This window comes from Staurois parvus, unplaced genomic scaffold (genome assembly GCF_062004578.1).
Source record: "Staurois parvus isolate SC_StPar_1 unplaced genomic scaffold, SC_StPar_1.0 ptg000134l, whole genome shotgun sequence".
Taxonomy (NCBI): domain Eukaryota; kingdom Metazoa; phylum Chordata; class Amphibia; order Anura; family Ranidae; genus Staurois; species Staurois parvus.
The window spans coordinates 1,788,441-2,835,000 of record NW_028317930.1 but is presented as its reverse complement, the minus strand read 5'-3'; the positions used below and the strand labels follow the sequence as shown (position 1 = coordinate 2,835,000).

Sequence of the window (1,046,560 nt, the reverse complement as noted above, 5' to 3'; positions counted from 1 at the left end):
GAATTTCCAAGGCATTGGATATGCCATGCAGGGGCGGACTGACAACTCATGGCCCCCCCGGGCAATAGGGGATCATAGGACCCCTGTGTCCTTGCCCAAACTCAAAAAAGCCTATGAAAAAGGTACCAGTTGCATCTCATGGGGCCCCCTACTGACCTCGGGCAGTGCCCGGGATTTCAAATGGTCAGTCCACCCCTGATGCCAAGCAACACTGAAGACAGTCATCATCAATTGGAGAAAATATGGTGCAACAGTGACATTACCAAGAACTGGACATCCCTCCAAAATTTATGAAAAGATTAGAAGAAAACTGGTCTGGGAGGCTGCCCAGAGGCCTACAGCAACATCATAGGAGCTTCAAAAAAATAGATTGCGCTTAAATACGTACAAAAGTATAACAAGAAAATAATCAAAACAATAAGAAACAATATTTTAAATCAAAATAAAATCCAGCAAAAACGAAAAAGTCCAAAAGTTAAAATAATAAATAATGTCCAAAATAATTCATCACCAAGTAAATCCTCCACCAAAAATGGTTAAATAGAACTCACCAGAGTAATATGCGGATTGTTGAAAAACCAGCATATATGTCACGTTATAAGGTCAGGTTCAGAGACCAGTTGCTACAGCAGTTGTAAGGCTTACCTGAAACCAGCAGGATTGGTACACCAGCGGCTCACCCTGGGAATGACGCAGGCTCACCTGAGGTGCGGGGTCTAAGCATTCACCGGTCTTCCCCAGAGCTCCTAATGGTGGAGATGGATTTGGCTGCGTGTGAATGCCAGGTCGCAGATCTCAGGATCACCCCACCAGGGAATGAGTAGGCTGGAAACCAAAATCGGATCAAACAGTTCAGGGATCAAACAGAAGCGGAGTCAGTCACAAGCCAAGGGTCAGTCACCAATGGTAGTAGATAGGATGAGGCAGAATCGTAGTCAGTAGCAAGCCAAAAGTCGGTAACGTAGATGAAGACAGCAGCAGAAACAGTAAGCGGGATATTGGCTGGTAAGGCACAATAATCTGGCAAGGAGGAAGTGCATGGACATGGCTTTTATAAGGAAGTTCATGGGAGGAGCAAGGAGTTCTAGAGAAATCAAGGCACAAGGCAGGATTATCCAAGAATAGTCAAGGGAGCTGTCCAGCATTCCAGATAGCTCAGTGAGAAGAGACATTGTCTCCCACTGCAGAAGGACCAGGTTCGATCCCAGGCTCTGACAGTACTCCCCTCCTCACAGGACGTCCCCTGGATGTCTTAGGACCAGGCTTGTGAGGAAACCTAGGGTGAAATTCTCTTGTCAATCTAGGAGCATGGACGTTTTCCTCAGGCTCCCAAGAATTTTCCTCTTGCCCATATCCTTCCCATTGGACAAGATACTGCAATTTTCTTCTAAACATCCTAGAATGAAGAATCTTCTCTACCACATATTCTTCTTCGCCCTGTACCTCAACAGGTGGAGGAGGAGGAAGAATTCTTCCAGAGAGAGGATTTTCATGAAATGGTTTGAAAAGTGATACATGAAACACAGGGTGAATCTTCATACTGTCAGGAAGTTTTAAGCGAAAGGTGACTGGGTTGATCTGAGTAGAAATCTGGAAAGGTCCCACAAACTTTTGGCCCAACTTTGCAGCTGGAACATGAACCTTCAGATTTTTGGTAGATAGCCAAACCTTGTCGCCCACATGAAAGATAGGAAGTGATCTGCGATGACTGTCGGCAGCCCTTTTATAATTTTCCTGAGCCTTCCCCAAGGTCTCGATCAAATTTGCCTGAATTTCTTGCAATGTAGTTAATCTGTTGGCAACAGCAGGAATTTGAGTTGTGATAGGGAGATCTGGGATAAAAACTGGATGATACCCCATATTGAGGAAAAAGGGGCTTTGGGAAGTGGAGCTATGTTTAGCATTGTTATAGGCAAACTCTGCCGTAGGTAGATAGTCCACCCAGTCATCCTGAAGATAACTGACGAAGCACCGAAGGTACTGTTCCAAAGTTTGATTGGTCCTCTCAGTCTGACCATTAGATTGTGGATGAAAAGCAGAGGACAGGTTAACAGTTACCCCTAAAGCTGAACAAAAGCTTTTCCAAAATTTTGAAGTAAATTGTGCTCCTCTATCAGATACCACATCATCAGGGATTCCATGTAATTTAAAAACTCCGCAGTTTGTTCAGCAGACGGTATCCCCTTAAGCGGTATGAAATGAGCCATTTTAGTAAGGCGGTCGACAACTACCAAGATCGTAGTCATTTCTCTTGAAGGAGGTAATTAGACTATAAAGTCCATAGAAATCGACCCCCAAGGCCTTGATGGAACAGGAAGTGGTTGGAGCAACCCCAAAGGAGAAGCTCGGGGTGTCTTATGACGTGCGCATGTCAAACAAGAGGCCCCGTAGCTTTTGATATCTTTGTTATAACAAGGCCACCGAGAAGGAACGTGCCAGAAGATCCTCTGTTTTTGACACCCCAAAGTGTCCCGCCAGTTTGGAGTCATGCACTAATTTGAGGACTTCCACCCGAGCCGACTCAGGTACATAGAGACGATGCTCTAGAGTCCAAAACCTGTTCTTGTACTCAAGGTTAATGTCTCTAGGAGGATCACTGAGAAGTGGGTCGTTCTCATACCCCTCTTTGAGAAGACTCAAGAATGTCTTTGCACTTGTGGCCCCTAGAAAGTTCTTTTAAGTTAGGATCGAACATTCAGAATTACCCTCCTGGGGAGGCTCAGACAGCATCCTTGATAAGGCATCGGCCTTGCCATTCCTCGATCCAGGTCGATATGAAATTATAAAATTGAATCTGGAAAAGAATAGCGACCAACGTGCTTGTCTAGAAGACACTCTCTTGGCCGAATGAACAAATTCCAGATTCTTATGGTCAGTGAGAACAGTTACAGGGTGATTAGCCCCTTCTAGCAGATGCCTCCATTCCGAAAAGGCTTCCTTAATTGCCAGTAGCTCTTTATTCCCAATGTCGTAATTTCTCTCGACTGGAGACATCAAACGGGAAAAATAGGCACAAGGATGAAGCTGCATCTTTTCATCACTTCGCTGAGACAGGATCGCTCCCACGGCAGAATTGGAAGAATCTACTTCCACTATAAAGGGTAGTTCAGGATCGGGATGTACCAAGATTGGTGTGGAAGTGAAAAGAGTTTTCAGCTTTTCAAACGCAGCTTGTGCCTCAGAGGTCCACACGAAGGGTACCCCTTTCTTTGTAAGTTGTGTGATTGGAGCTATCACTCTAGAGAAGTTTCTTATAAATTTTCTGTAGAAGTTGGAAAACCCGACAAAACGTTGAATTTCCTTAACATTTCTGGGTGCTGACCAATCTACCACTGCTTTGACCTTCTCGGGGTCCATGCTCACTCCCTCCGGGGAAATGATATAGCCTAAGAACTGGATCTGGGTTTGTTCAAACTCACATTTCTCCAATTTAATGTAAAGTCTATTTTTCCTTATTCTTTCGAAGACTGTGCAAACATGTTTGCGGTGCTCTTCCCAATTATCAGAAAAGATAAGGATATCATCCAGATAGGCAATTACAAATTGGTCCAACAGATCACGAAAGACATCGTTGATAAAATGTTGAAATGTTGCAGAGTCCAAACGGCATCACCAAGGATTCAAAATGCCCATACCTGGTTCTGAAGGCAGTCTTCCATTCGTCTCCTTGACGAATGCGGACAAGGTTATATGCCCCTCGTAGATCAAGCTTGGTAAAGATCTTAGCAGAACGAAGTCTTTCCAACATTTCCGAGATTAAGGGTAATGGATAGCGGTTTTTAATAGTGATTTTATTCATGTTTCGGTAGTCAATGCATGGACACAAGGTGGAGTCTTTCTTTTTAACGAAGAACAGGGCTGCCCCCGCAGGAGAAGTTGAGTGTCTAATAAATCCTTTTCCCAAATTATCATCGATCCACTCCCTGAGTACTTTTAGTTCAGGTTCTGACAGATTGAACAGGCAGCCAAAAGGTATTTCTGCCCCTGGGAGCAGCTCAATGGGGCAATCATATGGGCGAAGAGGGGGAAATTTATCTGCATTTTTCTTGTCACAGACATCCCGGAACTCATGGTAATGTGGGGGCAAATTGTCATATGACTGGATAGCCACTATATCACTTAGCGCCTCCTTGGTTGGTGACGGACTTGGTTGGCAAGGTTTTTTGCAATATTTTTTACAGTGGGAGGACGTAAAATCTATAGTTCGTGCTCCCCTGTTAATGGCAGGATTGTGAGTGGAGAACCAAGGAATGCCCAGGATGATGGGAAACTTGGGTGATGTAATCAGCTGAAAGCTGATGGTCTCACAATGGTCAGCCTCAAACAACAGAACCAGGGGAACCGTTTTATGGGTAGCAGGTCCTGAAGATAAGGGTGACCCATCAACTGTCTCCATATCAATAGGGGTAAATGTATCTCTTGCTTGAATATTATTGCTGTTGGCAAACTCTATATCCATAAAGTTCCCCCCCGCCCCGGAATCCAGCATAGCTGAGCAGGAGATTTCACGGCCCTCAGATACAAGTTTAATAGGGATAACAAAGTGAGAAAGTAGTGAGTTCAATTTATTCTCTTCAGGAATCAGTGGGGAGACAGACTGGCTTATGGAGTTTTATGTGTGCAGGCTCAATCACATCAGTCACAGCAATAGTTCTTTTAACCTTGTTAGGTCAATTAATTGCATAATGACCAGAATCCCCACAATAAAGACATACGTTCTCTGAACGTCTTCTCTCTTTCTCCTGGATGGAAATGGATCTCTTGATCGCATCAACCTGCATAGGCTCAGGAGTGTTAGAACCCAGAGAGACTCTTGAATCCTGCTGAACAAATGGACTAGCAGAGAGATGCATGCCCCTATTACCTCCAAACATTCCCAACCTCTCCTTCCTCCTTTCTGTAAGCCTTTGATCAATTCGGATACACAATTGGATACATTTGTCAAGATCATTAGGAATATCTACTGTGGCAAGCTCATCCTTTACCTGTTCAGAAAGCCTTGGCGGAACTGGCTCTTTTGTGCTGCAGGGTTCCAAGTGGTATCTGCCATCCAACTTCTGAATTCGGCTGTATATTCAGTGACCGAGCGTCTACCCTGCCGCAGACTATGCAATTTTGCTTCGGCAGTAGCACAACGGCTGGGATCATCAAAAACCTGATTCATTGCGGTCAAAAAGGTATCAAAATTATTCAGAATGTTAAGATTCTGTTCTATATAAGGGGAGGCCCAAGCTAGAGCTTCTCCAGTCAGAAGCCCAATAATAAACGTTACCTTCTTTTTCTCTGAAGGAAACGCAGCAGGGTACATTTGGAAATATACACGACATTGATTAAGGAAACCCCTGGAGTGGCGGCGGTCTCCATTAAACTTAGATGGTTGGAGCTGGGTCATATGTGAACTAGTATCATCTCGGTTCAGCAGTTGTCTCTGTAGAGACTGAACCTCTCCCTGTTGCCTTTCTACTATACCTTGCAGTTCAGAAACTTTCTCTTGGTAGGTAACACCAAACTCTTGTAGTTCTGAAATTTGCTGCCTGACAGGAGCCATGGCATTTGCTATAGCGGCCTCCATGTTTTGGGCCAGATTATTCTGTCACGATAGAAGGTCAGGTTCAGAGACCAGTTGCTACAGCAGTTGTAAGGCTTACCTGAAACCAGCAGGATTGGTACACCAGCGGCCCACCCTGGGAATGACGCAGGCTCACCTGAGGTGCGGGGTCTAAGCATCCACCGGTCTTCCCCAGAGCTCCTAATGGTGGAGATGGATTTGGCTGCGTGTAAATGCCAGGTCGCAGATCTCAGGATCACCCCACCAGGGAATGAGTAGGCTGGAAACCAAAAGCGGATCAGACAGTTCAGGGATCAAACAGAAGCGGAGTCAGTATCAAGCCAAGGGTCGGTCACCAATGGTAGTAGATAGGATGAGGCAGAATCGTAGTCAGTAGCAAGCCAAAGGTCGGTAACGTAGATGAAGACAGCAGCAGGAACAGTAAGCGGGATATTGGCTGGTAAGGCACAATAATCTGGCAAGGAGGAAGTGCATGGACATGGCTTTTATAAGGAAGTTCATGGGAGGTGCAAGGAGTTCAAGGTTCAAGAGAAATCAAGGCACAAGGCAGGATTATCCAAGAATAGTCAAGGGAGCTGTCCAGCATTCCAGATAGCTCAGTGAGAAGAGACATTGCCTCCCACTGCAGAAGGACCAGGTTCGATCCCAGGCTCTGACAATATAGTAATTGTTATTCTGGGAGAAATTAATAATATGGTGACAACAACACTGAAGAAATGAGGGGTGAACTCCAACAGATGATGTGCTGCAAAGTTGAAAATCCACTCCAAAGGTGATTTAGTATCTAAACTGAGAGATGATCAGACCGTCACTCAAAAGAAAAAAGCGAACAATCATGGTGCAGTATGTTTTAAAAAGCATCAAACTTTAATGAAGAAATGCACTTACAAGCAAGGTGTCCAGACTGACACCAGTATAAACAGCATGTGTAATGAATACAGGCGACTCAGACCCAGCCAAACATGCACATGCTACGTGCAGACAAACCAGGAGTATTCTGAACCTCACATCCAAAGGCACCGCCCTAAGCGGAGCGTGAGGACGTCGATGACGAAAAGCTTGATTGCTTTTTTCTTTTGAGTGACGGTCTGATCATCTCTCAGTTTGGAAACTAAATCACCTTTGGAGTGGATTTTCAACTTTGCAGCACATCATCTGTTGGAGTTCATCCCTCATTTCTTCAGTGTTGTTGTCACCATATTATTCATTTCTCCCAGAATAACAAGTACTACAGTTGCAAGAAAAAGTATGTGAACACCTTGGGATTACGTGGAGTTTTTCATGAATTGGGCATAAAATGTGATCTGAACGTCATCTAAGTCACAACAATAGAAGAACACAGTCTGCTGAACATAATACTACACAAACATTAGATGTTGCCATGGTTTAATTGCACATAACATGTAAACATTCACAGTGCAGGGAGGAAAAAGTATGTGAGGCCCTAGCTTAATGCCTTCTCCCAGAGCTAATTGGAGCCAGGAGTGAGCCAACCTTGACTCCAATCAGTGTGATGATATTGGATGTGTTGCTGACAGCTGTCCTGCCCTTAAAAAACACACACCTGTTTTGGATTTACTGGTTTCAAGAAGCACTGTCTGATGTGAACCATGCCTCGCAGAAAAGAGCTCTCAGAAGACCTACGATCAAGAATTGTTGACTTGCATGAAGCTGGAAAGGGTTACAAAAGTATCTCCAAAAGCCTTGATGTTCATGTATCCACGGTAAGACAGACTGTCTACAAATGGAGAAAGTTTAGCACTGTTGCTACTCTCCCTATGCGTGGTCATCCTGTAAAAATGACTGCAAGAGCACAGCGCAGAATGCTGCATGAGGTAAAGAGGAATCCCAGAGTGTCAGCTAAACACCTACAGAAATCTCTGGCACATGCTAACATTTTTGTTGACACATCTACAATAAGGAAAACATTAAACAAGAATGAAGTACATGGGAGGACACCACGCAGGAAGCCATTGCTGTCCAAAAAGAATATTGCAGCACGTTTTAAGTTTGCAAAAGAGCACCTGGATGTTCCACAGCACTACTGGCAAAATATACTGTGGACAGATGAAACCAAGATTGAGTTGTTTGGGAAGAACACACAACACTATGTGTGGAGAAAAAAAGGCACAGCACACCAACATCAAAACCTCATCCCCACTGTAAAACATGGTGGAGGGAGCATCATGGTTTGGGGCTGCTTTGCTGCCTCAGGGCTTGGACAGATTGTTGTCATTGATGGGAAAATGAATTCCAGAGTTTATCAAGACATTTTGCAGGAAAACGTACGTCCATCTGTTCCCCTACTGAAGCTCCGCAGAGGATGAGTGATGCAACAGGACAATGACCCAAAGCATACAAGTAATTCAACAAAACAGCACAGAATATGCCTGGGAGTGGCCCAGTCAGAGTCCTGACCTCAACCCGATTGAAATGCTGTGGCATGACCTTAAGAGAGCGAATCACACCAGACATCCCAAGAATATTGCTACACTGAAACAGTTTTGTGAAGAGGAGTGGTCCAAAATTACTCCAGATCGTTGAGCAGGTCTGATCTGCAAATACAGGAAACGTTTGGTTGAGGTTATTGCTGCCAAAGGAGGGTCAACCAGTTATTAAGTCCAAAGGTTCACATACTTTTTCCTCCCGGCACTGTGAATGTTTACATGTTATGTGCAATTAAACCATGGCAACATCTAATGTTTGTGTAGTATTATGTTCAGCAGACTGTGTTCTTCTATTGTTGTGACTTAGATGATGTTCAGATAACATTTTATGCCCAATTCATGCAAAACTCAACGTAATCCCAAGGGGTTCACATACTTTTTCTTGCAACTGTATATGCTGGTTTTTCAACAATCAGCATATTACTCTGGTGAGTTCTATTTAACCATTTTTGGTGATGGATTTACTTGGTGATGAATTATTTTGGACATTATTGATTATTTGAACTTTTGGACTGTTTGGTTTTTGCTGGGTTTTATTTTGATTTAAAATATTGTTTCTTATTGTTTTGTTATTTATTTTCTTGTTACACTTTTGTATGTATTTAAGCGCAGCCTATTTTTTTGAAGTTTTGTATATCCTATAAGTTTATAGCCTAGGTTTTGCAACTTACTGTTTTATATCATTTCTGTGGCGCTGGTTCTTATATATATATATATATATATATATATATATATATATATATATATATATCATTAAAGGAGCTGCTGGAATATCTGGCAAGTACTGGCTGTGTGGTACATGTGATAAAAATCTCTGTATTCTTCATATGTCTGGGCTATGGGGCAAGACCAAAGACTTTTCTTATGAAGAAAAACATCCAAGTCCTGCTAAATTTTGCAAAAACACACCTGAAGTCTCCCAAAAGCATGTGGGAAAATGTGTTTATGGTCTAATGAAACCAAGGTTGAACTTTTTGGCTATAATTCCAAAAGATATGTTTGTCGCAAAAACAACACTGCGCATCACCAAAAGAACACCATACCCACAGTGAAGCATGATGGTGGCAGCATTATGCTTTGGGGCTGTTTTTCTTCAGCTGGAACTGGGACCTTAGTCAAGGTAGAGGGAATTATGAACAGTTCCATATACCAGTCAAAATTGGCACAAAACCTTCAGGCTTCTGCTAGAAAGCTGAACATAAATAGGAACTTTATCTTTCAGCATGACAATGACCCAAAGCATACATCCAAATCAACAAAGGAATGGCTTCACCAGACAAACATTAAAGTTTTGGAATGACCAGCCAGAGCCCAGACCTGAATCTGATCGAAAATCTGTGGGGTGATCTGAAGAGGGTTGTGCACAGGAGATGCCCTCGCAATCTGACAGATTTGGAGTGTTTTTGCAAGAAAGTGTGGGCAAATATTGCCAAGTCAAGATATGCCATGCTCATACCCAAAAAGACTGAGTGCTATAATAAAATCAAAAGGTGCTTCAACCAAGTATTAGTGCAACCATATTATTTAGTTTTTTTATTTTTACTTCCCTCCACCTAAAAGATTTCAGTTTGTTGAGTTGTACATTTTATAGGTTACATTAAAGGTGGAAAAAGTTCTGAAGTGATTTATCTGTCTCATTTTTTTTACATCACAGAAACCTGAAATTTTTTCTACTGGATATGTTTAATAGCAAAAAGTAAAAAATGTTTTTTTTGTTTTTTTTTTACCTCTAAAATTGTCGGTCTTGTTTCATTATAGCACAAAAAATAAAAACCGCACAGGTGATCAAATACCACTGAAAGAAAGCTCTATTCGTGGGGAAAAAAGGAAGTAAATTTCGTTTGGGTGCAGCGTTACATGACCGGACAATTGTCAATTAAATTAACGCAGCGTAAAACTGGAGAGAAAAAAATTAACGCAGCGCCGTAAAGCAAAAAATGGCCTGGTCAGGAAGGGAGGCAAATCCTCTGGTTAAAGGATAAGTTGACCTTTTGTACAAAAATAATAAATGCACAAGGAGCCTGTAAAGCATTGCACCAGTGATCAGTACATCGCTGATGCCATGCAGGTCTCTTGGAGACCTGTCAGAATATCTGTAAGCCGTGCATGATGTACGGTCAAGAAGACATTCTGACAGGAAGCTTGTGTCAAGGTCCTACCTTTTCCCAGAGGTTATGTTACTCCATGTGCTGGCATCCATCTTGGATTTCTGCTGAGCATGGTGGGAATCCTTTATGCCTTCAGGTCTCTGAGGTCCATCCCCCAGAGGGGTGTGGCTGATGACATATAAGCCTGTGGTCCGCACATGCTCTTTGCACTTGTGTCTTTGTGTTGCTATTACTCTGTTCTGACTCTCGTAACTCTCCTGGAATCTGACTCGGCTTGTGACTCGACTATTCTTTGCGTTCTCCTTTGATCTGACCCTCTGTTGCTGAACCCGGCTCGTGACCTGTGATTCTCGTCTGCTGTCCTGTACCGTTTTGTCCCGTTGTTGTTGACCCGGCCTGCCTGACTACTCTATTGTCTTTTCCACCAGCTACACGCCATTGGCGGCTGCCATTACCGCAACTGAGGTGTTTCGGGGGCCGCGACCTGGTTCCTGGCTGCGTCAAGTCCATCCCCACCATCAGGGGCCCTGGTGAAGGACAGCCTGGGACTTAGACTCCGCGCCCTGAGGGACTTCGGTCTGTGGGTGGTGGTTGTCGTCAGCCAGTGCGTTACATTGTTTAGGCCTGCCTGTCCGTTCCTCAGCTCCTGCCCTGACAGCTTGAAGGAACTGCCATGGCGCTCAACAGTCAGCAGCCCCTAAGGCTGCCAGGACTTGTAGGCACTCATTCACATGTAAGAACAGTCAACATGACCCAGTGTTCACCACTATCTTCCCTAACGCAGTCAATATTAATTTCATAAAGGAGAATGCAGTAAAGTGACAAGAACAATCATGGGCAAGCAGTAAACGTGTCTGTAACCTTTTTGCAGTTTGTTCACTTGTCTGAGTGGTTGGTGGTAGCCTTCTCCATCTGTGGGGCAGTTAACCATTGGTTCTTGGCTGGTGATGAGCATATAATGAGGAAGATTTACTAAAACTGGTGCATACAGAATCTGATGCAGCTGTGCATAGTAACCAATCAACTTCCAGGTTTTATTGTCAAAGCTTAATTGAACAAGCTGAAGTTAGATGCTGATTGGTTACCATGCACAGCTGCACCAGATTCTGTGTTCGCCAGTTTTAGTAAATCACCTCAACCCAAAGTGGTTGTAAACCTCGGACATGAAATATGAACAAAGGAAATTCCCTCTATAGTGTGTACTCGTCTCAAGTGCATTTCTGTCTGCTGCTTGGTGTCCTCTCTCTCCAATCAGCTCTCCTCACTGAGCTCTGCAGTGTGTAATTGAAAGGATAACGTCACCTTTTCTACAAAAAATAAAAAATGTTTTTTACCCGCAAAAAAAATGTGCATTTATTTTTGCTTGCAGGAGCCAGTAAAGCAATGCACCAGCAATAAGTAGATCTGTAAATAGCCCCTTTATGATTACGTCCAATGACGAAACGCGTCAAAGGGAAGTGACATCGGACGCAAACGAGGAACCGGAAGTGGAGCGGCGGCCATCTTGGAGAGGGGAATATTGACTGTTACAGGCGGTTAGGACTCTCCTGGATCTGGGATGGCAGAAAGGTTTCTTTATATATGTCATATGTGATATCAAGATTTTAATAATGTAAGCAGTACCATTAAAATTTCTGGATTTTAGTGTGTGGCAGTATTACACTATTTTCTGTTCCATATATATGGGTATCTGGATGGCGGATATGGTGGAAATTGGTCTGAAGTACTAGTGTGGATGGATCCATATGGTGCTATGAGTTCAGAGTGAAACTTGAGGATACTTGCAGGAAGATCTATCCCATCATACAGTCTTCTTGGTGATTGATATTAAGGCAAAAGTTATTTTTGAATATTGGTAAGGGTATTCACTCCTTACTTCAGTAGAAGTGTACACTGTGTTGTGTGATATTTGAGCACAAAAGGAGTGATTCACATACACGGTTTTTCACTATATATTGTGTATATGCGTCTATATATATTTTTATTTATACACCTTTTTCACTTGGGTGAAATATCACTGGATTGTTTTCACGTGTTAATTTGCTTTATAAAGGATATGGTTTTTATGTTTTTGTTTTTGAGGTAAATCAAGTTGATGCAAGAGGCTGAGGATTTTTACACTTGAATTGAACTTTGGACACTCGGATTTATTTATTTATTTTTATTTTTGTTAAAAGGGACATATGATATTTTTGAGATTTTTTGGATTTATTTTAATTTTTGGACTTTATTTTGATTATATTCATAGATCTGAGGAAAGGATTTATGATATTTATCACTGAGCATATTATTGTTTATATTTGTACACCTCTAAGGGTAGGGGTGAAGTGTGCTTAAAAGAAATTGGGGATTAATAGTGATTTATATTTATTAATAAGTAGATCTGTCAGTATATCTGCTTGCCCTCACAGGATGTACGAGTAAGCAGGTATACTGTCATTAAGATTCACAGGTCCGTAGTAGTTCATTGAAAACTACAAGCCGACAGCTGCTAAGGGTGTTGGGACTTGTAGTGCGTTCATTCACGGAACTCTGTGAATGAATGAAGCAGCCATGTGGGCGGAGCCTCGTGCTGCCAAGCTGTTTTCAAATCTGACAGATAGTAGAGGGAACTTCTCCCTGTACTTCTTTCAGAGGGAGAGGAGAGCAGTGGGCAGCGGCTGCAGCATTGGAAACATGTTACATGTTCCACTCTAAAAAAAAAAAAAACCAGGTGGAACATGTAACATGTTCCCAAAGGTGAACTTCTCCTTTAAGCTATCTGCCCTCTTTTTCTGAACTCTTAGAAAGCTGTATAAATTATACACTTTGAACAGAGAAAAACAGGTTCCCACTAATGTAGGAGGGTTTGTTTCATAAAAAAAATTTAGGATGAACTTTAACACAATTAAATCAACCCCATTATCTTGTCAATGTTTAGTATGCTTTCATTTGTCTTTTGTGCTTTGGAAATGTGCTTAGCTTTTAAAGTGTGATATTATTTTTTTTTTCGAATATCTTTTTTTCAAGTGAAGGGCTTAGTTTGATTCTGCATTAAACCATTGGTTCATATTGGGTCTGTATATTTTATGTTAGCATCAATAGAGTTTGAGTAGATTGCGGGTTTCCCCCTGCATATTTCCATAGTTGCCAGCAGAGGGTGCTATGTTCATGACCAATGTAAGATACCATTTTTTATTGTGTGAAAAGATGTGCAGTGCACTACAATCCCCAAAAATATATGTATGATGGCAAAATAGCTTGTTGTTAGGTGTTTTTAGGGTTTCATGGAGGTATGGCTGTTAGGCAAGGGACTATAAACCTGCAACTGCAGAGCTTACACTCTTTATCAAAAGATTATTACATTTTATTACCAAATGTTATATAAGAAGGTATCAAACCAATATGCAAAAAATCCCTTCACCCTTTCCCCTGTATAAAAACATTTTATAATGTTGTCCCAACAGGAGCTTGCACAATGGCATGTCTGTTCTGTGGGAACAATTTTTGACCTGGACTTGCACCTGATCACATGTATAGTGTACTGGTCTAGTACTTGATACCGCTCTCAGTTAATTAATACCTTTGAATGATTGTGGTGTTTTACTGATCACTGCCATTTTCTACATGCTCTGTGCAAGATAGTGGATTCAAAGACTGGCATGATTTGATGTCACTGTGGTACATTTATTGACATATAACAGCACATGTATAGCCAGTGTTTGGTGGAATTGTGGATTCTATCAATCTGCTTCAGCCATCGTATCACTAACAACCAGTGCTATTACTATGTCAAGTCATCTAATGTCATCTGCAGCTGACAGCATTTAGCGCTGGATTGCTTTTACCAAAGGTGTGAGGGGTGCCACCCTCCCAATGCTCTCTGGTGCCTTCCTGGGCACGCCTGTCAGATCAGAAGAGACTGAAACTGAGACTATTGCTTGCTTACCATAGAGCTGAATAGGGAACGGAATGTCCCCAATCATCTCTATGGTATTAGAAACCGGAAGAGACACGTATTTTGTCACCTCCAGTTCCGCTGGATGTAAACACAGCCATCTTTGGGGTTAAAAAAAATTAATTCTTCTATTGACTCAACATGCCTCTCAGCAAATAGTTTGGGGTGTCTATTTTCCAAAAAGGGGTCATTTTGGGGGGTGCCCAGCATTAGAAGTTTGCCACACATCACTCACACTTCTAACCACCTGAAGACCAAGCCTTTTCTGACACTTTTTGTTCACATGAAAAAAAACAGTATTTTTTGCTAGGAAATTACTTTGAACCCCTAAACATTATATATTTTTTGAAGCAGACACCCTAGTGAATAAAATGGTGGGTGCCGTAATTTTTTATGTCACATAGTACTCACAGCGATTAAATTTTTTTAAACAAACACACTTTTTTTACGTTTAATGCACAAAAACACAACATTTTGGCTAATTATTTGGTAAAATATAAAATATGATGCTATGCCGAGTAAATAGATGCCAAACATGACATTCTTTAAAACTGCGCACGCCCCATGCAATGGCGACAAACTGCATGCATTTTTAATATCCATAGGCAACGCTTTAAAAGCCTTTACAAGCTACAATTTTAGATTTACAGAGGAGGTCTAGTGCTAGAACTACTGCCCTTGATTTGACATTCACAGTGATACCTCACATGCATGGTGCAACCACTGTTTACATACTGGCACGGGGTCAATGCGTCAACACCATGGGCTGAACAAAAAAAAAAGAACCTAACAGATTCCTCTATTCACATTGGTCGATGTGGATAAAGCAATCTCTGCTTTAACTGCGGATGAAAAATCTCATTCAACAGCGCTGGACACACCGACTTATGTATATTCTGAGAGCAAGACCCTGTTGTGAGAATAAACAAGTTGGTGCTGCAGCTGAATGGCATTCCTGCAAAGAAAACAGCAATGATTAACAATAAAACTAATTCAATTAAACAGTAAGTTTTTAACAGTAGAACAGTAACTCAACCACAACAAAAAAAAAAATTTTTGGTTTAATTTTTTTTTTATTTATTTTTTGCACTTGTACTTTTTATTTTTTATTTTTTTTTTACTTTTTTTTTTTTTTTTACTTTAACTTTACCAGATTGTAGGGTCTTTCAAAATGCGATAGCCAGTTTCCTGACCACCTAACCTCTTTCGAGACCCTGTGAAAATATGTGCCCTGAACTGTGCCGTGCTGTACTTATACTCCACTAGTGTGTGGTAGCGATGGAAGCAGACCTTGAGGCAGAGACCAGGTTGGCCAGGACAGGAGGGAAAAAAAAAAGTGGGTGTCATGTCTAATTTCATATCTGCTACAGACACAAACATCTTTTTTGGGGTGTACTTTGGGCTGGGGTATCAGGAATGGCATTGGGAAAATGCCTCTCATGCAGCCGGCTAACTGCATCCCCCCAGGGTTGGAGGTTTGGATCATAGCACCTTCTGGATAAAAAAGGGCCATGATCTCTTCCTGGAATTTTAGGAAGGATCCACTTCGTCCAGTTACTTTGTAAAGCACAAAAGCATTATATAGAGCCAATTGAAATAAACAGCATCTGTTTGTTTTTGTACCAGCATCTGGCTTTTCGGGAAATTAAGTACGGCTTCATCATCTGGTTGTTGAAGTCCAACCCTCCCATGTTAAGGTTATAGTCGTGGACACAGAGGGGCTTCTCCACATCAGCTGCTGTGGCAATTTGGATGGTCATGTCTGCGTGAATGGAAGACAGGACAAAAACATCCCATTTGGCGTTCCACTTCACTGCGAACAATTCCTCATTTCTCAAGCAGGCTTTTCCCCCCTTTCTAAGATGGGTATTTACAAGCCTAGGAGCAATATCGTGCAAATGTCAACAAAACATGAAATATACAATGTGCAAATTTGTTATATGGAGCACAATGTGAAATATAAAATTGTTAATGATCACAATTCAATATAGTGTCCAGATCACAAGGAATGTGACATAGGGATCTTGCAGAGTCCTGTCTAACGGTGAGAATACGTGATCCAGAGGTGAAGATAATTAAATAAGTAGAATGCGCACTCACCAGAAGTGCGTATTAAATACGCATGAAAGAAGTTTCCTTTATCACCAGATACACCTAGGTCATCTGCATTCTGGTCAGGCTGCATTCACTATCATCCTTTGGTCATCCGTTATAACAGGACTCCAGGGTTCATCAGACAATCACAAACATCCGGGGTCCCCCTTTAGGGTAGGCACTGCGGAGGGTGGCGCTCGTAAAGAGAGCCCAATAAGGGACACCACATAGTGTGATATTGTATAGATGAACTTTATTCCAAATGTAGTTAAGTAGAAAACAAACAATACTGACTGGAAATTCAGGATGGCCACCAGCGGTGGCTAGATGTTCAAATGCTGTAGCCCCCCTGACGCGTTTCGTGCCAAGCACGTACTCATAGGGTGCAGGGCTTACAGCAGGACATCTGTATAGGGCTATTTATATTCTAGACTGGCGTTCGTGCTTATCGCACCCGCCATGTTTCTGGTGACCGGCACATGCGCAGTACGCCGGTGCCATTTTGCCGTGGATCGCGGTGACTTGCAATCTTCTTCCCTCTTGTCATATTATATGCACATTACGGCGCCATTTTGTTGGAGGGAAGAGAAGCATTTAACCTATTTAGAAGTCAGAAAACTGATCTGTTTAAAACTATGGCAAAATATAAAAATATAAAATTGGGATGAATAAACAGGATTAATATCCTTTGGTCATAGTGTAATGGGCAATAGAAGGGCAATAAAGGGGAAATAGCAACTTATAAAACCTTATATACCCCTACATGGATGTATTCATAAATATGTGAAAAATTGCATATATATTAAAATATGCGATGCCCACCCATTTACACATATACATGAATTCAATATAGTAATCATGTATAAAATATGTGTAATTAAAATGGATAAATAATTCAACAAATTAACGTATGTTCCCAAATGTGACATCAATTTATGGATGTCAAGTTCTGCGCAAACGATAATAAGAATAAGAATATATATAGCAAATATACAGTAAATTATGTCAATCAATAAATAAGTTAAAATCATGGTCAGTAAAACATACAAGGTCAGTAAAGTGTACATAAATAATAATATATAAAAAATATTTACAGTAATTTACAATAAATATCCATGAATATGATAAAAAGGATAAAACATATCATAGATAGAATTGCAATGACAAGAACCAATAAAAAAAAAATAATAATATATATATATATATATATATATATATATATATATATATATATATATATATATATATATATATGTGTGTGTATAGCTGTTTGTCAGAAATAAATATAATGTAATAAAATGTGTAAAAGCAGTATAAATAGTAACATGATGATATAATATAATGTAATCACTTATTTGATAAAAGCCACCCAATCTTCAAACAAAGTTATGATTAATGTATAATAAAAAACATATTGTGTAAAATGTGTATAAAAGTATATATAGAGACCATATATCAAGGCTCACAACTATGCACATATGGGGTACTTTAGCTGTTATCTATAAAGCAGTTCAGATCAAAATCAATATTATGTCCATTAGGATGTAGGGAACTGAGTTCATAAGTCCATTTGGACTCAAGTTGTGACACTGCTCTTTTTTTATTTGATCCTTTCCAATGTGTAATAATGATGCCCATAAATATCAGTGAAGATGGGTCTTTGTTATGGTGGGTCTTATAATGGAGCAACAGAGAATGTTCTTTATATCTCTTTTTAATATTGTTAACATGTTCTCTTAGTCGATCTCTTAAACGTCTGGTTGTTCGTCCTACATATTGTAACTTACATGGGCATTGTAATAAGTAGACTACGTATCTACTCGTGCAAGTAATGAAATCTTCAATTTTATAAACATTGCCCTTTGTTGTAGATTTAAAACATGTATGTTTGCTTGTAAATCTGCTATTCAGGCAGATCATACATTTCTTACACGGATAAAAACCTTTCATATTAGGAAAAAGAGGGACGTGCTTAGGAGGATCCATAATATTGGGAGCTATTTTGTTCCTAAGTGGTGTGGCTTTCCTGAAAGTGATTTCTGGTTTATCTCGTAGAATTTGTCTCAATACTGGATCTGATTTTAAGATTTTCCAGTTATTTTTAATTATAGATTGGTTATAGATTTATGCTAGATAGAGTAATTAGTAATAAACGGACAAATTCTTTTGGGTCTTTGTATGGCATCATTGTTCAGCATCATATTTCTGTTAGATCTGCCAATATCTTCCATGACCTGATTGAGTATATTTTCATCATAGCCCTTTTCAAGAAATTTCATCTTAATAATAGATGCTTGTTTACGATATGTATTAATATCTGTACAGTTACGCCTAATTCTGATAAATTGTCCTTTTGGGATATTTTGTAACCATACCGGGTGATGACAACTGTCTAAAGGAATGTAGCTATTTCTGTCAGTCTGTTTGAAGTATGATTCAGTTACAATCTTACCATTCATGTTTATTAAGGTCAGGTCGAGAAAATTGATACTGTGTTGACTATAATTAAAAGTGAGTTTGATATTCAATGTATTAAAATTCAAAGTTGTAAAAAAATGTAAAAAAGCCTGTTCATCACCATTCCATATGAGGAGGATGTCCTCTATATATCTTCTATAAAAAGAAAGTTCAGGCCAGTCTCTGGCGTAGATGACATCCTCCTCCCATCTGGCCATAAAAAGGTTTGCCAAACTGGGGGCAAATTTTGCCCCCATAGCTACACCTTTTAGTTTGTAGATAAAATTGGTGATTAATCCAAAAATAGTTTCTTGTCATTGCAAAACCTAACAGTGATAAAATAAAATCTTTTTGTAAATCAGACATATTGTTAAAATCGTTTAAAAAGAAATTCACCGCCTCCATACCATCTGTGTGGTTTATACTCGTGTATAAAGACGCCACATCAGCTGTGACAAGAAAAGTGGATGCATTTGTAGTTATATTGTCAACATCTTGAAGTACTTGTTTGGTGTCTTTTAAATATACTGGAGTCTTAGTCACAAGCGGTTGCAGAAAATGATCTATATACTCGCCTATTTTCGAGGAGAGAGACCCTATACCACTAATAATAGGCCTTCCTGGGGGGTTCAGGGGGTCCTTCTGTATCTTAGGTAGTATATAAAGGACAGGAAGCCTAGGTGCTGTAGGGCACAGAAACAGCTTTTCTTTTTTATTTATAACTTTATCATCATACCCTTTTTGTATGATGGATTTAAGTGTTTTCTTATATTGCCCTAACGGATTTTTGGGTAGTGGTAAATATGTATTTTTGTCACTCAAAATATTGTGAACTTCTTTCACGTAGTCTGTTTTATTTAGGACCACCACCCCACCCCCTTTATGGGCGTATTACAAGATCCTTTCTCTCTAACAGAGAGTCAATAGCTTTTTTATTGGGATCATATTTGTTAACACCTTTTATTTTTATTGTTTCAAGATCTCTCAGCACTGCATCTCTAAATGCATTGAGCTATGTATTATTTTGTGGTGGCGGATTAAACAATGATGCGTTATGGAGGTTTGAATTAATAGAGTGATTATCATCCGTTTTATGTATTATAGGTTTATTGAAAAAGTATTTTTTCAGAGATCGTTGTCTCACATATTTTCTAATATTGACGTATGTCTGAAATTTGTTTAGAGGTTGCTTCGGTGCAAACTTAAGCCCTTTGTTCAATAGTCTTATTTTTTGTGTAGTTAGGACAGTGTTGCTAAGATTGAAAATTCCTAGATCATTTACATTTTTCATTTCTTGAGGTTTGTTGATCCTCTTACCTCCCCGTTTTCCTCTTCTGTGGCACTTCTTTTTCGTGCCTTGTTTACCCCTAAAAAATTCACTTGTGCTTGATTGTTTGATCGTTCATTATATTCTCTCTGGGGATATGGGGTTCTGTATTCAGATCTATTAGATTGAGGAGGCGGTCCGTAATTCATATTCCTCCTATTAGAGTGATTGGGTCTTCCTCTGTTGTTCCAAGGTGAGGAGTATTGAGGTCTAGAGTTAAAAAATTGTTGAGTTTGAGCTGGCTTGGAATATTGCCGGCTTCTATATTGGGTATTTTGAAATTGTGGTCTGGGGTGCCAATCTAAGTTACGTACACCTACACCATCATTATTGCCTGAATGTAAAGGGGCATAGCTATTATAAGTAGGTATATTATATATAGTATTCTGATCTAGCAGGTGATCTGTGTTGGCTGTTACTCCTTAATCTTTGTCTTGATTGACCTCTGTTGCCAGGGTAATTTCTTAGGTTTGGAAATTTGATAAGGGTTATTCGATACAGGAGGGTTAGGTATGGCAATAGTTTCATCCTGTTTGGTTTGCCATTTAAAAACCTGGTTATCCTGATAATCCTTCAAATCCCTGGTGTATTTTTTACGTTTCTTGATTTTTGGTTCCTTTTCTAAATTTTCCATATATGTCTTTTGTTTTATCCTTTTGTATCATATTCATGGATATTTATTGTAAATTACTGTAAATATTTTTTATATATTATTTATGTACACTTTACTGACCTTGTATGTTTTACTGACCATGATTTTAACTTATTTATTGATTGACATAATTTACTGTACATTTGCTATATATATTCTTCTTTAGAAATACTTATCGTTTGCGCCGAACTTGAGATCCATAAATTGATGTCACATTTGGGAACATACGTTAATTTGTTGAATTATTTATCCATTTTAATTACACATATTTTATACATGATTACTATATTGAATTCATGTATATGTGTAAATGGGTGGGCATCGCATATTTTAATATATATGCAATTTTTCACATATTTATGAATACATCCATGTAGGGGTATATAAGGTTTTATAAGTTGCTATTTCCCCTTTATTGCCCTTCTATTGCCCATTACACTATGACCAAAGGATATTAATCCTGTTTATTCATCCCAATTTTATATTTTTATATTTTGCCATAGTTTTAAACGGATCCGTTTTCTGACTTCTAAATAGGTTATATGCTTCTCTTCCCTCCAACAAAATGGCGCCGTAATGTGCACATAATATGACAAGAGGGAAGAAGATTGCAAGTCACCGCGATCCACGTCAAAATGGCACCGGCGTACTGCGCATGTGCCGGTCGCCGGCAACATGGCGGGCGCGATAAGCACGAACGCCAGTCTAGAATATAAATAGCCCTATACAGATGTTCTGCTGTAAGCCCTGCACCCCATGAGTACGTGCTTAGCACAAAACGCGTCAGAGGGGGCTACAGCATTTGGACATCTAGCCACCGCTGGTGGCCATCCTGAATTTCCGGTCAGTATTGTTTGTTTTCTACTTAACTACATTTGGAATAAAGTTCATCTATACAATATCACACTATGTGGTGTCCCTTATTGGGCTCTCTTTACGAGTGCCACCCTCCGCAGTGCCTACCCTAAAGGGGGACCCCGGATGTTTGTGATTGTCTGATGAACCCTGGAGTCCTGTTATAACGGATGACCAAAGGATGATAGTGAATGCAGCCTGACCAGAATGCAGATGGCCTAGGTGTATCTGATGATAAAGGAAACTTCTTTCATGGTGAGTGCGCATTCTACTTATTTAATTATCTTCACCTCTGGATCACGTATTCTCACCGTTAGACAGGACTCTGCAAGATCCCTATGTCATATTCCTTGTGATCTGGACACTATATTGAATTGTGATCATTAACAATTTTATATTTCACATTGTGCTCCATATAACAAATTTGCACATTGTATATTTCATTTTTTGTTGACATTTGCACGATATTGCTCCTATTCTCAGCGCTGCACCTTTATTATCTCTATAGTTCTCTGGAAGGGTTTGTTGGTTGCCTTTTTGGTGTTCTACCGGCTTTTATACATAATTTGAATACACTTTTGTTGAAGTAGCGCTAGCTATACAGTTTATACATGGTATTTACAAGCCGTTGGGGGAAGCCCCGGCGATTAGGTCGCACGGTGCCATATGCACCAATCCCAAGATTGTACAAATGTCTAAATAGTGGCATGCTTGAATACAAATTGTCCACGTATAAGTGGTACCCCATATGAAAAAAGTATGACACCAAGGCCTTGATTCACTAAGATGTGAGTGTATTAGCAGAGACTGACCATTCAGGCAGACTCCGGTCAATCAATCAGTCGTCTGACCAGCGTCTAGCAAGCTCATTGACGAGCGTCTATTGACTACTTTGCTATCACTGGCACATTTTTAGGTGCAATACCGGATATGTTCGCTAGATGGCGCACAAGCACGGGCTTTATTGACATTGGCGTTCTTATGATGGCAAAAGAATTCTTAGAATGTAATAAATAGTATACCTGTATTAGAATTTTCTATTTTCTTCTATTTCTTTTCTTGCTGTGTCTCCAAAATGATCAGGAAACTAATGCATTTACTAATGAATGTCATACATTCTGTACTCAAATGTTAAACATTTTCACACTTATATCTCAAATAATTTATATACTTCTAATTTCCCAATATAATTATATATCTTCATTCTCTTTAATCACGTAACTATTCTATGGTAAAGACAAGTGCAGCGCTATAAATGCATGTGATCAATAATGAACGCATGTAAAAACCAAAAAGTGCAAAGAATTGCAACAATGATGTAATATTGTAAATGGTGCTAAAATAAGTTCATAGAATCATTCCTGAATAATGGAATGTCCTTCGTGTGAGAGTACCAACTCAGAGAGTGCCTATGAATGGCACGTATGGTCTCTCCGTGACGGACAGTAGTGCATGAACTCGTGAAAGGTAAACCACCCTTGGGACTGGTCTACACTCACCAGAACAAAAGTATTAATGTGTATGGGTTATACACATCACACATCTGGGGGTGCAGCGGTATGCTGGCAGTTATGGGTTAGTCATCCAGCTCCATCCATCCATCCATCCATCCATCAGGGTGGGTGCCCAAATGGTCCTGGGGAGGAATTAGCTCAGCCACAGGAGCCAGAAAGGTGCTTAATAGTGTAGTGCACTGTCACAGGGGTAGATGACCTTTCACGAGTTCATGCACTACTGTTCGTGGTTATATTTATCTTGTGTAATACCATTTTACTAGTCTATATCAGCAACCAGCTCGCTCTATCATTTTTAAACAATGTAACTATTCTACATTATAGCTCAAACTGTGTCTCCCACAGTGGTTTAGTGGTTAGAGCTCAGAATTTACAGCACTTGGGTCATGGGTTCTAATCCCAGTCTTGGCAACAGCCCAAAAAAATGGAGATCAATTTTCTGGGTTGTGTCAGTGCCAGGAATATTGATCAAACAATTATGATTTTGCCTAATGACTAGAAAGTGGATGAATGTACTCTTCTGCCAATTAGGAAATGTGCAAGTTTCATGTCGTGTATATTTCATTGTAACATTTTTCTCTTTTAAATCTGTCTCCTTATACAACTTGACCCCCTCCCCCACTCCGTCATCACCTGTCCCATATGCAAATCTATGGATCACCGCCCCACTCTTTAACTATCTATTTACTGATCAAGTGAATGTGTCTCATTTTCTATCAGCTACAGCTCAGATCTCACATTATTATACAATTGCTGATTGTATATCACCACTAGTCTGATTGAATTCACAATTCCTGGTCAGTCCCGTTCCCTGACCTCTAATAACCTTTAGGGCCAGTTCACACTACATGTGTTTCAGTTGCTTTTTCGGCATCACAAACGCACAGAAAGAAGGTTATGTGGTTGTCAATGTCATAGTTCACATCAGCGCTTGCATTTTCAGTGCATTGCAGGTGCTGTAAACAAAGTTGACCACGCTGCATTGTTTCTGCACAGAACTGTACTGGAACACATTGAAACGTCCTTGAATGTACTAAAACGCACATGTCCCTAACTACATTGAATACAAAGAAAATAGAAAAAAATAAGTGGAAGGGATATAAAAATGCAATGTAAATATGTCCAAAACGCATTCAAAATGTACTGGAACACACTAAACATGCATGCCAAAAGGGCATGAAAAAAACCCATCAGGAACACATCTAGACTGTTTCTATAGTGTGAACCAGCCCTTAGGACTTGTTCACACCATTGGTGGTGCAGAAACGCATGCAAGAACACACATTTTCCAGCACAGCAAAGAAATGCAATGCCCTATGTAGATGTGCGCAGGTACCATGATGAAAACGTTGTTGCACCTACACACGTCTATTAAAAACAGCCCCATTCACAGCCACAAATACGCATGGCACCACACTACTGTGCGGTTAGGTGCGACAGACTTGGAAAATAACATAAAAATAAGCCAGCATGGCTAAAACATATCTTGAAAATATGGGGACTCTGATATCCGGCGACAGTCCGTTCACGAACAAGAAGCAATTCTGCACCCCTAAAACCAACATAGAGGAAAGGGATGGTCAAATTGCTGTGCTGCTTCCAAACCACCTCTGGCATGCCAGGGTCATTATGCAGGTCCTCGATGCCAGTTCTTGCCTGCGGCCACAAAATATCCACTGGCCACGAGTGAAGGTGAGTGGAGGACGTGAAGGTGGATTTCTACCAGCTTCAACCTCAAGCAGTACCACTCCTGAAAAATGAGAGCAAATAATCATTGACACGTCATCATGACAGTCAATTCTCAGTGCAGGCTATCTAGAGTGTCTTTCCTTTTTAACCATTTCAAGAGTTCAAGGAAACATTCTTGGAGCATCTACTGTGTTTGGAAAGGCCAAAGGTCCCCCCCTCCCCCAGGCACACTAATGCTTATGCAGGCCATAGACGGGGAGAAAAACGGCCGATTCTTCTTTTAAAAAATGAAAAATTGGTTGTTCAAGCGGCCGACGTTACCAGCAATGGTAAAAAAAAAAAAAATCGGCCGATTTTCATCCCGTCTACAGCCGGCAAAAAGTGTCTCTGCAGAGAGCTCCGCTATTTCTTTGACAGTTCCTTGACATTTACAGCGGTTGCAACAATGTATCTATTTGTATCCATTTAGGATACAGATGTTTTTATTCGGAAACAAATAGATACAATGTTGCAACCGCTGTAAATGTCAAGGAACTGTCAAAGAAATAGCGGAGCTCTCTGCAGGGACACTTTTTGCCATACTGGAATTCCTCTCATTTTTCATCCTTCTTCTTCTTCTTCATCATCATCATCATCCTCTTCTTCTTCTTCATCATCATCCTCTTCTTCTTCATCATCATCATCCTCTTCTTCTTCTTCATCATCATCATCCTCTTCTTCTTCATCCTCTTCTTCATCATCTTCATCCTCTTCTTCATCATCATCCTCTTCTTCTTCTTCATCATCTTCATCCTCTTCTTCATCCTCTTCTTCTTTTTCTTCTTTTTGTCTTCCTCTTGCAGGTCACTGCTCATGTGCAGATTTTTTATCAGTAAAAAATCGGCCAATTTGCCCATCATTGCCGCGAAAATCGGCCGATCGGCAAATTCGGCCGTTTTTTTTTCCAACTTTACCGAAAAAAAAAATCTGCCAAAATACCGAAAAACGGCTGAACAAATAGCCCACTAACGATCCGAAAATCGGCCGATTTTATTTTCGGCCGAAAAATCGGCCAATTTTAGACCCATCTATGGCCTGCATAAGCATTAGTGTGCCTGGGGGAGGGGGGGACCTTTGGCCTTTCCATTGGCCCTAGGGTCAATGTGTGTTTAGAATACTTCCAAAATGCACATACAAAAACACTACATCCAAATGCATGTTGCATTTCTATAGCATGTTAAACAGAAGAAAAATGCACTTACATAATGTTAACATACGCAAGTAAAAGTAGACAAAATCCACATCCTTTTATTCTGGCTTCACATACATGCATTGTGGTCTAACACCGCACTCCTGGGCAAATCACATGCAATTTGTGTGCGTTGCAATTAGAGACAAACATTTTGCACACCTCAAATTGCACCGCATCCGGGCCAAAAATGTGCAGGACCCTTTTTCAGGGTATGCACATGTATTGTACTGTCCAAGGCATTGCACACTAACGCATTGCACACTAAAAATGTCAAATGCGTTAGTGTGTACAGTGCATGAGTGTAAAATGCTTTAGTGTGTACAGTGCATGAGTGTAAAATGCTTTAGTGCACACTGCAGTGTACAACGCATTGCACACTGTAATACACTGTAATACCGTGTACACCCACACATTGTAGACTGTAATGCACTGTACACTGTCATGCAGGATAGAGCTACGCATTGCACACTGTGATACCGTGTACACCCACACATTGTAGACTGTAATGCACTGTACACTGTCATGCAGGATGGAGCTACGCATTGCACACTGTGATACGCTGTCCACTGTCATGCAGAATCCAGCAACGCATTGCACACTGTAATACCATGTACACCAACACATTGTAGAATGTAATGCATTATACGCAGTATACACGTTTCCAGATATTCAAAGATTAGCCATGAAGGCCTAGCTGGTTACCTATTGGGCGACCGCAGATAGCCGAATAAAGCTACACTGCATCCAGGCAGCTCTGGGAGGGTGTCATATGACATCCTGGCAGAACGCGCTCTCCGTGATTGCTGTGTCCTAAGGACACAGCTGATCACGTGATGTGGTAAAGGCCAATCACAGCAGCTTTTTACCATGTGATCAGCCATGTCCAATGACACGCTGGTCACCGGGAAATGCATTTGCCGGGTCTTGGCTGCACTTTCATCACGCTGTCAGAATGTGTGGAAAGTACTGCCGAGAACCAGCAGTTATCAAAGCAGGGGTCAGCACCGATGATCAGTGCCCACCAGTGCCACCCAACAGTTCCGCCCACCTGTGGCCAGCAGTGCCACCCACCAGTGCTGCCTCATCAACGCACATCAGTGTTGCTAAATTACCAGTTTACCAAATGTTATAATATAAACAGACTTTTATTCATTATGAGCTATTTTGTGGTTTATCGAGCAAAAAGTAAAACACACAGCAGCAAGTCAATACCACCCAAAGAAAGCTCTATTTGTCTGAAAAAACTGATATAAATTTAAGATGGGTACAATGTGGCATGACCGCACAATTGTCATTCAAAGGGTAACAGTGCAGAAAGATGAAAATTGGCCAGGACAGGAAGGGGGTAGGAGTACCCAGTAGGCAAGTGGTTAATATCATTGACCCATCAATACCCAGGAGCTAATGTACAGATAAGTAGCATGTGCACCAAGTGAGATTCTGCTAGGCCCCACCCACAAAATTGCAATTACCTGTCCCTCACATGTTATTAACATATTTGCAATGGCCACAGTTACTTTACATATAAGGATCATCTCCTCAGTTGAGAACTGTGCTCTCGCCATGTCCAAATGCCAATAAGGTTATCAAAATTTTCAACCAACACAAAACCTCCAACCACTTGTCATCCACTTACACTCCCCACAACCACTTCCGGGTGCGCGCGCACGTGATGACGGACTTCCAGGATAGCCGTTCATGCGCCATGCGGACACCTGTTTGGTGCTTATTTGTTTGCAATCGCGCATTTTTATGTGCGGCTATGATAGCTTTCGCAAATGTGTGTTTCTTATTGATTTGTTTTTTTTAACCTTGGCTAATATTTGTTGCCAAAGGCCAGAAATCAACAAAGTGTGAACTATTTTATTACTGTAAATCGAATTGTAGAAAACCTGTAGCTGGCTGCACAGTGAATGTGACATTCATTAGTACATAACAATATTGTGGTGCAAGTGGGTTTTTTTTTTGGTTTTGAAAAAGCCAGTTTGCACACACTTGCATATTCACGCTCTTACAAACTACATTTGAGCAGATTATATAAGTATACAAAGTAACTATTAAGGTTGTTCATATATTGAACATAAAATAAACACAAAAACATCGGTCAAATATTTATTGATCAAATATATCTTCATTTATTTGGTCAGCAGGAACAAGTAGGTACAGTCAATATCTTGGTGAGTCACAAAAATAGGATTGATGTGGCAAAAATAAAACACTCCTGCTTATAAGAGCTTACAATCTAAAGATACTTCTAGTGAACTGTGTGCTCAGGTTATAGCAGGAAACAAAGGGGAAGATGAATCAAGTAACATTTTCATGCACATAGGATTTACTTACACAATCACTTAGTATGAAGATCCATTCACAAAAAAAAGTCTTCAGATCAAAATATCAAGAAAACAAAGCATGTGAAAAAAACCCCTCCCACCTCTACAAATCCCCTACACAAACATTTGTCAGCAAGTTTGTCAGAAAAATGCATTGCAGTCTAAATAAACAAGCAAAATTAAAACAAGAGCAGATTTTAAATAAAACGATTGACATGTGTGAGGCTTTCAATGCAAAGAGAAAAAACACAATCATTGTGCAATAACACACAAACACTTTACAAGGCCAAAAATATGCGAACATTTCCAGCCCACTTCCAAACACAGCCTGAGTGGTGTCTGGGGCAATTCAGCACAAAATCTCTTCTTCCCCCAAACCACTACAAGCAAGGACTTAGTCACAAACCACCCGGCCCAGTAACAGGCCAAATCACTCCCTACTGCACATCTTTATATAAGCTAGGTTGTATTTGGAGCACGCCAAACAAGGCCCCACACCCAATTAAGCCACACCCACCACTGACCTTAATTTGGTCAGTGAAAGTGTTTTCACCTGATGAATCCGCTTCCTACCTGCATTAACCCTTGGTATACAGGCCCCACAAATCAGAAAGAAATATACAGTGAAATGTACGTGTGCAGCATACAACAGAACATTGAGCAGGGATGTAAAAGGGAACCCCAATTGGAACCTTTATTGCTACTATGGTCACAATTCCCTCCAGATTCTCGCATGAGTTAAGACAGTCACATGACCACATCTTGTATGCAATACTGAAAATGACAAATCGATTTGACTAGTATGGTGAATTTCCCATCAATTGGCAAAACACTCCAGAAATCAAACATCACCAAACATTACACTCTGGGCAAAGCTGATTTACAAATCCTGCGACTTACAGTAAAGTTGACCATTTCAATGCAATTTTCAAGACATCTGACACAGATCTCTATGCAAATTGCCCCTAAAGTAGTACATGTACTACTATAGAAATCAGTGTTTGAAACGCACCCATATGGTCACTCTAATAGCAGACAATAGGGTGCGACTTTGCAGACGATTTACAACTTGCATGTTGTGCAAATCACATGCCAAGTCCCACTCAATGTGCACGCTATTGGAGCGTTCATATTGTTGTGGTTCAAACTTGGTTGGAGCCGCAAGTAATAATAGAGTAATGAATACACTACTTTTCATGCAATTTGCTGAGAGATCGGTGTCGATTGTCTTGCAAATTGCACTTGAAATCACCATGTACCCCGACTTTGAAATCATGCAACTTCTATGCAAGTCACATGATGTGACTGTGGTGTCAATAACACCACTTAGAAATCTGCTTTAATGTGACCGGGTAGCCCCCAGTAACATTGTTTGCGATTGCCATGCAATTGACATTACAGGCGACTTGCAAATCGTAGACCAAGTCGCACCCTATTGGCCACTGTAGGCTCTGTTCACATCCAATTGGATTGTGAACTCGTGCAACTTCACTGTAAGTTGGGCAATTGCCGCATCGGATTAGATGTGACAGTGGTGTTAGCCCCCAGTAACATTGTGTGCAATTTGCCATGCAAAGGGCAAGTTGCTGGCCATGCCAATCGCATGACAAGTCGCATCCAGGGTGTGCAATTTCAGGTGCGATTTGTGAATTGACATGGTACCTGATATTGGATATAATGAATGTGAATGTGAGTGTATTAACGTACGCCATTTGTTGCAGTGAGAGTTCAAAGGTATTTGAAGATTTTGGCCATTTATTAGCAATTTAACATCTAGACTCAAATAGAAATCGCAATGCTACACACAATTGAAAACACAACTAGTTAGTAATTCTCTAGAAAACACAGTAAAATTGGCAACTTAAACAGTAATTTTCAATTGCATATAGTGTGAACGAAGCAGGAAAATTAACAAAGGAAATAAATCTTTGAAGGCGTGCGGTCTGCTTTGCATTTGGTGGAAAAATCCATACCAGTATTTGTGACAAGTTTGATGTGTGGATTCACCAACCAAGTCTTTTCTCTCTCGCTCACTCTTCTTTGTCTCACTGGCTCGCTCTTCTCTCTTGCTCACTCTTCTGTATGTCTCTCTTTATCACTCTTCAGTATGTTTTTCTCGCTCGCTCTTCTCTCTCTCTGTCAGCTCTTTGCTTGCCAAATCCTTCACAAAAGTGGATGGAGTGTAAACCATCATTATCAAATCTATTAGTGCTCCAGGCTCTTATCTTACCCCATTGTATGACATTCACATAAGGTGCAGCTTTGAAGGTGTTTCAACAGACAAGGCCTCATTCTAATTCACATTTTAGGGATCACAGACAGAAAGACAGAAAGCAAAGATGTTGCCAGAACATCTATTTGAAGACAGCCGCACACGGAGATCATACTACTTCCTTGCCGTGGTTGGGATTCAAACCGACAACCCTAGAGCTGTGAGGCAGTAGTGCTAACCACTAATCCACGGAGCTACATTGCTAATCCAGCCTGTATTTCTGTGCTGTGAATCAATCTTAGGTCCCTGGGCAAGTTCAGTGTAACTACCAGATATCTCCAATGTGACACAAATGTTGTGCTATGTTGCCAATTCACATGTATGATGGTTCTATGTATCCCAATACAAAGGATTGCAATACTAATACAGGCGTACCTCGGTTTACCAATGCCTCAGGGAACGTCATATTTGGGGTACAAATGCCAAACCATTTCAGTTAATTGGTCTGTTTACAAATGTTTGAATAATTTGGTATGGGCATGTGGCCTGGTATGGTTCAGGAGGGGGGGAGGCGCTCGCTTGTACCCCCCCCTTTCCTGACCTGCTGGGCTGCATGCTCAGATAAGTATCTGTTATGGATTTTGGGGGGTACCCCATGCTGTTTTTTATTTAATTTCAGCGTGGAGTTACCCCTTAACATCCATACGAGACCCGAAGGGCTTAGTATGGATGGGAGGGGGGACCCCACGCCGGGTTTTTTACAAATTGTTTATAATTCCCTGCAATACTTTTACATCAACTGTCAGTGGGGAACTCCGCCGACAGCTGAAACATGAGCGCTGCATTGGTTTTCGCTACTAAAATGCTGCATGAGTTGATAACATAACTCATGCGGGATTGTAGGAGCGACAGCCATGTGTTAATGTTTCAACTGTCAGCGGGGTTCCCCACTGACAGCTGAATGTAAAAAAAAAAAAAAAAAAAGCGTGGGGTCCCCCCTCCCATCCATACCAAGCCCTTCGGATCTGGTATGGATATTAAGGGGGAACTCCACGCTGAAATAAAAAAAAACAGCTTGGGGATCCCCCCAAAATCCATACCAGACCCTTATCCGAGCATGCAGCCCGGCAGGTCAGGAAAGGGGGGGGGACGAGCGAGCGCCCCCCCTCCTGAACTATACCAGGCCACCTGCCCTCAACATGGGGGGGTGCTTTGGGGAAGGGGGGCTCCCCCCCAAACCACCTTGTCCCCATGTTAATGGGGACAAGGGCCTCTTCCGTTATTGGGATAATTGGTCAGCCATTTTTTGGGATTTTAGCATATTTTGTTTACCAGTAAAGTTGAAAATTTTTTGTTCCAAATTTACTGATAAAAAAAATGTGCCAAAATCCCGAAAAACAGCTGACCAATTAACCCACTAACGACCCGAAAATCGTTCGATTTTCTTTTCGGCAGAAAAATCGGCCGATTTTAGACCCATCTATGGCCTGCTTTACATGGGTCTAAAATCGTCCGCAAAAAAAATCGGCTGATTTTCAGCCCATTAGTGGGTTAATTGGTCAGCCATTTTTGGGGATTTTGCAACTGTTTTTAATTGGTAAATTTGGATAAAAATTGGCCGATTTTGCAGATCGGCCGATTTTAGCTGCAATGATCGGCAAATTGGCTGATCTTTTAACAGATAAATAATCTGCACATGAGCCATGACCTGCAAGAAAAAGAATAAAAAAAAAAGAATAAGAAAAAGAAAAATGCAGGCCTTAGATGGGGCGAAAACTGACCGTTTTAAAAAAAAAAAATCGGTTGTTCAATGGGCCGACGTTACCACCAATGGTAAAAAAATTGTTCGATTTTCGCCCCATCTACGGCCTGCAAATATAATAGCGAAGTAATTACTTCTGTCCCTGCAGAGAGCTGCGCTATTATATTTGACATTAAAAAGTATAAAGGTTGCAACATTGTATCTATTTGTATCCGAATAAAAACATCTATATCCGGAATGGATACAAATGGATACAATGTTGCAGTCTCTATACTTTTTAATGTCAAATATAATAGCGGAGCTCTCTGCAGGGACAGAAGGAATGTTTCAGCTGTCATCGGGGTTTCCCACTGACAGCTGAATTTTAAATTATTTCCGTGAATTAAATAAATAATAAAAAAAACAGCGTGGGTCCCCCCTCTCATCCTTACCAAGCCCTTCAGGTCTGGTATGGATATTAAGGGGGAACTCCACGCTGAAATTTAAAAAAAAAAAAACAGCGTGGGTCCCCCTCAATATCCATACCAGACCCTTATCCGAGCATGCAGCCCGGCAGGTCAGGAAAGGGGGGGGACGAGCGAGCGCCCCCCCCCCTCCTGAACCATACCAGGCCACATGCCCTCAACATGGGGGGGTGCTTTGAGGCAGGGGGGGCTCCCCCCCCCAAAGCACCTTGTCCCCATGTTGATGAGGACAAGGGCCTCTTCCCCACAACCCTGGCCGGTGGTTGTGGGGGTCTGCGGGCGGGGGGCTTATCAGAATCTGGAAGCCCCCTTTAACAAGGGGGCCCCCAGATCCCGGCCCCCCCCCTACGTGAAGGAGTCTGCGGTAGATGCTCCCGCAGACTCCTTCACAAAAAAAAAAGTGTGGTGTAAAAAAAACACAGTACAGGGTCTTTGACAAGTCCTTTATTAAAACAATGTCCCCTGAAGTAGATCCAACGTCAATCACGGCGGCGGCGGCAGGGACCCGAAAAAAGAAAAAAAAAAAAAGGTTCCGCTCCCGTCGGAGGCTTCCAGCCTTGTGAAGAAGAGGCTAGCTGACAGTTCTTATATAGGTATGGGGCGGGGCCAGCCGGGCACATCATCCCCGCCCCTTACCTATTTGAGAAATGTCACCCTGTCTCTCCGCTGAGGCTAACTAGCTGAATGCAGGAGACAGTCTGACATTTCTTATATAGCTATGGGGCGGGGCCAGCCGGGAACAGCAAGCATGTGACATGGGGCGGGTCACTCGGATGATGTCCCCGGCTGGCCCCGCCCCATAGCTATATAAGAAATGTCAGACTGTCTCCTGCATTCAGCTAGTTAGCCTCAGCGGAGAGACAGGGTGACATTTCTCAAATAGGTAAGGGGCGGGGATGATGTGCCCGGCTGGCCCCGCCCCATACCTATATAAGAACTGTCAGCTAGCCTCTTCTTCACAAGGCTGGAAGCCTCCGACGGGAGCGGAACCTTTTTTTTTTTTCTTTTTTCGGGTCCCTGCCGCCGCCGCCGTGATTGACGTTGGATCTACTTCGGGGGACATTGTTTTAATAAAGGACTTGTCAAAGACCCTGTACTGTGTTTTTTTTACACCACACTTTTTTTTTTTGTGAAGGAGTCTGCGGGAGCATCTACCGCAGACTCCTTCACGTAGGGGGGGGGGGCCGGGATCTGGGGGCCCCCTTGTTAAAGGGGGCTTCCAGATTCTGATAAGCCCCCCGCCCGCAGACCCCCACAACCACCGGCCAGGGTTGTGGGGAAGAGGCCCTTGTCCTCATCAACATGGGGACAAGGTGCTTTGGGGGGGGGAGCCCCCTCTGCCTCAAAGCACCCCCCCATGTTGAGGGCATGTGGCCTGGTATGGTTCAGGAGGGGGGGGGGCGCTCGCTCGTCCCCCCCCCTTTCCTGACCTGCCGGGCTGCATGCTCGGATAAGGGTCTGGTATGGATATTGAGGGGGACCCACGCTGTTTTTTTTTTTTAAATTTCAGCGTGGAGTTCCCCCTTAATATCCATACCAGACCTGAAGGGCTTGGTAAGGATGAGAGGGGGGACCCACGCTGTTTTTTTTGTTTTTTTTTTTTTTTTTATTGTGGACCTTTATTTTTACATTCAGCTGTCAAAATAAATATTATCTAGACCTTTGAAATAAGTAAAATCATTACAGAAATAATTATAAAGGATAAGAAACAAAAATAGAATCACTAGAACTAAGGAAATCTAATTAGATTACATGAAGATATGCCGAGTGCTGTTTATTAAACACAATAGACGCGAGCGAGTGTCGGCTGTCAGAGGAATCCACAATCAGATTCACTATTAGTCAGTGGCTAAAAAGCAAACGCCCATGGCAGAAGTCTAAAATGTGTTCTGCACATGCTCAGTTGTATCTGCCAAAGACACTGCACGGGCGTCTAGATTTTTACTGTGTCGATTTCCTTGAAAAAAACGATTTTTAACACATTTTTAATTTTTTTGGAAATAGCAGATATTGTTTAAAGTGAAGTCCTGATATTTGGCAAAGCAAATTTCTAAGTGAACATGTCTCTGCAGTGATTTTTCATGGTTTTAGACTTGCTTCTTAGCAAGTCTGTTTTGTGAGTCTGATTTCGGGCGTGTGCCTTTTTGTGAATTAGATTGGGCATCTGATTATGGGCTCTGCTCAATAGTGAATTAGGTTGCAGGGTAAAAAATGACGGACGCCCATGAAAATTGGGCTTAAGCCCATAAATATGCGCCCACGCCCAATAGTGAATCAGGGCCCAAGTCTCAAACTATCTTTCCACTGCTCCCCATGTAGTCTGGGCATCCGGGGGGCTCCATGTGGCTATCTTTTCCCTTGTAAATCTGAAATTTATGTGTACAGCCTGTTATACTCTCACATGTCTTATACATTTTGACCCCATATCTGGCACGCTTACTGGGGAGAAATTGTTTGAATGCAAGACAGCCAGAAAAATAAACCACTTGCCATTCTGAGGATTTACCCTCCTTTAACCACTTGCCTACCGGGCATTTTCACCCCCTTTCTGCCCAGGCCAATTTTCAGCTTTGAGCACTGTCGCACTTTGACTTTTGCACGGTCATGCAACACTATACCAATATTTTTATTTTTTTTTAGGCAGCTTTCTTTTGATGTTATTTAATCACCACTGTGTTTTTTTTTTTTTATAAACAAACCAAAAACCACTGAAAATTTAAAAAAAAAAAGTTTTTTTCTGAGTTTCTGTTAAAACATTTTGTAAATGAGTAATTTTTCTCCTTCACTGATATGCGCTAATGAGGCTGCAGTGATGGGCACTGTTAGGTGGCACTAATAGGCATTGACAGGAATCACTGGTGGGCATTCACAGACATCGATGGGCACTGAAAGGCAGTACTCATATATGGCACTGATAGGCGGTACTGATTGGCAGCACTCATAGGTGGCTCTGACTGGCACTGATAGGTGGCACTGAAAGGCGGCTCAGATGGGCACTGATATGTGGCATTGATGTGCACTGGTAGGCACTGATATGTGGCATTGATGTGCACTGATGGGCAGTGACAGGTGACATTGATGGACACTGACAGGTGGCACTGAATGGGCTGCACTGATCATCAGGGCACTGATCATCAGTTCCCTGATGATCAGTGTAGATGTCCCCTCTGAGGAATGCCGATTACCGGCTCTCCTCTCCTCACGAGCTGTCAACGTGACAGCTCTTAAGGAGAGAAATGCGGATAACCGGCATTTCCTTATTTACATGCGATCAGCTGTGATTGGACACAGCTGATCACATGACAGAGCCGAAGTCATCGGCTCTTTCCACTGAGAGGTCATCCGCTGTGTCCCTGGGACACAGTGCACCACTGATCGCTGCGCTGAGCGCCCCCGGGGGCACGCATATGCGGTTAGAGTGGGGGGCCATCATATGACGTCCTCCCAGAACTAGAGAACCGCCTTGTGCCCTTCTTTAATTTATATGGCGAGCGGGAGGCGGTTAAGGACCAGGCCTCTTTTTGCTATTTGTTGCTGCACTATTTTAACTGATTATTGCACGGTCATGCAATGCTGTACCCAAACCTTTTTTTTTTTTTTTTTTGTTACACTTTTTTTGCACACAAATAGAGCTTTCTTTCGGTGGTATTTGATCACCTGTGTGCTTTTTATTTTTTGTGCTATAAACAAAAAAAGACAGAAAATTGTGAAGAAAAACAATATTTTTTACTTTTGGCTATAAAAAATATATAGTAAACTCAGTTAGTCATAAATTTAGGCAAAAATGTATTCTGCTGCATATTTTTGGTAAAAAAATCCCAATAAGTGTATATTGATTGCTTTGTGTGAACGTTATAGTGTTTACAAACTATGGTATATTGATACTACAATTTACGCCATTTTTCTGCTATACAGTGCTGAACTAGTTTAACTAACAATTGCACGGTCATGCAATATGGTACATAAATGAAATTTACGTCCTTTTTTTCACACAAATAGAGCTTTCTTTCGGTGGTATTTGATCGCATGTGCGCTTTTTATTTTTGACGCTATAAACAAAAAAGTTTTGAAAAAAAGTTCTCATTTCTGTCCTAAGCAATATCCAAAAAAACTCAAATTTTGTCATAAATTTATGCCCGAATGTATTCTGCTACTTGTTTTTGGTTACAAAAATCCCAGTAAGTGTACGTTGATTGCTTTGTGTGAAAGTTGTATCTACAAACTATGGTATAGATAATGGAATTTACACAGCTTTTACTTTCTGACTGCCGATCACATTCCTTGAGGTGCTAAAATACCAGAACAGTACAAACACCCCAAAATGACCTCCTTTCGGAAAGTAGACACCCTAAGTTATCTGCTGAGAGGCATATTGAGCCCATGCAAGATTTATTTTTTTTACACAAGATTTTGGAAAATGACAAATGTTTTTTTAAATTAAATATTTCTTACACAAGCCATGGGTATATGTGAAATTGCACCCCAAAATACATTCTGCTACTTCTACCGAGTATGGGGATACCACGTGTGAGACTTTTTGGAAGCCTAGCCACATACAGGAGCTTGAAATCCAATGACCATTTTGAAAGCCTGAAGGTGCGTAACTTCCTCATTTCACTTCCTCACTACCTATCAGTTTCAGAGGCCCTGAAATGCCAGGACAGCAAAAAACTCCCCCAAATGACCCCTTTTTGGAAAGTAGGCACCCCAAGGAATTTATAAAAAGGCATGGTGAGTATTTTGCAGATCTCACTTGTTTCTCACAAGGTTTTGAAATATAAACAAAGAAAAAATGTTTTTTTTTTTTTTTCATTTTCCAAAAACTTGTGGCAACAAATGAGATCTGCAAAATACTCACAATGCTTCTTATCAAATTCCTTGGGGTGTCTACTTTCCAAAAAAGGGTCATTTGGGGGGGGGGGTTGGTGCTATCCTGGCATTTCGGTGCCCCCGAAACTGTGATAGGTAGTCAGGAAGTGTAATGAGGAAATAAAGCCAATTAAAAGCCTGAAAGTGCTTACTGTATTTTGGGGTCCTGTGCTTGGCTAGACTACCAAAACGTCTCTCACATGTGGTACCCCCATACTCGGAAGCAATAGCAGAATATATTTTGGGGAGTAATTCCACATGGCATGTGTAAGCAATAAATCATTTAACCACTTGCCGCCCTGCCACTGTAGAAATACGGCAGCAGGGCGGCACGGGCAGGCAAAACCACGTTTTAAAACGTGTGTTTTGTAAACGGGGCACGCGCGTGAGGCGTGCCGCCGCCCTATCTGTCCCGCCGATCACTGCCGCGGATGTCAGTCGCCGGGTCACAGCCGGTCCTTACCGGCTGTTTCCCGGTGGCAAACAGTGACAGACAGCACAGCTGGAGTAGCTGTGCTGTCTGTCACTTCCCTGACAGCTCGAGGACAAGCTGATTCAGAAAGAAGAGTTTCTCTCTCTCGATCAGCGGTGTCCCGTGCAGCACACACCCCCGTCCCCTAGTAAAACACTCCCCCTCACACAGAACCCTTCCCTGCAAAATAAAATTAACCCCTTCCTCCCCAGTGTCATTAGTACAGTGTCAGTGTTTTTTGTTTTTGCACTGATCACTGTATTAGTGTTTTTGGGGATGTCAGTGACCCCAAGTCAGTACCCCCCAATGTCAGAATGTCCGCCGCAGTCCCGCTATAAGTCGCTGGTCACTGCCATAAGTCACTGATCGCCACCATAATTCGCTGATCGCCGCCATTATTAGTATAAAAAAACCCTAAAAATCCCAGTATCTTTCCCGCCATTTGTAAACGCTATAACTTTCACGTAAACCATATAATTTACACGTATTGGTTTTCTTTTTTTAGCAAAGACATGTCGCAGAATGCATTTTGGCTGAAATTTATGACTAAATTTGATTTTTGCATTATTTTTTACTGGACATGTTTTATAGCAAAAAGTCCAAAATATTGTTTTTTTTTTCCTCAAAATTGTCAGCCTTTTGTTTTATAGCGCAAAAAATAAAAACCGCACAGGCAATCAAATACCACCAAAAGAAAGCTCAATTTGTGGGGGAATAAAAGGATGCAAATTTCATTTATGTACCTTATTGCATGACCATGCAATTGTCTGTTAAACTAGCGTATAGCAGAAAAATGGCATAAATTGCAGTATTTATACCATAGTTTGTAGACGCTATAACTTCCACACAATGCAATCAATATACACGCATTGGGATTTTTTTTTACCAAAAACATGTAGCAGAATACATTTTGGCCTAAATTTATAACCAACTTTAAGTTTACTATATATTTTTTATAGCTGAAAGTAAAAAATATTGTTTTTCTTAAATTTCTGGCCTTTTTTTGTTTATAGCGTGAAAAATAAAAAGCGCACAGATGATCAAATACCACCGAAAGAAAGCTCTATTTGTGTGAAAAAAAGGACGTAAATTTCGTTTGGGTGCAGCATTGCATGACCGCGCAATTATTAGTAGAATTAGTGCAACGCCGAGTAGCAAAAAGAGGCCTGGTCATTAAGGGGGGTAAATCCTCTGGAGCTCAAGTGGTTAAGTGACAATATTTTTTTTGTCATTTTCCAAAAACTTGTGGTAAAAAAAAATAATTCTATTGACTTAAAATGCCTCTAAGCAAATAGTTTGGGGTGTATACTCTCCAAAAAGGGGTCGTTTTTGGGGGTGGGGGAATTTTATGCCCAGCATTAGAAGTTTGTCACACATCATTCACTCTTCTAACCACTTGAGGACCAAGCCTTTTCTGACACTTTTTGTTCACATGAAAAAATCTGTATTTTTTGCTAGGAAATTACTTTGAACCCCTAAACATTATATATTTTTTAAAGCAGATACCCTAGTGAATAAAATGGTGGGTGCTGTAATTTTTTATGTCACATAGTACTCTCACAGCGATTTTTCAAATTACATTTTTTTAAACAAATACACTTTTTTTACTTTTAATGCACAAAAACACAACATTTTGGCCAATTATTTGGTAAAATATAAAATATGATGCTATGCCGAGTAAATAGATACCAAACATGACATGCTTTAAAACTGCGCATGCCCCATGCAATGGCGACAAACTGCATGCATTTTTAATATCCATAGGCAACACTTTAAAAGCCTTTACAAGCTACAATTTTAGATTTACAGAGGAGGTCTAGTGCTAGAATTACTGCCATTGATTTGACATTCGCGGCGATACCTCACATGCATGGTGCAACCGCTGTTTACATACTGGCACGGGGTCAATGCGTCAACACCGTGGGCTGAACAAAAAAAAAGAACCTAACAGATTCCTCTATTCACATTGGTCGATGTGGATAAAGAAATATCTACCAACATTTTTTTTTTTAAATCAATACCGAAGCATAGGGGCTGGCCACCCCAGGCCCTCATGCTTCGGCATATATGCTCTTTTTTTTAAATGCGGACATTAGGTCGCATGGTATCATCTCCAAAACAGAAGCTTCATTCCTCATCAGAGATATTTTTTCACACGCCTTATTTTTATCACCTACCCAAGCTACCTAAAGATCCACTGAACCCGCCAGGACGACCCATTTTTGCAGCCATGGATAGTATATCAAGTGGCTTTTCCATCTACATAGATAATTTCTTACAGCCAAAGTCTTCCCTCCTACATCCGGGACAGTATACGTACATCTAAGAGAAATGTTGGCATCATATACTTGGGAGACCACATACTCATGGCTCTCCCTGGATGTGAATTCCCTGTATACTTCAATACCCCATGAGAAGTGCATACGGGCTGTCCAATACTATCTAATGGAATATCCCCTCATCAGTAATAAACAGGCCAATTTCATATTGAAGGCTACTGCCTTCTGTCTCCAACATAATTATTTTTCAATTAATGGCACCTTCTATCTTCAAAACCATGCCACAGCTATGGGGGCTAATTTTGCCCCTAGCTATGCCACCCTTACCACAGGATATTGGGAGTGTCTCCATATATGGAAGAACAATCCCTTTGCATGAAATATAATTTTCTGTGGCAGATATATTGATGATATAGTCCAGCGGGCAGAGGCGTATCGACAACCAAGCCTCCCACCACTCCTATCTTCCCTCCTGGGCACCTCCCTAAAATGCCTCTTCCACTCCTCCTCATTTTCCTCTCCTCCGTTCCCAAAATCCATTCACTATATCCCTCTGCTCCTCCCAAACAATTGTATATTGTGTCCTCACTGCTTCCTTCACCCCTCTGGCACCCACCACCTCCTCCTAATACTCCACTCTCCCACTGACCTGAACACCTCCACTAGTAGTTTCACACGCTCCTGCACATCCCGCTCCCATGCCACCTTTCTCACCCTTCTCCTAACCGCAGGGGACATCTCCCCGAATCCTGGCCCTCCACCACCTGCCTCACCCACACAACACCCTCCTGCCTCCACGTCCTGCCGCAACCCCCACAACTTAGTATCTGTCCCCCTGCTCCCTAAAACCACCCCCCCGTTTTCATGTGCACTCCTGAACGCCCAATCGGTGTGCAACAAGCTTACCGCCATCCACGACCTCTTTGTTTCCCGCTCCCTCAACCTCCTAGCGATCACGGAAACCTGGATCCAGGCCACTGACTCTACCTCCCCTGCTGCACTCTCCTACGGAGGTCTCACCTGGACCCACTCACCCAGACCCAACGGTCGTAAAGGTGGTGGGGTTGGTCTGCTCCTGTCACCACAGAGCACCTTCCGAGTCCTCCCAAACCCCCCCTCTCTATCCTTCTCCTCCTTCGAGGCCCACTGCGTCCGACTATTCTCCCCAACCCCCCTGAAGATTGCTGTGATATCCCGCTTCCTGGATGACTTTTCCTCCTGGCTACCGTTCTTCCTCTCCTCCTGAGCTACCCACCATCATCCTTGGGGATTTCAACATCCCTGTCAACCTCGACAAACTGGCCACATCCCATCTCATCCACTTAATCTCCTCCTTTGCACTTGCACAGTGCATACAATCCACCACCCACTCCAACGGTAATATCCTTGATCTCATCTTCTCCAACTGCTGCGCTCCCCACAACCTCACTAACACCCCCTTCCCTCTCTCTGACCACAACCTGATTACCTTCTCTATCTCCTCGTCCTCCAATGCCTACCCCTCCAAATGTCACACTACTACCAGCCGTAACCTCCGCAACCTTAACCCTGCCCCCCTCCACTCTGCAGCTGATCAACTCTATGACAGCATCCTTCCCCTGTCCTGCCCCGACTTGGCTATGACTGCCTATAACAACACGCTGTCAACAGCCCTTGACTCACTAGCGCCTTTAACCACACGCAACATCAGACCCCGACCGCTCCAGCCCTGGCAGACTGATCACACCAAATCCCTCAAACGACAGTTGTGCCCTGGAGCGACTATGGCGCTAAACCAAATCCCAACAAGCCTTCACCCGCTACAAATCTGCCTTCCACACCTACACCTCCTCCCTCCATGCAGCCAAACAAGCCTACTTCCTGACCCTCATCAAGGCCCTCTCCTCCAATCCTCGCCGACTCTTCTCCACCTTCAACTCTCTACTCTCTCCACCCCCACCTCCACCCAGCACCTCACTCACTGCCCTTGAGACTGCCAATCACTTCAAAAACAAGATTGACACAATTCGCAAGGACATTGCCGCAACTCACACTCCCTCTCAACCCGTCCCCCCTCATTCCCCCTCTTCCTCGACATAACCCACAGGAACTGCGTCACTGCTCAAACTCCCTCCAACCCCATTCCCCCTCACTCAGCTACCCCCTCATCACCGCTCTCCCACGGCCCCACCACTGCTCTGACCTCCACTTCAACCCCACCCCACATTCCTCATACTGAAGCCCCCTCAACACTCCGCACCTTTGACCTTACTACCATCGAGGAAGTCTCCAAGGTCCTCTCTGATGCCCGCCTCACCACCTGCCCCCTCGACCCTATCCCCTCACAACTCCTACAACCTCCTTCCCCCTCCATCCTATGCTCCCTCACCCACATCTTTAATCTCTCCCTCTCCTCCGGTACTTTCCCCTCCCCTCTGAAGCATGCACACATCACCCCCATACTTAAAAAGCCCTCCCTGGACCCCAATGACCCGAACAACCTCAGACCCATCTCCCTTCTCCCATTCACATCCAAATTCCTCAAGGGCCTAGTCTACACCTGCCTAAGCTCTCACCTCAATGACAACAACCTCCTCGATCCCCTACAGTCCGGCTTCCATCCCCTACACTCCACCGAAACTGCCTTACTCAAACTCTCCAACGACCTGCTAACCGCCAAAGCTAATGGCCACTGTTCAGTGCTCCTACTCCTTGACCTCTCCGCAGCCTTCGATACAGTCGACCACCCCCTCCTCAAAAAACTACACTCCCTCGGCCACAGAGATTCTGCTCTCTCCTGGCTCTCATCCTACCTGTCACAATGCTCTTTCAGCGTTACCTATAATGCTACCACCTCCCCCTCTCTGTTGGGGTCCCTCAAGGCTCTGTCCTCGGGCCCCTTCTCTCCTCCATCTACACCTCCTCCCTTGGCCAACTCATACACACTCACGGCTTCAACTACCACCTATATGCCGATGACACACAGATATCTCTAAACCCCCCACCTCACCCCCTCAGTCTCCACCGAATCACACACCTACTGAGCGACATATCAGACTGGATGTCGCTCCACTTCCTTAAACTGAACCTCTCCAAGACCGAGTTTCTTGTCTTCCCCCCCAGCCTGCACACCACCCCCCATTGACTTCTCCATCATGTCCAACTTTGCCACCATCAAACCCGCCACGCAGGCCAGAGTACTTGGTGTCATTCTGGACTCCAACCTATCCTTCCAGCCCCAAGTCCAATCTTTAACAAACTCATGCAGACTCCACCTCCGCAACATCGCCAAAATATGCACGTTCCTAACCCCAGAAACCACTAAACAGCTCATCCACTCCTTCATCATAAAATGACTCGATTACTGCAACTCCCTCCTTACTGGCCTGTCTCGCCGCTGGCTATCCCCACTTCAGTCGATCCTGAATACGGCTGCCAGACTCATTCACCTTTCCAGCCGCTCCGTTTATGCCACCCCCCTCTGCCAATCCCTCCACTGGCTTCCGATTGCGCAACAGATCAAATTCAAAATCCTAACACTGACGTACAAAGCTGTCCACCATACTGCCCCGAAATACATCACCAACCTAATATCCAAGTACCACCCAACATGCACACTCCGCTCCTCACAAGACCTCCTTCTCTCTAGTTCCTTGGTCTCCTCCTCTCATGCCCACCTCCAGGACTTCTCCAGGGTGTCACCCATCCTCTGGAACTCCCTGCCCCAACCCATCAGATTATTACCTACTCTCCTCTCCTTTAGGCACACCCTGAAAACCCAGCTCTTCAGGGAAGCCTACCCCACCCCCTGCTAACTTGCCGACCTCCTCCACTCTTCCTACCACTCCATCCCCCACAGCTTTCTCCTCCTGTGCCACCATTCCCTCCCTCCTAGATTGTAAGCTCAAAAAAGCAGGGCCCTCGATCCCCTCATGTTTTGCTTTGTATTGCTATTGTTCTGTCCCCCATTGTAATGTACAGTGCTGAGCGAACTATTGGCGCTTTATAAATACTGTATAATGATATAGTCATCATTTGGGATAGTCCTGACCATAATGTTGATCTTTGTCTAACACTGCAATAACAATATCCTGGGACTATCCTTCACTCATGTTCATGACCACAATGTTCTGGCCTTCCTTGATAAATCAAGGAATTACATCATGAGGGTAACAGCATTTACACCAGCAATTACACTAAACCCACAGCGGGTAATTCCTTCCTCCACTACTGCTACCACCCTAGATGGATCAATAACATCCCCAAGAGCCAATTCTGCAGATTGCGGAACAACTGTACCCGTAAGAAGGGTTACTTATCACATGGAGCTCACCTCACCGATAAATTTCTGGAAAAGGGCTATCCAACTCAACTAGTTCTGGATGCATTTGCTCAATATTGCTCCCAACAAAATAAACCTGAGACATGTACCAACCAAACACAACCTATCAGATTTACTACACAATACACGCACAATATACGCACAATATAGACACATGGAAAAAGTTTTCAAGCAACATTGGTCCATTCTACATGAGGACCCTTTCCTAAAAACCTCACTCACACCATATCCCAAAAACTGAAAACAGAACAAACCACTTTAGGCCCTCTCACCACATTTCTTAGGCTTTAGGGTCTGTGTCTTATGTGCCCTTTGGTTACACATGGGCTAAAAGATTTTCAAGTCAAAGACAAGACATATACCATCAAATAATTCCATAACTGCTCATCTGAAAATGTAGTACACTGTCTTACATGCCCTTGTGGCCAGTTTTATGTAGGCAGAACCATTAGAACCCTCAGAAAGCATTTTGGCGAACACAGACACCCCCATGGAGGATGATAATGACCAACATAGATCCTGACAAAGCCACGTGACATCGTGGAGTAACACGTAGAGTGCGGAGACGTACTTCCGGTTATGCACATCCGGCAGACTCCATCTTTGGACACCCAGCACCTTGCAGTACACCCACAGCACATGGGAGACCAGCCTTATGAGATCTGCAATACTGTGAGTGTTCTCTTTTGGCTTGTTTTCATCTGCTATATGGAATAAACGGTATTTCACTATGGAGGCTCTCTTTGTCTACCTCTCTATGGCCTTGTGATAATCCTGGGGGTATTACCATCTGAGGGCATAAGTGACCTGGCAGAGGAGACTGAGTGGTACTACAGGAGCATTATAACAGAGATCCCCAGTCTGGTGGAGTATTATTACTTAACCATGCGACCCCTAAGGGCCACAATGCTTTAAGGTGAGGAGGCGCTTTAGCCACTTTTGGATCACGACATACACGTGTGGCATGCTAACACGCATCATGTTTGGAGTGAAGAATTGAAGCACTGACATTGCGGTGTTTGTTTGCACATGAAATGTCAAGCACTTGTTATTGCACTTTATTGTGGATTTTTATCTTTAAACAACATTTATATTTATACTGAGCACCTGTCACTTTCAGTTAGAGAGTGCAATGTCATTGTGTATTACTTTTACTTTGCTGACTAGATCGTGCCAAAATACAATATATGCAAACGCATGACCTGTCTTGCACTCTCAGCACTTGGCACTTATATTTTTTTTTTGGGGGGGGGAATACTTAGCACTAGTCATTTGTATCTTTCAATACAGCGTGGTCACTTTATATGCATTTTATATTTTTATATCATTGTACTTTGTATATTTAGTTCTTTATGTGAAGCGCTTCACCAACATTGGTTTTTTATGTTATACATCCTGAGGTATTGGGAATAGGTGGTAGCAGCTTGCATATATTTGGGGTTTTGTTTGTTCATACCAGTGGAGCGCAGGGGGATTATTTTTATATTTAAAAAAGGTATGTGAACCCCTTGAAATAAAGGGTAATGTCACCTAAATATGGGTGTAACATATTACTAAAACACCTTCCCGCACCCTGATCTGATCCCCCCCATTGTCAAAGGGGGGGATCAGGGGCGGAGGACCCTCTCCCTGCACACGCTGTCACAATTTAACAACAGCATGGCTGAGTGGGGCTTCGCTCTGCCCACACAGCCACCTCATTCATTCACAGAGTTCTCTAAATGAATGAACTACAAGTCCTGTCTGCTACAGCAGCAGATGGCTTGTAGTTCTCAATGAACTGCTATGGTGTTAGGGAGTGCTCTTGTAGATGATTGGTTCTTCCTGTACTTCAGTAACTACCTGAAGAGAGGCTGCAGCAATCTGACATTGTAAGCATGTTCTCTTGATCGTGGGTGCAATGCTCTACAGGCTCTTAAGTAATAGGTACACCTTTTTTTTAACCTGCAAAAAAAATATGCAGTTATGTATTTTTTTGTAAGTGAACTTATCCTTTAACTGGTTTTCTGCAGTAATTTGCCATAAAATGTTATCCTCAAGTGCTCATGCGCAGGTGGCCAGAGCGGATGTAACCTTAACCGCTCCGCACATTCCCGGCACCTTTGGGGATACACGAGCGGCTCCTGACCTCACCTCTCCGCGCCGCTTACCTGGACCTACTGCCGAGGGGGTGGAGGATCTCCCCTTGCCTACCTGGCCTGCTTTAAAGTCTGAGGAAGCTCCCGCACCGCGATAAAGAACACAGGAGGTGGTGGCAAGATGGCGACCAGCGCTGGCTACCGGATTTCCTCGGCCGCAGAGGGAGCACAGCCACTGCCAAAGGCCCAGCCCTCCTCCAGTCCTGGGACACAGAGTGACAGCTCCCCTGGTTCCCTGGCTTACATGAGTGATCATCCTGCTCCTTCTGGATCCCTCTCTAGCCCTGCCAGTCTCCCTCACAGGCCGTGGCCCTGTCACCAGGCCACGATTCTCAGGCTTATTCCCTCCTTGCTAGGGAAATAGCTGATATATTTATTAGCCAAATCAGCAGCCATGATTCAGCACATGATTGTCCAGTGGACTCTCCTGCTTTTCTTTCTGTGCCCCTGCACTATTCAGGGGATTCCATTCTTATTGCTCATTTTGCTGATTTACTGCATAGGAAACTAGAAAAAGCTACCACTAAATTGGCCTCTGACCTGAAACAGGATTTTAGGGAGATCGGAAATTGCCTGGAGAATATTAAATCTAAAGTTGATGGCACAGTTCAGTGTGTCTCAAAATTTTAACATGATTGCCGACCTACAAGATCTCCTAGATGACGTTTATAGTAAAATAGATGATCTTGAGAATCGCTCCTGCCGGTAAAACGTTCGCATTAGAGGTCTTCCGGAAACTATCAAAGATATCACTTCCATCGCCCATTCCCTTATGCAAAAAGCAGTGCCGGCTACTGATGAAATCCACATGGAAATAGATCATACCCGTAGAGCTCTGGTCCCTTTAAAGCTGGATGGGCCTCCTCAGGATGTAGTTGTGAAGCCTCACTTCTTCAGAACTAAGGAGGCAGTGATGCAATACACCAGAGAAAATCCAGATTTGGAAGTTGATGGTTACAAAATCCAAGTCTCTGCAGACATTTCTCAAGCTCCCATTCAAAAAAGGAGCGTGTTCAAACCTTTGCTTTCACCCCTAATCCAAAGGGACATCTGCTATAGATGGCACTATCCGTTTTGTCTACAATTTACCTATAATGGCAAATCCTTTTCCTTTTCTACATTCCTTGAAGGGGAGAAGATCTTTCTGAAGTTGGCTTTATTTCCCTTAGCCCCTTCTCACAGAAGCAATCCAAAGCCAACGGACCTCCTCCTCCACTTTCGCCTCTGTGGTCCTCTTCCCCCAGGAAGAAACCTGCAACCCCACATTGAGTTCCCTGAGGACTCTGCTACTAGCTGATTTTCCATTTGGTGGGGGCCTCTCAGTGCTCCCATTACAGGGCATTGACCTCCGCATATGTTTTTGAATTGTTTTTATATATACCTTGTACCCTAGTAGTATCATCCTCTAAATCAGCGGTTCTCAACCTGGGGGTCGCGACCCCTTTGGGGGTCGAACGACCACTTCACAGGGGTCGCCTAAGACCATCGGAAAACACATATTTCCGATGGTCTTAGGAACCGAGACACCGCTCCTGTCTCAGGCGATCTGTGGGCGGGATGATATGCTGCCCCTGTAACCTGGCCACACCTCCGGGATCACTCAACAGCTCCGCCTCCTCGCCGCTGATTGGCCACCGGAACTGTAGCTCAGGAGAGGCACACAGGCGGACAATCACCGGCGAGGAGGTGGAGCTTGGAGAGGAGGAGCCGAGCGACAGCGCGCGGAGATCAAAGAAGATCGAGGGAGCTGCAGGAGCGAGTGAAAAGAGAGGCCAGAGAAGGAAGACAGCTGACAGGTAAGTGCAAATTTTGCTGCTGCAGCCAGGTATGCAGGCTGTAGATGGGAGAGGGAGAGAGCGAGCCCAGGCTGGAGCAGGAGTCAGCAAGGTAGGTATCATTGGTGTCAGTGGAAGAGATAGTGCCCCATCATTTGTGTCACTAATACCAATGATGGGGCACTATTTCTCCCACACATACACCAACGATGGGGCACTATTCCTCCCCCCACTGACACCAACGATGGGGCACTATTCCTCCCCCCACTGACACCAACGATGGGGCACTATTCCTCCCCCCACTGACACCAACGATGGGGCACTATTCCTCCCCCCACTGACACCAACGATGGGGCACTATTCCTCCCCCCACTGACACCAACGATGGGGCACTATTCCTCCCCCCACTGACACCAAGAATGGGGCACTATTCCTCCCCCCACTGACACCAACGATGGGACACTATTTCCCCCCCCCCCCCACTGACACCAATGATGGGTCACTATTCCCCCCCCCCCACTGACACCAATGATGGGTCACTATTCCCCCCCCCCCACTGACACCAATGATGGGTCACTATTCCCCCTCCTGACCCCAATGATGGGGCACTATTCCCCCCTCCACCACACTGACACCAATGATGGGGCACTATTCCTGCCACTGACACCCACAATGGGGCACTATTCCTCCCACTGACACCCACAATGGGGCACTATTCCTCCCACTGACACCCACGATGGGGCACTATTCCTCCCACTGACACCCACGATGGGGCACTATTCCTCCCACTGACACCCACGATGGGGCACTGTTCCTCCCACTGACACCCACGATGGGGCACTATTCCTCCCACTGATGCCAATGATTGGGCACTATTCCTCCCACTGACGCCAATGATTGGGCACTATTCCTCCCACTGACGCCAATGATTGTACACTATTCCTCCCACTGACGCCAATGATGGGGCACTATTCCTCCCACTGATGCCAATGATTGTACACTATTCCTCCCACTGACGCCAATGATGGGGCACTATTCCTCCCACTGACGCCAATGATGGGGCACTATTCCTCCCACTGACGCCAATGATTGGGCACTATTCCTCCCACTGATGCCAATGATTGTACACTATTCCTCCCACTGATGCCAATGATGGGGCACTATTCCCCCCACTGACACCAATGATGGGGCACTATTCCCCCCACTGACACCAATGATGGGACACTATTCCTCCCACTGACACCAATGATGGGGCACTATTCCTCCCACTGACACCAATGATGGAGCACTATTCCTCCCACTGACACCAATGATGGGGCACTATTCCTCCCACTGACACCAATGATGGGGCACTATTCCTCCCACTGACGCCAATGATGGGGCACTATTCCTCCCACTGATGCCAATGATGGGGCACTATTCCTCCCACTGATGCCAATGATGGGGCACTATTCCTCCCACTGATGCCAATGATGGGGCACTATTCCTCCCACTGATACTAATGATGGGACACTATTCCTCCCACTGATGCCAATGATGGGGCACTATTCCTCCCACTGACGCCAATGATGGGGCACTATTCCTCCCACTGACGCCAATGATGGGGCACTATTCCTCCCACTGACGCCAATGATGGGGCACTATTCCTCCCACTGACACCAATGATGGGGCACTATTCCTCCCACTGACACCAATGATGGGGCACTATTCCTCCCACTAACGCCAATTATGGGGCACTATTCCTCCCACTGATACCAATGATGGGGCACTATTCCTCCCACTAACGCCAATGATGGGGCACTATTCCTCCCACTGATACCAATGATGGGGCACTATTCCCACTGACACCAATGATGGGACACTATTCCTCCCACTGACACCAATGATGGGGCACTATTCCTCCCACTGATACCAACGATGGGGCACTATTCCTCCCACTGACACCAACGATGGGACACTATTCCTCCCACTGACACCAACGATGGGGCACTATTCCTCCCACTGACACCAACGATGGGGCACTATTCCTCCCACTGACACCAACAATGGGGCACTATTCCTCCCACTGATACCAACGATGGGACACTATTCATCCCACTGACATCAGTGATGGGGCGCTAGTCCTCCCACTGCAAAATTACAGTTATGAAGTAGCAACGAAAATAATTTTATGGTTGGGGGTCACCACAACATGAGGAACTGTATTAAGGGGTCGCGGCATTAGAAAGGTTGAGAACCACTGCTCTAAATGTTTAACGGTTTAGATTGTTTATATCTTCTGTAAAATAGTTCTGTGGCTTCGGGAGCCTTTAATGTATATGTTTCATATAGACATGGTGCCGGGAAGAGTCTATGCGCTCTCCCTAATCGAAAGACTCTCCCCATTGCTGGCTCTGGCGGAGACTCTTCTGATCCTTGACCTTGCGTCTAGGATATTTGTTATCTTATTGCGTCACGTTGCATACTGTCACTTTGCCACTTAGATTGATGCTGGCCATTCCTTAGCTCCTGCATCTCTTTTCTTTTCTTCTATATCTTTTTCTTTTACTATTTTTCTTTGAGGGTCATCTCGGATACTTGGTATCCCACACTGGTGGGTGAGTTTTTCTGTTCATAGCTGTCTCGATTTCCATGTCTACTGTAATATAGAATAGTGATGCTGTCCGTTTACTTTCCCATAATGTTCAAGGACTGGGCTCCCCTTCTAAGCACCTCCAGGTTTTTTCCCATTATAAGTCCCTAGGAGCTGATATTGTTGCTCTACAGGAAACCCATTTTGCCTCTTCTTTTACACCTAGGTATATTCACAGGGACTTTCCTGTATGCTTTTTCGCTAATTCCTCTGAAAAAAAAGTGAGGGATAGTGCTCTGTCTTTCCAAACGGCTGTCGTTCACTGAAACTAAAGTGGTAAGGGACAAGGAGTGGCGATTTCTTTTAGGTAAGGGCCATTTAGGGGTGACTCTTAAGTGATTAAAGTGAAAAAATGCAGCCCAACTTTAAATAAATAATAAATAAATTACAATAGTGCTTACAATCTGAAATGTGCTTGTGTCAATAGTGATAATAACTGTGCTCCTGAGGGTAAACATATGCTACTCATGATATCTTCCCTGTGCTCCTGAGGGTAAACATATGCTACTCATGATATCTTCCAATGCATACATATACACTCACATGTAGACTGCACATAACCAGTGCTGTAAATATACCAAAAATAGTGCACCTACATACACACAAAAAACCTTAATAGTGATCTGTCCCTTTAAATCCTAAATCATATCACATGGACCTGTGTGGTATACTTCCTGTATACCGTGATACAAATACACCAATAAAAAGTGTCGATTGGCTACAGTCTCTATAGTGGTGAACCGTCCCTTTTTAAATCTGCTGTACTTTAAGTGAACCAGTGTAATCACACTGCTGTATAAACATGTTCGGTGCTCCTGTGTGCTATTCCACCTCCAACACTATTGCTCTTACCTCCTAGTTTGACCTATAATGACAAAAGGTCAAACTGCACTTTTCCCTTTAACCCGGGAGGGTATAATGGTACACAGATATCCACCTCTTTTTTTCAGCAATTCAAGCAGATCAAGATCACTTCAGTAGCTCGGTTTATTGCAGATAGAGTGCTCAAGATCTTTGATGCAAATGACCTCTACACTGGTGAGAATTTTCCAAACAGCTCAACCCAGAGAGAGCTGCATGCTCTCAGGAACTCTTGGATGTTTTCCGGGCAGTCAGCTTCACTGTTCGGTTCTGCTGCAAACTTATCTATGGCAGTCTACAGACAGCTCACCGTTCAGTGCAGCAGACTACAGAGCACATTCAGTGACACATTCATGTATGTGCACTATTTATGGTACATTTACAGCACTGGTTATGTGCAGTCTACATAGGAGTGTATATGTATGCATTGGAAGATATCATGAGTAGGATATGTTTACCCTCAGCACAGTGGAGTTATCACTATTGACACAAGCACAATTCAGATTAGGAGGATTTATTGCGCTGAAGGTTTTATACACATTTTCTGTGAATAAATAAATAAGGTCTTGTGCGCTGCTATTCTAAATATAAAGTGCCAAAAATATATATTATACTGTATAAATATTAGCAGATGGCTTTCACCATACACATTCCCATTTAAATGTGCCAATACATATAAATATCAGAACAGTGTCGCGCTCCACTGTACTATAAATAAGCAAATTACAAAATATACAAAATCTTCCAACAAATTATTCAAGTGTCCATATCAAATCCGTGATTCACTATAATCACTGTAGTGTAGCAATAGGGTGCTCCTCGGTTCCTCTCTTGTGATTTATTCAGACCAACACTTATGCACCTCCACCAGTTATGCTCTCACCTTGTGTATTTGACCAAACCGCTAAGTAAGGTCATATAAAGTATATGTCCCTTTAATTGGACTGTGATGAGATGGGATTACTATCCAAAGGGTCTTGATCTCCTTCACTCCTCTAGTTTTCCTCCTCCGTCCGAATAACCAAAACATAGTGCTTTATCCTTATAAAAATAATTTATTTAATATACAGTAAGCTGTATTCCACTCACATGCATAACATAATTATGCGCTTTGTGCAAAAACCAATTACTCCAGATTACCGTTAGCGATTGTAGCATGCACACCATCTGATACCTCTCTCACTGCTTGCAAGCATTGTGACATCAAAGCACCTCCCCTACGCATTACGCCACTGGGTCATGTGGCTTCATCAGCGTGATAAAACGTACACTGCTAAACTTAAATCCCCTTCCAAACAAAGTCATGACTTTGCACAACTTTTGTGTCGCTATAACTTAATAGATGCTTGGAGAGAGGCCAATCCCACTTCAAGAGATTATTCCCATTTTTCTAGAGCTCTCAATCATTTATCACGTATAGATCACATTTTTCTCCCCTCGGAAATGCTTTCTAAATTACACTCAGCGAAAATTGTATCGATGCCCTGGTCAGACCATGACCCTGTGATGCTGATGCTTTCCAACTTAACTACCAGCCTGGCCAAGCCACATTGGCGATTAAATGAGTCCCTTCTTAGCAATGAGTCCAATGTCTAGAAGTGGTGGAATACTTAAAATCTCTCTTTACAATTAAAGCAGAAGATGAGACCCCTGCTGTTAATTGGGTAGCCCACAAAGCCTCTGTTAGAGCTTTTTTTTATCCAACTGTCCTCCAGAATTAAAAGATTTTGCAAAGAGTTGATCTCTGCCAAAACTAAGGAGTATGAGGCTTTAACAACCCAACACAAAATTGCCCCAACTTCTGACGTGTTACTTAAGGTAGAGCAAGCTCGTTTAGAACTTAACCTCTGTGTGATCACTGAGGCGGAAAAGCAACTGAGTTGGATAAACCGTAAATTTTTACATGGCGAGACAAACCAGGCTTCCTAAGCTTAGGCTTTTGGGGGTCTGTCAGGGAAAAGAGAAAAATCCCAGGCGCACATCTTTGTGCCAATGCTGGGTGCCCACTGGCCATGCCCTTGCATGCACGAGTGTGCGCCCGGTGCCTGCCATTAGTTCCATAACTATTTCAGAGACTCAGGTCTGCAACTGTGTTTACCAAGCTAGACTTGAGAGGGGCATACAACCTTGTATGAATCCAGGAGGGAGATGAGTGGAAAACTGCCTTCCATACCAGATTTGGGCACTTTGAGTACTTAGTTATGCCCTTTGGGCTATGTAATGCACCTGCAACTTTCCAGCATTTTAATGATATTTTCAAAGACTTCTTGGACATTTTTGTTATGGTCTATCTTGACGATATTCTGATCTTTTCCGCATGAATTTAACTTCACCGAGGACATGCGGAGAAGGTCCTCGATTACCTATGGACTATACTCAAAACCTGAAAAATGCAAATTTGAATTCCAGAACATCCAATTCCTGGGATTAATTATCTCTACCGAAGGGTTTAGGATGGACCCCCAGAAGGTCTCTGCCATCCTGGAATGGCCTGCACCATCTGACAAAGGAATACAGCGCTTTATAGGTTTTGCAAACTTCTACAGATTTATCAAGGGGTTCTCTGCAATTATCGCCCTCATCAACCAGCTGACCAAACAAGGCATTCGATTGTGTTGGACGCCTGAAGCTCAAACTGCCTTTGATTCATTAAAAGAACTGTTCACCTCAGCACCCATCCTAAGTCACCCTAATCCGGCACTACCCTTTGTAGTAGAAAGGATGTCTCGGAAAATGCAGTTGGAGCAGTTCTAGCACAGCGTCAGGGCCTGAAACTCCTATTACATCCAGTTGCATTCTTTTCCCATAAATTATCCCCTACGGAGAGGAAGTATGATGTAGGATCGAGATCAAGAACTGCTTGCTATTAAATCAGCCTTGGAGGAGTGGAGGTACCTTTTTGAAGGGAGCAGCACACCCCGACTTGATCTATACAGATCACAAGAATATGGAATACCTAAAGACTGCAAAACATTTGAAACCTCGACAGGCCAGGTGGGCACTTTTTTTTCCAGATTCATATTTCATATCACCTATAGACCAGGTTCTAAGAATAGCGTATGTACTCTCCAGCGCCTCAGGATATGCACAGCCAAAAGGGAAGCCAAGGGTACCAGGACAGCGACAACCAAAAGGAAATGTTCCAGGGGTGCAGCCCTCCTCAGATGGGGAAATCAGCCACTGGATAGAGAGAAAACAGATGGTGCACACACCTAGTGCATTATCCAAGGTTTATTGTAGGAATTAAATCATAAAAACATACTCACAGACGAAGCATGTATCTAAAAAGCATAGAAAAATGACAATGGCCACAACGGCGGGCAAGGTGTTCTCACTGTCAGTGCGGTCAAATGGCTGACGCGTTTCGGGGACGAATCCCTTTCCTCAGAGCTGATGACCAACCTCTGATGCTGATGTATGATGAATGGAAAGTAAAGTAAGAGCCTCGCTGTTGATGCCTCAACAGCGAGGCTCTTACTTTACTTTCCATTCATCATACATCAGCATCAGAGGTTGGTCATCAGCTCTGAGGAAAGGGATTCGTCCCCGAAACGCGTCAGTAATTTGACCGCACTGACAGTGAGAACACCTTGCCCGCCGTTGTGGCCATTGTCATTTTTCTATGCTTTTTAGATACATGCTTTGTCTGTGAGTATGTTTTTATGATTTAATTCCTACAATAAACCTTGGATAATGCACTAGGTGTGTGCGCCACCTGTTTTCTCTCTATCCAGGTTCTAAGAATGTTAAACCCAATGCCTCATCTCGAATGTTCGATGATCACAAGGATCCTTCCATTCCAGACAATGTGCTTTCAGCAGGGAAATTTTGTCTCTTACAAACAGACCTTTAATCACAAGTTCAGCAGGCATCACTGGGGGTTCTCTCTCCACCAGTAGTGACCTTCTCTGCTAGAGAGGGCTTATTGTGGTCTGGGGACAGACTCTTTGCACCAGAAAGTGTTTGATTAGCAATTTTGGGACTGTCATGATCAGCCCCTGGCAGGACATTTTGGGTTCCACAAAACTTCAGAGCTGGTGCAGCGCCTGTTCTGGTGTCCTGAGTGGGAGAAGGATTGCAAAGCATATGTGAATTCCTGCCCTACATGTATACGTAACAGGACCATAGAAACAAGACTTGGGGGTTACGAAGGCCCCTACTAGTTCCCGATCGGCCTTGGAAAATGATTTCACTAGATTTTATTGTAAAACTACCACCATCAGAAGGATGTTCGGCAATCTTTGTTGTGGTGGACCTATTTTCCAAAATGGCCCATTTTATTCCCATGAAGGGGGTACCCTCTGCAACAGAAAACTGCCCAAGTCTTCATAAAGGAAGTTGTGAGGCTCTATAGTGTTCCCAGAATATTGTCTCTGATCATGGAGTGCAATTCACACCAAAATTTTGGAAGGCACTTTGTGTAATACTAAAAGTAGAACTTTCATTTTCCTCCACCTATCATCCTCAGACTAATTGGCAAACAGAACCAATCAGACCTTGAAACAGTATATCCGCTGCTTCACGTCATTCTCCCAAGACAACTGGGTGTCACTACTACCCTTGCATACAACAACACAAAGCATCAGCCACAAAGCAGTCTCCCTTCTTTTCAAATTATGGGTTTCACCCTTTGTTTCTATCTAATTTGGTGCCTGAATCAGTAATCCTGGCTATGCAAGACATTTTTCAATTTCTTCAGCAGAACAACAAGGTGCTACAGGAGGCAATCTCAAAAGCTCAACAGGACAACAAGAAGTTATTTGATAGGAAAAGGATGGGGGACTTGATTCTGGAACCTGGTGAGGAAGCATGTTTGTCCACAACCAATTTAAAATTGACTTGTTCTACGAAGAGACTTGGTCCCAAGTTTGTGGGACCCTTTCCAGTAAAAAGGAAAATCAATGATGTATCGTATGAACTTACATTGCAAGATTAACTAAAAATTCACCTTGTATTCTGTGTCGCTGCTTAAACCTTCAGTCTCTAATCCCTTTCCTGACTGGAAGCCGGGCCCACCTGAACCAGTAATTGTTAATGGCGAAGAAGAATACGAGGTAGAAACAGTTATTGATTGCAGAAAAAGGAGGAATCCGCTCCAATATTTAATTAAATGGAAAGGATATGGACCTGAAGATCAATTTGTGGGAACCAGAGTCCATCATTCATGCTAAAAACTTAATTTTGGCTTTCAGACGCAAGTATCCTGAGAAACTGGCCCATTTGGGCATTTGGAGGCTGCCCATGGGGGGGTGCACTGTCAGGGAAAAGAGAAAATGCCCAGGCGCACATCTATGCGCAAATGCTGGGTGTCTGCCAGCCGTGTCCGTGCACATGCATGCGCTCTCTGGCGTATACTCCTGCCACCAAACTGGCGCCAGGTGGGCTATTTAAACCTCTGCTGCACTAAGAGTCCTTGTCTTCTGGTATATCACGTTCTGATTGCTTGCTGCCATGTATCCTGATCCTGTTGCCAACCTGACCTGTCTTGACTTCGCTTGAACTCCGCCTGCACTGACCCAGCTTATCTTTTGACTATGCCTTGCCTGCTCCTCTATCTGCCTATGGTTGCTGACTTCTGGCCTGAACTTGACTACCCACTTGCTTGATCCTTGTACCTGATCCGCCAGATAGATCCTGACCCGGCTTGTCTGACTCTGCTACTTCCCCAGCCTGACACTACCACTTGCTACCAGCTGTCTGCAGTTGCCAAGGTCCTGCTAATACCTTCCAGCCACTCCTCCCGCTCACCTGCATCTGCAACTGACCTGCATCCTGGTCATCCGGACTATCCACCTGTCGGCTGTCACCGCAGATCTGCCAGGCACTCGTGCCACTCCTGACTCTCATGCCTTCTGTTTACTCTATCAGGGGCACTGAGCAGGAGTTGTAAGAGGACGCCCTCACCTCCACGTCAGGCTCCTCCACCAGGTATGTGACAGGGTCATATCTCACAGGACCCTCAGAAGATCCTCCAGGAATTTCGCAACTTCTATGCTACTCTATACAGTCAACCCTAGCCTGCTGAGCCTTCTTTGCTTCGAAATTGTTTAGGGACTTTGCCTCTTCCATTACTTGCCGATGCCTACAGGGAACTCATGGAACAACCTATCACTGGTGAGGAGCTTAGCAAAGTTCTTAGAATGCTAACGTATAAATCTCCAGGCCCCGACGGTCTCCCGAATACATAGTATAAAACCTTTTCTGAACACCTTCTCCCCCACATGGTTCTTGATTTTAATTATTTAAGAGATGGTGTGATCCCTTTATATGAGAACAAAGCATATATTAGTGTCATTGCTGTTGTCTTAAAATGATGAAGACCATTCTTTTCCCAGAGAGACATCCAGCCAGCATAAATCTGGGTGAATAGTTGTAAATGTTAAAAGATGAATATGTTGTCTTATTATTACGAAGTCTACTCAAAAACAGTTCATAAGACAAATCTGTTGTCTTATATCAATGATGGAGGACGTATCACCGTTGTATATTTATATATATTTTTCCCGCAGCAACCAATAGTTCTTTTCCAGAGAGATGCATTTATTCGGATAAAGATATTTGGTACAGATGACAGAAATCCAGCTGAATACTTGTAAATATTACAATGAACAACAGCCCTCAAAGTCCCATTCAAGATACTTCATATCAAGCATAGAGATACTACACCGTCCAGCATATGTCCGATCTATAATATGCACCTAGGTAGCTTCCATGCATGCAATAATGTGAGTTATGATCCATACCTGTGCTGGTATATCAATGACAGGGAAAAAAACTCCTTTCCCAGCTGAGGTACAGACAAGTAAGATGACAGGCAATCATTAGAGAACCTTCATGTGTCCTGTCACATGTATCCTGACCTGTGTTCTTTCACCCTGTGTTAATATACACATTTTGCCCATTCAGTACAATGGCAAGCACTCTGATTTGCCACTTTGATCTTACATGAAAAGATAACAATTGTGGTCACTATAGTGTTTACCAGATACACAAGTCTCCCTTTCACTGTTTCCCATGAATTACCCCCTGGAGTCTAATTACCATCAATAAATACTTACCCTTTGGAATGTCTAATTAGATAAACAGGCTATTCCCCAAATACCAGGTGACCTTGCATAAAATTAACATAGCACAGAGTCTTTTGATGTGTAAAGTGGTTTTGTCACTGGCCTGTCCCAGAATGAACAGTATGTGTTTCAATATCTTCAATATTATATATATATATATAAAACTCACAATATACTACAATTCCCAAACCCAATAAGGACTCTACTGATATTCTCAACTATTGCCCCATTTCGTTAATTCATTTTTACCTGAAAATTCTAACAAAACTTTTGGCTTTGCGTCTTAATTCCTTTTTGGTGCAGACCAATTGGGCTTCATATCTGGTCACCAAACATTGGATCAGATTCGTCGGTCCATTGCTTTGATATCAGCTGTCCACTCTCACAGGAACTTTTGCTTCTTTCTTTGGACCTTCATAAAACTTTCGATAGTTTAACTTGGGAATATTTGTTTACTACCTTGCAGGCTTTCAGATTTGGTCCTACATTTCTTACGCTATTTCATTAATTACAATGCTCCCTTGGCTCAACTTTCCATTAGAGGTTACAGATCTTCTGTGTTCCCAGTTCGATGCGGCACTAGACAAGGTTGTCCACTCTCCCCACTGCTTTTTTGCATTGGCGATCGAACCCTTAGCTATGGCGATCCATTATCATCCCAAAATCCGTGGTTTCTGTTGTGGACGGCAGGAACATAAATGTGCTCTATTTGCTGATGATGTTCTTATGTATATTACCTCCCCTTTGATCACAGTACCTAATCTACGGTCTCTTTTTCACCAATTCTCTGACCTTTCTGGGCTCTCCTTAAACTCTCAGAAAACGACAGCCCTTACCGTTTCGTTACCCTCTTCAATAGAAGCAGCTTAGAACTACTTATAACTCTCAATGGGCACGCAACTCTTTGCCCTATTTAAGGATCCACCTAACTGCTTCTGTCGAGACCCTGTATCAAGTTAACTACACCCTCTCTTTAAAAATATTAGATGATCTTCACCGTTGGGCTGATTACTCTATATCCTGTTTTGGCAGGATCAACTCGATTAAAGTGACATTTTTGCCTCGATTGCTATATTAATTTAGGACCTTACCGATACTAATACCGAGACGAGAGTTGCAGCATCTACAAGCTGAGGTTCTTCGCTTTGTTTGGAACAATAGAAGACCTCGGATGAACCAGAAGACATTTTGGGGGTGCACTAGACACATTAGCTGCCATTGTGCTACATGCTGGGTGTCCAGTGCTCTCCTGTACCTTTTTAAGAAGGGGTGGGCTCCATCAGGTCCACCTGCCCTTGGTCTATCTATTAAATACATGTGCCTCTATTATGGGGGCTCTCAAAATTTGTAGCGTTAGGAACTACAGAATATCGGGGTGCTGTGACGAGGCTCTGTAGCTTGTGCATGTATTTGCAAATGTGTGCTAACTAGACCCCTGTTTTTAGCGCAAACTGTTAGACAGGTTAATTTGGTTTGTTTGCAGTCTGATTGGCAAGCTGAGCTGGGAATTTTTCTCTCTTGTTGTTTGACATATGTCGCCCTTCCATGTGCTGTTTGCTGTGAAGGCCAGTTATAGACTGGGGCAGTAGCCACTTTTTGTACAGAAGACATTATATGCCTCAAAACCGCGAGGTGGGATTGGCCTCTCCAATCTTCAAGCTTATTTCCAAGCTGTTCAAATTGCCCAACTGGCCTATACTACTGCTAAGGGATCTACTCCCCTCTGGGTTTCTATCGAAGCTCTCTCCTGCCATCCCTTAGCAGTTGGTTCTTTACTTTGGCTTCCTAATCGATCTCGCCCCCCCCCCCCATACCATGCCCCACTCTGTCTTATTCTTTGACAGTCTGGGACAGAGTGCACCATCATAAATCATTCGCTTCCCCACACACGTCCTTGGCGCCTGTTTTTTGTAATCCTGAATTTGTACCTGGTTTAATTCTGGCCCCATTCCAATGGTTGATTAATAAAGGGTTACTGTGGATAGGAGACTACCTTAAGGGTGATTGAACTCACTCTTTACAACACTTTAAAGATAAATTGCAACTGCCCTCTACTGAAATCTTTATATACAATCAAATTGTCTCTTTTATCCGCTCGAAAATCGCTTTATTGGCCGGACCATCCACTCCGCCCTGAGCACGGTGAAAGGAGGGGCCCCGCCGGACGGAGTGGTTTATGGATCCTTCCTTTATGTATCCTGCACTGAGAAAAGAAACACAATTTAGATAACCCCCATCGAATTCAACATCTAGAGGAGGGAGCCCTGTATCCAGGCTGAGCACCCATCCATCCTTAAGGGGACCTCTGGACCTAGCAGATTTCTGTACTATCCCAAGACTTGATGACCATTCCATAGAAGGAAGCTCACCATACCCTTGATACTATCCGCCTACCTAAGAGATCCTTGGTGGATATATATATACAGGTGAAACTCGAAAAATTAGAATATCGTGCAAAAGTTCATTTATTTCAGCAATGCAACTTAAAAGGTGAAACTAATATATGAGATAGACTCATTACATGCAAAGCAAGATAGTTCAAGCCGTGATTTTTCATAATTGTGATAATTATGGTTTACAGCTCATGAAAACCCCAAATCCACAATCTCAGAAAATTAGAATATTATATGCAATCAATAAAACAAGGATTGTACATAGAACAATATCGGACCTATGAAAAGTATAAGCATGCATATGTACTCAGGACTTGGTTTGGGCCCCTTTTGCAGCAATTACTGCCTCAATGCGGCGTGGCATGGAAGCTATCAGCCTGTGGTACTGCTGAGGTGTTATGGAAGACCAGGATGCTTCAATAGCGGCCTTCAGCTCTTCTCCATTGTTCGGTCTCATGTCTCTCATCTTTCTCTTGGCAATGCCCCATAGATTCTGTATGGGGTTCAGGTCAGACGAGTTTGCTGGCCAATCAAGCACAGTAATCCCACGGTCATTGAACCAGGTTTTGGTGCTTTTGGCAGTGTGGGCAGGTGCCAAATCCTGCTGGAAAATGAAGTCAGCATTCCCATAAAGCTGTGGAAGGAAGCATGAAGTGCTCCAAAATCTCCTGGTAGATGGCTGTGTTGACCCTGGACTTAATGAAGCACAGTGGACCAACACTAGCAGATGACATGGCTCCCCAAATCAACACAAGTCTGTGGAAACTTCACACTGGACTTCAAGCATCTTGCAGTGTGTGCCTCTCAATTCTTCCTCCATACTGTGGGTCCTTGGTTTCCAAATGAGATGCAAAAGTTGCTCTCATCAGAAAAGAGGACTTTGGACCACTGAGCAACAGACCAGGTCTGTTTTTCTTTAGCCCAGGTAAGACGCTTCTGACATTGTTTGTTGTTCGGGAGCAGATTGACAAGAGGAATATGACATTTGAAGCTCATGTCCAGGATTCGCCTGTGTGTGGTGGCTCTTGATGCACTGATTCCAGCCTCAGTCCACTCCTTGTGAAAGTCCCCAACACTTTTGAATGGCCTTTTCCTGACAATCCTCTCCAGGCTGCGGTCATCCCTGCTGCTTGTGCACCTTTTTCTTCCACACTTTTCCCTTCCACATAATTTTCTATTAATGTGCTTTGATACAGCACTTTGGGAACATCCAACTTCTTTTGCAATTACCTTTTGAGGCTTTCCCTCCTTATGGAGGGTGTCAATGATGGTTTTCTGCACAACTGTCAGGTCAGCAGTCTTTCCCATGATTGTGATTCTTACTGAACCAGATTGAGAGACCATTTAAAGGCTCAGGAAACCTTTGCAGGTGTTATGGCTTAATTAGCTGATTAGAGTGGGACACTTTGAGCCGAGAATATTGCACCTTTTCACAATATTCTAATTTTCTGAGATTGTGGATTTGGGGTTTTCATGAGCTGTAAGCCATAATCATCACAATTATGACAAATCACGGCTTGAACTATCTTGCTTTGCATGTAATGAGTATCTCATATATTAGTTTCACCTTTTAAGTTGCATTACTGAAATAAATGAACTTTTGCACGATATTCAAATTTTTTGAGTTTCACCTGTATATATGTGTGCACATTACCTATGCGCTTCCAGTGAGTGCGCAATTTTACCATTTGTTTCAGTCACAAGTTAGCAGCAGATTTCTGGCAAAGAGGATTATCCATTTAATGACATATGAACTTTATCAACTTTTTAACCTATTATTTCCTTTACTGGTTGACCTTATATTCATAATTTATGATTCCGTATCAGCGCTGCACTTTATATATTTTTTAGCCTTGATTGTATGTCCTGGCTCAGATAGAGAGGAAGGCTTACAGCTCTGGTTCACACTACCGTGATTTTTCCAGGGACTTACAACATTCTGGTGACATGTAAAATCTCAGGCAAAGTGATAACGCATAGATTTTAGCCCTGGATCACACTAGCACGATATGAAATTTGCAGCGATTCTACCAATTTACAACTCTGTACCCTAACGACATCTGTAATCCCACCTCATGAGAATATATTCTATCAGAGCCACAAAGCCACCTGGGTATGTTGACATGCCCTATACTTCACATTCCCATGTGGACCCACATATGATGACCACCACCTTTGCTTTCAGGGGCCCTTTACACCCCCATCTGCCTTAAGGCTATCCTAACCAGTGGTCACCATTCTAACCAAAGGCCGCCCACCTCGCAAAGATTCTGCTCATGAAGGCCTGGCTAATTATGTCACTTTGACATTTCCTAATCAGAAAAATAACCTAGTACTGTTATGTATAGAATATATTGGAATATGTTATACTGTTGCCTTTATATATCTCACAATCATTTGTATGTTTTCATATTCTGAATCCAATAAAATACTTGAACAAGACATTTGCAGCAACTTCGCTGTACGATATCCCAGCAACATGGTAGGACTTCAAAGTGATTTTAAAACAACTTTACTGATAAGAAGCATTCTTATATGACTTTGATAGATCAGTGTTTTTTTTTTTTTTCTTTTCTATAACCCTCACCTCTCCTCCCTGGTCATCCTTGCTGCCTTAAAACATTCTAAGCGTAGCAGAAATGCGTGTTCTTGCTTGCGTTTTTTGTGTGCTATTCAAGAGTAATCGTGTGTTGCACATAGGGTAGCACTACACATGACAAATGTCACATTTTTTCAGTGTGCTTTTGCAGCACGTTTTGTTGTCCTCCAAAAAAACACATCTGCTAAACTTTGGGGTTGTTGGGCTGCAGTCACATGTGCATGTTTCCGAATATGCAGCAACCCACACAGAAAATGCATTCTTTGCCACGCATTTCATGCTTTGCTATGCATCTTAAAAATGAACAGCAACACGTGTCGCGTTTGTGTTACCATTTAGCTGCATTTGCATTTCTGAATGCTTGGCAACCCGCACAAGAAATGCGTGATTTGCCACACATTTCAGAAACGCAAATCATGCTTGCCATTATTGTGACTTAAGCACAATGTGTGTTTCTGAGATGTGTGGCAAACCGCTTGTTTCCTGTGCGAGTTGCCATGCTTTTGGAGATGCACAGATGCGATTGAAGTCTAAATGGTAACACAAATGTGGCTGGTGTAGACGCGTTTTTGAAATGCACAGCAAAGCATGTTTTCTTACAAATGCCATTTATTCGAAAATGCGCATTTTTGTGGTTTTTCGAAATGCACAACAATAAGCGGGTTTCTGTGTGTTCTCAGGGATACTTTACATCTCTCGACACTTCTACATGATTTACCTATCTCTCCAAGTACTATTCTTCTCATTTTGGATATTGAAGGTCTTTAGTCCTCAATTCCACATTCTAAGGGACTCCAGGTCATCAAGAAAATATTAAGTAGTAGAGCAATTATTATTATTAGACAGAATTTATATAGCGCCAACAGTTTGCTCAGCACTTTACAATATAAAGGGAGACAATACAGCAACAATACAGTTCAATACAAGAGGGATAGGAGGGCCCTGCTCCTTGGAGCTTACAATCTAGGAGTAGATAAATACAAACATAGCCAATTTATTGTTGACCTGTTGGAATTTCTTTTGACCCATAATAAGTTCCAGTTTGGTGATAAAACCTTTTGCCAGGCCCAAGGTACAGCTATGGGTACTAAATGTGCCCCTGAGTATGCTCACATCTACTTGGGAGATTGGGAATCCTGGCTGTTTGATGGTGGGGGAGCTTCTTCGATGTGTCTGTCAAGGATATTACAGATACATAGACAATGTCCTCATCCTTTGGACTGGAACTATAGAACAAGCTTAGGTTTTTATAAAATAAGTATGCAGAGCTTATATATGTATAATAAAGTGATGGAAAAGATGAATAATTAAATAATGAATAATTAAATAATGTAAATAATAACAGTGCAGCGCTCAAAATGAGTTATAGGCAGTACAAAGTCTATGCGATCTCCGCAGTGTTGTCTGGATGTGATGAAAACTTCCAGAATTTTTTTCTGCTTCAACTAATAGCAATGCGCACTCACCAGAAACGCATGGATTATGCGCATGTTGGAATAATCATCCCAGATGTCAGATCCATCGAAGACCAAGTGGTGGGCATCCCTCTCACAGTGGGTCATCAGAGACTCCAAATCAGGTCCAGAGATCCCCTTAAGGTCAGTCAGGTAATCCACACTGATAGTAATGATCCCTCCTCTGGATGGTATAGGCACCTTCTCTGTGGGGGTAATAGCTCCACATAGGAGCCCCAAAAAACAGGTGCCAGAGATAGTGTAGTATGTTCTTGAATAAATTTTATTAATCAATAGCAAAACAGGGCAGTATGCACATCACAACACTGGTTAGAAGTGAAAAAACAGCAGTACTGACCCCAGTAAAGATGGCCGCCGGGCCTCCTCGTGGCTCTGGCGGTGAAAAGACGTCACGCTCTGCACAGCTCCTCCTTAGGCCTTTCGTGCTACAGGCACATCATCAGAGGGGAGGCTGTACAGAGGGGTGACTGATAATAATTAAATAATGCACAATAACATATGTTAAATATGTTAGATAACTCAGTCCTTATAATAAAGTGATTAAGTGCAGATGTTCCAACAGTCCATGATCAAGAAAACCGTGACTCTTGTGTTGTTGTGAATGTACAAATAATGCACTAACCAGATAGCGCATAAATTGCGCATGGAGCAATTAAGACCTGCTCCTGGTGCTCTGGACTTATGATACCAGGCAGATGTCACCAGCAAGTCGGCCACTAGATGTCATCAGTCTAGGTGTATTCTTAGGCATTCCACCCGGGCCATCTTCAGCAGGGGAAAGGGGGAAGTCATATATCTTCCAAATCCTCAGGAACCTTCAAAAACGGGCTCACATGGAAATAATGAGCCCCAAGATAGCTTCTAGTAGGTCTTTAATGGTCAAAATTCCAGCATAAACAGAGAAATACAACTTACATCCGGATCTGATAAGTCATCCAATCAGGATGGCCTTGCGGTATATGCACACAGGTCAGGGCCACCTCACTGACGCGTTTCGTGTCAAAACACTTCCTCAGAGGGAGTGTGCCCATGCTGTGTGAGTTCTATATATACTAAATTTGAAATTGGCGCGCATTATTGCACGATCGCGTCCATCGCGGTTCGCGCATGCGCAGTTGCGACGACGCGACATTTTCTTGGAGGTTTTAATGAATAACCGAGAAAGGGCTTTCGCATGCGCAGTGAGCGCTAATCGGCCATTTTCCATATGATCAATCTTCGGTAGAGAGGCATTCGCGCATGCGCAGTGAGCGATCGCGGTTGCCATTTTGTTGGTGCCTCAGTGCACATATACCGGCAAGGTGGTAATACATGTATACATACAAAGGACAGCAATGGAACAGCAAACTGTTCTTATTAAACAGCGGCTTCCTACTTTGCTATCCACTAATACCATATTTGATAGTGGGTGAACTTACATCACTAATAATAAAATTATAATTAAATGGTATATTAAATGAATGAAACTTTAATGAATAAAACTAAAATTGGTGCCATCTAGTGGTTATTCAGGAGATCGTTCAGACATTCCAGTTTCCTTGTATAGGTTATACTTGCATTAATTAACGATGCATCAGAGTCATATATAGTTTGTGATGAACTTACATGAAAGTGGAATGTAATGAACTTCACAATAATATACAATCAATCAATAGAAAATAAATATCATAAATAAATAATCATAATTTCCTCAAAGTAAAATGGATGAGTCAAAACATCCTTCAATGATAAAAAGTAATGATTGCCGTTTAAAATCAATAATGATTGCCGTTTAAAATCAATCTTCAGACCCTCATATTTAAAAAACGTATACATAAAATGAATATATCCAAATTATTATATCCAACTTATTATAAAAATATAGTATGATATAAAAAGTGATAGACTCTAAAAACAATAATAACATAAAAATCTGATATTAAACAAAATCAAAGCAGAAACAGGCCCCGTAGTATAAAAACTAAATCCAGTAGCGATAAAAAAAATATAATTATATAATACAAATAAAACTCATAATGCTTCAATAGGCCAGGGTATTATATATTTAGCTGGTGTCAATAAAGCAATTAATATCTAGCTCTACATTCAAGCCATGTGGTGCTTGAGTGTGTAACAGGTAGATCCACTTTGTTTCTAACATTGATACAGCTCTCTTTTTGTGCGTTCCTCTCCAATTTTTATTAATTATGTCAATACCTGTAAATTTCAATGTATGTGGATTCCTGTTATGATGTTGGCGAAAATACATGGAAAGAGAATGTTCCTTAAAACCCTTTTTAATGTTTGATAGGTGCTCACGCAACCTATCTCTGTCTTCTCGTGGTTCTTCCGACATATTGCTTCCCACATGTGCAACTCAAGTGCAACTCCTTATAATAAAGTGATTAAGTGCAGATGTTCCAACAGTCCATGATCAAGAAAACCGTGACTCTTGTGTTGTTGTGAATGTACAAATAATGCACTAACGGTTAGTGCATTATTTGTACATTCACAACAATACAAGAGTCACGGTTTTCTTGATCATGGACTGTTGGAACATCTGCACTTAATCACTTTATTATAAGGACTGAGTTGTCTAACATATTTAACATATGTTATTGTGCATTATTTAATTATTCATTATTTAATTATTCATCTTTTCCATCACTTTATTATACATATATAAGCGCTGTATACTTATTTTATATTTCCATACTGGGTTGAAAGGTTGCCTCTATGCTAGCGGCTTTATATTTGATTATTGTTCCCAGCGCTCAATTACTACTTTCTCAAGCTTAGGTTTTTGTAAGTGGGTTAGTCCCTAATCGTTACAATTTGAAGTGAATACAATGTTCAGAAAGTGACCTTTCTAGACTTGGAAGCTGAACTAGATGCAAATGGAGGGGTGAAAATGAAGTGGTTTAGGAAACCCACGGCCACAAATAATTTATTGGATGCTAGGAGTTTTCACGCTGGTTCCCTAATTCAGGGCATTCCCATCAGTCAATAGCTGAGGGCATAAAGGACTTGCTCCAATCCTTGGGATTTTGAAAAAGAAGCATTAAATCTACGTGAGAGATTCACCAAATGGGGATATAAAAAGAAGTGGTTGATGGTGTATCAAAGAGCGAGGAATTCTGATTGTAAAAAATTTATTTTTGGGCACAAGGAAAGATCTTCTAAAAATCAGGAGACCTCTGGGTAAATATACATTACACATAATTATCAGAGGATATAAAAAACATCTGTGCCAAACCGCTAGCAGATTTATTGGTCCACAGCCACATAAACTGGTCCACTCCGAAGTTACTTAATATATCTGGAATGCATAGATATGGAAGTTGTGATATTTTGTCCCTTTCTGAATGAGGGAGATAGTTTGGTCCTGCTGACGGAAAGGACCCTTAGGTGCAGACAGAGATCCCATTGCAGCACACTTGGTGTTGTATATGTCATTCTCTGCACCTGTGGGTCTTTCTACATGGGCAAGACTATCCGTACGATTCGTAAGAGATTTCAGGATCATATCTATGAAATTTCTACGTATCACTTTAAGTTTCCACTGGCAAGACATGTTTGTCTAAAACACAATAGTGATCTCAGATTTCTTCAATGCTGGGTTTTGGAAGTCATCCCCCATGATACTAGAGGGAGGGTCTTTGATAGATTGGTGCTCCAACGTGAAGCAAGATGGATATGGGAGCTTGAAGCCACCAAATCGCCTGGACTTAATGAAAGTCTGAGCTTTGCACCTTTTTATGACCATGTGATGTTTCTAATTTCTTCATTATTTATTCAAATGTATAAATTTTTTATCATTTTTGCGTGGTTTGCCCTTGGCATTGTTCAGTGGTTTTTCTTTATGTATAGATAGATACGTTTGAGTGTAATAATAAGGTTGGTGGCCTTGGCACATATTTTAATGATTCCTTTTGTCTACATAATGTTTTTAACCTTTGGTGGTTTGTCTTGGACTGGGCCCTTTCTGTGTAATTAACAATAGACTTTTCAGATGAACCAGATTCCATGTATATTATCTGTATTATCTATACTACTTCTGTTTTTTGTATTTTGATTTCATTCAATTGTATTATGATCTACTTGATGGCATTTGGAATGCCTTTCTGTATTTATTGCATTTTTATCATGCCCGCCATACTGTGCATGACGTCACTGCGCATGTTACGTCATGACACTTCGTGCATGAGCGGTTTGGATCAGGTGGCCATCTTAAGGGCTGAGTTGATTGGGGCAAACTTAAACAAATATGAGCCTACTTCTGATGCAGCTGGTTTTACCAGCGAAACCGGTCAGGAAAGGGCCATTTCACACCTCCAGGTCTCCCAAGGACATTGATCTTGATGCTGATACCAGGATAAATAACAACAATTTTACCCCAGCTTTGCTCTGATAATTTGAACTGTTTGTGTTTTGAGGACTTGATCAACAATGTGCTTAAAGAGATTCTCCTCTCTACTCCATAAGGATATGTTTACTTGGGTTTATGCATGAGCCAGACTTTTTTTTGATGTATGAGGGAGGTCATTTTCACTTGAACATTCCCCTGGATGGTGCCCCTGGATTGTTGGGCACCAGAGGGAGGTGAAAATACCATCATTTACACATTTGTGCAATGCAATTTCCGTCCTCCTCTGGGCTACATCTGGTCTGATCTTCCACCTGGGAATGCTAATGGTTGCCCCACACAGGATTTATCTGGCTATCTACATAGTGTAAGAGGGAGGTCGGTGCTGATTGCATGCATTTATAGGATATCCTCCTCTGGACTACACCTTATTAACTTTATTTGGGGCCTATTCCACTGTCAACACAATATATCCTTAGGTTAGTGTAGCATTTAGTTGACAATCTTTCCTTGACCAAGTTAAAAAAATGTCCTATGTTGGAATTCTATATGCAGAGCATTTTTGGTGAATATGAAGAACATTTGATGTATACAGTTGTGTTCAAAATAATAGCAGTCAGACATCACTAACCTGATCAATCACTGTTTTTTGGTAGAAATCATATTTCTACATGGCAAATTTACTAGCAGGTATAGCAGAGTAATAGAAATCCAACAGACCCAACAGTCATGACATGCATGCTGCTGATTCGGTGTAATTGAATCACTAATTGAAAGGGGCATGTTCAAAATAATAGCAGTGTGGAGTTCTATTAGTGACGTCATTCATTCTTTGAAAAACAGGTGGCAATTATTGCCCTTATTTAAGGAAGGAAGGCAGTAAATGTTGTACATGCTGGTTACAGTGCATTTCTCTCTGAAATTCTGAGGAAAATGGGTCGTTCCAGACTTTGTTCAGAAGAACAGCATACCTCGATTAAAAAGTTGATTGGAGAGGGGAAAACATATAAAGAAGTGCAGAAAATGATAGGCTGCTCAGCTAAAATGATCGCAAATGCTTTAAAATGGCAACCAAAACCTGAAAGACATGGAAGAAAGCAAAAAACTACCATTCAAATGGATAGAAGAATAGCCAAAGTGGCAAGTACTCAGCCAACAATCAGCTCCAGGAAGATCAAAGAAGGTCTAAAGTTACCTGTGAGTACTGTTACAATTAGACGCCTATGTGAAGCCAAGCTATCTGCAAGAAGCCCCCGCAAAGTCCCACTGTTGAAAAAAAGACATGCTGAAGAGGTTAGAATTTGCCAAAGAGCACATTGACTGGCCTAAAGACAAATGGTGCAACATTTTGTGGACTGATGAAAGTAAGATTGTTCTTTTTGGGTCTAGTGGCCGGAGACAGTTTGCCAGACGACCTCCAAACACTGAATTCAAGCCACAGTACATTGTGAAGACAGTGAAGCATGGTTGCGCAAGCATCATGATATGGGGTGTTTCTCATACTATGGTGTTGGGCCTATTTATCGCGTACCAGGGATCATGGATCAGTTTGAATATATCAGAGGTCATGCTGCCTTATGCTGAAGAGGAAATGCCCTTGAAATGGGTGTTCCAACAAGACAACGACTCCAAACACACCAGTAAACGTGCAACATCTTGGTTCCAGACCAACAAGATTGACGTTATGGAGTGGCCAGCCCAATCCCCGGATCTTAATTCAATAGAAAACTTGTGGGATGACATCAAAAATGCAGTTTCTGAGGCTAAACCAAGAAATAGAGAGGAACTGTGGAATGTAGTCCAATCATCCTGGGCTGGAATACACACACTGCTATTTTTTTTTGAACAGTCTAATATTCACTTTTCTTCATTTTTTTTTTTAGAGGAACAACACAAATTGGATATATTTTTCTTCATGTTTTGATTTGGAATAGAATGTGTAGTGTTCCCAATGCATTTGTATGTATGGAAATAAAAGTTATTAGAAGGATTTTGAGCTTTATTCTCTTTTTTCAACACACTGCTATTATTTTGAACACGACGGTATATGCCGTAGAGATATCCCCCAAATACTACAGAGGGGGCACTGTGGAGTGTGGTGGTTTTGTTTTGAATTGATATGTTTTTAAGATATCTTTGCTTAGAATAAAAGAATTGTTTGTGTGCTTCTTTACCCCCAGCCTTATTATTTAAATATGATTTAACACAAAAAATCAACCAAATCCTGGTTGAGTCCATAAGTAGGCATTTTACTTTGGTTCTTAGTTGGATTCTTGATTGGGGACTCCCGGATTACTACTTATTTAATAGACCTTGAGGCTCTTTTCTTTTGGGAGGTGCAAATAGTGTTCAGAAACACGCAGATGCAAATGAATAGTAACAAGGTTAATAAGTGTCCATTATTTAGGGGTAATCCACTTGTGTACTTCCCCACCGCATGCAGTTAGAGTAACAACTCACCAGATACAGGATAATCAAGGCAAAATGTAGTCAGACATATAAGAATAGCCGATTCACCCCAGATTCTTCACAGACTTTCACACAGCAGGCTTTTAGAATCAGGATAGGACAGTACAAACACTCAGGAGAAAGAGATTTTCCATAGTATAGCAGGTTTATTAAAATCCAGTTGATAAATAAAAGAAAATATTGCACTCACATATTAATGTGCCCAAACTGCACCTCCAAAATGGAGAAGCAGATGCTTCGCACCTCCTGCTCTCTCAACCTGAGTTGGCATGCGTAACTCAACTCGACTCCGTCACCAGAAGTGACGCACAGAAGGACTGGAAGTGAACGACAAACTGCTGTGCCTCAAACCTATCTTGCCACCTGCTCCCTGAATCCTGTTCCCTCACAACTACTACAGTATGGTCACCCTCTTCTTCTATCCTGTAGTCTCTCAAGCACATCCTCAATCTCTCCCTCTCTACAGACACCTTCCCCTCCCCTCTAAAGCATGCACATATCACTCTGGACCCCACCGACCTGAACAACTTAAGATCCATCTCCCTGCTCCCGTGTACCTCTAAGAACGCTTAGTCTACAATCGCCTGAGCTCCCGCCTCACTAACAACAACCTTCTTGACCAAAGTAAAAAAAACTTCCTCCGCCTCTGTGAATCTTCAAATTGTCATACATACATTTGATCCATCTCCAAAATCAATTGTTATGTGTCCCTCAAAAATCAAAATAGCTGCATATAGTGCATTACTCTCAATAACAAAATCAATATCAATGTGCACTTATGATCAAAAATGATAAAAATAAAATCACCCAGTGTCCACCAAATATCGCTGAATAAAATACTTTTACCCTAAAAAGAACTTTAAATGACTTTATCTCTCGCTCCCCATAAGGATCCACTCACGGCTGATCCTACAAACTCATCATCATATAAGGGATACCTCCGAAAAAAACATATCATAGTGTGTCAACCTTTAAACATCACTTAGTGAAATGCAAAATCACTCTCAACCACCTTCCAAACCATGCACCTTACCGGACTACAGATGTCCAATAGCATAAATAGATGTAGGATGGCTTCTCTTTAATCCATACTGATCCAATCTCCAATCCCAATAAGCATCATATCATAATACAAAAGAAGAGAAAACCCATATAGTGTACTAAAATTTATATAAATGGTCTATTTTTTAAAATTGTGCTTACAGAATTCAAAACTCTCAAATCGCATATCTCCTCAATGAAAAACAGTGTATATCCATCCAAATACAGCACAGACTATACAGAACCTCTTTCAAAATGGCCTCTCAGCTGCTTCCGGTCTGTGTCTTACATCTGACTTCCCATCCCTTGACACGTTTCGTCACTTCCGATTTTGCTAAAGTTGGAAGTGACGAAGTGTGTCGGAAGTAGCGGAGCGGCCATTTTGAAAGAGGTTCTGTATTACCTGTGCTGTATTTGGGTGGATATACACTGTGTTTCATTGAGGAGATATGTGATTGAGAGTTTTGAATCTTTTAATAAATAGACCATTTATATAAATTTTAAATTCGCAGGGGCATCACCACTGCTCAGACTTCCACCCCACCTAGCATCCCTCACATGAAAACCCCCTCAACACTCCTCTCCTTTGACCTCGCCACTGTCCAGACCTCCACCCCACCCAACATTCCTCACACTAAAACCCCCTCAACACTCCACTCCTTCGTCCCTGCTACCACTGAAGAGGTCACTAAGGTCTTCTCTGAAGCTCGCCTTACCACCTGCCCCCTTGACCCTGTCCCCGCACAACTCCTACAATCACCCTCCTCCTCAATCTTACGCTCCCTCACCCACATCTTTAATCTCTCCCTCTCTACTGGCGCATTCCCCTCCCCTCTGAAGCACGCGCACATCACTCCTATACTTAAAAAACCCTCCCTGGATCCCACCAACCTAAACAACCTTAGACCCATCTCCCTGCTGCCATTTACATCCAAACTCCTTGAGCGCTTAGCATATAATCGCCTAAGCTCCCACCTCACCGACAACAACCTCCTTGATCCCCTACAATCTGGCTTCTGTCCCCTACACTCCACCGAAACCGCCCTACTCAAACTCACCAATGACCTGCTAACCGCCAAAGTCAATGGCCACTACTCAGTGCTACTACTCCTCGACCTCTCTGCGGCTTTTGAAACGGCCGACCACCCCCTCCTCCTCAAAAAACTATACTCTTTTGGCCTCAGAGACTCTGCTCTCTCCTGGCTCTCTTCCTATCTATCACAACGCTTTTTCAGTGTTACCTATAACGCTGCCACCTCCCCCTCACTCCCCCTCTCTGTTGGGGTCCCCCAAGGTTCTGTCCTCGGGCCCCTTCTCTTCTCCATCTACACCTCCTCTCTTGGTCAACTGATACACTCCCGTGGCTTCAACTACCATCTCTATGCCGATGACACTCAAATCTATCTCTCTACCCCCCGCCTCACCCCTTCAGTCTCCGCCCGAATCACTAGCCTTCTGAACGACATATCAGACTAGATGTCACTCTACTTCCTCAAATTAAACCTTGCCAAAACCGAGCTCCTAGTTTTCCCCCCAGCCCTCGCCCCCCCCCCCCGACCTCTCCATCACGACCAACATCTCCAAAATACGCACGTTCCTAACTCCAGAAACTGCAAAGCAACTCATTCACTCCCTCATTATATCACGACTACTGTAACTCCTTCCTCGCTGGCCTACCTCAACACAGGCTATCCCCGCTTCAGTCTGTCCTGAATTCTGTGGCCAGACTCATCCACCTTACTAACCGCTTTGTTTCTGCCACCCCCCTCTGCCAATCCCTCCACTGGCTTCCGATTGCCCAACACATAAAATTCAAATTATTAACATTGACGTACAAAGCTGTTCATAACACTGCCCCAAACTACATCACCGACCTGATATCCATCTACCACCCAAAACGCACTCTCTGCTCCTCACAAGACCTACTCTCTAGTTCCCTGGTCTCCTCCTCCCATGCCCGTCTCCAGGACTTCTCCAGGGCTTTCCCCCTCTGGAACTCAATACGCCAATCCATCAGACTGTCACCTACCCTCCTCACCTTTAGGCGCACCCTGAAAACCCATCTCTTCAGAGAAGCCTACCCCACCCTCACCTAATTGCCCATCTCCTCCGCTCTTCCCACCACTCCATCCCCCACAGCTATTTCCTCCTGTACAACCTTCCCCTCCCTCCTAGATTGTAAGCTCCAAGGAGCAGGGCCCTCGAACCCCTCATGTATTGTATTGTATTGTTACTGTGCTGTCTTGTGTACTGTCTCCCATTATAATGTACAGCGCTGAGCAAACTGTTGGCGCTATATAAATACTGTATAATAATACTACACTATGTTGTCTTCTAATAATTGAGGTCCACACAGAAACTGTTCATAAGACAAATCTGTTGTCTTATATCAATGATGGAGGACGTATCACCAGTGTATATTTATATTTACTTTTCCTGCAGCAACCAATAGTTCATTTCCAGAGAGATGCATTTATTTGGATAAAGATATTTGTTACAGATGACAGAAATCCAGCTGAATACTTGTAATTATTACAATGAACAACAACCCTCAGAGTCCCATTTAAGATACTTCATATCAAGCATAGAGATACTACACCGTCCAACAAATGTCCGATCTATAATATGCACCTAGGTAGCTTCACTGCATGCAATATTGTGAGTTATGATCTATACCTGTGCTCCCATATCAATGACAGGAAAAAACTCTTTCCCAGCGGAGGTACAGACAAGGTAGATGACAAGCAATCATTAGAACCCTTCAGAAAACCTTCCTGTGTCCTGTATTTTGTCACCTGTGTCCCTTAACCAAAAAGAAGCTTCCTTGATATACATATTTTTCTCATTCAATACAATGGCAAGCACTCTGATTTGACACTTTGATCTTACATGAAAAGACTTCACTTGTCATTACTGTAAATAACAATTATGATCACTATAGTGTTTCCCAGGTAATCAAGTCATCCTTTCACCATATAATATGCCCTTGAGTCTAATTACCATCAATAAATACTTCTTGTGTGGTCAAGTCACATATACAATGTACCCTTTGGAATGTCTAATACCAAAATACCCCAAATACCAGGTGACCTTGCATAAAATTAACATAGCACAGAGTTCTTTTGATGTGTAAAGTGGTTTTGTCACTGGCCTGTCCCAGAATGAACAGTATGTGTTTCAATGTCATATCTATCTATTTATATATTTATATTTATTACACACAATATACTACACGCTATATGGTCTTTCTGTCTTCTTTTGAATTATGATATGATGCTTGTTGGGATTGGAGAATGTATTAAAGAGGAGCCATCCTACATCTATTTATGATATTGGACATCTGTGGTCCGGTAAGGTGCATGGTTTGGAAGGTGGGGCAGAGTGATTTTGCATTTCACGAAGTGCTGTTGAAGAGGGTAGCACTGACCACATGTTTAAAGGATGATACACTATGATACGATTTTTTTCGGAGGTATCCCTTATATGATGATGATGAGTCCGTAGGATCGGCCGTGAGTGGATCCTTATGGGGAGTGAGATATAAAGCCATTTAAAGTTCTTTTTAGGGTAAGAGTATTTTATACAGCCATATTTGGTGGACACCGGGTGATTTTGTATAATTTTTGATCATAAGTGCACATTGATATTGATTTTGTTATTGAAGGTAATGTACTATATGTAGCTATTTTGTTTTTTTGATGGACACATAAAGTTGATCCATCTCCAAAATCAATTCTTATGTATGACAATTTGAAGATTCACAGACGTGGAGGAGGTTTTTTTGACTTTGGACTTTCTGGGGGGAAAGTGTGACTTTTTGTGCGTCTAGGGGATTTATGTTATTTCACGTTAAGAAATTTTGGGGTTTACCAATTTTTTAAAATTTATTAACCTTCTTGACCCTTTACAGTCTGGCTTTCGCTCACTACACTCCACTGAAATTGCCCTACTAAAATTCAGTAATGATTTACTGTTAAAACCAATGGCCCCTACTCTGTACTTACTATGTGACCTCTCTGCTGCTTTTGATACTTTTGACCATCCCCCTCAAAAAAACTCCACTCTCTTGGCCTCCAAGACTCTGCTCTCTCATGGTTCTCTTCCTACCTATCACAGCGTTCCTTTAGTGTTACCTATTATTTATTTCAGGTACTTATATAGCGCCGTCAATTTTACGCAGCGCTTTACATATATATATTGTACACTCACATTAGTCCATAACCCTCAAGGGGCGTACAATCTAAGGTCCCTAACTCTAATTCATACATACACATGCTAGGGCCAATTAAGACAGGAATCAATTCACCTACCAGCATGTCTATAACTTTCTCCTCCGCTCCACTTACTCTTTCTGTAGTGGTCCCTCAAGGTTCTGTCCTTGGGCCCCTTCTTTTCTCCATCTACACCTTCAAGTACCATCTCTATGCTGATGATACACAAATCTATCTTTCTACTCCTCCTCTTACCCCTTCAGTCTCCTCGCACATTACTAACCTACTGAGTGACATATCAGCATGAATGTCACTCCACTTTCTCAAACTAAATCTTTCTAAAACAGAGCTCATACTATTCCCTCCAGCCCATGCCCCCTCCCCTGACTTCTCCATCAAGATCAATAATAAAACCATCAGTCCCTCCCATAATGCCAGGGTACTAGGTGTAATCTTGGATTCCCATCTGTCCTTTCAGCCCCAAATCCAGTCATTGTCCAAGTCTTGTAGACTTCACCTCCACAACATCTTCAAGATGCGCCTGTTTATAACCACCTCCCGTCTGGCCGTTGTATATAAACAGCCGGACGGTGGCAGTGCAGGGTCGGATGGCCGTTTATAAACAGCCTCCCCGCACCCTGCTTGTGCGCACTCCCTGGGAGCGCGCAGCACCGCAATTTGGTGCCCGCTGTGTCCTCCGGACACAGTGGAACACCGATCGTTGTATGGGACCTCGCACAGGTTGGCCAATCAGTGATCACATGCAGAGTAGTAAGCAAGATGTCACTTCTGACATCATTGCTTACTAAGTGTGAGAGGTCACATGGTACAAGGCTATTGACAACAGCCTTGTACCATGTGACAAGCTGTGAACAATCACGGCTCACTCAGTAGTTCTCATTGGCTGCAAGAATGCAGCTAGAGAGAAGGAGAAATTATTGCTTTTACATCCTTTATGGGTGCAAAAGCAATCAGTGTAAAAAAAATAAAAAAATCTTCATCACCCCCCACAAGTACATGGTGACACTGTGCTGCTAGGGTGACAGTATGTAAAAAAAAGTTTAAAAATTATAATTTTTGGTTTTAAACTAATTTGGGTTATTTTTTTTTTTTTTACAAAAAATGTAATGGAATAAATTTTGGCCAAGATTTATGATGAAATACTATTTATTTGCAAAATTTTATAAGAAAAACTTTTTTCAAAATTTTTGGACATTTAATTTACATAGCAAAAAAAAAATCCCAGTTCTGAATAAATACCACCAAAATAAAGCTTTATCTGTCTTAAAAAAAATGCTAAAAAATTTATATGGGTACAGTATTGCATGACCGCGCAATTTTCATTCAAAGTGTGATAGCACTGAAAGCTGAAAATTGGCCTGGACAGGAAGGGGGTATAAGTGTCCAGACTGGATGTGGTTAACCACTAGGCAAGGTATTCATGCCTTTGTTATCTCTCGCCTTGACTACTGTAACTCCCTCCTCATTGGCCTATCTATTCACAGGCTATGACTTCTTCAGTCTTTCATGAATGCTGCTCCCAGACTCATCCACCTTATCAACCTTTCCATATCTGCCATCCCTCTTTGCCAGTCCCTCCACTGGCTTCCCATTGCCCAACTAATAAAATTCAAAACAATAACCGTAACATATAAAGCCGTTTATAACTCTGCCCCAAATTACATCACCAATCTTGTCTCCAAATATCACCCAAACTGCATTGCGCTTGCGTTACCATTCGTTTTCATCTGCGCACTTCTAAACGCATGCCTACCCGCAAGAAAAAGATATGCTTTGCAGTGCGTTTCAAAAATGTATGGCAACACACGTTGTGCTTGTTACCATTTATGCGCATCTGCACCTTTCAAAATGTGCAGCAACCCGCAAGAAAGGACACTGTTTGCTGTGCGTTTTGAAAATGCAAGGCAACATGCGTCCCGCTTGCATTACCATTTAGGTTGTGTTCGCATCTGGGCATCTCTGAATGTGCAGCAATCCGAACAAGAAACTAGTGCTTTGCCACAAGTTTTGGAAACACACATCGCGCATGCCTTGCCATTATGCAAGCACAATGCACATTTGCAGCGCATTTCCGAAATGCACAGCATGAGTTTTCATGGGTTGCTGCGCATTCAGAAACTTGGAGATGTAAATGCAGCCTAATTGTTAATTACACCCCAATCATGATTAGCAGATGTGTGTTTATGTCGCACGACAAAAACATGACATTCCACAATTGAAAACATTCTAGAGCTACTTTTTTGCATTTGTCATGCGTAGGGCTGCTCAATCAAGTGATTGGGCTGCCCTATGTGTGACGCATATTTATGCTTGAAAATGCTAGTGGGGAACGTGCATTTCCGTTACGCTCAGAGGGAAGTTTTTAGGCAGCAAGGATGACCAGAAGTCACAGCAACTTTCATATTGTGCTAGTATGAACCAGGGCTTGCAATGCCGGAAGTCACGACAACTTTCATATTGTGCTAGCATGAAGCAGGGTTTACAATGCTGAAGTTAACAAGCTTCCAGGAAGAAAGGAGAGAGAATCCGGGAGATACAAGGATACTTCCTATCCTTGCAAGTTTAACTTTTGTGTGCCTCTCGGGTAGCAAAGTTTGTTCTGTCACCTCTCCTGCTTTTCTTTTCTCCCTTCAAGGTCTGTGTTCCCTTTGCATAGTCTGTGTCATTACTGTTTTTATTCCTTCTTCAGCAATAGTAAATCTTAAATCTGTCAGCTGGTGTCACTAATTGTAGGCACAGTGGCAAGAATAAAGAGCAACTGAGCATGTGCATAGCAGGGTGAGACCGTGTATTACTGGATTTTAAACAGTATAGACACTTATTTTTAATGTTTTAAACTCATATAGACTTCACCTCCGCAACATCTCCAAGATATGACCGTTCCTAACCTCGGAAACCACTAAGCAACTCATTCACTCCCTTATTATATCACGCCTTGACTAATGTAACTCCCTCCTCACTGGCCTACCTCACTGCAGGCTATCCCCACTACAGTCCATCATGAATGCTGCTGCCAGACTCATTCACCTTACTAACCGCTCTGTATTTGCCACCCCTCTCTGCCAATCCCTCCACTGGCTTCCAATTGCCCAACAGATAAAATTCAAAACACTAACACTGACGTATAAAGCCGTTCATAACACTGCCCCTAATTACATCACCGACCTTGTCTCTAAATACCACCCAAACCGTACTCTCCGCTCCTCGCAAGACCTCCTACTCTCTAGCTTCCTTGTCTCCTCCTCCCATGCTCGTCTCCAGGATTTCTCAAGGGCTTCACTCATCCTCTGGAACTCCGTACCCCAAACTATCAGGCTATTGCCTACTCTGCTCACCTTTAGGCGCACTCTGAAAACCCATCTCTTCAGGGAAGCCTACCCCGCCCCCAGCTAATACTGGAATCCACTACTCCTACCACTCCATCCCCCACAGCTAATTACCTCTTGTACCACTATCCCCTCCCTTCTAGATTGTAAGCTCCAAGGAGCAGGGCCCTCTGATCCCTCTTGTATTGAACTGTATTGTTACTGTACTGTCTTCCTCCATAATGTAAAGCGCTGAGCAAACTGTTGGCGCTATATAAGTCCTGTATAATAATAATAATAATAATGTTTTACATAGCAATAACTGCAAAAGGGACCAGCATGAAGTGATATATCAGGACTTAAAGTGTTACTAAACCCAAAACAGTAAAATCAGTCTGTATATACAGTAAAGCATGCTTGTGTAGCGCTACCCTCTTGAAGGCTACTGAGTATTTTTGGGTTCCCTGTCTGTCCTGAGCCTGCTTTGAAAGCACAGCCCCTGTGAGCCTTTGACCAGTCGGACCCCCTGGCTTGTAGCCCTTAAATAAACAGACACTGTTTTAGAGTGAGCATATATTCTGGTTATACTGAGGTCAAAATATAACAAGGGCGAGCACAACAAGAATGACCATAATTGTGCATAAAAGAAAAATTAAACACTCTAAACGGTTCAACAAAGTAATTAAGTATAGTATCACTTTAAGCAACCCCAAATGTCCTGCAGGATCAGAATTTAAACATCAGTTCCAGCTTCTGAGACGCCACTCCCCAGTGAGCTGGAGTGAAATATCAAGCTGTTGGGCTAACTCTCTCAATTGTCGGTGTTTTTTTCCTCTGGAGATTAGTACTTTTATTATAAGTGATCGTGTCCCTTTTTGTATTTCTTTAAGGGTGTCAAACCTTCTGCGTGCTTGATGGGACCCTAGTCGGTGCACATTAAGGCTCAGATTCTTCCTTGTGTGAGAGCAAGATTTCCTTATGGTTTAATAACTTAAAATTCCCCCCCTGAGTAATGTTGAATTTGGGTAAAGTCACTTTGACACAAGAGATAAAGGCAAAAATTAGCTAAGATTGTTGAAAGGGGCAGAAGCAGACCTAAGCAGAGGTTGACCCCTCTAAAAATGGTGAATTAGTCTGGTGAAGCAGGTTCCTTTGGGGTTGGAAGAGACTTGAGATGATGTACTAATGTAATCCTGTCTGCAGAGTATGTATGCTGCGGCCAAATTCCTGTGATTTCAGGATGTTAATGCGGCACTAAAACAGTAGGCCGCAATACTGAATGGGTTGGGCAGTCTGGGTCTCAATGTGATAAGCTGTGGCATAAGGTGAAAAAAAAACAATTGAACTTAAAAGTCACTTGCAACTTGTGATAATCTGAATAGAGAAGTCTCTCACCCGATCTGTAGCCTCTACTGTGTAACAGTCTCTTTGTTGGGGGTGGGCGGCTCTTGGTCCCTCTGTTGAAGAGCGATGTCGATGACAGCACTATGTCTGTCCTGGTTGTCAGTGATACCAGCAGTCTGCAATCCTTCTTTACTTCTCCGCTCAGTGGCCCGATCCAGCCCAGACCTCCAGAGTCCTGCACACCTTTTTCACACACACCCCTCCTTCCCGTCAGCACCATCCACTTCTTTCCTGTAAAGTTCCCAGGCTTCTCTATATATATATATATATATATATATATATATATATATATATATATATATATACATGCTCCTGCCCCTTTGCTAGCTCTTATGGGAAATGTAATCTGTTCACTCCTTGTCTGAGCGCAGAAGTCCTGCTACCAGCATACAAGTTCAACAAGACTTTTCTTCAATTGAGTCTGCATAACTGAACTGCAGAACACTGCCATCTTGTGTTCACTTAATATCCTGCAACCAGTATTAATGCATGGTATTACACTGGTAATACTCACTGTGGTACCTAATCCTCTGCATTGTGCAAAAAGGCTGTTTGATCCTGTCTTTTCTGATCCTCCCCTTCTTCCATAGTCCCCAATCCATCTGCTGATAGTACAGAGCCCTAATTGGCACTCTGCACATGCTCAGTTTGGTGTGAATTGCTAAAGAGTTTTTTTTTCTTTTGGAAGGATCCATGTGATCGGCACAGGGCCAATCAGCACTGTCCAGATAGAGGGTTAGGAGTCATACAGCCTCATAGGACAGTCAGAGGAGGATGAAAACGCCTCCTACAAGCTTTAAACAATGCTCGGCCAGACACTAATGGAAGTTACAAGACTGCTATATACTGCCGATGAGAAAAGATACTTAGCAGTTTTTATTTGCTAAGATAATTGCATTTCCATGCTCTGTGTACTGAGGGAGACCATATATAGTGAATGCTGGGTCCTGGGTTTAGTAACATTTTCATTTTCTGATGAAAGTTCTGTTTTAACATTATCATAATCATTACTGTGCCAGAGCTCTTTGAGGCTGTTTAACTAGCTGTTCCATGTCTTTTCTGAAGAAACTGGATCCTCGACATGCACAAAGTACACTGTCCCTTTAAATGTCATTTACACACTTTATTGTGTCATATGTAAACCAGCATTTCAGTTCAGGTAAAGCAAATGCTGACCCTGGATAGTGCCAGAACAAATATGGGCTGTTCCAGAAGGAAAGGCAGGGAAATACAGTGATCTGGGTAAGAGGTAATAAATGCCTGTAACAATAAACAAACAGAAGGCGCCGCTATCGAAGTGTATCAATTTAATTAAAAACAATTAAAAGAAAGGGTTAAAATACACTCACAAGGATGAGAGTAAATGGGCATATCAGTCCTTATTCGCTGCCAAGCCTTGGTGGACAGCGGGTGGATGGATGGGTGAGATGTATTTTTAATGCAGCTCTGCAGGATAGGTGGAGTAAAGCTGGACTCTGTCAGGATGCAGATTAAGTCCATATGACAGGCTGTCTTCCTCCAGCAGCAAATGTAGCCACATTGGAACACAAGCCAGGGCTAGGACCGGAATCAGAAATGACGTATTGACATCAAACCATGATGGGAGGTAACATGTTTCGGAGAACGCAATCACTCCGTTCTCAAACCATGAGCTCACTGGCTTGCATTCCAGTGTTGCTATATCTGCTGCTGGAGGAAGACACAGCCTGTTATATGGACTTAATCTGCATTCTGACAGTCAAGCTTTATTCCACCTATCCTGCAGAGCTGTTTTAAGGATACATCTCATCCATCCACTTGCTGTCCACCAAGCCTTGCCAGCGAATAAGGAGTGATGATATGCCCATTTACTCTCATCCTTGTGAGTGTATTTTAACCCTTCCCTTGTTTTTAATTAAATTGATACACTTAGATGGCGGCACCTTCTGTTTTATTGTTTTAGTGCACAGAGACATCCAATACCCTGTTAAGAGCTGCAGCCATTATAGAAGTGGATTAACACACCTAGATATACCACACAGAGACTATGGCTTCTTGCTTGTGACCTAATCACTCTGTCTCCATTTGCACTACAGAGTTTTTTATGTTTTAAGTACATGTGAAGTGGTTGTAAAGGCTCAAGGTTTTCTTACCTTCATGCATTCTATGTGCAGATCTCCCCCAAGCCCACACTAATACTACACTGAGCCCCATTGCGATCCAGCGATGTGCACAAGAGCTTTGGCTCTCTGGGACTCTCCCTCCTTATTGGCTTCTGCTGCTGTCAATCACAGCCAGTGAACCAATGAGGAGGGGGGAGGCAGGACCAAGCTGCAGCTCTGTGTGTGGACACACAGGGCAGCGGCTCGGGAGCACCCCATATCAAGCTGCTTGCTGTGGGGGCACTTGGCAGGAGGGAGGGGCCAGGAGCACCTGTGGATGACCCAAGAAGGGGCGGATCAGGGCTGCTGTGTGCAAAAGGGCAGGTAAGTATGAGATGTTTGTTGTTTTTTTTTTTTTAAAACAAATATTGCCTTTAATATTGCTTCAACATAAAAATTATATCTGATGCTAATTAGACATTTAACAGTCACATTTATCAGTCTGGCAAACTGTTCTTTTCTTCTACTCTGTAAAGTATAGTGTAAAGGTTTTGGTTTTTTTTTTTGCAAAATCTAACTTTAAGCCCAATGTTTTCTTTTGTTGCAGCACTAAAATATTGTAACCAGAAAATAAAGGGTCTCTTTGTTTTGTGTTCCCTGGTCAGGCAAGATGCTGAAAGTCACATGGCCTGCTATGCATGCAGCCCTGAAGCCAGCTTCCATTACAGAGAGATTAATGGTCGTGGAACTCCTGTCAAATGGGAGGAGCAGCAAAAACTCCTGGCACTTGAGCAGACATGTGGAGTGTTCAGGGTGGACTTGGGTCAGATGCGTTCACTGCGCCTCTTCTTTAGGTAAGTAAGGAAATAAAGGTAGTTTAGACAGTCATATTTTTTTTTTTTTTCAAAAAACATTATTTAAACAGTCACGGTCAGTAATATTATTAAAGAATTATGTGAACTTGTAAGATAACAAAGATGGTAGCTGGAATCAGGTCTTCCATTCACGAAGGGCTCATTCACACCAGGTGAATTTATATGCACTGATTAAATCAGGTTCAGTGGAAGGGCACATAGAAAACAGTTCTTGTCAGGATCCCACCAGGAAGCTGTCACCTGTACTGGGCCAATCATAAGCAACCGAGATAGGGATGCACTGCAATTTCGGCCACCAAAACATATCAGCCGAAAATAAATGCCAATAGGAAAAATTTAGCCGATACAGGGGACTGTGTGTACTGCAGATGTGGGGGGGGGGGCGGAGGAGCAAGCAGGAGAGGAGTATATACAGTGACTGGCTGTCACAATGGGTTTATTTACTAAACCTGGTTGACTCAGAATCTTGGGCACCTGTGCATGGTAGCCAATCAGCTTCTAACCTCAGCATGTTCAGTTAAGCTTCAGCAATAAAACCTGGAAGCTGATTGGTTTTTATGCAGAAGTGGACAAGATTCTGAGTCAACCAGGTTTAGTAAATAAACCCCTATATGTCAGAGCCGGTTTTTAAATGTAATTACTGACTTTTTTTTTCCTTCCCTATAGCTCAGAGAATCAGCTGTCACTTTCCCCCAGCTAGAAGAAACAAAGTTTCCTTTTAGTTTCTTTCCCGAGATAAAAGAAACAACGTTTCCTTTAGCTCTGGGGAAAGTGACAGCTAATTCTGTGAGCAATAGTGAAGAAAAAAAAAAGCCGGCAATTGCATTTAAAAATCGACACCGAGATATACAGTGGGGATCGAAAGTTTGGGCACCCCAGCTAAAAATTTGTATTAATGTGCATAAAGAAGCCAAGGAAAGATGGAAACATCTCCAAAAGGCATCAAATTACAGATTAGACATTCTTATAATATGTCAACAAAAGTTAGATTTTATTTCCATCATTTACACTTTCAAAATAACAGAAAACAAAAAAATGGCGTCTGCAAAAGTTTGGGCACCCTGCAGAGTTAATATCTTGTACTGCCCCCTTTGGCAAGTATCACAGTTTGTAAACGCTTTTTGTAGCCAGCCAAGAGTCTTTCAGTTCTTGTTTGAGGTATCTTTGCCCATTCTTCCTTACAAAAGTCTTCCAGTTCTTTGAGATTTCTGGGCTGTCTGTCACGCACTGCTCTTTTAAGGTCTATCCATAGATTTTCAATTATGTTGAGGAGGAGATTGTGAAGGCCATGGCAAAACCTTCAGTTTACGCCTCTTGATGTAATCCCCCGTGGATTTCGAGGTGTGTTTAGGATCATTATCCATTTGTAGAAGCCATCCTCTCTTTAACTTCAGCTTTTTCACAGATGGCATCAAGTTACCATCCAAAATTTGCTGAAATTTTATTGAATCCATTTTTCCTTCTACTCGTGAGATGTTCCCTGTGCCACTGGCTGCAACACAACCCCAAAGCATGATTGATCCAACCCCATGCTTAACAGTTGGACAGAGGTTCTTTTCAATAAATTCTGTGCCCCTTCTTCTCCAAACGTACCTCATTCCGGCCAAAAAGTTCAATTTTAACCTCATCGGTCGACAGAACTTGTTTCCAAAATGCATCAGGCTTGTCTATATGTTCATTTGCAAAGTTCAAACGATGATTTTTGTGGTGAGGACGTAGAAGAGGTTTTCTTCTGATGACTCTTCCATGAAGACCATATTTGTACAAGTATCTCTTTATAGTGGAATAGTGTACCACAACTCCAGTGTCTGCCAGATCTTTCTGGAGGGATCGTGCAGTCAAACGTGGGTTTTGAATTGTTTTTCTCACAATCCTGCGAGCTGTTCTGTCTGATATTTTTCTTGGTCTTCCAGATCTTGCTTTAACTTCCAGTGTTCCTGATGACTGCCATTTCTTAATTACATTCGGAACAGAGGATATTGACATCTGAAAACGCTTTGCTATCTTCTTATAGCCTTCTCCAGCTTTGTGAGCGTCAACTATTTTCAGTTTCAGTTTTCTAGACAACTGCTTAGAAGAACCCATAGTGCTGATTGTTGGGGCAAGGTCAGATGAGTCTGGGCATTTAAAACCTTTGAGATTGACATCACCTGGTCTTCCCAGACGATGATTGGGAACAATCCATGACACTGGCAGGTCTCAGCTTTGCAAAGGGGGCAGTGCATGCTATAAATTCTGCAGGGTGCCCAAACTTTTGCAGACGCCATTTTTTTGTTTTCTGTTATTTTGAAAGTGTAAATGATGGAAATAAAATCTAACTTTTGTTGACATGTTATAAGAATGTCTAATCTGTAATTTGATGCCTTTTGGAGATTTTTCCATCTTTCCTTGGCTTCTTTATGCACATTAATACAAATTTTTAGCTGGGGTGCCCAAACTTTCGATCCCCACTGTATGTATATGTGTGTGTGTGTGTGTGTGTGTGTGTATATATGTATATGTGTATATATATGTGTGTGTGTGTGTATATATATATATATATATATATATATATATATATATATATATATATATATACAGTATATATATATGTGTGTGTGTGTATATATGTATATGTGTATATATATATGTGTGTGTGTGTATGTGTGTATATATATATATATATATATATATATGCACCGTTATTATCTGTCCATGTATTGCCATCCTTTCATGTAGGTGCACATGCTTTTCTCCTTTCATCATGTAATTTATCACCTAATTTATCATCTATCCATCAATTGATCATTCCCCACATACAGATACATAAATTCATTCATCATTTATTGATTTATTTACTTATTTATTCATCTATTTATCATTTACCATTCTTGCACATCATTTCATCATCCACTTATTTACATGTATTTCTTCTTCCTTTGACTTGTGTACAATATATACATTTCATACATTTGTATAAATAATACATACATTTGTTCACTACCATCAACACTATCAGCATTTTCCACATTCATTACGTTCCATTTTTATTCTTATTTTTATTTTCATTTTTATTTATATTTGCATTTTCATATACATCCATCGGTATGCCTCCATATATAGTATACATTCTTTATGCATTTTCCCATGTATAATACCAGCCTTACTGCAAAGCGACAAAGAAAACGAGAAGCGCACCAACCTAGCACATTACCTCAGTAACCAAAATGTATTAATTATAAAATGATACTCACAAACAGCGAATAAAATCAGGCATGTAAGTCCTCAGAGGGACTTGAAAGATAAGGAGCCAGCGCGAATCCCATCATGGGGGTAGATACTCAGTCCACTGACACGTTTCGAAGGGCATCCCTTCTTCGTCAGAGCTAACTGAACTGAGAGTGCTCACTCCCATATATACCCAACGACTGAAATTTGGCTCTCCTCACTGGGTTGGGCAGTCTCAGGCTGGGAGGAGGAGCCAAGGTGTCATCAAAATGCAATATCTATTTGTAATGCCATCAGAAAAATGATGCATTAAACCACTCAATGTAGATACAATACATCAGCTGGAGAATAGTCACAATATTAATAATGATGATGATGAATATATACAAGAGAAAGAAAAATTAAAAGTTATGAAACACTAATTATTAATAAAAAATTCAATCAATGAATGGTGTTTGAAATGGGCAATTCATCCAAAGTGCTTGTCATGATTAGATATATAATGTATTAATAAATTATTAATAAATAAATTTGTCAATAGGTAACTGTACATATATATATCATGTAGATTGTGGATAGTAAATAGTGCAACATGTATTACCAGGCAACTGCATACACATGAACTTCCTTATAAAAGCCATGTCCATGCACTTCCTCCTTGCCAGATTATTGTGCCTTACCAGCCAATATCCCGCTTACTGTTCCTGCTGCTGTCTTCATCTACGTTACCGACCTTTGACTTGCTACTGACTACGATTCTGCCTCATCCTATCTACTACCATTGGTGACCGACCCTTGGCTTGATACTGACTCCGCTTCTGTTTGATCCCTGAACTGTTTGATCCGCTTTTGGTTTCCAGCCTACTCATTCCCTGGTGGGGTGATCCTGAGATCTGCGACCTGGCATTCACACCTAGCCAAATTCATCTCCACCATTAGGAGCTCTGGGGAAGACCGGTGGATGCTTAAACCCCGCACCTCAGGTGAGCCTGCGTCATTCCCAGGGTGGGCCGCTGGTGTACCAATCCTGCTGGTTTCAGGTAAGCCTTACAACTGCTGTAGCAACTGGTCTCTGAACCTGACTTTATATCGTGACAGAATAATCTGGCCCAAAACATGGAGGCCGCTATAGCAAATGCCATGGCTCCTGTCAGGCAGCAAATTTCAGAACTGCAAGAGTTTGGTGTTACCTACCAAGAGAAATGTTCTGAGCTGCAAGGTATAGTAGAAAGGCAACAGGGAGAGATTCAGGCTCTGCAGAGACAACTGCTGAACCAAAATGATCCTAGCTCACATATGCCCCAACCATCTAAGTTTAATGGAGACCGCCGCCACTCCAGGGGTTTCCTTAATCAATGTCGTGTATATTTCCAAATGTACCCTGCTGCGTTTCCTTCAGAGAAAAAGAAGGTAATGTTTAATTTTCTGACTGGGGAAGCTCTAGCTTGGGCCTTCCCTTATATAGAGCAGAACCATAGCATTCTGAATAATTTGATACCTTTTTGACCGCAATGAATCAGGTTTTTGATGATCCCAACCGTTGTGCTACCGCCGAAGCAAAATTGAATAGTCTGCGGCAGGGTAGACGCCCGGTCACTGAATATACAGCCAAATTCAGAAGTTGGATGGCAGATACCACTTGGAACCCTGCAGCACAAAAGAGCCAGTTCCCCCAAGGGCTTTCTGAACAGGTAAAGGTTGCCAGAGTAGATATTCCTAATGATCTTGAGGAATTTATCCAATTGTGTATCCGAATCAATCAAAGGCTTACAGAAAGGAGGAAGGAGAGGTTGGGAATGTTTGGAAGTAATAGGGGCATGCATCTCTCTGCTAGTCCATTTGTTCAGCAGGATTCAAGAGTCTCTCTGGGTTCTAACACTCCTGAGCCTATGCAGGTTGATGCGATCAAGAGATCCATTTCCATCCAGGAGAAAGAGAGAAGACGTTCAGAGAACTTATGTCTTTATTGTGGGGATTCTGGTCATTATGCAATTAATTGTCCTAACAAGGTTAAAAGAACTATTGCTATGACTGATGTGATTGAGCCTGAACACAAACTCCATAAGCCAGTCTGTCTCCCCACTGATTCCTGAAGAGAATAAAGTGAACTCACTACTTTCTCACTTTGTTATCCCTATTAAACTTGTATCTGAGGGCCATAAAATCTCCTGCTCAGCTATGCTGGACTCCGGGGCGGGGGGGAACTTTATGGATATAAAGTTTGCCAACGGCAATAATATTCAAGCAAGAGATACATTTACCCCTATTGATATGGAGACAGTTGATGGGTCACCCTTATCTTCAGGACCTGTTACCCATAAACGTTCCCCTGGTTCTGTTGTTTGAGGCTGACCATTGTGAGACCATCAGCTTTCAGCTGATTACATCACCCAAGTTTCCCATCATCCTGGACATTCCTTGGTTCTCCACTCACAATCCTGCCATTAACAGGGGAGCACGAACTATAGATTTTATGTCCTCCCACTGTAAAACATATTGCAAAAAACCTTGCTAACCAAGTCCGTCACCAACCAAGGAGGCGCTAAGTGATATAGTGGCTATCCAGTCATATGACAATTTGCCCCCACATTACCATGAGTTCCGGGATGTCTGTGACAAGAAAAATGCAGATAAATTTCCCCCTCTTCGCCCACATGATTGCCCCATTGAGCTGCTCCCAGGGGCAGAAATACCTTTTGGCCGCCTGTTCAATCTGTCAGAACCTGAACTAAAAGTACTCAGGGAGTGGATCGATGATAATTTGGGAAAAGGCTTCATTAGACACTCAACTTCTCCTGCCGGGGCAGCCCTGTTCTTCGTTAAAAAGAGACTCCACCTTGCGTCCATGCATTGACTACCGAGACATGAATAAAATCAATATTAAAAACCGCTATCCATTACCCTTAATCTCGGAAATGTTGAAAAGACTTTGTTCTGCCAAGATCTTTACCAAGCTTGATCTACGAGGGGCATATAACCTTGTCCGCATTCGTCAAGGAGACGAATGGAAGACTGCCTTCAGAACCAGGTATGGGCATTTTGAATCCTTGGTGATGCCGTTTGGACTCTGCAACGCCCCTGCAACATTTCAACATTTTATCAACGATGTCTTTCGTGATCTGTTGGACCAATTTGTAATTGCCTATCTGGATGATATCCTTATCTTTTCTGATAATTGGGAAGAGCACCGCAAACGTTTGCACAGTTTTCGAAAGATTAAGGAAAAATAGACTTTACATTAAATTGGAGAAATGTGAGTTTGAATAAACCCAGATCCAGTTCTTAGGCTATATCATTTCTCCGGAGGGAGGGAGCATGGACCCCGAGAAGGTCAAAGCAGTGGTAGGTTGGTCAGCACCCAGAAATGTTAAGGAAATTCAACGTTTTGTCGGGTTTTCCAACTTCTACAGAAAATTTATAAGAAACTTCTCTAGAGTGATAGCTCCAATCACACAACTTACAAAGAAAGGGGTACCCTTCGTGTGGACCTCTGAGGCACAAGATGCGTTTGAAAAGCTGAAAACTCTTTTCACTTCCACACCAATCTTGGTACATCCCGATCCTGAACTACCCTTTATAGTGGAAGTGGATGCTTCCAATTCTGCCGTGGGAGCAATCCTGTCTCAGCGAAGTGATGAAAAGATGCAGCTTCATCCTTGTGCCTATTTTTCCCGTTTGATGTCTCCAGCCGAAAGAAATTACGACATTGGGAATAAAGAGCTACTGGCAATTAAGGAAGCCTTTTCGGAATGGAGGCATCTGCTAGAAGGGGCTAATCACCCTGTAACTGTTCTCACTGACCATAAGAATCTGGAATTTGTTCGTTCGGCCAAGAGAGTGTCTTCTAGACAAGCACGTTGGTCGCTATTCTTTTCCAGATTCAATTTTACCATTTCATATCGACCTGGATCGAGGAATGGCAAGGCCGATGCCTTATCAAGGATGCTGTCTGAGCCTCCCCAGGAGGGTAATTCTGAATGTTCGATCCTAACTCAAAAGAACTTTCTAGGGGCCACAAGTGCAAAGACATTCTTGACATTCTCAAAGAGGGGTATGAGAATGACCCACTTCTCAGTGATCCTCCTAGAGACATTAACCTTGAGTACAAGAACGGGTTTTGGACTCTAGAGCATCGTCTCTATGTACCTGAGTCGGCTCTGGTGGAAGTCCTCAAATTAGTGCATGACTCCAAACTGGCGGGACACTTTGGGGTGTCAAAAACAGAGGATCTTTTGGCACGTTCCTTCTGGTGGCCTTGTTATAAGAAAGATATCAAAAGCTACGTGGCCTCTTGTTTGACATGCGCACGTCATAAGACACCCCGAGCTTCTCCTTTGGGGTTGCTCCAACCACTTCCTGTTCCATCAAGGCCTTGGGGGTCGATTTCTATGGACTTTATAGTCAAATTACCTCCTTCAAGAGAAATGACTACGATCTTGGTAGTTGTCGACCGCCTTACTAAAATGGCTCATTTCATAACGGTTAAGGGGGTACCGTCTGCTGAACAAACTGCAGAGTTGATGATTCGAGATGTTTTTAAATTACATGGAATCCCTGATGATGTGGTATCTGATAGAGGAGTACAATTTACTTCAAAATTTTGGAAAAGCTTTTGTTCAGCTTTAGGGGTAACCGTTAACCTGTCCTCTGCTTTTCATCCACAATCTAATGGTCAGACTGAGAGGACCAATCAAACTTTGGAACAGTACCTTCGGTGCTTCGTCAGTTATCTTCAGGATGACTGGGTGGACTATCTACCTACGGCAGAGTTTGCCTATAACAATGCTAAACCTAGCTCCACTTCCCAAAGCCCCTTTTTCCTCAATATGGGATATCATCCAATTTTTATCCCGGATCTCCCTATCACAACTCAAATTCCTGCTGTTGCCAACAGATTAACTACATTGCAGGAGATTCAGGCGAAGAACTTGGGGAACTTGGGATCGAGAACTTGGGGAAGGCTCAGGAAAATTATAAAAGGGCTGCCGACAGTCATCGCAGATCACTTCCTATCTTTCATGTGGGTGACAAGGTTTGGCTATCTACCAAAAATCTGAAGGTTCATGTTCCAGCTGCAAAGTTGGGCCAAACATCTGTGGGATCTTTCCAGATTTCTGCTCAGATCAACCCAGTCACCTTTTGCTTAAAACGTCCTGACAGTATGAAGATTCACCCTGTGTTTCATGTATCACTTTTCAAACCATTTCATGAAAATCCTTTCTCTGGAAGAATTCTTCCTCCTCCTCCACCTGTTGAGGTACAGGGCGAAGAAGAATATGTGGTAGATTCTTGATTCTAGGATGTTTAGAGGAAAATTGCAGTATCTTGTCCAATGGGAAGGATATGGGCAAGAGGAAAATTCTTGGGAGCCTGAAGAAAATGTCCATGCTCCTAGATTGACAAGAGAATTTCACCAGAGGTTTCCTCACAAGCCTGGTCCTAAGAAGTCCAGGGGACGTCCTGTGAGGAGGGGAGTACTGTCAGAGCCTGGGATCGAACCTGGTCCTTCTGCAGAGGGAGGCAATGTCTCTTCTCATGGAGCTATCTGGAATGCTGGACAGCTCCCTTGACAATTCATGGATAATTCTGCCTTGTGCCTTGATTTCTCTTGAAGCTTGAACTCCTTGCTCCTCCCATGAACTTCCTTATAAAAGCCATGTCCTTGCACTTCCTCCTTGCCAGATTATTGTGCCTTACCAGCCAATATCCCGCTTACTGTTCCTGCTGCTGTCTTCATCTACGTTACCGACCTTTGGCTTGCGATTGACTACGATGCTGCCTCATGCTATCTACTACCATTGGTGACCGACCCTTGTCACCCTTGTGACTGACTCCGCTTCTGTTTGATCCCTGAACTGTTTGATCCGCTTTTGGTTTCCAGCCTACTCATTCCCTGGTGGGGTGATCCTGAGATCTGCGACCTGGCATTCACATGCAGCCAAATCCATCTCCACCATTAGGAGCATCTGTGGAAGACCGGTGGATGCTTAGACCCCGCACCTCAGGTGAGCCTGCGTCATTCCCAGGGTGGGCCGCTGGTGTACCAATCCTGCTGGTTTCAGGTAAGCCTTACAACTGCTGTAGCAACTGGTCTCTGAACCTGACCTTATATTGTGACAGGTGGTGGAGGATCCATCTCTGTAATGTTTGTTGTAATTCATGTGTAGATGTGTGTGTTTATACATTTATATATAGTATATATTTTTTGTATATATTTAATATGCACGTTTTTCATATAGACAGCATGTTTATTATCATTATATTTATTAATATTCATCTATTAATTATTCATTACGTTTTATATATGTTTACATTTTTAATATCCCTATTATTATAAACACTATAGATTGCTTTTTTGGGGTAGGAGTGGTGTCCTCTGTGCTTGGTTACATCATGTTATCATTGTTACTATTATTGCTGAACACACACACACACACACACACACACACACACACACTCTCTCTCTCTCTCTCTCTCTCTCTCTCTCTCTCTCTCTCTCTCTCTCTCTCTCTCTCTCTCATCTTGCCGGATGGAGCAGCGCCTCCTGCAGCCATATTAGGAGGCACAAGATCTCCCTCTGCTGCTGATTATTAAATATTACGTATCCATCTTTCCTACCTAAGACATGGATCCTACCAACAAGTGTATGCAGTTGCCTGGTAATACACGTTGCACTATTTACTATCCACAATCTACATGTTTATATATATTCACTTATCTATTGACAAATGTATTTATTAATAAATTATATATCTAATCATGACAAGCACTTTGGATGAATTGCCCATTTCAAACACCATTCATTGATTGATTTTTTTTTTTATTAATAATTAGTGTTTCATAATTTTTAATTTTTTTTCTTTCTCTTGTATATATTCATCATCATTATTAATATTGTGACTATTCTCCAGCTGATGTATTGTATCTACATTGAGTGGTTTAATGCATCATTTTTCTGATGGCATTACAAATAGATATTGCATTTTGATGACACCTTGCACCCTCCTCCCAGCCTGAGACTGCCCAACCCAGTGTGGAGGGCCAAATTTCAGTCCTTGGGTATATATGGGAGTGAGCACTCTCAGTTCAGTTAGCTCTGATGAAGAAGGGATGCCCTTTGAAACTCGTCAGCTGTACTGAGTATCATCCCCCATGATGGGATTCGCCCTGGCTCCTTATCTTTAAAGTCCCTCTGAGGACTTACATGCCTGATTTTATTCGCTGTTTGTGAGTATCACTTTATAATTAATAAATTTTGGTTACTGAGGTAATGCGCTAGGTTGGTGTGCTTCTCGTTTTCTTTGTCGCTTTGCAGTATTGGTCGGGCTTCCCCAGCCTTGTTTGGAGCTGCACAACTCTACATGCACTGGTGGTCGATTTTTCCAGTTCTGGTTCCATCCATCCGCCACCTGCCTGGGTCCTAGAGCGCAGGAGAATTTGTTTCTGGTCTAATACCAGCCTTATACAGATTCCTAGTTAAAGCTGAGCTCCACCCAAAAGGGGAAGTTCTGCTTTAAGGACTGCTCCCCTGCTCCCCAATTAAGGATTGGCACCTTTGGGGGGCGGGGGGAAGCGGGTACCCGAATTTGACAGGTACCCGCTCCCATTTCCGGTCCAATCACCTAGACGATCAGAAACGGAAGGTGTCCTCCCTCCCTTCCTGTAGTCTTTTGGGACACGTGACAGGTCCCAGAAGACTACAGGACCATTCATAAAGCGCAGCGCTACTTGCGCATGCGCAGTGGGTACCCTGCTGTGAATCTGCAAGCTATCACAGCCGGGTGCCCAAACTGAAGATGCTGGCCTCCTGGAATCCAGGATGGCTGGTGAAATGGGCTGCGTGGGACACACCACGGGACAGGTAAGTGGCTGTTTTTTAAAAGTCAGCATCTACAGTTTTTGTAGCTGCTGACTTTTTTGACAGGTGAGTTGAACTCCACTTTACCTGCTTTGCATTACTTTCCAGCGATCCTGGCAACCTGTCAGCACTGCTTCCCTGATCACCATGGTAAGCCTACTGCACCCTTCCCTCCACAGTGAGGAGAGGTCACATGCGCAGCCTCGTGCTCTCATTGGTTCCCAGTGGAACTCACATTAGGCCCGCCCTTCGGGGAGTGTGGCCTGCCATTTCCCCGATAGTAGCATTCACATTGGCCTCCAGTGGAGCGCACGCATTGGCGCTCTTCCGGATCATGGCTTGATAGGGGGCGGTCCTGCCTCTTGCTGGAGCGCACAAGCCTGTGTTTCCACGGCCCGCATATGTGGGCGTGCACTCCAGCAGCCATTGACACACAGAGTGCAGTTCCTGGCTGCACCACTGTTTGCATAACCTACTCACTTCTACTCTGAATCTACTACCCATCGTATATACTCAGTGATGATCCGGCCCAATGCTTAATGATTCGGTATGTGTGCTGCATCCATCTCTTTTTGTATATCCATAAGAATACTTTATTACTGGAGTTTCAACGCTGTTATTAATACTATTATGACACTCCAGCATTTATATGAGCAATGCAGTGCTATTTGGGAAGAAAAGCGCATGAATGGTCACACATATATACCTTATATTATTGTTATACTAAGTCAGATAGGGAACTTTGCATGTACATTTTTGTTTTGTGTATTTTGCATTCATTATGCTAACATCCCTTGTGACACTTCACCCCGCCCCTGGGAGTTTTTAAGATGGGAGCAAAAACGATTTCTCCTGCGCTCTGGGACCCAGGCCGGTGGTGAGTAGGTGGAATTAGGTAGAATTAGGATTAAAAACTCAGGAGAAGCAACCACCGGAGTATCCAAGGTCGTGCAGCTCCAAACCAAGACTGGGGAAGCCCGAACAAACTGCGAAGTGAAACAACAAGAAGCGCACCAACCTTGTGCATTACCTCAATAACCAAAATTTATTAAATGAAGGAAAGGTACTCACAAACAGCGAATAAAAACAGGCATGTAAGTCCACCCAGGGACTTCAAAGATAGAGGCCAGCGCGAATCCCATCATGGGTGTAGGTACTCAGTCCAGCTGACGCGTTTCGAAGAAGAAGGCATGACCTTCGAAACGTGTCAGAAGGACTGAGTACCTACACCCATGATGGGATTCGCGCTGGCCTCTTACCTTTGAAGTCCCTGGGTGGACTTACATGCCTGTTTTTATTCGCTGTTTGTGAGTACCTTTCCTTCATTTAATAAATTTTGGTTATTGAGTTTTTAAGATGGCCCACGTGTAACCTTTACATAGTGATCATATGTAAGGGTACAGACATTTGGTCAGTTGGCCCTGAGGAAGAGGGAATTCCTCGAAACGCGTCAGCGTGTTGGAGGTCCTCAGTTCCCATTACGAACATACACGTAGTGCAGATTGGACAAAGCTGTTCTTTCACGATGTACCTTTTGACTGTATTGTCATTTTGTGAGTACAATACCTACTTTTATCAATACAATTTTTAAAGGTGATCCCGCCAGGAAGCTGTCACCTGTACTGTGCCAATCATAAACAACCGAGATAGGGATGCATCGAAATTTCGGCCACCAAAACATATCGGTCGAAAATAGCCCTATCGGCATTCTGCTGATAGGAAAAAATTAGCCAATACAGGGGACTTTGTGTATTGCAGATGTGAGGAGGGGGCGGCGGAGAAAGAGAGGAGGCATTCTGCCACTATGGCCCTGATTTACTAAGAATTGAGTCTACCAGCAGACGCTGAATATTCAGACAGACTCCATTCAATCAATCAAGACCTGTCAGTCTTCAGAAAGGCGCCCAGCAAGTTGATTAAAAAGAGTCTACTTTCTAGACTCTTTCCTATTAGTAAATACTTAATGACATTGGACACATTTCTAGATGCAATGCTGGATATGTTCGCTAGGTGGCGCACAACCACGGGCTTTGTCCAGTTGGCATTTATCTGTTTGCATATGAGAATACTTATACTTTAAAAGAGAAAGCACACCTATATTATATATTTTTTTTTTGTTGATGTTTCTCCAAAAATGATCGGCCAACTAATGCATTTCCTAATGAATGTCATACATTCCATTTGCAAATGTCAAACATTTTCACACTTATATCTCAAATAATTTGAGTGTCTAGTTCTAATTTCCCAATATAATTATATATCTTCATTCTCTTTAATCATGTAACTATTCTACATTCCAGCTCTAACTCTGTCTCCTACAGTGGCTTAGTGGTTAGATCTCAGAGTTTACAGCACTTGGGTCATGGGTTCTAATCCCAGTCATGGCTGCACATGTCTGGAGTTTGCATGCTTTCTCTGCATGGGTGTATTTCTGCCAACACTCCAAAGACATGCTGTTAGGTTAATTGGGCTTAGTATACGTTTGAGTTTCTGGCCTTAGATTGTAAGCTCCTTGACATTTGTAAAAGCCCAAAATATGGAGATCAATTTGCCGGGTTGTGTCAGTGCCAGGAATATTGATCAATCAATTTAAGATTTTGGCTACTGACTAGAAAGTGGATAGGGAGTGAATCTCACCTGTGTCCTGTTCTGACAACTTTCAATTTTCCTTCTGTTTGTATTTCATTGCAACTTTGTTTCTCTTCTCTTAGGCTTCGTTCACACTAGCTTTGTCAGCAGGCGTCAGACAGGTGTTTGGGAAGCATTTTTAACGCTTCTCAAATGCCTATGAAAATTCTGCACATGGCAGCACACAGTGCTGTTCACACTGAAGCGTTAGCGTTGTGTCACGGAAAAAATGGTGCCTCATGTCGAGTCAGGAGAAGTTGAAGCCTCCCATTCACGTCTATGGTGTCACTCCTCAAACGCCTGGCAGGCGTTTGCAGTGCAGTTGCGACACGGTTGCGGAGCGTTAATACCATTTAACTTCATTATAGGCGTTTGTGGTGCAGTTTTAACGCTTGGCAAACACCTATCAAATGCCTCAAAACTGCACATAGGGCGTTTGGAGAGCATTTGAGGAGCGTTCAAAATGCTTCCAAAATGCCTGTCAAACGCTATAGGGTCGTTTGGCAAGAGTTAGAAATAGTCAAGTGTGAACGAGTTCTTAACCCTCTCTCCTTATTGTGGTGGTTTATGTAAGGATATATATTATTTATAAAGGGCGTGTCCCTTTCCCTTAGATGAAATATTACAGTGCCTCCAGCCGTTAAAATACGGCAAATATTTAGTAAACCAATAATTTGGACACCTTGATAATTTGATCACCACTTATTATTATACCTTGAATTCTTTTAGCCAATATGATTTCGTACCATACACACAAAATTTGCCTTGTAATAGATAAATATAAGAATTTATTTATGTACAAAAATTATATATATATTAACACAAAACGCAAAAGACTGGTGATAAATGAATATTGGTACACACAATCAAAAATATATCCAACCAATGTAAGACACAATAATAAGGTTTCTAACTAATTACATCAATATCACAATTTTTAAATGATATGATTATTTATTAAATTTATTAATAATTAATAATTTCGAATATCTCAAAGGTTATATTCTCACAAGCCGTGGCCATAGGATTGCAAGAAGCAAGCCCTTGATATATGATACTCTGGTTATTAATATTCAATAAATTATGAAATATGAAAAAAATTATAATATGGCAACAAACAATTTTTAACAGTAAAACAGGATCTCTCTACATATATCTAACTACCCAATATTGTTGTGATACACTAAGATAATTTTATGATTCCACACAACAGAGAAAATAGGTGATACAAAATCAAATAAACATCTCACCACACCCGGAATTCAGACTAGGCAACTCTCCCGTGGATTTAGCTGGCAGTGGAACGCCTTTAGACTGATATTATAGGGCAAGTGATAGATATTCAGTATGGGAGAATGTAGGAAGTTATAAGGATAGAGGTTTAGAAATTTAGTTAAAGTTTTAGGAAGTTTGAAAGGATGGAAGAGTAGTTATTCAGCAGAGATCTTCTTCAGATGTCAGGGTCTTCTTTTGATGAGGTCTCTTCTTGAGCTTTTTCTTGATGAGGTTCCTTTCATTAAAGGTACAAGGGCTTTTATATCCACTAATCCATTGTTCTAAGATACCTTCCCACCAGGCTTCTTGATTGGCTAGTTGAGAAATGTGTGTACATAAGCTATTTCTCACCTGCCCGCCAGGTGGCGGTCATGTATCATAGAACAATTTGAGTATTTGAGATGACTCATACCTTGGGTGGAATCTTAAGGTAATTTCAGGAATCAAATATACGTCTTTTTCCAGATATAAGTGATCATACCTATAATATTCTAAATAGGGACCATGGAATATAGGTGTATATTCAGTTATTCCTTCTTGAAATACCATCCTGTTTGTTTCCTGATAAGACATGTAACTAATGCTAGTTTATAATACATCTTACTTCCCATCATCTCAATACTCAAGTTAGTGATATATAGTTCCCATTTCTGAATATTTAGTGGTGTGTAAAATCCATAACATCTCATTTATAATATGTTTTTGTAATATATCTTTGTAATTATATACAGTCAACTTTTAGACTTAAATGTCCTGAATTTCACCTCTTTGTTTTAGAATCAACATTTTCTATGTGTAGGAAAAAAAACTCTCTGTTTGCCTGGCCCTTGTATTGGACTCATGGTAAACAACTGTTAATGCTTTCACCCTTGGTGAACAATAGTATATTGTAATAGTTTCAGAGGTCTGTTGGTTTATCACACCCTGCAAGTTTTGGTTAAGCTTTCAACCAGTTGAGTTCCCGTCTCATTATTGTTAAAATGTTTGAAAGTCGAAGTCCTATCTGGCTATTTGTTTGACTTTCTGTATATGCATTCTTCTCAACCTCAATATACAAATAGTCCTTGTTGACAGTTCAAACAGTCTTATTGTCTTGGAAAAGTCTTACTTCCCCCATTCTCTCCATTTCTTTAACTAGAATCCTTGATGGTTCAACCAAGACAAAATTAACTCTTAGCATCCGGCTATACTGAGCTGTTTGTCATATAATAATATGTCTTGATAAAGTCATATTTTTGAGACATAATTCAAAAGGTCCACAACAAATCCCCCTTTTTTTTGGGGTACAGGCACGTGTAGAGGGGTGTCTGTATCGAAAAACATGAGTGGGACTTTTGGTTAGAGTGATCGTTCGTCTTCTCCGGTGAAGTGAATGAAATACAAAAAAAAAAAAAATATATAATTTTTTTTTTTTTTTTATAATAAAATAGCAGCGGTGATGCTGGTTGGTCCTCAACTTGACTCTGCGTCTTTAGATGGACACTTCTGATGACGATCCTGGTCTTGTGATGAGGCCGGCCTGGCCTGGCACATCCACCTTGGGGTCCATGGGTCCTCCGCACGACAGGTCTCGTAGACGGTCTCCTAGGCGGGTCTTTTCCTCTGGACTGGCCCTTGGTGGCCTGGGACATCAGGTTATCGTCTCCGGATCGATCTCTGGCATCTGGTCTTTCCCACAGGACATTATAGCTTCCTTCTAGGGTCCGGTCATTGACACCTCCGATCGCCGGTCTGGTCATAGTCTGGGCCTTCCTTTCTAAATTATTAAAATGAACAGTTTAAGTATTGGATATACATAAAATTATATTACTGGATCCTGTAAGGCAAAAGATTAATGATATGTTCAAAGGAAATTTAATAATGATCTCAATATCTCCAGATAGGAACTGGTGGGTTAGTCTTCCAACAACTGTAATTGAGACTTTGGATGGCAAGCACGTAATTGATTGATGTGCACCCATCTATCACTGATTTCACCATACCGGGTAACCTGCAATTTATATGCGACCGGAGAGATTTTATCAATGATAGAGAACGGACCTTTCCAAGATGGAAGGAATTTCCGTTCCTTGATCTGGTCTCTTGCAAAGTTGTATAGATAGACCTTGTCACCAATCTCATATTCCTTCTTGGAGGTTTTGAGATCATAGTATGTCTTAGCACTAGTTGCAGCTCTTTCCAAATTTCGCTGGGCAAAGGCAAAAGCATATTGCAGATGTTTACGTAAATCCTCTATGTACTGGTGTGTGGTGGTGGCATTGATCAAATTTTGATCTGTAGTGCGATACAATAAGTGCTGGGGCAGTACCATCCGTCTACCTGTCATCAGTTCAAAAGATGACATTTTTGTAACTGTATTCGGAGTAGCCCTCAACGCCATCAGGACCAGCGGGAGTTTGACATCCCAATCTTTGCCTGTTTCCTTAACAAATTTCTTAAGGACATTAACGATGGTCTGATTGTATCGTTCTACACCACCACTAGAGGCTGGCCGATAGGCGATATGCAATTTCCTTTTAACCCCCAAAATTTTCCACAATTTGGCCATCACTTCGCTAGTGAAGTGCGATCCTCTATCAGACTCTATCCTCTGTGGGAGACCAAAACGAGAAAATACATGATTTATTAGCAATGCAGCACATGTCTCGGAGCTGCTATTTGGTGCTGGTATACATTCGACATACTTGGTGAATAAACATGTAACTGTTAACATATACCGATTTCCTCGTGAAGATTTTGTTACGGGCCCAATAAAATCCATCTGAAGGTCTGACCAAGGCATACATATCCCCCTCTTCTGGAGAGGTGCTCTGTGAGTTGGCTTGGTAGGTTGAAATTGGGGACATATTAGGCAACCTTGGCAGTACTCCTTCACATCACGTAACATATGAGGCCAGTAGGCATAATCCCGCAGGATCTCATACGTGATCTTCTCTCCACGATGACCGGAAGTGGGAGCATCATGGGCATGCTGTAGCATCAAACCTCTAAATTTAAGTGGGACGACCCATTGTTGTACGCCACCCTTTGAGGTTCGTATCAACAATCCCTGGTATAAAGAGAATTGGGATTTGGATTTCATTAAGATACGTAAATCCTCCTTCCCACTACATACTTCCTTATTTATGGGATTTTGGTTGGGATCTTCTATATGACTATAAAACAAGCCAATTATTGGGTCTTCTTTTTGGGCAGTAATTAAATCCTCACTAGGAGAATCGTGACTCCACTGTAATGCATTCGGATCACCAGCTGTTCTGGCCTGTTGCCTGGTGACAGCTTCAACCTGTACGGTACCTAAAAATTGGTCAATGTCTAACAGTTCACCGGTGATTGCCTCTTCCTTGGCTAGAGAATCGGCCAGATCGTTCCCTTCTTTCTCGGCACCTAGAACCTTGGAGTGGCCTTTGGTCTTCTTGAAGTGCAGGGTGAGATCATTGGACCTTACCAGTTCATCGATGTGACAAAAGAGCTTACCATGTTTCACGGGTTTGTGATTACTCTTGTTCATGTTGTTTCGCTTCCACCTAGGGAAATACTCCACAAAACTATTCCTGACATAATTGGAATCGGTTATGATGGCACACTCTCTGATGTTAAACTCTATAGCCATCTCAACTGCTCTAAGAATTGCAGTAAGTTCAGCAACCTGACTGCTTTTTGGTCCAAGTTTGTATCCCACAGAAATTGGGGTGACACCTTGGATCCAAACGATTCCAATACCTGCCACTAGTTGGAGCTGTTCCCCATCCTTGTGATGAAAAGCACAACCATCCACATATACACATGGCAGCTGTTTACAGTATTCTTCATCGTAAACCTTGTAGGGAGAGAACAGTTGTTCTTCCAGAAAGTCAGTGTCCGGGCCCTCCATAGCAGGCGTAGTTGCGGAACAATCATGGAGCTCGGCTAGGCCCTGGGCTACTGGACTTTCCTTGTTCTGTTTGTACCGAATTTCAAGAGGCCACCCTTGCAAAGACAAAGTCCAAGCAGTGATGCGGCTATTAGACACATTTCCTCCCTTGATACGTTCACTCTTTAAATACTGTAAAGGCTGGTGTGCCGTTTCAACAATGATTCTCTCTCCCTGAATGTAACTGCGGAAATTCTGTAATGCCCACACGGTGGACAATAGAGCTTTTTCACAGTCACTGAACTTTACTTCAACCGGGGACAAAGTTTTACTGGCATAGGCAATCACCTTACTGACATCATCACGTTTCTGGTAAAGAACAGAACTCATACTTACCTGCGTAAACCCTGTCTCTAGATAGAAATTTTTACCCCCTTCGGGATATCCGAGACACGGGGCTTGTGTGAGACGTTCCTTTAATTCCTTCATGGCGTCCTCCTGTTTCTTACCCCACGACCATTCGACATCCTTCTTCAGTAGGTGAAGCAGTGGCTTGCTTATCTCGGCGTAATTATCAATAAACTTACTCGAGTAGTTTACCATACCTAGGAATGATCTCAATTCTTTAAGGTTAGTAGGGACTTTACAGTTCAGAACCGCCTCAACCTTCTTCTTTTGTGGGTTCAAACCTTCAGCAGTAACTTCATGGCCTAGGAAGTTTACCTTCGTGCGACACCACTGGGCTTTTTGTAAGGACAGTTTAACTCCTGCTGCTTTTAATTGGCCCAGGACATGCCGAAGTTCTGTAATGTGTTTGGCCATATCAGTACTTTTGATCAGGATATCGTCCACATATGCCAACGTCCCCCTTTCGAAGGCGTCTGGCATGGCCTTGTGCATGAACACAGCAAATTCATGTCCGGAATTTATGAATCCGAAAGGCATTCGTACCCAACAATACTGTCGATTTCCAAAACTGAAAGCCAGTTTGTATTGGTCTTCCTCACTCACCTTTATGGTCCAATACCCCTGTGCACAATCCAAGGCTGTGAAAACTTGGGATCCTTGGAGCTGGGCGAGACATTGGTCTATATATGGGACAGGCCATCCTGACATGTACACACGCTTGTTTAGCTGACGGAGGTCAGCGCACAGACGCCATTGTCCATTGGGTTTTAAGATACCCAGGATCGGGTGGTTGTAGGAGCTGTGGATAGGCCGAATTATACCCCTTTCATGTAACTTCCTGATAATCTCAGCTAGAGATTCATAGGAAGCTAATGGTAACCTATACTGTCTTACAAATACTGGTGGGGCATCTGGATCTGTTTGGATCCTAGCGATGTGTAGGTCAGTAGTCCCACAATCGTAAGAATCCTTGGCAAAGATTTCTTGGAATTCAAGGAGAAGCTCTCGGAGCAATTGTCGGTCGAGATCATTGGAACACGCATCGGCGAGGGCCACCATCTCTTCCACTAACTCCTTGAATCCAGGAAAGCTTTCCGGCTGACCTATCTCATATGCCTCTTCAAGTTTTGTGGTGAGGTCATTGGGTATGTGATGTGTGTGTGTGTTCTCCTGCCATCCAGGTTCTTTGGGGTACTCTTGTTCTTTGATTGGGTGATCAAAGACAATTGATGTCTCTTCGATTCGACAGGTGCCATCTTTAGAATCGAATGGATAAATGGACTCTATGGTGAAAATACCCTCTGGTAATGAATGGAATGTTTGTTCAATTAATTGTTCCTCCGACAAATATTCATCGGGGATGAGTCCAATCACCTGGTTAGTGACCCCAAAGGTATAATATTCAGTCTCTACCGCTAGACCAATAAGGGTCTCTTTGGGTAAGACGATGTCCTGATTGGACAGATTATGTATGTAAATGTACATCGGGGATTGATGTGTGTTGACTAGGGGTGTGTGTGTGATGTTCAGTCCCTCCCCCTGCATTTTATGGGAGAGGCATACCAATGCATCTGACCCCTTCAGTCTATGTCCCTTTTTAACTTGGATGGGGAGTATGAAGTTATTTATGCCCTTAGGAATTGTAATCTTTTGGGTTACCTGGACTTCAACAGCATAAGGCATCTGTTGCTGGGATTTTAAAGCGAAGTCCAGATTTTGGTATTTTTCGGGGTCCCCCTTTAGTCGACTCCATAAACAGTCATTAATTAGGTCGACTTGCATTGCAAAGCGATGTAATACATCGTTGCCAAAATAAATTTTAGTTTGGGGATTATCCAAGACTAGGAACACATGGGTGGCTGTTTTGTTTCCTACAGTGACGTTTAAGAGACACCTAGCCATTGAATTGTGATCATCAGAGTCATCAAGGGAGTCTGAAATCCAATGACGCTGAGGTGTGGAGAAACGGATCATTTCCATTTCGGTCAGGTGTTTTATCAGCCCATGGCTTACAAAGCTGTGTTCCTGTCTCAAATCTAGTTTGGCATATTTTGACCTATTAAGACCATTTATCCGGATGGGGATAAACAAGTCGCTGTTAACCCTTTCAATACCTGTCAAGAATTGGGTATGATCTCCCCCTTTTCTTGGTTTATCCTCCTGATGAAAAGATATCGTAAGGATGTCATCTTGGAGGGAAATATCTTTTGTTTTCTCTTGGGGAATTCTAAAAATGTGTTCCTCATCTCTTCTGATAGGGTTATGGTCATCAGGTTTGATAACCGTTACATCAGGAAGTTGGCTGTTCCTGAAATGGATTTCTAATGATCCAGGCCTTTCTTCCACCAGGTAGCAGTGTTGTCGGGAATGGGGAGTTTTAAGTTTCCCATATTTAATCGGGGTATTTACCTGTGACCACAGTACTTGGTTCACACAGTCAACTATGGTGTTCAGCCTTTTTAGGAAGTCCATCCCAATTATCATGTGGTGCCGGGAGATGCTGGCAATGATGATGGGGTGTCTCAGTTCCTTATTACCCAGTTTCAGTTTAAGCCAGGCGGTACCCATGACCTGTAAAGGGTCTCCACCTACACCAATCAATGAGCTGTCAAAGCTTTTAAGTCTCGGCTTGGTGGGCATGACATTCACCACTTTATCAAAATGTTCCTGTGACATGATGGTTGCTTGGGATCCAGTGTCTATTAAACCGACAATCGAAAGATCACTGGCATCCTGCACCTGCACCGTGGCATAATATCTCCCATCAGATTCAGTCAGCTCACACATGAAATTAGTGTGGTTGAAGATCTGTGGGCCCTTCAATAACATGTGACTAGCTCTTATCTCACCGCATGTGGTGGACACATTACCCTTATCCTCCCTGGTGGGATTCTTGGACTGTCTCAAGACAGAAGCACAACTAGAAGTTGGTGCTCCGTCTGGCTTGTCAATCCCGACGACTTCCGATGCCGCGACTATATTAGGGGCAATAGATGGACACTGAAAAACAGGAGAATCGTTAATACCCAACAACTGGTCCCCCTTTGCCTGAGAACTAGATTCTCTATTAGTAGGCGTGTCAGGGACGGTACACACATCTCCTGTCATTCGACTCAGTGTTCTCCCCTGTTGGTTTAAGGCTTGGTTGCCTATTAATTCTGTGACCCTTGGTTGGTCACAGGAGCTGCTCCTAAAAAAGGATTGGATGGAAATTGAGTGACAAGCCTGTCCATTTGTTCAGCCATTTTGCTGACCTGTGCCTCGATTTGTCCAATACGCTCAGAGGAGTCATTCTGTTGATTCTCCCTCTTCCTATACTTGCGCTTGTATTTTGGACGGGACTGGTAATGAGACTCAGAGTCAGAACTACTGCTCTGGTCCCGACGCCATTGTTCTCTCTGAGGTTTTGGGGTCTCCCTGTTATTAAAGGGAGCCTGGGGTACTGTATCCCCCCTTTGAGCCTGAGGGTGTTCTTGGCGTGGAGGAAATCTTTGGAAGTCGGAGTTCTTATTAAAATTGGGATTCTTATTGTAATTATGGTTCCTGTTGAAATTGGGGTTCCCATAAAAATTCCCATGTTGGTTTTGGCGAGGATAATAGAACCTCCGAGGATACCATTGCCCCCTTTGATTCTCATCACTGTACTGGCCCTTACCATACTTTTTATTCTTCTCACTTCCACTACCGTAGTTCCCTAGCTTTTGTCTATCCTTTCTCACCCACTGGTTTTGGGGTGCAAAGTTATGGACCTCCCTCACTTGCTGGGTTTGAGGTACAAATCTAGGGGAACCATTGGTTTTACCCCCACGGACTACTTCCGCATATGATTTCTTCTCTGCCTGCAAATTTGGATTTGGAGGGGAAACGGTAGTGGCTGCTACTATCTTGGGGCTATTTTTAGGTTCTCTTTTCATCCCGCCCTCACTGGACTGTTGGATCGAGAATAAATAGTCACTCTCTCTCACCAACCAATCAAGAGAGCATCCCTTTCTGTAATCCTTTGCAAGTCCCAATTTTATGTAAGCAGGTAATGCTTCATAGAATAGTGTCTTGAATTCTGGCTGGTTAGGATTGGGATCCTTTTCAGCCAGGAAATAGGCATTTCTGAGGACAGCCAGAAATTCTGCAGGGCTTTGGTGAGGACCACACTTTAAATTGTAGGCCGCAGCCTTGACAGAGGTTACAGTTTTATAAGGCCCAAATTCCATGTGGCACTTATGTTTAACCTCTCTCCAGGACTGATTGGAATAGGCCCTCAAGGTCTCAAAGAATTGCCGGTATTTCTCTCCAAACACCCATGGCAGCAATTCTATTTTGGTGTGGTCATCTCTAATGCCCAGAATCTCTAACGTCTGTTCATATGTTTTCATGTGTTCGGTGATCTCAAGGGACCCTTTCTTAGAAAACATAGGAACAGTGTCCTTCAGGAACTTAATGACCTTTGGGGTGTCATATCTCCTGAATGACCCCTGGGATTTCCCTTCCTGCCTATATGAAACCTCATATTTTTCTTCAGAGCGCTCTGGAGTGTATCTTGAAAGCTTAGGAGGTGACCTATATTCTGACCCTGACTCACTATCAGATACTTCGCTGTGATGCGGGTATCTCCGCTCATCAGCCTCTGGCTTGACTGGGTTGGTCCGTCTTTGGACCCCAGAATTTATTTGGGCCGTCAACCTCATAATCTGCTCCTCCAGAGTTTTCTGCTCAGATTTTACCAAGGTAAGTTCTGACTGGTCATGCTTATCCCCTGGGTGAACTTTAATTTTGACAGGAGATAACCTCTCTGATCTGAAGTACTCCACCTCATCTTTTAAGTCCTGATACTTCTCTTGAAGTTGTTTTAATTCCTGAAAGTTTCTCTCATACAGGTCCTGAGCACTTCGAAAGTCTCTGACCAATCTATCATAACATTTCTGGGATTCGTCTAAACGAATACCGGCATGACCAAGCTTCCCTTTCAAAGACTCAATGTCCTGATTTTTGCTTTCTAACAAGAGGCGGGCCTCTGACAACTCTTCCCTTAGAGTCATGGTCCGCTGGGCAGCTCCAGCGGTCATGAACCATAACATGGGCCAAGCTTCTAGGAGAAGTCTGTCACGGCTTCTATCACTTTCTGCTCCAGCAAATGCTATTAAAAACCCAACAACCTGGCCCTTTTGGTTGAACAGGTCCTCAAAGGTGCTCATGGCCTGCTTTTTCTCTTCATCCACAAATTCATTATTGCTATCCCCCAGACCTAATCTCTTGCGGAGATAATCTATTACTTCACATTCAACATACTTCTGCCAAGCACCGGCAGCTTTCCGGGCTGGCTTCATAGCTTCCTGCTCAATGCCTTGAGCCGCCATATTTTCCTCGTTATGCTTGGAAGAGGTGGATCCGTGATTACTGGATGCCATTTTGATATAAAATATATGTTTGACAAAGTGTACAAATATACAATCACCAGTGCGTTTTGTGTTATGGTACGATTTCTATGGATCTCAGCAGTGCCTCCAAATTTATCCTGTGGTGGTTTATGTAAGGATATATATTATTTATAAAGGGCGTGTCCCTTTCCCTTAGATGAAATATTACAGTGCCTCCAGCCGTTAAAATACGGCAAATATTTAGTAAACCAATAATTTGGACACCTTGATAATTTGATCACCACTTATTATTATACCTTGAATTCTTTTAGCCAATATGATTTCGTACCATACACACAAAATTTGCCTTGTAATAGATAAATATAAGAATTTATTTATGTACAAAAATTATATATATATTAACACAAAACGCAAAAGACTGGTGATAAATGAATATTGGTACACACAATCAAAAATATATCCAACCAATGTAAGACACAATAATAAGGTTTCTAACTAATTACATCAATATCACAATTTTTAAATGATATGATTATTTATTAAATTTATTAATAATTAATAATTTCGAATATCTCAAAGGTTATATTCTCACAAGCCGTGGCCATAGGATTGCAAGAAGCAAGCCCTTGATATATGATACTCTGGTTATTAATATTCAATAAATTATGAAATATGAAAAAAATTATAATATGGCAACAAACAATTTTTAACAGTAAAACAGGATCTCTCTACATATATCTAACTACCCAATATTGTTGTGATACACTAAGATAATTTTATGATTCCACACAACAGAGAAAATAGGTGATACAAAATCAAATAAACATCTCACCACACCCGGAATTCAGACTAGGCAACTCTCCCGTGGATTTAGCTGGCAGTGGAACGCCTTTAGACTGATATTATAGGGCAAGTGATAGATATTCAGTATGGGAGAATGTAGGAAGTTATAAGGATAGAGGTTTAGAAATTTAGTTAAAGTTTTAGGAAGTTTGAAAGGATGGAAGAGTAGTTATTCAGCAGAGATCTTCTTCAGATGTCAGGGTCTTCTTTTGATGAGGTCTCTTCTTGAGCTTTTTCTTGATGAGGTTCCTTTCATTAAAGGTACAAGGGCTTTTATATCCACTAATCCATTGTTCTAAGATACCTTCCCACCAGGCTTCTTGATTGGCTAGTTGAGAAATGTGTGTACATAAGCTATTTCTCACCTGCCCGCCAGGTGGCGGTCATGTATCATAGAACAATTTGAGTATTTGAGATGACTCATACCTTGGGTGGAATCTTAAGGTAATTTCAGGAATCAAATATACGTCTTTTTCCAGATATAAGTGATCATACCTATAATATTCTAAATAGGGACCATGGAATATAGGTGTATATTCAGTTATTCCTTCTTGAAATACCATCCTGTTTGTTTCCTGATAAGACATGTAACTAATGCTAGTTTATAATACATCTTACTTCCCATCATCTCAATACTCAAGTTAGTGATATATAGTTCCCATTTTTGAATATTTAGTGGTGTGTAAAATCCATAACATCTCATTTATAATATGTTTTTGTAATATATCTTTGTAATTATATACAGTCAACTTTTAGACTTAAATGTCCTGAATTTCACCTCTTTGTTTTAGAATCAACATTTTCTATGTGTAGGAAAAAAACTCTCTGTTTGCCTGGCCCTTGTATTGGACTCATGGTAAACAACTGTTAATGCTTTCACCCTTGGTGAACAATAGTATATTGTAATAGTTTCAGAGGTCTGTTGGTTTATCACACCCTGCAAGTTTTGGTTAAGCTTTCAACCAGTTGAGTTCCCGTCTCATTATTGTTAAAATGTTTGAAAGTTGAAGTCCTATCTGGCTATTTGTTTGACTTTCTGTATATGCATTCTTCTCAACCTCAATATACAAATAGTCCTTGTTGACAGTTCAAACAGTCTTATTGTCTTGGAAAAGTCTTACTTCCCCCATTCTCTCCATTTCTTTAACTAGAATCCTTGATGGTTCAACCAAGACAAAATTAACTCTTAGCATCCGGCTATACTGAGCTGTTTGTCATATAATATTATGTCTTGATAAAGTCATATTTTTGAGACATAATTCAAAAGGTCCACAACATTATACAGTGTGATCCCCTCTCCCACGCTCCCTGTCATCACCTGTTCCATCTGCAAATCTATGTATGACTACCCCACTCTTTTTATTTAACTATTTATTTACTGATCAAGTTAATGTGTCTCATTTCCTATCACCTCCTGCTCAGATCTAGCATTATTATAAGATTCCTAATTATATCTCACCACTAGTCTGATTAAATTCACAATTCCTGGTCAGTCTGGTTCCCTTACTTATAATAACCTTTAGGGCCAGTTCACACTACATGTGTTTCAGTTGCTTTTTTTGCATTCAAAATGCACAGAAAGAAGGTTATATGGTTGTCAATGTCATAGTTCACATCAGTGCTAGTAGTTCCAGTGCGATGCAGGTGCTGCCAAAAAAGTCGAACAGGGTGCATTGTTTATGCATAGAACTGTATTAGAATGCAGTAAAATGCCCTTGAACGCACATGTCCCAAATGAAATTTAAGAAAAAATGGGGAAAAAATGAACTGGAATGCATAAAAAAACGCACGAACATATCAAAAACGCATCCAAAATGCACTGGAACATGCTAAATTTGCACCAAAAAAGTGCATGCAAAAATGCATCTGGAACACATCTAGACTGTTTCTATAGTGTGAACTGGCCCTTAGGACTTGTTCACACCATATGTGGTGCAGAAACGCATGCAAGAGCATGCATTTTCCCGCACAGCAAAGAAATGCAATGCCCTTTGCAGATGTGCACAGGTACCATGATGAAAACTCAATTGCACCTCCACATGTCTAGTAAACACAGATGCATTCACAGCCACCACACTACTGTGCGGTTAGGTGCAACACACTTTTAAAATAATATGCCTGCAGTATTTTTGCATGTTCCCACACGTTAGGCTGCCCATTGAAATTAATGAGCTGAGGGAAAAAAAAGTAAAAAATACCACATTCACACAGGTCCTCTGTCCTGTACAGCATGAATGAGTGGGTTGTTCATGTGGCTGGAGCCACCTGTTACACTATGGAAACACAGCAGTTGTATGAACACAGGTTTTAATCTGACAGGCGTGGAGAAATGGTCCTGAATGCTCACTGTCTATGTTCAGTGCTGTACACCTGCACCCATATGCTTGTCAAATTAGGACCTTGAGCATTTCCATAGTGTAACATAGGTTGCCTGCATACGGTGACAGCCACAAAAACAAACCACTGATTCACACTCTACAGGCCACAGCACCCATGTGAATGAGCCCCATTCTATTTTAGCCCCATGCTAAAATAGAATGGTCCTGCTCATAAGAGTTTACAATCTAAAGATTCTAATCGACTGTCCTTTCACAGGTTACAGCAGGAAACAAATAGTTAATATGAATCAAGCAACATTTTCAGGGCCATAAAATTAACACACACCATCAGTTAGTAGGAAAATCTATCCACAAAACAGGCTGCAGATCAAAATATCAATATAAAAATACACAAGACAGTCCCAAAATTCCAAACGCCTCCCACCTCCCCAAATCCCCCACACATACAGTTCTCATCAGGTTTGTCCTAAAACTGCATTTCAGTTTAAATAAGCAAACTGTAGCCATGTGCATATTTGAAAGAGCAGAGCAATTGACATGTGTTAGGATTACAATGCAAAGATAATAAACACACAATCATTGTACAATAATACACAAACACACTTAAGAAGGAAAAAAATGCAAAACATTTATAGCCCACATCAAAACACAGCCTGAGTGGGGTCTGGGACAATTCAGCACAAAATCTCTTCCTCCCCAAACCACCACAAGCACAGACTTGCTGAAAATAACCTGGCCTAGTAACAGGAAATATCACCCACTACTGCAGGTCTTTAAATAACATAGGTTGCAATTGGAGCACACCAAACAAGGCCCCACCCTCAATGAAGGCCACACCCACCACTGTCATTCATTTGGTCAGAGAAAGTGTTTGCACCTGATTAGCCAGCACCAATCCTCTTCTCACCTTCGTTAACCCTTGGTATACAGGCCCCACAAATCAGAGTCCGAAAGAAATCCACAGTGAAGTGTACCTGTGCAGCATACAACAGAAAATTGAACAGGGATGTGAAGGGGAACCCCATGGCAACATTTATTGGCACTATGGGCACTCCAGATTATCTCATGCGTTAAGACAGTCACATGACCACATCTCGCATGCAATACTGAAAATGTCAATTCACATTTGCTAGTATGCGGGATTTCCCATAAATCGGAAAAACACTCCGGAAATCAAACATAAAAAGATCTTACACCCCGGTCACATCAAAGCCGATTTAGAAATCGTGCGACTTACAGTGAAGTTGCTATTGTCCTTACGATTTGCAAGACATCTGACACAGATATCTATGCAAATCGCCACAAAAGTAATACATGTACTACTTTAGAAATCAGTGTCGGAAACGCACCCATGTGACTGCTCTAATAGCGGACAATAGGGTGCGACTTGGCATACAATTTGCAAGTCACATGTCATGCATATCACATGCCAAGTCGCACTCAATGTGATCGCTATTAGAGCGTTCATATTGGTGTGGTTCAAACGTGGTTGGAGCCGCAACGATTTATAAAGTAATGAATACACTACTTTTAATGCGATTTGCAGAGAGATCTGTGTCAGATGTCTTGCAAATCACACTTTTAATCAGCATGTATCCCGACTGAAATCATGTGACTTCACTGTATGTCACATGATGTGACCATAGTGTAAGTCGCACCGCTTCAAAATCCGCTTTGATGTGACCGGAGGTGGCCCCCAGTCACATTGGGTGCGCTTTGGAATGCGATTTGCATGACAAGCGACTTGCAGACTTGCAAATTGTAGGCCAAGTCGCACCCTATTGTCCACTAAAGGCTCCATTCACATCCAATCTGATTTTGAAATTGTGCGACTTCACTGTAAGTTGTCCGATTTCCAAATTGGATTAGATGTAACTGTAGTGTTAGCCCCTGGTCACATCGGGTGCAATTTGGCATGTGATTTGCAAGTCGCAGGGCATGCAAATTGCATGCCAAGTCTCATCCAGGGTGCGCAATTTCAGGTGCCATTTGGGAATTGAAATCGTACCTGATATCAGATCTAATGAATGTGAATGTCTTAACATACGCAATTTGCTGCAGCACAATTTCAAAAGTACTTCTTTACTAACTTTGTCTGCATTTTGTAGCGATTTCACATATAGACTACATTAGAAATCGCAATGCAAAACACAACTGAAAATGCAATAACTTGTTGGTAAATCTACAGAAAACACGGTGAAATTGCCAACAAAAAGCGCAATTTTAAATCGCATCTAGTGTGAACCAAGCAGGCAATTCAAAAAAGGAAATAAATCTTTGAAGGCATGCGGTATCTGCATGCTAGGATAAGGGTCTGTTATGGATTTGGGGGGAGGGGGGCACTCCATACCATTATTTTAATAATTTTTTTTTTAATCCTTTTCTCTCTCTCTCTCGCTCTTCTCTCTCAGCTCTTGGCTTTAAAAACCCTTCCCAAAAGGGGGCAGAGTGCAATCCAGCATTATCAAATCAATCATTAGTACAGGCCCTTATCTCACCCCATCGTTTGACATTCACATAAGGTGCAGCTTTGAAGGTGTTTGAACAGACAAGGCCTCATTCTAATGTACATTCTAGGGATCATTTAGACAGAAAGCAAAGATGCTGCCAGCACATCTATTTTAGGGCAGCCGCCCAGGGAGAATATGCAACTTCATTGCCGTGGTTGGGATTCAAATCGATGACCCTAGCTCTGTGAGGTAGCAGTGCTAACCACTTATCCAAAGAGCTGTGACACTAATCCAGCCTGTATTTCTGTGGTGTGAATCAACCTTAAGTCCCTGGGCAAGGTCAGTGTAACTAGCCAGATGTCTCAAATGTGACACAAATGTTGTGCTATGTTGCCAGTTCAGATGTATGTTGGTTCTATGTATCCCAATACAAAGTATTGCAATATAAATACAGGCGTACCTCAGTTTACCAACACCTCGGTTAACGTAATTTTCAGTTTACGAATGAAAATCCATTGAAAATAATGCCTTGGTTTACAAATTTTTTTCATCATTTTTTTTGCAATACGAAGTGTATGTCGGTGCTGATATTTAAATACAATTGCCAGCCTTTTTTTTTTCTTCACTTTAGTTCACAAGCTTAGATGTCACTTTCACCGAAGTTACAGGAAACTCTGTATCTTTTAATAAACTAAAAGTAAACATTGTTTCCTTTAGGGAAATAAACTCAAATAAAACTTTCTCTTTTAGCTGGGGGAAAGTGACAATTGAATTTCTGAGCTATAGTGAAGAAAAAAAAAGCCAGAATTACATTTAAAAAACAGCACCATAATAAACAAAAGGCATGGGGTCCCCCCTCCCATCCATACCAAGCCCTTCGGGTCTGGTATAGATCATGAGGGGAAGGCCCACCCCAAAATAAAAAAAAATAGCGTGGGGTCCCCCCCAAATTCATACCAGATCCTTATCTGAGCATGCAACCCGGCAGGTCAGGAAAGGGGGGGGGGGACGAGCGAGTGCCCCCCCTCCTGAACCATACCAGGCCACATGCCCTCAACATGGGGGGGTGCTTTAGGGCAGGGGGGGCTCCCCCCCAAAGCACCTTGTCCCCATGTTGATTGGGACAAGGGCCTCTTCCCCACAACTCTGGCCGGTGGTTGTGGGGGTCTGCGGGCAGGGGGCTTATCAGAATCTGGAAGCCCCTTTAACAAGGGGGCCCCCAGATCCCATCCCCCTACGTGAATGAGTATAGGGTACATGGTACCGCTACTCATTCACAAAAAACAAAAAGTGTAGTGTAAAAAAAGACAGGACACGGTCTTTGACAAGTCCTTTAATAAAAGAAAAATCTAAAAGCATGTCCCCCGAAGTAGATCCAATGTCAATCGCGCTGTAAGCCGCCAGCAACCCAAAAAAAAAAAGGTTCCGCTCCCGACGATGGCATCCAACACTGGCTGGGTTGACGGCTCTTAAATATGTAAGGGGCGGGGCCACCAGGGGAAATCATGCATGTGACCCCACCCCATGTGACATCAATGATGTCACTCTGAAGATGTCCCTGGGTGGCCCCGCCCATTACATATTTAAGATCCACACCAGACCCGAAGGGCTTGATATGGATGGAAGAGGGGGCCCCAGGCCTTTTTTTTTTTTTTTTTTTTTTTTAATTGCCAACCTTTATTTTTAGATTCAGCTGTCAAAATATATATTATCTAGACCTTCGAAGTATGTAAAACTATTACAGAAATAATTATAAAGGATAAGAAACAAAAACAGTATCAATAGAACTAAGGAAATCAAATTAGAATACATGAAGATATGCCTAGCTACAAATAGTGCTGGTGTTTAAACACAGTGGACGCAATCTAGTGCCGACTTGCAGAGGACTCCACACAGAGATTTACTATTAAACTGCGTCTAAAAAGAAAGCGCCCACAGCAGACGGCCAAATTGTGTCCTGCACATGCTCCTTTCTATCGCTGCATAGATGTTGGAAAAGCGTCTAGTTTTTGACTGTCATGAATTCCCTTAAACTAATTTTTACCCATTGAAAAATTTTTTTGAAATGTAAGATATTGTTTAAAATGAAGTCCAGATATTTGGGAAAGCAAATTTCAATGTGAACATGTTTCTGCAGTGATTTTTCATTGTGTTAGACGTGCTTCTAGCACGACTGCTTTCTTAAACTGATTCTTGGATTGTGCCTAGTTAGTAAATTCACTTTGGAGTCTACTTGTTAGACTCATTCTATCCTAGCAAGCTCCGAGTCCAGCATAGGGGCTATGAAGTTCTTTGATACCTAACAGGAAGCTAGCAAATGGCTAGATACTGTTCAGTAGAGGTTTGGGGCTCATTAATGTGATGCTTTATTAGTACTTTCTACAAGCCATTCACCTCCAGTCTGCTTGAGGATCACTACAGTTACCCCAATGGGGGGCGTTCAGATGTTACTACAGTTTGGCTATAGTTTATGATACTGCTCTGGGGCACTTACAAGTGGTCATCTGGATCTAATTTTATTAAACCTGTGTTCCATATGTCCTGAAAGGGGGGTGGATGCCATATTACTACTTACCAATTTTTGCTGAAGTCCCAGTGAGAAGCTCTTTGTGTCAACATAGACAGTCGGACTATCGTGCACTGCGGTGGTGCTCCCTTTTGTTCTTTAAGTTTTTGGAATAGAGTGCATACAAGAAGTGTTTTTTCCCTTTTTTGTTCTGTGGTATAACAGCAGGGATGGGCTTTAGTTCAGTTAAAAGGTCTCTCCTGTGTTACTACACCAACTTCCCTTTTTCCAAAACTAATACTGATCCTGTGATCCCTCTAAGTGTGCTCAAACATATATTTTCTTCATTTTATATCCTGATGTCTGTCTGCCTTACTATTGCTCAGGACTAGGAACATTAAGATTGTTTCATGGAATGTTAGAGGCCTTAATGATAAGTTTAAAAGGGCTACTTTTTCAGTTTCTAAAACTACTTAAGCCCCACATTGTCCTGCTTAAAGAGACTCAACTGGAGGTTGGGCAGGGTCAAGGCCCTATGCAGTCCCTGGATCCAAAGAGCTCTGCATGCCACCTACTTCTCCTTTGCTAGAGGAGTCCCAATCAACCAGGGGGTTGATACGTGGAATTGGTCCTTGATATCTTTAATTGCAAGATGGTGCTGGCTACTGTGTATTGCCTCCTCCATTTCAGCCTAAATTACTCTATGATGTGTTAACTAAATTGTCCCCTTTTTTCTCATCTTCCAGTGGTATTTGTGGGGGACTTTAGAATAATTTTGGATGTTGCTTTAGATATGTCCAATCCCCATAGGCCCGGCTTTACAGAGCTTCTTTCCTGGGCAACTGCAACAAACTTAATTGAGGTATGGCGCTTATAACACCCCTTAGCTAGGAGTTACTCCCACCTCTCTAGAACTCTTCAGTCATCTGCGAGGCTGGATATGGCCTTTGGCAACTACGTTTTTATACCTGAACTGTGCAGGGACCAGGGGGTATTTCAGGTCATAACCTGTTATCTGTTGATTTTGAGTTTCCTGTAGGCATTGGGAGAGTTGCCTGGAAATTATCCCCGAGGTGGTCAAAAGTTGATCAAGTTTTCACACAATTACAGTCTGAGAATACATCTTACTGGTCTACCAATGTTGATTCAGCCTCTCCACTGATGGTCTGGGATTCAGCATTCAAAGCTGTACTAAGGGCTGAGTGTATTTCTGCTATCAAAAGGATCATAAAAATAACATTCTTGAGTAACAGGAAAAGGAGAGGAGGTGAGCAGAGCAACACGTTGAGTCCCCAACAGATGACTCATACACCAACTTGTTGGAGGCTAGGTGTCTTCTCTACGTGCATTTTGCTGCTCATACTGAATGTAGACATTAGGCTGAGTCTCTGTTTACTCAAGGTGACAAACTTGGTAAGCTCCTGGCCATGCTGGTTGCGGATCACAAAATTATTTCCACCATTCCAGCTATTAAGGTTTGTGGTGGCAACCTGACTACTGCCCAAGTCAATACAACATTTTGATACTGACTCTTTACGTAAACTCCTTAGTGATATGAAGTTGCCAATACTCTGAGTCGGACAGGGAAACCCTATTATGTCACAAGTGACAATCTCACAGATACACATACATCTCAGAATGAGTAATCATTTTTAAATATTTAAACGTTCCGTCACATACGCTTTTCTGCACATAGAAAGTGATATTTTTTTTTCTGTCTGAGCCTACCTTAAAGAAGAACTTCATTAAAACCAGCAACTGTTGGGAGAATGAACACTTTGGCCAGGATTGTGTAATACACAAAACAATGTATAGAGTGCAGGGGTCAGGAGTAACATACAAAACTGCGTTGCAGCAATCAGAATGAGCCCGCCTGTTCACATCAGATTCCCCCTCAGACAAAGTCCTTTAATTTAAGACTTCACTTCTACTGTATGCATTTGTTTGCTTGGCTACTCTTACAAGAAGAGGAAGAAAAAAGCTGATTCAGCTTCAAATGTGCCCCTGCCTCTATGTGGAGAGGCTGCACCTGGGACATATGTACTTTTCTGCCATCTCCTTGTCCCAGCCCTGAAGAGTTCACTGGCTTGGTACAGCATCAGGGGTGAAGGCGAGCAGGGCCACCTTTTGAAATCCATGGGACCCTGTACAGCCTACCTGGCAAGACCTTCTCTTGGGCACCTAAAGGAGAGAAATGAGGTGGTGTGTGGGTATGTCAAAATTGCGGTTAAACTGTAGGAGAGGCTTAAAACCTAAGCCTAAATAGAGAGCAGGGATCAGAAGTGTGTATTGTACATAGTGCAAGTAACAGGTATATGCATTTTCAGCAAGTACAGAAAATATGTATAAACCTTGCCACTTCCCGAAGGCTCAACTGGAAGCATAATTCAGTGTTAACTGCATAGAGGGACAGGGCTAATGAGTGGCGAGGTCAGGAATATATACTGTACAGAGTGCAGGGGTCAGGAGTGCACAAATGACAAAATGCACAGTCATCTACTTGTCTTTGAAGGGTCAGCACTTGCAGACAGATTAAAAAATCTAGTAAAAATCAAATTTCTTCATAAATTTAGGCCAAAATGTATTCTGCTCCATGTTTTTGCTAGAAAAAATCCCAATACATGTAAATTGGTTTATGTGAAAGTTATTGTCTACAAATGGCGGTATAGATACTGGGATTTTTTCTATACTAATAATGGCCGCGATCAGCAACTAATAGTGGGACTGCGGGGGACATCTGACACTGGGGGGAAACTGAATTGGGGTCAATGACATCCCCAGTGACACCAATAGAGTGATCAGTGCAAAAAAAACAAACACTGACACTGTACTAATGGCACTCAGGAGGAATTGGTTAACATTTGGAGGCAACCAAAGGGTTAACTGTGTGAGGGGAGTGTTTCATTAGGGGGCGGGGGGTGTGTGCTTCACTGTAACATGCTGATCCGGAACGCTCTGCTCAGCGATCCGGACCAGTGTGCTCAAACTGACAGGGAGGAGAGCTGCGTGTGTAAACACTGCAGCTTTGCTCCTTGTCAGTGATTGTCGGTAATCTTCGGGCTCCAGTGGGTAATCACCGGCTTGATTGACACCCGTGGTTGCGATCTGCGGTGCGGGTAGGGCATTTGCGTGCCTTGCGCACGCCCCCTACCCGCAATGCAAAATCACGTATATATACGTGATTTTGCGCAGCGGTGCCACCCTGCCGCAGTATATGTACTGTTGGCTGGTTGGCAAGCGGTTAAAGAAGGGGGTACACCCCAAAAGCTTGTCCTGAAAAATTGTATGTTAGTGCAAATATAAAAGTATCAGGGACAGTACTCAATTGTTTCTGCCACAAGTGCATTAATATGGCTATTATCACCTCAAGCTTAACGTTTAAATAATGTGTCCAATGCGAATATGTAGAATGCCATATGTATTTGTGATTTAAAGTTGAACTCCAGGCAAGAAATATTCATTTTCCACAGATTAACCCCCCTGGCAGTATTCCCGATTGTATCTCGGGGGTTAACTTACAGTACCAGAATCGGTAACCCCGAGCTACACTCGGGAATACACTGCAGCATTGCTCTGGGATCCCTCCAGCACTTACTTTGTCCTGCGCTCCCGCGATTCCCCCCTGCAGCATCCCCGGCCATGCACTCCGGTCCATCCACCGGGTTCCGTTCCCTGCGAGCATCCGGACGTATGGGGGATGGAACTGGCGGAAATTAAAAAAATTTGACATTCACTCAATACACTAAAAACTGATAGTATTACATTACTGTATCAAACCATTTCACATACATTTTGTCCCTAGTGCTTTGTCCTGTGCCCTGCCTGCATTTTTACTGTTTTTTCTGCCTGGAAACTGAGAAAGGTCCATGGCGTTCAAAAAGCGGTTTTAGACCAGCTAGAGAACAGCGATAGTGAATTAGAACCACTTGCAGAATTGTGATAATGATTCGTGGGGAAATTTGTCATCAGACACTGAAAATGATTTTGCGACTGAGCTCAGTGATGTGCGAACTTGGCGCTCTATTTAAAATTTCAGTGTTTTTGGTTTGATTATATTATTGAATTAAATGTATTATTATATTATTATTTTTTATGATTATTTATTATAATTTATGATTTATGAAATTTGATGTTTGAAATTTTATCATCTTGTTTCGGACAGATTTCAGTAAGTTATTGCTAAGAATTACAGGCCTACAATAAAAAAAATATTTACATTGAAAACAATGTACCACTTTGAGCACAGAAATACTGACATAATCAGACCGCTAGGGAGGTTAAGAAAAGTTGGAGACGCGGTCATGTTTTTACTGCTTGTTGTATTTGTGCTGGGGAGATTTTCCCTATCATTCTGTCTGATAACCATACAGGAAATGAGATGGGATCTTTCCAAAGGGGATGCTGATGCAAATTGCCCATCTAAGTAAAGTGATTTCACATGGCTGCATTCATTTTCACTTTTTAATGCCCTTCTTCCCCGTTATAACCTTGTGATCCTGCCAAATACACACATCCTATCCTAGGTTGACATCACTCCCTAACTGCACTGTATCTGTGAAGGAGCAGCATTGTCACTCTAAGCTGCTATTTTGATTTGGACTATTATCTCCACTTTCTTCATCTAATATAGGAAGGAGTCATTATGCAGTTTATAGACAATAACTGAAAAGTTTGTCTAAGATTTCATTTCAGCTAATAGGAAGTGACCAGAATACTGGATTTCTATCAAGACCCACAGCCCTGTACGATAGAAAACATTCTTTGTCTGAAAAGAAGAAAACTAATGCAGCCACCACATATATAAACTGATAAACTGCAATATATTATATTTTTGGTTCTTAGATTTAGACTATAAAGGTGAACACATATTTGTGGTTGTCATTTGGTATAACTACCTAAGATTTAAAGGTGTGCGCATAAACAACAGCTCTTATATCTTAGCACTTGCATCATACCCCAGTGCCCTAGTGGTTACACAGTTAATTGGGAGTTGTTATTTGAAGTAGCAAAACATATCTGAAATATAAAATATACAACACAATTTTTCCAGATGGCATAAACATCTAGATGAGAATAAAATTTCTAAAGTGATTCTATAGTCTAAACATTTTTTTACCTTAATATTTAGATAAAAGTATTGCCCCCCCCCCTTTTACTTATCCGAGTCCCCTCTTGATCCACTGCTGTGCCTATCTGCAAGGGGTCTTTCGACTCACTTCATGGTCTCACAGGCTTTGCTGAGGCAGTGGGAGCCATTAGGTCCTGCTGCTGCCAGTTAAATCCTGTGCTAAGGGCGTGGAAGACTGTGCTATGGACACAGGCAGCATGGCTGAAGATCAAGCCTACAGGTGGCACACTGAGCAGCCAGGAAAGCCAGCCCCAAGAAGAGGAGATTGGGGCTGCTCTGTGCAATTCAAACATTTTATGGTTCTCACAGTATTTAGATGAGGGTTTCTGTCTCATGGTGACATATGTGACCCCCCCCCCCCGTTCCTGGGTGACATGTCACTGTGGGGCCCTGACTCTCCTCAAGCTAATGCCTTTGGTGTGATTTGTTTCCAGTGGCATTGAGCTGCCAGGTGGGCCCCTCTGACGCCTTCCGATGCCTTGTTGCTTGACTGGCATGGGGGTGACCATCTGTTGCATTTCACCTTCTCAGTTTCCTTAGTCATTAACACAACTTTTGCATTGTAATGCAGTTACATATTCATATTGTTTGAGTTTTGGAGGTTTACCCGATTATGGGGGGTGGAGACTCCAGGAAAGGACACCCACTTCTTTATCTTATGGCTGTAGTCAGTGGGCCCCAACTCCGTTGGTGTCAACTGTTGGGACCCTGGATTGCTGGGGACCCTGCATGTGACCCGATGGGTGGGGGTGCACGATTCAGTTGGGAGTTCGCGCAGGATGCTCAGACCGGTGCATGTTCCCTTCTAAAAAGGATGTACATACAGTATATGGCTTTGTTTGTGTGAATTGTATAGTGTTGATACCACTGAATGCTTCCTGCTCTTCTGCTCCTAGCTATACTTTCTCATTACTTTATCACTCACGAATGATTTCTTGATTCCAGGACGGATGGGGAGGGTCGATTTCTGTTCCTTAAAGGCATGATTGGCGGAATTAAACTAACCCTGGCCACTGTTGATGCTCCTAATTGCCATCAAGATCAGTTCTTATGTTCTACTATTGATGCCCTCTGTCACTTACCTGATAGCAGACTGAAATGACGAGGTCGGCTTCACTTGTGTCACTAGCCCTGATCCCACTGGAGGTGGAACAGAGGGTGTCTAGGGACCAGGGGGACAAGAGCACCAGTAGATGTTGTTTGCAGCTCTTGCTGTTGGTGACCTTGAAAGACTGATGAACCTCCGATTCAGACACAAAAGTAATATGTATGGTAGATCGCCAGGTGTGCACCAGAGCAAGGCAGGAAGCTGGGATGGGAGACAGGAGCAGTGTCAAAGGAATAGCCAGCGTCAACGGGCGGACAGCGAGGTACCAAATCAGAAGCAAGCCAAAGTCAGGAGCAGAGCCGAAGTCAGGAACCAGTATCAAGCAGGAGAGTAATCAGAGTCAGGTCAGGAACAAGCCGGGTCAGCAACAAGGAAATCACACAGGAAACGGGGAACAGCTGAAGACCAGTCAGCACTCACCACAGGCAGAGGCACCATTTAAATAGTCTGTCTGGCGCCAATCTTCGCCGTGCTTGTGCGCGATTGCGCATTTCTGTGCGCATGCGCACTTCTATTCGCCAGCCGTCTCACGGGAATTCCCTTACACCTTCATGACGTTCGCTGAAGACATACTCCTCCTGGGTGGAGACTTCAATCTACCCCTAGACCCGAGGGTGGATACTTGGACTGGTGGTTCCTCTGTTACCTCCAGTTGTTGCAAATGTGTCTCACAGGCCCTTCACAAATCTAAACTTATTAAAGCTTGCCAGTTGTTTTATCCAGATGAAAGAGATGGCACCTTTTACTCGCCTCCACACAAGGTGATCATATTGATCTTTTCCTTACTCCCCACCGCTTGCTTCCTTACGGTCTTATCGGTTCATATAGGGAACATCTCATGGTCGATCCACACCCCGTTTACATTGAAACTCACTTTGACAGAATATACCTTCCTGTGAATGGCATTGGCAACTCAATAAGGGTCTCCTACAAGACAGGACAGTAGTTGAAGATGTGACCAAAGAAATTCAGTTCTCCAAACGAACTCTTCTGATGGTGATCCTGGCATAGTATGGGAAGCCCACAAAGCAGTAATCAGGGAAGTTCTCATCAAACATGACTCGCAACTCAAACATGAACACGAGACCAAACTAGCTAAACTAATTGCAGACATACATTTTTTATGTTTAAACAACTTCCTATTACACAGGAGGAAAAGAACTTTTAAGCCTGCGCAGATGAATCACCTCCCTTAACCAATACAAAGCTAAGGCAGCTTTACAATCTTGCCAGAAACATTATTACGAATCAGGAGATAAATGTGGCTGCCTGTTAGCTAGAGTCCTGCAGGACCAATGCAGTCAATCCTATATCCCTCACCTTGTAGGCCATAATGATAAGAAGATACAGTTGCCTCCCCCCCCCCCGAATCGGACACCTTCTGTGACTTCCAGCAGAACTTGTATAACTTGCCCAAAAATCCAGTGCCCAATATAATACTGAAGAATATGTATCCTCCTCAGGTCTCCCTCGGCTCTCCACTCAAATATGCAAAGAGTTGGAGAAACCATTACTTAGGAAGAACTGCAAGTAGCTGTTAGCTCCTCCAAGCCTGGCAAAGCTCCTGGCCCAAACAGTTATATGTTCAGATACTACCAGCTCTTCCTACCCCTGTTAGGTCCACACATGGTACAAGTGTTCAATGCTCTGGGACATGGGGCTGGCTTTCCTCCAGATGCGTTACGGGCCCAAATTTCTGTAATTCCCAAAGAGGGCAAAGACCCTTCATCTTGTGGTAGTTACCAACCTCTTCGAGGCGCCTTCCGTGTTTCTGGGCACAGATGAGGAAAAATCGCTTGACCGTGTAAATTGGTCCTAAATGTTTACTGTTCTGTGGGCTTGGGAGATAGGATGCTTAAGTGGATATCCAAGGTTTATTACACCCTGACAGCACAAGTCAAATGAATGGTCTTCTCTTAAAAGCTTTTCCTTAAAAGCTTTTCCTATCTCCAATGGTACCCGACAGGGTTTTCCCCTCTCTCCTCTTCTCTTTGCCCTTTCATTAGAACAATTTCTTTGTCGGATCAGACAAAACCCAGACATCACTGTTATACGCACTGGAGACTCAACACAAAGTCTCTGCATAAGCGGATGACGTGCTCTTCGCACTTACCAACCCAGTGTTTTCTGTACCTAACCTCCTTAAAGAACTTGATATATATGGCTCTCTTTCCAACCTGAAAATAAATATATCCAAGTCAGAAGTGATGGGTGTATCCATGCCGCCGACCCAAATAACATCCTGAAAACTAACTTCAACTTCAAATGGACCACTACAGCTCTTAATTACTTAGGTACTTTTATCCCACCATGATTGAGCCAAACTTATACACTTAACTTTGTACCTCTGCTTAGCAAAGTACACGTTTTGCTCTCCAAATGGCATCAGGGCCTCTTTTTTTTTTTTTTTTTTATTTGGCTGGTGTTATCTCATCAAAATGTCCATTTTACCCAAATTCTCATATCTTTTTCAAGCCCTACCAATCTGTATATAATTGGAATTCTTTAATAAAGCAAATGCCCTACTGATTGACTTTATATAGGTTCACAAGACGCAGACTACGACGTTTACTTACTCTACCTAAATGCCATGGTGGTATCACGGTCCCTGAAAGAGCAAAAAAGGGAGCACTCTCCTCATGCATTACCGTGATAAAAAATAATTTGAGAATGACAAAAGTGTATACTCACAAACCAAGAGTAATAAATAAAAGCAAGGAACCAATGTGAAAGTCCCAGCAAGTGGTGGTCTTACAGCTGCTACTCCCCTATATAGGTTTCAAACATGTCTAGTTGTTTCAGCTCTGAGGAAGGGAGCTCGTCTCCCGAAACGCGTTAGTACACCCTGTCACAAGACCACCACTTGCTGGGACTGTCACATTGGTTCCTTGCTTTTATTTATGACTCTTAGTTTGTGAGTATACACTTTTGTCATTCTCAATAAATTATTTTTTATCACAATAATGCACGAGGAGAGTGCTCCTTTTTTGCTCTTTTCCAGTACTATCAAGATTCCCAGATCTTTAGAGGGCTGCCCCTCAGCGAGTGACCGTTACCATGTCCCTGGGACGTTTATGGACCTGAGCACTGGTTTTGCTTTTCCTTCTTGTGTTATCTAGCACACCTGGGAAGACTTATAGATTGAGGCATACTGAAATCAAGCTGTGGCCGTGGATCGAACAATCCCTGAGGGCTACACCTCAGCAAGTGACTGTTACCATGTCTCTAGGACGTTTATGGACCTGAGCACACAGGAAGGAATTCTTGTGTTATCTAGCACACCTGGAAAGACTTATAGATTGGTGCAGGCATAGTGAAATCAAGCTGTGGCCGTGGATCGAACAATCCCAAAGCACAGCTCTCTCTGTTTTAAGGACCCCCCTTCTGATCTGAAAAAACACTCAACTTTGTGACCCACATTAACCATCTGCTCCCAGATATGCTAAACCACCCCCTTATCAACTTATTTCCCCCTTTACCCTATGTTGGGGAACCCACGCTTCTCTCCTGGCCTACGGCCATACTCTTATGGACTTTCACTGTTTTCAAGTCTTCCACTTTCTGAAATTGACTTATTGGCCATCAATTCCAACACTTAGTTCCCCAACGGGTCGCTACTGCCTGGATTTAAGGAAAGCCATGCAGATACAACACTTCCTGAACACTCTCCCACCTCCAGATAGTTTTCGAGGTCAGCTGACTCCCTTTGAACAGCTCTGTGAGGGAGATGGTCCTCTCCACACACACTTTCTCAGATGTATTCTCTTTTACAAAGAATTTTATTATAGAATAGGAAACTGCAGAGAATCAGTCAAAAACATATGCAATGACCAGCAGGAATATAACATACAAAGGATTCTATGAATAATACAGAATATGTACTGATGAGAAAGCATGAAAGTAAACTGCGTACATAAGTGCCGTATAGGAAGAAAACAAAATTTCAGAAATGATAGAGTTCATTATGTTATTGGTCTCTAAATGTCTAAGGAAAGATTATACAGAATGCGAGAAGAATAGAAGAAGAAACATTTCAGAATACAGGAGGTACTTAGCACACAGGGCTCTTTAAGGAGTCCAGCACATGGATGCAGTGTTGTTGGTACGGGGCTCAAAGCAGGAATCACAATCAGCACAAATAGCCTGAAGAAGACAGACTAGACAAGAGGAAAAAAAAGAGCAAAGAGAAAGAAGACAAACAAACAAAAAAAAAAAAGGGGGGGGGGGGGGACCGCAGCAGAGAAAAAAGAAATGGAGAAAAAAAAATTAACTGGTATATAAGGTTTATATCGACAATAGGGACTGGTCGAATCTCGACGGTTGAGCTATATCAAGCCAAAGACGCCATGTCTGTAAAATTTTTGTATGGGTGTCTAACAGTATTGCTGTCAACTTTTCGTTGACCATGATAAAGTTCATCCAGTTTTTGACAGCCTTGAAGCTGAGGAGAGGAATCTTCCAAGCCCTTGCAATCATCAGCTTGGTGGCCATGAATAAGTGCGATGCCAGCTGCCGTTCAGGGTGAAGTAGGCCCACTAATGGTTTAAATAACAGCGCTTCGTACGGGTTGCGCTTAATGTCTGTGTGAAACAGTGCGGAGAAGGGTGTAAACTCTGATCCACAATCTGCACACCTTGGGGCAAGTCCACCAAATATGGACCATGGTACCCGTTTGTTGACAACCCCGAAAGCAAGTCGGGGAATATGTGGGAATAAAACGAGCCAGACGAGCAGGCATGTAATACCATCTATAAAGAACCTTATAGGCGTTTTCTAGAATAACATTCCTAGAACATTTGGATAATTGTTGGGTCATGATCCGCCAATCCTGCTGATCTAGAGTGCCCCCGAGTTCCGACTGCCAACACTGATGATAAGAACGAACTGGAGGAGTTCTATGAGAAATAATGGAAGAGTAGATTAGAGAAATTAAGCCCGGAGCATGGGATCTATGTCTACATTAATGGTGTGACCCTCCTGCGCTCCAAATGTGTATTAAAACAAATTAAAATAATAAATGAACCCCAAACAGCTGCTAACATTAAATCATATACCAATGATCAAGTGAATATAAACCATAAAATGTTGCGCTACATTCAAACTAATTAAAGTAAATGTGGAATTCAATATCTCAAATAAAATAATAGCAATAATAATATATAATAGAAAATGTGCTAGGTGATAACACAAAAATAATAGCAAAACACAAACTTAAATCAATACGCATGTGCATAAAAAATGCACATACATATATTACATCACACGTGCAAATATGTGAAGTGAAATATGTCTAAATAATACACGCAAACTCAAAGTCCAATAATGGAATATTAAAGGTGAAAAAAAAGTCCAATAATGGAAAAAGGTGAAAAAATATTTTGGTAAACTGTGTTTCCAATATGCTGTAAAGTGACCACAGGTGAAAACAAAACGTGCAGGTATCTGGGTGTAGATAGAGCTTGTGAATCCAACCACCTTCTGGATTAGCCTCTCACCTCATCACTTCGACCCTTGCGGGTCAAAGAGCAATATGGATCCCTCTCACAGATCCTCCAGGCACCAAAGCACTCCAAAACCACTTCTCAGGATATAATATTCCCACTCAGCTCTTCTCCAGGTATAGATGAAATGTCACTTTCCCAGAACAAAACAGAGGGATCCTCCCATAGTGTAGTATGTTTATTATACCATAGGAACATCAAAAATTAAAAATGCACTTACGTAGCAGCCAGTCCACATTAAACCCTCATGCTCTCAAATGAGGATATGTGTATGTAAGTTGGGTGTACAGCTGAGTCCACAGGTGTACCAAGATGGCCGCCACGCCGGAAATACGTCACCGCGCTACGCCGACGCGTTACGTCACAATATCACGTGACTTCATCAGGGCTGTCAAAAGGGCTGTTTTGGGAAAGTGACATTTCATCTATACCTGGAGAAGAGCTGAGTGGGAATATTATATCCTGAGAAGTGGTTTTGGAGTGCTTTGGTGCCTGGAGGATCTGTGAGAGGGATCCATATTGCTCTTTGACCCGCAAGGGTCGAAGTGATGAGGTGAGAGGCTAATCCAGAAGGTGGTTGGATTCACAAGCTCTATCTACACCCAGATACCTGCACGTTTTGTTTTCACCTGTGGTCACTTTACAGCATATTGGAAACACAGTTTACCAAAATATTTTTTCACCTTTTTCCATTATTGGACTTTTTTTTCACCTTTAATATTCCATTATTGGACTTTGAGTTTGCGTGTATTATTTAGACATATTTCACTTCACATATTTGCACGTGTGATGTAATATATGTATGTGCATTTTTTATGCACATGCGTATTGATTTAAGTTTGTGTTTTGCTATTATTTTTGTGTTATCACCTAGCACATTTTCTATTATATATTATTATTGCTATTATTTTATTTGAGATATTGAATTCCACATTTACTTTAATTAGTTTGAATGTAGCGCAACATTTTATGGTTTATATTCTCTATGTCTACATTGACTTTCAAAGGGGGACAACCTGTAGGGTCCCAAATGTGTCTGTATTAATGTACTGATAAAGTGGCAGAGTTGAAGGTATCCAAAATGTTCCCGCAATGGGATATTGTAAAAAGAGCGCAGAGTCTCAAAGGCGAGTATCTGAGTGGGAGAGAGCATGGAATGTATATCATGGAAGCCATTTGCTTGCCACCAAGCAAACTGTCCAGGATTGTCACGACCTGGGGGAAATAATGGGTTGTGTAGTAACCATAATAACAATAAATGGGCAGAAATGAGGCCAGCTGAATATTTAATAGAGTCCCAAAGACTGAGCGTTAGCTTCAGTGTCGGACTAAGTGATGAGGGTCGATGAGTAGAAGGAAGCCATGGTAGAGAAGAGAGTGGAATCGGGTGGGACTCCATCAAGTCTACAGTAGCCCACAAAGGAAAATGGTGAGATGCATGGAGATGGGCTGATGAATACGCAATATATGTGAGGGAACTGGGACTGGTAAAACTCGAAACACGTACAATAATTTGGGAAGATAAGTCATGCGAACTGCATTGATTCTACCAAACCACAAAAGAGGATAGTAAGACCAGGAGGACAACAACTCCATCAAGTCATTAAAAACCGTGGGGAAATTAGCCCGGTAAAGTCCTTTGTAAGTCGGAGTAAGCTTGATTCCTAAATTCGGCAGGGCAGAAAGCCATTGAAAAGGGAACGAATGTTTCAGAGTCTTCAAAAGTGATGGTGAGAGCAGGGGCGGACTGACCATTTGGAAACTCGGCACTGCCCGAGGGCCCGGGGTCAGTAGGGGGCCCCATGAGATGCCCCTGGTACCTTTTTCATAGGCTTTTTTGAGTTTGCGCAAGGACACGGGCCCCATGATCCCCTATTGCCCAGGGGCCCCATGAGTTGTCAGTCCGCCCCTGGGTGAGAGGGTAATTGACATAGCTTTGGACTTGTCAGGGTTAACATGGAGGCCTGAGAGAACTGCAAAGGAATCCAAAACCGCAAGTAAGTTTGGCAAAGTAACCCCCTAGTTCCCCTGCCAATCAAAAACGTTGAAGACTCAAAACCATAATATTTAAGTTTTGCTTGAGGGGATGTATATAGCGAGGAAATCCAACGCAAGAACGAGGGACCAAAGCCAAAATGATGAAGGACCGACATAAGATAAGGCCAGGACAAGGTGTCAAAGGCCTTGTTGATATCTAGAAATAGGAGCATCATATCAATTTTGCGAGTATGGGCCAAATGTTGTAACTGTATAATACGTCTGATGGCATCTCCGGCTTTTCTGTGGGGGACAAAACCCACCTGATCCTTCTTAATCAAGCAAGAAAGGAAAGAATTCAAACGAGTGGCTAAGATCTTAGTAAGGATTTTCATGTCAATGTTAATAAAAGAAATTGGTCTGTATTTGCCCAAGAGGAATGATCCCGATCCGGTTTGGGGATCATAACCACATTAGCAGTCAAAGAGTCAGGGGAAAAGTTTGAACCTCCCTTCACCGCATTGAACAGAGCGGCAAGGTGAGGGGCAAGCACATCAGCCAATTTTTTGTAATATGAAGCCGTGCATCCATCTGGACCTGGGCGTTTGCTCGTCCTCAGATCTGCAATGCATTGCAGAACTTCCGATACTTGAATATCACGGTCCATCAGGTCCTTATGAGCCTGTAAGCTTCCCACAATGTCACCGAAGAAGCCGAGTTTAGCTGAAAATATTCTTGGGATTTGCGCAACAGTTCCGCTTGAATCTCCTTCAGTGAAAGTATTATTATTATTTATTATTATACAGTATTTATAAAGCGCCAATAGTTCGCTCAGCACTGTACATTACAAAGGGGGACAGAACATGTGACAGAACAATACCAATACAATGCAAAGCATGAGGGGATTGAGGGCCCTGCTCTTTGGAGCTTACAATCTAGGAGGGAGGGGATAGTGGTATAGGAGGAGATAGCTGTGGGGGATGGAGTGGTAGGAAGAGTGGAGGAGGTCGGTCAAGTTAGCAGGGGTTAGGGTAGGCTTCCCTGAAGAGATGGGTTTTCAGGGTGCGCCTAAAGGAGAGGAGAGTAGGTGATAATCTGATGGGTTGGGGCAGGGAGTTCCAGAGTATGGGTGACACCCTGGAGAAGTCCTGGAGGCGGGCATGGGAGAAGGAGACCAGGGAACTAGAGAGAAGGAGGTCTTGTGAGGAGCGGAGTGTGCGTGCTGGGCAGTACTTGGATATTAGGTCAGTGATGTAGTTCGGGGCAGTATGGTGGACGGCTTTGTACGTCAATGTTAGGATTTTGAATTTGATCCATTGCGCAATCGGATGCCAGTGGAGGGATTGGCAGAGGGGGGTGGCGGAAACGGAGCGGTTGGAAAGTTGAATGAGTCTGGCAGCCGTATTCAGGATCGACTGAAGCGGGGATAGTAGGGAGTCATTTATAATCCAAGAGGAGTAGGATGGCTTACAGAGGAGAGATCGACAAACCACCAAAATGTGGTCATGATCGGACCATGGAACCGTGAGGATAGAGATGGAGTGTACCAAAGGAAGATGTTAACGCAATAAAAAAGCATGGTCAATTCTAGAATGAGAATCATGACGGTGAGAGTAGTAAGTATAATCTTTTCCCCAGGGGTGGAATTCACGCTACAGATCTACCAGGTCATGGGTACTTAACGTACGGCTGAAGGATTTGGCCGACGTGGAATAATTAGTTTTCTGCAGGGTGTTTATCTAGGGATGGATTTAATACTAAATTGGAATCTCCTGCCTGCAGAAGAGTACCCCGTTGATGGACAGCCAGGAGGGAGAAAATATGTGATAGAAAGGGTCCAGGTTGACATTGGGAGCATAATAGGTCAGTATTGTAACATCGATATTCTGAATCGTGCCCTGTAATAAAAGATACCTGCCGCTTGGGTCAGCAATACGCTTCATAAATACAAATGGGGTTTTGCAGTGAAAAGCAACAAGGACTCCCCTTTGTTTAGTAGGGCCAGTAGCCTGAAAAACCTGAGGGTAGCGTGCATCGAAATATTTAGGGGCAGAAGTATTTGAAAAATGAGTTTCCTGCAGACAAGCAATGTCGACATGGCGAGCCCAGAGAAACTTAAATATCTTTACCCGTTTTTGCGGTGAGTTCATGCCCTGAACATTCAAGGATAACCAATTTAGTGACATGGCAATCGGAAGGGAAAAAGATCATCTCCACCACGATCCCCGAGAGCCCTGAAAAAAAATGTATAAAAACACACATGACAAGAAACAGAAAAAAAGATAGGAAGAAAACAAGAAACCATCTCGTATACAAGCAATATTCATATGAAACAGTAAGATTAGCACAGACATCTTAATAATCCACTGTGGGTGAAATACCCACAAAAAGGTGGGTAGCGGGCAGGACACCAATCCAGACCACTAACCAGCTCGGAGGGGGACACCATAGTCCACCAGAACTACTCACTTAGTTAAGGCAAGAAAATACTAAACAAACAACTTAGGCTAATAAATCCAGGAACAATTGACCTATAGATGGCTAGTAAGGCAATTAGAAACTCGGTAGACTAGAACTTCAAAAATGAAGATGCTCCGAAATAGCCAGAGGGGTGAAACCGCCCATGTGACCGCCTGGTGAGCAGAGTCACACCCGCGGCCTGAGATCCACCGCCAGTTCCGCCCATCAACTATAACATAAGTAGAAGCATCTATACAGAACTAACATGGTTATTTAGGCACTAGTCGCTGTGGAGAAAGTGCTACAAGGCATGACTGCATAGGAATACCTAAGGGCAATGTTGCCCGCATCTCCAAGAGTAGAAAAAAAATAAATGTGAAAAACCCAACCGGACACAGAATGTCAAGTCGCAGAAACCTCCTGGAAACGTTGGGCCCGCAGAGATCGAAGAGCCTGAGAGCTACTCTGACTTGGAGGAGATTTACGCGTAGACTGGGAACTTCGAGGGCGCGTAGAAACTGTAGCCTCCTCGTTCTGGGAGTGTGGTAACTCCAATTTCAGTTCCTGAAAGTGACGGTGAAGATCCGCTGGTGAAGAAGCTTGGAACTGACGACCTTGGAAGGAGAAAGAGAGCTTGAAAGGAAAGCCCCATCTGTACTTGATATCAGCTGATTGTAAAATCTGGAGGTAGGGCCTCAGGGTACGATGTTTGGCAATCGTGACTGGGGACAAATCTGCAAACAGCTGAATAGAGTGACCCTGAAATTTGAAAGCTGGAATATTCCGAGCCGCCTGTAGAAGACGCTCTTTAGTGCGGTAAAAGTGGAATTTAAGGATAATGTCCCTGGGAGTGTGCCCTCCATGGGTTTAGGAGCTAAAGCTCTATGGATACGGTCAAACTCCAGTCGTTCCAAGGGGATCTCAGGGGCCAGTTCCTGGAAGAGAGCGGTAGCAGTACCCTGTAGATCGGTGATTACCTCAGGAACCCCGCAGATGCGGAGATTATCTCTGCGAGCTCTACTCTCAGCGTCTTCCAACTTATCTTTTAAAGTGTCCAGCTCATTATGCAGATCGTCCACCTCCTGTTCATGGCCCTCCAAGACCGTAGTCGCCATATCCATACGTTGTTCTAGTTGATGGGCACGGTGGCCCAATTCCTTTAGGCCTCTTACCAGATCAGAAGATAACTTACAGGAGGCAACTGTAATCTCCTCTTGCACTATAGCGCGGAATTTGTGTAGCAAGGCTTCAGGGTTTTGTTCAAGAGGGAACAAAAGAAAAGAGTGCACCAACCTTGCGCATTACCTCAATAAACAGTTCATGAACTTATTGCTAAATTATGCTCACTAGAGTAGCAGTAAAAAAGACATAACATTTTTAGGAGAAGTCCAGGTAGGTCACAAACACCTTCAACCGGTTGGAATTATACGCCAGGGTGTAGAAGCCCAATTGTCGAGATATATGTTCCGGTGGCACGGCACAGGGATATCACTGGGTCATCATCCCCGATTTACGTGTGCGTGTCCCCCAACGGGGTTGCTTTCACATAAGATCCATTGCTGCGGAACACATCATGCGTCCCGCCGCAGCCAATAAATTGTAGAAAAGATTATTGCACTGGGAAGGGAGGTGTAGATATAGACTGCAGATGTAGCTGTAGCGGTACCTGCCATAGGGTGATGAAGACCCAGGTAGAGCGGGCGTAGGCCCCAAGATCGCAGCAGCTGGTGGGGCGCGAGGGTCCGCGACAATCGGGCCAGGTGGTCAGCAACAATGGAGGCCTGCAAGGGGGGGCCACAGGAGTCCCTGATTCACCCTCTATGGAAAGGAGGCTGATTGTTGAAGCCTCCGCCACTATCAAGGGCCGCTCACCCGCTTTGGTGGGCCTCCAGGCCCTATGAGATTATATGTAAGCCTGGCATGGTCCCCAGGACCGACACAGAAGCCAGGGGGACCCACACAGGCTGTCCCAGCAGCTGACCTTATAGCAGGGGGCCGGGAGGCAGAGCGGCAGCGTCCCGTCCCGACCGTGATAGCGGGAAAGGCCGCGGCTTCACACGCCGCGCTAGGCCGCAAAAGTGTCCGAAACTCCGAATGGCCGGAGGGGGACAAAAACGCCCGGTATCCCTCCTCAGATGTCAGGCAGGGTCCACAGAGCCTCCGGTGGCCGTGTAAGGCCCGCTGTCGCCTGGATGGCAGCGGATTCTAACTTTAGGGCGCCGGAGCTCAGGATCAGACGTCCGCTCCGGTCGCCATCTTGGACACCCCCCTCTCAGATGTATTCTCAGCTCATCACTCTGTCAGAGGGCTACCCCCCCCCCCCTTCCTCTGGAAATGGGAATTGATGTTGAACAGATCCTTCTCCTCAGCCCAGCAAGGGAGGATTATATGTTTTGCTCTAAAATTATCTATCTGTACATGGATTCAGGAAACTAATTTTAAACTCCATACAGCGGTACTTCACAAATCTCTTCCCACGATCTCAGACCAGTGCTAGAGAAGCCAAGACAGACGGGGGTCTTTATTACACATCTTTTGGACTTGCTCAAAATTGTGATTCTTCTGGAAAGAGGTACATCATATCTCCCAGAACTGATTATGCCCTTCTTGATGACCCAGCTCTCTTTATTCTACATGTCTCTGATATTCCCGAAAAAACATATAGCAAATCGATCTTGCGCCACTTGTTTAATGACACCAAATCGTGCATTGCCTTGAGGTGGAGAGATCCACACCCCCCTGCTATCACGCTTTGGCTTTTAAAGAAGAAGAGGTGAACAATATGGAAGACCTATTGTCAGCGCAAAACAGACATGAGGCCTACTCAAAAACCTGGCTTCATTGGAATATGTTTACGTTCTCTGAAAAGGGGAAAACACTCTCTGCATCATGCTCGCAAACTTGACACATTCAGACCCTTTTATTGGGGTCATCCATCCCTCCTCTGATGCTTTCCTTTTTTTTTCCCTCTCTCTTTCTGCTTTCTTACTCCGCCTAACTTCTCATCATTCCCTTCCCCTGTCCTGACTTTTTATACAAACCATAAAAGAGGATATACCTTGGGCATTCATGGTTGCAATTAGATCCTATTTTAAGGCCAAACCTTTTACCTTGTTTTCTACTTTGTGCATTATGTTCTTGTTACATGTTCTGAACGAGTCAACTTTTCACTTTATGCACTTTATATAGATCTGTTGTTGTGTTTTTTTATGCTGATCTCTGAAAGATTTAACCTTTACTGATATACATGTTTCTGTTGTTTATTACTGCTCTGTGAATGCGGTATCTAAATAAAGAATTTGAAAAAAAAGGGTTTCCATGAATTTAAATCTACTGCCTAAAACTTGTTTTTACGTATTTTCTGAATCTCTTCTTTAGATTTTGATACCTTATGTAATGAAAAAACAAACTCAACCAAACTCAAATCTCCTTTTTTTTAAATGATGGTCTTTATTGTTATTATAACTTAGTAGATCAACACATCCGGTTTTAAAGCAGAACTACACTGTATTTGAGCACCCCAAGTATTCAAAGCAAGTTCACCCACCCATCCATGTCTCCATGCTTTATTTTGCTGAAAAATCATTTTGAAAAACACCCCCCTAGCATTTCTAGCAGCTCAGCTGCCATCTTGAGCAGATAATTCTTTTAGAATTTTATTCCCAGAATCCATCTGCCCTTAGCTGAGACATGCAGGAAGGTGGGTGTGCTTAGCTGAGAAAACCCTTCACCCCCCCTTCTGGAGACTCCTGGGATATTTGACATCATTTGCCTAGGACAGAACCCAGGAAGTAACTAAAGAAATGTGAACAAAAATGGAAAATATGATATACTTTCCTATCTATATACTAATGCTAGCAGCATAAGGATTAAAAATCAGTGTTGATTGAGAGAGTAACGTTCCGCTTTAAGAGCTTTACATGCAGAAATACAGAAGAAGATACATGCATACTAAATGATTGTGTCCATTTCAGTGATGAAGCTTGTACCAGTGGACAGTTGGTGATTGCCAGCAGAGAAAGTCAGTACAAAGTTTTTCATTTTCATCATGGAGGACTAGGAAAACTGTCTGAAGTGTTCCAAAAGTGGAAGTACTGCCAGGAAACACAGGTCAAGGACAAGGAGCAGGTATGAAATAGAAGTGTATACAAAAAGAAAAAATGCCATCATTAGGGGTGTAACCACCCATCAAAGGGATCTCTGACTCACCCTATTTGGGGTGTGGATTCTTAACCGACTAAAGCTTATAGGAAAAAAGGTTAGCAGCTGACTAGAGTAAACTGCAAAAAAGAGCGGTAAGGTGGGCCCTGCTCCTTGGAGCTTACAATCTAGGAAGGAGGGGCTAGTGGTACAAAAGGTAGTAACTGTGGGGGATGGACTGGTTGGAAGAGTAGAAGATTCCATTAATAGCTGAGGGCAAGATAGGCTTCCTTGAAGAGAGAGGTTTTCAGAGATCGCCTAAAAGTGAGCAGAGTAGGCGATAGTCTGATAAATTGGGGTAGAGAGTTCCAGAGGATGGGGGAAGCTCTGGAACAGTCCTGGAGACGAGCATGGGAGGAGGAGACAAGGGAGCTAGAGAGTAGGAGGTCTTGCGAGGAGTGGAGAGTATGGTTTGGGTGATATTTAGAGACAAGATCGTTGATGTAATTTGGGGCAGAGTTATAAATGGCTTTATACGTTATTGTTAATGTTTTGAATTTTATCTGTTGGGCAATGGGAAGCCAGTGGAGGGATTGGCAGAGAGGGGTGGCAGATACAGAATGGTTAGTAAGGTGGATAAGTCTGGCAGTAGCATTCATGATAGACTGAAGAGGGGATAGCCTGTGATTCGGTAGGCCAATGAGGAGGGAGTTACAATAGTAGAAATAATTGCATTCTTAAGTTTGTGGTGCCCCTGTAATTTTTAATTAAACTCACCTGTATCACTTAACAGGTACTGAACGTATAGAAATCAGACTAGTAACCAATTAAAATGGTGAAAAATGACTCAAGCTTTTTGTTGTGTGTCTCTGTGTGCCACATGGAGAACAGAAAGAGTAGCAAAGAATTGTCTGAGGATTTGAGTACAAAAATTGTGGAAAAGCATGGACAATCTCAAGGTTACAAGTCGATCTCCATAGATCTTAATGTTCCTGTGTCCACTGTGCACAACATAGTCAAGAAATTTACAGTCCAAAGAAAGAGAAAAATTGATCAAAGATTGCAACAAAGGATTGTTCGAATGGTGGCTAAAGAACCTTGATCAACTTCTAGAAAAATTCAAGCTGACCTTCGGGGACAGGGTACAGCTGTCAGCTTTCACTATACATCACCACCTGAATGAAATGGGACGCTATGGTAGGAGACCCAGTAGGATCCCACTGCTGCCACAAAAACATAAAAAAAGCCAGATTGGAGTTTGCCAAAACTTATTAAAGACAGAATTATGATACTAAGTAGACTAAGGTTGCAGGAATGGGGTAATGGGATAGCAAAGTCTAAGGATAGTCCAATAAAAACAACTCCTGAACAAAGGAAATATATGTCACTAAAAAGTCCACTGTAGCTTGGCTGCAGCTCCTTAGAGGATTGGATATACACTCTTATCTGAAGCAAAAGAGAAACATAAGAAGTGCCACCAACTAAGTGTAATATTAAAAGATCCAAAGGAGATGTAATAAAATTTCACTCACATTTATATGAAATGTACAAGCATAAAACCGGCATGCACTGGAGGACTGCAGAGCTCGGCAGGGTCACAGCTGGGTTGGCAGAGCGGAGGCCGGAGACACCGGGAGATGGCGTGTGGACCATGCTGGTGCTGACGCTGGTGGTGTCTGATGGCCAGAGCAGGTACATCTGGGGTAAGCCACACCGTATTCGGGGAGTGAAGAGCATGCCGTCAATGGAGTTAGTGACAAGCTGAAGATTCAGAGACTTCTAGTGTGTGATGTGGGGGGCATGGTTACGCATTTTGAGGCAACAAGGACTGCCCCTTTGTCAAACCATGTGATGGGAATGGATGGAGCGCTTTAAAAAAGGAAAGGGGCGGGAACTGGGTGGGTCATATGTAAAACGATTTGACAGGTCAGCGAAACAAACTGTCAAAGATACAACAACATAGAACAACATGGGCTTATGGATGGAGCCACACTGACAGGACAAAAATAAAGAAGATACATATAGAGGGGAATAGTCAACCTCATATGGCAGATGGTATTCATAAAAGGAAAAAAAATTAAAAACATTTCTATATACACTATTCAAAAAAATTAAAGGAACACTTTGAAAACACATCAGATCTCAATGGGGAAAAATATCATGCTGGATATCTATACTGATAAATAAAATAGTGCAGCGCTTGTAAATAGATCCAATACAGAAAACAGCAAGAAAGCAGCAAGAAAAACAACAAACTGAAAGTCAATCAAGTATCCTTGGTACTCGCAGGGGTAGTGAGGATATCCAGAGCTATACTGCCTCAAATAATAGCAATGCGCACTCACCAGAAACGCATGGATTATGCGCATGTAACAACGATCATCCTAGATGATGGATCCGTCATAGAGCAGGTGGTGGGCATCCCTCTCATGGTGGGTCATCCAGGGCTCCAACTCAGGTCCAGAGATCCCCTTAAGGTCAGCCAAGTAATCCTTTATGGTGATGGTGATCCCTCCTCTAGATGGCATAGGCACCCTCTCTGTGGGAGTGATAGCTCCACATAGGAGCCCCAAAAACAAGTGCCAGAAATAGTGTAGTATGTTCAAAAATATATAGTATTTATTGAAGAGCTAAAAACAGGGTAGTATGCATGTCACAAGAAACGATTATAAGTGCAAACAGCAGTACTGACCCATTCAAAGGTGGCCGCCGGGCCATCTCGTGGCTCCGGCGGTGAAATGACGTCACGCTCTGCACAGCTCCTCCTTAGGCCTTTCGTGCTATAAGCACGTTATCAGAGGGGAGGCCCCCTCTGATGATGTGCTTATAGCACGAAAGGCCTAAGGAGGAGCTGTGCAGAGCGTGACGTCATTTCACCGCTGGAGCCGGTGGCCATCTTTGAATGGGTCAGTACTGCTGTTTGCACTTATAATCGTTTCTTGTGACATGCATACTACCCTGTTTTTAGCTCTTCAATAAATACTATATATTTTTGAACATACTACACTATTTCTGGCACTTGTTTTTGGGGCTCCTATGTGGAGCTATCACTCCCACAGAGAGGGTGCCTATGCCATCTAGAGGAGGGATCACCATCACCATAGAGGATTACTTGGCTGACCTTAAGGGGATCTCTGGACCTGAGTTGGAGCCCTGGATGACCCACCATGAGAGGGATGCCCACCACCTGCTCTACGACGGATCCATCATCTAGGATGATCGTTGTTACATGCGCATAATCCATGCATTTCTGATGAGTGCGCATTGCTATTATTTGAGGCAGTATAGCTCTGGATATCCTCACTACCCCTGCGAGTACCAAGGATACTTGATTGACTTTCAGTTTGTTGTTTTTCTTGCTGCTTTCTTGCTGTTTTCTGTATTGGATCTATTTACAAGCGCTGCACTATTTTATTTATCTTTATACTTATATTCCATAGGCATTGTGGTTGCCTTAGGTGTTCTAGCTGCTTTAGTTATATTAGAGCGCTCACTACAGTTTGTTTTTTAGACTTGGATATCTATACTGATATGGACAGGGTAATGTGTTAGGAACGTAAGGATGCCCCATCGTTTGATGGAAATGAAAATTATCAACCTACAGAGGATTGAGTTCAAAAACACCCCTGAAAATCAAAGTGAATAAATGATGTAGCAGGCTATTCCATTTTGCTGAAATTTAATTGCAGCAACTCAAAATGGTGCTCAGTAGTTTGTATGGGCCCCCACGTGCTTGTATGCATACCTGACAACATCGGGACATGCTTCTAATGAGACGATGGATGGTGTCCTGGGATATTTCTTCCCAGATCTCAGGGCAGGGCATCACTAAGCTCCTGGACAATCTGAGGTGCAACCTGGTGGCGTCGGATGAACCAAAACATGATATCCCAGAGGCATTCTATTGGATGTAGGTCAGGCGAGCATGTGGGCCATTCAATGTTATCAATTCCTTCATCCTCCAGGAACTGCCTGCATACTCTTGCCACATGAAATATATGAGTTCATGCACTACTGTTCGTGGTTATATTTATCTTGTGTAATACCATTTTAGTAGTCTATATAATTTGACCAGCGCTCGCTTTATAACTTTTAAACAATGTAACTATTCTACATTGTATCTCAAACTGTGTCTCCCATGGTGGTTTAGTGGTTAGAGCTCAGAACTTACAGCACTTGGGTCATGGGTTCTAATCCCAGTCATGGCTGAATCCCAGTTTTCATGCTTTTTCTGTATGGATGTGTTTCTGCCAACACTCAAAAGACATGTTGTTAGGTTCATTGGGCCTGCATAAATGTTAAAAAATAACATTTATGAATGTTCACAAAATGGAGATCAATTTTCTGGGTTGTGTCAGCGCCAGAAATATTGATCAATCAATTATGATTTTGCCTAATGACTAGAAAGTGGAAGAATGTTACCTGCGTCCTGTTCTTCTGCCAAGTTGGAAATGTGCAAGTTTCATGCTGTGTATATTTCATTGTAACTTTTTTATCTTCTTTTAAATTTGTCTCCTTATACAACTTGACCCCTCCCCCACCCCATCATCACCTGTCCCATATGCAAATCTATGGATCACTGCCCCACTCTTTTTAACTATTTACTGATCAAGTGAATGTGTCTCATTTTCTATCAGCTACAGCTCAGATCTCACATTATTATACGATTGCTGATTGTATATCACCACTAGTCTGATTGAATTCACAATCCCTGGTCAGTCCCGTTCCCTTACCTCTAATAATCTTTAGGACCAGTTCACACTACATGTGTTTCAGTTGCTTTTTCGGCATCACAAACGCACAGAAAGAAGGTTATATGGTTGTCAATGTCATAGTTCACATCAGCGCTTGCATTTTCAGTGCATTGCAGGTGCTGTAAACAAAGTTGACCACGCTGCATTGTTTCTGCACAGAACTGTACTGGAACACATTGAAACGTCCTTGAATGTACTAAAACGCACATATCCCTAATTAAATTGAATAAAAAGAAAGTGAAAAAAACTAACTGGAAAGGATACAAAAATGCAATGCAACGTGTCCAAAACGCATCCAAAATGTACTGGAACACACTAAACATGCATGCCAAAAGGGCATGCAAAAACGCATCAGGAACACATCTAGACTGTGTCTATAGTGTGAACTGGCCCTTAGGACTTGTTCACACCATTGGTGGTGCAGAAACGCATGCAAGAACACACATTTTCCAGCACAGCAAAGAAATGCAATGCCCTTTGCAGATGTGCGCGGTTAGGTGCAACACACTTTTAAAATAATATGCCTGCAGTATTTTTGCATGTTCCCACACATTAGGCAGGCCATTGAAATTAACGAGCTGAGGAAAAAAAAAAAAGTAAAAAATGCCCCATTCACACAGGTCCTCTAGCCTGTACAGCATGAATGAGTGGGTTGTTTATGTGGCTAGAGCCACCTGTTACACTATGGGGACACAGCAGCTGTATGAACACAGGTTTTAATCTGACAGGTGTGAAGGCATGGGTAAGTGGCCCTGAATGCTCACTGTCTGTGTTCAGGGCTGTACACCTGCACCCATATGCTTGTCAAATTATGACCTGCAGCAATTCCATAGTGTAACATAGGTTGCCTGCAAATGGCGATAGCCACAAAAACAAACCACTGATTCCCACTCTACAGGCCACAGCACCCATGAGCCCCAAAACCTCAATTACACACACAGCTTTATTTATGAACTCAGTACAGTTTTATCATTTAGATTTCACAGGAATATGGTTGGGATTATGTCCATTAATAATGTTTTTAGTGTATTTTTACCATAAATATAATTTGGATATTTTGTCTGGCGGTGGGGGGCTGTCAGGTATGCTGTACGGGGCCCCATGCTATCTAACAATAGCCCTGGGTGTGTGCTTGTGTCTGTGCCACCTGTATAGTTAAGAAGAACCTTGAACCTCTGCTATGTACCTCAATGGATCTAGGAACTGGACATGTTTTCAACTGAAAATACAACAATTATTAGTAATGTTTCCCCAGCAAATGAGGATCAGCTCCTCGGTGGAGAGCAGTGATCTCGCCATGTCCAGATGTGGTCTGGAATTCCACAAAAGAACAATTCACAAAACTAAAAAATAGACTTGCAAATTACCACTAAACTCCCCTAACTACACTCCCATCCACTAACACTCCCCACTACCACTTCCGGGTGTGTGCAAACGTCCTTCCGCAAACGTCATGATGTATTTCCGGTATGACAGCTACTCTAGCGCCCCCTCCAACAGCCATCTTGGCGTTTATTTGTGCACCATAGCAATTTTACATGCGGCTCCATTGTGTATATCACATTCGCAAATATATGTTTGCAGTTCTATTGTAGATTTGGCATTGGTGAATGTATGCTTGCAGCTATACTGTGTATATGACATTGGCGAATATATATTTGCCAATAAAGGCCCAAAGTCAACATAAATTGGGGGCCCAATTTATTACTGTTAAGAGGATTGTAGAAAAAGAATAGCTAGCTGCACATTGAACACGACCTATTCATTGGTACAGAACATGGTCTTGTCGTGCAATAGGGGGCTTTTGGCTTGTTATTTTGGACATACTTGCACATGTGCGCTCTAACAAGGAAGATTTGGGCATATTATATAGCTAGCAAAAATAAGTGTTAGTGGTGCTAGTACATTTCAGATACTTATATAGCGCTGTCAATTTACGCAGCGCTTTACATATACAGTCAGGTCCATAAATATTGGGACATTGACACAATTCTAACATTTTTGGCTCTATACACCACCACAATGGATTTGAAATGAAACAAACAAGATATGCTTTAACTGCAGACTGTCAGCTTTAATTTGAGGGTATTTACATCCAAATCAGGTGAACGGTGTAGGAATTACAACAGTTTGCATATGTGCCTCCCACTTATTAAGGGACCAAAAGTGATGGGACAATTGGCTTCTCAGCTGTTCCATGGCCAGGTGTGTGTTATTCCCTCATTATCCCAATTACAATGAGCAGATAAAAGGTCCAGAGTTAATTTCAAGTGTGCTATTTGCATTTGGAATCTGTTGCTGTCAACTCTCAAGATGAGATCCAAAGAGCTGTCACTATCAGTGAAGCAAGCCATCATTAGGGTGAAAAAACAAAACAGACCCATCAGATAGATAGCAAAAACATTAGATGTGGCCAAAACAACTGTTTGGAACATTCTTAAAAAGAAGGAACGCACCGGTGAGCTCAGCAACACCAAAAGAACTGGAAGACCATGGAAAACAATTGTGGTGGATGACCGAAGAATTCTTTCCCTGGTGAAGAAAACACCCTTCACAACAGTTGGCCAGATCAAGAACACTCTCCAGGAGGTAGGTGTATGTGTGTCAAAGTCAACAATCAAGAGAAGACTTCACCAGAGTGAATACAGAGGGTTCACCACAAGATGTAAACCATTGGTGAGCCTCAAAAACAGGAAGGCCAGATTAGAGTTTGCCAAACGACATCTAAAAAAGCCTTCACAGTTCTGGAACAACATCCTATGGACAGATGAGACCAAGATCAACTTGTACCAGAGTGATGGGAAGAAAAGAGTATGGAGAAGGAAAGGAACTGCTCATGATCCTAAGCATACCACCTCATCAGTGAAGCATGGTGGTGGTAGTGTAATGGCGTGGGCATGTATGGCTGATAATAGAACTGGTTCTCTTGAATTTATTGATGATGTGATTGCTGACAAAAGCAGCAGGATGAATTCTGAATATTATCTGCTCATATTCAGCCAAATGCTTCACAACTCATTGGACGCTGCTTCACAGTGCAGATGGACAATGACCCAAAGCATACTGCAAAAGCAACCAAAGAGTTTTTTAAGGGAAAGAAGTGCAATGTTATGCAATAGCCAAGTCAATCACCTGACCTGAATCCGATTGAGCATGCATTTCACTTGCTGAAGACAAAACTGAAGGGAAAATGCCCCAAGAACAAGCAGGAACTGAAGACAGTTGCAGTTGAGGCCTGGCAGAGCATCACCAGGGATGAAACCCAGCGTCTGGTGATGTCTATGCGTTCCAGACTTCAGGCTGTAATTGACTGCAAAGGATTTGCAACCAAGTATTAAAAAGTGAAAGTTTGATTTATGATTATTATTCTGCCCCATTACTTTTGGTCCCTTAACAAGTGGGAGGCAAATATGCAAACTGTTGTAATTCCTACACCTTTCACCTGATTTGGATGTAAATACCCTCCAATTAAAGCTGACAGTGTGCAGTTAAAGCACATCTTGTTCGTTTAATTTCAGATCCATTGTGGTGGTGTATAGAGCCAAAAATGTTAGAATTGTGTCGATGTCCCAATATTTATGGACCTGACTGTAGATGTGGTAAATTCACATCAGTCCCTAACCATCAAGGGGCGTACTAAGGGCCCTAACTTACATTCATACATATACTAGGGACAATTTTGACAGGATCCAAGTAACCTACCAGCATGTCTTTAGAGTGTGGGAGGAAACCGGAGGACCCGGAGGAAACACAGGCACGGGGAGAACATGCAAACTCCAGTCAGGAGGTGCTGTAACTGGGATTCGAACCAACGACCCTAGTACTGCCAGGTGGAAGTGCTAACCATTTAGCCACTGTGCAACATTCAACTAGAACATAAAATAATAAAAAATACATAGTACAAATGTTTATTTATCAAATACACATTCCACATTTATTTGGACAGCAACAAAAAGCTACATTTAATATCTTGGTGTGAAAAAAAAAAACCACAGGATTGATGTTGCTAAAATAGAACGGTCCTGCTCATAAGAGCTTACAATCTAAAAGATTATACTTATAATGAACTGTGCTTTCACAGGTTACAGCAGGAAACAAACGGTTAATATCACTTGGGCTTATTCACAAAACAAGCTGCAGATCGAAATATCAATATTAAAATACATACGTGCAAAATAAAACACCTCCCACCTCCCCAAATCCCCCACACATACATTTCTCACCATATTTGTCTGAAAACTGCATTTCATTCTAAATAAAGCAAACTTGGAAGTGCAGAGCAATGGACATGTGTTAGGATTACAATGCAAAGATAATAAACACAATCATTGTACAATAACACACAAACACACCTTAGAAGGAAGAACATGCAAAACATTTACAGCCCACATCAAAACACAGCGTGAGTGTGGCCTGGGGGCAATTCACCACAATATCTCTTCCTCCCCAAACCACCACAGACAAGGACATGCAGAAATAATGTGCCTGTATAAGGCAAATATCAGCCACAACTGCATCTCCTTATATAAGGTAGACCACATCCACCACTGTCATTCATTTGGTCAGAGAAAGTGTTTGCACCTAATTAATTCTCTTCCCACCTGCGTTAACCCTTGGTATACAGGCCCCACAAATCAGAGTCAGAAAGAAAGCCACAGTGACGTGTACCTGTGCAGCATACAACAGAACATTGAACAGGGATGTGAAAGGGAACCCTATCGGCAATATTTCTTGGCCCTATGGGCACAATTCACTCCAGATTATCGCATGAGTTAAGGCAGTCACATGACCACATCTTGCATGCAATACTGAAAATGTCAATTCACTTTTGCTAGTATGCGGCATTTCCCATAAATCGTAAAAACACTCAGGAAATCAAACATCAAAAGGCCTTACACTGCGGTCACATCAAAGCCGATTTAGAAATTGTGCGACGTACAGTGAAGATGCTGATTTCCTTACGATTTGCAAGACATCTGACACAGATATCTATGCAAATCGTCACAAAAGTAGTACATGTACTACTTTAGAAATCAGTGTCGGAAACGCACCCATGTGACTGCTCTAATAGCAGACAATAGGGTGCAACTTGGCATACGATTTGCAAGTGGCATGCCATGCAAATCGCATGCCAAGTCGCTTTCAGGGTGCACGATTTCAGGTGCGATTTGGGAATTGAAATTGTACTTGATATCCGATCTAATGAATGTGGATGTGAGTGTCTTAACGTAAGCGATTTGCTGCAGCACAATTTCAAAAGTAGTTCTCGTCTAACTTTTTCAGCATTTTGTAGCGATTTCACATATAGACTACAATAGAAATCGCAATGCAAAACACAATTGAAAACGCAATAACTCATTGGTAAATCTACAGAAAACACTGAAATTACTAACAAAAAGCACAATTTTAAATCACATCTAGTGTGAACCAAGCAGGCAGTTCAACAAAGGAAATAAATCTTTGAAGGCATGCGGTATCTGCATGCTCAGATAAGGGTCTGTTATGGATTTGGGGGGGGGGGACTCCATGCCATTATTTTATTTTTATTTTTTAATCCATTTCTTTTGCTCACTCTTCTCATGGTTTGACAAACTTTCTCAAAAGGAAAATACACAAACTTTCCCAAAAGGAGGTGGAGTGCAAACCAGCATTATCCAATCAATCATTAGTCCAGGCCCTTATCTCATCCCATCATTTGACATTCACATAAGGTGCTACTTTAAAGGTGTTTGAACAGGCAAGGCCTCATTCTAATTCACATTCTAGGGATCATTTAAACAGAAAGCAAAGATGCTGCCACCAGCACATGTATGTTAGGGTAGTCACACGGAGATCATGCAAATTCATTGCTGTGGTTGGGATTCAAACCAACAACCCTAGCGTTGTGAGACAGTAGTGCTAACCACTAACCACGGAGCTGTTGAACACTAATCCTGCCTGTATTTCTGTGGTGTGAAACAATCCTAGGTCCCTGGGCAAGGTCAGTGTAACTAGCTAGATATCTCAAATGTGACACAAATGTTGTGCTATGTTGCCAATTCAGATGTATGTTGGTTCTATGTATCCCAATACAAAGGATTGCAATACTAATACAGGCGTACCTCAGTTTACCAACGCCTCGGTTAACGTAATTTTCGGTTTACAAATGAAAATCCATTGAAAATAATGCCTCGGTTTACACAATTGTTAATAATTTTTTTCGCAATACAAAGTGTATGTTGCCGCCGATTTTCAAATGCAAATGTCAGCCTTTTTTTTTCTTCACTATAGTTCACAAGCTTAGAAGTCACTTTCCCCGAAGTTACAGAAAACTTAGTATCTTGTAATAAACTCAAAGTAAACATTGTTTCCTTTAGGGATATAAATTCCAAGAAAACTTTCTCTTTTAGCTGGGGGAAGTGACAGGTGAATTTCTGAGCTATAGTGAAGAAAAAAAAAAGGAAAATTACATTTGAAAACCAGCACCATAATAAATAAAAAACGGCATGGGGTCCCCCCTCCCATCCACACCAAGCCCTTCGGGTCTGGTATGGATATTAAGGGGTAACTCCATGCCGAAATTAAATAAAAAACAGCTTGGGGATCCCCCCAAAATCCATACCAGACCCTTATCCGAGCATGCAGCCCGGCAGGTCAGGAAAGGGGGGGGATGAGCGAGCGCCCCCCCTCCTGAACCATACCAGGCTACATGCCCTCAACATGGGGTGGTGCTTTGGGGCAGGGGGGCTCCCCCCCAAAGCACCTTGTCCCCATGTTAATGGGGACAAGGGTCTCTTCCGTTAGTGGGATAATTGGTCGGCCATTTTTCGGGATTTTAGCATATTTTATTTATCAGTAAAGTTGGAAATTTTTTTTTCCAAATTTACTGCTAAAAAAATGTGCCAAAATCCCGAAAAACGGCCGACCAATTAACCCACTAACGGCCCGAAAATCGTTCGATTTTTTTCGGCAGAAAAAGCGGTCGAAATTAGACCCATCTATGGCCTGCTTTAGATGGGTCTAAAATCGTCCGAAAAAAAAAAAATCGGCTGATTTTCGGGCCATTAGTGGGTTAATTGGTCAGCCATTTTTGGGATTTTGCCACTTTTTTTAATCGGTAAATTTGGATTAGCGGCAATGATCGGCAAATTGGCTGATCTTTTTACAGATAAAAAATCTGCGCATGAGCTATGACCTGCAAGAAAAAGAAGAAAATGAAAAAGAAGAATAAAAAAAAGAATAAGAAAAATAAAAATGCAGGCCATAGATGGGGTGAAAACTGACTGTTTTTTAAAAAAACAAAAACTGAAAAATCGGTTGTTTAATGGGCCGACGTTACCACCAACGGAAAAAAAAATTGGCCGATTTTCGCCCTGTCTATGGTCGGCAAATATAATAGCGAAGTAATTACTTCTGTCCCTGCAGAGAGCTGCGCTATTATATTTGACATTAAAAAGTATAAAGGTTGCAACATTGTATCTATATGTATCCGAATAAAAACATCTATATCCAAAATGGATACAAATAGATACAGTGTTGCAGTCTCTATACTTTTTAATGTCAACTATAATAGCGGAGCTCTCTGCAGGGACAGAAGGAATGTTTCAGCTGTCATCGGGGTTTCCCACCAACAGCTGAATTTAAAATTATTTCCGTGAATTAAATAAATAATTTGAAAAACAGCGTGGGGTCCCCTCTCCCATCCATACCAAGCCCTTCGGATCTGGTATGGATGTTAAGGGGTAACTCCACGTCGAAAATTTAAAAAAAAAAAGTGTGGAGTACCCCCCAATATCCATACCAGACCCTTATCCGAACATGCAGCCCGGCAGGTCAGAAAAGGGGGGGGATGAGCGAGCGCCCCCCCCTCCTGAACCATACCAGGCCACATGCCCTCAACATGGGGGGGTGCTTTGGGGCAGGGGGGGCTCCCCCCCAAAGCACCTTGTCCCCATCAAGGGCCTCTTCCCCACAACCCGCGGGACCATGTACCGCAGACGCATTTATGTAGGGGGGGGGGGCGGGATCTGGGGGCCCCCTTGTTAAAGGGGGCTTCCAGATTCTGATAAGCCCCCCGCCCGCAGACCCCCACAACCACCGGCCAGGGTTGTGGGGAAGAGGCCCTTTTCCCCATCAACATGGGGACAAGGTGCCTTGGGGGAGGGGGCCCCCCCATGTTGGGGTGCTTTGGGGCCCCACCATGGGGGGGTGCTTTGGGGCACCAAAGCACCCCCCCATGTTGAGCGCATGTGGCCTGGTATGGTTCAGGAGGGGGGGGGCGCTCGCTTGTCCCCCCCCTTTCCTGACCTGCTGGGCTGCATACTCGGATAAGGGTCTGGTATGGATATTGAGGGGGACCCACGCTGTTTTTTTTTTTTTATTTTAAATTTCAACGTGGAGTTCCCCCTTAATATCCATACCAGACCTGAAGGGCTTGGTGTGGATGAGAGGGGGGCCCACGCTGTTTGTTTTTGTTTGTTTTTTTGTTTTTTTATTGCGGACCTTCATTTTTACATTCAGCTGTCAAAATAAATATTATCTAGACCTTCGAAATAAGTAAAATCATTACAGAAATAATTATAAAGGATAAGAAACAAAAATAGAATCACTAGAACTAAGAAAATCAAATTAGAATACATAAAGATATGCTTAATGCTGTTTGTTAAACACAGTAGATGCGATGAGTGCTGGCTGTCAGAGGAATCCACACTGAGATTTACTATTGAACAGTGGCTAAAAAGCAAGCGCCCACAGAAGACGTCTAAAATGTGTTCTGCACATGCGCATTTATATCTGCCAAAGACACTGCAAGGGCGTCTAGTTTTTTACTGTGTTGATTTGCTTTAAAAAAACAATTTTTAACACATTCTTAATTTTTTTGAAATGGCAGATATTGTTTAAAGTGAAGTCCTGATATTTAGCAAAGCAAATTTCAAAGTGAACATGTCTCTGCAGTGATTTTTCATGGTGTTAGACATGCCTCTTAGCAAGTCTGCTTTGTGAGTCTGATTCCGGGCGTGTGTCTCGTTAGTGAATTCGATTGGGCGTTTACTTATGGACGCTGCTCAATAGTAAATCTCGTTGCGGGGTAAAAGTAGACGGTCGCTCATAAAAATTAGACGTTTGCCCACGGTAATGCGCCCAGGCACAATAGTAAATCAGGGCCTAAATGTCTATCTCTGAGTTTTTTATTTCTTCATGGGTCTTAAATTGAAATTAGGTTTTGGTCTTGGACTCATGAGGGAAGGTATTTTAGTGTGAATACCAAACTTTGTTGTTAGTCCAGAAGAAAATCTGACCTAAATGGTAGTCTTCAGTCCCTGCGTAATTTCCCTAGTTTGTTCTGGACTAGGGATTCTTCAAAATGAATGTGTTTATTGTGGAGAATTGTCTTCAAAGAAACTGGCAATGGGCGCATGCGCGGCCAGGGATGATGGCAGACGTGTTCTGCTGAGCTCCGCTCATCCCCGGCCAGGAGTGACTCACCCGCTCCACACTACAGCTGATCTTCTGCCTCGGGTGAGTCACGTTTCACCAAGCACCCGGCCCAGCACCAGGGAGAGGCTTCTATGGGGAAGATAGGGCGCTGGAAGCCCCCCTCCCCGCAGCCTCAGGACCCGCGGCCCTCGCCTCTGCGGCGCTTCCTATATAGGCCGCAATCCCCGGCCTCTAGTGAGGATAGAGGTCCGAGGAACGATCCCGGACCTCTAGCGGCCGCGGAGGGTACTGCACCCTATATAATCCCAGCACAGCTGCAAACCTCTGCTCCGATCCTTCCACACATGGGGGATCATGACCCCCAATTGACAGCAGGAGAGGCTATGGACAACCCTACTCCAGGGGGTCTCCCAGCCCCTGGTCTGAATCTTCAGCAGACAAAGTCGTCTCCTCTGCTCATCAATCTCCGCGTTAGACGACAAGCTGCAAATTTTTTTACGAAACATTACCGCCTCTATAGCCGCTGAAGTGGGAAAATTGGCTAATGAGCTCAGAGGGGAAATAGCCCAGATTGGGGACCGCACGGATAAGCTGGAAAGTAAGTTTGATGATTTGGTGCAATACGTTCACGTTTTGGAGGAAGATAATGCCTATCTGAAACATTCCATGTCCCAAATGCAGCTCCAGCAAGAGGACCTGGAAAACAGGGAACGGCGCCAAAATATCCGTATACGTGGTTTGTCCGAATCTGTTGCTGATGCTCAATTGCACTGCCATCTACTGTTCTTCTTCATCGCTACTGCCCCCATGGTCCCAGAAGCAGATTGGCGGATGGATAGGGCCCATCGCTCTCTGGGCCCTAAACCGATTGAGGGAACCAGTCCACGTGACGTTATAGTCTGCTTCCACTACTTTCAAAGTAAAGAAGCCTTACTATCAGCAGCCCACCACAAATCTTCTTTGGAGTTTAAAGGTGATAAACTCCAACTCTTCTGTGATCTTTCTCCAATTACTCTTGCTAAGCGACGGGCTTTTAAGCCGATCACCACACATCTTCAACATCATCGTGTCCTGTATCGTTGGGGGTTCCCCTTTAAGCTGGTGGTTGTTAGGGACAACACCCATGTTGTCCTCCGTGATCTTCAAGAGGCGGATTCTTTCCTTAAGCAGTTGGGACTTCCACCTCTACCTGATGATATGTCCTCGCCGCCGCCTACTCCATCCCGTCCTTCTGCCACCCCTTCCAAGATATGGACACCAGTCCGCGGAGGTCGGAGGAGACGCACACCGCAACGTCCACGCCCTCCCCGATCAAGCGACCCTCCTGCCTGATGATTTTCAGGGGTAACCTTTTGTGCCGAATCGGGTGTTTTGTTCGGCCATAGCCTTGCTAGGTGCATTTTATTTTGTTCTTGTTTTCTCTGGCCGGGTTTGACGTCCTCCCGGAAGTGTCGGATGTCGTGCTGCCCTCGATACTGTCTAGCCAATGGCCTAGACGACTTGGGCTTAGTTGACGTTCCCAAGTTTATATCCTTGCGGATACCTGCTCTTCATTGTGTATTTTTTTCTGTTCTGTTATGTTTTCTGTTTTCTGTTTTTTTTCTTTTTACTACATCGATGGTAATTTTTCCATTTGTCATGCTAATACATGTAGCCCAGCCACTGTTATTCTATAATGGCTTTGAGGTTTCTGTCATACAATGTTAAGGGCCTCAACTCTATTCAAAAAAGATGGATGGCTTTGAAGGAATTTCGATCCTCAGGAGCAGATATCATTTTTGTCCAAGAGACCCATTTCAAATCTACAGGCTCCTTTCGTTTTGCCTCGAGATTTTTTCCCCGTGCCTACTCGGCTTTTGATCCTTCTGGGAAGGCCGGAGCGGCAATTTTGATTGGGTCACATTGCTCCCTTCGGGTTGTTTCCTCCAAAGTTGACCGACAGGGTCGTTTCATTCTTCTGGAGTGTATGTTTGGTGAGACTCCCATAGTTCTGCTGAATTTATACGCCCCTAACACAGGCCAATTGCAATTTCTATCCCAAACACTCGCCAAACTGGATTCCTTTTCCACTTCGCAGGTGATAGTTGGGGGAGATTTTAATCTGATTCTTTCCCCCCATAAAGACAGGAAGGTTCTTTTTGAGTCCTCTCCCTTGAAGCGGCAATGCTCCTCTTCAAAATCCTTTCGTAGATTAATTAGGGAGCATCGTCTCTTTGACGCATGGCGGATTAAACATCCTCTCCATAAACAGTTCACTTTTTACTCTACCCCTCACCGTAGTTATTCTCGCCTAGACCATTTTTTCGTTTCTGCTCCATTGCTTCCACTTCTGGTATCTTCTGATATTAATCCCATTACTTGGTCCGACCATGCCTCTTTGACTTTAAACCTTTTTTTCCCCCCTCTTATATCCAAACCTTGTCATTGGCGCCTTAATGAGACCTTTCTTTCCACAGACCATCTTAGAGATGAATTATCGCAGGGACTTGATACTTATTTCACCCATAATGTTGGTTCCGTAAACTCCTCCTCAACTCTATGGGAGGCCCACAAGGCGGTTTTTCGAGGGCTCTGTATTTCTATGGGTTCTCGTTTAAAAAAAGTCCTCGGCGAGTGCTAGGGCTTCCCTCATACAACAGCTATCTTGGGCGGAAGGTCGGTTATTGGCTAAGCCATCTATTCCTGGGCTCCAGAGGGTAATTTCTCTACGGGATCAGGTTAAAGCTCTTGACTCTAGTAGGACTGCTCAATCCCTCCTTTGGGTCAAGCAGAAATTCTATGAATTTTCCAATAAGCCCCATCGTATGTTAGTCAATCGTCTCAAAGCTCAGTCCCCTTCCACGATGCCTGACTTACTAATACAGCCAGATGGAAGCCCCACTTACGATCCTCGGGCTATGGCAACTCTTTTTGGCTCATTTTACGGGAAATTGTATAACTGTTTAACCCCGGACCTGCACCCACCCCTCACACAGTCATTATTTGATAATTTTTTTGATACATTGTCACTCCCGAGTATTTCACCTTCGGACACTGCCACCCTTAATGCTGACATTACCCTAGAGGAATTACTGGACACAATCAAACTTCTCCCTTCTCGTAAAGCTCCGGGACCGGACGGATTGCCCTACTCCTACTATAAAACATTTATTGGTATTCTGGCACCGCATCTCCTCTCTCTATATCACGATCTTTTTAAGGGAATTATACCTCAGACTGAATTCTCCCGTGCATATATCTCGGTCATCGCTAAACCCGATAAGGACCATTCTATCGTGGACAACTACCGCCCCATTGCCCTACTCAATTCCGATTATAAGATTTTTACCAAAACTTTAGCCAACCGATTGTCCGGAATCATCTCCAAGATCATACATAGGGATCAAGTGGGCTTTGTACCTGCCAGACATGCCGCAGATAACACTAGGAGAACTATTGATCTGGTTGATCTGGTTAACAGGTCCTCTACCCCTACAGTGTTATTAAGCTTGGACGCTCAAAAAGCTTTCGACCGTTTAAGCTGGCCTTATATGTTCATGGTCTTGGAGAGATTTGGTTTCAAAGGTCCATTTGTAGCAGCTTTGAAGGCCCTCTATTCATTCCCCCTTTCACAGGTCAGATTAGCTTCTTTTCTCTCGCCTCCCTTTCAGATGTCAAACGGAACGCGTCAGGGCTGCCCACTCTCTCCTTTACTGTTTATTCTTTGTCTGGAACCTCTAGCCATCGCTATTAGGTCAAACCCGGATATTCGCGGGATACAGTCACATTCCCATGAGTACAAATTATCGTTATTTGCAGATGACATTCTTCTCACGCTTACGAGTCCCCATACTTCTTTACCGATTTTGCATAAGTCCTTGAAACAATTTGGGGCTATTTCAGGTTACAAAGTCAATACGTCCAAAACTGAGGCACTCCCAATACATATCCCTCCTATCGTTTTGTCCTCGCTTCAGGAAGCCTTTCCCTACCGGTGGTGCACACACTCTTTAAAATATTTAGGTACTAATATTTCTCTCTCTTACCAATCCATATACGAGGCCAATTTCCCCCCTTTGTTTATAGCAATCTCTCGCTCTCTGAAACGTTGGGATGCCTTGCCCATCTCTTTTCTCGGTCGCATTAACGTTCTAAAAATGACCGTGTTACCCAAACTCTTGTACTTGTTTGCAACTCTCCCCGTTCCCGTTCCTATGTCCAAGCTTCACTCGCTTCAGAAATCTTTCCTACATTTTATCTGGCACAATATGCGGCACAGGATTGCACGTTCTGTTCTGCTTTCTCCGCGTTCTAGGGGAGGTCTGGGAGCGCCGGATATAATCAGGTATTATTATGCAACTCACCTTAGTTTTCTTCTGTCATGGTCCACGCAACACCCTCCCAACACATGGACTGAGATTGAATCTTTACAACTGTCCCCAGTTCATCCATGTTCCCTTCTTTGGTCCACCGCGGCAGTGGATATCTCTTCCTTCCGCCATCTATTCCTTGGTCTCATGCAATTTTCATTGACGGTATGGCAGAAATGTAAGACTCAATTTACTCTAGCCTCTGAATGCTCCCCTTTGTCAAATATTCTCTACAACCCTAACCTGCCAGACAATATGGCCATATCTCGGATGTCTCTTTGGGTGGTATCTAACCTTTTTCAATTGCGTCACTTGGTACATCCGGTGACTCGTAAATTACATTCATTCCCGGATCTCCAGAAAAAAGCTTCTTTACCTCCTCATCACCTATATATATATCTCCAAATACATCATTTTTTCTCTACTCTATCATCTTCATTGATCCTGGGGAAGCCTACACCCTTCAAACGTTTATGTATGCAGAGCCCCCACCAAAGGGGTATTATCTCCAATACTTATAAAATTCTTATGGCTGCATCCCCTTTATCTAATGAAACTCACCTTTACATGCGTAGGTGGTCTCAGTTTGTACAACGTGATATTGATTTACTGACGTGGAAGAATATTTGGGTAAATGCATCTAAATCTTCTGTTTGTGTGGTTTTTAAGGAAAACATTTATAAGATTATGATGTTATGGTACAAAACACCTGAGGTTCTTCATGCTTTCAACCCGAGTGCTTCTCCTGTCTGCTGGCGCTGTGGTAAGGATTCAGGTTCTCTCTATCATATTTTTTGGACTTGTAAATCTATTGTTCCTTTTTGGGAGGATGTCCGTTCCTTGTTGCAATCAATGCTGCATGCCTCGCTCCCTTTTGACCCTCTGCATTTTTGCTGGGCTTGCCATTCCCGGGTCTATCTAATCCAGCCAGAAAACTTGCTGCTCACGTGTTGACCGCGGCCAGGAGAAGTATTCCTATGGGTTGGTTATCTTCTACTCCCCCCACACTGCTGACTTTGTACAAACTTATTGCTGAAGTAAGACGGATGGAGTATTTGACTGCTTTACATAATTGTTTGTCTGCTGTATTTGAGTTGATTTGGCTCCCGTGGGATTCCTTCATTTCCTCTTTGCCGGCTCGAATCTAAGATCCTGATTGTTTCTGCACTGATTTTGTATGACTTTGTATGATTCTATTGGACATGATTATATGTAGTTATGCCATCGATGTTTCTCTCTGTTCTGTTTATAATTTACTTATTTGAAAACCAATAAAAATTGTTAATACAAAAAAAAGAAACTGGCAATAGCAAAAGACTTAATCTCAGAAATGAGGGTACTGACAGTTTGGCAGTATAAAATAGATTTTCGCTCTCTCTGTTGGATAATAAGATCCAACCATTTTAAGGTACAAAAATCACAGTGTTTAAGAATGCAAAGGCCTTTTGAAAGTGATTTTGAGAGCAACGTATTGTTTTAAAAATAGGATATCCCACCATTGTGTGAGCTCAGTTTTTATTTTATCTTCTAACTTGCAAAATTTTTTCCTTAAGGAGCGTATCTATACTCTGGAAGGTTTGTACTGTGGATCAGAAAAACAATGGGGAAAGAAGGAAAATATTTCATTTATTTCTACCATATGAATGTATCTATGAAATTTAAAGTGTCCATGTTGTATAAATTAGATTGAGGATTGGAAAAAGAAGAAATGTATGGCACCAAAAAAAGGGAGGAAGGACATAATTATGTATGATGCAGGACTCTAGAACACAAGAGAACACAATTGGGCATTAGGATGTCACCCTGATGCTACCTGCAGCACATAAAAAATCCAAGTAAAGAGGACGTATTAAAGACAAAATTATGGTGCTTAGTAGACTAAGATTGCAGGAATGGGGTAATGGGATAGCAAAGTCTAAGAATAGTCCCATAAAAACAAGTCCTGAACAAAGGGAATATAAAAGTCACTAAAAAGTCCATTGTAGCTTGGCTGCAGCTCCTTAGAAGGGGATTGGATATACACTCTTATCTGTAGCAAAAGAGAAACACAAGAAGCACCACCAACTAAGTGTAGTATTAAAAGATCAAAACTTTAAGGGGCCTGAACATGGCGCTGTGAGGCTGATTGCTGCAGGAGCTCCAGATGCCTGCCATTGGGTCCGGATGAGCATTGCCTAGACCCTACCTGACGACCCAGTCTGTGCAGTGTTGTGTGCCTGCTGTGTCTCCCTGGATCGAGGGCCCTCATGGCGGCAAGTTCCGGTTGGTGGGGCGAGGTGCTGTGCGCCGGGGTTGAGCCCTCAGCAGAGCTCGGTGGCCATTGTTGGTGGTGGCTGGCAGAGATTGGAGGAGTCCCCTGGCCCCAGCAGACTGGGAGCTGGAGGCAGCGGCTTCTGAGGAAAGAGGAATTCTGGGAGCACCCATGTGACTGCCCATGTTTCAGTGGTCGGAATCCCGAGAGGATCGGGAAAGTGGAGAGGTTCTGTGGATGATTAGGCAGTGCATGCTGAGGAGAACCCCCCCCTTGTTGAGGCACCACCTCTGAGATACCCCAAGTCATTTGACACCTAGAGACCCTCCCATAGGCATATCTGGAAACCTGGATCTAAGGTCCTGGCCGGGATAGCAGAGTGAACAAGGATGGAGTAGTCCCGTACTTCAGGCATGGAAGGCGATGGTGAGTTGCCGTGGGTAACAGCAAAATGCTTAAGTTTCTATGGTATCTAATGTATATAACTATTTATCTGAGCATTGGTGTGGTTGGAAGAGTACATTGTCGGGTGATCTCAGAGGTTGATGGAACTGTTAAACCATTCTTGCTCCCAAAGTAAGACAGGAGGTGTCATAAACGACACTAGAAGAAGAGGAAAGGGGGCTCTCTCTGGGACGATAATATTGCATTAGTAGAAAACCAGCGGCAAAGCCTAAATGATATGAAGAGTAGATCTGTCAAAGGGGGGGATCAAAAACCCCCCAATCAAGTGCAAACTCAAGCACAATAAGAAAGTTTATGCCACTACAGGAGAAAAGCTCAGAGACCCAAACCCTGGAGAAACAACATGAAGGAACTAGAAAATATGACGGAGATCAATCTAGATTGTCATTTAGGACACGGGAAGAGAACCAGATGAATAAATCTATAAATGTGGAGAGTGTAATAGAACAAGGAATCATGGAACAACGGGGAGCCATGTTATAAATACCCACAAAAATAGAGATGGTGGAAATGTTTGTGAAATTGGAGTTTTCCATGAAAAATTAAATGGCGGTAATACGCAATGATCTGGGATGAATATTAACACGGATTGAAGAAGTAGAGGGGAAAATGGAGACACATGCTCAAAAGAGATAGAAGAAATAATCTAAGGATTCGGGGCCTACCAGAATAATCTCAAGGAGAGGATTTACGGCGAGTGTTCAATCCAATGATAGGCAGACAAGCAACAGAACACTTGTAAGCGGATAGAGTACATAGGTCCAGGCATCCGCAAGGAGTGACAGCAGAAACCCCCAGAGATGTGATAGTCCAATTCCACCGTTATGAGGAGAAAGAAAAAATATGAAAAAAATTGGGCAGGACCTCTGAAATAAAGTATGGAGAAACAAAGCTGCAAATTTTTGCTGACATTGCATCTGAGACATTAGCCAGAAGAAGATCCTTGAAACCATTATTGGAACAGATGAGGGAGAAAAATGTTCGATACAACTGGGGATTCCCTGAGTGTTTTATTGGGTGGAAAGATGGGAAATTGTCAAGGCTGAGATTCCTAGAAGAACTAAGTGACTTCTGTGAAAAATTAGATTTACAAAAAGTGGACATCGCTGGGTGGTCAGAGGGATCTAAAGAGAGTGTAGGGTTGGGAAAAGAAAAGTGGCAGTTGGTATCTAAAAAGAGAATCTAAATTGGCATGGGGTGGGGAATGAGGGACAGGAAGAGGGGTTGGGAAGGGAAAGGGGGGTAACCCCTAGCCTCTCCTTTGCCTTGATTTTTTTTTCTCTTCTCCCCCTTCTGTATCCACGACCCTCTCGCCCCCTGTTCCTCCTCCTATGCCAACAGTTTATACAACCAGTGGTTCTTCATTCCTGGAAGTGGTCTTCAGTGACAGTGGGATAAAGAACTGGAGGACCTTGGACTGACATATTGATTGATAACGTAGGAGGGTTAGGTAGGTAGGAGGGAACCCTGTGGAAGATCAGTTGGAAATTCACCCCAAAATCAGAATAGTTTGTGGGAATAAACCATAACAGATTCCAGGGCAATATTTAGGCCAGGGTTTTTTTTAAGAGCAATATGGGAAAGAGGAAGGGTGGGCGGGAAGAGAGTGGGATAGTAAGAGGTGGGAGGGTGGAAAGAAGGGGAAGTTAGAGGGGGTTGGGAAAGTGTCCATGTTCCAAATCATCTATATTTCTATCCCTTGGAATGGAAATCTAGAGAAGAGAAATAGTATTAGAAATGAGTTTGATCAATTTTATAACCTATAATGTGAAAGGATTAAACTCTCTGACCAAAAGACATAAGATACTCAAGAACATTCACCAATACTCTTTAGATGTAGTGTCTCTACAAGTATCTCATAATACAAATGTCAAGATATACTCGAGGTATTATCCAATCTGGTATTACGCTGACTCACCAATAAAAAGTGCCAAAGGAGTATCACTTGGGTTTTCAAGAAAATGTATTTCACTTTGGAAGAGAGACTGGTGGACCCAGGAGTTCGGTTTCTATTAATGAGAGGAAACCTTCAAGGACTTAAATGTATGTTAGTTAACACTTAGGGGTTTATTTACTAAAGCTGGAGAGTCCAAAATCAGACTCCCTTCTGCATAGAAACCAATCAGCTTCTAACCTCAGCTTGTTCAATGAAGCTTTGGCAATGAAACCTGGAAGCTGATTGGTTTCTATGCAGAAGTGAGTCTGATTTTGCACTCTCCAGCTTTAGTAAATAAACCCCTTATTGTCCAAACAAAAATCCAGTAGTACTGGAGGGTATGTTAAGAAAACGTACATATTTTAAAAGGGGTAGTCTGGTTGTGGCAGGAGATTTAAATTTTTGTTGGATCGATGGATACATCATCAGGTACGCAGAGAGGGTAGTAAAAAATTAAAATCGGTGAAAAAGATGTTATATCAATGTCAATTGACTGACACTTGTAGAGTGTAACACCCAAGAGACAGATATTATACCTTCTTCTCTCCAGTGCATAGAACGTATTCACGACACGATTTTTTTTAATGATCGAGTATAGACAATTGTAGTCGTTGGGAAAATCTAACATATTCGTTATGTCTACCCTAGATTGTAAGCTCAAAAGAGCAGGGCCCTCGAACCCCTGTATTGTATTGTATTGTTATTGTACTGTTGCATGTTCTGTCCCCCTTTGTAATTTACAGCGCTGAGTGAACTGTTGGCGCTTTATAAATACTGTATAATAATAATGTCTATATCTGATCATGCACCTGTCACAATGAGACTACAGGTAGAAGTGGAGCGGAATAAAATAACTATATGGAGATTAAATGAGCTGTTTATACAAGATCCTAAAATAGAGAAAAGGAAAGGAAATAGAGAAATATTTTGTATCTAACAAGACTGAGGAGGTGTCAGTTGCTACAATCTGGGAGGTGTATATCAGGGGAATCTTGATCTCGATAGAGGGAAAAAAAAAGAAAGATCGGGAGAAAAAAATAAGGCAAGTGATGGAGGAGTTATATAAATTAGAACAGTTTCATAAAAAGAAACTGGATTTAGATATGCATCAGAAGATAAATCTCAAAAGAGAAGAGATAAAAGATCTTATGGAACAGGAAACAAGCAGGATTTTCAATAGGGTCTAAAAAAAATGATATCAGGAATAGACCAGGAAAATATGTAATGAAAAAATTAAGGGAAAATAAATTGAAAAATTTTATAGAAAAAAATTAAACGTGAAAAAGGAGAAATGGTGCATTCCACCATTGATAGTGCTAATGCATTTCAAAAATATTACAGCAGGTTGTATGATGTAAATTCTAAAAACCAGAAAGAAACCGAGGATGAAAAGAAGTAAAAAAGACAGATATACTGTATTTAAAAGAGGCTGGTTTGCCAAGGTTATCAGAAGAAAAGTTATTGACCTTAGAAAGAGCTTTCTTCCAGGATGAAATCACTTGGGCATTGAAGAGTATGGCTGTAGGAAAGAGTCCAGGCCCTATGGATATACTGTGGGTTACTATAAGAAATGTAAAGAATTATTGGTACCTAAAATATGTACATATATGAACGCGTTAGGAGAGGGGTTGGAAATGAGAGAAGAATCATTGTGCAACAGAACTGGACCCCGACTGCACTAGGGTATTTCCGTTAGACTCCCGATTCCCTGTCCGATCCACGGACACCACCGCTGACCAAACAAGATTAGACAACATCAGTCTGTATAAACATGGAACTCTTTATTTGAAACTCGAACTGGCTTTTTATACACTTAGGGGACAAATCCCCCCTCCCTGCATAATGACACAGGGCGGGGCAATCTATACTTAGCAACAAGAGACACACCAATAGACAGTCCCATCAGGAAGGCAGCTGGAAACACCCCCCCCACCAAGCCAATACACAAACACATCCCATAATAGTTTGCTCCCAAGCCAGACACACAATAGAACAATGGGACCACATGGCAGTAAACAATGAACAACCCCCACACCCCACCTCACCTATACATGTCTACACAATATCAGAACATTCCACCCTGTACCCCTAACAGGCACAGGGTGACTTACACATAAGAGGAATATGGGAAGCTGAGACAGGGGTCTCCCCGCCCCTCCAAGGTGAGCTGTGTTCCATCGGCCCTCCACCCAAAGTGACTCCCGTCACACATTGCAAGCACATATAACAATTATACTTAAAGAAAGGAAGGATAGCTCACAGTGCGCTAGCTACTGACCTATATCACTATTAAACATAGACCCAAAACTATACGCTAAAGTACTAGCAACTAGGATGAAAGAGCTGATGCCTGAGCGGACACGCGTGGATCAAATGGGATTCATTCCTGGCAGATAAGGGAGGGACAATGGTCTGAGATCACTTTTCCTTCTACAAAAATCAAGGAGAGAGAAGTTGCCAACAATAATCCTGTCGATCGATGCTGAGAGAGCTTTTGGCAGGGTAGACTGGGGATTCGTGATAGACACGTTAGAGGCATGAGGATTAGGGCCCAAAATGTTAAAGTGGATAAAAGGGCTTTATAATGGCCTTTCAGCAGCTGTTACGGTTAATGGGTCCCTTTCACTGTTTTTCAAAATGTATAATGGTACTAGACAGGGTTGTCCACTCTCCCCTTTATTTGTAATATTCCTGGAACCACTATTAGCGATGGTAAGAGACTGTATATATAATAGGAATTAAGATAAGCGACATAGAACATAAGGTAGCAGTGTATGCAGATGACATGCTGTTTTATACTGTGAACCCTAGATTAACGTTACCTAATTTAATGACATTTGCTAAAATACTATGGAGAGTTATTAAATCTGAAAATAAACCCCTCAAAGTCAGAGATTTTGAATATTAATGTCTCAGATAGAGAAACAGACCTTACAAAAAGACTTTCCATTCATATGGAGGGAAAGGGAATTAAGTTATTTAGGAATAAAGTTAACTTCCTCAATAAAGAACCTATACTAGGCAAACTATATCACACTAATAAATTTAATAAAGGATGAGTTGAGGAGACTCTCAAGGGGATGGCTTTCCTGGATAGGTCGTATAAATATGGTAAAGATAAAGATGGTGATAGTACCAAACATCTTGTATAAGTTTCACGTGCTCCCAGTACATATACCAGGGTCTTTCTTTGTGATATTAAAATATTCATACTCGGATTTATATGGGTATATAAGAAACAAAGAATTAAATATGAGGTCTTGTGTAATAACAAAGGGAAAGGGGGTTTAAACTTTCCTAATTTTTGGAAATATTATATTTCGGTGATATTATCACAAATAATTGATTGGACATATAGTTCACAAGGGAAATGTTGGGTAAAAGTGGAAGGCACATCAAGTAAGGCACAATTAGAGAGGATTATTTGGATGCCACATATGTTTTATATAATGGATGAAAATACTAGCACTTTGACACGAAAGGTATTAAGAGTTTGGGATGCAATACACAAGCAAATGGGATGGAAGTATAATTCAATATTAATTCCTCTGGTGGAAACGGAGTTATTTCCACCATGAAAGATAATATTTCAGGGAAATGGATAAAAGATAGAAATGCACGTTTAAAGGATATACAGGTGAAACTCGAAAAATTAGAATATCGTGCAAAAGTTCATTTATTTCAGTAATGCAACGTAAAAGGTGAAACTAATATATGAGATAGACTCGTTACATGCAAAGCAAGATAGTTCAAGCCGTGATTTGTCATAATTGTGATGATTGTGGCTTATAGCTCATGAAAACCCCAAATCCACAATCTCAGAAAATTAGAATATTACATGCAATCAATAAAACAAGGATTGTACATAGAACAATATCGGGCCTCTGAAAAGTATAAGCATGCAAATGTACTCAGTACTTGGTTTTGGCCCCTTTGGAGCAATTAGCGGCCTTCAGCTCTTCTACATTGTCCGGTCTCATGTCGCTCATCTTTTTCTTGGCAATGCTCCATAGATTTTCTATGGGGTTCAGGTCAGGCGAGTTTGCTGGCCAATCAAGCACAGTAATCCCACGGTCATTGAACCAGGTTTTGGTGCTTTTGGCAGTGTGGGCAGGTGCCAAGTCCTGCTGGAAAATGAAGTCAGCTTCCCCAAAAAGCTAGTCTAAAGCGGAAGGAAGCATGAAGTGCTCCAAAATCTCCTGGTAGATGGCTGCGTTGACCCTGGACTTAATGAAGCACAGTGGACCGACACCAGCAGATGACATGGCTCCCCAAATCAACATATACTGTGGAAACTTCACACTGGACTTCAAGCATCTTGCAGTGTGTGCCTCTCCATTCTTCCTCCATACTCTGGGTCATTGGTTTCCAAATGAGATGCAAAAGTTGCTCTCATCAGAAAAGAGGACTTTGGACCACTGAGCAACAGACCAGGTCTGTTTTTCTTTAGTCCAGGTAAGACGCTTCTGACGTTGTTTGTTGTTCAGGAGCGGCTTGACAAGAGGAATACGACATTTGAAGCCCATGTATAGGATCTGTCTGTGTGTGGTGGCTCTTGGTGCACTGACTCCAGCCTCAGTCCACTCCTTGTGAAAGTCCCCAACACTTTTGAATGGCCTTTTCCTGACAATCCTCTCCAGGCTGCGGTCATCCCTGCTGCTTGTGCACCTTTTTCTTCCACACTTTTCCCTTCCACATAACTTTCTATTAATGTGCTTTGATACAGCACTTTGGGAACATCCAACTTCTTTAGCAATTACCTTTTGAGGCTTTCCCTCCTTATGGAGGGTGTCAATGATGGTTTTCTGCACAACTGTCAGGTCAGCAGTCTTTCCCATGATTGTGATTCCTACTGAACAAGACTGAGAGACCATTTAAAGGCTCAAGAACCCTTTGCAGGTGTTATGGCTTAATTAGTGGGACACTTTGAGCCTAGAATATTGCACCTTTTCACAATATTCTAATTTTCTGAGATTGTGGATTTGGGGTTTTCATGAGCTGTAAGCCATAATCATCACAATTATGATAAATCACAGCTTGAACTATCTTGCTTTGCATGTAATGAGTCCATCGCCTATATTAGGTTCACCTTTTAAGTGGCATTACTGAAATAAATGAACTTTTGCACGATATTCTAATTTTTCGAGTTTCACCTGTAGTAGATAGGGGAAAACTATGCTCTAGATTTAAAGAGTAAAAAAGATTTATTTTTACATTAGATGAATGGTGGTATTATCAACTAGGACATTTTGTTGCAGCGCTCCCACAACCACTGAAGACAGTTGAGGACATGTACCCATTTGAAAAAATGTTGAGTTCAAATACAGTTCAAAAACCTCTAGGATTTATAAGACCCTTATTGAATTGCCTGGATCTGCTCCTCCACTGTTCTTAGAGAAATGGAAAAAGGAGCTGGGAACAAAATTGAATGAGCAACAAAAAAAAAAATATTTAAATTAACACATGAGGTGATGAATATGAACACAGTTGAAATGAACTATAAATGTTTGGTGAGATGGTATATTACACTGAGTATAGCACATAAACAACGATCAGAAGTTTCACCATTATGTTGGAGGGGGTGTGGGATTAAGGGAAAAATGGCACATATATGGTGGGAATGTCCTAAAATACAGTTCTGGCAAGAAATAATCCAATATATACAGGGGATACTAGGGTTTACCATGCAGAATGACCCGTGAGTTTATTTATTCCATGAATCTGAGAATTTCAGTGAAACAATATAAAAATAGGGTATTATATCATCTAATTGATGCGGCCAAATGACTTATTCCCAAATTCTGGCAAGTCCAAGAACCCCAAAAATAAAGGATTGGATAAATAGAATTGAATATATAAATAGGATGGAGGAGTTATATCTCATGGAGGAAGATAAAATGGAAAAGTTCAGAGAAGTGTGGAGTAGATGGTATGATTTTAAAACATCCAAACGATATTTGGTAGCGGTCGGAGTATAAAGTGTTTAAGAGTTGGGAGAGTTTAATGGAATAGCAGTAGTGTCTCAGATGAAGGTAAGAGAGAGAGGAGGCATGAGAAAAGGGAGGTAAATATAAACAGAAGAATATGAGGAATTAGAAGAAAAGAAAATGGAATATGGGCAAGGGAAATTTAATGGGGGGGTGAAAGATCGTGGGAGGGGAGTAGGTAAATTTATGTGAACATTTGTATGTTTGAATTGTTTGGTACAATGTTGATTTTTGTAGTAAAAAATGAATAAAAGATATAATAATAATAAAAAAAAATTATCTAAACTTTAAAAGCGTGAGTAATAGATCACATTCCAAACACCTTTCCTAAGGCAGAAACTATGCGAACAAGAAATCTATTGCATATTTTCATTAAATACCCTTGCTCCATCAAGACTCAATGAACAAATTCAAACAAACACTATAATTAGAGATGAGCGAATCGAACTCGGCGAAGTGGAATTCGTTTCGAATATTAGGAAAATTTCGATTCGCGACGAATCCGAAAATTAGCAGACTTCGGAAATTCGAAATTTTTCCTAAAATGGCGGCGACATGTGCGGCGACGGAGCGGGGATGTCTGGGAAGGCGCGCAGACAAGGCGCGCTGACCCATAATGCATTCATTCATGACATGTGATCGCATTAGCCAATCAGCAGCCAGCCAGCACTGTGTAATGGTCGAGCTATAAATGGCGGCCATTTTAGAATTCTCCATTTGCCTCCAGTCATTCAAGAGAGGCAGAGCTGTCTGTATTGAGGGAGAGAGTTAGGGACACAGAAACGTTACTTAGGGCCAGAGAAACGTTACTTAGGGCCAGAGAAACGTTACTTAGGGACACAGAAACGTTACTTAGGGCCACAGAAACGTTACTTAGGGACACAGAAACGTTACTTAGGGCCACAGAAACTTTACTTAGGGCCACAGAATCGTTACTTAGGGCCACAGAAAGGTTACTTAGGGCCACAGAAACGTTACTTAGGGCCACAGAATTGTTACTGAGGGACACAGAATTGTTACTCAGGGACAGACACAGAATTGTTACTCAGGGACAGACACAGAATTGTTACTGAGGGACACAGAATTGTTACTGAGGGACACAGAATTGTTACTCAGGGACAGACACAGAATTGTTACTGGGGGACACAGAATTGTTACTGAGGGACACAGAATTGTTACTGAGGGACACAGAATTGTTACTCAGGGACAGACACAGAATTGTTACTCAGGGACACAGAATTGTTACTCAGGGACAGACACAGAATTGTTACTGAGGGACACAGAATTGTTACTGAGGGACACAGTATTGTTACTGAGGGACACAGAATTGTTACTCAGGGACACAGAGCTGTTACTCAGGGACACAGAATTGTTACTCAGGGACACAGAATTCTTACTCAGGGACAGACACAGAATTGTTACTGAGGGACACAGAATTGTTACTGAGGGACACAGAATTGTTACTGAGGGACACAGAATTGTTACTCAGGGACAGACACAGAATTGTTACTGAGGGACACAGAATTGTTACTGAGGGACACAGAATTGTTACTCAGGGACACAGAATCGTTACTCAGGGACACAGAATTGTTACTCAGGGACACAGAATTGTTACTGAGGGACACAGAATTGTTACTCAGGGACACAGAATTGTTACTGAGGGACACAGAATTGTTACTCAGGGACAGACACAGAATTGTTACTCAGGGACAGACACAGAATTGTTACTCAGGGACAGACACAGAATTGTTACTCAGGGACAGACACAGAATTGTTACTGAGGGACACAGAATTGTTACTGAGGGACACAGAATTGTTACTCAGGGACAGACACAGAATTGTTACTCAGGGACAGACACAGAATTGTTACTGAGGGACACAGAATTGTTACTGAGGGACACAGAATTGTTACTGAGGGACACAGAATTGTTACTCAGGGACACATAATTGTTACTCAGTGACAGACACAGAATTGTTACTCAGTGACAGACACAGAATTGTTACTGAGGGACAGACACAGAATTGTTACTGAGGGACAGACACAGAATTGTTACTGAGGGCCACAGAATTGTTACTGAGGGACACAGAATTGTTACTCAGGGACACAGAATTGTTACTGAGGGACAGACACAGAATTGTTACTGAGGGACACAGAATTGTTACTGAGGGACACAGAATTGTTACTGAGGGACAGACACAGAATTGTTACTGAGGGACACAGAATTGTTACTCAGGGACACAGAATTGTTACTGAGGGACACAGAATTGTTACTCAGGGACACAGAATTGTTACTCAGGGACAGACACAGAATTGTTACTGAGGGACACAGAATTGTTACTGAGGGACACAGAATTGTTACTCAGGGACACAGAATTGTTACTCAGAAACAGACACAGAATTGTTACTCAGGGACACAGAATTGTTACTGAGGGACACAGAATTGTTACTGAGGGACAGACACAGAATTGTTACTCAGGGACAGACACAGAAGTGTTACTGAGGGACACAGAATTGTTACTGAGGGACACAGAATTGTTACTGAGGGACACAGAATTGTTACTGAGGGACAGACACAGAATTGTTACTGAGGGACACAGAATTGTTACTGAGGGACACAGAATTGTTACTCAGGGACAGACACAGAATTGTTACTCAGGGACAGACACAGAATTGTTACTGAGGGACACAGAATTGTTACTGAGGGACACAGAAGTGTTACTGAGGGACACAGAATTGTTACTCAGGGACACAGAATTGTTACTCAGGGACAGACACAGAATTGTTACTCAGGGACACATAATCGTTGAATTAAAGAGTATGTCAGACAACATGCAGAGGAGTGGCAGAGGAGGCAATGTTTTAGGAGCGAGCAGACGTGGCAGCAGAGGAAGGGGTCGAGGCAGCACTAGTCGCAGCCAGAGGCCATTGCTCCCGGTGTCATCCAGCGGTCGTGTCTCCACCGACAACCCTGCCGTCATCGATTGGTTGGCTCGGTCGTCTTCCTCTTCCCAGGTCACCTCTGACACCTACAGCCAACGGTCGGTGGGTACGTCAGACACAACCGTTAGTTGGCATGGCCCGGGAGCAAGCCCACTGAAATCACGTGTCCTCGACCTGCCCCTGTCCTTTGGTGTTCCCTCACCAAGCGAAGTATCGCATGCTGTGGGCTCAGCCCCACTGTACAGTGAGGAGGAGCTAACAGAGGGCGGTCAGGAATGGGGGGAGACATCCACCTCTTCAGCAGCCAGGCGAAGAAGTAGTGGCGAGGAGAGTGGCTCGGTAGCCGGTCTAGAGACAGGTCTGTCTCCTGACCCACACGCAGCCGAGGGGGCTAGTAGTGAGGCGGAGACCCTAATTGATGTTGATGAGGCTGATCGCACTTGGCAGCCTCGTCGTCATCAGGCTATTGCTTCCGCATCATCAGGAGAAGAGGGTGGCAGCTTGGCAGCGAGCAAAACAGTCGGTGGGTTGCCCAGGAGGCAGCAGGGTCGCAGCAGTGTCAGTGGAGGCAAACGGCCACGGAGTAGAGCACCAGCTCCACTGCAGCCTACCACCACGGCCAGTAGTGGTGCCGGTGTGCACGGAGGAAGTAGCAGTCAGCCAGTGAGGAGTATCGGGGGCAAAGTTTCCTACTCGGCGGTGTGGCAATTTTTCGTCAAGCCGCCCGAGGAAGTAAACGTAGCCGTATGTCGACTATGTGGCCAGAAAGTCAAGCGTGGCCAGGGGCCCCATGTTGGGACTACAGCGTTGCGGCAGCATATGCAGCGTCGCCATTTGGTGGCCTGGGAAAACCGTGATAAAGATACGGCGGTTCTGCCTGCCCCAGCCCCCGCTCCATCACCCGCTCCGTTACTTGCTCCGTCACCCGACGTCAATCGCCCTCTATCAGCCAGTCAAGGCTCCAACACCTCTGCTGAGGGGAGTTGTCGCTCGTTGGCATCTTCCGCTCGTTCAGATGCTCCTTCTCCTGCTACTCCTCTTCACGGATTCCGTCAGCAGTCTTTCTTGGAATCCGTTTCCAAGAGACAACAGTTTGCGAGCACGCACCCGACGGTGCAAAAGCTGAACGTCCTCCTGTCCAAGTTGCTGGTGCTGCAGTCCCTCCCTTTCCAAGTGGTGGACTCAGCACCTTTCCGAGAAATGATGGCTTGTGCCGCGCCGCGGTGGAGAGTGCCAAGCCGTCATTTCTTCGCCAAAAAGGCAGTGCCAGCCCTGCATTCACATGTAGAAGAGATGGTGGGCCAGTCTTTGAGCATGTCGGTCTCTGCCAAAGTGCACGGCAGCGCCGACGTGTGGAGCTGTAACTACGGTCAGGGACAGTACATGTCATTTACGGCCCACTGGGTGAACATGGTGCCGGCACAGCCGCACCAGCAACTTGGACAGGTCACGCCGCTTTTGCCTCCACGTTTGCACGTCCTTGGTCCACAAAAGATGTCCGCCTCTACCACCTCTTCTTCCGCCGTGTCCTCAGCCGCCACCCCCGTGCCAAGTCCCATTACCCGACCGGCATATCACATGTGCAGGGCACAACGGTGTCACGCTGTGCTGCACCTGGTATGCCTTGGCGAACGTAGTCACACAGGGGAGGAACTTCTGAGTGTAATGAACAGAGAAATCGACAGATGGCTGTCACCGCGCAAACTGAAAATCGGAACCATGTTGACCGACAACGGAAAGAACATGGTGTCTGCTCTGCGTCAAGGAAGGTTGTGCCATGCGCCATGCATGGCTCACGTGTTCAATCTGGTTGTCAAGCGGTTCCTAAAATCCACCATCCCACTGCAAGACATCCTTAAAATGTCACGTAAACTTTGCATGCATTTCAGCCATTCCTACACCGCAAAGCACACCCTCCTTGAGCTGCAGCGGCAGAACGGAATTCCACAGCATCGCCTGATCTGTGACGTTGCAACAAGGTGGAATTCAACCCTACACATGTTAGACCGCCTTTACGAACAGCGAAAGGCCATCACCGATTTCCTGATGTTACAAGCGGATAAAGGTACTCCCCTGTGTAACTTCGATGTCAGCCATTGGCAGCTCATGCGTGACACCTGCCGCTTGCTCAGGCCCTTTGAGGAGGCCACGCTATTCGTGAGTCGGCAGGACTATGGGATGAACGACGTCATTCCTCTGTTGCACGTCCTGGAACAAATGCTGTTAACAATGGCTGGTCAGGGTGCGGTAGACGTGGCGCACAGATCTCAACGCCACATGACCCCTGTGGGGGCAGGACAGGAAGAAGAGGAGGAGGTAGAGGAGGACATTTGTGCTCAGGAATTATTGAGTGAAATGGGTGGTTTTTCCACTCAGCGGACAGGAGTGGAGGAGCAGGAGCATCTGGTAGAGGAGGAGGAGACAGAGGTCCCAGACGCACCGTGGCAGTATGCTGTGGAGATGGAGGCAGGGAGTCCCTCGCATTCCTTGGCACAAATGGCCCATAGCATGCTCGGTTGCTTGCGTAGCGACAGCCGAATAATAACCATCAGACAGAGGGATGACTTTTGGCTGTCCACGTTGTTGGACCCTCGCTACCGTTCAAAAATGGTGGCCTTTTTCACACCTGCTGAGAGGGAGGCCAAAATAACGTACTATAAAAACCACCTATGTAGTCAGTTGGTCTCTGCCTTTCTGCGCCAACGTCCATCCTCAGACACTGTGGGCCCTGTGCGCTCGCGTTCCGCTGCCATGGCAGCAGGGGAGGGGTGGGGTGGTAGGAGCAGTGGCAGCTCCACCAGCAGCGACTGCCTCAGTCTGCAGTCGATGATGAGTAGCTTTCTTCACCAGCGCAGTGAGGAAACTACTAACCAGCCGCAGCAGCAGCAGCAGCATCAGGTGGACCTGGAGCAGGACCTCAAACAACAGGCTTGGGCCTACTTGGACAGCACCCTGCCAACCGAGGTAGACAATCCCCTTGACTACTGGTCAACAAAACTTGACCTTTGGCCCCAACTAGCTGAATTTGCCCTTGAAAGGCTGTCATGCCCGGCCAGTAGCGTGGCATCGGAGCGCGTGTTTAGTGCGGCAGGAGGTATTGTAACTCCGCGGAGGACACGACTGTCCACCCAAAGTGTGGAGAGACTCACGTTTGTGAAAATGAATCAGGCGTGGATTAGTCTGGATTTCAAACCACCAGTTCCTGACACAACTGACTAAATCCGCCATGAATCATGCCCCAAACATGTGCCACTTTCAGGTCTCCTCACACTGCTGGTGTGTTCCATTTTTTGTCATAGGGTGCTGGCAGATTACGGGCCTCCCATTGCTGCTGCCAGGCCTGTAATCTGCCATGGGCCCCTGTACCGCCTCCTCATGCTGCTGCCAGGTCCAGAGTCTCTCATGGGTCCCTGTACGGCCTCCCATTGCTGCTGTCTCCATCGCCACACTCTGCCATGTGCCACTTTCAGGTCTCCTCACACTGCTGGTGGGTTCCATTTTTTGTCATAGGGTGCTGGCAGATTACGGGCCTCTCATTGCTGCTGCCAGGCCCGTAATCTGCCATGGGCCCCTGTACCGCCTCCTCATGCTGCTGCCAGGTCCAGAGTCTCTCATGGGTCCCTGTACGGCCTCCCATTGCTGCTGTCTCCATCGCCACACTCTGCCATGTGCCACTTTCAGGTCTCCTCACACTGCTGGTGGGTTCCATTTTTTGTCATAGGGTGCTGGCAGATTACGGGCCTCTCATTGCTGCTGCCAGGCCCGTAATCTGCCATGGGCCCCTGTACCGCCTCCTCATGCTGCTGCCAGGTCCAGAGTCTCTCATGGGTCCCTGTACGGCCTCCCATTGCTGCTGTCTCCATCGCCACACTCTGCCATGTGCCACTTTCAGATCTCCTCACACTGCTGGTGTGTTACATTTTTTGTCATAGGGTGCTGGCAGATTACGGGCCTCTCATTGCTGCTGCCAGGCCCGTAATCTGCCATGGGCCCCCGTACCGACTCCTCATGCTGTGACGTTGCAACAAGGTGGAATTCAACCCTACATATGTTAGACCGCCTTTACGAACAGCGAAAGGCCATCACAGATTTCCTGATGTTACAAGCGGATAAAGGTACTCCCTGTGTAACTTAGATGTCAGCCATTGGCAGCTCATGCGTGACACCTGCCGCTTGCTCAGGCCCTTTGAGGAGGCCACGCTATTCGTGAGTCGGCAGGACTATGGGATGAACGACGTCATTCCTCTGTTGCACGTCCTGGAACAAATGCTGTTAACAATGGCTGGTCAGGGTGCGGTAGACGTGGCGCACAGATCTCAACGCCACATGACCCCTGTGTGGGCAGGACAGGAAGAAGAGGAGGAGGTAGAGGAGGACATTGGTGCTCAGGAATTATTGAGTGAAATGGGTGGTTTTTCCACTCAGCGGACAGAAGTGGAGGAGCAGGAGCATCTGGTAGAGGAGGAGGAGGAGACAGAGGTCCCAGACGCACCGTGGCAGTATGCTGTGGAGATGGAGGCAGGGAGTCCCTCGCATTCCTTGGCACAAATGGCCCATAGCATGCTCGGTTGCTTGCGTAGCGACAGCCGAATAATAACCATCAGACAGAGGGATGACTTTTGGCTGTCCACCTTGTTGGACCCTCACTACCGTTCAAAAATGGTGGCCTTTTTCACACCTGCTGAGAGGGAGGCCAAAATAAAGTACTATAAAAACCACCTATATAGTCAGCTGGTCTCTGCCTTTCTGCGCCAACGTCCATCCTCAGACACTGTGGGCCCTGTGCGCTCGCGTTCCACTGCCATGGCAGCAGGGGAGGGGTGGGGTGGTAGGAGCAGTGGCAGCTCCACCAGCAGCGGCTGCCTCAGTCTGCAGTCGATGATGAGTAGCTTTCTTCACCAGCGCAGTGAGGAAACTACTAACCAGCCGCAGCAGCAGCAGCATCAGGTGGACCTGGAGCAGGACCTCAAACAACAGGCTTGGGCCTACTTGGACAGCACCCTGCCAACCGAGGTAGACAATCCCCTTGACTACTGGGCAACGAAACTTGACCTTTGGCCCCAACTAGCTGAATTTGCCCTTGAAAGGCTGTCATGCCCGGCCAGTAGCGTGGCATCGGAGCGCGTGTTTAGTGCGGCAGGAGGTATTGTAACTCCGCGGAGGACACGACTGTCCACCCAAAGTGTGGAGAGACTCACGTTTGTGAAAACGAATCAGGCGTGGAATAGTCTGGATTTCAAACCACCAGTTCCTGACACAACTGACTAAATCCGCCATGAATCATGCCCCAAACATGTGCCACTTTCAGGTCTCCTCACACTACTGGTGGGTTCCATTTTGTCATAGGGTGCTGGCAGATTACGGGCCTCCCATTGCTGCTGCCAGGCCCGTAATCTGCCATGGGCCCCTGTACCGCCTCCTCATGCTGCTGCCAGGTCCAGAGTCTCTCATGGGTCCCTGTACGGCCTCCCATTGCTGCTGTCTCTATCGCCACACTCTGCCATGTGCCACTTTCAGGTCTCCTCACACTGCTGGTGTGTTCCATTTTGTCATAGGGTGCTGGCAGATTACGGGCCTCCCATTGCTGCTGCCAGGCCCGTAATCTGCCATGGGCCCCTGTACCGCCTCCTAATGCTGCTGCCAGGTCCAGAGTGTGTCATGGGTCCCTGTACGGCCTCCCATTGCTGCTGTCTCCATCGCCACACTCTGCCATGTGCCACTTTCAGGTCTCCTCACACTGCTGGTGGGTACCATTTTTGTCATAGGGTGCTGTATGGCCTCCCATTGCTGCTACCTCCACCGCCGCACTGTGGCTCCACACTCTGGTTTTGGCCCCGTGACTGCCCAAATGAGTGAAGTGTGCGGTGATTCTAAGATCGACGGCACTCATCTGCATGTCATACTGACTGACAGTATTATTTCTCTTCCCCAGCAGACTCCAAGGGCATTTAAATTAAAGGTACAGTGTTCTGCACTAATATAAAGGCTCTCTGAAGCCTAGAAACACCCTTTTATAAGTTAAAATCGCAGCGAATATATTCGCATCGAATCAAATTTATTCCTCGAATTCGCTGAATCAGCCAAATCGAATTTTTGAATACTTCGCTCATCTCTAACTATAATCTAAAAAATACTTCCCCCCTTTTCCGTAGTCCTAGATTCTCACAATGCAAGATTTTAATATATTATAATTGTTCATCTCTACATATTCACCTGTATAGGGGTATGCTTAAATATAACTATTTATCATACTGGGATTCATTGAAGGCGTATTTAAGAGGTATTCTTACATCACAGATTGCTGGTATCAAGCAGTATTCTAGGAAATGGGAATGTGACTTAAATACTCAGGTTCTACGGGCTGACACCAGTTATCTAGCTGATCCCACGATGGTTAACTTACACGACTGGGAACAATTGCAGCAGGATCATGCCTCTATTTCCCTCAAGAAGGCAGAACAGAAGCGTTTTTTTTTTTCTCCAGCAGCCATACTTTGAGGATGGGGAAAGTACGGGTCATTTGTTAGCTACTATGGTGAGGGCACAGAATCCTCTGACTTACATTTCTGAGCTGTGGAGGCCTCCGGATGTTGTGGTAACTGCCACTCCAGAGATCTCTTCAGTCTTTTGTGAGTTTTTTAGGTCCCTCTACAGTACTAAGGTTCTGTGAGGAAGACTTATTGTCGTTTCTTACCTCTATTCAATTGCCGTCTTTGTCCGACTCAGAGAGAGAAGCACTGGAAATGCCATTGTCTTTGGAAGAGCTGCAACTTGCAGCTGCTGGTATGTCTAATAATAGGGCCCCAGGCTGGACGGCCTTCCTAGTGAGGTGTATAAACTTATGGAGATTTTCTTTTTTCAGAACTTTTGGAGGTATTTAATAATGCTTTTTAGGTTTGGACCCTGCCTCTGTGTATGAATGAGGCTGTCATTGTAGTAATACCCAAACCAGGCAAGGACCCCGGCATTCCGGATTCTTATCGCTTGATATCATTGCTTAATTCGGACGCTAAGCTTCTGGCTGAAATGTTGGCCGTCCGTTTATCGACTGTTATCTCAACGATAGTCCATCCAGACCAGTCTGATTTTATCTCGACCAGAGCAACATCTATTAATCTTAGACGATTGTTTTTGAACCTTCAAATCCCAATGAGTAACGACGGTAATAGAGCTGTGTTGTCACTTGATGCAGCTAAAGCATTCGATAGTATAGAATGGAGTTTCCTGTGGCATTGTCTGTGGCAGTTTGGGTCTAAATTTTTAAGATGGATCCAACTTCTCTGTGACGCCGACAGCTAGAGTACAAATTAATGGGCATGTTTCAGACTCCTTTCCTTTACACAAAGGTACGAGACAGGGATGCCCCTTATCACCCCTCCTTTTTGCAATGGCCTTAGAACCCTTAGCGGCAGCAATCCGTCAGTCCTCTAATATCATAGGATTTAAACGGTCTACAGAAGAGGACAAAATAGCATTATATGCTGATGACACTCTATGGTTTTTGGGGGATACCTCCTCCTCATTAATTGCAGTGATGTCCCTTATAAATACATATGGTTAATTCTCAGGGTTTAGAATTAATTGGGACAAGTCAGTTCTTTTGCCGTTGGATTCCCTTCCGTCGGATCTACCACCAGATATCAACTCAGCAGATATCGGTGGTGTCCTCCTTCAAATATTTTGGGGGTTTTGGTCACCCCTCAGGTATCCGATTATGTGGAACCTAACTTGACACCTTTACTACTTAGGTTAAAACAGACAGGTGGAACATGGTGTAAATTGCCTTTAACGGTCATTGATAGAGCTAATTTAGTTGAGATGGTTTCGATGCCTCAGCTCCTCTATATCTTACATAATTGTAACAAGTATGGCTTCTGCAGATCTTTTTTTGAAAAATTGATTCCCTTTTTGGGGATCTTATTTGGAAACAGAAATTCCAGAATACGGCTCTCCACATTACAACTGCCCAAGGATGGGGGGGCCTGCCTGTTCCTAATGCCAGACTATATTTTATAGCATCACAGATGCAACACTGGTATGGCTGGAATAAGCTGGATATCTCTGATCCACTTCACTGTATTATAATCTCTCAGTTTATTAATGTTTCACTGGTTCTCATTTTTTAATTGTTTTTATCAAAAGCGTTCTTTCCCTACCTTTTAATTCATAAAGTATGGTATTATGTCCACACTTTAACCATGCAGGAATGATGCACTCAGTATAAGCCATTTGGAATAACCCCCAGCTGTCGGAAGTGGTGAAGCTTGAGGGTTTTGATATTTGGAAAAGGTCTGGCCTTCTATTTCTCTATCTATTGTATGACCGGGATGTGCTCTTACCCTTTAGTGAGTTGGTGGAGCGCTATCATATGCCTCGTAAAATCTTTTTTCAATATCTCCAGTTATGCCACGCATTGCACTGTCAGGCTGCTACGGTCATATTTAAATATAAGCCTTCCATACTTTGACTATGGCGGTGTCCACGTCTTGCCCTAAAAAAGGTCTCATAGGAGAACTTTACTCCTCTTTGCAGTTGTCTATTTCGGCTCGCTTTCAGGTGCAGAGTCTAGCTCAGTGGCCGCAGGATTTGGAAATAATAGAGGAAGAGGAATGGGCTCAGGCTTTGAAGTCCCTCTCGCAGGTTTCTTTATCTCCATCACAACGCCTGACTCAACTGTTTATAATTCATAGAGTGCATTACACCCCACAAAAGCTTTACTCCTGGGGAAGATTAGACTCTCCGTTGTGGTTTAGATGTCACTTGGATACTGGCACACTTATTCATATGCTATGGCGTTGTTCCAAGCTTCACAGATACTGGTCCTCTATATTTACTACCCTTAATTCGATCTGTTCCATGCAAGTGCAACTTGATCCTAAAGGTGTGTTATTGGGTATCATTTCTGAGGCTATCCTTCCTGTAGAGATGCACTTGCTATGGATTAAATCTCTGTATATAGCTCGAAAACTTATCCTTCAGAAATGGATTTCCCATTTGCCACCATCTTATAGTCAGTGGCATAACATTATAAATGCTACTTTAAGATGGGAGGAGTTGACTTAGAAGAAAAGGAACTTCCCTAAAAAATTTAGGAAAATATGGTTGCTGATCTAGTGATTTAACATTTTCATCACTATCCAGGGGAACGGATGAGGGTTAGAATTCTGCTGTGGTGGGAGCAATGTTACTGCTGTTGAGGGATCCTTAGGATATGATGAGCTAAGATACAAGTATTACTGGCAATTCTGACCATAATGGTTCTGAGTATCTTATGGGTGCACTGCGATTTTGCACAATCTCTGTATATGACAAAACAGTTTCTTTTGTTTTTTGGTTTATATGGCCTATGACCTCAGTTATTGTATAACCTCAGTTAGTTTTTTTTTTTTTTTAATGTTGTTTGGAATGTTCATATGACGTTGTTGTTCTATTATTATTATGCAGTATTTATATAGCACCAATAGTTCGCTCAGCGCTGTACATTACAATGGGAGACAATACATGAGACAGTACAATGACAATACAGTGTGATACACGAGGCGTTCGAGGGCCCTGCCCCTTGGAGCTTACAATCTAGGAGGGAGGGGATAGTGGTACGGGAGGAAAAGCTGTGGGGGATGGAGTGGTGGGAAGAGAGGAGGAGATCGGCAGTTAGCAGGGGGCGGGGTAGGCTTCCCTGAAGAGGTGGGTTTTCAGGGTGCACCTAAAGGAGAGGAGAGTAGGTGATTGTCTGATGGTTTGGGGTAGGGAGTTCCAGAGGATGGGTGATGCCCTAGAGAAGTCCTGGAGGTGGGCATGGGAGAAGGAGACCAAGGAGCTAGAGAGAAGGAGGTCTTGTGAGGAGCGGAGAGTGCGTTTTAGGTGGTGTTTGGATATTAGGTCGGAGATGTAGTTTGGGGCAATATTATGGACAGCTTTGTATGTCAGTGTTAGCATTTTGAATTTAATCCATTGGGCAATCGGGAGCCAGTGGAGGGATTGGCAGAGGGGGGTGGTGGAAACGGAGCGGTTGGTAAGGTGGATTAGTCTGGCTGCCGTATTCAGGATCGGGGGATAGCTTGTTGTGAGGGAGGCCAGTGAGGAGGGAGTTGCAGTAATCGAGTCGTGATATGATGAGGGAGTGGATGAATTGTTTAGTGGTCTCCGGGGTTAGGAATGGGCGTATTTTGGCGATGTTGCGGAGGTGGAGTCAGCATGAGTTCTTAGCGATTGGACTTGGGGCTGGAAGGATAGATTTGAGTCAAGAATGACACCAAGTACTTTGGCTTGCGGGGTGGGCCTGATGGTGGCATTGTTGGACGTGATGGAGAAGTCAGTGGGGGGGGGGGTGCGTGGGCTGGGGGGAAGACCAGGAGCTCGGAGTGTTGAGGGGGCTTCAGTGTGAGGGATGTTAGGTGGGGTGGAGGTCTGGGCAGTGGTGAGGCTGAGGGAGAGGGTTGATGAGGGGGTACCTGTAACCCTGTGTGGATTATGGTTTACTTATGCCTGTTTTACCATCACTTTTGTGAGTATATTTCCTAAATAAAATACAATTAGTCACTATTGAGGTAACGCGCAAGGTTTGTACTCTTTCTTTCATCTTTTGTCACGCTTCCCCAGCTTCATGATGGAGCTGCACAGCCTCTGATCACCAGCGGATAAACATGCTATTTGTTACGAACGCCCGTTTGATCTGAGTCTTTGAGCGCAGGAGATAATGGATCTTTGTTGACATCCAAAAGCAACACAGGGTTAGAAGACACGTGCGATTTCCATCCAGAAGGGAGATACACTCCTGGTCAAGCTGACACACTGCGAAGGGGTGTCCCTTCTTCTTCAGAGCTAGTCACAACGAGATAAGCCACCCCTAAATATAGTGTTGCTTTATCGCAGGGCCTGTCCTTGTGAGTGGGATGGCCTCATTGGGGGGGGGGGGTTGGGGCTAAACATGTCACAAAAAATAGTAATAATAATAAATAGTAACTACAGTGGGGATCGAAAGTTTGGGCACCCCAGCTAAAAATTTGTATTAATGTCCATAAAGAAGCCAAGGAAAGATGGAAAAATCTCCAAAAGGCATCAAATTACAGATTAGACATTCTTATAATATGTCAACAAAAGTTAGATTTTATTTCCATCATTTACACTTTCAAAATAACAGAAAACAAAAAAATGGCGTCTGCAAAAGTTTGGGCACCCTGCAGAATTTATAGCATGCACTGCCCCCTTTGCAAAGCTGAGACCTGCCAGTGTCATGGATTGTTCTCAATCATGGTCTGGGAAGACCAGGTGATGTCAATCTCAAAGGTTTTAAATGCCCAGACTCATCTGACCTTGCCCCAACAATCAGCACCATGGGTTCTTCTAAGCAGTTGTCTAGAAAACTGAAACTGAAAATAGTTGACGCTCACAAAGCTGGAGAAGGCTATAAGAAGATAGCAAAGCGTTTTCAGATGTCAATATCCTCTGTTCCGAATGTAATTAAGAAATGGCAGTCATCAGGAACAGTGGAAGGTAAAGCAAGATCTGGAAGACCAAGAAAAATATCAGACAGAACAGCTCGCAGGATTGTGAGAAAAACAATTCAAAACCCACATTTGACTGCCCGATCCCTCCAGAAAGATCTGGCAGACACTGGAGTTGTGGTACACTATTCCACTATAAAGAGATACTTGTACAAATATGGTCTTCATGGAAGAGTCATCAGAAGAAAACCTCTTCTACGTCCTCACCACAAAAATCATCGTTTGAACTTTGCAAATGAACATATTGACAAGCCTGATGCATTTTGGAAACAAGTTCTGTGGACCGATGAGGTTAAAATTGAACTTTTTGGCCGGAATGAGCAAAGGTACGTTTGGAGAAGAAGGGGCACAGAATTTAATGAAAAGAACCTCTGTCCAACTGTTAAGCATGGGGTTGGATCAATCATGCTTTGGGGTTGTGTTACAGCCAGTGGCACAGGGAACATCTCATGAGTAGAAGAAAAAATGGATTCAATAAAATTTCAGCAAATTTTGGATGGTAACTTGATGCCATCTGTGAAAAAGCTGAAGTTAAAGAGAGGATGGCTTCTACAAATGGATAATGATCCTAAACACACCTCGAAATCCACGGGGGATTACATCAAGAGGCGTAAACTGAAGGTTTTGCCATGGCCTTCACAATCTCCTGACCTCAACATAATTGAAAATCTATGGATAGATCTTAAAAGAGCAGTGCGTGACAGACAGCCCAGAAATCTCATAGAACTGGAAGACTTTTGTAAGGAAGAATGGGCAAAGATACCTCAAACAAGAATTGAAAGACTCTTGGCTGGCTACAAAAAGCATTTACACGCTGTGATACTTGCCAAAGGGGGCAGTACAAGATATTAACTCTGCAGGGTGCCCAAACTTTTGCAGATGCCATTTTTTGTTTTCTGTTATTTTGAAAGTGTAAATGATGGAAATAAAATCTAACTTTTGTTGACATATTATAAGAATGTCTAATCTGTAATTTGATGCCTTTTGGAGATTTTTCCATCTTTCCTTGGCTTCTTTATGCACATTAATACAAATGTTTAGCTGGGGTGCCCAAACTTTCGATCCCCACTGTACATAGCATAGATAAAAAGCATAATATGATCACAAATGGAAAAGGATAAAGGAAAAAAGATGATACTAATATTAGTGTAAACAGACATTGTAATTAAAATGAAGACGTCATTAATTAAAAGTTCAAATACTAAGTGGTGAATAAAGTCAACATAAGGACGATACCTCAGTCCATATTAAACATGAAAATTAAAATAATTGTAAAGGGCAAAAAATACTCAAAAAGAGATGAGACAAAAATCCTAATAAAATTTTTACCTTAAAAGGTCTACAAAAGTTCAGTTCAGTGGAACGCACGCCGGCATCTAAAGCGCTAGTGCACATGCGCCGTGCGCTCCAGCGGCCATTTTGGTGGAGGGCACACTGCAGGAAGGCAGTCTGAAACTGCACCTGCGCACTCGCTATCCACTTAATTCTTGTGCTCAGGAATATACGGCGCTTTAGATGTGTGTGTTCCACTGCCACCTGCAGGCTCTCTGCAGTATTTATTCCCCCTTTTCACCGCCAGTTCTGCAAACTGACAGAAACACCGACACATAGGCCCTGATTTATTAATATGCCTAGGCGCATTTCCATGGGCTACCATCTACTTTTCAATAGCAACCGTCTACTTTTAGACGGCAAAGACATTTACTAAAGAAATATTCTAACAAGTAGACGCAAAAGCGAATTTACTAACTAGGCACAATCCAGGAATCAGTCCAAGAAAGCAGACGTGCTAAAAAGCACGTCTAACACAACGAAAAATCACTGCAGAGAAATGTTCACATTGAAATTTGCTTTCACAAATATCGGGACTTCACTTTAAACAATATCTTACATTTAAAAAATAATTTAAATGTGTGAAAAATAGTTTTGTAAAGGAATTCATGACCGTCAAGGACTAGACACTTTTCCAGCGTCTATGCACTGATATAAATGTGCATGTGCAGAACACATTTTAGCCGTCTGCCGTAGGCGCTTTATTTTTAGATGCTGTTTAATAGTAAATTGTGTGGAATCCTCTGCAAGACGGCACTCAATCGCATCTACTGTGTTTAACAAACAGCACTATTTGTAGCTAGGCATATCTTTATGTATTCTAATTTTATTTCCTTAGTTCTATTGATTCTGTTTTTGTTTCTTATCCTTTATAATTATTTCTGTAATAGTTTAACATATTTCAAAGGTCTAGATAATATATATTTTGACAGCTGAACTTAAAAATAAAGGTCGGCAATTAAAATTTTTTTTTAAAAAACGGCATGGGGTCCCCCCTCCCATCCATACCAAGCCCTTCGGTCTGGTATAAATCTTAAGGGGTAACTCCACGCCAAAATAAAAAAAAAATGGTGTGGGGTCCCCCCAAATCCATACCAGACCCTTATCCAAGCATGCAGCCCGCAGGTCAGGAAAGGGGGGGGAGCATGTGCCCCCTCCTGAACCATACCAGGCCACATGCCCACAACATGTAAGGGGCAGGGCCACCCGGGGAAATCACGCATCGATGATGTCACATGGGGCGGGGTTACTCGGATGATGTCTCCGGGTGGCCCCGCCCCTTACATATTTAAGAGCTGTCAACTCAGCCAACACCAGACGGCTAGATGCCATCGTCGGGTACGGAACTTTTTTTTTTCTTTTTCGGGTCGGCGGCTTACATCGTGATTGACGTTGGATCTACTTTGGAGGACATTCTTTTAGATTTTTCTTTTATTAAAGGACTTGTCAAAGACCGTGTCCTGTCTTTTTTTGCACATTTTTTTGTGAATGAGTAATGGTACCATGTACCCCATACTCATTCATGTGGGACCCCTTGTTAAAGGGGGCTTCCAGATTCCGATAAGCCCCCCGCCTGCAGACGCCCACAACCACTGGCCAGGGTTATGGGGAAGAGGCCCTTGTCCCCATCAACATGGGGACAAGATGCTTTGGGGGGGAGCCCCCCTGCCCCAAAGCACCCTCCCCATGTTGAGGGCATGTGGCCTGGTATGGTTCAAGGGGGGTGGCACTCGCTCGTCCCCCCCCCCTTTCCTGACCTGCCAGGCTGCATGCTCGGATAAGGGTCTGGTATGGATTTTGGGGGGACCACACCATTTTTATTTTTTTTTAATTTTGGTGTGGAAGTTCCCCTCTAAATCCATACCAGACCCGAAGGGATTGGTGCGGATGGGAGGGGGGACCCCACGCCTTTTTTTATTTATTATGGTGCCGGTTTTTAAATGTAATTCTTGCTTTTTTTAATTACACTGTAGCTCAGAAATTCAGCTGTCACTTCCCCCAGCTAAAAGAGAAAGTTTTCTTTGAGTTTATATCCCTAAAGGAAACAATGTTTTCTTTTAGTTTATTAAAAGATACGTTTTCTGTAACTTTGGGGAAAGTGATAGATAAGCTTGTGAACTATAGTGAAGAAAAAGGCTAGCGTTTGCATTTAAAAATCAGCACCGACATACACTTTGTATTGCGAAAAAAATTATTAACAATTGTGTAAACCGAGGCATTATTTTCAATGGATTCTCATTTGTAAAACGAAAATTATGTTAACTGAGGTGTTGGTAAACCGAGGTACGCCTGTATTAGTATTGCAATCCCTTGTATTGGGATACATAGAACCAACATACATTTGAATTGGCAACATAGTACAACATTTGTATCACATTTGAGATATCTGGCTAGTTACACTGACCTTGCCCAGGGACTTAGGGTTGATTCACACCACAGAAATACAGGCAGGATTGGTATCACAGATCAGTGGATAAATGGTTAGCCCTGCTACCTCACAGCGCTATTGTTGTCGGTTTGAATCCCAACCACGGCAATGAAGTTGCAAGATCTCCCTGGGGGGCTACCCTAACATAGATGTGCTGGTGGTAGCATCTTTGCTTTCTGGCTAAATCGGGTGGGCAACTGTGGCCCTCCAGCTGTTGGTGAACTACAAGTCCCATCATGCCTCTGCCTTTGGGAGTCATGCTTGTAACTGTCAGTTTTGCAGTGCCTCATGGGACTTGTAGTTCTACAACAGCTGGAGGGCCACAGTTGACCACCCCTGATCTAAATGATCCCTAGAATGTGAATTAGAATGAGGCTTTGTCTGTTCAAACACCTTTAAAGCTGCACCTTATGTGAATGTCAAATGATGGGATGAGATAAGGGCCTGGACTAATGATTGATTTGATAATGCTGGTTTGCACTCCGCCCCCTTTTGGGAAGGATTTGTCAAGCCAAGAGCTGAGAGAGAGAGAAGAGCGAGAGAGAGAGAGAAAAGGATTTAAAAAAAAAAATTAATAAAATAATGGCATGGATTCCCCCTCCAAATCCATAACAGACTCTTATCCGAGCATGTAGATACCGCATGCCTTCAAAGATTTATTTCTTTTCTTGAATTGCCTGCTTGGTTCACCCTAGATGCGATTTAAAATTGTGCTTTTTGTTGGCAATTTCACCGTGTTTTCTGTAGATTTACCAATGAGTTATTGCGTTTTCAATTGTGTTTTGCATTGCGATTTCTATTTTAGTCTATATGTGAAATCGCTTCAAAATGCAGAAAAAGTTTGACAAGAACTACTTTTGAAATTGTGCTGCAGCGTATGTTAAGACACTCACATCCACATTCATTAGATCCAATATCAGGTACAATTTTGATTCCCAAATCGTAGCTGAAATCGTGCACCCTGGATGCGACTTGGCATGCGATTTGCATGCCCTGCGACTTGCAAATCGCATGACAAATTGCATCCAATGTGACTGGGGGCTAACACCACAGTCACATCTAATCCGATTTGGAAATTGGGCAACTTACAGTGAGGTCGCACGATTTCAAAATCAGATTGGATGTGAATGGAGCCTATAGTGGACAACAGGGTGCGACTTAGCCTACGATTTGCAAGTCGCCTGGCATACAAATTGCATGCCAAATTGCACTTGATGTGACTGGAGGCCACCCCACTCACATCAAAGCAGATTTTGAAGTGGTGCGACTTACACTACGGTCACATCATGTGACTTACAGTGAAGTTGCATGATTTCAAAGTCGGGGGACATGCTGATTTAAAGTGTGATTTGCAAGACACCTGACACAGATCTCTCTGCAAATTGCATGAAAAGTAATGTATTCATTACTTTCTAAATTGTTGCAGCTCCAACCAAGTTTGAACCACACCAATATGAACGCTCTAATAGCGGTTACATTGAGTGCGACTTGGCATGTGATTTGCATGACATGCGACTTGCAAATCATATGCCAAGTCACACCCTATTGTCTGCTATTAGAGCGGTCACATGGGTGCGTTTCCGACACTAATTTCTAAAGTAGTACATGTACTATTTTGTGGCAATATCCATAGATATCTATGTCAGATGTCTTGCAAATCGCAAGGAAATCTGCATCTTCACTGTAAGTCGCACGATTTCTAAATTGGCTTTGATGTGACTGGGGTGTAAGGCCTTTTTATGTTTGATTTCCTGAGTGTTTTTCCGATTTATGGAAAATCCCGCATACTAGTAAAAGTGAATTGACATTTTCAGTATTGCATGTGAGATGTGGTCATCAGGGACCTAGCTGTATACGTCACGCCGCTGAGGCCATCAGACAGGCCGGCGGCCATCTTTCAAAATCTGAATATTTGCTGTTTGCAGCCATATACATCAATTATCCATTCTTTAAATAAAATGCTGCACTATCAAGTACCTTCTTGGCTTGTTATTCCACGAGCCTTCCAGGGTGGATACCACTGCATGCCTTGAGGGTCCCAGTCCATTTGGTCATGTACATGTGAGGAGATGTCCTTGGAAAGTGTGCATAGGATCCGCCAATCTACTTGTATGCTGAAGTGTGCCAGATGATTGCCTTGGTCCTGTCCACATCCAGATGACCATGATGGGTTATACCATTTACACAAGTGCGCAAAAAGATTGTGCTTCTGGTTAGTGCAGTCACATTACCATTCTGTAAGCACTCAAGTCACGGAATTGGATTATCACTTCAGTGGACTTCATAGTCATCACCATAGTCACATGACTATAGTATATTTATTACCGGATAGCATTTACAGTATTTACATCACATTTGGACGGTTCACGTGATTTCACCTCTATGCCTATAGGTGCCTGCACATACCATGTGTCCCTGTTTTATCTGGTCATGTGACTGCCTTAACACATGCGATAATCTGGAGTGAATTGTGCCCATAGTACCAATAAATATTGCCATGGGGTTCCCCTTCACATCCCTGTTCAATCTTCTGTTGTATGCTGCACAGGTACACTTCACTGTGGCTTTCTTTCTGACTCTGATTTGTGGGGCCTGTATACCAAGGGTTAACGCAGGTGGGAAGAGGATTAATTAGGTGCAAACACTTTCTCTGACCAAATGAATGACAGTGGTGGGTGTGGTCTATTATATAAAGAGTTGCAGTAGAGGGTGATTTCCTTGTAATAGGCCAGGTTATTTTCAGCAAGTCCTTGCCTGCGATGGTTTGGGGAGGACAAGATATTGTGATGAATTGCCCCAGACCACACTCACGCTGTGTTTTAATGTATGCTGTAAATGTTTCGCATTTTTTTCCTTCTAAGGTGTGTTTGTGTGTTTATTGTACAATGATTGTGTGTTTATTATCTTTGCTTTGTAGTCCTAATGTCAATTGCTCTGCTCTTCCAAATCTGCACTTGGCTATAGTTTGCTTGCTTATTTGGACTTAAATGCAGTTTTCGGTCAGACCTGATGAGAAATGTATGTGTGGGGGATTTGGGGAGGTGGGAGGTGTTTGTTATTTTGACACTTATGTATTTTTATATTGATATTTTGATCTGCAGCCTGTTTTGTGAATAGATAAGCCGACTAAGTGATTCATATTAAACGTTTGTTTCTTCTGTAACCTGTGAAGGCACAGTTCATTAGAAGTATAATCTTTTAGATTGTAAGCTCTTATGAGTAGGACCGTTCTATTTTTTCCCACCAAGAAATTGACTACCCACTTGTTGCTGCTGTCCAAATAAATGTGGAATATGTATTGATCAATAAACGTTTGGACTATGTTTATTTTTTTTTGGGGGGGGGGGGAGTTATTTCATGTTCAATATACTAGCACCCCTAACACTTATATTTTGCGAGCTATATAATATGCCCAAATCTAGCTTGTTAGAGCACATATGCAAGTATGTCCAAACTAACAAACCAAAAGCCCCCTATTGCACCACAACACAATGTTATGTACCAATGAATAGGTTGTGTTCAATGTGCAGCTAGCTATTCGTTTTCTACAATCCTCTTAACAGTAATAAATTAGGCCCCCAATTTATGTTGACTTTGGGCCTTTACCGGCAAACATATATTCACCAATGCTTGTGGAAGGACGTTTGCACACACCTGTAAGTGGTAGTGGGGAGTGTTAGTGTTAGTGGATGGGAGTGTAGTTAGGAGAGTTTAGTGATAACTTGCAAGTCTATTTTTTGGCTTTGTGAATTGTTCTTTTCTGGAATTCCAGACCACATCTGGACATGGCAAGATCGCTGTTCTCGACCAAGGAGCTGATCCTAATTTGCAGGGGAAACATTACTAATAATTGTTGTATTTTCAGTTGAAAACATGTCCGATTCCTAGATACATTGAGGTACATAGCTGAGGTTCAAGGCATTCCATAGAAGATGTTATTGTTCTTCCTAACTATACAGGTGGCACAGACACAAGCATACACCCAGGGCCACTGTTATATATCACAGGGCCCCGTACAGCATACCTGACAGCCCCCCACCACAAGAGAAATTATACAAATTATAATTAAGGTAAAAATACACTAAAAACAATATTAATGGACATAATCCCAACCAGATTCCTGTGAAATCTAAATGATAAAACTGTACTGAGTTAATAAAGCTGTGTGTGTAATTGAGGTCTTGGGTCTCATTCATATGGGTGCTGTGGCCTGTAGAGTGTGAATCAGTGGTTGGTTTTTGTGACTGTCGCCGTTTGCAGGCAACCTATGTTACACTATGGAAATGCTGCAGGTCCTAATTTGACAAGCATATGGGTGCAGGTGTACAGCCCTGAACACACAGTGAGCATTCAGGGCCACTTCCCCACGCCTTCACACCTGTCAGATTAAAACCTGTGTTCATACAGCTGCTGTGTTTCTATAGTGTAACAGGTGGCTCCAGCCACATGAACAACCCACTCATTCATGCTGTACAGGCCAGAGGACCTGTGCGAATGTTGCATTTTTTTACTTTTTTTTCCTCAGCTCATTAATTTCAATGGGCTGCCTAACGTGTGGGAACATTCAAAAATACTGCAGGCATATTATTTTCAAAGTGTGTTGCACCTAACCACACAGTAGTATGGTGCCATGCATTTTGGTGGCTGTGAATGCGTCTGTTTACTAGACGTGCGGAGGTGCAATTAAGTTTTCATCATGGTACCTGTGCACATCTGCAGAGGACATTGCATTTCTTTGCTGTGCAGGAAAATGCATTCTCTTGCATGCGTTTCTGCACCACAAATGGTGTGAACAAGTCCTAAGGGCCAGTTCACACTATAGAAACACAGTCTAGATGTGTTCCAGATGCGTTTTTGCATGCACTTTTTTGATGCATGTTTAGCGTGTTCCAGAGCATTTTGGATGCGTTTTTGACGTGTTCCAGTGCATTTTGGATGCATTTTTTACGTGTTCCAGTGCATTTTTTATGCATTCCAGTTAATTTTTCCCCCTCTCTTTTCTTCAATTTAATTAGGGACATGTGCGTTTTAGAGCATTCCAGGGTGTTTTACTGCATCCAAGTACAGTTCTATGCATAAACAATGCACACTTTTTTGGCAGCACCTGCAACGCACTGGAACTGCAAGTGTTGATGTGAGCTATGACATTGACAACCATATAACCTTCTTTCTGTGCGTTTTGGATGCAAAAAAGCAACTGCAACGCATGTAGTGTGAACTGGCCCTAAAGGTTATTATAGGTAAGGGAACAGGACTGACCAGGAATTGTGAATTCAATCAGACTAGTGGTGAGATAACAATTAGGAATCTTATAATAATACGAGATCTGAGCTATAGGTGATAGAAAATTAGACACATTAACTTGATCAGTAAATAAATAGTTAAATAAAAAGAGTGGGGCGGTGATGCATAGATTTGCAGATGGAACAGGTGATGACGGGGGTGGGGGAGGGGGTCAAGTTGTATAAGGAGAGAGGTTTAAGGGCTCGTTCACACTTGACTTTATTTCTAACTCTTGCCAAACGCCTATATAGCGTTTGACAGGTGTTTGGGGAGCGTTTTTAACGCTCCTCAAATGCTCCCCAAACGCCCTATGCGCGGTTTTGAGGCATTTGATAGGCGTTTGCCAAGCGTTAAACCTGCACCACAAATGCCTGTAATGAAGTTAAATGGTATTAATGGTCTGCAACCGCACCGCAAACGCCTGCAAGGTGTTTGAGGAGCGGCACCATAGACTTGAATGGGAGGCTTCAACTCCTCCTGACTCGACATGAGGCGCCAGTTTTGCTGTGCTGCAACACTAACGCTTCAGTGTGAACAGCACTGTGTGCTGTCATGTACTGAATTTTCATAGGTGTTTGAGAAGCATTAAAAATGCTTCCCAAACGCCTGTCTGACGCCTGCTGACAAAGCTAGTGTGAACGTAGCCTAAGAGAAGAGTAACAAAGTTGTAATGAAATATAAACAGAAGGAAAATTGAAAGTTTCAAACTTGTCAGAAGAACAGGACACAGGTAAGATTCACTCCTTTTCCACTTTCTAGTCAGTAGCCAAAAGCTTAATTAATCAATATTCCTGGCACTGACAGAACCCTGGAAAATGATCTCCATATTTTGGGCATTCACAAATGTCAAGGAGATTACAATCTAAGGCCAGAAACTCAGACATATATTAGGCCCAATTAACCTAACAGCATGTCTTTGGAGTGTTGGCAGAAACACACCTGTGCAGAGAAAGCATGCAAATTCCAGACAGGTGCAGCCATGACTGGGATTAGAACCCGTGACCCAAGTGCTGTAAGTCCTGAGTACTAACCAGTAAACCCCTGTAGGAGACAGAGTTTGAGCTGGAATATAGAATAGTTACATGATTAAATAGAATGAAGATATATTATATTGGGAAATTAGAACTAGACATTCAAATTATTTGAGATAAGTGTGAAAATGTTTGACATTTGAAAATAGAATGTATGACATTCATTAGGAAATGCAATAGTTGGACAATCATTTTTGGAGAAACGGCAAAAAAAAAAAAATCTAATATAGGTGTGCTTTTTATTTTAAATTAGAAGTATTCTCAAATGCAAACAGAAAAATGCCAACCGGACAAATGCCAATGGTTGTGTGCCACCTAGCGAACATATCCCGTATTGCATCTAGAAATATTCCTGAAGCGATTCCGTTTTTACTAACAGGAATGGATCTACAAAGTAGACGTGACACAGTGATAATTCTTGATCCTGAAGAAGTCACGTGATTTAGCGTGACATAACGCATAGGTACGCGGGGAGGAACTTCTGGTACGCGGTGACGTCACTTTCAGCGTGGGAGGCATCTTGGTGCACCCTATACTCATGCAGTACACCCATACTGTGTGGTGTAAAAGCGATTGTTACACTACAGAAATGTGAGTGAGCATTTTGTATTTATTTATATATTTGGCTACATTAAAACGGTATTACACTATGGAGGATCTTTTTGTTTCGTTACTTTGAACCTGTGTGGAGGGTAAAAGGTGTTGCCGATGCCAGTGGCTAGAGGAGACCTATAAGGAGAGGAGTGAGTGCCACTATTGGTGACACCGAGGGGGGTGATTGACCCATGAAGAGTATTACCTGTGAGGATCGGGGTGTGATCCTAAACGTGAGCTGGCCCTGTGTGGTCACTTTAAGGAGGTGAGGGGGCATTTTGACCATTTGAGGATTTGCACCTGTGATGTGACCACGACTACACAATACCACCTGCATGTGTGTTTTGAAAATTTGGAGCACTATTTGATTTGTTTTTTGGACTGTATTATTAAGTGTTCATGCATGGCAAGACCATTTACTGTTATCTCACATATATATTCTTATTATTATAGCCAAATTTACCACCCTAACTCCTCCCACAGTTTTTACACTACATAGACCGTAATATACCGAAACATGCGGATTGTTCCCGATTGGTGTGCTATTACTTTGTGGAACGGTTCGCCGAATGGTTCACGAAATATCAGCGTTTTTGTGGTGAAATTGGTCCCATAGGAATGAATAGTGGAATGCTCAAAACTAGAGGGAGCTGACAAAAGCTAGAGTGTGAGCTAAAAATCAGGACATGATTTCTAAACTGCCACCACTCCCTCATTTTCAAGCCCACCTACACAAATCTTATATCAAAACGTTCAGCTATCCCTGCTGCCACTAAAAATGTCCATGGCTAAGCCATAGTCCTGATAGTTTTCACAATATGACCATTTGTTTGCAACTCACGCCGCCCATTGACATTTATGGAAACTCCACTCTAGCCACCTCAACCTTGAAGGGCAATTTCTAAACTGCGACTGTGCCTTCATTTTTAATATTTCAGAGACAGACTATGCATCAAAATGTAGGTCTGGGCCTTGTGAGTCTCACAATATAAAGCTCTTTGGTGTAGGATGTATAATTTTTAAACTACAACCGTTTGAATATGGCAACCGCCAGTGAAGTAAGCAAGTTGGAGCAGTTTGTTTTTAACCACTCTTCTCTACCCTTGCTGTAGAGTGAGTTGCCATAGGAACACAGGTGTGTGAGCAGGCAGCAGAGTGACAAGCCATTCCGCCCACTCCAGTTGTAGGCTACTGGTGGAGGCAAGAACACTTCACACAATTTCCCCAGAAATTGTAGCTTTTCTAGTTAATATACAGGACTTATATAGCGCCGACAGTTTGCTCAGCGCTTTACATTATGGAGGGAGACAGTACAGTAACCATATATTCAATACAAGAGGGATTAGAGGGTCCTGCTCCTTGGAGCTTACAATCTAGGAGGCAGGGGATAGCGGTACAAAAAGGCAATTAGCTGTGGGGGATGGAGTGGTAGGAAGAGTAGAGAATTCCAGTACTAGCTGGGGTTGGGGTAGGCTTCCCTGAAGAGATGGATTTTCAGAGTGCGCCTAAAAGTGAGCAGAGTAGGCGATAGTCTGATAGATTGGGGTAGGGAGTTCCAGAGGATGGGTGAAGCCCTTGAGAAATCCTGGAGATGAGCATGGGAGGAGGAGACAAGGGAGCTAGAGAGTAGGAGGTCTTGCGAGGAGCGGAGAGTACGGTTTGGGTGGTATTTAGAGACAAGGTCGGTGATGTAGTTTAGGGCAATGTTATGAACGGCTTTATACATCAGTGTTAGTGTTTTGAATTTTATCCGTTGGGCAATTGGAAGCCAGTAGAGGGATTGGCAGAGAGGGGTGACAGATACAGAGCGGTTAGTAAGGAGAATGAGTCTGGCAGCAGCATTCATGATGGACTGGAGTGGGGATAGCCTGTGTTGAGGTATGCCAGTGAGGAGGGAGTTACAGTAGTCAAGGCATGATATAATGAGTGAATGAGTTGCTTAGTGGTTTCCGAGGTTAAGAACGGTTGTATCTTGGAGATGTTGCGGAAGTCTACATGAGTTTGTCAGCAATTGGACCTGGGGCTGAAAGGGCAGATTGGAGTCTAGGATTACACCTAGTACCCTGGCGTGAGGGGTGGGACTGATGATAGTGTTGTTGTTGATCTTGATGGAGAAGTCAGGGGGGGCACGAGCTGGGGGGGGGAATACTAGGAGCTCAGTTTTGGAAAGGTTGAGTTTGAGGAAGTGGAATGACATCAGTCCAATACGTCACTTAGTAGCCTGGTGATGCGATTGGAGACTGAGGGGGTGAGGTAAAGGGATAGAGAGATAGATTTGTGTGTCGTCGGCATAGAGATGGTAGTTGAAGCCGTGTGAGTTTATCAATTGGCCAAGGGAGGAGGTGTAGATGGAGAAGAGGAGGGGTCTGAGGACAGAACCTTGAGGGACCCCAACAGAGAGAGGGAGTGAAGGGGAGGTGGCAGCGTTATTGGTAACACTGAAGGAGCGCTGCGATAGATAGGAGAACCAGGAGAGAGCAGAGTCTTTGAGGCCAAGAGAGTGTAGTTTTTTGAGGAGGAGGGGGTGGTCAACCGTGTCAATAGCCGCAGAGAGGTCAAGTAGTAGGAGTATAGTATATTGGCGGTTAGTAGGTCATTGGTGAGTTTGAGTAGGGCAGTTTCAGTGGAGTGTAGGGGGCGGAAACCGGACTGTAAAGGGTCGAGAAGGTTGTTGTCGGTGAGATGGGAGCTCAGGCGATTATAGACTACGATCTCTAGGAGTTTAGAGGTAAATGGCAGGGAGATGGGTCTTAAGTTGTTCAGGTCAGTGGGGTCCAGGGAGGGTTTCTTAAGTATGGGAGTGATGTGCACGTGCTTTAGAGGGGAGGGGAAGGTACCGGTGGGGAGGGAAAGATTGAAGATGTGAGTGAGGGAGCATAGGATGGAAGAGGAGGGGGACCACAGGAGTTGTGAGGGGACAGGGTCCAGGGGGCAGGTGGTGAGGCGGGCTTCAGAGAAAACCTTAGTGACCTCTTTGGTAGTAGTGAGGTCAAGGGAGCGAAGTGTTGAGGGGGTTATTGTGTGAGGAATGCTAAGTGGGGTGGATGTCTGAGCAGTGGCAAAGTCCCAACGAATTGTGTCATTCTTGTTTTTGAAGTGGTTAGCAATCTCGTAGGCGATAAGTGAGGTACTGGGTGAAGGTGGAGAAAGTAGAGTTAAAAGTGGAGAAGAGCCGGCGAGGACTGGAGGAGAAGGTATTGAGGGTAATAAAGTAGGCTTGTTTGGCAGCATGAAGGGAGGAAGTGTAGGTTAAGAAGGCAGATTTATAGCTGGTGAACGCTTGTTGGGATTTGGTTTTACGCAATAGTCGCTCCAGCGCACGACTATGTCATTTGAGGTTTCTGGTGTGGTCGGTCTGCCAGGGTTGTAGCGGTCGGGGCCTAATGCTTCGTGTTGTTGGAGGTGCGAGCGAGTCTAGAGCGGCTGAAAGTGAGTTGTAGACAGTAGTGGCCAGGTCAGGGCAGCACAGGGGATGGATGCTGTCGTAAAGTTGGTAAGTTGCAGTGGAAGGGAGCAGGATTCAAGTTCCGGAGGTTTCTGCTGGTAATTGTTTGCCTTTTGGAGGGATAGGTGTTTGAGGACGAGGAGACTGAGAAGGTGATGAGGTTGTGATTGGAGAGAGGAAGGGGGGTGTTTGTGAGGTTGCAGGGAGTGCAAAGGTGAGAGAAGACAAGGTCAAGAGTGTTCCCGTCAGAGTGAATGGAGGACTGTATACACTGTGCTAGTGCAAAAGAAGAGGTTATGTGGAAGAGTTGGGATGTAGCCGGGTTATTGATGTTGATAGGGATGTTGAAGTCTCCAAGAATGATAGTGGGTAGCTCAGAGGAGAGAAAGAAGGGTAGCCAGGCGGCGAAGTCGTCAAGAAAGCGAGACATGGGTCCAGGAGGCCGATAGATCACTGCAATCCTCAGAGAGATTGGAGAGAATAGCCAGATGCAGTGGGTCTTGAAGGAAGAGAAGGATAGAGAGGGAGGGTTAGAGAGGATTTTGAAGGTGCTCAGTGGTGACAGGAGCAAACCAACCCCACCACCTTTCCGACCACTGGGTATTTATGTGGGGGGCCCTGATTTGTGTTTGCGTTCTTCTGTGGATTTAATATGTTGTCAGGTGTGGTTCACTGATCACATTGTAGTAATATATCTCTGGTTAGGGATGCACACACTGTTTTTCACTATTTATCTTTAATTAAGAGATCATATGTGGATTGGAGGGGGATTAAGGATTTTATTTTTCGTTCACGTGTGTATATAATTATCACTGTGTCACGTCTATATATTGATCTATATAGGATCTTTTTATTTTTTGGAGGGAATTAGTTTATATTTTTATTCATAGCGCTGCACTATTATATATTGTTTTTGGAGTCATATACACCTTGGGGTTGAGGTATCAAGTGCCAGAAGCTTAGGTATAGAGAAAATCCATATAAGCGCAGGAGGACTTTATATTATAATCTACAAAGTAGACTCTTTTCAATGAGCTCGCTAGACGCCTTTCTGAAGACTGACAGTTCTAGATTGATTGAATTGAGTCTGCCTGAATGTTCAGCGTCTGCTGGTAGACTCAATTATTAGTAAATCAGGGCCATAGTGGCAGAATGCCCCCTGTGAATTTTAAACTGAACTGAAAATAAATAATTCCTTCCAGCAATCTAGGTCCTCTTTTGTAGACCTTTTTACGGTAAAACTTTTATTAGGATTTTTTCTCTCTTATCTCTTTTTGAGTATTTTTTGCCCTTTACAATTATTTTTAATTTTCATGTTTAGTATGGACTGAGGTATCCGTCCTTATGTTGACTTTATTCCCCACTTAGTATTTGAACTGGCGGTGAAAAGGGGGAATAAATACTGCAGAGAGCCTGCAGGTGGCGGTGGAACACACACCAGCATCTAAAGCGCCATATATTCCTGAGCACAAGAATTAAGTGGATAGCAAGTGCGCAGGTGCAGTCTCACTGTCTTCCTGCAGTGTGCCTTCCTGCAGTGTGCCCTCCACCAAAATGGTCGCTGGAGCGCACGGCGCATGTGCACTAGCGCTTTAGATGCCGGCGTACGTTCCACTGAACTGAACTGAACTTTTGTAGACCTTTTTACGGTAAAACTTTTATTAGGATTTTTTCTCTTTTATCTCTTTTTGAGTATTTTTTGCCCTTTACAATTATTTTTAATTTTCATGTTTAATATGGACTGAGGTATCCGTCCTTATGTTGACTTTATTCCCCACTTGGAATTTGAACTTTTAATTAATTACATCTTCATTTTAATTACGTCTGTTTACGCTAATATTAGTATCTTTTTTCCTTTATCCTTTTCCATTTGTGATCATTTTATGCTTTTTATCTATGCTTTTTATGCTATGTATGTTACTATTTATCATTACTATTTGTTGTGACACGTTCAGCCCCAACCCCCCCTAATGAGGCCGTCCTACTCATGAGGACAGGCCATGCAATAGAGCAACACTATATTTAGGAGTGGCTTATCTCATTGTGACTAGCTCTGAAGAAGAAGGGACCCCCCTTCGAAATGCGTCAGATTGACCAGGAGTGCATCTCCCTTCCGGATGGAACTTGCATGCGTCTTCTAACCCTGTGTTGGTTTTGGATGTTATATGTCTTTTTTACTGCTACTCTAGTGAGCATAATTTAGCAATAAGTTCATGAACTGTTTACTGAGGTAATGCGCAAGGTTGTTGCACTCTTTTCTTTTGTTCTTTACTACAGTAAACACGAGCTAACCCAGCTTCGTGTGAGAGCTGCATAAACTTTGATCACTGTTGGATGAACATTATCATTTTATTTGATTGGCCTTCCTCTGATCTGAGCCCCTGAGCGCAGGTGGTGGTGGATGTGTGTTGACTGCATTCTGGTTTTATGCCTGTACTTTTTAAATAAATGTGAGTGCAATTTTAAAACATCTCCTTTGGATCTTTTAATACTACTAGTTGGTGGCAAAAATCCTTTCGGGAGAATGTGCTGTAGACATTGAAACAAAATGACAGCTTTTTGGTAAAACCCATCATTCTGCTGTTTTCAGAAAAAGCAATGTGGCCTTTAAAGAAAGGAATACAGCCTCTAGAGTTAAACATGATGGAGGTTCACTGATATTGTGGGGTTGCTTTGCTGCTTCAGGCACTGGATGTGTGCATGGCATTATGAAATCTGAAGACTACCAAAGAGGTGAAATTTAGGACCCAGTGTCAGAAAGTTGGTTCTTTGTCAGAGGTCATGAGTCTTACAGCAGGACAATGACTCGAAAAGCACCCAGAAATTGTTTCAGACACAACACTGGAGAGTACTAAACTGGCCAGCAATGAGTGCAGATCTCAATCCCATAGAGCACCTGTGGATCTCAAAACAGCAGTTGAGAAAAGAAACCCTTTCAATCTGAGAGACCTGGAGCAGTTGGCGAACGATGGGTGGTCCAAAATTCCAGCACAGAGGTGTAAGAAACTGATTGATAGTTAGTTACAGTTAATTTCAGTTATTTTTCCAAGGGGTGTTACCAAATATTAAACTGAAGGTACTAATAATTTTGTCAAGTCCATTTTTTGGAGTTTTGCTAGGAATATATTATATTTGGCTTTTTTTTTCTCCACCTTTTGTGTCATATCAATACAAACAAAAGAAATAGCTTTTGGTCTTGACTGTATATACAGTAGATATGAAAAAAATATATGTAAATACCCTTTTTTTTAATTATATTTTTATAGGTGATCATATGACCTCTGTTCTCATCTGCATAAGGGGGTGGAGACTGCATGGGGGTATGTCAGCAGGAGGTTGTGCTGTGCAGGGGGGAAGGCGTGTCAGCACAAGTCTTGGCCACTTGAGCACGAGCGAGCAGACTGTTCTCCAAGCACTGCCAGCAAAATGACAATGCTGGGAAGGATGTGCGCTCACGCCTCTTGTGGTTATTTTGAAATGGGAAAGGGGGGACTGGTAAGATCACCAGGTATTTCACAGAAAGGAAACAATGCAGAGAGAACAGGATACTGTTTAACACAAGTACACGGTACAACGGACACATATCAGGGATATGAAATGTTGAGATGACAAACGCTTTAACAACTTGCCCTCCAGAGGACTTACCCCCCCCCCCCTTCCTGACTAGGCCATTTTTTGCTATATGGCGCTGTGTTACTTTAACTGACAATTGCACAGTCATGCAATGCTGTACATAAATTATTTTTTTGCCCACAAATAGAGCTTTCTTTCAGTGGTATTTGATCATCGGTGCGGTTTTTATTTTTTGTGCTATAAACAAAAAAACATTGATAATTTAAAAATAAATATCTTTGACCTTTTTCTATAAAACAAACATATTCAGTAAAAAATTAAAAAAAATTCAATTTCTTCATAAATTTAGGCTAAAATATATTCTGCTACATGTCTTTGCTAAAAGAAAATCCCAATACCTGTAAATTAATTGGTTTATGTGAAAGTTATAGCGTCTACATATGGCGGTGTATATATACTCAATTTTTTTAAATAAAAATATTTATACTAGTAATGGTGGTGATCAGTGACTTATAGCGGGACTGCGGCTGGCATTCTGACACTGGGGGGGGAACTGACTAACTGCCACATGATCTCCCAATGGCACTAATACAGTGATCAGTGCTAATGAAAAGCACTGACACTGAACTAATGACATTGGGCAGCCAGGGGTTAACATCTGGGGCAATCAAAGGGTTAACTGCGTGCTGTTTTACTGTGTGTGCTCTGTGTGTTTTACTAAGGAAATGTACTGCTGTGTATTTCTCTACTGTGCAGAGAAATACACAGCAACATGTTACTGCTGGCAGGAGAGAGACCTATGTTGTTTACACACAGGTCTCTCCCCTGTCAGTGATACTTGGCGATCACCGGCTGCTGGTGGGGAATCTCTGGCCGGGACACGGTGATCGACATCTGTAGCAGCCAAAGGCGGCACAGGTAGGGCAGCACGTGCCCCCCCCCCTACCTGGAGATGCAAAATCACGTGTATATATACGAGATTTTGCGCAGCCCTGTAGCAGTATTTCTGCTATAGGGTGGTAGGGAAGCGGATAATAATGTGGTGTGGGTGCATTTAATATAATTTTGCAATAGGTGGACTATGCCCTCAACACATTTTTAATTACAGTTGAAAAACATACTTTATAAACCCATACTATCAGATACATTTTTGTGCATTCTGAAATACCATTGATTACAATGAACCACACGTGTTTTAATGCTCTATGCACACTAGTATTTTTTTCTTTTAAGCTCAAAATAATAAAAAAATGCTAGTATTAGTGGTTTAATAAGGTTTAGGAGCATTAGTGTTTTTGTAGCACTTTTACAGTACATGTAGTGGGGGAAAAAAGCTGTTATGAGCATTTTAGTAGTATTTAGGAGCATTCAGCATTTTTTTTCTGCTGGCAAATCACACTCAAAAATTCAAAAAAAGGGCGCAACCTAGTGCCTACGCATTAGCAGTGAGACTGGGAGAACATATATGTCCTCTCAAATCCAGAAAGCCTAATGCCCAGCCATTTTTAGATGCAATGACTGGGTGGGAAGCTGTTAATATTGAAGAATGTAAATAATGCACTTGGGAGCTAAACATATGAATTCAAATTACTCGCTGGATGGGAACCTCTGGAGGCTGTCAGCAAATTTAAAACAAAATTTAACATATTGCAACTTACCAATTCTAAAGCTGGCCATAAACGTGTAGATTTTCAGACGAGAATATTTGTACTAAAAGTTGTACGAAAATCCTTTGAACATTCGGTGAATGGACGAATGTAATTCGAAAATTGTCTTTTGCTTTTAACCACCTCCTGTATGGCCGTTGTATATAAACGGCCGGATGGTGGCAGTGCAGGGGTGGGTGGCCGTTTATAAATGGCCTCCCCGCCCCCTGCTTGTGCGAGCTCCCTGGGAGCACGCAGCACCGCGATCCGGTGCCCGCTGTGTCCTCCGGACACAGTGGAACACGATCGTCGTATGGGACCTCGCACAGATTGGCCAATCAGTGATCACATGCAGAGTAGTAAGCAAGATGTCACTTCTGACATTGCTTACTACCTGTGAAATCTGTGAATGATCACAGAGGTCACATGGTACAAGGCTATTCATAACAGCCTTGTACCGCGTGACAAGCTGTGACCAATCACAGCTCACACAGTATTTCTCAATGGCTGCAAGAATGCAGCCAGAGTGAAGGAGAAATGATTGCTTTTACAGCCTTTATGGGTGTAAAAGCAATCAGTGTAAAAAAAAAATCATCACCCCCCACAAGTAGTACAGTGTCACCTTGGTGGCATTCTACTGCTAGGGTGACAGTATGTTAAAGAAAAACAAACATAAATAATAATATAAAAATGTAAAAAAAAATTTAAAAAATTATAATTTTTTGTTAACGAATTTGTTTTTTTTATTAATAAGATAACTGAATACATTTTGGCCAAATGTTATTTATTTGCAAAATTTTATAAGAAAAACACTTTGTTTCAAAATGTTCACTTTTTCATTTATATAGCAAAAAAATAAAAATCCCAGCGGTGAATAAATACCACCAACATAGAGATTTATCTGTCTCAAAAAAATGCTAAAAAATTCATATGGGTACAGTGTTGCATGACCACGCAATTGTCATTCAAATTGTGATAGTGCTGAAAGCTGAAAATTGGCCTGGACAGGAAGGAGGTAAAAGTGTCCGGACTTGAAGTGGTTAACATTGGAATTTAAAAATGAATGAAATTTCTGAACGATAACCACATATACTGGCATGAAAATTTGTTTGATCAAGAAAAGTTTTCCTTCCTGCTCTTACGAATTTTCCCATCACTGCTATCGAAAACAAACATTTATTTGACACACTAACGCAGGGGTCCTCAAACTGTTTAAACAGGGGGCCAGTTCACTGTCCCTCAGACCGTTGGAGGGCCGGACTATAATTTAAAAAAAAAAAAAAAACTATGAACAAATGCAGACACAGTACAGGAGATGACCAGAGACTACGGACACAGTACAGGAGATGACCAGAGACTGTGGACACAGTGCAGGGGATGACCAGAGACTGCGGACACAGTACAGGGGATGACCAGAGACTGCGGACATAGTACAGGAGTTGACCAGAGACTGCGGACACAGTACAGGAGATGACCAGAGACTGCGGACATAGTACAGGAGACGACCAGAGACTGCGGACATAGTACAGGAGATGACCAGAGACTGCGGACACAGTACAGGAGATGACCAGACACTGCGGACACAGTACAGGAGATGACCAGACACTGCGGACCTACAATGGCGGCGTGAATACTGGGCCGGTCACTCCATAAGACGCACAGACATTTCCCCCCAAGTGTGTCTTATGGAGCGAAATAGTGCCCCATCATTGGTGTCAGTGGGAGGAATAGTGCCCCATCTTTGGCGTTAGTGGGAAGAATCGTGCCCCATCGTTGGTGTCAGTGGGAGGAATAGTGCCCCATCGTTGGTGTCAGTGGGAGGAATAGTGCCCCATCATTAGTGTCAGTGGGGGGAGGATATAGTGCCCCATCGTTGGTGTCGGGGGGGGGGAGGAATAGTGCCCCATCGTTGGTGTCAGTGTGGGTAGGGGGGGAATAGTGCCCCATCATTGGTGTCAGTGGGGGAAGGGGATAGTGTCCCAACATTGGTGTCAGTAGGAGCAATAGTGTCCCATCATTGGTGTCAGTGGGAGGAATAGTGCCCCATCTTTGGTGTCAGTTGGAGGAATAGTACGTCATTGGTGTCAGTGGGGGGGAATAGTGCCCCGTCATTGGTGTCAGTGGGGAGGGGGATAGTGCCCCAACATTGGTGTCAGTGGGAGTAGTACCCCATCATTGGTGTCAGTGGGGGAAGGAATAGTGTTCCATCGTTGGTGTCAGTGGGGGGGTGGAATAATGCCCCATCGTTGGTGTCAGTGGGGGGAGGAATAGTGCCCCATCGTTGGTGTCAGTGGGGGGGAGGAATAGTGCCCCATCTTTGGCTTCAGTGGGAAGAATCGTGCCCCATCATTGGTGTCAGTGGGAGGCATAGTGCCCCATCATTAATGTCAGTGGGGGGAGGAATAGTGCCCCATCGTTGGTGTCGGGGGGGGAGGAATAGTGCCCCATCGTTGGTGTCGGGGGGGGGGGGGAATAGTGCCTCATCATTGGTGTCAGTGGGAAGAAACGTGCCCCATCATTGGTGTCAGTGGGAGGAATAGTGCCCCATCATTAGTGTCAGTGGGGGGAGGAATAGTGCCCCATCGTTGGTGTCGGGGGGGGGAGGAATAGTGCCCCATCGTTGGTGTCGGGGGGGGGAGGAATAGTGCCCCATCGTTGGTGTCAGTGGGGGTGGAATAATGCCCCATCGTTGTCAGTGGGGGGGTGGAATAATGCCCCATCGTTGGTGTCAGTGGGGGGGAGGAATAGTGCCCCATCGTTGGTGTCAGTGGGGGGGAGGAATAGTGCCCCATCTTTGGCGTCAGTGGAAGAAACGTGCCCCATCATTGGTGTCAGTGGGAGGAATAGTGCCCCATCATTGACGTCAGTGGGAAGAATCGTGCCCCATCGTTGGTGTCAGTGGGAGGAATAGTGCCCCCATCATTAGTGTCAGTGGGGAGAGGAATAGTGCCCCATTGTTGGTGTCGGGGGGGGAGGAATAGTGCCCCATCGTTGGTGTCAGTGGGGGTGGAATAATGCCCCATCGTTGGTGTCAGTGGGGGGGTGGAATAATGCCCCATCGTTGGTGTCAGTGGGGGGGAGGAATAGTGCCCCATCGTTGGTGTCAGTGGGGGGGAGGAATAGTGCCCCATCTTTGGCGTCAGTGGAAGAAACGTGCCCCATCATTGGTGTCAGTGGGAGGAATAGTGCCCCATCATTGACGTCAGTGGGAAGAATCGTGCCCCATCATTGGTGTCAGTGGGAGGAATAGTGCCCCCATCATTAGTGTAAGTGGGGGGAGGAAAAGTGCCCCATCGTTGGTGTCGGGGGGGGGGAATAGTGCCCCATCGTTGGTGTCAGTGTGGGTGGGGGGGGGGATAGTGCCCCATCATTGGTGTCAGTGGGGGAAGGGGATAGTGTCCCAACATTGGTGTCAGTGGGAGGAATAGTGTCCCATCATTGGTGTCAGTGGGAGGAATAGTGCCCCATCATTGGTGTCAGTGGAAAGAATAGTGCCCCATCTTTGGTGTCAGTGAGAGGAATAGTACGTCATTGGTGTCAGTGGGGGGGGAATAGTGCCCCGTCATTGGTGTCAGTGGGGAGGGGGATAGTGCCCCAACATCGGTGTCAGTGGGAGGAATAGTACCCCATCATTGGTGTCAGTGGGGGAAGGAATAGTGTTCCATTGTTGGTGTCAGTGGGGGGTGGAATAATGCCCCATCGTTGGTGTCAGTGGGGGGGAGGAATAGTGCCCCATCATAAGTATCAGTGACACCAATGATGGGGCACTATTCCTCCCACTGACACCAATGACACCTAACTTGCTGACCCCTGCTCCAGCATGTTGCTGCTGCAGCCAGCATACCTGGTTGCAGCAGCACCATCACCATCAGCATGGCACACTTACCTGTCAGCTGTTCTTCTTCACTTCAGCCTCTCCCTCACTCGATGTTTGCGGGGCCGCTCGGCTCCACCTCCTCGCAGGTGATTGGCCGCCTGTGTGCCTTTCCTGAGCTACAGTTCTGGCGCCCAATCACCGGTGAGGAGGCGGAGCCGAGCAGCAGGAGTGAGGGAGTGGCCACAGTGAATGAAGGAGCAGCGCTTCCTGGACTGGATTGTCGGGGGACTGGGACCGGAGCCATGTAAGGTATAGAAGCTCCCTGCCCACCCCTGTACTTAGTGTCCCTTCCTCACGAAAAATACGCCTCTGCTGGCTGGCCGGATAAGTGGCCTCGGCGGGCCGCATGTGGCCTGCGGGCCATAGTTTGAGGACCCCTGCACTAACGATTAGAAAATCAAACAAAAATTCTTGAAATGAAAATTCTCAAAGGAAAATCTATACGTGTATGGCCAGCTTTAGTTGTGTTGGTATTCTCTGCATTAAAGTAGAGTTCCACCCAAAAATGTTGTTTGCCTCCTCCCCCCCTCCACTGCCATATTTGGTGGGGAGAGAAGGGATGGCGCAGGTGAGCATGTTGCTAGACCCTGGGACAGGTGAGTATGTGTTTATTAAAAGTGACTTTTAATAAGCACAAAAATGGCTGGAACTCCGCTTTAAGGTAAAAAAACTTTCAGTATGCTGTTCCTCCCTCCAGTCTCCCTTATACTTACCTGAGCCTGATCTCGATCCAGCAATGTGCCAGAGAGCAGCATTGCAAAGTGCTAATTGTTTCTAAACCGTAATCTCGGTATTGCATGCTGATACTTCGTTATAGGAGTTGTGCAGGCAAAATATAAGAACCCCATCCGTACCTTAGGTACGGTTAACATTACAATCAGAGATGTGTGCTTCATTCACTATTGTCCATTTTTCAACTGATATCCTGCTAAGCAAACATCAGGCAAAGATGCTGTACAATGTAGCCTAATCACAAAGGAGAAAATGGGAAGGCTGCACTAGGCATCCTTGTCTATGGAGAAAAGTGCATTGAACAGATGGCAGTAAAACTGAACTCTAGATACATATAGAAGAATAATACAGCTCTATAATCAATAATTAATACATTTTTAAACAAAAGCAATGTAAGGGCATGAATCTGACCTGGTATCAGCCTCTTGAAGTTCCTGTACAACAGTGCTGCAGTGTTGAAAGAATAAGCAGCACAAAGAGCCAAGCGGTTCATGTGCTGACAAGAAGTACACTGATAGCAGGAGAGAGCAGAGTGACAGAGATGGGCTGTTTCTCCTTTCACTGTTCAGTCACAGGCTGGGGTGGGTCCAGAATAACCGGGGCTCAGAGGATGTGGGTTAATGATGCTGGCCAACATATTTATTTTTATTTGTTACAGGTACTTCTATAGAGCCGTCAATTTACGTAGCGCTTTTACATATATTGTACATTCACATAAGTCCCTAACCCTCAAGGAACTTACAATCTAAGGTCCCTAACTCACATTCATACATACACATGCTGGAGTCCATTTTAGACCGGAACCAATTAACCTACCCATATCTTTGGAGTGTGGGAGGAAACCGGAGTACCCGGAGGAAACCCACTCAGTCATAGGGAGAACATGCAAACTCTGTGCAGATGATGTCAAGCCTTAACTGGAAGTGTACATACCACCATCTTGGATAGGGGATCCAATGCAGTTTCATTCACAAAATTATTATACAGAGAGTTCTTGATCCTGTAGTGTCCCAGGTGGACACAAACAAATGTGAGTGGAAGATTTTAAGAGTTTTTAATAAAGTTTATATTGGTTTGACATACTTCACCATCTGGAGCATTTTTTCCATTTTCTGTGGTGCGTGATGGAGTTTGGAGGTGCAGGAGGAGTTGGAAATAATATATACTAGCAAACCCACCTGGGTTAAAGGGAAAGGCGCGCTTTTGACCTGGGCCAACTTCCAAGTGGTGCGTTTTGGAGTTTGGAGGTGCAGGAGGAATTGGAGATTGATACACCAGCATACCCGACCAGGTTAAAGGGAAAGGCTTGGTTTGACCGGACGGTTCAGGTCAATCCACAAGGTGAGCGCATAAGTGTGTCGGAGGTGGATCTAACACTGGGGGTCACACGAACTCACAGGATGGATATATATAGAGGAGATATTGCACAGTAGCACTTGGAGCACTGAGTCTTAAAGGGACAGTTCACCAAGAATTATTTATTTATATTGGGACACTGTTAGATAAACGCACAATGGATATGATTCAGATAACGCATGGTTAATATGGGCAGTAATATGAGAAAGAGTGCGTTATTGTGTTTAATATAAGGCAATACGTTTTGAGCACAGATTATGCACTTATATGGTATTTAAGCATTGTCACATAGCAAGATTTATGTACATTTATTTATTTGATTATATAGTATTGTGCTGCATTTTTTTTTATATAACATACAGTGTTTGTAAACTGCAGAGAGCTGTGGATCATGTTAAGCTGGTGAATCATGTTTTCATGCCATTTACATTTGACAATCCTCTGGAGAGTTGCAGTCAAAGCCGTTGTACCCTGCCCCTGCTGCTGCAGTGGTGGATGCAGAGAAATAATTATGTGCTTTTCAGGCCTCAGTAGTAGCCAGTAATGCCACTTTCCTGCTTTTACTGTGACTTGGGCTATTTATTACAGATACTTATTACAGATACTTATGTAGTGCCGTCAATTTACACAGCGCTTTACATATATATTGTACATTCACATCAGTCCCTAACCCTCAAGGGGCGTACAATCTATGGTCCCTAACTCACATTCATACATACACATACTAGGGCCAATTTAGACAGGATCCAATTAACCTACCAGCATGTCTTTGGAGTGTGGGAGGAAACAGGAGTAACCGGAGGAAACCCACGCAGGCACAGGGAGAACATGCAAACTCCAGGGAGGAGGTACCATGGCTGGGATTCGAACTAACGACCCTAGTACTGCCAGGCAGAAGTGCTAACCATTTAGCCGCTGTGCTGCCCATATGGGCTATTTGTAATGTACAGTTCTGTTGGACCACATCCATATCGCTTGAGGGAAGATTGAGTGTTAACAATAGGGAATGGGTTAATCAGCCATAATTAGTACAATTCAAAGATCATAACATGGAACAAGCAGCTCTCTACCAACTAGGATTTATGGGTGTAATATAAAATTACTGACCAGCTGGTAAATGCTGTAATATTATAATATCTGTCAGTGCTTAAAGTGTTTTTTTTTTTCATATATAGTATGTTCCTGTACATCTGACATTGAATGTGTAATATGAACAGGTTTGGGGTAGGCTGATCATCACTGTAACATAAAATATATATATAAAAAATATACACACAGGTTCATATATATTTGGACACAGGCACAATTTTCATACTTTTGGCTCTGTAAATGAAACAATCCAAATTAATTTGATGTGCAGACTTTAAGCTTTAATTCAAGTGGTTGAATATTAATATCAAGTACAAATTTTAGGAACTGCAACCATTTTTATACACAGTCCCTCCATTGTCAGGGGCGCAAATGCAATTGGACAAATGAATGTAATCATAAATAAAATGTTCATTTTAATATTTTGTTGAGAATCCTTTACTGGCAATGACTGCCTGAAGTCTGGAGCCCATGGACATTACCAAAGACTAGGTTTCCTCCTTTCTGATGCTTTGCCAGGTTCTAACTGCAGCTGTCTTCAGTTGTTCTTTGTTTGTGGGTCTTTCTGCCTTTAGTCTTGCCTTCAGCAAGTGAAATGCATGGTCAGTTGGGTTGATATCAGGTTATTGACTCGGCCATTGCAGAATATTCCACCTCTTTTCCATCAAAAGCTCATGGGTTGCTTTTGCAGTGTATTTTGGATCACTGTCCATCTGTACTGTGAAGCGCCGTCTAATCAATTTTGCTGCATTTGGCTGAATCTGGGCTGACAGTATATCTCTAAACACTGCAGAATTCATCCGGCTACTTCTGTCTTCTGTCACATCATCAATAAACACCAATGACCCAGTGCCACATGCCCATGCTATCACACTGCTTCCACCATGTATTGATTGTAAGCTCCACGGCAGGGCCCTCCTATTCCTTCTGTACTGAAATGTATTGTATTTGTACTGTCTCCCTTATATTGTAAAGCGCTGCGCAAACTGTTGGCGCTATACAAATCCTGTATAATAATAACAATATTACAGATCACATTGTGTGCTTTGGATCATGAGCTGTTCCAAGCCTTCTCTGCACTTTTTTCTTCCCGTCATTTTGGTACAGATTAATTTTAGTTTCATCCGTCTCAAGATTGCTTTTCCCGAACTGGTTTGGCTTTTTTAGATGCTTTTTGTCAAAGTCTTGTCAGGAGAAAAGACGAGGAAGCCCTGGCAAATGTGCCAATGCTCAATATGGACGCGCAAATTCTTGCAAAAATGTGCACATAGGCAGGCGGCACGTAATCACGCATTCCGGTGTTCAAAAGCACACCAGCAAACGCAGGACGCGATAATTACTGACGCTCATTGGCCTTTATAAGGACTGCAGCTCTGCTCAATAATTGCTGGATCGCCAGCGCCCTGTTCCTGTGTATACTGCTGATTACCCGTTACCAACCCGGCTTGACCCTGACCTTGCTTTGGCTCTCTTCCTGGATCTCTACCTCGGCTTAATCCTGACCTTGCTCCTGCCCACTGCTCTGTGTATGACCCGGCTTGATCCTGACCTTGCTTCTGTCTGCTGTTCCGTATTGGCCCTGGCTCTGGCTACTGACTACTCTACACATCCTTCCGGATTTACATGTCCTTTGGAGAAACACCTCCTGCATCTGGAGCACTCGTGGGTTCCATCTCATCAGGCATCACCAGGAAGCAACACCACTGGCAACCCATACTTCTTTGGACACTGCACCTCCTGTTCCCACCTCCAGGGGCACAATGCACTTAGCCGTAAGTGGAGCCCACTCTCTATTCCAGCCTCCAGCCAGCTACGTGACAAGTCTAATCTGGCTTTTCTATTCTTCAGGCTTCTGAATGGTTTGCACCTTAAGGTGAACACTCTGTATTTGCTCTCGTGAAGTCTTCTCTGGATTGTAGAATTTGACAATGATATGCCCACCTCCTGGAGAGTATCCTTCACCGTCTGGATATTGTAAATGGGTTTTTCTTTACCATAGAGCGGATCCTGCGATCATCCACCACTGTTGTCTTCCATGGACGTCCATGCCTTTTTATTTAGCTGAGATTACCAGTGCGTTCTTCTTTCCTCAGGATGTACCAGACTGTTGATTTGGCCACTCCTAATGTTGCTGCTATCTCTCTGATGGATTTGTTTCATTTTTGAAGCCTTACAATGGCCTGTTTCACTTGCATAGACAGTTCCTTTGAACGCATGATATAGGTTCACCACAATAGATTCGAAATGCAAATACCACACTTAGAATCAACGCCAGACCTTTTACCTGCTTGATTGATGAAGAAATAATGAAGTAGCCTACACCTGGCCATGAAACAGCTTTTGATTCAATTGTCCAATTGTGGCTACTCTTAAAAGCTGTAATTCCTAAACCCTTCCTCCAATTTGGATGTACATACCCTCAAATTAAAATAAAAAGAGAGGAAGGCGCCTCTAAGTGCAGTATTGACAATTTATTCAGTATACAATGGAAAATTTGCACTTCCAAGATAAACAGTTGAAAAGACTCATCGTGTGGTAATTAGATCCAGGTGGGACACCCAGCCGTCCAGCAGCAAACTATGCCTATAGGATCAGGAAGTAGAGTCCAGGATGTGCCTGCGCATCAAAAATGAAGCTTGGAGAGCAGCGTCAGATGTAGCAGGTGAAGGGGGTTGTAATGCATTTTGTAGCATGCTCAATAGGCTCCTTCAGACCTCGGTCTCACACAATGAGTGTTTTTAACCGTTTATCTTGTAAGTGCAAATTTTCCATTGTTTACTGAATAAATTGTCAATACTGCACTTAGAGGCGCCTTCCTCTCTTTTTCTTGTTACTGCATTAGAGCCTTGCTTCCACTCTAAGAAGAGCTGCCTCAGTGTTACTGCTCCCATCCATCCCTGATATCCATCTGGCACCTTTATCTTACAGCTACGGAGGTTGGGCTCCAACAAGCCCGCCCTATATAATATACATACCCTCAAATTAAACCTGAGAGTGTGCACTTTCAGCACATATCCATTATATAACTATAGCTTGAATATGTTGTGCCAATATTTAAAAAGGGGGCAAAATCTTTACCAAGTAATTATAAACCTGTTAGTTTAACCTCTATAGTTGGGAAGATACTGGAGAGTTTAATAAAAGAACACATAGATGAGTTCTTTCTGGAAAAAAATATTTTAAGCAACAGACAGAAGTTGTCAAACAAATCTGATTTTTTTTTATGAGGAGGTGAGCAAAACCTTGGACAAAGGGGTGGCGGTTGATGTAGTATATTTGGATTTTGCAAAAGCATTTGACAGATATCCCCACACACGGCTAATGTGTAAGGTAAAGTCTACAGGCTTGGAAAAATCTGTATGTAAATGGATAGAAAACTGGCTAAAAGATCGTATTCAAAGAGTAGTAATGGTCTAGGGTTGTCAGTGGTGTACCTCAAGGTTCAGTGTTGGGACCCTTACTTTTTAATATATTTATAAACAATATAGGGACTGGGATTAAAAATACCATGTCAGTATTTGCAAATGACACAAAGCTGTGCAGTGGAATAACGTCCTTACAGGATGTCTTTAACTTACAAGCTGACCTCAATGCACTGTTTAATTTGGCAACTATGTGGCAAATTAGATTTAATGTTGATAGATGTATGGTTATGCACTTGGGGGCTAAGAATATGCATGCATCCTACATACTAGGGGGAATCAATGGTGGAGAAGGATCTGGGAGTTCTGGTAGATCACAAGCTTAATAATGGTATGCGATGCCAAGCTTCGGTTTCTAAAGCGAGCAAAATCCTCTCTTGTATTAAAAGAGGTATAGACTCCAGAGAGAGAGATATCATTTTACCCCTGTACAAATCATTAGTAAGACCTTATCTGGAATATGCAGTTCAGTTTTGGGCACCAATTCACAAAAAGAACATTGGGGAACTGGAGAAAGTACAGAGAAGGGCAACCAAACTGATAAGAGGCATGGAGGAGCTGAGCTATGAGGAACGATTAGAGGAACTGAATTTATTCTCTCTTAAGAAGAGATTAAGGGGGGATATGATCAACATGTATAAATACATCAGTGGTTCATATAGTGAACTCGGTGTAGAGCTATTCACTCTGAGATCATCACAGAGTGCAAGGGGGCACTATTTACGTCTGGAGGAAAAGAAATTTATTAATTTTTTCCAAAAATATTTTTATTAGAAGAAAAGCAGGGTATACAGTGTACATACAAAAACGTATCACAGTCCGAACATAGACACCCCATGTAACATCCCGTTACGCAGACGGCCATGAGTTTAAACCAGAATACACATCGGTATGAAATATATCCTTATTGCACATGTATATAGCAAACCAAGAGTACAATAGGTAAATTGAAGTGGGTATATTGCTTAACGACCTATGCATTTGTGAGCCCTTAAGTTAAGGGGGTGCGATGTGTTGGGTAGTGCTAGCACAGGAAAATTTATATGATATGATATGTGCGTCTATTGCAGGGACGTGTGAGCCATGTAAAATCAGTCACGCCTATATGGGAGATTGAATGCAATATTTTTATAAAATATATGAAGAATGAAGGCGTGTAAAAAGGGGTAAGAGAAAGAAAAGTCAGAAAAGAGAATAAATAGAGAAGAAGATGAAGATATAGTGTGAGGTAAAGGGGGAATGAGGGGTAAAAGACAAACAAAAAAAAAAAAAAAAAGAGAGGGGGAAGGAGGAGAATGAGTAGGTAATAACGGGGATGCTAAGGTGAATAGTTGTGGATAAAATAGTGCACATCATTTTGTGCCATCCAAAAATATGGTCATATGGATTAAGATGCAATACGTGCAAGATCTAACAAAGGGGCAACACGTGGGTCCAGAAGCCGAAATGCAGGCTACAATGTCAAGTCTCAATCCATCCAAATGTGCACCAAATGTGTCTACGGTGGACAGGGCATTCTCTAATACAACAGTGTGTCTAACCATTCAGTCAGGGGGTATAGGCTGTGCATGCATTAATAGGCGATAGGTAGTAGTGGTTTTGAAATGGCTCCAACAAGCCCAAGTCTTCCTGAATCTAGCGGGATGTTCTTTTGCTACAGAAATCAATTCCTCTATTTCCTCCATTTTGTTGATCCTAGCAAACCATTCTCGAATAGTGGGAACATGTGTTGAGTGCCAGTGGACTGGGATACACTGTTTTGCCACGTTGACCATGTGTATGGCGAGTGATTTGCGGTACGTCCTAAATGGAAGCGTAGAATGGTGGAGTAAGAATTGAGCGGGGGAGAGGTCTAATGAATACGCAGTTACTTGAGTGATGATGAGTTGAATTTTCCCCCAGAAAGGTTGCAGCAGTGGGCAGTCCCACCAAATATGCAGGAGTGTACCCGTCGCCTGATGACATCTCCAACACGAATCTGAAATGTTAGGGTCAAATTTGTGAAGCAAGGAAGGAACTCTGTACCATCTAGAGTATAGTTTAAAATTGCTTTCTTGTGTAGAAACACATATGGACCCTTTGTGTATATGTTCGTAGATGTGATCCCAGTCTTCTGGCGATAGGTTGATTTGCAAGTCAGAGCACCAGGCCCTGCAAGCTATCCTAGATGAATGGTCAATGGTGTTTTCGAGGCATATATAGAGCTTAGAGATAAGATGTCTCTGAGGACTGTCTGTCGAGCAAAGTTTTTCAAATGGGGTGAGTGGCCTAGCATAATTTTTAAGATGTGAGGAGCTATGTATAAAGTGGTGGAGTTGTCTGTACATCCATGGCGTCAAGGCTGCGGTTGGCCATTTGATTAAAAGGAGATCCCTAGATAAGAACGTCTCCCCTTTAAAAAGTTGATGTAACTTAAGGTCGTCTGTGGGGTTAGACCCAGGGAGAAAGGCACGAGACATAGCAGGGGGGAAGTCTGGGTTAATTTTGATAGGAGTGAGTGGGCCAGGGGTAGAAGAGAAAACTGTTTTCTGACTTAATTGATAACACGATAGAGTGGGGCTTATAAGAAGGTGTTCCCTGAACTCAGATGAAATGTGGGAGTATTTCAGCCAAGGGGAGTTGGCGAGCGGGGTCCCCGAAAATGTAGCTTCCAAATTAATCCAAGCCTTACGGTTGTGGTTTGTAGACCAATCCACTATTCTTGCCATGTGACAAGCTCTATAGTAGCGGGCAACATCAGGCAGTCCAATACCTCCGCTCGTCTTAGGCATGGTAAGTTGTTCAAAACTGATTCTGGGGCATTTGCCTCACCATAGAAAAGAGGTACACAATGTTTTATATGACTTAAAGAAGGAATTGGGTAGTTTTGATTGGGATCGTTTTCATCAGGTACAGCAGTCTAGGAAGCACATTCATCTTGAGGATCGCTGCTCTGCCAAACCAAGAGAAAAATGGTTTGTCCCATGTCTGCAGATCTTTGGTGATACTACGTAGGATGGGTAAAACGTTTTTGACATAGAGTTCTGAGAGGTGAGTTGGTAACTGAATTCCTAAGTAAGTGATGGCCTCAGACTGCCATGCGAAAGGAAAGTTTGTTTTCCCCTGTCTGACCGTATCTTAGGTTAGGGAGACATTGAGGGCTTGGGACTTATTAAAGTTAATTTTAAAATTGGCCAAGTACTGAAATAATTGGAAATTGTGTAATAAGTTAGGTAGCGTAATATGTGGGTCTGTCAGGAAAAGTAAGATATCATCAGCAAAGGCTGCTAATTTGTGAAGTTTGCCATTGATTAAAATTCCTTTGATGTTATCATTCTGTCTAATGCAGTTCAGAAAAGGTTCCAACGTGAAAATGAATAGTAGGGGGGATAATGGACAGCCCTGTCTGGTCCCATTGCTTATTGAAAAAGCATCCAAAAGGAGGCCATTGACTTTCACTTTAGCCATAGGTGTTGTGTATAAGGATATGATAAAGGTCAAAAGACGTGGGGGAAGCCCAAGTCAAAACAGCCTCCATGTAGTCCCATGCTAATCTGTCGAAGGCCTTCTCAGCGCCTAGAGAGAGGAAGAAGCCAGATTGTTTCTTCTGTGTCAGCCAATGATGTATATTTATTGACCTGATCGTATTGTCTCTGGCCTCTCTACCGGGTACGAACCCCACCTGATCAGTCGTGATAGTTGGGTCTATGATGCGAAGTAAACGAGTGGCCAGTATTTTGGCAAAAATCTTTAAGTCGACGTTCAGGAGGGAGATGGGACGGTAGTTTGCTGACAAAGTCAGGTCTTTGTTTTCTTTTGGTATAAGCGTAATGTGAGCTTCAGATAGGTGTTGCATGGATTGTCCTGGGGTGTCAAGTGAATTGAAGGCCTTTAGGAATGGGTGTGCTAGGATGTTTATGAAGGATTTGTAATACATGGTTATAAGTCCATCTGGGCCTGGGCTTTTACCTGGTTTTAATTGTGTGATGGCCTGTTGTAGTTCTGTCCGTGTCAGAGCTCCATCTAGTTCTCTTGCTTGTGAGTGGGAAATGGGTTTTGGAAGATATTGGGCGAGAAAAGTCTAGATAATGACCTCACGTGGTATAGTATCCCCTGTCGGTTTTGATGGTAAGGGTAGGTTGTAAAGGGAAGTATAATATTTCTCAAATTTGGTTTGTTTTAAGTAAGTGACCTTGATTGGAATTAAGTTGATGAATGGTGCGAGCCGCTTTTTTAGATTGCAGGGCCCTGGCTAAAAATTTGCCGCTCTTATTTCCATGTTCATAAAAAAGTTTCTACGAAAGAGTAAAGTTACGTTTGGTTTTCTTTTCCACTATGTCTCTAAGTTGTTTGCGTGCCTGATCAAGTTCGGTTGCAGTGTTTATGGCCTTAGAGCGTTTAGGTGAGCATTCAAGTTTACGTACTTTTTGAAGTATGGACGTAAAAGATGCCTGAGCCATGCGTTTTCGAGAAGCAGTGATAGAAAGAAGAAGCCCCCATATCCCACATTTGTGAGCTTCCCATTGTATAAGAGGAGTTGTTTCTGGAGACACATTTTCCTTAAAATAATTGGTCAGAGATTCACAAATTTGGAGGGTTACGGATGAATCCGTGAGGAGAAAGGGATCTAATCTCCACGTTTTGGACTTAGGTGGGGCATCGGACAGATGTATGGTCATCAGAATCGGGGGATGGTCAGACAGAATCATTGGTTCAATAGAGGCTGATTTCAGTGTGTGTAAGTCTTTTTGTGAAAGAAAAAGATAATCGATTCTGGAATGACGCTTGTGAGGTGCGGAGAAAAAAGTGTAGTCTTTGTCCGAGGGGTGTAAGGTACGCCATGTATCATGGAGAAGAAGGTCATTCAGTTCAACTTTAATCTGTTTAAGTGCTCGGAAGGGTTTCGACGATGTGCCTGTCGAAGTGTCTTCCAATGGATTCAGTGCTGCATTAAAATTGCCCCCAAGAATCAAGATGCCCGAATGGAACTTTGCCAGTGTTTTAGCGATTTTACGGAAAAAGCTCACTTGTGCCATATTGGGGCTGTAAATGTTGGCTACGGTAAGCGGTTTGTTGTAGAGGTGTCAAGGTCCTACCTTTTCCCAGAGGTTATGTTACTCCATGTGCTGGCATCCATCTTGGATTTCTGCTGAGCATGGTGGGAATCTTTTATGCCTTCAGGTCTCTGATGTCCATCCCCCAGAGGGGTGTGGCAGAGTACATATAAGCCTGTGATCCGCACATGCTCTTTGCACTTGTGTCTTGTGTCTTTGTCTTGCTACAGCTCTGTGTATACGCTCGTGACTCTTCTGGTATTTGACTCGGCTTGTGACTAGACCATTCTCTGTGTTTTCCTTCGATCTGACCTTCCGTTGCTGAACCCGGCCCGTGACCTGTTATTCTCTGTCTACTGTTCTGTACCATTTTGTCCCGTTGTTGTCGACCCGGCTTGCCTGACTACGTTATTGTCATTCTCACCAGCTACACGCCATTGGCGGCGGCCATTACCGCAGCTGGGGTGTCTCGGGGGCCGCGACCTGGTTCCTGGCTGCGTCAAGTCCATCCCCACCATCAGGGGCCCTGGTGAAGGGCAGCCTGGGACTTAGACTCCGTGCCCTGAGGGACTTCGGTCTGTTGGTGGTGGTTGTCGTCAGCCAGTGCGTTACCCTGCCACTAGGCCTACCTGTCCGTTCCTCAGCCCTGCCCTGACATTAGGGTACCTTTAAGGAATAAGAACCTTCCCTCCGGATCCTTGAGAGATTCAGTAATTGTAAGCGGGAGTGTTTTGGAGATCAACATGGACACACCCTTTGCTTTTACCTCTGTGTTAACTGAATGGTAGACTGTTGGATAATTGGCATTAGAGAATTTGGGGATATGATCAGCACGAAAATGAGTTTCTTGGATGAAGAACACATCTGCTCATGTATGTCAGGAGTTGGGAGTGTTTCTCAGGTATATTTAGGCCTCTTGCATTAAGAGATGCCACAGAAAGCGTATGATGGGTTCGACCCGCTGTGTGTATAGTAGACATAGTATTGGATGGGAGAAAAGGTATTACTCAGGATCTATAATTGTATCAAATGGATGCGAGGGGAAAAGGGAAAAAAAAGGGAGGGGAAGTAGAAATAGAAGAGGAACAGATAGAAAGGGAGAATCAAGAAATCAGAGAATAGTAGAGGTGAGAAGCGTTAGGCGCTCACAATCGAAACTCATACAAATGTGATTGTATGTGTTCCTAAAACTTCTCTCTAGAAAAAACAAAAACTCTGGGGACAGTGTAATCCAGCTACGCCGTCCTGTATAAAAAAGCATATGTGTTGGTGAGATATTGAATGTATTGTGGGTGGATGTGGAATACAAAATCGGAAATGTGTCAGACCCAGAGGCGGCCTCTATGAGAGGTTGCGGGAGAATCCCAGGAAGACCGTTCAGGACCTATTAGATATCTTGCGACAGAAAAGTAAGTATGAGATAGGGTTTCACAGAAGGTAGCAATGACACACGGAGATAGGTGGGTGTTGGCAAATTATTATAGGGAGAGGTGATCAGGTTTTAACAATGGGGCACTAATAGGAGAATTTATATGTCGAGGTGTGTTAGCTATCATAATGTGGGCAATCAAGAGCAAACCTGGGGATGCTCACTAAGGAGTATGAAGGTATGTTGTTCCAAAGTATGGTTCCTATGTGTCTGGTTGTATGTAATACCATCTTGGGGGGGGCACCAGGGTGAGGCTATAGAACAGGATGTGGTATAATTATACAGTTATACTACTTAAGTATCACAAGATAAACATTATACATTAATAAAAGGTTTCAGTCTATAGTTGTCCATGAGCCATATAATGCAATCACAAAAGATAATACGAAAAGATCCCTTTATACTATGTCAGTGCAGACTGAGAATGTTAACTTCATATGAACTCTTGCAAGGAGACATCAGTTACATAACGCAATAATATTCAGAAGTGAGGGCCAAGGGCAAACTATCTGATGAAACTGCATCCCTGAAACCCTGATATAAGAGATATATTGGCCCCAACCGAGGCGTTCCTCGCTGTGCGACAGGCCACTATTACGGAAGCAAGTCAATCCCAGCAAAAGCGATAATGTAATAAATCATTGAAATGGCCTCAGGAGTCTGTGGCCTGTCGAGAGCGCGGTCTATAGCAGTCTATGTAACCATATCAGAAACCTATACAGCTATAGCGTGAACTGGTAGTATGCATAACAGAAAAAGAAATGCTATGCCCTGGACACACCCTAACACCTCGTCCAAGGGTAAGTGAGGGTATAGGAAGGCATGAGGGCATAGGAAGGAATGAGGGCATAGGAAGATGACTTGGGTTTCTAAGGAAATCACACCATACACTAGGAAGAAATTGAAGGCCACCATAATGTAAGGGAAGAAGAAGAAAGGCAAAGGGTATGAGTGTATCACATATATTATTGCAAGTGTTCACACATCAATCTAGATATGAGCCTGAACACGCAGGAGAGCATGACACTGAGGTAGAGGTTCCTATAAGCTCATGTGTAGTTAAAAGGCTAATGACGAGACACCATGGGCACGATGTGTATCAAGGCATAGCATGGTTACACAGTAACAGCACCACAGAACTATAATATAAACATTGAATAAAAGTGAGAAGGCTCGTTCTGGAATTGCTCAAGGACCATAGAGTATGTTCCAAATGGGCAATGCAAGAAGGCCTTAATAAATCGTAGTAGTTCAGCTTCAAGAGCTCAATAACAGACAGATTTCCTGTCTACGGACAACAATAGCAAGAACTTGTGAGGTTCAGTGGTTCAGGCTCATGTCAAGGCAATTGAGCAGTCTGTATCCCTGAATCTCAAACAAAGACACTGGTCTCAGCTGAGGCTACAAGTATAATGCAGTAGGCCATTACTGTCCAAACAAACTATTATATGTATATACTAATATATTCTCAGTATATACATGCAAAAACAGAGTAAACATATAATGAACAGATAGTATACCCGAGAGGTAGAACAATCTAGTGGGATATACAAACCATAGCGTCCTATTCCAGGGCAGACAGAAGGTTTTCCTCTGAAGGTGAAATGGAACCCAAGTTCAAAAGAAAAGCACGTGTTATAGCAGGTCAGGTGTGAACTTAGCCATATCATGAGGGGATAGTGATACACGATATAGGGGAAGAGGGGGAAGAGAGAAGTGTCAATTGTGACGTGCCTTGCGATGAGCTGGTGAAGCTGGCAGACTGTCTCCAGTGCTGAGCCTTCGTCGAATAGAAGGCGAGGTGTGGTGAGATGGACTGTGGCACCTCACTCCTCCAGGGTGCCCAGCTGATTGAGCCTCCATTGGGTCTTCATCCATCTGAGATGGGAGATGGGAATCACTGGACCAGTTGGGTATTTCCACTATTGGGATATCTAAGATCTCACAGAATGGAGCAATATCTTCCGGGAATCTCAGGAGAGCAGATTGCCCCATGTGTGTTGCTGAAAGGCCAAACTGGAATCTCCAGCGGTATGCTATACCTCTGGAACGTAATAGATCCAATAAAGGGCGTAAATCCTTTCTGCGTTGTAAGGTGAGATGGGAGAGATCCTGGAATAATTTGATTTCTACTCCATTCTATATCACGCGGTTTCGATCTTGTGCCCTGCGCAATATTTCTTCCTTCAGTCGGAAGTCGACTAGGCAACAAATAATATCTCTCGGGGGATCAGTGTCTCTACCTCTCGGACGCAGAGCCCTATGGAGGCGTTCAATCTCAATAGGAGACTCCTGTGGTCTTTCCAAAAGATCATTAAAGATGGCTAAGAGTGTTTGAGAGAGTTGGCCCGATTCAGTAGTTTCAGGGACACCGCGTACCCTTAGATTATTTCGTCTTCCCCTGTTGTCCAGGTCTTCGATGTGACGATCAAGCTCTCTGAGATGCGTCGTGTGTATCTACCAGTTTCCGCATATCATGAATGGCAAGGTCTTGCATGATAACCTTATCCTCCACTGCTTCAAGCCTTTTAGCCACTGCCTGCATATCGATATGTAACTCAGCGTTTGCTGCCGAAACAGTCTCTTTAATATCTGATGCTACAGCTTTCAGATCCCCAATAGTAAGAGGGGACACTTCAGAATGGCAGGCTGTGGGAGCTGCGGCTGGACTCTTGCTCCTCGCAGGATGCGCTTTGTGTAGTGGATGGTAGGGAAGGAGGGGGAGGGGAGGAGGCCTCATTGCGTTCTGGGATCTGAAGAAATCTAAAATATTACGGTTGGCAGGACTGCTGTTCTGGCGAGGAGATCTTGAACGTGGGGTGGCTGTCAGGAATGGACTGGCCAGCAATGGTGGGACTCACCTGCCTTATGGGCTGCAGTACCAGGGCTGACCAGCGGGTGCTCCCAGCAATCAGAGACTCAACCTTGCAGCCAGCCAAACACCTGAAACTGCTTATACTGGTGTATTTAAGGGATGGCCAGACCTGCAGACTCTGCCTTGGTGTGTGTTTTTCCTGGGCCCTGCATCCTGTTCCTGCATCCTGTTCCTGTCTTGTTGCTGACCCTGCCTGATCTGGACCTCTGCTGACATCTCCTGCTCTCACCCCGGCTCGTTCCTGACCATCCCTCTGCCTGACCCTCTGTACCACGCTGCCCGCTACCTGCTGAACCTGGCTTGTGACCCCGACCATTCTCCGCTTGCTCCCCCTGTACCTACCTGCCCGATTGATATTGACCCGGCCTGCCTGACGACGCTTGCATTGTATGTACTGTTATCTGTGGGTGGTTGGTTTGGTTTGTTTGCATTGTGTTATGTTTTAGTATTGCACTGCTTTTATGTTTGTATTGTTAGTGTTAATAAATTATATTGTTTATAACATACCTGAAGTCTGCGTTTCCCTGCGTCAGTCACACACCTCTGGTCATACCCGGGAGCCCTGACAGTGGCGAATCTCTTATCCGTTTTCCCCATCTCAGCGGTGTCTCTCCCTGTTATGATTACGTGTTCTACCTCCGTGTGTCAAGGCTTCAAGGACTAAGCTGTCATCTTCTCTGGGCTCGAACCAAGCCCCCCAATAAATATAAACTTGTAGTATAAAATTGTCCAAGAGGCACAGGGGCCCAAATGTAGGCCTCAAACTATTTGGCGAGGCAGGCAGGCACAGGGCATGAGAGAGAGAGCAGCTGTGGGCACCCTAGGGTGCTGGCTCCAGAATCTGACGGGGGTGCAAGGGGCACTTCTATATCCCCCAGGTAGCTGTCTGCTGGGCTGATGGCGTGTACAGGACCAATGTGTACAGGATGGCAGCGGATTAGGAATGCAGCTGACGGAGCTCCGGATTACGCAAACGCTCCGGTCGCCATCTTGGACACGTCCCCCCAAGAAATGTAATCTCCAAACACGTAAATGCTTCTTCACAGTGAGAGCTGTGAAAATGTGGAATAGACTCCATCAAGAGTTGGTTATGGCTAGTTCAGTGGATTGCTTTAAAAAAGGCCTGGATTCTTTCTTAAATACACAGAATGTAACTGGATACTAACATTTATAGATAAAGTTGATCCAGGGAATATCCGATTGCCTCTCTGGGAATTAGAAAGGAATTTTTCCTCTGCAGGAGTAAATTATTATTATTATAGAGGATTTATATAGCGCCAACAGTTTGCTCAACGCTTTACAATATAACGGGAGACAATACAGCAACAATACAGTTCAATACAAGATGGATTTGAGGGCCCTGCTCCTTGGAGCTTACAATCTAGTAGGGAGGGGCTGGTGGTACAAAAGGGTAGTAACTGTGGGGGATGGACTGGTTGGAAGAGTAGAACATTCCAGTATTAGCTGAGGGCAGGATAGGCTTCCCTGAAGAGAGGTTTTCAGAGATCACCTAATAGTGAGCAGAGTTGGCGATAGTCTGATAAATTGGGGTATAGAGTTCCAGAGGTTGGGGGAAGCTCTGGAGAAGTCCTGGAGATGAGCATGGGAGGAGGAGACAAGGGAGCTAAAGCGTAGGAGGTCTTGCAAGGAGCGGAGAGTACGGTTTGGGTGATATTTAGAGAGAAGATTGGTGATGTAATTTGGGGCAGAGTTATAAATGGCTTTATACTTTATTGTTAGTGTTTTGAATTTTATCCGTTGGGCAACGAGAAGCCAGTGGAGGGATTGGCAGAGAGGGGTGGCAGATACAGAACGGTTAGTAAGGCGGCAGCAGCATTCATGATAGACTGAAGAGGGGATAGGCTTCGATGAGGTAGGCCAATGAGGAGGGAGTTACAATAGTCAAGGCGCGAGATAGCAAGGGAGTGGATAAGTTGCTTAGTGGATTCCAAGGTTAGGAACGGCCGTATCTTGGAGATGTTGCGGAAGTGAAGTCTACAAGATTTGGACAGCGGTTGGATTTGGGACTGAAAGGGCAGATGGGAGTCTAGGATTACACCTAGTACCCTGGCATGAGGGGAGGGACTGATGATTGTGTTATTGATCTTGATGGAGAAGTCAGGGGAGTGGGCACGGGCTGGGGGGAATACTAAGAGCTCAGTTTTGGAAAGATTGAGTTTGAGGAAGTGGAGTGACATCCATGCTGATATGTCACTTAGTAGGTTAGTAATGCGAGAGGAGACTGAAGGGGTGAGGTGAGGGGTAGAAAGATATATTTGTGTGTCATCCTCATAGAGATGGTACTTAAAGCCATGGGAGTTTCTCAAGTGACCAAGGGAGGAGGTGTAGATGGAGAAGAGAAGGGGTCCAAGGACAGAACCTTAAGGGACCCCCTACAGAAAGAGGGAGTGAAGAGGAGGAGGCAGCGTTATAGGTAACACTGAAGGAGCGCTGCGATAGGTAGGAGGAGAACCAGGAGAGGGCAGAGTCTCTGAGGCCAAGAGAGTGGAGTTTTTTGAGGAGGAGGGGATGGTCAACCGTATCAAAAGCCGCAGAGAGGTCGAGTAGTAAGAGTACGGAGTAGTGCCCATTGGTTTTATCAGTTAGTAGATCATTAGTGAGTTTTAGTAGGGCAGTTTCAGTGGAGTGTAGTGAGCGAAAGCCAGACTGTAAAGGGTCAAGAAGGTTGTTGTCGGTGAGGTGGGAGCTCAGGCTATTGTAGACTAAGCGTTCTAGGAGTTTAGAGGTAAATGGCAGCAGGGAGATGGGTCTTAAGTTGTTCAGGTTGGTGGGGTCCAGGGAGGGCTTTTTAAGTATGGGATTGATGTGCGCACGCTTTAGAGGAGAGGGGAAGGCACCAGTAGAGAGGGAGAGATTGAAGGGGGAGGGAAGAGGATCGTGGCTGCTCTGTGCAAAACCAATTATTACAAACTTTTCCTTTATAAACACTTTATGGTTGAGCTAAGTAATTCAGCTAATTAGTGTCACTGCAAAATTACTGGTGCTTATTTAGTGTATTTTATTTAATTTAAAACTGAACTCAAGGGTAAGCATTTTGTCTTAGTACAAGAAGCGTGTATATTCCTACTTGATTATTGGTGTCCCATCTGTAATTTTGAAAATCAGACCAAAATTGGATTACAGCAGTGTAAACTGGCTTTATATTTAATTATGCTGAAGCGTTTAAATGCAGAAGAAGCAGGCAATGTATAAAATAATCTCCATGTTTCTCCCAGTGATTGTTTTACAATATATAATTGCTGGCATTCTCACAAGAAGCCCATGACCTCTTTAGTTTGTGAATTATATTTCCATCTTTTTCATAGGAGGCCTTGGATTTTCCAAGTTCTTTTGTGTTTTTCACCTTTTATTATTTATTCTGTAGGAGGTGTCCAAGGACAAGACCTGTCTCCACTTCTCAATCCAGAGGCCTAATCTACCCTCTGCTGAATCTCACCCTGAAGAGGGCATGTACCAGAAACTTGATGTTACTCTGTGGTTGCAACGTTTCAATGATGTTGGACAGGTGGAGGAAGAGTACAAACTGCGCAAGGTCAGGATATTATAAAATTACAAATATATGTTTCTTTACAGTATGTTTGATATTTTAAAAAACTAACATAGTTCTTGACATTAAATATACGTGGGCATTTTGTTCAAATTGTTCATTAAGGGGCACAAGAATATAGTAATTCTTGGACATTTTAATATAGTAATCCTTGGACATATGAATTATACTGCTGCCTTCAGGAGGAATCAGACACTGTCAAACAAAAAAGCCATTGGCCAGCCAGATATAACCCCTACCACTCACATCATGCTTCAGTTTTTTGCCAGTGTCCTAGGAGAGTGGAATTTTCTCTCTTCTGACATAATTTTACTAGCCATTGTATTTTTTTACTTCACTGAAGACATCATCTACATGCTGCCAAGCTGAGCTCTCTATGCAGATATCCAGATTGGCAAGTAGTCTTGAAGGCCATACCTGAACCGCACTGGACCTAAGATTCTGGGGGTCTTTCTGGAATGTGACCTTCAGGCCCTGGGCTCTGCTCATGGCGCTTCCCAGACCTTCTTGTGCTGAATCGGTTGGCCGCAGAGTGCTTTTTTGAGGTAGTAGTCACATCTGACATTGCACAGCACTGAAGTCATCCACTAGGTGGAGTGTTGCGTGTGCATGCTCATTTCCCGTATTTTGACTTAAGAGGAAGCACCTCACCACTACTGATTTTAAGCACATTATCAATCATCCCTTCTCTGGTAGTGTTCCACTGCTGACCCGGGTACCCCTATTCTTTTACACTTGTCTTCATCAGCAGTTCCTATAGGTCTGCTGCCTAAGACTTATACTGTGTCTTTGCACAAACAATGGAACAATCTGTTTACAGACACTAAAATCGAACTCTGGTGTCTTCCACAGCAGAATCCATATCTGATTTTAATGGACCTTTATCTCGCAGAGTGACTGATGGCCCTACCACCATCTTTAATTCAGATTCAGAGCTTTTGCAACCTGCCTCTAATGGGACTGCATTAAAGCAGGTTCTATATAACGCACATATGTAGTTAGTTGTATCTCATCCAATTGATGCAGAGCACTCTGCTACACATCTATGGGATTAACCTGCTGTACTAGGTATGGGGTCTTTTAGAACTTGTGTTCCTGTATACCTCATTACCTAAAACTCTGGCTCTGCTTCATGACTTCCTCCTTTCAATGTGATGAAGCTTTACCTTAGAATTTGTTGACAAATGTTGCTTTCTTTCTGTGAACCCTCTATTTCTTCACCTTAACAGACATAGGTTGATGGATTCTCTACCTTTAGGAATTTTATCGCCATACAGTTGGTTTAGGCCTTTGATTTACTGTAACTGGAAAACCTTGCATCCCCTGTTGGCAGTGAATTATATTTATGGGACCATGTCACAATAGATCAAATCCTTTAAAGAGGACCCCTCCAACACAAGGCAAAGCCTTGTGTTGTGGAACTGGTGAATCAAAGTTCTGAGGCATTACGCTTCAGTTGTGATGGCCTTTTAGAAGCATCCAAGTTTGTGTCTTGCCTGACAGTGGTGTATACCCATATACATAAGGCACTTTGGCTTTGTGCTTGGGTTGTAGAGGACACATTTAAAGAATGTCCAATATTACTTACCCTTTGAGGCAAGGTGCCTTTTCGGTCATAGAAAGGACAGTGGCATTCCTAATCTTGCTGGGCCTGAACCATGTGCCTACTAACACATAGGTTGAAAACAAACTGCTACAGCGTGCATTTTTTTCAATAGATATTGTTTCTTGTTTCTGGGTCTGTTGTGTATTTCTCCTTTTAATGTTTGGATTCTCTGGTTTTAACCTGCAGCTTCCACTCTTGACCCTACAACCAGCATCTAATTCAGTTTTCTTACTCTTCTGGGTTTTTCTGTATGGTAGTATACGTACTGTAATTCCAGATTATTTAGACTCATCACACCTTAACAATTCAGTCTTCCTATGTTGATTGGAGCCTATTTTAGGGTATACCTTCTCCTATTCCTTTTTTTAATGGTGTCCATCAACATTTAACACTTGGGATAATTATACTGTTTGTGTTTTAACTCTTATTAGACTTTTCTCTCTCATGAAGGATTTATTGCCGTACAACGTAGATAAACATCAGTTCCTGCTACAATCCCTGAATATGGAACTAATTATTGTAAGCTTCCCTGACTGTTATGTCTACCCTAATGCTCCTTTTCTTTCTAGCTTCCGCATTGTCTAATGCCTATTAGTTCCTCATTGAAAAAATTCAGTGCCCTAGATTCTGACAGATCCCATTATACCAATTGTCATCTCCTCTCTACTCTTGAGTATATCATATACTATCTGTTTTACACCCTTTGGGATTTGTGGGATTGATTGGAAACTGCATTCACACATTCCATTATCATGCAGTCCCTCATTTTCTGAATCTTCTGTTGAGTTACAGAACCTGAAATTTGGACAATGCACAGAAGTTGTAGGTGGATCTCAAATGTGGCTCATTCTTTTAATTCTGACTTCCACTGAACTTCGATTCAGTGTGCAATATTCTCATCTCTAGAAGAAATTGGGTACCTCACCTGTAGCTGACTGCTGTCTACCTCTTTACACTGTACAGCATTGGTGGTGTCGTTATTGTTCACATCATTAACTTCCTGGACTCAAAGGCTTGCTTACAAATCCCTGCATCTGATTTTTTCCACAATCACCCAACATCAACCGTGTGGTTTGCAATCACGAGTGGAACCTTTTTTCTTTCCTTGCATAGAAATATTCATCTTGTTAGTTCTGTACTTCCCTGGAAGATCAGCAGACACAGCACTCTGTTACCTAGATGGAAAATTGTAAGGCCAGAGGTCCTTATGAGTCCTACAGAAGAACGGTCATCTTCCTTCATTCCTTTTGATTCTTTCCTTCTGATTATTCATATATATAATCAGACAGGTTTTATTGAGGTTATCACACCCCTGAATCCGCAATATGGTTAAGAAGGAAAGTCATCCTTATAATCTTGAGGTCATTCTTTTCGTCCTGAGGTTCCTATATGCGTTACAATATATGCTCACCCAGCTGCTCTTTTATTTGTGTGGATCTCTCCACCCCCTCCTTACTAGGGACTCTGTGGTTTTACATTGAAGGTTTCCTTTCCTCACTGCCCATAGATTTGCTGAGAGGACTGTGATATTATATATTGTCCTTTGCTTGAAGATTAGGATTAAGGGTGTTCTACTTCAATCTCCAGCTGTTTACGGTTTGTCTTTTGGTTGTGAAATATCAGTTTCTCAAACCTTTCTTTTCCTGGAGCCAAAATTAGGTATTCTTGATTTTGGCCTCTCTCTTAGTAAACATTTTTGCTTGATGATCACCTTAGTGGTCCTTCTTTCTTCTTCTGTTCAGGTACAGTAGTTATTGTTCCACCTGGGTTTGTTTTTTTACGGAGAACAATTGTTTGTCCTGTACACTATTGTTGAGGTCCATCATTCGTTCGTGGTGCTACCGGTCCTGCTCTGGAATATCAGATAAATTCTAATTGCCTTTCCTTGGTCATAGCAGTTCAAAGTTTACTTCCATTTTTTTTCATCTAGTTTTAGTTTAGGCGTTGTTATTTTTGGATGCCTTTTATAGTAAGATTCCACATCCCTTGGATCTCTCAGTGGCTGTTGCCCTTCTCTTAGTTGTATTGCCTTTGGACCTCCTAAATTTCCAAGAGTTAGTATATTCTTCCTAGCCCTAATAACGAGAAAGAAATCATGGATTTTGTACTTACCTCAAGATCAGTTTTGTGGTGTTCATTAAGGGACATAGATCTCATCCCTTTTGTGTTTGTGATGTATTCCTAGTACTGTTTTTTTTTTTTTTTACAAAACTGAAGTATGATGGGACAGGGAGGGTTAATACCTTTCAGGCAACTGGCTTTTTATGTTTACCAGTGTCTGTTTCCTCTTCAAGATGGCAGAATAACCCAAATTATTTTGAACAAATGGTGTAGCGCTATATATACTAAAATACCATATTGTCAAATCATAATATAAATAATATTAAAATGAAAGAATATTAATAAACCTTGTGTATCCTTATTACCTTAATTAAAAGTGAAATACATTCCAAAGTAAATATAAAATCAAAGTGAACAATTATAAAACCGTGACATATATCAATTGATATAAATAAATTTTAAAAAAAGTCCCAAGAAGTGAAGAAATTAGTCCCAACAAATGAAAAAAAAAATAATTATAGCACAAAAAATAACTGATAAAAATCCAGATTTTTCAATTCTTCCACTTTTATATTCCCACTTTTTGTTGCATGCTCATATTTATGGTGCCAATTTTATCCATCACCTTCTAGTGTGTGCGCTCACCTCAAAAATTCGACCCTCAAGGAGTCATAGAGCAATCAATATCCCCGGATGATCCCTGGTTGGATTGATCTCTCCCTTTATTTTTATTATTATTATTATTATTATTATTATTAAATATTATTATTACACAGCATTTAAATAGCGCCAACATACATGAGGCAGTACAGTAAGAATACAATAAAATACATGAGGGGTTCGAGGCCCTGCTCCTTGGAGCTTACAATCTAGGAGGGAAGGGAGAGTGGTACAGGAGGAAATAGCTGTGGGGGATGGAGTGGTGGGGAGAGCGGAGGAGATCAGCAGTTAGGTGAGGGTGGGGTAGGCTTCTCTGAAGAGATGGGTTTTCAGGGTGCGCCTAAAGGTGAGGATGGTAGGTGACAGTCTGATGGATTGGGGTAGTGAGTTCCAGAGGATGGGGGAAGCCCTCGAGAAGTCCTGGAGACGGGCATGGGAGGAGGAGACCAGGGAGCTGGAGAGTAGGCGGTCTTGTGAGGAGCGGGGAGTGCGTTTTGGGTGGTAGATGGATATCAGGTCAGTGATGTAGTTTGGGGCAGTGTTATGAACAGCTTTGTACATCAATGTTAGTATTTTGAATTTTATGCGTTGGGCAATCGGAAGACAGTAGAGTGATTGGCAGAGGGGGGTGGCGGATACAGAGCGGTTAGTAAGGTGGATGAGTCTGGCCGCAGAATTCAGGATAGACTGAAGCGGGGATAGCCTGTGTTGGGGTAGGCCAGCGAGGAGGGAGTTACAGTAGTCAAGTCATGATATGATAAGGGAGTGAATGAGTTGTAGTTTCTGGAGTTAGGAACGTGCATATTTTGGAGATGTTGCGGAGGTGGAGTCTGCATGAATTTGTCAGCGATTGGATCTGGGGCTGGAAAGACAAATTGGAGTCTAGAATGACACCTAGTACTCTGGCTTGCGGGGTGGGGCTGATGGTGGCATTGTTGGTCGTGATGTAGAGGTTGGGGGCGCGGGCTGGGGGGAAAACTAGGAGCTCGGTTTTGGCAAGGTTTAATTTGAGGAAGTGGAGTTACTTCCAGTCTGATATATCATTCAGAAGGCTAGTGATTCAGGCGGAGACTGAAGGGGTGAGGCGAGGGGTAGAGAGATAGATTTGAGTGTCATCGGCATAGAGATGGTAGTTGAAGCCGTGGGAGTGTATCAGTTGACCAAGGGAGAGGGTGTAGATGGAGAAGAGAAGGGGCCCGAGGACAGAACCTTGGGGAACCCCAACAAAGAGGGGGAGTGAGGGGGAGGTGGCAGCATTATAGGTAATGCTGAAGGATCATTGTGATAGATAGGAAGAGAGCCAGGAGAGAGCAAAGTCTCTGAGGCCGAAGGAGTATAGTCTTTTGAGGAGGAGGGGGTGGTCAACCGTGTTGAAAGCCGCAGAGAGGTTGAGGAGAAGTAGCACTGAGTAGTGGCCATTGGCTTTGGTGGTTAGCAGGTAGTTGGTGAGCTTGTGTCAGGGCTCCCAGGTGTGACCAGAGGTGTGTGACTGACGCAGGGAAACGCAGACTTCAGATATGTGATAAACAATATAATTTATTAACACTAACAATACAAACATAAACGCAGTGCAATACTAAACATAATACAGTGCAAACAAACCAAACCAACCACCCACAGATAACAGTACATACAAGCAAGCGTCGTCAGGCAGGCCGGGTCAATATCAATTGGGCAGGTAGGTACAGGGGGAGCAAGCGGAGATTGGTCGGGGTCACAGGCCAGGTTCAGCAGGTAGCTAGCAGCGTAGTACAGAGGGTCAGGCAGAGGGATGGTCAGGGTCACAAGCCAGGGATCAGAACAGGTAGCAGGCAGCGTAGTACAGAGGGTCAGGCAGAGGGATGGTCAGACAAGCCAGGGATCAGAGCAGGGTCAGCAGAGAATCAGACAGGAACAGAGAGCAGGAACAGAGAGCAGGAACAGGATACAGGACCCAAGAGAAACACAACACCAAGGCAGAGTCTGCAAGTCTGGCCATCCCTTAAATACCCCAGCATAATCAGTTCCAGGTGTTAGCTGGCTGCAAAGTTGAGTCTCTGATTGCTGGGAGCACCCGCTGGCCAGCCCTGGTACTGCAGATCAAAAGGCAGGTGAGTCCCACCATTGCTGGCTAGTCCATTCCTGACAGCTTGAGTAGGGTGGTTTCGGTGGAGTGTAGGGGACGGAAACCAGATTGTAAGGGATCAAGGAAGTTGTTGTCAGTGAGGTGGGAGCTTAGGCGATTATAGGCTAAGCGCTCAAGGAGTTTGGATGAAAATGGCAGCAGGGAGATGGGTCTAAGGTTGTTTGGGTCGGTGGGATCCAGGGAGGGTTTTTTGAGTATGGGAGTGATGTGCGCGTGCTTCAGAGGGGAGGGGAATGTGCCAGTAGAGAGGGAGAGATTAAAGATGTGAGTAAGGGAGCGAAGGATGGAGGAGGAGGGTGATCGTAGGAGTTGTGTGCGGACAGGGTCAAGGGGGCAGGTGGTAAGGCGAGCTTCAGAGAAGACCTTAGTGACCTCTTCGGTGGTAACAGGGTCGAAGGAGTGGAGTGTTGAGGGGGTTTCAGCATGAGGAATGTTAGGCGGGGTGGAGGTCTAGACAGTAGCGAGGTCGAGGGAGAGGAGTGTTGAGGGGGTTTTCATGTGAGGGATGCTAGGTGGGGAGGAAGTCTGAGCAGTGGTGATGTCCCTGCAAATTGCGTCGATGTTGCTTTGGAAGTGGTTAGCAATCTCGTGGGCGGTGAGTGAGGTACTGTGTGGTGGTAGGGGCGGAGACAGCAGGGAGTTGAAGGTGGAAAAGAGCCGGTGAGGGCTGGAGGAGAGGGTATTGATGAGGGTTACAAAGTAGGCTTTCTTGGCAGCATGGAGGGAGGAAGTGTAGGTGATCCCAACACTTGCTGGGATCTGGTTTTGTGCCATAGTCGCTCTAGCACACGACTGCGTTGTGTGAGGTTTTTGGTATGGTCATTCTGCCAGGCTTGAAGCGGTCGGGGTCTAATGTTTTGTGTGGTTAGGGGTGCTAGGGAGTCGAGAGCGGCTGACAGCGAGTTCTTATAAACAGTAGTGGCCAGATCAGGGCAGAACAGGGGAAGGATACTGTCATAAAGTTGGTCAGCTGCAGAGTGGAAGGGGGCAGGGATCAGGTTGCGGAGGTTGCGGCTGGTGATGTTTTGACGTGTGGGGGGGTGGGTGTAAGAGGATGAGGATACAGAGAAGGTGATGAGGTTCTGGTCAGAGAGGGGGAAAGGGGTGTTTGTGAGGTTGTGGGGGGTGCAGAGATGAGAGAAAACAAGGTCCAGGATGTTCCTGTCGGAGTGGGTGGAGGACTGTATGCACTGTGCGAGTGCAAAAGAGGAGGTTAGGTGGAGGAGTTGGGATGTGGCCGGGCTATTGATGTTGGTAGGGATGTTGAAGTCTCCAAGGATGATGGTGGGCAGCTCGGAGGAGAGAAAGAAGGGTAACCAGGCGGAAAAGTTGTCGAGGAAGCAGGATACGTGTCCAGGCGGACAATAGATTATTGCGATTCTCAGGGGGATTGGAGAGAATAGTCGGATGCAGTGGGCCTCAAAGGAGGAGAAGGATAGAGAGGGTGGGTTTGGGAGGACTTGGAAGGTGCTCTGCGGTGACAGGAGCATACCAACCCCACCACTTTTCCGACCGCTGGGTCTGGGTGAGTGGGTCCAGGTGAGACCTCCATAGGAGAGTGCTGCAGGGGAGGTAGAGTCGGTGGTTTGGATCCAAGCTTCGGTGATCGCCAGGAGGTTGAGGGAGCGGTAGACAAAGAGGTCGTGGATGGCGGTAAGTTTGTTGCAAACCGAACGAGCGTTCAGGAGTGCACACGAAAATGGAGGTTTCCCTTTACGTGGACACAGAAACAGCTCCCACCGAAATCATAAAAGATGTGTTTGATCGTTTAAAGGGTTCTTCAAATGGCTCAAAAAGAAGTCAAAGATAGAACTTCCATAATGTAGTAATTAGATATTTATTTAAAAAATTCAAAAACAGAGCGTGGTGATGTCAAAATAGAGCAAGGTGATGTCATTACGTTTGGATGGTAATCGCCATCTTGGGACTCCTTGTATGTACACCTGACTGTGGGTTACACAGTACATGCCTGCTGGGTCTCTGACTCTTGTTTTTATGTGAATAGCCATTTGGCTGGTTTGGAATTGTTTAAATAAATATCTAATTACTACACTATGGAAGTTCTACCTTTGACTTCTTTTTGAGCCATTTGAAGACCCCTTAAAGATGTGTTTGATCGTTTATATGATTTCGGTGGGAGCTGTTCCTGTGTCCGCTTAAAGGGAGAGATCAATCCAACCAGGGATCATCTTAAGCTGCAATAGGCAACTAATGGAGGTGTTTACATGGCATGGCTGCCTCATGCCTGCGGCAAAGTTTACTTAAAGCAAAAGCAGGTATCCCACCCTCTGAACTCTACACATTCAAGTCATTGAGGAAGCACTGCATTTTTCAGCAAAAATGTTGTGGCATCGCATCACTTCCTTACCGACTGTCAATAGCCTCTGGTACACAATTCAAAAGCAGATTGGGCTTCAGAGGCAAGGGAGATTTAGACATATGTCTATATCTATCCTAAAACAATCTGTTGGCTGGTTTCTGCTTTGTGAAAGCAGTGATAACCAGTACCATACATTTTACTATTTTATTGTTTTGTTTTTATTTTGTAACTTTATTGATTACAAGTTCACAAAGTGTACACTCCATTCAGGTCTCCACACAGCAGTGCAGTGGCCTCTGGTGCCATCCGTTGCACTGAGGAAAAATGTAGTGAAGCCAACCATTATTTCAGGCTGTATGTTTTTAGTGAGCCTGAAGTTCAGCTTTTAAGTGTAACTGTACTTTTAATCCAACTGTCCATTTGATTAAACTGAAATTGAGGAGTGCAAGGCCAACCAATCAGATTCTGACAAGAGGCTGTGTCAGTGTTGAGGAGAACATCAAAGCTAAGATTAGGGACAGGTGAGTATAAGGCTTACCATACAATTGAACCATACAATCTCTGTACAATCAAGCAGACCCTTGCACTACATATTTGTGGGTAGCTCTAAATGAGATTGTACAACTAGATTGTATCATTTATGGTAAACTTTATACTAGAGGGGGCAGAGGATTACTAAAGTTCTGTTTTGCTTCATACATGTCTAAAGCAAGCCATAGATGGCTCGATTTTCACAGTCAACACAGTCAGTGTTGATGAGATAAATGCCTCCGGTGGAACTATTTTGTTCTGTAGATGGGGGTCCTTCCCTGCCAGCAGAACATAATGATTACTGCTAGCAGCTAAGACCAATGGCAGTGTTCAAATGCAAAAAATCCGACAGGCTGGTTGTACCCAAGTTGATCGATGAATTCACTTGGGTATAACCCGGCCAGCGCATTGACAGATTGAATCTTGGCCAGTCCATGCTGAATTTTTTGCTTAACCAGTGTGTTGAACAAAAAAATGACTAGATTCCCCCATTCACACACTTGATGTTGATGAGATAATCCTCCCCCCTGAGCTATTGTATTCCAATAGCAGGGACACTTCTGTACCGAAGTTAATCAATAGATGGACTTCTGTACAACCTCCCTGCCCCTACATGGATCAAAATTCAGCCAGTCCCTACTGAACTGGCCAAATTTCAATCCATGTATGGCTGGCTTAAAAACAGCTTTTATGTTTCATTCTATCACCAAATCTGATTTTCTGTAACTGGACAATATAATCTCATTGTACATCTGCCAAGTAATAAAAACATTGAAAAGTATGAGAAAATAAAATGCACATGTGTGAACTGTCAAAGGATGTGTCATTTTGTTCTGCTTGTCTTGTGAGTCACCCACCCCTACCACACTGAATAGATGACACATGTATTTCCCAGATAAACCTTACAGCTTCCAGTGTCATCTCATAGAGAAGAACCAAGAAGCAGTAGCCAAGAAATCTTATATTTGTTCTGGATGTCCAATGTGGCAGAGGTGTTAGAATCAGAATACTGGCTGAACATATGACTTTCAACTGTTTATTTTTAAGTAACACTAAACAATATCCTTAATCTCCAAAAATAATCCATACACGCCCACTACTTAATGGCCTTGTAATCTACACTGTGGTTATTTGCCTCTTGTAACATCCTCAGTTAACTCCTGTACTTCTCCTTATTCCCCATAATTTTCCAAGACATCCTCCAGGACAGCATCCCCAGTTTATTTTTATTTTTTTCTTGTTCTTGGGGAAGGTGTCCTTAAGTACCCCTCGTCCCCTTTCCTGAATATGGCAGGCAAGGCAGTCCTGTTTCAGACTGGGGAGGGGGAGGAGGTAATGAGGGAGGGAGCTCTGTATTCAGAAACGTACCTTTCTGTTCCCACACTTTTTCCTTTTTATTCTCAGAGCAATTTTTTGTTTGCCCCTCTAGCAGCCTAAGTGGTGTGCAAGGAGGGTGCAAAGGCCAGGCTTAGTTGAGGTATGCTGGGAGGCCCCGGTAGTTCCACATTCTCAAGGGGTCGTCTTGCTGTATTGGCCTCATGCATGGGATGCTTGTCTCTCTGGCGCTCTGGTTCTCTCCAGCATGTGGGTAAGCTTCCACGACCCGGGAGTGGCATTTTTCATGATGGCCACTGAGCCAGAGTTGGGATTTTTGGTGTCGGGTGTTGGCTATGGCAAGATACCTATCCGGTCTCCATCTGCGGGAGGACTGCCCAGGTGCCATTTTTTTCTTCTCAGATATAAACTGCTCCACATGGAGAGATCAGTTCCTAAGGTGACAGCGCTCTCCAGGATGGTCCATTAGTGAGGGTTCAAGCAACCCAACCAGGCATTGCGGAGCCCGTTCCATGTGCTATGTACTGTGACAGACAGGATATAGTGAATGCAGGGTCCTAGGTTTAGTATCACTTTAACAGCGTACTGTGTTGTGATTACTGTGAGCTGTTTTACTAGGGGACATGCTCTGCTTTGCAGATAGATAGAAAGCAGCACGTGCCTGCTGACAGGGGAGAGATCCGTGTGTAAACAACACAGATCTTTCTCCTGTCAGTTGATTTGTTGATCGAGTCCCAGCCATGAATCGCTGGCCAAAACTCAGTAATTGACATATTTTGGAGCCAATGGCAAACAAGTGTTCTTTTTCCCAATGCAGCCACTCCCAACAAATCTCAATGACACCAGACTCAGTGTGGGGGGAAGGTTGTTTTTTCTCCCACAATGGAAAGCTTTTTGTCAAAATCAGTTCATTTTGCCAATTATAGAAGAAGGGTAGCGGATAGTTTTTTTGGTCAATACCCCCGGATAATTTTTTGGTGACAACACTGCAGAGCTGTTAAACAAGGCAGTTAAATACAGGAAAGTATTTTCTCCATAAGAGGATTGCTTCCACAATCAGCTTATCTTGTGACTTTAGACATAAGAGATGTGTATCTTCACGTACCCATTCATCCCATTGCACTAAGTGATGGGGAATAAATTTGGAATTTTCATTATCAGGCACTCCACTTTGGGCTGGCCTCTGCTTCGTGCATTTTTACAAAGATTATGGTGAAGGCGATGCAGAAGCTGAGGCTAAAGGGGGTGTAAATCGTTCCATACCGCAACAATTGTCTGTTTTTTAGCAGGACATAAACAAAAGTCCTATCTAATCTACAGAACACCAGAAAAATCCTGGCGTTCCTAGGGTGGAAGCTAAATCTGGAGAAATCAAATCTCTCTCCAGCACAGAGTGTATTTCCGGGATACATAATCAGCACTCAACTTCAGAACATTGTACTACCCAAAGAGAAGTCCGGAAAGCTTCCGGGGGCCATAGGCCAGGTCCTGGTGGCAGTGTGGGCATCAAGGCCCTTCTGGGCCATCCTGTTGATGCAGTGGGCACAACTGTGCACAAGGCTACTCCAGTCCCATCTGGTAGACAATTGGGACGGACAAGCGCAGTCATTGGATGGGTGGATTCAAATCGAGAAATCATTGATGTGGTGGAGGTCGGCAAGGAGAAGAGAAGGAAGAATTTGGGTCCTACCTATCCAAATATGCATAACAATGGATGAGAGCACGTTCAGATGGGGTCCACGCACAAGGTAGTTCGCCAGGGCATCTGGGTGGCAGACTTGGCATCAGCATCCTCCAATTTGAGAGAACTGACCGCATTCCAGAGAGGTTTACTGGGATTCAGGAAAGAAGTCATGGGGCACCATGTGCTTATTCCCTCAGATAATTCAACCATACTGGTATACATCCACCAAGGGGGCACCAGATCAAAAATTCTGATGAGAGCAGCTTACCTTTTGCTAATCGTGGCAGAAGCCAATTTGGCATCAATCTCCGTAGTACACAAAGGGATAATACAATACCTTGGCGGACTTCCTGATCCGGACACAGCTGGACTCGAAGAAGTGGAAACTGATCCACAACTGGACTCTGGTGGTGGATTTGTTCGCCACGGAAAAAACAGAAAAGTGAACACGTTTTGTTTTTTTTTTTTCTGAGGAAGAAAAAGGAAGCTTTGGGAGTGGATTATTTAGGATTCCAGTAGGAATTGTTTATGGTGCTGGACCTATTACAAGAAGGCCTAGATCTGGGACTTTCCACAAGTACTCTCAAAGTTCAGTCTGCAGCATTTAGTTGAACATGGCGTTGGGGAGAACGCTATTGTAAGGAGATTTTTTAAGGCTATTGCTAGAAGTCTGCCTTGCAGGTCAGTCAGCATATCTCCATGGCACCATTCAGTAGTTCTGGAAGCATTAACCAAAACCCCTTTTGAACCTCTGGAAAAGATTTCTGTGAAGTTTCTGACTCTCAAAGTAACTTTTTTTTTTAGGAGCCATCACTTCGGCTAGGAGGATTAGGGAGCTGCAAGCCTTATCCATTAAACTGTTTCTTATGTTATTTCCAGACAAGTTGATCCTGAAAACGGATTGGACTCACTGTTTCTACCTAAAGTTACATCTACTTTTCACAGAACCCAGGAAATTGTATTGCCACCTTTCTGCCGGAATCACCAGTAAGCAGAAGAGGAAAGAATTTGCTTCGCTGGACGTTTGAAGATGCGTCCTTCAATACTCAGAAGTCACTAAGTCATTCAGAAAGTCGTCAGCCCTTTTTGTACTATTTGGAGGAGCAGGCAGAGGGAACCCTGCATCAAAAAAACTCAAACCCTGCATCAAAAAAATGGATTAAAATGACTATTAGTAGAACTTATCCTTCAAAAACAAAGTCAGTCTACCAAGTTTGAAGGCTTCTACTCAGTTTGTGGCTACCGCCTGGGCTGAGAGAGCTGGGGCTTCCATTGAGCAAATTTGCAAAGTGACCACCTAGTCCAGCGATTATACAGTCACTAAACACTACAGAATCGATCTGGACTCTGCCCAAGATCTGACCTTTGCTCGCAAGGTCCTGCAAGTGGTAGTCCCATCCTATTTATTCATCCTTGGTATCTCATGTGACCGTCCTGGAGGATGACTTGGGAAAAGTCCAAGTTATTACCTGATAACTACTTTTCTAGGAATCTTCCAGGATTACCTCTCATGTGACAATCCTGGAGGATTCCTAGAAAAGGAGTTATTCGATAATATCTTGGACTTTCCTTTTGTTTAAAATGAGCAGTGTATGTTAGTTGTTGTTGTCATGTGCATTGCTGTATGCACACTACAAGTCCCATAGTCCATTTCAGGAGCAAGCATGTAAGGGTGGCTAGACTCCTACATAAAGTGGAACAGTAGAGAACAAACAGTCACCCTCTAATAGGAAGTCAGATCAGAGTTTAGTGTCACTTGAAATGCCATGACACAAGCGAGTGACCTTATTTTCCTTTCTGTTGAAGGCAATATTTTTTGGTGGCATTGAGACATCCTTGAGGGGGGAAGTGTGGCCTTTCCTTCTTGCATACTACAGCTGGGAATCCACTAGTGAGGAGCGTGAATCTCTTCGGGTTCAGAGAAGAGAGGAATATGCCCAGATCCAGAATAAAAGGTAAACCATTCCAGTATTTTGAGAACATCAGTCAAGTGGAACTTCACTGTCTGTCAATATTGATTATTTGTAACCCTAATGCTGCTAGCATTAGTAAATAGATAAGAAGGTACATTGTATTTGTTTTAAACTTTTTTATTAACATTTCTTCAGTTACATCCTGGTTTCTGCCAAATGATTTCATACATCCCATGAGTCTTCAGGAGGGAACGAGTTGTTTTCTCAGCTAACCACACCCTCCTTCCTGCTTGCATGAGCTAAGGGCAGATGGATTACGGAAGTAAATGCTGCATGATTCATCTGCCCTTACTCAAGATGGCCACAGCCAGAAATACTAGGGGGTGTTTTTCAAAGTGATTTCTCAGAGATATAAAGCATGGAGACATGGGTGGATTTGGGAGCTTGTTTTACATATTAAAAGTTAATTTAATTGAGTTTTTGGTTTGTGGTGCTCAGATGCAGTGCAGTTCCACTTTAAGTATGGATTACTCAGTTATGAATTAAGTACAGTTTAGGTAAAATATTCAATAAATCATGGTCAGTGTTTTACTATTTGCATGGTAAAAACACCTCTTGTCTTTTTTCATTAATATACAGAGTCTCCATGAGCCCTGATGCTCAGAAAGATTTCTGGAGAAATGTTCAGTTTACAGTGGATAAAGATGTTGTGAGGACAGACCGAAGTAACCAGTTCTTCAGAGGAGAGGACAATCCGAATGTAGAGGCTATGAGGTTGGAATTCTTGTTCTCAGATAATATGTCACATTAAAGTGTATCTAAAGATATTACAAAAGGTAATCTATTGCAGCTTATCAGTGTTTTGACGTGATGGCTTCAATAGTTTTCTTTCTTCGGGCTTCTTTTTTTCCACCTGGTGATTCCCCCAGTATTATACTCCTGTCCTAGAATGGACAACAGGAACATGATAGGGCTACAGAACCCTGTCCCTCTTCTATTTTCTATAGCAGGGGCCTCCAAATTTTCAAAACAAAGAACCAGTTTACTGCCCTTCAAGCTTTAGTGGTGCCAAACTGTGGACATTGGTGGGAGTAAACAATACCATAGGCTTGGTGGTCAGTCATAGTAAAAAAATTACATCATTGATGTCAGTGGGAGGAATAGTGCCCCATCATTGTACCAGTGTACCCCAAGGTACAGTGTTGGGACCCTTACTTCTTAATATATTTATAAACGATATAGGATCTGGGATTAAAAATACTGTTTCAGTCTTTGCAGATGGCACCAAGCTTTGTAGTGGAATAACGTCCTTACAGTATGTCTCCAACTTACAAGCCGACCTCAATGCACTGTTTAATTGGGCAACTATGTGGCAAATGAGGTTTAATGTTGATAAATTTATCAACACGCATCATACATACTAGGGGCAGTTCAACTGGGGGGATCAATGTGGGAGAAGGATCGGGGGTTCTGGTAGATCATTAACTTAATAATGGTTTGCAATGCCAAGCTGTGGTTTCTAAACCGAGCAAAATCCTCTCTTGTAATAAAAGAGGTGTAGACTCCAGAGAGAGAAACATAATTTTACCCCTGTACAATCATTTGTAAGACCTCATCTGTTATATGCAGTTCAGTTTTGGGCACCAATTCACAAAAAGAGCATTGGGGAACTGAAGAGACTTCAGAGAAGGGCAACCAAACTGATAAGAGGCATGGATGAGCTCTGCTATAAGGAAAGATTAAAGGAATTTAATTTATTCTCTCTTGAGAAGAGGAGATTAAGGGGGGATATGATCAACATGTATAAATACATCAGTGGTTCATATTGTGAACTTGGTGTAGAGTTATTCGCCCTTAGGTCATCACAGAGGACAAGGGGCACTCTTTACATGTGGAGGAAAAGAGATTTAATCTCCAAATGTGGAATGGTTTCTTCACAGTAAGAGCTGTGAAAATGTGGAATAGACTCCCTCAAAAGTTGGTTCTGGCCATCTCAGTGAATTGCTTTAAAAAAGGCCTGGATTCTTTCCTAGAAACACATACCGTATTTTCCGGCGTATAAGACGACCCCCTACTTTTCCTGTTTAAAATGTAGTGTTTGGGCTATACTCGCCGTATAAGACTACCCCTCTTCCAGTGCACACCAGTGGGAAGAATCGTGCCCCATCATTGGTGTCAGTGGGAGGAATAGTGCCCCATCATTGGTATTAGTGGGAGGAATAGTGCCCCATCATTGGTATCAGTGGGAGGAATAGTGCCCCATCATTGGTATTAGTGGGAGGAATAGTGCCCCATCATTGGTATCAGTGGGAGGAATAGTGCCCCATCATTGGTGTCAGTGGGAGGAATAGTGCCCCATCATTGGTGTCAGTGGGAGGAATAGTGCCCCATCATTGGTATCAGTGGCAGGAATAGCACCCCATCATTGGTGTCAGTGGGAGGAATAGCACCACATCCTTAGTATCAGTGGCAGGAATAGTGCCCCATCATTGGTGTCGGTGGAAGGAATAGTGTCCCATCATTGGTGTCAGTGGGAGGAATAGTGCCCCATCATTGGTATCAGTGGGAGGAATAGTGTCCCATCATTGGTGTCAGTGGGAGGAATAGTGCCCCATCATTGGTATCAGTGGCAGGAATAGTGCCCCATCATTGGTGTCAGTGGGAGGAATAGTGCCCCATCATTAATATGATTGGGGGGAATAGCACCCCATCATTGGTGTCAGTGGAATAGTGCTCCATCTTTGGTGTCAGTGGGAGGAATAGCATCCCATCATTGGTGTCAGTGGGGGGGGGGGATAGTGCCCCATTGTTGGTGTCAGTGGGGGGGGAGGAATAGTGTCCCATCATTGTGTCAGTGGGGGGTGGAATAGTGCCCCATCATTGGTGTCAGTGGGGGGGAGGAATAGTGCCCAATCGTTGGTGTCAGTGGGGGGGGAAGGAATAGTTCCCCATCGTTGGTGTCAGTGGGGGGGGGGAAAGTGCTCCATCGTTGGTGTCAGTGGGAGGAATAATGCCCCATCATTGGTATCAGTGACACCAACGATGGGGCACTATTCCTCCCACTGACACTTGCTGACCCCTGTTCCAGTACGGTGCATCTGCACTCGATTTTCGCGGGGCCGCTCAGCTCCGCCTCCTCGCCGGTGATTGGACGCCTGTGTGCCTTTCCTGAGCTACAGTTCTGGCGGCCAATCACCGGTGAGGAGGCGGAGCCGAGCAGCCGCACGAACATCCAGTGGACGAACCGAAGGAAGGAGCAGCCGTGCCTCCTGGACCGGATCGTCATGGGATCGGAGCCAGGTAAGAGACAGCAGCCCCTGCCCACCCCTGTACTGGGAGTGTCAGCATGCCGTTACCGGCGTATAAGACGACCCCCGACTTTTGGGAAGATTTTCAAGGGGTAAAAAGTCGTCTTATACGCCGGAAAATACGGTAATATAACTGGGTAATAACATTTATAGGTAAAGTTGATCCAGGGAATATCTGAATGCCTCTCGGGGGGTCAGGAAGGAATTTTTTCCCCTGCAGGAGCAAATTGGATCATGCTTTGCTGGGTTTTTTTGCCTTCCTCTGGATCAACTGCGGCTATAGGACAACTTGTTTTTTGTTTTTTTATGGTTGAAATGGATGGACTTTTGTCTTTTTTCAGCCAGACTAACTATGTAATCATTGGTGTCAGTGGAAGAATTAGTTCCCTATTTCTGGTATTAGTGGGAGGAATAGTACCCCTTTGTTAGTGTCAGTGGGAGCATACATGCCCCATCTTTGGTGTCAATGGAAGGAATAGTGCCTCATATCAGTAGAAGGAAAAGTGCTTCGAGGGTCAGATAAAGGCATTCAAAGGGCCACATCTAGTGAGTGCTCTATAGCATAGAGGGTGTGGTTCTCTAGTCCTCAGAGGTAGCGAAGAAAAGCCAGAGGAGAGTAGAGGTATTTTTTTGAACAGATAGTCAAGGCCAAAATTATTGGCACCCCTACATTTCTGTCAGATGTTGCACTATTTTGCCCAGAAAATTGTTGTAATTACATATGTTTAGGCATTCTCATGTTTATTTCTTTGGTTTGTATTGGTATGACCCAAATAAGCGAAGAAACAAAAGGCCAAATCTGACACATTCAACACAAAACCCCCAAAATGGACTAGTCAAAATTATTGGCACTTTCTCAAAATTGTAAGAAATAATTGCATTCCAAGTTAGTGATTCTCCTGTAACTTGTAATTAAAGCGATTCTAAAGGTTCATGTTTTTTTTTTGTAAAATAACAAATATTTCTATACTTACCTGCTGTGTGCAGTGGTTTTGCACAGTGCAGCCTGGATCATCCTCTTCTCGAGTCCCCCGCAGGCTCTCCTGGCTCTTCCTGTCTGTTTGGTACCCCCACAGCAAGCAGCTTGCTATGGGGGCACTCGCTGCTCCGTGTGTCCATTTACACATGGAGCCACAGCTTGGCCCTGCCCCCTCTCTCTGCTCATTGGCTGACTGGCTGTGATGGACAGCAGCAGTAGCCAAATGGCAATGGCAATGCCAATTAGGAGGCAGAGACCCCTCACAGCCGAGGCTGTCATTCACATCACTGGATCGCGATGAGGCTCAGGTAAGTATTGAGGGGGCTAGGGGAGCTACTGCACACATGGTTTTTTACCTTCATGAATAGAATGCATGAAGGGGAAAAACCTTCAGCCTTTACAACCACTTTAAACTCACCTGTATCACTTAACAGATCCTAATGTTCCTGTGTCCACTGTGTGGAAAGAGAAAAACTTGATCAAAGACTGCAATGAAGAATCGTTTGGTGGATAAACAACATCGATCAACTTCCAGACAAATTCAAGCTTCAGGCACAGGGTACAACTGTGACTCGCACTATACGTCACCATCTGCATGAAAACTAACGCTATGGTAGGAGGCCCAGGAGGACCCCACTGCTGACACAGAAACATAAAAAAGCCAGTTTGGAGTTTGCCAAAACTTACCTCAGGAAGCCAAAATCCTTTTAGGAGACTGTGCTGTGGACAGACGAAACAAAATTACAGCTTTTTGGTAAAGCCCATCATTCTATTGTTTTCAGAAAAAGCAATGAGGCCTTTAAAGAAAAGAATACAGTCCCTACGGTCAAACATGGTGGAGGTTCACTGATGTTTTGGGGTTGCTTTGCTGCTTCAGGCACTGGATGTCTTGACTGTGTGCATGGCATTAGGAAATCTGAACACTAGCAAAGAATTCAATGATCAAATATGGAGAAGGATCTGGGAGTTCTGGTTCACAGCTTATTAATGGCATGCAATGCCAAGCTGCTGTTTCTGAAGGGAGCAACATCCTCTTTTGTATTAAAAGAGGTATTGACTCAAGAGAGAGGGATATTATTTTACCCCTGTACAAATCAATAGTAAGAACTCATCTGGAATATGCAGTTCAGTTTTGTGCACCAATTCACAAAAAGAACATTGGAGAACTGGATAAAGTACCGAGAATGGCAACCAAACTGATAAGAGGTATGGAACTAAGCTATGATGAAAGATTAGAGGAAATTAATTCTCTCTTGAGAAGAGGAGATTAAGGGGGGATATGATCAACATGTATAAATACGGCAGTGGTTCCTATAGTGAATTCAGTGTAGAGTTATTCAAACTGAGGTAATCACAGAGGACAAGGGGGCACGCTTTACATCTGGAGGAAAATAAATTTAATCTCAAAATATGGAAAGGTTTCTTCACAGTAAGAGCTGTGAAAATGTGGACTAGACTCCCTCAAGAGTTGGTTCCTGCCAGCTCAGTGGATTGCTTTAAAAAAGGCTTAGATTTGTTCTTGGATGCACAGAATATAACTGGATACTAACATTTATCAGTGAAATTGATCCAGGGAATATCTGATTGCCTCTTGGGGGATCAGGAAGGAATTTTTTTTCCCCTGCAGGAGCAATTTGGATCATGCTTTGCTGAGTTTTTTTTGCCTTCCTTTGGATCAACTGTGGGTGTAGAATTATATTTTTTTTAATGGTTGAAGTGAATAGACTTTTGTCTTTTTTCAGCCAGACTATGTAACTCCAGATCTCAGTCCCTTTGAGCACCTGTGGAGAGATCTCAAAAAAGCAGTTGGGAAGAGGAACCCTACCAATTTGAGACCTGGAGCAGTTGGCGAAAAAAGAGTGGTCCAAAATTCCAGCAGAGAGGTGTAAGGAACTCATTGATGGTTACAGAAAGCTATTAATTTCCGTTATTTTTTTCCAAGGGGTGTGTTACCAAATATTAAATTGAGGGTGCCAATAATTTTGTTCAGTCAATTATTGGGGTTTTGCATGGAATGTGTCCGATTTTGTCTTTTTGTTTCTCCACTTTGTTGTGTCAAATCTATACAAACAAAAGAAACAAACATGAGACTGCCTAAACGTTTGTAATTGCAACAATTTTCTGGCTGAAGTGGTGCAGACCATGACTGTATAACAAAATGCTTTCAAGATTTCAAAAAATATATATAATTGTTAGGGCTCATTTACACAAGCTTTTCCCTCTAAAGAGCATTCTGCAGTTGATTACTTTTCAGGAGGTATTTGTGTGGAGGTATTATGTCACTTTCTAACCATCTGTTTTAACCCCCAAAACCCCTGCACTGTGGCATTACTGTGTGCAATGGGTCATGTTCGGCACGTATTATTGCTCATCAAGTGTAATGAGGGGATAAAAAGACTGATACCGTAGCTATGGGCAGCATCTTTTTTTTTTTTTTATTCTATCGGTTTTATAAAAAAATGTATACAATAAAATCTTTGGGTTAAAGGTTCAAAATAGAAAGTCATCGTAAAAGGTGGAAAATTTCAACACATTTTTGACCACTTGCCCTCCAGAGGATTTACCCCCCTTAATGACCAGGCCTCTTGTTGCTACTCGCCGCTGGACTAATTCAACTGATAATTACACGGTCATGCAATGCTGTACCCAAACAAAATTTATGTCCTTTTTTCACACAAATAGAGCTTTCTTTCAGTGGTGTTTGATCACCTGTGCGCTTTTTTTATTTTTCGTGCTATAAATAAAAAAAGACCGAAAATTTTGAAGAAAAACAATATTTTTTACTTTCGGCTTTAAAAAATATATAGAAAACTCAAAGTTAGTTATACATTTAGGCTAAAATGTTTTCTGCTACATGTTTTTGGTTAAAATAATCCCAATAAGTGTATATTGATTGCTTTGTGTGAAAGTTATAGCGTCTAAAAACTATGGTATAGATACTGCAATTTACGCCATTTTTTTGCTATACAGTGCTGCACTAGTTTAACTGAGAACTGCGCAGTCATGCAATACGGTACATAGATGAAATTTATGTCCTTTTTTCACATAAATAGAGCTTTCTTTCTGTGGTATTTGATCACCTGTGCTCTTTTTATTTTTGGCTCTATAAACAAAGTTTTGAAAAAAAATTTTTTTCTAAAAATAAAACAATATTTTCTCATTTCTGTCATAAAAAATATTCAAAAAAACCCTCAAATGTTGTCATAAATTTAGGCCAAAATATATTCTGCAACATGTTTTTGGTTAAAAAAAATCCCAATAAGTGTATATTGATTGCTTTGTGTGAAAGTTATAGCATCTACAAACTATGGTATACAGTTGTGTCCAAAATTATTCAACCCCCACTGAAATTGAGTGTTTTGGCCAGTTTGACATTGCTTTTGATCATTCAGTCATCTTGCTTACATTTACATTAAAGAGGCACTTGTAGGTCAGACAAATATAACATAACAGTTATAATGAAATAACCACAAATGTCTTTTCTGTGCTCACAGCATTATCAGTTTTATTCAACCCCCAAGTGACATTCAATCTTAGTACTTAGTACAGCATCCTTTTACAGTTATAACAGCTTTTAAACGTGAAGCATAGCTTGACACAAGTGTCTTGCAGCGATCTACGGGTATCTTCGCCCATTCTTCATGGGCAAAGGCCTCCAGTTCAGTCACATTCTTAGGCTTGCGCACTGCAACTGCTTTCTTTAAGTCCCACCAGAGGTTCTCAATCGGATTTAAGTCTGGTGACTGCGATGGCCACTCCAAAATGTTCCAGCCTTTCCTCTGCAACCATGCTCTAGTGGACTTGGAGGTATGCTTGGGATCATTGTCCTGTTGAAAGGTCCAACGTCTCCCAAGCCTCAGGTGTGTGACGGACTGCATCACGTTTCCATCCAATATCTCCTGGTACTGAAGAGAATTCATGGTACCTTGCACACGCTGAAGCTTCCCTGTACCTGCAGAAGCAAAACAGCCCCAAAGCATGATTGACCCTCCACCATGCTTCACAGTAGGCAAGGTGTTCTTTTCATCATAGGCCTTGTTCTTCCTCCTCCAAACATAGCGTTGATCCATGGGCCCAAACAGTTCTAATTTTGTTTCATCAGTCCACAGAACACTATCCCACAACTTTTGTGGTTTGTCCACATGGCTTTTGGCATACTGCAGTCGACTCTTCTTATTCTTTGGAGACAGCAAGGGGGTACGCCTGGGAGTTCTGGCACGGAGGCCTTCATTACGCAGTGTGCGTCTTATTGTCTGGGCTGAAACTTCTGTACCCACATCTGACAAATCTTTTCTCAGTTCCTCAGCAGTCACACGGGGACTTCTCTCCACTCTACGCTTCAGGTAGCGCACAGCAGTCGAAGTCAGCATCTTCTTTCTGCCACGACCAGGTAGCGTTTCAACAGTGCCCTTTGCCTTGAATTTGCGAATGATGCTTCCTAAGGTGTCTCTTGGTATGTTTAACATCTTTGCAATCTTCTTATAGCCATTGCCCTTCCTGTGAAGAGAAATCACCTCTTCTCTTGTCTTCCTGGACCATTCTCTTGCCTTCACCATGTTTGTAACCACACCAGTAAATGTCTAGAAGGAGCTGAGTATCACAGTCATTTTAAAGCTGCCTAATTGGTGCTTATTATGCTTGATTGCTGCTCGGTGACATCCACAGGTGTTTTCAATACCTGATGGAAAGCACCTGTATGAACCTCTGTTCTTCAGAGTGGTAGTCTTTAAGGGGTTGAATAATTGTGGCAATGAAGAAACCACATAAGAACCATTTACTACTGTATTACATAAACAATTGATGTCATTTTAGTTGCATTTGGGTAGTTACAACGTCCTTGTAGGATTTGATTCTGAATACAATTCCAAATGTACACTATAGTCCCTAAACCCCTTTACAGCATTGGGGGTTGAATAATTTTGGACACAACTGTAGATAATGGAATTTACACAGTTGTTACTTTGACTGCCCATCACATTTCTTGAGGTGCTAAAATACCAGGGCAGTACAAACACCCCTAAATGACCCCTTTACGGAAAGTAGACACCCTAAGCTATCTGCTGAGAGGCATATTGAGTCCATGGAAAATCTATTTTTTTTCCACAAGTTTTTGGAAAATGACAATCCCTCGTAAATCCGAAAAGTATATATATAGCCTGTTGCCCTCTCACAAGTCTTATACATCTTGACCCCATATCTGGCACTCTTGCTGGGGAGAAATTGTTTGAATGGAAGACGGCAAGAAAAATTAATGATGGACTCAACGCAGATGTTTTGCTGGGGAGTATAGACATCTGCAAATTTTTGGTTAAGGTGATTTACAAGGGGATGAATTTTGTGTAGCCGGTCAAATTCAGGGTCACCCCGAAGACGACAGAGTGTATTGTCGTTGAAATGCATAAAACACATTATACTCTCATATCTATGCCTGGCCATGGCAGCAGAGAATATGGACATATGATGATCCGGGTCTGTGGACCAATACAACCGCAATTCATTTTTTGTAGTAGTGCCCATGTTGAGGGTTAGGCCCAAAAATAATTTAAATTATCGATGCATACAGATCTTCCTTGAAAAACAGTTCCAAAAAATGGGGAGTAATTAAATTTGCTGTTTCCACCTGTATTACGGGTTGGGCAGTGAATGGTGAAGTACGGGTACTGATTCTGCAAACACTGCAGTTTTGTGTGCAATGTGACCTTCTGACACTGCACTTGCTGGGGGAGAAGGGGGGAGGGGTAAGCGTAGGGGCTAAACACAGTTGCTGGCAGGTGCCGGGGCTGATCCCGCTAACGCTGTGTTTTTGGGGACACTATACTAATGTGAACACTGGTATAGTGCTGATCTGATCAAAGATATTGATACATTCAGACACTATACTAGCAATGAAGGTTTATTGTGAATGAGCGTGTTCCTGGCAATCAAGTGGTTAAATGTGATTACTGGTGTATTGACGAGCAATCTAATGCTTTCTGGGAGGGACGTGAAAACCATGGGAGCGCGAATCACATGTGTGTGTGTGTGTGTATGTGTATATATATATATATATATATATACAGTCATGGCCGAAATTGTTGGCACCCTTGATATTTTTCCTGAAAATCAAGTATTTCACACAAAAAAGGTATTGCATTAACACATGTTTTGCTATACACATGTTTATTCCCTTTGTATGTATTGGAACAAATATAAAACAGAGGCAGAAAAGCAAATATGACATAATGTCACACAAAACCCCAAAAATGGGCTGGACAAAAGTATTGGCACCCTTAACTTAATATTTGGTTGCACACCCTTTGGAAAACATAACTGAAATCAGTCGCTTCCTATAACCATCAATAAGCTTCTGACACCTCTCACCCGGAATTTTGGACCACTCTTCCTTTGCAAACAGCTCCAGGTCTCTCTTATTGGAAGGACACCTTTTCCCAACAGCAATTTTAAGATCTCTCCACAGGTGTTCAATGGGATTTAGATCTGGGCTCATTGCTGGCCACTTCAGAACTCTCCAGCGCTTCTTTGCCATCCATTTCTGAGTGCTTTTTGACGTATGTTTGGGGTCATTGTCCTGCTGGAAGACCCAGGATCTTGGACGCAAACCCAGCTTTCTGACACTGGGCCCTACAGTGCGACCCAAAATCCTTTGGTAATCCTCAGATTTCATGATGCCTTGCACACAGTCAAGGCACCCAGTGCCAGAGGCAGCAAAACAACCCCAAAACATCATTGAACCTCCACCATATTTTACCGTAGGTACTGTGTTTTGTTCTTTGTAGGCCTCATTCCGTTTTCGGTAAACAGTAGAATGATGTGCTTTACCGAAAAGCTCTATCTTGGTCTCATCTGTCCACAAGACGTTTTCCCAGAAGGCTTTTGGCTTACTCAAGTACATTTTGGCAAACTGTAGTCTTGCTTTTTTATGTCTCTGTGTCAGCAGTGGGGTCCTCCTGGGTCTCCTGCCATAGCGTTTCATTTCATTTAAATGTCGACGGATAGTTCGCGCTGACACTGATGCTCCCTGAGCCTGCAGGACAGCTTGAATGTCTTTGGAACATGTTTGGGGCTGCTTATCCACCATCCGGACTATTCTGCGTTGCAATCTTTCATCAATTTTCCTCATCCGTCCACGACCAGGGAGATTAGCTACAGTGCCATGGGTTGCAAACTTCTTGATAATGTTGCGCACTGTGGACAAAGGCAAATCTAGTTCTCTGGAGATGGACTTGTAACCTTGAGATTGTTGATATTTTGCCACAATTTTGGTTCTCAGGTCCTCAGACAGTTCTCGTCTCCTCTTTCTGTTGTCCATGCTTAGTGTGGCACAGACAGACACACAATGCAAAGGTTAAGTGAACGTCTCTCCTTTTTATCTGCTTTCAGGTGTGATTTCTATATTGCCCACACCTGTTACTTGCCCCAGGTGAGTTTACAGGAGCATCACATGCTTGTAACATTCTTATTTATCCGCAGTTGTGAAAGGGTGCCAATACTTTTGTCCAGCCCATTTTTGGAGGTTTGTGTGACATTATGTCGAATTTGCTTTCTTTCCTCCCTTTTTTTGTTTTGTCCCAATACACACAAAGGGAATAAACATGTGTATAGCAAAACATGTGTTAATGCAATACGTTTCGTGAGAAATACATGATTTCCTGGAGAAATATCAAGGGTGCCAACAATTTCGGCCATGACTGTATGTATATATATATACAGTCATGGCCGAAATTGTTGGCACCCTTGATATTTCTCCAGGAAATCATGTATTTCTCACGAAACGTATTGCATTAACACATGTTTTGCTATACACATGTTTATTCCCTTTGTGTGTATTGGGACAAAACAAAAAAAGGGAGGAAAGAAAGCAAATTCGACATAATGTCACACAAACCTCCAAAAATGGGCTGGACAAAAGTATTGGCACCCTTTCACAACTGCGGATAAATAAGAATGTTACAAGCATGTGATGCTCCTGTAAACTCACCTGGGGCAAGTAACAGGTGTGGGCAATATAGAAATCACACCTGAAAGCAGATAAAAAGGAGAGACGTTCACTTAACCTTTGCATTGTGTGTCTGTCTGTGCCACACTAAGCATGGACAACAGAAAGAGGAGACGAGAACTGTCTGAGGACCTGAGAACCAAAATTGTGGCAAAATATCAACAATCTCAAGGTTACAAGTCCATCTCCAGAGAACTAGATTTGCCTTTGTCCACAGTGCGCAACATTATCAAGAAGTTTGCAACCCATGGCACTGTAGCTAATCTCCCTGGTCGTGGACGGATGAGGAAAATTGATGAAAGATTGCAACGCAGAATAGTCCGGATGGTGGATAAGCAGCCCCAAACATGTTCCAAAGACATTCAAGCTGTCCTGCAGGCTCAGGGAGCATCAGTGTCAGCGCGAACTATCCGTCGACATTTAAATGAAATGAAACGCTATGGCAGGAGACCCAGGAGGACCCCACTGCTGACACAGAGACATAAAAAAGCAAGACTACAGTTTGCCAAAATGTACTTGAGTAAGCCAAAAGCCTTCTGGGAAAACGTCTTGTGGACAGATGAGACCAAGATAGAGCTTTTCGGTAAAGCACATCATTCTACTGTTTACCGAAAACGGAATGAGGCCTACAAAGAACAAAACACAGTACCTACGGTAAAATATGGTGGAGGTTCAATGATGTTTTGGGGTTGTTTTGCTGCCTCTGGCACTGGGTGCCTTGACTGTGTGCAAGGCATCATGAAATCTGAGGATTACCAAAGGATTTTGGGTCGCACTGTAGGGCCCAGTGTCAGAAAGCTGGGTTTGCGTCCAAGATCCTGGGTCTTCCAGCAGGACAATGACCCCAAACATACGTCAAAAAGCACTCAGAAATGGATGGCAAAGAAGCGCTGGAGAGTTCTGAAGTGGCCAGCAATGAGCCCAGATCTAAATCCCATTGAACACCTGTGGAGAGATCTTAAAATTGCTGTTGGGAAAAGGTGTCCTTCCAATAAGAGAGACCTGGAGCTGTTTGCAAAGGAAGAGTGGTCCAAAATTCCGGGTGAGAGGTGTCAGAAGCTTATTGATGGTTATAGGAAGCGACTGATTTCAGTTATGTTTTCCAAAGGGTGTGCAACCAAATATTAAGTTAAGGGTGCCAATACTTTTGTCCAGCCCATTTTTGGGGTTTTGTGTGACATTATGTCATATTTGCTTTTCTGCCTCTGTTTTATATTTGTTCCAATACATACAAAGGGAATAAACATGTGTATAGCAAAACATGTGTTAATGCAATACCTTTTTTGTGTGAAATACTTGATTTTCAGGAAAAATATCAAGGGTGCCAACAATTTCGGCCATGACTGTATATATATATATGCGATTTTGCGCACCTGTGCCATCCTGTAGCAGTATTTCTGCTATAGGGCAGTCAGGAAACAGTTACAGAAGTGGTTTGAGTTACGGTGCATCGCTACTTTGGTTGACAATTGCGCGGTCATGTAGCGTTGCACCCAAATGAAATTTACGTCCTTTTTTTCCTACGAATTGAGCTTTCTTTCGGTGGTACTTGATCGCCTGTGTGTTTATTTTTTGCACTATAAAAACAAAAGGACTGACAATTTTGAACTTTTTGCTATAAAACATGTCCAGTACAAAAATTTAAAAATCAAATTTCATCATTAATTTAGGCCAAAATGTATTCTACTAGAAGAAATTCCAATACGTGTAAATGAATTGGTTTATGTGAAAGTTTTAGCGTTTACAAATAGCGGTATAGATACTGAGATTTTTTTATACTAATAATGGTGCCGATCAGCGACTTATGGTGGCGATCAGTGACTTATAGTGGGACTGTGGCGGACATTCTGACACTGGGGGGGGAACTGACTTGGGGTTATTGACATCCCCAGTGACACCAATACAGTATGAATGAGACTGGGGAGGAATGGGTTAACATTGGGGTGCAATCAAAGGGTTAACTGTGTGATGGGAGTGTTTTACTAGGGGGCGGGGGGGTGCTTAACTGTAAGCACATTGATTGGGATGGCTGTGCTCAGCCATGAAAACCATTCTGATCAGTGTGCCCAAACTGACATGGAGGGGGGCAGCCAACCTCCCTGTCGGTGCTTGCCGGTAATCACCATCCGGGACCCTGTGATTGACACCCGCTTCCGCACGGGTAGGGTAGTCGCGCGCCTTGCGCATGCTCCCTACCCGGAAATGCTAACTCGCGTGTATATATATATATGTGATTTTGCGCAGCGGAGCCGTCCTGCCGCAGTAAAAGTACTGTGGGCGGGCGGTAAGCTGTTCATTTAGCCAGCTTATTCAGTCAAGCCACAGTGCTTCCAGTACAAAAATTATTTAAAATTATTTAACTGAGTTAATTATTCTAAGTTATTTTAACAAGCAGAAATCTTTAAATAACACAATAAGATCTGTGTAAGTATAGACTTCAGACTATCAAAAATAAATTAATATTTATTTATGAAAAGTTGCTTGCAAACACCACTAACCGTTTGATTAATAGGTTGATACAGACACTACAATTTGCAAGGAAGTTAGAAAATGATTTGTTACCGAAAAGTATATAGTATATACTGGATTAAATTCAATAATTTCCCCTCGTAAACAGGATAACCAATGATAAATACCTAGCAGACGACAATCTGTGTTTTGCAGACATCGACTTTTATTCTTCTTCAAAAAGAGTAAGCTTAGAAATATAAAAAAGCATGCACCAAAATACACAGAATTTAGGGAAACCAATTACCTGATTCTAGTGGTTATGCTATAGTGGGAGAAAGACTAAGTTACAGCAAGGATTTTTGTAATAGGCCTATTCATTTAAACAAATACAAAATCAACAAGAAAATAGTATAGTATATTTACCCTCCAAGTATACCAGGTAGAATTGTAGGTGGCTGATGACCAGACTCAATTATGGCTGCAGTTGAATGGTTGGAGTTCGTCTTTCCCAAAATGATGTCTAGCTATGCTGGAACTGTGTGTCCTAACTTCAGGGAAGTTTCAAATGATGGGGGTGTGTTCTGATGGTGAAGTTTCCCAGATGATGCTATCTCTAGAAAGATGGGGGTACGTGTCTCCGGTCTACCTGACTTGCTATCTTATTGAGTAGCAGACAATACACTCATAATATTTTGATAAACGTGGCCTAGAAGGTGTAATCATCTCTGTGATTGGTGGGTCAGTGTAATCATCAACCCTGTGCTAACTTGCGTACTAGCTCACCAGATGGCACCCTGGGACAGGAAATGTATACCCTGAGTTTATATGGAAATTTTCCAGTGATTAACACTTATATAAAAAATACATATTTTCCTACACAGCTACAATTATGTCGGTTTATCTAAAATATGTAGAATGCCTAGGAGAGTCTGGTGATTTTCTAATTGGTAGCAGCATCCTTTAAATGGAATTTTTTTTCTATACAGAGGTGTAATATAGAATCTATTAACTGACTTTTTTTATCTGAATAATTTGAGCTAGGGAAATAGTACACTTTTACAGCAGATCATATCTTTGAGTGGAGGTCTGTTCTGTAGTTTATTTTCCCAGCTTTGAGACAATGGCAGGTGCTGGACACACAGGCTGTTAATCATTTGGTCAACAAATAACACAATGCAGTGGACTTCTCCCTAGACAAGGATAATTTTTCTTGTCTATCTGATCAAATATAATTTGTTGATTCATCGAAATAGCCCAGTTTCAAAGTAATAAAAGATTCTCTCCTGAGTTTCAGGTCTGTGTGCTTACCAGAAAGCTCCATTGTTCAGAAACTACAAGGAATCTTGACTTAGTTAACTTATCCTCAACTTGTTTGTAGAGCAAATTGTCTCTTGTAAAAGTTAAACTAAAATAAAGTTAGCCCCTGAGCTAACTTGGAACCTGTTTCCTATAGTCCTCAATTAAAAAAATATATCTATTTTTCCATATCAGTTTTGACATATTCCGCCTTTTGTAATTCTCATGATCGATGTATTCGGGCAGGAGGATTACAGAATCAGAACCTCAATGATCTGGAGCATTGGCAGTCTCCTCAGTTGACAGATTCAAAGAGGTTCCAGACTGATACCAGGGCATTGTCTGTTTGTTTGAATGATGTTCTCTGTAGGCTCCTGGTGTACCAGTCCTCAGTCTTTGATGTTTGGTGTAATATTAATTTTTAATATCTAAATTTTAATTCGGTCTCTAGTAAGTTCTGATATATGCCTGGCAGGAAATATACCCTCCTAATTGGACGTGAATGAAAGGTTTTGAAATCGAGTAGTAACAGATGTGAATTATTTGTGTCTGGGTTGGATAATTAAGAAAGGCCGGGTCTAGGTTTATATTTTCTTTAGAATTGCCTATGTAGTGTATACCTTGTTTTAATGTCATATAATGAGTCTGAGAGTTTAAATTATGTTACATATACAACTGTCTGAATACGTGATTTATGAATACAAGAACTTTAGAGTTCCCTTCTAGAGTGTTCATGTCAGTCATGTTAATTGGCCTAGCTGTGACTGAACAAGAAACACATGTTATTAACTGGCTACACTGGGAGGAGACAAGGGGAGTGGTTAATGAGCCTGCAAATTTGAAACAAAGAATTGTGGGAGGGCTTGGTTTTCTTGAGCAGTTTAACCAATTCAATACCGGGCAATTTTACACCTTCCTGCCCAGGCCAGTTTTCAGGTTTCAGTGCTCTCACACTTTGAATGACAATTGCGCAGTCATACAACATTGTACCCAAACTAAAATTTTATCATTTTCTTCACACAACTAGAGCTTTCTTTTGGTGGTATTTAATCACCGCTGGGGTTTTTATTTTTTGCTAAATTAACAAAAAACAATAACAATAACTTTCTGTTATAAATGTTTGCAAATAAATAATCGTTCTTCATAAATTTAGACCAAGATGTATTCTGCTACATGTCTTTGGTGAAAATAACCCAAATTAGGATGTATTTTTTAGTTTGTAGGAAAGTTATAGAGTTCACAAACTATGGTATAGATCTGAATATTGATCAATCCTGAAGTACTGACAGCCAATCTAATTTCTTGAGGTCCAAGAATGTCAGAACTGTACAGATATCCCCCAAATGACTCCTTTTTGCAAAGTAGACAGTCCGACGTACTTCATAAGAGGCATGGCGAGTTTTTTCAAGTTGTATTTTTTTTGTCATTATTTTTCGGAAAATGAAAAAATTAAAAAAATTAGTTTCACTATTTTGTTTTTACATATTGTCACCAGTGCAGTACAGTGTCATCATATAACTGGCATGGCGGTGATCAGGGACACTGACTGGTGACAGTATGAAAAAAAAAAAATATATATTTTTTTTATTATTTTTTTTTTCTTTTTTTTAAGATTTTTTTTTCATATTTCACTATGACCAAAGTAGTACAGTGTTACCATAGTAACATTGTACTACTTTGGGGAAGTGATCAGTATTTTTTTTTTTTACACAATTTGCTTATAGCAAAGAATTACTTACCTTACCTTACTTTACCTTAATGACATTGATTCATTCAGGGGTTGTTATGATCCGCCAGGTGGTGCCTCAGGCTGCCAACTGACAGACCTACTCAGAGCGTGGGGTCTAAGCCCGGGCTGTGCTTTCACCAGAACCCCTGATGGTGGGGATGGACTTGAAACAGTCCCGGGCCAGGTCACGACCTCCGAGCAGGCCCGCCAGTGGCTGAGGAGACCCTTGGGGACAGGTACCGGGAGAGCCAGATATGAAGAGGATGGCGGCCCCAGCAGGGTAGTAACGGATCGTGGGCCCGTGAGGGTAAGCGGGGTACAGAATCGGTAGGCGAGAGTAGTCGGGTCACACGCAGGGTCAGCAGGGAAGTCAATCCGTAGAATGGTCAGGGCAATCCGGGTCAAACGCAGGAGCAGGCAGAATAGTCAGGACAATCCGGGTCAAACGCAGGAGCAGGCAGAGTAGTCAGGACAATCCGGGTCAAACGCAGGAGCAGGCAGAATAGTCAGGGTCAATCAGGGTCACAAGATAGGTGCAGGAACTCAGGATCACAGGAAGACCTTGCGGCAATCTGTGACAGTGCAGGGCATCTTTAAATAGTGCGCCCTGCACTGTCATTGGCCGGCTAGGACGCGCCCCCGGCTGTCATTGGACGCCTGAGGCGCGCCCGCGGCTCCTACTGCGCATGCGCGGCGTCCTGTCAGCCGCGGCTCGCCGGGACCTAGTGCCTGTGTCCCGGCGCGATCCGCCGCCACTGCGCATGCGCGAGGGACGGAGCCGCGATCGCGGACCAAGGAGCCGTGGTCCCTGACATTGCCCCCCCCCAATGGGCACCCTCCGGGAGCCCCACTGATCTCTCCACCGCGGGTGAGCACGAAAAAACTCCCGGATGAGCCTGGGCGCGTGGACGTTCTGGGCGGGTTCCCATGAGTTCTCCTCAGGGCCATACCCCTTCCACTTTATCAGGAACTGTGTCTGGCCCCCCCTCCTTCAGCAACTGAGGATAGTCTCCACTTCAAATTCCTCCTGGTCACCTATAGTGACTGCCTCGGGAGGTCTGGATTCACGGTCCGGGAAGGGATCCGGTCTGGATGGCTTCAGGAGAGATACATGGAAGACAGGATGTATCTTGAAGGTCTGCGGAAGCTCGAGCTCGTAGGCCACCTCGTTAACCACTCGCTTCCTTGAAGGACATAGCATCTTCAAGTTGGTTGTTGCTAGCCAAACCTGATCCCCTGGTTGAAGCAGTAATTCTCCTCTTCTCTTTCTGTCGAATGCCCTTTTACTGTCCTCTTGGGCTTTAGCGATGGCTTCCTGAATTGTCTTGTTATTGACAGAAAAGAAGTTCAAGATATCTTGAGATGCTGGTACCGGATTCTCAGGCATCAGATCAGGGAGGAATGTGGGATGATACCCATAATTGGAAAAGAACGGGGATTGACTCGAGTTGTTGTACGCGAATTCCGCGGAAGGCAGCAACGACAGCCAGTCATCCTGAAGGTAGGATGTGTAGCACCGTAAGTACTGTTCCAGCGTCTGGTTTGTTCTCTCAGTTTGGCCGTTGGTCTGTGGATGGTAGGCGGATGAAAGCGACAGCTTGATTCCCAGCGATTTACATAAGGCGTTCCAGAACCTGGAGGTGAATTGGACCCCCCGATCAGATACTATATCTTCGGGAACACCATGAAGCCTAACCACTTCCTTGATGAAGATCCGTGCCGTTTCCGGTGCTGATGGGGTCTTCTCCAGGGGCACGAAATGTGCCATCTTTGAGAAGCGGTCGACGATCACCATTATTGCAGTGTAGCCCTGGGATGGTGAAGTTCGACCACGAAATCCATGGCTATCATTTGCCAAGCCCGCTTGGGTATGGGTAATGGACATAACAATCCCCATGCCCTGCTCCTGGAGGGCTTGTTCCTTTGACAGGTGGAACACGTTCGGACGTACTGCTCACAATCCTTGATCATGTCTGGCCACCAGAACGAGCGTCGTAGCAGATCCAGCGTCTTCGTTACCCCGAAGTGGCCCGCCATAGGATGGTCGTGGCAGTGCCCTAGGACCAGGGTTCGCACTTCTTCTGGGACCATGATCCGGTCGTCTTTCCAAATTAGCGCACCGTGGCTCTGGAGGGGTGATTCAGACGGAACTGGTAGTCCTACAGAAGCATCAAGAAGCCGGGAGCGAAGTTCCGTTTGTAGAGCGAGGAAACTCCCAGAAGGTAAGATGGTGTCAGGTAGCACAGCGTCGTCGGGGTCCTCAAACATGCGGGACAGAGCGTCTGGTTTAGTGTTCTTAGTACCGGGTCGGTACGTTATATGGAATGAGAATCGAGAGAAGAAAAGCGCCCATCTCGCTTGGCGAGGTCTCAGTCGTTTTGCCGTTCTCAAATATTCAAGGTTTTTGTGATCTGTGAATATTAGGATTGGGTGTGTGGCTCCTTCCAGTAAATACCTCCATTCTTCAAGAGCAGTTTTAATGGCCAGGAGCTCCCGATCTCCAATGTCGTAGTTGCGTTCCGCTGGAGTCAACTTCCTGGAGAAGAACGCCACAGGGTGCAGAAGTTCCTTGGTACCATTCCTTTGGGACAAAACCGCCCCTACAGCATTTTCGGAGGCGTCCACTTCCAACACATATGGGAGAGAAGCATCTGGATGGCAGAGAATGGGAGCAGAGGTGAACAATTCTTTGAGCTTTTCGAAGGCTGTCTGCGCTTCGGGAGTCCACTTAAAGCGGACCCCTTGTTTCGTCAGTTGCGTGATCGGGGAGACCAGACCGGAGAAGTTCCTAATAAACTTCCTGTAAAAGTTGGAAAAACCGATGAAACGCTGTACCCCCTTTTTGTCGGCGGGTATTGGCCAATCTAAGATCGCCGTGACTTTCTGGGGATCCATCGCGACCCCCGCGGAAGAGAGAACCAGTCCCAAGAATGTGGTTTCGTGCTGTTCGAAACAGCACTTTTCTGCCTTTGCGTATAGCCTGTGTTGACGCAACCGTTCTAATACCCGTATCACGTGACCCCGATGAACCTCCAGTGAAGGGGAAAAAATTAAGATGTCATCCAAATAAACCACCACAAAAATATCAAGAAGGTCACGAAAAACATCATTGATAAAGTGCTGAAAGGTCGCCGGTGCATTACAGAGCCCGAACGGCATCACCAAGTACTCGTAGTGACCGAATCTCGTACGGAACGCCGTCTTCCACTCATCCCCTCCCTGATACGGACAAGGTTATAGGCCCCCCGCAGGTCTAATTTAGTGAATATCGTTGCCGATCTCAATCTCTGGAGGAGCTCGGGGACTAGGGGTAAAGGGTAACGATTCTTTACCGTTATTTTGTTCAGGTCACGGTAGTCTATGCAGGGCCGTAACGATTTGTCCTTCTTCTCTACGAAGAATAACCCGGCCCCGGCTGGGGATGTGGATGGACGAATAAATCCCTTCCGAAGGTTCTCATCAATGTATTCCCTCAGTACTCCTGATTCTGCTTCGGACAAGGGGAAGATACGGCCGAATGAGATTTCAGATCCGGATAGGAGGTCTATGGGGCAGTCGTAGGAACGGTGCGGAGGGAGAACGTCAGCTCCTCGCTTACTAAAGACGTCTAAGAAGTCATGGTAGGCCGGGGGAATAACCTGGGATAGATCGGTGTCACCATCCAAGCACAGGAGGAACCGGGGAACCACGGATCCTGTGACGTGGCAGTGACTTAAACAATAGGGTGAGCAAAATTGAACTGTTCCCTTTTCCCAGTCAATCTGGGGGTTATGGGCCCTCAGCCAAGGGAGGCCCAGAATGACTGGAAAAAGGGGGGATGCGATGGCATCCAAACGGAGGAACTCCTGGTGATGGTCTGTCATTGTGGTGAAAATGGGTGGTGTCTCCTGGTCCACCACCCCTGATTTTATACGAGACCCATCTGCCAAGAAGATGTTGAACCCCCTTTCTTTGGTCTGGAGAGGGATTTTTTGCCGGTGGGCAAAAGTCAGATCGATGAAGCAACTACAGGCTCCTGAGTCAACGATTGCGGTCACCGACAATGTTCCTCCGGGGAGCTGTAAAGACACAGGAATGGCCAGGTAACTCGACTGATCATCCCTTCCTGCGGGTAGAGTAAAAGAAACGGGCGTGGACTTACTCATTTTAGCAGGACAGGAGCGCACCTGATGACCAGCTTCCCCGCAGTACAGACATAGGTTCTGTGATAGTCTCCTTTGACGTTCCTCGACCGATAAGTGAGAGCGGGCCAATCCCAGCTGCATGGGTTCCGGGTGGTCCCCTGTGTCCGTGCTTCGCGGATGGTTCCCTGGGGTTGGAGCTGTATCTCTGGAAGGAATCCATGCCACCCTTTGACCCTGACTGCTCCTTTCCAGCCGACGTTCCCTTAGTCTACGGTCAATTTGAATGGCCAACTCAATCAGTTTTTCCAGGGAGTCAGGTAGGCCTACTCGCGCTAGTTCGTCCTTGAGAGGCTCAGACAGCCCGATGCGGAACTGGTGACATCAGGCCGCATCGTTCCATCTGGTGTCGCCCATGCAACGCCTAAAATCGGACGCGTATTCTTCGGCTGTCCGGCGGCCCTGCCGCAGGGAGTATAGAGTCGCTTCAGCGGAAGCAGCTCGCTGAGGGTCGTCATACAAGACGGCCATGGCCCGAAAGAACTCGGTCACGGAGTCAAGATGGGGGTCGTGCTTCTCCATCAGACGGTGAGCCCAATCCTGGGGCTCATCCTGAAGGAGGGAGACTATAAACCCCACCTTGACGGTCTCAGTGGTGAACGTGCGGGGTTGTAAGTCAAAGTATAGGGTGCAGGCGTTCCGGAAGGCTCGGAAGCGGCTCCGATCACCACGGAATCGTTCCGGCAGAGGAACGCGGGGTTCAGGAGCTAGGGATGTGGCAACCGCTCCGGATACCGGGTTAGCGGGAGGTCCTGCAGGTGGAGGACTCTGAGCAGGGGGAGTCAGGGGGGCTATTGACTCCATGCGGTCCTCCAGTCGGGCGCAGCGACTGTGGAAGTTCTGAAAAGCCTGGGTCAAGGTGGCCAGGTGCTGACAAATATCCTCTAGGGACGCCGGTCCACTTCCTGGCTCTGTCATGGCCGCAAGGTACTGTTATGATCCGCCAGGTGGTGCCTCAGGCTGCCAACTGACAGACCTACTCAGAGCGTGGGGTCTAAGCCCGGGCTGTGCTTTCACCAGAACCCCTGATGGTGGGGATGGACTTGAAACAGTCCCGGGCCAGGTCACGACCTCCGAGCAGGCCCGCCAGTGGCTGAGGAGACCCTTGGGGACAGGTACCGGGAGAGCCAGATATGAAGAGGATGGCGGCCCCAGCAGGGTAGTAACGGATCGTGGGCCCGTGAGGGTAAGCGGGGTACAGAATCGGTAGGCGAGAGTAGTCGGGTCACACGCAGGGTCAGCAGGGAAGTCAATCCGTAGAATGGTCAGGGCAATCCGGGTCAAACGCAGGAGCAGGCAGAATAGTCAGGACAATCCGGGTCAAACGCAGGAGCAGGCAGAGTAGTCAGGACAATCCGGGTCAAACGCAGGAGCAGGCAGAATAGTCAGGGTCAATCAGGGTCACAAGATAGGTGCAGGAACTCAGGATCACAGGAAGACCTTGCGGCAATCTGTGACAGTGCAGGGCATCTTTAAATAGTGCGCCCTGCACTGTCATTGGCCGGCTAGGACGCGCCCCCGGCTGTCATTGGACGCCTGAGGCACGCCCGCGGCTCCTACTGCGCATGCGCGGCGTCCTGTCAGCCGCGGCTCGCCGGGACCTAGTGCCTGTGTCCCGGCGCGATCCGCCGCCACTGCGCATGCGCGAGGGACGGGGCCGCGATCGCGGACCAAGGAGCCGTGGTCCCTGACAGGGGTTTTTTTTTGCGCTTCGCTGTGATTTGGCCATCCACAGCTAGATACTAGTATACAATGGATGGCATGAATGAAGCCATTCATTGTATACAACTGTCATGTGACCTGCTGTGATTGGTCACAGCAGGTCACATGGTACCGGCAACGGGGGCAGATACTCAGATCTGTCATCGGCCGTGTCTGTGGTACACGGCTGGTGACAGATTGCACCGCTGCGCGGCTCTGCAGGAGCGCAATCTGCGCATGTGCGGGAGGACGCCATATGGCGTCCACCCGGAACGCTGATGACATTTGTCGGCCGCCATTCGGCCATAGGGCAGGCAGCAAATGGTTAAGCACATGTTGGCTTAGAAAAGGAGTCGCTTCTTCTTACAAAGGAGACTCACACACACACAGACACATTCTCACAAACTCTTACACAAAGAAGAAGCACATGGTTCTAGGCCAAGCTCCTTTCTAAGGGAACAAAGGAGCACATGGCATGCTTGAACAAAGGAACTACATTTCTTCTTATATTCAAGGAACAAACAACTTATATTCTTTATTTTTATTTCATTTTAAGCTATATATCTTTTTGTATTTGAATTTGCTACATTTATATTGACTTTGTATCTTTTTAGTGTGTGATTAAATAAAGTCACACTGCTTTTTCGTAACTGGCTTTGAAAAGGATTTCTTCCCACAACCACCTACAAATACAGGAATACTATTAGAGTTTTTTTCAAAACTCTTATATTCCAACATTTGGACACCTGCAGGTTTCTGTGGTTCCTCCGGGAAGATAATGCTCAGTGCTTGAAGTATACGTCCAAGGTTTGTCATCCATCCGTGGGAAGAATAGCTCCAGGCGCTTTTGGTTCTGGCAGTCTTGTCGGGTTGTCTTTGTAGTTCTGCCATCAGGTGAACCCCTGGATCCTCCACACGGCCCTCTTTTTTTCAGACCTCTTGGACACTTCGGCTTCTTGGTGTTTACCCACCGGCTCATGGACTTTTAAGTCCCTGTAAAGTAAAATGGACTCAATACATTTTTCATTAACTTCATTTGCAGTTTGGATCTCATGAACCTCCACCTAGGAAGTGTATGGTCAGTCTTCTAGTAATTGTAATTGAGATCTGGGATGGCAGGCTCGTAACTGGTTAATATGCACCCATCTCTAAGTGATTTCACCAGTTTTAGGGATTTGGATTTTGTAGGCCATCGGCGAAATCTTGTCGATGATGACATAATGACCCTTCCATGAGGGGAGGAATTTCTTCTCTTTAACCTGATCTCTGGCAAAGTTATAAAGAGAGACTGTCATTCATTTCATACTCCTTCTTGGTTGTCTTTTTAAATCATAGTAAGTGTTATTGCTAATCGCAGCTTTCTCAAGATTATTTTGAGCAAAAGCATATTTCAAGTGTTTTCTTAGATTCTCTATGTACTGATGTGTGATGACAGCATTGATTAGATTCTGATCAGATGTATGGCATAACAGATGTTGGGGTAAAACCATTTTTTTTATCAGTCATAAGTTCAAATGGTTACATTTTAGTAGCACTTTTTCTGTGTTGCCTTAATGCAATCAGAACCAATGGTAATTTACAATCCCATTCCTTACCTGTTTCTTTTACAAACTTTTTGAGTATTTTGATGGTGGTTAGGTTGCACCGTTCCACACTACCACTAGAGGCTGCTCTATACACAATATGTAATTTCCTTTTGACCCCTAGTATCTTCTATACTTTGGCCATAACCTCACTAGTAAACAGGACTGATGGAATCAGTTTGGAGGTCTGACCATGGCATTACCATCCCTCTTTTCTTGTGAGGTGCACGATGAGTGGGCACAGTAGGTTGAAATTGGGGACATAGTAAGCACCCTTGACTTGAAGTCTGAATATCCCTAAGCATGTGTGGCCATGTTAGGGATCCGGGTATGACCAGAAATGTGTGGACTGACACAGGGAAGTAGCAGGCTTCAGGAACACTGGCGTAGTCAGGGCTGGAGAGGTGGAATGGTCAGGCAGGCCATGAGGTACTGTCAGGCACCGCCCGGTGGGATCTCTAGTACCCACAGAACGGGATTCCCCAGGGCGCGGAGTCTAAGCCCCATTCTGCCTTTTTACCAGAGCCCCTGATGGTGGGGATGGACTTGGCACAGGACTGAGACCAGGTCGCGGCCCCTGAGTGCACCCAACTGTGGTAGAGGGGTCCGCCGAGGGCATGTACCATGGGTGGGAAAGCCTGACGTGAAGAGGCTGGCAGACCTGATAACAGGGACTCATGGGAAACAATACACCAAGGCCCTGATCACAGGCCTGGTCATTCCTTAAATACACCTCCTGCAATCAGCCCCAGGTGTTGGCTGACTGCAGGAGTGAGCTTCTGGCTGCTGAGAGCACCCGCTGGTCAGCCCTGGTACTGCAGCCCACACGGCAGGTGAGTCCCACCACCAGTGCTGAGTCCATTCCTGACAGTACCCGCCCCTCAAAGAGCGGCCTCAGGACGCTCCAAACAGTCCTTAGTGGGCAAAATGTTCCACCGCCCGGGTCAGGTAACTGGCTGGGTATCTTACTGCCGGAGTCAACCGGCTGGCTGGGTTTCCTGCTGGCAGACTTCTCTTTATGTAGGGGAATCCAGGAAGGCAGGTCGCTGGACACAGGATTTCCAAGAGCAGGCTGGGAATCCATTATTTGCCAGTTTAGCTGGACATCAGGGGCTGGCACATCATGCTGTGCAGCAAGCAGAGGCACATCGGGCTGCGCAGCGGGCAGCGGCACGTCAGGCTGTGCAGCGGGCAGAGGCACGTCAGGCTGCGCAGCGGGCAGAGGCACGAGAGCGGGCACCGAGTCATCTGTCAGGACAGCGGGCACCGAGTCATCTGGCAGGATAGCGGGCACCGAGTCATCTGGCACGACAGCGGGCACCGAGTCACCGGGCAAGTCAGCGGGCATCGAGTCATCGGGCACGTCAGCGGGCACCGAGCCATCTAGCAGAACCGCGGGCACCGGGTCACCAAGCTCGACAGCGGGCACCGAGTCATCTGGCACGACCGCGGGCACCGAGCCACCGGGCAAGTCAGCGGGCACCGAGTCATCGAGCACATCAGCGGGCACCGAGCCATCTAGCAGAACCGCGGGCACTGGGTCAGCAAGCTCGACAGCGGGCACCGAGTCATCTGGCACGACAGCGGGCACCGAGTCATCTAGCAGAACCGCGGGCACCGGGTCACCAAGCTCGACAGTGGGCACTGAGTCATCTGGCTGGGTCGGGTCATCAGGCTGGATCACGAACACCGGGTCATCAGGCTGGATCGGGTCATCAGGCTGGATCGGGTCATCAGGCTGGATTGGGTCATCAGGCATCAGGGCATCAGGCTGGACAACAGAAGGCGGGTCCTCAGACAGTAGGCTGACCGGTTTGGATGCTGGTAGGATGGTACTGGTTGGAAAGAATTTTCGCTTCTTCCTGGTTTAAGTTACTGGAGCACTGTAAGTAAATGCAGGTCTGTAAACAGATGGAGCAGCTGCAGACAGAGAAGAGCTGGAGGATGGAACAGAGGAAGGAGCAGTTGCTACAGAGGGCTTCTTTACAGGATTAAACGCAGGATAGCTGCAGCGAGTGGGAACAGGGTTCTGACATGTGGTTGATAGCAGGGTATACTGGGCTGGAACTGGAGGTGCTGTCGGGAATGCAGGAATAGAGCTTTGCAGAAATAGATTAGAAGCAGGACTGGGTTGTTGCAAGCTGACTGAGGCTGGGGGTAACAAATCTGACCATATCTGTAATACCGGTTGAACAAAACTCAGCTTACACATAGCCTGTCTGACCAAAGACTGCACTGCGTTTATGCAATCCACAAGCACATGTGATGGACAAGCTGCATAATGCTTATGGAAGCAATCCGGATCATCCTCCAACAACCATACCAGTGATTCCACTTGATCTGCACTAAATGGGGGAAAAAAGTCATCCCTGCTTTCAGGAGTACTGGACAGAGCCAACTCAGCACAAACCTGGATCAATGGTTGTACTTCAGAAAACTCCATGCCCCGATCCACTAGTGAATGAGCAACCCGCATGCACTCTAGCAGCTGATCCCTGGCATACGTCTTCAGAATCTGATAGCCGTATACTCTGTCTTCCAAGACTAGCAGAGACAAGTACTCAACCTCCTCCGGATGCATCCTCCACAAACAAGCCAAGATGGCTTCCCTGTGCGGCCAGGTCGCGGCCCCTGAGTGCACCCAACTGTGGTAGAGGGGTCTGCCGAGGGTATGTACAGTGGGAAAGCCTGACGTGAAGAGGCTGGCAGACCTGGTAACAGGGACTCATGGAAAACAATACACCAAGGCCCTGATCACAGGCCTGGTCATTCCTTAAATACACCTCCTGCAATCAGCCCCAGGTGTTGGCTGACTGCAGGAGTGAGCTTCTGGCTGCTGAGAGCACCCGCTGGTCAGCCCTGATACTGCAGCCCACACGGCAGGTGAGTCCCATCACCAGTGCTGAGTCCATTCCTGACAGGCCAGTAGGCATAATCCATTAGGATCTCATATGTGATTTTCTCACTGCAACAACCAGATGTATGGGCATCATGGGCATGCTTTAACATGAGACCATTAAATTTGATAACAACCCATTGTTGGATCTCATTTTTGGATGTTCTGACTAACAAACCATCCTGTAGGGTAAACTGGGATTTGGACTTCATTAAAATCCTCAAATCCTCCTTGTCAACACAATCCTCTTAGGTTTTTTCTATAAACATAATGGAGGATCCAGACAAGAATCCCAATATCAGTGATTGGATCCTCCTGTTGTTCAAGTAATCAGGTCCTCACTGGGAGAATCCTGACTACATCATTTTTACCTTTTCACTATTAAACTATATTTTGAAAGATGCTAAAACTGTCTCCAATCCCCTAATGCAAACTAAAAGAATCCCTGTCTCTTGAACAGTGCTACTGTAGTCCAAATCTCTGAATATACCTGTCTGTTGTGACCGCATGTGTTATGAACATTTATTCTGACTTCCGGTTCCGGCGCTGATGCTGTGAGGTGGTGAGACCCGCGGCTCCCGGGAATCCAGCATATAAGGCCAGCACTCTGCATCAGGGACTCCTGTAATCATTGACAGGAGATTCCCCCTGACCCCCCTCGCATTCCCCGAGCATCCAGGCATGGAGCGATATCTCCTGCCGACGCTGTCCGGCTCCAGTCCTGCCACGAGGGGAGAGGGATGCATCTCTCCCTCCCCTGCAGCCAAGATGGCTGCCGATCACAGCTCCTCAACGGACACAGACACAGAGGCTGACAGGAACGCTGAACCAGGTACAAACACCCTCCCTGCTCACAATGCCACAATGCTCCCAGCTATACTCACTGCCCCTGACACTACTCCTGGCACTTGTAGTCCCACAGACCTTTACGAAAAAGATTGCACAAGCAGTCGCCTCCATCTTACTGCCCACAATCACACAGGCTGTGGATAACGCTGTAGCCACTGGCATTGAACAGATTGGAAGAGATATAGGTAAAATAATCACTCTAAATGCTTAAATGAGGTGGAACAGCGTGTGTCAGATTTAGAAGATGATATTCAAGCTTTACATGCAGGTACATCCCAGACCAATCGTACACACCAATCCGTCCTAGACAAATTGGATGACTTAAAAAACCGCTCACGCAGAAACAATCTGCGTATTGTGGGCCTTCCGTAATCATTTGCATCGGGAGCACTTCCAGAACTATGTTCCACACATATACCCTGAGCTTTGGGCATATCCGCACAATGCCAAGTTGAAAGAGCACATCGCCTAGGGCAGCCCTCAAATGATCAACGCACTCCGCGCTCGGTGAACGTCAAATATCTCAACTACGCGGACCGAATGGCCATCCTTAATTCTTTCCGCAGCTCACGATCTCTGCAAATAGATTGCCACAAATTACTCCTATTTGCTGATTATCCGCAAGAGGTTTCCCGCAAACGTAAGGCCTTTCAGCAAATTTGTTCCACGCTGTATCAAAGGGGGTACAAATTCACCCTGGCTTATCCGGCTACTCTCCGCTTCACTACACCCTCTGGCGAAACAAAATCCTTTGTACACCCAGAAGAAGCCTCCCAATATTTACAAGAGTCCTTGACAGACATGGACGCGGTACCATCCCCCCTTCATCCCTCCCGAAACGCGGGCCCTAGAGACCAACGAAGCCCCCGCAAAGATCCACCGAAACGCCAGCGCATTAAATTTGCTTCCTCCAAATGTCGCCAACCCTGAGTTGTCGCAGTCATACAAATGCCATATGGATAGCTCCTCACATTGAAATATCCAATCCACGCAGTTATATATACGTTTTTCTAGTCGTCTAGTTATCACCACGATTTGAATTCATGGTTAGGCCTAATTGCCACTGGATATTGTTGACATTTCCGACTCTGTGGCTACTTTTAATATCAGTTTGCTTGATACTTTATATATGCATTTCCTATCTCTGTGCCTTGCCTTGACCAAGAGATCCGCTTTGGCCGCTCCATTTGTTGAGTCCACTCCCCCCTCGGTGAGATCAAACAGGTCAGGGGGCTACGCTCCTCTGTGCTCTCAACAACTCTAATGAGCCCCAGTTGCAGATCATTTACTCTGCTATTACCCGGATACGCTGGTCATAGCATAGGGACAGCATGCAGAAATACGTGAAGTCCAACATATTGTTATGGTTTTCTGTTTATTTTGCCTTTCAGTTAGGCCCCGGTTGGGCCATCATGCTATATTCGCTCTCTCTCTCTTTTCTCTTTCCCTAATGGTATCTCTCTGGAGACCGTTTCCCTCCCCAGAAGTCGATCATACTTCATCAGAGATGGGGTAGTTACGGGCGGTTAAACCGTCTCACTCAGCAAATCTGTAAGTCTATCACCACGGCACACAACACCACTCACGTGACACAATGCTACACATTTTTTCCTGGAATGTCAAGGGCTTGAGATCACCACGCAAACGCATGGCGATACTCCGTCATCTCCGTAGACTCAGAGCACATTTAGCACTTCTTCAAGAAACATATCTAGGTCAAACCGACTTCGCTTGTATGAAGAAACTTTGGGTAGGACACGTTATAGGATCCCCCTCACTCAACAATAAAGCAGGAGTCCTTATTCTGTTACACAAAAGACTCACTCCCAAAATACTTTCAGTTAATACTGACGAAGCAGGCAGATTCTTAGCAGTACACCTTAAAGTAGGGTCTCAATCCCTGGTCCTTACCAACACATATGCTCCAAACTCACCATCTAAACAGTTTTTTCAGGACTTATCCTCAAGGCTGGCCGACTATATTCATCTCCCTTTGGTAGTGGGAGGGGATTTCAGCTCATTCATGAATGCCCATGAAGACAAATCAAAATCATTGGACCTTACCCTTCATCTATCCCTGGAGTCCCATCCTACCCACACCCTCTTATCTACCTTTGCGGAAGCAATGCAATTAACAGACATATGGTGCCTAGCCCACCCAGTGGCGAAAGAATTCACCTTTTCTTTGGTTCATCACTCGCTTTCTAGAATAATTATCTTTTCTGCAACCGCATCTCAACACAATACACTTCTTCCATAGACATACATGATATTGCTATCTTGGACCACTCTCCCATCTCCATTTTCCTAAATTACCTTAATAACACACAACAACACAAAACGTGGCGCTTTCCCTACTTTCTAGCACATAATCAGGAGCTGTTAAGACAACTCCAAGACACATGGGCGGACTTCCAACTTACCAACGCAGCTCATCTATCCAACCCAAATTTGTTCTGGGAAACGGGCAAGGCGGTCTTACGCGGTAAAATCATCGCTTTTACATCCGCCTACAAGAAAAAGCTCACTCTTAAATACACAGAAGCTAGCAATCGACTTCGACTGGCTCAAAAAAATTTGGTGGAATCCAACACACATGAACACAGGAAAGCCTGGCTAGATGCAAAACACCATTTCGAAACATGGGCAGCAGCCCAAGAATCAGTGTACCAGTCCCATCTTGACCTACAGTACCATAAGTTTGGCAACAAACCTGGTAAATTATTAGCTCGCCTGTGCCGTTCCCACACACTTCACCTCCCTCAAAGACTCGCAGGGCACGTTAAAACACTCCCCTGAGGAAATTATTCCATATTGGAAGATTTCTATGCCAAACTGTATGGCCCTGGACCTATTGACCAATCACAAGCCATCTCCTTCCTAGACGATATTGCACTACCTCAAATTGACCCTGTAGCACTCCAATCTCTCAACGCTCCTATTTCGCAATCTGACATTCACTCTGCCATCAAAACCCTAGTAAATGTTAAAAGCGCCCGGATGGATACACCTCTGAATTCTACAAACTCATGGATACAACCCTATCTCCAATTTTACAATCAGTGTACTGTGCAATACAAGAAGGGGGACCATACCTTCCATCCGCCTTCCAAGCACATATAAAACTAATAGCAAAAAAAGACAAAGATCCCTCAGAGCCGGGTTCCTATAGACCAATCTCCCTTCTAAATTTAGATGCCAAAATTCTCTCAAAAATTATGGCAAATCGTCTAGCCATCATCTTGCCTTCCATCCCCCTTGCTCTTCAACCTGGCCCTCGAACCCTTAGCTTGCTTCCTACTATTCCACTCACGATTGCACGGAGTTCAAATTGCACAACAAAACCTTCATCTGGCGTTGTTTGCTGATGATATATTGATTTTTACTGCTGACCCAACCCACGACCTGCCTTATATACATGATATTTTCACGGCTTTCCGGCATTGCTCGGGTCTCCGCATTATTTTTTATAAAAAGTGAAGTCCTCCTGTTATTCCATTCACGCACTTCCCCATGGGCCCATAACTCTCTCTTCAATATCAACTCACGTCACATTACATATCTAGGAATAAAGATTGGAAAATTAGCTTCTCTTTATTTGCTTAATTATTCACCGGCAAGTCAAAAAATTTTATAGGTGAATTGGAATTGTGGAAAGAGTTACCATTATCACTCACAGGACGAGCACATCTCTTCAAGATGGTGAGCTTTCCAAAATTATTATACCCACTTCAAACTATCCCTCTACTACTTAAGCATAAGGACATAATTAGATTAAACAAGGCGATCTCCAATTTTATTTGGAAAGGTCGCCACTCACGCATTGCCCTGCAGAAGTTATATCTGCCCAGATGCGAAGGGGGAGTCGGTCTCCCAAATATTAGAGTATATAACCTTTCTTGCATTCTACAAGTGTGTATTGACTGGCTGACCAAATCCTCTATCTACTCCAATTTACAGAATCTGCCATGGTTTGTCCGTTTGATCTCCCAGCCCTTCTACATTCGAATCCTAACTCTCTCCCACCATGTGACGGGAGCGACTTTTGGGGGTGGGGGGACCTCTGTATCATTTCCCCAAATCATTATGTTTAACCCACCCTGTGCCTGTTTAAGGGTACAGGGTGTACATGTGAATGTCCCAGTATTGTGCATTTGTGTGTTGTCCTTTGTCTAGACCAGTGGTGGGCAACCTTTTTTTTCAACTGAGCCAAATCTCGCCAAAACCATGATTGAAATTTATTTTGAGAGCCACATTTTTAAAACTGAAAATACATCTCCCATATAGTAATTCATCCCCCATAGTAATTCATCCCCCATATAGTAATTCATCCCCCATAGTGTAATTCATCCCCCATAGTGTAATTCATCCCCCATAGTAATTCATCCCCCATAGTAATTCATCCCCCATATAGTAATTCATCCCCCATATAGTAATTCATCCTCCATATAGTAATTCATCCCCCATAGTAATTCATCCCCCATATAGTAATTCATCCCCCATAGCAATTCATCCCCCGTATAGTATTTCATCCCTCGTATAGTATTTCATCCCCCGTATAGTATTTCATCCCCCGTATAGTATTTCATCCCCCATATAGTATTTCATCCCCCATATAGTATTTCATCCCTCATATAGTATTTCATCCCCCATATAGTAATTCATCCCTCATATAGTATTTCATCCCTCATATAGTATTTCATCCCCCCATATAGTATTTCATCCCTCATATAGTATTTCATCCCCCCATATAGTATTTCATCCCTCATATAGTATTTCATCCCTCATATAGTAATTCATCCCTCATATAGTATTTCATCCCCCCATATAGTAATTCATCCCTCATATAGTATTTCATCCCCCCATATAGTATTTCATCCCCCCATATAGTATTTCATCCCTCATATAGTAATTCATCCCTCATATAGTATTTCATCCCCCCATATAGTATTTCATCCCCCCATATAGTATTTCATCCCCCCATATAGTATTTCATCCCTCATATAGTAATTCATCCCTCATATAGTATTTCATCCCTCATATAGTATTTCATCCCTCATATAGTATTTCATCCCCCATATAGTATTTCATCCCCCCATATAGTATTTCATCCCCTCATATAGTATTTCATCCCTCATATAGTATTTCATCCCCCCATATAGTATTTCATCCCTCATACAGTAATTCATCCCTCATATAGTAATTCATCCCCCATATAGTATTTCATCCCTCATATAGTATTTCATCCCCCCATATAGTATTTCATCCCTCATATAGTAATTCATCCCCCCATATAGTATTTCATCCCCCCATATAGTATTTCATCCCCCCATATAGTATTTCATCCCTCATATAGTAATTCATCCCTGATATAGTAATTCATCCCCCATATAGTATTTCATCCCCCCATATAGTATTTCATCCCTCATAAAGTAATTCATCCCTCATATAGTATTTCATCCCCCACAGTACTATTCCCCCCCCCCCCCTTCTAGTAAGCCAAGTCCCCCGTGTCAATTCACTTACCTTTTGCGTTCCTCTCGCTGTCTTCCCGCGCCGTTCGGGTCTTCAGGGCGGACTGTGAGAGGAGCCTAGCTCCCCTCCCCTCACGTTCGGCACGCTGCCCCGCCTACACACATCCTGACAGCCACATCCGCAAGCCGGATTAAAAGGTCCGCGCGGACTTTTGGGGCTGCCAACCGAGAGGAGGCAGGGGAGCGGCCGACCGAGAGGAGGGAGGGGAGCAGGCGCCCGGCACACAGAAGAGCCGCATTAGACTGGGTAAAGAGCCGCATGTGGCTCGCGAGCCGCGGCTTGCCGACCACTGGTCTAGACCACATGGCTGTCCATTGTTTGTTTGCCATGTGCTCCCCCCCATGGTGCTGTGCCTTCCTGTCCAGCAAACTATTATGGGATGTACTGTTTGTGTATTGGTCTGGGGGTTGGTCAATGTCCTTTGCTGCATGGCTGCATCCCATTGTTCTGTGTCTTGGGTTGGTTGGGGTGGTTCCCTGTAGCCCTTCCCACTGATAGGGCGGGCTGATGATGTATTTCCTGTTCCTGGTTGTGTTTCCCCGCCCTCTGTATATATTCTGTGTTTTATGTTAAAATAAAGAGTTGGCTTTCTGTTTTAAGAGCTGGGTGCTGTCTATTTCCTGAGGGATTTCAGGGTGTGGTGTGTGGATGGTGTTCGGACAGGGGAAGCTGCAGGATAACGGAATATACCCAAGTGCGGTCTGGGTTCCGGTTCCGTTACACACCACATCTAAAATATAATCCTCTTATACAAGATACCCTTATCACGTGGAGGGAAACCAGGCGTAAACTAGTCGTATCTCCTTGGATCTCTCGCTTCCTCCCCATTCACCACAATCCTGCTTTCTCCATCCCAAGACAACACGCGGCATACGATATTTGGCTTGCACAAGATCTCACATTAGTAAGCCAATTATATGACATGGCCTCTGGCTCTCCTCTGTCTTTTTCACAGATCTCAACTTCTTTCAATCTACCTCCTCACCATTTTCTTTATGTCCTACAAGTATGTAACTATGTGAATAAGATCACTCCAGCTAAAGCTGGCGGCTTCCGTTCAACGTTCATAGACACCCTGGGGTTTATTTACTAAAGCTGGAGAGTCCAAAATCAGACTCCCTTCTGCATAGAAACCAATCAGCTTCTAACCTCAGCTTGTTCAATGAAGCTTTGGCAATGAAACCTGGAAGCTGATTGGTTTCTATGCAGAAGGGAGTCTGATTTTGGACTCTCCAGCTTTAGTAAATAAACCCCCCTATGTCAGGGATCCCGGTATGACCAGAGATGTGTGGACTGACACAGGGAACAGCAGGCTTTAGAAATGATGAAATAATAATAAAATTTATTAGGAGCACAAATATATAAACGCACATGCAACCAAAAACCAAACCTCCAACTAAATAATAGAGATGAACAATTGTAGTCAGGGCTGGAGAGGTGGAGTGGTCAGGACTGGCCGGGTCAGGAACAATCGGGCAGATAAGGTACAACAGGAGCAGGCAGGAGAATGGTCAGGAATAGCCGGGGTCGGTGCAGGCATAGTTCTAGCAGAGTCAGAGTCAAGCAGGAGAGTCAAGCAGGCAGGATACAGGAAACAGGATCAGGACAACAGGGCACATGGGAAACACCAATGTACTGATTGCAGGCCTGGTGCTGCTTAAATATACCTCCTGCAATCAGCCTCAGGTGATGGCTTGATTACAGGAGTGAGATCCTGGCTGCTGAAAGCACCTGCTGCCAAGCACCGGTACTGCAGTCCACACGGCAGGTAAGCCCATTCCTGACACACCCGCTGGCAAGCACCGGTACTGCAGCCCACATGGCAGGTGAGCCCATTCCTGACAGTACCACCCTCTCAAGGAGCGGCCTCAGGACGCTCCAAACAGTCCTTAACCTCCCTGGCGGTATGATTATTTCAGATTTTTGGTGCTGAAAGCGGTACCATTTTTTTGCATGGAAATATGTATTTTTTTTATTGTAGGCTGTAATTTTTAGGAAAAACACACTGAAATCTGTCCGAACAAGAGTCTAGTAAACATCCCGGGTATGATAAAATTTGAAACACAAAATCATAAATTATAATTTAATAAATAATCATAAAAATAATATAAAAATAATAAAAAATTTAATTCAATAATGTAATCAAACCAAAAACACTGAAATGTGAAATAGAGCGCCAAGTTCGCACATTGCTGAGCTCAGTCACAAAATCGTTTTCAGTTTCTGATGACGAATTTCCCCCACGAATCATTATCACTCAATTCTGCAAGTGGTTCTGATTTACTATCGCTGTTCTCTAGCTGATCTAAACCGCTTTTGACCTAAAGGGACACTTTTTGGACGCCATGGACATTTCTCAGTTTCCAGACAGAAAGAACAGACAAAATGCAGGCAGGGCGCAGGACAAAGCACTAGGGACAATATGTATGTGAAATAGGTTGAAACAGCAATGTTTTACTGTGTAAAATGTAAAAAAAAAAAATGACATTTTTTAAAATTTTTAAATTTCCCGCCGGCGGCGGCGGCGGCGGCAGCGCCCGTACGTCCCGACGTCACAGGGACAGGACACAGAAGCCGGATGCCGGCATCGGCCGGAGGAGATGGCCGGGGACGCTGCAGGGGACACATCGTGGGAGCGCAGGGTAAGGTAAGTGAAGAACACTTGCCGGAGCAGTGCCTCAGGGTAAGCCCGAGTGTAGCTCGGGGTTACCGCTTTTGGTACTGAAATGTTACCCCGAGCTACACTCGGGAATACCGTCAGGGAGGTTAATGGCAAAAATGTTCCACCGCCCGGGTCAGGTAACTGCCTGGATATGCCACTGCCAGAGTCAAGCGACTGGTTGGGTTTCCTGCTGGTAGACCTATCTTTTTGTAGGAGACTGCAGGAAGGCAGGTTGCTGGACACAGGATTTCCAGAAGCAGGCTGGGAATTGGGCTGGCACATCGGGCTGGGCGGCAGGCATCGGGTCATCGGGCTGGGCAGCAGGCACCGGGTCATCGGGCTGGGCAGCAGGCACCGGGTCATCGGGCTGGGCAGCAGGCACCGGGTCATCAGGCTGGGTAGCAGGCACCGGGTCATCGGGCTGGGCAGCAGGCACCGGGTCATCGGGCTGGGTAGCAGGCACCGGGTCATTGGGCTGGGCAGCAGGCACCGGGTCATTGGGCTGGGCAGCAGGCACCGGATCATCAGGCTGAGTGGTAGTTATCGGTTCCTCAAGCTGGATAGCGGACACCGGGGCTTCAGGCTGGATAGAGGAAACCGGGGCATCAGGCTGGATAGAGGAAACCGGGGCATCAGGCTGGATAGCATCATCAGGCTGGGTAGTGGGCACCAAATCATCAGGCTGGATAGGGTCATCAGGCCCGGTCGGATCATCAGGCCGGGTAGGATCATCAGGCCGGGTAGGATCATCAGGCTAGGTAGCAGACACTGAGTCATCAGGCATCAGGGCATCAGGCTGAACAGCGGGCACCGAGGCATCAGGCTGGACAGTGGGCACCGAGGCATCAAGCTTGACAGCGGGCTCCGGGTCATCTGGCAGGACAGCGGGCACCGGGTCGTCTGGCAGGACAGCGGGCACCGGGTCGTCTGGCATGACAGCGGGCACCGGGTCATCTGGCAGGACAGCGGGCACCGGGTCGTCTGGCAGGACAGCGGGCACCGGGTCATCTGGCAGGACATCAGGCAGGACAGCGGGCGTCAGATCATCAGGCGGGATAACAGAAGGCGGGTTCTCAGACAGCAGGCTGATCGGTTTGGATACTGGCAGGATGGTATTGGTGGGAAAGAATTTCCGCTTCTTCTTGGGTTTAGTTACTGAAGCACTGCAAGTAAATGCAGGGCTGTAAATGGAGGGAGCAGCTGAAGACAGAGAAGAACTGGAGGATGGAACAGAGGAGGGAGCAGTTGCTACAGAGGACTTCTTTACAGGATTAAAGGCAGGATAGGTGCAGCGAGTGGGAACAGGGTACTGGTATGTGGTTGATAGCAGGGCATACTGGGCCGTAACTGGGGGTGCTGTGGGGAAAGAAGGAAGAGAGCTTTGAGAAGATGAATGATTAGAAGCGGGACTAGATTGTTGCAAGCTGACTGAGGCTGGGTGTAACAAATCTGACCATGTCTGTAATACCGGTTGAACAAAGGTTAGCTTACACGTAGCCTGTCTGACCAAAGACTGCACTGCATTTATACATCCACAAGCACGTGTGGTGAACATGCTGAATAATGCTCAAGGAAGCAATCTGGATCATCCTCCAACAATCATACCAACGACTCTACTTGATCTGCACTGAATGGCGGAGAAAATCATCCCTGCTTTCAGGGGTACTGGACAGAGCCAACTCATCACAAGCCTGGATCAATGGCTGCACCTCAGAAAACACTGTGCCCTGATCTACTAGGGAATGAGCAACCCGCATGCACTCTAGCAGCTGATCCCTGGCATACTCCTTCAGAATCTGATAGCTGTATTCTCTGTCCTCTATTACTAGCAGAGACTAATACACAACCTCCTCCAGATGCATCCTTCACAACAAGCCAAGATGGTTTCCCTGTGCAGCCACTTCTGGTCAGGACTGGCCTTGGTGTTATGTCAGGGATCCATGTTTGACCAGAGATGTATGGACTGACACAGGGAACAGCAGGCTTCAGAAATGATGAAATAATAATAAAATTTATTAGGAGCACAAATATACAAACGCACATGCAAGCAAAAACCAAACCTCCAACTAAATAATAGAGATGAACAATTGTAGTCAGGGCTGGAGAGGTGGAGTGGTCAGGACTGGCCGGGTCAGGAACAATTGGGCAGATAAGGTACAACAGGAGCAGGCAGGAGAATGGTCAGGAATAGCCAGGGTCAGTGCAGGCGTAGTTCTAGCAGAGTCAGAGTCAAGCAGGCAGGATTCAGGAAACAGGATCAGGACAACAGGGCACATGGGAAACACCAAGGCACTGATTGCAGGCCTGGTGCTGCTTAAATATACCTCCTGCAATCAGCCTCAGGTGATGGCTTGATTGCAGGAGTGAGATCCTGGCTGCTGAAAGCACCCACTGGCAAGCACCGGTACTGCAGTCCACACGGCAGGTGAGCCCATTCCTGACACCCTAGCCAAGATTCGCAAATATAAGATTTCTAATATCTATGGACCGCTAAATCTACATTATATACGACCTTTATAGACATCCTCTACCAACTTTCCCTGCATTAGAGACTTCCATAACGCATTCTCAATGGATCAAATCCTCGCTGGATTCAATAATACTTGCGCTTTTAACACCAATGAGTTCTGGTGGGAGCAACAACTCAAGCTATTGCACCATGCCTATATGCCATGCTTATATGTTCGTGGAAACCCTTCAGCCTCTACCTGCCCTTTATGTGGTCATTACAAACCCTTGTTAAAACACAGATTTTGGACTTGCCAACCCATATCCACTTTCTGGACTCAAATACTCAATTATATCGCCTCCATCACTTCTCTTCACCTACCAAGGGACCCTCTACCTCTTCTCTTTGGCAATCTAGAACAGCTCCCATCAAGGGATTTCCCGCGTCAGCTTGCTACACTTCGTGCCACAAAACCATGGCTGTCCTCCTGCCTGATGGTCACGTAAAAACGCTATTTTGAAAAAGTGGGTCTCCAACAGCCCCCCGAATATCTCAGATGTCAAAACAGACCTTAATGCCCTTCTTCGTCTGGACCAACTCAATTCTCTAACCTCCTCCCAGCAGCATAGAGAGGAGAAATATATTCGAACAATTCAACAATCCTTTCCGACTCCAGAGCAACAGCTACTTCTTTTTGACTCATCTGTAATGACCCAACCCGGAAACACGATCCAGTAGTCCGGATATTCTATATTGATCCATTTTGTCTTCTGTTATCATGATTATGTAACATAGGCATACTAGGCTCATTATGTTGTTACTACTCTCTTACCACTCCTAGTCAGCCAAGCTAAACTTCTATCTAACTATTCTCTCCACCATCTCCTATATACTTCAATCCCCTTCTTCTAACCTCGACACTTCGTCCTTTCACATCCCCAACCAAATGAGGCCTTACAACACCTGCAGTACCCGCCCCCCCATATTGCCTTTTTCTGCCATCCCCCTAGCTCCTTAATTCACCCTTTGGCTTACTACTAAACATATACAATGTCTTCTGGGAAGGATCCCTCCAGCCTGCTCCTACTTCATCTCCCCTTCTCTTTTCTTTTGTCCTTATTCTTCAGTCTAAGCTCTCTCCCATACCTTTTCTTTCTCTCTATTGCTCCCTTTTAACTTACCGTCTTCTTCTCTCTCTTTTTCTATCTTCTTTCACATACGTTTTTTGTTCTCCCTACAGTAGTTTTCGACCCATATACATGACACTCATCATAGTCTCAGTTCTTCGGCACCTAGCCATTACGCCACAACCTGCTATCACCTATATACCTCAGGAATCTCTGCTCAGATTTTCCTGATGATACTGTTGCAAACAACTGACTTTTCTTCCTATTCTGAAAACCCTCCAGAGTTATCACATACTTGGTGAATTTCTTTGTTTAGATTATCTATACAAATCTATTACTATCACCTGTGTTGGTAATTATGTCAGTACAACTACTAAAGATGTTATGTTGTTAAGATACTGTACTACTTGTGGGGGGGGGGGGGTCATGAAGATTTTTTTTTTTTTTACACTGAATGCTTTTACACCCATAAAGGCTGTAAAATAAATAATTTCTCCTTCTCTCTGGCTGCATTCTTGCAGCCATTGAGAAATACTGTGTGAGCTGTGATTGGTCAAAGCTTGTCACATGGTACAAGGCTGTTGTGAATAGCCTTGTATCATGTGAAATCTGTGATCATTCACAGATTTCACATGTAGTAAGCAATGATGTCAAAAGTGACATCTTGCTTACTACTCTTCATGTGATCACTGATTGGCCAATCAGTGATCACATGATCGGGACCTCACACAGAGGACCCGTACAACGATCGGTGTTCAACTGTGTCCGGAGGACACAGCGGGCACCGGATTGCGGTGCTGCGTGCTCCCAGGGAGCGTGCACAAGCAGGGGGTAGGGAAGCCGTTTATAAATGGCCACCCGTCCCTGCACTGCTCCCGTCTGGCTGTTTATATACATGGGCCTGATTGGAAAGTGGTTAATGACCTAAGGCATGTGTACCCATGTTTACTGTTTATTACCAAAGCTAAAGGACAATGTGTATTGATCCTTCTCCCTCACCTTAATGGTCCAGTACCTCTGTGCACAATTAAGGGCAGTAAATACTACAGACCTTTGTAACTGGGAGGATACACTGGTCAATATAAGGCACGGGCCAACCAGACATATAGACACATTTATTTAAATGTTTTAAGTCGGCACATAATAACCATTGGCCATTAGATTTCACAGGTCTAATAATACCCTGTTCTGCCAACAATTTCTGCTAGTGATTCATATGAAGCTACCAGGAGTCTATATTTTCCAAAATCCAAACTGATCTGGATGCACCACCAGTATTTGTCAATGTATAAGTCTGTAGTTCCACAATCATATGATTCCTTAGCAAACATCTCCTGAAATTCAATGAGGAGTTCTCGGAGTAGCTGTCACTCATGCTCATTAGAGCACGCCTCAGCTAAAACAATAATCTCCTCCATCATCTCCTTGACTCCTGGGAAGGTTTCAGGTGGTCCAATCTCATAGGCCTCTTCAAGCCTTGAGTTTAGGTCACCTAGTCTGTGATTTACACCCTTCTCATGTTCCTGGACCTTGGGGTAATCTTGTCCTTTGATTGGTTGATCAAATACAACAGCTGTTTCTTCAATTACACAACTACTGTCTTCAGAACTGAATGGATTCAATAGAGAACAGACCCTCAGGCATAGAAGTAAAGGATTGCTCTATTAGCTGTTCTTCCGATAATTCCTCAGGAATGGGTCCAATAACCTGGTTGGTAAACCCAAGGATATAATACCCTGTCTCTAACGCTAACCCAATAATAGTTCCTTTGCAGGATAAGGTCCTGGGTTGCCAGGTTATGTACATTTATTTCAGGTACTTATATAGCGCCGTCAATTTACGCAGCGCTTTACATATATATATTCTACATTCACATCAGTCCATAACCCTCAAGGGGTGTACAATCTAAGATCCCTAACTCACATTCATACATACACATACTATGGACAATTTAGACAGGATCCAATTAACCTACCTGCATGTCTTTGGAGTGTGGGAGGAAACTGGAGTACCCGGTGGAAACCCACGCAGACACAGTGAGAACATGTAAACTCCAAGCAGGTGGTGCCGTAGCTGGGATTTGAACCAACAACCCAGGCGGAAGTGCTAACCACTAAGCCACTGTGCCACCCATGTACATAAATGTGTATGGAAGATTGTTGTACACTAATCATTGGAGTAAGAGTCACTGACAGTTCCTCCCATTGCATCCCATGGGAAAGGCGTATTAAAGCATTGGGATTTTTTAAACTTTTATCCCTTCATGGGAAATTATTAGCACCCCTGGGGATGACAATATTTTGGGGTACCTGTACACCAACAGGATGTGACATTTGCTGTTTAGACTTTAGTGCCAGGCTGGTATCCTGAAATCCCTTGGGGTCCCCCTTTAGTTTACTTCATAAGTAGTCATTGATCAAATCGATCCAAAAGGCAAAATGATGTAGTAAATCATTGCAGATGTACACTTGTGTTGGGGATTATTTAACACCAAGAACGTGTGCATTGTTGTTTTACTTCCTATGGTTACAGGTAACATACACCTGGCAATTAAATTATAATCTTCAGAGTCATGATTGTGGTCTGAAATCCAGTGACTGTGAGGTGTGAGGAATCAAACAATTTCTGGGTCAGCTATCTGTTTGGCCCTGGCTCACATACCTACAGTTGCAAGAAAAAGTATGTGAACCCCTTGGGATTACGTGGAGTTTTGCATGAATTGGGCATAAAATGTGCTCTGAACGTCACCTAAGTCACAACAATAGAAGAACACAGTCTGCTGAACATAATACTACACAAACATTAGATGTTGCCATGGTTTAATTGCACATAACATGTAAACATTCACAGTGCAGGGAGGAAAAAGTATGTGAACCTTTGGACTTAATAACTGGTTGACCCTCATTTGGCAGCAATAACCTCAACCAAACGTTTCCTGCAGTTGCAGATCAGACCTGCACAACGATCTGGAATCATTTTGGACCACTCCTCTTCACAAAACTGTTTCAGTGTAGCAATATTCTTGGGATGTCTGGTGTGAATCGCTCTCTTAAGCTCATGCCACAGCATTTCAATCGGGTTGAGGTCAGGACTCTGACTGGGCCACTCCAGAAGGCGTATTCTGTGCTGTTGCAGCCATTGTTTTGTTGAATTACTTGTATGCTTTGGGTCATTGTCCTGTTGCATCACCCATCCTCTGCGGAGCTTCAATTGGCGGACAGATGGTCGTACGTTTTCCTGCAAAATGTCTTGATAAACTCTGGAATTCATTTTCCCATCAATGACAACAATCCGTCCAGGCCCTGAGGCAGCAAAGCAGCCCCAAACCATGATGCTCCCTCCGCCATGTTTCACAGTGGGGATGAGGTTTTGATGTCGGTGTGCTGTGCCTTTTTTTCTCCACACATAGTGTTGTGTGTTCTTCCCAAACAACTCAATCTTGGTTTCATCTGTCCACAGTATATTTTGCCAGTAGTGCTGTGGAACATCCAGGTGCTCTTTTGCAAACTTCAAATGTGCTGCAATATTCTTTTTGGACAGCAATGGCTTCCTCCGTGGTGTCCTCCCATGTACTCCATTCTTGTTTAATGTTTTCCTTATTGTAGATGTGTCAACAAAAATATTAGCATGTGCCAGAGATTTCTGTAGGTCTTTAGCTGACACTCTGGGATTCTTCTTTACCTCATGCAGCATTCTGCGCTGTGCTCTTGCAGTCATTTTTACAGGACGACCACGCCTAGGGAGAGTAGCAACAGTGCTAAACTTTCTCCATTTGTAGACAGTCTGTCTTACCGTGGACACATGAACATCAAGGCTTTTGGAGATACTTTTGTAACCCTTTCCAGCTTCATGCAAGTCAACAATTCTTGATCGTAGGTCTTCTGAGAGCTCTTTTCTGCGAGGCATGGTTCACATCAGACAGTGCTTCTTGAAACCAGTAAACCCAAAACAGGTGTGTGTTTTTTAAGGGCAGGACAGCTGTCAGCAACACATCAAATATCATAACACTGATTGGAGTCAAGGTTGGCTCACTCCTGGCTCCAATTAGCTCTGGGAGAAGTCATTAAGCTAGGGCCTCACATACTTTTTCCTCCCTGCACTGTGAATGTTTACATGTTATGTGCCATTAAACCATGGGGACATCTAATGTTTGTGTAGTATTATGTTCAGCAGACTGTATTCTTCTATTGTTATGACTTAGATGACGTTCAGAGCACATTTTATGCCCAATTCATGCAAAACTCCACGTAATCCCAAGGGGTTCACATACTTTTTCTTGCAACTGTATATTCTTGTCATAAATCGAATTTAGTTTTGCCAATGCCATTGATTTTATTAGGAATAAGTAAATTGTCTTATACCCTTTCGACAACACCAGAAATCTTAAACGACATAGCCGTGTCCTGGAGCGATTGCGGTGTAAAACCAAATCTCAACAAGCATTCACCCTATATATATCTGCTTTCTTAACATACACTTCCTCCCTTCATGCTGCCAAACAAGCCTACCTTGTCAGTCTTATTAATACCTTGTCAACCAGTCCTCGTTGTCTCTTCTCTACTTTTAACTCTCTACTTTCTCCACCTTCTCCTCCACCCAGTACCTCACTCACTGCTCATGAGATTGCAAATCATTTCAAAAACAAGATTGACGCAATTCATAGGGGCATTGCCACTGCACAGACATCCATCCCACTTAGCATACCTTATACTAAACCTCTCTCAACACTTTTCTCTTTTGACCTTGCTACTACCGAAGAGGTCACTAAGGTTATCTAAGAATCCCGTCTCACTACCTGCCCCCTGGATCCTGTCCCCTCACAACTACTACGGTCACCCTCTTCTTCCATCCTATGCTACCTCACTCACATCTTCAATCTCTCCCTCTCTAATGGTGCCTTCCCCTCCCCTCTAAAGCATGCACACATCACTCCCATACTTAAAAAGCCCTCCCTGGACCCCACCAACCTGAACAACTTAAGACCCATCTCCCTGCTGCCATTTACCTCTAAACTCCTAGAACGCTTAGTCTACAATCGCCTGAGCTCCTACCTCACTGACAACAACCTTCTTGACCCTTTACAGTCTGGCTTTCGCTCACTACACTCCACTGAAACTGCCCTACTAAAACTCACTAATGATCTACTAACAGCTAAAACCAATGGCCACTACTCCGTACTCTTACTACTCGACCTCTCTGCGGCTTTTGATACGGTTGACCATCCCCTCCTCCTCAAAAAACTCCACTCTCTTGGCCTCAGAGACTCTGCTCTCTCCTGGTTCTCCTCCTACCTCCTTCAGCATTACCTATAATGCTGCCTCCTCCTCTTCACTCCCTCTCTCCGTAGGGGTACCTCAAGGTTCTGTCCTTGGACCCCTTCTCTTCTCCATCTACACCTCCTCCCTTGGTCACTTGATAAACTCCCATGGCTTTAAGAACCATCTCTATGAGGATGACACACAAATCTATCTTTCTACCCCTCTCCTCACCCCTTCAGTCTCCTGTCGCATTACTAACCTACTAAGTGACATATCAGCATGGATGTCACCCCACTTCCTCAAACTCAATCTTTCCAAAACTGAGCTCTTAGTATTCCCGCCAGCCTGTGCCCCCTCCCCTGACTTCTCCATCAAGATCAATAACACAATCATCAGTCCCTCCCCTCATGCCAGGGTACTAGGGGTAATCCTAGACTCCCATCTGCCCTTTCTGTCCCAAATCCAATCGCTGTCCAAATGTTGTAGACTTCACTTCCACAACATCTCCAAGATACGGTCGTTCCTAACCTCGGAAACCACTAAGCAACTTATTCACTCCCTTGTTATATCTCGCCTTGACTATTGTAACTTCCTCCTCATTGGCCTACCTCATTGCAGGCTATCCCCTCTTCAGTCTATCATGAATGCTGCTGCCAGACTCATCCACCTTACTAACCGTTCGGTATCTGCCACACCTCTCTGCCAATCCCTCCACTGGCTTCCCATTGCCCAATGGATAAAAATCAATACATTAACAATAACATATAAAGCCATTTCTAACTCAGCCCCAAATTACATCACTGATCTTGTCTCTAAATATCACCCAAACCGTACTCTCCACTCCTCACAAGACCTCCTGCTCTCTAGCTCCCTTGTCTCCTCCTCCCATGGTCGTCTCCAGGACTTCTCCAGAGTTTTTCCCATCCTCTGGAACTCTCTATCTAAATTTATCAGATTATCGCCTACTCTGCTCACTTTTAGGCGATCTCTGAAAACCTATCTCTTCAGGGAAGCCTATCCTGCCCTCAGCTAATACTGGAATCTTCTACTCTTCCAACCAGTCCATCCCCCACACTTACTACCTTTTTGTACCACTAGCCCCTCCCTCCTAAATTGTAAGCTCCGAGGAGCAGGTCCCTCCTTTCCCTCTTGTATTGAACTGTACTGTTGCTGTATTGTCCCCCGTTATATTGTAAAGCCCTGAGCAAACTGTTAGCGCTATATAAATCCTGTATTATTATAATAATAATTGAGAATGGTCTTCCCCCTTTAGAGGACTTGCTCTCCTGAAGAAGAGAAAACGTTAAGACATTGACTTGTATGGAGACACACTTTATTTTCTCCACAGGGACTCTGACTGTATGATCACCATCATTCCCTTTTGGGCAATGATCATTGTTCTGAAGGACAGGGACATCAGGCAATTGACTGTTCCTAAAATTAATTTCTATAGAGCCCAGCTTCTTTTCAGTTATAGGGCAGGTATGCCTGGAATTGGGTAGATGTAATTTCTGATAGTTTATAAGCATTGTACCTGTTATCACAGTACTTAACCACTTGCCCTCCTGATGATTTACCCCCCTTCCTGACCAGGCCTTTTTTTGCATTACGTTATTTTAACTGACAATTGCGCGGTCATGCAGTACTGCACCACAATGAAATTTGCCTACTTTTTTCACACGAATTGAGCTTTCTTTCAGTGGTATTTGATCGCTTGTGCAGTTTTTATTTTTTGCGCTATAAAAAAAAGACCAACAATTTTGAGAAAAAAACAATATTTTTGACTTTTTGCTATTAAACATGTCCAGTAAAACATTTTTTTTAAATAAAATTATGTCATAAATTTAGGCCAAAATGTATTCTGCTACATGTCTTTGCTAAAAAAAAAAATCCAAATACATGTAAATTAATTGGTTTATGTGAAAGCTATAGCTTTTACAAATGGCGGTATATATACTGGGATTTTTTTTTAATCTTCTTTTTACTAGTAACTGCAGTGATCAGCGACTTATAGCGGGACTGCAGCAGACATTCTGACTCTGGGGGGAACTGACTTGGTGTCACTGACATCCCCAGTGACACCAATACAGTGATCAGTGCTAAAAAAAAAAAGAAGCACTAACACTACTAATGGCACTGGGCAGGAAGGGGTTAACATGTGGGGCGATCAAAGGGTTAATTGTGTGCAGGGAGTGTTTTACTAGGGGGTGGTGTGTATATGTTTCACTTTAATCACACTGCTTTGGATGGCTGTGCAAGAGCAGTGTGCCCGAGTTGACAGGGAGAACTGTTATTAAACAAAACAGTCCTCCCCGTCGTTGATCATCGGAAATCACCGGGCGCCGGTGAGTAATTACTGGCCGAGACCTGGTGATTGACGGCCGTGGCCCTACCTGGGTGGATGGGAAGCGCTTAATTAACACAATCAATAATTGTATTTAGTCTCCTTAGGAGACCAATTCCAAAATCATACAACTGCTAGGGAGGTTTACAGTAATGAAAGGGTGTCTGATAACTCTGTTGCCTAAGCTTACCTTAAACCACGCAGTACCCATGACCTGTAGAGGGTCTCCGCCAACTAGAAAATTAATAAGCCATTAAAACTTCTAAGTTTTTGCTTGTTAGTTAAAGGTGATTGTAGCCATATTCGTGCATTTGCGACAGAAACAATTGAGTACTGTCCGTGATTCATGTAGAAGTCCCCGATTTCTGGATGATCCGGAATCGCATTTATAAGTTCTGAATGTAGGTGGGCTGGAAGTTTTTTAATGAGACCTTTTAATTGCTTTGTAAAGTCCTGGGTCGGATCATAATCCAGTTTTTTATGGTAGATGGCATTTTCCAGCTGCCTCTGGCCTTCTTGTATGTATTTGTTTGTACAGGAAACCCACTGACAGATGCAACTACCTCCACAGTTCCAGCTTCCACCCCCAAAACACGAAATGTGCCATCATACACAGTCAGGCCATTAGATACCACCGAATATGTTCTGACCCAAGAGACAGAGATAAACATCTCGGGACACTAGCAAACACCTTCCATAAGAAAGGTTACAAGGACAAAACTATCAACACCAGCATAAACACCGCCTTGAGAACACGAAGGGAAAACCTACTTCAGTACAAAGAGAAAAAAAACAAACAACCGTGTACCTACAGTAACCACATACAACCCAGCACTAGAAGGGATAAGAAAAATAATCAAAAATTTCCAACCCATAACAGAGGATGGAACTCTGAAAGAAATATTCCAACAACCCCCAATACTGGCCTTCAGACAACCCCCCAACCTCAGAAATAAACTAATCAGTTGGAAACTTCCTTCTGATCAAGATGTCACAAATATTGGAAGCACACCCTGCAATAGAAAATGCTGCAAACTGTGCAACCAAATCAATCCATCAAAAAGTGTCAGACACTCAAAAGGGATCTTCAGTATTTCCGGATCAAACAGCTGCACCTCCAGTAATGTGTACCTTATCCAGTGCAGAAAATGCAGCAAAGGATCTTATGTTGGTGAAACAGGACAGAAGTTGCAAACAAGGATGAATTTGCACAGACATACCATCATGGAACATAAAGAAGATGACCTCTGCATACCTGTAGGACACCATTTCGCACAACCAGGCCACACAATGGGAGACCTCAATATTTTAGTTCTTAAAGGAAATTTCAAATCCATTCAGGAAAGAAAAACTTTTGAACTAAGAATGATAATTCTATTTGACACTAGAGATAACGGCCTTAATTTGGACATGGGATTCCTCACTCATTATCCAACAGTTTTATGACTTTTAGCTCAAGCTTAACTCCCTCTGTGTGAGTGTAGTATTCCCCCCCTCGCTTTTGCTGTATCTTATCTCTAGCCTCTTTTTTTTTTTTTTTTCATCCCTTCCAACATTCTGCTGAAACTTTGTGATTTGTATAGTACTGCTTGGACTTTGAAGAAGGGGACATACCCTGAAAGCTTGTCCTCAAATTGTATGTTAGTGCAAATAAAAAAAGTATCACGGACAGTACTCAATTGTTTCTGGCTTGTTAGTTAGGAACTGTATTACTTGTTCTAATGATAAAATAGTCACTTGTGAACGGTATCAATTAAACCAGACACAGGGTCTTTGCACTCCCTACAACCTCACAAACACCCCCTTTCCTCTCTCTGATCACAACCTCATCACCTTCACAGTCTCCTCGTCCTCAAACACCTATCCCTCCAAACAGCAGAAACCTCCAAAACTTGAACCCTGCTCCCTTCCACTCTGCAACTGAACAACTATATGACAGTATCCATCCCCTGTCCTGCCCTGACCTGGCCACTGCAGTCTACAACAATTCACTTTCAGCTGCTTTAGACTCGCTTGCACCCCATACAACACAAAGCATCAGGCCCCGACTGCTACAACCTTGGCAGACTGACCACACCCGAAATCTCAAACGATATAGTTGTGCGCTGGAGCGACTATGGGGTAAAACCAAATCCCACCAAGCGTTCACCCGATATAAATCTGCCTTCTTAACATACACTTCCTCCCTTCACGCTGCCAAACAAAGCCTTCTTTGTTACTCTCATTAATACCTTCTCCTCCAGTCCTCGTTGGCTCTTCTCTACTTTTAACTTTCTACTTTCTCCGCCTCCACATCCACCCACTACCTCACTCACTGCCCATGAGATTGCAAACCACTTCAAAAACAAGATTGACACAATTTGTAGGGGCATTGCCACTGCACAGACATCCATCCCACTTAGCATTCCTCATACTAAACCTCCCTCAACACTTTGCTCCTTTGACCGCGCTATTTCAAAGAGGTCACTAAGGTTTTCTTAGAAGCCCGCCTCACCACCTGCCCCCTGGACCCTGTCCCCTCACAACTCCTACGGTCAACTTCTTCTTCCATCCTTTGCTCCCTCACTCACATCTTCAATCTTTCTCTCTCTACTGCCACCTTCCCCTCCCCTCCTAAAGCATGCACACTTCACTCCCATGCTTAAAAAACCCTCCCTGGACCCCACCAAGCTGAACAATTTAAGACCCATCTCCCTACTGCCATTTACCTCTTTTTTTGTTTTTTTTTGTGGGTTCAGTTTTTTATTTTTGCAACCCAAAGAAGCTGCCTTCTGAATACTATCTCCTGGCTAGCCTATTTAGTCATGTTTTGCTCTGTGCCTACTGACCTCGGGCTGACTTGCAGGACATATTGGTGGATCTCTCCTCTCGACCTTTGCTCCAAGTGAGCGAGCAGGCGCCTGCCTTATTCGGCTTTTCTTTGCCCCTCCTTTTTTCGGGAATCCCTATGGATAAGGGCACTACAATTACTTCCTGGAATATCAGTTAAACGTTGGGCAATTCTTGATCTGCTCTCATATTATAATACTTTCATTGCTTGTCTACAGGAGACACACTTAACTAAAGAATCCATCAACCTGCTGACCTCCCATGCTTACCCTATTCAGTATTACTCTGTTTCATATGCAAGAGGGGGTCAGCATATTGATATCAACTAAGGTGCATTTCCCCTGTCGATAGGCCTTAATAGATCCTCATGGAAGATATGTCTTTTTAGTGTGCTCTATTGACCATGTGGCATACTTGTTGGGTAATATTTATGTGTCTCAGCCCTACAACAGTGAGGTGATCAAGGTGCTGGCTGACAACCCTGGAATTCCCTTGCTGGTGGTAGGGTACTTTAATGCTGTGTGTATCCATGCATGGACCGTAGATAGCAGGAGCACAGACTGAAATGCCATTCTACTGCCAGTTTTCTTAACTGGGCCTCAGAGATATCCAGAGACTACGTAATCCCACTACTCTCCTGTACTACTGTTATTCTAGCACCTACCAATCTCTTTCTCATATAGATTTGGTCCTAGGTTCTGATCTAATGATACCATATGCTTCAGGTATTACATACCAGCCTATAGGACTGCCAGATCACTCCCCTTTTAGTTCTCAAACATCAATTCTCCCCACTCTCTAAACATATGCTATGCAGAATTAGCACCTTCTGGACACAGGTGCTCCCGCAGGGTGATGCCGTACAGGGATTTCTCACTGAATTTTTTGTACACAACATGGGGACGGCTTTCCACACTCAGGCCCTGATTTACTAAGAATTGAGTCTACCAGCAGATGCTGAACATTCAGGCAGACTCAATTCAATCAATCTAGACCTGTCAGTCATCAGAAAGGCATCTAGCAAGCTCATTGAAAAGTCTACTTTGTAGACTCTTTTCCTGTTAGTAAATCCAGAATCACGTCAGGCACATTTCTAGATGCAATACCGGATATGTAGATGGCGCACAACTGCGGGCTTTGTCCCGTTGGCGGTTTTCTGTTTGCATATGAGAATACTTATAATTTAAAATAAAAAGCACACCTATATTATAATTTTTTTAATTTTTTTTGCTGTTTATCCAAAAATGATCGGCCAACTAATGCATTTCCGAATGAATGTCATACATTCTATTTTCAAATGTCAAACATTTTTACACTTTTATCTCAAATAATTTGAATGTCTAGTTCTAATTACCCAATATAATTATATATCTTCCTTCTCTTTAATCATGTAACTATTCTACATTCCAGCTCAAACTCTGTTTCCTACAGTGGCTTAGTGGTTAGTACTCAGGACTTACAGCACTTGGGTCATGGGTTCTAATCCCAGTCATGGCTGACCTCTCTGGAATGTGCATGTTTCTTCTGCACGGGTATGTTTCTGCCAACACTCCAAAGACATGCTGTTAGGTAATTGGGCCTAGTATATGTCTGAGTTTCTGGCCTTAGATTGTAAGCTCCTTGACGTGTGAATTCCCAAAATATGGAGATCAATTTCCAGGGTTCTGTCAGTGCCAGGAATATTGATCAATCAATGGGAGTGAATCTTACCTGTGTCCTGTTCTTCTGCGAAGTTTGAAACTTTCAATTTTCCTTCTGTTTATATTTCATTACAACTTTGTTTCTCTCCTCTTAGGCTATGTTCACACTAGCTTTGTCAGCAGGCGTCAGACAGGAGTTTGGGAACGCTTCCCAAATGCCTAAAAAAAGTCTGCACATGGCAGCACACAGTGCTGTTCACACTGATGCGTTAGCGTTGCGTCACAGAAAAAATGGTGCCTCATGTTGAGTCAGGAGGAGTTAAAGCCTCCCTCTCAAGTCTATGGTGCCGCTCCTCAAGCGCCTGGCAGGTGTTTGCGGTGCAGTTGCAAGGCGTTTGTGGAGCGTTAATACCATTTAACTTCATTACAGGCATTTGTGGTGCAGTTTTAATGCTTGGCAAACGCCTATCAAATGCCTCAAAACCGTGCATAGGGCGTGTGGGAAGCATTTGAGGAGCGTTAAAAATGCTTCCAAAACGCCTGTCAAACGCTATAGGGCTGTTTGGCTAGAGTTATAAATATAGTCAAATGTGAACTAGCCCTTAAACCTCTCTCCTTATACAACTTGACCCCCACCCCGCCTGTCATCACCTGTTCCATCTGCAAATCTATGTATCACCCCCCACTCTTTTTATTTAACTATTTATTTACTGATCAAGTTAATGTGTCTCATTTCCTATCGCCTCCAGCTCAGATCTGGCATTATTATACGATTCCTGATTGTATCTCACCACTAGTCTGATTGAATTCACAATTCCTGGCCAGTCCTGTTCCCTTACCTACAGTCATGGCCGAAATTGTTGGCACCCTTGATATTTTTCCTGAAAATCAAGTATTTCACACAAAAAAGGTATTGCATTAACACATGTTTTGCTATACACATGTTTATTCCCTTTGTATGTATTGGAACAAATATAAAACAGAGGCAGAAAAGCAAATATGACATAATGTCACACAAAACCCCAAAAATGGGCTGGACAAAAGTATTGGCACCCTTAACTTAATATTTGGTTGCACACCCTTTGGAAAACATAACTGAAATCAGTCGCTTCCTATAACCATCAATAAGCTTCTGACACCTCTCACCCGGAATTTTGGACCACTCTTCCTTTGCAAACAGCTCCAGGTCTCTCTTATTGGAAGGACACCTTTTCCCAACAGCAATTTTAAGATCTCTCCACAGGTGTTCAATGGGATTTAGATCTGGGCTCATTGCTGGCCACTTCAGAACTCTCCAGCGCTTCTTTGCCATCCATTTCTGAGTGCTTTTTGACGTATGTTTGGGGTCATTGTCCTGCTGGAAGACCCAGGATCTTGGACGCAAACCCAGCTTTCTGACACTGGGCCCTACAGTGCGACCCAAAATCCTTTGGTAATCCTCAGATTTCATGATGCCTTGCACACAGTCAAGGCACCCAGTGCCAGAGGCAGCAAAACAACCCCAAAACATCATTGAACCTCCACCATATTTTACCGTAGGTACTGTGTTTTGTTCTTTGTAGGCCTCATTCCGTTTTCGGTAAACAGTAGAATGATGTGCTTTACCGAAAAGCTCTATCTTGGTCTCATCTGTCCACAAGACGTTTTCCCAGAAGGCTTTTGGCTTACTCAAGTACATTTTGGCAAACTGTAGTCTTGCTTTTTTATGTCTCTGTGTCAGCAGTGGGGTCCTCCTGGGTCTCCTGCCATAGCGTTTCATTTCATTTAAATGTCGACGGATAGTTCGCGCTGACACTGATGCTCCCTGAGCCTGCAGGACAGCTTGAATGTCTTTGGAACATGTTTGGGGCTGCTTATCCACCATCCGGACTATTCTGCGTTGCAATCTTTCATCAATTTTCCTCATCCGTCCACGACCAGGGAGATTAGCTACAGTGCCATGGGTTGCAAACTTCTTGATAATGTTGCGCACTGTGGACAAAGGCAAATCTAGCTCTCTGGAGATGGACTTGTAACCTTGAGATTGTTGATATTTTGCCACAATTTTGGTTCTCAGGTCCTCAGACAGTTCTCGTCTCCTCTTTCTGTTGTCCATGCTTAGTGTGGCACAGACAGACACACAATGCAAAGGTTAAGTGAACGTCTCTCCTTTTTATCTGCTTTCAGGTGTGATTTCTATATTGCCCACACCTGTTACTTGCCCCAGGTGAGTTTACAGGAGCATCACATGCTTGTAACATTCTTATTTATCCGCAGTTGTGAAAGGGTGCCAATACTTTTGTCCAGCCCATTTTTGGAGGTTTGTGTGACATTATGTCGAATTTGCTTTCTTTCCTCCCTTTTTTTGTTTTGTCCCAATACACACAAAGGGAATAAACATGTGTATAGCAAAACATGTGTTAATGCAATACGTTTCGTGAGAAATACATGATTTCCTGGAGAAATATCAAGGGTGCCAACAATTTCGGCCATGACTGTATAATACCCTTTAGGACCAATTCACACTACATGTGTTTCAGTTGCTTTTTTGCATTCAAAACGCACAGAAAGAAGGTTATATGGTTGTCAATGTCATAGTTCACATCAGCACTTGCAGTTCCACTGCGTTGCAGGTGCTGTCAAAAAAGTCGAACAGGCTGCATTGTTTATGCATAGAACTGTACTTGGATGCGGTAAAACGCCCTGGAACGCACTAAAACGCACATGTTCCTAATTAAATTGAAGTAAAAGAGAGTGGCAAAACATTTACTGGAATGCATAAAAATATGCACTGGAACACATCAAAAACACATCCAAAATGCACTGGAACACTTCAAAAACACATCCAAAATGCACTGGAACACACTAAACATGCATCAAAAAAGTGCATGCAAAAACGCATTTGGAACACATCTAGACTGTGTTTCTATAGCGTGAACTGGCCCTTAGGACTTGTTCACTCCATTTGTGGTGCAGAAACGCATGCAAGAGCACGCATTTTCCTGCACAGCAAAGAAGTGCAATGCCCTCTGCAGATGTGGGCAGGTACCATGATGAAAACTTAATTGTACCTCCACATGTCTAGTAAACACAGATGCATTCACAGCCACCAAAACGCATGGCACCACACTACTGTGCAGTTAGGTGCAACACACTTTGAAAATAATATGCCTGCAGTATTTTTGCATGTTCCTACACATTAGGCAGCCAATTGAAATTAATGAGCTGAGGAAAAAAAAAAGTAAAAAATACCACATTCACACAGGTCCTCTGGCCTGTACAGCATGAATGAGTGGGTTGTTCATGTGGCTGGAGCCACCTGTTACACTATGGGGACACAGCAGCTGTATGAACACAGGTTTTATTCTGACAGGTGTGAAGGCATGGGGAAGTGGTCCTGAGTGGTCACTGTCTGTGTTCAGGGCTGTACACCTGCACCCATATGCTTGTCAGATTAGAACCTGCAGCATTTCCATAGTGTAACATGGACATAGGTTGCCTGCAAACGGCGACAGCCACAAAAACAAACCACTGATTCACACTCAACAGGCCACAACACCCATGTGAATGAGCCCCAAGACCTCAATTACACACACAGCTTTATTTATGAACTCAGTACAGTTTTATCATTTAGATTTCACAGGAATATGGTTGGGATTATGTCCATTAATAATGTTTTTAGTGTATTTGTACCATAAATATAATTTGGATGTTTTCTCTGGCGGTGGGGGGCTGTCAGGTAGGCTGTACAGGGCCCCGTGATATCTAACAGTAGCCTTGGGTGTATGCTTGTGTCTGTGCCACCTGTATAGTTAGGAATAACAATAACTTCTTCTATGGAATACCTTGAACCTCTGCTATGTACCTCAGTGTATCTAGGAATTGGACGTTTTCAACTGAAAATACAACAATTCTAATTATTAGTAATGTTTCCCCTGCAAATGAGGATCAGCTGCTTGGTTGAGAACAGCGATCTCGCCATGTCCAGATGTAGTCTGGAATTCCACAAAAGAATAATTCACAAAGCCAAAAAATAGACTTGCAAATTACCACTAAACTCTCCTAACTATCCACTAACACTCCCCACTACCACTTCCAGGTGTTTGCAAAAACGTCCTTCCGCAAATGTGATGAATTATTTCCGGTATGGCCGCTGCTTTAGCGCCTCCTCCAACAGCCGCCTTGGCGTTTACTTGTGCACCATAGCAATTTTCCATGCGGCTCCATTGTGTATATGACATTCTCAAATATATGTTTGCAGTTCTATTGTGGATTTGGCATTGGTGAAAATATGAATAACACAAAAAACAGCGCAAAAATTAAATAAATAAAAATAATCACAAATAAATAAATGTCCGTGCAAAAAAAAAAAAAAAATATATATATATATATATATATAATATTTCAAACCTAAGTCCTTATTTTCCCAAAAGGATTTTCAAGACAATGTTCCAAAATGTGCTTCCACCTAATCACCACGTGAAAAATAATATTGACCGCACTCACCAGATGGAGGTGAGTAATAAGCCTCATAGGATATAAGGGATCCTATAGCCCCTCAGGAGGAACTCAAATCGCCTTCTTCACCCTGCTTAGATAAAGCAATCGACTCCACTCTACTTCTCCATGGAATCCTCAATAATGTGCAAGGAAAGAAAGGCTACATAGTGTAATACTGCCACTCAATACCATATAAATCGATAGAATAAGGACACTCACATGTTTCAATAAAATAACAGGCCTTGTTTAATAGCTTCAAAGGCTTCAAAGGAACAAGTTTCCAAATTGTAAATATAGGGATCTCATGGTTTAAGAATCACTGTAGAAGATGACCAGCTTTCCACCTCTAAAATGGCCGCTTGAACCGCAAAAGTCGGCGTGCGTTCCAAATACCGGAAGTGGCGTAGGCCAAGATGACGGCAGACCGGAAGTGCGTCAACGCGTTTCGCCCCACCCACAGGGCGTTCTCAAGACCTTTCATTGTCTTGAAAATCCTTTTGGGAAAATAAGGACTTATGTTTGAAATATTATATATATATATATATATATATATTTTTTTTTGCACGGACATTTATTTATTTGTGATTATTTTTATTTATTTAATTTTTGCGCTGTTTTTTGTGTTATTCATTATTGGCGGTTTTCACTGGTGCACAGCTGCATAATTGTATACTTTCTTTGATTGGCGCTGGGATTTTTTAGTTTATTGGTGAAAATATGTTTGTAGCTCTACTGTGTATATGACCTTGGTGAAAATATGTTTGCAGCTCTACTGTGTATATGTCATTGGTGTATATATGTTTGCAGCTCTATTGTGTATTTGGCATTGACGAATATATGTTTGCAGCTCTATTGTGTATTTGGCATTGGCAAATATATGTTTGCAGCTCTATTGTGTATTTGGCATTGGTGAATATATGTTTGCAGCTCTATTGTGCATATGACATTGGTGAATATATGTTTGCCGGTAAAGGCCCAAAGTCAACATAAATTGGGGGCCTAATTTATTACTGATAAGAGGATTGTAGAAAAAGAATAGCTAGCTGCACATTGAACACACGCTATTCATTGGTACATAACATCGTTTTGTGGTGCAATAGGGGGCTTTTGGTTTGTTAGTTTGGACATACTTGCATATGTGCACTCTAACAAGCTAGATTTTGTGCATATTATATAGCTCACAAAATATAAGTATTAGGGGTGCTAGTATATTGAACTTGAGCATGAAATAACTCCCCAAAAATAAACATAGTCCAAACGTTTATTGATCAAATACATATTCCACATTTATTTGGACAGCAGCAACAAATAGGTAGTCAGTTTCTTGGTGGGAAAAAAAAGCAGGATTGATGTTACTAAAATAGAACGGTCCTGCTCATAGGAGCTTACAATCTAAAAGATTATACTTCTAATGAACTGTGCTTTCACAGGTCACAGCAGGAAACAAACGATTAATATGAAAATCAATATAAAAATACATACGTGCCAAAATAAAACACCTCCCACCTCCCCAAATCCTCCAGACATACATTTCTCATCAGGCTTGTCCGAAAACTGCATTTCAGTCTAAATAAGCAAGCAAACTATAGCCAAGTGCAGATTTGGGAGAGCAGAGCAATTGACATGTGTTAGGATAACAATGCAAAGATAATAAACACACAATGATTGTACAATAACACACAAACACACCTTAGAAGGAAAACAAATGCAAAACATTTACAGCCCCACATCAAAACACAGTGTGAGTGTGGTCTGGGGCAATTCACCACAATATCTCTTCCTCCCCAAACCACCACAGGCAAGGACTTGCTGAAAATAACCTGGCCTATTGCAAGGAAAAATACCCACTACTGCAACTCTTTATATAACATAGACCACACCCACCACTGTCATTCATTTGGTCAGAGAAAGTGTTTGCACCTCATGAATCCTCTTCCCACCTGTGTTAACCCTTGGTATACAGGCCCCACAAATCAGAGTCAGAAAGAAAGCCAAGTGAAGTATACCTGTGCTGCATACAACAAAACATTGAACAGGGATGTGAAGGGGAACCCCATGGCAATATTTATTGGCAATATGGGCAAAATTCACTCCAGATTATCGCATGCGTTAAGACAGTCACATGACCACATCTCGCATGCAATACTGAAAATGTCAATTCACTTTTGCTAGTATGCGGGATTTCCCATAAATCGGAAAAACACTCAGGAAATCAAACATAAAAAGGCCTTACACCCTGGTCACATCAAAGCCAATTTAGAAATCGTGCGACTTACAGTGAAGATGCAGATTTCCTTGTGATTTGCAAGACATCTGCCAGATATCTATGCAAATTGCCACAAAAGAAGTACATGTACTACTTTAGAAATCAGTGTCGGAAACGCACCCAAGTGACCGCTCTAATAGCAGACAATAGGGTGCGACTTGGCATACGATTTGCAAGTCGCATGTCATGCAAATCACATGCCAGGTCGCATTCAATGTAACCGCTATTAGAGCGTTCATATTGGTGTGGTTAAAACTTGGTTGGAGCCGCAACAATTTCTAAAGTAATGAATACACTACTTTTCATGTGATTTGCAGAGAGATCTGTGTGAGATGTCTTGCAAATCGCACTTTAAATCAGCATGTCCCCCAACTTTGAAATAATGCGACTTCACTAAGTCACATGATGTGACCGTAGTGTAAGTCGCTTCAAAATCCGCTTTGATGTGACCGGGATGAACTCCAGTCACATCGGGTGAAATTTGGCATGCGATTTGCATGCCAGGCGACTTGCGAATCGTAGGCCAAGTCGCACCCTATTGTCCACTATAGGCTCCATTCACATCCAATCCGATTTTGAAATCGTGCGACTTCACTGCAAGTTGCCCAATTTCCAAATCAGATTAAATGTGACTGTGGTGTTAGCCCCCGGTCACATCGGGTGCAATTTGGCATGCAATTTGCAAGTCGCAGAGCCTGCCAAGTCGCATCCAGGGTGTGCGATTTCAGATGCGATTTGGGAATTCTTTTAGATTTTTCTTTTATTAAAGGACTTGTCAAAGATTGTGTCCTGTCCTTATTTTACACTACACTTTTTGTTTTTTTGTGAATGAGTAGCGGTACCATGTACCCCATACTAATTCACGTAGGGGGGGGCTGGGATCGTGGGGCCCCCTTGTTAAAGGGGGCTTCCAGATTCTGATAAGCCCCCCGCCCACAGACCCCCACAACCACCGGCCAGGGTTGTAGGGAAGAGGCCCTTGTCCCCATCAACATGGGGACAAGGTGCTTTGGGGGGGAGCCCCCCTGCCCCAAAGCACTCCCTCATGTTGTGGGCATGTGGCCTGGTATGGCTCAGGAGGGGGGGGGGGGGGCTCGCTCGCCCCCCCCCCCCTTTTCTGACCTGCCGGGCTGCATGCTCGGATAAGGGTTTGGTATGGATTTGGGGATGACCCCACGCCATTCTTTTTAAATTTTGGCTTGGGGTTACCCCTTAAGATCCATACCAGACCCGAAGGACTTTGTATGGATGGGAGGGGGGACCCCACGCCATTTTTTTAATTTTTTTTTTATTGCCGACCTTTATTTTTAGATTCAGCTGTCAAAATATATATTTTCTAGACCTTCTAAATATGTAAAACTATTACAAAAATAATTATAAAGGATAAGAAACAAAAACAGAATCAATAGAACTAAGGAAATCAAATTAGAATACATAAAGATATGCCTAGCTACAAATAGTGCTGTTTGTTAAGCACAATAGACGCGATCGAGTGCCGTCTGTCAGAGGACTCCACAATGAGATTTACTATTAAACCGTGTCTAAAAAGAAAGCGCCCACGGCAGACGGCTAAAATGTGTTCTGCACATGCGCATTCATATCTGTGCATAGACGCTGGAAAAGCATCTAGTTCTTGACTGTCATGAATCCCTTTAAACAATATCTTACATTTCCAAAAAAATTTTAAATGTGTAAAAAATAGTTTTTTTAAAGTGAAGTCCCGATATTTGTGAAAGCAAATTTCAATGTGAACATGTCTCTGCAGTGATTTTTCGTTGTGTTAGATGTGCTTCTTAGCAACTCTGCTTTCTTAGACTGAAATCCTGGATTGTGCCTAGTTAGTAAATTCAATTTCACGGCTACTTGTTGACACTTTCTTTAGTAAATGTCTTTGCCGTCTAAAAGTAGACGGTTGCTTTTGAAAAGTAGACGTTGGCCCATGGAAATGCGCCTAGGCACATTAGTAAATCAGGGCCTCAGTGTCTGGGATGCCATGAAAGCATTTTTGAGAGGGTTGCTGATTAAAGAGATAAGTGCCTTTAAGAAATATGGTAGAGTGGGAAACTTATTTGGCAGATGAGGTGCATAGAACGGAGGAATTATATTTATCTGCTCCTTCCCCCAATCTGCTCGCTCATAAGGATGTACAACTGACATATAGAAGACAGTTAAAGCAAAAAATAAGCAATTTTATACTAAATGCCAATATTTTGCTGATGGTGAAAATACTGGGCATCTACTGCCGGTTATAGCTAGCTCTCAATCTCAGCTAAATTATATTTCATCCATTACCACCACCTCCAGTTTACTTACTCAGGATCCAGTTGCAACTGTAGGCAATTTTCACTCCTTCTACCAAGATATTTATAGCAGTAAGGTACACTATGAACCACATCTCCTGTTTCTAGACCCACTTAAACTGCCTTGTTTTATGGTAACTGACCATAAGCTGTTAAACTTCTTCATAACATTGGAAGAATTAATAAGGCGAAGCTGCAGCTCCTAAAAATAAGGCCCTGGGGTTAGATGATGTCAAGGATCCAGGTAGGACCAGAGATGTGTGGACTGACACAAGTAACAGCAGGCTTCAGGAATGATGTAATAATAATATAATTTATTAAGAGCTGCACAAATATATACAAAAAAAAACCTTCAACTAATACAACATGTACAGGAACACAGGCGTAGTCAGGGCTGGAGAGGTGGAGTGGTCAGGCAGGCCGTGTCAGGAACAATCAGGCAGATATGGCACAGAGGGGTAGGAAAACGGACAGTCAAAAAGGAGAGCCGCATCTGTGCAGGCAGAGTTCAGTCGTGGTCAGAAACGAGCAGAAGAGTCAAGCAGATAGAAGACAGGATACAGGTTCAGAACAACAAGGGCTCACGGGAAAACCCCAAGGCACTGACTGCAGGCCTGGTACTGCTTAAATACACCTCCTGCAATCAGCCTCAGGTGATGGCTTGATTGCAGGAGTGAGATCCTGGCTGCTGAAAAGCACCTGCTGGTGAGAACTCATACTGCAGCCCACACAGCAGGTGAGCCACAGCACCCCCAGAGGTGAGTCCTTTCCTGACAGATGGCCTTCCATCTGAGATTTATAAAAGATTTGGGGACGAACTCCTGTGGGTATTGAACTCGGCCTTTGATTTACAACAACTCCCAGACTATGAATATATCAGGCATAATAGTATTATTTAAACCAGTGAAGGATAGGATTTGGATGTTAAGTTGTTGACAAAAGTGTTGGCCAATTGCCTGGGCAAGGTCATGCAATGCTTGGTACACCCTGACCAGTCAGGTTTTATACCCACAAGATAAACATCAATTAATATCCACAGACTGTTCCTAAACCAGCAATTACCATCTGATAATATAGGCAATAAGGCAATTATTTCAGTGAACGCAGCCAAAGTGTTCAACTGTGTCGAATGGCCCTACCTCTGGGAAGTACTGAAACTTTTTGGTCTGAGTGACCATTTTAGTGGATGCCCCGCAGGCCACTGTGCTGATTCATGGTACTCATTCTGACTCCTTTCCTGTTCATAGGGGAACACGTCATGGATGTCTTCTTTACCCTCTTCATTTTGCTCTGATGATAGAGCCACTGGCAGCTGCCATACGTCAATCTGATGCCATAGTTAGATTGAAGAGGGGAAACGCTGAAGACAAACTAGCTCTTTATGCTAAATAAAGCAAGATATAGTGAGCGCACTTTGATAAACAGCAGCTGAGACACTTACTGTTACTACATAGATACTGTGGTTACCTTAAGTATAATAAAGTGCAGCGCTCAATATAAAATGAAGTAAAAAACTCCTGTATGAATAAGTAAATCAATAGAGTTCAGCAGATGGCACCAGCTGTAGTTGCCTATGAAGCAGTTATCCCAATGGAATTGTGACTGTGAATCAAAAATAGCAGAAGTGCACACTCACCAGAAGCGCATGGATAATGCGCATGTAGGAATAATAATCCTAGGTAGTATTCTATAGTCAGCAGGTGGTGGGCATCCTTCTGAAATCTGGTCAGTCAGCCTGTATTGGGTATGAGAAACTGCTGGGTCCAGAGGTCCCCTTAAGGGTGGATGGGCGCTCAGCCTGTATACAGGGCTCCCTCCTCTGGATACTGGATGACATAGGACTTTGTTCTGTAGATGTAATAGCTCCACATAGGAGCCCAAAAACAGCTGCCAGAATAGTGTAGTATTTCTCAAATAAATATTTATTGTATATCAGAAAGATTCAGGGCAGTAAGCATAATAAAACGAGTATAAATGAAAATCCATGTAAAAGTGCAACACTGACCCTTTAAATGATGGCCGCCGGGCCTCCCAGTGGCTCAGGCAGCAAAATGACGTCACGCTCTGTACAGCTCCTCCTAAGGCCTGTCGTGCTAAGGCACATCATCAGAGGGGAGGCTGGACAGAGGCGTGATAGACGTCTTTGGTTTATATAGGAGAAGTGGCGTGCGTGCATTAAGCCACCGCCATCTTCCCATAGAATGTCAACTGCGCACAAGCATGTGCGAAGGCACCAATATAACAAGGGAAATGCCCCGCGTGCATTAAGCCGCCGCCATTTTCCCGGAGTTCCAAGTGTGTACGCGCATACGCGAAGGTGTAATCTTTCCGTGGGTTTACAGATGTAGGGACGAAGGAGTAACTCCTCCCCATCTTTCAGAAGGCAAACCACAACGGTTGCCACAGACCCCAGGGAAATGGGCATATTATTTCAATATGATTTTGTCATTATGAGCCCCGGGAAGTATTGTCTCAAATACTGAAAATGCAATAGATCCATAAGAAGATGATATTACTAAATGGGATGACATCATCAGACCACGGTAAAATGGGTGTGCACCATGATGATAGGTGCATATGCATATCTCTCAAAACAACAGTGTTACTTATTCTAATAAAATGGCTATAAAACAATACAAGTATATAAAAAATGTAAGTATGTAAAATGGGATCAGTGTGCTCTAATATGTAAAATAATCAGTAAATAAAACGTAAGAATAAATCAAGGTAAAAATTAAAATTATGCCAACAAAATACATTCAAAAACATCATATATATGTAAAAAAGTGAAAATCATGTGGTAAAAGGATGACTAACTCTTAGACTAATACAAATATGTATGTAGAGATGAGCGAATCGAACCAGGCGAACCGGAATTCGAGTCGAATTTCAGGAAATATTCGATTCGCGGCGAAACCGAAATTTTGCCTACTTCGGGTGCGCGAATCGAACATTTCCCGATCAGCCGGCAAAAGTGTCCCTGCAGTGAGCTCCGCTATTTCTGACAGTTCTCTGACAGAAGGAACACATGTTTAGCGGTTGAAACATTGTATCTATTAGTTTACATTTAGGATACAGATGTTTGAACCACTGTTCATGTGAAGAAGCTGTGAGAGAACTGTCAGAAATAGAGGAACTCTGCACATACACTTTTTGCCGGCTTGGAATTATTCTTCTTTTCATCCTACTTCTTCTTCTTCTTCATCTTCATCCTCAGAAGATGAGGATGAGGATGAAGAAGAAGAAGAAGAAGTAGGATGAAAAGAAGAATAATTCCAAGCCGGCAAAAAGTGTATGTGCAGAGTTCCTCTATTTCTGACAGTTCTCTCACAGCTTCTTCACATGTACAGCGGTTGAAACATCTGTATCCTAAATGGAAACTAATAGATACAATTAGTAAACTAATTTGTATCTATTAGTTTCCATTTAGGATACAGATGTTTCAACCGCTGTACATGTGAAGAAGCTGTGAGAGAACTGTCAGAAATAGAGGAACTCTGCACATACACTTTTTGCCGGCTTGGAATTATTCTTCTTTTCATCCTACTTCTTCTTCTTCTTCTTCATCCTCATCCTCATCCTCTTCTTCTGAGGATGAGGATGAGGATGAAGAAGAAGAAGAAGCAGTAGGATGAAAATAAGAATAATTCCAAGCCGGCAAAAAGTGTATGTGCAGAGTTCCTCTATTCTGCAGATACACTTAGAGGAGCTCTGCACATACACTTTTTGCCTGTTTGGAATTAATCTTATTTTCATCCTACTTCTTCTTCTTCTTCTTTATCCTCATCCTCAGAAGAAGAAGAAGAGGATGAAGAAGAAGAAGTAGGATGAAAATAAGAATAATTGCAAGCCGGCAAAAAGTGTATGTGCAGAGTTCCTCTATTCTGCAGATACACTTAGAGGAGCTCTGCACATACACTTTTTGCCGGCTTGGAATTAATCTTATTTTCATCCTACTTCTTCTTCTTCTTCTTCTTCTTCATCCTCATCCTCAGAAGAAGAAGAAGAGGATGAGGATGAAGAAGAAGAAGAAGAAGAAGTAGGATGAAAATAAGAATAATTCCAAGCCGGCAAAAAGTGTATGTGCAGAGCTCCTCTAAGTGTATCTGCAGAGCTCCTCTAAGTATATCTGCAGAATAGAGGAACTCTGCACATACACTTTTTGCCGGAAACCGCTGTATGGAGGGAATGTCATGGAACTGTCAGAAATAGACTATTAATGACAGTTCTGGGACTGTCCTTCCATACAGCGGTTGAAACATTGTATGTATTTGTTTCCATAAATGGATCCATTTATGTATGTATGTATGGAGTGAATGTCCCAGAACTGTCAGAAATAGACTATTTCTGACAGTTCTGGGACAATCACTCCATACAGCTGTTTCAACCGCTGTATGGAGGGAATGTCATGGAACTGTCAGAAATAGACTATTAATGACAGTTCTGGGACTGTCCTTCCATACAGCAGTTGAAACATTGTATGTATTTGTTTCCATAAATGGATCCATTTATGGAAACAAATACATACAATGTTTCAACCGCTGTATGGAAGGACAGTCCCAGAACTGTCAGAAATAGTCTATTTCTGACAGTTCTGGGACATTCACTCCATACAGCTGTTTCAACCGCTGTATGGAGGGAATGTCATAGAACTGTCAGAAATAGACTATTAATGACAGTTCTGGGACTGTCCTTCCATAGAGCGGTTGAAACATTGTATCTATTTGTTTCCATAAATGGATCCATTTATGGAAACAAATAGATACAATGTTTCAACCGCTCTATGGAAGGACAGTCCCAGAACTGTCATTAATAGTCTATTTCTGACAGTTCTATGACATTCCCTCCATACAGCGGTTGAAACAGCTGTATGGAGTGAATGTCCCAGAACTGTCGGAAATAGACTATTTATGACAGTTCTGGGACATTCACTCCATACAGCGGTTGAAACATTGTATCTATTTTTTTCCATAAATGACATTCTGCAGATACACTTAGAGGAGCGCTGCAGATACACTTTTTGCCGGCTTGGAATTATTCTTATTTTCATCCTACTTCTTCTTTTTCTTCTTATGAGGATGAGGATGAAGAAGAAGAAGTAGGATGAAAATAAGATTAATTCCAAGCCGGCAAAAAGTGTATCTGCAGCGCTCCTCTAAGTGTATTTGCAGAATGTCATTTATGGAAAAAAATAGATACAATGTTTCAACCGCTGTATGGAAGGACAGTCCCAGAACTGTCATAAATAGTCTATTTCCGACAGTTCTGGGACATTCACTCCATACAGCTGTTTCAACCGCTGTATGGAGGGAATGTCATAGAACTGTCAGAAATAGACTATTAATGACAGTTCTGGGACTGTCCTTCCATACAGCGGTTGAAACATTGTATGTATTTGTTTCCATAAATGGATCCATTTATGGAAACAAATACATACAATGTTTCAACCGCTGCATGGAAGGACAGTCCCAGAACTGTCATTAATAGTCTATTTCTGACAGTTCCATGACATTCCCTCCATACAGCGGTTGAAACAGCTGTATGGAGTGAATGTCCCAGAACTGTCAGAAATAGACAGAAACTGTCACAGAACTGTCCTTCTTCTCATCCTTCTCCTTCTTCTCATCCTTCTTCTCATCCTTCTTCTCATCCTTCTCCTTCTTCTCATCCTTCTCCTTCTTCTCATCCTTCTCCTTCTCCTTCTTCTCATCCTTCTCCTTCTCCTTCTTCTCATCCTTCTCCTTCTTCTCATCCTTCTCCTTCTCCTTCTTCTCATCCTTCTCCTTCTTCTCATCCTTCTCCTTCTCCTTCTTCTCATCCTTCTCCTTCTCCTTCTTCTCATCCTTCTCCTTCTCCTTCTTCTCATCCTTCTCCTTCTCCTTCTTCTCATCCTTCTCCTTCTCCATCTTCTCATCCTTCTCCTTCTTCTCATCCTTCTCCTTCTCCTTCTTCTCATCCTTCTCCTTCTCCTTCTTCTCATCCTTCTCCTTCTCCATCTTCTCATCCTTCTCCTTTTCCTTCTTCTCATCCTTCTCCTTCTGCTTTTCCTTCTCCTTCTCCTTCTCCTTCTTCTCATCCTTCTCCTTCTTCTCATCCTTCTCCTTCTTCTCATCCTTCTCCTTCTCCTTCTTCTCATCCTTCTCCTTCTTCTCATCCTTCTCCTTCTTCTCATCCTTCTCCTTCTTCTCATCCTTCTCCTTCTCCTCATCCTTCTCCTTCTTCTCATCCTTCTCCTTCTCCTTCTTCTCATCCTTCTCCTTCTCCTTCTTCTCATCCTTCTCCTTCTCCATCTTCTCATCCTTCTCCTTCTCCTTCTTCTCATCCTTCTCCTTCTTCTCATCCTTCTCCTTCTTCTCATCCTTCTCCTTCTTCTCATCCTTCTCCTTCTCCTCATCCTTCTCCTTCTCCTTCTTCTCATCCTTCTCCTTCTCCTTCTTCTCATCCTTCTCCTTCTCCTTCTTCTCATCCTTCTCCTTCTTCTCATCCTTCTCCTTCTCCTTCTCCTTCTCTTTCCTCATCTCCAAGGGCATTTAAATTAAAGGTACAGTGTTCTGCACTAATTTAAAGGCTCTCTGAAGCCTAGAAACCCTTTTTATAAGTCATCTTCGTAGCGAAGAAATTCGCATCGAATCGAATTTCACACTGGAATTCGCCGAATCAGCCGAATCGAATTTTTGAGAAATTCGCTCATCTCTATATGTATGTATATATATATATGTGTGTGTAATGTATACATAAAAATATATATATAGCAGCTCCCAAGATTATCCATAAAATAACTTCAACTAGGAAATATAAAACCATGGTGTGGAATGGGATAGGAATAGAGCATCAAAAACTGCATGATCTAGGGAACCAAAATTTGGATATAAGCACATCCTGCACATATAATAAAGTCAGAGTGAGGAAAAGGTAACAACTTCAGCTGTTGGCAATGAAGCAGTTAACATCCACTTCTATATTATGCCCCAAGGGGTGTAATGTATTCAACTCAAAGACCCACTTGGTCTCTGCCTGAGTGACAGCTCTCATTTTATTAATACCCCTCCAGTGATTATTGATAACCTCAGTACCCACATATTTCAGGGATGATGGGTCCTTGTTATGGTACAACCGGTAGTGGTTAGAGAATGCTCTCTAAAGCCTTTTTTAATATTTTATACATGCCCTCACAGGCATCTGGTTGTCCTACCCACATACTGTTTTTGGCAAGGGCACTGTAGTAAATACACCACAAATCTACTGTTACATGTGATGAAATGTTTTATGTCATACGACTTACTGGTAATGAATGAATGGAAGGTATCAATCCTACGTTTCCTGATACTATTGCACTTGCATATGACACACCTATTGCAGGGGTGAAAACCCTTTAATTCATTAAAAAAGGAAATATTTGTAGGGGGGTCCACGATATTGGGTGCAATCCTACAGTCAGGTCCATAAACATTGGGACATCGACACAATTCTAACATTTTTGGCTCTATACACCACCACAATGGATTTGTAATGAAACGAACAAGATGTGCTTTAACTGCAGACTGTCAGCTTTAATTTGAGGGTATTTACATCCAAATCAGGAGAACGGTGTAGGAATTACAACAGTTTGCATATGTTTCTCCCACTTGTTAAGGGACCAAAAGTTTTGGGACAGAATAATAATCATAAATCAAACTTTCACTTTTTAATACTTGGTTGCAAATCCTTTGCAGTCAATTACAGCCTGAAGTCTGGAAGGCATAGACATCACCAGATGCTGGGTTTTATCCCTGGTGATGCTCTGCCAGGCCTCTACTGCAACTGTCTTCAGTTCCTGCTTGTTCTTGGGGCATTTTCCCTTCAGTTTTGTCTTCAGCATGTGAAATGCATGCTCAATCGGATTCAGGTCAGGTGATTGACTTGGCCATTGCATAACATTCCACTTCTTTCCCTTAAAAAACTCTTTGGTTGCTTTTGCAGTATGCTTTGGGTCATTGTCCATCTGCACTGTGAAGCGGTGTCCAATGAGTTCTGAAGCATTTGGCTGAATATGAGCAGATATTGCCCGAAACACTACAGAATTCATCCTGCTGCTTTTGTCAGCAGTCACATCATCAATAAATACAAGAGAACCAGTTCCATTGGCAGCCATACATGCCCACGCCATGACACTACCACCACCATGCTTCACTGATGAGGTGGTATGCTTAGGATCATGAGCAGTTCCTTTCCTTCTCCATACTCTTCTCTTCCCATCACTCTGGTACAAGTTGATCTTGGTCTCATCTGTCCATAGGATGTTGTTCCAGAACTGTGAAGGCTTTTTTAGATGTTGTTTGGCAAACTCTAATCTGGCCTTCCTGTTTTTGAGGCTCACCAATGGTTTACATCTTGTGGTGAACCCTCTGTATTTCCGGTTTCGCAGGTAGGATTTTGGATAGTACCGGATCCAATTTTAAAATGTCCCAATTTCTATTGATGATTCTAGTGATATGTTTATATTGAACCGAGAAGGTAGTAATAAAAGGGCATATTTTTGCTTGTGCCGTTTTTGGTTTGTTAAGCAGCATATTATTCCTATCCATTTGTGCGACAGTCTGGATGGTGCGTTCTAAAGTAGTCTCATTGTAACCCTTCTCCAAGAATCTCTCTTTCAAGATGTTGGCTTGTGAACGAAAAATGTCATCATCCGTACAATTTCACCTAATTCTCATTAGCTGGCCCCTTGGGATGTTTGCCAACCATCTGGGGTGGTGACAACTGCCCAGAGGGATGTAGCTATTACGGTCCGTGGTTTTAAAAAATTATTTTGTAGTTATTCTCCCATTAAAATTAATAAAGGTTAAGTCTAAAAAGTTGATTTCTTGTTGGCTGTATGTATAAGTAAGATGGATGTTGAGGCTATTATTATTAAGCGTAGTAAAAAAGTTAATACGTGATTCCTCCTCCCCATTCCATAGGAGGAAGATATCATCTATATACCTCTTGTACATCGTCAATTCAGGCCAGTCCCTAGCATATATTAAGTCTTCCTCCCAACGGGACATGAATACGTTGGCTAGGCTGGGGGCAAATTTAGCTCCCATTGCAACACCTTTGATCTGTAGGTAATAAGCCTTGTTAAACCAGAAGTAATTCATGAACATTGCAAATTCCAATAGACTCAAAATAAAGTTTTTCTGGGCAACAGGTAAGGTGCTGTAGTGCGTAAGGTAGAAGTCAGCCGCATCCATACCATCACTGTGATTTATATTGGCATAGAGAGAAGTGACGTCTGCCGTCACCAAAAATGTGTTTGGGAGCGTACTGATAGTGCTGACTTCATTATGTACCTGCTTGGTATCCCGTAAGTATGAAGGTGTTTGTGAGACAAGGGGTTGGAGAAAAAAATCGATGTATTCCCCGATCCTAGAACATAAAGACCCTGTCCCACTTATGATGGGTCTACCTGGTGGCTTAATAGGATTTTTATGAACTTTTGGGAGAATATATAAAACCAGGAGCTTAGGTACGGTGGGAACTAAAAACGCCTTTTCTCTTTTATTTAGTATTTTATTATCATAGCCCATGTTAATGATGCTCTTAAGAGAGCTTTTAAAATCTGGCATGCGGTCCTTAGATAACAGGGCATAAGTAGTTGTATCCTACAGAATGTTGTTAACTTCTGTACTATAGTCCTCCTTATCAAGTACCACCACTCCACCCCCCTTGTCAGCGGGTCTAATCACAAGGTTATTTCTTTCAAGCAACATTCTTATAGCTTTTGAATCCCCTGAACTATTGTGTGGTCGTTTAACCGGTAGGTCTAGCGACCCACAGAACAGGATTCCCCAGGGCGCAGGGTCTAAGCCTCAATCTGCTTATTCACCAGAGCCCCTGATGGTGGGGATGGACTTGGAGCAGACTGAGACCAGGTCGCGGCCCCTGAGTACACCCAACTGTGGTAGATGGAACCGCCGGAGGTATGTAATGGAAGAAAGCCTGATGTGAAGAGGCTGGCAGGCCCGGGCAGTAGTGTCTGGATCTGTGCAGGATGGATGGACGGATGACAGTGCAAGTATAGCGTAATCAGACAGGCCAGGTCGGTAACAGTGGAGGCAGAACGGTACAGAGCAGCAGACAGAGAGTATTCGGGTCACAAGCCAAGTTCAGCAACAGGAGGTAAAGTAATCAGGAGTAGGCAGAAGAGTAGTCAAACGAGCCAGAGGTCAGAGCAGGAGACGGTCAACAGGGATCAGGATCAAGCAGGGTCGGCAACAAGGTATATATCTCAGGAACAGATGAGCAGGGAACAAGGAACAAAGACCATACGGCAACTCAAGTATGCACAGGGCTGGTTTAAATAGCGCGCCCTGCGCTGTCATTGGTGCCAAGCGCATGTCCGCGATCGCGAGTGCGCATGCACGGCCGCCGCTGTTGCCATGGATGCCTATGTCCTAGTGCCCATCGGATATTGCACATTGGCGTTCTGCGCATGCACCGACCCGTGCGCCGCCGCGAGCCCTTTGATTCCTGACAGATTGTAAGTAGATGCATTGCGTAAGTTGGAGTGAGTAAATCCGTCTGTGGGAGCAGTGTTGGAAATAGGGTAGCAAAGTATCTCTTGAGAGATAATTATCGTGCAAATGTATGTATGTCTATATACGTATCAAATTTGTTAAGTCCTTTGGCAGGGGCATATTTCAATCCCTTGTCCAATAATTGTAGCTCATTATCCGTCAAATTTGCTTTGCTGAGATTAAAAATCCCTTGTCCACCTATACCCTTCTTTTTTTGGGGGTGTCTGTTCGTTCTCCTTCCACCTCTCTTTCCCCTCCGGTATCCCTTCTTTTGCGTATCCTGCCTTCCCCTAAAAAAGGCTGCCTGGGATAATTGGCGGGGTGATGGTTGCTACCCCGTTCAGCTGTCGGGGGAGGTGCTCTATAAAAGTTACTGTGAGAATAGTTGTTACTATTTGTGGAGTTATGCCAATGATCTCTATTGTTGGCCTGGTGATAAGTCCCTCTATTTTGCCAGTTAGTCCCTCTATTTTGTCGTGGGGATGAAAATTGAGGTTTCCTATGTGGTCCCGTGTTTTTTGGACCTTGGTTATTATTCCGAAAGTGAGAGGGGTAATTGTTTCTATGAGGGGTATTATAATAGGTATTGAAGGATGTATGATTCCTTTTGGGTGGGGTATTGGTGGTGTTAGGATGCCAACGATGGTCTCGAGAACCTATGTTGTCATCATGTAAATCCTGTAGGGGGTTCAAACCGATTAGAGGTCGGTAAATCATATTGACTATTATCATAAACTTTATTGTTATGTTTGCTGTTATTACTAGACCCATGTCCTAGTGTGGGGGTTTTAGAACTAGGAACAGGAGGGGCAGGAGATTCTTTATACTTCTGCCAGTCAAATACCACTTGATCTGAATAATCCTTGTAATCCCTGTTGTACTTTTTCTTTTTCTTAATTTTTTGTTCTTTTTCCACCCTTCCATATGTAGTTTTATTTTGTCGGATTCAGCTCTATAGTTGTCACTATCTTTAAAGGGGGCTAATTTTTCGCGTACCAAGTTAATCTCTTTATCAAGGTAGGTGAGTTTTTTTCTTTTTACGTACAACGAGAAACTTTAATAGGTCAATTCCGGTATTGTTAATCGGTACCATTCAAGTTGTCCATTGGGATCTTCTAAATCAGGGCGAATATCCCAATGGAGAGATCTTGGGACCATCTGTTTCTTGATGTATTTATCCAGGAATGAGATATCCCAGAGAGTTTTAATCTCTGCTGTAGTCAGATTTTTAAGGTGTACAAAAAGCCCTTTAAGATCCTCATTATCATTATCAAGAGTAAAGAAATCTTCAGATATAACACTCCTGGATGATCGGAGATCAAATATATCCCCCATATTAGATGGATTTAAAATGACACTAGAGATGAAAAAATAACTAATATGAAAGAAAGAGCAGCTGCAAACTAACAATGGTTAACACAGACAAATAAAGCAAGATATAGTGAGTGCTCTTTGATAAACAGCAGCTGAGACACTTAAGGTAACCACAGTATCTATGTAGTAACAGTAAGTATAAAAAAAAGTGCAGTGCTCAATATAAAATGAAGTAAAAAAACTCCTGTATAAATAAGTAAATCAATAGAGTTCAGCAGATGGCACCAGCTGTAGTTTTCTATGAAGCCAGAAGCACATGGATAATAGTTTTATTGTATATCAGAAAGATTCAGGGCAGTAAGCATAATAAAACGAGTATAAATGAAACTCCATGTAAAAGTGCAACACTGACCCTTTAAAAGATGGCCGCCGGGCCTTCTCGTGGCTCCGGCAGCAAAATGACGTCATGCTCTGTACAGCTCCTCCTAAGGCCTTTTGTGCTAAGGCACATCATCAGAGGGGAGGCTGGACAGAGGCGTGACAGATGTCTGTGGTTTATATAGGAGAAGTGGCGTGCGCATTAAGCCGTCGCTATTTTCCCGTAGAATGTCAACTCTTTATGCTGATGATGCCTTGATATTTATGGGAGATACGGGTGGGTCCTTATCCTCTCTTATGTTGATAATCTCTACATTTAGGTTCTTTTCAGGATTTTTGATTAATTGGGGCAGATCTGTTCTTTTCCCCCTAGATACTCAGCAAGTGACGCTTCCCCCTTGTACTCAGCAGGTAAAAATTGTGCAGCCCTTCAAATACCTAGTAGTATGGGTTTATCTCCGTACAGGATTATTTACAATATAATTTGCAGCCAATGTTGGAAAATGTTAACCGTAAGAGTTGGATATGGTATAAACTCCCTTTATCTGTTGTGGGACATATTAACCTTATCAAAATTATCTGGGCCCCTATTGTTGTGTATATTTTACACAATTCCCCTATCTGAGTAACACAGAAATGGTTTAAAAAGACATATTCCCTTTTCCAAATTCTAATTTGGAAAGGGAAACAATCTAAGCTACTCTTGCCCATCTTACAGCTACCTAAAGACGGGGGAGGATTGGTGGTCCCCTCTGCAGGGCTGTATTTTTTGGCAGCCCAGCTGCAACACTTTTCTGGGTTGGTGACTAGAAACGGGACGGATCCCATCCAGGCTGTGTTATTAACAGGATCTGCCAATGTCACTTAATAGCTCAGCTAGAGGCAGGTAGGTTTTGGTACTATCTTCAGAACCCCACATTATTACTTATGGCCAAGGTTTGGGATGAGATGAAGCGAATCATGAAATATGAAGGGATTTCAAGATATCAGCCCATTTGGGAGGGGGCAGGCTGGAATATTTCAATAAATTGCAGGGCTTTACTGGCTGGCACTCTAGCATCCAATTCCTACACTAGCTTATATAATAATGGCCAATTGAAATCCTTTGCAGATCTCCAAACTGAATTTGCTATTCCCTCATGCAGATTCTTTCAATACCTTCAGCTACGCCATGTCCTCTTTGCTCAGGCTAAGAAAAGTACCCTTAAGCAAATCACAACCCCACTTATAGATCAACTGGCGTCGGCCACTAACAAGAGGGGTCTTAGATCTTCCCTCTACAAATCTCTCTTAGATTGCTTTCAATGAAATATACACTTATCTGGCAGGAGAGGATGGTCTGTGGATGTTTCTACCAATGGTGATATGGAAATTTGGCAATCCAATCTAGAGCAAGTTCCCTTGGTGTCCATTTCTCCAACTTAGGAACTGTCACAACTTTTTTGTAATACACTGGGTCCATAGTATGCCATATGGTCTACACAAATGGAGCCATAGAGGTACAACAGACTGTCCTCACTATATGAGTTCCCCAGCAGGCCACTTGCATGTTCTTTTGGAAGTGCCCCAATTTAGTGTGTTACTGGAGCACTATCATCACTACTATTAACCAAGTATTTCAGGTGAGTTTACAAAATGATCCTCTGACATGTATATAGGGCTTAAAATTTCAAGTCCTGAACTACTAGCTAGGCCTTAGAGTTACTCGCCACCAACAAACACACACAAACAGAGACACCTGTACACACACACAGACATGTACATACACACACATACACACACACACACAGAAACATGTACACATATACAGACACATGCATACACACACAGGCATGTACAGACACGCATACACACAGATACATGTACATACACAGAAATACAAACGCACAGACACATGTACATACACACAGACACATGTACATACATACACAGACACACACAGACACATGTACGTACATACACACACAGACACATGTACACACACACAGACACATGTACACACACATACATTTACATACACGCAGACACATGTACAGATACACACATGTACATACACACAGACACATGTACAATTGTACATGCATACACAGACACACACATACACACACAGACCACCACCCCCCTCCCATAAAAAGTTACAGTACTTCGTTGTTCATTCACAGATCCGGGCACTGCACTCTAGGTGGAGGCAGAGAGCACAGCACACACTCCTTGCTTTGCTTTCACTGCGCTCAGCTATTGAGCAGTCTGACGGCTCCCAGTGCCATTGACAGGTCCGGCATGAGCTCTGAGCCTGCTCAGCAAGACAACTCTGGGGGACACACTCGCCCCCACCATAATTTCCACTCACCATTGGTGAGCAGGCAAGTGGAAATTTCAAGCCCTCTATTAAGATATAGATGAAGAAATGTATACACCCCAGGTCAGGACTGCAATCACCCGACTTTTGTTTCTAGCCCGCAAATGTATTTTGTTGAAATGGCTTGCACAGTCACCCCCCCACATTTGAGGAATGGCGAACACAAATCAATACAAACCTATTGAAAGAAAAACAGATTCTGAAACAACATGATACTCCTCTAAAGTTTAATTAACTATGGGATCCATGGTTTCTGACTACGGGTCTACACTCACTAGCCCTTGTATCCCTGCGATTACTACTAAGTATTTTATATCTCCTTAGAGGATTGTGCAAGAATGGTCTTAGACTATATAATCTAGCTGAGTGGCAGAGAAGTATTCTTTAAAAGAAAAATTAGGTATTAACTATAGACACAGAAGTGGGCTAGCCTCTACTCTCTCTATTCTAATGGGTTAACTGTTTGTTACATATTTGTTACACCTCACTGGTCTAATGGTTAATCATAACAGAAGTAATTCTTTTTCACCACTCAAAATGATAAAGTCTAAGTGTGATTACCGCAGTATTATGTGAGGAGCCATGTGCTTTACTGTCTTATTTTGTACTTCTCTGAGTTTTTGTTTTTTCTTTTGTTTGGTTTTGTTGTCTGTGCATCGATAAAAACTTTAATAAAAAAGTTTTTTGGGAAAAAAATACATAAAATTATTTGCACACTTAACTATTTGAATATGGTTATGTTATAAGACATACATATATTTCTAACTGTATTGATTACAAATAAATATTTGATGATATTAAGAACCTTTTTCCCAGCACTGGACTATTTTGTCAGGATAAAATATTTTTGTATCCATATATATACATCATAACATACATACAATTTACAGCCATATACTTACAAATAGGTCCATGATAAGTATAGTGATTTTGTCCAGTAAAAGAGTTTGTAACATGCTAGTTTGTAAGCAGGCACAGATATATATATATATATATATATATTACGCCATGTCATAAGGTCTTAACCTTATGTCTTGCAATGTAGAGTCCATGAACTGACTTATTTTATCTGAATAATTTGAGCAAGGCAAATCTTACACTGTTACAAGCAGCTTATATGTTTCAGTGGAGGTCTATTCTCTTGTTTATTTTACCAGTGTTGAGACAATGGCAGGCGCTAGACACACAGGCTGTCAATTGTTTGGTCCACAAGTAACACAATGCATTGGACTTATCTCTAGACAAGGATTTCTATTTCTCATCTATCTGGTCAAATGTCATTTGCTGGTTCATCAACATAGCCCAATCTCACAGTAATAAAAGATTCTCTCCTGAGTTTCAGGAGTGTGCTTACTAGATACTCCATTGTTCAGAGACTATGAGGAACTTTGACTTATTTAACTCATCCACAACTTTTTTGTAAAGCAATTGTCACTTATGAAAGTTAAACTAAAATAAATATATATTAATGGTGTAGCACAAAGATGTGTAAAGATATATAAATATGCTATATAGTGTCAAAATCTATTAGTGCATACGTTACATATATATGGTTGAAACCAAAATCTCAGTGCTACAAATACAGTGCATACAATCCCCAATGTGTCAATAATAAATGATGAATGATATATCAAATCCTGTAAATTAAACCACAGTGCACGAATTACATATACTGTATATAGTTAAGACCAAAATTTCAATGCTGCACATATATTGGCATGTGTATATTCACCATTACCTGATGAAACACTCAAATTCTGTACTTGAGACCAAAATCTCAGTGCTGCAAGCACAAATAGATACTTCCAATAAAAGAATAGTGCATGGTGTTCAAACTAATAAAAAGTGTCACAAGTCAAAATGATATATTTGCAAACATAAAAAGGCTGTACTGCATAGTTTCCCAGCTAAGGATAACTCCCAACTGTGGTAATAGATCAATAATTAACGTGCCCCACTTCTGTGAATATGTCAAGTGCGCTTTGTGATAATCTCACAGGTATTGCTCCTTCTCCTCTTGTTGTGGAGCTCTTGAATTTAAACTCCTCAATTACTAATAGTTGCCAGCAAACACTAATGAATATGGAATATCACAAGTATGTAAGTATGTATTTATTTATCTATGTATTTATTCCATCATCATAAAGATAGTATGTACACAATAGGATTTACTGTAGGTAGTGGAGTACAATAATTACATATTATCCACTTTGACCTCTTGAAAATGTACCCCCTTTATGACCAGGCCATTTTTTGCTATACGGCTCTGCGCTATTTTAACTGATAATTTCGCTATCATGCAACACTGTACACACAATATATTTATATAATTGTTTTCACACAAATAGAGCTTTCTTTTGGTGGTATTTCATCACCACTGGGTTTTTCAAAATTTTGAAAAAGAGCAATATGTACTAATTTCTTTTATAAAAAATAGCCAATAAACTCAAATTTCATCATACATTTAGGCTAAAATGTATTTTGATACATGTCTTTGGTAAAATTAAGTGTATATTGGTTTGTGTGAAAGTTATAGCATCTACAAACTATGGTATAGATACTGGAATTTACACTTTTTTACTTTCTGACTATCACATTTCTTAAGGTGCTAAAATGACAGGGCAGTACAAACACCCCTCAAATGACTCTTTTTCAGAATGTAGACACCCTAAGCTATTTCCTGAGAGGCATGTTGAGTCCATGGAAGATTTATTTTTTTCCACAAGTTTTTTTTGTAAATGACAAAAAAAAATGTTTTTTTACACAAAGTTGTCAATTAAATGGTGTATTGCTCACACATACCATGGGTATATTTAGAATTACACCCCTAAATATATTCTGCTACTTCTCCTGGGTGTGGGGATGCCACACATGTGAAACTTTTTGGGAGCCTAGCTGCATACAAGAGCCCAAAATCCAATGAACCCTTTAAAAGCTTGATGGTGCGTAAATTCCTCATTTTACTTCTTTACTATCTATCACAGTTTTAGAGGCTCTGAAATTCCAGGATAGCACAAACGCCTCACAAATGACCCCTTTTTGGAAAGTAGACACCCCAAAATATTTGCTGAGAGGCATGTTGAGTCAATGGAAGATTTTATTTTTTACTGCAAGTTTTTGGAAAATGACAAACGGTTTTCTTTTTTTTTTTTCTACAAAGTTGTCATTTTAATGATATACTGCTCACACATCCCATTTGTACATGTGGAAATACATCCAAAAATATGTTCTTCTACTTGGATATACTACATGTGCAAGACATTTTGGGAGCCTAGCTGCATACAGGAGCCCGAAATCCAATGACCCATTTGAAAGCCTGAAGGTGCGTAATTTCCTCACTTCACTTCCTCAATACCTACCACAGTTTCAGAGCCTCTGAAAAGCCTGGATAGCACAACTACCCCCACCCCAGGTGATCCCTTTTTGCAAGGAATTTAATAAGAGGCATGGTGAGTATTTTGCAGATCTCATTTTTTTGTCACAAGGTTTTGAAAAATAATGAAAAGAAAAAAATGTTTTTGTTTTCTTTCTTCATTTTCCAAAAACTTGGAGAGTATACTTTCCAAAAAGGGGGCATTTGGAGGGTGGGTGTACTATTCTGGCATTTCAGGGCCTCCGAAACTGTGATGGGTAGTCAGGAAGTGTAATAAAGAAATAAAACCCTTTAACCTCTCCTGAGTGTAGCTCGGGGTAAACTTTCAGTACCAAGATCGGTAACCCCGCGCTACACTCTGGAATACCCTGCAGCGTTGCTCCAGGATCCCTGTTTCACTTACCTTGTCCTGCGCTCCAGCGATGTCCCCCCTGCAGTGTCCCTGGACATCTCCTCCAGTCGGGTTCCGGTCCCTGCGAGCGTCGGCGCGTACAGGGGCCAGAACCAGCAGGAAATTCAAAAATTTTAAAAGTGACATTTGTAGCAAACTTGCTCATCAGAGATGGACGTGGAGTTCCACTTTTTTATTAGAAGTATTCCTCAATCCTTTATTCCCTACCCCCTCCCTTCCTGAGAGGCACAGGGACAAATGTGTAAGTGTTAAAAGTGCTGGCAGGCTGGAGCAGCAGGGGGCCCAGCGCTACAAAGCCCCCCCATAGAGACAGCAGACTCTCTGTCCCAAGGCCTGTGTAAAATCACACCTCCTAACCAAGATAAGATAGTTTTTCCCTGGACTTGAAAAGAAGTTGGAACCTCATAAACCCTACCAGCCATGTGACAGAAGGTAAATGAACATTCCTCAGGTCAGCTGTCCGCTATGTTTCATATCATGGATTATGACAGATGTTGGTTCTAATTCAGAGTTCGCCCGATTGACCCCTCCCTAAACAGCGTATTGGTCAGTTACTCAGAGCCATTCTCCCTGCTGGGGGGACTTTTAAAAACTCAGGCTAAGCTAAACACATCTCCCAATTTTAACATCGTAACAGCAGGAGATCAAAGACCTTTCGCTCTGCAACTTAGATCTGCTTACCTTAAGGCTGAACATGGCAAGTAACTTAACCTTTTAACTTCTCCCTGTTGTCTTTGCTGTGCTGTGCTGTTTTCTTTTTTTCTGAAAGTGTTAAACTGTTTCTAAAGCGCTTAATTGCAATTTACGAATCCCTGCCTTCTGAAGAGACGCTACTGTATTTGTTTAATCCTCTGCCCAATCGGCCTGCGGTGACCGTATTGGGCAAGCGACTTTTCAACCATTACAGTGTGTATTTGATAAAGAGAGTTTCCCCTTTCTCTGTACAAAAAGTGGTGGTGGCGGTGAAAGGTTAGTTGCATAATTAACCCGACCTAGTAACAAGCGCATTCAGGCTGCCGGTGCTTCGATTGCGTTCCATTAGCTGGACAATCGTTGTGCAGGGTGCAGCTGAGTGTGGCATTGTTATGCACGTCACATAGCGGTTTTAGATTGGCCGGTCCTTTGGTCACGAGTTTGGTGAGAAGGTCTGGGGTCTGACGCCGCGGGCGTGATGTATTGTTGGTCGCGGTCGTGCGATTGTCGCATGTTGAGGGTGGCGATCGGGCGACCGTGGCAACATTCACTCAATACACTAAAATCACATAGTAAAACATTACTATTTCAAAGCATTTCACACACATTTTGTCCCTACTGCTTTGTCATGTGTCCTGCCTGCATTTTTACTGTTCTTTCTACCTGGAAACTGAGAAAAGTCCATGGCGTCCAAAAAGCGTCCTTTTAGGTCAAAAGCGGTTTTAGACCAGCTAGAGAACAGTGATAGTAAATCAGAACCACTTGCAGAATTGAGTGATGATTCGTGGGGAATTTCGCCATCAGGCACTGAAAACGATTTTGCGACTAAACTCACCAATGTGCGAACTTGGCGCTATATTTCAAATTTCAATGTTTTTGGTTTGATTACATTATTGATTTAAATTTATAATTATAATATTTTTTATGATTATAATTTGATTTTGTGTTTCAAATTTTACTAGACTCTTGTTCAGACAGATTTCAGTGAGTTATTCTAAAAATGACAGGCCTTTTACAATAAAAAAATGCCATATTTTCATGCAAAAAAATGTACCGCTTTGAGCACAGAAATATTGACATAATCATACCGCTAGGTAGGTTAAAAGCCTGAAGGTGCTTATTGGATTTGGGGTCTTGTACATGGCTAGACTGCCAAATTGTCTCTCACATGTGGTATCCCCATACGTGGGAGAAGTAGCCGAATGTATTTGGGGTGTAATTCCACATATACCCATGACATGTGTGAGCAATATATCATTTAAGTGACAATTTTTTAATTTTTTTTTTGTCTTTTTCAAAAAACGTGGGGTAAAAAAAATAAATTCTCTCTTCTATTGACTCAACATGCCTCTCATTAGTTTGGTATGCATTAGAAGCTTATCTCACACATCACTCACTCTTCTAACCATTTGAAGACCAAGTTTTTTTTTTACACTTTTTGTTCAGATGAAATAAAATCTGTATTTGCAATATATTTGTATATTGCAAGAAAACTATTTTGAACCCAGAGACATTCTATATTTTTGTAAAGCAGAGACCCTAGAAAATTGAATGGTGAGTGTTGCAATTTTTTATGTCACACAGTACTTGTGCTGTGATTTTTCAAACACAATTGTTTGGGAAAAAATAAACTTTTTTGAATTTTAATGCACAGAAACATAATATATTTGCCAGTTGTTTGGTAAGATATAAAAGATGATGTTATGCCGAGTATACAGATATGAAACATGACATACATGTTTACATACTGACACGAGGCCGATGCTTGCATATGCCTTTCTGTGCTGGTGGGACGAGGGCGCTTTATTTTTAAATGTTTATTTTACATTTTACACTGTCCCTTTCATTTTTTTTAAATCATTTTTATTGTTGTCACAGTAGATGTAAATATTCCCTGTGATAGCATTAGGTAGTGACAGGTACTCTTTTCTGAGAAATCTGGGGTCTATTAGACTCTAGATATCTCCTCCGCCCTTAAATAATCTGATGACACCAAGATGCTTTCACAATTTAAAAATGGCACTTTTTGTATCCAGTGAAACTGAAGTGATGAAATGCTTGCAGCTTCTGGTTTCTTAGACTATAGAGATCATTGGAGCCATTCCGTTCTCCAATCAGCTCTATGGTCAGCTGGCAGAAATGGCAGCTGCATTCTCAGGTTCCCCAATGGGATGGGAAAGCTGTGGAAGGCAGCGGTGGGAAGGGGCATGTAGAAGCAATCCAGCAGCTAATTAGTATATAAGCCAACTGCCACCTAAAAAAAATTATACCAGGATGACATCTGTAGTTGCAGGTATCATCCTGGTATAACCACTCAAAGTCCAGTGATTTACCAGTACGTTGCTGGTCCTTGTTGGGCATATACTCCGTGTTTTTTTTTTTCCCTTTTTTTTTATGCAGCCTGTGGGCTGAATAAAAAAAGAGAAGAAATCTCTGCCAGAAAAAGTGTGTGGTATGCCCACCATTAGAATATACCGCCCTGCATCCACCCACTTCTAATGTTGGGCATACATGAAATGTCCTTTTTTCTGTTCATCCCTTGGGTTGAATGAAAAAAAAGAACCTAACAAATTCCTCCATTCACATCGATCGATGTGAATGAAGAAATCTCTGTCAAATAAAATTGAAAAGAAATATGCCAAAGCATAGGAGCGATCCATCCACTGACCACCTCAGGCCCCATGCTTGGGCATATATGTTCTGTTTTTAACTAGTGATGATAAATCTCCTCCAGCAGTGCTGCACGCACTGACGTATATTCTGAGAGCACACCCTTTTGCTGCCAGAATAAAGAGATTGGTGCTGTAACTAAATGGCATTCCTGCAAAGAAAACAGTTAAGTATAAAACAGTAACAGTAGAACAGTAACTCAATAAACTTTTTTTTTTTTTTTATACTTTTTACCTTTTTTCTAACTTAACTGAAACTGTAATCAGGACTGATTTTAGGGTCTCTCAAAATGTGATAGCCAGTTTCCTGACTACCTAACATCTTTCAAGACCCTGTGTAAATGTTTACCTAGACTGTGCCATGCTGTACCCCATACTAATACTCCATAAGTGTGTGGTAGCGACGGAAGCCGTCCTTGAGGCAGAGACCAGGTTGGCCAGGACAGGAGGGAAAAAAAAAGCGGGTGTCACGTCTAATTCCGTGTCTGCTACAGACACATCTTTTTTGGGATGACTTTTGAGTTGGGGTACCAGGACTGGCATTGGGAAAATGCCTCTCATGCAGCCTGCTCACTGCATCTGGATTTTGGGATTGGGCCACAGCACCTTTTGGATACAAAAGGGCAGCCGTGATGATCTCTCACTGAAATTTTAAGAAGGATTCGTCCAGTTGCTTTGTAAAGCGCAAAAGTGTTGTGCAGAGCCATTTGAAATAAATATACAAACACTTTTTTGTACCAGCATCTGGCTTTGTACCAGCATCTGGTCTAATTTATCCAGATCTTTATTTAACCGTTTTGTTAATTCTATCATCTCCTGGGAATCTTTTAATGATTCAATCTTATCTCTAATTTCACCAAGAAATAAAGTATAGGAAAGGAAAGAAATATCAGTGAGATTACAACAATTTTAAGAAGGATCAGGTATTTAAGTGGCAGTCTTTAACAAATGATATGGAAGTTATATCGGTCAACACTACCCCAGTCAAGGAGACAAAAATTGAGACACCCAAGAAAACCAGTTATGTATCAAGGTGAATACAATAATAATAAAAATCAGTATAGAAACAATAACAATTCTGCCTATCAGACACCAAGAAATGGGTGGAGACCACAGAATGGAGGCTATCCCCAGAATAATCAAAATAAACCTAAAGGGGGAGGAAAAGGGAAAAAATGGAAGCCATATCATCAGACATATAGGCCCAACTATATACCTAGAATGGAAAACTATGTAAGACCAGAACCCCAATATGGATACGACAATAGACAGTACTACGAGAGGAGTCCTAGGCATTACCAGCAGGATAATTGGAATTATTACCACCATCAAGGTGGAAGGAGTCCGTTACCCACATATAATAGATATGAACCATTGGGCTATGATCAGCCCCAGCGGGATTTTTTAGAGAGGGGATGGAAAGAAAGGAGTCCGGCTATGGAAAGAAGGCGAAGCCCCCCAAGAGTAGGGGATGCAGAGCCGGGTGGAAAAAGCAAAAGAGAGAGCTAGGAGAAGGGGTGTTTAACTTACAGTGGGGATCGAAAGTTTGGGCACCCCAGCTAAAAATTTGTATTAATGTGCATAAAGAAGCCAAGGAAAGATGGAAAAATCTCCAAAAGGCATCAGATTACAGATTAGACATTCTTATAATATGTCAACAAAAGTTAGATTTTATTTCCATCATTTACACTTTCAAAATAACAGAAAACAAAAAAATGGCGTCTGCAAAAGTTTGGCCACCCTGCAGAATTTATAGCATGCACTGCCCCCTTTGCCAAGCTGAGACCTGCCAGTGTCATGGATTGTTCTCAGTCATCGTCTGGGAAGACCAGGTTATGTCAATCTCAAAGGTTTTAAATGCCCAGACTCATCTGACCTTGCCCCAACAATCAGCACCATGGGTTCTTCTAAGCAGTTGTCTAGAAAACTGAAACTGAAAATAGTTGACGCTCACAAAGCTGGAGAAGGCTATAAGAAGATAGCAAAGCGTTTTCAGATGTCAATATCCTCTGTTTGGAATGTAATTAAGAAATGGCAGTCATCAGGAACAGTGGAAGTTAAAGCAAGATCTGGAAGACCAAGAAAAATATCAGACAGAACAGCTCGCATGATTGTGAGAAAAACAATTCAAAACCCACGTTTGACTGATCGATCCCTTCAGAAAGATCTGGCAGACACTGGAGTTGTGGTACACTATTCCACTATAAAGAGATATTTGTACAAATATGGTCTTCATGGAAGAGTCATCAGAAGAAAACCTCTTCTACGTCCTCACCACAAAAATCATCGTTTGAACTTTGCAAATGACATATAGACAAGCCTGATGCATTTTGGAAACAAGTTTTGTGGACCGATGAGGTTAAAATTGAACTTTTTGGCCGGAATGAGCAAAGGTACAGTTGGAGAAGAAGGGGCACAGAATTTAATGAAAAGAAACTCTGTCCAACTGTTAAGCATGGGGTTGGATCAATCATGCTTTGGGGTTGTGTTGCAGCCAGTGGCACAGGGAACATCTCACGAGTAGAAGGAAAAATGGATTCAATAAAATTTCAGCAAATTTTGGATGGTAACTTGATGCCATCTGTATTTCTTCAGGATAATGTGAGTGGTTAGCAGCTACTTGCTTATATAGGGGTCTAATGGATCAGTCACATTAATTAAAAATATGTACATGGCGGCCATTTTCATGGAGACCGAGTGTCCATACTGATGTATTAGACGGTCGGCCATTTTCTTATGGACAAATAACCGATTCTATTCATACTAATCCTAGGTATACTGGGGGATAAATACTGTATTACAATATACCGATAAACAGACCTAACATAAGGATAGCTGGGCTAGCCAAGCCACTCATTAAAATGAGTACTGCCTTATATAAAAAGATAAAGTTAAAAACAATCTTTATTATACTTATAAAATAAATTAATAAATATATATATATATATATATATATATATATATATGACATTTTTTTTATATATATATATAAAATTTTAAAATGCTCCTGGTATTAAAAAATAATTTGAAATACGATTTTTTGGGGAGATTCTACTATACCACTCTTACAATAAACCCATACATTGACAATAGATACAATATAAATAAGAATAAAAAGCATATATATATGACCCAATATTTAGTCTGCTTCTGAATATTATTATTATTATTATACAGTATTTTTAAAGCGCCAATAGTTCAGCGCTGTACATTACATTTTTTGGGGAGATTCTACTATATCACTCTTACAATACACCCATACATTGACAATAGATACAATATAAATAAGAATAAAAAATATATATATATGACCCAATGTTTAGTCTGCTTCTAAATCAATCACTAATGAAGCAGTTCAGATCAAATTCAACATTTAATCCCTTTGGTGCCTGGGTCCCCATATAATAAATCCATCTGGATTCGGCTTTACTCAATGATTTCACTTTATTGCTGCCTCTCCAGTGTTTTTTGTACTTTTCAGTTCCCCAAAATTTGAGTTTCAGAGGGTCTTTGTTATGGGAAGTCGCAAAGTGCCTCGAGACACTATGTTTTGGGAATCCTTTATATATATTTTGGACATGTTCCCTGATCCTCTTCCAGAGGGGCTTTTTTGTCCTACCAATGTACTGTAAGCCACACTCGCACTCCAAACAATATACCACTCCCTCCATTATACAGGATATGAAATCTTCTATCTCATATTCTTTATTAATGGTAGTGGACATCAATTTTGTACGTTTTTTGTTGAAACCTTTAGTGGCCTTACAGGCAAAACAGTTACGACATGGGTAAAACCCTTTTATATCTAGAAATGTACTGGTATTTTTCTTGGGAGGGTCAGGTACGTTTTTAACTATCCTAGATCTAATATTAGGAGCCTTTCTATAAATAAACCTGGGATAGTCAGTAAGTATCTTGCTGAGAGCTGGGTCCAATTTTAAAACATTCCACTGTTTAGTAAATATATGCTCTATATTTTTATGGTGACTATTGAAATCCAAGATAACAGCTGGTTGATCGTCCAGACTGTCTTTCTTGGTCACATCTTGAAGTAGTGATGCTCTTTCCATACTACCAACTTCTTAGATCTTTTGGTTAATTACCTCACTTGAATAACCCTTATCAATAAAACGGTCACCTAGTATTTTGGCTTGTTCAGAGTAATCCTTATCTTTCGTACAATTCCTGCGTATTCTCACTAGCTGTCCTTTAGGTATATTCTGGAGCCATGATGGATGATGGCAACTCCCCACCGATATATACCCATTTCAGTCTACTTGCTTGAAAAAGGTCTTAGTCACAAATGTCCTATTGATTATTCTATGTTAAGGTCAAGGACATCAATTTCATTTTTATTATATGTCCAGGTAAATCTAATATTCTGGTCATTTACATTAAGTTTGTTAATGTAAATGACCCAGCTCTCAGCAAGATACTTACTGACTATCCCAGGTTTATTTATAGAAAGGCTCCTAATATTAGATCTAGGATAGTTAAAAATGTACCTGACCCTCCCAAGAAAAATACCAGTACGTTTCTAGATATTAAAGGGTTTTACCCATGTCGTAACTGTTTTGCCTGTAAGGCCACTAAAGGTTTCAACAAAAAACGTACAAATTTATGTCCACTACCATTAATAAAGAATATGAGATAGAAGATTTCATATCCTGTATAACGGAGGGAGTGGTATATTGTTTGGAGTGCGAGTGTGGCTTACAGTACATTGGTAGGACAAAAAGGCCCCTCTGGAAGAGGATCAGGGAACATGTCCAAAATATATATAAAGGATTCCCAAAACATAGTGTCTCAAGGCACTTTGTGACTTCCCATAATAAAGACCCTCTGAAACTCAAATTTTGGGGAATTGAAAAGTACAAAAAACACTGGAGAGGCAGCAATAAAGTGAAATCATTGAGTAAAGCCGAATCCAGATGGATTTATTATATGGGGACCCAGGCACCAAAGGGATTAAATGTTGAATTTGATCTGAACTGCTTCATTAGTGATTGATTGATTTAGAAGCAGACTAAACATTGGGTCATATATATATGTTTTTTATTCTTATTTATATTGTATCTATTGTCAATGTATGGGTGTATTGTAAGAGTGGTATAGTAGAATCTCCCCAAAAAATCATATTCAGAAGCAGACTAAATATTGGGTCATATATATATGCTTTTTATTCTTATTTATATTGTATCTATTGTCAATGTATGGGTTTATTGTAAGAGTGGTATAGTAGAATCTCCCCAAAAAATCGTATTTCAAATTATTTTTTAATACCAGGAGTATTTTTAAATTTTATATATATATATATAACAAAAATGTTATATTTTTATATATATATATATATATATATATATATATATATATATATATAGTGAGTGCAGTGACGCAACGCATCGATACGTGAGAAAGCAGCTTTCGGTGACGTACTTCTGGTTTTCCGCCATCTTGGTACACCCGGTGATTCACTCATGCAGTACACCCATACATGAGTGGAGGAACTGTTTGCTGTGTGGAGGGGCTACCTGTTGTATCGGACTACCATGGAGGGAAGCACGCTAGTGCTCACCTAATGTAAGTGCTAGTTTACTTACTATTAAAAGCACTGAATACTGGAAATACTACACTATCAGAGTCTTTTATTCTTTTACCCTGATGAGTGGATGAGCACAGCGGAGATCAGGAACCAAGGTGTCCAGTGTGTTTTATCCCTATATGATGCAAGGCATGGAGGAGTTGGTCTGACAGCAAATGTGATTAAGATCCCACTAGTGATCTTGAAGGCGTGTAGGTCCATTGGGCCATTGTATTAAGGTGAGGGGGCAATTCAGCCAGAGGAGGAGTGTCACTTACCATCACCAGAGTCTTCTAATTTTGCACTTTGGATGAAGATTTATTGCGGTGCAGGCACCATCACATATTAAGAACTTTGTGCATTTGTATTATATATCTCACACACCATGTTCTAGAGTGGGGGGCACGGTTATCGCTAGTTTTACTTGTCTGGTCACTTTTATATTCATTTATTATAGCAATTGTATATTTTGTGTGTAAGCGCTGCACTACCTTTTATATAGTGTAAATTTTCTGTTGGGTATCAGACCTAGTGCTGGCAGCTTTTTTCAAGGAAATTGTTTAGATTATTCATTTAAGCACAGGAGGATTTCATACTCAACCACAGGGGTTTTCTCTTTTCTACTTTTATGGATGAGGAACAAAGATCTCAAACCGTTGTCTCTGCCTTCTCTCCCTAAAACAAAGCCCACTTGATCTATATGTATCCATTCAGGCATTAGGTCTTTCAACCTATTTGCTAGGACTTTTGCGTATAATTTAGTATCTGTGTTCAGTAAAGAAATTGGCCTATAGCTTGAACATTGAGTGACATCCTTTCCTTCTTTATGAATGAGAACTGCAGTGGGGATCGAAAGTTTGGGCACCCCAGCTAAAAATTTGTATTAATGTGCATAAAGAAGCCAAGGAAAGATGGAAAAATCTCCAAAAGGCATCAAATTACAGATTAGACATTCTTATAATATGTCAACAAAAGTTAATTTTATTTCCATCATTTACACTTTCAAAATAACCGAAAACAAAAAAATGGCGTCTCCAAAAGTTTGGGCACCCTGCAGAGTTAATATCTTGTACTGCCCCCTTTGGCAAGTATCACAGCTTGTAAACGCTTTTTGTAGCCAGCCAAGAGTCTTTCAATTCTTGTTTGAGGTATCTTTGCCCATTCTTCCTTACAAAAGTCTTCCAGTTCTTTGAGATTTCTGGGCTGTCTGTCACGCACTGCTCTTTTAAGGTCTATCCATAGATTTTCAATTATGTTGAGGTCAGGAGATTGTGAAGGCCATGGCAAAACCTTCAGTTTACGCCTCTTGATGTAATCCCCCGTGGATTTCGAGGTGTGTTTAGGATCATTATCCATTTGTAGAAGCCATCCTCTCTTTAACTTCAGCTTTTTCACAGATGGCATCAAGTTACCATCCAAAATTTGCTGAAATTTTATTGAATCCATTTTTCCTTCTACTCGTGAGATGTTCCCTGTGCCACTGGCTGCAACACAACCCCAAAGCATGATTGGTCCAACCCCATGCTTAACAGTTGGACAGAGGTTCTTTTCATTAAATTCTGTGCCCCTTCTTCTCCAAACGTACCTTTGCTCATTCCGGCCAAATAGTTCAATTTTAACCTCATCGGTCCACAGAACTTGTTTCCAAAATGCATCAGGCTTGTCTATATGTTCATTTGCAAAGTTCAAACGATGATTTTTGTGGTGAGGACGTAGAAGAGGTTTTCTTCTGATGACTCTTCCATGAAGACCATATTTGTACAAGTATCTCTTTATAGTGGAATAGTGTACCACAACTCCAGTGTCTGCCAGATCTTTCTGGAGGGATCGTGCAGTCAAACGTGGGTTTTGAATTGTTTTTCTCACAATCCTGCAAGCTGTTCTGTCTGATATTTTTCTTGGTCTTCCAGATCTTGCTTTAACTTCCACGGTTCCTGATGACTGCCATTTCGTAATTACATTCCGAACAGAGGATATGGACATCTGAAAACGCTTTGCTATCTTCTTATAGCCTTCTCCAGCTTTGTGAGCGTCAACTATTTTCAGTTTCAGTTTTCTAGACAACTGCTTAGAAGAACCCATGGTGCTGATTGTTGGGGCAAGGTCAGATGAGTCTGGGCATTTAAAACCTTTGAGATTGACATAACCTGGTCTTCCCAGACCATGATTGAGAATAATCCATGACACTGGCAGGTCTCAGCTTTGCAAAGGGGGCAGTGCATGCTATAAATTCTGCAGGGTGCCCAAACTTTTGCAGACACCATTTTTTTGTTTTCTGTTATTTTGAAAGTGTAAATGATGGAAATAAAATCTAACTTTTGTTGACATATTATAAGAATGTCTAATCTGTAATTTGATGCCTTTTGGAGATTTCTCCATCTTTCCTTGGCTTCTTTATGCACATTAATACAAATTTTTAGCTGGGGTGCCAAAACTTTCGATCCCCACTGTACATGTGCTTGTAGGGATTCCCGCCTCATTTCCATCTCTCCCCCCAATGCATTCATGTATATCTTTAATTTAGGTACGAATAGTTCTTTATATTTTTTATAATACCTCACCGTATATCCATCTGGCCCTGGGCTTTTCCCAACCATGGTACTTTTTAATGCTACTTGTATTTTTGCCTGTGTTATTTCTGATTCTAGGGAGTTCAATTATACCTCACTTAATTTCGATAATCCTGCATTTTTTTATTTTTTTTTTTCAATTTTTCCTATTCCGTCATTATTTGTAGTATTATGGGGGTAATATTATATAAAATTACTATAATAATCTTTAAACACCCTAGTGATGTCTTTGGTTGAATATACTAATTCTCTTTTGGGATCCCTTATTTTTTCTATATAGTTCCTAGATTTTTTTTTTTCCTCTGAACCCTCATTAAATACTTTCCTGGCCTATCTCCCCATCTATACCTCTCACTTATTTTATTAAATACTCTTCTCTTTTCTTCTTTCAGAAAATTTAGTTCTTCTTTCTTATTTATTACCCTCTGCATTATCTCTTTTGCAACTCTACTTTTATGCACCTGTTCAAGTTCAGAGAGTTCCTTGAGGAGCCCATTAATTTTTTCCTTTCTTTCCCTTTTCTTCTTTGCTCCAATCGCAATAAGTATTTCTCTAATATAAGCCTTGTGAGCCTCCCATATTATTGCTACAGACACATCTCCTGTATCATTTTCCTCAAAAAATTGCTCTATTTCTTTTTTAATTCTTTGATCGGTCTCTTGATCCAGGAGAAGTATCTCATTTAATCTCCATATTGTTCCCCCTTTCAACTCCTTTCCCCATATTAATTTCATTGTAACAGGAGCATAATCCGATATTGACATTTCTTTTATTTTTACTTTAACCAAAGATTCTAAGTCGATGTTCCAACAATATATAATTCAATCTCGAATACATCTCGTGTGCATGTGAGAAAAACGTATAATCTCTATTCTTGATATGCTTAATTCTCCATATATCCACCAGTTGACACTGAAATATCATCCTCTTCAAGAATCTCAGAGACCTACTCTCCTCCCTCTGCACAGGAGAGGTCGTATCTATCTGCGGATCCATGCAAAGATTAAAATTTCCCGCCATTATCAAACCACATTTTTTTGAAATCCATTAGTTTTTTCAAGACATTTTTTAAGAATATCTCCGGTTTCTTATTTGGACAATAAATATTTGCTACTGTACAATCTATTTCCTGTAATTTACCCTTTAAGAACAGAAATCTCCCTTCAGGGTCTACCATTCTGTTCTCCAACTCAAACCTTAAACCTTATATTTTTTGCGAATTCTATTGCCACCCCATTTGCTCTTCTAATTGGGGAATCTGGATAGAACCACACTGGATATTATCTCCTTAAATAACCTGAATCTCTTCCCGGGGCTATTTAATCCATTAACATTGTAAGTTACAAACTGTATCTTTTCCATTCTTTCCTTCTTCTCCTCTCCTCTGTCCCCTCTCTCCTCCTCTCTTACTAATGTGTCTCCCACCTTATCACAGAGTCTTAACCTAACTACCCTCTCCGCATACCCTTCCCCCCCTCCCCCCCTCCGCCCTACCCCCCACCCCCCCTCCTCTCACCCCTTCCGCCCACCCCCCTCCTTCATTTCCTCCCCAGTAGATACCCTCCCCTCTTTTAGGCTGGTATTTTGCCTACGAATCTTTTGTGGGCCTAATCCCACCTTTGATTCAGACCTTTAGGTGAAGCTCCGCCCATGTACAACTTACCAGCCCCCCATCCTCCTCAGTGTCCCTCCATTATCTAATCCAATAAGTTTCCTACAAACCATCCGAGTAGGAGGCTGGGGCGAGAGGGAAAAAAATCCCTCTGCACCTCTCCTCCCACTCTCCATACTCTACTCTCTATTTCTCTTTCTAACTAGCTGCCATTCCTCTTTTTCAGTAGCCCATATCTCTCCTTCCTCTTCTTCCCACCCAGGTATCTCCATTCTCTGCAGTTCAAGTCTCTCACAAAAGTCTCTCATATCTTCAGGAAATCTCAAACTTGCTGTAACTCCATTTTTCCATCCGATTAGACACGCCGGGAAGCCCCATCTATATTGCACGTTTTGCTTCTTCATCTGCTCTATTAATGGTTTCAGAGATATCCTTCTTGTCAGTGTCCCAGCTGCTAAATCTGCAAAAATTTGGATATTTAATTCTTCATATTTAATACTTGATCTTCCTTTGATCTTCTTCCATATCTCTTCTTTATCCCCATAATTATGGAATTGCACAATTATATCTCTCGGTTTTTCTTTACCCCTTTCTTGTTGGAACTTTCCTATTCTATAAACACCCCCTAATTTAAGAGTCTCTGATGCAGATCTGTCCTTTATAGTGTTCAACATTTTACATGCTATTCCCCTTAGGTATTCCCCTTGTAAAGTCTCTGGGAAGAGTTTAATTATTTTATTATAGCCACAGCTGGTGGCCATCCTGAATTTTTGGTCAGTATTTGTCTTTTCTTATCTGATTTACATCAATAAAGTTCCTTAAACAATATCACACTATGTGATGTCCCTTTATTGGGCTCTCTCTGGGAGCGTCATCCTCTGCAGTGCCTGCCCATAAAGGTGACTTGATGATGCTGTGAATGAATAAGGAAAAGTTGAACCCCAGGATCCTGTCCTATGACCAAATAGTTGGTAGTGAATGCAGCTTGTTCGGAATATAGAAGGACCTTCACGTGCCAGATAAGACTGATGATTTTCCTAAGGTGTATTTAATACGCACTTCTGGTGAGTGCGCATTCTATTTCATTATCTATCACCTCTGGATCACATATTCCCACTACAAACTGGGATTCTACAGGATCTTCTTATCACATGGTTTTATTTGGACGTTATACCATATACCTTGTATTACTTTAATCACCATGCTATTGCACGCTGATTATTGTCATTGGTTTATTATATGTCTATATTATTCATAGCGCTGCACCTACATACTGTCTATATTTTTCTGGAACGTGTATTGGTTACCTTTTTTTGGTGTTCCAGCTGCTTTTCTGTCATATCATTAACAGTTTTTAAGGTAGCGCTCGCTAGATAATCTATTACACATTTTACATATTATAATAATCCACCTCCGAGTAGGTGTTTTATCACCTTACTTTAGTGATTACATTTTATGCATAACACATATTTAATTTATTTTAAATAACTTTTTATTATGGTATTTAATCGGTTCAATATTAGCTCTATTTATTAATTAGTTTCATTGATTTATTTTTAGATGAATTCATCTTATCATATATTATGTACATTTTCACACTATATATTTATTATATCTTTGAGTATGACATTTATTGCTGTATGTATATCTTGTATCATTCGGAATTCCCAACCGGGTTTTTTTCCCATGGCCAATTTTCTTATTACAGCATATGTTTTAGAGGATTATGTAAGTATTGGACGTTGCTTCCATAAAAGGATTTCTTAAAATATTGTTTTTTACTAAACCTCTGCTTCCAATATGGTTTTAGGTTTAATTACTAGTATTCCGTACTGAGCTCTATTCGGCCGGGTTGTCAGTCTAACATTACCAATCCTCAATCTCCCCTTATTTGCTGTTTCTGACCATGGAAAAATGGCGCCCGCTCATACACGGGGGGCGTTTGGTCTTAACCTCCAACAAAATGGCGCAGACCTCATGCGCATGCGCCATCCTCTATTTAAGCGGACAGCGCGTGACACGGCGGAATTGGCAGTCTCCTCTGAAGACGTGCTGGTGCACGAAACGCGTAAGGATGAGCCAATTACACCGCGACGTCACGCTGTCGGAGCATCGTGGAGCTCCGGCGGCCATCTTTACTCGTGGACGGTTAGTCCATTTCCTTATCGATCTGTCACTTTGATTTATACTTGGATGCATTGATTTTAACTAATAAATTTGATAACACATACTACACTATGGGTATCTTTTATCTTGACTCCTTTGGGGAGTACTGATTTCTCAGACTCCCAGTGCCAACCCTAAGTCTTCAGAGAGGGAGTCTCCAGTTCAATCACCACGAGCTGCACCCACTTATCCCTTAAAGGGGGGAAACCCTGGACCTACTTGGATCACCCCAATAAACCCCAGGACCTACCCCACCCTGAGGGGGAGCCATTTCTACACCTGACCTGGCCCAGATGACCCCCTCTGATAACATCAGGATTTAACATATAACGTGCATAATTACTGCGCGTCCGGTGAGTGCGCCTTTCTTCTGTTTTGGATTGCACAAGCACCGACCACTATCACCAGTACTAGACGGGCACGATTTGTCACCAATACGAACTATCATTTGATCACTCATTCTAAACACCATATATGCATTTTATGTGTTTCTGCATCTATTTATTATTACTAAGTTTCTAGCGCTGCACTTATATACTGTTTAATTATTTATTGTCCTGTTAGCCTTTTTAATTCCCCCCTTTGCAAAAATGTTATCTCTTCTGGGACCTGTGACCCTACACTTTATTTTCTCCTTCTTCAGACCCCCTGAGAATCTCCCCCTTTAATTCACTTTCTGCTTTAAACAACATACATCAGGATACATCAAGCCCAGGTGCTCTCACTCACCTTCCCCTCATCTCCTCTCTTTTGTGAGGCGGCTTCAGGCTTTTCCTTCAGGGACTTTGGTTCCCCATGCAGTGTCCGCTCTTTGGGGGGATTCCTCACTCAGGTTCTCCTTCTGTGTCCCGCACACCCGTACTCACAGGGAATTGACCGGCATCTCCCTCTCCCTGCGAGATGCTGGCAGGCCTCTCCTCCTCCCAGCACTCCCCCACGGCCGGCCACGTGGCCGCCACCGCACCCCCCGACTCCAGGCAACCCGGCACTCCGTCCAGGGACCACAGCCGTCTCGCTGTGGCCCAACCATCGGAAGCCCCACCTCCTCTTCACCCAACTCGGGCCACCACTCCTCCGCCGAGACCCCCCTCTCACTGGTAGGTCTCTAGTGGGTATCCTTGGCGGCTTTGTGAGGGCACTGACATCAGGAAAGAAGGCTGGCTGTCAGAGAGTGCTTACTCTGCACTCTCACTTGCCGCCATGTTCAGGCTCCTCCCTCCTGCCACGCTATACTAATATCTATTCATCATGTTTCAAGCAGGCTTTCTCCCACTTTCTAAGTCTGGTATTTACAAGCCATTGGGGGAATCCCTGGGAATTAGGTTGCACGGTGCCACATGAGCCAATTCCAATATTGTACAATATATGTGGCACACTTGTATAAAAATTGTCCACATATAAGTGGTACCCCATATGGAAAAAGGGTGACACCAAGTCCCAAACTATCTTGCTACTGCTCCCCAGTCTGGGCATCCAGGGGGCTCCATGTGACTATCTTTTCCTTCGTAAATCTGAAAATTACATGTTTAGCCAGGTGCCCTCTCAGAATTGTTACATTGTGACCCCTTATCTGGCATGCTTGCTGGGGAGAAACTGAATGCAAGGTGGCCAGGAAAATTAAAGAGGGACTCATCAACACAGATGTTTTTCTGGGGCATATTCACATCTGCAGATTTCTGGTTAAGGTGATTTACAAAGGGTTGAATTTTGTGGAGCCTATTATATTCAAGGTATTGTCGTTGAAATGCATAATTTGCATTATATTCTCATATCTGTGTGTGACCATGGCAGCAGAGAACATGGGCATATGATGAATCGATCTGTGGACCAATATGACTTATTCTTTTTAGTAATGCCCATGTTGAGGATTAGGCCCAAAAAAAGTTAAATTCGGAAACTAATAACTTTCCATGTAAATGGTCTGACAAAGTTTGACTTTGCGTTGGCGGCAATATATTGCTGTGCATATAAATTGCTTTGGTCCACAATCAAATTATAAAAATCTGTTAAAAACATCTCAAAAAAATCAAACACAGGCACATGCTGAGCCCTAATTTGGTACAACTGATCAGCAGTTCCATTGGCCTGGATCTGGTGAGTGATCGGTGCCCATGGATCGGGAACACGGTGGGAGCGAGTATCACGTAAATATACGTGATTTTGTGCAGGGAGTCCACCTTGTAGCAGTAAAACTGCTATAGGGCAGACTTCAAGTGGTTAATTTTATACTTTTATTTTATGTTTATTTATATTTTCATTTTTAATGTAATTAATGTTTTCTAATAGTTTCTGAATGTTTATTTTTATTTATATTATTATATTAACTTAAACATTTTTTTTTTATAATTATTAAGTAAAATTTTTTAAGCATTAGAAGTACTTGAGCATATATTTTGATTTGTCAGCCATTTGTTAACACATTCGTGCTGTTTGAAACTGTTAAGCATGCAGTTTTGGTTAGTTAAGGTTAAAATAGCGATGGACTGAATAGTAAGGTTGATTGCCATTACAATTAAGATACGTATTTATACTGAACAGTGATCACCGGACTCCCTGAAAAAGTCAGGTGATCTGTGACACACCGCGTCAGTCAGAGCTGAGTGAAATCACTATCGATCGCTGCCAAGACCGGAAGAATGCTTGAATGCATTTGTTATATGCTTGTTATGTATTTTAATTTGTGAGTGGCATTCTTTAAATACATTTAGCTTTCTCTTATGTTTATTGATGGACACAGCTCTTCTGAATCTTGACTATAGGGTTATATTGCCACCTACAGGTGTAGGACACTAGGCAGAAAAGAACTCAGCCCTATGGACAGTCCCTTCTGGTATAAAACCCCCTCTCTGCTATCCGCAATCCATTTTTTTCTGCCTAGTGTAGAAGTAAGAACCTGGTTTCCTTCTGGGACCTTTGCTGTTCGATAGCTTTTTTTTTTTTCTTTTTTCCTGAATTTTTTGCTGCAGCGATCTTCAATAGATGGGCTGGGTGATGTGCTGGATGATATAGATCCAGTGGTCACCTCAGTCTGGCCAACAAGTGCGCACAGACCTTTAGATAAGCGCTTGGTCAGCCTCAAAGAGTCCCATCCTGGACCAGGGCAGCCAGCCAGTTAAACGTCTCATAGGAACACACATGACAGGGTGCCTACAGTTCGTATCACAGTGTTAATTCTGGCTGACAGCCCCCACTTCAGTAGTGAGGAGGATCTCTCATGGGAGCCTTACCTGCACTGTCAGCTGGGACATGGGGCAGCCCCATCTCAGCAGGCATATGGCAAGGGGGGGGGGGGCGCAGCCTCCCCAAAATCAGCCACCATGATGGCTCTAGGCCCTCATGAGGACATCTACGACCCCATCCTGTTTTTTGTAATTTAAAGGCTACTGTGGTGACTTCTGGTCATCATGTTCCCTATGCAGATGGGCATGTAAGCCTCCAGGATGAGATCTGCCTGGGACCACTTGAGAAGGTGGATCCTGTAATCCATCACTCCTATGCAGGGGAGCTAATTGGTGAGTCCCTTCTATTGGGTGGGTACCTATCCATTGATACCCTTAGCCTGCTCATTGCAGGAATCTCTTGCCTTTCAGAGTCCCATGGACCATGAGGTGGGCTCGTTCACCTGTTATATATTGTGCTCTCGCCAGCTTGGCTCTTCAGCTTGTGCTTGCCCCAGCTCAGGTATCTTAGATGCCTTTGGAGCGTGTCGGGATGTTACAACTGTTTTGGCGTTGGGGCAGCTGTACCTGGTGTGTGTGGAACAGGTGACCTGTTAGCCCAGGGCTTGCACGTATGTGATGCTGCAGCCCTTGGCAGCACTTCCGTCAACGTTTCCTCAGTATGTCCTTGGATGTTGGGAATCCCACAGATGGTAGGTCCACCTCCTCCTACGAGCCAAGAAGGGAACAGAACTGCATTGTTCGCCGGTCACCATTTTCTACACATGAAAGTTTCTTATTCCTCTGACAAGGGCTCCATTCCTTGCAAGGCCCCACAGATGGGTGCAAGTACTCCTAGACCTGCAAGTCCACTTTGCCCGCAGATGAGTCCACCTCAGTATGTAGGTTGGCTCCACCTGTTTCCAGGGTAGGAGGTCGACTTTACTGGTCCTTTGTCCCATGAACCTTCCTTATTAAAACAAGTAGGTCCGTGTACTGATTGTGTCTGGCCACAAGTAGATTTTCATTCTTATCCACCAGAGCACTTTTTCACTCCAACTTTCTTCTTTCTCCATTGTGCAGGCCTGGTGCAGTGCAGGTCCTGCTTCGCCAGGGAGTAACTGTCCCTGTACCAAAGAATGGTTCTAAAGGTTTTTTGCTCCAATCTGTTGGTGGTTCCACGAAATAACAGGGTTTGCCAGATTGTGGACCTGAAGGCCCTGCATTGCTCGTGCTGGTTCAGAGGTTCCAGTTGGAGTCCATTCTTTAAGTGGTGGCCTCTTTTTATGAGGGGTGTTCTTATCCACCAGAGCAATTTTTCACTGCAATTTTCATCTTTTGCCATTGCGCAGGCCTGGTGCGGTGCAGGTCCTGCTTTGCCAGGGAGTAACTGTCCATGTACCGCAGTCAGAATGGTTCTAAAGGTTTTTTGATCCAATCTATTGGTGGTTCCACGAAAGGACAGGGTTCGCCAGATCCTGGACCTGAAGGCCCTGCATTGCTTGCGCTGGTTCAGAGGTTCCAGTTGGAGTCCATCCTTTCAGTGGTGGCCTCTTTTTATCAGAGGTATTTTCCAGCATCCTTAGACATCATGGATTCCCATGTGCAAGGGACATCAGAGGTGCCTACAATGGTTGTTGGTACACGTTATACATTTTTGACACTCCCTTTTGGGCTGGTCTCAATTCTCTGGGTGTTTTCCATGGTGCCGGCTCCACTCCTAGTATTGATGAGACAACGGGAGGTTACCATGACTGGTTATTTGGTCGACCTGCTCCTGTGGGCAGGCTCCCAGGTCGCTCTGACAGACTACATGGAGATCACGATATGCCCCCCGTGGGACTTTGGACGGAGCTTCACCAGGAGCCTGGTATACCTGGGCTTGATTCGCAACTCGGAGCAGGCTAATGTGGTTCTCCTGGTTGCCAGCCTCCAGTAGCTTCAGTTTGCGGTCCAACTGCTTTTTCCTGCAAGTGGTTTTCCCTGCGGCCTTGCATACAGGCTCTGGTTCTTTTGGTGTCCACCTTTGATGCAGTACCATACACACAGTGCTATTTGTGAGATCTGCAGATGGGAATCCTGTCCAAATGGGATAACTCTACAGCTTCCCTAGACAACCAACTTCATCTGGAACGATCAACAAGGGCCTCCCTCCTGTGGTGGTTTCAGTCCTCTGCCCTGTAAGCCACTGGATGGATGTCTAGACAGATGCCAGCCTGTCCAGCAGGATAGGAGTCCTGACTGCAAATTGGCATAAGGCCATTGGACTTCAAAAGAGGCTTGTATTCCCAACAATATCCTGGAGCTGCAAGCACTTAGGTTGTCTCTGGAGCACTGCACGAACCTTCTTTGGGGGCTCTCAGTCACGATCCAATCACAGGATGCCAGTTCCAGTATCGTCTCACTTACGCCACTCTCCTCTCAAGCTGCTTTCTCGCCTGCTGCACAAGATTGCAGGATAGAGGCCGAAGGGTTTCCGATCTCTGTTCATCATGGTGCAGCTGGTTGTGGACACTCCCTGGCGGTTATCTCTTTGGGAGGAACACATCTGTTCTACCACCCTATGTTACCATCTCTGACTTAGATGGCTTGGCTCTTGAAAGCAAAGATTTGAGAGACACGGAGTTGTTAGGTGGTGTTCCCTGTAATGTTGGAGGCTCACAAGTTTACCTATTGCAGGATATCTCACTTGCTTGTGGAAGACTTATATTGCCTGTTGTATGGCTCTGGGTGTGCATCCAGGCCCCTCCTCGGTGGTTCGGGTGTTGGCCTTTTGGGCATTGAACAAAACCTTGCCTTGAGTATCATTGGAAGTCAAGTTTCTGCCCTTGCTGCTTTTTTTTCAGCGTCTCTTGGCCATGCACTTCCTACTTTGCACCTATGTTAAGTGGTTAATTGTCTGGTGACCCCAGTGCACCCCCTGTTACCGCCATGGGCCTTTAATTTTGTTCTTTCGGTTCTCCAGCGGCCTTCTTTTGGAGAGTATTCAGGTTATTACCCTGCTTATTCTTTCTCACGTTACCTTGGTCGCCACTGCTTTCTGCATGGCGGGTTGTCTGAGCTGGCAGTCTTGTAAGTCTCCCTATTTGATTCTAAACAAGGATAAGGTGGTTCTTCATCTGTGCCCCCTCCTTTCTACCGAAGGTGGTGTGGGATTTTCACCTAGCTGAGGATGTTGTCCTACCTTACTTGTGTCCATGGCCATTGCATCCTTAGGAGGTTGCATTGCACACCTTGGATGTGGTTCCAGTGGCTTGTGTGTACCTGTCTATTGCAGCCACCTGCCAGTGGTCAGATTCCTTTTCTGTTCACGGAATATTTCCCTGCCATATTTCCCTGTTGAATCTGGTAGACGATTGTTTAAATGTATACTATTAAGGGGAGGGCTCCTCCCTTCCCTGTTATGGCATGCTCTTCTAGGGCGATAGTGCCCTTTGCTTTCTGAAATTTGTGTTTCTGGTTTGTGATGCGGCTACCTGATCATCTGTTCACACTTTTACAAAGTTTATGTGTAAAATTTTGGATGTTTGTTTTGGCCACAAGGCTTGGCAGGCTGCTATTTTAAGGTTCCTTGTTTGCCTTTATAGGGGTTGTTTGGGTGGTTGGCATGTTTACCTAGTTGCTCCAGTTGCTTTGTGGTGTGCCCATCCCTCATTGAGGCACTGCTTTAGGACATTTGACACTGCTATGTTACAAACTAGATTGCATATAGCAGAGAGGGGGGGGTTATACCAGATGGGACTGCCCATAGATGGTGCTGAGTTATTTTCTGCCTAGTACCCTACTCCTGTAGGTGACGGTATAACCCTATGGTCAAGATTCAGAAGAGCTGTGTCCGTCAATGAACTGAGATTTTATGGTGAGTTTCCATACACTGGAAATGCCAAGCCACCTGGCTCATAAGCTCACTCAGCTTTCAGTATCACAGTGCTCCTTTTACCAGTGTCTCTGACTGTGTTGTCTAGCTCTCTAGCCTTTAGTCACAGCGCTCTGCTGCATGGCTGACCTTTGGCCTATGGATTGGGGTTTCATCCTCTCTTTTCACCAGGGTTTGGCTCAGCTTTCCTTTTTTACTCTATTCTGGGTATTGCATTCCTGTATGTATTTCTGAACATCAGCACTTATACATTTTAAGTGTGGCTTATTGCACTTATAGGCATGCATGTTCTTTGCTGTTATTCAAAAATGAAGTGTACATCTTTGTTGTATTATGATTGATGTTAGATTACATACTTGGTTTTCTGTACCTGGTAGGTGATTGTACAGTGGGGCAAAAAAGTATTTAGTCAGCCACCAATTGTGCAAGTTCTCCCACTTAAAAAGATGAGAGGCCTGTAATTGGCATCATAGGTAGACCTCAACTATGAGAGACAAAATGAGAAAAAAAATTCCTCCATGCAGATCTCCTCTAGAGCAGTGATGTTTTGGGGCTGTTGCTGGGCAACACGGACTTTCAACTCCCTCCAAAGGTTTTCTATGGGGTTGAGATCTGGAGACTGGCTAGGCCACTCCAGGACCTTGAAATGCTTCTTACGAAGCCACTCCTTCGTTGCCTGGGCGGTACGTTTGGGATCATTGTCATGTTGGAAGACCCAGCCACGTTTCATCTTCAATGCCCTTGCTGATGGAAGGAGGTTTGCACTCAAAATCTCACGATACATGGCCCCATTTATTCTGTCCTGTACATGGATCAGTCGTCCTGGTCCCTTTGCGGAGAAACAGCCCCAAAGCATGATGTTGCCACCCCCATGCTTCACAGTAGGTATGGTGTTCTTTGGATGCAACTCAGCATTCTCTCTCCTCCAAACACGACGAGTTGTGTTTCTACCAAACAGTTCTATTTTGGTTTCATCTGACCATATGACATTCTCCCAATCCTCTTCTGGATCATCCAAATGCTCTCTAGCAAACTTCAGACGGGCCCGCACATGTACTGGCTTAAGCAGGGGGACACGTCTGGCACTGCAGGATCTGAGTCCCTGGCGGCGTAGTGTGTTACTGATGGTAGCCTTTGTTACGTTGGTCCCAGCTCTCTGCAGGTCATTCACTAGGTCCCCCCGCGTGGTCCTGGGATTTTTGCTCACCGTTCTTGTGATCATTTTGACCCCACGGGGTGAGATCTTGCGTGGAGCCCCAGATCAAGGAAGATTATCAGTGGTCTTGTATGTCTTCTATTTTCTAATTATTGCTCCCACAGTTGATTTGTTCACACCAAGCTGCTTGCCTATTGCAGATTCAGTCTTCCCAGCCTGGTGCAGGTCTACAATTTTGTTTCTGGTGTCCTTCGACAGCTCTTTGATCTTCACCATAGTGGAGTTTGGAGTGTGACTGTTTGAGGTTGTGGACAGGTGTCTTTTATACTGATAACAAGTTCAAACAGGTGCCATTGATACAGGTAATGAGTGCAGGACAGAGGAACCTCTTAAAGAAGAAGGTACAGGTCTGTGAGAGCCAGAAATCTTGCTTGTTTGTAGGTGACCAAATACTTATTTTCCACCATAATTTGCAAATAAATTCTTTCCAAATCAGCCAATGTGATTGTCTGGATTTTTTTTCTAATTTCTCATGGTTGAGGTCTACCTATGATGCCAATTACAGACCTCTTTCATCTTTTTAAGTGGGAGAACTGCACAATTGGTGGCTGACTACATACTTTTTTGCCCCACTGTATGTATTGTATAGACCTAATACAAACTGATTGTTAAAGCAGTTTGGCTATGTGGTGTGCTTACTCTATACATTACAAACTATGGATTGGGGTTCTCCTGACACTCCGATAGGAGCTGACCTGACTCTTGGAACTGAGACCTCTGTCTCTTGGCTTCTGGCTGGGTCCTCTGACCCCTTCCATCTCTAAATTGGGAGCTCTGAGATATTCTCAGACCTGAGTATATAAAGACAACTCACACCTGTGCACTCCTCCAGATTGCAGGTGTCTAGCAAAACTTGGACACAGCATTGAATGTTCCGATTGAGAACTGCAGAATCCAGAGAGAGCTAAATCCACAGCTTTCTCAGCCCACAAGACTGGAACGTCAAATTCACCCTAAATGCAAATCCTGTGTCATGTTTTCCTATCTCCTCACAGTAACAGAGTCTCGTCCTGCCACAAATACCCCCACCACCTGTTTGAACCAAAGGGAGGAACACATGAACCCATCACTGTGGTTGGAACACTTCTGTGCCAGCCATTAGCTGCGTAGGCCCAACTCTTTTTCCGGGTATGTTTCCAGGCTTTCTTTACCCTGAATCTCAAAGGGGGTCTCACAGTTCTTTATACGCAGCCTTCTGCCTCTATTCTTGGGGTTCCTGAGCTCATCACCCTTTTTCCAGGGTCCTCTGCCTTTTCTAACACTTCTCCCCAACTACCTGTGTAGGGCTCTGACTTTGCTTGATGAAGAATTACTTTTTCCCTCATTTATACTAGTTTTAACCATCACACTCAGTCTTTTAGGTTCTCCAACCCTTTTATGGTTACCCTTGGCAACCAAAACTTTATTCAAGGGATTGCCCATTATTGTTTTACATTTTCCCAAATTGTCAATATTGTCAGTGTTCGGACCAGACCCGTGGAGGGACCACACGCACAAGCAAGCAATTATCTCCCATAGGATCTTTGCATAGCTATACCTTGCCTTTTGTCCAAAGCTCCATGGAAATACTGGTTTACTCATTTCAACACCACAGTATCCAATGCTACTGTTAGCAGTACCAATCATTAACAGATCATGGTCACAATATCTGATACCATCAGTACTGTATTTCTGAGTGTCTCCGGGTACTTCAACTTTGACCTCTTTGTCAGTGACAGACAGAATCTCCACTGCTGCTGTGTCCATTCTGGATCCTTCCTTCCTATGAGGAAAGAGCATTGGGGCGATCAGAAGGTACCCACCAGGTTCCAGTAGATCCGTATCCTCCTTTAGATTTATTTAAAAAGGTTGGCTTATTATTTATGTGGGTAAGGGTATGCAATGCAGCCACATTAGATGTGTACACTGAGTAGTATATATAGTATTATTACACAGAGTATTATTACACAGAGTATTTCACTATCACGTATTTTCACGGTTTATGAGTTTTGTATGAAATTAATGAGACATTTTTGGTATAACTAATTTGGGGGATTATTGATGAATTTATTTTGTGAGTATAATACACTATTGAGTTTTCTTTTATTTTGAGGTACATAGCACTTACTGAATTTATACGGCGAGTTTTAAATTGGAAGAAAAGATTTATGAACTTTAATTTTTGTTTTTTTATGCAATAATTGTATGGACACTAAGAATGTTTATTATTATGATTTATTCTAGAGTCCCACTACTCCCTACGCATGCGCACGCCTTTGGATCACTGCAGGACATGGGAACCATCCAGACATACCCTCTCATTTCTGTATGGTTTCCTGGCTGCACCTAGTAATGCCCCACTCCCTTCGTTCGTACACCAATGGAACTGGACTTGGAGATTTAGTTAACCTCCCAACAAGTTGAAAAGCTCTTTCTTCTGTCCCACAAGTCCTCTCTTGCAAACCAATACCAGGAGGTGAGTTACAAAATACTCTCAAGATGTTATCAAGTCCCTTTTTTACTCCACAAAATGGATGGCAGCATTCTGGATACTTGCTGGTACTGCAACCAAGTGGTGGGCACAATATTACATATTTCTTGGCATTGTCCCAGATTACAGCCCTTTTGGGATGAAGTGATGACCACTATCAAACATTTGACGTCGGTTGACCTCAGTGGAAACCCCGCTACATGTCTCCTACACCTGACGGACAGACCCATCCGAAAGTGTAAACAATCAATCACAGTCCAAACTGTTAATGCCTGTATTCCAGCATTTTGGAGGCAGACACAGCTGCTGCCCAGGGTTCTGTGGTATCCCAAAATCAACAACATCCACCATATGGAGGAATTGACTGCCACCCTAAACAGCACCAAGGTAACTTTTAAGCAAAGATAGAGGCCCTGGCGATATTTCACTTGTACCAATGGCTACCTGCAAGCCCTCTCCCAATCTGAATTGACCTCTGGTCATGCCACCTGATTGACACCTCTCAGACTGTGGTTCTTGAGTAGTGTTTGTCCCATGGAGAGTGACCCTTTGGTTTTCTTCCTCCCCCCTCCCTTTTTTTTCTTCTTGTCTCAGTCTGAACCTCTTTCTTTCCCCTACCCTCATAATCATCTGTTAGTCTGTGATCTCAAACAGGCTAATCCTTATAGCTCTATACCACCATTGATAACCTATGTGCTGTAAGTACAACTGGATCAGAGTTGATGTGTCCTCTATTTGGATTTTACATAACTTCTATTGATGTTTGTTATTATTGAGTACCTAACTACTACGAGACCAGTCATGGTCCTAATCTTAGTAACGTTAGGTATGCACACAACTTCGGGCATATAAGGTCAGCCGGACGAATTTTATGTTTCCAGTTCGGCAGCTAAAGTCAAGTGCTAAGGTTTTATTTACTATTTTTAAGTTGCTTTGCTTAGCTTTTGTTCCTTTTTTTTCTTTTCTTTATTCTTTTCTCAATATCTTCTCATCGGCTCATGGCTATAGTTTTTTTATGGCCATATGTGCCATGTGTTTAGCATAGTGTATGTACTATGCAAAACCATAAATATATAAGTAATAAAAAAAAAAGAAATATCTGTGAGATCACTTGCCACACATTGCCACTGTTATGGAAATTTTGTATTTACAGGTTGAACTTTAAATGCGTCATATATTATTGTTATTCATATGTCTCTCGTGTGGCTTAATTAAAGCTCTGAAGGCTGCAATTAGGCCATGCGCATGTACAATGTATATATTACAGTACTCAGCTCGGTAATGGATGAGATGGCAGATCTGCGCTTATAGACCGGCGTGTATGCCACCACGGCATTCGATGCGAATGCCGCCGGCGGTAGGCCACGGGCCTGTATCCACATATCAGCAGCATAGTACCACATGGACTTCGTATAGCCAGGTGCCGGGCAGTGCGAACTCCGCGTGTAGGCTCATGTATATCTTACAAACCACTACCAACCTGAACTGTATCTGGATGGATGTGTTTTAATAAAGATCGTATCGGGCCCATTCAGATACAGACTGACACTGTTTAATCTAAGGGATGCTTGTACAGGGAATGGACATACTAGTAGGAGCTGATAGCATGTAAATGATGGGAAAGGGGGAGGGGAGAACTGGTTTCCAGTATAGATAAAAGGAAAGGCTACGCTCCAATCAGGATGTACATTCTGTGTATAGACACCCCCTATACATTGTTCTGTGGGAGGGGATTGACCTGACCCCCCCCCCCCCCCCGCGTGGGGGGGGGGGGTGTGTGCTTTGAATAAAACACGAGGCTGGGGTTGAAACCAGTCTCTTAGTGAATTCCAATGGCAACCTGAGAGTATCGTCCGATCATTCCTGGGTAATGGGAGCTCCTTTTCCCCACATCTCAAGAGAGCTAAACCAGTTGGAGGCACAGGAATTGTGGAGTTTAGCTGCAGTCGCGGTAAGTGGAAGGCGTAATATGGCTGCAGCGAGATTTGCACGGCTTTATGGGGGATTTCTGCGTATCCAACTGCGAGTACTCACGGTAAGGAAAAATTTGTTAAAAGTGAATTTCCAAGACACCAGTACCAACCTATTCCACCTCTGATTGTTGTTACCAAGCAAGACTTGTACTATCTGGCTCCACCCATTGGTACTATGCAGTACCACCTTGTCCAACTACGGTGGAGACGCCCAAGTATACAATGAATGTACACTTACAAGTTCAAACAGTTCCACTAGTATATTTGTCATTTTAATGCACTCCACATCTATATGCAACACATTTTTAGGGACCTTACCCTATCAGAGACATGGAGGGCCATTCCACTGCATCTTGAGAGACTGAGACATTTAAAGAGACCTCCTCCTCTCTGGAGGTAACTGAAATGCTAGCCTTCTGCTCCCCGGAGCACTGCCAAACCCATGTGTCATACTCATCCTCTCATTTTCAGCAACACTGAGCCATTCCAAGTCATTAACAACTACACTGTCATTCTGACACTCAACATTACTCATCTGTTGGGCTGTGGACAAACCTTCTGCCATGCAGGCGCCCTTATCCAGTCCTTCTAGCTGGAGGGGTTTACCTTCTGTAGCAACCAATGTATCCTCAACTACTGGTGGCTCTGCAGACCCTCCATTTGGCACAGCATCTGTCATGTCCACCCCACTCACACATGGGAGTTTCCTTCAACCACGCAAATAACTTTATGGCCAGACTATTCCAGCCTATCATGTTTGGGCTCTAGTCACCTCTAACCATATCAGACTCTGATAATATATGTTCTAGAATTTGGGAAACCTTAAGCTTAAATACCATGAGCTCCTGGGAGGTCTCCAGGGACACCTCTGTTGCACCTGTCATGGTTGCAAGGGGCAATGGCACACCGCTGTCAGTGGTCACCCCTGACATAGCTGGTTGCAGTACCACAATTTCACCACCATGTACTGACAGCGCTTCATTAACCTCGTAAGACTTTGCTGTTTCAGCCTTAGCTTCCTCTTTGGTTTGGCTTAATGCTGCCAAACACCTCTTGCACCAGTCCACAGCAGCTTCTCACACTGGCGGACTCTCTGGCCTGTGTTTCTCTCATCTGAGCTTCTCTCATCTGAGCAAACATTTGCATCCATTTTGGCCACCCCATCTTTTCTGTCAGGCACACAGCAACTTGTAACTGTTTTTCACAGGTACACCACGTGCAACATGCAGTGCTTTTTGCTTGGCTGCACTTCCACATACAGCCAACAGTTCCTGACATGGACTCACCATTGGAGCAAAGATCTGGATTCCACCATCAGTTTGCCTGCATCCTCCACCATATGTGACATGGGGTAGTTAGCTCTCATGATAGATGTTATTTTAGTGAGTCCACGGCAGACAGGAACTATTTTAAGGGCTTGGCAGCCCACTTTTTTTTAAAAGAAAGCAAAAATCACAAACTAATGATTTGCCATGGAAAATGCTGATCCACCTGGCTCATAAGCTCACTCAGCTTCAATTGCAGTATTACATTGCTCCTCTTACCAGTCTCTCTGACTGTGTTGTCCATCTCTCCTGGATACTTAGCTCTCTAGTCTTTAGTCACAGCGCCCTGCTGCATGGCCCAACTCTGGCCTATGGATTAGGGTTCTCCTGGCAACCCAGTAGGAGCTGACCTGAGTCCTGGAACTGAGACATCTGTCTCTTGGCTTCCGGCTGGGTCCTGGTATCCTTCAATGTGACCTACTGTCTCCACCACTGGCAGCGGTCTCCAAACTGGGAGCTCTGAGCTGTTCTCAGGCCAGAGTATACATTCACCAGCCACTTTATTAGGTACACCTGTTCAATTGCTTGGTAACACAAATTGCTAATCAGCCAATCAGGCAGCAACTCAATTCATTTAGTAATCTAGACGTGGTGAAGATGACTTGCTGAAGTTCAAACAGCATGAAAATGGGGAAGAAAGGAGATTTACGTGACTTTGAATGTGGCATGGTTGTTGGTGGCAGACAGGCTGGTCTGAGCATTTCAGTAGATCACTGCTGATCTACTGGGATTTTCACATACAACTATCTCTAGGATTTACAGCGAATGATCCGCAAAGAATAAAATATCTAATCAGCTGCAGTTATGTGGACGAAAATGCCTTGTCGATGTCTGAATGCACGACACGTTGAACTTTGAAACAGGCTACAGCAACAGAAGACCACACCAGGTGCCACTCCTGTCAGCTAAGAACAGGAAACGGAGGCTACAATTCACACAGGCTCAATAAAATCGGACAATTGAAGATTGGAAAAATGTTGCCTGGTCTGATAAGTCTTGTTTTCAGCTGCAAATTCAGATGGTAGGGTCAGAATTTGGCGCAAACAACATGAAAGCATGGATCCATCCTGCCTTGTTTCAAAGGTTCATGGATGTGCAGCTGACAAATCGTCATCAATTGTGTGATGCTATCATGTAAATATGGACCAAAATCTCTGAGGAATGTTTCCAACAACTTATTAAATCTATACCATGAAGAATTAACAGTTCTGAAGGCAAAGGGGGACTAACCTTGTACTAGCAAGGTGTTTCTAATAAATTGGCCAGTGAGTGTATATAGTATAATTGCAGACTACACTTAGAAAAAAAGTTTTTTTTTTTTCAATATTCAGATGATCATTTCATTTAAAGCTGCCCTTTTCACAGTATATCTTTGTTTAAAAGGCAATATAAAGCCTTTCACTTTTTTAAATATTTTAATATACTGTATGTAAACTTTACACCCAGGGCAAACTAAGATCACAAATCTCCAAATATCCACAAAATCCAAAATAAAATATAAAATATGTAAAATTTCTGGTCGCCAGGATATTACTTCGCCTCTGGGAAGCTATAATATAAACAAGAACTCAACGTCCAAATCCGTATTATATCAAACGTCCTTTATCACAGTAACGTAGACTATTCATACTATAAGTCCTTCCATTCTCCCAAGGTACTCGCCGTTAATTTTTCAGGTGTCCAATTCACATGCAACAAAACTCTGTGTACTCCTCTTCCTCCTTTCATAAAGTGTTACAGTAACTCCTCATGCAAAAAAATACTGCATATAGTGCATTGTCTTTTTAAATATACTAAATAAGTTATATATTACACTCACATAAAAGTACTATAATAGTGTCAATTCTCCACCATGTGACATCAATCTAGATCTGTACTTCTTACTCTTACCCTCCAATCAAAAATCCTCGCTTTGTTAACCTTTTCCCGCCCGGCCTATGGCCAGATGGCGGCCGGGCGAGCACCTTGCCGTTCCGGGTGGATGCCATTTGTGCATGCGCAGTTTGCGCGCCACCAGAGCCGCGCAGCGACGCGATCTGTCACCGGCCATGTACCTCGGACACGGCCGATGACAGATTTGAGTACCGGCCCCATTGCCGGTACCATGTGACCTGCTGTGACCAATCCCAGCAGGTCACATGACAGTTGTATACGATGGATGACTTCATACATGCCATCCATTGTATACTAGTGTGCCTAGCTGTGAATGGTCACAGCGATCACATGCACAAGCTGGGCCAATCACAGCCCAGCTGTGTCATGTGATTTAACCGTGGCCAAATCACAGCTAAGCCCAAAAAAAAACCCTGAATGAATCGATGTCATTCAGGTAAATGCTTGCTTATAGCAAAGTAATTCTTTGCTATAAGCAAATAGTGTAAAAAAAATAAATAAATACTGATCACTTTCCCAAAGTAGTACAATGTTACTATGGTATCATTGTACTACTTTGGTCATAGTGAAATATGAAAAAAAAATCTTAAAAAAAGAAAAAAAAATTTAATACAAAATTAACACTAATAAAAAAAATAAACAAAATTATATATATTTTTTTCATACTGTCACCAGTAAGTGTCCCTGATCACCGCCATGCCAGTTATATGATGATGCTGTACTGCACTGGTGACAGTATGTAAAAAAAAATAGTGAAAATTATTTTTTAAATTTTTTCATTTTCTGAAAAATTATGACAAAAAAATTATAATTTCAAAAAACTCGCCATGCCTCTTATAAAATACGTCGGACTGTCTACTTTGTAAAAAGGGGTCATTTGGGGGATATCTGTAGTGTTCTGAGTTTCTTGGACCTTAAGAAATTAGATTGGCTGTCAGTACTTCAGGATTGATCAATATTCAGATCTATACCATAGTTTGTGACCTCTATTACTTTCCTACAAACTAAATAATAAATACTAATTTGGGTTATTTTCACCAAAGACATGTAGTAGAATACATTTTGGCCTAAATTTATGAAGAACAATTATTTATTTGCAAACTTTTATAACAGAAACAAAGAAAAACGTGTTTTTTTATTTTTTTTTAAATGTTCGGTCTTTTTTTGTAATTTAGCAAAAAATAAAGCCCCAGCAGTGATTAAATATAACCAAAAGACAGCTCTAGTTGTGTGAAGAAAATGCTAAAATTTTAGTTTGGGTACAATGTTGTATGACCGCGCAATAGTTCCATTGTCTTAGGGGCTCCAAAGTGTCCAGCCAGTTGATGGTCATGGAAAGCCCTGAAAACTTGAGACCTCACTTCTTGGGGTTCAAAGATTTTATCCTTGTGCCACAGAAGACCATCCTGCCTTCTAAGCGAATTTTGTTCGGGTTCCGGACATAGTGCAGAGGCTTACTTGATCAAAGACTTTAGGCTGGGTTGGATCAGCCAAAAAATTTTGGTCCGACAAAATGGTGTTGGGGGAGAAGGCTCCTCTGAGTCTGGGAACATGCGGGAAAGGGCATCTGCCTTCCTGTTCTTGGATCCCGGACGGTAGGTTATGTGGAAGTTAAACCTAGAGAAATATAAAGCCCATCTAGCCTGTCGAGGTCTTAGGCGCTTGGCGGACCTTAGATACTCCAGATTTTTATGATCTGTGAAAATCATAATTGGGTGGCTGGCTCCTTCCAAGAGATATCTCCATTCTTAGAATGCTATCTTAATCGCTAAAAGTTCCCTATCTCCCACATCGTAGTTCCTCTCGGCTTGGCTCAGTTTTCTAGAACAAAAGGCTATTGGGTGACGCAGAGCCTTTGGGCCCTGGCGCTGGGAGAGTAGGGCTCCTGTAACAACTTCAGATGCGTCTACCTCCAGGATGAAGGGGAGTGTTGTCTCTGGATGCTGTAACACAGGAGCGGAGGTGAATTGATCTTTTAATTGCTCAAACGCTTTTTGAGCTTCCTGGCTCCAGCAAAATCGTGTATGCTGGCAGGTGAGTTGAGTAATAGGGGCAATGATTGTGAAAAAGCCCTTAATAAATTTCTGATAAAAGTTGGCGAAAACCCACGAATCTTTGGACCCCTTTCCAGTCTGAAGGTGCAGGCCAATCCAGGATATCAGATACTTTCTGAGGGTCTATGGAGATCCTCTCGGTGGAAATTATGAGCCCCAGGAACTGGATGGACTGCTTCTCAAACTCACACTTCTCTGCCTTGGCGTACAAGCCATGCAACCTTAAGAGTGTTTAGCACTTTGCTAATGTGATCACGATAAAGTTCCAGTGAGGTAGAGAAAATTAGGATATCGTCCAGGTAGACAATCACAAAAAGGTCAAGGTATTCTCTAAAGATGTCGTTCACAAAATGTTGAAATGTAGCAGGGGCATTACATAGCCCAAACGGCATCACTAAGTATTCAAAATGTCCGAAGCATGTTCTGAAGGCGGTCTTCCACTCATCGCCCTCTCTTATTATCTAAATTGTAGGCTCCCCGTAAGTCCAATGTAGTGAACACTCGGGCTGTTTGAAATCTCTGAAATAACTCTGGCACCAGAGGAAGAGGATACCGGTTTTTGATGGTAATTTTATTAAGTTCCCTGTAGTCAATGCAAGGTCTCAGAGACCGATCTTTTTTTTCTACAAAGAAAATACCAGCCCCGGCAGGAGAGGAAGAGCGGCGGATGAATCCTTTATCGAGATTTTCATCTAGATAATGCCGGAGGGCTTCCAGTTCAAGTTCGGATATTGGGAAAATTTGCCCAAATGGTATTTCTGCTCCTGGGAGTAACTCTATTGGGCAATCGTAAGACCAATGAGAAGGCAATGTGTCAGCCTTCTTTTTATCAAACACATCGAGGAAGTCATGGTAGATAGAGGGAACTAATTGACTAGCCTCTGGTGAAGGTTGGACTGAGAGACATACGGAAGAATTGGTGGGTGTAGGGGCACCACAGTGTTGTAGACAATATTCTGAAGAAAAGATGATTTCCTTCTTGGGCCAATTGATCTGTGGGTTGTGGGCCTGCAACCAGAATATTTCTAGGATGGCTGGAAACATGGGGGATCTAATCACGTCAAAACAAATAAACTCCTGATGGCCAGAGTCGGTGGTTGCAAGAATAGGAATGGTGTCCTGGGTAATATGTCCGGAACTCGGAGTAGTGCCATCCACAAGTAAGAGGTCAAGTCTCTGTTTCTTAGGCAGAAGAGGGATGTGTAAGTCCTTGGCCAATTGGATGTCTAAGAAACCGCTATAAGCTCCCGAGTCAATGACTGCCTGCAACTTGACATCCAAAGCCACCTGCAATGACATGGGTGGTTAAAGTCCCGGATAGCTGAAGGTACGAAGGATGGGGCTGGCTGGACTTACTTGGGTGTACTGGGCAGTTACGCAGGAAGTGGCCCGTGGCCCCACAGTGAAGACAGAGGTTGCCTTGCTGTCTGCATAGCCTTTCTTTCGGAGTTAGGGCCGGTCGGAGAAGGCCGATTTGCATAGGTTCTACCTCCGAATTGTTGGTGGGTTGCGGAGCAAGGGCAGGAGCCATTGGCCCTGGAACTTTTGGCAGAACACAAGTGGGCCAAAAAGGTCTAAGTACTCTCAGCGCGTCTTTCCCGTAGACGCCGATCCAACTGAGTAACCAGCAGGATAAGGTTCTCCAAAGAGGAGGGAGCTTCCACCCTAGCTAACTTGTCCTTGGGGGACTCAGACAGGCCTAGGCAGAACTGGTACTTCAATTCTGCATCATTCCAACCGGTGTCTGCAGACCATTTACGGAACTCCACTATGTAGTCCCCCACAGGCCGCCGACCTTGTAGTAGGGCATGGAGGGTGGACTCAGCAGTGGAGGTCTTCTAGGGAACGTCGTAGAGGGCAGCCATGGCTTCAAATAATTTACTCACTGAATTGAGTGCTGGGCTCTTTTGTTCCAGAAGACTATGTGCCCAAAACTGAGCTTCTTCAGACAAGAGGGAGATGATGAACCCGACCTTGACCGCTTCCAGAGAAAAGGTCCTGGGATGCAGAGCAAAATATAATTCACAGGCATTTTTTAAATCTCTGAACTTACGTCGATCCCCGAGAAAATGTTCCGGAGTAGGAACTCTGGGTTCCAGAGGTAGTAGCACAATAGCAGGAGTGGTGGCAGGAGACTGACTGGCAAGTGCAGCTTCTGGGTTTGACCTGGCGGAGGGATCCTTGTCCGCGGAAGTAGAGAGGGAGTGAAGACGCCCTTCTGGCTGGAAGTATACTTGCTGTAGATCCTTCACTGCTTGGGTAAGTGCAGTCATCTGTTGGCACAGGACCTCTAGTGCGGAAGCACCTCTCTCGGCCTCTGGCATACTGGCTGGATGATACTATCACGTACCTGGTGATGGAGGCCAATGGAGAGAGGGCTTCCCTTGTGGCTAAGTTCCAGACTCCCCTGAGAGTGGGACAGCGGAAGTCAGGCCCAAAGTTGCACAGGTCGCCTGTAGGAGTGCTGGTTGGTGGTCCACTCAGAAGCACAGCTGGTGCACAAAGATAGGTCTGCAGACAGGAGGAGCCTGTGCGTGGTATGCAAGCCCTTCTGGGATTTAGATGTTTACTGGTGTCACGGTATAGGGGCCCGGCCAATTATCAACTCCTGCTTACTGATCTGGAGTGTCACGATATGGGTTCTCTGCCAGCCCAGTTATTAATCCCCAGGTATTAATTCCTTTATTAATCCCTCCTGGCCATAGGAAGAGCCTCCTCCAATTAGTATTCACTCCGGTGTGCCAAAGGCCCCTAGCTGTAATTAACTCGCCCCTCCACAAAAGGTTCCAAATTCAATTAGTGTATACATCCCTAATTAGTGCCTTACTTTTGTATTAATGTATTTTCCCCCACTGTTACACTGTTTACAACTGCAAAGCTAATTATCCTGTTTCAGTGTCCATCCTGTTCAACCAGGATGCCTAATTATAATATCCTCCCCACTAATTAGTGCCTTACTGTTGTATTAATGTATTTCCCCCACTAATTATCTTGTCCAACCAGTCTTTTATGTTTACAGCCACAAATTAAATTACTGTAGTTCCATTCCTGTCCATTCTCTTCATTGTCACCTGCTAATGACCCCCCTCCGCCTCTCGTCCTGCTCAGGGGGTTTGAGGCCAGCGCTGGTCTCTCTTGTGGAACCATTCTGCTGTGCAACTACTGAGGGGTCCAGCTGGACTCTAGTGGCCCCCCGGCTTTGCCTGAGCCCCATTGGAGGAAGGGGGATCCCAGAAGCTACATCAGCCCTGCTGTCAGAGCGTGGGATTGAACCTGGGCCTTCTGCAGTAAGAGGCAATGTTTCTTCTCATTGAGCCACCTGGAATGCTGGACAGCTCCCTTGACAATTCTTTGGATGATCCTGCCTTGGCCCTGTTTGTCTTGAACCCTGAACTCCTTGCTCCTCCCATGAACATCCTATAAAAGCCATGTCCATGCACTTCCTCCTTGCCAGATTATTGTGCCTTCCCAGCCAATATCCCGCTCATCGTTCCTGCTGCTGTCTACATCTTCGTTACCGACCTTTGGCTTGCTACTGACTACGATTTTGCCTCATCCTAATCTACTACCATCCGTGACCGACCCTTGGCTTGTGACTGACTCTGCTTCCATTTGATCCCTACACTGTTTGATCCGCTATTGGCTTCCAGCTTGCTCATTCCCTGTTGGGGTGATTCTGAGATCTGCGACCTGGTATGAACACGCAGCCCAATCCATCTCCACCATTAGGAGCTCTGGTGAAAACCGGTTAATACTTAGACCCCGCACCTCAGGTGAGCCTGCGTCATTCCCAGGGGTGCCTGCTGGTGTACCTATCCTGCTGGTTTAAAGTAAGCCTTACAACTGCTGTAGCAACTGGTCTCTGAACCTGACTGCATATCGTGACACCTGCCTGGAACGCTGTCAGCTCTGCCTGAGACTATTGCATCAACTTTGCGTGAGTGTATGCTTCCCTTGTGCTATCTGATTTCTTATGAACTGCCTCTTGGATTACAAATTGCTGTAGAGACTTTAACTTTGCCCACCGGGGCTGGATTACAAGTATTTTGGACTCTTTCTCCCTGCATTACTCCCCATTGAGTGACTGTTGTCTGTTTTAATAAAGCTTTAAGTGTTTGCCGTCTGCCTTGTGTGTTCTGTCCCGCTTACCCTCTGTCACAACTGGGTAGTCGGTTCAAGCCAAGGTCAGGTACCAGATGGGAATCAGAGCAGACGTAGTCAGATGGGATAGCCGAGGTCATACACAGGGTAGCAAGAGAGAGAGAGTATCCATAAGCCAGGCCTAGGTCAGATCAGGGGTAAGGCAGAGTAGACAGGTCCAGGTGCAAGCCGAGTCAGTAACAGGAAATCACGGGTCAAAGTCACAGGAAACAGGAACAGGGCACGGGGAGCTAGATATCAACAACTTGAGGAAGTGATGAGCCCTCTTATAAAGGCCATCTGGCACCAAACTGAGGCTGATGTGTCCTTCTGCGGCCATGCAGAGTACTGGCATAAATGCCAGATCTTCCAGAACTTCTGTCGTGGACAGGAGCCTGACACTATTGTTTGATGTCCTTGTATAAACCCTGATTGGTCTTTGTGATTGTAGGTTTCCAGAAAGGTTTTAAGGTGCAAAGCCAAAACCTTCGTAAGGATCTTCAGGTCGCAATTGATCAGAGAAATATGGCGGTAATGAAGAACAGTTGTGGTATCTCTGTTAGGCTTAGGAATAACACTTATGCTCTATTCTCATCGTGAGGCACTACATATCCATCCCATAGATGATTAAATTAAAGAGCCATATGTGGAACCAAAAGGTTTTAGAAGGTTTTATAATAATTATGAGGGAGACCATCAAGGCTCAGTAATTTATGTAGAGCTAACGTTTTAAAAGCCTTCTGGATTTCTTCACAAATAATAGGTTGGTCTGCAAGTTCTCTATGAGCCTCTTGAAGAGACGGGAGAGTCAAAAATGTCAGAAAGCGACTAATAGACGGGGAGGCGGTTTCTCAGGGTTGGTGATAGAGGTCGGAATAGAAAGAATGAAATTCTTGAATTTTGCAAGGGTCTTGGGATATGTTACCAGTTGATAATCTGATTTTGGGGAGAGCTAACAAGGAAACTGGTCTATCTCGTCATGTGAAAAAAATTATGATTAGCTCATTGCAGCTATTTTTCTGCTGTGGTAGTTAGGCACACGTTAAGTTCCGTGCAGGCTTGGTCAAGTTTAGCCAACAGGTCAGGGTCGGGGTTTTTTTATGTTGAGCATCAAGAACGTCATTCGCTTTAGATTTAGGCAAAATCAATTTGTCACAAGCCCTTTTGAGTCGAGAAGACAGCTGGATAAGAAAGCCCCTAACTGAGGCCTTATGGGCCACCCAATTAATAGCGGGAGTCGTGTCTTTTGCCTTATTAGTTTCAAAATAAGATTCATTTTTCAAGAGAGATTAATTTAAATGCCAATGTGGGTTGTCAAGTTAGAAAGCGTCAGTAAGATAGGATCATGGTCAGACCAAGATGTAGAGACAATCTTGGCGGTGAGCATTTTAGGTAGCAGTCTCGAGAGGAGGAATATATGATCTATGCAGGAGTAACAATTATGAGCCCTGGAGAAATGAGAATAGTCCGGGGAAGTTGGGTTAGCCTCCCTCCAGGTATCAACCAAATCATGGCAGAACAGTAGTTGGGCAAATTTGCAACTCTGTTTGGAAAGGGACCTGAGCATGACAACACGGGATTTGTCTTATATCTGGTCTAACGCTAAATTAGAGTCTCCAGCCAATATAATATCACCCTCAAACTCTGAAGCCAAAGAACGGAGTAAGGATTGAAAAAACCCTATCTAATTGGTGCTTGGTGTGTAATAAACCAGAAAGGTGACCAAATTTTCTCCTAGGGGCCCCTTCACCAAAAAATATTGTCCCTCCCGGTCTTTAATCACTTAAGTTTCAGTAAAAGATAGCCGCTGGGACTGGCAGAACATCACACCCCTCTTCTTTTCCGAAGCATTAGCAAAATAGCAAACAGGATAATCCTTATGTAAGTATCTAGGTGCAAAGGAAGGAGCAAAATGTGTCTCCTGGAGAGTTACAATGTCGGCTCCTAGTGAATGGTAATGGTGAAAGGTTTTAATACATTTAGAGGGAGAACCAAACCCCTGAACATTATGAGAAAGCAATCGAATGATACCTTTATCAGACTGTAGTTGAGACATGGCAATCAACAAGACTAGAGACACAAGCTCACCCGCAGAAAAATTACAGATCAACAATATTGTAGAAGAGCCCAATTGGGCAACAGTAATTAAACAATTAGCCTGAAACATAATATAGTCTCAAGGAGCCCTGTAGGAAAAAAGGACAAGGGGAGAAGAATTCTCAAGCGGAACAACAAACGAAGTGACAGTAGTAGCTAATATTCCAATGAGGAACCACGAAAAAGCACACCAGTTAATGATTCTCAGGTAGCTCGTTAGGAAGGTCTAATCATCTTTGATGGCTAGGTAGACCAAAGAGGTGAGAGCGGTGGAGGTGGATCGCTTTACCTTGGTTGATTGTGAGGTGAAGCCCAGCTGAGGTAGGGTCTTTTCCCCTTTGTGAAATGTAGAAAAAGCGTAGGGTTTACCATTATAGGTAAATTTGAAGCTGAAAGGGGTAAGCCCAGCGATAGCAAATGTCCCATTGTACCAAGGGTGAAAGTAATGGCTTGAAGGATCTTCTCTTTTGGATGGTAGCCTGGGAAATATCTGCAAAAATTAGAATTTTGTGGCCAGCAATTTCCAGGTCTGGATTTTCCCTAGCGTATTTTATGACCGCTTCTTTATTCTGGAAATAAGGTGTGGTTTGACAATAACATCTCTAGGAGGCCCCTCCGGTTTAGGGGGCATCAGGGCCCTGTGGATGCCGTCAATTTCCATATGGAGGTCATCAATTTCAGGCACTGCAGATTGCATGAGTGAATGTGTTTAAAGAGGTAAGGTCTTTCACCGTCTCAGGAGCCAAAACAGAATGATTTAAAGCAGAGCTCCACCCAAAAGGGGAAGTTCCCCTTTACAGTAAGTCTTTGTCCCCCACTCCCCATTAAGGATTGGCACTTCTGGGGAGCGGGGGGTACCCGAATTTGACAGGTACCTGCTCCCACTCCGCCTAAGGCGATCCGAAGTAGGGGCCATTCACAAAGTGCAGCGCTTTTCACGCATGCGCAGTGGGAATCCAGCTGTGAAGCCGCAAGCTATCACAGCCAGGTGCCCACACTGAAGATGCCGGCGCTAAGGAGAGAAGATGGCCGGTGAAACCAGCCATGGTGAGGACACCGCTGCACCGAGGGACAGCTAAGTGACTGCATTTTAAAAGTCTTTAGCTACAGTTTTTGTAGCTGCTGACTTATTTTTTTTTCAGCTGGAACTCTGCTTTAAGCCCTGGATGTTAGCTTTACAACTCTATGACTTAACTATAAATGGATAGATGAGCTTGTATAAGTGTTTGTTGTTCCTTACATGATGTCTTAAACCATTGTTTGGAGCCATCCATAGGCTACCTTTACTAGTGTGACAGTGGTAACAGACTATCATTAACTAAAATAGGATGCTTATAGAATACACTAAAACTTTCATTGTTAGATGAACCAGGAACAGTGTCTACATTCCCTGTGCTTTACAGTTATTCACTCATTTTGAATTAAAAGGATAACTATACTTTTTCTAACAGCCCTCTCACCCTCCCTATGCTACCTCTACCCCTTTGTTCTTACCTTAGATCAACAGGTGGCCCACTACAGAAACCATGGATAAAAACCACTCCTGTCCTTTTGCAAACCAGTTGGATTTTGCTATATGGCTAATGTGCATAAAATTCTCCATGGATCTTTGCCCTGAAAGTTTACAAGAAGACAGTTTTTCCTTTAGGAGCTAGGAGAATAGACCATATCTGAGCAATACCATGTTGCCTTATCAGCTTGGCAGAGAAATGGGCTGCTGCTCAGCCCAATGTAGGTTATAGCTTCTGCACGGGTTGCCTGTTGATCTGAGAAACAGAGTATAGATAACATGAGGGAGGTAGGGGGTCTTTTTGGATTAGGCTAGGAAAAACTATAGTTATCATTTAGCACCCTGTAAAAATAAACGCAACCTAAAGGTTTAAAATGCAAATTAAATGTTCGTTTATTCAGGTATATAAAGCTGAACTGGACCGTTTTACAGCTGAAAATGGTGGCAACTTTGCTTCTGTTTAGATCTGCAGTTGCCATGTGATCAGCTAAAACACCAGCCATTTGAGGGCTTGATAGAGAGCTGACATAAGCACACTGGCAACTGTGACAGTTATCAAAGGCATGCCTTGATTGTAACTGTTTTGGGAAACGTTAAATCTGTGGGTTTAGTTCACCCTCCAGCAAAGCAAGAACATGGCTATATTTTGTCAAAAATAAATGCAAACGTGTCGCGCTCCACTAATTAATGTGAAATATACTCAACGGACTATATCCATAAACAATATATAATTCAAAATAATTTTCAATTCATTATAAATAACATATGTGGTTTGCAGTCCTTCTAAAACTGTGTGTTTATTTCAAACACAATCCATGGTTATTAAAGTGTCTTCCTCTAGTGAAACATATAAAAAAGGCCACAAAAACTTTTACTTATGTGCTCCTTCACTAGTGTGTGCTCACCTGATATATATGACCAAACCGTTAAGTGAGGTCAAAAACAGCTTGTGTCCCTTTAAATGGACTTGGAAATGAATGGATTTGTATATCCCTATCCCAGATGGATGGATGGAGTATTTCCCTTTTTCCAGCAAGGGGTCTGTCAGGGACCATCACGACGCATGGGTCTACACATGCGTAGGCGTCTGTCAAGACGTGCAGGTGGCAGGGCACTAGGACCCAGGTGCACCCGCCATCTTGACAGTACTAGGCAGGCACTGGGACCTAGTCGGCACCTGTCAGGTGCAGGGCGGGCTACTTAAATCAGCCCTGCACAGACGCTTGTTGCCGAATGGTCTTTTGTATCCTGTTGCCTGTGTTGTGAGTACTCTGATCTGGATTGTCTGACCTTGTTGCCTTCTCCTGTCCTGACCCCTTGGCTTGCTTGACTCTGCTCCTGGATGTTCCCTTATAGATCTGATCTTTTGGTATTGACCCTGCGTGTGACCCGACTATCCGTTGCCTATCGTCTTGTACCTCACCGACCCACTAGTTACCGACCCGGCTTGTTTGACTCTGACTTTGCTCATCCATCCATCCCTCAGGGATCCCCGGGCTCCCTCACATCAGACTCTTAACCCGCTGGAGCCCTTGGCAGACTCCTCTACCTCTGGTAGAGATACCTAGCAGCTGCGACCTGGTCCCGGAGCGCTCCAAGTCCATCCCCACCATCAGGGGTCCTGGTGAACAAGTGCTCCGGTACTTAGACTCCGCACTCTGGGGAGGCTCTATCAGGGGACTGATAGAGGTACTGTCAGGCGGTCTGTTACAGGGTCTCAACGATTTCTGGAGACCTTTTCTCCTGGAGTTGGATGGATGGAGTTATCCCTCTCTCCTCTAGGGGGTCTCTTCACTCCTTTTTGACTTATTGCTCCATGAATGTAGACGTCATGTAATCAAAGAATATAATATAGTGCCTTATCTCCTTTAAAATGTATTTATTAAACAAATTATAGTGCACTCACATGGTATACATGATAAAATCACTTTTTTGTACAATATTATAGAATCCTCTGTGTGTTTTCCACACTCCTTATACTTGCTGTGTATTTTCCTTTAAACGTCATGGCGTCAGAGCCCCTCCCCTACGCGTTACACCACCGGGTCACGTGGCTTCATCAGGGGGGCACGTTTGCATTTGTTTTTGTTTATAGTGACACACAAGTATGTGTATGGTGTAGGCGACCCACCTAATTGTTTTTTATTTCTATTATTTATTTCTATTTATTTATTAATTCAATTGAATATTTTTTTCATATTACACACACAAGTATATATAATTTTTAGCACGCTATTCATAGTGGTGTTTTGATATATATATATATATATATATATATATATATATATATATATATATTTTTATATATATATATATATTTTTTTTTTTGGTTATAATTCATTTTCATATTTTTCACTTCACAAATACATCTTAGTAACTCACAAGAATCAAGTTTTACATGGCTATATTTTGTATTTTAAATGGTGTATTTGAATCATATTTCCTGTGTATGCTAAGTGCTCCTGTCATTCTTTATCCCAGGAGGATCCTGTTGAACTATGCCGTGTACTGCCCTGGAGTTGGTTATTCGCAAGGAATGTCAGATCTTGTGGCACCACTGTTGGCAGAGATCCTAGATGAATCTGACACCTTTTGGTGTTTTGTTGGCCTTATGCAAAACACCATTTTTATCAGCTCTCCTTGTGACGAGGATATGGAAAAGCAGTTAGTAAGTGGCTTCAAGTGCTCTAATGAGAATGTTATGTTTCTAGTATTTAATATGTTTTATTTTTTGAAAATGTCCCAGTGATTTTTATTTTTAGTATTATGGTATAGACCTCTTGAGGATGATTTGTTAAAACTGGAGAGTGCAAAATCTGGTGCAGCTCTGCATAGAAACCAATCAGCTTCAAGTTTTTTTTTTTCTTTTACAAAGAATTTTATTATAGAATAAGAAACAGCAGAGAATCAGTCAACAACATATGCAATGACCAGCAGGAATATAACATGCAAAGGATTCAATGAATAACACAGAATATGTACTGATGAGAAAACATGAAAAAAATAAACTGCATACATAAGTGCCGTATAGGAAGAAAACACAATAAATTGCAGAAACGATAGACATTTAGAGACCAATAACATAATAGACTCTAAGGAAAAATTGTTGCTGTATCAGCATACAAAATGTGAGAAGAATAGGAGAAGGAGCCTCTCTGAATAAGAGAGGTACTTAACACGTAGGTCTCCCAAAGGAGTCCAGCACATGGATGCAGTATGGCTGATATGGGGCTCAAAACAGGAATCACAAATCAGCACACATAGTCTGAGGAAGACAGATTAGACAAGAGGAAAGAAAGGAGCAAAGAGAAGACAAACAAACAGACAACAACAAAAAAAAAAGAAAGGGGAGGGCTCCAGGGGGAACGCAACAAAGAAATAAAAAAAGACAAGGACGTCATGTCTGTAAAAAGTTTGTATGGGTGTCTAGCAATATAGCTGTCAACTTTTCGTTTACCATTATAAAGTTCATCCGGTTTTTGACAGCCTCGTAGCTGAGGAGGGGAGTCTTCCAGGCTCTCGCAATCGTCAGCTTGGTGGCCATGAATAAGTGCGATGCCAGCTGCCGTTCGGGATGAAGTAGGCCCACTAATGGTTTAAATAACAGCGCTTCGTACGGGTTGCGCTTAATGTCAGTGTGAAACATAGTGCGGAGAAGCGCTGATCCACAATCTGCACACCTTGGGGCAAGTCCACCAAATATGGACCATGGTACCCATTTGTTGACAACCTCGAAAGCAAGTCGGGGAATATGAGGGAATAAAACGAGCCAGACGAGCAGGCGTGTAATACCATCTATAGAGAACCTTATAGGTGTTTTCTAGAATGATAACATTCCTAGAACATTTGGATAATTGTTGGGTCATGATTCGCCAATCCTGCTGATCTAGAGTGCCCCCGAGTTCCGACTGCCAACGCTGATGGTAAGAATGGACTGGAGGAGTTCTATGAGAAATAATGGAGGAGTAGACCAGGGAAATTAAGCCCAGAGCATGGGGTCTATGTCTACATTGACTTTCAAAGGGGGTCAACCTGTAGGGCCCCAGATGTGTCTGTATTAAAGTACTGATAAAGTCGCGGAGTTGAAGGTATCCAAAATGTTCCCACGATGGGATATTGTAAGAAGAGCGCAGAGTTTCAAAGGCGAGTATCCGAGTGGGAGAGAGCATGGAATGTATATCATGGAAGCCATTTGCTTGCCACCAGGCAAACTGTCCAGGATTGTCACGACCTGGGGGAAACAATGGGTTATGTAGCAACCGTAGTAACGGTAGATGGGCAGAAATGAGGCCAGCTGAATACTTAATAAAGTCCCAAAGACGGAGCATTAGCGTCAGCGTCAGACTAGGGGATGAGGGTCGATGAGTAGACGGAAGCCATGGTAAAGACAAGAGTGGAATCGGGTGGGAGTCCATCAAGTCTACAGTAGCCCACAAAGGAAAATGGTGAGATGTATGGAGATGGGCTAGGGGGGCAATATTGGCCGCCAGATAGTAAGACTGAAGGTTTGGGACAGATAACCCACCCTCAGTCTTACGAGCAAATAAGATTTGTTTACTGATTCTGGGTCGAGAGGAACGCCAAATGAAAGACAGGAGTTTTCGCTGGTGAATACGCAATATATGTGAGGGAACAGGGACTGGTAAAACTCGAAACACGTACAATAATTTGGGAAGATAAGTCATGCGGACCGCATTGATTCTACCGAACCACGAAAGCGGATAGTGAGACCAGGAGGACAACAACTCCGTCAAGTCATTAAAAACAGTGGGGAAATTAGCCCGGTAAAGTCCTTTGTAAGTCGGGGTAAGCTTGATTCCTAAATTCGGCAGGGCAGAAAGCCATTGAAAAGGGAACGAATGTTTCAGAGTCTTCAAAAGTGATGGTGAGAGCAGGGGCGGACTGACCATTTGGAAACTCGGGCACTGCCCGAGGGCCCGGGTCAGTAGGGAGCCCCATGAGATGCCCCTGGTACCTTTTTCATAGGCTTTTTTGAGTTTGGGCAAGGACATGGGCCCCATGATCCCCTATTGCCCAGGGGCCCCATGAGTTGTCAGTCCGCCCCTGGGTGAGAGGGTAATTGACATAGCTTTGGACTTGGCAGGGTTAACATGGAGGCCTGAGAGAACTGCAAGGGAATCCAAAACCGCAAGTAAATTTGGCAAAGTTACCCCTGGGTTCATAACCGATAACAATATATCGTCAGCGAACATAGATAACTTGTGTTGGGAACCAGCTACATCTCTTCCCTTAATATCAGGATGCATACGAATGGTTTCAGCCAACGGTTCCAAAGCCAAGATTAATAGTATGGGATAAAGTGGGCAACCTTGTCTAGTTCCCCTGCCAATCAAAAATGTTGAAGACTCAAAACCATAGTATTTGAGTTTTGCTTGAGGTGATGTATATAGTGAGGAAATCCAACGCGAGAACGAGGGACCAAAGCCAAAATGATGAAGGACCGACATGAGATAAGGCCAGTGTCAGGAATGGACTCAGCACTGGTGGTGGGACTCCCCTGCCGTGTGGGCTGCAGTACCAGAGCTGACCAGCGGGTGCTCTCAGCACTGGTGGTGGGACTCGCCTGCCGTGTGGGCTGCAGTACCAGAGCTGACCAGCGGGTGCTCTCAGCACTGGTGGTGGAACTCACCTGCCGTGTGGGCTGCAGTACCAGAGCTGACCAGCGGGTGCTCTTAGCAGCCAGAAGCTCACAATCAGCCAAACCTGGGGCTGATTACAGAAAGGTGTATAGAAGGCATGACCAGGTCTGTGCTCTGGGCCTTGGTGTATGTTTTCCCATGAGCCTCTGTACCCTGTGTTCCTGCTTTGTTGCTGACCCGGCTTGATCCTGATCTCTGTTGACTGTCTCCTGTTCTGAGTACTGGCTCATCCCTGACTATTCTTCTGCCTACTCCTATGCTGTTTGACCTCCTGTTGCTGTACCTTGACTTGTGACCCGTTTACTCTTTGCCTGCTGCTCTGTACTGATCTGCCTCCACCGTTACCGACCCGGCTTGTCTGACCACGCTAACTACTTTGCCATCCATCCATCCTGCACGGATCCAGCCGTACCTGCACATACCTCTGGCGGATCCCTCTACCACTAGCAGGTGTACTCAGGGGCCGCGACCTGGTCTCAGTCCTGCGCCAAGTCCATCCCCACCATCAGGGGCTCTGGTGAAAAGGCAGGCTGGGGCTTAGACTCCGCGCCCTGGGGAATCCTGCCCTGAGGACCGCTAGAGGTACCACCAAACGGTCTTTACAGAACCCTACGGCCGGCCTGACCGTTCCACCTCTCCAGCCCTGACTACGCCTGTGTTCCTGCACCTCCTAAAGATTAGTGGAAGGTTGGTTTGTTCACTGTGTGTTTATATAGTTATATATCTGGGTGGCTAATAATAAACTGTATTATATTGTACCTGAGACCTGCGTTTCCCTGTGTCAGTCCACACCTTTCTGGTCACTCCTTGATTCCTGACAGCCAGGACAATGTGTCAAAGGCCTTGTTGATATCTAGAGATAGGAGCATCATATCAATTTTGCGAGTACGGGCCAAATGTTGTAACTGTATAATACGTCTGATGGCATCTGCGGCTTGTCTGTGGGGGACGAAACCCACCTGGTCCTTCTTAATCAAGCGAGAAAGGAAAGAATTCAGACAAGTGTCTAAGATCTTAGTGAGGATTTTCATGTCAATGTTAATAAGAGAAATTGGTCTGTAATTTGCCCAAGAGGAACGGTCCCAATCCGGTTTGGGAATCATAACCACATTAGCAGTCAAAGAGTCGGGAAAAGTTTGCACCCCTCTTCACCGCATTGAACATAGCGGCAAGGTGAGGGGCAAGCACATCCGCCAATTTTTTGTAATATGAAGCCGTGTATCCATCTGGACCTGGGCGTTTGCCCGTCTTCAGATCTGCAATACATTGCAGAACCTCCGATACTTGAATATCACAGTCCATCAGGTCCTTAAGAGCCTGAGTCAAAGTAGGTAAGGACAAATGAGATAGAAAATCAGAGATAGATTGGCGATCAGCCCATGTAGGATCCGCATAAAGTCTGGCTAGTCTATGCCGGAACTCCTCCAATACCTCTACAGGATTACTGGTGAGAACATTCTGACGAGTGTGTAGAGAAATCGGTTTAGGATGGTGCGCGAAAGAGCGCAATCTACGTGCTTACATGGAATCTGGTTTATTTGCTTTACTATACCACTTCTGGCGTGTCCATCGCAAAGAGCGCTCAGCCTCATCAGTCAAACAGAGATCTAGTTCCAGGCGAGCCTGATCTAACAACCTACGGTTCGATGGGGTTGGTACCTTCTTAAATTGAGCCGACGCGGAAGCTAACTTTGATTCCAGCTGACTCTGTTTATGTTGTCTATCCTTCCTCCGCCTCGAAGCTATCTGAATAATATGACCCCGGAGAACAGCTTTGTAAGCTTCCCACAACGTCACTGAAGAAGAAACAGAACCCGAGTTTAGCTGAAAATACTCTTGGGAATTACGCTATAGTTCCGCCTGAATCTCCTTCAGTGAAAGTAGAGAGTCATTCATAATCCAAGGGGAGTAGGATGGCTTACAGAGGAGAGATCGACAAACCACCAAAATGGGGTCATGATCGGACCATGGAACCGTGAGGATAGAGACAGAGTGTACCAAAGGAAGATGTTTACGCAATACAAAAGCATGGTCAATTCTTGAATGAGAATGATGAGGGTGAGAGTAGTAAGTGTAGTCTTTTCCTCGGGGGTGGAATTCACGCCATAAATCTACCAGGTCATGGGTACTTAACGTACGAGTGAAGGATTTGGCCGACGTGGAATAATTAGGGTTTTCTGCAGGGTATTTATCTAGGGATGGGTTTAATACTAAATTGGAATCTCCTGCCAGCAGAAGAGTACCCTTTTGATGAACAGCCAGGAGGGAGCAGATTTGTGATAGGGCCCAGGGTTGACATTGGGAGCATAATAGGTCAGTATTGTAACATCGATACCCTGAATCGTGCCCTGTAATAAAAGATACCTGCCGCTTGGGTCAGCAATACGCTTCACACAAACAAATGGGGTTTTGCTGTGAAAAGCAACAAGGACTCCCCTTTGTTTAGTAGGGCCAGTAGCCTGAAAAACCTGAGGGTAGCGTCCATCAAAATATTTAGGGGCAGAGGTATTTGAAAAATGAGTCTCCTGTAGGCAAGCATTGTTGACATGGCGAGCCCGGAGAAACTTAAATATCTTTACCCGTTTTTGCGGAGAGTTCATGCCCTGAACATTCAAGGATAACCAGTTTTAGCGACATGGCAATCGGAAGGGAAAAAGATAATCTCCGCTACGATCCCCAAGAGCCCTGAAATTTTTTTTATAATAAACGCACATGACAAAAAACAGAGAAAAAAAGACAGGACAGAAGGAAGAAAACACGAAGCCATCTGGTATACGAGCAATATTCATATGAAATAGTAAGATTAGCACAAACATCTTAATAATCCACTGTGGGTGAAATACCCACAAAAAGGCTGGATAGCGGGCAGGACACCAAACCAGTCCATTAACCAGGTCGGAGGGGGACACCATAGTCCACCGGAACTACTCGACTTAGTTAAGGCAAGAAAATACTAAACAAACAACTTAGGCTAATAAACCCAGGAACAATTTACCTATAGTTGGCTAGTAAGGCCATAGGAACCTCCATATACTTAGAACTTCAAAAATGAAGACGCTCCAAAATAGCTGAAGTGGTGAGCCTGCGGCCTGAGATCCGCCGCCAGTTCCGCCCATCAACTATAACGTAAGTAGAAGCATCTACACAGAACTAAGATGGTTATTTAGGCACTAGCCGCTGTGGAGAAAGTGCTACAAGGCATAACTGCATAGGATCACATATGTGCAATGTCGCCCGCATCTCCAAGAGTAGAAAAAAAATAAATGTGAAAAACCCAAGCGGACACAGAATGTCAAGTCGCAGAAACCTCCTGGAAACGCTGGGCCTGTAGGGATCGAAGAGCCTGAGAGCTACTCTGACTTGGAGGAGAAGATTTACGCAAAGATTGGGAACTTCAAGGGTGTGTAGAAACTGTTGCCTCCCCGTTCTGGGAGTGTGGTAACTCCAATTTCAGTTCCTGAAAGTGACAGCGAAGATCCGCCGGTGAAGAAGCTTGGAACTGACGACCTTGGAAGGAGAAAGAGAGTTTGAAAGGAAAGCCCCATCTGTACTTAATATCAGCTGATTGTAAAATCTGGAGGTAGGGTCTCAGGGTACGACGTTTTGCAATCGTGACTGAGGACAAATCTGCAAACAGCTGAATAGAGTGACCCTGAAATTCCAAAGCCGGACGATTCCGAGCCGCCTATAGTAGACGCTCTTTAGTGCGGTAAAAGTGGAATTGAATGATAATGTCCCTGGGAGGGCTCTTCATGGGTTTAGGAGCTAAAGCTCTATGGATATGGTCAAACTCCAGGCGTTCCAAAGGGAGCTCAGGAGCCAGTTCCTGGAATAGAGCGGTAGCAGTACCCTGGAGATCGGTGATTACCTCAGGGACCCCAAGGATGCGGAGATTATCTCTGCGGGCTCTATTCTCAGCATCCTCCAATTTATCCTTTAACGTGTCCAGCTCAGCATGCAGATCATCTACCTCCTGTTCATGGCCCTCCAAGACCGTAGTTGCCAGATCCATACGTTGTTCCAGTTGATGGGCATGGTGGCCCAGTTCTTTTAGGCCTCTAACCAGATCAGAAGATAATTTACGAGAGGCAACTGTAATCTCCTCCCGCACTATGGCGCGGAATTTTGTGTAGCAAGGCTTCAGGGTTTTGTTCAAGAGGGCCGGTCAGGCCCGATGGGAACTGCTGCTATCGCCATCTGACTCAGGATCCCCTGTAAGCTGTGTGATGTCATCAGGCTCTGGGGGGCTGGGTGTTAGCTTGCTGATGTGACTATGTGGAGGGGATTGCTGCTGAGCCCGGTGTTTGGGTTTGGTGCGTGGGGTACGGTGCATTTTTAGGAGAAGTCCAGGTAGTTCACAAACACCTTCAACCGGTTTAAATCATACGCCAGGGTGTAGAAGCCCAAGTGCCGAGATATATGTTCCGTTGGCACGTCACAGGGAGATCACACAGTCATCTTTCCCGATTACGTGTGCGTGTCCCCCAACGGGGTTGCCTTCACATAAGATCCATTGCTGCGGAGCACATCATGTGTCCCGCCACAGCCAATAAATTGTAGAGAAGACTATCACACTGGAAAGTGAGGGGTAGATACAAACTTCAGATGTAACTGTGGAGGTACCTTCCATCCATAGGGTGATGAGGTCCCAAGCAGAGCAGGCATAGGCCCCAAGATCTCAGCAGCCGGTGGGACTCGAGGATCCGTGACAATCAGGCTGGGTGGTCAGCAACACTAAAGGCCCACAAATTCTGCAGCATCCGTACTTCCCCCATTAACTGCCCAACCCAGAATTCAGGTGGAAATAGCAAATTTAACTACTCCCCTTGATTTTTGGAGCTGTTTTTCACGGAATATCTGTATGCGTTGATTGTGGGTCAAAGCAATTTATATGCACAACAATTTATCGCCTCCAACCCAAATTCAAACCTTGTCAGACCATTCGCATGGAAACTCATTAATGTTTTCGAATTTACATTTTTTTGGGGCTAACCCTCAACATGGGCATTACTAAAAAAAATTAATTACGGTTGTATTGGTCCGCAGACCCGATTCCTCATATGCCCGTGTTCTCTGCTGCCATGGCCAGGCATAGATATGAGAATATAATGTGTTTTATGCATTTCAACGACAATGCACTCTGTCATCCTCGGGGTGACCCTGAATTTGACTGGCTCCACAAAATTCAGCCCCTCGCAAATCCCCTTAACCAAAAATTTGCGGATGTCTATCTTCCCCAGCAAAACATCTGGGTTGATGAGTCCCTCATTAATTTTTCTGGCCGCCTTGCATTCAAACAATTTCTCCCCAGCAAGCCAGATATGGGGTCAAGATATATAAGACCTGTGAGAGGGCAACAGGCTATACTTATAAGTTTCAGAGGGAAAAGATAGTCACGAGGAGCCCCCCACATGCCTACACTACATGGGGAGCAGTGGCAAGATAGGTTGGGACTTGGTGTCATCCTTTTTCCATATGGGGTACCACTTATACGTGGACAATTTTTATTCAAGCGTGCCACTATTTAGGCATTTGTTCAATCTTGGAACTGGCGCATGTAGCAAATTGTGACCTAATGTGGGCCCACCATTAGAAGTGGGTGGATGCAGGGAGGTATATTCTAATGGTGGGCATACCACACACTTTTGCTGGTAGAGATTTCTTTTTTTTTTCATTCAGTCCACAGGCTGCATACAAAAAAAAAAGAACATAGCATATACACCCAACAAGGATCAGCGATGTACTGGTACATCGCTGGTCTTGAAATGGTTATACCAGGATGATGCCTACAGCTGCAGGCATGCCCCTGCTCCGCCACTGCCTTCCACGGCCTTCTCGGGCAGTCCCGTGCCATCGGGGTTCCGGAGAATGCAGCCAATGTTTCTGCCAGCTGACCATAGAGCTGATTGGAGACCAGAATGGTGCCAATCATCTCTATAGTCTAAGAATTCGGAAGCTGCAAGCATTTCATCCCTTCAGTTTCACAGGATATAAACCGCACCATTTGTAATTTAGGAAAGCATCTGATCACACCGATTTTTGGTTTTATTAGATAATGTAAGGGCAGAGGAGATATCTAGAGCCTGATAGACCCCATATTTCTCAAAAAAGAATATATGAGAATGCCCATTGAAGTTATAGGGGATATTTGCATTCCCTGTGATAGCATTAAAAGTGATCAAAAAAAAAATGAAAGGTACAGTGTAAAAATAATAAAAAAATCAAAATAACTAAAAAAAAAAAAAAAATTGCCCCTCCCATGCGTGCACACCTGTGTGCACAAGCCTTGACCCTGTTTCGGTATGTAAACAGCGGTTGCACCATGCATGTGAGGTATTGCCGTGAACGTTAGATCAAGGGCAGTAATTCTAACATTAGACCTCCTCTGTAAACCTAAAATGGTAGCTTTTAAAGGCTTTTAAAGCATTGCCTATGGATATTAAAAATGTATGCAGTTTGCATGCGCAGTTTTAAAGCATGTCATGTTTGGTATCTATTTACTTGGCATACCATTATCTTTTATATTTTACCAAATAATTGGCCAATATATTGTGTTTTTGTGCATTAAAAGTAAAAAAAGTGTATTTTTTTTTTAAAAAAATTTGCTTTTGAAAAATCGCTGTGCGAGTACTATGTGCCATAAAACATTTTAGTACCCACCATTTGATTTGCTAGAGTGTCTGCTTTAAAAAAATATATAATGTTTGGGGGTTTAAATTAATTTCCTGGCAAAAAAATACAGATTTTTTTCATGTGAACAAAAAGTGTCAGAAAAGGCTTGATCTTCAGGTGGTTAGAAGAGTGAATGATGTGTGGCATAAACTTCTAATGCTGGGCATAGAATGCCCCCACCCCCCAAAACCACTTTTTGGCGAGTAGACACCCCAAACTATTTGCTGAGAGGCATGTTGAATTAATAGAAGAATTTATTTTTTTTACCACAACTTTTTGGAAAATGACAAAAAAACTTTTTTTTTTTACACAAAATTGTCATTCAAATGATTTACTGCTCACACATGCCATGGGTATATGTGGAATTACTCCCCAAAATACATTCTGCTACTTCTCCCACGTATGGGGTTACCACATGTGAGAGCCGTTTTGGCAGTCTTTTGTCAGAGTTCTGTGAATGAGTGCCTACAAGTCCTGGCAACCTTAGCGGCTGTCGGTTTGTAGTTTTCAATGAACTACCACAGTAATGTGGAGTGCCGTGGTAGTTCATTGAAGCTTCCTGTCAGAATATCTGCTGTCAAAAAGGTGAACATATCCTTTAAATAAAACTGTTGAAATGCTATCAATACCAGCACAAAAACAGGGACCCACAAACTGCTTTCCTACCCGATGTCCATGGTGACTCATACCAAAAATTAAATACACTTCTAAAAGGATTGCAACAGATTCAAAAATATAACCAAAAGAAACATTAATCAATGCACCCAGTCAACAGTCTTAGTATGACTACTGAGGAAGTCACGCGACCGTGACGATACACGTGTAGACGCAGCCCAGGCGCTGGGAGAGCCGGAGCCGGAAGTGATGCGGGAGCCACAGCCCCGCTGTACATGTTAATGCCTGTGGAATATTTTTATATGTGAGTGCATTTTTATACTTAATAAATACATTTTACCCTGCTTACTGCACTATGGGGATACCAATTTTTTGTGGGCAGTTTATTACCAAAAATGATTGGAGATGATGATCCTGAGGTGTTTCTAACCACATTTGAAAGGACCACTGAAAGGGGAAAGTGGCATAAGGAACAGTATGCTGGATTGATGGCCCCACTATTAAATGGGGAGTCGCAAAAAGCTTATTATGACCTTGAGCCGGACCAAGCCAAAGACTATGTTGTGCTGAAAGCGGAAATTTTGGCACAATTGGGTGTTACCCTCGCTGTCCGTGCTCAGCATGTGCATGTGGACTTTTCAGCTTGGGAAACCTTCCAGGTCACAGATGTATGATCTCATTCACCTGATCAGGAAGTGGCTGCAGCCAGAGACTTTGACCGCCCCAAAAATTGTGGAACGTGTCGTTATGGATCGGTTTCTAAGGTCTCTGCCTAATGCCATTCAAAAGTGGGTCAGTGTCAGGGCAGGAGCGCTGGAATGGGCAGGCAGGCCTATGCACGGTCACGCCGCGACTGACGACAGCCACTACCCACAGACCAGAGTCCCTCAGGGCACGGAGTCTAAGCCCCAGGCTACCCTTCACCAGGGCCCCTGATGGTGGGGATGGACTTGACACATCCTGAGACAAGGTCGCGGCCCCCGAGTGACCCCAGCTGCGGTAACGACTGCCGCCAATGGCGTACAGCTGGTGGGAGCTAGATGGGAACACGAGTAGAGTAGTCAGACAGGCCAGGTCAATAACAACGGAGCAGACAGTACTAGACGGTAGGCAAAGAATACTCAGGTCACGGGCCGGGTTCAGCAACGGGAGGTCAGCTAAAGGGTTAACGCAAAGAATTGTCTTGTCCAAGCCGAGTCGGTTACCAGGAGAGCAACAGGAACAACACAAGAGCTTGCAACAAGGAAACATACAGGACACGAGTGCAGCGAGCACTTGCAGACAGGAGGTTTAAATGTGCTCAACCACACCCTTCTGAGGAGGAGCCGCAGAAGCCTGAAGGCATAAAGGTTCCCACCATGCTTTGCAGAAATGCAAGATGGATGCCAGTATGGAGATGCACAAGCTCTGAAGAAAGGTAGGACCTTGACAGTACCTCCTCCTCAAGGGCCCCTCCCCCTCCGCGGCTTAACAAAAGGTTTCTGAGGAAATCGGGCGTGAAAAGCGCGGAGGAGGGCAGGAGCATGAACACCCGCGGAAGGAACCCAGGAACGTTCCTCAGGGCCATAACCACGCCAATGGACCAGAAACTGTACCCGACCGCGGACCAACCGAGAATCCAAGATGCGGCTCACCTCATACTCCTCATGACCATCAACCCGGATAGGACGAGGCCGAGGCGGAGAGGCAGTAAAGCGATTACAGACCAGAGGTTTCAACAGGGATACGTGGAAGACATTGGAGATACGCATCCCAGAAGGAAGAGCAAGGGCATAGGCAACCGGGTTCACCCTGCGGAGAATGCAGAAAGGACCAACAAAACGGGGGGCCAGTTTTGGTGCGGGCACCCGAAGATTGAGGTTGCGAGTGGACAACCACACCCGATCTCTGACCTGGTATGAAGGAACGGGCAACCGTCTACGATCAGCCTGGAGCTTCTGGCATTGTGCTGAGTCCTACAAGGACCTCTGGATCTTCCCCCACGAGGAGCGCAGGGCAGCCAGGTGGTTATCCACAGCCGGAATGTCCTGTGGAGAGAACAACTCAGGCAATACAGAGGGTTGGAACCCATAGTTGGCCATGAAGGGGGACATTCCGGAGGAGGAGTTGACAGCAGAGTTCCTCGCAAACTCTGCCCATGGCAGGAGATCGTCCCAATTGTCCTGATGATCCGATACATAGCAACGAAGGAACTGTTCCAGGGCCTGGTTGGAACGCTCCGCAGCCCCATTGGACTGCGGGTGGTAGGCCGAAGAGAAGGAAAGCTCGATGCCCAACTGGGAGCAGAAGGCGCGCCAGAACCTGGACACAAACTGGCTCCCACGGTCCGAGACAATCACCTTGGGCAACCCATGCAAGCAAAAGATCTCCTTGGCGAAAACCGTAGCCAGTTCTTGCGCAGTCGGCAATTTCTTGAATGGAATGCAATGGCACGTCTTGGAAAAACGATCGATCACCATAAGAATGACCGTGTGACCTTGAGACACCGGAAGGTCCACAATAAAATCCATGCCCAGGTGTGACCAGGGACGCTCCCCATTGGGAATGGGTTGCAGAAGGCCCAATGGAAGATGCCAAGGATATTTATTCTGGGCACATACTGAACAAGCTGCTACATATGAGGCGATGTCAGAATGGAGAGATGGCCACCAGAATAACCGAGAAACGACCCAGGACAATTGGTTCTTACCAGGATAACCTGCAGTCTTGGAATTATGGTAGGTATGTAGCAAGCGGGTACGAAATCCCTCAGGTACGAAACATCTTCCAGCCGGTATCTCAGGAGGAGCGTTAGTTTGAGCCGCCAAAATCTGCTCCCCAAGGGGAGAAGTCAGGTTGGTACGAATGGCAGCCAGGATCTGGTTTGGGGGAATGACCGAGGTCGGCTCAGTGTCCTCCCTGGACAGCTCGGAGTATTGCCGCGACAAGGCATCAGCCCTGACATTCTTGGAACCAGGCAAGTAAGAGACCACATAGTTAAAACGTGACAAAAACAGGGCCCATCTGGCCTGACGGGGCGTCAACCTCTTAGCCTCCGAGAGATATGTGAGGTTCTTGTGGTCAGTGAGAACTAGGACCGGAACCACCGAACCCTCGAGCAGGTGCCTCCACTCCTTGAGAGCCAGAATAATGGCCAACAACTCCCTGTCTCCAATCTGGTGTTTGCACTCTGCGGATGAAAGCTTCTTGGAGTAGAATCCACAAGGAAGTAGTGGTCCCTCAGGTGACCGACGCTGAGACAAGAGGGTGCCTACTCCTGTCTCAGATGCATCAACCTCGAGGACAAAAGGCAACCCAGGATTGGGATGAGACAGAATCAGGGCCGAAGCGAAGGCGGATTTCAGAGCCTCGAAAGCTGAGATTGCCTCGGGTGGCCACTCGTGAGGATTACTGCCCTTCTTGGTCAGATCTGAGAGCGGTTTGGACAGCGTGGAGAAGTTCCTGATAAACTTCCGGTTATAGTTAGCGAATCCCAAAAAGCGCTGAATGGACCGAAGACCACTGGGACGAGGCCACTGCAGAACCGCCTAAACCTTCTCAGGGTCCATGGAAAAACCCACCGGGGAAATGATGTAGCCCAAAAAGGCAACCTGGGATCGGTGAAATTCACACTTCTCGAGCTTACAGAAAAGCTCGTTCTCACGTAACGGTTGCAGCACCCGCTTAACATCCTGGATATGAGACTCCATAGACGCAGAGTAAACCAGGATGTCGTCCAAGTAAACCACCACGCACTGCTGCAACAAGTCCCACAAGACATCATTAATAAACTCCTGAAAGACTGCGGGTGCGTTACACAACCCGAAGGGCATAACCAGGTATTCATAGTGGCCGGTTCTGGTGTTGAACGCGGTCTTCCACTCGTCGCCCTCCTTGATCCGTACGAGGTTGTAGGCAGCCCTAAGGTCGAGTTTAGTAAAGACCGTTGCTCCCTTGAGGCGGTCAAACAACTCGGTGATCAACGGAATAGGATAAGCATTTTTAATCGTGATTCGATTGAGACCCCTAAAATCAATGCAGGGTCTCAGCTCACCGCCCTTCTTTTTCACAAAAAAAACCCCAGCTCCTGCTGGAGAAGTAGACTTGCGAATGTACCCCTGGGAAAGCGCATCCGCAACGTATTCCTCCATGGCCTGATTCTCTGCCACCGAAAGAGGATACACCCTGCCACGCGGAGGAGTGGCACCGGTTTGTAAGGTTATGGCGCAATCGTATGGACGATGAGGAGGCAGAGCACCGGCGCGCACCTTGTCAAACACGGCCAGGTACTCCCCATATTCAGTGGGCAGCACAGAGTCCGAGGAGGTGCACAACACCTTAACCAGACCACGGATGCAACCGGCCCCACACTGTGGTGACCATGAGAGAATCTCGGCCGATCGCCAATCAAAGATCGGATTGTGCCTCTGAAGCCAGGGATAGCCCAAAACCACGGAGTAGTGCGGGGAAGAAATTACCTGGAAACAGGCCAATTCCCTGTGAACAGCCCCAATAGCTACCTCCACCAGCAGGGTCTCGTGGGTAACCTGCGACGGCTGCAAGGGCCTGCCATCAATCGCCTCGAGGACCAATGGAGTAACTCGAGCCTGCAGGGGAATGGAGTACTGAACAGCAAACGAGCTGTCCATTAACAAACCGCCCGCCCCAGAGTCTACCAACGCCTGGGCCGTCATCGAGCCTCCTGCCCAAGAGAGGACAACGGTGATAAGCGGTTTATCTTTACGGGAAACCGGGGACAAGGAAACTCCACCCAAGATCTGCCCCCGACAGGATCTCAGGTGCGGGCATTTCCCGGAAGGACCGGACAGGACTGCCGAAAATGCCCCCCCAAGTCCACAGTACAGGCAGCGACCCTCCCGATGCCGAGAGGCCCGCTCCCCATCGGAAAGGTGAGCAAACCCCAGCTGCATGGGCTCACTACCAGACGCGCCATCTCCAGGAGGCGTGGGAGGAGAGGGAGGCACGGGTGGGAAAGAAAACGTAGGCGCCAAACGGTTAGGAGGCCTCCGCAGACTCTCCTTAAATGAAGGCCTCTCTCTGAGCCTGGTGTCAATCAAGATTAGGAAGGAGATGAGTGCCTCTAACTCCACAGGGAGTTCTTTGGCTGCGATCTCGTCCTTCAACGCATCTGAGAGACCATGAGAGAAAGCAGCCACCAGAGCATCATTGTTCCAACCCACCTCTGCCGCCATTGTACGAAATTCGATGGCATACTCTGCAACGGTTCGTGAACCCTGATGCATGGACATGAGCAACTTGGCAGCAGAAGAAGAGCGAGCGGGCACATCGAATACCGTACGGAAGGAGGCAACGAAACGGGTAAACACGTGAATCACCGGGTCATTCCTCTCCCATAAGGGATTAGCCCAGGCCAAGGCCCTATCAGAGAGTAGCAAGATTAGGAAGCCCACCTTTGCCCTCTCAGTAGGGAAAGTGTGAGGTATCAACTCAAAGTAAATCCCCACTTGGTTAAGGAAACCACGACACTGACTTGGTTCCCCCCCAAAACGCTGAGGAAGAGGGGCAGAACCAGTCATACCTCTGGGTACCGCGGGCTCCGCACCAGATGTGGAGGTAGGTGCTACAACCGGAGCAACAGTGGGAGAGTCCACCGGAGTGACTACCGACCTAATAGCCCCAGGGGTAAGGTGCGCTGTGCGTGCAAGCAGAGCCTGCAACGCCTGAGCAAACTGATCCAACAAGCGATCCTGTTGGTCAAGTCTGGCGAGTAACATGGGGATCGAAGGCGTACCTGCACTGTCAGGATTCATGGCACTCGTGTAATGTCAGGGCAGGAGCGCTGGAATGGGCAGGCAGGCCTATGCACGGTCAAGCTGCGACTGACGACAGCCACTACCCACAGACCAGAGTCCCTCAGGGCGCAGAGTCTAAGCCCCAGGCTACCCTTCACCAGGGCCCCTGATGGTGGGGATGGACTTGACGCAGCCTGAGACCAGGTCGCGGCCCCCGAGTGACCCCAGCTGCGGTAACGACTGCCGCCAATGGCATACAGCTGGTGGGAGCTAGATGGGAACACAAGTAGAGTAGTCAGACAGGCCGGGTCAATAACAACGGAGCAGACAGTACTAGACGGTAGGCAAAGAATACTCAGGTCACGGGCCGGGTTCAGCAACGGGAGGTTAGCTAAAGGGTTAACGCAAAGAATTGTCTTGTCCAAGCCGAGTCGGTTACCAGGAGAGCAACAGGAACAACACAAGAGCTTGCAACAAGGAAACATACAGGACACGAGTGCTGCGAGCACTTGCAGACAGGAGGTTTAAATGTGCTCAACCACACCCTTCTGAGGAGGAGCCGCAGAAGCCTGAAGGCATAAAGGTTCCCACCATGCTTTGCAGAAATCCAAGATGGATGCCAGTATGGAGATGCACAAGCTCTGAAGAAAGGTAGGACCTTGACAGTCAGCCATGGAGACCCAGAGACAACAGACAAGCTTGTGGATCTAGTGGAGAGATACATGGCTACGGAGAACCTGACCTCTTCTTCCAGAGACTCACGGGTTTTCCACCCTAAGACCAGACCATCCCCAGCGGCAGGTTGTCATTTAAATAGTATATTGCTCATACATGCGATGATTATATTTGGGATTACACACCAAAATATATCTGCTACTTCTCCCTCATCTGTATTGGGATACCACATGTAGGAGACTTTATGAGAGCCTAGCTGCATACAGGAGCCTGAAACCAATGACCCTTTGAAAGCCTGATGGTGCGTAAATTCCTCATTTCGCTTCCTTACTACTTATCACAGTTTCAGAGATTCTGAAATTCCAGGATAGCACAACCCCCCTTCCCCCCAAATGACTCCTTTTTGGAAAGTAGACATCCAAAACTATTTGCTGAGAGGCATACTGAGTCAATGGAAGATTATTTTTTACTACAAGTTTTTGGAAAATGACAAAAAACATTTTTTTTAACACAAAGTTGTCATTTAATTGGTATATTGCTCACACATGCAATGAGTATATTTGGAATTACACCCCAAAATATATTCTGCTACTTCTCCTGTGTATGGGGAGACCACATGTATGAGACTTTTTGGGAGCCTAGCTGCATACAGGAGCCTGGAATCCAATGACCCTTTGAAAGCCTGATAGTGCGTAATTTCCTCATTTCACTTCCTCACTACCTATCACAGTTTCAGAGGCTCTGAAATGCCAGGATAGCACAAACCCCCAAATGACCCCCTTTTGGAAAGTAAACACCTCAATCAATTTGCTGAGAGGCATGCTGAGTCCATGGAATACTTTATTTTTCACCACCAGTTTTTTTTGGAAATGACCAAATCTTTTTTTTTTCCACATAGATGTCATTGTCATTGATATATTGCTCACACGTGCCATGGGTATATGTGGAATTGCACACCAAAATATATTCTGCTACTTTCCCTGAGTATGTGGATACCACGTATGAGACTTTTTGGCGCCTAGCTACATACAGGAACCGGATGTCCAATGACCCCTTTATCATCCTGGAATTTCCTCACTTCACTTTCTCACTACCTATCACAGTTTTGGAGGCCCTGAAATGCCAGGATAGCACAACCCCCCCCCCAAATGGACCCTTTTTGGAAAGTAGACACACCAAGGAATTTAATAAGGGTCATGGTGAGTATTTTGCGGATCTAATTTTTTTGTCACAAGGTTTTGAAAAAGAAGAAAAAAGGAAAAATAAGTTTTCATTTTCTTTCTTCATTTAAAAAAAAATTTGTGGCAACAAACGAGATCTGCAAAATACTCACCATGCCTCTTAGCAAATACCTTGGAGTGTCTACTTTGCAAAAAGGGGTCATTTATGGGATGGGGGGTTGTACTATTCTGGCATTTCAGGCCCTCCAAAACTGTGATAGGCAGTCAGGAAGTGTAATACTATAAAGTCCTTTAAAAGCCTAAAGGTGCTTATGGATTTTCAGGTCCTCTACGTGGCTAGACTACCAAAAATGTTCTAACAAGTGGTATCCCCATACTCGGGGGAAGTAGCAGAATGTATTTTGGGGAGTAATTCCACAAATACCCATGGCGTATGTGAACAATATATTATTTAAGTGACAACTTTGTGTAAAAAAAAAAAATTGTTTTAATTTTCCAGTAACGTAAGGTAAAAAATAAATTTGTCTGTTGGCTCAACATACCTCTCAGCAAATAGTTTGGGGTGTCTTCTTTCCAAAAAGTTGTCATTTGGGGGGTTATCCTGGCATTTTATGTCAAGCATTAGAAGCTTATGCTTCTGGCACTTTTTGTTCACATGAAGAAAATCTGTATTTTTTGCTATAAAATTACTTTGAGCCCCCGGAAACATATATATTTAAAGCAGGGGCCCTGCAATGAATGGTGGGTGTTGCAATTTTTTATGTCACACAGTACTTGCCCAGCGAATTTTCAAACACAAATTCTTTGGAAAAAATATACTTTTTTGAATTTTAATGCACAAGAACACAATATATTGACCAATTGTTTGGTAAAATATAAAACGGTGTCCTTCTGGATGTGCTTGCAAATCCTTATTGGCAGTCCACAAATACTTCACCCATACTGCACCCATACCCCCCCCCCCATTCATTGCCCAACCTGGATTTCAGGTGGAAACAGCAAATGTAACTACTCCCCTTGATTTTTTGGAGCTGTTTTTCACGGAAGAGCTGTATGGACTGATTGTGGACCAAAGCAATTTATACGCTCAGCAATTTATTTCTGCCTACCCAAACCTTGCTAGACCATTTGCATAGAAATATATTATGGTTTCTGATTTTAATGGTTTTTTTTGGGGTCTAACCCTCAACATGGGCATTACTATAAAGAATCAGTCGTGATCATATTGGTCAACAGACCCGATTCATCATATGCTCGTGTTCTCTGCTGCCATGGTCAAGCATAGATATGAGAATATAATATAATTGATGCATTTCATCAACAATACACTCTATCATCCTCGGGCTGACTCTGAATATGATAGGTTCCACAAAATTTGGCCCCTCGTAAATCACCTTAACCAGAAATTTGCAGATGCCCGAACAAAACATCTGCATTGTTGAATCCCTCAATTTTTCAGGCTGACTTGCATTTGAACAGTTTCTCCCCAGAAAGTGTGCCAAATATGGGGTCAAAACGTATAAGCTCTCTGAGAGGGCAACGGGCTATATATGTAATTTTCAGATTTCCGAGGGAAAAGATGGAGCCCCCCAGATGTCCAGACTACATGGAGAGCAGTGGCAAGATAGTTTGGGACTTGGTGTCACCCTTTTTCCATATGCGGTACCACATATTTGTGGACAGTTTTTATACAAGCGTGCCACTATTTAGGCATTTGTACAATCTTGGAATTGGCTCATGTGACTAATCTCCGAGGCTTACCCCAATGGAATGTAAATACCCGACTTACAGGTGGAGAAAGCCTGCTTGAAAAATGATGAATTGTTGCAGTGAAGTGGAAGGACAGAAGAAATGTTTTCGTCCTGTCTTTCACTCATGCAGACACGACGGTCCACATGTGCATGGCAACTAGTGCTGTTGAGAAGCCCCTCTGTGTCCACGACTATAATCTTAACATGGGAGGGATGTACTTCAACGACCAGATGATGAAGCCATACTGTGAAGCCAGACGCTGGTACAAAAAAAGTGTATAATTATTTCATTTGGCCCTGTACAACACTTTTGTGCCTTACAAAGCAACTGGACAAGTGGATCCTTCCTAAAATTTCAGGAAGAGATCATCACACCCCCTTTGTATCCAGAAGGTGCTGTGGCCCAAATACCCAACCCAGATGCAGTGAGCCGGCTGCATGAGAGGTATTTTTCTGATGCCATTCCTGGTACCCCAACCCAAAAGTCACCCCTAAAAAGATGTCGTGCCTGTAGCAGACACGGAGTTAGATGTGACACCTGCTTTTTTTTGTCCCTCCTGTCCTGGCCAACCCGGTCTCTGTCTCAAGGACTGCTTCTGTTGCACCACACACTAGTGGAGTATTAGTATAGGATACAGCATGGCACAGGGTACATATTTACACAGGGTCTCAAAAGATGTTAGGTAGTCAGGAAACTGGCTATCACATTTTGAGAGACCCTAAAATCTGGAAAAGAAAGGGGAAAGGTACTCTACTTGGTGGGACTTTGAAGGCACAGGTTTGTAAGTTAATAACTAATAAATCAACCGTTAAAACATAACACTCAGTTTTATTTATACTATCTTAAAAATGACATGACAAATTGAAATACATGGATTATGGCAGTAACTGTCAAAGGATGTATAACTTAATACTGATGGTGGAAAATCAGTCATGCAGGTGTTGCAACTGACGCGTTTCAAGACTAGTCATCATCTCTTCCTCAGGGGTGCTCAAAGAGGCATGATGCCTATAACAAACATACATATCAATTTACATCTTTATTTATACAAAATAATTTAAAAAATATTGGCGTATAATAGAACACTTATGTAGCCCTACGTGGTATTCATAGGCCTCTCACGGCAAATATGGTGATAAAGTTCAGAAAAAGAGAGATAAAGGAAGCCACCCAAATGTCTCTTGTAGGGGCCCCGCCCAAGCACATCAATGGTGAACCCACAACGGTCCGCACAAAGAAGCAGACGGGACGGTGCTGCACTGGAATGCATAATGGCACACACATATAAAAGTAATGAAAAAAGTCACGATGCAACAGAACATCACTGACTATCTGTAATGCCAAATCCACTTACTGAGGAGGACCAAAAAGAATGACAGGTAGCTTATCGCCAAAAAATCTGAAAAGGATTTACCAAGGAGAAAAAGGGGACCACTTCCGGGTCATTTACCTATAACAAATATAACATTTTTTGAACAAAAATGTTCAAAAAGAAATAGTAAAAATTGTCAAATATACTTTAAATGTCATACTAAATTGATCCAGCAGGATGTGTAAATAGTGACATACCCAGAGGCAATGTGGTTAATGTGGTTCTATATGGATAAGCTAGGCTACATCAGCCATGTATTGGCTTGATGGCCAGCTTAAGTATCCCCCAGGAGGCTTTAAATTGCTCCAGTGGGGTTGCAGAAGAATGTGACAGGCTCAATCAGAGCCTATCGGGGCACTCGGCCAAGCACAGCAGCTCCTCCCTGGCAATGGAGCGTGCGGTGTCGCCACGCCGATGTGGCGTGATTCACGCCGACGCACGGACTGAGGCCAGGAGAGAGCGCACACTAAGCCTCTCTCTGGTGGGAGAACAATGTACTGCCCCCCACACCCAGCAATCGTGGCCAGAGACCCCAGAAATGGGGGATCGTGGCCCTTCTGTGTGCCCGGGGGACGAAGTGGCAAAAAGAAAAAGCTGGAACAAAACAAAGGGGGAAAAAAGTGTGTGTGAAATGTAAGAAAAAAGCAGATACAGAGCATGAAAAGGAAGAGCTTTAGCAATAAATAGAAAAACAAAAGGAGAGAAAATGGAAAATTAGCAGAATGACGGAGCCAAATACAGAAAAATCAATGAATATGCAATGAGAGAACATGAACAGTTTTGCATAACATTTTTGCACAAGTCTTTTGATGAATAAATGTACATACATGAAAAAGCATATATAATATATGAGCAAAAAAAAAGGGGGGGGGGGGAGAGAAAGGAAAAAAAAGGGGGGGGGGGGGTAACAGGTCCTTTTCATACCCACTTGATACAAATCCCTCCAAAAATGACTTAAATGACATGACTTCATTCAGCCCTGGAAAGGAGGTGGCATTAAGTTTATGAATCCATTTTAGTTCACGTTGGAGCAAGTTCTTATTCCAATCACCCCCCACCCCCCCCCCCGTGGGCTCGGATGGTGTCAGGAACCATCGCGACGCATGGGTCTACACATGCGTAGGTGTCTGCCGAGACGAATAGGTGGTAGGGCACTAGGACCCAGGCGCACCCGTCGTCTGGACAGTACTAGGCAGGCACTGGGACCCAGGCTACGCCTGTCAGGTGCAGGGCGGGCTATTTAAACTAGCCCTGCACAGACACTTGTTGCCGAATGGTCTTTCTATCCTGTTACCTGTGTTTGAGTACTTCTGATCTGGATTGTTTTGACCTTGTTGCCTTCTCCCGTCCTGACCCCTTGGCTTGCCTGACTCTGCTCCTGGTTGTTCCCGTTTAGATCTGACCTCCTGGTATTGACCCTGTGTGTGACCCGACTATCCTTTGCCTACCGTTTTGTACCTTACCGATCCGCCAGTTGCCGACCCTGCCTGCATGACTCTGATTTAGCTCATCCATCCACCCACCCTGCAGGGATCACTAGGCTCCCTTACATCAGACTTCTAGCTCTCTGGAGCCCCTGTCAGACTCCTCTACCCCTATTGGAGATACCTGGTAGTTGCTACCTGGTACCGGAGCGCTCCAAGTCCATCCCCACCATCAGGGCCCCTGATGAACAAGTGCTCCGGTGCTTAGACTCCACACTCTGGAGAGGCTCTACCAGGGGACTGATAGAGGTGCTGTCAGGCGGTCCGTTACAGTACCATTCGGCCATGACCGAGTCTGGAGGGTCGCCTTCTCCATGGGATGAGATGTGCCGACATTTGTCCGTACTGACCCAGGCAGTAACTAACCTGCAGGACAAGTGTAGTCGGTTAGAAAATCGATTTGACACCCTAACGGTATCTGGAGTGTCCCCTCAGAGTCAGGCCTCAGCTATTGACACTAGGGCGGTTTCTGAATCTCCCAGTGGGGCTGCGGCTGCAGCTCCAGCAGCCGAACCCCCCCCCCGTTCCCATGCCTGAACGTTTTCAGGGAGATCAAGCACGTTTTAGAACGTTCAAAAACGCATGCTACTTGTATTTTGAACTGCAACCACGTGCGTTTACCACAGAGTCGGTCAAGGTGGGATTTGTAATTTCTTTACTACAGGACGAGCCCCAGGACTGGGCCCTTAGACTAAGGGAAATGCAGGACCCTCAGTTACAGACCTTAGACGCATTTTTTAGGGCCATGTCAGTTCTGTACGATGACCCCCAGCGGGCGGTTTCGGCTGAAACCACCCTTTATGCCCTACAACAGGGTCATCGAGCTGCGGAGGAATACGCCTCCGAGTTCAGGCGATGGATGGGGGACACACACTGGAATGACGCCGCCCTACATCACCAATTTAGGGTCGGACTCTCGGAGGGCCTAAAAGATGAGTTAGCCCAGGTTGGCCTCCCCGGGTCTCTAAAGGAGTTGATCGACCTGGCGATTCAGATTGATCGCAGGTTAAGGGAACGCCGGTCTGAGAGGACAGGTCAAGGCCAGGGTCAAGGAGCTACCTGGATACCCCCCAAAGGCACAGGTCATTCCGTCCCTGCTACTGTTCCACCAGTTGTCTCCACTGATGTGCCAGAACCGATGCAGCTGGGTTTGGCGCGGCAGACCCTTACTCCAGAAGAACGCCAGAGACGGCGGGCCAAGAACCTGTGTTTCTATTGCGGGAAAGCTGGACATGCAGTGCGAAACTGTCCAGTGAAGACATGTAAGTCTTGATCTTCGGTTCCTGTTTCTTTGAGTAATATAAGTCAGTCCAATTACTTAGCAGTACCCCTTTTGTTTCAGCTGCCGGAGAAAACCGTGGTAACCACTGCAATCATTGATTCGGGGGCCTGCAGTTGCTTCCTGGACCTTGACTTTGCCCGCCAGCAGGAGATACCATTACAGGCCAGGAAATGGGGGCTCAATTTGTTCTTGGCTGATGGTTCCCAAATAAAATCAGGTTTAGTGGACCAAGAGACCCCTCCCATACTCACCACCATAATGGGCTCCCATCGGAAATTACTACACTTTGACGCCATTGCGTCACCCCTTTTTCCCGTGATCCTGGGGCTTCCGTGGCTGCAGGCCCACAACCCCCAGATCGACTGGAAAACTGGGTCCCTTAGTTTTTCTTCAGACTATTGTCAGAAAAACTGCCAGGCCTCTGGGCCCCGGGCCCCCCAGATCCTCTTATGTGCAGAAGAGGACGCTAACCTAAGACAGATTGTACAAACCGTATATCATGAATATTTAGACGTGTTCAGTAGACGAGGGGCTGATACACTACCACCACATCGACCATATGATTGTCCCATTGACTTATTGCCAGGTTCTGAGATTCCTTTTGGCCGTATCTTCCCGCTATCGGAAAAGGAATTAGGGGTACTGAAGGACTATATTGAGGAGAACCTCCAGAAAAAGTTTATTCGCCCTTCCACATCTCCGGCAGGGGAGGGTATCTTCTTTGTGGAGAAGAAAGATAAAACCTTGAGACCCTATATTGACTATAGGGAATTAAATCGGGTGACCATCAAGAACCGCTACCCTCTACCTTTGGTCCCAGAGTTATTCCAGAGTCTGGGGACAGAGGTCTGCTTTACGAAGCTGGATCTGCGTGGGGCATACAATCTGGTCCGCATCCGGGAGGGGGATGAGTGGAAAACAGTTTTCCGTACTCGATTTGGGCACTTCGAGTACCTGGTCATGCCGTTTGGGCTTTGCAATGCCCCAGCCACGTTCCAACACTTCATAAATGACGTGTTGCGTGATTTCTTGGACATTTTCGTTATCGTCTACCTAGACGATATTCTGATCTTTTCTCCATCTCTAGATGTCCACAGAAACCACGTAATCAAGGTTCTGGAACGGCTGCACCTGCACGGCCTATATGCCAAGGCCGAAAAATGCAGCTTTGAGCAGCAAAGCATTGCATTTTTAGGAATGATTATCACCACTGCGGGGATCGCAATGGATCCCCAAAAGATCTTGGCAATTCTTGATTGACCAATTCCAGCCGATAAGAAAGGCGTCCAAAGGTTCATTGGATTTGCCAATTTTTACCGTAAATTCATCAGGAATTTTTCAGGTCTGGTTTTGCCCATAACGCAGTTAACCAAGTCAGGAAATCGCTTCAAGTGGACACCAGGAGCTCAAGAAGCATTTGAGACTCTGAAGCGACTGTTCACCACCGCTCCCATTTTGGGCCACCCGGACACGGCTCTGCCTTTTGTGCTAGAGGTAGACGCATCTGAAAACGCGGTTGAATCCATCCTCTCCCAAAGAAAGGGTCCCAAGGAACTTCTACACCCAGTGGCGTTCTTTTCCAGAAAACTAACCCCGGCAGAACGCAATTATGACATCGGGGACCGGGAACTATTGGCCATCAAGACGGCATTGGCAGAATGGAGATATTTACTGGAAGGAGCTGCTCACCCAATCCTGATCTTCACAGACCACAAGAACCTTGAGTACTTGAAAACAGCTAAACGCCTAAGACCACGCCAAGCCAGGTGGGCCCTGTTTTTCTCACGGTTCACCTTTCACATTACATATAGGCCCGGTTCAAAGAATACAAAGCCTGGCGCCCTGTCTCGCATGTTTGAGGACCCTGAGGAGGAACTCAAACCGGATACCATCCTGTCTGCTGGAAATTTTTTGGCTCTGCAAACGGAACTAAGGGCTAGGTTGCAGGACGCATCTGAAACTTGTTCCACAATGCCAGACATGCCACTCTCCCGCCAGGAAGGGTTAATACGGAAAGAAGGACTGATTGTGGTTCCAAAGGAGGTGCAGACACAGGTGTTAGGGCACTGCCATGATCACCCCATGGCAGGGCACTTCGGAACGGCAAAGACTCTGGAGTTACTCAAACGCACCTTTTGGTGGCCTAAGATGAACCAGGATTGCAAAAGATACGTGGAATCTTGCAAGATCTGCCAGAGGAATAAACCGACCAGAAACAAGGCCTGGGGGCTGCTACGCCCACTACCCATTCCTACACGATGCTGGCAAAAATTGCCATGGATTTTATAGTGGAGCTACCCCCATCCCAGGGTCATACGGCAATTTTTGTTATCGTGGACAGATTGTCAAAAATGGCCCACTTCATACCGCTAAGGGGGACCCCTTCAGCAGAAGAAACAGCCAGGATCTTCATCAAAGAAGTAGTTAGACTACATGGGGTTCCTGAAGATGTGGTATCCGACCGTGGGGTGCAATTCACCTCAAGATTCTGGAGAGCCCTGTGCAAAGCTCTGGACATTAAGCTTTCGCTTTCCTCCGCCTTCCATCCTCAGACAAACGGGCAGACAGAGAGAACCAATCAGACGCTGGAACAATACCTGAGGTGTTATACATCTTTTGTATAGGACGACTGGCTGACACTCTTAGCCATGGCGGAATTCGCATTCAATAACGCGAATCACTCGGCTACAGGGCAGTCTCCGTTTTTTTCAAATTACGGGTTCCATCCCACGTTCATGCCTGACCTGTTGGCAGAAAGTACGGTGCCAGCCACTTAAAGCATGTTGGAGTTCTTCTCGGACAACAACAAACGGCTACAAGAAGCTATGACGAAAGCCCAGGAAGACAACAAGGAAGCATTCGATAAGAAACGAAGGGGAGACTTAATTTTGCAGCCCGGAGACAAGGTCTGGTTGGCAACAACTAACCTGAAACTACAGTGTCCATCCAAGAAATTAGGACCAAAATTCATAGGTCCCTTCCCGGTGAAACGCATGATTAACGAGGTTGCTTATGAGCTGATCCTTCCTGAAACCTTTAAGATCCATCCTGTGTTTCACGTCTCCTTGTTGAAACCAGTAGCCACAGATCCATTTCCAGATCGAGAAGCCAGACCCCCCAGAGGCTATTACAGTAGGGGATCAGGAAGAGTTTGAGGTGGAAGCAATCCTGAACTGTCATAGAAGGGGGGCCAGACCCAAGTCCTGATTAAGTGGAAAGGTTATGGTCCTGAGGAAAAGTCTTGGGAACCTGTTCAAAATGTTCATGCTCCTAGACTTATGCGGGAATTCGTGCGTGGTCACCCGCAGTGGAGAGATCAACTGGGCACCTGGAGGGTACCCATAGGGGGGGGCAATGTCAGTAACCATCGCGACGCATGGGTCTACACATGCGTAGGTGTCTGCCGAGACGTATAGGTGGCAGGTCACTAGGACCCAGGCGCATCCGTCGTCTGGACAGTACTAGGCAGGCACTGGGTGGCTACGCCTGTCAAGTGCAGGGCGGGCTATTTAAACTAGCCCTGCACAGACACTTGTTGCCGAATGGTCTTTCTATCCTGTTACCTGTGTGTGAGTACTTCTGATCTGGATTGTTTTGACCTTGTTGCCTTCTCCCGTCCTGACCCCTTGGCTTGCCTGACTCTGCTCCTGGATGTTCCCTTTTAGATCTGACCTCCTGGTATTGACCCTGTGTGTGACCCCACTATCCTTTGCCTACCGTTTTGTACCTTAACGATCCGCCAGTTGGCGACCCTACCTGCATGACTCTGATTTAGCTCATTCACCCACCCCGCAGGGATCACTAGGCTCCCTTACATCAGACTCCTAGCTCTCTGGAGCCCCTGTCAGACTCCTCTACCCCTGTTGGAGATACCTGGTAGTTGCGACCTGGTACCGGAGCGCTCCAAGTCCATCCCCACCATCAGGGGCCCTGGTGAACAAGTGCTCCGGTGCTTAGACTCCGCACTCTGGGGAGGCTCTACCAGGGGACTGACAGAGGTGCTGTCAGGCGGTCCGTTACAGATGGACTCTTGTCAAGAATCAAAAATTTTACTTTGGGGAAATTACCCCCATTGACGGCTTAAGGGTACCTCAATATTATTGGATTTCATGCTAGAAATATGGCGATACATATGACAGTTCTAGTTTTTTTTCTTTCCCACATAGAAACAGTTACAGTCACAAGTGAGTAAATAAATCACACCCTTTGTTTTTCTGTTATCGTAATGTTTGGGAGTAAACTTCTCACCATTGGGTAATAAAATGGACTTTTTGGTGTTCATATACTGACAATAGTTGCATCATCCACAGGAGAAAGTCCCCAGAGATATACAGGGATCTTGATTTTTCTGAGGTTGATATTCACTTTGTACCAAATGATCCTTTTAAGGAACTGGCTCACTTAAACGTTAAGTTAGGGGTGTCTGATACAAATTGGTTGATGGTGGGATCAATTGTCAAGAGATGCCAATATTTCTGAACAATACACTTAAATTGAGTGTGTTGGTTTGAAAGTTTGGTTAGTATCTGAACTTGATTACTTTCTTTTTTGTTCTTAGTTTGATATAATAAGGAATGTCTAGGTTAATTGGATGCTTTCTTGTAAGTTTTTTTAAGGCAGGTAGAGGAATAATCCCTTGACAAAAGGCGTTGCCTCAATTGTCTGCTTCCTTTTTATAGGCTATATCATCAGAACAATTACGCCTGATGCATAGATATTGGCCGTATGGGATGGATTTATATAAGGAATTAGGATGAAAGCTGGTAGCATGTAAAATGGTGTTGCCAGCCGTTGCCTTACGGTACCGATCACAATTTGAGATGTCATCTTCAGATTTGAACATCTAAAAAATTGATTGTTTTGATATTAAAGGACATAGTAAACTTTAGGTTGAGATCTTGACACGTCGTCAATATATCTATACCATCATTATGGTATAGATACATTGACGACGTGTTCATGAAATGGGAGGGTTCTGCTGCCCAACTAAAAGAATTCATGCAGATAACCAATGTTAAAGATCTCAAACTAAAGTTTACTATGTCCTTTAATTAAATTGACAAATGGAGCCAGCTCAGTAGTATCCATAAGTAGACATGCCCACTCCCCCAGGTACAGATTGGCATAGGAAGGGGCACAACAGGTGCCCATAGCTACATCCTGCACCTGGAGGAAGTGGGAACCGTTGAAAGAAAAAACATTGTGATTCAAAATAAATTCAAGTGACTGCACAATGAATTTGTTAAAGAGCCAATTATCAATGGCTTTTTGAGAGAGGATATGTTTGATGCATGCTAGACCTTTGGAATGCGGAATAGAGCTATATAATGCCTCGATGTCAAGAGCTACCAAGAGAGCTGTAGGAGAGACTTGAAGTCCATCAATAATTTGGAGTAGATGAATAGTGTCTTTGACATAGGTGGGTAGGCTTGTAACATATGGTCTTAAGTGGTCATCTATTAGTTTGCTCAGGTTTTCAGTTAGTGAGCTATTCCCTGAAATTATTGGTCTACCAGGAGGTAAGGTTGAATCTTTGTGCACTCTGGGTAGGGAGTAAAATGTTGGGATACGGGGAAACCTTCTTCACGCAAATTCCCACTGGAATTTAGTGATGACACCACTGAGGTAGTCCAAATCTATAAATTGATAAAATTCATCATGAAATCTATGGTCTACCGTAGTGGAAATCTGATGATACCACTCTTTGTTTTGAAGAATTTTGTAGCACATAGTTAAATATTGTTTGTTATCCATGATTATGACATTACCTCCCTTATCTGAAGGTTTTATGGTAATATTATGATTGGCTGCTAAGTTGTGAAGTGCTTGTTTTTCTTGCGAAGACATGTTGCTTTGGGAAGAATGGATCTTGAGTTGGTTAATTTCCCGGCTTACTAATTTAGCAAAAGCGGCCACATTCTAAAATCTGGAACGTTTATGGTTTTACAAAAAAAAGTGAAAAAAACATTTAAAAATTAAAAAAAAACCAAAAACATAAAAATATAAAAAAGCAGGCTCCAGGATGATCCCTGGTTCAGTACAGCCAATCAGCGGGTCCAGGCCAAACATTGGCCTGGATCATGTGATTGATGTACCGAATCACAGCACAGCCAGTGCACAGGCTCCTGTGCGCGTGCCCCCAGCTTGTGAATATATTGGGAGCGTGGATCCCATTTATATATTTGATTTTGCTCTGGGAGTCCACCCTGTAGCAGTAAATCTGCTATAGAGTGGACAGCAACTGGTTAATTAAGCAATGACAGATACATATAACAAATATTAGAAAATATAATAACTCAACTAAATATGCTGTTTTGCCATGGGGTCCCCGCCCGTTGTTCACATATGTAGAACATGTACAGACACATGCAAGCTCTGGTAGAGACTCAGATCTTACAAGTTTTGGCTGTGGTAATATAGGACTTGAATGTAAGGAAATGGACAACTTTCCTGGCAAGCAGCATGACCTTTTAAGGACCTGGTCAGTTTGTAGTGAAATTTCTTTGGTACGAATCAGCTAAGGTAATCAGGATAACCAAGATAAAAGAGGCCACTAGAAAGCTTTAATTAAAGAAATATGCAATTTCCCCATCACTTCACCCCGTGGCTCACAAATATCATACGGTAATGCCTCCAACTGTAATAAAGGCAACATGTGAACAGTGGAGAGAAAGCACCTAATTATTATAAACAAAAGAGTTCTACATCTTTCCATCCCCCATTAAATGTATCTTAATTGAACAATTGTGAATCTAAAATGTATTTATCTTCTGTACTTTCCCTGTCTGATTTCCCTGTACAGAAAATCTCATTTGGCTATGTTAAGGCTGAAATATATATATAAAAAAAAAAAAGAAAAATGTTAAATATAAGAAAACTACATGTTAGACTAACAAAAGAACACCAAATGTTCCCTTTCAAGAATTCCAAAGCAAAGGAGCAGATATGAACATCGGACTTTGTGAAGCGCTGCACAAACTTTTGGCACTATATAAATCCTACTGTATATATTCATTTTCAACAGTTTAGAAGCATAGGAGCTTGTCCAAGTCTTCCATACCTGGTGATGGACAGCAGAATTGGGAATTTTTGTTTTAGCAAAGACATGTCGCAGAATACATTTTGGCTGAAATTTATGACGAAATTTGATTTTTACATTTTTTTACTGGACATGTTTTATAGCAAAAAGTCCAAAATATCGTTTTTTTTTTTTCTCAAAATTGTCAGCCTTTTTTTTTTATAGCGCAAAAAATAAAAACCGCACAGGTGATCAAATACCACCGAAAGAAAGCTCAATTTGTGGGAAAAAAAGGACGTAAATTTAATTTGGGTGTAGTGTTGCATGACCGCGCAATTGTAAGTTAAAGTAACGCAGCGACGTAACACTAACCGCTTCCTGAACGCCCTATAATAGAAATGCTGCTACAGGGCGGCATGGGTGCACAAAATCATAAATATATATATATATATATATATATATGTGTGTGTGTGTGTGATTCACGCTCCCGCGGTGTTCAGTCCCCTCCCAGATAGCGTCAGATTGCCCTTCGGTACATAGGTCATCACATTTAACCCCTTGATTGCAGGAACACGCTCCTGCACAATAAAGCTCTATTGCTAGTATAGTGTGTGAACGGATCAATATCTTTGATCAGATCAGCACTATACCAGCGTTCACATTAGTATAGTGTCCCCAAAAATGCAGCGTTAGCAGGATCAGCCCTGGCACCTTCCAGCACCTGCTTTTAGCCCCTACGCTTATCCCCCCCCCCCCCTTCTCCCCCAGCAAGTGCAGTGTCAGTAGGTCACTGTCACTTGATACATTGCACACAAAACCGCAGTGTTGGCAGAATCAAGCCTGATCTCTGTTAGCACTTGTCAGTAAATTTTGATGACTCTCATATGCAGCAAAGTGCCAGTACTAGTGCCAGGCTACCTTTTGATGAACTTCGAGTACTAGTGGCCTAGTACATCCTGGTCTTTCACATACCTCTTAGATTGTAAGCTCCCAGGATCAGGCCCTCCTAACCCTCTTGTAATGAACTGTATTGTTCTGTTTTGTCTCCCGTTATATTGTAGCGCTGAGCAAACGGTTGGCGCCATAAATCCTGTATAATAATAATAATACCAGCACTGCAGTATGACTTGGTGATGTGGTGAGTCCCATAAGAGCAGTACAAGCTGGTGCTGTGGCGAGCACAAGTATTGTCCCGCAACCACCAAGAATTTGCACACAGGCCTGTAGAGCCCCTAGTATCCTTCCGGATGTGCTTGCAAATCCCAATTGACACCCCACAAATTCTGCAGCACCCATACTTCCCCCATTCACTGCCCAACCCGGAATTCAGGTGAAAATAGCAAATTTAACTCCTCCCCTTGATTTTTGGAGCTGTTTTTCACGGAATATCTGTATACATTGATTGTGGATGAAAGCAATTTATATACACAACAATTTATCGCCGCCAACCCAAATTCAAACCTTGCCAGACCATTCGCATGGAAAATCATTATGGTTTTCGAATTTACATTTTTTTGGGGCCTAACCCTCAACATGGGCATTAACTTTTCTGGCCGCCTTGCATTCAAACAATTTCTCCCCAGCAAGCGTGCCAGATATGGGGTCAAGATGTAGAAGACCTCTGAGAGGACAACAGGCTATACTTATACGTTTTGGATTTACGAGGGAAAAGATAGTCACGAGGAGCCCCCCGGATGCCCAGACTGCATGGGGAGCAGTGGCAAGATAGTTTGGGACTTGGTGTCATCCTTTTTCCATATGGGGTACCACTTATATGTGGACAATTTTTATTGAAGCGTGCCACTATTTAAACATTTTTTCAATCTTGGAACTGGCGCTTTTGGCAAAGTGTGACCTAATGTGTGCCCACCATTAGAAGTGGGTGGATGCAGGGAGGTATATTCTAATGGTGGGTGTGACGGACGCGGGATCGCTGCCACCAATATGTGACGATCCCATGATCGCTGTCACCAATATGTGACGGATGCGGCGTCAGACCCCTGACCTTCTCACCAAACTCGTGACCGAAGGACTGGCCAATCTGAAGCCGCGATGTCACGTGTGTAACAATGCCACACCCAGCCGCACCCTGCACAACGATTTTCCAGCTAATGGACCACACTCGACATACCGGCAGCCTGAGCGATTGTTTCTGGGTCAGGTTAACTACGCAATTAACCCTTCACACTGCCACCACCTCCTTTTTGTACAGAGAAAGAGGAAACTCTGCGATATCCGCAATAACACTATAATGGTTGAGGTAATCGTCTGTATAACACGGTCACCGCAGGCCAGTTATACAGAGTGTTAAACAAACACAGTAGCGTTCGTTTTAGAGGCAGGAATTCGTAAATTGCAATTAAGAGCTATAGAAACAGTTCAACACTTTCAGAAGGAAAGATTTATTACTGAAAAGTCAAAAAGGAGTGCAATAAAAATATTTACAGAACAAAGATGTAACCAATATAAATATACAGGGAACAACAGCACAGCAAAGAGATAACAGGGAGAGGTTAAAGGGTTAAAGTACTTGCCAAAGTCCTGGGTTAGCAGATCAAGTTTCAGAGCGAAAGGGTCTCCCCAGGTGGTATTGATGTTAAAATGGGAGAATTCTTCAACTTAGCTTGCTTAGGCCTGACAGCCCATTTTGTTGTCCCCCAGCAGGGGGTGTCTCTAAAGCCAAGGACCGATGCCTCATTTATTGAGGAAGGATCTGGGCGGATACCTCACCTAGAGCCAAAATCTCTTGTAACTCATATTTTGGCTCATAACTTTCCATATGCAAAAGTGACACTCCACCGCGGGTAGATTATTATGCAGACACATTTTAGGATTGATTAGATATGAATTATGAAATTCTACACTGAATGGTTCACGAGATCTACTTTTCTATTTTCCTATGTATTCGAGACAGGGAGAGTGACCCATCAAACTGTTCCCCTCCTCTTGGCCAATCTGACGATATACCTGGTTTTTATGTAAGTCTTTCATATTCCAAGATATGAGACATAGGGGAAAAATAGATTTTTAAAAAGGTTATCTGGTTCAATGTCTTTTGAACTCCTGGGAAGGCTGCGTTATCTTTTTACGAAGTGTTAAATTGCACAGGTTCTTTGGACAGCGAGGCCCCAGCTCCCTTGGGGACTTTATAGCTCCTAGCCCCCTGCTGTGGGCTCTGGCCTCCTGTGACACTCCTAACACACACACACACACTGGCCAAATGTCACTGTGCCTCTGAGAGGGAGGGGGGAAATAATAAGGGGAGAAAATGGAGATTCTTAACAAAATGGAGGCTGCGTCCTTCACTGTGTGCACACTTGTTACAGTGGGCATACCACACACTCTTTCTGGCAGAGATTTCTTCTCTTTTTTTCATTCAGTCCACAGGCTGCATACAAAAAAAAAAAGAACATCGCAAATATACCCAACCAGGATCAGCGATGTACTGGTACATCCCTGGACTTTGAATGGTTATACCAGAATGATGCCCACAGCTGCAGGCATTATCCTGGTATAATTTTTTTCAGCCGGCGATCAGCTTTCATGTAAAAGCAATCCTAGTGGCTAATTAGCTGCAAGATTGCTTTTACAAGCAGCGGGAGATAATGCCCCCCCTCCCCCACTGCCTTCTCGGGCAGTCCCGTGCCATCGGGGGAACCTGAGAATGCAGCCGGTGTTTCTGCCAGCTGACCATAGAGCTGATTGGAGACCAGAATGGTGCCAATCATCTCTATAGTCTAAGAATTCGGAAGCTACGAGCATTTCATCACTTCAGTTTTGCAGGATATAAACAGCGCCATTTGTAAATTGGAAAAGCATCTGATCACACCGATTTTGGTTTGATTAGATAATGTAAGGGCAGAGGAGATATCCAGAGTCTGATAGACCCCATATTTCTCAAAAAAGAATATATGAGAATGCCCATTGAAGTTATAGATGATATTTGCATTCCCTGTGATAGCATTAAAAGTGATCCAAAAAAAAAATGAAAGGTACAGTGTAAAAATAATAAAAAATCTAACTTAAAATAAATAAATAAAAAACTCGCCCCTCCCATGCGTGCACACCTGTGTGCACAAGCCTTGACCCTGTGGCGGTATGTAAACAGCGGTTGCACCATGCATGTGAGGTAAGGGCAGTAATTCTAACACTAGACCTCCTCTGTAAATCTAAAATGGTAGCTTTTAAAGCGTTGCCTATGGATAGTAAAAATGTATGCAGTTTGTCGCCATTGCATGTGGAATGCACAGTTTTAAAGCATGTCATGTTTGTTATCTAAATACTCGGCATACCATTACCTTTTATATTTTACCAAATAATTGGCCAATATATTGTGTTTTTGTGCATTAAAAGTAAAAAAAGAGTATTTTTTTTTTTAAATTTGCTTTTGAAAAATCGCTGCGCAAGTACTATGTGCCATAAAAAATGTAGTACCCACCATTTTATTCACTAGGGTGTCTAATTTAAACCCCAAAACATTATATATATTTTTTAAAGCAATTTCCTAGCAAAAAATACAGATTTTTTTTTCATGTGAACAAAAAGTGTCAGAAAAGGCTTGATCTTCAGGTGGTTAGAAGTTTTTGAAAAATGACAAAATTTTTTTTTTTTTTTTACACAAAATTGTCACTTAAACGATTTACTGCTCACACATGCCATGGGTATATGTGGAATTACTCCCCAAAATACATTCTGCTACTTCTCCCAAGTATGGGGGTACCACATGTGAGAGACGTTTTGGCAGTCTAGCCAAGTACAGGACCCCAAAATCCAATAAGCATCTTCAGGCTTTATTTCCTCATTACACTTCCAGACTACCTATCACAGTTTTGGAGGCCCTGAAATGCCAGGATCGCACCTTACCCCCCCAAATGACCACTTTTTGGGAAGTGGACACCCCAAGGAATTAAGGAAAATAAGCATGGTAAGTATTTTGCAGATCTCATCTGTTGCCACAAGTTTTTGGAAAATGAAGAAAAAAACAAACATTTTTTTTCTATTTTTTTTTTATATTTCAAAACCTTGTGAGAAAAAATGAGATCTGCAAAATACTCACCATGCCTCTTTTTAAATTCCTTGGGGTGTTTACTTTCCAGAGAGGGGTCATTGGGGGGGGGGGGGGGTTGTGCTATCCTGGCATTTCAGGGCCTTCGAAACTGTGATAGGTAATGAGGAAGTTACGCACCTTCAGGCTTTCAAAGTGGTCATTGGATTTCAGGCTCCTGTATGTGATTAGGCTCCCAAAAAGTCTCACACATGTGGTATCCCCATGCTCGGTAGAAGTAGCAGAATGTAGTTTGGGGTGTAATTCCACATATACCCATGGCTTTTGCGAGAAATAAATCATTTAAATGCCAACTTTGTGTAAAAAAAAAAAAAAAAAAAAAAAAAAAGGTTTTTGTCATTTTCCAGAAACTTGTGGAAAAAAAATGGACTCAATATGCCTCTCAGCAGATAGCTTAGGGTGTCTACTTTCTGAAAAGGGGTCATTTGCGGGTGATTGTACTATCCTGGTATTTTAGCACCTCAAGAACTGAGGTGGCAGTCCGAAAGTAAAAGCTGTGTAAAATCCATAGTTTGTAGACGCTATAACTTTCACACAAAGCAATAAATATACACTTACTGGGATTTTTTTAACCAAAAACATGTTGCAGAATACTTTTTGGCCTAAATTTTATTCTTTTTTTATATTTTTTATGACCGAAATGAGAAAATATTGTTTTCTTTCAAAAATTTTTATTTTCTTCAAACATTTTTCTGTTTATAGCGCCAAAAATAAAAAGTGCACAGGTGATTAAATATCACCAAAAGAAAGCTCTATTTGTGTGAAAAAAAGGACATAAATTTCATTTATGTACCGTATTGCATGACCGCGTAGTTGTCCGTTAAACTAGTGCAGCGCTGTATAGCAAAAAAATGGCGTAAATTGCAGTATCTATACCATAGTTTGTAGACGCTATAACTTTCACACAAAGCAATCAATATACACTTATTGGGATTTTTTTACCAAAACATGTAGCAGAATACATTTTGGCCTAAATTTCTAACTAATTTTGAGTTTACTATATATTTGTTATAGCTGAAAGTAAAAAATGTTGTTTTTCTTCAAAATTTTTGGTCTTTTTTTTGTTTATAGCGCAAAAAATAAAAAGCGCACAGGTGATCAAATACCACCGAAAGAAAGCTCTATTTGTGTGAAAAAAAGTACGTAAATTTAATTTGGGTACAGCATTGCATGACCGTGCAATTATCAGTTGAATTAATGCAGCGCTGAGTAGCAGAAAGAGGCCCGGTCCCCCATACCATTTTTTTAAATTTTGGCGTGGGGGTTCCCCTCAAAATCCATACCAGACCCGAAGGGTTTGTTTTTTAAAAACATTTTTTGATTGTCGGGCAATGCTGACAATTCTTTTGATATTCAGCCGTCAGCTTAATAATATAACTCATGCTGTGTTTTAGTAGCTGAGCAGTATCTTACTCAGATGCGGTAAGATACCGCTCAGTAAATTGTCCCTGTTCAAAGTTCGTGGTAGAACTTTCAGTAGGTTTGAATGTTTGATTGCGAACCGAACAGGGGGGTGTTCAGTCCATCACTAATTATTATTATTATTACATCATTATTAGACATATGCAGAATGAAAAAAATTGTTTCGTTTTGTTATTTAAATATTTTTGTTTCATTTAATTATTTTTTGGAATTGAATTTGAATTAAATTCGAAAGAAATCTTAAACTTTGAATTCGAATGTATTTTATTCAAATTTCAGATGACAGTTATATTTGATTTTATATTCTATTGTTTTTTTTTGGTATTCTGTTCTCTTATTTTATATTCTATTCTAATCTATTTGAATTCAAATTATTCCTATTTGAATTTCAGAAGAGTGTTATATTCCTTCTATTATATTCTATTGAATTCTATTCTATTTTTCTTTCTATTCTTTTCTAATCTATTCTATGCAAATTTGAATTTATTCTATTTGAAATTTGGCTTTGGGGGGGCGTGCCCTAGAAGGGCATGTGTGCTGACTTGTCTCACTTAGCTCTCTTCACTGATCCGCACATCGATCCTGATACTGGCACTCTCACCTGCTGCTACTCGCCCAGGCTGCTTCCTCAGAAAAATAGAGAAGACACCGTGGCTCCTGAGGCCCAAAGACCCCCCCTCCAGGGATATGCTGTTTTATACACAAAATTTGACGGGAGCCCACAGTTAGGAGACACAGGGGGACTTGGATGCCACGTTCGCTGCTGCACAGGCCTTGCCTCTCTCGCACGGTGACTTTCCTGACTCAGAGCCTGACACAGACCAGGATCAGGAGGTGGATGGGGCAGCTGGGCCGGGTGAAATGGAAGTAGATGTTCCCCAGCTCACCCTCAGTGATATACTCAAAGCTGTTTATAGCTGCACTGCCTCTGTACAGTCCGTACAAAATCAAGTGGGGGGGAGGGGCCTGAGCATGGTGCCCTGGGCTAGGAAGGCAGAGGAGCTCTAGGCGCAGATGAGGGGGGATGTACTAGACTACCTGAAGGAGTGGAGGCTTATGGCGGAGGTGCTGCAGTGAGATCTCTCTGGTCTACAGCGGTGTGCAGGTCGCAGTCGAGTGAGCGGTGTGGAGAGGATTGGATCCCTCCACCTGGAGCAGCAGAGACCGAGGCAGAGAGGGAGAGAGACACCCACGTGGCTGCAGTGAGAAGCCGGTCTGTTGCCTGGGAGATGGATGCCAGAGCTCCCTGTGTTGGAGGACAGCTGACAGAGCCTCCGGCTGAATGACAAGGGAGGAGTGTCAGTGTCTGAGCTGAGACCCCTGGAGAAGTGGAGCGGAGGTCATGTGGAGCCCTAAGGGGAGGTGGATCCCTGGAGGGACTGGAGCAGACCCTCTGTTTTCTGGGGGATCTTTCCAAGTTTTGATCCCTCCAGTCAAAACATCCACAAAAAAGAACTTGTCACATAGAAGGAGGGAAAAAACCTGAGACATCCAACAGCATGAGTTTACCCGCCCAGAAAACCCATAAGAAGCCAGAGAGGCAAACCTGAATGGACATGGTCAGTTGCTGTAGACAACGGCCAAAGTTTATTTCAATATCAATATTGTTGTATTAATGTACTGGTAATCAGGAATCTGAATATCTGTGAAGAGGGACTGGGTGGGTGGAAGAAGAAGAAACTGAGGATGTTATCAGCAGGTTAAGGAAAATGAGTTCAAGAAAAGTTGGCTAAATCTCATATCTGCATGATCAAAATTAGAACTGAACATATTTTGATTAATAGTCTTTACCATGAGTGCCTGAGACAAGACTAATAGAAATGAAGAGCAGACCTACTAAAGGCAGAGGGGAAAAGACCCCCCAATCAAATGCTAACATGAGTACTATCAAAAAATACATGCTGATACAGGAATAAAGTCCTGAGACTCATGATCCGGAGAATCAAAAAGAAAAAAAGAGGAAGTCAGATGGGGAACAATCCAGACTGGCATTTGGAATACGAGAGGGAAATCAGCCAAATTAATCCAAAAGTAATGAAAATATAATAGAACAAAATGAGACGGACCAATTACGGGAGCGTTATCGCAAATCCCTACCAAAAATGAAATGGTAGAAATGTTTGCAAAACTGGAAAGCTCGATAAAAAACAAAATGGCAGTGATCCATAAGGATTTGGGACGAATGTTATCAATAGTTGAAGAAATAGAAGGGAAAATGGAGGCCCAAGGCCAGGAAAATATAAAGTTGACAATGCAAGTTGAAGAGATGAAAAAGGAAGAGAGGAAACTGTCATATAGACTGTAAGTTCAAGAGAACAGAGAAAGGAGAAATAACTTGAGGATCAGGGCCTACCAGAGGACACAAGAGAAGAAGATCTATGGGGAAAAATCAAAAGTGTACTTAACCCCTTACTGGGAAGACTAGGTACGGATCCTCTAAAGCTAGATAGAGTGCATAAAATTAGACAACTTTCAGGAATCGCGTTAGTGCTTCCAAGAGACTTAATAGTCCGCTTTCACAACTTTGAAGAAAGAGAATATGGAAAAAACTTCATGAGATACCTGAAATAAAATATGAAGAAACGAAATTGCAAATTTTTGCGGACGTTGCTCTCGAGACTTTAATGAGAAGAAGAATTTTAAAATCACTATTAGGCCAGATGAGAGAGAAAGGAGTTAGGTATAATTGAAGGTTCCCAGCTTGCTTGATAAGGTGGAAGGATGGTAAGACGGCAAGATTGAGAGATACGGAAGAATTAAGAGACTTCTGTGAAAAATTTGAATTGCAGACTGTTGAGATAGTGGGATGGTCAGAGGGGACTAATGAGAAGATAGAATTAAGAAGTGAGAAATGGCAACAAGTAAATAGAAAAAGAAGGTAGGCAGATGTGGGGGGGGGGGGGGAGGATTGCGGGGAGAGAGACTTGGGTTTCCTTTTTTTTTTTTTTTATCTCTCTCTTGTTCATCCCTCCAGTTTGGATCTGTCTCTCACACACTATCCCCCTAGCTCAGCATCTAAATCCCAAGATGAAGCTTAGATAAGGCATTTTAACAATGGTAGGTGTCTGGAGTCTCCTAAGTGTCAACATATGGGGAAGAAAGGGGAAGCCCATGTGTTGAGAATAGATGACCCAGAGTGATGCACATGCCCAGAGTCATACCCCAAAGAAGGAATCGTCAGTGAACGGGTCCCACGTCAGATTCTAGGGCAATATATAGGCCGGGGGATTTTTAGGGAGGGGAGAAGGGAGGGATAGTGGAAGAGGGAGGGGGGATTAGGGAGGGAGGAAGAGGGAATGGGGGTGTTGTCCATATACAAAAAGATCTGGGTATCCCTACCTGTAAATGGAACGTAGATTTGAAAATCTATCTATCCATTCAGTCGTATCCGACCCTTGGCGATTGCATGGACCGTCACTCCTAAGCGACTATTTCCATGAATTCTCTTAGCAATTATTTTACAGGGTAGGCTGCCAGGTCTTTCCCCAACCCCTACCATGCAGGAGATCCCGCATGGCCAGGGATGAAACTAGGACAATTTAGACAGGAGCCAATTAACCTACCAGCATGTCTTTGGAGTGTGGAAGGAAACCGGAGTACCCAGAGGAAACCCAAGCGAACACAGGGAGAACATGCAAACTCCATGCAGGAGGCGCCATGGTTGGGAATTGAACCCATGACCCAATTACTGCAAGGCAGAAGTGCTAACCACTAAGCCACTGTGCCGCCCAGATTTGAAAATAACTATTAGATAATTATTATTATACAGTATTTATATAGCGCCAAAGGGTATGCTCAGTGCTGTACAGTAGCAAGGGGACAGAACAAGATACAATACAGTAACAATACAATACACAAGGGGTTTGAGGGCCCTGCTCTTTCGAGCTTACAATCTAGGAGGGAGGGGAAGGTGGCACAGGAGGAAATGGCTGCGGGGGATGGAGTGGTGGGAGGAGTGGAGGAGGTTAGTTGTTAGGTGAGGTCAGGTGTTGGGTGAGGTTGGGGTAGGCTTCTCTGAAGAAGAGGGTTTTCAGGGTGCGCCTGAAGGTGAGGAGGGTAGGTGAAAGTCTGATGGTTTGGGGTAGGGAGTTCCAGAGGATGGGGGAAGTCCTGGAGAAGTCCTGCAATCGGCGTGGGAGGAGGAGACCAGGGAGCTAGAGAGTAGGAGGTCCTGTGAGGAGCGGAGGGCACGGGTAGGGTAGTATTTGGGTATCAGGTCAGTTATGTAGTTTGGGGCGGCGTTGTGAATGGCTTTGTAGGTCAGAGTTAGCAGTTTGAATTTGATGCGTTGGGCAATCGGGAGCCAATGAAGGGATTGGCAGAGGGGGGAGGCAGATGTGGAGCGGTTGGTGAGGTGGATGAGTCTAGCCGCTGAGTTTAGGATCGACTGGAGTGGGGATAGCGTTTGTTTGGGTAGTCCAGTGAGAAGGGAATTGCAATAATCCAGGCGTGAGATGAGGGAGTGTACGAGTTGTTTGGTGGTGTCTGGGGTGAGGAATGTGCGTATCTTGGAGAGGTTGCGGAGGTGGAGCCTGCAAGATCTAGATAGCAGTTGGATGTGGGGTAGGAAGGAGAGGTGGGAGTCCAGGGTGACACCCAGGACTTTGGCGTGTGGGGTGGGAGAGATGGTGGCGTTGTTAGTAGTGATGGAGAGGATGGGGGGGGGGCGGGGTGGGGGGAAGACCAGGAGCTCGGTTTTGGATAGGTTAAGTTTGAGGAAATGGAGCGACATCCAGTCTGATAAATTTGGGTGTCGTCGGCATAGAGGTGGTAATTGAAGCCGTGGGAGTGAATGTTTGCCAAGGGAGGAGGTATAGATGGAGAAGAGGAGGGGCCCGAGGACAGAGCCTTGAGGGACCCCGACAGAGAGGGGGAGGTGGCAGTGTTGTAGGTGACGCTGAAGGAGTGTTGGGAAAGGTAGGAGGAGAACCAGGAGAGAGCAGCGTCCCTGATGCCAAGGGAGTGCATTAACCTGAAGGGGGGGTCATTTTTTTTTTCCATTTTGACCTTACTACCGCTTTTCAAATATTCCTTTCCCCCCTCCCCCCACCTATCTTCCCTAACCTGTATAAAAAAGAATAGTATACTTACCTATTATTCATGCATTTTGGTTGGTCAAGTGGTCCTTCAGCTGCAGGTCAGAACAAAAACTGTGAATTCAGGGAGTGGTGACTTTATCCATAGGCTGGGCATCTCTCCTTTCCCCTGCAGCAGCTGCTCACTGACCCAGGGAAGCCACAGCTGCAAGGTCATATGACCGGACCGGAAAGGATTAAAAATAGGTAAGTACATACATCTTTTCTATACATGTTAGGTAGGGGGAGGGAAGAGGGATCATTGTATAACTAGGTAGATTTAGGCTTTTCTTCCACTTTTAATGATTTTTCCTCAGTTAATATTAATGCTGCTCCTGTATACTATTGAAGAATGGGCAGCACAGTGGCTAAATTGTTAGCACTTCCGCCTGGCAGTACTAGGTTCAAATTCCAACCACAGCACCACCTGCCTGGAGTTTGCATGTTCTCCCTGTGCCTGCGTGGGTTTTCCTCCAGGTACTCCGGTTTCCTCCAACCCTCCAAAGACATGCTGATAGGTTAATTGGTTCCTGTCTAAATTGGCCCTAGTATGTGTATGTATGAATGTAAGTTAGGTACCTTAGATTGTATGCCCCTTGAGGGTTAGGGACTGATGTGAATGTACTATATATATTATTATTATTATTATTATTATTATACAGTATTTATATAGCGCCAAAGGGTATGCTCAGCACTGTACAGTAGCAAGGGGACAGAACATGAGACAAGACAGTAACAAAACAGTACACGAGGGGTGTAATATTATGACTTATAATGTGAAAGGCTTTAGCTCTCCAACTAAAAGACATAAGATACTTAGAGAAGTGCACCAACACTCCATAGATATGGTGTTCCTACAGGAGACGCATCTCTCTCATGAAACCAACATTAAGTTATACTCAAAGTCTTACCCAACCTGGTATTACGCAGACTCGCCAGTAAAGAAGGCAAAAGGAGTAGCAATAGGATTTGCAAAAAATATAAACTTTGAAGTTGAGGAAAAAATGGTAGATCCAGATGGTCGGTATTTGGATCTAAGAGAAAATCTGCAGGGGCAAAAATATACAGTGGTTAATGTATACTGCCCAAATAAAAACCCAGAAGATTTCTTTTCAAAACTAATGGAAAGAATTATTTGAATTCAAGATAGGTTGTCTGCTTGTGGCTGGAGATTTTAACTGCAATGTGGATCCACGGATGGATGCGTCTTCTAGTAGGCAGAGGGAAGGAGGGAAAAAACTAAAGAAAGTTGAAAAAGGGATTACATCAAAACCAACTAATAGATACAGTGGGGCAAAAAAGTATTTAGTCAGCCACCAATTGTGCAAGTTCTCCCACTTAAAAAGATGAGAGAGGCCTGTAATTGGCATCATAGGTAGACCTCAACTATGAGAGACAAAATGAGATAAAAAATCCAGACAATCACATTGGCTGATTTGGAAAGAATATATTTGCAAATTATGGTGGAAAATAAGTATTTGGCCAATATCAAAAGTTCATCTCAATACTTTGTTATATATCCTTTGTTGGCAATGACAGAGGTCAAACGTTTCCTGTAAGTCTTCACAAGGTTGGCACACACTGTTGCTGGTATGTTGGCCCATTCCTCCATGCAGATCTCCTCTAGAGCAGTGATGTTTTGGGGCTGTCGCTGGGCAACACGGACTTTCAACTCCCTCCAAAGGTTTTCTATGGGGTTGAGATCTGGAGACTGGCTAGGCCACTCCATGACCTTGAAATGCTTCTTACGAAGCCACTCCTTCGTTGCCCGGGCGGTATGTTTGGGATCATTGTCATGTTGGAAGACCCAGCCACGTTTCATCTTCAATGCCCTTGTTGATGGAAGGAGGTTTGCACTCAAAATCTCACGATACATGGCCCCAATCATTCTGTCCTGTACATGGATCAGTTGTCCTGGTCCCTTTGTGGAGAAACAGCCCCAAAGCATGATGTTGCCACCCCCATGCTTCAAAATAGGTATGGTGTTCTTTAAGTGCAACTCCGCATTTTCTCTTCTCCAAACACGACGAGTTGGTGGCTGACTAAATACTTTTTTGCCCCACTGTATATGGAGAATAAAACACCCTAGAGAAAGGGATTATACCTTCTTTTCCTCTGCACACAGATCATACTCACGATTGGACTATATATTGATAGAACACAGACAGTTGCAATTTTTGGTTAAATCTAATATAGACGATATGACTATTTCGGACCATGCCCCTGTAACGGCGAGACTACAAACGGGAGGAGAGTGAAATAAAAGAGCTATGTGGAGATTAAATGAGACACTTATAATATGACCCAGACATAGAAGAGAAGTTAAGAGAAGAACTAGCACAATTTTTTGTAATAAATGAAACTGAGGAAGTATCAGTAGCAACGATATGGGAGGCACATAAGGCACATAGGAGAGGAATCTTGATAGCGGCAGGTACAAAAAAAGAAGAGAGATTGGGAGAAGAAGTTAAAAGAAGTGACCGAAAAACTATATAAATTAGAACAAGCACATAAATGAAAGCAGGATCTAGATCTACATGGAAAGATCACTCTTAAAAGAGAAGAATTAAAAGATTTAATAGAGGAGGAAACAAGGAAAACCTTTAATAGAGTTTCAAAGGAAACATACCAGTGGGGGAACAGACCAGGAAAATATATGATGACGAGGTTAAAGGAAAAGAAATCAAAGAATTATATAGAAAAAAATTAAAGATGAAAATGGAGATATGATCTATACCACCACTGGTATCACAGAAAGATTCCAGAAGTTTTACAGTAGACTGTATGAGGTGAACCCTATAAATCAAAGAGTAACCGAGGAAGAAAAAGAGTAAGAGAAGGTGAGAATTTTTAACAGCAGCTGACTTACCAAAGATTGCAAAAGAAAAATTAATATAATTAGAACAAGCTATTTCTCAGGATGAAATTAGAGAGGCTTTGAAAAAAACGGTGCGAGGGAAGAGCCCGGGCTCAGATGGTTATACAGTGGGGTACTATAAACAATTTAAAGAGCTATTGATTCCTAAACTCTGTAGTTATATGAATGTGTTGGGAGAGGGAGTAGGGGAATCATTGCATGCACATATAACAATTATTCTTAAAGAAGGAAAGGATGGTACTCAATGTGCTAGTTATAGACCCATATCACTGTTGAATACCGATACCAAATTATTTGCGAAGGTGTTGGCTACAAGGTTGAAAGAACTGATGCCGGAATGGATACATTTGGACCAGGTTTGGTTTATACCAGGAAGAGAAGGAAAGGACAATGGACTGAGAAGATTGTTCCTTTTGCAAAAAGCAAAGAGAAGTAGACAGCCAACAATAATATTGTCGATTGACACAGAGAAAGCCTTCGATAGAGTAGATTAGGGGTTTATGATAAATACGCTGGAAGTTCTAGGAATAAGGGGACAAAAATGTTGAAATGGATAAAAGAACTTTATAATAGCCCCTCAGCAGTGGTGAAGGTAAATGGGACCCTGTCAGATTCCTTAGATTACATAATGGTACTAGGCAGGGATGCCTGTTGTCACATTACTGTTTGCACTGTCCCTGGAACCACTTTTGGCTTCAGTAAGAAAAGATATAGATATTAAGGGAATTAAAATAGGAGAAGTATAGCATAAGGTAGCAGCATATGCAGACCACATGCTGTTTTATATAGAGAATCCAAGATTAACGCTACCCAATTTAATGAGGTTATTAAAACAATATGGAGAATTATCTAAATAAACCCTACAAAATCTGAAATTCTAAATATTAACGTGTCAAAATTGGAGAGCAGGAATCTGCAAGAAGACTTTCCATTTACATGGAGAGAAAGGGAATTGCGTTATCTGGGAATAAAGTTAACCTCAGCAATAAAAGATTTATATCAAGTTAATTACATCCCTCTAATAAATGAAATTAAAGATGAGCTGAGAAGACTCTCAGGAGGAAGGGTCTCATGGATTGGACGTATAAATTTAGTTAAGATGATAATAGTACCAAAAATCCTGTATAAGTTTCAAATGCCCCCAATAAATATACCTGGATCCTTTTTAGGATGATAAGAAAATTGATAATGAGATCTATTTGGGATAATAAGAAACCAAGAATCAAATATGAAACTTTGTTATAAAAAGGAGAAAGGAGGATTAAATTTGCCAAATGTGACGAAATATTACATGTTGGTTTTACTATCACGAGTGGTTGAATGGACACATAATTCACAAGAGAAAAGTTGGGTTAAAATGGAAAGTATTAAACACAGTTGGAGAAGATCATTTTGATCCCTCGTAAATATAGGATAATGGATGGAAATAGTAGCACGTTAACAAAGGAAGTGTTGAGAATATGGGATGGGTTGCACAAGTCTATGGGATGGAAATACAATTCACTGCTGTTACCATTGGTGGACACAGAATTTTTCCCTCCTGGGAGAGAGGAGGTCTCGGGAAAATGGTTTAAAGATAGAAATGCACGTTTGGGAGATATAATAGATAAGGGGAAAATACGCACTTTTTGGGAATTAAAGAATAAATTTGTTGCACTAAATCAGTGTTTCTCAACTCCAGTCCTCGTGGACCCCCAACAGGTCATGTTTTCAGGATTTCCATTATTTTGCACAGGTGATTTGATCAGTTTCACTGCCTTAGTAATTATCACAGCTGTTTCATCTGAGGGAAATCCTGAAACATGACCTGTTGGGGGTCCATGAGGACTGGAGTTGAGAAACACTGCACTAAATGAATTGAGATATAGTCAGTTAAAACATTTTGTCTCAATGCCCCCCTAGCCACTGAGTATGGCAAAAAAGATGCTACCATTTGAAAAATTGTTGAGTTTGATGATGAGTTGTGAACATATAATATCAAGGATTTATAAGATTCTATCTGAACTCATGGGAGCTGGAACTCCGACATTCTTAGAAAAATGGGAAAGAGAATTGGGTACAAAAATAAATGGTCAACAGAAGAGTAAAGTGTTAAAATTAATACACGGGGTGAGGAATATGAACATAGTTGAAAAGAATTATAAATGTTTGTTTAGATGGTATTGTACACCTAGACTATATTATTTACTTAGTGCGGCAAAAGAGCTTGATTCCTAAATATTGGCAAGCCCAGGATCCCCCAACAATGAAGGATTGGATAGATAGAATTGAGTATATTAATAAAATGGAGGAGTTGTGTTATATTGAGGAGGATAAAGTGGAAGTGTTTAGAGAAAAATGGAGAGGGTGGTGTGATTTTAAAATCACGGGAAAATACGTTAAAATGAGGGGTGATTTGGTAATTGAGTTGGAGAATTGAAATGATTAAACAGATAAATAGAAATAGGTTGGTATACAGAAAGGGAAAGAGAATTTAACTACTTGCCCTTCTGAGGATTTACCCCCCTTAATGACCAGGCCTCTTTTTGCTACTCGGCGCTGCACTAATTCAACTGATAATTGCGCGGTCATGCAATGCTGCACCCAAATGAAATTTATGTCCTTTTTTTCACACAAATAGAGCTTTCTTTCGGTGGTATTTGATCATCTGTGCGCTTTTTATTTTTCACGCTATAAACTAAAAAATACCAAAAATGATATTTTTTACTTTCAGCTATAAAATATATAGAGTAAACTCAAAGTTGGTTGTAAATTTAGGCCAAAATGTATTCTGCTACTTGTTTTTGGTAAACAAAATCCCAATAAGTGTATATTGATTGCTTTGTGTGAAAGTTATAGCGTCTACAAACTATGGTATAGATACTGCAATTTATGCCATTTTTTTTCTATACAGCACTGCACTAGTTTAATAGACAATTGCACGGTCATGCAATACGGTACATAAATGAAATTTACATCCTTTTTTTCCCACAATTTGAGCTTTCTTTTGGTGGTATTTGATCGCCTGTGCATTTTTTATTTTTTGCGCTATAAAAAAAAAGGCTCACAATTTTGAGGAAAAAAAACAATATTTTGGACTTTTTGCTATAAAACATGTCCAGTAAAAAAAAATTTAAATATCAAATTTAGTCATAAATTTCTGCCAAAATGTATTCTGCGACATGTCTTTGCTTAAAAAAAAAACAATACGTGTAAATTTAAAATTTAAATTTTTTATACTAATACATTTTTTTTATACTAATAATGGTGGCGATCAACAACTTATGGGGGCGATCAGTGACTTATGGCAGCGATCAGCGACTTATGGCAGGACTGCGGGACTGCGGCGGACATTCTGACACTGGGGGGGAACTGACTTGGGGTTACTGACATCCCCAGTGACACCAGTACAGTGATCAGTGCAAAAAAAAAAGCACTGACACTGTACTAATGGCACTGGGGAGGAAGGGGTTAACTTTTTTTATTTACTGAAAGGGTTAACTGTGTGAGGGGAGTGTTTTACTAGGGGGCGGGGGTGTGTACTGCAGGGGAACACGCTGATCCGGAGAGATAAACTCTTCTCTCTGGATCAGCATGTCAGGAGCTGACAGGGGACTGACAGAAAGCACGGCTGCAGTGTTTACACACTCTCTGTCAGTGATTGCCGCTAATCGCCAGGACACAGTAGGTAATGACCAGCCGTGACCCGGCGACTGACACCCTTGGCCGTGATCGGCGGGACAGGTAGGGCGGGCACGCGCCTTGCACGCGCCACCTACCTGTTTTGCAAACGCACGGTTTAAAATGTGGTTTTGCCCAGCCGTGCCGACCTGCCACCGTATTTCTACAGTGGCTGGTCTGCAAGAAGTTAAGACAGGAATGGAAATAAGGGGGGTGGGGGGTAGGAGAGGATCGGGGGGGGAGAAAATAGGGGCTGTATTTGATGTGATCTTATTGTTAATTGTACTGTCTTTTTCTAAAGAAAATTAATGAAATATATAATGAAAAAAAAAATCAAGTAGGAGGGTTGAGGTTTCCCTACTGAGATAGGATCTACAGAAGATCTGTGAGCGCACCACAGCCATGGAAAGCGGGGTCAGTGACATTGAAGACAAGTTGCTACCTTTTGTTCAGGAATCCCGTGTCACTTCATAGTTAGCTTGAGAATTGCATCTGTCGCAATAACATCAGAATAGTTGGCCTACCTCGCATGGGTCTCCTCCACTCTCCTCTCTGTACTAGATGTGCTACTGCTCAAGGAGACCTTATTCACCTTCTATGGCGCTGTCTCAAACTTCATTGGTACTGGGCAGATATTGTTGCCACCATAAATGCAGTTTTCCACATTACTGTCCCTATTGAACCTACCTGCTGCATTTTTGGTATACTAGACGATCTCCCATTAAGACTTCCAAAGGGCAACAGTTAATAGGGCCCTGTTTCAGACTCGTAGGCTTATCCTCCAATATTGAAAATCTGATAGAACCCCCACTCATTCACGTATGTGGGCGATACTCTCTGATTAGATCAAATAATTTTTCAGCACAGAGGCTGCCCAGGAACATTTAATAAACTATGGGAGGACTGGTTAGCTGTTCCAGACCTTGCTCCTACTGATTTGGTTATGGATAGGCTGTTGATTTAATTATTTACACTGGTATTGTTTTCTTTTCTTTTTTTTTTGTGCTGTGTCAGTGCTTTGGAACACATTTCATTTGACTTGTTTAATGTTTGTACTTGTATACTGTATGTTTATTGGATGTACCTCCAATAAATGTTATTTCTGATTTTTTAAAAATTAGAATTTTGGAAAACAGTTATATTTTGTCTATATTATTCTATTTATACTATTCTATTCTCTTACTTTATATTCTTTCTATTCTCTTCTTTTCTATTTTATTCTAATCTATTCAAATTTATTCTCTTCGAAATTCAAATTTTGGAAGACCGTTACAGTATATTCTTTCTCTTTTATTTTATTTTTTCTTATTCATTTCTATTCTATTGTATTCTACTTTCCTTTTTTCTATTCTATTCTTTTCTAAGTTATTCTAATCTATTCAGATTCCAACTAATTATATTTGAAATTCAAATTTCGGAAGCTGGTTATGTTCTTTTTATTCTGTTCTGTTGAATTCAATTCTATTGTTTTTTTCTAATCTTTTCTATTCTATTTTAATCTAGTCTATTTGAATTTTGGAAGACCATTATATGCTTTCTATTTTATTATATTCTATTGTTTTTTTTTTCTATTCTTTTCTAATCTATTTTAATCTATTCTATTCTTTTATGTTCTATTCTTTTCTATTACGTTCTATTTTATTTCTTTTATTTTGCATTCTTTTCTTTTCCATTCTAATCTATTCTATTCTTTTATGTTCTATTCTTTTCGTTTTCATTTGAGTTTGAATTTCTTTCAATTCGTTTTTATTGGGTTTTTCATGTACAACAATATAAAGCGAGGCAAGATAAAAAATAAGTACAAACTTATCCAAGTACCATGTCTCAAACGCATTATTATCTGCAAGATCAATCATATACAGGCCAAACTGGCCAACTGAATTTGTCATAAACAAGATATATAGTATTAGCAGGTTTGATTGCTAACAGAAAAAGAGAATAAGGTTGCATGTAAGGCACATAGAATCTGCATAGTACATTAAGTTCCATCACTGGCATCCCAGAAGGACAAGCAACAAAGAGCCCAACCTCCAGGTATTGAAATAAAAAGGAGAGAAAAACAAAAAGGGAGAGAGGGAGTAGGGAAAGACAGGTAACATGAAGGGTGAGGGAGGAACAGAGCACCGAGTCATCCACATAAAAACAAAAGCAAATAGTATAATTTTCAATTGTATATATTCATACTACGATTCATAAACCTCTCTTTCCAGCTAGCCCACTTCTAGTCAAATTTTTCCATATGCTGATTAGTGAGGGCCACAGCCCTCTCGCAGACATAATGTAACTCTTTGAGTTACTTCGGATATAGAGGGAATCTTTGTTGATTTCCATACTGCCACAATGGCCATTCTGGAGGCAATAAGTATATGACTGATTATTGTTCTAAATTGGGCAGGAAATAGGTTTAGGGTAATATTAAGTAATGCCAGGTGCGGTGCTGGATTGGTTGACATGCCAGATATCTGTGAAATAAGTGTAAAAACTGCTTGCCAAAAATTGTGTAGACATGGGCATTCCCACATAATGTGATACAAGTTACCTTCCCTGCCACAATTCCTCCAGCACAATGGCGACACATTTGGGTACATTTTAGCTAATTTGTATGGGGTAAGGTAGCTACGATACAGTATTTTAAAAGAACAATCCCAATGATTGGTACATTTTGTAATACGTAAATTATTGCACAGGGCTACATCCAATTCATCTCGGGTGAAAGATCTTTGAAGGTCCATCTCCCATCTACTTACACAGCTTAGGATAGAAACATCATTATCGTAGTGCAAAAACTTATAGAACCATGAGATGCTTTTTTTTATTTTAGTAGGGTTAGTTAAAGCCTGCCATAGTTTGGAATCTATTTCGATCCATGTCTGTGGATGCATGCTGTGATAATCTCTTATTTGTAGAAAGGGGTATAGACCTTTGCTTGGTGTGGTGTTAGCTATCTCAGTATAAGTACTATACCTTAGTTCCCTTAAGGGGTAGGTGTTGAGGTTGGGAATAAAGGATTCGTACATAGATAGTGGGATATCAATATGAAGTTTTGGGGAGGAGGAGTTCAGCTTATGAAGACCCATTATCCAGGCCTCGAGTGTAGCAGTAATGGACGGAAGGAATGTAGGTATAATTTTCGATGTGATTGACCTAGCCAGCAATAATGCTTTGGAGGATTGCTGCATATTAATACGTTGAGAGTATTGGGAGGCCGATCCCTCCTTTGGACCCATGTTTAGTAAGGGACATGAATGGAATTCGTGATTTCTTCCCTTTCCAGATGTATCTTTTAAGCGCCGCCTGCAAAAAAAATCAACATCTTAAACGCAGCTATTCTGCCTATCCACGAAGATTCAAATTTTTCAAGCCGCTGTAGCTCCACTAGAATAGATTGGTACAATTTTTCATAGTTATCTTTAAATGTATTGGCGGTCGGGACTGATATACACATACCTAGGTAGTCCAGTTTCTTGTGGGTCCAATTATAGGGAAATTTATCTTTAAGGTATTTCAAAGGTCCCTTTGTTACAGATATTGGAAGGGCACAAGATTTGGTGACATTAAGTTTATAATAAGAGACCGCACTAAAGGACTCTAGGGAAGCTGAGATTTCTGTAAGGGAATTCACCGGGTCAGTAACAGTAAGTATGACATTGTCTGCAAATAATCCAATTTTGTGGGAGGTATTCGCTACTGGGATACCTGAGATTCGTGAGTTATTTCTAATTGCGGTCGCTAAAGGCTCCATCACCAATGAAAAAATGATAGGAGATAGGGGACATCCCTGTCTTGTTCCATTAGTAATGCTGAAGGGTTCAGATAATGCATTAGATGTAAATACTTGCGCAGCTGGGACTGTATATAGAGCCATAATAGCCGATTTTATAAAGCCACTGATACCGAATTTAGTTAGGGTAGTGTCTAAGTATTGCCAATGTACTCTGTCAAAGGCTTTTTTGGCATCCAATTGAAAAAAACACAGCCGGAGATCCTCGAGATTCAGCCAAGTGCATCAGGTTAAGAATTCTGCAAATTCCATCTGATGCTTGTTGGCCCTTAACGAAGCCCACTTGGTCAGCTTTAATTAGAAGAGGGGTAATGTTTAAGAGACGAGTTGCTATAATTTTAGCGTAAATTTTAAGGTCTGTATTTAGTAGGGAAATGGGCCCAAAGTTTTGAGGGCGGTCTGGAGTCAAGTGATGATAATGGCCTTTAACATCTCAGGTAGAAATGTAGACTTAAGCACCGCTTCATCAAGGATCCTTTTAAGGTGGGGTACTAAAATGGATTGGAATTCCTTATAGTACTCAGTAGTAAAACCATCATCCCCTGGGGACTTCCCCTTTGGTAAAGCTTTAATAGCTGCAATTATTTCACTTTCTAAAATAGGTTGGTTGAGCCCCTCTAATTTTTGGAGGTCTAAGGTAGGCAGTGGAAGGTTTTCAAAAAATTGAGTTATGAGCTCCTGGGTAGGTTGTTTGGTATGCGGGTCGTCTTTAAGGTTATACAACTGAGAATAGTAGGAGCGGAACGCTGCAGCTATGCTATTATGGTGATAAGTGATACTGTTTGATATTGGGTCTAAAATGGAAGCTAATTTAGATTTGGATTGTCGAACGGCCAAATATCTCGCCAGCAATTTGCCCGCCTTATTTCCCTGTGTATAGAAGGTAGTTTTAGCTTTTTTTCAAATTTTGCCCATGTCGCCATGATAAGAGGGTCCTAAGTTCAAGTCTGGTTTCTTAGAGTTCTTGCAAAACGGTAGGGGATAAGGATTGCTTATGCTTAAGTGCTAGTCTAGCTATCTTCTCAGAAAAGATTTGATTCCGATCACGCCTTGCTCTGGAAGCCAACTTTAGAAGTAAACCTCTACAAACACTCCTTATGAGCACACCACATACTAAATACATTAACATCAGGAGTAGAATTGATATCAAAGTATTCCTGTAGAGCTTCAGTGAGAGAAGAGCGAAAAGTAGAATTGCAGAAGATAGAGACATTATTATGCCATAAAAATACAGGGGAAAACTTTAAAGTCTCTTCAGTACTCAGTGATATACAGTGGGGCAAAAAAGTATTTAGTCAGCCACCAATTGTGCAAGTTCTCCCACTTAAAAAGATGAGAGAGGCCTGTAATTGGCATCATAGGTAGACCTCAACTATGAGAGACAAAATGAGAAAAAAAATCCAGACAATCACATTGGCTGATTTGGAAAGAATTTATTTGCAAATTATGGTGGAAATAAGTATTTGGTCGATATCAAAAGTTCATCTCAATACTTTGTTATATATCCTTTGTTGGCAATGACAGAGGTCAAACGTTTCCTGTAAGTCTTCACAAGGTTGGCACACACTGTTGCTGGTATGTTGGCCCATTCCTCCATGCAGATGTCCTCTAGAGCAGTGATGTTTTGGGGCTGTCGCTGGGCAACACGGACTTTCAACTCCCTCCAAAGGTTTTCTATGGGGTTGAGATCTGGAGACTGGCTAGGCCACTCCAGGACCTTGAAATGCTTCTTACGAAGCCACTCCTTCGTTGCCCGGGCGGTATGTTTGGGATCATTGTCATGTTGGAAGACCCAGCCACGTTTCATCTTCAATGCCCTTGCTGATGGAAGGAGGTTTGCACTCAAAATCTCACGATACATGGCCCTATTCATTCTGTCCTGTACATGGATCAGTTGTCCTGGTCCCTTTGTGGAGAAACAGCCCCAAAGCATGATGTTGCCACCCCCATGCTTCACAGTAGGTATGGTGTTCTTTAAGTGCAACTCAGCATTTTCTCTTCTCCAAACACGACGAGTTGTGTTTCTACCAAACAGTTCTATTTTGGTTTCATCTGACTATATGACATTCTCCCAATCCTCTTCTGGATCATCCAAATGCTCTCTAGCAAACTTCAGATGGGCCCGGGCATGTACTGGCTTAAGCAGGGGGACACGTCTGACACTGCAGGATCTGAGTCCCTGGCGGCGTAGTGTGTTACTGATGGTAGCCTTTGTTACGTTGGTCCCAGCTCTCTGCAGGTCATTCACTAGGTCCCGCCGTGTGGTCCTGGGATTTTTGCTGACCGTTCTTGTGATCATTTTGACCCCACGGGGTGAGATCTTGCGTGGAGCCCCAGATCGAGGGAGATTATCAGTGGTCTTGTATGTCTTCCATTTTCTAATTATTGCTCCCACAGTTGATTTGTTCACACCAAGCTGCTTGCCTATTGCAGATTCAGTCTTCCCAGCCTGTTGCAGGTCTACAATTTTGTTTCTGGTGTCCTTCGACAGCTCTTTGGTCTTCACCATAGTGGAGTTTGGAGTGTGACTGTTTGAGGTTGTGGACAGGTGTCTTTTATACTGATAATAAGTTCAAACAAGTGCCATTGATACAGGTAATGAGTGCAGGACAGAGGAGCCTCTTAAAGGAGAAGGTACAGGTCTGTGAGAGCCAGAAATCTTGCTTGTTTGTAGGTGACCAAATACTTATTTTCCACCATAATTTGCAAATAAATTCTTTCCAAATCAGCCAATGTGATTGGATTTTTTTTCTCATTTTGTCTCTCATAGTTGAGGTCTACCTATGATGCCAATTACAGGCCTCTCTCATGTTTTTAAGTGGGAGAACTGCACAATTGGTGGCTGACTAAATACTTTTTTTCCCCACTGTAGGTGCATGATCCGACCATGTCATCGGTGGATTTCGGCTTTGGTAATATTTTACAGTAATTGAATATCAGTGAGAAAGAAGTCAATTCTTGAATAAGATTTATGAGGGGCCGAATAATATGTTAGGTCTTTTTCAGAGGCATGTAGACATCTCCATGGATTGTAAAGATCAGCTAATACATGGGCCAGAATGTGTCTCAAACTGCTGGAGGGTTTTGAAATATCGAGAGATTTATTGATAATGGCATTTAAGTCTCCACAGTATAACAGAAGGCCCTTCTGGATCCTTGCTACTTTTTTATTGAGTGAGTTTAGAAAATGGACTTGGTGAACGTTTGGAGCGTAGAGATTCACAATGGTATATGCGATGTTGTTGATTTCGCAAACAGTAATCAAAAATCTGCCTTTGCTGTCTGACACTTGAGAAAGCAATGAAAAGGCCACCAAGTTACGAACGGCTATAAGGACTCCACACTTCTTGTCAGGACCGTTAGCCATAATCACATGTGGGAATAAGCGGTATGAGCAATGTGGAGCTTTGAGGGAGGAAAAGTGTGTTTCCTGGACACAGAGCACATCCCCATGTAGCCGTTGAACCTTTTTCCACATTAATTGACGTTTGAATGGGCTGTTTAGACTGTGGGCATTCAGTGCTACAAACTTCAAGACTATAATGAGTTCAGTAAAAATGAGGTGTGGTCACCCTCTAGTGGTATAAATCAGAAATGCTAATCATGCGTTGTGTTCCAGAGAAACAAGCTTACTGACTCCATAAGGTTCCAGCTAAAGATATATGGCCTTCATATTCCGAGGCGAGTAGAAATTGGCTTACTTAGATCTGGTATTGGGCAGGTGCTGATGCTCTGTAAAAAAAAAACTTGGGAAACAGGAAAACGACATTTGGGGGGCAACAAAACAGACAAGTAACAAATAGATTTGTGTGAAGTAAATCACTATAGCAGGTGGGGGGAAATATGCCAAGACACGCAGCCTGTCCAAGTGCACAGCAGGTAGAACACAAAAAGGAGAGGAAAAAAACCAAAATGCACGAGAGGTTAAATTTGAAAGTCCTTCAACCGGCTGTTTGTTCCCAGTCGGAAGAGACCTTCCTAGGGGAAGCTTTATTATTTGCAGATTCTTCTTCCTCAGGTATAAGACCCCACTTTCTGGCCAGCTGGAAGCCTTCTTCCTCAGAGGTAATCGCTATTGTACGATTATCTTTAGCAACAAGCAATTTAGTAGAGAATCCCCATTGGTATTTAATATTGTGGTTGCGAAACAACTTCGTGAGGGAAATTAATTTTTTGCGAGCCAATATAGTATGCTGTGAGAGATCAGTAAACAGCAAGATCCCAGTATAGGGTGTAGGAAGCGGATTATTCTTCCATGTGATATTATCCTCGATCTTGTCTTCTCCAACCGCTGCGCTCCCCACAACCTCACTAACACCCCCTTCCCTCTCTCTGACCACAACCTGATTACCTTCTCTATCTCCTCGTCCTCCAACGCCTACTCCTCCAAATGTCACATTACTACCAGCCGTAACCTCCGCAACCTTAACCCTGCCCCCTCCACTCTGCAGCTGATCAACTCCATGACAGCATCCTCCCCCTGTCCTGCCACGACTTGGCTATGACTGCCTACAACAACGCACTGTCAACAGCCCTTGACTCACTAGCGCCTTTAACCACATGCAACATCAGACCCCGACCTCTCCAGCCCTGGCAGACTGATCACACCAAAACCCTCAAACGACACAGTTGTGCCCTGGAGCGAGTATGGCGCAAAACCAAATCCCAACAAGCCTTCACCCGCTACAAATCTGCCTTCAACACCTACACCTCCTCCCGCCACGCAGCCAAACAAGCCTACTTCCTGACCCTCATCAAGGCCCTCTCCTCCAATCCTCGCCAACTCTTCTCCACCTTCAACTCTCTACTCTCGCCACCCCCACCTCCACCCAGCACTTCACTCACTGCCCTTGAGATTGCCAATCACTTCAAAAATAAGATTGACACAATTCGCAAGAACATCGCCGCAACTCACACGCCCTCTCAACCCGTCCCCTCTCACACAGCTACCCCCTCATACCCCCTCCCCCTCGACATAACCCGCAGGGTCTTGTCACATGTTCTGTATGCCCTATCCACCACCACTTCCCTATTTGGGGTTTGCGGCAGAAGGGTAGAAATCATTTGTTGGTCCGTGACAGGGACCTTTTCGCTGACTCCCCTAAATTTTATATTATTTTTACAGGAGCGGTCCTCCAGATCTGCCATCTTTACTTTTAAAGCTTTCAGGTAATCCTGTACTTTGTTGTGAGCGTCAACTAATTCGGAATGAGCTGTAGCGAATTTGCCCATTTTAGTTTCCATATGTGACACCCGCTCACCTAGACTTTCAACTTCTTTATGAACTTGTGACACGAAGCTCATCATGGCTTTATGTAGGGACCCCTTAAGTGTAACCAACATATCTTTCATAACTGCAGCTGTGAGCGGTAAGGACACTGCAGGATAGTCCTCCAGATGTTCTATAAATTCTCTTGTGTTATTGTGTGAGAAAGAATCAGAGGAATGCTCACCCACTTGAAGTACTGTGGAAGAACAGCGCTGCTTGTGCTTCTGTGGGCTGCTAGTTGGGGACTGCACTGTAGAGCCTGGTGTCACTGCTGGGCTGGAGGTGTGCAGGAGAGAGCTGTGAATGTCTCCCTCCACGTGTCCCTGCAGGTCTGGAAAGGAGCAGGGACCAGCGTCATCTTGGGAGGAGGGGACACCTGCCGGAGTGAAGAACTCCGTTAGTTTGCGGGGCCCCTCCTTCATTTTTCGTTTCCCCATCTCCTCTGCTCGATGCCTCACACCACCCGAAGGCAAGTGTCAGTGTCGGCTGCGGTACTCGGCGGCTGCAGGAGCTCTTCCTCTATCCGGCCATCTCCATCCGCGGCCGGCCACGCCCCCCCTTGAGTTTGAATTTCATCCGCATTTTGTTTCGTTATTTCAACTTCTTTACTAATGTAATACAGAAATTTGGATACATCCGAAATTCCAAATAACAAAAAAACTGTCCTAATTTTGATTCGGAATGAAACGATTCGCCATGTCTAATCATTATTCCTAGCTATAGTTTACATAGATCGATCCCCACTTCTGTTACCATGTGCTTCCTTTTGGTTTTGTGGTTGTATTCGATATGTGCAAAGAGAGATCTCACAAATACTTATAAGTATAACATTAAGGCAGCACAGTGGCTAAATGGTTAGCACTTCCGCCTGGCAGTACTAGGGTCTTTGGTTCGAATTCCAGCCACGGCACCTCCTGCCTGGAGTTTGCATGTTCTCCCTGTGCCTGCGTAGGTTTCCTCCGTGTACTCCGGTTTCCTCCCACACTCCAAAGACATGCTGGTAGGTTAATTGGATCCTGTCTAAATTGGCCCTTGTATATGAATGTGAGTTAGGGACCTTAGATTGTACGCCCCTTGAGGGTTAGGGACTGATGTGAATGTACAATATATATGTAAAGCGCTGCGTAAATTGACGGCGCTATATAAGTACCTGAAATAAATAAGTAATAACAGATACATATACCAATATCAGAAAATACAAGAATACTTTTCTAAAGATTCAGTTTTTCCATTGAGTTTCTGCCGGTTTTTCACACGGCATAGCACACAGGTGATCACAGACACATGCATGATCGCAAGCTCTGGTAGAGACTCAGATCTTACAAGTTTTGGCTGTGGTAATATAGGACTTGAATGTGAGGAAATGGTCAACTTCCCTTGCAAGCAACATGACCTTTTAAGGACCTGAACAGTTTGTAGTGAAATTCCTTTGGTATGAGTCAGCTAAGGTAACTAGGATAACCAGGATAAATGAGGCTTTCTAAGATATTTGTGTGCACACTAGACAATTTTCATTAGGGAAATATGAAATATGCAGTCTCCCCATCAGCTGATAAAGTAAATTAACCACTGCCATTCTGAATCAGTAGCAAAAGACATAGTGGAACAAACCGCTATTTCTTCAGAACATAAACAGGTAGAAAGCTGCAACAACGTTTGTTAAAATCCTTGCAATGTACATCGATCACCTAAAGGGGATTGTTTAACACAAGCTGCTCAGTTCAGGCAAACACCACACTGCAGGATACACTCACACTGTAATAGCTGTATTTTTTGATGTACCTTAACTCAATACATAGACCCTGGTTTAAAACATCTTCTCTGCCAAGCAAGCATTTAGACAGATCCAGCATCTCATTCTGACAAATATCACTTCACAATATCCACCAGAACCCAGGCAACAAGATCTAAATTGGTCCTAGTATGTGTCTGCTTGTACGTTTGTATATGGACCTTAGATGGTAAGCTCCTTAGAGGTAGATATTGATGTGAAAGTATGGTATGTAACATGCTGCGTATTGATGGCACTATATATGTAAATGCTTACATTAAAATGTTACAAAACTCACAACAGTAAAATCAATCTGTATATGCAGTAAAGCATGCTTGTTATACTCACTGTGAAGCCTAAAGGGTTAATCCTCCCCATTGTGTAAAAACACGGTTTGATCCTGACTTCTCTGATCCTCCCCTTCTTCCAGTGTCCCCCTCCTATCTCCTGATAAGACATTTTATGTGCAGTTTGGTGTGTATTGCTAGAGAGGTTTTTTTCCTTGGGAGAGTTAATGAGATCAGCACAGGCAAATCGGCACTGTGCATATAGAGTTCAGGGGTCCTGCATCCTCCTAGAGCAGAGTGAAAACTCCTTCTACGAGTTTTAACCAGTGCTCGGCTGGACACTGATGGAAGTAATAAGACTGCTCTAACTGCTGATGAAAAAAGGTATTTAGCAGTTTATATTTACTAAAATAATTGCACCTCGATGTCCGTTGTACTGTGGGAGATCAGATATAGTGAATACAGGGTCCTGAGTTTAGTAACACTTTATATACATATATCTCTCAATGAAATCTGCATTTGCTTATCTGGTACCTGGTGCTTGTTCTTACTAGAGTAAGAATATTATACCAAAAAGTGCTTACTCTATTGACATCTGCCACGGATTGGAGGCAGTGCAGTGATTTCAATTAGGGTCTCCTTTGCTGTGGTTACAACTGGTCCTGCTATTAGATGCTAAACCTTGCCATTTACTACTAAAGAATGGCAGTACTAGTGGTACATTCTAATTTAGCACAATAAAAAAAGTGTGTGCGTGTATATATTTTTTTATTTGATTTACTCTTTTATAGCTACTGTAAATTGTGTAAGAATATTGTATACTACTTTCAGATGTATCTTCGTGAGTTACTGCGACTTGTTTATCCTCGTTTTTATCAACACTTGCTGTCTCTTGGAGAAGATGGTGTTCAGATGCTGTTTTGTCACCGTTGGATGCTTCTTTGCTTCAAAAGGGAATTTCCAGACTCTGAGGCCCTCAGGATGTGGGAAGCATGCTGGGCTCATTATCAGGTACTATTCATTAATTGCTTGTTAAATTTGGACTTTGTTTCCATGTCTGTCTTTAGCTGGAATGGTGTTGGGTGTTTTGTTTTTTAATCAGGCATTCTTTGCCAAGTTGAACAGGCATATGGCTTACTCATATTTGGAGAAACTGCAATGACTTAAATATAGAACTACAGGCATACCTCGGTTTACGAATTTAATTCGTTCTGCTGGACCTTTCGTATAGCGAAAAATTGGTAAACTGAAACGCCGTTTCCCATAGGAATGCATTGAAAATCAATTAATCCTTTCCTGAGGTCAGAAAAAAGTAAACACTACTAAAATACCGCAAGAGTTATTTTATCAAGTTATGCGGTATTTTATAGTGACAACCATGGGTTCCCCACTGACAGCCGACTGTAAAGAATTGCTGGAAATTAAAAAATTTAATAAAAAAAAACATCCCATCCATACCAAGCCCTTTGGGTCTAGTATGGATTTTGAAGGGAACTCTCATGTTGATGGGGACAAGGGCTTCTTCCCCACTACCCTGGCTGGTGGTTGTGGGGGTCTGCGGGCAGGGGGCTTATTGAAATCTGGAAGCCCTCTTTACAAGGGGGCCCCCCAGTTCCCGCCCCCCCATGTGAATGAGTATGGGGTCATAGTCCCGATACTCATTCACAAAATACAAAAAAGTGTAGTGTGAAAAAAGACAGGACACGGTCTTTGACAAGTCTTTTATTAAAAGAAAAAAACAAAGAATGTCCCCCACAGTAGATCCAACATTAATCCGCCGACCCGAAAAAAAAAGAATAAAAAAAAAAAAGGCTCTGCTTCCAACAATGGCTTCCAGCCATCTGCCTGCTACGGTGGTTTGACAGTTCTTAAATAGGTAAGGGGCAGGACCACCTGGAGACATCACCTGAGTGACCCCGCCTCATGTGACATTGATGTCACATGGGGTGGGGTCACATGTGTAGCCCCCCTGCCCCAAAGCACCCCCCCCATGTTGAGGGCATGTGGCCTGGTATGGTTCAGGAGGGGGGCGCTCGCTTTCCTGACCTGCTGGGCAGAATGCTCGGATAAGGGTCTGGTATGGATTTTGGGGGGGGGGCTACACCATTTTTTTTTTTTAAATTTTGGCGTGGGAGTTCCCCCTCAAAATCCATGCCAGACCCGAAGGGCTTGGTATGGATGAGAGGGGGGTCCCCACGCTGTTTTTTTTATTTATTATGGTGCCGGTTTTTAAATGAAATTACCGCTTTTTTTTTTCTTCACTATAGCTCAGAGATTCAACTATCACTTCCCCCCCAGCTAAAAGAGAAAGTTTCTTTCTAGTTTATTTCCCCAAGTTAAAAGAAACAATGTTTCCTTTTAGTTTCTTTTTTTTTTTTTTTTAAATATTTATTCATTTTCAAATATGACAATACAAAATCCAAAATGGAAATACAAAAACGTTCTCATAAAACCACTTATTTCATATCATTTTCCTCCCCTTAACCCCCTTCCTTCAACCCCCCTCCCCCCCTCTTCAATAGACCCCTGATCAACTTTTATCTCACATCCTCTGGATACAAAGATTTAAAAGAAAGAAAGATAAATTACTATATATTTTCTTTTTAGTACTTAATTACACATTAACTTATTTCACCTTTACCTTAAACTCCTCCCATTTCTCCCATTTCATATTATATGCCTCCATCCTATCTTCCTGTATGTAGTATAGTTTCTCCAATCTAGCAATCTGGTCCACTCTATTCCTCCAATCCTCTACCTCCGGCGCCTCAACTTTACGCCAAAACCTAGGTATCAAACTTTTTGCTGCATTTAAATAGCACCATATACCCAGTTCTTTATATTTATTCACTGATATTTTTGTATTATGAAAAAGACAAGTTTCAGGGTCCAGTCCAATCTCAGTTCCAGTAATAATCCTAATTTGCTTTATAACCTTTCTCCAGAATACTTGTATTTTTGAACATTCCCACCAGATGTGATACATCGTGCCCAACCCTCCACACCCTCGCCAACACCAAGTTGTTTCTCCCCACTCATCTTGTGCTCTACCGTCGGTGTAACATACCACCTTATCAAACATTTGTAGTTCATTTCCACCTCACGCATACTAACATTCTCATGTACCAGTCTATATATTTTTCTTTGTATGTGCTCCTCCCACTCCACCCCTAAATCCCTTTTCTATGTATCTTAATTTTGACTTATTATCTAAATCAGTGAGAATTTTATGTAATTTTATATATTATGTAAAATACCACCTTATCAAACATTTGTAGTTCATTTCCACCTCACGCATACTAACATTCTCATGTACCAGTCTATATATTTTTCTTTGTATGTGCTCCTCCCACTCCACCCCTAAATCCCTTTTCTATGTATCTTAATTTTGACTTATTATCTAAATCAGTGAGAATTTTATATACTTTAGCAGTGCTGTGCTTCCCATCACCTCGAACTTCCAAATACTTCTCAAACAAATTCCAATCTTTTCTAATTCTAAGAGGCTTCGTCAATTTTCCCACAAATTGTTTCAATTGACTATCAGAAAACAAATTGTGCTGCATTCCTATACTGTTTAAGATGAATTAACTACACACAACAGTGAATCCTTGAATTTTGTGCCTTTCAAAATAGTGTCCAAACTAAAGACAAAAAAATTTTTTAAATAATTAAAAAATATATATTTAAAAAATAATATAATAAAATAAAAAGTGTCCAAAAAACAAAAATAAAAATCAAAATAATGAAGAAAAAATCCTCCTTTTCTAAGAGGTGTGAAAAACTGCGGGATATATACAGCTCTATTGAGCGCTCACCTCTATATTATGCCCAATACATAGGTTAAACCAGCTGCTTATCCTGAAAGGATAAATATATATAATATATATAATGATATTCCCAAAATTTCTTTGAATAGTTCCACACCGAAATATTAAAAACATCCACTTGGTGTCTCTCCACTTAAATATTCTCCTATGAGGATCTGAGGATAAATGGATGGATGGATGTTTTTCTCCTTCTCCCCTCCTGGGGTGTGATCCTCCTTATATACACTCCTAGACCGACTTCACTCATAACATGCCATAGAAAAGAGAGCAAGAAATAGTGCTTTATCCTTAAAAACATAAATTTATTGCCAAGCCACTAATCCCACTCACATAGAATCAATTGAAAACAAGCCTCAGAGCAGTAATCCATGTGTGCACCGCACACTTGCTGTACTCGCCGTGAAAAAACGTCGACTAACCGCGGTGATGTCAGAGCCCTCCCCTACGTGTTACGCCACCGGTCACGTGGCTTCATCAGGGGGAAAGCCACGTGACGGGTGTGTAGTGCGGTAGCGAACCTGTTTTGTTTATTTTTTTGTACACTATATTACGGTTCACTTAGATTTTTTTTTTTTTTTTTTTTTCGGAATTCACCATATTAGCTCACAAGTAACACTTTGGCACTTGATTCAATTGATTATACCTCCATATATCTATCTTAGTGAAAATCTCTCCCTCTTCCCTTTTCAAATCCTCCAGTGTTCTTAAGTTTGCCCCCTCCATTACATCTCTCAACTGAGCATCTTCCTTCTTAATCCATTTTCCTGTAATTTCCTCTTTACCTGGGGGAAAAAACTCTGAATTTCTTAATGGCATTAACAGTGAATTAAAATCCCAATTCCTCTGTGCATTTTATCCCACTCCCTTAATACAATCAAAGTATATGGACTCGTACTCTCAGCTAATTCTCTATACTGTGTTGACACCCAAACAATCCTACTCAAATCCTTTCCACTGAGTGTATTTTCAATTGTGTCCCAGTTTTTACCCTTTAAATTGTGCGTCCAATCAAAAATTCTTGCTAGGATAACTGCCTGTTATGGATCCGCCAGGTGGTACCTCTGGCAGCCCACTAGGCGGAATCACCCGGAGCGTGGAGTCTAAGTCCCGGTCTGCGTTTTCACCAGGGCCCCTGATGGTGGGGATGGGCTTGAAGCAGAACCAGGACCAGGTCACAACCTCCGAGCAATACCACCAGTGGCAGAGGGAGCCTCCGGGGATGAGAGTAAGACAGAATAGAGCCAGATGTGAGGAGGCCGGCAGGACCAGGCAGGATAAACCGGCGGTTGTCACCGTGGGGAATGGCGAGGTACAGAGACGGCAGGCAGAGAGTGGTCAGGTCACACGCAGGGTCAGTACCGGAGTCCGTCCGCAGAATGGTCAAACAAGCCGGGGGTTGGGATAGGAGAAGGCAGCGTAGTCAGGGGCAATCCGGGTCAAACACAGGAGAAGGCAGCGTAGTCAGATAATCCGGGTCAGGGCTGGAGCAGGGAGAAGGTCAAACAATCCGGGTCTTTAATCACAGGGCATAGGTAAGTTCAGGTAGCAGATCAGACCTTGTGGCGATTTGTGAGAGTGCAGGGCATCTTTAAATATCGTGCCCTGCACTGTCATTGGCCGCCCATGACGTGCCCCCGGGCTGTCATTGGCCACCCGAGGTGCCCCCGCGGCTCCTACTGCGCATGCGCGGCCTCTTGTCAGCCGCGGCCCGCCGGGACCTGGTGCCTGTGTCCCGGCGTGAGCCGCCGCTAGTGCGCCACGGCGGTCCCTGACACTGCCCTGTAATATCTTCTGAAGTCCGGTACTCCCAACCCACCTTTTTCTTTGTTTCTACTTAGCACTTCGTATGATACTCCTAGGTTTTTTATTTTTCCATATATATCTTGTTACCATTCTCTTAATTATCCTAAAATACAGCTCTGGGAGTTTAATGGGAATCATCTGGAATTTATACAGGATCTTGGGGACAATTACCATTTTTATCAAATTAATACGGCCTAGCCAGGAAGGATTTCTTCCACCAATTTTCTTCAATTCCTCCCTAATCTCGTTTAACAATGGAATATAATTAGCTTTATAAAGGTTTTTCTGTGAAGAAGTAAGTTTCACTCCCAGGTATTTTATTTCTCTGTCTTTCCATATAAAGGGAAATTCTTACTGTATCTTTTCTTTTTCACTCTTTGGAAGATTTATATTTAATATCTCTGTTTTACCCGGGTTAATTTTTAGGTTTGACAATTCCCCATATTCCTTCAGTGTTTTCATTAGGTTAGGAAGTGTTACCCTAGGGTTTCCAATATAGAACAATAAATCGTCCGCAAATGCAGCTACCTTATGTTCTATCTTTCCTACGCTAATTCCCCTTGTATCTAGATTTTTCCTAATTGTTGATAACAGGGATTCCAAAGATAAAACAAACAACATTGGGGACAGTGGGCAACCCTGTCTGGTTAGAACCACCTGGGCCAGTAGGGATTCCTGTCTCATCTCCATCTCTCCCCCCAACGCATCCATATATGTCTTCAATTTAGGTAACAGTAAGTCACTATATTTTCTATAATACCTCACAGTATACCCATCTGGACCAGGGCTTTTCCCTGTCATAAAGCTTTTTAATGCTATTTTTAGTTCTTCCTGTGTATTTTCAGATTCTAAGGAATTTAATAGTTCTTCACTTAATTTTAGGAGTCCTGCGTTTCTTAACCATTTCAATACCGGGCAATTTTACACCTTCCTGCCCAGGCCATTTTTCAGGTTTCAGCGCTCTCACACTTTGAATGACAATTGCGCGGTCATACAACACTGTACCCAAACTAAAATTTTATCATTTTCTTCACACAACTAGAGCTTTCTTTTGGTGGTATTTAATCACCACTGGGGTTTTTATTTTTTGCTAAATTAACAAAAAAAGACCAAAAATTTTGAAAAAAAAACAAATTTTTCTTTGTTTCTGTTATAAAAGTTTACAAATAAATAATTGTTCTTCATAAATTTAGGCCGACATGTATTCTGCTACATGTCTTTGGTGAAAATAACCCAAATTAGGATGTATTATTTAGTTTGTAGGAAAGTTATAGAGTTCGCAAACTATGGTATATATTTGAAAATTGATCAATCCTGAAGTACTGACAGCCAATTTAATTTCTTGAGGTCCAAGAATGTCAGAATAGTACAGATATCCCCAAATGACTCCTTTTTGCAGAGTAGACAGTCCGACGTACTTCATAAGAGGCATGGCGAGTTTTTTGAAGTTGTATTTTTTTGTCATAATTTTTCAGAAAATGAAAAAATTAAAAAAAATTATTTTCACTATTTTTTTTTTTACATACTGTCACCAGTGCAGTACAGCGTCATCATATAACTGGCATGGCGGTGAACAGGGACACTGACTGGTGACAGTATGAAAAAAAAAAATTATTTTTTTTTATTTTATTATTTTTAATTTTTTATTACATTTTTTTTTATTTTTTTAAGATTTTTTTCATATTTTACTATGACCAAAGTAGTACAATGTTACCATAGTAACATTGTATTGTACTACTTTGGGGAAGTGATCAGTATTTTTTTTTTTACACAATTTGCTTATAGCAAAGAATTACTTTGCTATAAGCAAGCGTTTACCTGAATGAAATCGATTCATTCAGCTTTTTTTTTTTTTTTTTTTGTGCTTAGCTGTGATTTGGTCACAGCTAATCACATGACATGTGCATGTGATTAGCTGTGACCATTCACAGCTAGGCACTAGTATACAATGGATGGCATGAATGAAGCCATCCATTGTATACAACTGTCATGTGTCCTGCTGTGATTGGTCACAGCAGGTCACATGGTTCCAGCAACGGGAGCCGGTACTCGGATCTGTCATCGGCCGTGTCCGAGGTGCACGGCCGGTGACAGATCGCGCTGCTGCGCCGCTCTGCATTAGCGCAAACTGAGCATGTGCGGGAGCACGCCAAATGGCGTGCACCCGGAATGCAGGAACACTTTTTAAGCCGCCAAACGGCCATTGGCCTGGCGGCTAATGGTTAAATACGCCCTTCTTTTTTCAATATTTACCGTTTAGTCCTTATTTGTAGCATCATTGGGGGCAATGTTATATAATTTACTATAGTAATCCTTAAATACCTTTGCGATATCTTTGGTTGGTTTATCTATATAATTCCTATTCTTTTTTTTTCCTCAAGGCTCTCATTAAATACTTTCCCGGTCTATCTCCCCATTTATATCTTTCCCCCGTAATTTTAATTAAAGATTCTAATTTTTTCTTCCTCCATCACTTTCTTTAATTCTTCCCTCTTTTTTATCACTTTTTGCTCTATCTCTTTTGTTATATTATTTTTATGTAGGAGTTCCATCTCAGCTAATTCCTTCAAAAGCCCACTAATCTTCTCTCGCCTTTCCCTTTTTTTCTTTGCCCCAATCGCAATAAGGATTCCTCTTATGTATACTTTATGCACCTCCCACACTGTAGTCAATGATACATCTCCCGTTTCATTCTCCTCAAAAAATCTCCTTATCTCCTCCCTAATCTTCTGTTCAGTGTCTTGGTCCATGAGAAGTATCTCGTTCAACCTTCATGATAGGCCTCCTGACGACTTCCCTCCCCATCTTAATTTCATTACAACAGGAGCGTGATCCGAAAAAGTCATTGCTTCTATTTTTACCCTATCCAAATCCTCAATAAGTCAATGGTCTATCAATATATAGTCCAATCTAGAATATGTCTCGTGTACACTAGAGAAGAAAGTATAATCTCTATCCCTCATAGTCACAATTCTCCAACTATCCACCAGTTGACTCTCTCTCATCACCTTCTTCAATAATCCCATCGACTCATTCCCCCCTCTCTGCACTAAAGAAGTCATATCTATTTGTGGGTCCATACATAGGTTAAAGTCTCCAGCCACTATTAAATATCCCTTTCCAAAATCCATCAATCTCTTCAGAACCCCTTTCAAATACATCTCCGGCTTCCTATTTGGGCAATATATGTTAGCGAGTGTACACTCAATATCCTGCAATTTACCCTTCAAGAACAAAAACCTCCCATCTGGATCCGTTTTCCTATCCTCCAGTTCAAACCTAATATTTTTTGCAAATCCTATAGCTACACCCTTTGCTCTCTTAACTGGGGAATCTGCATAGTACCATATCGGATAATATCTAGAGTTCAACTTAAGGTTTTTTTTTAACTCAAGGTGCGTTTCCTGCAAAAATACCACTGAGGCCGCTCTATGCTGTAATTCTCTAAATAACCTAAATCTTTTACCTGGGCAATTTAACCCATTTACATTATGGGTTACAAACTGTATTTCCTCCATATTTCATTTATCCTCTTCCGATTTTACCATCTCCTTTCTTCTTCCCATTCCTTATACCTCTTCTCTTATACAAGATGTCAGATTTAAAACCCCCTCTCCCCCCCTCCCTCCCAACCCCCCAACTTCACCACCCTCTTTTAGGCTTATAGCTTGCCTATTCATCATTCGTGGGTTTAACCCTCGTTAGATTTATATTTAAGGGTTGAGGTCCAACCATGGATGACTCTCCCCACCTCCCGCCACCCCAAACTTCCCCAGACATTCCATGCAATATCCAATAAGGTTCCCCTATTTATTTATAACCCAAGATTCTCTGGGGACTCTCTCCAAATAGGAGATATAGCGTATACAAGAGAGAGGGGAACAAGGAGGGGAGGGGCATAAGATGGAGAAAAAAAAAAAAATTCCCCTCCACACAGCAGCATTTACACTACCCTCTCATCTCCACCATCTTCCCAATCCCTACATCCCCCTTCTTACTAACTGCCAATTCTCTGCTCCTCTAACTCCTAAATCTCTTTCTTCCTCAGTCCACCCAGGAATCTCTAAAAATTGTAAACCTAAACAGTCACAGATGTCTTTTAAATCTCCAGGGAATTTCAAATATGCTGTTTCTCCATCTTTCCATCCAATTAAGCCCGTTAGTGAACCCCATCTATAGGATATATTTTGTTTTTTCATCTGTTCTAGCAGGGGTTTCAGTAATTTCCTCCTCCATAAAGTTTCAGGCGATAAGTCCGCAAAGATCTGTATGTCCATTTCTCCATACTTTCATTGATCTTCCCTTAATCTTTCTCCAGATTTCTCTTTATCTCCAAAGCTCTGAAATTGGGCAATTACATCTCTTTTACTATTTCCTTGTTGGAGTTTTATTGTTCTAAAAACCCCAATCAAATTAACCACCTCTGTTTCAGCTCTGTCCATTATGGAGTTAAAGATTTTAATAATTAAGTCTCTTAGTTCTCCTTTAAATGCCTCCGGGACCCCTCTTATCCTAAGATTTTTCCTCCTATCCTTATTTTCTTGAACTTCTATTTTATAAGACAGTTTCTTTCATTCTTTTCTAATATCTGTTGACCATCTTTTTAAATCCGCAATATGCTGGGAGTGATTTTTAACTTTTTCCTCTGTTTCTTCCACCCTTGACAATAATTGTCCCAAGTCATTCCGAATGATTGCCATTTCTTGCTTTATAGTTTTTTCTAAATTCTTAAACATATTTTCCATCTCTTTCTTATTTGGTACTTGTAAATCATTGTCAAGGTCTCTAATCTCCAAGTTTTCTGTAGATTGTTGATTACCATTTTCCAATTTCTGGGATAGTTTGGGGCTACTTTCCATGCTTAATTCTAGTTCACTTTTATCCACGACTCCTTGTGTTCTGGGGTCCCAGTTCCTTTGGACGCATATTTTTTTTATCGACCCAGTTTGAGACCCCTTTAGGCCGCTATTTTTAACACTTTCATTCTTCATTTCTTCCTTACTTCTATTTCTTCACTAAGGGAATCCTTAAAAAATTATACTTTTTATCAATGGGGTCTTTCCTTCTCAACTCCTCCACAACAGCCAGACAGTCACTTATAATTATTTTTCTCAATTCAAGCCGCTTTCATTCACCCTCCACTTCTTCTCCTCGAGTGAGATAGGCTTCGCTTCAGCTCTCTTCAAAGAGTAAGTGCTCCCTCTCCATTTCTGCTTCACTTCTCTATTTTCCCCATAGATGTCTCCTCCAAACAATCAGAGTCTTCATTCCCCTGAGCCCTGGGTCTCCACACAGACTAGGGAGAGGGGAGGGAGGGGGGCGAGCCGGCGTCTCCTTTCCTCCACGAAACGCCGGTTGGCTTTCCCCTACCCAGTACTCCTCCACGGCTGGTCACGTGGCCGCACTGCGTCCTCCCGTCTCCACCCCAGGATCACACCAGGTTTACAGGACTTCCGGACCCGGGTCACTGGAGCACCCTTGTGTCACGATCCAAAGCCTTTCTGCCGCTGCTGCTGTCCTCCGAGGTCCACCACGCTAGGTATGTACCCTGGGCATTTTCTAATCCAGCTCTGGGGGAGTCTAGGCGGCGGAGAGGCAGCCGGAGAGTTCACATACCGTGCCCTCCTAAGCCGCCATGGTCAGGCTCCACCCTCCATCCCTCCCCTTTTTAGGTTCTTAAAAGAAACAAAGCTTCCTTTAACTCCGGCGAAAGTGACAGCTCTGTGAGCTATAGAGAAGAAAAAAAAGCCGGCAATTGCATTTAAAAATCAGCACCGATATACACTTCGTATTGCGAAAAAAATTTGTAAAATATTCGTAATCCGAGGCATTATTTTCAATGGATTTTCATTCGTAAACCAAAAATTACATTAACCGAGGTGTTTGTGAAAATGACTATACAGGTGTACCTCGGTTTACAAACAGCTGTGGTTGAAATACCCCATGTCAGTTTATTGTACTTATGACCTTGCCATTGTGCTTTTATAGCTAAAAAAAAATTACATTTGTGCTCTTCCAGGAACAAATTTTGGATTTTGATAAGTGGCCAGAGAACTCTGTGAGGGGTTAAAAAAAATCCTCTTCTGGTCTGGTGAGGGTATCTTTTAAGTAGGCCTTAGCTTTAAGCATATCTAGGTCCTTCTGAGAAGTAGACTGTTCACCTTGGTGGATCTTGTGTTATCTTATTTCCTTTTTCTCAAGTCATCTTCTAGGGCAGAGAAGGCTCCTCCCATCTAGAAACAGGCAACACATCATCCCTCATTGTAAAAAATATTAACATACCCCTGAGCTTCAGTGTTTCCTGCGGACCAACAGGAGCACCAATATTGTTGTTTTCTTCCAGGCTGACATTCCTGTTGCAGGAGCCTCTCTATCCGACTGCCTTCCCATGGCCTCAGAGGAGACCAGGCAGGGCCTTGCCAGGGGGAATTCACTCCCAGATCTCCCCCCAGAACATCTCAACTTAAGCCTGAGGTGTTACCTTCATTGTGAGGTATGCAAACATTCTCCCAGCTGCAGGCTACATGGTTAGCTTAACCTAGTGCTTCTTCGCTGTAGCCCAAGCCTTTCCTACCCAGAGAGTTCTGGCCCATGTCCTCTGCCACTATGGGAGTACATACTGTAGATGTCAGTGATAGCAGACAATGTCACAAATCTTGTCACTTCCAGTCTTTTTTCCATCTGCACAAGATTGCACTAATTTCTAGCATTCACACTATTGGGTATAAGCGGGGTGACATCACTTCCATCTTGCACCAGATGCGGTTCACAGTACTTCCTTTTTTTGTCCCCCCTTTGGTCTTATAAATATACCTTTAAAAGCAATTTCAAAATTATAACCATTGATTGTCAGAAATCCAGTTCTGTTGTCTGCACGGTGAGAAAGTGAGGTGTTCTGTAGTTTTAACACACTTCTGTCTTAGGCTGACAGTGCTCCTCCTCTGCAGAGAGAGTACAGCTAGTGAGCATTGTCACCCTATGACAAAAGATGTTTTTACTAACAGGATCATCAAGTGAAAAAAAGAAAACAGTCTGAATAAAATAAAAAAGTTAAAGTATTCACCACATCTAGGGACTGGTAAACTGCAACATATTTAGTTTTGCTCTTGGATTTGGATACATGTTGAGTGTAAATAGTGCTAAACCAGCGATTGAAGCAGGCCCTTTGCTGTTATCAAATTTTAAAGTGATTGTAAAGGCTAATTTTGTTATTTTTTAAAAAAAATATAAAAGTTATATTATATAAATATATATATTTTCAGGTCCTCCACCGGCACTCTTGGCTCCTCCTCTTCTTGATGTTCCACAATAGGAAACTTCTTCGTATTGTGGCACAGCTGCATGCTCGACCCCAAGCTGCCTCTGTGTCTTAGGAACACACAGAGAGCATGGTTCAACCCCCCCGCACTGTGATTGACAGTAGCGGGATAGTTTAAGAGGGGTCTTGGGGGAGGGGGGGTGCATACAGAAGGTTGCATGAGAATGCATGCAGGTAAAAAAAACATTCTGCCTTTACAATTGCTTTAATCCCAGGATTTCCAGAAAAACATTTTTGCCTGCAAATGTCTTTCCAGTCCAGCATCTTCTGCCCTGATGAAGGGTGCCCCTTGGACCCTGAAAAGCATTGGGTATTACATTTGGTGTGACAAATACATTTTCTGACCTATCAGGTAATCTTGGGCTCTCTTTTTCTACAAACCTTGAGAAGTTACCCTAAGGAATTGTGCACTTGGGAACTGCCTCAAAAAATAACTGTCCCACACTTTCGAGTCGATAGAATACCAAAATTTCAAACAACTGCCTTTGTGTCAGTGTATCATGGCTGCTCTCCTGACTCAAAATCAAAAGGAATGATTATTTTGCTCAATAGAGCGGTCCCTTGGGACTTCCGGGATCACTGCCCCTGACTACCTCACCAACCTGATCCCCAAGTACCACCCTACCCGTACCCTTCGCTCCTCACAGGACCTCCTTCTATCCTGCTCCCTGGTCTCCTCCTCCCATGCACGCCTGCAGGACTTCTCCAGGTCCTCCCCTATCCTCTGGAACTCACTGCCCCAATCCATCCGACTGTCGCCTTCCCTCCCCACATTCAGGCGCTCCCTCAAAACCCATCTCTTCAGGGAAGCCTACCCCACCCTCACCTAACGGCCATTCTCCCTCATTCCTCCCACCACTTCATCCCCCTTAGCCACTTCATCCCCCTCAGCCACTTCCTATTGTTCCACTGCCCCCTCCCTCCTAGATTGTAAGCTTGAAAGAGTAGGGCCCTCTTACCCCTCGTACGCTGTCTGTTTTTGTTGTACTGTGCCATGTATTGTCCCCCCTATTGTATAGCGCTGGGCAAACCCTTTGGCGCTATATAATCTCGATGTAATAATAATAATAATCATAAAGGGGTCAATTGACAGCTCAGTCATTATCTTGGTAAATCTTTATCTTCCCAATTTAAAACCAGATCACATTCTTGGAACCGATCCTCTTGAAACTGGCGGACTTCACAGAAGGACCAATTATTATGGGGGGGTGACCTTAACTTCATAATGAATCCAGCTTTGAACTTTTCTAGAACTGTCTCTCATGTCTGCTACGCCGCACTGAAGCACTTGAAGAAAAACATAGTGGACTTGGCAAACATCTTGTTCTCCTGATTCATACACTGCAGTATTGTAAAAATGAATGTAATCCCAAGATTGATTTATCCTCTTCAGGCTCTCCCAATCCATGTACTGAGCTCTTTCCTTCAGGCAGCTAACCGGACTATCATCAACTTTTTATGGGCACAAAAACTCCCTTGGTTGTCCAAGAAGCCACTGAGGCTTCCGAAATTACAGGGGGGGATGGCTCTACCTGATATTATCTTTTATCACTCAGCATGCCACTTGACCAGGGTACTGGATTGCTGCCATCACAGCACCCTTAGGCAATGGGTACAAGTGGAACAAGCCCTGGTGGGGGGTACCATTGAGCTACTTACCATGGATTTATCTACTCTGATCCTTGCTCAGCCCACTGTGGGGGAGACCTAGAGTAACTGCTCCCCATTGATCCCTATAGTGGGGAATCCCCCTTTCAGCCTCGGACTACAGGATCCGAGATTTCAAGCTCTAAAATTGAAAGGCCTTTTTCAAGCCCCACATTTCCTCTTGGCCGGACGATGGATCACAAGGCAGCGAATTATGGAGGATCTGACCTTTGCAGCACTGTCTTTCTGGCAACAAATTCAGCTGTCCCACTTTCTTTGCTCCATGCCTTACCACATTTGAAATTCTATGATCAGAGGACTCACCAATCTGCCACGCAGTTTTGCAGACCTATCGCCTTCTAGTTTCACCATCTATGACTTACAGATTGCCCTACATTTCCAAATGGGAACAGGATTTAGGATTAAACTTTACAGCTAAACCAGTGGAGAGGATCCTACTGTTTACGTACAAAACCTTTATCTGTTCCAGATACCAGGAATTCGGCTTTAAGCTGCTGACACGCTGTTATTTCACGCCTGCCAGGATACGCAGGATGTTTCCCCCAATGCCCCAACTCCTGTTGGCATTGCGGAGAGCAGACCGGGTCTCTGCTTCACATCTTCTGGTCCTGCCACTCTTTGCAGGCCTTCTTGACAATAAGTACACCGCATATCCCAGAAGTTCACTGATCATGAGCTGCTATGGGACCCTGCATTTTACCTACTGCACCACCACAGCTATCCTGGTTAGTCCTATAGCTCTATTCTACCGTTATTGATCACTGCATAAAAGAACTGCATTCCCCTTTTTTGGAAACAGACGCAAGCACCGTCTATATCTGTCTGGTTGTGAAAAGTCAAAGACATCAATGAGCTGGAAGACCTGATCACCACAGAGAGAGGACTACTTAAAATTTCTCAATAAATGGTACTACTGGCACATACTGCTGGGTTAATTTGCCTACAAGAGGACTCTGGAGTTGGCACTGCTGACATTGAGTAGCTGGAGAGGGGGAAGCAGCGAATGGACTCCCTCCCCCCCGTCCCTCTTTACCACACATGTTAATGTTATTGTAACATATACTGTATGTACTGCTGCTAATTTAGTTTTTAACCACTTGAAGACCACCCTGTGAACTGTCACAGCAGAAACCAATCCCCGAGTCCCCTTAGCCGGCACCCACAGATTGTTGGACAGAGAGGAAAAACAGAGCCCTGCCTATGTTTACATGGGCAGAGCTCTGTTCTGAGAGGGGAATGTGATCAATTGTGTGTCAGAGAAGAGCTGGAAGCTCAATCCATCACTTCCCCTTGTACCAGCACCATCTAGTTTACACCAAGCACATAATTAGGCACACACTTAACCCTTTCATCACCCTAGATGTTAACCTCTTCCCAACCAGTGTCATTAGTACAGTGATCAGTGTACTAGTATAAAAAAAATAACATTCCAGTATATGTCCCATAGTTTGCAGATGCTATAACGTTTGCGCAAACGAATTAATATACACATTTTGGGATTTTTTTTTACCAAAAATATGTAGCAAAATACATTTTGGTCTAAATGTAAAAAGAAATTTTGATTTTTAAAATTTTTTTCTATTGGATGTTTTATAGTAGAAAATAAAAAATATTGTTTTTTCTTCAGAATTGTCAGTCTTTTTTTGTTTATAATACAAAAAGTAAAAAACCACGAAGGTGATCAAAAACCACCAAAAGAAAGCTCTATTTGTGGGAAGCAAAGCAAAGGAAATACATTTCATTTGGATAGAGTGTTGCATTACCATGCAGTTGTCAGTGAAAGTAATGCAATGCCGTAATGCAAAAAATGAAGGGGGGTAAATCTTTCGGAGCTGAAGTGATTATTGCAGGCTATATTTTGCATATTAATATTCCCACATTTTTATGCTTACTAATAATTTCTAAATACATCATATGCACACACACTGACACCCTCTTTTTTATGTAAATGTTTTTCCTGGCAGTGCAATTATTTTAATTACCTTTTGCTTTAAATTATGCTCTCTGTATTCAACATTTTCTTTTACCCTAATGAACAGAAGTTTACCCCTCTTCAAATGATAGTGGTGCTGAAATAGTATACCCTTAACAACAATAGGTACAATAATATATACTTTCTTTTAGTTACAAGGTATTGGACTTGAATCAATTGAGCAACTTTTGTAAATGCTTATTATTATTGTTACAGGGTGGCTTTATATAAAGTATGGAAAGGTATTTGTTGACCTTTTAACAAGTTAAGACTTTTCTGTTTTTAACAGTTATCTTTTGACCACTAAACATTTTATTTTATTGACCCCATTGTATTATTTCCACAGCTCACATGTCTCATTGCCTGTATATTTGTTTTTGGAATCTGCAGAAGATGCAGAGAACCATGCTTCACTTCGTATGTTAAATAGCACCGATCTTGTCTATTTCACTCTGCCCCCAACATCTGTAGATCTCCCAGTGCCATCCTGAATCCTCTGGCCTTTGAAGAGCCCACTGAAAGAACTATGTGAGCTAGTGCTGGGTTGTCCCAGAGTTGTCATCTCTATCTTTCCTGCAGTGTTTTTGAGTCACTTGTATGCAACAAGCATGTGCAGTTCATGTATCTGGACAAATTGCACAAGCCTTTTTGGGGTCATTGACTAACCAAGTATAAAAAGGAGGATAATGATGACAGTCCCTGGGTATGCACCTTCACAAACAAGTCAGAAGCTCCGTTTATTCTGTCAGAACAGATTTCCTGTAAGATTAATATGGAAGAAGGAACTTTATTTCTAAGCACATATAGTTAAAATATAGTTAAAACCAAAAAAGGAATATATTGCAGCTTACCCAGTCCTTGTGGTGGTTGCATTAGTTTTCTTTTTTGAGGCTTCAACCACTTCAGTATCAGACACTTTAACCCCCTTCCTGCCGAGGCCAATTTTCAGCTTTCCGAGCTGTCACACTTTGAATGCCAATTACTCATGCAACACTATACCCAAATGAAAAGTATATACATTTGGGACAGACAGAGCTTTACTTTTGGTGGCATTTTTATTTTTTTGCTATATAAACAAAAAAAATACAAAAAATTATGAAAAGAAAAACATGTTTTTCATAGATTCTATTATAAAATTGTGCAAATAAATAATTGTTGTTCATAAAGGCCAAAATTTATTCTGCTATATTTTTTGGTAAAAATAACCCACATTAATGCATATTATTTAGTCTGTGTGAAAGAGTCTACAAGCTATGGTATATATGTGAAAATTGATCAGTCCTGATGGATGGACTGACTGCCTGTCTCGTTTCTTGAGGCCCTAAAATGCCAAGGCAGTACAAATACAGCCAAAAAGAGACAGTCCAAGGTATTTTGTAAAAGGCATGGTGAGTTTTTTTAAGTCATAATTTTTTGTCACAATTTTTTGGAAAATGAATATATTTAAATACATTTTTTCACATTTTATTTTTACATACTGTCACCAGAGCCATACAGCATCCTCATACTGTATGATTGGTGTGGCGGTGATCAGGGATAATCACTAGTGACAGTGTGTAAATAAATTATTATTATTATTGTGACGAACGCGGCATCAGACCCCTGACCTTCTCACCAAACTTGTGACCGAAGGACTAGCCAATCTAAAACCGCAATGTCACACCCAGCTGTACCCTGCACAATGATTTTCCAGCTAATTGGACCACAATCGATGTACCGGCAGCCTGGAAGCGATTGTTACTGGGTCAGGTTAATTACGCAATTAACCCTTCACACTGCCACCACCTCCTTTTTGTACAGAGAAAGAGGAAACTCGGTGATATCAGCTATAACACTATGATGGTTGAGATAATCGTCTGTATAACACTGTCACCGCAGACCGGTTAAACAAACACAGTAGCACTCTTTTAGAAGCAGGAATTCGAAAGTTGCAATAAAGAGCTATAGAAACAGTTCAACACTTTCAGAAGGAATGTTTTATTACTAAAAGGTCAAAAGGGTGCAATAAAAATATTTACAGAAAAAAGATGTAACCAATATATATATATAAATATACAGAGAACAACAGCACAGCAAAGAGGTAACAGAAAGGAGGTTAAAGGGTTAAAGTACTTGCCAATCAGCCTTGGGTTTGCAGATCAAGTTTCAAAGCAAAAGGGCATGTCTCCCAAGTTGGTTCTGATGTTAAACGGGAGAATTCTTCAACTCAACTCTCTTAGGCCTGACAGCCCATTTTGTAGTTCCTCAACAGGGGGTGTCTCTGAAGTCAAGGACCAATACCCCGTATTAGGGAGGGAAGGTCTGGGCGTAGACCTAAACTAGAGCCAAAATCTCTTGTGCAACGTTTCCTATGCACAAGTGACATTCCACCCTCGGGTAGATTATTATGCAGACACATCTGAGGAACGGGTAGATATGAAATATGAAATTATACACTGAATGGTTGAAGAGATCTACTTTTCTGCTTTCCTATGTATTCCAGCCAAGGAGAGTGACATACCAAATTGTTGGTCTCCTCGTGGCCAATCTGAAGATATGCCTGGTTTTTATGTAAGTCTCTCATATTCCAAGATATGAGACATAGGGGAAAAATGGATTTTAAAAGTTATCTGGTTCGTGCTCCTCTGGAATGTCTTTGAACTCCTGGGAAGGCTTGCGTTATCTTTTACGATATGCTAGATTACTCAGCTTTCTTAGACAGCCAGGCGCTTAGCTTGGAGAGATGGTATGCTCTGGGCTCCCTGCTGGGCTCTGCCTGCCTTGACGCTTCCAACACTGACACCAACCAGATGTCACTGTGGCTCTCAGAGAGGGAGGGGGAGAATGCGGGGAGACATGGAGAATTCTTAACAAAATGGAGGACTGCGTCCTTCTCTGTGTGTACGCTTGCTACAATTATTATTATTATACAGGAGTTATATAGCACCAACAGTTTGCTCAGCTCTTTACAATATAACAGGAGACAATACAGTAACAATACAGTTCAATACAAGAGGGATTTGAGGGCCCTGCTCCTTGCAGCTTACAATCTAGGAGGGAGGGGCTAGTGGTACAAAAGGTAGTAACTGTGGGGGATGGATTGGTTGGAAGAGTAGAAGATTCCAGTATTAGCTGAGGGCAGGATAGGCTTCCCTGAAGAGATAGGTTTTCAGAGATGGCCTAAAAGTGAGCAGAGTAGGCGATAGTCTGAAAAATTGGGGTAGAGAGTTCCAGAGGAAGGGGAAGCTCTGGAGAAGTCCTACAGATGAGCATGGGAGGAGGAAACAAGGGAGCTAGAGAGTAGGAGGTCTTGCGAGGAGCGGAGAGTACGGTTTGGGTGATATTTAGAGACAAGATCGGTGATGTAATTTGGGGCAGAGTTATAAATGGCTTTATACGTTATTGTTAGTGTTTTGCATTTTATCCGTTGGGCAACGGGAAGCCAGTGGAGGGATTGGCAAACAGGGGTGGCAGATACCGAACGGTTAGTAAGGTGGATGAGTCTGGCAGCAGCAATCATGATAGACTGAAGAGGGGATAGCCTGCGATGAGGTAGGCCAATGAGGAGGGAGTTACAATAGTCAAGCCCTGGCATGAGGGGAGGGACTGATGATTGTGTTATTGATCATGATGGAGAAGTCAGGGGAGGGGGCACGGACTGGAGGGAATACTAAGAGCTCAGTTTTGGAAAGATTGAGTTTGAGGAAGTGGAGTGACATCCATGCCGATATGTCACTTAGGTTAGTAATGCGAATGGAGACTGAAGGGGTGAGGTGAGGGGTAGAAAGATAGATTTGTGTGTCATCAGCATAGAGATGGTACTTAAAGCCGTGGGAGTTTATCAAGTGATCAAGGGAGGAGGTGTAGATGGAGAAGAGAAGGGGTCCAAGGACAGAACCTTGAGCGACCCCTACAGAAAGAGGGAGTGAAGAGTAGGAGGCAGTGTTATAGGCAACACTGAAGGAGTGCTGCGATAGGTAGGAGGAGAACCAGGGGAAAGCAGAGTCTCTGAGGCCAAGAGAGTGGAGTTTTTTTTTGAGGAGGAAGGGATGGTCAACCATATCAAAAGCCGCGGAGAGGTCAAGTAGTAAGAGTATGGAGTAGTGGCCATTGGTTTTAGCAGTTAGTAGATCATTAGTGAGTTTTAGTAGGGCAGTTTCAGTGGAGTGTAGTTGGCGAAAGCCAGACTGTAAAGGGTCAAGAAAGTTGTTGTCAGTGAGGTGGGAACTCAGGCTATTGTAGACTAAGCGTTCTAGGAGTTGAGGTAAATGGCAGCAGGGAGATGGGTCTTAAGTTGTTCAGGTTGGTAGGGTCCAGGGAGGGCTTTTTAAGTATGGGAGTGATGTGCACATACTTTAGAGGGGAGGGGAAGGCACCAGTAGAGAGGGAAAGATTGAAGATGTGAGTGAGAAAGCATAGGATGGAAGAAGAGGGTGACCGTAGTAGTTGTGAGGGGACAGGATCCAAAGGGCAGGTGGTGAGACGGGCTTCTGAGAAAACCTTAGTGACCTCTTTGGTAGTGGCAAGGTCAAAAGAGGAAAGTGTTGAGGGAGGTTTAGTATAAGGTATGCTAAGTGGGATGAATGTCTGTGCAGTGGCCATGCCCCTACGAATTGTGTCACGCTTGTTTTTGAAATGATTTGCAATCTCGTGAGCAGTGAGTGAGGTACTGGCTGGAGGTGGAGAAAGTAGAGAGTTAAAAGCAGAGAAGAGACGACGAGGACTGGATGAGAAAGTAGGCTTGTTTGGCAGCATGAAGGGAGGAATTGTATGTTAAGAAAGCAGATTTATATTGGGTGAATGCTTGGTGGTCCCACTCCATGTACGTGGTTTTACGTCACAATCGCTCCAGCGCACGACTATGTCGTTTAAGATTTCTGGTGTGGTTAGTCTGCCAAGGTTGTAACGGTCATGGCCTGATGCTTCGTGTTGTTAGAGGAGCAAGAGAGTCTAATGCGGATGAACCCGAACTGTTATAGACAGCAGTGGCCAGGTCAGGGCAGGACAGGGGAGAGATTCTGCCATAGAGTTGGGCAGTTAAAGAGTGGAAAGGAGCAGGGTTCAAGTTGTGAAGGTTTTTGGGGGGTAATTGTTTGCCGCTTGGAGGGATAGGTGTTTGAAGATGAGGAGACTGTGAAGGTGATGAGATTGTGATCAGAGAGAGGAAAGGGGTTGTTTGTGAGGTTGTAGGGAGTGCAAAGATGGGAGAAAACAAGGTCTAATGTATTCCCATCAGAGTGAGTGGAGGACTGTATACACTGTGCTAGTGCAAAAGATGAGGTTATGTTGAAGAGTTGGGATGTAGCCGGGTTGTTGACATTACTAGGGATGTTAAAATCTCCGAGAATGATAGTGGGTAGTTCAGAGGAGAGAAAGTAGGGTAGCCAGGCGGATAAATCATCAAGAAAGCGGGACACCGGTCCAGGAGGCCAATAGATCAACGCAATCCTCAGAGAAATGGGAGAAAACAGCCGGATGCAGTGAGTCTCAAAAGAAGAGAAGGATAGAGAGGGAGGGTTAGGGAGGACTTGAAAGGTGCTCAGTGGGGATAGAAGCAAACCAACCCCACCACCTTTCCGACCACTGGGTCTGGGTGAGTGGGTCCAGATGAGGCCTCCATAGGAAAGTGCTGTGGGGGAAGCAGAATCTGCTGCTTGGAGACAGATTTCTGTAATTGCTAGTAGGTTAAAGGAGCTGGATACAAAAAGGTCATGGACAGAGGTGAGCTTATTACAGACAGAGCGGGCATTCCAGAGCGCACATGAAAAAGGGAGGGTGGTTTTTGGGAGCACGGGGACCGATATTAAATTGAGGGGATTGCGGCTATTCCAGTAAGAAAGAGGATGTCTATAGTGGAGGACCAGGGTTTGGGGAGATATCCCCAGAGGTTAAGAGAAGAAGAAGGGTGAGGAAAGTAAGATGGGAGCTGGATGTACACGAATGCACATGCCTTCCAGTCCTGGTGTTTGGGTCAGCAGGAGAGTGAAGTATCAGCAGGAGGTGATGAGAGCAGTAGTAGGGAGATGGTAGCAGTGAGGATGAGATGTACAAGTTTTGGGGTGGAGCAGAGGGATAAAGAAGTGAGATTTTGGGAACGCAGGAAAGTAATATGAAAAGGAGGAATAGAGGGGACATATTAAAAAGGTACATGGAGTGGGACTCAGACTTGTAAGAGATTTTTCCCAGGGTGTTTGCTTGCAGTCTGTCCAGCATGCAGTAGAGTTTCTTGCTGTTGTATCTTCCTGCTGCTTGTTCTCCTGCTTTAGTTCAACTGCTGTGTTTAACTGCTTCTTCGCACTCCATCAGCGCAGCTCTCACACAATGCAGCACCCCCATCAGTGACTGTGCTCCCCCATCAGTGATCTCCCCCCATAAGCTGGTCTAAATTTATAGGGAGATGCTCAAATGAGCACTCTTCTACGCCCCAATTAGAAACTGATAAGGATCACATGAATAATGGGGGATGTTTCTCGAGCACAGACCAGAAACAGACTACAGTCATAAAACGTGTGCAGCTAGAGGTGAGAACTGGTGCATTTACCCAGAGAAAGCAGCAGGAGTCAATGCGTTTTTCTAGTTAAGAGTGGAGATGGGAGATAAGTGCATTTACCTTTACACGCATATGAACATTAATGGCATCCCAGTCATAGGCCGTAGGGTTCAATATTGAGTTGGCCCATCCTTTGCAACCATAACAGCTTTAACTCTAATGGGAAGGCTGTCCACAAGATTTAGGAGTGTGTCTATAGGAATGTTTGACCATTCTTCCAGAAGTGCACTTTGTGAGGTCAAGCACTGATGTTAAATGAGAAGGCCTGGTTCGCAGTCTCCACTCTAATTAATTCCAAAGGTGTTCTATCAGGTTGAGGTCAGGACTCTGTGTAGGTCAGTCAAGTTCCTCCACCCCAAACTCACTCATTCATGTCTTTATGGACCTTGCTTTGTGCACTAGTGTGCAGTCATAAATAAATACATATATACATTTTTTTTTCTTCTACATACTTTCCTGTAAAATCCTTTTCTTGGAGTACATCACGGAACACAGAGCAGGCTATTCATGACTATGTGGGTTATATGCCACCTATAGGCAAATGGACACTGGATGACCAATCAGAGAGGAAGTCCTCCCCTATTTAACCCCTACTACACAGGAAGTACGTCAATTTTTGTAGCAAGCAATGAAATTCCAGAAAGAAGGGAGGGACTCCAAGAAATGGATTTTACAGGTAACTAGAAAAAAATCCAATTTTCTTTATTGTACTTCATGGGACACAGAGGAGGCTATTCATGTGGGATGTCCCAAAACAATAAGAAATTTTTAGGGGCGAGTGACACCATGACAACCACTGCCAACCATCCCACAAGACCTGCTCAGCTGTTCGTAAGATGCTGAGGCAGAGTCCTCTGCGGTTCTTACATCCACCTGGTGTGAACATGTGAACCGAAGCCCATGTAGCGACCTTGCAATTCTGAACAACTGATGGCTGATGTCGGATCACCTAAAATACCCCCACACTCCTGGTAAAGCGGGCTCTCACTTGAAAGGGTAGGACCTTACCCTTCAAGCCATAAGCTTTAGTGATCTACTGGCGGTTCCAATGTGAAATAATTGCCTTGGATGCCGCATGCCCCTTCCTGGTCTCATCTGGTAGCACAAAAAGAGCCTCTGACTTCCTGATCAGTGCTGTCAAATTCAAGAAGACCCTTATAGCACGTACCATATTCCAGGTATGCAAGGATCTCTCTCTTGCTGATGACCTAAGAAAGAATGAAGATAGAACAATGTCTTGATTAAGATGAAAACTAGAAACCACCTTGGGTAAAAAAACCTTATCCTAGGCAAAACCAGAAAATGTTTTTACAAGAAAGGGCTGTCAGCTCTGACACCTTTCTTGCAGAATTGATTACTAGAAAAAAAACCCTCTGAGTCAACAGGACTAGCAGAGTCTCCTTAATAGGCTCAAATGGTGGTCTCTGCAACACTTTCAAGAAGAAGTTCAGGTCCCAAGGACATAAAGGTAGCCTAACAGGTGGAGCTATACACATTACTCCTTGTGAAAAGGTATGAACTAGAGAGTGAGATGCATTGGGCCTCTGGAAAAAATAGCCAACACTGAAACCTGGCCTTTAATAGTACCAACAGCCAACTCTTTTCCAGACCTGATTGAAGAAACGACATGATCCTACCAATCACATATTTCTGTGGATGCCATCTCAGGATTTCACACCAGGCAATGTAAGCCTTCCAAGTTTTGTAATAAATGTTCCTAGAAACTACCTTTTTAGCACTCAAGATAATGGGAATGACAGAATCTGATATCCCCCTATCCTGAGTCTCAATAGCCATGCCATCAAATTTAGCGACCTTAAAGATTGGTGCAATATAGGTTCTTGAGACAGCAGGTCTGGCCTGTATGGCAGGGGCCAAGGCCCGTCTACTGCCAGCCTCACTATGTCCATGTACCAGGCCCTCCTAGGCCAGGCCGGGGCAATCAGTAGCACTGGAACAGACTCCTCCTGAATCCTGCGTAAGAGACATGGCAGCAGCTGAACTGGAAGAAAATTACAGATTAGGGAAAGCTGGCTCCAAGGAATCACTAAGGCATCTACCCCTGCTGCATGAGGGTCCCTCAGCCTAGACACAAAAAGGTTGACTTTTTTTTAACTTGAACGCCAATAGATTTATGTCAGGGCAACCCCATTGCTGGCAGATTGCTGTGAAAACCTCAGGATGCAAAGCCCATTCCCCCGGAATCAACTGTCGGCGGCTGAGGTAATCCACCTGCCAAATCTCTACCCCCAGAGTGAACACTGCTGACAAACTTGGAACATATCTTTCTGCCCAGGCCAGAATTTAATTCACCTCCTCATGAGCCCTTTGGCTCCTAGTACCGCCCTGGTGGTTGATGTATGCCACTGCTGTGGTAACGTCGGATTGAATTTTTACTGGCCAGCCTTGAAGCCTGAATGTCCAATGACCCTGAGCGAGCCTCCCTGCATGTAGTTCCTGGACATTGATGGATAGAACCCTTCTTGTGGAAGCCATGTTCTCTAAACTATGGCCTCCTCCAGGACCACCCCCAACCTGAGAGGCTGGCATTGGTGATTACCACTTTCCATACAACTGGATGAAAGGATCTCCCTTTCTCCTAATTCTGAGCCACCAGTCACCAATTCAGGCTTTGCAGTACCTCAGGAGACAGAGACATACGGAAATCCAGGGCTAGATCCTTCTTGTTCCAAACAGTTAGAATGTTCTTTTGCAATGGTCTGGAGTGGAATTGTGCATAGGGTACTGCCTCGACTGAGGGTAAGAACCCAGCAACCTCATACAGAGGCGAATTGAAGGATACCTCTTGGTCCATAAACTGAAGACCTGGTCTCTCAGGGTGCAGCATTTCCCTGGAGGCAAAAATACCTTTGCCTGATCCATGTCTAGGACCATCCCCAAATATTCCAGGCTCTGTACTGCCTTCAGGGTTGACTTCTCAAAGTTGAGCACCCAGCCCAGTTGTTCCAAGATCTGCACCGTAAGGGCCACATCCTGCTTCAGACTTGGCACCACCCTATCTCTGAGCAATAGATCATCTAGATAACCTATGACTGATACCCCTCGAGTTCTGAGCAGCCTCAACACCGGCAAGAAACTTTGTGAATACTCAAGGAGCCATGGCCAGCCCAAACGGCAGTGCTATGAACTGAAAATGCCAAGCCCCTACTGCAAACTGCAGAAATTATTTGGAGGGATGATTATTGGCACATGTAGGTATGCGTCCTTGATGTCCATGAAAGCTAAAAAAGAGGCCACTACTGACCAAATGGATTCCATATGAAAGGACCAGACATTTGAAAACTGATTTAGAGTCTTGAGGTCCAAAATAGGCCTTACATTCCCATTTGTCTTTGGGACTGTGACCAGGTCTGAATAAAACCCTTGAAACCTTTAATCCACTGGAACTTCCATGATCACCTCCTGAGACAACAGATAATCGAGGGCTGCAACAGCTTTCTTCTTTTTTCTGGATTCGTTGGTGCATACTGTATGACTTTAGAAACCGGGCAGGAGGGAAGACCTGTACCCCATAGAAACTGTGGAAATGACCCACCTGTCCTGGATTAGAGTCCACCAGGCAGTTGCAAAATTCAAAAACCTTCCCCCCACCCAAACAAGTAGGGACTCTCCTTCATAAGGCGGTGAACTTAGGATCTGCCTTGACTGATTTTTGCACCTAGGGTCTCCTTGGGTTCTGACCCTGCATCCTTCCCCTAGAGGCTGGAGCCTGTGTGCGACGAAAAGACTCTGGTAGATGAGGGACCAGCAGCCGAAGCCCCTGAAACCTTAAATGAATGGCACTTGGGTTTCCTTTTAAAGAGCAAAAGAGAACTTTTTCCCCTTGAAATCTTTTGAATATGTTTGTCCAAATCCTCCCCAAACAGTCGCTACTCATGAAAGGGAAAACCTGCCAACAACTTCTTGCACTGCCGACCAATTATTCAGCCACAAAACCCTGAGCATACTGTGTGTACTGATAAGAGGAGCATGCAAGAAATTTTCTGAATTGAATCCTTAAGAGGATCAACCACAAAACATAAAGCACGTGGAACATCCTCCAAGTCCTAGGCTGAATACTCCCCCTGCACTGATGGCCTTCCAAGCAACTGTTTGACACGATCAGAAAGACACTGGCAAATACCAATAGCTGCCACTGCCGGCTGTGTGGTCGAGCCTGCCAGGAAGAATGAGGCCTTAAGGAGAGATTTCAGCTTATCTGCTGGATCCTTGAAAACCTGGACATTATCCACAGGACATGTTACCGACCTATTCAGGGATGAAACGGCTGCATCTACCACAGGCATGCCCCATTTCATAATAAACTTCTCCTCCATAGGATATAAGAGAGAAAATCTTTCTGGCGGGACAAAAATCCTCTCCGGGGATCCCAGTCAGTATACATAATTTGTTCCAAGAGAGGAAGCACTGGAAAAGCTTGAGTACTCTGTGATGATTATGGCTTACAGCTCATGAAAACCCCAAATCCACAATCTCAGAAAATTAGATTATTGTGAAAAGGTGCAATATTCTCGGCTCAAAGTGTCCCACTGTAATCAGCTAATTAAGCCATAACACCTGCAAAGGGTTCCTGAGCCTTTAAATGGTCTCTCAGTCTGGTTCAGTAGGAATCACAATCATGGGAAAGACTGCTGACCTGACAGTTGTGCAGAAAACCATCATTGACACCCTCCATAAGGAGGGTAAGCCTCAAAAGGTAATTGCAAAAGAGGTTGGATGTTCCAAAAGTGCTGTATCAAAGCACATTAATAGAAAGTTATGTGGAAGGAAAAGTGTGGAAGAAAAAGGTGCACAAGCAGCAGCGATGACCGCAGCCTGGAGAGGATTGTCAGGAAAAGGCCATTCAAAAGTGTTGGGGACTTTCACAAGGAGTGGACTGAGGCTGGAGTCAGTGCATCAAGAGCCACCATACACAGACGGATCCTGGACATGGGCTTCAAATGTCGTATTCCTCTTGTCAAGCCGCTCCTGAGCAACAAACAACGTCAGAAGCGTCTTACCTGGCCTAAAGAAAAACAGACCTTGCCTGTTGCTCAGTGGTTCAAAGTCATCTTTTCTGATGAGAACAACTTTTGCATCTCATTTGGAAACCAAGGACCCAGAGTATGGAGGAAGAATGGAGAGGCACACACTGCAAGATGCTTGAAGTCCAGTGTGAAGTTTCCACAGTCTGTGTTGATTTGGGGAGCCATGTCATCTGCTGGTGTTGGTCCACTGTGCTTCATTAAGTCCAGGGTCAACGCAACCGTCTACCAGGAGATTTTGGATCACTTCATGCTTCCTTCCGCAGACGAGCTTTATGGGGATGCTGACTTCATTTTCCAGCAGGACTTGGCACCTGCCCACACTGGCAAAAGCACCAAAACCTGGTTCAATGACCGTGGGATTACTGTGCTTGATTGGCCAGCAAACTCGCCTGACCTGAACCCCATAGAGAATCTATGGGGCATTGCCAGGAGAAAGATGAGAGACATGAGACCAAACAATGCAGAAGAGCTGAAGGCCGCTATTGAAGCATCCTGGTCTTCCATAACACCTCAGCAGTGCCACAGGCTGATAGCTTCCATGCCACGCCGCATTGAGGCAGTAATAGCTGCAAAAGGGGCGCAAACCAAGTACTGAGTACATATGCATGCTTATACTTTTCAGAGGTCCGATATTGTTCTATGTACAATCCTTGTTTTATTGATTGCATGTAATATTCTAATTTTCTGAGATTGTGGATTTGGGGTTTTCATGAGCTGTAAGCCATAATCATCACAATTATGACAAATCATGGCTTGAACTATCTTGCTTTGCATGTAATGAGTCTATCTCATATATTAGTTCCACCTTTTAAGTTGCATTACTGAAATAAATGAACTTTTGCACGATATTCTAATTTTTCGCGTTTCACCTGTACATATATATACACACACACACACACATTTTTTTCTATTCTTTTAACATTTTTTCTTTTTTTTTTTTCATTTTTATTTTCCTTTTCTTTTTTTTTTTTAAATGCTATGACTGGAGACAGCGTGCTCTGGGGAGGTAATCAGGTTTTTTATTTATTTTTTTACACCATGATTGCTTATTAAAGTGATGATCGGTGTTATAAGCAATCATTTTTATGAATGGCATCCATCCATGTGCCGTTGTGTACAGTTGTGATTGACTACAGGGGCTTTGATTGGCCCTGTCTGTACCATGTGATCACTGTGACCAGTCACTGAGATCAGAATAGTACACAATGAATGGCTATGAATGAAAGCCATTGTGTGCTACTGACCAATCACAGCGATCACATGATACCAGGGCAGGCAGAAACAATCTGTCTTCCTCTCTGTTCAGGCAGACAAAGCTGGCGACAAATCGTGCTGCTGCGCAGTCCCTAGGGCATGCGCGAGGCTCGCACTCAGAAGACACCACATGGTATTCACCCAGGATAACAATGTTCCCACTCAGCCATCTTTTAACAATAGACCGGGTGGGAGGTGGTTACTTTATTTTTACCTGGTGATACTTTCAGTTCCTGTACTAGGTTGTTAACGATGTCACTGTTTACTGTATCAGGACACAATGAACAGGCCAGGATTGTAGAAACCACCTCCTCACCTCTCCTCTTCTCTTCTCTCTAACATAGAAGAGTGGGGTTCTGTAGTTCTCTAGGGACTAGAGACAAAGTAACCTATAAGAATGTAACACAGATATAGAGCACAGGAATTTATAGCTGACAAAACCAAAATCAACAGGTATTTTTTGCACTTGTCAAACAGATTTAACAATATGCTTTCAATGATATATTTACTAGACCAGAAGGGACCAAATAAGATCATTTTTTTGTTAAGGATTGCATATACTTTAAGTCCAAAAGCAAGTGATTACTTAGTAAACTCAGTCACATAGGATGTATTGGACTGCTAATGTAAAGCCTGCCATACATGGATCGAAATTCAGCTGGTTCAACAGGGACCAGCTGAATTTTGATACATACAGTATATGGGCTAGCTGGTTGTAAACAAGTCAATCTATTGGTTTGACTTGTGTACAACCAGCCTGTTGGGTTTTTCACAAATGATCAGTGCTGTCAGCTATAGTCTGCAACACTAATCATTGCATTCTGACAGCAGGCCTTCAGAATACTATAGCTTCCTAAGAGGGATTCCGCAATCCACCTCAAGTGTGTGGATGGGGGAATAAAGGCATTTTCTTTAGTTCAACCAGCTCGTTGAACAAAAAAAATGCATAATGTATGGGCTGTCTTACTCACAGCTAATGCACTCATGAGCACCGTCCTGCTTTTTTATTCTTTACATCTACATTTGTTCTAGTGTCTTTTACTATGTGGCAGTTAAAAGGGCAGTCTCAATTGAATTGACCTCCCATGTCCTCTAGCTTTAGCTGAATGACTGAGGCCATTATCTTGTCAACTGAGGATTTTTTATAGACATATAGCTTTTATTGCTCTGTTTACTCCTTTAAACCTTTTTTTTTTTTTTTTACATTTTAAAGGGCTAACAACTAATGTGGATAGATTTGGGGAGATATTGAAGTAATCAGACTTAAAGAAATTGAAGTCAGCCGAAACAGAAGTGTTTGTATTGTGCCATCCTTTGGGACTTATGTACATGTGGTTGCAGCGCGGTGGTGTAGGTTTTTAGAGGTTATAAAAGGAAATGTGGAGGTGACATAATGCTGGCTCACTGTAACACCCTCTAAAATGGATCTACCACATATCTCTGTAGAGTAGATGGTGCCCTGCTTTGAATGTGTTTTGGTAAACTGTGAGGAATGAAACTAGTAGGCTTATATGTGCCAGCAATTATATAAAAATAATCTGGAATTAAGGTAAATAGATTTCTTGTATGGATGGTTTCCTCAAATCTGGCAGAATTGTTCCACCCTTAACCACTTGGCTACTGGGCACTTTTACCCCATTCCTGCTCAGGCCAATTTTCAGCTTTCAGCGTTGCCACACTTTAAATGACAATTGCACGGTCATGCTACCCATATGAAATATTTAGCATTTTTTTTCACACAAATAGAGCTTTCTTTTGGTGGTATTTAATCACCACTGGGTATTTTATATTTTGCGCTATAAATGAAAAAAGAGCGAAAATTTAGAAAAAAAATTAGTTTCTAATATAAAATTTTGCAAACAGGTAATTTTTCTCCTTCACCGATGTGCGTTGATGATGCTGCACTGATGAACACTGATAGGGGCAATGATGAGCACTGACGGGCACAGATTGGCAGCACTGTTGGGCAATGATGAGCAGCACTGCTGAGTACTTTTGGGGTAGCACTGATAATCAGTACATATGTCTGCTTTGAAGGTTGCCAGTACAGCAGTACTTACAGTATCTCTCGCTGTGACAGCGTGAGGAAAGTACTGCAGATAACCGGCAAATGTATCTAGCAGATATCTGTATGTAGCAGGCAGATGTGTTTACATAGTGGTAAGCTGTGATTGGACACAGGTGATCACGTAACAAAAGGTCGCTGTGATTGACCTTTTAACATGTCATCTGATCAGCTGTGTCCAAAGGACACCGATTATGGACAGCGCCGGGTCATATGACACCCTCCTAGGACTGGACTACTACGCTCTAGCTGTCATTCGGCTATAGTGAGATAGTAAAGTGGTTAAAGATCTTGATGAGCAAGTCATGTTTTTAGGAAAACAAAATCCACCAAAAACATACCAATGAGACTAGGCAGGAATCTGCAGCAGTTATTACTGGACCAGAAATAAAAAAAGACAGAGAGAAAGGAAACTTAACCACTTGCCCTCCAGGGGATTTACCCCCTTCCTGACCAGGCCATTTTTTGTGTTATGGCGCTGCGTTACTTTAACTTTTACTTTAGCGCAGTCATGCAACGCTGCACCCAAATTAAATTTACGGCCTTTTTTCCCCACAAATAGAGCTTTCTTTTAGTGGTATTTGATCGCCTGTGCTTTTTTTATTTTTTGTTCTATAATAAAAAAGTCCCAACAATTTTGAGAAAAACAATATTTTTGGCATTTTGCTATTACACATGTCCAGTAAAAAAAAATGTAAAAATCAAGTTCCCTCATAAATTTAGACCAAAATGTATTCTGCTACATGTCTTTGCTAAAAAAAAAGTGTAAATTAATTGGTTTATGTGAAAGTTATAGCATTTACAAATGGCGGTATATATACTGGGATTTTTTTTTACTAGTAATGGCGGCGATCAGCGACTTATTGCGGGACTGCGGCAGGCATTCTGACATTGGGGGGAACTGACTTGGTGTCACTGACATCCCCAGTGATACCAATACAGTGATCAGTGCTAATAAAAAGCACTGACACTGTACTAATGGCACTGGGCAGGAAGGGGTTAATATGTGGGGTGATCAAAGGGTTAGCTGTGTGTGTTCTTCAATAAACACACTGCTTTGTATGGCTGTGCTATGCATAGTCATGAAAAATAGTGTGCAGGAGCTGACAAGGGAGATAACTATATTGTTTACAAAACAATCCCCCCCCCACCCATCGGATATGCTCGACAATCACCGGCCGGGACCCGGTGATTGACAGCCGAGGCTGCGAATGGTGGCACGCCCCCTACCCGTTACTGCAAAATCACGTATATATACGTGATTTTGCGCACCCTTGCCGCCCAGTAGCAGTACTTCTGCTATAGGGAGGATGGGAAGCGGTTAAAGAACTATAGGTAAGATATGATGCAGTTTGTCACTAGCAGCAATATAGTTTTACTATCTGTTTATCTTTCCAGTAGAGTTGTTATTTTTCCACATAAGGTAATAGAGTGACAACAGTGTTCTTTCTGAGTTGAAATTGTGCAGTAGCATTGTTACCCTGTGTAGACTTAGATGGATCTGTAGTTTTAAATGGATATTAAAATGTTAGTAAACCCTGAGAAAAAAAATTTGTGCTCCTGCAAAGTAATGGCATAATGTGCTAGCATGCATTGCATACTAGCACATTATGAAAGACTTACCGTACCTATAAAACAAAGCCCTCCAGCAATATGCTGTCCTGGTGACAGGTCTTCCTTCTGGGTTCACAACACTCCACCTTAATCTTTCACCTCTATGTTACATCCAGGGGTCATGCAATAATGACTTGCTTAGTAAATTTCCCATTGTATGCACTATATAATAATCATAATAATTATCCAGTTTGTTAAAGAATAATTCCAGGCATTGGTATGTTGCACACAGTTACATGGGTCCAGCTTGGATCAATGTAGCTATGTATATACTATACCTGGCCAATGCCCCTGGAAGTTGGAAATCAGTAGACACTGCTCCTCCAGTGATCTCCGCTTACTTCCAGGTTCTGTACCAAGCGGCTGCTCGTCTGCATTGTGAACACAGGAGATCAGCTGCTTGACACAGATGCCATTTGAGAATGCTTTGCATTGCATTTTCTGAATGAAAGCAAAGTGTTCTCTGATTGGATAAGGTGGAGAATATGACATCACTGACCTGGCTGTCCATGATTCTTTTAAATACTTTTGAAGTCCATTCATCTTGCCCTTACTTTAAATGATGAAAGCCAAAGTGGGTAGTGTCACAGGAAAACCTGTGTAACAAACTGCACCCACCCCCAGGAAAATATCACCTGTTGTTTAAATAGCTGTGATGAGCCCAATAAGGCTCTCCACTCCCTAATGCAGGCCATAGACAGTTCGTTTATCGGCCGATTTTTCGTCCGAAAGAATAATCGACCTATTTTCGCACTGTTAGTGGGGCAATGGCATCGGCTTGTTTTTGCGGTTCCTCCTCATTTCTTTTATCGGTTATGCTGGAAAATTTATGAAAAATGGACGATTTTCGCAATTATTGGTGGCAACAGAACGACCGATGTTTCGTTTTTTGACGAAAAATCGGCCGATAAACGAACAGTCTATGGCCTGCATTAGTCTAAGTTCACACCTATGCATTTTCTGTTGGGACACATTCACATCTCCACGTTTTCACCCAGTGCATTTTTTAGAAAGGGTCAGGAACTTGTTTAAATGCAAAACGTTACGTTTTTGGTTCAGTAGACTTCAGTGGAGACGCTGCAGAAATGCATATAGTTTTTATGTGTTTTTGATGCATTTTAATCTGACCAGTAACAAGTTGGAAAACAATAAACCACGCAAAACGCATCAAAAACGCATATGCAAAAACGCAAAATGCACTGCAGAAACTGATCAGACGCAAACTGCATAGGCGTGAACCTAGCCTTAGAGATTGTCAGAGCCTGATTAGGATTGTGTGAGTGTGATGAAAAAAAAACATGAAATCCTAACAAATGATAAATAATTTACAAACAATGAAAAAGCAATATGGATATAATAATATTTAAAAGCGGGCAACCCAGAATAAAAAAGCAGTCCAAAAGCTGCTGTAACTAAGAGGGTACTGCTGCTGAGCTGTGTGGGCTGATGCTGCAGACCTGTGTAAAACAAGAAAGGAGAGAGAGGAGCGCACACCTCTTTGAAACGTGCCCCTGTATTTTGGAGTACACAACTGTGAGAACTGGAGGCTTTCGGCTGTTGGACTCCAGACCTTGCAGCAGCTCCACCCATTTCTGCCAGCAGTGTAATTTCCACTTAAGCCCATGCCTTCCTTATCCAGTGGCCAAGGCGGGGATCTGGGATAACTCTAGGACAGGGACAATCCTCTATATCCCACAGTTGTTTGTGAGTGCAACTATTGATTTTATTTTGTCCATTAAAATTCCTTATGCATGCTACACTATGGGGTGTGCGTTACTCTCTCTCCTTTCTTGTTTTACTTTAAATAATGATGTCAAATGACAATTGATGTCACACCATGCAATGACCAATGGTTCCTCCTCATCCCCTCCTAACAATATCTTAATGTCATAGAAACATGAAGACTGACAACAGAAAAAAAAGTCTGTTTGCTATAGAACTATGCTAAAGGTTCTTTTTTTTGTTTTGTTTTTTAATAACAAATATATACTTACTGTACCTGCACTGGTTTTGCATAGAACAGCCCCAATCTTCACCTTCTTGGGTCCCCTGATAGTGCTCCTGGCTCCTCGCCCTTGCTGAGCGCCCCCAGAACACACTGCTTGCTGTGGGGGGCACTTGTGCCTACTAAATCAGATTTTGAACTTTGTGTGAAACGTATTGAGAATACCTATAAACAAGAAATCTCTAATTTAAGCAAGATATGTGTGTGCGTATGGAAGAGATTGAAAATACCGCTGACAGCCTATGCAATGCTTTATAATCCCATGAAGAGACCCTTAACTCTCATACAGTCTTATAACAACAACTTATGTACCAACAAGATGATATTGAGAACAGGAACTGCCGTAATAACATACGGATCAGGGCCGTACCAGAGGCCAGTGAATCTAAGGACTTAGTCGCAGCGGTTACCGCCATCTTCAACCAGTTGCTGCAGCAGCCCAAAGACACCTATATTGAGCTGAACAGCATGCATCGTACTTGAGACCCCAGGAACTCTGATCCTTCCTTTGCTTGTGATATCTTATGCAGGGTCCACTACTTCAAGGTCAAAGATGCCAACACGCAGGATACCATCTTGTTTAATGAAGTGCTAGTGATGCTTCTCCCTGACCTTTCCCACCAGACTTTAAACATGCGCAGGGCCCTGCGACCTCTTACTCAGCTGATCCAAGAAATACCTATCCGCTACCAGTGGTGGTTCCCTTTCCAACTCAGAGTTTCACAGAATGGTAAATCTGCACAGTTCTGCACCTTCGGGGACTTGCCCACGTTTCTTGGCACTTTTGAACTGCCCCAGGTGTCCCTCCCGGACTGGCCCTTCCAACTCCCGACTCCCGGTCTCCCATTTTCCTCATCCTGGCAGCGGTCTGATATCGGAAGAAGCGTTCCAGATCCTCCTCCCAGAAGTTCCCAGAGGACTGATCTCCTACATACATAACTTGGAAGATCTCTCCCATTTTCTTCCTCAAAGTTTGTAACTCCCCGGACCTATACTCATAGTATCTGGTCCCGGGAAGTCCTGCTGGTTCCTTGCTCTTGATTCCATTGAATGCACACTAATACAGTAGTTATTTTCATTTAATATGTGATTTTGATTTGTGCTTGTTTTCACTTATACCTTGCGGTTGTGGCCTTGGGTTGGTTCCCGTATCCCACCTTGGTGTTTCCCGGGGGACGGTCGGGGGCGCCTCTGGCCATAGTCACAAGAGCTCTGGGCCTCCCCTCTGTATGATCCCTCCATTTTGTATGGGGGATCCCACATGGAAGAAAACTATATTTGAAATATATTTTAAAAATATTCTTCCCAAATATATTGTCATACATTTGAAATGCTACAATTTTGCTATATTCAATATATTTAAAAATATACTTCAATAAAAAAAAAAATATATATATATATATATATATATATATATATATATGTAACGGAAGCATAGGCAGGACAGAGCACACGGAGAAGATGGGGAACACACAAAACTTTATTGAAGCAACAAATTGACAGACACTCAATAGGGAAATGGCAGGGAGGGTGATGTGTGCGCAATCCAGGGACTATTCCAGGCACGGGGGGGTCTTCAGCGGCAGGCAGGCAATACCCCCCCCCCTAGGCTTGGGGCCTCAGCCGAGCTCCCTCCGTGACTGGACAGCGGATTAGAGACTCGGGCAACAGGCGGCAACCTACCACTGGGCAGGGGCCTCAGGCAACAGGCGGCAACCTACCACTGGGCAGGGGCCTCGGGCAACAGGTGGCAGCCTACCACTGGGCAGGGGCCTTGGGCAACAGGCGGCAATCTACCACTGGGCAGGGGCCTCGGGCAACAGGCGGCAACCTACCACTGGGCAGGGGCCTCGGGCAACAGGCGGCAACCTACCCCTGGGCAGGGGCCTCGGGCAACAGGCGGCAACCTACCACTGGGCAGGGGCTCGGGCAAAAGGCGGCAACCTACCACTGGGCAGGGGCACCACAGGTAGCTATACTCCGGGCATGCCATCAGGACATGGGTGGTCAGTGCACACACAGCGGGGCAGTTCGGACACGAGTGGTCGGTGCACACACCGGGTACAGTTCAGAACACGGGTGGTCGGTGCACACACCAGGCACAGTTCAGTACACAGGTGGTCATGCGCACAACGGGGACGGTTCAGGACACGGGTGGTCGGTGCATACAGCGGGGACAGTTCAGAACACGGGTGGTCGGTGCGCACAGCATATGTATATATATATGTGTATACTGTATGTATGTGTATATATATATATGTGTGTATATATATATGTGTATATGTATGTATATATATATGTGTATGTGTATATATATGTGTATATGTATGTATATATATATATATATATGTGTGTGTATATGTATGTATATATATATACAGTTGTGGCCAAAATTATTCAACCCCCACTGAAATTGAGTGTTTTGGCCAGTTTGACATTGCTTTTGATCATTCAGTCATCTTGCTTACATTTACATTAAAGAGGCACTTGTAGGTCAGACAAATATAACATAACAGTTATAATGAAATAACCACAAATGTCTTTTCTGTGCTCACAGCATTATCAGTTTTATTCAACCCCCAAGTGACATTCAATCTTAGTACTTAGTACAGCATCCTTTTACAGTTATAACAGCTTTTAAACGTGAAGCATAGCTTGACACAAGTGTCTTGCAGCGATCTACGGGTATCTTCGCCCATTCTTCATGGGCAAAGGCCTCCAGTTCAGTCACATTCTTAGGCTTGCGCACTGCAACTGCTTTCTTTAAGTCCCACCAGAGGTTCTCAATCGGATTTAAGTCTGGTGACTGCGATGGCCACTCCAAAATGTTCCAGCCTTTCCTCTGCAACCATGCTCTAGTGGACTTGGAGGTATGCTTGGGATCATTGTCCTGTTGAAAGGTCCAACGTCTCCCAAGCCTCAGGTGTGTGACGGACTGCATCACGTTTCCATCCAATATCTCCTGGTACTGAAGAGAATTCATGGTACCTTGCACACGCTGAAGCTTCCCTGTACCTGCAGAAGCAAAACAGCCCCAAAGCATGATTGACCCTCCACCATGCTTCACAGTAGGCAAGGTGTTCTTTTCATCATAGGCCTTGTTCTTCCTCCTCCAAACATAGCGTTGATCCATGGGCCCAAACAGTTCTAATTTTGTTTCATCAGTCCACAGAACACTATCCCACAACTTTTGTGGTTTGTCCACATGGCTTTTGGCATACTGCAGTCGACTCTTCTTATTCTTTGGAGACAGCAAGGGGGTACGCCTGGGAGTTCTGGCACGGAGGCCTTCATTACGCAGTGTGCGTCTTATTGTCTGGGCTGAAACTTCTGTACCCACATCTGACAAATCTTTTCTCAGTTCCTCAGCAGTCACACGGGGACTTCTCTCCACTCTACGCTTCAGGTAGCGCACAGCAGTCGAAGTCAGCATCTTCTTTCTGCCACGACCAGGTAGCGTTTCAACAGTGCCCTTTGCCTTGAATTTGCGAATGATGCTTCCTAAGGTGTCTCTTGGTATGTTTAACATCTTTGCAATCTTCTTATAGCCATTGCCCTTCCTGTGAAGAGAAATCACCTCTTCTCTTGTCTTCCTGGACCATTCTCTTGCCTTCACCATGTTTGTAACCACACCAGTAAATGTCTAGAAGGAGCTGAGTATCACAGTCATTTTAAAGCTGCCTAATTGGTGCTTATTATGCTTGATTGCTGCTCGGTGACATCCACAGGTGTTTTCAATACCTGATGGAAAGCACCTGTATGAACCTCTGTTCTTCAGAGTGGTAGTCTTTAAGGGGTTGAATAATTGTGGCAATGAAGAAACCACATAAGAACCATTTACTACTGTATTACATAAACAATTGATGTCATTTTAGTTGCATTTGGGTAGTTACAACGTCCTTGTAGGATTTGATTCTGAATACAATTCCAAATGTACACTATAGTCCCTAAACCCCTTTACAGCATTGGGGGTTGAATAATTTTGGCCACAACTGTATATATATATATATGTGTGTGTGTGTATATATATATATATATATATATATATATATATATATATATATACAGTGGGGATCGAAAGTTTGGGCACCCCAGCTAAAAATTTGTATTAATGTGCATAAAGAAGCCAAGGAAAGATGGAAAAATCTCCAAAAGGCATCAAATTACAGATTAGACATTCTTATGTCAACAAAAGTTAGATTTTATTTCCATCATTTACACTTTCAAAATAATAGAAAACAAAAAAATGGCGTCTGCAAAAGTTTGGGCACCCTGCAGAGTTAATATCTTGTACTGCCCCCTTTGGCAAGTATCACAGCTTGTAAACGCTTTTTGTAGCCAGCCAAGAGTCTTTCAATTCTTGTTTGAGGTATCTTTGCCCATTCTTCCTTACAAAAGTCTTCCAGTTCTTTGAGATTTCTGGGCTGTTTGTCACGCACTGCTCTTTTAAGGTCTATCCATAGATTTTCAATTATGTTGAGGTCAGGAGATTGTGAAGGCCATGGCAAAACCTTCAGTTTATGCCTCTTGATGTAATCTCCCGTGGATTTCGAGGTGCGTTTAGGATCATTATCCATTTGTAGAAGCCATCCTCTCTTTAACTTCAGCTTTTTCACAGATGGCATCAAGTTACCATCCAAAATTTGCTGAAATTTTATTGAATCCATTTTTCCTTCTACTCGTGAGATGTTCCCTGTGCCACTGGCTGCAACACAACCCCAAAGCATGATTGATCCAACCCCATGATAAACAGTTGGACAGAGGTTCTTTTCATTCAATTCTGTGCCCCTTCTTCTCCAAACGTACCTTTGCTCATTCCGGTCAAAAAGTTCAATTTTAACCTCATCGGTCCACAGAACTTGTTTCCAAAATGCATCAGGCTTGTCTATATGTTCATTTGCAAAGTTCAAACGATGATTTTTGTGGTGAGGACGTAGAAGAGGTTTTCTTCTGATGACTCTTCCATGAAGACCATATTTGTACAAGTATCTCTTTATAGTGGAATAGTGTACCACAACTCCAGTGTCTGCCAGATCTTTCTGGAGGGATCGTGCAGTCAAACGTGGGTTTTGAATTGTTTTTCTCACAATCCTGCGAGCTGTTCTGTCTGATATTTTTCTTGGTCTTCCAGATCTTGCTTTAACTTCCACTGTTCCTGATGACTGCCATTTCTTAATTACATTCCGAAACAGAGGATATTGACATCTGAAAACGCTTTGCTATCTTCTTATAGCCTTCTCCAGCTTTGTGAGCGTCAACTATTTTCAGTTTCAGTTTTCTAGACAACTGCTTAGAAGAACTCATGGTGCTGATTGTTGGGGCAAGGTCAGATGAGTCTGGGCATTTAAAACCTTTGAGATTGACATCACCTGGTCTTCCCAGACGATGATTGAGAACAATCCATGACACTGGCAGGTCTCAGCTTGGCAAAGGGGGCAGTGCATGCTATAAATTCTGCAGGGTGCCCAAACTTTTGCAGACGCCATTTTTTTGTTTTCTGTTATTTTGAAAGTGTAAATGATGGAAATAAAATCTAACTTTTGTTGACATATTATAAGAATGTCTAATCTGTATTTTGATGCCTTTTGGAGATTTTTCCATCTTTCCTTGGCTTCTTTATGCACATTAATACAAATTTTTAGCTGGGGTGCCCAAACTTTCGATCCCCACTGTATATATATGTGTGTGTGTATATATATATATATATATGTGTGTGTGTGTGTGTGTGTATATATATATATATATATATATATATGTGTGTATATATATATATATATATATATATATATATATGTGTGTATATATATATTGTGGCAGTGCGGTGTCCTGCCACGGTCAAACTCCAGTTGAAAACCCTGGATTCTCAACCAGGCAGGTTGAGGGGCTCCAGAGAGTTTATGTATTGCAGAGGAAACTGACTTTTCGGTTTCCTCATTTATTCATTAAGTTTGTTTTGGGATCTGGAGCCTGGAGATTTCAAAGAGATCTGGGAGGGATGAAATCTCCAATCCGGGGTCCGTGTTTTGAGAACCCCCAGCACACTGAGTGCACAGGTGTGTACAGGCCTTTTTATAGGGTCCTAACCATAGTTCTGGGCTCCACCCCGGCAGACGGAGTCAGGAGGGCTCCACCCCGGCAAACGGAGTCGGGAGGGCTCCACCCCGGCAGTTAGGAGGACTCCACCCAGGCAGACGGGAGGTCTCTGCCGTGGAGTCAGGTGGGCTACACCTAGGAGAGGTGGAAGCCGGACTAGCTGTGTGCTAGTGCCATACTTTGGGAAGAGTCTGCAGGAGGCAGACTTAAAACTGCGTACAAGGCAGGAGGCTGAATACTGTTCATTTGAATTCGTGTGATGGTGGATACCCCTGCGTGGGAAACCTTTATGTTATTGAACTGACATTTAAATAAAAGTGGGCAAACAGGCTCTTAAAAAATAAGCGAGTTGCCGTGTGCTTTGAAGAAGCTCTACCACTTGAAGCGAGGTCCCACATATGGTGGAGGATGCGGGCAGAACTGGAGATCCCAGCAATGAAGTAAGTTCATGTGTTGAACTGTGTTTGGTGCATGACTCTGCACTATCTGTGTGTGCAGGTGAGGAGATCCTGCAAGAGAAAAGGAACTTGCCTTAAAGAGACAGTGCTCCATTGTGTACCTGGACTGTGCAAAAGTGTTGTGGAGTGACTGCAAAGATGGGGCGGTCAAAACTCAAAAAAGAAGCAAGATTTTCTGAAATGAGAGACAGAGCCCTGTGGCTGGAGGGGTTGTTACCACCAGAACAAGCCCCATACATTGCTGCACAAAGTTTGCCACAGTGGGAAGTGCATGCTGTTGTCCCTGGCAACGCTGCTGAAAGGAAACCAGTTTTCTGTGTGCAGAGTACTAAGCCTGAAAGAGGATGCAGTGTTGGAAGTTCGGCCAAGATACTGCCGCAAGAGCGCTGTTTGCGGTGCAGTGAATGGGGGCACACTGTCTCCAAGTGCCCATTATCCCAGCTTCCAGTACAAGGTGACACAACCAGACAAAGGTCTGGGTATGCAACTGGGAAGCCTGCTTGGAGTTCCAGGAAGGAGCAGCAGGCTGCCCAAAAGTTTCAGAAGAATGTGGTTGCCCATAGCAACACATGTGACTTCAGACCTGCGGACCCTGTGAGAGAAGTGTCGTCTGCAGAGGATTGTGGCAACGCAGAGATGAGAGTTCAGCGCATCTGGAGGAACCCACAAAGTTCAGCTGGGAGAGTGCCATCTCCCATATCAACAGGAGAAAGCCTGCCAACCAGGAGAAGGGGCTACAAGGGAGATGTTGTTCCGTATCCCAAGAAGGTTATCTGTGGAACCATACCCTGCCTGGAATGTGGTCAGTTTGGGCATGGTATCTTTACCTGCCCCAGATTATGGAACACCACTGATGAGGGTGCTACTGGGCAAAAGTCTTCATCTGCAAGCCCAGATTCATGTTTAAAAATGTTGGCAGCCACCTCTAGCAACAGTGAAGTACCTGTTGTGCCTGCAAGGGGTGCCAAGGAGTCAGAAGTGCCTGCCACAGTATCATCCTATAGCCTAATGGATGAACTGGCTGGCCAAAGCCAAGCAGAGGAGATGACAGAAAGGATCCAGATCCCACGCACTCGAGTGAAGAAGGTGAAGCCTGTTACAGTGGTGGGTAAGACTGGTACTTTTGAGATAAATGTGAGAGATACTAATGCACTGATTGAGACTGACTTTGAGACTCTCTGCTATAAATTTGGGATACTCCCAGTTGGGAAACCCACTGCTGGTGATTGTAAGAAAGACTTGCCTCTGTATAATGCTTTTAGTGGGAAGGCAACGGTTAAAAATGTCGATGTGAAGAGTACTGATATTGGGTTTGCACCAATGTCATATAAACAGAATGCTGAATTAAATGTAGTAGGGGTGACCACTAAGCAGGATGTGTTATCTCCCCTAGCAACGGTGGTTAAGGTAACCCATGATAACTATGATGTTGCTCTGGTGGACCAGAGTGTATCTGAATTGAGTGAAAATTTGTTATTTCAGTGTGGCAATGGTGAATCTAAAAGGTATGAATGTATTCATGATGATGATGGGTTAATGCAATCCACTAATGCAAAAGTTTTTGTAGTGAATGACACGCCACCAGGTCACGGTGGTGAGAGTAGGAAATTGCAACCTGTTGTGCCTAGAAAAGGAGTCTCCCATTGTGATATGGATAATGAAGATATAGGTAATGGGTCTGATACAGAGCCACTCTGTCCCTCTGTGTCTCCTTCAGCGGTTGGAGTGGTACTGCGTAGTACCTCTGATGGGATCACAGGGACGATGGACTGGGACAGATGGGCAACAAGCTTGTTGGCATTAATAAAAGATGCCTCTGTGGGTAACAATGGGGTGGACATGGTTTCTGCTGTGCTGAATAGAGGGAATGTGGAGCAGCTATTAGTCCAGGGCGCACCTGTCGCTGCCAAAATTAACCCACCGCTGGTAAAAGGCATCATTGAGGCTAAACACTCAGCAGAAGTTTTGCCCACAGCCCATAAAGGAGTTAATGGTGTGGTGTACCAAACTGATATCCATAGAGAAGCCGTGGAAGAGCTCATTGACACTGAGCCTCAGAGTATTTGGGTGAATCCCACACCTGGTTACGCTCTGGGAGAGCCCCAGGTTATTGTATTGGGTACCTCCAGCCGAGAGGAAGCCTCTTTAAGAAGCATCACCTCTGAGGCATCAGTAAATGAGTGTCTCCATGTCTCCAGGAAGGTCTTATGTGTGGAATCAGGCTGTCTTTTTATAACAGACCTGCTGAAGGAAATGTTAGCCTTCTGGAGTGTACAGCCGGTGTATACCTTGCTGTCTCTTCCATGTTCGGGGGAGCTGGTACAGCGGAGTACCGCTAATTGGAGCTGGGTATTACAGGCTATACAAAACAAAGATGGTCAATATAGGAATTCTGTGATACCATCCTTGTTGGTAATGGTGAAAATTGTCTTTCAGTGCATGGCTGGGTTGCTTCATAGCAGTAATCGGTATGAGAGGCACACCAGAGTACTGTTGGACAGGACAGAGGTTTGGCCAGAAGTGCCAGAAGACACATGTATATGTGATGTGGTTGGGGTCGTCTACCCAAATGCAGAATTATATAAGAATGGTTTGGCATCAGGACAGTTGCTGGCAGAGTCTTTTGTGACAGCGAAGTCAATGGGTAGTGATGTTTCCATGGGAGACACCCACTCTGCTGTATGTAATTCCTCTCCAGAAACTGCCCTGCCAACTACTAGTGAACTGAGTTCTGACAAGAGTCTTTTGGCTAATGATAAAAAGGGAAATGTGTTGATGAATTTGGATTGTCTGATTACTATGTGTGATAACAAAAAGAATGGTAGACCTGGTGGTCGAGTTGACATGGTAGCTGGTCATCCTGAAAAAGGTAATGAGTGCTTAATAGACACAAGAGAGGTTAAGAGTATAGTAATAGGCCCCCTACAGGTTCAGGAAGGTCACTCTGGAAAAGTTTTCCAAAGGTCCAGTAAACGCCCAAGTTGTAAGAATGAAAGGTCTAAGGGAACTGGCCCAAAGCTTAACAAGGGGATGTTAAAAGTGTTTGATTCCCAAATAAAAGAGCCCACCTCTATTACTCAAGGGTCTAAAAATATAACCCCATCAAAATTAAATAAAGCAAAAAGGGATGGTCTAGAGGAATTTGAGGGAGCACATTGTAATATTACAGGTACCAGGCACTTAAAGCTTAGGCGTCAACCCCGGGTTACAAAGGGTACTGAGATTTGTAAACCCCCTAGTGGTAAAAGGACTAGCATAGTCTTAAGGAAATTAGAAAGACCACGCTTTTGGAAGCGCACTCGTAAAAAGGCATGGGGAAGTAGTAGAGCCCAAGACAGGGGAAGTCACCTCTTGGGGCAGGGAGTAGTGTCTCCCTTTGATGAAAACAAAGTCAGCCAGGATTGGACCTTTACAGGTGATAGCCCGCACAGACGGTCTAAAGCAAGGGTTTTAGGTTTGTGTGTTCCGCCCCCTACGGGGTCAAAACAAAGGGGGGGGATATGTGGCAGTGCGGTGTCCTGCCACGGTCAAACTCCAGTTGAAAACCCTGGATTCTCAACCAGGCAGGTTGAGGGGCTCCAGAGAGTTTATGTATTGCAGAGGAAACTGACTTTTCGGTTTCCTCATTTATTCATTAAGTTTGTTTTGGGATCTGGAGCCTGGAGATTTCAAAGAGATCTGGGAGGGATGAAATCTCCAATCCGGGGTCCGTGTTTTGAGAACCCCCAGCACACTGAGTGCACAGGTGTGTACAGGCCTTTTTATAGGGTCCTAACCATAGTTCTGGGCTCCACCCCGGCAGACGGAGTCAGGAGGGCTCCACCCCGGCAAACGGAGTCGGGAGGGCTCCACCCCGGCAGTTAGGAGGACTCCACCCAGGCAGACGGGAGGTCTCTGCCGTGGAGTCAGGTGGGCTACACCTAGGAGAGGTGGAAGCCGGACTAGCTGTGTGCTAGTGCCATACTTTGGGAAGAGTCTGCAGGAGGCAGACTTAAAACTGCGTACAAGGCAGGAGGCTGAATACTGTTCATTTGAATTCGTGTGATGGTGGATACCCCTGCGTGGGAAACCTTTATGTTATTGAACTGACATTTAAATAAAAGTGGGCAAACAGGCCCTTAAAAAATAAGCGAGTTGCCGTGTGCTTTGAAGAAGCTCTACCACTTGAAGCGAGGTCCCACATTATATATATATGTGTGTGTATATATATATATATGTGTGTGTGTGTGTATATATATATATATATATATATATATGTGTGTGTGTGTATATATATATATATATATATATGTGTGTGTGTGTGTGTGTGTGTGTGTGTATATATGTATATGCGTGTATATGTGTGTATATATATATATATATATATATATATATATATATATGTATGTATATATATATATGTGTATATATATATATATATACAGTTGCAAGAAAAAGTATGTGAACCCCTTGGGATTACGTGGAGTTTTGCATGAATTAGGCATAAAATGTGCTCTGAACGTTATCTAAGTCACAACAATAGAAGAACACAGTCTTCCAAACATAATACTACACAAACATTAGATGTTGCCATGGTTTAATTGCACATAACATGTAAACATTCACAGTGCAGGGAGGAAAAAGTATGTGAGGCCCTAGCTTAATGACTTCTCCCAGAGCTAATTGGAGCCAGGAGTGAGCCAACCTTGACTCCAATCAGTGTGATGATATTGGATGTGTTGCTGACAGCTGTCCTGCCCTTGAAAAACACACAACTGTTTTGGGTTTACTGGTTTCAAGAAGCACTGTCTGATGTGAACCACGCCTCGCAGAAAAGAGCTCTCAGTAGGCCTACGATCAAGAATTGTTGACTTGCATGAAGCTGGAAAGGGTTACAAAAGTATCTCCAAAATCCTTGATGTTCATGTGTCCACAGTAAGACAGACTGTCTACAAATGGAGAAAGTTTAGCACTGTTGCTACTCTCCCTAGGCGTGGTCGTCCTGTAAAAATGACTGCAAAAGCACAGCGCAGAATGCTGCATGAGGTAAAGAAGAATCCCAGAGTGTCAGCTAAAGACCTACAGAAATCTCTGGCACATGCTAACATTTTTGTTGACACATCTACAATAAGGAAAACATTAAACAAGAATGGAGTACACGGGAGGACACCACGGAGGAAGCCATTGCTGTCCAAAAAGAATATTGCAGCACGTTTGAAGTTTGCAAAAGAGCACCTGGATGTTCCACAGCACTACTGGCAAAATATACTGTGGACAGATGAAACCAAGACTGAGTTGTTTGGGAAGAACACACAACACTATTTGTGGAGAAAAAAAGGCACAGCACACCAACATCATCTGTGACCCCGTTTTAAATTGTGAGTAGTCTTTTGGCATTTTGGATTTCGTTAATAAATACAAAATACTACACTATGAAAGTTCTCTTTTTGACTTCTTTTCTGTGAGCCATTGAAGATTCCCTAAAGGTGTTTGGCCATTTAGTGATTGATCACGGTGGGAGCTGACCCTGTGTCCAGTCAGAGGGAGAGAACCATCCTGCCTGGGATCATCCGGTGATACAATATATTCTATGACTCCTTGAGGGTCAAATTTTTGAGGTGAGCGCACACACCAGACAGTGACGGATAGATTGGCACAAGTTTCTGAGCACGCAATATATAAAGTTGAAGAATTGAAATCTAGATTTTTTTAATTATTATTTTTTATTTATTTTATCTTTACTGTATTTATCTTTATACCTGGGACTTTGCGATTTATTATTTATTGTCATGGTGTATGATTTGGTCACTATTGATTTCACTTTTGATTTTCTCCTAGTCACAATTGTGCATTTTATTTGTTTGGCTCATGTTACACTTTATATATATATATTTGAAATTAAGCTGGTTGAATAACATTTTTTTATTGATCATATACAGTGTCACATCATTAATGTATATTCACAATTTTTATTACATTTTTATTGCCTTTCATTATTCATTTCAAGTATATCACAGTGTACACAGCGCTACACCATTCCTTTATCAACTTGTTATACATCATAGTTAAGCCTGGTGTTAGCAGCTACTTCATTTTCTGAGAGTATATTTTGCAGCGCATGAGTCCACCCCCCTATTCTATTTGATTTATACAGTCCTTTCTTGATTACACGGCTGCGTCCTCTCTTGGTCTTTTCCTATGGTCGGACCACACCCCTATCCATCTTATGGTTCATGATCGACCAACGTCTTCACGTTGTTTCTCGTGGCACTTGAACGATACTCTGCTCAAAGACTCCTTTTGTATCGCGGAGGTCACGCAGATTATTCACAACTTTGTTCTTGATCACGCCTTACATACATAGCAGCATGTTATTGCTGGCAGGAGAGAGACCTGTGTTGTTTACACACAGGACTCTCCCCTGTCAGTGTTACTCAGCGATTGCCGGGTGCCAACGAGGAATCTCTGGTCAGGACCTGGTGATTGACATGTGGAGACGCTACTGGTGGCGCAGGTAAGGCGGTGCGCGCTCCCCCTACCCAGAAATGCAAATCACGTATATATACATGATGCAAATCACGTGTATATATACTGTGCAGAAGCGCAGCCCTGCTGCCCAGTAGCAGTACTTCAGCTATAGGGCAGAGGGGAAACAGTTAAGAAGGGCCTACATGTTCTCCATAGATTTTAGGTTAGGTGAGGAAAGGGGCCATGTCATTATTCTTTTATCTTTAGGCCTTTACTGGCTAGCCATGCAGTGGAGCGGTGCATGTGATACTGCTTGAAGAAAGTGTCTTCTAAAGACTGGCAGTAGGTTTGGGAGTTGATTTTGATTCCATCTTCAACCCGAAAAGGTCCAACTAGCTCATCTTTAATACTATAAGCCCATACCCATGCCCCACCTCCACCCTGCTGGCATCTGAGTTGAAGTGGAGCTTTGTGCCTGTTACCCGTCCAGCCACGGGCCCATCCACCTGGTCCGTCAAAAGTCACTCTCATCTCATCAGTCCATAAAACCTTTGAAAAATTTGTCTTTAGATATTGCTTGACCCAGTCTTGATGTTTCAATTTGTGTCTTGTCAGTGGTGTTCGGGTTTCAGCCTTCCCTACCTTGGCAATGTCTCTGAGCACTGAACACCTTTTGCTTCTGGGCACTCCAGGTAGGTTGCAGTTCTGGAATATGACAGCACATGGGGATAATGGGTTCCTGGTAGCTTCACGTTTGATTCTTCTCAAATGTTTGGCAGATAATTTGCGTCTTTTTTTTTTTTCTCAACACGTTTATTGCAACCCTGTTGACTATTTGCAACAAAACTTTTGATGGTTCTGTGATCCCTCCCATTTTGCCTGAGGAAAAGAAGCTGCCTAATACTTATGCACATCTTGATTTAGGGTGTTGATCTCCTTAGGCCTCCCTCATTACACAAATACAGGACACCTGAAATCCAATAAGCATTCAACTTTATATAGTTTGGAGTTGTAACAATATGCATAAAAATTATGATTTGGTCAAAATACTCACTTATCTAATAATTGTGCACACAGTGTATATGTAGAAGACACCTCAATCGTCAAATTGTAGTAGTGAAAGAACAACTAGAGTATCAAAAGATTTTAATAAATTAGCTTGGTAAAACACATGTACTCTATAAGGCCTCATATAGACTTCAAAAAGACTGTATGTGAACACACTGCAAAATATATTCTCATGGGCAAAAAAGGCTAAAAATCAAACCTATGTGGCTTACAGCCAAAGTTAATAAAAAGCTATAGATAATAAGAAAAGAGCTTTTATTAAATCTAAAAATGAAGGAATGCGATCATCATTTAAACATTACAAAAAATATAACAATATGCAAAAAGGCAAAAATTTTAAATGAACGACAAATTGTAAAAGATAGCAGGACCACCCCAAAAAAATTCTTCAAATATGTTAATAGTAAAAAGGTTTGATCTGATCATGTAGGCCCTTTACAAAATCATCTAGAGTGGGAAACTGGGGACAAAAAGAAGGCAAATTTATTAAATACCTTCTTCAGCTCTCTGTATGCAAAGGAGCATGGGGGTGCTCTTGTCCATAATGGGTATGGTATTGACACAGCTCCAGATGATCCACATTGGCTCACAATTGATATGATCCAAAAATATTTAGACAGAATAAAGGTGAATAAAGCACCTGGACTGGATGGCATACACCCACGGGTCCTTTAGGAATTGAGCTCTGTCATATCAAATCCGGTTTTTCTCATTTTTTGGGACTCTTTAATGACTGGCATAGTACCACTGGATTGGCGTAAGGCCAATGTGGTGCCAATATTTAAAAGGGGTCAAAATATTTACCAGGTAATTATAGACCTATTAGTTTAATTTCTATAGTTGGGAAGATACTGGAGAGTTTAATAAAATACCTCATAGATGAGTTCTTGCTGGAAAAAAATATTTTTAGCAACAGACAGCATGGGTTCTTGAAAGACAGAAGTTGTCAAACAAATCTGATTTCTTTTTATGAGGAGGTGAGAAAAACCTTGGACAGAGGGGTGGCGGTGGACGTGGTATACTTGGATTTTGCAAAAGCGTTTGACACAGTTCCCGACACATGGCTAATATGTAAGGTAAAGTCTACAGGCTTGGAAAATCTGTATGTAATTGGATAGAAAACTGGCTAAAAGATCGTATTCAGAGAGTAGTGATTAATGATTCATATTCTGAATGGTCTAGGGTTGTCAGTGGTGTATGACAAGGTTCAGTGTTGGGACCCTTACTTTTTAATATAGTTATAAACGATAATTTAATTTAATTTTAATCCCAGGGTCTGGGATTAAAAATACCATTTCAGTCTTTGCAGATGACACCAAGCTGTGCAGTGGAATAAACGTCCTTACAGGATGTCTCCAATTTACAAGCTGACCTCAATGCACTGTTTAATTGGGCAACTATGTGACCAATGAGGTTTAATGTTGATAAATGTAAGGTTATGCACTTGGGGGCTAAGAATATGCATGCATCATACATACTAGGGGGAGTACAACTGGGGAAATCAATGGTGGAGAAGGATCTGGGAGTTCTGGTAGATCACAAGCTTAATAATGGCATGCAATTGTATTAAAAGAGGTATAGACTCCAGAGAGAGATATAATTTTACCCTTGTACAAATCATTAGTAAGACCTCATTTGGAATATGCAGCTCAATTTTGGGCACCAATTCACAAAAAGAACACTGGGGAACTGGAGAAAATACAGAGAAGGACAACCAAACTGATAAGAGGCATGGAGGAGCTCAGCTATGAGGAAAGATTAGATTAACTGGATTTATTCTCTCTTGAGAAGAGGAGATTAAGGTGGGATATTATCAATATGTATAAATACATCAGTGGTTCATATAAATAACTATCCTGCAGCTGTCATAGGCGGCAGAAGCAGTCCCCACCCAGCAACACATAAGCATTGCCTCTGCTGCCTGACAGCTACAGGATAGCTTGGCGGGCTTCGGCAAGGATTACTTGTAGCACGTCTCTACTTTGCTGCGCAACTCTGCCAGGTGGGGGTCAACAAGGTAGGGACAAGATCGTGATCCACCTGTCACCTGCCTGCAGTAGACCGGTAGATCGTGATCGACAGATTTCTAACCCCCGGCCTAGACCCTCAGACCTGAGAAAGATTTCTGATAGGATTCAAGGACATGTCTGGGGACTCTATGACCTCCGCCAGATGACGGTGTTCCCCAAAGAGCTTCCTCAGGATCATGATGGTCCACCCTACATAGAAGAGACCACATGGGCAGGTAAGAAAGTAAACTATGTACTCACTGGAACAAGTATAGAAACCATTGATGGATTACGTGTTCCCGGTAACAACAAAATCTTTCTGCCCATGTTTAACATGCTTAGATGTGAGGTATCTGGGTTTACGGCTTTGGTACATTACTTTAAGCTCTAATAAAGTGAGGGATTTGTCTCTGAAAGGTTAAGTGGATATAATTTTACTAGGGGCTAGGCTGTGCAAAGCTCAGGGGGGCCCCAGAAACACAGCGGTCCTTAAGAGGGTAGCTCTACATTTGGTAGAGAAGTTCTTCGTCCACTGTGACCTGACTCAACGTATTCACTCTAACCAGGGGAGAGACTTTGAGAGCAGACACATTAAAAGACTGTTAGACCTGTTAGATATTCAGAAGTCAAAAACAACTCTCTATCACCCTCAAGGGGATCCTTAGCCGGAAAAATCTCCTAGATATGCTTGGGACTTCAGAAAAGAAACAACATTGGAGCAGGCACATTGCAACCATCGTACATGCCTACAATAGCACTGAAAATGATGCCACAGGCCATTTACCATAAAGGCTGATGTGTGGGAGGGAAGCTCAACTACCAGTTGACAGAGGATATGTGGGCCATTTGAGGAAGAGTCTAAACACTGCATACGAGAAAGCCCAGGCACACAGTTCAGTACTGCTTAGACCTGAAGAAGGGGACATTCCCCGAAAGCTTGTCCTCAAAATTGTATGTTAGTGCAAATAAAAAAAGTATCACAGACAGTACTCAATTGTTTCTGCCTCCTAGAGAGACAAATACTGGGACCCTCAGGCCTGAGGCTCCAGAATTCATACCCCAAAGCGAATCTCTGCTAATTCAAGAAGACCCTAAAACCACCCTGACTGCAGAGGATTCAGGAACTTTTCAGTTTTCTACAGTGGAAGAAGAGTCAGTTGTACCTGCAAAGTGAAAACAGAACAATTCGCCCCCCAAAAAAACTGACTCAGAATGCTTTGGACGACAGTTCGGAGGAAGTAATTCTCACCTCTCAAAGAACTCACGACACGCCAACTCTCAGAAAGGGAAGAAAGGAGGCACTTCTAATTGTAATAGGCTGGAACCACTTTTTAAGATGCACAGAATAAGATGCACATACTAGAGCAAGGTAAAATATCAGCACATCAGGTGGGACATCAAAGATTCTTTCTGCAAAAGGGTCAGTCTCCAGCAGCGCACCGACAAGCGGTGCTGAGCGGTGTATGGCCGCCAGGAACCTCCGGAACTTCACTGGAGCACAGTAGGAAGTGACATCAGAGGGGGCGGTAATGCGTTTGGGGCATGTGCAATTGCTACTTTGTCAGATCTAACACCCCAGGCTGAATAACAGTGCTATATAGTGACAGCGGAAGGAAGAGCTAAAAACAAGGATCGATAATGTCGTTCTACAGTGAAAGAAATAAGTATTTGATCCCCTGCTGATTTTGAATGTTTGCCCACTCACAAAGAAATGATCAGTCTAAAAATCGAATGGTAGGTGTATTGTAACACTGAGAGACAGAATAGCAACAAAAAATTGCTGCCTCTCCCAAAAACTACTTTAAATAATTAATTAAATGAATGAACTCCATACTACACTAAGGGTCGCCACAAATGTTCATGTGCTATAATACCCCATGGGCTGGCAATTATATCCCTCCTCCCCAGTGACTAAATCCCAAATAAACCAATAAGTAAATACAAGATGCTTAAACGACAATAGTGCTAAAAATAGCACATATACTATATATATATATATATATATATATATATATATATATATATATAAAAGCCCCAATAATTGTGCAAACATATAAAAGTTCGAAAAAATTGAACGTTCCAAAAAAACCCCCAAAGAAACCCCATCCGCATCCGGTGTGAATATTAAGTGATACAGTAGTAGATCTGCTTATCCATAGCAATTCTCTGTGCGTAGTGTTCCAATTAGTGCTCCCCCTCCAGAGCCCCACTCATCATAGATAATTGACCACCTGGAAAGGTAGGTCAAATATTGCATAAGATGTTGTAGTGCTCTCCTGCAGGAAAGTTGGCTGTCTGTGTGGTATTGACACCTCTATACACTGATGATAGACTCCATAGTGGAAACACCTCTAGAGCAATCGTTTGTGACAAAACTCCTCCAGAACCTCCACAATACCCCACCACCGTAAAAACATCAAAGGGAAACTTCCATAGCGTAACAGTATATTTATTAGGTAAAAAACATTTAAAATTGCACTTACGTAAAAACCATATGTATGGCACTTTAAATCCCAGCAAAAAGCAATTCCTTCTCAGAGGACAAGTGTAGCGCTATCAAGCCCCGCTCTACATGTTTCATCGTATGACGTCATCAGGATGCTCCTTATGCGATATTTGACCTACCACTCCAGGTGGTCAATTATCTGTGGTGAGTGGGGCTTAGATGAAGTCGGAAGTGACGAAACGCGTCAGTACGTGACGTCGGCCATAAACCGGAAGTTGTGGAGAGGCCATTTGGAAAAGGTTTTAATTTTTTTTTCGTTTTTATTATAGTTTTAATAAATATAACAGTGCAGGTTCAGAGTAGAAAATAAATACAACTTTTGCACATCACCGTGAAATACATACATTCGTAAAATTGCAGTGAAAAACCAAAGTGACTCATCCGTGATAACCGATTTAAGCATAAATTAGCGAGTAAAGCAAGTAAAGGCGGATATGCTACCAGTCCAAATGATCAAAGATAACAAATCATACTGTATTTGCATAACGCTTTGCCTATTATACTCACATTAGGCCCGAATAAATGGGTCCACCTGAACCCGACTTCCAAAACATATACTCAGAGATAACATAAGAAAAAGAAGGAATAAAACATAACCATGATAGCTCGGAAAGTAAAGGAAGAAAAGGAGAATTGAAGAAAAAGTAAGGAAGAAAACAGAGCTCTCTTATTGTTAGTTATGGTTACCTCGCATTCAATTCTATATAGTAATATTAAATGGCATAGAAATCAACAAATGGAAGGAGAATTTGTTGATTTCCATCTACTAGTAGTAGTCAATCTAGCAACAATAAGGATGTGGCCTATTATTGTATTTACCAGGGAAAAGGTTTAAAGTAAGGTTGAGTAGGGCCAAATAGGGTGCCAGAGTGGAAACTGTACCTGACGCTTTTGAAATAAGTGCGAAGATGTCCCGCCAGAATAATTGCAAACGAGGACACTTCCACAAAATGTGAAGTATATTCCCCTCACCACCACAATTCCTCCAGCATAATGATGATGTATTGGGGTACATTTTAGATAATTTGTATGGGGTAAAGTAGCTACGGTGCAATATCTTCAAGGTAAAATCCCAATGATTAGTACACTTGGTAACACTCAAACTACTGCTTAAGGCGTTCTCCCACTCATCTCTTGTAAAGGATTTTTGTAGATCCTTTTCCCACCTACTTACGCTATTTAACATAGAGAGATCGTGATCATTGTTAGGGATCCGGGTATGGCCAGAAATGTGTGGACTGACACAGGGAAGTAGCAGGCTTCAGGAACACAGGCGTAGTCAGGCTGGAGAGGTGGAATGGTCAGGCAGGCCGTAAGGTACTGTCAGGTGCCACCTGGCAGTGTCTCTAGCAGCCCACAGCACGGATTTCCTCAGGGCGCGGGGTCTAAGTCCCAGCCTGCTATTCACCAGGGCCTCTGATGGTGGGGATGGACTTGGTGCAGACTGGAACCAGGTCGCAACCCCTGAGTGCGTCCGGCTGTGGTAGAGAGTACTGGCAGGGGAGTGCAGGAACGGAGTCTGATGGGAAGAGGCAGGCAGACTTACTAAAGGTGATCCGTGCGGGATGGATGGATCGTTGGGTGAAGTAAGCGTAGTCAGACAGGCCGGGTCGGTATCGTGCGGGCAGCGTGGTACAGGAGGAGCAAGCAGAGAATGGTCGGGGTCACAAGCCAGGTTCAGCAGGTAGCGGGCAGCGCGGTACCAAGGATCAGGCAGATGGATGGTCAGGCAAGCCAGGGGTTCAACAGGAGACGGTCAGCAGAGGTCAGGATCAAAGCAGGGTCAGCAACGAGGTAGGAACACAGGATACCAGGTACTGGGGCTCATGGGAAACATGCACCAAGGCACTGATCACAGGCCTGGTCATTCCTTAAATACACCTCCTGCAATCAGCCCCAGGTGTTGGCTGACTGCAGGAGTGAGCTTCTGGCTGCTGAGAGCACCCACTGGTCAGCCCTGGTACTGCAGCCCACTTGGCAGGTGAGTCCCACCACCAGTGCTGAGTCCATTCCTGACAATCATAATGTAAAAGTTTACAAAACTTGGAGATTCCTTTATTCGTTCGAACAGGGTTCGTTATAGTGTGCCATAGTTTGGAGTCTATCTCTAGCCATGTGTTTAAACCAGTACCATGAAATCCTCTGATCTGCAGAAAAGGGTGCAAACCTTTGCTTGGAACGGGTTGTCCTATGTCAACAATGTATTGTACCCTAGGTCCCTTAATGGTTTAGTATTAAGGTTTGGGATGAGGTGTTCATATGCAGAGAGTGGGATATTAATTTGAAATTTGGGAGAGGAGTCGGGCAATGAGTTCAAGCCTGTTATCCAAGCTTCCAAAGTTGCGGTAATAGATGGTAAAAATGTAGTTAAAATTTTGGGCGAGACTGATCTAGCTAGAAGATCTAGCTAATTTGTCTGTAGGGACAAACCATTCCGGAAATTGGTCTAAGATTGTTGCATAATAATACATAGATAAAACAGGCAGACCCAGTCCCCCTTTCGATTTGTGTTTGGTAAAGGCCAGGAAGGGGATCCCCGCGGTTTCTTCCCTTTCCAGATAAATCTTTTTATGGCCACCTCTAATTTATGGCAATAGGCTCAGGGAATGAGGATTGGGATCGTTCTGAAATAATACAATATCTTGGGAAAGATTAACATCTTAAATGCTGCTATTCTACCTATCCACGATGTCTCTGCATCTCGATCAAGATGGATTGGTATAGTTTTTCAAAGTTATTTTTTAAAGTATGGGAAGACGGGGCAGATATGTAAATACCAAGGTAGTCTAATTTTTTATTGGACCATTGATAAGGAAATTTTTTTTTTAGGGAACACAGGGGACCTTTCATTATTGCAATTGGGAGGGCACAGGATTTGGTGATGTTGAGTTTATAATAAGATACTTCGCTAAAGTACTGCAAGGAAGCTGAAATTTCTGTGAGGGACTGCATCGGATCAGTAACAGTAAGGATTACATCGTCCGCAAACAGTCCAATTTTATGAGAGGTGGACGCTACTTGCATACCTGGTATCCGTGGGTTGGTTCTGATCTCAGTCGCTAGAGGTTCTATCACCAGCAAAAAGATGATGGGAGATAAGGGACAGCCCTGTCTCGTACCATTGGTAATATTAAAAGGAGCAGATAGGGCATTAGACGTGAATACCTGGGCGGAGGGAACAGTATATAATGCCATCATGGCCGACTTTATAAAGCCGATTATAAAGCAGGTAATCCTAAAAAATACTTTTTAATCAATTTTCTAATAAATTTCTGAGTGTCAATGTAGATATTAAATTTATTCGCAGGTGCAGTTGATCACAATGGATATATCCATATGGGGAGCTGTCATTACCTGCTTGGCTATTTAATATTCCTAAAGGCCAGTTTGTCAGAGTAAGAAGGAATTGTACCTCTAAATATGATTACTTTAAACAAGCAGAGGTATTAGGGTCAAGGTTTATAAATAAAAGTTATTCTATAGATATGATTAATCCCAAAATAGAAGAAGTAGGTAACATTGACAGAAAAAACTTTTTGGAGGATAAGAGTAAGGAAGAGCAAGTAGATTCCCAAATTGCGGTCGTTTTAGATTTTAATATACATTATAAAAAGATAGAGAGTATTTATAAAAAGGTATTAGAATATTCTGAAGTTGGATCCTGTTCTAGGGGGGGTGTTACCCGATATTCCCAGATTCATTTACAGAAGAGCACCTACGATTAGGTCCAAGGTGGTTAAGAATGTATTAGATCCTCCGATTAATAATCACATTACCTTCCTTGATGAAAAAGGATTCTTTCCATGTAGGAATTGTTTAGCCTGTTTAGCTAGCAAACGATTGAATATACGATGTTAAAGTTTTGTTGCCACTACCACTGGCCAGAAGTATGTTATTAAAGATTTCATCTCATGTAGGACTGAGGGGGTTGTGTATTGTTTAGAATGCGATTGTGGACTCCAATACATAGGCCGAACTAAAAGGCCATTGTGGAAGACTTAGGGAACATGTTCAAAATATTAAAAAAGGATTCCCAAAACATAATGTCTCTAGACAGTTTGCCACATATCACAATAAAGACCCCAGTAAGATGAAATTTTGGGGAATCGAGAAATTTAAGAAACATTGGAGGGGTAGCAACAAAATTAAATCTTTGAGTCAGGCTGAGTCCAGGTTGATTTATTATATGCAAACGCAGGTCCCCAAGGGGTTGAATGTCGAATTCGACCTAAATTGTTTTATTAGTGATTTTTAATTCATTGGTAGGTTAGTGAATATTGATTTTTATGTCTATGGCTGTTTTATATACATTCATATATATATATTTTAATTATTTATATGTTTTATAATATGCCTTCATTTATATGTGTATATGGATTATGTATTTAGTGATCTTTGTTAATGTGTGGGTAGATTGCATGAAGATGGAGCAGATTATTTGATGCAGATTTTTGATGCAATTTTCTATGTAATTTTTATATTGGATTTTAATATTGAATATATATTTTTTAGTTATTTTTAGGAGATTATATATAGTTTTATATTAATATTTTTATTCTGAGTGTTAGGTAGAGTTAGTAGCATCCCCGTGACTCACTCCCTAGTGTCTATTCTATACACATTATGATTAATGAGATAATTTATTCATACTCTTATTATTATTTTTAATTTATTATTTTATTAAAGATATATTTAGCCTGTAGTTTGCCAGGGCTCCGTGTAATGACATAATACTGGGGTATTGTGAATTTAAGTATGTTTCTTAGATTACCCATACCGTATTATGTCTACTGTGTATTTTTAAATAGAGGTATGCTTCAATAAATTGGCCACAGTCGCCGCTAATTATCAGGGGAGGCGTGCCGTTAGTGTCATTAGTAAGTAGGTCCGGTATAAAAGGGAGGAGCTGCGTTCCTATGGTGATACCCCGAGGAAGCCAGGAGTAGTCTGTGACGTAACGCGTAGGTACGCTAATACGCAGCTTCCGGTGCGCGGTGCCACACTTCCGGCATCCGCCGCCATCTTGGTATACCCAGGAAGTTCCTACACATGCAGTACACCCACACGTCGGTGAGGAGGGAGAACTGCTGGAACATGTGAGTGGCGTTTCTTTTGCTGACATTAAAGGAGTCTTGGTTAAATTAATACTGCACTTAGAGGATTTTTCTTCTACTCACTAGGCTGGTGAGCTATTGTTCTTCAGAAGCCTCCGGTTTGGGGCAATGGGAGCCCCTTAAGAAATCCACAACGTGAGGAAGGGTACCTATCTTCAGGAATAGGGATCCAGGGTGATCCTGAAAGCTGTTTGGCCCCTGGGGGTCACCTGGAGGAGGTGAGGAGGCAATCTAGCCTTAATAGGAGAAGAGTGTTGACACGATCATGGAGTACAAGCACCTTGCACATTGCATGAATTTATACATCACTTATTGATTTTTTCATGGACGCTTTGTTTTGAGTATTTGAGTGGCATTTGAAGTGTGGACACTTTATTGCACAGAAGCACTGTTTGTATACCCCCTTTTTTCTTTTTTCTTTTGAAGGAGGCTTGCATCTATTTTTTAGTGTGTGGGCACAGTTAATACATAAACGATAAAGGTATGCAGCACTTAAGATTAAACATAAATGAGTAGATACAATGATTAAAGTTCAGATATGATATGATAAGAAACTTCTAGGTTATCATAGCATGTAGATCAAACAGAGTAAACGTGACTTCTGTGATGTATCGGCATCTGATAAACTGGAATGCTCGTTACTCTTGTGGTACTAATACTAAGAGTAAGTTGCACTAACCAGATGCATAAGCAGATGAAGCATGGAGTAATTAAGACCTACTCCTACAGTCACAGTCAGTCATTTACCTGAGTATTCGGCTCTGAGAGGCTGGAAGGAGCTAGAGCCGGAGGAGAGGCGCTGTGTATCGATACGATACCAAGGACCCAAACATCCAGTTGATCTGCATTGTGTTGCTATTAAAGGTGGTCAGATACAATGGGGATCGAAAGTTTGAGCACCCCAGCTAAAAATTTGTATTAATGTGCATAAAGAAGCCAAGGAAAGATGGAAAAATCTCCAAAAGGCATCAAATTACAGATTAGACATTCTTATGTCAACAAAAGTTAAATTTTATTTCAATCATTTACACTTTCAAAATAACAGAAAACAAAAAAATGGCATCTGCAAAAGTTTGGGCACCCTGCAGAGTTAATATCTTGTACTGCCCCCTTTGGCAAGTATCACAGCTTGTAAACGCTTTTTGTAGCCAGCCAAGAGTCTTTCAATTCTTGTTTGAGGTATCTTTGCCCATTCTTCCTTACAAAAGTCTTCCAGTTCTTTGAGATTTCTGGGCTGTCTGTCACGCACTGCTCTTTTAAGGTCTATCCATAGATTTTCAATTATGTTGAGGTCAGGAGATTGTGAAGGCCATGGCAAAACCTTCAGTTTACGCCTCTTGATGTAATCCCCCGTGGATTTCGAGCTGTGTTTAGTATCATTATCCATTTGTAGAAGCCATCCTCTCTTTAACTTCAGCTTTTTCACAGATGGCATCAAGTTACCATCTAAAATTTGCTGAAATTTTATTGAATCCATTTTTCCTTCTACTCGTGAGAAGTTCCCTGTGCCACTGGCTGCAACACAACCCCAAAGCATGATTGATCCAACCCCATGCTTAACAGTTGGACAGAGGTTCTTTTCATTAAATTCTGTGCCCCTTCTTCTCCAAACGTACCTTTGCTCATTCCGTGCAAAGGTTCCGTTGATCGTGCAGTCAAACGTGGGTTTTGAATTGTTCTTCTCACAATCCTGCGAGCTGTTCTGTCTGATATTTTTCTTGGTCTTCCAGATCTTGCTTTAACTTCCACTGTTCCTGATGACTGCCATTTCTTAATTACATTCCGAACAGAGGATATTGACACCTGAAAACGTTTTGCTATCTTCTTATAGCCTTCTCCAGCTTTGTGAGCGTCAACTATTTTCAGTTTCAGTTTTCTAGACAACTGCTTAGAAGAACCCATGGTGCTGATTGTTGGGGCAAGGTCAGATGAGTCTGGGCATTTAAAACCTTTGAGATTGACATAACCTGGTCTTCCCAGATGATGATTGAGAACAATCCATGACACTGGCAGGTCTCAGCTTGGTAAAGGGGGCAGTGCATGCTATAAATTCTGCAGGGTGCCCAAACTTTTGCAGACACCATTTTTTTGTTTTCTGTTATTTTGAAAGTGTAAATGATGGAAATAAAATCTAACTTTTGTTGACATATTATAAGAATGTCTAATCTGTAATTTGATGCCTTTTGGAGATTTTTCCATCTTTCCTTGGCTTCTTTATGCACATTAATACAATTTTTTAGCTGGGGTGCCCAAACTTTCGATCCCCACTGTATTTCCTGTCCATCTGCTGGCTGATGACCTGGTTAATACCTCCATGGGCTGTTGCTGTTGTCTGTGGATTTCCTACCTTTGCCTGTCCTGGGAGATATGACACCTAGTGGCAAGATCTGAGATGACAACTACCTGTCCAGTGGCCTATTTCCAAAGTACTAGGAGTAGGTCTTAATTACTCCATGCTTCATCTGCTTATGCATCTGGTTAGTGCAACTTATTCTCAGTATTAGTACCACAAGGGTCACGAGCATTCCAGTTTATCAGATGCCGATACATCACAGAAGTCACGTTTACTCTGTTTGATCTACATGCTATGATAACCTAGAAGTTTCTTATCATATCATATCTGAACTTTAATCATTGTATCTACTCATTTATGTTTAATCCTAAGTGCTGCATACCTTTATCGTTTATGTACTACTTGAAGTTCGAGGTTTACTTCCTATGTCAGCTGCTAGCCATTTTTTCCTCTATTGACACCTAGCACTTGGTTTATTTGTCTTCTTATCCCTGAGCACAGTTAATAAGTCACTTTTGGAGTGGCACAACTTATTTAAGATAATTTTTTATATTTATAAGTATATTTGCATTATCTAATTTGGCACTTTTACATTGGAGCACTTCTATGTATTGCACTTAGTGGTTGAATAGGAATTATCATTTTTAATATTTATAAGAGCGCTGCACTATTTATGATTATTATACACACTGTTTGGGTACCAGTTTGAGTGTTGGCAGCTTCTAGTTAGGTAGACTTCTTTTTAGCGCAGGAGGACCTTGGTCCCTATTCATTCTTTTTAGGGTCCTCTTTAAGATTATATAGTTGGGAGTAATAAGGCGGAACGCCGCCGCTATTTTATTGGGATGGTACGTAGGTTTATTCGATATAGGATCCACAATTGACGTTAATTTAGATTTAGACTGTCTGATGGCAAGATATCTCGCGAGCATCTTACCCGCTTTATTCCCTTGTGTATAAAAAGTAGTTTTAGCTTTTTTCAAGTTTTTAGCATGACACCATGACATAAGGGTCCTAAGTTCAAATCTAGCTTTTTGGAGGTCCTGCAGAACACTGGGAGCTAAGGATTGTTTGTGGAGATGTTCTAATCTAGCTATCCTGTCAACCGTTTCTGAAAGAGTTTTGTCCCTATCCCGCCTTGCCTGTGAAGCCAATTTCAAAAGGAGACCTATGCCTTATTGGCGCACCACGTACTGAATACATTCGTAGTAGGAGCAGGGTTATAATACATAGAAACATTATTACGCCACAGGAACACTGGAGAAAATGTTAATGACTCCTCAATACTCCGAGATAAGTGCGTGATCCGACCATGTCATTGGATGAATTTCTGCACTTGAGACATTTTGTAATAGTTGAATATCTGTCAAGAAGATGTCTATTCTTGAGGAGGAGTTTTGGGGTGCAGAGTAGCGCGTATAGTCCCTTTCAGAAGCGTGTAGACATCTCCATGGGTCGTACAGGTTAGCCTCAGAAAGCACATTAGCAAGGGAATGCCTCAGGCCTCTACATGAATGTGAAATGTCCAGGGAGTTATTTATGATAGGGTTAAAGTCTCCACAGAAAAGCAGGAAGCCCTTCTGGATTTTTGCCACTTTTTTCCTCAGGGAGTTTAGAAAATGGATCTGATGCACATTGGGGGCGTATAGATTGACAATGGTATAAGTAATATTAATTTCACAGATGATAATTAGGTATCTACCTTTGCTATCAGATTCTTGGGATAGCAACGAAAATATGACAGAATTACGAATGGCTACAAGGACGCCACATTTCTTATCCGAGCCATTGGACATATATACGTGTGGGAATTAATGGTGTGAACAGTGTGGATCTTTAGTAGAGGTGAAATGTGTTTCCTGGACACAAATCACATCAATAGCCAGCCAATATGCCTCCCTTCACATAGAGTGGCGTTTGAACAGGCGTGAGCGTTCATAGAAACTATTTTCAGGACCATGGTGGATGTAGGATAAATGATGAAGGGTTGCCCTCAAGTGGTGTAAGGAAAAATTGCATAATGAAAGAAGTGATCCAGATGGATAGGCTTACTGTATCCGAGGGGGTCCAGCGAGGAGTAAAAAATTGTTTCTTCATATGGCGGGAGAAGGACGATATGGTATGTTCCCATTTTGTGCCAGTACCGATGCTCTGTGTGAAAAAGGTTGAAAAGGAGGAGGAAAAAAAAAGGAAAAGAACATAGAGAACATTCAACAAATAACTTTGGGTGAACTTAATCACTATAACGGTTGGGGGTTCAATGCCGAGGTTCGCAGCTTAATAGTTGGCTTTCCAAGCGTTCAGCGGGTAGGCAACAAAGCACCAAGAGGCATGGGAGAGTGGTTGGCGCGGTATATCATCCCTCTACTTGTTCCCAATCAGGGGTTATTTTCCTGGGAGAAGCTTTAGTGGGCGCTGGTTCGTCATCTGCTGGCAGAAGGCCCCACTTTCTAGGTAATTGGAATCCTTCCGCTTCAGATTTGACCGTTATCACACGGTTGTCTTTAATGATAAGCAGTTTGGTAGGGAAGCCCCACTGGTATCTGATCTCGTTTCGTAGCAATTTTGTAAATGAGAGCAATTTTTTGCAAGCTAGTATGGTATGTTAGGAAAGGTCAGTGAATAAGGAGATCCCTGTGTAGAGGTCTGGGAGCGGGTTTTTTTTCCGTGCAAATAGCATGAGTTCCTCTTTAACGTGGTAAAAGTGGATTCTTGCTATAGTGTCTCTTGGAATATGATCAGGAAGAAACGAGGGTTTTGGTAGTCTGTGGGCCCTGTCCACTACTATTTCTCTATTCGGAGTATGGGGTAGCAGTGCAGAGATCATTTGTTGTATATATTTTATATTTGCGTAGGTCCGCAGCAGGAACATTATCGCCAATACCCCTGTATTTTACATTATTCCTGCGGGAACGGTCCTCCAGGTCCACCAATTTTGTTTTTAATTCTGTCAGGTCATCTTCTGCTTCATTATGTGCATCAACCAATTCGTTGTGAGCTTTAGTGAATTCACCCATTTTAGTTTCCATGTGTGTTACCCATTCTCCCAGACATTCAATATCCTTATTCACTTGCGATACAAAGCCCATCATATCTTTATGCAGGGAGCCTTTAAGTGTAATTAACATATCTTTCATTACCGCTGCAGTAAGGGGTAGGGACTCTGCAGGGTAGTCTTCCAGGTGTTCCACAAACTCAGTAGTGGAGTTGTTTAAAAGTGAAGTTTGCGGCTGATCGCCCCCAGGATGTGCCTCTAAAGAGCAGTGTTGCCTTTGTTTCTGCGGGCTGTTTGTGGGAGAGGACCTTGCAGAGCCTGCAGACGCTGCTGGGGTGGATGTGTGCAGGGGAGAGATTTGGCCATCTCCCCTCACGTGTCCCTGTAGCTCAGGAGAGGGACAGTGACCGGCGCCATATTGAGGGGAGGGGCCTCTCGCCGGAGTAAAGAACTCCATTAATTTTCGGGGCCCCTCCTTATTCTTTCTCTTCCCCATTGTGCCTGCCCGGTGCCACCCTCTTTCCGAGGGCTCACTGTGTAGGTTGCGGGTTTCCCCGCTGACTGACGTCACTGTTCTGGGCTGCGGATCTCGGCGGCTCCCGGAGCTCACTCATTGAGCTGCCATCTCCTTCCGCGGCTGGCCACGCCCCCCCCCCCCCGGAAAAGGTTTTTTACACTGTTTGCCAGTCTTATACGTGCTGAGACATCTTATCTTTCCTGTAAGCACAATTTGATCATCAAAGGAGCTTTAACCCTATTATTGCCTACTACACTATGGTTGTACATGTTTTGATGCCATTTGAGAACTGGATGATATATACATCGAGAGGAGCCCCCCTTTTTCTAAAAGCATACAGATCTTGTCATCTGATAAGGTGCATAAGATAAGAGGTGGTGGTCAATGTGCACACTAGCACTGGGAGTTTTTCAAGAGGGGAGCACGAGCAGAGTGAAAATATTTTGGTGATACAATAAGTTATGCGATTTCTTTGGAGGTATATTTCCTATGTGAAGGCGGACGGATTTAGTAACCTAACCACAAAGGAAGATTGTGTAGAAGTGTTTTTAATTTACAAGATGGTAAGAGTAAGGATGACGGATGGTTAAAGGTGTACACACGGTGGAGTGGATTTTGCACGCATTGGCACAATTTTTGTAAATGCATTTTGTTATGTTGAATATCATGCGTTGTCGATAATGCACTATATATGATTTATATTTTTTTGAGGGCACTAAGAGGAGGAAGAGGATTCTTTGGCACTTGTGGAAGAAGAATATTCACTAAGGAAATATTAGTATCACTGATTATTCTACACAGAGACGCTGAATTAAAGTTGGACTATCAGTTATGCAAGTTTTTTGGCCACAAGATGGAGATATGGAAATGCTGACCTTTCCTTCCTGAATATTCAGATACCTAAAGCACACTGGGAAGTGAAGTTTTTCAGAAACATCAGGACACTTTATTTCCTGAGCATTTGAACTGCATTTCCCAGAGGTCTGGGAGCACAGGCATGGTTACAGAGCTGTTGGAACTGGATTTTTTTCTTGGGCAAAGGGGATTCTCCTCACAGGGGGAAAGAGGAGAGAGGACCATGCTGCCCAGTGTCCTCAGGGAGAGTGGAGAGAGAACCACACTCCCCCCAGCACTACCAGAGTGAGAGAAAGAGACCAAGCCACTGAAGTCCTTGTACTGTACCAATCTCTGCAGGGATGTGACCTGAGAGCTGCGACTGAGCTATTGCTGGGATCCAGATGTGCCTCACTACTGTCTGGGCTTGATTCCTGCTACATAATGAGCAGCTATTTTCTTTCAGTGCTCAGAAGCTTCTCGGCTGTTGGTTAATTACCAGACACTCGTTGTCTCTGCATTGACTCACCTGGATACCATTACCTGCCTTATTAGTCCAGCCTACAGCCAGCCCTTTTTGCTATTTTAGCAGCTTTGCTTATTTCCTCCTTTCCCTTGCATGGTCATTGATCTCCAGTGTGTTCCTGTGTACATCTTGGCCTGGCTGACTTCTGGTTTTCTGACCCTGGCTCGTCTGATTACCTGCTCTTACATCCATACCTTGGCTTCTGTTTTGACACAAAAACTCATTGTCCAGAATTACCCTGAGTTTGTGGCCTCCTTTAAAAGGGTATTTGATATTCCTGTGCGCTCCACCTCTGCTGGCAAGAGCTTCATGTCCATTAAACAGAGTATGAGAACTGTTGCTGACTACGCTATTGAATTCTGTTCTCTGGCAGGCAGAGATTGGTTGGAAAAATAAGGCCCTCGTGGCTGCTTTTTCCCATGGCCTCTCTGATAACATTAAAGATGAGATTGCAGCTTGAGATATTCCTAAGAATCTTGAGGAGTTGATCTCGTTTGCCACCCTCATTGATACCAGACTCCGAGAGAGACCTTTCTTTAAGAAGCGCTTGCGGAAGCCTCCTGCATGTTTGGTTCCGAGGTTTGCATTCCCCTCCATGCCTCCCTCAACGCCCATGCCTCCTGAGTCCGAGTCCTGCAGTGAAGTAGAGCCCATGCAGCTGAGTTTCACATGTCTCTCTGCCGAAAAGAGAGGCCCTTTAGGAGAAGGGAGAGATTGTGCCTTTACTGTGGCCAGGCAGGTCACTTATTGAACTCTTGTCCAACCTGTCCGGGAAACGCACCTGAAGTCCTGTAAGGGACAGACCTTAAGTGGTGTCTTTCCATCCCCAGCTACCCTTAAAGATAAGCCTCTAGTTCCAGTTACCGTTTCCTGGTCTGAGTTTTCCATCGACACCCAGGCACTAATCGATTCTGGGGCTACAGGCTTGTTCATAGATAGTGTGCGAAATTAACCCTCACCTAAAAAATGATTATGTAATCCAAATAATTAATGCTGCTGTTCATAAGGTAAAAAAACCACCAAATATAAAAATATTACAGCGAAAAAGTAGGCAAACAATAATAATTATGCCAAAAATAATAAAAAGTCCACTGTCCCAAATAAACGGTGATACAGTGTTCCAATCAGAGAAATGGTGCCAAAAAAAAATCAAATGTGCAGAAAATACTTGCTTGACAATCTCCAACGACCACCAGGAGGACAGACGAGATGAAAAAAGACAATGGGGACACTAATAGTGTAAAACTCTTTAATTAAATTAAAACCGAAGCGTCATTGCACTCACATTTCATGAGATAAAAAGAAGCCTTAATGATATAAAACTTTTCCACATCAGTAAGTATTTGGACAGGCAACAATTTATGGCTCCCACATCGAAGGGTATCAGACTGGCAACTGTGCTCCCACATCAGCAGGTGAAAGACCAACAAAGATGGCTCCGGAGTGCCACGAGTAGCGTGCGCTCCACTCACCGGATGTAACGTCACAAAGCCTCCACCGGAAACTACGTTGACGCGTTACGCCTGTCCTCCAGGGCGTTCTCACAGACAGTGATCTCCAGTTCCTGCTCTCTGTAAATGCATGAATTAATACACAATTAATATGAAACCATCCAATATATTCATAAATGAACAATAAAATTCATATTAATACTAAAATCAATTATAATTCATCGAAATATCAAATTTTGAACATAATTAGATACATAACATTATGATTACCAATTTGACAAAAAAAAAAAAAAAAAAAATTTTAACCCTTAGGGGTTAAAGTACCCAATCTTAGGATCCACTTTGTTTCATTCTGTGAGACTGCATTCCTCAAATCCCCACCAAGCCAGTGGGGTTCGATCATGTCTATCCCACAGAACTTCAACAAAGATGGATCCCTATTATGGAATTTTCTAATATGATAAGAAAGATTCTGATGTTTAAAACCTTTCTTGATGTTTCTTATATGTTCACCAAGCCTTACAGCAAGCTGCCTAGTCGTTCTCCCTACATACTGTAAATGGCAGGGAAATTCTAGAAGGTAGGTAACATGGGTACTTGCACATGAAACAATTTTTTTAATTTTAAAGGTTTCTCCTTTGGTATGGGACTGAATTGTAGTATTTTCCTATTATTATTATCACCCCTCAGTGTTCTATATGCTAAACACCTCCCACATTTAAGGAAACCCACTGGATCTAAAAAGTGGCCTTTTTACATGGTGGATCAGGAACATTCCTCACAAGTTTACTCCTAAGAGTGGGAGGTATTTTATAGATGAATCTGGGCTTCTTGGGCAAAATCCTTCCCAATATATCATCCTGCAATAAAATCGGCCAATGATTTCTAAATGTGTTTTCAACTAGCCTATAATGCTTGGAAAACCCTGTAATAAAAGCTAAACCATAATTATCTCCCTTTTTCTTTGTCTTTTTTAACAATTCCTCCCTATCTATATCTTGTACCTGGTCTCTTGTTTCCCTTAGATCCTTATTTCTATACCTTTTTCCTCAAATCTCTGTATTAGAATGTCTGTTTGCTCTTCATAATCTTTCTCCTCATCACAATTTTGCTTAATTCTCATGAATTGGCTTTTTGGAATCTTAAATGTGGGAAACGCACAGTTGCCGGTCTGATACCCTTCGAGGTGGGAGCCATTAATTGTTGCCGGTCCAAATACTTACTGATGTGGAAAAGCTTTATATCATTAAGGCTTCTTTTTATCTCATGAAATGTGAGTGCAATAATACTTCAGTTTTAATTTAATTAAAGAGTATTACAGTATTACACTGTTAATGTCCCCATTGTCTTTTTGCATCTCATATGTCCTCCTGGTGGTCGTTGGAGATTGTCAAGCAAGCATTTTCTGCACTGATCTGGTTCATTCCGGGGAACACACTTCACCATAAAAGCTTATTTGACTCTTAAGCCATACAAGCTAAGAGTCTATCAAATCTTGTGAGTGTGGATTGTACCGGCAGGCGATCACGGATGGTGTGGGGATATTATTTAAGGAACACATTTGATTTTTTTGGCACCGTTTCTCTGATTGGAACACTATCACCATTTATTTGGGACAGTGGACTTTAGGGCTCTTCACCATGAGATAATCCAATTCCAATTAATTTCCTCACTTCATTACCCAATTGTCATTGGTTACCTTTGGTTACAGAAGCACAATCCTTCATCTGATTGGCATAGAGCCGAGGCTCTGTCATGGTCGCCACAATGCACTAATACTTGTTTTTAGAAAGTGAGTAGGGTCATGTACATGTCTTCAGTCTCTTCTTTGCCAGAATAGTACCAGGAATTCTCTGATGTCTTTGGCAAAGGTCAGACTGGTATTTTTCTGCCAAATTGGCCTTATGAGTGCACAATTGACTTTCAGCCTGGTGCCATTCCTCCTCGTGGCCAGGTTTACCCTCTGTCAGAGGATAAGGCTATGCAGGAGTATGTTGCAGATTCAGTATCTCGGTGGTTCATCCACAAATCCTCTTCTCCTGCCGGTGCTGGGTTTTTTTGTGTGAAAAAGAGTGGTGAACTGAGACCCTGTATCGATTTTAAGGGTCTCAATCGCATTACTATTAAAAATGCTTATCCGATTCCATTGATAACCAAATTCTTTTACCGCCTCAAGGGAGCAAAGGTCTTCTATAAGCTCAATTTGAGATGGGCATGCAATCTTGAGAGGATTAAAGAGGGCCACAAATGGAAAACTGCATTTAATACTAAGTGTGGACACTACGAATACCTCAGAATGCCCTTTGGTCTGTGCAACGCTCCTGCAGTTTTCCAGAAATGTATTAACAGTGTCCTCTGAAATATGCTGCAGCAATGTGTGGTGGTTTACCTTGATGATATTCTCATATATTCAAAATCCCTAGAGAACCACCACACAGATGTCTCCCATGTGCTACAGAGGTTGAGAGAACAACCTGTATTGCAAGTTGGAAAAGTGCGAGTTTCATCGTGAACAGGTTAAATTTTTGGGTTATGTCATATCTGCTGCTGAGTTTTCGAAGGACCCAGAGAAACTATCTACAGTCTTACAGTGGACTCGACCCATAGTTCTATGTCCTCTACAATGTTTTCCTGGCTTTACCAGTTATTATCAGATATTTATTTGTAATTTCTCTTCTCTGGTCAAACCCCTGACTGATATGACCAGATAGGAGGGAAACCCACAGAGTTGGTCTCCAGATTCCATTAAAGCCTTTGATGCCCTCAAGGCCGCTTTTGCTGAAGCTCCAGTGCTGGCACATCTTGATACTATGTTACCCTTCATTCTTGAGGTTGATGCATCTGAGACTGGAGTAGGCGCTCTCCTGTCACAACATCTGACCTCTGTGGGACCTATGCATCCTATGCATACTTTTCTTAAAAAAATTGCCTGCCGCAGAATGCAATTACAAAATTGGGGACAGAGAATTAACCGTCAATTTAGCTCTTAAATGGAGGCATCTCCTCGAGGGTACTACTATGCTGGTCATTTTGACTTACCATAGGAATCTCACATTCTTGTCTGAGGCTAAACGCTTATCTCCTAGAAGGGTTTGGTGGGCCCTTTTTCTGTCAAGTTTCAATTAAATAGTTTTGTTCTTATCCGGTACGAAGAATATAAGGGCAGATGCATTATCGTGGCAGTTTTCCTCCTCTTCCAAAAATGGAGTCTGTTCCTACTCCTGTGATACATCCGGACCGCATTTTGGCCACTATTTGCACTAGTCTCACTTCACCTTTGGATGAGTTCTCTCATCCTGTTCTGGCTTCTCAAATCCATTCTTCTCCTGGAAAACCTCATAACCGCTGCTTTTTCCCCAAGATTTTCTGCACTGCTTTACTCCACACCTACCATTTTTCCAAAGCAGCTGGGCACCCAAGGAAAAATTAACACATGGTCTATGTCTCAACAATTTTAGTGATTTAGTCTCTGCGCTGATGTAATCGCCTTTGTCACTGCTTGTCCCGTGTGTGCTTAGAATAAAAAAACCCTGACACCTTCCAGTAGGCCTTCCACAACCCATACCCAGCGGAGAGAGGCCTTGGACCCACTTGTCTACTGATTTTGTTGTGGACTTGCCTAACTCCCAGGCCAACACAGTTATTTTTATGGCGGTTGGCTGGTTTCAAAAATGTCAAATTGCATTCTGCTAACGAAGTTGCCTACGTCCAAAGAATTGGCACCAGTATTCACTTGGGAGGTCTTTTGGTTACATGGGTTACCTAAAGTTATCATCTCAGAGAGGGGTAGCCAGTTTGTGTCCAGGTTTTGGCAAACGTTTTGTGCACAGTTGGGATTTCAGCATTCCTTCTGCTCAGGATATCACCCGTAGTCGACTTGGGCCATAGAACAGGCCAACCAAGCTTTGGAACAGTTCATACTCTGCTATATTTCATATCATCATAACAACTAGTCAGACCTGTTACCTTGATTGGAGTTTGCTCTGTTCCACTTGGGTGCAGATCCAAGAATCCTTGCAACGCTCCAGAGAGAGGTACAAACTCCATGCCTTTTGCCAACACCTACCTGCACTCTGCTACTAAGTTGGGGAGAGGGTCTGGCTGTCTTCCCGTTACCTCAGGCTCTGTGTTCTCTCACTAAAACTGGCACCACGGTATATTGGGCCTTTGTGCATACTCCGTAGGGCTAACCCAGTGGCATACGCATTAGATCTTCCAACATGTATATTTCCAAGGTATTCCATGTTTCCTTATTAATACATTTGGTGTGTAACCATTATACCGCCTCGGTAGCATGCCCTCCCCCAGTTCAGGTTGACAACCATGAGGAATATGAGATACAATCTATCATTGACTCCAGTAGGTTTTGTGGATGCTTACAATATCTAGTTCACTGGAGGGGTTATGATCCGGAGGAATGCACTTGGGTCTCATCCTCAGACATACATTCTCCTGTCTTTCTCTGTGCTTTCCATTTAAGTTTTCCCCTCAAGCCTGGTGCCCCCCCCCAGGGGGAGGGGTCATTAAGGAGGGGGTACTGTCAGGGCTGGGCTCCTGCTTCTTACCGAGCAGCTCTTTTCTTTTAGTGCTCAGAAGCTGCTCAGCTGTCTGTTAATTACCAGCCACTCATCTCCACAGTGACTCACCTGGATACCATTAAATGCCTCATTAGTCCAGCCTACAGCCAGCCCTTTTTGCTATTTTAGCAGCTTAGCTCATTTCCTCCTTGCCCTTACGTGGTCTATGATATCTAGTGTGTTCCTGCCTACAACTCTGGCTGACTTCTCTTCTGATTCCTGTTCCTGATTTTTGCCTCCTGACTATATTGACTTCTGGTTTCCTGATCCTTGCTCGTCTGATTACCCCATCTGATTACCCGCTTTGGCATACAAACCCTGGCTTCTGTTTTGACTATGTTTCTGATTTGTGTTAGTTTTGCTATTTCATTAAAGGCATGGTTTTAACTGTGCTTTCTGTCTTCACCTGGTTCATGGTTCCTGACAACTACAGACCAGAATCGCCTGGGGAATTCAGAGTGAGCAAACGTTCAGCCTGAGGGATCACTGCTACAGTTTTGCTCGGTCTGGTGAGAGGGTCTGTCTGCCATTATCCATTACCATTCCTAGGAATTGAGAACTACCTACCAGTTACCCCATTGCTACTTTATCCTGACTAATGATATAGAACCTTATTTTTTCCTTTTCTACTTGGGTATAGTTTTTACTATACATTGTTTAACAAACTGTGTCCTAACATGCCTGCTGTGTTTAAGCATCCTGTTTAAACTGCCATTTATGCTAATCCATATTAATAGATTAAGCGTGTTTGCCACTAATCAGGTGTGTGTTTATTGGCAATACTCCGCAGCCAGGCGAAAGGTATTTTACACTTATGTTGTTACTTGTGCTTGCAGTGATTTTATTCAACCAGGTGTGTCAGAGGGGCTGAGGTGGTTGTTGGAGTTGAGGCACAGAACACGGAACCAAAAATTACCAAGCGGTTCCTTCGAGGGATGGCGCTACACATTATTAACCAAAGTCCTCAATGAAGGAATCAAGGTTAATACTGCACTGTATTCTGTGTGTTTTGTTTACTGGTGTACAGGGGCAAACTGGCCATTTGGGCCCCATGAGCAACACCAACACTCTGGTTTTACTTTATACACCTCCAATGCACAAACTACAACTGAGCCATGCTCTGAGGCTAGCGGTTCTAGTTATCATCTGTCTATACTGTAGCCTTCTCTGTGTTTTTCTCACAGATATTAGAAATGGTAGTGGAACTGTGGTTACTTCCAATAGGAAGCTCACACACCAAGCTCTGCACTGTCTCCTCTACACACACCGATCTCAGGGACTCTACCCACTCTATACACATCACAAGACCCCGCATCTCTCCTGCATGTAGACTGTCACTGGTACAGCAAAGCTGTGTAGCACCTGGTTGGGTGCATCCTGCACAGCACCCCACCCACTAGACAGGTAAGCAGGACCAATAACTTGGTCGGAACTCTGGCTGCTCTCATATCTACAGTCACTGCTGGAGGTGATGGGCGGTGATTAAGAAGAGTTCTGATTCCTAATATGTGCCAATCTACTCCATACGGAATGTCAATCTCTGCACCATTGCACCTATCTGTTGCCCTCCTTGCGCCCACCCTGCGCTTATTCAGCACCCTCTTATGCCCGATTGGCTCCTATTTTGTGTTCACCTTACGTCCAATTAGTGCCCATCCAACGGCATTTTTACGCCTGCTCTGTGCCTACTTAGCACCTTTTTACTCATGATAGGCAGCAATATATTGCCCGTTTTACACCTATTCAGCATCCTACTTGCGCTCAGTTTCTTCCAGGGCAGACTGACCCTTCGATTCTCAGGCACTGACAGGGAGCCAAGAACCTCTGCACTGCTGGTGACTTAACAACAAATGAGGTCACTTGTGCACCCCTCCCTCTCCAGCAAGTTTGTACACCCAGCTCCTGCCCCCTGCAGCACGCTTCTTCTGCAAGATCCCACTTGGCAGCTCTCACTCCCTGCCTGTCTGGCTACAAAGACTTCTCCATCAGGTACACTTTTCTACCAATCTGCAGGTGCACTCTGATGGTTCACAACACTGAAGGGGAGACCTACTCTATGGGGGCACTCTGATGGGGATTTCAGCTCTATGGGGCACTCTGATGGGGACGCCAGCTCTATGGGGCACTCTGATGGGGACGCCAGCTCTATGGGGCACTCTGATGGGGACACCAGCTCTATGGGGCACTCTGATGGGGACGCCAGCTCTATGGGGCACTCTGATGGGGACGCCAGCTCTATGGGGCACTCTGATGGGGACGCCAGCTCTATGGGCCACTCTGATGGGGACACCAGCTCTATGGGCCATTCTGATGGGGACACCAGCTCTATGGGCCACTCTGATGGGGACACCAGCTCTATGGGCCACTCTGAGGTGGACACCAGCTCTATGGGCCACTCTGATGGGGACACCTGCTTTATGGGAGAACTGTGATAGGGACACTTGTTCTATGGGGGCTCTGATGGGGACACCTTATCTATGGGGCACTCTGATGGGGATATCTGCTCTATGGGGGCACTCTGATGGGGACACCTGCTCTCTGGGGGCACTCTGATGAGGAACACTTGCACTATGGGGCACTGTGGTGGGGACATCTGCTCTATGGGGGCACCTGGTCTGCGGGGGGACTCTGACACGGACACCTTATCTATGGGGGCACTCTATTGGGGACACCTGATATATGGAGGCACTCTGATTTAGACACCTCTATGGGGGCACTCTCATAGGGACACCTGCTCTATGGGGGCACTCTGATGGAGACACCTGCTCTATGGGGCACTCTGATGGGGACATTTGCTTTATGGGGGCACTATGATGGGGACACTTGCTTTATGGGGGCATTATGATGGGGACACATTCTCTATGGGGGCTCTCTGATAGGGACACCTGATCTATGGGGGCATTCTAATGAGGACACCTAATCTATGGAGGCACACTGATGAGGACACCTGCTCTATTGGGGCACTCTGATGGGGACACCTGATCTATGGGGGCACTCTGATGGGGACACCTGATGTATGGGGGCATTCTAATGAGGACACCTAACCTATGGAGGCACACTGATGAGGACACCTGCTCTATTGGGGCACTCTGATGGGGACACCTGATGTATGGGGTCACTCTGATGGGGACATATGCTCTAAGGGGGACACCTGATATATGGGGTGTAACGGAACTGACCCAGACTGCAACTGAGTATTTCCGTTAGAATATCGCTTCCCCGTTCGAACACCGACAACAGACATCACAGCCGACCATACGAGACTAGACGACACCTGCCTTGAATTAAACCAGGAGGTAGACTACTTTATTAGAACACAGATGCAAGATATATACACTCAGGGGACAATTCCCCTTCACTGCATAATGACACAGGGTGGGGCAATCTACATTTAGTAACAAGAGACACACAGATATTCAAACTTCACACCAGCAGACAGTCCCATCAAGAGGGAGGGCTGCTGGAGACACCCCCCCCACTAAGCTAATACACATAAACACATACATCCCATAATAGTTTGCTCCCAAACAATAGAACAATAGGATGCAGCCACATAACATTAGACAATCAACAACCCCCCCACCTATCTCATAAACATGTCTACACAGTCTGAGACAAAGCCCACACAATATTAGGACAGATCACCCTGTACCTCTAACAGGCACAGGGTGATTTACACATAAGAGGATATGGGGAGCTGAGACAGGTGTCTCCCCACCTCTTCAAAGTGAGCTGGGTTCCATGGGCCCTCCCACCCAAAGTGACTCCCGTCACATGGGGGCACTTGCTTTATGGGGGCACTATGATGGGGACACATGCTCTATGGGGGCTCTCTGATGGGGACACCTACTCTATGGGGGGCACTCTCATGGGGACACTTGCTCTGAGGGCACTCTAATGGGGACACCAGATCTATTGGGGCATTCTGATGGGGACACCAGATCTATCGGGGCACTCTGATGGGGATCCCTGCTCTATGGGGGCACTCTGATGGGGACACTTGTGTTATGGGGGCACTCGCTTTATGGGGGCACTATGATGGGGACACCTACTCTATGGGGGCTCTCTGATGGGGACACCTAATATATGGGTGCACTCTGGGGACACCTGCTATCTGATGGGGACACTTGCTCTATGGGGCATGCTGATTGGGACACCTGATCTACAGGGACACTCTGATGGGGACACCTAATCTATGGGAGCACACTGAAGAGGACACCTTGTCTTGGAAATTCGCTTTAACGAATTTCTCCTTACCGTGAGTACTCGCAGTTGGATGCGCAGAAATCCCCCATAAAGCTGTGTGAATCTCGCTTACCACGACTGCAGCCAGACTACACGATTCCTGCCCATCCAAATACTTTGGTCCTGTTGATTTGTAGGTGATTGGAGCTCCGTTACCCTAGAATGATCACACGACACTCTAAGGCTGGTTGCAATCCGCATAAGGGCCGGCTTTAGGCTCAGCTCTCTGTTTTTATTAAAAATACACACATGCCCCCCACATGAATAAAGTCAAACCCCTCCCACCGAACAATGCAATGGGGATTGCCTATACAGAAGATGTACATTCCAATTGGAGCATAGCCTTTCCTATTATCTATCACTGGTCCTCCCCCATGAACCTTCTGAGGTCAGCAGACTTCCTCCCCTTCCCCCCTATGAGCCATCTGAGGTCATATTTCCTGTCCTACTAGCTTCTATTGGTATGTAAAATTCTCTGCACAAGCACTCCCTAAAAATATCAGTCTGTACCTGGATGGGCCCGATACGATCTTTATTAAAACACATCCATCCAAGATACAGTTTCAAGTTGGTAATGGGTTGTAAGATATGCATAAGCCTACACGTGGAGTTCACACCGCTTGCGCATTGCGTTATGAAGCCCACGTGGTACCATGCTGCTGATATGTGGATACAGGCCCACGGTCTACTGACAGCAGCATTCGCATGGAATGCCGTGGTGGTATACACGCCGGTCTATAAGCGCAGATCTGCCATCTCATCCATTACCAAGCCGAGTACTGTAATACATACATTGTACATGCGCATGGCCCAATTGCAGCCTTCAGAGCTTTAATTAAGCCACACGAGAGACATATGAATAACACGAATATATGACACATTTAAAGTTCGACCAACAATACAAAATTTCCATGACATTCCCTCCTGTTTTATCATATTCTCCTCGTGTCCCTTCTTGATCTTCTTCAGCTTGATGGGTGTAGTCTCAAACTTCAAAGAGTTCCTGTAGTTGTCCCTGAGAATAAAGCTCCACGGGGTACCTGAAACAACAAGACCCGACGCAGACTCGACGCAAACAGGCTTGATTGAAGCGATGATCCTCAAGAGCGTTGGAACCTTCACTACAGGAAGGCTCTTGCAAAAACCACAAACAGACTTGTGGTATGAATAAAGCTTGTGATCCCACGGTGGTCTGGGGAGATCCAGCAACAGATTCTCAAATTGCCCCTGCAGACAGGGCCACACAAGGCTGGTCTCGACCCAGACAGTTTTCCAAATCGCAGACACAAACCATGATGAGGCTTGAAGCTTGCTTGAAGGTCTTGGAGAATGTGGTCTTCAGAGAGATAAATTAGAGGGAAGCCAGGACGTAATCTGTAGAGAAGGTGGATGGTTGGTGAGGTCTTCCTCCGATCAGTGGTTGGAGTGGGATCCCAGGAGCGGGCATGGAGATGTGGTCGTCTGCCCGAGCTTGGTTTACACGGTCGATGAGGCAACAGGAACATCTCACCGCGGCATATAAAAGGCAGATGAAAAAGAGAAGCATCAGGATATACACTCCCACTTCCTTCAACCAAGATCCGATGGAGAACAGGAAATCTCCCAATCCTCCCAAACCCTTGAACGGATTCCAACCCTCACTAGCTATAGCTCTAGCTTTTCCCTGTAGTTCACTAACTTTGTCCATATGGGCCTGGACCTTGTCATCGGTGTCTTCTATCCAAGTACAACAATCCTCTCCGATGAACTCACAGAACCCCCCTTTGGCGGCTAAAAGATAATCAAGGGCCATCTTCTCCTGAAGCACTAAAATTCCCATCTGCCGTTGTTCTTGGGCAATTTCTCTGACAGCCTCTACGGTCTCGTTAAACATACTATCCACGATGACAGAAAAATTGTTCAGGCGCTTCATAAGTTCTATTCCCCATCCTGTCCATGAGGGGAACCAAGCCCATGCCTGGTCGCCCTCAGAGAACAGCTCCCTGCGAACTCTCCCTGCCATCCTTACCTTCTTGTGGACCATCAACTCTTCATGGTCCATCACTACATAGGATGCGGGGACTAGCTTTATGAGGGCACACGAACCTTTCGCGTTCTGGGGAAATGTTCTATAGGCTGCCGAACCACACAGAAAATAGTATGGACCTGTCAGAGCAGAACAGGAGGAGTTCCTCGTTCGGCCTCTGGTACTGAGCAACAGTTGCACAGACTGGGGGATTGCTCCCTCAGTCTGCACATCACATCCGTCCTTCCAACACACGTGGTCTGGTCGGTCAGTGTGGTTACTCAGAAAGGAAGTCTGGTTAGTCAGATTGACAGTTATACCTCCCTCGCAGGTGGTAATCCCAACAAACTTGTTACCTGTGCCAAAGCTGATGTTAAAGCACACCTGAGGGCTGCCTAGCTGCCCAGTTACCCATAATGGACTGGTGAGGGCCATACAGGAGCTAGAGCTAATATTGGTGCTGAAACTGATGTTACCTGCTAAAAATGTGTCATTAAGTTCTACCGACAAATGTCTACGTGGGGGCTGACCAGGGGTCCCTTGCTTTTTCATGCCGACGCGGATGTCATATAGGGCATGAACAGCGGCCATTGCGGACATGTGATGACTGGGTGGGGGCTTTGAGCATACCCAACAGTTGGTTTTGTTGGCGGTTCTGGCTAAACGCAGGTGCATTTTAAATAAAAGGTTGGGGTATCTGCCATCTTTTCCTCCGTTCACACACATGTAAGACATACAAACAAAAAGAAAAAGGAAAATGACACCCCTCATTCTCTGGTGTAGCTGAGAAGCTTCTTGCAGTGGCTTGCGTGCACCCAGTTGTCTCGTCCCTCGAGCTTGAGTGAGGTAGGTGTCGTCAGCTGGACTTGGTATGGTCCGGTGAACCGTGGCTCGAGTCCGGTTCTTTGATGTTTCTTTAGGACGACCCAATCACCTGGCTCAATAGAAAGAACACCTGTTATTGTATTTGGATCGGGGAGCGATTCGCGAACCCGATGGTGTATCTTCTGCAGCTCCCGTTGCAGAGATTGCACATAACCTGTAAGCTGTGAATGCAAAGACGACAACTGTTGAGGAAAGTACAACCCTGTTTTGGGAGGTCCCCCAAACAACACCTCGTAGGGTGACAGCCCATGTGGTTGCCGAGGGGCATTCCGGATGGAATAGGGGGCAATGGGGAGACACTCAGGCCAAGGTTTTTGGGTATCGGAAGACGTTCAACCTTACCGCTACTCTCGGGGTGATATGGGGTGTGTCGCCGCTGACTCCAGTTCCACCAAAGAAATGCAGTCGTGTCCTTTGGAAGAGAGATTAGTAGTGGACAAAGAAGACATGTTAGCAGAAGAGGTGTTAGTATTGTTAGTCGTGTTGCAAAATTCAGCACTGTCATTGCTGTCCTCCCCCCCCTTCTCATCTTCCGACACAGGAAGAAGAGAAGCTGGGTTAAGAATAGTGCATCGTTTGATAGTGAGGTTAGTAGGGGTTAGGAGGGCTTTCCCCTGAGAGGGGTACCTTGCCTTGGATGTCCTGTTTTCGCAGGACCGTTCTTGCTGCACCGGTGTCAGTGAGGCAAGGGAGGGGATATTTTAATTCCTCTAGAAAAAGATGGATCTGGGCCGACACCGATTTGTCAACTTCCTATGAGAATTCATAGGAGTTACTTACCATGGTGGTCATAGGGGCGGAGGACTCATCAGGAATGAACTGCCACCGACCTTTAGGTAATTGGGGACAGCTCCTCCTCATGTGCCCCGTTTGGTGGCACTGGAAGCACCTGGGTGGGGGCCTATCCTTCCTGTGACCCAGATCCCTTGGTTTTTCGTGTGGGGTCTGGGACATAAGAACTTTGGCCTTGTCTTGTTTTCTTCTATCCATTTCCCTCTCTATTGCCGCAAGAGTGGAAAGGATAGCAGGGATAGACATCTCATTATATTCGGGTCGGGCCAGAACCAGCCTTTCCCGAATTTTAGTATCGATGCCTTCCAAAAATTTGGCCCGCAACAGAATGTGCGTCGCGGTCACCTTTACCCCTTCAGTTGGAGCATCAGGTCCAACTTCCAGATCCGCATCCAGTGCCGTCTGCTTGAGACGGCGCCAGAAGCAGGCGCTTTCCTCATTAGGACCCTGGGTGAGCTTCATCATGTCCGTAGTAGAGGTAGCACCATACATTTCTGGAAGCTTTGCCTTTAGCTGTGTACAGAACTCTTTGCCCCCTGAAGTCATCTCCTCATGCGTGGTTATAGAGCACCCTGCAATCACTGTACTGGCCACTTCCATGCCCACCTTTGCCCGTAGGATCTGTGCACAATCTGACCCGCTCATACCATAGCTGAACTGGTTTTGTCCAAACATTCGAGCAAATCCTCTCGGATTGACTCGATAGTCCGGGAGCTCAGCCAGAATAGTGCGGATCTCTGCCGGGGTGAAGGGGACATGCCAAACTACCCGTTCCCCTAAAGTCCGTTCCCCCCGTGCATTGGGAGGACCTTCAAATTGCTGCACCCTGACTGGATAGGCCTCGGTCCGGGAAGAGTGCAAGGGCTGACCCAGCTTCATCGGTGGGCTTAGATTAACCACCTCGCTTACTGCACCTTCAGGTTTGAGGTCCCTCAGATCAGGGTATAGCTGGGGGGCAGGGGTCTGATCAGTGGTTCGTAGCGCTTTGATGCAATCCGCCCTGTTTTTTAACCGGGTGTCTACTCCCCTTGATTCACAGATAGTCTGCAAATCGGTTGTTGAGAAGGCTTCATAGTTGGAAACAGAAGGAGCTGGGGTGAAGCAGGAAGAAAGGAGAGGTAGAGGTAGAGGCTGAGGCATAGAGACAGAAGACACAGAAGGTACATCAAGAGTGACGTCACTAACAGAAGAGACAGGTGCAGTTATACTTATCTCAGCCACTGTTGGTTGTTGGGGAACCCCAGCAGACCCTGATCCTGCCTGCCTTAGTAGAGTCAGCCCTGAAAGAGCTTCTTCCACCTCTGACACTGGATCCTCCTGTTTTATTCCCTCTGGAGGCCAGGTATACATCACCTGGTTCTTCCGGACAGACACCAGTTTATGTATGCCCTGCTTCCCTAATTGGATTGACCTGTGAAGCCATAGCTGTGCGATCTCTAGTTCTGACGCCTGCATCCGTGGTTCAAATTCAGAGATGAATTTTTCCCACCTCCATGCGTCAAATGTACCTTCCCGGGGAATTTCCCATCTGGTACCCTTCGACCATTTATTCCACCTTTTGAGGGGTTCTGTAGACTTCCCCCCCAAACTCACCTTCATCAGTTGTGCAGCTGTCCTTACCCTGAAGAGGGCTGGTTCCCCCTCTCTCTTCATGGACTGACTACTGCCCATCGTGACTAGTCACTGGTATATATCCCGCGTCCGGGTACCTGTTTACCCCCTGGAGCACTCGGTGGGATCCTACCGAGAGGCCTGATTCCACCACTTTCCCAGCACAGCGTAATTTATGTGATACTTATCGATCACCCGAAGCGCATCAAGTGGCGGTCAGACTGAGAGCACACCTCCCACTCCCACAGCGCAATTTGTGTGATCCTGACCACTCGAAGTGTTTGTGGTAACCAGGCTAAGTGTTATACTTACCTGGACCGCCCACTCGCACAGCGTAATTTATGTGGCTCTCATCACCCACTGTGTTTGGCAGGCCACACCGCACAATGATGAAAGTGGCTTTTCTCTCCCTGCACACAGAAGCTAACACAAGTCAAAACAAAAAGAGGGGTTCTTGGATGTTACTTAGGGGTCACTGGTTGGGCAGAAACCTGCTAACTGACCTTTAGGAAATTTGTGTAAAGAAAAAAACTTTCCTAATACACACAGAAAAACCCTTTTTCAACCTGAAAAACTGTTAAAAAGGACAAAGTGGATCCTTATGAAAAACACGGGACGTTTCACAGTAAAACAATTACACAGAGGTAAACCGAAAAACTGCGCCAAAAGTAACCTTGTTGCTGACGCAAAAATCACTCCTATCAGCACCGCTAAACGATCCACATTATACACGCAATCTTTACTGCAACCACCTAGAACCGTTTACACAAAAAGTCTGCTGGACGTGAAACACGCGACACAGCAGCTTAAAACAAACCCGCTTTACAATAAGGAACTACTTTTAACAGGAAAAACACAAGAAAAACATAATCACTATACAAGAAATCTATGTGCAAAAACCCAGACTTCACCGCGCTCACTAAATGTGGAACACGTGAAGGGAAAACTCGCTTAACACACTTTAAATTGGCTGGCAATACGCAAATTTAAAGCTAAAAGCAAACAACTTAAACTGTAAAAAATTTGGATTAAAAACACAATATGGGTCAAATGCATATAGGAAACTTCATGCACATTGCATAGAGATTACTGCACATATGGTAGTCAACAAAATGGCCACCAACAGGGAAAGCACATGGTAGCCAACAAAATGGCCACCAAACAAAAAGAGTCCATGTGGTTAGTCAAGAAGATGACCCCCCACAGAGGAGCACATGGCAGATACTAGAATGACCCCCCACAGGGAAACACACGGCAGACTCTAGCCTCAAAATTGCCTCTTACATAAAACAGGCTTTTAGACAGAACATACACTGGACAATTACACAACAATATGAAGCACACATACAACACAATTTGGGCACAATCACAGAACGGACATAAAACACCAACATATCACACTAACATGCACATGTAACAGAAAGGACCCCCTGCTGCATGCTTGCTGGGAGCAGTAGTACCACAAAACATTGTACAGATCACATACACACAGAGATCTTACAACAGTTAACAATTAACCTAAGCCTTTCAGCACTGTAATAATTACCTCACGTGGAGGGGGGTAGAGCAATTACCACAGTACCTACAGCCCACAAATACTTACCTAACACTATGCAACAACTTTTACCCACTAAAACATATACCCGTTTAATTTTTGGTTGGAAGATTTTTAAACTTGACCAAATCCAGCCAACCAAACCCACCCCTCTGCTGCTCTCAGCAGAGACAAACCCTCGTCTTTCACCCACAAATCAAGAGTATAGGACAAAAAATGAGGTCCTTGCCAAGCGGTATTTCTTGTTAGCTAACAGAGAGCGAAATCAGCCACACGAACGTGCAAAAAGTGATCCTCTTAATGGCAGAGAGACCTGAAATGTGCCGGCATACTTTTTGCTAGTTCATGATAGCCATTTCCCCCCTCGTTCTAGGTTAGCTACGCAAGAATACGCGTTAGTATCCACCAGGCTCGCCAAACTGTCTTGGAAATTCGCTTTAACGAATTTCTCCTTACCGTGAGTACTCGCAGTTGGATGCGCAGAAATCCCCCATAAAGCTGTGTGAATCTCGCTTACCACGACTGCAGCCAAACTACACGATTCCTGCCCATCCAAATACTTTGGTCCTGTTGATTTGTAGGTGATTGGAGCTCCGTTACCCTAGAATGATCACACGACACTCTAAGGCTGGTTGCAATCCGCATAAGGGCCGGCTTTAGGCTCAGCTCTCTGTTTTTATTAAAAATACACACATGCCCCCCACATGAATAAAGTCAAACCCCTCCCACCGAACAATGCAATGGGGATTGCCTATACAGAAGATGTACATTCCAATTGGAGCATAGCCTTTCCTATTATCTATCACTGGTCCTCCCCCATGAACCTTCTGAGGTCAGCAGACTTCCTCCCCTTCCCCCCTATGAGCCATCTGAGGTCATATTTCCTGTCCTACTAGCTTCTATTGGTATGTAAAATTCTCTGCACAAGCACTCCCTAAAAATATCAGTCTGTACCTGGATGGGCCCGATACGATCTTTATTAAAACACATCCATCCAAGATACAGTTTCAAGTTGGTAATGGGTTGTAAGATATGCATAAGCCTACACGTGGAGTTCACACCGCTTGCGCATTGCGTTATGAAGCCCACGTGGTACCATGCTGCTGATATGTGGATACAGGCCCACGGTCTACTGACAGCAGCATTCGCATGGAATGCCGTGGTGGTATACACGCCGGTCTATAAGCGCAGATCTGCCATCTCATCCATTACCAAGCCGAGTACTGTAATACATACATTGTACATGCGCATGGCCCAATTGCAGCCTTCAGAGCTTTAATTAAGCCACACGAGAGACATATGAATAACACGAATATATGACACATTTAAAGTTCGACCAACAATACAAAATTTCCATGACAACCTGCCCTATGGGGGCACTCTGATGGGGACATATGCTCTAAGGGGGCACACTGATGGGGACATATGCTCTAAGGGGGTACTCTGATGGGGACACTTGCTCTGTGTGGACACTTTGATGGGGACACCTGCTCTATGTGGACACTCTGATGGGGACACCTGATCTATGGGGGCATTCTGAACAGGATACCTGCTGTCTGTTGGGGACTCTCTGATGAGGACACTTGCTCTATGGGGTACTCTGATGGAGACGCCTGCTACATGGGGTCTCTCTGATGGGGACACCTGCTCAATGGGGGCATGCTGATGGAGACTTCTTCTGTATAGGGTAACTGTATGGGGACTCCTGCTCTAGGCTCTAGGGGGGGGAACTTTGTTGGGGACTCCTGCTCTGGGGCAACTCTGATAGGGTCACCTGCTTTATGGGGGCACTCTGATAGGGACAGCTGATATATGGGGACACCTGATATGAGGTCTTTCTGATAGGGACACTTGCTCTATGAGGCCACTCTAATAGGGATTCCTTCTCTATAGGGAAACTCTGTTTGGGACTCCTGCCCTGGGGGGAACTCTGTCGGGGACACCTGCTCTAGGGGGGCACTCTGATGAGGACACCTGCTCTATGGGGCAACTTTGATGGGGCCGCCTGCTGTATTGGGGCACTCTGATGGGGAAATACCTGCTCTATGGGGCACTCTGATGGGGGCACTCTGATGGGGACATTTGATCTAAAGGGGCACACTGATGGGGGATTAATACTTTTGAAATGATATGAAAATTGCGCATTTCTCATTTTTTTCTAGACATAAAATTATTACAATTATTCTGAGTCATAGCACAAACTTTAGATTCGGACTTCGGCTGGAAGAAAATTTTAGTTACCGGACCTCCTTGAATTTTAATTCAATACTGTATGTATACACTGGGAGAAATAATCTTCTGAAATCACGTTATTATGACAAAGTGCCGCTCATTGTTCAGGCCTTATTCACACTTACATGTTCTGGGAACTCGCACAGAAACTTGCAATGCACTTGTGGTTCCATTAATTGTTAATGGCACCCGAAACACAGCTGTGCAAGGCTCACCACCTGAAAAAGGCACACAAGCCTCTTTGGTGCAATTGTTACCCATAGGATAGTCCATTCAGGTGAATGGGTTGCCCTGTGCCGTTGCTCTACAAATTTGAAAAACAAACGTGCATACGTATGACACACTGAGATGAATGGGGCCTTAGAGCTGGTTCACACTGGAGCTGCTCCAGAAATTCTGTAACAAACGCATGTAATGTGGGCAGTGCAATATGTAGGTTGAGTTGTCAGTCTGCCCCTGCTGAGATATAGCTTTATACCTTTTGAATATTCATGAGATAAATTCTCAGTATTAAAAATAGTTCCTTCTTTCAACATGGAATATATTGGATTGGCTCTGTTTACGGCAGCGGTCTCCAAACTGGCCCTTTGCTTGCCTTTATCAGGCGCTTGAGGCTCTCCACTGATATGAGGCACTATTCCTCCCTTTGACACCAAAGACAGAGCACTATTCCTCCCACTAACACCAATGATGGGGCACTATTCCTCCCACTGACACCAATGATGGGGCACTATTCCCCCCACTGACACCAATGATGGAGCACTATTCTTCCCACTGACACCAATGATTGGGGCACTATTCCTCCCACTGGTACCCAATGATGGGGCACTATTTCTCTCACTTACACCAACTATGTAATTTTTTTTACTCTCATTTAGTAAACCAAGCCCGTGGCATTTTCTACTCTCACTGACCCTAGTCCGGCCCCCATAAAGACTGAAGGAGAGTGAACTGGCCCTTTGTTTCAAAAGTTTGGAGTCCCCTGGTTTACAGTATGGGATACTGGGCCAGCGAATCAGGTTTTTGTCATTGCATTATACATGTGTTTTACTGAGTTTGTTAGTAAAATCTTTTGATACTCTAGTAACTGTTGAGTCTAGTTGTTCTTTCACACATACAATATGGTATTGATATAGGCTTCTCCTATATATAGCCTATTATTCCTAATACTTTCAACATTCATATATTTATTTAGAAACCATACCCTAATACTTGTGTTTATTCATATGTAATATACATGCTATATGACAGCGGTTCTCAACCTGTGGGTTGCGACCCTTTTGGGGGTCGAACGACCCTTTCACAGGGGCCGCCTAAGACCATCGGAAAACACATATTTCCGATGGTCTTAGGAACCGAGGCACCACTCCTCTATCCGTCTCCAGGCGGATAGAATCTATACAATCCGGAATATTTACATGAGCTGATTCTGGCGCCAAACCTGCAGCTGTCAGACCTGTGTCAATCACTCCTGGGCACACCCCCCTCTCCAGGGAGGGGGATTTAACTCCCTCTTCCTTGGCTGATTGGTAGACCGGTCCGTCCCTGATTGGTCGGGCTTTGTGCCGGAACGCATGCAGCTGTTTGAAGCGGAGGATTTGTGCGGAGATCTCCTGCCACTCCGCTCATTCCGAAGTTTACCGCCCTGAACGACCCGACCGACCCCATGAACTGCCTGAACGTGGCCGATGTCATGCCCGGATCACCCAACAAGATCAGGGGGCAGATCCAGGTTAGTGCCTATCCCATCGTACAGTGTGGGGGCTCTCATTTTTCCCCCTCAGATAAATTATTATGGGGGCAGATATATAATTTATGGGGTTGATAAATTATAGAGGGGGAGAAGGGCAGACAAACTATCATTTGGGGGGGGAGCATTTTTATAGGGATGAGGGGCAGATTATTTGGGGGGGTAATCATCATTATTGGGGGCAGATGTATTTTTATGGGGGTGATAGGTCATTATAGAGGGGTATGGGGTAATCATCATTATTGGGGGCAGATGTATTTTTATGGGGGTGATAAAAATATTTCACAATATATAATTACATATTATTTTTGTGATTAATCACTATGCTTTAATTATGTTCAATTTGTAACAATGAAAATACATCCTGCATATCTGATATTTACATTACGATTCATAATAGTAGCAAAATTACAGTTATAAAGTAGCAACGGAAATAATTTTATGGTTGGGGTTCACCACAAAATGAGGAACTATATTAAAGGGTCGCGGCATTAGGAAGGTTGAGAACCACTGCTATATGATATGCCTCATAATCTATTAAATTTGCATATCATTATGTATTAAAAAATGTTATAATATACTGTATATTAATTTTGTATTTAATATCGTTCTCTAGATGTAGAGCTCTGCACTCCATTTTTAAACTCAGGCTGCCAGACCATTTTTGCAATTTTTCCATTGTTTTATTTTTCCCTTACATCTTTAAGAGTTTGAGAAAGACCCCCCAAACCATAAATTTTCTGAAATCCTAGGACTAGTAGAATAAAAAAGAAGGTGCTACTGTTTTTTTTAGGCTCTGTGATATTTGCACAAATGTTTATCAAAGCAATTTTTTTCTCTAAATATATTCAAAAATCCTTATTCGTGGACACAAACACAGCAAAACTTAAAAAATTCCTGCTAAATTCCAACTAAATATAAAATCTAAACTGTATTCAGTTAATAAATAAATATCTGCATGTTTTAAATTGTGCCTTTTTATCCATAACGCCCCTGAAAGCTGTAAGAGAAAAATGGTAACCTCAGATTTTTAGAGTAAATTGTGTTTATTTACAGTTGTGCGCACATTCAGTTGTCACTATTCCAATGCGCAAAACTGTAAATAAACACAATTTACTCTAAAATCTGAGGTTACCATTTTTCTCTTACAGCTTTTAGGGGTGTACTAAAGTGTATGCTGTGGAGGGCCATGTTTACCTGTACAGGGATGCCCAGGTGTTCCATGCATTCCTGTGCAGGCAATCTTATCAGCTGCTGCTGCTCCCAGCCTGACATGCTTGTGGATGTGGTTGCGCAGGCCTGACAGTTGAGTTGAGGAACATGCACCTGGACCCACATGAATGTCAAATTGGGAGCAGTGTCCGTGCAGCCTAGGCATCCCCATGCAGGTAAACACGGCCTTGCAGGAACACACGCTGTAGTATGCCCTGTGTGAAAAAGACTTTACTGGGGGTTTGTTTGTTTTTTTATTAATGAATGAATTAATTTACTTTTACAATCTTATTAATATTTTATACGGTTTTTATTTTTGTTTGGGGGGGGGGGTTTGAAGAGATATCAGATATACAGAGACCCTTGATGTCTTTTGAGACAGAGAAAGGGACTGAAGACAGAGTCAGTCCCTTCCTCTGCAGCCTCAGATGCAATCCACATGATTGAATAGAGATCCCTGCACAGAGACTCGCAATCATAAAAGGACACATAGTAAACACAGGTTTCTGTGTGTCAGTGGTCAATAAAAACAGACGCATTCTGTACAGATCGCTGTCTGTGTTCATGAAGGACAGGAGGGAGAGAAATCCGGCTGACAGCACTGCAGGGAGGGTTGCCAGAGGATCAGTGAGGGGGCACTATGGGGAGGGGGGGTCAGAATGGTGGCGGAGGCATGTATTTTTATGCTTTTTGTTTCTCTGCCACTCAGTGGGCAGAATCAGGGCAGGGGGATGTGGGAGGAAGCAGGAGGGGCTAGAGAGAATCGGTGCTGCAGAGTTTAGTGAGGTAGGGAAGGGGAAAAAAAGTTGGAAAAGAGAATTGTAGGTGACAGGTGGGGGGAGACAACCCAGTGAATTCATGGCTTGAGCAGCAGCAGGGGGGTGATGGGGTTACCACATTTTAGGGGAAAAGTTTTGATCAGTAGATTGTCATCCGCTGATCAGAGCTATTACTTTGTATGGAAGTGTCTGCTGAACAGGAGGAATGTGGGTCTGTACGGGGTATGGACCTGGCCAGCTGGAAGCAGTGCTGTAGGTCAGTACACCGTACGAACATGGCAGCTAAAGGGTAAAGCTAAAGACATAAGGTGCTGCAAACTGCTCCAAGTTTCCTTTCTTGACCAATTTATTAAGTAGACCTGTTACCATTGTCTGGTGTGTTGCCCACCCCTCAGACTACTTTTCAACATCCCATGGTTAAAACGAAGATCTTATGTCCTGTACTTTATATTTTAAAAAATTGTATTTTTGAATTACCAGTAAAAAAATTTTCCTGAAGTACTGTACATGACACGTGTCCATCCATTCTATTCCTTATGATCTGTCTATTGCTACAAAACTGAGGCTTATTGGGAATGTGAGAGCTTTTATAGGGGGATGTCACTGCAGCCCTACTCAGACGCTCACTTCCGGGGAGGGGCCTGATCATGGCCCCAAGTAGGAGCGTGTAGTCAGAGCTCCATGCGGCCGCCTGAATGAAAGAAGCGGGGAAGTAGCAGACATACCTGGTGCTTGGCAAGAGTGCTGTCCTTGGCTTTGTGTGGAAGCTCCGGTGGCTCTGATGGTTGGGCAGAGGACGTGGAGTGACACTTGGTGAGCAGCGCAGCAGAAGGAGGATGACTGATGTAAGTGTGATGGGAAGCCATGAGACAAATACCATGCTGCCCCCTTAGAAATGCTGCCTCACCGTGAGAGGAGAGAGGAAGCAGAGGAGGACCATACCCGTGGGCAGACACCTCTGAAAACCCCCCACCAAGAAGATTGCGGGAGGACAGTCGTAGCGATACTGAGCAGCCGGATAGAGTGGGCGGACTGTTAGAAGCCAGAGAGTGGTGAATGCTTAATGTAAACAACACTTGTGTGAGGTGTATGAACTGGCTGGAAAAGTAGGTGATCGTGGAAAACTAAGGGCAGAAGCTGGTGGGAAGTGGTTTGAGGGAGTCACCCAGTGAAGTATAAAATTGAAACTTCAGTACATTCTCATCTGGTCCATAACCTCTAATCCCCTGGAATAGAAATAGAAGGAACAATCTGAGGATTCGGGGGCTACCAGAAGGTGCACAATTAGAAGATTTAAGAGATGTACTGAATAAAGTGCTTAGTCCACTAATAGAGCTATAACTGAGCAATTGAAAATCAACAGAGTCCATAGGATAAAGAGACACCATGGAGTATCCCTGGGAACCCCAAGAGATGTGATAGTAAAGTTCTACTATTTTGAGGATAAAGGAAGAATTTGGGAGAAGATAAGAGGAATTCCCGCAATATAGAACGACGGGACAGATGTGCAAATCTATACAGATATAGCACCAGAAACATTAGCAAGAAGAAGGACTCGGACCTCTCATGGAGCAAATGTGAACACAAAACATCAAATATAACTGGGGTTTTCCTGCTTGCCTGGTGAGATGGAAAGATGATCGCTCAGCAAGATTAAGGTTTCTGGAAGATCTTCAGGAGTTTTCCGAGAAGCTAAATTTGCAAGTCCCAGATATCCAAAACTGGACTAATGGGAAAAGGGAGGAACTGGAACTAGTACAAGAGAGGTGGCAAGTAACCGCAAGGAGAAGAGGGCAACACAAATGAGATGAGGTGGAAAGAAGGAAGAAAGAGCAAGAAGAAATTAACCTTTGGGAGACTCTAAAATAAGAGATATTAATAGAGAGGATGGAGGAAGAGGTTGTCCTGGGAAAGTCATCGCTGCTTCTTTTTCGCCTGCCCCCCTTTTTTCTTTTTTATTCCCCCCCCCCTTCCAGCTCTCCCTCCTTATTTAGTTTTTTTTCTCCACCCTCTCGCTGTTTTCTGTTTGGGACACCTATTTATAGTACTGGAAAATGGGTGTTGGGAGAAGGTGTATGAGTGGACCATGGAACTGGGCATTTTTTGAGGCTTTTGTTTTTTTTGGGGGGGGTGGGTGCAGAGGGGCAGGGGGAATGGTTATGAGTAGGTATGGGGGAAAGGTTTATTGAAGGCGAGATAAATGGGGGTACAACACAGACTAGAATCTATATCCTCAGGGAGGAGTTGGAGGTGGGAAGAGGCGTCTATGGACAGAGTCCAACCACAAGCAGAAGGATTGAGGGTGGGGGTTAGATCCACAACAGATCCAAGGGTTGGATGGAGTCAAATGGGATTAGGAGGGGAGGGAGGTGGGGGAGGGATGGATGGCAAGGAATGTAAGATTTAACTTAGAGGGTCGGTTTTTGTTTCTGAAGGGTTACGTATATGGTATGGAATGTAGGCTTGCAAATATTCACTGTCCAAAAAAGAACACAGCAGTCTATTTAGTGGAGACATTAAGGAAACTGATAGAATTAAAGAAAGGGAAACTAATTGTGGCTGGGGATTTTAATCTGTGCCTGGACCCGCAGATGGATACTCCTTCGCAGGTACAGAGGGATGGAAGTAAACATTTAAAAGCTTTAAAAAAGAGGTCAGTTGATAGATGTTTGGAGAATTAAGCATCCAGAGGTAAAAGACTATACGTTCTATTCCTCTCTACATGCAGTATGTTCCAGATTGGAATATATTATGATAGAGCAGATTACTGGAATTGTTGGTTAAATCCAACATTGAAGTTACAACATTGTCGGACCATGCACCAGTCACAATGAAGTTGAATAAGGGAGAGGTTGTAGATAAGATAAATACATGGAAATTATATGAGTCACTTTTACAAGATCAGACCAAAAAAAGAATAAAAAAAGAAATTGAGCAATACTTTCAGTTAAATAATACTGAGGGTGTCTCAAGAGCCTTGGTATGGGAAGCCCATAAGGTCTTTATAAAGGGGTATCCTGATTTCAGTAGAGGCAGAAAAAAAGAGAAATTGGGCCGAAAAGGTGAGAATATTAATAGAGGAAATACAGGAATTAGAACAAATGCATAAAAAAAGAACAGAGAGGGAGGTACACCATAAAATAATCTTAAAAAGAGGAGAGTTAAATGGTTTACTGGAACAGGAGACTAAAAAGGTTTTTAATATGGTGGCAAAAGAAAGATACCAATGGGGGAATAGACCAGGGAAAATTTTGGCAAAGATATTAAGGGAAAATAAATCAGTAAATTATATAGAGAAGATCAGGAATAAATCAGGGGAAATAGTATACCCAACTAAAAAGATTGCTAGCACATTCCAAGAATATTATCGCCTACTGTATGGAGTTAAACACAAAGACCAAAGTGACCCGAAGGGAGAGAGAAGAACGAAAATACAGGCATTCTTAAAAGCAGCAGGATTACCCAGATTAGAAGAAGAAAAAGTGACAATGCTGGATAATCCAATAACACAGGAGGAAATACAGAGTCACTTCTGGCACACATTATACAGTACCTAAAGAAGGAATAGATGCATCTCAATGTGCGAGACCAATATCATTGCTGAATGTTGATACGAAATTATATGCGAAAGTAATTGCAAAGCAGAATAAAAGACCTAATGCCAAATTGGGTTCACCCCAATCAGGTGGGATTTGTACCAGGGAGAGAAGGAAGATATAACAGTCTGAGATCGTTGCTCCTCCTGCAGAAGGGTAAGAAGGAGAAGTCCCTGGTTATTTTCCTGTCAATAGACGCCGAAAAAGCATTTGACAGGGTAGACTGGGGATTTATGAGGGGCATTTTAGAGGTATTAGGTTTAAGGAATAAAATGACGCAATGGATAAAAAACCTATACAGCTACCCTTCAGCAGCAGTGAAGATAAATGGTACATTGTCTCAACCTTTTACAATGTATAATGGAACAAGACAGGGATGTCCACTCTCACCTCTCTTGTTTGTTATCTTTAGAGCCCCTCTTAGCGACAATACAAAATAATGTAGATATAAAAGAGATGCAGGTTGGAGAAACGGAACACAAAATTGTGGCATACGCAGATGATCTGTTATTCTACATTGTAAATCCTAGACTAACATTACCAATCATAATGAGTATGTTAAGAAAATATGGACAGTTGTCATTTTAAAATCAACCTTGCAAAGTCAGAGATTTTGAATATAAATCTACCTAAGGAAGAGAAACGGGCAATACAAGGAAAGTTTTCCTTTATTTGGAGAGACAAGGAATTAAAACATTTAAAAGTGAAGCTAACACTGTCACTTCCTGGACAGGCTGAATAAATATGGTTAAGATGGTAATAATGAGATACATATGGGTAAATAAAAAACCAAGAGTAAATCAGGAGGTATTATGTAGGGAGAAAATAAATGGGGATCTAAGCATGCCGGAAAGATATTATTTTGCAGTTATAGTGTCATGAATAATGGATTGGGTTTCCCGAGGAAGTCATGAGGTTTGATGACGTAACACGTAGGTACGCCATGGCGCAGCTTACAGTGCGTGGTGACGCACTTCCGGTGTTGGACGCCATTTTGGTACACCTTGGTAATCCCCTTCCCATGCAGTACACCCAAGCATGAGGATTTGGCAATATCTTTCTGGTTGAAAAGTGAGTGGGCATTTGTTATGATTATGAATAAAGGAAATTACATTTAATACTACACTATGGAGGATCTTTTTTCTCTCACCATGAGTATTGGTGAGAAACATATTTGACAGACACATCCTTCCTGAGAGGCCTGGAATATCCTAGTGAGTATTTGGGAGAGGAACTACAGGTCAAACAATTTACCTGCCAGGATTGGAGTAGGATCCAGGTGTGATCCTGAAAGTGAAGTGGCCCATTGGGTCACCTAAGGGAGGGGAGGAGGCAATTTAGCCACTGAGGATAAAAGTGTGCTGACACTTTCACCGATACCATCACTATCTTCACGTTACATGTTTTTTGTGTTGTTTGAAACACTTATTTATGGACAATTATATTTGCTTTGAGTTTTAAGTGATTAGCCGTGTGATCACATCTGTCACTTGTCACATTCAGTATATCCCCTGTGTATAGGGGTCATTTGATATATTTTAGGTATTCATATGAGTTATTTCAGATATTTTGTCAATATATATTTATACTTATATCTTTCATTATTATATTTCACCGGTAATAGGGCACGAGGGTGACCATTGGTCACTTTTTGCTTGGGCACTTGATGCATTTTTTTATTTATATGTATGTTTATTTAGTGTGGTTGTTATATATTTTTTTTATTTTGAGGTTTATTTTATGTCAAGCGCTGCACTATTTTTAAGAAAATATCGGCATACAGGTGTTATTTGAAACCATGGAGGTTATAAGGTGATCAAGAGAGGGGGGTCCAAGGACAGAACCTTGGGGGACCCCTACAGAAAGAGTAAGTGGAGAGGAGGACACAGAATTATAGGTAACACTAAAGGAGCGCTGTGACAGGTAGGAGGAGAACCAGGATAGAGCAGAATCTCGGAGACCAAAGCAGTTGAGTTTGAGAAGGAGCAGGTGGTCAACAGTATCAAAGGCTGCAGAGAGGTCTAGTAGTAAGAGTATAGAGTAGTGGCCATTGGTTTTAGCAGTTAGTAAATCATTATTGAGTTTTAGTAGGGCAGTTTCTGTGGAGTGCTGCAAGCGAAAGCCAGACTGTAGGGGGTCAAGAAGGTTGTTTTCAGTGAGGAAGGAGCTAAGATAGTAGTAGAATAAGTGTTCTAGAAGTTTAGAGGTGAATGGGAGCAAGGCTCAGGTTGGAGGGGTCCAGTGAGGGCTTTTTAAGTATGGGAGTGATCTGTGCATGCTTTAGGGGGGAGGGGAAGGTGCCAGTAAAGAGGGAGAGATTGAAGATGTGAGTGAGAGAACATAGGATAGAAGAAGAGGGTGACTGTAGTAGTTGTGAGGGAACAGGATCCAAGGGACAATTGGTTAGGTGGGCATCTGAGAACAGTTTGGTAACTTCTTCAGTAGTAGCCAGGTCAAAAGAGTAAAGTGTTGACTGTGCTGTTGGACAAGGTATGTTAAGTGAGTTAAGTGTTGTCTTGTCTTTGAAGTGATTGGCAATCTCTTGGACAGTGAGTGAGTTAGTGGGTAAAGGAGGTGTGGGGAACAAAGCAGAGAATTAAAGGTAGTGAAGAGCAGGCAAGGACTGGATGACAGGGTATTAACAAGAGAGACAGTGAGTTTGTTTGACAGCATAGAGGAAGGAATGGTATTTTTGGACAACAGATTTATATAGGGTGAAGTCTTGCAGGAATTTGGTTTTATGCCACAGTCATTCAAGAGTACAACAGCGTCTCTTGAGATTTCTGATGTCAGTTTGCCAGGGTTGTAACGGTCGGAGCCCGATTCTTCGTATAATTAAATGAGCAAGTGCGTCCAGTGCGGATGAGAGTGAACTGTTGTAGACAGAGGTGGCCAAGTTAAGACAGGGAAGGGGAGAGATTTTGTCATAGAGGTGGTCAGTAGCAGAATAGGGAAGTGAAGGGTTAAAGTGGTGAAGGTTTCTACAAGTAATCATTTGCTACTTGGAGGGATAAATGGTTGAAGACAAGGATACGTTAAAGGTGATGAGGTTGTCATCAGAGAGAGGAAAAGGGGTGTTGATAAGGTTGCCAGGAGTGCAGAGATGGGAAAATACAAAGTCAAGGGTATTATCATTGATGTGAGTGGAAATATGTGTCCATTGCGTTAAGTCAAAAGATGTAGTTAAGTTGAGAGGTTGAGCAGTAGCCAGCTTGTTAATATTAACAGGGATGTTAAAGTCATAATAGTGAATAATAGTGGGTATTTCAGAGGAGAGAAAGTAGGCTAGCCAGGCAGAGAAGTTGTCAAAAAGCATGATACTAGTCCAAGAGGTTGATAAAGTGCTGCAATTCTCAGAGAAATTAGCGAAAACAGATGAATGCAGTGCATCTCTCTTGAAAGGTGCTCTGTGGGGATAGAAAGAATCTAACTCCACCTCCTTTCCACCCATTCTGGGTGAGTGAGTCCAGTGGAGGCCACCATGGAAGAGGGCAGCAGGAGAATCTGGAAGCCAAGTTTCAGTTATAGCAAGCATGTGAAAGCAATGGAAAATAAAAAGATCATGCATAGTTATGAGGTTGTTACAGACAAGAGGGCACATGAGATTGGGGGTTGGTTTTTGGGAGCGGGGGATAGAGATTAAACTGAGTAGATTGTGGCCAGAGGAGGAAGGGGGTTTGCAGTTAGCAAATGGCAGGCCAAGATTGAGGGAAACGTCCCCAGAGCTTAGGAGAAGGAGGGTAAGTGTCACTGTCAGAGGTCAGGTTCAGAGACCAGTAGCTATAGCAGCACACCAACCAACAGGATAGGTAAACAAGCAGGTCACCCTGGGAGATGACGCAGGTTCAACTGAGGTGCAGGGTCTAAGCATTAACTGGTATTCACCAGAGCTCCTGATGTTGGAGATGGATTTTTCTGCGTGTTAGTTCCAGGTTGCAGTTCTCAGGATTGCCCCACCAGAAAGTGAGCAAGCCAGGATCCAGTAACTGATATGGCAGGTAGGGATCTAGCAGAAGCATAGTCCGTAAACAAATCGTAAAAAAACAAATAACTCCAGTGCACAGGAGTAAAGTAGTGTAAGGGTGAAAAGGATAAAAATGATAAAATTTATAAAGTAAAAGATGATAATGGCAATATTGGCATACAAGTACTTAAAACGGTATGTAAATACATTGGTGTACAATAAGTCCTTATAAGAGTCTCTCAGGCAATTTGCCTGTAATCTTTTTAGCACAAAAAGACGGCAGCCATCCTCTGACCAAGCCAGCTCTGTATACAGGGACAGAAGAAAAGAGACAGGAGGCGCACATCTGAGTGTAGTAACACTGTATTTAATAGCAAAGGATTAAAAACACTCACAAAGGAAGTAATATAGCAAGCTCATCTGTGTATATGAGAGATGACTTGTTAGGGACTAGCCGGTGGTAGCCTCTAGCGTTCCACAGACCAGAATTCCCAAGGGCACAGAATCTAAGTTCCGACCTGCTTGTTCACCAGAGCCCCTGATGGTGGAGATGGAATTGAAGCAAGCCGAGACCAGGTCGCGACCCCTGGGTGCAACCAGCTGTGGTAGAGGCACCTGTCGGTGGTACGCAGCAGGTGAGAGTCTGATGTGAGGAGGTAGAGTAAGCGAGGTCAGACAGGCCGGGTCGGTAACAGCGGAGCAGGTCTGTACAAACGGCAGGCAGAGGAATAAACGGGTCACGGTCCGGGTTTGGCAACTGGAGATCAAAAGTGCAGGAGCAGGCAGGAGAATGGTCAGGCAAGCCAGGGGTCAGAGCAGGAGAAGTCAGCAGATCAGGATCAGGCAGGGTCAGCAGCAAAGTAAACTCACAGAACACAGGAAAGACCATACGGCACTTGAGCATTGCAAGAGCCGGGTTTAAATAGCCCGCCCGACTCCTGACAGGCGCTCCTGGGTCCTAGTGCTTGCCTGGCGCCGTCATTGGTGACAGGCGCGCCTGGGTCCTAGTGCCCGCCTGCCTGTACGTTTTGTCAGGATTCTACGCATGTGCAGATTCGATCGCCGCGACGATCTTCCCATTCCCTGACATTGCCCCCCCCCCTTACGGGCAGCCTCCAGATGCCCAACCGGTTTCTCCTTTGAGGCTGGTTGTGAAGGAACTCCTGAATTAACTGAGGGACATGAAAATTTTGAGCAGGTTCCCAAGAGTTTTCCTCTGGCCCATAGCCTTTCCACTTGATGAGATACTGTTTGCCACCCCCCCCGCCTGCAGTCAATAATAGCCTCCACCTCAAATTCCTCTTCCCCATTGATGTCTATGGCCTCTGGGGGTCTAGATCTACGATCTGTAAAAGGATCTACTACAGCGGGTTTCAGTAGGGACACATGAAACACAGGATGGATTTTGAAGGACTCGGGGAGTGCCAGCTTATATGCTACCTCATTAACCTTACGCTCTACCCGGAAAGGACCCACAAATTTGGGTGCCAACTTTCTTGATGGGCACGCCAGTTTCAGATTGGTAGTGGCCAGCCATACCTGGTCCCCTGGATGTATAACCAATTCCCCCCTTCTCTTTCTATGAAATATCCTTTTACTGTCCTCCTGGGCTTTTGCCATGGTTTCTTGTAATAACTTGTTATTGGTTATAAAGAAATTTAGGGTCTCTTGATGTGAGGGACCGCCCGGCGGTACCACTAGCACTCCACTGATCAGGCGTCCCCAGCGCACGGAATCTAAGCCCCAGAGTACTTGTTCACCAGGGCCCCTGATGGTGGGGATGGACTTGGAGTACCCTGAGACCAGGTCGTGGCTACTGAGGACACCCGTCAGTGGTAGGGGTATTCACCAGGGGCTCCCACGGGGAAGAGCCTGATATGAGGAGGTCGGGAGACCCCGTTGAGATGGATGGATGGCTGAGCACGTACAAGGTCAGGCAGGCCGGGTCGGTAACTATGGGGACGGTGCGGTACCAAGCAGCGGGCAGAGAATAGTCGGTACACACGCCAGGTCAGCAACAGAAGGTCAGGTCCAATAGGGGACATCCAGGAGAGAGGTCAGGCAAAGCAAGGGTCTGGGCAGGAGAATACAGCAGGGTCAGGTACAATCCGGGTCAGCAACTTACAAGAAACAGGTTCGCAAATACAGGATAGACCAGAAGGCACTGAATGACAGCTCAGGGCCGTTTAAATATCGCGCCCTGCGCTGTCATTGGTGCCAAGCGCGCGCCCGCGGCCTCTACTGCGCATGCGCGAGCTTGATCGCCGCGGTCAGCCAGGCCCTAGTGCCCGTGTCCCTGCACAGGGCGGTGCACTGCGCCTGCGCCGAGACGATCCCCGACACTTGAGCTGCTGGGACTGGTTTTTCCGGGATCAAATCGGGTAAGAAAGAGGAATGGAAGCCATAGTTGGCAAAGAACGGGGATTGCTTAGTGGCAGAGTGGCAAGCATTATTGTATGCAAATTCCGCTAGGGGTAAAAGTGCCAGCCAGTTGTCCTGGAGGAACAATGTATAGCACCTAAAGTACTGTTCTAGTGTCTGGTTGGTTCGCTCAGTTTGACCATTTGTTTTCGGGTGGTAAGCTGAGGAGAATGAAAGTTCAATTTCCAATCCTTCGCACAAAGCCCTCCAAAACCTTGAAGTGAACTGAACACCCCGATCAGATACAATGTTTTTTTTCACTCCATGTAGCCTTACGATTTCTCTGATAAATACCTGTGCTGTTTCTGAAGCAGATGGTGTACCTCTCAATGGAAGGAAGTGAGCCATCTTGGACAACCGATCTACCACTACAAAGATCGCAGTATAGTCTTGTGATGGCGGTAATTCCACCACGAAATCCATTGCGATCATACTCCAGGGTCTGTTGGGCACCGGCAGTGGTCGTAGCAGGCCCCAAGCCTTGTCTCTGGTGGGCTTGTTCCTGCTGCAGACAGCACAGGATTTGACATACATTTCGCAATCTTTGGCCATGCTTGGCCACCAAAACATGCGTTGGAGCAAGTCCAATATCTTGTGTACCCCAAAGTGGCCTGCTAACGGGTGGTCATGGCAATAGCCTAAGACCAGAGCTCACGTCTTGTTGGGTACCAGGATCTGCTCCCCCCTCCACAAGAAACCTTCCTTGTTCTGCAATGAGACTCCAGGTGGCCTAGGAGTCCCTGTGGAAGTGGCTTGAAGTCTGGTTAGGAGTTCGGACTGAAGTAGCAAAAAGCTACTTGCCGGCAGAATAGTATCAGGTTTGGCTGTCTCCCTAGGGTCCTCAAACATCCGGGAGAGAGCATCCGGTTTAGTATTCTTAGATCCGGGCCGATACGTGATGTGCAGCGTAAACCTTGAGAAGAACAATGCCCATCTGGCCTGACGCGGCCTGAGGCGTTTTGCTGTCCTCAGATATTCTAGAATTTTATGGTCAGTATAGACCAGGATGGGATGCAATGTCCCTTCCAATAGATATCTCCATTCCTCCAGTGCTGTCTTAATCACTAACAACTCCCGATCCCTGATATCGTAATTTTTTTCTGATGGGGAGAGTTTTCTGGAAAAGAAAGCCACTGGGTGCATCAGCTCCTTTACTCCTATTCTTTGCGACAGAATAGCTCCTACCGCATTTTCCGAAGCATCTACCTCCAGAATGTAAGGTAATGAAGCGTCAGGATGACTCAAAATAGGGGCTGTCTTGAAAAGTTTTTTCAAGGCTTTAAAGGCGGTCTGTGCCTCAGGTGTCCATCGGAAACGCACCCCCCCATCTTAGTGAGCTGCGTGATGGGAGTTACCAGGCCCGAGATATTTTTAATAAATTTCCTGTAAAAATTGGCGAAGCCAATAAATTGCTGGACCCCCTTTTTATCCGTGGGAACTGGCCATTCTAAAACTGCAGATATTTATAGGGGATCCATCACAACCCCATTGGTTGAAATGATCAACCCCAAAAAGGGAATGCTGCTCTGCTCAAAGCTGCATTTTTCATCTTTAGCATACAGCCCATGCTTGCGCAGCTGCTCCAGTACACTCCTGACGTGATCTCTATGTGTCTCCAGGGATGAGGAAAAAATCAGGATGTCATCCAGATACACAATCACATAGATGTCCAGGATGTCCCTAAAAATTTAATTCACAAAGTGTTGGAATGTAGCTGGTGCATTACAGAGACTGAATGGCATAACGAGGTACTCAAAGTGCCCAAAGCGAGTGTGGAAGGCAGTCTTCCACTCATCCCCCTCCCAAATGCACACCAGATTATAGGCTCCCCTGAGGTCTAGTTTGGTAAAGATGGAGGCTGTCTTTAGTCTCTAAAATAATTCAGGGACTAAGGTTAGGGGGTACCGGTTCTTCACGGTGATCTTATTCAGGTCCCTATAGTCTACGCAGGGCCTCAGGGACTGGTCCTTCTTTTCTACGAAAAAGATTCCCGCCCCGGCTGGTGAAGTGGAGGGGCGAATAAATCCCTTCCACAGACTGTCATCAATGTATTCTTTTAGGGCGCCCAACTCTCGTTCAGACAGCGGGAAGATTCGGCCGAAGGGAATCTCGGATCCCGGGAGCAGGTCAATAGGGCAGTCATAGGCCCGGTGCGGAGGGAGAATCTCTGCACCTCGTGGGCTGAACACATCAAGGAAATGATGGTACGCAGAGGGCACAGTCTGTGCTAGATCTGTATCTGTATTCACACACAACAAGGTTGGGGGCCCTGGTGATGACTTTAGGAGACAGTGCTCCTGGCAGTATAGTGAGTGAAATTGAACAGATCCAGTCTTTCAGTTAATTTGGGGACCATGAGCCCGTAACCACGGGAGCCCCAAAATCACTGGAAATAGAGGGGACGCAATAGCGTCCAAGCTGAGGAGTTCCTGGTGGTGGCCTGCTACTGTGGTGCACAAAGGAGGGGTCTCTCGATCTACCAACCCTGATTTAATTTGGGAACCATCAGCCAGAAAAATATTCAAACCTCGTTCTTTGGACAATAACGGAATTCGTTGCTGAGCTGCAAAGTTAAGGTCCACAAAGCAACTGCAGGCCCCAGAATCAATAATAGCCATTACCTGCACAGTTCTTCCTGGGAGCTGGAACGAGATGGGCATGACTACATGAGTAGGGTCATCTACACAGGTTGGAGACATAGAAAAAATGGTAGAGTACTTAGAGCTTCTCAGGACAGGAACGCACCATGTGACCCGCTGCTCCGCAGTATAGGCATAGATTATTCACTCTGCGTCTGTGGCGTTCATCTGCCGTGAGAGATGGCCGCATTAACCCAAGTTGCATAGGCTCTGTTCCGTCCGCAGGTTCAGGACTCAGATTGCTGACTGCAGGATGTGATGGGATTGGGACCCGTGGTAACATCTATGTAGGCCTTGACCCTTGACCAGACCTTTCCTGCCTTCGTTCTCGTAACCTACGGTCAATCTGAATTGCCAGGGTGATTAACCGCTCGGGCATTGGGACTCGAGGCTCCGGCGGGGGATTGGAGAACACTGCTCCAGCGGAGGGTCCCGCAGGGCTACTGGTAGGAGGTGAACTGACCGGGTCTGACGCCGTAACAGTAGGAACGGCTAGGGCCTAGACGCGTCCCTTTAAATGTTTATAACCCTCTTCCTGCGTCTTGACAGCTTGGGTAAGCGCGGACAGATGGTGGCACATCTCTTCCCAGGGAGAGGGTCCTCCTCCAGACTCTGTCATGGCCGTATGGTTCTGTTAGGGACCAGCCGGTGGTAGCCTCTAGCATTCCACAGACCAGAATTCCCCAGGGCACAGAATCTAAGTTCCGACCTGCTTGTTCACCAGAGCCTCTGATGGTGGGGATGGACTTGGAGCAAGCCGAGACCAGGTTGCGACCCCTGGGTGCAACCAGCTGTGGTAGAGGCACCTGTCGGTGGTACGCAGCATGTGAGAGTCTGATGTGAGGAGGTAGAGTAAGCAAGGTCAGACAGGCCGGGTCGGTAACAGCGGAGCAGGTCGGTACAAACGGCAGGCAGAGGAATAAACGGGTCACGGTCCGGGTTTGGCAACTGGAGATCAAAAGTGCAGGAGCAGGCAGGAGAATGGTCAGGCAAGCCAGGGGTCAGAGCAGGAGAAGTCAGCAGATCAGGATCAGGCAGGGTCAGCAGCAAAGTAAACTCACAGAACACAGGAAAGACCATACGGCACTTGAGCATTGCAAGAGCCGGGTTTAAATAGCCCGCCCGACTCCTGACAGGCACTCCTAGGTTCTAGTGCTTGCCTGGCGCCGTCATTGATGACAGGTACGCCTGGGTCCTAGTGCCCGCCTGCCTGTACGTTTTGTCAGGATTCTACGCATGTGTAGATTCGATCGACGCGGCCATCTTCCCATGCCCTGACATGACTGTTCCTCAAAACATCCTGCAGGCGCCACCTGTGGTTGGAGCCATAGCAGCTGGGCTGATGGAGATGGTGAGAGACACTGTAGTGGTCAATCCTACAGAGTGGTGGTGTTGTAGAGCCGATTCAGTGGCATTTGTGCAGGAAGGAGCCTAGTAACCAGTCTGGAACACATCAGCAGGATGTGACATCACAGGAAGAGGATGTGACATCACAGGAAAGTCAGGCCTGACTTTCCCACATCTGTGCTTTTCCTCCCCATTGACCCTCTACCTCTTTCTTGTCCAATAGATCAGGCAGAGTGTTGTCCAGCATCCCAGTTAGCTCAGTGAGAAGAGTTACTGCCAGACACAGTAGAGGTTCCAGGTTCAAGTCCAGGCCTTGACAGTAAGAGAAGTCATTTGGGAGCTGGATGTATATGAGTTCACAGATTTCGCTGTCCTGGTGTTTGTGTCCGCATGTGGGTTCAGTATTTGAAAGAGGTGACAGGTGCAGCAAAAGGGAGAGAGGGTAGGAGGGAGGGTGATATATGTAAGCTTTGGGATGGAGATGAGGGGTAAAGTAAGGACAATCTGAGGACAGAGAACACTAATGTGAGAAGGAAGAGTAGATGGAGCATATTAGTGGGAATCAAACATCATAAGAAAGGGAGTATCTAATGTTGATTTGTTTGTCGTCCTTCCAGAGTGGAGCAGAGCTCTTGTGTTTTCATACAGCTTTCTTTATCCTGCTTTCTTTAAACTGCGGTGGTAAAACTGCGACAACACTCGTGAAAGATACACTCAGGAAACAGACATGTTGTTTGTGACTAACCCGTCTGACACAGGGGTTAATGTTTGTCCTTAGCAGGATAGTATTTGATCTTCCCTTCCTTATCTTGCATTAATATTTTGAGAGACTGCCACCTTCATCTCTTCCCACTTAAAAGGTCTGGATTGTTTTAGTGCCCCAACTGGGCCCCAACAAGCATGCAGAAGATTGCTCAGTGCATTTAAAGGGAAGTTGACCACCCAAATAAATAGCTCTTTTCTCTCTCACATTTAAACCTTACCATCAGATCCTAGTTCAACCATTGGTATTATTATTATGCAGAATTTATATAGTGCCAACAGTTTATGCAGTGCTTTACAATATAAGTTAGACAGTACAATTACAATACAGTTCGATACAGAAAGAAGTGGGGGACCCTGCTCGTGGAGCTTACAATCCAAAGGGAGGCGGAGGTGGTAAAAGAGGTAATTGCTGCAGGGGATGATCTGATGGAAGTATCTCAAGTAGAGTTCTTAGGTGGAGGTGGGGTAGGCTTTCCTGAATAAATGAGTTTTCCTTTCAATAGATTTTTATTGTTTTTTTATATTTTTAAGTACAAAGCACAAACGCAACCACTTTCTAGTACAAAAACAGAATCATGACTAGAATAGATAACATTCTAGATAACCTGTCAAAGGAGTGGAAATAAAACATATATTTTGTGTCCGTTGATTAATTAGTGCACAGAAAGGCTGCGTATTTACAGATCAACAGCCGACATCGGTAAAGAATTATATTATTTAAGATATGCTATCAAAACAAGAGATGTGTGGGACACCTCGTGGTTTGTGAGACATTCCTGAGGAAGAGCTAAAGAACGGGAGTCAAAAGAGGAGAGAAAGTGGAGACAGATTGGGGGGGGGGGGACATCCAAAATGCTTGAGTTCAGTTTGTAGAGTTTAATGAGGCTATAATGAGGTGAAGCTATTCGCTGAAATCTCGGGTTGGGCGTATCCATGGTGTCAGGAAAGGCCTGCCCATAGTGCAGGTGAAGTTCCATGGCGCACAAATATGCGCATGCGCAGAGTCCTTGCGAGCTGAACAGATGTGCAGGCACTTGGACATAGGCATGCGCACTCGCACATACAGGTGTGCACCTGTCTCTAATGCTGGCGCCAAAAGGGCTATTCAAACTGGCTGCAGTAGTTGTCCCATTGCCGTATGGTCTTTTCCCTGCTTGTGTTCCCTGATTCCTGTGATTGACTCCTGATACCGAACCAGCCTGTTTCTGATCTCCGCTTGATTGCTACCTGCCCTGACCTCTGGCTTGTCTTGGATTATTCTTCTGCCTCTGCTCCTGTGTGATTCATCTTCCATTGCTAACCTGGCCTGTGACCTGACTACTCTTCCTCCTGCCGCTGTAAGCCTGATCTGCCTGACTGATACCGAACCCGGCTCGTCTGACCCTGCATGCAAACCCTGACTACACCTGCTCCTGTGTCTGCGACTCCCGCTGCGCCAGCCACAGCCAGGGCTCCCACAGAATCTCTTGCTAACGCAGTTGGCATGATGCCGCCTCCTGAACCCTGTGTACCCACTCCTGAGCGATTCACTGGTGACCAAAGCAAGTTTAGGGCAACGCATGTCAACTTTACTTCAACCTCCAGCCAAGAACCTTCTCCACAGAAACTGTTAAAGTGGGGTTCATTATTTCTTTGCTTCAAGGTGAACCGCAAGCTTGGGCCCATCGTCTGCTAGAAAGTCGTCACGCACATCTAAATACTATGTCCACTTTCTTTGACTCAATGGCTCAGCTATGTGATGCTCCACAACGGACCGCCACAGCAGAAGCAGCATTACATGCACTCCAACAGGTTCGCCAAGTGGCCGAAGACTACGGCACGGACTTTAGACGTTGGAATGCAGACACTAATTGGAACGACGCTGCCCTCTGTCACCAGTTCCGCTTGTGTCTGGCTGAGGGCCTCAAAGACGAACTTGCCCGAGTTGGCATACCAAATTCTCTGGAGGATTTGATCACGCTATCTATTCAGATTGATCATCGCCTACGTGAACGCAGGTTAGAGAGGTTCATCCAAGTTCCTAGGCCTACATGGATGCTACCCAAGATTCTGGCCCAGCCTAGTCCACTTTCTAGAAATTTTGATCCTGAGACATCAGACGCACCCGAGCCCATGCAGCTTGGTCTGATTCGTCCATCATTAACTCCTGAGGAATGCCAACGCCGCCAAGTAAACAATCTCTGCCTGTACTGTGGAGAAACTGGCCATTATGTGCGTTCCTGCCCAGCCAAGCTGCGTAAGTGCATCTCCTTCTCTTCAGCTACTCATTCACCATTACCTACCAGCTCAGCTCACATGGCTGTCCCTATTTCCTTCCAGCTTCCCTGAAGAATCATATCGGTGACCGCAATTATTGATTCTGGGGCTTGCAGCTGCTTCATTGATCTATCCTTTGCAGCCCAGCAAAACATCCCCCTGCAGCTAAAGGAACAAGGGCTTAACATATTTCTAGCTGACGGGTCTTGTATCAAATCCGGACTGGTAAATAAAGAGACCCCGCCACTTCTGACTACCATAACCACTCACCATCAGGAACTATTATGCCTAGACGCAATTGCCTCTCCCTTGTTTCCTGTCATTCTGGGCCTACCATGGCTACAAGCTCACAACCCACAGATTGACTGGAAGGCCGAGAAAATTAAGTTTTCTTCCCCATACTGCCAAGACCACTGCTTACCCATAGCACCTTCGCCCATGTCCACACTACTTTGCATGGACTCTGATGCCGAACTTGCCCAAATAGTTCCACAAGCCTACCATGGCTACTTGGATGTCTTTAGCAAACGAGGAGCAGATACCCTTCCTCCTCACCGACCTTATGATTGCCCGATCGATCTACTTCCAGGATCCAAAATTTCCTTTGGGCGCATCTATCCCTTATCTGAACGGGAATTAGGAGTATTGAAGAGATATATTGAGGAGAACCTTCAAAAAGGATTCATTCGCCCCTCTACATCCCCGGCAGGGGCGGGAATATTTTTTGTGGAAAAGAAGGACCAATCCTTACGGCCTTGTGTGGATTATCGAGAACTAAACAAAATTACGGTAAAGAACCGTTACCCCCTTCCCTTAGTTCCCGAACTCTTACAAAGACTCAAAACTGCAGTCATCTTTATGAAATTAGACTTAAGAGGAGCCTATAACTTGGTTCGTATCTGGGAAGGGGATGAATGGAAAACTGCTTTTCGTACCTGATTTGGCCACTTTGAGTTGTTGGTCATGCCGTTCGGATTGTGCAACTCACCTGCCACCTTCCAGCATTTCATTAATGATATTTTCAGAGATTACCTTGACATCTTTGTCATAGTCTATCTAGATGACATCCTAATATTTTCCACATCCTTGGAGATCCATCGAGGACATGTTAAGAGTGTCTTGGGACGACTTTGTCAGCACGGACTGTATGCCAAGGCCGAGAAATGCAATTTCGAACAACAAAGTATTCCATTTCTCATACTGATCATTTCCACAGCTGGAACTGAAATGGATCCACAGAAAGTCTCAGCAATCCTGGACTGGCCAGTCCACTCAGATAAAAAGGGAATCCAACGGTTCATAGGCTTCGCCAACTTTTATTGAAAATTCATGAAAAATTTCTCAGCCCTCACCTCACCCATTACCCAGCTTACCAAACTGGGGGTCCATTTCCACTGGACCCCTGAAGCACAGGCCGCCTTTGAAACCCTGAAGGAACTATTCACAGCTGCTCCTATTCTAAGCCATCCGGACTCCACACTGCCTTATATCCTAGAGGTAGACGCATCAGAAAACGCAGTTGGGGCAGTTCTTTCCCAACGGAAAGAACTCAAGGAATTGATTTACCCAGTAACATTTTTCTCACGGAAGCTCTCTTCGGCTGAACGGAACTACGACGTAGGGGACTGTGAGCTTCTGGCAATTAAAGTAGCCCTGGAAGAAAGGAGATACCTGCTAGAAGGAGCCACACATCCGATCTTAATATATACTGATCACAAAAATCTTGAGTACTTAAGGACTGCTAATCGCCTTAGACCACGTCAGGCCCGATGGGCACTTTTTTTTTCAAGATTTACTTTCCACATTACTTATAGGCCTGGCTCCAAGAACACCAAACCTGATGCACTTTCAGGCATGTTTGAGGATCCAAAAGATACCCCAATGCCAGACACCATTTTGCCAGCAGGGAACTTTCTGTTGCTGCAGACAGGCTTTTATCCCAACTACAGCAGGCATCGGCAGGAGCATCCAGCCCACCCGGAGTTGCAGTACAAAGTAAGGATGGGCTTCTATGGAGAGGAGAACAAATTATGGTACCCGAAGAAATGCGGACCCTTGTCCTTGGGTATTGCCTTGACCACCCATTAGCGGGTCACTTCGGGGTCTCCAAAACAGTAGAGTTAGCGCAACGCACATTCTGGTGGCCAGATATGGTAAAAGACTGTAAAGCTTATGTAAACGCATGCACCATCTGTACCTGAAATAAAAGCACTCGAAATAAAGCCTGGGGATTGCTAAGACCTCTGCCTGTACCGGATAGACCTTGGAAGATGATATCAATGGATTTTATAGTTGAACTCCCACCTTCAGAGGGATGTACCACCATCTTCATGGTAGTAGACCGACTATCAAAGATGGCCCATTTTTTGCCCCTGAAAAATACACCCTCGTGTATTGTCAGGCTCCATGGAATTCCCGTAAACATTGTGTCTGATCGAGGAGTGCAGTTCACATCAAGATTCTGGAGTTCACTATGTGAAACCTTGAAGATCGAACTGTCTTTTTCTTCGGCCTATCACCCACAAACCAACGGACAGACTGAATGGACTAATCAGACCCTGTAGCAGTACATCCGGTGTTATACTTCTTTTGTCCAAGATGATTGGGTATCGCTCTTGCCCCTGGCAGAGTTCGCATACAATAACTCCAAACATTCTGCCACCAAACAATCTCCATTTTTTGCTAACTATGGGTTTCACCCTACCTTTCTATCTGACCTTGTGCCAGAAATTTCTGTTCCTGCTACTCAAGATACACTAAGTTTTTTTGTTACTAACAATAAATTATTACAGGAGACTGTCACAAAAGCCCAGGAGGACAACAAGAGGGTCTTTGATAGAAGGAGAAGGGGAGAACTGATTCTGCACCCATGAGATCAGGTCAGGTTTGCCACAACCAACCTGAAAATGGCATGTCCTTCAAGGAAGCTGGCACCTAAGTTTGTGGGACCATTTCCAATAAGATGCAAAATTAATGATGTTTCTTATGAATTAGCATTACCGGAATCCCTTAGGGTGGATCCAGTTTTTCATGTGTCATTACTAAAACCTGCAGTACCAGATCCCTTTTCTCATTGAAGGTCAAGGCCCCCTGAGCCTATAATTATTGACAGAGAGGAGGAATTTGAGGTCGAGGCTGGTGTGGACTGTAGGAAAAAGAGGGGCCAGACGCAATACCTAATCAAATGGAAGGGGTATGGGCCAGAGGAAAATTCATGGGAACCTGCATAGAATGTGCATGCTACAAACTTAATTCATTAGTTTTTTTCTCAGTCACCCACAAAAAAGGAGCCAATTGGGCATCCAGAGGCTGCCCATAGGGAGGGGGCAATGTCAGGAAAGGCCTGCCCATAGTGCAGGTGAGGTTCCAAGGCGCACAAATATGCGCATGCGCAAAGTCCTTGCGAGCTGAACAGATGTGCAGGCACTTGGACATAGTTGTGCGCACTGGCACATACAGGCATGCACCTGTCACTAATGCTGGCGCCAAAAGGGCTATTTAAACTGGCTACAGTAGTTTTCCCATTGCCGTATGGTCTTTTCCCTGCTTGTGTTCCCTGATTCCTGTGATTGACTCCTGATACCGAACCAGCCTGTTTCTGATCTCTGCTTGATTGCTTCCTGCCCTGACCTATGGCTTGTCTTGGATTATTCTTCTGTCTCTGCTCCTGTCTGAATGATCTTCCGTTGCTAACCTGGCCTGTGACCTGACTACTCTTCCTCCTGCCGCTGTAAGCCTGATCTGCCTGACTGATACCGAATCCGGCTCGTCTGACCCTGCATCCTCAGCACGCTGCGCTCAAGTATCCATCCATCCATCCAGCACGGCTACATCAGAACCCTGCTCCCTGCCTACAACTCATCAGCTCACCTGCTATTACTGGACTGATCACAGGCACTCATACCTCACCGTGCCCCTGCGACTGCTGTCTCACCATCAGCAGTCCTGGAGCCGGAGTTGTACGGGAAGCCTGCCTCTTCACGTCAGGCTCACTATCCAGGAACGTGACACATGGAGTCTAAATTTTAAGGAATCTGTCATGGTTGTCTGAAAGGATACTAGACAGTTTTTCGTTTATTAAGAAGAACTCAAGGTGGCGGTGAACTTCTGTAAAGGATATGAAGTGCTGTTTCCAGGCTTTCGCTATGTTTTTTTTGGCTGCCAATAGTACGTAAGTGGCTAGTTTAAATTGGTGTTTAGGCATACCCGGAGGTTTTAAATGTAAGAGAGTATACCAAGGATCTCTCCGGAAGGGACAAGTAGTGATTGGAGTAGTCTGAAAACCTGAAAGTCCTTTGACCAAAATTGGGAAAGCATAGGGCATGTCCACCATATGTGTAGAACATCGCCCAGTGTGTTACAGCCTCGGAAGCAAATATTGGGGGCTGATGGGTGAAGAAAAGCTAAGCGGGATGGGACAAGATATACCATCTTGTCACATTTTGAAAGCTGATTCCATAGTGAGGATGTTGATGGAGCATGAGGTCAGAGTTAACCATATCTGTGACCAGCATGCACAATCTTTAGTACCTTTAAGTTCTCTGTCTCATCTGGAAACATTATCGTGATTGTTAGGGTTCTGTAGGTTAGTTATTTGTGAGTACAGGATAGAGATCAGTTTAAGAGAGAGTGGCGTCCTGTGGCAGATGTGTTCAAACATGGATAATTGTGTGGTCGAACCTTTATTGGTGAGGACCGAATTTACCAAATGTTTGATCTGTAGATATTGAAAAAGTTCCGTAGAGGGGGCTTGATGTTTGTCCTTCTTTTTTGTCCAAGTGTAAACTGAGCGGCCCATGAGAAATGAGTGGATATATTGAAAGTTGTGGGAAACAAAGGATTGCCATCGAGGGGGAGAAGTGGTAGTTGAGGAGAGATTAGGGAAATGGTGAATTTTGTGGCATCCCATATAGGCCATAAGGGGACTGATAGATGTGGGTCTGGATTCTGGGGGAGCCATAAAAGCGAAGTGGTGGCAAGAGAGCGCTTCTAAAGTTACCCATATGGGGGCTTGTTGTGCTGCATACAATGAGGTTAAAGGTGTGATTTGAGCCACCATTTAGTACTTAGAGAAATTAGGGACCCCCAAGCCACCTTGTTTCCGGTGTGTGGGCATAGTATTTTTAGTGCCTCGAGATCTTTTATTGGCCCAAATAAAGCATAAAACGTGATTTTGAAAAGATTTTGGGGGCGTAAGAGGGGATTGGGACTGGGAGAGTGTGGAATAAGTATAGAAATTTGGGAAGGATAGTCATTTTTACTGCATTTATTCTATCTGTGGCAGAACCGTTCCGCCTGGGCTTCCTCGTGTGGAGCGATGCGTCTCAGCCAATGGTCCCCTTTTCCGGCAAGTTTTCCAGTGCTTATCCTTCCCTGATATCCCAAACCACGAGTCGGAACTTCTGGTAGGGTGAATGAATGAAGCTTTATTGAACACAGTGCAGTATATACAGCACATGCTGGCAGTAATCCCTGCCCCCTTCAGCCCACCCCAACCAGACAGTCTGGCACCTTGTTTTCCCCATCCACAACAAAACTCTACAACACAACACAGCAATCAGCACAGCATGAACTCTATAGAAGTGAAAGACTACAAGTTCACATTACCATAAACAAACAGTGTAGAATGCCTGTCTACATAACAGCTGCTAAACATATACAGTTTTAAAAAGGGTAGAATGGGAAGACCCCTTAACAAGCCTTAATAAAACCGGAACAGAAAGGGCAAAATGTTATCACAAAAGGACGGTTCGTCACACTACTCATCCATGAGAGAGGTTGGTGTGACCAGGTTGTAAGTAGAGTTTTGAGGGAACTTAATGTTGAGACATAGTTGGCCTCGTTAATTCCTAGGTATTTTAGATGCGCAGGGACCAGGTAAAGTTGTAGTTTCGTTTTAGCAAATTTGCATCCGCTACAAATGAGTTTTCAAGGATCGTATAAAGGTGGACAGGGTGAGAGCTAACCGGACATACTGGGGCAGGGAGTTCCAGATGATTGGAGAGGCTCTGGAGAAGTACTGGAGGTGAGAGTGGGAGGAGGTAACAAGGGAACTGGAGAGTAGCAGGTCTTGGGAGGAGCGAAGAGGACGGTTTGGACGATATCTGCAGATTAAGTTGATGATGTAGCTGGGGGTGATGTTGTGGATGGCCTTGTATATTGTGGTTAGTATTTTGAATTTTATACATTCAGCTAGTGGAACCCAGTGAAGAGATTGGCAGAGAGGGGCAGCAGTCACGGATCGGTTAGTAAGGTGTATTAGTCTAGCAGCAACATCCATAATAGACTGAAGGGGGGATAGCCTGTGTAGGGGTAGGCCAGTGAGGAGGGAATTGCAGTAGTCAGGGCTGGAAATAACCAAGGTGTGAATAAGCTGTTCTGTGGTGTTGTTAGTCAAGAAGGGTTGAATTTTGGAAATATTGCAGAGGTTGAGGCGGCAGGATTTAGCCAGTGATTGCATTTTGGGGCTGAAGGAGACGTCAGAGTCTAGGAATACACCTAGTACCCTGGCATGTGGGGAGGGACCATTGGTTGTACCATTGATCTCAATAGTAAATTCATGGGGAGGGGATCAGAGAGGGTAAAATATTGCAAGCTCAGTTTTAGAAAGATTGAGTTTGAGGAAGTGATGTGACAACCATACGGATATGTAAATTTGTGATACGTAATGTCACAAGTTAGCCTGCAGTTTCTTGTTTGTGTATACTTACCTCCTTATTGCAGTGCTGTTCCTGATCCCTTTCACATGTGTGTCTGTCTGTGCTCACCTATGGGCATTGTCTGCTGTTTTATTTTCTTCCTTTCCATCACTTCTTGGCCTGCCTCCTTGTTTGCCTGCTATATAAGACATGCTCAGTCTAGGCCACTTTGCCTGAGCAACCTCCTAGTTGTCTGAGCTCCTGTGTGTTGCTATCTCCTGTATCTTGCATTGACTACTCGTGTACCGACCCCGGCTTCGTTCTCTGCCTGTTTTCCGCCCATCCTGACCTCAGCTAGTCTATCGAATTTCCGTTTGTCTCCTCCCATTGTACTCTGCTCCTGCGAGCGGTCTCCTCATCCTCAGCTGGGTGTACCCAGGGGCCGCGACCTGGTCCCAGCTTGCTGCAAGTCAATCCCCATCATCAGGGGCTCTGGTGAAGAAGCAGGCTGGGGCTTAGAGTCTGCACCCTGGGGAACCCCAAGTTGACTATCTACAATGGCTCACTACCACAGGTGCTGACACGTAAGGAGATTGAGGGGGGGAGTTGAGAGATAGATCTGGGTGTCATCAGCATAGAGGTGGTATTGGTATCAACTGGCCCAAGGAAAAGAGAGAAGAGAAGGGGCCCAAGGACAGAGCCTTGGGGTACCCCAACAGAAAGAGGAAGAGGAGCGGAGGAGATGGTATTGTATGTGACACTGAGATAGGAGGAGAACCAGGAAAGAGCAGAATCACAGAGGCCAAGGAAGTGAAGTTTACTGAGGAGGAGCGGCTGGTCAACTGTGTCAATGGCAGCAGAAAGGTCTAAGAGTATGAGTATGGAGTACGGGTTGTTGGTGTTAGTAGGTTATTGATGAGTTTTAATAGGACAGTTTCAGTGAAATGTTGTGTGTGGAATCTGGACTGTAGGGGATCGAGAAGGTTGTTGTCAATGAGGTAGCAACTCACGGTTGTGGTCAAGGCGTTCAAGAAGACTGGAGGCAAACGGGAGTAGGGAGATGGGCCTTAAGTTATTCAAACAGGTGGGGTCCAGTGAGGGTTTTTTAAATATGGGATGACCAGTGCAAGTTTGAGCTGGGAGGGAAAGGTGCCAGAAGATAAGGAGAGGTTGAATATTGTGGGTTAGGGAGTTTAGGATGGAGCAGGAAGGTGGTTGCAGTAATTGTGAGGGTCCAGGGGAGAGGTGGTGAGGTGGGTAGAGGAAAGTAGTTTGGCAATTTCCTCGGTGGTAACAGGGTTGAAGGAGGAAAGTGTTGAGTGTGATGTTGGATTTGGTGTGTTGGTTGGTGGGGAAAGCTGGACACTGGCTATCTCATCATGAATTGTCAATTTTGTTTTTGAAATGATTGGCAATCTCCAGGGCGGTAAGTAGGTTGGTGGCTGGAGGCAGTGGGGGGGCAAAGTAAGGAATTAAGGGTAGAAAAGAGTTGACGAGGTTTGGATGGGAAGGTTTTCATGAGAGTGGTGTAGTAGGTTTGTTTATCAATGTGAAGGCAGAAATTGTATTTGAGAAGGGCAGATTAGTAGAGAGTGAAGTCTTGCAGGGTTTTAGTTTTACACCATGCTCTCTCAAGAGCACGGCTGTATCTCTTGAGACTTCTGGTGTTGTCTGTTTGCCAGGGTTGCAGCAGGCATGGCCTGGTTCTGTAGAGAGAGGAGTGAGTGTGTCCAGGGTGGATGACAGTGTGTTGTTGCAGAAGTGGCCAGGTCTGGGCAGGACAGGGGTGCTATTTTATCATAAAGGCAGTCAGTAGCAGGATGAAGAAGGGAAGGATTGAGGTGGTGAAGGTTCCTGCAGGTAGCTGTTTGTTTGCAGGTTGGAAACATGGGAGGTAGGAAACGGGGAGAGTGTGAAACTGATAAGGTTCTGATCAGAGAGAGGAAAGGAGATGTTGGAGAGCTTGCAGGGAGTGTAGAGGTAGGACAATACTAGATTGAGGGTGTTGCCATTGAGTGAGTGGTGGTTTGTGTCCATTGTATTAGGTTAAAAGAGGAGGTTGAGTTGAGTAGTTGAGAAGTGGCTGAGGTTTTAACATTGATTGGAATGTTAGTCATTAAGGATGATTGTGGGCACTTCAGAGGAGAGAAAGTAGGGTACCCATGCAGAGAAATCATCTAAAAAGCATGACATAGGGCCGTGAGGCCGGTAAATGACTGCAATCCTCCGACAAATGGGAGAAAAAACATGAATGCAGTGCACTTCAAAAGAACAGAGGGAAAGAGAGGGAGCTGTAAGAATAGCCTGGAAGGTGCTTTGTGGGGAGAGGAGAAGTCCAACTCTGCCTCCTTTTCATCTGCTGGCCCTGGATGAGTGAGTCCAGAGGAGGCCACCATGAGAGAGGGCAGCTGGAGAGTCAGTGTCAGATTCCAGGAGCCAGGTTTTGGATATAGCAAGTAGATTGAGAGTTGGAAAGGAAAAGGTCATTGACAGAGGCAAGTTTGTTAGAGACTGAGCGGGCATTCCAGAGGGCACACATAAGGGGGAGACCGACTTGTGGAAGCAGGGGGATTGAGATAATATAGTGAGGGTTTTGGCTGCTGCCAGGGAAAGTAGATTGCCAGTTCTGGGGGTGGGAGCTGGTGGAGGGTCAGGGTTTGGGGAGATATCCCCAGAAGTTTGGAGTAGTAGGAGTGTTTAAGGTAAGGTGTAAGCAGGGTTTATATGGCTGCAGATGTTGCAGTGAATTGGAGGTGGTGACACTGTGTGGGCTCAGAGCAGTGTTTCTCAACTCCAGTCCTCATGGACCCCCAACAGGTCATGTTTTCAGGATTTCCCTCAGATGAAACAGCTGTGGTAATTACTAAGGCAGTGAAACTGATCAAATCACCTGTGCAAAATAATGGAAATCCTGAAAACATGACCTGTTGGGGGTCCATGAGGACTGGAGTTGAGAAACACTGGCTCAGAGAGAGCAGGAGGTGTTAACTGCCGTAATATTGAGAGGGCAAAAGTGAGGGTGATATGTACAGATTGTGAGGTAGAAGGGGGAATAAAGAAATGAGAGTTTGAGGAGAGAGGGCTTTATTGCAAAGAAGGAGATTAGTATGAGCATGTTAGAGGGTAGGGAAGGAGGAGAAGAAAAAAGTTGATCGAGAGAAAAAAGATAAATGGGAACTTCCAGACAACTTGGCATGGATCACTACTGCTTGTACTTGCTTTTGTAGAAGTGCCTTAGTGCCATGTTGAAAGTGCCAGGCACTTAGCAAAGAACTGGTACTTTGCTTGGCTTGCAAACCTGATCTTGCAAGCCATCCTAATAGTTGAACTAAATTTATACTGGCATGGGGTAGAGGGAGGTTAAACAATTCAATTAAGAGCTAATAAAACAGACACATGGTGAGAGTGGAGCTTTACTGCCCTAAACAGATTGCAAAGCAGGATGGAGACAGCAAGGATAGGTGTTTGTTCTTGGTTATATTGAGTTACACTCACTTTTTATGGTGTTTTGACCAAGTATAAACAGCAGTTTGAAAAATGTAGATTTCGGGGGAGTGTCCAAGATAGCGACTGGAGCAGCTGCTTGATCTGGAGCTCCGTCTCCCCATCGGCTAATCTGCCATCCTGGCGGCAGCGGACTGAATTTTAGAACCGGAGATCCCGCCGGAGATGTAGCCGGTTCTTAGCATAAGTTATCCCTGTTTGCTGACAATATATTGTCAGTTACAAATCCGGGGGTTACTCTGCCAAACCTACTCGCGGTTTTGGATTCCTTTGCTGCTCTCTCAGGCCTTCATGTCAACCCTGCCACATCTAGGGCCATGTCGGTTACCCTTTCACTTTTTCGGTATTGGTGACTCTGAAACATTCATTCCCTTTTCAATGGCTCTTGGCCTTGCCGTGTATAGGGATTAAACTCACCCCGACTTATGAAGGACTTTATCGGGCTAAATTCCCCACTGTTTTTAAGGATTTGACAGAGATGTCCTCCTGGACTCACTTTACGCTTTCATGGTTCGGTAGAATCAATGCGATTCGTATTACTTATCTCCCCAAATTATTGTACGTGTTTCAAGTTTTACCAGTCCCTGTTACTTCACATATATTGTCCATTCATCAGCGGAAACCTCCGTCTTTTATCTGGGGCTCCACTCGACCCAGAATTAACAAACATATTTTATTTGCCCGCAAGACTGAGGGAGGGTTGTCTGTCCCGAATCTTCAGGCTTACTATTTAGTGGCTAATATTGCTTCCTTAGCCCTTCTTCACGCATCTCACATCCCTTGTGGGCTACTGTAGACCTGATGGACTCCCACCCAATACCACTCTCTTCTTTGCCGTGGCTTCCCCTATTCATCGCCCTTCACCTCTTAGTCCGACGTTGACGCACACGATTCGACTTTGGTATTCTATTAAATATTCCGATGGTCTCATTTCCACCCATCTGCCTTTGCTGCGTTTGCTCCATAATCCATTTTTTCCCCGGGGCTGTGACAATCCCAGACAGTTTGCATGGTGGCTAGCCCATGGCTTCCACGACATACATTCTTTGCTCTCTCCCACTTGGATACTCACCTTTGAGACTCTGCATTCCTCTTATGATATCCCGTTGTGGGAGCACTTTGGCTACCTTCAGCTCCGCCACTTTATCAATACATTAATACAGGCGCATTTGGGACCCTACAGGTTGACCTCCTTTGAAAGTCTGTGCAGACATAAACCCCTTGCTCTGGGCTTAATCTCTCTTGTCTACTCCACTATTATTTCTTCTAGAACGTCCCCGGTTCGTTCTTATCATCAGCACTAGCAGTCAGCACTCGGGGGAAGTCTGGATCTGCAAGACTGGCGGATCATGACCCAAGCATTGTCTAGATGTTCAAGGAATGTTATTATTTAGAAAATGCCTATAAGGTTCTTTATAGATTGTATTACACTCCTGCCGTCTGGCTTGTTTTATCCCCGCATACTCCCTGACTTGCTTTCGGGGTTGTCAACAAATAGGCACCATGGCCCATATTTGGTGGACTTGCCCCAAGGTTTGTAGACTGTGGATTAGGGCTTATGTCCTTCTCCGCACTATGTTTCACACAAATATTAAGCGCAACTTGTATGAGGCGCTATTATTTAAACCATTAGTGGGCCTACTTCGTCCTGAGCAGCAGGTGGCATCGCATATATTCATGGTTACCAAACTAACAATTGCGAGGGCTTGGAAGAGGTAAAAAATCGGATGAATGGTTAATGAGAAACTGACGGCTATGCTGTTTGACACCCACATGAAGCTTCTGTAGACCTGCCATCCCTGGCTTGATATAGCCCAACCGTCGAGATTTGACCAGACCCTTTTGTCGATATGTTTTTTTTTTTTTTTTTTTCCCGTCGCGATCCCCTGGAGCCTTTTCTTTTCACCCAAACCGTACACTCCGCTCCTCGCAAGACCTCTTACTCTCTAGCTCCCTTATCTCCTCCTCCCATGCTCGTCTCCAATCTATCAGATTATCACCTACTCTACTTGCCTTTCGGTTTTTCTCTGAAAACCTTTCTCTTCAGGGAAGCCTATCCCGCCCTCTGCTAATTCTGGTATCCTCTACTCTTCCAACCACTCTATCCCCCACAGTGACTACCTACACACCACTCACCCTGCCCTCCTAGATTGTAAGCTCCAAGGAGCAGGGCCCTCTAATCCCTCTTGTATTGAACTGTATTGTTACTGTATTGTCTTCGACTATAATGTAAAGCGCTGAGCAAACCGTTGGCGCTATATAAATCCTGTATAATAATAATACCTGTTGGACTTCCTTGGGGGTCATGGGTGTGGAGTACCAATGTGTATCCAGCGAGGCTCCGTGTTCTATTTTTCCTGCCTTCTGTATGCGGATGATAATCTTTGATCTTAGTTTATTAATTCATTGGTCTATAATTGTCTGCCATTTTTGCCATTTTTGCAACTTCTTATGTTTTATTTTCCCTCTTCATATACTGTGCTTGTGTACTCCGTTTTTTTCCTTGTCTATACATCAGTGTATTTATTGTATTATTCATCAGAAAACTTGTATGTTTTATTTTTGTTGGTCAGTGCTTCTGTTTATGACAGTTTCTCTGATGTTACAATAAAATTCATTGTAAAAGAAAAATGTGGATTTCAGCCATGCAAAGTATCCCTTTGTTGCAGGAAAGAGTGAAGTCAGTTACCAATGGTTACAGTGAAGCAGGTGAGGATTGAAGGCATGCAAAGTGACGTAAAGTGGTTGTAAAAAACCTGTGTGCAGCAGCTCCCCCAGCCCCCTCAATACTTACCTGAGCCTCATTGCGACCCAGCGATGTGAATAACAGCCTTGGCTGTCCTGGGTCTCTGCCTCCTCATTGGTTGAGACAGCAAGCGGGAGCCATTGGCTCCCGCTGCTGCCAATCAGTCAGCCAATGAGGAGAGAGAGGGGTGGGGCCAAGCTGTGCCTCTGTGTGTGAATGAACACACAGAGCAGCGGGTGCCCCCATAGCAAGCTACTTGCTGTGGGGGCATCCGACAGAAAGGAGGAGCCAGGAGAGCCTGTGGGGGACCCGCGAAGAGGAGGATCCAGGCTGCTCTGTGCAAAACCACTGCATGCAGCACATAAGTATAGACATGTTTGTTATTTTCCAAAAAAAAAAAATAATCTTTAGTATCGCATTAATGTTGCAGGGAAGACTGGAGTCACTGGGGATTAGAGACACCTCAAGATTGAGGTTCTGTACTAACTTTGGAATAGAAGGCCTGCCAACACTGATTGAGATTTTGCTGAATGTGTTGTTTTCTTTGCTTAGATTCGTTAAGAGTGGTAATTGCCATTATGTACACATATACCACTTTATGCTGTTTTACCAAACTTGCTGTCAAGTTTAATATAAATATCAGTTCACTCTAATCTGTGTTTGAGTCTACTTTTTGGAGATAATTTTACTCTGGTCAGGAGAGTACTATGGTGTCAGCAGGGGTCAGGCTTTCAGAGAGGGGTCCAGAGTGACAGAGAGCCCGAAAATAACTCAGCGACTCCTAAGGGGGTAGTGCTACTGTACATGTGGTGGCTTGTCCAGATATCACTCTCCAGAGAATCTGTGAACCTCAGGAAGGAAGCATGGAACCCTCCAAAATCACTGGGTGTTGCCAAGAAGAGAATGGAAGACCAGAGCGTGTGGTTCTGGGCTTTCCTGGAGATGACTGGACCAAAGAGCAGGTCGAGCACATGCTGATGGCTTGCATACTCGAGCAGAGAATGAGTGTTCTCGACAGCAGAGGTAACCCAGATGTATTTAACGTGTTGGTGCTGACTGAATATAAGAAAGCAATTCCCCCCTTGTTTGAAGAAGAAAGTGTACATCTGTCCGACACAGTGATGGCACAGGTGTTACGACCGAGCTTCACTGATGACAGCAAAGAAAGTTCAAGGAAAGCAACCCCTGAACCCGAGCCATCTACTTCAGCAGACACTGTAGGGGGGCATACCCACTACTTCACTGGCCGAACTAGGGAAGTTTATAGAGACTCTATTGAAGAACTTCCATCACTAGTCATAACTACTGCAGAAAGCTAGGGGGAATCCAGCCCTGAGTACCACAGACGTCTTATCCAGTGTGGAGGACCAGGACACTTTTGGGCCCAATGCCACAGACTGAGTCAATGGCAGACCTCAGGCTGAGGTAGTACAAGCATTAAAAGAGAAGTACAGCCAAAGCTTCTTTGGCTGTACGTCTCCTGTGTATCACAGGAGTGCAGTTTGTTCTGCTCTCTTGTGACCTGTTTTCAGCTGACAGCGGGCTCGGAGAACCATTGGGGGACCCACAACCGCTGAGAGAGAGAGACCTCCAGAACCTGCTGGAAGCCACAGATCAGGTGAGAGAGTCCCATACACCAGCCAAACAAGTGAACATTGACATTTCTTTCAAATCTGCCACTTTCCTGCACAGTTGCTGACATTGCGTATAGTTAACGTGTTGCGGCCTAGTTCCTCCGGCCACTACTATTGAACACATTTGCAGTATAGTTCACTCATCAGAGCTAACCGTAATACACGTCTTCTGCAGGCCAAAACACATAATTGTTCTCTTAACCATTGGCCTATCCTCTTGAAGGAATGTTTAGTGTCATTGCCATTAGTTACTGCAACCCAGAGAGGAGTCGCCCTTTGCCATCAAGTGCTTCTGCCAACTTCTGACACCTTTTGTGCCTACAAATTGCAACCTGCTCAGTGCATTAAAGGTTCATTACCCAAGTCAAGTGCCACTTAGCGGGATAGTCTTTGTCCTTCCCTTCCTTCTCTTGCATTAATCCTTTAAGGGACTGCCACCTTCATCTCTTGCCACTTGAAAGGTCTGGATCCTTGTAGTGCACCAACTGGGCCCCAACGAGCGTGCAGAAGATTCCTCAATGCATATAAATGGCTGTTGACCACCCTAATTAAAAAGCTCTTTTCTATCTCAGATTTAAACCTTGCCATCAGATCGAGAGGGCCCAAAGTGAACTAGTTCAACCTTTGATAGTTTTCCTTGCTCACTGGGAACTGGAGACACCCAGGTTTGAGGTTCTGTGTTAACTTCTGAATAGCAGGACTGCCCTTCTGTTGTTCTGTTGTTTTTTTTTGCTTAGAGTTGTTAAGAGTGGTAATTGCCATTACGTATACATATACCACTTTATGCTGTTTTGCCAAGCACGCAGTCAAGTGTATTATAAACACCATATCAGTTCACTCTAATCTGTGTATGAGTCTATTTTTTGGAGACAATTTACTCTGGTCAGGAGAGTACTGTGGTGTCAGCAGGGGCCGGGCTTTCAAAGAGAGGTCAAGTGCAACAGGGAGCCCAAAAATAACTCAGCGACTCTTAAGGGAATAGTGCTACACTAAGATCCTCTGTCCTGTACTATACTCCATAAAAAGGCATCATATATGCCATTTTGATTATGCTGTTTTACATAGTAAGTAGTTAATAAATGCCTTCCATGCAGTATCAATGCCCTCACACGCACACAGAAGCACTGGGTTTTACTCAGGATTCTTGCAGTTGAGCAGGGTAGAAAGGAATATTGTGGAAGGTACATAAACATTATGTGTTGTATAAAAAGTACGCTGTTCATAAAGTAATAAATCAACCACTTGCCCGCCTGAGGATTTACCCCCCTTCCTGACCAGGCTTTTTTTGCTATTCGGCTCTGCACTATTTCAACTGGCAATTGCGTGGTCATGCAATGCTGTACCCAAATGCAATTTATGTTCTCTTCTTTCACACAAACAGAGCTTTCTTTCGGTGGTATTTGATCACCTGTGCGCTTTTTATTTTTCAAGCTATAAAAAAAGACTGAAAAATTTGGGGAAAAAAAGATTTTTTTTGTCAGAGGAAAATACGAGGAAGTCCCGGCAAAAGGCGCCAATGTACAATATGGCCACGCCAATTCACTCAAAGAAATGCGCATAGGTGGGTGACACGTAGTAAAGCATTCCTGTGCATGAAAACACACCAGCAAATGCAGGGTGCACTAATTGCTGACACTCAGTAGCCTTTGTAAGGACTGCAACTCTGCTCAGTGATTGCTGGATTATAGTCAGCCCCTCCTGTTCCTGTGTTCCTGAGTTTCCTGCTGATTACCCATTACCGAACCAGCTTGATCCTGACCTTGTTCCTGTCTGCTGCTCTGTGTATGACCCCGGCTTGTTCCTGACCAAGTTAGTCATAAATTTAGGCCAAAATGTATTCTGCTACATGTTTTTGGTAAAAAAATCCCAATAACTGTATATTGATTGCTTTGTGTGAAAGTTACAGCGTCTACAAACTATGGTATAGACACTGCAATTTACGGCATTTTTTGCTATACAGCGCTGTGCTAGTCTGACAATTGCGTAGTCATGTAATGCTGTACATAAATTACATTTATGTCCTTCTTTTTTTCACACAAATAGAGCTTTCTTTTGGTGGTATTTGATCACCTCTGAGTTTTTGGGTTTTTGTGCGCTATAAACAAAAAAAGATTAAAGAAATTTCGTCATAAATTTAGGCCAATATGTATTTTTCTACATGTCTTTGGTAAAAACAATCCCAATAACTGCATATTTTTTGGTTTGAGTGAAAGTTATAGCATCCACAAACTATGGTATACAGTAGATAATGGAATTTACACAGCTTTTACTTTCTGACTGCCTATCACATTTCTTGAGGTGCTAAAATACCAGGACAGTACAAACACCACCAAATGACCCCTTTTCGGAAAGTAGACACCCTAAGATACCTGTTGAGAGACATGTTGAGTCCATGGAAGATTTATTTTTTTTCACAAGTTTTTGGAAAATGACAAAAACATTTTTTTTTTACACAAAGCTGTCACAAAGCTGCTCACACAAGCCATAGGTATGTGTGGAATTACACCCCAAAATACATTATGCTACTTCTGAGTATGGGGATACCACATGGGTGAGACTTTTTGGGAGCCTAGCCACATACAGGAGCCTGATATCCAATGACCACTTTTAAAGCCTGAAGGGTGTGTAACTTCCTCATTTCACTTCCTCACTAGCTATCACAGTTTCAGAGGCTCTGAAATGCCAGGATAACACCAAATCCCCCCGAATGACCCCTTTTTGGAAAGTAGACACCCCAAGGAATTTAAAAAGAGGCATGGTGAGTATTTTGCAGATCTAATTTTTTTCTCTCAAGGTTTTGAAATATAAGAAAAGGAAAGAAAAAATGTTTTTGTTTTCTTTCTTAATTTTCCAAAAACTTGTGACAACAAACGAGATCTGCAAAATACTCACCATGCTTCTTATCAAATTCCTTGGGGTGTCTACTTTCCAAAAAGGGGTCATTTGGGGGTGGGGGGGGGGGTTGTGCTATCCTGGCATTTCAGGGCCTCCAGAACTGTGATAGGTAGTCAGGAAGTACAATGAAGTAATAAAGCCCTTTAAAAGCCTGAAGCTGCTTATTGGATTTTGGGGTCCTGTACTTGGCTAGACTGCCAAAACGTCTTTCACATGTGGTACCCCCATACTTAGGAGAAGTAGCAGAATGTATTTTGGGGAGTAATTCCACATATAACCATGGCATGTGTGAGCAATAGATCATTTAAGTGACAATTTTGTGTAAAAAAAAAACATTTTTTTTTTTGTAATTTTCCAAAAACTTGTGGTAAAAAAATAAATTCTTCTATTGACTCAACATGCCTCTCAGCAAATAGTTTGGGGTGTCTACATTCCAAAAAGGGGTCATTTTGAGGGGTGGGGGTATTAGAAGTTTATGCCACACATCACTCACTCTTCTAAACACCTGAAGACCAAGCCTTTTCTGACACTATGTTCACATGAAAAAAATCTGTATTTTTTGCTAGGATATTACTTTGAACCCCCAAACATTATATATATTTTTTAAAGCAGACACCCTAGTGAATAAAATGGTGGGTGCTGCAATTTTTTATGTCACATAGTACTCGCACAGCGATTTTTCAAACACATTAAAAAACATATTTTTTTTTTTTTACTTTTAATGCACAAAAGCACAATATATTGGTCAATTATTTGGTAAAATATAAAAGATGATGGTATGCCGAGTAAATAGATACCAAACATGACATGCTTTAGAACTGTGCATGCCCCGTGCAAAGGTGACAAACTGCATACATTTTTAATATCCATAGGCAACGCTTGAAAAGCTTTTACAAGCTACCATTTTAGATTTATAGAGGAGATAGAATTACTGCCCTTGATCTGATGTTTGCGGCAATACCTCAAATGCATGGTGCAACCGCTGTTTGCATACTTGCACGGGGTAAACTTTCGCGGTTTTTTAATTATTTTTAAACAGTCCCCTTTCATTTTTTTTTTATTTTTTTTATCACTTTTAATGCTACTACAGGGAATGCAAATATCCCATATAACTTCAATGGGCATTGTCATATGTACTTTTTTTTTTTTTTTTTAGAAATCTAGGGTCTATCAGACTCTAGATATCTCCTCTGCCCTTACATTATCTAATCTCACCAAGATCGGTGTGATCAGATGCTTTCCCAATTTACAAATGGCACTGTTTATATCCTGCGAAACTGAAGTGATGAAATCCTCGTAGCTTCCGATTTCTTAGACTATAGAGATGATTGGCGCAATTCCAGTCTCCAATCAGCTCTATGGTCAGCCAGCAGAAACACTGGCTGCATTCTCAGGTTCCCTTGATGGCACGGGACTGCCTGAGAAGATCATGGAAGGCAGAGGGGGAGGGGGTGAATCTTCTTAGTGTCAGAATAAACATGTTGGTGTTGCAGTTGAATAAGATTCCTGAAAAGAAAACAGAAATGGTTAACAATAGAACAGTAACTTAATAAAACAACTTTTTTATTGAATTATGTGCCCAAAAATTTTATAAAATATGCTTCAGCATATATGCTCTTTTTAGCTGCAGATGAAAAATCTCATCCAACAGTGCTGAACACACTGACTTATGTATATTCTGAGAGCAATAAACAGTTTGCTGCTGCAGCTGAATGGCATTCCTGCAAAGAAAACGGCAATTTTTAATAATAAAACAGTAACAATAAAACAGTAAAATCTTAACAGTAGAACAGTTAAGATTAAAGACAATAACAAAAAAACCTATGACTATTTTTGTTTTTTTTTACATTCTTATTTTTTTTGTACTTGTACTTTTTATTTTTTATGTTTTTATTTATTTATTATTTATTTTATTTATTTTTAACTTGAACTTAAACCAACTTGTAGGGACTCTCAAAATCCAATAGCCAGTTTCCTGACTACCTAACATCTTTCAAGACCCTGTGCAAATATGTGCCGTGCTTTACCCTATACTAATACTCCACTAGTGTTTGGTAGTGACGGAAGCAGTCCTTGAGACAGAGACCAAGTTGGCCAGGACAGGAGGCACAAAAAAGCGGGTGTCACGCCTAATTTCATGTCTGCTACAGACACATCTGTTTTGGGGTGTCCTTTGGGTTGGGGTACCAGGAATGGCATCAGGAAAATGCCTCTCATGCAGCCGGCTAACTGCATCTGTGTTGGAGGTTTGGGCCACAGCACCTTCTGGATACAAAAGGGCTGTGATGATCTTTTCCTGGAATTTTAGGAAGGATCTACTTCATCCAGTTGCTTTGTAAAGTACAAAAGCATTATATAGAGCCAATTGAAATAAAGAAACAGACATTTTTGTACCAGCGTCTGGCTTTTCGGGAAACTAAGTACGGCTTCATCATCTGGTCGTTGAAGTCCACCCCTCCCATGTTAAGGTTATAGTTGTGGACACAGAGGGGCTTCTAAACAACACCAGCTGCCGTGGCAATTTGGATGGTCGTGTCTGCGTGAATGGAAGACAGGATGAAAACATCCCGTTTGTCCTTCCACTTCACCGCGAGCAATTCCTCCTTTCTCAAGCAGGCTTTACCCCCCTTTCTAAGACAGGTATTTACAAGACATTGGGGGAAGCCCCGGCGATTAGGTCGCACTGTGCCACATGCGCCATTCCAAGATTGTCTAAATAGTGGCAAACTATCTTGCCACTGATTCCCATGTAGTCTGGGCATCTTTTCCCTCGTAAATCCGAAACTTATATGTATAGCCTGTTGCCCTCTCACAGATCTTCTACATCTTGACCCCATATCTGGCACGCTTGCTGGGGAGAAATTGCTTTAATGCAAGGCAGCCAGAAAAATTAATGAGGGACTCATCAACACAGATGTTTTGTTGAGGAGTATAGACATCTGCAAATTTTTGATTAAAGTGATTTACGAGGGGCCGAATTTTGTGGAGCTGGTCAAATTCAGGGTCACCTCGAGGACAACAGAGTGTATTGTCATTGAAATGCATAAAACGCTTTATACTCTCATAGCTATGCCTGGCTATGGCAGCAGAGAACACAGGCATATGATGAATGGGGTCTGTGGACCAATACAACCGCAATTCACTTTTTTAGTAACGCCCATGTTGAGGGTTAGGCCCAATAAAACTTTAAATTTGGAAATCGTAATGGGTTTCCATGCGAATGGTCTGGCAAGGTTTGAATTTGGGTTGGCGGTGATATATTGTACATATAAATTACTTTGATCCACAATCAATTTATACAGATTGTCTGTGAAAAACGTCTCCAAAAAATCAAGGAGAGTAGTTAAATTTGCTGTTTCCACCTGAATTCTGGGTTGGGCAGTGAATGGAGGACGTACAGGTGCTGAAGAATTTGTGGACTGCCAATCGGGATTTGCAAGCACCTCCGGAAGGATACTAGGGGCTCTAAGGGCTTGTGTGCAAATTCTTGGTGGCTGTGGGATACTACTTGTGCTCGCAACCGCACCAGCTTGTACTGCAATTATGGGACTTGCCAGGTCACCAAGTGTTACTGCAGTGCTGGTATGTGAAAGACCAGAATATACTAGGCCGCTGGTGCTTGCTAGTTCACCAAAAGGTAGAACGACACTAGTACTGGCACTCTGCTGCCTATGAGAGTCATCATGCGACTGTAACATCTCAGCAACATGGAAACGGGGTCGGGTATGCCTGATCTTAGCAGGGACCTCTTCTCCATCATCTGAGCTATCTGTCAGGGTGCTGCTGCTGTCTACAGTTTTGTATTCTGAGGTGGATTGTGTCAGTGAGTCTTCCCCTTTGCTCTCACCTAACATGCTCAGAATCCTGTAGACCTCTTCACTAGAGTACCTTTCCATTGACATTTTGGCCACTAAATTTATAGGTACCTAGTTTGACTCATGGGAAAAAGAGCACCTGGCTGTCAGGGACTACTTGAACTGCTACAAAAAAATTTACCAGCAAGTGTTAACAGAGATCAGGCCTAATTCTGAAAACACTGCGGTTTTGTGTATCAAGTGACAGTGATCTACTGGCACTGCACTTGCTGATGGAGCGGGGGGGAGGGGGGTAAGCATAGGGGCTAAACGTAGGTGCTGGCAGGTTCCAAGGCTGATCCCGCTAATGCTGCATTTTTGGGGATACTATACTAATGTGAACGCTGGTATAGTGCTGATCTGATCAAAGAGATTGATCCATTCAAACACTATACTAGCAATGGACGTTTATTGTGTATGTGAGCATGTTCCTGACAATCAAGTGGTTAAATGTGATTACTGGTGTACTGACGGGCAATCTGACACTATCTGGGAGGAACTGGCGGTAACGCCATCTGAAGTCACCGGCGACACTAATACAATGATCAGCAAAATATCTGTACACTGTACTAATGACATTGGTGACAGGGCAGTGAAGGGGTTAACTAGGGGGGGGGAGGGATCAAGGGGTTAAATGTGTCCTAAAGTGTTCTAACTGTGTGCAGGTGTGCTGCTTGTACTCACTGTGTCTTCTTTCTTCTCTCTCTGGGACAGAATGTGCCCAGAGAGGGAAGATTTCATCATTTCCTGTAGCTGTGTAATGTAAACACAGGTACAGGAAGATCCCTGATAGGACAGGGATCGATCACCCAATTTAGGCCAAAGATCACTGGCCTAAATTGCATAATTGATCCCTTGGGGATCAAATCATGGCACACGCATCTTGGTGGGGGCGCTTGTGCACCCCCCTATTGTCATGAAAACCGTGGGAGCACGAATCACGTATATATACGTGATTTTGTGTACCCATGCCGCCCTGTAGCAGTATTTCTGCTATAGGGCGGTTGGGAAGCTGTTAATATGATACTAAATACACACTGTTTAAATTACATTATCCCTTCTTTTTTTGTTTATGGATGATGGCACTGTAATTATTTTAATAAAATAAAATCTATTTTTTTTTTAAATTGATATACAGCTATTACATGACATAGCTGTTCCCAGCCTGTCTGCAGGGAAACATAAGCAGGAAGAGCTTCTAGTCCTCTGCTACTGGTCACATGTTCAAAATTAAAAAAAAAAAACAGTTTTCAGCTTTTTGGCAATAACATAATGTGGGTGGATTATAAATTATAATATCCCACCCCTATTGTGTTTAGCTGGTTAGTGGGTATTGAGGAGGAGGGAGGAAGTGGGCTGTCATTTATCACTGTGTATACGCCCACATGTGTAACTCAGCATAGAGACTCTCTTGGGAAAACTGAGCATGTACGGTAGTTACAAACACTGCTCTGCAAAATCCCCAGCTGCACTGAGGATGTGGGAAGATAGAAAACAATAGGATCAATCAGGTTTTTTGCAAAATACAGAAAAATAATTTCATAGTGAATGAGTGAGTATGGACAGCATATGGACAGCATCTATTGCTGGTTTTTATGATATGGGTTTAATGACACTTTAAGCAGCTGGCAGAGGGCTTTTTTGGAGTCATACCAGTCAACCTTTTAATATTGTGATTGGTGGCCAGAGATTATGGAATTGCTCAAGCAGAAAACAATCAACAAAGCATATCTTAAGCAAAAATCTCTCTAATGTTTGGGAAGTACAATCATGGGCAGTTGTGACCAGAATAAACGTGTTCTTCTTGGAAGATTTTTACTATTCTCCTATTCTGGTGGCATCTCAAAAATTTTGGATCTCAATCACTTTCAGTCTTGTTGACAATGGTCCTTTGCACACAGAGAGGCTGACTCTCTAGCAGGTAGACAGAAAAGTTCTAACCCTTCACCACTCTGTCCACAGCTAAAATAATGTGTTTGTCTTTAGATACACTTTCATGGTATTGTTTGTTCTTGCTTTTGACCTTTCTTTTTCCCCACTTTAAAGTAAAGGCATTTTTTAAAATAACAAACATGTCATACTTACCTGCTGTATGCAGTGGTTTTGCACAGAGCAGCCCAGATCCTTCTCTTCCTGGGTCCCCCGTTGGTGCTCCTCTTGCCAAGTGCCCCCATAGCAAGCAGTTTGCTATGGGGGCACCTGAGCCACTGCTCTGTGTGTCCATTTACACACAGATGCAGCTCGGCCTCGCCCCCCTCACTCTCTGCTCATTGGTTCACTGGTGTGATTGACTGAGGCTCTCATGCACATCACTGGATTGACATTTGGCTCAGGTAGGTGTTGAAGGGGGGAGGGGGGCTGTGGGGCTGCTGTACACAGAAGGGTTTTTTACCTTGGTGCATAGAGTGCATGAAGGTAAAAAACTATACTATACTAGGGTTGCATTAATATCGGTACAGGTGCCAATACTAAGCATTTGCATGGGTACTTGTACTCGTGCAACTGCCTTGACACCTAAAATTGATACATTTGCGGTGCAATTTGAGTCCTTATGAAATGAATAGACTCAAATTTCACTGTAAAGAATCACTTGTGATTTGAACAAGAATGTGATGCAATTCCTGTCTGAATAACATGCAGTTTCTCCCACTGCTTCTGTGTGAACCCAGGCATGTCATAGTGACTTCAGCCTGGGTTCACACAGGATCTTTGTTCAAATCACGTGATTCTTTGCAGTGTGATTTGAGTCCATTAATTTTGTATGGGCTCAAATTGCACCGCAAAGATTTCAGTAATTGGTATCGGTTAGTAAAAAAAGAGGTATCAATGCTTCCCTAGAATATACAATTGTGTATACCACAACTCACATTGTAATTTAATGGTATTAAAAAATACCTTTCCTGCTGTCGTTTTCTGTAAAATACAATGCAATATGGCAACCTGGAGGTGTAAAGAACGACTCCCAGAAATGTGATTTCCTGCTTGTGTGATTGGCCTACTGATTTTTCCAGAAGTCTGCACTAAGATACAAGTCAGACTAAGATACATCCAAAGGGAAATCCTGTCCAAAGGGCTGCAGACCCTTCCACCTTCCTCATTAGTACCATGCTAGTGCAGCATCTGATTGATAATTCTAAAACCACTCCTGTCACGGAGCTGGTCCTTCCTTCTCCATCCTCCAGGTTTGCTGGCTGCCACCCCCCACTCCTCAGCAGCCCCTCACTCTTCTGTCCCATCCATGCTGGGACTTCTAGTCCTCCGTGTCCCTGACACAGGCAGCCCTCAGAAGCCCTTCACCCCCCTGGCTTGCAGTCTGGCCTCCTGCTGAAGGAATCCACAAACAGGCCCCCTCCTCCCTTTCCCCTCATGCACAAATTCCTGGGCTCCCTGGGCAGGTCTGGAGACCTGGGAGACAGGGCCCGTTGCCATGGTAACCTGACAGGAAGTATCCGGTTACCAACAAGGCACATAGCTCTATACTTAAGAGAGAGCAAGGAAACACCTCATGTGTTCTCCTGGCTGCGTGTGTGAGAGAAGGCTGTGCTGAGTGCCAGCTTCTCTCATCTGACCATCCCCCGTCCTCCTCATCATCTCCCGGACTGTCTGTGCTGCCTGGAATACCTGCACTGTGGAGGAATCTTCTGCTGTCCTCGTGAATCTGCCTGGCTGGATCTATCCCCTGCCTGAACTTAACCCCTTGCTCTCTGTGAATCTGTCTGGACTTAACCCTTCCCTGTCCGGAGCCTCCTGTGTGGATTAACCCTGTGGATTACAATACCCCTGTTGTTCCCTATTGCCTTCCAGAGAACTGTACTGTGTTGCTGTGTCTGGTGTGGACCTATGGACTAACGGAACTGTTGTCTGTGCCCCAAAAACCTCCCCAATAAAAGCACGTTGGGTTCCGTGCAATCTGTCTCTGTGTGCTCTCTTGTTCTCTTGACAACTCCCATCTACATTTACTTTGCACGTGGACAAAGATAAACAAACCGGTCTTTCTTCATAATAACAAATAATAAAGGAAAGTATGTGAAACAATGTTTGTTAAAATCCGTGCCATGTACACACTAGATCACTCAGAGGGGAATGTTTTTTTTCTCAACAAAAGTGGAGTTACTCTTTAAAAGAAGCCATATATGTCTAGCTATCTTGCCTATAAGTATTGCTGCCTTCTTTAAGAAAATTCTAATTTTGATTTTTGTGCCATTTTTCTATTTCCTTTAGACAGATTATTTCCACCTTTTCCTTTGTGTTGCAATTATTGTTCTGTATGGAGATGATGTCATCGAGCAGCAGTTGCCAACAGACCAGATGTTACTGCATTTCAGTAACTTGGCCATGCATATGAATGGAGATCTGGTTCTTAAAAAGGCAAGTATGAAGAACTGTGCATGTTTGTGGTGTAATGGGACATAAATACATTGCTCAAAAAAATTAAAGAACATTTTTTAATCAGAGTATAGCATCAAGTCAATTAAACTCCTGAGATATTGATCTGGTCACTTAAGTAGCAGAGGGGGTTATTAATCAGTTTCAGCTTCATTAAATTTTCATGAAGCTGAATTGTCCACTTCAGTTTCATGAAATTAACAGACGCAGTAGATGGGCAACAATGAGATGACCCCCAAAACAGGAATGGCTTTACATGTGGCGGCCACTGAAATGTTTTCCCTACTCATCTTTTCTGACTGGTTTTCACTAGTTTTGCATTTGGCTAGAGTCAGTGTCACTACTGGTAGCATGAGGCGATACCTGGAACCTACAGAGGTTGCACAGGCAGTCCAACTCCTCCAGGATGGCACATCAATGCGTGCCATTGCTAGAAGATTTGCTGTGTCTCTCAGCACAGTCTCAAGAGCATGGAGGAGATTCCAGGAGACAAGCAGTTACTCTAGGAGAGCTGGACAGGGCTGTGGAAGTTAGTTAACCAATCAGCAGGACCTGCTTTTTTGTGCAAGGAGGAACAGGATGAGCACTGCCAGAGCCCTACAAAATGGTTCACTGGTGTGAATGTCTATGACCAAACAATCAGAAACAGACTTCATAAGGGTGACCTGAGGGCCCGACGTCCTCTAGTAGGCCCTGTGCTCACTGCCCTTCACCATAGAGCTCGATTGGCATTTGCCATTGAACACCTGAATTGGCAGGTTCACCACTGGCGCCCTGTGCTTTTCACAAATGAGAGCAGGTTCACCCTGAGCACATGTGACAGACATGAAAGGGTCTGGAGAAGCCATGGAGAACGTTATGCTGTCTGTAACATCGTTCAGCATGACCGTTTTAGTGGTGGGTCAGTGATGGTCTGGGGAGGCATATCCATGGAGGGATGCACAGATCCTCTACAGGCTAGACCATAGCACCCTGACTGCCATTAGGTATGGGGATAAAATCCTTTGACCCACTGTTTATGCAGACAGTTCCTGTAGGATGAAGGAATTGATACCATTAAATAGCCCCTATGCTCGCCTGACCTTAATCCAATAGAACACCTCTGGGATATCATGTTTCAGTCCATCCAATGCCACCAGGTTGCACCTCAGACTGTCCAGGAGCTCATTGATGCCCTGGTCCAGATCTGGGAGGAAATACCCCAGGACTCCATGGGGTTTATTTACTAAAGCTGGAGAGTCCAAAATCAGACTCCCTTCTGCATAGAAACCAATCAGCTTCCAGGTTTCATTGCCAAAGTTTCATTGAACAAGCTGAGGTTAGAAGCTGATTGGTTTCTATGCAGAAGGGAGTCTGATTTTGGACTCTCCAGCTTTAGTAAATAAACCCCCATGCGTCATCTCATAAGTAGCATGCCCCGATGTTGTTAGGCATGCATACAAGCACGTGGGGGCCATACAAACTACTGAGTATCATTTTGAGTTGCTGCAATGAAATTTCAGCAAAATGGACTAACCTGCTGCATCATTTTTTCACTTTGATTTTCAAGGTGTCTTTGAATTCAGTCCTCTGTAGGTTTATAATTTTAATTTCCATCAAAAGATGGGGCATCCTTACGTTCCTAACACATTACCCAGTCCATATCAGTATAGATATTCAGTATGATACTTTTCCCTGTTGTGCTTTCAAAGTGTTCCTTTCATTTTTTTGAGCAGTGTATGTTGGAAAGGAATTGTTATGGTTAGGATATTAATAAAGAGTTAATGTATATGACTTAATATAATCTGTGGTAGAATGTTTTTCTAGGGCTTACTAAAGACAGATAGTTTGCATGTTCTCCCTGTCCCTGCGTGGGTTTCCTCCGGGTACTCTGGTTTCCTCCCACACTCCAAAGACATGCTGGTAGGTTAATTGGATCCTGTCTAAATTGGCTCTTGTATGTGTATGTATGCATGTAAGTTAGGAACCTTAGATTGTAAACCCCTTGACAGTTAGGGACTGATGTGAATGTACAATAGATATGTAAAGCGCTGCGTAAATTGACGGCGCTATATAAGTACTTGAAATAAATAATAAATAAATATAAATGTAGTATTTAAAGCAAAGATGCCTATTTCTAAGGGCTGGTTTTCTGCATCAAAAATGCATGGACAGTAGTTTATATAAGTTTCCATGGCATAGTTCACACCAGTGCAGTCAAAAAATTGGAATATGCTGCATATTTTCTGTTCTGAACGGTACTGGAACTCCACAAAACCACTTAAAAAACACACTGGAATGCATTTTTGCCTGCACCTGCTGGCATCCTTACAATGATTAGTCATCCCTGCGGGGATTTCCTGATGACAGCAGAAAAATAAAAAAAAGTGTGGGGTCCCCCCCAATCCTTATAAGGCCCTTCGGGTGCGGTATGGATTTTGAAGGGGACCTCATGCCAAAAAAAACCAAGAAAAATAAATGGGTTTTCCCCCCAAAATGTATACCAGGCTCTTCGGTCTGGTATGGATTATAAAGGGAACCCCTTGCCAAAAAAATGGTGTGGGGTCCCCAGGAAGCTGGAATACAGACCGCCAGGCTAGGAAAGGGGGGAGAGGTGGGGGGAATAAGCAGACTTGTTGGGTGGTTAGAGAGGGGTGGTGGGTGCTGATTGATGAAGGGCTGCTGGCATGTTCAATGCTGATAAGGAGAACTAAAGGCACAGTTGATTCTAAAAAAAGTAGGGGTGCTGGATCGATGGTGAAATATCCCAGATTTCCAAGTGGACTGGAAGTAATCAAAGGTGACCCAGGATATAGAAATGTACCCACTCCGCAATGGGGACACCTACATTATACAGTCCTGAAGGACAAATTTAATAAACAAATGACCATAAAAGATCAAAAAGATCCACGGCTATCTTTTACAATGTTAAAAATCATTAGCATAAAAATCACAAAATTCATAAACATATTATCAATCAGAAATAAAACAATTCAGGTCAGTCTAGAAATTCAAGCCTGTGGGTATGAGTACTTTGGTCTCATAAGTCCAAAAGGATTCTCTACGACTGAGTTGTTGAATGAACTTACCCCCTCCAATGTCGATTGACTTTCTCGATACACCAAAATTTTAAACACCATGGGTCCTTTGGTGGAAAATCCTAAAGTATTTAGAAACACTGTGGGTTTTAACCCCTTTTTTGTTATTAACATGCTTTCCTAAACTTACCTAAAGGGATCTGGATGTTCTAATGCTGCTATCTCCTCTCCACTCCACTCTTAACTACAACGCATAGACTCCTAATTTCAGAACAAATAGTGTATATATATTTTTGTCTGTCAATTAGTTCTCACTACTAGTTGCACCCTTTTTATGACTGTAGCCTGTGTCTGGTGTGTGTTTGAGAAACATCCCCCCCTATTCATGTGATCTTTATCAGTTTCTAATTGGGGTGGAGATCAGTGCTCATTTGACCATCTCTCTATAAATTTAGATCAGCTCATGGGGGGAGGTCACAGATCAGGGGGACAGTCACAGATGGGGTGCTGCTTTTGCGTGAGTGCTGCGTTGATGGAGTGCTAAGACGCAGTTAAACACAGCGGTTGAACTAAAGCAGGATAATTCAAGCAGCAGGAAGATACAACAACAAGAAACTCTCCTGCATGCTGGACAGACTGCAAGCAAACACCCTGGGAAACATCTCTTACAAGTCTGAGTCCCACTCCATGTACCTTTTAATATGTCCCCTCTACTCCTCCTTTTCATATTACTTTCCTGCGTTCCCAAAATCTCACTTCTTTATCCCTCTGCTCCACCCCAAAACTTGTACATCTCACCCTCACTGCTACCATCTTCCTACTACTGCTCTCATCACCTCCTGCTGATACTTCACTCTCCTGCTGACCCAAACACTAGGGCTGGAAGGCATGTGCACTCGTGTACATCCTGCTCTCATCTTACTTTCCTCATTCTTCTTCTTCTCCTAACCTCCAGGGATATCTCCCCAAACCCTGGTCCTCCACTATCTCACCCCCACTCCAGACATCCTCTTTCTTCCTGGAATAGCCGCAATCCCCTCAATTTAATATCGGTCCCCGTGCTCCCAAAAACCACCCTCGCTTTTTCATGTGCGCTCTGGAATGCCCGCTCTCTCTGTAATAAGCTCACCTCTGTCCATGACCTTTTTGTCTCCCGCTCCCTTAACTTACTAGCAATTACAGAAACCTGGCTTCAAGCAGCAGATTCTGCTTCTCCTGCAGCACTTTCCTATGGAGGCTTTCTCTGGACGCACTCACCCAGATCCAGTGGTCGGAAAGGAGGTGGAGTTGGTTTGCTTCTATCCCCACTGAGCACCTTTCAAGTCCTCCCTAACCCTCCCTTTCTATCCTTCTCTTCTTTCGAGACTCACTGCATCCAGCTGTTTTCTTCCATTTTTCTGAGGATTGCAGTGATCTATTGGCCTCCTGGACCTGTGTCCCACTTTCTTGATGATTTCTCTGCCTGACTACCCTACTTTCTCTCCTCTGAACTACCCGCTATCATTCTCGGAGATTTAACAATCCCTATTAATGTCAACAACCCGACTACATCCCAACTCTTCAACATAACCTCATCTTTTGCATTAGCACAATGTATACAGTCCTCCACTCACTCTGATGGGAATACATTAGACCTTGTTTTCTCCCATCTTTGCACTCCCTACAACCTCACAAACAACCCCTTTCCTCTCTCTGATCACAATCTCATCACCTTCACAGTCTCCTCGTCTTCAAACACCTATCCCTCCAAGCAGCAAACAATTACCCGCAGAAACCTTCACAACTTGAACCCTGCTCCTTTCCACTCTGCAACTGACCAACTCTGACAGAATCTCTCTCCTGTCCTGCCCTGACTTGGCCACTGCTGTCTTTAACAGTTTGCTTTCATCCGCATTAGACTCACTTGCTCCTCTAACAACACGAAGCATCAGGCCACGACCGTTACAATTTTGGCAGACTGACCACACCAGAAAACTTAGACGACATAGTCGTGCGCTGGAGCGATTGTGGCATAAAACCAAATCTTAACAAGCATTCACCCTATATAAATCTGCTCTCTCAACATACAAGTCCTCCCTTCATGCTGCCAAACAAGCCTACTTTGTCACTCTTATTAATACCTTTTCATCCAGTCCTCGTCATCTCTTCTCTACTTTTAACTCTCTACTTTCTCCACCTCCACCCCCACCCAGTACCTCACTCACTGCTCATGAGATTGCAAATCATTTCAAAAACAAGATTGACGAAATTCGTAGGGGCATCGCCACTGCACAGACATTCATCCCACTTAGCATACCTTATACTAAACCTCCCTCAACACTTTCCTCTTTTGCCCTTGCCACTACCGAAGAGGTCACTAAGGTTTTCTCAGAAGCCCGTGTCACCACTTGCCCTTTGGATCCTGTCCCCTCACAACTACTACGGTCACCCTCTTCTTCCATCCTATATTCCCTCACTCACATCTTCAATCTTTCCCTCTCTACTGGTGCCTTCCCCTCCCCTCTAAAGTATGCGCACATCACTCCCATACTTAAAAAGCCCTCCCTGGACCCTACCAACCTGAACAACTTAAGACCCATCTCCCTGCTGCCATTTACCTCTAAACTCCTAGAACGCTTAGTCTACAATCGCCTGAGCTCCCACCTCACCGACAACAACCTTCTTGACCCTTTACAGTCTGGCTTTCGCTCACTACACTCCACTGAAACTGCCCTACTAAAACTCACTAATGATCTACTAACTGCTAAAACCAATGGCCACTACTCCGTACCCTTACTACTCGACCTCTCAGCGGCTTTTGATATGGTTGACCATCCCCTCCTCAAAAAAAACTCCACTCTCTTGGCCTCAGAGACTCTGCTCTCTCCTGGTTCTCCTCCTACCTATCGCAGTGCTCCTTCAGTGTTACTTATAACGCTGCCTCTTCACTCCCTCTTTCTGTAGGGGTCCCTCAAGGTTCTGTCCTTGGACCCCTTCTCTTCTCCATCTACACCTCCTCCCTTGGTCACTTGAGAAACTCCCATGGCTTTAAGTACCATCTCTATGCTGATGACACACAAATCTATCTTTCTACCCCTCACCTCACCCCTTCAGTCTCCTCTCGCATTACTAACCTACTAAGTGACATATCGACATGGATGTCACTCCACTTCTTCAAACTCAACCTTTCCAAAACTGAGCTCTTAGTATTCCCCCCAGCCCGTGCCCCCTCCCCTGACTTCTCCATCAAGATCAATAACACAATCATCAGTCCCTCCCCTCATGCCAGGGTACTAGGTGTAATCCTAGACTTCCATCTGTCCTTTCACCCCCAAATCCAATCACTGTCCAAATCTTGTAGACTGCACCTCCGCAACATCTCCAAGATACACCCGTTCCTAACCACGGAAACCACAAAGCAACTTATTCACCCCCTGGTTATATCTCGCCTTGACTATCGTAACTCCCTCCTCATTGGCCTACCACATCGCAGGCTATCCCCTCTTCAGTCTATCATGAATGCTGCTGCCAGACTCATCCACCTTACTAACCGTTCGGTATCTGCCACCCCTCTCTGCCAATCCCTCCACTGGCTTCCCGTTGCCCAACGGATAAAATTCAAAACATTAACAATAACGTATAAAGCAATTTATAACTCTGCCCCAAATTACATCACTGATCTTGTCTCTAAATATCACCCAAACCGTACTCTACGCTCCTCACAAGACCTCCTACTCTTTAGCTCCCTTGTCTCCTCCTCCCATGCTCATCTCCAGGACTTCTCCAGAGCTTCCCCCGTCCTCTGGAACTCTCTACCCCAATTTATCAGACTATCGCCTACTCTGCTCACTTTTAGGCCATCTCTGAAAAACCCATCTCTTCAGGGAAGCCTATCCTGCCCTCAGCTAATACTGGAATCTTCTACTTTTTCAACCAGTCCATCCCCCACGGTTACTACCTTTTGTACCACTAGCTCCTCCCTCCTAGATTGGAAGCTCCAAGGAGCAGTGCCCTCCTTTCCCTCTTGTATTGAACTGTATTGTTGCTGTATTGTCTCCCGTTATATTGTAAAGCGCTGAGCAAACTGTTGGAGCTATATAAATCCTGTGTAAAAATAATAATAATTCTACCGACATTTTGGAGACCACATTCACACTCCAACATGTACATCACTCCAGTGGTGTATTTTGGTTTTGTGCTGCCCTAGGCAAGACTAAAATAGTGCCCCCCAATCTAAATGTGTCCCACCCCATCCTGTTTAGGACCCACCTCTTCACCTCTTCGTCAGAGACTGCGGACAGGATACAGGAGACAGTCATAGACTGTGGACAGGATACAGGAGATGGTCAGAGACTGAAGACAGGATACAGGAGATGATCAGGGTCTGCTGACATACTACAGGAGATGGTCTGAGACTGTGGACAGGATACAGGGAATGGTCAGAGACTGTGGACCGGATACAGGAGAAGGTCAGAGACTGTGGAGATAGTACAGGAGACAGTCAGAGACTGCGGAGATAGTACAGGAGACGGTCAGAGACTGAGGACGGAGTACAGGAGACGGTCAGAGACTGCGGACGGAGTACAGGAGACGGTCAGAGACTGCGGACGGAGTACAGGAGACGGTCAGAGACTGCGGACGGAGTACAGGAGACGGTCAGAGACTGCGGACGGGGTACAGGAGACGGTCAGAGACTGCGGACGGGGTACAGGAGACGGTCAGAGACTGCAGACGGAGTACAGGAGACGGTCAGAGACTGCGGACGGAGTACAGGAGACGGTCAGAGACTGCGGACGGGGTACAGGAGACGGTCAGAGACTGCGGACGGAGTACAGGAGACGGTCAGAGACTGTGGACGGAGTACAGGAGACGGTCAGAGACTGCGGACGGAGTACAGGAGACGGTCAGAGACTGCGGACATGATACAGGAGACGGTCAAAGACTGCAGACAGGATACAAAAGACGGTCAGAGACTATGAACCAGCTGGAGAGGCCTGGTCTATACCAAGCACTATGGATGACTGGTTTGCCTACACACATTAGATGGGTGCTGCACAACTCGTTAGACCTTGAAGCCACTCAAAGAGTTAACAGGACTCATCCCAGTGCTGGCACCATGTCCACTAATTCACAATATAAAATACAATGAAGTAATTTCACACTTGCCAAAATTTTCTAGTCTACATCAAGCTTTCACCAATATATTTAAACATCCAGCACCTCAGAGAAGACTCACATACTGCACCTCCTAGTAAAACGAGTAGAATCTGTAGATCTTCATAGACGTTGTACCCTTTATTGGGCATGGCCTGGCCCGGATTGGGACAAAAAATAGGCATGGGCACTTTGGACTGAGCAGCCCAAAGCCCGGGGACCCTTTCCTCGGAGCCCGGTGGCGGAACTCCAGGGCCCGGTCGCAAGAGCAACCTTTGCGACCATGGTAGTTCCACCACTAATGTCAGTAGGTTTTTATTTACATTTTTATATTTTTTTTAATTTTCTTTTGTAGGAGGGAAAGGAAGGAAAGAGAGGAAGAAGGAAAGGATGGAGAGAAAGGAAGGAAGAGGGAACGAAAGAAGGAAGGAAGGAGGGAAACAGCAGAAAGAGAGTGAGAGAGAAAGAAAGGAGGGAAAGAAAGGAGAGAAACAGGAGACAGAAAGTGAGAGAGAAAGAAAGAGAGACATATACTGTAGAAAAAAAGGAGGGAGGGAAAGAAGGAAAGAGGGAAATAAGGAGGGAAAGAAAGAAGGAAGGAGGGAAACAGGAGACAGAGGGAGAGAGAGAAAGATGTATAGAAGGAGGGAGGGAAGGAGGAAAAGAAGTAAAGAGGGAAAGAATGGAGGAGGGAAAGAAAGAATGAAGGAGGGAAACAGGAGATAGAGAGAGAAAAAGAGTGACATATAGAAAGAGGGAAAGAAAGAGAGAGAGAAAGATGAAAGAAGAAGAAAGAGAGACGCATAAAAAGAAACAAAGGAAGGAGGGAAAGAAGGAGAGAAAGAAAGAAGGAAGGAAGGAGGGAAATAGGAGACAGAGAGAGAAAGAAAAGAGATGTATAGAAGCAGGGAAAGAGAGAGAAAGAAATAGAGAGAAAGAAAGAAGAGAAACGAGACAGAGAGAGCCTTATAGAAAGAAAAAAGGAAGGAGGGAAAGAAGGAGACAGAGAGAGAGAAAGAAAGAGACGTATAGAAGGAAGGAAAGAAAGGAGAGGAGCAGGAGACAAAGAAAGAAAGAGAGAGAAACAGAGAGAGAGAGAAAAAAAGAGTGAGAAAACAAAGAGGAGCGAAAGAAAGGAGAGGAACGGGAGACAGAGAGAAAGAAAAGAAATAGAATACAGAGAGAAAGAGAAGGGGGGGGGAGAAGCCTCAAGGCTGGCGTGGAGTGTGGGCGGGGGAGACACAGGAGGAGAGGGCGGGAGGAGGAGGGGCAGCTTTATCTCTCCTCTCCCCTTTGTGTGAGGGGGGGAGGAACTGTCAGCAATGGGGACAGCATATGCTGACAGATCCCCTACAGCGCTGGAGTTGGGGGGGAGGGTTGGGCTCGTGGGGAGCATACAGGATCCGACCGCATGCAGGAGATGGATAGGAGAGGCGGCCGGTCGGCACATAGAGGAACCAAGAAAGGCATGGTCCTCTATGTGCCACCTGGCCACCTCTCCTATTCAGGCAGCCCCATGGCTGACAGGTTCCCTGTCTCTGTCAGGGAACAAGAAGATCGCGCACATGAATCTACGCTTGCGCAGGATCCCGACAAGGCATACAGGCAGGTGGGCACTAGGACGCAGGCGCGCCTGTCACCAATGATGGCACTGGCAGGCACTAGAACCCAGGCGCGCCTGTCGGCACTGGGCGGGCTGTTTAAAGAGCACTTCGGTGCCGATTCAGTGCTAACTGGTCTTCAGCTCCCCTTGTGTCCTGCTTGTTTCCTGTGCGATTTCCTTTGGTTCTGACTCGGCTTGTTCCTGACCCGACTCTGAGTGCTCTCCTGCCCTCTCGGTTCCTGACTCTGGCATTTCCTCCTGATCCTGTACCGCGCTGCCCGACTCTTATGACCCTGGCTATCCTACGACTCCGTTCCAGTCCTGTGTCCTGGCTACATACCTGGCTCTGCTGTGCATCTGGCAATCCACTGTACCTGCCTGGTCTATCTCCACAGTACCCAAATCAGAGGATATCCTGCTTATCAAGGTCATCATCTGCAAGAGCCACAAGCAAAACCCTGGCGCTCTTGTCCCCCTGGTTCTTAGACGCCCTCTGTTCCAACCTCAGCAGGCTCAGGATTAGTGAGACAAGTGAGGCTGACCTCGTCAATTCAGTCTTCCATCAGGTACGTGACAGTCTCCTCACCTGTCTTCACCACCCGAGCACACTTGAGCCCACTCCCCCACCCGAACACACGAACACGCCCTCCCCCGCCCTAGCACACAGGAGCATGCCGCCCGCCCAAGCACAGCCCTTTGCAGTGACAGCACTGGTCCCTTCTGCCTTGGGGTGAAGCCGCCCCTTGAAAAATTCCGCCCAAGGCAGATGCCTTGTTTGCCCGCGGCAGAAACACCCCTGCATCACTCCCTATGAACTACAAACGATAAGATCATTTATTTCGCAATGTCACTGTAGAAACAAATTCCTTACACTTCTTAATATTAACTTTGGAGTTTTTACAGGCTGTACAGAGACCACAGACATGAAACCTGATAGGTATGAAAAAATCCTATTCTCTGCATGTATAGGAGGAACCCCTGGTGCAATGACATCTCTCAGGGAAAGTGCTTTCTATAAATGAATTGATGATGAGAAGGGAGAACAGGACCAAGAACTCTATCCTTTTTTAAAATGTTCCAATACTTAATATTTATCCTTTCAACCTTTCTAAATTGCATATTATAGTCCCAAATCAGGTTAAATTAATTGTTATTACTATTAATTTTACCTTGAGTGTTAGAAATCAGGAAACTCCTATCCATTACTTTAACCCTTTGGATTTCTCCATCTCTAACCACTTTTTTGTAACCTTTTTGTTGAAGTTTGCTAGCAAGGATCTGAGATTGGGAGAGAAAGTTCTCCTTCAGAGCTCCTCAGTTGAATAAATTGCTCTCGCATAACCAGGTTTTATGGTGGCATCTGTCCAAAGGGATGTACTTGTCGTGCCATGGTGGCAACTGTCCAAAGGGATGTGCCTGTTACGATCAGTTGATTTAAAATAATTCTTTTTTTGAAATGACCATTTTCTTTATAAATCTGTAAATCAAGAAATACCATGTGATTAAAATCAATATTCCAAGTCAAAGCTATATTTTTATCATGACTATTAAGATTCTGCATAAACTCCTCCAGACTGTCCTAGGTAGGCAGTAACAGAATCTGTATCATTAGCTATTTGTCTGCCTAGAAGATTCAGAGTGTTTATATAGATCTTAGGCAGAAAGTATGTGATGTACAGGATCAAGGGATCAAGAAAAAGTGCCTTTTTATTATTTAAGATTTTTCTCTTTTTTTGTTTATGACCTACAGTTGTGTCCAAAATTATTCAACCCCCAATGCTGTAAAGGGGTTTAGGGACTATAGTGTACATTTGGAATTGTATTCAGAATCAAATCCTACAAGGACGTTGTAACTACCCAAATGCAACTAAAATGACATCAATTGTTTATGTAATACAGTAGTAAATGGTTCTTATGTGGTTTCTTCATTGCCACAATTATTCAACCCCTTAAAGACTACCACTCTGAAGAACAGAGGTTCATACAGGTGCTTTCCATCAGGTATTGAAAACACCTGTGGATGTCACCGAGCAGCAATCAAGCATAATAAGCACCAATTAGGCAGCTTTAAAATGACTGTGATACTCAGCTCCTTCTAGACATTTACTGGTGTGGTTACAAACATGGTGAAGGCAAGAGAATGGTCCAGGAAGACAAGAGAAGAGGTGATTTCTCTTCACAGGAAGGGCAATGGCTATAAGAAGATTGCAAAGATGTTAAACATACCAAGAGACACCTTAGGAAGCATCATTCGCAAATTCAAGGCAAAGGGCACTGTTGAAACGCTACCTGGTCGTGGCAGAAAGAAGATGCTGACTTCGACTGCTGTGCGCTACCTGAAGCGTAGAGTGGAGAGAAGTCCCCGTGTGACTGCTGAGGAACTGAGAAAAGATTTGTCAGATGTGGGTACAGAAGTTTCAGCCCAGACAATAAGACGCACACTGCGTAATGAAGGCCTCCGTGCCAGAACTCCCAGGCGTACCCCCTTGCTGTCTCCAAAGAATAAGAAGAGTCGACTGCAGTATGCCAAAAGCCATGTGGACAAACCACAAAAGTTGTGGGATAGTGTTCTGTGGACTGATGAAACAAAATTAGAACTGTTTGGGCCCATGGATCAACGCTATGTTTGGAGGAGGAAGAACAAGGCCTATGATGAAAAGAACACCTTGCCTACTGTGAAGCATGGTGGAGGGTCAATCATGCTTTGGGGCTGTTTTGCTTCTGCAGGTACAGGGAAGCTTCAGCGTGTGCAAGGTACCATGAATTCTCTTCAGTACCAGGAGATATTGGATGGAAACGTGATGCAGTCCGTCACACACCTGAGGCTTGGGAGACGTTGGACCTTTCAACAGGACAATGATCCCAAGCATACCTCCAAGTCCACTAGAGCATGGTTGCAGAGGAAAGGCTGGAACATTTTGGAGTGGCCATCGCAGTCACCAGACTTAAATCCGATTGAGAACCTCTGGTGGGACTTAAAGAAAGCAGTTGCAGTGCGCAAGCCTAAGAATGTGACTGAACTGGAGGCCTTTGCCCATGAAGAATGGGCGAAGATACCCGTAGATCGCTGCAAGACACTTGTGTCAAGCTATGCTTCACGTTTAAAAGCTGTTATAACTGTAAAAGGATGCTGTACTAAGTACTAAGATTGAATGTCACTTGGGGGTTGAATAAAACTGATAATGCTGTGAGCACAGAAAAGACATTTGTGGTTATTTCATTATAACTGTTATGTTATATTTGTCTGACCTACAAGTGCCTCTTTAATGTAAATGTAAGCAAGATGACTGAATGATCAAAAGCAATGTCAAACTGGCCAAAACACTCAATTTCAGTGGGGGTTGAATAATTTTGGACACAACTGTATGTAGCTCTTCCTTATATTCCACTACAGGATTCTTATTAAGCAGCTGGTACTTGTCTCTATCCTCCAATAGGCGGTTTATTTCCTCTTTTTAAGAAACCTTACACATAATCACTAAGCTCCCCCTCCTCATCGGCAGGGCGAATAATAACTTCCTTTTTATTTTCCAGTGACTCTATACCCTTGTTAACAAAGAAAGGATCATTTTATTTTCCTGATAGGTTATTCAAGTCATTCAAAATCATGTTCTTGGACACTTCAATATGTTTATTATCAGCATTTTGGGGGTTAAATACCGATTTATTTTTAAGACTTGAATGAACCCCCTCAACCTGGGTCTATTTCTAGGGTTAGACAAAAAATATTTTTTAATACTCAAATTTCAAAAATTTTTCTGAATATTTATACAAGTTTATCATGGTTCAGATAATCAGGATTTTATTATTATTATACAGTATTTAAATGGCGCCAAAAGGTTTGCTCAGCGCTGTACATTATAGTGGGGGACAGTACATGAGACAATACAGTAACAAAACAATGCACAAGGGGTTGGAGGGCCCTGCTCTTTCGAGCTTACAATCTAGAAGGGAGGGGATAGTGGTACAGGAGGAAATGGCTGTGGGGGATGGAGTGGAGGAGATCGGCTGTTAGGAGAGAGTGGGGTAGGCTTCCCTGAAGAGATGGGTTTTCAGGGTGCGCCTAAAAGTGAGGAGGGTAGGTGACAGTCTGATGGATTAGGGTAGTGAGTTCCAGAAGATGGAGGAAGTCCTGGAGAAGTCCTGCAGTCGGGCGTGGGAGGTGGAGACCAGGGAGCTAGAAAGTAAGAGGTCTTGTGAGGAGTGAAGTGTACGGGTTGGATGGTATTTGGGTATCAGGTCGGTGAGGTAGTTTGGGGCAGCGTTATGAATGGCTTTGTATGTCAATGTTAGTAGTTTGAATTTTATGCGTTGGGCAATCGGAAGCCAGTGGAGGGAATGACAGAGGGGGGTGGCAGAAGCGGAGCGGTTGGTAAGGTGGATGAGTCTAGCCACTGAATTCAGGATAGACTGAAGCCGGGATAGCCTGTGTTGGGGTAGGCTGGTGAGAAGGGAGTTGCAGTAGTCCAGACGTGAGATAATAAGGGAGTGAACGAGTTGTTTAGTAGTGCCTGGGGTTAGGAACGTACGTATTTTGGAGATGTTGCGGAGGTGCAGCCTGCATGAGTTTGCCAGCGATAGGACATGGGGTTGGAAGGACAGGTTTGAGTCTAGAGTGACACCTAGGACTTTGGCTTGCGGGGTAGGACTGATGGTGGCGTTGGTCGTGATGGAGAGGATGGGGGGGGGGAATTAGGAGCTCGGTTTTGGAAAGGTTCAATTTGAGGAAATGGAGCGACATCCAGTCTGATATGTCGTTCAGTAGGTGAGTGATACGGGCGGAGACTGAAGGGGTGAGGTGAGGGGTGGAGAGGAAAATTTGTGAGTCATCGGCGTAGAGGTGATAGTTGAAGCCGTGGGAGTGTATCAGTTTGCCGAGGGAGGAGGTGTAGATGGAGAAGAGAAGGGGCCCAAGGACAGAGCCTTGGGGAGCCCCAACAGAGAGGGGGAGGTGGTAGCATTATAGGTAACGCTGAAGGAGCGTTGTGATAGATAGGAGGAGAGCCAGGAGAGAGCGGAGTCTCTGATGCCAAGGGAGTGTAGTTTATTAAGGAGGAGGGGGTGGTCAACTGTGTCGAAGGCCGCGGAGAGGTCGATTAGTAGGACGACTGAGTAGTGGCCATTAGCTTTGGCAGTTAGCAGGTCATTAGTGATTTTGAGTAGGGCGGTTTCAGTGGAGTGTAGGGGACGGAAGCCAGACTGTAGTGGATCGAGGAGGTTGTTGTCAGTGAGGTGGGAGCTTAGGCGATTGTAGACTAAGCGCTCAAGGAGCTTGGATGTAAATGGCAGCAAGGAGATGGGTCTAAGGTTGTTCAGGCCGGTGGGGTCCAGGGAGGGTTTTTTGAGTATGGGGGTGATGTGCGCGTGCTTTAAGGGGGAGGGGAATGCGCCAGTAGAGAGGGAGAGATTGAAGATGTGGGTGAGGGAGCGTAGGATGGAGGAGGAGGGTGACCAGAGGAGTTGTGTGGGGACAGGGTCAAGGGGGCAAGTGGTGAGGCGGGCTTCTGAGAAGACCTTAGTGACCTCCTCAGTGGAGGCTGAAGGAGCGGAGTGTTGGGGAGGTTATAGTGTGCGGGATGCTAGGTGTGGTGGGGGGCAGGGCGGTTGCGAGGTCAGAGGAGGGGAGAGTTGAGGGGGTTATTGTGGGAGGGAAGCTAGGTGGGAAGGTAGATTGAGCATTGGCGATGTCTTTACGGATTGTGTCAATCTTGTTTTGGAAATGATTGGCAATCTCGTGAGCGGTGAGTGAGGTACTGGGTGGGGGAGAGAGTAGGGAGTTGAAAGTGGAGAAGAGCCGGCGAGGACAGGTGGAGAGGGTGTTGATGAGGGTTACGAAGTAGGCTTGTTTGGCGGCGTGGAGGGAGGAGGTGTAGGTGAGGAAGGCGGATTTGTAGGGGGAGAACGCTCGAGGGGATCTGGTTTTGTGCCATAATCACTCCAGCGTGTGACTGCGTCGTTTAAGATTTTTAGTGTGGTCGTTCTAGTTGAAGGTTGAAGCGGTTGGGGTCTAATGCTGTGTGTGGTTAGGGGTGCTAAGGAGTCTAAGGCAGCTGACAGTGAGTCGTTATACGCAGTAGTGGCCAGGTCAGGGCATGACAGTGGAAGAATACTGTCGTACAGACGGTCAGCTGCAGAGTGGAGAGGGACCGGGTTCAGGTTGCAGAGCTTACGGCTGGTGATGGTTTGACATTTGGGGGGGGAGGTGTTAGAGGATGGGGAGATGGAGAACGTAATGAGGTTGTGGTCAGAGAGAGGGAAAGGGGTGTTTGTGAGTTTGTGGAGGGTGCAGAGGTGAGAGAAAACGAGGTCCAAGGGTGTTCCCGTCGGTGTGGGTGGAGGACTGTGTGCACTGTGTGAGTGCAAAAGAAGAGGTTAAGTGGAGGAGTTGGGATGTAGCTGGGTTGTTGACGTTGATAGAGATATTGAAGTCACCAAGGATGATGGTGGGTAGCTCAGAGGAGAGGAAGAAGGGTAGCCAGGCGGAAAAGTCATCGAGGAAGCGGGATACGGGTCCAGGAGGCCGATAGATTACTGCATTCCTCAGAGGGGTGGGCAAGAAGAGCCGGATGCAGTGGACCTCGAAGGAGGAGAAGGATAGAGAGGGGGGTTTGGGAGGACCTGGAAGGTGCTCAGCAGTGACAACAGCATGCCGACCCCACCACCTCTACGACCGCTCGGTCTGGGTGAATGGGACCAGACGAGACCTCCATAGGAGAGTGCCGCAGGGGAGGTGGAGTCAGTGGCTTGGATCCAGGTTTCATTGACCGCTAGGAGGTTGAGGGAGTGGGAGATAACGAGGTCTTGGATGGCGGTGAGCTTTGAGTGGAGGGGTGGATGTGGGGAGGAGGGGGACAGGTATAAGGTAGAGGGGGTTTCGGCGGTTTGAGGGAGTAGGAGGTGGGTCTTTACAGTTACAAAATAGAACACCTACTAATCCCTACTCATATAGGAGGAGTATCCAACAAGGGAGAGGCTCTATTACTACTTTTAATACATTTGCCCCACTGCAGAACAGAGATTATGATCATTGATGATTTGTTTATTGTTTGGACATGGGCAGTCTGGAGGAGTTTATGCAGAAACTTAACCGCTTCCTGACCGCCCTATAGCAGAAATACTGCTACAGGGCAGCACAGGTGCGCAAAATCACGTATATTTCCAGGTAGGGCAAGGCCGCTGCTGTCAATCACCGGGTCTCGACCGGTAATTACTTGTCATGCCCGTTGATTTCCGATGGTCACTGATGGGGAGGAGGACTGTTTTTTGTTTTGTTTTTTTATTATATCTTTTGTTTTCCTTTTTTTTCCCCAAAGCTTAAAACAACATATATTCATAGTTTTCAAATGAGCAATACAAACCATTCACCTATATCTCCTCACCCAACCCTCACCCAACCCCCCCCCCCACAACACTTTTCCCTGGTCCATATAATTTTATCCAACTCTTTCCATCAATTCCTATCCATATCTATATCTCTTTTCTTTACTGCTCTCCTCCTATTGGTTTCTTAGTCACTCAGTTCAATTCTCCTCTCCTACATCAGTCTGTCTGGGGTCCCACTACTTCTAGGTATTTTTTTGATGTCTTAAAATCATATCAGCTACTCCATTCCTTTCTGAACTTTTCCATTTTATCGTCATCTATATGGCATAGCTCTTCCATCTTATTTATGTAATCGACTCTATCAATCCAGTCCCTCAATGTTGGGTTTTCCTGCACCTGACAAAATTTAGGAATAAGTCCCTTGGCCGCACTAATTAAATGATATAATATACTATTTTTGTTTTGATTCACTGGTGTTTCTGACTGATAAAATAAACATCCCCATGGTTCTTTCTGCATAGTGATCCCCAGTATTTCTTGTATGACTTGTATTATAACTTGCCAAAACATCTGTATTTTGGGAATATCCACCATATATGTGCCATAGTTCCCTTTATTCCACATCTCCTCCAACACAACAGCGAAACCTAACCCGCTGTCTCTGTGCCACACACGGTGTAAAATACCATCTGGTTAAACACTTGTAATTAATTTCAACCGTACTCATATTCATTGCCTCGTGTGTCAGTGTAAACAATTTATCTTTCTGCTGTTCACTTATTTTTTTTCCCAGCTCCGTTTCCCATTTCTCTAAGAACAGTGGAGGACCTGCTCCCTTCAGTTCAATAAGGATCTTATATATCTTAGAAGTTATATGCTTTGGTGCTCTTTCAGAGCTCAGAATTTTCTCAAATGGTAGCATATCCTCCGTCATCGTCAGTGGCTGGGGAACCTTTGAAACAAAATGTCTTAATTGATATTTCATTTAAACTAATTCAACAAATAAATCTTTTTTTCTTTTTAAATCTTGAAACGTGTACAACTCCCCCTTATTCACTATATCCCCTAAACGTGCATCCTCATTTTTAAATCACCTGTCATTCCCAGGTGGAAAAAAGTCCGTCCCCACCAAAGAATCAATAAAGAATTATACTTCCACCCCATATGCTTGTGTATTCCATCCCACACTCTCAAAACCTCCCGTGTCAACGTGCTACTAATTTCATCCATAGTGCGAAGCTTTCATGGTATCCAAATAATCTTCTCAAGATCTGCATTACTTAAAATACCTTCCATTTTAACCCAACTTTTCTCCCATGAATTATATGTCCAGTCTACTACTCGTGACAGCATCATCGTAGTATAATAAAACTAATATTGGGCAAATATATATATTTAAGTATTAATTTTTTTATTATCCCAAAAATGGATCCTGGTATATAAACTGGGAGCATATGAAATTTATACAGAATTTTGGGGACTATCAACATCTTAACCAAATTTATACGCCCGATCCAGGAAACCCTACCCATTGAAATTCTTCTCAGCTCTTCTTTTATTTCATTCATTAACCTCCCTGGAGGTCTGATTATGTCAATATTTTTAATGTCAAAGCAGTACATTGTTTTGCATTGAAATTTGTTGTTTTATATTGTAGGCCTGTAATTCTTAGGAATAACTCACTTAAATCTGTCCAAACAAGAGTCTAGTAAACATCGCGGGTATGATACAGTTTGAAACACAAAATCATAAATTATAATATAATAAATAATTATAAAAAATAATATAATAATAATAATAAAAAATTTAATTCAGGGGGCGTGGCTGAGCCACGAGTGAAGATGGCCGCGTAATTACAGCGCTCCCGCCGGCCGGATCCTACCTTGCTGCCGCTCTGCACGGAAGGGTGAGACATCTCCCCTCTGCTATGGGGAAGACTGACAGGGCACCCTCTGGGGCCAGATCGCGGTCCCCGCGGGGTCAGAACACGCAGGGGAGGCATATAAAGGAGCTCTTCCGCTCCCAGCTGAAAGATGGGCAGCAGCCCTCTCCCTCTCCAGCTTCATCCCCCTCTCCCCCTCCCTCTGCAGTCTCTGACACAGGCTGCTCTACAAGCACAGCCAATTATGCTGTGCTGGACACAGTGCCACAGCTGGATTCATCACCTGCTACACATTCCCTATCATTAAGGGACCTCCAGGCTGTGGCAGCTGATATAAAGACCACCTTAACCACCACATTAACCTCTGCCCTCACTGAATTAAGGGATGACATCCGCTCTATGGGCACAAGGGTGGAAGGGGTGGAGCTGGATACCAGGCAGAATCAGGCCGCAATTTCTGATCTACAACAACAATCAGCGCTGCACGTGTCGACCATTCGAGATTTTTATAGACACATTGAGGACTTAGACAATCGTGGACGCAGACGCAACATTAGGGTCCGGGGCCTTCTTGAATCAGTGGAACCTTGTGATGTCCCTAAAGCGGTAATAGCTATCTTTAAAGACCTCCTAGGTCGCCCACCTTCAACCATGATTGCTATTGAACGTGTACACCGGGCAACCCGTCCTAGGGGGGGAGACACAGACCCTCCCAGGGACATAATTTGCTGTCTTGAAAGTTACCCTCTTAAAGAGGATATCCTCAAATGCGCTAGGGGGAGAAGACATCTTGCCTATGAGGGGGCTGAGATACAGCTATATCAGGACCTCTCCAATCTGACCCTGCAACAAAGGCGGGCGCTGCGCCCCCTATTGGATACTCTCCACACGCGCAACATCCCCTATGGATGGCGGTTTCCGTTCTGCCTTTCTGCTCAAGTGAATGGCCGTAATTTTAACCTACGAGTTCCTGAAGAACTGCCATCTTTTTGCTCTGCTTTGGATATTCCTCCGATTGCCTTACCCGATTGGAACGGGTCTATGAGGTTGCCACGTGCCCAAGATCTGAGAGCTGATGATGGTGCAACGGGCGGGCCTAGCCCTGCTCAACGACGGCGCCGGATGGTCCCTTCGACACCTCCAAGACTCCATGCAGGGGCCTCTATGGACACTTCCAGTCCCACGGCCTCCCCGTCGCACAGGAAGCCTCGGCACGAGACCCAATGATCCGCCACACCAGCAGGCTTTCAGCCTCCTTTTTTCCAGTTTTCCTGTTGATTTGTGATTGGCCAGCTACTTTTGCTTTGAGTTGGGCTTTACTGGTTTGCCCCAACGGTTACTGTTGCCTCTTTACAGTCGCTCCCGCAGGCTTTAGTTATCCATGTTGATATGCCACCTCCCCAGGTTGTGGGGTGATATTTGTTAGCATACAGGTCAGGAGACTTGTTCAAGATCGACACCTGGTATACACCCCATTAGTTTGTGGATTCTCCTTGCGCTAACAAGCCTTCTGCTCTTGCTATGGATCTCTGCGCCTATTGCATTGTGGAGCTATCTCTCAGCAGCAGTATACTGACTACTGAAGAAGAGTGGTCTTGCTCCTACGGCAGGGGTCTCTTTCTCCTTCCGGGTGCCCGGTTCACTTCCTGTTTTAAGTTCCTCTCGTTCAGGTTTGGTGAAAGCTCTCGGGTAGGCCGGTTCCTTCAAGTTTGTACTGCACTGCAAGCCCAGTCCGTGACCCGGCTTCATCTGAGGGATTTTTGCAGCCTTTTGGGGTTTATTTGACCGGAGGGAGTTGCCTCTGCTCCTGCTTCGGACACGTGCTCTATATGATACCCGTGGTTACATCTGATATCCTTTTTGAGTTCTGCACTAGATACGGGATTTTGATGAGGGGCAGTTGTTATTTAGGGGGAGGGGGGTGGGACGGGGGGGAGAGGGATCTACCTCACAATGTTGCTGCCAGGGGATTGATGGGAGCGCTGTTACATTCTGAACGACGCCGCATGAATGACCATCACCTCTGCGCACTTTGTTTGAGGCCCCACGGAGCCGGTTGGTGTACGCCCCTGTGACCTGCTCTTATGTAAGCGCTTGCGGCTGTTTTGGGGCTCTATGCATCCCCCCAGTCCTGGGGGTGTGCCCCCCCTCCTTTCAGCATTGGTTATGGGAGAGGTGCTGCTCATTCTCGTGGGTGTCATAGGGGTTTTGGTAGAATCCGTTCCATATTTTGCAATACTTAGATGAGCTCGTCTCCACGGGGTAACAGTCCTGGCACTGAGTCTGGGGATCCTAAGTAGTACGGAGGCCTGAAGCTGGGGTATAATGTTTTCTAGGGTTCTCTCCTGACCTCAGTTTTTGTATTGAAATTTGTTTTTCCTGTATGGCATTTGTTCATATGTTATGTTGTATTATTGCTTCTTTAATTGATAAGCCTTTATTACTCCTTACGGCCTCTCACAGATCCACTATTTCACATGTCCTGCCTGTAGGTTCTGCTCTTATACAGATATAATTTTCCCTGTCCTCATGCAGGATTGGTTAGCCCCTAGATATCTTCTCAATACGTATATTGGAATATCTGTGACCTATTATCCCGTCACTGTTGCCCCTTTTTGCCAGCGTGCCCGCCGCGGGCACCCGCATACGCCTCCTGGCTTGTCACCTCTTGGGGTTGTCCAAGGTCTTTTCCCTTTTAGCTTGGCCTTTATAGTACACAGTATTACATGCCTCGCTTGAGCCCCCCCTTTTCAACACTCACCCTCCTTTTGTTTTGTCTTTTTGGTTATGCACTTTACAAGGCGACCGGCCGGCGGTTGCTTTACTCTTGGCTCAACGCTTACTTCGTTCCCCACACAGTGAGCTCTGTGAGCTTTCACTGACCTCATACATTAGGCTACTATTATTAGTTTCTTCTCCTCTACTTTTTCTTCTCTCTCGTTTTCCTCCCTTTTTTTTTTTCTCTTTGGCTCTAATCTCTTTCTTTTTCTAATTTTCCTCCCTCTTTCTGTACTCTTCCTTTCATACGTGGACTAGCTGGTCTTCTCCCCGAGCCGTGTAGTACTTTCCCCCCTTTCTTCCCTCTCTTTTTTTTTTTCTCTCTTGGGAGTTCTCTTATTCCTTCTCTTTTTTCTCGCTCTCTACCCCCTTACTTCTCTCCCTCTTCTCCTACTCCTCCCCCCCCCCCTTTTTTTTTTTTTTTTTCTTTCTCTCTCCCTGCACATTTGCAGTTGTGTCATCAGGCTTCCGCGAACAAGCTCTGCAGTCATGCTTTCTCCCGCCTCTAATGCGGGACTGCTGTCCTTAAAAATTCTTTCACTCAATGTTCAGGGTTTGAACACTCTTGAAAAGCGATCTATGTTGCTTTCTTACGCGCATAAGCAAAAGGGGGATATACTCCTCCTCCAGGAAACGCATTTTCGCCGGGACTCCATACCCAAGCTTTTTAACTTCAGATACCCTACTGTTCTTCATGCCACCAATCCACTGGCTGAATCGAAAGTAGTGGCTATCCTGTTTGCCAGACATCTCCCATTCGTGCTACAGGATTCCCTTGCTGACCCGGAGGGCAGATATCTGTTTGTAAAGGGCTCTTTTTCCAACAGACCCATCACACTTGCCAACATTTATGCTCCCAATACCAAACAGGTCACGTTCATGCGTATGACTGCTGTTACTTTGGCTGAGTTTCAATCAGTATGCTGATACTGGGGGGGGACTTGAATATCCCATTAAACCCATTGCTAGACTCCTCCTCGGGTAGTTCGTTTTTGCCTTTTAAGGCCCTTAGGCAGATACATTTGCAGTTGCAACACTTGCAATTACATGACTCCTGGCGCACACTCCACCCCACTGTTAAGGATTACACGTTCTTTTCTCCGCCGCACAATAAGTATTCTAGGATTGATTACCTTTTTCTGTCACAATCGGACCTCCCATTTCTACATGCTGCTTCTATAGAGCCGATGGTTCTCTCCGATCACCACCCCATAACTGTAACCTTGCGGCTCCCGGAGAAACTTGCTCGCTCGAAGCTATGGCGCTTAGACGCCTTGCTTCTAGCAGACTGTGCCATTGAACAAGACATTCGCTCTCATCTGCGTGAATATTTCTCTTTAAATGGCTCTTCGGATACCTCCCCCCTTACGCAGTGGGAAGCTCATAAATATGTTATCCGGGGTTGCCTTATAGCGGCAGCAACGAGACGTAAGAAAGACAGACAGCAACGTTTGCAGCTACTTACAGATAGGATATGCTCTCTGGAGAGGGCACATAAACAGACTCTGGCTGCGTCGACTCTTTCGGAACTCACAAATGCTCGCTTGCGACTTCTCACTGAGCTGGGCAAAGTGGTCAAGAAAAGATTCATCCTCTCCCAAAAACTTTATTATGAGTTTGCCAATAAAAGCGGGAGGTTTCTTGCTCGGGCTCTTCGGGAAAAACGATCCCATATGACTATACATAAAATAAGAGGCCCTGAGGGTGTGATGGCCACATCCAATCCTGATATTGCCTCTCAGTTCGAACATTTTTATAAGTCCCTTTATAATCTTCCACCAGAACGTCCCCCGATGCACATTGACAGGCCTAGAGTGTCCCTAATCTCTGAATTTCTTCGTCTTCATGGTCCAAACGCTCTCTCTGAGGAGACGGTTTTATCGCTGGACCAAGATCTGACCTTAAGCGAATTGCAGTGCACAGTACGGAAGTTGAAAGCGGGCAAAAGTCCGGGCCCTGACGGCTTGTCTGCGGCTTATTATAAATCCTTTCTGGACATTCTGAGTACTCCATTTCTTTCCGCTTTCAATACTCTTTCTCAGTCCCCTAGGCCAGCGTTTTTCAACCACTGTGCCGCGGCACACTAGTGTGCCGTGAGATATTGTCTGGTGTGCCGTGGGAAAAATTCCAATTTCATCTGTAACATGTGGCTTCGGCTCACAAATAGACCAATCATTAGAATCTAATGATTCAGTGGTCGGCAAGCCGCGGCTCGCGAGCCACATGCGGCTCTTTACCCAGTCTAATGCGGCTCTTCTGTGTGCCGGGCGCCTGCTCCCCTCCCTCCTCTCGGTCGGCCGCTCCCCTGCCTCCTCTCGGTTGGCAGCCCCAAAAGTCCGCGCGGACCTTTTAATCCGGCTTGCGGATGTGGCTGTCAGGATGTGTGTAGGCGGGGCAGCGTGCCGAACGTGAGGGGAGGGGAGCTAGGCTCCTCTCACAGTCCGCCCTGAAGACCCGAACGGCGCGGGAAGACAGCGAGAGGAACGCAAAAGGTAAGTGAATTGACACGGGGGACTTGGCTTACTAGAAGGGGGGGGGGGAATAGTACTGTGGGGGATGAAATACTATAGAGGGATGAATTACTTTATGAGGGATGAAATACTATATGGGGGGATGAAATACTATATGGGGGATGAATTACTATATCAGGGATGAATTACTATATGAGGGATGAAATACTATATGGGGGGATGAAATACTATATGGGGGGATGAAATACTATATGGGGGGATGAATTACTATATGAGGGATGAAATACTATATGGGGGGATGAAATACTATATGAGGGATGAAATACTATATGGGGGATGAATTACTATATGAGGGATGAATTACTGTATGAGGGATGAAATACTATATGGGGGGATGAAATACTATATGAGGGATGAAATACTATATGAGGGGATGAAATACTATATGGGGGGATGAAATACTATATGGGGGATGAAATACTATATGAGGGATGAAATACTATATGAGGGATGAAATACTATATGAGGGATGAATTACTATATGAGGGATGAAATACTATATGGGGGGATGAAATACTATATGGGGGGATGAAATACTATATGGGGGGATGAAATACTATATGAGGGATGAATTACTATATGAGGGATGAAATACTATATGGGGGGATGAAATACTATATGGGGGGATGAAATACTATATGAGGGATGAATTACTATATGGGGGGATGAAATACTATATGAGGGATGAATTACTATATGAGGGATGAAATACTATATGAGGGATGAAATACTATATGGGGGGATGAAATACTATATGAGGGATGAAATACTATATGGGGGGATGAAATACTATATGAGGGATGAAATACTATATGAGGGATGAATTACTATATGGGGGATGAAATACTATATGAGGGATGAAATACTATATGGGGGATGAAATACTATATGGGGGATGAAATACTATACGGGGGATGAAATACTATACGGGGGATGAAATACTATACGAGGGATGAAATACTATACGGGGGATGAATTGCTATGGGGGATGAATTACTATATGGGGGATGAATTACTATGGGGGATGAATTACTATATGGAGGATGAATTACTATATGGGGGATGAATTACTATATGGGGGATGAATTACTATGGGGGATGAATTACTATGGGGGATGAATTACACTATGGGGGATGAATTACACTATGGGGGATGAATTACTATATGGGGGATGAATTACTATGGGGGATGAATTACTATATGGGGGATTAATTACTATGGGGGATGAATTACTATATGGGGGATTAATTACTATGGGGGATGAATTACTATGGGGGATGAATTACTATATGGGGGATTAATTACTATGGGGGATGAATTACTATATGGGGGATTAATTACTATGCTTACTATGGGGGAATATTACTATACTTACTATGGATGACACATACACATCATTCATCTACTCTTGGTCCGGCCCCCGGGTCCAATTATAAAATACTTTATTATTTCATAATAAAGTAATTATAAAATAATTTCTTTGTGTTTGATTCCTATTCAAGAGAATTACTTTATATATAGTCAATATAGGCACAGAGGTAAATTTTTTTAACATTTTCTAATGGTGGTGTGCCTCGTGATTTTTTTCATGAAAAAAGTGTGCCTTTGCACAAAAAAGGTTGAAAAACACTGCCCTAGGCCACATCATAGGCTGTTGGAAGCACACATTTCCGTCATCCCCAAAAGCGGTAAAGATATCTCCCAGGTATCTAATTACAGACCCATCTCCCTGCTAAATGTGGATATTAAGTTGTTTGCAAAGATGCTTGCTAACCGACTTCTTGCTTTGCTCCCTTCCCTCATTAACTTGGATCAGGTGGGATTTATCCCTGGTAGAGAAGCTAGGGACAACACTATAAAGGCCCTTAATCTCCAACACTGGCTTTGCAAATCTAACTCTCCGGCCTTCTTCCTTTCATTGGACGCTGAGAAGGCCTTTGACAGGATTGCTTGGGATTATTTGCGGGGATCACTGATAGCTTTGGGCCTGGGCGAGAAAATGCTGAACTTTATTATGACCCTATACTCGGGCCCTACAGCTCAAGTTCGGGTTAATGGACACTTATCAAACCCTTTCCGCCTTGGAAATGGCACTCGTCAGGGTTGCCCCCTATCCCCGCTTCTCTTTGTCATTTCCCTTGAACCTCTTTTGAGACAACTTCGCGCTAATCCAGATATTAAGGGGATCAGGATAGCAGACAAAGAATACAAACTTGCTGCTTATGCGGATGATATCCTTCTTTTTTTGGCTGACCCTCGCACCACTCTACCGAGTTTGCTGAAAGACTTTGCTTTTTTCCGCTTTTTGTCGAACCTGAAAATTAATTTTTCAAAGTCATTCGACCTCAACATAACCCTTCCCACTGATCTCGTCTCCTTCTGTGAGTCTCATTTTCCATTTCAGTGGGTGAGGGATGCCCTTCCATATCTTGGTATACAACTAACCCGTAATCTGGACGACCTTTATGCCAAAAATTTCTTACCGGTTTTCAAAGTCATACAGGAAGACCTAAACAAGTGGCATCGCCCCTGCTTCTCTTGGTTTGGTAGGGCTGCAATTATTAAAATGAATATACTTCCGCGTCTCCTTTATCTCTTCCAAACTTTGCCAATTCAACTTCCAATGACATTCTTTGCTTCTTGTAAGAAACTATGTTCATTATTTTTATGGAATCACAAGCGTCCGCGGGTCTTGTTCTCTCAGCTAACTTGTCCCAAACTCAGCGGGGGCATTGGGCTCCCTGACCTACACCGCTATTACTGGGCGTGTCATCTTTCCCGCATAGTCGACTGGCACATTCATTCTGCTTCCAAAGACTGGGTCCTTTTGGAGAAGGCTTTTTCGCCCACTCCCCTACCATCGATCCCTTGGCTATTGCCGAAACACACACCTCAAGTTCTCCTCTCCCATCCTTTGATAGGTCCCACGTTAGAAGTTTTCCGCAAGGCTTGTAAAACGTCGTCCGTTTCAGACTCTCCTAGTCCCTTGACGTTGATCCGCCTGAATCCAGATTTTCCCTCAGGGTTGCACAAGGATTTTTTATCAAATTACTGGCCACACGATCAGATTCTAGTAAAACATTTTCTTCACTCAGGCAAGGTGAAATCATTACAGGAGCTGAAGGTTAGCTTGAATATCTGCGAATTCCCTCTTTGGGCCTTTCTTCAGATTAGACACTTCCTGCTTTTCCATAAATCCCGCCATAATTGGACTCGCCCTGTTACTCCATTTGAATCCTTATGCTCTAAATCCGAACCGCGGACGCATTTGATCTCTGAGATTTATCCTCTCCTAGGGGACAGCAGGACTTGCACTTCTTTCCCCTCTTGCCATGCGTGGAACAGAGACCTAAAGACGGATTTATCGGAGTCGGATTGGGACCGCATATTTATGTACTCCCACTCCTGCTCGAGTAATGTTTTGACGCAGGAAAATGGCTACAAATTAGCCACTAGATGGTATCGTACTCCCTCCAGACTTCATCGGTTTAACTCATCTGTCCCTGACGTGTGCTGGAGATGTGGGTCACCTGATGGCTCTTTCTTACATATTTGGTGGTCCTGTCCACTTATTCAACCATTCTGGCAGGAGGTCCACCGGTTGGTGACTTCAGTGACCACTCTGCCCATAGTTTTCTCTCCTGCTCAGCTATTGCTTCATCATACCCCCATTCCTAGGAGTCAATATTTCAAGTCCCTAGCGATGCATATGATCAACGCAGCCAGACTCTGTCTTCCTGTGCTATGGGGCTCCACTCACCCCCCAACTATACGCGATTGGCACAATCGAGTAGGCAAAGTGGCGGCAATGGAGGAACTGATTGCGACTGCACTTGATATGCCAACAAAATACTCACATGTTTGGGCCTGCTGGACCCACTTTGTAACTACCCCTGAATTCGGTTCTCTCATGGGTCGGGGTGCCTGATTGAGCTCAGCCCTACCTCTGGTTATGCCCTTGGTTCTTTCATAATCTGCGTGGTTATGACCTCCTTTCCGGTAATTTATATTTGCCTGCTTAGCTTTGGTGAGTGTTTAAGTTCTTGACACTCTCATTTATGATTTCCAATAACAATGTTGACACAAACTTCGCAGCCCGGACCTTTCGCTTCCCTTGCTTCCCTTTTTTTGCCTCTTATCCCCCCTTCTCCCTCTCCCCCTACTCTCCCCCCCCCTCCTCTTCCCCCCCCCCTTTTTTTTATTCCCTCTTTCTCTCCTCTCTCTCTACTATGACTCCCATTCTTTTCCTTTTCTTGTCCTTTTCTTGTCCTTTTCTTTCTTTCTATTCCTTTTTTTTTTCTCTTTCTTGACAACCTCTTAGTCTTCGATCAGGCTTAGTCTTCGTTTCATTCAGGATTACTTGGTATATGGTTAGCTTACCTTCTCTAGGATAGTCAATGGTACTCACGACATCTTCTCTTATACTGCGATGCTCACTTAGCCTCCTGATAGCGTACTGCTTTTGGTTTCGGCTCTGAAGGTTTATTTCCTCCATGCATAGGCCAGTACGCCAATAATCAATTGGTGGAAGTGAGCTGTTATTACCTTCTATATTGTACATTTTTGAAACTTGAGTACTACAGGCCTATCTCTGCCGTAACTTGACAGGCTTATGTTGTCCACAGTGTCGCACTCTACCATGTTGTTTCTTCCTGTATTTTGGTTTAAGCTGTGTCTATGACCTGATTGATGCTATGTGTGCATTTCTTTATATTTTCCTGTAACATGTTGTCACTTCTAAATAAACTTTTATGGAATAAAAAAAAAAAAATTTAATTCAATAATATAATCAAACCAAAAACAACTTTTGACCTAAAGGGATGCTTTTTGGATGCCTTGGATGTTCTCAAGTTTCCATGCAGAAAGAATGGTAAAAGTGCAGGCAGGGCACTGGACAAAGCACTAGGGATAAAACTGAGGTGAAAAGGTTTGAAACAGTAATGTAATCCTAACAGATTACAATGTATTGTGTGTATGTCATGTTTTGTTTACTTTTTTGAATCTCCCGCCGGTTTCGCCCCCTGTGTCACGGCGCTTGTAGGGAAGGGAACCCGGAAGATGGATTCCGGCATCAGCCGTAGGACACACTGGGAGGTCATCGGGGATCGCAGGGACAAGGTAAGTTACACTACAGTGTAATGCCGAAGCTCAGGTTTACCGCTTTTGGTACTGAAAATTAACCCCGAGCCACACTCGGGATTACCACCAGGGAGGTTAATGGTATATAATTTTCCTGGTATATATTTTTTATTGAGGGGGTTAGCTTTATTCCCAAATAGCCTAATTCCTTCTTCCTCCATGTAAATGGAAAGGCCTTTTGTAGGATCTGCTTCTCTTTCTTTGAAATATTCACATTAAATATCTTTAATTTTGTGGGGTTTATTTTCAAGTTTGAGAGCTCCCCATATTGTTTTAGTAATACCATTAGGTTTGGTAGCGTTAATCTGGGGTTCACAATATAAAACAGCATGTCATCTGCGTATGCTGCTACTTTATATTCTACTTCTCCTATTTTAATTCCTCTGACATCTACAGTCTTTCTTACTGTCGCCAACAGCGGTTATAGGGATATAACAAATAATGGGCATCCCTGTCTAGTGCCATTATACAGAAAAAATTCTGAGAGGGATCCATTTACCTTAACCGCTGCTGATGGTCCCTATTCCTAAAGCCTTCAGTGTGTTTATCATGAATCCCCAGTCCACCCTGTCAAACGCTTTTTCAGCGTCAATCGACAGGATGATTGTCGGCTGTTTTTCTCTCCTTACTTTTTGTAAAAGGAACAATGTTCTTGAGCCATTTCTTCTCTGCCTGGGACAAAACCTACCTGATCTAAATGTATCCCTTCCAAAATCAACTCCTTCAATCTGGTAGCTAATACTTGTGTTAAGAGTTTTGTATCTGCATTTAATAACGCTATAGGTCTATAACTAGGGATTCTTCTCTTATTCCCATTCCTTGCCCAGGGCATTTATATATATACAAAATTTAGGGGTCAGTAAATCTTTAAACTTCTTATAATACCCTACCGTATACCCATCAGGTCCTGGACTCTTTCCTCCCGCTGTATTCTTCAGGGCTATGCTTATTTCATCCTGGAAGATTGCTCATTCTAATGATGTTAACTTTTCCTCTGGTATTTTTGGCAGATCTGCTGCCGCTAGATATTCCCACCTTTTCCCTTTCTCTGTTACCATCTGGTTCTTGGGGTTCACATCATACAATCTACTATAGTATTTTTGGAATATGTTTGCAATATCAGTGGTGGAGTATACCAGTTCTCCTTTTTCATCCTTTATCTTTTCAATAAAATTCATTGATTTCTTTTCTTTCAATCTTTTCATCAGATGTTTTCCTGGTTTATGCCCCCACTGATATCTTTCCTTGGAGACCCTATTAAAAATTCTCCTCGTCTCCTGTTCCAACAGGTCATTTAACTCATCTCTCTTAATGATAGCTGTCTTCTGTATCTCTATATCCTGTCTCTTTTTATGCTCCTGTTCTAATCTATGTAACTCCTCCGTCAACTCCTTTATTTTCTCTCCCGATCTTTCTTTTTTTTTTGGACTCAGCAGCTATCAAGATCCCCCTGATGTAAGCCTTATGTGCCTCCCAAACAGTAGCCATAGAGACTCATTCTGTCTCATTTTGAAGAAAGAATCGCTCTATTTTATCCCTTAGCTTTTCCTCTGTCCCAGGATCCTGTATAAGCATCTCGTTTAGTCTCCACATAGCCCTCTTATTCCCCTCCCCTCCTACCTGTAGTCTCACTGTAAGAGGTGCATGATCTGCGATAGACATAACTTCTATATTAGATTTAACCAGGAAATCCAGTTGTCTGTGCTCGATCATTATATAATCTAAATATGAGTATGATCTATGAGCTAGAGAGAAGAAGGTATAATCTCTTTCTCTGGGATGTTTCACCCTCCTTGTATCTATCAATTGACTTTGATGTAACATCTTTTTTAACAATCTTAATTTTTTTCCCCCTCCTCTCGGCGCATTTGAAGACATATACATTCATGGATCCAAACATAAATTAAAATCTCCTGGCAGAATCAGACTACACTTCTTAAAGTCCATAATTTGTCCCAGCACTCCCTGCAAAAACCTCTGGATTTTGATTCGGACAATAGATGTTGACCAATGTATAATTTTGCCCCTGCATTTTCCCTCTTACACACAGAAATTGGCCTTCTGGGTCTACCAATTTCCTCTCCACATCAAAGCTTACCCTCCTTGAAAACCCAATCGCTACTCCCTTAGCCCTCCTTTTTGGTGAGTCTGCATAGTACCAGGTTGGGTAGTGCCTCGAATATAACTTAACAGTAGATTCATACTGTGTGTTAAATATGTCTCTTGTAAGAACACTACATCTATAGAATGTTGGTGGATTTCTCTAAGTATCTTGTGCTTTTTAGTAGGGAGAATTTAAACCTTTCATATTATACGTCATGAGATTAATCCTACTCATAGCCATTTGATGTTTCTTTTATCATTCTATATTTCTATTCAAAGGAAGAGAGATACGTACAGCTCAAATCATGGACCATCCCTCTACCCCATCTATCCTGCCCCTCCTTTCCTCCACTACTCCTCCCTCCCCCTCTCATCCTACTCCTCCCTTCCCCCCTTCCCTAACCTATTTCTAAAAAAAACCCTGGCCTGCACATTGCCCTGGAATCTGACATGAGATTCCCCCACTAATGATTCCTATTCTGGGGTACAACTCTGAACATGTGCACCTGATCTTACCCCCAGTTCTCAACATAGGGTGAAAGCTATTCACCTATTTAGCCTCCTGACACACCGCCCTCTCTATTTTACTGCTTCCTCAGCAACTCACTAAGAATACCAAAAGAGGGAGACGGAAGGAGGAGCGGTGGGAGACAGAGAGAAAGAAGGCTGCACCTACCTGCTGAGAGCCGCAGGAGATACTGCTCGTCAGCTATCCTTATTTTTAGTGTATTTTATGTGTAGCCTAAGACAACTCCTCTCCTTCCAATGTGGCCCAGGAAAGTCAAAAGGTTGGACATCTCTGATCTAAGAGCTTATCTGCTGCACTGCAGTCATCGCCTCAGCCTGCTTACTCTCTCAGCCCTAACAATACTGTGTAATCTAAGCCTTGAATATACTGTGTGACCTGAGCCCTGACTATACTGTTTAACCAGGCAGGCCTCAGACAGCAGGCAGAGGAGAGGACTGTAGCAGAAAATCTAATGAGTCGGTCATCCTCTCAGGCTGTATCTCCAGCAATGTGAACAATAGAGAGGCAAAGCTTACAGTATGTGCAGGTAGGAAAAGCTCCTATGAATCATGCAGCATGGCTGGCAGCATGATCAGTAGTGGAAGGGGAGGGTTGTGTGCAGAGCAGGAAGAACAGCAGTTTGAAGGATTCTCTTAATCTGCTCTGTAACATGACCATGCAGAGTGGCCAGACTTCACAGTACAAGGCAGGTTACTGCTTTTGTTCTCTCTTTAGCTTTCAGTACCCTCTCCTCCTCCAAGCACATGGATATAGGGAATACCCGATCTCTGGAGACAGGTAGGGTAGAGTGAGGATCCATTGAGAGGAGGGCTTAAGTGGAAACAGAAAGACGGGCACATCTGGTAGGAGGAAAAAAAGGTGGGGAGTGAAATAGGAAGGAGGAGGAGAACATGCTATTGGAGGCAAAACCCACAGTGGCAAAAACGTGGGAATAGCATGCACTGAGGTAAATAACATTTAAACTTTAAGAAGGGATCCGAAACTGCCCATCAAAAATAATAAAATGACGACAGGTTCTTAACATTATCTCACAAGAAAAAAAACACTTGTATTGCTGTATGTGCACCTTAACAGGGACGTGCTTTCCCCACGATCCAAAGGCCAAGGAGGAAACCAGCCTAACATTTTTAGGACTTTGGCTGGTGGAATTAAATGGCTTCTATTTTTTTCTTGGCCATTTAGTGGTAGGTGGTATGGGTAGTGATGGCATAGATTGTGCCTTACTATGCTAGTCTAAGGCTTTAACATATTACTAGTATCTGCAGTATTAGAACAACACTCATTTCTTTTGGGGGGGGGGGGCTAGTGTCTGTTGTTGGGGAGGTTGGCATTTAATTACTACCAAGATTTTTAATTGCCCTTATTTATGTGAACTACAGAAGTTCATACTTTGGCCAAGATATGTTAACATGGTATCCTAACACTGTGGGTTAAAGAGATACATATATTGACCACAGAGGAGTGATGCCATGTGTGTTTTGAATATTCCTCAGAGCTGAGCCACTACTTAGAAAGGAGAGATATATCTCCCAATTTTGGTTGGCTTTTCTTGTCTCCTTCTACATGGGAATATATTACACATACAGCATCCTATTATCTATTCAAAGTCCTAATAAACATTAGGCTGGTTTCCCCCTTGACCTTTGGCTCTTGGGAAACTGCATTCCCGTTTATGTTAGAGTGTATGATATGCCATTATAAAAGGGAGATTTTGATTAATAGACAAAAAGTTTTATTGATTATCGCTATATGTGTGCATGTTGCAAGACTCTTCCACTTTCTGTCTTGTTGACCACTTAAAGTTAGTGGGCCATAATGGGATCACAGCCCAGAGTCTTCCCAACCCTAATGGTGCAATCTTATTTCACCAAAATTTTAAACACCATGGTATCTGTCGAACAAATACACAGCAAAAAAAAAAAAATGAAGTTGATCCAAAAAGGAAGGGAATTATAATAAATACACAGAGGGTATAGGAAAGAATCACCCCTTAATAATTATATTTTGTTGCTTTGCAGCCTGAAATGAAGACAGGCACAGTTTCTATTTTATCCAGCTGTTGCAGCCTGAAATGAAGACACACAGTTTTTGTTTTATCCAGCTCTTTTTACAACTTATAACATTCAAATGAAAGATATAACACCAACATGTCAGAAAAAAATAACTAATTCAAAAACAGAATCACTGAGTTGGAAAAAGGATCACCCCCGTGTCAATATTTTGTTGAACCACCTTTTGCTTTAATTACAGCCTTACTCTCTACTAACTTTGCACATCTAGACTTGGAAATATTTGCCCACTCTTTGTAGAATTGCTCAAGTTCAGTTAAATTTGATGGTGACTGTTTGTGGACTGCAATCTTCAAGTCATTCCACAGATTTTATATGGGGTTTAAGCCCAGGCTCTGACTAGGCCATTGCAAGGACATTCATCTTTTTCTCCTTTAACTACTGTGGTAATTTTTGCTGTGTGCTTTGGGTCATCGCCATGTTGGAAGGTAAACCTGCTTCCCATTGCCAACTTTCTGGGAGAGAGCAGAGTTTACAAGTCCTTTTTAGGAAGAGGGGGTGATCCTTAGCCACTTTCCCGCTGCCCTATAACAGAAATATAGCTACAGGGAGGCAGGGGTGTGCAAAGTCACAAATATATACATGATTTTGCATTTCCGGGTAGGGGGTGTGCCATTCACAGCCTCCGCTGTCAATTATTGGGTCCCGCCCGGTGATTACTTGCCGACACACAGTGATCACCGAGGATTAATGATGGGGGAGAGAACTGTATGTAAACAATACAGTTCTCTACCCTTTCAGCTCCTGCACACTTTGTATGGCTTACAGTGGAAAGCACACACACAGCCTCATTAGTACAGTGTCAGTGATTTTTATTAGCACTGATCACTATATTGGTGTCACTGGGGATATCAATGACACCAAGTCAGTTCCCCCCCTTGTCAGAATGCCCACCGCAGTCCCACTATAAGTCGCTGATCACCGCCATTACTAGTAAAAAAAGATTTTTTATTTTCATTCCAGTATATATACCGCCAAATGGCGGGTTTTTTGGGGGATTTTTTTTTAGCAAAGACATGTAGCGGAATACATTATGCCCTAAATGTATGACAAAATTTGAATAAAATTTTTTTATTGGACATATTTAATAGCAAAAAGTCAAAAATTTTCTTTTTTCTCAAATTGTCGGTCTATTTTTGTTTATAGTACAAAAAATAAAAACCGCAGAGGTGATCAAATACCACCGAAAGAAAGCTCTATTTGTTGGAAAAAAAGGATATATATTTAATTTGGGAGCAACATTGCATGCAATTTTCAGTTAAAATAACGCAGCACCATAATGCAAAAAGTGGCCTGGTCAGGAAGGGGGGTAAATCCTCTGGAGGGCAAGTGGTTAATTCAGTGATTCTGTTTTTGAATTTTTATTTTTTTCTGACATGTTGGTGGTATATCTTTCACTTGAATGGTATAAGTTGCACTGAGTAACTGCAGCTGGATAAAACAAAAATCGTGTCTGTCTTCATTTCAGGCTGCAAAGCAACAAAATTTGATTATTTTGAAGAGGCGGATTCTTTTCTATACCCACTGTATACTCTGATTTGTTATTGGTATGGATTCCTAGAGTCTAGCACCTTTATTATACAATAGGTTCTAATTTTAAATAATAAGTGACTATATGAACTTAAAGGATAAGTTCACCTTTGATAACATGTTACATGCTACACCCATATTCTGCCAGCCCGGCCGCACCCAGCAAACTTAGTGGCTGTTGACTTGTAGTTCTCAATGAAATACTACAGTGCTGTGGTAGTTAATTGATTCTTCCTGTCAGTAAATCTTTTTGCCTGCACATCCTGTATGGGGAAGTAGATATACTGACAGGTCTGCAGAAGACCGTTATGGCAATGCTTTATTGGCTCCCAAAACAAAAAACAATAAATGCACATTTTTTTTTTACCTGCAAAAAAATGTGCATTTGCTATTTTTTGTCAAAATGTGAATCTATCCTTTAAATGTTTTAGTATCTACTGATCTATATACAAACCTATATCACCAATCTTTTAACATGTAAAGTTATTAACACTTAACTCAAATGAAAAATGAAGAAAAACAAAGAGATATACCTGTGTCCATCTAGGCCAGGGGTTGGCAACCTTAAAGAGGTGATGGTCTACCTGAACAACATGAGAGAAGTCAAAGATCACCAGGAACAGCGTCGACCAGTGTCACCTCCTCAAACCTGATTTATACCTCTAATTGCCATACTATCATGTCACAGTTACATGCATTGCACAGTAATCATGGGTTTAAATCAGGTGGTGAGGAGGCACCCACATATCGCCTCCTCATCACCTGTCAAACACACTCCGATCGCTTTGCAGAGGAGCAGCAGTGCCTGCTGCACTTGTGAATGAGCCCTTGCATTGGCACTCTTGGGGCTCATTCACATGTAAAGTTGGGAGGGGGTAAAACCCTGCAGTTGAGTCGCAGTTATACCGTTCCCAGTCTCTACCCCCTTTAGCTGCTGAGGCAGCAGCTAAAGATGTACACATGCTGTAGCAGAAGTGACACCCTCTGTTACTTTTGGTAGGTGTTACTGCCTGTCAGTCAAGACCCAGGTGGTGAAAAAGCAATGCACTGCTGCCTGTTTAACCCCTTGTTTGCTGTACTGCACAAGGTTGCAGGGCACTTGCAGAGCAGCCTCATTCACTTGAATGGGTCATGCTTGGCAGGTGCTACACCCAACAATCATGACAGGGCGTAGTAGCCAGCACTATAGAGGAGACATCAACTTATCCGGCTCTTGCTCCCTACTGCAGCTCCAGCTTTACAAGTAGTCTTTCTGAATTACACTCTGTTTTATGCTGTTGGATGGCAGGTCAGCAAGCCCAGATTATTATTATTATTATACATTATTTATATAGCGCCAAAGGGTATGCTCAGCGCTGTACAGTAGCAAGGGGGACAGAACATGAGACAAGACAGTAACAATACACTACACGAGGGGTTTGAGGGCCCTGCTCTTTCGAGCTTACAATCTAGGAGGGAGGGGAAGGTGGTACAGGAGGAGATGGCTGTGGTGGATGGAGTGGTGGGAGGAGTGCAGGAGGTTAGTTGTTAGGTGAGGTCAGGTGTTAGGTGAGGTTGGGGTAGGCTTCCCTGAAGAGCAGGGTTTTCAGGGTGTGCCTGAAGGTGAGGAGGGTAGGTGACAGTCTGATGGATTGGGGTAGGGAGTTCCAGAGGATGGAGGAAGTCCTGGAGAAGTCCTGTAATCGGGCGTGGGAGGAGGAGACCAGGGAGCTAGAGAGTAGGAGGTCCTGTGAGGAGCGGAGTGCACGGATAGGGTAGTATTTGGGTATCAGGTCAGTTATGTAGTTCGGGGCGGTATTGTGAATGGCTTTGCAGGTCAGAGTTAGCAGTTTGAATTTGATGCGTTGGGCAATCGGGAGCCAATGAAGGGATTGGCAGAGGGGGGAGCCAGATGTGGAGCGGTTGGTGAGGTGGATGAGTCTAGCCGCTGAGTTAAGGATCGACTGGAGTGGGGATAGCGTTCGTTTGGGTAGGCCAGTGAGAAGGGAATTGTAATAGTCCAGGCGTGAGATGATGAGGGAGTGCAGGAGTTGTTTGGTGGTGTCTGGGGTGAGGAATGTGCGTATCTTGGAGATGTTGCGGAGGTGGAGCCTGCAAGATCTAGATCAGTGGTTCTTAACCTTGTTGGAGGTACTGAACCCCACCAGTTTCATATGCGCATTCACCAAACCCTTCTTAATTGGAAAAATAAAATATGATTTTTAAAATTCAAAACATAGGTATATATTTAGGTATATATTTATACATAGGTGCACAAAATGAACAAAACCATTAAAACATGATTTTCACACAAAAACAAAAACATAATAATGAATATTTACTGCACGAATCATATGAGTCGGGTTTGGGTCTTCACCTCCGCTGAACCCGCGAGACTGACTCACCGAACCCCTGGGGTTCGATCAAACCCAGGTTAAGAACCACTGATCTAGATAGCAGTTGGATGTGGGGTAGGAAGGAGAGGTGGGAGTCCAGGGTGACACCCAGGACTTTGGCGTGTGGGGTGGGAGAGATGATGGCGTTGTTAGTAGTGATGGAGAGGATGGGGGGGGGGTAGGGGGAAGACCAGGAGCTCGGTTTTGGATAGGTTAAGTTTGAGGAAATGGAGCGACATCCAGTCTGATATGTCGTTTAGGAGGTGGGCGATGCAGGCAGAGAGTGAAGGGGTGAGGTGGGGGGTGGAGAGGTAAATTTGGGTGTCGTCGGCATAGAGGTGGTAATTGAAGCCGTGGGAGTGAATAAGTTTGCCAAGGGAGGAGGTATAGATGGAGAAGAGGAGGTGCCCGAAGACAGTGCCTTGGGGGACCCCGACAGAGAGGGGGAGGGAGGGGGAGGTGACAGTGTTGTAGGTGACGCTGAAGGAGCGTTGGGAAAGGTAGGAGGAGAACCAGGAGAGAGTAGCGTCCTTGATGCAAAGGGAGTGCAGTTTGGCAAGGAGGAGAGGGTGGTCAACAGTGTTGAAGGCCGCGGAGAGGTCGAGGAGCAGGAGGATAGAATAGTGGCCATTGGCTTTGGCGGTTAGCAGGTCGTTGGTGATTTTAAGTAGGGCGGTTTCGGTGGAGTGCAGGGGACGGAAGCCAGACTGCAGGGGGTCAAGGAGGTTGTTATCAGTGAGGTGGGCGCTTAGGCGATTGCAGACCAGGCGCTCAAGGAGCCTGGAAGTGAAGGGCAACAAGGAGATGGGTCTAAGGTTGTTACGGTTAGTGGGGTCAAGGGAGGGTTTTTTGAGTATGGGGGTGATGTGTGCGTGCTTTAGAGGGGAGGGGAAGGTGCCGGTGGAGAGGGAGAGATTGAAGATATGGGTGAGGGAGCGAATGATGGAGGGGGGGGTGACTGGAGGAGCTGTGAGGGGATAGGGTCCAGGGGGCAGTTGGTGAGGCGGGCTTCAGTGAAGACCTTAGTGACCTCCTTGGGGGTAGTTGGGCTGAAGGAGCGAAGTGTTGGGGAGGTGATGATGTGTGGGGCATTAGGTATAGTGGGGGGTAGTGCGAACCAGGAGGTCAGGGGAGGGGAGGGTTGAAGGAGGGCGGGAGGCTGGGTGGAGAGGTGGATTCTGAGTTGACAATGTCCTTACGGATTGCGTCAATCTTGTTTTGGAAGTGATTGGCAATTTCGTGGGCGGTGAGTGAGGTGCTGGGTGGGGGGGAGAGAGAGCAGGGATTTTAAAGTGGAGAAGAGCCAATGAGGACAGGTGGAGAGGGTGTTGATAAGGGTTATGAAATAGGCTTGCTTGGTGGCGTGGAGGGAAGTGGTATAGGCGAGGTAGGCAGCTTTATAGAGGGAGAACGCGGGAGGGGATCTGGTTTTGCGCCATAAGGCTCCAGCGTGCAACTGCGTCATTTGAGGAATTTCGTGTGGTCATTTTGCCAGGGTTTAAGCGGTTGGGGTCTAATGCTACGTGTGGTTAGGGGTGCCAGGGAGTCAAGGGCAGCTGACAGTGAGTCATTGTATGCAGTAGAGGGAGGATGCTGTCATACAGACAGTCAGCTGCTGGGTGGAGATGGGTCGGGTTCAGACTGCGGAGGTTGCGGGTGATGCTTAGATGCTTCGGGGGGGGGGAGTTGAGGGAGGGGGAGATGGAGAATGTGAGGAGGTGGTGGTCAGAGAGGGGGAAGGGGGTGTTAGTGAAGTCGTGGGGGGTGCAGAGGTGGGAGAAAACGAGGTCCAGGGTGTTTCTGTTAGAGTGGGTGGAGGACTGAGTGTGCTGTGTGAGCGCGAAGGAGGCGGTTAGATCGTGTTTTACCAGTCATTTGTCCAAGATCTACTGGTTGCTGACCCCAATCTAGGCTAACTTTGGAAAGAGGAGACCCTTTTAAAAAGGTTTCTGTTGAAGGTATTACTACATTCTTGTTTCGACTGTGCAGTAAGAACAAACATCCGTCATTGTTCATAGGGCTTTTTCATCTATACAAAAACCTGCAACAAAAGTGATTCACCAGCCATTAATTAGAAATTACTCCACTACTTCTCTAGTAAACACAATAAGGCTAAATGATCGTCCGACTTTTTAAAAAAAATTTTTGCATGCTACTCTAATACGGAAAATGAATAGGTTACTAAAATTCTGAAAATTCTCATAAAACAGAATACAACTTTGGAAATTATGTAATCTAATGTATTGTATTCTTTCATTTCTGAGCATTTTTTTCGCACAATTTCTATGCTAATGACATGAAAATCGTTTGTTCTGAGAGAACCAACTTTGTGCTTGTCTTTGGAATATTTTCGCATTAACTGTCATAATCGGCTTTTGAAAGCTGTGTATTAAGGAATGGATTATCGGACAATCGCTCCAAATGCAGTTTAATTTGTCTGAAATTCTCAGTGTGTACCAGGGATTAGGGATGAACAGATCTAGGCTAGGATCACTCTTGTTTGTGTGGTTGCGGGTGTGGGACAGCCTATAAATCGCACCTGTTCCCACACCTGCAACCACCCCAAACCAAAATGCGCTGCATTTTTACAGATACGCAGTGCTGACATTCATTCTTACGGTAACTCCCACGCAACATGTTTCCGGTTGCAGGAAATGACATGATAAAAAAGCACCATGCGATTTCTCTGTGGCTGTGTTTTAAAAAAGGTGCAGAAACTGTGTTAGGATCAGGCGGATATTTCTTTCAGGACCTTTTATGAAAATAGGTGTTTGTGTAGTCTGGGGTTGTACACTCTGTTTGCAGCCAAGGGCCCAAACTTCCTTACCAATTAGGAGTCAGATGTGGGTTAAACTTTACAATGGTCAACCATGGTGCACAGGGGAATCTTCAACACTTCCCTGGTGGCTACGAACTACTAAGTGTTGTCCCATTGGTTTCTTGTCCTGACAAGTTTGGCTAAGATCTGCCCCGCTGCTTTATGTTTTAAGGATGTGGGCAAGAGGGTAACATGTTCCACATTTGGTGGACCTGTCCAAAGGTCCAGTAGTTTTGGACCAGGATATGTAACCTGCTTTGCTCTGTGACAGGGTTGAATGTCCCAAAGAATGATGAGACGGCATTATTTACCGACCTGTCAAATGAGTTGCCTAAACATCTCAGAACCCTCGCCTTCTATATTTTTTTGGCTTACAAAATTACTATAGTGCAAGTATGGAAAACTCCTGTGTTTAACCTAGTGCTAGTCAAAAATTAAATTTATTGGATCATGATTAATGAATAATTGGCTAGCATCCTACGGAACAAAAAACTTTGATTTGTAAAAGTTTGGAACCCCTGCATTAGATACCTCCAATCTCCCTAGTGGGCAAGGTGGCCCGGGGTTGGTAGCCAGTAGTGATCCACCTCATACCTCTTCCATTTCTTTCTTCTCTCTTATTCTCCTCCATTCCTCTTTCTTTTCTTCTTTTTGACTCTTACACTCTTTTCCATGAATGCACTGGTGCACGCTTGAAGGGTTCTCTAGGTAGACCTAGGTATGGAAGGTGTTGTGTTCCCTGACTGGGCACTGAGAACCTTGCGCAGTTATATTGACCTGTTTATTTAGTTCTATAGCCTTTTAAGCACAGTATACGCATTGCAGAATTGCAATACACTTTGTGGTATTATGACCCTCAGAATACTCACAAACACATAGATGACACTACTCATTGCTCTGTGTGAATAATCATCCTACTCCTTAAGGCGTAGCTGGCTATGGCCTATCACCTCAATAGCGCTCAGCTGTTTATGAATAGGATGAGGGGGAGGTTGTTGTCCCATGATGTGGTACTTTTTGACATTTAATGGATAAGTTCACCTTTCATAACATGTTACTATTTAGGGTGTAACATGTTATGAACAAACGGGCCCCACTCCCCTGCTTTGATCGCTAGCTGTCTGGGTGATCTTCTCCCCCCTTGCTAGCTGTCAAATTTTAAAAAACCATAGCCGTGGGGGCTCTGCCGCGTCATTCATTCACTGTGTTCTGTGAAGAGAAACTACAAGTCCCTCATTGAACTACTATGGCGCTGTGGTAGTTCATTTCGTCTTCTGTCAGTATATCTGCTTGCCCATACATCCTGTACAGGCCAGCAGATATACTGATAGATCTGCAGGAGACTTGCTGGTCACTGGTGCAACGGTTTACAGGCTGCTACAAAAAAAGAAATGCACATTTTTTTACCTGCAAAAAAATGTGCATTTATTATTTTTTGTATAAAGGTGAACCTATCCTTTATATAACTGATTGCACTTGTACCTTTAATGTCTTGTCTAAAACTTTATCAATAACAACTATTGGAAACAAAAAAAGGTCACAAATTAATAGTGCAGCACTGGGATAAGTTAAAATGCATGTGCAATGCAAATATATTAAACTCTTATGTGTCACCCCAAATTGAAAAAATTAAACAAACGAATCCAAATGTGAAGCCAAAAACTATGACTTCAGTGGTTCTTCGATTTTGAGAGAAATGACAGATGATAAACCACACAGCACCTCGGTGTACAACAGAGGTAGGCTTACCAGAGTCATATGACATCCAATTAAGAGTTGTCAACCAGCACTTGTGTATCAATCCAAGATATCCAACTTTCCTCAAAACCACATGTCAAATGATGGTACTGCTGCTTTATATCAGATTGCTGTACATATACACTCAGTTGAACATAATATCATGAAAAAGAAAAAGACATGCTCTCCATAGTGTAATCCCAATTAAAACACCAATTTAATGTAGTAAATGCACTTACAATGAAAAGACGACAACCAGGCACTTCCATCTCTGTCCAGAGATAGAACACATGCAACTACGCATACGTGATACTGCCTTGTCCATCTTGGATTCCTGGAACATGAGTTAATTATATGATATGAAGTGCCTGGTTGTCTTCTTTTCATTGTAAGTGCATTTACCGCATTAACTTGGTGTTTTATGAAATTTGAGCAAAAATCACAATTGTAGCCAAAGGATTAAAGTCAGTGTGGAAAGCAAAATTTAGTTTTATGGGTCCTATGGTATACAGTGGCTCTTAAGGGTTACAGAAACTCATTATTTAAATTTTATACTGTGGGGAAAAAAGCAAGATAAACATTTTAAAGCAACAGTAAGCAAATTACATAAAAAAATAAACTCTCACAAGAACACCCTCTAAATGAAGGAAAAAAAATATTTTTTTTACTTTTCAATAGTTTCTATTGAATAGTTTTACAAAGGAAAAAAAGACATAAGTAAAACAGGCAATATCATTGAAGAATGTTCCATTGTATACGCAGATAGAAACACCAAAACAGCAAATTCTGCCACAACAATTGGCAGTGAAGACAAGACATAAATTAATACGTGGTCAAGTATATCTCGTCTTGCCAGCATAAAATATACAATATAGAGCAATACAAAAAGAGTAAAAAGAGCAAAGAAAAGAGTAGAAAGGAAAATCCAGATGAGGGTTAAGGCACAGAGAGGTATGGGATCCACGGGTTTCATGTATTATCGAATTCTTCGAGTTATTGTGTAAGATACAGGTGAGTTTGTCGTTAATCATGATCCAATTGAGTTTCTTTTTAACATAATCAAGGGGAGTGACTGATTGCCGCCAGTGTCTAGCTATAGTAATTCTCGCAACTGGAAACATATAGGAAATCAATTAATGGAATTTCTTGGGAATATTATCTGGAAATTTCTGAAAGAGCACTGTCTCCGGGGATCTGCAAATATTTATACCGGTCACTTAGTTTTCCAAATTGAACATTCGAATCCAAAATCTAGTTACAAGCGGCCATTGCCACCAGATATGAAACATAGACCCAACCTGGCCACAACGCCGGAAACACTTCGCAAAGGCAGTCAGATGCATCTTTGCAATTCGGGTAGGTGCCAGATACCATCTCAACAAAGTTTTATAATTGGCTTTAATTAAAGTAGTATTGATAGAAACTTTGGACAGTGCCAAGGTGATATCTTGCCAATCCAATAATACATAATTGACAGCTAAATCTTTTTCCCAATGTTCCATATAAGGGAGTTTACAATTTTGGTCAGTGAGTAGAGCATATATTGCAGAGACGGGCCTCTGGGGGAATTCCTATTCCTGCAGGAGAGTTCAAAGGTGGTGAGCAAAGGCGACTCATCCACTAAAGCAAGCTTCGAGCGGAGAAATTAGACAATCTGGTTTTATCTAAAGATTTCAGTAGTAGCCTAGTAGGCATATGTAATTTGTCTTTAAAATACTGCAGAGAATGTATACAAGCACCAATAATATAGTCTCCTATCCGCAACAAGCTCTTATTGATCCACCATTAAAAAAGGGGCCGGTGTTAAACCGGTCAAAAATTCAGGGTTGCAAAAAATCAGAGCAATAGGCGTATGGGGTGACTTGCGGTGACGTACCTTGTCCCAAACTGCCAAGGAGAACGTGGGGCACAATATAGGAGGACGTAATCAACTAGGAAGCCAAAGTAATGCCCCAATAGCCAAAGGGTGACAGAAAAGAGCTTCTACAGAAACCCAATGGGGAATATCCCCCAACCATGGTATAAGCTAGTTGGGGATTTGCACAGCTTGGAAGTATGCATGGAGATTAGGAAGGCCAATACCACCCCGTGATCTAGAGGCATACAACGTCTTATGATTCATCCGAGGCCGTCTGTTATTCCAAATAAAACAAAGAACCTCTTCTTGTAGAAGCCGTAAGTCTCAGTGAGGAATTGCTATCGGTAAGGTCTGGAAGTAATATAAGGGTAGAAACATAATTTTGATGGAGCTGATGCAATCAAACCCTGGTTTGGTAGCGTCAACTCTGCCAAGTTAACTGGTGACAAGAAACTGGTGCCAAGTCAACTGGTGACAAGCCAACTGATGGCAACTCTGCCAAGTCAACTGGCAACAAGGAATAGTCAGCTCAGCGATGGAGATCGTCCCTAAGTGTTTTAAAGAGGGGAGGTTAATTAGCCTGATAAAGCGTCTCGATGGAAGTGGTAAGGTGTATTCCTAAGTAGGGTAAAGATTTATTCGTCCACTGAAAATCGTATGAAATTCTAAGCTCATCAGATATGGGTAAGGAAACATAAAGGGCAGTCGTTTTTTGGGGATTAAGGGAAAGTCCGGAAAGAGCAGTGAATTGGAGCAACAATGATAGTAAATTTGGAATAGTTATCGAAGAAGATTAATGTACATAAGAACATCATCGGCAAATGGGGCACATTTATGTTCCTGTTGTCCGCAACGAATGCCATGGATTTGGGGATGAGACTGAATTGCCATAGCCAAGGGTTCAATTGCTAGCTCAAAAAACAGTGGGGAAAGTGGACAGCCCTGTCTAGTCCCTCTGTGGATAGCAAGCACCAAGGATTTGTAGCATTTGATGGAAACCTGGGCAGAGGGATTAGCATATAGTAAATGTAACAGACCAAGAAACGTCAGACCAAAGTCAAACGCCTGCACGGTAGTAAATAAATATTCCCACGTCAGACTATTGAAGGCCTTATGAAGGTCCAGAGAAAGAAGTAAGAGTGCCCTAGAGAGAGGAGCAGCCCAATTGGAACGGGCAGCCGATATCAGGGTAATAGATCTACGAATCTGGTCCAGGGTTTGATGACCCAATATAAATTCCGACTGATCTTTATGAATATATTGTGCGAGAAAGGAATTAAAATGTACAGCTAGGAGTCTCATTAACATTTTCAGGTCACAATTAATGAAATGGCACGATAATTATGAACATCAGTGAAATCTTTATTGGGTTTAGGAATGACACTAATATATGCCTTATTCTCATCTAAAGGGACCACACCTTCCTCTTGCAATTAACTAAAGTACATTGTCATATGAGAAAGTAAATTGACCTCCCTTCAAGCATCAATGAGGTCCTAGTGATATAAAAGCTGCGCAAAATCACGGCTTTGTTTAGAAGGCGATTTAAGTTTAATTACAGTACATGGGATTTATCCAGTATATGGTCCAAAGCCAGATTTGCCAAGATCACATCTCCCTCTAGTTCAGTAACAGAGACTTCAAAAGAGAACAGAAAAAGGCCATTTGGTTCGTACTGGGGGCATAATATATAAGATAAGACACCATATTACCCCCTAAATGACCCTTTACCAGGAGGTATCATCTCTCTCTATCCCTTAAAACTTTAGTTTCAGTAAATGATAGCCTTTTAGAAAAGCAGAGTGCCACCCCTCTTTCTTTCGGAGGCATTAGCAAAAGAACAAGTCGGAAAATCCCTATGAATATATCTGGGAGTAAAGGAAGGGGCAAAATGCGTTTCCTCTAAGGCCACTATATCAGCACCCAGAGATTTATAATGGGATAATATTTTGAGTCGTTTACAAAGGGAGCCCAACCCTTGGACGTTATGAGAGAGCAATCGGATCATGGCAGAGCATTGTTTTTGGGTAGACATGGGAAGAAAGTGGCGAGGTCACTATCAGACAAATCCACCCATCCATCTAGAGTATCAAGTATCTCGAGGATGAACAAAATTCCTCAGACAGGAAAAGGAAAAAAGAGAAAGGAAAGGAACCAAGGACACCAGGGCCGAAAAAAGGCTTGTATCCAACAACAGATTGATTAACAGTATGTAACATAAGATAACAAAATACAAATATCTTAGACACTAGGTCAAGGACCGAAAGAGTCTCCAAAAAGTCAAACAATATTGAGAGTCTTTTAAATAGGGAGTGTGAATAGACTTTTCCCAGCGACCACATGTTACATCCATAGAACTTTTAAAGCCACCAGAGTATTTTACCAAAATACATCAAACAGAATCATAAACTAGATTGTGCACACACAGATGCCAATGCCCCACAACGGGGCCACAGAGAGACCTCCATTAGAATTTAACCAACAGTAATAAACCAAAACTTCAAGACCTGGTGTGGTGTTGCTGCAGCGGATTTCTTCCTGGAGGCTGGAGACCACAGAGGTGATAGTGGGGGGGGGGGGTCCATTAGCTTTAGGTAGGTTACGGGAGGAGGGACTAAGGGGAAAAGACTTCTGTTGAATTTGGGTTTTATCCCTATAAAAATAAAATCTGTTTTGAGAGAGCGCATGCGCAGGCAGCCGGAGCGGATGTCCAGCGGATTTCTTCCTGGAGGCTGGAGACTACAGAGGTGATAGTGGGGGGGGGGGTCCATTAGCTTTAGGCAGGTTCCAGGAGGAGGGACTAATATCTTTTACCATTTCAGGGAGCCCTCTAATTCTGAAATTGCCCTGCATGGCGCGATTCTCAAGATCATCTATTTTATTGTAAGCCTCATCTAAGCGATCCTGTAAGTCTGCAATAATGTTTGAATTTTGAGTCACTCTGGGGACTGTATCATCAACTTTAGATTTAAGTTTCTCGAGGCGATCACCCAATTCCCGAAAATCCTGTTTCAGGTCAGAGGACAACTTAGTAGTACCTTTATCCAATTCCCGCTGCTATAAATCAGCAAAACGTGCAGTAAGTATGGAATCCCCGGAATAATATGGAGGTGCAAGAGGAAGGGCAGGAGAGACCTCTGGACCATCATGTGTGGAATCTTGGCTGTCTGTTTGACTAATGAAAATATCCGCTATCTCCCTGTCAAGTAGGTAGGAAGTTTGGGAATTGTGGCCCGGAGAGAGAGGTTACAGCCTGTGAGGGAGACTGGGAGGACTAGAAAGAGAGCCAGGAGGTGCAGAAGAGTCACTCACGTAAGCCATGGCTGCAGAGGAGCTGTCATTCTGGCATCCAGGGTCAGATGGAAAAGGTGCAGTCCCCTGCAAGCGCCGCTGTAATCCTATAGCTGCAGAAGAGGCCCTAGAGCCAGGGCCGGGCGCCATCTTGCCTCCCCTGCCTGCTCCTTTAAATGGGTTGCAGGAGCCGCCCACAGACTTTCCGGCTGGTCAGGTGGGCATGGAGAGAGCCCCCACTGTCTCAGTCAGGGGCTCGTATGTGTTCCGTTGGTGAGCTGGGGCCACTGACTTATGCCCCTGAAGCGCCAGGATTGTGCGGAGCGGTCAGCAGGACATCCGCTCCGGCTGCCCACGCATGCGCTCTCCCAAAACAGATTTTTTTTTTTTTAAAGCAAATTTTACTTAAAGCGGTTGTAACACAAAAAAAATGCTCCTGTTCCTTTAAAGGATGAGAAACAGATTGTGCGGTGTCATTTGTCCCATTCTATGTTCTAAAATTGGTTGATCTTGCCTGTTCCTCTGTCCCCTGTTTGTGCTGACCATGGTAATCATGGCTGCTGATCCATTTTAGTGTGGTCTGTTAACGTGCCTCCATCATCCCTCTTTGTGTACACATTCTCTCCCTCTCCCCCTCCCTCCCTGCCTGCCAGTCCTTCCCCTCCTGCCGCTTTTAATTTTTTTTTTAATTATGAAGCTAAATACCTTCTTCACAGCGCCGCTGTGCGGTCAAGTGATCTCCTTCTGCTGGCCAGCTGATGTCAGAAAGGATTCTAAGCCCCTTGCGCCGCTCTCCTTAGATCGGGGTAGGAGAGTGGAGGCTGAGGGCAGGGGCAGAGCAGAGAGTGGAGACAGACAGCCACCAGCTCTCTGCTTTCTTCTCAGTATTATGAGCTGACGGACGACAGATGCAGCATCACAACAATTCTGTATCCACCTAGGTAAGTATGATTTCTTAAAAAAAAAAAAAGCCCTCAACTTCTCTTTTTTAAAAAAAACTGCACTGTACAGCTTCAGAGGATACAAGTAACTAAGCTAAGTGACTTTACAACCACTGTAAGTCACTCAGCAAGCGAAATCAAGGATTTCAGCTCTAAAAAAAAAAATTTACTGATTGTGAAAGTAGGTTTTGCAACACAAAACATTACGTTAAAGGATAATTTCACCTGTGGAGCATGTTACATGTTCCACCCTTTTTTAGGGTAGAATCACATATTGATATTGAAATTAAAATTATATTGTTTCTCTGCTGGCAGAATAATTTCTACGATAGCTTCCTTATGTAGCACTTAACATTTTCAAGCATGGGTCAAATGAAAAAGTGAAGTAAAAAAATATTTTTTTTGAATCCCTCAACTTCTCCTCTTCCTGATTCTTTTCCCTTGGCTGTATTCTTCTCTTGTTTTCCCCCATTTTTCCTTTCTCAATTTTACATGTATTTTCCTCGTTTCTTTTGTAACTTCTTTTTCTTCCTATTTGCAGGCAAGAAGTTTACTTTACAGGTTTCGCCTCTTGCCTAAAATTCCCTGCAGTCTGCATGACTTATGCAAGTTGTGTGGGTCAGGCATGTGGGACAGTGGTTATATACCGCCAGTGGAATGTACAGGACAGCACCCAGAATCCAACAACTGCCTGTATGGTGGCACTGTAGCAGAGCAAGCTCCCAGCCCTCAAAAACACACCAAGAAAAGACACAAATCACTTGACGTTTTTATGTTTAAGAAATAAAATGTCAGGTACAGTTGCAAGAAATGCAACTAACTGAAACAGACACAAAAGATGTTGATCACTGAATATCTACGGCTTATGATTATCACAATGACTTGTCTTCAACCAAACCCTTGAGATTGCTCAGTATATACACTTCCAGATCCTCTTAGTTTGATTTTTAGCAGATGGAGTAGTGGAGCAGGGTTAAAACTGTTTACAAAAAAGATTGTATTCCATTACACCTGCGAATATGATTTTAACTTCTTCAGCATCCAGATCTTGCTTCTCTTTAGCTTCCTACATACAAACATGCAGCTGTTTAAGATACACCTGTTTGTGAGTGATACAAGACCAATGAGCTATGTTGCAGGGTTTAATGCACATATTAGCTACTCTACATGCTGAGTGGCTTAAATGGTCCTATGTGGTGATTAACAAGGGACCTGTTTCTACATTGCCCTGTTCAGGGGTATGTCTGGGCAAAACAAATAAAATAAAAATATGTGGTACATCTCACCAATATCTAAAAACACTGCAGGTACGAAAAAGCATAGTGCAGTGTAATTTATCCCATTTTATGTTCTAATAGTAACCACAATATGCTGATTGTGAATAAATATTAAACTATACAAAAAATGCGAATCCATTAAAATACTCAAACTATAATATGATATATATGTGCAAACACATGCATGTCACACGATGCACATCAGTGACCACACTTAATGTGAATGAATATGTACTGTACTTGAATCACCTCCACTGGATCATCCCCCTCAGCTATCACCTTTTGTATCACCTCCCCCTTCCTTTAGAGTGTAAGCTCCATGAGCAGGGCCCTCACATTGCTTCTGTACTGAAATGTATTGTAATTGTACTGTCTCCCTTATATTGTAAAGCGCTGCGCAAACTGTTGGCGCTATATAAATCCTGTATAATAATAATATCACATAAATATGTACAAATGTGAAACAATATACTCAAACTGTAATATCATATGTATGTGCAAGCAAATACACATCATACAACATTATTAAAAAATTAAATACCAAAAAATTACATCCATGAGGTAATTATTATTATTATACAGTATATAGCGCTAAAAGGTTTGCTCAGCGCTGTACATTATAGTGGGGGACAGTACATGAGACAATACAGTAACAAAACAAAACACGAGGGGTGCAAGGGCCCTGCTCTTTCGAGCTTACAATCTAGGAGGGAGGGGATAGTGGTACAGGAGGAAGTGGCTGTGGGGAATGGAGTGGTAGGAGGAGCGGAGGAGATCGGCTGTTAGGTGAGGGTGGGGTAGGCTTTCCCTGAAGAGATGGGTTTTCAGGGTGCGCCTAAAGGTGAGGAGGGTAGGTGACAGTCTGATGGATTTGGGTAGTGATTTCCAGAGGATGGGGGAAGTCCTGGAGAAGTCCTGCAGTCGGGCGTGGGAGGTGGAGACCAGGGAGCTAGAAAGTAGGAGGTCTTGTGAGGAGCGAAGAGTATGGGTTGGGTGGTATTTGGGTATCAGGTCGGTGAGGTAGTTTGGGGTAGCGTTACGAATGGCTTTGTATGTCAGTGTTAGTAGTTTGAATTTAATGCGTTGGGCAATCGGGAGCCAGTGGAGGGAATGACAGAGGGGGGTGGCAGAAGCGGAACGGTTGGTAAGGTGGATGAGTCTGGCCGCTGAGTTCAGGATAGACTGAAGCGGGGATAGCCTGTGATGAGGTAGGCCGGTGAGAAGGGAGTTGCAGTAGTCCAGACGTGTGATAATAAGGGAGTGAACAAGTTGTTTAGTAGTGCCTGGGGTTCGGAACGTACGTATTTTGGAGATGTTGCGGAGGTGGAGCCTGCATGAGTTTGCCAACGATTGGACATGGGGTTGGAAGGACAGGTCTTAGTCTAGAGTGACACCTAGGACTTTGGCTTGCGGGGTGGGACTGATGGTGGCGTTGTTGGTCATGATGGAGATGGTAATCCAGACTTTAAGACCCAGTGAGCAGGGAGTGCAAATCCAAGCTTCAGGACACAGTGAGCAGAAAGTGTTCCTCACAATATTTCCTCCACCACACAAACACTCAGCCTCTTACCAAAAGATGCCTTCAGTTATGGAGGTCAAAAAGCGCTCAATGTGTATATGACATTTAAGAGCTTCTCCTGCAAGCCAAAGCAGTCCTCTGCTGTTCCAACCTTTTACTGGATCATGGAACCTTGCATATATCCTCAAGGAGCTAGCATAGTGTAAAACAGGTTTATTTCAGAAAAGCACAGGCAAACACAGGATGATGAGTACAGAGCAGCACAACTGAAAATGCTGCCACTCTATCCAAATATAGCTGACATGATTAAGTCACCAGCTATGCCCCGTCCAACATGTTTCGCTGTCAATGACCGTTCTCAAGGGAAATGGAGCATGGTCGGTGCTGCCAATGACAGATCTTTTACACCAGAGGAGCTGATCATTCTGAGCATGTGTAGTCCAAATCATCATTCTAAATTAGCCAAAAAAAAAAAAAAAGACAAAAGGCATTAAATATAAAGTGATAAAACAAAACATGCGCACTATACAAAAATGATTTATTTTACAAAATTGAGTTCAAATAATGCAAAAACACTTTGAGTTGATATCCTCCACCAGACATTTTATTATATTGTAAAATTGGTGCCTCTTCTTAAAGTAGCCAAACTGAGTCACTCACCAAAATTATTAGCTGTCAGACTATCAGCAACAACAGCATTTTTACTCTCCACCCAAATTAGAGATAAAATCCCCAGGGCATGCTTGTGCAAAATGCGTTGTATGTGTGACGTCAAGCGATCACGGTTACAGGGTACTGTTGGCGGCTGCTGATGTAAGTTGACAAGCGGCTATTACCTGGTCAATTTTAATGTAAATGTTTTAACTTATAGTGGTTTTATTGGAGATCACTGCTGTACTGAGCTGTAGGTGTGTCACCAAATGTGAACTAAATTACTACACTATTCCTTTTTGCTTGGGCTTTTATTTCCCAATTATACTGTGATTTTAAATGTTGCCATGCTGCTTTTAGTATGGCGGCTTAAATTCTGGTTGGTGCGCATTCACTTCTGATGGTAGAGGATTTTATCATTACTTTGGGTGAAGTGTATGAATGCTATTGCTGCTTATAATCTAGCAGCTATTAATTTAGGCTACTTTAAAAAGAAGCACCAATTTTACCATATAATAAAAACGTCTAAACGTCTGGTGGAGGTGCTTGTACTTAGACCATTATTTAAATATAAAGTGTAAAGCAGCAAAAAGAGCTTATCATTAAAAATACCTTAAACAATATTGAAATTAAATGTATTGCGGTCACAGACATGCATCTTTTTCATGCGTTGTGTAACATGAATTTGTTTGCACATATACAGCGCGTATAAGAAGTATTGAACACAGCACCATTTTTCTCAGTAAATATGTTTTTCAAAGGTGCTATTGACATGAAATTGTCACCACATATTGGTAACAACCCATGCAATCCATACATACAAAGAAACCAAAACAAGCTCAGAAATTAAATTATGTATCATTAAATGGACTGGCACAGGGAAAAAAGATTGAACACGCTAACTGAAATGTATTTAATAGTTCATACAAAATTCTTTGTTGGTAATGACAGCTTCAAGATGCCTCCTGTATGGAGAAACTAATCACATGCATTGCTCAGGTGTGATTTTGGCCCATTCTTCCACACAGTCTTCAAATCTTGAAGGTTCCGTGGGCCTCTATGAACTCTGATCTTTAGTTCTTTCCATACATTTTCTATTGGATTCAAGTCAGGTTATTGGCTGAGCCATTCTAGCAGCTTTATTTTCTTTATTTGAAACCAATTGAGAGTTTCCTTGGCTTTGTGTTTGTGTTCATTTTCTTGCTGAAATGTCCACCCTCGTTTCATCTTTATCGTCCTGGTAGATGGCAGCAAATTTTTATCAAGAATGTTTTGGTGCATTTTTCAATTCATCCTTCCTTCAATGACATGAAGTTTGCCAGTACCGTATGCTGAAAAACAGCCCCACACCATGATGTTCCCACTTCCAAACTTCACTAGTGGTATGGTGTTTTTGGGTTGATGTGCAGTGCCATTTGACCTCCAAACATGGTGTGTATTGTAGCATTCAAAGAGTTCAATTTGGGTCTCATCTGACCAGACTATATTCTCCCAGTATTTCACAGGCTTTTCTAAATGTTGTGCAGCAAATTTTAAATGAGCTTCAACATGCTTTTTGTTCAGCAATGGAGTCTTGCGTGGTGGGTGAACATGCCATACATGCCATGTGGGTTAAGTGCATTAGTTATTGTTTTCTTTGAAACAATTGTACTTGTAATTTAAGGTCATTCTGAAGCTCTCCACAAGTGGTCCTTGGCTCTTGGACAACTCTTCTGATAATTTTTTTCACTTTTCTGTCAGAAATCTTGTGAGGAGCATCTGGTTGTAGGTGGTTTATGGTGAAATTATGTTCTTTCCACTTCCGGTTTATGGCCCCAACAGTGCTCACTGGAATGTTTAGAAATCCTTCTGTAACAAATGCCATCAGTATGTTTTTCAACAATAAGCTTGTGAAGGTCTTGAGAGAGCTCTTTGCCTTTACCCATCATGAGATGTTTGTTATGAAAAATCTTTCATAGGCCATCATTTGAGATGCAACCAGCTGATATTAATTTGCACTGACAAGGGATAGGATTGCTTTCTAATTACTGATAGATTTCAGCTGGTGTCTTGACTTTCCATGCCTTTTTGCACCTCTCTTTTTTCATGTGTTAAATACTATTCCCTGTGCCATTCCATTTTATTACACATAACTTAATATCTGAACGTATTTGTTTTTGTTTCTTTTTATGTATGGATCACATGGGTTGTTACCGACATGTGGTAAACATTTCATATCAATAGCACCTTTAGAAATATAATTACTGAGAAAAATGGTGATATGTTCAAAACTTATTTTACCCCCTGTATTTGCTGTTCTAGTTTCAGTATTTTAACTGCTTCATATTTTTGTACATATTAAATATTTATTTACAATCAATTTATTGGGGTCACTGTTCAGTTATTTATATGACCTTTGAAGGAAGCGCACCCTTGTGTCATAGGTTTCTCTCCTTGTGATTGACAACAAGCAATGGGCAGACTCTGTACCCAATAGCAGGCTTTGGATCTACCCACTGCCTTCTATCATTCACAAGGAGGGCAGTCCTGATTGGGAAGCTAGTGTCTTAGCTTCGCCATCAGACTTTACCCTTCCAACTTCAAAAATCCTTGACGCTATGCTGTCTGGATGACAGCTGCAGTGGTGGGGAGGAAGCTCGACTATGCCAAGGACAGAAGGTCCATATTCACACCTTGGTTTCAGTGCACATCTACACACAGTGCTTGACCCAAATTCATGTACAAGTTTACAACAGGTACATTAATATGTAATCCATACTGTCACTTGTTGTGCAGAATGTCTTGGACACTCTTTATAAATTCTACGGAATGCCTCAAGTTGTCAGCCCTGCCTGAAATCTCCTCTCCTGAATTTCAGAACACCCCCCATCACCTTCATAGCATAAGGGGAAGACAGTCTGTAGTGCTGCAGGAGGACTCAGGCAGGGCTAACCACACTGTAGTAATATGGAGTAATATGGCTTAGAGGTTTAGTTGAAAAGTAAATAGGGGCAGCCAGTTAATGAAAAGTGAGTCCTCATTCTTAGAATGTAAAGACCAAGGTGTCATAAATCTGGTACACTTCACGCAGCACTTATAGGAGACTGAAGGATTCTCTAGACTAGCAAGCAAACTCAGCAGAATGCGCACACTAAGTGTAGTAGATGTCACAGAATTTATTAAAGCAACAATAGTTGTAAAATGCTGGTCATCACAGTCAGTGGGAAGACCGCAAGATGGTTCCAATCTAAATGCAGTAGGTAAGGGATGTAAATTCATACAAAGCAATTGGCAACTTATTCAGATAGTGTAAAGATCGCTTGTATGTAATCCTTTGAATGTGTTATCCCAGGCAAGTCTGCTGCTGTAGCTTTCAGATCCAAGAGGTAAACACTGCTGCTGGAAAGTGGTGGTAAGGTGTCCTAGGAGAACAGCTAGGCTTACCAACTGCATGTAGATTGGTGCCCTGTTGCTGTCTTCCTAGTTACTATAGGTGTTTCTCCTACCAGGGCTGACCACACTGCTTAGGATTTCAGTACAGTAGAGGTAGTGTTGTTTACTTAATCAGGAAATTAGCAGCACACTGAATTTCAGATCAAAAGATATTTCTCTACACTCTCAGCATTTTTTAAAGAGATATAACATTGAGAATTTGCATGTGTTGGAAAGGTGTATTGAATGTATTTTTAGAATTTATTTTGCCCAGACTTCAAGATTTTTCTCAAGTGGATCAAGCTTTGGGGGATAAAAAAAACTTTTGAATGTGTTATTCAAGATGGGAAAACATATAAAGGTGGGCAGAAAAGTGTCATAATCATTCTATGGTTTTATTTGTGGCTGACAGGAAAGCTTACAACTTTAAGGCGGTAGTAAAGTCTGCTTTGTGTTTCCTGTTTTTTACCTAAAGGTAAGCCCTGTAGGTAAAATTAATATCTCCTAAACATGCACCGTTGAGGAGATATTTGCTCTTTTTTGCAGCCAGCACATGTGCTCTAAAGGAACCGTAAACCCATGCCATTCTGTCAGAGCACTGTGCCGTGGCCCATGACTCCTACTCGCATGCCAGTCAGACGTCTGGAGCTCACAACCCCGGAACCACTGGAGGGCTTCGTTCTAAGGTAAATATTTCATAATGTGCTGACATGCGATGCATACAACTACAGTATGTAATTGCCTTGCAGGGGAATTTTTTTTTTTTAAAGCTGCAGTTTACTACTACTTTAAGGCATTTTTTTAAATCTGACCATACTGAAATTGCAGTGAAGCACAATCCTATACCTCTTTATTTCAAAGAATCTTCCATACAATTACAGTGTATAGGAATTAAATCTGTGGATGGGTCCTTCACCAATGTTTTTGAAATAAAAATAATTATCCACGGTGTGTGTGGTTACTTTGTTTTCTTTATACAGTTCTGCATGTATGTGACCAAAGCCATAAATATAATTTATATCATACAGTTAATGCTCAGCATCAACCAAAACATTTTTTTATATAGTGCTAATTGGTTTCACTGGCATCTGTGCCATTAGTGAGCAGGTCTGCCTTCTCTTCCTGTCAGCACAGGCAATGGGATTTCTCTCTAATGGAGACACAGACAAAAACTTAATTTTTAGTAAAGTGAGGAAGAGTTAGAACATCTGCAAATTGTTTCTGTTGTGATGATGTCAGCACCCCCCTATTTTTTTTAAAGGCTTCACAGAGAAAAGGGGTAAGGGGAAATCTCCCTATTGTGGCCACAGACCGAAATAAAAAAAAACCTGCCAGATTTTAACTTTTTATACTGTATCAGTGTCAAGGTCCTACCTTTCCTCAGAGATTGTGTTGCTCCATGTGCTGGCATCCATCTTAAGTTCCTGCAAAGCATGGTGGGAGCCTTCATGCTTTCAGGCCTCTGCGGCTCCTCCTCCAGAAGGCTGTGGCTGATCACGTTTAAGCCTGCTGTCTGCAGTTGCTCTTTGCATTCATGTCCTGTATGTTCCTTTGCAGCAAGCTCTTGTTCTGTTCTCGTTGCTCTCCTGGTAACCGACTCGGCTTGGACAAGACTCCTGGTATGCGTATCTCCAATGTCTTCCACGTATCCCTGTTGAAGCCTCTGGTCTGTAATCGCTTTACTGCCTCACCGCCTCGGCCTCGTCCTATCCGGGTTGACGGTCATGAGGAGTATGAGGTGAGCCGCATCCTGGACTCTCGGTTGGTCTGCGGTCGGGTGCAGTTCCTGGTCCATTGGCTTGGTTATCGCTCCGAGGAGCGTTCCTGGGTTCCTTCCCTGGATGTTCATGTTCCTGCCCTCCTCCGTGCTTTTCACACCCGATTTCCTCAGAAGCCTTTTGTGGAGCCGCGGAGGGGGAGGGGTCCTTGAGGAGGAGGTACTGTCAAGGTCCTACCTTTCCTCAGAGATGGTGTTGCTCCATGTGCTGGCATCCATCTTAAGTTCCTGCAAAGCATGGTGGGAGCCTTTATGCTTTCAGGCCTCTGCGGCTCCTCCTCCAGAAGGGTGTGGCTGATCACATTTAAGCCTGCTGTCTGCAGGTGCTCTTTGCATTCGTGTCCTGTATGTTCCTTTGCAGTAAGCTCTTGTTCTGTTCTTGTTGCTCTCCTGCTAACCGACTCGGCTTGGACAAGACTATTCTCTGCTTTATCACATTACCTGACCTCCCGTTGCTGAACCCGGCCCATGACCTGAGTATTCTTGTCTACCGTCTTGTACTGTTTGCTCTGTTGTTATTGACCCGGCCTGTCTGACCACGCTATACGTTTGCCATCTGGCTCCCACTAGCTGTAGACCATTGGCGGCAGTCATTACCGCAGCTGGGGTTACTCGGGGGCCGCGACCTGGTCTCAGGCTGCGTCAAGTCCATCCCCACCATCAGGGGCCCTGGTGAAGGGCAGCCTGGGGCTTAGACTCCGCGCCCTGAGGGACTCTGGTCTGTGAGTAGCGGCTGTCGTCAGTCACTGCGTGACCTTACCATTAGGCCTGTCTGCCCATTCCACCACTCCTGCCCTGACAACCAGGAACTATAATTATTTGGCTGGAGTTAGGCTTTAAATTAAAACCGTGGTCAAACATCACATGGTAATCACATATGTGAGGTAGCTTCCATCTCAATAAAACTGGACTTTCAAGTACCCACAGAAATATTTTTCATAAATACTTGCCAGTAGGACCATAGGATAAGCACTTCCTTTGATAGGTTGTCAACATGCTTCCTTTTGTAAAATAAATCAATGTTGCCCTACTCAGTGAATTATAAACACATACATATACATAATACACATCAAAAATCTATAAAAATAAAGTCCAAAGTGCAAAAATGCAAATGGTCTCTCAAAACTGCATAGGCCAAATATTCTGTGCTTCCACTTGTATATAGTGCTCCACACCAAACTGCAAACTGTTCCACTCCACCTGGATACAGGGTAGCCACTCACCTGAAGTCTTAGACCTATATACACTGCTCCAAAAAATTAAAGGAACACTTTTTAATCAGAGTATAGCATCAAGTCAATTAAACTCCTGGGATATTGATCTGGTCAGTTAAGTAGCAGAGGGGGTTGTTAAATAGTGTCAGCTGCTTTGGTGGTAACGAAATTAACAGGTGCACTAGATGGGCATCAATTAGATGACCCCCAAAACAGGAGTGGTTTTACAGGAGGAGGACACTGACATTTTTTCCCTGCTCATCTTTTCTGACTGTTTTTTTACTAGTTTTGCATTTGGCTAGGGTCAGTGTCACTATTGGTAGCATGAGGCGATACCTGGACCTCTCGGTTGCAAAGGCAGTCCAGCTCTTCCAGGATGGCACATCAATACATGCCATTGCCAGAAGGTTTGCTGTGTCTCCCAGCATAGTCTCAAGAATATGGAGGAGATTCCAGGAGACAGGCAGTTACTCTAGGAGAGCTGGACACTGGTGTGAATGTCTCTGACCAAACAATCAGAAACAGGCTGTAAGGGCTTTCCAGCAAGACGAATCGCAATTAGAAATGTGCATAGGAAGTCCTGGAGAAGAGATGTCGGTTATGCGCATGCGCGCAGAAATGCGCGATCGCGCACACGCATGGCGAAGATTGGCGCTAGATGGCCTATTTAAAGAGTATAGATGCTGACTGGTCTTCAGCTCCCCCGTGTCCTGCTTGTTCCTGTGTGATTCCTTTGTTGCTGACCTGGCTTGTTCCTCACCTGACTCTGATTGCTCTACTGATTGATACTGGTTCCTGACTTCAGCTCTACTCCTGACCTTGGCTTTCCTTCTGATTCTGTACCACGCTGCCCGACTGTTGATGACCCTGGCTATTCCTATGACACTGCTCCTGTCTCTTACCCTTGCTACCTGCCTTGCTCTGGTGCACGCCTGGCAATCTACAAGACGTGCTCTGCTTGTTACTACTGTGCCTGAATCAGAAGATCATCAGTCTTCCAGGGTCATCATCTGCAAGAGTTGCAAACAACTACTGGCGCTCTTGTCCCCCTGGTCCTAGACTCCCTCTGCTCCAACTCCAGTGGGGTCAGGGCTAGTGACACAAGTGAGGCCGACCTCATCATTTCAGTCTCCCATCAGGTATGTGACACAGGCTTCATGAGGGTGGCCTGAGGGCCCAATGTCTTCTACTTGGCCCCGTGCTCACCACCCGGCACCATAGAGCTCGATTGGCAGGTCCGCCACTGGAGCCCTGTACTTTTCACAGATGAGAGCAGGTTCACCCTGAGCACATGTAACAGATGTGAAAGGGTCTGTAGAAGCTGTGGAGAAGGTTATGCTGCCTGTAACATCGTTCAGCATGACCGTTTTGGCGGTGGGTCAGTGATGGTCTGAGGAAGTATATCCATGGAGGGATACACAGATCTCTACAGGCTAGACAATGGCACCCTGACTGCCATTAGGTATCGGGATGAAATCCTTGGACTCATTGTCAGACCCTACGCTGGTGCAGTGGGTCCTAGGTTCCTCATGGTGCACAACAATGCCTGACCTCATGTGATGAGAGTATGCAGGCAGTTCCTGGAGGATGAAGGAATTGATATCATTGAATGGCCCCCACGCTCACCTGGCCTAAATCCAATAGAACACATCTGGGATATCATGTTTTGGTCTATCCGACGCCACCAGGTTGCAGACTGTCCAGGAGATCAGTGATGCCCTGGTCCAGATCTGGGAGGAAATACCCCAGGACACCATCCGTCATCTCATTAGGAGCATGCCCCAACGTTATCAGGCACCCATGCAAGCACGTGGGGGCCATACAAACTACTGGGTACCATTTTGAGTTGCTGCAATGAAATTTCAGCAAAATGGACTAGCCTGCTGCATCATTTGATTTTCAGGGTGTCTTTAATTTCAGTCCTCTGTAGGTTGATAATTTTAATTTCCATCAAACGATGGGGCATTTTTACATTCCTAACACATTACCCAGTCCATATCAGTATAATATTTTTCCCCATTGAGATCTGATGTGTTTTCAAAGTTCCTTAATTTTTTTGAGCAGTGTATATACATACATAGGTCTAACTAGCATGATAAATCCAAAATCGACCTCAAGATGGCAGCAATGGGCTATTGGTGATAGCGATAACCACACTGGAGGACCTCTTCTCCACTCAGCATCAGCATGTAAAGGAAGAGAGAACAGCCTCCGATCCTGTAATATAATTTACTGAAAGTTAAAAGCCACAAAATATGCACTTACATAGCTGCATAGAAAGATCCGAACTTCCGGTCCGCAACTCAGTAACCAGAAGTGATGTCACTAGGCTCCGCCCCACACATAGTGGCTATGGGCCAACTATGTGAATGTCCTGGAGTAGCCCAGCCAGAGCCCAGACTTTAACATCTCTGGAGAGATCTGAAAATGGCTGTGCACCGATGCTCCCCATCCAACCTGATTGAGCTTGATAGGTACTGCAAAGAAGAATGGGAGAAATTACCCAAAAATAGGTGTGCCAAGCTTGTAGCATCATACTCAAAACAACTTGAGGCTGTAATTGATGCTAAAGGTGCTTCAACAAAGTATTGAGCAAAGGCTGTGAATACTTATGCACATTTTTTTTTTTACATTTTTTATTTTGAATAAGTTCTTTCTGCACTCGATGCAATTTTTGCTTTACATACACTGTAATCAATCAGTCTGCAGAGGCTGCCAAAAACTTTCTTATTGGAAAACTAAACAACTTTTACAGACTGAGGCATGGGCCCTGGCAAATTCTAGGTGGGCTTTTTGTGTATGGGCTTTAGGAGAGGCTTGCTTCGTGGACGACATCCATGTATGCCATTCCTCTGCAGTTACGCCTTATTGTGTCACAGGCAACAATCACCCCAGTTTGGCTTTCTACTTCTTTAGCCAACTGTAGTGAACTTGCATGGTGATTTTCTTCAACTCTTCTCATCAGAAGGCCTGGGCATCTCTGTGACATGGTTGCAGTTCCATCTTTGTCGAATTTTTTTATCACTTTTGCTAAAGTATTCTGACTGATAAGTAAAGCTTTGTTGATCTTCTTGTAGCCTTCATATTTTTATTCCATGTGAAGCCATTGCTGACAGCATGAAATGGGAAGGGGTTTTCTTTATGTATTATTATTATAATACAGTATTTACATAGCGCTAAAAGGTTTGCTCAGCGCTGTACATTATAGTGGGAGACAGAACATGAGACAATACAGTAACAAAACAAAACACGAGGGGGTCAAGGGCCCTGCTCTTTCGAGCTTACAATCTACAATCTTTTATAATCCACTGTCTGCTGGACACCTGTTTAATGAATGATTAGGATTAGAGATGAGCGAATCGAAGTAGGCGAAGTGGAATTCGTTTCGAATATTAGGAAAATTCGTCGAATCCGAAAATAAGCAGACTTCGGATGCGCGAATCGAAATTTTTCCTAAAATGGCGGCAACATGTGCGGCGACGGAGCGGGGATGTCTGGGAAGGCGCGCAGACAAGGCGCGCTGACCCATAATGCATTCATTCATGACATGTGATCGCATTAGCCAATCAGCAGCCAGCCAGCCAGCACAGTGTAATGGTCGAGCTATAAATAGCGGCCATTTTAGAATTCTCCATTTGCCTCCAGTCATTCAACAGAGGCAGACCTGGCTGTATGCAGGGAGAGAGTTAGGGACACAGAAACGTTACTTAGGGACAGAGAAACGTTAGTTAGGGCCACAAAATCGTTACTTAGGGCCACAGAAACGTTTACTTAGGGCCACAGAATCGTTAGTTAGGGCCACAGAAACGTTACTTAGGGACACAGAATTGTTACTCAGGGACAGACAGAATTGTTACTGAGGGCCACAGAATCGTTACTTAGGGCCACAGAAACGTTACTTAGGGCCACAGAATTGTTACTTAGGGACAGACACAGAATTGTTACTGAGGGACACAGATTTGTTACTGAGGGCCACAGAATCGTTACTTAGGGCCACAGAATTGTTACTTAGGGACAGACACAGAATCGTTACTTAGGGCCACAGAAACGTTACTTAGGGCCACAGAATTGTTACTTAGGGACAGACACAGAATTGTTACTGAGGGCCACAGAATCGTTACTTAGGGCCACAGAATTGTTACTAAGGGACAGACACAGAATTGTTAGTGAGGGACACAGATTTGTTACTGAGGGCCACAGAATCGTTACTTAGGGCCACAGAAACGTTACTTAGGGCCACAGAATTGTTACTTAGGGACAGACACAGAATTGTTATTGAGGGACACAGAATTGTTACTGAGGGCCACAGAACCGTTACTTAGGGCCACAGAAACGTTACTTAGGGCCACAGAATTGTTACTTAGGGACAGACACAGAATTGTTACTGAGGGACACAGATTTGTTACTGAGGGCCACAGAATCGTTACTTAGGGCCACAGAATTGTTACTTAGGGACAGACACAGAATCGTTACTTAGGGCCACAGAAACGTTACTTAGGGCCACAGAATTGTTACTTAGGGACAGACACAGAATTGTTACTGAGGGCCACAGAACCGTTATTTAGGGCCACAGAATTGTTACTAAGGGCCACAGAATTGTTACTTAGGGACAGACACAGAATTGTTATTGAGGGACACAGAATTGTTACTGAGGGCCACACAACCGTTACTTAGGGCCACAGAACCGTTACTTAGGGCCACAGAAACATTACTTAGGGACAGACACAGAATTGTTACTGAGGGACACAGATTTGTTACTGAGGGCCACAGAAACGTTACTTAGGGCCACAGAATCGTTACTTAGGGCCACAGAAACGTTACTTAGGGCCACAGAATTGTTACTTAGGGACAGACACAGAATTGTTACTGAGGGCCACAGAACCGTTACTTAGGGCCACAGAAACGTTACTTAGGGCTACAGAAACGTTACTTAGGGCCACAGAATCGTTACTTAGGGACACAGAAACGTTACTTAGGGCCACAGAAACTTTACTTAGGGCCACAGAATTGTTACTTAGGGACAGACACAGATTTGTTACTGAGGGATACAGAATTGTTACTGAGGGACACAGAACCGTTACTTAGGGCCACAGAAACGTTACTTAGGGCCACAGAAACGTTACTTAGGGCCACAGAAACGTTACTTAGGGCCACAGAATTGTTACTCAGGGACAGACACAGAATTGTTACTCAGGGACAGACACAGAATTGTTACTCAGGGACACAGAATTGTTACTGAGGGACACAGAATTGTTACTGAGGGACACAGAATTGTTACTCAGGGACAGACACAGAATTGTTACTCAGGGACAGACACAGAATTGTTACTGAGGGACACAGAATTGTTACTGAGGGCCACAGAACTGTTACTTAGGGCCACAGAAAAGTTACTCAGGGACACAGAATTGTTACTCAGGGACAGACACAGAATTGTTACTCAGGGACAGACACAGAATTGTTACTGAGGGACACAGAATTGTTACTGAGGGACACAGAATTGTTACTGAGGGCCACAGAACTGTTACTTAGGGCCACAGAAACGTTACTCAGGGACACAGAATTGTTAATCAGGGACAGACACAGAATTCTTACTCAGGGACAGACACAGAATTGTTACTCAGGGACACAGAATTGTTACTGAGGGACACAGAATTGTTACTGAGGGACACAGAATTGTTACTGAGGGACACAGAATTGTTACTCAGGGACAGACACAGAATTGTTACTCAGGGACAGACACAGAATTGTTACTGAGGGACACAGAATTGTTACTGAGGGCCACAGAACTGTTACTTAGGGCCACAGAAACGTTACTCAGGGACACAGAATTGTTACTCAGGGACAGACACAGAATTGTTACTCAGGGACAGACACAGAATTGTTACTGAGGGACACAGAATTGTTACTGAGGGCCACAGAACTGTTACTTAGGGCCACAGAAACATTACTCAGGGACACAGAATTGTTAATCAGGGACAGACACAGAATTTTTACTCAGGGACAGACACAGAATTGTTACTCAGGGACACAGAATTGTTACTGAGGGACACAGAATTGTTACTGAGGGACACAGAATCGTTACTTAGGGCCACAGAAACGTTACTTAGGGCCACAGAAACGTTACTTAGGGCAACAGAAACGTTACTTAGGGCAACAGAAACGTTACTTAGGTACACAGAATTGTTACTCAGGGACACAGAATTGTTACTCAGGGACACAGAATTGTTACTCAAGGACACAGAATTGTTACTGAGGGACAGAAACAGAATTGTTACTCAGGGACAGACACAGAATTGTTACTGAGGGACACAGAATTGTTACTGAGGGACACAGAATTGTTACTGAGGGCCACAGAACTGCTACTTAGGGCCACAGAAATGTTACTCAGGGACACAGAATTGTTACTCAGGGACAGACACAGAATTGTTACTCAGGGACACAGAATCGTTGAATTAAAGAGTATGTAAGACAACATGCAGAGGAGTGGCAGAGGAGGCAATGTTTTAGGAGCGAGCAGACGTGGCAGCAGAGGAAGGGGTCGATGCAGCACTATTCGCAGCCAGAGGCCAGTGCTCCCGGTGTCATCCAGTACAGTGAGGAAGAGCTAACAGAGGGCGGTCAGGAACGGGGGGAGACATCCGCCTCTTCAGCAGCCAGGCGAAGAAGTAGTGGCGAGGAGAGTGGCTCGGTAGCCGGTCTAGAGACAGGTCTGTCTCCTGACCCACACGCAGCCGAGGGGGCTAGTAGTGAGGCGGAGACCCTAATTGATGATGATGAGGCTGATCGCACTTGGCAGACTCGTCGTCATCAGGCTATTGCTTCCGCATCATCAGGAGAAGAGGGTGGCAGCATGGCAGCGAGCAAAACAGTCGGTGGGTTGTCTCCATCGCCACACTCTGCCATGTGCCACTTTCAGGTCTCCTCACACACTGCTGGTGTGTTCCATTTTTTGTCATAGGGTGCTGGCAGATTACGGGCCTCCCATAGCTGCTGCCAGGCCCCTAATCTGCCATGGGCCCCTGTACCGCCTCCTCATGCTGCTGCCAGGTCCACAGTGTCTCATGCCATGTGCCACTTTCAGGTCTCCTCACACTGCTGGTGTGTTCCATTTTTTGTCATAGGGTGCTGGCAGATTACGGGCCTCCCATAGCTGCTGCCAGGCCCCTAATCTGCCATGGGCCCCTATACCGCCTCCTCCTGCTGCTGCGAAGTCCAGAGTCTCTCATGGGTCCCTGTACGGCCTCCCATTGCTGCTGTCTCCATCGCCACACTCTGCCATGTGCCACTTTCAGGTCTCCTCACACACTGCTGGTGTGTTCAATTTTTTTGACATAGGGTGCTGGCAGAATACGGGCCTCCCATAGCTGCTGCCAGGCCCCTAATCTGCCATGGGCCCCTATAGTGCCTCCTCATGCTGCTGCCAGGTCCAGAGTGTCTCATGGGTCCCTGTACGGCCTCCCATTGCTGCTGTCTCCATCGCCACACTCTGCCATGTGCCACTTTCAGGTCTCCTCACACACTGCTGGTGTGTTCAATTTTTTTGACATAGGGTGCTGGCAGAATACGGGCCTCCCATAGCTGCTGCCAGGCCCCTAATCTGCCATGGGCCCCTATAGTGCCTCCTCATGCTGCTGCCAGGTCCAGAGTGTCTCATGGGTCCCTGTACGGCCTCCCATTGCTGCTGTCTCCATCGCCACACTCTGCCATGTGCCACTTTCAGGTCTCCTCACACTGCTGGTGTGTTCCATTTTTTGTCATAGGGTGCTGGCAGATTACGGGCCTCCCATAGCTGCTGCCAGGCCCCTAATCTGCCATGGGCCCCTGAACCGCCTCCTCATGCTGCTGCCAGGTCCACAGTGTATCATGCCATGTGCCACTTTCAGGTCTCCTCACACACTGCTGGTGTGTTCAATTTTTTTGACATAGGGTGCTGGCAGATTACGGGCCTCCCATAGCTGCTGCCAGGCCCCTAATCTGCCATGGGCCCCTATACCGCCTCCTCATGCTGCTGCGAAGTCCAGAGTCTCTCATGGGTCCCTGTACGGCCTCCAATTGCTGCTGTCTCCATCGCCACACTCTGCCATGTGCCACTTTCAGGTCTCCTCACACACTGCTGGTGTGTTCCATTTTTTGACATAGGGTGCTGGCAGATTACGGGCCTCCCATAGCTGCTGCCAGGCCCCTAATCTGCCATGGGCTCCTATAGCGCTTCCTCATGCTGCTGCCAGGTCCAGAGTGTCTCATGGGTCCCTGTACGGCCTCCCATTGCTGCTGTCTCCATCGCCACACTCTGCCATGGGCCACTTTCAGGTCTCCTCACACTGCTGGTGTGTTCCATTTTTTGTCATAGGGTGCTGGCAGATTACGGGCCTCCCATAGCTGCTGCCAGGCCCCTAATCTGCCATGGGCCCCTATACCGCCTCCTCATGCTGCTGCCAGGTCCACAGTGTCTCATGCCATGTGCCACTTTCAGGTCTCCTCACACACTGCTGGTGTGTTCCATTTTTTGTCATAGGGTGCTGGCAGATTACGGGCCTCCCATATCTGCTGCCAGGACCCTAATCTGCCATGGGCCCCTATACCGCCTCCTCATGCTGCTGCGAAGTCCAGAGTCTCTCATGGGTCCCTGTACGGCCTCCCATTGCTGCTGTCTCCATCGCCACACTCTGCCATGTGCCACTTTCAGGTCTCCTCACACACTGCTGGTGTGTTCCATTTTTTGACATAGGGTGCTGGCAGATTACGGGCCTCCCATAGCTGCTGCCAGGCCCCTAATCTGCCATGGGCCCCTATACCGCCTCCTCATGCTGCTGCCAGGTCCACAGTGTATCATGCCATGTGCCACTTTCAGGTCTCCTCACACACTGCTGGTGTGTTCAATTTTTTTGACATAGGGTGCTGGCAGATTACGGGCCTCCCATAGCTGCTCCCAGGTCCCTAATCTGCCATGGGCCCCAATACCGCCTCCTCATGCTGATGCGAAGTCCAGAGTCTCTCATGGGTCCCTGTACGGCCTCCCATTGCTGCTGTCTCCATCGCCACACTCTGCCATGTGCCACTTTCACGTCTCCTCACACACTGCTGGTGTGTTCCATTTTTTGACATAGGGTGCTGGCAGATTACGGGCCTCCCATAGCTGCTGCCACACCCCTAATCTGCCATGGGCCCCTATAGCGCCTCCTCATGCTGCTGCCAGGTCCAGAGTGTCTCATGGGTCCCTGTACGGCCTCCCATTGCTGCTGTCTCCATCGCCACACTCTGCCATGTGCCACTTTCAGGTCTCCTCACACTGCTGGTGTGTTCCATTTTTTGACATAGGGTGCTGGCAGATTACGGGCCTCCCATAGCTGCTGCCAGGCCCCTAATCTGCCATGGGCTCCTATAGCGCCTCCTCATGCTGCTGCCAGGTCCAGAGTGTCTCATGGGTCCCTGTACGGCCTCCCATTGCTGCTGTCTCCATCGCCACACTCTGCCATGGGCCACTTTCAGGTCTCCTCACACTGCTGGTGTGTTCCATTTTTTGTCATAGGGTGCTGGCAGATTACGGGCCTCCCATAGCTGCTGCCAGGCCCCTAATCTGCCATGGGCCCCTATACCGCCTCCTCATGCTGCTGCCAGGTCCACAGTGTCTCATGCCATGTGCCACTTTCAGGTCTCCTCACACACTGCTGGTGTGTTCCATTTTTTGTCATAGGGTGCTGGCAGATTACGGGCCTCCCATATCTGCTGCCAGGCCCCTAATCTGCCATGGGCCCCTATACCGCCTCCTCATGCTGCTGCGAAGTCCAGAGTCTCTCATGGGTCCCTGTACGGCCTCCCATTGCTGCTGTCTCCATCGCCACACTCTGCCATGTGCCACTTTCAGGTCTCCTCACACACTGCTGGTGTGTTCCATTTTTTTACATAGGGTGCTGGCAGATTACGGGCCTCCCATAGCTGCTGCCAGGCCCCTAATCTGCCATGGGCCCCTGTACCGCCTCCTCATGCTGCTGCCAGGTCCACAGTGTATCATGCCATGTGCCACTTTCAGGTCTCCTCACACACTGCTGGTGTGTTCAATTTTTTTGACATAGGGTGCTGGCAGATTACGGGCCTCCCATAGCTGCTACCAGGTCCCTAATCTGCCATGGGCCCCAATACCGCCTCCTCATGCTGCTGCGAAGTCCAGAGTCTCTCATGGGTCCCTGTACGGCCTCCCATTGCTGCTGTCTCCATCGCCACACTCTGCCATGTGCCACTTTCAGGTCTCCTCACACACTGCTGGTGTGTTCCATTTTTTTACATAGGGTGCTGGCAGATTACGGGCCTCCCATAGCTGCTGCCAGGCCCCTAATCTGCCATGGGCCCCTGTACCGCCTCCTCATGCTGCTGCCAGGTCCACAGTGTATCATGCCATGTGCCACTTTCAGGTCTCCTCACACACTGCTGGTGTGTTCAATTTTTTTGACATAGGGTGCTGGCAGATTACGGGCCTCCCATAGCTGCTGCCAGGTCCCTAATCTGCCATGGGCCCCAATACCGCCTCCTCATGCTGCTGCGAAGTCCAGAGTCTCTCATGGGTCCCTGTACGGCCTCCCATTGCTGCTGTCTCCATCGCCACACTCTGCCATGTGCCACTTTCAGGTCTCCTCACACACTGCTGGTGTGTTCCATTTTTTGACATAGGGTGCTGGCAGATTACGGGCCTCCCATAGCTGCTGCCAGGCCCCTAATCTGCCATGGGCCCCTGTACCGCCTCCTCATGCTGCTGCCAGGTCCACAGTGTATCATGCCATGTGCCACTTTCAGGTCTCCTCACACACTGCTGGTGTGTTCAATTTTTTTGACATAGGGTGCTGGCAGATTACGGGCCTCCCATAGCTGCTGCCAGGTCCCTAATCTGCCATGGGCCCCAATACCGCCTCCTCATGCTGATGCGAAGTCCAGAGTCTCTCATGGGTCCCTGTACGGCCTCCCATTGCTGCTGTCTCCATCGCCACACTCTGCCATGTGCCACTTTCACGTCTCCTCACACACTGCTGGTGTGTTCCATTTTTTGACATAGGGTGCTGGCAGATTACGGGCCTCCCATAGCTGCTGCCACACCCCTAATCTGCCATGGGCCCCTATAGCGCCTCCTCATGCTGCTGCCAGGTCCAGAGTGTCTCATGGGTCCCTGTACGGCCTCCCATTGCTGCTGTCTCCATCGCCACACTCTGCCATGTGCCACTTTCAGGTCTCCTCACACTGCTGGTGTGTTCCATTTTTTGACATAGGGTGCTGGCAGATTACGGGCCTCCCATAGCTGCTGCCAGGCCCCTAATCTGCCATGGGCTCCTATAGCGCCTCCTCATGCTGCTGCCAGGTCCAGAGTGTCTCATGGGTCCCTGTACGGCCTCCCATTGCTGCTGTCTCCATCGCCACACTCTGCCATGTGCCACTTTCAGGTCTCCTCACACACTGCTGGTGTGTTCCATTTTTTGACATAGGGTGCTGGCAGATTACGGGCCTCCCATAGCTGCTGCCAGGCCCCTAATCTGCCATGGGCTCCTATAGCGCCTCCTCATGCTGCTGCCAGGTCCAGAGTGTCTCATGGGTCCCTGTACGGCCTCCCATTGCTGCTGTCTCCATCGCCACACTCTGCCATGGGCCACTTTCAGGTCTCCTCACACTGCTGGTGTGTTCCATTTTTTGTCATAGGGTGCTGGCAGATTACGGGCCTCCCATAGCTGCTGCCAGGCCCCTAATCTGCCATGGGCCCCTATACCGCCTCCTCATGCTGCTGCCAGGTCCACAGTGTCTCATGCCATGTGCCACTTTCAGGTCTCCTCACACACTGCTGGTGTGTTCCATTTTTTGTCATAGGGTGCTGGCAGATTACGGGCCTTCCATAGCTGCTTCCAGGCCCCTAATCTGCCATGGGCCCCTGAACCGCCTCCTCATGCTGCTGCCAGGTCCACAGTGTCTCATGCCATGTGCCACTTTCAGGTCTCCTCACACACTGCTGGTGTGTTCCATTTTTTGTCATAGGGTGCTGGCAGATTACGGGCCTCCCATAGCTGCTGCCAGGCCCCTAATCTGCCATGAGCCCCTATACCGCCTCCTCATGCTGCTGCGAAGTCCAGAGTCTCTCATGGGTCCCTGTATGGCCTCCCATTGCTGCTGTCTCCATCGCCACACTCTGCCATGTGCCACTTTCAGGTCTCCTCACACACTGCTGGTGTGTTCCATTTTTTGACATAGGGTGCTGGCAGATTACGGGCCTCCTATAGCTGCTGCCAGGCCCCTAATCTACCATGGGCCCCTGTACCGCCTCCTCATGCTGCTGCCAGGTCCACGGTGTCTCATGCCATGTGCCACTTTCAGGTCTCCTCACACACTGCTGGTGTGTTCAATTTTTTTGACATAGGGTGCTAGCAGATTACGGGCCTCCCATAGCTGCTGCCAGGCCCCTAATCTGCCATGGGCCCCTATACCGCCTCCTCATGCTGCTGCGAAGTCCAGTGTCTCTCATGGGTCCCTGTACGGCCTCCCATTGCTGCTGTCTCCATCGCCACACTCTGCCATGTGCCACTTTCAGGTCTACTCACACACTGCTGGTGTGTTCCATTTTTTGACATAGGGTGCTGGCAGATTACGGGCCTCCCATAGCTGCTGCCAGGCCCCTAATCTGCCATGGGCCCCTATAGCGCCTCCTCATGCTGCAGCCAGGTCCAGAGTGTCTCATGGGTCCCTGTACGGCCTCCCATTGCTGCTGTCTCCATCGCCACACTCTGCCATGTGCCACTTTCCGGTCTCCTCACACACTGCTGGTGTGTTCAATTTTTTTGACATAGGGTGCTGGCAGAATACGGGCCTCCCATAGCTGCTGCCAGGCCCCTAATCTGCCATGGGCCCCTATAGCGCCTCCTCATGCTGCTGCCAGGTCCAGAGTGTCTCATGGGTCCCTGTACGGCCTCCCATTGCTGCTGTCTCCATCGCCACAGTCTGCCATGTGCCACTTTCAGGTCTCCTCACACTGCTGGTGTGTTCCATTTTTTGTCATAGGGTGCTGGCAGATTACGGGCCTCCCATAGCTGCTGCCAGGCCCCTAATCTGCCATGGGCCCCTATAGCGCCTCCTCATGCTGCTGCCAGGTCCAGAGTGTCTCATGGGTCCCTGTACGGCCTCCCATTGCTGCTGTCTCCATCGCCACACTCTGCCATGTGCCACTTTCAGGTCTCCTCACACACTGCTGGTGTGTTCAATTTTTTTGACATAGGGTGCTGGCAGATTACGGGCCTCCCATAGCTGCTGCCAGGCCCCTAATCTGCCATGGGCCCCTATAGCGCCTCCTCATGCTGCAGCCAGGTCCAGAGTGTCTCATGGGTCCCTGTACGGCCTCCCATTGCTGCTGTCTCCATCGCCACACTCTGCCATGTGCCACTTTCAGGTCTCCTCACACTGCTGGTGTGTTCCATTTTTTGTCATAGGGTGCTGGCAGATTACGGGCCTCCCATAGCTGCTGCCAGGCCCCTAATCTGCCATGAGCCCCTATACCGCCTCCTCATGCTGCTGCGAAGTCCAGAGTCTCTCATGGGTCCCTGTACGGCCTCCCATTGCTGCTGTCTCCATCGCCACACTCTGCCATGTGCCACTTTCAGGTCTCCTCACACACTGCTGGTGTGTTCCATTTTTTGACATAGGGTGCTGGCAGATTACGGGCCTCCCATAGCTGCTGCCAGGCCCCTAATCTACCATGGGCCCCTGTACCGCCTCCTCATGCTGCTGCCAGGTCCACGGTGTCTCATGCCATGTGCCACTTTCAGGTCTCCTCACACACTGCTGGTGTGTTCAATTTTTTTGACATAGGGTGCTGGCAGATTACGGGCCTCCCATAGCTGCTGCCAGGCCCCTAATCTGCCATGGGCCCCTATACCGCCTCCTCATGCTGCTGCGAAGTCCAGTGTCTCTCATGGGTCCCTGTACGGCCTCCCATTGCTGCTGTCTCCATCGCCACACTCTGCCATGTGCCACTTTCAGGTCTCCTCACACACTGCTGGTGTGTTCCATTTTTTGACATAGGGTGCTGGCAGATTACGGGCCTCCCATAGCTGCTGCCAGGCCCCTAATCTGCCATGGGCCCCTATAGCGCCTCCTCATGCTGCTGCCAGGTCCAGAGTGTCTCATGGGTCCCTGTACGGCCTCCCATTGCTGCTGTCTCCATCGCCACACTCTGCCATGTGCCACTTTCAGGTCTCCTCACACACTGCTGGTGTGTTCAATTTTTTTGACATAGGGTGCTGGCAGAATACGGGCCTCCCATAGCTGCTGCCAGGCCCCTAATCTGCCATGGGCCCCTATAGCGCCTCCTCATGCTGCTGCCAGGTCCAGAGTGTCTCATGGGTCCCTGTACGGCCTCCCATTGCTGCTGTCTCCATCGCCACAGTCTGCCATGTGCCACTTTCAGGTCTCCTCACACTGCTGGTGTGTTCCATTTTTTGTCATAGGGTGCTGGCAGATTACGGGCCTCCCATAGCTGCTGCCAGGCCCCTAATCTGCCATGGGCCCCTATAGCGCCTCCTCATGCTGCTGCCAGGTCCAGAGTGTCTCATGGGTCCCTGTACGGCCTCCCATTGCTGCTGTCTCCATCGCCACACTCTGCCATGTGCCACTTTCAGGTCTCCTCACACACTGCTGGTGTGTTCAATTTTTTTGACATATGGTGCTGGCAGATTACGGGCCTCCCATAGCTGCTGCCAGGCCCCTAATCTGCCATGGGCCCCTATAGCGCCTCCTCATGCTGCAGCCAGGTCCAGAGTGTCTCATGGGTCCCTGTACGGCCTCCCATTGCTGCTGTCTCCATCGCCACACTCTGCCATGTGCCACTTTCAGGTCTCCTCACACTGCTGGTGTGTTCCATTTTTTGTCATAGGGTGCTGGCAGATTACGGGCCTCCCATAGCTGCTGCCAGGCCCCTAATCTGCCATGGGCCCCTATACCGCCTCCTCATGCTGCTGCGAAGTCCAGAGTCTCTCATGGGTCCCTGTACGGCCTCCCATTGTTGCTGTCTCCATCGCCACACTCTGCCAAGTGCCACTTTCAGGTCTCCTCACACACTGCTGGTGTGTTCCATTTTTTGACATAGGGTGCTGGCAGATTACGGGCCTCCCATAGCTGCTGCCAGGCCCCTAATCTGCCATGGGCCCCTGTACCGCCTCCTCATGCTGCTGCCAGGTCCACAGTGTCTCATGCCATGTGCCACTTTCAGGTCTCCTCACACACTGCTGGTGTGTTCAATTTTTTTGACATAGGGTGCTGGCAGATTACGGGCCTCCCATAGCTGCTGCCAGGCCCCTAATCTGCCATGGGCCCCTATACCGCCTCCTCATGCTGCTGCGAAGTCCAGAGTCTCTCATGGGTCCCTGTACGGCCTCCCATTGCTGCTGTCTCCATCGCCACACTCTGCCATGTGCCACTTTCAGGTCTCCTCACACACTGCTGGTGTGTTCCATTTTTTGACATAGGGTGCTGGCAGATTACGGGCCTCCCATAGCTGCTGCCAGGCCCCTAATCTGCCATGGGCCCCTATAGCGCCTCCTCATGCTGCTGCCAGGTCCAGAGTGTCTCATGGGTCCCTGTACGGCCTCCCATTGCTGCTGTCTCCATCGCCACACTCTGCCATGTGCCACTTTCAGGTCTCCTCACACACTGCTGGTGTGTTCAATTTTTTTGACATAGGGTGCTGGCAGAATACGGGCCTCCCATAGCTGCTGCCAGGCCCCTAATCTGCCATGGGCCCCTATAGCGCCTCCTCATGCTAATGCCAGGTCCAGAGTGTCTCATGGGTCCCTGTACGGCCTCCCATTGCTGCTGTCTCCATCGCCACACTCTACCATGTGCCACTTTCAGATCTCCTCACACTGCTGGTGTGTTCCATTTTTTGTCATAGGGTGCTGGCAGATTATGGGCCTCCCATAGCTGCTGCCAGGCCCCTAATCTGCCATGGGCCCCTATACCGCCTCCTCATGCTGCTGCGAAGTCCAGAGTCTCTCATGGGTCCCTGTACGGCCTCCCATTGCTGCTGTCTCCATCGCCACACTCTGCCATGTGCCACTTTCAGGTCTCCTCACACACTGCTGGTGTGTTCCATTTTTTGACATAGGGTGCTGGCAGATTACGGGCCGCCCATAGCTGCTGCCAGGCCCCTAATCTGCCATGGGCCCCTGTACCGCCTCCTCATGCTGCTGCCAGGTCCACAGTGTCTCATGCCATGTGCCACTTTCAGGTCTCCTCACACACTGCTGGTGTGAACAATTTTTTGACATAGGGTGCTGGCAGATTACGGGCCTCCCATACCTGCTGCCAGGCCCCTAATCTGCCATGGGCCCCTATAGCGCCTTCTCATGCTGCTGCCAGGTCCAGAGTGTCTCATGGGTCCCTGTACGGCCTCCCATTGCTGCTGTCTCCATCGCCACACTCTGCCATGTGCCACTTTCAGGTCTCCTCACACACTGCTGGTGTGTTCCATTTTTTGACATAGGGTGCTGGCAGATTACGGGCCTCCCATAGCTGCTACCAGGCCCCTAATCTGCCATGGGCCCCTATAGCGCCTCCTCATGCTGCTGCCAGCTCCAGAGTGTCTCATGGGTCCCTGTACGGCCTCCCATTGCTGCTGTCTCAATCGCCACACTCTGCCATGTGCCACTTTCAGGTCTCCTCACACACTGCTGGTGTGTTCAATTTTTTTGACATAGGGTGCTGGCAGAATACGGGCCTCCCATAGCTGCTGCCAGGCCCCTAATCTGCCATGGGCCCCTATAGCGCCTCCTCATGCTGCTGCCAGGTCCAGAGTGTCTCATGGGTCCCTGTACGGCCTCCCATTGCTGCTGTCTCCATCGCCACACTCTACCATGTGCCACTTTCAGATCTCCTCACACTGCTGGTGTGTTCCATTTTTTGTCATAGGGTGCTGGCAGATTATGGGCCTCCAATAGCTGCTGCCAGGCCCCTAATCTGCCATGGGCCCCTATACCGCCTCCTCATGCTGCTGCGAAGTCCAGAGTCTCTCATGGGTCCCTGTACGGCCTCCCATTGCTGCTGTCTCCATCGCCACACTCTGCCATGTGCCACTTTCAGGTCTCCTCACACACTGCTGGTGTGTTCCATTTTTTGACATAGGGTGCTGGCAGATTACGGGCCGCCCATAGCTGCTGCCAGGCCCCTAATCTGCCATGGGCCCCTGTACCGCCTCCTCATGCTGCTGCCAGGTCCACAGTGTCTCATGCCATGTGCCACTTTCAGGTCTCCTCACACACTGCTGGTGTGTTCAATTTTTTGACATAAGGTGCTGGCAGATTACGGGCCTCCCATACCTGCTGCCAGGCCCCTAATCTGCCATGGGCCCCTATAGCGCCTTCTCATGCTGCTGCCAGGTCCAGAGTGTCTCATGGGTCCCTGTACGGCCTCCCATTGCTGCTGTCTCCATCGCCACACTCTGCCATGTGCCACTTTCAGGTCTCCTCACACACTGCTGGTGTGTTCAATTTTTTTGACATAGGGTGCTGGCAGAATACGGGCCTCCCATAGCTGCTGCCAGGCCCCTAATCTGCCATGGGCCCCTATAGCGCCTCCTCATGCTGCTGCCAGGTCCAGAGTGTCTCATGGGTCCCTGTTCGGCCTCCCATTGCTGCTGTCTCCATCGCCACACTCTGCCATGTGCCAGTTTCAGGTCTCCTCACACTGCTGGTGTGTTCCATTTTTTGTCATAGGGTGCTGGCAGATTACGGGCCTCCCATAGCTGCTGCCAGGCCCCTAATCTGCCATGGGCCCCTGTACCGCCTCCTCCTGCTGCTGCCAGGTCCACAGTGTCTCATGCCATGTGCCACTTTCAGGTCTCCTCACACTGCTGGTGTTTTCAATTTTTTGACATAGGGTGCTGGCAGATTACGGGCCTCCCATAGCTGCTGCCAGGCCCCTAATCTGCCATGGGTCCCTATACCGCCTCCTCATGCTGCTGCCAAGTCCAGAGTCTGTCATGGGTCCCTGTACAGCCTCCCATTGCTGCTGTCTCCATCGCCACACTCTGCCATGTGCCACTTTCAGGTCTCCTCACACCGCTGGTGTGTTGAATTTTTTGACATAGGGTGCTGGCAGATTACGGGCCTCCCATAGCTGCTGCCAGGCCCCTAATCTGCCATGGGTCCCTATACCGCCTCCTCATGCTGCTGCCAAGTCCAGAGTCTGTCATGGGTCCCTGTACGGCCTCCCATTGCTGTTGTCTCCATCGCCACACTCTGCCATGTGCCACTTTCAGGTCTCCTCACACTGCTGGTGTGTTGAATTTTTTGACATTGGGTGCTGGCAGATTACGGGCCTCCCATAGCTGCTGCCAGGCCCCTAATCTGCCATGGGGCCCCTGTACCGCCTCCTCATGCTGCTGCCAGGTCCACAGTGTCTCATGCCATGTGCCACTTTCAGGTCTCCTCACACACTGCTGGTGTGTTCAATTTTTTTGACATAGGGTGCTGGCAGATTACTGGCCTCCCATAGCTGCTGCCAGGCCCCTAATCTGCCATGGGCCCCTATACCGCCTCCTCATGCTGCTGCGAAGTCCAGAGTCTCTCATGGGTCCCTGTAAGGCCTCCCATTGCTGCTGTCTCCATCGCCACACTCTGCCATGTGCCACTTTCAGGTCTCCTCACACACTGCTGGTGTGTTCCATTTTTTGACATAGGGTGCTGGCAGATTACGGGCCTCCCATAGCTGCTGCCAGGCCCATAATCTGCCATGGGCCCCTATAGCGCCTCCTCATGCTGCTGCCAGGTCCAGAGTGTCTCATGGGTCCCTGTACGGCCTCCCATTGCTGCTGTCTCCATCGCCACACTCTGCCATGTGCCACTTTCAGGTCTCCTCACACACTGCTGGTGTGTTCAATTTTTTTGACATAGGGTGCTGGCAGATTACGGGCCTCCCATAGCTGCTGCCAGGCCCCTAATCTGCCATGGGCCCCTATAGCGCCTCCTCATGCTGCTGCCAGGTCCAGGCGAATGTAGTCACACAGGGGAGGAACTTCTCAGTGTAATGAACAGAGAAATCGACAGATGGCTGTCTCCGCGCAAACTGAAAATCAGAACCATGTTGACCGACAACGGAAAGAACATGGTGTCTGCTCTGCGTCAAAGAAGGTTGTGCCATGCGCCATGCATGGCTCACGTGTTCAATCTGGTTGTCAAGCGGTTCCTAAAATCCACCATCCCACTGCAAGACATCCTTAAAATGTCACGTAAACCTTGCATGCATTTCAGCCATTCCTACACCGCAAAGCACACCCTCCTTGAGCTGCAGCGGCAGGACGGAATTCCACAGCATCGCCTGATCTGCGACGTTGCAACAAGGTGGAATTCAACCCTACACATGGTAGACCGCCTTTACGAACAGCGAAAGGCCATCACCGATTTCATGATGTTACAAGCGGATAAAGGTACTCCCCTGTGTAACTTCGATGTCAGCCATTGGCAGCTCATGCGTGACACCTGCCGCTTGCTCAGGCCCTTTGAGGAGACCACGCTATTCGTGAGTCGGCAGGACTATGGGATGAACGACGTCATTCCTCTGTTGCACGTCCTGGAACAAATGCTGTTAACAATGGCTGGTCAGGGTGCGGTAGACGTGGCGCACAGATCTCAACGCCACATGACCCCTGTGGGGGCAGGACAGGAAGAAGAGGAGGAGGTAGAGGAGGACATTTGTGCTCAGGAATTATTGAGTGAAATGGGTGGTTTTTCCACTCAGCGGACAGGAGTGGAGGAGCAGGAGCATCTGCTAGAGGAGGAGGAGACAGAGGACCCAGACGCACCGTGGCAGTATGCTGTGGAGATGGAGGCAGGGAGTCCCTCGCATTCCTTGGCACAAATGGCCCATAGCATGCTCGGTTGCTTGCGTAGCGACAGCCGAATAAGAACCATCAGACAGAGGGATGACTTTTGGCTGTCCACCTTGTTGGACCCTCGCTACTGTTCAAAAATGGTGGCCTTTTTCACACCTGCTGAGAGGGAGGCCAAAATAACGTACTATAAAAACCACCTATGTAGTCAGTTGGTCTCTGCCTTTGTGCGCCAACGTCCATCCTCAGACACTGTGGGCCCTGTGCGCTCGCGTTCCGCTGCCATGGCAGCAAAGGAGGGGTGGGGTGGTAGGAGCAGTGGCAGCTCCACCAGCAGCGGCTGACTCAGTCTGCAGTCGATGATGAGTAGCTTTCTTCACCAGCGCAGTGAGGAAACTAGTAACCAGCCGCAGCAGCAGCATCAGGTGGACCTGGAGCAGGACCTCAAACAACAGGCTTGGGCCTACTTGGACAGCACCCTGCCAACCGAGGTAGACAATCCCCTTGACTACTGGGCAACGAAACTTGACCTTTGGCCCCAACTAGCTGAATTTGCCCTTGAAAGGCTGTCATGCCCGGCCAGTAGCGTGGCATCGGAGCGCGTGTTTAGTGCGGCAGGAGGTATTGTAACTCCGCGGAGGACACGACTGTCCACCCAAAGTGTGGAGAGACTCACGTTTGTGAAAATGAATCAGGCGTGGATTAGTCTGGATTTCAAACCACCAGTTCCTGACACAACTGACTAAATCCGCCATGAATCATGCCCCTGCCATGTGCCACTTTCAGGTCTCCTCACACTGCCGGTGTGTTCCATTTTTTGTCATAGGGTGCTGGCAGATTACGGGCCTACTATAGCTGCTGCTAGGCCCCTAATCTGCCATGGGCCCCTGTACCGCCTCCTCATGCTGCTGCCAGGTCCACAGTGTCTCATGCCGTGTGCCACTTTCAGGTCTCCTCACACTGCTGGTGTGTTGAATTTTTTGACATAGGGTGCTGGCAGATTACGGGCCTCCCATAGCTGCTGCCAGGCCCCTAATCTGCCATGGGCCCCTATACCGCCTCCTCATGCTGCTGCCAGGTCCAGAGTCTGTCATGGGTCCCTGTACGGCCTCCCATTGCTGCTGTCTCCATTGCCACACTCTGCCATGTGCCACTTTCAGGTCTCCTCACACTGCTGGTGTGTTGAATTTTTTGACATAGGGTGCTGGCAGATTACGGGCCTCCCATAGCTGCTGCCAGGCACCTAATCTGCCATGGGCCCCTATACCGCCTCCTCATGCTGCTGCCAAGTCCAGAGTCTGTCATGGGTCCCTGTACGGCCTCCCATTGCTGCTGTCTCCATCGCCACACTCTGCCATGTGCCACTTTCAGGTCTCCTCACACTGCTGGTGTGTTGAATTTTTTGACATTGGGTGCTGGCAGATTACGGGCCTCCCATAGCTGCTGCTAGGCCCCTAATCTGCCATGGGCCCCTGTACCGCCTCCTCATGCTGCTGCCAGGTCCACAGTGTCTCATGCCATGTGCCACTTTCAGGTCTCCTCACACTGCTGGTGTGTTCAATTTTTTGACATAGGGTGCTGGCAGATTACGGGCCTCCCATAGCTGCTGCCAGGCCCCTAATCTGCCATGGGCCCCTATACCACCTCCTCATGCTGCTGCCAAGTACAGAGTCTGTCATGGGTCCCTGTACAGCCTCCCATTGCTGCTGTCTCCATCGCCACACTCTGCCATGTGCCACTTTCAGGTCTCCTCACACTGCTGGTGTGTTGAATTTTTTGACATAGGGTGCTGGCAGATTACGGGCCTCCCATAGCTGCTGCCAGGCCCCTAATCTGCCATGGGCCCCTATACCACCTCCTCATGCTGCTGCCAAGTACAAAGTCTGTCATGGGTCCCTGTACGGCCTCCCATTGCTGCTGTCTCCATCACCACACTCTGCCATGTGCCACTTTCAGGTCTCCTCACACTGCTGGTGTGTTGAATTTTTTGACATAGGGTGCTGGCAGATTACGGGCCTCCCATAGCTGCTGCCAGGCCCCTAATCTGCCATGGGCCCCTATACCGCCTCCTCATGCTGCTGCCAAGTCCAGAGTCTGTCATGGGTCCCTGTACGGCCTCCCATTGCTGCTGTCTCCATCGCCACACTCTGCCATGTGCCACTTTCAGGTCTCCTCACACTGCTGGTGTGTTGAATTTTTTGACATTGGGTGCTGGCAGATTACGGGCCTCCCATAGCTGCTGCCAGGCCCCTAATCTGCCATGGGCCCCTGTACCGCCTCCTCATGCTGCTGCCAGGTCCACAGTGTCTCATGCCATGTGCCACTTTCAGGTCTCCTCACACTGCTGGTGTGTTCAATTTTTTGACATAGGGTGCTGGCAGATTACGGGCCTCCTATAGCTGCTGCCAAGCCCCTAATCTGCCATGGGCCCCTATACCGCCTCCTCATGCTGCTGCCAGGTCCAGAGTCTCTCATGGGTCCCTGTACAGCCTCCCATTGCTGCTGTCTCCATCGCCACACTCTGCCATGTGCCACTTTCAGGTCTCCTCACACACTGCTGGTGTGTTCCATTTTTTGTCATAGGGTGTTGGCAGATTACGGGCCTCCCATAGCTGCTGCCAGGCCCCTAATCTGCCATGGGCCCCTATACCGCCTCCTCATGCTGCTGCCAAGTCCAGAGTCTGTCATGGGTCCCTGTACGGCCTCCCATTGCTGTTGTCTCCATCGCCACACTCTGCCATGTGCCACTTTCAGGTCTCCTCACACTGCTGGTGTGTTGAATTTTTTGACATTGGGTGCTGGCAGATTACGGGCCTCCCATAGCTGCTGCCAGGCCCCTAATCTGCCATGGGCCCCTGTACCGCCTCCTCATGCTGCTGCCAGGTCCACAGTGTCTCATGCCATGTGCCACTTTCAGGTCTCCTCACACTTGCTGGTGTGTTGAATTTTTTGACATAGGGTGCTGGCAGATTACGGGCCTCCCATAGCTGCTGCCAGGCCCCTAATCTGCCATGGGCCCCTATACCGCCTCCTCATGCTGCTGCCAAGTCCAGAGTCTGTCATGGGTCCCTGTACGGCCTCCCATTGCTGCTGTCTCCATCGCCACACTCTGCCATGTGCCACTTTCAGGTCTCCTCACACTGCTGGTGTGTTGAATTTTTTGACATTGGGTGCTGGCAGATTACGGGCCTCCCATAGCTGCTGCCAGGCCCCTAATCTGCCATGGGCCCCTGTACCGCCTCCTCATGCTGCTGCCAGGTCCACAGTGTCTCATGCCATGTGCCACTTTCAGGTCTCCTCACACACTGCTGGTGTGTTCAATTTTTTTGACATAGGGTGCTGGCAGATTACGGGCCTCCCATAGCTGCTGCCAGGCCCCTAATCTGCCATGGGCCCCTATACCGCCTCCTCATGCTGCTGCGAAGTCCAGAGTCTCTCATGGGTCCCTGTACGGCCTCCCATTGCTGCTGTCTCCATCGCCACACTCTGCCATGTGCCACTTTCAGGTCTCCTCAAACACTGCTGGTGTGTTCCATTTTTTGACATAGGGTGCTGGCAGATTACGGGCCTCCCATAGCTGCTGCCAGGCCCCTAATCTGCCATGGGCCCCTATAGCGCCTCCTCATGCTGCTGCCAGGTCCAGAGTGTCTCATGGGTCCCTGTACGGCCTCCCATTGCTGCTGTCTCCATCGCCACACTCTGCCATGTGCCACTTTCAGGTCTCCTCACACACTGCTGGTGTGTTCAATTTTTTTGACATAGGGTGCTGGCAGAATACGGGCCTCCCATAGCTGCTGCCAGGCCCCTAATCTGCCATGGGCCCCTATAGCGCCTCCTCATGCTGCTGCCAGGTCCAGAGTGTCTCATGGGTCCCTGTACGGCCTCCCATTGCTGCTGTCTCCATCGCCACACTCTACCATGTGCCACTTTCAGATCTCCTCACACTGCTGGTGTGTTCCATTTTTTGTCATAGGGTGCTGGCAGATTATGGGCCTCCCATAGCTGCTGCCAGGCCCCTAATCTGCCATGGGCCCCTATAGCGCCTCCTCATGCTGCTGCGAATTCCAGAGTCTCTCATGGGTCCCTGTACGGCCTCCCATTGCTGCTGTCTCCATCGCCACACTCTGCCATGTGCCACTTTCAGGTCTCCTCACACACTGCTGGTGTGTTGAATTTTTTGACATAGGGTGCTGGCAGATTACGGGCCTCCCATTGCTGCTGCCAGGCCCGTAATCTGCCATGGGCCCCCGTACCGACTCCTCATGCTGTGACGTTGCAACAAGGTGGAATTCAACCCTACATATGTTAGACCACCTTTACGAACAGCAAAAGGCCATCACAGATTTCCTGATGTTAAAAGCGGATAAAGGTACTCCCTGTGTAACTTAGATGTCAGCCATTGGCAGCTCATGCGTGACACCTGCGCTTGCTCAGGCCCTTTGAGGAGGCCAGGCTATTCGTGAGTCGGCAGGACTATGGGATGAACGACGTCATTCCTCTGTTGCACGTCCTGGAACAAATGCTGTTAACAATGGCTGGTCAGGGTGCGGTAGACATGGCGCACAGATCGCAACGCCACATGACCCCTGTGGGGGCAGGACAGGAAGAAGAGGAGGAGGTAGAGGAGGACATTGGTGCTCAGGAATTATTGAGTGAAATGGGTGGTTTTTCCACTCAGCGGACAGGAGTGGAGAAGCAGGAGCATCTGCTAGAGGAGGAGGAAGAGGAGACAGAGGACCCAGACGCACCGTGGCAGTATGCTGTGGAGATGAAGGCAGGGAGTCCCTCGCATTCTTTGGCACAAATGGCCCATAGCATGCTCGCTTGCTTGCGTACCGACAGCCGAATAATAACCATCAGACAGAGGGATGACTTTTGGCTGTCCACCTTGTTGAACCCTCGCTACAGTTCAAAAATGGTGGCCTTTTTCACACCTGCTGAGAGGGAGGCCAAAATAACGTACTATAAAAACCACCTATGTAGTCAGCTGGTCTCTGCCTGTCTGCGCCAAAGTCCATCCTCAGACACTGTGGGCCCTGTGCGCTCGCGTTCCGCTGCCATGGCAGCAGGGGAGGGGTGGGGTGGTAGGAGCAGTGGCAGCTCCACCAGCAGCAGCTGCCTCAGTCTGCAGTCGATGATGAGTAGCTTTCTTCACCAGCGCAGTGAGGAAACTACTAACCAGCCGCAGCAGCAGCATCAGCAGCATCAGGTGGACCTGGAGCAGGACCTCAAACAACAGGCTTAGGCCTACTTGGACAGCACCCTGCCAACCGAGGTAGACAATCCCCTTGACTACTGGGCAACGAAACTTGACCTTTGGCCCCAACTAGCTGAATTTGCCCTTGAAAGGCTGTCATGCCCGGCCAGTAGCGTGGCATCGGAGCGCGTGTTTAGTGTGGCAGGAGGTATTGCAACTCCGCGGAGGACACGACTGTCCACCCAAAGTGTGGAGAGACTCACGTTTGTGAAAATGAATCAGGCGTGGATTAGTCTGGATTTCAAACCACCAGTTCCTGACACAACTGACTAAATCCGCCATGAATCATGCCCCTGCCATGTGCCACTTTCAGGTCTCCTCACATTGCTGGTGTGTTCCATTTTTTGTCATAGGGTGCTGGCAGATTACGGGCCTCCCATAGCTGCTGCCAGGCCCCTAATCTGCCATGGGCCCCTATACCGCCTCCTCATGCTGCTGCCAAGTCCAGAGTCTGTCATGGGTCCCTGTACGGCCTCCCATTGCTGCTGTCTCCATCGCCACACTCTGCCATGTGCCACTTTCAGGTCTCCTCACACTGCTGGTGGGTTCCATTTTTTGTCATAGGGTGCTGGCAGATTACGGGCCTCCCATAGCTGCTGCCAGGCCCCTAATCTGCCATGGGCCCCTATACCGCCTCCTCATGTTGCTGCCAGGTCCAGAGTCTCTCATGGGTCCTTGTACGGCCTCCCATTGCTGCTGTCTCCATCGCCACACTCTGCCATGTGCCACTTTCAGGTCTCCTCACACTGCTGGTGGGTTCCATTTTTTGTCATAGGTTACTGGCAGATTACGGGCCTCCCATAGCTGCTGCCAGGCCCCTAATCTGCCATGGGCCCCCGTACCGACTCCTCATACTGCTGCCAGGCCCGTAATCTGTCATGGGCCCCTGTTGTCGCTTGTTGGCATATTCCGCTCGTTCAGATGCTCCTTCTCCTGCTACTCCTCTTCACGGATTCCGTCAGCAGTCTTTCTTGGAATCCGTTTCCAAGAGACAACAGTTTGCGAGCACGCACCCGACGGTGCAGAAGCTGAACATCCTCCTGTCCAAGTTGCTGCTGCCAGGCTCGTAATCTGTCATGCGCCCCTGTACCGCCTCCTCATGCTGCTGCCAGGTCCAGAGTGTGTCATGGGTCCCTGTACGGCCTCCCATTTTTGCTGCCAGGCCCGTAATCTGCCATGGGCCCCCGTACCAACTCCTCATGCTGCTGCCAGGCCCGTAATCTGTCATGGGCCCCTGTACCGCCTCCTCATGCTGCTGCCAGGTCCAGAGTGTGTCATGGGTCCCTGTACGGCCTCCCATTGCTGCTGTCTCCATCGCCACACTCTGCCATGTGCCACTTTCAGGTCTCCTCCCACTGCTGGTGGTTTCCATTTTTGTCATAGGGTGCTGTATGGCCTCCCATTGCTGTTGTCTCCATCGCCACACTCTGCCATGTGCCACTTTCAGGTCTCCTCACACTGCTGGTGTGTTGAATTTTTTGACATAGGGTGCTGGCAGATTACGGGCCTCCCATAGCTGCTGCCAGGCACCTAATCTGCCATGGGCCCCTATACCGCCTCCTCATGCTGCTGCCAAGTCCAGAGTCTGTCATGGGTCCCTGTACGGCCTCCCATTGCTGCTGTCTCCATCGCCACACTCTGCCATGTGCCACTTTCAGTTCTCCTCACACTGCTGGTGTGTTGAATTTTTTGACATTGGGTGCTGGCAGATTACGGGCCTCCCATAGCTGCTGCTAGGCCCCTAATCTGCCATGGGCCCCTGTACCGCCTCCTCATGCTGCTGCCAGGTCCACAGTGTCTCATGCCATGTGCCACTTTCAGGTCTCCTCACACTGCTGGTGTGTTCAATTTTTTGACATAGGGTGCTGGCAGATTACGGGCCTCCCATAGCTGCTGCCAGGCCCCTAATCTGCCATGGGCCCCTATACCACCTCCTCATGCTGCTGCCAAGTACAGAGTCTGTCATGGGTCCCTGTACAGCCTCCCATTGCTGCTGTCTCCATCGCCACACTCTGCCATGTGCCACTTTCAGGTCTCCTCACACTGCTGGTGTGTTGAATTTTTTGACATAGGGTGCTGGCAGATTACGGGCCTCCCATAGCTGCTGCCAGGCCCCTAATCTGCCATGGGCCCCTATACCACCTCCTCATGCTGCTGCCAAGTACAAAGTCTGTCATGGGTCCCTGTACGGCCTCCCATTGCTGTTGTCTCCATCACCACACTCTGCCATGTGCCACTTTCAGGTCTCCTCACACTGCTGGTGTGTTGAATTTTTTGACATAGGGTGCTGGCAGATTACGGGCCTCCCATAGCTGCTGCCAGGCCCCTAATCTGCCATGGGCCCCTATACCGCCTCCTCATGCTGCTGCCAAGTCCAGAGTCTGTCATGGGTCCCTGTACGGCCTCCCATTGCTGCTGTCTCCATCGCCACACTCTGCCATGTGCCACTTTCAGGTCTCCTCACACTGCTGGTGTGTTGAATTTTTTGACATTGGGTGCTGGCAGATTACGGGCCTCCCATAGCTGCTGCCAGGCCCCTAATCTGCCATGGGCCCCTGTACCGCCTCCTCATGCTGCTGCCAGGTCCACAGTGTCTCATGCCATGTGCCACTTTCAGGTCTCCTCACACTGCTGGTGTGTTCAATTTTTTGACATAGGGTGCTGGCAGATTACGGGCCTCCTATAGCTGCTGCCAAGCCCCTAATCTGCCATGGGCCCCTATACCGCCTCCTCATGCTGCTGCCAGGTCCAGAGTCTCTCATGTGTCCCTGTACAGCCTCCCATTGCTGCTGTCTCCATCGCCACACTCTGCCATGTGCCACTTTCAGGTCTCCTCACACACTGCTGGTGTGTTCCATTTTTTGTCATAGGGTGTTGGCAGATTACGGGCCTCCCATAGCTGCTGCCAGGCCCCTAATCTGCCATGGGCCCCTATACCGCCTCCTCATGCTGCTGCCAAGTCCAGAGTCTGTCATGGGTCCCTGTACGGCCTCCCATTGCTGTTGTCTCCATCGCCACACTCTGCCATGTGCCACTTTCAGGTCTCCTCACACTGCTGGTGTGTTGAATTTTTTGACATTGGGTGCTGGCAGATTACGGGCCTCCCATAGCTGCTGCCAGGCCCCTAATCTGCCATGGGCCCCTGTACCGCCTCCTCATGCTGCTGCCAGGTCCACAGTGTCTCATGCCATGTGCCACTTTCAGGTCTCCTCACACTGCTGGTGTGTTGAATTTTTTGACATAGGGTGCTGGCAGATTACGGGCCTCCCATAGCTGCTGCCAGGCCCCTAATCTGCCATGGGCCCCTATACCGCCTCCTCATGCTGCTGCCAAGTCCAGAGTCTGTCATGGGTCCCTGTACGGCCTCCCATTGCTGCTGTCTCCATCGCCACACTCTGCCATGTGCCACTTTCAGGTCTCCTCACACTGCTGGTGTGTTGAATTTTTTGACATTGGGTGCTGGCAGATTACGGGCCTCCCATAGCTGCTGCCAGGCCCCTAATCTGCCATGGGCCCCTGTACCGCCTCCTCATGCTGCTGCCAGGTCCACAGTGTCTCATGCCATGTGCCACTTTCAGGTCTCCTCACACACTGCTGGTGTGTTCAATTTTTTTGACATAGGGTGCTGGCAGATTACGGGCCTCCCATAGCTGCTGCCAGGCCCCTAATCTGCCATGGGCCCCTATACCGCCTCCTCATGCTGCTGCGAAGTCCAGAGTCTCTCATGGGTCCCTGTACGGCCTCCCATTGCTGCTGTCTCCATCGCCACACTCTGCCATGTGCCACTTTCAGGTCTCCTCAAACACTGCTGGTGTGTTCCATTTTTTGACATAGGGTGCTGGCAGATTACGGGCCTCCCATAGCTGCTGCCAGGCCCCTAATCTGCCATGGGCCCCTATAGCGCCTCCTCATGCTGCTGCCAGGTCCAGAGTGTCTCATGGGTCCCTGTACGGCCTCCCATTGCTGCTGTCTCCATCGCCACACTCTGCCATGTGCCACTTTCAGGTCTCCTCACACACTGCTGGTGTGTTCAATTTTTTTGACATAGGGTGCTGGCAGAATACGGGCCTCCCATAGCTGCTGCCAGGCCCCTAATCTGCCATGGGCCCCTATAGCGCCTCCTCATGCTGCTGCCAGGTCCAGAGTGTCTCATGGGTCCCTGTACGGCCTCCCATTGCTGCTGTCTCCATCGCCACACTCTACCATGTGCCACTTTCAGATCTCCTCACACTGCTGGTGTGTTCCATTTTTTGTCATAGGGTGCTGGCAGATTATGGGCCTCCCATAGCTGCTGCCAGGCCCCTAATCTGCCATGGGCCCCTATAGCGCCTCCTCATGCTGCTGCGAATTCCAGAGTCTCTCATGGGTCCCTGTACGGCCTCCCATTGCTGCTGTCTCCATCGCCACACTCTGCCATGTGCCACTTTCAGGTCTCCTCACACACTGCTGGTGTGTTGAATTTTTTGACATAGGGTGCTGGCAGATTACGGGCCTCCCATTGCTGCTGCCAGGCCCGTAATCTGCCATGGGCCCCCGTACCGACTCCTCATGCTGTGACGTTGCAACAAGGTGGAATTCAACCCTACATATGTTAGACCACCTTTACGAACAGCAAAAGGCCATCACAGATTTCCTGATGTTAAAAGCGGATAAAGGTACTCCCTGTGTAACTTAGATGTCAGCCATTGGCAGCTCATGCGTGACACCTGCGCTTGCTCAGGCCCTTTGAGGAGGCCAGGCTATTCGTGAGTCGGCAGGACTATGGGATGAACGACGTCATTCCTCTGTTGCACGTCCTGGAACAAATGCTGTTAACAATGGCTGGTCAGGGTGCGGTAGACATGGCGCACAGATCGCAACGCCACATGACCCCTGTGGGGGCAGGACAGGAAGAAGAGGAGGAGGTAGAGGAGGACATTGGTGCTCAGGAATTATTGAGTGAAATGGGTGGTTTTTCCACTCAGCGGACAGGAGTGGAGAAGCAGGAGCATCTGCTAGAGGAGGAGGAAGAGGAGACAGAGGACCCAGACGCACCGTGGCAGTATGCTGTGGAGATGAAGGCAGGGAGTCCCTCGCATTCTTTGGCACAAATGGCCCATAGCATGCTCGCTTGCTTGCGTACCGACAGCCGAATAATAACCATCAGACAGAGGGATGACTTTTGGCTGTCCACCTTGTTGAACCCTCGCTACAGTTCAAAAATGGTGGCCTTTTTCACACCTGCTGAGAGGGAGGCCAAAATAACGTACTATAAAAACCACCTATGTAGTCAGCTGGTCTCTGCCTGTCTGCGCCAAAGTCCATCCTCAGACACTGTGGGCCCTGTGCGCTCGCGTTCCGCTGCCATGGCAGCAGGGGAGGGGTGGGGTGGTAGGAGCAGTGGCAGCTCCACCAGCAGCAGCTGCCTCAGTCTGCAGTCGATGATGAGTAGCTTTCTTCACCAGCGCAGTGAGGAAACTACTAACCAGCCGCAGCAGCAGCATCAGCAGCATCAGGTGGACCTGGAGCAGGACCTCAAACAACAGGCTTAGGCCTACTTGGACAGCACCCTGCCAACCGAGGTAGACAATCCCCTTGACTACTGGGCAACGAAACTTGACCTTTGGCCCCAACTAGCTGAATTTGCCCTTGAAAGGCTGTCATGCCCGGCCAGTAGCGTGGCATCGGAGCGCGTGTTTAGTGTGGCAGGAGGTATTGCAACTCCGCGGAGGACACGACTGTCCACCCAAAGTGTGGAGAGACTCACGTTTGTGAAAATGAATCAGGCGTGGATTAGTCTGGATTTCAAACCACCAGTTCCTGACACAACTGACTAAATCCGCCATGAATCATGCCCCTGCCATGTGCCACTTTCAGGTCTCCTCACATTGCTGGTGTGTTCCATTTTTTGTCATAGGGTGCTGGCAGATTACGGGCCTCCCATAGCTGCTGCCAGGCCCCTAATCTGCCATGGGCCCCTATACCGCCTCCTCATGCTGCTGCCAAGTCCAGAGTCTGTCATGGGTCCCTGTACGGCCTCCCATTGCTGCTGTCTCCATCGCCACACTCTGCCATGTGCCACTTTCAGGTCTCCTCACACTGCTGGTGGGTTCCATTTTTTGTCATAGGGTGCTGGCAGATTACGGGCCTCCCATAGCTGCTGCCAGGCCCCTAATCTGCCATGGGCCCCTATACCGCCTCCTCATGTTGCTGCCAGGTCCAGAGTCTCTCATGGGTCCTTGTACGGCCTCCCATTGCTGCTGTCTCCATCGCCACACTCTGCCATGTGCCACTTTCAGGTCTCCTCACACTGCTGGTGGGTTCCATTTTTTGTCATAGGTTACTGGCAGATTACGGGCCTCCCATAGCTGCTGCCAGGCCCCTAATCTGCCATGGGCCCCCGTACCGACTCCTCATACTGCTGCCAGGCCCGTAATCTGTCATGGGCCCCTGTTGTCGCTTGTTGGCATATTCCGCTCGTTCAGATGCTCCTTCTCCTGCTACTCCTCTTCACGGATTCCGTCAGCAGTCTTTCTTGGAATCCGTTTCCAAGAGACAACAGTTTGCGAGCACGCACCCGACGGTGCAGAAGCTGAACATCCTCCTGTCCAAGTTGCTGCTGCCAGGCTCGTAATCTGTCATGCGCCCCTGTACCGCCTCCTCATGCTGCTGCCAGGTCCAGAGTGTGTCATGGGTCCCTGTACGGCCTCCCATTTTTGCTGCCAGGCCCGTAATCTGCCATGGGCCCCCGTACCAACTCCTCATGCTGCTGCCAGGCCCGTAATCTGTCATGGGCCCCTGTACCGCCTCCTCATGCTGCTGCCAGGTCCAGAGTGTGTCATGGGTCCCTGTACGGCCTCCCATTGCTGCTGTCTCCATCGCCACACTCTGCCATGTGCCACTTTCAGGTCTCCTCCCACTGCTGGTGGTTTCCATTTTTTGTCATAGGGTGCTGGCAGATTACGGGCCTCCCATAGCTGCTGCCAGGCCCCTAATCTGCCATGGGCCCCTATACCGCCTCCTCATGCTGCTGCCAAGTCCAGAGTCTGTCATGGGTCCCTGTACGGCCTCCCATTGCTGCTGTCTCCATCGCCACACTCTGCCATGTGCCACTTTCAGGTCTCCTCACACTGCTGGTGGGTTCCATTTTTTGTCATAGGGTGCTGGCAGATTACGGGCCTCCCATAGCTGCTGCCAGGCCCCTAATCTGCCATGGGCCCCTATACCGCCTCCTCATGTTGCTGCCAGGTCCAGAGTCTCTCATGGGTCCTTGTACGGCCTCCCATTGCTGCTGTCTCCATCGCCACACTCTGCCATGTGCCACTTTCAGGTCTCCTCACACTGCTGGTGGGTTCCATTTTTTGTCATAGGTTACTGGCAGATTACGGGCCTCCCATAGCTGCTGCCAGGCCCCTAATCTGCCATGGGCCCCCGTACCGACTCCTCATACTGCTGCCAGGCCCGTAATCTGTCATGGGCCCCTGTTGTCGCTTGTTGGCATATTCCGCTCGTTCAGATGCTCCTTCTCCTGCTACTCCTCTTCACGGATTCCGTCAGCAGTCTTTCTTGGAATCCGTTTCCAAGAGACAACAGTTTGCGAGCACGCACCCGACGGTGCAGAAGCTGAACATCCTCCTGTCCAAGTTGCTGCTGCCAGGCTCGTAATCTGTCATGCGCCCCTGTACCGCCTCCTCATGCTGCTGCCAGGTCCAGAGTGTGTCATGGGTCCCTGTACGGCCTCCCATTTTTGCTGCCAGGCCCGTAATCTGCCATGGGCCCCCGTACCAACTCCTCATGCTGCTGCCAGGCCCGTAATCTGTCATGGGCCCCTGTACCGCCTCCTCATGCTGCTGCCAGGTCCAGAGTGTGTCATGGGTCCCTGTACGGCCTCCCATTGCTGCTGTCTCCATCGCCACACTCTGCCATGTGCCACTTTCAGGTCTCCTCCCACTGCTGGTGGTTTCCATTTTTGTCATAGGGTGCTGTATGGCCTCCCATTGCTGCTGCCTCCACCGCCACACTGTGGCTCCACACTCTGGTTTTGGCCCCGTGACTGCCCAAATGAGTGAAGTGTGTGGTGATTCTAAGATCGACGGCACTCATCTGCATGTCATACTGACTGTCAGTATTATTTCTCTTCCCCAGCAGACTCCAAGGGCATTTAAATTAAAGGTACAGTGTTCTGCACTAATATAAAGTCTCTCTGAAGCCTAGAAACACCCTTTTATAAGTTAAATTCGCAGCGAATATATTCGACTCGAATCAAAATTTTTCCACGAATTCGCCGAATCAGTCGAATCGAATTTTTGAATACTTCGCTCATCTCTAATTAGGATCACCTGTAGTTGAATTCTTGTTAATTAGGTTTTTGTTGTCTAAAATTTAGCTTTGCTCCTAAGACTTCCATTGGGTTGTATTCATTTTTGCTACATGGTCTTGAATGAATTTGTTAGGAAAACTACGTTTTTGTGTGTGCAAATTAATAAATCTTGTTTGCAATCAATGGCCCGCATTTGTGGGAGTATTTTGTAGTATAGTGTCCCATAAAAAAATGTTGATTCTGAAAGGAAAGTAAAGGTTTTCTGACAAATCTGTTGGGGTTTACTCATTTACGCTAAGCACTGTATGCATTACGTGGGTGGCATGAGGTTAAAGAATACCCAGACATGTCATATTCCTGATACTGTATATTTGTGCTGTATCATGTACTTGTATGAAAAATTATCTTGTTCTCTTTGTATTGCTTCCTTGGTGTGAAATCCCTGGTGTTCCTGCCAGTCCCCCTGCTTTCCTATTAAAAACTGACCACACTAAGCAAAACACAGATGATCAGTTCTCTAGATGTGGTGAGAACTCAGTTTGCTCTCCTCCCATAATCAGACCTTATACAGCTGAGAACAGAGGGTATATGATCATTTATTAAAAAAGGGGGAAAAGGTATTAAACTTTTTTTATCTTTACACAAATGTGTTAACTAAATGGGTTGTTTTACAATTTGAGGTTTTAACCGCTTCCTGACTGCCCTATAGCACAATTACTGCTACAGGGCAACAGGGATGCGCAAAATCACGTATATATATGTGATTTTGCAATTCCAGGTAGGGGGCACACACGTGCTCCCTACCCACTCCTCTATTGGCTTCTAGGCATGTCATCTGCCAATTCTCGGGCAGGACTTGGTGATTGTCACCAGAGCTGACAGGGGAGAGGTTTGTATGTAAACAACACAGATCTCTTCCGTCAGCACGAACATACTGCTTTGTGTTGCTCTGCACAGCAGAACAATACAAAGCAGCTTGTCTACATAGTAAAACACACACAGCACACTATGTAAAACACAACACAGCACACAGTTAACCCTTTGATCGCCTCAGATGTTAACCCCTTCCTGCCCAGTGTCATTAGTACAGTGTCAGTGCTTTTTATTAGCACTGATCACTGTATTAGTATCACTGGGGATGTCAGTGACAGTTTGTCATTCCCCCCCCCAGTGTCAGAATTAGAGATGAGCGAATCGAACATGGCGAAGTGGAATTCGTTTCGAAGATCAGGAAAAATTCGATTCGCGCCGAATCCGAAAATTAGCAAACTTCGGATGCACGAATCGAATTTTCCCAAAAATGGCGGCGACATGTGTGGCGACGGAGCGGGGATCTCTGGGAAGGTGCGCAGACAAGGCGCGCTGACCCATAATGCATTCATTCATGACATGTGATCGCATTAGCCAATCAGCAGCCAGCCAGCCAGCACTGTGTAATGGTGGAGCTATAAATTGCGGCCATCTTACAATTCTCCATTAGCCTCCGGTCATTCAAGAGAGACAGACCTGTCTGTATTAGGGACAGAGTTAGGGCCAGAGAGACTTTAGGGCCACAGAATCGTTACTTAGGGACACAGAATCGTTACTCAGGGACACAGAATTGTTACTCAGGGACACAGAATTGTTACTCAGGGACAGACACAGAATTGTTACTCAGGGACACAGAATTTTTACTCAGGGACATAGAATTGTTACTGAGGGACACAGAATCGTTACTGAGGGACACAGAATTGTTACTCAGGGACACAGAATTGTTACTCAGGGACACAGAATTGTTACTCAGGGACAGACACAGAATTGTTACTCAGGGACACAGAATTGTTACTGAGGACACAGAATTTTTACTCAGGGACACAGAATTGTTACTCAGGGACACAGAATTGTTACTCAGGGACACAGAATTGTTACTGAGGGACACAGAATTGTTACTCAGGGAAACAGAATTTTTACTCAGGGACACAGAATTGTTACTCAGGGACACAGAATCGTTACTCAGGGACACAGAATTGTTACTGAGGGACACAGAATCGTTACTCAGGGACACAGAATTGTTACTCAGGGACACAGAATCGTTATTCAGGGACACAGAATTGTTACTGAGGGACACAGAATCGTTACTCAGGGACACAGAATCGTTACTCAGGGACACAGAATCGTTACTCAGGGACACAGAATTGTTACTCAGGGACACAGAATTGTTACTGTGGGACACAGAATTGTTACTCAGGGACACAGAATCGTTACTGAGGGACACAGAATTGTTACTCAGGGACACAGAATTGTTACTCAGGGACACAGAATTGTTACTGAGGGACACAGAATTGTTACTCAGGGAAACAGAATTTTTACTCAGGGACACAGAATTGTTACTCAGGGACACAGAATCGTTACTCAGGGACACAGAATTGTTACTGAGGGACACAGAATCGTTACTCAGGGACACAGAATTGTTACTCAGGGACACAGAATCGTTATTCAGGGACACAGAATTGTTACTGAGGGACACAGAATCGTTACTCAGGGACACAGAATCGTTACTCAGGGACACAGAATCGTTACTCAGGGACACAGAATTGTTACTCAGGGACACAGAATTGTTACTGTGGGACACAGAATTGTTACTCAGGGACACAGAATCGTTACTGAGGGACACAGAATTGTTACTCAGGGACACAGAATTGTTACTCAGGGACACAGAATCGTTACTGCGGGACAAAGAATCGTTACTCAGGGACACAGAATCGTTACTCAGGGACACAGAATCGTTACTCAGGGACACAGAATCGTTACTGAGGGACACAAAATCGTTACTGAGGGACACAGAATCGTTACTCAGGGACACAGAATCGTTACTCAGGGACACAGAATCGTTACTGAGGGACACAGAATCGTTACTGAGGGACACAGAATCGTTACTCAGGGACACAGAATCGTTACTCAGGGACACAGAATCGTTACTCAGGGACACAGAATCGTTACTGAGGGACACAGAATCGTTACTCAGGGACACAGAATCGTTACTGAGGGACACAGAATCGTTACTCAGGGACACAGAATCCTTACTCAGGGACACAGAATCGTTACTCAGGGACACAGAATCGTTACTGAGGGACACAGAATCGTTACTCAGGGACACAGAATCGTTACTCAGGGACACAGAATCGTTTCTCAGGGACACAGAATCGTTACTCAGGGACACAGAATCGTTACTCAGGGACACAGAATCGTTGAATTAAAGAGTATGTCAGACAACACGCAGAGGAGTGGCAGAGGAGGCAATGTTTCAGGAGCGAGCAGACGTGGCAGCAGAGGAAGGGGTCGAGGCAGCACTAGTCGCAGCCAGAGGCCAGTGCTCCCGGTGTCATCCAGCGGTCATGTCTCCACCGACAACCCTGCCGTCATCGATTGGTTGGCTCGGTCGTCTTCCTCTTCCCAGGTCACCTCTGACACCTACAGCCAACGGTCGGTGGGTACGTCAGACACAACCGTTAGTTGGCATGGCCCGGGAGCAAGCCCACTGAAATCACGTGTCCTCTACCTGCCCCTGTCCTTTGGTGTTCCCTCACCAAGCGAAGTATCGCATGCTGTGGGCTCAGCCCCACTGTACAGTGAGGAAGAGCTAACAGAGGGCGGTCAGGAACGGGGGGAGACATCCGCCTCTTCAGCAGCCAGGCGAAGAAGTAGTGGCGAGGAGAGTGGCTCGGTAGCCGGTCTAGAGACAGGTCTGTCTCCTGACCCACACGCAGCCGAGGGGGCTAGTAGTGAGGCGGAGACCCTAATTGATGATGATGAGGCTGATCGCACTTGGCAGCCTCGTCGTCATCTGCCAGGCCCGTAATCTGCCATGGGCCCCCGTACCGACTCCTCATGCTGTTGCCAGGCCCGTAATCTGTCATGGGCCCCTGTACCGCCTCCTCATGCTGCTGCCAGGTCCAGAGTGTGTCATGGGTCCCTGTACGGCCTCCCATTGCTGCTGTCTCCATCGCCACACTCTGCCTTGTGCCACTTTCAGGTCTCCTCACACTGCTGGTGGGTTCCATTTTGTCATAGGGTGCTGGCAGATTACGGGCCTCCCATTGCTGCTGCCAGCCCCGTAATCTGCCATGGGCCCCCGTACCGACTCCTCATGCTGCTGCCAGGCCCGTAATCTATCATGGGCCCCTGTACCGCCTCCTCATGCTGCTGCCAGGTCCAGAGTGTGTCATGGGTCCCTGTACGGCCTCCCATTGCTGCTGCCAGGCCCGTAATCTGCCATGGGCCCCCGTACCGACTCCTCATGCTGCTGCCAGGCCCGTAATCTGTCATGGGCCCCTGTACCGCCTCCTCATGCTGCTGCCAGGTCCAGAGTGTGTCATGGGTCCCTGTACGGCCTCCCATTGCTGCTGTCTCCATCGCCACACTCTGCCATGTGCCACTTTCAGGTCTCCTCACACTGCTGGTGGGTTCCTTTTTGTCATAGGGTGCTGGCAGATTACGGGCCTCCCATTGCTGCTGCCAGGCCCGTAATCTGCCATGGGCCCCCGTACCGACTCCTCATGCTGCTGCCAGGCACGTAATCTGTCATGGGCCCCTGTACCGCCTCCTCATGCTGCTGCCAGGTCCAGTGTGTGTCATGGGTCCCTGTACGGCCTCCCATTGCTGCTGTCTCCATCGCCACACTCTGCCATGTGCCACTTTCAGGTCTCCTCACACTGCTGGTGGGTTCCATTTTTTCATAGGGTGCTGTATGGCCTCCCATTGCTGCTGCTTCCACCGCCACACTGTGGCTCCACACTCTGGTTTTGGCCCCGTGACTGCCCAAATGAGTGAAGTGTGCGGTGATTCTAAGATCGACGGCACTCATCTGCATGTCATACTGACTGACAGTATTATTTCTCTTCCCCAGCAGACTCCAAGGGCATTTAAATTAAAGGTACAGTGTTCTGCACTAATATAAAGGCTCTCTGAAGCCTAGAAACACCCTTTTTATAAGTTAAATTTGCAGCGAATATATTCGACTCGAATCGAATTTATTCCGCGAATTCGCCGAATCAGCCGAATCGAATTTTTGAATAATTCGCTCATCTCTAGTCAGAATGCCCGCCACAATCCTGCAGTCGCTGATCGCCGCCATTATATATACCACCATTTGTACATGCTATAACTTTCACATAAACCAATTAATTTACACGTATTGGGATTTTTTTTAGCAAAGACATGTAGCAGCATACATTTTGGCCTAAATTTATAAAGAAATTTTATTTTTAAGATTTTTTTTACTGGATATGTTTTAAGCAGAAAGTCAAAAATATTGGGGTTTTTTTTCTCAAAATTGTTGGTCTTTTTTTGTTTATAGTGCAAAAAATAAAAACGCACAGGTGATCAAATACCACCGAAAGAAAGCTCTATTTATGGGAAAAATAGGACATAAATCTAATTTATGTACAACATTGCATGACCGCGCATTGTCCGTTAAAGTAATACAATGCCGTATCACAAAAAGTGGCCTTGTCAGGAAGGGGGGTAAATCCTCTGGAGGACAAGTGGTTAAATATACTTTAATGCAGAAAAATGCATGCACTGAACATGAATTTTCAGGGCATTTTTATGTGCTCCAGGTCCATTTTGCAAGGGATTTGTAAGCGGATCCCCTTCTGAATTGAATCAGAACATGATGGGTGTCTGGTTTGTGATTATCTGTGTCTGTTCAGTTTTTTCATTTTGATGGCAGACTCATGATGGCTCTATGGGTGGCCTGGTGTAAATAGACTTGTGTACGTTTACATCAGGCCACCTCTGATCTGTCACAATTACGTGCAGAAAAATGAAAATGTACGCAGTCCTTTTCCTTTTCTTTTTTTTTTTGGACCTGGTTAGGCAGATGTAAACTGACACAAATCTGTTTATATCCACCTGCTTATAGGTCTGCAAAGAGCTTCTGAGAAACTGACAGGCAGAGCTAATCGGAAAACCTGTGTAAAAGGGGCATTTAGCAAGATTTCTGCTTTAAAGACTGTACCTTTGACCTGTACTGCAAAAATACACTGCAAGCATAATGTTTTTTTTTTCAGGGATGAGTGAACTGCCACAAAATCTCAGCATGCTTTCTCAACAATCTGAACAGATCTAAACATATTCATGAGAGTCTGGCTTTTCAGATCATTTATTTTGGTAGGCAAAAAAAAGAGAAACTCCAATTAACATATAGACTTTAAAATTCACTTAACCAGCTGCCAAATTAGCTCATCACTTTTATTCAAATTCAAAAATTGATCCAATTTTTACTTACATACTCTTACAGGGCCAAAATTCCTCATTACATAATTGCTTTTATAAATATGCATGTAGAGTTTATTAAGTGAACACTTTTTTTACCTCTTTTTTTATGTTTATTAAACTGTGACCTTAGTAGGTGATGGTTGTTTTATCATTAAGGCCCCATTCAGGATCTTGCGATTTTTAAAGTGTGTTTTACACACATTTCCTGAAGCCATTCCATAGCAGCATACATGTGATATAGCTTCTTCCCTATATCCACACACAGGACATGTCTAAATCTATAAAAGTCTGACTGAGAGCATCCTCCCGCAATCTCCTTTTTGTCCTCAAGATCCACACTTGCAAGACCGTGATGTTGCGATAAGTCCCTACCTGCCAAGTGAGTCCGTCTGATTTCAGCCTGTCCCAGGCACAGTCCTGCAAGGTGAAAGGGTTAATAGTTAACTAACTTTTGCTTTGTGCCTACTAACTGGTTTATTTTATTCAAGATGTTCTCTTGGCATTTAAATGCTGTTATCTATGCACACATTTTTCCCTTGTGAAATTGCTGATTGGTACTTTATGGAAACCACCTGAAATATGCAGTTTTATCATTTATTACTTAAGGCCTAATCAATAATAAAGAAGTTGAATTCTGCTTCGCACATCTAGGTATTTGTGTCGCAGTGTTCCCAAAGTACTTTGAACTGTATGTCATTGTATGCAGGAAGAGGGCCCTAAATTGATGTTCCTGACAGAACTGGTGTCAGAAGTGTGGGATAGGAGCGGCCATCGGAGGTGAGCATTTTTTGTCTTACTTTGCCCTGATTGCCCCCTATCTCGACCAAGCCTCTGTGCTGCAGTAGCATGAGCAGTTGTCTGCTGGAGCTTTGGGAGCTCATGGGGATAAACAGAACCTAGGTTAATTTTAAGACATTTGTGTATGTCCGCGATATAATCATACAGAGTAGTGTGCTAAGTGCTTATGTACGCTTGCAACTAGAGAAACTGTTAAGTAGATGTATTATAAGTCTCTGTAGGACTGTGAGACTCGCCATCTACTCAGCGAGGAGATTTCTCCATTGACCTGGAATAGGTGAAAGCACGGTGACTGTCTGAAGGAGTCACCATGGGGTGCATCTGTCCAGGTGCCTTGAAGCGCATGTGCAATTGAGAAGAATTTTATCAGAGCTCTACGTGAGTTCAGTACAGCTTGCATCGTGCACAAAGAGTAATCACTGGGAAAGAAACACATAGGCCAGCTTGCATAACATTGATTTCTTGCTTTGCAGTGACGATGGGAAATTCCCACGGTAAGGGGAAATACCCAGACCCTCCTAAGCCACCGCATAGAGTGTTAAGAGAAAGAAAATTGTTAAAAAAATTAGCTAAGGAAAATGGATCAGCTCTAGGAAAATCCCAAGTACCAGCTAATGAGACATGTAAAGAGTATGTTGCCCGAGTGTCACCTTGGGATAATTATTATGTTGTCCCATGGGTGGACAGCTTGGGGAGTGCCAGCCCTTATCCCAGAGATGGGGACAATGATGATTTTCACATGGATATGATAAAGGGGATATGTTTAGGGGACAAAACTGCCTTTCCCTATTTTGGTCCAGATCCTGAGTGGGATATGAAATATATGAGAGGGGGTGCATTGAATTGGTTGAAGTCAGTCCGAGGATATAAGCGCCCAACACCAATCTCTTTTACCCCAGTAATTAAACAGAGTAATAACCCTTTTTGTGACACTTTTTGACACCTGACACTGCTCTTCCTGATTATATTCAGCTTTATCCTCAGCTCCCTAAAGATAAGGATGAGGATTATTTGTTGTCACATAATCAGAGGAAACATGCATTAGACTCTGTCCCAGCCCAAGAGCACCCACCGTCTCCAACTGATGAAAGAGGCCATTTCACAGTGATCGATGGAGATGGGGAGGATTCTATGGAAGAAGAGCCAGGTTCAGGTTTATCAATGCAAGAAATAAATAGGGAGTGGAAAGAGACAAAAGTTGCACGGGGAAAGATATTAGACCAGATGCAGGAAACTGTGGATGCTCTGTCCCCGGGACAAAGAAGGAGAAAGGTAAAAAAGCTAAGGTAGGAAAAAAAGCAATGAAATCAGGCCGACAGACATCAATGGTAAGAAAGCAGACAGTACAGGAGAGGGACACAGCAAGTGAGGAGTCAGAAGTTGCAGGAGATGGAGAGGTGAGTAAAGAGGAGCAGGATAATTCAGAAGAATTTGGTATCATTTGAGGTCCAGGAAAGATGCAGGAGATGATGAGGGAGCCACCCAAGCTTACCCCTACATTATTGTTGGGAATGACGTTGTGATCAAACCGATGGATATGAATGAGGTTAATGGCATTATAAAGGGTTGTCCTGATCCTCGGAAAAACCCAACTGCTGCCATTAACTACTTGAAAAGAGCAACTCGGACGATAATGTTCACAAAAGTTCATGAGGATAATCATCAATGGAATTTTGGGATATGATAAAGAATCAGGTTGGAATTGGGACAATGTGACAACTATTTCTGAGTTCCATGGACCATGTAAACCAGCTGCAGATTACTTGTGGAGAACCCTCGAGGGACAGGAACAGATGTGGAAGGACTTAACTGAAGAAATGCAAAGGTTATGGAAAGATAAACAATCACTACCTACAGCAGTTGCTTGTAAGCAGGGCAGCAAGGAATCAGCTACAGAGTTCTTAAAAAGATTTAAAAGGGTCTGGAAAGAGGCAGGATTAGATTTGACAACAAGGGAATTAGGAATTATATATATACAGTGGGGATCGAAAGTTTGGGCACCCCAGCTAAAAATTTGTATTAATGTGCATAAAGAAGCCAAGGAAAGATGGAAAAATCTTCAAATTACAGATTAGACATTCTTATAATATATCAACAAAAGTTAGATTTTATTTCCATCATTTACACTTTCAAAATAACAGAAAACAAAAAAATGGCGTCTGCAAAAGTTTGGGCACCCTGCAGAATTTATAGCATGCACTGCCCCCTTTGCAAAGCTGAGACCTGCCAGTGTCATGGATTGTTCTCAATCATCGTCTGGGAAGACCAGGTGATGTCAATATCAAAGGTTTTAAATGCCCAGACTCATCTGACCTTGCCCCAACAATCAGCACCATGGGTTCTTCTAAGCAGTTGTCTAGAAAACTGAAACTGAAAATAGTTGACGCTCGCAAAGCTGGAGAAGGCTATAAGAAGACAGCAAAGCGTTTTCAGATGTCAATATCCTCTGTTCGGAATGTAATTAAAAAATGGCAGTCATCAGGAACAGTGGAAGTTAAAGCAAGATCTGGAAGACCAAGAAAAATATCAGACAGAAAAGCTCGCAGGATTGTGAGAAAAACAATTCAAAACCCACGTTTGACTGCACGATCCCTCCAGAAAGATCTGGCAGACACTGGAGTTGTGGTACACTATTCCACTATAAAGAGATACTTGTACAAATATGGTCTTCATGGAAGAGTCATCAGAAGAAAACCTCTCACCACAAAAATCATCGTTTGAACTTTGCAAATGAACATATAGACAAGCCTGATGCATTTTGGAAACAAGTTCTGTGGACCGATGAGGTTAAAATTGAACTTTTTGGCCGGAATGAGCAAAGGTACGTTTGGAGAAGAAGGGGCACAGAATTTAATAAAAAGAACCTCTGTCCAACTGTTAAGCATGGGGTTGGATCAATCATGCTTTGGGGTTGTGTTGCAGCCAGTAGCACAGGGAACATCTCACGAGTAGAAGGAAAAATGGATTCAATAAAATTTCAGCAAATTTTGGATGGTAACTTGATGCCATCTGTGAAAAAGCTGAAGTTAAAGAGAGGATGACTTCTACAAATGGATAATGATCCTAAACACACCTCGAAATCCACGGGGGATTACATCAAGAGGCATAAACTGAAGGTTTTGCCATGGCCTTCACAATCTCCTGACCTCAACAAAATTGAAAATCTATGGATAGACCTTAAAAGAGCAGTGCGTGACAGACAGCCCAGAAATCTCAAAGAACTGGAAGACTTTTGTAAGAAAGAATGGGCAAAGATACCTCAAACAAGAATTGAAAGACTCTTGGCTGGCTACAAAAAGCGTTTACAAGCTGTGATACTTGCCAAAGGGGGCAGTACAAGATATTAACTCTGCAGGGTGCCCAAACTTTTGCAGACGCCATTTTTTTGTTTTCTGTTATTTTGAAAGTGTAAATGATGGAAATAAAATCTAACTTTTGTTGACATATTATAAGAATGTCTAATCTGTAATTTGATGCCTTTTGGAGATTTTTCCATCTTTCATTGGCTTCTCTATGCACATTAATACAAATTTTTAGCTGGGGTGCCCAAACTTTCGATCCCCACTGTATGTTATGCAGGGGTTGACAGAAACAATTGAGTACTGACATGATACTTTTTTTATTTGCACTAACATACAATTTTGAGGACAAGCTTTCTGGGTATGTCCCATTCTTCAAGGTCCAGGCAGTACTATTTCACAAAGTTTTAGCGGACTGTTAGAAGAGATGTTCAAAGGGGGAGAAAAAAACCCCAGACAGAAACACACACAAATGTACACAGCAATGGGTATTAGACTAGAGATAAGAGACAGCAAAAGCAAAGACTGGGGGGGGGGACAACACTCACAGAGGGGGGTCGTAAAACTGTTGGATAACGAGTGAGGAATTCTATGTCCAAATTAAGGCCATTATCTCTTGTATCAAATAGAATTATCATTCTTAGTTCAAAAGTTTTCCTTTCCTGAATAGTTTTGAAATTTCCTTTAAGAACTAAAATATTGAGGTCTTCCTTAGTGTGGTCCGGTTGTGAGAAATGGTGTCCCACAGGTGTGCAAAAGTCATCTTCTTTATGTTCCTTGATGGTATGTCTGTGCAAATTCATCCTTGTTTGCAACTTCTGGCTTGTTTCGCCAACATAAGATCCTTTGCTACATTTTTTGCACTGGATAAGGTACACAATATTACTAGAAGTGCAGCTGTATGATCTGGAAATATTGAAGATCCCTTTTGCGTGTCTGACACTTTTTGATGGATTGATTTGGTTGCACAGTTTGCAGCGTTTTTTTGTTGCACTGTTTGCTTCCATTATTTGTGATATCTTGATCAGTAGGAAGTTTCCTACTGATTAGTTTATTTCTGAGGTTGGGGGGTTGTCTGAAAGCCAGTATTGGGGGTTGCTGGAATATTTCTTTCAGAGTTCTATCCTCTGTTATGATGGGTTGTAAATCTTTGAATTTTTTTCTTATTCCTTCTAGTGCTGGGTTGTATGTGGTTACTAGAGGTACACGGTTGTTTGTTTTTTTCTCTTTGTAGTGAAGTAGATTTTCTCTTTGGGTTCTCAAGGCTGTGTTTATGCTAGTGTTGATAGTTTTGTCCTTGTAACCTTTCTTATGGAAGGAGTCTGCTAGTTTCCCGAGATGTTTATCTCTGTCTCTTGGGTAAGAACATATTTGGTGGTATCTAATGGCCTGACTGTGTATGATGGCACGTTTCGTGTGTTGGGGGTGGAAGCTAGAACTGTGGAGGTAGTTGGATCTGTCAGTGGGTTTCCTGTATATTGAGGTGTGAAGCTTATCATCCCTGATGTATACTATGGTGTCTAGGAAGTTGATCTGTGTGTTTGAGTATTCCATTTTTAGTTTGATTGATGGATGAAAAGTGTTGATCAATGAGTAAAATTGTTTTAAGTTTTCTTCACCTTCTGTCCATATGATGAAAATATCATCAATATAGCGATAGTATCTGTATGGTTTTTGTTCCATGCTGTTCAGGAACTTTTCCTCCAGGTCAGCCATAAATAAATTGGCATATTGGGGTGCCATTTTACTTCCCATCGCAGTACCCATACATTGAAGATAGAAGTTTTTATTGAAAGCAAAGTAGTTGTGTGTAAGTATGAATTCAATGAGCTGTGTAACATCCTCAGCAGTGTATTTATGGTTTGGTGAGGATGATAAAGATCTGTGACATGCAGCTAATCCATCTTTGTGAGGGATATTACTATACAGGGATACTACATCCATAATGACTAGCATTGTATTAGATGGTAATTGCTGTATGTTGTTGATCTTGTTCAGAAAGTCAGTTGTGTCTTGCAGGAAACTAGTAGTATTCTTGACTAACGGTTTTAAATTTTTTTCTACAAAGCCTGAGATTTGTTCGGTGAGTGTATTCATACCTGTTATGATGGGTCTGCCTGGATTTCCTGGTTTGTGGATTTTGGGCAGCATGTATAAGTCCCTGATTTCTGGATGATCCGGAATCGCATTTATAAGTTCTGAATGTAGGTGGGCTGGAAGTGTTTTAATGAGACTTTTTAATTGCTTTGTAAAGTCCTTGGTCGGATCATAATCCAGTTTTTTTATAGTAGATGGCATTTTCCAGCTGCCTCTGGCCTTCTTGTATGTATTTGTATCCATCACAACAACTTCTCCCCCTTTATCCACTGGTTTGATGGTGATGGCCTGATTATTTCGCAAATCATGTATAGCCCTTCGCTCTAGTGATGAAAGATTGTACAGAATTTTCTTTCACTGGGTGGATTTCAGGGATGTAGATCGCAGTCTGAAGCTATCAATATGCAGGGGTTGAAACCGGAGATCTCACTACTGATCAAACAGTAGTGTCGGAGTGGACAAACTTGGATGTTAAAACATTTGAAACTCGAGTAATGGAGAAAAATTCAGTGGGCTGTTTTGATTTTTCTAAAGCAAGTACAAAGGTTAATTTCCAAGTATTACAGCATTGTGATCCTAGAAATGCCAGAGATCAGAGCGGACAGTTTAGGAGCAACCCCAGGGGGAGGGGTAGAGGGGGAAGAGTGAGAGTTTTTAATCCCAGAAATGACGGCTGTTTTTCCTGTGGCCAGCCTGGACATTGGAGACATCAGTGCCCACACGTGACACCACAGAATAAGAATATATCAAGTGTGTCTTCACAAACTCTTTCACCACATGCACCTCACTTTATTTCCACTGAACAGCCTGACGTGAAATATCCCCTCCAGTGGCAGAATCAACAACAAGAGGACTGTTTCCCTTATGCTTCCCCAGCTCTCTTCTGAATACGCTGAACAACCCTCTATATCTCTTTTGGTAGGAGGGGTGATGTTATCTTTCTCAACTAATTTGGGAGCTACTCATTCCTGTTTAAGGTCAGTGTGTTACAAAGGTGCTGTACTGGAGTGTGAACCTTCTATGGGAATAACTGGGGTTTTACCCAAAACTTGGGAAACTTCACTGTTAGAGGTGAGCAATCCCTATGGGTGAGGTCACATTGTAAATCATTCTTTTAAGGTCATTCCAAATTGTCCGGTAAATTTGTTAGGCAGAGATTTATTGGGAAAGTTAAAAAGTGTCATTACAGTAAGCCCTGAAGGAGGTGCTCATATGGAATCCCCATATTGTTTTGTTGCTAGAGAGGAATTGGAGGAAGTAGATCCCAAAGTGTGGGCAAGGTATAAGTTGGATGTAGGATTTATACCTAGTGCACCATATAAAGCCACATTGAAGCCTAACACACACCCAGTTTTCCAAAAGGAAAAGTTGGAGGGCATCCAACCCATGATTTAAATATTTTTAATAGAGGGAATTTTGACCCCTATGATATCACCTTATAATACCCCAGTCAATCCTGTTAAAAAGCCTGATGGTTCATACAGATTTGTTCAAGATTTGAGGGCAGTTAATGCTCTTGTAGTACCAGTGGCCCCAATTGTCCCAGATATACCGTCTTTGGTGACCTCTATTCCCTGCACAACACAATATTACACCGTCCTTGATTTAAGTAATGCGTTTTTTTCCATCCCAGTTGATGAAGAGACACAACTACTTTTGGCTTTAACCATCGGCAATCGCCAACTAACCTGGCGTCGTATGCCTATGGGCTATGTCAATTCTCCGGCGGTATATTCAATGGTACTCCGTGAGTCCCTAAAGAGAGTGCTCCTCTTTGATGTTGAAGATATCTTGGTTTGAAGTCCATGCAGAGAGGCATGTAGGCAGGATAGTTTGTCTCTTTTAGCTTATTTGGGTGATGAATAAGCTCCTCCTCAACAAACTACACTCCCTCGGCCTCAGAGATTCTGCTCTCTCCTGGCTCTTGTCCTACCTATCACAACGCTCCTTCAGTGTTACCTATAACGCTACCACCTCCCCCTCAATCCCCCTCTCTGTTGGTGTCCCTCAAGACTCTGTCCTCTGGCCCCTTCTCTTCTCCATCTACACCTCCTCCCTTGGCCAACTCATACACTCTCATGGCTTCAACTACCACCTCTATGCCGACTACACACAAATCTATCTCTCAACCCCCCGCCTCACCCCCTCAGTCTCCACTCGAATCACAAACCTACTAAACGACATATCAGACTGGATGTCGCTCCACTTCCTTAAAGTGAACTTCTCCAAAACCGAGCTCCTAGTCTTCCCCCCAGCCCGCACACCACCCCCCATTGATTTCTCCATCATGTCCAATAATGCCACTATCAGGCCCGTCCTGCAGGCCAGAGTACTTGGTGTCATTCTGGACTCCAACCTATCCTTCCAGCCCCAAGTCCAATCACTAACTAACTCATGCAGACTCCACCTATGCAACATCGCCAAAATCCGCACGTTCCTAACCCCAGAAACCACTACACAGCTCATCCACTGAATGAGGAAAGAAAAAACTCATCCACTCCCTCATCATATCATGACTCGATTACTACAACTCCCTCCTCACTGGCCTGCCTCGCCACAGGCTATCCCCGCTTCAGTCGATCCTGAATACGGCAGCCAGACTCATTCACCTTACCAACCGCTCCGTCCACTGGCTTCCGATTGCACAACGGATCAAATTCGAATCATATCACTGACGTACAAAGCTGTCCTTCATACTGCCCCAAATTACATCACCGACATAATATCCAAGTACCACCCAACACGCACACTCAGCTCCTCTCAAGACCTCCTTCTCTCTAGTTACCTGGTCTCCTCCTCCCATGCCCGCCTCCAGGATTTCTCCAGGGCATCACCCATCCTCTGGAACTCCCTATCCCAATCCATCAGACTATCACCTACTCTCCTCTCATTTAGGTGCACCCTGAAAACCCACCTCTTCAGGGAAGCCTACCCCACCCCCTGCTAATTGCCGACCTCCTCCACTCTTCCTATCACTCCATCCCCCACAGCTATTTCCTCCTGTACCACTATCCCCTCCCTCCTACATTGTAAGCTTGAAGGAGCGGGGCCCTCAAACCCTCGTGTATCACATTGTATTGTTATTGTACTGTTGCATGTACTGTCCCCCATTGTAATGTACAGCGCTCAGCGAACTATTGGCGCTTTATAAATACTGTATAACAATAATAATAATAATAATAATGAAGGACACAAGGTGGTGAGGCATAAAATGCAATATTGCAAAGAGTCTGTTGAATATCTGTGTTTCACTCTAACAAAAGGTATGCGCACTGGGAGTAAGTCAAGGATCCAAGTCATTCTGGGTCTGCCCCACCCAGTGACTAAGAAAGACTTGCTTTCTTTCTTGGTATGGTAAACTATTGAAGGCAATGGATACCTGACTGTGCACACTATGACAACATACTGAGGCAAAGTACTAAGGTCGAGGCACCCGACAAAGTGGATCCATGATTCAAAAGATGCCTACAAAACCTTGAAGTCCTCTTTAGTTTCCTCTCCTGCATTGGGCTTGCCTTCTTACAAAGTTCCTTTTCATGTGTATGCAAGAGACAATTGTAAAACCATGGCGGTGGTAGTTGCCCAGGAACATAGGGGGGGCCATGCGCCCAGTAGCCTATTTTTCCAAAGTAGTCCCTGTGCCGATGCAAGCCCTGTCGGCGTGTCTGAGAGCTTTGGTGGTGTGTGCAATGGGAGTGGAGGCATCTATGGCTATTCCATTGGAACATAATACAGTGTTACATAGCACACATCATGTATTACAAATTCTTAAGAATTTTACTACACAACACATGACAGCTCAAAGAGCCAGTGGGTATGAGGTTATTCTCACTTCCACTGTTCATTCATCTATTATATACTCCTCTCCAAGTTCAGGACCAATTGCTGTTTTAAACGGCATGCTTGGTTTGAAGTCAGAATCTGACATTCCTCCCGAGGAACATGATTGTGTTTCAATTATACATGAAGACATTACTCCCAGACTTGACATGTTAGAAGAGCCAGTAGAAGGGAGTGTTGATATTTTTGTAGATGGTTCATGCACAAGACCTAATGACAATGTCTACTTGTCAGGTCGTGCAGTTGCCCAACTCCCAGATAAGGTATGGGAAGCAAAGCCCCTCCCTTATCTCTCAGCACAGGCTGCAGAAATCAAAGCCCTGACCCATGCTTGTGAATTATTTGAAGGGAAAGATTTTTCCATTTACACAGATTCCAAATATGCATTTGGTGTAGTATATGATTTTGGCAGCGAAGGGGATTTGGAAATGCAGATGGAAAAGGTATTTCTCATGCATCTTTAGTGAATGATCTTTTAGAAGCCATACACAAACCCTGTACTATTGCTGTTATCAAATGTAAAGCCCACACATCTTCACATGAACCCATAGCTCTGGATAATGCATTGGCTGACCGTACGGCCAAGAAAGCTGCTTTGCAGTCTTCACAGGACAGATTCATACATCTGAATTGGCAACATAGTACAACATTTGTGTCACATTTGAGATATCTGGCTAGTTACACTGACCTTGCCCAAGGACTTAGGGTTAATTCACACCACAGAAATACAGGCTGGATTAGTGTTCAACAGCTCAGTGGATAAGTGGTTAGCTCTCCTGCCTCACAGTGCTAGGGTTGTTGGTTTGAATCCCAACCTCAGCAATGAAGTTTCATGATCTCCCTGGTTGGCTACCCTAACATAGATGTGCTGGTGGCAGCATCTTTGGGCATCCATCGTCGGGAAGGGAACTTTTTTCTTTTTTCGAGTCGCTGGTGCCTTACACCGTGATTGACGTTGGATCTACAACGGGGACATTTATTTAGATTTTTCTTTTATTAAAGGACTTGTCAAAGACCGTGTCCTGTCTTTTTTTACGCTACACTTTTTGTTTTTTTGTGAATGAGTATGCGGTACCACGTACCCCATACTCATTCACGTGGGGGGGCCGGGATCTGGGGGTTGTGGACAAGGGTTGTGGGAAAGAGGCCCTTGTCCCCATCAACATGGGTACAAGGTGCTTTGGCGGGGAAAGAAATAGATAAGCTTGTGAACTATAGTGAAAAAAAAAAAAGGCTGGCATCATCTGCATTTAAAAATCAGCGCCAACATACACTTTGTATTGCAAAAAAAATTATTAACAATTGTGTAAACCGAGGCATTATATTCAATGGATTTTCATTCGTAAACCAAAAATTATGTTAACCGAGGCGTTAGTAAACCGAGGTATGCCTGTACTAGTATTGCAATCCTTTGTATTGGGATACATAGAACCAACATCTGAATTGGCAACATAGTACAACATTTGTGTCACATTTGAGATATCTGGCTAGTTACACTGACCTAGCCCAGGGACTTAGGGTTGATTCACACAGAAATACAGGCTGGATTAGTGTTCAGCAGCTCAGTAGATAAGTGGTTAGCACCGCTGCCTCACAGCACTAGGGTTGTTGGTTTAAATCCCAACCACAGCAATGAAGTTGCATGATCTCCCTGGGTAGCATAACATAGATGTGCTGGTGGCAGCATCTTTGCTTTCTGTCTAAATGATCCCTAGAATGTGAATTAGAATGAGGCCTTGTCTGTTCAAACACCTTCAGAGCTGCACCTTATGTGAATGTCAAAGGATGGGATGAGATAAGGGCCTGGACTAATGATTGATTTGATAATGCTGGGCACTCCGCCCCCTTTTGTATGTTAAGACACTCACATCCACATTCATTAGATATGATATCAGGTACAATTTCAATTCCCAAATCGCACCTGAAATTGCGCACCCTGGATGCGACTTGTCATGCGATTTGCATGCCCTGCGACTTGCAAATTGCATGCCAAATTGTACCCAATGTGACTGGGGGATAACACCACAGTCGAATCTAATCCGATTTGGAGATTGGGCAACTTACAGTGAAGTCGCACGATTTCAAAATCAGATTGGATGTGAATGGAGCCTATAGCGGATAATAGGGTGCGACTTACGTTTTGCAAGTCGTCTGGCATGCAAATCGCATTCCAAATTGCACCCGATGTGACTTACAGTGAAGTCGCATGATTTCAAATTGGGGGACATGCTGATTTAAAGTGCGATTTGCAAGACATCTGACACAAATCTCTCTGCGAATTGCATGAAGAGTAGTGTATTCATTGCTTTAGAAATTGTTGCGGCTCCAAGTTTGAACCACATCAATATGAATGCTCTAATGCATTTCTGACACTGATTTCTAAAGTAGTACATATACTACTTTTGTGGCGATTTGCATAGATATCTGTGTCAGATGTCTTGCAAATCGCAAGGAAATCGGCATCTTCACTGTAAGTCACATACTAGCAAAATGAATTGACATTTTCAGTATTGCATGTGAGATGTGGTCATGTGACTGCCTTAACTCATGCGATAATCTGGAGTGAATTGTGCCCATAGTGCCAATAAATATTGCCATGGGGTTCCCCTTCACATCCCTGTTCAATGTTCTGTTGTATGCTGCACAGGTACACTTCACTGTGGCTTTCTTTCTGACTCTGATTTGTGGGGCCTGTATACCAAGGGATAAATCAGGTGGGAATTAGATTCATCAGGTGCAAACACTTTCTCTGACCAAATGAATGACAGTGGTGGGTGTGGCCTATGTTATATAAAGAGTAGCAGTAGTGGGTGATGTCCTTATAATAGGCCAAGTTATTTTCAGCAAGTCCTTGCCTGTGGTGGTTTGGGCAGGAAGAGATATGTGGTGAATTGCCCCAGACCATACTCACGCTGTGTTTTGATGTGGGCTGTAAATATTTTGCATTTTTTTCCTTCTAAGGTGTGTTTGTGTGTTATTGTACAATGATTGTGTGTTTATTATTTTTGCATGGTAATTCTAACACATGTCAATTAATCTGCTCTTCCAAATCTGCACTTGGCTATAGTTTGCTTGCTTATTTAGACTGAAATGCAGTTTTCGGACAAGCCTGGTGAGAAATGTATGTGTGGGGGATTTGGGGAGGTGGGAGGTGTTTTTCTTTTGGCACGTATGTTTATGTATTTATTGGCCTACTGAGCGATTCATATTAACCATTGTTTCCTGCTGTAACCTGTGAAAGCACAGTTCTCTAGAAGTATAATCTTTTAGATTGTAAGCTCTTATGAGCAGGACCGTTCTATTTTAGCAACATCAATCCTGATTTTTTTTTCCCCACCAAGCAATTGTCTACCTACTTGTTGCTGCTGTCCAAATAAATATGGAATATGTATTTGATCAATAAATGTTTGGACTATGTTTATTTTTGGAGGGGTTATTTCATGTTCAAGTTCAATATACTAGCACCCCTAACACATATTTTGCGAGCTATATAATATGCCCAAATCTAGCTTGTTAGAGTGCACATATTCAAGTACAGGTGAAACCTGAAAAATTAGAATATTGTGCAAAAGTTCATTTATTTCAGTAATGCAACTTAAAAAGTGAAACTAATATATGAGATAGACTCATTACATGCAAAGCAAGATAGTTCAAGCGTGATTTGTCATAAATGTGATGATTATGGCTTACAGCTCATGAAAACCCCAAATCCACAATCTCAGAAAATTAGAATATTACATGCAATCAATAAAACAAGGATTGTACATAGAACAATATCGGACCTCTGAAAAGTATAAGCATGCATATGTACTCAGTACTTCGTTTGGGCCCCTTTTGCAGCAATTACTGCCTTAACCCTTTGAGGACCAAGGGACGTATTTGTCCCATGTTTTTAATTGCGTGTATCATCTGATTAAAAACTTAAAACTCTTTTTTTTTTTTTTTTTTTTGGTTTGAGTCAAAATATTAGTTCTTATCAACAAACAACAAATGGATCTAGCTTTTTGCCAATTATTTCATGAAATGTCTTAGTTACAGCAACTGAAGTGTACGAACTTTAAAAACAAAAAAATTGATTCTTTTGGCGTTCCAAAATCTTACGGTCCTCAAAGGGTTAATGCGGTGTGGCATGGAAGATATCAGCCTGTGGCACTGCTGAGGTGTTATGGAAGACCAGGATGCTTCAATAGCAGCCTTCAGCTCTTCTGCATTGCTCGGTCTCATGTCTCTCATCTTTCTCTTGGCAATACCCCATAGATTCTCTATGGGGTTCAGGTCAGGCGAGTTTGCTGGCCAATCAAGCACAGTAATCCCACGGTCATTGAACCAGGTTTTGGTGCTCTTGGCAGTGTGGGCAGGTGCCAAGTCCTGTTGGAAAATGAAGTCAGCATCCCCATAAAGCTAGTCTGCGGAAGGAAGCATGAAGTGCTCCAAAATCTCCTGGTAGACAGCTGCATTGACCCTGGACTTAATGAAGCACAGTGGACCAACACCAGGAGATGACATGGCTCCTCAAATCAACACAGACTATGGAAACCTCACACAGGACCTCAAGCTTCTTGCAGTGTGTGCCTCTCCATTTTTCCTCCATACTCTGGGTCCTTGGTTTCCAAATGAGATGCAAAAGTTGCTCTCATCAGAAAAGAGGACTTTGGACCACTGAGCAACAGACCAGGTCTGTTTTTCTTTAGCCCACGTAAGACGCTTCTGACATTTTGTTGTTCAGGCTTGACAAGAGGAATACGACATTTGAAGCCCATGTCCAGGATCCATCTGTGTGTGGTGGCTCTTGATGCACTGACTCCAGCCTCAGTCCACTCCTTGTAAAAGTCCCCAACACTTTTGAATGGCCTTTTCCTGACAATCCTCTCCAGGCTGCGGTCATCCCTGCTGCTTGCGCATCTTTTTCTTCCACACTTTTCCCTTCCACATAACTTTCTATTAATACAGCACTTTGGGAACATCCAACTTCTTTTGCAATTACCTTTTGAGGCTTTCCCTCCTTATGGAGGGTGTCAATGATGGTTTTCTGCACAACTGTCAGGTCAGCAGTCTTTCCCATGATTGTTATTCCTACTGCACCAGACTGAGAGACCATTTAAAGGCTCAGGAACCCTTTGCAGGTGTTATGGCTTAATTAGCTGAATAGAGTGGGACACTTTGAGGCTAGAATATTGCACCTTTTCACAATATTTAAATTTTCTGAGATTGTGGATTTGGGGTTTTCATGAGCTGTAAACCATAATCATCACAATTATGACAAATCACGGCTTGAACTATCTTGCTTTGCATGTAATGAGTCTATCTCATATATTAGTTTCACCTTTTAAGTTGCATTACTGAAATAAATGAACTTTTGCACGATATTCTAATTTATTGAGTTTCACCTGTATGTCCAAACTAACAAGCCAAAAGCCCCCTATTGCACCACAAGACCATATTATGTACCATTGTGGCAGGTGTGCACCCAGAGATGGACGTGGCTCAACCATTTTGGCTTCAACCTCCATCTTGGCAAAGGGTCAGCCATCCTGACAAACATATGTCCCCCTCATTCTCCCCCTTCCTCTCAGTTCATACACATTGGCCTGTGTGTTAAAAAGTGTCACAGGCCAGGGCACAGCAGGAAGCCCCGAAGTGCCTGGTTGTCTAAGAGAGCTGTGCAATCTACCACATCGTAAAAGATAACGCAAGCCTTCCCAGGAGTTCAAAGACATTCCAGAGAAGCACGAATCAGATAACATTTTTAAAATCCATTTTTCCCCTATGTCTCATATCTTGGAATATGAGAGACTTACATAAAAACCAGGTATATCTTCAGATGGGCTACGAGGAGACAAACAGTTTGATAGGTCACTCTCCTTGGCTGGAATACATAGGAAAGCAGAAAAGTAGATCTCTTGAACCATTCAGTGTATAATTTCATAATTTTTATCTAATCAATCCTCAGACGTGTCTGCATAATAATCTACCCGCGGGTGAAATGTCACTTGTGCATAGGGAAAGTTATGAGCCAAAATATGAACTACAAGAGATTTTGGCTCTATTTTAGGCCTACGCCCAGACCTTCCCTCTCTAAACGGGGTATTGGTCCTTGACTTCAGAGACACCCCCTGCTGGGGAACTACAAAATGGGTTGTCAGGCCTAAGAAAGTAAAGTTGAAGAATTCTCCCTTTAACATTAGAACCACCTTGGGAGACCGTGTCCTTTTTGCTCAGAAACTTGATCTGCAATCCCAAGGCTGGTTGGCAAGTACTTTCACCCTTTGACCTCCTTTCTGTTACCTTTTTGCTGTGTTATTGCTCTCTGTATATTTATATATATATTGGTTACATCTTTTTTCTGTAAATATTTTTATTGCACTCTTTTGACCTTTTAGTAATAAATCTTTCCTTCTGAAAGCGTTGAACTGTTTCTATAGCTCTTTATTGCAATTTACGAATTCCTGCCTCTAAAAGAGCGCTACTGTGTTTGTTTAACCCTCTGTATAAGTGGTCTGCGGTAACAGTGTTATACAGACGATTACCTCAACCATTATAGTGTTATTGCTGAGATTGCCAAGTTTCCTCTATGGTGTACAAATAAACACCAAGACAGCTGTTGGAGGAGGCGCTAGAACATCTGTCATACCGGAAATACGTCATCACGTTTGCGGAAGGGAGTTTGCACACACCCGGAAGTGGTAGTGGGGAGTGTGAATTGTTCTTTTGTGGAATTCCAGACCACATCTGGATATGGCACGATCGCTGTTCTCGACCAAGGAGCTGATCCTCATTTGCAGGGAAAACATTGCTAATTGTTGTATTTTCAGTTGAAAACATGTCCAATTCCTAGATATATTGAGGTACATAGCAGAGGTTCAAGGTATTCCATAGAAGAAGTTATTGTTCTTCCTAACTATACAGGTGGCACAGACACAAGCATACACCCAGGGCTGAACAATATGGTAGTGTGACAAGAGCACCCCTACCTGAAAAAAGAAGGTTACTAAATGATCCACGCGGAGTAATATGAATTCAAAAAATTCAGACAATACTTTATTTGATCACATAGATCATAAGGAGGTTAAACATGAGCACGGTGAACATGTCAAACAAATAAAATCATGTTAAAAAGCACTTGGCGTCTTCATTTTAGGGTCATTTTAGCAAGTTTAGGAACGGCGGTGTCACAGCTCCTTGCTAGGAAGGCACAAGGCCCTCTGAAAAACTACCATAAGGCTACTATTACAGCGGTTTGCAAACGGCAATCCCCTAGGGGAATATACCTTCCACCGGTGGCAAGTTATTTAAGCTTACAGCTGTTTAGATTTATAGAGCATATATGGAGTTAAGAGGCATCTCATACGGGCCTGATTTACCCTGTATACACGGGGAATTTTTTGAAATCCTCTTTAGAGGATAACATATATATATATATTTATACACGCTATCCTATTTAGGCATTGTATGCTGTGACATAGCCATATCCTAATGAAACCGCTTCAATTTTCTCAGATTGAGTAATTTTTGGAAACCCTTCATTGGGTATATAGACTCAGGTTCTCACGGCCTGCTACATACATATTATATGTGTTTGGAATCTACATACTGTGACTACCTGGCTTCCCACCCCCATATGCACTTCTGAACAAGCATCAAGGACCTGATCTTATTTCAAGTCGACGGGAGTCTTCTTGATCTTTATTGATGGTAATATACCTATATTGTGTTCCTTGTTTTCAGGGCCTACTTGATGCCTGTGATCTATACATTTATTTTTATATATATCCCCAGAATCATTTGGTACTGTGGACTTTGTTTCACTTGGGGTGGCTACCCAGGAAGTCCCTATATTTGAGAAGCGGGTATGACAGTCTTACAACTGAGAAGGTAATTGAAGTGTCCACTAATTATTGTAGAGGAAGGTTTGGTGAGGCTTGGATGCGATTCAGCTCCTATATTCTTATACATATATTGTGTATTTTTTGTGTTCCAGCTTTTACATACCAGGAGGCTCCTGATGTATATTGGGAATATATCTGCTGTATACATGGCTCACTCTAATATAAGCTGGAAATTCATGGAAATCTAGGAAATTACCTCACCATTACCCTACATTGCCTTATATGGTGCTCTACTTGCTAAAATGACCCTAAAATGAAGACGCCAAGTGCTTTTTAACATGATTTTATTTGTTTGACATGTTTACCGTGCTCATGTTTAACCTCCTTATGATCTATGTGATCAAATAAAGTATTGTCTGAATTTTTTGAATTCATATTACTCCGCGTGGATCATTTAGTAACCTTCTTTTTTCAGGTAGGGGTGCTCTTGTCACACATGCTAAAGATAATTATTGAGAGGTTATAAAATAAATAAAATTATCGTATCACCCAATATTTGGTCTCCATTCAGTAGCCAAAAAGGCATGCAAAAAGGAGGATTTGTGAAAAGAAATTCACAGAAAAGTGGCTACATTATGAACAGAATGTGACACTCAGAAAAATTTCCAAAAATTATGCTTTATTACACTTATATGACATATGGGCAGTCGCCCTGGTTTACCATCACCTCAGTATGAGACAATACACACAGACCTAAAACCATTAAAATAACACCAAGACCGGTCTAAGTGTATGTGCAACAGAGAAAATGACTACAAGAGTCTAATGTCCCTGAGACACAGACACATAGGTGAACACTTCCCAAAGGAGGTGTATCCAAAAATTATACCATAGGTATACCATAATACATGTTATAATATTAGAATTCGGCTATAGCCAAAATGGTTATATCCCAAATAGGGAATCCAAAAATTATGCTATGGATATGGATATCACATGTATGCAATTCAGCAAGCACAATATGCGTCAAGAGGAGAACAATATGCCACAGGCCTGTATGAAAAAAGACAAAAATGTCATATGTATAATGCAATACATTCCTGTGCCGGCACAAGTGGTTGGGGCCCATTCATCTGTATAGATAGCTGTTTCCTAGAGCTCTTAAATGAGAATATGCCCCATTTATTCCCAGGATGGATGAACGGATGCAAAAAGCAGCACTCTGCTTGAAATGGTTTCTTCACCACTACATGTGGACTACACACCACTTTCTGTAAGAAAGACAAGACACATCCCAAAAGATCTTCTGCCTGTTGAAATGCATGTGGTATGTCTTGTTTCCCATAAAAAGCACCATGATGTCCCCATCCTGTAGTAAAACAAACAATATGTGGAAGAGTCACTGACAGAGCTTACACTCTATGTAGGATATATAGGTCATATAGTGACAGAGGACCATATATCTAATGTCCTGTAACAGTCCACTCACCACCTGTGCACTGGATAATAGGAACGGAAAGGATGTCCTTCATAGGTATTGCCATACAAGGCCAAAGAGGCCAAGGAACCACCGCTGACATCCGCCGATATACCGCGGGTTCCAGCCCCTTCTTGGCGCCTGTGCTGCTTAGGCTTGCCTCATGGCATGTGAAGATGGCTTCCTCCTAATGGGTCAGCGTGCGTTCCACCTAGTGCGCATGACCGGAAGTGACGTATCTGACGTATGACGTCAACGCGTTTCGCCGATGGGCGTATCTCACTCAGCTTCGTCATACCTATGGTATATTATACCTATGGTATAATTTTTGGATACACCTCCTTTGGGAAGTGTTCACCTATGTGTCTGTGTCTCAGGGACATTAGACTCTTGTAGTCATTTTCTCTGTTGCACATACACTTAGACCGGTCTTGGTGTTATTTTAATGGTTTTAGGTCTGTGTGTATTGTCTCATACTGAGGTGATGGTAAACCAGGGCGACTGCCCATATGTCATATTTATAAGTGTAATAAAGCATAATTTTTGGAAATTTTTCTGAGTGTCACATTCTGTTCATAATGTAGCCGCTTTTCTGTGAATTTCTTTTCACAAATCCTCCTTTTTGCGTGCTCTTGTCACACTACCATATTGTTCAGTATGCAATTTTTGGGTTTATGGATCCACACTTATACAAGTGAGTCGGAGATATGACAATGACACCAGCTATTCGTGTCATTTTAGGTGGCTTGTTTCTGCTCTATTTTTGTGACATACACCCAGGGCCACTGTTAGATATCACGGGGCCTCGTACAGCATACCTGACAGCCCCCCACCGCCAGAGAAAGTATCCAAATTATATTTATGGTAAAAATACACTAAACACATTATTAATGGGCACAATCCCAACCATATTCCTGTGAAATCTAAATGATAAAACTGTACTGAGTTAATAAATAAAGCTGTGTGTGTAACTGAGGTCTTGGGGCTCATTCACATGGGAGCTGTGGCCTGTAGAGTGTGAATCAGTGGTTTGTGTTTGTGGCTGTCGCCATTTGCAGGCAACCTATGTTACACTATGGAAATGCTGCAGTTCCTAATTTGACAAGCATATGGGTGCAGGTGTACAGCCCTGAACACAGACAGTGAGCATTCAGGGCCACTTCCCCACTCCTTCACACCTATCAGATTAAAACCTGTGTTCATACAGCTGCTGTGTCCCCATAGTGTAACAGGTGGCTCCAGCCACATGAACAACCCACTCATTCATGCTGTAGAGGCCAGAGGACCTGTGCGAATGTGGCATTTTTTACTTTTTTTTTTCCCTCAGCGCATTAATTTCAATGGGCTGCCTAACGTGTGGGAACATGCAAAAATACTGCAGGCATATTATTTTAAACGTGTTGCACCTAACCACACAGCGTTTTGGTGGCTGTGAATGCGTCTGTGTTTACTAGACATGTGGAGATGCAATTAAGTTTTCATCATGGGACCTGCGCACATCTGTAGAGGACATTGCATTTCTTTGCTGTGCAGGAAAATGTGTGCTCTTGCATGCGTTTCTGCACCTTAAATGGTGTGAACAAGTCCTAAGGGCCAGTTCACACTATAGAAACACAGTCTAGATGTGTTCCAGATGCATTTTTGCATGCACTTTTTTGATGCATGTTTAGCGTGTTCCAGAGCATTTTGAATGCATTTTTGACGTGTTCCAGTGCATTTTGGATGCTTTTTTTACTTATTCCAGTGCATTTTGGATGCATTTTTTGGTGTGTTCCAGTGCATTTTGGATGCGTTTTTGGTGTGTTCCAGTGCATTTTTTTATGCATTCGAGTTAATTTTTCTTCCCCTCTCTTTTTCATCAATTTAATTCGGGACCTGTGCGTTTTAGTGCGTTCCAGGGCATTTTACCGTATTCCAGTACAGTTCTATGCATAAACAATGCAGCCTGTTCAACTTTTTTGGCAGCACCTGCAACGCACTAGAACTGCAAGCGCTGATGTGAACTATGACATTGACAACCATATAACCTTCCTTCTGTGCGTTTTGGATGCAAAAAAAGCAACTGAAACACATGTAGTGTGAACTGGCCCTAAAGGTTATTATAGGTAAAGGAACTAAACTGACCAGGAATTGTGAATTCAGTCAGACTAGTAAAAAGTGGTAGTGCAGCGCTACAATTAACTAAAAATACAGTAATACGTAAACAACAAACTGATTACATAAAAATTCACACACACTGGTGATAGGTGCGTTGTAACCATATAAAATTCATAAAATGGTGAGTCAAACCCAGGTCACAATACTGATACCAAACGCATATATGTAAAATGCGTTCAATTCATAAAATGTCATTAAATCTTGATAAACAGACCGCCAGGTGACTTAGTTAAATCCCAGTGTGCAGATAGTCCTCAGGTGGATATGCCGATAAATATATAAAATGCGCACTCAACAGATGCGCTAATAAAAAGCGCGTTGCATCATATAATGTAGATAATGTATATAATATATATATCATAATGATATGATAGAGAGACCCCATTGTCACAATTTGCCAGATATGGTACTCCCTAATAAAAAGGGGAGGACATAAAGTGCATATTTAATGCTTATAAAAGAAATATGTACTACAAAATATGTATGTTTAATGCTTATAAAATAAATATGTACCAATTTATGAGGGTCAGAAGAAATTGCACTAATTTAACATCTTATTATACTAAAGCGGATACACTTAAAGATAGATTTATCGAAAAAGATTATAATGAAGCTAAATTAAGCATAGAAATGGATCATGTAGCCAAGATGAACAGAGATCTCATGTTATCCAATTCTACTGTCCAAAGAACAGGCAAATTTTGTCCATTAGTGTCAACATTTTCACTTCAATATAAAGCAATTATTAAAAATATTAACAATAATTGGAACATTCTGATGGCAGATCCTATTTTTATCCAAAGTATTACCAGAAAAACCTGAGATTGTTTTTAGAAGGGTGCCTACCCTTCGGAATAGAATTTCGCCTAACATCATAGACCCCCCTATTCGTTCTATGTTTTTCCCACAAATGAAAGATTTTTATCCCTGCAAGAAATGCATGATATGTCAGCAAAGTAAAATTCCGCTTAAGAAGATAGAAACTTTTTCGTCTACCTGTATGGGGAAAACATATGAGATTTCCTCCTTCATTACATTGGACATACCACCAGGCATTTGAGGGATAGGTTTAGGGAACACATTTATAACATTAAAAAAGGCTTCAAAGAGCACTCCTTGTCCAAACATTACCGTTACCATCATAATCGAGATCCCTCAACACTCAAATTTATGGGCATAGAGATCATTGAAAACCATTGGAGAGGGTCAAACAAAACTAAATTGGTCTCACAGGCTGAGACCAAATGGATTTTTAACATGAGGTCCCTAACACCGGCTGGACACAACATAGACATCGACATAAATTGCTTTATTGACAACAGCTAGTAATTTGTGTCCGTTTATGTGATTTTATATCTCATATATCACATACATTGTAGATTATATGCATATATTTTTTAGTTTTGATTATCCTGTTCAGTGGGAAGTGTGTTTTAAGGTATCCTGGTCTATATAGGTTCTTTTGAGACCATTATGCTATGTCAATTAGGTTTTCACTTATTATAGTGACAACATTTATTATAGAAGCCTTGCATACATTTTTACTTAACTCCTCACCCCCTCCTTCCTAATCATTAGGACTTTGAGGTATCCTGGTCTATACTGTTCTGTTTTAGATTTCATATTAAGATATTATGCTTTAGATATTCCTGATTCTATTTTTATACATTTTTATATTTTTACATTTTTTATTCGGTCTACGCATATTAACCGCTTTATTGATGGGTTTGACCATTTTTATATTAATTTTTAATTTTTGGTCTTTAATTTCAATTTTTAGTCTTATATACATTTTATACACTTTTAGTTCATGCGGAGTATGTATTTATATATTTAAACATTTCAGTATATATCTTACATGTTAGTTTGTAACTATGTAACACCGGTTTGATCATGATTATTTTTATTTTCATGTATGTTTCTTATATATGCATCTTGCAGTCCAGACGGCTTTTATGTATCCACATTTCAGCATACAATTTTATACATATTTTTAGTACATATTTCTTAATAAGCATTAAATATGCACTTTATGTCCTCCCCTTATTATTAAGGAATACCATATCTGGCAAATTGCGACAATGGAGTCTCTCTATCATACCATTATGATATATATATATATATATATATATATATATATATATCCCCCTATGAAACTCAGGGAAAATGGCACCCGCGCATGCACTCTGCATTTACCAGCGGCGGCACATAATTAATCAACTATTAGCTAATGATTGGCATCAGTAATACAAGTCAGTCGTATTAGTTTAAATGCCCAAATGTTTTTTATCTGAAATAGCATATAATGTTATTGTCATATGCTGTGTTAGTTCTCACACACACACAGCCGTCTGCACTGCTTCCCCTTTCCAAGACTAAGGGAAATAGGCACCCACACAAGCGCAATACAACGCTGGCATTCGGCTTTGCAATTTCCTTGCTATAGACCAACACAAAATGGCGCCTGCGGTTCCGCGCATGCGTACTTGTGCTGGTCTTTGGCAAGATGGCGCCCAACGATCATATTTCTATCTAACAATTATTTTTCTTTACTTTCTTTTTCTATTAATTCTTTCTTGTATCCTTTATCTGTAAATCTCTGAATAAATATTTTACTCTGTTCCCTATAATCTTTTACATCTGTGCAATTTCTTCTTAAACAAAGAAATTGTCCTCTGGGTATATTCTTTATCCACAGTCTATAATGACAACTATCAACTGGTATGTAAGAATTTCTATCTGTTTTTTTTAAAATGATTCTTAGTATATAAATGTGTACCCATATTTATCAGCCATATATCCAAAAAATTTATTTCTTTGTTATTTATGTTCCAACTCAATGTAATGTTCTTGTTGTTTCTATTGAGGCTGTTATAAAACTTAGTTAATGATGTTTCATCACCGCCCCAAATTAGTATTATATCATCTATGAACCTGTTATACATAATTATTTCACTTTTGATGTTATTAAATATTACTTCCTCTTCCCATTTAGCCATATATAAATTTGCAATGCTAGGGGCGAATCTGGTGCCCATGGCCATGCCTCTTACTTGTAAATAATACCTATTCTGGTACCAGAAGTAATTATGGTTTAGACAGAATTTAATACACTTAAGTACTTTTGTTGTATATTGGGAAGAGTAGAGTATTTCTTTAAGGCCCAGTTTACCGCTTCTAAGGCTCCCTCATGATCTATAATTGTATATTTGACAGAGGGTAGGCAGGACAGAACACACAGAGTAGATGGCAAACGCATTAAGCTTTATTGAGACAAAAAAGGATGACAGTCACTCAATAGGGGGGTTCGAAGGGAGGGTGACACTCGCAGGTAGGGGAACAGCAAGGAGGGCTAAAACACTTGTAGTCCGGTATGGGGGGCAAAGAAAAAGTCTCTGTAGCAGATTGTAATCCAACAGGGGGAGTAGGGTGGTCAACACAGGAACAGTTCAAGTAAAACAGGGAAAAGCATATGCTCACAGATCCGACAGGGTGCCCGGTCTCCCAGGGATAAGAAAGTAGGACACAGGTACCTGTTGGGGTCCGGAATAGGCGGGTGGCCTCTCCCTTTAGGCTGGCAGGCAATCTCCCCCTAGGCTTGGGGTCTCAGGCAGCTGACAGGTAATCTCCCCTTAGCTGGGGTCTCAGACAGATGGCAGGCGATCTCCCCCCTAGGCTTGGGGGTCTCAGGCAGGTAGCAGGTAATCTCCCCTTAGCTGGGGTCTCAGGCAGGTAGCAGGTAATCCCCCCTTAGCTGGGGTCTCAGGCAGTTGTGGGTGATCTCCCCCTAGACTTGGGGGTCTGAGGCAGAGTCTGGTCACGAGGGTCCCGCCGCAGCTGGGCTCCCTCCGTGACTGCACAGTGGAATGGATGATCGGAGAGCCCGGCATCAGCCTCATAAGCTGATGTAGGACTCTCTCCGGTTGTCCTGGCAACTGGGGGTGGGCCGGGGGTGGCGTGCCTTGTCGCCCCACAACGAGGCCCTCCCCCTGGACACGGGCCGCGCTCTCATGAGCGCGGCCTTTGTCTGGAGGCATCCGCAAGCACGGTAACTCTGCGTTGCAGATGCCGTGATCGTGCGGCATAAGCCTGATGCCGTGATCTGGAACCTCTCTGCAGGGGGTTCGCACCTCTCCGCAGAGAGGTGTGAACCTCGCTATCCTGTCCCCTCCGGCCTCGCTGGATGGGGATAAGATAGTGGCAGAGGTGACGGGGCCGCGCCTCTCGTCCTGCGCGGCTCGGCTTCAAAGAGCCGCTGCAGGATAAGAGGCAGCAGGGGGTCACCTCAGATGCGGGCCAGCGGAGGGGGGAGAGCGCCCACTGTGACAGTATACAATGATGAAACATCTGCTGTACTTAGTTTTGTATTACCATTTATTTTAAGAACTTGCGTTAAGTTTATGACATGCTTTGTATCCTTCAGATACGCTTTGGTTTTCGCTACTAATGGCTGCAAAAATTGATCTATGTATTCACCCATTCTTGCTGTGAGTGAATTAATACCATTGATGATAGGTCTTATAGGAGGATTATGTATATCCTTGTGTATTTTAGGTATAGATTATATAATAGGTATTTTACCAATAGATGGAACTACTTAACTTCTTTATCATTTAAAATTTCTTTTTTATTTCCATATTCAATTAATTGAGTCAACTCCTTCTTATAGGCTCATGTAGGATTACTATTGAGTATTCTATATGTGCTACTATCTTTTAAAATACTATCCATAGCTGTTTCATAACATTCTTTAGAAAGCACTACAATTCCTCCCCCTTGTCTGCAGGTCTTATTACAATGTTGCTTCTACTGTTTAAGCTCTTAATTCCTTTTTTAATAATATTTTTATATATTTTTTAGGCAAATATAATTTTAATTGGGATTATGTAGTTAAGGTTGGTTAAAAGGAATTTATATAGATAAAGGATATATATGAATTCTGTGTACGCATAACATGGTACATAGTAATCATTTAGGTATGTTTTTTATATAAAATAATTTTTTCAACATATAAATAATAATACTGGGATTAAAATATTTCTGAGGTTATATATTTATATTAACCTCAGTACTCACATAAATAATTTTAACACAATTTTATTTGATGAAATTTAAAAAAAAATTATTTTATTTTTAAATTTCATATATTTTTATATATATTTAATATTTTACCATGTATTTAGGGCATAAATCATATGTAATAAATTTTAAATAGCTTATATAATTGTTTTATTTATAGTTGGTTGTTTGTGCTGTGTGAGCTGCGCACCGCTCGCGTGTCCATAAGGTGGAGTGAAACGTAGTTAATTTGTAGTATCTATAAATAGAAACATGTTAACTTAATTAAGAATGCCGTCAGATACGATCGTGGTCTATGTAGACATTTGGCCCCAAAAAGATGGTCGCGGCCATCGTAAGTACAAGAAAATGGTGGGGATCAGCTGTATGAAGCAACATGGGTGAAGTGAATGTCCAATCACAACCCCCTGATGAAATCACGTGACCTGTGGCGTAATGCATAGGGGAGGGACTACGACGTCACTACACACCTGGTGGATGGCTAGTATAGACTGTGTACTGCGCATACAGCAGTGGATTTTTGATTTTTATCAAGCGCACATTCTCTTTTATTAAATGTAAGTGCATTACCTGCCACCTAATAAAGATTACTTAAAAAAGGATAAGGCACTATATTCCTATATGTCTCTTTATAACAATATACCATGGAGGATAACCGAGGATAAGGGAGAAGGAGGAGAAAGCCGTATTGGAAGGAGAGATCCCAACAGGAATACTGACATATAAGGAGGAGATTACTGAGAAGATCTGGAGGGATATCCATTCATTATCCAATTGATGATACCACATATGTTCCCATTGTGAACAAAAAGCGTAGTAAGCTTATTTACTAGGCTCGCAGGGAGGTGAGTGCATAGAAAAATCTTAAATAAGAAGTCACAGAAATTCACCATTTACTCTTTTGAAGCACAAAAATTTTCTTGGAGCACAATATCACATTTTTTTTTGGGACTATTACTTTTATATTTATTCACAGAGTTTTTTGTGTATTGCTTATATTTGACATAATAGCACTTTATGAGTTTTTGTTTACAATTTTATTTATGGTATACAATACAGAAGATTAATCTGTTATGCTGATTACATGCACTGGATTAGAATTAATTTTGATATTTAGCATAAATAATTTATTATGAGATCACTGTTTGAATAATAATATACAGGAGATATTATTATTATTTTATCTATTTTAGAGAGTGGCAATTTTTTGGGATTTTAGTTTTAAATGATTCACATTAATTATGCATTAATTGATAATATTTAAATTAGAGTTGGTACACAGTTATTGTATAATTAACACAGATGTGGGAGCGCGTCATTTATTCGTTTTTTTTCTTTTTTTTATGCACATTGAATGAGGATGTGATTAATGTCAGCGAACCTTGATACATCTTTAAAATAAGTGGCTCACGAGTAATTAAACACATTGCTAATTGCTAAAAAGTTTCAAACTTGTCAGAAGAACAGGACGCAGGTAAGATTCACTCCCTTTCCACTTTCTAGTAAGTAGCCAAAATCTTAATTGATTGATCAATATTCCTGGCACTGACAGAACCATGGAAATTGATCTCCATATTTTGGGCATTCACAAATGTCAAGGAGCTTACAATCTAAGGCCAGAAACTCAGACATATACTAGGCCCAATTAACCTAACAGCATGTCTTTGGAGTGTTGGCAGAAACACACCCATGCAGAGAAAGCATGCAAACTGGGATGCAGAAAGGTGCAGCCATGACTGGGATTAGAACCCATGACCCAAGTTCTGTAAGTTCTGAGTTCTAACCACTAAGCCACTTTAGGAGACAGAGTTTGTGCTACAATGTAGAATAGTTACATGATTAAAGAGAAGGAAGATATAGAATTATATTGGGAACTTAGAACTAGACATTCCCAATTATTTGAGATATAAGTGTGAAAATGTTTGACATTTGAAAATAGAATGTATGACATTCATTAGGAAATGCATTAGTTGTCCGATCATTTTTGGAGAAACAGCAACCAAAAAAAAAAATTAATATAGGTGTGCTTTTTATTTTAAATTATAAGTATTCTCATATGCAAACAGAAAACCGCCAACAGGACAAAGCCTGTGGTTGTGCGCCACCTAGTGAACATATCCGGTATTGCATCTAGAAATGTGCCTGGCGTGATTCCGGATTTACGAACAGAAAAGAGTCTACAAAGTAGACTCTTTTCAATGAGCTTGCTAGACGCCTTTCAGAAGACTGACAGGTCTTGATTGATTGAATTGAGTCTGCCTTAATGTTCAACGTTCTGCTGGTAGACTCAATTCTTAGTAAATCAGGGCCTATGAGTCTTGATATCATCCACTGGCTCTATTACCAGCAATCTGGTTCACATTAACGTATTTAAAATATATTATGTATGATTCATGCCTAGAGCTTTGGTTTCAGCTAGCTCTCTAGCATTGTCTAGTTGGGCTCCTAAGTCCATATACTTTGTTAGTTCATGTGTAATGTCTTTACATTATTGATGCACAGCCCTAATATATTACTCATATACATCCCCACTATGGTGGTGTTTCCCTTTGTACCTGTGCTGTTTATACAAAAGACCTAGAGTCGTTGTCTCTACAACATAATTACATACATGCCGGTCATGACGTCCTTCTTTCATTATTTTTCTTGTTTTATGTTGTTTCTTTTGGTATCTCATTTTGTGGTGATGGCTAACAGTGTTCTTTACCTAAGTGTCTAATTACGTGCAATTTTGTAATAAAAGCATAATTTTTGATGACTTCTTGAGTATCAGATTTTGTCCATAATGTAACCGCTTTTTCTTTGTGAATTCCTTGGCACAGTTTTTTTGCCTTTCTATCTAGTACCCCGCTGTTTATATTATATAAACACACACACATATATATATATATATATATATATATATATATATATATATGACCTTTTTGTGTTTTCATATTTATTTATATCATAAAAGAACAAACAATAGTTTTTTTTCTCCCCCCACCTTAGTATTTTTTAACATTTATTTTCTGATATTTCTTTTATGTACATTATTGATATCTTTTAAAACTTGTCTTTTAACTTTTACTGTTACCACACATCTATTGCGTTCACTTGATTAGGAATATATGAGCTACCTAATTTGATACCCATATTGATTTTACTATATTTCTTTTAGTACCTTTTTTATGCAGTCATTTTTACCTTCATATGCCAACCTTTCCCCCCAACCCCCCCCCTCCCTTCTTCATCCATATACCCATAATTACTTCACTATAAACACATTTTTTGACATAGATATAGCTTCCATGTACCAGCGATATAATTTTCCTTTTATTATTTTATTGTTTTATTATTACATTAATTTGGCTAAAGATAAAAGTATATCATGTCTTCCAAAAGTGTTCTTATACATATTACGTCATTAATTGGCACCACTTCCTATAACTTGCAATTTGTACTTTTAAATCTGTAGTCAGCATTGCTTCAGGACGAGCCGTCCGCTCTGATTGACACCCCATCCCCTGCTAATTACACTCAGCCCGCCTTCTCTCTAATAATCTTCTATACAAAGGCCAAGGTTACCAGAGACTTGACAAAGCGCAACTGCGTGAAACATGTCGTCTTGGTAACCCTGCATACGCTCTCAGCTGACGCAGGACACTGCCTTCCGCCCTTCACTTGCTGTACTGACGCCACTCGGGATGCTGGTACCCTGACACCACGTGATTCGAAACGTTCTCCGATCTCAACTCCCTTCAGAGCGGACAGGCCGTCCGTTGGAGTCACACTGTTCACTTCAAGCTGGTCAAATTTTATTATATTTGCTACTTTGTCTCACTTAATAAAGACGCACCTTCATTAAGGTGCATGACTGAGAGCATTTTCCACAGCACCTATTCTTTTCAGTTCTCTTTATCATACAAATGATTTACAAGGCTGCAGTGGTGAGCTCATGATTAACTGTTCACTTGTTTCCACCTGGCGTGGCCTCTCTGTGCTAATTTGTATGAGTTTTCTCTATACCAAGTCCTTTTTAAATAAGTTTAGTTATTGAATATCTACTAATGCATACTAATGGAACATTTGCTGCTGCTGTTACAGTATGTCTGCACGATGTAAGAATTAATTCAGGTTTATAGCTGTTAACTCTCCGCGAGTTTCATGATGTACGAGATGCTGCAATCGGTCTCCTGAGTCCTTACTATAGCTACTTTTGTTTAGAAGAAAATCCATGCCAGGCAACCATTCTACTCCCAGAACTAGAAAGAGACAGCGCTTGCGGGTCACTCTGGGGGTTTCTAAAGTCCCGAAGAAAGTGAAATGAGCAGTTTGTGTGTCTGTTCATGATGCAATTCTTCTGCAATAACATCAGCTTACTACCTTACTAAATATTATGAAACAATGTTGTGCACAAGGCCTCTAAAGAAAACAAATGGCAAAAATAAATATTAAACTACATTATGAAATCATTTGTGCACAGGTAAACATTTTACAAAGACAATAAGGCAGCACCTGTAAGAAAAAAACACAATACAAATAAAATGTAATCATAGGACCAGTTTCTGCATAATGCATTCCAAGCCGTAGCCCTCTTGGTGTGACCCTCATCCTCTCGTGCTGTGTCATTGATGACATCCTGATTATTTGTATTATTTACTTGATCTTCACTGGTCTTATTGTTTGGGGATTAACAGAAAGCTGCTGAGCTCATCCTACATATTTTGTGTGTGTAGCTCTACTACCGTAGGAGCCTCAGAAATACTATCCAGGTCTTTCTTAAAAGCCTTGCTCTGCAGCCAGGCACATAGGCCCATTCACACGTTTTTATTTTTTGGAGAACTTGGATAGGAATGAGGGAATTGAGTGGGATACTCCAAAAACAAGAACTACTGTATATACAATTAGGGGACTTTAGTTATTCTTTCGAATAAGCTATGGCAAAGTCCGTGCTTGAAGCAAAGAGTAGACTTCAACTTTAAGACAGCAGTAGAAGTAGTAGTAGTAGTAAGCTAGGGCAGAGTCCCTTTCAGGGAGGTCATATACACAGTTGTGCACGAAAATGTGCTCATACTTATAACAATTCTCGAGTGACGACTAGACGTGCCCTGTCGTGCCTGTATCTGTGCACTAGCGCATGTATCTGCGTACATACACAAACACATGCGCAGTAGCATGAGCGAACGTGAATACTTGGCGCACACTTGCCTATTTAAAGTGGCTCCAGAGACCAGAAGATTGCTGAGTGGTCATCTGCTTTTACTGTTTGTGGTCTGATCCTGTACTTGTCTCCAGTTTGTCGTGATACCTTCGCTGCTGACTCTGGCTTGTGATCTGACCTTGCCTTCTGCCTGCTGTTTCGATAACTTCCCTGCTCCACCAATACTGATCCTAGCCTAGTCCTGGCTGGGAAGGACATTAAGGACAGTAGTATCTGGTGTCATGGCAAATTTGGTTACTGGAAATTACACAACATTTTTTGGGGGTTTGCGGACTGTTTGGGTAAGAGGGAAGATATCGGGGGAAATTCCTCTTACGGAGTCTGGTCAATGAATCAGATCGAATTGGTTCAAGAGCATGGGCATTCGGATAGAGAAGGGCTGTAACAATATCCTCTTGATACTTCACGTAGGTTAGGGATCTTTGTAAGCACTTAGAAAAGATGACATATGAATCGTATAGGGGGGCTAAGTACGGCTGTAACATCTGGTTGTTCATATCCACACACCCCATTAACTGGTTATAGGCATGTATGTATCTTGGTTTCTGGACGAGACCTTGTTTTGTTTGAAATTCCACTGAGGTGTCATCATGAATTGAGGAAAGGATATAGACATCTCTTTTATCTTTCCACTTTAGGGCTAGGATATCTTCATTCGACAAACTGGCTTTTTCACCCTGTTTTAATGTTGTAGTGACCGATTTTTGTGGGAAGCCTTTGCGGTTGGCCCGTGCTGTCCCACAGGCCACAATTTTCTTCAAATAAAGATGGCGAAATAATGGGAGACTTGTGTAGAAATTATCTACATACAAATGGTAACCCTTCTTGAACAGCGGTTCTATAAGCTGCCAAACAATTTTGCCACTTGTCCCCATAGAGGGCCAAGGCGGTCTAGCTGGCTGTCCTTTCCCTCATAAATCTTGAAGTTGTAGGTATATTCTGTGGCCCTGTCATGTGACAGGGCCACATTTTACTCCATAATTGGCCCGTTTACTGGGGATGTACTGTTTGATACCAAGCCTTCCAGTAAAGTGGACTAGGGATTCATTCACACAAATATTTTTGTCGGGGGTAAACATTTCCTTGAAGTTACAGCAAAAAAAGTTGATTAGTTGCCGAATTTTGAATAGCTTTTCATAATCAGGATGATTTCGAGGAGGGCACTGGGTATTATTATTGAAATGCAAAACCCTCATCATCTCATAGCGTGTTCTGGACATACAAGCTGAATAGACTGGCACATGATGTATAGGTTGGGTAGACCAGTAGGCATGGACTTCATTGTTTTTGTCAGTCCCATGTTCAAAGTTAATCCAAGAAAAATTTTAAATTCCTCCACGGTGAGGGGTTTCCACACAAATGGGCAGGCATATGATGAATTGGGATTGCTGGCTATATATTGGCTGTCATACAGGTTACGCTGCTCCACAATGTAATTTAGCATATCATTAGTAAAATATAAATTAAAAAAACAAATGGGGTATCATTTTCTGCTTGTATCTGAGGGCCTGGCTGTGCTGTAAAAGGGGGAATTGTAGGTTCTGCCAAAATAGCAGGCAGCCATGTGGGATACAAAGTACATCTAGAAGGCTAGTATGGGCTCTACCTTATTGTGGACAGGAAACCTTGCTAATAGTGAACAAAAGCAAACAAGGGCGCACTCTCATCGTGTATTACCTTGGTACACCACGTATTTATTGAATAAACATATAGATTATACTCACAAATCAAAAGAGAATAAAAACAGAACAGGTGGTCCGCGATACCAGTCCAATTAAATACTGTGCCCTAAATTGGGATAGGCTGACGAACTCCCTTCTTCAGAGCTGAAGTGTAAGCCTGCTGATCCAACATATATATGCCAAAGAATGCTGAAGAGGTCAGAAAACATCCCCCCCACGCCACGTGATGGCCCAATCAAAAAGAGCCACTCAAATCCACCTCCAGCAAAAAAAAAAAAGACACAGCAAAAATATATTTAAATTATATATAAATAATGTATGGGTAATCAATAATAAATAATAATAATTGGCAATACCACATCAATAAATGAGTGAACTATGCTCACATATAGTACCAGGATATGCATGTATCAATGACTTGTGCAATGGGGCACATACCAAAAGTGACAATCAACTGTATGAGGAACAAAAGGTAGTGTATAGTAATTAATTATTAAATAAATGTGTGCCCCATAGATGTGAGAACCAGAGTGGCGTCTGTGCTGCTCGCCACGCTGATTTCATGTGTACGTGACCAGAGAGAGAATGAGCATTTATTTAATAATTAGTTACTATACACTAATATAAATCCCTTCTCTGGTCCAATAAATAAATAAATAATGAATATATAAATTATATAAAAAGTTCCAATATGTAAGTAATGTGAACCAGGTAAAGTGACTCTTGTGACCAATAAAAGGGTCCTGCACCTTTTTGGTGTGGATATGGTGCCATTTGAGTCATACAAAATGTATGGCTCCAATCGCACTGCACACAATTCGCATGTGAATTGCACAAGAATATGGTGCGGTTCCTGTACGAATCATATGCGATATGCTGCACTGCATCAGTGTGAACTCGGGCGGATTGTGGAACATGGGAAAACGCAGTTCCGGTACCTCCTACCATTGAATGTATGTAAAGGCAAGGGGTGCTGGTAGGTCTGCTGGGGGGGGGTCTATTGTTGCAGGGGAGGTCTATTGTTACTGGCGGGGATATTTTGTTGCTGGGGTGGGTCAGTTGTTGCTGGGAGGGATCTACTGTTGAGAGGATTTATTGTTGCTGAATACTGGAGGGTCTATTGACACTGAGTGCTGGGGGATCTATTGTTGCCCGGGGGGTCTATTATCATGGAGGTCTATTGTTGCTGGAGGGGGTCTGTTGATCAATTGATTTTTAAAATGTATTTTTCCCTGATAATTTCCTTTAATTTATTGTGAACCAGACTAACCTTTTTACCCAGCAAAAATCATCTCAGACTACCCCAATTCATGCTACACCCATCCATTTGAATTGAGCCGTTCCACATTCCCATCGTTTCAGCTGTAATGTCCAGGTCACGCTATGACATAGTTACACAGTTACATAGTTAGTCTAGCTGAAAAAAGACAAAAGTCCATCCAGTTCAACCATTAAACAAAAAAAAAAAGTTATAATCCTTTACCAACAGTTGACCAAGAGGAAGGCAAAAATCCCCCCCAGCAAAGCATGATCCAATTTGCTCCTACATCCCCAGTTAGTATCCAGTTATATCCAGGCCTTTTTTTTAAAGCAATCCACTGAGCTGGCCAGAACCAACTTTTGAGGGAGTCTATTCCACATTTTCACGGCTCTTACTGTGAAGAAACCTTTCTGTGTTTGGAGATTACATTTTTTTTCCTCCAGACATAGAGTGCCCCCTTGTCCTCTGTGATGACCTCAGGGTGAATAACTCTACACTGAGTTCACTATATAGCGCTGAGGAAAGGGACTTGTCCCCGAACCGTGTCAGCCTCCTGATTACATTGACAGTTGGAACACCTTGCCCGTTGTTGTGGCTATCTCCATTATGCAAAAGCTTTTTATACATGCTATGTCTGTGAGTATGTTTTTGTCTTTTACACCTTTGAATAAATCTTGGATAATGCACTAGGTGTTTGCGCCACCTGTCTGCTCTATTTATGTTGATCATATCCCCCCTTAATCTCCTCTTCTCAAGAGAGAATAAATTCATTTCCTCTAATCTTTCCTCATAGCTGAGCTCCTCCATGCCTCTTAGCAGTTTGGTTGCCCTTCTCTGTGCTTTCTCCAGTTCCCCAATGTTCTTTTTGCAAATTGGTGCCCAAAATTGAACTGCATATTCCAGATGAGGTTTTACTAATGATTTATACAGGGGTAAAATGGTATCTCTCTCTCTGGAGTCTATACCTCTTTTAATACAAGAGAGGAGGTTGCTCACTTTAGAAACTGCAGCTTGGCATTGCATGCCAATATTAAGAACCCCCAGATCCTTCTCTACCATTGATTCCCCAAGTTGTACTCCCAACCCCACTATGTATGATGCATGCATATTCTTAGCTTCCCCCAAGTGCATAACCTTACATTTATCAACATTAAACCTCATTTGCTACATAGTTGCCCATTTAAACAGTGCATTGATGTCGGCTTGTAAGTTGGAGACTTCCTGTAAGGACGTTATTCCACTGTACAGCTTGGTGTCATCTGCAAAGACTGAAATGGTATTTATAATCCCAGACCCTATATAGTTTATAAATACAGTGAGGAACAGAAGTATTTGACAAAAGTATTTGAACACCCTGCGATTTTGCAAGTTCTCCCACTTAGAAATCATGGAGGGGTCTGAAATTCACATTGTAGGTGCATTCCCATTCTGAGAGACAGAATTAAAAAAAAACAATTCACGAAATCACATTGTATGATTTTTAAAGGATTTATTTGTCTTGCACTGCTGAACATAAGTATTTGAACACCTGAGAAAATCAGTGTTAATATTTGGTATAGAAGTCTTTGTTTGCAATTACAGAGGTCAAACGTTTCCTGTAGTTCTTGACCAGGTTTGCACACACTGCAACAGGAATTTTGGCCCACTCCTCCAAACAGATTTCCTCTAGATCTGTCAGGTTTTGGGGCTGTCGGTGAGCAACACGGAGTTTCAGCTCCCTCAAAAGATGTTCTATTGGATTTAGGTCTGGAGACTGGCTAGGTCTCTCCAGAACCTTGATATGCTTCTTACGGAGCCACTCCTTGGTTATCCTGGCTGTGTGCTTCGGGTCGTTGTCATGTTGGAAGACCCAGCCACGACCCATCTTCAATGCTCTGACTGAGGGAAGGAGGTTGCTGCTCAAAATCTCACAATAAATGGCCCCATTTAACCTCTCCTTAATACAGTGCAGTCGTCCTGTCCCCTTCGCAGAAAAGCACCCCAAAAGCATGATGTTACCACTTCCATGCTTCACAGTAGGGATGGTGTTCTTGGGATGCAACTCATCCTTCTTTTTCCTCCAAACACGACGAGTGAAGTTTAGACAAAAAAAAATCTACTTTGGTCTCATCTGACCACATGACTTTCTCCCATGCCTCCTCTGGATCATCCAGATGGTCATTGGCAAACTTCAGACGGGCCTGGACATGTGATGACTTGAGCAGGGGAACCTTCCGTGCAATGCATGATTTGAAACCATGACGGCGTAGTGTTCTACCGACAGTGACCTTTGAAACTGTGGTCCCAGCTTTCTTCATGTCATTGACCAGCTCTTCCCTTGTAGTTCTGGGCTGATTCCTCACCTTTCTTATCATCAGTGATACCCCATGAGGTGAGATCTTGCATGGAGCCCCAGTCCGAGGGAGACTGACAGTCGTCTTTAGCCTCTTCCATTTTCTAACAATTGCTCCAACAGTTGATCTATTTTCACCAAGCTGCTTGGCAATTGCTCCGTAGCCCTTTCCAGCTTTGTGGAGGTCCACAATTTTGTCTCTGGTGTCTTTTGACAGCTCTTTGGTCTTGCCCATGGTAGTAGTTGGCGTCTGACTGACTGTGGAGTGGACAGGTGTCTTTAAAGAGCTCAGACAGGTGCTACTAAGATAGATTAATGAGTGGAGTTGAGGTGGACTTTTTAAAGGCACAGTAACAGGTCTTTGAGAGCCAGAATTCTTGCTGTTTCTTAGGTGTTCAAATACTTATGTTCAGCAGTGCAAGACAAATAAATTCTTTAAAAATCATACAATGTGATTTCTGAAATTCTGTCTCTAGGAGTGGGAATGCACCTACGATGTGAATTTCAGACCCTCCATGATTTCTAAGTGGGAGAACTTGCAAAATCACAGGGTGTTCAAATACTTCTGTTCCTCACTGTATATTAAAAAGTAAGGGTCCCAACACTGAAACTTGGGGTACACCACTGACAACCCTAGACCAGGGGTGAGCAACTGTGGCCCTACAGCTGTTGTAGAACTACAAGATCCATGAAGCATTGCAAAACTGACAGTTACAAGCATGACTCCCAAAGGCAGAGGCATGATGGGACGTGTAGTTCACCAACAGCTGGAGGGCCACAGCTGCCTACCCCTGCCCTAGACCATTCTGAGTAAGAATAATTAACCACTACTTTCTGATTACGATCTTTTAGCCAGTTTTCTATCCATTTATATACAGATTTTTCCAAGCCTGTAGACTTTACCTTACACATAAGCCGTGTATGGGGAACTGTGTCAACTGTGGAAAATAAATGGATAGAAAACTGGCTAAAAGATCGTATTCATGTGTGGCCCGACACAGGGAAACACAGACTTCAGGTATAGCATGTAAAACAATATAATTTATTACGGCAACACAGACATAAACGCAGTGCAACAAACCAAGCCCAAAACTCACACAAATACGTACAACAAGGTGCAACAAACCCAAACCTTAACTGATTATATATATATATATATATATATATAATAAATATGGAGCACAACGTAGTCACGTGGGCCGGGTCAGTAGCAAACGGGCAGACAAGGTACAAGGAGTAGGCAGAAGATTGGTCAGGAGTAGCCGAGGTCGGTGCAGGCAGAGTTCAAGCAGAGTCAGGATCAAGCAGGAAGCAGACAGGATGCAGGTACAGGGGCTCATGGGAACAATACACCAAGGCCCTGACTGCAGGCCTGGCCATTCCTTAAATACACCTCCTGCAATCAGCCTCAGGTGATGGCTTGATTGCAGGAGTGAGCTTTTGGCTGCCGCGAGCACCCGCTGGCCAGCCCTGGTACTGCAGCCTACAAGGCAGGTGAGTCCCACCACCATTGGCGAGTCCATTCCTGACAGTACCCCCCCCCAAGGAGCGGCCTCAGGACGCTCCAAACAGTTCGTAATGGCACATCGGGATGGGCAGCGGGCAGAGGCACATCGGGCTGGGCAGCGGGCAGAGGTACATCAGGCTGGGCAGCGGGCAGAAGCACATCAAGCTGGGCAGTGGCACATCGGACTGGGCAGCAGGCAGAGGCATATCAGGTGAGGCAGCGGGCACCGGGCCATCAGGAGGAGCACCGGGCACTGGACCATCAGGCGGAGCAGCGGGCACTGGGCCATCAGGTGGAGCAGCAGGCACGAGCCATCAGGCAAGGCAGTGGGCACCGAGGCATCAGGCGAGGCAGCGGGCACTGAGGCATCAAGCTCGACAGCGGGCACCGAGTCATCTGGCATGACAGTGGGCACCGGGTCATCTGGCACGACAGCGGGCACCGGGTCACCAAGCTCGACAGCGGGCATCGAGTCACCAAGCTCGACAGCGGGCACCGAGTCACCAAGCTCAACAGCGGACACTGAGTCATCTGGCATGACAGCGGGCACCGAGTCATCTGGCACGACAGCGGGCACCGAGTCATCAGATAGGACAGAGGGCACCGGGTCATCAGACAGGACAGACAAGACAGCGGGCACTGGGGCGTCAGGCTGGACCGTGGGCACCAGGGCATCAGGCTGGACCGCGGGCACCGGGTCATCAGGCTGGATCGGGTCATCAGGCTGGATCAGGTCATCAGGACGGGTAGGATCATCAGTCTGGGTAGCGTACACTGGGTCATCAGGCATCCGGGCATCAGGCTGAACAGCGGGCACCGGGGCACCAGGATGGACAACGGAAGTCGGGTTCTCAGACCGCAGGCTGACCAGTTTGGATACTGGCAGGATGGTACTGGTTGGAAAGAATTTTCGCTTCTTCTTGGTTTTAGTTACTGGAGCACTGTAAGTAAACGCAGGCCTGTAAACGGAGGGAGCAGCTTCTACAGATGACTTCTTTACAGGGTTAAAGGCAGGATAGGTGCAGCGAGTGGGAACAGGGGACTGACATGTGGTAGATAGCAGGGTATACTGGGCTGTCACTGGGGGTGCAATGGGAAATGGAGGAAGAGAGCTTTGAGCAGAGGAGTGATTAGAAGCAGGATGGGGTTGTTGCAAGCTGACTGAGGCTGGGTGTAACAAATCTGACCATGTCTGTAGTACTGGTTGAACAAAGCTCAGCTTACACAAAGCCTGTCTGACCAAAGACTGCACTGCGTTTATACAATCCACTAGCACCTGTTGTGAACATGCTGAATAATGCTCCAAGAAGTAATCCGGATCATCCTCCAATAACCATACCAGTGACTCTACTTGGTCTGCACTAAACAGTGGCAAAAAGTCATCCCTGCTTTCAGGGGTACTAGATGAAGCCAACTCCACACAAGCCTGAATCAATGGTTGCACCTCAGAGAACTCCGTGCCCTGATCTACTAGGAAATGAGCAATCCGTATGCATTCTAGCAGCTGATCCCTGGCATACTCCTTCAGAGTCTGATAGGCATAATTTCTGTCATCTAAGACTAGCAGAGACAAATACACAACCTCCTCAAGATGCATCCTTCCCAACAACAAGCCAAGATGACTTCCCTGTGCAGCCACTTCTGGTCAGGACTGGCCTTGGTGTAATGTCAGGGCTCCGGATATGACCAGAGGTGTGTGGCCCAACACAGGGAAACAGACTTCAGGTATAGCGTGCAAAACAATATAATTTATTAAGGCAACACAGACATAAACGCAGTGCAACAAACCAAACCCAAAACTAACACAAATACATACAACAAGGTGCAACAAACCCAAATCTTAACTGATATATAAATATGGAGCACAACGTAGTCAGGTGGGCTGGGTCGGTAGCAAACGGGCAGACAAGGTACAAGGAGTAGGCAGAAGATTGGTCAGGATTAGCCGAGGTCGGTGCAAGCAGAGTCAGGATCAGGCAGGAAGCAGACAGGATGCAGGTACAGGAGCTCATGGGAACAATACACCAAGGCCCTGACTGCAGGCCTGGCCATTCCTTAAATACACCTCCTGCAATCAGCCTCAGGTGATGGCTTGATTGCAGGAGTGAGCTTTTGGCTGCCGAGAGCACCCCTGGCCAGCCCTGGTACTGCAGCCCACAAGGCAGGTGAGTCCCACCACCATTGGCGAGTCCATTCCTGACAAGAGGACTGTCAGGAAAAGGCCATTCAAAAGTGTTGGAGACTTTCACAAGGAGTGGAGTTAGTGCATCAAGAGCCACCACACACAGACAGATCCTGGACATGGGCTTCAAATGTCGTATTCCTCTTGTCAAGCCGCTCCTGAACAACAAAACGTAAGAAACGTCTTACGTGGGCTAAAGAAAAACAGACCTAGTCTGTTGCTCAGTGGTCCAAAGTCCTCTTTTCTGATGAGAGCAACTTTTGCATCTCATTTGGAAACCAAGGACCCAGAGTATGAAGGAAGAATGGAGAGGCACACACTGCAAGATGCTTGAAGTCCAGTGTGAAGTTTCCACAGTCTTTGTTGATTTGGGGAGTCATGTCATTTGTGGGTGTTGGCCCACTGTGCTTCATTTTGGAGCACTTCATGCTTCCTTCCACAGACGAGTTTTTTGGGGATGCTGACTTCATTTTCCAGCAGGACTTGGCACCTGCCCACACTGCCAAAAGCACCAAATCCTGGTTCAATGATCGTGGGATTACTGTGCTTGATTGGTCAGCAAACTCGCCTGACCTGAACCCCATAGAGAATCAATGGGGCATTGCCAAGAGAAAGATGAGAGACATGAGACCGAACAATGCAGAAGAGCTGAAGGCCACTATTGAAGCATCCTGGTATTCCATAACACCTCAGTAGTGCCACAGGCTGATAGCTTCCATACCACGCCGCATTGAGGCAGTAATTGTTGCAAAAGGGGCCCAAACTAAGTACTGAGTACATATGCATGCTTATACTTTTCAGAGGTCCGATATTGTTCTATGTACAATCCTTGTTTTATTGATTGCATGTAATATTTTCTGAGATTGTGGATTTGGGGTTTCATGAGCTATAAACCATAATCATCACAATTATGACAAATCACGCTTGAACTATCTTGCTTTGCATGTAATGAGTCTATCTCATATATTAGTTTCACCTTTTAAGTTGCACTACTGAAATAAATGAACTTTTGCACGATATTTTAATTTTTTGAGTTTCACCTGTAAAAGAACATCTGGGTAGCATGATTTCATTTATTGTTAGCTGTAAGCAGCAAGCACATAAGCGAAAAATAAAAACGCTCAATTTTAAGAGAGCTAATTTCAAGGCTGAGAACTGCTCTCCAAGACTTAGACTGGGAGGGAATATTGGCATCAATGAACACAACACAGAAATGGGAGTTCTTCAAAAAGACTTTATGTGAAATATATTACCATGGGCAACAAGTTTAAAAGGCTACACATCAAACCTATGTGGCTTACGGCCAAAGTTAAAAAAGCTATAGATAATAAGAAAAGAGCTTTAAAAATGAAGGAATGCGATCATCGTTTACAAAGAATATAACAGAATATGCAAAAAGGAAATAAAGGCCACAAAAATTGAAAACGAACAACAGATTGCAAAAGATAGCAGAACCAACCCAAAAAAATTCTTCAAATATATTAATAATAAAAATGTCCGGTCCCAGCATGTAGGCCCTTTACAAAATCATCTAGAGTGGGTGACTGGGGACAAAGAGAAGGCAAATTTATTAAATACCTTCTTCAGCTCTGCGTATACAAAGGAGCAAGGGGGAGTTCTTGTCCATAATAGGCATGGTATTAACACAGCTCCAGATGATCCACATTGGCTCACAATTTATATTCAAAAATATTTAGACAGAATAAAGGTGAATAAAGCACCTGGACCGGGTGGCATACATACACGGATCCTTAATGAATTGAGCTCTGTCATTTCAAAGTCATTGTTTCTCATTTTTAGGGACTCTTTAATGATTGGCATAGTACCACTGGATTGGCGTAAGGCCAATGTGCTACCGACCCAGCCCACCTGACTACGTTGTGCTCCATATTTATTTATATATATATATCAGTTAAGGTTTCGGTTTGTTGCACCTTGTTGTAAGTATTTGTGTTAGTTTTGGGTTTGGTTTGTTGCACTGCATTTATGTCTATGTTGCCTTAATAAATTATATTGTTTTACACGCTATACCTGAAGTCTGTGTTTCCCTGTGTTGGGCCACACACCTCTGGTCATACCCGGAGCCCTGGCACCTCTTCAGGCTGCGGTCAGCCCTGCTGCTTGTGCACCTTTTTCTTCCACACTTTTCCCTTTCACATAACTTTTCTATTAATGTGCTTTGATACAGCACTTTGGGAACATCCAACTTCTTTTGCAATTACTTTTTGAGGCTTTCCCTCCTTATGGAGGGTGTCAATGATGGTTTTCTGCTATCTGGTCTTTCCCATGATTGTGATTCCTACTGAACAAGACTGAAAAACCATTTAAAGGCTCAGGAACCCTTTGCAGGTGTTATGGCTTAATTAGCTGATTAGAGTGGGACACTTTGAGCCTAGAATATTGCACCTTTTCACAATATTTAAATTTTCTGAGATTGTGGATTTTGGGTTTTCATGAGCTGTAAGCCATAATTAGAGATGAGCGAATCGAACTTGGCGAAGTGGAATTCGTTTCGAATATTAGGAAAAATTCGATTCGCGCCGAATCCGAAATATAGCATACTTCGGATGCGCGAATCGAAATTTTTCCAAAAATGGCGGCGACATGTGTGGCGACGGAGCGGGGATCTCTGGGAAGGCGCGCAGACAAGGCGCGCTGACCCATAATGCATTCATTCATGACATGTGATCGCATTAGCCAATCAGCAGCCAGCCAGCCAGCACTGTGTAATGGTGGAGCTATAAATTGCGGCCATCTTACAATTCTCCATTTGCCTCCGGTCATTCAAGAGAGAAAGACCTGTCTGTATTAGGGACAGAGTTAGGGCCAGAGAGACTTTAGGGCCACAGAATTGTTACTGAGGGACACAGAATTGTTACTGAGGGACACAGAATTGTTACTCAGGGACACAGAACTGTTACTCAGGGACACAGAATTGTTACTCAGGGACAAAGAACTGTTACTCAGGGACACAGAATTGTTACTCAGGGACAGACACAGAATTGTTACTGAGGGACACAGAATTGTTACTGAGGGACACAGAATTGTTACTCAGGGACACAGAATTGTTACTCAGGGACACAGAATTGTTACTCAGGGACACAGAACTGTTACTCAGGGACACAGAATTGTTACTCAGGGACACAGAATTGTTACTCAGGGACACACACAGAATTGTTACTGAGGGACACAGAATTGTTACTGAGGGACGCAGAATTGTTACTCAGGGACAGACACAGAATTGTTACTGAGGGACACAGAATTGTTACTGAGGGACACAGAATTGTTACTGAGGGACACAGAATTGTTACTCAGGGACAGACACAGAATTGTTACTGAGGGACAGAGAATTGTTACTGAGGGACACAAAATTGTTACTGAGGGACACAGAATTGTTACTCAGGGACACAGAATTGTTACTCAGGGACACAGAACTGTTACTCAGGGACAGACACAGAATTGTTACTGAGGGACACAGAATTGTTACTGAGGGACACAGAATTGATACTCAGGGACACAGAACTGTTACTCAGGGACACAGAACTGTTACTCAGGGACAGACACAGAATTGTTACTCAGGGACACAGAATTGTTACTGAGGGAAACAGAATTGTTACTCAGGGACAGACACAGAATTGTTACTGAGGGACACAGAACTGTTACTCAGGGACACAGAACTGTTACTCAGGGACACAGAACTGTTACTCAGGGACACAGAATTGTTACTCAGAGACAGACACAGAATTGTTACTGAGGGACACAGAATTGTTACTGAGGGACACAGAATTGTTACTGAGGGACACAGAATTGTTACTCAGGGACAGACACAGAATTGTTACTGAGGGACACAGAACTGTTACTCAGGGACACAGAACTGTTACTCAGGGACACAGAATTGTTACTCAGGGACAGACACAGAATTGTTACTGAGGGACACAGAATTGTTACTGAGGGACACAGAATTGTTACTCAGGGACACAGAACTGTTACTCAGGGACACAGAACTGTTACTCAAGGACACAGAACTGTTACTCAGGGACACAGAATTGTTACTCAGGGACAGACACAGAATTGTTACTGAGGGACACAGAATTGTTACTGAGGGACACAGAATTTTTACTCAGGGACAGACACAGAATTGTTACTCAGGGACAGACACAGAATTGTTACTCAGGGACAGACACAGAATTGTTACTGAGGGACACAGAATTGTTACTGAGGGACACAGAATTGTTACTGAGGGACACAGAATTGTTACTCAGGGACACAGAATTGTTACTCAGGGACACAGAACTGTTACTCAGGGACACAGAATTGTTACTCAGGGACAGACACAGAATTGTTACTGAGGGACACAGAATTGTTACTGAGGGACACAGAATTGTTACTCAGGGACAGACACAGAATTGTTACTGAGGGACACAGAATTGTTACTGAGGGACACAGAATTGTTACTCAGGGACACAGAATTGTTACTCAGGGACACAGAACTGTTACTCAGGGACACAGAATTGTTACTCAGGGACACAGAACTGTTACTCAGGGACACAGAACTGTTACTCAGGGACAGACACAGAATTGTTACTGAGGGACACAGAATTGTTACTGAGGGACACAGAATTGTTACTCAGGGACAGACACAGAATTGTTACTCAGGGACACAGAATTGTTACTCAGGGATACAGAATTGTTACTGAGGGACACATAATTGTTACTCAGGGACACAGAATTGTTACTCAGGGACAGACACAGAATTGTTACTGAGGGACACAGAATTGTTACTGAGGGACACAAAATTGTTACTGAGGGACACAGAATTGTTACTCAGGGACACAGAATTGTTACTCAGGGACACAGAACTGTTACTCAGGGACACAGAATTGTTACTCAGGGACACAGAATTGTTACTCAGGGACACAGAACTGTTACTCAGGGACACAGAATTGTTACTCAGGGACAGACACAGAATTGTTACTGAGGGACACAGAATTGTTACTGAGGGACACAGAATTGTTATTCAGGGACAGACACAGAATTGTTACTGAGGGACACAGAATTGTTACTGAGGGAAACAGAATTGTTACTCAGGGACACAGAATTGTTACTCAGGGACACAGAACTGTTACTCAGGGACACAGAATTGTTACTCAGGGACACAGAACTGTTACTCAGGGACACAGAATTGTTATTCAGGGACAGACACAGAATTGTTACTGAGGGACACAGAATTGTTACTGAGGGACACAGAATTGTTACTGAGGGACACAGAATTGTTACTCAGGGACACAGAACTGTTACTCAGGGACACAGAACTGTTACTCAGGGACAGACACAGAATTGTTACTGAGGGACACAGAATTGTTACTGAGGGACACAGAATTGTTACTGAGGGACACAGAATTGTTACTCAGGGACACAGAATTGTTACTCAGGGACACAGAACTGTTACTCAGGGACAGACACAGAATTGTTACTGAGGGACACAGAATTGTTACTGAGGGACTCAGAATTGTTACTGAGGGACACAGAATTGTTTCTCCGGGACAGACACAGAATTGTTACTGAGGGACACAGAATTGTTACTGAGGGACACAGAATTGTTACTGAGTGACACAGAATTGTTACTGAGGGACACAGAATTGTTACTCAGGGACAGAAACAGAATTGTTACTGAGGGACACAGAATTGTTACTGAGGGACACAGAATTGTTACTGAGGGACACAAAATTGTTACTGAGGGACACAGAATTGTTACTCAGGGACACAGAACTGTTACTCAGGGACACAGAATTGTTACTGAGGGACACAGAATTGTTACTGAGGGACACAGAATTGTTACTCAGGGACAGACACAGAATTGTTACTGAGGGACACAGAATTGTTACTGAGGGACACAGAATTGTTACTGAGGGACACAGAATTCTTACTCAGGGACACAGAATTGTTACTCAGGGACACAGAATTGTTATTCAGGGACACAGGACTGTTACTCAGGGACCCAGAATTGTTACTCAGGGACACAGAACTGTTACTCAGGGACACAGAATTGTTACTCAGGGACAGACACAGAATTGTTACTGAGGGACACAGAATTGTTACTGAGGGACACAGAATTGTTACTGAGGGACACAGAATTGTTACTGAGGGACACAGAATTGTTACTGAGGGACACAGAATTGTTACTCAGGGACAGACACAGAATTGTTACTGAGGGACACAGAATTGTTACTCAGGGACACAGAATTGTTACTCAGGGACACAGAATTGTTACTCAGGGACACAGAACTGTTACTCAGGGACACAGAATTGTTACTCAGGGACACAGAACTGTTACTCAGGGACACAGAATTGTTACTCAGGGACAGACACAGAATTGTTACTGAGGGACACAGAATTGTTACTGAGGGACACAGAATTGTTTCTGAGGGACACAGAATTGTTTCTCAGGGACAGACACAGAATTGTTACTGAGGGACACAGAATTGTTACTGAGGGACACAGAATTGTTACTGAGTGACAGAATTGTTACTGAGGGACACAGAATTGTTACTCAGGGACAGACACAGAATTGTTACTGAGGGACACAGAATTGTTACTGAGGGACACAGAATTGTTACTGAGGGAAACAGAATTGTTACTCAGGGACACAGAATTGTTACTCAGGGACACAGAACTGTTACTCAGGGACACAGACCTGTTACTCAGGGACAGACACAGAATTGTTACTGAGGGACACATAATTGTTACTCAGGGACACAGAATTGTTACTCAGGGACAGACACAGAATTGTTACTGAGGGACACAGAATTGTTACTGAGGGACACAGAATTGTTACTCAGGGACAGACACAGAATTGTTACTGAGGGACACAGAATTGTTACTGAGGGACACAGAATTGTTACTCAGGGACACAGAATTGTTACTCAGGGACACAGAACTGTTACTCAGGGACACAGAATTGTTACTCAGGGACACAGAACTGTTACTCAGGGACACAGAATTGTTATTCAGGGACAGACACAGAATTGTTACTGAGGGACACAGAATTGTTACTGAGGGACACAGAATTGTTACTGAGGGACACAGAATTGTTACTCAGGGACACATAATTGTTACTCAGGGACACAGAACTGTTACTCAGGGACAGACACAGAATTGTTACTGAGGGATACAGAATTGTTACTGAGGGACACAGAATTGTTACTGAGGGACACAGAATTGTTACTCAGGGAAACAGAACTGTTACTCAGGGACACAGAACTGTTACTCAGGGACAGACACAGAATTGTTACTCAGGGACACAGAATTGTTACTCAGGGACACAGAATTGTTACTCAGGGACACAGAACTGTTACTCAGGGACACAGAATTGTTACTCAGGGACACAGAACTGTTATTCAGGGACACAGAATTGTTAGTCAGGGACAGACACAGAATTGTTACTGAGGGACACAGAATTGTTACTGAGGGACACAGAATTGTTACTCAGGGACACAGAATTGTTACTCAGGGACACAGAACTGTTACTAAGGGACACAGAACTGTTACTCAGGGACAGACACAGAATTGTTACTGAGGGAAACAGAATTGTTACTGAGGGACACAGAATTGTTACTCAGGGACAGATACAGAATTGTTACTGAGGGACACAGAACTGTTACTCAGGGACACAGAACTGTTACTCAGGGACACAGAACTGTTACTCAGGGACACAGAATTGTTACTCAGGGACAGACACAGAATTGTTACTGAGGGACACAGAATTGTTACTGAGGGACACAGAATTGTTACTCAGGGACAGACACAGAATTGTTACTGAGGGACACAGAACTGTTACTCAGGGACACAGAACTGTTACTCAGGGACACAGAATTGTTACTCAGGGACAGACACAGAATTGATACTGAGGGACACAGAATTGTTACTGAGGGACACAGAATTGTTACTCAGGGACACAGAACTGTTACTCAGGGACACACACAGAATTGATACTGAGGGACACAGAATTGTTACTGAGGGACACAGAATTGTTACTCAGGGACACAGAACTGTTACTCAGGGACACAGAACTGTTACTCAGGGACAGACACAGAATTGTTACTGAGGAACACAGAATTGTTACTGAGGGACACAGAATTGTAACTGAGGGACACAGAATTGTTACTCAGGGACAGACACAGAATTGTTACTGAGGGACACAGAATTTTTACTGAGGGACACAGAATTGTTACTCAGGGACACAGAATTGTTACTCAGGGACACAGAATTGTTATTCAGGGACACAGAACTGTTACTCAGGGACACAGAATTGTTACTCAGGGACACAGAACTGTTACTCAGGGACACAGAATTGTTACTCAGGGACAGACACAGAATTGTTCCTGAGGGACACAGAATTGTTCCTGATGGACACAGAATTGTTACTGAGGGACACAGAATTGTTACTGAGGGACACAGAATTGTTACTCAGGGACAGACACAGAATTGTTACTGAGGGAAACAGAATTGTTACTCAGGGACACAGAATTGTTACTCAGGGACACAGAATTGTTACTCAGGGACACAGAACTGTTACTCAGGGACACAGAATTGTTGCTCAGGGACACAGAACTGTTACTCAGGGACACAGAATTGTTACTCAGGGACAGACACAGAATTGTTACTGAGGGACACAGAATTGTTACTGAGGGACACAGAATTGTTTCTCAGGGACAGACACAGAATTGTTACTGAGGGACACAGAATTGTTACTGAGTGACACAGAATTGTTACTGAGGGACACAGAATTGTTACTCAGGGACAGACACAGAATTGTTACTGAGGGACACAGAATTGTTACTGAGGGACACAGAATTGTTACTCAGGGACACAGAATTGTTACTCAGGGACACAGAACTGTTACTCAGGGACACAGACCTGTTACTCAGGGACACAGAATTGTTACTCAGGGACATACACAGAATTGTTACTGAGGGACACAGAATTGTTACTGAGGGACACAGAATTGTTACTGAGGGACACAGAATTGTTACTCAGGGACAGACACAGAATTGTTACTGAGGGACACAGAACTGTTACTCAGGGACACAGAACTGTTACTCAGGGACACAGAATTGTTACTCAGGGACAGACACAGAATTGTTACTGAGGGACACAGAATTGTTACTGAGGGACACAGAATTGTTACTCAGGGACACAGAACTGTTACTCAGGGACACAGAACTGTTACTCAGGGACAGACACAGAATTGTTACTGAGGGACACAGAATTGTTACTGAGGGACACAGAATTGTTACTCAGGGACAGACACAGAATTGTTACTGAGGGACACAGAATTGTTACTGAGGGACACAGAATTGTTACTCAGGGACACAGAATTGTTACTCAGGGACACAGAACTGTTACTCAGGGACACAGAATTGTTACTCAGGGACACAGAACTGTTACTCAGGGACACAGAATTGTTACTCAGGGACAGACACAGAATTGTTACTGAGGGACACAGAATTGTTACTGAGGGACACAGAATTGTTACTGAGGGACACAGAATTGTTACTGAGGGACACAGAATTGTTACTCAGGGACAGACACAGAATTGTTACTGAGGGACACAGAATTGTTACTGAGGGACACAGAATTGTTACTGAGGGACACAGAATTGTTACTGAGGGACACAGAACTGTTACTCAGGGACACAGAATTGTTACTCAGGGACACAGAACTGTTACTCAGGGACACAGAATTGTTACTCAGGGACAGACACAGAATTGTTACTGAGAGACACAGAATTGTTACTGAGGGACACAGAATTGTTACTGAGGGACACAGAATTGTTACTCAGGGATAGACACAGAATTGTTACTGAGGGACACAGAATTGTTACTCAGGAACACAGAATTGTTACTCAGGGACACAGAATTGTTACTCAGGGACACAGAACTGTTACTCAGGGACACAGAATTGTTACTCAGGGACACAGAACTGTTACTCAGGGACACAGAATTGTTACTCAGGGACAGACACAGAATTGTTACTGAGGGACACAGAATTGTTACTGAGGGACACAGAATTGTTACTGAGGGACACAGAATTGTTACTGAATGACACAGAATTGTTTCTCAGGGACAGACACAGAATTGTTACTGAGGGACACAGAATTGTTACTGAGGGACACAGAATTGTTACTGAGTGACACAGAATTGTTACTGAGGGACACAGAATTGTTACTCAGGGACAGACACAGAATTGTTACTGAGGGACACAGAATTGTTACTGAGGGACACAGAATTGTTACTCAGGGACACAGAATTGTTACTCAGGGACACAGAACTGTTACTCAGGGACACAGACCTGTTACTCAGGGACAGACACAGAATTGTTACTGAGGGACACAGAATTGTTACTGAGGGACACAGAATTGTTACTGAGGGACACAGAATTGTTACTCAGGGACAGACACAGAATTGTTGCTGAGGGACACAGAACTGTTACTCAGGGACACAGAACTGTTACTCAGGGACACAGAATTGTTACTCAGGGACAGACACAGAATTGTTACTGAGGGACACAGAATTGTTGCTGAGGGACACAGAATTGTTACTCAGGGACACAGAACTGTTACTCAGGGACACAGAACTGTTACTCAGGGACAGACACAGAATTGTTACTGAGGGACACAGAATTGTTACTGAGGGACACAGAATTGTTACTCAGGGACAGACACAGAATTGTTACTGAGGGACACAGAATTGGTACTGAGGTTCACAGAATTGTTACTCAGGGACACAGAATTGTTACTCAGGGACACAGAATTGTTACTCAGGGACACAGAACTGTTACTCAGGGACACAGAATTGTTACTCAGGGACAGACACAGAATTGTTACTGAGGGACACAGAATTGTTACTGAGGGACACAGAATTGTTACTGAGGGACACAGAATTGTTACTCAGGGACAGACACAGAATTGTTACTGAGGGACACAGAATTGTTACTCAGGGACACAGAATTGTTACTCAGGGACACAGAACTGTTACTCAGGGACAAAGAATTGTTACTCAGGGACAGACACAGAATTGTTACTGAGGGACACAGAATTGTTACTGAGGGACACAGAATTGTTACTGAGGGACACAGAATTGTTTCTCAGGGACAGACACAGAATTGTTACTGAGGGACACAGAATTGTTACTGAGTGACACAGAATTGTTACTGAGGGACACAGAATTGTTTCTCAGGGACAGACACAGAATTGTTACTGAGGGACACAGAATTGTTACTGAGGGACACAGAATTGTTACTGAGTGACACAGAATTGTTACTGAGGGACACAGAATTGTTACACAGGGACAGACACAGAATTGTTACTGAGGGACACAGAATTGTTACTGAGGGACACAAAATTGTTACTGAGGGACACAGAATTGTTACTCAGGGACACAGAACTGTTACTCAGGGACACAGAACTGTTACTCAGGGACACAGAATTGTTACTCAGGGACAGACACAAAATTGTTACTGAGGGACACAGAATTGTTACTGAGGGACACAGAATTGTTACTCAGGGACCGACACAGAATTGTTACTGAGGGACACAGAATTGTTACTCAGGGACAGACACAAAATTGTTACTGAGGGACACAGAATTGTTACTGAGGGACACAGAATTGTTACTCAGGGACCGACACAGAATTGTTACTCAGGGACACAGAATTGTTACTCAGGGACACAGAATTGTTACTCAGGGAAACAGAATTGTTACTCAGGGACACAGAATTGTTACTCAGGGACACAGAATTGTTACTGAGGGACACAGAATTGTTACTCAGGGACACAGAATTGTTACTGAGGGACACAGAATTGTTACTCAGGGACAGACACAGAATTGTTACTGAGGGACACAGAATTGTTACTGAAGGACACAGAATTGTTACTGAGGGACACAGAATTGTTACTCAGGGACACAGAACTGTTACTCAGGGACACAGAACTGTTACTCAGGGACAGACACAGAATTGTTACTGAGGGACACAGAATTGTTACTCAGGGACACAGAACTGTTACTCAGGGACACAGAACTGTTACTCAGGGACACAGAATTGTTACTCAGGGACAGACACAGAATTGTTACGGAGGGACACATAATTGTTACTGAGGGACACAGAATTGTTACTGAGGGACACAGAATTGTTACTCAGGGACAGACACAGAATTGTTACTGAGGGACACAGAATTGTTACTGAGGGACACAGAATTGTTACTGAGGGACACAGAATTGTCACTCAGGGACACAGAATTGTTACTCAGGGACACATAATTGTTACTCAAGGACACAGAATTGTTACTCAGGGACACAGAACTGTTACTCAGGGACACAGAATTGTTACTCAGGGACAGACACAGAATTGTTACTGAGGGACACAGAATTGTTACTGAAGGACACAGAATTGTTACTCAGGGACAGACACAGAATTGTTACTGAGGGACACAGAATTGTTACTGAGGGACACAGAATTGTTACTCAGGGACACAGAATTGTTACTCAGGGACACAGAACTGTTACTCAGGGACACAGAATTGTTACTCAAGGACAGACACAGAATTGTTACTGAGGGACACAGAATTGTTACTGAGGGACACAGAATTGTTACTGAGGGACACAGAATTGTTACTCAGGGACACAGAATTGTTACTCAGGGACACAGAATTGTTACTCAGGGACACAGAACTGTTACTCAGGGACACAGAATTGTTACTCAGGGACACAGAACTGTTACTCAGGGACACAGAATTGTTACTCAGGGACAGACACAGAATTGTTACTGAGGGACACAGAATTGTTACTGAGGGACACAGAATTGTTACTGAGGGACACAGAATTCTTACTGAGGGACACAGAATTGTTACTCAGGGACAGACACAGAATTGTTACTGAGGGACACAGAATTGTTACTCAGGGACACAGAATTGTTACTCAGGGACACAGAATTGTTACTCAGGGACACAGAACTGTTACTCAGGGACACAGAATTGTTACTCAGGGACAGACACAGAATTGTTACTGAGGGACACAGAATTGTTACTGAGGGACACAGAATTGTTACTCAGGGACAGACACAGAATTGTTACTGAGGGACACAGAATTGTTACTGAGGGACACAGAATTGTTTCTCAGGGACAGACACAGAATTGTTACTGAGGGACACAGAATTGTTACTGAGGGACACAGAATTGTTACTGAGTGACACAGAATTGTTACTGAGGGACACAGAATTGTTACTCAGGGACAGACACAGAATTGTTACTGAGGGACACAGAATTGTTACTGAGGGACACAGAATTGTTACTCAGGGACACAGAATTGTTACTCAGGGACACAGAACTGTTACTCAGGGACACAGACCTGTTACTCAGGGACACAGAATTGTTACTCAGGGACAGACACAGAATTGTTACTGAGGGACACAGAATTGTTACTGAGGGACACAGAATTGTTACTGAGGGACACAGAATTGTTACTCAGGGACAGACACAGAATTGTTACTGAGGGACACAGAACTGTTACTCAGGGACACAGAACTGTTACTCAGGGACACAGAATTGTTACTCAGGGACAGACACAGAATTGTTACTGAGGGACACAGAATTGTTACTGAGGGACACAGAATTGTTACTCAGGGACACAGAACTGTTACTCAGGGACACAGAACTGTTACTCAGGGACAGACACAGAATTGTTACTGAGGGACACAGAATTGTTACTCAGGGACAGACACAGAATTGTTACTGAGGGACACAGAATTGTTACTGAGGGACACAGAATTGTTACTGAGGGACACAGAATTGTTACTCAGGGACACAGAACTGTTACTCAGGGACACAGAATTGTTACTCAGGGACACAGAACTGTTACTCAGGGACACAGAATTGTTACTCAGGGACAGACACAGAATTGTTACTGAGGGACACAGAATTGTTACTGAGGGACACAGAATTGTTACTGAGGGACACAGAATTGTTACTCAGGGACAGACACAGAATTGTTACTGAGGGACACAGAATTGTTACTCAGGGACACAGAACTGTTACTCAGGGACACAGAACTGTTACTCAGGGACACAGAATTGTTACTCAGGGACAGACACAGAATTGTTATTGAGGGACACAGAATTGTTACTGAGGGACACAGAATTGTTTCTCAGGGACAGACACAGAATTGTTACTGAGGGACACAAAATTGTTACTGAGGGACACAGAATTGTTACTGAGGGACACAGAATTGTTACTCAGGGACAGACACAGAATTGTTACTGAGGGACACAGAATTGTTACTGAGGGACACAAAATTGTTACTGAGGGACACAGAATTGTTACTCAGGGACACAGAACTGTTACTCAGGGACACAGAACTGTTACTCAGGGACACAGAATTGTTACTCAGGGACAGACACAAAATTGTTACTGAGGGACACAGAATTGTTACTGAGGGACACAGAATTGTTACTCAGGGACCGATACAGAATTGTTACTGAGGGACACAGAATTGTTACTGAGGGACACAGAATTGTTACTCAGGGACAGACACAAAATTGTTACTGAGGGACACAGAATTGTTACTGAGGGACACAGAATTGTTACTCAGGGACCGACACAGAATTGTTACTGAGGGACACAGAATTGTTACCAGGGACACAGAATTGTTACTGAGGGAAACAGAACTGTTACTCAGGGACACAGAACTGTTACTCAGGGACACAGAATTGTTACTCAGGGACAGACACAGAATTGTTACTGAGGGACACAGAATTGTTACTGAGGGACACAGAATTGTTACTGAGGGACACAGAATTGTTACTGAATGACACGGAATTGTTACTCAGGGACAGACACAGAATTGTTACTGAGAGACACAGAATTGTTACTGAGGGACACAGAATTGTTACTGAGGGACACAGAATTGTTACTCAGGGACAGACACAGAATTGTTACTGAGGGACACAGAATTGTTACTGAGGGACACAGAATTGTTACTCAGGAACACAGAATTGTTACTCAGGGACACAGAATTGTTACTCAGGGACACAGAACTGTTACTCAGGGACACAGAATTGTTACTCAGGGACACAGAACTGTTACTCAGGGACACAGAATTGTTACTCAGGGACAGACACAGAATTGTTACTGAGGGACACAGAATTGTTACTGAGGGACACAGAATTGTTACTGAGGGACACAGAATTGTTACTGAATGACACAGAATTGTTTCTCAGGGACAGACACAGAATTGTTACTGAGGGACACAGAATTGTTACTGAGGGACACAGAATTGTTACTGAGTGACACAGAATTGTTACTGAGGGACACAGAATTGTTACTCAGGGACAGACACAGAATTGTTACTGAGGGACACAGAATTGTTACTGAGGGACACAGAATTGTTACTCAGGGACACAGAATTGTTACTCAGGGACACAGAACTGTTACTCAGGGACACAGACCTGTTACTCAGGGACAGACACAGAATTGTTACTGAGGGACACAGAATTGTTACTGAGGGACACAGAATTGTTACTGAGGGACACAGAATTGTTACTCAGGGACAGACACAGAATTGTTGCTGAGGGACACAGAACTGTTACTCAGGGACACAGAACTGTTACTCAGGGACACAGAATTGTTACTCAGGGACAGACACAGAATTGTTACTGAGGGACACAGAATTGTTACTGAGGGACACAGAATTGTTACTCAGGGACACAGAACTGTTACTCAGGGACACAGAACTGTTACTCAGGGACAGACACAGAATTGTTACTGAGGGACACAGAATTGTTACTGAGGGACACAGAATTGTTACTCAGGGACAGACACAGAATTGTTACTGAGGGACACAGAATTGGTACTGAGGTTCACAGAATTGTTACTCAGGGACACAGAATTGTTACTCAGGGACACAGAACTGTTACTCAGGGACACAGAATTGTTACTCAGGGACACAGAACTGTTACTCAGGGACACAGAATTGTTACTCAGGGACAGACACAGAATTGTTACTGAGGGACACAGAATTGTTACTGAGGGACACAGAATTGTTACTCAGGGACAGACACAGAATTGTTACTGAGGGACACAGAATTGTTACTGAGGGACACAGAATTGTTACTCAGGGACACAGAATTGTTACTCAGGGACACAGAACTGTTACTCAGGGACACAGAATTGTTACTCAGGGACAGACACAGAATTGTTACTGAGGGACACAGAATTGTTACTGAGGGACACAGAATTGTTACTGAGGGACACAGAATTGTTTCTCAGGGACAGACACAGAATTGTTACTGAGGGACACAGAATTGTTACTGAGTGACACAGAATTGTTACTGAGGGACACAGAATTGTTTCTCAGGGACAGACACAGAATTGTTACTGAGGGACACAGAATTGTTACTGAGGGACACAGAATATTTACTGAGTGACACAGAATTGTTACTGAGGGACACAGAATTGTTACTCAGGGACAGACACAGAATTGTTACTGAGGGACACAGAATTGTTACTGAGGGACACAAAATTGTTACTGAGGGACACAGAATTGTTACTCAGGGACACAGAACTGTTACTCAGGGACACAGAACTGTTACTCAGGGACACAGAATTGTTACTCAGGGACAGACACAAAATTGTTACTGAGGGACACAGAATTGTTACTGAGGGACACAGAATTGTTACTCAGGGACCGACACAGAATTGTTACTGAGGGACACAGAATTGTTACTCAGGGACCGACACAGAACTGTTACTCAGGGACACAGAATTGTTACTCAGGGAAACAGAATTGTTACTCAGGGACACAGAATTGTTACTCAGGGACACAGAATTGTTACTGAGGGACACAGAATTGTTACTCAGGGACACAGAATTGTTACTGAGGGACACAGAATTGTTACTCAGGGACAGACACAGAATTGTTACTGAGGGACACAGAATTGTTACTGAGGGACACAGAATTGTTACTGAGGGACACAGAATTGTTACTCAGGGACACAGAACTGTTACTCAGGGACACAGAACTGTTACTCAGGGACAGACACAGAATTGTTACTGAGGGACACAGAATTGTTACTCAGGGACACAGAACTGTTACTCAGGGACACAGAACTGTTACTCAGGGACACAGAATTGTTACTCAGGGACAGACACAGAATTGTTACGGAGGGACACATAATTGTTACTGAGGGACACAGAATTGTTACTGAGGGACACAGAATTGTTACTCAGGGACAGACACAGAATTGTTACTGAGGGACACAGAATTGTTACTGAGGGACACAGAATTGTTACTCAGGGACAGACACAGAATTGTTACTGAGGGACACAGAATTGTTACTGAGGGACACAGAATTGTTACTGAGGGACACAGAATTGTTACTCAGGGACACAGAATTGTTACTCAGGGACACATAATTGTTACTCAAGGACACAGAATTGTTACTCAGGGACACAGAACTGTTACTCAGGGACACAGAATTGTTACTCAGGGACAGACACAGAATTGTTACTGAGGGACACAGAATTGTTACTGAAGGACACAGAATTGTTACTCAGGGACAGACACAGAATTGTTACTGAGGGACACAGAATTGTTACTGAGGGACACAGAATTGTTACTCAGGGACACAGAATTGTTACTCAGGGACACAGAATTGTTACTCAGGGACACAGAATTGTTACTCAAGGACAGACACAGAATTGTTACTGAGGGACACAGAATTGTTACTGAGGGACACAGAATTGTTACTGAGGGACACAGAATTGTTACTCAGGGACACAGAATTGTTACTCAGGGACACAGAATTGTTACTCAGGGACACAGAACTGTTACTCAGGGACACAGAACTGTTACTCAGGGACACAGAATTGTTACTCAGGGACAGACACAGAATTGTTACTGAGGGACACAGAATTGTTACTGAGGGACACAGAATTGTTACTGAGGGACACAGAATTCTTACTGAGGGACACAGAATTGTTACTCAGGGACAGACACAGAATTGTTACTGAGGGACACAGAATTGTTACTCAGGGACACAGAATTGTTACTCAGGGACACAGAATTGTTACTCAGGGACACAGAACTGTTACTCAGGGACACAGAATTGTTACTCAGGGACAGACACAGAATTGTTACTGAGGGACACAGAATTGTTACTGAGGGACACAGAATTGTTACTCAGGGACAGACACAGAATTGTTACTGAGGGACACAGAATTGTTACTGAGGGACACAGAATTGTTTCTCAGGGACAGACACAGAATTGTTACTGAGGGACACAGAATTGTTACTGAGGGACACAGAATTGTTACTGAGTGACACAGAATTGTTACTGAGGGACACAGAATTGTTACTCAGGGACAGACACAGAATTGTTACTGAGGGACACAGAATTGTTACTGAGGGACACAGAATTGTTACTCAGGGACACAGAATTGTTACTCAGGGACACAGAACTGTTACTCAGGGACACAGACCTGTTACTCAGGGACACAGAATTGTTACTCAGGGACAGACACAGAATTGTTACTGAGGGACACAGAATTGTTACTGAGGGACACAGAATTGTTACTGAGGGACACAGAATTGTTACTCAGGGACAGACACAGAATTGTTACTGAGGGACACAGAACTGTTACTCAGGGACACAGAACTGTTACTCAGGGACACAGAATTGTTACTCAGGGACAGACACAGAATTGTTACTGAGGGACACAGAACTGTTACTCAGGGACACAGACCTGTTACTCAGGGACACAGAATTGTTACTCAGGGACAGACACAGAATTGTTACTGAGGGACACAGAATTGTTACTGAGGGACACAGAATTGTTACTGAGGGACACAGAATTGTTACTCAGGGACAGACACAGAATTGTTACTGAGGGACACAGAACTGTTACTCAGGGACACAGAACTGTTACTCAGGGACACAGAATTGTTACTCAGGGACAGACACAGAATTGTTACTGAGGGACACAGAATTGTTACTCAGGGACACAGAACTGTTACTCAGGGACACAGAACTGTTACTCAGGGACAGACACAGAATTGTTACTGAGGGACACAGAATTGTTACTGAGGGACACAGAATTGTTACTCAGGGACAGACACAGAATTGTTACTGAGGGACACAGAATTGTTACTGAGGGACACAGAATTGTTACTCAGGGACACAGAACTGTTACTCAGGGACACAGAATTGTTACTCAGGGACACAGAACTGTTACTCAGGGACACAGAATTGTTACTCAGGGACAGACACAGAATTGTTACTGAGGGACACAGAATTGTTACTGAGGGACACAGAATTGTTACTCAGGGACAGACACAGAATTGTTACTGAGGGACACAGAATTGTTACTCAGGGACACAGAACTGTTACTCAGGGACACAGAACTGTTACTCAGGGACACAGAATTGTTACTCAGGGACAGACACAGAATTGTTATTGAGGGACACAGAATTGTTACTGAGGGACACAGAATTGTTTCTCAGGGACAGACACAGAATTGTTACTGAGGGACACAAAATTGTTACTGAGGGACACAGAATTGTTACTGAGGGACACAGAATTGTTACTCAGGGACAGACACAGAATTGTTACTGAGGGACACAGAATTGTTACTGAGGGACACAAAATTGTTACTGAGGGACACAGAATTGTTACTCAGGGACACAGAACTGTTACTCAGGGACACAGAACTGTTACTCAGGGACAGACACAAAATTGTTACTGAGGGACACAGAATTGTTACTGAGGGACACAGAATTGTTACTCAGGGACCGACACAGAATTGTTACTGAGGGACACAGAATTGTTATTGAGGGACACAGAATTGTTACTCAGGGACAGACAAAAAATTGTTACTGAGGGACACAGAATTGTTACTGAGGGACACAGAATTGTTACTCAGGGACCGACACAGAATTGTTACTGAGGGACACAGAATTGTTACCAGGGACACAGAATTGTTACTCAGGGAAACAGAATTGTTACTCAGGGACACAGAATTGTTACTGAGGGACACAGAATTGTTACTCAGGGAAACAGAATTGTTACTGAGGGACACAGAATTGTTACTCAGGGACAGACACAGAATTGTTACTGAGGGACAAAGAATTGTTACTGAGGGACACAGAATTGTTACTGAGGGACACAGAATTGTTATTCAGGGACACAGAACTGTTACTCAGAGACACAGAACTGTTACTCAGGGACAGACACAGAATTGTTACTGAGGGACACATAATTGTTACTCAGGGACAGACACAGAATTGTTACTGAGGGACAAAGAATTGTTACTGAGGGACACAGAATTGTTACTGAGGGACACAGAATTGTTATTCAGGGACACAGAACTGTTACTCAGGGACACAGAATTGTTACTCAGGGACAGACACAGAATTGTTACTGAGGGACACAGAATTGTTACTGAGGGACACAGAATTGTTACTGAGGGACACAGAATTGTTACTCAGGGACAGACACAGAATTGTTACTGAGGGACACAGAATTGTTACTGAGGGACACAGAATTGTTACTCAGGGACAGACACAGAATTGTTACTGAGGGACACAGAATTGTTACTGAGGGACACAGAATTGTTACTCAGGGACACAGAATTGTTACCAGGGACACAGAATTGTTACTCAGGGACACAGAATTGTTACTCAGGGACACATAATTGTTACTCAAGGACACAGAATTGTTACTCAGGGACACAGAACTGTTACTCAGGGACACAGAATTGTTACTCAGGGACAGACACAGAATTGTTACTGAGGGACACAGAATTGTTACTGAGGGACACAGAATTGTTACTCAGGGACAGACACAGAATTGTTACTGAGGGACACAGAATTGTTACTCAGGGACACAGAATTGTTACTCAGGGACACAGAACTGTTACTCAGGGACACAGAACTGTTACTCAGGGACACAGAATTGTTATTCAGGGACAGACACAGAATTGTTACTGAGGGACACAGAATTGTTACTGAGGGACACAGAATTGTTACTCAGGGACACAGAATTGTTACTCAGGGACACAGAACTGTTACTCAGGGACAGACACAGAATTGTTACTGAGGGACACAGAATTGTTACTGAGGGACACAGAATTGTTACTCAGGGACACAGAATTGTTACTCAGGGACACAGAACTGTTACTCAGGGACAGACACAGAATTGTTACTGAGGGACACAGAATTGTTACTCAGGGACACAGAATTGTTACTCAGGGACACAAAACTGTTACTCAGGGACAGACACAGAATTGTTACTCAGGGACACAGAATTGTTACTCAGGGACACAGAATTGTTACTCAGGGACACAGAACTGTTACTCAGGGACACAGAATTGTTACTCAGGGACACAGAACTGTTATTCAGGGACACAGAATTGTTAGTCAGGGACAGACACAGAATTGTTACTGAGGGACACAGAATTGTTACTGAGGGACACAGAATTGTTACTGAGGGACACAGAATTGTTACTCAGGGACACAGAACTGTTACTCAGGGACACAGAACTGTTACTCAGGGACAGACACAGAATTGTTACTGAGGGAAACAGAATTGTTACTGAGGGACACAGAATTGTTACTCAGGGACAGACACAGAATTGTTACTGAGGGACACAGAACTGTTACTCAGGGACACAGAACTGTTACTCAGGGACACAGAACTGTTACTCAGGGTCACAGAATTGTTACTCAGGGACAGACACAGAATTGTTACTGAGGGACACAGAATTGTTACTGAGGGACACAGAATTGTTACTGAGGGACACAGAATTGTTACTCAGGGACAGACACAGAATTGTTACTGAGGGACACAGAACTGTTACTCAGGGACACAGAACTGTTACTCAGGGACACAGAATTGTTACTCAGGGACAGACACAGAATTGATACTGAGGGACACAGAATTGTTACTGAGGGACACAGAATTGTTACTCAGGGACACAGAACTGTTACTCAGGGACACAGAACTGTTACTCAGGGACAGACACAGAATTGTTACTGAGGAACACAGAATTGTTACTGAGGGACACAGAATTGTTACTGAGGGACACAGAATTGTTACTCAGGGACAGACACAGAATTGTTACTGAGGGACACAGAATTGTTACTCAGGGACACAGAATTGTTACTCAGGGACACAGAATTGTTATTCAGGGACACAGAACTGTTACTCAGGGACACAGAATTGTTACTCAGGGACACAGAACTGTTACTCAGGGACACAGAATTGTTACTCAGGGACAGACACAGAATTGTTACTGAGGGACACAGAATTGTTCCTGAGGGACACAGAATTGTTACTGAGGGACACAGAATTGTTACTGAGGGACACAGAATTGTTACTCAGGGACAGACACAGAATTGTTACTGAGGGACACAGAATTGTTACTCAGGGACACAGAATTGTTACTCAGGGAAACAGAGTTGTTACTCAGGGACACAGAACTGTTACTCAGGGACACAGAATTGTTACTCAGGGACACAGAACTGTTACTCAGGGACACAGAACTGTTACTCAGGGACAGACACAGAATTGTTACTGAGGGACACAGAATTGTTACTGAGGGACACAGAATTGTTACTGAGGGACACAGAATTGTTTCTCAGGGACAGACACAGAATTGTTACTGAGGGACACAGAATTGTTACTGAGGGACACAGAATTGTTACTGAGTGACACAGAATTGTTACTGAGGGACACAGAATTGTTACTCAGGGACAGACACAGAATTGTTACTGAGGGACACAGAATTGTTACTGAGGGACACAGAATTGTTACTCAGGGACACAGAATTGTTACTCAGGGACACAGAATTGTTACTCAGGGACACAGAATTGTTACTCAGGGACTCAGACCTGTTACTCAGGGACACAGAATTGTTACTCAGGGACAGACACAAAATTGTTACTGAGGGACACAGAATTGTTACTGAGGGACACAGAATTGTTACTCAGGGACCGACACAGAATTGTTACTGAGGGACACAGAATTGTTACCAGGGACACAGAATTGTTACTCAGGGAAACAGAATTGTTACTCAGGGACACAGAATTGTTACTGAGGGACACAGAATTGTTACTCAGGGACACAGAATTGTTACTGAGGGACACAGAATTGTTACTCAGGGACAGACACAGAATTGTTACTGAGGGACACATAATTGTTACTGAGGGACACAGAATTGTTACTGAGGGACACAGAATTGTTACTCAGGGACAGACACAGAATTGTTACTGAGGGACACAGAATTGTTACTGAGGGACACAGAATTGTTACTCAGGGACAGACACAGAATTGTTACTGAGGGACACAGAATTGTTACTGAGGGACACAGAATTGTTACTCAGGGACAGACACAGAATTGTTACTGAGGGACACAGAATTGTTACTGAGGGACACAGAATTGTTACTCAGGGACACAGAATTGTTACCAGGGACACAGAATTGTTACTCAGGGACACAGAATTGTTACTCAAGGACACAGAATTGTTACTCAGGGACACAGAACTGTTACTCAGGGACACAGAATTGTTACTCAGGGACAGACACAGAATTGTTACTGAGGGACACAGAATTGTTACTGAGGGACACAGAATTGTTACTCAGGGACAGACACAGAATTGTTACTGAGGGACACAGAATTGTTACTGAGGGACACAGAATTGTTACTCAGGGACACAGAATTGTTACTCAGGGACACAGAACTGTTACTCAGGGACACAGAATTGTTACTCAGGGACACAGAACTGTTACTCAGGGACACAGAATTGTTATTCAGGGACAGACACAGAATTGTTACTGAGGGACACAGAATTGTTACTGAGGGACACAGAATTGTTACTCAGGGACACAGAATTGTTACTCAGGGACACAGAACTGTTACTCAGGGACAGACACAGAATTGTTACTGAGGGACACAGTATTGTTACTGAGGGACACAGAATTGTTACTGAGGGACACAGAATTGTTACTCAGGGACACAGAATTGTTACTCAAGGACACAGAACTGTTACTCAGGGACAGACACAGAATTGTTACTGAGGGACACAGAATTGTTACTCAGGGACACAGAATTGTTACTCAGGGACACAGAACTGTTACTCAGGGACAGACACAGAATTGTTACTGAGGGACACAGAATTGTTACTGAGGGACACAGAATTGTTACTCAGGGACACAGAATTGTTACTCAGGGACACAGAACTGTTACTCAGGGACACAGAATTGTTACTCAGGGACACAGAACTGTTACTCAGGGACACAGAATTGTTACTCAGGGACAGACACAGAATTGTTACTGAGGGACACAGAATTGTTACTGAGGGAAACAGAATTGTTACTGAGGGACACAGAATTGTTACTGAGGGACACAGAATTGTTACTCAGGGACAGACACAGAATTGTTACTGAGGGACACAGAATTGTTACTGAGGGACACAGAATTGTTACTCAGGAACACAGAATTGCTACTCAGGGACACAGAATTGTTACTCAGGGACACAGAACTGTTACTCAGGGACACAGAATTGTTACTCAGGGACACAGAACTGTTACTCAGGGACACAGAATTGTTACTCAGGGACAGACACAGAATTGTTACTGAGGGACACAGAATTGTTACTGAGGGACACAGAATTGTTTCTCCGGGACAGACACAGAATTGTTACTGAGGGACACAGAATTGTTACTGAGGGACACAGAATTGTTACTGAGGGACACAGAATTGTTACTCAGGGACAGACACAGAATTGTTACTGAGGGACACAGAATTGTTACTGAGGGACACAGAATTGTTACTGAGGGACACAGAATTGTTACTCAGGGACACAGAATTGTTATTCAGGGACACAGAACTGTTACTCAGGGACACAGAACTGTTACTCAGGGACACAGAATTGTTACTCAGGGACAGACACAGAATTGTTACTGACGGACACAGAATTGTTACTGAGGGACACAGAATTGTTACTCAGGGACAGACACAGAATTGTTACTGAGGGACACAGAATTGTTACTGAGGGACACAGAATTGTTTTTCAGGGACAGACACAGAATTGTTACTGAGGGACACAGATTTGTTACTGAGGGACACAGAATTGTTACTGAGTGACACAGAATTGTTACTGAGGGACACAGAATTGTTACTCAGGGACAGACACAGAATTGTTACTGAGGGACACAGAATTGTTACTGAGGGACACAGAATTGTTACTCAGGGACACAGAATTGTTACTCAGGGACACAGAACTGTTACTCAGGGACACAGACCTGTTACTCAGGGACACAGAATTGTTACTCAGGGACAGACACAGAATTGTTACTGAGGGACCCAGAATTGTTACTGAGGGACACAGAATTGTTACTGAGGGACAGACACAGAATTGTTACTGAGGGACACAGAATTGTTACTGAGGGACACAGAATTGTTACTCAGGGACACAGAATTGTTACTCAGGGACACAGAACTGTTACTCAGGGACACAGAACTGTTACTCAGGGACACAGAATTGTTACTCAGGGACCGACACAGAATTGTTACTGAGGGACACAGAATTGTTACTGAGGGACACAGAATTGTTACTGAGGGACACAGAATTGTTTCTCAGGGACAGACACAGAATTGTTACTGAGGGACACAGAATTGTTACTGAGGGACACAGAATTGTTACTGAGTGACACAGAATTGTTACTGAGGGACACAGAATTGTTACTCAGGGACAGACACAGAATTGTTACTGAGGGACACAGAATTGTTACTGAGGGACACAAAATTGTTACTGAGGGACACAGAATTGTTACTCAGGGACACAGAACTGTTACTCAGGGACACAGAATTGTTACTCAGGGACAGACACAAAATTGTTACTGAGGGACACAGAATTGTTACTGAGGGACACAGAATTGTTACTCAGGGACCGACACAGAATTGTTACTGAGGGACACAGAATTGTTACTGAGGGACACAGAATTGTTACTCAGGGACACAGAATTGTTACCAGGGACACAGAATTGTTACTCAGGGAAACAGAATTGTTACTCAGGGACACAGAATTGTTACTGAGGGACACAGAATTGTTACTGAGGGACACAGAATTGTTACTGAGGGACACAGTATTGTTACTCAGGGACACAGAACTGTTACTCAGGGACACAGAACTGTTACTCAGGGACACAGAATTGTTACTCAGGGACAGACACAGAATTGTTACTGAGGGACACATAATTGTTACTGAGGGACAAAGAATTGTTACTGAGGGACACAGAATTGTTACTCAGGGACAGACACAGAATTGTTACTAAGGGACACAGAATTGTTACTAAGGGACACAGAATTGTTACTGAGGGACACAGAATTGTTACTCAGGGACAGACACAGAATTGTTACTGAGGGACACAGAATTGTTACTGAGGGACACAGAATTGTTACTCAGGGACACAGAATTGTTACCAGGGACACAGAATTGTTACTCAGGGACACAGAATTGTTACTCAGGGACACAGAATTGTTACTCAAGGACACAGAATTGTTACTCAGGGACACAGAACTGTTACTCAGGGACAGACACAGAATTGTTACTGAGGGAAACAGAATTGTTACTGAGGGACACAGAATTGTTACTCAGGGACACAGAATTGTTACTCAGGGACACAGAATTGTTACTCAGGGACAGACACAGAATTGTTACTGAGGGACACATAATTGTTACTGAGGGACAAAGAATTGTTACTGAGGGACACAGAATTGTTACTCAGGGACAGACACAGAATTGTTACTAAGGGACACAGAATTGTTACTAAGGGACACAGAATTGTTACTGAGGGACACAGAATTGTTACTCAGGGACAGACACAGAATTGTTACTGAGGGACACAGAATTGTTACTGAGGGACACTGAATTGTTACTCAGGGACACAGAATTGTTACCAGGGACACAGAATTGTTACTCAGGGACACAGAATTGTTACTCAGGGACACAGAATTGTTACTCAAGGACACAGAATTGTTACTCAGGGACACAGAACTGTTACTCAGGGACACAGAACTGTTACTCAGGGACAGACACAGAATTGTTACTGAGGGAAACAGAATTGTTACTGAGGGACACAGAATTGTTACTCAGGGACAGACACAGAATTGTTACTGAGGGACACAGAACTGTTTCTCAGGGACACAGAACTGTTACTCAGGGACACAGAATTGTTACTCAGGGACAGACACAGAATTGTTACTGAGGGACACAGAATTGTTACTGAGGGACACAGAATTGTTACTCAGGGACAGACACAGAATTGTTACTGAGGGACACAGAATTGTTACTCAGGGACACAGAACTGTTACTCAGGGACACAGAATTGTTACTCAGGGACAGATACAGAATTGATACTGAGGGACACAGAATTGTTACTGAGGGACACAGAATTGTTACTCAGGGACACAGAACTGTTACTCAGGGACAGACACAGAATTGTTACTGAGGAACACAGAATTGTTACTGAGGGACACAGAATTGTTACTGAGGGACACAGAATTGTTTCTCCGGGACAGACACAGAATTGTTACTGAGGGACACAGAATTGTTACTGAGTGACACAGAATTGTTACTGAGGGACACAGAATTGTTACTGAGGGACAGACACAGAATTGTTACTGAGGGACACAGAATTGTTACTGAGGGACACAGAATTGTTACTCAGGGACACAGAATTGTTACTCAGGGACACAGAATTGTTATTCAGGGACACAGAACTGTTACTCAGGGACACAGAATTGTTACTCAGGGACACAGAACTGTTACTCAGGGACACAGAATTGTTACTCAGGGACACAGAACTGTTACTCAGGGACACAGAATTGTTACTCAGGGACACAGAACTGTTACTGAGGGACAGACACAGAATTGTTACTGAGGGACACAGAATTGTTACTGAGGGACACAGAATTGTTACTGAGGGACACAGAATTGTTTCTCAGGGACAGACACAGAATTGTTACTGAGGGACACAGAATTGTTACTGAGGGACACAGAATTGTTACTGAGTGACACAGAAATGTTACTGAGGGACACAGAATTGTTACTCAGGGACAGACACAGAATTGTTACTGAGGGACACAGAATTGTTACTGAGGGACACAGAATTGTTACTGAGGGACACAGAATTGTTACTCAGGGACACAGAATTGTTACTCAGGGACACAGAACTGTTACTCAGGGACACAGACCTGTTACTCAGGGACACAGAATTGTTACTCAGGGACAGACACAGAATTGTTACTGAGGGACACAGAATTGTTACTGAGGGACACAGAATTGTTACTCAGGGACAGACACAGAATTGTTACTGAGGGACACAGAACTGTTACTCAGGGACACAGAACTGTTACTCAGGGACACAGAATTGTTACTCAGGGACAGACACAGAATTGTTACTGAGGGACACAGAATTGTTACTGAGGGACACAGAATTGTTACTCAGGGACACAGAACTGTTACTCAGGGACAGACACAGAATTGTTACTGAGGGACACAGAATTGTTACTGAGGGACACAGAATTGTTACTGAGGGACACAGAATTGTTACTCAGGGACAGACACAGAATTGTTACTGAGGGACACAGAATTGTTACTGAGGGACACAGAATTGTTACTGAGGGACACAGAATTGTTACTGAGGGACACATAATTGTTACTCAGGGACACAGAACTGTTACTCAGGGACACAGAACTGTTACTCAGGGACACAGAATTGTTACTCAGGGACAGACACAGAATTGTTACTGAGGGACACAGAATTGTTACTGAGGGACACAGAATTGTTACTGAGGGACACAGAATTGTTACTGAGGGACACAGAATTGTTACTCAGGGACACAGAATTGTTACTCAGGGACACAGAACTGTTACTCAGGGACACAGAATTGTTACTCAGGGACAGACACAGAATTCGCGTTAGTATCCACTGGCTCGCCAAACTGTCTTTGAAATTCGCTTTTAACGAATTTCTCCTTACCGTGAGTACTCGCAGTTGGATGCGCAGAAATCCCCCATAAAGCTGTGCGAATCTCGCTTACCACGGCTGCAGCTAAACTTCACGATTCCTGCCCATCCAACTGGGTTAGCTCTGTTGAAATGTGGGGAATGGAGCTCCGTTACCCAAGAATGATCAGGTGACACTCTCAGGTTGCTGTTCGAATGCACCAAGAGCCGGGTCCAACTCCAGCCTCGGATTTTTATTTACAAGCAGACACACGCCCCCCCACATGAATAAGGTCAATCCCCTCCCACAGAACAATGCAATGGGGAGTGCCTATAGACAGGATGTACATTCCGATTGGAGCATAGCCTTTCCTATTATCTATCACTGGTCCACCCTCATGAGCCCTCTGAGGTCAGCAGACTTCCTCCCCTTCCCCCCATGAGCCCTCTATGGAGAGCATACTTCCTGTCCTACTAGCTCCTATTGTGTCACGGTGTAAGGTCAGGTTCAGAGACCAGTTGCTATAGCAGTAAAAGGCTTACCTGGAACCAGCAGGATAGGTACACCAGCGGATCCCCCTGGGAATGACGCAGGCTCACCTGAGGTGCGGGGTCTAAGTATTAACCGGTATTCACCAGAGCTCCTAATGGTGGAGATGGATTGGGCTGCGTGTTAATACCAGGTCGCAGATCTCAGGATCACCCCACCAGGGAATGAGCAGACTGGGAACCAATAGCGGAACAACAGGTTAGGGATCAGACGAAAGCAGAGTCGGTCACAAGCCAAGGGTCGGTCACAAATGGTAGCAGATCAATCGTAGTACGTTAGGATGAGACGAAATCGTGGTCAGGAACAAGCCAAAGATCAGTAGCGGAGGCGTAGACAGCAGCAGGAACAGTAGCGGGATATTGGCTGGAAAGGCACAATAATCTGGCAAGGAGGAAGTGCATGGACATGGCTTTTATAAGGAAGTTCATGGGAGGAGCAAGGAGTTCAAGGTTCAAGAGTTTTCAAGGCACAAGGCAGGATTATCCAAGAATTGTCAAGGGAGCTGTCCAGCATTCCAGATAGCTCAGTGAGAAGAGACATTGCCTCTCACTGCAGAAGGACCAGGTTTGATCCCAGGCTCTGACATATTGGTATGTAAATTCTCTGTACAAGCATTCCCTAGAAACACCAGTCTGTACCTGGATGGGCCCGATACGATCTTTATTAAAACACATCCATCCAGATACAGTTTCAGGTCGGTAATGGGTTGTAAGATATACATGAGCCTACACACAGAGTTCACACCGCTTGGCGCCTTGCGTTATGAAGTCCATGTGGTACTATGCTGCTGATATGTGGATACAGGCCCGCGGCCTACCGCCGGCGGCATTCGCATCGAATGCCGTGGTGGTATACACGCCGGTCTATAAGCGCAGATCTGCCATCTCATCCATTACCGAGCTGAGTACTGTAATACATACATTGTACATGCGCATGGCCCAATTGCAGCCTTCAGAGCTTTAATTAAGCCACACGAGAGACTTATGAATAACACTCATATATGACACATTTAAAGTTCAACCTGTAAATACAAAATTTCCATGACAGTTTGATGATAATCAGTAGAGATGAGCGAAGTATTGAAAAATTCGATTCGGCTGATTCGGCGAATTCCAGTATGAAATTCGATTCGATGCGAATTTATCCGCTACGAAGATGACTTATAAAAAGGGTTTCTAGGCTTCAGAGAGCCTTTAAATTAGTGCAGAACACTGTACCTTTAATTTAAATGCCCTTGGAGATGAGGAAGTTGAAGGAGAAGGAGAAGGATGAGAAGAAGGAGAAGGATGAGAAGAAGGAGAAGGAGAAGGATGAGAAGAAGGAGAAGGATGAGAAGAAGGAGAAGGATGAGAAGAAGGAGAAGGAGAAGGAGAAGGATGAGAAGAAGGAGAAGGAGAAGGATGAGAAGAAGGAGAAGGAGAAGGATGAGAAGAAGGAGAAGGATGAGAAGAAGGAGAAGGATGAGAAGGAGAAGGATGAGAAGAAGGAGAAGGATGAGAAGAGGGAGAAGGATGAGAAGAAAGAGAAGGAGAAGGATGAGAAGAAGGAGAAGGAGAAGGATGAGAAGAAGGAGAAGGAGAAGGAGAAGGATGAGAAGAAGCAGAAGGATGAGAAGATGGAGAAGGAGAAGGATGAGAAGAAGGAGAAGGATGAGAAGAAGGAGAAGGATGAGAAGAAGGAGAAGGATGAGAAGAAAGAGAAGGATGAGAAGAAGGATGAGAAGAAGGAGAAGGATGAGAAGAAGGAGAAGGAGAAGGATGAGAAGAAGGAGAAGGATGAGAAGAAGGAGAAGGAGAAGGATGAGAAGAAGGAGAAGGAGAAGGATGAGAAGAAGGAGAAGGAGAAGGAGAAGGAGAAGGATGAGAAGAAGGAGAAGGAGAAGGATGAGAAGATGGAGAAGGAGAAGGATGAGAAGAAGGAGAAGGATGAGAAGAAGGAGAAGGAGAAGGATGAGAAGAAGGAGAAGGAGAAGGATGAGGAGAAGGAGAAGGATGAGAAGAAGGAGAAGGATGAGAAGAAGGAGAAGGAGAAGGATGAGAAGAAGGAGAAGGAGAAGGATGAGGAGAAGGAGAAGGATGAGAAGAAGGAGAAGGATGAGAAGAAGGAGAAGGATGAGAAGAAGGAGAAGGATGAGAAGAAGGAGAAGGATGAGAAGAAGGAGAAGGATGAGAAGAAGGAGAAGCAGAAGAAGAAGGATGAGAAGAAGGAGAAGGATGAGAAGATGGAGAAGGAGAAGGATGAGAAGAAGGAGAAGGAGAAGGATGAGAAGAAGGAGAAGGAGAAGGATGAGAAGAAGGAGAAGGATGAGAAGAAGGAGATGGATGAGAAGAAGGATGAGAAGAAGGATGAGAAGAAGGAGAAGGATGAGAAGGAGAAGGAGAAGGATGAGAAGAAGGAGAAGGATGAGAAGAAGGATGAGAAGAAGGATGAGAAGAAGGATGAGAAGGAGAAGGATGAGAAGAAGGAGAAGGATGAGAAGAAGGATGAGAAGAAGGAGAAGGATGAGAAGAAGGACAGTTCTGTGACAGTTTCTGTCTATTTCTGACAGTTCTGGGACATTCACTCCATACAGCGGTTTCAACCGCTGTATGGAGGGAATGTCATAGAACTGTCAGAAATAGACTATTTCTAACAGTTCTGGGACACTCACTCCATACAGCGGTTGAAACATTGTATCTATTTGTTTCCATAAATGGATCCATTTATGGAAACAAATAGATACAATGTTTCAACCGCTGTATGGAGTGAGTGTCCCAGAACTGTCATAAATAGTCTATTTCTGACAGTTCTATGACATTCCCTCCATACAGCGGTTGAAACCGCTGTATGGAGTGAATGTCCCAGAACTGTCAGAAATAGACTATTTATGACAGTTCTGGGACACTCACTCCATACAGCGGTTGAAACATTGTATCTATTTTTTTCCATAAATGACATTCTGCAGATACACTTAGAGGAGCGCTGCAGATACACTTTTTGCCGGCTTGGAATTATTCTTCTTTTCATCCTACTTCTTCTTCATCCTCATCCTCTTCTTCTTCTTATGAGGATGAGGATGAAGAAGAAGAAGAAGAAGTAGGATGAAAATAAGATTAATTCCAAGCCGGCAAAAAGTGTATCTGCAGCGCTCCTCTAAGTGTATTTGCAGAATGTCATTTATGGAAACAAATAGATACAATGTTTCAACCGCTGTATGGAAGGAATGTCCCAGAACTGTCATAAATAGTCTATTTCTGACAGTTCTATGACATTCCCTCCATACAGCGTTTGAAACCGCTGTATGGAGTGAATGTCCCAGAACTGTCAGAAATAGTCTATTTCTGACAGTTATGGGACATTCACTCCATACAGCGGTTTCAACTGCTGTATGGAGGGAATGTCATAGAACTGTCTGAAATAGACTATTTCTGTCAGTTCTGGGACATTCACTCCATACAGCGGTTTCAACCGCTGTATGGAGTGAATGTCCCAGAACTGTCAGAAATAGTGTATTTCTGACAGTTATGGGACATTCACTCCATACAGCGGTTGAAACATTGTATCTATTTTTTTCCATAAATGACATTCTGCAGATACACTTAGAGGAGCGCTGCAGATACACTTTTTGCCGGCTTGGAATTATTCTTATTTTCATCCTACTTCTTCTTCATCCTCATCCTCTTCTTCTTCTTATAAGGATGAGGATGAAGAAGAAGAAGAAGAAGAAGTAGGATGAAAATAAGATTAATTCCAAGCCGGCAAAATGTGTATCTGCAGCGCTCCTCTAAGTTTATTTGCAGAATGTCATTTATGGAAAAAAATAGATACAATGTTTCAACCGCTGTATGGAGTGAATGTCCCATAACTGTCAGAAATAGACTATTTCTGACAGTTCTGGGACATTCACTCCATACAGCGGTTTCAACCGCTGTATGGAGGGAATGTCATAGAACTGTCAGAAATAGACTATTTCTAACAGTTCTGGGACACTCACTCCATACAGCGGTTGAAACATTGTATCTATTTGTTTCCATAAATGACATTCTGCAGATACACTTAGAGGAGCGCTGCAGATACACTTTTTGCCGGCTTGGAATTATTCTTATTTTCATCCTACTTCTTCTTCATCCTCATCCTCTTCTTCTTCTTATAAGGATGAGGATGAAGAAGAAGAAGAAGAAGAAGTAGGATGAAAATAAGATTAATTCCAAGCCGGCAAAATGTGTATCTGCAGCGCTCCTCTAAGTTTATTTGCAGAATGTCATTTATGGAAAAAAATAGATACAATGTTTCAACCGCTGTATGGAGTGAATGTCCCATAACTGTCAGAAATAGACTATTTCTGACAGTTCTGGGACATTCACTCCATACAGCGGTTTCAACCGCTGTATGGAGGGAATGTCATAGAACTGTCAGAAATAGACTATTTCTAACAGTTCTGGGACACTCACTCCATACAGCGGTTGAAACATTGTATCTATTTGTTTCCATAAATGGATCCATTTATGGAAACAAATAGATACAATGTTTCAACCGCTGTATGGAAGGAATGTCCCAAAACTGTCATAAATAGTCTATTTCTGACAGTTCTATGACATTCCCTCCATACAGCGGTTGAAACCGCTGTATGGAGTGAATGTCCCAGAACTGTCAGAAATAGATTATTTCTGACAGTTCTGGGACATTCATTCCATACAGCGGTTTCAACCGCTGTATGGAGGGAATGTCATAGAACTGTCAGAAATAGACTATTTCTAACAGTTCTGGGACACTCACTCCATACAGCGGTTGAAACATTGTATCTATTTGTTTCCATAAATGGATCCATTTATGGAAACAAATAGATACAATGTTTCAACCGCTGTATGGAAGGAATGTCCCAGAACTGTCAGAAATAGTCTATTTCTGACAGTTCTGGGACATTCACTCCATACAGCGGTTTCCGGCAAAAAGTGTATGTGCAGAGTTCCTCTATTCTGCAGATACACTTAGAGGAGCTCTGCAGATACACTTAGAGGAGCTCTGCACATACACTTTTTGCCGGCTTGGAATTATTCTTATTTTCATCCTACTTCTTCTTCTTCTTCTTCATCCTCTTCTTCTTCTTCTGAGGATGAGGATGAGGATGAAGAAGAAGAAGAAGAAGAAGAAGTAGGATGAAAATAAGATTAATTCCAAGCCGGCAAAAAGTGTATGTGCAGAGCTCCTCTAAGTGTATCTGCAGAGCTCCTCTAAGTGTATCTGCAGAATAGAGGAACTCTACACATACACTTTTTGCCGGCTTGGAATTATTCTTATTTTCATCCTACTTCTTCTTCTTCTTCTTCTTCTTCATCCTCATCCTCTTCTTCTTCTTCTTCTGAGGATGAGGATGAAGAAGAAGAAGTAGGATGAAAATAAGATTAATTCCAAGCCGGCAAAAAGTGTATGTGCAGAGCTCCTCTAAGTGTATCTGCAGAGCTCCTCTAAGTGTATCTGCAGAATAGAGGAACTCTGCACATACACTTTTTGCCGGCTTGGAATTATTCTTATTTTCATCCTACTTCTTCTTCTTCTTCTTCATCCTCATCCTCTTCTTCTTCTGAGGATGAGGATGAAGAAGAAGAAGAAGAAGTAGGATGAAAATAAGATTAATTCCAAGCCGGCAAAAAGTGTATGTGCAGAGCTCCTCTAAGTGTATCTGCAGAGCTCCTCTAAGTGTATCTGCAGAATAGAGGAACTCTGCACATACACTTTTTGCCGGCTTGGAATTATTCTTATTTTCATCCTACTTCTTCTTCTTCATCCTCATCCTCAGAAGAAGAAGAGGATGAGGATGAGGATGATGAAGAAGAAGAAGTAGGATGAAAATAAGAATAATTCCAAGCCGGCAAAAAGTGTATGTGCAGAGTTCCTCTATTTCTGACAGTTCTCTGACAGCTTCTTCACATGTACAGCGGTTGAAACATCTGTATCCTAAATGGAAACTAATAGATACAATGTTTCAACCGCTAAACATGTGTTCCTTCTGTCAGAGAACTGTCAGAAATAGCGGAGCTCACTGCAGGGACACTTTTGCCGGCTGATCGGGAAATATTCGATTCGCGCACCCGAAGTAGGCAAAATTTCTGATTCGACGCGAATCGAATATTTCCTGAAATTCGACTCGAATTCCGGTTCGCCTGGTTCGATTCGCTCATCTCTAATAATCAGTATTCACAACCACTGTTTCCATGCAACGCTCATGCCCCGTTTATGCAGGCTCTAAGCATGTTCACAACCACTGCTCAAAACACAATACACAGGATCATGATAGCTGTAATAACTGTGCAGTACTCCTGACTGGAGACAGTGCTGCACCCTGGAGATGTAAATGTGATCCAACAGTGTGTTTTTTTCTGTGGTGGCTGCCCAGACCAGTTGGGTATATCCTCTTGAGTGAAGAAGGTCAGATATTGGCTTCTTTGCTCTGGACAGAAAATCTTCATTGAAATCTCCACAGAGTACTATAGGTTGGCAATCCATTCTTTCCAAAGATTCCAAGAGTCCCAGCAGGTTAGTAAGGAATTGACCAATACTGTAATCCGGTGGCCTGTAAACAGTGGCGATCAAAGCTTGTACAGGGGACTCCAGTTTGACAACCAAGAACTCCAAGTCAGTCACATTGTGATGATACTGCTTTTCAAAGGCCTTGTGCAGTCCTTGCAGTGTAGTCGTTCTACTCAGAGCAACATAGGCCATTCCCGGTTGGAAGACCCGTTTCAATGAGACCACTGCCGACTGTATCGACATCCCCTGACACTTATGAATCGTACATGCAAAAGCCAACTTCAGGGGGAACTGCCTGCGAACAACTCCTTTCTGTCTCAGGTTTTCCTCTACCCTTTCCAAGTACACCAAGTTGTCAGCATCACCAGACAACTTGTTACGGTATCTCTGTCCTGCATTTGGATTGTCCAGCACAAGGCCAAGCTTGTTTACCGTAGTAGCACCATTCTCAGTCTGGATGACTATTCTTGCAATCTTGCCAAATGTCCCGTTAACAAGCCCATCTTCAACATCAATGTTTCTTGTGATCATGATACGGGCATCTTCAGCTGCTTGCAGTGTGTCAATCAGATTGTCTTTGTGTCCTTTGAAGGGTTGATCTTGCCTCTGCATCACACCTGTTTTAGGGTCTTTTTTGTAATCATCGGCATATATGTTGGTGACGTTTGAATGGAGAACAGACACAGTTGCGGCATTATGTTTGTGAACCTCTTTGTTGGTGGCAAAGATGTGCAGCACATCATTAGGGCAGTGGGTGGGATCTGTCAAAGCCTGAGCAAGCAGAGCTTTGTCATCATTGCTTAAGGTGCCAGTCGTCTGCTTCACTCTGATTCTATTCAAAAGCTCAGCAAATGAAATGTCATCCTTCTGTCGCATGATTTCTGTCAGCGTGATCATCTGAAAGTAGTCTTTCCAGACGTCATAGTTATTTTCCTCAAACACGCAGAGTGGCTTACTTTTTCCCAGTGGGGGGACCTGGTAAAAGTCTCCTACTGCTAGTACTGACATACCACCAAAAGGTTTCTTACTGCCTTTGATTTGCTGTAATCTCCAGTTGATGTAGGCAAACAGGGGCTTTGAAATCATTGACACCTCATCAATAACAATGATCTCCGCATTTGACAGCTGTGCCCTCACTTCATCTATGAGATTTCCAAGTCCTTGGTAGGGTGGCTTCAAGCTTCTTGGCAACTTCAGCAGAGAATGTAAAGTGTTGCCTGAAATGTTGAAAGCTGCTGTTCCTGTAAATGCAGTTAGTAAAACGCTGGGCATGGATATGTCTGCTTCCTCACGTAGTCTGGGAAGTTTACTGAGTATCTTTGTTGCCTCAGCATAGATGCATTTTATCAGGTGTGATTTGCCTGTCCCTGCGCCACCAGTGACAAAGTAATAGAATGGGTCAGGATTTAGGCCACGCACACGGTTAGTGCACCAGTCACAAACTGAGTAGAATGTCTGAGCTTGCGTCCGGTTAAGGTTTCTGTACATTTTCCTAAGGAAATCAGGGCACATTTGTGGGGCCTTCACAGTAAGCGAAATTCCACCTGTTTGTTTGTGACGTGTATACTCCGGAACATCATCTTGTTCATTCTCATGAAGTGGCTCCCCTTCTTTGCGTTCCTCTATACATTCCAACCTATCCAACTCGGCTTCTGGGGCAAAGGTGTTCCAAGCATCTTCAACAGGGCCGTTTTTTACAAAGTCATCCAAGACTTGTTCCACAATTTTGTTGTGTTGTTCGAACTTCTTTTGGTTGCTGGTAACAATTGCAGACACTGCTCGGATTGCTTCTTCTCCTGGTAAGCTTACACAGGCGCCTTGGTAAAACTCCTGGTATGTTGGGAACCTTACAGTTTTCAGTGATGACTCTGATCGGTGAGGGAGGTAGAGTTTAAGCAGTCTGCCGTAGTAGTTCTCGGGGTCCTTCTTCTCTGAGAAGCGTGCGTACCTGATGATTGCAGGATTCCCTCTCGTGCGTTTTTGAATCATTCCCATTTCATTCAATAGGCTGACACGCTTGCCGTCTTCCTTTTGCTTGCCATCTTCCTTTTGCTTGCCATAGACAACCCTGTAATGGGATGCAAAGTCTGCCAGACACATGGACTCAAACTCTGGTGTTTCGGGTCTGGCTCTGTATTTGTCGACAAAACTCGTCATCCACACATTAAGAGAATCGGCTGGTTTGTTCTGCAATGCACTGAGCGGGAGACTCATTTTCAGTGTGTTGTCAGCAGTTGGCAGAAAAACAACCTCATGTGAGCAAGACTTCATTTTCAGGCTGCACGTACGGGCCACAGACTCCTGGGCGCTGACCTCTCTGTGTTTTGAATAAGCCTGAAGAACTTCTTTCATTTCTTCTCGTTCTGTCTCTGTTTCTGGGCTCATTTCTTTGACTATTGTTTTGAGATAGTCACTAAGCTCGCGTTCTGGTTTGGATATGTAGGACAACATGTACATGATGCAACCATACTCATCAAGAATGTACTGGATGTCCATGTTGGCATTCCAGGCCATCAGCAAATGTGGATTGTAGTTGTTCACCCAGCAGTCCTTGACATCACGCTTCATTAGAATAACGCTTGAGGAGGTCAATGCCTCAATGTATGAGTTGTACTGATTGAAAGTCATATCACACTGTGCCAGTAGCTGTGACATGTCTTCAAGCTGCACTTTCGGGTTATTAAGCAAATCCCAGACTGGTTTCAGTTTGTTTTTGGCTGCTTGTGGTTTCATTGCACAATCTCCTTGTTCTTCTGGCATCGGATAAGTTATCCTCGTTTTTCTAACCGGTGGCTTTGTAAATCCAAATCTGCATACTCTGTTACCTTTCTTGCACGATTTTGAATGAGATCTGCTGTGCATTTGAAGTTCTGTTACAAATCTGTGAAGTAAGGCCTGTTTGCCTTCATCAGGCAGCTGGCATGAGATGTTATGATCTATAAAGGCACACACCTTGTCATCACTGTGTTGTCCAAATATAGGAGCTCCTGCTACCCAACAGAGACAATGTATATGAGGGCTCCCTCTCGCCTGAAATTCAACCCGGTAAAAGTAGTCGATAACTTCACCGATTGGCTGTGCAGGACCCAACAGCAGCTCTCGCATCAGAGCATCAACCCGTTTGTCAAACATGCGCATGGTGGTCACTGGGTTTCCTCGAAGAATGTCACACTTTTCAGCCCAGTCTAGCTCTGCAAAATCCACCTTTTGACCCTGTTGCGCCTTTATTGCCGTTATTACCTCTGGCCATCTGAATTCTGCAGCAGAGAAGGTAAGAAAAAAAGTTGGCTTACCCAATTGTCTGACCATGGCTAGCAAATTCTTCAGATTTTTATCCCAGTAAGCTGGACTCCCTCTCAGTGGTTGCATGAACCTAGTGGCATCTCGGTTTCGCACCAACCTCTCAACCTCACGCTTGTCCTGTAGCAACTTGTTGGATATTTTCCGTCCATCCCTGGTATTTGGTTTTCCTTTTCTTAACTGGATGGACATGCTGCTTTTGGCCATGTGTGTCTCTGTGACAAACTGCGCAAAGAAGAGGTAGCTTGTGTCTCTTGCAAAACGAGTATCAACACAAAAAAGCCTTGCATTGAAATACATGCTCGGGGACAGTTTGACTTGTCTTGCCTGGTCCAATGTATTCTGTCCAGTAGGGAACTGAACAGGGAAAGCCATTGCCTCAAGCCTTGGAACTTTAAAGAAGCTGACAGGTGTGTTTCCTTGTGCAGGTGCAATGCTGAATATTCCATCACCATGTGTCAGTGCTTCCTCTCCAAGGTCAGATGGCTGTAAACAACTGTCTAGTCCAATTCCAGGTCTTAGTGCACCCTTCTCATCCTCTGCATTGGGAGGTTGTTGGTTATGGCCTTCCTGTTGCTCAGAAGCAGCCGGTAAACCTGCAGACTGTACCTCTGATGGATCACAATTTTCGATGCATTCAAGTATCTCCATCATTTCAGTTTCATCACAACTGTCGAGTTGCATCCCATCATCATTATCAGCATCATCATCAGCGATTGGCTCATCCACTCTGATTGAAATGTCCCTGTAGTCGGGGTGTGTGTCAATGAGTTTTGACAGACCTACTACTACATTTCTCATGTTGACATTGTGAAACAGCTGGTGGCCTTTGTAAGTCAGACGTCTTTTCAGCTTCACTCTGTGTAACTGGGATGTGCTGTGTGATCTTGGTAGAGTATTGACCGTGGTTTCCACCTCGGATGGCACACACACTACAGCGCCATGTATAGCTGCCTGTCGACCTTTGGGAAGTGTGATGATCTTGGCAAATGGCAGTATTTTGGCCAAAAGTTGTCTTTCCAGCACATTCAAATCGCAGAGTTCTGGGGGAATGGGCGCCAGCTCCATGTTGTTAGCCACAGCGATGGATGATTTGTGTCCTGCTTTTAAATGTGAATCACAGTTGTGACAAATCCATTCTTTGGTCCTTTCATCTGGTATGGTGCATTGTTCAGGGCCTTGACAGTGATTGTTGCACACATGGACATATTTCCCTGTCAAACAGGCAGCAACAATATGTAGATTCTTCTTGTAATTGCTGTGAATGCAATGTTTCACTTGGTTAGGGAAAAGGGTACGATGACACATCGTGCACACAAAAGTTGGCCCAGCTTTAATGCATTTATGGAAAGTGGATATAGCTGTCTGCATTAGGCTGTTGTCCACTGGTTGACAGCATTCCTGCATGACACGAGTCCATCGTCTGTATTTCATTCTTATTTTGAAAGCACATTGCATCTTATGGATTATGTGAAAATCTGCTTGAGTGTGACGCTTCATTTTCATGTAACTAATGCACTGTTGCAAGTGATGTTTTCTGAAAGCAGGATCATTATGATATTTTCTGGTGATGTATTGCTTCTTCTTCAAGGTAAAATTGGCATCTGTCGCATATTTGCTGGTTGTGTATTGCTTCTGCTTTAACTTGAAACATGCATCTGTTGCATATTTTCTGGTGATGTATTGCTTCTTCTTCAAGTTAAAATTGGCATCTGTCGCATATTTGCTGGTTGTGTATTGCTTCTGCTTTAACTTGAAACATGCATCTGTTGCATATTTTCTGGTGATGTATTGCTTCTTCTTCAAGTTAAAATTGGCATCTGTCGCATATTTGCTGGTTGTGTATTGCTTCTGCTTTAGCTTGAAACATGCATCTGTTGCATATTTTCTCGTGATGTATTGCTTCTTCTTCAAGTTAAAATTGGCATCTGTCGCATATTTGCTGGTTGTGTATTGCTTCTGCTTTAACTTGAAACATGCATCTGTTGCATATTTTCTGGTGATGTATTGCTTCTTCTTCAAGTTAAAATTGGCATCTGTCGCATATTTGCTGGTTGTGTATTGCTTCTTCTTTAACTTGAAACATGCATCTGTTGCATATTTTCTGTTGATGTGTTGCTTCTTCTTCAAGTTAAAATTGGCATCTGTCGCATATTTGCTGGTTGTGTATTGCTTCTTCTTTAACTTGAAACATGCATCTGTTGCATATTTTCTGGTGATGTATTCCTTCTGTTTCAACTTGAAATCAGCATCTGCTCTGTATCGGCTGATGATGTAAGTCCTCTTCTTATTGGTGACAGACATCTTTGTAGCCTTGAAATCACACCTTCTTTCATTTCTGTGTCTTGTGTTCAGTTTTTGTCGCTGCTGTACATTTAATTTGGAAAATGCCTTACTGTCCTTCCATATGCCCTGTGAGGATTTTGCATCAAGTGACCATGTAGAATGCTTGTTGGCTGGGAATCCAGTGTGTGTTGCATCTTTGGTCATCTGTGTAACTTTGTTCTCCACATGCTTTCCATTATGTGGTTTGTCAGATTGCACCGGTGGGGACAGCAAACCATCTGCCAGACGTCTTGCACAATGAAATGAGACTGGCATGAAGTCATACTGCAGTCCATCAATAGGGCCTCTGGTGTCTGTAAGGAGCAATTCATACAACTTATAAATCCTTGCTCCCATATCACTCAAATGTGTAAAAGTGATCATAACAGCTTTTCCTTTTCCAGTGGCAGGAAGTCCATCTTTATTTCGACTATGAGAATCAAACAGTCCATATCTCCCAGACTTGTCTCTGAACAATGCAATACAAAATGGCGTTACTATAAAAAGTGCATGTGTAACATCTGCATTGAGGCACTGAAGTCTTGTTGAGAGGTCAACAAACCAACCTTGGTTGTCACTGTCGACCGTGGCTCTCACACATCCCGATAACACTGTAGATTTAACAACATTATACTCATATTTGTCAGTGTTGACTCTGAGGGGCACTTCTTCCATTGTCAAGTGTTGGTGCTGATAGACATTTCTTCTTTTTAGCTGTTTTATTGTTGTGCCATACAAGCTATTGCCCTTCTTCAGTATTTGATCAAGATCATCCTTCCTCACATCATTAAGCTCACTGTGGTATGCCAAAAATGTCAGAGCCATGCATGTACACTGTTTGTTCCTTAACCTTCCATAGCCATGATGACCCTGATGAAATGATGCCTGCACAGATATCTCACTTGGTACACATGGTTCTTGCATGCCATGGTTTTCAGAAGTGCCCATCACACTGTCACTGTGCTCTTGAACTTGACACTGAGTTGAACATGGGAATGACACCACAGGTTCACTATATACCTCGAGGGCACATTCACTGTCACAAACCTCCATTTCCACTATGCTGCTGTGGGGCTCTGGATCCAGAATGTCACAAACCTCCATTTCCACTATGCTGCTGTGGGGTTCTGGATCCAGAATGTCACAAACCTCCATTTCCACTATGCTGCTGTGGGGCTCCAGATCCCGAAAGCATGGGTCTGAAAGGTTAAGTTTAGCCCAGCGTATCTTTGCAGCTTTAGATCTCTTTCCTTTAGATGGCATGATGATATTCACACAGCTCTAATTTCTTTTCAGAAATGTAGCTAGTTGAAACACCTCAAATACTCTCTACTATAGAAAACTTATTTCCCAACCTTTAACCAGAAGCCGGGAAAACTGTCCCGAATTCAAAATTAGATTTCAAATATGGCAGAGAAGAGCGGTAAAAACAAACTGCTTAAAATTGCTCACTTCACTGGCGTCTTCACAATTTCTGTGGAAATTGTGTGGTGTTCTGGCCTCCACACACTGGAGTGGGCAGGTTAGCTTTTGTCTCTCTGCTTCCTGCTCACACAGCTGGGTTCCTATGGCAACTCCCTCCACACCAAGGGCAGAGTCATGGTTATAAACAAACTGCTCCAAGTTGCTGACATCACTGGCGATTGCCATCTTCAAACGCTTGTAGTTTTAAAAGTATAAATGCTACCGTGAAAAGGTTTATATTGTGACAATCACAAGAAATAGACCTAAATTTTGATATATAGTATGTCTCTGCAATATTAAAAATGAAGGCACAGTCGCAGTTTAAAAACGTCCCTTAAAATGTCAGGTATCTAGAGTGGAATTTCAATGAAAGTCAATGGGAGGGTTGAGGTGCAAACAAATGGTCATATTCTGAAAACTATCAGGAGTATGTCCTAGCCGTGAACATTTTTAGTGACAGCAGGGTTAGCTGAACGTTTTGATATAAGATATGTGTAGGTGGGCTTGAAAATGACATAGTTATGGCAGTTTACAAATCATGTTCTGATTTTTCCTTTCACACTGTAGCTTTCTCACTCTAATGTGACTCAGCTGCCCCCTGAGTGACCTTTGCTTGCACCTGTTACCTCAGTCAGTCACAGGTGTGTGACAAGCTCTGCTCTAAACAGGCTATTTAAACTTGCCAAGTTCACTGGCGATTGCCATTTTCAAACGCTTGTAGTTTTAAAAGTATAAATGCTACCGTGAAAAGGTTTATACTGTGACAATCACAAGAAACAGACCTAAATTTTGGTATATAGTATGTCTCTGCAATATTAAAAATGAAGGCACAGTCGCAGTTTAAAAACGTCCCTTAAAATTTCTTGTGTCTAAAGTGGAGTTTCAATGAAAGTCAATGGGAGGGGTGAGGTCCAAACAAATGGTCATATTGTGAAAACTATCAGGAGTATGTCCTAGCCGTGAACATTTTTAGTGACAGCAGGGTTAGCTGAACGTTTTGATATAAGATATGTGTAGGTGGGCTTGAAAATGGCAGTTTACAAATCATGTCCTGATTTTTCCTTCTACACTCTAGATTTGTCACTTCTCATTCTAGTTGCTCAATGCATTCCTATGGGAAAATGTCGCCACAAAAACCGCGATATTTCGTGAACGATTTGGCGAAACGTTCCACAAAGTAATAGCAATCCGATCGGGAACAATCCGCACGTTTTGATATATTACTTGTCTTTGTAGTGTAAAAACTGTGGGAGGAGTTAGCGTGGCAAATATGGCTATAATAAGAAACGGAATAAAAATAAGAACTAGATCAAAACTCTGTCACCCTGAACATTTCAGGCTCAATTCACTAAGCTACAGAGCCTTCCATAGGTTTTCATCCCCTTGGACTTGTCCACACTTTGAACAATTTTTAAACAGAGCAGGAATGGGATTAACTGTCTGCTGTTGGGAGATTCCCTATCTCGTCACTAAGACAGGGAAACAAACTCTTCACACTGAGCAACAGACAGTAATAAGAATACTAGACAATCTACAATTTCTGGGGAAATTGTGTAAAGTGTTCTTGCCGCAACCTTTACCAAATGATTGATGAAATGTAAGCAGTGCACATTGCAAGCCTGATAGTGAGAAATGCATTTCAGCTTGTATTTTGAAGCTCACAGTCCAGCCTGGTGAGTCATCTGCCTCTTGAGTGACCTTTGGTTGCTGCACCTGGAGAGGGCGGAGTAGGCTCACTGTGCTGAGACAGCTGGGTTGCTATGACAACTCACTCTGAGAGGAATGTCAGCATGTGTGTTCTAAACAGGCTTTTTAAACTTGCCAAGTTCAATTGCGTGCTAAAATTAGTATTAATTAAATATTAAAGAAAAGAAACATAGTGTCTTATCCGGGATATCAATTATTTATTTTTATTTTAATTTTAATTTTTTTTTTATTTTAATTTTATTTTAATTGTAATTTTTATTATTTTTTTTTATTTTATTTTATTTTTAATTTTATTTTTATTTTTATTTTATTTTAATTTTAATTTTATGTTTATTTTTATTTTATTTTAATTTTATTTTAATTTTATTTTTATTTTAATTTTATGTTAATTTTAATTTTATTTTTATTTTAATTTTATTTTATTATTAATTTTATTTTTATTTTTAATTGTATTTTTATTTTTATTTTAATTTTAATTTTATTTTTATTTTTATTTTATGTTAATTTTAATTTTATTTTAATTTTTATTTTAATTTTATTTTTATTTTAATTTTATGTTAATTTTATTTTGATTTTAATTTTTTTTTATTTTAATTTTATTTTTATTTTAATTTTTATTTTTATTTTATTTTTAATTTTATTTTAATTTTAATTTTATTTTTTTTTTATTTTAATTAAATTTTTATTTTATTTTTATTTTTATCCAGACTGAATAATAATACCATCTCATTTATACAGAAGGAACTGTCATTCCCACTGCAAATATTTTTTATTTATTTTAATTTTAATTTTAATTTAATTTTTATTTTATTTTTAATTTTATTTTTATTTTAATTTTAATTTTATTTTTATTTTTATTTTAATTTTATTTTATTTTTTCATTTTAATTTTTATTTTATTTTATTTTTATCCAGACTGAATAATAACACCATCTCATTTATACAGAAGGAACTGTCATTCCCACTGCAAATATTTTTTATTTTTTATTTATATTTTTCATTCATAGTTTTTGTTTTTTCACATTGATAAATTAATTTATTTTATATATTTACACAAATCATATATTTAAGTATAATTAATTGATGTAATTATTTGATTATCGGTGGTACACTTATGAATTCATTATATCACATAAGGTAGAATATATTGGAGCGCGGTACACTACTGGTATTCGTGAACATTTTTAGTGACAGCAGGGTTAGCGGAACGTTTTGATATAAGATATGTGTAGGTGGGCTTGAAAATGGCAGAGTGATGGCAGTTTACAAATCATGTTCTGATTTTTCTGATTTTTCCTTTGCACACTCTAGCTGTGCTGTGCTGCTCAATGCGTTCCTATGGGAAAATTTCGCCGCAAAAACCGCGATATTTCTTGAACGATTTGGCGAAACGTTCTACAAAGTAATAGCAATCCGATCGGGATCAATGTGCACGTTTTGATATATTACTTGTCTTTGTAGTGTAAAAACTGTGGGAGGAGTTAGCGTGGCAAATATGGCTATAATAAGAATAAGAATTAGATTTCAAATATGGCAGAGAAGAGCGGTTAAAAACAAACTGCTTCAAATTGCTCACTTCACTGGCGTCTTCACAATTTCTGTGGAAATTGTGTGGTGTTCTGGCCTCCACACAACTGGAGTGGGCAGGTTAGCTTTTGTCTCTCTGCTTCCTGCTCACACAGCTGGGTTCCTATGGCAACTCCCTCCACACCAAGGGCAGAGTCATGGTTATAAACAAACTGCTCCAAGTTGCTGACATCACTGGCGATTGTCATCTTCAAACGGTTGTAGTTTTAAAAGTATAAATGCTACCGTGAAAAGGCTTATATTGTGACAATCACAAGAAACAGACCTAAATTTTGATATATAGTATGTCTCTGCAATATTAAAAATGAAGGCACAGTCGCAGTTTAAAAACGTCCCTTAAAATTTCTTGTGTCTAAAGTGGAGTTTCAATGAAAGTCAATGGGAGGAGTGAGGTGCAAACAAATGGTCATATTCTGAAAACTATCAGGAGTATGTCCTAGCCGTGAACATTTTTAGTGACAGCAGGGTTAGCTGAACGTTTTGATATAAGATATGTGTAGGTGGGCTTGATAATGACATAGTTATGGCAGTTTACAAATCATGTTCTGATTTTTTCTTCCACACTGCAGCTTTCTCACTCTAATGTGACTCAGCTGCCCCCTGAGTGACCTTTGCTTGCACCTGTTACCTCAGTCAGTCACAGGTGTGTGAGGAGCTGTGCTCTAAACAGGCTGTTTAAACTTGCCAAATTCACTGGCGATTGCCATCTTCAAACGCTTGTAGTTTTAAAAGTATAAATGCTACCGTGAAAAGGCTTATATTGTGACAATCACAAGAAAAAGACCTACAGTTTGATGTATAGTATGTCTCTGAAAGATAACAAATGAAGGCACAGTCGCAGTTTAAAAACGTCCCTTAAAATGTCTGGTGTCTAGAGTGGAGTTTCAATGAAAGTCAATGGGAGGGGTGATGTGCAAACAAATGGTCATATTCTGAAAACTATCAGGAGTATGTCCTAGCCGTGAACATTTTTAGTGACAGCAGGGTTAGCTGAACGTTTTGATATAAGATATGTTTAGGTGGGCTTGAAAATGGCAGAGTGATGGCAGTTTACAAATCATGTTCTGATTTTTCCTTTGCACACTCTAGCTGTGCTCTGCTGCCACTCTAGATGCACCATTCATTCCTATGGGAAAATTTCGCCACAAAAACCGCGATATTTCTTGAACGATTCGGCGAAACGTTCCACAAAGTAATAGCAATCCGATCGGGAACAATCCGCACGTTTTGATATATTACTTGTCTTTGTAGTGTAAAAACTGTGGGAGGAGTTAGCGTGGCAAATTTGGCTATAATAATAAGAATAAAACTAGACAATCTACAATTTCTGGGGAAATTGTGTAAAGTGTTCTTGCCGCAACCTTTACCAAATGATTGATGAAAGGTAAGCAGTGCAAATTGCAAGCCTGATAGTGAGAAATGCATTTCAGCTTGTATTTTGAAGCTCACAGTCCAGCCTGGTGAGTCATCTGCCTCTTGAGTGACCTTTGGTTGCTGCACCTGGAGAGGGCGGAGTAGGCTCACTGTGCTGAGACAGCTGGGTTGCTATGACAACTCACTCTGAGAGGAATGTCAGCATGTGTGTTCTAAACAGGCTTTTTAAACTTGCCAAGTTCAATTGCGTGCTAAAATTAGTATTAATTAAATATTAAAGAAAAGAAACATAGTGTCTTATCCGGGATATCAATTATTTATTTTTATTTTTATTTTAATTTTTTTTTTATTTTAATTTTAATTTTAATTTTATTTTATTTTTAATTTTATTTTTATTTTAATTTAATTTTAATTTTATGTTAATTTTATTTTTATTTTAATTTTATTTTTATTTTAATTTTATGTTAATTTTAATTTTATTTTTATTTTATTTTAATTTTATTTTATTTTTAATTTTATTTTTATTTTTATTTTTATTTTAATTTTATTTTTATTTTATGTTATTTTAATTTTATTTTTATTTTAATTTTATGTTAATTTTATTTTTATTTATTTTTTTTTTTAATTTTAATTTTATTTTAATTTTAATTTTTATTTTTATTTTTATTTTAATTTTAATTTTATTTTTTTTTAATTTTAATTTAATTTTTATTTTATTTTTATTTTTATCCAGACTGAATAATAATACTATCTCATTTATACAGAAGGAACTGTCATTCCCACTGCAAATATTTTTTATTTATTTTAATTTTAATTTAATTTTTTTTTTATTTTTCATTTTATTTTTATTTTAATTTTAATTTTTAATTTTATTTTTATTTTAATTTTATTTTATTTTTTTATTTTAATTTTAATTTTATTTTTATCCAGACTGAATAATAACACCATCTCATTTATACAGAAGGAACTGTCATTCCCACTGCAAATATTTTTTATTTTTTATTTATATTTTTCATTCATAGTTTTTGTTTTTTCACATTGATAAATTAATTTATTTGATATATTTACACAAATCATATATTTAAGTATAATTAATTGATGTAATTATTTGATTATCGGTGGTACACTTATGAATTCATTATATCACATAAGGTAGAATATATTGGAGCGCGGTACACTACTGGCATTCGTGAACATTTTTAGTGACAGCAGGGTTAGCTGAACGTTTTGATATAAGATATGTGTAGGTGGGCTTGAAAATGAAAGAGTGATGGCAGTTTACAAATCATGTTCTGATTTTTCTGATTTTTCCTTTGCACACTCTAGCTGTGCTGTGCTGCTCAATGCATTCCTATGGGAAAATTTCGCCGCAAAAACCGCGATATTTCTTGAACGATTTGGCGAAACGTTCTACAAAGTAATAGCAATCCGATTGGGATCAATGCGCACGTTTTGATATATTACTTGTCTTTGTAGTGTAAAAACTGTGGGAGGAGTTAGCGTGGCAAATATGGCTATAATAAGAATAAGAATTAGATTTCAAATATGGCAGAGAAGAGCGGTTAAAAACAAACTGCTTCAAATTGCTCACTTCACTGGCGTCTTCACAATTTCTGTGGAAATTGTGTGGTGTTCTGGCCTCCACACAACTGGAGTGGGCAGGTTAGCTTTTGTCTCTCTGCTTCCTGCTCACACAGCTGGGTTCCTATGGCAACTCCCTCCACACCAAGGGCAGAGTCATGGTTATAAACAAACTGCTCCAAGTTGCTGACATCACTGGCGATTGCCATCTTCAAACGGTTGTAGTTTTAAAAGTATAAATGCTACCGTGAAAAGGCTTATATTGTGACAATCACAAGAAACAGACCTAAATTTTGATATATAGTATGTCTCTGCAATATTAAAAATGAAGGCACAGTCGCAGTTTAAAAACGTCCCTTAAAATGTCTGGTGTCTAGAGTGGAGTTTCAATGAAAGTCAATGGGAGGAGTGAGGTGCAAACAAATGGTCATATTCTGAAAACTATCAGGAGTATGTCCTAGCCGTGAACATTTTTAGTGACAGCAGGGTTAGCTGAACGTTTTGATATAAGATATGTGTAGGTGGGCTTGATAATGACATAGTGATGGCAGTTTACAAATCATGTTCTGATTTTTCCTTCCACACTGTAGCTTTCTCACTCTAATGTGACTCAGCTGCCCCCTGAGTGACCTTTGCTTGCACCTGTTACCTCAGTCAGTCACAGGTGTGTGAGGAGCTGTGCTCTAAACAGTCTGTTTAAACTTGCCAAATTCACTGGCGATTGCCATCTTCAAACGCTTGTAGTTTTAAAAGTATAAATGCTACCGTGAAAAGGTTTATATTGTGACAATCACAAGAAAAAGACCTACAGTTTGATGTATAGTATGTCTTTGAAAGATAACAAATGAAGGCACAGTCGCAGTTTAAAAACGTCCCTTAAAATGTCTGGTGTCTAGAGTGGAGTTTCAATGAAAGTCAATGGGAGGGGTGATGTGCAAACAAATGGTCATATTCTGAAAACTATCAGGAGTATGTCCTAGCCGTGAACATTTTTAGTGACAGCAGGGTTAGCTGAACGTTTTGATATAAGATATGTGTAGGTGGGCTTGAAAATGGCAGAGTGATGGCAGTTTACAAATCATGTTCTGATTTTTCCTTTGCACACTCTAGCTGTGCTCTGCTGCCACTCTACATGCACCATTCATTCCTATGGGAAAATTTCGCCACAAAAACCGCGATATTTCTTGAACGATTCGGCGAAACGTTCCACAAAGTAATAGCAATCCGATCGGGAACAATCCGCACGTTTTGATATATTACTTGTCTTTGTAGTGTAAAAACTGTGGGAGGAGTTAGCGTGGCAAATATGGCTATAATAATAAGAATAAGAACTAGACAATCTACAATTTCTGGGGAAATTGTGTAAAGTGTTCTTGCCGCAACCTTTACCAAATGATTGATGAAATGTAAGCAGTGCACATTGCAAGCCTGATAGTGAGAAATGCATTTCATCTTGTATTTTGAAGCTCACAGTCCAGCCTGGTGAGTCATCTGCCTCTTGAGTGACCTTTGGTTGCTGCACCTGGAGAGGGCGGAGTAGGCTCACTGTGCTGAGACAGCTGGGTTGCTATGACAACTCACTCTGAGAGGAATGTCAGCATGTGTGTTCTAAACAGGCTTTTTAAACTTGCCAAGTTCAATTGCGTGCTAAAATTAGTATTAATTAAATATTAAAGAAAAGAAACATAGTGTCTTATCCGGGATATCAATTATTATTTTTTTTTTTTATTTTAATTTTTTTTTATTTTATTTTTATTTTAATTTTAATTTTATTTTAATTTTATTTTTATTTTAATTTTATGTTAATTTTAATTTTATTTTTATTTTATTTTTATTTTATTTTTAATTTTATTTTTATTTTTAATTTTATTTTTATTTTAATTTTATGTTAATTTAATTTTATTTTAATTTTTATTTTAATTTTATTTTTATTTTAATTTTATGTTAATTTTATTTTGATTTTAATTTTTTTTTAATTTTAATTTTATTTTTATTTTAATTTTTATTTTTATTTTATTTTTAATTTTATTTTAATTTTAATTTTATTTTTTTTTTATTTTAATTAAATTTTTATTTTATTTTATTTTTTTATCCAGACTGAATAATAATACCATCTCATTTATACAGAAGGAACTGTCATTCCCACTGCAAATATTTTTTATTTATTTTAATTTTTATTTAATTTTAATTTTATTTTAATTTTATTTTTATTTTAATTTTAATTTTATTTTATTTTTAATTTTATTTTTATTTTTAATTTTATTTTAATTTTAATTTTTAATTTTATTTTTATTTTAATTTTATTTTATTTTTATTTTTATCCAGACTGAATAATAACACCATCTCATTTATACAGAAGGAACTGTCATTCCCACTGCAAATATTTTTTATTTTTTATTTATATTTTTCATTCATAGTTTTTGTTTTTTCACATTGATAAATTAATTTATTTTATATATTTACACAAATCATATATTTAAGTATAATTAATTGATGTAATTATTTGATTATCGGTGGTACACTTATGAATTCATTATATCACATAAGGTAGAATATATTGGAGCGCGGTACACTACTGGCATTCGTGAACATTTTTAGTGACAGCAGGGTTAGCTGAACGTTTTGATATAAGATATGTGTAGGTGGGCTTGAAAATGAAAGAGTGATGGCAGTTTACAAATCATGTTCTGATTTTTCTGATTTTTCCTTTGCACACTCTAGCTGTGCTGTGCTGCTCAATGCATTCCTATGGGATAATTTCGCTGCAAAAACCGCGATATTTCTTGAACGATTCGGCGAAACGTTCTACAAAGTAATAGCAATCCGATCGGGATCAATGCGCACGTTTTGATATATTACTTGTCTTTGTAGTGTAAAAACTGTGGGAGGAGTTAGCGTGGCAAATATGGCTATAATAAGAATAAGAATTAGATTTCAAATATGGCAGAGAAGAGCGGTTAAAAACAAACTGCTTCAAATTGCTTACTTCACTGGCGTCTTCACAATTTCTGTGGAAATTGTGTGGTGTTCTGGCCTCCACACAACTGGAGTGGGCAGGTTAGCTTTTGTCTCTCTGCTTCCTGCTCACACAGCTGGGTTCCTATGGCAACTCCCTCCACACCAAGGGCAGAGTCATGGTTATAAACAAACTGCTCCAAGTTGCTGACATCACTGGCGATTGCCATCTTCAAACAGTTGTAGTTTTAAAAGTATAAATGCTACCGTGAAAAGGCTTATATTGTGACAATCACAAGAAACAGACCTAAATTTTGATATATAGTATGTCTCTGCAATATTAAAAATGAAGGCACAGTCGCAGTTTAAAAACGTCCCTTAAAATTTCTTGTGTCTAAAGTGGAGTTTCAATGAAAGTCAATGGGAGGAGTGAGGTGCAAACAAATGGTCATATTCTGAAAACTATCAGGAGTATGTCCTAGCCGTGAACATTTTTAGTGACAGCAGGGTTAGCTGAACGTTTTGATATAAGATATGTGTAGGTGGGCTTGAAAATGACATAGTTATGGCAGTTTACAAATCATGTTCTGATTTTTCCTTTCACACTGCAGCTTTCTCACTCTAATGTGACTCAGCTGCCCCCTGAGTGACCTTTGCTTGCACCTGTTACCTCAGTCAGTCACAGGTGTGTGAGGAGCTGTGCTCTAAACAGGCTGTTTAAACTTGCCAAATTCACTGGCGATTGCCATCTTCAAACGCTTGTAGTTTTAAAAGTATAAATGCTACCGTGAAAAGGTTTATATTGTGACAATCACAAGAAAAAGACCTACAGTTTGATGTATAGTATGTCTCTGAAAGATAACAAATGAAGGCACAGTCGCAGTTTAAAAACGTCCCTTAAAATGTCTGGTGTCTAGAGTGGAGTTTCAATGATTTGATATAAGATATGTGTAGGTGGGCTTGAAAATGGCAGAGTGATGGCAGTTTACAAATCATGTTCTGATTTTTCCTTTGCACACTCTAGCTGTGCACTGCTGCCACTCTACATGCACCATTCATTCCTATGGGAAAATTTCGCCACAAAAACCGCGATATTTCTTGAATGATTCGGCGAAACGTTCCACAAAGTAATAGCAATCCGATCGGGAACAATCCGCACGTTTTGATATATTACTTGTCTTTGTAGTGTAAAAACTGTGGGAGGAGTTAGCGTGGCAAATTTGGCTATAATAATAAGAATAAGAACTAGACAATCTACAATTTCTGGGGAAATTGTGTAAAGTGTTCTTGCCGCAACCTTTACCAAATGATTGATGAAATGTAAGCAGTGCACATTGCAAGCCTTATAGTGAGAAATGCATTTCAGCTTGTATTTTGAAGCTCACAGTCCAGCCTCGTGAGTCATCTGCCTCTTGAGTGACCTTTGGTTGCTGCACCTGGAGAGGGCGGAGTAGGCTAACTGTGCTGAGACAGCTGGGTTGCTATGACAACTCACTCTGAGAGGAATGTCAGCATGCCTGTTCTAAACAGGCTTTTTAAACTTGCCAAGTTCAATTGCGTGCTAAAATTAGTATTAATTAAATATTAAAGAAAAGAAACATAGTGTCTTATCCGGGATATCAATTATTTATTTTTATTTTTATTTTAATTTTTTTTTAATTTTAATTTTAATTTTTATTTTATTTTATTTTATTTTTAATTTTATTTTTATTTTAATTTTATGTTAATTTTAATTTTATTTTTATTTTATTTTAATTTTATTTTTATTTTAATTTTATGTTAATTTTAATTTTATTTTAATTTTAATTTAATTTTATTTTTAATTTAATTTTTATTTTTATTTTAATTTTATGTTAATTTTAATTTTATTTTTATTTTTTTTTTAATTTTATTTTAATTTTATGTTAATTTTATTTTTATTTTAATTTTTTTTTTTAATTTAATTTTATTTTTATTTTAATTTTTATTTTTATTTTATTTTTAATTTTATTTTAATTTTAATTTAATTTTTATTTTTATCCAGACTGAATAATAATACCATCTCATTTATACAGAAGGAACTGTCATTCCCACTGCAAATATTTTTTATTTATTTTAATTTTAATTTTATTTTTATTTTTATTTTAATTTTATTTTATTTTTTTATTTTAATTTTAATTTTATTTTATTTTTATCCAGACTGAATAATAACACCATCTCATTTATACAGAAGGAACTGTCATTCCCACTGCAAATATTTTTTATTTTTTATTTATATTTTTCATTCATAGTTTTTGTTTTTTCACATTGATAAATTAATTTATTTGATATATTTACACAAATCATATATTTAAGTATAATTAATTGATGTAATTATTTGATTATCGGTGGTACACTTATGAATTCATTATATCACATAAGGTAGAATATATTGGAGCGCGGTACACTACTGGCATTCGTGAACATTTTTAGTGACAGCAGGGTTAGCTGAACGTTTTGATATAAGATATGTGTAGGTGGGCTTGAAAATGACATAGTTATGGCAGTTTACAAATCATGTTCTGATTTTTCCTTCCACACTGCAGCTTTCTCACTCTAATGTGACTCAGCTGCCCCCTGAGTGACCTTTGGTTGCACCTGTTACCTCAGTCAGTCACAGGTGTGTGACAAGCTCTGCTCTAAACAGGCTGTTTAAACTTGCCAAGTTCACTGGCAATTGCCATTTTCAAACGCTTGTAGTTTTAAAAGTATAAATGCTACCGTGAAAAGGTTTATATTGTGACAATCACAAGAAAAAGACCTAAATTTTGATATATAGTATGTCTCTGCAATATTAAAAATGAAGGCACAGTCGCAGTTTAAAAACGTCCCTTAAAATGTCAGGTATCTAGAGTGGAGTTTCAATGAAAGTCAATGGGAGGGGTGAGGTGCAAACACATGGTCATATTCTGAAAACTATCAGGAGTATGTCCTAGCCGTGAACATTTTTAGTGACAGCAGGGTTAGCTGAACGTTTTGATATAAGATATGTGTAGGTGGGCTTGAAAATGACATAGTTATGGCAGTTTACAAATTATGTTCTGATTTTTCCTTCCACACTGCAGCTTTCTCACTCTAATGTGACTCAGCTGCCCCCTGAGTGACCTTTGCTTGCACCTGTTACCTCAGTCAGTCACAGGTGTGTGACAAGTTCTGCTCTAAACAGGCTATTTAAACTTGCCAAGTTCACTGGCGATTGCCATTTTCAAACGCTTGTAGTTTTAAAAGTATAAATGCTACCGTGAAAAGGTTTATATTGTGACAATCACAAGAAAAAGACCTACAGTTTGATGTATAGTATGTCTCTGAAAGATAAAAAATGAAGGCACAGTCACAGTTTAAAAACGTCCCTTAAAATGTCTGGTGTCTAGAGTGGAGTTTCAATGAAAGTCAATGGGAGGGATGAGGTCCAAACAAATGGTCATATTCTGAAAACTATCAGGAATATGGCTTAGCTGTGAACATTTTTAGTGACAGCAGGGTTAGCTGAACGTTTTGATATAAGATATGTGTAGGTGGGCTTGAAAATGAAAGAGTGATGGCAGTTTACAAATCATGTTCTGATTTTTCTGATTTTTCCTTTACACACTCTAGCTGTGCTCTGCTTCTCAATGCATTCCTATGGGAAAATTTTGCCGCAAAAACCGCGATATTTCTTGAACGATTCGGCGAAACGTTCCACAAAGTAATAGCAATCCGATCGGGAACAATGCGCACGTTTTGATATATTACTTGTATTTGTAGTGTAAAAACTGTGGGAGGAGTTAGCGTGGCAAATATGGCTATAATAAGAATAAGAATAAAACTAGACAATCTACAATTTCTGGGGAAATTGTGTAAAGTGTTCTTGCCGCAACCTTTACCAAATGATTGATGAAATGTAAGCAGTGCACATTGCAAGCCTGATAGTGAGAAATGCATTTCAGCTTGTATTTTGAAGCTAACAGTCCAGCCTCGTGAGTCATCTGCCTCTTGAGTGACCTTTGGTTGCTGCACCTGGAGAGTGTGGTGTAGGCTCACTGTGCTGAGACAGCTGGGTTGCTATGACAACTCACTCTGAGAGGAATGTCAGCATGCCTGTTCTAAACAGGCTTTTTAAACTTGCCAAGTTCAATTGCGTGCTAAAATTAGTATTAATTAAATATTAAAGAAAAGAAACATAGTGTCTTATCCGGGATATCAATTATTTATTTTTATTTTTATTTTAATTTTTTTTTTATTTTAATATTAATTTTAATTTTTATTTTATTTTATTTTTAATTTTATTTTAATTTTAATTTAATTTTAATTTTATGTTAGTTTTATTTTTATTTTAATTTTATTTTAATTTTATGTTAATTTTAATTTTATGTTAATTTTAATTTTATTTTTATTTTATTTTATTTTTAATTTTATTTTTATTTTAATTTTAATTTTATTTTTATTTTTATTTTATGTTATTTTAATTTTATTTTTATTTTAATTTTATGTTAATTTTATTTTTATTTAATTTTTTTTTTTTATTTTAATTTTATTTTTATTTTAATTTTTATTTTATTTTATTTTTAATTTTATTTTTATTTTAATTTAATTTTAATTTTATGTTAATTTTAATTTTATTTTTATTTTTATTTTAATTTTATTTTTATTTTAATTTTATGTTAATTTTAATTTTATTTTTATTTTATTTTAATTTTATTTTTATTTTAATTTTATGTTAATTTTAATTTTATTTTAATTTTAATTTAATTTTATTTTTAATTTAATTTTTATTTTTATTTTAATTTTATGTTAATTTTAATTTTATTTTTATTTTTTTTTTAATTTTATTTTAATTTTAATTTTATGTTAATTTTATTTTTATTTTAATTTTTTTTTTAATTTAATTTTATTTTTATTTTAATTTTAATTTTAATTTTATTTTTAATTTTATTTTAATTTTAATTTAATTTTAATTTAATTTTTATTTTTATCCAGACTGAATAATAATACCATCTCATTTATACAGAAGGAACTGTCATTCCCACTGCAAATATTTTTTATTTATTTTAATTTTATTTTTATTTTTATTTTAATTTTATTTTATTTTTTTATTTTAATTTTAATTTTATTTTATTTTTATCCAGACTGAATAATAACACCATCTCATTTATACAGAAGGAACTGTCATTCCCACTGCAAATATTTTTTATTTTTTATTTATATTTTTCATTCATAGTTTTTGTTTTTTCACATTGATAAATTAATTTATTTGATATATTTACACAAATCATATATTTAAGTATAATTAATTGATGTAATTATTTGATTATCGGTGGTACACTTATGAATTCATTATATCACATAAGGTAGAATATATTGGAGCGCGGTACACTACTGGCATTCGTGAACATTTTTAGTGACAGCAGGGTTAGCTGAACGTTTTGATATAAGATATGTGTAGGTGGGCTTGATAATGACATAGTGATGGCAGTTTACAAATCATGTTCTGATTTTTCCTTTCACACTGCAGCTTTCTCACTCTAATGTGACTCAGCTGCCCCCTGAGTGACCTTTGCTTGCACCTGTTACCTCAGTCAGTCACAGGTGTGTGACAGCTCTGCTCTAAACAGGCTATTTAAACTTGCCAAGTTCACTGGCGATTGCCATTTTCAAACGCTTGTAGTTTTAAAAGTATAAATGCTACCGTGAAAAGGTTTATACTGTGACAATCACAAGAAACAGACCTAAATTTTGATGTATAGTATGTCTCTGAAAGATAAAAAATGAAGGCACAGTCGCAGTTTAAAAACGTCCCTTAAAATTTCTTGTGTCTAAAGTGGAGTTTCAATGAAAGTCAATGGGAGGGGTGAGGTCCAAACAAATGGTCATATTGTGAAAACTATCAGGAGTATGTCCTAGCCGTGGACATTTTTAGTGACAGCAGGGTTAGCTGAACGTTTTGATATAAGATATGTGTAGGTGGGCTTGAAAATGGCAGAGTGATGGCAGTTTACAAATCATGTTCTGATTTTTCCTTTGCACACTCTAGCTGTGCTCTGCTGCCACTCTAAATGCACCATTCATTCCTATGGGAAAATTTCGCCGCAAAAACCGCAATATTTCTTGAACGATTCGGCGAAACGTTCCACAAAGTAATAGCAATCCGATCGAGAACAATCCGCACGTTTTGATATATTACTTGTCTTTGTAGTGTAAAAACTGTGGGAGGAGTTAGCGTGGCAAATTTGGCTATAATAATAAGAATAAGAATAAAAACTAGACAATCTACAATTTCTGGGGAAATTGTGTAAAGTGTTCTTGCCGCAACCTTTACCAAATGATTGATGAAATGTAAGCAGTGCACATTGCAAGCCTGATAGTGAGAAATGCATTTCAGCTTGTATTTTGAAGCTCACAGTCCAGCCTGGTGAGTCATCTGCCTCTTGAGTGACCTTTGGTTGCTGCACCTGGAGAGGGCGGAGTAGGCTCACTGTGCTGAGACAGCTGGGTTGCTATGACAACTCACTCTGAGAGGAATGTCAGCATGTGTGTTCTAAACAGGCTTTTTAAACTTGCCAAGTTCAATTGCGTGCTAAAATTAGTATTAATTAAATATTAAAGAAAAGAAACATAGTGTCTTATCCGGGATATCAATTATTTATTTTTATTTTTATTTTAATTTTTTTTTTATTTTAATATTAATTTTAATTTTTATTTTATTTTATTTTTAATTTTATTTTAATTTTAATTTAATTTTAATTTTATGTTAGTTTTATTTTTATTTTAATTTTATTTTAATTTTATGTTAATTTTAATTTTATGTTAATTTTAATTTTATTTTTATTTTATTTTATTTTTAATTTTATTTTTATTTTAATTTTAATTTTATTTTTATTTTTATTTTATGTTATTTTAATTTTATTTTTATTTTAATTTTATGTTAATTTTATTTTTATTTAATTTTTTTTTTTATTTTAATTTTATTTTTATTTTAATTTTATGTTAATTTTAATTTTATTTTAATTTTAATTTAATTTTATTTTTAATTTAATTTTTATTTTTATTTTAATTTTATGTTAATTTTAATTTTATTTTTATTTTTTTTTTAATTTTATTTTAATTTTAATTTTATGTTAATTTTATTTTTATTTTAATTTTTTTTTTAATTTAATTTTATTTTTATTTTAATTTTAATTTTAATTTTATTTTTAATTTTATTTTAATTTTAATTTAATTTTAATTTAATTTTTATTTTTATCCAGACTGAATAATAATACCATCTCATTTATACAGAAGGAACTGTCATTCCCACTGCAAATATTTTTTATTTATTTTAATTTTATTTTTATTTTTATTTTAATTTTATTTTATTTTTTTATTTTAATTTTAATTTTATTTTATTTTTATCCAGACTGAATAATAACACCATCTCATTTATACAGAAGGAACTGTCATTCCCACTGCAAATATTTTTTATTTTTTATTTATATTTTTCATTCATAGTTTTTGTTTTTTCACATTGATAAATTAATTTATTTGATATATTTACACAAATCATATATTTAAGTATAATTAATTGATGTAATTATTTGATTATCGGTGGTACACTTATGAATTCATTATATCACATAAGGTAGAATATATTGGAGCGCGGTACACTACTGGCATTCGTGAACATTTTTAGTGACAGCAGGGTTAGCTGAACGTTTTGATATAAGATATGTGTAGGTGGGCTTGAAAATGACATAGTTATGGCAGTTTACAAATCATGTTCTGATTTTTCCTTCCACACTGCAGCTTTCTCACTCTAATGTGACTCAGCTGCCCCCTGAGTGACCTTTGCTTGCACCTGTTACCTCAGTCAGTCACAGGTGTGTGACAAGCTCTGCTCTAAACAGGCTGTTTAAACTTGCCAAGTTCACTGGCGATTGCCATTTTCAAACGCTTGTAGTTTTAAAAGTATAAATGCTACCGTGAAAAGGTTTATATTGTGACAATCACAAGAAAAAGACCTAAATTTTGATATATAGTATGTCTCTGCAATATTAAAAATGAAGGCACAGTCGCAGTTTAAAAACGTCCCTTAAAATGTCAGGTATCTAGAGTGGAGTTTCAATGAAAGTCAATGGGAGGGGTGAGGTGCAAACACATGGTCATATTCTGAAAACTATCAGGAGTATGTCCTAGCCGTGAACATTTTTAGTGACAGCAGGGTTAGCTGAACGTTTTGATATAAGATATGTGTAGGTGGGCTTGAAAATGACATAGTTATGGCAGTTTACAAATTATGTTCTGATTTTTCCTTCCACACTGCAGCTTTCTCACTCTAATGTGACTCAGCTGCCCCCTGAGTGACCTTTGCTTGCACCTGTTACCTCAGTCAGTCACAGGTGTGTGACAAGTTCTGCTCTAAACAGGCTATTTAAACTTGCCAAGTTCACTGGCGATTGCCATTTTCAAACGCTTGTAGTTTTAAAAGTATAAATGCTACCGTGAAAAGGTTTATATTGTGACAATCACAAGAAAAAGACCTACAGTTTGATGTATAGTATGTCTCTGAAAGATAAAAAATGAAGGCACAGTCACAGTTTAAAAACGTCCCTTAAAATGTCTGGTGTCTAGAGTGGAGTTTCAATGAAAGTCAATGGGAGGGATGAGGTCCAAACAAATGGTCATATTCTGAAAACTATCAGGAATATGGCTTAGCTGTGAACATTTTTAGTGACAGCAGGGTTAGCTGAACGTTTTGATATAAGATATGTGTAGGTGGGCTTGAAAATGAAAGAGTGATGGCAGTTTACAAATCATGTTCTGATTTTTCTGATTTTTCCTTTACACACTCTAGCTGTGCTCTGCTTCTCAATGCATTCCTATGGGAAAATTTTGCCGCAAAAACCGCGATATTTCTTGAACGATTCGGCGAAACGTTCCACAAAGTAATAGCAATCCGATCGGGAACAATGCGCACGTTTTGATATATTACTTGTATTTGTAGTGTAAAAACTGTGGGAGGAGTTAGCGTGGCAAATATGGCTATAATAAGAATAAGAATAAAACTAGACAATCTACAATTTCTGGGGAAATTGTGTAAAGTGTTCTTGCCGCAACCTTTACCAAATGATTGATGAAATGTAAGCAGTGCACATTGCAAGCCTGATAGTGAGAAATGCATTTCAGCTTGTATTTTGAAGCTAACAGTCCAGCCTCGTGAGTCATCTGCCTCTTGAGTGACCTTTGGTTGCTGCACCTGGAGAGTGTGGTGTAGGCTCACTGTGCTGAGACAGCTGGGTTGCTATGACAACTCACTCTGAGAGGAATGTCAGCATGCCTGTTCTAAACAGGCTTTTTAAACTTGCCAAGTTCAATTGCGTGCTAAAATTAGTATTAATTAAATATTAAAGAAAAGAAACATAGTGTCTTATCCGGGATATCAATTATTTATTTTTATTTTTATTTTAATTTTTTTTTTATTTTAATTTTAATTTTTATTTTATTTTTATTTTAATTTAATTTTAATTTTATGTTAATTTTAATTTTATTTTTATTTTAATTTTATTTTTATTTAAATTTTATGTTAATTTTAATTTTATGTTAATTTAAATTTTATGTTAATTTTATTTTAATTTTATTTTATTTTATGTTATTTTAATTTTATTTTTATTTAATTTTTTTTTTAATTTTAATTTTATTTTTATTTTAATTTTTATTTTTATTTTTAATTTTATTTTAATTTTAATTTTATTTTTTTTAATTTTAATTTAATTTTTATTTTATTTTTATTTTTATCCAGACTGAATAATAATACCATCTCATTTATACAGAAGGAACTGTCATTCCCACTGCAAATATTTTTTATTTATTTTAATTTTAATTTAATTTTTATTTTATTTTTCATTTTATTTTAATTTTTAATTTTTAATTTTATTTTTATTTTAATTTTATTTTATTTTTTTATTTTAATTTTAATTTTATTTTATTTTTATCCAGACTGAATAATAACACCATCTCATTTATACAGAAGGAACTGTCATTCCCACTGCAAATATTTTTTATTTATATTTTTCATTCATAGTTTTTGTTTTTTCACATTGATAAATTAATTTATTTTATATATTTACACAAATCATATATTTAAGTATAATTAATTGATGTAATTATTTGATTATCGGTGGTACACTTATGAATTCATTATATCACATAAGGTAGAATATATTGGAGCGCGGTACACTACTGGCATTCGTGAACATTTTTAGTGACAGCAGGGTTAGCTGAACGTTTTGATATAAGATATGTGTAGGTGGGCTTGAAAATGACATAGTTATGGCAGTTTACAAATCATGTTCTGATTTTTCCTTCCACACTGCAGCTTTCTCACTCTAATGTGACTCAGCTGCCCCCTGAGTGACCTTTGGTGCACCTGTGACTCAGTCAGTCACAGGTGTGTGACAAGCTCTGCTCTAAACAGTCTTTTTAAACTTGCCAAGTTCACTGGCGATTGCCATTTTCAAACGCTTGTAGTTTTAAAAGTATAAATGCTACCATGAAAAGGTTTATATTGTGACAATCACAAGAAACAGTCCTAAATTTTGATGTATAGTATGTCTCTGAAAAATAAAAAATGAAGGCACAGTCGCAGTTTAAAAACGTCCCTTAAAATTTCTTGTGTCTAAAGTGGAGTTTCAATGAAAGTCAATGGGAGGGGTGAGGTGCAAACAAATGGTCATATTCTGAAAACTATCAGGAGTATGTCCTAGCCGTGAACATTTTTAGTGACAGCAGGGTTAGCTGAACGTTTTGATATAAGATATGTGTAGGTGGGCTTGAAAATGACATAGTTATGGCAGTTTACAAATCATGTTCTGATTTTTCCTTCCACACTGCAGCTTTCTCACTCTAATGTGACTCAGCTGCCCCCTGAGTGACCTTTGCTTGCACCTGTTACCTCAGTCAGTCACAGGTGTGTGAGGAGCTCTGCTGAAAACAGGCTGTTTAAACTTGCCAAGTTCACTGGCGATTGCCATATTCAAACGCTTGTAGTTTTAAAAGTAAAAATGCTACCGTGAAAAGGTTTATATTGTGACAATCACAAGAAACAGACCTAAATTTTGATGTATAGTATGTCTCTGAAAGATAAAAAATGAAGGCACAGTCGCAGTTTAAAAACGTCCCTTAAAATTTCTTGTGTCTAAAGTGGAGTTTCAATGAAAGTCAATGGGAGGAGTGAGGTCCAAACAAATGGTCATATTGTGAAAACTATCAGGAGTATGTCCTAGCCGTGAACATTTTTAGTGACAGCAGGGTTAGCTGAACGTTTTGATATAAGATATGTGTAGGTGGGCTTGAAAATGGCAGAGTGATGGCAGTTTACAAATCATGTTCTGATTTTTTTGATTTTTCCTTTACACACTCTAGCTGTGCTCTGCTTCTCAATGCATTCCTATGGGAAAATTTCGCCGCAAAAACCGCGATATTTCTTGAACGATTCGGCGAAACGTTCCACAAAGTAATAGCAATCCGATCGGGAACAATCCGCACGTTTTGATATATTACTTGTATTTGTAGTGTAAAAACTGTGGGAGGAGTTAGCGTGGCAAATATGGCTATAATAAGAATAAGAATAAAAACTAGACAATCTACAATTTCTGGGGAAATTGTGTAAAGTGTTCTTGCCGCAACCTTTACCAAATGATTGATGAAATGTAAGCAGTGCACATTGCAAGCCTGATAGTGAGAAATGCATTTCAGCTTGTATTTTGAAGCTCACAGTCCAGCCTGGTGAGTCATCTGCCTCTTGAGTGACCTTTGGTTGCTGCACCTGGAGAGGGCGGAGTAGGCTCACTGTGCTGAGACAGCTGGGTTGCTATGACAACTCACTCTGAGAGGAATGTCAGCATGTGTGTTCTAAACAGGCTTTTTAAACTTGCCAAGTTCAATTGCGTGCTAAAATTAGTATTAATTAAATATTAAAGAAAAGAAACATAGTGTCTTATCCGGGATATCAATTATTTATTTTTATTTTTATTTTAATTTTTTTTTTATTTTAATATTAATTTTAATTTTTATTTTATTTTATTTTTAATTTTATTTTAATTTTAATTTAATTTTAATTTTATGTTAGTTTTATTTTTATTTTAATTTTATTTTAATTTTATGTTAATTTTAATTTTATGTTAATTTTAATTTTATTTTTATTTTATTTTATTTTTAATTTTATTTTTATTTTAATTTTAATTTTATTTTTATTTTTATTTTATGTTATTTTAATTTTATTTTTATTTTAATTTTATGTTAATTTTATTTTTATTTAATTTTTTTTTTTTTATTTTAATTTTATTTTTATTTTAATTTTTATTTTATTTTATTTTTAATTTTATTTTTATTTTAATTTAATTTTAATTTTATGTTAATTTTAATTTTATTTTTATTTTTATTTTAATTTTATTTTTATTTTAATTTTATGTTAATTTTATTTTTATTTTATTTTAATTTTATTTTTATTTTAATTTTATGTTAATTTTAATTTTATTTTAATTTTAATTTAATTTTATTTTTAATTTAATTTTTATTTTTATTTTAATTTTATGTTAATTTTAATTTTATTTTTATTTTTTTTTTAATTTTATTTTAATTTTAATTTTATGTTAATTTTATTTTTATTTTAATTTTTTTTTTAATTTAATTTTATTTTTATTTTAATTTTAATTTTAATTTTATTTTTAATTTTATTTTAATTTTAATTTAATTTTAATTTAATTTTTATTTTTATCCAGACTGAATAATAATACCATCTCATTTATACAGAAGGAACTGTCATTCCCACTGCAAATATTTTTTATTTATTTTAATTTTATTTTTATTTTTATTTTAATTTTATTTTATTTTTTTATTTTAATTTTAATTTTATTTTATTTTTATCCAGACTGAATAATAACACCATCTCATTTATACAGAAGGAACTGTCATTCCCACTGCAAATATTTTTTATTTTTTATTTATATTTTTCATTCATAGTTTTTGTTTTTTCACATTGATAAATTAATTTATTTGATATATTTACACAAATCATATATTTAAGTATAATTAATTGATGTAATTATTTGATTATCGGTGGTACACTTATGAATTCATTATATCACATAAGGTAGAATATATTGGAGCGCGGTACACTACTGGCATTCGTGAACATTTTTAGTGACAGCAGGGTTAGCTGAACGTTTTGATATAAGATATGTGTAGGTGGGCTTGAAAATGACATAGTTATGGCAGTTTACAAATCATGTTCTGATTTTTCCTTCCACACTGCAGCTTTCTCACTCTAATGTGACTCAGCTGCCCCCTGAGTGACCTTTGCTTGCACCTGTTACCTCAGTCAGTCACAGGTGTGTGACAAGCTCTGCTCTAAACAGGCTGTTTAAACTTGCCAAGTTCACTGGCGATTGCCATTTTCAAACGCTTGTAGTTTTAAAAGTATAAATGCTACCGTGAAAAGGTTTATATTGTGACAATCACAAGAAAAAGACCTAAATTTTGATATATAGTATGTCTCTGCAATATTAAAAATGAAGGCACAGTCGCAGTTTAAAAACGTCCCTTAAAATGTCAGGTATCTAGAGTGGAGTTTCAATGAAAGTCAATGGGAGGGGTGAGGTGCAAACACATGGTCATATTCTGAAAACTATCAGGAGTATGTCCTAGCCGTGAACATTTTTAGTGACAGCAGGGTTAGCTGAACGTTTTGATATAAGATATGTGTAGGTGGGCTTGAAAATGACATAGTTATGGCAGTTTACAAATTATGTTCTGATTTTTCCTTCCACACTGCAGCTTTCTCACTCTAATGTGACTCAGCTGCCCCCTGAGTGACCTTTGCTTGCACCTGTTACCTCAGTCAGTCACAGGTGTGTGACAAGTTCTGCTCTAAACAGGCTATTTAAACTTGCCAAGTTCACTGGCGATTGCCATTTTCAAACGCTTGTAGTTTTAAAAGTATAAATGCTACCGTGAAAAGGTTTATATTGTGACAATCACAAGAAAAAGACCTACAGTTTGATGTATAGTATGTCTCTGAAAGATAAAAAATGAAGGCACAGTCGCAGTTTAAAAACGTCCCTTAAAATGTCTGGTGTCTAGAGTGGAGTTTCAATGAAAGTCAATGGGAGGGATGAGGTCCAAACAAATGGTCATATTCTGAAAACTATCAGGAATATGGCTTAGCTGTGAACATTTTTAGTGACAGCAGGGTTAGCTGAACGTTTTGATATAAGATATGTGTAGGTGGGCTTGAAAATGAAAGAGTGATGGCAGTTTACAAATCATGTTCTGATTTTTCTGATTTTTCCTTTACACACTCTAGCTGTGCTCTGCTTCTCAATGCATTCCTATGGGAAAATTTCGCCGCAAAAACCGCGATATTTCTTGAACGATTCGGCGAAACGTTCCACAAAGTAATAGCAATCCGATCGGGAACAATGCGCACGTTTTGATATATTACTTGTATTTGTAGTGTAAAAACTGTGGGAGGAGTTAGCGTGGCAAATATGGCTATAATAAGAATAAGAATAAAACTAGACAATCTACAATTTCTGGGGAAATTGTGTAAAGTGTTCTTGCCGCAACCTTTACCAAATGATTGATGAAATGTAAGCAGTGCACATTGCAAGCCTGATAGTGAGAAATGCATTTCAGCTTGTATTTTGAACCTCACAGTCCAGCCTCATGAGTCATCTGCCTCTTGAGTGACCTTTGGTTGCTGCACCTGGAGAGGGCGGAGTAGGCTCACTGTGCTGAGACAGCTGGGTTGCTATGACAACTCACTCTGAGAGGAATGTCAGCATGCCTGTTCTAAACAGGCTTTTTAAACTTGCCAAGTTCAATTGCGTGCTAAAATTAGTATTAATTAAATATTAAAGAAAAGAAACATAGTGTCTTATCCGGGATATCAATTATTTATTTTTATTTTAATTTTTTTTTTATTTTAATTTTAATTTTTATTTTATTTTATTTTTAATTTTATTTTTATTTTAATTTAATTTTAATTTTATGTTAATTTTAATTTTTTTTTTATTTTTATTTTATTTTAATTTTAATTTTATGTTAATTTTAATTTTATTTTTATTTTATTTTTATTTTATTTTATTTTTAATTTTATTTTTATTTTAATTTAATTTTTATTTTATGTTATTTTAATTTTATTTTTATTTTAATTTTTTTTTATTTTAATTTTAATTTTTATTTTATTTTATTTTTAATTTTATTTTTATTTTAATTTTATTTTTATTTTTATTTTATGTTATTTTAATTTTATTTTTATTTTAATTTTTTTTTATTTTAATTTTAATTTTTATTTTATTTTATTTTTATTTTTTTTTACTTTTATTTTAATTTAATTTTAATTTTATGTTAATATAATTTTTTTTTTTATTTTAATTTTATTTTTATTTTAATTTTATGTTAATTTTATGTTAATTTTGATTTTATTTTTATTTTATTTTAATTTAATTTTATTTTTAATTTTATTTTTATTTAATTTTTTATTTTAATTTTAATTTTTTTATTTTAATTTTTATTTTTATTTTTAATTTTATTTTAATTTTAGTTTTATTTTTTTTTTATTTTAATTTAATTTTTATTTTATTTTTATTTTTATCCAGACTGAATAATAATACCATCTCATTTATACAGAAGGAACTGTCATTCCCACTGCAAATATTTTTTATTTATTTTAATTTTAATTTAATTTTTATTTTATTTTTCATTTTATTTTTATTTTAATTTTAATTTTTAATTTTATTTTTATTTTAATTTTATTTTATTTTATTTTTTTATTTTAATTTTATTTTATTTTTATCCAGACTGAATAATAACACCATCTCATTTATACAGAAGGAACTGTCATTCCCACTGCAAATATTTTTTATTTTTTATTTATATTTTGCATTCATAGTTTTTGTTTTTTCACATTGATAAATTAATTTATTTTATATATTTACACAAATCATATATTTAAGTATAATTAATTGATGTAATTATTTGATTATCGGTGGTACACTTATGAATTCATTATATCACATAAGGTAGAATATATTGGAGCGCGGTACACTACTGGCATCCGTGAACATTTTTAGTGACAGCAGGGTTAGCTGAACGTTTTGATATAAGATATGTGTAGGTGGGCTTGAAAATGACATAGTTATGGCAGTTTACAAATCATGTTCTGATTTTTCCTTTCACACTGCAGCATTCTCACTCTAATGTGACTCAGCTGCCCCCTGAGTGACCTTTGCTTGCACCTGTTACCTCAGTCAGTCACAGGTGTGTGAGAAGGTCTGCTCTAAACAGGCTGTTTAAACTTGCCAAGTTCACTGGCGATTGCCATTTTCAAACGCTTGTAGTTTTAAAAGTATAAATGCTACCGTGAAAAGGTTTATATTGCGACAATCACAAGAAAAAGGTCTAAATTTTGATGTATAGTATGTCTCTGCAATATTAAAAATGAAGGCACAGTCGCAGTTTAAAAACGTCCCTTAAAATGTCTGGTGTCTAGAGTGGAGTTTCAATGAAAGTCAATGGGAGGGGTGATGTGCAAACAAATGGTCATATTCTGAAAACTATCAGGAGTATGGCTTAGCCGTGAACATTTTTAGTGACAGCAGGGTTAGCTGAACGTTTTGATATAAGATATGTGTAGGTGAGCTTGAAAATGAAAGAGTGATGGCAGTTTACAAATCATGTTCTGATTTTTCTGATTTTTCCTTTGCACACTCTAGCTGTGCTGTGCTGCTCAATGCATTCCTATGGGAAAATTTCGCCGCAAAAACCGCGATATTTCTTGAACGATTCGGCGAAACGTTCTACAAAGTAATAGCAATCCGATCAGGATCAATGCGCAAGTTTTGATATATTACTTGTCTTTGTAGTGTAAAAACTGTGGGAGGAGTTAGCGTGGCAAATATGGCTATAATAAGAATAAGAATAAGAATATATATGTGAGATAACAATAAGTGTTCCTTGCTATGCAAGAACACTTAACTAGACAATCTACAATTTCTGGGGAAATTGTGTAAAGTGTTCTTGCCGCAACCTTTACCAAATGATTGATGAAATGTAAGCAGTGCACATTGCAAGCCTGATAGTGAGAAATGCATTTCAGCTTGTATTTTGAAGCTAACAGTCCAGCCTCGTGAGTCATCTGCCTCTTGAGTGACCTTTGGTTGCTGCACCTGGAGAGTGTGGTGTAGGCTCACTGTGCTGAGACAGCTGGGTTGCTATGACAACTCACTCTGAGAGGAATGTCAGCATGCCTGTTCTAAACAGGCTTTTTAAACTTGCCAAGTTCAATTGCGTGCTAAAATTAGTATTAATTAAATATTAAAGAAAAGAAACATAGTGTCTTATCCGGGATATCAATTATTTATTTTTATTTTAATTTTTTTTTTATTTTAATTTTAATTTTTATTTTATTTTTATTTTAATTTAATTTTAATTTTATGTTAATTTTAATTTTATTTTTATTTTAATTTTATTTTTATTTAAATTTTATGTTAATTTTAATTTTATGTTAATTTAAATTTTATGTTAATTTTATTTTAATTTTATTTTATTTTATGTTATTTTAATTTTATTTTTATTTAATTTTTTTTTTAATTTTAATTTTATTTTTATTTTAATTTTTATTTTTATTTTTAATTTTATTTTAATTTTAATTTTATTTTTTTTTATTTTAATTTAATTTTTATTTTATTTTTATTTTTATCCAGACTGAATAATAATACCATCTCATTTATACAGAAGGAACTGTCATTCCCACTGCAAATATTTTTTATTTATTTTAATTTTAATTTAATTTTTATTTTATTTTTCATTTTATTTTAATTTTTAATTTTTAATTTTATTTTTATTTTAATTTTATTTTATTTTTTTATTTTAATTTTAATTTTATTTTATTTTTATCCAGACTGAATAATAACACCATCTCATTTATACAGAAGGAACTGTCATTCCCACTGCAAATATTTTTTATTTATATTTTTCATTCATAGTTTTTGTTTTTTCACATTGATAAATTAATTTATTTTATATATTTACACAAATCATATATTTAAGTATAATTAATTGATGTAATTATTTGATTATCGGTGGTACACTTATGAATTCATTATATCACATAAGGTAGAATATATTGGAGCGCGGTACACTACTGGCATTCGTGAACATTTTTAGTGACAGCAGGGTTAGCTGAACATTTTGATATAAGATATGTGTAGGTGGGCTTGAAAATGACATAGTTATGGCAGTTTACAAATCATGTTCTGATTTTTCCTTCCACACTGCAGCTTTCTCACTCTAATGTGACTCAGCTGCCCCCTGAGTGACCTTTGGTGCACCTGTGACTCAGTCAGTCACAGGTGTTTGACAAGCTCTGCTCTAAACAGTCTTTTTAAACTTGCCAAGTTCACTGGCGATTGCCATTTTCAAACGCTTGTAGTTTTAAAAGTATAAATGCTACCGTGAAAAGGTTTATATTGTGACAATCACAAGAAACAGTCCTAAATTTTGATGTATAGTATGTCTCTGAAAAATAAAAAATGAAGGCACAGTCGCAGTTTAAAAACGTCCCTTAAAATTTCTTGTGTCTAAAGTGGAGTTTCAATGAAAGTCAATGGGAGGGGTGAGGTGCAAACAAATGGTCATATTCTGAAAACTATCAGGAGTATGTCCTAGCCGTGAACATTTTTAGTGACAGCAGGGTTAGCTGAACATTTTGATATAAGATATGTGTAGGTGGGCTTGAAAATGACATAGTTATGGCAGTTTACAAATCATGTTCTGATTTTTCCTTCCACACTGCAGCTTTCTCACTCTAATGTGACTCAGCTGCCCCCTGAGTGACCTTTGCTTGCACCTGTTACCTCAGTCAGTCACAGGTGTGTGAGGAGCTCTGCTGAAAACAGGCTGTTTAAACTTGCCAAGTTCACTGGCGATTGCCATATTCAAACGCTTGTAGTTTTAAAAGTAAAAATGCTACCGTGAAAAGGTTTATATTGTGACAATCACAAGAAACAGACCTAAATTTTGATGTATAGTATGTCTCTGAAAGATAAAAAATGAAGGCACAGTCGCAGTTTAAAAACGTCCCTTAAAATTTCTTGTGTCTAAAGTGGAGTTTCAATGAAAGTCAATGGGAGGAGTGAGGTCCAAACAAATGGTCATATTGTGAAAACTATCAGGAGTATGTCCTAGCCGTGAACATTTTTAGTGACAGCAGGGTTAGCTGAACGTTTTGATATAAGATATGTGTAGGTGGGCTTGAAAATGGCAGAGTGATGGCAGTTTACAAATCATGTTCTGATTTTTTTGATTTTTCCTTTACACACTCTAGCTGTGCTCTGCTTCTCAATGCATTCCTATGGGAAAATTTCGCCGCAAAAACCGCGATATTTCTTGAACGATTCGGCGAAACGTTCCACAAAGTAATAGCAATCCGATCGGGAACAATCCGCACGTTTTGATATATTACTTGTATTTGTAGTGTAAAAACTGTGGGAGGAGTTAGCGTGGCAAATATGGCTATAATAAGAATAAGAATAAAAACTAGACAATCTACAATTTCTGGGGAAATTGTGTAAAGTGTTCTTGCCGCAACCTTTACCAAATGATTGATGAAATGTAAGCAGTGCACATTGCAAGCCTGATAGTGAGAAATGCATTTCAGCTTGTATTTTGAAGCTCACAGTCCAGCCTGGTGAGTCATCTGCCTCTTGAGTGACCTTTGGTTGCTGCACCTGGAGAGGGCGGAGTAGGCTCACTGTGCTGAGACAGCTGGGTTGCTATGACAACTCACTCTGAGAGGAATGTCAGCATGTGTGTTCTAAACAGGCTTTTTAAACTTGCCAAGTTCAATTGCGTGCTAAAATTAGTATTAATTAAATATTAAAGAAAAGAAACATAGTGTCTTATCCGGGATATCAATTATTTATTTTTATTTTTATTTTAATTTTTTTTTTATTTTAATATTAATTTTAATTTTTATTTTATTTTATTTTTAATTTTATTTTAATTTTAATTTAATTTTAATTTTATGTTAGTTTTATTTTTATTTTAATTTTATTTTAATTTTATGTTAATTTTAATTTTATGTTAATTTTAATTTTATTTTTATTTTATTTTATTTTTAATTTTATTTTTATTTTAATTTTAATTTTATTTTTATTTTTATTTTATGTTATTTTAATTTTATTTTTATTTTAATTTTATGTTAATTTTATTTTTATTTAATTTTTTTTTTTTTATTTTAATTTTATTTTTATTTTAATTTTTATTTTATTTTATTTTTAATTTTATTTTTATTTTAATTTAATTTTAATTTTATGTTAATTTTAATTTTATTTTTATTTTTATTTTAATTTTATTTTTATTTTAATTTTATGTTAATTTTAATTTTATTTTTATTTTATTTTAATTTTATTTTTATTTTAATTTTATGTTAATTTTAATTTTATTTTAATTTTAATTTAATTTTATTTTTAATTTAATTTTTATTTTTATTTTAATTTTATGTTAATTTTAATTTTATTTTTATTTTTTTTTTTTTTTATTTTAATTTTAATTTTATGTTAATTTTATTTTTATTTTAATTTTTTTTTTAATTTAATTTTATTTTTATTTTAATTTTAATTTTAATTTTATTTTTAATTTTATTTTAATTTTAATTTAATTTTAATTTAATTTTTATTTTTATCCAGACTGAATAATAATACCATCTCATTTATACAGAAGGAACTGTCATTCCCACTGCAAATATTTTTTATTTATTTTAATTTTATTTTTATTTTTATTTTAATTTTATTTTATTTTTTTATTTTAATTTTAATTTTATTTTATTTTTATCCAGACTGAATAATAACACCATCTCATTTATACAGAAGGAACTGTCATTCCCACTGCAAATATTTTTTATTTTTTATTTATATTTTTCATTCATAGTTTTTGTTTTTTCACATTGATAAATTAATTTATTTGATATATTTACACAAATCATATATTTAAGTATAATTAATTGATGTAATTATTTGATTATCGGTGGTACACTTATGAATTCATTATATCACATAAGGTAGAATATATTGGAGCGCGGTACACTACTGGCATTCGTGAACATTTTTAGTGACAGCAGGGTTAGCTGAACGTTTTGATATAAGATATGTGTAGGTGGGCTTGAAAATGACATAGTTATGGCAGTTTACAAATCATGTTCTGATTTTTCCTTCCACACTGCAGCTTTCTCACTCTAATGTGACTCAGCTGCCCCCTGAGTGACCTTTGCTTGCACCTGTTACCTCAGTCAGTCACAGGTGTGTGACAAGCTCTGCTCTAAACAGGCTGTTTAAACTTGCCAAGTTCACTGGCGATTGCCATTTTCAAACGCTTGTAGTTTTAAAAGTATAAATGCTACCGTGAAAAGGTTTATATTGTGACAATCACAAGAAAAAGACCTAAATTTTGATATATAGTATGTCTCTGCAATATTAAAAATGAAGGCACAGTCGCAGTTTAAAAACGTCCCTTAAAATGTCAGGTATCTAGAGTGGAGTTTCAATGAAAGTCAATGGGAGGGGTGAGGTGCAAACACATGGTCATATTCTGAAAACTATCAGGAGTATGTCCTAGCCGTGAACATTTTTAGTGACAGCAGGGTTAGCTGAACGTTTTGATATAAGATATGTGTAGGTGGGCTTGAAAATGACATAGTTATGGCAGTTTACAAATTATGTTCTGATTTTTCCTTCCACACTGCAGCTTTCTCACTCTAATGTGACTCAGCTGCCCCCTGAGTGACCTTTGCTTGCACCTGTTACCTCAGTCAGTCACAGGTGTGTGACAAGTTCTGCTCTAAACAGGCTATTTAAACTTGCCAAGTTCACTGGCGATTGCCATTTTCAAACGCTTGTAGTTTTAAAAGTATAAATGCTACCGTGAAAAGGTTTATATTGTGACAATCACAAGAAAAAGACCTACAGTTTGATGTATAGTATGTCTCTGAAAGATAAAAAATGAAGGCACAGTCGCAGTTTAAAAACGTCCCTTAAAATGTCTGGTGTCTAGAGTGGAGTTTCAATGAAAGTCAATGGGAGGGATGAGGTCCAAACAAATGGTCATATTCTGAAAACTATCAGGAATATGGCTTAGCTGTGAACATTTTTAGTGACAGCAGGGTTAGCTGAACGTTTTGATATAAGATATGTGTAGGTGGGCTTGAAAATGAAAGAGTGATGGCAGTTTACAAATCATGTTCTGATTTTTCTGATTTTTCCTTTACACACTCTAGCTGTGGTCTGCTTCTCAATGCATTCCTATGGGAAAATTTCGCCGCAAAAACCGCGATATTTCTTGAACGATTCGGCGAAACGTTCCACAAAGTAATAGCAATCCGATCGGGAACAATGCGCACGTTTTGATATATTACTTGTATTTGTAGTGTAAAAACTGTGGGAGGAGTTAGCGTGGCAAATATGGCTATAATAAGAATAAGAATAAAACTAGACAATCTACAATTTCTGGGGAAATTGTGTAAAGTGTTCTTGCCGCAACCTTTACCAAATGATTGATGAAATGTAAGCAGTGCACATTGCAAGCCTGATAGTGAGAAATGCATTTCAGCTTGTATTTTGAAGCTAACAGTCCAGCCTCGTGAGTCATCTGCCTCTTGAGTGACCTTTGGTTGCTGCACCTGGAGAGTGTGGTGTAGGCTCACTGTGCTGAGACAGCTGGGTTGCTATGACAACTCACTCTGAGAGGAATGTCAGCATGCCTGTTCTAAACAGGCTTTTTAAACTTGCCAAGTTCAATTGCGTGCTAAAATTAGTATTAATTAAATATTAAAGAAAAGAAACATAGTGTCTTATCCGGGATATCAATTATTTATTTTTATTTTTATTTTAATTTTTTTTTTATTTTAATTTTAATTTTTATTTTATTTTTATTTTAATTTAATTTTAATTTTATGTTAATTTTAATTTTATTTTTATTTTAATTTTATTTTTATTTAAATTTTATGTTAATTTTAATTTTATGTTAATTTAAATTTTATGTTAATTTTATTTTAATTTTATTTTATTTTATGTTATTTTAATTTTATTTTTATTTAATTTTTTTTTTAATTTTAATTTTATTTTTATTTTAATTTTAATTTTTATTTTTAATTTTATTTTAATTTTAATTTTATTTTTTTTTATTTTAATTTAATTTTTATTTTATTTTTATTTTTATCCAGACTGAATAATAATACCATCTCATTTATACAGAAGGAACTGTCATTCCCACTGCAAATATTTTTTATTTATTTTAATTTTAATTTAATTTTTATTTTATTTTTCATTTTATTTTAATTTTTAATTTTTAATTTTATTTTTATTTTAATTTTATTTTATTTTTTTATTTTAATTTTAATTTTATTTTATTTTTATCCAGACTGAATAATAACACCATCTCATTTATACAGAAGGAACTGTCATTCCCACTGCAAATATTTTTTATTTATATTTTTCATTCATAGTTTTTGTTTTTTCACATTGATAAATTAATTTATTTTATATATTTACACAAATCATATATTTAAGTATAATTAATTGATGTAATTATTTGATTATCGGTGGTACACTTATGAATTCATTATATCACATAAGGTAGAATATATTGGAGCGCGGTACACTACTGGCATTCGTGAACATTTTTAGTGACAGCAGGGTTAGCTGAACGTTTTGATATAAGATATGTGTAGGTGGGCTTGAAAATGACATAGTTATGGCAGTTTACAAATCATGTTCTGATTTTTCCTTCCACACTGCAGCTTTCTCACTCTAATGTGACTCAGCTGCCCCCTGAGTGACCTTTGGTGCACCTGTGACTCAGTCAGTCACAGGTGTTTGACAAGCTCTGCTCTAAACAGTCTTTTTAAACTTGCCAAGTTCACTGGCGATTGCCATTTTCAAACGCTTGTAGTTTTAAAAGTATAAATGCTACCGTGAAAAGGTTTATATTGTGACAATCACAAGAAACAGTCCTAAATTTTGATGTATAGTATGTCTCTGAAAAATAAAAAATGAAGGCACAGTCGCAGTTTAAAAACGTCCCTTAAAATTTCTTGTGTCTAAAGTGGAGTTTCAATGAAAGTCAATGGGAGGGGTGAGGTGCAAACAAATGGTCATATTCTGAAAACTATCAGGAGTATGTCCTAGCCGTGAACATTTTTAGTGACAGCAGGGTTAGCTGAACGTTTTGATATAAGATATGTGTAGGTGGGCTTGAAAATGACATAGTTATGGCAGTTTACAAATCATGTTCTGATTTTTCCTTCCACACTGCAGCTTTCTCACTCTAATGTGACTCAGCTGCCCCCTGAGTGACCTTTGCTTGCACCTGTTACCTCAGTCAGTCACAGGTGTGTGAGGAGCTCTGCTGAAAACAGGCTGTTTAAACTTGCCAAGTTCACTGGCGATTGCCATATTCAAACGCTTGTAGTTTTAAAATTAAAAATGCTACCGTGAAAAGGTTTATATTGTGACAATCACAAGAAACAGACCTAAATTTTGATGTATAGTATGTCTCTGAAAGATAAAAAATGAAGGCACAGTCGCAGTTTAAAAACGTCCCTTAAAATTTCTTGTGTCTAAAGTGGAGTTTCAATGAAAGTCAATGGGAGGAGTGAGGTCCAAACAAATGGTCATATTGTGAAAACTATCAGGAGTATGTCCTAGCCGTGAACATTTTTAGTGACAGCAGGGTTAGCTGAACGTTTTGATATAAGATATGTGTAGGTGGGCTTGAAAATGGCAGAGTGATGGCAGTTTACAAATCATGTTCTGATTTTTTTGATTTTTCCTTTACACACTCTAGCTGTGCTCTGCTTCTCAATGCATTCCTATGGGAAAATTTCGCCGCAAAAACCGCGATATTTCTTGAACGATTCGGCGAAACGTTCCACAAAGTAATAGCAATCCGATCGGGAACAATCCGCACGTTTTGATATATTACTTGTATTTGTAGTGTAAAAACTGTGGGAGGAGTTAGCGTGGCAAATATGGCTATAATAAGAATAAGAATAAAAACTAGACAATCTACAATTTCTGGGGAAATTGTGTAAAGTGTTCTTGCCGCAACCTTTACCAAATGATTGATGAAATGTAAGCAGTGCACATTGCAAGCCTGATAGTGAGAAATGCATTTCAGCTTGTATTTTGAAGCTCACAGTCCAGCCTGGTGAGTCATCTGCCTCTTGAGTGACCTTTGGTTGCTGCACCTGGAGAGGGCGGAGTAGGCTCACTGTGCTGAGACAGCTGGGTTGCTATGACAACTCACTCTGAGAGGAATGTCAGCATGTGTGTTCTAAACAGGCTTTTTAAACTTGCCAAGTTCAATTGCGTGCTAAAATTAGTATTAATTAAATATTAAAGAAAAGAAACATAGTGTCTTATCCGGGATATCAATTATTTATTTTTTTTTATTTTAATTTTTTTTTATTTTAATTTTATTTTAATTTTAATTTTTATTATTTTATTTTATTTTTAATTTTATTTTTATTTTATTTTAATTTTATTTTTATTTTAATTTTATGTTAATTTTAATTTTATTTTTATTTTAATTTTAATTTTATTTTATTTTTAATTTTATTTTTATTTTTATTTTTATTTTAATTTTATGTTAATTTAATTTTATTTTAATTTTTATTTAAATTTTATTTTTATTTTAATTTTATGTTAATTTTATTTTGATTTTAATTTTTTTTTAATTTTAATTTTATTTTTATTTTAATTTTTATTTTAATTTTATTTTTAATTTTATTTTATTTTAATTTTAATTTAATTTTTTTTTTATTTTAATTAAATTTTTATTTTATTTTTTTTTTTTATCCAGACTGAATAATAATACCATCTCATTTATACAGAAGGAACTGTCATTCCCACTGCAAATATTTTTTATTTATTTTAATTTTTATTTAATTTTAATTTTATTTTAATTTTATTTTTATTTTAATTTTATGTTAATTTTAATTTTATTTTATTTTTTATTTTATTTTTATTTTTAATTTTATTTTAATTTTAATTTTTAATTTTATTTTTATTTTAATTTTATTTTTTTTTTATCCAGACTGAATAATAACACCATCTCATTTATACAGAAGGAACTGTCATTCCCACTGCAAATATTTTTTATTTTTTATTTATATTTTTCATTCATAGTTTTTGTTTTTTCACATTGATAAATTAATTTATTTTATATATTTACACAAATCATATATTTAAGTATAATTAATTGATGTAATTATTTGATTATCGGTGGTACACTTATGAATTCATTATATCACATAAGGTAGAATATATTGGAGCGCGGTACACTACTGGCATTCGTGAACATTTTTAGTGACAGCAGGGTTAGCTGAACGTTTTGATATAAGATATGTGTAGGTGGGCTTGAAAATGAAAGAGTGATGGCAGTTTACAAATCATGTTCTGATTTTTCTGATTTTCCTTTGCACACTCTAGCTGTGCTGTGCTGCTCAATGCATTCCTATGGGAAAATTTCGCCGCAAAAACCGCGATATTTCTTGAACGATTTGGCGAAACGTTCTACAAAGTAATAGCAATCCGATCGGGATCAATGTGCACGTTTTGATATATTACTTGTCTTTGTAGTGTAAAAACTGTGGGAGGAGTTAGCGTGGCAAATATGGCTATAATAAGAATAAGAATTAGATTTCAAATATGGCAGAGAAGAGCGGTTAACAACAAACTGCTTCAAATTGCTTACTTCACTGGCGTCTTCACAATTTCTGTGGAAATTGTGTGGTGTTCTGGCCTCCACACACTGGATTGGGCAGGTTAGCTTTTGTCTCTCTGCTTCCTGCTCACACAGCTGGGTTCCTATGGCAACTCCCTCCACACCAAGGGCAGAGTCATGGTTATAAACAAACTGCTCCAAGTTGCTGACATCACTGGCGATTGCCATCTTCAAACGGTTGTAGTTTTAAAAGTATAAATGCTACCGTGAAAAGGCTTATATTGTGACAATCACAAGAAACAGACCTAAATTTTGATATATAGTATGTCTCTGCAATATTAAAAATGAAGGCACAGTCGCAGTTTAAAAACGTCCCTTAAAATTTCTTGTGTCTAAAGTGGAGTTTCAATGAAAGTCAATGGGAGGAGTGAGGTGCAAACAAATGGTCATATTCTGAAAACTATCAGGAGTATGTCCTAGCCGTGAACATTTTTAGTGACAGCAGGGTTAGCTGAACGTTTTGATATAAGATATGTGTAGGTGGGCTTGAAAATGGCAGAGTGATGGCAGTTTACAAATCATGTTCTGATTTTTTCTTCCACACTGCAGCTTTCTCACTCTAATGTGACTCAGCTGCCCCCTGAGTGACCTTTGCTTGCACCTGTTACCTCAGTCAGTCACAGGTGTGTGAGGAGCTGTGCTCTAAACAGGCTGTTTAAACTTGCCAAATTCACTGGCGATTGCCATCTTCAAACGCTTGTAGTTTTAAAAGTATAAATGCTACCGTGAAAAGGTTTATATTGTGACAATCACAAGAAAAAGACCTACAGTTTGATGTATAGTATGTCTCTGAAAGATAACAAATGAAGGCACAGTAGCAGTTTAAAAACGTCCCTTAAAATGTCTGGTGTCTAGAGTGGAGTTTCAATGAAAGTCAATGGGAGGGGTGATGTGCAAACAAATGGTCATATTCTGAAAACTATCAGGAGTATGTCCTAGCCGTGAACATTTTTAGTGACAGCAGGGTTAGCTGAACGTTTTGATATAAGATATGTGTAGGTGGGCTTGAAAATGGCGGAGTGATGGCAGTTTACAAATCATGTTCTGATTTTTCCTTTGCACACTCTAGCTGTGCTCTGCTGCCACTCTAGATGCACCATTCATTCCTATGGGAAAATTTCGCCACAAAAACCGCGATATTTCTTGAACGATTCGGCGAAACGTTCCACAAAGTAATAGCAATCCGATCAGGAACAATCCGCACGTTTTGATATATTACTTGTCTTTGTAGTGTAAAAACTGTGGGAGGAGTTAGCGTGGCAAATTTGGCTATAATAATAAGAATAAGAATAAAAATAAGAATAAGAACTAGACAATCTACAATTTCTGGGGAAATTGTGTAAAGTGTTCTTGCCGCAACCTTTACCAAATGATTGATGAAATGTAAGCAGTGCACATTGCAAGCCTGATAGTGAGAAATGCATTTCAGCTTGTATTTTGAAGCTCACAGTCCAGCCTCGTGAGTCATCTGCCTCTTGAGTGACCTTTGGTTGCTGCACCTGGACAGGGCGGAGTAGGCTCACTGTGCTGAGACAGCTGGGTTGCTATGACAACTCACTCTGAGAGGAATGTCAGCATGCCTGTTCTAAACAGGCTTTTTAAACTTGCCAAGTTCAATTGCGTGCTAAAATTAGTATTAATTAAATATTAAAGAAAAGAAACATAGTGTCTTATCCAAAATATCAATTATTTATTTTTATTTTTATTTTAATTTTTTTTTATTTTAATTTTATTTTAATTTTATGTTAATTTTAATTTTATTTTTATTTTAATTTTATGTTATTTTATTTTTATTTTTATTTTTTTTTTAATTTTAATTTTATTTTTATTTTTATTTTAATTTTATTTTTAATTTTATTTTAATTTTAATTTTTTTTTTTTTTAAATTTAATTTTTATTTTATTTTTATTTTTATCCAGACTGAATAATAATACCATCTCATTTATACAGAAGGAACTGTCATTCCCACTGCAAATATTTTTTATTTATTTTAATTTTAATTTAATTTTTATTTTATTTTTAATTTTATTTTTATTTTAATTTTATTTTTATTTTTATTTTAATTTTATTTTATTTTTTTATTTTAATTTTAATTTAATTTTATTTTTATCCAGACTGAATAATAACACCATCTCATTTATACAGAAGGAACTGTCATTCCCACTGCAAATATTTTTTATTTATATTTTTCATTCATAGTTTTTGTTTTTTCACATTGATAAATTAATTTATTTTATATATTTACACAAATCATATATTTAAGTATAATTAATTGATGTAATTATTTGATTATCGGTGGTACACTTATGAATTCATTATATCACATAAGGTAGAATATATTGGAGCGCGGTACACTACTGGCATTCGTGAACATTTTTAGTGACAGCAGGGTTAGCTGAACGTTTTGATATAAGATATGTGTAGGTGGGCTTGAAAATGACATAGTTATGGCAGTTTACAAATCATGTTCTGATTTTTCCTTTCACACTGCAGCTTTCTCACTCTAATGTGACTCAGCTGCCCCCTGAGTGACCTTTGCTTGCACCTGTTACCTCAGTCAGTCACAGGTGTGTGACAAGTTCTGCTCTAAACAGGCTGTTTAAACTTGCCAAGTTCACTGGCGATTGCCATTTTCAAACGCTTGTAGTTTTAAAAGTATAAATGCTACCGTGAAAAGGTTTATATTGTGACAATCACAAGAAAAAGACCTAAATTTTGATATATAGTATGTCTCTGCAATATTAAAAATGAAGGCACAGTCGCAGTTTAAAAACGTCCCTTAAAATGTCAGGTATCTAGAGTGGAGTTTCAATGAAAGTCAATAGGAGGGGTGAGGTGCAAACACATGGTCATATTCTGAAAACTATCAGGAGTATGTCCTAGCCGTGAACATTTTTAGTGACAGCAGGGTTAGCTGAACGTTTTGATATAAGATATGTGTAGGTGGGCTTGAAAATGACATAGTTATGGCAGTTTACAAATCATGTTCTGATTTTTCCTTCCACACTGCAGCGTTCTCACTCTAATGTGACTCAGCTGCCCCCTGAGTGACCTTTGCTTGCACCTGTTACCTCAGTCAGTCACAGGTGTGTGAGAATGCTCTGCTCTAAACAGGCTGTTTAAACTTGCCAAATTCACTGGCGATTGCCATCTTCAAACGCTTGTAGTTTTAAAAGTATAAATGCTACCGTGAAAATGTTTATATTGTGACAATCACAAGAAAAAGACCTACAGTTTGATGTATAGTATGTCTCTGAAAGATAACAAATGAAGGCACAGTCGCAGTTTAAAAACGTCCCTTAAAATGTCTGGTGTCTAGAGTGGAGTTTCAATGAAAGTCAATGGGAGGGGTGATGTGCAAACAAATGGTCATATTGTGAAAACTATCAGGAGTATGTCCTAGCCGTGAACATTTTTAGTGACAGCAGGGTTAGCTGAACGTTTTGATATAAGATATGTGTAGGTGGGCTTGAAAATGAAAGAGTGATGGCAGTTTACAAATCATGTTCTGATTTTTCTGATTTTTCCTTTGCACACTCTAGCTGTGCTGTGCTGCTCAATGCATTCCTATGGGAAAATTTCGCCACAAAAACCGCGATATTTCTTGAACGATTCGGCGAAACGTTCCACAAAGTAATAGCAATCCGATCGGGAACAATCCGCACGTTTTGATATATTACTTGTCTTTGTAGTGTAAAAACTGTGGGAGGAGTTAGCGTGGCAAATTTGGCTATAAGAATAAGAATAAGAACTAGACAATCTACAATTTCTGGGGAAATTGTGTAAAGTGTTCTTGCCGCAACCTTTACCAAATGATTGATGAAATGTAAGCAGTGCACATTGCAAGCCTGATAGTGAGAAATGCATTTCAGCTTGTATTTTGAAGCTCACAGTCCAGCCTGGTGAGTCATCTGCCTCTTGAGTGACCTTTGGTTGCTGCACCTGGAGAGGGCGGAGTAGGCTCACTGTGCTGAGACAGCTGGGTTGCTATGACAACTCACTCTGGGAGGAATGTCAGCATGTGTGTTCTAAACAGGCTTTTTAAACTTGCCAAGTTCAATTGCGTGCTAAAATTAGTATTAATTAAATATTAAAGAAAAGAAACATAGTGTCTTATCCGGGATATCAATTATTTATTTTTTTTTTTTATTTATTTTAATTTTAATTTTTATTTTATTTTATTTTTAATTTTATTTTTATTTTAATTTAATTTTAATTTTATGTTAATTTTATTTTTATTTTTATTTTAATTTTATGTTAATTTTAATTTTATTTTTATTTTATTTTAATTTTATTTTATTTTTATTTTAATTTTAATTTTATTTTTATTTTATGTTATTTTAATTTTATTTTTATTTTAATTTTATGTTAATTTTATTTTTATTTAATTTTTTTTTTAATTTTAATTTTATTTTTATTTTAATTTTTATTTTTATTTTTAATTTTATTTTAATTTTAATTTTATTTTTTTTTTATTTTAATTTAATTTTTATTTTATTTTTATTTTTATCCAGACTGAATAATAATACCATCTCATTTATACAGAAGGAACTGTCATTCCCACTGCAAATATTTTTTATTTATTTTAATTTTAATTTAATTTTTATTTTATTTTTCATTTTATTTTTATTTTAATTTTAATTTTTAATTTTATTTTTATTTTAATTTTATTTTATTTTTTTATTTTAATTTTAATTTTATTTTATTTTTATCCAGACTGAATAATAACACCATCTCATTTATACAGAAGGAACTGTCATTCCCACTGCAAATATTTTTTATTTTTTATTTATATTTTTCATTCATAGTTTTTGTTTTTTCACATTGATAAATTAATTTATTTTATATATTTACACAAATCATATATTTAAGTATAATTAATTGATGTAATTATTTGATTATCGGTGGCACACTTATGAATTCATTATATCACATAAGGTAGAATATATTGGAGCGCGGTACACTACTGGCATTCGTGAACATTTTTAGTGACAGCAGGGTTAGCTGAACGTTTTGATATAAGATATGTGTAGGTGGGCTTGAAAATGACAGAGTGATGGCGGTTTACAAATCATGTTCTGATTTTTCCTTTCACTCTGCAGCTTTCTCACTCTAATGTGACTCAGCTGCCCCCTGAGTGACCTTTGCTTGCACCTGTTACCTCAGTCAGTCACAGGTGTGTGAGGAGCTCTGCCCTAAACAGGCTATTTAAACTTGCCAAGTTCACTGGCGATTGCCATTTTCAAACGCTTGTAGTTTTAAAAGTATAAATGCTACAGTGAAAAGGTTTATACTGTGACAATCACAAGAAACAGACCTAAATTTTGATGTATAGTATGTCTCTGAAAGATAAAAAATGAAGGCACAGTCGCAGTTTAAAAACGTCCCTTAAAATTTCTTGTGTCTAAAGTGGAGTTTCAATGAAAGTCAATGGGAGGGGTGAGGTCCAAACAAATGGTCATATTGTGAAAACTATCAGGAGTATGTCCTAGCCGTGGACATTTTTAGTGACAGCAGGGTTAGCTGAACGTTTTGATATAAGATATGTGTAGGTGGGCTTGAAAATGACATAGTGATGGCAGTTTACAAATCATGTTCTGATTTTTCCTTTCACACTGCAGCTTTCTTACTCTAATGTGACTCAGCTGCCCCCTGAGTGACCTTTGCTTGCACCTGTTACCTCAGTCAGTCACAGGTGTGTGACAAATTCTGCTCTAAACAGGCTGTTTAAACTTGCCAAGTTCACTGGCGATTGCCATCTTCAAACGCTTGTAGTTTTAAAAGTATAAATGCTACCGTGAAAAGGTTTATATTGCGACAATCACAAGAAAAAGACCTAAATTTTGATGTATAGTATGTCTCTGCAATATTAAAAATGAAGGCACAGTCGCAGTTTAAAAACGTCCCTTAAAATGTCTGGTGTCTAGAGTGGAGTTTCAATGAAAGTCAATGGGAGGGGTGATGTGCAAACAAATGGTCATATTCTGAAAACTATCAGGAGTATGTCCTAGCCGTGAACATTTTTAGTGACAGCAGGGTTAGCTGAACGTTTTGATATAAGATATGTGTAGGTGGGCTTGAAAATGGCAGAGTGATGGCAGTTTACAAATCATGTTCTGATTTTTCTGATTTTTCCTTTGCACACTCTAGCTGTGCTGTGCTGCTCAATGCATTCCTATGGGAAAATTTCGCCGCAAAAACCGCGATATTTCTTGAACGATTTGGCGAAACGTTCCACAAAGTAATAGCAATCCGATCGGGATCAATGCGCACGTTTTGATATATTACTTGTCTTTGTAGTGTAAAAACTGTGGGAGGAGTTAGCGTGGCAAATATGGCTATAATAAGAATAAGAATAAGAACTAGACAATCTACAATTTCTGGGGAAATTGTGTAAAGTGTTCTTGCCGCAACCTTTACCAAATGATTGATGAAATGTAAGCAGCAGTGCACATTGCAAGCCTGATAGTGAGAAATGCATTTCAGCTTGTATTTTGAAGCTCACAGTCCAGCCTCGTGAGTCATCTGCCTCTTGAGTGACCTTTGGTTGCTGCACCTGGAGAGGGCGGAGTAGGCTCACTGTGCTGAGACAGCTGGGTTGCTATGACAACTCACTCTGAGAGGAATGTCAGCATGCCTGTTCTAAACAGGCTTTTTAAACTTGCCAAGTTCAATTGCGTGCTAAAATTAGTATTAATTAAATATTAAAGAAAAGAAACATAGTGTCTTATCCGGGATATCAATTATTTATTTTTATTTTTATTTTAATTTTTTTTTTATTTTAATTTTAATTTTAATTTTATTTTATTTTTAATTTTATTTTTTTTTAATTTAATTTTAATTTTATTTTTATTTTTATTTTATTTTTATTTTAATTTTATTTTTATTTTAATTTTATGTTAATTTCAATTTTATTTCTATTTTATTTTATTTTTATTTTATGTTATTTTAATTTTATTTTTATTTTAATTTTTTTTTTATTTTAATTTTAATTTTTATTTTATTTTATTTTTATTTTATTTTTACTTTTATTTTAATTTAATTTTAATTTTATGTTAATTTTAATTTTATTTTTATTTTAATTTTATTTTTATTTTAATTTTATGTTAATTTTAATTTTATTTTTATTTTATTTTATTTTAATTTTATTTTTAATTTTATTTTTATTTAATTTTTTATTGTAATTTTAATTTTTTTATTTTAATTTTTAATTTTATTTTTAATTTTATTTTTATTTTAGTTTTATTTTTTTTTTATTTTAATTTAATTTTTATTTTATTTTTATTTTTATCCAGACTGAATAATAATACCATCTCATTTATACAGAAGGAACTGTCATTCCCACTGCAAATATTTTTTATTTATTTTAATTTTAATTTTAATTTAATTTTTATTTTATTTTTCATTTTATTTTAATTTTAATTTTTATTTTTATTTTTATTTTAATTTTATTTTATTTTTTTATTTTAATTTTATTTTATTTTTATCCAGACTGAATAATAACACCATCTCATTTATACAGAAGGAACTGTCATTCCCACTGCAAATATTTTTTATTTATATTTTTCATTCATAGTTTTTGTTTTTTCACATTGATAAATTAATTTATTTTATATATTTACACAAATCATATATTTAAGTATAATTAATTGATGTAATTATTTGATTATCGGTGGTACACTTATGAATTCATTATATCACATAAGGTAGAATATATTGGAGCGCGGTACACTACTGGCATTCGTGAACATTTTTAGTGACAGCAGGGTTAGCTGAACGTTTTGATATAAGATATGTGTAGGTGGGCTTGAAAATGAAAGAGTGATGGCAGTTTACAAATCATGTTCTGATTTTTCCTTCCACACTGCAGCTTTCTCACTTCTCACTCTAATGTGACTCAGCTGCCCCCTGAGTGACCTTTGGTGCACCTGTGACTCAGTCAGTCACAGGTGTGTGACAAGCTCTGCTCTAAACACAGTGCTCAAACTTGCCAAATTCACTGGTGATTGCCATCTTCAAACACTTGTAGTTTTAAAAGTATAAATGCTACTGTGAAAAGGTTTATACTGTGACAATCACAAGAAACAGACCTAAATTTTGATGTATAGTATGTCTCTGCAATATTAAAAATGAAGGCACAGTCGCAGTTTAAAAACGTCCCTTAACATTTCAGGTGGCTGTGAGTGAAGTTTCAATGAAAGTCAATGGGAGGGGTGAGGTTCAAACACATGGTCATATTCTGAAAACTATCAGGAGTATGTCCTAGCCGTGAACATTTTTAGTGACAGCAGGGTTAGCTGAACGTTTTGATATAAGATATGTGTAGGTGGGCTTGATAATGGCAGAGTGATGGCAGTTTACAAATCATGTTCTGATTTTTCCTTTCACACTGCAGCTTTCTCACTCTAATGTGACTCAGCTGCCCCCTGAGTGACCTTTGCTTGCACCTGTTACCTCAGTCAGTCACAGGTGTGTGAGGAGCTGTGCTCTAAACAGGCTATTTAAACTTGCCAAGTTCACTGGCGATTGCCATTTTCAAACGCTTGTAGTTTTAAAAGTATAAATGCTACCGTGAAAAGGTTTATACTGTGACAATCACAAGAAACAGACCTAAATTTTGATGTATAGTATGTCTCTGAAAGATAAAAAATGAAGGCACAGTCGCAGTTTAAAAACGTCCCTTAAAATTTCTTGTGTCTAAAGTGGAGTTTCAATGAAAGTCAATGGGAGGGATGAGGTCCAAACAAATGGTCATATTCTGAAAACTATCAGGACTACGGCTTAGCCGTGAACATTTTTAGTGACAGCAGGGTTAGCGGAACGTTTTGATATAAGATATGTGTAGGTGGGCTTGAAAATGAAAGAGTGATGGCAGTTTACAAATCATGTTCTGATTTTTCTGATTTTTCCTTTACACACTCTAGCTCTGCTCTGCTGCTCAATGCATTCCTATGGGAAAATTTTGCCGCAAAAACCGCGATATTTCTTGAACGATTTGGCGAAACGTTCCACAAAGTAATAGCAATCCGATCGGGAACAATCCGCACGTTTTGATATATTACTTGTCTTTGTAGTGTAAAAACTGTGGGAGGAGTTAGCGTGGCAAATATGGCTATAATAAGAATAAGAATAAGAATATATATGTGAGATAACAATAAGTGTTCCTTGCTATGCAAGAACACTTAATAAGAATATATATGTGAGATAACAATAAGTGTTCCTTGCTATGCAAGAACACTTAATAAGAATATATATGTGAGATAACAATAAGTGTTCCTTGCTATGCAAGAACACTTAATAAGAATAAGAATATATATGTGAGATAACAATAAGTGTTCCTTGCTATGCAAGAACACTTAATAAGAATAAGAATATATATGTGAGATAACAATAAGTGTTCCTTGCTATGCAAGAACACTTAAAAATAAAAATAAGAATAAGAATAAGAATATATTTGTGAGATAACAATAAGTGTTCCTTGCTATGCAAGAACACTTAATAAAAATAAGAATAAGAATAAGAATATATTTGTGAGATAACAATAAGTGTTCCTTGCTATGCAAGAACACTTAATAAGAATAAGAATATATATGTGAGATAACAATAAGTGTTCCTTGCTATGCAAGAACACTTAATAAGAATAAGAATATATTTGTGAGATAACAATAAGTGTTCCTTGCTATGCAAGAACACTTAATAAGAATATACTTTTGAGATAACAATATGTGTTCCTTGCTATGCAAGAACACTTAACTAGAAAATCTACAATTTCTGGGGAAATTGTGTAAAGTGTTCTTGCCGCAACCTTTACCAAATGATTGATGAAATGTAAGCAGTGCACATTGCAAGCCTGATAGTGAGAAATGCATTTCAGCTTGTATTTTGAAGCTCACAGTCCAGCCTGGTGAGTCATCTGCCTCTTGAGTGACCTTTGGTTGCTGCACCTGGAGAGGGCGGAGTAGGCTCACTGTGCTGAGACAGCTGGGTTGCTATGACAACTCACTCTGAGTGGAATGTTAGCATGCCTGTTCTAAACAGGCTTTTTAAACTTGCCAAGTTCAATTGCGTGCTAAAATTAGTACTAATTAAATATTAAAGAAAAGAAACATAGTGTCTTATCCGGGATATCAATTATTTATTTTTAATTTTATTTTTATTTTCATTTTTATTTTTATTTTTATTATTTTTATTTTCTTTTTCATTTTCATTTTATTTTAATTTTAATTTTAATTTTATTTTAATTTTAATTTTAATTTTCATTTTTATTTTTATTTTTATTTTAATTTAATTTTAATTTTATTTTATGTTTATGTTTATTTTAATTTTAATTTTATTTTTATTTTTATGTTTATGTTTATGTTTATTTTTATTTTTTTTTTAAATTTTATTTTAATTTTAATTTTATTTTAATTTTATTTTAATTTTAATTTTATTTTAATTTTTATTTTTATTTTATTTTTATTTTCTTTTTTATTTTCATTTTCATTTTTTTTATTTTATTTTACCTTTTATTTTTATTTTATTTTTATTTTTATTTTATTTTTATTTTTATGTTTATTTTTATTTTTATTTTAATTTTTTTTTATTTTAATTTTATTTTTATTTTATTTTTATTTTTATCCAGACTGAATAATAGCACCATCTCATTTATACAGAAGGAACTGTCATTCCCACTGCAAATATTTTTTATTATTTATTTATATTTTTCATTCATAGTTTTTGTTTTTTCACATTGATAAATTAATTTATTTTATATATTTACACAAATCATATATTTAAGTATAATTAATTGATGTAATTATTTGATTATCGGTGGTACACTTATGAATTCATTATATCACATAAGGTAGAATATATTGGAGCGCGGTACACTACTGGCATTCGTGAACATTTTTAGTGACAGCAGGGTTAGCTGAACGTTTTGATATAAGATATGTGTAGGTGGGCTTGAAAATGAAAGAGTGATGGCAGTTTACAAATCATGTTCTGATTTTTCCTTCCACACTGTAGCTTTCTCACTTCTCACTCTAATGTGACTCAGCTGCCCCCTGAGTGACCTTTGGTTGCACCTGTGACTCAGTCAGTCACAGGTGTGTGACAAGCTCTGTTCTAAACACACTGCTCAAACTTGCCAAATTCACTGGCAATTGCCATCTTCAAAAGCTTGTAGCTTTAAAAGTATAAATGCTACCATGAAAAGGTTTATATTGTGACAATCACAAGAAACAGACCTAAATTTTGATATATAGTATGTCTCTGCAATATTAAAAATGAAGGCACAGTCGCAGTTTAAAAACGTCCCTTAAAATGTCAGGTATCTAGAGTGGAGTTTCAATGAAAGTCAATGGGAGGGGTGAGGTGCAAACAAATGGTCATATTCTGAAAACTATCAGGAGTATGTCCTAGCCGTGAACATTTTTAGTGACAGCAGGGTTAGCTGAACGTTTTGATATAAGATATGTGTAGGTGGGCTTGAAAATGACATAGTTATGGCAGTTTACAAATCATGTTCTGATTTTTCCTTTCACACTGTAGCCCTGACCCTGCTGGAAGTGGAACAGAGGATGTCTAGGGACCAGGGGGACAAGAGTGGCAGCAGGTGTTGCCCGAAGAGCTTGCAGCTGGAGTCCTTAAAAGACTGGTGAACCACTGATTCAGGAACAGTAGCGATGTGCAGAGCTGGTATGGTAGACTGCTAGGCGTGCACCAGAGGAAGGCAGGAAGCTGGGATGGGAGACAGGAGCAACGTCATAGGAATAGCCAGGGTCATCAATGGGTGGACAGCAAGGTACCAAATCATATGCAAGCTAAAGTCAGGAACAGAGCCGAGGCCAGGAATGAGTATCAAGCAGGAGAGGAATCAAGAGTCAGGTCAGAAACAAGCCAGGTCAGCAACAAGGGAATCACACAGGAACACAGCAGGACACGGTGGACAGCTGAAGACCAGTCAGCCCTAAGCACAAGCAGAGGCACCTTTTAAATAGTCCATCTGGTGCCAAGATTCACCGTGCGTGTGCGTGTGAGTGTTCACGATCACGCATTTCTGGTCACTATTCTCTGGATATTTCCGTGCACATTTCTATTTTCTAGTCGTCTCACAGGAATTCCCTTACAGCAGTGGTGGACATAGCCTTTTTAGATGCAGCTGTATCAGCAGAGGAAGTTGAGGTTACTATCCACTCATTACCTCCCCATAAAACTCTGGGACTGGATAGCCTAAATGTGGATTGGTATAAACTGTATGCCCCTGATCTCATCCCACGTCTTCAACGGTTATACACTATCTGCTTGTCATAATCCCATTCCGTCTTGATCCCAAAGCCTGGGAAGGGCGTTATGTAATGCTCTTCATATAGACCCATATCGCTCCTTAACTATGATTTAAAAATACTCACGAAACTCCTAGCTACCAGGTTGATGAAGATCATCCCATCTTTGGTGACTATAGATCAAACAGGCTTTATGCCTGTTTGACCTACCTACAAATTCCCCTTGAGGACCAGAAAAGGCTTTTGATTCTGTGGCTTGGCTGTACATGGATGTGGTACTCTAGGAATTTGGATTTGGCCCCATCTTCCTTAAATCTTATATCAGCACCTGGTGGCTCAAATTAAGCTGGGTAGGGACTTATCCTCTCCCTTTCCCATAGAAAGGGGAACCAGAAAATGCTGCCCTCTCTCTCCAGCCTTATTTTCCCTCATGGTAGAACCTATAGTGTGGGCTATTCGATTATATGGTGAGGTCCAGGGGGTTCTGGTACGGTCCATAAAGGAGAAATTGGCTCTCTATGCTGACAATATTATTCTATTTCTCTGGGATCCTGGCCCTTCCCTCCAGGCAGCATTAAAGCTCCTTTCTCATTTTGCGAATCTGCCTGAGTTAAAGATCAATATCCAGTACATACTGAGCAGTTGCTCTAAATCCGAGGGGGAATATGCAAGGAAAATATAAAAACAGTATTTTTACTTGCACATGATTGGATGAAATAAATCAGCAGATGAAAGAAATCACCTTATTTCAGAGCTTCCCTTTGGATTTAAAGTAACTGCACTTGCAGTGCACTTGAACTGCACTTGCGGTGCACAGTATTTTACCATTAGTAAATCAACCCCATAGTCTTTTGTTTCAGCTGGTGTTATTGGGGTTTTCATTTATTTTGGTGGTATATTGTTTATGTGATTGATTCTTTTTTTTTTTTTTTTTTTGCTGCAAGCCTTCCCTTAAACAGTGGTCTTTAGTTTCAGGGGTGGTATTTTTGAGCTTTAATTTTTTTCTTTGCTTTTTCTTTGTATTTTATGTATTTTAAGGCCCCTTTTTAAGCTCAGGGTGCTTAAAGCACATCATCCACTTGTTACTGACTTCTTGGAGCCGCCTTTAGTTTGCAGCATCCCACTGCATCATTTGAAAACTAAGGGCAAGAAGAGTGTGCTCCTAAACCAACTCATATTACACTTTAGCAGAGTGTCCTTTCACTCACCTTTCTCAATAGTGTTACCCCCTGAACTCCTGGGGATAAACATTCCAGCAATTCCCCATAAGCTATAAATCTATCTCTCAACCCCCCACCTCACCCCCTCGGTCTCTGCCCGAATCACACACCTACTGAGCGACATATCAGATTGGATGTCGCTCCACTTCCTTAAACTGAACCTCTCCAAAACCGAGTTTCTTGTCTTCCCCCCAGCCCGGACCCCACCCCCCATTGACTTCTCCATCACATCCAACAACACCAATATCAAACCCGCCCTGCAGGCCAGAGTACTTGGTGTCATTCTGGACTCCAACCTATCCTTCCAGCCCCAAGTCCAATCTTTAACAAACGCGTGCAGACTCCACCTCCGCAACATCGCCAAAATACGCACGTTCCTAACCCCAGAAACCACTAAACAGCTCATCCACTCCCTCATCGTATCACGACTTGACTACTGCAACTCCCTCCTCACTGGCCTGCCTCGCCGCTGGCTATCCCCGCTTCAGTCGATCCTGAATACGGCTGCCAGACTCATTCACCTTTCCAACCGCTCCGTTTCCGCCACTCCCCTCTGCCAATCCCTCCACTGGCTTCCGATTGCGCAACGGATCAAATTCAAAATCCTAACATTGACGTACAAAGCCGTCCACCATACTGCCCCGAACTACATCACTGACCTAATATCCAAGTACCTCCCAGCACGCACACTCCGCTCCTCACAAGACCTCCTTCTCTCTAGTTCCCTGGTCTCCTCCTCCCATGCCCGCCTCCAGGACTTCTCCAGGGTGTCACCCATCCTCTGGAACTCCCTGCCCCAACCCATCAGATTATCACCTACTCTCCTCTCCTTTAGGCGCACCCTGAAAACCCATCTCTTCAGGGAAGCCTACCCTACAGCCTGCTAACTTGACCGACCTCCTCCACTCTTCCTACCACTCCATCCCCCACAGCTATCTCCTCATGTACCACTATCCCCTCCCTCCTAGATTGTAAGCTCCAAAGAGCAGGGCCCTCAATCCCCTCATGTTTTGCATTGTATTGGTATTGTTCTGTCACATGTTCTGTCCCCCTTTGTAATGTACAGCGCTGAGAGAACTATTGGCGCTTTATAAATACTGTATAATAATAATAAAAATAAGCTGAGGGAAGCTCCTCCTTGGCTTCAGCCAAGGGAAGGATTTCCTGCTGCTGCATCTATCCATTCCATCGGTGAGTGAATGAGCTTAAGGGGAAAGGAGCCTGTACTGGAGGGAGGGGGTCTGTATTAGAGGGAGGATCTATTTACAGGAAGAAGAAGGTCTGTACTGGAGGAGGGTGCTCTGTACTGGTGGGGAGGGTGGGGTCTGCACTGGAGAGGGGGGGTCCATACTGATCGAGAGTGAGGAGGTCTGTATTGGAAGGGGTTAGTACTGGTGGGAGGCAGGAGGTCTGTATTGGAGGGGGATTCTGTATTGGAGGGGAGGGACAGAACAGCACTGGAAGAGGGCTGTACTGGTGAGGAGGATGGAGCTCTGTACTGAGAAGGAGCTGAGTGGTCTGTATTGAGGGTCTGTCATGCAAAGGGACTGAGAGGGGTATCTGTGTTTTGGGGGTGGTCTGTACTGAGAAGGGGCTGGAAGGGGGGGGTCTGTGCTGTGCGTTTGGTCTGTACTGAAGAGGGGCTGGAAGGGGGGGGGGTCTGTGTTGTGGGGATGATCTGTACTGTGAGGTTTGTACTAAGAAGGAGCGGGGGGTGTCTATGCTGAGAGGGTCTGGGCTGGTACATCAGGAAAAGCTGGAGAGCTCTGCAGGATGAAACCCATTTTTGCTGTATGGAGATTTATACATAGTTGCTAAGGAGTTGTCCTCACTTGCAGTTCCCTTGGGCATCCCATACATCCCTCAACCCTATCCAAGTTCCATACCCCTAATAAAACTTAAAAACCAAGTTAAGGACAGTGTACCATCTCCAGAATGTTGTTTTTTAAATATGCATCACGTATGCAACCCCGCCCCCTTGTGATGTCATCGACCAGCACGCTTCAGTCAATGACATCACAAGAAGGCGGGGTCACATGCATGATGTCACCGGGTGGCCCCGCCCCTTACATATTTAAGAACTGTCAAGCCTGCGCAGCAGTCAGACAGTGGGAGCCAGCATTGAGAGTGGAGCCTTTTTTTTTCCGACGGCAGAGGTGGGCACCATGATTGATGTTGGATCTGCTTCAAGATTTGTCAAAGACTGTCTCCTGTCATTTTCTAGTACACTTTTTTCTTTTGTGAATGGGTAGCAGTACCATGTATCCCATACTCATTCACATGGGGGGGGGGCTCGCTGGGATCTGGGAGCCCCCTTGCTAAAGGGGACTTCCAGATTCCAATAAGCCCTACCGCCTGCAGACCCCCACAACCACCGGCCAGGGTTGTGGGGAAAAGGCCCTTGTTCCCATCAACATGGGGACAAGGTGCTTTGGGGGGAGCCCACCCTGCCCCAAAGCACCCCCCAAGTTGAGAACATGTGGCCTGGTATGGTTCAGGAGGGGAGGTGCTCTTCTGTCCCCCCCTTTCCTGACCTGTCGGGTTGCATGCTTGGATAAGGGTCTGGTATGGATTTGGGGGGGACCCCCACGCCATTTTTTTAAAACATTTTGGGAAAGAGGGTTCCCCTCAAAACCAATACCAGACCCGGGCCTTGGTATGGATGGAGGGGAGACCCCACGCTGTTTTTAAAATATTTTTGAATTGCCGGCAATTCTTTTTTTTACATTTAACTGTCAGTGGGGAACCCCGCTGACAGGTGATGACTCATAGGTTGTTAAGGACTCCGCGGCCTCCCATTCTTTAACAACCCATGAGCATGTACATAACTCATGCCTGGACCACTACTTAATTACCATATGCATTTAATTATTTATTTATTTTGTGAATTGGCTTTAAGGTCTTTTTATACGGTACTTACCAAGTGTTTTTGCTATTTTTGGTGAATACCGCATACTAGCAATAGTGAATTGACATTTTCAGTATCGCATGCGATATGTGGTTATGTGACTGACTTAACTCATGCGATAAGCTTTAGTGAATTGTACCCTATGTCCTTTGAAAGGATTAATGGAATATAACTGAATCCATTTTGTATACACTAATACAAGATGCTTGTTTAACATACACATATATAAATGAAGTTTGTACACACTAACAAAACTGTTTATGCCAGTTTCATGTAGAAATGTGTTTTTGCAAACTTAACAAAAAAGGAGATAAGCTTTACTCTCATTTCTGAAAAGTTGTAACCACAGCTTGGGCGTTGGGTCAGATTATAGCCATGGTCTGGGCGTTAGACCAGATATGGTATGAAAGATAAGGCAGAAGAGTGTAAATGCAGACCTCATAGAAATAATTGTTGAGTTAAGGTAAAAATAATGTGCATGTATTTGATTGGATGGTCTGAAGGTGTGTCTACCCAAAGACTACAGTATAAAAACCCTGATGTTATGCCAATAAATCTGAAGTGTTTCCAATCGCAACTGAGGTGACTTGAGTGCATTCACTTTCCAAGATCTCGTAGCTGTGTCCAGGTGTGACCATTGGTACCTGAGGGGGCATCCAAGGAACAAAAAAAAAGACCACCTACCTACCTGCAGTGGTGTCAGAAGTGGGATAATTGCCAAGGTAAGTGAGAGTTTTATTTTTTAATGCTTTCTTTATCGAGGTAATTATTCTGAACTTAAGGGAAATTTGGTGGGTGGAGTTTTAGAAGCGAGAGTAAGGGATTCTCGGCTCGGGAAATAATACCAGGACACTCCTGGCACAGCACTTTGTATAATTTGTAAAAAGTTTGTTATTGTTATTTTTTGTCTTGTTTGTTGGTTTACTAATTTACTGCTATGAGTAATTCCTCAGGTAAGGAGGAAGGACCCGTCATGTGCCGCCACAAAAGTTGATTAAGCTATTAAGAAAAACTAGAAAGCTGAGGGGAAAGAACACATCTACCTCATATGAAACTTGTAAAGAATATGTAGCAAGGGTATCCCCTTATGATATTTATGAATAATTTAGTGGGATGGTCAGAAAGACTGGGTGGAGTTAGTTTTCCTCGTGAAGGGGGAAATAACACTATGGCCCTGATTTACTAAGACTTGCGTCTACCAGCAGACTCTGAACATTCAGGCAGACTCAATGAAATCAATCAAGACCTATCAGTCTTCTGAGAGGCGTCTAGCAATCTCATTGACGAACGTCTACTTTACTATTAGTAAATGTGGAATCGCGTCTGGCACATTTTTAGGTGCAATATCGGATATGTTCGCTAGATGGTGCACAAGCGTGGGCTTTGTACCATTGGCGTTTTCCTGTTTGCATAGGAGAATACTTGGAATGTAACATAAAAAGTAGACCTATATTATAATTTATTTATTTTTTTTTTGCTGTTTCTCCAAAATGATCAGACAACTAATGCATTTACTAATGAATGTATCATACATTCTATTTTCAAATGTTAAACATTTTCACACTTATATCTCAAATAATTTGGAATGTCTATTTCTAAGTTCCCAATATAATGATATAGCTTCTTTCTCTTTAATCATGTAACTATTCTATGTTAAAGTATTAATGCGCATGGGTTATACACATCACACATCTTGGGGTGCAGCGGTATGCTGGCAGCTATGGGTTAGTCATCCAGCTCCATCCATCCATCAGGGTGGGTGCCAAAATGGTAAGGGGAGGAATTAGCTTAGCCACAGGAGCCAGAAAGGTGCTTAATAGTGTAATACACACGTCCCAAGGGTGGTTTATCTTTCACGAGTTCATGTACTACTGTTCGTCACGGATAAACCACACGTGCCATTCATAGGCACTCTCTGAGTTGGTACTCTGACACGAAGGACATTCCATTATTCAGGAATGATTATATGAACTTTTTTTTAGCACCATTTACCAGTTTACATCATCATTAATGGGCAGCACAATGGCTAAATGGTTAGCACATCTGCCTTGCAGTAAATGGGTCATGGGTTTGATTCCTGACCATGGCACCTCCTGCATGGAGTTTCCATGTTCTCCTTGTGCTTGCATGGGTTTCCTCTGAGTACTCCAGTTTCCTCCCACACTCCAAAGACATGCTGGTAGGTGTATAGATTCCTGTCCAATTTGATCACATTGTATGAATGTGAGTTAGGGACCTTAGATTGTACACCCCTTGAGGGTTAGGGACTGATTTGAATGTGCAATATATGTGTAAAGCACTGCACAAATTGACAGCACTATAAAAGTACCTAAAATAAATAAATTATTGCACTTTTTGGATTTTACATGCGTTGATAATTGATAACATGCATTTATAGCACTGCACTATTTAACTATTTAACTATTATTTTAACATATTTCTTGTTATGATCCACCAGGTGGTGCCTCTGGCAGCCCACTGGACAGACCTACCCAAAGCGTGGAATCTAAGTCCCGGTCTGTGCTTTCACCAGCGCCCCTGATGGTGGGGATGGACTTGTAACAGACCAGGGCCAGGTCACGACCTCCGAGCAGGCCTACCAGTGGCAGAGGCAACCTCCGGGGATGTATAGGTACCGGGAGAGCCAGATGTGAGGAGGACGGCGGGACCTAGCAGGATGGGTCACGAGCAGCGGTCCCGTGGTACAGAATCGGCAAGCAAAGAGTAGTCAGGTCACACGCAGGGTCAGCAGGATAAATCAGTCCGCAGATAGGTCAAACAAGCCGAGGATCAGGAGTGGAGAAGGTAGAGTAGTCAAGGCAATCCGAGTCAAATGCAGGAGAAGGCAGCGTTGTCAGGACAATTCGGGTCAAAGCACAGGAAAAGGCAGCGTAGTCAGGGTAAATCAGGGTCAAAATGCAGGTACAGGAACTCAGGATCACAGATAGACCTTGCGGCGATTAGTGACAGTGCAGGGCATCTTTAAATATTGCGCCCTGCACTGTCATTGGCCATCAAGGATGCGCCCCCGGGCTGTCATTGGCCGCCCGAGGCACGCTCCTACTGCGCATGCGCGGCATCCTGTTATCTGCGGCCCGCCGGGACCTGGTGCTTGTGTCCTGGCGTGAGCCGTCGCCAGTGCGCGTGCGCTGGACGAGGAGACGCCGCGATCCCTGACATTTCTATTCTGGGACTGTTGCCAATACCCTGAGTGCTAGCTGCTACCTTCATATCTATACCTATATTTATATTGATCTTGTGTAATACCATTTTAGTAGTCTATATAATTTTACCTGCGCTCGCTTTATCATTATTTTTAAACAATATAACTATTCTACATTGCAGCTCAAACTCTGTCTTCCACAGTGGCTTAGTGGTTAGAACTCAGAAATTACAACACGTGGGTCATGAGTTCTAATCCCAGTCATGGCTGCATCTCAGTTTGCATGACTTCTCTCCACGGGTGTGTTTCTGCCAACACTCCAAAGACATGCTGTTAGGTTAACTGGGCCTAGTATATGTAAAAAAACAGCCATTTTTTAACCACTTGCCGCCCAGCCACTTTAGATATACGGCGGCACTCGTAGGAAAAACCACGTTTTAAAACGTGTGTTTTGTAAACAAATAGGGGGCACGCGTGAGGCGCGCCACCGCCCTATCTGTCCCGCCGATCACCGCCGCAGATGTGAGTCGCTGGGTCACAGCCGGTCCTTAGCGGCTGTTTCCCGGCGATCGACGGGAAAGCTGTAGCTGTGCTGTCTGTCACTTCCCTGTCAGTTCGAGGATGAGCTGATCGAGAAAGAACAGTTTCTCTTTCTCGATCAGCCTTGTCCCTTCCAGTACACACCCCTGCCCCCTAGCAAAACACTCCCCCTCACTCCTATAACCCTTCCCTGCAAAATAAAGTTAACCCCTTCCTCCCCAGTGCCATTAGTACAGTGTCAGTGTTTTTTTTTTTTGCCCTGATCACTGTATTGGTGTCACTGGGGATGTCAGTGACCCCTAGTCAGTACCCCCCAATGTCAGAATGTCCGCCGCAGTCCCGCCATAAGTCGCTGGTTGCTGCCATAAGTCCCTGATTGCCGCCATAATTCGCTGATCGCCGCCATTATTAGTATAAAAAAACTCCTAAAAATCCCAGTATCTTTCCCGCCATTTGTAAACGCTATAACTTTCACGTAAACCAATTAATTTACACGTATTGGGTTTTTTTTTTTTAGCAAAGATGTCGCAGAATGCATTTTGGCAGAAATGTATGACTAAATTAGATTTTTGCATTTTTTTTTACTGGACATGTTTTATAGCAAAAAGTCCAAAATATTGTTTTTTTTTCCTCAAAATTGTCAGCATTTTTTTTTATAGCACAAAAAATAAAAACCGCACAGGCGATCAAATACCACCAAAAGAAAGCTCAATTTGTGGGGAAAAAAAGGGTGTAAATTTCATTTATGTACCATATTGCATGACCACGCAATTGTCCGTTAAACTAGCGCAGCGCTGTATAGCAGAAAAATGGCGTAAATTGCAGTATTTATACCATAGTTTGTAGACGCTATAACTTCCACACAAAGCAATCAATATACACTTATTGGGATTTTTTTTTACCAAAAACATGGAGCAGAATACATTTTGGCCTAAATTTATAACTAACTTTGAGTTTACTATATATTTTTTATAGCTGAAAGTAAAAAATATCGTTTTTCTTCAAAATTTTTGGCCTTTTTTTGTTTAAAGCGTGAAAAATAAAAAGCGCACAGGTGATCAAATTACACCGAAAGAAAGCTCTATTTGTGTGAAAAAAAGGAAGTAAATTTTGTTTGGGTGCAGCATTGCATGACCGCGCAATTATCAGTTGAATTAGTTCAGCACCGAGTAGCAAAAGAGGCCTGGTCATTAAGGGGGGTAAATCCTCTGGAGCTCAAGTGGTTAAAAAAACAAAAAATCAGTCGTTCAATCGGCCGACGTTACCACCAACAGGAAATAAATTGTCTGATTTTCGTCCCGTCTACGCCGGCATTTTTACTTCTATCCCTTGCAGAGAGCTCCGCTATTATATTTTACATGAAAAGTATTGCAGTTGCAACATTGTATCCATTTCGGATAAAGATGTTTTTATTCGGATACAAATAGATACATTGTTGCAACCGCAAGACTTTTCATGTAAAATACAATAGCGGACTGGAATTCTTCTTCTTCTTCCCAACTTTACCAATAGAAAAAAAAAAAGTAAAAAATGCCCATTCACACAGGTCCTCCGGCCTGTACAGCATGAATGAGGGAGTTGTTCATGTGGCTGGAGCCACCTGTTACACTATGGGGACACAGCAGCTATATGAACACAGGTTGTCATCTGACAGGTGTGAAGGTGTGGGGAAGTGGCCCTGAATGCTCGCTGTCTGTGTTCAGGGCTGTACACCTGCACCCATATGCTTGTCAAATTATAACCTGCAGCATTTCCATTGTGTAACATAGGTTGCTGCAAACAGCGATAGCCACAAAAACAAACCACTGATTCCCACGCTACAGGCCACAGCACCCATGTGAATGAGCCCCAAGACCTCAATTACACACAGCTTTATTTACGAACTCAGTACAGTTTTATCATTTAGATTTCACAGGAATATGGTTGGGATTATGTCAATTAATAATGTTTTTAGTGTATTTTTACCATAAATATAATTTGGATATTTTCTCTGGCAGTGGGGGGGCTGTCAGGTATGCTAATCGGGGCCCCGTGATATCTAACAGTGGCCCTGGGTTTATGCTTGTGTCTGTGCCACCTGTATGGTTAGGAAGAACCTTGAACCTCTGCTATGTACCTCAATGGATCTAGGAATTGGACATGTTTTCAACTGAAAATACAACAATTATTAGTAATGTTTCCCCGACAAATGAGGATCAGCTCCTTGGTGGAGAACAGCGATCTCGCCATGTCCAGATGTGGTCTGGAATTCCACAAAAGAACAATTCATAAAACTAAAAAATAGACTTGCAAATTACCACTAAACTCTCCTAACTACACTCCCATCCACTAACACTCCCCACTACCACTTCCATGTGTGTGCAAACGTCCTCCCGCCAACGTCATGATGTATTTCCTGTATGACAGCTACTCTAGCACCTCCAAACAGCTGTCTTGGCATTTGTGCACCATAGCAATTCTACATGCGGCTCCATTGTGTATATAACATTCGCAAATATATGTTTGCAGTTCTATTGTGGATTTGGCATTGGTGAATGTATGCTTGCAGCTCTACTGTGTATATGACATCGGCAAATATATACTTGCCAGTAAAGGCCCAAAGTCAACAAATTGGGGGCCCAATTTATTTCTGTTAGTAGGACTGTAGAAAAAGAATAGTTAGCTGGACATTGAACACGACCTATTCATTGGTACATAACATGGTCTTGGTGCAATAGGGGGCTTTTGGTTTGTTAGTTTGGACATACTTGCATATGTGCACTTTAACAAGGAAGATTTGGGCATATTATATAGCTAGCAAAAATAGTGTTAGAGGTGCTAGTACATTTATTTCAGATACTTATATAGCGCTGTCAATCTACACAGCGCTTTACATATATATGTGTCAAATGCACATCAGTCCCTAACCCTCAAGGGGCATACTATCTAAGGGCCCTAACTTACATTCATACATATACTAGGGCCAATTTTGACAGGATCCAATTAACCTACCAGCATGTCTTTAGAGTGTGGGAGGAAACCAGAGTATCTGGAGGAAACACAGGCACAGGGAGAACATGCAAACTCAAGGTAGGAGGTGCCATGGTTGGGATTTGAACCAATGACCCTAGTACTGCCAGGTGGAAATGCTAACTATTTAGCCACTGTGCTACATTCAACTAGAACATGAAATAATCCCCCAAAAATACATAGTCCAAATGTTTATTGATCAAATACACATTCCACATTTATTTGGACAGCAACAACAAGTAGGTACATTCAATATCTTGGTGAAAAAAAAAAAGCAGGATTGATGTTGCTAAAATAGAATGGTCCTGCTCATAAGAGCTTACAATCTAAAAGACTTAGGCTTATCCACAAAACAAGCTGCAGATCAAAATATCAATATAAAAATGCATACATGCCAAAATAACACCTCCCTCCTCCCCAAATCCTCCACACATACATTTCTCATCAGGTTTGTCTGAAAACTGCATTTCATTCTAAATAAAGCAAACTTGGAAGAGCAGAGCAATGGACATGTGTTAGGATTACAATGCAAAGATAATAAACACACAATCATTGTACAATAACACACAAACACACCTTAGAAGGAAGAACATGCAAAACATTTACAGCCCACATCAAAACACAGCATAAGTGTGGCCTGGGGCAATTCACCACAATATCTCTTCCTCCCCAAACCACCACAGACAAGGACTTACAGAAATAATGTGGCCTGTCAAAGCCAAAAATCAGCAACTACTGCATCTCTTTATATACGGTAGATCACACCCACCACTGTCATTCATTTGGTCAGAGAAAGTGTTTGCACCTGATTAATTCTCTTCCCACCTGTGTTAACCCTTGGTATACAGGCCCCACAAATCAGAGTCAGAAAGAAAGCCACATTGAAGTGTACCTGTGCAGCATACAACAGAACATTGAACAGGGATGTAAAAGGGAACCCTATTGGCGATATTTCTTGGCCCTATGGACACAATTCACTCCAGATTATCGCATGAGTTAAGGCACTCACATGACCACATCTCACATGCAATACTGAAAATGTCAATTCACTTTTGCTAGTATGCGGCATTTCCCATAAATTGGAAAAACACTCAGGAAATCAAACATAAAAAGGCCTTACACCCCGGTCACATCAAAGCTGATTTAGAAATTGTGCGACGTACAGTGAAGATGCTGATTTCCTTGCGATTTGCAAGACATCTGACACAGATATCTATGCAAATTGCCACAAAAGTAGTACATGTACTACTTTAGAAATCAGTGTCGGAAACGCACCCATGTGACTGCTATAATAGCAGACAATAGGGTGCGACTTGGCATACAATTTGCAAGTCGCATGTCATGCAAATGGTATGCCAAGTCGAATCCAGGGTGCACGATTTCAGGTGCGATTTGGGAATTGAAATTGTACCTGATATCGGATCTAATGAATGTGGATGTGAGTGTCTTAACGTAAGCCATTTGCTGCAGCACAATTTCAAACGTTGTTCTTGTCTACCTTTTTCAGAATTTTGTAGCGATTTCATATATAGACTACAATAGAAACCGCAGTGCAAAACACAATTGAAAATTCAATAACTCATTGGTAAATCTACAGAAAATATGGTGCAATTGCCAACAAAAAGCACAATTTTAAATCGCATCTAGTGTGAACCAAGCAGGCAATTCAACAAAGGAAATAAATCTTTGAAGGCATGCGGTATCTGCATGCTCGGATAAGGGTCTGTTATGGATTTGGGGGGGGGGACTCCATGCCATTATTAGAGATGAGCGAATCGAACCAGGCGAAGTGGAATTCGTTTTGAATTTCAGGAAAAATTCGAATATTAGCCAACTTCGGGTGCACGAATCGGATTTTTTCCAATCAGCCGGCAAAAGTGTCCCTGCAGAGAGCTCCGCTATTTCTGACAGTTCTCTGACAGTTCCTTCACATGTACAGCGGTTGAAACATTGTATCTATTTGTTTCCATTTAGGATACAGATGTTTTTATTCACAAACAGATACAATGTTTCAACCGCTGTAAATGTGAAGGAACTGTCAGAGAACTGTCAGAAATAGCGGAGCTCTCTGCAGATACACTTTTTGCTGTACTGGAATACTTCTTTTCATTCTTCTTTTCATTCTTCTCATTCTTCTTTTCATTCTTCTTTTCATTCTTCTTCTCATTCTTCTTTTCATTCTTCTTCTTCTTCTTTTCATTCTTCTTTTCATTCTTCTCAATTCTTCTTTTCATTCTTCTTTTCATTCTTCTTCTTCTTCTTTTCATTCTTCTTCTTTTCATTCTTCTTTTCATTCTTCTTCTTTTCATTCTTCTTCTTCCTTTCATTCTTCTTTTCATTCTTCTTCTTTTCATTCTTCTCATTCTTCTTTTCATTCTTCTTCTTCTTCTTTTCATTCTTCTTCTTCTTTTCATTCTTCTTCTTCTTCTTTTCATTCTTCTTCGTTTCATTCTTCTTCTTCTTCTTTTCATTCTTCTTTTCATTCTTCTTCTTCTTTTCATTCTTCTCATTCTTCTTTTCATTCTTCTTTTCGTTCTTCTTCTTCTTCTTTTCATTCTTCTTCTTCTTCATTTCATTCTTCTTCTTCTTCTTTTCATTCTTCTTTTCATTTTTCTTCTTCTTTTCATTCTTCTTCTTCTTCTTTTCATTCTTTTTTTCATTCTTCTTTTCATTCTTCTCATTCTTCTTTTCATTCTTCTCATTCTTCTTCTCATTCTTCTTTTCATTCTTCTCCTTCTTTTCATTCTTCTTTTCATTCTTCTCATTCTTCTTTTCATTCTTCTTTTCATTCTTCTTCTTCTTTTCATTCTTCTTTTCATTCTTCTTCTTCTTCTTTTCATTCTTCTCATTCTTCTTTTCATTCTTCTTCTTCTTCTTCTTTTCATTCTTCTTCTTTTCATTCTTCTTTTCATTCTTCTTCTTCTTCTTTTCATTCTTCTCATTCTTCTTTTCATTCTTCTTTTCATTCTTCTTCTTTTCATTATTCTTCTTCTTCTTTTCATTCTTCTTCCTCTTCTTTTCATTCTTCTTTTCATTCTTCTTTTTCTTTTCATTCTTCTTCTTCTTTTCATTCTTCTCATTCTTCTTTTCATTTTTCTTCTCATTCTTCTTTTCATTCTTCTTCTTCTTTTCATTCTTCTTTTCATTCTTCTTCTTCTTTTCATTCTTCTTTTCATTCTTCTTCTTCTTCTTTTCATTCTTCTTCTTTTCATTCTTCTTTTCATTCTTATTCTTCTTCTTTTCATTCTTCTCATTCTTCTTTTCATTCTTCTTCTTCTTTTCATTCTTCTATTCAATCTTCTTTTCATTCTTCTTCTTCTTTTCATTCTTCTTCTTCTTCTTTTCATTCTTCTTTTCATTCTTCTCATTCTTCTTTTCATTCTTCTCATTCTTCTTCTCATTCTTCTTTTCATTCTTCTTCTCATTCTTCTTTTCATTCTTCTTCTTCTTTTCATTCTTCTTTTCATTCTTCTCATTCTTCTTTTCATTCTTCTTTTCATTCTTCTTTTCATTCTTCTTCTTCTTCTTTTCATTCTTCTCATTCTTCTTTTCATTCTTCTTCTTCTTCTTTTCATTCTTCTTCTTTTCATTCTTCTTTTCATTCTTCTTCTTCTTCTTTTCATTCTTCTCATTCTTCTTTTCATTCTTCTTTTCATTCTTCTTCTTCTTCTTTTCATTCTTCTTTTCATTCTTCTTCTTCTTCTTTTCATTCTTCTTCTTCTTCTTTTCATTCTTCTTTTCATTCTTCTTCTTCTTTTCATTCTTCTTTTCATTCTTCTCATTCTTCTTTTCATTCTTCTTTTCATTCTTCTTCTTCTTTTCATTCTTCTCATTCTTCTTTTCATTCTTCTTTTCATTCTTCTTTTCATTCTTCTTTTCATTCTTCTTCTTCTTTTCATTCTTCTTCTTCTTTTCATTCTTCTCATTCTTCTTTTCATTATTCTTCTTCTTCTTTTCATTCTTCTTCTTCTTCTTTTCATTCTTCTTCTTTTCATTCTTCTTTTCATTCTTCTTCTTCTTCTTCTTTTCATTCTTCTCATTCTTCTTTTCATTCTTCTTTTCATTCTTCTTCTTCTTCTTTTCATTCTTCTTTTCATTCTTCTTCTTCTTCTTTTCATTCTTCTTCTTCTTCTTTTCATTCTTCTTTTCATTCTTCTCATTCTTCTTCTCATTCTTCTTTTCATTCTTCTTCTCATTCTTCTTTTCATTCCTCTTCTTCGTTTCATTCTTCTTTTCATTCTTCTCATTCTTCTTTTCATTCTTCTTCTTCTTCTTTTCATTCTTCTTCTTTTCATTCTTCTTTTCATTCTTCTTCTTCTTCTTTTCATTCTTCTCATTCTTCTTTTCATTCTTCTTCTTCTTCTTTTCATTCTTCTTCTTCTTTTCATTCTTCTTCTTCTTCTTTTCATTCTTCTTTTCATTCTTCTTCTTCTTCTTTTCTTCTTCTTCTTCTGGCAACTCCACCACGCAGCTCATTTTTGTTCCAGTATTACTGTATTTTGCTCCTTCAAAATCCTGAAACTTTCTTTTGGCAGGTGTACAGACTCAGGTACTCAGTGCAGGAATGGTGGGAATCCCTCACAATGGACACAGCAGGTGTACATACAGACCCAGGAATTCAACACAGGGACAGTGGGAACCCCTAATAATGGGTAAAGCAGGTGGGCAGACCCGGAATCTCAGCACATGGATGGTAGGAACCCCTCATAATGGGCACAGCAGGTGTGCATACCCAGAACCTCAGCACAGGGATGGTGGGAACCCCTAGTAATGGGCGCAGCAGGTGTGCAGACCTGGGACCTCAGCACGGGGATGGTAGAAACCCCTCATAATGGGAACAGCAGGTGTACAGACCCAGGAATTTAGCACAGGGATGGTGGGAACTCCTCCTAATGGGCAGAGCAGGTGTACAGACCCAGGAACTCAGCACAGGGATGGTAGGAACTTCTCATAATGGGCGCAGCAGGTGTGCAGACCTGGAACCTCAGCACAGGGATGGTGGGAACCCCTCATAATGGGCACAGCAGGTGTGCATACCCAGAACCTCAGCACAGGGATGGTTGGAACCCCTAGTAATGGGCGCAGCAGGTGTGCAGACCTGGGACCTTAGCACAGGGATGGTAGAAACCCCTCATAATGGGAACAGCAGGTGTACAGACCCAGGAATTTAGCACAGGGATGGTGGGAACTCCTCCTAATGGGCAGAGCAGGTGTACAGACCCAGGAACTTAGCACAGGGATGGTGGGAACTTCTCATAATGGGCACAGCAGGTGTGCAGACCTGGAACCTCAGCACAGGGATGGTGGGAACCCCTCATAATGGGCACAGCAGGTGTTAGGGGGTTTAACTCTCCAGCATCCATTAGAGACTGATATAGTAATATAGTTCATTCTTCTTTTCATTCTTCTTTTCATTCTTCTTCTTCTTCTTTTCATTCTTCTTCTTCTTTTCATTCTTTTTCTTCTTTTCATTCTTCTTTTCTTTCTTCTTCTTTTCATTCTTCTTCTTCTTCTTTTCATTCTTCTTTTCATTCTTCTCATTCTTCTTTTCATTCTTCTCATTCTTCTTCTCATTCTTCTTTTCATTCTTCTTCTCATTCTTCTTCTCATTCTTCTTCTTCTTTTCATTCTTCTTTTCATTCTTCTCATTCTTCTTTTCATTCTTCTTCTTCTTCTTTTCATTCTTCTTCTTCTTTTCATTCTTCTTTTCATTCTTCTTCTTCTTCTTTTCATTCTTCTCATTCTTCTTTTCATTCTTCTTCTTCTTCTTTTCATTCTTCTTCTTCTTCTTTTCATTCTTCTTTTCATTCTTCTTCTTCTTCTTTTCATTCCTCTTCTTCTTCTTTTCATTCTTCTTTTCATTCTTCTTCTTCTTCTTTTCATTCTTCTTCTTCTTCTTCTTCGTCGTACCCCGTGACTGCCCAAATGAGTGAAGTGTGTGGTGATTCTAAGATCGACGGCACTCATCTGCATGTCATACTGACTGACAGTATTATTTCTCTTCCCCAGCAGACTCCAAGGGCATTTAAATTAAAGGTACAGTGTTCTGCACTAATATAAAGGCTCTCTGAAGCCTAGAAACCCTTTAAATAAGTTAAATTCGCGGCGAATAAATTCGCATCGAATCAAATTTCTCCCGCAAATTCGGCGAATCAGCCGAATCGAATTTTTGAATAATTTGCTCATCTCTAGCCATTATTTTATTTTTATTTTTTTAATCCTTTTCTCTCTCGCTCACTCTTCTCATGGTTTGACAAACTTTCCCAAAAGGGGGTGGAGTGCAAACCAGCATTATCAAATCAATCATTAGTCCAGGCCCTTATCTCATCCCATCGTTTGACATTCACATAAGGTACAACTTTAAAGGTGTTTAAACAGACAAGGCCTCATTCTAATTCACATTCTAGGGATCATTTAGACAGAAAGCAAAGATGCTGCCACCAGCACATGTATGTTAGGGTAGTCACACGGAGATCATCCAAATTCATTGCCATGGTTGGGAATCAAACCGACAACCCTAGCGTTACGAGGCAGCAGGGCTAACCACTAATCTACAGAGTTGTTGAACACTAATACTGCCTGTAATTCTGTGGTGTGAATCAATCCTAGGTCCCTGGGCAAGGTTAGTGTAACTAGCCAGATATCTCCAATGTAACACAAATGTTGTGCTATGTTGCCAATTCTGATGTGTTTTGGTTCTATGTATCCCAATACAAAGGATTGCAATACTAATACAGGCGTACCTCGGTTTACCAACGCCTCGGTTAACGGAATTTTTGGTTTACGAATAAAAATCCATGGAAAATAATGCCTCGTTTAACAATTGTTAATAATTTTTTTTCGCAATACAAAGTGTATGTCAGCGCTGATTTTCAAATGAAAATGCCAGCCTTTTTTTTTTCTTCACTATAGTTCACAAGCTTAGAAGTCACTTTCCCCAAAGTTACAGAAAACTTTGTATCTTTTAATAAACTCAAAGTAAACATTGTTTCCTTTAGTTAAAGGGGGCTTCCAGATTCTGATAAGCCCCCCACCCGCAGACCCCCACAACCACCGGCCAGGGTTGTGGGGAAGAGGCGCTTGTCCCCATCAATCATGGGGACAAGGTGCTTTGGGGGGGAGCCCCCCTGCCCCAAAGCACCCCCCCATGTTGAAGGCATGTGGCCTAGTATGGTTCAGGAGGGGGGGCACTCGCTTGTCCCCCCCCTTTCCTGACCTGCCGGGCTGCATGCTCGGATAAGGGTCTGATATGGATTTTGGGGGGGACTCCACGCTGTTTGTTATTTAATTTTGGCGTGGAGTTACCCCTTAACATCCATACCAGACCCAAAGGACTTGGTATCGATGCGAGGGGGGACCCCAAGCCGTTTTTTTGTTTTTTTTTATAATTCCCAGCAATACCTTTACATTCAGCTGTCAGTGGGGAAGTCCGCCGACAGCTGAAACATGAACGCTGCATTGGTTTTCACTACTAAAACGCCGCATGAGTTGATAAAATAACTCATGCAGGATTTTAGGAGCGACAACCATGTGTTAATGTTTAAGCTGTCAGCGGGGTTCCCCACTGACAGCTGAATGTAAAATGATTTCCTTTATTTAATAAATAATAAAATAAACAGCGTGGGGTCCCCCCTCCAATCCATACCAAGCCCTTCGGGTCTGGTATGGATATTAAGGGGTAACCCCGCGCCAAAATTAAAAAAAAAACAGTGTGGAGCCCCCCCAAAATCCATACCAGACCCTTATCCGAGCGTGCAGGTCAGGAAAGGGGAGGGACGAGCGAGCGCCCCCCCCCTCCTGACCCATACCAGGCCACATGCCCTCAACATGGGGGGTTGCTTTGGGAGCAGGGGGGCTCCCCCCCAAAGCACCCTTGAAGGGGGAATTCCACGCTGAAATTAAAGAAAAAAACAGCGTGGGGTTCCCCCTAAAATCCATACCAGACCCTTATCCGAGCATGCAGCCCGGCAGGTCAGAAAAGGGGGGGACGAGCGAGCGCCCCCCCCCTCCTGAACTATAACAGGCCACATGCCCTCAACATGGGGGGGTGCTTTGGGGCAGGGGGGCTCCCCCCCAAAGCACCTTGTCCCCATGTTGATGGGGACAAGGGCCTCTTCCCCACAACCCTGGCCGGTGGTTGTGGGGGTCTGCGGGCGGGGGGCTTATCAGAATCTACACTTTTGCTTTTTTGTGAATTAGTAGCGGTACCATGTACCGCAGACTCATTCACGTAAGGGGGGCGGGATCTGGGGGCCCCCTTGTTAAAGGGGGCTTCCAGATTCTGATAAGCCCCCTGCCCGCAGACCCCCTCAACCACCGGCTAGGGTTGTGGGGAAGAGGCCCTTGTCCCCATCAACATGGGGACAAGGTGCTTTGGGGGGTAGCCCCCCTGCCCCAAAGCACCCCCCCCATGTTGAGGGCATGTGGCCTGTTATAGTTCAGGAGGGGGGGCGCTCGCTCGTCCCCCCCCTTTTCTGACCTGCCGGGCTGCATGCTCGGATAAGGGTCTGGTATGGATTTTAGGGGGAACCCCACGCTGTTTTTTTCTTTAATTTCAGTGTGGAATTCCCCCTTAATATCCATACCAGACCTGAAGGGCTTGGTATGGATGAGAGGGGGACCCCACGCTGTTTTTTTTTTTTTCTTTTATTGCAGACCTTTATTTTTACATTCAGCTGTCAAAATGAATATTATCTAGACCTTCGAAATAAGTAAAATCATTACAGAAATAATTATAAAGGATAAGAAACAAAAATAGAATCACTAGAACTAAGGAAATCAAATTAGAATACATAAAGATATGTCTAGTGCTGTTTGTTAAACACAGTAGACGCGACCGAGTGCCGGCTGTCAGAGGAATCCAGCCAGAGATTTACTATTGAACAGTGGCTAAAAAGCAAGCGCCCACAGAGGACGTCTAAAATGTGTTCTGCACATGCGCATTTATATTGGCCAAATAAGCTGCACGAGCGTCTAGCTTTTCACTGTGTCGTCTTGCTTAAAAAAAACTTTTTAACACATTTTAATTTTTTTTTGAAATGGCAGATATTGTTTAAAGTGAAGTCCTGTTATTTGGCAAAGCAAATTTCAAAGTGAACATGTTTCTTCAGTGATTTTTCATGGTGATAGACATACCTCTTACCAAGTCTGCTTTTTGAGTCTGATTCCTGATCTATACAACAAACAAGAGATCCCTGTGCTCAAATCCATACAGCTAGTGCATGCATTTATCCTTCAGAATTTCTAGAGTTAATGTGGTTACACCCCTTTAGCACCTGATGGATAAATGCATGCACTAGCTGTATGGATTTGAGCACAGGGATCTCTTGTTTGTTGTATTGTTGGGTCAGTAGCCAGACCTGAACCTTGTAGCCCTCCCCATTGTGTCTTTTCCCCTATGCTAGCATTGTGTCCACAGTAGCACTTGCGTAGGCAGGGCAGAGTAGGACTGGCCATAGAGGGATTACTTTGACGCAGTTGGCCAGCTTAAGCATGTATTGCAATATGTGTGAACCAAATATCCCTATTTATTGCATAGTTTGCTTGATAGGGTATATACCAGTGTGCAGAGGGTCCTTCAGAATTTCTAGAGTTAATGTGGTTACACCCCTTTAGCACCTGATGGATAAATGCATGCACTAGCTGTATGGATTTGAGCACAGGGATCTCTTGTTTGTTGTATTGTTGGGTCAGTAGCCAGACCTGAACCTTGTAGCTCTCCCCATTGTGTCTTTTCCCCTATGCTAGCATTGTGTCCACAGTAGCACTTGCGTAGGCAGGGCAGAGTAGGACTGGCCATAGAGGGATTACTTTGACGCAGTTGGCCAGCTTAAGCATGTATTGCAATATGTGTGAACCAAATATCCCTATTTATTGCATAGTTTGCTTGATAGGGTATATACCAGTGTGCAGAGGGTCCTTCAGAATTTCTAGAGTTAATGTGCTTACACCCCTTTAGCACCTGATGGATAAATGCATGCACTAGCTGTATGGATTTGAGCACAGGGATCTCTTGTTTGTTGTATTGTTGGGTCAGTAGCCAGACCTGAACCTTCTAGCTCTCCCCATTGTGTCTTTTCCCCTATGCTAGCATTGTGTCCACAGTAGCACTTGCGTAGGCAGGGCAGAGTAGGACTGGCCATAGAGGGATTACTTTGACGCAGTTGGCCAGCTTAAGCATGTATTGTAATATGTGTGAACCAAATATCCCTATTTATTGCATAGTTTGCTTGATAGGGTATATACCAGTGTGCAGAGGGTCCTTCAGAATTTCTAGAGTTAATGTGGTTACACCCCTTTAGCACCTGATGGATAAATGCATGCACTAGCTGTATGGATTTGAGCACAGGGATCTCTTGTTTGTTGATTCCTGATCTATGTCTCGTTAGTAAATTCGATTGGGCGTCTACTTGTTGACGCTGCTCAATAGTAAATCTCTTAGCGGGGTAAAAGTAGACGGTCGCTAGTAAAAATTAGACGTTCGCCCACGGAAATGCACCTAGGCTCAATAGTAAATCAGGGCCTATGTGTATGGATATGGTTATTTTTATTATTATTATTATACAGGATTTATATAGCGCCAACAGTTTGCTCAGCGCTTTTCAATATAACGGGAGACAATACAGTAACAATACAGTTCAATACAAGAGGGAATTGAGGGCCCTGCTCCTTGGAGCTTACAGTCTAGGAGGGAGGGGCTAGTGGTACAAAAGGTAGTAAGTGTGGGGGATGGACTGGTTGGAAGAGTAGAAGATTTCAGTATTAGCTGAGGGCAGGATAGGCTTCCCTGAAGAGATAGGTTTTCAGAGATCACCTAAAAGTGAGCAGAGTAGACAATAGTCTGATAAATTGGGGTAGAGAGTTCCTGGGGATGAGGGAAGCTCTGGAGAAATCCTGGAGAGGAGCATTGGAGGAGGAGACAAGGGAGCTATTGAGTAGGAGGTCTTGCGAGGAGCGGAGAGTACGTTTGAATGATATTTAGAGACAAGATCAGTGATGTAATTTGGGGCAGAGTTATAAATGGCTTTATACATTATTGTTAGTGTTTTGAATTTTTTCCGTTGGGCAACGGGAAGCCAGTGGAGGGATTGGCAGAGAGGGGTGGCAGATACAGAACGGTTAGTAAGGTGGATGAGTCTGGCAGCAGCATTCATGACAGACTGAAGAGGGGATAGCCTGCGATGAGGTAGGCCAATGAGGAGGGAGTTACAATAGTCAAGGCGAGATATAACAAGGAAGTGAATAAGTTGCTTAGTGCTTTCCGAGGTTAGCAACGGTCGTATCTTGGAGATGTTGTGGAGGTGAAGTCTACACGATTTGGACAGTGATTGGATTGGGGGCTGAAAGGACAGATGGGAGTCTAGGATTACACCTAGTACCCTGGCATGAGGGGAGGGACTGATGATTGTGTTATTGATCATGATGGAGAAGTCAGGGGAGGGGGCATGGGCTGGAGGGAATACTAAGAGCTCAGTTTTGGAAAGACTGAGTTTGAGGAAGTGGAGTGACATCCATGCCGATATGTCACTTAGTAGGTTAGTAATGCGAGTGGAGACTGAAGGGGTGAGGTGAGGGGTAGAAAGATAGATTTGTGTGTCATCAGCATAGAGATGGTACTTAAAACCGTGAGAGTTTATCAAGTGACCAAGGGATTACAGGAATGTGTTTGCATGAACAGCCTCAGCTAGGTATCTGGGGGACTGGAAATCCAGATTGGGACAAGAATTATATGTATGAAGGGGGCAAGAATTGGTTGAAGTATGCACCAGGCTATAAGACTAATTGTAGCAAATGATTTCACACCACCCCCACCATACACAGCGAGGCACGTCCTGCCCCTACAGCTCCACATGCAGCCCCATTATACCCAGCACTTCCACAGGTAAAAGAAGTAGATAAAGATGAAGAGGTTCTTATTGCTGCTTCCCAGATAAATACAGGGAAGTCAGAAGAATCTAGCTCAGATGGGGAAACTGGGAGTGTTAGTCAAAGGGATACTGAGAGGGGTAAAAGGAAAGTAAAGAGGAAGAGAAAGAAAGTAGAAAAGAGTGATAGAATTCTTAGGTCAGCAGAAAGTAACAAGGAGGAAGTTAAAGATGAGACAGCTGAGCTAGATATGATGAATTCAGCTTTTCCATTCATGATGATTGAGGAGCAGCTGATTTTAAAGGCAATAGATCCCAAGGAGCTGGATGCTATAGTACAGGGATACACTAATCCGAGGAAATCTCCAAGTGGGGCGGTATCCTGGCTAAAGAGGACATGTGTGGGAAGGAACTATATGATGGAAGATTGCAGGTTGATAATTGAGAAAGTATTGGGAGATATTACAGGAGAGTTTGAATGGGAAAATTGTAAGATTTTTAATAATGAAGATGGCGTTGATTACAAAAAGTGGGACCTATCACAGGGATTAGATCAGTATCCTTTACATACTGGAGCACAATGGGACATTGCATGTGAGGAAGTGACATGTGAATTGTTTAGGCTGTACAAACAAAGGAAATCATTTGCTCTAATAGTAGCATGTCGGCAAAACATCACAGAGACTGCTACTGACTTTATTAAAAGGTTTAAGAAAGTCTTTTTGGAGGAAGGGGAAATGGATCTGATTGGTAGACAGTGCGGATCACTTTTTATCCAATCTTGGATGAATGGGGCACTACCATATGTTAGTTTAGCAATTAGATAATTATATGATGGTTGGGAAGATAAATCTGCACTAGATTTTGAAAAATGGATTCTTAGTAAAGATGCAGCAGGAATTTTTGAGAAAGGAACAAAGAAGCCCCAAGTACAGGCACTGGCACATAGGGATGACTGGGAGGACAGACCCAGGGAGCGGCATCAGTACCAGCGCCGGCCCTTTAAATGGGTCCTACGATGTTACAATTGTGGGGAGGAGGGGCATTTCTGTCGGGAGTGTACTGCTCCGGAAGTACAGTTTCAGAGAAGGGAGCCCACGGATGAGGAGAGACAGTTTGATGAGGTGAGAAGGGAACAGGCAGCCGCCAATAGGTGAGGCCAGCAGCAGTATCCTGAGGGACAACGCCCCAGGTACAATGTGGACTGGACTAATAAAAATAAATAGGGAGGCCAGGATCCGCTCGAGCATGCTTCCTTAACAGTGACTTTGTTTCCATCTTTTAGTTGTTCCGATTCATTTTCGGAAAATCCCATGATTACACTTAAAGTGGGGAAGTCCCCTGCACTTTTTTAGTAGATATGGGGGCCACTGCCTCAACATTAAATAAGGGATTTTTAAAACAATGGCATTGTAAGTATGGGACCCCCCTGGATATTTACTCGAGTAACACTCGATCAATAGGGATCAAGGGAAAGGAAACCCCCACTTGCATTACACCTCCCCTCCTGATACAAGCAAAAGATGAACAGGTCTGGTACCACAAATTTCCTGTGCTCCCGCATTGCCCTGTGTCCCTATGGGGCCGAGATTTGTTAGCTGACCTTAAAGTCGTGATGTCTATCACAGAGGAAGGTATGCAATTGGACACACCTTTCCTAATCTGTCCAGCTATGGATCATGATTTAAGTAAGCTCCCTGAAAAACCTATTGACTAAGAGCACAATGGATGCAGGCCTCATTGACTGCACACCATATAAAGCCACTGTCAAGGATACGGATATGAACAGAGATGTGTGGACTGACACAGGGAATAGCAGGCTTCAGGAGTGATGTAATAATATAATTTATTAAGAGCTACACAAGTATACAAAAACGCACAGTGCAAACAAAAACCAAACCTTCAACTAATATCTATATGTTCAGAAATACAGGCGTAGACAGGGCTGGAGAGGTAGAGTGGTCAGGCAGGCCGGGTCAGGAACAATCGGGCAGATCTGGTACAGAGGGGTAGGCAAACGGATAGTCAAAAAGGAGAGCTGGGTCGGTGCAGGCAGAGTTCAATCGTGGTCAGAATCGAGCAGGAGAATCAGGCAGGTAGATGACAGGATACAGGTACAGGACAACAAGGGCTCATGGGAAACAAACACCAAGGCATTGATTGCAGTCCTGGTTACTGCTTAAATATACCTCCTGCAATCAGCCTCAGGTGATGGCTTGATTGCAGAAGGTGAGATCCTGGCTGCTGAAAAGCACTCACTGGTAAGAACAGGTACTGCAGCCCACACGGCAGGTGAGCCTATCAGCACCACCAGCAGTGAGTCTTTTCCTGTGAGAGGTTGTGCTGGACTTTGCTCTGCTGAGCTCCAGGAAGGCCCGAGAAGCCTGGGGCTAAAGTGCCCTGCTCAAGCCCAGGGAGGATGGTGGATCCTGAGCTTGGGTCCAGCGTTGATATGCCCCTGGAGGGGCCTAGTACCGGTCCCGAATTTCCAGCCATAGAGGACCTGGGAAGAGCCCCAAGGAAAGGGGAGGATTACAGCACTTACCGTGACTGGGTGGCGACCCGTGTCAGGATGATCGGGAAGGAGGAAACAAAGTTGGGGAAATTGAATCTGGAGCTCAAAAAGCTCCGTCAATCATGTGACAGAGTCTGGAGCTCAAAACATCCGTTGATGAAGCCGGGCCTGGAGGCATTGGAAAAGTGGGTGGCCCTCCAAGGCAAGTACGTGGCAGCCCTGAAAAAGAAAAGTGGAGGGCTAAGGGAGAAGTATCAGAATGAGACCCGCTTCAAGGCCGCAAGGAGCAGGAGCGTGGCTGTGGCAAGGGACCCGGTGGAAGAGGTCTCCTCCATGGAGGACCTACCAGACGTCTCAGCAGTGAAGGAAGGTGAGCCGGTGCAGGGGCAGGCTGGGCTCACTGCATCCTCTGAGCAAATGGCTTCAGTTAAGTAAGACGCCGCTGACGCAGGAGTCTCTGACTCTCTCCCCCCGGGTCAGCAGTCCGCTGATTGGTGGAGGCGGAGTCAGCCTGAGCGCTGTGCTTCTCAGCGGAAGTGGAGCCGGGGTTACATGCAGATCACTTCCAGTTTATGTCAGATGACTCAGAAGGGGAAGTGGAGGACATAGTGCTGCGCAAACCGGCGAAGCCGGTTCTCTAGGAGCGGGTGGCATACGTCAAACTGGAGCGCATTTCCAGCTCGGTGGAACCTGGACTGCTGGCAAGTAAGCCGCTGATTGGGGACTCTGTGCAGGACTCTGCCAGATCTGGTGGTGCACCCAAGGACTCAGGGGTGGCTGGTAAAGTATGTGCAGGCGTGTCTGGGGCTCTGACCCGTTCTGCAGGCCAGGGGGTGGGTGTCCCGGTCTCCACGGCCCCTCCGGCCCAGGTCCCGTGTGGTCCCGTCCCTTTGGGGGCTGAAGTGGTTCCTGGTGTGTCTGCTACCCCCCTGGGTCCCCTTGCTGGTGTTCCTGTTTCCCCAGGTCAGGCCCCGGCGGGGCCCCCCCCCGTAAATGCGGGTCCTCAAGGCCCTTCTGGTCCTGTTATACCTGGGCCTGTCCCCCCAGGTCCTGCCGCCCCAGGTGCAGCCCCCCCGTTACAGGTGCCTCTGTAGTGGGCACCCTGGTGGTCCAGCCCGCCTTGAGCTACTCGGCGGCTGTGAGAGGTGGCCAAGGCCAGGTTAGGCCTTCCCAAGCGCGGGCTGGGAATCTTCCAACCTCGGCGGTATGGAAGAATGTAGTTCAACTAAATTGGACCGGGGTGGGCCCCCCTCTAAGCTGAAGGGAGGTCATAGATAGGGTCCTGGAAATGGGATTTCAGGCTACTGACATCTATGCCTTCATTGCTCCTGTGGGTACGGGAGAATATGATGTGTCCTTTATGAGACCAGCACTGCTGGATCTCTTCTGGCAGAGGTTTGAGGAAATTTACATCCATAGCCCCAATTGGGTCAGCCTTACCCCGAAGCTCATCTCCCGGAAGAACGTGATCAAGAAGGTCACGATACTGGTTAGGAACGAGTCTGTCCCGGCCTCTGATATTGTGGTTTGGCTGGGGAGATATGGGGATGTTTTGGGGTCCCTATCCCAAATTTTGGACAATAGGAAGATTTGGACAGCTATGGTGCGGTTTCGAGTGGTGGGCAATGTGCTGCTGTTTCTTGGAAGGAACCAGCTCATTATTTTATATGCCGGTCAGCCGCGGGTGTGCCTCCACTGTGGGGGCAAGGGGCACTTTGCGGCCACGTGTCAGGTGATACGGTGCTCCTTGTGTCCGGAGATCGGCCATTTGTCCAAAGATTGCAATATTGTACATTGCAATCTTTGTGGTACTCTCAGCCATCCTTATAGTCAGTGCCCAAAGGCCCTTCGTAATTTCCCAGATGAGGAGATAGCGGCGGCGCTAGATAGGATAGATGCCGAGGAGGCAGCAATAACGGCAGAAAAGGCCAGTTTGGCTTCTGTGGCAGCCTCAATGGAGGTGGGGGAGGTTTCTGCTGCTTCCTCTATCTGTCTCCTCTACTGAGCCTACTATGGTCCAGTCCCCTGTGGTCCCTCCTGCTGTTCCTGTCCCTCCTCCCAGGAGAAAGTTGAAATTGGTGGAAGCTGCCAATGGGGTGGGGGTGGTGGGAGTTAGGCCTGGGCCTTCTGTACCCATTCCCCCGGTTCTCCTTCCCTTACGTTGGGGTAAGGTCCCTGAGGGGGGCTCCTGTAAAGTCCAGGGTCCCGCCCCATGAGGGTCAGATGGGGTGTAGGAGGAGGGAGGGTGGTCGGTTGTGGGAAAGCGGAACAAGCCTGTTCTTTTTGCTGCTGGGTCGGTCTCCTCCCCTGAGGTGGAGGACCTGGCCCTGGAACATAAGTTTGGGGCTCTATCGGGGGAGGATGGAGGGGACTCTGGTGACCCAACTCTCCGATGGAGGATGAGGAAGGTGGATCTTTAAAAAGGTCTAGGGACCCTGCTAAGAAGTCCAGGAAGAAGGTTAAGAAATGCCTCTGTCAATTACCTTGAATCCGATAAAGGTGGCAACGATTAATGTTGCCAGCCTGAGGTCTGTAGGTGCTAGAGAAACCGCTTTATTTTTGATCAGTGGTATGGATGCTGATATTTTGTTTTTGCAGGAGACCAGGTTGTCCAGCTTGGCTGATATACATCTGGCCAAGCGGGAGTGGAGGAGAGGGCCCTCATACTGGTCTCTTGCGGCTGAGCCTTACAGCGGAGTTGCGGTGCTTTTTACCAGCATGGTAACGTGCTGCCGGGTCATTGAGGTGGAGGTTGGAAGATGTTTGATCCTAGATGTCTTTGTGAGGGGGCAGGAACTGCGCCTAATTAATATTTATGGACCGCAGTCCAAGTGGGACAGGAAATGCCTCTTCACAAAGATCAAGCCTTTCCTTTTTACGTCCCGGCTGGTGGTCTTTGGAGGTGATTTTAACACGGTAACTAGGCTCCAATGACAGGCTGGGATATGATAGCGTTTTTTTGAATGCTATAGTTAGGGAAGCAGGTCTGGTGGATGCCTTGGTTAAGAGCAGCCCAGACAGCACTAGTTTCACGTTTAGGAGAGGTAATAGTCAGAGTAGGATAGACGGGTTTCTTTTGAAGGAGGACTCTGCCTTCTCGGCACCCGAGTGTCGGGCGGTGGAGTTTTCTGACCACCTTATGCTTACTGTGACTTTGAATGTTTCTGAAACGCCGCTGAGAGGGAAGGGCATCTGGAGGATGAATTCATCTATGCTGGAAGACGAGGAGGTAAGACGATCTTTTGAGGAGTTCTTTCAGGCACAGGAGACTGTGCTGGATTTCTGCAACAGTAAGTCGGAGTGGTGGGAGCTTACTAAGCTGCGGATTGGCAGGTTTTTCAAGGCCATAGGAAAAAGAAGGCAGTTTGATAGATACATCGCCTACCAATGGTTGCGGAAGAGGCTCAATCGCCTTGTCTCTAGTGGTCTCTTTGGTTCTGGAGAGGGATTATGGGAAGTACCACTCACCCGACCCTTTCCAGAATTGCAGAGTGCAGCGTTTAAGACGGTCTCTGCTCTAAGGGATAGTATGGGGTCCCTGACAAGATCCAGGTCAGGGATCCTGGAGGTCTCTAGGTCCTTTTATGAGGACTTGCTGGGTGAGAAGTGCCTCGACCGGACAAGGATGTTGAGCTTTTTGGAGTCTACACCGGGTCTGGACGGTAATGTTCCGCCTGCGAGTTTGACTGGGGAGATTACTGCAGAAGAGGTGGTCAAAGCCATCGATAGTCTGGCCATTAAGAAGACTCCTGGGCCAGATGGCCTGACAGCCGAATTTTTTAAAACCTTTAAGTCCAGCTTGGCGCCTCGCCTCGCGGAGGTTTACAACTGCTGTCTAAACAAGGGGTCCCTCCCTCCATGAGGCAGTCTGCAGTGATTCTCTTGTCAAAGGGTAAGGATCCTTCGGCTATTGAGAATTGACGCCCCATTAGCCTTCTCAATGTGGATAGAAAGGTTCTGGCTAAGATCTTGTTCTGGCGCTTGTCGTCAGTGGCAGAAGGCTTGCTTTCTCGTTAGCAGCATTGCTCGGTTCAGGGTAGTAGTACCTTCACAGCGGTGTTAGCTGTCCAGGAGGCCCTGGAATGGTGTAAGTCTGAGGGATGGTTAAAGTTTCTGCTGGCTGTGGACCAGGCTAAGGCCTTTGACCGAGTCAATCATGAGTACCTCTGGCATCTCCTGGACTGGTACGGTTTGGAGGGGAGGTTCATTGGTTGGCTGAAGACATTATACAGGGAGGCTTAGAGCTTCATGTTGGTGAATAGTTGGGTTGGGCGGCCTTTTGCGGTAGGATCGGGGGTGCGCCAGGGGTGCCTGCTGAGCACTCTGCTCTACGTTTTTGCTATCGACCCCTTCGTTAGGAGGCTAGATGGTGGGGCTTTGGGTGGGGTGCCGGTGGGTGCTGCTGGGGATCCGCCCCTGAGGGTCATCACCTATGCTGACGACATTTCTGTCGTCATCTCTGGGACTGGGGAGGCGCAGGAGGTGGTCTCGGTGATGGATCAGTATGCCGAGGCGTCTGGCTCCAAGGTTAATCAGGACAAATGTGAAATTCTCTGGATGGGTGGGGAGGGTGAGAGCTTCTCACTTCTGGACACCTTCCCAGTGCCTCAGCAGAGTGTGAAAATTTTAGGGATCAATTTCGGCCCTTTTGATTACAGCAAGTCAAATTGGGAGGCCAAGCTGTCCGATGCTGAGGTCAAGGTGAGATGCTGGAAAGGGTGGCAGCTCTCCTTGAGGGAAAGGGTTGACCTGATCAAAACTTTCTTTGTCCCTCCTTTTTGTATGTCCGTTTTGTTTGCCTCTTGCCAGAGTCGCTCTATACGAGGATTTACAGCTGTTTTTTCCAGATGTTATTGGGGAACAGGCTGAACCTTGTCAGGCGGGATGTAACCTACTCATCCAGGTGGGAGGGTGGCCTAGGTATGGTCAACCCGATAGTTTTCTTCTCTCTGATGTTCTTGAAACATAATGTTGGTAACATGCTGGCAGAGAGACCACCTGCATGGGTAGGGCTTTTTCGGACTTGGTTTAGACCCTTTCTGAGCAGTTGGGAGAGTGGAGAGCCAGTGAAAAGCCTGTGGGTCAAGCACGGTAAGCTCCCGGCTTATGTGGCCCCGTGTCTGAAGTTACTCCGACGGAATGTGACGGCGGAGGAGGTCAGATCCCTCTCTAGGAGGCTCCTGGGTGAGAGGATTGTGGCGACCGCTTTCCATGCGCCGTTGGCCTTGAAAGATTGCCCAGGCCATATCAAGAGGGAGGGTTTACGTTTGATAAATCTAGAACGGATTCCCTTGAAGTTTAGGGACCAGGCCTGGCTCGCTTTCCATGACAGGCTTTACGTGAGGGGTAACTTGATGTACCGTCCTCTGGATGACCGTGGTTGTCCAAGGTCGGAGTTTCAGGGTGAAGTGGAAACCATGGACCACTTCTTGCTTCAGTGCCCCTTTAACATGGAAGTATATAAAGAGGTGGGTAGGGCTCTGGGTGTTTTTTTCCTACACTGATGTCTTATGCGGAGTGGGTGTATGGAGCATTCGAAAGCCACCGGGGTTTTGATTTGGACCCTTTGTTCTTAGTCAGCTGAGTGGTCTGTTATTACACGTGGAATGCACGGTGCCAGGTTTCAATTCGGCAAAAAGTCCTCCCCGTCCAGGAGGTGGTGTGTGGCATCCTTGGTGAGGTTGGGAAGATTCGGGGCCTTGGGAGAGGCAGGTGGCGGCGAAAGGTTTGGATGGACGCGTGAAGGAACATCAAGCCTGTAGCTGCTGCCTGTTGATCTCGGGTGGTGGCATCTGTCCCTATTTTCTTCTTTTACACCCCCCTAGATTTTGCAGGTATCGATCCTTTTTGATGAAAGGCTGCAGATGCTGAAGATCTGAGTTTGTTAGTCCTTTTCTTGGGTATGTAATTATTTTGTTGTTTGTCTGGGCCTACAAAGGTCCGTCGGAATCAGTGAGATGAAAATTGATTGTTTTTTTGGCCATAAAGGCCTTTCATAAGTATATATTTTTTATGCTGATGGTGTTTTTTTTTTTTTTTTGTATGCCTGGAGCATCAAGCTTTGTTGCTCCTTCCTTTGGCCATAAAGACCTATCTGTACTGTATATATGTTGTTTTTTTTTTTTTGTTAGGTATGGACTTTTCTGTTTAAGGCCATAAAAGCCATGGACTACTATGCTGCAGGCCATAAATGGCTGTTTCATTTTGTGTAGAGTTTTCCCTTTCAAGAAGTCCTGGACTTTTTTGTTTGTACACGAGGTTTATGTTTTTTATTTATTTATATGTTTTACTTTTATAATAAAAAGTTGTTGCTGTTTTGTATGCTACAATTATCCAATAAAAATCTCCTTTCCTGACGGGTGTGGTCGCAAGTTGGAGAGCTCTTCTGAGTTCCAGGAAGGCCTGAAAAGCCGGGGGCTTGATTGCCCCAGCCAGCCCAGGGAGGATGTTGGCTCCTAGGACTGGCCCTGCCGGAGGTAGGCCCCCTGAGGGGCCCAGTACCGGTCTGGATCCTTCCACCATCGAGGACCTGGGAACGGCCCCAAAGATGGGGGAGAGCTACGGGGAATATACAGACCGTATGATGGTGCGAGTGAAGACCATTGAGGAGGAAAAGGCTAAGCTGACCAAGTTAAGCATGGAGCTTAAAAAACTCCGGTCAAGTTATGACAGAGTCTGGAGCACCAAACGGCAATCTATGAAGCCGGGTCTGGAGGCCTTGGAACAGAAGGTCTCGCAACAGACAAAGTATGTGGCAGCCCTAAAAAAAAAAGAGCGGTATACTAAAGGAAAAGTTTGGGAATGACAGCCGCTTCAGAGTGGCAAGGAGCAGGTGCGTGGAGAGAGGCCCCGTGGGTGAAGCCTCTTCCATGGAGGAACTATTGGAAGAGCCGGTGATGAGAGGTGAGCCAGTGCAGGGGCTGGCTGAGCCCGCTGCACCAAATTTGGAAATGGCGCCAGCGGTTATGAAGGATGCCGAGGAATCCGGAAGTTCGGGCTCCATCCCCCCGGGACAGCAAGGAGTGGATTGGGGCACTCGAGTGGAGGAGGAGGCAGCTGGTGGAATGAGCTTTGTGCCAGAGGTGGAGCAGGAGCTCTGTCTGGACCACTTCCGGTTCATGTCAGAGTCTGACACGGAGGTGGAGGAGAAGACGCCAAAGCCGGCGAAGCCAACTGTCAGAGAGAGGGCCGTGTACGTCAAACTCCAGTGGATCTCCAGCTCCCTAGAGAGCAGCCTGATGGAGAGGGCAGGAGAGCCCACGGCTGAGAAGGACAGGCAGCGGGTCTCGGTGATGTCAGTGGGTAATGTTCTGCCAGACAGTGAGGGCATGATGGACTCAGGTTTACAAGCAGGTGTGCCTGTTGTGCAGAGCTCCGCTGTGGAGCAAGAAAAGGGTGCCTTGGCCCTCCCCTCTGTCAGTCCGGTTTCAGTCCCACTAGCCCCACCTCCCGGGAAAGTGTTGTTGCGGAGGCGGTGGGTCCCGCTCCACCGGGCCCCCCTTCCCAGGGTCCCACCCACCGGAGTGTTGTCTCTGGTGGTCCGGGCCCCCTGTGTAGTGCTTTAGTGGCTGGGCAAAGTTCCCCTTTATTGTTTTCCTCCTCTCAAGGTCTCACTCCCTCGGAAGCAGACCCCGTGGGCCCCGCCCCATTGGGTACTAGTTCTGCTGGTTCCGCCCCCAGCCTTGGGTTCCCCCATGGAGGGTCCCCTTCCCCCAGGGATAATATCCACAGCTATGTTGGGTCCTTCCCCATCGGGCCCCCCTTTGCAGGGTACCGCCCCCCTGGATACTGCCCTGGTGGGTCCCGCCCCCTTGGGTGCTGTGACGGTGCAGGGTCATGCTCCTCAGGTTTCAGCCTCTGTCTTCCCTGTCTCTAATGGTCTAGTCTTTTCTGCTGCAGGTGTTAAGCCAGTTTTGAATTATTCAGGAGCAGTAAGAGGTGGGCAGGGGCCGGGGAGGTCGTTGCTGGCGCGGGCAGGCAATCTGCCCACTTCAGCAGTAAGGAGAAATGTGGTACAGTTGAAATGGTCAGGGGAGGGGCCCCCTTTGTGTAGAAAGGAAGTGATCGATCGCGTCTTGGAGATGGGCTTCAAGGCAGCTAATATTTTTGCTTTTATAGCCCCAGTGGGGACTGGGGAATATGATGTCTCATTTGTGAGGCCAAAACAACTCGACTTAGGTCACACATATAACCAGTGCCCTGAGGCACTCCGCAACCTCCCAGTGGCAGAGATTGCTGCAGAACTAGACAGGATGGATGCCGAGGAGGTGGAGGTGGCAGCGGAAAGGGCCAAGTAGGTCTCTGCAGCAGCCTTGCTGGAGGTAGGTTGCCTCCGTCATCCCTCCTGTTGCAGTCTCCCCAGTTGTGCCCACCCCGGTAGTGCTTCCTGTTGAGTCTGTCCCCCCTCCCAGTAAGGGGAAAAAATTGGCAGAGGCTGCCAGAGGGGAAGGGGTGGTGGTTGGGAAATCTAGGCCATCGGTGCCTGCTCCCCCTGTCCTTCTCCGGTTGAGGAGGGAAAAACTTAGTAGGGAATCTCAGGGGTCCCAGGGCCCTGTTTAGGGTGAGCAGGGTAGGGTTCAGGTGGAGGAGGGGTGGTCAGTGGTGGGGAGGCGCAACAAGAGCTTTCTCGCCTCCAGGGTTTGTCTCCTCTTTAGAGGTGGGAGGCTTGGCCCTCGACAACATGTTTGGGACTCTGTCGGGGGAGGAGGAGGTGGTGTCTGAGGATCCTGTCTCCCCGATAGAGGATGAGGAGGTAGGAGGTGCTGGGAATACAACAGCATGTACTATATACAGTATTGTGTGTTAATGTGTCAAGGTCCTACCTTTTCCCTGAGGTTATGTTACTCCATGTGCTGGCGTCCATCTTGGATTCTGCTGTGCATGGTGGGAATCCTTTTTATGCCTTCAGGTCTCTGAGGTCCACCCCCCAGAGGGGCGTGGCTGATGACATATAAGCCTGTGGCCTGCACATGCTCTTTGCACTTGTGTCTTGTGTCTTGGTGTTACTGTTACTCTGTTCTAACTCTCGTGACTCTCCTGGTATTCTGATTCGGCTTGTGACTTGACTATTCTTTGTATTCTCCTTTGATCTGACCCTTTGTTGCTGAACCCGGCTCGTGACCTGTGATTCTCGTCTGCTGTCCTTTACTGTTTTGTCCTGCTGTTGTTGACCCCGGCCTGTCTGACTACTCTTTTGTCTCTTCCACCAGCTACACGCCATTGGCGGCGGCCATTACCGCAGCTGCGGTGTCTCGGGGGCCGCGACCTGGTTCTTGGCTGTGTCAAGTCCATCCCCACCATCAGGGGCCCTGGTGAAGGGCAGCCTGGGACTTAGACTCCACCCCCTGAGGGACTTCGGTCTGTGGGTGGTGGTTGTCGTCAGCCAGTGCATTACATTGTTAGGCCTGCCTGTCCGTTCCTCGGCTCCTGCCCTGACATAATGTTACAGATCCGCCAGGTGGTACCTCTGGCAGCCCACTAGCCGGAATCACCCAGAGCGTGGAGTCTAAGTCCCGGTCTGCGTTTTCACCAGGGCCCCTGATGGTGGGGATAGACTTGGAGCAGAACCAGGACCAGGTCGCGACCTCCGAGCAATATCATCAGTGGCAGAGGGAGCCTCCGGGGGATGAGTGTAAACCATAAGAGAGCCAGATGTGAGGAGGCCGGCAGGACCAGGCAGGATAAACCGGAGGTTGTCACCGTGGGGAATGGCGAGGTACAGAGACGGCAGGCAGAGAGTGGTCAGGTCACACGCAGGGTCAGTATCGAAGTCAGTCCGCAGAATGGTCAAACAAGCCGGGGTCGGGATAGGAGAAGGCAGCGTAGTCAGGGGCAATCCGGGTCAAACTCAGGAGAAGGCAGCATAGTCAGATAATCTGGGTCAGAGCTGGAGCAGGCAGAAGGTCAAACAATCGGGTCTATAATCATAGGGCACAGGAAACTTCAGGTAACAGGTCAGACCTTGCGGCAATTTGTGACAGTGCAGGGCATCTTTAAATATCATGCCCTGCACTGTCATTGGCCGCCCAGGACGTGCCTCCGGGCTGTCATTGGCCGCCCAAGGTGCGCCCGCGGCTCCTACTGTGCATGCGCGGCATCCTGTCAGCCGCGGCCAGCCGGGACCTAGTGCTTGTGTCCCGGCATGAGCCGCTGCTAGTGCGCGTGCGCCGGGGACGGAGCCGCGGCGGTCCCTGACATTGCCCCCCCCCTATGGGCACCCTCCGGGAGCCCCACTGATCTCTCCACCGCGGGTGGCTACGAAAGAATTCCCGGATGAGCCTGGGGGCGTGAACATTCTGGATGGGTTCCCATGAGTTCTCCTCAGGGCCATAACCCTTCCATTTTATCAAAAACTGCGTCTGGCCTCCCCTCCTTTGGCAACTGAAAATCGTTTCTACTTCGTACTCTTCTTGCTCACCTATGGTGACTGCCTCAGGGAGTCTGGATTCTTGATCCGGGAAGGGGTCCAGTTCGGCTGGTTTCAGAAGAGACACATGAAACACCGGGTGAATCCTGAAGGTCTCCGGCAGCTCGAGTTCGTAAGCCACCTCGTTGATGACTCGCTTGATTTGGAACGGGCCAACAAATTTCGGTCCCAATTTCCTTGATGGACACTGCATCTTCAAGTTGGCAGTAGCCAGCCAAACCCGATCTCCAAGTTGAAGCGTCAGTTCCCCTCTTCTCTTCCTGTCAAATGCCTTCTTGCTGTCCTCCTGGGCTTTCGTGATGGCCTCCTGAACTGTTTTTTTATTGGTCAAAAGGAAATTTAGGATGTCCTGAGATGCAGGTACTGAGCTTTCTGGCATTAGATCAGGAAGAAATGTAGGATGATAACCATAATTGGTGAAGAACGGGGATTGCCCCGTAGCGGAGTGGTTCGAGTTGTTGTAGGCAACAACTGACGGTAACAGCGTCAGCCAGTCGTCCTGTAGGTAGGACGTGTAGCATCTGAGGTATTGCTCCAATACTTGGTTGGTCCTCTCTGTTTGCCCATTGGTCTGGGGATGGTAAGCGGACGAGAGTGACAACTTGATTCCCAAGGCTTCACACAAGGCTTTCCAAAACCTTGAAGTGAACTGAGCTCCCCGATCTGACACTATATCCTCGGGAACTCCATGTAGTCTTACTATTTCTTTGATAAAAATTTGTGCAGTCTCCGGCGCTGATGGTGTCCTTTCCAGGGGTACGAAATGGGCCATCTTAGAGAAGCGATCGACAATCACAAATATGGCAGTGTGGCCTTGAGATGGTGGGAGTTCGACAATGAAGTCCATGGCTATCATTTGCCAGGCCCTCTTTGGAATTGGCAACGGGCGCAACAATCCCCAGGCCTTGCTTCTGGAGGGTTTATTCCTCTGGCAGGTAGCACAAGTCTGAACGTAGTGCTCGCAGTCCTTGACCATGTTTGGCCACCAGAACGAGTGCTGCAGAAGTTCCAGGGTCTTCGTAATTCCGAAATGGCCCGCCATCGGAGGGTCGTGGCAGTGGCCCAGGACCACGGTTTGGACTCCTTCGGGTACTACGATCCGACCCTCCTTCCACAATAACCCTTCGCGGTTCAGGAGAGACATCCCAGGCGGTGCTGGTAGTCCCACGGAAGCATCAAGAAGTTTGGAGCGTAGTTCCGTCTGTAGGACGAGGAAGTTTCCGGATGGTAAGATCGTGTCAGGTTTCGGTGTATCGTCGGGGTCCTCAAACATGCGGGACAGTGCGTCCGGCTTCGTGTTCTTAGAGTCAGGTCGATACGTGATGTGGAAGGTAAACCAGGAAAAGAAAAGAGCCCATCTCGCCTGGCGTGGCTTCAGTCGTCTGGCTATCCTCAAGTACTCCAAGTTTTTGTGATCGGTATATATCAGGATGGGGTGTGTAGCTCCTTCCAGCAGGTACCGCCATTCTTCCAGGGCGGTCTTTATGGCCAGAAGCTCCTGATCTCCGATGTCGTAGTTTCGCTCGGCAGGTGTCAATTTCCTGGAGAAGAACGCTACAGGATGTAGTAGCTCCTTGGTGCCGTTCCTTTGGGACAGGACCGCTCCCACCGCGTTTTCTGAGGTGTCTACTTCCAAAACGTATGGGAGAGAAGAATCGGGGTGACTGAGAATCGGAGCAGAGGTAAAAAGTTTCTTGAGTATTTCAAAAGCGGTTTGTGCTTCGGTAGACCACTTAAAGCGGATCCCCTGTTTAGTCAGTTGCGTGACTGGGGAGACCAGACCGTGAAAGTTCTTGATAAACTTTCTATAAAAGTTTGCAAACCCAATAAAACGCTGCATGCCCTTCTTATCGGTGGGTATCGGCCAATCCAGGATTGCCATGACTTTCCGGGGGTCAATCGCAACCCCCGCGGGGGAGAGAACCAGTCCCAGGAACGTGATCTTATGCTGTTCAAAACAGCATTTGTCTGCTTTGGCGTATAGCCTGTGTTGGCGTAAACGTTCCAACACCCGTATCACGTGATTTCGATGAGCCTCCAGTGAGGGAGAGAAGATTAGGATGTCATCCAGATAGACAACCATGAAGATATCAAGGAAATCACGAAACACGTCGTTTATAAAATGTTGGAAGGTGGCCGGAGCGTTACAGAGCCCGAACGGCATGAACAGGTACTCAAAGTGACCGAATCGCGTAAGGAAAGCCATCTTCCATTCATCACCTTCCCTGATACGAACTAGATTGTAGGCCCCCCGTAAGTCTAGCTTAGTGAAAACCATAGCGGACCTTAATCTCTGGAGGAGCTCGGGAACCAGGGGTAATGGGTAGCGTTTTTTCACCGTGATCCTATTTAGGTCGCGGTAGTCTATGCAGGGCCGCAGTGTTTTGCCCTTCTTCTCTACAAAGAATAACCCGGCTGGGAGTGTGGAAGGGCAAATAAACCCCTTCCGAAGATTTTCGTCTATATACTCCCTCAGAACTCCTGACTCAAGCTCCGATAAAGTGAAAATACGGCCGAACAAAATTTCAGATCCGGGTAGGAGGTCTATGGGACATGAATTCCAATGTTGTACCGTGCTCCAATATTATCAACCTTTAGTGATTATGTGAATCTCTTAATATACCACCTATAATCCAATCATTTCTTACATCTATGATACTTAAATATACAATTAATATAAATATGTAAATTAAATCATATTGTAAATATAAAAAATAAATCTGTATCAAAAATTAAATGTGAATAAAATGAAAATTAATGAAAAATTAATCAAAAATGAAAAATGAAAATGTCAATTATATATAAATAAAAAGAAAAAAAATTAAAAAATGGGAATGTCAATACTTTTCTTTGAAATTAAGATGGTGTTGTTATTCAATTTAATTAATGTGATAAGTCTGTGTTCACAGCTTGAACCTCTCTCCTGTCTCCTCTCCTCTCTCCTCAGCACAGCCTTCTCAATTGTGCTTTCTTCACTGACTGCTTTATTTATTCCTCCATATACGGAACATGCAGAGAAGGGAAAAGAAACATAGTGTCTTATCCGAGATATAAATGATTTATTGCTCTTTGATCTCCCACTCACATTGTGTAAATATAAATAGCGCTTTGCATACAATGTATCCAGATCTATGGGACAGTCATAAGATCGGTGTGGGGGAAGTGTGTCTGCCCCTCGCTTACTAAACACGTCTAGAAAGTCGTGATAGGCTGGGGGAATAACCTGGGACAGGTCTGTATCACCATCCATGCATAGGCGTAATTGGGGGGCCACGGACCCTGAGACGTAGCAACGTTTCAGACAATATGAGGACCGAAACTGAACGGTTCCCTTCTCCCAGTCAATCTGGGGATTATGGGCTCGCAGCCAAGGAAGCCCCAGAATGACTGGGAAAAGGTGGGACGCTATGGCGTCCAGACGGAGGAACTCTTGGTGATGGTCAGCCATCGAGGTTAAAATAGGGGGTGTCTCCTGATCCACCACTCCCGATTTAAAGCTAGACCCATCTGCCAGGAAGATGTTCAGCCCCTTTTCCTTGGTCTGGAGAGGGATCCCTTGCTGGTGAGCAAACGTGAGATCGATAAAGCAGCTACATGCCCCCGAATCTATGATAGCTGTCACCGTCAAGGTTCTTCCGGGGAGCTGTAAAGACACAGGTATTGCCAGATAACTTGACTGATCACCCCTTTCTGCAGATAAAGGAAAAAAACTAGAAGTGGACTTACACTTTTTTGCAGGACAGGAGCGCACCCGGTGGCCAGCTTCTCCACAGTAGACAGAGGTTCTGTGATCGTCTTCTCTGGCGTTCTTCGGCCGATAATGTGGACCGGGCCAGTCCCAGTTGCATGGGTTCCGAGGTGTCCCCAGGTTCCGAGCTCCGGGTAGTGCTTCCTGGGGGCGGGAATAATCCCCTCGATGGTACCCAAGCTGCCCTTTGACCCTGGCTGCTCCGTTCAATCCTGCGTTCTCTCAGTCTGCGGTCAATTTATATGGCCAGCTTGATTAGCTTCTCTAGGGAGTCAGGTAGGCCTACCCGTGCTAACTCGTCTTTGAGTGACTCAGATAGCCCGATGCGAAATTGGTGACATAATGCCGCATTGTTCCATCGGGTGTCCCCCATCCAGCGCCTGAATTCAGACGCGTACTCCTCGGCTGCCCAGCGAACCTGCCGCAGAGAGTACAGGGTAGTCTCTGCGGAAGCAGCTTGCTGAGGGTCATCATATAGAATAGCCATGGCTCTAAAAAATTCAGTCACGGAATCAAGATGGGGGTTGCGATTTTCCATCAGACAATGAGCCCAATCCTGGGGCTCATCCTGAAGGAGAGAGACTATAAACCCCACCTTGACGGTCTCGGTGGTGAACGTGCGGGGCTGTAAGTCAAAGAACAAGATGCACGCATTCCGGAAGGCCCTGAAGTGGCTTCGGTCTCCACGGAAGCGTTCTGGTAAGGGAACGCGGGGTTCGGGAATAGGGGGTGCGGCCTCTGCTTCGGGAGCTGGGGTAGCAGGTGATTCCCCAGGAGAAGCCGTGGGACTCGGGCTCTGTGCCGGGGATGTAAGGGTGACTAACGTCTCCATGCAGTCCTCAAGATGGGTGCAACGAGTATGAAACGTCTGGACTGCTTGGGTTAGAGTTGCCAGATGCTGGCAGATATCCACCAGGGAGGCCGGGCCTCTTCCTTACTCTGTCATGGCCGCAAGGTACTGTTATGGATCCGCCAGGTGGTACCTCTGGCAGCCCACTAGACGGAATCACCCAGAGCGTGGAGTCTAAGTCCCGGTCTGCGTTTTCACCAGGGCCCCTGATGGTGGGGATGGACTTGGAGCAGAACCAGGACCAGGTCACGACCTCCGAGCAATACCACCCGTGGCAGAGGGAGCCTCCGGGGATGAGAGTAGGACAGAATAGAGCCAGATGTGAGGAGGCCGGCAGGACCAGGCAGGATAAACCGGCGGTTGTCACCGTGGGGAATGGCGAGGTACAGAGACGGCAGGCAGAGAGTGGTCAGGTCACACGCAGGGTCAGTATCGAAGTCAGTCCGCAGAATGGTCAAACAAGCCGGGGGTCGGGATAGGAGAAGGCAGCATAGTCAGGGGCAATCCGGGTCAAACTCAGGAGAAGGCAGCGCAGTCAGATAATCCGGGTCAGAGCTGGAGCAGGCAGAAGGTCAAACAATCCGGGTCTATAATCACAGGGCACAGGAAACTTCAGGTAACAGGTCAGACCTTGCGGCAATTTGTGACAGTGCAGGGCATCTTTAAATATCGCGCCCTGCACTGTCATTGGCCGCCCAGGACGCGCCCCCGACTGTCATTGGCCGCCCAAGGCACGCCCGCGGCTCCTACTGCGCATGCGCAGCATCCTGTCAGCCGCGGCCCGCCGGGACCTGGTGCTTGTGTCCCGGCGTGAGCCGCCGCTTGTGCGCGTGCGCCGGGGACGGAGCCGCGGCGGTCCCTGACAGTTAATATCACTTGACCAGTAGATGGCACTGTACACTAAGGTTACCAGTTGTGCATATGTGTAAAACTTGTTGGTTCTCTCTCTTCTCTCTCTCTTCTAAACCAAGATGTCTGCTGTTAGTCTGCTGAAATGTGTTGTATGTTTGCAACTTAAGCCACACAAGTAAACCAAGTTCTGCCTCATCACAAGCTACCAGTGTCTTCTCTAACACATAACCAACAGGTTATGGGCCCAGCTCCAGACACTGGAAAAAGGAAAACTACAAGCAAGTGCTGCATTTACAATCCTACCAAATCCTGTGTGAGGAAACAAGAGCTGTATCCAATTCACTGAAAGATGGCAAGTGCTTCAGATATGAAGTTTACAATAGCAAAGCACAACAATACCAACTACCAGCTATGGAAGTTTAAGCTTGAAATGCTGTTATCCAAAGATGACTTGTGGCAGGTACTAGATACACACAGACCCAATGACAACCCGGAAGAATGGGACAGAAAAAACAGGCAAGCAAAAGCAGTCATAAGCCTGTTAGTGGAGGACGATCAACTCATTCATGTAAGGAAAGAAAACACAGCTAAAGGTATGTGGACTGCATTACAAAAACTGCATGAACATGCAAACCTAAACAGTAAACTATATCTGTTGCGCAAACTGTATAAGATGAGGCTGGAAAAAGGGCAGGAAATGGGTGAACATGTAAATGCTATGCTAGAAATTGTGGACAGCTGGGTGCAATAGGTGAAGAAATGAAAGACAATCATGTTGTGGCACTACTTCTATGCAGCCTTCCAGAATCATACAGTACCCTTATAAATGCTCTAGAAACTAGACCGGAAACTGAACTGACGCTAGAATATGTTAACCTCCCTAGCGGTATGATTATTTCAGATTTTTGGTGCTGAAAGCGGTACCATTATTTTGCATGGAAATATGTAGTTTTTTTATTGTAGGCTGTAATATTTAGGAATAACTCACTGAAATCTGTCCGAACAAGAGTCTATTAAACATCCCGGGTATGATAAAATTTGAAACACAAAATCATAAATTATAATTTAATAAATAATCATAAAAAATAATAATATAATAATAATACATTTAATTCAATAATATAATCAAACCAAAAACACTGAAATTTGATTTCAGTGTCTGATTATGAATTTCTCCACAAATCATTATCACTCAATTCTGCAAGTGGTTCTGATTTACTATCGCTGTTCTCTAGGTGGTCTAAACCGCTTTTGACCTAAAGGGACACTTTTTGGACGCCATGGACTTTTCTAAGTTTCCAGGCAGAAAGGACAATCAAAATGCAGACAGGGGACAGGACAAAGCACTAGGGACAAAATGTATGTGAAATGGGTTGAAACAGCAATGTTTTACTATGTAAAATAGTTTTGAAAAAAATGACATTTTTTTTAAATTTTCAAATTTTTCGCCGTCCCGACGTCACAGGGACCGGAACACAGGAGCCGGATGCCTGCATCAGCCGGAGGAGCTGGCCGGGGACGCTGCAGGGGACACATCGCGGGAGCGAAGGACAAGGTAAGTGCTGCAGGGACTCCCTATGCAGCGCCGCATGGTAAGCCCGAGTATAGCTCGGGGTTACCGCTTTTGGTACAGACATTTTACCCCGAGCTACACTCGGGAATACCGTTAGGGAGGTTAAGGGAAAATTAGTTGATGAATACAGCAGAAGAAAGGAAAATTTGCATAGTGAAGAGAACAAGAGACCAGAGGCAGCTTTGAAGGTGCATGAAGGCATAAGACAAAGCAAAGGAACCAGGGTATGTTTTCGCTGCAAAAGGCCGGTCACCTGAAAAAGAACTGTTCAATCTAGAAAGCTGAGCAGCGAAAGCGGGAGCTACCCACAAGAGAAAGAGTACCTCACACGGATGGTACATTGATTCAGGGGCAACAAGTCACATGACAAGCGATAAGACATTCTTCACAGAAATTGATTTTAGTGTAAAAGATAAAGTCTTCCTAGCAAATGGGAAAAGTATTACAGCGGAAGGTAATGGTCAGGGATTTCTGAACTGCAAAACGCCATCAGGGGGCAAGCAGAGCATCCTTGTAAAGAATGTTCTAAATGTTCCAAGCCTAGAAGGAAGCCTCCTGTCAGTTAAAACCCTTTCAAGCAATGGACTCACTGTCCAGTTCAGAGGTAATGAATGCACAATTCAAAATGGAAAGCAAATTCTAGCAAGAGGAAGGTTAAATGAACATCTGTACAAAATCGTCACTGAAAGTGAGAAGGCTAATGCGGCAACTCATAACCCACATGACAAGTGCATCCACCTGTGGCATAGAAGATTGGGGCATTGAAACCCAGAAGCTATAAAGAACTTTGCAAAGAGAGGTCTATCAGAAGACATGAAAATATTGCCTTGCCACACACTCAGCAAGTGCACGTGTTGCATCAAAGCAACGGCCACCCGAACCTCTCTTCCACAGACCAGTCAGAGTAAAACCATTAAACCCATGGAACTGATACACAGTGATGTGTGTGGACCAATGAAAACCATCACACCTGGCAGGAACAGATATTTATTGACTTTCATCGATGATTATTCCAGGTACACAATAGTGTATCTAATGAAGCACAAAAGTGAGACATTAGAAAAACTTCAAGAGTTTGTAGCTATGACAAGCAACAAGTTTCGAAAGGAAACCTGGAATAATACGCAGTGACAATGGAGGGGAATATATGAATAAAGAGATGGAATCATACCTAAAGAAACAAGGTATTATACACCAAACAACTGTACCATACACTCCTGAGCAAAACGGCGTAGCGTAAAGAAAGAATCGCACTCTTGTAGAAATGACCAGATGTATGATTTCGGACGCTGCCTTACCTAACAAATACTGGGGAGAAGCAATAATGACTGCAACATACCTACAAAACAGACTCCCATCAAAAGCTATTGAGAGTACACCATATGAAATGTGGAATGGATCAAAACCTAACGTAGGACACATCAGAGTGTTTGGCTGTAAAGCATATGCCCACATTCCAAGTCAGAAACGCTCCAAGTTGGAGAACAAAGCCATAGAAGGCATTCTGGTGGGCTACAGTGAGCAGAGTAAGGCATATAGAATCCTTTGTCCAAAGACCAACAAGGTCACAGTAAGCCGCAGTGTTTATTTTGATGAAAGTGAAGCACCAGATAATACAATTCTTGAAAAATATGGAGAGGATTTACGCGCTGAATCGGCAAGAGACACTGACCCATGCAAAGCAGGACAAGAGCCAGAACAAGAAGTGGAACTTACAATCAACGAGCCAATAGAACCCACTGAACAACAAGAAATCAGAAGATCCTCTCGAATGACAAAAGGGATACCACCCCGCAGGTTATCATACGCTGCTAAAACACATCAAACACAGGAGCCAACATCCTGGGAAGACATAGAAACTTTGCCGAGAAGGGAAGCTGATCAGTGGAGAAAAGCAGCTGAAGAAGAAATAAAATCACTTCAAGAAAATAAAACTTGGTCATTAACAGAACTCCCTCCTGGTCGAAAAACCATCGGAAGCAGATGGACTTTTAAAGTGAAATATAATGCAGTACCTAAAGGGAACAAATTGGATGAAGCTGTGACTTCCAGCATCGTCAAACCCAAAACTGACTGGATATGTGGATGCCGATTGGGCTGGAGACACCACTGACCACAAATCTACAAGTGGTTACATCTTCCAGTATGGACAAGGAACAACAAGCTGGTCTAGTCGGAAACAAGTGACTGTTGCACTCTCTTCAACTGAAGCAGAATACATAGCAGCAGCACATGCATGTCAAGAAGCCATTTGGATTCACCAACTTCTACTAGACATGGGACTGAATATGTCCCAACCCACACCCATCTTTGAAGACAATCAGGGATGCATAAAGCTTACGCACTCTGAGAAGATTAACCCAAGAACCAAGCACATTGATGTAAGATATCATCTGCTCAGAGACATGCAAGAACAAGGGGTTATCGACAACCAGTACTGCCCATCAGAGGAGATGACTGCAGATGCACTCCCCAAACCTTTGCCAAGGGAACGTCATTGTTTTCTACAAAAGAGACTAAATGTCATATAATTATACACATGCCGTTAAGAAGGGGTGTTGGGAATACAACAGCATGTACTATATACAGTATTGTGTGTTAATATCACTTGACCAGTAGATGGCACTGTACACTAAGGCTACCAGTTGTGCATATGTGTAAAATGTGTTGGTTCTCTCTTCTCTCTCTCTTCTAAACCAAGATGTCTGCTGTTACAGTCTGCTGAAATGTGTTGTATGTTTGCAACTTAAGCCACACAAGTAAACCAAGTTCTGCCTCATCACAAGCTACCAGTGTCTTCTCTAACACATAACCAACAGGAGGGTCTCTCAAGAGGTCAGGGGACCCTTCTAAAAAGGTCAAGAAAAGGGTAAAGAAACACCACTCTCAATTGTCTTAATGGCAGTTCCCGCTCCAATAAAGGTGGCAACTATTAATGTTGCCAGCCTAAAATCTGTAAGTGCTAGAGAGTCAGCCATATTTTTGCTCAGCGGTATTGATGCTGATGTTTTTTTTTTGCAGGAGACCAGGTTGCCCAGCTTGGCTGACATACATTTTGCCAAGCGGGAGTGGAGGCATGGCCCTTCTTACTGGTCTCTTGCGGCTGAGCCTTACAGTGGAGTTGCGGTGCTTTTACTGGTATGGTAACGTGCCGGCGGATCATTGAGGTGGACATTGGATGATGTCTGATCCTAGATGTCCTTGTGAAGGGGCAGGAACTGTGCCTGATTAACATTTATGGACCACAGTCCAAGTGGGACAGGAAATGCCTCTTCACAAAGATCAAGCCTTTCCTTTTTACGTCCCGGCTGGTGGTCTTTGGAGGTGATTTTAACACCATAACTAGGCCCAAGGACAGGAGGGGCTCCAGTGACAGGCTGGGATATGATAGCATTTTTCTTAATGTTATAGTCAGGGAAGCAGGTCTGGTGGATGCCTTGGTTAAGTGTAGCCCAGACAGCACGGGTTTCACATTTAGGAGAGGTAATAGTCAGAGTAGGATAGACAGGTTTCTTTTGAAGGAGGACTCTGCCTTCTCGGCACCTGAGTGTCGGGCGGTGGAGTTTTCTGATCACCTTATGCTTACTGTGACTTTGAATGTTTCAGACATGCCGCTGAGAGGGAAGGGCATCTGGAGGTTGAATTCGGCTCTGCTGGAAGACGAGGAGGTGAGACAATCTTTTGAGGAGGTCTTTCAGGCCCAGGAGACCGTGCTGGATTTCTGCAACAGTAAGTCGGAGTGGTGGGAGCTTACTAAGGTGCGGATTGGCAGGTTTTTCAAGGCCATAGGAAAAAGAAAGCAATTTAATAAGTACATCGCCTACCAATGGTTGCGGAGGATGCTCGACCGCCTTGTTTCTAGCGGTGGAAATTCTGGGGCAATCTCGGAGGTCAAGCTTCTCCTCAGGAAGTACCAGTATGACCGGCGTGCCTCTTTAGTTCTGGAGAGGGATTATGGGAAGTACCACTCGCCCGACCCTTTTCAGAACTGCAAACAGGGTGCAGTGATAAAGACGGTCTCTGCCCTGAGGGATGAAACGGGGTCTCTGACGAGATCCAGGTCAGGGATTCTGGAAGTCTCTAGGTCCTTTTATGTGGACTTGCTGAGTGAGAAGCACCTCGACCGGAAGAGGATGTTGAGCTTTTTGGAGTCTACACCGGGTCTGGAAGGTAATGTCTCGCCTGCAAGTTTGACTGGGGAAATTACTGCAGAAGAGTTGATCAAAGCCATTGACAGTCTGGCCATTAAAAAGACTCTTGGGCCAGATGGTTTGACAGCTGAGTTTTTTAAGACCTTTAAGTTCAGCTTGGCGCCTCACCTTGCAGAGGTTTACAACTGCTGTCTGGGTGAGGGGTCCCACCCTCCATGAGGCAGTCTGCAGTGATTCTCCTGTCAAAGGGTAAGGATCCTTCGGCTATTGAGAACTGGCGCCCCATTAGCCTTCTCAAAGTCGATAGAAAGGTTCTGGCTAAGATCTTGTTCTGGCGCTTGTCATCGGTGGCAGAAGGCTTGCTTTCTCGTCAGCAGCATTGCTCGGTTCAGGGCAGGAGTACCTTCACAGCGGTGTTAGCTGTCCGAGAGGCTCTGGAATGGTGTAAGGCTGAGGGATGGGGAAAGTTTCTGCTGGCTGTGGACCAGGCAAAGGCCTTTGACCGAGTTAACCACAAGTACCTCTGGCATCTCCTGGACAGGTATGGTTTGGAGGGGAGGTTCATTGGCTGGCTGAAGACGTTATACAGGGAGGCTGAGAGCTTCATGTTGGTGAATGGTTGGGTGGCCTTTTGGGGTTGGATCGGGGGTGTGCCAGGCCAGGGGTGCCCGCTGAGCCCTCTGCTCTATGATTTCGCTATCGACCCCTTCATTGGGAGGCTAGATAGTGGGGCGTTGGGTGGGGTGCCGGTGGGTGCTACTGAGGATCTGCCCCTGAGGGTCATCGCCTATGCTGACGATGTTTCTGTCTTCATCTCCGGGACCGGGGAGGCGCAGGAGGTGGTCTCGGTGATGGATCAGTATGCCGAGGCATCTGGCTCCAAGGTCAATCAGGACAAATGTGAAATTCTCTGGATGGGTGGGGAGGGTGAGAGCTTCTCGCCTCCGGACACCTTCCCAGTGCCTCAGCAGTGTGTGAAAATTTTAGGCATCAATTTCAGCCCTGCTGATTACAGCAAGTCAAATTGGGAGGCCAAGCTGTCCGATGCTGAGGTCAAGGTGAGATGCTGGAAAGGGTGGCGGCTCTCCTTGAGGGAAAGGGTTGACCTGATCAAGACTTTCCTGGTCCCTGTGTTTTTGTATGTCCGTTTTGTTTGCCTCTTGCCAGAGTCGCTCTATACGAGAATTTACAGCTGTTTTTTCCAGATGTTATGGGGGAACAGGCTGAACCTTGTCAGGCGGGATGTAACCTACTCATCCAGGTGGGAGGGTGGCTTAGGTATGGTCAACCCGATAGTTTTCTTCTCTCTGATGGTCTTGAAACATAATTTTGGTAACATGCTGGCAGAGAGACCACCTGCATGGGTAGGGCTGTTTCGGACTTGGTTTAGACCCTTTCTGAGCGGTTGGGAGAGTGGCGGGCCAGCGAGAAGCCTGTGGGTCAAGCACGGTAAGCTCCCGGCTTATGTGGCCCCATGCCTGAAGTTACTCCGGTGGTGGCATGTGACGGTGGAGGAGATCAGATCCCTCCCTAGGAGGCTCCTGGGTGAGAGGATTGTGGCGACCGCTTTCCATGCGCTGTTGGCCTTGAAAGATTGCCCAGGCCATATCATGAGGGAGGGTTTACGTTTGATAAGTCTAGAACGGATTCCCTTAAGGTTTAGGGACCAGGCCTGGCTCGCTTTCCATGGCAGGCTTTACGTGAGGGGTAACTTGAAGTACCGTCCTCCGGATGACCATGGTTGTCCGAGGTCGGAGTGTCAGGGTGAAGTTGAAACTATGGACCACTTCTTGCTTCAGTGCCCCTTTAACGTGGAAGTATATAAAGAGGTGGGTGGGGCTCTGGGTGTTTCTTACCTACACTGCATGTCTTATGCGGAGTGGGTGTATGGAGCATTCGAAAGTCGCCTGGGTTTTGATTTGGACACCTTGTTTTTAGTCAGCTTAGTGGTCCGTTATTACACGTGGAACGCACGGTGCCCGGTTTCAATTCGGCAAAAAGTCCTCCCCGTCCAGGAGGTGGTGTGTGGCATCCTTGGTGAGGTTGGGAAGATTTGGGGCCTTGAGAGGGGCAGGTGGCGTTTAAAGGCTTGGATGGAGGCGTGGAGGAACATCAGGCCTGTAGCTGCTGTCTGCTAATCTCGGGTGGTGGCATCTGTCCCTGATTTCCTCCTTTTCACTCCCCTAGATTTTGCTGGTTTGGATCCTTTTGATGGAAGGCTGCAGGTGCTGAAGGTCTAAGTTATTTAGTCCTTTTCTTGAGAATGTAATTGTTTGTTTATTTTGCGTGGCCGGGAAAGGTCTAGTTATTAAGGTTTAGTATGTTAAAGCCATAAAGGCTGCTTGAAGCAGTGGAATGGAAATTGATTGTATTTCCTTTTGTCTCCGGCCAAAAAGGCCTCCTATAAGAATAGTTTTTTTACCCTGTTAGTGTGGGTTTGTTATATACCTGGAGCGTCAGGTTTGCTGCTCCTTTCTATTGGCCATAAAGGCTTATATAAAAATATGCTGGTTCTGTCCTTTTTTTTGCAGGAAATGGACTTTTCAGTTTAAAACCGTGGAAGGCTATGAGTGTTTTCTTTCTATGGGTTTTCTTTTCCAGGGAGTTCTGGACTTTGTTCTTGTTTATGGACTTGGGTGACGTTTATACCTATTTATTTATTTATATGTTTTTGTAATTTTATAAAAAAAAAATTTGTTTGCTGGTATGTAAGACCACAATACAATAAAATATTTCCTTGGCTGTGAGAGGTTGTGCTGGACTTTGCTCTGCTGAGCTCCAGGAAGGCCCGAGAAGCCTGGGGCTAAAGTGCCCTGCTCAAGCCCAGGGAGAATGGCGGATCCTGGGCCTGAGTCCAGCGGTGGGAGACCCCCAGAGGGGCCTAGTACCAGTACTGGCTTCCCATCTGTAGAGGACCTGGGAACAGCCCCAAAGAAGGGGGAAGGATACGCGGAGTATAGAGACTGGGTAGAGACCGTGGAGAAAGAGGAGGCCAAGCTGGCTAAGTTGAACATGGAGCTCAAGAAGATGCGCACCAGTTATGGTCGGGTCTGGAGCTCAAAAAGACAGGCCATGAAGCCTGGTTTGGAGGCCTTGGAGCAGCATGTCTCCCTCCAAGGGAAGTATGTGGCAGCCCTAAAGAAAAAGAGCGGAGTCTTGACGGAGAAACATGCAAATGATAGCCACTTCAAAGCGACTAGGAGCAAGTCTGTGGTGGCAGCAAGAGGCCCTGTGGACGAGTTCTCCTCCATGGAGGAGCTGTCGGATGCATCGGTGATGGGAGGTGAGCCGGTGCAGGGGCTGGCTGAGCCCGCTGCATCGATTTCAGAAGTGGCGCCGGCCAATATGGAGGACGCCGAGGCCACATGTGAGTCAAGCTCCCTCCCCCTCGGGCAGCAGAGCGCGGTTTGGGGAACGCAAGTGGAGGAGGCGGAGACCGCAGGAAAGCTCAGCTTCATCCAGGAAATGGAGCCGGTGTTGAGAAGTGACCACTTCCGGTTCACTTCCGAGGATTCCGGAAGTGACAAAGAGAATATGCCGCGTAAGCAAGCTAAGCCGGTGAAGAAGGACTGGGCAGTCTTCGTCCAACTGAAGAGGATCCCCAGCTCCCTGGGGAGCTCCGTGTTAGTGAAGGATGGCGTGCTGATGGCCGAAGGTGTGCTACAGGACTCTGCAAAGTCTGGTGGTGACACGCCAATGGACGTCCCTACTGGTAATATGTCTGGGGCTATACCTATAGTGCAGGCTCCTCCTGCAGTGCAGGGATCGGGTGGTCCGGGTTCTTCTGTCCCCCTGGTGCAGGCTCCCGTTGGCTCCACCCCCTTGAAGGCTGTGGAAGGTGTTGGGGTTATGTCTATCCCATTGGGGTCCCTATCTGGTGGGTTGAGTTCCCAAACCCAAGTCCCTGCGGTCCAGGCACTGCTTAGTTCCCCTGTAATTGTTTCTGAGGTGCAGGTGCGGGTCCCCCAGGGCTCTGCTTTGTCCAGTCCCCCTTCTGGTAGTCCGGGTCCCCAGGTATAGGGGTCTGACCCAATGGTCCCTGGTCCTCAGGTTCAGGCTCCCTCTGTTGCCCTGGCTGTGGTCTCCTCGGGTCCTGCTCCCTCTGTTGGGAGCACCCCTGCAGCTACACCCGCTTTAAGCTACTCGTCGGTGGTTAGGGGTGGGCAGGGGCTGGCCAGGCCACTGCAAGCTAGGGCAGGCAACCTACCGACTTCTGCTGCCCACAGAAATGTCATCCAGTTAAAATGGACAGCGGAGGGCCCCCCTTTAGGTCGGAGGGAAGTAATCGATCGTATTCTTGAGATGGGTTATAAAGCAATGGATCTGTTTGCTTTCATTGCCCCATTAGGTACTGGCGAGTACGACATGTCTTTTATGCGGCCAGACTTGCTAGATCTTTTTTGGCAAAGGTACAAGTCTATCTATGCCCGTAGCCCGAGGTGGGTTGGTCTGTCTGCAAAATTGATATCTCGCCAGAACGTGGTCAAGAAAATCACGGTTCTGGTGAGAAGTGAGTCGATCCCCCCTGCAGATATTGTGGTGTGGCTGGGGAGAAATGGGGATGTTATGGCACCCCTGAGTAAAATTACGGATGAAAGGGGGACCTGGATGGGTGGGTGGACGACCACCGTCCGCTTGAAGGTGGAGGGGAATGTGCTCCAGCATATTCCTTCCTCTACTTTCCTTGGCAGGGATAGGTTAGTTATTTTCTATCCCGGCCAACCGTGGGTATTTCACCGGTGTGGTGCCAAGGGGCATTTTGCCGCCTCCTGTCCAGTAATGCGCTGCTCCTTGTGCCAGGAGATTGGGCACTTGGCCAAGGATTGCAGCATAATAAGGTGCAACTTGTGTGGTTCTGTGGGGCATTCCTATAATTCATGTTCTGAAGCCCTCTGTAACATCTCAGATAGGGAGTTTGTAGCTGAATTAGACAGGCTGGATGCCAAGGATACGGCGGAGGAGGTAGTGAAGGCCACCCTGCCTTCTGGGGCAGGCCCTGGGGAGGTGGAGGAGGTTTCTGTGGTCCCTGAGGTTGCCCTGGTTGAGTCTACAAACCCAGTTAGGATCTCAGTAGTATCATCCGAGGTGTCCATCCCTTTTCAAAAGAAGGGAAAGAAATTGGTGGAGGCAGCCAAAGGGGCTGGGGTGGTGGAGGTTACAGCTGGGCCTTCTGTGTCCGTTCCCCCGGTTCTCCTCCCACTGCATCGGGATAAGGTGCCTGATAAGGTATCCCAGGGATTCCTGGCCCCTGTTCAGGGAGGTCAGGTGGGGTCCAGATGGAGGAAGGGTGGTCCACAGTTAAGAAGGGCAAAAAGCCTGTCCTTTCCCCAGCGGGGTCGGTCTCCTCATTAGAGGGAGGGGATCTGGTTCTGGGGAACAAGTTTGGGACTCTGTCTGGGAAGGGGGAGGAGTCAGGTGATCCTACTTTACCGATGGAGGATGAGGACGAGGGGGGTCTCTGAAGAGGTCAAGGGACCCTTCCAAGAAAACCAAAAGGAAGGTTAAGAAGCGTCATTCTCAATTACCTTTATGGCAGTTCCCGCTCCGATAAAGGTGGCAACCATTAATGTTGCCAGCCTAAAATCTGTAAGTGCTAGAGAAACGGCCTTATTTTTGCTCAGCAGTATTGATGCTGATGTTTTATTTTTGCAGGAGATCCAGTTGTGTAGCTTGGCTGACATTCATCTGGCCAAAAGGGAGTGGAGGCGTGGTCCATCTTTCTGGTCTCCTGCGGCCGAGACTTACAGTGGAGTTGCGATGCTTTTTACCGGTATGGTAAAGTGCCGGTGGATAATTGAGGTGGAGATTGGAAGATGTCTAATCTTGGATGTCCTTGTGGGGGGTCAGGAACTGCGCCTAATTAATATCTATGGACAGCAGTCCAAATGGGACAGGAAATGCCTCTTCACAAGGATCAAGCCTTTCTTGTTTACATCCCGGCTGGTGGTCTTTGGAGGTGACTTCGATACCATAACTAGGCCCAAGGACAGGAGGGGCTCCAATGACAGGCTGGGATACGATAGCGTCTTTTTGAATACAATAGTCAGGGAAGCAGGTCTGGTGGATGCCTTGGTTAAGAGCAACCCAGACAGCACTGGTTTCACGTTTAGGAGAGGCAGCAGTCAAAGTAGGATAGACAGGTTTTTTTAAAAGGAGAACTCTGCCTTCTCGGCACCTGAGTGTTGAGCGGTGGAGTTCTCTGATCACTTTATGCTTACTGTGACTTTGAATGTTTCAGACATGCCGCTGAGATGGAAGGGCATCTGGAGAATGAATTTGTTTCTACTGGAAGACGTGGAGGTGACACGATCCTTCGAGCAGTTCTTTCAGGCTCAGGTGACGTTGCTGGATTTTTGCAACAGTAAGTCTGAGTGGTGGGAGCTTGAAAAGTTGCAGATTGGCAGGTTTTTCAAGGCCATAGGGAAAAGAAAACAGCTTGATAGATACAACGCCTACCAACGGTTGCGGAGGAAGCTCGACCACCTTGTCCCTAGCGGTGGATATTCTGGAGCAATCTCGAAGGCTAAGCTTCTCCTCAGGAAGTTCCAATACGACCGGCATGCCTCTTTGGCTCTGGAGAGGGATTATGGGAAATATCACTCGCCCGACCCTTTTCAGAACTGCAAACAGCGCGCAGCGATTAAACGGTCTCAGCCTTAAGAGATAGTATGGGGTCCCTGACAAAATCCAGGTCAGGGATCCTGGAGGTCTCTAGGTCCTTTTATGAGGACTTACTGAGTGTGAAGAGCCTTGACCGGACAAGGATGTTGAGCTTTTTGGAATCTACACCGGGTTTGGAAGGTAATGTCCCGCTGGCAAGTTTGACAGGGGTAATTACAGCAGAAGAGGTGATCAAAGCTATTGACAGTCTGGCCATTAAAAAGACTTCTGGGACAGATGGTTCGACAGCTGAGTTTTTTTAAACTTTTAAATCCAGCTTGGCACCCCATCTTGCGGAAGTTTATAACAGCTGTTTGGATGAGGGTTCTCTCCCTCCCTCCATGAGGCGATCTGCTGTAATTCTTTTGTAAAAAGGTAAGGATCCTTCGGCTATTGAGAATTGGTGCCCCATTAGCCTTCTCAATCTCGATAGAAAGGTTCTGGCAACGATCTTGTTCTGGCGTTTGTCGTCAGTGGTGGATGGTTTGCTTTCACGGCAGCAGCATTGCTCGATCCAGGGCAGGAGTACCTTTACAACGGTGTTAGCTGTCCGGGAAGCTCTGGAGTGGTGTAAGGCTGAGGGCTGGGGGAAGTACTTGCTGGCAGTGGATCAGGCAAAGGCCTTTGATCGAGTAGATCATGAGTACCTTTGGCACCTCCTGGACCGGTTTGGCCTAGAGGGGAGGTTTATTGGCTGGCTTAAGACACTGTATAGAGAGGCTGAAAGTTTCATGTTGGCGAATGGTTGTGTTGGGCAGCCTTTTGGGGTTGGATCTGGTGTGCGCCATGGGTGCCCGCTGAGCCCCTTGCTCTATGCCTTCACCATCGATCCCTTCGTCAGGAGGTTGGAAGGTGGGGCGTTGGGCGGGGTGTTGGTGGGTGCTGCTGGGGGTCCCTCTCTGAAGGTCGTTGCTTACGCTGATGACGTTTCTGTCTTCATCTCCGGGACTGAGGAGGCGCAGGAGGTAGTCTCGGTGATGGATCAGTATTCTGAGGCATCAGGCTCCAAGGTCAACCAGGATAAGTGTGAAATTTTCTGGATGGGTAGGGATGGTGAGAACTTCTCACTGCCGGACACCTTCCCAGTGCCTCAGCGGAGTATAAAAGTCCTAGGCATCAATTTCGGTTCTGCTGATTAGAGCAAATCAAAGTGGGAGGCTAGGCTGTCTGATGCCGAGGTCAAAGTGAGGTGTTGGAAGGGGTGGCGGCTCTCCTTAAGGGAAAGGGTCGACTTGATTAAGACTTTCCTGGTTCCCATCTTTTTATATGTCAGCTTTGTCCGTCTTTTGCCAGAATCGCTCTATTCGAGAATCTACAGCTGCTTCTTCCAGATGTTATGGGGGAACAGGCTGAACCTTGTCATGCGGGATGTAACTTACTCATCCAGGTGGGAGGGTGGCCTAGGTATGGTCAACCCGATAGTTTTCTTCTCTCTGATGTTCATAACTTTGTACATAACTTTGGTAATATGCTGGCAGAGAGTCCGCCTGAATGGGTAGGGCTGTTTCGGATCTGGTTCAGACCCTTTCTGAGCTGTTGGGAGAGTGGCGGGCTAGTGAAGAGCCTGCGGGTCAAGCACAGCAAGCTCCCGGCTTATGTGGCCTCGAGCCTGAAGTCACTCCGGCGGTGGCATGTGACGACGGAGGAGGTCAGATCTCTCCTTAGGAAACTCCTGGGTGAGAGGATTGTGGCAACCACTTTCCATGCGCCGCTGGCCTTGAAAGATTGCCCAGGCCATATTATGAGGGAGGGTTTACACTTAATAAATCTGGAACGGGTACCCTTGAAATTTAGGGACCAGGCCTGGCTCCCTTTCCATGGTAGGCTCTACGTGAGGGGTAACTTGAAGTACCGTCCTTTGGATGACCGTGGTTGTCCGAGGTCGGAGTGTCAGGGTGAAGTGGAAACTATGGATCACTTCTTGCTTCAGTGCCCCTTTAACGTAGAGGTGTATAAAGAGGTGGGTGGGGCTCTGGGTGTTCCTTTCCTGCACTGCATATCTTATGCAGAGTGGGTGTATGGGGCATTCGAAAGTCGCTTGGATTTTGATTTAGACACTTTGTTCTTAGTCAGTTTAGTAGTCCGTTACTACACATGGAATGCACGGTGTCAGGTCTCCATCCGGCAGAAAGTCCTCCCTGTCCATGTGGTGGTGCGTGGCATCCTAGGTGAGGTAGGAAAAATTTGGGGGCTTAAGAGGGCGGCGGATGGAGGTGTGGAGGAACATCAGGCCTGTGGCTGCAGTCTGTTGATCTCGGGTGGTGGTGTCTGTCCCTCTTTTCCTCTTATCACCCCCCTAGATTTTGGAAGTATGTTTCTTTTGATGGAAGGCTGCAGGTACTGAAAGTCTGTGTTTCTTAATCTTCTTTAGGGTATGTATATAATGTTTGTTTGGTTTCTTCTAAGTCAGCAAGCTTAGTTGTAGTAAATTCTTGTAGTGTTTGGCAATAAAGGCCATCTGTTGAGGATGGCAATTGTATATAGTTTGTGTCTTGGCCATAAAGGCCTGTTAAAGTTTTTCTTTTCCAGGTATGGACTTATCTGTTGCAGGCCATAAAGGCCTGGTTTTCTGTGCTTTTTTTCCAGGTATGGACTTTTGTGTTGTAGGCCATAAAGGCTTCCTTTTCTTCCAGGAAGTTCCCGGACTTTTACGGTTTCTGCATGAAGGATATGCTTATGTTTATATTTATTTATTCATATTTATCGTTTGTATCTTTTGTATAAAAAATTAATGCTGGTTGGTTTGTAAGCACAAATTACAAATAAAATATCTCCTTTCCAGACAGCCACCCTTAAAACCAGGAACCCTGTTTATCATAAACAATACCCACTGTCCAAAGATAAAACAGACGGACTTAAACCTATTGTGGAGGATTTTAAAAAGAGGGGAATACTGAAGCTGGTAGTATCCCCCTACAATACACCCATTAATCTGGTAAAAAAGCCCAATGGTGAGTGGAGATTAGTACAAGATCTCAGGGTGATTAACGATCTGGTCGTTCCTATTGCCCCTGTAGTCCCAAACATACCAACCTTTGTAAATGCTATACCTGCCAACGCCACACATTTTACAGTAGTTGATCTGTCAAATGCATTTTTTAGTGTCCCAGTTGACCCGGAGACACAGGTATTGTTTTCTTTTTGTTTTCAAGAGGAGAGGCTAACCTGGACCCGTCTCCCTCAGGGTTATGTAGACTCGCCAACAGCATATACCATGGCCAGTAGATCCATGCTCAATGACTAGGTACCCACCTATGGTTCAGTATTTCTCCAATATGTGGATGACTTTCTACTTAGTGAGCGAGAAGGCGTGTCAGGGTGATTAATTGTCATTGTTACGATTTCTGGCTGATCAGGGACATAAAGTCTCTCGCAAAAAGATGCAGTTTGTGGCACCACAAGCAGAGTACCTAGGATTTGTATTGTCTGAGGGCCAGAGGGGGCTGAGCCCAAGGAGAGTGGCAGCAATATGTCAACAACCAAAACCAGAAACTAAAGTTCAGATTCAATCCTTCCTAGGTATGGTAAACTATTGTAGACAGTGGATTCCTGACTGTTCTTATTATGACAATGTATTACGCCAGGTGACACTGAAAGATCAGACGGTCCGTATTGAATGGACGCCGCCATTGGTGCAGGCATTTGAATATTTGAAGACAGCACTGGTCTCGTCTCCTGTATTATGGTTACTGGATTATACTAAATCGTTTCATTTGTATTGTCAATCTGCATGTAAAACCATGGCTGCAGTATTAGCTCAAGAGCACAAAGGTGCCATGAGGCCGGTAGCATATTTATCAAAAACAATGCCCATCCCAGTCCAGGGCATGCCAGGGTGTCTCCAAGCTTTGTCTGTGTGTGCCTTGGCTGTGGAAATGGCATCTACGATAGTTTTGGGGAACCCATTGGTATTACACATATCTCATCATGTCCTACATGTACTGAAAAACATTAACACTCAAGACAAAGCCTGGCGGGATGGGAGGTAATTTTGACATCCACCACTAACCTCACAGTTAAATACAGCCCGTCTACATCTGGACCATCTCTTTTATTGTCCTCCCTGCTTAACAACACAAGGTCACCAGAATTGCAGGAGGAGCACAATTGCCTGGATGTTATCCAAGCTGACACTTCACCACGACTATACATTTTGGAGACTCCGATTCCTGGAGCCCCTGATGTGTTTTTCGATGGATCCTTCACATGCCATAGTGGTGCTACATACATCACAGGCTATTCAGTAGTAGAACCACCTTTTATTATTGAAACAGGTTCCATCCCCTACCCCAGTGCACAAGAAGCTGAATTAGTGGCCCTATGTCAGGGCAGGGGCTGTGGAGCGGACAGGCAGGACAAGTGGCAGGGTAACGCACTAACTGACGACAACCACCACCCACAGACCGAAGTCCCTCAGGGTGCGGAGTCTAAGTCCCAGGCTGCCCTTCACCAGAGCCCCTGTGATGGTGGGGATGGACTTGACGCAGCCAGGAACCAGGTCGCGGCCCCCAAGACACCCCGGCTGTGGTAATGGCCACTGCCAATGGCGTGTAGCTGGTAGGAATGACAATAGCTTAGTCAGGCAGGCCGGGTCGACAACAACGGGACAAAATGGTACAGAACAGTGGACAAGAATCACAGCTCACGGGCCAGGTTCAGCAACGGAAGGTCAGATCAAAGGAATACACAGAGAATGGTCTAGTCACAAGCCGAGTCAGATTCCAGGAGAGTCACGAGAGTATGAACAGAGCTGTAGCAAAACAAAGACACAAGTGCAAAGGGCATGTGCGGATCACAGGCTTATATGTAATTAGCCACACCCCTCTGGGGGATGGACCTCAGAGGCCTGAAGGCATAAAATACTCCCACCATGCTCTGCAGAAACCCAAGATGGACGCCAGCACATGAAGCAGCACAATCTCTGGGAAAAGGTAGGACCTTGACAGTACCTCCTCCTCAAGGGCCCCTCCGCGGCTCAACAAAAGGCTTCTGAGGACAGCGGGCATGAAAAGCGCGGAGGAGGGCAGGGGCTTGGACATCCGTGGAAGGAACACAGGAACGCTCCTCGGGACCATAACCGCGCCAATGAACCAGGAATTGCACCCGACCACGCACCAATCGAGAGTCCAGAATGCGGCTCACCTCATACTCCTCATGACCGTCAACCCGGATGGGACGGGGCCGAGGCAGAGAGGCAGTGAAGCGATTGAAGACCAGAGGCTTCAACAGGGATACATGGAAGACATTGGAGATCTGCATCCCAGGAGGAAGGGCAAGAGCATAGGCCACCGGATTCACCTTGTGGAGAATGCGAAAAGGACCAACAAAATGGGGGGCTAGTTTAGGTGCGGGCACCCGCAGATTGAGGTTGCGAGTAGATAACCACACCCGATCGCCGACCTGGTATGAAGGAGCGGGCAGCCGTCTGCGATCAGCCTGGAACGTCTGGCGCTGTGCCGAGTCCCTCAAGGACTTCTGGATCTGCCCCCATGAAGAACGCAGGGCAGCAAGATGGTTCTCCACAGCCGGAATGTCCTGTGGTGAGAACCTCTCAGGTAATACCGCAGGTTGGAACCCATAGTTGGCCGTGAAGGGAGACATCCCGGAGGAGGAGATGACAGCCGAGTTCCTGGCAAACTCTGCCCAAGGCAGGAGATCAGCCCTATCGCCCTGATGGTCCGAGATATAACAACGAAGGAATTGTTCCAAGGCCTGGTTGGAACGCTCTGCAGCCCCATTGGACTGCGGGTGGTAGGCTGAAGAGAAGGAGAGCCTAATGCCCAACTGGGAGCAGAAGGTGAGCCAGAACCTGGACACGAACCGCGGTCCGAGACAATTATCTTGGGCAACCCATGCAGGCGAAAAATCTCCCTGGAAAAAAACGTGGCCAGTTCTTGCGCTGTTGGTAATTTCTTGAGTGGAATGCAATGGCACATTTTGGAAAAACGATCGACGACCATGAGAATGACCGTATGACCCCAAGACACAGGGAGGTCTACAATAAAGTCCATGCCCAGGTGTGACCAAGGATGCTCCCCATTGGGAATGGGTTGCAGAAGACCCAATGGAAGATGCCGTGGAGATTTATTCTGGGCACAGATCGAACATGCCGCTACATAAGAGGCGATGTCGGCACGGAGAGTTGGCCACCAGAATAAACGAGAGACGACCCAAGACAACTGGATCCTCCCCGGATGCCCGGCAGCTTTGGAGTTATGGTAGGTACGCAGCAGGCGGGTGCGCAACCCCTCAGGTACGAAACATCTACCCTCCGGTCTCTCGGGAGGAGTGTCAGTTTGAGCTGCCAAAATCTGCTCCCCAAGGGGAGAAGTCAGACTGGTGCGAATGGCAGCCAGGATCTGATCCGGAGGTTGGCTCAGAGTCCTCCCTGGACAACTCAGAGTATTGCCACGATAATGCATCAGCCCTGACATTCTTGGAACCAGGCAAATAGGAGACCACATAGTTGAAACGCGACAAGAACAAGGCCCATCTGGTCTGACGGGGTGTCAATCTCTTGGCCTCTAAAAGATAAGTAAGGTTCTTATGATCGGTAAGAATGAGGACCGGAACCGCGGAGCCCTCGAGCAGGTGCCTCCATTCCTTGAGAGCCAGAATGATGGCCAACAACTCCCTATCTCCAATCTGGTAGTTGCACTCTGCAGAGGAAAGCTTCCTGGAGTAGAACCCACAGGGAAGTAGGGGTCCATCGGGAGACCGACGTTGAGACAGGAGAGCGCCTACTCCCGTTTTGGATGCATCAACCTCGAGGATGAAGGGCAATCCAGGATTGGGATGAGACAGTATCGGAGCCGATGCGAAGGCGGATTTCAGAGCCTCGAAAGCTACGATGGCCTCGGATGGCCACTCGTGAGGATTACTGCCCTTCTTGGTTAGGTCTCAGAGAGGCTTTGCCAGTGTGAAGAAGTTCCTGATGAACATCCGATAGTAGTTGGTGAAACCCAAAAAGCGCTGAATGGGCCGAAGACCATTGGGACGAGGCCACTGCAGAACCGCCGCAACCTTCTGAGGGTCCATGGAGAATACCTCCGCAGAAATTATATAGCCCAAAAAGGCAACTTGGGATCGATGGAATTCGCACTTCTCGAGCTTACAAAAAAGTTCGTTCTCGTGTAATCGTTGCAGCACCCGCTTGACATCCTGGATATGGGACTCCATGGAGGCAGAGTAAACCAGGATGTCATCCAAGTAAACCACCACGCACTGCTGCAACAAGTCACGAAGGACATCATTTATGAATTCCTGAAAAACCGCGGGCACGTTACACAGCCCGAAGGGCATCACCAGGTATTCATAGTGACCGGTTCTGGTGTTAAACACGGTCTTCCACTCATCCCCCGTTTGATCCGTACGAGGTTGTGCGCCGCCCTAAGGTCGAGTTTGGTAAAGACTGTTGCTCCCTTAAGCGGTCGAACAACTCAGTAATCAATGGAATTGGGTAGGCATTCTTAATGATGATTCAATTGAGGCCCCTATAATCGATGCAAGGCCTCAATTCACCACCCCTCTTCTTTACAAAGAAAAAGCCCGCTCCTGCTGGAGAAGTAGACTTACGAATGTGCCCCCGGGAAAGCGCATCCGCAACGTACTCCTCCATGGCCTTATTCTCCACAACCGAGAGAGGATACACCCTGCCACGTGGAGGAGTGGCACTGGGTTGCAAGGATATGGCGCAGTCGTAAGGATGATGAGGAGGTAGGGTACCAGCGCGTACCTTATCAAACACATCCAGGTACTCCCCATAGTCGGTGGGCAACGCAGAGTCCAAGGAGGCACACAACACCTTAACCGGCCCACGGATGCACCCGGCCCCACACTGTGGAGACCACGAGAGAATCTTGGCCGTTCGCCAATTAAAGGTTGTGCGAATAGTGCGGGGAAGAAATTACCTGAAAACAGGCCAACTCCCTGTGAACAGCCCCAATAGCTGCTTCAACTGGCATAGTCTCGGGGGTAACCTGCGGTGGTTGCAGGGGCCTGCCATCTATTGCCTCGAGAACCAATGGGGTAACTCGAGCCTGCAGGGGAATGGAGTGCTGGGGAGCAAACGAGCTGTCCATAAACAACCCGCCGGCCCCAGAATCTACCAAAGCCTGGGCCGTCACCGAGCCCTCCGCCAACAACGATGATCAGTGGTTTATCTTTGCGGAACGCCGGGGACGAGGAGACTCCACCCAAGATCTGTCCCCGACAGGATCTCAGGTGCAAGCGTTTCCCGGACGGACCGGACAGGACTGCCGAAAGTGCCCACCAAGGCCACAGTACAGGCAGCGATCCTCCCGACGCCGAGGGGCCCGCTCTCCCTCGGAAAGGTGAGCAAACCCCAGCTGCATGGGCTCACCACCAGACAATCTATCCCCAGGAGCCGTGGGAGGAACGGGTGGGACAGAAAACATGGGTGCCAGTCGATTAGAAGGCCTCCGCAGGCGTTCCTTGAGTGAAGGCCTCTCCCTGAGCCTGGTGTCAATCAGGATCAGGAAGGAAATGAGTGCTTCCAGCTCCACAGGCAGTTCCTTGGCTGAAATCTCGTCCTTCAATGCATCAGAAAGACCCTGAGAAAATGCAGCCACCGGAGCCTCATTGTTCCAACCCACCTCTGCCGCCAGGGTACAAAACTCTATGACGTACTCGGCAACGGTCCGTGAACCCTGATGCATAGACATGAGCAGCTTGGCAGCTGAGGTGGAGCGAGCCGGTACGTCGAATACCCTACGGAAGGTGTCGAGAAAACCGGAAAACTCGTGAATCACTGGGTCATTCCTCTCCCATAAGGGATTTGCCAAGGCCTTGTTTGAGAGTAGCGATATTAGGAAACCCACCCTTGACGTCTCAGTCAGAAAATTAATTAGAGAATTAATACCGCTGACACCCTGACAGTTCTTATATAGGTATGGGGCAGGGCCAGCCGGGGACATCATCCGAGTGATCCCGCCCCATGTCACATGCTTGCTGTTCCCGGCTGGCCCCGCCCCTTACCTATATAAGAACTGTCAGATTGTCTCCTGCATTCAGCTAGTTATCCTCAGTGGAGAGACAGGGTGACAGTTCTTAAATAGGTAAGGGGCAGGGATGATGTCCCCGGCTGGCCCTGCCCCTAACCTATTTAAGAACTGTCAGCTAGCCTTTTTTCACAAGGCTGGAAGCCTCCGACGAGAGCGGAACTTTTTTTTTTCTTTTTTTCGGGTCGCCGCCGCCATGATTGACGTTGGATCTACTTCGGGGGACATTGTTTTAATAAAGGACTTGTCAAAGACCCTGTACTGTGTTTTTTTACACCACACTTTGTTTTTTTGTGAATGAGTTGCGGGACCATGTACCACAGACTCATTCACGTGGGGGGGCCGGGATCTGGGGGCCCCCTTGTTAAAGGGGGCTTCCAGATTCTGATAAGCCCCCCGCCCGCAGACCCCCACAACCACCGGCCAGGGTTGTGGGGAAGAGGCCCTTGTCCCCATCAACATGGGGACAAGGTGCTTTGGGGGGGAGCCCCCCTGCCCCAAAGCACCCCCCATGTTGAGGGCATGTGGCCTGGTATGGTTCAGGAGGGGGGGCGCTCGCTCGTCCCCCCCCCCCCTTTCCTGACCTGCCGGGCTGCATGCTCGGATAAGGGTCTGGTATGGATATTGAATGGGTCCCCACGCTGTTTTTTTTTTTTTAAATTTCGGCGTGGAGTTCCCCCTTAATATCCATACCAGACCTGAAGGGCTTGGTATGGATGGGAGGGGGGACCCACGCTGTTTTTTTATTATTTATTTAATTCACAGAAATAATTTAAAATTCAGCTGTCAGTGGGAAACACTTTGTATTGCGCAAAAAATTATTAACAATTGTGTAAACCGAGGCATTATTTTCAATGGATTTTCATTCGTAAACCAAAAATTACGTTAACCGAGGCGTTGGTAAACCGAGGTACGCTTGTATTGCAATCCTTTGTATTGGGCTACATAGAACCAACCCACATCTGAATTGGCAACATAGCACAACATTTGTGTCGCATTTGAGATATCTGGCTAGTTACACTGACCTTGCCCAGGGACCTAGGATTGATTCACACCACAGAAATAAAGGCAGGTTTAGTGTTCAACAGCTCTGTGGATTAGTGGTTAGCACTACTGTCTCACAACGCTAGGGTTCTTGGTTTGAATCCCAACCACAGCAAAGAATTTGCATGATCTCTGTGTGACTACCCTAACATACATGTGCTGGTGGCAGCATCTTTGTTTTCTATTTAAATGATCCCTAGAATGTGAATTAGAATGAGGCCTTGTCTGTTCAAACACATTTAAAGTAGCACCTTATGTGAATGTCAAACCATGGGATGAGATAAGGGCCTGGACTAATGATTGATTGGATAATGCTGGTTTGCATTCCACATCCTTTGGGAAAGTTTGTCAAACCATGAGAAGAGTGAGCGAAAGAGATGGATTAAAAAAAAATAATAAAATAATGGCATGGAGTCCCCCCCCAAATCCATAACAGACCCTTATCTGAGCATGCAGATACCACATGCCTTCAAAGATTTATTTCCTTTGTTGAATTGCCTGCTTGGTTCACACTAGATGTGATTTAAAATTGTGCTTTTTGTTGGCAATTTCACCGTGTTTTCTGTAGATTTACCAATGAGCTATTGCGTTTTCAATTGTGTTTTGCATTGCGATTTCTATTGTAGTCTATATGTGAAATCGCTACAAAATGCTGAAAAAGTTAGACTAGAACTACTTCTGAAATTGTGCTGCAGCAAATCGCTTACGTTAGGACACTCACATCCACATTCATTAGATTGGATATCAGGTACAATTTCAATTCCCAAATCGCACCTGAAATTGTGCACCCTGGATGCGACTTGGCATGCGATTTGCATGGCATGCGACTTGCAAATTGTATGCCAAGTCGCACCCTATTGTCTGCTGTTAGAGCAGTCACATGGGTGCGCTTCCGACACTGATTTCTAAAGTAGTACATGTACTACTTTTGTGACGATTTGCATAGATATCTGTGTCAGATGTCTTGCAAATCGTAAGGAAATCCACATCTTCACTGTACGTCGCACAATTTCTAAATCGGCTTTGATGTGACCGCGGTGTAAGGCCTTTTTATGTTTGATTTCCTGAGTGTTTTTCCGATTTATGGGAAATGCCGCATACTAGCAAAAGTGAATTGACATTTTCAGTATTGCATGCGAGATGTGGTCATGTGACTGCCTTAACTCATGCAATAATCTGGAGTGAATTGTGCCCATAGGGCCAAGAAATATTGCCAATAGGGTTCCCTTTCACATCCCTGTTCAATGTTCTGTTGTATGCTGCACAGGTACAGTTCGCTGACTCTGACTTTCTGACTCTGATTTGTGGGGCCTGTATACCAAGGGTTAACGCAGGTGGGAAGAGGATTCATCAGGTGCAAACACTTTCTCTGACCAAATGAATGACAGTGGTGGGTGTGGCCTACCTTATATATAGAGATGCAGTTGTGGCTGATTTTTGCCTGGTATAGGCACATTATTTCTGCAAGTCCTTGTCTGTGGTGGTTTGGGGAGGAAGAGAAATTGTGGTGAATTGCCCCAGGCCACACTCACGCTGTGTTTTGATGTGGGCTGTAAATGTTTTGCATGTTCTTCCTTCTAAGGTGTTTGTGTGTTATTGTACAATGATTGTGTTTATTACCTTTGCATTGTAATCCTAACACATGTCCATTGCTCTGCTCTTCCAAGTTTGCTTTATTTAGAATGAAATGCAGTTTTCAGACAAACATGGTGAGAAATGTAAGTGTGGGGGATTTGGGGAGGGGGGAGGTGTTTATATTTTGGCATGTATGTATTTTTATATTGATATTTCGATCTGCAGCTTCTGTGAATAAGCCCAAGTGATTCATATTAACCATTTGTTTCCTGCTGTAACCTGTGAAAGCACAGTTCATTATAAGTATAATCTTTTAGATTGTAAGCTCTTATGAGCAGGACCGTTCTATTTTAGCAACATCAATCCTGCTTTTTTTTTGTTTTTTTTTTCACACCAAGATATTGAATGTAGCTTTTTGTTGCTGTCCAAATAAATGTGGAATGTGTATTTGATCAATAAACATTTGGACTATATTTTTGGGGGGGATTATTTCATGTTCTAGTTGTATGTTGCACAGTGGCTAAATGGTTAGCACTTCCACCTGCCAGTACTAGGGTCATTGGTTCGAATCCCAGCCATGGCACCTTCTGCCTGGAGGTTGCATTTTCAACCTGTGCCTGTTTCCTCCGGGTATTCCGGTTTCCTCCCACACTCTAAAGACATGCTGGTAGGTTAATTGGATCCTGTCAAAATTGGCCCTAGTATATGTATGAATGTAAGTTAGGGCTCTTAGTACGCCCCTTGAGGGTTAGGGACTGATGTGAATTTACCACATCTATATGTAAAGCGCTGCGTAAATTAACAGCGCTATATAAGTATCTGAAATGTATTAGCAGCCCTAACACTTATTTTTGCTAGCTCTATAATATGCCCAAATCTTCCTTGTTAGAGTGCACATGTGCAAGTATGTCCAAAATAACAAACCAAAAGCCCCCTATTGCACGACAAGACCATGTTATGTACCAATGAATAGGTCATGTTCAATGTGCAGCTAGCTATTCTTTTTCTACAATTCTCTTAACAGTAATAAATTGGGCCCCCAATTTATGTTGACTTTGGGCCTTTACTGGCAAATATATATTCGCCAACACAGTATAGCTGCAAGCATACATTCACCAATGCCAAATCTACAATAGAACTGCAAACATATATTTGCAAATGTCATATACACAATGGAGCCGCATGTAAAATTGCTATGGTGCACAAATAAACGCCAAGACGGCTGTTGGAGGAGGCGCTAGAGCAGCTGTCATACCGGAAGTACGTCATAACGTTTGCGGAAGGACGTTTGCACACACCCGGAAGTGTGAGTGGATGGGAGTGTAGTTAGGAGAGTTTAGTGGTAATTTGCAAGTCTATTTTTTAGTTTTGTGAATTGTTCTTTTGTGGAATTCCAGATCACATCTGGACATGGCAAGATCGCTGTTCTCCACCGAGGAGCTGATCCTCATTTGTTGGGGAAACATTACTAATAATTGTTGTATTTTCAGTTGAAATCATGTCCAATTCCTAGATCCATTGAGGTACATAGCAGAGGTTCAAGGTTCTTCCTAACTATACAGGTGGCACAGACACAAGCATACACCCAGGGCCACTGTTAGATATCATGGGGCCCCGTACAGCATACCTGACAGCCCCCCACCCTCAGAGAAAATATCCAAATTATATTTATGGTAAAAATACACTAAAAACATTATTAATGGACATAATCCCAACCATATTCCTGTGAAATCTAAATGATAAAACTGTACTTTTCATAAATAAAGCTGTGTGTGTAATTGAGGTGTAATTGAGGTTTTGGGGCTCATGGGTGCTGTGGCCTGTAGAGTGGGAATCAGTGGTTTCTTTTTGTGGCTATCGCCGTTTGCAGGCAACCTATGTTACACTATGGAATTGCTGCAGGTCATAATTTGACAAGCATATGGGTGCAGGTGTACAGCCCTGAACACAGACAGTGAGCATTCAGGGCCACTTCCCCACGCCTTCACACCTGTCAGATTAAAACCTGTGTTCATACAGCTGCTGTGTCCTCATAGTGTAACAGGTGGTTCTAGCCACATAAACAACCCACTCATTCATGCTGTACAGGCTAGAAGACCTGTGTGAATGGGGCATTTTTTACTTTTTTTTTTTTTTTCCTCAGCTTGTTAATTTCAATGGCCTGCCTAATGTGTGGGAACATGCAAAATTACTGCAGGCATATTATTTTAAAAGTGTGTTACATCTAACTGTGCACATCTGCAAAGGGCATTGCATTTCTTTGCTGTGCTGGAAAATGTGTGTTCTTGCATGCGTTTCTGCACCACCAATGGTGTGAACAAGTCTTAAGGGCCAGTTCACACTATAGAAACAGTCTAGATGTGTTCCTGATCAGTTTTTGCATGTCCTTTTGGCATGCATGTTTTAGTGTGTTCCAGTACATTTTGGATGCGTTTTGGACACGTTGCATTGCATTTTTGTATCCCTTCCAGTTAGTTTTTTTCTACTTTCTTTTTATTCAATTTAATTAGGGACATGTGCGTTTTAGTACATTCAAGGACGTTTCAATGTGTTCCAGTACAGTTCTGTGCAGAAACAATGCAGCGTGGTCAACTTTGTTTACAGCACCTGCAATGCACTGAAAATGCAAGCGCTGATGTGAACTATGACATTGACAACCATATAACCTTCTTTCTGTGCGTTTGTGATGCCGAAAAAGCAACTGAAACACATGTAGTGTGAACTGGTCCTAAAGATTATTAGAGGTAAGGGAACGGGACTGACCAGGGATTGTGAATTCAATCAGACTAGTGGTGATATACAATCAGCAATCATATAATAATGTGAGATCTGAACTGTAGCTGATAGAAAATGAGACACATTCACTTGATCAGTAAATAGTTAAAAATAGTGGGGCGGTGATCCATAGATTTGCATATGGGACAGGTGATGATGGGGTGGGGGAGGGGGTCAAGTTGTATAAGGAGACAGATTTAAAAGAAGAGAAAAAAGTTACAATGAAATATACACAGCATGAAACTTGCACATTTCCTAATTGGCAGAAGAACAGGACGCAGGTAAAATTCATCCACTTTCTAGTCTTTAGGCAAAATCATAATTGATTGATCAATATTCCTGGCACTGACACAACCCAGAAAATTGATCTCCATTTTTTTAACGTTCATAAACGTCAAGGAGCTTATAATCTAAGGGCAGAAACTCAGCCATGTAACTAGGTCCAATGAACCTAACAGCATGTCTTTTAAATGTTGGCAGAAACACATCCATACAGGGAAAGCATGCAGCCATGACTGGGATTAGAACCCACGACCCAAGTGCTGTAAGTTCTGAGCTCTAACCACTAAACCACCATGGGAGACACAGTTTAAGATACAATGTAGAATAGTTACATTGTTTAAAAATGATAAAGCGAGCGCTGGTCAAATTATATAGACTACTAAAATGGTATTACACAAGATAAATATAACCACGAACAGTAGTGCATGAACTCGTGAAAGGTCATCCACCCCTGTGACAGTGTACTACACTATTAAGCACCTTTCTGGCTCCTGTGGCTGAGCTAATTCCTCCCCAGGACCATTTGGGCACCCACCCTGATGGATAGATGGATGGAGCTGGATGACTAACCCATAGCTGCCAGCATACCGCTGCACCCCCAGATGTGTGATGTGTATAACCCATGCGCATTATTACTTTTGTTCTGGTGAGTGTAGACCAGTCCCAAAGGTGGTTTGCCGTCACGGAGAGACCACACGTGCCATTCATAGGCACTCTCTGAGTTGGTACTCTGACACGAAGGACATTCCATTATTCAGGAATGATTATATGAACTTATTTTAGCACCATTTACCATTTTACATCATTATTGCAATTCTTTGCACTTTTTACATGAATGTTTTTACATGCGTTTTTACATGCGTTCATTATTGATCACATGCATTTATAGCACTGCACTTGTCTTTAACATAGAATAGTTATGTGATTAAAGAGAATGAAGATATATAATTATATTGGGATTTGAGATATAAGTGTGAAAATGTTTAACATTTGAAAATAGAATGTATGACATTCATTAGTAAATGCATTAGTTTCCTGATCATTTTGGAGAAACAGCAAGAAAAAAAAACAAAAAAACAAACAAACAATTCTAATATAGGTGTACTATTTGTTACATTCTAAATATTCTCTTTTGCTAACACAAAAACGCCAATGCTACAATGCCCGCGCTTGTGCGCCATCTAGCAAACATATCCGGTATTGCACCTAAAAATGTGCCAGACGAGATTCCACATTTACTAATAGCAAAGTTGACGTTCGTCAATGAGATTGCTAGACGCCGCTCAGAAGACTGACAGGTCTTGATTGATTTAATTGAGTCTGCCTGAATGGTCAGAGTCTGCTAGTAGACTCAAGTCTTAGTAAATCAAGGCCAGGGAGTCTCAAAGGCTTTGAGTATTCAATGGAAGCTCCATATTCCTTACAACCCTCAGAGTTCTGGAGTAGTGGAAAGAATGAATTGGACAATTAAGGATAAATTAGTGAAAGCCACGGGAGGGACTCTTTGGCCAGCTGTGTTACCTGCTATACTAGCTAAAATAAGGATGACACCTCATAAAAGGAGTAAGTTGTCTCCCTTTGAGATACTGATGGGCAGACCATTCCCCACCCCTTGGACTAGACAGCAACCTCCTCTGTGGCAGAAAGATTTAGAGGTGATACAGGCAGAATATGTAAGAGCATTGTGTGAAAAAGAAAAGAGTTCCTTTACCCGTAGATCAACCAACCCACCCCTTCGAGGTAGGTGATCAAGTGGTGATCCGAAGACTGGATCCAAGGGTAAGACCCCGGTTTGGAGAACCTACAGTGATTGTGGCCATTACTGAAGGATCAGGCACTTGGATCCATGCATCAGGAGTCAAAAGGATTTCCCAAGATGAGAGACACAATCAAGCTGATCCACCAACAGAAGAAGGAGCCAAGAACTCTGCTACCCATCCTACTGGATCCCCGATGTTATATGCAATTAAACCATGGCAACATCTAATGTTTGTGTACTATTATGTTCAGTAGACGGTGTTCTTCTATTGTTGTGACTTAGATGACAATAAGAGCACATTTTATGCCCAACTCATGCAAAACTCCACGTAATCCCAAGGGGTTCACATACTTTTTCTTGCAACTGTATAAATATGCTAAATTCTCTGGGTTTAAAAGTTGTTGGGTTTGTAGCGTGCTCCACCCTGAAACTATGAGCATACCCATATATGCAGTACCCCTAAATGTCACAACTATGTTGGAGTGTAACCTGAGTATTATATTAACTAATGTTACCACCCAACCTAAATTTGAGGTATTGGGGGTCGTTATGAAACCCAAATGGTGTTTTCATCTGGGTAAGGGGTCAAGAGAAGGGGAAGAGTTTTGCAGTAAATTTGAATTAAATATTACTGGGAAGGAACCTACAGGTGGTCATTTTATACAAATAAATACAACTGAGGGAGAATTCTATTAAAAAAATAATTGACCAAAAAGATCACTGGAAACATTACAGATTAGGACGAGTTTTTATTAATTTAGCTCTAGTAGGTTACCCTGACTCCAATGTAAGCACAGGACGGAAAAGCCAATCAGTAGCTTTTACTCAGGGAGTCCAGGTCTGCTGTGGGAAAGTTTGTTACCCATGGATTCCCTGGGATCAGGAGGGTTGGTGCTATTTGGCCACTTTGGTACCAGTGATGGATGTTATGGGAGGAGAACATAGTGATGCCCTATTGTCCAGTAATCATCCCTGGTATCCTCTGAAACATAGATATAAGAGAGATTTGTTCAAAGTAGAAGACCATGCTTGGTCATGGTTTCCTACATGGACTGGATGGGGAATAGAATGAATGAGGAGACTTAATACCTACTCACTTATTATGGATCAAATAATAAATGAAACACAAGCTGAAATAAATCTTATTAACGTAGAATTACGGGCCTTAAGAAAACAAGTGATTATTAATGAGATGAAGGTAGAACAAATTGGTGCAGCACTGACTGGGCTGTGTGAATCCACCACTGATTATAAGTGCTGTGCCTGGGTACACAATACGACCACTGACATACCAGATTACTATGAAATGATTAATAAGCATAGGGAAAAGGTGGAGGATCTCCAGGCTGAAGCTAGAGAAGCTAGCCAAGGATGGGTGGAATCCCTTTAAGGGCATAGGAGATGGATCCTGGTTTAGGAACATATTCAGCAGCTTTAGAAAATTGATCTTCCTCATGATTATGTTTGTCTTACTGATTTTTATGGGATACCTGTTATACCGAATGATCATGTGTATCAAAATGAGAATTAATGAGAAGGAAAGGGAGGAAATGTTTTTATTTCCACAATATGAGGAAATGCATGGGATTGAGACGATAGGGAGGGTGAGTCAATGAAGAGTGTTATCAGTATGTGATAAAAGAGGGGACTGAAAGGATTAATGGAATATAACTGAATCCATTTTGTATACACTAATACAAGATGCTTGTTTAACATACACATATGTATGAAGTTTGTACACACTAACAAAACTGTCTATGCCAGCTTCATGTAGAAATAAGTGTTTTTGCAAACTTTACAAAACAGGAGATAAGCTTTACTCTCATTTCTGAAAAGTTGTAACCACAGCTTGGGCGTTGGCTCAGATTATAGCCATGGTCTGGGCGTTAGACCAGATATGGTATGAAAGATAAGGCAGAAGAGTGTAAATGCAGACCTCATAGAAATAATTGTTGAGTTAAGGTAAAAATAATGTACATGTATTTGATTGGATGGTCTGAAGGTGTGTCTGCCCAAAGACTACAGTATAAAAAGCCTGATGTTATGCCAATAAAGCTGAAGTGTTTTCAATCGCAACTGAGGTGACTTGAGTGCATTCACTTTCTGAGATCTTGTAGCTGTGTCCAGTTGTGACCATTGGTATCTGAGGGGGCCCCCAAGGAACAGGAAAAAGACCACCTACCTACCTGCATCCTTTATTCATCTACAACTGTTGGGAAAATGTGTGTTACTGTCCTGCTTGCTGTTGCCTGGAGTAACTGGAATGGCCCCTCAGTCTACAAAAGTCCCTTTGCTGCTCTACTGGTGGCTTCTAAAAGAGACTGTGTCAGGAATGGATTCAGCACTGGTGGTGGGACTCTCCTGCCGTGTGGGCTGCAGTACCAGAGCTGACCAGCGGGTGCTCTCAGCACTGGTGGTGGGACTCTCCTGCCGTGTGGGCTGCAGTACCAGAGCTGACCAGCGGGTGCTCTCAGCACTGGTGGTGGGACTCTCCTGCCGTGTGGGCTGCAGTACCAGAGCTGACCAGCGGGTGCTGTTAGCAGCCAGAAGCTCACAATCAGCCAAACCTGGGGCTGATTACAGAAAGGTGTATATAAGGCATGACCAGGCCTGTGCTCTGCGCCTTGGTGTATGTCTCCCCATGTGCCCCTGTATCCTGTTCCTAGTTCCTGTGAGAAGATACCTTGTTGCCGACCCTGTCTGATCCTGATTCCTGTTGACCGTCTCCTGCTCTGACTACTGGCTCATCCCTGACTATTCTTCTGCCTGATCCTCTGTACTGCGCTGTCCGTGAGTTACTGAACCCGGCTTGTGACCTTGACCATTCTCTGCCTGCTCCTTTGATACCTTGCTGCCCGCACGTTGCTGACTTGGCCCGTCTGACCACGCTAACTACTCTGCCATCCATCCATCCTGCACGGATCCAGCCGTACCTGCACATACCTCTGGCGGATCCCTCTATCACTAGCAGGTGTACTCAGGGGCCGCGACCTGGTTCCTGTCTGCTCCAAGTCCATCCCCACCATCAGGGGCCCTGGTGAATAGCAGACTGGGACTTAGACTCCGCGCCCTGGGGAATCCTGCCCTGAGGACCGCTAGAGGTACCACCAGGCAGTCGTTACAGAACCCTACGGCCGGCCTGACCATTCCACCTCTCCAGCCCTGACTACGCCTGTGTTCCTGCACCTCCTAAGATTAGTGGAAGGTTAGTTTGCTCACTGTGCGTTTATATATATCTGGGTGGCTAATAACCTGTATTATACTATACCTGAAACCTGCGTTTCCCTGTGTCAGTCCACACCTTTCTGGTCATTCCTTGATTCCTGACATCACACCAAGGCCTTTCCTGACCAGAAGTGGCTGCACAGGGAAGCCATCTTGACTTGTCGTGAAGGATGCATCCTGATGAGGTTGTATATTTGTCTATGCTAGTCTTTGATGACAGGGAATATGCCTATAAGACTCTGCGGGAGTATACCCGGGATCAGCTGCTAGAGTGCATACGGGTCGCTCATTCCCTAGTAGGTCAGGACCTAGAGCTCTCTGAGGTGCAGCCATTGATTCAGGCTTGTATTGAGTTGGCTTCATCTAGTACCCCTGAAAGCAGGGATGAATTTCTTCCTCCATTCAGGGCGAGTCAAATAATATCACTGGTATGGTTGTTGGAGGATGATCCGGATTGCTTCTTGGAGCATTATTCAGCATATTCACCACAGGTGCTAAAGAAGTGTATAAACGCAGTGCAAACTTTGATCAGACAGGCCTTGTGTAAGCTGAGCGTTGTCCAACCCTTACTGCAGACATGGACAGACTTGTTACACCCAGCCTCAATCAGCTTGCAACGAACCAGTCCTGTTTCTCATCATTCCTCTGCTCAAAGCTCTTTTCCTGCATTCCCGACAGCACCCCCAGTGACAGCCCCCCCAGTGACAGCCCAGTATACCCAGCAATCTGCCACATGTCGGTACCCTGCTCCCACTCACTGTACCATCCTGCCAGTTGACTCTGTGCCAGTTGACTCGGTGCCTGCTGTCGTACCAGTTGACTTGGTGCCCGCTGTCGAGCCAGATGACTTGATGCCTGATGATTCGGTGCCAGTTGACTTGGTGCCCGCTGTCGTACCAGTTGACTCGGTGCCAGTTGACTCAGTGCCCGCTGTTGAGCCAGATGACTTGATGCCTGATGACTCGGTGCCCGTTGTCGTACCAGTTGACTTGGTGCCAGTTGACTCGGTACCCGCTGTCGAGCCAGATGACTTGGTGCCTGATGATTCGGTGCCAGTTGACTTGGTGCCTGCTGTCGTACAGGTTGACTTGGTGCCAGTTGACTCAGTGCCCGCTGTTGAGCTGGATGACTTGATGCTGGTTGACTCGGTGCCTGCTGTCGTGCCAGTTGACTCTGTGCCAGTTGATTCGGTGCCCGCTGTCGTACCAGTTGACTCGGTGCCCGCTGTCGAGCCAGATGACTTGATGACTGATGATTCGGTGCCAGTTGACTTGGTGCCCGCTGTCGTACCAGTTGACTCGGTGCCAGTTGACTCAGTGCCCGCTGTTGAGCCGGATGACTTGATGCTTGATGACTCAGTGCCCGCTGTTGAGCCGGATGACTTGATGCTTGATGACTCGGTGCCCGCTGTCATACCAGTTGACTCGGTGCCAGTTGACTCGGTGCCCGCTGTCATACCAGTTGACTCGGTGCCAGTTGACTCGGTGCCCGCTGTCGTACCAGTTGACTCGGTGCCAGTTGACTTGATGCCCGCTGTCGTACCAGTTGACTCGGTGCCAGTTGACGCAGTGCCCGCTGTTGAGCCGGATGACTTGATGCTTGATGACTCGGTGCCCGCTGTCGAGCCAGATGACTCGATGCCAGTTGACTCAGTGCCCGCTGTCGTGCCAGTTAATTTGGTGCCTGCTGTCGAGCTTGGTGACCCGGTACCCGCGGTTCTGCTAGAAGGCTTGGTGCCCGCTGACGTGCCCGGTGACTCTGTGCCCGCTGTCGTGCCAGATGACTCGGTGCCCGCTGACGTGCCTCTGCCCGCTACACAGCCCGACATGCCAGCCCCTGACGTCCAGTTAAACTGGCCGATAACTGATACCCAGCCAGCTCCTGGAAATCCTGTGCCCAGTGATCTGCCTTCCTTGATTCTCCTACACAAAGAGAAGTCTACCAGCAGGAAACCAAGCCAGCCGGTTTACTCCGGCAGTAGGATATTCAGCCAGTTACCGGACCCGGGCGGTGGAACATTTCGCCCACTAAGGACTGTTTGGAGCGTCCTGAGGCCGCTCCTTGAGGGGGGGGTTCTGTCAGGAATGGATTCAGCACTGGTGGTGGGACTCTCCTGCCGTGTGGGCTGCAGTACCAGAGCTGACCAGCGGGTGCTCTCAGCACTGGTGGTGGGACTCTCCTGCCGTGTGGGCTGCAGTACCAGAGCTGACCAGCGGGTGCTCTCAGCACTGGTGGTGGGACTCTCCTGCCGTGTGGGCTGCAGTACCAGAGCTGACCAGCGGGTGCTCTTAGCAGCCAGAAGCTCACAATCAGCCAAACCTGGGGCTGATTACAGAAAGGTGTATATAAGGCATGACCAGGCCTGTGCTCTGCGCCTTGGTGTATGTCTCCCCATGTATCCTGTTCCTAGTTCCTGTGAGAAGATACCTTGTTGCCGACCCTGTCTGATCCTGATTCCTGTTGACCGTCTCCTGCTCTGACTACTGGCTCATCCCTGACTATTCTTCTGCCTGATCCTCTGTACTGCGCTGTCCGTGAGTTACTGAACCCGGCTTGTGACCTTGACCATTCTCTGCCTGCTCCTTTGATACCTTGCTGCCCGCACGTTGCTGACTTGGCCCGTCTGACCACGCTAACTACTCTGCCATCCATCCATCCTGCACGGATCCAGCCGTACCTGCACATACCTCTGGCGGATCCCTCTATCACTAGCAGGTGTACTCAGGGGCCGCGACCTGGTTCCTGTCTGCTCCAAGTCCATCCCCACCATCAGGGGCCCTGGTGAATAGCAGACTGGGACTTAGACTCCGCGCCCTGGGGAATCCTGCCCTGAGGACCGCTAGAGGTACCACCAGGCAGTCGTTACAGAACCCTACGGCCGGCCTGACCATTCCACCTCTCCAGCCCTGACTACGCCTGTGTTCCTGCACCTCCTAAGATTAGTGGAAGGTTAGTTTGCTCACTGTGCGTTTATATATATCTGGGTGGCTAATAATAACCTGTATTATACTATACCTGAAACCTGCGTTTCCCTGTGTCAGTCCACACCTTTCTGGTCATTCCTTGATTCCTGACAGACTGTTCGCTCTGTACCTGCCCATGGCAGTAAAATATCAATTGCTATCTTGCTTGCCATTGCCCAGAGCAACTGAAGCAGCTCATTTGCTGTGAAAGTCATTTTGCATCTCCACAGGTGGCTTCCATAAAAGACTCTGTTCACCAAGTACCCGCTTGCTGCAGTAAAGTCCATGTTGCTAATACTACTGTGCTCATCATTTCCAGTAGCAACCACAGAGAGCTACTGCACCCCAGTGGATTACAAATGGCCTGTCTTCCACCAGCAGCTGAGGCCTGTGCTCTTTTGTAGTAACAAAAGAGCACAGGCCTCAGCTGTAGGGCAGCTGGACATTTTTATCCCCTGGGCAGCAGGCCATACTGGTTGCTCCAAGCAATGACAAGCAAGGGCAAACACTGACTTTTACATGCCTGAGTAGTAACTCAGGCATGTAAAAGTTAGTGTTTGTCCTTGCTTGTCATTGCTTGGAGCAACCAGCATGGCCTGCTGCCCAGTGGATACAAATGTCCAGCTGCCCTACAGTGGTTGGACCTAGTTGGGCCTGGTTATGCCCCATGCCCCACTGTTGCCCATAGCGACCGCTGTAGACCATCATTGCCACCATTCCTACAAACACCCAGTCATCCAACAATGGTTGGAGTGAAGTGTTTTGTCCTTGCTAGTGAACTGCATTTGTGTTTCTGCCTGGATTTAGTGCTTCAAAAGCCTGCAAACCAGTCAGCACCCTCCAGCTTGGAGAAGCAGGGGTTAACAGAGGGGTAGAGTCCAAGGACCATGATTCCCCTGCACCGCCAGCAGACCTATGTAGCAGAGAATGGCCTGCTGTTACTTTTCCTTCACCCAGAGACTCCGCTGATGGGCCGGTACCCACATGTGCTGGAGTCGGCAGAAGTTCCGGAGATGCCGGCCTCACCCACCAGTTCTGACCAATCCGCCTGGAAGGAGCCAGTCTGGGAGGACAGCCAATCCCCAGATCCTCAGGTGAGCCAGCAGACAGTGTCAGTGGTGGTGGAGGGGGTGTTGACTGGGAGTCACCCAGCCTACTAGCCAAGTTTGGGCCCCTAGAGGTTGAGGAGCAGGAAGAGAATTTCTTGGATGATAGCGAGGAGGAATGGGACTGCGGGGACACCACTGAGGGCATTGATTAACTGACAGAGCTGTCAGGAAGCTCTTGCACCCCATGTTCTGCTGGACCTCCTCGCAGGACAGAGCCTGTTTACATGCCATCCCAGGCCCAGACTACATTTGCTGTACCTTGGCCTAGGACCAGGGCCAAGAACTCTGATTTGAAAAAGTTGATCCACTGGTCCCCACACCAATGTGTGTATCCAGGACTGGGGGACAAGGATAGGCTCCCCAGGTTTTCCTGCTTCCAAAGGGAGGTTCAAAAATGTGTTTAGCTCTTGAGTGGGGATGGGAATACCCATATGTCCCTCAGGATGTCATGGATACCATTGAGAATTCCAGGCAACAATGGGAGGATGACCTTGTCTTGGACTATTTCCATGTGCCCAAGCCTTTTAGGGGGCTGTATCTAACCAGGGCCTGGAGTAGGTTTCTGAACATAAAATAGGAGTGGAGCAGAGGCCGGGCCATTTACAAGGACTGGGTGGTATTTGTCAAAGCCGGGAGGCCAACATCAAGTTACTCTATCACTGCCCAGAGAAACGATGGCTCCACTGTTAAACTGTTCAGCCCACGCCAGAACTATTGACTGGTTGAAGCAGGACCCCAACCCAGCAGGCCTTGCTGTTTCTGAATTCTTTTTGTGGAGGGTTTCCCTTTAGGTGTTTTTCACATTTGTCATAGATTGCCATATGTTTCTACTTTGCTCTTCCGTTATTAACTACAGGGAGCTGCAGATAGGTCGCATATATATGTTGGTACTGTACATCTGCATATTATATATATTTTTTTCTACTGCCTAACTTATTTGTATACAAATCCCTTCCCACGGACATGCTGGCTCAGCGACGTCACACTTATTTGTATAAATCCCCTTCCCCGGGACATGCTGGGTCAGTGACATCACAAGGGGGCAGGGTCACCCAGTTACATCACCAGATGTTCCGGAAAAAATGAGGAAGGGTTGTAACAGCGCAAACACTGCAAAGTCCTGGGAAATGGTAGTATGGGTGATGGTGGTATTAGTGGCTACTGTATGAAGAGCGTAGGATTCCGTGTGGCACTGAGGGCAAGGCTTCCAAATAAGCTGTAGCAACTTCTGTAGATGAGAAAAAGGAGAGAAGCGCCTCTAAGTGCAATAAGTCTTTTAATTCAAGTCTAAATGTAGAAACACTCACATGTGTGAAGTAATCATAAGCATAAAAACCGTGGTTAACAATAGTTAACGGTGGGGTGGTAACCCGGGTGAAGAGCCGTCATCTCTCTGCGATGTGGGGAGGTCAGCTCTCAGCTGGAACAGCGTGGTGGCTGGAGGGGGAACAGCGGTGAGGCCAGCCTTCATGCACGTCCTCCCTCAAAGCCGGATGGAACACACGCTGGAACGTAGCGGCGGCGTGGCCGTGATGACGTCAGATCCCAGGGTGCACTGCGACGCGTTTCGGAGCATGCACTGGCCGTGGAAGGCGGAAGTGCACTCCTTTTTCAAGCAGCTTAAAAAAGGAGTGCACTTCCGCCTTCCACGGCCAGTGCATGCTCCAAAACGCGTCGCAGTGCACCCTGGGATCTGACGTCATCACGGCCACGCCGCCGCTACGTTCCAGCGTGCGTTCCATCTGGCTTTGAGGGAGGACGTGCATGAAGGCTGGCCTCACCGCTGTTCCCCCTCCAGCCACCATGCTGTTCCAGCCGAGAGCTGACCTCCCCACATCGCAGAGAGATGACGGCTCTTCACCCGGGTTACCACCCCACCGTTAACTATTGTTAACCACGATTTTTATGCTTATGATTACTTCACACATGTGAGTGTTTCTACATTTAGACTTGAATTAAAAGACTTATTGCACTTAGAGGCGCTTCTCTCCTTTTTCACATCACCAGATGTCCCCACCCCTTAATTATTTAATATCTGCCAGACAGAGGGAGCCTTTGTTGGGACTGAAGGTATTTTTTTTTCCTTTTTTCTGCAGTGGTGGCGGGATGATGGACGATGGATCTAACGCGGAGGACATTTTTTTTTTATTTTTTAATAAAGGACTTATCAAGAATTTGTGGTGCGTTTTTATTTACTTTTTACACTTTTTTGGTGAATGAGTAGGAGTACCATATACCCCATACTCATTTACATGGGGGAGATGGGATCTGGGAGCCCCCTTGTTAAAGAAGGCTTATAGAGTCTGCTAAGCCCCCGCCCACAGCCCCCACAGCCACCAGCCAGGGTTGTAGGGAAGAGGCCCTTGTCCCCATCAACATGGGGACAAAGTGCTTTGGGGGGGCACCCTGCCCCAAAGCACACCCCCATGTTGAGAGTATGTGGCCTGGTAAAGTTCAGGAGTGGGGGCACTCATTCTTCCCCCCCTTTCCTTACCTGCTGGGATGCATGCTCGGATAAGGTTCTGGTATGGATCCCGGGAGGGATCCCCACGCTGTTTTGTTTTTTTTCACATTTTATAGCCCTGGAAGGCGGCTGTTTATGAAAAAATGCGTCAGGTGGAACTTCCCTTCTAACGTCATTGCGTTATCTGCCATCTTGGAACACCTATATGTAAAGACCAATACCTTCAGCGCTGTTGCAAGTGCAACTTTGTTTGTTTCAATAAACTAGTTGATTTTACTGCACTATGAGAGGCACCTCTTTATTTTTTATGAGCCAACCCTGATCCTTACTATTGGAATGACTTGACGTATCGGAGCAGAGCACCGGGTTCCATTATAGTCTATCAGTCCGGATGGATTCATATTCACACTGAGCCCAATATGACCTCCTATAACTAAGGGGTCTGAGAATCAGGTAAGCCTCTGACTTGCTAACATGGTGGTGGCCAGTCACATTGGTGATTTTTGGATGGAATGAAGACTTCACCATTGCTTGTTAATTCAAGATATTGTTTCTTCACTCACAAGGATTGTTCTCTGCACATATGGAATTTGAGCACTATAGGGTACTTTAAGGACTGTTATCACTTGTGTGTTTAGAGCACTTTATTGTGTATTTATTTATATTTTTTGTTTATATTTGTTCACTCTTAGTGCAACACTGATTTTTGTACATGTTTCTAATTGCTGGCAAAGGTTTTTCTTCTTTTTTATTCAGCTGTCAGTGGATACCCAGTTTACAGATTACGACTCATCTGTTGTTGTTAAGGAGGTGGTGGACGGCTTCCCGGCCCTTTCCTTATCAACCAGTGAATAGCTGGCGACCTCCGCTTAAAAAAAAAACTCTGCTAAACACTGGGCACCAACGTTTAGCAGAGTTTAGGAGCTTTCAAGTGTTTTTTCTGCCAAAACACTGCTGTTCCAGAACGCACTGGCACAGAGTTTTTTATTTTATTTTCTTAAACTCTCCTGCCAGAAAACGCTGCTAAAAGACTATGTGTACATGAACACACAGGATGACTTGCAGGAGAGTTTTAGGGCAGTTTAAAAAAAACAAGTCTGATGCCCAAAGCAGCAACTGTAAAAACACTGTGTGCAGGAGGCCTTAATACCATCACAAATAATACAAGAAAGGCACTCTTTACTGAGAGATCTGGGGTCTATTAAACCCCAGATCTCTCCTATGCCCCTAAAAGCTGATCACGCCAAGATCGATGTTTGTTAGGAAAGGCCTGTCCATAGTGCAGGTGAAGTTCCACAGTGCACAAATATGCGCATGCGCAGAGTCCTTGCGAGCCGAACAGATGTGCAGGCACTTGGACAAGGCGTGCACCTGCGCACTCGCACATACAGGCATGCACCTATCACTAATGCTGGCATCAAAAGGGCTATTTAAACTGGCTGCAGCAGTTGTCCCATTGCCCTATGGTCTTTTCCCTGCTTGTGTTCCCTGATTCCTGTGATTAACTCCTGATACCGAACCAGCCTGTTCCTGATCTCTGCTTGATTGCTTCCTGCCCTGACCTCTGGCTTGTCTTGGGATTATTCTTCTGTCTCTGCTCCTGTCTGATTGATCTTCCATTGCTAATCTGGCCTGTGACCTGACTACTCTTCCTCCTGCTGCTGTAAGCCTGATCTGCCTGACTGATACCGAACCCGGTTCGTCTGACCCTGCATCCTCAGCATCAAGTATCCATCCATCCAGCATGGCTACATCAGAACCCTGCTCCCTGCCTACAACTCATCAGCTCACCTGCTATTACCGGACTGATCACAGGCACTCATACCCCACCGTGCCCCTGCGACCACTGTCTCACCATCAGCAGTCCTTGAGCCAGAGTTGTACGGAAAGCCTGCCTCTTCACGTCAGGCTCACTATCCACGTACGTGACAATGGGATTGGATGCTTGCCCAAGCCAAAATTGATTTTGTTTATATCTTGTGAAACTGGAAGTGACAAAATACTTGTTATGTCTGGTATCTAATACCATAGAGATGATTGGGGACATTACAGTCCCCATTAAGAAGTAGTTAAAATAAAGCGATTTCTAACTTCTTGTGGAAGGGGCGTCGCTCGCGCATAGCTCTTCATAAGTTGTTTCTCCCTAGATGTGAGGGTGGAATGGGCCTCCCTAATATTATAATTTATAACCTATCTAGCATCCTACGTGTTTGTATAGACTGGCTATCCCACTCGTCAGTGTTTTCCAATTACCAACTTGAATCTGCCATGGTGTGTCCGTTTGATCTTTCGGCCCTTTTGCATTCCAACTCCAATTCGCTTCCTTCCCATCTCAAACACAATCCACTCATACGAGACACGCTCATCACCTGGAGGGAGGTCAGACATAGACTAGGAGTTCCTCCCTGGCTATCTCCATTCCTTCCTATTCACCATAATCCTTCTTTTCCTGTTTCTCAGCATCATGCAGCATAGGAAATGTGGTATAGGGTCTTAGACTTGTTAGCCAATTGTATGACTCCGCATCAGGCTCTCCCCATCCGCTCCAACAAATTCTCAGCTCTTTCAATTTGCCTTCCCATCATTTCTTATACATTTTACAATTCAGGAATTTTGTGAACTCTATAGCTCTGATCAGATCTACTCGCTTCTGCACAACTATGATTGAAGTTCTTGTAAGGAATCAAAAATACAAAATATCTAATATCTATGGTCATTTAAACATGCACTATGCAAAACCATTAGAATCATCTACCTCTATCAAATCGTGGATGCGGGACTTTGACAATACTATCACTGCAGAGCAAATCCTCATGGGCTTTAATACTATACATTCAATACAAACAAATTTTGGCGGGAGCAGCAGTTCAAAATTATGCATCACGCTTACATGCCATGCTTGTACTCACGAACAGACCCATCGGTTTCTATCTGCCCATTATGTGGATCTCACAAGCCGTCACTACATCACAGATGTTGGCTTTGCCCACTGATCTCCACTTTCTGGAACCAACTTTTGAACTTCATACTTTTCATCACCACTCTTCAGTTACCCAAAGACCCGCTGCTCCTTCTCTTTGGAAATCTGGAAGCTCCCATGTCAACTACTCCACACACGCAACTTGCTCTGCTTGGAGCTGTCAGACCCTGGCTCTCCACCTGCTTGATGGCTGCGAGGAGGTCTATTTTGAAAAAATGGGTCTCCAATTACACCCCCAGCATCTCCGATGTCAAGCAGGACCTGAACTTCCTACTTCGAATGGATCAGCTTGACACCTATACTTCTCCTTCCTTACATGGTGCCGCAAAATACACCCGAAAGTGGGGTCAATATATCTCAAGAGTATCCACCACTTTTGAGCCTCAACCCCCCCTCGGGGTTCTTTAACCTAGCCATAGGTTGTTTTTTCTTTATTTTCTGTTATTCCATGATGCATTGTGATATCTTTACCCATTATTATATATGCAATTGCCCCCATGGGTAAAGATATCACAATGCATCAAGAGGTATAATACCTCTTGCGGGGTTCCTTTACAACTACTCCTATACCAGTATTACGCTTTACCTTCTTCTTCTACTTTTTTTTCCTTTAAAGTGAGGAGATTTGTCACCAGGATGGGTATGTATGGGAATCAAAACAAATATAAAGAATCTCAGAAATTCTAACCCCAAATGAAAGTGGGATTTTTATTTTTTTACATCAAAAGGCCACATGAGAATTTATCAATCTAGTACTTTTCCTTGTAAAATTCCACATTGGAAATCAATGCATCATCTTAGTGCAGAAATAAATGGGAACACTATGACCTTGCTGCATATGTAGCCATGTATGGGAGAAGATTCCCTATGGAAAGCAAGCATGACATTGTTTTGGGGAAACCCTTCATGTGACCCTAGCCTAGTTTATAGAATATGTCAAACACAATAGAATAATCTGTTGTTAACTGTGGTGAGGAGTAAAAGAGGTTTTATATTTGCAAAGTAAAACCAACTTATCACAATTTGGACAAACAATGATGAAAACCACCTCGAAATGAATTGTCGTCATGTGCAAAACAATAAAGGACCACAATTTGAGAAACCTATTGGTTGCTGGTATCTGTTTATGGTCAAGTTATGTAATGATAGTAGTCAGTATAAAATTTGTTTTAATTCCAAACACCTTTGTTTATAGTTTTCTTGACATTTACATGACAGTTATATATGACTTTTTACATGCATATGCATTATTGTCAACAATTATAAGAGGCTGTTTCTATTTCATCTTGCCTTTTACAGCAGGAGGAAACTCCTTATATTAAAACTACCAGATCATCTCAGGCTTCAGCTGTGAAGATTTGTTATTAATACAGCTTTACCATTTTACAAAACGTATGTACAATATATGGGACAGACCTGCCCCAAAAAGTCTGATAAAGTTTCGGCAGTATGGGTAGAAGCACAAGGCTTAAAAATATAGACCAATAATTTTCTGTCACAATGATAATGGAGCCACCAGTCATCCTATAGTGGTGGGGTCAAGTCTAAGTTTGTAAATCATATATCATTTATTAAAAAAAAAATTTCACTGTGCTTGGTGCTCAAAAATAATTAATCAATCTTACAGCTGCACTCAAAAAAACATCCATCATATGTTAAAATTATACGCTTACAAATAAGTTACACTTACAATAACTAAAAAAACTGATGAATACTGAAATAAACTTGTTCTCTCCCAACAAATTAGAATTATAGGTGCAAAATATTTAAATTATGTAAAGTTCTCCAGTGAAGAAAGTGTCCATCAACTTTAAAGCTCAATACATGGTGGTGGATGCACTTTTCACAAACATAACCAGCTTCTTACTGAATTCTGAGACCCCAGATTATAGGAGGTCTATATAGTATATTGCTGCATGTATCCTGGTAGTGTGGTTCAATGTGATTAGATGTTCCAATGTTGCGATGGTCGATCCTTTTCCTTGTCTTTGAGAGCGCTCACATATAAAAGAAAGTGTAATACTGCCAATATTTTATTAAGAAACCGCAAAAGATTCTACTTACAAGATATAAATCAAAACCACATGTAAATGAGTGCTGCTGGTGCTGACTCCAGTCAGTGATGATGATGTCAGCACAGACGCCTCCTACCTCAACGTATGTTTCATCCAAAAGGACGTTGTCGAGGGGACACTTGGGTAGGAAGAGTCTGTGCTGATGTCATCATTGCTGACTGGAGCCGGCACCAGCAGCATTCTTTTACATGCAGTTTCGATTTTATATCTAGTAAGTAGAATATTTGCGGTTTCTTATTACAATATTGGTAGTATTACATTTTACACAGTAGAAAATATTAAATCAACAAAACATGAAACTGCTACATTTCTTTTAAATTTGCAAAAATAAGTGCCATAAGATAGCTCTGACAGATCCTAGCCTGGAATTACCCAGGCAATGGGGGGGGGGTGGTAGATGAAACACTGTGACAGCAGGCAGACCGGTCCGAACACCTGAAATGAGTGGTCCCAGAAAGTGCAGATCCGACACAACACATCACCACCAACACTGACACAGATCAGCAGGCCCAGTGGGCACTAGAAGAGCAGGGTGTGGGATCCTTAAGATATCACATTGCACATGGATAACGGAGGGCCAGCCGGGTCACACAGACACGAGCCATCAGAGTCAGAGGTTACCTTCCTCCGTAGGAGCAGCTCCGCCTATGCCGATGAATGGGAAGAGAAGGGCTGGAACGCCAAAGTGATCAGCAACCGCTTGCAGTAAGGCACAAGAGTCTGAGAGGAACACTGGAAGGAGCGGCAGCTCAGCTGCTACACTGGCCCCAGACACCTGGCATCTTCCTCTGTCCTTTCTTCCTCCCTTTCTGCTGCCCCTCCCCTCAGCTGAAGAATCATTCATGGCGTAGCGGGGTCCCACACAAAGTGTAGGCCTGTGCTGTAATACAATATAGTATTACATATATAAAAAAAAGGGGGGTTAGGAGTGGTGTAATAAGTAGCCTGAACTAATATGTATACATATGTATAATATTTACTGTATATACACAGGCATGCGTCTCCAAATCCAGATCTGTCAACACAATTAGATATCATTATCAGGACAAGGAGGGTATGTAGGTACAAACTAAATATGGAATGGAATGGAATGCAAGCTTCCAGGAAACAGCAAGCAAGCGGACTCTAAGAGGGAGGCAGACCTTGCTAGGAAAAGGCAGACCACTCTGAGAGACAGAAGCTAGGGAGAAACTCGCTGAGTCAGGCAGACTCCTCGGCATGGGAGTTGCTAATCTAACCTCTACTGTGGTGATCGGTGGCGGTGTTGGACGGGGAGTGGGAGAAACCGGTAAGCTGAGAAGGAGAGCATCTGTGTCGGGAGTCCATCCTGACACACCTGCAGGAGGGTGAGGGACACTGGCACTGGGGACGCAGGGACACCTATACTGATAAGAGGACCGGCAGGGGGGAGCAGGACACACTGAGAGGAGGATCGTCTGAAGAACACATACTGACTGACAGGAGGAGGTAGGCTGTGAGTGAGGGAGTGGGATACATTGATAGGACCGACTGCAGGGGAACAGGGGTACTGTGAGAAATAACTTGGAGCAACGGGAAACTAGAAGTACCTGGGAATAACTTGGAGTACTTGGGAGTATTTTGGAGTAATTAGGAGTAACTCAGAGTACTTGGAAGGAACTGGGAGTAACTCAGAATACTTGGGAGTAATTGGGAATACTTGGAGTACTTGGGAGTATTTTGGGGTATCTTGATGTAACTCGGAGTACTTGGGATTACTGGAGAACTTGGAGTAATTGGGAGTAACTTGGAATACCTGGGACTAATTTGGAGTAACTCTGAGTACTTGGGAGTATTTTTTAGTAACTTGAAGTGCTGGGAGTAAGTTGGAGCAAGCTAACTAACTAAATTAGTTTAACAAAAAACAATACACAGATACTGCTCAGATTAGGATTCATTAAGGAGGTTTAACAGTAAATTATATTTACGATATATAGGATTTCGAATCCCCATTAGGTAAGAGGGTAAAATGTCCAACAGGATTGGTGACATGACCCAGTACACATTTTGCTCCATGTATGTGTTCCTTGAAGAGCCATTCAAAGGCAAATACTGCTGTGCGAGATGTGAGCTAGATGTTGGATCCTGGATCTAGAGAATCAGATGGCAACACTGCATAGCATCATAATTAGAGATGAGCGAATTATTCAAAAATTCGATTCGGCTGATTCGGCGAATTCGCGGAATAAATTCGATTCGAGTCAAATATATTCGCTGCGAATTTAACTTATAAAAAGGGTGTTTCTAGGCTTCAGAGAGCCTTTATATTAGTGCAGAACACTGTACCTTTAATTTAAATGCCCTTGGAGTCTGCTGGGGAAGAGAAATAATACTGTCAGTCAGTATGACATGCAGATGAGTGCCGTCGATCTTAGAATCACCGCACACTTCACTCATTTGGGCAGTCACGGGGCCAAAACCAGAGTGTGGAGCCACAGTGTGGCGGTGGAGGCAGCAGCAATGGGAGGCCATACAGCACCCTATGACAAAATGGAACCCACCAGCAGTGTGAGGAGACCTGAAAGTGGCACATGGCAGAGTGTGGCGATGGAGACAGCAGCAATGGGAGGCCGTACAGGGACCCATGACTCACTCTGGACCTGGCAGCAGCAAGAGGAGGCGGTACAGGGGCCCATGGCAGATTACGGGCATGGCAGCAGCAATGGGAGGCCGTACAGGGACCCATGACACACTCTGGACCTGGCAGCAGCATGAGGAGGCGGTACAGGGGCCCATGACAGATTACGGGCCTGGCAGCAGCATGAGGAGTCGGTACGGGGGCCCATGGCAGATTACGGGCCTGGCAGCAGCAATGGGAGGCCATACAGGGACCCATGACACACTCTGGACCTGGCAGCAGCATGAGGAGGCAGTACAGGGGCCCATGACAGATTACGGGCCTGGCAGCAGCATGAGGAGTCGGTACGGGGGCCCATGGCAGATTACGGGCCTGGCAGCAGCAATGGGAGGCCCGTAATCTGCCAGCACCCTATGACAAAATGGAACCCACCAGCAGTGTGAGGAGACCTGAAAGTGGCACATGGCAGAGTGTGGCGATGGAGACAGCAGCAATGGGAGGCCGTACAGGGACCCATGACACACTCTGGACCTGGCAGCAGCATGAGGAGGCGGTAAAAGGGCCCATGACAGATTACGGGCCTGGCAGCAGCATGAGGAGTCGGTACGGGGGCCCATGGCAGATTACGGGCCTGGCAGCAGCAATGGGAGGCCATACAGCACCCTATGACAAAATGGAACCCACCAGCAGTGTGAGGAGACCTGAAAGTGGCACATGGCAGAGTGTGGCGATGGAGACAGCAGCAATGGGAGGCCGTACAGGGACCCATGACACACTCTGGACCTGGCAGCAGCATGAGGAGGCGGTACAGGGGCCCATGACAGATTACGGGCCTGGCAGCAGCATGAGGAGTCGGTACGGGGGCCCATGGCAGATTACGGGCCTGGCAGCAGCAATGGGAGGCCATACAGCACCCTATGACAAAATGGAACCCACCAGCAGTGTGAGGAGACCTGAAAGTGGCACATGGCAGAGTGTGGCGATGGAGACAGCAGCAATGGGAGGCCGTACAGGGACTCATGACACACTCTGGACCTGGCAGCAGCATGAGGAGGCGGTACAGGGGCCCATGACAGATTACGGGCCTGGCAGCAGCATGAGGAGTCGGTACGGGGGCCCATGGCAGATTACGGGCCTGGCAGCAGCAATGGGAGGCCATACAGCACCCTATGACAAAATGGAACCCACCAGCAGTGTGAGGAGACCTGAAAGTGGCACATGGCAGAGTGTGGCGATGGAGACAGCAGCAATGGGAGGCAGTACAGGGACCCATGACACACTCTGGACCTGGCAGCAGCATGAGGAGGCGGTACAGGGGCCCATGACAGATTACGGGCCTGGCAGCAGCATGAGGAGTCGGTACGGGGGCCCATGGCAGATTACGGGCTTGGCAGCAGCAATGGGAGGCCATACAGCACCCTATGACAAAATGGAACCCACCAGCAGTGTGAGGAGACCTGAAAGTGGCACATGGCAGAGTGTTGCGATGGAGACAGCAGCAATGGGAGGCCGTACAGGGACCCATGACACACTCTGGACCTGGCAGCAGCATGAGGAGGCGGTACAGGGGCCCATGACAGATTACGGGCCTGGCTGCAGCATGAGGAGTCGGTACGGGGGCCCATGGCAGATTACGGGCCTGACAGCAGCAATGGGAGGCTGTACAGGGACCCATGACACACTCTGGACCTGGCAGCAGCATGAGGAGGCGGTAAAAGGGCCCATGACAGATTACGGGCCTGGCAGCAGCATGAGGAGTCGGTACGGGGGCCCATGGCAGATTACGGGCCTGGCAGCAGCAATGGGAGACCATACAGCACCCTATGACAAAATGGAACCCACCAGCAGTGTGAGGAGACCTGAAAGTGGCACATGGCAGAGTGTGGCGATGGAGACAGCAGCAATGGGAGGCCGTACAGGGACCCATGACACACTCTGGACCTGGCAGCAGCATGAGGAGGCGGTACAGGGGCCCATGACAGATTACGGGCCTGGCAGCAGCATGAGGAGTCGGTACGGGGGCCCATGGCAGATTACGGGCCTGGCAGCAGCAATGGGAGGCCATACAGGGACCCATGACACACTCTGGACCTGGCAGCAGCATGAGGAGGCAGTACAGGGGCCCATGACAGATTACGGGCCTGGCAGCAGCATGAGGAGTCGGTACGGGGGCCCATGGCAGATTACGGGCCTGGCAGCAGCAATGGGAGGCCCGTAATCTGCCAGCACCCTATGACAAAATGGAACCCACCAGCAGTGTGAGGAGACCTGAAAGTGGCACATGGCAGAGTGTGGCGATGGAGACAGCAGCAATGGGAGGCCGTACAGGGACCCATGACACACTCTGGACCTGGCAGCAGCATGAGGAGGCGGTAAAAGGGCCCATGACAGATTACGGGCCTGGCAGCAGCATGAGGAGTCGGTACGGGGGCCCATGGCAGATTACGGGCCTGGCAGCAGCAATGGGAGGCCATACAGCACCCTATGACAAAATGGAACCCACCAGCAGTGTGAGGAGACCTGAAAGTGGCACATGGCAGAGTGTGGCGATGGAGACAGCAGCAATGGGAGGCCGTACAGGGACCCATGACACACTCTGGACCTGGCAGCAGCATGAGGAGGCGGTACAGGGGCCCATGACAGATTACGGGCCTGGCAGCAGCATGAGGAGTCGGTACGGGGGCCCATGGCAGATTACGGGCCTGGCAGCAGCAATGGGAGGCCATACAGCACCCTATGACAAAATGGAACCCACCAGCAGTGTGAGGAGACCTGAAAGTGGCACATGGCAGAGTGTGGCGATAGAGACAGCAGCAATGGGAGGCCGTACAGGGACTCATGACACACTCTGGACCTGGCAGCAGCATGAGGAGGCGGTACAGGGGCCCATGACAGATTACGGGCCTGGCAGCAGCATGAGGAGTCGGTACGGGGGCCCATGGCAGATTACGGGCCTGGCAGCAGCAATGGGAGGCCATACAGCACCCTATGACAAAATGGAACCCACCAGCAGTGTGAGGAGACCTGAAAGTGGCACATGGCAGAGTGTGGCGATGGAGACAGCAGCAATGGGAGGCCGTACAGGGACCCATGACACACTCTGGACCTGGCAGCAGCATGAGGAGGCGGTACAGGGGCCCATGACAGATTACGGGCCTGGCAGCAGCATGAGGAGTCGGTACGGGGGCCCATGGCAGATTACGGGCTTGGCAGCAGCAATGGGAGGCCATACAGCACCCTATGACAAAATGGAACCCACCAGCAGTGTGAGGAGACCTGAAAGTGGCACATGGCAGAGTGTTGCGATGGAGACAGCAGCAATGGGAGGCTGTACAGGGACCCATGACACACTCTGGACCTGGCAGCAGCATGAGGAGGCGGTACAGGGGCCCATGACAGATTACGGGCCTGGCTGCAGCATGAGGAGTCGGTACGGGGGCCCATGGCAGATTACGGGCCTGACAGCAGCAATGGGAGGCTGTACAGGGACCCATGACACACTCTGGACCTGGCAGCAGCATGAGGAGGCGGTAAAAGGGCCCATGACAGATTACGGGCCTGGCAGCAGCATGAGGAGTCGGTACGGGGGCCCATGGCAGATTACGGGCCTGGCAGCAGCAATGGGAGACCATACAGCACCCTATGACAAAATGGAACCCACCAGCAGTGTGAGGAGACCTGAAAGTGGCACATGGCAGAGTGTGGCGATGGAGACAGCAGCAATGGGAGGCCGTACAGGGACCCATGACACACTCTGGACCTGGCAGCAGCATGAGGAGGCGGTACAGGGGCCCATGACAGATTACGGGCCTGGCAGCAGCATGAGGAGTCGGTACGGGGGCCCATGGCAGATTACGGGCCTGGCAGCAGCAATGGGAGGCCATACAGCACCCTATGACAAAATGGAACCCACCAGCAATGTGAGGAGACCTGAAAGTGGCACATGGCAGAGTGTGGCGATGGAGACAGCAGCAATGGGAGGCCATACAGGGACTCATGACACACTCTGGACCTGGCAGCAGCATGAGGAGGCGGTACAGGGGCCCATGACAGATTATGGGCCTGGCAGCAGCATGAGGAGTCAGTACGGGGGCCCATGGCAGATTACGGGCCTGGCAGCAGCAATGGGAGGCCATACAGCACCCTATGACAAAATTGAACCCACCAGCAGTGTGAGGAGACCTGAAAGTGGCACATGGCAGAGTGTGGCGATGGAGACAGCAGCAATGGGAGGCCGTACAGGGACCCATGACACACTCTGGACCTGGCAGCAGCATGAGGAGGCGGTACAGGGGCCCATGACAGATTACGGGCCTGGCAGCAGCATGAGGAGTCGGTACGGGGGCCCATGGCAGATTACGGGCTTGGCAGCAGCAATGGGAGGCCATACAGCACCCTATGACAAAATGGAACCCACCAGCAGTGTGAGGAGACCTGAAAGTGGCACATGGCAGAGTGTGGCGATGGAGACAGCAGCAATGGGAGGCCGTACAGGGACCCATGACACACTCTGGACCTGGCAGCAGCATGAGGAGGCGGTACAGGTGCCCATGACAGATTACGGGCCTGGCAGCAGCATGAGGAGTCGGTACGGGGGCCCATGGCAGATTACGGGCCTGGCAGCAGCAATTGGAGGCCCGTAATCTGCCAGCACCCTATGACAAAATGGAACCCACCAGCAGTGTGAGGAGACCTGAAAGTGGCACATGGCAGAGTGTGGCGATGGAGACAGCAGCAATGGGAGGCCGTACAGGGACCCATGACACACTCTGGACCTGGCAGCTGCAAGAGGAGGCGGTACAGGGGCCCATGGCAGAGTGGCGAAGCGTAAGCAGCTTAAATTGAAGGCCATACAGAGGGCTATGTTAAAAATAATAACATGTTTGGGGCATGATTCATGGCGGATTTAGTCAGTTGTGTCAGGAACTGGTGGTTTGAAATCCAGACTAATCCACGCCTGATTCATTTTCACAAACGTGAGTCTCTCCACACTTTGGGTGGACAGTCGTGTCCTCCGCGGAGTTACAATACCTCCTGCCGCACTAAACACGCGCTCTGATGCCACGCTACTGGCCGGGCATGACAGCCTTTCAAGGGCAAATTCAGCTAGTTGGGGCCAAAGGTCAAGTTTCGTTGCCCAGTAGTCAAGGGGATTGTCTACCTCGGTTGGCAGGGTGCTGTCCAAGTAGGCCCAAGCCTGTTTGAGGTCCTGCTCCAGGTCCACCTGATGCTGCTGCTGCTGCGGCTGGTTACTAGTTTCCTCACTGCGCTGGTGAAGAAAGCTACTCATCATCGACTGCAGACTGAGGCAGCCGCTGCTGGTGGAGCTGCCACTGCTCCTACCACCCCACCCCTCCCCTGCTGCCATGGCAGCGGAACGCGAGCGCACAGGGCCCACAGTGTCTGAGGATGGACGTTGGCGCAGAAAGGCAGAGACCAACTGACTACATAGATGGTTTTTATAGTACGTTATTTTGGCCTCCCTCTCAGCAGGTGTGAAAAAGGCCACCATTTTTGAACGGTAGCGAGGGTCCAACAAGGTGGACAGCCAAAAGTCATCCCTCTGTCTGATGGTTATTATTCGGATGTTGCTACGCAAGCAACCGAGCATGCTATGGGCCATTTGTGCCAAGGAATGCGAGGGACTCCCTGCCTCCATCTCCACAGCATACTGCCACGGTGCGTCTGGGTCCTCTGTCTCCTCCTCCTCCTCTAGCAGATGCTCCTGCTCCTCCACACCTGTCCGCTGAGTGGAAAAACCACCCATTTCACTCAATAATTCCTGAGCACCAATGTCCTCCTCTACCTCCTCCTCTTCTTCCTGTCCTGCCCCCACAGGGGTCATGTGGCGTTGAGATCTGTGCGCCACGTCTACCGCCCTCTGACCAGCCATTGTTAACAGCATTTGTTCCAGGATGTGCAACAGAGGAATGACGTCGTTCATCCCATAGTCCTGCCGACTCACGAATAGCGTGGCCTCCTCAAAGGGCCTGAGCAAGCGGCAGGTGTCACGCATGAGCTGCCAATGGCTGACATCTAAGTTACACAGGGGAGTACCTTTATCCGCTTGTAACATCAGGAAATCGGTGATGGCCTTTCGCTGTTCGTAAAGGCGGTCTAACATATGAAGGGTTGAATTCCACCTTGTTGCAACGTCACAGCATGAGGAGTCGGTACGGGGGCCCATGGCAGATTACGGGCCTGGCAGCAGCAATGGGAGGCCCGTAATCTGCCAGCACCCTATGACAAAATGGAACCCACCAGCAGTGTGAGGAGACCTGAAAGTGGCACATGGCAGAGTGTGGCGATGGAGACAGCAGCAATGGGAGGCCGTACAGGGACCCATGACACACTCTGGACCTGGCAGCAGCATGAGGAGGCGGTACAGGGGCCCATGACAGATTACGGGCCTGGCAGCAGCAATGGGAGGCCCGTAATCTGCCAGCACCCTATGACAAAATGGAACCCACCAGCAGTGTGAGGAGACCTGAAAGTGGCACATGGCAGAGTGTGGCGATAGAGACAGCAGCAATGGGAGGCCGCACAGGGACCCATGACACACTCTGGACCTGGCAGCAGCATGAGGAGGCGGTACAGGGGCCCATGACAGATTACGGGCCTGGCAGCAGCATGAGGAGTCGGTATGGGGACCCATGGCAGATTACGGGCCTGGCAGCAGCAATGGGAGGCCCGTAATCTGCCAGCACCCTATGACAAAATGGAACCCACCAGCAGTGTGAGGAGACCTGAAAGTGGCACATGGCAGAGTGTGGCGATGGAGACAGCAGCAATGGGAGGCCGTACAGGGACCCATGACACACTCTGGACCTGGCAGCAGCATGAGGAGGCGGTACAGGGGCCCATGACAGATTACGGGCCTGGCAGCAGCAATGGGAGGCCCGTAATCTGCCAGCACCCTATGACAAAATTGAACCCACCAGCAGTGTGAGGAGACCTGAAAGTGGCACATGGCAGAGTGTGGCGATGGAGACAGCAGCAATGGGAGGCCGTACAGGGACCCATGACACACTCTGGACCTGGCAGCAGCATGAGGAGGCGGTACAGGGGCCCATGACAGATTACGGGCCTGGCAGCAGCATGAGGAGTCGGTACGGGGGCCCATGGCAGATTACGGGCCTGGCAGCAGCAATGGGAGGCCCGTAATCTGCCAGCACCCTATGACAAAATGGAACCCACCAGCAGTGTGAGGAGACCTGAAAGTGGCACATGGCAGAGTGTGGCGATGGAGACAGCAGCAATGGGAGGCCGTACAGGGACCCATGACACACTCTGGACCTGGCAGCAGCATGAGGAGGCGGTACAGGGGCCCATGACAGATTACGGGCCTGGCAGCAGCAATGGGAGGCCCGTAATCTGCCAGCACCCTATGACAAAATGGAACCCACCAGCAGTGTGAGGAGACCTGAAAGTGGCACATGACAGAGTGTGGCGATGGAGACAGCAGCAATGGGAGGCCGTACAGGGACCCATGACACACTCTGGACCTGGCAGCAGCATGAGGAGGCGGTACAGGGGCCCATGACAGATTACGGGCCTGGCAGCAGCAATGGGAGGCCCGTAATCTGCCAGCACCCTATGACAAAATGGAACCCACCAGCAGTGTGAGGAGACCTGAAAGTGGCACATGGCAGAGTGTGGCGATGGAGACAGCAGCAATGGGAGGCCGTACAGGGACCCATGACACACTCTGGACCTGGCAGCAGCATGAGGAGGCGGTACAGGGGCCCATGACAGATTACGGGCCTGGCAGCAGCAATGGGAGGCCCGTAATCTGCCAGAACCCTATGACAAAATGGAACCCACCAGCAGTGTGAGGAGACCTCAAAGTGGCACATGGCAGAGTGTGGCGATGGAGACAGCAGCAATGTGAGGCCGTACAGGGACCCATGACACACTCTGGACCTGGCAGCAGCATGAGGAGGCGGTACAGGGGCCCATGACAGATTACGGGCCTGACAGCAGCATGAGGAGTCGGTACGGGGGCCCATGGCAGATTACGGGCCTGGCAGCAGCAATGGGAGGCCCGTAATCTGCCAGCACCCTATGACAAAATGGAAACCACCAGCAGTGTGAGGAGACCTGAAAGTGGCACATGGCAGAGTGTGGCGATGGAGACAGCAGCAATGGGAGGCCGCACAGGGACCCATGACACACTCTGGACCTGGCAGCAGCATGAGGAGGCGGTACAGGGGCCCATGACAGATTACGGGCCTGGCAGCAGCAATGGGAGGCCCGTAATCTGCCAGCACCCTATGACAAAATGGAACCCACCAGCAGTGTGAGGAGACCTGAAAGTGGCACATGGCAGAGTGTGGCGATGGAGACAGCAGCAATGGGAGGCCGTACAGGGACCCATGACACACTCTGGACCTGGCAGCAGCATGAGGAGGCGGTACAGGGGCCCATGACAGATTACGGGCCTGGCAGCAGCAATGGGAGGCCCGTAATCTGCCAGCACCCTATGACAAAATGGAACCCACCAGCAGTGTGAGGAGACCTGAAAGTGGCACATGGCAGAGTGTGGCGATGGAGACAGCAGCAATGGGAGGCCGTACAGGGACCCATGACACACTCTGGACCTGGCAGCAGCATGAGGAGGCGGTACAGGGGCCCATGACAGATTACGGGCCTGGCAGCAGCATGAGGAGTCGGTACGGGGGCCCATGGCAGATTACGGGCCTGGCAGCAGCAATGGGAGGCCCGTAATCTGCCAGCACCCTATGACAAAATGGAACCCACCAGCAGTGTGAGGAGACCTGAAAGTGGCACATGGCAGAGTGTGGCGATGGAGACAGCAGCAATGGGAGGCCGTACAGGGACCCATGACACACTCTGGACCTGGCAGCAGCATGAGGAGGCGGTACAGGGGCCCATGACAGATTACGGGCCTGGCAGCAGCATGAGGAGTCGGTACGGGGGCCCATGGCAGATTACGGGCCTGGCAGATGACGACGAGGCTGCCAAGTGCGATCAGCCTCATCATCATCAATTAGGGTCTCCGCCTCACTACTAGCCCCCTCGGCTGCGTGTGGGTCAGGAGACAGACCTGTCTCTAGACCGGCTACCGAGCCACTCTCCTCGCCAGTACTTCTTCGCCTGGCTGCTGAAGAGGCGGATGTCTCCCCCCGTTCCTGACCGCCCTCTGTTAGCTCTTCCTCACTGTACAGTGGGGCTGAGCCCACAGCATGCGATACTTCGCTTGGTGAGGGAACACCAAAGGACAGGGGCAGGTCGAGGACACGTGATTTCAGTGGGCTTGCTCCCGGGCCATGCCAACTAACGGTTGTGTCTGACGTACCCACCGACCGTTGGCTGTAGGTGTCAGAGGTGACCTGGGAAGAGGAAGACGACCGAGTCAACCAATCGATGACGGCAGGGTTATCGGTGGAGACACGACCGCTGGATGACACCGGGAGCACTGGCCTCTGGCTCCGACTAGTGCTGCCTCGACCCCTTCCTCTGCTGCCACGTCTGCTCGCTCCTGAAACATTGCCTCCTCTGCCACTCCTCTGCGTGTTGTCTGACATACTCTTTAATTCAACAATTCTGTGTCCCAGAGTAACAATTCTGTGTCCCTGAGTAACAATTCTGTGTCCCTGAGTAACGATTCTGTGTCCCTGAGTAACGATTCTGTGTCCCTCAGTAACGATTCTGTGTCCCTCAGTAACAATTCTGTGTCCCTCCGTAACAATTCTGTGTCCCTGAGTAACAATATTGTGTCCCTGAGTAACGATTCTGTGTCCCTGAGTAACAATTCTGTGTCCCTGAGTAACGATTCTGTGTCCCTCTGTAACGATTCTGTGTCCCTGAGTAACAATTCTGTGTCCCTGAGTAACAATTCTGTGTCCCTCAGTAACAATTCTGTGTCCCTGAGTAACAATTCTGTGTCCCTGAGTAACAATTCTGTGTCTGTCCCTGAGTAACAATTCTGTGTCCCTGAGTAACAATTCTGTGTCCCTGAGTAACGATTCTGTGTCCCTGAGTAACGATTCTGTGTCCCTCAGTAACGATTCTGTGTCCCTGAGTAACGATTCTGTGTCCCTGAGTAACGATTCTGTGTCCCTGAGTAACGATTCTGTGTCCCTCAGTAACAATTCTGTGTCCCTGAGTAACGATTCTGTGTCCCTGAGTAACAATTCTGTGTCTGTCCCTGAGTAATAATTCTGTGTCCCTGAGTAACAATTCTGTGTCCCTGAGTAACGATTCTGTGTCCCTCAGTAACGATTCTGTGTCCCTGAGTAACAATTCTGTGTCCCTCAGTAACAATTCTGTGTCCCTGAGTAACGATTCTGTGTCCCTGAGTAACGATTCTGTGTCCCTCAGTAACGATTCTGTGTCCCTGAGTAACAATTCTGTGTCCCTGAGTAACAATTCTGTGTCCCTGAGTAACGATTCTGTGTCCCTCAGTAACGATTCTGTGTCCCTCAGTAACGATTCTGTGTCCCTCTGTAACAATTCTGTGTCCCTGAGTAACAATTCTGTGTCCCTGAGTAACAATTCTGTGTCCCTCAGTAACAATTCTGTGTCCCTGAGTAACAATTCTGTGTCCCTGAGTAACAATTCTGTGTCTGTCCCTGAGTAACAATTCTGTGTCCCTGAGTAACAATTCTGTGTCCCTCAGTAACAATTCTGTGTCCCTGAGTAACAATTCTGTGTCCCTGAGTAACAATTCTGTGTCTGTCCCTGAGTAACAATTCTGTGTCCCTGAGTAACAATTCTGTGTCCCTGAGTAACAATTCTGTGTCCCTCAGTAACGATTCTGTGTCCCTCAGTAACAATTCTGTGTCCCCGAGTAAAAATTCTGTGTCCCTGAGTAACAATTCTGTGTCTGTCCCTGAGTAACAATTCTGTGTCCCTGAGTAACAATTCTGTGTCCCTGAGTAACGATTTTGTGTCCCTAAGTAACGATTCTGTGTCCCTAAGTAATGATTCTGTGGCCCTAAAGTCTCTCTGGCCCTAACTCTGTCCCTAATACAGACATGTCTGTCTCTCTTGAATGACCGGAGGCTAATGGAGAATTGTAAGATGGCCGCAATTTATAGCTCCACCATTACACAGTGCTGGCTGGCTGGCTGCTGATTGGCTAATGCGATCACATGTCATGAATGAATGCATTATGGGTCAGCGCGCCTTGTCTGCGCGCCTTCCCAGAGATTCCCGCTCTGTCGCCACAAATGTCGCCGCCATTTTTGGGAAAATTCAATTCGTGCATCCGAAGTTTGCTAATTTTCGGATTCGGCGCGAATCGAAATTTTCCTGATATTCGAAACGAATTCCACTTCGCCATGTTCGATTCGCTCATCTCTAATCATAATCATTAATCAACAATCTGGAAAGGAACTTTGACATCACCCAGCAGGTGCTAGCAAGGGCCAGTATAGAGGGTGGTGGGGAAGTGCAGGTACAGGAACCAGAGGTAGATAGCTGGGTGACAGAAGGAGGGGTAGAGGGAAAAGCCTTAGAGAGGCTAGCAGATAGGGCAATATGTCATATATACAGTGATCACCGAACAGTATGTTGTTTACCTGGCACTTTGGTTCAGCATATCGCAGATTGGATGGACAGATTGTTTAGTGGGCCTGGGGTGGCATATCGCAGATTGGATGGACAGATTGTTGGGTGGGGCTGGGGCGGACTCAGATGTCATGGTACATGTTGGTACCAATGACCAAGTTAAAGGAAGGTGGAGTGTCCTACAATATGATTATAGGGACTTAGGGGCTATATTGAAGAAAAGGACCTCCAAGGTAGTATTCTCAGAGGTACTACCTATGGTTCGAACCACACCAGAGAGGCAGCAGGAGCTAAACTTATCAAGTATTGGTGCAGGAAAGAAGGTTTCAGGTTCCTGGAGAACGGGGCTGACTTTGCAGAGTCAGTTACTGGCTCTATAGTAGGGATGGACTGCACCTTAATGGGGAGGGTGTAGCTCTGTTGGGGGAGAGGACTGCCAAAAACATTGGAGGGGCTTTTAAACTAGTTGGCAGGGAAAAAGGATCAGAGGAAGTGATAGCCAGCAGTGAGCGAAAGTCGGAGTTTGCTATAACTATAATGCCTAAACCCTGGGTAAGTGGGTTGGCAAAACAAAAATACAGCCACAGAAAAAATAAGAAGGAAACAACATGCAGAAGGGGGATTTTGAATTTGTGGGAATATGAGAAACTTGGTTTGACAGCTCACATGACCGGCAACTATTCAGGAGTATTCCTTGTATTGGAGGGATAGGGATGATAGAAGAGAGGGAGGGGTATATCTGTATATCAAGAATTATTTGCTAGATTTTGCCAATTTTGCCAAATGGGAAAATGGAGGAGGTTGAGTCTCTGTGGGTGGAACTAAAGAAAAAAAAAGAAACTAGTACGAAAATAATAGTGGGGGTATGCTACAGGCCCCCGAACCTGAAGGATGAGGAGGAGTGGGATCTCCTATCACAGTCAAAAACAGCAGCGAGGCAGGGCAATGTAATCATAATGAGAACTTTAACTATCAAGATATTGACTGGGCTGAAGGAACAGCTCACTCATCTAAGGCTCGTCATTTTGTAAATGTCTTACAGTACAGCTTCATGTACCAATTGGTGGATGCCCCGACTAGAAATAATGTATTACTAGATCTATTGATTACAGATAACATGGTTCTCGTCACAGATGTGGAAATAGGGGACAGCTTGGGAACCAGTAATCAGGATAATTACATTTAGAGTAAATCAAAGGATAAGGAGGCATATGTTAAACACTAAATTTCAGAAGAGCCAACGTTTCTAAACTGCAAAAAGGATATTAAATTGGATCAAATCCTAGCAACATTGAACACCAAGGAAAAATGGAAGTATTTTAGGAACATATTAAATAAAAGGTATCATCCAGTGTATTCCAATGGGCAATAAATATAAAAGAGTGAAGGTTAAGCCTTGGTGGCTAAACTGTAAAGTAAAAAAAAAATATTAAAGAGAAAAAAATGGCATTTAAAAAATATAAGGCAGAAGGGGCCTTCCAACACTACAAGGAATGCAATAAAATGTGTAAGAGCACAATCAGGGTAGCTAAAGTAGACCACGAGAGACACATAGCAGAGGAGGAGTATAAGAAATCCCGCCCAACATTTTTTAAATATATTAACTGTAAAAAGGCAATGTAAGAACATATTGGCCCATTAAATGATGATGAAGGGAAGTTGGTTACAGATGATAAGGAGAAGGCAACTGTACTAAATGCATTTTCCTCTTCAGTTTTTACAGAGGAAGCAGAGGGGTATAGTAGTCAAAATTGTATCATTAGTAACGCATCACAGAGTGTACCCTCATGGATAACAGAAGTTTTTAAGATAAGTCTTAAAAATCTAAATGCAAATAAATCACCAGGACCAAATGGCTTACACCCGAGAGTCCTCAAAGAACTCAGCCAGGTTATACCCAGTCCGTTATTCCTAATTCTTATACACAGCGTACTGAGAGGAATGGTATCAGCTGGTGAAGGGCCAACATGGTTCCAATATTTAAAAAAGGGCAGAACTATATTCCTGGAAAATACATGCTAGTCAGTCTAACTTCGATAGTATGTAAACTATTGGAGGGGATGATAAAGGACCATATCCAAAAATTTGCTGAGAAAAACAATATCATTGGTAGTAATCAGCATGGCTTTGTGAAGAGTTGTTCTTGCCAAACAAATCTCTTAACATTCTACAAGGAAATGAGTCGCCATCTAGATAAAGGAAGGTGGATGTGGTATATCTAGATTTTGCAAAAGCATTTGATACAGTCCCCCATAGACACTTCATTTACAGAGTGAGGTCTGTAGGCATGGACCTTAGGGTTTGTACATGGAGAGAAAACTGGTTACAGGGGCACATCCAAAGGGTAGCAATAAATAGCAGTGTTTGCAGATGATACAAAACTAAGTAGGGCAATAACATCACAGCAGATATTCTTCAAGAAGGCCTAAGTAAAATGAAGGGGTGGGCACTTACAGGGCAAATGAGGTTTAATGTTGAAAAATTTAAAGTAATGCACTTGGGGGCTAAAAATATGGATGCAAGTTACTCGCTGGGGGGGGGGGGGGAGAAACCTTTGGGGGAGTCCAGGACAGAAAAAGATATGGGGGTCCTAGTAGACAACAGACTCAATAATGGCACGCAATGCCAAGCAGCAGCAGGCAAAGCCAGCAGAATATTAGCATTCATTAAAAAGGGATTTTACTCAAGAGATAAAACTATAATCCTGCCACTTTATAAAGCTCTGTGTCACAGTCTGGAGTTAGGCCAGAGGCCAGTAGTTATAGCAGTGAAGCAGCACCCACCAACAAGCGGGACAAGTATACAGGCAGGTCACCTTGGCGGATGACACGGGCTTACATGAGGTGCGGGGTCTAAGTACTAACCAATATTCACCAGAACTCCTGATGGTGGAGATGGGTTTAGCTGGGGTGTTAGTACCAGGTCACGTTTTTTAGGATTGCCTCATCAGGGGGTGAGCAAGCTGGGGTCCAGTAGCAGATAAGCAGGTAGGGATCAAGCTGAAGTGTAGTCAGTAAAAAAGTCAGTAAACAACCCAAAGGTCAGAAGCAAATGGTTGCATGTTTGGATCAAGCAGAAGCCTAGTCAGTAAACAAGCCAAAGGTAAAATGGGAGCGAAGATATGGACGGCAGTGGCCTAGCAAGAAGAGTCTTTGTCAGACACAGCAGAGGTTCCAGGTTAAAGTTCAGGCTCTGACATTCTGGTTTGGCCACATCTGGAGTATGCCGTCCAGTTCTGGTCATTAGTCCTCAGAAAGGATGTGTTGGAACTGGAGAGAGTCCAGAGAAGGGTAACAAAGTTAATAAAGGGTGTCCTGCCTTCTCTGCAGTTATGGAAGGGTTACAGAGGATAACAGGCAGTATAACCTTTGATGTCCACACAGTAATGAGTCGATGATTGATAACCGATGATCTTTTACTGATAACATGTGACCATAGTACATGAAGTGTGAATATGAATGTGAATACGGTAAAACTGGAATACAAACAGAATAAAACAGACATGAGTACATATCTAACTTCCTAGCTATATGCATAACATTCCACAGTACATAGGAGGGGTACTTACAGACTTTGGGGGTCTAATCAAGCCCATATATGAAGAGGGAACAGCATCCCACGTCTACTTGCATAGTAGAATTTCTTCAGTCTGAAGAGATGAGGTCACTTCCTCCCAAGTTAGCAAACAGGAAGTCCCTGGCATTAAAGGGGACAGACACTGCTAAATGCTAAAGAATGCCTTGTGTAATACAAGGCAGCACACTCCCCACCTGGCATAATAATGATATGCCACTATTAAACTCTTGGAAGGAGTAAAACGACTTCCATGATGGGTCTAAGGTACACCTTAGGGGTGCCACATTTTACTACTCTGACCTCTACTTTCCTGACTCTGCTATCACTACTAGCATCAGTCCCCACAATGAGTCCAATTGGCCACTCGTTCCTGTGGGCCTGAGAGTCTTTTAGTAGAACAACATCTCCAACTTGTAAGTTGGGCTTGTCGGCTTGCCATTTGTTGCGTGGTTGGAGGGTCATCAGGTACTCCTGCCTCCATCTCTTCCAGAAGATATCGGCAAGGCTTTGAACTTGTTTCCATTGCTTGGTGTACAAGTCTTTAAGATCAAAGTCCCCGTTGGGAGCTGTCACCATCTCCATCTTCTGGGTCAGCAACGTTGCCGGTGTCAAGACGGCTGGCATCTCTGGGTCAGTAGACACTGGGACCAAAGGTCTGGCGTTCATGATAGCCATGACTTCAGCCATCAGCGTGGTTAAGACTTCGTGTGTGAGACGAGTAGATCCAATCTTTAGAAGCATTGCATCTAGAATGCGACGAGCTACTCCAATCATCCTCTCCCAAGCTCCTCCCATATGTGAGGCATGAGGAGGATTGAAGATCCAAGTGCATCTTTGGTTTTGAAGATAGTTACTTGTCTCTGAGTCTGTTGCAACGATCTTCAATTCTTTGCAGGCTCCAATAAAGTTTGTGCCACAATCAGAACGAATCTGTTTTGCTGGTCCTTGAATGGAGAAAAATCTTCTCAAGGCATTGATGAAGCTTGAGGTAGATAGAGACCTCAATTACCTCAATGTGAACTGCTCTGGTACTCATACACGAGAAAAGAACAGCCCAGCGTTTGCTCTCTGCACTGCCTCCTCTGGTCTTGCGAGAAGAAATGTTCCAAGGACCAAAAACGTCTAGGCCCACATTTGTGAATGGAGGATCTGAAGCCAGCCTGCCTGGAGGTAAGTCTGACATCTTCTGGACTTCAAGTTTTCCTCTGATTTTCTTGCAAGTTACACATTTGTTAATCACACTGGAGACTAGTCTTTTACCTCCTAGGATCCACAATCCAGCTGAGCGGACTGCTCCTTCAGTGAGGTGGCGACCTTGATGTGCAACTTGCTCGTGGTGGTGTCTTGTCAGAAGAACGGCAACATGATGATTCTTGGGTATGACAATGGGATGTTTTTCTAGAATAGTCGTATCAGCTGCGGGTGGACGACCTCCAAGTCTCATCACTCCATCTTCATCAAGGACAGGGTTCAACTTTTTGAGCGGGCTGTGTTTAGAAAGGTCTTCTTTCTTGAGAAGACATTGAATTTCTTCCTTGAAGGCTTCCTGCTGAACACATCTGATAATGGTGACATTGGCTCGCTCAAGATAGTCATTGTTACCCTGGTCAACACTGGCTGTTTTGCTGAAGGATCTGGCCAAGCAGATGAGTTTCCCTATGGCATGGATGAGTGACTTCCAGCTGGAAAACCTTTCGAACTTACATGAGCCAAGACCTTCTCTGTTGGTTAGAGTCTTGTAAACTGCAACTAGAGGTCTTACCTCTTTGTCTTGGTCTGGTCCTACAAGCTGAAAAGTTCCTTTCTGATCAGTCTCTTCAGTTTCTGGTCCAGTCAAGAAGGATGGACCTGTGAACCAGTTAGTCTGTTTGAGGACAGCAGCTGGTACCAGTCTAGTCCCATGGTCAGCAGGGTTCTTGTCTGTACTGATGTGATGCCACTGTTCTGGACTTGTACACTTTCTGATACGTGTTACTCTGTTTGACACGTATGTGTAGAATCTTCTTGAAGCGTTGTGGATATAACCTAAAACAATCTTACTGTCTGTGTAGAAGTTCACTGCATGGATCTCAATGTCCAGTTCTGCAATGAGTAAGTCTGCTATCTCCACAGCTAGAACAGCAGCACAAAGTTCTAAGCGCGGGACTGTGTGGGCAGGTCTTGGAGCCAGTTTGGACTTTCCCAAGATGAATCCTGCATGGCTTTGTCCCTGAGTGCCTGTGACAGCTACAGCCGCTATAGCCACGGTGGATGCATCTGAAAACACGTGTATCTCTCTTCGTTTTGTAGCAGACAAAGAAACAGAGACGTATGGTCTTTGGATGTTAAGTCGCTCAAGCTCCAGCAAAGAGTCTTTCCACAACTTCCACTGCATTTATTTCTTTTCAGGTAGAGGTGTGTCCCAATCACTTTGTTCTAGCTCAGTTGTAATCTCTCTCAAAAGAGCTTTGCCTTGCATGGTGATGGGTGCTACGAACCCCAAGGGATCGTAAAGACTGTTGACGGTAGACAAGACACCTCGCTTTGTGAAAGGCTTCTCTTCCCTGGATACTCGGAAGGTAAAGCTGTCAGTCTTCAAGTCCCAACTAAGCCCTAAGCTTGTTTAAAGGGGTAGTGAATCTGTACCTAGATCTAAGTCTTTGAGGTCTTTTGCACGGTCTTCTGCTGGGAATGCTTCCATGACTTTGCTGTTGTTGGAAGCCACTTTGTGCAGTCTTATGTTAGATTCTGCTAGCAAGTCTCTAGTGCTTTTCAAAATGTCAATGGCTTCTCCACTACTGGAGAAGGAAGCAAGTCCATCGTCTACATAAAAGTTTTTCATAGCAAATTGTTTGGCTTCAGGGTTGTGTCTGTCACCTTGCTGTGCTGCTCGTCTCAAGTTGTAGATAGCGACAGCTGGTGAGGGACTGTTCCCAAACACATATACTTTCATTCTATACTCTATGATACCTTTGTTGAGGTCGTTGTCTTCATACCATAGGAACCTCAGGTAGTCTCTGTGGTCTTCACGAACAAGGAAACAGTAGAACATCTGTTGTACATCTGCTGTTACTGCAACAAGTTCTCTTCGGAATCTGATAAGGACTCCAAGAAGTGTGTTGTTCAGGTCTGGTCCGTTGAGAAGTACATCATTAAGGGAAATACCTTCATGCTTTGCACTGGAATCAAATACTACACGTATCTGACCTGGTTTTTGAGGATGGTACACTCCGAATATTGGCAAGTACCAGCGTTCTTGTTTTTCATGCAGTGCTGGTGCTTTTTCAGCTTGATCATTGTCAAAGATCTTCCGCATGAATTCTTGGAAGTGTTCTTTCATGTCTGGCTTTTTTTCAAGAGTGCGCTGCAATAGCACAAAGCGTTTCTCTGCTTGCACTCTGTTGTTGGGAAGACGATGCCGCGGTGTACGGAATGGTACTACCAGTGGGGCTACCCAACTGCCTGCTTTGTCTTTGAAGACTTCTCTGTCCATGATCTCAAGGAAGAGGTTATCTTCAACAGATGGTGCTAGTTTGTCATCATCTTGAGTTCTCTCAAACACTTTGTGGCCTAGCTGATCTGAATCTTCAGCTGAGGCTGTATCTTCCAGGAACCTCTGGGTGTTCTGGGGATGTGTTGGGTTAAATAGGTTCTCTTTAATCTGCATGCTGTTGTTACATGGGCAAAGACATGATGTGCGACTGTTCTGCAGCAGATTTGTTCTGTAGACATTCACCTTTGCGGGTTTGTGAAGTCCGTCCAGACATACATCTCCAACGATAACCCATCCAAGATCAAGACGTTGAGCAAATGGTGCATTGTGGGGCCCATTGTATTGTTCTCTGACCTTGTGCACTCTCAGTATGTCTCTTCCTAGTAGAAGGATGATTGCAGCATCTGGGTTGAGTGTTGGGATCTTGTCTGCTATTTGCATGAGATGAGGGTAGTGACGTGCCACTTCAGGTGTGGGAATCTCTGACCTGTCATCTGGTATCATGTCACATTCTATGAGGGTAGGAAGAGTCAGCTGCATCTTTCCATCTAATGACTCGATGGTGTAGTTGTTTGCTCTTCTCCCTGTTGTCTCTATAACTCCAGAACATGTCTTCAAGGTGTATGGAGTTGAACTTCCTTTGTCACCGAAGAGGTCGAAGAACTCTGTCTTTGCTAGAGACCTGTTGCTTTGTTTGTCTAGGACTGTATACATCTTCACTGCCTTTTCTCTGAGACCGTTGGGATACACTTTGACTAAGCATATCTTGGAGCATGATCTAGAGAGTCCTGGTTCTGTACAGATCTCAGTGCACTTTGAAGTTATCGCTGGTGTTGCACTTTCTTTTTGCTCCCCACCATGATCTTCTTGAGTTGCTGGAACTTCTGATCTCCATGGTGGTGGTCCTGGGTGCAGTGCTGACAGATGTCGGTCATTGTTGCATTCTGTGCACCGTATTTCTCTCTTACAATCTTTTGCAAGATGTTGCATTGAGGCACAGCATCTGAAACAAATGTGATTGTCTTTAAGGTAAGCCTTGCGCTCCTCTAATGTCTTACTTCTGAAACTACGACATTTTCTTAGTGGATGAGGCTTGTTGTGTATTGGGCACGGTTTGTCTGGATCCTCAACTTCCTTGCTTGTGTTGTCTTCCTGATTGGCTTCAGCCTCAGGCGGGACTTCTGTCTTCCGCACAGACACTGTTGCTCTGCGTTCTTTGTAGTGTACTGGCGGCTGCTTCTCTGTCCTTGGGGAGCTTGCAACTCTCTTGTTCAGGAAGGTGAAGCTTGGGTCATTGCGTGTCTTAGCTTGGTCTACAATGAATTCAACAAGGAAGACAAACGGTGGAAATGCAACTCGATAGTCTTTCTTGTATCTGGATGCTTGAGAGACCCACCTTTCTTGCAGGTAGAAAGGGAGCTTCTCGATTATGGGCTCTACTCCACGTGCTGTGTCTAAGTAAAAGAGACTGGGCAGAGTTCCACTAGTCTTTGCTGCTTCTATCTCTAGGAGCAGGTCTCCGAGCTCTCTCAGCTTCTGATTGTCTTTGTCATTTTCGGGCAAATTTCAATTTTCTTTAAAAGTGCCTCTTCAATTACTTCAGGTGACCCATAGCAGTCTTCCATCCTCTGCCAGACCATCGCAAGTCCTGCTGTTGCATCATGGACATGCACTGACCTGATTCTTTTGGCCTGCTCTGAGGACTTTGGTCCTAGGTATTTGGCGAGTAGGTCAAGCTTCTCTCTGTCTGTCAGCTCTAAGTTTTGGGTGCTGCTTAGGAAGGATGACTTCCAGGCCCAGTAGTTTTCAGGACGATCGTCAAACTTCAAGAGACCAGTGCTCACCATCTCACGGCGCATCAGGTATTTCGACACGTCTGTAACCCTTGCTGTGTCAGGTGCGTTTGTTCTGGGTACAAACGCGGGACTACTGGCTGATAGTGACTGATGGGTTCGTTGATGTATTTGACTAAGTCTATTTTGGTCAGATGGTTGCTCTTCTCTATTGTAGTCTAGATCTGGTCTTGCACGAGAAGTTATATCGCCATCTACTTGGTTTCTTAGCGTGTTGGCGGTTTGGTATCTGAGCCCGTGATTGGTTGACTTATCACGTGGCGGTTCAGGTTCAGTCTTGTAGTGATGCGTAACATCAAAGCTGTCTGCTCCCAACTGGGTCCTTGATGGTTTCAGTGCGTCACTAGGCTGTTTATCAGGGTACAGGGTTGCTTGTGATTGCACATACTCACGGGTGCGTTGGAATGTACTGAGAGGTGTTATTGGGGTTTCCAGTACATCGCTCTCTACAAACTGAATATCTGCAGCTCTCGCGAGAACTTCGGCTTCAGCTATAGCTGCTGCAGCTATTTTCTGTTGCTGAAGTATGTGTAAAGAGGCTTGCACTTCTGCCTTTCTCTTTTTCTGCTCTCCATCTAGGTAGCCTTGCTCTTTCATAAGCTCTGCTTCCCGTATGGCATAGGAGGCCATGGCGCATGCGGCCTCGGCCTTGGCTTGTGCCCTGGCGGCGATAGCGCTGACTGAAGACAAGTTTGTGACGTTTGAATGTTTGGAGCTCATGCTTTTACTTCTGGTTGCTCCAGCACTGACTGACGATAGGTCTGTGACGTTTGAATGCCTGGAACTTGAACGCTTAGATCTGGCGGTTTCTGCTTTGGAGGACGACAGATCCGATTTGTTATAAGTTCTCGGCATGCTGCATTGTGACCTAGTTTCCAGCATACTGTGCATATTTTCTTCCTGTTTGCATGAGATTTTAGGAAGGGTTAATTTAGTGATATCTTTCATATCTTTCTCTGTGTTGTGGGGATTTCACACACATGTGCTGCTGTATTAGCAGTTAAGAGTCTTTTCTGTGTTGTGGGGCTTGCTGTAGCGTTTTCACACAATGTGCTCTGAAGTAACCGTGTAAGTCTTTTTACTGTCTTGCCTTCTCTGCAGTTATGGAAGGGTTACAGAGGATAACAGGCAGTATAACCTTTGATGTCCACACAGTAATGAGTCGATGATTGATAACCGATGATCTTTTACTGATAACATGTGACCATAGTACATGAAGTGTGAATATGAATGTGAATACGGTAAAACTGGAATACAAACAGAATAAAACAGACATGAGTACATATCTAACTTCCTAGCTATATGCATAACATTCCACAGTACATAGGAGGGGTACTTACAGACTTTGGGGGCTAATCAAGCTCATATATGAAGAGGGAACAGCATCCCACATCTACTTGCATAGTAGAATTTCTTCAGTCTGAAGAGATGAGGTCACTTCCTCCCAAGTTAGCAAACAGGAAGTCCCTGGCATTAAAGGGGACAGACACTGCTGAATGCTAAAGAATGCCTTGTGTAATACAAGGCAGCACAAGGGGACTTGAGGACCTCAGTATGAGGTACGACTACAAACATTAAACCTATTTTCCCTGGAGAAGAGATGCTTGAGAGGAGATATGATAGCGATATACAAATACCTCTATGGTGATTCTGGCATAAAGAATAAACTATTCAGTCTCAGAGAGTATGAGAAGACACTGGACCACTCATTGAAACTGGAGGAGAAGCGGTTTAACCTTAAACTGCATAGGGAGTTTTTCACTGTCAGAGCGGTAAGGATGTGTTACTCCCTTTTTGTGGTGTCAGTGGGAAGTATTAATATGGGCTGTATACAGGGATATGAGTTTTAACATGAACAAACACACCCACCCAGGGGTGGACTGACAACTCATGGGGCCCCCGGGCAATAGGGGATCATGGGACCCCTGTGTCCTTGCCTTGCCCAAACTCAAAAAAGCCTATGAAAAAGGTACCAGGGGTATCTCATGGGGCCCCCTACTGACCCCGGGCCCTCAGGCAGTGCCCCAGTTTCCGAATGGTCAGTCCGCCTCTGCACCCACCCACATGGGTTGAACTGGATGGACTGATGTCTTTATTCAACCTCACCGACTATGTAACTATGTAAAATATAAACAAAAGAATATCAGAGAACAACATATATGAAAAAAACAATATCAGATATAGCATATCTCATGTAATGGCCAGAGTATGCTTTGATAAATATACTGACCCATGGTATAAATATAGCACTGGATGGTCTGGCAGGTGGACATAGAAGCAGAAGAAAGGGGATGGGGAAGGGAAACAAAAGGCTCCTCTTCACTGATATCTTATATTGAAAGGAAATTGACGTGGGAACCTTCAACAGAAACAATATAAAACTGATTATACCTCATCACAGACTATCCCCGCTTCAGTCTATCCTGAACTCAGAGGCCAGACTCATCCACCTTAGCAACCGCTCCGTATCTGCCACCCCCCTCTGTCATTCCCTCCACTGGCTTCCGATTGCCCAACGCATAAAATTCAAACTACTAACATTGACATACAAAGCTATTCATAATACTGCCCCAAACTACCTCACCGACCTGATATCTAAATACCACCCATCCCGTACTCTTCGCTCCTCACAAGACCTCCTACTCTCAAGCTCCCTAGTCTCCTCCTCCCATGCCCGACTCCAGGACTTCTCCAGGACTTCCCCCATCCTCTGGAACTCACTACCCCAATCCATCAGACTGTCACCTACCCTCCTCACCTTTATTGCACCCTGAAACCCCATCTCTTCAGGGAAGCCTACCCCGCCCTCACCTAACAGCCAATCTCCTCCACTCCTCCTACCACTCCATCCCCCACAGCCACTTCCTCCTGTACCACTATCCCCTCCCTCCTAGATTGTAAGCTCCAAAGAGTAGGGCCGTCGAACCCCTCCTGTATTGTATTGTTACTGTATTGTCTCATGTACTGTCCCTCACTACAATGTACATGCGCTGAGCAAAGTTTTTGGCGCTATATAAATACTGTATAATAATAATAATAATAATTATAATAATATGTCACCTTCAATTTACCACATCCATTTAACAAGTCTTTAACATCCCTTCATGTACTAAAAGAAACAACATACTTACCGAATCAAAGGGTCAGCATTATGAGGGACTACGTACACTGACAACAGTGAAATACATACAGATTGTGGAATATGTCTGTATTTCACTGTTGTTGTCAGTGGCAGGAATAGTGCCATGTATTAGTGGGAGGAGTAATACCCCAAGGGTTGGTTAAAGGCAAACAAGGGGCTGTTTCTGGCCCACAGGCTACTGTTCAAGACTACAGGGTGACAGCACTGCTATTTAAAATTGCTGCAGAAGAAAGAGCATTGTCTCCCTATTTTAGAAAGTTTAAAAATAACACGCTTAGTGGCAGGATCCACAAGCTAGTTGCAGAGTTACTGCTATTCACAGACTGCAGCATACTGTACATTTTTTTTTATTTTGTCTATAATTCCTCTTTAAAAAAACACTTTTTAGCTACTCAGCTTTGTAACCTTTTACTGAATATATGAGCATATAATAAGCTGTTAAATTAAAATATGAGTGCAGAGTTTAATAATAAACCATTGATGTGAATATTAATAGTATTTAGAAATGTAGCGCAAAATGGCTGAAGAAGAGCCCACTTTACCATTCTCTATAAATAATGAATATACATTATGTTAAAAAAAATCTTAGCAATATATCAAAATGTAACCAGAAAAATCTTATATATAATAGATGCATGTTGATAGAAAACCAAGGTTTAAAAAATATATACAATAACAATTAAAAATACATCTTGCATTTATATCTCCACTTTATTGTCTACCAAACTACATTTTTAAACATTGGATGTTTGATAGATATTGAACAACATTTTAAATATAAGGTTGAGACTTAAATTATACTGGAGTGTCCTTGGGGTAGAACTGGTGATGAAAGATCTTGTAATATAACTTGTAAAGTGCATCAATAATATGGCTGTCTTCACATCACAGGGCACCAGATGTATGGAAGAGACAAGCAGGACCCATGGGAAAAATGTGAGCAACTAAACCTCTTGGGAATCATGATCAAAACCTATGTACATAAACTTGCCTGGTTCATTTAATAATGCCAGATATAAGACACTTGTTAAAATGTAAAGATGAATATTAAAAAAATTCAGTGCCATGGATTGGTGCTGAACATCTGTTGTACATGTCTATATCTTTTTTGTTTTTAGGTCTATCATCTCCAGGGGACAGGTTATGCCTTAATATTGCACACGCTTGTGTAAAAGTGACAAACTAAAGTAAATAAAAATATCCATTGGTGACATATTTAAAGCCTTTACAGGTTACCAGTTTAGAGTTACACAGGAGGTCTGGTGCTAGAATTATTGTTGTTGCTCAGACGTTTGTGGCGATTTTTTTTTTACACTGTACTTTCAATTTTAGCTTTAATTTTTAGCAACTAAATTGCTAATGAACAACATCCCTTGAACAACATCCCTTGCCATAGCATGGGCCATGACAAGTCCTCTTTATGGCTCTCCATAAAGACTCTCTACAGGACCCCATGGCCACCAAAGCAGCCATTTAAATTGAGATATGATCAGCTGCTTTATGAGCAGCAAACTGAAAGCAGAGGTGACAAAACCCTTGTCGCTTCTGGTTTCTGACATGGGATGAACAACATCACTTCCTCTCACTGTGTAGAAGAAAGCCAGTGCCACTGGTTGGGATGGGACAGCCTGGGAAAGGTAGTGTTGGAAAGGGAGGAACCCCTTTTGCTGCCTGTAAAAGTTATCGAGTGTCTGTATAGCCTCTCGGATCACTTTTACTCAAAAGAGAATCACCTCCTGAAAAAAAACAGGACCCAGATCATGGTTGTAGCCTCAACTATGATCTAAGTATAACCACCTCAATATGAGACTATATATACGGTATATGTATGGTGTTATTGAGGTTGTTAAATAGCACACAAAAGTTGTTACAGAAAAGTGGACTCGTGCAAAAATTAAGAAATAGCGCACAAAAATGAATGGCCCTAGCTAAATGCCTGTCTGCTCACCCAAATACAAGGTCACATGACATTCCAATCCCAATCTTCTCGCTTCTTCAGATCCTTCTTTAGGTGTACATGTCACTGCCTGCAGGGTCCTCTGAGAATCCAGAAGAGAAGTCTTAGCGGTGATATCAACAAAAAGAGATGAGCTGGCACAGACACATCTACACAGTTGGATTACAAGTCTCCTGTAACTCGAAAAGGATGCCAACAAGGAGGTTGTAAAACATTGCTTAGAAGGCATGAAAAAAATAAGCATAATTGCTTACCGTTTGCCCATAGCCTATAGATGGCGGAACTGCACATTATTATTATTTTATTATTATTATACAGTGTTTATATAGTGCCAAAAAGTGTGCTCAGCACTGTACAATATAATGGGGGACAGTACATGAGACAATACAGTAACAAGACAATATACGAGAGGTTCGAGGGCCCTGCTCTTTCGAGCTTACAATCTAGGAGGGAGGGGATAGTGGTAACAGGAGGAAGTGGCTGTGGGGGATGGAGTGGTGAGAGGAGTGGAGGAGATCGGCTGTTAGGTGAGGGCGGGGTAGACTTCCCTGAAGAGATGGGTTTTCAGGGTGCGTCTGAAGGTGAGGAGGGTAGGTGACAGTCTGATGGATCGGAGTAGTGAGTTCCAGAGGAAGGGGGAAGTCCTGGAGAAGTCCTGCAGTTGGGCGTGGGAGGAGGGGACCAGGGAGCTGGAAAGTAGGAGGTCTTGTGAGGAGTGAAGAGTACGGGTTGGGTGGTATTTGGGTATCAGGTCGGTAAAGTAGTTTGGGGCAGTATTATGAATAGCTTTGTATGTCAATGTTAGTAGTTTGAGTTTTATGCGTTGGGCAATCGGAAGCCAGTGGAGGGAATGACAGAGGGGGGTGGCAGATACGGAGCGGTTGCTAAGGTGGATGAGTCTGGCCTCTGAGTTCAGGATAGACTGAAGCGGGGATAGTCTGTGATGAGGTATAATCAGTTTTATATTGTTTCTGTTGAAGGTTCGTCTGAAGGTGAGGAGGGTAGGTGACAGTCTGATGGATCGGAGTAGTGAGTTCCAGAGGAAGGGGAAGGGGGAAGTCCTGGAGAAGTCCTGCAGTTGGGCGTGGGAGGAGGGGACCAGGGAGCTGGAAAGTAGGAGGTCTTGTGAGGAGTGAAGAGTACGGGTTGGGTGGTATTTGGGTATCAGGTCGGTAAAGTAGTTTGGGGCAATGTTATGAATGGCTTTGTACGTCAATGTTAGTAGCTTGAATTTAATGCGTTGGGCAATCGGAAGCCAATGGAGGGAATGACAGAGGGGGGTGGCAGATGCGGAGCGGTTGGTAAGGTGGATGAGTCTGGCCGCTGAGTTCAGGATAGACTGAAGCGGAGATAGTCTGTGATGAGGTAGGCCGGTGAGGAGGGAGTTGCAGTAGTCGAGTCGTGAGATAATAAGGGAGTGAATGAGTTGTTTAGTAGTGTCTGGGGTTAGGAACGTACACATTTTGGAGATGTAGTGGAGGTGGAGCCTGCATGAGTTTGCCAGCGATAGGACATGGGGTTGGAAGGACAGATTTGAGTCTAGAGTGACACCTAGGACTTTGCATTGCGGGGTGGGACTGATGGTGGCATTGTTGGTCATGAAGGAGAGGGTGGGGGGGGGCCCAGGCTGGTGGAAAAATTAGGAGCTCGGTTTTGGAAAGGTTTAATTTGAGGAAGTGGAGTGACATCCAGTCTCATATGTCGTTCAGTAGGCGGGTGATTCGGGCGGAGACTGAAGGGGTGAGGCGAGGGATAGAGAGGTAGATTTGCGTGTCATCGGCGTAGAGGTGGTAGTTGAAGCCGTGAGAGTGTATCAGTTGGCCAAGGGAGGAGGTGTAGATGAAGAAGAGGAAGGGCCGGAGGACGGAGCCTTGGGGGACCCCAACAGAGAAGGGGAGAGAGGGGGAGGTGGCAGCGTTATAGGTAACGCTGAAGGAGCATTGGGATAGATAGGAGGACAGCCAGGAGAGAGCGGAGTCTCTGATGCCAGGGGAGTATAGTTTATTAAGGAGGAGGGGGTGGTCAACTGTGTCAAAGGCCGCGGAGAGGTCGAGGAGTAGGAGGACTGATTAGTGGCCATTAGCTTTGGCGGTTAGCAGGTCATTAGTGATTTTGAGTAGGGGCGGTTTCGGTGGAGTGTTGGGGACGGAAGCCAGGCTGTAATGGATCGAGGAGGTTGTTGTCATTGAGGTGGGAGCTTAGGCGATTGTAGACTAAGCGCTCGAGAGTTTGGATGTAAATGGCAGCAGGGAGATGGGTCTAAGGTTGTTCAGGTCGGTGGGGTCCAGGGAGGGTTTTTTGAGTATGGGAGTGATGTGCGCGTGCTTTAGGGGGGAGGGGAATGCGCCAGTAGAAAGGGAGAGATTGAAGATGTGGGTGAGGGAGCGTAGGATGGAGGAGGAAGGAGACCGGAGGAATTGTGTGGGGACAGGGTCAAGGGGGCAAGTGGTGAGGCGGGCTTCTGAGAAGGCTTTAGTGACCTCTTCAATGGTAGCAAGGCTGAAGGAGTGGAGTGCCAGGGAGGTTATAGTGTGAGGGATGTTAGGTGTGGTGGGGGTCAGGGCGGTTGCGAGGTCAGAGGAGGGGAGAGTTGAGGGGGTTATCGTGGGAGGGAGGCTAAGTGGGGAGGTAGATTGAGCATTGGTGATGTCTTTACGGATTGCGTCGATCTTGTTTTGGAAGTGGTTGGCAATCTCGTGGGCGGTGAGTGAGGTACTGGGTGGAGGTGGGGGGGGGAGAGAGTAGGGAGTTGAAAGTGGAGAAGAGCCAGCGAGGACAGGTGGAGAGGGTATTGATGAGGGTTACGAAGTAGGCTTGTTTGGCGGCGTGGGGGGAGGAGGTGTAGGTGAGGAAGGCGGATTTGTAAAGGGTGAACGCTTGAGGGGATCTGGTTTTGCGCCATGATCGCTCCAGCGCGCAACTGAGTCGTTTAAGATTTTTGGTGTGGTCGTTCTGCCAGGGTTGAAGCGGTCAGGGTCTAATGCTGCGTGTGGTTAGGGGTGCTAAGGAGTCTAAGGCAGCTGACAGCAAGTTGTTATACGCAGTAGTGGCTAGGTCAGGGCAGGACAGTGGAAGGATACTGTCATAAAGACGGTCAGCTGCAGAGTGGAGAGGGGCCGGGTTCAGGTTGCGGAGGTTACGGCTAGTGATGGTTTGACGTTTGGGGGGGAGGTGTTTGAGGACGGGGAGACGGAGAACGTAATGATGTTGTGGTCAGAGAGAGGGAAAGGGGTGTTTGTGAGGTTGTGGGGGGTGCAGAGATGAGAGAAAACGAGGTTCAAGGTGTTCCCGACGGTGTGGGTGGAGAACTGTGTGCACTGTGTGAGTGCAAAGGAAGAGGTTAAGTGGAGGAGTTGGAATGTAGCCGGGTTGTTGACGTTGATAGGGATATTGAAGTCACCAAGGATGATGGTGGGTAGCTCAGAGGAGAGGAAGAAGGGTAGCCAGGCGGAAAAGTCGTCAAGGAAGCGGGATACGGGTTTGGGAGGCTGATAAATTACTACTCAGAGGGGTGGGTGAGAAGAGCCGGATGCAGTGGGCCACATAGGCGGCTCTTGCGCTCCTCACACAGCCCTGCGATCTGCAAGTCACCCCAATACAGCGGATCACATTACTGCTGTGTCTGGGTGGTCACATGGTGTTTTACCATGTGATTGCTGTGTCCAATCACAGCAATCACATAGTAACAATGAAAATTAAAGTAAAGATTGGTTCTCTCTGCTCTCACGGTGAAAGCAGAGAGAACTGATGCTGCAGCCTGTGAATGTTCAGCAGCCTGCCTCCTATACTATCATCCTGATCACCGCCGTACCCCACACTAGCATTCTGATCACCCCATATGCCCTACCAGCATCCTGATCAAAGCCATACCCAACACAAGCATTCTGATCACCCCATAAGCCCTACCAGCATTTTGATCACTGCCATACCCCATACCAGCGTTCTGATCACCCCATATGCCCTACCTGCGTCCTGATCACCATCATACCCCATACCATTGTCCAGATCACCACCATACCCCATACCATGGGGAGCACAGTGGTTAAATGGTTAGCATTTCCGCAGTACTAGCGTCGTTGGTTCAAATCCCAGCCACGGCACCACCTGCCTGGAGTTTGCATGTTCTCCCTGTTCCTGCATGGGTTTCCTCCGGGTACTCCGGTTTCCTCCTACACTCCAAAGACATACAGGTAGGTTAATTGGATCCTGTTTAAATTGGCCCTAGTATGTGTATGTATAAATGTAAGTTAGGGACCTTAGACTGTATGCCCCTTGAGGGTTAGGGACTGAATGTACAATATAGCGCTGCTTAAATTGGGGCATTATATAAGTACCTGAAATAAATAAAAAATACCAGCTTCCTGATCACAGCCATACCCCAAACCAGCATCCTGATCACTGCCATATCCCACACAAGTGTTTTGATCATCCATATGCCATACCAGAGTCCTGATCAGGCCACACCCTATACCAGCGTTCTGATCACCCCATCCCATATGTCATACCAGCGTCCTGATCACCCCATACCATACCATACTATACCTCATGCCAACGTCCTGATGACCGCTACATCCCATACCAGGATCCTGATTTCTGCTATACCTCATACCAGCATCCGGAATTTTAGGGTCTCATCTAATCAAGTTTCAAATATATATCCCATAGTTTGTAGACTCTATAATTTTCACACAGACTAAATAGTATACACTGTATTGGGTTATTTTTACCCCAAAAATATTGCAGAATACATTTTGGCCTAAATTTATGAAGAAAGATTATTGATTTGCAAATTATTATAACAAAAACTAAGCAAAAAAAAAAGAATTATTATGAATAAATCTTTTGGTATTTTTTAATTTATATAGCAAAAAATAAAAACCCCAATGGTAATCAAATACAACCATAACAAAGCACGGTCTAAAAAAAATGATACAAATTTCATATGGGTACAGTGTTGCATGACTGAGTAATTGTCACTCAAAGTTCAAACTCTGCTGAGAATTGAAAATTGGCCTGAACTGGAAAGGGGTGAAAGTGTTCAAACTTGAAGTGGTAAGAGAGGGGTGGAAGGGAGCAGTAGAAGGGGGTTATGTTTTGGGTAAAGGATAGAGTTTGTAATTCTGCAACTTTCAGATTTAAAGATACTTACTGCTTCAAATGTAATAAGAAAGGTAATATCCAAGCAGTATGTCAGGGTGACTAGGGACACCTTTTGAGACATATTTTGTCCCTTAGCCCCCTTACATTCTTATCTGCTGTATAAGTCTATTATGAAGAACAGTTATCAAACAATTTTGCAGATCAAATATCAGTAATATCACATCAATACTAGACATGTGCAATTCAGTTTGTAACAAATCGAAATTCAGACAAAATTTTCATAATTCAGAGATTTGGATGTATTCGAATCACAATAGTAATGAATTTCAACAAATCCATAATAAATTATAATCAAATGAATTCTCCGAATTTAAATAAAAAAATTTATATGAATTTGAAAATTAATTTGAAACATATTGCAATAAATATAGCAAGGTATAAAGTGAAATAAGATTATAATTCCTACTTTATAGAATATAATAGAAAATAATAAAATAGAATAGAACAGAATAGAATACAGAATAGAATGGAATAAAAAAGAAAAGAATAGAGCAAATGGAATAGAATAGGAAAGAATATAATAATTAAAAAAAAATAGAATATGTTAGAAAAGAATAGAATAGAACAAAAATAGTGATCTTCTGAAATGAGAATTTCAAATTTCAAAATAATAAATATACAAAACGAATCTGAATATACAAAATAAATTCCAAAAAAGAATCACTCTAACATAATGAATATGATGAAACAAAATTATGAACGTAATGAACAAACTCAAAGAGAAACAAAATAATTTTTCTATTTTTTTGTCATGCACTCTCACTAATACAATTTCTAACATTCATATTTAAACTTACCACCTCCTAAAAAAAAAAAAAAAAAGATCATGTCAGACAACATATCTCGCCTGAACCTATGTTATTTTTGTGCTAATTTAATATTCTCTGCTATATATGTGAGAAGGGTGCAGTGTGGTATGTCCACAAGCAGTGATCACACATGGACCAAGGTTACAGAAAGTTCCAAGAAGGCACAATTAGGTTCACGACACAGGTAGGCACAGCTCACCAGAGCCACTTACAAAAACCGTAGCAGCGGAGAGTTGAGACAGCTTTTGTGTAGTCCCTGCACTGTCCCTACTCCTCCAGAACCTTTTCCTAATTCTGGACTCTCTCCCTGACAGACAGGAAACCTGTCCCTACGCTAACCACTCAAAAATGTGCGCCAAACCTGGGAGCCAATGTCTTAAATGAACACTGCCAGACCTAAAATGGTCATGGGGTAGGGTTGCCACCTAATTTCTTTAAACCTGAACACATATTAATTACACAGATTCTGTAGCTCATTAAACTCACTTACTGCCTTATCTGGATTAAATTAGCCTCAGAACCTGTGTAAATAATATGTGTTCAGGTTTAAAGGAATGATGCGGCAACCCTACCATGGAGTCAGTCAGGGCACCAGCGTCCAACAAGATGGCTGCTCTCCTGACGACTGGTGTAGAGCAGGGGTAGGCAAGCTTAAAGAGGTGGAAATCTATCTGAACAACATGGGAGAAGTCAAAAGATCACCAGGCACAGTGTCAGCTCCTCACAGCTGATTTAAACCTCTAATTGCCATACTAACGTGTCACAATTGCATGCATTGCACAGCAATCAGGGGTTTAAATCAGGTGGTGAGGAAGCAACATATCACATCCTCACCACCTGTCAAAAACATTCAGATTGCTTTTTAGAGGAGCAGCAGTACCTGCTGCACTTGTGAGTGAGCCCTTAGTATTCGGCAACGGCACCCTTAGGACTTGGTCACAGGTAAAGTTGGTTAGTGGTAAAACCCTGCTGTTGAGTTAGGGTTTTACCACCCCTAATTCCTACCACCTTTAACTGCTGAGGCAGCAGCCAAAAGGTGTACACATGCCACAGCAGGAATTAACCCCCTGTTGCTTTTGATTGGTTCTACCACCTGTCAATCAGACCCATTCAAATAAATGAGACCAATCTGCAAGTGCTCCGCAACTGCATGCTTCTGCAGGGTCCTAGGGTTTAACCACTTGCCTACCCGCCGTAGTGTTTTTACTGCAGCAGGGCGGCACCTGTGTGCACAGCGCCGTCTTTTAACGGCGTTCTGCAAAACCCTACTCATCCTGCAGATCGTGACAGCGGGAGTCCATCACCGGATCCCGGCCGGTCATTAGCCGCCAGGTGTCGGCGATTACCGGTAATCACTGACAGATAGCATGGCTGAAGTGTTTACATTGCAGCTCTGCTATCTGTCAGTTCAGAGCATGCTGAACCTGAGAGAAGACTTTATCTCTCGGGATCAGCATGTTCTTGTGAAGTACACACCCCCCACCCACTAGTAAAATACTCCCCTCACACAGTTAATCCCTTCATTTCATAAAAAAGTTAACCCCTTCCTCCCCAGCGCCATTAGTACAGTGTCAGTGTTTTTTTTTTTTGCACTGATCACTGTATTGGTGTTACTGGGGATGTCAGTGACCCCAAGTCAGTTCCCCCCCAGTGTCAGTCCCGCAGTCCCACCATAAGTCGCTGATCACTGTCATAAATCGCTGATCGCCGCCATTATTAGTATAATAAAAAAAAATCCCAGTATCTTTCCAGCCATTTGTAGACGCTATAACTTTCACGTAAACCAGTTAATTTACACGTATTGGTTTTTTTTTTTAGCAAAGACATGTCGCAGAATACATTTTGGCAGAAATTTATGACTACATTTGATTTTTAAATTTTTTTACTGGACATGTTTTATAGCAAAAAGTCCAAAATATTGTTTTTTTTCTCAAAATTGTCAGCTTTTTTTTTTACAACGCAAGGATGTAAATTCAATTTGGGTGCAGTGTTGCATGACTGCGCAATTGTCAGTTAAAGTAACGCAGTGACGTAACACAAACCACTTCTGTAACCGCTTCCTGACCGCCCTATAGCAAAAATACTGCTACAGGGCGGCATGGGTGCACAAAATCACATATATATATATATATATATATATATATATATATATGTGATTTGCGCTCCTGTGGTTTTCACGCCCCCCCCCAGATAGCGTCAAATTGCCCATCGGTACACCAGTCATCAAATTTAACCCCTTGATTGCCAGGAGCACGCTCATGTACAATAAACCTCCATTGCTAGTATAGTGTCTGAACGGGTCAATATCTTTGATCAGATCAGCACTATACCAGTGTTCAAATTAGTATAGCATCCCCAAAAATGCAGAGTTAGCGGGATCAGCCCCGGCACCTGCCAGCACCTGCGTTTAGCCCTTACGCTTACCCCCCCTTCTCCCCCAGCAAGTGCAGTGTCAGTAGGTCACTGTCACTTGATACATTTCACACAAAACCGCAGTGTTTGCAGAATCAGGCCTGATCTCTGTTAGCACTTGCAGGTAAATTTTAATGACTCTCATATGCAGCAGAGTGCCAGTACTAGTGCCGCTCTACCTTTTGGTGAACTGGCGAGTACCAGCGGTCTAGTACATCTTGGTCTTTCACATACATCCTTGAGCTTTTTGGAGCTGTTTTTAACAGAATATCTGTATGCGTTGATTGTGGATCAAAGCAATTCATATGCACAACAATTTATCGCCGCCAACCCAAATTAAAACCTTGCCAGACCATTCGCATGGAAACTCATTACGGTTTTCGAATTTACATTTTTTTGGGCCTAACCCTCAACATGGGCATTACTAAAAAATGAATTGCGATTGTATTGGTCCGCAGACCCGATTCATCATATGCCAGTGTTCTCTGCTGCCATGGCCAGGCATAGATATGAGAGTATAATGTGTTTTATGCATTTCAATGACAATACACGCTGTCATCCTCGGGGTAACCCTGAATTTGACCGGCTCCACAAAATTCAGCCCCTCGCAAATCACCTTAACCAAAAATTTGCAGATGCCTATACTCCCCAGCAAAACATCTGCGTTGATGAGTCCCTGATTAATTTTTCTGGCTGCCTTGCATTCAAACAATTTCTCCCCTGCAAGCGTGCCAGATATGGGGTCAAAATGTAGAAGACCTGTGAGAGGGCAACAGGTTACACTTATAAGTTTTGGATTTACGAGGGAAAAGATAGTCATGTGGAGCCCCCCGGATGCCCAGACTACATGGGGAGCAGTGGCAAGACAGTTTGGGACTTGGTGTCATCCTTTTTCCATATGGGGTACCACTTATACGTGGACAATTTTTATTCAAGCATGCCACTATTTAGACATTTGTTCACATCTTGGAAATTGAGCTTGTGGCAAAGTGTGACCTAATGTGTGCCCACCATTAGAAGTGGGTGGATGCAGGACGGTATATTCTAATGGTGGGCATACCACACACTTTTTCTGGCAGAGATTTCGTCTCATTTTTTCATTCAGTCCACAGGCTGCATACAAAAAAAAAAGAACATAGTATATATACCCAACAAGGACCAGCTACGTAGTGGTACATCACTGGACTTTGAATGGTTATACCAGGATGATGCCTTCAGCTGCAGGCATCATCCTGGTATTGTTTTTTTCAGCCGGCGATCGGATTTTTCTGTAAAAGCAATCCTAGTGGCTAATTAGCTGCAGGATTGCTTTTACAAGCAGCGGGAGATGATGCCCCCGCTGCCTTCCACGGCCTTCTCGGGCAGTCTCGTGCCATCGGGGGAACCTGAGAATGCAGCCGGTGTTGCTGCCAGCTGACCATAGAGCTGATTGGAGACCAGAGTGGTGCCAATCATCTCTATAGTCTAAGAATTCGGAAGCTACAAGCATTTCATCACTTTAATTTTTGCAGGATTTAAACAGCGCCATTTGTAAATTGGGAAAGCATCTGATCACACCGATTTTGGTTTGATTAGATAATGTAAGGGCAGAGGAGATATTCAGAGTCTAAAAGAACCCAGATTTCTAAAAAAAAAAGAATATATGACAATGCCCATTGAAGGTATAGGGGATATTTGCATTCCCTGTTATAGCATTAAAAGTGATCAAAAAAAAAAAAAAAAAAAAGTACAATGTAAAAATAATAAAAAAAATCAAAATAACAAAAAAAAAAAAATTGCCCCTCCCATGCACACCCACCTGTGTGCACAAGCCTTGACCCTGTGCCAGTATGTAAACAGCGGTTGCACCATGTATGTTAGGTATTGCCGTGAACATCACATCAAGGGCAGTACTTCTAACACTAGACCACTTCTGTAAATCTAAAATGGTAGCTTTTAAAGGCTTTAAAAGCGTTGCCTATGAATATTAAAAATGTTTGCAGTTTGTCGCCATTGCATGGGGCATGCACAGTTTTAAAGCATGTCATGTTTGGTATCTATTTACTCGGCATACCATTATCTTTTATATTTTACCAAATAATTGGCCAATATATTGTGTTTTTGTGCATTAAAAGTAAAAAAAGTGTATTTTTTAAAAAAAATTTGCTTTTGAAAAATCGCTGCACGAGTACTATGTGCCATAAAAAATTGTAGTACCCACCATTTTATTCACTAGGGTATCTGCTTTAAAAAAATATTTAATGTTTGGGGGTTTAAATTAATTTCCTAGCATAAAATACTGATTTATTTCATGTGAACAAAAAGTGTCAGAAAAGGCTTGGTCTTCAGGTGGTTAGAAGAGTGAGTGATGTATGGCATAAACTTCTAATGCTGGGCATAGAATGCCCCCACCCCCCAAAACGACCCCTTTTGGAAAGTAGACACCCCAAACTATTTGCTGAGAGGCATGTTGAATCAATGGAAGAATTTATTTTTTTACCACAAGTTTTTAGAAAATGACAAAAAAAATATTTTTTTTTACACAAAATTGTCACTTAAATGATTTACTGCTCACACATGCTATGGGTATATGTGGAATTACTCCCCAAAATACATTCTTCTACTTCTTCCAAGTATGGGGGTACCACATATGAGAGACGTTTTGGCAGTTTAGCACAGGACCCCAAAATCCAATAAGCACCTTCAGGCTTTTAAAGGGCTTTATTTCCTCATTACACTTCCAGACTACCTATCACAGTTTCGGAGGCCCTGAAATGCCAGGATAGCACCTAATCCCCCCAAATGACCCCTTTTTGGAAAGTAGACACCCCAAGGAATTTGATAAAAAGGTAAGTATTTTGCAGATCTTATTTGTTGCCGCAAGTTTTTGGAAAATGAAGAAAAAAAACAAAAACATATTTTTCTATTTTATTTATATTTCAAAACCTTGTGAGAAAAAATGAGATCTGCAAACTACACACCATGCCTCTTTTTAAATTCCTTGGGGTTTCTACTTTTCAGAAAGGGGTCATTTGGGGGGGTTTGGTGCTATTCTGGCATGTCAGGGCCTTCGAAACTGTGATAGGTAGTGAGGAAGTGTAATGAGGAAGTTACGCACCTTCACGCTTTCAAAGTGGTAATTGGATTTCAGGCTCCTGTATGTGGCTAGGCTCCCAAAAAGTAGCAGAATGTATTTTGGGGTGTAATTCAACATATACCCATGGCTTGTGCGAGAAATAAATCATTTAAATGACAACTTTGTGTTAAAAAAAAAATGTTTTTGTCATTTTCCAGAAACTTGTGGAAAAAAAATCTTCCATGGACTATCTGGCTTAGGGTGTCTACTTTCCGAAAAGGGGTCATTTGAGGGTGTTTGTACTATCCTGGTATTGTAGCACCTCAAGAAATGTGATGGGTAGTCAGAAAGTAAAAGCTGATAATTCCATTATCTATACCATATTTTGTAGACGCTGTAACTTTCACACAAAGCAATCAATATACATTTATTGGGCATTTTTTAATCAAAAACATGTAGCAGAATACATTTTGGCCTAAATTTTTGATGAAATTTTAGTTTTTTTGGATATTTTTTATGACCAAAATGAGAAATTATTGTTTTTTTTTAAAAAAAAAATTTTTTCTTCAAAACGTTTTCTGGTTATAGCGCCAAAAATAAAAAGTGCACAGGTGATCAAATACCACCAAAAGAAAGCTCTATTTGTGTGAAAAAAGGACATAAATTTCATTTATGTACCAAATTACATGACCGCGCAATTGTCCGTTAAACTAGTGCAGTGCTGTATAGCAAAAAAATGGCGTAAATTGCAGTATCTATACCATAGTTTGTAGACGCTATAACTTTCACACAAAGCAATCAATATACACTTATTGGGATTTTTTTTGCCAAAAACATGTAGCAGAATACACTTTGGCCTAAATTTATAACTAACTTTGAGTTTACTATATATTTTTTATAGCTGAAAGTAAAAAATATTGTTTTTCTTCAAAATTTTTGGTCTTTTTTTGTTTATAGCGTGAAAAATAAAAAGCGCACAGGTGATCAAATACCACCGAAAGAAAGCTCTATTTGTGTGAAAAAAAGGACATAATTTTTGTTTGGGTGTAGCATTGCATAACTGCGCAATTATCAGTTGAATTAGTGCAGCGCTGAGTAGCAAACAGAGGCCTGATCAGGAAGGGAGGTAAATCCTCAGGAAGGCAAGTGGTTAAAGCAGGTGGTAAGAAAGGAACACAATGCTGCCTGCTTTAACCCCTTGTTTGCTGTACTGCACAAGGTTGCAGGGCACTTGCAGAGTGGCCTCATTCACTTGAATGGGTCATGCTTGGCAGGTGCTGTACCCACCAATCGTGACATAACTCCTGCTGCAGCTGCGACATGTGTGCATCCCTGACCATTGCAGCTAAAGGGGGTGTGGTTGGGGCAGGGGTGGTAGAAACATGTCTTAACTATGGGGTTTTATCACCTACCAAATTGCAAATGTAAATGATCCCTTACTCTTCTGAGGGCCCTGTAAGGCTGCTTTCACACTGCGGTTTATCTGCACTGTGGGTGCAGAGCAGTGCATTTGTGACTCTCCTGGGTTAGCTGCGCTTTGTCATAGACTTCTATTACATTTTGCAGGTGTGGTGCACTTTCTGAAAGCACACCAAAACTCCTGCACTCAGTAGACATAGCGCGCTTTCTGAAAGTGCACCAAACTTGCAGGATATAATAGAAGTCTATGACTAAGCACAGCAAACCCGCAGGAAAGCTGCACCCGTGGTGTGGGTAAACTGCAGCTTATCAGTGTGAAAGCAGCCCTATACTATCGTAGCACTACCCCTGTAGGAGTTGAAGATTTGGGTCCCCCTATAGTCCTGTACAGCCAGGCAACATGCATTTTCCACACAGACTTGTAGCCTGCAGACAGTAACCAGTCTTTGAGCTTGTTTTTTTTATTTAATTTATTAAAGGAATTGAACTTGGATGGGGTAAGGGATGTACAGGATGCCCAAAGGGAACAGCAACTGAGGGCTATCTTCCTGGAACTATGTACACGTCTCTTTAAACAGCATAATTCTCTTCTGGAGAGTCCTGGGTAGCAAGTTAATCCAGTTTCCCACTAGAGTGCTCCTTCTTCTTTCTGGCCCAGGGGGTCTAGGTCTACTCACTCAGTCCTCTGTCTGTGAGCTGTGAGTCAGTGGCTGCTCTCAGGCCTTCCGCTGGGCTTGCTCCTTCCCTGCTGCACAGATTGTCCTCGTTCTGGGGGGCCAATGAGGTCCTGAGCTTTCCTCCTTTCCAGCTCCTCTGTCTGTAGGTAGCCCCTTCACATCTGGGTCCCCTCCCAGGCTCCTGTTCTCCAGCCTCTCACTTCATCTTCCACCCGAACTCTCCTGTAGCCCTCAATTCTCTGATAGACTTGACGAAGTTGTGTATGCTCTCTCTGGGTACAATGTTCTGCTTGACCAGTGGATTAAGGAACCTGAGAACCAGGCTGGTATTAGTCCCAATTAGTATACGCCCTGTCATGGTTGGTTGGTGCAGCACCTGCTTTATCATTGAAGATCTAGGACAGACTATAGCAAGAGTATCAAAGGTCTTGGTTCTCCCTGTTAAGGTTGGGCTGAAAACCAGGCGAATGGGTACATACATAATAAGGACCCAGAAGTGTCCCTATGACAGCTACATACAGTTGCAAGAAAAAGTATGTGAACCCCTTGGGATTACGTGGAGTTTTGCATGAATTGGGCATAAAATGTGCTCTGAATGTCATCTAAGTCACAACAATAGAAGAACACAGTCTGCTGAACATAATACTACACAAACATTAGATGTTGCCATGATTTAATTGCACATAACATGTAAAAATTCACAGTGCAGGGAGGAAAAAGTATGTGAGGCCCTAGCTTAATGACTTCTCCCAGAGCTAATTGAAGCCAGGAGTGAGCCAACCTTGACTCCAATCAGTGTGATGATATTGGATGTGTTGCTGACAGCTGTCCTGCCCTTAAAAAACACACACCTGTTTTGGGTTTACTGGTTTCAAGAAGCACTGTCTGATGTGAACCATGCCTCGCAGAAAGAGCTCTCAGAAGACCTACGATCAAGAATTGTTGACTTGCATGAAGCTGGAAAGGGTTACAAAAGTATCTCCAAAAGCCTTGATGTTCATGTGTCCCCGGTAAGACAGACTGTCTACAAATGGAGAAAGTTTAGCACTGTTGCTACTCTCCCTAGGCGTGGTCGTCCTGTAAAAATTACTGCAAGAGCACAGCGCAGAATGCTGCATGAGGTAAAGAAGAATCCCAGAGTGTCAGCAAAAGACCTACAGAAATCTCTGGCACATGCTAACATTTTTGTTGACACATCTACAATAAGGAAAACATTAAACAAGAATGGAGTACATGGGAGGACACCATGGAGGAAGCCATTGCTGTCCAAAAAGAATATTGCAGCACGTTTGAAGTTTGCAAAAGAGCACCTGGATGTTCCACAGCACTACTGGCAAAATATACTGTGGACAGATGAAACCAAGATTTAGTTGTTTGGGAAGAACACACTACGCTATGTGTGGAGAAAAAAAGGCACAGCACACCAACATCAAAACCTCATCCCCACTGTAAAACATGGCGGAGGGAGCATCATGGTTTGGGGCTGCTTTGCTGCCTCAGGGCCTGGACGGATTGTTGTCATTGATGGGAAAATGAATTCCAGAGTTTATCAAGACATTTTGCAGGAAAACGTATGACCATCTGTCCGCCAACTGAAGCTCTGCAGAGGATGGGTAATGCAACAGGACAATGACCCAAAGCATACAAGTAATTCAACAAAACAATGGCTGCAACAGCACAGAATACGCCTTCTGGAGTGGCCCAGTCAGAGTCCTGACCTCAACCCGATTGAAATGCTGTGGCATGACCTTAAAAGAGCGATTCACACCAGACATCCCAAGAATATTGCTACACTGAAACAGTTTTGTGAAGAGGAATGGTCCAAAATGACTCCAGATCGTTGTGCAGGTCTGATCTGCAACTACAGGTAACGTTTGGTTGAGGTTATTGCTGCCAAAAGGAGGGTCAACCAGTTATTAATTCCAAAGGTTCACATACTTTTTCCTCCCTGCACTGTGAATGTTTACATGTTATGTGCAATTAAATCATGGCAACATCTAATGTTTGTGTAGTATTATGTTCAGCAGACTGTGTTCTTCTATTGTTGTGACTTAGATGACGTTCAGAGCACATTTTATGCCCAATTCATGCAAAACTCCACGTAATCCCAAGGGTTTCACATACTTTTTCTTGCAACTGTAGCTGTCATAGGGACACTTCTGGGTCCCGATTATCCAAGTCTAGCTCTTCTAAGTTCTGGAGGGTTATGTGCTTTAAGTGCTTATTGTAGAAGTCCCTATAGAGTAGAGTCACTTGGGCTCCTGTATCCAGCAAAGCTTTAGTGTAAACTCCCTTCACTTAAATGGAGACCACTGTGGATGAGCCTACCAGCTCATCTGGAAGTTGTTCTGGTTGAGACTTTACACTTCTGATCTGGACTTCCCCGGGTTGAGTTGCTCACTTCTTAGGAGTTAGCTCTCCCAGCTTTCTGGCGTGGTGCAAATCAATTCCCTGTGTTAGAGTTCCAGTCAACAGAGTTGAGAGCTGAATTAGCTCCAGTGGACAACTAACAGCAGATGTCTGGGTGGACAACTAACAGCAGATGTCTGGTCCAGGGTTTGTGTTCTCTGAGTATTGGAGCTCACTTCTTCCTCATCTGGCTCCTTTACTGAGGTCCCCGGAAGTTTTCTGTCAGCTTCTTTAATGCTTGTATTACTTCTGTAGTAGGGTCTGTCATCAGCTCAGTCTGTGGACATTGAGCCTAGAAGTGTCCTGGCTCCCCACACTGGAAGCAGTGCTTGGGGTACCCAGGGCCTTGCCTGCTGCCATGGCTGACACAGTTTGTCCCATTTCTGACATGGCCATCTGCATAGCAGCATGGGCCTCCATGACCTGTCCTACCTGACCTGTTTCACAAAAAGAATGTTGAATTATGGCTTGGACTTGAGCTAGCTGGGACACGGTCTGCATTATACTGTCCATCAGAGCTATACTCTGTGTATCAGGCACTCCTTCCATAGTCAGAATAGCTTGAGTGACATAAGAGGAGGCCTTGGGCCGAGTACCAGGCTGATCTTCTTCCTTTCTGACCTTGGCTGCCATCAGAAATTCTTCCTCCTCAATGGTCTTCAACAACTTTGAGTACGTCACACCGCCATAGGGATAGCTGACCCTGAGTTTCTGTGGAATTGGATCTGGGGGTTGAACCCCTTTTGTACTTGGGTACAGAGGGCCTTGCTGGCACTTTCCACCTTAATTCCTCACTGGACAACCCCCTGGTGCAAAATCTTGTCCAGCTATTGCATGTAGTCGGACAGTTTCTCGACTTCTTGTTGATACGTGTGTTCAAACAAATAGTTCAGTTCAGTACAGTTGTCAACTCACCCAAACACTTCTCATAGAGCCTCAAGACACTCACAGGCAGTACAACCTGGCTTATCCCATTTTAGATTCCGCGCGATGTCATAGGCAGAAGTCCATACTCCACTACTCTGTCTCTTCACTGCAACTGTCACTTCCCACTCTTCTATGGCCTAAATGACTTGATCAACCCAGGTGTCAGCTGGAGGGGTAGAGACCTTGCCGGAGAAGAATCTCAGTCTTCGATAGTTGTGACTGGTGATAGAAATGGAGTTCTTTAGTAGAGTCTCTCTAAACTTCTCCAGTGTAGTGGCAGGTATGTACCCAAAAGAATTTGATGAGGTGGAGGGCTCGGGCTCAGGGGTTCCTTTCTTTGGATTCTCTGTGCCATCATCAGTGGAGCTCGGCTGTGACAACTGTGCCATCGCTGTGTTGGACAAGTGTATACTTTCTTCTTCAAGTAAAGGAGGAACTCCTTTCTTCCTGTCAGGGATCTCCTCGATCCCCGCCGCGATGGTCCCGGCGCAGGCGCAGTGCGCCGCCCTGTGCAGGGACTCGGGCACTAGGTCTGGGCCGGCCGCGGCGTTCGAGTTCGCGCATGCGCAGTAGAAGCTGAGGCCGCCCACTGGGCACCAATGGCAGTGCAGGGCAGGATATTTAAATGGCCCTGAGCTGTCATTCAGTGCCTTCTGGTCTTCCCTGTATCCTGTACCTGCGAACCTGTGAATTGTAAGTTGCTGACCCAGATTGTGCTCTGACCTTGTTGTATTCTCCTGCCCAGACCCTTGCTTTGCCTGACCTCTCTCTTGAATGCCCCCTATTGGATCTGACCTGCTGTTACTGACCTGGCGTGTGACCTGACTATTCTCTGCCCGCTGCCTTGTACCATACCGTCCTCCGTTACCGACCCAGCTTGTCTGACTTCGCACCTGCTCAGCCATCCATCCATCCCTCCCTCCCAGTGGGGACTTCTGACCTCCTCATATCAGGCTCTTCCCCGTGGGAGCCCTCGGCGTATACCACTACCACTGACGGGTTTACCCAGTAGCCACGACCTGGTCTCGGGGAGCTCCAAGTCCATCCCCACCATCAGGGGCCCTGGTGAACAAGCACCCTGGGACTTAGACTCTGTGCTCTGGGAAAGCCTATTTAGTGGAGTGCTAGTGGTACCGCTGGATGGTCCCTTACAGTACCAGAAGGCCATGACGGAGCCTCGAGGAGGACCCTCCCCGCTGGAGGAAGTTTGTAGGCACCTGGCTACCCTGGCACAAGCTGTAAATGTATTACAGGACAGATGTTTACAGATTGAAAATTGGTTCCAGGCCTGCACTATATCTGTCCCTGCACCACAGGCCCCGGTCCCTGCACCTCCGCCCGTAGCGGCCCCTGAGTCCGCTTCAGGGGCTCCCGCACCACTTCCTATGGCCGAACCCCGAGTACCCTTACCGGTGCGTTTTCACAGGGACCGCACACGCTTCAGGTCGTTCCGTGAGTCCTGCCTTCTCTATTTCGAGTTACAACCTCGTACCTTTTTGACGGAATCAGTAAAGGTGGGGTTTGTCATCTCCCTCCTGCAGGGTGAACCCCAAGACTGGGCCCACCGACTGAGAGGGAACAACGACCCCCACCTAGGCTCAGTTAACATTTTTTTTGACGCAATGGCCATCTTATACGAGGACTCACAGCGGGCAGCTTCGGCCGAAGCAACCTTGTACACGCTCCAGCAGGGCCGACGAGCGGCAGAGGAATACGCCTCTGATTTTAGGCATTGGATGGGGGACACACGCTGGAACGAGTTTGCTCTTGTGCACCAGTTCCGTATGGGCCTGTCAGAGCTGGATTTAAGGGGAGCATACAACCTGGTTCACATAAGGGAGGGGGATGAGTGGAAAACGGCATTCCGCACCCGCTTTGGCCACTTCGAATATCTGGTCATGCCGTTCGGTCTGTGCAATGCACCGGCTACTTTCCAACACTTTGTGAACAACATTTTTAGGGACTTCCTGGATGTCTTTGTTATCGTCTACTTAGACGATATTTTGATTTTTTCACCTTCTCTGGGGGAGCACAGAGTTCATGTAGCAAGGGTATTGGGGTGGTTGCGGCAGCACGGCTTGTACGCCAAGGCTGACAAATGTTGCTTTGAACAATCCAGCATTACTTTTCTGGGTCTGATTATCTCCACCGCGGGGGTCGCGATGGACCCTCAGAAAGTCTCTGCAATACTGGATTGGGCTGAACCCACAGACAGGAAAGGCGTCCAACGGTTTGTCGGGTTTGCAAACTTTTACCGCAAGTTCATCAAGAACTTCTCGGGTCTGGTCTCCCCCATTACTCAGCTAACCAAGCTTGGAACTCGGTTCAGGTGGACGCCAGAGGCGCAGGAAGCTTTTGAAGCTTTGAAGAAGCTATTCACCTCAGCACCCATCCTGGGTCACCCAGATGCCACCTTACCCTATATCTTGGAGGTAGATGCATCAGAGAATGCAGTAGGTTCCATCCTATCCCAGCGAAAGGGCACCAGGGAATTGCTCCATCCTGTGGCATTCTTCTCACGGAAACTCACCCCGGCGGAAAGGAACTACGATATAGGCGATCGTGAACTTCTGGCTATTAAGACAGCGTTAGAGGAATGGAGGTACCTGCTGGAAGGTGCCTCACACCCCATCTTGATATTTACAGATCACAAGAATCTGGAGTACCTGAGGACCGCCAAACGCTTACGCCCACGACAGGCGAGATGGGCATTGTTCTTCTCAAGATTTAATTTCCACATTACGTACAGGCCTGGGTCAAAGAATACGAAGCCAGATGCGTTGTCACGCATGTACGAGGACGCCAAGGAGGTCCCATTGCCCTACACTATCCTGTCTTCGGGAAACTTCTTGGCGCTCCAGATGGACCTTCGTTCCAAGATAATGGAGGCATCCACGGCCATACCCATCCCAGCCGGGGTGCCCCTCCAGAACAAGGGGGGACTCCTATGGAAGGAAGATCGGATTATGGTGCCAGAGGAAATCCGAACCCTGGTCTTGGGACATTGCCATGACCACCCGATGGCAGGGCACTTTGGCTCGGCCAAGACCCTAGAGCTCCTCCGACGCTCCTTCTGGTGGCCTGACATGGCTAAAGATTGCAAACACTACGTTAACTCCTGCATCACCTGCCAGAGGAACAAACCATCAAGGAACAAGGCTTGGGGTCTTCTGCGGCCTTTACCGATTCACGAACGGCCTTGGCAGAAGATTTCGATGGATTTTATAGTCGAGCTCCCACCATCACTAGACCACACAGCAATCCTTGTGGTCGTGGACCGTTTATCTAAGATGGCCCACTTCATACCATTAAGGAAGACTCCGTCGGCAGCCGAAACTGCGCGAGTATTCATTCAAGATATTGTAAGACTGCACGGGGTCCCTGAAGACATTGTCTCAGACCGAGGGGATCAGTTTACCTCAAGATTTTGGAGGGCTCTGTGTAAAGTCCTGGACATCCAACTGTCCCTCTCTTCTGCATTCCACCCTCAGTCCAACGGACAGACCGAAAGAACCAACCAGACTCTGGAGCAATACCTGCGCTGCTATACATCTTTTGCTCAGGATGACTGGATACCACTTCTACCCTTGGCGGAATTCGCGTACAACAACGCGTGCCATTCGGCAACGGGGCAGTCCCCGTTCTTTTCCAATTATGGGTTGGTCCCTGAATGCCCAGTTCCAGCAACACAGGATACATTGACATTCTTCTCCTCGAACAACAAGAAGCTACAGGAAGCCATCATTCGGGCCCAAGAAGACTACAAGAAGGCATTTAACAAGAAACGAAGGGGAGATCTGGTGTTGCTGCCCGGAGAGAAGGTTTGGTTGTCTACATCCAACTTAAAGATGCTTTGCCCCTCAAAGAAATTGGGACCTAAATTTATAGGACCCTTTTGCGTTAAGCGGATGGTCAACGAGGTGGCTTACGAACTTGTCCTCCCTGACACACTCAAGATCCACCCAGTCTTCCATGTGTCCCTGCTGAAGCCAGTGATCCCAGATGCCTTCCCTGAAGGAGAATCTAGGCCTCCGGAGGCCATAACGGTCGAAGGAGAAGAAGAATTTGAGGTAGAAACAATCCTGAAGTGCCGAAGGTCAGACCCAATTCCTAATCAAATGGAAGGGCTATGGCCCTGAGGACAATTCTTGGGAACCAGCCCATAATGTCCATGCACCCAGACTTGTCCGGAGGTTTTTTTGCGATCACCCGTGGTGGAGAGATCGGGTGGGCATCCGGAGGTTGCCCGTAGGGGGGTGGCGATGTCAGGGATCTCCTCGATCCCCGCCGCGATGGTCCCGGTGCAGGCGCAGTGCGCCGCCCTGTGCAGGGACTCGGGCACTAGGTCCTGGCCGGCGTTCGAGTTTGCGCATGCGCAGTAGAAGCCGCGGCCACCCACTGGGCACCAATGGCAACGCAGGGCGGGATATTTAAATGGCCCTGAGCTGTCATTCAGTGCCTTCTGGTCTTCCCTGTATCCTGTACCTGCGAACCTGTGAATTGTAAGTTGCTGACCCGGATTGTGCTCTGACCTTGTTGTATTCTCCTGCCCAGACCCTTGCTTTGCCTGACCTCTCTCTTGAATGCCCCCTATTGGATCTGACCTGCTGTTACTGACCTGGCATGTGACCCGACTATTCTCTGCCCGCTGCCTTGTACCATACCATCCTCCCTGTTACCGACCCGGCTTGTCTGACTTCGCACCTGCTCAGCCATCCATCCATCCCTCCCAGTGGGGACTTCTGACCTCCTCATATCAGGCTCTTCCCCGTGGGAGCCCTCGGCATATACCACTACCACTGACGGGTTTACCCAGTAGCCACGACCTGGTCTCGGGGAGCTCCAAGTCCATCCCCACCATCAGGGGCCCTGGTGAACAAGCACCCTGGGACTTAGACTCCGTGCTCTGGGAACGCCTATTTAGTGGAGTGCTAGTGGTACCGCCGGATGGTCCCTTACACTTCCATTCGGTCAGCACTAACACATTATATGCATCTGGACTGCCTCTTATATCTAGAGCACTCATCCTTTGTTCAGGGATGTGAGCCATCAGCATCTCTTCAACATGTTCTTCAGTCCAGTCATCTCTTGGGAGACTCAGCACTACACATCTATCTGGTCTTTGATTCCATTCTTGGCACCACATTGTGATCTCATAGGATTTTATGTTTCCTTTTAGGGGTTCACAGACTCTCTGGACAGGGATATCCCAGACGAGCCCCCACGTGTAGCACTACCCCCCCTTTGGGAGTTGCTAAAATATATTCGGGCTTCCTGTCATTCTGGACCCTTTTCTGTAACCCAGCCCTTGCTGACACCACAGTACTCTTTCACCAGAGTAAATTGCCACTAGAATGTAGACTCGCACACAAATTGATAAACTGATATGCTGTTTATAGTAAACTTCAATGTAAGCTTGATTAAACAGCACAAAGTGGTATAGGTGTGTGTAATGGAAATTGTTATTCTTAGCAACTCTAAGCAAATAAACAACCCATAAAGCAGAATCTTAATCAGTGTTAGCAGGCCTGCTTTTCAGAAGTTAACCCAATACCTCCAGCCTGAGGTGTCTCTAGTCCCCAGTAAGCAAGGAAAACTATCAAAGGTTGAACTAGCTCACTTTGGGCCTCAGAATCTGATGGCAAGTTTTAAATCTGAGATAGGAAAGAACTCTTTAACTAGGGTAGTCAATGTACTTTAAGTTCTATGAGGAATCTTCTACGTGCTTGTTGGGACCAAGTTGGTGCACAAGTAGGAAGAGATGAAGGTGACAGTAACTCAAAAGATTAATACAAGGGAAGGAAAAAGCAAGGACAAGTCATATCCCTTTAAGTGGCACTTTACTTTGGTGGTGTCCCTTTAATGAACTGAGCAGATTACAGATTTTTAACAGAAAGCTATCATAAGTTGGCAGAAGCACTTGCTAGCAAAGGGCAACTCCACTTTGGCCAACTCCAGTGGATGGCAATGGTGGTAGATGTCCCTTTAAGAGGGTAGGCCAATGGTTAAGGGAGCACTGATGTGGTTTGGCTTGCAGAAGGCATGCGCTACGGTCAGCTCTGATGATTGGACTGTGCTGCAAATATTTTCAAAAGTATCGCCACGGAGAACTAGGCTGCAACACATCCTTGCCACTCTTCTCTCTAGCTCTGCTGCCTAGTCCGGTTATCCAGCAGTCAGCACAACTCTCTCTCTACTTCTGCTCTCCAGGTCTCTCACCACTCACTACCTGTTCCTGTTCCCAGGGTTCCACATTTATGGGCCTGCACCCACACATCAGCTCTTCTGGGAAAATGTAGTCCCCCAATTAACAGCCTTCTAACAAAGTCCTGCAGTTCAGCCTATAAGATCCATAACGTTTTTACCAGAGTGTGTGTCACTGAGTTGCAGGACACTGCCATCTTGTGTCTGTTTCAATATCCTGCAAATGAGATTGCAGCAGGGTGTTACACTATTATTCCCAGTGTATTCCTTCACACTGATCTACAGATCTCTTCTTTCCTAATACTGGCTCCAATCTGGAGACCACTAGCTGGGATAAGAGGTGGAGTGCAATTGGTATCAATCCGCATGGGACAGGAGCAAGCACTACATAGGAGACATCAGTTTATGCAGCTCTTGCTCCGTACTACAGCTTCAACTTTACAAGTAGTCTCTCTGTATTACACACTGATGCTCTGGGATAGTGGGTCAGCAAGTGCCTGCTGCACTTGTGAATGAGAGCTTAGTTGTATTCAGCAACAGGACCCTTAGGACCCCTTTAGTTGCTGAGGCATCAGCCAAAGGTGTACACATGCCGCAGCAGGAATCAAACCCCTGTTGCTTTTGGTGGCTGCTACCACCTGACAATCAGACCCATTCAATAAATGGAGCCACTCTGCAAGTGCTCCGCAACTTTACCTCCCAATCAATTTATTTCATTCATTTACACCACAATCCTTTCAGAGCACATTGTGGGCAAATTTACCAGCTGTGTAAAACTAGAGTTACTACTTAGATTTCAGGGAGATACTTGTACCAATCAATCTTTTTCATTCACTTACACCACAATGTTTTCAGGTGGTACCTACCACAAGAACACAGATTACCTGAGAGAACAACTTGTCATTGTGTAGTTTTATTTCCCTTATTACTGAATTTATCAACTCTGTGAAAGGTGTGATTTTATATATGCGATAGTTAAGAATCTACAAATGTATTGTTCAATCTGCGTATATTCTGACTCCATTTGTTGTAATAGTGACTTACTGTAGCCCTTTATGAGACCTCAATGCCTTGCCTAAATATAGCAGAGACAATCACTGCAGACAATCTTCATCATTTGAACTCGCCAAACGCTTCACTTGGCATCCACAAATATGTTTATTGTGTGCGGAAGGTTGACGCAAATAATATAATTTGGTAGATGTCAGCATTGAAGTGTTTAAAGTAGAACTATAGGCAATCACTTTCATTTTGGATAGAGTGAGGGAGTATTTTAATCCCTGTCAGTTTATTATTTGCCATCTGTGTCCTATCAGGGAGATTCACTTTCACTTCCTCTCCCACAACCAAATAAAAATTTCTCCTCTATTACATTTCTGGGAACAACCCAAAATCAGGGTTTTCTTTTACTCTTTTACTTTCATTGATAATGGTGAACAGAAGAAATAAAGAGGGTGATCTCCCAAACGGGGGCACAGACAGCAATAAAAACTGACAGGTGTACGAATCCCTCTCCACTCTATTCAAAATAAAAAAAAATCCCATTAGCAGTCAAAATGAATATTTTTAAAGGAGACAAAATTAATATTTTCTTTCCTAGTCTTAATGTGTGCCTTGTTGGAACAATATACGTACAAACTCACAAATGAGGACGCAGGAAATTACATAATAAAAAGGGAATTATGGAAATTATAATTAACACAATAACTAGAAGGTTGTTGTGGGCTTGTAAAAAACAAAATAAAATCATAAGCTATCTGATGTAAAAGTATATGCCCAGTGAGACACTTCAAATACCTAGGTATTTTCCCAAGTCTCCTTAACATTAGACCATTTAGGCAGGAAATGCGAGAATATGTTAACCAATCTAGTGTCAAATATCTGAGTCAAAATGTCCTATTCAACTCTCAGATTTGATAAAAAAGAGGCACAATGGTTTCACACAGCCCTGACCAGGAATAAACTGGCCAGTATTGACTAAAAGACTTCCAGATGTCATAAATGTACCTGGATTTTAATGTAGTAGCAAAATTGGGAATACCAGGTAAAACCCCAGACACGAACTTGAGAAAAACAAACCTTTTATTAATCAGCGCTGAATGACCTAGCAAGGACTCATGTCAGCAAGCTGAGTGCCTTGAAAAGCATCTCACAGAGTATACATATCAGCAATTACTTCACAATGCATATATTTCCTCTTTCACTTTCTGCACATTCAAAAGACCTTCTAAACAATGCAAAATATGGCCTTGCTAGATAATTTATCTTCAGCTTAAAATAAGAGTACCAGCTACAGACTGGAACACATTACTTCACAGGAAATAAGGGAGGGGGGAAGTGAGCTGACGACCTTGCAAACAGAGGCTGTTAGAAATGTTAAAGTTTAAAGGGGAACTCTGCCATATTTGAGTGCTGCCACATTCCCCCCCTTTGATGCTATCATAGCAAAAATTTGAGTGAGATAAAAGCATCACCAATTGAGCACTGACCACCCAAGCATTAATCATCCTATCGGAGATTTCTTCTGTTGCCTTACCATGATCGTCTATCTCCAGACAGCAATTACGTAACGCACACAGGCTGGCTTTGTTTCCTGACAGAAAAATACAGGATGTGTGTGTGGGGGGGGGGGGGGGGGCAAGTGAGATGAGAGAGAAAACTAAATCTGTATGTAGCTGTGAAGAACTGCAGCCACGCAGTACAAATATCAACCAGTTCTTCGCAGAAAAAAAAACTTAAGCAGAAACAAAGCATCACTTAACATAACTTCATAGATAAGGTCATAACAGGTTATCTGGTTCCCTACCTACAGAGCACATTGAATAAATTGTTTCATTATGTACACAAGTGTCAGTTACTGTGCCTTCACATTGATAATGAGAATGCCATACTAACATTCTAGTGGTTACAGATCCCACTCTAGTAGTCTTGATACATGGGTCACATGATCTGCTCTGCCACCCTATTGTTCTAGCCAGGGTTATTATTATGGCTACCAGCAATTTTATTAAAACATTTTTATCAGGCATCATATCGGTGTATATTCCCTTTCTTTTGCTGTGCATTAACCAGTCAGTTTCCGGGTGTGACTGGAGCAGAGCTGGAGTTCTTTCTTCTAGCAGGAATCAGATATATCCCTTTCTTCCACCGTGCATTGACTCAACAGCTTCCGGGTGTGTTGAGAGCAGGGCTGGAGTTCTTCCTTCTGATTTCTCTGGTCAGCTTTAGCTTTAAGGGGTCTTAAGGGTCTGCTTTACTCAGCCAGGAATCTGTGTGATCAGCAGCTCGCTTTGCCCTGAAGTGATGTATCCAGGGGGTCACCTCAGCCACCTTAATGGCTGTGGGAGTAGATAGCAGAACAGTGTAAGGACCTCTCCATCCGGGCCCTAAGGGGATTACACTTCACTCCTTTACTCACACTGCATCACCCGGTGCAAAGGGGCGGACAGGGTTGGACAGGCTTATGGGGAGTTTCTCTTGAACCCACTTCCCTATATCCTGCATTTTCTCCCCCAATTTCTGTAACAGTTCACGGTTCACCCCCCCCCCCCCCCATCTGGTGTAAATCTCCCTGGATGCCTCCAATGATGGGTGGGGGCCTACCATATAGTACTTCAAAAGGGGAAAAATTTGTCCTCTTTGTTGGAGTACTCCGGATTTTCAGCAAGGCAATGGGCAACATCAAGGTCCACTTCATTTGGGTTTCCTGACAGAGTTTTGCCAGTTGCCGGTCATTCTCTCCACTTTTCCAGAAGTTTGAGGCCTGTATGCACTATGTAGTTTCCAAGTGAAATTGAGTGCAGTTGCTAATTCCTTGTGAACAAAGGCAGGACCATTGTCTGAGCCTACGGAGGAGGGAATTCCATAACTGGGGATAATTTCCTGTATTAGGCATTTAACCACTTCTCTGGTAGTTTCAATTTGTGTAGGCCAGGCTTCCACCCAGCCCTAATAGGTGCAGACGGCCACCAGCAGATATTTATATCCTCCTGGGGGTGGCATAAAGTCGACCATTATTTCTTCCATTGGTGAGGCCCCTACTGCTTGTACTCCAGGAATAGGTACAGGCCCTTGTCTTGGATTGTTTCTGGTGCATTTCACGCATCTACTGGCTGCATCTTGTGCTAGTGTGGGTAGTCGGGGAATGTAAAAATGTCTCTCTAGGGCTGTCAGGGATCTCCTCGATCCCTGCCGCGATGGTCCCGGCGCAGGCGCAGTGCACCGCCCTGTGCAGGGACACGGGCACTAGGTCCGGGCCGGCCGCGGCGTTCGAGTTCGCGCAGTAGAAGCCGCGGCCGCCCGCTGGGCACCAATGGCAGCGCAGGGCGGGATATTTAAATGGCCCTGAGCTGTCATTCAGTGCCTTCTGGTCTTCCCTGCATCCTGTGAACCTGTGATCCTGTACCCCTTGTAAGTTTTGACCCGGATTGAACCTGACCTTGCTGCTTTCTCCTGCTCTGACCCTTGCTTTGCCTGACCTCTCTCCTGGATGCCCCCTATTGGATTTGACCTGCTGTTGCTGACCTGGCGTGTGACCCGACCATTCTATGCCCGCTGCCTTGTACCTTGCCGTCCTCTCTGTTACCGACCCGGCCCGTCTGACCTTGTTCATCCATCCATCCATCCCTTGCAGTGGGGTCTTCCGACCTCCTCACATCAGACTCTTCCCCGTGGGAGCCCCTTGCGCATACTACTACCACTGACGGGCGCACCCAGTAGTCACGACCTGGTCTCAGGGAGCTCCAAGTCCATCCCCACCATCAGGGGCCCTGGTGAACAAGCACCCTGGGACTTAGATTCCGTGCGCTGGGGACGCCTATTCAGTGGAGTGCTAGTAGTACCGCCGGGCGGTCCCTTACAGTACCAGAAGGCCATGACTGAGTCTAGAGGAGGTCCCTCGCCGCTTGAGGAGATCTGCAGGCACCTGTCTAATTTGACACAGGCCGTATCGGCCCTGCAGGATAGATGTCAGCAGATTGAAACCCAATTCCAGACCTGCACTATATCCGTTCCCGTCCCACAGGCCGCGGTCCCCGCACCTCCAGCCGTAGCAGCCCCTGTGCTGGTGTCTGGGGCATCCGCACCACTCCCGGCGGCCGACCCCCGAGTACCCTTACCAGAACGTTTCCACGGGGACCGCACACGCTTCAGATCATTCCGCGAGTCCTGCCTCCTCTATTTTGAGCTACAACCCCGAACCTTCGTGACTGAATCCGTGAAGGTGGGGTTCGTCATCTCCCTCCTGCAGGGTGAACCCCAAGACTGGGCCCATCGATTACGGGGAAAAAATGACCCTCACCTCAGTTCGGTTGACAGTTTTTTTGATGCAATGGCCATCCTTTATGATGACCCGCAGCGGGCAGCTTCTGCTGAAGCTACTCTGTACACGCTCCGGCAAGGCCGCCGAGCGGCGGAGGAGTACGCAGCTGAGTTTAGGCGGTGGATGGGGGATACTCGCTGGAACGAGTTCGCACTCCTGCATCAGTTCCGTATAGGCCTATCAGAAGGCCTGAAAGATGAGCTCGTCCGGGTGGAGGTACCTGAGACTTTAGAGGACTTAATAGCACTGACCATTAAAATTGACCGTAGACTGCGGGAACGCAGGTTTGAGAGGTCCGGCCAGGGTCATGGAAATCCCTGGGGATCATTTCAAGGTCCCAGTCAAACACCTAGGCCAATCATCCAAAACCGGCCACCTGGAGATAACCCCGAACCCATGCAACTCGGCCTGGCACGGCCTAAACTATCCCCAGAGGAACATCTGCGCAGACGATCCCAGAACCTGTGCCTCTATTGTGGCGAAGCTGGTCATATGGCACGTTCCTGCCCGCAGAAACTGAGTAAGTGCACCTCTTCTTCCTTATCCATTGGCAATGTTGGTCCATCCCAATACTTAGTGGTACCCCTTTCCTTTCAGCTTCCAGAAAGGGCCGTGGAAGTATCGGCCATAATTGACTCTGGGGCATGCAGCTGCTTCTTGGATATTAATTTTGCTCACCAGCAGGGTATTCCTCTCCAATTGAAACAGAAGGGGTTCAATATTTATTTGGCCGACGGTTCCCGAATAAAATCGGGGGTAGTGAACCAGGAAACCCCCTCCATCACCACTGTCATTGCCGGCCAGCACCAGGAACTCCTCCGCCTGGATGCTATAGCTTCACCCCTCTTCCCAGTCATTCTGGGGCTCCCATGGTTACGGGCCCATAACCCCCAGATTGACTGGGAGACCGGAGTAATCACGTTCCCTTCCCCATACTGTCGGGTATACTGCCGCACTTCGGGTCCGGGGGCCCCCCAAATCCTCCTGTGCTCTGAGGGGGAAGCTGAATTAAAACAAGTAATCCCTGCAGTCTACCATGGGTTTCTAGATGTGTTCAGCAAACGGGGAGCCGATACTCTACCCCCCCACCGCCCTTATGACTGTCCCATTGACCTGTTACCCGGCTCAGAAATTCCTTTTGGGCGAATCTTCCCCCTTTCAGAGCCCGAATTGGGGGCCCTAAAGGAATATATCGAGGATAGCCTCCAGAAGGGGTTCATCCGCCACTCCAGTTCACCGGCGGGGGCGGGAATCTTCTTTGTTGAAAAGAAAGACAAAACCTTAAGGCCGTGTAACGATTACAGGGAATTGAACAGGGTCACGATAAAAAACCGTTACCCACTACCGTTAGTACCAGAGCTGTTCCAAAGTTTAAAGTCAGCAGTGGTTTTTACCAAGCTGGATCTGAGGGGGGCGTACAACTTGATTCGCATAAGGGAGGGGGACGAGTGGAAGACGGCCTTCCGCACCCGCTTCGGTCATTTTGAATATCTGGTCATGCCGTTCGGGTTGTGCAATGCTCCGGCCACTTTTCAACACTTTGTGAATGATATTTTTAGGGACTTTCTGGATGTCTTTGTGATCGTTTATTTAGACGACATTCTGATTTTCTCCCCGTCTTTGGGGGAACACAGAATACATGTAACAATAAGAAGCTTCAAGAGGCCATCAGTCGGGCCCAGGAAGACTACAGGAAAGCATTCAACAGGAAATGGAGAGGAGATCTGGTATTGCGGCCTGGGGAGAAGGTTTGGCTGGCGACGTCCAATTTAAAGATGCTTTGCCCGTCAAAGAAATTGGGACCCAAATTTATAGGCCCCTTCTGCATTAAACGGATGGTTAACGAAGTAGCCTACGAACTCGTCCTCCCTGACACGCTCAAGATCCACCCGGTCTTCCATGTGTCCCTGCTGAAGCCAGTGGTCCCAGATGCCTTCCCTGACCGGGAATCTAGACCCCCGGAAGCGGTAACGGTCGAGGGAGAAGAAGAGTTTGAGGTTGAAACAATCCTGAAGTGTCGAAGGAGGGGAGGCCAGACCCAATTCCTTATCAAATGGAAGGGCTATGGCCCTGAGGACAATTCCTGGGAACCAGCCCATAATGTCCATGCACCCAGACTTGTCCGGAGGTTTTTTCGCGATCACCCGTGGTGGAGAGATCGGGTGGGCATCCGGAGGCTGCCCGTAGGGGGGGGGGCAATGTCAGGGATCTCCTCGATCCCTGCCGCGATGGTCCCGGCGCAGGCGCAGTGCACCGCCATGTGCAGGGACATGGGCACTAGGTCCGGGCCGGCCGTGGCGTTCGAGTTCGCGTATGCGCAGTAGAAGCCGCGGCCGCCCGCTGGGCACCAATGGCAGCGCAGGGCGGGATATTTAAATGGCCCTGAGCTGTCATTCAGTGCCTTCTGGTCTTCCCTGCATCCTGTGAACCTGTGATCCTGTACCCCTTGTAAGTTTTGACCCGGATTGAACCTGACCTTGCTGCTTTCTCCTGCTCTGACCCTTGCTTTGCCTGACCTCTCTCCTGGATGCCCCCTATTGGATTTGACCTGCTGTTGCTGACCTGGCGTGTGACCCGACCATTCTATGCCCGCTGCCTTGTACCTTGCCGTCCTCTCTGTTACCGACCCGGCCCGTCTGACCTTGTTCATCCATCCATCCATCCCTTGCAGTGGGGTCTTCCGACCTCCTCACATCAGACTCTTCCCCGTGGGAGCCCCTTGCGCATACTACTACCACTGACGGGCGCACCCAGTAGTCACGACCTGGTCTCAGGGAGCTCCAAGTCCATCCCCACCATCAGGGGCCCTGGTGAACAAGCACCCTGGGACTTAGATTCCGTGCGCTGGGGACGCCTATTCAGTGGAGTGCTAGTAGTACCGCCGGGCGGTCCCTTACAAGGGCCTTTTAATGGCTGTTTTGCCTGTGTGTGTGTGTGTCACTAATTCAGTTGCTACAGCAGCTGGAATGACAATTCTTCCATCCTGCAGTTGATACTACCGGTCTTCCCTGTACTTTCCAGGTTCAGTCTTTATCCATTCTTGTTCTGCCTTTGTATAGATTGGGTCCCATTCAGAGAGTGGTACTGGGAACAGAGGGGCCATAATCTGTTGTGGGGACCGCTGGAGTGCTGCCTCTCTGGCTGCTTGATCTGCTTTTCTGTTGCCTTTGGTCATCTGGGAGTCTCCCTTTTGATGACCCCTTCAGAGGGGGCCCTTACTGCTTCCAAAGGTTCTAGTATTTCTGTCCCATACTTGATGTTCTTTCTCCCGGATGTGATGAGTCCTCTTTTCTTATACAGGTCTCCATGAGCAGGAAGAGTCAGGAAAGCATACTTAGAGTCCACATCAACATTCAGTCTTAGGCCTGCAGCTAGTTGTAATACTCGGGTCAGGGCAATCAGTTCTGCTTTTTGTACAGACGTTCCCTGTGGTAAGGCTGCTTCCTCTATCACTGTCTCCAGTGCAACCACTGCATAGTCGGCATAGTGGGTCCCAAAGCTGCTGCCATCAGTGTAATATTCAACATCTGGCTTTCCCAAGGGACTGTCTGGCCGACTTGCATAGACTTCAATACCTGGTGGCAGTCATGTTCTTTTGAGGTGGGGAGCAGGGTGGTGGGGTTCATGGTGTTAACAGTCTCTAGATGGATTTGAGGATTTTTACACAGCATGGCTTGGTATTTGATCATCCGGCTGTTAGAGAACCAGTGATTTCCCTTATAATCCATCAATGCCTGAATGTGGTGTGGAACTCGGACATAAATCTCTTTACCCAGTAACAACTTGTCAGCTTTGGCCACCAAGAGAGCTGTTGCTGTGATAGCCCACAGGCAAGGTGGCCAACCTTGAGCTACAGTGTCCAGTTTTTTTTACAGTCCGGTAGGCCGAGGGCGGGGGCTTGCATTAAGGAAGTCTTAATGTTTCGGAATGCTTGGTCTTGTTGTCTTTCCCATAGGAACAATTCCCTCTCTACCCCCTTTGTAAATTCATAGAGGGGCTTGGCTTTTGTGGCAAAGCCTGGTATCCAGATCCAGCAGAATCCTGCTGCTCCCAGCAATTCACGCACTTGATGCCTTTGGTGTAGGGATTTGGCAAACAGCCTCTTTCCTGCCCTTTCCCAACTGCCTCTGGCCTTGTGATACTTTAAATCCCAGGTATTTTACAGTCTCTTGGCACAACTGAGCCTTTTTCCTGGATACCTTATAGCCTGCCTCCCACAGTAGTTGTAGCAGGGACCATGGGCTCCCGGGGGCCTAGCGGGATGGAGCCCAGTCGGTCTCAGTACTGATCCTCATCTGGATACACAGAGCCTGCTAGCCCCACAAAGTCCGCATATATGTCCTCTTGCCTGTTCCTTTTATATCATCCATTATGAACTTGTCCCTCTCGTGGCTCCCTTCTCATGGGGTCCGGTCCTTGTTTCTCAGGTCCTCTTAGGGGACACTCTCACTTCCAATGCCCCTCCTGTTTGCAATATGCACACTGGCCTTCTTCCTAGTCCTGGTACATAATTTCCTTTTTTTTCCCACTTTCTTGGCCTTTTTCCATCTAAAGATCCTTTTGGATCTCTCCGTCAGAGCTTCTGTTTTCCACATTCTTCTTCATTCTCCGCTCCTCTTTCTTCTTGTTTAAAAATTCCGATTGACAAACACTTTCGTAGCTATTTCTAACAACTGTGAAATATTCATACCAGCGAACCCTTCTTGCTCTTGCAATTTTCCTCTTAATATCTCTCATAGACTGACTAACAAAAGCAGTGTTAAGTAACATCTGATTGTCAACTGCTTCAGGGTCAAACAAGGTATATACTCTAAAAACTTCACATAGTCTCTCATAAAACTGTCCTGGACTTTCATTGGGCTGCTGAAGAACCTCTGTTGTCTTACTGAGATTTGTGAGCTTCTTGCCAGCTGTTTTCATCCCCTCTATAATAGCTGTGCGATAAAATTCAAGTTTTTCCATATCCCTCTCTCTATTTGGATTGCATTGGGGGTCGGTTTTTGGAAAATGCTCCTCCACCCAGTCCTTGGAGTCGAATTTGTCTTTTCCCAACTCCAAGATACTTAAGAGCTGCCTGGGTTATTGAACAGAGAAGATCTGTCACAGCCTGTAGTTTCTCACTATAAAAAGGGTTATGGGTCTTCTAGTTCAGTAAGTCAGTCATGGTGAAGGGAGTGTAGACTAGAGTCTGGAGACTCCCTATCAATTGTTGAGTCCGACTACTGGCACTTTGGGGTGGAAGTGAACATCTGATCTGTGCACCCATTAGTTGTTGCTGTGCCCCCAGCTCCCATCCTACTGCTAGTACTGAGAGTGTCACAACTAGGGGTGTTAGTATGAGCATGTTTAGTAAGATTTGGCATTGACGGGCTGCTCGCATCTGCTTTTGGAAGTAGGTCTGAGCTAAATTCCCACTGTCTATGGGGAGAGACGTCAGGGCTTGTCCCTTGTCTATATTGACCTGTGGTATGTCCCTGTACATATGGAGGAGGCAGATCTGTCTCCTCAGGTTGGGAAAAGATACGCTTTGTACTTTTAGTCTGTGGTATTACCTTTGTCATAACCATAATTCTACACGGCTCCTCCCTGGCTTTATGTATCCACTTAGGGTCTTCCTCTGTCACCCTTTTCCAACAGTCTATGTATGGAATTTGGTCATGCTTCTGTGTAAAGTTTAAAGGGGAACTGATTTCCTAATATATTCTTACAAACGATCACCTATCTCTAAATCAAAACGTGCCCTGGGGCGGCCAACATTTTCCATAACGGGACCAGTGTTTCTCTCATAGTGCTTCTAACCTTTTAGGACTGAGTTTCAGTTTGCAGGTTTTGCAAAATCCACTCCTGAAATTACTGACCATGCACTTTAAGGGGGTCTGGATTGACTGATTACCACCCATATTGTTTCCTTAGAGACACCAAAACAGACACAGAGGGGTAGGCGATTGAGAATCTGGTAAGGGGACGAAGATCCTCATCACAATAGGGTTAAAAGAAAAAACGCTTCCCCTTATCGGTGACTTGGAACAGGATGATATTAGCCCCGATACCAAGAACTGCACCTACACAGGGTCCACTCTCACTTTGCTGCTGGGCAGCATCTCATTCACTCACATACACACCATATTTTCCAACCCGAAATTACTGACTGACTGGAGGTTAGCCCAGGATGCACAATCATCTGATTGGGGTCAATTTGGGAGATGATCAGGCTCCTCTTTCCTCTAATACCATCGAGAGGTCCTGACTGACTGTTACAAGGCAAAGATCTAATCTTTTCCTGAAGTGGAGCTCCACAATTTAGTGGTTGGTTACCCAGTCTGGGTTCTTTGACTCCAGCGGGTTGATCCTCAAAGCAGGCGACCAATGTGTAGTGTAGTCTCCCGGACATGAACTTAAGGAAAAAAAAACGTTTATTAATCAGCGCTGTACGACCTAGCAATGACTCATGTCAGCAAGCTAAGTGCCTTGAAAAGCATCACACAGAGTATACATATCAGCAATTACGTCACAATGCATATATTTCCTTTTTCACTTTCTGCACATGCAAAAGACTTTCTAAGCAATTCAAAATATGACCTTGCTAGATAATTTATCTCCTGCTAAAAATAAGAGTACCAGCTACAGACTGGAACACATTACTTCACAGAAAATAAGGGAGGGGGGAATTGAGATGATGACCTTGCAAACAGAGGCTGTTAGAAATGTTAAAGTTTAAAGGGAAACTCTGCAATATTTTGGTGCTGCCACAGTAAGAGAAATAAAACATCTGGCAAGAGAGAATTGGATAACATTTGCAAAGTGCCAACACTTAACTAAAAGGACAATACAAGCAACTCTACCATGTTTGCAAAAATAGAATGTTCATTTACTGAGATTGTTGCTGGGCATGAGAAGACCCACACAGGAATTAAGAACAATTTGATAGGTATCAATTTGACTCTAGTAACGGATTAAATAAAATCATGATACTATTAAGAACAATGTTGAAAAAGACTCTCAAAGGATAATATCACATCAATTTCCCAACTACAAAATCACATCAAGCATTAACCAAATATCAACCAGTTTCCAAAAACCTATGCAATGGGTGGTCTGTTTGAAAAATATTAAAACAAAATTACTTACTAACAGTGCGTACCTACATATCAGAGTGCAAAAATATATGAAGTATATTATATAATGGACTAAAATAATGCATGTGCATCGTCTGATAAAATACCATGACGAATTATGAGAATATTCTTCTTAATAGCAACCATCTTCATAATAAATGATAACAGCAGAGATATAATTCTCATGTAATAAGAATGGTTCACAATGTTTAACCCAATGCAAACCAATGGACTTTATCAAGAAGGATATCTATGAAAGCCACAATGATATTTCATCATGATTATAATATAGTGCAGCGCTAAAATATATATGGACCAAAGAGAACAATAAAATACAATAACTATATAAAATAGTTTGTACAGAAACTGGTGTCATAAAACGTGAATCCTGTATTCAACTGGAACTTGGTGCTTGTGCAGTCAAAAATGAGAAGAATGCGCACTCGCCAGAGCGCATAATAAAATGCGCATTTGTATGTAAATATCCTGATCTCACCGAAGGTCATCCAGGACTGGACAGGAATGGAGTAGAATCCCTCACTGAATGTGTCTGGGTCCTGTAGCATCTGGTGTATGGTGGAAGGATAACAGAGGTCTAACTAATCTAAAGGATAACTTTAAGGAATGGACAGGTCAGCTCACCAGGTGTATAGAAATCCCACTGCGGGTCCTGGGAATCTGCAAAGTGATCCTCCCCAGGGGAGTTTAAAGCAGAGAGAACTCCATAGTGTAGTATAGTAAGGTAGTTTATTGAGTATAAAGCATCCAGAAGGTAGCAGGTATCCAGGTGAAAATGTAAATATCAGTGTAACTTGGACTAACCGTCCTGGAGAAAAGATGGCTGCCAGAGCTCCACATTGCTTCGGCGGTGTGATGTCACAGCATTATTGACTCCTCCTACGTGTTTCGTGCAGCACACACATCATCTGGGTGAAATGTCAATAACGCCAAACCGTGCACCAATGGTTTATATAGGCAATGGCGCATGCGTATTCAGCAAGCGCCATTTTCCTGGAGACAAATTACACTGCGCATGCGCGTTTATACGAGCGCCATTTTTCCATGGACCATGAGGAATATAATGGCGCATGCGCATTCGGCAAGCCCCATTTTCTAAGTGCGGTATATAGTGTGCACGTGCATTGAAGCGTGCGCCATTTTCTTGTAGATCCGAACCAAAATAATATTACTATCCTAATATGTAAACAATTGAGAAAATATAAACATAGATAAAGGTTAAAATACATTATCAGGATTTAGGGTACGTATCCCAATATAAAAAAATTATAAAATGATATATATGTTCCATGGAAAAAAAAGTGTGTCAATGTCGTTTGTAAATAATACCATATTCGCATAATAAAATGATCAAATGTCCATTATTGAAAAGAGGGGTAAAAGGACCCCTTATAAAAGCCTAATAGTAATAAACATAAATATATACAATATAACCAATGGATAAAATGCATAATGAAATTAAAAAATATAATGAATATAATGAACTAGTAAAAAATTAAAATCTCATAAGTAAATATAATGAACTAGTATTAAATGGAGGTGTAAACAATAGAACATAAATACACAATAAAAGATAAAAATACTAGCTGTTGTTGATGAAACAATTTATGTCAATGTCTATGTTCAGTCCATAGGGGTGTAAGGTACGCAATTCATGCACCCAACAGGTCTCAAGTTGAGAAACAGCACGTAGTCTATTGGTACCTCTCCAATGAGATCGGACCATATCTACCCCTGTAAATTTCAATGATGTTGGGTGTTTATTATGTTTCAACCTGTAATGATTTGACAGTGAGTGCTCCTTGTAGCCTTTTTTAATGTTGCTGATATGCTCCCTGAGCCTGTCACGAAAGCGCCTGGTGGTGCGTCCTACATACTGGAGCTTACAGGGGCACTCTAACAAATAAATGACGTATCTACTATTACAGGTAATGCATTTGTCCATGTCATAAGACTTCCCTGTAGTTTGTGAGTTGAAAGTAGATTTTTTATGCTTTCTTCCTTTGCTTACTGTGCAGATTATACATTTATTGCACGGGAAAGGTTAGAGAAAAAGGAGACATTTTCAGGGGGATTGACAACATTTGGAGCTATGCGATGACGTAGAGATGTGGCTTTTCGAAAGATAATTTCAGGCTTATCTGGTAATATTTTAGATAAGATAGGATCAGTCATTAGAACGTTCCAGTTTTTAGTAATAATATTGTTTATAGCCTTATATTGTGTTGAGTATGTAGTCACAAACAGACAAATCTGAGAATGATTTTGTTTCTCCTTATTTTCTAGAAAGCTTGTCCTATCTATTTCAGCTACAGCTTTAATAGTGTCATCAAGGGTTTTTTCTTGGTAACCTTTTTCAAGAAATGTATGCTTCAGGTTTTGCGCTTGTGACCGGTATGTAACTGGATGTAACCGGATCATGTAACCTGGAATCGGGAGTCCTGGGTCTCAATCGTTAGAATGGGAACCGGGGCTCTCAGTGATACCCCGGTCTTTGTGCTGGGAGCGCTCCATGGGGCGCGCTCCCGGCACAAAAACAGGTACACGAATATGCTGCCCCACGGAAAATAGCACAGTTCTGTGAGGCTGCATATTTGTGTTACGTCGGCATCAAGGGGATAAGTTATTTTGCTGTAACGGCTGGAAGCACTGTGTCATAACTATATACGGGAGTCAGACACAGCGCATTTCGTTAATAATTCATTTTTCTTAAAACACCATATTACCCCAAAAGCACTAGAGGGTAGCAGCATAACCAAAAGCAATCAACTAGTGCAACAGCTTAGATTATATACATAAATGCAATTGCACTGCTCTTATACTGCTGGATACCAGAAAAGAATGTGCACATATGGAAGAAGCTACATACTAAAAGATAAGAGTGTCCAAGTAAATTTATTGATATTGTGTTAATAGACAGCCCGTGGGTTTCGGGAGTCAAAGGGACTCCCCCTTCATCAGGGCTTCAGTTAAAAATGAGAACCTTGAATGGATTCAAAGTAAAGCCTTTCCTGTTTGAATCTGTGTAGGAAAGCTGATTGCTGGATTAGGATTCCTGGCCAGCAGTATCTGCATCAGTAGTCAAAATAAATTTTTCATTTAATTAATTTCCCCAATTTTTTTTGCTAGCCATACGGTTATTGAGACTGCTTGCCATTGTTTCCAGAAAATAAGTATGCAACTTTTTTGCTACGATCACCAGGAGTGGAACAATAGAATGTCTATAAGTCTTACTAGGGATATCAGGAAGAAGGCCAGGTCCCAAAATTTCAGAGTACCTGACCAAAAGTCTTGAAATCTACAACATGTCCAAAATAAATGGAGCATATCTTTAACCTCCTCCCCACATCTTCAGCACATCTCTGTGCAGTGTGGAAATATCTTGTGAATCTGACTGGGAGTATAGTACTATCTTCATTATCTCATTACGGCAACCCGCGCAGTTGCTGGTCCAGTTTGCTCAATGGATACTTAAGAGGAGTAGGTCAGCACCAATCTAGCACCCTGCACAAGTGATAGAGAATAATGTCTGGGAGTGCCTTGCCCCCTGCAATTGTGGTAGGCATAAAATTGACTAGGGAAGATGTGGTGGCCTATGCTGGTTTATTTCTAGAACTATGGCATATCAAACTTCCAGTAGATTATGTTGTTTAAAAAAGAAGTATGGGAATTTATTTATTTTTTAAAATTATACTTACCTAGGTGAACGCAGCATTGGTCCAATGCTGCATCTGTCTCACGCCGACTCTAAGGGTGAGAACTCAGAGATCCCATGACCACTGAGTTTTCACAGCTGCTCTGAGCAGAGAGCGGTGACTGTCAGTCATCACTGTCTACTCTCCCCCCTCCCCCACCAGCGCTATTTGGAGAGCTGGGCTGTGGAAGGGCTCAGAGTAGCTGGCTCAGGCTCTCCGTGGCTCACTGAGAAGCTGAGCCAGGTGCTGCTCCAGACTCTGGGTGGTTCCCAATTTTAAATGTGGGATCTTTTCCCAGCCTGAACCGGCTGAGTGATGTCAGCCAACAGTGGGCTTCAGCCAGCTATCAGCTGAAAATGGGTCACTAGAGTGCAGAAAGAACTGCACCCCTGTGATCCACAGGAAAAGTATAGCCAAAAAGAGCTTTGGCTGTACTTCTCCTTTAAGTATATCGAAAGCCAAAACATTTTTATTATTCATTTTAATAGCCATCTGTGCCTCATTGGTAACTGGAGACACTACAATAGTATAGTGACAATAAGTGAGAGAAAATTTCTCCAAATCTAGTGAAGTGTCATGTTAGGCAGTTGTCTCCCCATTGAAAGATTTAATTTATATACCCAGCAGCCAGGCTTTCCAAGTAATTAGGATGTACCTGCCCTGGGCTGCTGAGAGGTATTTAAGGCCGCCCATAACTGAATTTCAGTACTTCAGTGTTCTTCCTGCAAGACTTGTCCCTGACTGAGTCTGAGCCTTGTACCTGACCCTGAGACCTGCTCCCTGTATCCTGCTTCCAGCTCCCAGTACTTGGCTCCCCGCTCTCCTTGTCTCTTGTCTCTGTCCTGACCTTGTCCTGTTTACGTGTGTTCCCTCCATTTTGTTGGGTTTGATTTGGGGTTTTGCACGGTTATTTTTCCCTTGCATTGCTTACCATAAACACCATTTACTGGTGTTAGAAGTGTGTAATTTGTCTCAATAAACTTATTTTAACCTTATTCAGCCTGGTTCATGATTCCTCAAGGTACAGCTCACTTATCTAATCACCCTTGCCTGTGGTATCCCTGACATAACACTGAAGCCACTATCAATTAGATTGGCTGCACCTGAGAATTGGGTCTCAGCATTTGCTAATTGCTGCAAGGTGCATTTGAGGAGGTTTTGTACTATGCATTGCTTGTAACAGAAGACAGGGAATATTGCTACCAAATTTTGAAAGAGCAGACTAGGGAACAGTTGTTGGAATCTGGCCCACTCTCTTGTTGATCAGGGCAGAGTTTTGTTTGGAGAAATTCAGCCAAGCATTCAAATCTGTGCAGAGTTGGCATTGTCTAGTATCCCTAAGGGTGGTGATGATTTTTCTCCTCCTTTTCGTATTTCTCAGGTAGAGTCTTTGGTGTGGCTATTGCAAGATGATAACCCCTATTTCCTTGAACATTATTCAGTATTCACGAGAGGCTCTGCTAGATTGTATGAATGCAGTACATTCTCTAGTCCAGTGTTTCTCAACTCCAGTCCTCATGGACCCCCAACAGGTCATGTTTTCAGGATTTCCATTATTTTGCACAGGTGATTTGATCAGTTTCACTGCCTTAGTAATTACCACAGCTGTTTCATCTGAGAGAAATCCTGAAAACATGACCTGTTGGGGGTCCATGAGGACTGGAGTTGAGAAACACTGCTCTAGTCAGACATGGGAATTGTATATTGGGTTTTGTTCAGCCTTACTCCAAACCTGGTCAGATATTTCCTATTCAGCCTCAGTTAACATGCACCCATCCACTTCTGCCTCCAGACACCAGTTTGCTTAAAGATCCCCCTCTCCTTTACCTGTAGAAACCACAGCTGCAGCTCAGTATACTTTGCTCCAACTGTATGTCAGTATTCTGTCTCCACTAGCTGCACATTTCCTGCATTTAAGCCAGTGAAAACCCCCTCTACTACTCCGTTGCTTCTGGCAACCCCTCAGAAATCCTCCTCAGCATGTACGCCTCCATCCGCTGCACACTCTGTTCATAGCCCTGCAATCACTCGCAAGATTCCAGTGTCCAAACCTAAAAAGAAAAGAAAAACTTTTCCAACTCATACAATTCTGCCTTTGTGCTCTCCTGCCATGATGCCAGCTGCTCCGTTTCCTCCTGCCACAACACCAATTGCTCTGTTTTTGCCTGCCACAATGCCAGCTGCTCCAGTCCAGCTTGCCATGATTCCACTTGCCTGCCAGCCTGCCACAATGCCACCTGCTCTGATCAAGCCTGCCACCATGCCTTTTGCTCCAGTAAAGTCTACCACCATGATTGTCACTGCCTCAACCATGGGCCAGTCTACTCCTGACTTATCTTCAGTCCTGCCTTATGACTTTTCATATTTGGGACTCTCAGCAACCAGGCTTCACCCTACAGCAATTACATCTGCTCAAGTTCCATCCATCTTTTGGACAGACTGCCTCATTCAGTCAAGTGGGGGTCTCATCCTTTTCTCCAAATCATCCTGCATCCAGTCTGTGTTCCAGCAACTCAATGTGACCTCACTGATCCACTGACCATCGCCCAGTCCGGTGGCATGCTATCTTCTAATATGGTCCAGTCCCCCCCTGTGTTGCCTACTGATGGAGTTCAACCTACCTCTATGCTTGTCAACGGGGTTTAGTCTGAAACTGGTGCCCTGCTAAATCTGCTTCTGGTGATCTGCTATCCTCTGCCAAACTTGTCTCTCATGCTCCTTTTCCTGTTGCCCAGCTTGGTGGTCCTGTGTCTGCTGTTCTGCCTGAGGGTCCTGCTCCTGATGCCAGCTTGAGGGTCCTGCTCCTGATGCCCAGCCCGAGGGTCCTGCTCCTGATGCCCAGCCTGAGGGTCCTGCTTCTGATGCCCAGCCTGAGGGTCCTGCTCCTGATGTTCCGCCTGGTGGTCCTATTCCTAATGGCCAACTGGAGGGTCCTGTCTTTGATGCCCAACCAGAGGGTTGCGTGACAGTCCTGTGTCCAACAACCTGCTCGCCTCTGAGGGTCCCATGTCTGATGATCTGTCTGCCTCTGGTGATCCTGTGCCCAACAGCCTTCCTGCCTCTGACAGTTGTGAACTTGATGACCTACCTGATCTTGCTGATCCTCTGCCTACTGACCAGCTGGAGGGTCCTGTATCTGTTGCTCAGCCTGATGGTGTTTCAAGATGGCGGCGGGAGCAGACACGCTTTAGGAGCTCCTGCGCTCCTAGCCCCAATCCGCTGCCATCCGGGCCGCAGCGGAACCCAGCGGGGCCCCTAAGACACTCCCGGCCCAGCCTGACCACCAGGGACCACTTCTGGACCTTTTCCCGGAGCCCCGGAAATCGCGGCCTACCCGCGCACCCGAAGCCGCGGCCTCGATTTTGGCCGCGGCCGAGCCGCGATCGGACCGGATCGCCCCGGATCGCCGGACATCTACCCGGACCGTCACCGCTCTGCCCACCGGGTCCCGCCGACCTGCCTGCCTGCCCAGGGCCCTCCCCATCAGCCCTGGGTCCTTGCTGATCACCCTGGACCACCAGGAACCGGCACGGCCTCACGGTCTCCCTGGAGCCCTCCCTAGCTCTGGGACCACCCCAGACCACCTGGCACCCAGCCGCCACCTCGGGGCACCCAGCTGCTCGCACCCGGCGACCCTGCATGGGAACTGCTTCAGGCCTCCCAGCACCCTGCGGGCCACCCTGCACCAGCCAGCCCCAGACCAGGAACCTCTCCAGGACAACGCCGCACCTCCGCTACCTGCATCGAGGGGATTCCGAAAAACCATGGGTCTTTAATGCCGTTCCAGATATTGCAATGCATTATTGATGAGGATTCTCCCGTCCTTCCCATCTCTTGGCCTTTGCTTGGCAACTCGAAGTCTAAGCTCCCAGCTAACACCCCTGGACACCCAGCACCCAGCTACCGGGTACCCAGCTACCACCCCTGGACACCCAGCACCCAGCTACCGGGCACCCAGCTACCACCTCTGGTCACCCAACACCCGGACCACCCAGCGAATCGAGACGTCGCCCAGCGAATCGAGACGTCGCCCAGCGAATCGAGACGTCGCCCAGCGAATCTCCCGGACCCGGACCACCCAGCGAATCTCCAGTCACCGAGCCGCCAGCATCACCAGACGCCTTGCCTGCCAACGCCCCCCCAACATCGCACCCTACGTCCCCTCCACTCGCCGATCCACCAGACCCACTGATGCCCCCTCGGACGCCAGCATACTGCACCCACAGATTGCAGCCAGCCAGCTGCTGGACTCTACTCCCACTCTCCCCCTACAGAAGGACTCTAGTGGACTCCTCCACGGTGATATAGACTCTCCACATCACCTCGCCCTGACCCGTATCCCTTCACCTCCCCTGACCCGAACAGCACTGCACTCACCCCAGCATGCCACCTGCACTTCTCCTCCTCGTTTTCCTCTCCTCCATCCCAAAAATCGCCTCCCTCTACCCGCCCACCCCCCCAAAACGGCTCTACATTGCCCCTTCACTTCTGCCCTCTCCCCACTACGGCACTCACCACCTCCTCCTGGTACTCCACTCCTCGGTCGACCCACGTGCCACCACTACCAGACCCACACGCTCCTGCACCTCCCATTCCCATGCCACCCTCCTCACCCTTCTCCTTCTCCTATCCGCTGGGGACATCTCCCCGAACCCTGGCCCCTCACCACCTCTCCCCCCCTCCAGGGACCCCCCTGCTCCCGCCAGCCGCCGCAACCCCCTCAACCTCATACCTGTGCACCTCCTCCCCACATCCATCCCCCCTCTCTCGGTTGCACTTCTGAACGCCCGCTCGGTTTGCAACAAACTAACTGCCATCCATGACCTCTTTATCTCCCGCTCCCTCAACCTCCTAGCCATCACCGAAACCTGGGTACAGGCCACCGACTCTACCTCCCCTGCGGCACTCTCTCATGGAGGTCTCATCTGGTCCCATTCACCAAGACTGAGCGGTCACAAAGGTGGTGGTGTCGGCCTGCTCCTATCACCGCTGAGCACCTTCCAGGTCCTCCCTAACCCCCCCTCCCTAACCTTCTCCTCCTTCGAGGCTCACTGCATCCGGCTCTTCTCACCCACCCCCTTAAGGATCGCAGTGATCTACAGGCCCCCCGGATCCATAGCCCGCTTCCTGGATGACTTCGCCGCCTGGCTTCCCTTCTTCCTCTCCTCTGAGCTACCGACCATCATCCTCGGGGACTTCAACATCCCAATCAATGACAACACCCCAGCTACCTCTCGACTCCTCCACTTAACCACCTCCTTCGCGCTCACACAACACACTCAATCCTCCACCCACATCAATGGGAACACCCTGGACCTCGTCTTCTCCCACCTCTGTACCCTTAACCACTTCACTAACACCCCCTTCCCTCTCTCCGACCACCACCTCCTCACGTTCTCCATCTCCCCTTCCCCTAACCCCCCCCTCCCAGTGCGCCAAACCATCACCAGCCGCAACCTCCGCAACCTGCACCCGGCCCCCCTCCACTCGGCTGCCGACCGCTTGCACGACAGCATCCTTCCACTGTCATGTCCTGACCTAGCCACCACCGCGTACAACGACTCACTATCAGCCACCCTAGACTCTCTGGCACCCCTAACCACACGCAACATCAAACCCAGACCGCTCCAACCATGGCAGAACGACCACACTAAATGCCTCAAACGTCGCAGTCGTGCGCTGGAGAGACTATGGCGCAAAACCAGGTCCCCTCATGCATTCTCCCTCTACAAATCTGCCTTCCTCACCTACACCTCCTCCCTCCACGCCGCCAAGCAGGCCTACTTCGTTGACCTGATCAACACCCTCTCTAACTGCCCTCGCCGACTCTTCTCCACCTTCAACTCCCTGCTCTCTCCCCCCCCTCCTCCACTCAGTACCTCACTTACCGCCCACGAGATTGCCACTCATCTCCATAGCAAGATTGACGCAATCCGCAAGGACATAGTCAACTTGCAGTCTACCTCCCCATCTAGCCTCCCCCCTTCCATCACCCTCTCATCTCTCCCCTTCTCTGACCTTGCAACGGCACTGCCCCCCACCACACCCAAGGCCCTGCCTACCGTAACCCCCCCATCACTGCACTCCTTCAGCCCTACTACCACTGAGGAAGTCACCAGAGTCTTCTCAGAAGCCCGCCTCACTACCTGCCCCCTGGACCCTATCCCCTCTCAACTCCTCCGGTCACCCCCCTCTTCCCTCATCCGCTCCCTTACCCACATCTTCAATCTCTCCCTCGCTACTGGCGTCTTCCCGTCCCCCCTAAAACATGCGCACATCACCCCCATACTCAAAAAGCCCTCCCTGGACTCCACTGACCTCAACAACCTCAGACCAATTTCCCTACTGCCACTCACGTCCAAGCTCCTTGAGCGCTTGGTCTACGATCGCCTAAGCGCCCACCTAACTGACAACAACCTCCTTGACCCACTACAGTCCGGCTTCCGTCCCCTACACTCCACCGAAACTGCCCTCCTCAAAATCACCAACGATCTACTAACCGCCAAAGCCAAAGGCGACTACTCTGTCCTCCTTCTCCTAGACCTCTCTGCGGCCTTTGACACAGTCGACCACCCCCTCCTCCTTAATAAACTACTCTCCCTTGGCATCAGAGACACCGCTCTCTCCTGGTTCTCCTCCTACCTATCCCAACGCTCCTTCAGCGTTTGCTACAACGGCGCCACCTCCTCTTCCCTCCCCCTCTCTGTTGGGGTCCCCCAGGGCTCTGTCCTTGGACCCCTTCTCTTCTCCATCTACACCTCCTCCCTTGGCAAACTCATACACTCCCACGGCTTCAACTACCACCTCTATGCTGATGATACTCAAATCTACCTATCCACCCCTCACCTCACCCCCACATTCTCCGCCCGCATCACTCACCTCCTAAACGACATCTCTGACTGGATGTCGCTCCATTTCCTCAAACTCAACCTCTCCAAAACCGAGCTTCTCGTCTTTCCCCCTTCCCGTGCCCCCCCCCCCATCCTTTCCATCACTACCAACAACACCACCATCAATCCCGCCCCGCAAGCCAAGGTCCTTGGCGTCATTCTGGACTCAAACCTTTCCTTTCAACCTCATATCAAATCTCTCACAAACTCATGCAGGCTCCACCTCCGGAACATCTCCAAGATACGCTCCTTCCTTACCCCAGACACCACTAAACTACTCGTTCACTCCCTGATTATCTCACGCCTTGACTACTGCAACTCCCTCCTCACCGGCCTACCCCAGTGCAAACTCACCCCGCTTCAGACCATCCTGAACTCAGCTGCCAGACTCATCCACCTCACCAGCCGCTCCACCTCTGCCACCCCCCTCTGCCTCTCCCTCCACTGGCTCCCCATTGCCCAACGCATTAAATTCAAACTGCTCACTCTGACCTATAAAGCCATTCACAACACTGCCCCTAACTACCTCACCGACCTGATTCCCAGATACCACCCTACCCGTACCCTTCGCTCTTCACAGGACCTCCTTCTATCTTGCTCCCTGGTCTCCTCCTCCCACGCACGACTGCAAGACTTCTCCAGGTCCTCCCCCATCCTCTGGAACTCACTACCCCAACCCATCAGACTGTCACCTTCCCTCCTCACCTTCAGGCGCTCCCTGAAAACCCACCTCTTCAGGGAAGCCTACCCCACCCTCACCTAACAGCCGCTGCCCTTCCCTCCTCCTTCCACTCCATCCCCCACAGCCATTTCCTCCTGTACCTCTACCCCCTCCCTCCTAGATTGTAAGCTCGAAAGAGTAGGGCCCTCTTACCCCTTGTGTGCTGTTTGATGTTACTGTACTGTTTCATGTATTGTCCCCCCTCTATTGTACAGCGCTGAGCAAACCCTTTGGCGCTATATAAACTCGATAAATAAATAAATAAAATAAATAAATGGTGTTGCTCCTGCCTCTGATGCTCCTCTGCTTGCTGCGCACCCTGCCTCTGATGCTTCTCTGCTTGCTGCCCAGCCTGCCTCTGATGCTCCTCTGCACACTTCCCAGCCTACCTCTGATGCTCCTCTGCTCGCTGCCCAGCCTACCTCTGATGCTCCTCTGCTTGCTGCCCAGCCTGCCTCTGATAATTTTGTGCCCTCTGCCCAGCTAGTCTTTGATACCAGGGTCTCAACCACTGTTAGGTCTAATTTTGCTGCACCTCCAAGTTAGTTGTACACTGTCAAGGGCTACTTGTTCAATCTAATATCCCGACTGCTGCCCCTCCTAAGTCCCCCTTGTAGCCATTTGTTGCGCCAAGGCCTGATAATCCGGATACACACTTTGGAAGTAAAAACTGCATTCCCCAGTTCAGCCTCAGTAGCAGAGGCCTCCTGGGAAAGGGCAGAGTTCCATCTGAACCTTGCCCAGACCTAGGTGGTATCTCTGCAATCCCAGGAGCATTAGGGGACCCTTGCTGGGTAAACAATGCCTTGGGTAGACCTGTTAGAGGGTGGAGCAGTTTCTGTCAAATCAGATATGGAAGGTCTGGTTACGATGGAACACCCTGGCATTAGGGTAATTGCATGGACCAGGGATTCTGGTGCTAGGCCTTCAGCTGCCCTTTGGGGTCCCAGCATTGGAACATGTGCTGCATTGGGGGCATGTGAATTTTGGATGTTGTGCCTCTTCAGGGATCCTACCTGTAGGGAACCCAGACAGCTTTCAGACCCTCAGTGGGGTAACCAGTCACCTTCCAGACCCTGGTGGTGGGGCGCATGACCAGCTACTAGACTTAGGTGGCATGCCATTCAGCAGGTGGAAAGACTTAGACCTGGAGAGTTTGAAAGAGTCCTCTGACACTGAAGGGTAACCTTTTTGAACTTCTCCTGCACCCAAGTGGACTTTTGGGTTATAGGCAGAATGGAGCATTTGGAGGCCACTCCTCAAGGGGGCGGGAAGGGACTGTTAGGACTTGTGTCATTATCTGGGTCACCTGCTGGTGGCACTGTTGTTCTTGGAGTCGAAGGGCACAGCTCCGGAGACCACCACCAGGTGTCTCCCAACAACCAGGATTTCCAAGTAATTAAGCTACACCTGACATGGGCTGCTGGGAGGTATTTAAAGCCAACTGTAAATGAGGTTCAGTGCTTCAGTGTTCTTCCTGTAAGCCGTGTCCCTGCCTGAGTCTGATCCTTGTACCTGACCCTGAGACCTGCTCCCTGTATCCTGCTTCCTACTTCTAGCTCCCATTACCTGACTCTCTTCTCCCCTCCTCTCCTGTCCCTGTCCTGACCTTGTCCTGTTCATGTTTTTTCCCTCCATTGTGTACAGTATATACTGTAGTTAGTTAGGTTTGATTTGGGGTTTTGGACTATCACACTTATTTGTTACTTGCATTGCTTATAGTTTACTAGTATTAGAAGTATGTGATTTGTCTTAATAAATTTATTTTAAACTTTTTCAGCTTGGTTCCTGATTTCTCAAGGTACAGCCCACTAATCACCCTTGCTTGGATGTCTGTGGAATCCCTGATATCAAGTGCAGAGTTCCATTAAACCCAGGGCTCAAGTGACACTCTATAGCAGGGGTAGGCAACCTTGGAACTCCAACTGTTGAAACCACAGTCCCATGTAGCATTGCACGACTCAGACAGTAATGGGTTATGACTCCCAGAGGAAAAGGCATGATGGGATTTATAATTTAAGCACAGTTGGAGTGCTGAGGTTGCCTATCCCTGCTCTAAACCATTTGCTTTAAATTTTCCCCAGCTGCTACATAATAGAATATGTAGGGAAAATTAAAGAAGGGATAGAACTGCTGGGCCAGTACAGAATATTTAGAACATCCCAGAAGAGAGTGCTATTACGTGCAAGGAGGGAGGGCAGTGGTATATCCAGGGTATGGTACTGTATGTATGGCACAAGCTCTAGACTCCACTTAAAGCGAGGACCCACATGGAGTGCATGGGTGTATTATAGCACCCCTTAAGGTCCTTCTAGCACCCCCAAAGCAAGGGTGGGCTCTGAGGACACTGATGTGAGGGCACTCTGATATAAAGGGGGCTCTGAAGACTCTGGTGTAAATTGTGAAGAGAGGACTGTGGTGTAAGAGGGCTCCTGGTATAAAGGGGGAACTCTGATGTGAAGGGGGCTCTTGATGTGAAAGGGGAGCGTTGCTAATGCAACAGGCCAGGGCCTGGAGCAACTGCGCTGTCACACAGTGCAGAGGTGGATAAGCATTAGGTTGGTGAATCAAAACACTCTTTGTTATGGATATATTTTTAATTTAGAAATTAACAAGTTTGACTTGCATCTTATACTGTAAGTTATATTATGGTATTTTCTAGCAAGTTCCCTCAGTGCAACTCAGTAAAAATCTTTTATGAAAAGACGCTCTAGATCTCCGCGTCAAGAATCACCAGCACCTGCAAAGCGGCGCTCCCCACATGAAGGCAGCTAATCAGCTTCCCCTGCATAAAGCCCGATGTGACTAATGCCAACATGGAGGCGTGTGGCCCGATGATTTCTCCACAAAGAAATGGTCTCATATTATAATCGGCTAGATCCAATCTACAGCAGGTTTTCTTTGAGGTATGCATATGTGAACTCCCTAGTCTCAGGAAGGAGACTCCTGTGTTTTTGCTGTCTTACATATCAGTGATTATCTAACTTGAGACAGTGAAATCCTTTTGATACCATGTGTAGGCCCCACCTTCCTTGGTATATGACAACCTGTTGCATTGAACATTTTGGTGTCTCATCAATAAGATAGTGATTTCCCTTCACATGTGTGCCTTATGAAAGAGGTCCGCCTATCTGGCGTTGATTGTATAGAACTACCAGGTATATTGTCAGTTAATGCTTAAATGGTATAGTGACTGCTTTTTTCAGGATTGCTTCATTTCCCACAACCTGACTCCCTACCAGGGAGAATAATGTTACTGAGCCATATACTAGGTCATACATGGTGTCCATGTAGTGTTTATGTTACTATTGTTTGCTTTTTTCCCCTTCTATAATTTGCCCATTGGGAAGTATAATTCTCAATATAGGACCCTCTTACAAGTCCTCTATTGTAAATCCGCTTAGATATATGCCTCAGCTAGTGCATTAACCAGCTCAACTCATATGACAGTAAATCTCGTTGAGGTATACTCAGTTTTAGAATACCTGAAGTAACATCCATACACGAGTGTGTTGTTTCTCCGCTAGCTCTGCGGAAGATATGGCCATATTGTTATCTGGAATAGTGCACCCGGCCTTGTCTGAGCGGACCTCATATACTTTAAAAGCACCGTTATAAGTGCTGCTGACGAATGTTATACCACTCATATGTTGTGATGGATATATTATCATGCCTACAAGCTCCCGTTTATATACAGCTCAGTCTATGTTTGCAAATGTGCCCCATTGGGGATGCCCCTCGGGTAGAACGGTGAGATAGGCAATCTGACCCAGTTGTATAGGTAACTTAACAGTATCACTGCACTATTACATCCGAGGCCTACCTTTGTGTTCGCTATTAGCGGGAAACTTAATACTGACTTGGTCTCACAGGCAGCCACAGTATCTTGTAATATTCTAACTTTTGATACAGCCAACAGATAGTTGGATTAGATCTCAGCCACCAGACTTCTTATGATGACAATGAGACAGGTAAAGTCCGCCACATAGGCGCTTCTTCTTAAGAATTTCCGCTTACACTGTAATACGTTCACGAACAACTATATCGTTAATATAGAGTTTTCCCCTTCAGCCTAATCTATAACATGGGTATCCTTCTCTTTTTTTTATTGGCTACCTGACCTCTCCATGGTCGGACATATTCTGACACCACTCTAAGACTTTCAATACCGGTGCTTGGGTGGCACAGGTGACGGCATCCTAACACTCACCCACATAGCTGGTTCACCTGAACCGAGCTACACCTATCCGGACTGATCCTCCTCCATGGGTAAGCAGCTGGTCTGTCACACCACCGGTTGACAACTTTTCCCCTCTTCATATAGCTTTCATCTACACCCTTCTCCTGCTCCTTTCTATTCCCTCTCCTCTATTCACCTTTTTCTTTATCTATTTCAGGGGGTCTTATACGCTCTCCTATGAGTTTACCAATACTTCTATTAGCATACTGGTCAGCCCCGGCCCCTCCTCTCCCTCCTGTTTCGTTTGCATCAGTTAACATATTGTTGAAAATCCACGGTACTGTCACGAGTCCCCCACATGCCACGCCTACAGCGACTAGCTAACCGAGGCATGCACGTGCGGCCGTGACTTGCGGTAAGAGGGAATAAAGGGGACTTAACTTTGAATATATAAAACCGTATATAAGATCAGCCGTGATATCCTTTCACAGCTCGCACTACCTCTTGGCCACCACCAGAGGGAGCCTCCACTCCAATCCAGCTAGCTGACCACACACACTGGCAGATACAAATCTTATATACAATCTGGTGCACTGACTAGAGTTGAGGAGCAGCTTAGCAATCACACACCCTTCTAGGATTGCTCCAGCTATCCTACAGCTGGGCCTCGTTAGGAGGAAGTAGGTGTGGCTGCTGCACAGACTGCTGGAGGAGCAGAGTTTGTGTCTCTGCAGGCAATTTAGGCCAAACTTGAAGCCTGGGCCTTTATTTTACTGCTAGGCCCAAGGCTGGTTGGCCGAGACCAGCCGTGATCCGGGCGGGGGACCCCCCCCCCAGGGTGAGCCTAGTATGGTATTTTGTCTTTATTTATTTATTTGTATATATCAACTTTATATTTTTGTAAGAAAATGTTTTTTATTGCTGGTGGCAAGACCTTTTAATAAAAAATTTCCAGCTATCCTACAGCTGGGCCTTGTTAGGAGGAAGTAGGTGTGGCTGCTGCACAGACTGCTGGAGGTGCAGAGTTTGTGTCTCTGCAGGCAATTTAGGCCAAACTTGAAGCCTGGGACTTTATTTTACTGCAAGGCCCAAGGCTGGATGGCCGTGATCCGGACAGGGGACCCCCCCCCCCCCCCCGGGTGAGCCTAGTACCGGTCCCATGGAAGTGGAGGACCTGGGAAGTGCCCCTAAAGAGGGGGAAAGCTACGCTACATATCGTGGGCGAGTGACTGCTCATGTGGCCAGAATCAAGAAGGAAGAGGAGAAGCTGAATAAGATGCGGCTGGATCTGAAAAAGAAAAGAGCTGGGTATGAGCGGGTGTGGAGCACCAAGAGGCAGCTGATGAGGCCCGAGATGGACGCCATGGAGCAGGCTGTCCGTCGGCAGGCCAACCTCGTGTCATCCCTGAAGCAAGCCAGCGGGTTCCTGAGGGAGAAATTCTCCAATGAGGAGCGCTTCAGACAAGCCAGGGAACGATCGATGGTAGCGGTGAGAAGTCGACCTATGGAGGAAGTCTCATCTGGGGACCTATCAGAGCCCACCAGAGCGCCAGTGTCGTCGGATGGGCTTTCCCCAACCGGAGGGAGCGCGCCAATGGTGGTGGAGGTGGTGGAGGTGGTTCTGGAGGTCGGAGCGGAGCAGACGCCAGGAACTATCCCTGCCCAGCAGCAGCCACAACTGGAGTGGGGGTCACAGGAGACTCCCGGTGACGGTGCGGCGGGGCTACGCTTCATAACGGAGTTGGAGTCTCCGCTACATGGCCGGCACTTTGCCTTCACGTCTGAGGAGTCTTGTGATGAGGGGTGTAGTCCGCAGAAGCCGGTGAAGCAGCGGGGGAGGGAGAAGGCTGTGTATGTGCGGCTGGAACGAATCCCCAGTGAGCTGCTGCCAAAGGAGCAGAGCGGGAGGGTGAGTAATGCTGCAGGGGAGCAGGTTGCTGTACAGAACATTGCTCCAGTGGGGGAGGTGCCAGCTGCTGTGCAGAGTATTGCTCCCACGGGTAATGTGTCAGCTGCTGTGCAGAGTATTGCTCCAGTGGGGGAGGTGTCAGCTGCTGTGCAGAGTATTGCTCCAGTGGGGGAGGTGTCAGCTGCTGTGCAGAGTATTGCTCCAGTGGGGGTGGTGTCAGCTGCTGTGCAGAGTATTGCTCCAGTGGGGGTGGTGTCAGCTGCTGTGCAGAGTATTGCTCCAGTGGGGGTGGTGTCAGCTGCTGTGCAGAGTATTGCTCCAGTGGGGGTGGTATCAGCTGCTGTGCAGAGTATTGCTCCAGTGGGGGTGGTGTCAGCTGCTGTGCAGAGTATTGCTCCCACGGGTAATGTGTCATCTTATGTGACGAGTATTGCTCCCACGGGTAATGTGCCATCTTATGTGCAGAGTATTGCTCCCACGGGCAATGTATCAGCTGCTGTGCAGAGTATTGCTCCCACGGGTAATGTGTCATCTTATGTGCAGAGTATTGCTCCCATGGGTAATGTATCAGCTGCTGTGCAGAGTATTTCTCCCACGGGTAATGTGTCATCTTATGTGCAGAGTATTGCTCCCACGGGTAATGTATCAGCTGCTGTGCAGAGTATTGCTCCCACGGGTAATGTATCAGCTGCTGTGCAGAGTATTGCTCCCACGGGTAATGTATCAGCTGCTGTGCAGAGTATTGCTCCCACGGGTAATGTATCAGCTGCTGTGCAGAGTATTTCTCCCACGGGTAATGTGTCATCTTATGTGCAGAGTATTGCTCCCACGGGTAATGTATTAGCTGCTGTGCAGAGTATTGCTCCCACGGGTAATGTGTCATCTTATGTGCAGAGTATTGCTCCCACGGGTAATGTATCAGCTGCTGTGCAGAGTATTGCTCCCACGGGTAATGTATCAGCTGCTGTGCAGAGTATTGCTCCCACGGGTAATGCTCCTTCTATGTCAAGTGTTGTGAAGGGGGTGTCTGCCTCCTCTCCCCCCCCGTACTGGATTATTCTGCTGCCCTAAGAAGGGGGCAGGCTGCGGTGCATCCGCCTGTAGTAAGCATGGGGGGGCCTGCGGCACAAAGAAGGAACGTTGTGCAGATACGATGGGAAGGGAAAGCCCTGCCCCCAATCAGAAGGGAAGTGTCGGATCGCATCATTGAGATGGGCTTTAGGGCTCATGACATATTTGCCTTCATAGCCCCATTGGGGTCTGGCGAATATGACATTTCTTTTCAGAGGCCGGAAGGTCTAGAAACATTCTGGATAAAGTTTGAGAACCAGTGTAAAGGGACCCCAAGGTGGGAGGGGCTAGTACCTAAAGTGGTGTCGCGTCAGTCGCTAACCAAGAATATAACCATCTTGGTGAGGAATGAAACCATCCCGGCAGCTGACATTACTATCTGGTTGGGGAAATATGGGGATGTCTTGGCCCCCATAATGAAGATTACAGATGATAGGGGGATATGGACAGGTGGGTGGGTAGCAACAGTCAGACTACATACGGAGGATAATAAGATCAAGCATGTGCCCACTTCAGCATTCCTAGGGAGAGACAGGCTGACCATTTTTTACGCTGGCCAGCCTAAAGTCTGCCACCGGTGTGGAAACAAGGGGCACTTTGCAGCGACATGTGAAATCCTGAAATGTTCTCTGTGTCAGGGGATGGGGCATACAGCCAGAGAGTGTAATTTAATAAGGTGTAATCTTTGCCAACAGCTGGGGCACTCATACAGTAAGTGCCCAGAGGCACTCCACAATTTATCCGGGCTCATGGAGGAGCTGGACCGGATGGATGCTGAGGAGAGGGGTGAGGAGCCACCCCCCCCCTGCCCCCTTCCTCGGACAGATCTGACACCGAGGGTTCTTTGGCGCTGTCGGTGCCTGTTGTGACACCTAATGTGTCTGTACCCTCTCCCTCTGGAGAGTCTCCCACTGTCTCTGTGTCCCCCCAAATATCTTCCCCAGTGTTGTCTACCCCTTCCCCCAGTGTTCCTATCCCCCCTGTTAGGAAAAACCGAGGCGTTGGAGCCAAGAAGGCATCTGGAGCGCCTTCGGTGATGCCTCCCCCCGTACTTCTCCCATGGCGCCGCCGAAAATCTGGTGGTGATGTGGTGGCGTCTGAGGTGGTTGGGAAGGAGGCAGGATTGGTATCTGTCCCTAAGGAAGGTGGGTTAAGTAAAGTGACCAAGGGGGAGCGGTGGTCTGTGGTTGGGAAGGGAGGGAGCAGGGTAGGGTTGTCCCCTGCATCGTCTGTTTCCTCTTTGGAAGTAGAGATTATATCTGGCAACAAGTTTGAGGTCCTCTCCGGGGAGGAAGGGGATTCTGGAGGTACCCTCTCCCCTATGGATGATGGGGTTGGAAAGATAACCCAAAAGAAACTCAGGTCCTCTGCAAAGCAGAGGAAGACAAAGGCTAAGAAACGACCATCTCAATTACCGTGATGGCAGTTCCCACTCCGATAAATGTGGCAACCATTAATGTTGCTAGCATAAAGTCTGTAGGTGCTAGAAGTGTGGCCTTATTTTTGCTCAGCAGTATTTGTGCTGATGTTTTGTTTTTGCAAGAGACCAGGCTCAGCAGTCTGGCTGATGTCCATCTGGCAAAGAGGGAGTGGAGGTGTGGTCCCTCCTTCTGGTCTCTTGCGGCCGAGCCTTACAGCGGAGTTGCGGTACTTTTTTCCGGCATGGTAACGTGTCGGCGGGTCATTGAGGTGGAGATTGGAAGATGTATGGTCCTGGACGTCCTTGTGAAGGGGCAAGAGCTAAGGCTCATTAATATCTATGGTCCCCAGTCTACGTGGGGTAGGAAATGCCTCTTTACAAAGATTAAGCCTTTCCTTTTTACGTCCCGGCAAGTTGTCTTTGGAGGAGACTTTAATACTGTCACTAGGCTTAAGGACAGGAAGGGCTCCAATGACAGGCTGGAGTATGACAGCGTTTTTTTAAATGCGATAGTTAGGGAAGCAGGTCTGGAGGATGCCTTAATTAAGTGCAGTCCGGACAGCACGGGATTCACTTTTAGGCGAGGTAGAAGTGAGAGTAGAATAGATAGGTTTTTTTTAAAGGGGGACTCCGCTTTCTCGGCACCTGAGTGTCAGGCGGTGGAGTCTTCCGACCACCTTTTGCTGACTGTGTCTTTGAATGTTTCAGATATGCCACCTAAGGGGAGGGGTGTCTGGAGATTGAATTCAACTCTGCTGGACGATGAGGAGGTGAGACGATCCTTTGAGGATTTTTTTCAAGCTCAGGAGACCATCCTGGATTTCTGCAGCAGTAAGTCGGAGTGGTGGGAGCTTATCAAAGTGCGGATTGGCAGGTTTTTCAAGGCCCTAGGTAAGAAAAAACAATTTGATAAGTATGTTGCCTACCAACAGCTGCGGAGGAAGCTCGATCGCCTTGTCTCTGAGGGTGGAGATTCTGGGGCAATCTCAGAGGTTAAGCTTCTCCTGAAGAAGTATCAGTATGACCGGCATACCTCTTTGGTTTTGGAGAGGGACTATGGGAAATACCATTCGCCTGACCCTTACCAGAACTGCAAGCAAGGTATAGCGATTAAAACGGTCACCGGTCTGAGAGATAGTACGGGATCTCTGACGAAATCCAGGTCAGGGATCTTGGAGGTCTCAAGGGCATTCTTTGAAGATCTCTTGGGGGAGAAGCACCTCGACCAGGCAAGGATGTCGAGCTTTTTGGAGTCTACGCCAGGTCTGGAAAACAACATTCCACCCACAAGTTTGACAGGTGAGATCACAGTTGAAGAGGTAGTCAAAGCCATAGATAGTCTGGCTATCAGGAAGACGCCTGGGCCAGATGGCTTGACAGCAGAATTCTTTCAGATTTTTAAGTCCAGCTTGGCACCTCGCCTTGCGGAGGTCTTTAATAGCTGTCTGGATGAGGGTTCGCTCCCTCCCTCCATGAAGAAATCGGCTGTGATCTTGCTGTCAAAGGGTAAGGACCCTTCGATGATTGAGAATTGGCGCCCCATCAGCCTTCTCAATGTCGTCAGGAAGATTCTGGCCAAGATCCTTTTCTGGCGCTTGTCGTCAGTGGCAGACGGGTTACTTTCGCAGCGTCAGCACTGCTTGGTTCAGGGCAGAAGTACGTTTACAGCAATGTTAGCTGTCCGGGAGGTTCTGGAGCGATGCAGGGCTGATGGCAGTGGGAAGTATTTGCTGGCGCTGGATCAGGCCAAGGCCTTTGATTGGGTAGATCATAAGTACCTCTGGCATCTCCTTGACCGGTATGGCCTGGAAGGGAGATTTATTGGCTGGTTGAAAACATTGTACAGAGGGGCGGAGAGCTTCATGTTGATCAATGGTTGGGTTGGGCGACCCTTTGAGGTTGGCTCTGGGGTGCGCCAGGGGTGTCCGCTGAGTCCCTTGCTCTATGCCTTTGCCATTGACCCCTTCATCAGGAGGCTAGATGGCGGGGCTTTGGGTGGGGTGCCGGTGGGTGCTACTGGTGAGCCGCCTTTGAGAGTCGTGGCCTATGCCGATGACGTGTCTGTTTTCATCTTTGGGACTGGAGAGGCGCAGGAGGTGGTCTCAGAGGTGGAACAGTATGCGGAGGCATCAGGCTCCAAGATGAATCGTGAGAAAAGTGAAGTTTTCTGGATGGGTAGGGAAGGTGAGAACTTCTCGCTTCCGGATACCTTCCCGGAGCCCCAGCCAAAGATCAAAGTGTTAGGCATCACATTTGGCCCTGATGATTATGGTAAATCGAATTGGGAATCCAGGTTGTCTGATGCCGAGGTTAAAGTGAGATGCTGGAAGGGGTGGCGACTCTCCTTAAGGGAAAGGGTCGATCTAATCAAGACCTACCTGATTCCAGTCTTTTTGTACGTCAGTTACGTTTGTCTCTTGCCAGAGTCTCTCTATACGAGGGTCTACAGCTGTTTCTTCCAGCTATTATGGGGAAACAGACTGAACCTAGTGAAGTGGAATGTGACCTACCGGTGCAGGCGGGAGGGTGGCCTAGGGATGGTAAACCCAATTGTTTTCTTCTCTGTTATGTTTGTAAAACATAATTTTGGTAATATGCTGAAAGAGAAGCCGCCTGCATGGGTGGGTTTATTTCGGGCTTGGTTTAAACCCTTTCTGAGCTGTTGGGAGAGTGGCGGGCCAGTGAGAAGCCTGAGAGTCAAGCATGGTAAGCTCCCGGCTTATGTTGCCCTTAGCTTGAAAATACTTAGGCGGTGGTGTGTGACGGCGGAGGAGGTCAGATCTGTTCCTGGGAAATTCCTCAGGGAGAGGGTCGTGGTTACTGCTTTTCATGCACCGCTGGCCTTGAAGGATTGCCCAGGCCATAGTCTGCGGGAGGGCTTAAGATTGATAAATATGGAAAGGATTCCCTTGAAGTTTAGGGACCAGGCCTGGCTCGCGTTCCATGGCAGGCTATATGTGAGAGGGAACTTGAAGTGCCGTTCTCTGGACAACCGTGGTTGTCCTAGGACGGAGTGTGGGGGTGAAGTGGAGACTATGGACCACTTCTTGCTTCAGTGCCCGTTCAATATAGAGGTATACAAAGAGGTGGGGAGGGCTCTAGACATCCCCTTCCTGCACTGCATGTCTTATGCAGAGTGGGTATATGGGGCATTTGAAAGACATGTGGATTTTGATTTTGACACTATTTTTCTAGTTTGTCTAGTGGTCCGATATTTCACTTGGAATGCACGGTGTCAGGTTTCCATTCGGCAGAAAATCCTTCCTGTCTCGGTGGTGGTATATGACATTCTTGGTGAGGTTGGGAAAATTCGGGGTCTTGAGAAAGAAAGACTGCGGCAAAGGGCCTGGATAGAGGCGTGGAGGAATATCAGGTCTGTAGCCGCTGTCTGTTGATCTCTGGGTGAGGATGCTGTTCTTTTTTTTTCTTTCTCTGAGTGTTCCACTCCCTTAGATTTTGGATGAAGAATTTTTGAAGAGAGGCTACGTACATTTGAAGACCTGCGTTTCTCAGCCTTTGTTCTGCATTTTTTGTTTTGTGTGTTAAATATATTTATGATTATGATATGGCCAAAAGGGCCTAAGTATGTGTATAGGTGGATGAGGCATAAAAGCCTCTTTTTTGTCTGACAGGCCGAAAGGGCTTTTGTCAAAGCCTGATAGACTGAATAAGCTGCTGTTAAGATTTTTCCTCCCCGAATCTCAGGTCAGGCCAAATGCCTCGTCATGAGTGATATGGGCCATAATGGCACCGCCCCTACCTTATTGGCCGAAAGGACCTTTGTGTGAAAACTTATCCGCATAGCGGAAGACTTCCATACAGGCCAGTGCTGTGATATAGGCCATAAAGGCCCTGACATTTTTATATTATGCTTTCCTATTTTTTGCCATAAAGGCATATATCGGTGTGTTATAATTTTGATTATGCTTTGTGAATTATTACTGTATTTAGTTGATCTTTGTTTAGACCAGTCGTATGGTATTTTGTCTTTATTTATTTATTTGTATATATCAACTTTATATTTTTGTAAGAAAATGTTTTTTGTTGCTGGTGGCAAGACCTTTTAATAAAAAATTTCCAGCTATCCTACAGCTGGGCCTTGTTAGGAGGAAGTAGGTGTGGCTGCTGCACAGACTGCTGGAGGTGCAGAGTTTGTGTCTCTGCAGGCAATTTAGGCCAAACTTGAAGCCTGGGACTTTATTTTACTGCAAGGCCCAAGGCTGGATGGCCGTGATCCGGACAGGGGACCCCCCCCCCCGGGTGAGCCTAGTACCGGTCCCATGGAAGTGGAGGACCTGGGAAGTGCCCCTAAAGAGGGGGAAAGCTACGCTACATATCGTGGGCGAGTGACTGCTCATGTGGCCAGAATCAAGAAGGAAGAGGAAAAGCTGAATAAGATGCAGCTGGATCTGAAAAAGAAAAGATCTGGGTATGAGCGGGTGTGGAGCACCAAGAGGCAGCTGATGAGGCCCGAGATGGACGCCATGGAGCAGGCTGTCCGTCGGCAGGCCAACCTCGTGTCATCCCTGAAGCAAGCCAGCGGGTTCCTGAGGGAGAAATTCTCCAATGAGGAGCGCTTCAGACAAGCCAGGGAACGATCGATGGCAGCGGTGAGAAGTCGACCTATGGAGGAAGTCTCATTTGGGGACCTATCAGAGCCGGCCAGGGCGCCAGTGTCATCGGATGGGCTTTCCCCAACCGTAGGGAACGCACCAATGGTGGTGGAGGTGGTTCTGGAGGCCGGAGCGGAACAGACGCCAGGAACTATCCCTGCCCAGCAGCAGCGGCAACTGGAGTGGGGGTCACAGGAGACTCCCGGTGACGGTGCGGCGGGGCTACGCTTCATAACGGAGTTGGAGTCTCCGCTACATGGCCGGCACTTTGCCTTCACGTCTGAGGAGTCTTGTGATGAGGGGTGTAGTCGGCAGAAGCCGGTGAAGCAGCGGGGGAGGGAGAAGGCTGTGTATGTGCGCTGCTGCCAAAGGAGCAGAGCGGGAGGGTGAGTAATGCTGCAGGGGAGCAGGTTGCTGTGCAGAACATTGCTCCAGTGGGGGAGGTGTCAGCTGCTGTGCAGAGTATTGCTCCCACGGGTAATGTGTCAGCTGCTGTGCAGAGTATTGCTCCAGTGGGGGAGGTGTCAGCTGCTGTGCAGAGTATTGCTCCAGTGGGGGAGGTGTCAGCTGCTGTGCAGAGTATTGCTCCAGTGGGGGAGGTGTCAGCTGCTGTGCAGAGTATTGCTCCAGTGGGGGTGGTGTCAGCTGCTGTGCAGAGTATTGCTCCAGTGGGGGAGGTGTAAGCTGCTGTGCAGAGTATTGCTCCCACGGGTAATGTGTCATCTTATGTACAGAGTATTGCTCCCATGGGTAATGTATCAGCTGCTGTGCAGAGTATTGCTCCCACGGGTAATGTGTCATCTTATGTGCAGAGTATTGCTCCCATGGGTAATGTATCAGCTGCTGTGCAGAGTATTTCTCCCATGGGTAATGTGTCATCTTGTGTGCAGAGTATTGCTCCCATGGGTAATGTATCAGCTGCTGTGCAGAGTATTGCTCCCACGGGTAATGTGTCATCTTATGTGCAGAGTATTGCTCCCATGGGTAATGTGTCATCTTTTATGTGCAGAGTATTGCTCCCACGGGTAATGTTCCTTCTATGTCAAGTGTTGTGAAGGGGGTGTCTGCCTCCTCTCCCCACCCTGTACTAGATTATTCTGCTGCCCTAAGAAGGGGGCAGGCTGCGGTGCATCCGCCTGTAGTAAGCATGGGGGGGCCTGCGGCACAAAGAAAGAACGTTGTGCAGATAAGATGGGAAGGGAAAGCCCTGTTGGTTATGTGTTATAGAAGACACTGGTAGTGATAGCAGAATTCATGCTTTACTTGTGTGGCTTAAGTTACAAACATACAGAGCACATTGCAGCAGACATATTACAGACTCATTACTTCCTGAAGAGATGATAGAGAAGAAGAAAGAAGCAGCAAGTTTTACACATACACAACTAGTAACCTTTAGTGTATAGTGCCATCTACTGGTCAAGTGATATTACCACAGAATACTGTATATAGTACATTATAGTACATGCTGTTGCATTCCCACCACCCCTTCTCAACGGCATGTGCATAATTATATGACATTTAGTCTCTTTTGTAGAAAACAATGACGTTCCCTTGGCAAAGGTTTGGTGAGTGCGTCTGCAGTCATCTCCTCTGATGGGCAGTACTGGATGTCGATAACCCCTTGTTCTTGCATGTCTCTGAGCAGATGATATCTTACATCAATGTGCTTGGTTCTTGGGTTAATCTTCTCAGAGTGCGTAAGCTTTATGCATCCCTGATTGTCTTCAAAGATGGGTGTGGGTTGTGACATATTCAGTCCCATGTCTAGTAGAAGTTGACGAATCCAAATGGCTTCTTGACATGCATGTGCTGCTGCTATGTATTCCGCTTCAGTTGAAGAGAGTGCAACAGTCACTTGTTTCCGACTAGACCAGCTTATGGTTCCTTGTCCATACTGGAAGATGTAACCACTTGTAGATTTGCGGTCAGTGGTGTCTCCAGCCCAATCGGCGTCCACATATCCAATCAGTTTTGGGTTTGATGATGCTGGAAGTCGCAGCTTCATCCGATTTGTTCCCTTTAGGTATTGCATTACCCTCTTTACTGCATTCAAGTCGCGTTGACACGATGTTGCGACTTTCCTGCAAAGTATTCCCACTGCTAGGGCGATGTCTGGTCTTGTCACGGTGGCGATGTATAGCAATTTTCCGATTGCCCTGCGGTAATAATCATTGTTAGGTAACAAGTTTTCTGTTCCATTGTTTATTAGATAATCTGGTTCCATTGGTGTTTTCACTTCCTTTGCATCTTGCATGTGAAACTGTTCTAACATTTCTGCAATTTTCTGACTTTGGTTAAGAAGATAGCTTCCATCCTCTTCCCGCTCTTTTTGAATTCCTAGATAGTGAGTAATGTTCCCCAACTCTTTAATTTCAAAATTTTGTTTCAGTTTGTGAACTATTTGGTCATAGTCCCCTTCTTGTTCAAAACACGTCAAGATGTCATCGACGTATATTAGGATGTATGTCCATTTGTTCTCTTGATTCTTTGAATACAGACATGGATCTGCTTTACTTTTTGAGAACCCTTCTTTTCTGAGTATTTCGTTCACTTTTTCATTCCATGCTCTCGCCACTTGCTTGAGCCCGTAGATGCACTTTTGCAGTTTGCATACAAGGTTCTTTTCTTTCTCAAAGCCTGGTGGCTGTTCCATGTACAGATCCTCCTTGATGTCTCCATACAAAAAGGCAGTTTTGACATCTAGATGCTTTACTTGCATTCCCTTTCCGGCAGCAATACTAAGGAGTGTTCTCATGGTAAAATGTTTCACAACTGGAGCAAATGTCTCATCGTAATCTTCTCCAAATTTCTGGGAGTATCCCTTGGCAACTAATCTTGCTTTGTATCTATGGATGTTTCCTTCTGCATCATATTTTACTTTAAAAGTCCATTTGCTTCCGATGGTTTTGCGACCGGGAGGGAGTTCTGTTAGTGACCAAGTTTTATTTTCTTGAAGTGATTTTATTTCTTCTTCAGCTGCTTTTCTCCACTGATCGGCTTCCCTTCTCGGCAAAGTTTCTATGTCTTCCCAGGATGTTGGCTCCTGTGTTTGATGTGTTTTAGCAGCGTATGATAACCTGCGGGGTGGTATCCCTTTTGTCATTCGAGAGGATCTTCTGATTTCTTGTTGTTCAGTGGATTCTATTGGCTCGTTGATTGTAAGTTCCACTTCTTGTTCTGGCTCTTGTCCTGCTTCACATAAATCAGTGTCTCTTGCCGATTCAGTGTGTAAATCCTCTCCACATTTTTCAAAAATTGTATTATCTGGTTCTTCACTTTCATTAAAATAAACACTGCGGCTTACTGTGACCTTGTTGGTCTTTGGACAAAGGATTCTATATCCCTTACTCTGCTCACTGTAGCCGACCAGAATGCCTTCTATGGCTTTGTTCTCCAACTTGGAGCGTTTCTGACTTGGAATGTGGGCATATGCTTTACAGCCAAATACTCTGATATCTCCTACGTTAGGTTTTGATCCATTCCACGTTTCATATGGTGTACTCTCAATAGCTTTTGATGGGAGCCTGTTTTGTAGGTATGTTGCAGTCATTATTGCCTCTCCCCAGTATTTGTTAGGTAAGCCAGCGTCCGTAATCATACATCTGGTCATTTCTACAAGAGTGCGATTCTTTCTTTCCGCTACACCGTTTTGCTCAGGAGTGTATGGTACGGTTGTTTGGTGTATAATACCTTGTTTCTTTAGGTATGATTCCATCTCTTTATTCATATATTCCCCTCCATTGTCAGTGCGTATTATTCCAGGTTTCCTTTGAAACTTGTTGCTTGTCATAGCTACAAACTCTTGAAGTTTTTCTAATGTCTCACTTTTGTGCTTCATTAGATACGTTATTGTGTACCGGGAATAATCATCGAGGAAAGTCAGTAAATATCTGTTCCCGCCAGGTGTGATGGTTTTCATTGGTCCGCACACATCACTGTGTATCAGTTCCATGGGTTTAATGGTTTTACTCTGACTGGTCTGTGGAAGAGAGGTTCGGGTGGCCTTTGCTTTGATGCAACACGTGCACTTGTTGAGTGTGTGGCAAGGCAATATTTTCATGTCTTCTGATAGACCTCTCTTTGCAAAGTCCTTTATAGCTTCTGGGTTTCGATGCCCCAGTCTTCTATGCCACAGGTGGATGCACTTGTCATGTGGGTTATGAGTTGCCGCATTAGCCTTCTCACTTTCAGTGACGAGTTTGTACAGATTTTTTTTTTTTAATTTAAATATTTATTAATTTTTTCATGTTATTACAAAAATTCCATGAGAAGAAACACAATACATATAAATAATCCATACATTTCTACTTTGTCCTTCCTATTTACCTCTTTTCTTTCCCTTCCCTCCCAACCCACCTTTTCCCCCCTTCCCCCCTCCCCTCTGCAAGATCTCCAATCTCTCAAGGCCCGATAACTTTAAATAACTTTCCTAGTTTAGCGTTTTCTATATTTCTCTTTTAGTCCTGATTTTTCCCATTTTTCCCATCGCGAGTAGTATAATTTCAACCTGTCTTCCTGAGTATAATAAGATTTTTCCATTCTACTGATCTGGTTTACCCTATTGATCCAATCCTCCTCCGTCGGCACCTCTGTCTTCCACCAAAACTTGGGGATCAACCCTTTTGCAGCACTTAAGTAGTACCATACTCCTGATTCTTTGTATCTATTTACTGCTGTCTCAACATTATGTAGGAGACACATGTTTGGGTCTAATCCTATGTTATTTCCAGTTATTATTTCTATTAAATTGACTATTGTCTTCCAGAAATCCTGAATTTTTGGACATTGCCACCAAATATGAAACACCGTGCCCTCCTCCCCACATCCTCTCCAACACATTTTTGACTTCTCCCCCCTCATCCTGTGCTCAGTGCTCGGTGTAATATGCCATCGCGTCAGACATTTATAGTTGATCTCAACGTCTCTCATACTAACACTCTCGTGAACTAATCTCAATATCTTATTCTGTTGATCTTCATCTATCTCCACCTCCATGTCTCTTTCCCAATTTGTTATAAAAATTAACTTTGTGTCTGTGTCTAATTCTGTGAGTATTTTATACATTTTTGTAACACCGTGTTTCCCATCTCGCCGTGTTTCTAGTAGCCTTTCAAACATATTCCACTCATTTTTTAATCTCAAGGGTTTTGGGAGAGTTCCAATAAAACATTTTAATTGTTGATATTTCCACTCATCTATTTTAGTAAACATATCTCCTCCCCTCTCTTTTAGTTCTTTAAATGTTTTCAGTTCCCCCTCTATCAATACGTCTCTCAATTGGATATCTTCCTTTTTAAACCATCTCCCTGATATCTCCTCTTTTCCTGGAGGGAAAAATTCCGTGTTTGCAAGAGGCATTAATATATAATTGAATTCCCATTTCATATGTTTGTGTAAATTATCCCATATCTTTAACACATTTAAAGTGTAAGTGCTTGTGCATTCTTTAATTGTTCTATAATGTGCTGGAACCCATATCATCTTACTCAACTTAATTCCACTCAGTTCGTTTTCTATTTTTACCCAACTTTTCCCCTTATAGTTAAAAGTCCAATCATAAATTCTTGCTAAAATTACAGCTTTGTAATATCTCTTAACATCCGGTAGTCCCATCCCCCCTTTCTCTTTAGTCCTACTTAGTGTTTCATATGATATTCTTGGTTTTTTATTCCTCCATATATATCTTGTTAGCATTCTTCTCATTATCTTAAAAAACGCCTCTGGGAGTTTGATTGGTATCATTTGAAATCTATAGAGTATTTTAGGTATAATTACCATTTTAATTAGGTTTATACGTCCTAGCCATGATGGGTTTCCTCCTTCTAATCTTTTTAGTTCGTCCTTAGTCTCATTTATCAGAGAAATATAGTTTAATCTATACAGTTGTTTATGTGAGGTAGCAAGTTTTATTCCTAGGTATTTTATATCTTTTTCTCTCCAAATAAAGGGGAATTCTTTTTGTAGTTTTTCTTTTTCGCTCTTTGGTATATTAATGTTCAGAATCTCTGTTTTTGTTGGGTTAATTTTTAGATTTGATAGTTCACCATATTCCTTCAAGATCTTCATTATACTTGGTAGTGTTATTCGGGGGTTGCCTACATAAACCAGAAGGTCGTCCGCAAAGGCCGCTACTTTATGTTCTATGTTTTCTATCTGTATTCCCTTTATCGCTCCACTATTCCTTATTATTGATAGCAGGGGTTCCAATGTCAAAACATACATCAAGGGGGACAATGGACATCCTTGTCTTGTTCCATTGGACATCCCGATGGATTCCGACCTCTCCCCATTTACCGTGATGATTGCGGTGGGCTCCCTATATAATTTACCTATCCACTCACGCATTCTCTCTCCAATCCCCAACACTTCCAAGTTGTCCATCATAAAGCCCCAGTCCACTCTATCAAACGCCTTTTCGGCATCAATTGACAAGAGCACCACCGGGACTTTCCCTTTTCTACTTTTCTGAATAAGCATCAAAGTTCTCAACCCATTGTCTCTACCCTCTCTTCCCCGGACAAATCCCACCTGATCTCCATGGATCCATTCGGGCATTAGCTCTTTCATCCTGTTTGCTAGGACCTTTGCGTACAACTTGGTATCAGTGTTCAATAATGAAATTGGTCTGTAGCTAGAGCACTGAGAAGGATCTTTTCCCTCCTTGTGAATGAGAACAACATGGGCCTGAAGGGATTCCCTCCTCCCCTCCATCCCACCTCCCAATCATTCATATATTTCTTTAACTTTGGTAACAGTACTTCACAAAATTTTTTATAGTACTTAATTGTGTAACCATCCGGGCCTGGGCTTTTCCCTCCCCCTTAATGCTACTTCTATTTCTTCCTGAGAAATTTCTGATTCCAAGGAGTTCAATAGTGTTTCACTGAGCTTTGGCAATCCCGCATTTTTTAAATATATCATCCTTTTTTCATTAATACCTTCTCTATTTTCTTTTGGTGAACCTTGGTGGCTGATGTTGTACAACTTTCTATAGTACTCCGTGAATACTTTAATGATTTCTTTAGTTGAGTGGACCAACTCCCCCTTAGGGCTTTTTATCTTTTCTATATAATTCCTGTTTTTCTTTTTATTCAGGGCTCTCATTAAGTATTTTCCTGGTCGATCGCCCCATCTATATCTTTCACCCAATACCTTGTTATATACTCTTCTCCTCTCCTCCTCCATCAATCTCTCTAATTCATCTCTTTTATCCATTAGCTTCTGTCTTGTTTCTATTGTTATTTTCTTCTTATGTATCTGCTCCAACTCCATGATTTCCTTTAAAAGTCCACTAACCCTCTCTCTTCTTTCTTTTTTTTTCCTTGCTCCCATCGCAATCAAGATTCCTCTTATATATACCTTATGACTTTCCCATACTGTAGCTGTCGATACTTCCTCTGTCTCATTCTCTTTGAAATATACCTTAATCTCTTCCTTGATCTTCTGCACAATATCCTCATCCAAGAGAAGAGCCTCATTTAACCTCCATCCTAGACCTCCCGTCCACCTTTTCCCCCATCCTATTTTCATTATGACTGGGGCATGGTCCGAAAAAGTTCTTGTCTATTTCTATTTTAACCAGCATTTCAATGAGTTGATGATCTATTAGAATATAATCCAGTCTCGAGTATATCTTGTGTGCATTAGAGAAGAAGGTATAGTCTCTGTCTTTCATATGCATCATTCTCCAGGTGTCCACCAGTTGGTACTCGTGGATCGCCTTCTTCAAGGCTCTCAGAGACCTACCCCCCTCTCTCTGCACAAGGGAGGTTGCATCCTTTTGTGGGTCCATACAAAGATTTAAATCTCCTGCTATTATCAAATGCCCTTTTTTAAAGTCTATTAATTTTTTCAACAAACCCTTCAAAAAGATCTCAGGTTTCTTGTTGGGGCAGTATATATTGGCTAGTGTACATTCAATTCCCTGAAGTTTACCCTTCAAAAACAGGAATCTCCCTTCCGGGTCAGTCTTTCTATCTTCCAACTCAAATCTCATGTTCTTTGCCAATCCTATTGCCACCCCCTTTGCTCTTTTGATTGGAGAGTCAGCATAATACCATGTTGGATAATATTTGGATTTTAATTTCACATTTGATTCTATCTCAAAATGTGTCTCCTGTAGAAATACCACTGACGTTGCCCTGTGATGTAACTCTTTAAACATTTTAAATCTTTTCCCAGGACAATTCAACCCATTCACATTATATGTTATAAACTGTATTTCTTCCATCCTTCTTAATTCTGTCTCTCTCTCTTCTAATTCGTCTCTTACTATTAGGCCCGAATATCTTGCAGAATATTAGCCCCACGGCCCCTCCCCCCCCTTCCCCCCACCCAATCCCTGTCTCCCCCCCCCCCCCCCGCCCCCACCCCCCCCTCTTGTTTTTCCCCTACCCATTTTTAGGCTTATAAACTGCCTATAAATCATTTGTGGAACTATTTCCACGGTTGATTTAAAATACTGGGATTAAGCTCCGCCCATGGACAGCTCACCTCTCCTCCGAACTCCCTAGCTCCCCTTTCTCTATCAACTGGGCTCAACAATACCCTTTACTTCCCTCCCTTAACCGGAGCTTCCAGATGGACTTCCACTTCAACAAGGGGGCTACAAAAGGGGCTAGGGAAAAAGATAGAGAAAAGAAAAAGCATATATTTTACTTAATTCTCCCTCCCCTTTCTCCCCAACGCCAGAACCTCCCTCCCCCTCCCCCCAACCCGCTGCCAGTCCTCCTGTCTTGTATCATCAGTATCTTCTTTTTCTTCTTCCCACCCAATTATCTCCATTCTTTGCAAATCCAGTCTATCACAAAAATCTCTCAGTTCCTCCGGGAATCTCAGGTATGCCGTGACCCCATTTTTCCAGCCAATTAGAGATGCCGAAGTACCCCATTTATATTGCACGTTCTGTTTTCTCATTTGCTCTAATAGGGGTCTCAGGGATCTCCTTCTCCATAGAGTCTCTGATGTTAAATCCGCAAAAATTTGAATAGTCAAGTCTCCATACTTAATTAACGATCTTCCCTTGATCTTTTCCCAAATCTCATTTTTGACCCCAAACTTCTGGAACTGGACAACTATATCTCTCGATCTTTCCCTCTCAGTATCTTGTTTAAATTTTCCTATTCTGAACGCTCTATCCAGTTCAATCACTTCTGTTTCAGGTCTGTCTCTTATGGAGTTTAAGATTTTATTAACTAGTTCATATAATATTTCCCCTTTTGCAGATTCTGGAATTCCTCGCACCCTAAGGTTACACCTTCTTTCTTTATTTTCTTGAATTTCCATCCTATAAAACAATTTTTTCTGGGTTTTCTCCAAATGGGTTATTTTTTTCCTTAGATTATCTATGGTTTGGGCCTGGGTTTTGACTTTCTCCTCTGTTTCTTCCATTCTCGATAGCAGATGGCCTAAGTCGTTTCGAATAGCTGTCATTTCATGTTTTATCGTTTTCTCCAAACTTTGAAACATTTCTATCATCTCCTTCTTATTCGGTACTTGTAGTTCACCATCAAGTTCTTTTTTTCCCAGGCCATCCGCTATTTGTTGGCTACAACTGCTGTTCATACCCAGTGATAGTTGCTGTTTCCTGAGCTAGTGTCCATTTCCCCTTTAGCGCTTGTACCTTGGGCCCTTTCTGGCGTAATGTTTCCATATGATGTAAATTTCTTTATCGTGCCTGATTGGGACCCTTTGAGCCCTGCTCCCTTAGGACCTTTATTCTTCATATCCTCTTTTAGTCTTTTGCCTTCTATATTCTCTAGATGGAAATTGTACCTCTCTCTTATGATTTATGATCCAGACGGGTTTACTACTTTTGCTTATGCTCTCCTAGGGGTGTGTGGGACTCTTCTCTTCTGAACCCAGGGAATCCTCCCCTCTCCTCCTTAACCCCTTGGACCCCAATGTCACTCAGGAGTCAACCAGACAATAGACCTCCAGCAGCTCTCACTCACCCTTCTCTTCCCAGGACGGTAGCTCCAAGTTTGGGTGGAGGGCCTTCACAACAGCTCTGTCCTGGGGGTGGTTCCTCTGGGCTTCCAACGCTGTAGCTCTTTTTCTCTGTCAGGATTTCATCCAAGGGATGCAGGGTGGGTCTCCTGGCACTCCCAGGTCTCCCTGGCCCAGGATCGAGCAGTCAGCTGGCCGGGGGCTCCAGGTAGCAGTGAACCGGGGGGCTGCAGACAGTAGGTAGCCAGGGTTTATGGGCAGCAGTTGGCCGGGGGGTTGTGGGCGACAGAGAGCCGGTAACCCGAGCCGGCGTCTCCCTGTCAGTCAGGCGGCCAGCTGGCTTCCTCTTCTCCCAGAGGTCCTCCGCGGCTACCACACGCCCCCGCCACGTCACCTCGTCCTCCAGCGGTCCGGGTCTCTCTCTCGTGAAGCACCGGAGGGGCCGGCGCTTCACTTCAACCTTCGTCCGGCTTCCATCACCGGCTCTCCGGGCTCTATTCAGCGTCCCTCCAGACTCCGGTGAGTCGGGTCCTAAGGGTCACTAGGGAGGTCGGGGAGCGGAACCTAGCCGATAGCTAGTGCCGCTCACTCCCCACTGCCGCCATGTTCAGGCTCCTCCCCCACTATTGACGAGTTTGTACAGATGTTCATTTAATCTTCCTCTTGCTAAAATTTGCTTTCCAGTTTGAATTGTGCATTCATTACCTCTGAACTGGACAGTGAATCCATTGCTTGCAAGGGTTTTAACTGATAGGAGGCTTCCTTCTAGGCTTGGAACATATAGAACATTCTTTACAAGGATGCTCTGCTTGCCCCCTGATGGCATTTTGCAGTTCAGAAATCCCTGACCTTTACCTTCCGCTGTAATACTTTTCCCATTTGCTAGAAAGACTTTATCTTTTACACTAAAATCAATTTCTGTGAAGAATGTCTCGTCGCTTGTCATGTGACTTGTTGCCCCTGAATCAATGTACCATCCGTGTGAGGTACTATTCTGAGTCACTTTAAAAGTACCACTCCATGATGCACTTTCATTTTCTTTCATGACTGCTTTAGCTCTTTCTCTTGTGGGTAGCTCCCGCTTTCGCTGCTCAGCTTTCCAGATTGAACAGTTCTTTTTCAGGTGACCGGCCTTTTTGCAGCGAAAACATACCCTGGTTTCTTTGCTTTGTCTTATGCCTTCATGCACCTTCAGAGCTGCCTCTGGTCTCTCGTTCTCTTCACTATGCAAATTTTCCTTTCTTCTGCTGTATTCATCAATTAATTTTCCCTTAACATATTCTAGCGTCAGTTCAGTTTCCGGTCTAGTTTCTAGAGCATTTATAAGGGCACTGTATGATTCTGGAAGGCTGCACAGAAGTAGCACCACAACATGGTTGCCTTTTATTTCTTCACCTATTGCACCCAGCTGGTCCACAATTTCTAGCATAGCATTTACATGTTCACCCATTTTCTGCCCTTTTTCCAGCCTCATCTTATACAGTTTGCGCAGTAGATATAGTTTACTGTTTAGGTTTGCACGTTCCTGCAGTTTCTGTAATGCAGTCCACATACCTTTAGCTGTGCTTTCTTTCCTTATATGAATGAGTTGATCGTCCTCCACTAACAGGCTTATGACTGCTTTTGCTTGCCTGTTTTTTCTGTCCCATTCTTCCGGGTTGTCATTGGGTCTGTGTGTATCTAGTACCTGCCACAAGTCATCTTTGGATAACAGCATTTCAAGCTTAAACTTCCATAGCTGGTAGTTGGTGTTGTTGAGCTTTGCTATTGTAAACTTCATATCTGAAGCACTTGCCATCTTTCAGTGAATTGGATTGTAAATGCAGCACTTACTTGCTTGTAGTTTTCCTTTTTTTTTCAGTGTCTGGAGCTGGGCCCATAACCTGTTGGTTATGTGTTATAGAAGACACTGGTAGTGATAGCAGAATTCAGGCTTTACTTGTGTGGCTTAAGTTACAAACATACAGAGCACATTGCAGCAGACATATTACAGACTCATTACTTCCTGAAGAGATGATAGAGAAGAAGAAAGAAGCAGCAAGTTTTACACATACACAACTAGTAACCTTTAGTGTATAGTGCCATCTACTGGTCAAGTGATATTACAGAATACAGAATACTGTATATAGTACATTATAGTACATGCTGTTGCATTCCCAACAAGCCCCGCCCCCAATCAGAAGGGAAGTGGTGGATCGCATCATTGAGATGGGCTTTAGGGCTCATGACATATTTGCCTTCATAGCCCCATTGGGGTCTGGCGAATATGACATTTCTTTTCAGAGGCCGGAAGGTCTAGAAACATTCTGGATAAAGTTTGAGAACCAGTGTAAAGGGACTCCAAGGTGGGAGGGGCTAGTACCTAAAGTGGTGTCGCGTCAGTCGTTAACCAAGAATATAACCATCTTGGTGAGGAATGAAACCATCCCGGCAGCTGACATTACTATCTGGTTGGGGAAATATGGGGATGTCTTGGCCCCCATAAGGAAGATTACAGATGATAGGGGGATATGGACAGGTGGGTGGGCAGCAACAGTCAGACTACATACGGAGGATAATAAGATCAAGCATGTGCCCACTTCAGCATTCCTAGGAAGAGACAGGCTGACCATTTTTTACGCTGGCCAGCCTAAAGTCTGCCACCGGTGTGGAAACAAGGGGCACTTTGCAGCGACATGTGAAATCCTGAAATGTTCTCTGTGTCAGGGGATGGGGCATACAGCCAAAGAGTGTAATTTAATAAGGTGTAATCTTTGCCAACAGCTGGGGCACTCATACAGTAAGTGCCCAGAGGCACACCCCAATTTATCTGGGCTCATGGAGGAGCTGGACCGGATGGATGCTGAGGAGAGGGGTGAGGAGCCATCCCCCCCCTCCCCCCTTCCTCGGACAGATCTGACAGATTCTTTGGCGCTGTCGGTGCCTGTTATGAACCTAATGTGTCTGTACCCTCTCCCTCTGGAGAGTCTTCCTGTCAGGAATCAAGGAATGACCAGAAAGGTGTGGACTGACACAGGGAAACGCAGGTCTCAGGTACAATACAATACAGGTTATTATTAGCCACCCAGATATATATCTATATAAACGCACAGTGAACAAACTAACCTTCCACTAATCTTTAAGAGGTGCAGGAACACAGGCGTAGTCAGGGCTGGAGAGGTGGAACGGTCAGGCCGGCCGTAGGGTTCTGTAACGACTGCCTGGTGGTACCTCTAGCGGTCCTCAGGGCAGAATTCCCCAGGGCGCGGAATCTAAGTCCCAGTCTGCTATTCACCAGGGCCCCTGATGGTGGGGATGGACTTGGAGCAGACAGGAACCAGGTCGCGGCCCCTGAGTACACCTGCTAGTGATAGAGGAATCCGCCAGAGGTATGTGCAGGTACGGCTGGATCCGTGCAGGATGGATGGATGGCAGAGTAGTGAGCGTGGTCAGACGGGCCAAGTCAGCAACGTTCGGGCAGCAAGGTATCAAAGGAGAAGGCAGAGAATGGTCAAGGTCACAAGCCGGGTTCAGTAACTCACGGACAGCGCAGTACAGAGGATCAGGCAGAAGGATGGTCAGGGATGAGCCAGTAGTCAGAACAGGAGATGGTCAACAGGAATCAGGATCAGGCAGGGTCGGCAACAAGGTATCTTCTCACAGGAACTAGGAACAGGATACAGGGGCTCATGGGAAAACATACACCAAGGCCCAGAGCACAGGCCTGGTCATGCCTTATATACACCTTTCTGTAATCAGCCCCAGGTTTGGCTGATTGTGAGCTTCTGGCTGCTAAGAGCACCCGCTGGTCAGCTCTGGTACTGCAGCCCACACGGCAGGAGAGTCCCACCACCAGTGCTGAGAGCACCCGCTGGTCAGCTCTGGTACTGCAGCCCACACGGCAGGAGAGTCCCACCACCAGTGCTGAGAGCACCCGCTGGTCAGCTCTGGTACTGCAGCCCACACGGCAGGAGAGTCCCACCACCAGTGCTGAATCCATTCCTGACACTCCCACTGTCTCTGTGTCCCCCCCAAATATCTTTCCCAGTGTTGTCTACCCCTTCCCCCAGTGTTCCTATCCCCCCTGTTAGGAAAAACCGAGGCGTTGGAGCCAAGAAGGCATCTGGAGCGCCTTCGGTGATGCCTCCCCCCGTACTTCTTCCACGGCGCCGCCAAAAATCTGGTGGTGATGTGGTGGCGTCTGAGGTGGTTGGGAAGGAGGCAGGATTGGTATCTGTCCCTAAGGAAGGTGGGTTAAGTAAAGTGACCAAGGGGGAGCGGTGGTCTGTGGTTGGGAAGGGAGGGAGCAGGGTAGGGTTGTCCCCTGCATCGTCTGTTTCCTCTTTGGAAGTAGAGATTATATCTGGCAACAAGTTTGAGGTCCTCTCCGGGGAGGAAGGGGATTCTGGAGGTACCCTCTCCCCTATGGATGATGGGGTTGGAAAGGGAACCCAAAAGAAACTCAGGTCCTCTGCAAAGCAGAGGAAGACAAAGGCTAAGAAACGACCATCTCAATTACCTTGATGGCAGTTCCCATTCCGATTGTTGCCAGCATAAAGTCTGTAGGTGCTAGAAGTGTGGCCTTATTTTTGCTCAGCAGTATTTGTGCTGATGTTTTGTTTTTGCAAGAGACCAGGCTCAGCAGTCTAGCTGATGTCCATCTGACAAAGAGGGAGTGGAGGTGTGGTCCCTCCTTCTGGTCTCTTGTGGCCGAGCCTTACAGCGGCGTTGCGGTACTTTTTTCCGGCATGGTAACGTGTCGGCGGGTCATTGAGGTGGAGATTGGAAGATGTATGGTCTTGGACGTCCTTGTGAAGGGGCAAGAGCTAAGGCTCATTAATATCTACGGTCCCCAGTCTACGTGGGAGAGGAAATGCCTCTTTACAAGGATTAAGGCTTTCCTTTTTACGTCCCGGCAAGTTGTCTTTGGAGGAGACTTTAATACTGTCACTAGGCTTAAGGACAGGAAAGGCTCCAATGACAGGCTGGAGTATGACAGCGTTTTTTTAAATGCGATAGTTAGGGAAGCAGGTCTGGAGGATGCCTTAATTAAGCGCTGCCCAGACAGCACGGGATTCACTTTTAGGCGAGGTAGAAGGGAGAGTAGAATAGATAGGTTTTTTTTAAAGGGGGACTCCGCCTTCTCGGCACCTGTGTGTCAGGCGGTGGAGTTTTCCGACCACCTTTTGCTGACTGTGTCTTTGAATGTTTCAGATACGCCACCGAAGGGGAGGGGTGTCTGGAGATTGAATTCAACTCTGCTGGACAATGAGGAGGTGAGACGATCCTTTGAGGATTATTTTCAAGCTCAGGAGACCATCCTGGATTTCTGCAGCAGTAAGTCGGAGTGGTGGGAGCTTATCAAAGTGTGGATTGGCAGGTTTTTCAAGGCCCTAGGTAAGAAAAAACAATTTGATAAGTATGTTGCCTACCAACAGCTGCGGAGGAGGCTTGATCGCCTTGTCTCTGAGGGTGGAGATTCAGGGGCAATCTCAGAGGTTAAGCTTCTCCTGAAGAAGTATCAGTATGACCTGCATACCTCTTTGGTTTTGGAGAGGGACTATGGGAAATACCATTCGCCTGACCCTTACCAGAACTGCAAGCAAGATAAAGCGATTAAAACGGTCACCGGTCTGAGAGATAGTACGGGATTGTCACGACCCGCAGTCGCCGCCACCAACAGGCGACAATCGCACAGCTGCGACTAACAGCAATACGTCACGCCCACGGCGTCAGACCCCAGTGCCTGCAGCCTGAATGCGCTTGTTACTGGGTCGGGTTAGTTACGCAACTAACCCTCTACTGCCACCACCACCTTTTGTCGGAGACTGGGAAACTCCCGTTATCAAATATACACTATAATGATTGAAATATTGATCTATATAGCACGGCCCGCGGACCTGTTATACAGAGATATAATCCAACAGTAGTGTCTCTTCAAAGGCAGGGATTCGTGAATTGCAAGTAAGCGCTTAGAAACAGTTTAACACTTTCAGAAAGAAAGATTTATTACCAAAAGCATCACACAGATGCAAATAAATATTTACGAAGAGATGTCACAAAAATATATAGTATATATGTATATAAAGACACAGCAAAGAGATAATTAGGAAGAAGATTACAGGGTTGAGTTACTTGCCCTTAGCCTGGGTTTGCAGATCCAAGTTGTGAGCAGGGTGATTTCTTTGATCTCCCCTTGTTACGATGTTGCTGGGAGATCTCTCTGTGTTAAAAAAACTTTCACTCTCTCCCTAGGCTTGTCAGCCTGTCTTTTTTAAAAGTCCCTCACAAAGGGAGGGGGGGGCTCTGACTACACCTTTTGGGAGTGGTCAGTGGGAGATTTTAAACTGAAACTGCCAGCTCATGTCCCATGATATGAAACATATGTTTGACCTGAGGAATGTTCAGTTCTGGGTCAGGTTGATAAGGTGTGGGGCTTACATAGCTTTGGGTGACCAAAGTGACACCTCTGGAGACGGGCTGGCTCCACTTCTCATGTCTTAGCCTCCTTGTTCCACATCATCTGCCAGGAGATAAAGTCTGCCTCACAGGAATGCAAGGGGGGGATGTGAGGAATGATTCGAGGAAGACCTCAAATACAGCAAGGTAAAGGAGAACTCTGCTTCCAGATGGATGAGCTAGTATGCTACAGGGATCTCTGACGAAATCCAGGTCAGGGATCTTGGAGGTCTCAAGGGAATTCTTTGAAGATCTCTTGGGGGAGAAGCACCTCGACCAGGCAAGGATGTCAAGCTTTTTGGAGTCTACGCCAGGTCTGGAAAACAACATTCCACCCACAAGTTTGACAGGTGAGATCACAGTTGAAGAGGTAGTCAAAGCCATTGATAGTCTGACCATCAGGAAGACGCCTGGGCCAGATGGCTTGACAGCAGAATTCTTTCAGATTTTTAAGTCCATCTTGGCACCTTGCCTTGCGGAGGTCTTTAATAGCTGTCTGGATGAGGGTTCGCTCCCTCCCTCCATGAGGAAATCGGCTGTGATCTTGCTGTCAAAGGGTAAGGACCCTTCGATGATTGAGAATTGGCGCCCCATCAGCCTTCTCAATGTCGTCAGGAAGATTCTGGCCAAGATCCTTTTCTGGCGCTTGTCGTCAGTGGCAGACGGGTTACTTTCGCAGCGTCAGCACTGCTCAGTTCAGGGCAGAAGTACGTTTACAGCGGTGTTAGCTGTCCGGGAGGTTCTGGAGCGATGCAGGGCTGATGGCAGTGGGAAATATTTGCTGGCGCTGGATCAGGCCAAGGCCTTTGATCGGGTAGATCATAAGTACCTCTGGCATTTCCTTGACCAGTATGGCCTGGAAGGGAGGTTTATTGGCTGGTTGAAAACATTGTACAGAGGGCAGAGAGCTTCATTTTGATCAGTGGTTGGGTTGGGCGACCCTTTGAGGTTGGCTCTGGGGTGCGCCAGGGGTGTCCACTGAGTCCCTTGCTCTATGCCTTTGCCATTGACCCCTTCATCAGGAGGCTAGATGGCGGGGCTTTGGGTGGGGTGCCGGTGGGTGCTACTGGTGAACCGCCTTTGAGAGTCATGGCCTATGCCGATGACGTGTCTGTTTTCATCTCTGGGACTGAAGAGGCACAGGAGGTGGTCTCAGAGATGGAACAGTATGCGGAGGCATCAGGCTCCAAAATCAATCGTGAGAAAAGTGAAGTTTTCTGGATGGGTAGGGAAGGTGAGAACTTCTCGCTTCCAGATACCTTCCCGGAGCCCCAGCCAAAGATCAAAGTGTTAGGCATCACATTTGGCCCTGATGATTATGGTAAATTGAATTGGGAATCCAGGTTGTCTGATGCCGAGGTTAAAGTGAGATGCTGGAAGGGGTGGCGACTCTCCTTAAGGGAAAGGGTCGATCTAGTCAAGACCTACCTGATTCCAGTCTTTTTGTACGTCAGTTACGTTTGTCTCTTGCCAGAGTCTCTCTATACGAGGGTCTACAGCTGTTTCTTCCAGCTATTATAGGGAAACAGACTGAACCTAGTGAAGTGGAATGTGACCTACCGGTGCAGGTGGGAGGGTGGCCTAGGGATGGTAAACCCAATTATTTTCTTCTCTGTTATGTTTGTAAAACATTATTTTGGTAATATGCTGAAAGAGAAGCCGCCTGCATGGGTGGGTTTGTTTCGGGCTTGGTTTAAACCCTTTCTGAGCTGTTGGGAGAGTGGCGGGCCAACGAGAAGCCTGAGAGTCAAGCACGGTAAGCTCCCGGCTTATGTTGCCCTTAGCTTGAAAATACTTAGGCGGTGGTGTGTGACGGCAGAGGAGGTCAGATCTGTTCCTGGGAAATTTCTCAGGGAGAGGGTCGTGGCCACTGCTTTTCATGCACCGCTGGCCTTGAAGGATTGCCCAGGCCATAGTCTGCGGGAGGGCTTAAGATTGATAAATATGGAAAGGATTCCCTTGAAGTTTAGGGACCAGGCCTGGCTCGCGTTCCATGGCAGGCTATATGTGAGAGGGAACTTGAAGTGCCGTTCTCTGGACAACCGTGGTTGTCCTAGGACGGAGTGTGGGGGTGAAGTGGAGACTATAGACCACTTCTTGCTTCAGTGCCCTTTCAATATAGAGGTATACAAAGAGGTGGGGAGGGCTCTAGACATCCCCTTCCTGCACTGCATGTCTTATGCAGAGTGGGTATATGGGGCATTTGAAAGACATGTGGATTTTGATTTTGACACTCTTTTTCTAGTTTGTCTAGGGGTCCGATATTTCACTTGGAATGCACGGTGTCAGGTTTCATTCGGCAGAAAATCCTTCCTGTCTCGGTGGTGGTATATGACATTCTTGGTGAGGTTGGGAAAATCCGGGGTCTTGAGAAAGACAGACTGTGGTGAAGGGCCTGGATAGAGGCGTGGAGGAATATCAGGTCTGTAGCCGCTGTCTGTTGATCTCTGGGTGAGGATGCTGTTCCTTTTTTCTTTCTCTGAGTGTTCCACTCCCTTAGATTTTGGATGAAGAATTTTTGAAGAGAGGCTACGTACATTTGAAGACCTGCGTTTCTCAGCCTTTGTTCTGCATTTTTTGTTTTGTGTGTTAAATATATTTATGATTATGATATGGCCAAAAGGGCCTAAGTATGTGTATAGGTGGATGAGGCATAAAGGCCTCTTTTTTTGTCTGACAGGCCAAAAGGGCTTTTGTCAAAGCCTGATAGACTGAATAAGCTGCTGTTAAGATTATTCCTCCCCGAATCTCAGACAGGCCAAAAGCCTCGTCATAAGTGATATGGGCCATAATGGCACCGCCCCTACCTTATTGGCCGAAAGGACCTTTGTGTGAAAACTTATCCACATAGCGGAAGACTCCCATACAGGCCAGTGCTGTGATATAGGCCATAAAGGCCCTGACATTTTTATATTATGCTTTCCTATTTTTTGCCATAAAGGCGTATATCGGTGTGTTATAATTTTGATTATGCTTTGTGAATTATTACTGTATTTAGTTGATCTTTGTTTAGACCAGTCGTATGGTATTTTGTATTTATTTATTTGTATATATCAACTTTATATTTTTGTAAGAAAATGTTTTTTGTTGCTGGTGGAAAGACCTTTTAATAAAAAATTTCCAGCTATCCTACAGCTGAGTGTCGTTAGAAGGAAGTGGGTGTGGTGCTGCACAGACAGTGTGTGCTGTGTGAGGTCCTGCTAGGCCTCAGTCTGAGCCAGGGACTAAATTTCTGGCACTACCCAGGAGAGGATGGCGGAGCCTGACCATGATCCAGGAGGAGGAGGAGGGACCCTGGGGCTCCTAGTACCGGTCCTGACATGCCAGCTATTGAGGACCTGGGAAAAGGCCCTAAAGGAGGGTGTAACAGAACCGGAACCCAGACCGCACTGAGTTTTTCCGTTATACCACAGCTTCCCCCGTCCGAACACCATCCACGGACCACACCCTTGAAATCCCTCAGGAAACAGACAGCACCCAGCTCTACTTAAACAGGAAGCCAACAACTTTTATTGTACACAAACAACATGTTTTATACAGAGGGCGGGGAAAGACAACCAGGAACAGGAAATACATCATCAGCCCGCCCCATCCAACCAAGACACAGAACAATGGGATGAAACACATGGTAAAGGACATTAATCAACCCCCACACCAATACACAAACAGTACATCCCATAATAGTTGGCTGGACAGGAAGACACAGCACAATGGGGGGTAGCACATGGCAAACAGACAATGGACAGCCATGTGGCCTAGACAAAGGAACACACACTATACACAAGACTCAGACATTCACATACACACCCTGTACCTCTTAAACAGGCACAGGGTGGGTTAAACATAATGATTTGGGGAGCTGAGACAGGGGTCCCCCCACCCCCAAAAGTCACTCCCGTCACAGAGGGGAATCGTATGTGGCTTATCGGGGCCGTGTGGCTGCCCATGTGGCAAGGATCGGGAAGGAGGAAGACAAGCTGGTCAGAATGAAAAATGACCTCCGGAAGTTCAAGTCATCGTATGATCGTGTGTGGAGCACAAAGCGGCAAGCTATGAAGCCTGAGCTTGAGTGTATAGAGCAGGCAGTGCGCCAGCAATGTGATCTAGTGGAGACCCTGAAAGCATCCAGCGGGTTCATGCAGGAGAAATACATGAACGAGGAGCGTTTCAGGCAGGCCCGTGACAGATCGTTAGCAGCCGCGAGGGGCCAGATCGGAGAGGCGGTGTCATCCGGGGACCTGTCAGACCCCCAGGTGAGGTTGGAGAAAGCAGCAAAGTTACTTCTCAGCATGCTGGAGAATGTTTGATACCGGAGGGTGAGTCGGAACCCATCCCCCCTCAGAAACAGCGTCTAGATTGGGGATCCCAGGTGGAGCAGGAGGAGGAGGTTGGTGCCATGGAATTTGTGACTGCATTAGAGTCCCCCCTGCACGGACGACAGTTCGCATTTTCATCTGATGACACTGGTGATGAGGCAGACAAGTGCCCTAGGCCACTTAAGCCAAAAAAGACTGAGAAATCGTTTTTTGTAAAGTGGGAAAAACTTCCCAGCAAGCTGGAAAACAGTTGCAAATCGCAGGAGGGGAAGGGGGTGCAGCTTTAGTTGAAAGCCTCTCCGGCTGCGGGGACTGTAAGTGATGTGTCGGACACTTGTTTGGTTGTGTGTGACAAATCTGCAGCAAATGCAAATATTGATAATATGGGTGCTTCATGTGAGGCCAATTTGGTTGGTGCAGTGTCTGCTGCGGCCAGTATTGCCCCATCCCCAGCTGCAGGCCCAGTCTCAGCCCCAGCTGCAGGCCCAGCCTCAGCCCCAGCTGCAGGCCCCGTCCCAGCCCCAGCTGCAGGCCCCGTCTCAGCCCCAGCTGCAGGCCCCGTCTCAGCCCCAACTCTAGGCCCAGTCTCAGCCGCGGTTGCCAAGGGAGCCCTGAGCTATTCAGCGGCTTTAAAAAATAGACAGGGGGTAACAAGACCACCGGAGGGTCAGGCAGGGGGATCACCACCAACTATAAAAAGAAGAAACGTTGTCCAGCTAAAATGGGAAGGAGGAAGCCCCCCCCAAATAGAAGAGATGTTGTTGACAGAATTCTGGATATGGGCTTCAAAGCAGTTGACATATTTGCTTTTATAGCCCCGGTGGGGACCGGGGAATATGACGTATCCTTTGTGAAGCCGGAGTGCCTAGACTTGTTCTGGCAAAAATATGAGAATGAGTGGAAGGGGACCCCCAGGTGGGAAGGCCTTACCCCAAAAGTTGTTTCTAGGCAGCCCCTTGTCAAAAACGTTACAATCCTGGTCAGGAATGAGTCAATCCCCTTGGCAGACATTATAGTATGGCTAAATTGGTTTGGGGAAGTGTTAGCCCCCCTTAGAAAAATCTTGGATGATCGTGGGATCTGGACTGGGGGATGGTCGGTGACTGTAAAGCTGCAGGTGGAGAATAACATGGTGAAGCATCTCCCATCTTCGACCTTCCTTGGGAAGGACAGACTAATAGTCTTTTATGCTGGTCAGCCGAAAGTCTGCCACCGGTGTGGCAACAAGGGGCACTTCGCCTCTAGTTGTGAGGTCCTGAAATGCTCATTATGCCAGGGTGTTGGTCACGTAGCCCGTGACTGTAATCAAATTCGGTGTAACCTCTGTCAGGTATCGGGGCATTCCTACAACCAGTGCCCTAAAGCACTACATAATCTATCAGGTATTGCTGAGGAGTTGGCCAGGATGGATGCAGAGGAGGCGGGTGCGGGCCCAACTCCTGATGGGGCAACTGCTCCAGATGCCCTGGTGCCAGGTGCACCGTGTGTAACCCCTAGTGTGCCTGTAACCCCCCCTGTTGTGGTGTCTTCCCCTGTCTCTGTGTCCTGTTGTGGACCTTTTGAATTATGTCTCAAAAATATGACTTTATCAAGACATAATATTATATGACAAACAGCTCAGTATAGCTGGATGCTAAGAGTTAATTTTGTCTTGGTTGAACCATCAAGGATTCTAGTTAAAGAAATGGAGAGAATGGGGGAAATAAGACTTTTCCAAGACAATAAGACTGTTTGGACTGTCAACAAGGACTATTTGTATATTGAGGTTGAGAAGAATGCATATACAGAAAGTCAAACAAATAGCCAGATAGGACTTCGACTTTCAAACATTTTAACAATAATGAGACGGGAACTCAACTGGTTGAAAGCTTAACCAAAACTTGCAGAGTGTGATGAACTAACAGACCTCTGAAACTATTACAATATACTATTGTTCACCAAGGGTGAAAGCATTAACAGTTGTTTACCATGAGTCCAATACAAGGGCCAGGCAAACAGAGAGTTTTTTTCCTACACATAGAAAATGTTGATTCTAAAACAAAGAGGTGAAATTCAGGACATTTAAGTCTAAAAGTTGACTGTATATAATTACAAAAATATATTACAAAAACATATTATAAATGAGATGTTATGGATTTTACACACCACTAAATATTCAGAAATGGGAACTATATATCACTAACTTGAGTATTGAGATGATGGGAAGTAAGATGTATTATAAACTAGCATTAGTTACATGTCCTATCAGGAAACAAACAGGATGGTATTTCAAGAAGGAATAACTGAATATACACCTATATTCCATGGTCCCTATTTAGAATATTATAGGTATGATCACTTATATCTGGAAAAAGACGTATATTTGATTCCTGAAATTACCTTAAGATTCCACCCAAGGTATGAGTCATCTCAAATACTCAAATTGTTCTATGATACATGACCGCCACCTGGCGGGCAGGTGAGAAATAGCTTATGTACACACATTTCTCAACTAGCCAATCAAGAAGCCTGGTGGGAAGGTATCTTAGAACAATGGATTAGTGGATATAAAAGCCCTTGTACCTTTAAAAAAAAACCTCATCAAGAAAAACCTCAAAAAGGGGAGACCTCATCAAAAGAAGACCCTGACATCTGAAGAAGATCTCTGCTGAATAACTACTCTTCCATCCTTTCAAACTTCCTAAAACTTTAACTAAATTTCTAAACCTCTAACCTTATAACTTCCTACACTCTCCCCTACTGAATATCTATCACTTGCCCTATAATATCAGTCTAAAGGCGTTCCACTGCCAGCTAAATCCACGGGAGAGTTGCCTAGTCTGAATGCCGGGTGCGGTGAGATTGTTTATTTGATTTTGTATCACCTATTTTCTCTGTTGTGTGGAATCATAAAATTACCTTAGTGTATCACAACAATATTGGGTAGTTAGATATATGTAGAGAGATCCTGTTTTACTGTTAAAAATTGTTTATTGCCATATTATAATTTTTTTTTTTTCATATTTCATAATTTATTGAATATTAATAACCAGAGTATCATATATCAAGGGCTTGCTTCTTGCAATCCTATGGCCACGGCTTGTGAGAATATAACCTTTGAGATATTCGAAATTATTAATTATTAATAAATTTAATTAATAAGCTGATCATTTAAAAATTGTGATATTGATGTAATTAGTGAGAAACCTTATTATTGTGTCTTACATTGGTAGGATATATTTTTGATTGTGTGTACCACTATTCATTTATCACCAGTCTTTTGCGTTTTGTGTTAATATATATATAATTTTTGTACATAAATACATTTTTATATTTATCTATTATAAGGCAAATTTTGTGTGTATGGTACGAAATCATATTGGCTAAAAGAATTCAAGGTATAATAATAAGTGGTGATCAAATTATCAAGGTGTCCAAATTATTGGTTTACTAAATATTTGCCGTATTTTAACGGCTGGAGGCACTGTAATATTTCATCTAAGGGAAAGGGACACGCCCTTTATAAATAATATATATCCTTACATAAACCACCACAGGATAAATTTGGAGGCACTGCTGAGATCCATAGAAATCGTACCATAACACAAAACGCACTGGTGATTGTATATTTGTACACTTTGTCAAACATATATTTTATATCAAAATGGCATCCAGTAATCACGGATCCACCTCTTCCAAGCATAACGAGGAAAATATGGCGGCTCAAGGCATTGAGCAGGAAGCTATGAAGCCAGCCCGGAAAGCTGCCGGTGCTTGGCAGAAGTATGTTGAATGTGAAGTAATAGATTATCTCCGCAAGAGATTAGGTCTGGGGGATAGCAATAATGAGTTCGTGGATGAAGAGAAACAGCAGGCCATGAGCACCTTTGAGGACCTGTTCGACCAAAAGGGCCAGGTTGTTGGGTTTTTAATAGCATTTGCTGGAGCAGAAAGTGATAGAAGCCGTGACAGACTTCTCCTAGAAGCTTGGCCCATGTTATGGTTCATGACCGCTGGAGCTGCCCAGCGGACCATGACTCTAAGGGAAGAGTTGTCAGAGGCCCGCCTCTTGTTAGAAAGCAAAAATCAGGACATTGAGTCTTTGAAAGGGAAGCTTGGTCATGCAGATATTTGTTTAGACGAATCCGAGAAATGTTATGATAGATTGGTCAGAGACTTTCGAAGTGCTCAGGACCTGTATGAGAGAAACTTTCAGGAATTAAAACAACTTCAAGAGAAGTATCAGGACTTAAAAGATGAGGTGGAGTACTTCAGATCAGAGAGGTTATCTCCTGTCAAAATTAAAGTTCACCCAGGGGATAAGCATGACCAGTCAGAACTTACATTGATAAAATCTGAGCAAAAAACTCTGGAGGAGCAGATTATAAGGTTGACGGCCCAAATAAATTCTGGGGTCCAAAGACGGACCAACCCAGTCAAGCCAGAGGCTGATGAGCGGAGATACCCGCATCACAGCGAAGTATCTGATAGTGAGTCAGGGTCAGAATATAGGTCACCTCCTAAGCTTTCAAGATACACTCCAGAGCGCTCTGAAGAAAAATATGAGGTTTCATATAGGCAGGAAGGGAAATCCCAGGGGTCATTCAGGAGATATGACACCCCAAAGGTCATTAAGTTCCTGAAGGACACTGTTCCTATGTTTTCTAAGAAAGGGTCCCTTGAGATCACCGAACACATGAAAACATATGAACAGACGTTAGAGATTCTGGGCATTAGAGATGACCACACCAAAATAGAATTGCTGCCATGGGTGTTTGAAGAGAAATACCGGCAATTCTTTGAGACCTTGAGGGCCTATTCCAATCAGTCCTGGAGAGAGGTTAAACATAAGTGCCACATGGAATTTGGGCCTTATAAAACTGTAACATCTGCCAAGGCTGCGGCCTACAATTTAAAGTGTGGTCCTCACCAAAGCCCTGCAGAATTTCTGGCTGTCCTCAGAAATGCCTATTTCCTGGCTGAAAAGGATCCCAATCCTAACCAGCCAGAATTCAAGACACTATTCTATGAAGCATTACCTGCTTACATAAAATTGGGACTTGCAAAGGATTACAGAAAAGGACGCTCTCTTGATTGGTTGGTGAGAGAGAGCGACTATTTATTCTCGATCCAACAGTCCAGTGAGGGCGGGATGAAAAGAGAACCTAAAAATAGCCCCAAGATAGTAGCAGCCACTACCGTTTCCCCTCCAAATCCAAATTTGCAGGCAGAGAAAAAATCATATGCGGAAGTAGTCCGTGGGGGTAAAACCAATGGTTCCCCTAGATTTGTACCTCAAACCCAGCAAGTGAAGGAGGTCCATAACTTTGCACCCCAAAACCAGTGGGTAAGAAAGGATAGACAAAAGCCAGGGAACTACGGTAGTGGAAGTGAGAAGAATAAAAAGTATGGTAAGGGTCAGTACAGTGATGAGAATCAAAGGAGTCAATGGTATCCTCAGAGGTTCTATTATCCTCGCCAAAACCAACATGGGAATTTTTATGGGAACCCCAATTTCAACAGGCCCCATAATTACAATAAGAATCCCAATTTTAATAAAAACTCCGACTTCCAAAGATTTCCTCCACGCCAAGAACACCCTCAGGCTCAAAGGGGGGATACAGTACCCCAGGCTCCCTTTAATAACAGGGAGACCCCAAAACCTCAGAGAGAACAATGGCGTCGGGACCAGAGCAGTAGTTCTGACTCTGAGTCTCATTACCAGTCTCGTCCAAAATACAAGCGCAAGTATAGGAAAAGGGAGAATCAACAGAATGACTCCTCTGAGCGTATTGGACAAATAGAGGCACAGGTCAGCAAAATGGCTGAACAAATGGACAGGCTTGTCACTCAATTTCCATCCAATCCTTTTTTAGGAGCAGCTCCTGTGACCAACCAAGGGTCACAGAATTAATAGGCAACCAAGCCTTAAACCAACAGGGGAGAACACTGAGTCAAATGACAGGAGATGTGTGCCCCGTCCCTGACACGCCTACTAATGGAGAATCTAGTTCTCAGGCAAAGGGGGACCAGTTGTTGGGTATTAACGATTCTCCTGTTTTTCAGTGTCCATCTATTGCCCCTAATATAGTCGCGGCATCGGAAGTCGTCGGGATTGACAAGCCAGACGGAGCACCAACTTCTAGTTGTGCTTCTGTCTTGAGACAGTCCAAGAATCCCACCAGGGAGGATAAGGGTAATGTGTCCACCACATGCGGTGAGATAAGAGCTAGTCATATGTTATTGAAGGGCCCACAGATCTTCAACCACACCAATTTCATGTGTGAGCTGACTGAATCTGATGGGAGATATTACGCCACGGTGCAGGTGCAGGATGCCAGTGATCTTTCTATTGTCGGCCTAATAGACACTGGATCCCAAGCCACCATCATGTCACAGGAACATTTTGATAAAGTGGCGAATGTCATGCCCACCAAGCCGAGACTTAAAAGCTTTGACAGCTCATTAATTGGTGTAGGTGGAGACCCTTTACAAGTCATGGGTACCGCCTGGCTTAAATTGAAACTGGGTAATAAGGAACTGAGACACCCCATCATCATTGCTAGCATATCCCAGCACCACATGATAATTGGGATGGACTTCCTAAAAAGGCTGAACACGATAGTTGACTGTGTGAACCAAGTACTGTGGTCACAGGTAAATACCCCGATTAAATATGGGAAACTTAAAACTCCCCATTCCCGACAACACTGCCACCTGGTGGAAGAAAGGCCTGGATCATTAGAAATCCATTTCAGGAACAGCCAACTTCCTGATGTAACGGTTATCAAACCTGATGACCATAACCCTATCAGAAGAGATGAGGAACACATTTTTAGAATTCCCCAAGATAAAATAAAAGATATTTCCCTCCAAGATGACATCCTTACGATATCTTTTCATCAGGAGGATAAACCAAGAAAAGGGGGAGATCATACCCAATTCTTGACAGGTATTGAAAGGGTTAACAGCGACTTGTTTATCCCCATCCGGATAAATGGTCTTAATAGGTCAAAATATGCCAAACTAGATTTGAGACAGGAACACAGCTTTGTAAGCCATGGGCTGATAAAACACCTGACCGAAATGGAAATGATCCGTTTCTCCACACCTCAGCGTCATTGGATTTCAGACTCCCTTGATGACTCTGATGATCACAATTCAATGGCTAGGTGTCTCTTAAACGTCACTGTAGGAAACAAAACAGCCACCCATGTGTTCCTAGTCCTGGATAATCCCCAAACTAAAATTTATTTTGGCAACGATGTATTACATCGCTTTGCAATGCAAGTCGACCTAATTAATGACTGTTTATGGAGTCGACTAAAGGGGGACCCCGAAAAATACCAAAATCTGGACTTAGCTTTAAAATCCCAGCAACAGATGCCTTATGCTGTTGAAGTCCAGGTAGCCCAAAAGATTTCAATTCCTAAGGGCATAAATAATTTCATACTCCCCATCCAAGTCAAAAAGGGACATAGACTGAAGGGGTCAGATGCATTAGTATGCCTCTCCCATAAAATGCAGGGGGAGGGACTGAACATTACACACACGCCCCTAGTCAACACACATCAATCCCCGATGTACATTTACGTACATAATCTGTCCAATCAGGACATCGTCTTACCCAAAGAGACCCTTATTGGTCTAGCGGTAGAGACTGAATATTACACCTTTGGGGTCACTAACCAGGTGATTGGACTCATCCCCGATGAATATTTGTCGGAGGAACAATTAATTGAACAAACATTCCATTCATTACCAGAGGGTATTTTCACCATAGAGTCCATTTATCCATTCGATTCTAAAGATGGCACCTGTCGAATCGAAGAGACATCAATTGTCTTTGATCACCCAATCAAAGAACAAGAGTACCCCAAAGAACCTGGATGGCAGGAGAACACACACACACATCACATACCCAATGACCTCACCACAAAACTTGAAGAGGCATATGAGATAGGTCAGCCGAAAAGCTTTCCTGGATTCAAGGAGTTAGTGGAAGAGATGGTGGCCCTCGCCGATGCGTGTTCCAATGATCTCGACCGACAATTGCTCCGAGAGCTTCTCCTTGAATTCCAAGAAATCTTTGCCAAGGATTCTTACGATTGTGGGACTACTGACCTACACATCGCTAGGATCCAAACAGATCCAGATGCCCCACCAGTATTTGTAAGACAGTATAGGTTACCATTAGCTTCCTATGAATCTCTAGCTGAGATTATCAGGAAGTTACATGAAAGGGGTATAATTCGGCCCATCCACAGCTCCTACAACCACCCAATCCTGGGTATCTTAAAACCCAATGGACAATGGCGTCTGTGCGCTGACCTCCGTCAGCTAAACAAGCGTGTGTACATGTCAGGATGGCCTGTCCCATACATAGACCAATGTCTCGCCCAGCTCCAAGGATCCCAAGTTTTCACAGCCTTGGATTGTGCACAGGGGTATTGGACCATAAAGGTGAGTGAGGAAGACCAATACAAACTGGCTTTCAGTTTTGGAAATCGACAGTATTGTTGGGTACGAATGCCTTTCGGATTCATAAATTCCGGACATGAATTTGCTGTGTTCATGCACAAGGCCATGCCAGACGCCATCGAAAGGGGGACGTTGGCATATGTGGACGATATCCTGATCAAAAGTACAGATATGGCCAAACACATTACAGAACTTCGGCATGTCCTGGGCCAATTAAAAGCAGCAGGAGTTAAACTGTCCTTACAGAAAGCCCAGTGGTGTCGCACGAAGGTAAACTTCCTAGGCCATGAAGTTACTGCTGAAGGTTTGAACCCGCAAAAGAAGAAAGTTGAGGCGGTTCTGAACTGTAAAGTCCCTACTAACCTTAAAGAATTGAGATCATTCCTAGGTATGGTAAACTACTCGCGTAAGTTTATTGATAATTACGCCGAGATAAGCAAGCCACTGCTTCACCTACTGAAGAAGGATGTCGAATGGTCGTGGGGTAAGAAACAGGAGGACGCCATGAAGGAATTAAAGGAACGTCTCACACAAGCCCCGTGTCTCGGATATCCCGAAGGGGGTAAAAATTTCTATCTAGAGACAGGGTTTACGCAGGTAAGTATGAGTTCTGTTCTTTACCAGAAACGTGATGATGTCAGTAAGGTGATTGCCTATGCCAGTAAAACTTTGTCCCCGGTTGAAGTAAAGTTCAGTGACTGTGAAAAAGCTCTATTGTCCACCGTGTGGGCATTACAGAATTTCCGCAGTTACATTCAGGGAGAGAGAATCATTGTTGAAACGGCACACCAGCCTTTACAGTATTTAAAGAGTGAACGTATCAAGGGAGGAAATGTGTCTAATAGCCGCATCACTGCTTGGACTTTGTCTTTGCAAGGGTGGCCTCTTGAAATTCGGTACAAACAGAACAAGGAAAGTCCAGTAGCCCAGGGCCTAGCCGAGCTCCATGATTGTTCCGCAACTACGCCTGCTATGGAGGCCCCGGACACTGACTTTCTGGAAGAACAACTGTTCTCTCCCTACAAGGTTTACGATGAAGAATACTGTAAACAGCTGCCGTGTGTATATGTGGATGGTTGTGCTTTTCATCACAAGGATGGGGAACAGCTCCAACTAGTGGCAGGTATTGGAATCGTTTGGACCCAAGGTGACACCCCAATTTCTGTGGGATACAAACTTGGACCAAAAAGCAGTCAGGTTGCTGAACTTACTGCAATCCTTAGAGCAGTTGAGATGGCTATAGAGTTCAACATCAAAGAGTGTGCCATCATAACCGATTCCAATTATGTCAGGAATAGTTTTGTGGAGTATTTCCCTAGGTGGAAGCGAAACAACATGAACAAGAGTAATCACAAACCCGTGAAACATGGTAAGCTCTTTTGTCACATCGATGAACTGGTAAGGTCCAATGATATCACCCTGCACTTCAAGAAGACCAAAGGCCACTCCAAGGTTCTAGGTGCCGAGAAAGAAGGGAACGATCTGGCCGATTCTCTAGCCAAGGAAGGGGCAATCACCGGTGAACTGTTAGACATTGACCAATTTTTAGGTACCGTACAGGTTGAAGCTGTCACCAGGCAACAGGCCAGAACAGCTGGTGATCCAAATGCAATACAGTGGAGTCACGATTCTCCTAGTGAGGATTTAATTACTGCCCAAAAAGAAGACCCAATAATTGGCTTGTTTTATAGTCATATAGAAGATCCCAACCAAAATCCCATAAATAAGGAAGTATGTAGTGGGAAGGAGGATTTACGTATCTTAATGAAATCCAAATCCCAATTCTCTTTATACCAGGGATTGTTGATACGAACCTCAAAGGGTGGCGTACAACAATGGGTCGTCCCACTTAAATTTAGAGGTTTGATGCTACAGCATGCCCATGATGCTCCCACTTCCGGTCATCGTGGAGAGAAGATCACGTATGAGATCCTGCGGGATTATGCCTACTGGCCTCATATGTTACGTGATGTGAAGGAGTACTGCCAAGGTTGCCTAATATGTCCCCAATTTCAACCTACCAAGCCAACTCACAGAGCACCTCTCCAGAAGAGGGGGATATGTATGCCTTGGTCAGACCTTCAGATGGATTTTATTGGGCCCGTAACAAAATCTTCACGAGGAAATCGGTATATGTTAACAGTTACATGTTTATTCACCAAGTATGTCGAATGTATACCAGCACCAAATAATAGCTCCGAGACATGTGCTGCATTGCTAATAAATCATGTATTTTCTCGTTTTGGTCTCCCACAGAGGATAGAGTCTGATAGAGGATCACACTTCACTAGCGAAGTGATGGCCAAATTGTGGAAAATTTTGGGGGTTAAAAGGAAATTGCATATCGCCTATCGGCCAGCCTCTAGTGGTGGTGTAGAATGATATAATCAGACCATCGTTAATGTCCTTAAGAAATTTGTTAAGGAAACAGGCAAAGATTGGGATGTCAAGCTCCCGCTGGTCCTGATGGCGTTGAGGGCTACTCCGAATACAGTTACAAAAATGTCATCTTTTGAACTGATGACAGGTAGACGGATGGTACTGCCCCAGCACTTATTGTATCGCACTACAGATCAAAATTTGATCAATGCTACCACCACACACCAGTACATAGAGGATTTACGTAAACATCTGCAATATGCTTTTGCCTTTGCCCAGCGAAATTTGGAAAGAGCTGCAACTAGTGCTAAGACATACTATGATCTCAAAACCTCCAAGAAGGAATATGAGATTGGTGACAAGGTCTATCTATACAACTTTGCAAGAGACCAGATCAAGGAACGGAAATTCCTTCCATCTTGGAAAGGTCCGTTCTCTATCATTGATAAAATCTCTCCGGTCGCATATAAATTGCAGGTTACCCGGTATGGTGAAATCAGTGATAGATGGGTGCACATCAATCAATTACGTGCTTGCCATCCAAAGTCTCAATTGCAGTTGTTGGAAGACTAACCCACCAGTTCCTATCTGGAGATATTGAGATCATTATTAAATTTCCTTTGAACATATAATTCATCCTTTGCCTTACAGGATCCAATAATATAATTTTATGTATATCCAATACTTAAACTGTTCATTTTGATAATTTAGAAAGGAAGGCCCAGAATGTGATCAGACCGGCGATCGGAGGTGTCAATGACCAGACCCTAGAAGGAAGCTATAATGTCCTGTGGGAAAGACCAGATGCCAGAGATCGATCCGGAGACGATAACCTGATGTCCCAGGCCACCAAGGGCCAGTCCAGAGGAAAAGACCCGCCTAGGAGACCGTCTAAGAGACCTGTCGTGCGGAGGACCCATGGACCCCAAGGTGGATGTGCCAGGCCAGGCCGGCCTCATCACAAGACCAGGATCGTCATCAGAAGTGTCCATCTAAAGACGCCGAGTCAAGTTGAGGACCAACCAGCATCACCGCTGCCATTTTATTATAAAAAAAAAAAAAATTTTTTTTTTTATTATTTCATTCACTTCACCGGAGAAGACGAACGATCACTCTAACCAAAAGTCCCACTCATGTTTTTCGATACAGACACCCCTCTACATGTGCCTGTACCCCAAAAAAAAGGGGGATTTGTTGTGGACCTTTTGAATTATGTCTCAAAAATATGACTTTATCAAGACATAATATTATATGACAAACAGCTCAGTATAGCCGGATGCTAAGAGTTAATTTTGTCTTGGTTGAACCATCAAGGATTCTAGTTAAAGAAATGGAGAGAATGGGGGAAATAAGACTTTTCCAAGACAATAAGACTGTTTGGACTGTCAACAAGGACTATTTGTATATTGAGGTTGAGAAGAATGCATATACAGAAAGTCAAACAAATAGCCAGATAGGACTTCGACTTTCAAACATTTTAACAATAATGAGACGGGAACTCAACTGGTTGAAAGCTTAACCAAAACTTGCAGAGTGTGATGAACTAACAGACCTCTGAAACTATTACAATATACTATTGTTCACCAAGGGTGAAAGCATTAACAGTTGTTTACCATGAGTCCAATACAAGGGCCAGGCAAACAGAGAGTTTTTTTCCTACACATAGAAAATGTTGATTCTAAAACAAAGAGGTGAAATTCAGGACATTTAAGTCTAAAAGTTGACTGTATATGTCAGGGCTCCCAGGTATGACCAGAGGTGTGTGACTGAAGCAGGGAAATGCAGACCTCAGATATGTTATAAACAATATAATTTATTAACACTAACAGTACAAACATAAACGCAGTGCAATACTAAACATAATACAGTGCAAACAAACCAAACCACCCACAGATAACAGTACATACAAGCAAGCGTCGTCAGGCAGGCCGGGTCAATATCAATTGGGCAGGTAGGTACAGGGGGAGCAAGCGGAGAATGGTCGGGGTCACAGGCCAGGTTCAGCAGGTAGCAAGCAGCATAGTACAGAGGGTCAGGCAGAGGGATGGTCCGGGTCACAAGCCAGGGATCAGAACAGGTAGCAAGCAGCGTAGTACAGAGGGTCAGACAGAGGGATGGTCAGGGTCACAAGCCAGGATCAGAGCAGGAGAAGTCAGCAAAGGAACAGAAACAGGATGCAGGACAGATACAGGGCCCAGGACAAACACAACACCAAGGCAGAGTCTGTGGGTCTGGCCATCCCTTAAATACCCCAGCATCATCAGTTACAGGTGTTAGCTGGCTGCAGAGTTGAGTCTCTGATTGCTGGGAACACCCGCTGGCCAGCCCTGGTACTGCAGATCAAAAGGCAGGTGAGTCCCACCATTGCTGGCCAGTCCATTCCTAACAGTACCCCCCCCTCAAGGAGCGGCCTCAGGACGCTCCAAACAGTCCTAGCTGGGCAAAATGTTCCACCGCCCGGGCAGCGGCACACCGGGCTGGACTCCGGGCAGAGGCACATCGAGCAGAGGCACACCGGGCAGAGGCACATCGGGCAGGACTCCGGGCAGAGGCACATCGGGCAGGACTCCGGGCAGAGGCACATCGGGCAGGACTCCGGGCAGAGGCACATCGGGCAGGACTCCGGGCAGAGGCACATCGGGCAGGACTCCGGGCAGAGGCACATCGGATTACCAGGCGAAGCAGCAGGCAGCGGGCCACCAGGCGGAGCAGCAGGCACCGGGCCCCCGGGCGGATCAGCAGGCACCGGGCCCCCGGGCGGGGTTACAGGCACCGGGCCCCCGGGCGGGGCGGCAGGCACCGGGCCCCCGGGCGGGGCGGCAGGCATCGGGCCCCCGGGCGGGGCGACAGGCACCGGGCCCCCGGGCGGGGCGACAGGCACCGGGCCCCCGGGCGGAGCGGCAGGCACCGGGCCCCCGGGCGGGGCGACAGGCACCGGGCCCCCGGGCGGGGCGACAGGCACCGGGCCCCCAGGCGGGGCGACAGGCATCGGGCCCCCAGGAGGGGCGACAGGCATCGTGCCCCCAGGCGGGGCGACAGGCATCGTGCCCCCAGGCGGGGCGACAGGCATCCTGCCCCCAGGCGGGGCGACAGGCATCGTGCCCCCAGGCGGAGCGGCGGGCGCCGGACCCCCAGGCGGGGCGACAGGCATCGTGCCCCCAGGCGGAGCGGCGGGCGCCGGACCCCCAGGCGGAGCGACAGGTCTCGGGCCCTCAGGCGGAGCGGCGGGCGCCGGACCCCCAGGCGGAGCGACAGGTCTCGGGCCCTCAGGCGGAGCGGCGGGCGCCGGACCCCCAGGAGGAGCGACAGGTCTCGGGCCCTCAGGCGGAGCGGCGGGCGCCGGACCCCCAGATGGAGCGACAGGTCTCGGGCCCTCAGGCGGAGCGGCGGGCGCCGGACCCCCAGGTGGAGCGACAGGTCTCGGGCCCTCAGGCGGAGCGGCGGGCGCCGGACCCCCAGGTGGAGCGACAGGTCTCGGGCCCTCAGGCAGAGCGGCGGGCGCCGGACCCCCAGGAGGAGCGACAGGTCTCGGGCCCTCAAGCGGAGTGGCAGGTGCCGGACCCCCAGGCGGAGCGACAGGTCTCGGGCCCTCAGGCGGAGCGACAGGTCTCGGGCCCCCAGGCGGGGTGGCGGGCGCCGGACCCCCAGGCGGAGCGACAGGTCTCGGGCTCTCAGGCGGAGCGGCGGGCGCCGGACCCCCAGGCGGAGCGACAGGTCTCGGGCCCTCAGGCGGAGCGGCGGGCGCCGGACCCCCAGGCGGAGCGACAGGTCTCGGGCCCTCAGGCGGAGCGGCGGGCGCCGGACCCCCAGGCGGAGCGACAGGTCTCGGGCCCTCAGGCGGAGCAGCGGGCGCCGGACCCCCAGGAGGAGCGACAGGTCTCGGGCCCTCAAGCGGAGTGGCAGGTGCCGGACCCCCAGGCGGAGCGACAGGTCTCGGGCCCTCAGGCGGAGCGACAGGTCTCAGGCCCCCAGGCGGGGCGGCGGGCGCCGGATCCCCAGGCGGAGCGGCGGGCGCTGGACCCCCAAGCGGAGCAACAGGTCTCGGGCCCCCAGGCGGAGCGGCGGGCACCGAGTCACCAGGCACGACAGTGGGCTCCGAGTCAACTGGTATGACCGCAGGCACTGGGTCAGACATTGTATGGTCTGGCTGGACAGCGGGCATCGGGTCACCAGGCATCAGGTCATTTGGCTCGACAGCGGGCACCGCGTCATCTGGCAAGGCAGTGGGCTCCGAGTCAACTGGTATGACCGCGGGCACTGGGTCAGACATTGGATCGTCTGACCGGACAGCGGGCATCGGGTCACCGGGCATCAGGTCATTTGGCTCGACCGCGGGCACCGCGTCATCTGGCAAGGCAGTGGGCTCCGAGTCAACTGGTATGACCGCGGGCACTGGGTCAGACATTGGATCGTCTGACTGGACAGAGGGCATCGGGTCACCAGGCATCAAGTCATTTGGCTCGACAGCGAGCACCGCGTCATCTGGCAAGGCAGTGGGCTCCGAGTCAACTGGCATGACCGCGGGCACTGGGGCAGACATTGAATAGTCTGGCTGGACAGCGGGCATCGGGTCACCAGGCATCAGGTCATTTGGCTCGACAGCGGGCACCGCATCATCTGGCAAGGCAGTGGTCTCCGAGTCAACAGGCCCGACAGTGGGCACCGGGTCATCAGGTACCGGATTGTCTGGCTCGACAGCGGGCATCGGGTCATCAGGTATTACAGCGGACACTAGGTCACCAGGCATCAGGTCATTTGGCTTGCCAGCGGGCACCGCGTCATCTGGCAAGGCAGTGGGCACCAAGTCACCAGGTACGACAGCGGGCTCTGAGTCAATTGGCACGGGCACCGGATCAGGTACCGGATCATCTGGATCAACAGCGGGCATCGAGTCAACTGGCCTAATAGGATCGTCAGGCTGGATCAGTTCATCATGCTGGGTAGAGGCATTAGGCCGAGTAGAGGCTTCAGGCCGAGTAGAGGCATCAGGCCGAGTAGAGGCATCAGGCCGAGTAGAGGCTTTAGGCTGAAGAGAGGCATCAGGCCGAGTACAGGCATCAGGCCGAGTACAGGCATCAGGCCGCGTAGAGGCTTCAGGCTGAGGAGAGGCTTCAGGCCGCGTAGAGGCTACAGGCTGCGTACAGGCATCAGTCTGAACCACGGAAGGCAGGTTCACCGGTTTGGATACTGGCAGGATGGTATTGGTTGGAAAGAATTTTCGCTTTTTTCTGGTTTTAACTACTGGAGCACTGCAAGTAAACGCAGGTCTGCAAACGAATGGAGCAGCTGGAGACAGAGAAGAACTGGAGGATGGAACAGGAGAGGGAGCAGTTGCTACAGAGGGCTTTTTTACAGGGTTAAAGGCAGGATAGGTGCAGCGAGTGGGAACAGGGTACTGACATGCGGTAGATAGCCAAGTATACTGGGCTGTAACTGGAGGAGCTGGTGGGAATACAGGAGTAGAGTTAGAAGCAGGACTGGGTCTTTGTAAGCTGACTGAGGCTGGGTGCAACAAATCTGTCCATGTCTGCAGTAGGGGTTGAACAAAGCTGAGCTTACACAAAGCCTGTCTGGTCAATGACTGCACTGCGTTTATACAATCTCTTAGTGTCTGTGGTGAACATGTGGAATAACGCTCCAGAAAGTAACCCACATCATCCTCTAATAACCACACCAGGGACTCTACCTGGTCTGCACTAAATGGTGGCAAAAATTCATCCCTGCATTCGGGGGAACCAGATGAAACCAACTCTGCACAAACCTCAATCAATGGCTGCACCTCAGAGAACACTGTGCCCTGATCTACTAGAACATGAGCGAGCCGTATACATTCTAGCAATTCATCCCGGGTATACTCCTTCAGAGTTTGATAAGCATACTCCCTGTCATCAAACACTAGCAGATATAAATACTCAACCTCATCAAGATCCATCCTTCCCATCAACAAGCCAAGATGGCTTCCCTGTGCAGCCACTTCTGGTCAGGATTGGCCTTGGTGTAATGTCAGGGCTCCCAGGTATGACCAGAGGTGTGTGACTGAAGCAGGGAAACGCAGACCTCAGATATGTTATAAACAATATAATTTATTAACACTAACAGTACAAACATAAACGCAGTGCAATACTAAACATAATACAGTGCAAACAAACCAAACCACCCACAGATAACAGTACATACAAGCAAGCGTCGTCAGGCAGGCCGGGTCAATATCAATTGGGCAGGTAGGTACAGGGGGAGCAAGCGGAGAATGGTCGGGGTCACAGGCCAGGTTCAGCAGGTAGCAAGCAGCATAGTACAGAGGGTCAGGCAGAGGGATGGTCCGGGTCACAAGCCAGGGATCAGAACAGGTAGCAAGCAGCGTAGTACAGAGGGTCAGACAGAGGGATGGTCAGGGTCACAAGCCAGGATCAGAGCAGGAGAAGTCAGCAAAGGAACAGAAACAGGATGCAGGACAGATACAGGGCCCAGGACAAACACAACACCAAGGCAGAGTCTGTGGGTCTGGCCATCCCTTAAATACCCCAGCATCATCAGTTACAGGTGTTAGCTGGCTGCAGAGTTGAGTCTCTGATTGCTGGGAACACCCGCTGGCCAGCCCTGGTACTGCAGATCAAAAGGCAGGTGAGTCCCACCATTGCTGGCCAGTCCATTCCTAACAGTATATAATTACAAAAATATATTACAAAAACATATTATAAATGAGATGTTATGGATTTTACACACCACTAAATATTCAGAAATGGGAACTATATATCACTAACTTGAGTATTGAGATGATGGGAAGTAAGATGTATTATAAACTAGCATTAGTTACATGTCCTATCAGGAAACAAACAGGATGGTATTTCAAGAAGGAATAACTGAATATACACCTATATTCCATGGTCCCTATTTAGAATATTATAGGTATGATCACTTATATCTGGAAAAAGACGTATATTTGATTCCTGAAATTACCTTAAGATTCCACCCAAGGTATGAGTCATCTCAAATACTCAAATTGTTCTATGATACATGACCGCCACCTGGCGGGCAGGTGAGAAATAGCTTATGTACACACATTTCTCAACTAGCCAATCAAGAAGCCTGGTGGGAAGGTATCTTAGAACAATGGATTAGTGGATATAAAAGCCCTTGTACCTTTAAAAAAAAACCTCATCAAGAAAAACCTCAAAAAGGGGAGACCTCATCAAAAGAAGACCCTGACATCTGAAGAAGATCTCTGCTGAATAACTACTCTTCCATCCTTTCAAACTTCCTAAAACTTTAACTAAATTTCTAAACCTCTAACCTTATAACTTCCTACACTCTCCCCTACTGAATATCTATCACTTGCCCTATAATATCAGTCTAAAGGCGTTCCACTGCCAGCTAAATCCACGGGAGAGTTGCCTAGTCTGAATGCCGGGTGCGGTGAGATTGTTTATTTGATTTTGTATCACCTATTTTCTCTGTTGTGTGGAATCATAAAATTACCTTAGTGTATCACAACAATATTGGGTAGTTAGATATATGTAGAGAGATCCTGTTTTACTGTTAAAAATTGTTTATTGCCATATTATAATTTTTTTTTTTTTCATATTTCATAATTTATTGAATATTAATAACCAGAGTATCATATATCAAGGGCTTGCTTCTTGCAATCCTATGGCCACGGCTTGTGAGAATATAACCTTTGAGATATTCGAAATTATTAATTATTAATAAATTTAATTAATAAGCTGATCATTTAAAAATTGTGATATTGATGTAATTAGTGAGAAACCTTATTATTGTGTCTTACATTGGTAGGATATATTTTTGATTGTGTGTACCACTATTCATTTATCACCAGTCTTTTGCGTTTTGTGTTAATATATATATAATTTTTGTACATAAATACATTTTTATATTTATCTATTATAAGGCAAATTTTGTGTGTATGGTACGAAATCATATTGGCTAAAAGAATTCAAGGTATAATAATAAGTGGTGATCAAATTATCAAGGTGTCCAAATTATTGGTTTACTAAATATTTGCCGTATTTTAACGGCTGGAGGCACTGTAATATTTCATCTAAGGGAAAGGGACACGCCCTTTATAAATAATATATATCCTTACATAAACCACCACAGTCCCCCCAGGTGTTGTCTGACCCTCCTCATGTGTCCCCCCCTGTTAGTTCCAAGTTGGGTGAGGCGGCTAAGGGGGCAGGGGTGTGTAAACTATTCATGGTCCCCCCCACCAGTTTTGCTCCCGCAGCGTTGCAGAGGTCGGACAGGGGGCTCGGCGGCATCTAAGGGTCAGGTGAAGGCTGGGCAGGAGAGCTTAGTCCCTGGGAAGGATGGAACAGCTAAAGAGAGTAAGGAGGGTGTGTGGTCTTTAGTGGGGAAGGGAGGTAGAAATAGGGCAGTGCTGTCCCCTTCTTCTTCAGTTTCCTCACTGGAGGTTGAGGTTATATCTCTTGAAAATAAGTTTGGGGTTCTTTCAGGGGAAGAGGGAGACACTGGAGAGTCTCTTTCCCCCATGGAAGAGGAAGAGGCTGGAGGGTCCCTTAAAAGGACTAGACCCCCAGCTAAAGCTGAGAAAACCAAAGTTAAGAAACGCTCATCTCAACTACCTTAATGGCAGTTCCCGCTCCAATAAATGTGGCAACCATTAATGTTGCCAGCATAAAGTCTGTAAGTGCAAGAAGTACAGCCTTATTTTTGCTCAGCAGTATTGGAGCTGACATTTTATTTTTGCAAGAGACCCAGCTTACCAGCCTAGCTGACGTCCATCTAGCAAAAAGGGAGTGGAGGTGTGGTCCTTCCTTTTGGTCTCTTGCGGCTGAGCCTTACAGCTGAGTTGCGGTACTTTTTTCCGGCATGGTAACGTGTTGGCGGATCATTGAGGTAGAGATTGGAAGGTGTATGATCTTGGCCGTCCTTGTGAAGGGGCAAGAGCTAAGGCTCATTAACATCTACGGTCCCCAGTCTACGTGGGGTAGGAAATGCCTCTTTACAAGGATTAAGCCTTTCCTTTTTACGTCCCGGCAAGTTGTCTTTGTTTGGAGGAGACTTCAATACTGTCACTAGGCTTAAGGACAGGAAGGGCTCCAATGACAGGCTGGAGTATGACAGCGTTTTTTTAAATGCGATAGTTAGGGAAGCAGGTCTGGAGGATGCCTTAATTAAGCGTAGCCCGGACAGCACGGGATTCAATTTTAGGCGAGGTAGAAGTGAGAGTAGAATAGATAGGTTTTTTTTAAAGGGGGACTCCGCTTTCTCGGCACCTGAGTGTCAGGGGGTGGAGTTTTCCGACCACCGTTTGTTAACTGTGATTTTGAATGCCTCAGATACGCCGCTGAAGGGTAGGGGTGTCTGGAGGATGAATTCAGCTCTGCTGGAGGACGAAGAGGTGAGACAATCCTTTGAGGAGTTTCTTCGGGCTCAGGAGACCATCCTGGATTTCTGCCGCAGTCGGAATGGTGGGAGCTTACCAAAGTGCAGATTGGCAGGTTTTTCAAGGCCCTAGGTAAGAGGAAACAACTTGATAAATACATTGCCTATCAGCAGTTACGGAGAAAGCTTGACCACCTTGTCTCAGAGGGTGGAGATTCTGGGGCAATCTCGGAGGTTAAGCTTCTCTTGAAGAAGTATCAGTATGATCGGCATGCCTCTTTGGTTCTGGAGAGGGACTACGGGAAGTACCATTCACCCGACCCTTACCAGAATTGTAAGCGGAGCATAGCAATTAAGACAATCAGCGGCCTGAGGGATAGTACAGGATCCCTGACGAAATCCAGGTCAGGGATCTTGGAGGTCTCAAGGGATTTTTTTGAGGATCTTTTGAAAGAGAAGCACATTGACCGGGCAGGGATGTCAAGCTTCCTGGACTCTACACCAGGTTTGGAGAATAACACCCCGCCCACAAGTTTGACAAGTGAGATCACAGCTGAAGAGGTTGCCAAAGCGATAGACAGTCTGGCCATTAAAAAGACACCAGGGCCAGATGGGTTGACAGCAGAGTTTTTTAAGACTTTCAAATCTAGCTTGGCACCTCACCTAGCGGAGGTCTTCAACTGCTGTCTGGATGAGGGTTCGCTCCCTCCCTCCATGAGGAAGTCAGCTGTGAGCTTGCTGTAAAAAGGTAAGGACCCTACGATGATTGAGAATTGGCGCCCCATTAGCCTGCTCAATGTCGATAGAAAGATCCTGGCCAAGATCCTTTTCTGGCGCTTGTCGTCAGTGGCAGATGGTCTACTTTCACAGCAGCAGCACTGCTCGGTCCAGGGCAGGAGTACTTTTTCAGCTGTGTTAGCTGTCCAGGAGGCTCTGGAGCGGTGCAGAGCTGATGGCTGTGGGAAGTACTTGCTGGCGTTAGATCAAGCTAAGGCTTTTGATCGGGTCTACCACAAGTACCTCTGGCATCTCCTTGACAGGTATGGCCTGGAGGGGAGGTTCATTGGATGGCTTCAGGCTTTGTACAGAGGGGCTGAAAGCTTCATGTTGGTCAATGGTTAGATTGGGCGGCCCTTTGGGGTTGGCTCGGGGGCGCGCCAGGGGTGTCTGCTGAGCCCTCTGCTCAATGCCTTTGCCATTGACCCCTTCATTAGAAGGCTAGATGGCGGGGTGTTGGGCGGGGTGCCGGTGGGCACTACTGGTGAGCCACCTTTTGAGGGTCGTGGCTTATGCCAATGACGTATCTGTATTCCTCTCTGGGACCAGTGAGGCGCAGGAGGTGGTCTTGGTGATGGAGCAGTGTGCAGAAGCATCAGGCTCCAAGATTAATCATGACAAGTGTGAAATTTTCTGGATGGGCAGGGAAGGTGAAGGCTTCGAGCTTCCGGATGCCTTCCCAGAGCCCCGAAAGAAGGTAAAAGTGCTAGGCATCGAATTTGGCCCTGACGACTACAGCAAAACAAATTGGGAGTCCAGGTTGGCAGATGCTGATGTTAAAGTGAGATGCTGGAAGGGGTGGCGGCTGTCCCTAAGAGAAAGGGTTGACCTAATCAAGACTTACTTGGTCCCTGTTTTCTTATACGTCAGTTTCGTTTGTCTCTTGCCAGAGTCTCTCTACACAAGGGTTACAGCTGCTTCTTCCAGCTATTATAGGGGAACAAACTGAACCTTGTGAAGCGGGATCTGACTTATCGATCCAGGCAGGAGGGTGGCCTAGGTATGGTCAACCCAGTTGTTTTCTTCTCTCTGATGTTTATTAAACATAATCTTGGTAGCATGTTAAAAGAGAGACTGCCTGCATGGGTAGGCCTTTTCCAAGTCTGGACCAGCTGCAGGCCCCGTCTCAGCCCCAGCTGCAGGCCCCATCTCAGCCCCAGCTACAGGCCCAGTCTCAGCCCCAGCTACAGGCCCAGTCTCAGCCCCAGCTACAGGCCCAGTCTCAGCCACGGTTGCCAAGGGGGCCCTGAGCTATTCAGCAGCTTTAAAAATAGACAGGGGGTAACAAGACCACCGGAGGGTCAGGCAGGGGGATCACCACCAACCATCAAAAGAAGAAATGTTGTCGGCAGGGGGGGAGGAGCCTGAACATGGCAGCTGAGGGGAGCGTGTGGCAGTAGCTCTCTGCTAGGCTCCGCTTCCCGACCTCCCCAGCGACCCTCTGGAGCAGGTTAATAAGTGTTGACTCACCGGAGTGTGGAGAGCCGTGGAGGAGAGACTGGAAAACTGGGGATGAGCGCAGGATGGAGGCTGCGTTGATGTGCTGGTCCCCCCGGTGCCTCATGACAGAGAGATCCGGGCGACTGGGAGACGAGGTGATGCGGCGGGAACACGTGACCAGCCGCGGAGGATCACTGGGAGAAAAAAAAAGCCGACCGGCGTCCCGATGTAAGAGGGAGCCGCCGGCTTACTTCTGGCTATACTCCTCGGCCGGCTGATCGATCCTGGGTCTGGGAGACCCAAGAGAACCAGGAGACCCACCCTGCTTCCCTGGGACGGACCCCAAAATAATGAAAAGTGCTGGAGACCCAGAGGAATCCCCCTAGGACTGAGCTGCTGAGAAAGCCCTCCACCCAAAGCTTGGAGCCACCGTCCAGAAAAGAGAAGGGTGAGTGCGAGCTGCTGGGGGCTTGTTGTGCAGTGGACCCCTGAGTGACATAGGGGAGCAAGGGGTGAAGGAGAGGAGGGGGGGATTCCCAGGGTTAAGAAGAGGAGAAGAGAAGAGACCCAGGAGACTCAGGAGAGCAAAACGCAAGAAAAAATAGCAGGCTTGTCTGGTTCACAAATTATAAATGATCGGTATAATCCTATTTTGAGAATATAGAAGAAAATAAGACATATAGAGGATATGAAGAATAAAGGTCCTAAGGGAGCAGGGCTCAAAGGATCTCAAACAGGCACGATAAAGAAATTTACATCACATGGAAATATTACTCCAGAAAGGTCCCAAGGCGCAAGTGCAAAAGGGGAAATGGAAACTAGTTTGGGAAATAGTCCTAGATTATCATTGGGCATGAATAGCAGCTGCAGCCAACAAATAGCGGATGGCTTGGAAAAAAAAGAATCTGATGGTGAACTACAAGTACCAAATAAGAAAGAGATGATAGAAATGTTTCAAAGTTTGGAGAAAACGATAAAGCACGAAATGACAGCTATTCGGAATGATTTAGGGCATCTGTTATCGAGAGTGGAAGAAACAGAGGAGAAAGTTAAAAACCAGGCCCAAACCATAGATAATCTAGGGAAAAAAATAACCCATTTGGAGAATACTCAGAAAAAATTGCTCTATAGGATGGAAGTTCAAGAAAATAAAGAAAGAAGGTGTAACCTTAGAGTACGAGGAATTCCAGAGTCTGCAAAAGGGGAAACACTGCATGAACTAGTTATTAAAATTTTAAACTCCATAAGAGACAGACCTGAAACAGACGGGATTAAACTGGATGGAGTGTTTAGAATAGGAAAGTTTAAACAGGCTACTGAGGAGAGACCGAGAGATACAGTTGTCCAGTTCCAAAAATATGGGGATAAAGATGAGAGATGGAGGAAGATTAAAGGAAGAACATTAATTATGTATGGAGATATAACTATTCAAATTTACGCGGACTTAACACCAGAGACCCTATGGAGAAGGAGATCCCTGAGACCCTTGTTGGAGCAAATGAGAAAACAGAATGTGCAGTATAGACGGGGTACCCCAGCGTGCCTAATTGGTTGGAAAAATGGTGTTACAGCTTATCTGAGATTCCCGGAGGAACTGAGGGATTTTTGTGACAGACTGGATTTGCAAAGAATGGAGATAGATGGGTGGGAAGAAGAAAAAGGAGAAACAGAAGACACAAGAAAAGAGGACTGGCAGCGGGTCAGGAGGGGAGGGAGGGGGGCCCTGGGGTGGGGAGAGAAAGGAGGGAGAATTAAGCAAATTTTTTTTTCTCTCTCTCTTCCTCTCTCACCCCTCTGGCCCCACCTCTGTCGATGTGGTATCCCCCCTGGAGTTCCGGTTGATGCGGGTAGTGAAGATTTTTTCTGAGTCAAGTTGATAGAGAGAGGGGATCTGGGGAGGTCGGAGGAGAGGTGAGCCGTCCATGGGCGGAGCTCATCCCCAAAGTTTCAAATCAATGGTGGGAATAGACCCACAAATGATTAGTAGGCAGTTTTCAAGCCTAAACGGGTAGGGGAAAAAAAAGAGAGGGAGATCGGTGGGGTGGGGATGCTGGGCTAATACTCTGCATGATAGAAGGAACCAAGAGGAGGAGGCGAATTGGAGGAGAGATAGAGAGAACTAAGAAGGATGGTAGAAATACAGTTTATAACGTATAATGTGAATGGGTTGAATTGTCCTGGGAAAAGATTTAGATTGTTTAAAGAGTTACAGCATAGAGCAACGTCAGTGGTATTTTACAGGAGACACATTTCGAGATAGAGTCAAATGTCAAATTAAAATCTAAAAATTATCCAATATGGTATTATGCCGACTCACCAATTAAAAGAGCAAAAGGGGTTGCAATAGGATTGGCAAAGAATATGAGATTTGAGCTGGAGGAGAGAAAGACCGACCCGGAGGGGAGATTCTTGTTCTTGAAAGGTAAACTACAGGGAATCGAGTGTACATTAGCCAATATATATTGCCCCAATAAGAAGCCGGAGATGTTTTTGAAGGGTCTGCTGAAAAAATTGATAGACTTTAATAAAGGCCGTTTGATAGTAGCAGGCGATCTAAATTTCTGTATGGACCCACAAAAGGATGTCTCTGAGAGCTTTGAAAAAAGTGATCCACGAGTACCAACTGGTGGACAACTGCTGGACACCTGGAGAATAATGCATATGAAAGACAGAGACTATACCTTCTTCTCAAATGCACATGAGATATACTCGAGACTGGATTATATTCTAATAGATCACCAACTCATTGAACTCTTGGTTAAAATAGAAATAGAGACAAGAACGTTCTCGGACCACGCTCCTGTTGTAATGAAAATGGGGTGGGGAAGACGGTGGACGGGAGGTTTAGGATGGAGGTTAAATGAGGCTCTTCTCCTGGATGAGGATACAGCTCAGAAGATTGAGGAAGAGATTAAGGTATATTTTAAGGAGAACGAGACAGAGGAAGTATCGATAGCTACAGTGTGGGAGAGCCATAAGGTATATATAAGAGGAATTTTGATTGCGATCGGAGCAAGGAAGAAAAAATAAGAGAGAGGGTTAGTGGGCTTCTAAAAGAAATATTAGACTTGGAGCAGATACATAAGAAGAAAATAACAAAAGAAACAAGACAGAAGTTAATGGATAAAAAATATGAGCTAGAGACGTTGATGGAAGAGGACAGGAGAAGAGCATATAACAAAGTCTTAAGTGAGAGATATAGATGGGGAGACAGACCAGGAAAATATTTAATGAGAGCCCTGAACAAAAAGAAAAATAGGAATTATATAGAAAAGATAAAAAGCCCTAAGGGGGAGCTGGTCCACTCAACTAAAGAGATTATTAAAGTGTTCAGGGAGTATTATAGAAAGTTGTATAATATTAGTCCCCAAGGTTCTTTAAAAGAAATTGAAGAGGGTAACAACGAAAAAAGGAAGATATATTTAAAAAATGCGGGACTACCAAAGTTAAGCGAAGCACAATTGAACTCCTTGGACGTGGAAATTACTCAGGAAGAAATAAAAGCAGCATTAAGAAGTACAGGGGTTGGGAAAAGCCCAGGACCAGATGGTTATACAGTAAAGTACTATAAAAATATAGTGAATTATTGTTGAAGAAATATATGAACGGTCTGGGAGGTGGGATGGAGGTGAGGAGAGAATCTCTACAGACCCATGTAGTACTTATTCATAAGGAGGGAAAAGATGCTTCTCAGTGCTACAGCAATAGACCAATTTCATTATTGAACACTGATACCAAGTTGTACGCAAAGGTTCTAGCAAATAGGTTGAAAGATCTAATGCCTGAATGGATTCATGGAGATCAGGTGGGCTTTGTCCCAGGGAGAGAGGGTAGAGATAATGGGTTGAGAACTCTGATGCTTATTCAGAAAAGCAGAAAAGGGAAAGCCCCGGTGGTGCTCCTGTCAATTGATGCCGAGAAGGCATTCGATAGAGTGGACTGGGGCTTTATGATGGACAACCTAGAAGCTCTGGGGATTGGAGAGAGAATGCGAGAGTGGATAGGAAAATTATATAGGGAGCCCACCGCAATCATCACAGTAAATGGGGAGAGGTCGGAACCCATTAGGATGTCAAATGGAACAAGACAGGGCTGCCCATTGTACCCTTTGTTGTATGTTTGTCATTGGAACCCCTGTTGTCAATAATAAGGAAAAGTGGAACAGTAAAGGGAATTCAGACAGAAACTACAGAACATAAAGTAGCGGCCTTTGCGGATGACTTATTGTTTTATGTGGGGAACCCCTGAATAACACTCCCAAATATAATGAAGATCCTGAAGGAGTATGGTGAACTATCGAACTTAAAAATTAACCCAACAAAAACAGAGATTCTGAACAATAATATACCAAAGAGCGAAAAAGAAAAGCTACAAAAAGAATTCCCCTTTATATGGAGAGAAAAAGATATAAAATACCTAGGAATAAAACTCACTGCCTCATTTGCATTTGTATAGATTAAACTATATTTCTTTGATAAACGAGATTAGGGAAGAATTAAAAACACTAGAAGGAGGAAATCCATCATGGATAGGACGTATAAACCTAGTTAAAATGGTAATTTTACCTAAAATACTGTATAGATTTCAAATGATCCCAATCAAACTCCCAGAGGCTTTCTTTAAGATAATAAAAAAAATGTTAACAAGATATATATGGAGGAATAAAAAACCAAGAATAGCATATGAAACATTAAGCAGAAACAAAGAGAAGGGGGGAATGGGACTGCCAGATGTCAAGAGATACTATACAGCAGTAGTTTTAGCAAGAATTTATGACTGGACATTTAATTATAAGGGGAAAAGTTGGGTAAAAATTGAAAATGAACTTAGTGGACAGTATAGAGGAATTAAAGATAGCACAAGTATCTACACTTTAAATGCTTTAAGGGTATGGGATAATTTACACAAAAACATGAAATGGGATTTTAATTCTATATTAATGCCACTTGCAAACACTGAGTATATCCCTCCAGGAAAGGAAGAGATAACAGGGAGATGGCTTAAAAAGGAAGATATCCAATTGAGAGATGCTCTGGTAGAGGGGGAACTGAGACCATTTAAAGAATTAGAAGAGAAGAAGGGAGAGATTTTTATTAGAATAAAGAATAAAAAAAAAAAAAAGAAGAAATGTTGTCCAGCTAAAATGGGAAGGAGGAAGCCCCCCCCCCCCCCCAAATAGAAGGGAGGTTGTTGACAGAATTCTGGATATGGGCTTCAAAGCAGTAAACATATTTGCTTTTATAGCCCCGGAGGGGACCGGGGAATATGATGTATCATTTGTGAAGCCGGAGTGCCTAGACTTGTTCTGGCAAAAATATGAGAACGAGTGGAAGGGGACCCCCAGGTGGGAGGGCCTGACCCCAAAAGTGGTTTCTAGGCAGCCCCTTGTCCAATCCGTTACAATCCTAGTCAGGAATGAGTCGATCCCCTCGGCAGATATAGTATGGCTAAATCGGTTTGGGGAAGTGTTATCCCCCCTAGGAAAATCTTCGGCGATCGTGGGGTCTGGACTGGGGTATGGTCGGCGACTGTAAAGCTGCAAGTGGAGAATAACATGGTAAAGCAACTCCCATCTTCGACCTTCCTTGGGAAGGATAGACTAATAGTCTTTTACGCCGGGCAGCCGAAAGTCTGCCACCGGTGTGGCAACAGGGGGCACTTCGCCTCAAGTTGTGAGGTCTTAAAATGCTCGTTATGCCAGGGTATTGGTCACGTAGCTCGTGATTGTAACCAAATTCGGTGTAACCTGTCAGGTATTGGGGAATTCCTACAACCAATGCTCTGAGGCACTACAAAATCTATCTGGCATTGCTGAGGAGTTGGCCAGGATGGATGCGGAGGAGGCGGGTGCGGGCCCAATTCCTGATGGGACAACTGCTCCAGCAGCCCTGGTGCCAGGTGCACCGTGTGTAACCCCTAGTGTGCCTGTAACCCCCCCTGTTGGGGTGTCTTCCCCTGTCTCTGTGTCCCCCCAGGTGTTGTCTGCCCCTCCTCGTGTGTCCCCCCTTGTTAGTTCCAAGTAGGATGAGGCGGCTAAGGGGGCAGGGGTGTGTAAACTATTTGTGGTCCCCCCGCCAGTTTTGCTCCTGCAGCGGCGCAGAGGTCGGACAGGGGGCTTGGCGGCATCTAAGGGTCAGGTGAAGGCTGGGCGGGAGAGCTTACTCCCTGGAGAGGAAGGAACAGCTAAAGAGAATGAGGGTGTGTGGTCTTTGGTGGGGAAGGGAGGTAGAAATAGGGCAGTGCTGTCCCCTTCTTCAATTTCCTCACTAGAGGTTGAGGTTATATCTGTTGAAAACAAGTTTGGGGTTCTTTCAGGGGAAGAGGGAGACACTGGAGAGTCTCTTTCCCCCACGGAGGAGGAAGAGGCTGGAGGGTCCCTTAAATGGACTAGACCCCCAGCTAAAGCTGAGAAAACCAAAGTTAAGAAACGCTCATCTCAACTAACTTAATGGCAGTTCCCGCTCCGATAAAGGTGGCAACTATTAATGTTGCCAGCATAAAGTCTGTAAGTGCAAGTACAGCCTCATTTTTGCTCAGCAGTATTGGAGCTGACATTTTATTTTGCAAGAGACCCAGCTTACCAGCCTAGCCGACGTCCATCTAGCAAAAAGGGAGTGGAGTTGTGGTCCTTCCTTTTGGTCTCTTGCGGCTGAGCCTTACAGCAGAGTTGTGGTACTTTTTTCCGGCATGGTAATGTGTCGGCGGGTCATTGAGGTAGGGATTGGAAGGTCCTTGTGAAGGGACAAGAGCTAAGGCTCATTAACATCTACGGTCCCCAGTCTACATGGGATAGGAAATGCCTCTTTACAAGGTTTAAGCTTTTCCTTTTTACGTCCCGGCAAGTTGTCTTTGGAGCAGACTTTAATACTGTCACTAGGCTCAAGGACAGGAAGGGCTCCAATGACAGGCTTGACAGGCTTGAGTATGACAGCTTTTTTTTAAATGCGATAGTTAGGGAGGCAAGTCTGGAGGATGCTTTAATTAAGCGCAGCCCAGAAAGCATGGGATTCACTTTTAGGCGAGGTAGAAGTGAGAGTAGAATAGATAGGTTTTCTTTTAAAGGGGGCTCTGCTTTCTTGGCACCTGAGTGTCAGGCGGTGGAGTTTTCCGACCACCTTTTGTTAACTGTGATTTTGAATGCCTCAGATACGCCGCTGAAGGGAAGAGGTGTCTGGAGGATGATTTCGGCTCTGCTGGAGGACGAAGAGGTGAGACGATCCTTTGAGGAGTTTCTTCGGGCTCAGGAGACCATCCTGGATTTATACGGCAGTAAGTCGGAATGGTGGGAGCTTACCAAAGTGCGGATTGGCAGGTTTTTCAAGGCCCTAGGTAAGAGGAAACAACTTGATAAATACATTGCCTATCAGCAGTTACGGAGAAAGCTTGACCGCCTTGTCTCAGAGGGTGGAGATTCTGGGGCAATCTTGGAGGTTAAGCTTCTCTTGAAGAAGTATCAGTATGATCGGCATGCCTCTTTGGTTCTGGAGAGGGACTACGGGAAGTACCATTCACCCGACCCTTACCAGAATTGTAAACAGAGCATAGCAATTAAGACGATCAGTGGTCTGAGGGATAGTACAGGATCCCTGACGAAATCCAGGTCAGGGATCTTGGAGGTCTCAAGGGCTTTTTTTGAGGATCTTTTGTAAGAGAAGCACCTTGACCGGGCAGGGATGTCAAGCTTCCTGGACTATACACCACATTTGGAGAATAACACCCCGCCCACAAGTTTGACAAGTGAGTTCACAGCTGAAGAGGTTGCCAAAGCGATAGACAGTCTGGCCATTAAAAAGACACCAGGGCCAGATGGGTTGACAGTGGAGTTTTTTAAGACTTTCAAATCTAGCTTGGCACCTCACCTAGCGGAGGTGTTTAACTGCTGTCTGGATGAGGGTTCGCTCCCTACCTCCATGGGGAAGTCAGCTGTGATCTTGCTGTCAAAAGGTAAGGACCCTACGATGATTGAGAATTGGCACCCCATTAGCCTGCTCAATGTCGATAGAAAGATCCTGGCCAAGATCCTTTTCTGGCGCTTGTCGTCGGTGGCAGACGGTCTACTTTCACAGCAGCAGCACTGCTCGGTTCAGGGCAGGAGCACCTTTTCAGCGGTGTTAGCTGTCCGGGAGGCTCTGGAGCGGTACAGGGTTGATGGCTGTGGGAAGTACTTGCTGGCGTTGGATCAAGCTAAGGCTTTTGATCGGGTTGACCACAAGTACCTCTGGCATCTCCTTGACAGGTATGGCCTGGAGGGGAGGTTCATTGGATGGCTTCAGGCTTTGTACAGAGGGGCGCAGAGCTTCATGTTGATCAATGGTTGGATTGGGCGGCCCTTTGGGGTCAGCTCGGGAGTGCGCCAGTGGTGTCCGCTGAGCCCTCTGCTCTATGCCTTTGCCATCGACCCCTTCATTAGAAGGCTAGATGGCGGGGTGTTGGGCGGGTGCCGATGGGCACTACTGGTGAGCCACCTTTTGAGGGTCGTGGCTTATGCCGATGACGTATCTGTATTCATCTCTGGGACCGGTGAGGCACAGGAGGTGGTCTCGGTGATGGAGCAGTATGCGGAGGCATCAGGCTCCAAGATTAATCATGACAAGTGTGAAGTTTTCTGGATGGGAAGGGAAGGGGAAGGCTTTGAGCTTCCGAATGCCTTCCCAGAGCCCCGACAGAAGGTAAAAGTGCTAGGCATCGAATTTGTCCCTGACAACTACAGCAAAACAAATTGGGAGTCCAGGTTGGCAGATGCTGATGTTAAAGTGAGATGCTGGAAGGGGTGACTGCTGTCCCTAAGGGAAAGGGTTGACCTAATCAAGACTTACTTGGTCCCTGTTTTCTTATACGTCAGTCTCGTTTGTCTCTTGCCAGAGTCTCTCTACACAAGGGTTTACAGCTGCTTCTTCCAGCTGTTATGGGGGGAACAGACTGAACCTTGTGAAGCGGGATGTGACTTATCGATCCAGGCGGGAGGGTGGCCTAGGTATGGTCAACCAAGTTGTTTTCTTCTCTCTGATGTTTATTAAACATAATCTTGGTAGCATGTTAAAAGAGAGACTGCCTGCATGGGTAGGCCTTTTCCAAGTCTGATTTAAGCCTTTTCTGAACTGCTGGGAGAGAGGCAGGCCAGTGAGAAGCTTGAGAGTCAGGAATGGTAAGCTCCCGGCTTATGTCGCTCCGTGCTTGAAGATACTGAGGCGGTGGTGTGTGACTGCGGAAGAGGTCAGATCGCTCCCTGGGAGACTCCTGAGGGAGAGGGTCGTGGCCTCTGCGTTTCATGCACCATTGGCCTTCAAGGATTGCCCAGGCCATATTTTGCGGGAGGGGCTACGTTTGTTAAATATGGAAAGATTCCCCTGAAGTTTAGGGACCAGGCCTGGCTTGCGTTCCATGGCAGGCTCTATGTGAGGGGAAACCTGAAGTACCGTTCTCTGGATAACCGTGGTTGTCCGAGGACGGAGTGTGGGGGCGAGGTGGAATCTATGGACCACTTCTTGCTTCAGTGTCCCTTCAACATAGAGGTGTATAAAGAGGTGGGGAGGGCTCTAGACATCCCCTTCCTGCACCGCATGTCTTATGCAGAGTGGGTATATGGGGCATTGGAAAGTCATACTGGTTTTGATTTGAACACTCTTTTTCTAGTTTGTCTAGTGATCCGTTACTACACATGGAATGCACGATGTCAGGCTTCCCTGCGGCAGAATGTCCTTCCTCTTCAGGTGGTGGTGTGTGACATCCTTGGGGAGGTAGGGAAGATTCGGGGTCTAGAGAAAGACAGGTTGCGGCAAAAGGCCTGGATAGAGGCGTGGAGGAACATCAGGCCTGTAGCTGCAATCTGTTGATCTCTTGGTGAGTTTGCTTTCCTGTTTTTCCTCTTCATTCACTCCCATAGATTTTGGCAAGAAGTCTTTTTGAAGAAATGCTATGTGCACCTGAAAGTCTAGGTTCCTTAGCTTTGGTTGAGTAGATAAGTAGTGTTTTTTAAAGCCAGAAAGGCTGTTGTTGTTCAGTGGAAGTTACTTCCCCTGCAAGGGGAGGATAAATTTAATGCCTGATAAGTGGGCCATAAAGGTCTTGGTGATGTTTGTTACTTTTTTTTCTGCTTCTTACCTGCCCAGATAGTAAAGGCTACAGTTTCCTTTTTTCTAATAGTATATATCTGATTTAGGGAGATGTATCCTGTTCTTGTTTTTGTTTATTTTTCCAGCTAATTGAATACTGTATGTATGTATTTATTTATTGTATTTTTGTATAAAATGTAAGCTGGTTGCAAGATTTTATTTCAATAAAATATTTCCAGCTATCCTACAGCTGGGCCTTGTTAGGAGGAGTGGGCGTGGTTGTTGCAGACTGTATGTGTGTGGACTGTCCTGAGCTCCACAGGCCTCATCTGGAGCCTGGGGCTCAATTTTGGAGCCTATCCCAAAAAGGATGGAGGAGCCCAGCTGTTACCCGGGTGGTGGTGGAAGTCATGGGGTGCCGAGTACCGGTCCTGGGACATCTACAGAGGACCTGGAAAAGGGCCCTAAACCTGGCGAGACGTATACAGCCTGGAGTCAATCTCCCCGACGCGTCGGACGTATTACTACGCATGTAAGGAAAATTGCTAAGGAGGAGGAGAAGTTGGCTCAAATGAAACTTGAGCTGAAGAGGTTTAAGGCCTCTTTTGATCATTTTTGGAGCACAAAGAGGAAAAGTAGGAAGCCAGAGTTGGGGAGCATGGAGTGGGCGGTCCGTGTGCAGAGTGTCCTTGTCTCCACGCTGAAAGCAGCGAGCGGCATACTTAGGGAGAAGTATGTTAATGAGGACCGGGTGAAGCAAGCGCGGGAGAAAGCCTTGGCAGCAGCGAGAGGCCAGGCAGAGGAGACCTTTTCATCTGAGGAGTCATCTGACCCTGCAATAGGAGCACTGGCTGGTATGGTCCAGCAGGCAGGAGTATCTACACCCAGGGATACGGTGAGTGAGGGATCGGAGTCCATCCCTCCCCAACAGCAAGATGTGGAGAAAGTAGATTGGGCGTCCCAGGTGGAGCAGGAGGTGGCAGGAGGAGTAATGGAGTTTGTGACTGAGCTGGAGTCTCCTCTGCATGGGAGGCAGTTTGCCTTCTCATCCGAGGACACGGATGCAGAGGATGACAAGTGTCCAAGGCGCCTGCAGCAAAAGAGCAAGGAGAAAGCTGTGTTTGTTGAGCTGGAGAGGCTCTCCAGTGCACAGGAAAGAGCTGCTGGGCTGGATGTGAGCAGAGTGGAGGGAGAGCCGCAGGGGGGACCTAATCCCAGTGGGACTGTAACACAATGGTGGACAAAAGGGGGGATGATGTGATTAATCCTGTGTGTGCAAACACTGTCAGTGAGGCCTCCCCCCGGACAGTGCACGTGGTAACCGGAGCAGAGCAAGGGTCCGCCCACATCCCTGTCTCTGCATCACAGCAGAGTGTTGTAGCCCCGCCACTGATAGTGCTTGGTACAGAGCAGGGCTCCGCCCACATCCCTGTCTCTGCATCACAGCAGAGTGTTGTAGCCCCGCCCCTGATAGTGCCTGGTACGGTACAAGGGTCCGCCCACATCCCTGTCTCCGCATCACAGCCAAGTGTTGTAGCCCCGCCCTTGATAGTGCCTGGTACGGTACAAGGGTCTGCCCACATCCCTGTCTCCGCATCACAGCCGAGTGTTGTAGCCCCGCCCCTGATAGTGCCTGGTACAGAGCAGGGATCCGCCCACAATCCGGTCCCTGCTTTGGCCACTCGACCAAGACTTATAGCCCCTCCCCTATTGGGGGCTGGTGCAGAGCTGGGATCTGTTCACGATTGGGTCCCCGTTTCCGTGACACGGCCGGGTGTTGTGGCCTCTCCATTAGGAGTGGGCGGTACGGAGCAGGGACCCGCCCATGTCTCAGTCTCTGCCTCTCCAGCACAGCTTGGAGTGTTAGCCCCTCCTTGGGGGTGGCTGGTATGGAGCAAGGGCCCGCACACATCCCGGTCCGTGATTCTAAGGCGCAGCTGGGAGTAGTGTTTCCTCCCGTTAGTGCCAGGTATGGAGCAAGGGTCCACCCCCATCCATGTATCTGCTCCTGCAGCGCAGGGCTCTATGGTCCACCCCCAGATAGTGCAGGGCGGTGTTGGTACTGAACAGGGATCCGCCCCCATCCCTGCTCCTAGGCCTGCTATCAGTTATTCTGCCACACTGAGGGGGTGTCAGAATGCAGTGAATGCACCTGTGGTACAGGCAGGGGGGTCAGCGCCACCTGTGAAGAGGCGCAATGTAGTCCAATTGAAATGGGAGGGAGACAGTCCTCCCCCTGGCAGGAGAGAGGTGGTGGATAGAATCCTGGAAATGGGATTCAAGGCATCAGACATATTTGCTTTCATAGCACCGCTAGGCACAGGAGAGTTTGATATATCTTTTGTTAGACCTGAGGGGTTAGAGATGTTTTGGCAAATGTATGAGTATATATGGAAGTGTACCCCCAGATGGCAAGGGCTCACCCCTAAAGTGGTCACCAGGCAGGGTCTGGTTAAAAATGTGACCATTTTGGTCAGAAAATAATCCATCTCTACTGCCGACATAATTGTATGGTTAAGCCATTTTGGGGAGGTGTTGGCCCCCCTTGGGAAAATATTGGATGACAGGGGGATTGGACAGGTGGGTGGTCAGCATTGGTTAAGCTTAAGTTGGTAGACAATCAGATAAGCCACATCCCCTTGTCAGTGTTTTTGGGGAAAGATAGACTAGTGGTGTTCTATGCCAAAAGTCAGCCAAAAGTCTGCTATAAATGTGGGTGCAGGGGTACTTCGCCTCCAGTTGCAGTATCCTGAAATGTTCCCTATGCCAAGGAATAGGGTATATTGCTAAAGATTGCAACCTGATTAGGTGCAACCTATACCTATTCCTATGATCGGTGCCCAGAGGCACTGCATAATATGCCAGAGGTGGTGGAGGAGTTGGCTAGGATGGAGGCTGAGGAGGCGGGGGGAAGTTCAGGTCACTGGGGATCAGGTGAGTGCAGCGGCTCCTGCGCCAGAGGTGCCCAGTGCATCTCCTAGTGTTTCTGTCTCTGCCACTGTTGTAAAGTGTCCTCCTACTGTGGTGTCTTCCCAAGTGTCATCCTCCCCCCCTCATGTGTCACCCCTTTCAAACCAGTCCAAAATCAGTGGCCCCCCTCAGGTGATGCTCCCTCGTAGGCATAGGAACCAGGCTAAGGCTGCAAAGTCCCCTGAGGGTAAGCAGGAGGTAGACCGGGTGGGTCTGGACTCTGGAGCTGTGGGGTCAGAGAGGGAGAATAAGGACAGGGGAGGGGGATGGTCTGTGGTGGGAGGGGGTGGCAAGGACAAAACAACATCCTTAGATGTTGAGGAGGTACCTGTTGAAAATAGGTACAGTTTATTGTTGTGGGAGGAGGGGGATATAGGTGAGAATTTATCCCCTATGGAGGATGAGGATGATGGGGGTTCCCTTAAGAGGGCTAGACCCCTGGCAAAAAGTGGGAGAACAAAGGTTAAGAAACAGCCCTCTCAATTATCTTAATGGAAGTTCCCGCTCCGATAAAGGTGGCAACCATTAATGTTGCCAGCATTAAATCTGTAAGTGCAAGATATACAGCCTTATTTTTGCTCAGCAAGATTGGAGCTGATGTTTTGTTTTTGCAAGAGACCAGGCTTAATAGCCTGGCTGATTTACACCTGGCCAAGAGGGAGTGGAGGTGTGGTCCCTCTTATTGGTCTCTTGCGGCTGAGCCTTACAGCGGAGTTGCGGTGCTTTTTTCCGGCATGGTAACATGCCGGTGGGTCATTGAGGTGGAGATTGGAAGGTGCATGGTCCTGGACATCCTCATGAAGGGGCATGAATTGCGTTTAATTGATATGTATGGTCCCCAGTCCAGGTGGGACAGGAAATGCCTTTTCAAGAAGATTAAGCCTTTCCTTTTTATGGGATATGACAGCGTTTTCTTAAATGCAATAGTCAGGGAAGCAGGTCTGATGGATGCCTTAATTAAGCGCAGCCCAGACAGCACGGGGTTCACTTTTAGAAGAGGTAGAAGGGAGAGTAGGATAGATAGGTTTTTTTTTGAAGGGGGACTCTGCTTTCTCGGCACCTGAGTGTCGAGCGGTGGAGTTCTCTGATCACCTTATGTTAACTGTGACTTTGAATGCCTCAGATACGCCGCTGAAGGGAAGGGGTGTCTGGAGAATGAATTCGGCTCTGCTGGAGGACGAAGAGGTGAGACGATCCTTTGAGGATTTTCTTCAGGCTCAGGAGACCATCCTGGATTTCTGTGGCAGTAAGTCGGAATGGTGGGAGCTTACCAAGGTGCGAATTGGCAAGATTTACAAGGCCCTAGGTAAGAGGAAACAACTTGAGAAATACATTGCTTATCAGCAGTTACAGAGGAAGCTTGACTGCCTTGTCTCAGAGGGTGGAGATTCTGGGGCAATCTCAGAGGTTAAGCTTCTCTTGAAGAAGTATCAATATGATCGGCATGCCTCTTTGGTTCTGGAAAGGGACTACGAGAAGTACCATTCACCCGACCCTTATCAGAATTGCAAACCAAGCATAGCAATTAAGACGGTCAGTGGACTGAGGGATAGTACGGGATCCTTGACGAAATCCAAGTTAGGGATCCTGGAGGTCTCAAGGTCTTTTTTTGAGGATCTTCTGAGAGAGAGGCACCTTGGTGGGGCAGGGATGTTAAGCTTCCTGGACTCTACACCAGGTTTGGAGAATAACAACCCGCCCACAAGCTTGACTAATGAGATCACAGCTGAAGAGGTTGCTAAAGCGATAGACAGTCTGGCCATTAAAAAGACACCAGGGCCAGATGGTTGGCACCTCACCTAGTGGAGGTCTTCAACTGCTGTCTGGATGAGGGTTCGCTCCCTCCCTCCATGAGGAAGTCAGCTGTGATCTTGCTGTGAAAAGTAAGGACCGTACGATGATTGAGAATTGGTGCCCCATTAGCCTGCTCAATGTCGATAGAAAGATCCTGGCAAAGATTCTTTTCTGACGTTTATCGTCGGTGGCAGACGGTCTACTTTCGCAGCAGCAGCACTACTCGGTCCAGGGCAGGAGTACCTTTTTCAGCGGTGTTAGCTGTCCGGGAGGCTCTGGAGCGGTGCAGGGCGGACGGCTGTGGGAGGTACTTTCTGGCGTTGGATCAAGCTAAGGCCTTTGATCAGGTTGATCACAAGTACCTCTGGTGTCTCCTTGACAGATATGGCCTGGAGGGGAGGTTCATTGGATGGCTTCAGGCTTTGTATAATGGGGCTGAGAGCTTCATGTTAGTCAATGGTTGGATTGGGCGGCCCTTTGGCGTCGGCTCGGGGGTGCGCCAGGGGTGTCCACTGAGTCCTCTGCTTTATGTCTTGGCCATCGACCCCTTCATTAGAAGGCTAGATAGTGGGGTGTTCAGCGGGGTGCCAGTGGGCGCTTCTGGTTAGCCACCTTTGAGGGTTGTGGCCTATGCCGATGACTTATCTGTATTCATCTCTGGGACTGGTGAGGCGCAAGTGGTGGTCTCGGTGATGGAGCAGTATGCGGAGGCATCAGGCTCCAAGATTAATCATGATAAGTGTGAAGTTTTCTGGATGGGCAGGGAGGGTGAGGGCTTTGAGCTTCCGGATGCTTTCCCCGAGCCCAGACAGAAGGTAAAAGTTCTAGGCATCGAATTTGGCTCTGGTGATTATAGCAAATCAAATTGGGAGTCCAGGTTATCAGATGCCGATGTTAAAGTGAGATGCTGGAAGGGGTGGCGGCTGTCCCTAAGAGAAAGGGTTGACCTAATCAAGACTTACTTGGTCCCTGTTTTCTTGTACATCAGTTTCGTTTGTCTCTTGCCAGAGTCTCTCTACACAAGGGTTTACAGCTGCTTCTTCCAGCTATTATGGGGGAACAGGCTGAACCTTGTGAGGCGGGATGTGACTTACCGATCCAGGCGGTAGGGTGGCCTAGGTATGGTCAACCCAGTTGTTTTTTTTCTCTTTGATGTTTATTAAACACAATATTGGTAGTATGTTAAAAGAGAGACCGCCTGCATGGGTAGGCCTCTTTCAAGTCTGGTTTAGGCTTTTTCTGAACTGCTGGAAGAGAGGCGGCCAGTTAGACGCTTGAGAGTCAAGCATGGTAAGCCCCCGGCTTATGTTGCCCCGTGCTTCAAGATTCTTAGGCGGTGGTGTGTGATGGCCGAGGAGGTCAGGTCGCTCCCTGGGAGACTCCTGAGGGAGAGTGTCGTGGCCTCTGCTTTTCATGCACCGCTGGCCTTGAAGGATTGCCCAGGCCATATTTTGCGGGAGGGTTTTCGACTGTTAAATTTGGAGAGGATTCCCTTAAAATTTAGGGACCAGCCCTGGCTTGCTATTCACGGCAGGCTCTACGTGAGGGGAAATCTGAAGTACCGTCCTTTGGATGACCGTGGTTGTCCGAGGACGGAGTGTGGGGGTGAAGTGGAAAGTATGGACCACTTCTTGCTTCAATGTCCCTTCAATGTAAAGGTGTATAAAGAGGTGGGGAGGGCTCTAGACATCCCCTTCCTGCATTGCATGTCTTATGCAGAGTGGCTGGGGCATTAGAAAGGCATGCTGGTTTTGATTTAAACACTCTTTTCTTAGTTTGTCTAGTGGTCCGATATTACACCTGGAATGCACGGTGTCAGGTTTCCTTGCGGCAGAAGGCCCTTCCTGGTCAGGTGGTGTTGTGTGACATTCTTGGTGAGGTTGGGAAAATTCGGGGTCTGGAGAAAGACAGATTGCGGCGAAGGGCCTGGATAGAGGTGTGGAGGAATATCAGGTCTGTAGCTGCCGTCTGTTAATCTCGAGGTGTGGTTACTGTCCTGTTTTCCTTTTTTCTTTCACCCCCCTAGATTTTGTGAAGTCTTTTTTTGAAGATTGGCTACGTGTCCTGAAGGTCTAAGTTTCTTAGCCTTTGGTGGGGGGGTATGTTTGAGTACCTTAGTAGGTCATAAGAACCTTGAGTTTGTGAAATAATGTTACCTCCCCGTTGTAGGGGATAAAGTGGAGTTTAAGGTTAAGCTATAAAGGCTGTGAATTTTTTTGTGTGTGGCATTGTGCCTTTCCTGGTGTGGAGGCTGTAGGGGCCGCCACGCAGGCATAACCTTCTATAAAAGGTTATAAAAGTTCTTTTCTTATGATATGGTCATAAAGATTGTTTAATTTTGGAGAAGTATCCAGTTATGTTTATATTGATTAACCGGATGTATGGTTCTCTGTATTTATTTTTTGTACTTTTTATATAAAATGTATGCTGGTCGCAAGATCTTTTTTCTAAATAAAATATTTCCATCTATACCTACAGCTGGGCCTCGTTAGATGGAAGTGGAAGTGACTGCTGTTCAGACAGTGTGTGCTGTGTGAGATCCTGCTAGGCCTCAATCTGAGCTGGGGAATAGATTTTTGGCACTATCCAGGAGAGGATGGTGGAGCCCGGCCGTGATCCGGGTGGAGGTGACCCCATAGGAGGACCTGGGAAAAGGTACTAAAGCAGGTGAAAATTATTCTGCTTACAGGGGGAGAGTTACATCTCATATCAGAAGGATTGGGAGAGAGGAAGAGAAGCTGAAGCAAATGAAGATGGCGTTGAAGCATTTTAAGGCTGCCTATGATCGTGTATGGAGTACAAAACGTCAGGCCATGTGGCCAAAGCTGGAGGAAATGGAGCGGGCCATCCGGGTGCAGGGAGACCTCGTGGCCATGCTCAAAGCTGCGAGCGGTGCCCTCAGAGAGCAGTATATCAATGAGAAGTGTTTAAAGCTGCTCAGGAAAAGTCTTTTGCATCTGGAAGAGGCCGGGCTGAGAACATGTCATCAGAAGATTCCTCTGATCATGCAGCAGCAGCCCCAGCAGCAGAGTGTCAGCGTGCAGAGGAAGCCATGGAGGCCAAGACGGTGGAAGAGGAGCAGGGATCTATCCCTCCCCAGCAGCCGGTGCAGGATTGGGCTTCAGAGGTGCCGGAGGAAGCTACAGAGGGGGTGATGGAGTTTATTGGGGAACTGGAGTCCTCCCTGCAGGGGAGACAGTTCACTTTTTCCTCAGCAGACACTGACCTGGAAGATGATGTGGTTCCCAAACCGATGAGGCCCAGGAGAAAGGAGAGAACTGCCTTTGTTCTATTGGAGCATTTGCCCAGTGAGATAGAGAAGGCTTGAGGGAGGTGAGCGGTGCTGCAGGGAGCACCAGGGACTGTAAGTAAGGCTATGGACAGTTCTGTCGTGTCTGCTGGTAATGCTGTGCCTATTGTGGTACTAGATGTCCCAGAACCCTTGTATGTGCCTTACTCGGTAGCAGCTGAGTCCAAGGCTGTGTCTGCTCCGGGCCTTTGCTCTGTTCCCATCCTGGCTCACGCCACTGTTCCCGCCCATGTTCCCGCCCTTGCTGCGGTCATGGCTCAGGTTGAGGTTCCCGCCCATGTTCCCGCCCCTACCACGGCGGCTCCCATCTCTGTACCCGCCCATGTCCTTGCTGCAGCTTTGGTTGCGGCCCCTGTCAGTGCTCCCGCCCATGCTCCTGTTACGGTCCAGGCTGCAGTCGGTGTAGCGGCTCTTGGCCCTGCCTCTACTTTGGTCCCGGCTCCTGTTGCTAGTCCCGCCTCTTCCCTCGTCCAGGCTCCTACCTCTGTACCCGCCCAAGGTCCCGTCCCTGTTTCTGCCTCTATCCCCGTCCAGGCTTCTGCACCTGCCTGTGGTCCCGCCCCCTGTTCCCCCTCTGCACCCGTCCCAGCTCACGGCTCAGCTGATCCTTCTGTCCCTACATCTGTCACAGCTCGCAAGCCAGTGTTGAGTTACTAGGCAGCTGTGAGAGGTGGGCAGAGTGCAGTGAGGACCTCAGAAGTACGGATTGGGGAGGCAGGCTCTGTGATAAAAAGAAGAAATGTGGTACAAATAAAGTGGGAGGGTGGGAGGTGGGAGTCCCCCCCCCCCACTACAAGGGAGGTTATTGATCGTATATTGGACATGGGCTTCTCTGCCAAGGACATATTCGCCTTCATTGCACCGATTGGCACAGGTGAATATGATGTTTCCTTTGTGAGGCCAGAGAGCCTTGATCTGTTCTGGCAGAGGTATGAAGGGGGTGGGCCTGAGGCTAAAGGTGGTCTCCAGGCAGCAGGTAGTCAAAAACATCACAATACTCGTCAGGAACGAGTCCATACCAGCGGCAGATCTGGTAGTGTGGTTGAGTCGCTTCAGGGAAGTGATGAGTCCACTGAGAAAACAGCTTGACGACAGGGGTATATGGATGGAGGGATGGACAGCGAGGGTGAAGCTGCAAGTGCTGGGTAACATAGTGAGTCATATCCCATCATCAACCTTCATTGGCAAAGATAGGTTGGTAGTTTTTTATGCGGGCCAGCCTAAAGTATGCCACAGATGCGGGAGCAAACGGCACTTTGCCTCTGGGTGCAGTGTACTGAAATGCTCATTGTGCCAAGAGGTTGGTCATGTAGCTAAAGACTGCAATCAAATCAGATGTAATCTGTGTCAGGAGTTGGGCCACTCTTACAGTAATTGCCCAGAGGCTCTGCATAACCTGCCAGGGGTGATGGAAGAGCTGGCTAGAGTGGAGGCTGAGGAGGCTAAGGAAGTAGAGGCAGGTCGGGTTTCGGTTGAACCAACAGTTGATGCTGGGCCAGCCTCAGGGGCGCCTAGTGTGTCCCCTAATGTGTCTGTCATTCCCCCTGTTTTTAGTATTCCCCGTTTCTGTCTCTTCCCATTTGTCATCTGCCCCTCCTCGTGTGTCTCCCTCCTCCAGCCAATCAAAAATCAAGGAGGCTGCTAAGGGATCAGGAGTTGCAATTCCCCCAGGGTCTTCTTCTCCAGTTTTGCTCCCTCGCCGACAGAGGGGTCAGGTGAAGGGGGATGGGGTGTCGGGAGGTAAACAGGAGTGTTCAGGCTCAGGTCCTGGGGTTGAGGGGTCTGGGACAGAGAATAAGGGGGATGGGTGGTCTGTAGTGGGGATGGAAAATAGGAATAGGCCTTTAATTTCCCCTGGATCTTCCCTCTCCTCTTTAGATGTTGAGGAGATACATCTGATCAACAGGTCTGGGACTCTGTCGGGGGAGGATGGGGACATAGGTGAGTTCCTATCCCCAATGGAGGATGAGGATGCTGGGGGTTCCCTAAAGAGGTCTAGGCCTCTGGGAAAAGGTGGGAAAGCAAAAGTTAAGAAACGGCCATCTCAAATATCCTAATGGCAGTTCCCGCTCCGATAAAGGTGGCAACCATTAATGTTGCCAGCATTAAATCTGTAAGTGCTCGTAGTACAGCCTTATTTTTGCTCAGCAAGATTGGAGCTGATGTTTTGTTTTTGCAAGAGACCAGGCTTAATTGCCTGGCCGATTTACATCTGACAAAAAGAGAGTGGAGATGTGGCCCATCTTTTTGGTCTCTTGCGGCTGAGCCTTACAGCGGAGTTGCGGTAATTTTTTCCAGCATGGTAATGTGTCGGCAGGTCCTTGAGGTGGAGATTGAAAGGTGTTTGGTCTTAGACGTCCTTGTGAAGGGGCAGGAATTACGTCTTATTAATATACATGGTCCCCAGTCTACGTGGGATAGGAAATGCCTTTTCACAAAGATTAAGCCTTTCCTTTTTACGTCCCAGCAGGTTGTCTTTTGGAGGTGATTTTAACACCATCACTAGGCTCAAAGACAGGAAAGGCTCCACTGACAGGCTGGGATATGACAGCATTTTTTAAAATGCGATAGTCAGTGAAGCAGGTCTGGTGGATGCCTTGATTAAGTGCAACCCGGACAGCACGGGGTTCACTTTTAGAAGAGGTAGATGTGAGAGTAGGATAGTTTTTTTTTTAAAAGGGGACTCTGCTTTCTGGGCACCTGAGTGTCTGGCAGTGGAGTTTTCCGACCACCTTTTATTGACTGTGGCTTTGAATGCCTCAGGTATGCCGCTGAAGGGTAGGGGTGTCTGGAGGATGAATTCGGCTCTGCTGGAGGATGAAGAAGTGAGACGATCCTTTTAAGATTTTCTTCAAGCACAGGAGACCATCCTGGATTTCTGCGGCAGTAAGTCGGAGTTTTGGGAGCTTACCAAAGTACGGATCGGCAGCTTTTTCAAGGCCCTAGGTAAGAAGAAACAACTTGAGAAATACATTGCCTATCAGCAGTTGCGGAAGAAGCTTGACCGCCTTGTCTCAGAGGGTGGAGATTCTGGGGCAATCTCAGAGGTTAAGCTTCTCTTAAGGCAGTGTTTCTCAACTCCAGTCCTCATGGACCCCCAACAGGTCATGTTTTCAGGATTTCCCTCAGATGAAACAGCTGTGGTAATTACTAAGGCAGTGAAACTGATCAAATCACCTGTGCAAAATAATGGAAATCCTGAAAACATGACCTGTTGGGGGTCCATGAGGACTGGAGTTGAGAAACACTGTCTTAAGGAAACATCAGTTTGATCGGCATGCCTCTTTGGTTCTGGAAAGGGATTATGGGAAATATCACTCGGTCGACCCTTACCAGAACTGCAAACAGAGCATAGCAGCCAAAACGATCAGTGGTCTGAAAGATAGTACGGGATCCAGGTCGGGGGGGGGGTCGTGTGCAAGATGGCGACCGGAGCGGCTACGTAATCTGGAGCTCCGGCGCCGACCGTGTTCATCTGCTGCCATGGACCGTAGTGGGGCAGCGGAGGCTCCTGGCTGTGTCCCCGGTGTCTGGAAGTACGGCTCCGGGCGATATTTCCACCCTCTGTGGCGATCGACATCCGCGGCCTGGCGCGGCAGCGCGATCCGTGGCACTGGTACCTCGTACCCGCATCCACTGTCATCCGGGCGATGGTGGATCATTCCCGGGCATCAAGGGCATCCTCTGCATCCCCTGAGTCTGAGAGAGGGGCGCCGCTGCATATTACTGCTACCCGAGGCGGCGGACACCTGCGGCCTACTCCATCTGATAAAGACCTCCTCTCATCCGGGCCACTGTGAGTATAGGAGGCTGGGGGGCTGACGGCTGCTGGTCACTGGGTCCCCCTCCAGTGATCTGGGGAATGGGGCTCCCATCTGCTACCCCAGAAGCCACATTCATCTGTGACCACGGCCCCTGTTGGGCCCAGAGGCCTATATACTGCTCCTCTGTAGTGCCGGGGCTCCTTAGAACTGCCCTGGAGGGCCCTGGGATCGTCATAGGGGGACCCCGGTTCTGCACATGTCCCTCGTCCTTCTCAAGCCCTAGAGTGGGAGTCGGAGCTATCATCTTGCTCCTGGGAGTCGGTGATGGTGTCTACCACAGCCTATATCCTCTCTACGCCCTTGTGGTTCGTTAAATATTTTTACAATATAAAGTTTCTGCGGATAAACCTGACAGCCTCTATGTAACTATACCCCTAAACCTGTTTTGGGCGTTATAGGTCCCCTGGGGTTATTATCTCCATTTATTATCCAATTTCCAGTTGATCACCCCCAGGAGACTCCCTGTATGCCGTCCACCAAGAAAAAGAAGGGACAAGCTCAAAAGTCCCTTACGACATACCTACTTCAGACACACGAGATTTGCAGCATGTCTCCAGGTGACACAGAACGGGCGTCCCCATCCGATCCCATGCAAGATATCACAGCTCCTTCATTAAATCTGGTCAGTGAATATACACAGCAACTCACAAGGGTGACCTGGAATCTTGCTTGGAAACCATGTACACCAAACTGGCTGCCAAATTCCAATCAGAATTACACAAAAGCACTAATGTTCTCTCTCAGGAAATAGCCACATTGGGCTCTAGAACCAACCGCTTGGAAACTAAACATGATGAACTTAGCCGGGCCTATGGAGACCTTTCCAGAGAACACGATCATCTACAAACGGCCTTTTTACAATTGCGGGTACAGGTTGAGGACCTTGATCATCGCAATCGCAGGAATAATCTGCAAGTCAGGGGAATTCCGGAATCTGTGTCTGATCTTTCACAAACCGTGACCAAGTTATTCAAATCACTCCTTCTGGATCGCAGCCCCGGGTCCTTTGCCTGTGACCGCATCCATAGAGCCCTGCGCCCTAAACCTACTAATGATAAACCGCATAGGGACATTGTTCTGTGTCTGAAGGATTTCCTGACCAAAGAAGACATACTCAGAGCTGCCAGCAATACCCCAACGATCTCCTTCGAAGGCTTTACAAATCTTTCCAGATGTCTCTCCGGCTACGTTGGAGAAGTGTAGAAAAATGAAGGAGGTTACAATGACCCTTTTTTCAGCTCGTATCCATTATAAATGGGGCTTCCCTTTTAAGCTGATAGTTCCATATAATGGGAGTACATATATTGCTACATCCCATCCTGAAGGTAGAGAGATCCTGGTCAAGTTGGGTCTGGCGGGCGCCCCATCACTTCAGCGTCCACCCTCCACCCCTCGTGTCTCTCCCATCTGGCACACTCCATCTCCACGGAGGGACAGGAGGAGAGCCCGACAAGAACCGGGCTGACAAGACCATGCCCTCCTGCCTATTGTTCATTGTATCGATAGTCCTTGGTCCTGGTCCGCAGTTTCCCTTGATTGGGATAGGAAACAACACACGGGGATTTTGCTTGTTAGCGTCCCCTACAACTTTGAGATGTGTGTTTTTGTGGACGCTGCTGTGATGTTCCTGTGTTTCTGTGGACTATGTATGCTCTCTCGTTGATAACCGGATGTGTTTAGGTTTAACAAGGGTCTTTGGGCCCTCTTAATGCCGCCCATTGATTCATGGTCTCACAACTCTTGAGCACGTTACCCCACCCTGCTGCCTGACATGACCAGAGGAGTCACCGCCCGATTGTGGGATGGCAGCTCCGTTTTCCATGTTTTATGGAGACAGAGTTTGGGCCTGTTTGGCCCTTTGATGTTAGAATGTTTTGTTTTTTCAGATACGGCTAATTGCCTTCCTGATCCATGTCTCTCAGTTACCCTTTTAATTGTAGAAGCTATCACTGCTTCACTTCTATTGTTTTTTGCCTTTTCCTTACTCAAAGCTTTAGTGCATGATGTTGACTTGGTGCCGGTGTGTGGACATCACGGCCCCCATTTTGGGGTCTGGATGTCCCCTAGACTGGTAATGCTGCCTGTAAATCTGTCTGTTGTGGACTTGCGGGTCCTTATGTCTAGCCAAATAATTTGAGGAGATGTCTTGTCAATGTGTATTTTTATGCTGATAGCAATAACTTTTGTATACTATGGTGATTCAATGTATCTCGCATAATGTCCAGGGTTTCAATTCGCCAAACAAGCGCAATACAGCCTTTCTCCAATATAAGCGACAAGGGGCTAAAATTATCTTATTACAGGAAACACATTTTGCAGCCGCAAAACACCCGACATATTTCCATAAATCCTATAGACAGGGGTTATATACCTTACATTCCTCCAAGAGTAGAGGGGTGGCCATCTTTCTACATAATTCATTCCCCTTTGAGGTTCAACATGTGTATCATGATCCAGACAGTAGGTTTATTATTCTTAAGGGCACCCTTCCAGGTCGAGAACTTACAATAGCAAATGTTTATGCACCGAATTCAGCACAAGCTCCCTTTTTCTCAAAATTTTTTGATGTTCTTGATAGATTTTTGTCCCCCCATCTGTTGGTGGGTGGTGATTTCAACCTGGTAGCAAACCTTCTTTTGGACCGCAGCTCACCCTCGCACTCTTCCCAGGCTTTCCCAAAATCCCTTACTAAAAAACTAAATGCCCTCCAATTGGTGGACGCCTGGAGGGCGCACAATGCGGGAGCCAGGGACTATTCATTTTATTCTCACCCACATGACTCTTATGCTAGATTAGACTATATTTATTGCACCCCTATTTTACTAGCTAATTCTAGGACAGCTAGCATCCACTTGAGTCCTTGGTCGGATCACAATATTATGGCCTTATCTATCACATGTATGGGATTGGCACCTACCCCCTTCTCTTGGAGACTCAATGACTCTATGCTTACGAACGTTGACTCCCGCCATGAGGTGATTACTTCTATTCAGGAATATTTTCAATCTAACCCGACTCCTGATATATCTCCAGCCACACTATGGGTAGCCCATAAGGCGGTCCTACGTGGCCTCCTTATCTCTATGGCTTCATCCAGAAATGGAAAACAATGGCAGCAAATTCTGCTTCTTACCCGAGAGTTAGAAGCACAATATAGAAGTCATATTGCTAAACCATCTCTTCTTAATAAACAGTTATTATCTCAAAAGCGCTTAGAATTGAATACTCTGCTATCCCAAAAAACTGAAAAAGCTCTTCGCTGGTTGAAGGCCTCATTTTTGTTACATAGCAACTCAGCATCCACTATGTTTGCAAGGAAATTGAATCACTCTCTGCGCCCCCCACATATTTATAAATTGCGTACTAACTCGGGCGCTATCTCATCTTTACCTCAGGAGGTTTTGGGCATTTTTGAAAACTTTTATTCTAACCTATTAGCTCCTCCACGGTCAGACTCTGTTCCACCAGCCGACTCCTGGCTGGATTCTATACCCCTCCCTGCTCTTACACCTTCTCAGGTTGCTTCTCTTAATGCCCCCTGTACTTTGGAGGAAATAACTCGTGCGATTAGCACGCTAAAAAGTTCTACTGCACCGGGTCCGGACGAATTCACTGCTAGTTATTACAAACATTTTGCCTCTACGTTGGCTCCCTATCTGATAACTTTATTTAATGATGTTTTGCAGGGGGGTAAGTTCCCGGAGGAGTTGCTATTGGCTAATATGTCTTTAATACCCAAACCACAGAAAGACCATAGCTTACCACAAAACTATAGACCAATCTCAGTAATGAATAATGATCTGAAAATATTTAGCCGAATTTTGGCAGACAGGTTGGCCCCTATTATCTCCTCTTTAGTCTCTCCGGACCAATCGGGCTTTATTCCTGACAGATTCATTACTGATAATATTTGCCTCACGCTAAATGTTATACAAGATGCCAATTTACATTCTAAAGAGGTCCTGCTGATGAGTCTAGATATAAACAAGGCCTTTGACAGTTTTCTTTGGCCCTATTTATTTTCCTTGCTACAAAAAAATGGGCTTTAATGACGAGTTTTTAGCTGGTATACATACCCTATACGACTCTCCAAAAACAAGAATTAGGCTCCCTGGCTGTAATTCGGACTTTTTTATATTGGGTAGAGGTATCCGTCAGGGCTGTCCTCTTTCACCCCTTTTATTTGCGCTGGTGTTGGAACCTTTGGCAGTAGCGATCAGATCACACCCGAATAGACTTCTGGGAGGAGGAGCCCAACCAAGGCGGTAGGAGAGAGGGCGATGTGAGCGCTCTCCGTAGGATGGCCACCCTCCCTCCCCTAATGTTCCCCGACTAATGCTGCGAAGGCACCCGGCTGAGAACTTACGGGTGAGAGGGGTTCCCGAAGAGAATCTGAGAGGACGGAGCTGCAGGAGTCCGCGACTACGGGGCGGTTGAAACCTCCCTCCCGAGGCTGCTGGGAGTGCAGGTGACGCGGGGCGGTCACGTGATCTCCCGCAAGGGAGCTCTGGGAGACAGTGAAGCCGGTTACCTTCCCGATTCAGGGGGAGATGCCGGCTCTCTCACGGATGAGACACGTGGACCTGGCTCAGCGTACTGGCTCGGTGAGAGGAGAAGGGGAGAGAACTGACAGATCCCCAGAGGAGTTGGAGAAGACGCCAGCTTGGGAGAAAGGAGAGTTTGTGTGCCCGATACCAGTGAGAGAGGTAGACGGAGGAGAAAGAAGGAGACCTGGAGAGAACCCCCCTCCTTCAATTGAGGGGAAGAGGAATGGTGCCAGAACAGAAGGCAGAGATCCCAAAGGACAATCTCCCAGGAAAAGCAACTAAGAGAGGGTGAGTGAGAGTGGCTGGACTATATATAAAATCTGTTATTATGGACAGTTTATTGATGCAGCAGGAGAAGTATACATAGAGGGGGAACACCAAGCACAGTGAATAAATTAGAACCTCTTCAAAAGACCCATTACAGCATATACCCTAAAGTTTTAAAGAAGAGGGTGTGGACACATATAGAAAACATGAAGAGTAAAAATAGCAAAGGGAGTGGTGCCAAGCATTCCCAATCTGGAACAATTAGAAAATTTACGTCTCAAGGTAATGTGACCCCAGAAAGAACTCAAGGGGTAGGTGAAAAAAGTATAATGGAAAATAGCATGGATAAGAGCGCCAGGTCTCCTGTGGAAATGGATAATAGTAGCCAACAAATAATTGGAGGATTAGATCTAAGAGAAAATGAAGGAGAACTACAAATCCCAAATAAAAAGGAGATGGCAGAAATGTTTGGAAACTTGGAAATATCAATTAAACAGGAGATGGAAATTATTCGGAAAGACTTGGGTCATCTTTTGTCCAGAGTAGAAGAAACAGAAGAAAAAATTAAAAAACATGCTCAAGCCATTCCTGAACTGAGAAATTATATAATGGAGATTAGGCAAGAACAGAAAAAGCTGGGATATAAGTTGGAGATACAAGGTAATATGCATAGGAAAAATAACCTCAGGATAAAGGGAATTCCGGAGCTTGCACAAGAAGAAGATTTAAGAGAGATAATACAAAAAATTCTAATCTCCATCATGGGTAGACCTAGAACTGAGACATTTGTATTGGACAATATATATAGGATGGGAAGGTTTCAGCGAGATCGGGTGGAAGAGAGACTGAGAGATGTAGTGGTACATTTTAATAAAAAAGGAGAGAGAGAAGAAGTTTGGAAGAAGATAAAAGAAAGAGCTAGTATTGAGTATGAAGGAAAAAATTTACAAATTTTTGCAGATTTGACACCTGAGAAATTATGGAGAAAAAGATCATTGAGACCACTAATAGAACAGATGAAAAAACAGAATATACAATATAGATGGAATAGTTCGATGTGTCTAATCGGATGGAAGAATGGAGTTACTGCATACCTGAGATTTCCTGAAGAATTAAGAGACTTTTTTGATAAACTTAATATTCAAAGAATAGAGATTCCAGGTTGGGAGGAAGAAGGAGGAGGGATGTATGCTGAGGGAAAAGAGGAGTGGCAACAAGTTAGAAGAAGGAATAGAGAACGAATAAATAGGGGAACATCAGGGGAAAGGGAGGGTAGGTGAACCGCACAAGGTTAGAGTTCTACCTCAGGATCAAGATCCAAACGTGGCATTAGGCCCACAAAAGGATTAGATGGCAAAAAATAGGCCTAAGGGGAGAGGGGGGAGATGGGGGGGAGGGGGGAGGTGGATGTTGGGGAGGGGGGAGGAGAAAGGGGGGGGATATGGTAGGGGAGGGAGGGGAGGAAGGTATAGGGGAAAGTTTTTAAGAACACTCTGCATAGGGAGGAGATGTATACAAGAAACATGGAAGATATAAGATTTATAACATACAATGTAAAGGGGTTGAATAGTCCCGGGAAGAGATTTAAGCTATTTAAAGAATTACAACTTAGAGAAGCCTCGGTAGTCTTGCTGCAGGAGACGCACTTGGAGATTAAGTCAAATATAAAATTGAACACCAGAAATTATCCAACATGGTACTATGCGGATTCCCCAATTAAGAGAGCTAAAGGGGTGGCAATTGGGTTTGATAAAAACATAAGGTGGGAGATGGAAGAGAGAGAGACAGATCCTGAGGGGAGATTCTTGTTTTTGAGAGGTAGATTGCAAGAAATGGAATGTACAATAGCAAATATCTATTGCCCAAACAAGAAACCAGAGATATACCTGAAAGGGATATTAAGAAAACTGATGGATTTCAAAAAGGGAAGATTGATAGTGGCAGGGGATTTGAATTTAAGCTTGGACCCACAGATGGACACAACCTCTTGTGTGCGGAGAGAGGGAGGTAGGTCTCTGAGGATTTTAAAGAAGGAGATACACGAGTGTCAACTGGTGGACATATGGAGAATAATGCATGGAAAGGAAAGAGACTATACCTTCTTCTCTAATGCACACGAGATTTACTTGAGATTAGATTATATACTGGTAGATCACCAACTTATTGAGAAGGTGGCTAAAGTAGAAATAGAGTCAATGACGCTTTCAGACCACGCCCCGGTTATAATGAAGCTAAGATGGGGGAAAAAGTTAACAAGGGGGGTAGGATGGAGGTTAAATGAGGCTCTTCTACAAGACCAAGAGATTGATAAGAAGATTAGGAAGGAGATGGAAAGATTTTTTCAGGAGAATGAAACAGGTGATGTGTCAGTGGCCACAGTTTGGGAGTCCCATAAGGCATATATTAGAGGTATATTGATTGCGTTAGGGGCAAAAAAGAAAAGGGAGAGGAGTAAGAAATTAATGGGGCTTTTAAAAGAAATATATGACCTAGAACAGATCCATAAAAATAGAACAACAAGTGAGATAAGACAGAAGGTAATAAAAAAGAAGAGAGAATTGGAGATATTAATGGAAGAAGAGAGGAAGAGAGTATTAAATAAAATAGCGGGAGAGAGGTATAGATGGGGAGATCGACCAGGAAAATATTTAATGAAAGCCCTAAGGAAAAAGAAAAATAGAAATTATATAGAAAAAATAAGAAATACCAAGGGAGAAATAGCGCACTCTACTAAAGAGATCGTAAAGGTGTTCAAGGAATATTATAGTAAGTTGTATAATATTAATTCCCAGGAGGTTGTGAATGAAGGGGAAAATGAGAATAGAGAAAAAAGAAGAATATACTTAAAAAATGCAGGACTACCAAAGGTAGATGAAGATCTATTGAAATCCCTGGAAGTAGAAATCACGCAGGAGGAAATAAAAATAGCATTAAAAAACACTAAGGTGGGGAAAAGTCCGGGCCCAGATGGATATACCGCAAGATATTATAAAAAATATAGTGAATTTCTTATACCCAAATTGAAAGAATATATGAATGCCCTAGGTGGAGAAATGGAGATTAGACAGGAATCCCTACAAGCCCATGTAACACTTATACATAAGGAAGGGAAAGACGCTACTCAATGTTCCAGTTATAGACCAATTGCACTGCTAAATATAGATACGAAGTTATATGCAAAGGTCCTAGCAAATAGAATGAAAGTTCTAATGCCAGAATGGATCCATGGAGATCAGGTGGGCTTTGTATCGGGGAGAGAAGGTAGAGATAATGGAATCAGAACTATGTTATTGATTCAGAAATCTAGGAAGGGGAAAGCCCCAGTGGTGTTGCTATCTATCGATGCTGAAAAGGCTTTCCATAGAGTAAACTGGAGCTTTATGATGGATACCCTAGAAATCATGGGAGTAGGTGGTAGAATGAGGGAGTGGGTAGGAAAATTGTATAGGGCGCCCTCCGCGGTTATTTTGGTTAATGGGGAAAAATCTGACCCCATAGAAATGTCAAACAGGACAAGGCAGGGATGTCCATTGTCCCCATTGCTATATGTGTTATCATTGGAACCTTTACTGGAAACAATTAGGAAAAACGTAGACATAAAGGGAATACAGATAGGGGAAACTGAACACAAAGTGGCAGCTTTTGCGGATGACTTGTTGTTTTATGTGGGAAATCCTAGGATAACACTCCCGAACTTAATAAAAAGCTTAAAGGAGTATGGGAAATTATCAAATCTAAAAATCAACCCAACAAAAACTGAGATTTTAAATATAAATCTTCCGAATAGTGAGAAAGAAAAGATACAAAAAGAATTCCCTTTCATTTGGAGAGATAAAAAGATAAAATATTTAGGGGTTAAACTTACTGCTTCATATACAAAATTGTATAAATTAAATTATATTGCTCTTCTAAATGAGATCAAAGAGGAAATGAAGAAATTAGGAGGAGGAAACCCCTCTTGGTTAGGACGTATAAACTTGATAAAAATGATAATAGTACCCAAAATCCTGTACAAATTTCAGATGATTCCAATTAGACCCCCAGAGGCCTTTTTTAAAGAAATTAAAAGGATGATAACAAGATTCATATGGAGAAATAAAAAACCTAGAATATCTTATGACCTGATGACTAGAAGTAAAGAGAGAGGGGGATTGGGAGTGCCAGACCTTAAAAGATATTATAACGCTGTAATCTTAACAAGAATTTATGACTGGACACATAATGGTGAAGGGAAAAGATGGGTTAAGATAGAGGATGATTTGAGTGGAGTGGATTTGAGTAGAAGTATATGGGCACCTACACAATATAGAGGTTTAAAAGACACCACGAGTATATATACACTGAATGTATTAAAGGTTTGGGATAATTTACATAAAAGTATGAAATGGGATTTTAACTCACAATTAATGTCACTAAGGAATATGGAGTATTTTCCACCAGGTATAGAGGGGAGAATGGGAAAATGGATTAAAAAGGAAGATATCCAACTGAGAGATATTATGGATGGACACAAATTGAAAACACTGAAGGATTTAAAGAAAGGTGGAGGGGAATTTTTTAGTAAGATAGATGAGTGGAAATATCACCAATTGAAACATTTTGTAGAAGGCCTTCTGAAACCTATGAGAGGAAAAAAGGAGTGGAATTTGTTTGAGAGATTGTTGGAATCACGAGGAGATGGGAGACGGGGCACGGCAAAAATTTATAAGATTCTCACTGAATTAGTCATGAAAGTAAAACCAATCTATATAGAGAAATGGGAAAAAGATTTGGGGATAGAAATAGATGAGGATAAACAGAGGAAAATATATAGACTTACACATGAAAATGTCAGTATGAGAGAGGTGGAGGTAAATTATAAATGTTTAGTTAGGTGGCACATCACACCGACTGTTGAACACAAAATAGAGGTAGAAAGAACACAGGAGTGTTGGAGGGGGTGTGGAGGGATTGGTACGTGGTTCCATATGTGGTGGGAGTGTCCAAAGATACAAAGGTACTGGGAGAAAATGGTCAATTTAATAAGGAAAATTTCAGGGATAAAGATAGGACTAGATCCAGAAGTGTGCTTGTTACATAGTACAGATATACCAATGAATAAATATAAAGATTCGGGTATATGGTACTATATGAATGCAGCAAAGGGCCTAATACCTAAATTAGTCCAGAGGTGCCGGGAAAAAAGGATTGGGTAGAGAGAGTAAATCAGATCAGTAAGATGGAGAAGTTGTATTATAGCCAAGAAGATAAAATGGAGATCTACATTAGGAGATGGAGGCAATGGGAAGAATCTATACATCAAATGAATACATGTGAAGCAATGGAAAGTGATGAATGAAGTTTCTGTGTCTTTTTCTTTCTTTTGATCTTTAGGAAAGGATGATAGAGAGAAACGCAGAGTGGGAGGGTGGAGGGAGGGTGGGAAATAGGGGTAGAGGGAAGGGAAATAAGGGGGGGAAAATAGAAGGAGATAAGAATTTTATAAGATAGATGAGTGTTGAAGAAATGTATTATCTTCTTTATGTATTTATGAATATGAAAAATTAATAAATATTTGAATTTAAAAAAAAGATCACACCCGAATATTTCAGGCTACCCATTACTAGTCTCACATTTCAAAATAAGCATGTATGCTGATGATGTTATGCTTTTTCTTACTAACCCGTTGACTTCATTGCCTAATTTATGTGCCGTACTGAACGATTTTGCTATAGCGTCAGGTCTTACTGTTAACTTTACCAAATCGGTGGTTATGCCGGTTAATATCCCTGATTCCCTAAGTGCATCTCTCCGTAGTTCTTTTCCATTCCGCTGGTCCACAGATCGGATATCCTATTTAGGTATTAATCTCACTCCCAGATACTTAGATATGTTTGCTGCTAATTATCCACCATGTGTATCACGTCTCTCTACTCTACTGAAGATTTGGCATGGTTACCCTATTTCCTTCCTGGGTAGAGTCACGGCTGTTAAAATGAATATTTTGCCTAAACTTCTTTATCTTTTTAGAGTACTTCCAGTTCTGGTCTCAAAAACGTTTCTGAACCACTTTCAGCGGACCATTAATAATTTTATCTGGGTTAATAAGAGTCCACGTTTTGCCTCATGTATTTTGTACCGCTCACAATGGACTGGAGGTCTCGGTTTTCCCAATTTTTGGCTATATTACCTTTCGGCTCGTTTTGCGCAGCTATCACAATGGGCAACTATTAAATCACAGATCCCATGGGTCAAGTTTGAATCTCAGTCTATACGCCCATTCTACTTACCGGGTATTTTGTGGTCCAAAATCTCCCCACGATCGCTTATCTTTTATAACTCCATAGTGACCCATTCACTGACACTTTGGTCCAAATACAAATTTAAATTAAATTTGGTCTCTCCTATTCCCCCCGGTATCTAATTTTTTGGTTATCCTACTTTTGCAGCAGCTTTTTCTTCTCCTCAACTGTTTCGTTGGTGGTATGATCAATCTCTTATCAGATTATCTGGTTTTCAAAGAAGAGGATCTTACATTACCTTTGATATGCTGCGTGCGCTTTTTGATATTCCCCTTCGTGAGTACCATCGTTACCGACAGATTAGACACTTTTTTGAATCACACTTGCCTTATACCATCTTCTCCGGTTTCCTTTTTTGAACGTACCAGCCGTGACTGTCCTAGGGGAAGGGGTCTTATTTCTAATTTTTATCACCAATCTTTGCTCTGTCTTTTTCATACACCTCCTTTATACCGACAAAAATGGGAGGAGGATAGTGGTACCACTTTTTCGGATGAGGATTGGGATTCCATGGTGGATAACATATGTAAAAGCTCTCGATCTCTTTCTGTTCATGAGACGGCCGTTAAGGTTCTAACTAGATGGTATTATACCCCATCAAGACTACATATATTGTTCCCACAAACGTCCCCTCTCTTTTCGGGGCTGTGGCCTTACAGGCTCTTTGGTGCATATATTTTGGGATTGCCCATCTATATCTTTGATTTGGTGCAGGATATCTGAGGTGGCTACCTCACTGGCGGGTACCCCAGTACGCTTGTCTATACAGACCTGTCTATTGGGGGCTCATATCCCAGGGGTCCCTGATGCCATTATGAGATTGATACATACTGTATGTATTGCCACTTTATGGTCTATTGCCTTACACTGGAGGTCCAATGCTGTACCCAAGACACCGGGGCCAGACTGCTTGACAGCAGAGTTTAAGACCTTTAAATCTCGCTTGGCACCTCTCCTGGTGGAGGTTTTTAATTGCTGTCTTGAAGAGGGCTCACTCCCTCCCTTCATGAGGAAGTCAGCTGTGATTTTGCTATCAAAGGGTAAGGATTCTACGATGACTGAGAATTGGCGCCCTATTAGTCTGCTCAACATCGATATAAAGATCCTGGCCAAGATCCTTTTCTGGCGCTTGTCATCAGTGGCAGATGGTCTACTTTCGCAGCAGCAGCAGTGCTCGATCCAGGGCAGGAGCACCTTCTCAGCTGTGTTAGCTGTCCGGGAGGCTCTGGAGCAGTGCAGGGCAGGGCTGATGGCTGTGGAAAGTACTTGCTGGCGTTGGATCAAGCTAAGGTCTTTGATCGGGTTGACCACAAGTACCTCTGGCATCTCCTTTACAGGTATGGTCTGGAGGAGAGGTTCATTGGTTGGTTGCAGACTTTGTACAAAGGGGCTGAGAACTTCATGTTGGTCAATGGTTGGGCGGCCCTTTGAGGTCGGTTCTGAGGTACACCAGGGATGTCCGCTGAGCCCTCTGCTCTATGCCTTTGCCATCGATCCCTTTATTAGGAGGCTCGATGGCGGGGTGCCGGTGGGTGCAACTGGTGAGCCGCCTTTGAGGGTCGTGGCCTATGCTGATGATGTGTCTGTTTTCATCTCCAACACCTTCCACATAGCCACCACCTTGTACAACGACTCACTGTCAGCTGCCCTAGACTCTCTGGCACCCCTAACCACATGCATCATCAAACCCAGGCCGCTTCAACCATGGCAGAATGACAGCACTAAACGCCTCAAACATCGCAGTCGCGCACTGGAGAGACTGTGGCGCAAAACCAGGTCCCCTCACGCATTCTCCCTCTACAAATCTGCCTTCCTCACTTACACCTCCTCCCTCCACGCCGCCAAGCAGGCCTACTTTGTTAACCTAATCAACACCTTCAACTCCCTGCTCTCTCCCCCCCCTCCTCCACTCAGTACCTCACTCACCGCCCACGAGATTGCCACCCATTTCCGTAACAAGATTGACACTATCCGTAAGGACATTGTCAACTCGCAATCTACCTCCCCACCTAGCCTCCCCACCCCCGTCACCCCTTCTTCTCCCCCCTCCTCTGCCCTCACAACTGCACTGCCCTCCACCGCTCCCAAGGCCCCTCCCACCGTAACCCCCCCTGCACTGCACTCCCTCAGCCCTGTCACTACTGAGGAAATCGTCAAGGTCCTCTCAGAAGCCCGCCTCACTACCTGCCCCCTGGACCCTATCCCCTCTCAACTCCTCCGGTCACCCCCCTCTTCCCTCATCCGCTCCCTCACCCACATCTTCAATCTCTCCCTCTCTACTGGCGCATTCCCCTCCCCCCTAAAGCACGCACATATCACCCCCATCCTCAAAAAGCCCTCCCTGGATCCCGCGGACTACAACAACCTCAGACCCATCTCCCTGCTGCCACTCACCTCCAAGCTCCTTGAGCGCATAGTCTACGATCGCCTAAGCGCCCACCTTATTGACAATAACCTCCTTGACCCATTACAGTCCGGCTTCGGTCCCCTACACTCCACTGAAACTGCCCTCCTCAAAATCACTAACGACCTACTAAACGCCAAAGCCAAGGGCGACTACTCTGTCCTCCTTCTCCTGGACCTCTCTGCGGCCTTCGACACAGTCGATCACCCCCTCCTCCTTAATAAACTACTCTCCCTTGGCATCAGAGATACTGCTCTCTCCTGGTTCTCATCCTACCTATCCCGACGCTCCTTCAGCGTCACCTACAATGGTACCACCTCCCCCTCCCTCCCCCTCTCTGTTGGGGTCCCCCAAGGCTCTGTCCTTGGACCCCTTCTCTTCTCCATCTACACCTCCTCCCTGGGCACACTCATACACTCCCATGGCTTCAATTATCACCTCTATGCTGACGACACCCAAATCTACCTCTCCACCCCTCTCCTCACCCCCACTATCTCTGCCCGCATCACTCACCTCCTAAATGACATCTCAGACTGGATGTCGCTCCGCTTCCTCAAGCTTAACCTCTCCAAAACCGAACTCCTCGTCTTTCCCCCTGCCCACACCCCCCCCCCCCAGCCTATCCATCACCACCAACACCACTATCATTCCCACCCCGCAAGCCAAAGTCCTTGGCGTCATTCTTCACTCGAACCTCTCCTTCCTCCCTCATGTCAAATCACTTGCAAACACATGCAGGCTCCATCTCCGCAATATTGCCAAGATACGTGCCTTCCTCACCCCAGACACCACCAAACTTCTTGTACACTCCCTCATCATCTCACGCCTTGACTACTGCAACTCTCTTCTCACTGGCCTACCCAAGTGCAGGCTCTCCCCGCTCCAGACCATCCTGAACTCAGCGGCCAGACTCATCCACCTCACCACCCGCTCCACCTCTGCCACCCCCCTCTGCCTCTCCCTCCACTGGCTCCCGATTGCCCAACGCATCAAATTTAAACTTCTAATCCTGACCTACAAAGTTGTTCATAACACTGCCCCTGACTACCTCACCAACCTGATCCCCAAGTACCACCCTACCCGTACCCTTCGCTCCTCACAGGACCTCCTTCTATCCTGCTCCCTGGTCTCCTCCTCCCATGCACGACTGCAGGACTTCTCCAGGTCCTCCCCTATCCTCCGGAACTCACTGCCCCAATCCATCCGACTGTCGCCTTCCCTCCCCACATTCAGGCGCTCCCTCAAAACCCATCTCTTCAGGGAAGCCTAGCCCACCCTCACCTAACGGCCATCCTCCCTCATTCCTCCCACCACTTCATCCCCCTCAGCCACTTCATTCCCCTCAGCCACTTCCTATTGTTCCACTACCCCCTCCCTCCTAGATTGTAAGCTTGAAAGAGTAGGGCCCTCTTACCCCTCGTACGCTGTCTGTTTTTGTTGTACTCTGCCATGTATTGTCCCCTCTATTGTACAGCGCTGAGCAAACCCTTTGGCGCTATATAAACTCGATGTAATAATAATAATCTCCGGGGCCAGTGAGGCACAGGAGGTGGTCTCGGTGATGGAACAGTATGCAGAAGCATCAGGCTCCAAGATCAATCAGGATAAATGTGAAGTTTTCTGGATGGGCAGGGAAGGTGAGTTCTTCGAGCTTCTGGAAGTCTTCCCAGAGCCCCGACAGAAGATCAAAGTGCTAGGCATCGAATTTGGCCCAGAGGATTATAGCAAAGCAAATTGGGAATCCAGGCTGTCAGATGCTGATGTTAAAGTGAGATGCTGGAAGGGGTGGCGTTTATCCCTAAGGGAAAGGGTTGACCTAATTAAAACTTACTTGGTCCCCATTTTCTTGTACGTCAGTTTCGTCTGTCTCTTGCCAGAACCTCTCTATACGAGAGTCTACAGCTGTTTTTTCCAGCTATTGTGGGGAAACAGGCTGAACCTTGTGAGGCGGGATGTGATGTACCGATCCAGGCGGGAGGGTGGCCTAGGTATGGTCAACCCAGTTGTTTTCTTCTCTCTGCTGTTTATTAAACATAATATTGGTAGCATGTTAAAAGAGCGTGCATGGGTAGGTTTTTTTCCAAGTCTGGTTTAGGCCTTTTCTGAACTGTTGGGAGAGAGGCGGGCCAGTGAGAAGCCTGAGGGTCAAGCACGGTAAGCTCCCGGCTTATGTCGCCCCGTGTTTGAAGATACTTAGGTGGGGGTGTGTGACTGCGGAGGAGGTCCGGTCACTCCCTGGGAGGCTCCTGAGGTCGTGGCCTCGGCATTCCATGCACCTCTGGCCTTGAAGGATTGCCCAGGTCATATTTTGCGGGAGGGTCTGAGATTGTTAAATATGGAGAGGATTCCCTTAAAGTTTAGGGACCAGGCCTGGCTTGCGTTCCACGGCAGGCTCTACGTGAGGGGAAATTTGAAGTGCCGTTCTCTGGATAACCGTGGTTGTCCGAGGGTGGAGTGTGGGGGTGAGGTGGAAAGTATGGACCACTTCTTGCTTCAATGTTCCTTCAATGTAGAGGTGTATAAAGAGGTGGGGAGGGCTCTGGACATCCCTTTCCTGCACTGCATGTCTTATGCAGAGTGGGTGTATGGAGCATTGGAAAGTCATGCTGGTTTTGATTTGGACACACTGGCCTTGATTTATGAAGACTTGAGTCTACCAGCAGACTCTGACCATTCAGGCAGACTCAATTAAATCAATGAAGACCTGTCAGTCTTCTGAGGGGCGTCTAGCAATCGCATTGATGAACGTCTACTTTGCTATTAGTAAATGTGGAATCGCATCTGGCACATTTTTAGGTGCAATACTGGATATGTTCGCTAGATGGCGCACAAGCGCGGGCATTGTAGCATTGGCGTTTTTCTCTTAGCATAAGAGAATATTTAGAATGTAACATAATTAGTACACCTATATTGTAATTTTTTTTTTTTTTTTGCTGTTTCTCCAAAATGATCAGACAACTAATGCATTCACTAATGAATGTCATACATTCTATTTTCAAATGTTAAACATTTTCACACTTATATCTCAAATAATTTGGATAGTTCTAGTTTCCTATTATAATGATATATCTTCATTCTCTTTATTCACGTAACTATTCTATGTTAAAGTCAAATGCAGCGCTATAAATGCATGTGACCAATAATGAACGCATGTAAAAACCAAAAAGTGCAAATAATTGCAATAATGATGTAAAATGGTAAATGGTGCTAAAATAAGTTCATAGAATCATTCCTGAATAATGGAATGTCCTTCATTTGAGAGTACCAACTCAGAGAGTGCCTATGAACGGCACATGTGGTTTCTCCGTTACGCACAGTAGTGCATGAACTCGTGAAAGATAAACCACCCTTGGGACTGGTCTACACTCACCAGAACAAAAGTATTAATGCGCATGGGCTATACACATCACACATCTGGGGGTGCAACGGTATGCTGGCGGCTATGGGTTAGTCATCCAGCTCCATCCATCTATCCATCCATCCATCAGGGTGGGTGCCCAAATGGTCCTGGGGAGGAATTAGCTCAGCCACAGGAGCCAGAAAGGTGCTTAATAGTGTAGTACACTGTCACAAGGGTGGGTGACCTTTCACGAGTTCATGCACTACTGTTCGTGGTTATATTTATCTTGTGTAATACCATTTTAGTAGTCTATATAATTTGACCAGCGCTCGCTTTATCATTTTTAAACAATGTAACTATTCTACATTGTATCTCAAACTGTGTCTCCCACGGTGGTTTAGTGGTTAGAGCTCAGAACTTACAGCGCTTGGGTCATGGGTTCTAATCCCAGTCATGGCTGCATGCTTTCCCTGTATGGATGTGTTTCTGCCAACACTCAAAAGACATGCTGTCATGTTCATTGGACCTAGTTACATGGCTGAGTTTCTGCCCTTAGATTATAAGCTCCTTGACATTTATGAACGTTAAAATAATGGAGATCAATTTTCTGGGTTGTGTCAGTGCCAGGAATATTGATCAATCAATTAGGATTTTGCCTAATGACTAGAAAGAGGATGAATGTTACCTGCGTCCTGTTCTTCTGCCAATTAGGAAATGTGCAAGTTTCATGCTGTGTATATTTCATTGTAACTTTTTTCTCTTCTTTTAAATCTGTCTCCTTATACAACTTGTCCCCCTCCCCCATCATCACCTGTCCCATATGCAAATCTATGGATCACCGCCCCACTCTTTTTTAATTATTTACTGATCAAGTGAATGTGTCTCATTTTCTATCAGCTACAGCTCAGATCTCACATTATTATACGATTGCTGATTGTATATCACCACTAGTCTGATTGAATTCACAATCCCTGGTCAGTCCCGTTCCCTTACCTCTAATATTCTTTAGGACCAGTTCACACTACATGTGTTTCAGTTGCTTTTTCGGCATCACAAACGCACAGAAAGAAGGTTATATGGTTGTCAATGTCATAGTTCACATCAGCACTTGCATTTTCAGTGCATTGCAGGTGCTGTAAACAAAGTTGACCACGCTGCATTGTTTCTGCACAGAACTGTACTGGAACACATTGAAATGTCCTTGAATGTACTAAAACGCACATGTCCCTAATTACCACTTGCCTACCAGGCACTTATACCCCCTTCTTTACCAGGCCAATTTTCAGCTTTCAGCGCTGCCGCACTTTGATTGACAATTGCGCGGTCATGCAACATTGTACCCATATGAAATTTTGATCATTTTTTTCTCACAAATAGAGCTTTCTTTTGGTGGTATTTAATCACCACTGGGCGCTTTACTTTTTGCGCTATAAATAAAAAAATTGCAAAAAAATTTGAAAAAAAAAAGTTTGTTTCTTTTATAAAATTTTTCAAACAGGTATTTTTTCTCCTTCACTGATGTGCGTTGATGAGGCAGCACTGATGGGCACTGATAGGCGGCACTGATGGGCACTGATAGGCAGCACTAAAGGGCACTGATAGGCAGTACTAATGAGGTGGCACGGATAGGCGGCACTGATAGACAGCACTAATTAGGGGTCACGGATAGGCGGCACTAATATGCAGCACTGATAGGCAGCACTGATAGGTGACACTGATTATGGGTACTGATAGACGGCACTGACTGGCATCACTGCTGGGCACTGACTGGCGGCACTGACTGGCACAACCCCTGGGCACTGACTGGTGGCACTGACTGGCAGCACTTCTGGGCTGCACTGGTGGGTGGCACTGGTGGGCAGCACTGGTGGGTGGGCACAGGTGGGTGGCACTGGTGGGCACAGGTGGGTGGGCACAGGTGGGTGGCACTGCTGGGCACATGTAGGTGGCACTTCTGGGCACAGGTAGGTGGCACTGCAGAGTGGCACAGGTGGGTGCACTGCTGGGCACAGGTGGGTGCACTGCTGGGCACAGGTGGGCAGAGCTAGTGGGCGCACTGCTGGGCGGAACTTGCGGGTGGCACTGCTGGGCACCGATCATCAGGGCCCTGATGATCGGTGCCGAACCCCGCTCTGACAACTACCGGTTCTCGGCAGTACTTTCCTCACGATCTGACAGCGTGAGGAAAGTGCAGCCGAGAACCGGCACTTGCATTTCCCTGTGATCAGCGTGTCATTGGACACCGCTGATCACGTGGTAAAAGGCCGCTGTGATTGGCCTTTTACCACATCATGTGATCAGCTGTGTCCGTAGGACACAGTGATCACGGAGATCGCCAGGTGCGCGCCCCCTGGGGCGCGCAGGAGAGCGCGTTCTGGGAGGACGTCATATGACGTCCACCCAGAACTGGCCGGCCGCAGTGCAGCCGTCATTCGGCTATCTGCAGTCGGCAGGTAGTTAAATTGAATAAAAAGAGAGTAGAAAAAACTAACTGGAAGGAATACAAAAATGCAATGCAACGTGTCCACAACGTGTCCAAAACGCATCCAAAATGTACTGGAACACACTAAACATGCATGCCAAAAAGGCATGCAAAAACGCATCAGGAACACATCTAGACTGTTTCTATAGTGTGAACTGGCCCTTAGGACTTGTTCACACCATTGGTGGTGCAGAAACGCATGCAAGAACACACATTTTCCAGCACAGCAAAGAAATGCAATGCCCTTTGCAGATGTGCACGGTTAGGTGCAACACACTTGTAAAATAATATGCCTGCAGTATTTTTGCATGCTCCCACAGATTAGGCAGGCCATTGAAATTAACCACTTGAGCTCCTGAGGATTTACCCCCCTTAATGACCAGGCATCTTTTTGCTACTTGGCGCTGCACTAATTCAACTGATAATTGCACGGTCAAATGCTGCACCCAAATGAAATTTACGTCCTTTTTTTCACACAAATAGAGCTTTCTTTTGGTGTAATTTGATCACCTGTGCGCTTTTTATTTTTCACGCTATAAACAAAAAAAGGCCAAAAATTTTGAAGAAAAACAATATTTTTTACTTTCAGCTATAAAAAATATATAGTAAACTCAAAGTTGGTTATAAATTTAGGCCAAAATGTATTCTGCTCCATGTTTTTGGTAAAAAAAAATCCCAATAAGTGTATATTGATTGCTTTGTGTGGAAGTTATCGCGTCTACAAACTATGGTATAAATACTGCAATTTACGCCATTTTTCTTCTATACAGACAATTGCGCGGTCATGCAATACGGTACATAAATTAAATTTATGTCCTTTTTTTCCCCACAAATTAAGCTTTCTTTTGGTGGTATTTGATCGTCTGTGCGGTTTTTATTTTTTGCGCTATAGAAAAAAAGGCTGACAATTTTGAGGAAAAAAAAACAATATTTTGGACTTTTTGCTATAAAACATGTCCAGTAAAAAAAAAATGCAAAAATCAAATTTAGTCATAAATTTCTGCCAAAATGCATTCTGCGACATGTCTTTGCTAAAAAAAATCCCAATACGTGTAAATTAATTGGTTTACGTGAAAGTTATAGCGTTTACAAATGGCGGGAAAGATACTGGAATTTTTAATTTTTATTTATACTAATAATGGCGCCGATCAGCGACAAATGGCGGCAATCAGCGACATATGGCGGCGACTTATGGCAGGACTGCAGCGGACATTTTGACACTGGGGGGGGACTGACTTGGGGTCACTGACATCCCCAGTGACACCCAGTGATCAGTGAAAAAAAAACACTGAAACTGTACTAATGTCACTGGGGAGGAAGGGGTTAACATTTTTAGAATTTGCAGTGTAAGGGGAGTGTTTTACTAGGGGGCGGGGGTGTGTACTGGACGGGGGGAGGGAGGGGGGAGCTGATCGAGGGAGAGAAACTCTGCAGCTTCTCACAAGCTGTCAGAGAACTGGCACAGAACAGGGCTGTGTGTAAACAATGCAGCCCTACTCTGTGTCAGCGATCACCGTCAATCGCGGGAAAACGGCTGGTAAAAACCGGCCGTGACCCATCGGCTGACACCCGCTGTTGACACCCGCGGGACAGGTAGGGTGGGCGCGCGCCTCCTACCTGTTTTGAAGGCAGCCGTTTTAAAACGTGCTTTTGCCTACGAGTGCCACCCTGCCACCGTTTATATGCGGTGGCTGGGCGGCAAGTGGTTAACGAGCTGAGGAAAAATTGTTTTAATAAAGGACTTGTCAAAGACCCTGTACTGTGTTTTTTTTACACCACACTTTGTTTTTTTGTGAATGAGTCGCGGGACCATGTACCGCAGACTCATTCACGTGGGGGGGGGGGACCGGGATCTGGGGGCCCCCTTGTTAAAGGGGGCTTCCAGATTATGATAAGCCCCCCGCCCGCAGACCCCCACAACCACCGGCCAGGGTTGTGGGGAAGAGGCCCTTGTCCCCATCGACATGGGGACAAGGTGCTTTGGGGGGGGAGCCCCCCTGCCCCAAAGCACCCCCCAATGTTAAGGGCATGTGGCCTAGTATGGTTCAGGAGGGGGGGCGCTCGCTCGTTCCCCCCCCTTTCCTGACCTGTCGGGCTGCATGCTCGGATAAGGGTCTGGTATGGATATTGAGGGGGACCCACGCTGTTTTATTTTTTTTTTATTTCAGCGGGGAGTTCCCCCTTAATATCCATACCAGACCTGAAGGGCTTGGTATGGATGAGAGGGAGGACCCACGCTGTTTTTTTTTTATTGCAGACCTTTTTCTTTTATATTTAACTGTCAAAATAAATATTAAATAGACATTCCAAAAAAGTAAAATCATTACAGAAATAATTAAAAAGGATAAGAAACAAAAATAAAATCAAAAGAACTAAGCAATTCAAATTAGAATACAGAAAGATATGCCTAGTGCTGTTTGTTAAACACAGTAGACGTGATCTTTGCCATCTGTCAGTAGACTCCACACAGAGATTTACTATTGAACAGGGTCTAAAAAGAAAGCGCCCACAGAAGACGTCTAACATGTGTTCTGCACATGCGCATTTCTATTAGCCAGAGCCGCTGGAAAAGCATCTAGTTTTTTAATGTGACGAGCAGCCTTAAAAAAAGTACTATTTACACATTGTAAAATTTTTTTGAAATGTCAGATATTGTTAAAAGTGATGTCCTGATATTTGGCAAAGCAAATTTCAATGGAAACATGTCTCTGCAGTGATTTTTCATTGTGTTAGACGTGCTTCTTAGCACGTCTGCTTTTTGGGTCTGCTTCCTGGACTGTGTCTCGTTAATAAATTCAATTTGGCGTCTACTTCTTAGACGCTTTCTTTAGTAAATGTCTTTGCCATCTAAAAGTAGACGCTCGCGGTTAAAAAGTAGACGCTAGCCCACAGAAATGCACCTAGGCTCAATAGTAAATTCGGACCACTGTTTCTAGTTTGTCTAGTTGTCCGAATGCACGGTGTCAGGTTTCCATTCGGCAGAAAGTCCTTCCTGTTAAGGTGGTGGTGTGTGACATCCTTGGTGAGGTTGGGAAAATTCGGGGTCTTGAAAAAGACAGGCTGTGGCGAAGGGTCTGGATAAGGGCGTGGGGGAATATCAGGCCTGTAGCGGCAGTCTGTTGATCTCTTGGTGTGGTTGCTGTCCTGCTTTTCTCCTTTTTTTTCACCCCCCCTTAGATTTTGGTTGAATGTTTCTTTTTGAGAATGGTCACGGACACCTGAAGGTCTAGGTTTCTTAGCCTTTGTTGAGTAGTATACTAAGTTTTCTAGTTTTGTTAAAGCCATATAGGCGAATAATTTAAAGTGTGTGAGGTTTCCCCTCATAAGGGATATGTTATTTATGTATGCTGGTAGGCCATAAGGGCCTTTGCGATTAAGTGTGGTTCCCCCTGCAAGGGGTTTAAAGTTGTGCCATGGTAGACATATACTGTATATATACATAGGTTAAATATAGGGCCGTTAAGGCCTCTTTTTGCTGTTTTTCACTGTTTTTGTTTTGCTTTCTTAAAGTAGTAGACCATGGAAGCTGGATTTATAAGCAAAACTGCCCTCTGTAGGGTAAAAATTACATGTCTGGGTGTTATGGCCATAAAGACCAGGTCCTTTTCTGTTATTGTTGGTATCATGTCCTGGAGATGTATCCAGTTTTTTCTTTGTTTATTTCTGGTAGGAAGTTTGTTATGTTATTTATTTATTTTTTATACTTTTGTAAAAAATATGTTTGCTGGTTGCAAGATCTATTTTTGAATAAAAATATTTCCAGCTACCTACAGCTTGAACCCTGGTGTTAATCGTCCTGCCACTGTCCACACCCCCCCCGCACCAGACACACCACAAAAGGTAGCCTGCCACCACCCAATAGTTTATCCGCAGAACGGTCTGCTGGGACACCAAACACACACAGATCTCCGTCTGGTCGATCTGTTACCTTTTACAATCTGCACGCAATCTGCCCACATACAGTGCAATTGCATACAGATTGGCAATGAGCTTGACCGAGCATTTAGAGGCACTAAAATACAATATAATCTAATACAATCTAATCTCTCCAATCTAATCTCTCCGACGATATGAGCACATGCTTAAATACACAGAAGTCACTAATTAATTTTAAGATTTAATTTCCTGAAGTGGGCAGTGCATAAAATATGTACAAAATATAAAAAGTTACAGAAATACAAAAATACAAGACACACAAATGACTATTCACTATAAAATAAAAAGGGAATAAAACAGAATAAAACTTTTACCAAGATATATCCTGCGACTGGAGTAAGTCAGAGCGTCAGCAATCCATCAGTCAAATTGAACTGGCTCCATACGAATCACAAATACTTAGGTGGGATATTAGTCCTAGGCCAATTGACCATGGGGG

At 44.1% G+C, this 1,046,560-nt stretch overlaps 1 protein-coding gene across 1 annotated transcript; it reads left to right on the top strand.

The window, feature by feature from the left end:
* Positions 1–83,961: 83,961 nt before the first annotated feature.
* Positions 83,962–610,966, top strand: TBC1D16 (TBC1 domain family member 16). The gene is made up of 10 exons (XM_089673068.1): positions 83,962–84,186; positions 85,072–85,260; positions 138,169–138,322; positions 224,469–224,636; positions 238,780–238,928; positions 239,526–239,660; positions 362,604–362,790; positions 423,626–423,805; positions 554,335–554,481; positions 603,699–610,966. The coding sequence occupies exons 2-10, from the start codon at positions 85,091–85,093 to the stop codon at positions 603,942–603,944; spliced, it is 1,536 nt and encodes a 511-aa protein (XP_089529194.1). The 5' UTR covers positions 83,962–84,186; positions 85,072–85,090; the 3' UTR covers positions 603,945–610,966.
* The last annotated feature ends 435,594 nt before the right edge of the window (positions 610,967–1,046,560 follow it).

Coding starts and splice junctions, on each gene's coding strand:
- TBC1D16 (XM_089673068.1), top strand. CDS start 85,091: ATGGCCTGCTATGCATGCAGCCCTGAAGCCAGCTTCCATTACAGAGAG. Junction 239,661..362,603: donor CCGAATGTAGAGGCTATGAG/GTTGGAATTCTT, acceptor TCTTTATCCCAG/GAGGATCCTGTTGAACTATG. Junction 362,791..423,625: donor AGGATATGGAAAAGCAGTTA/GTAAGTGGCTTC, acceptor TACTACTTTCAG/ATGTATCTTCGTGAGTTACT.